General features: G+C 43.9%; 8 protein-coding genes and 2 pseudogenes across 18 annotated transcripts; 2 read left to right on the plus strand and 8 right to left on the minus strand.

Moving 5' to 3' along the window:
- Positions 1-39,727: 39,727 nt before the first annotated feature.
- DCP1B (decapping mRNA 1B) lies at positions 39,728-108,237 on the minus strand. Of its 3 annotated transcripts, XM_055142633.1 has the most exons (10): positions 108,070-108,237; positions 102,295-102,335; positions 96,934-97,061; positions 66,358-66,424; positions 62,150-62,285; positions 51,412-51,540; positions 47,529-48,347; positions 44,199-44,222; positions 42,614-42,862; positions 39,728-39,942 (listed from the first exon to the last, which is right to left on the minus strand). In XM_055142633.1, the coding sequence occupies exons 1-10, from the start codon at positions 108,211-108,213 to the stop codon at positions 39,862-39,864; spliced, it is 1,818 nt and encodes a 605-aa protein (XP_054998608.1). In that variant the 5' UTR covers positions 108,214-108,237; the 3' UTR covers positions 39,728-39,861. The 3 variants fall into 3 exon arrangements, with proteins under 3 accessions (XP_054998608.1, XP_054998610.1, XP_054998609.1); XM_055142635.1 differs by lacking the exon at positions 51,412-51,540; XM_055142634.1 differs by lacking the exon at positions 44,199-44,222.
- Positions 108,238-172,986: 64,749 nt separating this feature from the next.
- Positions 172,987-864,906, plus strand: CACNA1C (calcium voltage-gated channel subunit alpha1 C). Of its 9 annotated transcripts, none has more exons than XM_055143504.1 (48): positions 172,987-173,739; positions 242,473-242,794; positions 248,251-248,356; positions 589,063-589,202; positions 602,640-602,779; positions 636,098-636,256; positions 646,502-646,698; positions 658,498-658,601; positions 666,394-666,566; positions 702,893-702,983; positions 709,786-709,812; positions 717,970-718,130; positions 719,088-719,313; positions 732,973-733,180; positions 734,345-734,465; positions 736,070-736,184; positions 737,171-737,291; positions 737,590-737,659; positions 744,427-744,559; positions 747,955-748,084; positions 749,455-749,514; positions 754,269-754,375; positions 757,378-757,465; positions 758,052-758,159; positions 759,135-759,187; positions 759,506-759,652; positions 760,973-761,174; positions 763,188-763,346; positions 764,188-764,298; positions 783,269-783,352; positions 783,958-784,041; positions 796,334-796,366; positions 799,400-799,528; positions 801,421-801,486; positions 802,962-803,053; positions 823,910-824,075; positions 824,820-824,947; positions 825,514-825,610; positions 827,063-827,165; positions 834,916-835,017; positions 843,324-843,451; positions 843,846-843,980; positions 845,582-845,934; positions 848,926-849,057; positions 852,472-852,578; positions 852,941-853,044; positions 855,616-855,951; positions 858,035-864,906. In XM_055143504.1, the coding sequence occupies exons 1-48, from the start codon at positions 173,691-173,693 to the stop codon at positions 858,335-858,337; spliced, it is 6,510 nt and encodes a 2,169-aa protein (XP_054999479.1). In that variant the 5' UTR covers positions 172,987-173,690; the 3' UTR covers positions 858,338-864,906. The 9 variants fall into 9 exon arrangements, with proteins under 9 accessions (XP_054999479.1, XP_054999477.1, XP_054999478.1 ...); XM_055143502.1 differs by having other exon boundaries at positions 736,070-736,183; positions 737,161-737,291; XM_055143503.1 differs by having other exon boundaries at positions 736,070-736,183; positions 737,161-737,291; positions 783,958-784,035.
- Positions 864,907-889,699: 24,793 nt separating this feature from the next.
- On the minus strand, positions 889,700-894,018 carry LOC101544326 (lysozyme C, milk isozyme-like). Its single transcript, XM_004603967.2, has 4 exons — positions 893,871-894,018; positions 891,511-891,672; positions 890,628-890,706; positions 889,700-890,291 (listed from the first exon to the last, which is right to left on the minus strand). The coding sequence occupies exons 1-4, from the start codon at positions 894,007-894,009 to the stop codon at positions 890,225-890,227; spliced, it is 447 nt and encodes a 148-aa protein (XP_004604024.2). The 5' UTR covers positions 894,010-894,018; the 3' UTR covers positions 889,700-890,224.
- Positions 894,019-936,351: 42,333 nt separating this feature from the next.
- On the minus strand, positions 936,352-939,581 carry LOC101544065 (lysozyme C, milk isozyme-like). The gene is made up of 4 exons (XM_004603966.2): positions 939,443-939,581; positions 937,906-938,067; positions 937,027-937,105; positions 936,352-936,418 (listed from the first exon to the last, which is right to left on the minus strand). Exons 1-4 carry the CDS (start codon positions 939,579-939,581, stop codon positions 936,352-936,354), a joined length of 447 nt encoding a protein of 148 aa, XP_004604023.2.
- A 24,066-nt stretch (positions 939,582-963,647) lies between these two features.
- LOC101543805 (olfactory receptor 11A1-like) lies at positions 963,648-964,637 on the minus strand. Its single transcript, XM_004603965.2, has one exon. The coding sequence runs from the start codon at positions 964,635-964,637 to the stop codon at positions 963,648-963,650; it is 990 nt and encodes a 329-aa protein (XP_004604022.2).
- Positions 964,638-996,847: 32,210 nt separating this feature from the next.
- Positions 996,848-999,642, plus strand: LALBA (lactalbumin alpha). Its single transcript, XM_004603864.2, has 4 exons — positions 996,848-996,986; positions 997,324-997,482; positions 998,337-998,412; positions 999,582-999,642. Exons 1-4 carry the CDS (start codon positions 996,857-996,859, stop codon positions 999,640-999,642), a joined length of 426 nt encoding a protein of 141 aa, XP_004603921.1. The 5' UTR covers positions 996,848-996,856.
- Positions 999,643-1,015,346: 15,704 nt separating this feature from the next.
- On the minus strand, positions 1,015,347-1,016,276 carry LOC101543550 (olfactory receptor 8S1-like). Its single transcript, XM_004603964.2, has one exon. It carries the CDS (start codon positions 1,016,274-1,016,276, stop codon positions 1,015,347-1,015,349), a length of 930 nt encoding a protein of 309 aa, XP_004604021.1.
- A 19,426-nt stretch (positions 1,016,277-1,035,702) lies between these two features.
- LOC101543281 (inorganic pyrophosphatase-like) lies at positions 1,035,703-1,046,998 on the minus strand (annotated as a pseudogene).
- A 2,944-nt stretch (positions 1,046,999-1,049,942) lies between these two features.
- LOC101543010 (ADP/ATP translocase 2-like) lies at positions 1,049,943-1,068,907 on the minus strand (annotated as a pseudogene).
- Positions 1,068,908-1,090,833: 21,926 nt separating this feature from the next.
- Positions 1,090,834-1,091,784, minus strand: LOC101542733 (olfactory receptor 8S1-like). Its single transcript, XM_004603963.2, has one exon. It carries the CDS (start codon positions 1,091,782-1,091,784, stop codon positions 1,090,834-1,090,836), a length of 951 nt encoding a protein of 316 aa, XP_004604020.2.
- Positions 1,091,785-1,117,613: the final 25,829 nt, after the last annotated feature.

Genomic DNA, 1,117,613 nt, shown 5'->3' on the forward strand with positions numbered 1-1,117,613 from the left:
TGCACTCTAAGATACAGACACACAAATACCCCCTCTCCCATGCACAGAGTGAGATACAGACACACTATACACACACACACACATGCACACTCAGATACAGAGACAAAGATACCTTTAGAAACACACTCAGATACAGAAACAGGACATCTCCACACATGCACACTCAGATAGATACAGAGTCACACAAAGCTGCACACACAGAGATAGACAGACACAGATACCTGCACACTCCCACACTCTGATTCAGAGACACACAGTTATCTTCATGCTGATGCACACTCAGAAACAAATACACTGATGCCTGCACACACACACACTCTGATACAGAGATTCAGATACACACACTCAGATAAAGAGACACACATGTAAACTCAGATGTAGACACACATATACCCCCCCACACACACACTCAGAGAGACAGCTACCTGTTCACACACTCAGATAAAGATGCAAAGTATGCACATATGCACACACTCAGATACATGACAGAGATAACTGCACAAAGAGGCACACTCAGATACAGAAACACAGAGATACGCCCCCCACACACTCAGAGACACCCACAGATACCCAAAAATAGGAGGACATCCAGATACAGAGACAAAGATTTTCATACACAAACACAGATATAAACACACAGATAACCCCTCACACAGGCACACTCAGAAGCAGACACACAGATAACCACCCACTTAAGAACACTAGTATACAAATACACAGATACCCACTCACTCAAGCACACTAATATACAGACACACAGGGACACTCAGCTACAATGACACAGAGGAGCTACACATATACACTCAGATACAGATGCACAAGTACCTACACATGCACACTCAGATACAGACACAAAAATACCCATGCAAACACACATTCAGATACAGAAACACTGATACCCACACACAGACACACTCTGATACACACAGATACCCACTCAAATGCTCATTCAGATACAGACACAAATGTACCCACACATAAACTCATCTCAGATACAGACACTCAGATATTCACACACAGGCTCACTCAGATTCAGAGACACTGGTGTCCCCCCCCCCCACATGCACACACACACACACTCATGCACACATACTCAAAGAAGGACAGATATCCTCATAAATGCACAATCAGATACAGACGCACAAGAACCTGCACACATGCACACTCAGGTACAGACACACAGATACCCACCCAAATGCACAAAAACAGACACACAGATACCCACACACAAACACACACTCAGATTCAGACACACTGATACCTTCACAAATACATAGTCAGATAGACACCAGATATGCCTCCCTCAAATACACACTCAGATAAAGAACTGTAGATACCTGCACACACACACACTCACATAGAGCGAACATAGATACCATCACATGCACACTCAGATATAGATACATAGCTACCTGCAATACACACACACTCAGAAACAGTTAGATACCCATCCCCACATCCCCACACATGCACACTCAGAGACACAGATACCCATAAAAATGCACACTCTGATACAAACAGTGAGATAGCCAACACTCAAACATTTTCTGATACAATACACAGGTATTCACACTTACACACTCAGATATAGACACCAACATACCCAAACACAAAAGTGCAATTAGATACAGACTCACAGATATCCACATAAACACACATTCATATCCCAACACACAGAAACCCTGCAAACACACTCAGATACAGACACACAGATACCCACAAACAAACACACTCTTGATGCAGATACACTGATACATGCACAAATGCACATTCAGAGATGTACAGATACCCCTCCCTCAAATACACACCCAGATACAGCAATACAAAGATACCCTTACATATGCATACCCAGAGACACACAGATACCTGTACACACGCACACTTGGATACATAGAGACAAATATCCACACACACAGGCACACTTAGATACAGAGACATAGAAGCCCATACACAACTCTCAGATTAAGACACACAGATACCCATACATACACTCTCACTTAAGTACACACTGATACCCACATACATGCTCACTCTGATATGGCATACATATTCCTCCACACACAAGCACACTAAGATACAGACACAGATACCCTCCCCCCACACACTTAGATACAGAAATAGATATATATGCACACACAAACTCTCAGATATATACACACAGATACCCCCACGCACACACCCACACTCAGATAGGACAGATACCCACACACACCCACACTCTCAGATACAGACACACTGAAACCCACACAAACACACACATAATCAGATACAGACTCAGATACCCACCCGCGCACACCCAACCTCACATATAGAAGCACAGATAAACAAACACACCCACATTCATATACAGACACACAAATACCCAAACACAACATAGTCAAATACAGACATACAGATACCCACAGACACACACACTCAGAGACACACGGATACCCAATCACACACACATGCACACTCAGATACAGAGATTCAAATCTGCCTGTCCCCACAGGCTCAGATACATGACACACAGAACTGCACACACATAACACACACACACACACACTCAGATACGGAGACACAGACTCAGACATAGACGTACTCATTCAGATACACTTGGATACAGACACACAGATTACCTGCCATAATACATACTGTCAGAAACAGAGACACAGATACCCAAACACACACAAACTCAGTTATAGAAACACACAGAAACTCTCAGACATGCACACTCAGATACAGACACACAGATGGACATATATACACTCAATCTCAGAAACAGACACTAAAATAATACCCATGCAAAGACACACAAACTCAGATATAGAGATACTTAAGACCCTCAGAAATGCACACTCAGTACAGACAAAGAGATACCCCACACATATGCACACTCAGATACAGACACACAGATACCCTCACAAATGCACACTCTAATACAGATGCACAGATACCTGCACACACACACACTCAGATATAGACACCAACATACCCAAACACAAGCATACTCAAACAGAGAGAAACACAGTTACACATACATACACAATAGACACTGATATGTGTACATACTAAGATACAGAGATACTGATACCTGAAGATATACATACACACACTGAGAGACACATACACATACAAACACACACACAGTCAGGTATAGTCACACAGTAGCCACACACACATGTATACTCAGTATAGATACACAGATAACCCTCCCTAACATACTCGCTAAGAGACAGAAACACAGATACTAAACACACACAAGCTCAGATAGGGATACACACAGAAAATCTCAGAAACACACTTAGATACAGACAGATACTAGCATACACACTCACTCAGATACAGACACACAGATTCCCACACACACTGTGTCTGAGTGTTCAGACACAGAGAAACTTAGATATACACATACACACACTGTGAGTAGAGACACTGATACTCTCATACTCACACACTCCACTAAGATACAGAGTTACTGATACCTATAGATACATACTCACATAGATAAAGACACATACATACATAATACATATACTTGCACACGCACACCAGGATCCAGTGACACAGATACCTACACAAACACACACACAGAGATCCACACATGAATACACATGTGCAGCAAAAGAGATGCCCACACAAACACACACACTCTGATACTAAGACATAGATAAATCCGCCACCCCCCCACACACTAAGGTACAGAGACTCAGTGGCATATTCACACACACATACACCCTTATACAGAGATACCCCACATATGCACATCAGATACAATGACAGAGATAATTGCACACATGCACACTCAGATACGGCGACACAGACACCCATATGCACAGACACACAGTCAGATACAGACATACAAATACCTGCACACATGCACAGTCAGATCCAAACACACAGATACCCACACTCACACTCAGATACAGAGAGTTACATGCACACATCAACCCTCATATACATACACACATATTTCCGCACACACCCACACTCAGATACAAATACACTCATTTCCTCACACACACAACACATAGATACAAACACAGATACCTGCGCAAACACATACTCAGATACAGAGATACTGATACCTGAAGACACTCACATGTACTGAGAGACACATATACATCTGCACACAAACACACACTCAGAGTAGAGTGACAGATACCCACACTCACTTACACTCAGGAACAGAAACACAGATACACCTCATCACACACACACACACGCACACACTCAGAAACAGAGACACAGATACCTAAACACAAACTCGGATATAGAGACATACATATACCCAAACAGACACACACACTCAGATACAGATGAATAGATACCTTTACACACGCACACTCTGATACAGACACACAGATACCCACTCAAATGCTCATTCAGATACAAAGACAAATATACCCACACATAAACACAATCTCAGACACAGACACTCAGATACCAACACACACATACACACCCAGTTATAGACACACAGATATCCACACACTCAAGCACACACAGATAATAGATAATGTTCCCCTCCCCCCACTCAACGGCAGACAGACAGATACCATCACAAATGCACAAGTACCTACACACATGCACACATAGATACAGACACACATGCATAGGAGATACAGACACACGAATACCCACACATAAACACACACTCAGATTCAGACACACTGATACATGCACAAATGCACTCTCAGAGACTCACAGATATGCCTCCCTTAAATTTACACACTCAGATAAAAATTGCTGATACCTGTGCGCACACACACACCCACATACAATGACACACAAATACCCTCACACATACACACTCAGATCTAGACATACAGCTACCTGCAACACACTCACACTCAGAAACAGTTAGATACCATTCCCACACATGCACACTCAGATAGAGACCCAGATACACACATTCACACTCCAGATAGAGACAATGAGATACACACACACACACATGCTTTCTTCAATACAAGACATAGATATCCAAACTTACACACTCATTTAAGACAATCAGATACCCATACGCACACACCCTCACTCAAATACAGCCACACTGATATCCACACACACACACACACACTCAGATACAGACGCACAAGTACTTGCACACACACACTCAGATACAGACACACAGATTCCCACACAAACGTATACTCAGATACAGACTCATACATATCCACACAAAGCACACTCTTATATGGACACAGAAACCCATGCAAATGCACACTCAGATACAGACACACAGATACCCACACACAGACACTCAGATACAGATACATTGATACTTGCACAAGCACATACTCAGATAGAGACCTACAAGTACCCCTCCCTCAAACATACACTCAGGTACAGTGACACATAGATATCATCACACATGCACACCAGAGACACACAGATACCCGCACACACACACACACACACACTTAGATACAGACACACGGATACCCACACAAACATGCATGCTATGATACAGATACACAGATACCCCTACACACTCAGATACAGAAATAGAGATACACACACATCAGCCCTCAGATACATATACACAGATACCTGCACACACACCCACACTCAGATATAAACACAGATACCCACACACACCCACAATCAGACAGAGACACACAGTTTCCCACACAGAGATACAGACCCAGTGAAACCTGCACACAAACATACTCAGAGACAAGGGAATGTCCTTACACTGCACATTCCCAACTTCACATATAGTCACACAGATACAAGAACACACCCACACTAATATACAGACACACAGGTACCCATACACAAACACAGTCAGAGACAGACATACTGTAGATAATCGCAGACACACACTCAGAGACACACAGATACCCAAACACACATACACATACACTCAGATACAGAGATGTAGATACCCACACATATGCACACTCAGATACAGATACCTTCACACACAGAACACTCAGATACAGAGATTCAAATCCACCCTTCCCCACAAACTCAGATATATATAGAGAGAAACACAAACACACACACAAAAACACACACACTCACTTGGATATAGACACACAGATTAGCCGCCATAACCCATACTGTCAGAAACAGAGATACCCGAACACACACAAACTCAGTTACAGAGACACATAGAAATTCTCAGACATGCACACTCAGATATAGACACACAGATAGATATCTATGCACGCAGTCTTAGATACAGACACTAAGATACCCACACAAAAATGCACACCTATATAGAGACACACAGATACCCATGCAAATGCACACTCAGGTAAAGATGATCAGACACTCACACAAACATGCACACTCAGATACAGACAAATATAGCCATATATAAACTCAATCTCAGACACAGACATATAGAAACTCACACAAACGCATACTCAGATACAGACACACAGATACACACACAAACTCTGATACAGATACACAAAATACCCATATACTCACACTCAGATATAGAGATACAAATACCTGCACATATGCACACTCAGATACAGACACCAAGACACCCAAACACAAGCACACTCAGAGACACATAGATACACACGCAATATACACACAATGCACACTGATATGTGCACATACAAACTCAGATACAGAAATATTGATAACTGAAGACACATACACATACACTGAGAGACATACATATACTTGCACACACACTTAAAGACAGTCACATGATAGCCACACACACACATACACTCAGATATAGATAACAAATAACCTTCTCTAACACACTCACTATGAAACAGAAAGACCAATACCAAACACACACAAATTCAGTTACAGACACACATAGAAACCCTCAGAAATGAGCATTCAGATACATACAAACAGATACCAGCACATATGCCTACTCGGATACAGACACACAAATACCCAAAACACAGCCACTCAGACACAGAGACACAGAGACACAGATACACACACACTCACTGAGATACAGAGATATAGATAGAGACACTGATAGCCCCCCACTCACTGAGATACAGAGATATTGATACCTGTAGACACACACACATATATACATATACTCACACAGAAACTCACATATACCCCCCACATGCACGCTCAGTTATAGACACACAGATATCCACACATTCACGCATACACAGATATAGAGAAACAGATGTCCATACTTGCATGCATACTTGGATACTGAGATACAGATTACCACAAACCTCCCCCCATGCACACTCAGATACAGAGACTTAGTGATATCCGCACACACACTCACACTTATACAGACACAGAGATACCCACACACACACACACTCAGATATAATGACAGAAATAACCGCACACATGCACACTCAGATACAGAGACACAGACACCTGAATACACACACACAGACACATATATAACTACACACATATTCAGATACAGACACACAGATACCCGCATACACACACTCAGATAAAGCAATACACAGATACCAGCACACACATACACTTAGATACAAAGACAGTGGTATCTGCACACATGCACACTCACATACTCAGATGCACACACACGCATGCACACTCTGATACAGAGACACAGATACCTGCACACATAGTTAGATATAGGCACACAGACACCCACACACATATGCACATTTAGAGATACACACAGTTATTGGAACATACATATACACTCATACAGAAACACAAAGGTACACAAAATAACATGTATGCATAGATAAACATGAATACACATATGTAGCTAGGTACAAAGACACGTATACAGACCTGTGGATATATTGCACACGTGTACCCATACAGACACACCTATACTCTGCACACACATACATCTACAAATCAGGTGACCACACACACACATGGACATGAGTTGGTGCCAACACAAACACACAAACACTGAGATCCTGGAGGTGACATAATCACATACCGACATATTGCATGAGTACATATATAGACACAAACACACACACACACATACATACTGACTGACACCCGGAAAAGTCCTACAAAGACCTACTATTCTTGGGTCAGGACGGGAGGCCAAGAAGACCCTCTGAGTCTGGATTCCAGGACTGACCCCCACCATGCTCCCTGATTCAGGCTCCATGGGCCACAGAACCTGTGCTGACGGAGCCTCAGCATGAGGCGAGCGGCCAGAGCAGAGGCACCAGGTCAGGCAGGGAGCACCCAGGGATGCCTCACGTCATGCTTGTGCAGAAAGCCCAGAGAAGCCCTCACCATTCATCTGCACGGGCTGCGGGAGCTCGAAGTGGGCACACGGGGGCTTTTCCACAGGTCTGCGCCACTCCCAGTGGGACTCAGACTCACGATCATTTCAAGGTCAGCAGCTGGCAACTATGAATGGCCCCACTTTGTGCCGGCAGGCCCACAGAGGCGCCCTTCCTGTGCAGATGGCCCACTATGTGTTTGGAGGTGCAGAGGGCTAGGCTGGAAGGGGCTGCAGGCAGCCTTCCTGGGAGGGGAGGGATCTGATTGCAGCATGAGATGTTTTGGAAGAGTTCAGCCTAGCCAAGGGAATTCCAGGTAGAGAGAGCTTAGAGGAATGAAAGATGACTCCCAGGTGTCTAGTGTGGGTTGAACTCACAGTGAGGTTATTGAATAAAATTAAGACTGTCAGAGAGATCAGGGAGAACAGCCTGGGGTGGGTGGAAGGCAGTGAGTGCTCTCATTGCAGGGTGACTGAGTGCTGTTGGACAGGTTGTGCACTGCAAAACTGTGGAAGGCATTGTTTCTTTCTATCTGGAGATACACGACTGGAATTTAAAAACTTTTCCTATCCCAAGGTCCCAAAAAACGCAACATGAAAGAGACATTCACACTTTTTGTTTGCTTGATTTGGGGTCCTACCTGGCAGTGCTCAGAGGTTACTCTTGGCTCTCTGCTCAGGGATCACTCATTGTGGCAAACACCCTACCTGCTGTACTAATTCTCCAGCCCCAGATATATGCAATTGTCTATTCATCACAGCACTATTTACAATTGCTGAAATCTGGAAGCAAGCCCAAATATCTAAGAAGAGGATATCCAATGGCTGGATAAAGAATCTATGGTAACAGAAACACAGGAATAGTACTTGACCATAAGAAAATATAGTACTCGGCCACATGCCATTTTCTCCTATGTGGATAGGTCTGGCGAGTGCCATGCTGAGTGAAGTGAGTCAGAGGAAATGGCTGACTCACTAAATAAAGACACAACGTGATCTCTCTCACATGAGGGGCGTTTAAGTACAGGGTTTGGGGATTAACACACTGCCCAAAGGCCACAGAAGCAAAGAGCTTGAGGAGTGGTCTCAGTAGGAAGCTTGCCGCTGGGAAAGGAACGTGCAACAGTGGGGGGGGAATGGCCACCCTGGGGGAGGAAACACATGATACCCCATCAGCAACAGTGCTGAAAGGGTAGAGGGGGAAAAAGAAGAAAGGGCCTGCCTCAGAGGGAGCGGGCATGGGAGGGACTCTGGGGACACTGGGAGAGGGACGTGAACACTGGTGAAGAGATTGGTGTTGGAACATTGTATGCCTGGAACTCAATCCTGAGTAACCTTGTAACTGCTATAATTTAGAAGGATTCAAAGTTTTAAAAACTTTGCCCAATGTTCAGGAAGAGTTGTTCACAGGTAGTGGGGTGGAGGGATCATGAGTGTCAAGGGGTCATGAGCACATGGCTGGAACTCGGACACCTGGGGAGGCACCAGGTGATCGGGGTTGAGGCATCAAGTTTCAGTGTCTAAAACAAGAATCCAGCAGAATGAGACCAGAAAAACCTACAGGCAAAGTCAATGAACACTCGGAGAGAACTAGGGCAGTAGAAAGCAGGCAGCGGGGATAAGGGATAAGGGTGTGACTGGACATGAACCATCAGGAGTCCTGGGGAAATGAAGGACTTAGACGATGTGGTAGCAGAGAAGGAAGCAGGGGTCTAGGGCCCCAACAAGGGCAATGTGGCCTTAATCTTAGCTCACTTTCCTTCCTTCCTTCCTTCCTTCCTTCCTTCCTTCCTTCCTTCCTTCCTTCCTTCCTTCCTTCCTTCCTTCCTTCCTTCCTTCCTTCCTTCCTTCCTTCCTTCCTTCCTTCCTTCCTTCCTTCCTCTTTCTTTCTTTCTTTCTTTCTTTCTTTCTTTCTTTCTTTCTTTCTTTCTTTCTTTCTTTCTTTCTTTCTTTCTTTCTTTCTTTCTTTCTTTCTTTCTTTCGTTCTTTCTTTCTTTCTTTCCTTTCTTTCCCCCTCTCCCCCTGCCCCCTCTCTCTGGTTCACTTGGATTCTTTTCTTTTTCTTTTTTTAAAATTTTTAAAAATTTTATTGAATCACCGTGAGATAGCTACAAGCCACTCAGATTCATTTCAAGGAAGACCTGGACTCCAGCCATCTGTACTTGGCACTCAGCACATTCCTGGAGTTAGCCGTCTACAGTAATTGCTGTTTGTTCTGGGCATGAATTTCTCTCTGTCTTCCTGAAGCCTTACATATTCCTCCAGGCTGACCTCGGGCGCCTAACAGGGAGGCACAGGGGCCAGGCTGCACCGAATTCAAGTGCCAGCCCTTCTGTTGATTTGCTCCACAAACTTGGTGGGGAGTGGTGACCCACTCTGAGTTTGGTCCCTGGATTGCAGAAGAGGATTCTCCTTAACCCCCTCCGACAGTGATGGAGAGGGCTACAGAGACCATCTGTCCAGTCCCTAACGCTGCTCCACGCATTAAAAAGGAAAAAAGAGGAGCCAGACCCCTGGATTCACCACTGCACAAACTGCACAAACTCACAAGTGAGCTGCTGCTTCAGCCCACGGCCATGTGCTGCTCCCAGTGTGGCCGAGCCTGGCTCCGGAGAGCAGCGTGACCCTCAAGCTGGACCCAAAGGGCTTCGCTGGCGCTGGGCTGAGCAGGGCTCCCGGGCTCCCCAGGACTCTGTCTCCCACATGTGCCAGAGATTCTCTCACAGGACCACCGGGGGGAGGGGTGTTAAAATCAGATGCTCCTGGGTCTGATTAAAACGTGTCCCTATATAGAAGTGGCCGCTACTGCATTTCTTCCTGGTGCTGGTCTTAGGGACCCGGATCTGGGTCTGGAAGGAGGGAGAGAGATGGAGAAGGGAAGGCTGGAACCATGGGGGTAGATTTCATAAGTCACTTTGTCGCTTAGGAAAGGCTTTGCTCTTTTTTTCCCCCCTCTGTTTGGGTCACACCCGGTGATGCACAGGGGTTACTCCTGGCTCTGCACTCAGGAATTACCCCCTGGCCGTGCTCAGGGGACTATATGAGATGCCAGGAATCGAACCCTGATCGGCCGAGCGCAAGGCAAACGCCCTACCCGCTGTGCTGTTTCTCCAGCCCCGAAAAGGCTTTGCTCTTGCAGAATGTCACAACAGAGAGTTTCTTACAGACCCGGGGGGGCTATTAGGAGCTCTGTCCAGTCAACACAGCTCCCTAATCTTGGCGATGACCCTGGCAGGAGCCTCCTCCCTGGATGGCCCCTGAGCCCTGCCTGTACCTTGGACACAATGAGACCGTCCCTCAGTTCTGTCCAAACCATCAGTCGTCTGGGGAAGGGATGGGACAGGGGAATCCCTAAATGGGGAAGAGGGGAACATGAAGATTAGGCTTTCATGATGAAAACCGCGCCCACCCCAGAGACAGCCCCAAGGGAGATGGGGAGATGTGGGGGATTGAGGGGCTTGGGGAGGAAAGGATTAAAGGGTTTTATGGGGTGACTTGCTTACGTTTCCAGAGGGATCTTGGCCTGTCCCTGTGTGGGGGACAGGGAAGTAGAGGACAGCAGCAGACACAGGATAACCGTGGTCCTTCGAGGGAGGGCCCAGGGCTTGCGGGGCCAGCGCATCCTGCTGTGGGCGCAGCGGGCGTCTGGAAGGAACCAGGAGAGTCTGGCCTCAAACAGGGAGCTCTGGCCGCCTCTCACCCCGGTCCCTGAGACGTCCCCAAGCCTCCTGCAGCCTGGGCCTGATGGCCCAGGAGGTAATCCAGCGGCCGCTCTAATCCTCAGCCCGGCAGCAGTGGGGCTCGGGGGGCGGTGCACAGCAGGTTGACCCAGATGGCGGTATAGCACGAGAGCCAGGGCTCGTGCACCCTCCCTCTTGCTGGACAGAGATGGAGCTGTCCCCCAGGGACATCGGGGCCAGGGGAGGGGACGGTGGGGACACAAGGCAGAAACTCAGCAGGTCCTGTGCAGCCTGCTGCACCCCGGGGCCGGCATCGTCCTTCGCTTCACCCGAACTCTCCTGAGACTGGACATCCCCCCTGTACGGGCGGCTCTCGGGAGACAGGGGGCCTCGGGTCTCTGAAGCTTTGGGGACATGTCAGAGAGGCTGTCACTAGCCCACCAGAAGCCTCCCACGCAACCTGCTCCTCCTGGTTCTGGATCAAAGACGCATTCGTCAGGAAGCTAATGGGGTCCTGGGGTCCCCGTTCCCCATCACCCAGCGTTGCAACAGGTCCTGAGCCCCCAGTGTTGTGCTGATGTCTGCGCACATCAGAGCTGAAGCCTTTGTCTTTCTGTTCCAGTTTCTCTGCAGCCTGGTTCTCCCTCAGCTGGGGAAGTGTACGTGACTGCGAGTCATTCTGGGCAGCTGGCCCAGAGAGAGTCAAGCTGCAGAAGCAATGTGGGCTCAGAGGGTTAAAGGGACCTGTAGCTCGCACCATGGTGTCATGCAGGGAAAGTCCATGCTTGTGGGAACATCCCTAGGCACCCCCACCTCAGGAAGGAGGCAGGAGGGACTGGGAAGGGCTTGAGAGGCCTCTCAAGTTCAGTGGGTAGGGCATTTGTCTTGCAAATGGTCCACCCCTTTGATCTCTGGCATCTCCAAGCACTGCCAGGAGTGCTCTCTGAGCTCAGAACCAGGAAGCAGACCTGAGCACAGCGGGGTGTGGTCTCCAAACAAAAAGAAAAAAAAACAAAACAGAAAAAAAAGCTTGAAAAGCCCCATTCTAAAGTTATTATCTTCCAAAGGGTAAGAAAATAAGATTGCTTGGAGAGGTCCGGTGTCTGCCTCAGCAGCCTCTCTCCTCTGAAAGAGTTCATCTCGGATATACCCAATGATAACGCCGACACTCAGAAGCACGGAGGCAGTTTATAAATTTCGGGGGGTGGGTGGGAGGGATGAGACTGTTTAGTGTGTTTGATGCATTCTCCCCTGACAAAATCTGCTGGTTCCAGCCAAATGGTACGCAGACTTACCACCAACGCAGAGAAATGCTTGAAGAAGCAAGTGTTCTAGTGACAAAACTCCTACATGCCCTCATCAATAAGGCTATGTTGTAGTATCAGCGGAATCTGGTTGCAAGATGACGGGGCTGTGCACCCGGGGGAGCCATCTTACAGTGTGTTTGGATTGTTCCTACAAATGCCTTCAGCCCAGATGCACTGGCATGTTTTTCAGGATTACGAATCCTTTCGAATTTTGACGAAGTACTACAGAGGCATATTAGGCCATGAGGAATGGAGTCCTCTTTCTAGGTTTTGTGATTTTGTGTTACTGCCGCTTCTTAAGATTTTATATTTCTAAGTGATTGTTTTTTTAGTAAACATGTATGTTCCTACATACACACATATATGCACATATATTTTATATGCAACTCTTCTTTAGAGGGGCTTTTAGGTCACATCCAGGAGTGTTTCCTCCTGGCTTTGATCCCTGGCCGTGCTCAGGGAACTATATGCCGTGACAGGGATCAAACTGGGGTTGACGGCATGCAAGGTAAGTGCCTTAACCCCTATACTATCACTCTGGCCCCAATATTTTTTTCTCTCATTTTGTTTTGGTTTCTGGACCACACCCTGACGTGCTCGGGGCTTACTACTGACTCTGTGCACAGGGGTCACTCCTAGTGGGGCTCGGGGGCCACTTGTGGTGCCAGGGATTGAACCCAGGCAGACCACATGCAAGGCCCCACCCTCTAGCAAGTTCTCCAACCCCAAGTATTATTTTTCTTTTGCAGAGAAGTACCCTGGGCTGGAGTGATAGCACAGCGGGTAGGGTGTTTGCTTTGCACATGGCCGACCCAGGTTTGATTCCTCTGTCCCTCTCGGAGAGCCCGGCAAGCTACCGAGAGTATCTCGCCCGCATGGCAGAGCCTGGCAAGCTACTCGTGGCGTATTCGATATGCCAAAAACAGTAACAGCAAGTCTCACAATGGAGACCTTACTGGTGCCCGCTTGAGCAAATCGCTGAGCAAGGGGATGACAGTGCTCCAGTGCTCCAGAGAAGTACCCTACGGTCGAGCAAGCTCCCGGCCCTGCAGAACCTGGCTCCTGGCTCCTGCCCATGTTCTGCATGTGCAGCTTGGGAGCTGCTTTGACAGTTTCTGGCACTTTCCACAGTGACAGTGATGACCTGGGGCGCCCTCTTGGCTCAACTTGGGGAGTCCCCAAAGTACATTCAAGTTAACAACAACCCTGATGTGATCGTGGTGGGCAAAGTAAACTTCTGTCATTGAAAGACACCAAACCCACAACGGTGTCCATCTGTGCCCACAGTCCATTGCGTGGGACTCCCAAGCAGTGCCAAGGGAGGTCTGGGAGTTCCACTGGGGGTGCCCAAGAATGCGATGCTCCCCAGGCCTCAGACCCCAAAGACAAAAAGCCAGGTCCATGCCCAGGCTAGCCTAGAGCTGCCGGGGACCTGCAGGACCACTCTCCAGTGTTGGGACCCTCCAGGGCTGTACCTGGTGTTGCTTGGGGAACCCATGGTGTCGGGGATGGGGATTTTTCTATGTGGTCCCAGCTAGACAAGTGTCCTAACTGCTGTCCTGCCTCCCAGTTCAGTACACTTTTTATTTTTATTTTTTTATTTTTTAACTTTTTTTTTTTTTGCTTTTTGGGTCACACCCGGTGATGCACAGGGGTTACTCCTGGATTTGCACTCAGGAATTACTCCTGGCGGTGCTCAGGGAACCATATGGGATGCTGGAAATTGAACCCGGGTTGGCCACGTGCAAGGCAAACGCCCTACCCGCTATGCTATTGCTCCAGCCCCTCAGTACACTTTTTAAACAACTCTAAGCTAGCTGGACACGCATCATGGACTCTGGCCTTCTCAAAAGCATTAGGCTCAAGGTTCTGCTCCCTAACGGATTCTGTGGGCTATTCGGGGCTATGGTGGGGCCAATACTGTCAGTTCCGTTTACCTGACGCCCCCACAGTGGCACAGAGATGGGAGGTGGAGGGGCCAGGTCCAGGGTCTGAGGGTGGAGTGAAAGGGCAGTGAATCCCTTAGCAAGTGCAGTGGTTCAGGTTTAAAAGACTGAAAAAAAAGGCACAAAGGTAAAGTAATAGTGCAGTGTTTAGGGTAATTGTGGCCTTGCATGTGGCCAACCCGGGTTCAATCCACAGCATCACATATGGTCCCCTGAGCGCTGCCAAGAGTGATTTCTTAGTACAGAGCCAGGAGTCATTCCTGAGCATTACCAGATGAATCCCCAAAACCAAAAGAAGAAGGAAAAAAGGAAGGAAGTGGTAGAGCTCAAACCTAGCTACTGTGAGGCCCTGGGTTCAGTTCAGTTTCTGGCACTGTTCACTCCCCTGTGGCCCCTCCCCCACTGCTGTGTGAATAGTTGTGTGTGGCCATGGTATGACCAGCCCTGAACCTGGTCAAGTGTGAACTCCAATAACAATATAATCACTTGTATCACTTATATCACTTGTCATCCCGTTGCTCATCGATTTACTCTAGCGGGTGCCAGTAATGTCTCCATTCTTCCTTATTGTGTGCTAGTGTAGCCCAATGGCATCTGCTTGCTCCAGGAGCATGAAGAGCCTCAAACCGTTCATTTAGGGTCTTGACGAAGAAGTCTGACCATCTCGTAGATGGGCAGCCAGGTGTTCTTTTGACATCCTGTGGAATCCAGTCAGTAACAGCTCTAGTCCAGCGGTCGTGTCCAAATCGCATTACATGTCCCGCCCATCTGACTTTCAGTGCCTTGGCAAACAAGGCAGTGTCCCTGAATCTCGATCCTCGAAGGGGTCAGAACTCGGGATTCCATCTCTCACGTGAGTGAAACGTGATACTCCCAGCATAGTTCTTTCGACTCCTCTTTGGGAAACCCGAATAGCATTCTCATCCTGTTTGCGTAGGGCCCAGGTCTCTGAGACGTATGTTAGTGCAGGAAGAATGGCGGAGTCGAAAAGATGTGCCTGGAACCAGACAATAACAATATAACAACATAAAATAACCCAAGAGCCAAAAAGTTGAAAAACAGGTTGCGTAATAAAGTGCTCACCCTTACTGGGATCATTGATTTCTAATGGTTAAGAGTAAATTTTAAAGGATGATATTGGAAAATCCCAATTGGTTTGAAAAACGTTGAGAGACAGGAGAGACAGGGAGACCTGAGCTAGCAGTCCGGGGCCCCCTGCCCCGTCTCCCTGAGGCTGCATCCCATTTCAACACCCGTTTCAGCACCCGCTGCTGCAAAACACTGGTACTATCTGGGTTCTCCAGCTTGGAGAGGGGAGATGAATGTTCAGCTCACTGCCGCTATTCATCCTGTCTCGGCCAACAAGGGAGGAGGCAGGGACAGAAGGTCCTTAAGCAAAAGACGTCATCTCCCACCCAGGCCTCCTGCCCCTAGAGCAGAGGAATGCAGGCCCCGGGCCCAGCCGCGGCCACTGTCATTGTGTGCTGGCTGAGGCCTGTAGGACATGAGGCCTTCCTCCCTGCCCCCCCTCCACCCAAGGTGCCCCTTTCCCCTGGGGAGTGATAGGCACATCAAAGCCCAGAGCAAAGGGCACAAGGCTAATTAGAGGCAGGCCAGACAGGCAGCCAGCTGCCCAAGAGGGTCCCCTGCGGCTGTCTGGGTCTATAAATACATGGAAGGTAATTTATTAGCAGGGGTGTGTGTGTGTGTGTGTGTGTGTGTGTGTGTGTGTGTGTGTGTGTGTGTGTGTGTGTGTGTGTGTAACCAGAAGAGGAGGGCCCTCCAGGGACTTTGGGAGCTGGGAGAGGCGTTGGTGCTGAAGGAGTTGGCCAATTCCCAGCGTTCTCTCCGCCTCTCTCTCTCCCGCTCGCCCTTCCAGAAGGGCTCTCCAGGTGACGGTCAAGCAATCGGCTTAGACAGAAAAAGAGCAAGAGTGGGATGGGAGGGACAGGTCACGCGTGGGTCATCACTTGATTGAGGCTGTTCTTGGCCTCTGTCCCCTGACATATCAGCGATCAGCCCCAGGATGTGACCCATGTCCCAGCCTCAGACCCCCCAGCATGCAGGTAGGTCAGCAGCGTCCTGAGAGGCGGGGCAGCAGGGGGAGCCCGAGGGGCCGTGCTGGACTCCCACTGGGCCCCGGCACGGAGGCTTGGTACTGGGAAGGGTTCTGCATCGTGGCCGAGAGCCTGGCGCTAACTGTGGCCTGTGGGATGCTCTGCGGGCTGCCCCGGGGCCTGTGTCTGAGGAGGGTTTTATTTGCTCAACCCAGACTTTAGGGAATAGCCTGATCCTTTATTTTTTTTTCGGGTGCCCCTGGTGCAGGAGGTCAAGGAGCGCTTCACCTCCAGCCTGGAGCTGGTGGCTATGGCGGAGGAGGTGCTCCAGAGGCTGGCAGAGACCCCGGCCCCCCACCCCGAGCACCCCCTCGGACTCTCCCCACAGGAGGGTGACGTCCCGGGGCCGTCGGGCCGGTGCAGCAGCAGCACCCGAGCGGCCAAGTAAAGCGCGTTTATGTCCAAAAAAATAAATAAATAAATAAATAAAACTGGAGGGCACCATTCACAAGCATCTCTGGGTCACTAGCGCCTACCGCAGGGCTGGCCGGCCTGGCCAAGGAGTCGGAGCTGACGGCCCTGCGGCTGCTGTACGACGGGGGCCTGAGCCTCCTGCGGGAGACGTACGCGCACAGCAGGGAGGACCCTGCTGTGGTGGAGACGCTGTGCCTGCTGCTGGCGCGCCTGGCGGCCCACAAGGAGGTCGTGGGTCATAAAACTTGCTTTAACAATGAGGCAGGCTTCACTGGCAAGTACCCTCTGAAACAGGGCACCCTTTCTCCTTGCATCTCACCTGTACTGGCGACTTGCTTAGCAAGGTCTGTGCTGGTTCTAGGAGACTCAGTGCTGAGGGCTCAGAACTGGGTAGGTACAGCCCCATGTCTGCCTTTCTCTGGCTCCCAAGTCACCTTGTTCATCTCCTCTGCAAGGTAGGTGCGATGCTACCTGTCGGTGTCAGGCAAGAAAATATCCCACTGACAAGGTAACAGGAAACACAACTAACAAGTAAGGGTTTGCTAAAATAGCTGGAGGTCTGGAATTGGCAGTTCTGGTCTTGATTCTGCAGCTTTTTTGGTGCCTCTAGACACCCAGCTGCTTCTCTCCTCTTCCCTTCCTCCTTGTAGGCTGTTCATCATCATGCTTCCCCATCCCCCTCACTGTCGCAGGATAGCTGCTGCCATTCCGAACATCACATCTGAGTTCAAAGTAGGGGAAAGACAGAGGGGAATATCATAGACTTTGCCTTGTTTTAGTGTGAAGGTGATTGCTGCCTCCCCTTAGAACTTCACTCCTTTCTTCCCCCGTCATCATCATCAGCAGGTTTCTGATTCACTCACCCCAATGGGGCCCTATACTCCCTGGGAGTTGGAACTATGTGAATGGACCTGTCCTATCTGCTCCAGTGACTCATGATGACTTGCCCAGGGCTAGACATCAGCCTCAAGGCACTGCAGAATGGATACTGCTGAGCGCCACCAGGGAGGGCACCAAAGTCAAATTATCACTGTATCACTGTCATCCTATTGTTCATTGATTTACTCAAGTGGGTGCCAGTAATGTCTCCATTTGTCTCAGCCCTGAGATTTTAGCAGTCTCTACTTACTCGTTTTTCCCAATGATTGGAGGCTCTTTTCAGGGTCAGGGGAATGAGACCTGTTATTGTTACTGTATTTGGCATATCAAATACACCACAAGGAGCTTGCCAGGCTCTTCCGTGCAAGTGGGATACTCTCCGTACCTTGCTGGGCTCTCTAAGAGGCATATGTATGTGAGAGCCCCTAAAATTATAATAATACTAACATTTAAATGAAAAATAAAAAGACTCTGAATACCCATTATTTCAAAGAAGACAAATAATGGCTACTAATCACCTGATAAAGGCATTCCACATGCATCCTCACACCTGGCAGAATGTTATCTATTATATAAAAAGGAAATTTGCAGCTAAAGAGAGAGTACAAAGTTAAAGGCCCTGGGCCTTGCACTTGGCTAATCTTGACTTGATCCCAGACCCACGCATGATATGGTCTTTGAGTATCCTCGGGTACAGTCTGGGGCTCTCTGAGCCCCCCAGGGTGGCCTGTCACCGCAGGGTCAAAGCATCATCACACCACAGGGTGTGACCCTGACATCCCTAAGCCTGATGCGCTTGAACAGAGTCCCAACTCTGGGCCCAGTCATTGAACTGCAAGACTCATTTGATTGAGCAGTGTTCCCTGGAACACTTCCTGTGTGCCCCATCCAAGATCACAGTGAAACCCCACTAATCCAGAAAGGTAACTGAGGTGCCCCATATGGCTCCAGGGGCAGGCCACATGCCTTTCTTGTGGGAGTCCATAGGTACAGCTCCTAGCACAGTACCCCAACCCACTTTAGCTCTGTCAGGAACAGCCCCGACAACAGTTTAAGAAAGGCATCTAGTTCCCCCCTCCCTGTGCTGCCGTAGCCTGGCAGTCATGCCAGGAACTGCCTCTGGCACCATCTAAGACCATTAATGGCCATGATCCAGAGAAGCATAAATAAAGCTCTTGGAAGAGAGCAACATATAATGATATGTCACAGAGATGCCTCCAGACCCTGTGCCAAGCTATCTCATCAAGGGTAACCCGAAGCGGGGTGTGAGTGCCCCTCCCTGCCCCAACAGAGCCCCAGAAGAAAAAAAAACTCCAGAACTCGAGCATTGCCATGCCCAAGGCTGCTCTTCACAGGCTTGGGCAGCCTCATCCATGAGTGAATCTGCTGAAAAACCCAGGTATGAGACTTGTGACTGAAATCTCCAGGCTCACATGGAAATGGAATGGGCGACCTCCCCCCATCTCTGTGTGCTTCCTGTAGCCTGGCAGTCACACCCAGCCTCTGGCGCCATGTAAGCTCATCAACATCCATGATCCAGAGACTCCCAAATAAATCTCTCAGAAGAGAGCATCATGGAGTGATACACCGTAGAGATGCCTCTGCACCCACCCCAAAGTTATCATCCATTAAAAAGAAATAATAATAATAATTTAAATTTTCCTCAGCTGTATAACCGTATTTAAAATTTTAAAACTCCAATTTGTATATTGGCAATCTCTTATACAAGGGCTTACTAGCTCCAGGGTGAGACACAACAATCTTCACACACTTTCCTCTAAGGAAACTTAAAGAAAACTTCTTTTTTGCTTTATAAGCTAGTTCACAATATTTGATTACATTTAATATTCAAACACCAATCCCACCACCATTACACCTTCTCACCATCAAATTCGGGATGTTTCCATCCCAAGCCCCAAGCCCCGTCCCAAAACACAGCCAAAATAATATATTTTGTATCATCTGTTATGAAGAACTGCTGAACATGCTTACAAAAAAGTGTTTCCATAGGAAACAGTGTGAAGATTGTTCCATTTTGGCAAGAGCCATTAAGACATTCTATAGGATATCACTCACATGTTAAAGTTTGGGTGACGTGAGCTTTGGTATATGTATTTGAAAATATGTACACATGCATATATGTGTGTATTTCCCTCTATGATCTGTTGCCTACTCTCTGAACCCCATCAAATGTCATGTGGTAATTATGGAGAATGGGTAAGGAATGTCTTATAATGCTTCTCAAAAGCAGCCACATGGTCCAGAAATGGTCCACACACCTGACACAGTCACGTGTGTCACTGTCAGCCCCATTCCCCAGCAAAGGAGACTCAGCCCCTCCCCGGCATTGGGCCAGTGGGTGGCTCCACTGTGGAAAAGGTTCAAACTGGATTTGTTCCTGCTAGAATCCCCTCTGTAGACACTCAACCTCAGAGTCACTTCCATCCTTCCATTTATGGGTTCGCCTTTGGGGGGGCAGGCATGGTGGAGTGGGGGGCGCAGAAGGGCTGAAGACCTAGCCGGTCCGGGGACAGAAGAAAGAGATGGTGGGGAGCCAGCTGTCTGCCTCCCCTTCACCACAGGGACTCCTGTGCACCAGGAGAGGCCGGAGGCGCGAGCGGGGGGCCTGCAGACGGTCTGGGCCGAGTCCGCCTCAAGAACGAGGCCCTGGCCGGGAGACAAGGCGAGGGCGGGACTAAGTCCTACCGGCCGCAGCACCTCCTGTGTTGGAAAGAAATGACACGAGCTTAAATTTAGAACCATTCAGTGGTATCCCGGCAATGTGGTTCTCAGGATCCGGCCCTGCCGTTCCAGATCTGGGGCCTGTGCCAGCCGAGTGGGCGCTGGCGGCAGTGCTGGGCCTGCTGGGACCGGCCCAGGGAGGCGCAAGAACAAGCGGCTGGAGGGTGCGAGGCACGAAGGACTCAGAGAGGGGCTGACGCTGCCCGTTTCCTCAGAGAAACACCCCCTGGAGCCTCTGCCTGTCCGGGCTGGAAGGGGGCAGAGAAACCGCGGCTGAGCGTCTAGCAGGGCAGAGCGGAGAGGCCTGGCACGGACTCAGCCTGCCCCAGGACGAGGCCAAGTGAGGAGGCCAGGAAGGGGGCCAGGTCAGCCCCCCAGAGCCATCTTGGAGCAGGTGGATGGGAAACGTGTCCCCTCCCTGGCCACGCTGCTGTGCGCGTCTGCGGAACCCCGCCGCCCTGGGCCTCGCCCGGCCTCAGCCTGAAAGGAGCAGGCAGAGTGTGCAGGGGTGAGGAGTCAGACGGGCCTGGGCCTCTCAACACCCGGCACATCTGGGCTGTCCACTCCCCAGAGGACGAGTTCGTCTCGGGGGACTTGAGCTCACAGTTCAGGCCTGACGCCAGACTCCCAAGGCCCTTGGGCTTCACCACACAGGACTGGGGCTCGAGGGGGTAGGACCGTCTGACTCAGGGAGACAAGGGCTAAGAAGGCCAAGGGACAAAGGACAGTCGCAGTGAATCGCTTCCTGTCAGACTCTCAACTTCCTCCTCAGCCCAGGGAACCCCCCCTACCTTCCCCCCATGCTCGGCAGGTGTCTGGAGACCTTGAGGTTCATCCCGTTACACTTCTGGCCCCTGGCAAGCCCCAACTGAGCGCATTTGAAGCCCCTGGTCATCCGTCATCAGGGCTCTGTCCCCGTCACCGCCTTCACACCCCAGCCCAGGGCCATGGACTCGGATTCCTTCCCCCCACCCCCTCCTCCTCCAGCCACCAGGCGGTTTCCTGGGATGACAGAGCAGCAGCAGCCTGGAGGTGGGGGTGGGGGACATCTGTGCCGCTTCCCTCTGTTTGCGTCAGCAACTATTCCAGAGCCAGCACGGCGCTGGGGGAGGAGGCGCAAGGCCGTTATTGGTGCCGTGAAGCCCCAAAGCAATTTCGGGATCCACAGCCAGGCTCACTTAGCTGGAGTCGCATCCCGCTCAGCCCAGCATGTCCTAATTTTTGAGTGAGAGAGAGGAGGAAGAGGGGGAGAGGGGGGGGGAGAGAGAGAGAGAGAGAGAGAGAGAGAGAGAGAGAGAGAGAGAGAGAGAGAGAGAGAGAGAGAGAGAGAGAGAGAGAGAGAGAGAGAGAGAGAAGAGACAGAGAAGAGAGACAGACAGAGAGAGACAGACAGAGACAGAGAGAGACAGAGAGAGACAGAGAGAGACAGAGTGCGTGAGAGAGAGCGCCCTCCAGGAGGGAGAACCATGGAGGAGGAGGGGGGCGGAGGGAACAGAGGGGGAAGGGGAGGACAAGATGCTCAGGCTGATAATTAAGTGTTGGTCCTGACTTCCTGGTCCATGATCACTGTCTTGGGGACTCTGACCTTCTCTTTCACAGCCTGATCTCACCCTTCCTGGGGTGCCCACAGGTCCTCAAAGAAGCCACATGCCACACACATTTCTCCCCAGTCACCTTCCGGTACTCCCCTCTCCACGGCGCCTCTGCACGGGCCCTCGGCCCAGTGCTCCCTTTCTCCCGCCCTCCTGGCTGGCAGCAGTGGCGCTCTGAGGAGTCCCTGTGCAGGGTCCCGAGGACCTGGGCCCAGGAGGGAGGGAGAGACCTGGGGTCTCTCACAGGCTGCTGAGAGGCAGACGGGGGAGGTTCAGTGGCAGAGCAGAGTCAGGGTGGAGTCCTCCGGGCCATGGAACTGCACGCCCGGTGATGTCGGTGATGTCGGCAGCGAGGGCAGGCCCCTCCCAAGGCAATGGCAGTACGTTTTCTGGGAGGTACTGGCCCTGAAGTCGCGAAAGCCAACCTTGCAGAAAACAGGAACTAAGGCCTGATAAGACCCTCACCTGACCCAGAGAAGGCTGGACCCCTCTCCCAGGGAAGCGCCAGCAGAAACAAAGGCCAGGAAAGGAATCTCAAAGAGGACCATCACCACTCCCGCCCCCTTAGCAACCTCCTTAGAAGCCCCAAGTGGAGGCAGGTTGGAAACCCCTATAAAAGCCGCCTTGAGCAAAGGAAGGGCGCGTATATGCTGCCCCAGCCATGTGCTGCCTGTGCCCATGGCTGAGCACATGTGTCGCCCGAGCACATGTGTTGCCCGCAACTCCCCTCTTGGGATGTGTGTAGGAGCTCTCTCTGCCCTCGGAGAGGCCCAGATTCTCTCTTGAGCATGTTACTCTTTCCCTCCCTCCCTCCCTCTCTCTCTCTCTTTCTCTCTCTCTCTCCAACTTTCTCTTCTTTCTTCCTTTCAAAACCTCCAAATAAAATCTTTCCTTCTTAACTGTTCATCTATTCCTGAAATTCTTATCTGCAAGGCAGACTAGAACCCTGGGTCCCAGGTGGCAGAGGTGGATGGGGAGAAAGTGACCGTCTTTCTTCTCCTTGTTTCACATAAGCCACCCATGGGCCCGCCGACGTCACCGGGGCAGCAGCCCTGGGGACAGCTGCCCTGCCCTGTCCCTCCCAGACTCCAGCGGGCTGCTGAGCCCTTAGTCTCCAAAGCTCTCAGAGGAGAGGCCTGAAAACGCGTGTGTGGAAGGAGAGTGGGACTCAGCTGAAAGCAACAGAAAACTTTTACTCAATGAAATTACAGTCGTGATTCACTCACTTATTTATTTATTTATTTACTTACTTACTTGCTTATTTATTTATTTATTTATTTATTTATTTATTTTGCTTTTTGGGTCATACCTGGCATTGGACTGGAGTGATAGCACAGCAGGTATAGCATTTGCGTTGCATGCAGCCGACCTGGGTTTGATTCCTCTGTCCCTCTCGGAGAGCCCAACAAGATATCGAGAGTATCCCACTCACACGGCAGAGCCTGGCAAGCTCCCTGTGACGTATTTGATATGCCAAAAACAGTAACAACAAGTCTCACAATGGAGACGTTACTGGTACCTACTCGAGCAAATCGATGAACAATGGGAAAACAGTGCTACAGTGCTACCCAGCAATGCACAGGGGTTACTCCTGGCTCATACACTCAGGAATTACCCCTGGTGGTGCTCGAGGGACCATATAGGATACTGGGAATCAAACCCATGTCAGCCGCGTGCAAGGCAAACGCCCTACCCGCTGTGCTATGGGTCCAGCCCCTCATTTATTTTTGACAGGGGACCTTGCAAGCAGGGCCCCGGGAGCCTGGTGGCCCAGTCTGTGAAACTCAGCAACAAGTTTGAAACTCAGTGCTGGGGCTCACATGCATAGCCCGGATGACTTACCAGCAGTGCCAGGAATAGCCAGGGCCACCCAGGCAATACCCTACAGCCTCCAGGGCTGTGCCAGGACTGCTCAGGGCCCAGGCAGTGCCAGGGTTTGAACTACGGTTCAGTTGCGTGTTTTGACTGCTGAGCCAAAACTGCTTTTTGGGTCACACCTGGCTTTGGACTGGAGCAATAGCACAGCGGGTATAGCATTTGCCTTACATGAGGCCGACCTGGGTTTGATTCCTCCATCCTCTCGGAGAGCCCGACAAGATATCGAGAGTATCCCACTCGCACAGCAGAGCCTGGCAAGACTTTGGAGTGTCAAAGTAAGGACTTTATAGTATCTTACCCCGGCCCCAGTCACGATGATCTAGCTCATATAAGACGTCTGCCCAGCATTCTTCAATGTTTCTCGTCCTGTGGACGGCGCCTGTCTGTAAGCCCAGGGTGAAAGGCTGTGGGTCGAGGTGGTCTCCCAGTTAGACAATGGGGTGTCTCAAAGAGGCAGGTTCTTTCCATTTTCCTTCCAGTTGTGCTTGGTTTGGTTTTCTGCAGCCAGCTCAGTCATTACCCCAAGACAGCTGTCCTTACTCCTGGCATGGTGCTCAGACACGGTGAAGAAGAGGTTTTCCCCGGGCATCGCGAGCTGTAAGGAATATTTGCTGCAGCCCTGACCCAGCTGATGGTCTTGACTTGTTTAAATACCAAACCACATTTTTGGTATGTGTGTATACTTCATATCCCACAAAGGAGTGCAGTCACTCTACACCTGTCCCTCTCCTTCTGACTCGTTTCCCTCAGCCATCATCTCTCTTCTTATTGAAGGTGGGCTCCGAGTCTGCTTTGCTCAGGATTTATCCCCAGTGACGCCATCAGTCCTGGAACGCTGTACATTCCATTTGAGTGGGGGAAATCTGGGTGCAAATCAGAACCACCTGGACAGCTGAGGAGACATGCAGTTTCCCAGGCTCCCATCTATCTACAGGGCGCCTCAACTGCACGGAACAGTTTGGCTTCTCTGCAGAGATACGAGAACGTTCAGTCTGGGGCCAGAGCGACACTACAGGGGTTCGTGCACTTGCACTGCATGTGGCGTGGCTCTGGTTTGAAATTGCATAGCATGGACTACCACCAGGATCAACCCCAGAGCACAGAACTGGGAGCAACCTGTTGGCGACCTCCGTGTATGCCCCCTCCAAAAAAGAGACCTTTCATTTGATAGGAGAAATTTCAAGCAGGAGGAGTCAATGTTAACACACTTGGAGTCAGTGGGGAGAGGGTGTGGGGGGGGGAGGGTGGCTGAGATCTTCTAAATCATTTGCATATTCTCAAGCTTAAGGGAGGAGGAACAGTGTCCTGGGTTGAGAGGGTCTTTCTTCTCATCACCAGAAATACCAGCTAGGGTAGCATGAGAGAGAATGTGTGGGGGAGGGGGAGAGGTGATGGAGGTTGTTGGCCCAGGTGAGGGCGTGTGGAGAATTACACAGCCATTAGAAGTGGTAGACTCAATGTGCAGATGGCAACAGGAATGAAAAAGTAGAAGCAGCACCTCGTGTTAAGAAATGAGATTTACAACACAATACCACTGACATCAATTTGAAATATGTGCTCCAGGATAGGCCATGATTTCTTGAACCCCCCAAAACGCATTACTGCAGAGGAAATTTCACAACCTGGACTTTATTGAAATTAACATTTGTGGTTGTGTCAAAGACACCACTAGAAGAATAAAAAGGCCAGCAGACAAACTGAAAAACTGTGTTTCTCTGACAGCCCATCAATGACCTGTGTGTTAAGAATGAATGAATAGAAATCAACATGGATGGGCAAATCGTCGTTAAATTAAAAAGAGGCAAGAACTGGGGTGCTTCACAGGAGATCACAGCTGACTAGCAGATACCCACACCCAGCACAGGAACTGACACCCCAAGTCATGGGGAAACTCAGCCTAAACTACTAAGAAACACGGCACCCTCCAACTCACCCCTTGATCCCTCACTGGAATAGCTAAAATAAAAGGCAGACAATATTTTGAGTTGTCAAAGGTACCTATCTATTAGAAGTCCCTTATGTTGCTGGAGGAAGTAATGAATTGCCCAAAGAATAGTTTGTGAGAGTGATGAAATACCTACCACTTTATCAGCCATACAGCTTCTCCCAGGCATACACCAAACCATGCCTGAGGGCAACACACTTATCCGAACCAAACAGCACACACAATGCTCATAGTATCTTCATTCTTTTTTGTTTGTTTTTGGGCCACATCTGGCATTGTTCAGGGGAACTCCTGGTTCTGCACTCAGCAATCACTCCTGGCAGTGCTCAGGGGACCCTATGGGATACTGAGGACTGAACCCCAGTTGGCCAAGTGCAAGGCAAATGCCCTACCCACTGACCCAGCTTTATTCTCAGTACAAAACCCAAGAGCAATCAAAGGTCCAGAAACAGGCCCAACAATTGAAATATTCATACAACAATTCAAACATCAACACAGTAGATGATAGATTTTTAGGCCACACTGGTGGTGCTCAGAGCTTATTCTTCGTTCTGCACTCAGGGATCACTACTGGCAGTGCTCTTGGGATCATATCAGGTACCTGGGATTGAACCCGGGTCGGCCACATGCAAGGCAAACGCCCTACCTGCTGTACTATCACTGATAGAAAACCAAATAATGGAACCTCTGGGGATTCACCTGACCTGAGAAAGGGCCTGAAATCTTTCTGAAGGGTGGAAATGTTCCTTATCTTAACCAGAAGTGGAGGTTAGCACACATGCCCCGATACATGTGTTTAGTGGTAAAATGTGAGTGAGAGCAAGTTTCTACAATTTATACGTCAGAAGGTGCCAAACTCATTTGGCCTACTGTCCCTTCATGGAAAAAAGAAAAACCCACCAACAACAAACAAAACAACTCAGCACCCCTGGAAATCTACCTGAAGAGAACCACCAGAACGTACCCGCCACTGCACCAGAGGTTTCTAACCCCTCCCACATCATTCCAGCCTCCCCCGAGACGCTGGAGCACCCACTTTGGGAAACACTGGTTTATGTGTGTCTACGGAACCTCAATAAACAATAAACCCACGCATACCAAACAATGCATGCTTTGTGAGAACATAGCTAATGAAAAAGGAGCTGCATGTACTTAATAAAATGGTTGTGGGGGGTTATCTGGACATAATTTGTTGGAAATTGAATGGTTCGGACATAAAAGGAGAAAAATGAACAATTATTTGGGGTGACACCACGTGGTGCTCCAGGCTTACTTCTGGCTCTGCGCTGGAAGGCCAGGGATCAAACCCACGTTGGCTGCATCCGAGACAAGCGCCCAACCTGCTGTACTATGACTCCAGCCTCATGAATAATGGTGTAAAAAGGGTTCACGGGGCCAGAAAGAGCGTGCAGTGAGCAGAGCGCTTGTCACTCATGAGGCCGGCCCAGGTTCAGTCCCTGGCACTGCGGGTGGTCCCCAAGAGGTGATCAAGCCAGGAGGAAGCCCAGAGCACCACCAAGTGTGGTCCCCAAACAAAAATGGACTCTTGACCAGATTGTGAATACACTGTATCACTGTCACTGTCATCCCATTGTTCATCGATTTACTCAAGTGGGTGCCAGTAACGTCTCCATTCGTCCCAGCCCTGAGATTTTAGCAGTCTCTCCTTATTCGTTTTTCTCAACGATTGGAGGCTCTTTTCAGGGTCAGGGGAATGAGACCTGTTATTGTTACTGTATTTGGCATTCGAGTTCGCCACAGGGAGCTTGCCAGGCTCTTCCAAGCGGGTGAGATACTCTCGGAAGCTTGCCAGGCTCTCCAAGAGGCACACACACACACACACATATACATATATATATATATATTTCCATTTATGATGATGTGTCCAGGAATATGTTCACTCATACGTGAAGTTCGGCCCAAACCTGTGGAAAGCAGCCTGGAGCGTGGCGGCAGTGGGGTAGTGGAGGTCAGCTGCCAGGGCTAGATCCCTTGGGGCAGGGAAGGCTCTCACCCACCCCCCAATGGGGCACCCCTGGTGCGGAGTCTGGTGGCATGGTTATGGAGGCCTCATGTTATGCTCCCTTCTGGGAAAAGCAGCTGTGAGTTCTGGAGGGTAGCCGATGAGGAGATTATCTGGCGCCGGCAGGAGGTGGTTTATGGGTGTGACCCCCGGGTTGCCGGAGACTGGGGGAAGCAGGCAGAGGATCTCTGCTCCCGGGTCCCGTTGAGCCCGGAGCCCAAGATCACAAAGTTCCGCATTACCTGGGTTCCGTGGGACTTCACTCATGCGTGAGGCTCGTTACTTATGACAAGTGCATGTAAACTGAGGGCATGGATAATTTGATTTTGTGAGTGCCCTTGTAGAGGGAGACAAAGGTGAAGAGAGGGAGGTGGTAAAAGTCGAAGCAACATGGGGGCATGGGAGTGGAAGGCAGAAACAAGCTCAGGCCACCGAGAGAGCCCTGGGGTCTCAGTGTCGGCACAGCACCCACTCTTCGCTGGTCACTGCCAGGGCTGAGGTGGGTGATGAATGTCTGGCACCCAAGACAGTGGCCAAAAGCCCCAAAGTTCCAGACAGGTCAGTGTGGGCTCACGCTTCCGGCGGTCAGTGAGGAACGGGCAGTTCCATCGGACCAATCCTGAGCTCTGCACTCAGCCAGGAGCGTGCGCTCCAAGGCCAGTTCTGGGCTAGTGAGGCGAGTTTGGGCTCTCCAGCACAGCCTCCCTGTGCCCCACCAGTTCCCGAGCCAGAGAGGGAGCACTGCTGAAGGGCATGACCCAGAGGACAGTGAGTTCTCGGCCACTCACCAGAGACTGAGGGGCCGCTCAGCACCAGAGCTGTTCTGGCATGGACGATGTGTCTCCTTTGCGTCTCAGAACGTGGCCTTACGTGGCTATGGCTAAGATGGGGACCCCCGGAGGAGACGGGCCCTTAATCCGGAGTGACAGGCGTCCTCAGAAGCGGGAGGGCTTGAGACAGACGCGCGCACAGAGAACAAGAGGAGGAGAAAGCAGGGATCAGAGTTCTGCTCTGATGTGCCCAGGGAGGCAACGGGGGTGGGTAAACTGCGGGCAGAGGTGGCTGGCATGGAGCCCCGCTCCCGTGGACACCTTGAGCTCAGATGTTGGGTTCCCAGGGCCGAGAGTGCGAACGCGTGTGGCTTAAGCCCCCCTGGTGTGTGGGTCCCGGGATCTGGATCCGGCACCTTCCCTCCCACTCTTGGCCGCCCGTGTGGGCCCCTCCCACCCTAACAGGGGGAAAATAAAGGGTTCTTTCTCTGTAGCGTGGGAGATGATTTGAGCTGAAGTGTGGGGGAACACTTAGGGAGTGGATTTAAGGAAAGGGAGGGGCGTGGGTGAAGTGAGGGAAAGTAACTTCTCTGGGCCCCAGTGGGGGGACACTGCGGATGGGGTTGAGAGGTTTGCTTTAAAGTCGGGAAGCTGCTGGAAATGTGTGTGTGTGTGTGTGTGTGTGTGTGTGTGTGTGTGTGTACGCTGTGTACATACCCCCTGTATGATGTGTGTTTATTTATCTAAGGACACAGGATGTGGAGGGGTGCAGAGAGGTCTTGTGTGGCTGTGAACATGCACATATGTATATAGCTGCATGCGTGCAAGCATGCATGTGTGAGCACGCACACACTCAGGTGTGCTCACGGCTCTGTTTTAAGAACTAAGAAGGTAAAGAGAAAGACAGGGAGCCGCCAGGAGGGAAAAACAAACGTTCTTTATTGGACCGTTTCCTTAATCTCTTCCCACCGTGGCCCCCTTCTCACCTCCTTTTCTTCCTGGGTCCCCATGTCCCACTGCTCTGCTCCCTGGTCTTGTGGCTCCGTTGGTGTGAATTTTACCTTTGCCCTCTTTAAATATCCTCAGGCCACGGGGACCGTGTGGTTCCCGACGGAGACACGCTGCTTGAAAGAACGCCCCAAACTTTCCCTTCCCTCCTGAGCGCGCTATGAACCTTCCTTAATTAATGCCTGCAAAACGCTTTCAGATGCTGCGGGAGAAGCAGCAACTTTATAAATAAACACAGATTTCTTCAGGTTGACTAGTGCCCCGTCCCTCTGAGGAGAGCGAGGCGAAGCTGAGGCGGGCCCGCGCAGCACAGGAGGCGGCTGCAGTGAGAACGGGGGCTCCGCCCAGGGGCCCGCCCATCCTCTGGGCCTGCATCTGCATCAGCAGATGAGCAGTTTAACTGCACTCCCGCCAGACCTTTTCTCCGACTCCTGTTAGACTCTGTCCCTCCGGCCAAGGCCACAGGATGCTCTCAGGCTGGACTCAAAGGGCATTTGAGAGACACGACAATTGGTTTGGGACCAGCGGAGAGTGACTTGCTTGTGGTCTATGGGACCATCCTTTTGGTGGTCCACACGGGGTCCATGACAGACCCAGTGGACTGCACAGTAGCCCGTGGTCGTGGCAGCTTCCTTGTGCTAGGAGGGGGCTGGTATCCAGATGGGTGTGGAGGTCAACAGCAGTGGTCACTGGCCACCCAGACCTTGCTGCCCTCCTTGGAGGTGTCTTAGCCCAAAGAGAAGCCCACCCAAAGAGAAAAGGAGCAGGGTGGTGTGGTATAAAGAAAATGCACTTGGTTCCAAAAACTGTTTGTCTGAGAGAAGCGGAACCTCAAGTAAATGTGTGAACTGTGGTTCCAGCACATACATGACCTATGACTTGAAAGCATATGTGATCTGAGGTTAAGTGCATACATAGCCTGTGGTTCAAGCATTTACATGACCTGTGGCTTGAGTGCATATGTGACCTGTGGCTCCAAGAGCATACATGCACTATGGCTTAAGTACAAACATGACCTGTGGCTTGAGTGCATATTTGACCTGTGGCTTGAGTGCATGTGACCTGTAGCTCCAAGAGCACACATGACCTATGGCTTGAATGCATACACGACATGTAGCTCTAAGAGCATATATAGTCTGTGGCTTGAGTGCGTACATGACTTGTTTGAGCAGGTACATGAACTGCGCCTCAAGCATGTGCACCACCGCAAACTAAGGACAGCACAATTCGGGCTGTGGGGAAGCTGCTGGTCGGTGCAGACTTCATCAGTCTTAGTCTCCAGTGGTGACCCACGAGGACCAGGGGCGGTCTGGAGCTGGGCGAATGTCAGGGTGCAGACAGGGACATATATATGGGCCTTGCTCCAAGTTCATGCCCACGGCTGGGTGCAACCCTCATAGGTCATGCACAAAGGCATGCTGGTCTAGGCGCATGACCCCCCAAGGCACGACGCCTACGTGGCCGGGCAGAAAGGCCATTTACGCCTCACAATCCTTAGCTTGACTCATGCCTGGAGACAGCTGTATTCCCCACTGGAGTGGGGCAGAGTAATAGAGAGAAACTCACCCGTGAGTCTAACCAATCTCACTGGAGTGGCCGCAGCAGCACCTGCTCCAGGCCTGTTGTCTGGGCCAGCAGTCGCTCAGGGGAGGCACCGGGGCGCCAGCAGGCGTGGGCAGCTCACTTTCAGGCGCGGCTGATGCCGCAGAGGAGGCACAAGCCTCCAGTGAGCGGTGTGGCAGGAGCCCAGCTTTCCTCTGGGGTTTCCCCTCCCCTCGGCGGAGGCCACAGCAGGGGGTGGGGGGTGGGGGGGGAGCAGTCCCTGCGCCAAGCGCTCCCCTCCGCCCTCCTTAGCCCAGTGAGGCAGGCGACTTGCTGCTCTCCCCGAGGGAAAGAGGGAAAGTGAGGGCTGAGCTGGAGAGGCCGGCAGACAAAGCCCTCCCGGGAAACGGGCAGGGAATCCCTGCATTTCAGTGAGGCGAGGACCCAGCATGGGGCCAGGGGCCTGGGGAGCACCCCGTAGTGGGGGGTCTCCTGTGGCTGCCCTCACCCTCAGGCACCACGGCCTCACTTTATTCTGTTATTTGGGGGTGCTCTCAATTGTGCTCCGGGGCGAGACAACTGAACTATGCGACCCGGGAGGTTGTCTATCTTACGGGCCCGGTAGTTCAGTGTCCTGGCCATGTGGTGCTGCTCAGGCCCGGGCCATGCGTGGGGGAGCGTGTGGTGCCAGCGGCTGAACTCAGGTCCCTGGACACGCCAGCCAGGAGTGCCGAGCCCCGAGCCACCCATCCCGCAGGCCCCGAGGCTCCGACCACTAACCTGGACAACCAACTTGCTGTGACTTCTTTACTTTACCTTTTTTTACTTTACTTTACTTTCATCCTGACCTCATCTGCCTCCTAGATCTTCCTAGAATGTTTCTTTTTCCTTCCCATGGCCTGGCCTCAGGTTGCCATCCTCTCTCCCAGGGCGTCTGCCCCAGCCTCCGGGGGTCCATGGCCCCCCTCCCCCCTCCTGGCTCCTTCCTCTGCCCAGTGCCAGGGCAGTGTGGAAACTGCAGATCTGAGCTCCTGGGGTGAACACAGGACCAGCACGCCAGCTGCCACGTCTCTACATTTAAATCCCAGCAACACCGAAAGGTGTGTGTGCACGTGTGTGTGTGTGTGTGTGTGTGCGCGCGCACGCGTGCCTGTGTGTCTAGTCTATCTCTTCCCTTCCCATTCAGTCACACACACACGCACACGAAAAACACGTCTTCTGCCTCCCCCCGACTCCCCTCTTGAACTGCTCCCCCATCTCCCATTTAAAATAAAAATCTTAAAAAATAAATAAAAAATAAAAATAAAAATCTTTCTTACGCTTTAAAACCTACTGGAGGGCTGGAGCGATAGCAAAGTGGGGAGGGCGTTTGCCTTGCACACGGCTGACCCAGGTGTGACTCCTAGCATCCTTGGACGAGCCACCAAGGGCACCCCGCTGGTTCCCCAAGCACCGCCAGGGGGGATTCCTGAGTGCAGAGCCAGGAGTGACCCCTGTGCATCCATGGGTGCAACCCAAAAAGTAAACAAACCAACCAACCTACTGGAGTCGGGACATAGCACAGTGACTAGGGCACATACCTCGCATGCACCCCATCTGGGTTTCATTCCTGCCACCACATGGTTCCCCAAGCATCACTGGGTGCAGCCCCGGAGGCCCCCAGCATCCTCGGGGTGGTCCCAGCACTGCATGGCCTGAGCAGCACCATATCCTTGGCCCTTGCAGTGAACCGCCATCCCAGCTGTCCTTAGAACAACGGGTGAGTCCCCCTGGCCCTCCACAGAGCAACATGGAAGCTCCCCCTTCCCCCCTAAATAAAATATGAAAATGCCTAGACACCTCTTCCAGGAAGCCTGCCGGAGCCTATCTGCGTCACACGAGCCGTCACAGTCTGCGTCCATCCAGCGCTCCCGCGTCAGCTGTTTCCTAACTGGGCCCCCACCTGAGCTGCGAGATCCTTGGGGCAGTGACAGGTCTTGTCACCTCCAGGTGTTCGCACCCAGAACAGCGTCGTAAGTCACAGGATCTCAATCAATCCAAATAATAACAATAAAATTAAAGATAAATTTTAATTCTCAAAAAAGAAGAATTTCCAGAGTCTGAGCGAGGAGCTGCCTGCTTCTCTGCTGTCACAGCCCTTTGGTCTCCGCTGACGGCAGAGGAGGAAGGGTAAGGGCAGGCACCGGAGGAGGAACGAGAGCCAGGAGGGCAGGAGCAGCTGTCCCTGCACCGAGAGCCATCGCTGAGTTTGGCCCAGGCCCGGCTGGCCCGGCTGTGCCCGTCACCGCTGACTACACCCTTCCGGGCTGTCACTGCAGCTCTCCTGTGAGCCACAGCGTCTCTCTGGGCCACTGGGCCCACTCCTGTCAGGGAGAAAATGCCAGAACGCAGAGTCCCGGAGACAGCAGCGGCGCCAGCACCCGGAGAGTCCCGGGAGACGGAGCGCAGAGCCACAGACGGCCCCAGCCCTGCCGTGAGAGGTGACATGTGCTGGCCCGGAGACCTGGGCTCGCGCGCTGGGACCTCGAGGGCGGGACAGGCCTCCTCAGGCAGCTCTGACCCTGGGCAGCGGCTTCTGCTCCTGGGGTGAACACAGGACCATCATGGGGCCCGGAGCTCTCTGGGTCAATGAAGGAGACAGAGGCGGTGGGATCGGAATCCGGATCTTTCTGACGCCAAGTCCTGGAGCGCAAGGGGAAGCTGGAGGACGCGTGTCCGGTGGCTCATGCATGGACACAGCTGGACGGACCAGAAGCTGCCCCTGGGGCCACCAAGGGCATCTAGACTTGAAGCTGTGGCCTTGCTGGAGCTCAGCGCCTTTGCTGGGACCACGCCGCTGGCCTCTCTAGGGGTCTGTTCCAGCATCTTCCAACCCATCCAGATGTTCCATCTGGAACCTGACACTTGCTTGGTTTGTCCTCATCACTTTTAGGACTGGTTTAAGACACTGGACTACAGTGGTGATCTCCCAGCCCTTGCCCTGCCTCTCCAGAACATTCTTTCCTGCTGCCCCCCTGTGCCCTCCGATAGCCTGGCCCAGGCCCCGTGGCTGCCCCCACGGCCCCGAGAAAGCCTCCAGCAGGGCCCGCTCGCCACCCCCACCTCGGTGTGGCACTCACAATCTGCACACACAGTTTTTATTTGTGTACTTGAGAGGCCCTAAGCTGTTGGAAGGCATTACTCATCACTCAATTTGGTGGAAATCTATCTAGCTACTCGACATCGAGTTAAATATAGCAGGTTATTTGTAATTACTTCACGCAGCCTTTTAAAAGTGGCAGAGAGAGAGGCTCAGCATTGGAAACCTGGAAACGTGGGAAAAATTTGGCCCGAATTGGGCAAGGGCCCACCCCTACCTGGAGAGCCAGGTGACCCCTGCAGGGTGTGGGCACAGCCTACAGATGACCGAGGACACCTTGAAGACAGTCCCCCTGGCCTGGATCCAGAGTCGGGGAAGCCAGATGATTCCTGAGGAAAGAGGACGCTGGTTTCTGAGGAGAGTGGCTCGTGGGCTAGGCCGACTCCTGCAGTGCTAGGGAGAGAGAGGACAGCGTGTCCACTCAGTCCGGAGGCCTCAGTCCCGACCTGGCCCTGGCCCCCACCCCCTACGCGTTGGGGGGAAAAAGAACTGTCTCCACCCTCTGCTTCCCACTCTTCTCTGCTCTCCATCTGTCCGGACAGACACCTGAGCCCAAGCGGAGGCTGGTACCCAGAGGCCTGTCTTGGACGTGACACCTTTGGTTCTTAGCACTGTACAGCCGGGGACACCGGTTTTAACATGGGACACCCCCTGGGTCTCTGTCTACACCAAAGGGAAGAGGAGAGAGGTTGCTAGTGAATACGTGGGCATCTTTAGGGAGGAAAGACACCCGCACAATCACCAGGAAGAAAGCAAGAAGGCAGAGCCCACTGTCCCCTCCGCCCCTGCCTGGCCACAGGCCTGGCCACAGGGGCCGGGGGCAGGTTAGCGGCCCTGGCGGAGGAGCAGACGGCGCAGCTGTGAGCAGCAGCAGCAGCTTCTGGGGAAACCCTCAGCCTGAGCACTTCACATGCTGGTCCGGTGCTGTCTTTCAAAAATTTTTTTTTTGGGGGGTCACACCCGGCGATGCACAAGGGTTATTCCTGGCTCTGCACTCAGGAATTCCCCCTGGCGGTGCTCAGGGGACCATATGGGATGCTGGGAATCGAACCCGGGTCGGCCCGTGCAAGGCAAACGCCCTACCCCGCTGTGCTATCACTCTAGCCCCCCAAAATTATTATTATCATTAAAGAACTGTGATTCACAAAGTTCTTGATAATTGAGTTTCAGGCATCCACTATTTCAACACCAATCCCATCACCCGTGTCAACTTCCCTCCACCAGTGTCCCCAGATTCCCACCCCGTCCCATCCCCGCCTGCCACTTTGGAAAGACCACAGGCTGTGAGCCATGGACCTGGGCTGAGCCACACACCCGTGCCCGGAAGCTGTTGGCGATGCAAATGAAGGTTCCTGTCACTCTAACTATCACAGTGTCTGGCCTCCAAACCGAGGAGAGGGGGCGAAGCGTGTCTTCTCAGAGAAAGCACAGGGAGGAGAAATCCTCCCAGACCGCACTGTCTTCGCTGGCTGTGTGGTCACAGCGGTGTTCACACAAACGCAGGGGCACTGGCAGCAACATCTGTGTGATGGTGACATCGAAGGAAGGAGCGCGCCTTTCTGGGTCTGTTTCATTGACGAGGAAATGAACAGAAGAGGAGGAGTGACCACGGCACTGTCTATGTCAGACTCCTGCTCCACACACGGTGGAGGACAAATGCAAGCCTCACCCCTGCGACAAGACCAAGGAGGAGAGCAAGAAGACCTTACTCTTACGGTGCATGACATGACACAGAGGTCCAGTATTGTTCCTCTTTGATCCTTACCAGGACCCTGTGAGATGCATCTTTGTCTCACAAATGAGGAACATTTCTGACAGGCTCACTCGTTCCGCATCTGAAGGAAAATCTGTGAGCCAAAGTTGATGTGTTTGTTCTGTCCTCAACATTGGACAGAACGACCTTCTCTCCCTTCTGCAAGGATGAAAGTCAGTGCCTTGGGGCTGGAGTGATAGCACAGCAGGTAGGGCATTTGCCTTGCATGTGGCCAACCTGGGTTCGATTCCCAGCATCTCTTATAGTCCCCTGAGCACCACCAGGAGTAATTCCTGAGTGCAGAGCCAGGAGTAAACCTTGTACATCGCCGGGTGTGACCCAAAAAGAAAAAAAAAAGTCAGTGCCTTGAATGTTGCTGCATTTAAAACCAAATATTCGGGGCTGGTGCAATAGCATAGCGGGTAGGGCGTTTGCCTTGCACGCAGCCAACCTGGGTTCAAATCCCAGTATCCCATATGGTCCTCTGAGCACCGCCAGGAGCAATTCCTGAGTGCAAAATCAGGAGTAACCCCTGTGCATCGCTGGGTGTGACCCAAAAAGCAAAAAAAAAAAAAAAAACAAAAAACAAACAAACAAAAAACTACAAAAAACCCAACCCAAATATTCCAGGATCCCACTAAAACTCAGCTTACTTAAAACTGATGCCTGAGGGGGCCAGGCCGATAGTACAGTGGTTAGGACACTTGGCTTGCATGCAGCCAACTGGGATTCAATCTCTGGCATTCCTGAGTGCAGAGGCAGGAGTAAGCCCAGAGCACTGGTGGGTGTGACCCCCCTTCTCTGCAAAAAAACAAGACCAATCTGATGGCTGGGATCTGGGTGACCCCCAGGAGCTATGTTGGTGATGGCCTCAGGATGTGTGGTAAGAGTGGGAAAGAGAACAGTTAACTTCTATGTAAGGTCTGAGCTGGAGTACTTAGATAATCCTCTCAGCCTAGTTCTTGGGCGCTGCAGAGAGAGCCTCTGTGCAGCCAGCACCTGTTTTGTCTCACAGAAGAAATAAGCACTCCAGCACCAACGGCCTTTCAAAAGGGACCTCAGGCTTTGGTCTAGAGGCACTGGACCTGCCACTTTTAAAAGTGACTCATTCCATAAAGGATGGGGAATTCGGCACTTTTCAGAACAGATCACTGTGGAGTTGACCTAGAAAAGACCCGAGTGAAGCCCACAGTGCAGGCCCGGCCATGCTGGGTGGGGGGGTGCTTCAGCCCACCGGGACACGGACATCCGGCCGGGCGGAGAGTTCTTTCTAGTCTATGTAGTCCAGGCCGGAGAGGAAACAGAGAACTCTTTCAAGAACTGGTGTGTGTTGCCACAAATACATCAGACACATTTACCATGGAATTCATTTCTCCCTAGCTGGAGAAGCGACTCTAAACGTGTAATTAAGATCACAGAGATTTAAACAACAACAACAAGGACAAAAAAGCTGGGGCCAACAGTTAAATATATCGTTGACTTTGCTCCAAGTGTAGGAGCTGTGCCGCTGAAGCGAGCACGGTTGCTGGTTCGGGAGAGCAGACCCCCGCGTCCACGACATCGGGCTGCCAGGCCCACCGTCACTTCGGCGGGACGTTACACGAACGCACCAGCGTTAGGTGCAGGAGATCGCAAGGAGACGAAAGAACCCCGTTCCCTTCCTAAACGGAGGAGCGAGGCCGGACACCCCTGCGCCCAAGCGTGGCACAGACCCAGGGCGCAGTGAAAGCTGACCCTCCCCCCCCCCCCCCCCCCGACCCTTTCTCCTACTCCTGCAGGGGGCTCAGGAGCATGACTGAGAGTGTCCGGGAAAGGGCTAGGCCTAAGGCCAAGTCTAGGCACCAGCAAGGGGCAAGAAAGCTACTTTCCCCCGAGCTTCTTTTTGTGATCTATAAAATAAGAATAAAACTTGCCTCCTGTGTATTAATCTAGAGATTTTAAAAAATGATATAAAAATAAAGGGCTCTTTTTATTACAAAATACAAATGCAAAGCGTTATTGTTACTAATCTGAAGCAGGGACTAGTTCCCAGGCTGACTCTCTGGGGCCTTAACAATTTGCCAAGGGCCCTTAGACTCCTCCCAAGATTAAATTCCTTCTTCTCTGGGAACATCAAAATCAATCTGCTGTGTGCTCAAAGAACCCTCATCAAGTCCCTGAATAATCCACTACGTCTCCTCAGAGGCTGCGAGAAGCCTTTGAAATGTTCTGTGACTTCCCTCTCGACACGTTTTGCTGAAAACAATAAAAAAACGTTCACCTGGAAGAGCATCGATGGGAGTACTCAGCTGGTGGTCCAAAAGGTAGAACATGCTCGGGTCAAGATTAAGTATTACTGGAAATCTGGGTCATCTGTGGACTCCTAAAATCACGATTCTCTAGAAACTAGCCGTCAATACTTTCAGAAATAATTTCCCTTCAAAGGCTCGGGGAAAATATGCCAAGCAGTTTTTGACAAATGAAAGGTTGACTGTGGTGAAAGAAACCATCGCTACTTTCCAAGGTTTCGTAAGCTCCGTGTAGGGGAGTCTGTGGGGCGACAGTGCCACCTGGTGGTCAGCGCGCACTACACAGGCGTACACTCATACATGTTCGGGAGTTAAAACCATGCAAATTATGCCCCGACTAAGTGGCCAGTATTACCAGCTCTGAGGACAGGCAAATTCTCCTAGAAATGGCTCTATCTGTGAAAGAAGAATATGTAACTTAAACCAGGGATCTACTTGCTCTGTGGTCATGAGCAGAGAGGCAGAGCGCTTCTCCTACCCGCCCAATTCTCAGCACCATGAGTACGGAAGGATCTGATTGACAGAAGAAGGCTTCACTGAGAAAAAGGTCAGAAATATTTTACTTTATGTTTTACACCCATTTTACAAAAAGGAGAAACATTCAGGCGGCACCACCAGGCCACGAACGAGCCTCGACTGGAAGGAGCTGGCGCGGCACGGTGGAGCTGCTGTCACAGCGGCTTTTTCACGGCAGCTTGTGTCATGCTGAGGAGATAAGCTTCGTAGATTATATTTAGGAAGTTGTCATCGTTCTGGAAAAGAAAACCAAGAGGGTCAAGGGAATGTGACTTGGTGGCAGACACACGAAGGCTTCCTTTGTCTTGGGGCTGAGACGGCGCCTTGGCCCCGAGGGCTCCGCCGGGCCCACGCGAGAGCGGGCGGGCGTCCACAGTGGCAGGGGGCCGGCGGGAGCAGGGGCTGGGTTTCAACGGTCAGAACTGAGGGAGCGGGTGCTGGTACACCCAACAGCCCAGCGGGCGGCAGTCCGGAAGGCTTCCTCGTGACAGGCTCGTGCCTGCGGGGTGGAGGGCAAGGCCCCGAAACAAGGCTGGTTCAAAAGAAACGGCCCAGGTGACTGATTCTGGAAATAGGGTTGGAAATTTTGCTGTTTGGTTTTTTTCCTTTTGGGTCCCACCTGGTGATGCACAGGGGTTACTCCTGGCTCTGCACTCAGGAATTACTCCTGACAGTGTTCGGGGGACCATATGGGATGCTGGGAATCGAACCCGGGTCAGCCTCGAGCAAGCCAAATGCCCTCCCCGCTGTGCTACCGCTCCAGCCCCTTGCCGTTGGTTCTTAACGGTCCCATCACTCTTCTACAACATGGACACTCTGCTTCCGGCTTGGTTAAGTTTGCACTGCAACGTCTTTGTTGGTTCCCTATCAGAACCTGTATAACGTTCCCACCCGTGAAGGGAAGCCTTGGGCCTCGGCAAAGCAGAAAGAAAATGCAGCTGGGAAACGGCATGTCTCAGCTCTCCTGTCAGGGAAATCGTGCACCGTCTACTCCGCGGCCTACTCTGATTTTAATTCTAGAGTCTTCCTCCCACCCAAATTCTCTAAAGCTTTAGCCATTCACCCACATTTCACATTCCTCCTTCCTTCCTTATTGGGACCCCACAGAGGGAGCATTCTCACTGAAAAGAAAGGGAGAAATATTCTTCCTCCTTTGCCTACAAAGTGACCACAAGCCCCTGTGCATGAGCGTGTGATCTACCAGTAGTGGACTAAAGCCGGACTGTTCGGTGGTGGTGGTTGGGGTGGGTGGGTGGGGGTGCACAGTTGCTCAGGAAAAGGGTATCTGCAATTTCAGTGACTGTGGCTATGTGTACTCGTTTATGATTGTGAGTCCACTTTCACCGTCATGCTGATTTTCAGTCCCTACTCCTTTCACTCTGGCTGGAGCGAAAGCACAGTGGGTAGGGCATTTGTCTTGCACGCTGCCGACCCGGGTTCGATTCCTCCGTCTCTCTCGGAGAGCCCGGCAAGCTACTGAGAGTATCCCGCCCACACGGCAGAGCCTGGCAAGTTCCCCGTGGCGTATTCGATATGCCAAAAACAGTAACAAGTCTCATAATGGAGACGTTACTGGTGCCCACTCGAGCTAATTGATGAACAACAGTGCTACAGTGCTCCCCTTTATGGTTAGGGGTAAACGCTGGTAACTGTCTTCTTTGTTTGGGGCTACATCTGGCAATGCTCAGGGCTCACTCCTGGCTTTGTGCTCAAGGATCACACCTGGAGGTGCTCATGGAGCCGTGGTGCTGGGGGGTCAAAATGGGTCAGCAGAGGGCAAAGCAGGACTGTGTCCCCTGGGCTGTCCCTCCAGCCCATCCTTCAGATAGTGCTCTGGGAGACAGCTGTGGAGGCAGCAGCCTCCTCTAGAACTCACCAGAAACTTAAATAGTAATAAAGTAAAATCCATTAGAAACTTAGGCAGAAAACGGCAAGCGCTTCTTAAAGACTCTCGGGAGGATATAGAAGTCGGGTGACAAGTGTCTGGAGAAGAGCCTCCTGCCTTCCCAGGCGGTGGCCTTCTCGCTGGTGCTTTCTTAGGCAGGGGGCTTGCCAGAGCCCCCCCCCCCCCCCCCCGAGAGGCTCGTGGCTCAGGGCAGAGGAGCGTGCCAGGACCCCGGCACAGCTGCTCACCGCTCACACCCCTCCAGCCAGGCCCTGCGCCTGCGGGTGAGCACTCAGCAGGAGTGACAGGCGCTGAGAAGGACAAAACACACCCACACGGGGAAGCGTGTGAGGCGGCGCCAAGCCCATGGCCGTGTTCACTGTTTCTGCAGCTGCTACAGTTCCCGCCCTCACCTACGGGCCTGAGTTGTCCCAGCATCCTGAGTGCTTGAACTCACTCCTAACCCTGCCACTTGCTCGGACTCCTATGTCCCCCACACCACTCTCTCCGGCAGCACCTAGAACCTTCTCTCTCTCTCTCTCTCTCTCTCTCTCTCTCTCTCTCTCTCTCTCTCTCTCTCTCACTCTATCTCCTCTTCCCCTTCCCCTTCCTCTTCCTCCTCCTTCTTCCTCTCTCTCTCTCTTTCTCTCACTCTATCTCCTCCTCTTCCCCTTCCTCCTCCTCCTCTCTCTCTCTCTCTCTCTCTCTCTCTCTCTCTCTCTCTCTCTCTCTCTGCATCCGGCAGCAGCTAGAATCTTCCCAGTGGTGCTTAATGACACAGAGCCTGTATCGTTAGAACCTTAAATTCATCAGGAATTGTTCTTTTCCGGACAGGTGCTAGCTTGGCGGGGCAGGGAGGGGCTGAGTTCATCCTTCAAATCCTATCATTCCCGAGGAGTGGAGACTCTAGCACCTCACCAAGCTGAGCACGGCAGCCACTGCGGTCTGGGGTGGGCTGGCACCCTGCCCGCTGACTCCCGGGCGGGCACTGGGCGGGCACGAGCCGGGAGGCCCCCTCTTACCTGGATGAGGTCCAGCAGCGCCTCCTGCAGCTGGCGCTTGGTCAGGGCGCTGCCGGGGACCAGCGCGGGCTCCGGGCCGTGCAGGGGCAGGAGCAGGCCAGCGGGGGCGGCCACAAGGTCCTGGCTCCCCAGGGGCAGGAGGCCGTTGCTCCTTTCCTTCAGCGGGCCAGCGGGGCCGTGCGTGAACACCATGGGGGACATGAGCAGAGAAGGCGCGGCCGCAGCAGGGCCCCGCTGAGGCGAGATGACCTGCACAGGGGAGAGGGGAGGGGAGTGAGGAGCAGGTCAGAGGGGGGCGCCCCGGGAGGCAGGGGCCTGCCCGGGCAGTGTCCACCACTCCACGAGGTATCGAGGGCTGAGGGGAAGCGACTCCTCCTCAGGTGCTCGTCCATCGTGACCTGACAGCTGGGCCATCAGCTGCGGGCGCACCGTCCCCCTCAGAGCACACCCCTGCCACCTACTCACATGCCCCGGCCTCTCCCTGGGGGCGGGCGGCCCACCCTCCAACTGTGGGGTTCAGACGGGGCTTCAACAAGCTCGGTGAGTCCAATTCTTGGGACAGGGCCCGCCCTCTCCCCGGGGAGGACCCCAGAGCAAGGGTGCCCGCGGTCTCGTGCGGGTCGGACCCTGCAGGTGCCCCAGCTGCCCCTGCCCCAGGGGCACACACTTCCTGCTCCTCCACGCTGAAGTCTGTCTGAGCTCTGGGGGGCGGGCTGGGTGCTGCCCTGTCCGGGGGAGTCCGCCCTCCACGGGGCCAGCGTGCCGAAAGCCAGCGTCGCCACAGCCTCTCCAGTTACGCAAGGGACGCTCTGACTCCTCCCCGCTGACTCCTGCAGCCTGTGCTCTTTTATTCCCAACTAAGGTGAGGAAAAAGCAGTGTTATTTATTCACTTGCCAGCGGCCCCGAGGAACTTAGAAAAGGGGTGTGTGTGTGTGTGTGTGTGTGTGTGTGTGTGTAGCGAGGGGAGATACAGGTCAGCAATGTAGAAACTGTGACTCCGTGTGTGTGTGTGTGTGTGTGTGTGTGTGTGTGTGTGTGTAGCGAGGGGAGATACAGGTCAGCAATGTAGAAACTGTGACTTCTGTGTGTGTGTGTGTGTGTGTGTGTGTGTGTGGCGGAGGGGAGATACAGGCCAGCAATGTACAAACTGTGACTCTGTGTGTGTGTGTGTGGCGGAGGGGAGATATAGGCCAGCAATGTACAAACTGTGACTCTGTGTGTGTGTGTGTGTGTGTGTGTGTGTGGCGGAGGGGAGATACAGGCCAGCAATGTACAAACTGTGACTCCGTGTGTGTGTGTGTGTGTGTGTGTGTGTGTGTGTGGCGGAGGGGAGATACAGGTCGGCAATGTAGAAACTGTGACTCCGTGCCCCCTCCCCAGCAGTGCTCTGGGCAGAAATCAGCCTCGAGAGAAGGAGCGTGCTTCTCCCAGCCGTTCCGTTTGCTATTTCCGGGCGGGCGCAGGAGCGGCCCCGGGGCGGCTCCCGTCTGTCAGGGTGAGCGGCGCGTGGGCTGCAGACGCGCAGATTCTCCCAGTGCCCTGCACCCAGCGCTGCAGAGAGAAATGTGCACGGCAAGTGCTTACCCCCAATTCTCCTGGTGTCCGATCCTGGGGGGCGGGGAGGAGAGACAGAGACAGAGACACACAGAGAGAGACAGAGACAGAGACAGAGACGCATGTGAGTTTCAAAAGAAAGGCGCGGTGGCACGCAGGACTCAAGCGTTTGGTGGCCAAGAGCTGCTCCCCTGGCCTGCCCACGGCAGCGACAGACAAAGGACTCGGGGAACGGAGAAACGAGCCCAGGCTGGTCGGGAGTCGGTTTATCTCTCTCTCCCCAGCGTAGTCCAACATCTCCCCTGACAGCACAACCATCGTCGTGGTTTGGTCGTAGTCCCGGTCATCACAGTTCCTTCATCCTAGTCTCCCTGTAGCCTCAGAGTCCCCAGCGTCATGGTTACATTCCCCACTGTGCCCTCACAGCATAGTTCCATAGCAATCATGAAGGGTGCGGTACACAGAGGTGGAGTTGAACGTTGTCATAACAACAAACAGAGGCAAAGCCCCCTTCAGGGGAAGTTCTAGGAGATTAACTCAAGGACAGAACCCCTGAGGGTTCAGCATCCAGATCACTCGGGATCACGGGCGGGACTCCACCCAGGGTGTACTGCTTTCTGCTTTCCTCAGCCAGCAATCCATTTAAACAATCAGTAAATTTCCTTCTTATAATATTCCCAGTCGTTTCGTATGGAAACAGTGAGACATCTATCATGCACATGACATAAAGGAAGAGCAAACCAGTATAGGATTAGCAGTGCCTGACGTAACTGGGTGTGCCTCTCAGGGGCACTGTTGTGGGAGTAGCTCAAAACACCTAAGCTCCCTGCAGAGGAGCAAGGGCAACACAGAGAAGAGAAGACAGCTCTAGGAGAGAGGCGGCAGGCCTGGCCTGAGGCGGACGGGGGTCAGCAGCCCCTGGGGCTGGGGCTCAGAGCAGAGGCTTTCAGGGGCCTCCACAGAGCAGAGCAGCCCGGGCTTACGGTGACACAGTGACTTAGGCTAAAGGTTCACAGTATCCCTTTTTCAGAGAAAAAAAATATTTTTGAGGAATCATTCGTAAGTGACTTGCCAACACATGAACCAAAGGACCAAAGCTGATCCCTTTAACACGTAGGGGGCACGTCCTGCTTTTAAAAATGACTGCATTTTCATGTGCCGAATACAGACTATATAACACGATGGCCACTCCAGGCCTCTATTGCAAACTACAACACTCACAAGGAGAGAAAGCAAAAGGGAATGCCCTGCCACAGACAGAGGTGGGGTGGGGAGGGGGGATGGGAAGAATGCTGGGACCATTGGTGGTGGAAAATGGGCACTGATGGAGGGATGGGTACTCGATCATTATATGACTGAACGCAAGCACAAAAGTTTGTAAGTATGTAACTGTACCTCACGGTGATTCAATAATAATAATAATAATAATAAAAATAAAATTACTGCATTTTCAGTACACTGGAATCAATCCAGATGGGCACAAAATCAAAACTCACATGTTATCCACAGGCACTAAAATAGCTGGGGAGGGGAGGGGAGGCGGGTGGAGGGAGGAGGGAGGAGGGAGGAGGTTTGCCTTGCATGCGGCCAACCTGGGTTTGATCCCCGGCATGGTCCCGTGAGAACTGCCGGTGCAATTCCTGAGTGCAGAGGCATGAGTAACCCCTGAACATCCCCCCGGCTGTGGCTTCCAAACAGAAATAAAATAGTTCATGGTTTTCTTGCTGCTCTGAATCATTGATGAATACAGACAACCATCTCCCTTGAAGGACAAAGTGTTTGTGAAAATGACGGGTCTTACCCCCTGGGGCAGGAGGGAGACGTGAGAGGCAGCCTCTGCCCTCAGGAGACCACCGGGGGAGACAGACATCAGCAGGAACAGGCACACCTTCAGGGGGTCAGTGGCATGCGTGTCCCGGACCCTCAGCCCGGGGGGCGTCTGTGCTCCTCCTTCCCCACCTGGCGGCGCTCAGAACTGTCCGCTGTGGAGCTGCCCTCGGAGCAGGGAAGGCGCCGGCACTGTGGACGGAGTGCCCAGCAAGCCGTGCATTTCCACAGCCAGAGACTAGAGGCGCTTTTTCCTCCTCTCCGTGTGCCGCCCCGTTCCTGTCTCCAGCTGTACGGACGCTGAGGACGGAACACGGGGAGCATCTGCAGAGGGGCTGCTCAGGGAGTCGGGGTGGGGGTGGGGGCTGCTCCTCAGGCCTGCTTGCTTGCCTGCTTTGTTTACTTCCACGCAGGAGACACCTGTGCTCTGTCAGACACGCGCGTCTCTCTCTCTCTCCCTTCACGCCTTTCCAAATCGGCTACAGTAAAAATTATATCGCATAACACTTCGCCATTTCACCTGAAATTCTCTTCTGTGAGGGAAAAGCCACACGCCCACAACGCCTGAGCTCAGGGCTGGGTGACTCCCCGAGCACTGGGGGCTGCGGTGGGTCTAACAGAGCTGGAAACACTTTGTTCTCAAGTCATCTCCCCTGGCTTCCCGCTGTACCAAGCTCCCAGCAACATGACCATAAGGGGCTGCAGTGATCCACTCCAATCCCTGGCACCTCACATGGTTCCCGGGGCCTCCCTGAGTGCAGAGTCAGGAGTAAACCCCCAGTTCACCATGTGTGCCAACCCCCCCCCACACACACACATACACACAAATGGAGGTTAACTCCATGAAAATTAGCATTTCAGGTATGCTCCCCTGGAAAAACTATGTCTTCTATAGTCTTCATGGGGTTGGAGTGATAGCACAGTGGATAGGACGTTTGCTTTGCACGTGGCTGACCTGGGTTCGATTCCTCCGTCCCTCTCGGAGAGCCCGGCAAGCTACCGAGAGTATCCCGCCCGCACCACAGAGCCTGGCAAGCTCCCCATTGGCGTATTCAATATGCCAAAAACAGTAACAACAAGTCTCACAATGGAGACATTACTGGTAACCACTCGAGCAAATCGATGAATAACGGGAAGACAGTGCTACAGTGCAGTCTTCACGGGACATCTGAGCCCTAGACAAGCACCCCCCATGCTCTCCCTTAGCCCTCCGAAACATTCCATGGGAATTTAGAGATCTCCAGCTGGGAGCTGGGCTGCTGCCGAGCCTGACGCAGACACGGCCCGAGACAGGATGTGAACAGAGGCAGCAGCCTCTCCCGAGAGCAGATGCAGGCTGGGAGGCAGCGAGAGGAGCAGTCATCTCTCCCAGGGACCTCAGTCCTGCTGAGGACAGAAACATGTCTCCTCCCAGGCAGAAATGGGAAGCCCGGCCCCGCCGTGCTGAACAGACACGCCACTCGGCAGAGCTGCCGTGGCGTCTCACTGCACGGTCCTGCCCGACTCCGCCCCTCCTTCCGGGAAATCCGTTACCTGAGAGAGCGGCGCCTGCTGTTCCGTGCCGGGTGTCCTGTCCATCCAGGGCTCCAAGGGTTTTCCTGCTGTCGAGGCGTGAGCGGCCGTGGGGAACTTGGCTGCCAGGGCAGGCCGGGGGGGCGCGTGGAGCTGTTGCTCCTGCTGCACCATCTGGAGCTTTCTCAGCAGCTCCCGGGGGGAGACCACCCCGGGGCCGCCGGCCTGGCTGCCGGTGAGCTGGAAGCTCTGTCCTGCGCACGGTTCCTGCCCGTGGGCCTGCCCGTGCGCCGCCGCTGGCAGCGGGAAGGCGCCGCGGAGACACAGCAGCTGCGACGGTGCCCGTGCCTTCTCTGGGGCGGCACTGGAAGCAGAGTGCAGGGTTCTGCAGAGCCCGGCGGGGGCCCGGGGGCAAGGCGTCTGCTTAGTTGGTGCCCCCGGGGAACGCTGCAGCCTCTCTGCCAGGTGCTGAGTTCGGGAAGCGCTGGGCACCTGGCAAGTCCCAAGGTGCCGGGGAGACTCTGGCTGCCGCGACCCAGGGACCCCGTCCACAGCAGGGGGGAGGTGGCCATTTCTGGAGAGCTCGGACAACGGGTGGAGGTCTGTGCTCCGGACCATGAGTTTCTGAATGGCGGGACAGAGCTGCTTCTCCAGGGGGGGCGAGTGTCTCCCAGGCTCCTCGTAGGACAGGGCGCGGACCACCCCCTGCCTCATCACCAGCTTCTCTTGCTGCTGCTGCTGGAGGGTCGGGGGACGCCCCGGGATCTCCTGACACACAGCTTTGTCCTGCTTCCCAAAGAGAGCTGTCAAGGACAAGTGTTGGGGTTCAGGGTCAAAGGTCTGGAAAAAACAAAAATGTCTGAAAATGGGTCTACAAAATAATTCAGTTATTTGGAGGAGGGGTTGAAGTGGAACGCTCTGAAATATAAATCACCTAACCAATAACTCTTTTTCTGTTCACAAAGGAATTAATGACAACAGAAAACAAATACAATAAACTTGACAAACTTGAGATCTCCTTTCAATGAATAAAAAAATAAAATTCACAGCATTCTTTCCTATTCCTTCCTAGATAGCCATTATGGATTAATATCTGTTGGTGGATAAGCTAGGTATATAATCCTCTATGCATATGGAGCGTACAGGTTAGGGATCACTGAGTACAAAATGCTATCCACAAGAAGGTAAATGGCCCCTTCAACTGGAAGTCCATTTAACCCTAGAGGCTACAAGAAAAAAAAAACAGTGTACAGGAATATGAAGATTTAGGAATTCCTGGTAGTTTTTCAGAGATTCATAGAAAATTAGGTCTGGGAAGAAGTAGGTCATTTACGCTAACCTGATTCTTTCAGCTAGGTACTAGAAGCTTAAAAACAAAACAAAACAAAACAAAAAAACAAATACTGTTGGTTTGGACCCCAGGCGGCACAGAGTCAAAGCTCTGTGGGGAACTGCTCCCCCACCCTCTGGCTTCACCTCAACAGCCTCCCAGGAGTGCATGGCCAGTATCATGGCCTTGTGCCACGTTTTCCTGCACATCTCACGGGAGACACTTTGGGACCCGCAGATGCTGTGGTGGCTTGGTGACCCCCAGTCACATGGTAAAATAAGTGAAGTCTAGCTCCATTCACCTTCCCTGACAGAAACACATAGGGGGACTAAGAAATCACAGAGCCCAATCACAACTGGTGAGAGGCGGGGCCAAAGACCCTGAAAATCACTCTGGAACCCTCACACAAAACTCCAACTACCAGTGAGAAATAACAAAACTGGTTAGGAGAGCCCTGGAGGGAAGGGAGAGCAACATTCATCTGCGTCCCTTGGAGAGCTGACTGGTAGTGGTGGTGGTAGCAAGGTGGGGGAAACAGGCGGTGAATTAGAGACCCCCAGATGTAATGGGGAAGCAGTGTAGCACCCCAACATGCTTCGTGAGTAAAAACAGAAGTTTGTAAGGCTTGATCAGTATGAACCAGTTGGATGACCTCTGAAAAGGACTTCAGAGAGAACTTGTTGAGGATGTATAATAAGCTCAACAAGACAACGGTACAGATATAAGAAGAAATGAGAAAAGTACAATCAGAAGTGGTAGAACTAAAGAGCTTGAGAGGTGAAATAAAAACACTCAACAGAAGGCCTTGGCAGCAGCTGGGGATGCAAGCATGAGCTCCACAATGGGTACTGGAAACCTCTAGAAAACAATAGAGATTTGAATTTTTTAAAAAGTCTCAAAATCAATAAACAGCACACCAGAGAATTGTAGGGTGAGTTCAAGAGGAACAACATAAGCATAGTTGGAGTCCTAGAGGAATAGGAAGGAAAGTTCAATGAAGAAACAATAGCCAAAGGAATCATAGCTGAGAAGTTCTGAGTTGAAGAGTGTCTACACCCAGATTCAAGAGGCCCAAAGGGTCCTAGCCAAAAGAGACCCAAACAAGAATACACACAAAACACATCCTATTCAAAATGACAAAAGCCAAAGAGAGAGATAAGATATTGAAGGCAGCAAGATCAAAGAAGGAAATTACATACAAAGGAGTTTCCTTAAGAGTCAGCTGATTTATCCAGTGAGACTCTATGGGCCAGAAGAAAACAGTGGGATATAGTAAAACAAAATAAAACAAAAAACCCTCACTGGTAAAAACACCTCACCAAGGAAACTACCTAGATAGGGACTGTTCATATTTGAAGGAATGATGACCAACTTCATGGATAGTACAGTCCAAAACAGACCAGGAACTTCATAACCACAAAACCAAGGCTGCAAGAAGCTTTAAGACAAGCCTCACACACAGGCATAACGTCTACAGAATGATGACAAAAAATTCCTTCATGTCAATAATCTTACCAACATCAAGGCCTAAATGCACCAATCAAGAAACACGGAGGGGCAGGATGGATCAGAAAACTGAACCCAACTACCTGCTGCTTATAAGAGACATATCTGAACAGTGAGTGCGAAAACAGGCATAAAGTTGAAGTTGGAAAACAAGACTTCAAGCAAGGAATTTCCTTAAAACGATGGAGGCAGCCATACTTACATCAGATAAATCTAGAATATATACTTATATAAAGGACAGGAACTAATGATCAAAATATATAATGAAGAACTCATACCCCTAAACCTTTATGAACTTAATGACAGACCATTAAAAATTTTAAAAGAACTGCTAACATATGTGAAGATAGGATATTAAAAGCAACACATGTTAACTGATTTCTTATTTATTTCTTATTTATTTTTAATGAGCACCGTTAATGAGGAATAATCACATTAAATGGAAACAGCCACATTATAATCAATCATGGGATTAACAGAGTATCAATTCTGTTACTGCTGTATTATTCTGAAGCTGTGTATGTCTGCACACAAAATGTTGCCATTGTTTACATTTTAGATCGCACAGTTAATGCACAACATAAGGTCTAGAGGGGGCTTCCAGGTCACTCTTTAGAACGGGAACCCGATCCTAAGCAGACAGGGCCAAGCACTGTGGCTAGCACAGAGGGAGCACTCAGAAGTGAGAAACTGAATCTTGGTTCTTTGGCTGCTGCTCTTGCTACGGTCCTGGGCTCCAGTCATCATAGAAGCATACGGGGCCTGATGATTAACGGCCCTTTCACCTCTGGCCGCCCTAGTCTCCTGATCTCATACACTATCCTCTTCGGAGACTGAGTCCAAAAGAGAACAGCGCAGTGTGGAAACGCCCAAAGTGAAACTGCTTAATCCCTGTCTAGGAAAAGTACACCCCGGAGAGTGAAAACCCTCTTACTTGGAAGATCTCTTTTGCGCATTGGCCTTAACGCATTCTTACACGGCACCAGAAGCTCCCCTGACTCTCTGTGTGGGGGAGAGCTCCCAGAGTCCTTTAGAAACGTCACAAATGAAAAGCTGAGGGCTTTGTACCTGGCTGGCCTGAGGTATGCGATGCTGCTGGTTTTCACTGGGCTTCACCGGAATTGGTTTGATGAGATTGGGGTTGTCATAGATGGCAGATGAACTGGTTATCTGTTTTGGCTCAGAACAGGTTTTACACTGAAATAGAAAAAAAAAATGCTCTTTGGTAGAAAATAATCCATTCTTTTCTTTTCTTTTTTTTTTTTTTTAAAAAAGAATATACCTCATAGCTCTGGAGCGACAGCACAGCAGGTAGGGCATTTGCCTTGCATGCGGCCGACCTGGGTTCGATTCCTCCATCCCTCTCGGAGAGCCCGGCAAGCTACTGAGAGTATCCCGCCTGCATGGCAGAGCCTGGTAAGCTCCCCGTGGCGTATTCGATATGCCAAAAGCAGTTACAAGTCTCACAATGGAGATGTTACTGGTGCCCGCCCGAGCAAATCGATGAACAACGGGATGACAGTGCTACAGTGCTACCTCATAGCTCATTTTATCTAGTTGGTTGCTGGGGGTGGGGGGAAGACAGATTCTCATACACAAAGGAAATTACCCTCATTTCCTCTGCTACAAAATATATTTGATCATAAATCAAAGTTAAGTTAAATTCTTTTCAGTTGCACAATTCAGTGCCCTAAGATATTATCAGTAATATTTATTAACTTGCAAGGCAAAGAGACTCTTGACAGTTTGATACTTAAAAGCCTACAAATATGCTTAAGAATAATAGTTTGAAAATAGTATCTGGGCTAGGCATGTAGCTCAGCAGCAGAGCACTTGCTTTGCACGTGTGAGGCCTTGGGTTCGATTCCTGGCACTGGAAAATACAAATACAGTCTAAGGCCTTTCGTGATTCACACTGACAGAAACGAGTCCTTCAGTAACATGCCTAAACCAAGTGTCTGGAGGACAGCAATTCTCCCAATCAGCAACTGAAAACACTGGAGTGCTGTATCATTAAAGCAACAAAACCTTTTTGGTCTACAAACCTCAAAGTGAAAGTGACTTAAATCACTGGCGTAAAACTTACTAGCACTGTCTTTATTTAATAAACTATTTTTTTTTTTTGTAAACAGAATGGTTCAAAGCTGAGTGCTCTGAGCCACTCACTACAAATGGGAACTTCACAAAGAGACAAGAGAAAGCTCTATTGCGGCTAAGAGTGAATCATTATTGCACATTAATCTAGCCAATCATGCAGCTGTTAATGCTGTAGAATCTATCACCATAAAGAGCAATGTAATGATGTCAGTGTCTGTTAAAATACCAAATCAAAATGCTACTCTCTGTACATGACTCTATATCACTGTTAGTGTCAACTGCACAGTCAAAGCTTCAGAGAATAAAAATATCTCACATGCCCTTACTTAGGAGGACTACAACATGATCTTGTCTGCCTGGAACTGAAAATTCCCAATGTATTTGTTACAGTTACTGGGATGCATTTGCTAACTCAAGGATGCAGGGGCCTGGTGTATGTGTCTCCTATGTTTGCTTAGATTTAGAAAATGAACCATACAACAGATGAATGACTTTACTCCAAACATTCTGTTAGTAATTTAGCTACTCGACATGAGTATTAAGTGGGATGTGAAATCACTTAATGAGTCCCTAGATATCATTTATAATACTTCTTAGGTGGGATGATGGTGATTAATGGACCAATTGGCCTTCCAAGACATAAATAAGCACTATAAGACAAGAATATAACCTAAAATATTGTCACAGTGTTTTAATTGTTTGTTTGTGAGCCACACGACGTGGTGCTACTCCTGGCTCAGTGCTCTGGGGGCACTCCTGGTCGTGCTTGGGAGATGATGTGATACCAGGAATCACACCCAGGGCTTCCACACTACAGCGCATATGCTCCTGCATTTTAAGCCATCCCTCGCTCTGGTCCTACTTATAACATAATTCTGTTTGCCATTTAATGATCTTAGCTTACTTCACCGAAGGACCCTTTCAACTGCAATTCTTCGTTTTCTGTTTTCAGGAGCTGAATTTCAAGGAGAGAAAGACAGCTTTTTCAGTGAGCATGGTGATATAGGTCCAGAGGCTGCTCTGTCTCTTGATATGCAAAATCCCAAATAACCGGAAGTTGCTCTCTATTTCATGATGAAAGGTTTGCTTCCCTAAAAAACAGCTCTTTCAAACTGGTCAGAACTCAACACACCGCAATCATTTGCAGCACATTTTCCAGTTGTTTCATTTTCTCAACTTTAAAATACTTAAGGAAAAAAGACCATTCTGGGAGTATACACTTGATTCTTCATAAAGGAAAAGAGTCAATTTTTGTTTGTTTGTTTGGGGACCATGTTTGGGGGTGCTCAGACATACTCTTGGTTCTGTGCTCAGGGATCACTCCTGGCAGTGCTGGGGATCAAACCCTGGGCAGCAACTTGCAAGGCAAGTGCCTTACACACTTGCTAGTTTCAGAAACTGTCACATAATCCCAGTCTACACATACAAAATACACATTGGATCTATGCCTAGAGAAAATTTTTGAAGAAAAATATACTAAAAGTGTTAAAGGCAGACATTTGGGTTATTGGATTAAGGCTTTTAAATTTTTTAATATAATTTTTTGAATTTTTCATTGACCATTGAGAGGTTTCTTCATCGTCATCATCATCATCATCATCATCATCATCATCATCATCATCATCATCCCGTTGATCGTCGAATTTCTTGAGCGGTCTCAGTAACGTCTCCATTTGTCCTAATCCTGAGATTTTAGCAGCCTCTCTTTACTCGTCCTTCCCAATGAGGCCACACTGGAGGTTCTTTCAGGGTCAGGGAAACGAGACCCAGCATTGTTACTGGTTTTGGCATATGGATACACCATGGGGAGTTTGAGAGGCTCTCCCATGTGGGCAGGAAACTCTTGGTAGCTTGCCAGGTTATTCCAGAAGGAGAAGTAGGCTATAAGATGTCTTCCGGGAGCTTGGTTTTAAGTCTCTTGATGCTGGCCATTGGTGGGATCATATGGCACCGAGGGCAGTCCCTGGGTGTGACCACCTAGATACTGGAAAATGGGAAATCTGGGCGGAAGAGGCCCAGTCCCAATCTGAGCAGGCTTGGAGGTCTCAGCCCCAGGTCACACACCTGGGGTTCCTCCACCGGTACCTTCATGTGTGAGGCTCGTCCGAATGTGTGGAGAGCGGCCTTGAACATGTCTGTGGCTAGGCTCCGGAGGTCTGCTCAGGGCGGGGAGGGAAGCTGGAGCCCATCCCCTCCGCGGGGCCCCGGGGAAGACAACAGGGCACGAGGGCAAGAGACTTAATTTTATAAATAAGCCACAGCTAAAGGAAAACTAAATTGTTTTCTTAAGTCTGAAATGAAAATAGTGGTTTTTTAAAAAAGATCTACTTTAACCACCCTTTTGAGCCCTTTAAATTCCATCCATTTTGTCCCCTTCCTCACCCTGCCACCCAGACCCCTTGCTTTTGGTGGCCACCAATCTGTTCTTTTGTATCTATGAACTTGGTGTTTTATTTTTTTTAGATTCCACATACCAATGAAATGATACTTGTCCTTTTTTTTTTTGTCTAACTTACTTCACTCAGTATAATGCCTTCAACGTTCATTCATTGTTGCTGCAGATTTTATTCTTTTTTTTCGTTATTGCATAACAGTCTATTGTGAAGGTAGCTCATCCTCATCTGTTCGTTCACCAGTGAACACTGAGGATGCTTTCGTGTCTTGGTTACTATACAGAATACTTCACTGAATATGGAGAGGCAGACAACCTTTTAAGTTAGTATTTTCATTTTCTTCGGACAAATACCAGAAGTGGAATGAACGGATAGATCACATGGTTGTTTTATATTTTTATTTTTTTCTGAGGAATCTCCATACTATTTTCCATAGTGGCTGCACCAATTTACATTCCCACAAACAGAACTCACGCTTCCTTTCCATTCTCTATGGCTGGGCTTGTTTCTCTAAACAAGTGTGAGGTTGTTTTGATTTGCATTTCTCAATGATTAGTGATACTGATCATATTTTTATGACTTGTTGGTCATCTTGGGAGAATGTCCATTCAGATCTTCTGCCCATATTTTAATTGTACTTTTTGTTCGTTTTTACTACTTGTGGTTGAATTATAAGAATTTGTTTCCTTAGTACCTTGAGCATTACCAGGTCACTGTCACTGTCATCCCGTTGCTCATCGATTTGTTCGAGCGGGCTATCCTCTTATCAGATATATGATTTAAAAACATTTTCTTTCATTTTTTCATTTGTTGATGACTTTTTTTTTTATTTTGCTTTTTGGGTCACACCTGGCGATGCACAAGGGTTACTCCTGGCTCTGCACTCAGGAATTACTCCTGGCAGTGCTCAGGGGACCATATGGGATGCTGGGATTTGAACCCGGGTCAGCCGCATACAAGGCAAATGCCCTACCCGCTGTGCTATCACTCCAGCCCCCTGTTGATGACTTCTTTTGTGGTACGAAGTTTTTGTTTGATTCCTTAGTTTTGCACAAAATATTCTGTCACGGTCACTGTCACTGTCATCCCATTGCTCTTCGATTTGTTCGAGTGGGCACCAGTAACATCTCTCATCGAGAGACTTATTGTTACTGTGTTTGGCATATCCAATATGCACGGGGAGCTTGCCAGGCTCTGCCATGCGGGCTCCATACTCTCGGTAGCTTGCCGGGCTCTTCGAGAGGGGCGGAGGAATCGAACACAGGTTGGCTTCGTGAAAGGCGAACGCCCAACCGCTGTGCTATCGCTCCAGCCCAAAATATTCTAAAAATATGAAATAGTTTCACTTCTATCCATATAGTTTATAAATATTTTATGATCCTGGTTCTTTTCGTTTCGAGCTTTGGTGATCTCACTGTTAGTTTACATCTCACTAAAATGTGTCTGACAGAGGGCCCGAGATATAGCACCGTGGCCTGCAGTGCTCTGCTCGTGGGAGGCCTGGGTTTTGATCCCTGGCACCGTAAGGTCCCTCAACGTTGCCAGGAATAATCCCTGAGCATATAGTATAGAATAGTCATGGAGCACCATACATGTGGCCCCCAACCAAAAACAGGTTAAGAGAGAAATGAAGGAGATGAAGTGGAAATTAGTATCACTGCTACTTTGTGGCACATTCATAAAGAGTTCCAAGGGAGAAAATATAACACTGGCTCAAAGAATATTTTCAATTTATATTATTAACTTTACATAAATTGTTGTACTTATGGTCACTGGGCTTCACTTACATACCACTAGCAGCAAAATGTATCTAACCTCTTTTCAAAATTTTATAAATGTAAGCATTTTAGAGTTGGAAACGATTTAAAAAGCCATTTAGTTTAATAGTTATCTGAAGAAGTGGAATTCTCTGCGATACTCCCAATGTATAATTATCCAGTCTCTTCTTGAATACTTTCAATAATGGGGAATTCATTTCCTCACAACAACTCTGGCTCCATAGCACAGTGGGTAGGGCGTTTGCCTTGCCGACCCGGGTTCGATTCCTCCGTCCCTCTCAGAGAGCCCAGCAAGCTACCAAGAGTATCCTGCTCACACGGCAGAGCCTGGCAAGCTCCCCGTGGCGTATTTGATATGTCAAAGACAGTAAAAACAAGTCTCACAATGGAGACGTTACTAGTGCCCGCTTGAGCAAATCGATGAGCAACAGGATGACAGTGATACAGTGATACAACAACTCTGAGACTTTTTTCCTTCTTTCTCTTTTGCCTGCTCTCCATCTTCCACCTTTCCTGTACTTCAGAACCCTTTTACTCAGGGTCTCCACTCTTTCTGAAGGGCCAACACAAGCCGTAGGCAAATCAAAGGGAAACGTAAGAAAACCATGGAAGTTCATGTTGGAATCCTAGACACCTACCCGGTTGGGCAGAACAGAAACAACACAGCGGACAAAGAACATGTGAAGTGAGTGTTCTGAATGACTGATCCTGTATTTTGGCAGGAGAAAGAGAGAGGGGAGCATGGAAAAAGGCATGAGGGTCCTTCTAGGAAGCAGAGCAGTTACTGTGGTTGGTTGGAGTCTCAGATGTCTATCATCAGAGAGAGGGGACAAGGAGCTTAGGAGAATAATTTGCGGCCATGTGAAAGAAGACTTGAGGAGTTCACTGGGCGATGACCAAACCAGGAGAGCTTCCTGCAGGGAAGAAAAGCACGTGGGCAAGTACCTCACCTCACCTAGCTGGTGGGAGCAGGAGGAATTATTTTGCTTCTGTTATTTCTCCCATAGAGTAACTAGTGTTATATATAAAATATGTTCAATTCTAAATACACTAAGCATTTGCACTGTGCCTCCAGTGTAGCAGTCACTCACGGGCGAGCAGAGAATTGTTCCTATCTCGCTAAGATCTGGAGAGTCGTGGGGGAGAAGTTGACTTAAGCATAATAAATGAGGAAGAATAAAAATTCCAAATAAACCCAGAACCATGAGTTCAGAGGAGAAAATAACTAGTTTGAATAAAGGGTAAAAGGTGGCATTTGAAATGGGCCCAGAGGGAATACTGTCTGTAGGGTAAGCCAAATGAAGGGGCAAGGATTCCAAATCGCAGGAACACTATAAAGTGATGAACTAACTTTGGTAGAGGAGAAGGTGAACATTGTACCGTAAACCATCAACATCTACACCCTTGTTACCCCAAGAACAAATGAATTCAGAGTAAGAGGACCAAGGAGCTAGCACACAGGGTTAGAAGGTTAGCTTTGCATGCGGGGATCCCAGGCTTGGTCCCTGGTGCCACACAGTCCCCTAATACCAACGGCAGGGACCCTACCCCTCGCACCAAGCTGGAAGTAGACTCTGAGCACCACTGGATATGATCTCCCACCCCGCCAAAATGCAAAGTGAGGCTAAAACGCTCCCCAAACCATGATGCATTAGTGTTTCTGTGTGTGTGTGTATGTGTGTGTGTGTGTGCATGTGTGTGCATATTCACACATACTTGAGTCTGTGCTTTTTTGTTTTGGGACCACACCTGGCAGTGCTCAGGGTTACTTTCGACTCTGTGCTCAGGGATCACTCCAGGCGGAACTCATACAAGGTTCTGGGGCCTGAACCTGGATCAGCCAGGTGCGAGGCCTTACCCGCTGTACTATCACTCGGCTCCTGAGTCTGTGTTTTTAGGAGAAATCAAGAAGACCCTGGAGAGAGTTAGGAAGCAAAAATTATTATATCCACAGGTCCTAGAAACAGAGGGCACAGCTCTGGGCCACACGGAAAAGCCTCAGGGTGGTCAGGAGGCAGAAAGCGGGAGCCAAGCGAAAACCTCACCTACAGTTTTTAAAACAGGGTTGTTAATTTGAATGCTTTCAGCAACTGAAGAACGGGGGAGACACTTGGTACCTGACCTGAAGTGATGGAAAAGCAAAGGAATAGGATGTCCCGGGAAGAAGGGTCAGAGAAGAGTGTGGCCCTCCAGGGCCCAGCTCACAGATCAAAGGCTGCTCATGGCGGGGCCCTTCCAGACTACCAAGAATTGTGGGAAAAAGGAGGGGGAGTCTTCCCCCACCCATATCTTTAATATTATTATTTTTTAGTAATTGTTCATTTATTCTTAAGTTAACATAAAGTTATTGTACGGATTATGCAAATAGGCAACATTAATATTGGAAACTGACATATCTATCGTGCCACTGAGTGGAGTCATAAAACCACTGCTAAGCATTTATTAGGCTACCTCACTCAAACCAGACAGTTTCCTAAAATTCTTAGTGTCTTTGCTTAGCTCTTGCACACCACTGGTTGATCTTTTTTCCACCCAGGTTGTTAAGATGTCAAACTGTCATAAAAAATAAATATGCACAAATCTTGAGAGGCGGGGGGGAATGAAACTTTTATTCAGTGCTTGTCCTGTTTTATATTTTTTGGTTGACTTGCCTCATTACCATGAAAGAAGCATCCAGAGAGTCAATGTGCTCCAATCCACTGCACCCATTCTGCCTGATACCAGAACTGGGTGCTTTTTGGTCTTCGATTCCACTAGCCTCCTCGCTGTCCCTGTCACCTGGCCCTCCGAGCCTGGCTCTCCTGCCTCAGCTTTGGGGTCAGGAGTGTCCTCAGAGAGCTCTGACATCTACCAGAGGGGACGCTACTGCTTCCCGATGATCACTTCTTTCCAGGTCTTTTCCAGGGAAATAGGAACCACGTTTTTAAGAACAAAATGGGACATAATTCTGGTACTTTTGCTTAAAAATGCAACATTAAATGCTTTTGGTCTTTTCTTACACTGAGGGTTCTGTTCTGACTACATAAATATGCACAGTCATTTATTATAGATGAGCTGTAAAATTAAAATATTACTACTAAGGAAAAAAATATCAACCAAATGAAGTTAAAATTTTCTTTGGGATAATTTTTGTCCTTAAAAATACAGCTCATTAAGAGTATTCAATTTGAAAAGGGGTTCTGAATTTCTAATTTCTTGTCGAGGTAATTAGGTCATAACATGAGACTCAGTTACGTACATTTACTTCAGCTGTTTCCAAATTCCGTTTCTGTTTTCCTTCTTGGTTCGTATTTCTAGATGGTGTTAATTTGGGGGGGATGGCAGAGGGGCACACCCAGCAAAAGGGAAAGTGCTCAGGGCTTACTCCTGGCTCTGTGCTCAGGGATCACTCCTGACAGGGCTCGAGGCTACCTGGGTAAGCTGCACGCACGGAGATCACCCTACCCAAGGTATGACCTCTCTAGCCCCAGTCGGAAGAATATTTTTCTCATCCTGGTTTTGGGGCCACATCCAGTGTTTGTTGAGTGGCTGCTACCCCTGGCTCAGTGCTCAGGGGCCACAGCCACTTCCAGGAGTGCTCAGGGGACCCTACAGTGCCAGGACTCAGTCAGGCCTTCTGCACGCACACTAGTCCTCTCGGCTCTTGACTTGCCTGAGAGTGCCAATCTCGTGCTTCCCAATTTCTACAAAAGTACTTTCATAAATAGGCAAATTAACCCTCCTCATGTTATTTAGGTATAAATATTTCTGCTCAGTTCTTTTTTTTTTTTTGGTCGGGAGTGCTTATGGCTTATTCTGGATCTGCTCAGGATCACTCCTGCAGGTACTTAGGGAACCATCTGTAGTGCCAGGGATCAAATTAGGGTCAGCTACTGACCAAGCAAACACCTTAACACCCATACTATCTTTCTGGAGATTAAGATAAATAGACTTTTTTAAAATGACTTTATTTTTACAAAAACAATTTCTAGGGGACGGGTCAAGGGCTAGCGCATTCATGGGTCCTAGATTTAATCCCTGGCACTGCATGCTGGCCAGATCCCCTCTGCCCCCTGCCTGACCACACATGATCCTGGTGGTCCCTGGACCCACTGGGCCTAAGAACGGAACCCTCAGTTGCACACAGCCAGGCTGGAGTGTTGAACTTTGAAACAGGGGTGGCCTCAAGGTCCCCATACCTGCCTAGGAAGGCCAAAAAATAATTCCCAATACATTTGGACTGCATGGCTGTATCCTGGGACACTGCAAGAGGTACAAATCCAATTCTGCATCTTTCCGAAAGATGACCATTTGCCCCAACTAATTTATTTTTAAGCACTGAAATGTTTTGTCATTGCCTACATCTCCAGATATTCTGGGGTCTATTTTGGATTTTCCTGTCGGTCCTGAGGCCTACCTGACCATCAGTTTCCCCAACGCCACATGGCTCTAAAGGGTCCGGCACCAGGGTCTGACGGCCGGGCCGGAAGTGTTTGCTCTACACACTCTAACGTCCCCATTTCCAGAAAACAAGAGGGAAGATCCGAGAAAGGCAGGTAGGAAAATAAATTCAATTATACTACAAGGGAGCGATCAGAAAACCCAAACTGCAGTGGGCCATGCTAAAGCAGAAGCTTCTCAGCCAGGCTGTAAACTTGTGCCTGCCTGCTGCCCCTCTTCCCTCCACCCCCTTTCCCCTCCAGCCCCCCATGGCCCAGGATATTCTTAGGGGTACAGAGGTAAGAATCGCATGCCTGAGGGCCCACAGCGTGAGACGAGGGCTAAAACTAGTAGGATGGGGTTGGGGGGACACGGGAGCACAGGAAGGAAACGGCATGGAAGGGGATTTCGGTTCGGAGAGGTGGAGGAATACTGTGTAACAGGCCTCTGACTTGGTGTGTTCAACTCGCTTCTGACTTGACTGGTCACTCCCCCTGGGGTGCCAAGAATTCCCCTTAGTTTCCTTGCTTGCCAAGATTTTCCCAACAATCCTTTCCTAGAGTATCTTCCACACAACCCTGCAGGAAGTAAGTCAATTTAGAGCCAGGAAGTGGCTTCCAGGCAGAGCACTTGGCATGTGCGTGTGTGAGTCCTGTGACTCCTTCCCCAACACCACATCAAAACAAACAAACAAAACGCTTTTGCTGCTGTTTTGTTCAGGAGTCATCACAAAGGAAGAGGATTCATGTCAGGGGCAGCAAGAATGTTAGGTTTTATCTTCTTGCCCAAGATCAGGGAAATAGATGGAAATGTATTCTTCATGTGGGTTTTGCTCATGTCATGTTCATTTTATGCCAAAGAATTTAAAATTAACTTGCTACTACTATTCTCGGGAGCCTCTTAATGAATTAATTAATCCATGTGGATGCTAGTTGTATTATGAACTCACAGGTTTCTCAAGCTACTTTTTATTTCATATAAAAGCCAAACTGGTTGTCAGCCTACTAAGTGAAAGCAAAGATTTTATTTTTACATAATCTTTGGCACAACCGCTGAGTGGAAGTCTCTCTGCGCGCGGAGTCCCCCTGTGCAGCTGACCCAGGCGGCACGGAAACTCACCTTGGTGTACTCATCTTTGGCCTTGGTGAGCATCCGTAAGATATCGACTTCCTTGCCCTCTCCTGAGCTGAGGACCACCGGGGAGACTCCCGCTCCAGCACTCTGGTGGGCTTTCAACTGCTCGTGCTGAGTTAGGCTAGACAAGGGGGGAAATCCATACAAGAGAAACCATTTCTAGACAAATCAGTTTTTGTTTGTTTTATACCACCGAGTTCTCATTCACTTGCTTTTATTAGAAATAAGACTGCTTAGGTGTTTAGGACTGGAGTGACAGCACAACGGGTAAGGGCATTTGATTCCTCTGTCCCTCTCGGAGAGCCCAGCAAGCTACCGAGAGCATCCCACCCGCACGGCAGAGCCTGGCAAGCTCCCCGTGGCATATTGGATATGCCAAAAACAGTAACAACAAGTCTCACAATGGAGACGTTACTGGTGTCCGCTCGAGCAAATCGATGAACAACGGGATGACAGTGCTACAGTACTACAGGAATAAAAAAAAAAGTGAAAGACGAGGCTGGAGAGATAGTACAGCAGTGGGGAGGGCATATGCCTTGCATGCAGCTGACCCAGGTTTGATCTCCGGCATCCCATATGGTCCCCCGAGCACCACCAGAAGTAATTCCTGAGTGCAGAGCCAGGAGTAGCCCCTGAGCATGGCTGGGTGTGGTCCACACCCTTCCTTCTCCTCACCAAAACAAAAAATCACCTAAGAGCTGAGGTCCTAAGTAACCAGATCTGTGAGTGAGCTGCGCAGCCTATGACCCGCTCACCCCAGTTTAGTCGCCACAGACCCAGTCACGTTCCATTCATCTGTGTCACCTTCACCGCAGCCACACCAGCACTGAGCAGTCAGGTCCCGCACACCTAACGCAATCCCTATCTCGTCTGTCTCAGAAAAAGCTGCCGATGCCTCATTTACAACCTTTGGAAGGACTCGTCGACTTAAAGGAAACTCAAGTTAAATGTAAACTGAGTCAAGCGCATGGTGGCGGGCTGAGATTCATTCCGAAGGGATGTGAAGTCACAGCCAAGGTGATTCCAACAACCCAAGCTCTGAAGTTCTCTGGGCATTTAGGAACAAAATGAAGGCTCCATTCTAGAAGAGAGGATCCTGCCCCCCACCCCAACAAAAGCCCCCACAAACTCCATAGCAATGACAGAGTTTTGGGGGGCCTGGGACACCTGTGCTCCACTTGTTTCTGTGCTCAGGGGTCACTCCTGGTGGTGCTTGGTGACAATATTTGGAGCTGGGGAGCTGTGTTGGACTCGCGCATGGCAGGTGCCCTGCCTGCTGTCCCATCTCTGCCCTCCCTGCCTTTTGCTGCCCTGTGAACAATACAAGACGGAAGCCACATTTCTTCTAAATACTGCCTAGTGACCTAAAGAAAAATACTTTTTTTTTCCCTTTAAGAGCTTTGACTTTTATTTCAAATTCTTCTATAATTGCCAGGAAGCTTATGGGTAAGAATGATTAGAGAATTCACTGATTCTTTTTCCCCTCCTCACGGAGGAAGGGCTGGAGCTGCACACACATCAGCTGCTCACTGCTCGTCAACAATCAATTTTCTGCCCCAGCTGTTAAGCAATTACTGCAGAATGCTTACAATTTTAACATGGCCTCTTGCCTGAGCTGGAGGGTATTTTTTAATCTATATGAAATCATGCTATTATTATCCATTGTACACTTTACAATACGATGACTGTTCTAGGAACTAGTTGTTAGTTGGTAAATACGAGTTTGAACACACTTAATCACCATCTGCGACTGGAGCCAGTTACTTAAAATTAGTTATCTATCACCAGCTCGATTTTCAGAAATCAACTTATTTTTAAAAAGTGCTTGTTCCTCAGGGTTCCTGAGTGCGTATGTGTGTGGGAAGAGGCCGAGGGGGGGGGCATGGGAGGTTATGGTTGTGTCACTTCTTAGTCGGCCCACTGCTGCAGGATTTAAAATCGTAAAAATAGTTCTATAGATCTGGGAATTTAAACTATGGGTACATAAAGTAATAGAGTTTTACCCATATCTAAATTCAAAGTTTGCATTTTTTTTTTTTATAATGCTGCACAGCCACTGTTTTTATTTCGCTTAGGGTCATTCTGAGAACATAGAGTTATGCGTTCTAGACAATATAAATTTTGTTTTGAGCCCGATTATGGAATTGGATAGCTTGGGTTTGAATTCCAGCTCTATCCCTATCAACTGTGAACCTGGATGCCCTGGCAGCATTCCGAGTCTCAGTTTCTTTATGGAATGCATGTCTGTCTTTTTCTTCATGGGTTTTGGGGTAACTAAATAAGATGTGAATTCAGTAGAGATTAAAGGGCCTTGTGTAGTGACTGGTATAGTCCCTGACACACATGAAACATTCAATAAATATTGACTACAAATAAAAATAAAATTGTTAAAAAGTTCTTTTGCCCACGAAGCTGCTTTGTGGAATTGAGAAGGGCAGCAGTGACTACGCTGGGCTCAACAGAGTCCAGCCACGGGCCGAGCCAGTGTGTGTAGGAAACTCAAGCTGGTCGAAGCTCTAAACCATCCCCATGAATAGCAGGGGAGTAACTGCCTCACAGGGAGCGGCCCTGGGGGGCGGGAGAACTGACCAAAGAGCTGACCAATCACAGCGAGGGCCAGCTTACCTGGGCCCTCCTTTCAAAGCAATCAGGGAAGCCAAGAGGGGGAGGCAGACTGTAATTGGAGCTTCTCCAAAATGTCCAATGTGACAAATCACCAGGTACCATGAGATGAAAGGAAAAAGAGACTAGTTAGAAAAAAGATGGGGAAGGGAAGGAGAGGAGAGAGGGAGAGGAGGAGGGAAGATGGAGGGAGGGGGAGAGGTCATCTGCTGGTTACTAAGCCATTATTAACTCAGATTTCCCCAAAGAAATGGGAAATACAGGGCTGGAGAGGTAGTGCAGCTCTGGGTAGGGTGTTTACTTGGCACGTGGCCTACTCTGGCTCGATCGATCTCTGGTGCCCCTTAAGGTGCCCCCTCAATCCCTGCCAGGAGTGGTTCCTGGGTGCAGAGCCGGGACTAAGCCCTGTGAACTGAAAATACAGATATTAAGGACCCGGCATTTGTGGCAGACAAGAACAATTCTGGGCTCCTGTAGTCATGGGGATGTGTTAAAAGTGTTCAGGACAGGCCAGAGAGGCAGTGAAGGAAGAAAGGCACTTGCCCGGCACGCAACTGGCACGGGCTGGTTCCCTGCCGTCACACAGGATGCCCCAAGGCCCGGAGCACAGAGCCAGCAGGGAGGGCTCCTGGGTGTGGCCTGGCCCCAAAGCCCTTCCCACACCCCATCAGAGAAACCAAACAAGCAGAAAGGCTCAAAATTCTTAGATAATTGGGAGCATCTTTTCCAAATTGTAGTAAATATTCCTTTTTCTGGTAGAAATACCTTCAAAAGGGGGGGGAGGGAACCCAAAGCCGAATAACCCTGCTGATTTACAAATGAGGAAAATATTAAGGAAAAGTACCACCTGAAAAAATTCATATTGTAGATGCAGAAAAAAAAATACATTAAACCATTCTACATGATAAACCTTTTTCTTGAGGTGGAGGGTTTGGGGGCATAGCCAGCTTGGCGCAGGGCTCACTCCAGGCTCTGTGCTCAGGGCTCACTCCTGGCAGTGCCCAGAGGATCACGTGTGATGCTGTGGGGTGAGCCAGGGTTGGCATGGGCAGAGCAAGCACCCAGCGCCCTGTATATGTCTCTGGCCCTACATGATAAATCTTACCTAAGCTCTCCCTAGAGAGAAGGAAAGATGGAGGGAGAGAGGGAGGTCATCTACCAATTATTAATTAAGCTATTATTAACTCAGGTTTTCGCAAATGTACAAAGTACATTTTGTGCTCAAACGTACGAAGTTGCTACTTGTGTCTATTCTCAGCTCTTAAGTACTGTAAGTCTTTTCCCAACCACTGTGAAAAGAGCTGTAGTAAGGCACACACATTAAAGACACAGTGGAGGCCGGGGAGCTATGGCTAGAGCACATGGTCTGCGTGCAGGAGGCCAGGGCTGGATCCCCGGAGCCACACTGTCTCCCCGACACTGCTGGGAGTGACCCCTGGGCACCAAGCTGGGAGTTGCCCTGAACACTGCCAGGAGTGGCCATGAAACCAAGTGGCTATAGTACACTCACACAAACACAGAATACAATCGGAAGGGCCAGGCTTTGCAAACAGTTAACCTACAACACTCACTTTTTCATAAGCTCTGCAATTCTTTGGCATTCTTCCTTATCATAAAACCAAATTCCGTAAATGGACACTGCAAAAAGAAACAAAGAACCACATCAATTATGAGCATCTTCACAACTACTAGATGGAAAAAATTTCCTTTCTTTCTTAAAGGAGAACACAAACTTACCAAACAGAACCAATCATTAGTTAGTGCTTGGAAATCTACCATTGGGCTTAAGTTCAAAGAGAAAGTCTTATGCGTACACACACACACACACACACACTCTCTCTCTCTCTCTCTCTCTCTCTCTCTCTCTCTCTCTCTCTCTCTCTCTCTCCTCACTAAAGTATGATGTTCTAAAAAATATAGTACCTGAACACTTAAAGGAGCAAATACAGACTGAAAAAAACTGAATTCTTGACTTTGAAAAACCCCAAGCCTCAAAGTATTACTATTTCTATGCTTCACTGCACATTTAAAACACACATACTCCATCTTTATTTATTTATTTTTTGCTTTTCGGGTCACACCAGGTGATGCACAGGAATTACTCCTGGCGGTGCTGGGGGACCATATGGCATGCTGGGAATCGAACCCGGGTTGGCTGTGGCAAATGCCCTACCTGCTGTGCTATCGCTCCAGCCCCTCCATCTTTATTTTTAATTACTCAGAAACAATATACAAGGTAAGCCTAGAAACTTCTCTCTTTTCCACCTTCCAGGAATACGCTAACTAAAAGATTGGTCTTGTAAGTCATACATTAGAATAGACTGCTGGCAAAAATAAAATTCAATAATAAATCTCTGACTTCAAAATGCCTGTAGAGAAAATTTACTACTGCTCAAAGATTAGGTAGAGTGTGACTTAATCAATTAGTAATGAAAGAAAAACGTGGTATATTATAGCTGCTACTTATTTGTTTAATAATTTTCAAATAATTTAGTAACATGTCCAACCTACCTCATTTTGAGAGTAAAAGGCTAATGTTTCAAAATACATTTATAAAGGTCTAGTTGAGGAGCTGGTGATATTAATCATGCAAAAGACGCATTTACGATATACACATTTCAGAAATTGCCCTGGGTAACATGGGGGAGGGCTGTAACTAGGTGTCCAAAGCCCAGAGTCAGCTACTCTGAAAACGTGAGACCGGAAGTACAGTAACCAGAGCCTGGGACGGGCAGGGGCCGCGGCGGCAGCTGGGGTGTGGAGGGCGCCGGGGGAACCAGGTGAGGAAGCTGTGCAGGGGACGCACCAGTGCTAAACGTCACATGGCCAGAACTCAACCACCGATGACTTGTGAGTCACAGCTTTTTATTTTTTATTTTATCTTTTTAATTTATTATTATTATTTTTTTGCTTTTTGGGTCACACCCAGCAATGCACAGGGGTCACTCCTGGCTCATGCACTCAGGAATCACCCCTGGCGGTGCTCAGGGGACCATATGGGATGCTGGGATTTGAACCCGGGTCGGCCGCATGCAAGGCAAACGCCCTACCTGCTATGCTATCACTCCAGCCCCAAGTCACAGCTTTTTAATAAAATTAAAAATTTTATATCTTCCTTGAGTTGCAACGTTATAATAAAGCATTGAAAACCGACAAAATATATTTTCCAAGAAAAATATTTTAAAGTTTGGACTCTCAAATCATCTAATTACCTGGGTATTATTTGGCCATCAAAACGGCTGTAATATTTTAACTCCTACTTGTTTTTCCCATTCACCTAGTGTTCTGGGTGGTGGGATTTCTGCTTTTTTTCAGCATAAATGCAGGTATCAAAAGGTATTATTTCCATATTATTTTAAGTAGCACTGCACTGTCACTGTCATCCTATCCATCAATTTGCTCAAGCGGGCACCATTAATGTCTCCATATGAGACTTACTGTCTTTGGCATATCGAATACGCCATATGGAGCTTGCCGGGCTCTGCCGTGCGGGCGGGATACTCTCGGTAGCTTGCCAGGCTCTCCGAGAGGGATGGAGGAATCAAACCCGGGTTGGCTGCGTGCAAGGCAAATGCCTTACCTACTGTGCTATCAATCCAGCCCCATTATTTTAAGTAGGGATTTTTTTTTTTTTACAAGAAACAATCTTTTTTTATTATAGAATTTTATCAAAAGATGAACAGATCAGGAAAATTATTTAAAATCTTGCTTATTAGAAACATTAATTTCCCAAGTTAACTATGCAGGATTCTCCTGTTTCTCCTAGGAAGAACCAATTATAATGAATCTAACTTAAATTTTATTTTTTTCAGAGGGACTTCAGAGGACTTTGGAGTGGAACAACCTGAATTTTATTTTATTTTTTATCATTATTTTTTCTGTTTTGGGAGATATACTATTTCTCTCTCTCTCTCTCTCTCTCTCTCTCTCTCTCTTTTTTATTAATGAATCACTGTGAGGTATAGTTACAAACTTATGAACTTTCATGTTTGCATTTGGTTTACATCCCTCCACCAGTGCCCATTCTCCCCCACCAATGTTTCCAGTATCCCTCCCACCACCCTCACCCCAACCCCCACCACCCCACCCTGCCTCTGCGGCAGGGCATTAAGTAGGGATCTTAAAAAGAAACTCTACCTACTTGAGTTACCAACGTATCAAAAGGTGGTTAATCTTTTGTGTAGTTAGTGTGCCAGGAATTTCTATTTTCCCTACCCTCACACAAAGAGGGAAAAGCATAAAAAGCCTCCGGACTGCACAGGACTGATCTACCCTTTTAGGAACTCAACGGGGCCTTCTCTTGTTTAATATACTGACACTCTTGGCAAAAGAGAGCATCTCAGTTCAGAAGACTATGTGCAGGAGAACCTTTATATCTGAAAGAAATTCTTTCCTCTGAGATCATGACATGCGCATCTTGGACATTTGGACTCAAGGTGGTTTCCAGACCCAACCCCGGTGGCCAATACAGAGTCCTCCAAGTGTAGGGCACCACCTGTGTTTGTGTAAGTCAAAGCAGATTAGGTCCCTGACTTTCAACCGTGTGATAAATCCGCATACATCTGCATGCTCTGGTGGCTCTCCTCTTCATTCCAAAAGAAGCAGCCTGATGGTTACAGTAAAAAACTTCCTTCACTGCTGTTTTCCAAAAGTAATCAAAGGAGAAAGGCAGGAGGAGCAGGGGAGCAAAAGAGCATTACTGAGAAATTCCCGCCCTAATGGCAACGGAAAACCTAGGCATTTGTGTCTTGTCAGTCGAACTTATCAGTAGAAATATTGTGGGTGTCATTTTGGGGGATGCTACACATTGGTGGCATTTGACATAAGGAACCAGGCTTCCTAAGGGCAGGGTGCCAAGGAAACTGTTGACACAAATAGAAAAGCAGTTTGACAAAGTCATTACCATGAGACAGTGATGGTGCGGATTTGAAGAAGGGAAACGCTAAGAAAACATCTTTCAGATGGCAACGAAGAACTCAGAAGAAGCCTGCACTTCTAGTTGATTTTATTGAGCCACTGGGAAGGTTTCTTTAGGACCTGGCCATTCATTTATCTTTAAAGTGACAGGAGTTAAGGGTTAAAACGGGATCCTTCGGGCTGGAGAGATAGTACAGCAGGGTCGTGCTGACAAGGGTCCTTCCCCCAGCCCCCCAGGCCTGCCCGGAATGATCCCTGAGTGCAGAGCCAGGAGTCAGCCCTGAGCACTTCTGGGTGTGACCCCAAACAAACAAACGAACAACAAGAACAACAAAAGCATCATTTACAAATGGCTCTTCTGCAGCCCAGTCACTTTTGAGCTAGAACCTAATATTTAAATAGCCAAAGGCTGAGGGGTGAGGAGGGAGGGGACACGTTGCGACAGTCCCTTACGACAGTCCCGTCTGATGAAAAGTAATCACAGAAGTTCGTGAATCTGTAACTGTATCGCATGGTGATTCATTAAAATAAAATTTTAAAAAAAGTAATTGGCAAGACAAAATATAAAACTGGCCTGCAGGGGTTTTTTTCCTCCTAAAAATAGCTTTGCTACCAAGGCCACATTCCAGCGAGAAAGGAGCAGCGAGGTACGTGAAAGTGCACATTCCACTGAAGCTTTCTGTCTCTAAGGGCCAAGGTCTACCAGCCTCAAGACAGACCAATCCCTCCCTCCCCAAGAGGCTGTCTCAGAGCCACTTGTGCTGGTGTATAAAACCCAGAGGCCATCATGCCCTGGCAAGGTGACGAGCTGATGGGCTGACAAGAGCCAGTCACGGCACATTTCAATCCAAGGTTTCCCTGGAGCCCGGGGAGAGGGGCCCGTCCGGCTGGAGGCAGTGCGGAAAGCCAGCAAGGAGAAAGAGACGAGGTTGGAGCCAAATTACGCGTTTAGGTTTTGAAAACTTAAACCAAAAACTGCATCGATGTAGCTAAGGCCATGCAAACGTGTATGCCATAGAGAGGCTGCTGTGATAGTAATTTCCAGGTCTTGGGGGCGTGAAGGAGAAAAAGGAGAAAAGCTCATGAACTGGGTATCTACTTATTTTGAAAATTCACCTGCTAGTGCGAATCTGGAGACTGACCATGCTCCAAGCTTTTGTTCAGCCTGCGACACCTGCCTACCAGCCGCTCACCAGCCACCCGTCGGCAGAAAGTGAAGCCAAGTTTAAGGGCACACTGGTGCATGAAGCCCAGCTCAACTATTTCTACATACCTCCTGGAGGTAAGAAACCCCAAAGGGGAGTCAAGGGGGCACACGTTGAAAGTGACTCTAGAATATTCCACTCAGAGCTAGAATGTGTGACTCCAGCACTTGCAATGACCTGGCTCCTGTAACCCTTTTCATATGTAAGACAGGACTTTCAACAGCACAATTATGAATTCCTGTTTACAACGGCCTTATCTGGGTCTATGTTCATGCTTTGCAAAGTCTCAATGTGAAAAATTTAAAAAAAGCAATGTTGGACCAACAGGCTATCCTGATGTGACCTTTAGAGTCTGAAAACACCAATTTTCTTTCCTCATAATTCTTTCCTCATGATTAAGGGAAGCAAAGGTTTCATGAATGTTCATGTATGTATGTTATAGAAACATAGGTCAGGGGAGAAAGCAAACTGAACATATTTGATAATATTTTCCTCTTTTTAAATTTCTCCAGTGGAAAAGCTTAAAGCTGGTCTGCTTTCAAAAGGCCAATGAAGGGACCACGGGTGGTGATCATTATATATCATTACATATATATCATTATGCTTCTTTTGAACCCTTTGGTTATCATTAGCCTGTTGTATTAATTCCTTCTGGACATTCTTTGTGGGAGCCGGGGGGCTTTTCCTCATCTAGTTTAGGTTCCTAATAAGTACTTCTAGACAATCTCTTCTTTGAAGTCATTTACCATAGGTTCTATGGTTTATGCCAAATGTCGTGGAACTCCAAATCTGAATGGTAGCTTGCAATCATTTAACAAGGATGTATACTCATATATATGTGAGTTTAAAATGTAAGATTTATGTCCATAGTTAGTGAAGAGATAATATACAATCACATGGGTACAGTTCAAATAGGCATGGGGATATCTGTTTTGTAATGATCTCCTTTCTCTCCTCTTTTATCTTTTAAAGTAAGTTCACTAATTTCTTTTAAAAGATCACAAAATAAGTTTTTCTTAGTGAATATGCAGCCAAGAAAGTGTTTAAAGTGATCTCTTTTGATTAAGAAAGCCACGGAAACACGGCAGTATAAATTACACAATTGGGTGTTTTAGAATCTACCAAAATTGTTTAAAAATTGAAGCCTACTCCTTTCATTACGTCTGCCTTCAAAGGTATGGAATCCCAATTCAGCGATCAATCACAGAGTGAGGGGAAGTTTTGTTTTTGAGACTATGCTCGCAGACATCATTTTTTGATTTAGTATGCCACTGATTTAGCTCAAGTTTTTATACACTTGATCAAATCAATGACCGTTCATTCCTGCCACTGGTTACAAACACCACAGCAACTGCTTTTCTCGGGCTTGCTGTCCGCCTGGTGCCATGTATGTCTGCCCCTTCTGGCATGCTCTGCGCTGAAAAAGCTTCCCTTCAGCGTGTCCTTCAGTGCCTTTAAAGTGAAGTTTGTCCAGGCACTTTCTGCCTTAGCTTCATTGACCAAACACGGACAGTCCCGGAAGACCAAGTCTGCCCTGGCCAGAGTCTACATAGCAGCGTTATCTCAGGCCCCTGCTCTGGTTCTTCTCAGATGACATACTTTTACTGCGCCTCACAAATCAGTGATCCCATGATCTTGAAATACTGGAAGATTCACAGAGACATGGAGCAGCTTCTATTTTATGGGTGATTAATACTCAAAAACAGTTGGGGAGGACAGTAAAAACAACAAAAAACACAAAAACAAGAAAACAACCAACCTGTGAAATGAAAACCACACAAACTCCCCCCTCCACTGAAAAAAACTGATTTCATTGGAAAATAATACTATAAAACAACAATTAAACCAACAATCACCCCCCCCACCCCATGTGGGTCATGTTAAAATGGATCTCCAGTTCTAAAGGAAAAAGACGGATCTATCTTTTCAGAATGTTTTTTATTGATAACAAGTGCGTGTTATCTCATTAGCTCTTCTGACCTCAAGGTCTTTCACCTTCTAAAATGAGAATCTGAAGGTCGGCTGTGACCCTCAGGATCATGAGAGGGCAGATGGAATCTTTCTTGTTACATATAAACTTCATAATTTTATGTTCAGGGGCAAGTTCCTAATCTAAGAAATTTGACCGAGTGAGTAAACATTTAAAACTCTAGAAGCTAAAGAGCTGGGAAAGAAGCTAGTGGGAGAAACACGTATGTGAGGGTTTGGCTTGACCCCTGGTACTGCATGAAAAAAAAAAAAGCCATGGGTAAAAGGATATATATAATTATACATGCATATATATAATTATATATATGTATCCTGTCATCCCATTCTTCATTGATTTGCTCGAGCGGGCACCAGTAACATCTCCATTTGTCCCTGTCGAGTGCCAGTGTAGCCCCATGGTGTACTGGGGGCTCTTTCAGGATCAGGGAAATGAGGACCATCGTATTTTTGGCATATTGAGTACGCCACGGGTAGCTTGCCAGGCTCTGTTGTGCAGGATATATATCTGTATATATATGTATATAATGAATAATATTGTTTTACTGGCCTTTTAGATTGTATTTTTTTTTGTGTTCCTAATTTTGCAGATTACTTTCAGTGTCTCCTCAGTCACAAATAGCAAACAGAAATTCTCCAAAGCATCTTCCCCTTCCCTAAGTTTCTAACTTGTCCTTTGAAGATTCAGTCTTGCAACTAGAGAACATTTATCCCTCTCTAGAGGTAGTCACAACTTTTCCTTTGCTCCAATTTTTTTTTTGTGTGTGTGTGTGGTGTGTGTGCGTGTATGTGTGTGTGTGTGTGTGTGTGCATCCTGTGGCAAAAAAAAAGCAAGCATGTCATAATTGAGTATTTATATGCTGTTCCCTCTGCTAGATTAGCTCTCAGAATACTTGATTAATCCATTCTGTGTAATGACGTGTGATCACATGTCATTAATCATGTGATCAAAAAAGTCAACAAATATTTGCTGTGTAGAAATCTAAGCCTTCAAGATCTTATACCATCAAGGCTCTCTGCATTGCTAATATCAATCATCACCACCATTCTAGCTTAATTAACATCGCAGAGTAACCGTGCAGGATCCCCTCTACTGACTGATTCTCACTTTCTACCAGGAGACAGCATGTTAATCTTCCTCACACTAGTCCATTTACTTTTCTTTCATCTTCACTCAGAGTTGATTTTGCCTCAAACACCTGATCGTCTTTGGCACAAGCATTGTTGATGAGATTTTGTGAGGAGGGTATGAGCTCCCCAGGATTGTCTATGCCTATTGATTCAGCACTGTGTAGGCACTAATGTACTCATCTTGTATGTATTTATCATTACAACAATTCCACGATCCATCAGTCTTCTTGATTGACTACCTGTCAAGTACTCGCAACAAAGAGCTCAAAGAATGTAATTAATCTGCAAATTCACATGCATCTCTCTTCAGAGTACAAGTTCTTTGATCTAGAAAAAGTATGATTCACAGTTCAATCACATCTGACAGTGATAAGTTTACATACTAAAGTACCCTAAGTTTATCTTAAAAATGGTAAGATGTTCGGATGCGGAGTGATCGTGAAGTGGGTAGAGTGCTCTTCTTGTGGCAGACTGACCTGGGCTCAGCTCTGCTCTGGATGCAGGACACCTGGGTCGGTTCCAGGCAGTGTGTGGTTCCCCTGAGCACTGCCAGTAGAGATCCCTGAGTACCTTGCTCGGTGTGGCCCCCAAACAAAAATAAATAAAGAAGATTTGTGTGCCATGTCAAAACTTTCAGCGGAACACTAAAACAAAAAATTTTTCTTTCAGGCACAGGGAGGGACTTCTAAGCAGAGCCCAACCCTGCAGTACTTAGCACAGGAAGCAGTTCAGTGGTCCAAGCACATGGCGCTGGAGTCCTGAGGTGCAGGGGAGGGGGTGGGAGGCAGCAGGGCCACCCCAGTGGTGCTCAAGAGCCTCCAGGGCCATAGTCCAGAGATGCTCATGGGCCCCCAGGACTATACCTGGGGGTGCCTGGAAGGCCATGTAAGGGAATGTGTTACCCTTAGTGAATCCTAATGGAGCCAAATAAGTCTAGTCTCATTCTTGCAGCTTGTGAATAATTATATTTATGCTAAACATAAAACAGATCAAAAATATTTCTATAAAAGAATTCTATGGATCAAGAATGCATTCTAATGAAAAACAGACATCTCTCATTTGATTAGGTTATTCAATGAGATGTTTAATGGCTATATGAATAGTTTGGCTGAAAATACCCTAGCTATAAAATATATGAGCACAGAACATTCTCTAAGGTTTTACATAGCAATGGTCTAGCAAAAGGAACCTAATCCTGCTTCTTGATTAAAGAAAAGTGAGCCTGAGTTTCTGTGCCCTTTTTTTCACATTGGCCTTAATTCATAGTTATGGATATAGGATATACCACTTTCCTCCAATTTTTTAAATAGTTAAATTATGTTTGGCTTCTACTATTAAATAAGTTCTCGGAAACTGTATATTAGATACTTGTTAAACTTGTTTGATTTTGCCGGAGCCCATAAGAACATGAAAAAGATGACATTTTTTTCCTGCTGAGAATTAAAAAGTAAATTTACCCAACAGCTTAGAGTTGATTATTGGAAACCATTTTGAACATCATATTTGGATAAAAATCATTAATACAGACTCTGAAAGAATACATTATGAACATTCCACAAAGACACAAGAAGCACTGATTATACGCAAAGCACTGACTTAGTGAAAAGATGCTTTACTCATCAAGCATTTCAGAGTTTGTTCTGGAATCCAACTTTTCTCTACCAAGATTCAGATTTCTAACATACCAGAATGGATTCTCAAAAGCAATATAAAATTCAGGACATGTCCGAGTGACAAATGTAGTGTACAAATCCTAGTAGCATTTCTAGGTGGATGTTTCAATGATGAAACTAGTATAACAGAGATATTTCATTGGTAAAACACTGGTAAAATATCTTTACGACTCAGAACAAAATAGTAATTTCACTTAATGGAGTATCTATATATCATCTCTCATGGAGTATCTATATATCATTGAACTGATCTTGCCACATGAGTTCATCCTTACCTAAGCATGTCAAATTGCTAAATTAAAGCTTATAGAGGGTCAGCGAGACAGTAAGGATCTTGTCTTGCATTCAGAGAACTAGGTTTCATCCCTAGCATCCTATATGGTCCCCTGAACACCATCAGGAGTGACCCCTGAGTACAGAGTAAGCCCTCAGCACTACCAGGTATGATCCAAAAAATTACTTTTTAGAGATGGATATACATCTTCTCATTGAATCCACATGAAAATCCTATGTATAATTAGTCTTCTAATTTGAAAAATGATAGAACTTAGAGGCTGTCAAGGTAAAAAAAAGTTTTATTTACCTATATTTTGGGTGTGTGTTTCAATGAACTATCTGATATTACAATTTATCATATGAGAAAACAAAACTAGAAACCCAGAAGGCTCAAAAGTGAAGTTTGTTTTATTAAAATAAGGCTCTTCAGAGTCTATTCAAGTGGAGAGATTGCAAGCTCTGTGGATAAAGAATCTCGAGTTCAGATCTCTTCTGCATGAGCTGAGCACTGACAGAGAACAAGTAAGTCATTTTGGACTTGCGGCCACAGTGACAAGTTCCTCACTCAAGTCATAATAGTTGTATAATCTTGAATCATATATTAAAATATATTAGCTCGATGAGCAATGGTGCATAATAGATTTTTTCAATTAGCATGGCAAAGAAGTCTTATATAGTAAAATGCAGTCAGCATATCATAATTTTATTTATTTTTGTCTTTTTGGTGGGCTGGAGCGACAGCACAGCGGGTAGGGCGGACGACCTGGGTTCGATTCCTCTGCCCCTCTTGGAGAGCCCGGCAAGCTACTGAGAGTATCTTGCCTGCACGGCAGAGCCTGGCAAGCTCCCTGTGGCATATTAGATATGCCAAAAACAGTAACAAGTCTCATAATGGAGACGTTACTGGTGTCCGCTCGAGCAAATCGATGAGCAATGGGATGATAGTGATAGTGACAGTGTTTTTGGTGCCATACTTGGAGATGCTCAGGGGATACTCCTGGCTCTGCACTCAGGAATTATTACTTACAGTGCTCGGGGTATCATAAGGGATATTGGGTATCAAACCCATGTCAACCAGGTACAAGGCAAACACCCTTTCCACTGTACTATCTCTCTGGCCCCCAAAACATAATTTTAAACTTTGGTGGTCTATTTTTTCCCCCACTAAAAAGCATTTGGGCTGCTTAGACCTAGTCCTTGAAGCCTCTCCAGAGCAACTAGTACTTTATTCACATACAGTAAAAGGGTCTCAACTTCATTAATTTAAATTTTATTTTCATAAAGTTTTCCACAATAATTTATTACATTCAATATTCCAACACCATTCACACCACCATTAGACCTTCCCACAATGGTGGAATTTTGAATTTTGAATTTTGAATTTTCCCACCACCACACAAGCCTGCCCCAAAGGCAGATCCTAAATAATTTATTTTGTTTTGTATTGCTTGTTAAGAATAACCCACTAAAAATGATCCAAAAAAGTTTCCTTAGAGGAAAGTGTGTGAAGATTGTTCTATCTCACAAAAAGGGCCCCACCTTTGTGTATAGAGGGTCCCTATTCTGACCGAATGGGAAATGCCAAACTCCTTATCTCCCACTCATTTCCAGTGATTTGAATGCGTTTACTTGAAAGTGTCTCACGAACTCACGAGGTAAACTGTGAGCAGACAATATTCTATGTCAGCTCCACTAAGATCCTGCCTCGTAAGAATGTCCACCTAGTCTTAACCATGAAGTTACGTCAGTGCAGTAAGTTCTGTCTTCTTACTGGTACGGTTGCCCGTACCAACCAAGAGCATTATAAAATTTTGTCAACAAAAACTATTTCTGTTGCTATGTTTTGCCGCCAATGACTGAGTGATTAAATTTATTATATTAGGGCAACCAAGGTTCGATCCCCAGCATCCCACATGGTCTCCCAAACACTGCCAGGAGTGATCCCTGAGTCCAGAGCCAGAAGTAACCCCTGAGCATTGCCAGATGTGGCCCCAAACCCAACTTCCCTCGCTTCCCTCTCAAAAAAAGTGAACCATGGTATGGTATGTGCAATCCATTGGGACATCTAAGTGTGAGAAGTGTGAGCACACTGGTGGTATACAATGGCCTCAAAGTGTTAAAGATGTTTTTTGACTTTAGAGGGTGTCAAGGCTTCAGTAAAATCCCTTTAACTGTATTCAAGTCAATTGTATACATGCAAGCAGAAATTTTAAGAGTGGGAGTAGGAAAGTCCAAAGCATAGACAATGTGTGGCACAAACAGTAACCAAAAAATCAGTAATCAAAAAATACTTGGAGGAAGGCAGGGAGGAAGGAAAAGAAACAGGGAAGGAAGGAAGGAAGGAAGGAAGGAAGGAAGGAAGGAAGGAAGGAAGGAAGGAAGGAAGGAAGGAAGGAAATTGATTAGATTCTCAATGGGGTTTATGATTCAAAGAAGGCTAATAATTATTGTCTGAAGTTATCAATATATCAGTAAATATATTTAAATAAAAAAATAAACCCACAACTATTTATGGGCAGATGATATGGCTTTTATTTTCTTAGTAGTAGATGTTCAGAGTTCACTTTAAAAGTGAAATTGCTTTTAAAAACTTATTCAAATTGCTTTTGAAAAATTGCCTGAACTACTTCCAAGTTAAGAAAACAGATAACACTTAGGTTTTGTTAAGTTGTAAGACCTTCTATTCCTCCGCTGAGCCTAAAGACTAAAGCTTAAACAGCACAGACTTCTTGGCAGCCCCAGCCACGGAGAGGTTAAACCACACAGTTCAGCTCCTTGATAAAACTCTGCAGTAGCTGGAGAGGCAGAAATTTTAACCTAGGGGGAATAAAGGGAGAGTCTGGAAAACTGGGCAACACTGTGGCTCTTTCTGTCAATCCAAGTAGAGCATCTTCAAAGCTGAACAAAAACATCAGACACATATATTAAACAATTCTAGATTTAATAAGAGATTTAAAGTACATTGTTTGTGTCGTTTCTGATCCAGATCTATGCACTTTCAGTATTTGGTAACACAGAATACAAGTAAAATATGGTCCCTGTTCCCAAGGGGCCTGTAATTTATCACTTATGCTACTGCTTTCTCAATAGCCTAGATAATCAATGACCAACTAATTAACGGTAATTTAAAGGCACACCAAACATTTCACAAAATCCTTCTAAGAATAGTGAGCATTGTTGCTTCCAAATTATGATCTTGTGTGCAAATTATACTTTCTTGCTGCTATTATTTATTCTGGGTATATATAAGTACATTTCAGCTGGTGCTTTGTTGGAAATTAAAGCTTACACATCACAATATGTTCTATAACAGTCATCAAGAAAAAAACCAATGGCTTACTTAAAAAGCTTACTAATGGTTTACTATACATTTTGCTTGAGGGAATGGATGAAAGCTTTCCTCTGCCAGAAAAACTAAACATTTTTAACTAAGAAATTTTTTCGTTAAGAGAGAGGAGTAAAATTATTTTACTGAGGAAAATGATTAAATTGTACAGGTATTCATTTTTAAAGCAAAAATTTTTTCTTCTCTAAGTATGTAGAAAAAAACATGATGTCCCAAGTCAGAGGAAAAAGGCATAGTCTTTTTGATGTTCTGGAAAGTAGAAATACAGATATATTCCTTTTGGTGGTGGTGGTGGTGGGGTGGTGGATTCCAAATAGTGTAGAATCTCTGGGTCTTTCTTAGTGCAGTGTGTGTGTGTGTGTGTGTGTGTGTGTGTGTGTGTGTGTGTGTAGGATCTCTGGGTCTTTCTTGGTGCCTCTTGGCCAAATGGACAGGAGATCAATCTGAGAGCCCTGATGAGGGGGTTCCTGGACCCTGTGGTGCCAGGGACCACCACCATCATGATGCTTTGGGGCATCCAGAGCCACTCCCAAAGATGCTCCAAGTTTGTAGTTGAGTGCTCAGGAGGTCACGGGGTGCCAGAGATTGAGACCAGGTGCCTCAACCACTATACTATTGGTGGGCCCCATATTTAACTGCTTCTGTACTGTAACTCTGTCATCCCATTGTTCATTGATTTGTCGAGTGGGCACCAGTAATGTCTCCATTGTGAGACTTGTTACTAAGTTTTTGGCATATCGAATATGCCATGGGTAGCTCTATCTCCTTAAATTAATTAAGACATCCAACCGAAGTCACACTACTTGAAAAATTTCGGGTGGTTGTATTTTCAACTTGGGAAAGTCACAACATAAATTTCATAGTATAGCATTCTAATCCAACTTAGGAAATGAGGGATATATATGAAATAGTGATTAATAAGTGTCAGGGTGAAATACAAAGGATTTGTTTCTTTGGAGCCTTCTTTTGTGAGATTCAATTATTTCTACATTTTAAAATATTTTATTATTCCTTCTGTGTGTTTCTGTGCCACACCCAGTGGTGCTCAGAGGTTACTCCAGGCTCTGCACTCAGGCACCACTCCTGGCTGTGCTCAGGGGACTATCTGCCTGGGTCAAGCCCGGGCCGGCTGTGTGCAAGGGGAATGCCCGACCCGCTGTACTTACTGCTGCGGCCCCACAAAATCACTGTTTTCAGTTATTTCTACAATTTAAAATTGAGGAATACATACAATAAAATGCAAAGAACATATGAGTTCTGCTTTTATGACCAATTCTTCCTGGTAATTTAACTGCCCAATGTAAGATATAAAGACATTTCCATCTCCATTCAACAAACACATCACTCCACCAAGCCGTGCAGACGCACTTCCTGACTTCTATCAGGAGAGATTAGTTTGGGGGATATTCTTAGGAATCATGTAAATGGGATCAGACAATGTAGCAGTTTTTTCTTTCTTCTGTGCATAACTTCTTTCTCTCAGCATACTTGCAATTCATAGCATTGTTGGATATATCAGTATCTCACTCCTTTTTAGTGCTGCACTGCTTTTCATTATATAACAAACCAAATGTGTTTATCCACTTACTTAGTCAGTGGACATTTGAAGATTTTCTCAGCTTTTTAATTTTTTTTGTAAAGCAAAATCATTTTTACTGAAACTCACTTATAAAGATGCAAGGGGGGAGGATGAGAGGAAGGACCTGCTGAAGAGAGAACACAGGTTTCTCCAGAATGGAAAAAGCAAGAGACATCAAGACTAGGACGCGAGATACATGTTCCAGGGAGGACACAGGTGCGAAGAGCAAGTCTTTCACAATTTAGGTTATAAATTAAAGTACACTGACTATTTTGCGTTAGTCTTTGTGTACGTGTATGTTCTCATTTCTCTTAAACCAATACCTAGGAACTGAACTGCTGGATCATACAGAACTACATTGAAGTTTATAAAACATTGGCAAGAAATTCTCTGAAGTGTGTATAGTTATTATCTTCTTACCTGCAACTTGAGTTTCAGTTGTTCCACATCCTCATTAACAGTCAGTCTTTCAAATTGGAACTATTGTCCTAATTTCGATGAGAGTCTCAGATGATTTTCATTTGCATATTCAGTAAATGTCCAATTAGTATATGAAAATGCTCAACACAGTCATGGCAAATGCAAACCAAAGCCACAATGAGCTAGTAAGTATAGCTTAGCTATAAAGATACATCAATATCAAGATTTAACAAGAATTAACAGATATGAAGCAAGAGAAACTCACAGTTCATTAGAATATACATAAGCATGCATCTTTAGAAAAATGTTCAGCAGTATCTATTAAAGTTAAATATAACCTAATACTATTTCAAAAGGGTCGATAAAAAACCCAAATATGTGACTATGAATATATGTGCACATATATATAAACGACATGAATCAGAATACTAATGAATTCACAGTATTTTAAAATTAGAAATAACTTACATATTCATCAATGGGAGAAAGAATGAATAAATTACAATATACTGATACTATGGAATACTATGCATCAATAAAAAGGAACAAACTATTCTACACACAAAAACTTAGAAAGTCCCTGATGATTTTGTACAGTGTCTTCTTATTAGTTATTTGTACATATTCTCCTCCCCACCCCTCTCTGATTCCACATGTGGCACCCCCCCGCCCCTACGCCTGCTTACATATTTTTTTGAAAAGTGTCTATAAAATATTTTTGTGATTTCTAAATTGGGTTGCTGACCCAATTAAGTTATGAAATTGTATATTTTGGATATAATTACTATGTCAAATATGTACTAGGATTATTTTTCCCAGTCTAAAAGTACCTTTTTCATTTTCTAAAAGGAACCCTTTAGAAAAATAGTTTTTCTTTAATGAAATTTTTTTTGATGAGGAGCAATTTTTTTTCTCTTCTGGTAAATGCTCATAAAATTCAACTCAAGTCTAATATTTGTTAACACCATTTTAAATTATTTTAATAAAAATGGATGTATTTGGTTGCTTCTACAAAAATGGAAGGAGTTCTTATTTCATTTATACATGAAAGAGCTAAGTCTTATTATTATTTAAATCATAAGGACATTGTTTAAAAGGATCCGTTTTTCTATATTATAATTAAAACAAAAACTTTGGTGCAGTGAATAAACCGCTAAACTATTAGTGTTAAGAGTGAAACAATGTAAGGGTAACATTTTGCAAAATGTTTTAAGAATTTAAAGTTTTAGAAAGAACAGTCACATAAATGAAATTAACATTTTCCCATTTTTATTTATCTCTTCCTAGAAATATTAAAATTTCAGGACATGGATGTACGGTATCTGACAACTTGCAATTATCTATTAGAGCTTTTTAATAGGTGTTACAAATTAACCTTGAGGAACAAAGCAGTTTCTATGTTAGTCCCGGAAATTAGTATTTTTATTTTTTAGTTTTTCCTTTCTTTTCTTTTTATCTTTTGGCTTTTGGATTGAACCTGGCAATGCTCAGGAATTACTCCTGGCAGTACTCAGGGGACCATATGGGATGCCGGGGATCGAACCCCAGTCAGCCACATGCAAGGCAAATGCCCTGCCCACTGTACTATCGCTCCAGCCCTATTTAGAATTTTCTACACAGGAACCACAGGTTTAAGGTTTTTGCTATTGTCTGTTATCTACGTCTCAAAAAAAAAAAAAACCCAAAAAAGACCAAATAAATAGTGAAAATCTTGGTTAAAATTTCTAAGTTGTCTTACAATTTAAGAAATCTAATAAAAACAATTTAGTACATATTAGAAATTTTCTTTTTCTTTTTGGGTGACACACGGTAATGCACAGGGGTTACTCCTGGCTCTGAACTCAGGAATCACCCCTGGCAGTGCTCGGGGGACCATATGGGATGCTGGGACTCGAACCCAGGTCGGCCGAGTGCAAGGCAAATGCCCTATCCGCTGTACTATCGCTCCAGCCCCACATTAGAAATATTTTAATCATACATGTTTAGTGCAAGGAATTAAGGTTCATAGGGTGTAGCCACTGCTTCTTTCTTGTTTTGGGGTTTCACCCAGTGGTGCTCAGAGCCTTGGGTCTGGCAGACAGAGGTCACTCCTGGTAGCACTGGGGGATCATGTGCAGTGTCGGGATCAAGATTAGGGCTTCAAAATGCAAAGCATATGCTCAGCCCATTGAGCTGTGGATAAAGACCCCACAGAGGGTTAGATAACTGAATTTGAAGAACACAAAAACATTTAAAATAAAATTAAGATTAATTTACCAGTAAATAATGTTTGATTTGAATATCTAACCTACATACCTACATACCAAGGGTCGCATAAAACTTTCCAGGCAAAAAGGGATCACAAGTAGAAAAACAGTTTTGTTAAGCCCTTCTGTAGGACAGTCGAAAGATACTTTGCCTTCAGGAAGCTTGAAATTTAATAGAGAAACTGGGATAAATATTATTACATATGGTAAAATATCAGACTGGAGCGGTAGCACAGCGGGAGGGGCGTCTGCCTTGCATTCAGCCGACCTGGGTTCGATTCCTCTGTCCCTCTTGGAGAGCCCGGCAAGCTACTGACAGTATCCCGCCCGAATGGCAGAGCCTGGCAAGCTACCTGTGGCATATTCGATATGCCAAAAACAGTAACAAGTCTCACACAATGGAGACATTACTGGTGCTCATTCAAGTAAATCAATGAACAATGGGATGACAGTGCTGTGACAGTGCTATCAAATATCAAGTATTAATAAGTGTCTGCTGGTATTGTTTGGCATTTAGTCCATTTTGAACAAACACATTAATTCCTGTAGTTAAGGGATTAATCTTATTCATTACTGAATGCCCCAAACCCGGCACAGGGTCAGTTTTAAAAGGCTCAATAAGCATTTAGGAAAGGCAGCACAGAGACGTCTACGCTGTGAGGAGAAAGCACAGCTGCCCAGGAGTTCAAAACCACCAGGAGGCCAGAGAGAGAGGGACAGACACGGAGTGATCACACGTGTGTGTGAGATATGAAGAAATGCAATAGGAGAATAACATCCAAAGACAACAGAAGCAGAGGCCAGATGGACTGGGCCTTAGTAGAAAGCTCGGCCCCGTGGGGGCAGGGCAGTTAGGACAGACAAGGGACCACTATGAGAGTGACAGTGACAAGAACAGGGTGCTGCAAGGAGGAAAGTGATGTGCATGGTACCCTTTCCGTAAGGGTAAGCCACAGTACTGCAAGCCATAGTGCCTGAAAGGAAAAAAGAAGTGTTTGCTATAGAGACACCCTGGGGGGTGGGAGGGAACCTGGGGACATCGGTGGAGGGAAGGGGACACTGGTGAAGGGATGGGCGCTCAAACACAGAACTACTGAAACTCAATCATGAACAACTTTGTAACTATCACACGGTGATTCAATCGATTAAAAAAAACAACCCTAAAATAGAAACATTAAGGAGAGGTGAGTTTTGAAGGATGAAAATTTGTCTGTTACAGACTGGCAAGGGGGTAGAAAAGAATTTAAGGAAAATAAAGCAGCAGTATGTTGAAAAGGAATGAGAGACTATTCTGGGAAAGCAAATGAAAGGTTAAATGTAGGAGTCATGGTTGAATCGGCCTAACTAGCAGGTCTAAAATGTCAGGTGAAAGGTTGACTTGGTAGGGAAATTTAGAATTCAGAGAGGAACGTGACTTGATTGGAACTCTTCTACAGGAAGTAAATTCTTACAGATTTTGCTTGGCAAGCACAATTAATGCCAGTTATAAAGTCTACAGCTAATTTATATATCATCCATTTTATGTGCTCTTGGCTTTGATTTGCGAGACTTGAAAAATTATGGTAAAGTGGGGACTGGAGCGATAGTACAGCGGGTAGGGCGTTTGCCTTGCACGCGGCCGACCCAGGTTAGATTCCCAGCATCCCATATGGTCCCCTGAGCACTGCCAGGGGTAATTCCTGAGTGCAGAGCCAGGAGTGACCCAAAAAGCAAAAAAACAAAAACAAAAAGAAAAAAACAAATTATGGTAAAGTAGCATGAAATTGACCATTTTAGCAAGTTCAGGATACAACAAGTCAGTAGCACTAAGTCTACTTACAACCTTGTGCAATCACCACCACCATTGTGTCCAGAACGAAAACTCTATACCCACTCAATGGTAATGTCCCTTGCTTGGTTTCTTTAGATCTCTTATATGAGCAAGATCATCTAGGATTTGTCTTTCTTCTGCCGACTTAGTATAGCCTCTCTGCCCCCAGTTCCATCCATGTTGTCAAAACCGGCAATTATTTCATCTTTCCTTAGAGCTGGAACAATAGCACAGCGGGTAGGGCATTTGCCTTGCACGCGGCCAACCCGGGTTCGATTCCTTCGGCCCTCTTGGAGAGTCTGGCAAGCTACCCAGAGTATCCCTCCCGCTCGAGCAAGTCGATAAACAACGACAGTGCTACAGTGCTTCTTAAAGCTGAGCAGTATGTCCTTGTACGTATTGACCACAATTTCTTCATCTATTCATCGGTCAAAAGTTGCTTCCCTACTAAATAGAGCACTGCTTTGAACTCAAGTAGGCATATGTCAACTGGGCATAATGTTTGGGTTATTGTTTTCATATTCTTCAGACAGTATGATACATCTACTTTACCATATGATACATCTGTCTTAAGTATTCTGAGAAACCACGATACTCTTTTCTCTAGATGCTGAGCCAGTTTACATTCACACCTCTTTTTGGTTTTGTTCTTGTGGCACACTCAGCTGTGTCAGGGCTTACTCCTGGTTCTGTGCTCTGCTATCACTTCTGACAGTGCTCAGGGGACTTATGGTACCATGTGCACGCAAGCACCCTACCTGCTGTACTATCTCTCTATCCCTATGCATATTCCCTTTTATTCACTCTCGCCAGTACTAGCTTCTCATCTTTTTGTTACCGGCCATTCTCACAAATGTGAGGTGATATCGCATTGTAGTTTTGCTTTGCAAGTCCTGATACTAAGTGATGATGAACATTTTTGTTGTTGTTAAATGTATCTCTGGGCCATTTGTCAGTCTTACTTGAACAAATGTCTCCAGCTCTTCCACTCAATTCTTTTTTTTTTGCTTTTTGGGTCACACCCAGCAATGCACAGGGGTTACTCCTGGCTCATGCACTCAGGAATTACTCCTGGCGGTGCTCGGGGATCATATGGGATGCTGGGAATCGAACTCAGGTTCGCCGTGTGCAAGGCAAATGCCCTACCTGCTGTGCTATCTTTCCAGCCCCTCTTCCACTCAATTCTTGATGAACTTCTCCACTAGTGAATAATGCTGCTCTGGGCACTATTTTTGCTAGTATTTTTCTTTTCTTTTGGGGCCACACTAGTGGTGCTTGGGGGTTATTCCCTGTTCCATGTTTGGAAATCACTTCTGGTGGTGCTCGGGGGACCATGTGATGCCTGACTGAACCGGGGTTGGCTGTATGCAAAGCAAGTGCCGTAACCACTGTGCTATGCCTCTGGCTGCTGCCAGTATTTTCTTGATCTGGGGTAGCGGGGGTGAGGTGGGGTACAGGCTGATGCTGGGCTTACTCGGGGATCACTCTTGGTGGGTTTAGGGGACATACATGATGCCAGGGGTCAAACCCCAGGTAGGCCACGAGAAGGCAAATGTCCAGCCCGCTGTACTATCTTTCTGGCTTTATTTTATTTTTTAATTGGCAGTGCTCAAGAGGGCCTGAGCCTGTCAGCAGCTGGCCAGCCAGGCCGGCAGTTTGGGTCTAGGCCAAGAGTTGCAGTGCTGCTTGGCGCTGCAGTGCTGGGCCCATGAGGGACAGCCTGGCAGTGCTCGGGAGCCTCCTGGGGTATACCCTCAGCGATGCTTGGGCAGGGGGCGGGGGTGTATGTGGTGCCAGAGGTCAAATGTACTCTCATCCCCATTCTATCTCCTTAGCCTCACTAAACCTGAATCCAGAAAAACAAGGTGGACTCTTCTTTTTTAATTCTAAAATTTTCTTTATTTTAAATTTTTATTTATTTATTGAATCCCCATAAGATATACAGTTACAAAGTTGTTAATAACCGGGTTGATGGATTATTTTCTTGTAATGTCACTACCTTGTTATAATGTGGGATGACTTTTTAAAATAAAAAACATTGGAAAGGATTCCCTGATCTTCTGTTTTCTGGAAGGGATCATGTAGAATGGCTCTTATTTCTTCCTTAAATAAGGTAGAGAAGCCGTAGAGATAGTACAGTGGGTAAGGCACCGGCCTCATCTATGCTAGACCCAGGTTCAATCCCTGGCACCCCATGTGGTCCCCCAAGTCTGCCAGGAGTCATCCCTGAGCACAGAGCCAGGAATTACCCTGAGCACGGCTGCGTGTGTCCCAGCAAGGAAACAGGCTGGACCCAGCGTTAATTTGTTATAAGCTATTATCACCGCTTTGATTGTTCTTGCTTTTGGGTGGTCGGGGCCCAATGAGCACTGCTCAGAGGTACCGTGATGCCAGGGATTGAACAGCTGAGTGTGCCAGGGCCTCACACATGAAGGCATGCATTCAGTCACATCCCTGGCCCCTGGAGCTTTTTGTTGTTGTTAGGTTTAATCGCAAATTCAGTTTCCTTAATAGAGATGTTAAAGTTATCTACTTCTTGAGTACATTTTGGTGATTTTTATTTTTCAAGAAATCATTTCATGTCATGTAAATTGTTGAATTTATAAAGATGTAGTTCATAGTATTTCCTGTAAACTACATTTGATGCAGAGATCCTTTCTCAAGTTCCTGATACTGCTGATTTAGATTCTATGTTTTCCAGTCATCTGTCTGGCCAAGGTGGGGTGTGGGGGAAGAAGGGAGTGTTATCGGTTTTACTGACTCTTTTGAAGGAAGCAGTCTTTCATTTCACTGATTTCCGGTCTTGTTTTTGTTTTCTAATTTACTGGATTCTTATTTTTTATTATTTCCTTTAATCTGCTTGCTCTGGAATTACTTTGCTCTTTTCTTTCAAGTTGCTTAAGGCAGAAGTCTGAATTATTCATTCAATCCCTTTCTTCTTTCTGTAAGCATTTTATACTACACATTTCCCTCTAAGCCTAAGTCTCAGTTACATCTGACATTGTTGTATCTTCACTTTTATTCAGTTCAAGTATTTTTTCATTTCCCTACCTCTTGGACATGGGTTATTTGAAAGCTGTAGTGTATTTCCAGATATTCAGGGATGTCCCAGATACTTATTAATTTTTATTAATGGCTTGAGAGCATATATTCTTAGTTGTTAGGCAAGTTGAATTATCATTTGAATTTCTTTTATAAAATTTGTTTTATAAACCATAATAGATTATCTTGGGAGTGCTCCCAAGTGCACTCGAAAAAAATTGCTGGATAGATTACATAAATATCAATTACATTGTTATTTGATAGCATCACTCAGTCCTTTTAGACCCTTGCTATTTTCTATTTGCCCTACCAGTTATAAAAAGGACAGAGCTGAGTGGGCATAGAGAGAGCTCAAAGGGTAGGGCATTTGCTTTGCATGAGGCTGACACAAATTGATCCCAGCACTCCATATGGTACCCCCAGCCTTGGCAGAAGTGATCCCTGAGTGCAAAGCCAAGGTTGAGGCCAGACCACTGACATGTGTGACCCCAAAAAACAAAACAATGAAAACAGTGTGGAGCTGGAGAGAGCTCCCGGGGCTGAGTACATGCCCTGCAGGTAGAAGGTCTGGGTTGGATCCCAGGTTCCACATGGTTCTCTAAGCATACTGAGAGCAAACCTCTCCCAAGCACAGAACCAGAAGAAGCCCTTAAGTATCACTGGGTGTGGGCCTCATAAAAAATTTTAAAAAGTGGAGTATTAGAGTCTTCAAGTTTCTTTTGTTTCTCATTTCAGGTCTCTCACTTTTTGCTTCATATATTTTGAAGCTTTATTCTTAAATGCATGTCATTAATGATACTGTATTTTTAGGATGAACTGACCCTTTTATTTTGGGGGCTTTTTGTTTGTTTTTATTTGGGGACTACATTTGGTTGGGCTCAGGGGTTACTCCTGGCTCTGCACTCAGGAATGGCTGAGGGGAACCATATGGGATGCTGGAGATCGAACCCCGTCAGCCACATGCAAGGTAAATGCCCTCCCTGCTATACCATCTCTCTGGCCCATTCTGTCCACCCCCCTCCCTTTATTTTTCCTTTTTGGGTCACACCTGGCAATGCACAGGGGTTATTCTTGGCACTGCACTCAGAAATTACTCCTGGCGGTGCTGGGATGCTAGGAATCGAACCTGGGTCGGCCGCATGCAAGGCAAATGCCCTACCCGCTGTGCTATCGCTCCAGCACCCACACTGTCCCTTTTATCATTATAGAATATTTCTCTTTATCCCTGGTAACTTTATTTATTCTGAAATCTACTTTGATATCAGTACAGCCAGCTTAAAAATTTCCTTCTTGTATTTCTACCTTTATAGCTTTAACGATCATGATCATGATCACGAAATCCCGTTTATCGTCGAGTTGCTCGAGCGGTCTCAGTAACCTCTATATTCGTGCTATCCCTGAGATTTTAGAAGCATCTCTCTCTTCTCAGCCTTCCCAACAATGCCGCATTGGAGGCTCTTTCAGGGTCAGGGGAATAAGATTCAGCTGGTTACTGGCTTTGGCATATGGATACACCATGGGAAGCTTGCGAGGCTGTCCCATGTGGGCAGGAAGTTCTCAGTAGCTTGTGAGTTTCTCCCAGAGGGAAAAGGAGGTTATAAGAGAGTGTGGGAGCTCGCTTTTAAGTCTCTGGATGTTGGCCGTTGATGAGATTACACACACCTGGGTTCCTCTGCCAGTACCTTCATGCGTGAGGCTTGTTGAACGTGTGGAGAGGGGCCTTGAGCATGGCTGTGGCTAGGTTCTGGTGGTCTTCAGCCGCTGGGAGTTCTGCTCGGGGCGGGGAGGGAAGCTGGAGCCAATCCCCTTCGAGGAGCCCCGAGGAAGCCAGGCATGCGGGCAAGAGACTCTCTGCTTAACATATCTAAAAATTACACTTAAGGTTAATGTTATTAATAGGATAGAGGTTTTCACTTCTTTTTTATACTTAATCTGACCAGGTCTGAACTGGCATGCTCAGGTCAATTAAACAGCATTTTTGTGTTTCACTTTCATTTTTGAAAGCATTTTTCTCCAATGAAGACAGAGTAACTGAACAGTTATTTAAGCACTTAAAAATGTTCTGCCAGGGGCTAGAGCAATAGAACAGTGGGTAGGGTGTTTGCTTTGCACTCGGCCAACCCGGGTTTGATTCTCAGCATCCCATATGGTCCCCTGAGCACCGCCAGGAGTAATTCCTGAGTGCAAAGCCAGGAGTAACCCCTGTGCATCACCAGGTGTGACCTCCCCCCCAAAAAAAAAGAAAAAGAAAAAGAAAAAAATGTTCTGCCAGTGTTTTCCAGACTCTGACTTCTAAAACAAATCTGAGGACATTCAAACATTGCTTCCTTATATGTAATGGATTAATTTCCTCTGATTGTTTTCAAGATAAAAAAAAAAGTAGGATTGATTATGTTTGTCAGTATGGGTTTGATTTTATCCTGTTTGGAGCTCACAGCATTTCTTGAATCTATATATTTGTGTCACCAAATTTGGAAAGCCCTAGACATTATTTCTTCAATTATCTTTTCTACATTGATCTTTTTCTTCTTTGTGACATAAACTGAGACTTTTGACTCACAGGATTGTGAAGCTCTATTTGGCTTTTTAAACATTTTCTCCGGTTACACTCTTTAAGTTAGATAATTTCTATTGTTCTATCTTCGAGCTCAGTGACTTGTCTTTCCTTTGTCATGTCATCTCCACTTCCTAGGAAGGTCATCTAATAAGTGCTCTATTATTCAGATCCAAATTTTCCATGTGGTTGACTTTCATGCTTATTTCTCTGAGGTTTTCTATATTTTTCATTAATTTAAAGGGTCATCAGTTTACCTCACACAGCAGTTACAGATGCTTTAAAAACATTGTCTCATACATGATTCCACTAGCTAAATCATTTCCGGTGGTCAACTATCCCCCTCTCAGTATTTAAGTGAACATAAATTGCCCCCAAGCCCTCTTAAAAAGGAAATATTTATAAATGTCTCATAGAACCAAACTGTGAACAGTAAAATTTTTCTTAGATACAATCCCTAATTTTTACTTTAATTCAGACGGACTGATTTTGCCCTTGTGGTATAGGTACTCCTCTCTACCGCTGCTCTCAGAATTCTTCTACTTCCATTCTGTGTTTATGCATCAGTCAAAATAGACAGAGTTATGCTACAGAAACAAAACACCTAAGATACCCATATGTTATAATGAATTTTATTTCTTGCATCTGCGACACGTTCATCTGTTACCTTCATTGAAGGGACCAGGCTGACTTGCAGCTGGTGTCTAGAATGCTGCCAGTCACCATTCTCAGAGGAAGGAGAGATATGGTGGGTGAATCATGAGCTGGTTCTTCAAGTGCACACTGGGAGATGACATGCTTCATTTCCCCCATGTTTCATCAGTCAACGCAATTCATAAAGCTATACTTGAGTTTAACAGGATGGCAACAAAACACCCTTCTGGACTATGGGGTAACGGTGAAAAAACTCTATCATACAGCATAACGCTAGATCAATACAGCAGAGATAAAAATCTTTTGCAGGAAACCAAAATTAGTGATTATCACAAGTAAGCTATCATAGCACATCTTCCTCGATTTTGTTTAGTTTCTTTTTCATGAAATGCATTCTCCCACAGATGACTGGTTAAAGAACCTTTGGTACATCTATACAATGGAATATTATGCAGCTGTTAGAAGAGATGAAGTCATGAAACTTGCTTATAAATGGATAGACATGGAGAGTATCATGCTAAGTGAAATGTCAGGAAGAGAGGGACAGACATAGAAGGACTGCACTCATTTGTGGAGTACAGAGTAACATCACATGAGGCTGACACTCAAGGACAGTAGATACAAGGGTCAGGAGGATTGCCCCATAGCTGGAATCCTGTTTCATGAGCAGAGGGGAGAAGGCAGATGGAATAGAGAAGGGATCACTAAGAAAACGATGGCTGGAGGAATCAGTCGGGATGGGAGATGTGTGCCAAAAGTAGATAATGGACCAAACCTCTCGGTATCTGTGTTGTAAGCCATAATGCCCAAAAGTAGAGAGAGAAAGAGTATGGGGAATATTGTCTGCCATGCAGGCAGGGGGAAGGTGGGAAAGAGGAGGTATACCGGGGATATTGGTGGTAGGGCAAGTGCACAGATGGAGGGATGGGTGTTTGATCATTGTGTGATTGTAACCCAAGCACAAAAACTACGGTGCTTGATCATTGTGTGATTATAACCCAAACACGAAAGTTACAACTATCTCACGGTGATTCAATAAAATTAAAAAATAATAATTTTCAATAAACATGTAAATTGAAAAAAAAAAAGAAATGCATTCTCCCTCCACTCTTCTGACTTCATGCTTTTTTTTCATTCCTTCACAGTCACTCCAATAGTGTCAAGACTGTTTCACATGCCACATCTAACCAAAATCCCACCACCAAATAACTCTAAAAAAGGAACGCCTACGAACAGGGATGAGAATTATACTTGCCACTTCCACCAACTGCATATTTTCTATTATTTACAGCTATTTTTTCCACATCCTGTACATATCAACTAGGGATTTTTAAATCGAAACTGCCCAATATAGTAAATTCACTTTAAAAACAAATGAAGAGAATTTTTAGTGGTGTGATCCTAAATATCTGCATGTTTGTTTTCCTGACTTTCTCAAAGTTTAGGCCTATATCTGCAAAGAAATCAAGCCAGCTCAAGGGCCAGAGTGATCAGTTCAGTGGTTAAGGCTGCCTGCCTTGCATACGGCCAACCCTGGCTCAATCCCCGGCACCCCATACTGCCCCTAGCCCTGTAGGGGTGATCCCCGAACAAAGAGCCAGAAATGAGTTCTGAGCACAGCCAGGTGTTGGCCCCCAAAACAAAACAAAAAACCAATGAAGCAGCTCAAAAAAATTCTGTTGTAATCCTGTTATCTGTCATTGCTGTCCATAGTTTATATCAAGTATTATGATATATTTTGGGAAAGACATCTTCTAAAATACATACTAGACTTTATGTAGTTGTGCAATGAAAACACAGTAACTAGTAAGTAAAATAGAATAAAATAAGAAATAGTCAAAATCAGCTTTTTGCAACATTAGGCTTTATTTGATAATATCTTCTCTAAAAAACTGAAAAGCAATTGTTCTTTCAACTTAAAAAAATCTATTTCAAATTTTGAAGTACACAGTAAAACAATGTCTTAAAATATAAACCTTGCTCAAATATATCATCCACGTATTAATACTTCCAATGAACCTAAATTCTGAGTTATGCTTTTTTGGTTCAAATACTGTTTCCATTTTGAAAGGTCAGGAAACTTGTTAAATTACTTAGCCCTTTTAACCTTAGTTTCCTTGCTTACAAAACAGGGAAAAATAGCAATTCAAAGAAAGAGTTGTGAGAATTAACTGATTCTCATAAAGCCTCCTTATAGGTTTGTGTAAAAATTAGTAAATGTATGCGGAATAAATGAAATGTATGCTCCAACATTAATAGCTATCTTACTTTTTTTTTTGACCTTTGTAATAGATTTCATTTTTTTCTTTTCTTATTTATTTAATTTTTATTAGTGAATTGCTGTGAGGTACAGTTACAAACTTATGAACTTTCGTGTTTGCATTTCAGTCATACAGTGATCGTTTACCCATCCCTCCACTATCTTACTTTTAAAGCTTATACAAATTAATTCTCATGACAACCAAGTTTAAATATTATAAATATTTGATCCAGATTAAAACCATGCATTCTGGGGACTGGTCAAAAGTTACTTATTTATTAAATATCTCTTTTTATAAATGAAGAAGAATTTAGAATATTTACTTTTTCACTTTGCTTTCCTAATTTTATCCAGTTGAAGAGAGGGATAGTTTTCCTTTTTAGGTACTAATTTTTTCAACTTATTGACTCTAAAAGACTCCATGAGAAAATCTGCCACAAATTGTTTTAACTTTACTTCTTGAAATGTTCAAATATGGCCTCTAACATATGTAGTGAATGTTTATAGAGATTTTTAACATACAGACCTTGAGAGGTACAGGATCTTAGGGGGGAAAAAAATCAGTACTAAGTAAAACTGGGTCCCTACCCAAAGGATGACGAACTACTCTACATGTTATAGTATAAATCATAAGGAATTATTTGAGAAAGTATCTGATCTGAAAAGACTGAGGGATCTCTAACACTGGAAGCACAGATGGCCTGAAAGGGCTTTTACAAAGTTAAAAGTGCAAAATAAACCCAGAAAGATACATAGATTCAGTCCCTTCCACTCTTTCCTAAGCGGCTGATTTTGTCACTTTCTTAGGAAAATGAGTTAGAAAACCCCCGAAGCCGCCTTCATGTTCAGCAGTGGAAAGAGAAACAGAAGTGGCAGGAAAACAAGAGGCTGAGATTAGGGTCTGTGGCTTGATGGGGCCGGAGCAGTAACGGTACAGCAGGCTGGGAGCTGCCTGCACGCGCCCAGCCTGGACTCAGCAGCCAGCACCACACATGGTTCCCAGAGCACTGCCAGGAGTGAGCCCTGAGCCCCACTGCGTGTGCCCCCCAGAGAAATAAGACAAAACACCAGAATCTGTGGGTTTGAATCTGTCACCTCACTGGGCCGCTTCATCTTTCCCATCTGCAAGATGACAGTGCAAATGTCTACAATGTTATAACTACCAATTGTGGTAAGACTGAAATGCCTAGAAATAAAAGGTGAATCAGAAGAGTGAGCCACACCTGTCATTTTAAATTAAAAATATTAAAACCAGGTAAAATTAATTTTAACATTTTATTTAACTTGCAATAAGACATAATTTCAACATGTCAATCAATATAAAATTATTAAGGAGACTTAAAATTTTTTACTCAGTCTTGCACATCAGTGTATGTTTTACATTTCAGACATAGCCCAATTTGTACTAGCCAATTTCAAGCACTCAGTAGCCACATGCAGATATTGGCTTAGTATATGTTTCTTCATCCAAATATTACTGTCAGATAAATTCTATGTGACTCAGAAAAAAGTTATTTTAAAAATCAACAATACTAAATATAACAAGAGCAATATATCACAAAATAACTATATAAAATATAATATTTTTATACTTCAAGTATCTATACTAAATATACCAATGATTTACCAAATCAAAGAGTAACCAAAAATGATTTTTAAGTTACTAATACTCATTTATTTTATATTCATTTTTGTGTTTATTTTACTAGAATTTAAATTTATATTAATTTGACATAGAATCTAATAATTTTAGGGGAAAAAAGAAAACCCAACATAACTATAGGAAAGCAAACCATTCAAACTGCAAGCTACAATCAAGAAAATATCTTCTGGCAAACTGTGTGTCTGCAGAGGGGCTGGGAAGGTGAGAACAGGGGTAGCAATTCTCCACCAGGTGCTGAGACTCTGAGGTGTTGGGGGGGCCTCGGTGTGGTTGTGAGAGGGGTGTCTGGGGCAACACTGGGCAGTGCCAGGCCGAGGAGGCTGGCATGCAGCACCAGAACTGAATCAGGGCCTCCCACATATTGGGCACGTGCTCTATCAGTTATTTCCGCAGTCCAATGTTACCAATGTTTTACTCCACAGAACTAACCATCGGTGAGTCATGTTATACTCTTACTTTTATTTCTTCCCTCTCAAAAATCTCACTATAATCTCCAAATAATGTCTAACTAAAATGCTGATTCAACTACAAGTGAATACAATTATAAATACATATAGCATGAAATAATGCTACAGTCACTCCAAAGCAAAAATAATTTATTTGGGTTAAAATATTAAGTATTAATTGCATCATATTCACCATTAAAATTACACAGAATAGTATATTGGAGCCAAATTTTTGAGTCTTGAGCTCAGAGAAGGTAAAACTGTATGGAAAACATTTCTCAGCTACAAAGTATTTATGAAACTTATCCACAGAGCACAGAACATGTAAACATAAATATATCCTCTACAGATTGATTGGGATGTTCTTGATTTTTGTGTAAGGATATGATCCTGCAGTTCATATACTTTTCATCGAGTTCTCTGGGCTTCCCAACAGACAACATACAAATGGTCAGAAATGTGCCAGGGTAAAATGGAAAGAGATCATTGGGTAGGAGACTGCTACCTCACTTCCACTCTGAAGAATCATTAAGCGACTTAATGATAACTCACTTCAGCATTACAAAGTCTATGACCGTCCTAGCGACCAAAACTTTCTGACCTTTGCTTTTTCATTTACAAGGTGTTCAAAAGATGGTACTTCTAGAATAAGATCACACTCCTCAAACATCTTTTCGGGATATGCAGTCAGAGATAAAACACACACAAAAAGTATCACTAGCTGAACCACTGATTTTATGTTCCATCTCATCATCTGTCTGCCCCCTAGACACTCCTAATAAAGAACCCACGTCACCAAGCACAGCTGAGGCTTAAGATCTGATGGGTTTACACTACAAAAATAGTACAGCTATAGCAGACAGGATACCCACTGTACCACCTACAATAGCTGGCCCAATGGCAAAAATAAAACTACCCAGTCCTTTAAGAAAGACTCACATCTGGCATTTCTGTAGAGAAGAAAAGGGTCCTGAAGCTGGAAATCCAGGTCTTTTGTAATGGGTTCCGTTCTATTCTCCATGCTCAGCCTGTTCATAATGGTGAACCCATGCTTTGGAGAAGCAGACCTAAGAACGACAAGGTGTGGGAGGATGTCAAAAGACACGCTGTTTGGCAGAGCACACTTAGCAGGACGACCCTCAGGAGTCGCCCAGCCTTTCTGTATGCATTTTCAGCTCTGTGGAAGCAGATGACACGCATAAAGTAACGATACTTTACTATCAGCTAATAGTACTAATGTACCTATTCGTGTACAAATTCACATGTAATAAATACAAAATGAGTATCATTACCATTTCTTCGGAACTATCAGTGTGTGTACAAAGCTCTATTTTATTTCCCTAAGTAGGTTGCAAATTCCTTCAAGGCAAAGTTGTAACAACTTCTTGAAAAATTGCTGACATATATATTTTTTTGCCCCACCCTGCCAACAGCTTTTTAAGACAGTCTTGATATCATGATTATATGAAGAACCTTCTCAGAGGAAAAGTTGAATGCTGATCTGAAATTTAAAATTGTAAAATGGCTTGGGGAAAAGATGACATTCTGGTCAATGATCTAATGAGAAGATACAATATTAAAAATTTTATGCAAATAGCAGAGATTTTTATTTTTCTCAATATACAGGGTTTTTTTTTAAAAAAAATTGACTTTTTTGGGTTTGGAATCACACTGGCAGTGTTCAGGGCTTATTCCTGGCTCTGTGCTCAGGGATCACTCCTGGTGGTACTTTGGCTGTTGAGGATCAAATCCTGGTGAGCTGAGCCCTGGGCTGCCATGTGCCAGTCAAGTGCCCTCCCCTGCCACCCTCTCTCTCCGGCCTCCTGAAGTAAGAGTTTCTTAGATCACTACTATGATGGCTTTTCTTCATAAAAAATGTGGCATTTGGGGGCTTTTAATTTTCCATTTCATTCAGTAAACTTTTAGTGCCTACTAAGTCATGCTCTGAGAACCTAAGTTATACAGAGCATTTTATCTACACATGCATTCGCCTACCGCTGGGCGACAAGCCATACAGTAATCCAACTATGTAACGCCCAGTGACAGATGAACCACCACGTTCAAACTGAGACTGAAAAGAGGCGCGTTTCACTTATTTGCGTCAAACCAGGCAACTGGGTAACAAGCTTCGAGCTTTTATTTCATGGGTTTGCTCATAAAAGATGTTTATACCTTAGTTTTATTTCACCCCAAATTATTTCATGCAGACAATGAAGAAAGGTATAGCTACATTATGACTTGCAGCACTTTCTTTCGAAATCCCCAATTTTAAAATTGACAAAACGTAAGCCTGGCCTAACTTAGTTTGCAAAAGCAGTAAAAATGTGACAGGCATAAAAATCAACATCAGAAATAATCACAATCATTTCAACCTAAACTCCAAAGAATACAAATGGCCTTCTAATATTTCTGACAGAGGGTCTTCTGGAAGTATCAAGTTCAGAAGTCACCAGTGGGTGATTTCTTTACAAACCTCTCACGAGGGGAGACAATGGGGATGGGGTGGGGGAGGGAAGAAAAGAAATAATTTTGAAAACTGGATTAGGTGTTTTAATAAAGAATCAGAATTTGATTCTTCAAGTATCTGATTATGACAATAGGATGGCACCTCTCAAATAGTATGAGTGCCACACCATAAGATTATAAATCCCAAGTCACAAAATAGGCTCCGGTATTAATATGCCAATTACTCAGAAGAGAAGTCAAGATGTATCAATGGCAATACCATTATCTGCGCCAAAGATTTCCTCTGATTTTTATGTACTTTCAGTCTTTATTTAGGGAAGTCTTCAATATGCCAGATTCGGCAGGAGTAAGTAGGGGTGAGGAAAGAGGGAGAGCTGAGAGAGGAAAGGGGGTACTTATTACTCAGGAGTCCTGATTTGGGGAAGAGTTTAGGAAATGGGGAGCATGCTTCTCAACTAAATGGGGACTATGTTTCTCAACTGAATATGTTTCTCACTGATGTTTATTTAATTGACAGCTTCGTGAGGAATGCAATGCATTAAGAAATACTTCAAAATGTAAAACCACATTTAACACGTATACAAAAGAAAACACTAATCCATTACTCTTCTGCACTCAAGAAAGACCGCACTAAAAATTCTTAAATCATTTAATACTTATTTGTTTTTTTCTTTCACTTCTCAAAAAAAAAATCCTTGTGAAAAATAAATGATGATAGATACTATGTGTCTAGCATAGAAAGAAAATCTAATCATTCCCTCCCCCCATTTAGAATTCTCAAGAGCAGGCCATACTTTATGACTAAACTCACTTGGAGTGAGGCTCTGGTGTGTAAACTAGTAGAGCTGATGCCTTATGGGCACTCCCACCAGTGCTCCCACCAGTGCCTTAGAACTGTGACGAACTGACTTCCTCTTCCCTACCCTGATGCCTGGCTCACCCCTTCCTCCCTTTCTACTCCCACAGCTGCCTCCCGCCCCACCCATGCACACAAATGTCCACCATTCTGGCACTGTGCCCACCAGAGCCCTCTCTGGATTGTTCTTTCTCTTGATGGCTGGTACATCTCTATCCTTGCTGGCCCCCAAATCCTACTGCCTTCACCCCTGTACTGTTTTCCTTCAGAGGACACAGTTTTCTTCCCATGGAAGAAACAACTCAAGAGATGCTAGTGGCTCTATACTCTCACTTCAGCCCAATCTGAGCCATTGGATATCTCCCTTCTAATGCCCTACTATCATCTCCAAACCATCACTTCAAAATAAAACTGGGATGTATCCTTCCGGCAGATGCTCAATCTGCCTTACCATTCCTCCTTTAATTCTCTCAGTCTTTTTTTAATGTTATATGTATGTTTTCATCATGACCTCAATGCAAGAAGTTTTGTATTAAACTCTTTCCATTTCAAATTTTCTCACTCTAGTCCATACGACCACCTCATATCAATTCCTCTGCAACAATGCTTTCAATGCCCTCCTTTACTCCAATTTCATGTTAGAGCCAACACATCCGCATAACACACTTTCCTTTTATATTTTGTCACAACTCTATTGCCCCCCTGTGTAGTCTTCAGTGATTCCTCTCTTTATCCTCACTCTCCACTTCTAACTCATAAACCCATGTAAACTTGGCACCAGGTCATTTCTCTTCTGTAAGTCCATGCCTCTGCATGAGTTATATTTTTCCTGTCGATCTTTCTCTTTCTCTACAAGTCAGTTTAACCTTAAACTGAGATCTAAATCAAGACTACCAATTCTAAAAAGCCTTCCACAATCACAATCATGGCTTAGAACCTTATGAATGGTACTTAGTCCACCTATATTATGGTTTATCTTTAAGTATAAGTATGCAAAAATGTATATTCTTGGGCTGACGGGATAAGCGAGCTAGAGTGAAGGCTTTACATGTGGCGGGAGAGGGGTGGAGTCTAAACCAGGACTAAGCTTCAAGCACCAAGCCCTGAGCACAGCCAGGTATGGTCCCCAAACAAAAGCAAACAAATATGTTCTAGTGCTTTTTTCCCTCTCCAACAAAACGTCGAGCTTTAAAAGAGTGTGTACCAAGATTTTATCTTTGCACCCCCACTGACACATACTTTTCTGGGGGCGGTGGGGACTTGGGCTATGCCCAGCAGTACTCAGTGGTCACTCCTAACAGTGTTCAAGGGACCCATGATGCTGGGACTGAACTCAGGGCTCTTGCATGTAAACCATGCACCCCAGCCCTGTGAGCTGTCTCCTTGGCCCTAGCATGAAATTTTATGTAAATGTTTATATGAATAAAATGTAAGCTACTAGCCAGGGGAAATAACCCAGCACTACAGTACCTGTGTTGCAAGTATGAGACCCTAGATTCAATCCCTGGTACCATTTTAAAAGCATAATTAAGACACTGTTTATAGGGCCTAAATGGTAGTCTGGCGGGCAGTGTGTTTATTTTGCATGCACCCAAGCTGGGTCTGATCCACATATGCCATGTGGTCCCCCAAGAGTCTGCAGGGAGTGATCACTGAGTGTGTAGCCAGGGGTAAGTCCTAGGTACCACCAGGTATGGCCCCAAAACAAAAGGGCATTATTTATAAGACATATGTCTCTGTGCATATGTATACTAATGACCTGATCAAAATATAACTAAAATGTGAACTTATTTACTCTTTCCTGACACACTATTAACTAGGCAATGGAGCCTTATAGACTTCTTTAATTTTGTTTTGCTTTAGTTTGGGGGCACATCAAGCTGTACTCAGAGAACTTTTACTACACATTGTACTGATGAATATTTTTCGTCAGGACCTGGGCACCTGCCGGGAGAAAGAGGCTTTCCAGGTGAAATAAATGATAGCTTATCATTTTAAATTTACCTCAACCCCAGTCTTCCTCAGGCAGATTTCTGTAACTTTTTCCCAGGGCAGGGTAGGCCACAGCCAGCAGTGCTCTGTGGTTACTCCTGGCGGGGTGTGGAGGGCCCTATAATGCGCCAGGCTCGAGGCACCATTCAGTGACACCTGTAATTTCGAATCAGGCGTCTTCAGAGAGGCAAAGTCCTAGGTGCTGAAGATGTAGCTCAGCAACTGGACACTTGCCTTGTATGTGTGGTTCTGGGTTCAATCCCCAGCAACTCAAAAATAAATAATCAAGGGGAGAGGGTGACCAACAAAAACGTTTTCCCACCTTCCTCATATATGTGAGGCTCTAAGTATGATCTCTGCCTCCCACATACAATTTTTCCTATGTATTGCTTAAACAATCTAATATACTTATCAGCATGCATCCAGTTTCCTGACAGGGCACTACATTCAAGAATTCTGTACGGGGGCCAGGGTGTAGTACAGCAGGTAGGGCGCTGGGCCTGATACCCATGGTCGCCTGAGCACCACCAAGCGTGACCCCAGTGCCAGGAGTAAGCCCTGAGCACTACAGGATGCAGCCCGAAACAAAAACAAAAACAAATTTTGTACATTTGTTTAAGTGAAAGTTGATGTGATTTTAAGAGACTTAAATTCATATAATGCGGTTCAAGTTGTATTCTAAAATAACAGGGGACGCTATTTAGTTTTTACTTCCTAAGTCAACTAATAGCTTCAAACTAAGATTTAGTTCTTTAACTTTTCTTTGAACTAAGAGATATAACAGAGCTAAAATTATTATTTCAAGGGCAGGGGAGATGGTTCAAAGAACTGGAGCGAATGTCTTGCATGTGGCAGCCCTAAATCCAATCCCTGTCACATGTGATTCCCCAAGCTCTGCCAGGTTCCCTCACTCCCCACCAACAATAGAAAATAAAACACTTTTTCAAAAAATATTTCTTTTCTTTATGAAAGTAAAATACTCTTACCTTGTATAAACAAATAAGGTTCCTTCCACATCAGTTTTCTCCTAGGAAACAAAAACACACAGAAGAAAAATATGCATCTTCTCTTCATTAGTAAGCAGTCACTGAGGACATAAACTTGACACAGAAGAGGATAAACTTATAAATGGGAATGTCCGTCTATCCAGCTACAAGTGGGGCCAAATCTGCACAGCACGAGGTTACTGTTCAGAAAAGTGGGTTCTCTGCCAGACGGGGTACAGTTACTAAGGAACAGGAAGCAGTATTTCTCCTTCTTGTCATTTACAAGGTAAAACATCACATCATCATTTTTAATTTTTTCCCCAAATAAGGGGACTCTGGCTAAAGCAGTAAGGAAATAAATGTGTTGCCTGGATTTCATTAGAAAGAATACAGTCTGAATAAGAGAGTTGCCTTTCTTTCCAGTCTTGAATTTGGTATCATTGGGAAACTGTAGCAATCTCTGATGTCTGCAATTCATTATCCTTCTCTTTACTTTCTGGGTTCATTTTCTCTTGCCATATCCCGTCACCAAGGAGAACAGATGAGCTGCTAATAAGTCTACTTTGACTACTACAGAGAAGGAAACATCAACACCTTAGCTTTCAGACTTATTAATCGCTTACTAGGTTTGGGAAATTTAATCAAGCTCTGATTTGTGAATAAAATTAGAAATGTTCTCAAGTTAGGGCTCCAGAAATCCACCCGAGAACCAGAGAGCCAGTATAATGGGGAAGGCACTTGCCTTGCACGCAGCTGACTCAGGTGTGATCCTTGGCACCACATAAAATGATAAACTATCCTTTAGTTCACCTGGAAATGCTCTTTCACCAGGTCCTGACGAGAAGTGTTCATCAGTACAATGTGTACTAAAAGAGTATTTGATTATCCATTTAACTGGCAATCAGACTATTACAACTGGAGTGTGCAATGTACTTCATGGTACTGGTATGGTCAATTTCAGCATTCCCTTTAACCTCCCATCTTTGATTAGCGTCTATTACCCAAATCATTCCAGTTTAAAGTACTTTGTAATTTTGGTGGAAAACTTTTCAGGACAAAAGTATAAATTAAAATGATCATTAAAGGCAGAGAAAAGAGAACTGGAAGCATGATCTTTTTATATGCTTAAGTTACTTCATCAACTGTCTTGGTCACTTTGGTTCCGTTGGTCTCTATATCTGCTCTCACCATCAGCATCATCAGCACTGACAGAGAATGAGAGACACAAATTCTTTACCTGGACCTCAAGAACCGAGAGATACTGCTCCCTTTTCCATGAATTACTCCCAGAGATTCTGATGCATTAAAAGAACCATTGCCTAGGTTAAATAAAATACTGTTACAGAACTAATTTAGTGAATTAGAAAGGGAAAATCCTCTATGACCCAAATTACATCAAGAGGAAATTACTTGGCAATACTATTTTAAATTCTCATTATTACAGAATATGTAATTAGAAAGATTTTTTTAACAGCCTAAACAATTTTAGCCAGTCTTTTCATTAATAAATAAAAACACTAGTTAGAATTTGAACCTTAAACTTGGTTTGCTCTGAAACATATAAAATATTTCACTGTATGCTGAAAAGCATTAGTTCTCAAATGTGGCCCATTAACCACTGTACTTTGAAAATTACTGACTCACAATTTAAAAGTTACAAACATGATTATTTTGTTTCGTAAACAGGATTAATTCTTATCTGTTGGGAAATCTATATGCTAGATTACTTCAGGCACTAAGAATCGAACTCAAAGATCCAAACCTCCACACTAATCACCATGAAAATGACCACCAAGAAGGCTAACAGACATTGGGCGCCCTTACTGTTAGCTGATACTATCGGCAACAGTTACTAGTTCGTAAAATATCTAAGAGCAAGTGTGTAACTTAAACATCTGGCATTGTCTATGATATTCATAGGAATCTGAAGCCAAGATGGAGGTGATGGAAGTCAGACTGACAAGCTCTTGCATTGTCAGAATCATTCCCAATAAGGCCAAACAAACGCCTGTTACGTGCCTTAGAGAGCTCCAAATCAGGATATTCCTACGTATCGTCATATCTAATTAATACCAATAAACTTTCTTCCTTGAATAATAGAAATTACTTTTTGAAAAGACAACCAACAGTAATGTTTAATTTTTGTTTTGAAAAAACCAGACATCAGAAGACATGCTTCTCCTGAAAACATATTCTCTAACTCAAAATAAGCAAATTGTAAGACAGAATTGCAGAGAGCTTTACACACACGTGTGTGTTCCCAAGAAAGGACTCGGTTTCAGTGGTTACAATATCAGAGTCAGACCTGGTTTAATGGTTTATTATTTTGAAGCCAATACCTTTCATATCTTTCGGTTAAAAGACACATTTTATACTTTTTAAATGCTTTGGGACACCTGAATAAAAGGGGCTTTGGAAATGTAAATTTTTCTTCTGTTTTGGCTAAAGCAGCTAAAAATGTATGACTTTGTCCTTTAGCTACAGAAGAGCCCAGACTGTGACCCAATTAAAGCCATTTTTGGTAAAGTCTAAGGGTTAGTTGTATGCAGAATAGTTAAAACAAGGTTTTCTTACCATCTCCTGGGGTCTCACAGTACAAGTTCACAAGATTCAGAGGGATATTAGTCTAAATCTCAAAATATTAATATGATTTGCTACCAACAAATGAGAAAGAAAACTTAAGCCATCAAAAAGTCAAAATAAAGGTGGAGTTCAAAATAGTGCTAGTATGAAAATAACTAGAAGCCCACCAGTTGGCACTTTTGAAAGAACTCAAACAAATGTTACGGATAGGCCTCTCCCCTTCTAAACGTGTCTAGATCATGTATGTAGCATCTATGAAGCTTTTAACAAATATCTTCTTGTAATTTCAGCTTGCGGGATTGTACTTTTTAAAACTCTAAATGACCAGAATCTATAGAAAGCAGAAAAACATGTTTCTTGATATAGAAACAAGGAACTGTTGACTCAAGGCAGTTTCCCTTTCTGACACTTGGGGCCAAATAAATCTTTGTCCTGGGGCCTATGACCCTGTGCCCTGGAAGATGTTTTGCAGCCCCTCTGGTCGCCAGTAACATAATTCCATCTCAGTTTGACAACCAAAAATTTTCTCCAAACACTGCCAAATAGGATTGGAGGCAAGAATCAACTTGCTTGCAAAGCTTGCTCTAAGGACTAAGAAGACAAATATCATCAGGCAGTCGTAGTCTTAATTTCTAGATTCTAAAAAACTTTTGAAAAACAGTATTTTAAAATAAATTTCCTTATAATGTAGTTTTAATCAGCTGGATCTGCAGACCTGTTTTATATGCCTCTGTATCTATTTTGCATGGAAAATTCTCCAGCAAGAAGGGGATGGAAGAGCTTGAAGCAGGCCCCTTTGACACAGGTGTATTTGCAGGGAGCAGGCCCTCCTGACAATGGAAACAGGTCTGACACTCCTACTCCGCTAGGACTGTCTTTCCTACCCCTCTCTAAAGCAACCCTGTTTGTCTAGCCTGCATTCCTAATTTCTGTTCTGGGAGCTTCAAAACATTCATTCCCTTTCAGTGGAGTAAGAATTCCATGTGCAAGGCTGGAGAAATAGTACAACCGGTAGGGCGCTTGCCTTGCACATGGCCTGCCAGGGGTTGATCCTGGGCATCCCATACAGTCCCCTAAGCACCACCAAGAGTATATTATTGAGTGCAGAGTCAAAGGTACCCCTGAGCACTGCCTAGTGTGGCAAAAAAAACAAAATTGCACTCGCTTTCACCCCATCTCCCTTCTCCCTCCATTCTCAAGAGTATCCTTTATGCATTCGGTTTCCAGTCAAAAGATGACAATTTGTTTATCCCCAGCAACTGCTCTGCGGCTGAACTTGCTCATTTTTCCCTGCCTGCCACAGCCTCATGGATTACGCAGAACTCTGAAAGTGACCTTTCACTGAATGAATTACACCCGGTCTCAAGGCAACAAGTGCAGAAAGCAGGAACACGTAACTCCTGTAAATAATGCATTGTGCCACTTCTGACTTTTGATGAGGCTTCAGAAGAAGGCTTCAACTGTGATCTAATAAACCTATGAAAAATAGTGATTTTTCACAGGCATCGATCACAGAGCCTGTTGCCAATCCATGGAAGACATCAGCTATTCGGGAGGAATGCACTCCACTCGAAGTCAACAACTTCTCAGGACTCTTCAGACTCTAATCTGAGTCGGGGTGTCTTTTACAACTATACATGCCCGATCCTTATGTCGACTACAGATCTTTGACCGAACAGTAGTGTAGCCCTGGCATTTTTCTATACAAGAATATCACAGCCACACGCAGCATGTACTTAAGCATTTGTTCTGAATTGCCACTCTCTCCTACTTTGCAAGTTCCTGGGACAATACCCTCTCTCTTGACCAAGAAATTTTACATTAATATTTTATATCAGACCATAAAATGCTCCTTACAGGATAAGGAATATTAAAGGTCTCCCCATCGATCTTTAACTCCTAGGAGAACAGAATTAAGTTCCTCTGACCCCTTTCTGCCTTTCCTCAAGTTAAGAACGCAGGCAAAACTGTCTCTTCGTCTTCTCTCTCCTTCTAGAACTATCCTTTATCGTTTCATCTCTGTAATGGGCTTTCAAGTGCGTTTCTGTTACGGTTCACTGAAAACCCACAGCTTATAAAGACATGAATTTGTTCAATATGGATCTTTCCCTTGCTAAACTGTTGAGGGCTGTTCACCTGCAGGCAGAATATGATCACCTGACACCTCTTTCATGCAGGCTCAGTTCTTGCTATCCTTTCGTAACTTATTGGAAAAGAAAAAAAAAATCATTGGCGGCTTGATATGAATGTGGGTCAGAAATATAGCCACCTCTGTCTCCCTGTGTGTGTGAGCTGAGCTGCAACTTCACATGCGAAAACACCTCCAACAGGAATCCGCCAAAGGTCTGCCCCATTCCAAATGGTTCCGAAAAGTTCAAACTGTTTGGGTCTGGAGCAACAGCACAGTGGGTAGGGCGTTTGCCTTGCACGCAGCCGACCCGGGTTCGACTCCCAGCATCCCATAGGGTCCCCTGAGCACCGCCAGGAGTAATTCCTGAGTGTAGAGCCAGGAGTAACCCCTGTGCATTTCCGGGTGTGCCTCAAAAAGCAAAAAACAAACAAAAATCAAACTGCGTCCCAGGGCTACCGATTTCTCGCCGCCCTGCTCGGAGAAGAACCCCAAGCCCACTTCCACTGGGGCGGCGGCGCGAGCATCTCTCCGAGGGCGTTCCCGCCCCGCCCCGCGCTGTCACTCGTTTCCCGCCCTCGGCTCTGCCGCGGCCGAGTCCTCCCGTCTCCGGCTGCAGCTGCCCCCAGCCTCTCGCGGGCGGGACGGGTCCGACTGCAGCTGCCCCCAGCCTCTCGCGGGCGGGACGGGTCCGACTGCAGCTGCCCCCAGCCTCTCGCGGGCGGGACGGGTTGGTTTCTCTCTGCCCGCGCGGGCCGGGGCTGGGCCGGGCTGAGGGGGAGGGTGTGTGCTGCAGAGCCGAACTCTGGTGCTCGCGCCCCGCCGCGCCTGGACACCGAGGAGCACCAGCCACTCGTCGGGGCGCGGCAGCCCCGACAGCTCCCGGTTCCCGCCGCCCCCGGCCCGGCCGCGCTCCACTGCAGGAGGGCTGAGGGGCCGGGCCCCCCCTCCCCGGGCCCGGGAGCGCGCGGGCCCCCGCGAGCCCAGCCCGCGCCCCGGGGGTCTCGGGCCCGCGCCCGGCGAGCCGCCCCCGCCCGCGCCCCGCCCCGCCCCGCCGCACGCACCCACTCGTTGGCGCGGTGGCCGAAAGTGTACAGGGCCACCTGGCTCGCCACGTCCACGATGCGGTTGATATAGGGGTCGTGGCGCTGCAGGGCCGCCAGGCTGATGTCGCGCCCCTTCCCCAGCGGGCCGCCCGCCGCCGCCATCTTCCCGCCCTCCGCCGCCTCCACCCGGAGCTCGCGGAAGCCCCTCGCAGTCGATCGCGGAACGCGCGAGCGGCAGATACCCCCCTCTCCGGGGGCCCCCCCTTCTCCGCAGGCTGCCGCCGCTGCCGCCGCGCCAGGCATCACCAATCGATGGCTGCGCGCCGGCTCTGCAGAGGGTTGCCAGTGGCAACGCAAGCCCAGCCTTACACCTAAACCCCTGGAGCTCCTCCTCCCCCCTCTTTTTTTTTTTTCTGAGCTTGTTTAATGGAACTTTTCATTTATTTATTTATTTATTTATTTGCTATTGAATTACCGTGGGATATAGTTGCAAAGCTTTTATGATTGAGTTTTAGTCATACAATGATCCAACACCCATCCCTCCACCAGTGTACATATTCACCACCAGCAATGTCCCCAGAATCCCCCCCCTCCGCCCCCCAGGCCCTGCCTTCATGGCAATTTCCTTCTTACTCTCTCACTTTTGGGCGTTACAGTTTATCATACAGATGCTGAGAGGCCATCAATGTTTGGTCCTTATTCTACTTTTAGCACACATCTCCCATCCCAAAAGATCCCTCCAGCCAATGACTTACTGATACTTCTCTATCCCAGCTGCCTTCTCCACCCAGTTTATGAGACAGGCTTCCAACCATGGAGCAATTTTTCTGGTTCTTGTCTCTACTGTCCTTGGGTGTTAGTCTCATATGTTATTTTATATTCCATAAATGCTCCCTCCCCTCTTTTAATTTTTATTTTTCCCCCTATACCCAGAGCTTTTTTTCCCTTCCTACTAGAATCTTTGCTTGGAAACAGTACCATCATAAGATGCATCTCTTGGGTAAATTCGACGCCTTGGGCACAGTCCCTCTGAAGCTCAGTGATCAAACCTCAGAATTCATTACTAAATACAGAGAGTCCTGTGTTTCTTTTTGTGCGAGGATCCACTCAGTGTATGAGTCCCTGGGGATTCCTGGTGGGGACTGGGGGGTGGGGCTACCCTCTCACCCTATTTAGGGAGGGGTCTGCCAGATCAAACCCTTTTTCAGGATACTAAGGCTTAAGCGACTTTTCCACTGTGCCAACATTTGCGCCAATGGTGCAAAAGCCATGAGGGTTGGGGGTTGGGGGTGGGGGGTAAGCACAGATGCCGTAAAATGAATCGAGGCAGAGACACCAAACTGTTAAAGCAGGTACCTCTTGAGAGTGTTCCTGATATGGATTTTTAAAATAAAATGTTATTAAAGTTCTTCCACCCCCTCCTCCCAGTTATAAGCTTATAGATTTTAATAATTTTAGGTGATGTGGTATCAATAGTGTTCACCTTTATGGTATGTGTCTGGGACTACTCCAGGTGAACAAGGTCTGCAGGGATGCCTCGGGAATTAAGGAAAGACAGTAACCCCTAACTGTTGCTGGGTCTGCCCCTTCCTCCACAGGAAGGAAGGAATAAGGAAGGAAGGAAGGAAGGAAGGAAGGAAGGAAGGAAGGAAGGAAGGAAGGAAGGAAGGGAGGGAGGGAGGGAGGGAGGGAGGAAGGAAGGGAGAGGAAGGAGGAAGGGAGGAGGGAGGAAGGGGGAGAGGAGGGAGGGAGGGAGGAAGGGGGAGAGGAGGGAGGGAGGGAGGAAGGAAGGAAGGAAGGAAGGAAGGAAGGAAGGAAGGAAGGAAGGAAGGAAGGAAAGAAGGGGGAAAGAAGGGAGGGAAGGGAGGAAGGGAGGGAGGGAGGAAGGAAGGAAGGAAGGAAGGAAGGAAGGAAGGAAGGAAGGAAGGAAGGAAGGAAGGAAGGAAGGAAGGAAGGAAGGAAGGGCTGGAGTAGGCACAGCGGGTAGGGCGTTTGCCTTGCATGCGGCCGACCCGGGTTCAAATCCCAGCATCCCATATGGTCCCCTGAGCACCGCCAGGAGTAATTCCTGAGTGCAGAGCCAGGAGTAACCCCTGTGCATCACCGGGTGTGACCCCCCCAAAAAAAACAGAACAAAAAAAAAGGAAAGAAGGAAGGAAGGAAGGAAGGAAGGAAGGAAGGAAGGAAGGAAGGAAGGAAGGAAGGAAGGAAGGAAGGAAGGAAGGAAGGAAGGAAGGGAGGGAGGAAGGGAGAGAGGGAGGGAGAGAGGGAGGGAGGGAAAGAAGGAGAGAGGAAGGGAGGGAGGGAGGGAGGGAAGGAGGGAGGGAAGGAGGGAGAGAAAGAGAGATAGAGAGATAAAGAGAAGGAAGGAAGGAAGGAAGGAAGGAAGGAAGGAAGGAAGGAAGGAAGGAAGGAAGGAAGGAAGGAAGGAAGGAAGGAAGGAAGGAAGGAAGGAAGGAAGTTAGTTTTCTTTGGACATGCCTAACTATCTTCATCTATCTGGGCTAGAGTTTGACACGTCTGAGACCTTAGTAAGGGGCTTTCTCAAGGGGGATATTCTTCCCGCAGAGGGAGCAGAGATGAAGCATGAGAAGACCCCCATACCATGCAGCACCAACATTCTGAGTTTTAAGAACCCATGAACTGCCCACCCTGTGCATCTCTTTTATTGATCTTAACTTTTAGTCCCCAACAGGGATTGATGCACAAAGTTTCTGCACCCTTTGAGTATAGTTTTTGAATTCCAGATGGGAAAAAACAGGAAACAGGAAGCCCAGGTGAGCTGAAGACCAAAGTTCCTTCCTTCTCTCCAAGAAAACACTTCAGTGCTTGAACTGCAAGTTGAACTAACGTTTTCACTTTCTGTTGTCATTGAATACTAGACTTACTTGAAAGAAAAATAAACAAACTATGTTTATTCAGACTGGTCTTTGACAGTCCCCACCCCCCCCAACTGAAATAGCTACACCTGTCACTTAGGAAAAGGAGGGAAGATTATTGTTCCCAGTGATATCCTTTGAGCAATATACAAAACTAAGATATTTAGGAAGCATGCCCCCACATGCATTAAGCTTGACAGTCTTACATGAGAAGTCTTTTTTTGTTTGTTTGTTTTTGGGCCACATCTGGCAAGAGCTCAGGGCTTGCTCCTGGCTCTGCACTCAAAGATCTCTCTTGGAGGGCTGAGGGGTGGGTGGGTGGCATATAGGGTCCCAGCGAAGGAACCCTGCTCAGCTGCAAGCAAGGCGAGCACCTTTTCCACTGTACTGTCACTCTGGCCCCAACGAAGTCTTTTCTGATAGGGTCAATGGTGGTACTAATGAATGCGATTCAAAATTTAATAAATATATAATGAAAAGTGTCAGCATTGAGTAGGTTTTATTATCCCAGTGACACAATATTCTCCAAATGATCATGTCTGTTGTTATGTAGTAATGCACGGGCAAAAGAAGCATTCAAGCATTAATGGATTTTAAGTCAAGTATGAAAAGTTGATAGAATTTTAGGAAACATGTTGCAATGAACCTTTAAGAAACTACAACTTGTCAAGTTTTCATTATCAAAGAAGAAAATTCACAACTAAAAAGACTTAAAATACCCAACGCATTTCCAATTACAAAATTGTTGCAACCAGAATTTATTCATATGCTTCAAACAAAACAAATATAGTGATATAAGTATAAAGTTAAGTGAATTTAACATTTATTTAGTTAGATGCTTTCTATAAGCCAGACATTAAATTTTTTTCTAAGATTTTGCAAAATAGTGCCAAATTGCTCACTAGATATTTTTGGAACAAATTTTATTTTTCATTAAATGTTAGTTGTATTTGCACTTAATAGTTTTATTATAGTTGTTTTAAATAAATAGACATTCTTTACTGTTATCTTCTTAATTTCCAGTACAGTATAGATGATGTAACCCATATAAACTAAAGTTTTTGATGGATTTCTCAATTACTTTTGATAGTGTAAAGAGGACTTGAGACTAAAAAGTTGAGAGCCACTGATCTAGCCTATTTATTTAATGCTGAATATTAGAGCAAAAATTCTATTCTTGAATTCTTACCATGTTAGATATAGAAATATCATGTGTGCCACTCAAAGCATTTGCCTGAATTAGCTGAATATAATATTTTACTTCAGTTTTAACTTCCAGTGGAGGAGAACACAGCAGCGACTTTCACTTGCAATCTAGCCCAATTCTGTATATTTAAGTATGCACCTATATACACTTACATACGTATATGTGCATCAACATGCACTTCCAAAGCTGAAGAGTAAGTACAGGGACTATTGCTTGTATGCAGCCGCTCAGACTCAATCTCTGACACTACGTATGTTTCCCTGAACACTTCCAGGAATGATCCTTCAGTGCAGATCCAGGAATAAGCCCTGAACCCAGTGGGATATGCTGTCACCAAAAACATTTTTTTATACACACTCAGATCTAATTATTACTGAAATAAAAGTTTTATGGAAAGTGCTAGGTGTTATAGATACACATATGCCATTTCAATAAATGCTAATTGTCTCAATTGATTTTATGTCCTGAACAATTAGTAGAAGATAGGACTACAGGAAGAGAGTAACTATATGAAGCTGACTAGACAAATTCCTATTAGCCCCGTTAGTTTGTTTCCAGTATTATTGAGCTGTCTCCTTTTGATCACATGCTACTAAAAATAAGTTTAATTTGTCATATGGACAATGGGGAGTTTTGTGATTCACGCTTGAATTAGTCTGACGCTCTCACTTGATTAGCTCTACTAATTTTGATTATTCAGCATGGATCTGTTCCCTGGGATATTTCTTTCCTTTTCCCTAGCTTCTGCCATAAGTTCCAGAATCATTAATCAAGAAAATTTTCTCCTAATGTTTAAGTGGTAAAGTGTAAAAAACAAATCTGGAGTCCTGATATGGCTTTGAACTCAATAGAAAAGTTGGGCTTTTCATTATTTATAAAGCAAAAATGTCCTTATCACCTGGGTGACCTACCTGACCACAACCATAAACCACAACCACACTCAAAGAGAACATACTGGATGAAATGCATTCACATATTCTCCCTAGCTTATTGTTGCTGTTTGTATCTGTATTTAAGGTGATAGGACTCATTATTGGAGTCTTTGGTCTCATAAATGAGTAAGATGAACACACTATTTCCTGTGTATTGGAAAGTCACATATAGGAACACAGACAAGCAAAGAGGTATGCACCTATATATGCAGAGAGGGGTGCTTTTATCTTGGGGTGTGGGGTCACACCTGGTAGTACCCTAAGTAAACTCTTAGCATGGTACTCCTAGTATGGGTCACTTCTGATAATGCTCAGAGGATTTTGTGGTGCACCGTTCTAAGTCTGGGGTTCCTATATTCTCTAGCCCTTTAAATCTCCTCCTACTCAAAGAAGGGCTTTCCCCCACCTCTTAACTTTATTTAACACTGTGGTTTACATAGTTGTTCATACTACAGTTGTTCAAGGCATTCAATGTCCCACCACCATTCCCATCACCAGTGTGACCTTCCTTCCACTATTGTCCCCAATTTCCCACACAAGTCTGTCCCTTAGCAGGCACAGAACAATATACTTTATATTGCTTGTTACAACAAAATGGTAAATGGAATTATCAAAACATAGTTCAGTAAAAGAAAGATACCATACAGTGGTGCTATTCAAGTCATTGAGGACGTGCTGAGCTGTTTGCCCCTGGTGGAGCCTTCTGTGTTACTGTTTCAGCTTAGTGGGATTATCTGCTACTTCCCCATCTAGTTTGCTAAATATTGTGGAATTTACAGGTGTCACACTGTAGCGCTGGGATGATTCTTTGGCTCAGCATCTCTTGCGATTAGCTGCGAAGCTGGGTTGTTTATGTGCTGAGGCTGTGAAGTGTGGGTGCGGCTGCTGGGGCACCTGTAGGGCAGGGACTTGCCCCCCTCCAGAGTCTTTCAGTCCAAAGATCAGTGTATCTGGGAGTTTCATCAGCTTGATTTTTTTTTTTGTTTGTTTTTTGGGTCACACCTGGCTATGCACAGGGGTTACTCCTGGCTCTGCACTCAGGAATTACCCCTGGCGGTGCTCAGGGGACCATATGGGATGCTGGGATTCGAACTCGGGTCAGCCGCGTGCAAGGCAAACGCCCTACCTGCTGTGCTATCGCTCCAGCCCCAATCAGCTTGATTTTATTCCAAGACTGAGCTCTTTATAGCTCCCAAGAAGAGCTCAGGAGACCCATAACCCCTCCTGGATGAGGACTAGGAAATGGAGCTGCATAGTCTCTACAGTGCTGGGCATGGATGATTTGGACCACTTGATGGTCCTTGGGGTCTCCTCTAATGTGGTACCCAGCAATAGGTCTGTGCAGTGGCTGGGATTGGACAGGGGTGTCTGCATGCAAGGCATGCTCTTTAACCCCTTAATCTCCCTGAATCCTACTTTTTTAGAGTCACACCCATGGTGCTCAGGGCTTACACTTGGCTCATCACTCATGGATCATCCTAGAGGAACCTGGGGGGCCATCTGGGGTGCTGGGGATTAAACCTGGGTCAGCTGCATGTAATGCAAGTGCCCTACAGGCAGGACTATGACTCTGGTCCCTGACTCTTAATTGTTAAGTCTTGGGACCATACTCCACAGTGCTCAGGGATTACTCCTGTCTCTGCATTACTTCTTGCAGGCTCAGGGGACCATGCAGGATGCCAGGGATCAAACCCTGATTAGCCACATGCAAGGAAAGCACCTTACCGGCTGTATTATCTCTCCAGTCCCCCTGACTCCTTCTTAAAATAAAATAAAATGAAAAAAATTCATGAAGAAAATAAGCTATCTTATATCTCTGCCTTTTAGAGCTGAATTGTTTTTTTCTAAGTGTCTTTCATGTTCTTATCTTGTTTTGTTTTGTTTTTGGGTCACATCCGGTGATGCACAGAGGTTACTCCTGACTCATGCACTCAGGAGTTACTCCTGGCGGTGCTCAGGGGACCATATGGGATGCTGGGAATTGAACCCGGGTCGGCCACAAGGCAAATGCCCTACCCTCTGTGCTATTGCTCCAGCCCCTCATGTTCCTATCTTTGTTCCTTTGCTTATTTGTCCCCTTAGCCTGAAATGACCTTTACCTGAAAACTAACCTTCTGCCTCCCTCTACTTTCCAATTCTTTTCTTGTAGCCTTTAGGATACTCTGTTTGTTTTCCTTTTCATATTTCAACTTATTTTATCTTGAATTACAGTGATTTATTTATTTTGTTATATCTGCATTTCCCCACTTGTAAAAAAGGATAAAAATCAAAGTCACTATAATTAGAGGAGAGTTGTTAAAGAAACTGAGAACAGTTATTGCAATTACTCAACACATTAGCTTTGTGTGTCTTGACAGATAAGCCAAAAAGAAGGAAAAATTGCTTCAAATGTAATTTTTTTATACACTTCTTTATCATTCAACATGTCTCTCTGGCACTTGTTTCAGTGCTGAAAGCATTGTAGTAAATGCTGATTCTATAAACTGAATCATGAGGTAGCTACAGTTATGCATCAAGTGTCAACTTTTTAGGAGTTCATGACTTATTAAATACTGAAATCCAAGTTAGAAAATGAGAACATACAAAAACAAGTCTTGATCTCTCAGAGCTTACATTCTACGGAGACTAGGAGAAAAACTAGAAAGTTTTTTCTTTAAGGTTTTCATATATTAAAGAAAAAATAAGAAAAAAAAGGGGGTAGCCAAGAGATTGGAAATAACATGCAAAAAAAACAAAACAAAAACCCAAAAAACAAAACTGCACAGTATGGCACTGACCAGTAGCATGTGTTTTCATCTCTGGCCCATGGGGCTTTGATCCTGATCTTGAGATTCTGTTTTCTACAAATACTTAAAGCTTAAGCCTTATAGGCTAAAGACAGACTTTTGACTACTTTCTACTTTGAATTATTTTAATTTTTAATTTTTTAAAAATTTTGGGTCACACCGGTGATGCTCAGGGGTTGCTCCTGGCTCTGCACTCAGAATTACTCCTGGCAGTGCTCGGGGGAACCACAGGGGATGCTGGGAATCAAACCTGGGTCGGCAGTGTGTGAGGCAAATGCCCTATCACTGTGCTATCACTCCAGCCCCTTGAACTATTTTAAATAAAATTTCCAAATAAAGTTGCCCACTTTTTGCTAGTAACTGTCCATTTAAAACGCTTTCTTAATTTGTGTATCTCAAATTCCATCAACTCCACAGTGCTGGATTTCTTGTGTGGTGCCAGAAAACTTACTTATTATCTTGAGTAAATGTTGGTGACTTGGTGATTTATTTTTGTAATTATTTTATAATAGTCATGACACTTTGTACTAACACATGTTACTATAAAGTTTTATATATCAATTTAAACCCAGTTGGCAGTATGAAGAGAAGTCTGGACCTTGACTTGTCTGTTTTATTGTTTTGGGCCACAGCCAAATGATACTTGGAGGCAGCTACTCCCAGATCAGTGCTCATGGGCCACTCCTGGCAGTGCTTGGGGGCAAGCTTGTGCTTCTGGCCTCTGGACCTAAATTATTTTTATGCCATTGCAATGACTAAAATAAAATTCCCACTTAATCAAGTTACTTGTAATAACAGGGGGAGTTTAAATTGTTTGAATATAAGGACATAATGGGAAAAATGGTTTTATAGGCATGTATCTTTATGTACAATTGTAGATGGAATTTTTATGGCCTCATAACATACCAACATAAATACACAGTCTGCTTTATTAGTACTCTTTTCTGTGTTGTGTTAATAACCTTTATGTTTCACGCTCGTCCTGGAATAGAATGTGCTGGTAGAGGGAATGAGTTGCTTTGCAGATGCCCCCTGTGAGTTTGGGATTCTGAAATGATCTAAACATTGGTGCTTTGCTCATGTTGTTTATATAAATTGCCCCCCTCTTTTATTTTGCTAGGAATTGTATACCAAAGAGGAGGGACTGATGCCTGCTTTTTCCCTACAAAAGAAAACTGTTTGTTTCTATATGTTATTAGCTATTTTCAATGAATGGTTTATTGCCTTTCCTTTTTTTATTTGGAGAGGAGCACACCTGGTGATGCTCAGGGGTTACTCGTGGGTCTGCACTCAGGAATTACTCCTGGCGTAGCTTGGGGGGACTATATGGAATGCAGGGGATCAATTCTGGGTCTGCTGCATGCAGGCAAACACCCTACCTGCTGTACTATCTCGCCAGCTTCCTGGTTCATTTATCTTGTAAGCAGCAGAATACAATGGAAAGAATGGCCCCCCGGAAAGGAAGAGTCCTTTAGCCTCTTGATTTTTATGACTTATGAGTGACTCTACCTATAACTTGGAGATTAAGTATATTTGCATTGTTTATAGGGTAAATGGAGATCAAGTGGGAAAATATATCAGAAAAAGACTTTCAATCTACAAAATGTTCTGCAAGCAACAAAGCTATCATATTTTCAGAATCAACACAACCATTACTATTATTTTCATTATCATCATCTTCATCATTATTTCTAATGGGACCACAGAAGTGATCGGTCTGGTCCATTGTCTGGTCAACGTTCAAAACATCTCAACAAAGTTCCAATTGCTAAGGAACACATTGATTCCCAAGATAGTGTATTCCAATATTATTATACAATAGAGGATGTAAGTGAAAATATATTTATCAAAAATATCTCAAGAGAACTAATGTAGATCTTGTCTGGATCCTACTTAGTGTTCATTGAGATTGCGAAGGGGTTTAGGTGTGCAACAATCATCAGAAAAACTGGAGCGTAATGAAAAGGGGGAAATGTGGGGCAAGTAGAGACTATGGGTTAGGCCTATCATGAGTCTCTTCAAAGGGCCCAATCTTCTTCCGTCTGGTCCAGCACCTGCCTTCCTCCAGATAGCCTGGCCTGAATCATGCATGCACATTCTCTGGGATTTCTTCTTACCTCTTTCTACTTGTCCCTGTCACTGTCATCCCATTGCTCATCGATTTGTTTGAGCGGGCACCAGTAACGTCTCGCATTGTGAGACTTGTTGTTACTGTTTTTGGCATATCCAATACACCCTGGGGAGCTTGCCAGGCTCTGCCATGTGGGCGCGATACTCTCGGTAGCTTGCCGGGCTCTCCGAGAGGGGTGGAAGAATCGAACACGGGTTGGCCGCATGAAAGGCTAATGCCCTACAGCTGTGCTATCACTCCAGCAAAAAACTACTTGTCCCATCAATTAAAAATTATTTTTGTTTTGTTTTGGAGTTACACCTGTCAGTGGTCAGGGCTTACTGCTGGCTCTGCACACAGGAATCACTCCTGGCAGGCGGATGAGACCCTATGGAGTGCTAGAGATCATACCCGGGTCGGCTGCCTGCAAAGCAAGTGGCATACTCACTGTGTCACCTTTCTGGTTCCTTGCCATCCCTTTAATTCTATTCAATGTATGATATTTTCAGGTGTTAGGTGAAAGCTAGGAACTTCACAATTCACTGTCACTGCCATCCCATTGCTCATCAATTAGCTCGAACTGGCACCAGTAACGTCTCCATTGTGAGACTTTTTGTTACTGTTTTTGGCATTTGGAATACATCATGGGTAGCTTGCCAGGCTCTGCCATGTGGGCGAAATACTCTCGGTAGCTTGCCAGGCTCTCTGAGAGGGACAGAGGAATGAACCTAGGTTGGCTGCATGCAAGGCAAAAGCCCTACCTGCTGTGCTATCACTCCACACTTACACCTTCTTATTTGTTTGTTTTTTTGTTTTTATTTTTGAGCCACACCCAGCCATTCTCAGGGATAACTTAGCTCTGCATTCAGGGGTCACTCCTGGCAGTGTTCTGGGGACCAGATGTGGCACAGAGGACTGAACTCAGATTGTCTGCATGCAAAGAAAGCACCTTACCCACTGTACTATCTCCCTAGACCTTAATGACTTCTTTTCTGTTGCTTTCTCATGTCCAGAACACATGAGGATATGGGGAAGTGATTTTAGCACCTCATGATAAGATCAAGAGCTAAACATGCAAAGACCTAGCTGTGATAGCTATTGATCCTAAACATTGGAACCTGATCTCAAAGACGCAGAGTCAAGATGGAAATGGTGAGTTGAGATGGCAGAGAACTAATTGCCCTGTTTTTCGAGCAAGTCATGGGATGAGGATGGCAGTTGTGTGAGGGCCATCATCTGTATTATAATTTCACATGACCAATTTTAAAGGAGTTTTGGCCTGGGACAGATGCAGTTGCTGGCAGGTCTAAACCACATACATACAGGTCCCACGGGAATGGCCTTGTGAGGGTTTGGTATGAGTTGAGAGTCTGCAGAGCTGAACAATGCTCCGCTGTGTTCCTATGTTAGTTTGTTTAGTGGGGGTCGGGGGTGGGTATGGGACACCCAGAAGTGTTCAGGACTTATTGCTGGCTCTGAGCTTAGGGATCACACCGGGCAGAGTTCAGAGGATCATATGGGGTGTGGCACCAGAGGGACGGTATGTGGTGCTGGCGATTGAACCTGAGTCAGCCAAGTGCCAGGCAAGTGCCCTACCTGCTGTACTATCTCTCTAGTACTTTGTAGAACAAAGAGAGAGCACGGGAAAGGTATCTGTCTCCCAGCTCCTGGTTCTCTGGTTCTCTATGGAGCTGCCTCTGTTCCTATCACAAGAAGCATTCTTTGCATACACATAGAAAAGGCCAGAAACAATAATTAATGATTTGTTCTGTGCGCACAGAATTTAGGTCAAGGTAACAACTGCTAAGGATTTTAAGCATTAAGGGAAAACTGAGAGCTGAACGCTTTGATGGAGAAAGAGGAGTTGTCTCTCATTTGCTGTGCACTCTCATTCCCAGAGGAAAGAGGTCCCTTGGGGGGCACGGTTTGCCCTCAGTACACTTCAGGTGTCTTCTGCCAGGGCTGAGCAGCTCTCCCCAGCCATGCTGGAGACCCAGGGCTCACTGCAGCAATACTTTGCTCAGCTGTGCCGGCCCGTCGGTCCACTACACGGATTAATGACGCTGTGTTGCTTGGCCAGTGGTGCTGGGGGCTGCCAGGGTTACTGTGAGCCACGCTGAGGAGGGTACATGAGACACACAGATTTAATGTGGGGCTTGAGTTTACAAGACAGGTACTCCTCTCTTTTGAGCTGGCTCCTAGGCCCTCTGCTCACATTTTTTCCACCTTTTTAATTTTCTTTTTATCAATGCACTGTAAATCAATGATTTACAAAGTTATTCATAGCTTACTTTTAGACATACAATATTGCAGCACCAATCCCATCACCAGTGTCATCTTGCCTCCATTAAGGTTCCCAGGTTCCCTCCCATATCCCCTCCACCCACACCGGCCTGCCCTCTTCATAGTACCTTTCTAAGTTTGGTAGAAAGTTTGTAAAAGTTTGGATCTCTTTTAAAAATTTTTTTTTCTTTTGGGTCACACCGGCGATGCACAGGGGTTACTCCTGGCTCATGCACTCAGGAATTACTCCTGGTGGTGCGCAAGGGACCATACGGGATGCTGGGAATCAAACCTAGGTCAGCTGCGTGCAAGGCAAATGCCCTACCCACTGTGCTATTGTTCCAGCTCCAAAAGTTTTGATCTCTTGATTTTGGTGTTGTGACTCTGTGGTTTGAATACTTGGTCCTATGATTTCTCAACACCGCCTTTGTACCTGAATTTCTCATATGTCTCTGCTCCCCGCTCCCAACTCTTTCTTTCTTCGTTTACTTTGGGGTCAAGATTAGTCAGGGCATCCTCCCTTTAAAACCTGGCATTCCCACATCCAATATTATTCTAAATACCACATGTAAGTGATATCCTGTGTTTATCCTTCTTCTTCTAGCTTACTCCATATAACGTGATGTCTTCCCCATCTATGTCTTTTATTTGTTGTGTATTTGCTGCAAATTTCCTTACAGTTGTGTAATATTCCATCGTGTGTATATACCACATCTTCATGTTGCACTTGTCTGTCGTTGGACATCTAGGTTGATTCCAAATCAGCTTTGTAGGGAGTGCTGCAGTGAATAATGGTATGCATGTGTTCTTTTAAATGAATGTTTTTCTGTCCTGGGGATGAAGACCCTAAAATGGGATTGCTGGGTCATATGGGAGCTCAGTTCTGAGTTTACTGTTTTTAATCCAGGACCAACATCGGTTTGAAACCGCCTCTGCTGATTGACGTGGAGTCTATGAGGAGTACTCTGGGGATTTCTGGTAGAACATATTGGAAGAATTTTCTAATTATTCTTATTACCCCCCCCCCCATGTCAACGCTTCACTCTGTGATTGATTTTCTCTTTTTAAGCTGACGTTTGATGCCCCATAAGAAAAGGATTTGCAAAATATTATTGTGCTGAACAAAAGTAAAGTCCAAGGTGACCACCCCTGGGAGATGCTTGGCTTAGTCAGGAGCTGCTGGTGCTCTGCAAAGGGGCCGGGGAGAAGTGCAGAAGCTGAGGTGCTGAGCCTGAGATCTGACAACGCTCCCAGCCAGGGCCCCTGTTGGCTTGATCACAATCAAGTCTACCATGATCATTTCTACAGGATTGACAAACTTTAGAGCCCAGGACACATTTAGCCCTTTGCCAAGATGTTTCCTCATTAGCCTTTTACAGAGAGAATTTACTGACCACCTCTCCATCCTTTTGCTCAAACCCTCACCCTGGTCTTTAAACAAATCAATAAATAGCATTGGAGACCTTTTCTTTCTCATGGTCCCGTGTTTGTGCGGTTGTAAGAAGAAAAGGCTGAAGAGAACGCCTGGATCCTATTCCTTATGAATTAAAAGTCTAGTAAAAGAGAAAAAAATTAGCCCACAGGGTAAAAAAATGGTGCTCCACAAAAGACAACAGATAATCTGAAGTTCGATTGGGATGTAAAACAAGTGCCAGAATTTGGAGTAAGGGAAGAAGGATCAATAAGTCCTCTCATAATTGGCGAAGGCAATATTTAATATAATAAAGTTCCAGGACACAATAAGAACTTGGATGCTCCCTTGAGACCCACTCAAATTGGGTTTGACCTGTATCTCTACTCAAGTCACTGAAGTCACTAATGTTTTTGACCTTGCGCTTACAGGGAATACCTAATGCACAGGAATATTTCTGAGCAATTTGAACGGACTTTTTCCTGAGATTCCTTAATCTCTCTAAACTTTAGAGAATTTAATCCAGCCAGAGTGGCATGTCTTTCTGTTCTCAAGTGAATAGAAAATAAAATTAAGAGCATAAGCTTTAGAGTCAGAGATCCAGGCCTAAGTCTTAGTTCTCTCTCCTCCTAGCTACACAAACTTGGTTGGTAGCAGTGGATGAGAGTGGGGGATACGGGGAAGGGTCTATAAAACTCTGGGCTCTGGGTCAGAGAGATAGTGTAGCTGATAAGATGTTTTCTTTACATGCAGGCAGCCCAGGGTTCAATCCTGGCATAGCATATGGTCCTCCGAGCCTTGCTAGGAGTGATTCCTGAATACAGAGCCAGGACTAAGTCCTGAGAACTACCAGGTTTGGTCCCCAAATTAAAACAAAACAAAATGAAACTGTGAGTTTCAGTTCCTGATCTATAAAATAGAAACAGGAGGGTTGGGAAATAGCTCAGAGAGCCGCAGCATGTGCTTGGGTTTGCCCTGGGTTTGGCCCCTGACATCTGAGCACTGTCAGTTACAGCCCTGGTGGCCTCAGCATAGCTAAAGAGGCCCCAGACAGACAAACAATAAAAATTATCATTATGGCCACCTCTTTGAGTTCCCGTGAAAACTAAGTGCTAGAATGCTTGTCCTTAGAATGAAGAGTGCTCATACCAAGATAGAGTACTTGTGAATGTTTATTTAGTCATTGCTTGCTTCTCCTGACTACAGCATGATTTGTATCCTGAATATAAGTCACAAAATTACTTGCAGACCAAAAAATGAGTATATTATCATTTTTTTTTCTTTTTGGGTCACACCCATCGATGCTCAGGGGTTACTCCTGGCTTTGCACTCAAGAATTACTCCTGGTGGTGCTTGGGGGACCATATGGGATGCCGGGGATCGAACCCAGGTTGGCCGCGTGCAAGGCAAATGCCCTACCTGCTGTGCTATTGCTCCGGCCCCCATGTACATTATCATTTGTAGATACTTTGTGTATAGTAAACAAACAAACAAACAAACAAAAAAACTAATGCAAAGTGCAGAATTACTTCTTCCCATTTTAAGTGCTAATGATTGTGGTTCTTACTTTTTTGTGTTATTGCCATTGTCAAGCCCCCAGTTTGTTTCTCTGATACTCTTGGGCACCTTGGTCCAGGAAACGCCATATGGACCATAACACAAGTTTGCACTCTGAGGTGAAAGTACTCAGTATTTTTAAAGGGTGCTAAAAAAAAATTCCTCCCACTACTCTTTCTACTCCTTCCCTTTGTCATTGATATGACCTGGGACTACATACACACACACACACACACACACACACACACACACACACACACACACACACACACACACACACCCTTAGTGTGGTGCTTGCGTGTTCTTTTGGGCCATGGTACTCACTGGGTTTATATATCAGTTTACCATGCTTACACACTCAGTTGTTTTTGCTCTTCTTTAGTTGTGGTGCTTGTACATATGTTTGCTGGGAATCAGGTCCTAGTTAAACAAACATGTCATGCTTGTGGTGCTCACCGGAGCACTGAGGCCTTCACACGAGTGCTCACTAGAGTTTGTACTGATTTTTTTGTTGTAGTTGTTTTGGGGGACAGGGGGGTCAGGGAGCACACTTGGCTGTACTCAGGGCTTACTCCTGACTCTGTGCTCAAGGATCACTCCTGGAGGGGCTCAGTGGACCATATCGAATGCCAGAGATCAAACCCAGGGTGACCGTGTGCAAGGCAAGCACCATACCTGCTGTGCCGTCTCTGGCCAGAGGTAGCCCTTCTTGAACACTGCACTCACACATTGTGTGCTTGTTGGGGAGCACACTCTTTGTGGCGCTTACATATTGTTGGCTGCCATTGCAACAGGAAATTGCTGGAGAGATCTGGAATCACAGAGAGCAAAAGTTTAAGCTGCAGAACTGCCAGGATCATGCTCTGCCTTAGGGACACAGATTTGAACTCATGACCATGTTCGTTCACAAGGCAGTGCTGCTAGCTGGGTTTCTTAAACTTTTTTTCCATCATGATCACTTTTCTCTTGAGAAATCGTTATACAACCCCAGGTACATATATGCATTATATATGTAGATTATATATTTGCATATAATGAGTTTACAAATCAAACATTTACTGGGGCTGGAGTGATACTACAGCAGGTAGGGAACTTGCCTTGCACACAGCCTGTCTGGGTTCAATCCCTGATCCCTGAGCAAAGAGCTGGGAGCCTTAGGCACTACCCTGTGTGGCTCAAAATCCAACTCTCGTCAAAAAACAAATAAACAAAACAAATATGCAAGCAAAAAATCCAATTTACTGATAATAAATCATAAAAAATTATTTAAAACAAAGGTTTTTGAGAAGAAAGGGTTTATTTGGGCCTTCCTCGTCAGAGCTCAGGGGCTTTGCCTGTCTCTGCTCAAAAGTGGCCCCTGGTGGGATCACAGGTTGTGTCAGAAATCCCGGACACTGCAGGCAGAATGCAAAGAAGTCATCTTAACCCCTGTACTCTAGCTCCTGCCCTGTGAAACGAAGTTTGTAGATTTTTCCTGACCCCTGCGTTTCATTGCCCCATATGGGGCTGTGAGCCACAGTTTAAGACACTAAACTACTGAGCTCTTCCTTCCCAGCCCAACCCATCGCTGCTGTGTCTTAACTGTCTCCAGAGTGGAGGCTGATTTGCTCATGGGGTTGTCACCCTTCAGTTCTCTCTCCATTTCTGTGATTGGAGAAGAAATCTGGGTGGGAAATGTACATTGGTGAATAGAAGGGGTGGGTGTTGGAACATTGCATAACTGACACCCAATCATGAACGACTTTGTAACCATGTATTTTAGGGCGACTCAATAAAAATAAAGTAAAATAGAAAGAAATCAAGAAGACACAAGTGCAGTTTCTTTATCTGCAGCAAGGGAGTAATCCTGTTATTCTGGTGACTGCTGTGAGCATCGCCGAAATAGTTCTTTGAGACAGTAGTGTTTTGCTGTAGTCATAATAGATGAGGCGTTAGAAGCAGGGGTTAAGGTCCAGTGATGTCTCACTTCCCATGTGGATAAGGCCTGGGACAGTGGCTTTCTGTTTTCCCTGGGGCAGTCGGAAGCTTAAAGGGTAGAGTGTTTTCTGCCTTTCCGATCTAAGAAGCGTGGCCCAGTGCTTGACTGTCATGTTAAGGGGACTCCTAGAGGAAGTGGCCCTGAGTCCGGCTGGCTTGGCTCAGTGCTAACAGGGCTGCAGCCTCTTTTTCTAACTATTTTGGTATTTAAATCATACCCAGAGTGCTCATGTCTTATTCCTGGCTCTGTGCTCAGGGAGTGCTCCAGGACCTGCACAGGGAATCATATATATGTTAGCAATTGGACTGGAATTGGCTGTGTGCAAGGCAACACCTTAACCTTTGTATTATCTCTCCAGCCCCTATATATATATATATATATATATATATATATATATATATATATTTTTTTTTTTGGTGGGGGCACCTTGGAGTTGCTCAGGGCTTACTCTTGGCTCTATACTCAGGGATCACTCCTGGTGGGGGTCATCTGCAGTGCCAGGGATTGAACCTGGTCATCTACCTACTGTACCATTGCTGGCACAGTAATCCCCTTAACAGCAATCAAAGTCGAGCTCCGTGACAAGCTCCTCAGTCAGAGGCTGCCCAACTCTTTTTTTTCTTTTAAAAAAATATTTTTGAAATTTATAAAAGTACTTTGATTTGCACAAGTCTCACAATGGAGACGTTACTGGTGCCCGCTTGAGCAAATCGATAAACAACAGGATGACAGTGCTACAGTGTTACAGTGCTACTTTGATTTACAAAGTTCTTTATAGTGTAGTTTTATACACACAATACTGAAGCACCTTCCCACCGCCAGGATCAACTTCCTTTCATCAATGTTTCCAGTTACCTCCCATATCCATCCCCACATTTTAGCCTTTCACCTTTCTAAATTTGGTTATTAAAATGTGGGTCTCTTGATTTCAGTGTTTTTGACTCACTGCCTAATAGCACCTTTGTATCTGAATCTCCCTATTTCTTCTCATTTGTCTTTTCTTCCACTCTTCTCCACTCTTTCTTTCTCATCATTGTACTCTGAGGCCAAGGTTGACCTGGGGATCAGGTCATTCCCACATCCTGTTATTCTAAACATCACATGTGAGTGATATCATCCTGTGTTTATCTTTCTTTTCCTTGGATTACTTCATTTAACATGATGCTTTCCAGTTCTATCCATGTTGCGGTGAATTATGTGATTTCAAAATTCTTTACAGCTGTGTATATACCTCACATCTTCACCATCCACTTATCTGTCACTTAACATCTAGTTTGAATTCAAACAACAACAACAAAAGATCTAGAAGCCCCACCAAAAAATGGGGAGAGGAAATGAATAGATACTTCTCTGAGGACGACTGATGATGGACGACCAACAGACACGTGAAAAAATGCTCATCATCATTTACTGTTAGGGAGATCCAAATCAAGATGGCATCGAGATATCATCTTACACCAGTGAGAATGGCACATAGCAAAAACATTGAGAACAATCTCTGTTAGCAAGAACGTGTGAAAAAGGAATCTCCATCCACTGCTGGTGGGAATGTTGTCTTATCCAACACCTGTGGAAAACAAAATGATGGGTCAATCAGTCCTTGCTGTTCACTCACAATTCTATGGACTCAGGTTTAAGAGTACCTTTCACTCTTGATGCTGTGGAATAATTGATGGGTTATCATAGTGATAATTTTTTTCTTTGAGGGAATGGAAAAATAACCAGGTATGCTCAGAGTTTACTCCTGGATCTGTTCTCGAGATTATTCCTGGTAGGTCTCAGATGGACTCTGTGTAAGCAAGTGCTTTATCTGGTATACAATCTCTCTGGCCCGGTGGTAATAATTTTGACATTTATTTGCCTTTTTTTTCTCCAAATAAAATAATCCCCCTTTTTCTTCTCCAAACAACAACAACAATATTCTAAGGCTTCATGAACACGTTTTTTTTTTTGTTTTTTTGTTTTTTTTTGTTTTTTTGGTATTTGGGACACACCTGGCAGTGCACAGGTGCTACTTTCGGCTCTGTACTTGGAGATAAGTGCTAGTAGTGCTGAGGACCATGAGGTGTTGGGGAAGGAACCCAGGCCAGTCTTATGCAGATTCTGTACTCTGGGTTTTGAACCTTCTCTTCAGCCCCTTATGTACATTTAAAAGCAACAAGTACAAAGCTTGGCTTTGTTTACTCTAATTAAGAATTATAGAGTATTTACAAGAAAGCAAGAAACTGTCAGAAAAGCAAACATCTTTATCCCAATTAAGTCATTTAGTTGAAACAGGCAAAGTTCTTAACATAAGTAGAGCAACTCATGTCCTTCCCAGTGAAGCAGGTGGCAAGTATTGCTGTATTTGTTGGTCAGGTAATGCTTACATTTTACCGTTGACTCACACACTGAATATTTATTAAGCTCTTCTAAAGGAAGATGCACTGGGCTAGCAGCTGAGAATGCTTCAGCAGACAAGATGGCAATGGCACATAGCATGCCTTCCTGGTCTTCCTGGTCTGAGGAAGTGCCCACAAAAATGGTAACTCCCAATAAAGTAGGTCAGTGCAATGGGCACACGGGACTGAGGCTTAAGAGAAGCGTCATTTCTTTTAAGAGCATTGCAAGGCATAACCAAATGAAGGCATTGTGCATCCTGTCTTTCTGCTCGATGCATAGTGGAAGGGCCCTAAGGCACAGAATTTGGGGTTTGACCAAATTCTTGCACCATAAGACTTTTCTTGGTGGTTTGAGCATTTGCCGTTTGGGAGAGCAAATAACCTGTCTGAGTGGCACCAGAAACCACCTTGGTTGCCATGAATCACCTTGATTATCTCTGGCCCTAAGTAAGGGCCTCTCAAGAAGATTCCCTTCCCCCTCGAGACTTATGGATCTTGTTAATAGTATGTCCTGGAACCCCCAGTTGCTTTTCACCTGCTCAGCCCTCTACTCATCTGCTCCTTCGGGTTTCCCTTCTTTTTTTATTATATTAATAATATATTAATAATATATTTTTTATATTAATAATATAACCCAAAATTAAATACAAATACAAAAGGGCAGGCTGGATTCTCGTCATGCCTGTCGTGCTGAGGGCGTCTCTGAAAGGCCCAGTCTCTGCAAGTCAGGGAAGGTTTCCGTTTCTCCTGTCCCATCCCCTTTGCGGAAAGATTGTCCTCCAGTCCCGTAAACAAGGTGGATTTATCAGGCTCCATTTGTTCCTCCCTATTCCTCTGAAGAAATGTTTATTTCTTTCACTGCCTGTCATAAAGTTGAGCTTCCAGTATTAGAACTGTTTCTCTTTAGAAAGAAAGATGGAAAAACTCAGGAGAAGGCCAACTCAAAGCCCACGTATAGAGATGCCAGGATCCCATCCATTGCCTGGGCCTGAGGTTGAGGATGGAGAAAGAACAGAAGAAATTCCTAGATCTTGAAGGTCAAATTATCATGAGACTAGTTGGGTTCAGTCACCTTTTGCTATGGAAGAAACTGATGCGCAGAGAAGTGGTTTACATGAGTTTACATTAGCTTAGGATAGAGATTACCCAGTACAAAGGTTCTCAGCCCTGGCTACATGTTGGAGCTTCTAGAAGCTTTTTTTTTTTTTAAATATTTATTTATTTATTCATTTATTTATTTTTATTTATTTTATTTTTGGGTCATACCCGGCGATGCTCAGGGGTTCCTCCTGGTTCTGCACTCAGGAATCACTCTTGGTGGTGCTTGGGGGACCATATGGGATGCCGGGGATTGAACCTGGGTCGGCCGCGTGCAAGGCAAACGCCTTTCCCGCTGTGCTATCACTCCAGCCCTAGAAGGTTTTTTTGAAATGAAGTTCCAGGGACTAGGACTCTTAGTCCAACTCTAGGACATGATATTGGTACATCTCTTCAAAGTGATTCCAATCACAGACATATAAAAAGTCTGAAGGCAGCTTCTGTACCAAGCACACACTCCCTAGCTTCAAATCTTCGCCAGTATAGGAAGTTGGGCAATGTATAGCAATCATACATAAACCTGTTTCTACCTCTACCAAATGAGTTTACTAATGATGCCTACTTTGCAGGATTATTGTTGAGCATTGCATAAGGAACTGTCAATAAAACACCTGGAACATGGTAATCTTTAATGAAAACAATGATGGCAGGACTAAACTAGACTTTGTCTCCCAGATGCCAGGTGACACTCTTTCAAGTGTTCTAAAAAGTTCTTCTTTTTATTATACAACACATGACCTTGTTTTTCAAGCAAGGAAATATATACATACACACATATTTATGTTTTGTCTTTTATTCAGCAAGAGATTGAATCCACAACCCCACACACATCAGGCATAAGCTCTGTCTTTGAGCCACATCCTTGCACATTCATGACCCTTAGAAAGTTTATGTGTAAAGCCTCTGAAACTTTATTTATTTATTTTTTTGCTTATTGGGCCACATCCTCTGGTGTTTAAGGGTTACTGCTGACCCTGCACTCAGGAATTACTTCTGGCATACTTGGAACTATGTGGGATGCTGGGAATTGAACCCAGGTTGGCTAATTGCAAGGCAAGCATCCTACCCGCTGTACTATCTCTCAAGCCTCATTTGTTTGGTTTGTTTTGTTAAAATTCAAGTTTCCCACTTTCTGTGTGATATAATTGATGTATTTATCATTTTCTTTTTTCTTTTTGGGTCACACCTGGTGATGCACAGGAGTTATTTCTGGCTCATGCACTCAGGAATTACTCCTGGCAGTGATCAGGGGACCATATGGGATGCTGGGAATCAAAATCGGGTTGGCTTCGTGCAAGGCAAACACCCTCCCTGCTGTGCTATTGCTCCAGCCCCAGATGTATTTATTGTTTCATCATATTTTTAAATTTTGATTTGAGTGCCTACAAGGTTGCCATTCAACTCTATAAATATTAATATTTATATAAATATTAATTATTAATATATTAAATATTTTTATTTTTATATTTAAAATATTAATAATATAACCCAAAATTAAATACAAATCTATCTTCTTGGGATCTTCCAGTTTAGTGAAGTGAACTAAAACAAGCTATTAACAGCTTAGTTAATGAAAAATGAAAGTTACGTGGTTGTTTCCTGTTTCTCCAGGTAAGTCTGGCTGACCAGAACCAACAATGGGTTTAGTGACACTGAAGAGGCCAAATGGTAGTTTCCGGCCCAAGACATTCAGTTTTAGCTAATATGGGATGTGACTGGGGCATTAGGATTTTTAAAGCTCCCAATAACTTGAATGTATATCAGATTTGGTTTATTCCTACATATTGTATGTAATGACAGGAGACATGCATAGGCAGGTTCTGAGACCTGGCAAAACCTTTATGATTTGGATTTGATCCTCTGAGCAATGGTGTGAAACTGAAGGCTTTTCTGGCTTGACTGTTTTCTATGTTTTATTGTTTTTAATCTATGACAGTGACAGTTTATAGGCACATTTCTTTGTTTCAGAAAGGGAAGGGTTCTAAAGAGAAAAGTGAAATCTGAGTTTCAGAAGGACGGTCTTGGCTGCAGAAACCTAGAAACAGGGAAATTTGAGGGGGAAAGAAGACAGTACAGGCTGGCCTGGTACTCTCTGAGCCAGAGGAGGGCTGAAACCTGTGTCCAGTAGAGAGGAAAGGAGTCAGAGCAATGGGAGGTTTCGCTTCTGCTGGACTTAAGCTTTTAAATGGATTGTTGGTAAACATGTAAAGAATTCAGTTGGTACTTACCAGGCTGGTCTTTAACTGAGGCTAATTCCAAAAACTTTAAATCATTGATGGGATTTTTAAATGGTGCAGAAATAAATTATCAACCCTAAAAAAATGAAAGGACATGGTTAGATTTTGTAATTACCTACTTAACTTGGGCAAAGTAGATCATTAAATTCCCAAATAGATATTTCAGGGAGTGGAGAAAGATGAGGTGGTCTGTCTACTTACATTGATCCAATAACCTGGATAATTCCCAAATACCCATTTAGCTTTATAATGTGAAGTATTTTTTTTAACCCCTTACCTAATACTTCTATTAAACAAAACATTTATTTTTCTGTTTTCAAGTCTGTGGAACCATATAATTCTGGTGGTAAGATGTTTGCATTCATGTGCCTTGAGATCCTTCAAAATTGATAAGTCAGTGGGGTCCTTCATTCTCGGAAAGAAAGAAAAAGATGAAAAGAGTTTGACTAGAGGCTCATAACTGGCCTAAAAGCCACTGGAAAAAAATCATTGGCTGCTTTCTAACTTGACACAACATAATAGTAACTCTGCTATCAAAGCAGATGAGGTTTAGAATAGTTCTCACAACCTGTTTTTGAAGGAGTGGCTGGTTGGGCCACACCTCACAGTGTTTCAGGCTCCATACTCAGGAATCTGTCCTGTAGGGACTCAAAGGACCATATGTGGTGCCAGGGATAGAACCAGAGTAACGTACGCAAGGCAAGCAGCGTAACTCCTATACTTTATCTCTGGTGCCTCTCACAACCTTTTAAAATCAAATCCTTTGTGGAGTCAAGGGTCAAATAAAAATGGTCACTGACTAGGATTTGCAGAGCCCTGATTATTGTTCACAAGTCAAATAATACATCAAGCCTCATGTCTAAATTTTTCGGATCTCCGTGTCATAAATATTCACTCTGATCTGGTTCCAAATAACAACATGAACATCATTGAAGGTAAAGTTGGCCAAAGACATGGTAGCATACTGAGGTATGGTATCTTCACCAGACAGATACATGAACTATAAATCATTCTGAGAAATGATGATAAAATATAGGAAATTAACTAGGAATCAAGGAGTTTTTAATTATCTGTTACCTTTGTTTTGGATGTCATTGATAAGTTTACATAATTTAATTTAATGTTTTACAATTGACTCACAAGATTTCTGAAAATGTAACAACCTTCTCTTACAAGCTGGTACAAGCTGGCTCCAATATGCCATAATTAGAAGGGAAGTTAAAAAATTTGGAAAGATCTCCCAAGCAACGATCAGGGGAATCTGGGGTCCCCTCCTGGCAATTCTGGCCTATCTGGCTGAACAGTTCAATGTTCAGGTTCAGGTCTGCAACTTTGCTCAGGTCTGGTGCGGGGGCCACCAGTGCCATATTCCAATGACTTTTATGCTGTTCCAGGGTTAAGTTCATGTGAGGTATGTATCCCTGACTCCTGAGCTAATCCTGACTCCAGTTTCCCTGGCCCAGGAAATTAGAATGTTGAGTGACAAATGGATGAAAGCAAATGACTGAGAGAAGATGGAATTCATAACCCTGGACAAACACTTGAACCATTGATTGTGATGTAGGCAAGCATGGATATTGTGCAAGATTCAGACTGCTGAGAGTAGAACACTAATTTGATCCCTCTTATCTTACTCAGCGTGACTCAACTAATTTGGCAAAATTAATTCAGTTGAGTTTGACCAATACCTGACAGGGACAGAGAACTTGACTAAATATTTACTATATTTATTTTAAAACCAGTGTATAAACTCAAATGAAGGTGTGCGTACACTACTTGGTAAAACAAAAGATGAAATTTGTTCCTTATGCTAGGTGTTCTTTCCTAATCTAGCTCTTTTAAATACATGCAAGTAGCTGGAAAATAGCTAGAGCAGGGATCCAAAGTTCTTGATTTAAAAATTCTACCTCCAGCCCCTTAAGTATTGCCTAACGAGGATGTGAAATTGAGCACTCTCCACTGACAGTAGGGATTCCTGGTTTCTGCAGGCGCTATTGAAGAAATAATATAGGAATCACATGGGGTAATTCCCTGAGTCATGACTTTGGCTTGAACTATGTTTTTGTATTGTTTTTTCTTCTTCTGTTCCCAGGATGGTGTAGAACGGGTGCTTTGATGGGAGGAAGCTTGGAGGGGAAAGGAGAGATTGAAAGAATGGTGGAAGAGAAATGGAATCCCATGTTCTTTGAAGTAATGTGTTGTTGTTATGAGGGGAAGCTTGGTGTGAACTACAGTGCTCATTTCATTTGCTCACAGGCTGACTCATTTAATATGGAATACATAATATCCTTAATATTTGACACTTAGCGGTATCCTTAAAATATCAATGTAGAAAGGTTTCATGTCTCTAGTACTCTCTCATGTTTTAAAAAATATTCCACAGGGAGAAACCATTTGTTAAATTTCTTTTTATGTTGCTAACGTACGTAGCATTGTGCCATGAATATGCTTAAACAGTGTTAACGATGCGGACTTTCATTGAGGACATCCTATGTGCCAGATACCAGGCTAAGTAAGCATGACATCATTGTATCTCAGAATAACTCTGGGAACTTAGTTCTGGGTTTTCCAGGCCTTTCAGGTAAAGCAAGGAGGATGGAGGAGATGAAGAAGTTGTTCAGTTCCACTCACAGGAGATAGGTGGGTGGGGAGGAGCTGGGATAAGTGCCTAGGGCTATTTGTCTCCAAATGTGTGTTCTGTACCATTACACTCTATACTTCCCTTCCCCATGGCTTAATCAGGATAGGTTTCCTGAAGTGAATGGAGTTAACTCAGAATGCAGGGATAAAAATAGAAGGCACTGGGAATGGGACAAGGTGGATTCCTTTAAGGTAACAGCGGATACAATTGAAAAGAAGAAAACTAGATGCTTAAAACTCCCTGAATCTATAAGTACACTTGGCTAGAATGAAATGGTTGAATGGGAAAGGAGGAAGACAGAAGGGCTGACTTGGTGGAAGGCCATGGTGAGAATAAAATTAGACATTGTCGTTACAGAATAGAAGCATTGAAGCTACACTGAATCCACAGCATCTCAGGGATGGAAGGGAACTTGAATGCCATCTGCCTAATACATAAATTTTCTCTGCATCTTGACAGGATGGTAGCTCACCTTCCTTGAATGTCCTTGAAGAGGGAGAATTCATTAGAGTCTCTCAACAGATGGTGTATTTGAAAATTTTGTTTTATAGGAAATCCACATTTGTCTACCTGAATTGTTGGGGCTATATGTGAGTATCTTACCCAACAGTTCCAAGGGTAAATATAGAAAGAGCCATCTATTGGTTATTTATCTACAGTAGTAAAATTATTTCTAGGTACTGAGTTCACAATTGTTCCCTAATCACTGATTGTCATTTTGTTTACTTCTCAATCAACTTCCTACCTAGTAGGAAGACAGTTGATTGATTGGGGGTAGAGGAGTTGTTGCTACATGTCTATAGCTTGTATATTTAATTTCCTATATTGTCAATATATTCTTACAGTCAAGAAAGCTGAGGTTAAGAGAAATTAATCAACTTGCTCAGGGTCAGCTAGGTCATAGGCTGAAGAGTAGTGATTTTATTTTACTCCCATAGCTTGACCTAACATCTAAAAATGCGCTATTCTACACCATAGAAAAAGAAAGTGTTCTAGAAGGCATGGTCTACCCAGGGCTAACATCCTGGGCATGCATCTTGCCTGGGTCCACTCTCAGCAGGACTCTGAGCCTGGTTTGCTGTTTTGTTGTTCTCATCTTGACATTCTTAATATACTTAGAACAGGGAACCTCCTATTTTCAGTTTTTACTGGATCTTAAAATTATTAACAGGTTCTGAGTCTACCGCTGAAGAAAATAAATCTGAATTAGGTTGGGATGATAGTACAGTGGGTAAGGAGCTTGCCTTGCATATGACTGATGAGGTTCAATCCCCTGTACCACATATGGTTCCATGAACACTACCAGGAGTGATCTCTGAGCACAGAACCAGGAGCAAGCCCTGAGCACCACTGGGTGTGGCTCAAAAACTAAAAAGAAAAATAAAACCTGAAAAATATCACTCCACTTTTTTTGTTGTTTGTAGGCTCGTCAGAGCACATCTAGAGTCCCATAGTTCTCAAGGGTAATGTGTTTGGGGGTTGCCTGTAGAATCCACTTTCCATTGCATGATTCACATTCCCCTACATGGGAAAGCCCTAGTAGGTAGTTGCAGGGATTGGTGCTTTTCTTTCCTCTATCTTCACTGCCATACATGGAGGACAGACTGGGTTTGGGTAGGATTCTTTCTATATTTAGCTTTTGTTACTTTCTGCTCCATTGACATTTATAAGCATCTGGTAGACTTTGATAGGAACAACACACCTCCAGGATTTCCCTGGGAGAAACTTTCACCTGCAGAATGAGATTGCTCTTCTTGGCTCCCATGGAATGCTCAGCTCTGTTCCGTTCTTGCTCAGGCTGTTCTAGACACCAGGACGGCAGGTTCTCAAGTGCCAAAGATGGGCTGCGGTGCTAGAGCTGAGCACGCAGTAGGTGCACTGGGAAAAGTCAACTTGAGTGGGATCACAACCGTTTTCCCTGACAGCTGCCTTCATTTGTCTAGTAAATCGAGTTCAGTGAACATGTGCCTTTCTAAGTAAATGTGACTCAGCCCATGGTGGGCATCAGGAGAAAACTTGTAAAATAGCTCAGGGCACCACATATCCACCCAATACCTTATAACGTCAGATACCAAAAAGATTTTTTTGCTGCTTCTGTATGAGTAATCATTCACATTGGGAATACCTTCACAGTGGCAGTCAGGCATCTTGGAAAGAGCCTGACTGGGCTGAGAGTTTGGAAATCTGCGTATCCTGTCTAGTTTTATTTTTCCTGATTGAGGGAGGGAGTTAAAGTAAGAGACTGCGGAGTCCTAAGTTTTGTATCTTGTTCAAAAATTGATAAGGTTTTATATTTGGGGAATGGTCAAACCTTTAAGCTTGAGTCTCCTCTTGACTCAAGGTACATTGGTGTTTAATGAATAAAGACATCAAATTTTCAAAAGACAGGCTTGTAATTTACTGCTGCATGAGTGCACAAGAGAGTGACAGGCCAGCCCAGAAAAAGAGGAGACTTGTTCTGAGAAAAATTCTGAAAGTGGTTATTTTTTCACTTTTCATTTAAGGCCGCAGGATCCTGACTCTGTCAGGAGGATCCACCTAGTTCAGGGGCCTGTGTACAATATCTTTGAGGTGGATAGAAATTTGACTGCTACAAAAGAAACCCAATCCCAGAAAGCACATGTGTGAGCATCTCAACTAAAAAGTACAACACTCGATGGGGACCACAGCCACAGTGTGCTAGGGCCACAGCACACATGTTTGTGACCCCTGTTCATCACAACAGCAAATATAAACAGAGGAAAGGAAGGGGGGAATACAAACCAAATTAACTGACTTAAATGGGAGTACTCTACCAGTGAGTACAGCTTCTGCATTTGTATGACACTTATGTTCCTCATACTTCTTTTTTCTTTTTGCTTTTTGAGTCATACCCGGTGATGCACAGGGGTTACTCCTGGCTCTGCACTCAGGAATTACCCCTGGCAATGCTTGGGGGACCATATGGGATGCTGGGAATTGAACCCGGGTTGGCCTTGTGCAAGGCAAACGCCCTACTCACTGTGCTATATAGCTCCAGCCTGGGTAATATAAGGGGTTGTACAGTGGAAGGGATTGAGCTGGAGTTGGGAATGTGTTTTCTGGGGAGTGAGACCAAGACAGATGCCTCAGGTAGAGCCCAATGGCAGTCAGGTGACTGGAGAACGGACCCAGTGAAGGAAGCATGCTGAGGGGCATCAGGATGACTAATGTGATGTGGGGAAGCAGATGGTGCTCAGAGCCTTTCTTCTCTGAGACCTAAAATCATGTCTTCTCTTGTATCTGATGAATATCTTTATTCATCAGATTTCTCTTGTATCTGATGATCATATATTTAAAACAGAAACCATTTCTTGTGATGCTCAAACCCAGCCATGGTTCAGCGACGTTTGAAAGTTACTAAAGCCATACCAAGAGGTACTTGGGAGACCAAGGAATGCTAGGGCTTGAGTGCAGGGCCTTGCACACATGCTAGGTGTACGATCTACCTCTTGAGTTCTCCATCTCCCCCTTTATATTAGTTGTAATGGCCATGCCTGGAGGTGCTCCAGATATCAGAGCCACACCAGACATTGCTTGGGGAATATAGGATTGAGACTTGAACTCAGGGCGTTGCACACAGGCTCAGGGTTAGGCGCCTACTCCACCACTTGAGCCAATTCCCAGTCCCAAATATGACTGTGACAAATGATGTTTATTTTTGTGAACTTTTAATTTTGTTTGTTGTTGGTGGTGGGGGGGGCACACTTTGTGGTGCTCAGGGATTTCTCTTGGTTTTGTACTCAGGAATCACTCTTGGAGAGGTCTCAGATCAGATGGGATGCAAGTGCCCTATCCGCTAGACTGTCTCTCCAGCCCCAGAACATTTAATTTTTGACAATCAATTTAAACGGGTGGGCATTTCTATTTAAAAATAGATTTACTAACATTTCATTGTGAGTTTACTGCGTGAGCCCACAATTTTTGCAATGTTTCCTGTCAGCCTGCAATGTGATCAGACTGTTTTCTCCTGGTGACATATTTCACACTATACATTCTGGGAGAGCACAATCCACGTCTGTGTTCTGCTATGTTTGAGAAAAAGAAACTACAATAGAAAAATGATTCTTTTACTTCCAGTTTCATGGGGGTGGATTTTTGGTGTTTTTTTTAATAAAGTGGAGAATATAATTTTCTAACTCTTGCCTTAGTTCAAAGAAAGATTCTGAGGATGTTTAACTAAACTCAAACTGTGGGATGTATTTTGTTTGTTTACCGTAATCAGGTCGGCAATCAGAACAGTGATTTTTGTGCAAAGGAGATTGTGAAAAAAAAAAAGTGTTTTCTGATAGATAGTGTCTCTCTTTTAGAACTCAAGGAATGCTAGGCCCTTGGTGGGCCAGAGTGTGTGTGTTGGGGTTACGGGGAGGTGGTACCCAAATGAAGGAACTTGGAGATTTTAGAGATGAGGAGGGCATCTCTTTCTTTTTCTGGTGTTGCCCATCATCATATAATTGCAAGTTAATTGGTTCAGATGTTACATCATTTCCAAAGGAGATCAATCTTCTCTTCCTCTCCTGATTTTCTCTTTAAACCTATTTGTTAAGCTACTTTAGTTTAATGCCTGAACATTTAGCAGTCTATCTGCTGATCCCCTTAGCTCCCAGATACTGAAAATAAATTATCTTTATGTTATGGTTGCTATTAATATATTCCTGTTTGTTTTGGCCTCTGAGTTATGGGGGCTGCCTGCCCGAACATTGCTTCATCACAGTTGTATAACCTCTTCCAAGCACTGCAGCAAACTTGGATTTATAAATGCCGGTGGCATGAGAGCAGAGATGAGGTGGACTTGAGCCTGGATGTTGAAAAGGACGCTTCATTCTCTGGAGTTCCTGTCCACCAAATTTTCTGGACATTTCCCAATATTTCCTGTCCACTTATTCACTGACCATGTTTAATTGCAAGGACCTGGCCATTAGCAGTTATCAAGTTTTATAAAAGATACAATAGTTCTACATTGATTGATGTAAAGTCGAATAATCCTACTTAATGATCTTAGAGCTATTTAGAGACACCCCCAGATTTAGAATTGAGCAGCTTGTGTCTCTTAGGAGGAGTTTGAGGGGTACATTAGCAGTTGGTGAAGAGATCTGCTGAGTCTCTTGGAAGGCTGGGCGATATGCCGCCTTAAGTAAATACTGAATTATCTGCTCAGAGGGATTCCTGTCTTTGGTACTCCACTATGCACAAGGCCACCCATCCAAAATAAATGTTTCTGAGTAAAGTAAAATCTTCAAACTTCTTCAACATATTAAAGTATACATAGGGATGGAGTATTAGAAATTAAAGTTCTTGGGTTTTATTTACAAAAGAACTTTACATGTGTCTCTTCAAGTGGGCTTCAGACTACGTTCCATAGAGTCACAGGGATCCAAGGAAGTATCTCAGGAACTTCAAAGAGAGCAAGAAGAGAGGTTCTGTATCCCCCTTCCTCCATCTAACTCGAAACAGCCCATACATGATCATGTTTGACATTTGGAGCTTCTGAGTTTCATTTTTTTTTACCACACCCAGAGTGCTCAGGGCTTACTTAGTCCCGTCTCTGCACTCAAGGATTCTTATCACTCCTGACTGTGCTTGGGGGGGACCATATAGGGTGCTGGTATCAATCAAACCCAGGTCAGCCATATGCAAGGTGAAGCCTTACCGATAGAACTATCTTCTCAGCACTGTGAAGTTCAGTTCTTCTGTTTGTTTTTGGGCCACACTTGGCTGTGCTCAGGACTTAGTCCTGGCTCTGTGCTCAGGAACCAAGCTGGAGGGCTCAGGGCATCATATGGGGTGCCAGGGATTGAACCTAGGTCAGTGGTGTCAAGGCAAATGCCTACCTGCTGTACTATCACTCTGATCTCTGAAATTCAGTTTTCAAGAATGGGTCCCACTGCTTACATTTTTGGAAAATGATTGACGCACTTCAACTGTTCATTTTCACAGATGATACTGAAGGCCAGAGCAGTTTTACAATTTGGCCTAACATGACAATATCAGAGGTTAATACAGATATTGAAGATGGCCCATCTACTTGTCCTGCACTTGTCCCTTAGACTATGGCATTTCTCAGTCAGCCAAGACCAGCACAATCCCACCAGCACCCATCTTAGAAATATACGATTGACTGATAGTTTCACAGATTGTTTGAGACCAGGCAGGGACTGCTCTAAAGTCCACACAATGGGTGAGAGAGCTTGGAGATGACTTGCTGGGGAAAAAATTCCGGAATTTTCCACAGGGAGGGCAGAGACGCAGGACTTGGCACAGCCAGGGTAACCTGCGATTTGTCCTAAATCTACTTCCCACTCGTTGCTTATGTCGTAGTTTATAAAATTCATTTTTATTGAGGTGAATCACATTTCACATAAAACACATCTATTTGGAGCATTCTATTCTGTGGCACTACTTAATCCACAGTGTTGAACTAACCATTTCTCCTGTTTCCAGTCTTCATACTCTCATCATCCCAAAGAAACCCAGTGCTGTTTAGGCAGTCACTCCCCACTCCCCACTCCTCCAAGCCACCCCTGTCCCCATCCACCTGTGCTGCTTTGATAGGTTTGCCTAGTCTGAATTTCTTATATTCTGCACTACAGGCTTATTGATATCTGACTGATTTCTCTTAGCAGAATTTGGTCTCTGGTTTCATCATCCATCCACCTATCTGTACTTCATTCATTTTTATGATTTCAATGTTGCATTTTTGTTTCTGACTTAAAAAACTGTTTAAAATTTTGTTTTTAGTGGCCACCTTAGTGATGCTCGGGCAAACCCCTGGAGATGCCAGGTCTAGCAGGAAGGGTCTGACAGTTTGGTGTCTGGGTTCCCAGGTGCTCAGGGCACGGCCGACATGCTGGCGTCAAATTGGGAGTGTGTATGTGCCACCCTCCCCTAATCCTTCATGTTGTGCTTTGCTCACTCTTCTGCTTTAATGCAGCACCACTGCACCACTGCTTTCTCTCTCTCTCTCTCTCTCTCTCTCTCTCTCTCTCTCTCTCTCTCTCTCTCTCTCTCTCTCTCTCTCCCTCTCTCTGGAGAATCCTGTGAGACCAAAACTTGTGTCCAGGTATATATGATCTCCGAGGACAGGGCAGACAGCTACAGCATGAAGAAGAAACTTCAGAGGCTGGACAATTGGGCCATTTAAGAACACCCTGGCCTGGACTTGGTGCGAAATCCGAGTGGCGGTGAGAAGAGCCTTCCCTTAACAGGGCCACCTCTGCCACTCATTGTCACATGATCCTCCCCGAAAGGGGCCCCAGCTGATTTGTGGGCCCCTGGGGTCTTAGTCACCATGTCACAAGGCAGAGTCGCCCGAGCACCAAGTCCTCATTACTCCCCAGTGTGGAGCCAGGCCACTCGTGAAGGGCACCAGCTCCACTTCTATGAAGAGTGGACGTGGGAATGGCAGAGGGGAAAGTGAAAAGACAATATCTCCCTAATCGGGCCCAATAATTCCTAGCTTAAGCTTGGATCAAATGTTGAGGAATCTCTGGCATCCTTCCTTGGAATCAATTACAGTCCCTGTCTGTAATTTTGCAACCGTTTAATGAACACTGTCAGGATAAAATCTTCCTTGATGTAGAACTTTGGGGAGTGGGGTGGGGTTGCGGGTGGGTCTTTATTTTCTTTCTACATCAAGAACATTTACTCAAGAACTTTCTACATAAAATTTCCGAGCCCTCTGGTGGAGCTCCAGGGCGACCCAGGCCACTTTCACTAGGGCAGAAGCTCCTTTGTCCCCTGGGCCACCCGTGGCTTCAGCCTGCCCTGGGGTCTGCATTTTGTCCACCTGCAGGAGCCTCTGTCCTGGTAACTTAGGTGCCTGTGAGGTTGTATCTGCCGTGTTGATGGGGTTATTTGTGCTAATCTTTCTAGAACAAGGGCCATGGCAGGGCAGCACCGCCTGGAAGGGGTGGGGCAGGAGGGCAGCCAGAGGCCCAAGGGGCACCCTGCCACATTCCTCAGGCCTGACACTGTGTGCGAGCCACATTGCAGGTCTGGGCTCTGAGAAGTTGACGTGAGTCTTCCAGGCGGAAGGGGTCAGAAGGAGGGCACCTACCTTCAGCTAGGGAGGTAGGGAGCAGCTACCTTCAGCTGGAGGAGACTGCTCTTGATATCCAGTCCACCGCTGAGGCAAGCTGTCTTTACCTCTTTGACCTTCCCTCTTATAGCCTGTATCAAGCGTGCAAACTCGCCGCCAGTACAACCCGTCCGTCACTCAGGAGAAGCAGCCATCCAGAGAGGTTCCCAGCTTTATTTGGCCTGACATTCCCTTTTCAAGAAAGATCACTTGGCAACATCCTAGAAATCTGCCTTGTTCAAGTGAGCAAACAGAAACCACCCTCTAATTGCCCCTGAAATATTGGAAGGATATTGCCCCCAACTTTCTGTTGCCTCTCCCCCCACACTGGGAGATGGTGTCTCCCACCTTGGGAAACACTGGTTTAGACCTTTCCAGAGATCAACTTATAGCAGTTGCTAATGTGTGATTTTATTTTGATTATCAGGCCCCACCCAGTGGTATTCAGGGGATACTCTTGGTTCAGTGTTCAGGGGCTATAGCTGGTGTGCATAGGAATCATATGAGGTGCAGGGGGCCAAACTGGGGTCAGTCACATGCAAGGTAAGCACCTTGCCCCTTACTATGTTTCCTGAATGCGATTTTGTTCTTAGGGAAGGTAAAGACCAGCTGCCTACCATCCCAGCAGCTGTCTGGTCCTCCTGATGAGGCACTCCATCCTCTGCATCTCAGTGGCATTGGAGTATGCAAAGAACCTCTTCACTGTATGGGGTGCAGACAAAATTCTGTCTCTCTCTTCGGGAAGATCAGAAGCCCCCTTTCCCATGCTTTCCCCACTTTTAGCTTTCTGGTGCCCAGATGACCTAGCAAGTAGTTGCTGAGCTGAGTTAGGTATGAAGTTTCCTGGCCTTTCTGGCCTCCCCTGTCCCCTCAGACACCACCTGCCTTACATACATACACACACACACACACACACATATACATACACACACCTCTGCTTTCCATCCTTATCCCATGCCAGATACTTGTGTTCGGCCCCAAGAAGATTGAAGAGCGAGGATTGGCTTTGTTTTCCTTGAAACTTTTCATCTTGATTTTCTTTGCAAGTCCAGTCAAGTTCATCTGCTCGGGTCAGTTCCTTTATCTCTCCTACTCATTGAAATTCTCCCTCCCTCCCTCCCTCCCTCCCTCCCTCCCTCCCTCCCTCCCTCCCTCCCTCCCTCCCTCCCTCCCTCCCTCGCTTCCTTCCTTCCTTCCTTCCTTCCTTCCTTCCTTCCTTCCTTCCTTCCTTCCTTCCTTCCTTCCTTCCTTCCTTCCTTCCTTCCTTCCTTCCTTCCTTCCTTCCTTCCTTCCTTCCTTCCTTCCTTCCTTCCTTCCTCTTCTTTCTTCTTTCAGCTTTTTGAAACACTTTGAGTAGTGCTGGGGCCACTCCCAGCTCAGTGCTTGGGTATTCCTCCTAGCAGTGCACAGGGGACCGCGTGGTATTGAGACCCCGCACGCAAAGCATCTGCTCAGCACCTTGAAACTGTCCACTTGTCCCCTCAGTGACCCTCTTTGGTGTTTGTTTGTTTTTTTGTTTTCAGCTTGAATTTTCTGAAAATATTCTCTAAATCCTGCCCAATCTTGCCGAGCTGCCGTGAGAATGTGGGCTTCTTCCACAATGGCGTCTCAGGAAGGAGAAGGCACTTCTGTTTTCATGTCCACTTCCACTTCTGGAGACAAACACCTTCTCCGTGTGTGCACTGTGTGTCTGTGCATGTGTATGTTGTGGAGGTGAAATGGAGACAAGTTCCACAAACTTCTCTCTGCACCCAGCTTCCTTCTGAAGGGCTGACAGCAGACACCGTGGGGGTCACTGCCCGCTGCAGTCTGGAAAGGACTTGGGGGCCACGAGCTGGCATACAATTTTGGAGATTCCCCTGGTCTCTCCCTTGCCGCTTGAGTTTTCTCAGTTTGGCGGGCTCATCCAAATGTTTCAGTCAATCATGATCGTTGGTGGTCTCAGTGTCACAGGCAATTCCAGTTCTTTAAAAAAATTTTTTTTTTTTATTATTGAATCACCGTACTATATAGTTACCGGCTTTCATGTTTGAATTTCAATCACACAATGATCAAACACCCATCCCTCCACCAGTGCACATTCCCCACCACCAATGACCCAGTATACCCCCCTTTTCGAACCTCCCCCTGCCTCTATGGAAGACAGTTTCCCCCCTGCTCTCTCACCACCTTTGGGCATTATGGTTTGCAATACAGATACTGAGAGGTTATCATGTTTGGTCCTTTATCTACTTCCAGCACACATCTCCCATCCCGAATGATTCTCCAACCATCATTGACTTAGTGATTCCTTTTTTATTCCAACTGCCTTCTCCCCCAGCTCATGAGAAAGGCTTCCAACTATGGGGAAATATTCCTGGCCCTTGTGCCTACTGAGCTTTGGTGTCCATCTCGCAAATGTTATTTTATATTCCACAAAAAAGTGCAGTCCTTTTAGATCTGTCCCTCTCTTTCTGACTCATTTCACTTAGCATGTTACTCTCCATGTCCATCCACTTATAAGCAAATTTCATGACTTCATCTCTCCTAACAGCTGCATAGTATTCCATTGTGTAGATGTACCAAAATTTCTTTAACCAGCCGTCTGTTCTTGGGCACTCGGGTTGTTTCCAGATTTTGGCTATTGTGAACAGCGCTGCAATGAACATAAAGGTACAGATGTCATTTCTACTGTGATTTTTTGCAACCTGGGGATATATTCCCAGAAGTGGTATTGTGGGGTCATATGGAAGCTCAATTTCTAGTTTTTGAAGGACTGTCCATATTATTTTCCAGAAAGGCTGGACCAATCGGCATTCCCACCAACAGTGCATTCCAGTGCTTACTGTGAACATCAACTTGTTACCAGCCACATTTGGGCATGGGGGTGGGGCATGTCTTTTCTGGCCAGTAGGCCCATGCCTGCTCTGGGGACAGTATACATCATTGGCATTTCTGATGGTACTGGGGTTTGGACTCAGACTTTCACACACTTAAAGTAGTGCTCTACCCCTGAGATACATTCCCAGCTGTGAAAAGGGTTACTTTTTTAAAAAAAAAATCAATTTATTTCTTAAATGAATCCCTGTGAGGTACAGTTATAGACTTACAAATTGCCATGGTTACATTTCCATCATACAAAGATTGAGTATCCATCCCTCCACCAGTGCCCATTTTCCACCACCAATGATCCCAGTGTGCCTCCCCCACCCATCCTCCACCCTGCACCCCTTCTGTGGCAAGGCATTCGAAAAGGGTTGCTTTTTGCAGGGGACTTCCAGCTGATGCCCAGGACTGCCTCTGGGCCACTTCCAGTGATTCTCAGTCAACTGGCTCTTGACTCAATACAAAGGTCCAAGGGTGCAGAACTCTTGGTGTCTGAAGTTCTGGAGATAATCAGGGCCGCGCCCAGTGATATTTAAGGCCCACAGGGCTGTACCAGGTGACGCTCCTGTACCAGGGGCTGTGTGGTGCCAGGGATAGAACTGGAGCCAGTCACATGTAAGAAATGCACTTAAAAAAAAATAATCGCTGGTTTTTACACCATACACTGCAGTGCTTCAGAGCTTACTCCTGATCTGTGCTTGGGGATCACTCCTGGGTCTCTGTGGGATGCTGGGGATCGAATCTGGGTCTGTTGCCTGCAAGGAAACTTCCCTACCCACTGCACTATCTCTTCAGTGCCCTGAAAAGATTTTACAAAATGGAGTTAGTATCTTGTTTTTTTCTTCCTTTTTAATAACTAAACTAGCCAAATACATGTTCTGTAACTGCAGTCAAAGTTAGGGACAGCCAGTGTTTTAGCTAAATTGACAAGCGTGAAAGCCACTGGAAACAGTGATGTTATTAGGTGGCTGTGTTTGTGGGGGTTCAGACGTGAATTAAACCCATCCATTACACTTGTTTGATGTTCATTGGGGTTGAAGCATTTTTTTTTTATGCAGAACCTGTGAAAGGAGACACAGTTCAGCTGCATGTATTAGTGACCTTGTCGTGTCCTCTGAGCTATGGACAGGCGGCTCGGCAGGGCGGGAGGTGGCACACACAGTTGGGTCCCTTTGACTCCACAATCCGCATCCCGGAGCTGGTGCAGTCATCCGGGCTTGGATTTTGTTGTGGAGAGCGTGAGTGTGGCTTTTCATGTCAGAAATAGGTTGTGATTTGACAATGGCTAGAGCGCTTGTGCTGGGAATAATAACACAGGTTGGGAAAGAGAGAATCTCTCTCCCCACACAGCACCTCCCGCTCCAGCGTTTCCTTGCAGGGACTTCCTCGGTAAAAATCCCAAATGTTTATCAATCTCTTCCACAGGGTTTTAACCTGAAGAGAAGGAAAATCACTGTCATCCCATTGCTCATCGATTTGTTTGAGCGGGCACCAGTAACGTCTCTCATTGAGAGACTTATTGTTACTGTTTTTGGCATATCCAATAAGGAAAATGTGAAGCCAAATTTACCTCATGGAGGGGAACATCAGGTTAGCGCTGAACATCAGGTCAACCCTTTTCTGGAGGCGGCACACCTAGGGCACCAGTCCTTGATAATAAGGAACTAGGAAGTGGAGGCCAATTTCTGTGTCTGGCTGGCTCCTGACACAGGCAACCCATGATGCCATGCCTGGTGCCCCCCACCCCCATCCGCTCACTCATGCAGCCCCTGACCTGCACATCTGCCCTAGAATTCAGCCTGGCCACCCTGGAGACAAAAATAGGTTTCCCCTTTCTTTTCCTCCAAACCCTGACTATTTTTGCCACTTTAAACCCCAATATTGGACTATATCCATTTCCTGGGGAATTGTGCTTCCAGTCTGTTCTTCCATGGTAAGTGTCTCCAATCGGGCTTATGCTAGAAGCCTAAAGATAACACAAGTTGGATTGGGAAAGAGAGAATCTCTCTCCCCACACAGGTAGCCTCATGGTATAACGGATGAGAAAAACAACAGCAAAATCCTAACACTCAATACCCCCTAAGTCAATCATCTCACTACAGAGATGAGAGTAACCCAGTTCAAAATCCCAAGAGCCACTGTCATCCCGTTGCTCATCGATTTGTTCGAGCGGGCACCAGTAACGTCTCTCATTGAGAAACTTATTGTTACTGTTTTTGGCATATCCAATATCCAAGAGCCACAGGATATATATAATAAAAGCTAACATTACCTGAGGTCCCTCTTGACAGAAGTTCAATGTCCAAAGTAAAGTCAGTGAGAGTTAGTTCGCCCTGCTGCGTTACCCTGGAAACTCAATTCAGGAAGCATGTTTTGAGAGAATCCTTGATAAAGAGATATTAGAATAGAAGACAAAGTGAAACAGCTCATGTTTTGGCCTAGAGAACAAAAGATTTGGGGGAGGAAGGGAGACTTTATACATGTGATTTAATATATTTAATATTCATTTTAAAAATAATGGCAATTGTGTTTGGGACATTTGCTTTGTTGTAGACTTTTGGGATCTGTGAACTCATTTCAGTTCTCACCACAAGCCCTTTAGGGATGTTATTTCATGAAGCAGAAGATGAAACTGCAGGTTGGGGAGGTTGAGTGACTTGCCCAAATTCATAAACCTAGTAACCTGCTGAGTTAGATACCCTATTCCTTCAAAATCTGGAGCCCATGTTTGTGCTTCCATGCCTCTTGGTCTGTGGAAGAAAGTACTCATTCTCTGTGTGATATCAGAGAACTGAATTGGAAGACAGAGGAAATAGCAAGGGGACTCAACATAACTTAATAAAGCACTTTCTTGTAGTGCTGGCCAGAGATGGAATGGACACCCCCCTTACACCTGGGTTTCCAATCCACCTGTGGTCTCCAGGCAGAGGCTGATGGGCTCATGTTGAGGGTGAAGTAGGCCTTATTTAATATTACCAGAAGACATCTGATGACCCCCTAATGGTTCCTTCTGTGCTCAACGCAAAGTAAACCCCAAGCATAAAGAGATCTATAAAACTCTGGCCCACTAGCCAATCGCTCCGAAATAACTGAAGGGTTAATTGTGCCATCTAGTGTCAACAAAGCTTGTAGCTTTTCATTCATTCATTCACTTATTTCTCAAATCTTTTTCTCAGTGCCAACTAGGTGCCATCTCCTGGCTGGCTAGTGGTAAATAAACTATAGTCTCTGTTCTCAAGGAGCCAGAAAGGCAGGGAGATGTTAAGGATGCTATGAGATACTCCACCCAACTTTGCAGAATGGGGAGAGAGTTATATTAGAAGCAGATAAGGCGATGGTGTGAAGAAGAAGAAAGAGTGGTTTTGGGTAGAGGAAACAACATATGTGAATAAAACCCTGTAGCACTGTCGTCCCCTTGTTCATCGATTTGCTTGAGCGGGCACCATTAACGTCTCCATTGTGAGACTTGTTACTGTTTTTGGCACATCGAATACACCACGGGTAGCTTGCCAGGCTCTGCCGTGCGGGCGGGATACTCTCGCTAGCGTGCTGGGCTCTCAGAGAGGGATGGAGGAATCGAACCCTGGTCGGCCCCGTACAAGACAAATGCCCTACCAGCTGTGCGAGGGGTATGAAAAACCATGATCTAAATCAGAAGCTTCCTGCCCCCAATCCCTGCACTTCGCATTCGAGCGCCCCCTGCCGGTACAGGAAGTCCTCAGCACCAGGGCAGGGCGTGTCCACCGCAAGGTCCATTGGCCAGAGGAGAGGTGTGGCTCCCGCTTCTTGATTGCTAGCTGTCTCCTGCTCTAGGATCCTAAACTTGCAGATCAGAGTCCTGAAAAGGAAATGTTTACCTCGAGATGCTCACTAGACCAAAGTCTTCCTGGATTTTTTCTAACAGTTGCATGTGTCCCCTGTCTCTTGGGGTCCTTTGGTCCCGCTGGTCCCTTAGATTCACAGAGCAGGTAGTGGAGAGGATGGTGTGACAAGGGGCCAGGAGGCCAAGGACAGGGAGAGAAAAGGTTCCTAGAAGATTAACGTCTCCGTTTCTTCCTATTCCTTCTTCCCACCCCTGCAGAAACCCCAGCAAAGACTCTTCCATGCGGACACCTTCCCACTGCCTCCAGATACAGCCCTGGGGACCTCCTGCCCTCTCAAATAGGAGGTCCTAGCTGAATCCCCTGGGGATAGTGGGGGACCAGCCAGATTTAACTGGGACCCTCCTGAGCCATGGCCTCTATCCAGGGCGATGTCGCAACTCAGAAATGTAACAGGTGAGGGGCTTGTCTCATTATTCTCCTGCCTCCAAGGCAGGACTGTACTTAAACCATCTCAGACAGATGGTTAACTGTCCTATTTTAAAAGATCTCCAGGGAAGACGGTTTCACAATTCCCTGTGGTTGTCTGTTCTAGTATTTAATCATCTTCATTACCAGCGAGTTCTTTATGACACATCTAAATCTCTTTGGTTGTGATTTAAGTCTTGTTCCTTGAGGAAACACACTGTGGATCTTCTGCTTCAGGGGAGAAATGAGGATTCTGGTCCCAATTTTGGAGCCTGGGGAATAATTTCTTCTTTAGGATTGTTTGTTGTTTTTTTTTAGACTCATAAACAGGAAGGTTTCTGAGGACTTTCTCAGCTCTGAAAGCAGTGGCTTTTCACATGGAAAGGACAGGTATCTTGAGCAATTTAGCACTCCATGAACCTAATAATGCTTTGCTGCAGGGGAAACTTGCCCCTGAAATTTGAAATGATAATTCACAGACCTTCCCCAGAAAGCCAATATAGTTTCCCTTAATAATAAGGGGGACTGTAGGAAGGAATGGACAGTGGAGGGGCCGCAGCCACTCGAAATCAGACCTTTCAGAGTCTGTGGGGTTGCCCTGGGTCCAGTTCTCAGGTCAGGCACATTTTGTGGGTGATGTGGCTGACTCCCGAAGGTTGAGAATGTCTGAGAAATTTTCACCCTTTCCCTCCCGCCTGGTGTTTGAAACACTAGGCTCCCAGGAAGAGTTACACCAGAGGCCATTATCATGGAACTTGAAGTGACCTGTTCCCTGCTGTGAGAAAGTGGAGGCTTGGGATTTGTGGGGTCTCTAACAAGAGACGCAAGCAGGTATGCCTGGAACAAAGACTGTGTAGGAAGCAAGAGGATGCTGAAGACCAAGTTTATTTATCCCCCCTTCGCCTACTCCCTTCGCCTCTTCTAACTCTCTTCCAGAGAAGAGGTTTTTGCCTTTGGTAAGTGTGTCCCCAAGGAGGCAGCTTGCCACAGGCTGATATTAGTTACCTTGCTCTAGGGGGAAGTTGGCACGGATCTTCAAGACCTAGTTCCACCAGATTTCCAAGCATCCCGCCTAGTCTACCCAGTAGTGAGCACAGAGCCAGCCAATGACTAGATTAAATCACAGGATGGAATAACCTGCCACTCATTTGTATACACTTACCCCCGCAAGCTCTTTAAAAGGAGACAGAAAGACTTGGTTGTTGGGTAGGCATGTGAGGAATTTTAATCTTCTGCACATGTAAATGTGAGATGGGAGAATTTCTCTTGCTTTTATTACTGGTGGCATCAAATACTGCACAGGACTGGCTGGCAGCTGGCAGCAGTTCATTATTATTATTTTTTTTCTGAACTCAGCTATGCTCAGGATTTACTCCTGCCTCTGTGCTCAGGGGTTACTCTTGGAGGTGCTCAGGAGACCACACAGAGTACTGGGGATTGAACCTGGGTCAGTTGTGTGCTGTGCCCACTGTACTATCTCTCCAGTCCCGCACAGCAATTCTTGTCTTAGTACGGTGGAGTTGGCTGGGGGTTTACGTGTATTTAGGATCCAACTTAGTCTTGAAGTTGTTCAAAGTTATAGAGTCCTGAGAAAGATACATATTGTATGATTCCAATTCTGTGGCATTCTGGAAAAGGCAGGATCGTGGAGATGAGAAAAAAAATAAGTGATTGACCTGGGAGAGAATTTTTAGGGCAGTGAAAATACTCTGTATGATGGCATAATGATGGGTAGATTGTTCCCAAACCCACGGACTATATGGCATTGAGAGGTGAAGAATAGATCTTGGATGATTATAAAATGATTATAGTTACACTGATATAGGGTGGTGGATGATATTGATAACGGGAAGGCTGTACATGATAAGGACATTGATAGATGGGAAACCTGTGCCATTTCCTCTCAACTATCAACTACAATTGCTCCATTAAAAAAGGTCTCTAGGGCCCAAAGAGATAATGTAGTGGACAGGGAACTTGCCTTGCTTGCATGTGGTTGACCTGGGTTCAATCCCAGGCACCGTTCTGGTCCTCTGAGCTTTCCAGGAGTGAACCTTGAGCACTTCTGGGCGTGGCCCCCCCAACAAAACACAAATCTCTAAAAAACTAAGGCAAACAAAATTAAACAGTAGTAACAAAAATCAGTGTGTTCACTCCAAATTGCTTGTGACTGCAAGGAGAGAGAATGGGCAGAGGTGTCTCCTGGGGTGGGACAGCCATCACCCACCTTGTTTAGAATAGGCCTGGTTACATCAGTCTCACCCAGGAGTTTGTAGGAGAAATACAGGGTCTCAGGGTTCACCTCAGACCTGCAGAATCAGCACCTGAATTTTAGCAGGTATTTGAGCATCTGATAAAGTTTGATGAGCCTTGCACTAGCCTTTTGGAAAATGGGCCTTGACAGAAAGATTTGAATATTATGATGTAAGACAAAACTGTTTTCCAAGTAGAAGCATTTTTCTTTGGGATGACTCTTCATTTTTGGATATTCCTTTTACTTTTACCGGCATCATTTTCCCTTTATGCTCATTTATTCCCGATAGCCCCTCTCCCAAGAGCCCAGAGAGGTAATCACCAGGACTTCACCTACCTTGTCCCAGACCTTCTTTACATATAGAAGAAAGAAAGGCGTTAGAAGTGAAGAATTCAGGTTAAGTTGTTGGTGACTGAGAGATTAAAGGCATTCTTCTATTTCTATAGGGATGTTGTACTCTTAAATAGGATGCTTAGTAAATCACTGTTTAGTGACCTAAAGATTGCATTTCTGCTAGAAGAAATTGAGTCACTGTGTACATACACTGATAATTGAGAGGGGGAGTAAGGTGATTTTTCTTAATACCTCCTAGGACACTATGTGGGTGACCAGTTACTCAACTACATAACAGATTGGTCTTAGCTGAAAGAACCTTAAAACTTCTCATACGTTCTGATTAATGTTAAGACTCTAAAGTCTTAGCATTGCACTTGGATACTTCTGTATTTGTATTACTTTTATATACTTGGTCATGTAAGGTGCAAAGCCTGAATTTTAAAATAAACAACGGAGTGACCAGAGATATGGCTAAGTGGTAGAACCCTTATCTCATATGAATGGGGGCTGGGGGTGGCATGGGGGTTGGGGAACGGCAATGGAACCAGGAGTTAGTGGTGGTGATAGCACCTGGTTGGCATCAAGTCTGACCCAGATTTGATCTCCAGCACTACATAGACCCCTGAATATTGCCCTATGTAGTCCTGGAGACCTCCAGCACTGTCCGGGTGGGCCCAGTGATCTCTAATACTGCAGACCTGAGCTGTATGGTTTGAGGTCCTGGCATAAAAATGCTGGCTTATTTGGCCGAGAATTGCTGGTGATTCCCTCCCAATACCAAGCAATGGATTTTTGATGGGCATTTGACAAACCAAAGAAGAGAGTTGTTGGGCTGTGTCTGGGAGTTGTTTCTGGAGATAGACAGCCCCATGGTACTAGGGCCCTATGGTACTAGGGCTCCCAGGTTCTCCCAGGCAGCTTGTTAACAATGGCCTACCCATCTTAAAGGGTTTGTTTTCTTTTCCACGCTTGTAGAACCATCACTGGCTTACTTTCCTTTTTACTACTTGATCTGATTTTTCTCTCATTCCCAGAAAGTTTGCTTTCCAGAAAGTCAATAGTACATCACAACACCACCACCATCCACCCTTCCCACCCCGACCCTGACTATCCTGGGCCCAGGTGTTTTCAGAGATGAAGTCCCTAAACATTAAATTTCATTAAAATAAGTTTGCAAAAGACAGGTGCAGGGCAAAGGAAATGGAGAAATCCAGGTGTTACAGATGGGGCACTGGCCAAGGCAAGGACTGCAAATGTTATGTAAGCAAACACAGCTTTGCTAGGTAGGAAATTGCAAAAGACAGATGCTGTGACCATGTTCAATGTGGCCAACTGTCAGCCCTGGTACAGAAAGTGGCACAGAAATTCTACTGGCAAAATGAGATCCCCAACCCTCAGGTAGAGTTCTCAGGACCTAGCAGAGGCTAGGAAGACCACTGTTTAGATAGGAAGCCCACTAAACAATGGTGCGAAGACAAATGAGGCAACATTCCTTTAAAATAATCTCCCCTGGTAACTTAGCAGGGAACTTTTCCAGGAACATTTGCTACCAGCTCAAGACCAGCCTTTCATGTAGCTACTTTGTGAAATGATTGAGAGAAGTAGGGCAGATCTCTTGGTCCCAAAATATCTCCTCTCTCAGCCGGCAACATGCTTGAAACTGCACCATTAGCGATACATTCCTTTTGGATGAACTCTCTGCCACCTCCAGGGACTGACAGAACAATCATTCATTCAGTCATTCATTTATCAAATGTTTCTGAAGCACTTACTATGAGTCAAACACTATTCTCGGTAAGGAAAATTTAAAGCCAAGTAAACTCTGATTCTTGCTCTTGAGGTGCTCCCAGTTGAGGAGACAAGAAATGCATGAAAAACCAAAGGAAGAAATAATAAAAAGCAAAATAAATGGTGCTTTGATACAAAATGTAAGGAGGGGTGGGGCAGTATATATATTTATATACAAAATATAAGGGGGAGCCTCATCTCCGAACAGGTCTGGGGAGCCATCATGGTCTGACTCTTGAACTTGGTCGTTCAGGAATTGATCTGCTAGACAGATCCAGAGGAGGGCTGCAGGCCGGTTGTGGGAGAAGAGGAGGAGTTAAAGATGACTCAGAGCTGTGGGATCCCCTCATAGTTGAGCGCACGCCCATGATTGGGTTCCCTTGAAACTTCTTGTGGGTGTGGCTACCTACACCTGTCCGCAGAGTGCTCGTGGAGATGGGGCAGGATTCATGCAAAAAGATGGAGGAGAACAGAAGTCATTTTGTCTCCTTCAATGCTTTGTGGACAAGTGTCACAAAGTCATCTACTACTTCGAGAGGATCCCACCCTCTCGAAGTAGTAGGCAGAGCCTGGCAAGCTCCCCGTGGCATATTTGATAGCCAACAACAGTAAGAACAAATCTCACAATGGGGACCTTACTGGTGCTCACTCGAGCAAATTGATGAACAACGGGATGACAGTGACAGTGACACAGTGCTACTCCTCTGATAAGTGTTTGCTGAGGAAGTGCTTTCCTCCCTAACAAAGCCTCTGCTCACGACTTCTGCTGCTTGAGAGTTAGCACATTCTGAGGCTGGACATCAAAACTGTCGTTTTAGTTACATTTTGGACATTCAGGATTTGAGCATCTTGAAGAACACTAAAGATGGCTTAGATGAGGTCTTGGCATGATGAATAATTTTAGCTGTATGCCTACTAATCTCCTTTAACAATGACCAGGAAATAAAGCTTGCTCTGCTTTCCATACTTTGTCATGCATAGACTTTCTTTGGAGTGAGTTATTTATCTCGGTGGCCTTCAACCAACTGGTGCTGGTCTGCAGGTGTAGAAAGGTTGAAAACTGTAGAATAACAAAAGGTCTATCCCAGTGGTTATAACTTTTAGTCCTTGGATCAGCATGCATGACAGGTGCCAGCGAGCTGGTGTAAAGAGGTTGTAGAATGCTGGTCTAATTACTCTAATTGATACCCTCAGAATTTTCTTTCAGAGGTTTTTATTTTTGATGTGGGAAGGGAGTGGGTAGGTTTAGGTCACATTCAGCAACGCTCAGTGCATTCAGCTTGTGCAATACAGAGTTGGCCTTGTAAAAGTCAGGTGCCCTATTGCTATGCTCTCTTTATCTTTCTTTTTTTATCTTTCTCCATCTCTCTGGACGATTGCTTTCAGAGATCTAAGCAAACATTTTCAGCATAAAATAGCTACCTGGATAAAATTGTTAACTTGACTTTCATGAGAAATTCATCAGAATGATTATCAAGTGATAGGTTGAGTAATGAAGAGATGTTGATTTCACAACTTCCACTGTTGTAGAATTAGCTTCTAATATCTTGTATAACTCATGGGCTCTTCTATAAGAGATGGTAATCAACCTTTTCTTTTTACAAAGATGGGAGAAAAATAAGAAAGAAAAGGATTGGATAGTGGTTAATAATATCTAGGTTAGAAAAAAGAGTGAGGGACCAAAGAGATATAGTACATTGGGAAAGATGCTTACTTTGTTTGCTGCCAACCCGGATTTGATCCTTGGCACCATATAAGATCCTCTGAGCATAGCTAAGTATGATTCCTGAGCACAAATCTGGGAGTAACACCAGAACACTTCAGGTGTAGTCCAAACACCCAGCCCCCAAGATGGGGGTTTGGACTAAGGATGAAAAGGAAAAAATTTTCCTTGGGTGCTCTACAGAATGTTCTTTAACACTTTACATTTTTATGATATAAAATTCCATCTTTCTGGTAATAAACACCTGGTATTTCTACACATTTACTTAGCGAGCATTTTTATACTATTATTTCATTTTGTACTCAGCACTCTCTCCTCAGGGATTTCTCTATTTATGGCTGAGGAAACAGATAACTTAACAAATAAGAGTCTTAGCAAAAGTTAAGGCACAGGCAGGAATAGGTTTCAGCAGTGAACCCAGAGTTCATGTTAATACCTAACACTTCTGGTTCTTAGGTGGCAAAGAAATGAATGAACAGCAGCTTCCGATCCAATAAATCCCAGCTGAAGGCTAGAACTGAAAAGCATTTTCCCCTGCTGGAGCTGAGACAATTTAATCTTGAAAGGGTAGATCTAGGGAGAGAGGTCGCTGTATCTGCTCTGTTTGGCCTTTCCGGATTAAACCCAGACTTACAAATGGAGTCACTCTGTCAAGGAAGGAAAATACAAATAATCTGGTCAAAAGGCATCTCGGGATGTTAGGACTGTCAGCAGCGGAGGATGTTCTCTGTTCTCAGGCTGTGTAGGCACAGGTACTCCAAGGAGTTCGGGGCTCCATCATGACAAGGTTGGGGTAGAAGCCTGAGTGCAAATCAGGAGTCAGAGCTAGCTTTGTTTAGAGCAAAGAAAAGTCACTGCTGCTGGTGATCTGTGCTTCCCTCCTAAAGCCAAAGGCCAGCCAGTGCTAAGAGAAGCAGGACCAGCCCCCTCCATTGGGCTACCCGGCCCAGTGTGGGCCTTACACAACGCTGTCTTGTTAAACCAGCAGCCTCCACACTGCTTGCTTGCATATCCCCTAAAGAGTTACATAAAAATATGTGCCTCGTCATACATTTTCAAGCCGACTTCCTGAATTTCTCATAACTCTTAAGTGGTTGTAAGTGATGCAATTTCTGGTGCTTTGTAGATCTTGACAGTTTAAAATAAAACAAAAGCATTGCATCACTCTTTTAAAGTTTTGAGTGAACTGTAAACACCATGGCTATTTGAAGCTTCTTTTATGCATTCAAAAATACACAAAAGCTCTTTGTAAAAAATATTTTGTATCATTTTTCCCCTTGGAAACTTATTTCCAATATACTTCCATCATAAAAATTTACCCCACTACAACGTATTTTTTTATGCTCAAATGTCTTCATTGATGACACTATCATACTACTCTGAAACAAACACAAAGGGCATGCAAATGGAAATTTAAATCTAATTTTTTTTCTGTGATGCTAAGACTGTGATACAAATTTCTTTGGGGTTGAATTATTATTACATAAAGTATTAGTGCATAATTGAGAAAAATAACATAAGTACATTCTGAGCTTCTAAATAGCAGTCACTAAGAGCCCAGAGGGATAGCACAGTGGCTTAGTATACCTGCTGTGAGCTATGTGTTCCAAGCACAATTCTGGCTTCCCTGTTGCCTGCCATTCGTGGCACCTCAAACCAGACAGTCAGAGATGTGCCAGCACCATAACGAGGGGTTGATCCCTTGGTGAGAACCATCATTTAAAAGTGGTGTGACCCAAAGACAGTAGAGACAAGGGCCAGGAAGATTGCTCCATGGTTGGAAGGCTGCCTCATGAGCTGCGGGAGGAGGCAGCTGGGACAGAGAAGGGACCACAAAGTCAACGATGGTTGGAGGGATTGCTTGGGATGGGAGGTGTGTGCTGGAAGTAGATAAAGGACCAAACGTGATGGCCTCTCAGTCTCTGTATTGCAAACCAAAATGTCCCAAATAAAGAGAGATTAAGAGGGAATTGTCTGCCACAGAGGCAGGGGGAGGGATACTGGGGCATTGGTGGTGGAAAATGCACATTGTGTGACTAAAACTCATACACGAAAGTTTTGTAACTGTAGCTCAGGGTGATTCAATAAAAAAAAAAAAGCTGTATGAGCCCTTGTGCCAGGAAGGGACACCCCTGGCGAGCACTGTGTGAGAGCACTGCCACAACACTCAGTCAGCATTACAACTAGAACGTGTGTGCCTGCTAGCAAGCAAGTGGGCCAGCACTCAACCGAAGGAATGCCAGCCTCAGGGGGCACCGGAGCCAAGGGTGCGAGCCCTGCAGCCTGATGTGGGACCTTGGAGCACCACAGCCCCAAGGGTGTTCGCAGCACAGGCAGGCACCCATGCAACCTCTCCACGCTGGGTCATAACTCGACAATACCAATGACAACACTGATATGTGAATCCACAAAAAAAATGACATTAGCACTGTAGCACTGTTGTCCCAATTTGTTCGAGCGGGCACCAGTAATGTCTCCATTGTAAGACTTGTTACTGTTTTTGGCATATTGAATATGCCACGGGTAGCTTGTCAGGCTCTGCCGTGCAGGAGGGATACTCTCCGGGTGGGATACTCTCAGTAGCTTGCCGGGCTCTCCATGTGGGGCGGAGGAATTGAACCCGGGTTGGCCGCATGCAAGGCAAATGCCCTACCTGCTGTGCTATCACTCCAGTCCAAAAAAAAAAAAAAAGACATTACTAAGATAATATTAAAATAGCATTGGAAGTACAGTCCTTAAAATGAGTGGATGAGTGGCACTTGGAGAAGTATGATGAAAGCCTTTTTTTTTTTAAAGCAATATTTAATTTTATTTATTTGTTTTTTGTTAGTTTGATTTGATTTGGGTCTGGGGCCAGACTCGGTAACACTCAGGGGTTACTCCTGGCTCCACACTTAGGGATCACTCTTGGTGGTGCTCGGGGCACCATAAGGGATGCCGAGATCGGGAAGGCTGCATGAAAGACTCGGGCCTTATCCTCTGTGCTATCTCGCCGGCTCCAGGGCTGGAGCAATAGCACAGCGAGTAGGGTGTTTGCCTTGCACGAGGCCGACCTGGGTTCGATTCCTCAGTCCCTCTTGGAGAGCCCGGCAAGCTACCGAGAGTATCCCACCCACATGGCAGAGCCTGGCAAGCTCCCCGTGGCCTATTCGATATGCCAAAAACAGTAACAACAAGTCTCACAATGGAGACGTTACTGGTGCCTGCTCGAGCAAATTGATGTCTAACGGGACGGCAGTGATTTGGTTTTTGGCTTGGTGGTACTACTTACTTCTGGCTTTGTGCTCAGGGATCACTCTTGGTATTCTTACAGGATTCTACATAGTGCTGAGGATTGCAGCGGGGTTGCTTGCATGTAAGGAAAGTACCCTACATGCTGTGATATCATACTGGCCCTTCTAGCAGAATTTCAAAAGTCTCCTTGCTTTGGGCCCTGGAAATACTCAAGCATGGGGAATTTTTGTGAGAAGGAGGCAGATTCCATGGCGAAAGAGGTTCTCTCTTCTGCAGTGTGACAGGGGGTGATGGTGAGAGGTCAGGAGAGCAAGAGATGGTGGTTAGGGTCTTCAGCGGCCTCCTCAGGTACCTTCCACCATGATTTCCAATGGGAATTTGTGAAAGCTGAAGATCTAAAAATGGGTTCCATGAAACTCATCTGTAAACCGTGAAAAGTCGCTCACATGCAGTGTGATGATGTCAAGTGACTCCAAGCACTTTGCAAGTCAGCTTTGGAAAAATCGTCAACATGTTCTTGATTCATCCACAGAAGAATAGTTTAGTTTGCATAAGCTGTTCACTATAAAACCAAACATGCATATACCTGTGCTTTCCTCATGTTTTAAAGAGGGAAATGTGCTTTGGGGTATGTTTGCAAAATCAGTTAAAACTGATAATGCCATTGATCCATCTAGAATAAAATCTATTGTGTGTTAATTCTGCATTGTTCTCTTCCGGGAGCATTTGTAAGGATGACTAGAGGCTGCCCTAAAAGCCTCCGTCCCTCTCGGAGAGCCTGGCAAGCTACAGAGGGTATCCCGCCTGCACAGCAGAGCCTGGCAAGCTACCCGTGGCGTATCCAATATGCCAAAAACAGTAACAATAATGGGCCTCATTCCTCTGACCCTAAAACAGCCCCCAATATGGAAGCAATGGGAAGAATGAGTAAGGAGAGGCTGTGATGCTCTTCATGTTCCTGGAGCTAGCAGACGCCATTGGGCTATACTAGCATGCGACAGAGATGAGTGGAGACATTGCTGGTGCCCACACGAGCAACAGGATGAAAAGTGATACAAGTGATATGTTAACTAGATTATAAATGCTCTCCATATTACTCCTTCATAAGAATGTTATGCTTGCAACCTGCCTTCTTGTGAACTAAATAACTGATTTTTTTTCCTTATGGACTGTACACTCGAACTTGTTGACTTCCACCAGCCTGAAGTCACGCAGGCAAGGTGATCTGTTGGTGAGAATGCTGAGGCTTTGGACTTTCTACATGATGGAAGCTTATTTCTTATAATTTCTTCATGATCAGGTGAGACCAGTGGGAGAGGTTCTGCTTCCCCAAGTCACTCAGAGGTTCAGGCTGATGGATGTTTCTTTTTTCATCTGATTGCCAAATCGCCTAGATTCTGTGTCAGGCAAGGAGAAAGAGAAACATCATGGCAGACCTGTTCTCATCTCAAGCTGAAAGGGACACATATCATGTCTACGGACATCTCATTGTCTAGCCCAGCAGAGTGCCTAGGTACAGAGTAGTTGAGAAGTACTCTCCATCTTGTGCTCAGACAGGGATGAAAGTAGAATATATACATATATATGTGTGTGTATATATATGTATATATATATATACATATATATATATATATATATATTTGCTTTTTGGGTCACACCAGCGATGCACAGGGGTCACTCCTGGCTCATGCACTCAGGAATTACTCCTGGTGTGCTTGGGGAACCATATGGGATTCTGGGAATCAAACCTGGGTTGGCCATGTGCAAGGCAAATGCCCTACTCACTGTACTGTCACTCCAGCCCCCAAAATAGAATATTCTTGGAATTATGTTATAGTAGATGTTGATAGGGCTGAAACAATAGCACAGAGGGGAGGGCGTTTGCCTTGCACTCGGCCAACCTGGATTCAATTCCTTTGTCCCTCTTGGAGAGCCCAGCAAGCTACCGAGAGTATCCCGCCCACACGGCAGAGCCTGGTGAGCTACCCGTGGTATATTTAATATGCCAAAAACAGTAACAACAAGTCTCACAATGGAGATGTTACTGGTGCCTGCTCGAGCAAATTGATGAGCAATAGGATGACAATGATACAGTGATACAGATGTTGATATGGGTGTCACATTCCCATTTGTGAATTGAGAAAAAATATTACCCAGAATTGGCGACTTAACAATAAAACAATTAGGTCATGTTCGTTCCAGAAAATAATTATCCAAGTAGGGATTAATAAAATGATGACAAAGATGGGACTCTTACATGGGAAAAGACAAACGTGATAAGCTTTGTAAGACTAAAACTTTGTCTTTAACTGTAACATTGACCTGAGACATCTCTAGTAGGCATAGTTACTTGTTTGCAGAGTCATATGGAAGTAGCTGGAAACCTGAAGTAACCATAATAATAAAATGAATAATAATCATGACTCAAAAGGCTTTTCTGTGGACCATGTAAGTTCTTTGCCTTTTCTTCGCTTAAAGAGTTTTATCTAGATCTTTTATTAGGCATTGGTGTCTCTTTGAGGACAGTGGCAATCAGCTCTAATTTCTTCCCCCCACTCCATACTTGGAAATTACCTTTTACAATTTAAAAAACAGAGTGTCTAAGACAGATTCAGAATCAAGTGTAACTATAAAGAGTTTTGTTTTACTTTCTGGGAATATAAATACTTGGAGTTATTCCTACCAATGTAACCTTTATTGGTATCCTTTTCAGATGTGATGCAGGTTGATCCGAGGATATTCTTACAAAAGTTACCTAGAAGTACAATCAAAATAGAGAATCATCTTTAAAAATCAGGTTTTAGGGATCAAATATTCAATTTTGTCTAATAAGGTAGCCTTGCTTCAAAGTTGTATCAGATAAAATGTTACAAGAGGAACTAGAAAATGTCAAGGTTATAAGAGCTCTAATGTAACATGATTTTTGGTATTGAAGGAAAACAAGCTGGAAGCTAATACTCAAAGGGATATATAGTGTAAAGTGTCCATTCTGCCAAGAATACCCCAGGACATGAATATTAATTGAACCATCACTTATCAGCCAACCATGAATAATAAGAAGAAACAAAGCAGGGAGGAGAAGAAAGGAGAGGAAAAGAGGAGGTAGGGAGGAGGAGGAGGAAGAGAGAGAGAGAGAGAGAAGAAAGAAGAGAGAGATTGCAAACTAAAATAATAAAAGAAAGGTTAAACTACTGAGTTATATATTACTAGGTTGGTTGTATTTGAACAAGAGAGTTGACAGCATATTTTGATGGTCAAATAAAGGTTTCCCTATAGTGAACACGGTTAGGGCTGGAGCAATAGCACAGTGGCAGAGCGTTTGCCTTGCATGTGGCCGACCCAGGTTCAATTCCTCTGCCCCTCTCAGAGAGCCCGGCAAGCTACCGAGAGTATCTTGCCCTCACAGCAGAGCCTGGCAAGCTACCTGTGGTGTATCTGATATGCCAAAAACAGTAACAACAAGTCTCATGATGGAGACGTTACTGGTGCCCACTCAAGCAAATCGATGAGCAACGGGATGACAGCGACAGTGACAGTGAACATGATTAAAAAATAATAGAGGGGCTGGAGTGATAGCACAGTGGGTAGGGCGTTTGCCTTGCACTCCGCCGACCGGATTTGATTCCCAGCATCCCATATGGTCCCCTGAGCATGGCCAGGGGTAATTCCTGAGTGCAGAGCCAGGAGTGACCCCTGAGCATCGCTGGGTGTGACCCAAAAAACAAAAAAAAAAAAAAGAGAGAGAGATAGCTTAAAGAGTTGAGCCCTAGGCACTTCTTGGTCTCCTGAATGCCTGTGAGAGTGAGGCCTGACCATAGAGCCAGGAATGACTCCCAGGCACTGCCATATGTAACCAAAATTCCCTTTAAAGATACAACTAATAGAGAACTTGTAGTACCTTCAGAGAAGGGTAGAAGAAAGAGAGGAAAGAGCATTTATAAGCTAGTTAGGAGGAGAAAATTTTGGAACATCATTGAAAAGAATCTTTTTTATTTTTTACATAAAAACATTATCTCCAGTAAATACTATTTAAGCAGTTACAAAGGCAAGTGAGTTAGGGAAGCTCATGGTAGCAGCATGAGCTTTGAAGTGTAAAATTAGATCCAGCCTACCCAGCTGAGTTGATGTGGCTAAGTCACTTAACTACTCCAAGCATTAAGTCACTTTCATTTAAAAACTGTGGATAATGTTGAACCCAGAAAGTTGTTAAAAGTGTTAGGTTTAATACAGAAAGTTATGCCTTCTATATTCTAGAAACTATGCTGGGCTTATTTAAATCAAATGTCTGTAGCATTAATTTTATAAATAGAATGCTTGCAAAGAGAGCTTCAGTAGTAAATATTGGACATGTGATGTAAATGAAAAAGGGCAAAGAATATGTGAGTTGAATGGTGGCCCCTCAAAATATATGCCCAGGTAATTCTACAAATGTGTGAATGTTGTCTTATGATCTTTATAGTTTTAATTCATTTAAGGATGCAGGCGCCATTATGGATTATTCTTTGGGCCCAGAATCCAATAGCAATTGCCCTGACAAGCATAGGGCAGAGGGAGACAGGCCAGCTGGGAGAGGAAGAGGCAATGTGATGACAGAGATGGAGAAAGCTAACTTCTGAAACTGGAAGAGGCCATGGATGGCTTCTTTCCTGCAGGATCTGAGAGCCACACTTGCGCTCAGATCTGGGATCTTCAGTGTCCCCAAGTATGAAAGAATAAAAGTGTGTTATTACCATTTCATTAGCAATTAGCATCAAGTGCATATGGGAGCTATAGGACACTTGCCCATAGGAATGGCTCCTATGATGATCTTTTAGGACCTTGAAGTGGGAATGATTTTGGTCTGAGTCTAGACTGGAGAGTTCCTTCTAGGTCACTTCCAAGAGATAGCTTCCATGAAATCCATTCTCTCATGATCTTCACTAGTAATTTAGAAAATTATAGTAATGGTTTAGTCCTTTGCTTGGTATCACTTCCCCTTTGCAAAGAGCCCCAGGAGAAGGGATCACATGATCCCATTTTTCAGGTGATCACGTAGAGGTTTGTCACTTAGCCTGGAGTGTTGACCAGTTGAGGTAAGAGTGGCTTAATTTGAGGGGCTGGAGAGATAGTATGGCAAGCTTGCCTTGCATGTGGCCTATTAGGGATTTATCCTCCGACTCCCATTTGATCTCCTGAGCTCTGACCAGAGTAGCTCCTGAGCGTAGAGCCAGGAGCAACCCCTGAGCACTGCCAGGTATATTCCCAAAATAAAGGGAAAAAAGTGGCAGAATTTGAACCCAGCAGTGGTGGATGACTCCCCCATTCCAACGCCAACTCCCAGGATCAGACTGTCAAATATCCTGCTTGTTTCTATCTCTGCCCCGGCCCCCCAACCCCCACCCCTGAATTGCTAAAAACCACAAAGGTAGGCAGGTGACCAAGCTGTGGTTGTCTGCAGCTTGAGATGGCTATAGCTTGAGGGCTGAATTGCCTCCATGCTCCAAATACTCCAGCTTCCCCGACTACTGGAAACTGGGGCTGAGCTGCTTAGATAAGGTTTCCTTGAAGACAATCTCTAAGGACAACCCAGAGGGTTGGCGTCTGTTCTGTGACTTTTTGACAAGTAGTGGGCCAGGAGGAGAGATTTCAGTGGTGTGTAGAAAAAAACTCTGCCTTCAGAAGCTCTGAATGCTGATCCAGGCCGGGAGGACCGTGGGATTACCACATGTCTTTCGAAAGAACCCTTTGTCCTGTCTCCTTGTCACTGTAAGTTTCCTTGACTCTTTCTTCCCCATCCCATTCTGGTGCAGTTGAGTAGAGTGTGTACAGTTTCTGGATCCACACAGACTTGGCTTCTAACCCTCAGTCTCTCAATGACTGACCAAGAATAACCTGGTAGCTCCCATTTTAAACCTATATAAGAGGGCATGGTAAGTCTCTCTGGCAGGGCTGTGGCATAGCCAGAGCTTCTAGAAGAACCTCAACCTCAATCTCACCTTAGGGGAACACAAGAGGCTTACCACGAACATTAAATGTGAATAGTGCACAGTCTGGGGCTGGAGCGATAGCTTAGAGGTTGGGCATTCGCCTTTCACGTGGCCGACCTGAGTTCAATTCCTCCGCCCCTCTCGGAGAGCCCGGCAAGCTACCGAGAGTATCAAGCCCGCGCGGCAGAGTCTGGCAAGCTACCCGTGCGTATTGGATATGCCAAAAACAGTAACAATAAGTCTCTCAATGAGAGATGTTACTAGTGCCCGCTCGAACAAATCAATGAGCAATGGGATGACAGTGACTGCACAGTCTGGGTGGTTCATTGGGATTCACTAAGTGAGTTCTCACACACATCTTAAGGGGGGAGACCACTATTAGACCATTTCATAGGTACTGGGCATGAGGAGATCAAGTCAGGTGCCCATGTTTTTGCAGTGGAATATGATGCAGCATAAAGTGAGACGTAAGTGAGACACCTACTTTCCGCAAGACCCATGGAAATTTGTTTCTCATCACATTAAAACTTGGCTTGGAAATAGTCACCTGGTTCCTTTTCACAGTCCTGGAAATTCACCTGGCCCAGGACTCGCCTGCTGCCAGTCGCTCAGGAGCTGTGGGCCATGCCCAGGGAAAGGTAGCCGATATATCACAGCCTGGAAATGTCGCAGCATCCCCTGGGGCCGTGGTGCTGACTTTCTGAGCATTCAAATTATTCCTTCACTTTTACCATCCAAATGCTCCACGAGTTCTGAAGGCCCTTTAGCTGGAACCATGTAGGAATGGAAACAAAGGTTGACCTAGGTTAAATGAACTCAGCATAAAACCACTAAACTGTTGTTCCAGCCTCTGACCCCCGAGACGGAATGGTCCAATGTGGCATTCTGTTGAGAGCACGAGTTTGTCCCGGAGGACACATTGAGCTGGCCTTTTTTTTTATTAAATTGAATCACCATGTGGAAAGTTACAGTTTTCAGGCTTAAGTCTCAGTTACACAATGCTCAAACACCCATCCCTTCACCAGTGCACATATTCCACCACCAAGAACCACAGTAAACCTCCCCCCACCCCCCACCCTACCTGTGTAGCTGATAAATTTCACTTTACTTTGATTACATTCAATATTTCAACAAAAAACTCACTATTATTGTTTGGAGATCCCCCCCGCCCCAAGTCAGACCTGCTGGAAAGGAAGCATTTGATAATTTGTTTTCCATTGCTGAGAATGAAGAGATATGAGGTTGTGTGGCCATAATAGCAGCCACGAGGCTTTGGATTTCTGTATTTTAGTATTTTAGTAACTAAGTCCAGAGAAATTTCTGCCAGAAGTTGCATCATTGCTAGCTCGTACCTCTCTGCTACATTATATTCCATATGAGTGCAATCTTTCTATGTCTGTCTCTTTCTTTCTGACTCATTTCACTCAACATGATAGTTTCCATGTTGATCCACTTATATGCAAATTTCATGATCTTTTCTAACAGCTGCATAGTATTCCATTGTGTAGATATACCAAAGTTTCTTTAACCAGTCATCTGTTTTTGGGCACTCTGTTTTTTTTCCAGATTGTGGCTATTGTAAACAGTGCTGCAATGAACATAGAAATGCAAATGTCATTTCTTTTTTGCCTCTCCAGGATATATTCCCAGGAGTGGTATTGCTGGGTCAAATGGGAGCTCAATTTCTAATATTTTGAGAATCGTCCATATTGTTTTCCAAAAGGGCTGAACAAGTTGGCATTCCCACCAGCAGTGAAGAAGAGTCCCTTTCTCCCCACATCCATGCCAACACTGGTTGCTTTTATTTTTTTGAATGTGGGCCAGTCTCTGTGGTGTGAGATGGTATCTCATTGTTGTTTTGATCTGCATCTCCCTGATGATTAGTGATGTCGAGCATTTTCTCATGTGCCTCTCTGAGCTGGCCTTTTGGATTCACCACTTTCTATACTGGATGCATCACTTTGACCAGGTCTGTAAGGGCTACCCTTAGATAGAGATAGAGAGAAAGAGACTTTTTATTTTTTTTTTTTTTATTTTTTTATTTTTTTTTTTTTGCTTTTTGGGTCACACCCGGCGATGCACAGGGGTCACTCCTGGCTCATGCACTCAGGAATCACCCCTGGCGGTGCTCAGGGGACCATATGGGATGCTGGGATTCGAACCCGGGTCGGCCGCGTGCAAGGCAAACGCCCTACCCGCTGTGCTATCACTCCAGCCCCGAGAAAGAGACTTTTAAAAAAAAATTATTTATTTTTAATTAGTGAATCACCGTGAGGGTACAGTTACAGATTTATACACTTTTGTGCTTATGCTTCCCTCATACAAAGTTCAGGTCCCCATCCCTTCACCAGTGCCCATTCTCTACCACCAGTAAACCCAGCATCCCTCCCACCCTCCCCAATCCCATCTCCCCCCACCCCACCCTGCCACTGTGGCAGGGCATCCCCTTTTGTTCTCTAGAGAGAAAGAGACTTTAAAAAATTTTTTTTCAGCGGGGAAGTGGGCACACTCAGCAGTGCTCAGAGGCTGCTCCTAGTTCTGTGTTTGGGGCTTGCCTCATGCAGTGCTAGGGATTGAATCTGGGCCTTCTTCATGCCAAACATGTGCTCATTTCATGAGCCACCCCTCTGGCCCCAATACACAGACAATTGTACGAGTTTGGAGAAAGCTTCTGGTGAAAAAGAGGAAAGCATCTCCCCAGAAAGTTGCTGTCAACGTTTCCCTTCACCTTGGTGGCCCCAGCTCTCAGCACAAAGGGGCTGACCAGATCCAGGAACTAAGTAGAAATGCAACAAGGAAATGTGAGCATTTGGGCTTGAGACACTGAACCGGTAATTTTTGAGGTAGGCAGCAGCATGTAGGGCACAGGGTTACTAGGAGTGGGCAGAGAAAGGAGAGGCATCTTGGGGCTTTGATGGGAGATATTTCAGAGCTGTCTGACGTGTTTCTGACTGCCAGGGTGACTGTTCCTGCCTAAAGGTAGGAGTGGAAGAGGCGCTTCCCAAGTTTTGAACTAGACAAAAAAAAGAAAGGAAAAGCATCTGTAATCGCTCCTCCTAAAGAAAGCAATTGTCAACATCTGGCGCACCTCTTTTAGTCTTTTTCCTACTTATAATACACATATGTCTGCAAAAGGAGAAAAAACCTGGAAAATATAGCATACATAATAAAACTGCTTGATTTAGTACAAATAATCTTTTCCACGTATCTAATAGTATTACTTAATGTTGCTTGTGTCTGTAAAGGAATTAATTCATTGATTTTTTTTCTGCTTTTTGGGTTACACCCAGTGATGCTCAGGGGTTACTCCTGGCTCATGCACACAGGAATTACTCCTGGTGGTGCTCGGGGGACCATAATGGGATACTGGGAATCAAACCTGGGTTGGCCTTGTGCAAGGCAAACACCCTGTATCCTATTGCGCCAGCCCCATTAATTCATTGTATTAATGAACCCAAGTTAATCTATGACATGGTCAGCACCATAGTCTCTGAAGGGCTTTGAGGTTTAAATCACAGATCTTCCAATATTTGTTTGCTGAGCTGGGTGATTCACCTCTTTCTTTGCTGGTGAAACCTAGGGCAAATGGCTTGACCTTTGACTATAATAGTCAAATGGGGTTGAAGATACTTCTCTTCTAGTAGCAAAAGATTTTATAGATTTGTGTTTATTATTATTGTGTTTCTTATTATTTTGATTTTTGGGTCACACATGGTGGTGCTCAGGGCTGGAGTGATAGCGCAGCAGGTAGGGCATTCGCCTTGCATGTGGCCGACCGGGGTTCGATTCCTCCGCCCCTCTCGGGAAGCTACTGAGAGTATCTTGCCTGCATGGCAGAGCCTGGCAAGCTACCCATGGCGTATTCAATATGCCGAAAACAGTAACAAGAAGTTTCACAATGGAGACGTTATTGGTGCCCACTTCAGCAAATCGATGAGCAACAGGTTGACAGTGACAGTAACATTATTTTGGTTTTTGGGTCACACCTGGTGGTGCTCAGGGCTTACTCTTGACTCTGTTTAGGGTTCACTCCTTGCAGTACTCTTAGGTACCATATGGGGTACCAGGAATAGGCACCAGGGAGGTTGCATGCAAGGCAAGTCCCTACCCATTTTGCTATTGCTCTGCCCCTCAAAGTTATTATTTAACTAACTTTGTTATTGCTGGATATTGAGATTGTTTCCCTGTTTTAGAACTAGATTGTAATTAGTAAATCCAGCACACCCTTAAATGCTCTAAAAGGAATTATTTGTGGCCACGTTCAGGAATCTTTTTCAGAGTAAATCATGCTCTAAATCATGCATTGAGTGTCCATATGTACAAAGCATTATGCTATCTATACACAAAGAAAACTGAACATCATTCTCTTCCTTAAGATATTTAAAGGGGAGGAAATGTGCTTTCATATGCAAATATAATACTACATAGAAATATAACACTGTGTAGAAAGAGCAGCTCAAATGAAAAATTATGACAGACGGGAGAAGAACAAGTACCATTAGCCAACGAATCAAATCATGCAATGAAAGAGAAAGCCACCTTCCTCTTCTTCGCCTGTCTCTCAAATCCCCAAATCAGAATTCAGTATGGTTTCCGGGTGTCATGTCGAGAATTTGTTACCTTGAAAGAGAACTGAGGGCTATGCTCCAAGGTTAGAAGCTGAGACATGGGTGTATATTACAAAATCAAATATTTAGGAAATCTGGCTTTCTGGAAAGAAAAGAACACATTTCAGAGCTGAAAAGAGAAGTGACAAACGAAGCTAAAGAAGCATGAAGGTAATATTTACTTGCTAGATGTATACAGTGCCTACCTTGAGCAGAGTCTATAAATTTCAATCCCACATATGACCCCCTAACACACATAGATGGTAGGCTCTGTTATCTGACTCTTTGTGAATGATTTGTGACTCATTTCACAATCATTTTACCGTCACTTGAAACTGTTCATTCTCCTCAGTTCCCCTTAGCTTGTGCTTATCCGCCCTCTGATGGGGCTGATGGTATGAACATGCCTTTGAGTAGATATTCCTGGGTCAAGTCAAGGTACCTCAGCTTATTATCTGGGTGACCCTGGACTTACAACTTAAGACTTTCGGTCTTAACATCCGTATTTGTCAGAGACAGATAATAATGACACCTACCTTATAGAGTTGTGGTGAGAATTAAATGTGTAATGTCAGAAAAGCATCCATGATGACACAGTATACAACACTATTAGTTATTATAATTATTCCTGTACTACAATGAGTAAAGGGGTTGCAAACCAATTTGGGGAGGGGGGCTTCCAACCAGTGTTTAAGAGGTTGAGGGCCCTCTTCTAGCAATAACCAGTCAACCGGGCAGTATTCAGTGCTGGGGATACACCTGCTGATGCTCAGGAGCCCATGTGGTGCCCGGGAATGAACTGGGGTCCAGTGCATGCACCATGCATGCACCTTAGCCCCGGTCCTATTTCCCTTGTCCACATTTATTAGATACTCACGTAGTTGAAATAATCAGGTGCACTGGTCTCTGAAACTTAGATCTACAATGCCTCCTAAAGATAAATGAAAGAGATATTTTTCTTTGTGTCATTTCTAATTTCCTTCATTAGACGGAAAATTGAGTCTGAACATACCAGAAGGGTAAAGAAGTCAGATTTTTCATGCAACCCATACACTGTAGAAGATTGTTCGGAGTAGAAGAGATAAGAGCGATGAAGTTTATTACCTCTCCCAGGGGCAGGTGCATTAAAAAAATAAGGCTGAAACCATTGGCTAAAGGAAAGAACCGGGAGTAGTGGGGGTTCACTCACCAATAAACATCACAGGAAAGCATTTTGATGCAGAGACTTGCAGACACTCATTCCTTCATTTATTCTTTCAACACCACCTGTATCACCTGTTGTCCTGTTGCTCATCGATTTGCTTGAGTGGGCATCAGTAATGTCTCCATTCATTTCCGTTGCATGCTAGTGTAGCCCAATGATGTCTGCTCTTTCTAGGAACACAAAGAGCATCAAACCATTTTAGCAGCTTCTCCTTACTCATCCTTCCCAATGCTGCCATATTGGGGCTTTTCAGCATCAGAGGAATGAGGCCCATTATTGTTACTGTTTTTGGCATATAGAATATGCTACGGGTAACTTGCTAGGCTATGCCGTATGGGCAGGATACTCTGGGTAGCTTGCCGGGCTCTCCGAGAGGGAGATTCTGGAGATTTTAGGAGATTCTGGAGGCTCCAGAAGATTCTGCATCGCTCTCTTCTGGGAGCTTTGTTTTATAGTCTCTGGGTCTTGGCCGTTGAGATAACATGGCACTGGTGGCAGTTTTTGGTGTGACTGCCAAGCTAGTGGAAAAATGGGGATCTGAGTGGAGGAGGCCCAGCCCTGATCCGAGCAGTCTTGGAGATCTCAGTCACGGGTCCCACATGCTCGGACGAGCCTCAGGAGAGGGGCCTTGAGCATGGCTGTTGTTGGGTTCTGGAGGTTTTCAGCTGCCAGGTTATTTGCTTGGGGCGGGGAGGGAGACTCAACCCGCCCCCCTCTGGGGGGCCCCAGTGAAGACAGCCTGGCATGGGGGCAGGAGATTCTGACTTCTTTTTGACAAATACTTATTGTCTATGCACTCATTGTATTGGTGGACACAAAGAACAAAGATCTCTGCCCCCCCAACCCCCATGGCTTTGCATTCTAGTAGAAATAGAGACAGTAAACATTACACTGAACAAAACAGAGGCCATTAAGTATGGTAGATAGAGGTGAAATAGCATGTAAAAAAATAGAAGAGCGATTGGGAGTGGAGGCCTGAGGGGAGCAGGTGACTGTACTGAACTGGTGACGATGATGAGGGTCACTGGGAAAGTGAGACTCGAGCCAAGTCTAGTTTGGTTTTGGTTTGAGGTTTACACCTAGCAGTGCTCAGGGTTACTCCTGGTTCCGTACTCAAAAATTGTTCCTGGTGGTGTTTGGGGAATGCTATGGAATGCCAGAGATCAATCCTGGGTTGGCCACGTGCAAGACAAGCACCCTACTTGCAGTACTCTCTCTCAGACCCCATGAGATTTGAGCACAAAGGAAGTGAGGGAGTGACCCAGATCAGCCACATGCAGGGGTCTTTTCTGGTTTGGGGGAGCAAGGAGACTTGAGCAGCAGGAACAAATGGAGAGAGCAGGCGGCACGGAGAGAAGCCGTTCTGGCGCTTGGTGCATGGCCCTGTGCTCTGCTCCAAGGACTGTGGGTTTACCAAGTCAAACGAAGGAACCTTTGGAGGGTCTTGGATGAAAGCACTGTGGTGGGACATTTTAAATAAATTACAGGGTTGACAGTACACCGAAAGCAGGGGTGGGGGCAGACCAGCTACTGCAGAGACCCAGGTGAAAAGACCTTAGAGCTCAGATACGGAGAGGACTGATCTGAAGGTGGGGTCGGCTGGATTTCCTGCAGATGTGGAAAGAGGAGAGAACCAGGTCAAGAATGGCTCTGGGTGGGGTCCCAGGGGAACGCTATGGAATGAATGTCAGTGGCGGGCAGGGCCTTTGCCTTGCCATGGCCGACCAGGGTTCCATCCTCAGCATCCCATATGGCCCCAGAAGCACCGCCAGGAGAAACCCCGGAGCAACACTGGGTGTGACGCAAAAAGCCAAAGGAAAGAATGGCGTTGGGCTTTGGTTCCACCAATACTTGGGGAAGGCGGTGTGAGTAGAAGCAGGGTTTCCACGTAAGGTAGGAATCCAGGCTTTCTCTTAAGTTAGGCTCCCTGGATTTATCAGACACTCAAGTAGAGACAGATTGGCTGTGCATTGTGGGTTCAGAACGGGGGTCAGGGCTGGAAACACGTATTTGATAAAGTCAGGGCCAGAAGCCCCCGGGGATGGACAAGAGCACCCAGGAACGGGGAGGTGTAAGGCCAAGAAGGAGTCGGTTTTCCTGGGAGGCTCCAAGAAGGAGCTGGTTTTCCTAGGAGGCTCCTTCCCTGACTCTCCAGCAGCCCGGGCCTGCAGGGGGTGCCCTGGAACTTGCTGCGGTGGCTCTGAGTGATGGAGAGAAATGTGGGCTACTCTGGCAAGGAGAGGCACCCAGTAGATTTCTGCCCGAGTGGCGGAAATAATTAAGAGAAGTAGGTAAGGCGATCCTAGCTGCACACGTGCTCCGCGGCCTCCCGGGAATTCGGAAACCCGGGTTTATTAATCTGTTCGACATCTGGGCACCACTGCTTCGCCGAGGCCCCGCCTCTCGGGCCCTCCCGCGCCTGGCCGGCCCGCCGCTCTCGGTCACTTCTACCATCGCCCCGATGGCAATCGATGAAGCCGAATCGCGGAATCACGGCTTCCTTTGGCCGTTTTGTTCCGTGGCCCCATGTGCCACGAGACTCTGGGAGTTGGGCAAATTGTGTCTCCGCCCCCACCCCTCGGCAATTCCTCGCACAGCGGCCTTCGCGGCGCGGTGGGCTGCTCAGGGGCGCGCGGGGGGTCGCCGAGGAGGACGTGGCCCTAGGGGATGTGTGTGCGGGAGCGGGTGGGGAGGGCTGGGCCAGGGGGGCGCGGCGCTGGCTGCGGCGGCCGGGTGCCAGGGTGGGAGGTGGTGATGGGGGGGGTGTGTCCGCTCGGCGGCCGGCGCCCCCTCACCTCTCCTCCACCCCCCCCGCCAGGGGCTCACCCCGCCCCCCACGCTGCCCGGGTGCGGGTCGGCGGCCGCGCCTGGCCCCCCTTGACGTCATGTGGGCAGCCGCGGCCGAGCCGGTGCCCAAGTTGGGGTGCCCGTGCGCCCCGCGCCGTGCGCCCGGCTCCCCGCGCGCCGCCGCCGCCACATCTGGAAGCGTTCAGCGCGTCTGGCGGGGCGGGCGGGCGCGGGCAGGGGCGGGCGCGGGCGCGGCGCGGGGCTGGGCGGGGAGGGGAGAGCGCGGCGCTCGCCCGGTGTCTCCCTCTCGCTGCCTCTGCAGAAACAGCGCCTGCCAGAACGGCGCTCGGCGCGGCGCGGCCCGGAGCGGCGGCGCCTCTTCCTGCTCTTCGCCGCCGCCGGAGTTGCCGGAGCCCGGGGACCGAAAAGAGCCGGGAAGGGACCTCGGGGGAGGACTGGCCTCGAGCTGGCAGAGACGTCGGAGCTCCCACCGCCGGCTGGCCCGGGCGGACCCTCCTCTCTGGGGGTCCATCGCTCCCCCCGCACCCCCCTCCGCTCCCCTCCTTTCCGCCTCTTCTCGCTCTGCCTCTTCCGATTGATTTTTCTTTCTTTCCTTTTTTTTTTTTCCTCCCCCCCCCCCTTCTTCTTCTTCTTCCCAAATGGTGTAGCCGCCAGAGGTGCGGTGCTAAATTCTTGGAAGGGGCCCGGATGTACTGAGGATGCATTACAATTTCACTAGAGGAGGCAGTAGTGGCAAGCATCAGTTTTTGGTGTTTGATGCAATAATGGGAATCAGGTAATCCTCCGAAGAGAAGAAGAAATACCGCAGCTCTCCGGCTTCCTCGAATTGGGCACGAAAGCCGCCGACCTCGGAGGAGGGATTCATCCAGACCCGCTCGTTATTTTATTATTCTTATTCAAACATTGCTTCCTCTGTGGCTTTTTTTTTTTTAAAAAAAAAACAAACATTCTCCCCCCCACCTCTTGGTCCATGGTCAATGAAAACACGAGGATGTACATTCCAGAGGAAAACCATCAAGGTAAGGCTGGCTCCTGCCGCCGCGCCGGGGGCACTGCCCGGGGCTGCGTCGGCGGGGGGCGCGGGGCGGCGGGGAGCGCGGCGGGACCGGGGCCCGAACCCGCCTCGAGCCGGAGCGGAAAATTCCCGCCCCTCCCCCGCGCGGCGGCTGCTCGCGAGCATGTGTTTCCGATGAAATTCCAGGCGCAGGGGGGAAAAGTTCCCCAAGTGGCTGCCGCGGCCTCGGCGGCTCGCGTCCACCCGGCCCGCGGTGCGTGGGGGAGGGGGCGCCGGCCCCGCCGGCCTCCGCGCCCCCCGCGCCCCCCGCGCCCCCCGCGCTCCCGGCACCCGGCGGGCCCGGCTCAGTCGCGCCGCTCGGGGCGCGGTCGGGTGCGCGCGCGCCTCGACCCCGGCCGCTGCCCGCGTCCCTTGCTCGGGCCGCGCGCTCGGGGGGCTGCGGGGGCCGGCGCGGGGCTGTGGCTGTGCCCCAGAGCCTCCCTGTCGCCGTCCTCCCTCTCCTCATCGCTCTCGTCTCGCCCCTTCCCTTCGCCTCCCCTCCCCATCCCACACCTCGACTCCTCGACCCCCGCCCGCGTCTCCTGCCGGTGACCCCGACAGCGCCCACGCACCCACATGCGGGCTAGCACCTGAGGCTGTCAGCTGGGAGGATCGGGCGGTGTGTGGGCTTTGCTTTTTCATGTTTTAAGGAAATAATGAAAGGGTGTGCCGAGCTCACGCGGCTCCCACACTCCTGCCCGGGGTTTGCCCATCCCTCCATCCTGGGCATCAAGTGGCACCGACTTCCCCTTTGCCCCAGCGAGGCTTGCAGGTAACTCCCCGCTTCCTGGAAACTTTCTCTCCCCCCAACCCCAGGAAGGAGTTCTTATTGATTTATTGGGGGGCATGGTTGGGCCATGCAGGCTGCCATGGCGTGCAGACTAGGTGGGCACGCTGGAGCCCGGCCGCTTCTTCTGGGCTTTTTCTCCCCGGCTCTCCCTGGCTCTGGCTCTTTGGGGGGTAGTCGCTGGTGTTTCTGCCCCGCTGTTCCCCAGCCTCTCTCCCTGTTGACGCGCCACCGTTCCATACCTTCCTCCTGATTACCTGTCGCTATGGACTCTGTTACTTCCCGGGCTGGACCAGGCCATCCTCTGAGGAGCGGCCTCCTGAAAGGGGCCCTTCTTCAGAGCCTCCTGTGCAAAGCCCCCCATCTCTCCTATTCGGGGCCAGAGTTCCTTGCCCTTTGGAGCCCGACACTGCCGAGCAGACCTCTCCTGACTCCGTCCATCTTGAAACTGGTTGCAGGGCTGTTTACCCCACTTATTTCCTGCTCCCACAGCAGCGTGGGATATTGGCCTCTTTCCGTAGAACGAATCTTATCATCGGTGTTGGGGTGGATCAAGGCCCTAGGGTCACCAGAACAGCTTCTGTGGCTTGATGTTTCTATCCCAGGGCCCACCCCTCACCTGTTCCCCTCTTCCCTTCTGGCTGGAGGGATAGGATGAGAAGGGAAGGACTTAGAAGCACAAAAGAGAGAGAAAAAAGTGAGGCTGGCTCTTCCCTTCCAGGATCTCAGCTCCATAGCTCTGTCTTAACATCCTGGAAGAGGAGAGCGCAGTGGTACTGTCACTCTAGTGGCCAGTGGCAAGGGACTGTGAGGATGGCATCATTCTCATGCTGAGCATCTTCAATAGTTTAGGGCTCCGTGTACAGGCTAACCCTCTTCTTAGCCCTTTCTCTTCCTTTATTATATTTTTTTGCCCCATAGCCCCCCAACAGAGCCTAACACCCATTCCCCCCCACCTCTGCCCCACTCCTCACCGCAAGGCAGCAGACACTAAAAGTAGGAGCAGCAAGAGTTTGGAGAGGTTGGTGAGGAAGATGGAGGGAAAGGGATCGAGTGAGCGGTGGCCCTGAAGCTCTGCCTTCCCAACAACATGCCAACAAACACTATGGCAACCTGGATTCCAGTTCTCTCTTGAAGCTGCAGTGATTATATAATTCACAGGAGCAATTTTGCCTCCATTCCTGGATGCAGTTCTCAGGTGCAAGCACCAGGGTCTCTGTCTCCCCCCCTCACCATCCCCTCTCCCTTAGTTGGCATTGCCAAGGATTTTTTTTGGCAGGGGGGGGACTGGAAGGGGGTGATTGACCTAGTGGAGCATGAATATTTACAAGGAAGGGGCTGCTGTGGCTTAATAACTAAAGAGACCATGAAACATAATTGAGGGTTTGAGTTTCAAGGGAGACAGAGCACAGAGAAGCCAGATGATTACCTGAGGTCAGTCATGGGGACTGACCCGAGCAGAGAGCCAAAAAGTTGCCTGCCAGGGGGCTGGGTTTTATGGTCTTCTCTTCTTGAGGACATTAACTGCATCAGCTCCTTCTCCCCAAGCTTTCTATGTGTGTATGTGTGTGTGTGTGTGTGTGTGTGTGTGTGTGTGTGTGTGTGGTGTGCGTGCGTGTGCTTGCTTGAGATGCTCTAGTGTGTTGAGGGTCTTAGTGAGGGAACCTGGGGCTATTACGTTGTGCTCCTTGGAACCGCCTGGAAGGCAGCTATGTTGACCATGATATCATCAATGCGGCACATTGGCACAGCCTGGAGGCTCCCTGGAGTCTGACCCTGGGGTTGAGGTTGGGAGTGGGCCAGTGGGTCTCACCTCACCTCCAGTGCCCTAAACGCCCTGGTTCCATGCCAGCCTCCCACTTTTCTGGGCTGATTTTTCCATTTCAGGCTTCAGCTAGCAGATGAGTTTTTAACTAGTCAACCATTTAACAAATAAACCATCAGCATGACCCTTCTGCGCTGGAGCCCAGACAGAGGGGGCAGGCATGCTCCGGGAGTCCAGAGCGCGCCGTGCTTTTCTTTGAACTACTTTGCAACCCAGTGGAATAGTCATGATCATAATAAAGTAATAATAGTGATGATCACACTTGAGTCTCCTTATAAACTGTCCAAGAACAATGCTTCTTGCTCCTCAATTTGGGTAGTTAGAGTTAGTGTGGCATTGGCTTCTCTTTCTCTGGGCACTGTATGGAGAAAACTGGGCAAAAAGGGTTAGTCAGGTTCAAAATAGTCTTTATAGCATTGCTCAGATTCTTAACAGTGTATCAGAAAACTATATAAATGGAATGTAGTATAAGCATCAGTTATTTTGTTTTTGTTTTTGGGCCACACTTGAAAGTTCCCATTACTTCCAACTGACGCTGTGCTCAGGGATCACTCTTGCCAGCGCTCAGAAGACCCTTAGGAGTGCTGGCGATTGAACCCTGGTTGGCTGTGTGCAAGGCAAGTGCCCTGCCCTCTCTACTGTCTCTCTTGCCCCTAAAATCAATTAATCTGTTTAGCCATAGAGAACATGCTACCACTACTTCATTGTGTGCCTGTGCATGCCTGTGTGCGTAAACACACACACACACAATGAATAGGAAAAGCTATCTTAATTAGAGTATGAAAGAGCAAAATGCACTGTGGAGAACCAGTACTCTACGGAGAGGAATATTGATAATGTTGCCTAAGCCTGGACATTTAAGCCTCACTCTAGGTGGAAAATTATTCCCTTCAGGCGCAGGTATGGTTCTTCTCAGATGAAACTGTGCCATGCGTCTCGAAACCTGTGAAATGTGTCCTGAAACATCAATTTTTGCTTTTGCTTTTAGAGTGCCTGAAGTGGGTGCTCTGTGTATGAGACCTATACTAAGGGGGTCCAGGGAGCACGCTGAGTGGGGATTTTCAGGGCCTGCTGACCTCTGTATCCCAGCTACCTCCTTAAGGTGACTCACCCAGGGTTCTAATATGGCACCAAATGAATCCCTGCCTGCTTGAAAGCGTAAATGCAGACCCTGCCAGGACCTAAAGTGGATGTGGTTTCTGCCTCTCCCAGTAGGTGGCGCTCGAGGGCTTAAGAGTCAGGAAAGGGGCACTCCTTCCTGACGGTTTGGTGAGGACAGATCTAGGTTTGGGGAGACTTTGATGTGCTTTCTTGGCAGACAACTCCCCTGCCACCCCCCATGTGTCCCATGCCAACACACACACCACACACATACATGCCTGTCCAGGCCCTCACACTCAGTGACCTTTCCACCCGTTGGATTGAGGCTTCTCCCACCCTGTGACCCAGGCCCGGTCACCTTCAGCGCAGGCCCCGGTGGACGGAACCTGGGGGGAACCATCCGGGAGATTAGCTGAACTTGTCATGGCTGTCTAGTTATTTTCTCCCTGATTTACCCCGGATGGTTTGGGAACCAGAGGAGCTAGTGGTTCCCCTTGAAATTTGGGAGCTGTGGAAATCCTAACCTTTAGGGGGTTACGAAACTTGTCGGTTCAAAGGCAAAGCCGACATTTTCCTAACTTTATTAGGGAAAAACCAGAAAAACACACGGGTACACTTCACAGCTGATTCCTGTTTATGAGTCTGGCTGCTCTCCTGCTGGGTAATGGCAGAAAAGCTCTGGAGACCTGGGTTAGGAAGTAACTGAGATTTGCTCTAATTTTCAGCGATGGTTTCCAACTCCTGGTGTTTTTGATCTCTTTCTTCATTTGGCTTTAGCTGTTGAGGCAAATTCCATGAGGTTCTTAAAACATTTTTTGAGCTCCTTCCGCCCCCCCCCCCATATTACTTAAAATTTAAAAAATTTGGTTGAAACTCTGTGATATTCAATACTACTAATATTGGTTTCTCATGCACACAGTATCAACATCATACCCTGCACCAGTGCACCTACCTCACTTTTCCAAGGACACACCCTTGGAAACAGGAATAGAACTGCTCTATGGCCCAGCGACACCAGTGCTTGGCATCTATCTGTGAGGTGTTTAGGAAGCGGCACCTCACAGTGTTCACAAGGGGCCAGCAAATCAACGACAGTGCTCTCTTCCTGCACACGAATTCTTCCTGCCCGGTGTTTACTGCAGTTTGGGATGAGGCAGTGCCGGCTGGCCCTTCCCATCCCGACTCTCTTTGCTGTGTCTTGGAAATCAGTGCTCAGCTTTCAGAACCAGGAGACAATTTCATCTTTTAGTGTGGACTGCAGAAAGCTGGTCGAGTGTTTGGGAAACACCTGGAGACTTAATAAGACTAATTAGCAAAATAATCACACTGATTGAGTCTGTTTCTGGGTTCCGCCTCTCTGCTGCCTAAGTTAATGCTGGGCACTGCGGAGAAGAGTAAGAGACGGATTTGAAAAAAATAAAAGGCAGGGGAATTGTTTCTGCAAAATATCAGGTGCTAAATATTTAGCGACATAAGTGCTAAACATTCTGATAATGAAACCACACTCCAAGCCAGGGCTGTCATTATGAAAATAATTTAGTAAACACCTGTTTACATGCACCTCAAGGTCAGAATACCGTATAAAACAAGTAAAAGTGACAGGATCCCTCTGGGAAAATGGAGTGCTTTTCAGCATGGTTTCTAAGCCGGGCACGTAGATTCTCTCTGAACTCCTCTTGGAGAAAGCAAAACGCCGGGCTTTCAAGAACGTAATTGTTAGAATCGCAAGATCTAGGTCCTGTGCACAAGGTCTTCTTCTCTGTGGCCAAGTTCCCACCCTGAGGGGGCAGTTTCTGTTCTAGGCCAGGCCTGGCTCGCCCAGTGTGGACACCGTGGGCTGTTATTTAGCTCCTCATCATGTTTCTTTCTATGGACTGAAGTGATAGCACAGCGGGTAGGGCGTTTGCCTTGCACGCGGCCGACCTGGGTTCCATTCCTCTGTCCCTCTCGGGGAGCCTGGCAAGCTACCGAGAGTATCCCGCCCACACGGCAAAGCCTGGCAAGCTCCCCGTGGCGTATCGATATGCCAAAAACAGTAAAAAGTCTCACAATGGAGACGTTACTGGTGCTTGCTTGAGCAAATGGATGAACAACGGGACGACAGTGCTACAGTGCGTGTTTCTTTCTAGGGGGGCCCAGGAGCACACGAGGCAGCTGTTTAAGGACAGAAGGACCCTGGAGTGAATTCTCTGATTTCTGAGAGCCTTGGGACCCCTCCGAGCCTGGTGGTAGCTCTAAGCATGTGAACTTGGCCTTCTAGAGCAGTGAGGTTGGACAAAGGCCAGAACTTCAGGAGCCAGGAGGGCGGGAGAGGGTGACTGGGGAGAGGCCCCGGTGACCAGGGGTATCTGTGGAGGAATTTGGTGAACACAGTTACTACTTGTGAACCTGAACCAGACTGACGTGGAAACTTGGGAGGACCTAAGGAGAAGGAGTTTTCTGTTTCACACGGGTGAAGAATGGGCCCCTACTTCTCCAGAGACCCAGAGACTTTGGAGCTGAGGTGAGGAGGTGATCTGACCTGAAGTGAGAATGAGGGAGAGGAGGGTGACCTGACTGGAAGCCAGCACCTCCGAAGCACCCGGAGCCCCTCTGCTTCCTAACGCTATTCCCCATGCAACCCTGCTCTCCACAGCTCTTTAAAGTGCTCTTTGGTGCTATCTTCTGCATGAGAGCCAGGGAAAGGGACAGAGGGCAGGGGGCAGCTCTAGAAGCATGGTGTTAACATGGCTTATCAGAGATAGGATAAATATCATGAGTCTCTGGGAATTGGTTTTCTAGAGTCAGATCATTTTATGGGTAATCAGAACTTTAGGGACAAGTTTTGGCTCCAGTTGAGAAGACAGGCTCTGAGAGAGACACAGACGTGGCAGGACACAGCCTTTATTTTATTTTTTTTTCTTTTTGGGTCACACTGGCAATGCTCAGGGGTTACTTCTTGCTCATGCACTCAGGAATTACTCCTGGCGGTGCTGGGGGGACCATATGGGATGCTGGGAATCGAACCCGGGTCGGCTGTATACAAGGCAAACGCCCTCCCCGTCGTGCTATCGCTCCAGTCCCTGGACACCGTCTTTAGTCCTTTTGTCTTCACTGTGGTAAAGCCCTCTCTGAGAGCATTGCTTTGTGTCTCTGGTTAAATCTATCAGCCTCTCCCGGCTCTTCCAGCCGTCCCTCTTTTGTCCTGCTTTAGAAATCACTTCTGAGATGTTGGATTTGGCAACTCTCTCTCTCTCTCTCTCTCTCTCTCTCTCTCTCTCTCTCTTTCTGTGTGTGTGTGTGTGTGTGTGTGTATGCGCATGGTATGCATGGGTTATCTATTATTGGAAAGTTTTAAAAATAATTTCTCAGATGGATGACAGAGTAAAAGTTCATACATATCCAAAAGAAACTCCTACCAAATTCAGATCCCTGGTTTGTCTGCAAATGGATATGCTTCAAAGCCCTTTCACATTTGCTCATTTCCTATCTATCCAGCCTAGGCTTGCTTCAGCCTGTTTGGGACATGGGGGCAATGACCAGCCAGGCTGGCTTATAGTACTTCTCTTTGTGTGTACTGAGGTTCTTGGTGGACTGACCAGTTTTGCTGCTGGCCAGTGCACAGGGACACAGACCAAGTGGTCAGGCCAAACCCTGTGGTTATTAGGTTGTGGCTAGCCAAAGGACAGGCTCTTAAAGACTCTACCAGAGTTGGAGGAGCAAAAGCGTCATCCTGCTTCTTTGTCAGGATTGAGTCCCAAGACCCCTTAGCTCTTACCTAAAGGCATTTAAATCCCCAGTGATGGTTTCAGTGAAGCCCAGAGGCTAGAGAGCTGGCACAGGAGTCAAGGCGTTTGCTTAATAGGCAGCCTATTTAGACTTTGGTTAGATCCCTGGAACCTGAGACCACCCACACCACAGTACTCTGAGCACCACCAAGAACGATCCCTGAGCCCCAGGGGAGTCAGCTCCGGGCACCACTGGGTGTGGCTCAGCAAACAGACAAAATTCAGCACATGAGAGAAATTTCATCTAGGACCACCTCTGACATTCCCAGTCTTGTGGAAGCATTCATTGGCTGACTTCAGTACTTTTCAAAATGGTCTCTAAGGAACTGGAAGGCTTTTAAGGATGACTTGGCCTCTAGCTTTCAGAATGGCACAAACCAAACCCGAGCTTAGGGACATGGCCTATGAGATCCTGGGGGGGAAGGGCACCCTTTCAGAACATAGTATTGCTGTAATTTCATGAAATATTCAAGCTGCCAATTTGCTAACCGGGGTTTCTTTGACTACACCCGGCTACACTTGGTGTTTCCTGCTTGAGCCTTGCTAAAAGAAAAATAAAAGAATCCTGTCCTGTCCCTTAGAGAGCCAGGCCAAAATCCAGACAGTAGATGAATGTTCTTCCCCGTATTGCCTGTGGGCAAAAATGTTGACTTGATTACTCAATTAAGCTCTATTTACTTTATAACCATTGTGTCTTGCTCAGTCATTTATATTGTTTTTTTTCCCTCCCAAAATAATCCATATTAGCCTAAAACCTTTCAAAGATGTTATTTAATCCAAGTAAGAAAACAAATAAATAGCAGAATAAAATAAATGGGACTTTAGCTTGAAAAATGACATGGGTCACAGTCTTTGACTTATCTCTTTGAGAATTTTGGAAGAAACAATAGTCTCATTTTATTTTTCCTGTTGGTAAACTGGAGATAATGCTCTTTCACCAGTAATGTTCTCAGGGAAGCCGGGAGGCTACCCTGGGAGATGGGGTAGAAATCACTGAACAAATGTTTGTTACTCTTATCAGAGAGCAGAACGCTGGGGTTTGGAAGCGCAACTCCACAGAATAACTTTCAAGGAATTCCTAGGTGTAGGATGGCCAGCATTATGCAGAATTTCAAAGTGTGTAAAATACAGGGAAACAGAGTTCAGGCTGGTCTGACTGATGCCGAAATTATCAAGGAGGAAATGAAAACTCAATCAAGATAGGTCTGCTAACACTCTGGTTTTCTTGACACCTGTCAATCAACCTGAGGTCTGTGGAATCCCAGGACCGTGGTGCTATCTGGGCTGTTTCTAACCAGAGTGTGAGGATTTCACTAATGCCCAGTGGCTATCCCACTGGCGAGGCTACTATCATCTCCCAGAGCAGGCTCAGGGCTCCCCTGTTTTCACCCCAAAGTCCAAAGCCAGACTGGCCCAAAGTCCTGTGATGGTCTCAGTATCTGGAAATTGGGTCTTTGAGAGCAGGACTATCCCTTGAGTAAACACGCATCTCACTTTCCAGACCTAAGTTATAGCAGCCCAGTGCAAATGGAGACTGTCTGGGAAACAAAACCTGGCTTTTGACGTGAGCTTTGACTTGGGAAGTGAAAAAGGAAATAAATTAAAAAATATTTATTTATTTTTGTTTTGGGCCATACCCAGTGGTGCTCAGGACTAACTTCTGGCTTTGTGCTCAAGAATCACTCACTCCTGGTGGTGCTGGGAGACCAGCTGGGATGCTGGGGATCGAATCTGGGATAGCTGTGTGCGAAGTAAGCCTCTACTCACTGTTGTATCTTTCTTGCCCCTAAACATTTTTTAAAATACAACAAAAGTTTTAGAGTTTTATAGACAGAATAGTTTCTATAGCATCCTGAGAGACACTTGTCACTTGTGAAAGAGCTTTAATTTCACATCTGAAATGACAGATGAGCTTTAGATTCTTGAAGAAGTGATGTCATCAAAGAGGATGCTGGGAAACTTTCATCTGAGCATTTGTTCCCTCCGTCATCACAGTCCCTGCCCCAGCCCTTATTCTGTGATCTGTTGAGTTATTCATGCTTTAATGTTTATTTTTGAAATAGACTCCAGTATGGCATCTACCTTTTGCTATCATTAGAAGGGGGCAGGAGTCTTCAGCGTCCCTGTTTGAGGCTTAGGCCATCTCCGGGAGTGAGAGTTCTGGGTGCTTTGTGCACTTAACGGCACGTCACTCTGACATCAAGTTCAGGAGGCAAGTGTGAATTATATTTTCAGATGAGAAAACTGAGGACTAAAGGGCCAGGGTCATCCTGGCACTTTTTGGTCTGGGCTCAATTAGGCCCTCAAGGCATTTATATTTCTCTTATTTTATCCACATGGGGAAGAAAAGAGAGAAATCCACTACCAGGCATCTTGGAAACAATGACCTTGAGCTAGTCTTATGGAACCGTCCTTGGATTTCTCTGATGGAACTCCTGCTTCTGACGCTTGTGAGGAGGGGAAGGAAAGCATATCCCCTTCTCTCACTAGCCCTAGAATGGGCAAACTTTCAGATAGAGTGAGATAAAGATAAAGAGATAAAGATCAGTCTTTCCTAATGGCTGGTAGGGAATCAAGTTTCATTCTCTAGCTATTCAATTATTTCTGTTATTTCTGACTTTGGACCTCTTTGGTTTTCCAGGTCCTCCTGTATATCTTAAAGGAATACCCCAGTTAGTAAGTTGCCTTGAGATGACCACTTTGTGGTATGGTGTTGCTTTGCCACACATTCTTGGAATACCTTCTCAGTAATTCCTTCCTAGAAAATAGATGTTCTTAGTTACCAAACAAGAGTCTGAAGAGTTTAGGAGACCATATATGCATGCTGAACTTTCTGGACTTCAAACTGTCTACTGATCTTCTATTTTTCATTAGTTCACCCTATCCATCCTTACTCCCCTCTCTTCTTTCCTCCCATCTTCCATACTTTCCTCCCTCCCTCCCTCCCTCCCTCCCTCCCTCCCTCCCTCCCTCCCTCCCTCCCTCCCTCCCTCCCTCCTTTCCTTCCTTCCTTCCTTCCTTCCTTCCTTCCTTCCTTCCTTCCTTCCTTCCTTCCTTCCTTCCTTCCTTCCTTCCTTCCTTCCTCCTTCCATCCCTTCATTTTGCCTTCCCTCTCTCTTTCTTCCCCCTTCTCTTCCCTAACTTTCCCATTGCTTCCCTTTTTCTCTCTTCCCCTCCTCTTCCTACTCTCCCCTTCCTTTCTTTTTCCTTCCTTTCCTTCCCCCTTCCCACCTCTTCCTTTTGTCTTGTTTTCATTCCTTTCTTTATTTCTTCTGACCCCTTTCCACCCATCCACCTTCCCATTCCCTTCCTCCATTTATGTACTTCACCCCCTTTCCTCCCTTTCTCCTCCTTCTCCTCCCTCCCCCCTCCCTTTTCCCTTTCCTCTACCACTTCTGACAGTGCACCAGGCTCTGAGCTCAGACTGCTCAGTGGTGCTCAGGAGACAGAGTGCTTTGGGGATTGACTCTGCTCCAGCCTGTTGAACTAGTTCTTTAGCCCCTTCAGTTCTTTCTCCCCCCTTCCCCCCACACCAACTCCCCAGATTTTCTTCTATATAATGGCTTTGTTGAGAGATAAGTCACCCTTTTAAATGAATACAAAAAGTGTTTTAAAGACATTTTTCTTTAAATAGTTCAGAAAAGTTAAGTGTGTGAGCCGCTATTCAAAAAAGGTGTATATAATAATCTTTTATATTGTGCTTATATATGTATATATATTATATATAACATAATTTTTTATTTTGCCACTTGAGTCAGCCTGGAGTGTAAATTCCATGGCATTGTGTCCATGATGTGTAGTCATGACTTCTCTCTCTCTGCCAAATGTCATCCCTCCAAACTGAAGCCATCACTTTGTGACCCCAATATGTGATCACTAAGCATGAAGCTCTAATATTTTGTCCTCCAGTTTCTGATAACACCTACTGATCTACTTCTATATCTCAAAGTTTGCCCATCCTCAGCTTTTCCTATAATAGGAACAGCCATGTTTGTATATAGCTTACCTGGCACAGCATTTTTAGGGTTCAGTCATGTTGTCAACATTTTATTCCTTTTCACAGCTGTATGCTATTTTATTGTATTTGCCATATTTCATTTATCCATTCGCCCCTGGGGAGCCGTTTGAATGTCTCCAACCTTTATTGTCAACAGTGCCACAGTGAACATTAGGATGCAAATAAAAGCTTGAATCTTTGTTTTCAATTCTAGAGGGATATGCTTAGGCATAGAATTTCTGTATCCAAATTTGATTTGTAGTTTTAAGAGTCCATTTCTTTTATGACCCCCAAACTTGAATCTTGGGTGAATGAGAAGACAGCGTTAAGTAGATTCCATTGTGTCAGTAATGAGGGTCTAATATTTTCTCTGGGCTCCTACTGTCTGTAACAGAAATTTAACTTTAATTAGGTGTTAAACAATCTAACAGCTGCCTTTTGATGAGAAGTGACTCGAATACCGCCTTGGATTCAAAAATAATGAAGGTCTCTAGATCTGGTTCAGCATTCACCTCAGTGCAGACGGGGCTTTGTAACTCAACAGGAAATGGGTGTTTGGCAAGTCAAAGCTATTTAGTCTGTCTGTCTCTGTTTCGCCATCTGCCTGTCTGCTTGGAGTGCTGACGCCTATGGATAGAGATGTCCTGTCTTGAGGGTTCTGGGGGTGAGGCTGGAGGAGTTTTCCCTTCCCCCAAGTCTCTGGGCGGAGTCCTCCATAGCTGCCATGTGTGCTGGCGGGGGCAGGGCAGTCCAGCTGCTGAGGGGTCTTTCGGTTTCTGAGTTACTTGCAGAGAAAGCCATGGCCCTGGGTTCTCACCTGCGTCTTCACACATGTAGGCAAGGGAAGAAAAAACAGGGAAAGCAAAAGAAATAGCTGGATAAGAGAATCAGAAGACGAAAAGAGCAGGGAGTAAGTGAGCAGTGGGAAAGAGGATTTTGGATTTATTTATCCGTGTTTATTTATTTATTCCCTGGGCCCTTTGCCAGGGAATTCTGGAAGCCCCTCTCTAAGTTGGGGGTGATTGAGTTGTTTTCTTGAGTAACATCACTCTAATTTTATTGTTTGACCATTTGGGGGGATGGGTGACACCTCACAATGCTCAGGGCTACCCCGGCTCTGTTGGTGCTGGGATGGAACACAGGCGTTGTGTAGAAAGTGTGTGCTTCCGCCCATTGTGCTTTCTCTCTGTTCCCTAAAAATGCCTTTAGCATCCTTTCTACATGTCTAGTTTTAGCTGTTCTTCAAAAAATAACTCCTGAGAGGCCGGAGAGACAGTGCAGCAGGTAGGGCTCTTGCCTTACCTGCAACCACCTGAGTTTCATCCCAGCTATCCCATATGGTCCCCTAAGTGCCACTGGGATCAACCTCTGAGCATCACTAGGTGTGGCCCAAAATGTGAACAACAACAACAACAGCAACAACAAAATAGCTCCTTGAAGGAATGGTAAAAAATTTAACTATTGCCTGCTTTCTTTCTTTCTTTCTTTCTTTCTTTCTTTCTTTCTTTCTTTCTTTCTTTCTTTCTTTCTTTCTTTCTTTCTTTCTTTCTTTCTTTCTTTCTTTCTTTCTTTCTTTCTTTCTTTTTCTCTAATATAAGGAGATTCGGGCTTGGAGATTTTGCACAATTTATCTAAGGAGGGAAGGGGGAAAATGAGTTACAAGTTCAGCTTTGACTTTTTTTGAGACCAGAGTAAATGTTCTACTTTCTCATATGTTTCTCTTCGGTGGGCTTCTTTATGTAGTTCCTTACACAAACACTGTTAAAGGTAGGCAGCTTTTTAGTGATGAAAGTCATCCTGATTTTAGCCAGCTTTTATACTGATAAACTCTTCCCTAACGTGGTTTGCTCTTTGGAGTTGGACTGTGGTATCTGTTGGGTCCCTGGTCCAGCTTAGACGCAGATCTCAAAGCTTCGGGTCTCCCGAGTGTCATGAATCCCAGAGAATCTTTGCAACTTTCACCACTTTGCAGCTGAGGGGTGTGTGTGTGTGTGTGTGTGTGTGTGTGTGTGTGTGTGTGTGTGTGTGTGTGTGTGTGTGTGTGTGTGTGTGTGTGTGTGGTGTCTTTTAGATTAACAGAGTTCAGCATGCTAAGACTTTGAAATGAAGGTCAGGCAGGTACTTCAAAGACCGATGCGCTTTGTTGAATGTGTTTATAAAGCCCCCTCTCGTGAGTTCTGCCTTCCTCCAGCCTCACTGGTCCTCTTTTCCTGCCTCTCAGCTACTGTCTAGAGCTTAGATATTGCACATTGTTTCTCCAAGGTCAAAGCCTCTGTCACTGGGTCAGCTGCCCAGATAGACTGGGGATTTGGGCTCCACATCTGAGGGGATTACAGTGACTCAGATTTCATATTTGCTCTGCAGTGGATAGGATCTTGATGCTCTTTTTTTTTTTTTAATTTAAAAGGCAAACTTTTGAACTATGCCCTATTGTCTGAACAACCAGGAGATAAACAGACTTTGCTCAGGGTAAATCGACTGAGAAATGTCCCTGAAAACGGGGTGTTTCATGCCGATTGCACTGAAAGCAATCTCGAGTTGTTTTATACTCCACCCAGTATTGGAATGGTTAGCCAGCTACAACATTACCGAGTGTCTGCTCTCTGTAAAGCAGTTTTTTATAGTTTCCTGGCATTTGAGGGGACTTTCAAAGTCACAGCCCATTAGTAATCTCTTTCTTTAGGATAGTGTAGTTGAGGTAAAGAAACCCAGGTCCTCATACACAGAACTCAGGTAATGCAGAATATGTTAAGTAGAAGAATAAATTTGTTATAAGGGAAAGAGGGAAAGTTCATGGGTTTAAAGAAGGAAGGTAATATAGTTAGGTGGAATGGATGAACTGTGCAAGTTTGAAACTGGCTTGTGCTTAGAGCTCACTTCTGGTGGTACTAGGGGGCCATGTGTAATACCAGGGAATCAAACCTGGGTGGGTCACTTGCAAGGCAAGCGTCTTACCCCCGGTCCGATCTCTCTGGCCCTGAGAAAGCCTTTATTCGGGTTATGACAGAGGTGAACTTTGACAGGGCGACAGAATTGGAGTAGAGAGGAAGAGTAGACGTTCCCAGTAGAAATGTCTCTCCAAATGAAGCCCCCATTGACACATGCTTCAGATTTTAAAGCACTAATGGATTGGTTTAGAGGAGATAATGCTGGAAAGACATGCAGTGTTGCCCCTCTGAGCATCCGGATGAGTTTTTCTGCATCCCCTTTAGTAGTCTAGGGGTTCTGGGAGTGTTTGAATGTAACAAAGTTGCTCCTCCAGGGGTCTAGTCAGCACTAGGCTAGAGGATGAGGTGGGACTGGGAAGACTGCAAGACTGCACGTGACCCCATGGCAGAAGAGCTGAAGGGGCTCCGTCCACAAAGGCCTGCTGCCTCCCAGTCTGTTAGGCCAGCTCTTCACTTCCACTCTGGTTCTCTGCACTGACCAGGGGAGATGCTCAGTCTACTGACCCAAGCTCTGCCTCTCTCGCCTAGCTCCCGACATGCACCCCTCGTCATCTCCTTTTGGGATAGACCTGAATGGAGGTCTGGCTAATGTTGGGGTAAGAAGTGGGGAGACCTTTGCCAGGAAGCACATTTTCCTTTCCGAGCCTGGGGAGAAGCACCATGACTGGCCGGCCTGCCTGGAAACAGTGTGGTCTTTTCTAAGAGGGTAGCTTGTTGGTGGAGCTCTTTTGTGTAAGGAAAAGGAAAGCAAATCCTGGAAAGGAAAAGGAGCAGAAGACAAATGTTCTTGGGTTGTGTGAAGCAATGGAATAGTCTTGGAGTGCCTGAGAAGTTGGATTGGCTCTTCTTGAAGATCACAAACACCATCACAAAACCCTACAGGCACCACAAGTACAACATGGTCACGTAATACTCACTTGACCATGGACAGGTTTAGGCCAATGCCTTCAAAGTGGTGATGAGTAGGAAATTTCAACTCTATTTAAAAATGGTTATTACTTGAATATTGGAAAAGAATTCAGGACATAGAGCAGTAGGAAAATTTGTATGTCCAATACTTTATGTTCTATCAGTTACATGAGGAAATTAAATATGGACTTAAATACTTACAGATTAGTAATTTTTAAAATAGGGGTTATATCTGGTAGTGCTTAGGGACCACGTTGCTGGTGGACTGTGTGTTTCTCAGGGCTGTGTGTTACCCAGGACTATGTGTTACCCAGGGCTTTTGCACATGGCAGGCATGTGCTGTACTATTTGAGATATCTTCTTGGCCCAAAGGTTAGTTTTTCTTGAGCCACATTTTCACTCACAAGAAACTTCTCAGGGTAGGCCAGGCAAGAGTGCCAAAGAATTCTGCTCCATGTCTTCAAGATGTAGTGAATTGGGAATCTTGCTTTAGGAGACCTCTCCCATAATCATTCTTTGCTTTCCCCTAAGTAAATAATGTTCTTAAAAATATGTAGTGAAGAAAAGTGAAGAAAAAAGGGGCTTGAATTTTAAAGGCATAGGATGTCTGTTTCTTTGAAGAAGTGGTGTTGCATTGGGCATACTTTATCCTATTGGCAGTAGATACGAGGAATAAGTGTCAGTTGCTCCCAGAGAAATCTTTGTGAGAAGCTCCATTGCATCTTCACTTCTTTCCTTCCTTCTGTAGCACTGCTGTCCCATTGTTCATCAATTTGCTTGAGCTGGCCCCAGTCATGTCTCCATTATGAGACTTGTTGTTACTGTTTTTGGCATATCAAATATGCCACGGGTAGCTGCCAGGCTTTACCGTGTGGGCAGGATACTCTCGGTCGCTTGCCGGGCTCTCCAGTGGGGATGGAGGAATTGAACCCGGGTGAACCATGTGCAAGGCAAACGCCCTACCTGCTGTACTATCACTCCAGTCCTTCCTTCTGTGTTTCTTAAATATCAAAGCACATATTTTGTAACTCCTTTAGCAATGGCCTACCAGTGGTAAAGTTCCTCAGTCTTTGTTTGAAAGTCTGTCTCTTTTACTCTTGAATAATGATTTAGTTAGTTAGAGAGTTAAGTGGTCTCTTCTTTTAGCAGTTTGAAGCCATTTCATTATATTCTGGACTCATTTATTGCTGATGAAAACTTGGTTGTAAATTCAAATCACTGTTCTGATTTAAAAAACATATTCTCTTTGCCTTTAGTGTCAATATGGTATTAAATAATGTTTGTATACACAATATTGCTTAAAACTTGGTGAAATAACTTCAATATAAGGATTCATATTATTCACTATTTCTGGAATATTCTGTCATTTACAAACAATGCCTTCCTTCCCAAATGTTCCCAAATTTTATATTTATTGAAATCTGTTTCTGAAGGACTGGAGCGTTTGCCTTGCACCGGCTGACCCAGGTTTGATTCCTTTGTCCCAGCAAGTTACCGAGAGTATCCTGCCCGCACGGCAGAGCCTGGCAAGCTACCCGTGGCATATTCGATATGCCAAAAACAGCGATAACAAGTCCCACAATGGAGATGTTACTGGTGCTCGCTCAAGCAAATTGATGAACAACAGGATGACAGTGCTATACAGTGCTATTTCTGAAATCCATATTGATGTTTCTCATTTTGATATTTTTCCCTAAATGCACTTTAATATCTTATATTTCATCATCTCTACCTTCTTGGTAATTTATTTAGCTTTATCTTCCAATTTGCTAGTTTTTTCTTCATTTATATTCTAATCAGCTACTTAATTTTAAATGCATTCGTGTTTTCATCAACTCCCCCTTAAATGTTCTACATTGTTAATTCAGATTTTTTCAATAGTTTTCCCCAGAAGGATTTCTATTTCATGTTTTATATTATTAATCAAGTAAATATCTTTATCAGTACCTACTTCTAGAATATATATTTCAGATTGTTTTGGCTCATTTGTCCCTTGAGGAATACTGACTTTCAGTTATAATGGAGTGATTTCTTCTGGGCCTTATATATTTTAAGTGTGAGCCCAACATTTTATTGTAATTTTTCTCCACGAAGTTTTAAGCATCTTGAATTGGGGAGATTTTAGCAACATCATCTGTGGTTGGACTGGAGTGATAGCACAGCGGTAGGGCGTTCACTTTTCATGCGGCCAACCCGTGTTCGATTCCTCCGCCCCTCTTGGAGAGCCCGGCAAGCTACCGAGAGTATCCCGCCCTCACGGCAGAGCCTGGCAAGCTACCCGTGGTGTATTGGATATGCCAAAGACAGTAACAATAAGTCTCACAATGAGAGACGTTACTGGTGCCTGATCGAACAAATCGATGAGCAACGAGATGACAGTGACAGTGACATCTGTGGTTTTGCATTTGCCTCCAATGAACAATCTGGGGTGTTTCACTAGTTCAGGATTTTTCTCCTTTTACTCTTCCTCCTTTTCCTCTTTCTCCCCGTGCAGCTTCCTCCTGCTCCTCCTTCTCTGATTCCACCTCCTCCTCCTCTTCCACTTCCTCTTTCTCCTCTTCTTTTTCCTTATCTCATCCTCCCTCTCTTTTCTTAGTTCTTTGGGGATCCATAAACAATGCTGGGGATTGAACCCAAGTCTGCCACATGCAAGGCAAGTACTCTTTCTGAAATATCTCTTCAGCCACTCATATTTGCTTCTTAATGACCCCAAGACATAGTGGTTTGTATTGAGAAAATTTGCTATGAGAAAAACATGCTCACATCTAGAGAGAAGTGTCCATCAAAAAAAAAAAAGCAGGAAACTGTATGGAAAGTGAACTGTTCAGACAGGGAACATCTTAATTTTGCTGCATTCAAATTTTCTCTGTTGATTCTGCCTTTCCTGTTATTTTACATCATTTTAGACTTATCTCATCTTTCTACTTTTATTCAGTTCATAGACAGTATTATTTTAAACATTCAGATTTGTTTTGAAGATATTAAAGTAGTCATATGCACTTCAGGCTTTCCCCATGACTTTCAGATGTGTCGTGGCGGAGTGGGGAAGAGGATCATAACCCATACAATTTTTTCTAGGCTTCTCAGTCTAGGACAGAGGAGAGGGATCAGGGGAAGGACTGAATTATTTTTCTGTGAAGCTGTTTATTTGTTGATTTCTTGACATTGAATGACTTGCATGCTTTCTACTTCTTGAAGTCTCTAGTAGCCATCCCAAATTCTGACTTTTTCTTAGAAATCTTTGTGGGTTCTTCGAAAGCCTCCCTGGGGTCCTTTTATACTGCACAGTTCCCTGATGTGGGTGACATGGTTTCTGACAGAATCCTGTGACTCTCATGACCACTTTCTGTTAAAGCTGATTTATTGTGACTGAAATCCAGCTCTCTTGCTTATCAATCCCCTCCAGTAGAGACCTATTTAGTATTTAGTTTAAAAGTTGGATTTTGAGGGGGCTGGAGAGCTAGTTCAATGGGCTGAGCACATGCTTTGTCTATGGCAATTCTTTTTTTTTTCTTTTTGGGTCTCATCTGGTGATGCACAGGGGTTTACTCCTGGCTCTGCACTCAGGAATCACTCCTGGTGGTGTTCAGAGGACCATATGGGATGCTGGAAATTGAATCCGGGTTGACTTCATGCAAGGCAAACGCCCTATATGCTGTACTATTGCTCCAGCCCCTGTCTATGGAAGTTCTTTTTTTTTGGGGGGGGGTCACACCCACCGATGCTCAGGTGTTACTCCTGGCTTTGCACTCAGGATTCACTCCTCACGGGGTGCTCGGGGGACCATATGGGATGCTGGGAATCAAACCTGGCTTGGCCGCATGCAAGGCAAACACCCTACCTGCTGTGCTATCAATCCAGCCCTCTGTGGCAGTTCTGAGTTTGGTCTCTATCACTGCATGATTCCCTCTTGAGCACAGTAGCCCCTGAACCTGTGTGACTCCCACAAAAATATGAAGTTCCTTTATTGCCCCTTCTCTTACCTTATCAGTGTGGTTGTTGCAATTCTCCTAGAGAGTTCCCCAGGCAGGAAGTGGAGAACAATTTCTTGGATCCTCCAAACTCTAGAAAACATGGGTGAACACTTCACAAAGTGGACTGGTAGGGAGGCTCAGCAGAAGAGCAAATACTTCACATCTATGAGACTCTGGGTTCGATCCCTAACACCATCCCTATCTTCCCCTTGGTAAAAATGCTTTATTAAGAAGAATGTTCTGTTTTGTACATTAGAGTGGGTGTAATTCTCATCACCTGTGAGGTATAGCTAGTGGGTGAGAGGCTGACTGTACCCTATTGTAGTCTAGTATAGTCATCTAGAGATGCTTCCTTTGATCCATACTTTCTGCATCATCAGCTGGATGGGGTTGTGGAGAGAGACTTTCAGTGCCTTCACGGCCTGAGAGGTTCATGTTGCTGATGGTGCTGAGGTTTAGGGCTTGTACTGGAATTTGGAGGCAGCAGGAAAAATTCCAGTCATCCTCTGTTGCTCCTCTGTTGCTTCCTTCGAGAGGTGGACAGATGTTTTAGATCTTGTTGCACTGGGAAGCAGTTCTACATTCCTGACTTAATATTAGGGCCTCAGTTCCACCTCTGAGCTTGGCCACTGGGGTCATCAACCTTGTGGGGTCTCCTGCTCTTGAGGAAATTAAAGCTGTGGACCTCAGATTCATGCCCCACTGAGGTACGTCCTAGCTGGAGTGCGTCCACGCATCACTCACTTCTTTCTTGTTACTCGGGACCAAGGAACACCCTCTGTCTTGTGCTGTTTAGCATCTCTCTGTGTCATGAAAAGAATGGGCATCCTGTTTGCTGGTGGGCAGGACTTACCTGCCGTCTTGCCCAGAGCTGGACAATGTGTTTCTCACAGGAAAGGAGAGGCATTCTCGCTTTCTTTGTAGAGATGTCGTGAGGACCAATATGGTCTTGAGGAAGGTACTGTTACATATATACATAGACCTCATTTGTTAAATGATTTTCCTATAAATTGGCCACTTAGTGAAACTATATTTTGTAAGGGGAAACAGAGGAATAAATGTCATCACCTCCCACTCAGAATTTCAGGATTTTCAGGAGACGCTTATTGAGTCCTTTAAGTTTTCAGGAGGCATGCTTATGACTTCTTCTTTTTTATGTCATTAAGTAAAAGACATATATATGTACGTCTTAGATACCCTTTAAAATGCGTTTGGTACATTAGGCATCTATTCAGTCAATTAGCACTATAGCAGACATATCCGGCTGACTCGTTCCACTCTTCATTTAGGGAAACAAAGACAGTACAGACTATTATTTATCAATCATCAATCAAGGAATAAATGCGTGCTTACTGTGAATTTGACACTGCAGCCGGCAAGTTGGCAGGGGATATCAACAAGCATAACCAATCTGACAGTGTCAGATTGGACACCTGACACCTGACAGTCTACTGGACACCTGACAGACATGATGCTGGACGCAGTGATGACTCAAGCAGATGAGTGTCTGTCTTCCCAGAGCTTCCAGTGCAGCCCTTGGCTGGCATTAGAACTCTGTGCTGGTGCCTGGGGACTTTTACTCCCACATGAGTCCTCCAGGACCATGTCCTGGTCCTCCCAAGGGCCACGCTTTCATGAAAACCTGGTCCAGGATTGGTGCAGCTCTGCTGCCAGGCTGGGTGGTTGGGGGATGGGTGGGTTTCTAACACAGGAGGAAAGATAGTGTTCTTCAGCGGGGTTCAGTGTCCTCTGGGTGCCTGAAGTTGCTCTCTGCTTGTCACAGTGGCTGTCTGTACCCTCCTCAGCGCTGGGGACTTTCTCACTCACCGCAGGAATCCAGGGAGCTCTTTGCTCTTACCTTTTCTTCCCTTTGCCAAATATGCCCACGGAAAGGAAAAGCATCTCACCTCCATGGAACTGCCCATGCTCATCCTGCCAATCATTGCCGTGTCTGGGCTCAACTCTATGTCCTGGAGACTGGGGTCGTGAAAGGGTGCGGGGGAGGACAATGGACCCCCCAAAGGTGAGGGTAAGAGCTTCCCAGGAGGGGCAGGGTCTCCTGGGGCCTGCTCAGAGGAGGCTGGAATCAACACCGTGTGTTCTCCTATATAAGTTGAAGTGATTTTTCTTTTCTCTACAAACATTTGCATGTTCTACCTTTTGTCCAATTATGAAAAATTTTTGTCTCTCTTCCAGGAATTCCAGGTACCTGCCAATAAATTCAGGAGAAATTAGTAAGATGAAAATTGTTCTATGTACTGTTTTACTGAGCCTACGGTTTCAAATTAAATCAGGCAAAGAATATACCTCAGATGACAGATAGGTTTCAGGACCTGTGCCAGTTCAGGCCTGGCTAGGGGAGTGTTGCATTTTGAGAAGAATTCTAAACTGTTGCTAAGCTTGCAGTGATTGATTAGCAATGTCTGCAGAGCACCCACTTTGTTCATTCCTGGTAGAGATGGACACTTGCTTAGCTTATATTTTATATGACCAGTTGATTCAATTCTGTCTAATAGCCAGTTTGATTTAAACAAAAAAGAAGAAAAAGAAAAAAGGAATCTCTGTTGGTGTACGGTTGGGAAAAAAATGTACTCATTTCATCCATTTTATTTTTCACTTTTGATTCAGTGAAGTTGTTAAATCATAGGCATATTTTAAAGGCGAATTAAATCTGAGAGCTGCTAATTTTTGCTGTAACATTTCTGAAAGAGCGAGTAGATTTATAGTTTTATTACACTGTCTCCCTAAATATTTTTCAAAACAGTGCACACATGTTATCTTGTCTCATTCTCACTTGATCCCCCTGACAGATTTGTTACTCGTCGGTGGATGGGGAAGGTGATGCTGAGAGTTCCGATGCGCCAGTGGTGGTTAGGAGCAGGTGAAGGGCTGCAGGGGCTGGCTCTGTCTTTCAGCCTCTTCCTCTTCCACTTGAACTTTCTGTGACCCCTCTGGGGTTTCAAGGAAATTTCCATCCAGTTGATTTCTTGTTGATAGACTCACTCCGGGGCAGGCGACTGGATGTTGGTGCAGTGAGTCAAAAGAGTGTCTCTTTCCTGCCTAAGAGGTTGCCCTTTCTGCAGCAGGCTGATGAATTAGACCCCACTGCTTCGATCAAATACTTTGGGGTTTATACGATGGAAAATTTTGTTTGGAAATGAAAATAGCCCACAGTCAATCTTAACCCGAAGTTGTCAGTGGAGGCAGTCTGAGTCACCCTTCCCCATCTCCTGGCACCCGCGGGGGGCCTCCCTGTGGTCCACTTCGAGTGGTCTGAGCTTGGCCATATTTGGCATTCTGGTGCTCATTGGTTTGGAAGTGCCTTTCAACCTGCCGACACCCGAGCAGGGACCCAGATCAAGCATGTAAATGGCCGGACCGTGGTGACGGCTCAAGTGGAGACATCCAAGGGATGTGGGGCCATTTACTTACATAAATCAGCTCCATGAGCATGAGTGTCTTAATGCATTCCTTCAGTTATAAACAGTTCAGCGTCATGACAGCCAATAATGTCTCCCCCTCTCTCCCTAGCTGAGACCTCCGTTTGGATTTTTTTCTACTCCTAGGGACGTTCCTGCTTGCTAGGGATGGTATGGAGGCCTTTCTTTAGAACAGGCTGTGGCTAATGCTTTGTAGGTGTGGGTGGATATCCTCTCTCTGCCCTCAACCATCACCCCTGGCCCACCCTAGTGTGTGATGTGTGCTCTTATCACTTACTCTGTCCCTCCACTTCAAATGTAGGAGTTACCGTTAGCCCCAGTTGACAGAAAAGAAAACTGAGTGTACAAGAATTGAATTTGCCTCATTGATGAATTTGCCTCATTGATGCCGATCACAACTAACAAATAGGAAGCTGGAATTTGGACAGCCTGTTCTCTTAAGTCCTGGTTCTTAAATATGACATGATAATCTAGTTTTCTTCCCAGTTGGCATTGTGACTCTGATTGCCATATATGTTATGGTTGTTAAAAATGAGGCGCTTCTGGTTTTTCTCCTAAGTTTCATGCCTCTTGATACTAGAATAAAACCAGTATCAGGATCACCGCTATTCTCAAAATGACTCCAGTAAAGCAAACTCCTCTTGTATGTAATGGGACTTCTTGTTGGGAGGAGGATGAGGACTCATGAAGCTTCTGTGTTGCAATGACATGGGGTTCTGCTTTCTCTCCAATGCTTACTACTGGAAGGGAAATGGAGGAGTAGAACACGGATCTATGGAGTCTAGGAACAGGCTAGTGTGTTGATGGCTCTTAAGATCATATGTTTTTTTGTTGTTGTTGCTATTTTGGGGGCCATACTTGGCGGTGCTTAGGTTTATTTCTGGCTCTGTGCTCAAGGATCACTCCTGGCTGTCTTGGGGCAATCAGATGTCATGCTGGAGATTAAACTGAGGTTAGCTGCATGCAAGGCAAGTGCCTTACCCACTGTGCTATCTCTCCAGTTCTGGCTTTGGAGATTTATCTGAGTGGTGTAGATAGCAGCAGGCTGGATGCTGGCGAAACAAGCCCATGGTCCTGCTCAGACCGCCCCTGGCAGGAAGAGGGCTCGTGTGAGGAATGTGTGTCATTGCAGGAAGTGGTGTCATGACCTGCTGGCCTTGTCCGAAACTCAGACTCAGATCAGTGGGAACTGGGGGCTCATCCTTGTTTGTATCTGCTCTAATTTTCTCTTGGGAGCGGATATGCCAGGTCCCGTGCTCGGGAGTCTGCCGTGCCCCGGGAGCACTCACAGGCCGGAATCCATTTTGGCATAAACAGGGCTTGGTATATTTAGAAGCAGTCTCTAGGGACCATCATATGTGTTTATCTGCCTGCTTAGAGATAAAAGTTGGGGAGGTGGGTCAGTCAGACGTCAACCCAGTTGATGCGATGGCTCTTTCCCACAGAGGCAGGGCTGCCTGATACCCACTGTCTATTTAAGAGTTTTTTCTTGTTGTTTTTTTTAATTTATCAGTTTGGAGTTGTCACTATCTGCACTGCAGTAAAACAAAGACAAGTCTGGATCTGCCTTTCCTGACTTGAAGAAGCCTCCTGAGGGGGGGTTTTGCCGTAGATATACCATCTCTCCCAACGTTCTCACATATTGTGGGACTCTTTGTTTTCTCTCCCCAACCCACCCGCAGATGTAACCTTATTCACTGTCTAATTTAGGGCAGAAACTTGCAGAACAGTGTCAAAAGTTGCCGTTTTCACTTCTGGATATTACACATGCTTAATGTTCTGGCTTTGACTGCATTCCAAGAGGAGACAATAAATAAAGGAGTATGCACACGTTAAGGGGGAGAAACACAGCTCACAGGCAGACAGCTGCTTTGGGGGAAATGCTACACTTCTTGCCTTACTCCTGTTACCTCCTGTCCCACATTTTCCTCCCCTTCATTTCTCTTCCATGCACCCTCTCTTCTTATATCTTTTCCATTCATTGGTTTTCTAAGGCATACAAAGGAAATGGAGATTTCCATGCAGTCTAGGAGAGGGACGAAGTACTGGCTGGGGAAAAGTAAAGTATCATGATCTGGAACAGAGCTAAGTTCTAGACTGTTGATGGAGAACTAGCTGAAGGTAAATTTTTGGCAATGATATGGAACAATGTACAATATGAATTGAAGGGTGAATGAACATTTATTTAAGACATGTGTTTTATATGATCAACTGGTATACCTATGGGGGTGAGAGTGAGAGAGATTGTTAAAAGTTTCATGCATTTTGATTAAATATGGACATTAGTTCACCTTCTAGGCAAGTGTATCATTTTGGGGATATCTCATGTAGAAAAGGATGTTGGGTGGATGTTGGTGTCCAGACTTTGCAACTGATTGTGGATATCTTTTTTATTTATGGTTTTTTTTTTCAAGAGAAAGGGGGTTATTTATGGATTGTTAATTCAAGCTACATAATGTTCTGTATTATGACTTAAATTTGTTATTGCTTTTTCTTAAGTGGAAGGGAATTATTTGTATGAGAATGGGTTGAGTTTGGCTTAGAAATAAAAATATTTACGATTTATTGACTAATATATATATATATTTAATTCACATGAAGTTCCTTGTTGCAGGAACTTTATGTGATCTATTGTATAATTTCAAAACAGTCCTGAGTTATAGATATACAATTTTAACTGTGCAAAAGAGAAAATAGGTTTAGGATGGAGCAATAATACAGTGGGTAGGACACATGCCTTTCATGCAGCTGACCTGGGTTTTATCCCCTGCACCATATATGGTTCCTTGAGTTCCTAGGAGTGATCTCTGAGCACAGAATCAGGAGCAAGTCCTGAGCACAGCGGGCGTGACCCTCAAACCACTCAAATAACAAGTACCTCCTTTCCCCCAACAAACACACAAAAAGAGGATAAGTTCAAAATAGCTAGTGACCCATAGAAGTTCGGTTCTGTATGTATGGTATGGGTCCTTGGACTAGTTATAGCCTCAGGGCTATGAGATTTTGGGGAACTAAAGTCCCCACACACAACTCACAACTTTAGAGAACTTTATGTTCAAGAAAGGGAGACAAGGGCCTAGATGAATAGTCCAGTGACTTAGAACATTTGCCCTATAGCCTTGCAAACATATGGTCCTGAGTTCAAATCAACAGTGTTCCATATGTGCACAGTGTGATACTGGAGCTTGCTATCTAAAATTGGCATCCCTGCTGTCTCTGAACCCTGGAAACATTGAAAAAAGTTGGGGATAACTTTTACTACAGGAAAGTTTGCTATTGTGAGGCCTGCTCTGCCTCCTGTGAAAGAGACTACACCTATATTACCCCACCTATGGAGTCTGAATTTGCACTACTTGCCTATGTAGGAACTTTAGGATAACATTATCATAGAGCTGCATCCTGAACATTGGAAGATGAATGGATGAAGAAACTGGTATGGAGGCCAGGGAGGGATGAAGAGACTTGCTTTGCCCACAGTAGATTCCATATTGATCCCCAAGACTACATATGAACAGTGACAGAAGTGATCCTTGATGTCAGAGCAAGGAGTAAGCCCTGAATACCATCAGGTATTTCTTCCAACAACAGCAACAAAAAAGGCAAATTGGTGTATAGGATTAGGGATGTAACTTGGTGGTAGAACACTTGCTTTGAATGTGTGAACTCCTGGAATTATCAAAAAATAAAAGAAGAAGCTTGTATTTACATACTACTATGGACAAAATTTTATCCCACAATTATTTGTAGATTGAATTTCCATGTGATGTTATCTGGGAAATATTAAGTTTAGGTAGGGAATTAGGGTGGAGCTCTCTGGATGAACATAGCACAGCGGGTAGGGCATTTGCCTTGCACGCGGCTGACCCGGGTTCGATCCCCAGCACCCCATATGGTCCCCTGAGCACTGCCAGGAGTAATTTCTGAGTGCAGAGCTAGGAGTAACCCCTGAGAACCGCCGGGTGTGACCCAAAAAAGCAAAAAAAAAAAAAGACATTATGCTGAGTGAAATAGCCTGCCACAGAAGATGAAGACTGCATGATTCCACTTACATGAGGCATCTAAAGTTGTGATTTTTCAATTTATGCCTGTGAACTGGCAAAAATAGAAATATTCTAATAATATAGAAGTAAAAAAGTAATTATTTAAAATAATATTTTGTGTATTTGTTTAAAAAGTCTAATATTAGAAATAAAAACCCCGTGTTAAGCCATGATAACATTTTTTACAGACTGGTCAGCAGAAAATTTCCATGGACTGACACTGGTCCATGGACTGGTGCTTGAAAAACACTGATTGAAAGAATTCAACTCTCAGAAACAGAAAGAAGTGATGGTTATTAAGACCTAGATGGAATGGGGAAGTGCGACAAGGTGGGGATGGAATATCAGTTTTGTGAACAAAACTTCGGTCCCATCTTTAAACCTCAAGGGAGACTGAGTTCAGTTGCTGAAGGTTATGTGTTTTTAGTCATATGGATGTAACAAAGTTTCCATAAAACCAAAAGTAGAGTGTTTGAAGAACTTTTGGGTTGGTGGACATGTGGAGATTTAGGTTGACTGGTGTGTGTGGGGAGGACACAGAATTTCCATGTCCTTTCCCTATACTTTCTCTTATGCATCTCTTCCATCTGGCATCTAAAATTCTTATGTTAATAAATCTGTGATATAATTAATAAAAATAAAAGTTTAGAGATCTGTTATACAAATATGTGCGTACACTTAGTGACTATAATTTATATCTGAAATGGTTAAGAAGGTAACTTTTGTTATGCATTTTAGATCAAATTTTATCATCTTTAAAAGGATGGATAGAGAGCAATTGATATACCTGTACAGCCCCTAAAAAATAAATGCACATAACTCCGAGGCACACTTGCATAGTTAAGTTCTTAACACTACACAAAGTAAGCAACCTGGCTTAAGGTGCACTAAGTACAAAAACATAAATTTAGAATAAATCTCTCTGAGGAAGTGTCACTGCATCCAACAAGCTGGTGAATTTGTGTCCTAAAACTAAAGGGACATGAGAGTAGAAAATGAACTTATTTAAAACAATGAAAGAGATAAGAATAGGAACCTTAATAAAATAATACCATATGAGAAATAAAACAATTTGAAAAAGTAATTCTAGAACTGAATATACTTGAAACAGTTGAAATAATAATTCATCAAATAATAATTTATAACAGAAGATAAACTATTTGATTTGAAGTTAGACCTGAGGAAATTAACCAGAATTTGACACTGAAGTAATATTGATTCTATGACAGGCAACTGAAAGAACCAGAGGGCACATTAAAATGGTTTGATCTATGTCTAAATAGAGTTCTGGGAGACAATAGAGAGAATAGTAAAAAGGCATACATTTATAACATAATACCAGGAACCTCCCAAAATTTAATAAAGACATAATTTTTATATTATAGTACTCTATCAAGTGTTGAGTAGGGTAGCTGAAAATACATCTACATGTAGACAATACAGAAAATTGCTAGGGCGCCAAAAAGAAAAAAAGAAAATTTTGAAAACAAGCTGGGATAAAAGATAGATGATCCGATAGCCAACTTCATTAACCATAATAGATTTCAGGAGACAAGGAAATAGTCTCTTCAAAGTACGAAGTGATTACCAGAGTATACAAATTCTATACAAAGTGATATTATCATCCAAAAGTGAGGATGAAAAACTGTTCTTTTCTTTTCTCTACTTTTCTTCCTTTAGTTTTTGTTTGTTCAGTCTACACCTGAACTGTGCTCAGGGCTTATTTCTGCCTCACACTTAGTAATCACTCATAGTAGGGTTGGGGAATCATATGGAATGTGGGATTGAACCTGCGTGACCATGTGTAAGGCAAGTGTCCTACTTGCTAGACTATAATCTGGCCTAGAAAACACATTTTTCTTTCTTTCTTTTTAAAAAAACGTAGGAGTACTGCTATTTACTCAGCCATTGATTAAGCTGATTGAATTGGGGATGAACTCCATATTACATTAATTTTTTAATTGAGTGTCCATGAGATAGACTGTTACAAAGCTGCTCATAATTGGGTTCCAGTCATACAATGATCCAGCACCCATCTCTCCACCAGTGTACATTTTCCATCACCAATGTCCCCTGTTTCCCTCCCACCACCCCACCACCCCCGACCCCCATCCTTAGTCTCTGCTATGGGAGGCACTTCCCTTCTTGCTCTCTCTCTCTGTCTCCTTTTCCTTTTGTGCATTATGGTTTGCAATACAGGTGCTAAGAGGTCATGGTGTTTGTTCAGGGCATTCGGTACTTTTTATCAGGACAGTAAGGCTGCAGTAGCTTTTCAATTGGGTGGCAGCTCTGGGGTATGAATGTGACTGCTGAAGTTTCTGGAAGTACAGGAAGGTGGAGGGAGGTAGTCTGTCCTGAACCCGAGAAGGCCTGGAGTTTTCAGTCACAAAACCCGCATACCAGAATTTTCAGCAGATTATGTCTCGGTGAGATCCGTCCTGAGATGGTGGAGCGATTTTGGGTTGTGAGAGCAAACAGCTGCCGGGGGCTCTGCTTGGGCGGGTACCAGGCTGACCTGCCCACCTTCGATTTTCCCTGGTCTGCTCAGCCTTGTGCAGGTCCAAGATTAATTGAAGCTTTTGATCTCTTTTGAGATTTATTTATGGGTCTCTGAAGCAAGGTCAGTAGTAGAGCTTACATGGTGGCGCTGGAGTTGGTTCATGGGAGTGACTGCCAGTGCTTCTAGGAGTATTGGGAGGTGGAGGGAGGTAGCCTATCCCAACTCTGAGAAAGCTGAAGACACATTTTTCATGTAAGCAAAGGTTGGGAACATTTACCTGTAAAATTATCCCTAAAGTACTACTGAGCACCACATATAATACGAAAGCATTATTTCTTTTTAAAACAGAGGACTAAGATTTAGTATTATTTAAAAATAAGGTGATTTTAAACATTGAATGACATTGTACTGTAGCACTGCAGTCCTGTTGTTCATTGATTTGCTCGAGTGGAGTGGACACCAATAACGTCTCCATTGTAAGACTTGTTATTGTTTTTGGCATATTGAATTGCCATGGGTAGCTTGCCAGGCTCTGCTGTGTGGGCGGGATACTCTCGGTATCTTGCCTGGCTCTCCCTGAGAGAGATGGAGGAATCGAACCTGGGTCAGCCGTATGCAAGGCAAATGCCCTACCCACTGTGCTATCGCTCCAGTCCATTGAATGACAATAAAGTAAAATGTTACTGAAATATGGAGTGGCTCAGAATCCACATTTGATACAAGGTATTTATATTTTTAAAGAGGAATGATGAATAATTTAAAATATTTTATAAACAGTTTATAATTATAAACAAAATATTTTATAATTATAAACAATGGATAAGATGTACCTATCCATTGATGTTTGGGCACTCTTCACTATCACTTGAATAACAACTAGTTCATGCCAAATTTTGTATGCTCAGTTCATTTTTAACGTTTTTTGGATTTAGAGCCATACCCAACTATGCTTAGGGTTTACCCTGTGCTTAGGGAATCACTTCTGGTGGTGCTTGGGGCACCATATAGGGTGCCAGGGATCAAACTCAGGGTCAGGTGCATGTACGGCAAGCATCCTACTAGCTGTGACATCTTTCTGGCGTGTCCCCATGTATGCTTAAATCTTTCATGTGTGCTATTTCTTTTAATTTCAAAACAGCCCTAAGACAAAGGCAGTGTTTCCAGTTTGAAATCTAAGAAGGTGGGGGCATTTTTGACTCTTATATTCCTATCACTAAAAATCACGTATGGTCACAGTATGATTTCAGAGAGAGAGAGAGAGAATGACTCTTATATTCCTATCACTAAAAATCATGTATGGTCACAGTATGATTTCAGAGAGAGAGAGAGAGAGAGAGAGAGAGAATTTGTGTGTATGTCTTTAGTAAGTGTCAAGGGTGGGGAGAAGCTGACCTGAGGTTATGATATAACCAGCAGTTTACCCATGTCACTCTATTAGTATCATGGTTAAGCCATTTTTTTCTCACTCTGATGTGTCGAACCTCTAAGTTCCTGCCATATTCTCCGTGGTGCTCTGGCCGTCCTTATTTACGTCTCCAAATAAATGACTTTATGGAATGGCCAGGCATTGGTTCTCTATTTCCTGTAAATTCATGCCCTACTCTCCCTACCAACACGCACCCCACCCCTCAATCACACACACACACACACACACACCACACACACACACACACATATTCTTTGGTTTCCTCTGTGACTTGTCCCATTCAGCCTTGATGTCTGGCTGTATTTTCACCATGTGTCACACAGGTCAGCAGAATCTCCTTGATCTCTGTTTTGATCTCATAAGCCTGGGCTGCCTCTTCCCAGTTTCTGTGGGGCACTCAGACAACATCAACAGCATTATGTTGCTAGGAAATGCAATAATGATCATAGCATTTGGATCATGTGCCTTCTCTCCTCTCTCCTGTACACACCTGCCTGTACCATCTGTTCTGGATGCCCATTAGTGCTGCTTCTATACCTTGGTCCTGCCATACTGAGAGACTCCATTGCATCCTGGACTGTGGCTCTTAGAGCTTGGGTTTCTTTAACCCAGCTGGTTTTATCTGAGAGAAAACCAGAGCCTGGGGTTGCTAAGCTACGCTGGAGCTTGTTCAAGGCACACACTAGAACAGAGGTACAGAGAGCAGTGTCCCACAGACAAGGGATCTTCATTCAGGTTTTAAATTTTGAATTAAAATGTTATATCTCCTCAAATCTACTTTAGCTTCTGTTTCTAAAATATATAACGATATCACTAGAGTCACTCACATCACATATATATGTATCTCCCGCTTTTCACTCTCATAAAAGATCTGCTGTTGTGTCTATTTTTGCAACTTAAGAAATTCAAAGAGAATGTTTCATGTTTACAGCAGAAGGTGAAAATAAAACTTGCGCTAAGTGCTCAGCATTTGTTTTTCAGCAGGCTTTCTAGAGGTAGCAAGCACTCTGAGCCACAAGAGTAGCCCCACCAAATTCCTTTCTGCAGGCTGCGTGTTTTTTCAGATCATTTGAGTTTTTAATGTATGATAGTATTATTTATTATACTTATATTATTATTTTAGTATTATTTAAAATCAGGATGTTATTTGTTGGGATTTGGTAGATTATTTGGTGGGGGATCTGGGGATGCAAAAAAAAAACAAACAAAAGATCGTTTCCATTTAAGTGAATGGTAATTTTTTTCATTGTGCCATTTAGGCTTATGTAAGGTTTCAAAGAACCGTATTAACTTTCATGTAGTAGCACTGTCGCTGTAGCACTGTCGTCCCGTTGCTCATGGATTTGCTCGAGCAGGCACCAGTAACGTCTCATTGTGAGACTTGTTACTGTTTTTGGCCTATCGAATATGCCATGGGTAGCTTGCCAGGCTCTGCTGTGTGGGCGGGATACTCTTGGTAGCTTGCTGGGCTCTCCGAGAGAGACAGTGGAATCGAACCCAGGTTGGCCATATGCAAGGCAAACGCCCTACCCACTGTGCTATTGCTCTAGTCAACTTTCATGTAGCAAGAGAAATCTCTCTCTCTCTCTCTCTCTCTCTCTCTCTCTGTGTAGTGTGTGTAAAATGAACTGATTAAGTTAATAAAATTAAGGGGTTAAGCCTGTGCACATAGTTTTTGTTGTTTAGTTTTAGCCTCCTTTGCTTTGTTTAGTCATAGAATAGACTGTTTGGTTTCCTGAATAACCAGTTAATTTGAGGCTACACAGTTACTCAGGTGGTCAGTTTCAGGTGACACGGCTTGAACAAAGAATGAAGGTCAGCTCTGAATATACTTGTGTTTTTTTTGAGGGCTTCTCACACGCCATCGTTCTCATTTGGAAGGCTTTTTGGGAGTATATTTGTGCAAACTTTAGGTCAAATGCATCCCAGAGGGATTTACATCGTCAGTGTCATCAGGTCTGTTGGACAGATGGTGTCTTAAAAGCACATAACGACCCTTGGCTTGCTGCTAATGGAGGCTGTGGGCTTCGCCAATCTCTCTGCTTTGTCTCTGAAGGGCCCTGAGTGTTGATCAGCTGTACTAGTGCCCACTTGTGTCAGTTAGGCCTGTGTCCTGTAATTTTGTGGCTAAGACAGTGCATTTAGATTTCCCCAAGGTTGGCTTGAGGATGGGGTTATACCAAGGGAGGCAAGAGAGAGAGGTGAGGATAGCATCCACCTTGAAGCCAGAGAGCTGGATTCATGTTCTCACTCAGCCAACTCAGACGTAGTCTTTTGTTTCTGTTTCTTGCATAAAGTCAGGATGTAAGTCTCCCTGCTTTAAAGAGAATTGGTTTGTAAGTCTGTAATAATCTCACGATGATTAATTAACATAAAAAATTAAAATAAAAGAATTGGGTGAGTTGACAAGAGACTCTGCTTTGCAAATAACACAGATCTAAGATATTGTTACTCTCAGTTTTTGCAGAATGTGTTGTGAGAGGTTAATGGTCCTTGCTATACATTTTCCGCTGCCAGAAATAAGAGCTGTCAATAAATATTGATTAATTATGAGGTGAAGAAGCCGTTTGACTTGGTATAGAAGCCAGGTCTTTATGTTTATTTTAAATGCTTGTATTCATTCTTTCATTGAGCAAATGTTTGTTGAGTGCCTAAATAATGCCATACACTGGGAATACATTTGAAAAAGACAAGTGGAATCATGATTAATGTTTTCACTGGCCCTCACAAAGTTAGAAAAACAATGATTTCTTTCAGGAAGTTGAGTTAATTAAATAGAATAGATGATACATCTGTCCTGCTCTTTGATGTATGACATCTTTTCTTTTGTGAATAGATGGTGATACTGATTCGTAGGTTAATTTTTGAGTACTTTCTCACATAGCAAATAAAAAGAGGCATCACTGGTTTTTGAAGTCCCAAAGCTTTTGAATTCAGCCCAACCCTTCATCTAGGACTAAATTCTCTTTTAAGAAATCTAGTTTGGTTAATTTTAGGGGAGGGGATTTTTATATTCCAGTTTTCAGTAACCTTCATCTTTTGAAACGAGGCCAACTTGAACGCTTCCATCCAGAATCTTTTATGTGTATGTGGGAAGAGTCTTCCCAAGTGGTGCTTAAAGGCCTGGGGTTTCTCCTTGTGATTCTTGGCCAACTGGACTAGCAGGTCAGTGCAAGGACCTGAGGTGCTTCTCAGGCCTTGTGGTGCTGTGAGCATCCAGGGTAACATCTGGCAGTACGTGGGGACTTCCAGGGGTCTTTACAGCAAATGTTTGAAGACCAGGTGGTGCTGGGGATCAAACTGGAGTCAGCTTTGTGAAAGCCTTACTTCACCGCCATACTTCTTCTTATGCTCCTCTCTTTAACTGTGACCATTCATCTTTCTTTCATCTAGAGCAAACTAAGTATTCTTACCTCATGTTGTTTATCCTTCCAGATTTGTGAAGCAAGCTACCAAGTTCTCACTTCCTTCTACTCATGTTGTTCTTTGGTAGCTTTATTCTTTTCCCTTCATTGTGTTCCACTTCTGACTACACTCCAAGTTGCCTGTACCTCTCTCATAGTCTGTTGTCCAGAGGACACAGAACTCAGACCTTATTCTGGGCTCTCTGTGCTGATGAAGGAAGTAGGGATCACATCTGCTTTTTTGGGCAGCAGTGCTATTCTGTTGACTCATATTTGAAGCTGCAGTCTACTAAAACCTCTGGAGTCTGGGGACGGAGGGAAAAACTGAATCAAGCCCCCAGAATCTTTGTTGTATAAATTGCTGATAAGCCATGTTCCTTACACCTGTGTTTAGCCAGTGAAAATTTTTTATCTAAGTGCAGTTCTTTAAATTTATGCTTATTATATTTTATCTTGTCCATTTGGACCATTGCTTCAGCATAGTGAAGTCATTTGAATCCTGATTCGATCTTCCAACTTACCGAATATTCCTCCCACATTTGTGTCAGCAGCATATTTGGACACATTTATCTTCATGTAAGATTCTAATTCCGTGTTAAAAAAGCTAGAGTCTGAGACAGCCTGGGGTCACATCAGTAGATATCTCCTTCTAAATTTAAGCAGATATGTGCATGAGTGCCCTGGGTATCTGTGCATCAAGTCTCTGAATAGATCATCTGTGAATGGATCGGTTGTCTCTGTATCAGCTAATTTCAGATAACTGAGTGTGCTCTACACTTCTGAGTTTTCTTGCTGACGCTTCCACTTAGTTTTCTTTAGGCAACAACTATGCTCATCATTAAACTTCCACTGGCATGATTATGACTCTTAAATGTACTTTTATCAGCTCACATTTTTTGAAGTTCACATTTAAAATTTTCTAGTGAATGTCTCCAGAATGTTTCAGGTTTTCCAGAGTCAACGATCATTTTCTCGTTCTCTGATTACTATTTCAGTGGTAGTACTACCATGCTGGTTAAAGTGGCTACCTGGGAGCCGTTTTCTATGTTTTTGTTTTCATCTCACTTCACAGCTAAATTTGGTTTGCTTATCTTAGATATTCTACTTCCTGAAAAGTTCATTATCCACCCCTGAGACTCTTATCTGTCTTGCTAGTGTGATTATAAGAACTCTCTGACTAGAATAGCTTTTTCTGGTATTTATTTTTCCCAGTTCATTCTCCAGCATGTCACCAGAAAGCAAAACACAAACCAGAGGATGGCATAATGCATGTTGATCTCTTTGTTGGTATTTTGTCCTAGTAAATGGTGATTTGTCTTTTCTTTATTTGTCTACCCTTTATTTCGCCTACCAGAAATCTCTACAGTTCCCTCTACCAATTCTACACTTCAAGTGTATCATCTACTACTGGCTTCCAAAGGAAGTATAATTATCTGTACTTTGAACTTGCAGTTCAGTTTCTTTGGAATGCCTTTTCACCCTTCCCAAGTCTACTAATTTCTGTGTGTCCAGAACTGAGCTCCAACTTCCCCTCCTTTGGGACTTTTCCCCTGATACCTCTGATTGAGCTAGACAGCCCTTTTCTGAACTGCCATGACAATCTAGTCATAACCCTTGCATAGCTTTGCCACGTAGTAGAGTCACTGCTTGTCCTTGTCTACCTCTCCTGTTTGCTTGTGGACACATCTAGGGCAGTGATTGTGTCCTCTGCCCTGGTATCTGCAACTCCCAGCCCAGTACCTAGGATTTAATGGACACTCTGGGTTTGTTGAACAAGTAACTGAGTGGTTTGACAGATCATTTCCAGTTTAACTTGAATTGAGTAGTGACTGCTGATTTCCCCGTTCAGCAGTCCTCTAGGATTTTCTATCTGTGGCATCCGTTCAATCGACTGGCCTTGTAATCCTATTAAAAAAGTAAAAGAGGTACTTTGTCATCTATTAGGTTCTTTTCTCCGTAGTTGTTCCAAGTCATTTGATTCCTAATCCACTCTAGGTGTGTTAAACTCCAATTTTACTACTCAGTTTCATTTGTGTTCTGACCCTGCATTAGTCAGGGTAGACTCCCAACCCAACAAACTGCCCCTGGGTCTCAGGGCACCATAAGTTTATCTTTCAGGACCAGGGATATAGCTCAGGGGTTAGTGGTGCATGCTTTCCATTCACAAGGGCCTGAGTTTGGACCACAGCACAGTGTGAGCACCACCGGGTACTGCTCTGGAGACCCCTGAGCATCTCCAGAGTGTCCCTGGGTGTCCCTAGCATGGCTGGCTCTGAGCAGCATTGCATTGTTGGGTCCAAACATTGATTTATTCTTTCTGGTTGACCAAGTATCTCTGGGAGTGATCCTCAAATTCCCAGAACATTGCTTGTGAGCCTGTTCAGCCACTTAAATTTATTTTTCATTGATGTCACAATCCAATGCTGATATTCCTTGTCAGGTACATTTGACATGGCTGGCCCTTCATTGACCCAGACCTGTGACTCTCACAGCCCTATCCTCTTTTTGTGCCTTTCTATCTTGCTCCATTCAGCTGACATAAGGGAGAGCGAGGGCTGCAGATGGGAAAACAGAGATGGCGTGTGGGAGGTTCTCACAGGCCAGGACTGGATGTAGCACCAGCCACTTCTGCTCACATTTCATTGGCCAGTACTTCATCACAAGGCCATGTCCAACTGCCAGGGCAGCTGGAAAACCACAGGCTTGCTGTGACCTCAGGAAGAAAACAGGGAGCCGAGAGATAAGTGAGCATTAATTTTTGATTGTCGTACTCAGTCTGAGATTCTCACCTGCTTGTTCCAGCCTGCCTCCCAGAGTTCTTTTCCGTTAGGGCTTTTTCTCCACTCTGAGTCCTTTGATTTTCCAGCTTGCAACCTGGGTTTTTGCGCCTAGCCCTTTGCTTTCAGTTCTCATAAACCTTCTGGTCAGTGTTATCTAACTCCTCTTTGCTTGCCGGTTTGGCTAGACTGGACTCCTCATTGCTCCAGTTTCCTAGCAACACTCCTTGCCTGGCTCACATGTCTGATCCTTGCAACTATCTGATCCTTGCTACCTGCGTGACATGGCCATGTGTGTTTCTTGGCTGAGAGCCTATCCTAGCCTAAGTCCCAGAGTGATGGAGGACAAGCCTTTAGATATGTCCAGAGCTTTGCAGACCTTCCTATGGGTACTGGCTATGGATTGACACTATATTTTCAGAGACAATTAGAGAATGAATGCAAAGAGCTGAAATGAGAGCCATAAAGTGATACAGTGGAAAACACAGGTTTTAGAAGCCAAAAAAAAATTAGTAAATCTTGAGGGAGACAAGCCTAAAGAGAATATTCAATGTCTGTCTGTTTCTCTCTTTTTCTTTCTATATATTTACATATGTATATGTATATGTGTGTCTAACAATTATAGATGTTTGATGTTTCTACATACATATGTGCATATATACATACATACATATATAGTTTAATAATTGTAGATGTTCTCATGTTATGCTGAATAAGAACACAGCATCTTATGTTTTAATATGGACTTTTAGGTAAGAGACAAGAAGAGGATTAGTGAATTTCACAAATTTTGTGACCTGGGAATGGGCTCCTGAGAGGGTTTCGAAGTCTAGGGAAAAACATCAGTGGAGATCCTGTCTCAGGTGCCTTCAAAGTGACCTGCTATGTGACAGATGGTGGCTGAACAAGAATATCTCATTTTTCCACATACTATAATTCCAACAAGGAGAAAAATAGGGTTTATGCTTCTGGCTCTGATCTCTTTTGAGAGATGGTCCCACTTAAAGTATTTGTCTCTGGGTGATGTTTCCCAATGATTTTAGAAACAGAAGGAAGACATCTTATATGATTTCAAGAATTCGAATGCCTGTATTCCACGATTGATTTGGTTACTCACTCACTATGCAAGGTATCTACCCATGTGGAAAGGTCTTCATTCTTCAGATGCTCAGCATATCTAGTAAGTGGGAAAGGGACAGGATAAGTTTTCTGGAGGTTTGTAACAGCAGTACTTTTTTCTCTAATGGACTTTAGAAGAAATATCCTATACAGGTATGTCTCTGTTAAGCTGTGATTCGGTTCTTTGCCAAAACATGCATGGATGACTCTTTGCAAGGCATATGTGATCTTTAAATTATATCCTTAAACCTATTATGGATCTGTAAACTCAAGTACTTGTACTGGTGAGATAGGTCTGAAAATGTACCCTGTGATGGGTTGGGACTAGAGACAAGAGAGAAGAATCTGGAAGCTAACCTTCAAGCTACGGACTTTATTGTAGGGACCGAGTGAGAGATTTAAGATGCTCTCTGCAATCTAAGTTTTATACAATTTAGTTTCTGATTCTCAGTCTTTTTCTCTGTGAAGTGGGAATTATTTTATTATTTACTTAGGGAGGGATGGTGAGAGGGTTTGATGATTTCACATATACAATGTTGAGAGAGTATAATCTGACCCTGAGTAAATGTTCTCTTTGTCATTTTTAAGTAAACATTTCTCAAAGGTTCCCCTGTCTCTTTTCCTCATGTGTTACTTGTTGAGCAACATTTTGAGAGCCTGAGGGCTAATATTATGCTTACAGATATGAGAAGGACTGTCCCACTGCCATTGTGTCATGAGCTGTGCATCAACATTGAGTCACCAAATTTTCAGTGTATAGAATTTAGTGGAAGTGGTTATTACCAGTAATCACAGCATTGAGGAAATATAGAAGACTCCATTGCATGAGGCCGATCCAAAAGCTTCTTCACTGTAGGTTGATTCAAGGCTGTTAGACTGGCAGAAAAGGGCTCCCTAATTTGTGTTATTATTTCTGGTAGGGTCCATGGGGCTGAGACTAAGTGCTTCATATTCTAACCAAATTGAAGCAATTTCTGGCCAGTTGCTCTCCTTTGACCCCTGATTCTCTATACTCTTACAGTGATTTAACCTGTTTCAAGTCATAGGAGGAAGGGCGTATTAGAGAGTGAAGTGATGTCATAGAAGCATACAAAAAATTTCCCATAGCGTGTTGACTTGTAGCCTGGGACTCTTTTATAGCCCTTAGCCACCTTTTCATGTCTCCTTGCTGTTGGATCTAATATCTCTGACCCTGGAGTACATCAGGGGTGGTAGTAGGGGAAGGATAGGATTACTTTTCAGAAGACTAAGGACATGCTCTTGAAAATTTAACCAGCAGTTGTTCATTGTCTACTTTAGCTGTTTGTAAAGCAAATGAGTGCTGTGTGAGGGATATCTGGCCTTGGGAAGCTGATGTTCTTTTGTGGGAGACAGACATGTAGAGCACAGACTGGACTGTGAAAGGGGCAGGAATGAAGTATGGGAAATGTGAACTGTCACACACACTCGGCTGTGAGGGCCCCAGCTGTACTCACTTGGAGCATGTTATACACTCAATGATCTTAGTACTAAAAAAAAATTATTGTTCTAGTTTACGTCACCTGGTTTTAATGTTGATGCTTGTGGTTTTGAGGCACACATTTACCACACCTCTCATCACCAAAGTGCCCCAACCCTCCATCACTATTCTGATGTTACTTCTCTGTGGTCTCTTCATCACCTCTTCCCCCTGCTACTTGTTAATCTGAATTTTGTAATACAAGGCCAAGGATTTGCCATCCTTCAATATGGAGTGTCTTGTTTTCCTATATACCACAGATGTGTTAGATCATCTGGTATTTGTTCTTCTCTCTCTGACTAATTTATTCTTAGTAGTGAGACAATTTCTTTATCAACTCCTCTCTCATTGGACACTTGAGTTTCTATATCCTGTCTATTGTACTAAATACTGCAGTAAATATATGTGCATAGATCCTTTTGAATTAATGTTTTGTGGCATCACGAAAGTGGTATATGATTCTTAGTTTTTGAGAAATCTTCAGGCTTTTTTTCTGAGGCTGTACCAGAGCAAGTGGAAGAGGGGTGTGTGTTCTTTTCTCCTCACATTCCCTTCCCACTGGTTGTTTCAGTTTTTTTTACATATGCCATTTTCTCTGGTGTGAAATGGTATCTTATTGTGATTTTGATTTGCATTTCCCTGATCATAAGTGATGATAGATATTTTCCCATATGCCTACTGGCCACCCGTATGTCCTCCTCCAGGAAACATTAATGTTTGAAAGATTTTGTTTTATTGTTGCAAAAATAACATTTACCATCTTAACCCCATCTGTGAGGGGGCTCATCAGGGCTTGGCATCCAAGGGAGTGAGAGCCTTGCCAAGTCTGGAGGTGGTATTAAGGGCCAAAACATCAATAAGTGTTGATTGTTCTTTTTGGAATAGCTAATACAATTGCTGGAGGACCATTGGCATCCTCTGGGATATGGAGAAGGGCAGGAGGAGGGTATTACTTCTAGTGTTTCCCACCACTCTTAGTTGTTAGTAACACAAAGGCAGAGAGTTGACTTCCAATTGGTATTGGACTAATATCCAGTAATCATGCATTGATATTAATGAGTCCTATTTATTATTCTACTATTTCATTTCCATTTTTTTGAGGAGTGAGTGGAGGATCAAAGAGGATAAGTTAGTGCAATGAAGAGAGATCCAACTAAGAAGTGGAGAGAGGAGACTTGAACTATGATCTCGTTCTCAAACCTACCTTCTTTCCACTTTGTCTCTTTTCCTGAACTTTCTCTGCTCTATAGGTCATGGACCTGGCAATCTGGGGATAACTCAGGGGCTAGAGTGCCTCCTTGCAAACCTGAGACTGTTGATGTCCCAGATTCTGTCCCCTCAAGAAGGACCACAAGTCCAGGTGTGATCCCAACAGCTCTGCTCTTCAGGAATTTCACCACAAAGGGTGTGATCTCTGCACATCACAACCAAGAATGTGAGCCCTGAAACCAAGTGTGTGCAACCTCTGGGCATCATAGGAACAACAACAAAGAGGGAAGGTCAGGATAGGGCATTCTGCTTCAAAATGTCCCAAAGGGGGCTGGAGCAATAGCACAGCGGGTAGGGTAGGGCATTTGCCTTGTACGTGGCCACCCAGGGTTTGATTCCCAGTATCCCATATGGTCCTCTGAGCACTGCCAAGGGTGATTCCTGAGTGCAGAACCAGGAGTAACCCCTGTGCATTGCCAGCTGTGACCCATAAAGCAAAAAAAAGTCCCAAAGGGCAGGGATAGGAAAAATAAAGCAAAGAGGATATTGGCTCAAGGAGTAGAGCACATGTTCAGCATGTGTGAGGTCCTAACTCTGACCCTTGATACCACATGGTCTCAAAACATTCCAGGTGTGATGCTGGTGGCTCCAGAATGTCCAATCTTACCGTGCGGGGTGTAAGGATGGAACACTCAGACCTGTATAGAGAGGCCAGAGCCTTGCTGTGAGTGCCACTGCAGGCTGTGGGCATGGGGATGGGGCCCTGGCACTACAGGAGAGGAGGGTGTTGGTTTCTGAGGCAGAGAGGGTGGCAGCCTGGCACCACGTTCCTGGAAGAGGCCAGACAAGTGCTTTGGAGAGCTGAGCTGCCTGTGCTGACCTTTGAGCCTGCATTGACTGTTTTCATTTCAATCCAGATTTAGTTACAGACTCTGAAAGAGCAAGGTCGCTGGCTAGATATGAGAGAGAGAAAGAGAAAGAGAGAGAGATAGAGATTGAATATGTGAGAGAGAGTGTGTGTGTCTGAAAGAGTATGTGAGTGTGAGAGAACATGTGTAAAAGTGTGTGAGAGAGCATATGTGAGAAAGAGCATGTGTATGACAGAGAGCATGAGTGAGAGAATATGTGAGGGTATGTAAGAGTGTGAGAATGTGTGAGAGATGCATGTGTACCTATGTGAGAGTGAGTGTGTGAGAGTGTGTGTGTACAGTGTGTGTGTGTGAGAGAGAGAGAGAGGGGGCATGTGCCTGTATGAGAGAGTGCATTGTGAGAATGTGTGTGTGCCTCTGTGAGAGAGTGTGTGTGAGAGAGTTCATGAGTGAGAGTGCGTGTATGAGTTTGTGTGTGTGTGATGTGTGTGCATGTGTGAGTGTATGTGTGTGAATGTGTGTGGTGAGTGTACATGAGTGCGTGTGTGTGAGTGCACGTCTGAGAGTGCATGTTTGAGAGTGAATGTGTCTGTGAGAGTATGTGAGCATGTGTGATGTGGTTAGTGTGTGAGAGTGCATGTGTGAGAGCATGCATGTGAGAGATAGTGTATGTGTGTATGAGAGAGTATGTGGTGTGTGTGTGTGTGAGAGAGAGAGAGAGAGAGAAAGAGAGAGAGAGAGAGAGAGAGAGAGATGGGAGAATGCATGTATCTGTGTCCCCTTCTGGTTTATTGAGAAAGGGAAAATATCTATCAAGCTTGTGTCTCCCTCCTAGTCCTTGCCTAGTGAATGCCCCCGAGCCCCCATTATACACACACCTAGAAATTCTCTAGCATTTCTGCTGTGCTGGGTGCTCTATTCTCAGGGTCACGTCAGATATGTTGTGTGGCCATTTCCACACTTATACAGGCGTCAGGAAGGGAGGAAGGCTGAGTTCTGAGCCTCCTGTGTTTGTGTGTGTATACACATGTGCTTGTGTACATGTATGCGTGTGTGTGTGTGTGTGCCTCTGCCCCTGCCCAGGATGACCTTCCCTGCCCAGGCCTTTCTCTGCTAGGCATGTGGCAGCTGCTCTCCCCTCTCATGCCACTCACCCCTTTCTCTGGATCTCGACATGGAGTCAGTGACTAGGAGCATCCTAACTCATTGACTTAACTGGGAAGTTGAGCCAGGCCTTTGCCATCCTGAGTGTATGTCCTCTGATCACAGTTATTATTATGAATTATTATTATTATTTAAAAGAAACCCGCCATTTTTCCTGCTCAGCAAACAGCATGAGCAGTCGCAGGCTGCCAGGGTCCTCCCAGGAAGCAAACCATGGCCAGGGCCATCTCGGTTTCTTACTGAAGGGCTGCTTCTCCACGGGGGCCGGGGCGCCCTGCACGCACAGAGCAGACCAGAGCCAACAATGCCTTGTTGGCCTCAGCGGCTTCTCATGTGAAGGAAGCGCCCATGTGCACATGCCTGTACTCTCTCCGCATGTCCTTGTTCTTTGCCCATTTCACAGATGGAACAGGGGCACAGCCCAGCGCACCGGGTGTTCACAGAAGGCTGTGAGCAGGGCTGTCTTCCCTGTGGCATCCGACTCCAAATCTTGAGTAGCTTCCGAGAGCAGTTTCGTAAATCAGCTGGCATTTCTGATGTCTGGGGTATCTGGGGAGGCCGGCACCGCCTCTCCCCTCTCCTGTGTGCTGAGAGTTGTAGCTGTCTTCACCACGTTTGTTGTGACTCACAGGTGTAGCCGCATTGGACCAGCTGCCCCCCTGAGTGGAGCTTTTCAGATTGATTAGCATCAGAAAGGAATTTAGGGGATGGTTGGGGGAACCTGAAGACTCATCTAGGAAATCTATTTCTTTGACCAGCACACCCGAAAGGATGAATTTTTCTTCCATTCATACATGAATTGTAGAATCACCGAGGACTAGGAAAGTGCACAGGTCCTTAGAGATGAACTGGGGAACGCCTCCATCTTACAGATGAGAAGCACAGACGGGAATGATCTTGTCCAGAGGTGCTCAGGAGGTGGGGAGGTCGAGGCCCGCCCCTCGGTCCTCCCTGCGTCTAATTCTTGGTGCTGAATGGGACATACCTCTCTCCGTGTCTCGGGGAGCATGTGGGCATGATCAATATTGGGGTGCCTGCAAATGCCTTCCGGATGCTCCCCATGGAGGCCCTCTGCAGGCCCAGGGGCCTCTTCCCGGCTTCCCCTGTCCTGTGCCCTCCCTCAGGGCTCAGCTGACTTCAGAAACATTCACATTATAAACAATGCCAATAAATAACCACTGTTCGCCAAGAACATACTTTATGGCTATGCAGGGCTAAGTGCTAATAAATGTTTTAAAATTTTGTGGCAGCTTAGAGGTAAATATCAGAGATGGTTTAAAATTATATGTGTCCAGAATGATCTCTCTCAGATGTGTGATGTACAGAAGCAAGTAAGGGGATGACAAATAGCCAAAGACAACAGAACCTGAGAGTTGACCTGTAGAACTGAGTTTACCAAGGGTGGGGGCCGGGGGACAGCCAGAGGGAACCCTGAAACAATGGTGGAAGGAAATGGACACTCTGGTGGAGGGGATGATGCTAGAATATAGTATTATGAAACCTTTGCCTTTTCCTCTCTGGAGAAGCCTATGTTCTCTCTTAAAGCATTTCTCTCTCTCTCTCTCTCTCTCTCTCTCTCTCTCTCTCTCTCTCTCTGTGCCTCCCCTTATTTCCCAAATCTCTTTTACTTCACAAAAACCAATGAAAATGCATTACTGTAAAGCCGTAAAGCACGTTGCTTCAAATAAAATCCTAAAAGAAAACAACAAAATATGTCCAGTCTCCCAGGACCCGGAGGTGGCTGTAGACTGTACAGACAGTGAACTCTGGTCTCCTGTGACTCGTGGCCTATGTATGCTCTTTGCCCTAGAATCAGTGACTCTAACTTCTGACAGCCTTTAATCCCTGCAGTCCCCGAAGCCTACCCCTGGAAGTCAGCATGCCCCCCTCTTGTGTCAGCTTGCCCATTCTCCCCTTTTCTGGCTTCATAGACCAACACCAGATCCAGTCCCCCCTCCCCGCCCCCCCCAGCCTGGCCCTGCAGGTTTGAACACTTCTGGTTCTTGTGGTGATATTGAGACAGGCACATATACAGGCTGACCAAACTTACAGACTGTAGCATTTTGCAGCCTCTTCTCTGCCCTGGTTTCTGCTCTGTGCATCCTACCTCCATCCTGAGATCAAAATCGGGTATGCTGATGACCTCTACTTTGGGGTTCTTAAAGACAGACCTTCCCTGCTGTTTTCTTCCACTGCTGTTGAGGTCCGGGCCAGAATCTGGGCAGCACAGATGGCCTTAACTCAGTGAGGATGTTAGATATCTGAAAACTGCCAGTTGACGTGACAGCTAGTCCCCAATCTGCTCCATGCAAGGACAGTCCTCATTAAAAGGGTCTGCCAGTGATGCTCGGACAGACGGGCTGAGAGGGGTCTGATACCACTGATCTTGAAAGTGTCAAAAATAAAAGAAAAAACCCTGCAGGAAGAAAAGGCAGCTCAGAGCTTGAGGACATGGGATAAACTCAGGAGCTGGAGGAAAGTTTCCTAAGTGCCAGAGGCTTGAGGAAAGAGCAGGACAGGAGGCCTTGGAAGACTGAGATGGAGAAGCCCTCCCTATTCCGGATCTCCTCATGTGGGGAATGTGTTTCCCCGGGTCTTGACTCCATCACTGGAAAGGGGAACAGTGCCTTTTGTGTCCTCCCCGAGAATAACCAGTATACACAGAGAAATCGCATTCCTTCCACAAACGTTTCTTTCTATACCTGATGTACCCCAGGCTGGACTGATAGCACAGTGGGTAGGGCCTTTGCCTTGCATGTGGCTGACCCAGGTTCGATTCCTCCGTCCCTCCCAGAGAGCCTGGCAAGCTACCGAGAGTATCCTGCCCGCACGGCAGAGCCTGGCAGCTACCCTTGGCATATTTGATTTGCCAAAAACAGTAACAGCAAGTCTCACAATGGAGACGTTACTTGTGCCCGCTCAAACAAATCGATGAACAATGGGATGACAGTGCCACAGTGCAGTGCCACCTGATGTACCCCAGACTGAGAGCTGGGAAGATGAACCTCTTGTGGTCTGCCCTGGCTGGACTCCAGGGAACCCGGAGAGTTTCTGAATGAGACTGAAAGTGGGAAGACCTGCGATTGATCCCCCGTTCTGATCACCCCTCTCTCTCTCTCGGCCAAAGGTCTCCCCCCAATACTAAACGGTCCTTGAGAGAACCATGGATGTATTTGAACAGGAGTCTGGTTTCATTCAGTTGTGAAGGTGTGTTTGCATATGTGTACGTGATTTATTTGATATTTGAAAACAGTTTATGGCCGGCATTCTTTGTCTCCTTTTCTGGACCTCGATCTGTTGAGGCTGTGTGGGAAAAGTGCCCAGGTGGGGACAGACATTTGCCTGTCAGGCGTTTCCCTTCTGGGTACTCTGAATTCATTTCTCCCAGATCCTCTGGAAGGTCAGTCAAGTAACTTGAGTTTCCTGAGATAAAATCCTCTCCTTCCTCTTGGAAGATTTTTGGGTGCTTGAAAGGCAACAATCATCCCTCCTGACATTTAATTAAAATCTAATTTTATTGGGGCCAGAGAGATGGTACAGCAGGTCAGGTTGCTTACTTTGCATGCAGCTGACCCAGGATTGATCCCTGGCACCCAATATGATTCTCTGGGCCCTGCCAGGAGTGATCCCTTAATGCAGAGCCAGGAGTAAGCTTAGAGCACAGCCAGTGTGGCCCTCCTCAAACCAAATTTTAAAAAATGAAATAAAAATGTAATTTTCTTAAAAGTTAAATGCTTTATTGTGGCAAAATTCACAGAACCTAGAATTAACCATAAAATCTAGTGGAACTAATGGTGAACATTTTTTGATACATATTGACCATTATTTATTATCTTCAGATAAGTCTCTGTTCATTTACTCTCCCAAATTTTTGGACAGATTTTTTTATTATTATTATTAATGAATCACAGTGCGGGTACAGTTACGGCTTTACATATTTTCATGCTTGTGCTTCAGTCATACAGTGCTCGAGTACCCATCCCTCTACCAGCACCCATTCTCCACCACCGATGACCCCAGCATCCCTCCCAACCCCCATCCCACCCCACCCCTATCCCACCCCCACCCCAACCTGTCTCTGTGGCAGGGCATTCCCTTTTGTTCTCTATGTCCTTTTGCGTGTTGTGGTTTGCCCTGGAGGAATTGGGTGGCCATTGTGTTCAGTCTGTAGTCTGTTTTCAGCACGCCTCTTCCATCCCGAGCAGGTCCTCCAATCACACTTTAGTTGGTGTTCCCTTCTCTATCTGAGTGGACAGACCTTTTGAATTTTTGTTGCTGATATTTATGAGTACTTTTATATAGCTTGGATATTAACCCTTTATCTGATGCATTGAATACAAATATTTTCTCCCATTCAATAGGGTGTCTTTTAGTTTCAGCCCATGTTTCTTTTGTCTTGCAGAAACTTTTAAACTTAATGTAGTCTCATTTGTTTACTTTCATTTATGTTATGTTTGCCAATACAATTATATCATTGATGAATAACACCTTTGAGGTCCAGGTCCTGGGGCATTCTGGCTTAGTTTTCTTTAATATGTTTCATGGATTCTGGTTTAATTTCAAGATCTTTGATCCACTTTCAATTGATTTTGTATAACATGTGAGATTTGCACTTTGTAATCCAGTTTTCCTAGCATTGTTTGTTAGAGAGGCTTTTACTCCACTTTGTGTACAAAGTTTCTTTTTCAAGAATTAGTTGGCTATAGATCTGGGAGTTTGGTTTTGGAGTCTCAATTATGATTGGTCAGGGTCAAGGAAATCCAAATCAAGGCATCAATGAGATACCATCTCACACTAGTGAGAGTAGCATATATACAAAAGGTCAAAACCAATCTGTATTGGCACGAATGTGATAAAAAAAAACTCTAGGGACTGGAGAGATAGTAAAGCAGGGAAGGCACTTGCCTTGCACTTAGGTGATCCAGATTTGATCCCCCAGAACTCCATCTGATCCCCTGAACTCCATCAGGAGTGATCTCTGAGCACAGAGTTAGGAATTAGTCCTGAGCACAGCCAGGTGTGGCCTCAAAACTTAAAAACAAATAAAGTAGCTCCCATTCACTTTTGGTGGGAGTGTTGTCTATTTCAACCCCTATGAAAACAGTACAGTATGAAGTTATATCCAAAAAATTAAAATAGATCTTTGATATAACTGAGCAGATCCACTTCTCTATTTTCTCCTCAGACAAAATGCATTCAGTTGAAAGTACACATATACATTATTGTTCATTGCAGCACTTAGTACAATAGTTAAGATATTGAAACAACTCAGGTGTCCAAAGACAGATGAGTAGATATATGCAGTGGAATACTATGCAGCTGAAGGAAAGGATGACATGCAATTTGCTGTAACTTGAATGGACCTAGAGGATGTCATGTTAAGTGAAGTAAGTCAGAAGGATGAGGATAATACTGGATATTATCACTGATATATCATAAATAGAATAACATGAAAAGGAAGTGGTAGGTACAAAAGGTGGGCAAAGATCCTAGCAATGAAATTATAATAATAAAAATGCCAGGGAAGGAGATAAAGAGAGGGGAAATAAGAGGTAGGTGAGAGGTAACAGGGCAAAGGATCAGGGGTGTAGAGGTTAGGCATATGTATATATTGAGGTCACAGAGAACCATAATTATTTTAAGCATGGGACCCAACACACAAAAATTAAACTTAAAAATGTGCCATTAAGGTGGCAGGCTGGAGGAACTTGGAGACAGTGGTGGAGGGATGTTGACATTGGTGGTAAGGAACTGAAAATTATGGGCACATTTGTAAATTACAGTACCTATATAAAGCATTTTATTGAAAAACAACAAAGAAGTGGCACTGAAAATGTATTCATGTTGTATTACCATCCCCCCCATCTCCAGAACTACTTTTTCTTTCCAACTGAAATTCTATACCCATCAGATGCTTATTCTTTATTCCTTCCTCCCTCTGGCAATCAACAATCTATTTTCTGTCTTGGCTCTTCTATATACCCTCTTAGAAGTGGAATGACACAATATTTTCTGTATGATTGGCTTAGTTTAAATACGATAGTCAAGGTTCATTCATACTTTAGGCTGTGTTCAAATTTCCTTCCATTTGAAGGCAGCATGGTAGTCCATCGGTAGTAGAGACCGTGTATCATTCATGTGTCTGTCACTGCCCTTTCTCCTTTTTGATTGCAGTGAACAGTGCTCCTTTGAACATTGTTGTACAATATTGTTCAACAATGCTGAAGACCCTCCTTGCTCAAGACCCTCCCTCCCTGCTTTAAATTCTTTGGGGCATAAGCCAGACAAGCAATTTTAAGGTAATAGGCAAATCAGTGTTTAGTTTTTGATTGATAACTCTCCATGCTGTGCTCCACAGAAGGAACACCATTTTCCATTTCTAACCACAAAGCCCAAGGGTTCCAGTTTTTCCACATCCTCACCCAAACGTGATGGTGTCCTATTTTTATTTAAAAGAAATAACAGCCTGATGGGTATGAAGTGCTTGCTCTGATGTGAGGACTTCCCTGTAAACCCTGGTAAGCCCAGGAGTCCTGGGACAACCCTGGACTAATAAACTAGAAATGGGCCGGGCAGCCATTCTCTCTGGCTGAGAAACTTTTAGGTGAAACTTGGCTGTGAGCATAGGGAGATGAGAGGCTGTCTCTGAGCACAGCCAAACCCAGATTCCCTCAGGCCACTTTCTAGCAAGGTGCCACGGCAAGGGGAGAGGGAGGTACTGGTAGGTCACACTGTCTCTGTCCTTTTAATTAGGTCAGCAGAGAGGAGCAGGAGGAAGTTGGAGGGAGTTAGCCTGTTAGGGAGGGCTGATATCTAAGTATGGAGAGAGATATTTGGACCAGTGTTAAAAAATCTGAGTGTCTGAGCTAGAAGAACATCTTCTGTGGCCTGGTTGAGCTTCTGCATTCTATTTTTTGTTTGTTTGTTTTTGAGCCACACCCAGCTGTGTTCAGGGCTAACTCCTGGCTCTGTGCTCAGGGATCACTCCTGTTGGGCGAAGGGGAATATATGAAATTCTGGGGATTGGACCTGGGCCAGCTGTGTGCAAGGCAAGTGCCCCACCCACTGTATTCTCGATCCAACCCCAGAGCCTCTTTATTCTAAACAAGAGGAACTGAATGTTGCAATACAGAAGTGACCTAGCAGAGCATAAAGATCACAGGGGGCATGTGGCTGGGACTAAATTCAGTTCTCTGACCTGTTCTTCTCCCCTCCGCGCCCTCCCCCCCGACCCCTGCCCCATCCTAGAGATAGCTTCCAGATCTGGAGCTTAATATTTACCAAGGATGACTACCTCGGGGGACTGACTTATTTTTTTCATTGCCTTGCACCTTCTTGTTTGCCTGCTGTCTGGCAGAGGTTTTGTGGGATTGATGAGATAAATAGCTTTGGCGTTCGTAAATTAAAGAAGCGTGATACTTTATACAAATCATCACTATTAAATGGCCTAGGAGTGTAGAGGGAGAAGCAAATGCTGTTTCTTTTGTCCCACTTTAATGAGAATCAGAGACATTCAGGAGCAGGACAAAATAGGGTATGTATAGGTGTTTTTGTGTGTGTTATGTCTGTTGGGTGTAAATGTGTGTTGACTTCCTGCTCAAACAAAGTATCAGCGTCTTTCACTAATAGAGGATTCTTGGGAGCTGGAGCACAATTTTCAAGAATCCCTAGAATTCTCTATAATGAATTCTCTGAATAGATTCACTGTTATTGTTTATTTTTTTAATGCCTCTCCAGCAGTGTTAGGTGGCTCAGGGGAGACCTGGTGATATGTAGTTTGAAAGCTCCTTGTTAGGGCTGGGCAGGCAGTGAGGTGGTGCTTGGGCACAACAGCCCATACCCGTAGAGCTGTGAGTAGGGGGAAGGAAGGAGCAGCCATACCAGGCATCCAATTTGGTTCCTTGTCCATGCACAGCTTGCACTCGATTCCTTTGAGTTATCTCCCTGATCCCTGAATTGATCCACTTTTCTTTTCCTTTTTTTTTTTAGTTAGAAAAAGAATTTTATTTTATTATTTTTTTCAAGTGAAATATTTAATTATATTTTTAAAATTTTTTTTATTAGTTTATTTTTAATTAGGGAGTCATCGTGAGGGTACAGTTACAGATCCATACATCTTTGTGCTCATGTTTCCCCCATACAAAGTTCGATAACCCATCCCTTCACCAGTGCCCATTCTCCACCACCAGTAAACCCAACATCCCTCCCCCCCTCCCCAGTTCCGTCTCCCCCCACCCCACCCTGCCACTATGGCAGGGAATTCCCTTTTGTTCTCTCTCTCTCTGATTAGGTGTTGTGGTTTGCAATAAAGGTGTTGAGTGGCCATTGTGTTCAGTCTCTAGTCTGTATTCGGCCCGCATCACTCTTCCCCCACATGACCTCCAACCACATTTTACTTGGTGGTCCCTTCCCTGAGTTACCCAAAATGAGAGACCAGCCTCCAAGCCATGGAAACAATCTCCTGGTACTTATTTCTACTATTCTTGGGCGTTAGTCTTATAGTCTATTATTCTATATTCCACAGATGAGTGCAATCTTTCTATGTCTGTCTCTCTCTTTCTGACTCATTTCGCTTAGCATGATACTTTCCATGTTGGTCCACTTATATGTAAACGTCATGACCTCATTTTTTCTAACAGCTGCATAGTATTCCATTGTATAGATGTACCAGAGTTTCTTCAACCAGTCATCTGTTCTAGGGCACTCGGGTTTTTTCCAGATTCTGGCTATTGTAAACAGTGCTGCGGTGAACATATAAGTGCATATGTCACTTCGACTATACTTTTTGGCTTTTCTGGGATATATTCCCAGCAGTGGTATTGCTGGGTCAAATGGGAGCTAAACCTCTAGTTTTTTGAGAATCGTCCATACTGTTTTCCAAAAGGGCTGAACTAGCCGGCATTCCCACCAGCAGTGTAGAAGGGTCCCTTTCTCCCCACATCCTCTCCAACAGCGGTTGCTTTTGTTCTTTTGGATGTGTGCTAGTCTCTGTGGTGTGAGGTGGTATCTCATGGTTGTTTTGATCTGCATCTCTCTGACATTAGTGATGTAGAGCACTTTTTCATGTGCCTTTTGGCCATTCGTATCTCTTCCTTGGTAAAGTTTCTGTTCATTTCTTCGCCCCATTTTTTGATGGGGTTGGATGTTTTCTTCTTGTAGAGTTCAACCAGTGCTTTATATACCCTTGATATCAACCCTTTATCTGATGGGTATTGTGTAAATATCCTTTCCCATTCTGTAGATAGTCTTTGTATTCTGGTCGCTGTATCTTTTGCGGTGCAGAAGCTTTTTAGTTTAATGTAGTCCCATTTGTTGATCTCTGTTTTTACTAGATTGCTTAGTTCCGTGTCATCTTTGAAGATACCTTTATCTTCAATATCCTGGAGGGTTTTGCCGACCTTGTCTTCGATGTACCTTATGGTTTGTGGTCTGATGTTGAGGTCTTTAATCCATTTTGATCTGACTTTTGTGCATGGTGTCAGGTCGAGTTCTAAGCCCATTTTTTTGCATGTGGTTGTCCAGTTGTGCCAGCACCATTTGTTAAAGAGACTTTCCTTGCTCCACTTCACATCTCTTGCTCCTTTATCAAAGATTAGATGATCATACATTTGAGGTTGTGTGTGGGGATATTCCACCCTGTTCCATTGGTCTGCAGCTTGCCTTTGTTCCAGTACCATGCTGTTTTAATTGTTACCGCTTTGTAGTAGAGTTTAAGGTTGGGGAGGGTGATGCCTCCCATCATCTTTTTCCCAAGAATTGTTTTAGCTATCCGTGGGTGTTTATTGTTCCATATAAATTTCAGGATTGCTTGCTCCGCTTCTTTGAAGAATGCCATGGGTATACCTATAGGGATCGCGTTAAATCTGTATAATGCTTTTGGGAGTATTGCCATTTTGACAATGTTTATTCTCCCTATCCATGAGCAGGGGATATGTTTCCATTTCCTCATGTCCTCTTTTATTTCATGGAGTAGAGTTATATAGTTTTCTTTGTAGAGGTCCTTTGTTTCTTTAGTTAAGGTGATTCCAAGATATTTGATTTTCTGGGGCACAATTGTGAATGGGATTGCTTTTTTCATGTCCCTTTCCTCTGTCTCATTGTTTGCATATAGGAAGGCCATGGATTTTTGGGTATTGATTTTATAGCCTGCGACTTTACTGTATAGGTCAATTGTTTCTAAGAGTTTCTTACTAGAGCTTTTAGGTTTCTCTAGGTATAGCATCATATCGTCTGCGAATAGTGAGAGCTTGATTTCTTCCTTTCCGATCTGAATCCCCTTAATATCCTTTTCTTGCCTGATGGCTATCGCTAATACTTCCAATACTATATTAAAGAGAAGTGGTGAGAGTGGGCATCCTTGTCTTGTCCCCGATCTTAGAGGAAAGGCCCTTAGTTTTTCTCCATTGATGATAATGCTTGCCCTAGGTTCGTGGTAGATGGCTTTGACTATCTTGAGAAAAGTTCCTCCAAAACCCATTTTGGTGAGAGTTTTTATCATGAATGGGTGTTGGATCTTGTCAAATGCTTTCTCTGCATCTATTGATATGATCATATGGTTTTTATCTTTACTTTTGTTGATGTGATGGATTATGTTGATTGATTTCCGAATGTTAAACCATCCTTGCATCCCCGGGATGAATCCCACTTGGTCATGGTGTATGATCTTTTTGATGAGTTGTTGGATTCTATTTGCTAGTATTTTGTTGAGGATCTTCGCATCGGTGTTCATCAAGGATATTGGTCTATAGTTTTCTTTGTTAGTGGTGTCTTTGTTTGCTTTTGGTGATCCACTTTTCTACCATTGGACACCCTTAGATTTTGAGTATGAGACAGTATTTTTAATTTTTTTGTCGTTTGGGGCCACACTTGGCTGTGATCAGAATTTAATTCTGGTTCTGTGCTCAGGCATCACTCTTTGCAGGACTCGGGGGACCATATGGGGTGCTGGGGATCTTAAGCTGGGTTGGCTGCATTCAAGACAAGCACCCTGCCTGCTGTTCCATCTCTCTGGCCCCATAGCATTTTTCAGAGATTATTGCTTAACATGGGGCAATGCATACGTGCATATATACACATACATGTGCATATTTGTAAAATCACTTCCATGTTTTATTTCATAGAAAATGAGGTGCTCTTCTTTGGAGTCCTATGACGTTTTTTATCTGTTGGGTTTCTGGAATGAACCTATTAAGATTCATACTTTTTATTGGAATAGCACTTTCACCTGCATTCCTTGTTTAGTCTTTATGGGTTTCCCTAGAGGAACATACTGTATTGTCTCAGCACATCTCGGCTCAGAGCAGTGTGTGCCACAGAGAGCAGGCACTATGGCAGGGGCGTCACTTCATGGTGTCAGGCCAGACTCGGGATCCTCATCATGGAGGATGTAAGGCCGGAGGAAAGCCACTTCCTCCTCCTGGGGGCCAGTTCTGCTCTGGGTTCCTGGTGGGGCTTGGGGCTACAGAGAGCATGCGCAGCTCTCAGATAAGGGCCTGAACCGGATGTCCTAACTCTGAATCTGGTGCCTTTCTCATCTGTGCACATAGCTGTTCATCCCTCCTGTTGCCGAACTGATTTTAAATAGAATTGTTGCCCAAAATCTCTATGCTAAAAAGGAAAGGATCTAGCTTATGTATCCTGGTTGATTTTCAAATCATCTGCTTCTTTAAATAAATATATATATATATACATATATATATTTCTTTTTTCTTTTTTTTTTCATTCAAGGCACCATGGTTTACAATACGGTTTATGTTAGGGTTTCATGCATACATTGATTCAACACCACACCCTACACCCCTTCCTGCTTCCCTAACCATTGCTCCGGGGCTCTCTCCCAAGTTCCCCGTCTCCGCCCTTGGTAAACTCAGCTCTGTGAACCAGTTCTCGGGTTCTGTTGTCTCTGACAATTTGTTATTCCCATATTAGGCTCCTTTATGTTCCATTTGTGAGTGAGATCATTTTGTATCTGTCCCTCTTTTTCTGACTGACTCCACTCAACATAGTACCCTCCAGTTCCATCCATGTAATGACAAATTGCATGGTTCCATTTCTCCTGTTTCTCTAGATAGATACTCCTGTTTAGAGAATCCAAGAATGGCAAATTCTCTTTTGTCTTGATTCTGATGCTTGGGTTTAGTAGCAGAGGATGGTGTGGATGTGTGGGCTGGGTTTTCGTGGACTTGGTGTGGGCTGTGGGTTTTCATGGACTTCTTGTTTCTCTGATGTTTCAGACACATGCCTGTGTTTACCTGTGATGTAAGGATCAGGGGGAAGGAGTCTCAGGCATGTGGGCAGCTAATATGCTTGGTGGGGCCTGCTTGCAATCTCTCTCTTGCTCTCCAGCCCAGAATGGGTCTGTTAGCAGCAAGATAAGACTCTTAACCCTCAACATAGGTTTTTCTCTTTTGCCAACAGTCATTTTGGAAATATGCATCAACAATAAAATGAAGCAAGAACTTTTCCTATTTTTGATTACCAAGGAATTATTTATTGTACAGAATTAAAAATTTTTGTTTGTTTTTTTTGGGCACACCAGCATGCACAGGGATTACTCCTGGCTCTGCACTCAGGAAATACTCCTGGTGGGCTCAGGGGGCCATATGGGATGCTGGGGATTGAACCTGAGTTGGCCAAATGCAAGGCAAATGCCCTGCCTGCTGTATTATTGCTCTGGCCCCTATTGTACAGAATTTGGGAAAAAATACCAAGTATTTTACAATGGGAAATATCTTGAGGGTTCGTCCATTCATTCACTATTAGATCATTATGGCAATGTTGTGTGGTCTTCAGCGCTAGGAGTCTCCATTTCACACACAAAGAACTTAAATACAGTCCCGCTATAGTCAGCAGAATTGGTACATGGGTCCCTTGCTTGGTTCTGGGTCCATGGCCCCAAGTGCTATGCTGATCTGCTTCTCTGGGGAAATGCTAACTTGCGATGTAAGATAACTACCAATAAAATACTTAGGCCTTCTTTTAGTCTTCTCTGTACAAAGTCTTTTATGTAGTTTGACTCTGGGTTGGAGAAACAGAACATATGTTGTCTGCAGGAGTTCAATCCTGGGTTCAATCCTCAGCATTACATGGGCACCTGAACATCACCAGGAATAACCCCCAATTATAGAGCTTAATATGCATTGGCTTGGTTTTTTTTACAGTATTTCTTAGAAACATAATTTTTGTGATTTTCTTCAGTTCTGTCATATGAACATGAATAGATTTGCCAAAATCTACAAGGGTCTAAGTTCACATGGTCCCCATATATGGGCTTTAAGGTGATTTCTGATTTGCGGTGAGTGTTATATCTATGGGTAGATGACAGCTATGTTGCTGTGTCAGTGTCGAAAATTAGTTAACTTCTGAGAAGAGAAGTATGTAGTAGAATTTCTTAGTATCTCCTTAGGACTGCTAAGTTGCTGTGCTGATAGGGTCTATCAGCTCATGAAACTCCACCCCCTTTTGGTGAAGTGGAAGAGGTGCTGGGCTGGGTTCCAGAGCGCAGTCTTCCTTTCCTGGGACAGGACTGGGGGAGTTGTAGCATAGGTTTGTCTCTTGTGCAAAACATATGTTCTTATTCTTTTTTTTAAAGCATTTTAATCACTGCAATTTACAATATTGATAATGGCAGAATTTCATGCAAAAACCATTCCAACAACACACCCTCTACTAGTGTCAGCTTCCTGCCTCCTGTTTTTCATTTTCCAATATCCCTCTCCTCGTCGTATCTTTTTACCTCTCCTACAGAGATACGTTTCCTATTAAAGATTAATTCTCATGTTGCCTTTGAGTATTTGTTTTTTCGCTATATACCACATATATCCTAGATGATTCTGTGTCTAGCCCTTTCCTTCTGACTATTTGTACTTAGCATGATACTTTCCAGATCCATCCATGTAGCTGAAAATTATATGATTTCATCTTTTCAGTAGCTGAGTAGTAATCCATTGTGTATATGTACACAATACATATACACAATAGATTACTTTATCCTGTCATCTGCTCTTGGACACTTGGGCTGTTCCCAGATTTTGGCTATTGTGACTAGTGCTGCAATAAACATGGGAGCACAGATGTCTTTCCTGAATAGAAAGGGCCCAAATCAGAAATCTTTTGGCTTGAGGGTCCGAGTATGTGAACTCTGTTTTCTAGACACATGTCCATAAGACTGGGCACTCACAGGCATGAAGTAGAGTTTCAGGAGCTCCTGCTGGCTCCCAAAGTTGCCCCATCCATGCCAGTGATGACTATCCAGACTGGTTTACCTGACATCCACCTCTCCCCAGATGCTAAGGAAGGAGGCTGAGGTCATTGAGTATTCTAAAAGCTGTGTTCCCAACAGAGAATTTCTGTCAATTAAGAACTTACTCTGTTTTTCTAACAAAAATACGGGACCAAAGCAGCAACCTCCTCTGTGTCATGGGACCAGAAGTTTCAGTGATTCATGCTATGGGAGGTAAAGTCATGGACAAGGACATTTTGAGATATTCACTCATTCAACGTGTTTATACCAAGCACACACAATACTCCAGACAGTCTGACTCTGGGAAATACAGTGGTGAACAAAATAGACAAAAGAGTCCTGCTTCCTGGGGCTTCCCATTGGGTGGGAAACTAGACATAAATATTCCTGGTAAGGAACACATGCCACATTTGGCAGATGTACACATTTCAAACCGTTGAGCATCATCTTTTTGTAAACTTTTTTATAGAAATCTGTAAAGGCAAAATTCAAACTTTGCAAAAGTACTTTCATGCAACCAGTGTGTTTTGAATTCCTACTCTAGGTTTCAATCATTGTGTTAGCATTTCTGAAGCCACAATGCTGGTTCTGACTCTTAGAACACTTATGGATTTCTGGGAGAAGGAGTAAAGGACCCTAATATCAGAGTGCAGCTCCTCTGAGGGATTTATGAGCAAAGGAGAGAATGACCCAGTGTCTGGGTCAGTGTGGGACTGGCTACTGTACTGTCTCTCCCAGTTTTCTGAACCATCCTCTCTCTAATATATGTCACCTGAAGAATCTCCATTTTCTTGCTGGTTATCTGCTAATGGCCAGGGCTGGATCTATTGGTATTTTTTCCTATAAAGGCCACTTTTAATTTATTTTTATTTTTTGCTTTTTGGGTCACACCAGGCGATGCACAGGGGTCACTCCTGGCTCTGCACTCAGGAATTACCCCTGGCAGTGCTCAGGGGACCATATGGGATGCTGGGAATCGAACCTGGGTTGGCCGCGTGCAAGGCAAATGCCCTACCCGCTGTGCTATTGCTTCAGCCCCACCACTCTTAATTTAAATTAAAAAGATGGAAATGCCAACTTACCAGCAACGTGAATCAGTCTGCTGCTAGGTCTCATATTGGATGAGTGTTGGTACCAGGTGGTGACAGATCTCTGTGCCCCAGTAGTAGAAGATGGTGATGTCTCTCTTCCCTTTGCTTTAAAATAAGTGGAAGAAGTATTTTGCTATGGCTGCAATTTAGTCTATTTGGCTTTGCATAAATCTTTATTGGTCTTCTGCTTGCTTCTCTTCTTTTTGCTCTCTGTTGTCAATATGACCTTGGTTGCTACAGGGGGAATGGCTTTATGATTAGCATCCTCTAGCCAAGGTATGTTGGCCTCTGGTCCTCTGCAGATGGAAGTTCATTTACTTCCAGTGGGAGTCCGTCCTAGGATTTCTGTTCTTTATGCCATCCTTTGACGTAGCTGCCCTGTGAAAATAGGGAAAGGTTTAGATTGCTGGATCCCTCGAAGGTGTGAGCGCTGATACCGTTCCCCTCTGCCAGTTGGCAGGGGCTTCTGAAAGGCTCCTGGTATTCTGCTTTTAGCCTGGTTCTCAGAGGTGGGGTGCAGAATTATGGAAGCGATAACTTTCTGTGTGACAGTGCCTAAACTATTCGGTTAGGGGGAAGGCCCCAGATGTCTTTGGTTCCTTTCTCTTTGTTTGGGAATATATTTGGCTCTTGTAGTCATGTCCTCATTCTGAGCCTCCTTATCTCTCATGGACTGTTGTTTGTACCAGAGCAGAGGAGCCTAGAGGAAGGATATGCTATCACACAGGAGCATGAAAATAGGCCGGGTAAAAGGAGAAAGGAGCAGCCAATAGAGCAGCAAACTGAGAAGATCAGAAGACATCGTGGATGTCCTCTCTAGGGAGAGGGCCCCAGTTTAGGTAAAATGTCCTGGGGCTCTTAGACCTCTCCCCACATAGGATGTGGGAAAGGAATGTCAGCTCAGCATCTGCTGAGAATATTAGTGTCATTTTTCAAGAGTAGAGCTCCCACCAGCAGTGAATAAGAATTCATTTCTCCCCACCTCTGCACCAACACTAGTTGTTCTTATACTTTTTGATGTGGGCCAGTCTCTGGGCATGAAGTAACATCTCATTGCTGTTTTGATTTGCATTTCCTTGATGATTAGTGATGTAGAGAAAATTTTTATGTGCCTTTTGGCCATGTGTATTTCTTCTTTGAGGAAGTTTCTGTTCATCTTTCCCTCCATTTTTTTGATGGGGTTGGTTGTTAATCTTGAAAGGTCTACTGGTGCTTTATATATCTTGGAAATGAACCCTTTATTAGATGGGTGATGGACATATAATTTCTCCGAGTCTGTAGGGTGTCAAAAAACATGTGAGTCAGTCTTCACTAAGAAACATGCTACTTGAGGGGCCAACAGCTATGGTGGACGGAAGCATTCAACCAGGAGGAGGAGGTGGTGCTGAAAGATGATAAAGTGTTAGGTATGAAGCGCTATCAGCAACAGTACTGTAAACCACAGAGCAAAAACTTACTAAAAACACCTTTTATTGAGGCACTCACGGGTGGCAGGAAAATAGAGGGCATTAGTGAGGGAAATGGACTCTGGTGAAGGAATAGGTGTCAAAACATTTTATGCTTGAAATCCAATTACAAATAACTTTGTAATTTCACAGTGACTAAATAATACTAGTAATAATAATAATGATAATAATATGTTATATATAAATATATATATGCCTCTCAGAGAGCCTGACAAGCTACTGAGAGTATCTCGCTCACAGGAAAGAGCCTGGCAAGCTCCCTGTGGCATGTTCAATATGCCAAATACAGTAACAAATAACAGGTCTCATTCCCCAGACCCTGAAAAGAGCCTCCAATCGTTGGGGAAAAATGAGTAAGGAGAGGCTGCTAAAATCTCAGGGCTGGGATGAATGGAGACATTACTGGCTCCCGCTCAAGTAAATCCATGAACTACAGGGTGACAGTGATACAGTGAATAATGTTAAAGAGTATAGAGCCCCCACAGGGACTATTGTTTGTTGCGTCTTCGAATCTCACATGCTTTGAAAACACCATGTCTTTTTGTGCAGCACCTTTATTTCAGAAAACCCATCCACTCATCAGCATCTGAATCAGTTCTCAATTGTTTTTTGTTAAAAAAAATGATTCTTTTCTAAATTAGAATTAAGCATTCTATTAGTATGCTTTCTCATTCCTTACACCTGCTCCTTTTCCTTCTGTGTCCATTGTGACTTCTTAATACAAACCTGTGCTATCTAATGTAGTAACCCTGGGCCCCTGGAGGTATTTAAATGTAAGTTAGTAGAAATTAAGGCTTAAAATATAGTTCCTTGGTTATTAGCTATATTTACATATTAGCTATATTTCAGGGCTGGAGCGATAGCACAGCGGTTGGGCATTCGCCTTTCACGTGGCCGACCTGAGTTCGATTCCTCTGCCCCTCTCAGAGAGCCCGGGAAGCTACGGAGAGTATCGAGCCCACGCGGCAGAGCCTAGCAAGCTCCCCGTGCATATTGGATATGCCAAAAACAGTAACAATAAGTTTCTCAATGAGAGACTTTACTGGTGCCCGCTCGAACAACTCGATGAGGAATGGGGATGACAGTTCATAGTTCACAGTGCTGAATAGCCACAGTGATTGATAGTGACCATGTTAGAGTTCTCAGAATTATGGAACATCGTCATCAGTATTGAGTACTTATTTATTGGACAGTGCTCCTGTAGACCGTGCTCTCTCAGTCAGGGTTCAGGTCTACAATAGAAAGTACTATGTCGGGGCTGGAGTCATAGTAGGGTGTTTGCCTTGTATGCGGCCAACCCGGGTTCGATTCCCAGCATCCCACATGGTCCCCCGAATTACCACCAGGAGTAACTCCTGAGTGCAGAGCCAGGAGTAACCCCTGTGCATTGCCGGGTGTAACCCAAAAAGAAAAAAAAAGTACTACATCAATTTAAGAGGAATGATGTTTAATATGGGATATGGGAGAATACAAAGTACTTAAGGGTTTGGATGCCTCCAGTTTGACTCTTCAAACCATGCTACAGAACGGCACTAAGACCAGAGCCTAGTTTTCCCGGTGGCCATGACTAGCCAGTCCCCACTTGAGTCCCACTTCAGTTCTTCAGTTGGCCAAACCCAGCATCACATCAGGAAGCAGCTGTATAGGAATGGGAAACAGGAGCCCTCAGGACTCTGAGCACTGCGTGAGGGAGGACACGGTGGGAAGAGGCTGGAAGAGCTGTGGCATCAGAACCCAGCCTGTCACTTGTGTCAGGGGGTGCTAAGCCAGGCTTGTCCTGTGCAGGGGCACCTCTGGGCTTTCAGCGCACAGGGTTCACCTATCTGCTGAGACCACAACGGTCTCCTTTCTTTTCAAGTCTTCCACCTTGTCTTAGCACCTCTCTGGAGAGAGGTGAAGGACCTTTCTAGTCTTTTGACCTTGAGTGGGTTGGGAAAGCAGGGTTTCTTTTTCAGAGTGGCTGCTGCTCCCTTAAAGGGAAGGTAGCCACTTTGTCACTATGGCAAAACCAGAGATGACAAGAGCAAAATGAGCTTCTGCAAAAAATCTGGAAGGCGACTTCTTCTCCTTTTCCTTCTCCTTCTCCTTCTCCTTCTCTTTCTCCTTTCTTCTTCTTCTCCCCCATTCCTCCTCCCCCGCCTCCTCCCCTCCCCCTATCCCTCCTCCTCTTCCTCCCCTCCCCCTCCCTGTTTCCCTCCTCCTCCCCCTTCCCCTCTTCCTCATAGGGCCACACTTATCTGTGCTCAGAGCTTACCCTGGCAGAGATCACACCTGGTAGGACCCTGAGGACTATAAGCCCTGCTGGGAATTGAACCTGGGTCTGTCAAATGCAAAGCAAGTGCCCTACCTGTCACACTATTGCTCCAGCCCAGGGTGCTTAGTACTTTAGGAGGAAATGCATTTACATGCCTCTCCTTTCTGATGAACTGCACTTGTCTGTCAGTCTCCATAAATCACTCTGGCTTATATTCATGTGTACACAGGCTGGTCCTAATTATCTCCTCAGCACATGGTTCTGATGCTGAGACTAAATGGGGGGGAGGTGCAGTTGTCAAAGTAGGTTCGCTTGTCTCCCCGCTGCCCTACCTTTTCCCACACGTGGCTAACTTGGGGTTGGGGAATCATGGTTCAAACACGTGGATGCAGAGGGGAGGAAAGCATGCTGACTATAGCGTTTGTATTCTCTTTCAATGGTGGTCCTAAAAGTTTTGAGAACCCTTTAACCCCAGCACTGAAGTAGGAGACAGCATGACCAAGAAAGGGAAGGACCTAGTTGGGGTGAGCAGCATCTCTGCGGCAGACCTCACTCCTGCATCTGAGAGGCACAAGACTGGGTGTTGGAGCACCTTGGTGCAAGCTGAGGAGGAGGAGAGAGAATGAAGTAGACCCGGGCCTGCCTCGGCAGGTTTTGTAAGCCATGGCCACGTCTGGGTCTTGAAGAGATTTCACTCTAGTGACAGGACCTGATTTATGACTTGTATTTCTGAAAGGTCACACTAGCTGCTGCATGGAGACCAGGCTGGGGTTGGAGGAGAGGCGAGAGAAATGTCAGGGGTTCCACAGCATTCTGGGCAAGACATGGGTAGTAACCTGCGTGGGGGTGGCAGGGCAGTTAGAAATCCTTGTTCACCACCACTTCCTTTGGAAATCCGCCCCACCAGCCCCGGTGCCCTGTGTCCGAGAAGGGGGCAGCAGAGCCTGAGTAAGCCCATCTTTGCTGCACGTGCCAGGTGACTAAGGACCGCAATGTTCTTAAGGTTTACCTGCTTCCTTCATCTTATCATGGCCTCTTTGTCACAATAAGATGGGTTCAGAAAATTTTCCGGGATGTGGCTCCAGATTGGGTGTATGGAAAAGGGGAGGATAAAATTTGGGGGATTCGGAGCAATGGTACAGCAGACAGGGCGCTTGTCTTGCATGTGGCCAACTCGGGTTCCATTCCTCGCAGTCCATATGGTCCTTGAGCCTTACTAGAATTCCTGGAGCCAGAATTCCTGGAGCTGATTCCTGGAGCCAGGAATCAGCCCTGAGCATCACTGAGTATCCCCCTTTAGCCCTCCGTTCCCTGCCCTGCCAAAAAAAAAAAAAAAAAAGAAGAATAGAAATTTTTATCAATGGGGGCCAGAAAGTTAGTATAGGAGGTAAGGCCCTTGCCTGCACACATCTGACCTGGCTTGGATCCCCGTTATCATATATTGTCTGCTGAGCCCTGCCAGGAGTGATTCCTGAGCACAGAAGCAGGAGTAAACCTTGAGCACTGCAGAGAGTGGTCCCACCTCCTCCCGCCTCTGTTCTCATTGTGTACCGCTTACAGGCTGCCAGCATCTCGTGAATAGCTGGGTGCTCACAGGGGTCCCAGGAAGCGGGCGTGCCCTCTCCTGACTTGTCCTGGAAACAGTCTGTGTTGAGCTCCTGTCCTTGTCTCAGAGCGGCCCTCCCCTCCCGCCTATCTCCTGCAGGGAAGTTTCGGGGTGAGAGAGGGCAGGCCGCTTGATAAACGGGAGTCATCTTCGCGCGCCCGCGCCCCAGAAGCCACTGCCAGGGTGGGCACCCACCCATTCATGTGGGGCCCAGCTGCTGAGCGCTGTCCTGGGGCTTGTTCAGGGACCAGAGCATTGGTAGAAATAGCTCGGTGAGGCGAGAGCCAGAGCAGACCTAAATGGTGGCATCCTTTCAGCTGGCAGCCAGGACACGGGGCTTTGAATCAGCTTTCTAATTTGAAAATTGGTCTCTTTGCATCGGGTGGTTATTTCGCACTCACAAAAGCTCTCAGGGACACAATGCCGCCAGCCCTTCCCCGAGGCCTGCTGGGGACTCAGCGATGTCACGTCTGATTGGGGGGTTTTCCAGGGCTGAGGGTTCCTGGCTGGCTGGACCCCTTGCTGTGGAGATCCTGGCAGGATTCAGAGGCATGAAGTCTGGCTGGGGGATTGTCATTCCACCCAGGGCTGGTGGGTGGAGGGGAAGCCAAGCCAAGCACTGGGGTGTTGTCTTAAGGGAGCCTGGCTCAGGGACCACACCTGTGTCCCCTGTGTCTGGCTTTGTTTGCTGTGGCCATGCCTTCCACCCTGTCTCCACGGTCTAGCCATGCTCAGAGTCACCAGAGCCCAAACACTGGAGGTTGTTTTCTTGTCCTTTGACTGGGGAGAGGTTGACATTCCATTTTTCCCCACGGACTTCTTCGTATGTGCTTTCTCCAGATGGTGTGCTCGGAGAGGTCCCCGTACTCTGGGAACCGGTTCATAATAAAAATAAGGTCACCATAGCTTGGGGGGGGGGTGCTGAGAGGATGTCAGCCTCCTCCGATGTGGGACTTGGAATTTACCTCTTGGTGGGGGGTGGGGCTGGGATGGGGGGCTGGGCCCTTTGCTCTCAGAAGCCTCGGTTGCCAAGCCTCAGGGCAACCGAGCTTTTCCCAGGCCAAGCATGTGTGCCCGAGCTGCCTGCTTCCTTAGCCAGCAAGGCCCAGAGGCCCCTGGGGTGCTTGGGGGTGGGGGGGGGGTGGGGGGTGGGAAATGGTCTGGAAATGGGAGATTAAGGACAAAGAAGAGAGTTGGGAGACTCACGATGAAGGCAAGTGCTCCTGAGGGCTTCTTGGGAGCCAAAGGTTGGGGTTGGAGAGGCAGTGGGCGCAGAGCTCCTTCCTATGTGTGCGAAGGGCCAGGGCCATTGGTTCCTGAAGGGAAATGGTTATGAAGGTGTTGGCAGTGCAAAACCAGAAAGGAGCTTCGGTCCAGCTTGGGCAGTTCCCCTCTCCTCTGAACACAATCTGACCTCAGATTAGGCTGCTTTAAGTTCAGGGGGCTGGAGAGAGAGTGCAGTGGTTAGGGTGCAGGCCCAACATGCTGCCAGCTCCTGTTCCATCCCTGGCATTACACGAGCTGCCAGGTACGACCAAGTGCAGCCCTCAGAGCCCCCTGAACTCTTCCAGAGTGGATAACTCTCGGTGGCACAGGGCCCAAACAATGAATGATCAGCCTGGTGGGCCAAGAAGCACTGGGAGGGGCCCCAGGCTGCCTGAGCACTGCTTGGGAGCCTCTTCCCCTGGCAGTGGATAAGTTTAGACTCCTCCATACTGTAAGTAGAAGTTTATACTTCTGACTCTCATTCATCCGGAAGTATTCAGGTATTCAGGCGTTATGGGAGGGGGTGCTTGTGGCATGAATGCAGCCCTATGAAAAACACCTGAAACCCAAGAGTGTCCTTGGGGTGCTCACCTGCAGCGTGCACCACCCCCCCATACATACACCTTCAGCCTTCTTCCACCTCCAGCTCCAGAGTGCTGGGCTCGAGGCCATGAGTGTGAGCACACACGTGTCGTGTGCATGTGGTGTGTGCGTGAGGCTGCAGGAGGCGGGCTGTAGTCTCAGCATCAGCCCTGTGCTCTGCTCGCCGCCGAAATCTTCCACTGTCTCACTGGGTGACCTTTCATGAGTCATGCGTTCCTTTGTTTTGTTCTGTGTTAAGTGGAGATCCTCAGGCTGGCTGGTTCTTTAAGTAGTTCTGGGTCTTCAGGTGCTTTGATTTCTCCGAAGTCTCTCCTAATCTTTCCCTCTGGAGTCTTCTCTTCCTGGAGTCTCCAGAAAAAGAGGGTGGCGGCCTGATTGGGCTGGGGACCTCGTGCTGAGGGCCCCTGGGGCGAGTGTGGGGAGGAGATAGCAGGAGATACCAGCCCAGGACCAGGGCTGGGTTGTCTAGAGGCTGGCATTCTGGGGAATGGACTCAACTCCTGGGGTGTGGCAGCTCCCTGGACCCTCTGGGCCAGTGGGAAGCAGGTGGGGATGAAGGGCCCAGATGATGAGAAGGGAATCCGCTTTAGGTTGGAAATACCGCCGCGGACTGAGTGTAGCAAGGAAGCTATGTTCCAGGTCCCAGGGAGTGGGATGGGACTCGAATGCACCAGGGACCAGATGGCTGAGTGCAGGAGACAACTGTCAGGGAACGGGCAGGCAGGGGACCAGCTGGCTCTTGGGAAGTGCTGGTGGGCTCATCTCGGTGTCATACAGGAGTGGTGAACCCGTGGCATCTAGGATACCCTTCCTAGCCCTGTGTATCCATAGGAACCATCCCCATCTCTCCTAGGACACTCTCCTGCCACACTAAGCAAAACCTTGGAATCCTTTGGTACTGTGTTATGGAACAGGATGTCCAAAAGCTGACATCAACATAAAGACTCACTGGTGTTGCAATGGAAGGACAGAGCCTTCAGAGCCTAGCAGAAGTGACAACCCAGCCAGATCAGCTTTGTGGCACTGGGCAAACAGATTTGCCTGGTGACTTTAGTTTATTAAGGTTTTCCGTTGCTACCTGGTTCAAGTTAGTGTAAGCCACCATGTCCGAGTCACAGACTCAGAAAGCTCAACTTAGGGCTACTGTTAGGCATGACACAGGAGCCCAGAGAGATTTGTCTGCCTTTGAGACAGTCTTCAGGGCTAGAAATGTTCCAAAGTGGCTAAGCTGGGCCAGGTAACTCTGAACTGGTCTCCCGAAAGAGATAGGCTCGGTGGTAGCATGAGCATTTCTAAACAATCATTCACACCAGAAGCAAAAGTTATGGGGGAGTCAAATGTAGAAGGATCAGCTCAGGTAGGAGTGAGAAGTGGCTGAGAGAGGCACTGAGTGGATGTCTAAGTACTTGTGGGTTGTGCCAGAAAGGGACTCCCACATGGTAGTTCATTCTGGGCCCAGCTATCTCCCTGGAAGAGCCTTACATATGTGGATCAAAAGAGAGGGCCTGTGTGCGGGAGGGCGTGTTCTGAATTTTTGTTTGTTTATTTATTTAATAAATTTATTTATTTTTAATTAGTGAATCACCATGAGGGTACAGTTACAGATTTATACGCTTTTGTGCTCATGCTTCCCTCATACAAAGTTCGGGAACCCATCCCTTCACCAGTGCCCATTCTTCACCACCATTAAACCCAGCATCCCTCCCATCCTCCCCAATCCCATCTCCCCCACCCCACCCTGCCACTGTGGCAGGGCATTCCCTTCTGTTCTCTCTATTTAGCTGTTGTGGTTTGCAATAAAGGTGTGGGCTGAATGAGGGAGTGTTCTGAATTGATGACACGATTAATCAGTCTGGCTGCCCTGGCCAGAGTGTCCTGGGTGACTGCTGTGACACCCGTGTTCACTACCCACAGCCTCCCCCTGTTCTCTGTAGCCTTTCTGCGTCTCTCTGCGCCTGGCTGTGGATGCTATCCAGGTCATACTTCTACTCTAGGGAGTGTTCCGATCAGCACCCACAGTGAGTTCATCACTTGGCAAACCTAGTGGGCTTCTCAGGTGAGGCATCCCATCTTGCACACCTAAGGTGTGCCCACCAAATGCACATAGTGTCCCGGGGAAAATTGTGAAGGCTTTGCTTATCAATGTCTGTACTCCAGAGTTTGCCAGTTCCCTCCTGGACTTCCTTCTTGATGGGGCCCCTCCATCCCTTGCCTGCCAACCCCAGTTACACACAACTTCCTTTCCCCCACATATCAAAGGCAGTTTAACAAGTCACTAAGTGAAGCAGCTGGTCCCAGCAAACACCTGCTGCCTTCTAGTTTTTGTGGGTCAGGAATGCAGCAAGGGTGTGACTGGGAAGAGATTCTGGCTTTGGCAGGTGGTGCTGGTGGTGCTGGTGGTGCTGGTGGTGGGGTCTGTCTGGAGATTGTAGTTGGAGGGTGAGGAGCGCTGGGGCTGGTTGGGATTCCTTTCCTCTGCAGACTCTCTTTGCGTAGGCTCGCTGGGCTTCCTCACAGCATGGCTTGTCTCACACGGGGGCAGATTTTCCTCAGAGCATCATGGCGCCAGCGTTGCCTTTTGTGTGATCTGGCTTTGGAAGTCACAGACGGTCACTCCTACTATACTCTGTTGGCCAAAACAGTTGCAAAAGGCCAGTCCTACTGCTGGCAGAGAGGGCTGAGCTCATTTCTCAGTACGGGGAAATCACAGGATTTGTGGCCATGACTTAATGCTCTCATAGTCCTCTTACTACTCAGCTCCCAGATGGGGTTGAGTTCCCTGATCTGAACTTCCTTCGGCCCACTCTCACTTTACTATACTTCATTTTATTTCATTTTTTTCTGTACTCGAGTATAGAGATGTGAATGGGTTTATTTGCCATCACTCGTTCGTACAATGGCTTTCTCATTCATTTATTAATCATCTCTTTATCCCCTTAGCTGACTCTCATTCCCTGCTCATCTTCCTCAGCCATTCAATTTAGCGGTCATTCTACTTAGTGTTTGCCTATCCTCCACATGCTCTTAGAAGATTGCATTTTAACTTACATTGCTTTGGGTGTTTATCTTTTACTGTGCCTTCCCTTTCCCGTTGGCATGGTGCTTCCGAGGCCCGTGTGTGCTGTGCTGTATACATTGCATGTCTTGTCCACCTTAAGTAAAGGAATGAGACCAGAGATGGTGAGTGCCATATCCAGGGTCACAGCCAAACATAAACTACAACCAATTTCTTAATTTTTCCCCTGAATCATATGCTGTTATTTCCACATGCCACTTCCCAGGCTCCTGCAATAATTTGGAATAAGTTACTTACATAAATTTCTTTTTTAAAAAAATTGGAATCTAGGATCCCGAGTGGATCACAAGTTCTTTGGTTTCCTCTTGACTGAACTGATGGTTCTCTCCTCTACTGGCAGGTTCCAACTATGGGAGCCCGCGCCCAGCTCATGCCAACATGAATGCCAACGCCGCTGCGGGGCTCGCCCCTGAGCACATCCCCACCCCAGGGGCAGCCCTGTCCTGGCAGGCAGCCATCGATGCAGCCAGGCAGGCCAAGCTGATGGGCAGCGCCGGCAACGCCACCATCTCTACGGTCAGCTCTACGCAACGCAAGCGGCAGCAGTACGGGAAACCCAAGAAGCAGGGCAGCACCACCGCCACACGCCCGCCGCGGGCCCTGCTCTGCCTGACGCTGAAGAACCCCATCCGGAGGGCGTGCATCAGCATTGTAGAATGGAAGTATCCTTGGTGCATGGGGCCTGTCCTCGCGGGGCAGCCCCGGCTGCTGTGCTGAGACCATGGAGGTCTCATGTCAATATATCAATATGCAGAGCTCGGGGGCCCGACCCTAGATTTGAGAAATCAGAATCTCTGGGGACAGGACCCAGATTTTTGTTTGTGTGTTTTGGGGTCACACTCAGCGATGTTTGGCAGTTACTCCTGACTCTGTGCAGGAATTACTCCTGGTGGTGCTCGGGGGACAAGATGAGATGCGGGGGATTGAACCTGGGTCAGCCGTGGGCAAGGTAACATCCAACCCGCTGTACTGGCTTCCCAGGTGTCTTGCTTTGTTTTGGTGGTGAAATTCTGTTTCGTTTTAAAGTTTTTTTTTAAATGATATCTGGCAGTATTTTGAGGAATCATGTTGTAAAATGGATTGACCTCAGAATACCCATTGCTGCAAAGCATGAATGCAGCCCTTTGCGCTCTCACTCTAGCCCTTGATTTGTTAGTTTGGGTGTCACAAACAATGTTTGAGAAAACAAGCATGAGATTGTGAAGGCTGCTCTTACCAGAGCTCACCTGAGCTTGCCCAGGGGCCCGCAGGTATGCTGGGTTGACCAGGGTTATATGCTAAGACTCTTTCCCATGGGATGGGTTTGGTTCCATGACTTCCCTTCTGCCAAGGGTAAAGGTGCAAGAGAATTGTGGTCAGTGGCCTGAGCTCTTGGTTCAAGGCCTAGAACCTTGATTTTCAACCTTGGGAGCATGTTAAGTGTTGTTGGGGAGTTATATGGAAACACCTGAGTTGGAATTCATTGGAAAACTCTCTAGTGCATTTTAATATGAAGCCAGAGTGGGAAGGAGCAGGCTGGAACCTTCTTCGAAGATCCACACTGACTAAACATGCAGAAACCAGCAAGTGAGTTTCTTGGACAATAACTAGGGCTTTGAGGGGTCAGCCTCTCCAGGGGATAATCTTTCAGTATCTGTATTGCAAGCCATAGTGCCCAAAAGGGAAGAAAGAGGGAAGAGGAAGAAGAGGAGGAGGGGGGGGAGAAGAGGAGGAGGAGGAAGAGGAGGAGGAGGAGGAGGAAGAGGAGGAAGAAGAAGAAGAAGAAGAAGAAGGAGAAGGAGAAGGAGAAGGAGAAGGAGAAAGATAGAAGAAAGATTAAAAAAGAAGAAAGAAAGAAATAAAGAAAGAAAGAAAGAAAGAAAGAAAGAAAGAAAGAAAGAAAGAAAGAAAGAAAGAAAGAAAGAAGAAGAAAAGTGTCTGCCATAGAGGCAGGCTGTGGGGAGTGGGGGTGGGGGGTGGTTGGTGGGAAGGAAACTGGGGACACTGGTGATGGGAAATGTGGGACCATGGTGAAAATGGGACACTAGTGAAGGGATGGGTGTTGTAACATTGTATGACTGAAACCCAATCATGAACAACTTTGTAACTGCATCTCACAGTGATTCAATTTAAAAAATAAGAGAGAAGGGGCTGGAGAGATAGCACAGCGGGTAGGGCGTTTGCCTTGCACGCGGCCGACCCGGGTTCAAATCCCAGCATCCCATATGGTCCCCTGAGCATGGCCAGGGGTGATTCCTGAGTGCAGAGCCAGGAGTAACCCCTGTGCATCGCCAGGTGTGACCCAAAAAGCAAAAAAAAAAAAAAAAAAAAAAAAAAAAAAAAAAAAAAATAAGAGAGAAAACATATTTAAAGTTCATTATATATATATATACACATTATATATACATTTTTTAAAAAGTTCCCAAGGGCCACAGTGTTCACAGCCTCAGAAGCAGACTCAGGAAAGCTCCTTCAGGAGACTCTTGGAGCTGTTTTCGCCGAGTCCTCGCCAGGGCTGAGGGTATTCTTTCCCTCCCAGCATGGCTGGAGGCCGATGTGCAGGGCAAAGCCAGAGGTGGAGACAGGAGATCCGAGCAAGGCCCCCCTCCCTTCCCCCCCAGCAGAGAGCAGGCAGGGAAGAGCTTCTGGACAGAGCATTAGTCAGGCTGCTTGCAGAACAGGCAGTGAAAGTCAGGGGCTGCGCCTCACCTCTGACAGGTCAGCCATTCCCGTGTGAACAGGGGCCTCATGGGCGTGTGGGGGCAGGAGGGAAGCGGGCCACAGGCCCTCTTCTGTGCAGGAGAGGAAACTGGCCCACCCGCCCCTGCATGTGTTGGCTTGTCCAGCGGCTTTGGGAGGGCAGCGGGATGGGAAGGGCGCTGCTCAGCCTGTCCTCCTGAAGGCACGGGATCGGACCCTGTCCCTGAGGGGATGGTTTGTGAAATGACCTGCTTGTGTTAGAGTCACAAAATCCAATTCCAGGGCTCACCTGTGCTCTCCGCTTGGTGGATTATGGATTTTCTTGTCTTCCTGATTTCTTTTTCTTTCCTTTTATGTTTTGGTGAGGGGTGGTAAGGTTGGGGCCACCCCTGACTGTGCTCAAGGCTTATGCTTGGCTCTGTACTCCTGGAGGGGCTCAGGGGACCCTATGCGGTGGTGCCAGGGACCGACCCCGGGTTGGCTGTGTGCAAGGCAAATGCCCTACTCACTCTACTGTGGCTCTGGCCCTGCCTGGTTTCTTTACACCTTTTCTTCCCCAGAAGTAGCTTGTACTCTACTTTGTTCAGGGTCTGTTGAGGAGTGGGTAGGCCGAAGGAGGTGGCATGATGACGGCACGGGCACCCCCAACCTCAGCCACGTTGGCGAGCAGAGCATTGCTCCTCGAGACCCGGAGGCATGAGGTCTGTATCAGCTGAGCTGACCTGTCCTTGTCCTGCTGTGGGGTATAAGGAATCGACTGATGGGAATGAGACTCACTGACCTCTGGGCTGATTCGCTTTCCTAGACAGGTGGGGAAGGACCAAGCGGGCAGAGATCTGTGGGAGGGGGACTTCAGGAAGAAATTCTTTTTGTTTGGGGGGTCACACCTGGCGATGCACAGGGGTTACTCCTGGCTCTGCACTCAGGAATCACTCCTGGTGGTGCTCAGAGGACCATATGGGATGCTGGGAATCGAACCCGGGTCTCCCACGTGCAAGGCAAATGCCCTCCCCGCTGTGCTGTTGCTCCAGCCCCTCAGGAAGGAATTCTTACAAGGAACTTGGGGCTTGGCCTAGAGATGGCTCAAAGTGCCGGAGTGTCACTTAGTGTGTGGGAGGCCTTGATTTGATCCCCGGCCCTGTGTGGCCTCCCAGCACCTCTGGGAGTGCCCACCGTTGCCCCCCAAATGCGGCAGGGTCACTTTTGGAGAGATTATCTCTTACAGACTCAAGCTTGCTCTGGTAAATCCCATCAGCTCTATGATCCCAAGACAGTGCTCCAGCCTCTCCATTTAGAAATGGGGTCAGCACTGCCCAGGCCAGTTAGAGCATTTGTGCAGAGGACTAAGAAGGTGCCTGGCACAGCTAAGTTCCCAGTGAACGTTAACTCGTTAACTGCTGCCCTTCCTGTTACCATCTTCACGTCCATAGGTTTGGCCATCTACAGGGTCAGCCTATTGGCAAAGAGGTGCTTGAATGCCCACTCCTGGCTCTGTTCTGTTTGCCAGCGAGGGAGACTGGGCCTCTGTCAAGTTGGGAGGTGGGGCAGGTCTGCCCTGCCATGTCTTGAGGTCAAGGCCTGTGCTGGAAATGACCCTCAGGAGACCGAGGTCGATCAGAGCTCCTCGGGGAAGTCTGGCGTGGACACACTCGAGGAGATCCCATCTCAGAACTCTGCTTCTGTCACATGCCCATGGCAGGGGAGGGAGCGCTGGACTCAGTGACCACAGGCCTGGGTCCTAGTCTCACCTGCGCTGGTCAGCTCCCTGTGCCTCCCTGAGACGTCTCAGGTCTCTTCATGCTTCAAAATTCATTAACCTCCTGGGTCCAGCGGCCATAAAGCTGGCTCCTTCCCCTTCCTCCTCTTATTCTGCTCCATGGATGAGGCTGGAAATTTGGCTGGGGGTGAGTAGAGACAGGGCTGGAAGCACTAAACTGGGCCAGGAAGCTGCCCCTTGCCGGCCTCTGTCGTGGGGGTAGGGGGGAAGGAATGCCCACATGAACTCCTTTTTCTCTTGAGAATGTGTTTGGCCCTGATGTTTTGAGACGGATAACAGGTGCGGGAGCTATTGGGGTGCACTGATATGGTGAGTGAGCCCGGAGACCCCTCTTCAGAGGTCCCTGAATTCATTTGCCTCACCACCTTTTTTTTTAGATAGAGAAAACCACTCAGCATCCCCACCCCCACATCTGCTTTCTTTCAGTGAGCAAGCAGAAGGTGTGCCCCCACTGCTCCAGAAGGTGCCCCCACTGCTCCAGAAGCTGCTACACGCCCCTCCCCGCCCCTGGCTCATTCTTGCAGCCCATGGGGGAACATTATCCCCCACTTTGGGGAAGCTGCTCTAGAGGTTGGCCAGGCCCCGGAAGGTCCAGGGCGCTGGGAAGGGAAGCCTTGTTGGCCGAAGGCAGAGCCACTGGCCACAAAGGGGAGAGCTTTTGTTAACTTACTTCTTAAAATTTCGATTTATTTTTATGAAAACACCACGATTTACAAAGTTGTTCATAATAGTTGTTTGAGGCATATAGTGTCCCAGTGTTCTCTTGAGCACTGTCTTCCCTCCACCAGTGTCCCCAGTTTCCCTCCCAAACCCAACTTCCCTTGGGCAGATAACACATTTCTTTCCTCTGGCTTACTCCAACGAAACTTAAAGAAAATCAGTGAACGCCAATATGTGATTGCTGTATGATTTTAGCCAACATAAAGAAGGAAATTAAAACCATTTAATACAATGTAATAAAAGGGTGGCGCCTTTTCACTTAGGGTTGTGCTTTCAAGAAACGTGGCTCTGCTCCCCCCAAATCCCCCGCCTCCCCAAATCCCCCAAATGGAACCCTTCCCACCATGCTCTTGGGGGTCCTTGATTGTGAGTTTCTTTCAAAGCAGAGACTAAGGGAGAAGAAAAATAAGACATTCTAAACTTCAAATGACAGATTAAAAATAAAATCTGCAAATGTCACTGAAAAATCTGAAAGTCAATTCAGCCTTAACTCCTGCTTGCTCTCACCTCTCTCCTCCCAGTTCCCTGGAGTTCCTCTAGGGGCAGCGTATCTGCCAGGAGGAAAGAAAGAGCGGGGTGGGCATGGCCCCTTGCCCCGAGAAGGCCCTTCACTTTCAAAGCAACCCCCAGCACACACGAGGGAAAATGAAGTCCAACGCAATCTAAATAAATAAAAGAAGGGGAAAAAAGTTTTTAGAAATCTGTGTTTACTCTGGCACGCGACTGGCCTCCACTGCTTTTGACATATTAGGAAAAATTTTGGCGGGGAACCACTAGAAGCACTTAAAAAGGCATATGTTTCTTTTCAGAATACAAGGGACTTGGAATGTATTGTTTAAACAAAATTCTTATGAATCTTTCATTCATTTTAAAGGTACATATATGTCTGTTTGTTTCATGTGTGTTTTCAGCAGCGTTCAATTCCTTAACTCTCTTCCTCAGACCATTTGAAATCATTATTTTACTGACTATTTTTGCCAATTGTGTGGCCTTAGCAATCTATATTCCCTTTCCAGAAGATGACTCCAACGCCACCAATTCCAACCTGGTAAGTGCACCCTTCCAAGTCTTTGCATTTCTTGTGCAGGGTTGTGCCGGGGTTCCACAGATGAAAGCTGGAGCGTGGGACACAAGTGAGCTGGTGGACGTGTGCAAGAGCCCTGCCCAGCTCAGATCTTGCTGTGCTCATTGCTCAGAAGAGCCCATCATTTTAGAGAGCACGTTTGCTGAAAGAACATTCTAATTCAGTGTCAGTGAGGTGTGTGTGTGTGTGTGTGTGTGTGTGTGTGTGTGTTGAGTCCCAGATCCTGTGAGTGCCACTTTATGCTGCATAAGATCTGTGTGTAGTGTGTGCAGGCGTGAGCCTCTAATTATTATTATTATTGTTATTATTATTTTAAATTCTTGGCTTATTTGTTGCCTTAATCTTCAATGTCTTTGTTCCGTCGTGGGGTTTTGCTCAGGTGAGCCTTCACTTCGCTGCCTGAGAAATCATTTCTAGGAAGCCTTTTGCAAACTTGGCCCTTGTGGCGAAGAGGTAGGATTTAGTTAAAAAGGTTTTCTTTTCTTGGGAAAGGCAGGTTTTCATTTGGATGGTGGGGAGGCCGGTGCTGGCAGTTTGGGGTTAGAATCCGTCCATGGAAAAAGTGGAGAGTGTGTTTACTTTTGGCGGAGGGTGAAGTCATGACAAAGGCCCTGTCTGGGCATGGGAGGAAAAGAGCTCTGGAATGCTGCTGGCAAAATCAGGGTCCTTTGGAAGGCTCGATGACAGGGTGGAGGGAAACCCTGTCTCTTGCTCCCCTGGAAAGATCCCGTTGCCTTTCATGGGATTCCCAGGAGGCCAGTTTCCACCCCCTCCCTCCAGCCCCCCTCAGCATCAGCACCTTCCTCTAATTAGACAGTGGACTCTCTGAGGAGTTTTGTTTTAAGAAGCAGAAGGATTGCAGGATTCTTTCCATTGTTTCCATTGTAACTCGGGTGGGGTCCTTTTGCCTTTTAACCTTTGCCATTTGCTTTGGCCCTTTTAGCAACTAAATCCAAAGCATGTTTGTAAACGCCCCAAATTTCTGCACTCAGCCCTGGCCCCGTTTGGGTAAGATGTTTGGGGCGATCATGGCCGCGGTGCCTCAAGGTTCAGCTGTGGGCAGGTTCCAGAGCTGGCAGTGAGCGCTGAGTGATGACACGGCTGGAGCCGGCTGGCAGAGCGCTAGCTGCCGGCCACGTGGCCTTTGAGGCATGACCTTGTCTCTTAACAGGCAAGAAATCTTTACTGTGTCAAAAGCAATATGGGCAAGTGTCTCTCTGGAAAAGCTAGCACTCCCTCCATTGGTTGTATGTCTTGTCCGGGTATCCTCAGCTGTCCTCCACCAGGCTCTGCCCTGAAACGCTGCAGTTTCACTCTGAATCCACATCTTATTCTAGCCCCACGCAGCTTGCAAGTGGGAGAAGGAATTGACTTTTGGGTAGACCCCAGGGGTGACTGCCTTATAGCCTCTCACTCTGCAAGAGCCGGGGGATGAGCTGTACTAGAAGGAAGCCTGGGGCTGGTGAGGTCTGTTAACCCTGAGTGTCCCGGGGGTGGAGGGATTTTGGGGGAACCATAATGAACATAGTCTTGAGTTGGCAAATGATGCTGGTACAGAGAATGCTGGAGTCTTTCTTTCTTTCTTTCTTTCTTTCTTTCTTTCTTTCTTTCTTTCTTTCTTTCTTTCTTTCTTTCTTTCTTTCTTTCTTTCTTTCTTTCTTTCTTTCTTTTCTTTCTCTCTCTCTTTCTTTCTTTTTCTTTCTTTCTTTCTTTCTTTCTTTCTTTCTTTCTTTCTTTCTTTCTTTCTTTCTTCCTTCCTTCCTTCCTTCCTTCCTTCCTTCCTTCCTTCCTTCCTTCCTTCCTTCCTTCCTTCCTTCCTTCCTTCCTTTCTTTCTTTCTTTCTTTCTTTCTTTCTTTCTTTCTTTCTTTCTTTCTCTCTTTTTTGTTTGCTTGTTTTGGGGCTACACTCAGAAATGCTCAGGGGTTGTTCCTGGCTCTGCACTTAGGAATCACTCCTGACGGTGCTCAAGGGACCATATGGGGTGCTGGTGATTAAACCCCCGTTGACTGTGTGCAAGGCAAATGCCTTAACCACTGGATTATCTCTCTGGCCCAGAGTGCTGGAGGTTCAGTGGTATTTTTTTTTCAAATCACTCTGAAGAGTGATGAATGTTCTCAGAAACCAGATGATGTGGTGGCTGCACCACATCTAACTTGACTGAAGATTGATGAGCCCTGTACTTACAATGGGTGCATTTTCTGGAATATAAATGATACCTCAGTGAAGCTGTTTTTTTAAAAAAGAATCATATCACAGAGAAGCCCAGGCCTCCCACACCAAGCTTCTATTGCCTGTTGCACTTCGCTTCCACATGAAGGGGAGGGTGATGGCTAAGGGGACCACCAGGGAGCTTGGTTAGGAATGGCTCCCTAGATATATGGGACATACAGAGTATGGAGTATGGAGCAATTGTTTTCAAATTGGGGCTTGGGGGTAATATGGCAATTCCTGCTTCCTTCAAGAGTAGTATTGGTAGTGGCTTACTAAATTAAGCAAGTATGCTTAGGTTTTCGTATCCTAAACACACACACACACACACACACATACTCTCTCTCTCTCTCTCTCTCTCTCTCTCTCTCTCTCTCTTTTTCTCCCTCACTCACACAAACACACACACACTTTCTTATTTGCTTTGTTACTGAACTTCCTTTGAAGGAAATAGGTGGATTGTATATAATTTTCAATTTTATTTCTAAGTGAAATGTAATTGACATATATAACGTTATGCTAGTTTCAGGTATGTAGTGCAATGATTCGATGTATGTACACATTATGAAATACTTATCACAATAAGTCTAGTTAGCATCTGTCACTGCACGTAGCTACTTTTTACTGCCGTGTGACTGAGTACCTTCCAGCACTGCTTTCTCAGTAGCATTCAGCTCTGCAGTACAGTGTTATTGTGAATTGTAGCCGTCAGGCTGACATCCCATTCCAGGACTCACTTATTGTGTAACTGGAATTAGATGGTTGAGCTGAGGTCTTTGTTTGAGGAAGGTTCTGCATTTGCCATCTCTGCGGGGTTCATGTTTGCTTCTCTTGCTATCTCTGTAGCCCTCAGCTCTGGTTTCCGCCCCCATCACTGGAATGTAGCAGATGTGGATCTCAGTTGGCAAACTCAGGAGGGAAAGAAACACACCTTTCTTTGCTTTCTTTGCTGAACACACTGGTGGATTGGAGACTGCACTTGGCCAGGTGCTAGCTACCTCATCTATGCTAATGCAGGGCTGTTGGCGCCTTTTCTGGGGTTGAGATAGGTCTTTTCTCAGGGCTCCTGCCTTCCAGGACCCTGGGGACAGATTACTCTTGGTATCGCCAGCCAACCCATTCTCTTGAAATGGCCTAGTCCTTGTAGAAGGATCTGTGTTTTTGATCTATACTGGCAGCACGTTCACTCTTCCAGGGCACTGTCTCTCTCCAGAGCTAGATCTCTTTTGCCACTTTGGGTGCTGGGAGATGGTGACATTGAGCAGATTTCAGGATCCCTCCTCAAGGACACTCTCAGACAGGGTCACCTAATAGTCACCCTTCCTGTGTCTTTCAGATGGTCTTCATTGCTCTGACTTACACCCTTTCCCGGGGAAGTGGTCTCTTTTTCTATGCATTCCACTCTATCATACGTTCTCTGGATCTGTGACAGCCACAGACTGAGTGTGGGGAGGGACTTGGTGGCCAACAAGTATTAGAAACCCCCCAACATAAATAGGCAAAACTCTCATCAGCTAATAGTTGAAGACATTATCCTGGGCCACTCTGAGAGTAGCTCCCCGGGCCCACCTCCTCTTCATTTTCTCCAGAGCATGTCACATTGTCAAATACCCCTTTTCAAAACATTTCCCCCCCTTCCCTCCCATACACTGGTGAAGGGATGGATATTGGAACATTGTATGACTGAAACCCAATCATGAACAACCTTGCAACCGTGTATCTCATGGTGACTCAATTAAAAAAAATTGTTCTGTATATAACTTAAAAAAACAGGTGATTCATTTAAGAAAAAAAGTAACTCTCCAGTATATAACTTCAAACAAATAAACATACGTTTCCCCCTTCTTGGCTTTGGGGAATGGTAAGCTTCCATCCTCACTGCTTCTAGTTTATCTTTCCTCATTTATAGGAACTTTCACCTGTTTTTTTTCCTGGGTTCTCTGGTGAACAAAACTCCTTCCACATTTTTTTCCAATTTTTTAAAATTGAATCACAGTGAGATACAAATCTGTCTCCATTCTATGAGAGCTGGTGGCAAGGCAGTTCCTGAGCTTCCCTTTAGCACAGGACTAGAGCATCTCAGTGGGTCCTGGAGTCTGTTTTTATTTATTCATTTATTTTGCTTTTTGGCTCACACATAGTGATGCACAGGGGTTACTTCTGGTTCTGCACTCAGGAATTACGCCTGGCTGTGCTCGGGGGACCATATGGGATGCTGGGAATCAAACCAGGGTCTGTCGCGTGCAAGTTAAACACCCTACTGACTGTGCTTTTTAACCCAGGGTCTGTGTTTTTAACTCTGACGTTGACCTGTCGCAAGAACCTCACTCTGTGAGGACAGTTACCACAAAAGCTCCCATCATGGGAGGGAACCCTCTTCTACTTTCTCCTAGTCACTGTCTCCCCTAAGCCCTCGGTGGGGTCCAAACACAGAGTGAGATGTGTCAGCTGTTTGAAGGTTCCCCATTCTGTGGGTGTTGCGCCCGAATTTCAGATCCCCAGTTGTGAAGAGACCAAGTCCACACACTAGATGATGCAAAAGCAAAGGAACTTGATTGCTACTCGAGCTAGGGTTCAAGTCTCACCCAACACAGTGGAGTCTTGACAAGGACCTTGACTCTAAATCACAAGGGGTTTATATAGATTTCAAAGTTTCAAACTGAAGCAAGCACTATAGTAACAGTGGTCAGGCAACAGTTAAAAAAGACTTTCCAGTAACAGTTTATGGTTACATTCTCTATGGTTTCTGGCATGTTTTGATTGATTGAGCCCACTTGCTGGGCCCAGGAACTTTCCAGGTGGGTCAGATTGGCCAGTGACGCCGTTGTTTGATTTCTGGGAAACTGAAACTGTTTCACTTCCAGGAACTGAACCTGAGGACTGCCTGATTTTTCTCATTTCAGCCGTCTGTCATGGCGTCAGTTTCATCCTTACCTGAGGTTCAAGAGAAATCTGTGTGACAGGGTCCACTCACACTGCCCCCAAATCAGACACGTCTCTTCAGCACACGTGCTTGCAAAGTCTCCCCGTGCCTGAGCTCATGGCTCACTCACAGATTGGCCAGCTCCAAGCTGTTCTCTCACTGCCTTTCCCTGCCTCTAACCTGTTTCATGGAACCCCCATTTGTTTTTCGTGCATTTTCCTTTCTTCTCTTTCTCAGAGATGAGAAGTATTCCTGCACAGATTTCTCTTTCAATCTTTCTTGCATTATTTAAATAAAGGTCTGTTTGTTTTATGCTCCATCTAACATACACTTCTGTGTTCACATCCATCATCTTGGTTATCTGTTCCTCATGCTGGTAAGGCATAATGAAACCTGAACTGGCCCGTGACATGACATTTTTTGCTTTATTATTCACAGCCTTGTTACTGGCAATACCACACAGTCCATCATGTGTATTATAGCTGCTGTAAACCTGTTCTCCCAAGACTGTGTCCCAGTACGTCCATTGGCTTCTGTTTGTGGAGCAACTCCTAAAAGCAGATAACTCATTGTCTGTTTCTTGCAACTCCAGTTCTTTACAAATCCCGAGGGCTATGAAGAAGAATTGGCATGAGTTGACATATGAAGAGAACATATTTACCGTTTGACCTACTGTGAAGAAAGTGCTCTAGCCTTTTGGAGCAAGGGGCAGGCTTTGTTGGTGCAGGGACGAAGGGAAGGGACCAGGAGAGGATCATTTGGGGTTGGCCTTTTCTTCTTGAGAGGCTGGGGTAAGGGGTGAGAGGAGGGAGCTCAAGAGGAGTGACCTTGTCAGAGGGCTGTGAGCTATGCTAGGGAGGAGGGGGGATCTTAGATTTCCTGTTTGTTGCTGTGAAATAGGGTCAAGGAGGTGCCAGTCTCATTGGCTGGTTGGAAGGATGGAATGAGTTAAGTTACATGATGCTTGCCACAGACATTTGCTCCTTGTCCTTTAGAGCCTAGAACCAGAAGCTGAATGCTACACTTCTTTCTCCACCTGGACCCGGGGACTAGGTCTGGATTATCAGGCATTTGGGGTCAGCTGTGACCTGGTAGGTGGGAGAGAAGAACACAAAGCTTTGATGGTGGCAGTTCTAACGTGGCCAGATTTGCATGTGTCACTGTATGTGTCACTCATAGTCTGACCATGGGTCAGTAGGTTGGAGGAAGCAGGGATATATTCAGAGCCACGGAAGAGCACCAAAGCCCTGGCAGCAAGGGGCCTGTCGGGACACCATCCTCCACCCCATGGGTGTTTGGTGTCTGAATCTCCTCCAACCAGAGCTCAAGAAGTCAGGTATACTTGTGGCACTGGAGAGTTGGGGTTCTTTTATTCGCAGGGTTGAAGAGAGCCCCACAGGATCCATCATTTAGAGACCACTGCATATTCTGAGACAAGTGTGAGGCCTGCACCCCCATCTCAGTGGACATGTGGATTCACGTCCAAGCTTCTCTTCAAGAAGTGAGCAGACAGGCAAGTTTGGGGGTGGCCTCATCTTCCTGCAACCAGCTGTGGTTTCCTTCATCCTCAGCTTTGCCTAAGACAGGCAGAGTGATCATAACAAAGCGGGATTTATTATTGCTCTCTCGCCTGTGTCGTGCTAATGCACCAGCAGAATACACTTGGCAGGGATTGTAGGGCTATGAACTACACTAGCACATAGTGGCAGGTGACCAGCCCCAGAGTTGCAGCATTAGGCGCTGATGTCCACAGTGTGGTGAGAGGATGCGGGTCTGGAGAACTAGAGGGGCTGACACAGTGCTCTGGGCAGAACCTCTCTGCCCAGTTTCTGATGAACTGCTCTGAGGGGGCCCTGGGCCTGGATATCTCTTACCAACCCTCTGGAGTCAGGGTTGCACGGCTCACCTGGAAGAGACCTGACTTGTATCTCTTATCATCCCTTTGATATTCCTCTGGCAAAGCAAAGGACTTACAGCTTCTGTCCTCAGTTATCTACGCAGTCACGTCCAGGTGGAACTGCTCTGCTCACAGTTCCTAATCCCCGTGCCTGTAAGTTCTGTTGTGTACAGTGTACGTATGTGTCGAATAACGAAGTGACATTATACAGACTTGTGTCCTTGAAGGTGGAGAATTGATCCCCTGCCCGCAGTGTCTGAGCAGTGTCTGAGCACAGGCCAGGCTCCTGGTAAATATTTGTTACTTGTATGACTAGTTGAATGAACCCTCCAGGGTTGCGCCACCACTGTTCTGAGGAGGAAAGAATATCTTAGGGAAATGAGATGACTTGGAGAGAAATGGGCTGAGACAGAATTTGAACTCAGGCACCATCAAACCATTGTGTGGGCTCTTTGCTCTCTTCTTTGGAAGGTGGAGGGGGGCTGTGAGCCTTGGAGAAGAGGGAGTAGAAGTCCTCCAAGATGAAACACTTGGCAGTATCCACTCATATTAATTACAGAGATATTGAAGGTCATCTTCATTTCCTCTTCTTCCCTCCTTTCCTTCCTTCCCTTTTTCCCTCCCTCCCTCCCTCCCTCCCCCCCCCCTCCCTCCCTCCCTCCCTCCCTCCCTCCCTCCCTCCCTCCTTCCCTCTCTCCCTCCCTCCCTCCCTTCCTCCCCCCCCTTCTTCCTTCCTTCTTATTTTTCTGGTGGTGGCACAGGGCCTTACATATGCAAAGGCAAGTGCTTTGTCTCTTAGCTGTGGGGGAGGGGAGCTTTGGGGGAATCACACCTGGCTGTGCCCAGGCCTTACTTCTCTGATGCTTGGGGGACCATAGGTGGTGATGGGGATTGAACCCCAACCCACCACATGCAAGGAAGTGCCCTTCCTCCAACACCTATTTTAACAATCTTAAATAAAAACCACAACAACCCACCAAATTATATATTTTTGTTGCATAATAAATTCAGTGAATGCTGAGGTCACTATAAATTCGATGACTCTTGACTTTGGAGACTTTGACACAGTAACAGTGGGTGCTACTGGTGGGTTTGTTCCACAGACACACAGTTATCCCTGTGCATATCTGTACACTCCTGCATCCCAGTGGTCCTGTGAGGGTGATACTGTTGCTGCCCCCATTAGACGGCTGAGGACACTGATGCTCTGAGAACTCAACTGCCTTGTGGCTCAGAGCTGGGAAGCCAAGACTGTGGTGTAGATTCGGGCAGTTCTCTACAGAGGGGTGCTCTGGGTTAGTGCCAACAGTTGCTGCTCTGGGTGTGTGTAAGGGGGGTGGTAGGGGTGCTCAGGGCTGCCTGGCCAGGCAGGATGTACAGACTCGGTCCACTCAGGCTCTCACAGATAGCCAGAGGAAATGGGCACATCATGCTTGCTGTGCTGTAGACACGCAGTCCTTTCAACCACACACTTCAGCCTGGGAGAAAACTTGCCTCGGGACCAGTGTTGTTAGGGAAAGGGATGGGAGTGCGGGGGTGGGGGCACGGGGCAGGGCCAGGCAGCAGAGGGGAGTGGCAGACCACCAGAGTGGCAACTCAGGGCTCTGGTGTTTTGGGTGTCAAGCCCCCTACGGAACTGTTCTTAGTCTCACTGTCAGGAAGCTTGGGTGCCCGAGGCAGTTGCTGGACTCGGTGTTTGCTCACTAAATATTTCAGAGGGGAAGGCATTGTCTGCTCTGCCTTTGCTGACAGACGGGGTGGGGTGGCAGGAGCCGCTGCTGTGAAGCCTGACCTGAGTATGGGTCCACCTCTTATGCTCTTTTAATTCCTCCATGTTCATTGGAGTGGGGGACGGGATTCATCCCTACTCTCAAGGAAATACAACCTCCTTCACGCACCAGGTTCCTGTTAATGGAAGTGTGTTTAAGGAAAGTCTTCCCGGGCTATAAGGTCCAAATCTCTGGATCCTTAAAAGAAACATTCGGAATGTATTTCATCTTTTTTAAACAGAGATTTCACAAACAATTCAAAATTTCAATTTGTGAACTGTTGCAATACTGTGGGACCATCAGGAGCATGAAGGAACTTCCAAACAGCCCCAGAACCCTGACCTGAGAGGGCCTGTGGATGCAACTTCTCCCCCGCCCCCCTCCGGGCTGTCTGCCTGTTCCAGTACCAATCCTTTTAATTTGCTGCTCCCTCTCTCTTGGGCTTGGAAACTAGATAACCAAATCCATTATAGTTATTTGCCAAGGAAGAGTAAATAGATTCTGATTGAGGAGGCTCACTTACAAATAAAGTGCATTAACTTTAATTTATGGATTTGATACCATTGATTTTGGCTTCTCAGAGGCCTTTTACCCCACCTTTACTCCCGTTGTTCTTACTGGTTCCGGTATGATTGAAGTTTTAGATTAATAATATTTTCTAACTAAGAATATGGACGAGAGTGCTCCCCACACTCATGTTGCCTTGACTTACCTTGATGGTGCTGTTCTGAGCCTGTGGCCTTGCCCATTTTTAGTTCCTTGATGACCCCATGAGAGCTCTGTGAGTAGTATAATCGTCCCATTTTTAAGATGAGGAAAGGAAGCCGAGAGAAATGCAGTAGCAGATGCTGGGATTCCCAGTCTGGGGGCTGGTTACGAGTGTAGGCCCTTTATTGATACTGCAGGGACCTCCCTAAGGTGTCTTAGAGCCAGGATTTTGCTTAGAATCGGACTTTTTCGGAGCCAGAGATATAATACAGTTAGCAAGGCAAACCCAACCTGGGTTTGATCCCTGGCACCGCATATGGTGGGTTCCCTGAGCACTATCAGGAATGAGTCCTGAATACTATCAGTGTAGCCCCTGAACAAACCAAAGCCAAACATCCACAACAGAAGAATGTACCGTAGCACTGTCATCCTGTTGCTCATCAATTTGCTTGAGCGGGCACCAGTAACATCTCCATTGTGAGACTTGTTGTTACTGTTTTTGACATATTGAATACGCCACAGGTAGCTTGCCAGGCTCTGCCGTGCGGGTGGGATACTCTCTGTAGCTTGTAGGGCTCTCCGAGAGGGATGGAGGAATCGAACCCAGGTTGGCCTCGTGCAAGGCAAACTTTCTACCTGCTGTGCTATCACAATCATTTAATTGGGGCCTCCACTAGCCTACAGCTAGCATATGTATGCTCTTTACCAGGGACATTGAGAATGGAACAAGGATTGAAGGTAGGAACCAAAGCCCCTTAATTCCCTTAATTGTGTTCGTGAATATCTTGGGGTATAAACTTGAAGCTCCTACTTGGGGCCTATCAGATGGTATGGAAGGATGAAGAGGGGGCTTGTTCTCTGCTGTTCCAAGGTGGAGATTTCTTTGAAACCATTGTATGTGAGAGACCAGGGATTCTATGGTGGCTCAATACCTCCACCCAATCAGGCCCTCCGGTCCCCCTAAATAGATGAGAACTTCTGGTTAGGGTTGGGTACCCGGAACCAGCCTGTATTCCTGCATCAAACTTAAAGCTCAAAAGAGACTTCATGGGGCCTGATCCATTGGGAGCAGTTTCTGGGAGCTACTTGGGCCCTGCATTTGAACTGGGCCCTTCTCTTGGGCCTGGGTCAGTGACAGGAACAGGAGCATCAGCTGTGGTGACTTCCCTGGCACCCAGCCCCAGATGAGACCTGAGAGTCAGGGCCAAAGTCCCTTCCTGCCATCCATTGCAGAGAATATGCCCAAACTCTGGTGGATGGAGGTGTAGACAGATGAATCACAGAACCACATGGAGCATGATGGGTCCCAGAAGAGCTGAAAATTGGAGACCTGGGTCCCAGCTCCAGTTTGACCCCTGAATAGTGGCCTGGCCTTGTCAGTCTCCTTCCCCAGGCTGGATATTTCTGAATTGTGAAATAAATATAATAACTCCTACCTTTCAGAGTCACAGCAGAGTTTAGATGAGAGGTTAGATATAAAGGCTGCAAAGTGCCATGTAAATGTAGCGGTTATCATAATGACTATTATTACCATTGTTAGCAAAACGAGACAGATATATTCCTTTGCTGATATATTTACTCCTTGTTTCTTTCTTTCTTTCTCTCTTTCTTTTTTTTTTTTGATGGCATATTTCTCTGTGAACCTTTTCCCTCAGCCTCCTCTCAAGATAACTTAGAGATGTAAAAGAACTAAAAGCCAAGTTCCAAATTTAGTTTCTGACCTTTCCAAGATGGATGGTGGCTGGTGTGGCCCTCATGGCTTGCTGCTGAGTTTCCCGCCGGGTGGCTGCGCCTGGCCTGGGCAAACTCAGTGACCAGGTGGGAAAACTGAAGTCTGGAATGTGTGTCAAGGCCTCAAAGATACCTGTCCCCTTGTGTGGAGCCCCTGGCTGGGTCTCTCATGCCATATACTTCACAGCTCTAGTTTGAACTGTGGCAGGACTGAGTGTTGCTACTCAGGCATCGTCCTGAAGGTGACTTGGGACCCTCACTTGGGTCCCTCCAGGGCTGCACCTGGTAATGCTTAGGGGGGCATATGGCTTGGGTTGGACAGGGGTCAAATCTCTGAGAGGTTTGATGTTTCAGAAGGTCTCTGCTGCTGGGTTTGGAGATGGGGTGCTGGCTCCTAGGAGCAAAGTGAACCAGCCAGCAAAGAGCAAATTCTGCCCATCATGGGCATAAACTTGGAACTGATGCTGGACTCATAGGAAAGGATTGGACCATTCCCTCTGCTTTGTCCTCCAGGTACCTGACCAGAGGAGGAGCCTCTCAGCCCTTGGTCTCTGGCCCGATGGGCTCGCTCAGGTTTGGTTTCACAGGTCATTACTTCTGTGGTCACTTGTGACACAGACAGGCAACCCAGAGGCACTGCATCTCTGTGCCTGCACTTGGTCTGGCTGAACAAAGCGTTCCTTGGGGACTCGGGCTAGATGTTGCTCTCGGAGGTCCTCCCTGATCCCAGCAGCAACTTGGTGTCTGCTTTCCTGCTGACTTCAAGGCTCTACTCAGACCAGAACTCACTCCTTGCCTTCTCTGCCCCTCAAGCTGTCTTACCGTTCTAGGTATTGACTGCCAGAGCACGTTTAAGTTCTCTTCCACACGTGCTGCTCTCCTAGAGCAGCCACTTGGGAGAATTGCTGGAACAACACACCATAAATGACAGACCCTTGCACCCTTCCAGTTCTGGAGGCCAGAGGTGCAAAGCCTAGAGAAGCTGGCCTGGGAGATGCTGCATGTCTCTTTCCATCTTCTAGGATGACTGGCAGCACATGCATTCCTTGGCTTCTAGCCACCTCACACCAACCCTGCCCGTGGCCATTTCCCCTGGGCGTCTGTCTCTCTGTTCCTCCTCTCAGAAGCACTCCAACTCATTGGATTAGGGCCCACCCTTATCATGCAGCACCCTGCTCTACTCTCCTTTTTACCCTGTAGCCGAAGAAAGTCACATTCAGAAGGACCAGAGAGATAGAGAGACAGGGCTTATGCATTCCGTTTGGAAGGACACAGCACTCACTCGCAGTAGTCTTGCACATGCGCGGAGCATGAGAGGACTGTGTCCAGGCTGGCATGCTGGTGCTTAGACTGAAGGTGGACTCAGGTTCTGGCAGGGCAGATTCCAGTGTCCAGTTCTGGCCAAGTTGCTTGGCAGTCTGGCCAAGGAGATTCCTTCCCAGTGGAGGACTCGCACATGAGCTTAGTCCTCAGGGCAAGACCCACGCCTTCTCTTTCTCTCTTGTTTTCTTAGCCCATGGGCCTGTGAAGAACAAAAATATAGTCAGAATGGGAGATCCCGGGGCATAAAAGTTCTCCCGATTCTAGCAGGCCCAGTCCGAACACCGCCTTGGCTCCCTCTGACTCTTGTGAGTGGGTGGAGGACGCGTCCTACTGGGCCCTAGTCATGGGTCACGGTGACCAGAAAAGGCCTAAGCTGGCCCCGCTGCTCACCCCTGACAGTTGGGGCCGTGTAAAGTGGGTTTGGCAGAGACCTCAGGGATGACTTATTTTTGCCACAGCTCTAGGCAGATGTGGGGTGACTCAGCTGGGGTGTTCCACACCCTTTCAAGTGGTGTCCCTCTCTCACTGCCTGCTTCTGCAACCACTTGTCATTGTTGTGGATCTGGTGGGAATCCCTGTCCCATAGTTATTCTGGGAAAAATTCTGGAGGGTGAAAGCTTAGGGATGTTATTGCCCAGAGCCTACCGAATCCTCTGGGAGAATCCATTCATGCCCAGAGTCTAATCATTGGATTAGGGCCCACCCTTATCATGCAGCACCTCCTTTTTACCCTGTAGCCGAAGAAAGGTAGAAAGGTAGAAAGGAGGAAAAAGAAATGTTGGTTGAAAGTGTACTGTGGTCCGGGCCAAGTGCAGGAACCATAAAATGTGCAAAAATGGACTTGCTCTCTGTCTTCAAGAAGCCTGTGTTCCGTGATTACAGCACACATCAGAGTCTCTCTCTCTCCCTCTCTCTCTCTCTCTCTCTCTCTCCCTCTCTCTCTCTCTCTCCCCTATAAGCTGTGGTCTTGCAATCCAGCCGTAGGTACCTGGCAACTTCTCAACACCTCTAAAATGGAGTCACTGTGGCCATGCCATGAGACCGGGAGGCAAATTCTTCTACCCCGGGGTCCCGGAGAGTTTTAGGGCACTCAGCAGGTGGCCTCCCCCTGCATGGCCTGCCTTTGCCACTTTTTGCTCCTTTCTTTCATATTGAGGAAAGGAATGAGCAGAGAAAAAGGACGATGGAGTCAGCACTTCTGGATTGTCTGGACTTTTGGATTGTCTTAAGTTTTGTGTCCGCGGTACACTTGCTCTGCTTCCATGGCCAGGAGCGTGAGGAAGCCACATTCTCTCAGGTGGCATTTTCCTTCGTTAGCACCCACAGACAGAGGCCAACCTCACAAGAGGTCAGCCTCACAGGAGCCAGGGTCATGCAGTGCACATGAGGAGGACACGGACCAAAAGCCCATCCAGGTCTTCCGGAGTGTCATGTGAGAGAGGCTCTCCACTCCTTTCCAGTATTTATTTATTTGGGGGCACTAACACGTGATTACTAATAAGGTGTAGGGGAGAGAAAATCCCTGGGTGTGGGGGTATCCCTGGTTGAGTTCTGCCCAGCCACCTCTTAACAGTGCTCCTTTGACGAGCATCCCTGTCACTCAGGATTGCTTCCGGTGTCTGGACTCTGCCTTTCCTGCCTCACCTCAGTCCTCTAACAAATGGAGGAGGTGGAGGTGCTGTTAACCTTGTGACAGAGAAGCCAATAGGCTAGAAACATCGACTCCCCGCCTGGGCAATCACTGCTGACAGTTACGAACACAGAGTTCAAGCAAGCTCTTGGAAATGATCTCTAAAACCCTTCTCCACACGATTGCTCACGAATCCCTTCTGTGAACCCCAACGGAATATGAGCCAGTGATTTTGCCAAAGTGATTTTCCAAAGGGAGGAAACCAAGGTTTAAACAGTACACAAAAGCTACTTTTTAGGAATTTGTGAAAAGGAGAGGGTAAAAAAGTATAATGCAACCTAACTCTGGACACGCCTCCCTACCGAATTCCCTCTAAAATTATATATATATGTTTATATATGTTATAAATATATAAACATATATATATATTTGTGTGTGGGTGCTTGAAAGGACATTCTGAAAGGACTGCTAGTATAGAATTTTCTGGCTCCTATGGTGGTGAGTCTAGTTACATAAAGATGACACTTGTCCTAAACCTTTCTCTGACTTTCTCTCTAACCCTGCCAACCCTGCCCCAGTACTCAGGGGAGCTGCTGGTCATGTGCTGTCAGTTATATGCTTGCTTTTATTTAATGTGAAATAATGGTATTTGACTACGAATCTCTAATCATTGGACTTTGCAGTGTATGAGGAAAGTAACTATGATGAGCTAGTTAAACTATTACCTGTGGCCAGCAGAACTAAGACATATGGAGAAGTTAGGACTAATCTCAGTGTTCTGACATGATTCTGATATTTGAATATGGTTAGCATTAGGCTAAAAATAATGACCAAAGTGCATTGGAGGGATAGGAAGAATGTGAGCTTGGTTGGTGCTTAGAAAGTTATATGAAATAGTAGAAGTGAAGGAACTCTCCTTAAGAAAATTTCATGCAAAAAGATATCATTTTGGCATAAGTCCATGGAGTTCTCCAAGTTCAATTTGGGAACATTCACGGGATGATCTTCATTCGTTTATCAACAAATATGTATGAAGCACCTATTCTATATTAGACACAAGGGTGATTAAGACACATGGGTAGTTTCTGTTTCAAGGGACATTATTCTAAGAACCAGGTATCTAACATCTAATTAGACAACTAATTATTCAATTATAATGGTCTCCAAGATGTGTTATTATACTTAAATATGACTTTGCTTTAAGTTGATACTAAAAATAAAACCCGAATGAGGGGTCGCTTTATTATAAGGAAGGAAAACTATGCCCTAACAATTGAGGTTTCTCTTAAATGCTAGTGATAAAAAAATGTTTTGGGATAGATTGTGGAATTTTTTTTTTTTTTTTGCTTTTTTGGGTCACACCCAGCGATGCTCAGGGGTTACTCCTGGCTTTGCACTCAGGAATTACTCCTGGCGGTGCTTGGGGGACCATATGGGATGCCGGGGATCGAACCCGGGTCGGCCGCGTGCAAGGCAAACGCCCTACCCGCTGTGCTATCGCTCCGGCCCCAAATTTTCTTTTTCTTGTTTCTTTTATTTTTTTTGAATTTTCTTTTTAAACTGCCAAGGTAGTCTCTGGATCATAAACTTGAGGCTTATGAATTAAAGGGATGGAAAGTGAGGAGGAAATTTAGATTCTTTTCCCATGGAAACTCATGGGAGAAGAATCTAAATTAACAAGTTTCTTCAAGTAAGGGCACACTTGTCATAGACACAAGGAGAATATTCCAGAGGGAATGAAAGCAACCCCCAGGAGGAAAGAACTGAGCAGAATTTTGAGCTCTCTGCTACATTAGAGGCAGGAGGGCAGCTATATGCTGGCGAGATTGTTCAAGAAGAAACTTAATTAATATGCAAGAAAAGTTTCTGATTTAGAGGATGTTTTAGCTGCCAGGAGATGCTGAGGCTCTAAGTGCTGCCTGCTGTCACTTTATATCCACCAGGCTGATTTGAAATACTGGGTTGTCAAAGTCATCTTTTTGCCTCCCTGTAACTAACCATGTCTAGCAAAGTTTGTTTATTTTTGTAAAAAAATTGTTATTTTATTATTTTGGGGGACTTTCTGCCCACAAGACATTTTTTTTCTTGTTTTCAGTGTCAATTTCTTGGACTTGGCCTTTCAGGACTAAATAATAAAATTCCTTGCTTACTCATTGATTATTTTAGTGAGCCTTGCTTCCAGGAGTGCTGTTTTATCTGAGACCTTTGCAATCCTATAACTGGAAATCAACTCTTCATAACCCGTGGATTTCTTAGAGTGGAAACCAATTCTTGGATTTATGTATCACAGCAATGAACTTCTCATTGTAGCTTATTAATTTGCTTGCTTTTTCATTTTTTTTCTGTGTTCATTTACCACCACTTTTTTGTTTGTTTTTTGGGGGGGCAACACCTGGCCGTGTTCAAAGATTATTCCTGGCTCTGTGCTCAGAGATCACTCCTGGCAGTGTTTGGGGGACCATATGTGATGCTGGGGATCGGAAGAGCATCAGTGGCATCCAGTGCAGATGCTCTACCTGTTTGTACTATTTCTCCAGCCTCTCAACTACAGTTTATTGAGTGCCTTCTATATTCCAGGTCTGGGAAGAGACTCTCAGTGATAGAAGCCACTGGGATGGAGGTTTTAGATGAATCTTTGTTTCTGTACATATCAGGGGTGGCCAAGTGTGGGTTTTGGTGGAAGGCCAGTTTTCCTGGCATTTGTCTTCTCTGCTTGGGTTGTCCTGATCCTCCATCAGGTCCTGCAGCAGAGAGAAAGTGCTGACCTGGGACCAGAGATGCTAAACTGACCATATACCCTTGGGCTTAGCCTTTCTGAGCCTTCTCAGTTTCCATATGCCATTTAGCACAAATTATAGGGACTTAACCCACAGGATTTTTGCAGGAGCATTATCTCATTAGAGATAATGTTTCTAAAGCTCTTTGAAAATTCCCTCATTATTCAAATGGAAGTATTGTTATTTTTTTTATTACTGACTGTCTACTAATTCCATACCAGGGGTGGTGACACTAAGAGAGAAGACATGATTGTCCTCACTCTGGGTTAGGTGTCCTGGGCAAGAATAGGCTAGAGGACATTCAGATGAAGAGAATCAACTAAGAAAATCCTGTTCTGAAGAGGGAGAGAAGGCTGGACAATCTCTCTTGACCTTTCTTGTTCTGAAATTCTAGTTGTAGCCAGAAATTGTAGACAAGTTGTTCTTGGGAAATGGCCCTCAAGTTGGCCTCTTCTATGTTGGTATCAGAATCACTTGCTAACTCTCACCATTAATGAAAACACTATTTATTCTGCAACAGTATATAGTCAGGGGCATATAGTTTGGTTGGGGAGTTAAGGTGCTTGCATAACTAGATACCAGGGCATAATTTTCATACTGGGACTAGATGAGGGAAATGCCAAGAGAGAATGGCACTTTTAGGTTAAAGGTCACTGGAAAAGGTGGTAGAAAAGAGGTGAACCTTCATCTGAACAGGAGGCAGAACATAGAACCAACTGGTAAGGTATTCTGTGGTTCTGGTTATTTGACAGCGTTTAGGGGTCCCCTTCCTATTCAGCTTGAAGAGATTGTTCTCTGGTCTCCATATCTCCTTTGTCGACCAGCCTGGTGGGCAGAGCATCATGAGACCCAGTTCAAGTAACTCACCGCACCATTTTCTCCTCTTTATACAGAAGTGTGTTTGCGGTCCTTTATAGTGATTTGTTTGTTACTTTTCCTTCAAGGGAAATGTTTAAGGGTTCATATAACCCCCCAAATGGTTGGAGGCCATGAGGGGAGAGAAAGAAGGGCAGCTAGAGTCCTCCAAGATAAGTCTAACCCAGCAGGCTCCGTACCTCCTAATATCTGAAGGAGTTTGTTTCATGGAAAATCATATATTTGTCCAAATGTTGACTTTTTCCTGTATTTCAGAAACATTACAGGAACTGAGGAAGCTAGGTTATATTTAAATGAATAGGTCTGGGGTCTGAAAAAATAGTATAGAGGGTAGGGTGCTTGCCTTGCAAACGGCCAACCTGGGTTTGATCCCTGGCATCCCATATTGTTTCCTAAGAACAGCCAGGAGTGATTCCTGAGTGTGGAGCGAGGAGTAAGCCAGAGTGTGGCTGGGCGTGGTACCCAAATCCAATAATAATAATAATGATGATGACGATGATGATGATGATGATAAAGGAATAGGCAAATCCAAGAGAAGGAAAATTAGGAAGTATGCATTGCAGGCAAAGGTTGAAGGGGGAGATGATTCAACTCTCTTAGCTGGGTTGGCCCCCTTCCAGGCTGTTCTGTCAGATAATGCCATGGGAGAATAATTGACAGCTCCTTAGGCCACCTTGCAGGGTAAAAGGCCACCTATGGGGCAAGGCAGACACTTGGCTTTATGGAGCCTAAGACCACCAAAATGATTTCCTTGGAAACATTTTCTACAGACTTACCTCTTTTGGGCAAGTATTAGGTAACTTTTATAAACTCACTTTCAATGGCAGAAAAGTGAGATTGTGGAGAGAGGTAAAGTCAACTGAAGCTCAGGATTAACTGGAGGAAAAGGCATAAAAGAGAGAAGTGGAGAGAAATCCCGGGTTTCAGGACAATAAAATGTAAAAGAAAATTATGAAAATGGTAGGGTGAGATCAGAAGGTTAGCAACTAAAGCAACTAAAGTGAAAGGAGACTTCTCTCTACATTCCTGTGCCTTGTAAGGCTTTTGTCTGATAGTTAAACAGTGAGTTTGCTCCAGGTGAAACATTTGAAAACCTTACCTGTAGCACTTGGGTTTTCTTGTTCTTGATTCATGATCGTTCCATCACTACAGGTGTGTGTGTGTGTGTGTGTGCATGTGTGTGTGTGTGGGGGGGGAGTCCTATTGGAAAGCAAGAGCCATTGCTACATCTGGTAACAGTTAGGAAGACCTGGCAGCCTGACTGTATTTATGTAACTTCCAGGGCTTTTTCGCTGTTTATGTGTTCATATGCATACCTATACACACATGCACTCCTACAAAGCCTGTCAAATATTGCAGACATTTTTGAATGAATTAGCATTAGAAAGTCATAAGGAAATCTCTGAAGGGAATTTCAAGTAGAGAAACAGGAGGGAGAAAAGCCCAAACATTTCCCTGTGCAGCAAACCAATCATCCACACAACCGCAGGAATCTCTAATAAATCTCTTGTGAAATCCACTTCCTCCTGCCTGACAGTTCTTGGAAATATTCACTCTACCTTTCACAGTGAAATGCTCCATGGGAAAGACCCATCAGAGATATAATGATCCCACTTAGGGGCTAGGCAAGGGGGCCTCTGGACCTCACTTCTAGTCACTGTTCAGAGATGACCTCTGATGTTCATCTTTGTGCACAAAACCCAGTTCTTTCCCTGGGCAGGCCAGGATTCCTGATTTGGGGGAATGCATTACAGTCCAGAGGCTCTGGGTCATATCCTTCACTTTGCTGCCAATCATCTTTCATCCGACGAAGAATGATGGCTACTAGTATACTTCCAGAGGGAGCATCACATGCCAAGAACTTTAATCTTATCTCCTTGAAAACTAACACTAAAACCCTGTCTCTGAAGGAATTGCTCTTTTGTTAAACTCTAGTTTGCAAACAAGTTGGCTGGTTTAGAGGAAAGGTGAGCTAGCTCAGAGCTAGTTAGCTGATACAGAATTTGAAATAAGTTCTGTGGACTCTTAAGACATTGTAGTTTCAGTGAACTCAAATTTTGCAACCCAGTCATGGCCAGATATGGTGTCAGAGGAGTGGGAAAAGGACTGTGGGTCCAAAAGCCCAGAAGTGAGCGAGTGAGGACTCTTAGATTTGTGCACCTCTGGTGTGTGCACTACAAGGAAGCCTTTTTTAAACTGGTGGGTTAGCAGATGTCCATGGTCTGCACACTACTGGAAACTAGACCAGCAATTGTCCAGGGAACTCAGTGCTAGCATTGTTAGACCAGTGTGGAATCTATTTTTGGGTCTGTCCAGTGGAAACCTCACGTTGGTTTTGAGTTTTCCTAGGATCACCTGAGAGCTGGATTGTCTCGAGAAAGATTTGGGCCTGTAGAGTCAGCTGAGCCGCAAAAGAAAGCTATGGACTTACATAAAGTTAACTTGAATACTGATGAGTTTGCTGTATCTGACAACTCACTAAGGGCAATTGAATGTCTGAGGCTGAAGAAGAAAGTGGCAGCTCTGACTTGTCTTGGGATGCTGGGTTTTGTTCTAGTGACCCCTTGGAAATGCTCGGTTGAATGCACATGTTCGGGCCCTTCCAGGCCAGCATGAAGAAGCAAGCTGAGTGTGCAGCCTTCTAGGCGTAAGGCCAAAAGAAAGAGCAATACGTCTGACTAAGTAACATGGAAAATATCATAGTTCCTTCTCTTGGATTCAATTAAAAACCCAGTACCCATTAATATTTTTATTGAAGAATTTTCTCTATTGATAATGTTCAGGAAAATAACAACTACAACAATTCTCGTCATAGTAAATTGCACTCTTGTCTCCTTTGCTTTCAACAGTATCTTAATTTACCTAGTGATTGTTTACCATACCAGAAAGACCCTTGGATATGAGATGCCCTTGAATGAGAGACAGTAACCTGAAATGCAGAACAGGGGTTTTTGTTAGCCAAGGGACAAAACGTAGTAGAACCCAAATAAGAGGGATCAATTCAGAGGGCGTGGGTAGGTCCTGCCTTGGATGTACCCCAAGGAAGGGTGGCTGAGGGCGTCGAGAATCTGAGCCTGGGACACAAGCTAAAGAGGAATGTTGGCACCATCGGTGACACGAGAGTCTCGGCAGCAGATTGAGGCTAAGGAGCTTTGTGTGCCAGACCAGGCACCGTGCAGAAAGCAGGAATAAGGACCTAGGTATTATAACTGGTGAGGTGGTTTTCCTAACTCCTCCAGAAATAGCAGGAGTTGGGGATCCATCAAAAATAGTGGGCTGTGGAGAGCCATGGACTGCTGCTGGAATCTGGTAAACAAAAATAGAAGCTCCTCGAAGGGGCCAGCAGCCTCCACATCCTACAGGATTTCTATTTGGCCAAGAAACTGGCTGTCAGTGTCAGGTTTGACTGGCCCCGTGCCTGCAGGTTACAATGAATCTTAGGGTCTGAGCAAAGGGAAGAATGAAAATGCAAATTGGATAGGCCTTGGCCATGAAGCCTAGAGGATCCACTCCCTGGAAGCAAGCATGTGTCCATTCACGCCTAACACAGAGAACTCAAAAGGACTGATAGACAGAACTCAACAAGATGAAGTCTTCTCTTCTCCCTGTCTCCTTCCACGTGCCAGAGACTAGAGCAGAAGGAAGACAAGAGCCTGGAGTTTAGATGAACTCAGGCACTGGAGGAATACGTCCTGCTCACTGGTAAAACGCTGCCCTCTGGTTTCCTGAACAGCTCCCTGGCTACGCTGCAGCCTCACCACTCTCCTGGGTCAGAACTGGAGAACAGGTTTGGCTCGTGCCAGACCCTCTGTGAGTGCTGCTGGAAAGGGCATTTGGGGAAATATGTGTCTGGAATGTTATTAATACTTATTTGCATTCTTCTATTAAGACAATGACACAGTAAAATATTAATCCACAAGTTTGAGTTTTCCATTTCTTTCTGCTTCTGAAAGGAAAATAGATCTCTTGCTTTTGATCTAATAACACTGTGTTTCAAAACCTTTGCTGTAACCTCCTGTTTTTTTTTTATTGAATGGTGTGTGTGTGTGTGTGTGTATGTGTGTGTGTGTGTGTGTGTGTTTTGGGGGAGCCACACCCAGTGCTGCTCAGTGCTTGCTCCTACCTCTGTATTTCAGGATTATTCTTGTGGTACTCGAGGGATAAAAGACCAGGGATTGAAATCTGGTCAGTCACTTGCTAGACAAGCACTTTGCCCCTGTACTGTGTCTCTGGCCCAGTTTTCCTTCCTTCCTTCCTTCCTTCCTTCCTTCCTTCCTTCCTTCCTTCCTTCCTTCCTTCCTTCCTTCCTTCCTTCCTTCCTTCCTTCCTTCCTTCCTTCCTTCCTTCCTTCCTTCCTTCCTTCCTTCCTTCCTTCCTTCCTTCCTTCCTTCCTTCCTTCCTCTCTCCTCCCTCCCTCCCTCCCTCCCTCCCTCCCTCCCTCCCTCCCTCCCTCCCTCCCTCCCTCCCTCCCTCCCTCCCTCCCTCCCTCCCTCCCTCCCTTCCTTCCTGGAAGATGGCATGGGAAGTACAGCTGTAAATGCTGCCTCTGAAGTCAGGGAAGTGTTTGTGTCCTGAGGGTTTTGTTTTGTGTCAGGGGGTTCTTGAGCCCACTGCTGATCAGGTGTCCCTGAGTCTTGCTGAGCTCATGAGCATTGTTCACCACAGAGTCTACAGCTCGTTGAATGTGCCCACTGGACATGACTCTGCTGTGATAGGAATCAATGTATATATATCATGTCGCTAAAAGAAAGCTTTACCATCATCTCATTTAGTGATCCAAAAATTTAAGGATATCGAAGCTAAGGAAGATTTTGCTCAGGTTTAAGTAAAATTGAAGCCACTTTCGCTGTGACTAATTGGTGTAGCTAGGGAGTGAGGTTTCAGATGATGTTTACTGGCCTCTAACTGGGAGCCATCTTAGTAAACTAAGAGCTGGTCTCATGATTCGCTTTCTATTTTTGTGCTACACCCAGCAGTGCTTCATGGCTACTCCTGGCACTTTGTGCAGGGGTTGCTCCCCAGTGGTGCTCCGAGGGCCATGTGCCAGGCCGCCATTGGATCCAGGTCTTCTGCATGAAAAGCATGAAAGGCATGCAGACTAGTGCTCAGAGCCATCTCCTTCTCCCCGAGCTCATCACTTTAACACACTGACGTGGAAATAGCAGATCCCAAAGTAGTCTTTCCCTTTTCAGGACCAACTCTGCACGGGAGACTCATTCATTGCCTTCGAACTTTGTTCCTTTCTTCTTCCTTCAGTGTGTGAGCGAAGGGATCTGGCCAGAAAGCTCAGTGTGTTTCAGCCAGAGAGCAAGATCTTGTCAGAGGAGACATGGAGCTGGGCAGAGAGCCAGGCTGGCAGGAATGGCTTTGCATTGATGAGGAAGGGAGATGTATACCTTATCTTGGCTTCCATCATGGTGAGAGGAATAGAGCAAAGTAGGGAAGTCACCAGGCCACTCTGGAAGACACATTAAACTCATCTTTTTTATGTTCTCCACCAGCCAGTGGGTTCTTAGAAATTGGTTCTGACGCCTTGATGCCACAGATGGGCCAGAGGCCACACTTGCTACCTTCTATTTCTGAATATGTGCAGCCCCAGGACCATAATTGCCATGGAGGGATTTGAACCAAGAAGGGAGATGGCAGCCAGTGGATGGTTGGCTTACAGTTAGCTTGTTTGGGCAGAATATATATATTTTTGGTTTGAGCCTCCCATAGAGCTCAGGAATTCCAAGGGATCTCTCTCAATGATTCTTGGCCACACGGTCAGCGGCCAGTGTTCAGTGTACGAGCCTAAGGATGTGGGGATGCTCCAACTGAAGTTCTAAGGGATTACCCTCAGGTCACCCCAATGGCTCTTAGAAGCTTTTAGGGCTACACATGGTAATGGCCCATCCAGGGATCAAGCCAGAGTTGGCTGTATGTAGGGCATGTATCTTAACCCTATGGACATATGCTTGGTGGTGATGGTTGGCCACACCCAGTGATTTAATTTAGGGCATGCTCCTAGGTCTGTGCTGAGGAATCACTCCTGGTGGTACTCTGGGCACCATATATGGTGCTGAGGATTGAACCAGGGTGGTTGGCCAAGACCAGAGCCTTAATCTGTTCAAGACCAGAGCCTTAATCTTATGTCTAAGGCACCTAGATGTTTAACCTTTATGTTTCTAGAACCTTGGTTAGTCTAAATTTGGAAGTAGAACCTACACAGTTTTCAGAGGGTACTGCAATAAATTGGTCACATTTTGGTAAGCACCTTAAGGTATACACTTGGGGGGTGGGGGTGTTGGTACTCATCTCCTCTACTAATAATAGAAAGCACGTATTGCCACCCAATACCTGTCCTCCCCAATTTCATAGTAATATTGTTTTCAGCAGGGTGTTGACTCTCCTGAATAATGAACTATACTTCTCCGCCTTCCTGTGGTGAATGAAGTTGTGTGTGATTCACTCCTAGCTAGCAGGATGTCAGCAGAAGTGATGTCTGCCACTTCTGAGGTTTTCCCTTAAAGGGCAAGGTGTGCTATACCGGCTCTTGTCCTTTCTTTCCTGCTGGCCTGGTACGCCATTTCAGATGATGCTCACAGAAGCCACCCCTTAGTGATAGTAAAACACCCCAGAAGCCTGTGCCCAAGCCCCTGGAGGAGAGCCCTTGCACCAGGGCTCTTGCTTGCGTGCGTGAGAGTTGATAATGGCTCTCCGTGTGGCCTGTGGAAGACTCTTATTTTGAAGCCTCTTATTCAACTACAGCTTAAATGATAACTTATTTCTCACTTGGGGAATTTGGTTCTACAACAGTTGACAGAATTTGGAGAAGACAGCCAGATTCAAGTAACACATCAGAAGCAGGAAGTTAAAGACTTGTTTCTACTCCTTCTCTTCCTGGTTCTCAACTCGAGTATGGAGCTGGTGTCCAAGAGGAAGAGTGTAAATCCCTCTGGTACTGGGTGTTTTTCAGCCCTCTGTATTGGGTGAAAATGGGGTTATTATCCAATTCTGGGTTCAGCATGTGGTGACATATGTATTAAAAGTGGGGGATAGACGCTGGAGACTTAATTCAGAGATTAAGGTGCTTGACGTGTGTAGCAAACTCTGGTTCGATCCCCAGCTCTGCAAACGGTTCTTGAGCACAGCTAGGAGTGATCCTCTGGGATTCAGGGAGCCAGGAGTAATCCCTGAACAGTGTAGGCGTGCCCCCATCAATCCCTCCACACCCCCGCCTTTAAAAAGGGGAGATAGATGAAGGCTCAAGAAGTTAAAAAACAACAGCAAAAAGTCTGGTTGAATGGAACTGCCCGTTATGGTTAGTAGCTATGACTATGAAGTAGGGTGAAGGGTCGGAACATGGTTCATTTCAGTGAGGCTGTTTCTCTAACCAGGGAGATTTCCTCAGAAAAATTCAAAAATCCCAGAGGATCTTTTTCTTTAGGTCTTTTGTTTAAAAAAGCCTTGGGTTCTTTCTGACAAAGGAGGGCTTAGTCATCTTCCTCCAGTGACAGGCCCTACTTAAAAAACAAACAACTAAAAAATCCTCCATCCCACTTAGCCATGTGCTGCCAAGTCCGGCCAGAGTGTGAGAGAGGGATGATACAGTCTTGGAAATGGAGTTCTGAGACTCCAGATTATCTGGCAGTGAGATGGAAGTTGGCGAACAGATCTGCCGGGTTCTATAAAGAACACTACCTTCGAGCTACTTTGGACAGCATCCTGGTAGCCACTGAACAGACAGGGACATAAAGGTCATAGAGGAAGAGAAACTTGGCCCTCAAGTCAAAGTGGAATGAGAAGAGTTCATGATTGAGATGGAGGTTTGCCACAGTGGAATCCTGTGTACGACTTTGCAGTCTATGGTGTTTCTAACTACAGCTCCAGTGCCTTGGGGTCTGCTCGTAACAAAATCCAGGGCTCCTGGTAGAAGTCACTAAGAATTCCCCAGGTATCTTTCAGTGGTGGTGGTGTGGTGGGGGGGATTGGCCCACACCTGGTGGTGCACAGGGCTCACTCTTGGCTCTGTGTTCAGGTTTCACTCTGGCAGTGCTTGGGCACCGTGTGTTCTCCAAGCGTGAACCTGGGCCAGCCATTTGTGAAGCCAGCATCTAACTCCCGTGCTGACTCTCTGGCCCCCTTTTGAGGGGTTTTTATACAGCAAGAGAAACTAAAGTTCTCAAGTCCCTTCTTTGATGACTCCAACCAGGCTGCCCCCTAACTTTTCTCAAATTCGATAGTGCAGATGTCTGATCTGAAAGTTTATCATGTGGCTTGGAACTGCTCCTCTCAGTTTCATGTAACAGCATCATTTTGCAGTGAGGAAGAAGCTCAGCAGGCTCACAGGTGGGAGGCTCCGTGGGTACTTGACCATTGTCATTCTGATGCTGATAATGCTCCCCAGAGTGGGGTATTCCCCCAGGCTTGTCTGATAGTGGTCCACTCTGCCACTCTGCCTTCCTGGGCTGTAGGTGTGATCTGCCACTGTTTATTGAGCTATCAAGAGATGAAAGAGCTCACCTGCAAATCCTGTGGCATTTGGGCCGACTCTTCTAACACAGATGTAATTCCCTTCACTTGTAATCATTCGTGTGTGTGTGTGTGTGTGTGTGCGCGCGTGCATACACATACACACTCACTCACACATAAATTCCACCTCTGATGTGCAATGGTTTATGTTTAACATAGAAAACAAGAAATATGAAACTACATTTTCTGTGAGGGTTTTTTCTTTGCTGTGGGATTGACTTACCTGCAGACAACAGGAGTTAGAATGTCAGTGGTCTCCAGGACCTCAGAGACGATGTAATTCCACATCTTCCTCCTCTGGATGAAAAGCCTATGGGCTAGAAAGAGCTTAAAAGGCCAAGGAGCTTTGTGAAGTTGACAAATAAAGAAAACCACACTTGGGTTTCAGTTTCTCTCATCTGGAAAGCGAGAAAAAAAAGAAAGGAAGAGGATTAGTCTCAAAGGATCTTAAAGGACTTTTTCTGAATTCTACAGTTTCTAATTTAATTGCAATTTTCGCACCATTCTTTGGCCTTTGTATTTTTATTTATTTATTTTTTTTGTTTCTTGGACCATACCCAGCAGTGCTTAGGACTTAGTCTTGGCTCTGCACTCATTGTTCACTCCTGAAGGGGCTTGGGGGATAATATGGGGTGCTGGGGATTGAACCCAGGTCGATCTCATGCAAGGCAAATGCCTTACCCACTAGTATTGTTTTTGGCCTCTTTTAGAACTGACTGGAATAACAGGATTGTTTGTGAAGGAATTTCTGACCTCAATCTATTTTCCTCACATAAAAAATTAATCAGATGTCAAGATTTATGTCTCCTGGGACTCTGGCTGGCTTAAAAGTGTCAAAAGACTCTATTGGGTTGCTGAGAGAAGGTATTATTACCTCTTTGAAAACATCCCTTCAAAACCAGGGCATTTCCTGGGTAAAATGAACTAGGTGAGATCTACCCGAGGGGAGAACATGAGTAAGACATCCCTGGAAAGTCATTTTAGAGACTCTCCTGGCTTGCTTTGGAAAATCTAATTGTGTTGTTCTACCCTTAAGAGGGAAACATTTCTGAATCTGAAGATTTTTCTTATGAATTTTGAACAAATTATTTCACTTCTTTTTCTTTACATGTCCTTTAAGTAGCTTACCAACACATATCATTTGAATTATTAATGTTGTAAAGTGTTTTCATTAAAGGCTAAAGATGCAGAAAAAATCAATAGGTTAGAAACATCTGAAAAAACATGAGCTTGAGTGAAAGAAGCAAAATGCAGAATAAGTTCAGTAAGATTCCTTTCATGCAAAGCTCAATTCAGGCAATATAAGCAGAGCTATCTTTTTAGGTGTGCTTTGTAAAACCTTAGCAAGTGGATCTTAATCAAGATAGATTTAGATAAAGGGGATCTTAATTGAGGTAGCACTTGATCTTGGAGGGAAGACTTAAGGGAAAGGGCTTCTGGGTGCTGACAGCATTTGTTTTTGTTCTTGGTTCTGTTTTCGTGCCACACTGGGTGATGCTCCAGTGTTACACCTAGATTTGTGCTCGGGGAGCACTTGGAGCTGCTTGTGGGACAATGAGGTGCCTGGGGACAAACCCAGACCTCCCATATGCAAAGCATGTGCACCTGTTCTTTGAGCCATCTCCCTTGCCCCAGCATTTTATCTTAATCCAGATGAACATTAGCTGAAAGCCTGGTTTACCTGTTGTTCTATGAAGATATGTTGTACTTATTTTTTGAGTGTTTGCTATGCCTTATGAAATATGAAAGAGTGGTATGGAAGTCAGCACCATACAAGCTCCTAGTAGTTTAGAATTTGCAGATAAATTTGGCAGATTTAATGCTTGCTTTCAAAACCACACTAAAATGATGGCAAAGGAATCTTTAAACATGCATAAACCACAGGGGTGAAATGATGGAAATGAAGACAATAGCACAAAGAATACAACAGTAGTACATACATATTTTATATTTGAGGGCTAGGTTTTTATTTGTTCATTTTTTGTATCATAAGCATGTACCCTCTCTTACTTCTAATCTTTACATCTAAAATATCCTTTGATGACACATTTGGCCCGAGATTCTTTGTCATGGGCCTTAGTAGCCTGCCACAGCCAACTTTTGGACAGGGCTTTGCCTCACAAAGGTTATTTTCTTGTTATGACCTCAATTAGGTTGATGTGGCATTTTTTTAGTTCATTCTTTTTAGACTGGCCATGATCAAGTAGGGACATAGAAATTGCAGTCTCAGTCGTGGTTGGATGCGGGCATCCTCCCGCTCTCTGGTCAGGTGCTATAGTCACATTGTTCCTCTTGGTCATGGCAATGGGTTAAGACTGGAGGAGAATCCTGACCGTTCTGGCGAGGCCCTAGCTCCACAGAGCACACTGACAGCACGGAAAGGAAGGAACAGTAATTGGAAAGCTAGAAAGTAGAGGAACAACAAGGCTATATCCTAAGCACCAGTGAGGAAAATTCGTACAGTTAAGCTTGCGGCTCTAAGTGTCTAAGAAGAATTGGGAATTGATTGGAACTGGGAATTAGTAGTAGCTGTGCTCAGAAGCAGTGAAGTTGGGGCTGAAAACTGAAGTCGCTTTTAAGTCTGAGCAGTAAGTAGGCCCCGGCTCACCCCTCCTGCTCTGGCGCTCGGGACCCTTCTACCCTATAGCTGTGGCTAGGGGAGTGCTCTTGCTGGAGAGTGAGAGAACAGCTCTGGACTGGCACAGTTACGGGCAGGACTTAGGGATGAAAACAGAATCGAGACTTCTGAGCTGCTCTAGGTCTCTCTTGTGTGGTAGAAGAGCTCACCATCACCTGAAACTCTTTAAGCCTGAAGAACAGACTTTCCTGAGGAAGAAACCTGTGTCACCCCAAAGGGACAACGCACCAGAGCCTCTGCACTCACATCGTGCTGGCAGGTCCCACTTACCGCTCAGAGGCTCCTGTCAGTCCTGGTGTTTCATTCTTGAATATGAGTGGTCAATTACAGGCACTTAAATGTTTGAGGGAAGGAACTTAAGATGAACGCAGAAATCAAAGTCGTTGAGCAAAGGCTGCAGATTTATTTATTTATTTGTTTGTTTGTCTGAGCTACACCCAGCAGTGCTCAGGTCTTACTTCCTGCTCTCTGCTCAAGGACCACTCCTGAGGGGGGAGTGTGGGATCATATGTGGTGCTGGGGATCAAACTCAGGTCAGCAGCATGCAGTCAGGCAAGCACCCTACCTGCTGTACTATCTCCAAAGGCCTACTTAAAATAGCGCATGTAAGATGAAAACTCACAGCAGTAACCTCATTTCCCTCTGTCTTTTGACTGGAACAGAAACTGAATTCTGCGTTGATGGAACAGTCACAGAACAAAAAAGGAACACTGGGAAATTATAAATGTGTGTGCTGGAGCCTATAAATGTTTGGAAAATAAAATGGAAGCATCTCCAGGAAAGCTGGGCCAAATATAAGACATGGAAATTAAAAAAAATTAAAAAGACAATTAGGCACCCTGGCCAAGAAGTCCAACATCTGAATCCCAGCAGTTCTGGAAAAGGGCGGATATTCCCAGCCAGATGGCCCCAGTACATTTCCTAGAACCAAGTATTATTTCTAGACTGCAAAGGCTCATTAAGTGCCCACACTTATAAGTACAAATATAAGCATAGTTCTGAACCACGGGTCCATCACTGAAATTTCACAAAAGTGAGGGAAAGTGAACAGTATCGTGAGTTTCTTGTAGATTTAAACCCCATCAAATTTTCACTTAAACAAGGTGGAACAAAAGACATTTTCAGGGGGCTGGAGCGATAGCACAGAGGGTAGGGCATTTGCCTTGCATGTGGCTGACCCGGGTTCGATTCTCGGCATCCCATATGGTCCCCCAAGCACTGCCAGGAGCAATTCCTGGGTGCAAAGCCAGGAGTAACCCCTGAGCATCGCCGGGTGTGACCCAAAAAGCAAAAAAAAAAAAAAGACATTTTCAGCTAGAAAATCTTAACAAAAGCAGCAACTAAATGTAAAATTCCAACCCAAACCAAGAACAGCCTAGCTTGCATGCACCTTCTTGGAGGAAGCTACTAAGAGAAGCTTCTCTCTTCAAAAAGGGAGAAACTAAGAAAAAATCGGACTTCAGGGAACCCAGAGTCCAACACAGGAGAGAGGCCCCAGAATAAGTAGAAAAGGAGACTCCGAGTCACAGAGTGCAGACACAGGATCATGGTCTACATTAAACGGTGAGATAGCTCTTTGGATAGGAAGTGAAAAAGAGAAACCTCCACTTTCCATGGTAGGAGAAAAGTTAGAAAACAACAAGTCGCTAAGCACATTCTTTTAAAATGTAGAGTTAGGACTGGGGAGATGTTGAAAAAGTGTTCCTGCTGCATGTGTGGAAACTCTGGATTCATCCTGGCATCTCCTGTTCTCCCGAGCATTGCAATGGAAGTAGCCACCAAGTACTTTAAGGTACAGCCCCTAAACAATAGCACTGTAGCACTGCCATCCCATTGTTCATCGATTTGCTCGAGCGGGCACCAGTAATGTCTCCATTGTGAGACTTGTTGTTACTGTTTTTGTTATATCGAATACGCCACGGGGAGCTTGCCAGGCCCAGCCCCCAAACAATACAAGGTGGAATTAAACATTAAAATAAAAAGAATCAGATGAAGACTTGAAAATGGTACTTGCTAAAAAGGAGGGAATGGGATATAAATAACCTAAACATTTTTTTTCGCATGAAGTTTTTCCAAATATTTGTCTCTTTAAATTATGTGGATGCAGAAAAAATGAAATAGAAAAATGTAATAGTTTAGGGGCTGGAGAGGTGGTGCACTGGGCAAGGCAGTTACTTTGCATGCAGCTGGCCAGGTTCTGTCCCCTGCACTCCACACATTCCCTGAGCCCACCAGGAGGGATCCCTGAGTGCAGAGCCAGGACTGAGCCCAGCTGGGTGTGGCCCCCAAACAAAAAAAACAAATTGATAATTCACTGCCATGAGTGATCAGTTCCTTGGTATTAGTTCATATAAAAAGCAAGTGAAAATTCAGTGCCATCCATTCATTTACCCTTTGGGAGCACTGATTAGGTACTTGGCATTGATAGGAAACTATATTCTTCCTTTTGAGTTTCTCTTCTTTCTTACTGCTCCTCTTCTGGATCTTTCTAGAGAACACAAAATATAAGATTTAGGGGACACCTGTTCCCTAACCCTCTGTCCTTCGGTTTCTGCTGAGTGTGGTTCAGTGTGATATCAGGAAATCTCAGGCATGTTGGTGTGACATTCTCAGTGAGGAGGTTGTTGGGGTGACTCATCTTACTTTTTTCTCCTGAAGGGGGAAAGCATGGTTCAGCTACACATTCCTTCGAGGGTCCAAGCTCCAATGTATTTGCAGGGCACAATGTCAGCTGTGTATGAGGCTCCCAGAGAACTGTGGCACAGTTGTCCTGATAGGCACGTTTTCCTTTCTCCTGCCTCTCAGACTCAAAGTGGACCACAAATATTCACTTTCCTGCAGACCCCAGAACACCCTAAGCTTTGACAGAATTGGGAGGGTTATTAGCTGTATCCCTGCCAGTCCCCAATATTTACATTTTTGCTCCCTGAAATCTAATTATCTACAATTCAATACTTTGAATCTTGATGGATATTTGAAACTTAAAGCAAAGTATAAATACTCCTGCGAGGAAAAATATTATGGTAATTTTCATCCCGGAGCTCTCACATGCCCCAGTCTCTTAAAGGGCATAATGGTGTTCAGAGAGCTCTTTTAAATATTTCAAGCAGCTAATGGAAACGGCCCATTTATTTGAGAGAAGATAACTAAAATGTCAAGGTTCTTTGCTGTCAGTTGAAAGAGTGTCTATTGACTGTATGGTGTGGTACCTCTGGTTATTCCATGTTTATTAGATGTTCTGGTTAGTAGCCATCTATCTTTGAGACAGTTGAGAATATCAGGGGGAGAGAGTAATGGACAATACAGTTGATGTGATTGACAAAACCTTGCCAGAGGCAGTTCAAGTGTAATGGAATATGAACTACCTAGGAGTGGAGAGGTGAGGGCCCCTGTGTGCCTAGCTCCCTGGGATTTGTTGGCAGCCTAAGAGGGCCACAGAAGGTAAGGCCAGGGCTGCAAGGAGGAGTGTGAGGGTATCAGACACTCACCTTGAGATGCTGCTTCCTCACTACTGACGGCTGGCCCCAGGTGCTGGCGTTGTGAAAGGCATCTAGCAGGTGATGGTCCCCATCACCAGACTCTCGCACGCGGCGTCCTGGCAGCAGAGACGAATGTTCCAGTGAGGCAAATGAATCCAGAGAGAAAAGCAACCACAAGCAGTGAAAAATGACGGAGGCTATGGCCTACTTTCTTGCTCTGTAAAAGTCACTTGCACTTTTCTGGGGCACTGCCAAGCCATTGCCTGCTGCTTGGGCCAGGGGTGCGGACAGAGATGTGCGAGAATGTTGTTAGGCAAACAAAGGGCATGCACTGGTCTCCAGCCGCTCTGGCTTTTGAGCCCAGACTAAAGAAAGCCAAGCTGGAGATTGTACATAAAATGGCGAGATTGTATACAAAAATGTCCCTCGTTGGTGACTCAGGGAGGTGGAAGTGGTTTGGGAGATTATTTGTTTTGTTTCGCTTTGAAGGAGTGAGGTTTGGAAACAGAGGCAGCCCATAAATGCGTTCTGACCTCCCGGGGCACTTGGAATTGCTGCCACAGATGTTGGGGCTTAGCAGGTCTCCGCTTGTTCTTGTACATTCTCATTTTGCCATTCCAACTAGAGCAGAAGGTTTATTTGAGAGGAATCCTCAGTTTCCTCATCTGTGAAATGAAGAGAGTGATGCCTGTCTTGGGCTAGGGAGACAGCTTAAGTGGCAGAGCACATGCCTAGCGTGTGCGAGACCCTGATTTTGCTCCAGCATCACATGGTCCCCTGAACACCACCTGGTATGGACGGGTTGCCCTCCTCAGGTGCGGTCTCTATAGCACAATGCCTACTACTGGGTTTGCTGTGAGTGTGCTAGGGGTCCGGGGCTCACGTGTGTGTGTGTGTGTGTGTGTGTGTGTGTGTTTGAGCCACATCTGGCAGTGCTCAGGGCTTTGTGCATAGGATCACTTCTGGTGGGGTTCAGGGTTTTAGGTGGTTCTGGGGATTGGCTGCAGGTCAGCCATGTGCAAAATAAGCGCCTTTCCCACTGTACTATCTCTCTAGGCCTTGGGTTCACTTTTTTCCCTCTTCTACTTTTATTGGTTTTTGGTCCACACCTGGCGGGGTTACTCCTGGCTCTGTACTGAGGCATCACTCCTGATGGACTCAGGGACCCTTATGGGATGTGGGGAATCGAGCCCAGATTGGCCACGTGCAAGGCAAGTGCCCTACCGGCTGTACTATTTCTCCAGCCCCGCTTTTGGTTTTAGCTTTTGCATATGCCCCATTCCCCTTCCAGGTCTCTGTCATAACGCACTTTCAAAGAACAGTATTTAGATGAGAGAGAGACGCCCGTTCCCTCAAAGAGCCCTGCAAACACTCAGTGACCATTTCCTCCCTCTTTCTCTCCCACTGAATTCAAGCTCTGAGGAACATATCCTGGGTCCATATAACTGTAGAGACACAGATGCTTATTTTTATTCTATAAAGAAACAAGTTTCTCCACATTTCCACCTCCAAAATGGCCTTTCACATGGAGGCTGCAAGTGTAAGAGAATGATGGAGGAAAGGAACTAGAAAATCTTACAGGGAAATAAGTTCCATTTTTTTCTTACATTATTTTTTCTTATTGTTGTTTGTTTGATTTTTGGTTGTTTGGGTCACACCTGGTGATGCTTCGGGGTTACTCCTGGCTCTGCACTCAGGAATCACTCCTGACAGTGTTCAGGAGACCATATGGGATGCAAGGGACCAAACCCAGGTCAGTCACATGCAAGACAAATGCTCTGTTCACATCCTATGGCTCTGATCCTGTTCCATTCTTTCTTAGCATCCACAAAATCAAAAGCAAAATGCCCAGGACACCATGCCTTTGGGGCAGGTACAGTATCCTTTGTGCTGCCCAGGGGAGTAGCTGTTCATCTTATAAGGAGACTTAGAAGTGGCCTGGAAAGAGGTAGAGAGGCATCTTTAGTCATAGCAGAGGAGTCAGCAAGAGGACTGAGGAGTAGAAACTGCCTTCCTGCACCAGAGCAATAGGACAGTGAATGGGGCACCTGCTGTGCATGTGGCCAACCTGGGCTCAATCCCCAGCACCCCATGTGGTTCCCTGAGCATCACCGGTAGTGATGCCTGAGCACAGAGGCAGGAGTGAGCCCTGAATGCCGCTGGGTATGGTCATAAAATAGAAAGAAAGAAAGAAAGGAAGAAAGAAAGAAAGAAAGAAAGAAAGAAAGAAAGAAAGAAAGAAAGAAAGAAAGAAAGAAAGAAAGAAAGAAAGGAAGGAAGGAAGAAAAAGAAAGGAAGAAAGAACTTGTCTTCCTATGATAATGCAAAGAGGATTACGGTGGATGACACTGGAGCCACAATGCCTGCTCTGGGGAAAATTTCCCAGTGGGTAAATGTCAGTAGCAGTAGAAGCAGTAACTTTCCCATTCCCAGTGTTGAAGTCTATGCTTTTATGCAGGATTCTGCTGGGAAGAAAGTTTCCTGTCTGTGTGTAATTTTTGACTTAAATAAGAACCAACACAGAGCTAACGGGCTCCTTGAGCATCTCCATTAAAACTAGAATCATTTCTGGTCCTCATTTGCCCTGCACCTGGAAAACTCATGTATATGTCACCTGTTTTCAGAATAGGACCACTGAAATAGGCTGGTTTTGTTGTTGTTTTTTGGGCTACACCCAGAGGTGCCTAGGGATCATTTTGGCCCCTCAATGAGTCTTTTTAAAATGTTAATAAATTTCTTCTAGTGTCTTTCGAGCCACCCAGTTGTCTGTGAGGTAAGCACCTTAAGATGAGGTGTGATCCTCACCTTGCCAGTTGGAAATGTGCGATGCTTTAGACCCAGCTCTGGACGAAGTTTATGCAGGAAGTGCATGGCTCAGGCAGATACAGGACTTTGAGGTTCACCTCTTGTGTTCCTTCTCGTAATCTATAATGAATGCTTATTCTGCCCTGCTATTCAGAGAAACAGAGTGCTCTTTATTAATTAATATTTTTTGCTCATCATGGAATGCAGTCTCTACATAGATTTTCCTGTTTTATGAGGAAGTAAGAAAAATGGCGTTCAGCGTGTAGCAAAAGTTCACAGAAAAATGGAATCCAGTAATGTCTTCAAGTCTGGTCCAGGTGCCAAAAGAGTTTGGCAAGTGTTCTGCCATACCCGATCCAGGCTCTTGTCTGCCCTCCCTCTGGATTTTGGATCAGTGCTGCAATGACTCTGGCAACACTGTGCCTTTCCCTTGGCCTCGGAGACATTCCAACGATGCTGATGGCTTGTCTGGGTCATGGCCCCAGAACAAAGCAAGGCTATTTGTGGCTGATGTAAAACATAACTGGAGCCACCTGCATGCGAGCCTGACTTCTCTGGCTCTGGGGCCTGCAATCTGGCCGGAGTGAAATGTTTGCAACACTATGTATGGCAGCTATAAAAGTCAATTCCTTTTCTTTAGGTTTGCCAGGGTAATTGGAAAACCAAGTTTATTCCTCTGCCATGTCTCACCAAGTGATTCAGTGTCTCATTCCATCTCCAAGGCCTGGAATGCTTCTTGGCCTTCTTTTTTGTCTCTGTAAGTCCTACTTGCTTGCAAGGTCCCTTTCCTCTACAAATTCATTGTTTCAAAGTGCACAGGACTTGGTTGTTTGTCCCTCAAGTGACAAACAAGGCCCTATCCCAGTTTGCTTTTCATGTGGAGGCAGGTTGTGGGTGCAAGAGAAACTTGGAGGAAATGAACAAGAGAAGTTCACAGAGGAATAGGTGCCCTCTTTATTAAAATATGAACTTATAAAACATTTTCTTGCACTCTTTTAATTAATTAATTTTTTAAAAAATTTTATTTTATTGAATCACCGTGAAAAAAATACAAAGCTTTCAGGTTTAAGTCTCAGTCATATAATGATTAAACCCCCATCCCTTCACCAATGCACATGTTCCACCACCAAGAACCCCAATATACCCCCCTCCCACCCACCCTCCACCTAAGTAGCTAATTATCTTCACTTTATTGTCTCTATACTTTGAATACATTCAATATTTCAATAGAGAACTCACTATTATTGTCGGAATTTTCCCCCAACAATCAGGCCTGCTGAAAAGGCATCATTTAATAATTTCTTTTCATTGCTGAGAATGAAGACTCTATGAGCTCTATGAGTTTTGGATTTCTGATATTTTAGCTCAGTTCACAATCTAGATGCATTTCTGTAAGAAGCCACTCTGGGTGCCAAAATGGTTTAGAAGGCCTCTCAGATCATAGTCTTTAGGAGCATAGGGTCTGTTTCACACGCGGCAGCTCCGGATCTTATCTGGGCAGAGGGCGTGCTGGTAACGCCCGCTTCCCATGATCGCCTAAGAGCAACGTCACTGCAAAACTCATACCTTTGGGTTGGGAGTCTTAGGAGGTGGCTCTCGCCACCTGGATGTTGCCACTGCCGCCATTTTCCATGCAGAAAAATAGGGCGGAGAGGGAAAATCCCTCCCCGGGCGCCACGGGGTTGTAGCACAGCTCGCAGTGTAGATGCATTTATGTAAGAAGCCGCTCTGGGTGCCAAAATCGGTTAGAAGACCTCTTGGATCATAGTCTTTAGGAGCAGAGGGTCCGTTTCACACGCAGCAGCTCTGGATCTTCTCTCTAATTAATTTTTTATTGAATTAAAGTGAGATGCACAGTTACAAAGTTGTTCGCTATGAGGTTTCAGTCATATAATGCTCCAACTTCTCTCCCTTCACCAGTGTACCTTTTCCACCACCAATGTCCCCAGTTTCCCTCCCATCCCCCACACCCTACCTCTATGGCAGGAATCTCTGTCTCTCTGTCTCTGTCTCTGTCTCTCTCTCTCTCTTTCTCTCTCACACGCGCGCACTATTTTAAGGTTGCTTTGTGTGCATAGTCTAGCTCTGCATTCTTTGGGGCCAGTTACTGGGCCTTCTTTATCTTCCGTTGCCATTCAAATGCCTGTGTGCTGGGTACAAGTGACTTCTGACATTCATTTGATAAAAAATAATAGAGGATTATAGAACAACTGATCTATGGGTTTGGAGACTTGATTTTGTTACCCACAGCAGATACCCTCCTCTGTCTTTAATTTCACTCCTTCGCTGTAAGGGAAGAGCTGAACTGGACGATTCTAAGGGTTTATTCCAAATCCAAATACCCAGGGCAAATTATGGATCGACCAAGAGAGGTTCTCCTTGCTTTTACCTAACTAAGCACTCCCCTAATGGAGCAGCCTGTTCAAGTGACTTTAACTTGTTATTTGCACTTATGGTTTGGGTGCTTTTAGTATTAAAAATGGTCTTTGTATCTGAGAGGAAGGTCATATAGGACAAGGAGGGATTGTTGAGTTATGTTTAGAAGGGGAAAGTTAGAGTCAGACAAACCTGGGTTGAAGGTATTGTTCATCTCTTCTAACTGAGATTGAGCAAGTCATCTTGTGTAAGCATCACATTCTCATCTGAAATGTGATGCTAGTACTAATCACTCAGGTGACTGAGGAGTGAGAAAGATGCCCAGTGCTTATGCAGTGGAAGTGCTCAGCAAACAGTGGAGGCAGTTATAATTATTGCTATTGGGATGCAACAGGGTGTATTTTTGATGAGCATTTTCTGATTTGTCACCTATTGGTTATATATTAAGACAATGCCTTTCTTATTATAATAAGCAGTGCAATGATTTGTGAAAAAATCATTTCAGTTCTAATAAGAACATCAACAGCACTAATTATGCACATGATAGCATTTTAATAGAGTTTTGTAATTTATGGAATTGGGTGAAACTTACAAAAACATGGATTGACTCTCTGGAGTCTCAGATCTCTGGTAAGTGAGTCAAACAGGCAAGTCTTCGCTTCCTGTCGCTGCAAATAAATCAAGTGTAAACATTTGCTTTTTAACTAAATTGTCACCGTGGAACAAATTCATTGATAAGAAATTTTTAATAAGACCCTTGATTCTTGAGGGTTATTTGCTAGAGGGAAACTTTTTAGTTTAATCTCTAAACTATCGAAACCAATAGACCCACCCACCATTGGAGTTTCTTCTCCCTCTCTTCAGCCGGCTGCTCTGGGACTAAGTAACTGAAACTGCTCATGTATTAAAGTTGAAGGGTAGATCAGTGATCTAAACAATGGAGACTAAAAAAAGGACTTGGGTATAAATCAAAATCCTCTAACTGCTCTGAGATGCCAGGAAAATCACTTGCAAATCTTGGTTATCTCTGTCTTCCCAGCTGAAAAAAAAATGGCATGAGGGCATGATGAATATAGCTTGTGTTTAAAGAGTCTAGATGAGAAAACAAAAGTGTCTGCCATGGAGATAGGGGATGGGGGAGTGGAGAGGAGGAAAGTGGGGACATTGGTGGTGGGAAATGTACACTGGTGAAGGGATGGGTGTTGGAACATGATATGACTGAAACACAACCATGAACAACTTTGTAACTGTGTATTTCACTGGGATTCAATAAAAATAAATAAGTGAAAATTAATTAAAAAAACCAGAAACATTAGATGATCTGTTTTTGTTTTAAGTGGGGAAAAAATCCCCCCAAAAGTATGTTGACTGAATATCACTTTTCAAGTAACCCCTGGACAGAATTCAGGTATGTGTATGTGTGAGTATGTGCAATAGTTCCATTAAAATCCAAGTTTTATAAAGCTTTTACGTACAATATTTTTAAGAAACAGAAAACAGTTTGATCAGGATAATATCTTTTCATTAGTGGTAGGTAAGAAAAATTTAGAACTCTGTATCTTCCAGGTTTCCCTCCCTCCCTCCCTCCTTTCCTTCCTTCCTTCCTTCCTTCCTTCCTTCCTTCCTTCCTTCCTTCCTTCCTTCCTTCCTTCCTTCCTTCCTTCCTTCCTTCCTTCCTTCCTTCCTTCCTTCCTCCTTCTCCCTTTCTTTTCTCCCTTCTTTCCTCCCTTCCTTCCCAGAAGATGAAGAAAAAACAGAAAGCCAAATTTTAATAATACTCAGAAAGTAGAAAGAAATAATGAAAACGGCATACATCACAGAGGTCATGTGGCCAGTGAAGAAATAGCTTGGGATAAAACAGGAAAGGGCAAAACTTCAAAGAAATGTCTTTTGCCCATTAATCCCATTAGTGCCGCAGCGATTTCTCAGAGATTGATGATCTCTAGGGAACAATGTTACATCAGCTTTCAAATCGCTTTCCCAACCCCATTAGGCCCAGCAAACATCTTATACTGTTGGGATGATGGGCTTTTGTGTCGTTTACCCTGTTCACTCTGCCTTTTCCCCTCTTCTCACCAGTCCCCATCAGGAGCAGAGAAATGCTTCCACTCTTTGTAGTTAGTCTTTCTATTCCTTTTCTGATTTCCATATGGATTTCCATTCATAGCCCTTTGGAAGGCAAGAGAAACTCAAACAGAACAGGGGAAGCAGCTTGTGCTCAGGTTATCTTTAGGTTGGCGGATCAATCCTTCACATGACTTTTGGTGTTTATTTAGGATTTTTATGGTGGGTGGACATACTGTCCCCATTAAAATGCCTCTGTAACTGAGATGTCATACATGGAGTATACATACAAGGAGTATCAAAAGCGAGAGGAAAATTTGTGCTCTCAAAGTCTCTTTCGTTCTTAGTATGGTGGGCAGTGGAGTTTGTCAATTACTACTCATATAAATAACCTTCTCCCAGTCACAGGCTTATCATCTGTAAAACTGCATCAATAACAATGTTTCTCTCCTATGGTGGTTTGAAGAATTAACTGGGTTAGCTGCCATGACATCATCGAAGGCATAAATAAAAGTGAGCTAAAATTATGTTAACTATTCTAAGGCATAGTTGGTCGCAGATTGAGAGTTGATATTAAAAAGGCAGAAAACCCCACTGGAAAAATAGGAATTAGAAAGAATATTGTTAGCTGAATCTCCTGATGTTGGCAATAGTAGTATATGAACACTTCTCTGTATTTGAATATATGCTTTCTCCATTTCACAGAGAAAACTGCATAGGTAAAAGGACTCATGTATTTTAAGACTGTGTGAAGAGTCTTTAAGCCACAGTGCAAGAGGGTGGCTTGAAATTCTGCATATTCACAGCCTTTTGATATCACTTTCATTTTGCTTATTGCATTCATTCAGTCCACATTTATTATTGTGTTGTACATTGATGTATATAAATAAAAATGATGAATTTTCTACCTCAAGAAAGCTGAAGGAGGGAGTAAGTAGCTAACTACACAATTAGATCATTAGTTCCTGAATGATCAGGAGGAATGAGCTATACTATGGCTTCCTGGAAGAGTTAATACCTGAGATTAGATGTTCATGAGATCTCTAATAAGGAGAAAGAGTATTCTAGGTGGAAGTTGCTCTCTCTTCATGGATTTTTGTATTTTCAAGCATGAACCACATTTTCTTGTATCTAGTAATTTGGATTCTATGGTCATGAACCTCATAATGAGATTTTGGTCCATGACAGATGGCATGTATGATGGTGGTCCTTCCATGTAATCTTATAGTAGACTCTATCATCTAGGTTTGTGTAATTAACATTGTATGATGCTCACACAGTGGTGGAATTGCCAAACGATGCATTTTCCAGAACGTTAAGTAGATAAAAATTATATTAATTGTAACTGGGTTGCTTGGAATCTGTCCCAAGCATGTGTAGCTCAGGAATCAGCCTGAGATTTGGATGGAAATTATATATAGAATTTGGAGTTCCCTTCTGAGATTTTGTCCTTTAGGGGATTTCTTCCCTCATTTTCCTGATGCTCTAAACTCGATTTTCTGATTCTGCAAGTTTCTATCTGATTTCTAGTTACTCTGTAGGGTGTTGGTCAGAATGTTCTCTCAAGCAAAAAGGTGAAAAAGCCAGAAAACTAATTCAATTTTCCCTTTTCACAGTTTCTTCCTGCATTTGGTTGCTTTCCAGAATACATGAATAACTGTTTAAAGTCTCTTATAAGGAATAGTTATGTACAAAGGGTTTGTCCAACAGGTTACTCCAAGATATTGAAAGTAAACCAACCACAATGAATATTTCAGGAGCTTCAAGCCATTTACTTAGTCTGGTTGGAGAATAAGGAGGATAGGGTGGGGAGAGGGGGGGAGGGAGAGAGAGAGACACCGGGAGAACACATGTACATGTATGCGTGTGTACCTATGTATGTGTAATGTGTATGTTTGTATATGTCTTACCAGAGACTGGAAGTACACATGGAGAAAAACTGCAGATATAGCTTTTTCAAACCCTTAAGGCATTTGATCTTTATCCTGAGGGCTGTGATGGAGAGCTTTAATCGGAAGAGTACAATGAACAGAACTGTATCTTAGAAACAATGTTTAGCATCTCTGTATGAAGGATGATCTGGAGGTGGTAAAGAGATAGGAGACTGATGGCAAAACAGTTCATTTTTTGCTCTGTATGATGAGGGGTTGAGCTAGCTAATTATTAATATCTCTCGGAGCTCTACTATTTTGATCTTCCCATTAATACCCTCAACTGACCTTTCTAGAGCTGGAAGTTTCTGCAAGACTGTGTTTTTCAGAGCACTGTGCATGACCCTTCGAGCCCATATCTTAAATGCTGCCATTAGAGAAAAACTACTTGTGATGTTCTATAGTTTATGAATAGCTTAAGGTAATGGGAACACAGAGGAACACACATGAATGTACAGCCTTGACTTTCTCTGACTCTTCGGACCTTCTGCGTCACAGCAGGTGTTTGGTTGCTCTATGTGATCTCGAATGGACCCTATTAATCTACTTTGGATTATATTCAGACCTGTGTAAAGGAGATGGACCTAGCAGAAGCCCATTGATAAGGCCTCATTGGTGCAGGGTGCTCAAATTGAGAAATGTGGGAAGACTTATAATTGCAGTTTCTGAGAGTCTGAAGGGTACGGCAGTAAAATGGGCATGTGGCTTACAAGCTTTCCTGCTTCTAAACCAGCAGGAAATAGAGACTTTTCTGAGCTTGAGAGGCGCTGTGCCTTTCTAGAGCTTCCTGGAGAGCAAAGGGCTCCTTTGAATTAGTCTATGGAGGCCACCGGGAAAAGCAACCTCTGTCCCTGCCGAGAAGGACAGGTCAGAGCCCAGTCGGTCAGCTTCAGTGTGACACGTTCTAAGGTGCTTTGCCACAGTAGAAGTACAGAGTTTTAGAGCTCACAGCTAGCAGTAGGTACCACCCCGGCAAATTAATCCTGCATTCCACTCATGAAGCATACGGTATCAGGAGGTGCAGGGAGAGCAACATAATTCTCACATGCTGTTACTTGCATGAGACTGTAAATAAGGTTTTCCTCCTAGGATTTTTTTTTTTAAGGCTTGGTATGGACATTGGCGAATTACTTTCCTGGCTTTTGATCTGATTGAATGTCGTTCTTACCCAGTTGACTAAACATTATTGTCTTTAGTGTTTAAAGATAATGTTAAACACTATGTAAAATAGAGGGCTGGAGCAATAGTACAGTGGGTAGGACGTTTGCCTTGCACACGGCCGACCTGGGTTCAATTCCCAGCATCCCTTATGGTCCCCCGAGTACTGCCAGGACTAATTCCTGAGTGCAAAGCCAAAAGTAACCCCTGAGCATCACCAGTGTGACCCAAAAAGCAATAAACAAACAAACAAACAAACAAAAAGCCACCACCAACAAATCATTATGTAAAATAATTTTTTTTCTCATCTGTTCTCAGCCCACACTATGTATCTATTAATTTAGGTACTGAGTACCTGTGGTTGGACTATGAATCCCTAATGATTATGAGATGGCCCTTTTCCTTGTTCTAGGGAAGCCCCTCTCTAGCTACATGGCTTTCTGCTCTATAAACTGGGCTTGTATCCAGGGCTGCCCTTCCACATTAGTCCTTTCTCTTCTGTCATTTTCTGGTCACTGAATTAGACTTGTGGGAAATAGAGAAAGCAGAGGAGAATGTGATTTTGGGGTGTGATATTCAAGTTAGGTCATACTGGACTATTTATTTTTATTTTTAATTATTTTTGCTAGCTATAAGGTGCTTGTCAGTGATTTCCTCTTCTTAGGGTCCTCAGCTGGAGGGTGTTTGCAGACTTGCACCAAGTTTGACTTTAACTTTCTTGCCTCCTTTCTCGAAATTTCTGCCATTAGTGTAATTTATAAAATTGTCTTAGGTTATCCCATGGACTAAGAGATTGCCTGCAGAATCTTCTTATTTATGAAGGTCTGCTGTATTGGAAGGAAGAAGCACAATACTTGTTTATAATGTCCCATCCAGGATGGTGGATGCAGAAGAAGGTTGGGGGGGGGGTGAGTTGCAGGGACTGAGCGAATGATACAAAGAACAGTAGGAGGCAACAGACTCACCTCTTGAAGATTCGGCAAGCTTTATGCCTTTTTTTCCCTTCAAACCCTTTTAGCTATGGCACTTAGCTGAACGTTTGGCAAATAGTAGATGCTCAGGAAATGAAAGTCGCTGGTCTACCTTAGCTGGCAATTAGATCTGTGAGTCTCAGTCCTGATTTAAACCTTAGCCAGAGTTGAGTCATTAAAAATTAAGAATTCTTTGCATTTTCAGATAGTGGAATTTTTTCTCCATCTCATTCTCTTCAATGTGTTGTTAGCATGTGGAGAATGGAGGGTCCCTCCATGTGTGGGCGAAAGTCTTCTGCTATGATTTATCTGCTATGCTTTAGGTCAGACACCCAATTTCAGAGGAAAAGTCCATTGCAGAATCAGAAGATATTGGAGCCCAGATTTGATCCATGGAAGAAGCAGATCTGGGTTGTCCTGCCACTTCTCATGTGGTTGACACAGGCAAGCTTGGCTGCAGGACTGGGTCCTGACCCAGGATGGAGAATGTTGACTAAGGCAAGTGGCTTCTAGAAGATCAAAATAATTCGTCAGTGTTCACTGCTCCAGTGAGTCACCATCCTAAAGACAGTATACTCCAGTTTAAGAGTTAGGGACTGTGACAGGAGAGTGTAGAGGGTTGGTGGAGGATGGATGGGGACACACTTCAGTACTTTTGTGTGCTCCTCTTTCCTGCTATCCAGGAGAAGGAAAGATGGAAAGAGTGTCTCCGCTCTGGGTTGAAGTGGGGCAAAGTGTTTGGAGATAAATAGTTGAGTGAAGAGCTAGCACCCAGCATTTAGAGCAAGCATCACCCACAGGTGTGCAGGGCACTTGCAGGTGTCAGAGTTGAGTGTTGGGTGGCTTTGTCCATAGGACTGAGATGCCCCCTCTTGTGGATTTGGTCAGTGTTTCCCTATGCATCAGAGGCAGGACTGATGGGCTCTATAGGGGGTAGGGGGGACCTTTCTCTCTGAGTGACTCGACTGTCTGGGGATGCTCTGTGTCCGAGGCGACTGGACTCCTGCCCTGTAGCTCATTTGCAATATGTGGCACTTCTCTGGACTGACTTCCAGAGCATAATTCCCCTGGGGTATTCTCCGATGGGTGCAGTGGATGTGGATCTAGAAGGCTAATGGGCATATTCTCTGAAAGCCAGGGCAGGAGCAGGAGGACCCAGCAGCATGCTGAGTTGTTAGCTGTTTGTCCAGGATCAAAAAACTTTCCTCCAAAGCAAGCAAGTTGGCTCCCTGTCATCTGAACCCTGATCTTTTCCCCCACGAGCCCCTCTATACTGCCACCCACTGCAGTGGCTTACAACTTCACTTCTGTGGCAGAAGCAAATTGCAAATTGCCTTCTTCTCCCTGTGATTGGGGACACCTGTACATTGGGGACACTCAGACAGGGCTCAGGCCTGCCACTTCTTGGATAGGGAGCCTTTAGGATGTCACCAAAATGTTTTCTACTTTTTCTCTTTCACTATTCTCTCTTCTATTTTCTCCAACTATACTCTTTGAGTGTGCCTGGGGGGTGGGTGGTGAGTGTGGAGGACACAGTTGAGAATGGAAAAGGCAGCTAGCTGGGACAGAGAAGGGACCACTAAGTTAATGATGCTTGGAGGGCTCGCTCAGGATGGGAGATGTGTGCTGAAAGTTGGCTATGGACCAAACATGATGGCTCCTTAGTACCTGTATTGTAAACCATAATAACCGAGGGAGAGAGGGGGGATAGGGAGGGAGGGAGGGAGGGAGGGAGAGAGAGAGAGAGAGAGAGAGAGAGAGAGAGAGAGAGAGAGAGAGAGAGAGAGAGAGAGAGCGAGCCTGCCACAGAGGCAGGGGGTGCGAAGGGGTGGGGGTTGGGGTGGGGATACTGGGATCATTGGTGGTGGAGAATGGGCACTGGTGGAGGGATGGGTACTCAAACACTGTATGACTGAAACATAATCACAAAGTTTTGAAAGTCTATAAAAAAGTTGCAAAAATAAAAAAAAAACAAAAAAAGGGAAGACTGAGATTCTAGAAGGAGAGTGATTGAATGAAATGAGGCAGCAGCCAAAGGAGTGTGGCTCTTAAATACTGGAAGTATTTGAAGATCAGGTGATAAGCCGGAGGCTGGGAGGGTGTAGGTGGTTGTTTTCTGAGAGGTGCTAGCAGGGCTGACCTCCCTGATATAATGTCCTTTGGGGTCAGATAAGATAAAGAGCTCCTCTGCATAGACCTGGGAGAAAAGTTTAAAACTGGAGAATCAGCAAGTACCGTATCCCCATGGTGGGGAAGACCCCATGCTGGGAGCCAAAGTCACCCAAGTGTGGCCAGAGCCCAGTCTCTGAGAATCATTTTATGCTTTGAAATGTGAACAAGAGACAAATGTCTGTTGCATTAGGGTTGATGTTAGAACAGTCTACCCCCACCCCCCTCCCCACAATACTGAATCCATCACTGCATCTAGCAAGGCAGGAGACTTCAAGCAGCATAGAACTGGAAACCAGCAAAGAAAAGCCAGTTGATTCCACAGAAACTGGAGGCCTTGGAGAGCCAGCAGAAGGTGCATCTCTCATGGAGCTAGAGTCTGAGCCAGCTGCTCTGTCCTGATCAAATGTCAGCTCAAAAGACAGTCTTTCCAGACTCCTGTCACATCACCGGGAGCTCTCAGTCCTCTAATTAAGCAATAATGTGCTTGTCCAATAAGTACCAGATGGTTGCAGTAAATCAGGATCAAATTATCTTGGCTTTAAAAATTAATATTATTAATGGTGATAAAAATCTCACAATTTTATGTCACGCTATTCTTCTGCAGATCTTAAGATTCAAGTATTAACTATATTTCCAAATATCCTACCAAGGTGCCTTAGGAAGAAATGAAAAAATACTTAGGGAAGTTGGGAAAATGACTTTAGACTTTAAGATAAAGTTCTAGTCTTTCTCCTCTTGTTATCTTTGACCCCATAAAGATAGCTAGTCCTCTTCAACAATAAACCAGGGAAAAGTGGCAGAATCAGGGAAATGAGATTATCATGATGTGTCAGTAAGGAGGTAAAACACAGATAAGGGACTGGAATAGTGGTTCCAAAATACCAGGAGTGGAGATAACCACAAGACTTGTCTTATGGAGCCTGTCTTCTGGGGAGAGTACTGGGGTAAGTATCAAGGGCAAGGGAAGGGGCCAGGAGGGAAGCATAAGGATGTATTTTTCAGAGCTAACTGAGGATAGGAGTGAGACATCTCTCTGAGAATAAGGGCTAACAAGAGTGAAGCAAAGGGCAGGCTGATTGTGTACTCAGGATACTTTTTAGGACAAAGAAAATTGCAAGAGTTTTGGTCTTTTTTCTCTCACTCAGCTACCTTTCTTCATTGAACCCAGAATTGCTGGGGGGGATAACCCAGGGGAGTTGGGGGAGAGTGGGCATGTCCCTCTGATTGGGATAGTTCAAAAGGGTTATGAGTCACAGAATGCAAAAGAATTGCCCAGGAGACCATTATGTGGCTATTTCTCCATTTCCAGGAAGATCCATCTCCATGAAAAAATTCACTAACCTTTTGTTCAACATTATTAATTGGCAATAATGTGTTTTTCTTACTGCAGAGGAGTTTATCATTAAGGTGACCATATAATTTCTCATCCAAACTAGGGCACAGTAGAAAAAGAAAGGAGGAAACTATTAGTAACTGGGGACAATAAGCATGTGCAAAGTCTGATCGGGGATGCTGTGACACGTGGGGCCCTGCTCATGGGGCATCGTACCTTTCCAAATGAGATCCATTGACGTACAAGCTGAGCATGTCGCACTTACTTTTACCTCTCTCATCTCCTGCCAAGAATTGGTCTCCTTTCTTCTGACCTTGAGTCCCTCCTCATTGTCAGAATTTTTCAAATCTTCATCCTCTCATCAACTACCACTCAAGCCATTCACTAAGCTTGTGACCTTGGGGGAATGTTATTCAACCTTTTTTTGTCTTAGTTTTTGAAAAACAGGGATGACAGTGGCACCTGCCTTGTATGGTGATGTATTGCACTGCCATTTTGCTTCTAATAAATTTGTCCTAGGTAAGTAGCTGACAAAATGAGGACCACACATATGTACACCGACTTATTATGACTGGCTTTGCAGCATCTGGTAACTTGCCAAATCTCTTTGCACTTTAACTTCCTACTCTGCGAAGCAGGGACAATCATGTCTACCTTTTATGGACTTGGAATTCCATAGATGTTAGCTTTCCTCTCCTGTCCCCCACCTCAAATAATCACCATATGGCAAAGGGTAAGTAGTTGTATTACTTTCACACAAGTTCACAGATTTATTACATAATAGATTTAGATGGGGTTACAGTGGACACAGGTGAGTTGCTCTGCGGTTTAGAGCAGACAGGGCTCTGTGACCATACTTGGAAAAGATAAGTAGGAACCCACAGAAGTGATGCTCAGTCTTCCCCACACTTCCAGGACAGAGAGAAGACTCTAGAAGTCATAAGACTTTCTGGATTTTGTCAAAGAATAAGTCAGAGGAGCTTGCTCCAAACTATGGAGACAAGATTCTTGACTACTTCTGTGGTCATAAAACCACTGACCTTTTGCTTCTAATGTTTGGCCTCCTTCCAGAGGACGTGGGGTACACAGAACTATTTTAGGCACTACGAATTTCTTTTAATTAATTGAGCTCACTTGTAAAACATGATCATATGTAAATGATTTCATAATGGAAAATTTCAGACATACTCAGTGACTTGTATAATGAGTTTCTATGTACCCATTTCCCAGCTACAATGTTTATCAAGAATTGCAATTTAGTTTTATTCATTTCCCTCAAGACATTATTTCCCTCTGAGATGTTCGAAAGCAAATTCCAGTTATATAATTTTACTTGTAAATGCTTGCATCTCTTATAATGACTTAAAAGAAAAATGACTAATTGTCTGTATTGCTCCAGACAACAATGACAAAAACTAGTAAATCTTTACTTGATATCATCTATACTCAGTTTATATTTAAATTTCCATTATTATACCCAAATATATTTTGACAGTTTGAGTCAGGATTGTAATAAGGCCTCCACTTGCAAATCTTGAATGTCTTTTTATCTATAGTCTACTCCCCCTACCCCCCCTAATCTTCCCACCCGCCTTTGGGTGTCATTTGTCTTTTGAAGAAACTGGGTCAGCTGTCTTGCAGAATGTCCCACATTTTGATTTCACTGACCACCTCCTCTTTTGTCATTTAACTTGTTCCTCACTCTCACCCCCCTATTTCTGTCAAGTCCCTTTTGTTTTGGAGAGAGGATGGCACCGATTTGATCAGCATCTTAAGCAGTACTTGCTAATGCTGAAACAGAGTAGCAGGCTCAGGGATGGGACCCATAAGGTTCCTCCATCACAAGTTTCCCAACAACCTCTCACCACTGGTGATGTTTTTTTCCAATCCAGGGTTTCATTAGGATCTGTGAAATGCCTGTTTTTCACTGCCATTGTTCCTTTTGCATTTGGTAGCTAGAGGTCTTCCAGGAAGAACACTCCCTTACTGGTGACTTTGTTTTATATAATACAGTTTGACAAACAAAGCAGGGAAGTGCTTTCCTATCATTTATTCACTTTTTACTATAAGGAGTTGGTACTTGAGCAGAGAACAGATCAGCAAATATTTACTGAGTTTCTTCTATATGTTGGGCACTGTTCTTGACCCTAATGGTTTTAAAATACCCCGTGTGTGTGTGTGTGTGTGTGTGTGTGTGTGTGTGTGTGTGTGTGTGTGTGTATCCCTGCTTGGGGGAACTTGCACTGTAATAAGGAAAGACAAATAATAGCAAACTAGCAACATTATATGTTGTATTAAGTGATGACAAGGGCAATGGATGAAAAAGAAATCGGGACAGAGGTATAAGGAATTCTGGAGAGTGGGGTGGGAGCTGGGTTTTAAATTGTAAATAGGATCATGGAGGTTCCCGGAAAGATGCCTTTTAAGCTGAAACCTGGAGAAAGGGAGAAATGAACCTGGTTCCCATTGGAGCAAAGCCTGTTTGGAGAGTTTAAAGGGTAACCATGAGTCCAGTGAGGCTGTTGAGGAGTGAATGAAGAGAACACTGATAGGAGGTGAGGAGGAGTTGAGGAAGGGGGACTCCATGGAGCCTTATAGCCCATGAAAGGCTTTCCCCCTGAGTGAGATGAGTGTAAGAGGCAGATGTGGTCTGACCCCTGACTTCATGGCAGAGTAGTCAGGTGAGGGCAGAACTGAGGTTATTTATTTGTTATTTATTTGGGGGGAAGAATATTGTATCTCACTTTAATGGAGATATTATGCCCTTACATAAGAGATTACTAAGATATTGTCATAGGTTAAGCCTCCTGTATTTATACTTTGTTAATCGATATTGGTTGCCTTTTACATTATTTGCTATCCAATCTGGTGTGCTACTCTTGGTTTTTCAGTGTTGTAGAGTTTGAAATGTCACATGGCCATGAATATGGTTGTGTGCTCTAGGGTGTCTACAATTTTTAGTGGAATGATACAGCTGGAGTTAAATTTTCACCTGGATAGCAGCTTTAGAGCCTGCTGTGAGTAATTGCTGGGGCACCCAGAAGAACAGGGAGATGCAGGGTGGTAGCCCATCCCAGACTCCATGAAAGCCTGTAGATTTCAGTCACAAAGCTGCATAGTTGAATTTTTCAACAGACTAATTTCTGGATGAGGCTAGTCTAAGCAGTGGAGCCCAGCCAGAAGCATAGTGATGATTGTGGAATGTGGAGGTTTTCAATTTCTGGGGCTCTGTTTGGGTAGGCATTGGGCTCATCCACCCCTTTCTAGGGTGCCCTGGATGACTCAGCCTTGTGCAGGGTCTGGAAGAAATTCTAGGACAGAGGTTAAACTTAACAGCAGAAGGCTTGGCCCCTTCCTGGCATCTGGGCCTAGAAGGGGATGGAAGTGGTCTCGTAGGTCGGGGACTCTGTGTATCTGACTGGAAGTCAGACTGTGAGTTTCCAAGGAAAAGGTGTGGGCACGCGGGAGACTCGAGTGTTGGGTGGCTGGGAACAATTTCCCCAAGCTGGTCCATGGCGATGGACAGATGAAGGACCAGGGGAATGGAGAAACTGGGCCAGGGCCCTCAGATGGTCCATAGATGGTTTATTTCTCTCTCCTCCCTGCCGTAGTCCAATGTCTCCTTTATAATGCAATCATAGTCGTAGTTTAGGTCATAACCCTAGTCTTCATAGTTCCATCATCCTAGTCTCCTCATAGACCTCAAAGTCCTCTACTTCATTATATCTTCTTCCTTGTCTCGTTGTAGTCTTATAGTCTCTATTTCAGTCATCGTCGTCATCTAGTTCTCCTAGTCCTCAAAGTCCTAAAGTCTTGTTCTCCTCCTCTAGTCTTCAACGCCTATTCCCCTCTTACCCCTTACAGCATAGTTATATAGAACTCATGAAGGGTGGGGATACACATAGGTGGGATTCAACATTGTCATAACAACAACAACAACAACAAAAAAACAGACGTAAAGCCACTCCTTCAAAAGATTAACTCAGACTCTCCGCCGAGATGTGATCCCAGCTGCACGAGCATGATTCCAGAGGCCAGCTAAACTACTTTTGGTACTGGCAGCTCCTTGCAGAAGTGTCTCCAGACTGAGAACTAAGCCTCAGCCCCGTGCCAGCCCAGGAGGGGAAAGGTTTTTCTCTCTCGCCTTTTCCTTGCCGGGGGGGAAGGGCGTGGTGACCACCATATTATGAGGACCACTAATGAGAGATACAAGCTTGCAATGATCCAATTTCTGGAAGAAATTTCCCTGGACTTAGTTGCTAAAATACCTCATATCTCTTCACAGCAGGTCTGACTCTAGTGGGGAACTCCTAACAATAATAGTGAGGGTTTTTTTTTTCCTTTTTGGGTCACACCTGGCGATGCACAGGGGTTATTCCTGCCTCTGCACTCAGGAATTAATCCAGGCGGTGCTCAGAGGACCATATGGGATAGTGGGAATCGAATCCGGGTCAGCCACGTGCAAGGCAAACGCCCTACCTGCTGTGCTATTGCTCCAGCCCCAATAGTGAGGTTTTTGTTGAAATATTGAATGTAACCAAAGTAAAGAAAAAGTAAAGTGAAATTTATCAGTTACACAGGTGGGGGTGGGTGGGTGGGGGGATGGGAGGTATATTGGGGTTTTTTGGGTGGTGGAATATGTGCACTGGTGAAGGGATGGGTGTTTCAGCATTGTATAACTGAGACTTAAGCCTGAAAGCATTGTAATGTTCCACATGGTGATTCAATAAAATTAAAAAAAAAAAGATTAACTCAAGGACAAGATCTAATCTGAGGGTTCAACACTCCAGATTACTAGGAGATCCATTCAAGGGCAGGATTCCATTCAAGGTGTATTGCTTTCTACTTTCCTCAGCTAGTAATCCATTTAAACAATCATAGTAAATTTACTTCTTACAATATTTCTAGTCATTTTGTATGAACACTGTAAGAGATATATTAAGCTTAAAGGTTGACTCTTCCTGGGGACATCTCAGATTTCAGTCTTAAGGCCAGGTTAGTATTTCCTAACCCCAGCACGGTCCTTATTCAGTTACTACTTTTTGGGTCATGACAGAATTTGCTCATGACTATACTCTTAACTTATACTTAGGGCACTTGGCATGTCTCCTTTCGATGCCAGGGTTTACAGCTTTCCCTAGGCCCATCCAGTCCTTCATCAGGACCCTGCTTTTGGAGTGTTAGGAACTAAGGGCAACTGAGGCTAAGTCAAGTAAATATGGATGACCAAGAGTAAATATTATTTTGCAGTCAATTAACTCCCATGTTACAAAGCATAGCATCAACTGTCTTCCTGTATCTATACAAAAAGAACATTACTAAATAAACCATGCAAATGACATAAAGGAAAGAGAAAAACAATAGAGGGTTTTAGTGCTTGATGGAATTGGGTGTGCCTCAGGGACACTGTTGTGGGAGTAGCTCAATAAACCTAAGCTTCCTGCAGAAGGAGCAAGGACAACCCAATGTTATCCAACATCAGACCACATTCCCTCTCTACAGATTTATCATTCTCTTGGACACTGTTGAAAAGTTCGGAGCAGAAACTTCAGACAAAACAACTTTGTGCGTATATGAATATTTGTGTGTCCATTATTCTAAAGGAATGGAAGGTCATCCCATGTCTAGAAGCATGATATATAGAAAGAATACTAACATTTGGTTTGCCCCCATTTATCTGTGGCTTTGAGTCCATTGGAACATTTTCATCACCACTAGAGATTTGGTGTTGGTCAACCAGGTGGATCTAGTGGGGATTTCTGATGATTTCAGGCTGGGGCAGAATTTGTATCTGGAAAGACCATCCATCTGTCCAGGGTTGTCACTAACCACAGTCAGTTTTGACTTCATTATGAGGTTCCCTAGGATGTTAGATGCATGTCATCAGGTCCCTTTTCTCTCCTTCCAGACCTTCCAATCACCTCAAAGCACACCTTTTATCCTGGCTTGCTTTCAGCATCCAGAGAGCCTTTTTGTGGATGAGCATCTGTCTTTGCTTCTAATTCCTGCCCATTGGAGGCCGCTTATGAATTCTTGGGTGCTTAGCAACCAGGAGAGGAGGCAATACCAGCAGCCTGTATGCCTGACAAGTATTCGGGTATAGCTATTCCCCTTTCACATGTGCTCGTCTGGGTTTGTACATGCAATGAAAGAAGCCACCAGGACACTCAACCTCAATTAAAACTGTTAACTTTGTGAATTAAAAAAATCAAATGGAATCTAGTTTACACAGACCTGTCTTCCATACATTTGGACGCATCCCATTTGCCATTCTCTGTTGTAACTGCAGGTGCTTTTTGCTAACCTTCTGAGAATTTTCTCTCATGGATTGGAGTGATAGCACAGCAGGTAGGGCATTTACCTCGCACATGGCTGACCCGGGTTTGATTCCTCCATCCATCTCAGAGAGCCCGGCAAGCTACCGAGAGTATCCCACTCGCACGACAGAGCCTGGCAAGCTACCCATGGCATATTCAATATGCCAAAAACAGTAATAACAAGTCTGACAATGGAGATGTTACTGGTGCCCGCTCGAGCAAATCGATGAGCAATGGGACGACAGTGCTACAATGCAGTGCAGGCATAACCTGAAAGTGAGACACACAAGAGAAATGATGAGGTAGAAAGAGGTCAGACCATGTCTCACTGTGAGATGTTTCTCAAACCATAGGTTCTGTGGAGAGAAAAGGAAGAGGCAATGAGGAAAGAAGATTCTCCAGGGAAGGGGCATCAGAACTTGGAAACAAAATTTCTAACTCTTATTAAAAGTAAATTTGCTTGTTGGGGCAGTGATATTTTAAGTGGACAGTGGTCCATACTGGTTGCCAAAACTCATCAGTGGAGCTGCATAGGAAATATAGGAAATCGAAGCTTCATTCCCAAGAGGGTTCTTGAGGAACTATGGCTAGTGCAGAGGGAAGGAAATTGTATATTTATTGCCTGCAGAAGGCCATGCACTCCTGGGCTGATTTTCTCAAATATCCTTTAGAATGCATGGACCTTGCTTTTTGCGTGTGATAAACTGAACATGGGGATGATACTGCTGTGGGATTGTGTTCTGAACACATTCTAACAGTCCCTGGAAGACTTGGGGAGGGATATGAGCTGGGAAACTAAAAAGATAGTTGTGATGTGGTGGCATCCTTACCTGGGGAGAAAGGATGCTAAGACCTGGGTTTAGATCACTTCCAGGGGTGTGTCTAAAGACTGTGAACATCTCTTAGCTCCTGGAAAATGCTTTATTTTCCTGGTCCCTGGACAGACTCACAACTGTCTTCCTAACCTGCTTCCTGGAGCTTTTGGGGCTGCTCAAACAACAGTTTCCTAGCAGGACCTATGTGAATTACAGGAATAAAATGATAGGAAGGATGGAAGGTCTTGTATGTGGTTAGAACAACCTAATCCTTGATTTTTTTGAGGAAGATGGGGAGGTGGAGTTGTATCATCATGTGGTGCTGGGAATTGAACGAAGTTCAGTTTCATGCAAGGTGAGTGCCTTAACCCTTGTATTATCTCTCTAACTCTAAAAATGTTTAAATACTTGGAATCCCATGTTTTATTACAATTTAAACATTATCATATATCTCTAAGGATTCAAGGACACTTCAGGGCATCTTACCAGCTGGAGTTTGGGGTTCAGTGGAGAAAAATATTGTCAAAGATCTATGAAGAGCTCCTGAGATCTGCTGGTGATAAGTTAGTGAATAGATTTTTTTTGATCATGATTAAATCAACTAATTCTGTCAGAAAGGGAAAAGTACTGTACCTGTGGAGTCTGCACCTGAGACTCCTAGACTCTTATTATTTTTTAATTTTATTTAATTTTTTTAATTTTTTAAATATTTTTCATTTTCATAAAGTAGTTCACAATAGTTTATTACAGATAATACTCAAACACCACCTCACCACTGAGCACCTCCTTCCCACCACAATAAGAGGAAGTGTGTGAAAATTGTTGTATTTCATCCAGGAGCCTTAATTTAAGCCTGTATAGAAGAGAACACAAGCAACTATGTTAAAAACCAAACAAATGTGTGCTACTTTTGGTATGTAAGTGGGCTAGAGCATAAAAGGTCCCAGGAAATTCTGCATCGCTCTTTTCGGGAGCTTTAGTTTATAGTTTCTGGATCTTGTCTGTTGATGAGATTACATGGCACTGGGAGCAGTTTGTGGGTGTGACTTCCAAGCTTCTGGAAAACTGGGGAGTTGGGGGGAGAAGGCCCAGTGCTGATCGAAGCCGGCCTGGAAATCTCAGTCACAGGTTCCCACATACCTGGGTTTTTCTGCTGGTTCCCTCTTGGGTGAGGATTGTCTGAGTATTTGGAGAGTGGCCATGAGCATGGTGGTGATTTGGTTCTGGAGGTTTTTGGCGACGGGGTTCTGCTTGGGACAGGGAGGGAAACTTAATCCACCCCCCTCCAAGGTGCCCCAGTGAAAACAGCCTGGTGCAGGGTCAGGACATTTTGCGTCGCTCTTTTCCGAGACCTTTAAGACTCTTAGACTCTTAAAGGTTAGAGGGATCCTTGAGGTCATCTAGCTCAAGCTCCCATTGAATACTTGACTAGTAGTTGATCCTAAGTATCTGGGCACTACATGCTGGACTTGAGTTCCAGGATCATGTGGTTAGTATTGAATATTGTTGTAATTAGTGGAATGCTACTAGACTATTGGCTCTTGACTTGAATCCACAAAGTAGAAGAGATTTGGAAATAAGGGCATCCAGAGGAAACGACAAGTCTTGGCCAAGTCTAGGATCCTTTGGGCTTCCTTTAGGACAACACACTTGCCTTCCAGCCATTGGTTTCTTCTCCTTCCAAACGTCCATACACACCACACTGGGCTGCCCTTCTGAGGGATATCTGCCTTTGTGTTAGTTGTCTGCTCTGAATAAAACAGTCATTGTGGAACTGGTGAGGGCCAGTGCTGTTCTTTTTGATCTGCACTGGCCACCCTTCTTTCTTCAGTCTTTGTGATACAAGTTTGGTTAGGTCAGGTGGGTCTGCTGGTGCCTTCTGAATATGCCTTGCTGGAAGTCTCTGCTCATGCTTGGCTGCAATAGGGTCATTGTTTCTACTTACTGTCACTTCTATCATGATCAGTCACTGAACACATGGTGTAAGTGAGTGAACTTGAGTGAGCATATAGAGTAAACAGACAACACATATACACACTGCCATGTACCTGCATGCACACAAACACCCGTCCCCCACCCCAAGACATACACACACATACACACACACAAACATACACACACATGATGGAGGCAAAGAAGCCCTTTGCTCTTCCCTAGAAACTGGCAATGAGCAAACAACTTAAAGAACTATAAACATCAACTTGAGGGTATGATTGGCAGAAAAAGCTCTAGGATACAGAACTCTAGTTCCTGTTTCTCCCTGGAATCAGCATCTGCTAGACCCTCAGCACCAGCAATCCTGGCACAGAGCCCTTCTCCTTTCAAAGGAAGCAAAATGTCCCGGCAGCATGAGTCAGTGGGAGAATGGAACTGGAGAGTGAGTCACTTTGGGAGGAGAGGCTATAGGATCTTCTCTGCTCAAAGATATTTTAGACCTTGGTAGGTTTTCCCACTTCTTTTGTTTAGATGTAAGTTTCAGGCATGTGACTACAGTGGGCTAAGTGCTCAGAATGAAGGAAGCTTTCCCCAGCTGTCCAGAGTGGTATGCTAGAACACTCTTGCTGAGTAGGGAAGTGGTAAAGCTAGCTTTGGAGTTAGGCAAATCAGATTCTAATGTAGACATTTCCTGGAGCCAATGTGACCTTAACTGAGTGGTTTAACCACTTGAAGCATGAATTTTTTTTAATCATTTTCAAAATGTAGATTGTTGTTCTTGTCAAATGAGATCATATATTCATTATTACCCAAGTATTTATGGAGCATCTAATATGTGTCTGGATCAGTGTGGGGTGTGGAATCCTTGGCAGGGAATGCTGTGCATTCAGCCTCTACTCTCTGAGAGGGGATCATGAGAGAGAGTTGGGAATGCCCGCAGACAGAGAGACACTTATACCAAGTGTCTCATCTTCTTGCGCCTCCCTATCTTTGTCTGTCAAATGTGAGATTGAATTAAAATTGTATAAAAGGGAAGTCCCTGAGCCTCTCTAGTCTTGGGCTGAAGTTTTTGAGCTCATGCTTAAGTTATTTGGAGAATCTGTACAACACAAATAGAGAGCTAGATGGGCCAGAACCCAGATCTTAAGCATGGGGACAAAGTTAAGATAATGATGACCACAACATGCCATAGGTGTTCTTTAGATTTCCAAACTCAGTTGCTCAAATCCTTGATGGAGACAAGCAGACTTGAGAGTAATACACATGAAAAAAAATCCAGATAAATTTTGAGCAGTGGAGGCTGCTAAGAATATGACACAATTCCAAACTACATCATTCAGTGTATAGTGAATAGTGTTTAGTCTAGAGGAAGAAGGAGACTAATAGCTAATGCTGAGTTACTGTTGGCCAAGAAACACATGTACATGATATCATTTAATTACAGTTTATTATTTAATTCCCACAGTAACACTAGGGATTAATAGTAATACTGTATTGATGAGAACATGAAACTTAAGTAATGGATTTCAAGAGATGCTTTGCTCATAGTTCATAATGAGCAGCCAATAGATTCAGATGCAAAGAAGCATATTTAAGTTGGTAATATCAGAGGGAGTGAATAAACACTCAGGAACTTGTTAGTGTGGAACTCGATGTGTGGATGCTGTGAATTAGTAAGGAGCTATTAGAATCCGAATATGTCGAGAGGATACAGGCTCTTCAACCCTGAAGACAATCCTCAAGGAGGGAGGATTGTCAGAGGTGTTAAGGCCTTCCAGCAGTGAGAGGGAACTAGTCAGATGATGTTTGTGTACCTGCTTGCCAGAAAAAGTAATGACGCTCCTCACCTAGAACCCATGCCATCTTGAATAACATCCCCAACAAGAATGATCATGAAGTGGTATAAGCAAATGTGGCGAACTGGTGACAGCAAAACCCAGGCACTGGTGTTGTCTAAGTGAGTATGCAGGTGGCCCAGTCTGGCCAGAGGGTCCAGACACATGGGGTTGTAGTGCTCAGGGTTTTCTTTTGCTTCTGTGTCTGCCAGCTCCTCATTATTCTTTTACCTACTTTCCTCCCTTGTCTCTTACCTTACCTTCAACTAAAATTCACTCATAATTGTTGATGTTTCTGTGCCTTTTGATGAGTCAGGTGGAGGTCATTGCTAACGGATAATATTGGGGCCACAATATCTAAGATCATTCTGGAAAAATTACTTTCTTGAATGAAGTGTTTATAAGAGAAGTGGTTGACTCAACCTTTTTCTTTGTTCAGTTATTTGGGAAATACTTATCTAGTGACCAGTAGACTAGGTGGACTAGTCTAATACTTTTGGACTAGTGGGGCTGGGGCTAGAAATTCAGAGGTGCCTAAGGTAGTGTCCCTAAGGCAGTGGATTCAGGCTGGTGCCTAACTGGCTATTACAGTTGCCAGGAATGCTTTGACTCTAAAATTAGGGAACTTCTTCAAGACATTCCAGTCTAGTGAGTGGACAAAGTACTGCACAGCCATCAGGAAAGTTACTCAAGTTATTCTGGAGCATAGATACATTTAAATACTTGCTAAAAATCTTATCACAAAAAGTGTACCTGTATGTATTATATTTTGAGTGATGGAGGCTCCTAGTCAATACCCTCTCAGAGATTCTTAGCTAATCTAAGTTCAGAGTAAGACCCCAAGAATGTGATGCTGCTTTGGCCCTGTGTACCAGGAATTTCCTGGGCCGCCCCCATATGCTTGGGGGCTTCCTCGATGCACCAGTGATGCTCAAGGAACTGTGTGGTGGTGGGAATCAAACTGAAGTTAGCTACTTCCAAGGTATGAGCCTTAACCCCTATATCATCTCTGTGACCCCTGTGTATGCATTTTTCTTTTTTTTTGGGGGGGGGGTGTGTCCTGGTTTGCATCAGATTCTTAAGGTAGTTTATGTTCTGGAAAAAATCAAGAACTACTGTTGTCTTCTGTGTCCTGATAGGCACAGAAAAGGGGTCTGGAGAGGTGGGAGTGATACTACAGTAGGTAAGGCACTTGCCTTTGACATGGCAGACAGGGATTCAATCCCTGCCACCTTCTATGGTCCTTTGAGCACTGCCAGGAGTGACCCCTGAATACAGAATCAGGAGTAAACCTTGAGAACCGCTGGGTGAGGTCCAAAAAACAAAAACAAAAGAAATGGGATTTGGAGAATCTGGGTTTGGGACGTGAAATAGCTCCTCAGGCTCACACTGCCTGCACCTTCTCTCTTCTGCCTCCCAGAAATTCCCAGGAAGTAGACACAAGTGTTGGGTCTCTTGACTCTACCAGTCATGTGAGCGGGTGGGAGCTCCACCAGCTCTTCCTTCTTGTAATAAGCCTGAAAAGCTGACATGGAATGTATTTATCTGGTTCTTATAAATATAAGATTTGTTGTGAATTACATGCAACTGAGTGAAAGAGAAACAGAGAAAGCCCTGGTGCGTGTAAGTAGGAGAGCCATCCTCTGCAAGGGCTGAAATCATTTGCAGTCTTTCCTAATAGGTTCAATCTTTGGCTTTAATGCATTTCCATCTTTTCTCCATCTCAATTGCCCACATGGCTCTTTCCTGGCAAATGGGCACCCTAGCTGGGGATGTTGTTATTGCAGAGGGTTTTCAGGTGTATGATAGGAAAAGCAGGCGGGAAGGAAATCTTCGCTCTGTGTTTGGGAACTAAAGGGAGTTGTTTTTCCACATATCTACTGAGGTCAGGAGTCTTGGAATTCTTTTCTTGTTTCCTGTACTCTTGGTAAGTCTCCTAAGATGCTTCATGAACCATGGGAGGAATTTGAGTTCCCTTGTGATGCCCTCAAGTTGACCATGGAAGGGACACAAGTTCACAGCTGCTTCTGGTTGCCTGCACAGAACTCAGTTTGTGTTAGTTTGGAATCTGCGGTGTCAAGTGTAGGTCCACATTCCTTGTCCATCTCTTGTCAGAACTAGTCAAAGACCACATCAACCCGAGAAGTGGATTTCCCCACCGTCTATTTTTAGTGGAGGAAATAATCTAAGGAGTATCAGAAGTACCTTTCTTCCTGACTTGTAATTTGTCTCTTCATTCCATCAAAAGAAGCCAGACTTACCAGGCATAGTGATAGGTGCTGTGACGTATAGCTAATTTCTGTGATATGAGGCTTATCTTTTAGTAAGGGGATAGGCAAAGAGACAGCGCAAAGAAACAGAATCTTGTCTTCTCAGCCTTCCTTGGGGACTCAGGGACTTCTTTTCCCGATTTCTCCCCCAAATGTACTCAACACACCGGACTCTAAATAGCAAACACTGACTTAAGTAATTCACAGTCCCTTCTCTGCCAGGGGTACTTTCTTTCAAATGGGGGCTAAAGTCTTAAGTAAAAGAACACAGAATCTACCTTTGTTGGAGAAGAGGGATAGAGAGAGGGAACCCCTAGCAGATCTGGAATCCCCCTTGAAGCAAAAAATTCTGCTGGATAGCTTGTGAAAAATACAAAGGCATGTGTGCACACACACAGAAGGGGGCGATGTGTGTGTGTGTGTTTTGTTGTTTGCGGGCTCTTGGGGCGGCTCTCTCTCTCTCTCTGTCTTTCTCTCTCTCTCTCTCTCTGCTCGTGTTCAGTGCTCTCAAGCCACTGTGTATGGACCGGGTCGGGATGGCTCCTCCTTATGCTTCGCTTCTGTGTGTGCTGCTGTGCTCTCTTCTGTCTGTCTATCTCTGACTCTGTCTCTGTAGTCTCTTCTCTGGTCTCTTCTGACCTCTCTTCTTCTGATCTCTCTCTCTGGAGCCCTTCTGCTCTTTCTCTGGAGCCCTTCTGCTTCTCTCTCCTCTCTCTGGAACCTTTCTCACTGTCACTTCTTACTCTGATTCTCACTCGCTTTTTGCTCTTTCTTTCCCCTGCTTCTGACTCCAATGACTCCCTGATTCTCTTTTGCTCTGTGCTCCACTTCTGTGTCTTCTCCCTGCTTCTCTGTCTTCTCTCCTCTTCTGTGTCTTCTCTCCCACTTCTTTGTCTTCTCTCCCACTTCTGTGTCTTCTCTCCCACTTCTGTCTTTTCTTTCCCCGCTTCTCTTACAGTCTTAGTTTATATAGCAATCACGTAGGGTGGAGACACAAAGGTGGGTTGAACATTAACAAATCAACAAAGAGGGGTAAGACCACTCCTCCAGGAGATTAACAAAATCTCATCTAAGGATATTACTCCAGATAACTAGGAGATCTGCTCAAGGGTGTGATCCAAACAAGGGTGTGTCACTTTCTTCCTTCCTCAGCTAGTAATCCACTTAAATAGTTGTAGTAAATCTACTTCAAATATTTCTAGCAATGTCATTCTGTATGAGCATAGTAAGAGATATATCAAACTAAAAGTTTGGTTCTTTCTGAGGACATCTCACTATATATTCCAGACCACAGTCCTCAGGCCAGGTTAGTCTTCCTAACTCCAGCAGGGTCCTAGTCTCATCCTTATTTTTGGATCATGACAGCATTTGTCTATGACCATACTCTCAACTTATAGTAGAGTATTGTGGTGCTTTGGCTTGGCCCATTTCGATGCCAGGGTAGCTCACAGTTTGCCCTGGGTCCATTCCGTCCCTTGTTGAGACCCTGCTATTGGGGTGCTAGGAACTAAGGGCAACTGAGTCGAGAAAGCAGATGCCCAAGAATAAATATTATTGGAGTCAATCAGCTCCCAAATTACAAAGCATAATATTAACTGTCTTCCTGTGTTCATACAGAAAGGACATTGCTTTAAGGTAAACTATGTTCCCTGTGGCAAGGCTGAAAGGACAAACCCAATGTTATCCTACAGTAGCTCACTTAACTTCCCCCATTACCCAGTCCTATGAAGATCCAAACTTCTATATTCCCCCAGGCCAGGTCACCTCTCTCCTGATTTCTACCTCTGGATTTTGTTCTTCCTGTTGACCCTGAGACTCCCACTACCCTCTATTTTATTGTGTTTGTTTCCAGTGAGACTAATAGAGTAGTGAGGGAGAGTCAGGCTATGCCTTCTCTGTCTCCCCTGGGCTCCACCTCTGTGGCCTCTCCATGGCCGCCACGTTCCAGGTGTTGACCCTGCTGACCACGCTGTGAGGACCTGTGCACAGGATCTGTCTCTACCTGATGCCTCTGGCTCTGCTTCTGTCCTGCCTATCTGTCTGTGAGGAGAAGCTGTCCGGGTTCCTGATGACCTTCCCTCACCTTGAGAGCTGTACAGACTTCCCACACACAGCACCTTCTCCTTCCTGGAGATGTGAAGCATGACCCACGAATATGGTGACCTGACTGATCTATTTTCCCAGCTAGGCCACAGGTTGCTTCCAGGCCATTTTCTGGCTCCATGTGGAGGACTTTCCTGTGGAGCCTGTCCCCAGGTCTGAGGAGGCCACAGACAGATTCATGTTGGCAGCTGCTATCATTAAGGCTGGGATTGGTGTGACACTGTGAGCTCTCTCCTCTTGACCAAAAGGTCACCTACTGCAGGTCTGAGAAGAGCTGAGTGCTCTCAATAGTCGAGTATTGTGCAGTGCAGGTTTCCTTGGAACAGAGCCTCTCAGGATCCAAAATGATTGCATATGATAGACGGTCTCCGTCCTGGTCACCTTCAGCCCTATGGGTGTCTGTTTGACTCCCATGATCTGAAGTTAGGGCCTGAGTGAGGTTTGGGATTCATCCTTTTATCCTCTTTGGAAAGGAGAGTTCTTGGAGAGTTGATTGCGAGACCCAGAGGAACTGGCCTTGAAAAAGTAGAACTTTATTAGAGGGAACTTGGATTTATTTTAAGGGATGAAGGAAGAAAAGAGGGTTAAGAACTCTCAAGGAGGCCAGAGAGATAGAACAGCTAGTAAAGCACTTGCCTTGCATGCAGATTCGATTCGATTCCTTGCCAGATTCAATTCCTGGCACCCCATATGGTCTCCTGTGCACCAGCAGGAGTAATCCCCGAGCACAGGGCCAGGAGTAAGCCCTAGGCATACTCAGGTATAGCTCAACATCCCGGGCCTCTTTTAAAGAAAAAGAACTCTAAAGGGGGTCCTGGGAGATATCTGAATGGCTGGAGTGCATTGCCTGGCATTCAGAGACCCTGAACTTAATCCCCAGCACTGCATAATTCCCTGAGTACTCCCAGGGAGACCCTCCCTCTCCATACCCTCAGCTCCCCAAATAAAGGCAAAAAACAATACCGACAATAAAAGGACTCTAGAGGTCAGAGACAGAGAGACTATGAGGGAAACAAAAGGGCAAGATAAAAAGAAATATACACAGAGACAGACATGGAGAGAGAGAGAGGAGACCACAGAATAAAAGAGACCCAAGGAAAGGGTGAGCGCGAGGAAGAGAGTGGGCAAGAGAGAAGGGGGTACTGCTTCACTGGCAATGTAACATCGCTCGTGGATTTCTTGTTACTGACCCTGACTTCATTGCCATGGTGCCTGGGATGTGGTCCTGAACAGTTTCTGAAGCATCATCTTTATTTTATTTATTTAGTTAAAAAAATTTTTTTTATGACTAAACTAAGTGGAATTTTTTCTAGGGATATAACAATGTTACATCAATTAGCAAATCAACTAGTGTGGCACACCTTATCAACAAAGGGAAAGATAAAAAAAATCACATGCTTTTATCAGTTGATATAGAGAAAGCTTTTGAGTAGATTCAACATCCATTCATAATAAAAATTCTCAAAATAGTATTAGAATGAATTTATCTCAAGTTGGTAAAGTGTAAACACAACAAATCCACAGATAACATACTTACTGCTAAAAAGCTGGATGCCTTCCCTCCAAGTTCATGCACAAGGCAAGGTTGTGCAATTTCATAATTATTATTTAATATAACATAAAAATCCCTAGCCATACAATAGAGAAAGAAAATAAAATCCGAGGCAGTCAAGTTATAAAATAAGCTAAAATATTATTCACAAATGAAGAATCATCTTTAATGTGGATCTCCACTTAATAATTATTGGATTTTTGAAATTATGACTCTATGTCAGGAACTTGCTATGTCATTTTATAAGCATTATCTCCTTTAACCCTGTACTGTGAGGGCCCAGGATGCATTCATTTCACATGAGAAAACTGAAGCTCTGAGTAGGGCACATGGTCAGCCTGGAAAGTGCTGGAACTCTGAACTCAGGTGTGTTACTCCAGAGTTTATCACTGTGAATAGTCACAGTTATGGCTTCTTAGGGCTGCACCAATATTTTATCCCATAGGGTCCTTCTTTTTCCCCAAAACTGGTTGGGAGCACAGCCAGCCCATCTCTTATTCCCCCCCCCACCCCCCAATCATTCTGTACTTCTCCTGTTGCTTGAGTCAGTTCACAGTGAAAGTATGCTTTACACCCAAGAAACATGGACTATTTTCAAGTTGAATCTGATTTCGTCCTCACCGTCATTCTGAGTGGTTTTTATTTTCTCCACTCTACAGAAGGTGAAAATGAAGCTCAGAGAGATCCAGGGTTTGCTTGGGTTTACATAGCACAGCTTGTAGGTGGTGGCATGAGGACACAAATCCAAAGGGTTGGAGCTGAAAGTCAACATTCTTTTACCCCTGCAGGGCACCCTCTTTGGGAAGCCACCTTGAGTCTTAGGGACTAGAGATGAACCTGGTGATGTAGAGAGGGGTCAGAGTGTGCACACACACAGATATCCCATGGGAATCACACCACTTCCTAAACTAGAGTCTTGGCTGAGTTTGTTCTTTCCTGGACCTTTCTAGAAAGCTTTCCTCTAACAGAGTAAAACTATATTTCTTTAGGCCAGTGTGAAGAACTCCCAATTTGGAGAACCTCTGTTAAGGACAGGCAGTTCAGAGGATGACAATGTGGAACGAGCTTGGCCTCGCCCAAGGGACTGGAAACTGTGTATAGTGGGCCAAAGTCCTGCCTCATAGGGTTTGCTCTCCTCCTTTAAAGAGAAAGTACTAAGACATCAAAGAACATTCCCTCTAATGACTCCTACCAGGGCTACCTTTCCGATGGTTGAAGCGAAGGCCAGAGGCCAGAGGGCCTTGGTTGTGTCTTCACTCAGAGCTGAGCCTGCAGAGGGGAACCTGGGCTGAAGGTCAGGAAGGAGAGGCTCAGAGACGCCAGTTCCCACATGGAACAAGCAGCCTTCTTTAACAATATCTTCACTCAGAATGAAAAAAAAAAAAAACACCTCCTGCAATTTACTATGAATACTATAGCTTCTGTTTATATAATAACCCCCCCAATTTTCCAGGGTAATCTAAGCCCTCCCAAGGCCCCAGGCCCTCTGATGTTCAGGATCTTTTAGCATACCACACATTTCAAAATGTATCCTGAAACCACAACAAATAGAACATTTTTGGCATCATGGCAAAATATTTGAAAGAATGGCTATATTCTTTTATAATCTTAGGTTTTATTAAGAATAAATTATTTATTTTTGTCTTGTGTCACAAACTCTTATTATAGCTATGTTGTTGAATTGAGCTGTTTCAAAATCATTGACACAATGTTAAGTCTTGTAGACACTGAGTTAAATATTTATTTTGACTTTGCAACTTGCCTTTACAATTTGGGCACACTCACTTTTTTGTTTTCATTTTTCCTATATTTTTATTGGACAATGAAAAGCTGATTGGATAAAGGCATTAAGTTACGTGTACCTACTGGATAAAATCTCTTCTGTCCCTTACCTATGAGAGAGAGAGACAGAGACAGAGAGAGAAAGAGAGATTTCTTCATTGAATTGTTTCCTTTTCTAGATCTAAATTGTACTATATTCTTTTTTCTGCTAGTCTCCTCTTTGATGTTGTTTTTGTGGCTATAAAATATAAGAAGTATTCTCTGAGAAGAGTGTGAAATGTCTGTGTATCTCAAAGAAGTGATACTAAATTGGTTACTTCAAATTCTTTGGCACACAGAGGTTATAAATTCAAAGTGTGACTGGATAAACCAGTTCAGATTTTCAGAAGTGGAGGGTCATGCCATGGGTGGGCAGACTCTCTTCCTGGGTCTCCACTCATGACCTCTCTCTGGCTCCAGCATAATTTTGACAGATGCCAAATCTCTTTCCTTGCTACAAGAAAGTACAAGTGCTGGGTGTACTGTGTGCAGAGGAGCCTTAAGGCTGTGTGCGTAATTACTGAACACTGAGGGTCTACCAGAGACACAGAAGGAGAAATTGACCTGGAGATAAGGACTGAATATATACCAGAAGAGTGAAGGTGAGCTGAGGAGAGCTCTTCCTGGTCTGGGAACCCTGGCCCACCCAGGAAACAGGAAGATTGTCTGCCACACCACTTCCGGTGTAGGAAAGAAAGGAAACAGGACTCTGCCTATGCTAGCAGCCCAAGATGAGGGGCCAGGTTTTGCTTCCAGAGGGTAACTCCAAGGAAAGGACTATTCGCTATCTGGAAAACTTTATCATCTAGTTCAGTGGGAACCTGTGGGATTTGGCTTTCCACAGACACGGTGATTGATCTGGCTTTAGGAAAACTAAGGTAGCAGAAACTTGGGTGAGGCACGACAAAATAGAGAACCTTTGAGATCCCTGATATGAGGACAAAGGAGGTCTTGAAAGCGGCTGCCTTTGATCAAGGTGAGGGCAGGAATCTTCAAGATTGCTCAGTGGTGCCTCTTAAACCCAGGAGAAGCATCTTTGGGTCATGCCTGGTGGTTCTTGATTAACAGAGTAGCACACTCGACAAGAACTGGCTCTTTGTTAATGGAATGCAATCTCCTTTCTACACTAAAAATGAGATGATGTGAATCCTTTAAAATTTATTTGAAAGAGGGAGGGCTTTTTGTGCATGATGCATTACCATAAAATGATACTGTCTTACTCCTTATTGCCTAATTAGTAATATTGTACTTCTGTGTGAAATGGTGTGTTTAAACACTGCCAATCGATTTAAACAAAAGATTTCAAAATACTGTAGGATGGAGCACAGTGAGAAATTCCTGCCAGCCAGCCTTCTCTCAGGGTAAGGTTTTTATCATTCTTAGGTGTATGGTGCCGTGGGAACCTTGCAGAAGAGACAAAGTCTTCATCGCTGATTTCCAGATCTGATTCCTGCTGTAGTTTCTCATTGTTCCCTTCCCTTCAACTGGGACTTAGCTGGCCCTGGGGGTGTTTTCTCTTTTAAATGATCTATGTAAGTCTTTGTAGACATACTTATCAGGTTGTAGTATGTATTTATGCACTACACACTGAACAAAGACACACATTGACAATGAGATAGTTAATTTACTTTAAGGTGAGCCCAATTGGTAACAAAATTTTTCCTTTTCTTTCTTTTTTTGTTGCTGTAGAAAATTTAAATATAACTTGGTAGGCAAGGAAGATAATAGTGGGATAAACATATTTTTATGACAGTTTTAAGAATGTCTTAGTGTATCCCATGTGTTATAACAAACAACCCCCACTCTTGGTGATTCAAAAGAATAGTTTGTTTCTTCCTGATATTACAATCCAATCTGGAGTGGCAGGCTGCTAAGAGGGGTGAGGCTTCTTCTCTTTAGAGTATATGCCATTTCCTGTGCCTAGAAACCTTTATTAGATACCCTGAATTTAACCGACAGATCGAGTGTAAGAAAAAAGACATGGACAGTCACCCACGGCGCTTAAGAGCCCAGGCCTAGAAGTGGGGGCTTTTCATTTCCTGCAAGTTCCATTGGCTGGAAGACAGTTCATGGTGGTGGCTCCTGCAGGGGAGACTGGGACATGTGACTCAGCTCTGTCCAGAGGAAGGAGAAACAGGCTTGGTATAGGAGCATCAGTTGTGTCCTCGTATAAAGAATAGCTTGTCCACCAAGGGAGATCAGGAGCAACCATAGTAGAGGTGAGTGTTGACACGAGTAGAATTTGCTACACATGAAGACATTGGGTACTGTGTATGCGATGAGGGCAGATTGTTCCAAGCAAAGGAAGTGAAAATAGCCGGGATGTGTCTTCAGATAGAACTGGAGTTGAGTCTTGTTCTACAACCATCAGTGACGTGACCTGTGGTCTGGTCCGAATAGGTTCCAGGTGTCAACTTCATCCCTTCATCCCTCAGCCTCTCCAAGTCCCCCCTATACCTAGGGACTCACCTCCAGCCACTCTGGCTCAGTCCACTGAGAACCATTTTTTTGGTTGTGCCTTTCTCTTCACTCATGGACACAAACCTGTGCCCATTCTTTGATTCATGCCAGAGGTTATCAACCTTATTTGGCCCACCACCTCCGGAAAAAAAGGATTCAGATCCTGTATGGAAATTTTCCTTTCTAAGCAGGCAGAAAGTGCCCTTCTACTCCATCATTGCATCCAAGGCTACCACCATCCCCCACCCCCATCACACCGGTGGCCTCCCCACCAATCTGACCCAGTTTGGGAAGCACTGACACACACACACACAATCATTCAGTCATTCATTAACTTTACACTCACACAATTTTTTTTGTTTTGATAAACAGGGATTTCATATCTTTGTAACCTTAATATTGAATGTCAAAAATGTCTGTGCTAAAAAAAGTCCTTCAGGAGACAGGGATAGTACAGTGGTTAGGCCCTTGCCTCCCTGCTTTGTGTGTACCCTGCCAGTTTTCAATGTTCCCTGAGCACTGTAGGATATGGCCAGAGAACCCCTGTACTATCTGGGATGACTGGGGTCATCCCTGGCTCCTTAGGGCTTGAGCATCATCACATCCTCAGACCCTTCCTTTGAACTGCTGGCCCGGTGACTGAGAATCTGGTGGGGCCCCTATACCCCCTGACCACTGCTTAAGAAGCTGCCCCTCACCACCCTCCCGCAAATAAAAAGTCCTTCCTGCACTTTTGGCAACCTGACATTCAACACTTTAGTATCTTTCTTGCTTGCTCTACTTTTCTACCTTTCCGACTCCCAGACAGCAGAAGTACCCTTTGGCCCTCTCATCATGCAGAGCAAGCACTTCCAGCTCAGTCCCATCTCTCCCCGCTCTGCCCCAAAATTCACCTCAGCGCTTCTGCTCACCTACTAGTATGCCTTCTTGAGCGGCTGCCGGATGCAGGTTGGAACTGATTTCCGGTTTCTTTCTACAAAGGAATCAGGGAGGTGCAGGGATTCTCCCCCGCCCCCCTCACACCCAGCTTTGATGGTAAATGCAGATAGGACCAATTTTTGCTTTTAGTAGCTTTTCCTTTTTTGTTGTTGTTTTATATTTCAAAAAGCTTCAGATGCAATGGTTGTCAGCCAAATAGCAGGGCTGCTGTGAGAATGCGATCGGATGAAACTTACTATGAATGAATTATATGAAGCTGTTTAACGTGATGCTTGGTCTATATGGCATAAAAAACTGCTGTTCCTCCCCATGCCACCCTCAGCCCCATCAGTTGAAGGGCTACTGTCCCCACCTCCTTGGGTCCCTGGGCAGTCAGACTCAAGGGACTGAGTATACATTCTCTACTCTGCTGGCTATAGTGCAGCGAGCCTGGAGCTGTTATCTGGAACCAAGTTGCTTCATGTTGTAGATTTTCTTTTTTTCCAAGCAGATATAGTTTATCAGATAGAAAAGGCAAGAGAACCTTGAAGTTGTTTTGTTTTTTTTTTAATTTTAACTAAGATTGAAGATGTGGTTCCAAGCAGGTAAATTCGCAGGACAGGCAGGACAGGAGGAGGAGCTGGCCAGTGGCTGCGGGATTTTGTTCCTGCCATGAAGGTCACACATAGGCCTGTAGTAGGTTTTTGACCCTGTCTGGGAGTTCTGTCAAAGAACTTCTTGGTGTAGGGATCTTGAAACTGGGCAGTGGGCAAAACTGGAAGGGTCCTGTGCACCTCACCTGTAGGTGACTGGTTTTTGAGAGAGCTCCACCATCTCTTTGTTTTATTTTTATTAAGATATCATGTGGGCTGGAGTGATAGCACAGCATGTAGGGCATTTGCCTTGCACGTGGTAGACCTGGTTCCATTCCTCCGTCCCACTCAGAGAGCCCGGCAAGCTACTGAGAGTATCCCGCCTGCATGGCAGAGCCTGGCAAGCTCCCTGGGGCGTAATCGATATGTCAAAAACCGTAACAACAAGTCTCACAATGGAGACTTGCTGGTGCCCGCTTGAGCAAATTGATGAACAACGGGATGACAGTGCTACACAGTGCAGTGCTAAGATATCATGTGACACAAAGTTATTCACGTAATGTTCCCGCACCAATTTTGCCACCAGTGTTGACTTCCCTCTATCAATGCCTCAGGTTCCCTCCACTCTACAGCCCGTCACGTTAACGGGCACATTAAAAAAATTGTTTGTACCCTTTATTCTGAAATGGATCTTTTAAATTAAAGAACTGTGATTTACAAAGTTTTTGATAGTTGAGGTTTAGACTTATGATATTTCAACTCCAATCCCACCACCAGTGTTGACTGACTTCCACCAGTGTTCCTGTATTCCCTCCCCACCCCACCCCCGCCTGTCAACTTGACAGGCACATTACAAAGTTTCAGTGGTTGCAGCTTAGATCTCATGTGTTCAGTTCTTTTGAGTCTGTGTTTTGGATATATGGCTACACTACTCACCTGTATCACTGGCATAACTGCTCACCATCACTTCCCGTTCTCTTCCCTCCCTGGATTTATTTCCTTTTCTGATAGACACAACACTAAGTTTGGTTGTTGTATTTTGGATCTCTTGTTTTCAGAGTTGTGGGGCCTATTGTTTAGATATATCAAAAATCTACATCCGTGATTGAGGCTCCTGTACTCTGCCCCTGTTGCTTCCTATTTGCCTCCTCTTAATTCCCCCGGATTTCTTTACCCAGTCCTTCTTCTTTTTCTCCTTAAAGTCATCTCTTTAAGATACAGGATGAACATCCCCACGAGCTGAAGCACAGGCCACTCACTGAAACCCTTTACAGCTAACGGGGATGGAGGTGGGGGTGCTGGCCCACCCACCGAGGGGTGCTTCTCATGAAGCCTGAGAAGCCTTGGGGCCATCCGCCTCAGCTTCACCTCCAGCCAGGGCGCACCTCAGACAGATATCCTTTTCTGGGGGTGTCTCTCACTCTGAGAGACACTTCTCGAGAGCTGCCTGCTTTTATCTTCTGCTGGCTGCTCCTCAGTTCACCATCTGGTGGGGTAAACACAGTTTTCTCGCTTCCTTAGGAGTTCCTTGTTGACACTGAAGATGACTTGCACGTGCTTCTTAGTCACCTTCCCTCAGGTTAGCCATCTTTTCTCCCTCAGCTCTGGGTTTGCTCAGCCTAACTCTGTGATGCCAACTTCCGGTGGTCTCAGATCTGCACCCAGATCCCCCCAGCTCTTCCCGGGCCTAGAGAAGAAGAGACTGATGCTTCCTGTTAGGGACAGCTCTCTTCTACCAATGCAGCCTAAGGTTCCACAGGGCCTTTCCCCACTTCTCCCTCTTCCTTCTTATTTCCTCCCTCCCTCCCTCCCTCCCTCCCTCCGTCCCTCCCTCCCTCCCTCCCTCCCTCCCTCCCTCCCTCCCTCTCTCCCTTCCTCCCTCCCTCCCTCCCTCCCTCCCTCCCTCCCTCCCTCCCACCCTCCTCACCACTTCTTGCTTCTTACCATCCATCTCATATTGAATGCTCATGTTGAATTCAGAGACAAGTGGAACTTCTAGGTTTCTTTCCCTTTGTGTGCCAATAGCTTTTGTCTCTCCCCTTCTCTTGACTTTTTCTTCTCTGGGAGAACTCACCCTTTAAATGTTTTCCATGGATACCATTGCCCCTCTTCCGGTGTCCTTCCTAGCTGGATTTCTTTCACTCTCTGTTCTGCCCCGTGACATCTTTGTTTCCTTCTCTGCTGTGAATTCTATGCTTGGAGAAGTATCTGGCTCAGTGTGTTTAAGGAGCTTCTTTCTCCGTGAATACTCAGGTTCCCTCTGTCTCTAGCCACTTTTCCCAGGTCAGAGGACTGGCATCCTCAGTCCTGGTCTTGCTGCGGACAACTGGGGGTGTTTCTGGGACTCTTGTCTTCATGAGAAGAATGTTCTGCAACATTCTACTCCACAGTAGAATATCAGCCCCATATTCTACTGTGGAGTGTCTGTAAATCTCATCACTGTGGAAAGTAGGAATACATTTCCAAACCAGAGTCCTATGAGGACACTGGGGATATTTTATACCCAGGAGCAAACACTGGCTAGGATATCCTTTTGGCTTTGATGGGATGTGGTAGAGAAGTTTCAACTGACTAAATTAGAGAATATGTTCAAATGTGGTCTTGCAAATGAAGTGGATGTACTTCCCTCAAAGGGAAGAGATATGTGGTTTAAAATCACCGATAAGTGGGTGAAAGTCCTGTGCTGAAATTTGGGGGCAAAATAATTAAGGCCTGGACTAATCAGCAGAAATGGCTGGAAGGCTGTGGTCTAAAGCTTGCTTCCTGTAAGCAGGGTCTCTGGAAGCAGAGGGAACACAGCATTTCTTAAAATTGAAGGTGTTTATACTCGAGATGGAACTGAATTCTATCCGGGCAAGAGATGTGCTTATGTATACACAGCAAAAAACATGACAGTGACTTCTGGTGGCAAATCTATCAAAACCAGAGTGGTCCAGAGAAATGTAACCTGCATCCATGAAAACAGTGGCATGGTTTGAGCTAAATTCTTGTAAGGCAGTTTGGTCACAGGATCTGTGCAATGTTCTATCCTTTGAGGATTTAAACTTACTTAAAAGGAAAGTGTAGATATTTTAAAAAGTTTAAAAAATAAGTTAAAATTACTAATAATAATACTCATGACGTGTAATCACAAAATAAACGAGTGCACCTGCCTTCAGTGGCTATGAGCCACTTCCACACCTGGCCTGCAGCCGCCAACAGATGCATGAAGAAGGGAACAGGGCCACCAGGGTGGTTGGTGGTCAGTGACGTTTATTCCCATCTTTTCTCCCTCTGCCTCCTTCCAGTCCCACCCATTCCCATTCCCTTATTCCTCCTGTCCCCCAAGCCTGTCTAGCAGCCTTAGTCTAGAGTCCAAACTCCAAGCATTGGGGGTAGAAGCCACACCTAGTTGAGGTAGCACAATCAACATTTGTAAAGCCTTTCCTTCCTGGAAAGATCTTCTAAGACAAAGATCTCCTCCTGTCAAGAGGTCCGCTCAAGGACATTTTTTTTTTAAATCTAAGGACATACTTTTCCTTAGTCCATAAACAATCATCTTAGATTGACTTCATCATCATCATCTCATCATCATGATCATCATCCCGTTGATCATCGAATTTCTCGAGCAGTCTCAGTAACGTCTCCATTTGTCCTAGCCCTGAGATTTTTTAAAACCTCTCTTTACTCATCCTTTCCAATGATGTCTCTCATTGGAGGCTCTTTCAGGGTCAGGGGAATGAGACTCTTAGATTGACTTACATCTTAATAATATTAGTCATTTTGTATGAACACAGCAAGAAATACATTAAGCTTGTAGGGTGGCTCTCCTGGGGACATCTCACTATAGATACCAGACTACATTTCTTACGCCAGATTAGTCCTTCCTAACCCTAGCAGGCTCCTTGTCCAGTCACTTCTCTTTGGGTCATGACAGAATTTGTATATGATTGTGCTCTTATCTTACAGTTAAGTATTATGGCACTTGGCCTGTCTCATTTTGATGCCAGGGTAGCTCACAGCTTGCTGTTGGTCCATCCAGTCCCTTTGTTGGGACCCTACTTCTCGGGTGCTAGAAAGTAAGGGAAACTGAGTCTTAAGTTGAGTAAATATAAGAGATGCCCTATTATTCAGAGCCAATTAACTCCCAAGTTACAAAAGCATAGCATTAATTATCTTCCTTTGTCTATACAAAAAGGACACTATTCTGAAGTAAACCATGCAAAGGACATAAGGGAAGGAGAAAAGCAATATTTCACTTACAAATACAAAATCCAAAGTTCTTGGAAGGATCTGACCTTACAAGTCACAGAGTCTGGTTTGGGGATAATGGTGATTTACAGATAGGGGAAGAGAGCACAGAGGAGAAGTTAAAGATAAACACAGAGGAATGGGAGTGCCTTGGGAGCACTGTGATGGGTGTAACTCAATAAACCTAAGCTCTCTGTGGCAAGGGAGAAAGGAAAAACCAGTGTTATACTACAATGACACAGGGATTTTGTGCCAACATATGTGCTTTGCACTATACACATGTCACTCGAGTAGGTGGACATGACCACAAGCCTCAGAGAGAGTATCAGCCCTGACCTAAATACATACCTCCTTTCATTACCAGGAAATCACATTTCCCCACAGAGAGGCTAGTGGGGGGCAAAGTTCTTGGGTTCATGGGGTGCTGCTGCAGCCGTCACTGGTTGGGGCTCAGTTTCTCCTATGGTCAGTGAGATTTTACATCAGATGTGCTCAAGATGATTTCCACCTATACAAGTCTGTGATTTGACATCTCTATTGTCTCAGAGATAATATAAAGTTCTTTTGAAAATATCATTAAAAAATAGCCAGAACTGTCAATTTTAGATCATACTCCTTCTGATTTTGGGCATTGTAAAAAGGGTTAGTGCCAGAGATAGGAAACCATTTATTTTATTAAAAAATATATTGGGTGTTGTTTAGAGCCACATCAGAAGTGATCAGGGGCTATCCCTGACTCCTATAGGTACTTGGTGGAATACTATGTGGCGCAAGGGACTTGAACCAGAGTTGGTGTGGTGCAAGGCAACAAGTATCTGAACCCTGATACTGTCTCTTTAGCTCCAGGAAAGCATTTATGTAGGAAGAGGGGATGGGGATGGAAGGTGAGAGGGAAGGTGGTCTAACACAAACTGAATAGAAAAATAATGTTTAGGAGCCACAGACATATTTCTGACTTTGTCCTGAAGTTGAGCTTGCTAGAGAGAGAGAAAGCAATTTTCTATTGGGGTATGTCTTTTACTCTGCCCCAAACTCCAATCTCACAAGTCAAATTTGAAGAGGGACTGTAGAAATGGTGGCCTTCGTTCTTCCTTTTATTCTTTTAATAACGACTTATTTCTCAACAATATGGTTTTATTATTATTATTATTATTTTGCTTTTTGGGTCATACCTCAGGGGTTACTCCTGGCTCTGCACTCAGGAATCACTCCTGGCGGTGCTCAGGGGACCATATGAGATGCTAGGGATCGAACCCAGGTCAGCCGCATGCAAGGAAAATGATCTTTCCATTGTACTATCGCTCCAGTCCCCCACTTTTTCTTTTTTTTTTCTTTTTTTTTTTTAAAGAAATATTTTATTGAACCACCGTGAAAACAAGAAAAAAATACAAAGCTTTCAGGTTTAAGTCACAGTCAAATACTGATTAAACCACCATCCCTTCACCAGTGCACCCGTTCCACCACCAAGAACCCCAATACACCCCCCTCCCACCCCACCCCCCATCTAAGTAGCTAATGATATTCCCATTATTCTCTATATATATTGAGTACATTTCATGTTTCCATACAGAACTCACTATTATTGATTGGAAATTTTCCCCAACAATCAGGCCTGCCGAATAGGCATCATCTAATAATTTCTCTTCATTGGTAAGAGTGAAGACTTTGAGTCCGCGTGGCCGCAATAGCGGCCGCGCGGTTTTGGGTTTCTAATATTTTAGCTCAGTTCACAGTCAAAATGGATGGCTGCAAGCATCCGCTCTGGTGCCAAAATGGGTTAGGAGACCTCAGGATCACAGTCAATAGGCGCGGAGGCTCTGCTTCTCGTGCCGCGGCTCTCGGTTCATCTCTGGGCGGAAGGCGCGCCGGGAACCCCCCCCCCCCACTTTTTCTTTTAAATCCAGCATGGAGATCTGATTGAGAGGAAGAAAGATGCTCCATTGCAAATGGTCCAGGCTCTCAGGGGATCTCTGATAGAAGAGTTTAGATCCACTGGGTCTCCTAAACCATGCCATTAAGTGTCACATCCTTGAGAAGTATTTCATTAAAAGCAGAGCTGGGTAGGGTAGGGCTTACTCTTAAGAAATGTATTTCCAAGGATCTTTCAGCCTCCCTTTCAGTAACTCCATTTTAGAGTTCCTGATGTAACTGGCAAGAACTCTCATGAGATTTGCTCCCATGTCTAGATGGGTGGTGCAGAAGGTCACTTGACAGCTTGGTTTATGCATTATACGTGGCACAAGGAGTCTGAAAGTCTCTCCTTGGTTTAGGAAACTCCGCTAGTAGATCTAACTTGAACTTTGTATTGGGAATTGAAGAATTCGTGATTCTTTGCTACTTCATGGGTGATCAACTGTGATAAAGAAAGTCAAGATTTCCTCTATTGTGGGGAAGGCAGATGTGGTAAAAGCCTGAATTGAAGTCCCACTGGCAAGGTATTTTGAATTTTTCACACAAAAATAAGTTATCAATGACCCCAACTTGAAAACTGCTCTTTTATTCATTACCAAGTTGGAATTTCCAACTTAGAACAGACATTTAGTTTTCCAGGCTGGTCTGTTTAACCTATAACATAGCTGAAATACTATATAGTTTCTATGAATCATAATAGGAAAAGGATATTTTTGCACATGAGTCATGTTGAATTGAAGTTGCATATTCCTTCGATCTTGCAGCTCTTTTGGAAGGGAAGCCTTCAGGAATTTCAGCCAGTACATAGACACATTGTCACTGATACATATAAGAAGGCTGTCCAGTTAACCTTTTTCCACATCAGAGGAAAGTGAGTAAGCGCTTTCCTGGAAAAGCAAAGATAATAGTGAGGAGCTAAAGTTCTTAAGGCTGAAGTTATTTGTAGCTCTGTGGTCTCTGGTAAAAACATTTCTTTCTAGGTATTAAAATACTACGTGGACCAAGTAGTCCAGAGTTGATTGGAATGAGATGTACAGGTGAAAAGGAAAACTTCAAGGGTCTTGAGTAGGTTCAGCCATGTTCGTAGCTGTTCATCTGATGCAAAATGATAAAGGCACCCAGGTGAGCCTTCTGCGGCCCTTTCTCAGCAGATTCTTGCCCAGTGCTCCCAACCAGGATAGGCTGACTATGAGCACTGACTCTTCTCTCGTGGGAGTTAAAGCAGTGAGACTAAGGAGCATGTAAGAAGGTCCATCACTACGCAGACTGACATACCATCCCCTTAGAACATTTCAGTCCCACCACTGTCTGGGCTGCTTCTTTCCATTAAGATGGCAAATTAAGTCGAGATCCCTCTCGAGAATTTGTCTCTTCCTGCCTAGGCAGAGATATCTCATTCTTCATCTCCTCTCTTCTCCACTTCTCCCTCACTGCCTCACTTTGATTCTCCCTCCCTCTCTTTACGTCGCCTGCCCTCACTTTCCTACTCCCCCCAAAGCCACCCACTTCTTCTCTCCTTCTTCTTTCCCATGTCTTGCATCCACCGGAAGCCACTCATTGACCATTGAGAATGCTCAATTAAACTCTGATTGTTGTGTAGCATAAATTCAAATCATGCCCCAGGAAATCGGACACCATCTATGTTTCTCTTGATTTAAAAAATTATGACTCCACAGTATAATGCAATTTATTATTATATAATAACTGCCCATTACAGATTGTAATTTTTCTGTGACTAACTTAATTTTACTCATTAGTGTTCCTTTAAATCTTTGCTTATAATATGTTGAATACTACAAGTATTAGAATCACATTTCCTCAAAACTCAGCATTTCTATTTTTCCCCCATCAATTTAGACAAGACTTCCCTCTTTCCTCCTCCAAAACCTTTCATATAAGTGAGGTTTCCCTACCTTTAAATCAATGAGAAAAACCAAGTGAGGCTAATTAATTTTTGAACCCAAAAGAACAAACGGCAGTGAATTTATTTGTTTCAAAACTTAACATTTGGAGGGCCCTTGAAACTGAGCCTGGCTTTTGGAGGCAACCTTGGGGTGCTTTGGTTCAGACCTGAGCCCTGATCTTGATAAGCCACGGTAAGGTGGTCTCTAAAGCCAGGTTTTCATTAGGAATAGGCCTCTGCTTTACATTTTCTAGGTTTGGCAAATTCAATTCAAATTTCTTTCCTCTGAAAATAAATGTTTCCTACTGGAAGGCCCTTGTATGGAAATGACCTTTCATTATGTGGCTTGCTGCAGGGAGGGTGAGGTGGCCTTGGCTTTGGTATCCGAGTCCAGGGCTCAGGGGGAGTGACTGTTCAAAGCTCTGAGTACACTCAGGTGGCATCGGTACAGCCTTGGTTGGGCCCTGAGGACAAAATACCCAGCCTGGATTGCTAGTTCAGCTGAGAGTTTCTCAGGGCAGCTGGGAAAACTGCCTGCCGGCTTCCTCCTCACCTGTCAGAGAGGGTCTCTGAATCTCTCACCCCAGTCTCCCTAAGTGGCATTTTGTTTTCAATTGAATCACAGTGAGATAACACAGTCACAAAGTTGTTCATGATGGAGTCTCAGTCATACAATGTTCCAACACCCATCCCTTCACCAGTGCACATTTCCAAGCACCAATATCCCCAGTTTCCCTCCTACCCGCCTCCCCCACCCACCCCTGCAGCCTGCCTTTTTGAGAATCTCTCTCTTTCTCTCTCTCTCTCTCTCTCTCTCTCTCTCTCTCTCTCTCTCTCTCTCACACACACACACACACACACACACACATTCTCTCTCCCATTCTCTTTTATTTTCCTTTTAGGCACCATGGTTTCCAAGTTTCCAATACTGTTACTGAAAGAGTATCATGCATATCACTTTACCTCCTTTCAGCACTCAGTTCTTATCCAGAATAATCATTTCCAATTATCGTTGTAAAGTGGTCCCTTTTATATCCTAACTGCACTCCTCCCCGTCCCCCCCTCCCATCTCCCACCACCGCTGTGGTAGCATGCTTCCTACCATGGACCAATCCTCTTGGTCCTTGTTTCTACTGTTTTTGGGTGTTATTTACATACTATGGTGTTATGTGTGTATGTATGTATGTATGTATATGTGCATATATATGTAGTATGTTATTATGTATCCTGCTTTTGAGGAGGCAGCTGAGCTGTGGGGCTGAGGCTGAGAGAGTGCCTGGTCTGTTCCCTCAGGCTCCCTGGAAGGCTGTTTAGATGGTGGAAGGTCACTGGGGCATGGAGATGACTCACATTTCACAATTCCTCCAGCTCCTTGCATTGTGGGCTCTGCACGTGTGTGGGGGCGTAATCTCTGTGTTGAACAAGGTTAACGAGCTTCACCACATTAGCAAATCACAAAAGGTAAATTTCTATGGCGTCTTTTGATAGAAAACTTTTATTTTTAGTTTTTACCCTGTGTCTCAGAGGTCATTCTGAAGGGAGGCTGAAGAAGGGGGCTGGGAGTATCAGACAGAGACTCCTGGATATAGGACAAGGGCAAGGACCTGACCCACAAAACATGGTGTCTAGTGGCCAGGATTCATATTGCTGGGCCCTTAGAGGTGGCATACAGAATGGCATATTCATCTCATGTGATTTTCACTTTGCAAGGTGAAGAATGGATTTTCACATACTCTTTCATTTTTCTTTAGACTGTGGTCCCTTGGCCAAAAAGCCCTCTCTCGACTTGTTCTGAAACATTTTTTTTAGCCTCCTTAAAAGTGTTAACTTCATACAGCCATCTTTCTGGTTACTTGTGAGTTTGTCCCTTTTGACTGCTGATGAACAGCCCAAAATTGTTCTCTTTGTCATATGCACCATGGACTCTGAGGCCTGGAAACCCACTAATTCCCTTTATGTGTGCTCTGTATCTAGTGTGGTAGCTGTCATCTCAGGACGACTTCAAGGGGTTGGTGTTGCAGCCATCCCGGGCAGGAGCTCTGATATCCATCAGATAGGATGAGCATCGTTTCCCTGAGGGTATCTTGAGAGTGAGGCAGTCTTTCGCAGGGGTGCCCAGACATCACCATATTTCATTGTCCAAGATGCCAAAAATTCCTTGAACAAGGAGAATGAGATTGTCCTGAGACTTTAGATTAGAGCAGAGAGATGTTTGGTCTGCATGTCACAGAAGGCCTGTGGAATCATGGGGTCTGGCCCTGCTACATGAGGAGACAGACATTTGTGCTTTTGGATGGCTCCCTGAAGCCTGTCCATGAATAGTGTGAGAAATGCCCAACTTTATAACATTGTTACAAATAGAAAAGAGGCTTTCAAATCCTGGATTAGATGGATTAGGATTGACTGTAATCATCGGGAGAGAAATGAATAGTTAGGAAGAATCGGGACCTTACCAGCAAGGCTGAAGGAGGTGTTGCTTTTGACTACCCAAAAAGGTTAGTCTTACTAGTCTTCCTTTGCAAGGACACGAAGAATATTGACCTCTCATATTTTCCCAGTCCTTTATCATGTACAAAAGTATGTTTCCATTTCTTTTCTTCATCTCTGGTTTTGGGCTATACCCAGCCAGTACCTAGGGCTTAATTTTTGACTCTGTCACAGGGATCACTCCTGGCTGTGTTCTGGGTACCATACATGGTACCAGTGATTAAACCACATTCTGTCACATAAAAGACAGCTTAAATCTCTGTAGTATCTCTCAGGTCCTTATTTTCTTTTCATGTGGCACGTGTTAGAGAAATAATAATCTGTGAGTGTTTTAGACCTCTATTTCCCTGTGTTTGAGCTGGGCCCGTGCTTTGTATAAGGTATAGCTTTTGACTTATTGGGTTGACATACAGGATCTTAGAGTTGTAATGTCGTAAAGAACTTATAGCCCAATGGTCATTTTGCATGTGGAGAAACTGAGGCTCCAGGTGGTAAGTGACCCACTTACCATTCAGTTGGCTTAGCACAGTTGCCCTGGCTGCTCCTGGGGTTGGCATTGTGCCTTTTCCTCACTGTTTCCCTAATTCTTGGCCCTCCTTTCTTTCAGGTAATCAATGCCATTGTGCACTTTTAAGTTCCCATCTCAGGGGAAAATCTGCACAAGATCCAAAGAACTAAATCGCAGTCATTTATAGCTCAGCATGAATATTATATATTTCCTATTTGAAGTCACCTCTTGAATCATTTAAGGACATTTCAAGCATTTATTAAGAGGCATGGAAATTCTTTGGGGGAGGAGGATTTCTTCACCTCCAGGTGGTGCCTCTTCTGCTTTCACCCTCTTCTTTGACCCACCTGGCCACAGACATCTCAGAGACCCAAGAGAGAAGAGAGAGGGACCTCACTCTGCATATCAAAGGCTCCCTTCCCAACACCACAATTAGGCCCCTCACTGGACAGAAAGATGCTCTGTGCCCACCTCTAGGACTTAAGGGTCACCTCTCTGTGTGGGGTAGGTCAGAGGTTCCCAGGTCCTTGGAATGTCCCAGCCTCATAGTGGAGGTGCCTAAGGGTTCCCCATACCCCAATTCCAAGGAGACTTCTCTTCTTCACCAAAGATTTTTTGCTTCTGGAGCTCTATAAGGGCAGGATAATAAAGACCTAGGAGGTGGTTATTTGTAATTCAAATGTTTTCTTTGTTTCTGGGTCCCAGAGTTATCCTGAGCATTTTATTGGAGTTCCTTGGGGGGATATTTCGAAGAAATTTGATGTCTACAGCAGTATTTACAGTGACGCATGATATCTCCCTAAAGGGGTGCACCCAAAACTCATAGACTGAAGCTCAGAGAAGACCCTCCAGGATGACATGTCCCCTGCTCAGGGACAACCCTATTTGCTTCTTGGCCCACAGGGATCAATCCTGATGGGCTCAGGAGACTATATGTGATGCCAGGGATTGAACCTGTGTTGCTGCATGCAAGGCAAACGCCCTGCCTGCTGTACTCTCTCAGATCCCTGCCTGTTTCTTTCTTCTTTAATGACTCTTTGCAGCACTGTGTCAGGGCTTTTCTCACCCACTGTAGGGGGTTAGAACCCTTGACACCCCCACAGCCCCGCTCCTCAATTCCCCAGGAAGGCGTTGTAGCAGCCAGAAGTGCACCCCACCACCCCGTCCACCTCCCTTCCAGCATCCTGGGGGTGGGGGTGGGCAGGGGGCATGTCAGATCTACTACTCTGAGTGGAGAAGAAATTTCATTAGACCCAGAACCAGTGAAGCAAGAATTCTGGAGCCTGCCTTGATCCTAGATCTCAGCTTGACTTCCTCAGGGAAGCTGCTGAAATCCAGAGAAGGAAATACTTCTCCTTTCTGTGCTCCTCCAGAACAGAACTATGGCCTCCCGAACACTATGGCTTCATTCAGCAAATAAACGGGCAGTGATGAACACCCCCCTTCGTCTCCCCTTGCACCCGGGGGCCTTCCACTCATGCGTGCTGGCTACATTTTCACACCAGAAGAGAATTTGCGCAACAGAACCCAGTGGGGCCCTCTGGGTATTGGGACCCACAGGATAGTTGCGGCACTCCTGCTTCTTGCCAGACCTCAAGCCCAGAGCCCTGGGCTTTGGTGCACAGGCCGTGTGTGACGGAGGCAGCACCACCACTTCAAAGGAGGCTGCAGGATGAGGGAGGTCTGGCAGTTTCTTGGACATCAAACAGTGCTTGCAAAACAATATTTGGATGAGTTATGAATGAATCAGAACCATACGAGTTCTAGTTCTTTCAGAACTCAGATTTGAAACACACACACACACACATGCACACGCACACACACGCACACGCACACACACACAAATGCCCCCTTCCCAGGACCTGGGGGTCCTGATCACAGTGTGATGGAGGATTTGTGTAGCCAGTATGCTTTCTTGGTGGGGGTTTGTTTTTGTTTTAATTTGGGGGTCACACCCAGTAGTGCTTAGAACTTGCTCCTGACTCTGTGCTCATGGATTACTACTGGCATTGCTCAGGGACCATACAAGGTACCTGGTCTGCTGCCAGCAAGACAGTCATCTACCTGTGGTACTGTCTCTCTGGCCCCAAAGCCAGCTGCTTGAACGACCCCCAGCACACCTGAGTTTTTTTGAATGCCAGCTTCCCTTGAAGGAGGCTTTCCATTTGGACCCTTACATTGGGGGATTATGGGCTATGAATGAGGTGGAACTCAGTAACTCTACTTTTTTTTTTTTTGGAGATCTGGTAAATGGAAGGCAGAGGCAGGGCTGGGAAGTGGCCTCCAGTGGAGATTCCAGGGAGGACTGGGTGACCTAGAGGGGCTCACTCTTGATTTCTGTTTCTTAGTCCCTTCTATTTAGGTCTCATTAGGTGCCACTTTGTCTCTAAGACTTGCCTTGGCTCCTGCCTAAACTTTCCTTCTCTTGTTCTGTAACTGTCTATCTTGTCCTTTGATGTGCTCTGGCTTCTTCTAGTGCCCAATCCAATGGATAATTACGTATTTATGCGTATGATTGTCTGTGGTCCTAGGGATCATAAGAGCTGTATGAGGTTGGGGCCTCGTCTGTTCTTCAGTGGAGCATCCCCACACTTAGCCTAATTCTGGGAAGTTGGAAATCGCTGTAGGATAAACTAAAACTAACAGTGATGGTTGAGTCCTCCTGGGTTGATGCTTGTGAAATAGAAATTAGGCAGAATTTAGTGTTCATGAACCTTACAAGGATTAACTTTGACTTGGAGGTGATGGGTGAGTTGGGCACACCTGGGATTGCTCTTTACACACTGTGTCTGAGCTTCCAGATGGCCTTGCTGAGATAAAGCCTTAAACAGGAGGTTTAAGAGATGTGCAGGACAGGCCTTGGGAGGAGGCCCAAGAAGAAGAAGGCAAGTCAACAATTTATTAATTCCATTAGCATGTTCAGAAGGAAATTAGCATTTTTCAGGCTCTTGGAAATTGGGTGGCAGAGTTTGAGAGCTAAAAATTGCTGCAGACCCAACGCCAGGAGATAGTACAATGGTCAGGATACATGCTAGGTATGCACTCAACCTGGTTTTAATCTCTAGAACCGCATGGTCTCTTGAGCATCTGGAAGCTTCAGAACACTGGTAGGACCTGCAGACGAATGGAATAGAGTTGAATATCCTGACACAGACCCTCAAATATATGATCACTTAATCTTTGATGAAGGAGGAGGAAGTGGGTCAAAGAAAACCTTCTCAACAAGTGGTGCTGGGGAAACTGAGCAGCTACATGCAAAGTAATGAACTCAGACCTCTAACGCCAGGCACAAAAGTCAGATCAAAATGGATTAAAGACCTCAATATCATACCTGAATCATAAGGTACATGGAGAAAAACATAGGCAGAACTCTCCGTGACATTGAAGGTCAAGGCATTTTCAAAGATGAAACACCACTGACCAAGCCAATGGAAGCAAAGATAAACAAATGGGACTACATTAAACTAAGAAGTGTACCTCAAAAGAAATGGTGACCAACATATACAGACAGCCTATAGAATGGGAAAAATTATTTACCCAATGCACATCAGATAAGGGGTTAATATCCAAGATATATAAGGCACTGGTAGGACTTTACAAAGAAAATAAATGCAGCCCCATTTAAAAAAAATGGGGACAAGAAATGAACAGAAACTTTCTCCAAGAAATTCAAATGGCCAAAATGCACTTGATAAAATGCTCTACATCACTGATTGGCAGGGAGATGCAAATCAAAGCAACAATAATGAGATGTCATCTCACACCACAGAGACTGGCACACATCCAAAAGAACAAGGGCAACCAGTGCTGGTGTGGGTGCGGGGAGAAAGGGACTCTCAATCATTGTTGTTGAGAATGCTGACTGGTCCAACCTTTTTGGAAAACAATACGGATATTCCTCAAAAAGCTAGAAATTGAGCTTCCATACAACCCAGCAAAATCACTCCTGGGAATATACCCTGGGGCACAAAATAAAACACAGCAGAAATGCCATCTGCATTTCGATGTTCATTGCAGCACTATTCACAATAGCCAGAATCTGGAAACAAACTGAATGCCTGAGAACAGATGACTGGTTAAAGAAACTATGGTACATCTACACAATGTAATATTTTGCAACTACCAGGAAAAATGAAACCATTATGTTTGCTTATAAATGGATGGACAGGGAGAGTATCATGCTGAGTGAAATGAGTCAGAAGGAGAGGGACAGGCATAGAATGATTGCACTCATTTGTGGGATTTTTTAAAAAAGTATGAGACTAATAGCCAAAACCAGTAGACATGAGGGCCAGAAGGATTGGTCCACAGTTGGAAGCCTGCCTCAAGTGCTGGAGAAGAAGGCAGTTGGGATAGAGAAGGGATCACTATGACAATGATGGTTGGATGGTTGGAAATGATCATCCTGCATCTGAAAGTAGGTAAGGAACAAACATGATAACTTATCAGTACCTGTTTTGCAAACCATAATGCCCAAAATGGGAGAGAGAGAGAGAGAGAAAGAGAGAGAGAGAGAGAGAGAGAGAGAGAGAGAGAGGGAGAGAAAGGAAGGAAGGAAGGAAGGAAGGAAGGAAGGAAGGAAGGAAGGAAGGAAGGAAGGAAGGAAGGAAGGAAGGAAGAAGAAAGAAAGAAAAGTGCTTGCCATAGAGGCAGGCTTTGGAAGGAGGTGGGGGGTGGCAGGAGGGAAACTGGGGACATTGATGGTGGGAAATGTACACTGGTGGAGGGAAGGGTGTTGGAACATCGTATGACTGAAACAAAATCATGAACAGCTTTGAACTGTGTATCTTATGGTGATTCATTAAAAATAAAAAATAATTTAAAAAAGAACACTGCTAGGTGCAGCCCTGAAGATCCGCACCACTGGTGGGTAGCCTGGGTAATTCTTCGCACCACAGGGCCTGAGAAACACTCACACCCTTGCCTTGAACCACTAGCCCAGCTGACCAAACTGGTGTCTGTCCCTTAACCCCCTAAATTGCTTCTGACCCAGAAAAAGCTGCTGAGGGGTAACTATACAGACCAAGGCTCTGAAAATGCTTATGTTTGATGCAGCATTTAGCTCTGACTAGTGTGGCTCGAGGCCAACTTGTGTATATATTCTGAGGCTCCATATTTTTTACCTGTAACATCAATGAGTAATAGCTTCTTCTTTGGGCTGTTATGAATGTTAAATAAAATGAGGGCTCTGTCTCCCTACCAATACCTTCCTTTCTCGCTCGTGAAAGTTAACTAAGATTGCCTATGTGTGTACTAGGTGTAGGATGTAATGCCTGCTTCTTACTGAGCGACTGTGAGGGTTACTTTTTTTTTTTTTTGCTTTTTGGGTCACAACCTGCAATGCACAGGAGTTACTCCTGGCTCATGCACTCAGGAATTACTCCTCAAGGTGCTCGGGGGATCATATGGGATGCTAGGAATCGAATCCGGGTCAGCTGTGTGCAAGGCAAATGCCCTACCTGCTGTGTTATTGCTCCAGCCCCTGTGAGGCTTACTTTTATGTTCCATTTCTCTATCAAGTAGCCACTGTTTGAGTTATATGCAATGTCCCCAGCCCATGTATAGTGTTAGGCACCTGTGGAGTAAATCCCACTGGGGTGACCCTGAGAAGCCAGGAGAAACGCTGGCTTCATCTACAGATTGTCTCCTAAGCTAATATATTCCTGGGAGAAATCATCTTGGTTTTGAATACTCTTGTAATTTATAAACAGCTCTGAACCAAATCGTTTTCAGTTCATATTTGTGAAGGAAATTTGTGAAGGAAAATTTATATTGATAATGCCCAAACTCAGCAAAACATTAAAAAATACATTGAGTTCCATTTCAGTGCAACTGGTCAAACATGAGGATACATTTGCAAAGTCCATGGAATGTCAGTAGAGGGGATTGTGCTTTGGGGATATCTTGGGCCTAAGAGTGGAACACCCATCCATTCACAGGGTGAGGTGTCTTGGATACATGAATTGGGAGATTTGCAAAGCTCTTATCTCTGTGAAGTAGACCAGCTCCTTTTCCACCCCATGCCATACTTGGCTTCTAGTCCTTTCTCTTTCTCCAACTGCCAATCTTCTTAAAAGAAGGTCCTCTTCTAGGAAACTTTATAGAGGCTGGCAGGGTGAGTGGAAGGCTTCTGCTTGTGGCACTGTGTCATGGTGAAATGATGTTTTAGACACTTGATGTAATGTGATCATTTCTATGATAGCTTCATGATTCTATGTAATAGACACTATGCTGTATTTTGGTTACATTTTAGGAAATTGATTTCCGTTGATGTAATGTAGTGCATCATACTTTCCCTTATTTTAAATAGTAGAAAATAACTTAGCATTTCCCACAGAAAATTTGACTTTCAGTTGACACATACATTCTTACACATGATTGCTTTCACATAGCCGGGACTATGTGGTTCGTCTAGTTAGAAGAACTGAACTTTCTGATCAGAAACATTAAATCAGATCGTGGAAGTCAGATCAGGTATTGGAAATGTGTGGTGCAATTTATTGATTTTTGGATGGGGTGGCATAAATAAAAAAAAAAAAAAGAATTGCTCTGGAGAGGGGTCCTCTAGAAAGAAAGAGCCGGCCTGGGTTGGAAAGATCTTAGAAGTCTGTTTGAATTTCAGACTTGAGAAGTTTCTTCTGATAATCATTCCTTAAATACCAAGTGTTCAGTGTAAAGTGGTAAGCAAAAAGTAAGCAAAGTGTAAGGCCTTCCTTGCTTCTTTTTAAGAGGAGCTAGAAGTCATGCACATTTAAACACATATTATGCGTGTGCACGTGCATGCGCACAGACACACACAGACATGCGCGCACTGCATGACTCAAGGTGATAACTTCAACACATTTGAAGATCTAGACAGCTAGATCAGGCCATGCATAGAAGAGGAGGAGATTGTGTATTGTATTGAGGCTGCCTTGGCTCTAGCAAGCACTGTTGCACTAGCACGGATGGTCGACTCGAAGACAAGCTCTCAGCTGGGTTGCAGTATTAACTGCCAAGCCACCAGTACTCACAGGAACGAATCCCAGTGGCTAGGACATCCTAGAACCCACTGCCCTACCAGCTGTCAATCTTCTTTCTCTCTGTGCTGGATTGGAGGGATTCAGGAGTACTGGGTGGTGGTCGTGGTAGGGACACTTGGAAAATACGGGGAAATTGCTGTTTGCCAGCTAATACCAAATCTTTTAATGTTTGATGATCAGTTTATAATTACTATATCTAGTTAGCTGAAGATCATACATATGCTGGGGTAGATAACCTGGAGCTGCTAGGAGGAGAGGTTATCTCTCCTTCCTTACTCCTCTTGACAAAATAGATTAGCTTAAGCATTTTACTTAGGTTTCCAGCAGCATCCTGAAGCCAGTGACCTCTCAGCTTTCAGAGCTCTCCTGTGCTGGGCATCCTCAGTATCTCTGGCCCCCCTCCAGCTAATACACAGAAGATTTCTATGAGTTGAGCAGAGGTCCCTGGAACCCTCTATGACTCTCCTGAATGGTAGGTGATTCTAAATGTCACCTGCTAGGCCTCATTCCCACCCCCCCTCCCCCCGACACGCACACTTCATAACAGCCAGCCATGCCATACATCCCTAAAATCTTGGTTTGGGGCAAGGTCCATGATGATTAGAATTGTTTTCATAGAAGCACTAATAAAACACTTTGCAAAAATTGTGAACATTCAGTCTATATGTGAGTGTAGTTCAGAAGAAAACAAAGTAAAACAAAAAGGGTTTTGTTCTCAAGAACAAATAGATTCAGCTCTGTTTGGACCTGCTCTGTTGGATGGTGGTAATAATAAAAACTTCAATGGGAGGGGTGATTGGGTTTCTGAAGCTTGATGACTTGTAACACACACACAGAGTATCCTATTAAAAGCTCTTTGGCCAAGAAAAACAACGACAAAATATCCTTAGTTATACTTTAGAAATGCAGTTTAAGGAGCTAAAGTTTAAAATAGCTGTCCTTGAACTCCATCCTTGGAAACCTTCCGTGGAAAGATGGACAATACAGTCTTGGTCCCAGGGAGCCTGGTGGGGAACAAAAGCAAGCTTGACTTTCTACATTTCAATCATTGGCCTCCTGGAGGGTTACTCACACATTTCTTTAAAAACAGTAATTGCTTTTCGTTTTCATAAGTGAAGACCCATCTAGCCCTCCAATCAGATTCTCAACTAGAATCAGAAGATTTAAGATCCAGTTATTTTAAGTGCTTCATACTCTCAAAAATGTGTGTCTGGTTATGTTGTATATGAGCAGCTCATATCAAAGATGTAGCAAATCAAGCTATATAAAATTTAGTAACATATGTTAGAAGGGAAAGGAGGAGAGAAAGAGAGAGGGAGGGAGGAAGGTAGAGAGAGAAAGAGGGAGAACGAATGCTATCCTCTCCAGAAGAGGCTTACATTTTACTTTTAACCCATTGCTAAAAATGGAAAATTCAATGTAAGAAAACAAGTTTGTCTATTGGAGGAAGGAAGGGTGGGGAGTGGAGTCTTATCTTCAGCTTGGTGTGATTTTATTTTTATCCAACTGCTACTGCAGCAGAACATCTGGGGGGCTAGTGCAGAGTTGGGGTCTGCCTGCTATTCTAAGCAGCTTCATCCAGGCTCTAGTGAGAGAGGTATTTCACCACGACCATGGTGGGAAATGTGAGTTCTTGATGAAGGGGGAGGGGGGTTTAAGGTGGTTAGGATGAAGTGGTGACCTGGAATAGGGTGTTTCTCTCAGGATGGTGAAGGCAGGGCTAATCACAACAGCCATAGAGATGATGCCATCTTTCCTTGATGGCATCCCTGATGTTCTTTGGTTTCCATTTCTTGGCACTGATGGTGTTTCCTCCATTCTGAGTCTGGGAGATTGGTGGAAGTGACTCGAAACAAGAGGTGGGTTTCAACATGATTCTCATGGGACAGAAAATGAGTCTCAGAGAACTGGGTCCAGTGCTCTAAGTTTGAAAGCATCATCTTAATAGAGATACATGGACTAGAGAAAAAAAATAGCCTACATGAATCACTCTACAGCTATTTCATGATCACCTTTTAGGTGTCCAGAGTAGTGTAAAGCTGAAATTGGTATTGACCGAAGCCAAGTGTAGTACTGCTTCTCTGGTAGTTCCTCTCATTGAACTATGCCATGGGAATGGGGTATTTTGTGTTGTAGAGAAGGAAGATAGTATACTATGAATGGGCATTGAGAACCAGTTGGGGTTTGATGTCTCATGACAGTGTGTAGTGTTGCACAGAGCTACGTCGTGGTTGTACAGTTAAGTAGGGTGCATTTCTAAAGAGCCCTGTTTTCTATGTCTGGCTTTCTTTCCTCTTGTATCATGATCAAATCAAGATATTGTTATAAAGCCAGGAGTCCAGGTTGGGGTAGGCAAGCTGGCACCCTCAGCTTCAGCGCTGAGAACAAGAAATATGACAGATCATGCAGTATTCTCTTTGGGGTACTGGGGATCCAACCCAGATCTGCTGCATGCAAGGCTGGCACCCCACCAGCTGCACTGCAGCCACATATTTACTTCTTGCACTGTGATTCTTGCTGAGCTCACATCATATAATGGTAGGGCAAGAACTGAAGGGTGAGGATGGTAGCAAGGAAAAAGAAGTATCTCAGAGCATCAGTGGTCTTGATCCAGAGACACAGCAGTGAATACCGAAAGGCAGCAGTTCTCCAGACCTCATACAGAGCCAGTTTCACCAGGGCACCTCAGCTGGAGCAGGTGTGCCTTCTCCGCTCACTCCAGATGAAACTCTGATAGCCACAAGCTTCCAGAAGCAAAACCCAGGTACGCGGATTCAGGAACTAAGACTCCAGGCCACAAGGCATCAGCGGAGACGGGCCTTCCCTTCCCATCTCCTCACCTGTTTGGGGTCCAGGCTGTGACATCCACAAGCTGCCTCTGGGCGCCCTCTCAGTGCATCAACAGTCTTGATCCAGAGACTCCCAAATGAATCTCAAAATGGATTAGCACCCTACAGAGATGTCTCTGGACCCCAATCACTTACAATTTTAGAATTCCAGAAGCATGCGGCCACTTTTGCAGCCTTGCAACCTCTCATGATATTCATAATAAGCAATAGAAAGTATATTATCTAGCATCTGCCCCTGGCATGCAGGCTTGAATGGTGGTGGGAAATTTTAAAATAATGGTGGTGGGGAGGTGTAATGATGGTGGGATTGGTGTTGAAATATTGAATGTAATGAAATATTGTGAACAGCCTTCTTCCTTCCTTCCTTCCTTCCTTCCTTCCTTCCTTCCTTCCTTCCTTCCTTCCTTCCTTCCTTCCTTCCTTCCTTCCTTCCTTCCTTCCTTCCTTCCTTCCCTCCCTCCCTCCCTCCCTCACTCCTTCCCTCTCTCCTTCCCTCCCCACACCTGTCAGTGATCAGGCTTTACCCTGGCTCTGTGTCCAGGGATCACTCCTGGTGGTGCCCAGGGGACTGTATGTGGTGCTGTGGCTGCAACTTGGGTCAGCTCTGGAAGGCAAACACCCTACCTGCTGTACTACTTCTCTGCTCCTAAGAGAAAGTTTATCCTCTCAGTCAGATTTTGCTCCTGTCAGTCTCTTTCCGTCTTCCCAGGCAGCTTGGTTCTGTTGTGCTCGAGTCACTTGCTTCCCTTTCTCCCAGCCTGCTTTGTTGCTTCTGGGTGCTTCCTGGGCACTTCATGGTGGGGATGAAGGCAGAGGTTGAGCTAAATGTGAACAGTGGATGTAATAATTACTTCTGTGGCATTTTAGAGTGTGGTGGGAGAGATGGATGGATCCCAAGCATTTTCTTCCTTGATAGAACCCGTCAGGAAGGTCCTGAAAACTAGTCCATGGTCTGATCCTTGGAGATATTTGTGTTTTTTTCCGGCTTACTATTATGGAATTGGTATCTAACATGCTTCTTCTCGTACCATCCCAGTTATCAGAGAATCCCTGAGCCATTCATGCTTCCCAATCTGAGCTCCCACATACCCCTCTGGGACTTGGGTCTAGTTAAGTATTTCCCAAGAGAAAAATGGTCAGCTTGGGAAGGCAGCTGCCACTTCCCATTCCTTCAGCTCCCAGGAGCTGGATAAACATCTATAATCTGCAGAGGGCCAGCATTTCTGCTGGGAATCCTTAGGGCCAACCAGGACTCTTCCAAAGGAAAGAAACTCCCTTCCCAGATTTTGTGTTGCCATTTCCTTTGGGCCTGCTGCATCTACAGCCTGAGGTTGGCGCCACCACCTAGCTCAGGTACCACCTCACTGACTTGGGGACTGGGCCCTGGGCTGCCAGGGGCTGGGCACGGCTGAGGGTATGGGTAGGGGAGAAAGGCTGGGGTGAGGAGGAGGTGAGATTCTTGCCTGTTACACATGGACATCTAGACGGGGGAAGAAACATAACGGCTTTATTTTTAGGCTTTGCTAATTCTCACTCTTCTCCTAGTTCGCCGCTACCTGGCAACAGCTTATTGTCATGGCAACACCAATGTTAATGAGTGAAGCTCTCAGTGTGTCTGTTTTAGCCTGTGCTCTGTGACAGACACTGCATGGAGCTATCTTTCTGGCCATCAAAGGCCAAGGGCTAAGATTCGCTTCCTCTCCCAGGGCCTCTCATGCCCTGGCTGCAAACTGCAAAAGAAAGAGAGAGACAGCTGGGGTTGGTGGAGGGGTGTGTGTGTGTGTGTGTGTGTGTGTGTGTGTGTGTGTGTGTGTGTGTGTGTGTGTGTGTGTGTGTGATCTCTAGCTTGCATACACATTTCTAACCTGTTCTCTGTTTACCTGCTGGCTTGCACGTTGCCTGTCCTCACCAGGAGAACCGTTGCTTTTCGGGGGTGGCCGGGGCTCCTCCTAGGCTGTGCTCCTGGGAATCGGAGGCTGTTCCTAGAGATACGCAACCAGCTGGGCCTGGTGGTTCAATGCTTGGTTCAGCGATGTGGTGATGCTCAGAGCTACACCCGGCAGGGTTTGGGGGGGTGGAGGCAGGCAGGACCAGGTGTGAACTCAAGTTCTTGTTCTCGCAAGACGCCAGCCCTGACCCCTGAGTTCTCTTGTCTCCAGCCTTTCTACGTTGCGATACAGCCATCCCCAGTCTCCAGGCTCTGGATTCCCCAGGGTTTGAACAGGCTGCACTGGCATCTTTTCTGAAGTGGCTCCCGAGGCTCTGAATCCCGAGTCCTGGAGACAGCGGAGGTGTGCCGCTGATCTGGGGGAGAACGGGCCTTGCCTCTGGGGTGGGGAGTCTTGCGCTCTTGACCCTGATGCTGGGAATCAGCAGTCCGATTCTTCCTTCTTTCCTGGCTTTCCAGATGTGTTGGCCACCTTGGAGGCTCTGGAATAACCTGGGGGAGGGGTGTGCCATGCGCCACAGCCCCCAGACCCCCTGCAGAGATGGGGCAGGCCAGGGCTCTGGGCTGTCACTGCACCCTTTGACTCCCTGTCTTCACTCGGCATCAGATCATGACGGGTCCAAAATAATGGTTCAGGATATATTATTACTCCAACTGCTTGTCATTTCATCTTCCCACCAATTCGGAGGATTCAGTGCTGATAACTAATCTCAGATTACAATTACCAATTACAATCTCAGGTAATGGAGGCATCAAGAGGTGGGGTGGGGCTGGTGGTTGCTGGAAGTGGTGGCTGGACCCGGAAGCCTGGGGCCTGGGTTGATGGGGGCTGGGATCGTGACCTAGAATTCGCCTCAGGGTTCTCTCGGCCCAGGAGGACTGTCCCCTTATGCTGGCAGTGGCCCCAGCAGGGCCCCAGCCAGCCGTCTGGCCGCGGTTTGTCTGTGGATGGGGTGTGGTAAGCCCCATTCTGCCGCAGTGTGGGGCTCGCCCAGGCAGGTGGCTCTGACCTTTCATGGTGCCTCACGAAGGTGACCCTCCAGGGACCGGTGGTGGTGGTGGAGCCAGCACTGCCCCTGTGGCCCTGTGCTGTTCTGAGGTAATGGGGTCCTTGGTGGCCCCCCTTTCAGCTGGCCTAAGACTCTTTCACTCCTATTAGCTCATCCAGACTTTCTAGCTCCTTGTAGCAGCTTGACATTTTTTTAAAAATTTTAATTCCTCCTCAGAGTAATAGTTCTTTCCCCCCCTTTAAAAATTTTTCTGGTATTTTGCTTTTTGTGTCACATCCAGCAAGGCTTTGTGGTTATCCCTGGCTCTGCACTCAGGAATTACTCCTGGCAGTGCTTGGGGGACCATACGGGATGCCGGGGATTGAACCCGGGTTGGCTGCATGCAAGGCAAATGCTCTACCTGCTGTACTATAACTTCAGCCCCAGTTCTTTTAAATAGATTCTGTGTGTAAATTCTGTGTACCTTTTAAAAGGTAGCACCTTCTTGTGGCATCAAGCAAAAACACCCCAAGTGTGTGTGTAAACTTTCTCCTTTGCCTGGCCCTGGCCTCCCCAAGGCATTCCCTGGAGTCTTCAGGGAACATAGACACAGATCCGGGCTGTGCCCCTCCTGGAAACCACACTTGGGCATTGTCTGTGTTAGGATGCTTTACTTTACTTTCTTTTCATCATCATCATCATCATCATCATCATCATCATCATCATCATCATCATCATCATCATCACCATCATCAGCATCATCATCATCATCAGCATCAGCAGCATCATCAGCATCCCATTGATCGTCGATTTTCTCAAGCAGTGTGGCATTGAAGGCTCTTTCAGGGTCAGGGAATGAGACCCATCATTGTTACTGGTTTTGGCATATGAAAACGCCACGGGGAGCTTGCCAGGCTCTCCCATGCAGGCAGGAAACTCTCAGTAGCTTGCCAGATTCTCTGAGAGGGAGAACTAGGCTATAAGATGTTGTGCGGCCTCGAAACGGGCCGAAATCTTCCAGGAGCTTGGTTTTATAGTCTCTGGATGTTGGCCATTGATGGGATTACAGGGCGCTGGGGGCAGTTCCTGGGTGTGACCGCCTAGCTACTGGAAAATGGGGGATCTGGACAGAAGAGGCCCAGTTCCGATCCGAGCAGGCTTGGATCTCAGCCCCAGGTTCCGCACACTTGGGTTCCTCTGCTGGTTCCTTCATGCATGAGGCTTGTCCCAACCTGGGGAGAGGGTCCTTGAGCATGGCTGTGGCTGCGTTCCAGGGGTATTTGGGTGCTCGGAGCAGGAATGAAAATTCAACTCACTTCCTCCAAGGGGCCCCAGTGAAGACAGCCAGGCATGGGGGCAAGAGACTCTGCGTCGCTCTCTTCCAGGAGCTTGGTTTTATATATACATATTTTTTTAATCACTGTAAGATACAGTTACAAAGCTTTCATGATTGAGTTTCAGTCATACAATGATCTAACATCCATCCCTTTACCAGTGTACACTTTCCACCAACAGTGTCCCCAATATCCCTCCTGCCACCTCCACCCCACCCCTCTCCCTTCCTCTATGGCAGACAGTTTCCCCTATACTCTCTCTCTACTTTGGGGCATTATGATTTGCAATACAGATACTGAGAGGCCGTCATGTTTGGTCCTTTATCTACTTCAGCACACATCTCCCATCCTGAACGATCCCTCCATCATTGAGTTAGTGATCCCTTCTCAATCCCAGCTGTCTTCTCTCCCAGCTCATGAGGCAGGCTTCCAACTATGGAGCAATCTTCCTGGCCCTTGTCTCTATTGTCCTTGGGTGTTAGTCTCATATTATGTTATTTTATATTCCACAAATGAGTGCTGTTAGGATGCTTTTCACCTGGGAAACTGCTGGCTCTCAGAACACAGGTAATGGGAGCTATTCCATTCACAAAGAACTCCAAGGCTTTTTTGCATTTTGATTCTAGGTTAGCAGTTAAGTGACCAATTGTGATTTGAACTTAAAAAAATATTTGAGGCACCCTGGTTTACAATATTGATACTGGTGGGTTTCATGCACCTCTACCCTACATTCCAACACCAGACCCTCCAGGAAGGTGTCAACTTTCCTCCACCATGTCCTAGTGTCCCATCTTCCCCCACCCACCCCCGCTGCCCCTCCCCCACATAGTGCTATACTTCCTATTAAATATCCAGACTTAAAGCAGGCCTGCCTGTTCACCTTAAGTTAGTAGTCACAGTGATCTATTATTATCACCGGATACTAACACCAGGATTCTTTTCAACTCCTAAGCCATTTTCCCTCTATTGTGATAGGGCCATAGCCGGTGCTGAGGTGGCGGCAGGGGCAGGCAATGTTAGGGATCACTCAGGGCCTTGTTGGACCCTGTGCTCTACCCTTTGAACCATCTGCACAGCCCCCACAAGCCAGTTCTTTTGGTTTTTTTTGGGGGGGTGGGGCTCACACCTAGCGATGCTCAGGGGTTACTCCTGGCTCTGCACTCAGGAATCTCTCCCGGCAGTGCTCAGGGGACCACATGGGATGCCAGGGATCCAGCCTGAGTCGCTGTATCCTAGGCAAGCATCCTCCCCACGGACCTATCACTCTGGCCCCAAGCCAGTTCATTGGCTTGTTTGTTTGTTATGGCCTGCTGGAAAACTCCAGAAATCCAAATCCACAAGTGGAGACTGTCCCTAAGCCATGGTTTGAACCTCAGTCCATGTGGTTACCTCCCCGGGCACTGCCCACCATACTGTGCTGAATGCTGAGAGCAGTGGCTTGGCCTTGGGGTGGGCTGCAGGAGGTAGCTCCCTGGGAGTGGTCCCTAGGGTGTCCTCTTCCAGTGGCGCTAACGAGTGGTCTTCAGCATTGATGAATGGGTCCTCGGTGCTTGCACCAAGCTCCCCAGCCTCTTTTCCCTGCAGGCCTGGTGTTAGTCCACGGGAAGATGTGCTGGTTAGCGGGCAGTGCAACTGTGTAGCTCATTTGACTAATCTGCAGCACAGCCTCCCTCCCACCTGAAGGAGCTACGGAAGAAGAGAGGAAAATCATGGTTTTCTTCTGAATTCTGGTTTTTCTTTCTTGGACGGCGCAGAGGGTGCCCGCTGGTCTGCACTGGAGCGCTTTCGGGTGGGGGGTGAGGAGGAGTGAGGCAGAGAACTGGTGGGCCTCTTGGGCCTGCGTGGCTGTTTCTAGGGAGGAGGAACCAAGCCAGCGTTCGCTGCCTGACTTGGACAGACACAGCCAGGGGTGGCTGCAGATTTTGTGCTCCCCGTTTGGAGAGATGCGAGTCACACGCCCATTTGAATTCCCTGCTTCCAGTTCATCTGCTGCTGTGCTGTTGTATTATTCAGGGCTTCCGTCTTCATTTTGCTTATTCTTCAGGCTTCCTCTTTCCAGGAGTGGAAACTGTCTGCCTAGGAGGATAGACTCTGGGCCTCTGTTTTGACACTGCACATCCCATAACATGGTTGCGACGGCATACCTTAGAGTGTGGAGCCGGGCCTCTTGGTCCCAGCCATGCCCTGTCGGGTGCTGCCCACGGGCGGCATGCTGTCTCTTCCTCCTCTGCCTGGCTCATCACTTCCGCACACTCTACTTCCACTGCGGCACCCGCACTGCCTGCTCCCTGTATCCCACCCTGCCCCTCCAGCATCCTCCCTCCTCCGAATTCCTCCCACAACTCCTGGGCCCTGCACGTGGCACTTCACAGGGACAGAGAGCCAGTCCCTAGGGACCTACCCATTTGGATCCCACTTGGGTCCCCAGAGACCTACTCCTTTGGATCCAGGCAGATCCATGCCTCTTAGATCCAGAGCCTTGCTCTCCAATCCCTATGGACCTGGGGAGTTTGGAGATGCAACTGTGTCAATAGCAGAGAATTCTCCTCAAAGAGGCAGGAGTGCCTTCAGGTGAGGTGAAGAATCCGGCGCCCTGGATCACCCCCTGGGTAGGAGAGGGCTATGGAAGAACAGCGGACACGGATGCTCCATCCCAGGAAATGTCCTGCCGTGACCACTACTGCACCTGTCTGGGGTCATGAAGTTTCTGGCAAAGGTGCTTAGAAGTCAAGTTCATATTCAAGGCCCTGCACTTCTCCCCCACTCCCACTATCCCCCCCTTTTTTTTCCCCCGCGGGCAACCTCCCCTGTGGCTGTGCTCAGGGATTACTCCTGGCTTGGCTTGTGGGAGCCACATGTGGTATGTGAGTTAGCTGCTTGCAAGACAAGTGCCTTATCAGCTGTCCTATCTCTCAGGCCTCTGCCCTGCACCCCCACCCCTTATTCCCTGTGTCTTTTGGAGTCGGTGTAACCAGAGAACTGCATCACTGAGATGCATGCTTGGGAATAGGTTAGGGGAGAATTATCGGATGGACCAAGTCGCATCAACGACCCTAGCATTTAATGAGTGAAGTATGTGGGAATCCTGGGTGAATGGGAGGAAAGGCCACAGCCTTTCCTAAGGGGATGTCTTTGGTGGGGTAATATGAGGATCAGCATTTTCTGTGGAAAACCTCCTCCCAGCCCTGGGGCCCTAAGCCCACATGTGTAGGTCCCTCTTACTGTCCTCGCTACCTTAAAAGGACACGTTTGTAATTACCTTAAGGACTGAGTAGGCCCTGAAATACTTCCCTACCTGCTTAGTCATATCAACATTCCTTCCAAGAAAGAAGCAGGCTCTTATTGCACAATTAGAGATAAAAGGCTTAAGCTGGAGGAGGTAATGCTCTGGCGTGACTGTTTCTCAGCTGAAATATAATCAGTCAAACAACCAGAGCAATTGACTGGTTATCAAACCTTTTTGCTCTTTTTGTTGTGAGAAAAGGAGAGCCATGATGTCTCATAGGACAGAGATTTCTTAAATAAAACGAAGACCTCCACCCCCCTCCCCCCCAGAGAGATTAGAGCAGCAAGTCTCACTGCCATCTTCAGGAAAATCTTGGGGTGGGGGTAGGGAGCTTTGAAAAACATTCAGTTTCTCTGCCAGAGATATGGATTTGGAAGCCTTCAGTGGAGTCAGGATGTCAGTATTTGGAGAGATACTCAGGGTCCTAAGTTTGATCCCTGGCACTCCTAGGACCCTGGGTGTAGTTTTGATGACACTAAGCCCCCCTGAGTGTGACTGTTTCCTTAAAGCACCGCTGGGCGGGCAGTGGGAATGACATCGGGTTCCTGAGCCCTAGGGGCTCATGCCAGGCCAAGCTCTCTGGGATCCCAATATGATAAAGAAAAGAATCTCTAGGTGACTCTAACATCCTGTTAAGGCTGAAAACTGCTGCTTCAGGGGGGTGATTAAAGACAGAAGGAAAGTTTGTAAATCTGTAACTGTATCTCATGGTGATTCATTAAAAAAATTTAAAAAAAAAGGAAGGTAAAATATTAATCCCAGCATAGAACTGCTCTTTTTGCGAAGCTGGGACCAGTAGCAGTTATATCCATAATTTAACCTCTGATGGCACCCATGAACAGCATCCTTCAGGATTTAACAAGTTTTAGTGCTAAAAAAAATGTTCTGGGGGGTCAGAGGATAGTACAGCGGGTATGCTTGCATGTGGCCAACCTGGGTTTGATCCCCATATGGTCCCTGAGCCTGCCCCATCACAGAGCCAAGAATAACCCCTGAACAGCTCTGGATGTGACCCAAAAAACAAACAACAAAGAAAGAAAAGAAAAATAACTTTCTGGGCGTCAGAGACAGCTCAGCAGGTCGTAGCGCGTGCTTTGCTTGAATGAGGTCCTGGTCTGATCCTAGGCACTACATGATTCCCTAGCACGACCAGGAGAGAACCCTGAGCATAGAGCCTAAAGTGGTCCCTGAACATTACCGGTTGTGGCCCCCAAACCAAAATCCCAAAAACAGATAAAAGAATGATCTGTATGCTCCTGCTCTTAGCAGATTTATTTACAGTGCCCAGAAAGCAGAAGCAACAAGCAACATAGGTATCCATTGATGAAGCTAAACAAAATATGGTGTCTATATGCAGTGAAATGTTCTTCAGCTTTTTTGTGGGAGGAAATTAGGACACATGATAAAACAATGCAATGATGAAACTTGGCCTGATACTGCTACGTTAAATAAGACAGATACCAAATGATAAATATTATGTGAGAATACTAATATGAAGTAGCTAGAAAAGAGGCAAGTTTCTAGAGACAGGAAGTAGCATGGGAGTGTCTGAGCCTGGAAGCAAGGCAACAGGGTGATATATTTAATTGGTGAGGTGTTGTCGTAGCACTGTCATAGCACTGTCGTCCCGTTGTTCATCGATTTGCTCGAGCAGGCAAATCGTAACATCACCAGTAACATCTCCTTGTGAGATGTGTTATTGTTTAAAAATGAAAATGTTCTGGAGATGAAAAGTGATAACTCCTTTGCACTATATAGTTGGAAATGGTCAAGATGGTAAATTTTATTTATTTTTTTGTTTATGCTATATATATTTTGACACAATTTTTGAAAATGTAGTCCCAGATGGATGAAAATAATCTGCTGATTTTGATATTATGGAAAAATACATTTGTACAGAGGAGTACACGTGGCATGAAGGCAGTGATGGAAGGTCTTGAGCACTATGATGTGTGAAGGTATAGTGACTTTGCATCTCCAGATCGTGAAAGGAAACACTGCTGTAACCATGTGCCTAAGCTACAACTTAAAAAAAAATCTTATAAAAATCATACACCTTGATACTGACATGTTCTAATTGAACGTGTTCTTTTAATCTGTATGTGAAAAAAAAACAGATATAGACACACACATGTGCACAGATTTTGGGTCTTAATTTATGTCTGGTTTTTGAAACCTGTATTTTTATTGTTTTGCTTTGATTTAACATTCACTTCTAAGAGCTGGTTCAGTTTCTGGGGAAGGCCAGAGGAAATGCTGTGCTAGTAACATGCTATGTCATAGTCACGTTTGGAATCAGCACCAGTTAAGTTTTAAGTTACATCTGTGACATTCAGATCCTTTGACCTTGGGCCTGATTCTGAGCTTATGTCTTATCACTGCAAGCTCTTTCAGAAACTAGAGATGAGATGCTAAGAATCCACTTGCCTCGGGTCCTTGATATGGTCCCCTGAGCCCTGCCAGAAATTATCCCTGAGTGCAGAGCCAGGAGAAAGTCCTGAACACCACTGGGTGTGGCCTAAAATCAACAACTATGTTTAAAAAAATCCTCACCCAAACAAACCCAAATGAAACCCCTCAAAAATGGTAATTTGTATAAATCATGATACTGTAACACACTTGTTAGAGGTGTCCAGTCTTGACTTAGGTCTTTGTCTAAGCTTAGGCAGGCTGCCAACAAACCCTGATTCGAGATGGAGGTACTCATCCTGGCTGCAGCCCGTGCTGTAACCTGGGAACATCGTGATTTCCTCAGCCTCTCAGTTACTGCCTCTATAAAGTGAGCACATTGGACTTTTGAGCCTCATATTCCCCCACCCCACCTGCTCGGACAGCCTTGTCGTCCTCGTAACCTTTCCATCTCTGAGATGTGGCAGCACCTCCGTGGGTGTCCAGTGACATTTATTGACAATGAGATTTCCAGGCTGCTCAGCTCTCCTGCCACCTTGTTAGGTTAAACATCAACATCCAACAACATGCAATATGCAGTGACAGCCCAGATAGAACCACTCCCTCTTGTGAGGACAGATTGGCCCGAGGCCACTTCATTTGGCTTACTGGGAGGGCCAGGAACCAAACTTGTATTCTCAAGAAGCTGGGGCTCTTCTAGGATGAGAGGAATGATTTTCCTTAAAGATGGTGCATGCGGGCACAGGCCACTCTCTCTGGGTCCTATCATGCCTGCACTGGGGTAGAAGAAATAGATGAGTTACCAAGAACATGAAAAGAGGTTCTTTGTCTAGCTCAGAGCCAAACCCATCTTCCAGTCACCGCATGGTGACATTGCAGGAAGGAAAATCAAGTTAGGCTGGCTTATTCCAAATAAAATGCTGTATTTAATTTCACTCTGGGAAACATTTGATGTCCAGGCTACTACAATATGCAAAATATATTTAAGAAGATCTGTTTTATTAAAACACTATGGGCGAAGGGAGGAGCAGAGGGGAAGGAGGTCTTCCTATAGCTGTAGGTTGTCTATAGGAATCTGATTGTTGCAGTTTGAGTTTTGCTCATCTGATGCCTGCTCACCACGGTTTAACCTGCCTGTGCCTTGAAGCCTGAATGTGGCTGTGTAAGTTGTCCATATCTCACTCTTTCAGCCTAGAAAATGCCTTTGGATAACAATGAGAGACTTGAGAAGCTGTCAGCTTGAACATTTGTGATGTGCATTGTGTGCTTGACATGCAGGAGGAAGGTTGAGTCTGAACCTGTGCCAAATTAGATCCAGGAAATGTGCCTCTGACTGCCTAGTTGACAAGCAGCCTTGCAGACCACTCCCCGTCTGCTCTGCCCCAGTGCGATGCTGGCCCTGGGCCTGGGGTTTCCTGGATCAGCTAGTGGCTGGTGTGCATTTCTGGGCCCTGTGAGAACTAGGAGTCACAGGATTATGTTCTGCTCCCCCAAGAATTGTATGCATTTCTGTCTTCACTCGACTAGTTGTTTTTTATTGTTTGTTTGTTTTGGTGTGATCTCAGGAAAAGCTCTTTTCTCCTTCTCTGCTCCCAGTTTTACTACCAGTTAGAGGGTTTTGCAAAGCAAGGAGACCAACAAACAAGGATTCTTAGTTAACCCAAGAAACCGCTTCCTACAAGTTAACTGGCCAACTAGAAAACACACATTTAGTTGGATTGTTGTTCGTTCAATTTTTAAAAAATAGAATCTGTTGCTTGAGGGGATCATGCCATTTTCTTGGGGGCGTGAATAGAAATGAATAGAAATACACTCATGTCCAATATTTTTATGCCAGAATTGGCTTCACTTTATCTTTTTGTTTGTTTGTTTTGGGGTCCTAACCAGTTCTGCTCAAGGGTTACTTCTGTCTCTGTGCTCAGAGATCACTCCCAGTGAGCCTGAGGGATTATGTGGGATGCAGGGATTGAACCTGGGTCTCCTGTGTGCTAGGCAAGTGCTCTATACTTTTGCTTCAGATCCAACACTATATATAGTTTCTCATCAGAGATACAAATTGGAGAAAAATTCATCTTTTAAAATGTAAAATGATGAATGGTTAAAAGTCTCTTTTTTGGATCACTTGAACCCTGGAAGGAAATGGAGAGAGGGGAAAAGAGGGAGAGAGAGAACAAGAAAGAGACAGTTGACACTCTTCTCTGATTAGGGGTCGACTCTAGACATGCTCACCGAGACTGTTCTAAACTAGAGGAATTCCTGCTTGTCAGAGGCCGAGGAAAATGGTACAAGGAGTCATGGAACTCTCCACATCTCAAACTGACCGTGCTCAGGGAAATGGCGCCATTTTGTACAAAGCATGTATGTGGAGTCAGATCAGTAGGTGTTAGAAGCCTAAAATAATCCCTTTATTATGAGGTCTTGGTGGGAGGAGAACTCCTTAGTCCTTGAGAACCCCGTTTCCTAATCTGTGCAAGTGAGGACAACCATGCTTCAGAGGGTTATTGGTGGGATTATGGATGATCATGCAGGCCAGACTCCCCGGAGAGGTCTCAAAACAGGCAGTGAGTGCTAGGAACAAAGATGTGCATGTACAGTCACTGCTGTTGGCGCCTGTCCAGATGCCAGGAATTCTGAGAAGCAGCTGTCATATTCCATCTGAGCTTACTGATTCACCTCTCACGAGAACACCCGATGAAACAGTCTCAGGTGATTTTTCACACAGGCTCCAATTTCTCGTAGTAAAATGTTCTTCTCTTGCTGAGGTGACTTTCTCAAGAATGCAGACTTTGGTTCTCTGTGAGTGAAAGATTTTCCAGCTGGGGCTCAGTGCTGGAGCCATCTGAGGCAGGCAGGTTTCACAGTTGAGCATCGAGGTCTGCTCTGACTTGCTAGTCCAGACTCACTTTTGCTGGTGGTAGTGTCTCTTGGCTTTCTCACTCATTTCTGGAAGGGAGCAGGTGATATGTTTTCCATCACAGCCAGAGCTACTGTTTTGCTTGGTTAAGACCATACTAAAATTTATCTTTCCAATGTCCTAATTTATTCAGCAGTATTTGTTGAGAGTGTATTAAGTACCAGACACTGACAGGCACTGGTTACACACTGGTGAACCAGTTTGCATCTTCTGTGTGTGTGTGTGTGTGTGTGTGTGTGTGTGTGTGTGAGAGAGAGAGAGAGAGAGAGAGAGAGAGAGAGAGAGAGAGAGAGGAAGTGAGGGAGGGAGGTATGGAGAGAGAGACTAAAGTAAGCAAATCAATACAAAAAGATTTTTCGTATGGTAGGTGCTCTCAAAGAGGAAGTAAAGAGAAAAAAGGCAAAGTGATAGGAAAGCATGAGAGGAGGGAGAGAATTATTTTGAGTTGGTAGCTTGGGAAGATCTAGATGATACGATGGAGCTGGACTTGCAGAAGAACAAGGGAGAGCTGTATGAGGGAGGCGACAGCCAGTACAAAGACCCTGGACTAGACAAATGTGATGTGTGTCATAAGGGGAGCAAGCTGGCAGAGTGAATGAATGGAAGGGTGGCAGATAGGAAAGTTCAGGAGGGCTAGGCAGAGACTAGATTATGCTGAGGGGTCATGATGATGTCTTCTCTTTTTTCAAAAATAAGTCTGCCAGTGGATTAGAAAATGTGACTTTTGTGGGAGTGAGAGACCATTTGGAATGCTATTCAGTTGGGAGGCTAGGCCTGGGACAGGGTACCACGTTGGTGGGAAGATAAATGATGTTGAAATGTCCACTGGGATAAGCAGGATGGGATAGGCTTGAAGGTGTGCTCCCAGGGCTTGTAAAAGGTTATAAAACTCATTTGGGAAAATGGACAGGAGCCTTAAAAATGTTCATCACTTTTGTTCCAACAATTCCATAGAATTTTATCTTAAAGAAATATCCGGAAATATGTGCAAAGACTATTTACATGATTTCATCATAGCCTTAGTCATAATAGACGCTAACCTGAAATAATTTAATTTCTCTCCATTATTCTTCAGTCTCTAGGGAATTGAATCTATTTGAATGTATCCATATGCTGGAACACCATCTAGCCATTAAATGATGATGTAAAATGATGTTTAATGGCATGGAAAGATTCTGAACTGGATAGCTAAGTGGGAAAAATATCAAATGTTATTTTTAATACAACCTCAATTTTATAAAACTTATAAACCCTATTTACATCTTACATAGGTGTAGCTGGGATTCAGTGCCCTAGGTATACATTAGAGTGTTAACAGTAAGCCATTGCAGACATGAAATCACACATTATTTCATTTTCAGAATATTTGCAATTCTTGGAAATAATTTACAATAAGCATTTTAAAAAAGTGCATTTATAAACATCTACCAACTGGTGGTCTCACTTGTTTTGAGTATACGTTGAAGTAGTGAATTTATCAGTGGCCCTTCTGCCTGCTTGTAGGACCACAGGATGTTTGTATGGAAAAAGGCATTGAATTGAGAGTAGTCATGGAGGTTGGGGCCAGACTCCCCACTCTGCCACCTACTGACTTTGGGTCTTGGATATTACACTTAGCCTTCATTGAAAATACCCCAGGTTTGAAGATGGGAACTTTAAATGGTAGTAATAGGAACAAAAATATTTTCATGGAGTCATGAGGATTAAATGATAGGGATTGAGAAAAACTTTTGTTGGAGGAAAAACAATGTGTATATTGGTTTTCCACACACATCCTTGACTGTAGGCATGCATCTATTTTGGGTGGGTACTTATGGTTGTACACTCTTATGCGTCTTGTGTAACACATACACACCCAAACTATATGGCCACACGTGGATTCAGTGTTAGGCTAGCTTCCTTTGTATCCCTCAGCCTGTGTTAAGTGAACCATCTGAAGCGGAGGTACAATTAGCTTGTCCTGAGAAGCAGACATCTCTCAGATGAGGAGTGCTTTTTCATTCACTGGAAAGCTGTAAATGAAATGCCATCTCAGCAGTAGCCGCACCCGAGCCTCTTTGATATATCACTCAGCTGTTAGGTTACATAAAACTATTGGAAATGAACCTGCAAAGGAGTTGAGCAGAGGGAGGCACCAGAGTAAGGGTGAAGGAGAAAAGCACAGCCTCTGCTTTAAGGGGGCTTTGGCTTGGGAAAAATTCTGGATATGTTGATATGAAATGTTATGTTTTGTCTGGTCTGAGATGGATGTGTGTGAAAATGCTGGTAAACAGCACAATGGGCCCTTGATAGCTTAATTCCTAAATTGTTTAAGGCCAAGGATGTTTAAGATTATGAGAGTACTGGAGGATGTTGTCCATGCTAGAATGCTCTAGTTACCCCCTCAAAAAGAATGAGACATAGAAATAGAAAAGGTTTGAGCCCCTATTTTCAACCAAAGATGTGGGGATGTGGGACCTTACCTATTTCTGAGGCTTATTTTTTGGGGGACTCCCAGTCCCAGTGAAGTTGTGAAAAATATGACACACTGCAGATAACCAAAAACCCACTGCAGTGGGCTTGCACTTTTACATTGGAAAGAATGCTGGTGCCACTAGTGTCTTCTGACCCTAAGAAATGACCCTTAACTTTGTCATTTTGAACAGGTAACCTTGGTAACCGCCAATCAGGTAGGCCAATGGTACACTTTCCTTTAGTATAACATATATCTTTCTTTCTGTTTCAAATGGTCCTACCGATCCCCTTGTTAAGTGAGTTTACTCAGTACTGAGTACTGTGCCAAGTTTTCTATACATATCACCTTGTCTAGTCTTTGCATTTACTCTAGATGAGCAAGGGTCACTATTTCCATTTCACCGATAAAGGATTTACAGGGGATTAAAAAGGTGCTCAAAGCCACAAAGTTAAAAGCTACTCAACTGGGGAGCTGGGGTGATAGTATAGTGGGTAGGATGCTAGCCTTGCATGCCGCCCATCCAGTCTTGATCCCCAGGACCCTATATGGTTCTCTGAACCTGCCATGAGTGACCCATGAGCACAGTTACAGGAATAAGCCCTGAGCACTACCAGGTGTGGCCTCTCCAAGACAACAACAACAAAACAGCAACAAAAAGCTTGTCCCTGACTTTAAGCTTTATCCCCCAAATGCTTCCATTGTCTTGCCTCTTTATTGGATTATCTTTCTAGTACTAGAGATGGTTTTAAAGGGCCTATATATTACTAGGTGGTATTTAGGGTAGAAAAGAAATAGATTGTAGTGATGACTCTCAAGAAACATGAGTTATTATTTTTAAGAACTAAATACTCACTGAGAAAACAATATACAGGTAAGATGTTTGTTTAATATATGCATATAATCATCCTTTCTAGTTTCTATATATAGGTCATATTATAACTAGGTCCTATATATAAACATATTTTATGTATTTTATGTATAAACCCCAGTCAGATTATGATCTATTAATTATGGTTGTTATTTATAAAAATAGCACACATAAAAATCCTTTGGGCGTTCACTGTTTACAATAGCCAGAATCTGGAAAAATCCCTGAGTGCCCGAGAACATATGACTGGTTTCTTTAACAGTATTCTACACAATAGAATACTATGCAGCTGTTAGAAAAGATGAAATCATGAAATTTGCATATAGGTGGATCAACATGGAAAATATCACATTAAAGTGAAATGAGTCAGAAAGAGAGGGATAGACGAGAAATATTGTTCTCATTTGTGGAATATAAAGTAACAGAATGTGAGACTAACACCCAAGAACTTAGAGATAAGTACCAGGAGGATTACTCCACAGCTAAGAAGCTGGCTTCGCATGCTGGGGGAAAAGGCAACTCACAGAAGGGACCACCAAGTAAAGGGTGCTAGGAGGTCCCGTTCAGGAGGGGAGATGCGGGCAGAAAGTAGACCATAGACTGAACATGATGGACACTTAATACCTCTACTGCAAACCACAATACCCAAAAGGAGAGAGAGAGTGAAAGGGAATGCCCTGCCACAGAGGTGGGGGTAGTATGGGATTGGAGTGGTGGGAGGGATGCTGGAACCATTGATGGAGGAGAATGGGCACTGGTGGAGGGATGGGCACTTGACCATTGTATGACTGAAATGTAAGCACGAGAGTTTGTAAGTCTGTAACTGTACCTCACTGTGATTCACTAATAAAGAATTTTTAAAAAATCCTTTGGGTGTTCAAACAGGGGAAAAGTTCCTTTTTAATTTTTTTTTGAGAAATTAGAAAGCAAATTGAGTACAATATCTGGGTGGGCCTTATAGAATGGATAGAACTTCAGTAGGTAGAGATGGTATGTATTAATTGCCAGTTGGCAGTTTTCTGGAATATAAACTAACTGCTGGTTGTTTCTTGCATCTGGTTCTGTGTCCCTGGTTTTTTTCTCTTTGTAATTCCACTTCCCAATGACAGTCAGTGCTAAGAACCTAGAAATGGAGGGTGGAGTGTTAAATCATAATAGACATGGTTAGTTACAAGAGACCTATATGAGAATATATGCTTTCTATCATCTGTATGTGAATGGGTCATCTGAGTATTCTAAAATTCTCCCCTGTACTTTTCAATCCATCTGCTTAGGCAACTAAACTTGGTCTTAATTTTTTAAATTAAATCTCCATGAATTACAAAGTTACAAAGGTATTTATGATTGGATCTCAGACAGACATTGTCCCAGCACTAGTCCCCTCAGTGTCCTTTACCCTCCACCAATGTCCTCAGTTTTCCTTCCACCAATGTCCCCAGTTTTCTCCTCCTCTGTTGTCCTAGTGTTACCTTCTTGAATTTAAGTCTAAAACATAACACTTTCCCTTCCTCAATTTCCCTTGGGTAGGAGCTCCCAACTTCCCTACTCAGTTTGACACCTCACTGAATAGCAAGGATAATTTGTATTTTAATATCAAGGAAAAAAAGAGGAGAATAATATATCCCAGGGAGATTATACCACTCTCCAGGGTGCGCAGGAACAATCCAGGAGAAAGAAACATCCTGGGGACAATGGGTAGACTTTTTGTTTGTTTGCTTAAAGAAGGCAGATTTCTAGGGAACAGTGCTGAGCAATTTTTTAAAATTTCTTCTGAAAATAGAGCAATTGGCCAAATAAGCTTGGGAAGCTCTGACCTAGAGTTTTGTGCTAAAAGGTGACTTTGAAAATAAATTCTTTAACATCACATGAGGCTAACACACAAGGACAGTAGATTCAAGGGCCAGAAAAATTGCCCCATAGCTGGAAAACTGCTTCACGAGCGGAGGGGAGAAGGCAGATGGAATAGAGAAGGGATCGCTAAGAAAATGATGGCTGGAGGAATCAGTCAGGATGGGAGATGCATGCTGAAAGTAGATAATGGACCAAACATGATGACCTCTCAGTGTCTGTTGCAAGCCATAATGCCCCAAAGTAGAGAATATGGGGAATATTGTCTGCCATGGAGGCAGGGGGAGGGTGGGAAAGGGGGGGTATACTGGGGATATTGGTGGTGGGGAATGTGCACTGGTGGAGGGATGGGTGTTTGATCATTGTGTGACTGTAACCCAAACGTGAAAGCTTGTAACTATCTCACAGTGATTCAATAATAAATAAATGAATAAATTCTTTATTGGCTCACGTTGGGGGGTTGGGCAGTAGCATAGTTTGTCATCAGTACCCTGATGAAGAAAAAGCAACTTGGCTTCCTTTGTCTAAACAAACAGATCAGTGTTGGAAGTAATTAAATTATTATGAGCCATCTTGGGGTCCAAATATGGGAAGTCTCATATAAACAGTGCCTTGCCATTGACATTGTTGTCATAATGTATTGCTTGGTATAAGCTGTTCTTTTGCTGTTAGGATGACATGAACACTGTATACTTGAGTCAACTGTTAGGGATATTTTTCTTTCAATGTATTTTATAAAGTCCTTGTCATACCCAAATTTTACAGAACAGGAGAACTGGATGTTTAAGGCTATGGCTTTTCAGAATGAATGAATAAACAGTATCATTCCAAATTGATGGTTAAGGCTTCGTTTCTGATTTGCTTTCTTTTCTTATGCAAGTCACTTCACCTCTCTGCTTTTTATTTCTCCATCTGTGAGACATTGCTCACTTTGCCAGGATATCTTCAATATGAATAAGATAATGTGTGGCACCATTTCAGCTGCTGCATCATTAAAAAGCATTTATTCAGCACTTATGTAGTGTTGCACAAAGAAAATTATAAAGACTAGATCCCTTCCTTGCCTGCTAGATTATATTCTAATATCTTCTTTAAAAAGGCATCAAGTAGGCAGCTAAGAAGAGCAATAATTCAAATGTTTGCTTTGTGTTACATGATACAAATAACACTAATATAAGAAATTAACAAGAACTGATGCTGAAAGAAATCCAGTTAGCAAGACAGAATTCATGTCAAAAATATTTAGATAAGATGATTGAGAGGTTCTCACCTCTCTGGTGAGAACTGTCTATACAAGAATTTTGTTTTTGTGAAAATGAAATTTCCCAACATTGCCCAATGAGATCTAAATTAGGGACCCCAGTTGAAAGTGTGGGGATGAAGGGTTGGAGGGAGGAAATATCTCCTAGAAAGTTTTGCTTTGGTTTCTGGTATTTATATTTATGCCACAGTTTTTTCTTCACCAACAATATGACTCAGATGTTATTATGGCTTCAGTCTCTGGAAGGAGAAAGGTCTGTATGTTAGGGATGGTGCTTTAAGGAAGTAGTTAACCACCATTTCATTTTCGAACATTTGTGGTCATTGCATTGTGGGCCTTTGTGGGAATGAGATCCAAATGAAGCTGGACATGGATAAAGCCCTAGAGAGCAAGACTGTAAAAGAAAAGCAATCACTGAATCATCTGTGTATGAATCATCCTATGGAACGTTCACAAGTCTATATACATATGAGTTCTCCATCAATTAAATGCTTTGAAATGTTGGCACCAGAGAGAAGAACACCATTTGTTTCCCCGGTCTAAGTGAAGAAAGAAATGCTACCTGCTAACATTAAATTATTCCCTGTGATGTAAAGAAACATACTAATGGAATGACAAATGGCCAAAGGCAATAGAATCTGAGAACTGGTCTATAGAACTGAGCTTACCATGGTGGGCGGATAGGGGGCAGGTTAAGGAGGGGACACTCTGTTAGTGGGTGTGGTGCCGTGTCATTGTATGCCCCCAAACCTACTATTAACAGTATTGTATATCATGGTGCCTAAAATTTAAAAAGAAATTATTCCCTGCTTACTCAGAGATGTTAAACCTGCAAATTATGCTTCTCTCTCCCCTTCTCTCCTTCTCTCTCTCCCTCTCCCTTCCTTTCCCCTCCTCTCTCTCTCTCTCTCTCTCTCTCTCTCTCACACACACACACACACACACACACACACACAGAGGATGTTTTCTTCATAGAGTGGCAGTCACACCTGTCAGGAAGTTAATTAAATTAGCTATTCTTGGTGCTTCTCTTCATAGTTTACGGCATCTTCACACTGGTTTGATCTCATCTGACACCAATAATCGGTTCTCAAGGCAGGCGAGACTATTATTGATGACCACCATTGTACATCTGAGAAAACTAAGACTAAGAGGTTAAGTGACTTGGACAAGGTCGCACAAACAGTATAAATCTTAGATTCCAGGTCTTTGACCTTCCATTTGGGCTACTATTTTGGTGTTTTTCTCCAGAAGATTGTCATCATTGTAAAGTACTCAGCTTTAAAAACCCCCTGCTTAGTGATAAATATTCCATATTGAGATTGCATGCTCCATCTAGATATCTGGGTTTTCTTTCATTAACTCATGTTTTAAAACCATTCTTATTCATTCCTGTTGCACACCTTTAGTTTGAAAACCTGACTTGCTACTCTTAGCAGTTGCATAGTGTCTTTCATTGTTTCCTCCAAGGAAATTCAAAATGGAAGCTAGCAAACCCGGAACTTGTTCACTGTTACTGGGCCTTCAACAGCTATAAAGAACAAGGAGCTTGACTCCCTTCTTCTTCTGGCTCACATGCTCTCTTCCTGTTGTTTTTCAGCAGGGATTTTTAGTATTCTAATGACACTAGGAGAGCTCTTGAAAAACAGCAGATTCTTCTCACATAAATACCTTGTGTAAGCAGTCTATCTGAAGGAGTTGCTTCTGGATTCCTGACCAGGTGGAAGATGCTAAACTTGCAGAAGGTTTAAAAATATCCCCATCCTGGGTCAGATTGCAGATGTTGCTGCTGCTGACACTGTGACTAGGGAGGAGATCCTGGCTAAGTGGTTGAGTGTGCCACTGTGTTTTCCCTTGTGTCCTGGCATCATCCTTTTAATTAAATCACCCATATCTAAGTTCTCCTTGATTTCCTTCCAGACCTTCTCACCAAGACCAGTTTTCTAGAAAAATTTTTCTTTTGTGTCAGTATCATTTTTTTTCTCCTCAAGGATGCTAGCATTTCAAGCTTACAGTGCTAATTGGGGACTCAATAAACTGAAGGGAATGTCCCAGAGAGGTGGTATAGTCTGGTGATTCACATCCTGATCCTTTTAATCAGATGCACTGGAAGTTTAATCCCAGTCCCATGTTGTCAAGCCTTTGTTTGGCAAGTTACTTAATCTTTCTGAATTTGTAACTTCAAGATAAGGATGTTAGATTGATTAACACTATGTGAAGTATCTGCATTTGTTCAACCTTCACTGATACTCTAAAATGTGGGGAGTTTCCATTATTTAGCAACATTTTCTCTTTCCCTCTTCAAGAATTCACAAGACATCTTTCTCCAGACTTCCATTTGTGATAATCTGAAAAAGAGCAAGTAGGCAGGTGAAACAAAAGACCATTTACCTCTACCAGTTATTGTTATCTGAAAATAAGCAATGAGAATTAGTTTGGTTTGGGTAGATCTCAAACTATGCTTTTCCCCCCAAAGTTAGTTTTAATTTTTCTAAAATTGAAATGATGTTTGTACTAGTTGCCATTCTTTCTTATTGGTATATAAAATAATGGTTATGTTTTACAACCTATAGTATATTTGATTTGATGAAATTCAGTGGTGACTTTTAAAATCTGATTTTAAGTTAATTTTCTCAACTTAGATATTAAGCAACTGCACTGATCTGGTGATTCTTGATGCAGTCTCTACCCAGGCTCTGGGTTCATAGTAATCTGTTTTCATGCGACAGTTTGCTGTCTGCAGACAAGTGCTGCTTGAGTCAGTGTTTTTGGGTTTCTGATTCACATTAGAAAAGTATGTAGGGACACTTGGGATTGCATTTCAAGTTGGAGAGCTCAGATAACTTTTAGAAACTCTCTGCCTCTGTTGAACTCCAATGTCTTCCCAGCATCTCAGTTTGTCCTGTTTCATGGAATATTCATTCAAGTATCACTTTTCTTTATCAATTAAAGTGCTTGTTGTGTACCAGTCACAGTGTTAAGCACTTGACCTCTATTAATATATTATCTTAATTAATTAACTAATTAATTGACAGTACTTCTATAAAAGTGACAGGTACTGCTCTACTTTTATCTCACAGATGAGGAAGCAAAGCCTCCTCTGTCCATGCTTTGAACTCATGTGATCCAACCCCAAGGCCGTGATGCGACTGCTCTGTTCCATTTCCCCTCCTAGACCGAGTCTGCCAGTTGGTCTTTGATATCTTCTCGCTCTGGCTCAACAAGAGGCAATTGCAGAAGCACAGAGGAGTTAATTCTGAATTTGAGTTTACTAATAATTTACTTGCCGTGCCACATTGGGTGAGAAGGGGGAGAGCACAGTTTATGGGATTTGTAGTTAAGAAGAAAGGGAATGGAGGGAAAAGGTTGAAATCTTTCCAAGTGAGTGTTCAGTGCCTCTCCTCTGCACACCCCTTCCATCTATCCACATCATCCTGCTGGAGTGTGGGTACCATGGTCTCCTGGCGTGAATAGTATTCTTTGCATGAGTAGTACACTTTGCCTGATTTTTTTTATTCCTCACGATGACAGTAAGCAGGGTGCTTCTCTCCCTTTTGTCGTGAGTCAGATTTTGCCAAGGGAAGAGGAGTAATTGCTTGATGATCTGTCAGCTCAGGTGGAAAGGAAATTAGCATTTCCAACAGTGAGTAAGGAGGCTACATGCCAGGAGCTATATTCTATACATGGGTCCTGGAAAGACCAAGACAGTGGAGACTGCCATTTCCTCCAGCAGCGCCATCTGCTAGAGAAGACAGTGGGTACATGGCAGGTGTTTGGTTATGGACAAGAGTCCAGTAGGGCAGGAGCAAAGAGATACTTTGGTGGTTGGTGGAACGGGAGTAGGACTGGATTTTTGAAGGCCATATCCAACTTTATGTGTTCCTCGATGATTCACTTAGCAAGTTCAGTTTCCTCATCTTTTTGTTTGTTTGGGGCCATATTCAATTTTTTCTGCTGGATCTGTACTCAGGTATCACTTCTGATGGTTCTTGGGGGACTATATTAGCAGTGCTGATATTTAAGCCAGGGTCTACCTCAGACAAGGCAAGCACCCTACCTGCTATGCATTTCTGCCCCAAGCTTCCTCATCTTTATCATGTGGAAAAGTATATTTTCTTGTTAGTTCATTCTAAGATTAAGAGGCTTTATCCAGAATGGAGATGGATTTGGTATGTAGGTTTTGACTAATAAGAGGCAGCTCTAACATATACACAGAAACATATGCCTACATGTTTATATTATATATCAGTATTTTTGAAGAAATTAAAAAATTCTTTTTTTGGCTGGAGAAATAGCACAGCAGGTAGGGCATTTGCCTTACATGTGACTGACCTGGGTTCAAGTTCCAGCATCCCATATGGTCCCCCAAGCACCACCAGGAGTAATTCCAGAGTGCATGAGCCAGGAGTAACCCCTGTGCATCACTGGGTGTGATAAAAAAAGCCAAAAAATTTTTTTCTTGCAGTTGGCAAATATCTGAGTACCTATTCTAGGTTCCACAGATCTCACAGTGAATAAAACATTATCCTAGATCCCTGCCTACAGGGAGCTTATGCTTCAGCGGAGAGAGATAGTAAATAAATAAGGAAAACACATAGTTTGTCACATAGTGAGTGATAAGTCTATGGAGAAAAGCAAAGTAGGAAAACGGGATGTGGGTGGAGGTTTATATCTTAAGGAAAATTACAAGGGAAGGTTTCTTAAGGGGATGTGTGAGGGATCCAGTGAGGAGGTATTTACCTGGGAGAAAAACATTCCAGGGGGAGAGGGTATTATAAGAGCCATTGTTGAGAGGTGACTGTACTTGGTCCTGCTCGGGGACCAACCAGGGGGACAGCATGTCAGGCGTGGCTGGAGTGAAAGGGATCTGCTGGATGGAGATAAGAACAGAGGATTCAGTGGAGGCCAAAGAGAAAAGAACCCTGTATCTTGTGATTTTTGCTTGGTACAAGACAGGGGTCATTGGAAATTTGGAGCTAAGAGTGGTATGCTTGGCCTAACATACACAATAAAAGGACTATGGCTGCTGTGTGGAAAAATGACATTTGAAAAGGGAGAAGTGTGTGTGTGTGTGTGTGTGTGTGTGTGTGTGTGTGTGTGTGTGTGTGTGTGTGTGTTCTAGTAGTTCAGAGAATCTCAGTGTAAGCTGAGAACATGATTACTTTGGGTTTGAAGGCCTAGGGAAAATGGAGCCTAAAGGAGGGAAGTGCCGACCTGGAGAAACATGATTTGTATTGTGGGTTTGGCCCATCTTTGTTTTCTCTTTTGTATGAATGCTTTCCGATTACTGTGGGTTGGGAAAGCTGCAGCAGGAAATGAGGGTCTGCTGGTGTGCCTGGCATTCCATAGTTGGGCCTTGAATATGTTCAGATTCTCTGTAAAGGATCAGGAAGGGTACATTGCTCAGGCTGGGATAAGAGTGAGAGCACGGGGGCTGAAGAGATAGTGCAACAGGTAGGGCACTTGCCATATGTGCAGCCACCTCCAGTTTGATACCCGGCACCACATATTGTCCCGCTAACTCCCCAAGAGTGACCCCTGAACACAGAGTCAGGATAAACCCTGAGCACAGTTGGTTGTGGCCCAACCTCCCCCTGACCCCTACGAACACACACACACACACACACACACGAAGAAGAAGAAGAAGAAGAAAGGAACATCCTAAACTAGAAGGCATGTTAAGGGCAAGAAATGACTGTCTCTTGTGATTTTGTCACTCTGTCACTGTGTTTGCAGAGGAATATTAGGAATTCTTAACAGAGGTGGGCGGTAGTTTTGTGTGTGTGTGTGTGTGTGTGTGTGTTGCAGGGTTGTGTGTGTGGGGAAGGTTGTGAGTCTTGGAAGCACAACTGTTGAGTGTTGAGATTGAGTTGGAAGGCAGGATATGCAGAGAGAGAGAGAAAGAGAGAGAGAGAGCGAGAGAGAGAGCGAGCTGATGGAATGATGCCTGGATCCCATGGCACCCATCTTGGCGGGCAGAAGCCTCTGGACCTAGCTAGTCAGACAGAGAATTACTGTCTTGTCAGCTTTCTCTCATCAACGAAAGGAAACTTTGCTTTTCTGGAGCAAAGAGAAGCGTTGCAACTACATGTTTCTATTTTGATTTTATGACTTCCCCTCCTCACTAGCATTCCTGGAGCCTTGAATACCTTTCCCCAAGGAAAGGAGTAACAAGAACAAACTCTCATGTGGAGCAAGTACTGATCTGAGGACTTGACTTGTGCTTACAACCTTTTTCAACTGCAGAACAATCCTGTGAGGCAGGTAGCATCATTATCCCCTGATTCCAGAAGAAGAAACTGAGGTGAAGTTTGTCTTCAAAATCTGTCACTGATGATACGTGCAGGGCCATCGAGGCTTATGCTGTTCATCAAAGACTTGCTCCCTCTTTGTACTATTAATCCTGTAATTATTTCTTATTGATACTGAGGACTTTGGTAAGGGAGATTTTGGAAATGATTTGTGCCGATTAGATAAAGGAACTCTGTGGTCCCAAAGAGCGCCAAAGTCCAAAGTGATAGTACAGCAGGAAGAGTGTTGCCTTGCATGCCGCCAACCAGGGTTTGATCCTCAGCATCCCAAATGGTCCCCTGACCACCACCAGGAGTGATCCCAGAGTCAGGAGTGAGCCCTGAGCACAGCTGGATGTGGCCCTCAAACAAAAAAAAGGGGGGGGGAAGGAAACAAACTTGCTTAAGTCCTTTTACTTTTTCCATGTCTGCAAATGTAAAGTACATGGTTGGCAGGTGGCAATTTCCACTTGTTTCATGTTGTCATTGATTGTCATCTGCCGTACCCTGTCTTAAGGTTGAAAATCCAGCCAGCCAGAGTCTGTATGGCTTTTATTTTTCTATCTGCTTAGTAAGTAAGTGAATGCCATGAGCAACATAGGGGCTCAGTAAATAGGAAATAACTTTTAAAGTGTAATGGATGAGTTAGGTAACTGCTTCACACTTGAACTATTTGTGTCTGAAAACAGTGCAGAGAACATTTCTGTATGAGAATCATAATATGGGATTATGATAGAATAATGCTTTCATGATTTTTCAAAACCTTTTCACATGGTTGATCTCATTTTATCTATTCTGCTTATCCTTGTGAAGGTGGTTGGACACATTATTTTCATAATTTAATTATGAGAAAACTGAGGCTTAGAACAGATCTGCTCAAGGTCAAAAATGCTGTTATGTTTTGACTCTTTAAAATCAGAGAAAATTCAGAGTTATTATTTCCTGATTTCCTAATTTGTGCACAATATCAGAACATGTACCTATTAGCTAAAGGCTTGAGCACAGGGCCAAATGTGAAATAGGCATGAATAGTTGAGTGTTTTTTATTTCTGTTAAGTTACAAACAGTTTAACACAATCCTATTCAACATGTGGGTCCCACCAAAACAGTTAACTGTTACCAGTTACCAATTTCTGGTGAGATCATGAGCTTGAAAGTATACATTTTGAAAGTTTAGAGACATCTGTTGATTTTTCTTTTTTTTTTACTGACTCATAATTAACATACAGCTTGGTATTAATTTCAGGTACAAAGCATACTGGTTCTGTATAATTTACATCGCAGAAAGACCACTATAGTCAGTCTGTTTAACTTCTGATAGCAGTAATTGTGGGAATCCTTTTGCTTTACTTTTTACAAGTTTTATTTTCAATTAATTTTAGGCTTACATAAAAGTTAAAAATTAGTGCAGATTTCCCACAGACCCATCACCCAACAACCTCTAATTTGGGCATTTTAATTTTGCCTCGCATTTTTTCCTGATTTGTATCCATGTTCTGGTTCAGAACCATTCAGGACCTTGTCCAGTCCTTAGTTATCAAGTCTGTTCAGACTTCTTCAGTCTGTGTGGGTTTCTTAGTGGCCCCTTTTTTTTTTGATTAACACACTTTTCACTGGACTGGAGCAATAGCACAGTGGGTAGAGCCATGCACGTGGCTGACCCGGGGTTGATTCCTCTGCTCCTCTCGGAGAGCCCAGCAAGCTACCGAGAGTATCCTGTCTGCACGGCAGAGCCTGGCAAGCTACCTGTGGTGTAGTCTATGTGTCAAAAACAGTAACAAGTCTCACAATGGAGATGTTACTGGTGCCCGCTTTAGCAAATCGATGAGCAATGGGACAAAAGTGCTATTATTACTAAGATACTTTTCAAGAGAACAGGTTATTTTGTAGACTGCCACTTAATTTGGGTTTGTCTTGTAGACTGTGACAAAATTTGGAAATGACTATATTGAAGTTACACATTTTCACATGCTGAATGCACATGCCACTTCTGAATATCACAGAGGTAGCCAGTGTCCCCCACAAGCTATCCTCCAGAGGCCAGATGAGAATGCTTTGTCTTTTTCTTGGTGCTCTTAGCCTTTGTCACTTAGTGAACTATTTAATGTCTTTACTGAAAAATTGTATTTCACTATTTCTTATTAACAAATATCCAGGTATATTTATTTTGAAACTAGATATTCAGTTTCTTCTCAAATTTTTTTGAATCACCATGAACTACAGTTAACAAAACTTTAATGTTTGAGTTTAGGTCATACAATGATTGGACACCCATCCCTCCACCAGTGTATATTTTCCACCACCAATGTCCCCAGTATCCCTCCCCTGCCCCGTTCCCAGCCTTCCCCCTACCACCCTGAACGCTCCCAATCTCATCTGATCTCAAACATTTTCTTCATCATTTCAACATTCATCATGGATTTTACCTTCAATAGTTATTCCTGTGCTGTTTGTCTAATGATGACTTTTCTGCTATTCTCTTTCTTTGTATGTTCATTGGAGCTTAATTAGGAGCACTACCCTTTCTTCCCCATTTCTTTCTTTAGTACACCATTAATACACATTATATCATGTTTATTTCATTTTGTTGGCTTTAATTCATGCAAATGTTACTTATTGTATTACCTGAGCTTGTCTAGCTCTGGCCACTGCAAGAACTCACTCCTGCAGACTGATTTTTCTACCCTTCAACATGCCACTATCCTTGGGCTAGGAAATAGTACAGCCCTTGGGACACTTGCCCAGCATGCGCTCAACCCAGGTTTGACTCCTAATACTACATCCTCAAGCCCTTGCACGGACCCAGTTTTCTGGTTCCCCACCAGGGCCTCCCAAAGCTTTCTGAGCTAAGCCCTCTCCTCCAAATGAAAAATAACAAACAAAAACAAACTCCAACCCCCAATATATCATTATTCTTTCCTAAGAGTTTTCCTGCTTTGGGATCACAAGATGTCAGATCATTTTGAGTTTTTCCCAACCCAATCCTGAAATTATAAACTTCTCCATGAGGGTCGGGTTACTCTCATTGAAGAATGGTATTTTATTTTTTAAAAATCAAGATTTGCGAACTATACCCAACAGCTTTTTAATATATATTAAATATATATATATATATACATATATATATCAGAACTCCCTTGAAGACTGAAGCATGTTAACTCATGTATAGAATCTTTATCTTGTCACCACCCTGCCACCTTGTTTTTCAGTGGTGTCAAAGATCTATCACCATGTCCTCAGGATCCATCTTGTGGTCATTTTAAATTCCTTTGAATAGGCGTTATGAAATGGTGGTCCTATTTCATTGATACATTAAGTACATAAACGTAGATCACGCTCATGCTAGACCTTGTGAGAGGTGCTGGTGTACAGTGATGAGCACATTTTGCCTAAGAGTTTATAATCTAAAATCTTTTATTAAGTCTTGAGCATAGTTTGCCTCTTTTTGGTTAGTGCATGTTTGGGGAACTTATTTCAGATTATTCAGCATTCTACAACTTTGATATGAAGCCTTTGGGGTTTTAATTTTTATTTTAATTCAGAATAAAGTTAAATAGCATAGTACTTATCTGTGCCCTCAAAACACTTTGCTCTATATAGGTGGTTAACTCTTCTAGGCCTCATGCAAAGATGTGAGAGATAGATACTTGGGCTTGAAAGGAACTTTAGCATCAAACCTCTCACTCCAACCTTCACATGACTAGCAGGAAGGAGCAGAGCTTGCTGTAAGAATAGGGCTGTTTTCTGTGTTTCCCTCTCCCACAGCACTGGAAACAGACTTGGAAATTTCTCTTCAACTGTTCTCAGACTCTAGAAGGGTTTTTAGAAAAAGTGAGTTTTTTGGTTTCTTTTTTTTTTTTGTCACACCTGGCGGTGCACTAGGGTTACTTCTGGCTTATTAACTCAGGAATTACTCCTAGTGGTGCTCAGGGGACCATATGGGATGCTGGGAATCGAACCCAGGTTAGCTGCATGCAAGGCAAACGCCCTACTCGCTGTGCTATCACTCCAGCCCCCAAAAGTGAGTTTTCAAAGAATTCTGTTGCTTGATTTTAATCCATTCTACTTAGCTCTTAAGTTGGATCTGGGCTCAGCTCTAGGGAGATTAACTGTGGTGTCAATTAAGGCGACTTGGTTGCTCATTATTCTTATTTTCCCTTTCTAACACTTTACATCTGACTGAATACTACCTGACACTATCCCAGTGCTTTGTTGGCAGCTTATCAATATTTTCTTTAACCTTTGAGCACAAATAAACTAAGTCTTTGGGTCATTGGCAGAGAGGATTTCACTGGTTGGACAATGCAGTCCTTTCAAATGAGTCAGTTGTTTAGAAGCATTTATTGGTCTCCTTTCCTTTTGGAATGCTAGAAACTTGAAATGTTAAGGCTTGTCTCTTCTTCCCATTGGTTCTTTCTGTAATTAGTTAAATTATATGTGTTTTGTGTCACTCTTTCAGATGTTGTTCTCAGCTTGCAAAAAATATGTATAATAGCTGACTAACTTCTGGCTCGTGGGAGGAAGGAAAGGGGAGTTGTGGTCAAGTCCATTGCCGCACCCCACCCTGGTTGGAAACCTGAGGGCAAGAGGGATCACTTTGTATTTGCCTTTAAAAGTAGGGTGCCAGGCCAGAGAGATAACCCTGAATGGTAGAGCACATAGTCCCTGGAGCACTGCCAGGCATGACCTTTGGATCCAGAACTTGGAGTAGCCCATCAATGATGCTGTGTATGACCCCCAGACAAACAAAAATCCCTAAACAACAAAAGTCGAGTGCAGGCATCTGAAAATCCCTTTGTCAGCTGTGCTAAAGATGGGCAGCCAGATACAGACGTCTTGGCGTATTCGCTTAAAGAGATTCATTAGTCTTGAGCCTGGCGGATGACCAGGCCAGCTAATGAACACGCATCTTTAGTGTTTGGCTTCATTTTCACATTGATGCTTTGCACAGAAATTTTCGTTCTCTGTGTGTGTGTGTTTGTGTGTGTACTTTAGCACATGAAATCCAGTTTAGAGAACAGCTTTGTATGTGCCATCCTGCTTGTAATGCAGTGGTCTGCCCTTGAGAATTCTAAATGAGCTGACCTACATAGCTCAACCATTTCAATTAAAAGTAACAGAGTGTAGATTGGCAGGAGGTGGAGGACAGGGAGATTATCCCCACCCAAAGCTTTGGTTCAGGCAAAACAATAGAAGTGGCAGGAATGCTGGATGGCAATCATAATTGATAGCTACCGTGTATGCTTTGCTGCTCTGCTGTGACTAAGTTCTGCAAAGGCAGCTTCCTGGTATTCTTGTTGTGGGCCTGTGGTCTTCACGGGATTGGACAGACTCTTTTCCTGGGGAAGGACTATGGCAAATATATCTCTTCGTTTTCCCAAAATCTATTTTTTTCATTTCTTGCTGTCACTCATTGCATTTGCTTCTCTGCTGGGATGCTCCCCCCATCTCTCTAGCCAGGCTTCAAGGAAAAACATGGAGATGAAATTCTGTCCATGGGACAGAGCTCCCATCCTGTTGTCTTATTTTCCCCATATGCTCAGAATCTGGATGCCGCAGAAAGTTGTAATTAACTATGTAACTCTCTGATGACAAGCTCACATCTAAAGCTACCAAGTCAGGAAAGCCAGGATTCAGCATGAATTTTCTCCCCTTTGCACCCAGTTCAGCAGCTGGGCGCTGCACCAACCTCAGCATTGCAGTATGAGGATGCCAAGAGCTGGAGCAACTCAGAGCTAGTTGTTTCACCCAGAAAACCATAGGTTAGAGCTATTTAAATTGCTAGCTTATTTTGAAGCTGTCCCTGTCAACCCCCACATCTCTACCACCACCCTAGGAGATGAGGAGGTTGTTCATTCCTTGGAGGGCCATCTCTCCCACACGCTGTCTGAACAGACCATCTTTGGGCAACGGAGGATAACTCAGGTCTCTGAGCAGGTAACGCATCATCCCCTTCATATTCTAACTATGGTTCTTGGGAACAGGCTGCAGATCAAGACTCTCCGACTGGAGAGGGAACAAAGAAATGGCTGGTTAAGAAAGGATTGTGTCAAGCTGAATGGGGGCAATAAGATGTATAAAAATAGAGAACCACTTCTGGGTACATTATTCAGTTTTATATCAGCCCATCTATCTCCTTACCTTATATAGTGTTTCCTGTGTACATCCTGTTGTAGATTCTTTAAGTACACATGCGTGTGTACACTCGTATACATCCATATGTACATCCATCCATCCATCCATCCACACATTTATACACTAACAATCTGATGCTCACAACACCCTGTCAGGTAGGAGTTACTATTCTCCAAGTTTTACAAATGAGAACACCAAGGCGTATAAAGGCTAAGAATCAGGACTGTTCTACCAAAGGCAAATATACTATTGGTAGCATAGGTTCCATTCTATCCCAGCCAAAAAATTTTTCAGAGAAAGCTAATTCCAGAGAAAAATATCCTAAGAAGCTCTTAGGATTATCTAGGGATTTTGATAAAATGGAGATTCTGTTTCAGTAGGTTTGAGGTTCATTTATAGCAAGCTACCAAGTGGTGTCCTATTATTTAAATAGAAGACTCATTCAGCTGTAGAGTAACTAACCAGTCAAAAGTTGTGGAGTGATCTATCGGAAAAGAAAAGATCTGTAGTAACAGGAAGTCACAAACGTTTTTTGGTCTTAAAGTTGAATTTCCATAAGACTGATAGAAAATGGAAGATTATAGGCTTTCTTTTTTCACTTCATAGTCAGGGTCTCCCTTGCTGTTGTTCTTGGGCTTAACTCAGCATTGCTGGACTAGTTTCAGTTCTATATATATTTTATTCTGAGTCACCATTGTGTGTGGTTCTTCCAGTATACCCTAGCAATGTATAAGGGTTCAGACACAAAGTTAGATTCCATCACAAAAGCAGAGTCGCCATGGTAACCACATCCTTTGATTCTTGAGTGTGCCCAGCAACCTCAAGGGCTGATAGTTGAAGTGAACCAAGTTGTCCTCTGGAGAAATGGAGGGGAGTGGCGCTCTGCCCACACGAGGCTGCTGTGTCTTCTCTCCTGCAGCAGGAGGCTTCCATTTGCTCTGAAGGTTCCAGACATCAAAACTTCCATCTCTCCCTGGAATCTTGAAGTTAGCTTTCAGGGTGTTTCCTGATGCTGAACAGCCAACATGTTGAGAATCCTGCAAATCCTTGGGATACTGTTGTTCTTCGGGTTTGAGCTCTGGTGGATAACCACATCCCCATCATCCTGTGTTAATTTGTCAATAATTTGGTTTATCTGTATAGTTGTTGCTTGGGGGATATGGCAACTTCAGTAGCAAAAAGAGATGGGGCAGACCAGATTCTGCCACATGGTTGCTTCTTGGGGCATCTGTAATTCCAATAAATAAATGCATGGAGCCAGTAAATACATGGCTTTTTGGATCAGATTTTTATTTTATATGTGAAAGCAAAAGACACTTATCAGGTTGCTTCCCTTTCCCCCTTCTCATGACTTCCATGGCTAAGGGGATGAGGTTGAAGATTCACTGTTTCCATTTTGTTTGGATGATATCACTAGAGAAGTCTCCAAACCATCTGCTCCACTGAGACCCAGGAGATAACCTAACGTTTGATGGAACTGAGCAACAAGAGACTACAATGACGTAATGGGACATAAATGCTGCTTTTGGTTATTACTGTTTGCTAGAAAGAAAACAGAAAAATGAAGTTGCTCTAACTTGGCCACATTATTTCTTGAAAAGCACCTTTCAAATACAGAAGCTCTCCAGAGGGCTGTGTTGCATCTCTAAGAAGACAAGCATCTCCTGATTCCTACTGCTCAAAGGTTGACCGGCTTTGAGACATTTCCAACCGGGAAGGCTACATAGATGCTTTCCTTCCTTCTCTGAAATCTCATTTTTTTAATCATGTTTCTCTATGAAAATATGACCTGAGGAAGAAGTGGATACAAGAAATGATTTGTCTCACTCCCCCTACTCTTCATTTGTATATCTGCCCAAGCTTTAAGATAACTGCGTAAGCCGACATCTCTGTTTTTATGCTCAGAAAAGCTTCAGGAAGGGGCATCAAATAGAACACTAATTAACAAATTCACTGTCAGTCTAAATTAAGACATACTGTACTTCCCTTTGCCTGCCCAAACTCTACTCATGTACTTAACACTGGTTATTTTAAGTAGTATAGGATTGACAGTGATGGTTTAAATCTTGAGAACCTAAAATTAATAAATGCAGCTTTGACTGCTGCTTCTGTCCATGTATTTTATATACGTTTCTTTAGAAGCCAATCAAATACTGTGGCTTCCAGACACTCTTTATTCTCATTTCACCATCAAAGCCGACAGCATCAGGTTTTGGGAGCCAGGTTCTTGCACACAAACTGGGAAACTATTATGCAGGAGAAGCAGTTTTGCCTTTATTTTTCAGAGTAAATGTGGTGCAAATACAAAGCGAGAAATTTTGTTTGAAAAGAAGTAGTTGATTTTGACATAGTCTTTCCACAGAAATAATGGCACAGGACCAAATTTCTTGATGGTTTGATTTTCTTCTTTTACTAAATTTAGGAAGAAACTGGATCATGGTCAAAATATGTGTCTACTCACTCTTACCTTCTTGAATCTGGTTTCTAGGCAGAAGATCCACAGGTTTTCCATAATCTATTTTATGATGAATGTGATGAAGGAAGTAAGATTTGAAAATGGGATGCTCTAATAGGATTTTCCCCAAAATCACATTGAATTGTATAGAAAAGTTGCAGCATTCTGACTGTGGTATGAATTGGAATTGACAGGCTACTCTGATGGGCTCTGTAAGGGCCAAGTTAGAGATCCATATTATAGATACTCAACTCTCTAACCCGTGTTTGAGATGTCAAGGTGTTTTATTTTGCTTAACTCATCAGGATATTAAATCATTGATCGAATTGTCTTCCCACCCTAACCCTGATTGCTTTATTTGACAAGTGTGGGTGCTATTTGTTCCAGAGGGTTTTGAGGGGGAAATTATATTTTATGTACATACATAACAATATATATGTATGCACATACATACACATATATCTTAACATGTATATATATACATATATATATATATATGGAGAGAGAGGACTCTTTAGCTTGTATTATGCCTGTGTATTTACATTGGAATTTTCACATAGGAATTTGAAAAGTATAGCATCTCTTTTGGTTCTGTTACAGTAGTATGACTATTGCTCTTGTAGCTATTGCTATTGGGGAAATACAACTGGTTGGAGAAAGGAGTTAGAGTAAGACTCTGATGTAGGCACAAGAATTGGCCCAGAAATAGCAGTTAAGTACTATTTCAAGGGAAGTTTCCAACCAAGCACACCAACTGAGTTCCATCCACAGCCATTTAGCTTCTGTGTGGTCATCTCAATGGCCATTTGCTGGAGATATCACCACTTCTCCAGCCCTTGGGATTCCCCTTCCTCTGGATAGAGTTCATCTGGAAGGGGCCTTGACAGAAGCCACAACTGAGGTCATGGGCTTGGGCAGAGCCTCAGAGAGACACACCAGGGCATGCTACGGGCGTGGCTTAGTTGCCTAAGACACACGACCTTTTGGTCCAGTCCCTGAGGTCACAAGTTAGGCCTGGTGTCTTAGGGTTTTATTCACCATCCAAAGTGCTTTTTGAATTTGATCCTTGGAAGACCAGTTGCTAACTGGTAGCAGATTTGATGATGCCAACATCATCAAATTTCCCCTTTTTCTATTAAACTGTCCCTCTCTTCACCAACCTCCCACTCTGCCCCCTACACATCCAGACTCATTTCCAATTTTAGCGGTATTACCAGGGCAGGGTTTCAGAACTTTCTTCTGTAGTTCTTGCCTTCTTCATTGACTGTTTGAGGGTACCGGCCACTGAGGCACAGTAATCTTGCACCATCTGTTTCTCTGCTGGAGCTCCCCAGTTTCTGTGAAGGATGGTGAAACTGACGATGCCCAAACGAGGACAGGAAAGGTCTGGCCATGGGGTGACCATTGCAGCAATGGTGTCTAATGAGAAACCCAGAGAAAATTCTATTGGTGACCTTCAGTGGCAGGGGAAAAAATACAAAATGGAGATGCAGTTAAAATGAAAATGTTTTAAAAAGTGATTTATGAAGAATTAAACAAATTTTGTTGAAACCGCTTTATTACTCACAGGAATTGTATCAATCAACAGTGAATGCTAAATTGCTGGATCAGTCAGAAAATATTGTTGCCTCTGAAGAATCAATGCTAATTGAATCATTAGGGCGTTATTACATGAAACACAAATAGCTCGGGATGATAACTCTTGGCTCCGTCGTGATCTGTAGTTTTCAAAGAAGCAGGGCTGTTTCCCTGCTCGATCGAAGAGCAGATGCCTCCCTCCTGGGTTTGCTAACTGGCATTAAGGTGGGGGGAGGCTGAGCAGCCCCCGAAGGGAGGGACCAGGATGTGGCTAAACAGTAGAGCACTAGGGTTGTGATTTGAACGGCCCTCACAAGTCAGGAGGTAAATGAAGAATTTGGATGTCTTTGGAGATCTTCCCATGGGACCCACGAAGTGTCAGGGAATATGAGATTTCACCGGACTAGGCAGATCCCACAAAAACTTACGATCTGGGCTCTGATGTGGACTCAGGGTCTTGAGGTGCAGAGATGGAGACTCTCCACCTGAAACTCAAGTCAAAACTCCCGAGCATGCAGGAATGACCTTTGGAAAGGCAAGGCATTTGCTCCATGCCTGCGTTGCTGGGGACTAACGGGCCCCCAGCTATGAGACCTTAGGGCTACACCTGGTGGTGCTGTGGAGCCATGTGGCACCAGGCATCAAACTTGGGGCCTTGTGCCTGCAAGACTGTGCTTCACCTCTGTGATGCCTCCCCAGTGCTCAGCTCTGAAGTAAAACTGGAACGGGTCATAGTTCCCCTAATGGGTCTTGGTTGTGTCTGTTCTAAGAACATGAGGCAGGAGGCAAGAGGAGAGGCATTTCTGGAACTTTTCCCAATGCTTTAGTCTGATTTGCAAGTGAATCAAGGGCTCTGCTTCTCCCAGGAATCAGGGAGCACAGCGAAGGAGCACCATAAGCAGAAACCTGCTCCGTCTCAGGACTGATTATGTCAGTCCTGATATTTAATCTTCTAATCTCCCCAAGTGCTCTGCTCTGACTCCCCCAAATCCCAGCTATGGGTATACGATCTCTCCTCGACAGCACTCTGCCCCGGGGTTATCCATGTCTTAAAAAAACTATTTTATTTTATTGTATTTATTTTTGTGTTTGTTTTGGGACCACTCTTGAATGTGCACCGGCATTATTTCTGGTTCTCTCCTGACAGTGCTCAGGGGACCATATGTGGTGGCAGGGCCCAAAGTAGGGTCTTTTTTTTTTTTCTTTTTGGTCACACCTGGCGATGCACAGGGATAACTCCTGGCTCTGCACTGAGGAATTACTTCTGGCAGTGCTCAAGGGACTGTAGGGAGCCATTTTACCTTACTGATCTTATCCTATCACCATTTGTTTATCACTAGCTAATGCCCATGTCACACCTAGCAAAGGTTGCCACTCCTGATCTTACTGATCTTATCCTATCACCATTTGTTTATCACTAGCTAATGCCCATGCCACACCCTGCATTTCTATTGGGGGTCCTGGCATGCATACTATACCACCTCCTCCCAGGTGGCATAGTATGTATACCAGCAGGGAGGTATAAATACTGTAACTGCCATAGAATAAACGCCTTTTCTCCCTCCTCCGGGCTCTGTGTGTTCATTCAGCTGCGAAGGGTTCTCCCTGCTGAACAGGACAAGACCTCCACATTGACCACTACAAGGGACCATATGGGATGCTGGGAATCAAACCCGGGTTGGCCACATGCAAGGGAAAAGCCCTACCCGCTGTGCTATCGCTCCAGCCCCACAGCAGGGTCATTCTTAACCCCTGTTCTATTGTCCCAGTCCTGCCCTTGTGCTTTATGGCATGAAGCTCCTTTAATTTTGGACTTTTCTCTCTTTTTGTAATCTTTCTATTTCTGGAGATACCAATTATTTCCTTAGATAAAGGACACCCCTCTCAATAAAATTTATTTAAAATAAAACAATAAAACCTCTTCGAGGTTTGCCCTCATTAGGAGGGGGGAGGGGCAAGGGAATTCTACTAAACAGTGTTTCAGGGCCCTGGGGCACTTCTGGTGATGCTCAGCCCAGTGCCGTTTGGATACAGCAGTAATAGAGGGCACCATAGCTGCCCTGGTACATGCCCGGGGGACCATGCAATGCCAGGAAGCAAACTTGGAGCCTCCTTATGTCAGGCATGTGCCCTAGCCTTTCGAACTATATCCCAGGGCCAATTTACTCTCATCTTGATGTATGAGAAAACAGAAACTTAAAACCTAGTTAATTTGCACAAGATCATGTACAAGAATTAGAGTTCAAGTTCAATCTGATATAGATCTCTAGGTAGATTTTTCCATTATAAAACACACACACACACACACACACACACTTCTGTCCATTATTTCTAACTCTCCTCTAAATATGTATTGCAGACTTTCCTTCAAATCACTTCTCTATTCATTCACCCGTACGACCTCCTTCCACATGTTGCCCCTAATGCCTCTCTATATATCTCTGTCCTCCTTAACCTTTCTCCAACAGACTTCCACCTTAGAGGTTCTGACTCTTAGCCATATATCCCAGGAGCCTTCAGGACTGGGCTGGTGCCAGAGTAAATATTTTTTGAATGCATTAACCTCTAGTGCATTGTTGTTTACTTCCCTTACTCAGTATGTCCAAGTTATGTTTTCTTCATCTATGTCACCAACTCAGACTAACTGCTGCTTCAGTACTTGTCCACAGTGATTTCTAGAAGCTGGTGTGCAAAAGGTAGAGAAATGGCTTCCATTCAGGGGCAGAAATACTTGGAACTTTTCTCTTCTCTGCATGTCCCAGGCCCATTGCTTAGTGGCAGAAAGCGTTTAGCATTCCTCCACTTTACTTGGAATACTCAGTAAAGCTTCCTCATTTCCCCCCACAAACATTCATCTTCTCCACCAATAGAATAAAGGACTGTTGGTGAATAAGCTTTGCTCTCGTGCATCTCTTTCCCCCCAGATTCAAATAACTCCTTACAGGAGATTATCTTGTGAAGGTGACTCTTGAAAAAAGTTTTTAAGTAGGTGTATATGGGTGCTCATGTGGTTCTTCTGTGTGTGCACATATGTGTGCATATGTACACATGTGCGTGTGCACACACATGAACTAGAGTGAAGGTCAGCAGAAGCTAGCCCTTGTGCACATATATGTAATCAATTACCCAAAGTGAGAAGGCTGGAAAAATAGGTCGCCAGACTGACAGACCCACTGTCTGTGCTGTGATTCTGTAGCCCATCCAGTGTCTTAGAAGATGAATTAGTGGGGCTCTGAATTGTTTTGTGCCTTCATGCACCAAGCAGAGGCAGGTAGGTGATTTCTAACCTTGCCTCCATCTTCCTCTCTTCCTGTTCAGCAGTGCAAGCCCCCAGGTATCTGTCTTCTGTTGCTTACTAACTCCAACCCAAGGCACTTAGCTATTGAAATGAGTCATTAGTGGATGTCTGTTAGTGAACAGAATTCCTCCCAACTCAACTCTCTGCACCATGAAATCAGGGGTTTTATCTTGTTTTGTTCCCTGCTGTCTTCCTGGGGAACCATGCATGGCATACAGTGTAGCTCAGTAACATTTTGTGGAAAACAGGAGTTTGCCATTTATTTTTCCTCCCAGTTCTCCGCCATCAGCATCTCCATTTCCTCTCTGTCTCAGAGTTGTATTTCCATGCCCTCTGGCCCCCTGCTGCCATTTCATTTGCTCAGGATCCTCTCTCCATAACACAGCCTCGTTTCTTGATTCAAAGTTCTTCCCAGCTCCCCACCTTTCCTTGTGTGCATCTGCATTCCCCCCTTTCTCTAGTCAGGCAACTTCTTCAGAGTCCTCAGATGTTGCCTGCACTGTCTACTCAGCCAGCACTTGTGTGGCTCTTACCACACTCTGCCTTCTCACCTCCCAGCATTATGTTTGTCTTCAGGCCAAAGGTTAGTAATAAGGGCAGGTAGGGGAGTAGGATCAGGACAAGGATTCACCTTTCTATAGAAATCTGCTCATTTCCACTGTTGCGTGAAAACAGTTATGCAAGAATAGTGGTTAATGGCATTTGGTTGGAGAAATGGTAAGTAGGGACCCAGGCGTCTTGACTAAGACTAAAGAACACACACACAGACACTCTGAAGGGCAGCTCAGTGATTGATTGTCATACTGAGATAATTACTCCCGGTGGGGAGGGATTCTTTTAAAATTTCAAGACAGGGAGTTTGGATCTTAAGTAAAACCCTCTGATGCATGAATGCTCGTTCAATGTTCATTTTCTTATCTTTATCTTTTGTTTTTGGGCTTGTTTCTGACTGTAATCTAATCAGGGATCACACCTGGCTTGCTCAGGAGATCATATGGGGTACCAGAGAATATTGGCTGTACTATCACTGCACCCTCCATTTTTTTCTGTTTGGGTCACGCCCAGCGATGCTCAGGGATTACTCCTGGCTCTACACTCAGGAATTACTCCTGGTGATGCTTGGGGGACCACATGAGGTGCCAGGGATTGAACCCGGTTCGGCTGCATGCAAGGCAAATGCCCTACCTGCCATACTGCCACTCCAGCCCCCAATTTTTCTCTTTATGTAAAAATGTCATCCAAATGAAGCACCTGTGGGTTACCTTGACCACTGGTCTCTGGGGTGTGACAGCTTCAGAGTCTGTCCCCAGATCAGTGTGGCACAATACCACCAGCTTCTCCTGTGTGGGTCCTCCTGGCTCTGGGAGAAGCTGTATGTGTGGTGCCAACATGCTTGGCACCGGGATCAGCAGACCCGTGCTTTATAAAGTCCTGGTTCTGATGATAGTCTGTTTCTTCATTTGTCAGTGAGAATAGTAATGTCTGAGTTGGGCAATAGTGTATGATCGTCTCACTGTTGGGCATCTCATAATCCTGGTTTAGTTTGTTCCTCAGAGGAACCCTGTGAGGTGGTCTTTGAAAGTGATTTAATTTGTCACTGGAAAGAACTAAATAAATCCGAAGAGGGTTAAGTCATAGGACCAGGATTATTCAGTTTGTAGGTGGCCATAGGTCTAGGTCTTTCTATGTGGTTTGGTGTTTTGTCTGTCGATGTTTGGATAGAACGAGAATCTCTTTTGGTAAACTGTTATGATCTCTGTGGGTACTTCAGGAAGGAGAATCATTGTGCTGAAGGTCGTTCCTAGTAAGGCATATGGCACAAATTTCTGCAGAGTTGAGCACTTATCTACCCACTCTGGTAATTGATCTCTGATTGTTCAATAAGATCATATCTTTCTGTCCAGATGGTGAGTAGCTGGGGGTGGGAGAAATGAAGTGCAGAGATGATAGAGAGAGGGTTGGTGAATCATCGCTGACAAACTGAGGTGAGGGAAGGTTGCCAGTTCTTCTGACTGGACCGGAGAGGAGGCTTGGTCAATTGTCTGATGCTGATACCATGAGCAGTAGAATGTATGTGGCCATCACCATCCACCATCACCCAACTGGAAAAGGAAAAATAACCTGGTGGGAAGGGCACTTTCTCATTAAGTCTGGGTTGGATTTATTCTGGGCTGTGGGGCCAAGGAATTTCTTGCTTGGGCCTTGGTTTTTGTTCAATACAGGAGAAGAGTGGACAAGCCTTGCTGATGTGAATGTTGGGAAGCCTGAGTGAAACGATGCTATGGATACGGGTGGTGGCCTGGCATGAAGCGGGTGCTCAGATGCAGTGCTCAGGGTCCGGAAACATCTCTAGAACTGGACTCCAAGGCGCACTGCTGAGGCGGGTTTGCTCCGTCCAGACCACTGAATTCCTTACTGCACTGTTCAGAGGAGAGTCATTCAACTGAAATTTGCCTGACAGTGCTGGGAGATCCTTCTAACTTGAGTTTTTATGAAGACAATAAAAGTAAGCAGAAAATAGCTAAGTCTACATAATGGAAAATCGAGCTATTTTCGTTTATTTAAGTGGAGGTCCAACCCTGCACAACTCTGACTGTGCAACTGGGTCAGGATGAAATTCCCTTTCCTCTTTATCAACCATCCTGAACAGTCTTTGAATGGCTCCAGAGGCTTTTTCCACCCCCAGGCCTTCCTCTGACTTTGCCAGGGTTTCCTTTTTCCCTTGCAGGGCCTCTAGCTCCCTCACATGCCCCAGATTCTTTCAGCTGCCCCCTTCCTTTATTACATCCGAATGGGGGCATTGACTCCCTGCAGGAAGCTCTGCAGAATGTGAGCTGCCTTCTTGCCTCTTTCCCACTGGCCCAGTAACATGGTGCTCACTTGGGTTGTCACCCTGATCCCGAGCAGACATTGCAGGAGTCTCTGGCCCGTCTTCTTCCCCAGGAGGGAAAGTGTTTCCTAAGCCTCAGTTCCAAGTGGGAAGAGCCCCGAGTCTTCCACAGGGACCGCAGAACCTTTTGGGCACCATCCCCTAACTCTGGCTCAGGGTGGTCCTGCCCACCCAGCTTTGTGCTTCCTGTGCCCTTTGTGATGCATTGCTGGCCAAGGGTCTCAGGAAGCTCAAGGCCATGGGAAGTGCTGTGAGTGGAGTTGTCTGCTGGGTTTGTGTGTGTGACAAGACAGCTTGTGGAGCATCCCAGAGCCTATGTTGAACTCCCCCAAAGGAATGCGCTGAGGAGTATTAGTTAATGCTGGTAAAGCACTTGGGCTATAAATGTCAAGTTTAATGTTAATAAACAGGGGGATTATGTTCACTTATGTGAAAAAGGAACTCTCTCCACAGTGGACCTTATGTGCATGTGGGGGAAGATTTTACTTTTATCAACAAAAACAAACAGTATAAACTCTAAACCCAGATTTGTCTATTCTGTGGCCTTTATCTTGCCTTCTTAAACCAGCATCTCTGCTGGGTTTCTCACACAGGCTGTAAACTCAGTTCCTCTGCTGAGATGGTGGCCTGATTGTCTTTGTGTGTTTGGTGTCTTTCAAAATGAAAGTGTCTTGGGGAAGTGTTGAAAGAAGAGCAAACAAGGTCAAGATTGCTTGGCCAGATAGGGAGGCCCAACCCCCTGGAAGCATCAACTGAAGCAGTCTTGGAAGGAAGTGGATCCAGTTATTGGTGTTCCATTCTTTCTGTCATGGAACATAAAGATCTGCTCAGAGTCTATTCCTCCCAAGGAGCTTCTTAGGTGTGTCCTCTTGGCTCTGTTCTCTTGGGAGAAGCCTTCTGCTCGTAAGTGCTCAGCCACCTGATGTTGAGGTCTTCACTGATGGGTAGAAAAGGGAAGGACCTAACATTTGCAGAATGCTTAGCTAGAAATTGGACATGTGCTTCTGTTTGGTTATTAATTATGGGGGTCACATGCAGTGACCCCATCTACAGTGCTCAGAGGGCCATGTGGTGCTGGGGATTGAACCCAGGACTGTGTGCTCTGCCTCTTGAGTCACAGCCTCAGCTCCATCAGGTGCTTCATAAAACTCTTTTGGTCTCTGGCTGCACAATTTACAGACCAGGCTCAGAAAGAGTGGTGCACGCTATAGCGTAGCATACTATGCTATACCATACTATATCATGCTGTACCCTACCCTACCCTACCCTACCTTACCCTACCCTACCCTACCCTACCCTACCCTACCCTACCCTACCCTACCCTACCTTACCCTACCCTACCTTACCCTACCTTACCCTACCCTACCCTACCTTACCCTACCCTACCCTACCATACTCTTCCCTACCCTACCCTACCCTACCCTACCCTACCCTACCCTACCCTACCTTACCCTACCCTACCCTACCCTACCCTACCCTACCCTACCCTACCCTACCCTACCCTACCTTACCCTACCCTACCTTACCCTACCTTACCCTACCCTACCCTACCTTACCCTACCCTACCCTACCCTACCATACTCTTCCCGACCCTACCCTATCCTACCCTACCCTACCCTACCCTACCCTACCCTACCATAATATGGTATCATATTATACCCTATATCATACCATACAGCACCACACAATGCCCCATATTATACCATGAAATACCATATACCATAGTATACCATGCCATTCTTTACCATACCACAGTACGCCATGCCATATTTTACCATATGATAGCATACCATAGCAGACCATGCCATATCGTACCATACTATGCATACTATACCATATATAGTATGGGGTATACCACTGGTACAACATGGTACCAGTGGTATACCCCATACTATACAGAAACATACCATACCCATATCATACTGTGTCATACTATATACAATTGCATACCGTGCCATATTATACCATACAATGCCCAAGAGCAGTGAAAATGTCCTTGGGCAGGAAGGGTTGGGTCTGGAGGCCTTGAATACTGAGCAGAGTAGTATAGACACTCCTGTGGTCATGATTCCTAGCAAAGATGTCACATGTCCAACCAATACAGGGCTTTGCTGAGGCTATTTGGATGACGACTCCAAGAATGCATTGTGTCCTAAAACCTAGGTTCCTCTGCTACCTATGTTTTCTTTTCTGAAACTTGTTTGGATGGCAACAGTTGAATATGAACACCGACACTATTTCCTGTGGCCTCAGCCTTGTGTAAGAAATTAACCCCCAATAACTGTATGAGAGACATACTATTATTATCCCCATTTTAAAGATGGGGAAACTGGGGCATGGAGAAGTTAGGTAGTGAAATCAAGTTGACTCCCATGTGTGTTGACTGTAATGAGAATTCAGTCATCAAGGCTACACAGTGTATGCGTGTAACTCTGATCCTCTGATTTAACATATTCAGCTAAGAGACCAGAGAATGGGTTTGCTATGGACTAAAAAGTGGTTCATTAGCACCAGTGATTCCAGGCAGCTCTCTGTTCTTCTAGAGAGCCAGCTGGGGGTGCAAGGGCACAGAGGAGGACAGGTAGAGAGCAAGACACATTCGATTGTGCAGAGTAGGGAAGTGTTCTGAGTTTTATGTCCCTGCCAGTAAGAAATGGAATTTGAACCTACAACTTTCGAAAATGTACAGAATATGCTCCCTGCTTCCCCACCTCTCCCATCCACTCCCGGGTCATCTTTCCCCATGCACAATTTAAGTCCTTAGCATTCTTACCTGTCCTGGTATAACTCCCCAAGAGGTAAAACTGAAATAAATAAGACTACAACATAGGAAAGGCTACATCATCCTTCTTTCTTCCTTCCTTCCTTCCTTCCTTCCTTCCTTCCTTCCTTCCTTCCTTCCTTCCTTCCTTCCTTCCTTCCTTCCTTCCTTCCTTCCTTCCTTCCTTCTTTCTTTCTTTCTTTCTTTCTTTCTTTCTTTCTTTCGTTCCATCACACTCAGCAATGCACAGGGGTTGTTCCTGGCTCTGCACCCAGGAATTACTCCTGGTGGTGCACAGGAGACCATCTGGGATGCTGGGAATCGAACCCGGGTCGACCGCATGCAAGGCAAATGCCCTACCTGCTGTACTATTGCTCCAGCCTCCGCATTATGTTTCTTCCATCAACTATTTGGCTCTTAAAAATCTCTAAGTTCCTTGAGTTCATTCCGAGCTTATCTTTTGCATTTTTCACCCTCATTATTCCAAAAACATATACTATTCTTTCCTTGAGAACATACAAGGTGATGGGGTGGTGAGGCTTTTTACAAAAACATGCTTTCTGGACATGCCTTGGTCTGTATTTCATGGCATTCTCCTGGGAGCTCTCACTCTTGGATCTCTGTCCATCCACCCAGTCACTGTGCCCGGCTTGTCCCTGTAAGCCTCAGTCCCTGGGTTAAATCTTCTGGGTATCTTTTCACTTGCGGGTGTCCGTGTGCCACAATGAGCTCCAGCCTTTGTTGTGACATTCTTCAGGACCTTTGGGTCTGGGAGGGAGCAGGGGTGGATGCCACATAATGATGGAGTGTTTTGGGTTACTGTGGGGATGTGACAGCCAGCAGGCTTGAGCCACCTGGCTGACAGGGGCTCCGTCCCTTTGGCTGAGCGCCAGGCTTCCTGACCTTCCTGAGCACCCCTCAAGAAGTGTGGCACCCCCAGTTCCTGGTTCTTCTTCACTCCCCTGCAGACCATGATGGCAAGATTTTGCCAAGGAACAGAAGAAATCTCTGTCGGGACTTCCTTTCTTTATCCATTTTCCTTCTGAAATCCAGAATTCTCATTGAGCCTCATTGTCTTTCTCGTATCTTCCCCACCTAACTTCCTTCTTTCCCACTTGGATTTCAGGGGAAAAGTGAAGAAACACAGAGAAGCAAAAGTCTGTGCCCGCTGTTGAGGGTGACAGGTTGTTGAACACCTTTGAAGACAGGAGAAAAAAAACCTAACTAATTACAACAAAAACCAAAACAACCAAACTCTCCTCTCTTTCTTTTCTCCCAAATCTACTTGTTTCTAAAGTTGAGCTCTATTGTTGGTATCTTGATCACTCGGAACTTTTGTTTTAGCTAAAAAGTTCTTTGTGTATCTATGTATCTTTTTAGATATACAGAGGGAAAAATAACACCACACTAACTTTGGTATCCTGCGAAGGCTTAGCTCAAATGTCGATTGTAAAGCCATCAAAAAGCAGTTCTTTTATGCTCTGTTTATACTGTACATTCTTTTGGCATCTTAGCTGGGGCTGCTATAACAAATACCACAGACTGGGTAGCCTAAGCAACCGATATTTATGTTCTTAAGCTCTGGAGGCTAGGAAATTCAGGTTCAAGGTGCCTGAGAGTGGACTCTGGTGAGGATTAGATTTCTGGCCTGTCTTCATCTCATTATGCACATACCCAGCTTTGCCTGGGTACATGGCTAAAGCAAAGAAATCCTTGGCATCTCTTCTTACTCTTATTAGGGCATGAATTCTAAGGGCCTTTGCCCTTATGGCCTTGTTGAAACCTAATTGTCATCCCAAAAGCCATCTTGAAATAGCATCACACTGGGTTAGAGCCTCAGTGGAGGAATTCTGGGAAGAGAGTGCATATAAGTATTTGGTCCATAGTGCTAATTTCCTCTTTCTACATGATGAATTCTTCCTTACAAAAATAGTCAGCTAGGGGCCAGAGCTATAGTATGGTGTGTAGGACACTTGCCTACGATTGCAGCTAACCCAGGTTTGACCTTTGGTACTCCATGTAGACCCCAAGCCTTCCAGAAGTGTTCCCTGACCAGAGCCAGGAGCAATCCCTGAGAACCACTGGTTTGTCCCAAAAACAAAGACCAAAAATCTAGTCAATTAGATTGCAGAAAGAAAATTGCCAAGAAAGGAGAGAAATGGAGGGGGCAAACAGGAAGAGGGAGTCTGGAAGAACAGTCGGACCAAGGGACAGGAGCCTTGGGCTTATCTGTGCTGTGGAGGCAAAATATCTATATACCTAAACCACTAGACCCAGAGGCACTGAAAGCACAGAACCCAAACTACAGTCATTAAATTTAAAAAAATGTATTAGTCAAAGTGTCAGGTTGGGGGGTGGGAGGGAACCTGGGGTCTTTGTTAGAGGCATCAAGTCATGAGGTGGTGGGAGTAGAGGCAGAAATATTCTATGCCTGTTATAAACCTGGTTATAGACTTTGTAAAACACAGTGTCTAAATTAAAAAATATTAAGCTAAAATGCCATGAAGATAGAGATCTTTGTTTTTGTCAGCATTAAAGGTCACTTAAAAGTTTTTAAGCCAGTCAGCAGTGTTGCTTTCCAGCTCAGCCCCTACCCCGCTGAGAAGAGGGAACATATGAGTCTAAGAGCTTGGAAGTCCTGGAAACTCCATCAACTCTGTGCTGCTACACTAGGTCCAGTCCACTGTGAACAGTCTGACCCCCATCCTGGCCTCTGTGCTCCATACTTTCATTTAGCGGACTAGAAGTGAGAGAAGAGGCCTATGAAGCCACAAAAATGAAAAGGTGTGTGTGGTTGAGTGACTCCAGGATAAAACACCAATGATGCTGGAGAGAGCATGGCTGGAATGGGGAGCAAGAGAAAGTCTCCCCTTTTTGCAAGGGCTTTGGGTGAGGTTGTTGACCTCCACATCTATGCACAAATGCTCATGTGTCCAAAGCATGCATGCATCTAAACTCTAGCAGAGATTACCCTCCAACTCCACTTTCCAAAGAAGTTGGGGAGAAGGGAAGGAAGGAAGGAAGGAAGGAAGGAAGGAAGGAAGGAAGGAAGGAAGGAAGGAAGGAAGGAAGGAAGGAAGGAAGGAAGGAAGGAAGGAAGGAAGGAAGGAAGAAGGAAAGAGGAAGAGAGAGAGGAAGAGAGAATGAGAAAGGAAGGAAGGAAGGAAGGAAGGAAGGAAGGAAGGAAGGAAGGAAGGAAGGAAGGAAGGAAGGAAGGAAGGGAGCCACTGTAACTTCCTCTCTGGGGTGTCTCACAAGGTGGAGCCCTGCAGTGCCGACCTCAGTGTTCAGCCATGGCTCTGAGACTGACCAATTCTATGACTCTGGCCAAGTTACTTCCACCTTCAACTTTAGTTTCTTCACCCATAAAAGGAGGGTCAGCACGAGGCAGATCTCATAGGGCTGCTGGGAGAAGTCCTAGGGGACCACCATCTCCTCTCCCATACATCCTGACTATTATTTACCACTAGATTGGCATTTCAATTTTATTTAGGAGTTAATACTCCTTGCCTACCCAGTGTGCCGAAGAGGTTGTGGGCAGAAAGGGAAAAAGGAAAGAGCACGAAACATTTTATTTGAGTTGCGGCTGCTACAACCAGTCGTGTGACCTTGAGCAAGGTAACCTCACTGGACCTCACTCCTCTCAGGTGTGAAATGAGCATAGAGGGATGTATAACCTCAGAGAGCGAGAATGAGGGAACATGTGGAAAACAGGAGTTTCCTCCGCTAGCCAGCAGGCCACGTCCAGACCACTACCTATGTCCATAAGCACAATTTTAGTGGCTCATAGTCACACACTTTCACTTCTGTATCATTTCTGTATGACTGCTTCAGCCTCTAAGATGAGTAGCCGTGACTGAACTGTCTGGCCTGCAAATCCTAAGATATTTGCTGTTTGCTGACCTCACTTTGTCAGATGTTTTGCTGTGCCTGTGCTCTTGATCCCACTGTTGCTCCTTTTAGAGTATTTGCACAAGACCTTCAAAGCAGTGTCGTCAGGTGGGCACCCATAGACATTCTCTAGAGGGATCTAGTGGCCCGCCTGCTTTAAGCAGGGCTTGCTCTAGCCAGGGCTTTCTGTTCTACCCCCCCCCCCCCCCCCCCCCCCCCGTCTCCGAGAAGTCTGCCTTTGTCTGTGTAGATTTCTTGAGAAAATAGCCCTGTGTGCTCCTCTCCACTTCTGCCCTTCTGCGCAGGCCCTGCAAGTGTTTCCTACAGCCCAGGCTCAGTGATGTCAGTGGATTTCATGCCTCCCACCGCTGCCCTCCAGGTCAGCCTCAGCCTTGCATTTTCCCAGGCAGTTCCTGCTGTGCCTTTCACCTTCCAGCTGCTAAGAGTCCAGAGGAGGGCTTTGCTAATCACTGTGGCAGAAATTTGCCTGGCCCTGCATGCAACATGGACTGTGGAAAGGTTCTGTTGAAGACCCTCTCTCCCAAACTTGAGCCAGGATCACATGTGTGTTTCATGAGAAGTAACAAGGGTAGCACCTTGTGGTTTACTCAGAACTTTAAAAAAAAATTAAATCTATTGTCTGGTTGAATCCTGGCAGTAGCCACTCAGATAGGGTAGGGTTTTCTTTTTTTTCTTTTTGGGTCACACCCAGCCATGCACAGGGGTTACTCCTAGCTTACTCATGCACTCAGAAATTACTCCTGGCAGTGCTCAGGGGGCATATGGAATGCTGGGAATAGAACCCAGGTTGGCTGCATGCAAGAAAACACCCTACCCGCTGTGCTATCACTCCAGCCCCTACTCAGGTAGCTAGGGTGGTTGATCTTGAGCCCATTAGCTGAAATTGACAGACTGCCCCTCCCCCACAGCCAAGTGTTGCATAAAGGACTGAGCCAGAATTAAGTCTTGGTCCTTCAGCCCCAATCCAGCTGTTTCGTTCACCCCTGCCAGACCCTTCTGACTTGATACTGTGGCGTTGCCAGCAGCGTGCCCTTGGACACTCTTTCCATTGTCTAATGATTCTCACTGCCCAGTGCTTCCTTTTTGGCTATCATGGAAATTTTAAGTGCTTTAGGAGTTTTCCTTGCACTCAGTGGGGGTGAGGGGGAAGCTCTTCAGAATAATAACTCTTTATTAGGCTTTGGTCTTGAGTCTGTCTTCTACCCAATGAATCTGGGACAGCCTTGAAGTCCTTGTGGATTTGCTGAAAGAGAGACCATCCCACTCACCATTGTTTCCTCTCTCTGCTGCGCTTAGAACAACTTCCAGTGTGAAGCAGGAGGGGAAATTTGTTCTGAGCCAACTCAATTCTCCATTGAATAATCATGTCACAGTTAGTATGATGATATGAGTGTGTGTGTTTGTGTGTGCGCGCACATACGTACATATGTGTATTTCTTGATGACTCAGTTTCTATCTGCACAGTATTTGGTGACTTTCCAGACTGTTACGGAAAGATCCAGAAGAGCATAGGAGAAAATGAAACGTATCTTTGGGCATCATAAGGTTCTGGAGTGAAGGGCAGAAGGAAGTTGCTAGTGGTTTATGTGACTCTCCTGACCCTTCACTTAGGGTTGGTGTTTAACCCGGGGGTGGAAAGCTGATGGCCAGAGCTTTTTTTTTTTTAAATTTTTTATTAGTGAATCACCGTGAGGTACAGTTACAAACTTATGAACTTTCATGTTTGCATTTCACTCATACAGTGATCGTTTACATCCCTCCACCAGTGCCCATTCTCCTCTACCAATGTTCCCAGTATCCCTCCCACCACCCCCACCCCAACCCCCACCATCCCACCCTGCATCTGCGGCAGGGCATTCCCTTTTGTTCTCTCTCCTTTTGGGTGTTGTAGTTTGCAATAGAGGGATTGAGTTGGCCAGAGTTTTTGATGCAGCAATTTGAAAACACTCAGCTGACCCCTGATGAAACACCTTGTGTAATAAAAAGCAGGTATAATCAGAGGGGAACTCAGTGCTGTGATATTTCCAACAGAGATTTCCAAACTGGAGTGATTGAAGTCGTTCACTGAGGCCACTGGGAGCAGCCAGACATTCCAATGTTTACACAAGTGTTTACCCAGCCCTTGGGTTCCCCCATTCCTGATCTTCCTGATTTGGTGCAAGGCTTCTAGATGTTGCCATCACAGTGGCACCAAATGCAGCCCAGATCCGTGTGAATGAATATACATAGCTTCCAGTGGTAGAAAATAAATCACTTTATAACCTAAGTGCTCTTTTGGTTTTGTATGTCTCTTATGCAAAATAATCAGAAACAGCTGCCCTGCTGTTCTCCAGAGATGGAATCTTTCTAGCCCCCACTACGTACAAATATTTTGGACATAGAAGCAGGATAAGGGCTGGGGAGACGGGGTGGGGGAGTGGAGCTGAGTGAGAACTCCTGGCACCTCTGATTTACCCGAAATCACTTCCTTTCTCCCGCTTTCCATTCTGCATCTGTTAAACGGGGCTAATGAAGCCTGCTTCCTACAGCCACGCCGCACAATCACAATTCATTCTCTTTTCTGCAGCAGGCTTAGGCAAAATGGCCAGCTACATAAAACAGCTTGAATCCTTGAGCATGGTGGATGGAAGTTGTTCAAGGAGTAAAACTGTGCAGCCTACTCCTTGTCTGTCCTACCATTACAATTTTTATTGTTATTTGTGAAGTATCCACTGGAGTTCAGAAAAAGCCTCTAAATGGAGTCTGCCGAGTTCCTGCTGCAGTTAAAACAAGTGCTGTAACCCCAATTAATCATGATTCAACCCCCCTTTCCACCGCCTGCCAGAGTTGGCTGCTTGCATAAATGTATTATCTGCTGGGGAACGCTTGTGAAGCTTGCTCCCCGTGTGTAAATACTTGTCTACCTCAAAAAGAAAAGTCCAAAAAAGGGCTGGTTTACTCAGACGTGCCTCTGTGATCTGGCCACATTAAGGACGTCTTCAAATCATCAGCTCTGATATTATACACAAATGTTTTGGTCTCCAGGATTGTCTGGAAGAGGAGCAAGAAGGAGGGCTGAGCGGGAGGTGGGAGGGACAAAAAGGAAAACCCAACAGCCCTGAGCTGGACAGCCGTGGGACGACTCATGGCTTGTCTTTATGAACAGCCTTTACTGGGCATCAAGAAACGGTTGTGGGGCAGGGGGTGGGGGGACCAGGTCGGTGCCCAGTGATGAGCTTTGAATGTCAAGGTTGTCTCTGTAGGTGGTAGAGGCATGTTTTGTCCAGGAAATTATTTAAAGATTTATTCTCCTTGGAGCAAATGCCAGATCAGATCAAGCAAGGCATTTGTCCATGATAGCTGTAGGTTTTATGTTCTAGACCTGTTGAGTTCGGTCCCTTTATCTTTCTCAGCTCCTGCTCTAGTCTCCCCTATTCCTTTTGTACTTCCCAGTTCCTCCCTGGACCCTTTAAAGTCTCCTGTTCCTGCCTCCTCCCCTCACAAAGGATGTCTCTTTGTTTGGTCCATGGTGCCACGAGGTCTGACTGTACCTCCTCCTCCGTGCCCTACCAATACAGTTATGCAGCACTTAATGATAGGGCTACATTCTGTCCTTAGGTGGTTTTGTCCTTGTGTGAATGTCCCTGAGTTTAATTACATAACCTTAGATAGGACAGTCCCTATTCACTTCGGCTCAGTGGGAATGTCTGCTGGGACCACCTCTGTATCTTTAAAGTCTCTCATTAACTTAAGTATCATAAAGTGATATGAAAGCTTTAACACGATGACTTATAAGTGAACTCTGATGACTCTTCTCCCCTGAAGCATGAATTCTCCTTACTCTTAGGTCATGATGTCAGGGAGGAGGGGCACTCCACTTTACACCCATAAAGAGAAAGATATGACGGAGTGACCGAGGAGGGGGATGTTGGGGGAACAGAATACTGGCCCCTAATTCCCTGTATCTTGGGAGAGAAATGTTGGCTTTGGACTGTCTAGGACTTGTTCTTGAGTGTACATACCTTAAAGAACAACTTGCTAAGTTTTTTTTTTGGTTGGGGGGTCGACTTTTGATGAGGTGATGAAATGAATAGTTTATATTTGGGATGAAAAATTTTGAAGTTTCTTGTCATCACAGACCTAAGGCATGTCCTCCAAGTTAGAAATTTGTTTCTAATAAAAATTTCAATTTAATTTCAAGCTGTGTGATTTCTATGTCTTATTTCTTAATTGGCTGGGGGGGGGAGGGAAGGGAGAAGACCATATTGTTGTTGTTGTTTGCTGGCCACACCTGATGGTTTTCAGGGTTTATTTTTGGCTTTGCATTCAGAGATCACTCCTGGCAGGCTTGAGGAACCATATGGGGTGCCAGGGATTGAACCTGGGTCAGCTGTGTGCAAGGCAAGCATCCTACCTGCTGTACTATCACTCCAGCCTTGAACCATTTTTTTTTCAGACCACTAACCCAAATCCCATAACTCCCTGCTCATTGCTTAATTTGGATAGAATGTGCTCCAGGCAGCTCTGGCTAATGGATGCAGGGCAGTGTCTCGGTCTTTTTCTCTCCTTTTCTCTCAGAATGCCTCTTGAGTTTCATCAGAATCTAAATATAATGCTTCTTGATTTTTAGGATTATCTATTATAAAAATATTCCTCTTCTCTGTATTTGTCTCAAAAAGAGTGTCCTCCAACAAGGAGTGTTGAGGATGAAACGAAAGAGTGCATACCTACACATCAGTGAGCACTGCCTTTTCAACCCTAGAGGCACCCATGCCACAGTTAAACAGCACCTGGTCTCAGAAAGGTAGGGCCATGTCCAAACTATCCCTCCCTCTTACTGTACTTGAAGGCCATTAGATCAAAGAGATCTCATTGAGAATAGTTTACAAGCATCATACATGATGAGCAAGCCTCCACCCCACACCTCTGCTTTAGAGGACATTTGGGGAGAGAAAACTTCAAAACCTACATAGAGAAATGAAGGTTATATGCTGAACTGGAGAACTAATGAGTTGCAAGGGGACTCAAAGAAGGAGCTATGGGTCTGGAGGAGTGCGGTGGTCTGCCTTTCAACGGGTGATGATGAGATGGGGATATCCATTGTCAACGTTCTCTGGCTCTGGTGTTAGGCTGTGCCTTCAGTAAAGCGGATATTGGGAAGGGCCAGGTCAGGGTTGAGGGTAGCTTGGGCTGCAAATGTGTATTTTTCTTTCCTGCAACTTGGAATGCAAAACCAGCTCATTATTCTGGAACTTGACTGTGTAGGCCCAGATCTGTGCTCACCTCTGTAGAACCCCAGGAGAGGCAGTCTCACTGCAGTTGCTTGGGAAAGAAGAGAATATTAATGCAGAAGAGTCTTAAAGCCCCATGGACTGCTTAACCTGCAAACTTTCAGAAGACGTGGGCTGGCTCTTCTTTACTGCTGGACCCCACTGATGACCCAGATGGACTCTTCTGCCTTTATTTTCACTTGAGTACTTTGCTCCTTTTTACATTTTAATTCTGCCTGGGCACTGCCCTGTGACCCTGTATTGTCACACGGCCCCCTTAGTATAGGAATGGGGTGTAGGGTGTGAGGGAGGAGGAAACACCCGGTAACATGATTCCATTTTGTTATTTGGTATGCAGTCAGGTTGAAGCCTGTTGGGTTGATTCATTCAGAATCTCTGGGGGAAGGAGAAGGTAAATATTGAAAATGTTCCTCTGCCAATTCTGAGATGGCCCACCTGCCACTCCCACCTCGAGAACAAAAGCTTACTATCTACTCGCAAGAGAAATGTTTTGCAGGATCATTCTCTGTTGCCTTCATCTCGGAGTGTTGGGTCACAGTCTCTGTGCGAGAAGCTCCTCGCAAAGGGCCTTTAAATGCGGGGAGATGAAGCTATGCACAAGTATTTCTCATCTGAGGAAAACATATGCTCCTTTGCAGAATTCAGGAACAACAGCTTTGGAATTCAAGCTGACTCGGTAAACCTAAAGGTGTTTTGGCTGAGGAAGAGCAGTAGTTGTCATTGTAGAGAGCTTGGATGCCCTTCCTGGCTTCACTGCTGACCTGCTGTGTGACCTTGGGCAAGTCAGCTTTCCTCTCTGTTTGCCATCTGCAAAGCATGCATCAGGCTCTTTCTGCCTATTGGTTTTACTGAGGTTCTGAGTGAGCAAGTGAGATCATGGAACAGCGCGCTGGGGGCTGTGCCACAAACAGAACCTGTTTACTAGGAAAAGCATCGCTGTCCCCAGGTGCGAGGCTCCCTAAGGAGAATCTGCAGAGGCTTTGGTAGCAGACGGGGTCACTCCAGGGCGTGAAAGGCGGGCGTCTCGCCCCGGGTTCAGACCTATTTCCCAGTGCCCTTTCCCAACTGCAAGGCACGTCTGAGCTGTCAGGACGTGGTAGGTACAGATGGTCTTTGGCAGAGTTCGAGGGAGATGCCAATCAAAGGAGGTCAGCTCCTCAATTAGAACCCATAGCAGATGGGTCTGAGATAGCCAGGAGGAGCACTTCCTAGTTTCCTGAGTGTGTGACAGTGGCTGGCGGCATCCAGAGAAGGGGTCACCTGGCTCAGGTCTTCGAGGCAGTGCATTATTCGGGCAGCCTTAGGCAGGTGAGTGTCCTAGTTCAACAGGTAGTTCCTAAGCCCTACTGTGATCCTGGTGGTTTGCTCTGCCCTGTAGACGCAGCATTGAACAAGACAGAGCCTAAACTCACCTGCCAGAGGTTATAGTCACTGTTTTCTGCCACTCATCTTGGATGTGGGTGAGCCCGGAGCAAGACAATCATCCAAGCAGATCCCTGAGGCCTAGCCCAGAACGACTCGGTCAAAATATTAGGGTGTTGAGCCCAGGAAACTGCATTATTAGTGAGCACCGCAGCTCATACTTATTCACAGTCATTTGGAGTCCTGGTCTCATCAGCAGGGAGAAGAGCAAGCTGTTATTTCTTTGAGCACAACTCAGTGGTTTCGCTGTCTTGCCTCCTGTGTCTAGGTTGCTAGAAAAACCCTCCCCTTCCCTTTTTCTGGTCGTATGGACAATAACCTGTTAAGTCAAGTGAATTGAAATGTTGATTGAGTTTTTATTACCTGCCTAACTTCATTCTGTTCAGGACAGAAATGGAAAAGTTACAAACTTGACTCCTGAGGAGCTCACAGTGCTTGCTTGGGGCTTGCTAAAACCTGCCAGTTAACCAGTTAAAGATGGGGACATGGTTTCAGAGTGTCAGGATGTGGAGCGGGTGACATTTCCAGGTAGACAGGAAGGTGGGAGGGCCAGAGATAGGGCAGCAAGTGCCTTGCAGATGACTCGCCCACACTCAACCCCCAGTATTGCACATGATCCTCTGGTCCTTAACAGGAGAGATTCCTGAGCACAGAGCCAGAAGTAAGCCCTGAGCACTGTTGAGTGTGGCCCCCAAACAATTAACTAAGAAGAAAGGAAAAGACTGATGGGAGGCAGGATTAAAGATATATATGATTGTGTCCTTTCCAGTTGTCCTGTGATGATGGAATAAATTACCACCTACTAGAGAAATTAAAAAGTGCCCTGGAAAAATTAAAGCATCTCATGTTGAGGTAAAGGGAACTCGGCACTGACTCCAAAATCCACCTGGTATTTTTGCCTGTGTTCTCAGACTTGTGAACCAGCCAAACATCTTCCGAAGCAGTGAACAGTGTTTTTGGCCATGTTTTGTTCACTTCCCTCTGGGATCAAGAATATTGTTGTTTTTATCCACCTATTGCATAGCTGTGTAACAATTGAACTCTGAAATCAGTGACCCAACCTAACATAACTTATTTATTAATCAGTTGAGTCCAGTCAGGGCCTTGGAGTGACTCTGCTTATTTATTGAGCCACCAAGGCCTTGTCATCTTTGACAAATGTCTTCCAAGATTCCCTGGGGCAGCCAACCAGGTGGCACTAGAGTGGGGGGACTTAGTGACTTCCTTAGGCCAGACCAGGAAGCATGGACTATCAGTTCCACTAATATTGCTTAGGCTAGAGCTCAGTCATATCCTGTCTGAAGGGAAGCTAAGACATGTCCTCAGCTTAAGTACGCAGGGAACCACTCTTTCCTCCACAACTCTTTCACATCTGTTAGTCTCTTCCCAAGATCTCAAACAGGGGGACTCAAAGTTCTCTATATTTCTCTGGTCTTCAGTCATTTATTTCTCTTATGAAAATGATCAGGATGACCTTTTCCTGGACCACATGGCTGCTAATGCTTCATAGGACACACCCTACCCATACTCCAAGAGTACCACACCACATTTGATGAGATTCAAAGTAGGAGGCAACCAACCAAATATTGTGAACTATAGCACTGTAGCACTGTCATCCCGTTGTTCATTGATTTGCTCAAGCGGGCACCAGTAATGTCTCTATTATGAGACTTGTTGTTACTGTTTTTGGCATATCGAATATGCCATAGGTAGCTTTCCAGGCTCTGCCATATGGGCAAGATACTCTTCATAGCTTGCCAGGCTCTCTGAAAGGGGTGGAGGAATAGAACCTGGGTTGGCTGCGTGCAAAGCAAACGCCCTAGCCACTGTGCTATCGCTCCAGCCCAATGTGAACTACTTTATAAAATAAAAAAATTATCAGAATGGCAAAAATTCTTTACATGTGTCACCTCATTTTTTTCCTCTTTGGTCTGACTCTTAGGATAAGCATATGAAATCATGAATGTTTGGTATTTGTGCCCAATAGAAACCAGCATTTTCATATGTTTGGTTGAGTATTTTATCTCAATTCTCCCAAGAGCACTCTAGCTCTGCCTTCAGTAAATACATTCTCAGTCTGGAGTAGGCAGAGTTTTCTTTGAGTATCATGTCAACGAAAAAAAAGAAGATGTGGACAGTTTCTCTGTGCATTAAATCCAATTACCTGAAATCCTTGGGGTCTGTGTTATCCCCTCATAAAATCCAGTTCTGTCTCATCTCATCCCTGAACCTGAATTATGACATCTCATTTCTAATTATTTACTAAAAGTGTTCACATACATTATCTCACTTAATTGCTTCTAGGAATTGGCTTGTTCCTGCTTCTGAATTAATAAGATAATGAGAATCATATCACTTTGCCTTCTTTAGTTTAACTGCCAGCAAACTTGGACGGGCATTTGAGATGAGGCCCAAAAGTGGACTCTGAACTTCTTGGCATATTTGTATTTTAAAAGTACATTTTATATTTCACTTCTTAATTTTCTGTTGTTGCCAGTTTTGTTCCATTAGTTTTGAAGGTACAAGCTCAAAATGCCTCTCAAGTCCTTTTTAAAATTGCTGATGGGTGAAACAGTTTTTAATTGTTTCATAACAATCTCTTGAGTAAGATTTTATTATCTTCATCTTAACACATGGAAAATGAGATCTCTAAAACAAAAAAAATAATTCCCAATTTTTCTGAGGCTGTGAGACTGCTTGCAGGGCTGCTGGCTCCGTCTCTGACTAGGCTCCCCGGCTCGTTCCTTTGTAGGGCTGCCCGCTGTTACTTCCAGCTCTTCCTTTCCATCTCCCATGACTCAGATTTTAAGAGGCTTGGGCATTTTCTGTCTTATTTATTACTGTAGATGCATGAGCCTATCTCCATAGAAGGAAGTTACTGTATTATTTTTGATCAAATTCTGGTTAGTTTTACTTCCTTGAAATAAATTTCTAAGTTTTCAGAGAAGAAAATGGGTAAGAAGGCCATTACAAAGTAGATTTGAGCAACAAATTAATAATGTTTTGAGTTCAATATAAATTAACTTGCATACTTTTTGAATTTCAGAAATCGGTGGGGGATGTGATTATAACAGTGAGTGCGCCTGAAACTGTTTTACGTGGGCTCGGCAGAAATCAGTTCAGTATTTTCCTTTACTTTTTCTTTTTTTCTCCCCGCCTCCCTGCCCGCCCTTTTCCGTCTGTGGGGAATAAAAATTCAAAGATTTTTTTTTCTAACGCACAGTGAATTTTGAGGCTTTTGGCTTGGACAGTCTTCTGGGATGAGCTGGAAACCTTTTCTTCATTTGGACAGGAATTACATAGTTAAATATCTCTAGGCAAATAAAAAAACTCTAATGAAAACAGTTAATGCCTTCATCCTTTAAAAAAAGAAAACTGAACTTACAAGTTAGCAGTTGAAGGACAGAAATAAGTTGCCTTGTAAGGAGATTATTTTTTTTAAGAAGCAGAACTGCCCTGGAGTGTTGGAGTGAGAGCTTGGAGTAAGGCTGAATTTCTAAGGGCCTCTTGTTAGAACGGAGGGGGGCGGGGGTGTCTGTGCCCTGCTTTCTATGGGCAGGAACGTGTCAGTATGGGAGTAAGCATTGTTTTGAGTCTAGGTAGCTAACTTTCTTCCTGTAATTTAGACCAAATTTAGGACAAACTTACTTGTCCTCCAACCTCCTTTCCAGAAAAAAATAATCTCCTAGTCCCCACCCACACTGGAAATTTGCCTTGTTTCAACAAACCAAAAGCACCCCCTCAGTTTCACCTCTCCTGACTTCCTCCCTATTGTCCCGGGGGTGATGTCACCAACTTTGAGAGATGGATTTAGAGTTTAGTTCTACTTAATACAACACTGATCATCAAAAATTGATGCTTTTACAATTTTTAGTAAGACAACTTTACAATAGCATTCATTGCAAACGAATATTCTTTCCTTTTTGGGTGCTCCTTGGTCCTACTCTCAGAATTCTTTTCTGGTCATTGCTACTAAGAAGAAGCAGAGATTTAAACAGACTTAGAAAGAAAAGAGTTTTCCAGTCCCTCTGGAGGTCAGGACTCCCTGTCCCCACCCCGTAGGCTTGGTAGTAAAAGAAACAACACAGGTGGTCTGCCTCTACAAAGGCAAAGACCCGTGTCAAGATCACGGACAAAGGATCCATATGGAACCCAGATTACATTGTGTTATGATTCCTTGTTAGCTATATGATCTGGCAAGGTATTGCCTCTTTCAACTTCAATGTTCACTTTGCTTTAATGGAGGTAATGATAAAATCTGCCTTGTATGATTGTTTTGAGAATTAACTGAGTTCATGCAGAGATTCTCAGTCTTTGTGGATTCCTTTATAATTTCAATATTAATAGAAAAACCCTTAGTTTTGAAGTTGGTGATAGTTATCAATGTTTGTTGTATTAGAAATTGAAAAAATAATTTATTGGGAAAAAACAATTACAGTTAACACAAACATCTTTTTAGTGAAAAATTACTGCTTTTCCAAAGCAAAAAGAAAAAATTAGTACAAGTGCCATAACTTGACATTTACAAAACTTTAATGTGAGGCTTAATAGAAGGTGATGGATTCTAATGTCTACTTTATTATTCAGTATGTTCCAATATTATATGTCATGCAGCCTCTGTGAAATGCGCTTGTAAACATCTGAGAACTTCAGAAAACAACATTGATCATCAAAAATTAATCGATTGATGCTTTTAAATTGAAAAGGGGAATAATATCTTCAAATTATTTTGGAAATAGTTTGACCTCACAAGACATACTTAAATTATCTTGGGGCATTTCTTGGATCCCCTTGGATGTGCTCCAGGAACCAGCATGTTAATAAATCATGAGGAGTTCAATGCACTGCCTTGCATATCATAAGCACCAAATAATAAGTCTGGGGTATAGACATCACCCTTAGCTAGCAGTCAATACCAGAGGCCGTTTCTTGTGTATATGACAGAGCTCTAGAAGAAAATGAAGCTCTGCTCCTTGCAGAATGACTAACAGCCCACATGCTCAAGAGTGGCTCCTGCTGCACAGAGCTGTCCCAGGACTCCTATCTGGCCAGCAGGGCCCTGAGAGTGTTGGGCATGTTTCAGGCTCTGCGGTGCTCCAATGCGTGTGCATGGACTAATATGGGAATGCTGTGAAGTGGGAGTCTTTGCTCCCAGGAGGCAAAGCACTTGCCTCTTCATCATCTTGTTTGCCTTCTCAGTGTCCTCGGGAGGGAAAAGGCCAATCTGGCTACTTAGCGTGTCAATCCCAGGAATAGAACTTGAACCCGGGGCTCCTGAGGTAGGACACATAACTGTTTGGACTCATAACTTGTCACCTCCAGCCTGTGGGGCTATCCTGGAGAGTTGGCCTGGAGACTCAGGCCAGAACCTGTGGCAGTGCCCTGCCACCAGGAGACTTGTACAGCATTCAACAGTCAGCTGGCACTCCCAACCACCTTTCCCTTGACCTTTCTTTGAGTCCCCAAACCATAATGCACACAGTGGGCTGAATGCCGTAACAAGCTGCTGTGTTGGCATGTAATTTGGAAACTCTTCACTTAGCCATCTATTAAACACCTGGTGTGTTTCAGGCCCCAATCTGTTCAATCCCTCCTCTGTCACCCCAGGGAAGAAAATCAAGGAACATTGACCAACTGGAGTGAGAGCTCAGCTTTTGCTGTTGTAATGGTCTTGTCTTTCTTGCAGCCAACACCTGCGTCTCTGGCATCAGCTGTGGGTACATGTAGCCATAGGTGGAGAATAAAGGGTTAGGATCTGGGACCAGAAATATGACCCATGCCTGTGCCCATTGTCAAGGCATCTGGTGTGGCAGTGTCAGAGCAAGCCAGACACTGGTGCTGAGAAGACAGGAGGCAGCAGGATGTGGAGGGATGCTTCCTGGAGCTGGTTGGGGGTGGAGATGGATGTCTAAACTCTGGGAAGAGTTCAGAAAGCTAGTGGGTGCAAAAAGAGAGGCAGCAAGTAAAAGGTCAGAAACAAGTGGCTTCTTTTTGGTCCCTGAATTTGAACTTTTCCCTGGGTACCTACAGGGTAGGGGCTATAAAGGAACTGAGTGGCTCCAGTGCGTGTAAGGCCACACTGTAGATAAAGTATTTGTTATATTGAAGAACAGAAAAAAACACCTGCCTTGCACAAAGCTTAAACTTTCATGGGAAATAAAGGTTATGAGGAAATATAAGAATGAAATGGTGGGCTGGAGCTATAGCACATGGGGTAGGGCATTTGCCTTGTATACAGCTTACCTGGGTTTGATTCCCAGCATCCCATATGGTCCCCTGAGCACCACCAGGAGTAATTCCTCAGTGCATGAGCCAGGACTAACCCCTGTGCATTGCCGGGTGTGACCCCAAAAAAGAGAAAGCAAAACAAAAGAATGAAATCTTAAAATATGTAGTATTTAAGCAAGAAGATGAGAGGATATGATTTTAGTTTCATTTCCTTATTGTATGTCATGATTATAGTTTTGGTCACATGTTTACAATAGTGTAAATGTGTATGCTTTTGATGTACAGAGTTACCACGCCTCATCTCTACCAAAGTACTCCAGACCCTACACCAACGTCCTTATATATTTAAAGGGAATGGAAGGGCTGGGGTGTGTGTGTGCCAAGACTGGTAGAGCCAGGTCAGCCCAGAAAGTTTGGTTCGTCAATCAGGAGTCAGATGCTGGTGGATCATGTAATAAGGGTTGCTGGATTTCTAGATGTTTGAGAAGGTAATTAGACACTAAGCAGGGTAGAAAAATGCATAAAGAATTCTAAATTTCTTGGCCTGTGCTCCAGGAAGGCTGGAGATGGGCTGTTTCTGAGAAGAACAGGCAGTAGATGGGAGCTGGGGAAATTATGGAACTGGGATTTGAACATGTTATGGCCGAGCTGCCCAGGGAGGGGGCTGAAGAGGGCTAAGCGTGAGCAGGGAGAATCAAGGAAATGACCTGAGACATGCAAAGGAGAGAGAAACGACAGCAGCAGCTCTAGGGGAGCCAAGTTCTACCCTGGGATCCAGTGATTAGTGAAAGAGGGTATCTCAGAGCCATCTTCCAACCCTGGCATGAACCCAAGGCTGAACCCAAGGAGGAGTGGCCCCTTTCTCTCCTGGTAGGTGCTCCCAAGTGGGCAGCAGGCAATGCTGCTCCAAGCCTGGAGAAGAGCCGGGCTGCCGGTCAGGGCAAGGCTGGAGGAGGAGGAGGCCAGGATGGGGAGGCCAGGATGCTCATGAGTACTTGGTCTCTGCAGAGCTCCAGAGAAGCTTTATGTTTTCTGTTTTTAGTTTGTTTTGGGGTCATACCTGGCACTGCTCAGGGCTCTGCACTCAGGGATTACTCCTGGCGGGCTCAGGGGACCATACGGGATGTGGGGGTAGAACCTGGTTTGGCTGCATGCAAGGCAAATGCCCTGCCTACTGTACTGACTCTTCAGCCCCTCCAGAAGCCTTATGAAGAGGTTTCTCGTTCCAGCCCAGTGCTCTGCCACTGTCCTCCTGGGCCCAGCTTCAGTCTGGGGGAAGTTTATTCAGAGAAGTGACAGATATTAGACCCGCAGGATATCAGAATTGACTGGGAATAGAGGGAGTACCCGGGTCCTGTCTTCAGCAGGAACCTGAGCTCACAAAACATTTGTTTTTGCTAGAAGTTTCCTGACCTGGGACCAACCCCATCCCCTGGGCAGCTGTGCCGAGTGGAGAGCCTTTACCCAAAGTGCTGGCTGCTGCCTAGCCCTGTGCTCATAGTCCTTCCTGTTCCCTCCGACTCTCCTCCACGGAGCTTTTTGCAGCCAAGTGGGGGTTTAGAGGATGATTGGCAGCTCTGAGGTCACCCAGCCCTTGTGGCAATCTGGCTACCCCATTGGGTAAGACTGGATTCCTTGGCAGCCAGTTATTTCTAATAAAGATCTTTCTGGAACTGGATGAGCCGTCTTCAGCTCTGTGTTCTCCTGTTTTCACTGGGGTGGACACTAAGCTTTGGCCCCGGGGTGCCTGTCTCCCTCTGTCAGAGCACTGGGTCCCAGAGCTGTTTCCTTGGGCCTGCTGTACCCGGCTCTGGTCTCCTGTATGCTGCAAAGCCCTCAATGGTCTGAGCTGCCGGATTCTTGATTTCTTCAGACTCTGGATTTCTCCTTATATATCAGCTCCAGGATTCTTGCCTGATGAGCTGAGGTCATCACTACCCTCAAGTGACCTGGTGAATGGAGCAACAATGCCAGGGATTCCAGGACAGTGAGTTGGAGGCTCAGCCTCCTGACTGGGCTGTGGGAGACCCGAGAACTTTCCGGAAGCGGGGCGAGTGAAACTGACCACCACATGGGCTTTGGAGGGGAAATGCTAATGATCACAAAGGCCTCTTTTCAGAAGTCCCAATCCCTGGTCCCTGGTCAATAATTGAGAACTTACAGAGCTGGGCCCAGCTAACAAATTTTTTTTTTTAATTTTTTATTGTGGAAAGTTACAAAGTTACAAAGTTTTCAGGTTTAAATCTCAGTTATACAATGCTCGAATACCCATCCCCTCACCAGCGCTCATATTCCACCACCAAGTATCCCAGTATAGCTCCACCCCGCCCCCTCACACCCCAAACCCCCCCCCGCCCCTAGCCCCCCCACCCTAAGCCCCCCCCCGCCTGTGTAACTAATAAATTTCACTTTACTTTCACTTTGATTGCATACAATATTTCAACAAAACTCACTATTATTGTTTGGAGAGTCTCTCCCCTAAAGTCAGACCTTCTGAAAAGGAAGCATTAGATAATTTGTTTTCCATTGCTGAGGATGAAGAAGTATGAGGTCGAGTGACCACACTTCCAGCTAACAAATCTTTGCCCATCTCCTGTTCCCTGTGAAAATTCTGGGCCTGAGCCTCTCTGAACACATGGGTGCCCCATGTTTTATTCCAAGGCAAGGTGGGAACAAAGCTGCTCTGATGGCCTTGAGGGGTCCTGCCATCGACTGTCTCCCTTTGGTACAAGATGAGATATATGTCTTTCTTGTATGTCTTTCACTTTCTCAGTCAAACCCCTGACCCTCCTTTCCCAGTGATCCACTATTTTTCTCTCTCTTAATTTTTTTGGTCACTGTTATTTTCAAAGTTATTCAGTGTACAAGTTTCCAACACCTCTCCTGTCACCTGTGTCATCAACTTCCCTCCACCTTTTTATATTCAGTGATGCTTAGTATATCTTCTGAGGGATGCAAATCAGGAGAGGTTGTGAGTCTTCATCATGGTCCTAGCTCTGGAGGACACGCAAGAGCTTGAACCTTCAGCTGAATTAGTGGGAAGTGCCAGGGAAGGGATAGGAAGATGCCCAAGGGATCATGAGCTCTGTCCTCCTCATGCAGGGTCAATGTGACATGGTCCCCCACCATCCATACCCTCAGCCTCCCCGGAAAGGGAGTAATTGCTAGGCAGGCCAGCAACTCTCAGGGCAGGACGGCCTCGTGGCTTGGACATTCTGCTGCTCCTTGTTTTCTTTTTAGTTCCCGGTGTAATTTTTAAAGGCTCCTGTGTTTTTTTATCTCAGTGTCTCTGCTTCCCTCCACTGCACACAGCTATTGGAGCAGTAACAACATCCAAACACCCACTCTGTATCTCAACAATCTGATGAGATAAATACCTCATCGCTGCTCTCAAAGTAGCGATTTACCCACCCCGGCCTTGCAGAGCTGAGAGAACACAAGAGCGGCTAAGTGGGACTGGGCAGGTAGTGGTTAGTGCCCTAGATGTGTCATGGGGCAAAAATATCTATTCATCCTCTCTGCTGGGTGTTCTCACAAGCCACCTCGCCTTCCCACCTTTCCCTACCTCTCCAACAAAGCCTCTGAGCTGCTCGGCTGTTGAGATGGTGTCGAGAGGGCTGACGCTGGAAGCTTATGGCCTTGTTATCCTATGCTGAGCTCTACATTGGAGGCCCTAGCAACTGGCCAAGTCCCGAAAGCGATTAAGCTATGGCTGTGGATCCAGGGTGACAGAGCAGGACCAGGGCCACCTGCTACTTCATCCTGCTGCCATGCGCTGCGCTGTCAGATGGAAGCTGGGCTCCTGTCACGGGCACTGCCCAGACCAGTACCTCGAGCTCTGTCCCTCAGTTCTGTGCAGACCCGGCAGCCAGCAAGCCTTCCATGAGTATAGGCCTGGCTGTGGCTTGCTGAGCTACTTGGACCTCTGCTTCCCAGGAAGCAGAAAGGAGGTTCCTCCCACTTCTAGGGCAGCTCCAGGGCACAGGGAGACCCTGGCATGCTCTTAGGATGCTCAGGGACATTGATGTATCCAGCACAGTGTCATGCATGGGGTCTGGGACACAAAGAAAGGCACAGGCTCTGGGGCTAAGCAGCCTGCATGGCCCAAGGAAACATTGAAGTCTTCTGAGTTTCTTATTTATTTATTTGTTTTTATCTTGGAGGCTCTCGGGCTGGAGTGATAGCACAGCGGGTAGTGTGTTTGCCTTGCACATGGCCAACCCAGGTTCACTTCCTCCATCCCTCTCAGAGAGCCTGGCAAGCTACCGAGAGTATCCTGCCCACACGGCAGAGCTTGGCAAGCTACCCGTGGCATATTTGATATGCCCAAAACAGTAACAACAAGCCTCACAATGGAGACATTACTGGTGCCCGCTCGAGCAAATCGATGAACAAGGGGATAACAGTGCTATAGTTTATCTTGGGGGCTCTCAAACAAGTGCTCAGAGGCCCTGGGACCATTTCCAGTGATACTTGGCCAACAGGGCTGAATGAGAATGCGCTGCTTGGGTCCCGCAGTGTTGGGAGACCACCAGGACCACCCCAGCAGTGCGTGGGGATGACCAGTGCCACACCTGGCTGAGCTCAGGGATACCTATGGCTCTGGGGGATTCTTGGGGAGCGGTTCAATGTCAGGGACTCCTTGGGGTCCACACATGCAGAGCAGTGCCCTAAAGCCTGTACTAGATCCCTAGGCCCTTGAATTCCTTTTTTCTTTCTGAAGGAGAATGACAGTAACGAGCTACTGATAATTATACAAAGAACATCTGATACTGAACGCTCTGGGCCAGCACCTTCTTTCGTTTTATACAAAACAACCCCCCCCCTCAATGTAATGGAGTCTCTATCACTTTGTATGGGTTTTTATTGTTTTTATGTCGGGGGGAACATAGGTTGTGTGAGAGCAGAGATTCTGTTAGGGATTGTCACCCCAGCACAGTGCCTGGCCCACACTAGGTGCTCAAGAAATGCTCATGAAGTAAACAGTAGAGGGAGAGGTGTCTTGGGAGTTTACTCCCTCTCTTTCCTTTAATCCCTACAACATACATGTGAAGAATGAACATGTAGCATTCCATTTTGTCTATGACTCCACTGAGGCCCAGGGAAGTTAAGTGATGGGCGCAGGGTCACCCAGCCTAGAACTGGTGACATCAACCTTAGTGGGCACATGTTGCTAAACATTCTTAAAGTTTGGGCTGGCAAAAATGAAGAGAGAGAGAGACAGAGAGATAGAGAGAGACAGAGAGACAGAGACAGAGAGACAGAGACAGAGGGACAGAGACAGAGAGAGACAGAGACAAAAAAAGAGAGAGAGACAGAGAGAGAGCGCTTGAGAGAGAAGAAAAGCACTGGGGGTGAGGGGTTGGGGTTGATGGGAGGGAACCTGGGGACTTTGGTGCTGGGAAATGTACACTGGTGGAGGGATGGGTGTTGGAATACTGTATGACTGAAACCTGATCATGAACAGCCTTGTAAGGGTCTATCTCACAGTGACTCAATCAAAAAAACTTTTTAAAATTACACACAAAAAATAAAGTTTGGATTGGACTGGATTGGGGGAAGCAATAGAACACTCTCAAGGGGCACTTATGAAAAATATTCTGACGCACATTCTCCCAACAGCTAACAAAGTGGGTAGAAAAGTGCCCATTTTGCAGATGAGACAGGGAAGCTTGGGGTCACACAACTCCAGCTGGGAAGAGCCATACTGCGAGCAGGCTGCAGTTCCCAGAGTTCTTCCGGCCAAGCAGGGCCTGCACTTGCTGAGGCCCTCAGCAAGGAGGTGCCCGTGGGTGGAATTCCTTCTGTGTGGCACATCTGGGTGGGGATTCCCCTCACTGATGGCCGGGAAGTTGCTCGTGCCAGCCCTGCTTCTCTGACTGTTCTTTGGCTGGGGGGAACCTGCCAAACATCTGCCACCCTTCAGGATCGATCAAACATACAACTGCTGCATGGGGATTTAAAAATAGGGTTGTTTGGGTTCGTTTTCTGTAGTTATTTGTTTTTTTCCTACCCCCAACACCCCCTCTACTCCCAACTCATGACTTACCACAACCACAACCTCCTCCTTGTTTAAGATACAGGTTTTAGGGGCTTTGAGTCTTCCCTGAACAACAGAGATGGTCACGTGCCTTCTGCTAGGGACTGCTTTGATTTCATTTGTCATTGACCCTTGACTTGCTTCAAAGAGTTTGAATCAAGAGGTTTCTGAAAGAGGGTGAGCCAGGAGCCCAGGCGAGGGAAGATGGGGTGGGAAAAAGAGGATTCGGCCTTCTAGAGAGTTCTGTTTCAAGGGCATGGAAGGCAGGAGGCCAGGACCTTGGGCAGACCCTGTGGGAAAGCCAGGCTCAGTGTCTGGAACAAAGAATACTTTGAACCCTTGGGGGTTCTGTAGCATGTTTGTTGATCAACTTATCCATGGCTTTGGCCAGCAGCATTGGTGCCAGAGGATTTTATGGATTAATTCCCTGGGCTTTGGAAAATGATTTCTTTGGAAGAAATCGAAGAGGTTATTTTTGGGGGATGTGGGGAGGTTGGGGGCTGAAGAGGCTGTGCACCTGCAGACTGTGGGGACCAATCCTTAGGGGCACCCAGGGAGAATGGCTTGAGAAGGGCTTGAGTCTGTCTGCTTGTGGGGTTCCCCTCAAGGCTATGTGCCCCATCAAGTGAAATGAGGGGCTCAGGAGCCCAAGACTGGGAGAATCTAGAGCCTGGGACTGACCCATAGTCGGTCCCCTCCCGGGTGTGAGGTTGCTAAGCACTGGGCTAGGTTTCCCAGGGAGATGTGCTAGAAGCACCATCTGCCTAAAATGATTTCGTTCCGGAAGAGGCAAAGGAAAGAATGAGATGGTCCTAGCTGTCCCGGTGAATCTTGAGTCTGTTTGCATTCCTGGGCTGAACATTCCTTCTCTGAAGTGCCAGAGAGGCAAGGATGGTCTGGACACCATGAGTGTCTTGTAAAAGGTGGGGTCATCTGCTCGACTCATTCCTCTCCCACCCCCGGCCTGGGGCTTTGAGGTGTCAGGAACTGACTTGCACTCTGCCCGAGGTCGCCATCCTGTCCCCGCAGTGGGTACCCACAAGCCTGTGAGCCATGGGGGAGGGAAGTTGGAATGGGCATATGATTAAATACTCATACTTTGTCAAAACACTGACAGTTACAAAATGCCTCCGCCTCTACTCAGGGAAGGGTGAGCAATGAGCGAAATAACTTCAATATGCAAAAGACATTCCATGGAAGCCGGGGGAATACTAATCCTAGACCCAGGAGGAGTAATGGGGATTAGTGCTTGATTTATAGGCTGGCTGCAAGAAAGCAACTAGGCTCAACCTGCCTGAATGCAGACGAGCATGGCTGCAGGAGAGGGTCTTGGTGTGCTCTGAAATGCGGTTTCTTTGGGTGGGAGTGACGTAAAGAGGAATTTTGATTCCCTGGGTTCTGGGTTCAACCCCCCACATGGCTCTCTAACTGGTCCTCAGTGTTTCCCCAGCTGAGGACATTATCCGATGCTGGCGGGAGTGGTGGTGGGGCACTCGAAGGATGAAGGGAGATAGAAGCCTCAGGTGCAGTTGGAAGGGGTGTGTTTTGTTTGTTGACTTAAAGAAAGCAGATTTCTAGGGGCCAGAAAAATAGTACAGTGGGTAGGACACTTGTTTGGCACACACTGCCCCAGGTTTGATCCCCAGCACTTCATATGGTCTCCTGAGACGGCCAGGAGTGATCCCTGAGCACAGAGCCAGGAGTAAGCCCTGATCACGGCCCAGATGGCCCCAAACCAAACCAAACCAACAACAAAAAGAAAGTTGACATCTCAGGCAGGTTGGGAGAGTTCAGTGCTAATTTTTCTTTTGCAAAAGGGGGTGGTAGGCCAAATAAGTTTGGGAACCTCTTGTCTAAAATATAGAAATGAGAATGATGGGGGCTGGAGCATAGCACAGCAGGTAGGGCGTTTGCCTTGCATGCAGCCGACCCGGGTTCAATTCCCAGCATCCCATATGGTCCCCTGAGCACCGCCAGAAGTGATTCCTGAGTGCAGAGCCAGGGGTAACCCCTGTGCATCGCCGGGTGTGACCCAAAAAGCAAAAAAAAAAAAAAAAAAAAAGAAAAGGGAATGATGATGGCTTATTTAGGGAAGATTCACATACAGCCACTCCTGCAAGGGAGGAATCAGCCTCTAATCAAGAAAACTTGTCTTTCTCTACATCTTTCTTGAATAATACAAAGAATAGGTATCAAGTGTGCAGTGGACCTCACCAGGAAATGGATTTCTGCACAGATGCTCAATGGCTAGGGCCTCCATGAAAGGTGTGAACGGTGTATTTACAGAGGGAAAAGGATGCCCCCGAGTGTTCAGAGGAGACTTGGAAATATCTCAGAGGCTGAAGGTAGTTGGGGCAGCCATTAGGAGAGCTCAGAGTAGCCAAAGGAGAGGGGAGAGAGACTGGAATAGACATTCATAATGAAGGACAGTGCCAGTGCCATCCCATGACGAGGTTGTGCAAAGAAAACACCTGATTTCTCTTTCCTCCTGCACCTCAGTCTTGGTGCTCCTCATTGGCTAAGTAGCTTGAAGCTAGATGCCTGAGGCTGGAGCCTCCAGGGGCCCGGGCAGGAGCAAGGGCTGGAGAGTAAATCAAGAGGATTCAGCAGAGACTTAGGCCAATTTGAAATATTATCTCCGCTTTGCCAACTCTGGAAATTTCTTTCCAGAAAAGGGATTTCATATGGTAGTCACCCTCATCTGTCTCCAAGACTAACAAGTTTGCCCTGCAAAACACACTGAACTCTGAAAGATCCCCTCAGTTACTGCTTTGGATCTGTGAAACAGCTGTCTGAGGAGATCTGGGTCTCTTTTACATATTATCTTGAATGCTTACTATTTTACATATTATCTTCAACTGCTTTCACCCATGTTTCATGCTTTTCCGTCTCAGAAGACTTTGACTCCATGTGTTCACTCACAATCATGCTAGGACGCTGACAGAAAGGTGACAAGGCAGCCATCTTGCTGGGTGGCTCGAGTTCCGCTCAGAGAAAATCAGGAGACCCGAATTTGAAGGGCCAATAGCACACTAAAGGAGACAGTATCTGCCAGAGTGAAAGGCTTCTGCCATGCAGCCCTGAACTGGGCTGTGGCCATAGAGGGCAGGGACCAGGAAGCAGAGATGGGAGGTGTTTTGCGTTGGCTGAGAGTGACCCATTAGGGCTTCTGGTTTCTAACTCTCTCCGCCCTCCTGAACCATTGAGCCACCATTATTCACATTATCTTCAGGGTGTGAGTCTCAATTGATGTGGAGAGTTAGTCACTAGCCTTCCCAGTAGACCTGTAGGTATTTTCAGGTGAGACATTCTGAGTTATTTTAGGGACATTCTGTCCTGTGTGGAGAGTTGAAGGGGTACACCAGACATACTCCCAAGTCTCCTCTGAACAGTCGGGGTCATCCAGACATATCCTTTGCCAAGGACTGGAGCAGGAGATGGGGGGCTGCTGGAGTATAGCTTCCTCTCCAGGACAGCATGGACCTACTTAGCCAAACACTGACTTGCTCTTGTAGCCATCTTTGGCTCTCTGGGGTATCTCTTGGCCTGGGCCCCACACTGTGTCATGGGGCAGACAGGTCTTGTCATCTCTTATCTTTATGGGAGAACAACTGTTACTGTTCAACCTGGACTTGAGGGGTCCCCACTGGACAAGGTGCAAGGTAAGGAATGTACTTCATTGGTTTCCAGTGCCAATTTGGGTGAAATGCAAATTTCTCTCTACTCTTGATCCTCTCTCCTACTTCTGTCTCGAGTGGAAACAATTTTTTTGTAGATTGAAGTCCAAGATGTTGCCCTGGAGCTGGTATTTTCTCTTTTGACACAAGACAGAAAATGGTGTCAGGCCTGAGCCTGGGCGGAAGCACTGAGAAAGGATTTCCTCATGTATCGTTGGAGGCACCAGACAGAGTACCCAAGTTCAAGCCGCGGTGCTGCCACCGTCTAGCAGGGTAGATGTTATGTAAGGTCCCTGAGTTTCCTGATTTATACAAGAGTAATCTTGTGTCTGTCTAAGGAACACTGATAAAAGAACGGAACGATCCAACGTGTGTGAAGCACAGCACACAATGCTTAGAGCATCATGTCTTCCATATTTGCTGAGGTTATTCTGAGACAAGTCCTCTGCCAGGATATCCCTCCAGGCTCTGGGGAAATAGGCATCCATCCATGAGAACATGGAGGAGATGGGTGGCCCCCAAGAAACTCCTCCATCAAGAATCAAGAGTGAGTCAGCTTGCTTGAAGATATTTGGATCTCTTCCACAGTCTAGTTCCAACCATACCTACGCCTTGCTGCAAACTCTGTCTCACCACGGAAATTAGTTAGTGGGTTCACCACCCCCATCCCTAAACATGTACACAGAGATGCTTTTGCCTGAGTTTAGTTCTTTAGGTTGAGCACATTTCTAAGGATACAGAGGATGGAGCTGAAGCCTCACAGTTAGACCCAGGATCTGGTGCCACAAGAAGTGGTTCTGCAGCTTTTGGAGGGTGCGTGTACTCTGAGGGGCCACGTTCCTTCCTCATTTCTCTCCATTTAATGTTATTGTGAAGCAGACCCGGCTGCCTTTCAAACGCTTTAGAGGAGGCATCAAAAGGACTAGAGCTACTTCACGTGAGCTTTCCCTGAAACAGTGAAAAACAGCCACTTCACTCCATGCCTGTAGACGCTATCCTGCTGAATATATGTTTTAAGACAGAGGGCCTGAATCACACAGCCCCATCACTTAGAGATATCTATCGAGAAGCATATCTGAGGTTGACCCTCGAAAAGAAAATGCTATGAGTAGTTGAGGAACCAGTTGGGATGGGAGATGCATGCCGAAAGTAGATAATGGACCAAACATGATGACCTCTCAGTGTCTGTATTGCAAGCCATAATGCCCCAAAGTAGAGAGAGAGTATGGGGAATACTGTCTGCCATAGAGGCAGGGGGAGGGTGGGAAAGGGGGCATATACTCGGGATATTGGTGGTGGGGAATGTGCACTGGTGGAGGGATGGGTGTTTGATCATTGTGAGATTGTAACCCAAACATGAAAGCTTGTCACTATCTCACGGTGATTCAATAAAATTTAAAAATTTAAAAAAAAAGAAAAGAAAATGCATTATATCTTATACTTTGTATGTTTGTATTATATATATTATTCTTTCATTTTCTCTCTGTTATAAGTGGAACGTCTCAAAGATTCCTTGGCTTGTTTGTCTGTAGATTCATTGTTAGAGATTATAGGCTCTGATCATCTCAGACCTAACTCTCAATAGTGAGGGTACCCAATCCATAACATTGGAAGGGGAATAAGAGCTAGTGAAGCAGAGACTAGCAGAGATTGAAAGATAATTTTTTTCTGCAACCCCGGGAATGCCTTTGGATTCCGCTGGATTAGAACTCTTGGGACAGGCTGTTTTCTTCAAAGTTGGGGGAGGGGGTCAGAGAGAGTACAGTGGATAATTTGCTTACCTTGCATGAGGCCCACCGAAGGTTCAATCCTCAGCACCCCATAAGATCCCCTGAGCGCCACCAGGAGTGATCGCTGAACACTGAGCCAGGAGTAAGCCCTGAGCACTGCTGGGTGGGTGTGGCCCAGAAAACAAACAAAACTGGGGAAGAGACTTTTACTTTTACAGGGAATCAAATCAGAATCAAGTCAGAAACAACACATAAATTTTTGGCAAAGAAAGTCCAGAGATCTTTCCAAGGAACTCTGCAGAAGGTCCGGTGAGTGCAGAAGAAGTCCCCGTAAGTCCAAACGGGCACCATAGGGCTAAGAGAGAGCTTGTAGGGCTCAGACTGTGCCTTGGATGCCAGAGATCTGGGTTTAATCCCTTGGTCTACCCTGTTCCCTGAGCACTACTAGGAGCAATCCTCGATACAGAACTGGGAGTAGCTCTGAATATTGCTGTTAGCTCATGGTTCCCTGCTTTCCCTCTAGTCTTGCCTATCGCCCACAAAACCCCCAATCGAACCTAAATTTCTCCTCCTCCTCATTACTATTTATCTTTTGCTTTTAAGAGCAGCGGTTCTATTTTTTTCCTTTAAAACTTTTTCCTTGTTAGGGACCCTGGATTGTGGGTCAGGATCCCCTTATCACAAGCAAAACACCAGGAGATTAAGTTTACAGCCTCACACTTGCCCTGGAATCTGGCTTTCCTTTTCTTTTTAAATGTCATTTAAAAAGGTGACTTTGCCACCTCATCCAGATCTATTAATACCTAATGCTTGGTCTCGTTCCATGGCCAGGGGATTCCTTAAATGTGATTTCCTGACCCTAGGAGATACAAAGGTGATTGTCAATAGAGTTGTCTTTGACTTAGGTAGATCTTAAGTGGAAAACCTTATGAAATGCACATCTCAGGACTTCAGCAGAGCTTGGTAAGGTGTTCATTTGTAGGGAAGAGGAGTCCTGGGGTATTTTTAGAACTTTCATTCTTCATGGCAGTTATTAGCATATGGGAAAGGTAGGGGGTTGATGGGGTCTGGGCTGGGCTGACATGCAAGGGCCGAGGCAGGAAGCAGCTGGGGAGCTGGGCTTGTATGGAGGGTACTTCTGAGTGCTCATTTGGGGCAGATCCATAGGAGAGAAAGATCTTTTAGTGGGGTGCCTCTGGGTTGGGCACGAGCTTGGGAGCTGAGCCTGGAGACTCTGCTTCTCAAACTTGTGACGCTGGGATTCTGCTTGTGTTCAGGATCTGTCCTCGTCCCTGGCAAGCATTTGGTGGACTGTTACTCAGCGATGCAGTGCATGGGGCATTAGCAGGCAGGATGCACCTTTAAGGATGCCTGAGATTACACTTAGGTGCCCGATGATAATGATGTTGCTGAAGGTGACTTAAGGCCTGATGGCCAATGACCACATTCTCAGTAGGAAATATCTTTTGCCCAACTGCTTTCTGGCCTGGACATCCAGCAGCCGTCTCAGAAAGCATGGAGGAGACCAGGGATCCATCAGACACTGACCCTCAGTGTCTGTTTTGGTAGGAAAGACTCTTTTGGGCTTATTTGTTTAGCTTTAATGTATCTATTTTCTTTTCTCAGTTGTTAGCCTTCCCCCTGGTGATTGCAAGTCTACCCTGGAAGGGAGCACGTTGCTCTTTGTCACATCCTCCAAGAGACTGTCAGACGATTCTTTGCGCACCCCCTGCCCCCAACCCAACCACTCTCCCAAAGACCTGAAAGTCTTGGCTGTGGTCCAAGGGTTCAGTCGTTTATGATTGCTCACTTGGTGACTTTCTCGTCCTGAGACCCAGGACTGGTATCATATAAATGATAAGCAAGGCCTAGCCAGGCCATGGGTGGCTGATGGGCCTGATTTCTCACAGTAGGGGCCGGAGAAATGGTATAGCGGGTAGAGCATTGATCTTGCATGCAGCTGATCAGGGCTCAGTCCCTGGCACCCCCCGTGATTCCCTGAGCTCCATCAGGAGTGAGCCCTGAGTGCAGAGCCAGGTGGAAACCCTGAGAACCCCTGGGCTTGGAACAAAAACCAAAAGTTCTATTTATTTATTTATTAAATGTTTCTAATTCTCACAGTACTCACAGTAATGGCTTTAGGGAGCCCGTCATGGTGCCTGTTTGGACAGTCAGAGGCCTGCAGACCTCCAGTAACTTGTTCCAGGCCCTCTAAGTAGGAGGCAGGGGGCTTGGTCGGGCAGCCCAGGTCTGTGTGAGTCCCAGGCTGTGCCCTCGCTCCTGCAGAGTGCAGGGCGGCTTCTAGGGCAGGAGCGGGCGGGGGGGGGGGGGGCTGGCTCTCAAAAAGTGCCAGATGGTGGAGCGGAGCCAGAGACTGGCACAGCGACTCCCGACGGAGCTGGGATGCTGGCTCCCTCCCCCATCCCACCCCAGTCCTCAAGTCAAGCCTGGGACTAATGTCTCTGTCAGTCGACATGGGTCCCCAGGCGGCCAGGCTTGCTGGCAGCACTCCCGGCCCCAGCGCGCCCTGCGTGTCCCTTCAGCACACGCAGGCCTCGCGACAGGGAGTGACAGCTGTGATTCAGCGCCCGCACCAGTGGCAGGAGGAACGTGGTGAAACAAGGGGAAAGGGCTGTAATTACCTCTTAACACGTTTCCACATTTCTCTGCTGTCAGAATGGTTTTGTTTTCTGATTTATTTGGATCTGCTTGAAAATTAGTTGCTGCAGTGTGTTTTGGTAGGTGACCATTGTCCTGTTAGCTAGCAGTCATCTTGGGCAGCATAAGCCCTGCCAGTCTGATTTATTTCTCTCTTCCCAGACCTGTGCCAGCGGGGCAAGGAATGACTGTCTGTCTGCCCATGTATTCATGATCCTAAGAGTCTTGCCCCTTGCCTTCTTAGGAAGTTTATGTTCCACGGATTGGCCAGTGAACCTCTAGCCCAGACTCTGGCTCTGTCCCCCTCAGCTTGCTCCCAAGGTCCGTCCTTTCTCCAGCACACGGGAATATACCTTCCTTCCTGCCTGTGTCTTCCATTTCCCCATCTTTCCTATCTCAGCTATGTACTCTCCCCACCCTCACCCTCCACCCTGACACACACACACACACACACACACACACACACACACACACACACACACACAGCCCCAGTACCCATCCTGGCCTTCCCATCTCCTGAAGCTGATTTGATTTAATTCCTTGTAGTATATCATATATATGTTTTCATAAGTAAATGCCTAGGTTTTTTTGGGGGGGTCACACCCGGCGATGCTTAGGGGTTACTCCTGGCTCAGGAATTACTCCTGGCAGTGCTCAGGGAACCATATGGGATGCTGGGAATCCAACCTGGGTTGGCTGTGTGCAAGGCAAATGCCCCATGCAATGTACTATTGCTCCAGCCCCAGGTAAATGCCTAGGAATGGAGAGCTTTCATCATATGAAAGTTTAGTTTATGAGAAGTTTCCCAAACGTTTTGAAAATGGTTGTAGCATTTCACATTCTTAGAGTGTTGACTGTTTCTCTCCTGCTATAACAGGTTACTCAAATATTTCCCCATGGGAGCTGCTTCCAACCTTGTTTCTTTCCTGTGTCTGCTCTGTCCTACTGGTTGGCCCCCTAGTCTCATGCCATGCTTCCCCACTATTTCCACCTGTAGTTCTCTAGTATCCTGGGGTCCAGAGAGGACTTCTTGGGAAGCACTACTCTACAACCTCACCAGGATCTTAAAATGGAACCATAGTCGTATGTACATAGTGATGTCTCATATTTTCAATTTGTATTTCCCAAATCACTAATGATATCGAGAATCTTTCATGTCATCATTTGCCATCAATTAGCTTTGAAGAATCTGTTTATATCTTTTGTTCATTTTATTATTGGATTATTTTCTGAATATATTTTGAGAGCTCTTTATACATTCTCGATATTGTTTCTTTATTAGATATGTGACTTGTAAATATTTTTATCTTGATTTGTGGCTTGCATTTTCTGTTTCATCTTTGTTGGAAGCCAGTTATCATATATGTCTCTATCCGTTTGGGTCATTTGGGTCCCAGTCAGCTGTTTGTATATCCTTCTACAAACACCATACTGTTTTAATTCTTATAGTTTTACAGTAACTCTTGAGCTTACATAGTGCTAGTCAATCTTTCAACCTTGTTCTTTTTATTCAAAATTGTTGAGACTTTTGTATAATTTTTTTCATACCTATACAGATATTTTAGAATCAGCATTCCAATTTCTATGAAGAAGAGTTTTTGCTTCATACTTGAAACTGTTAATATTCTATGTTGACACTTCTGCTTTCAGTAAAAATATATTATTCCACTGTCTTCTTATTTACATTGTTTCCAGTATAGTCTACTGTCATCCTTGTCTTTGTTTTATACATAATTATGTCTTTATGTTTTGGGTACTTTTAATGGTTTTTCTTTATCACTTGTTCTGAAAAATATTGATTATAATGTGACTTGGTATTGATATTTCTCCATGTTATTTGTGCTTGGTCATTCATTAAACTTCTTGAATATGTGAGTTTATATTTCTAAAACTAAGTTTGTTAGAATTTTGGCTATTTATATGTTTTTGTGTGTACATATGCATATTGTTTTCCTATTCTTTTTTGTGAGAATTCTAATTACACCTATATTTGGTTGCTTGAAATTGTCATACAGCTCTATAATGGTCTTTTAATTTTCCTTAATTGTTATTTTATTCTGAATTTTGATTTGAATAATTTCTATTATAATGTATTCACTAGTTTTTTGGCAATGCGTAATATAATGCTAATCCTAGCCAGTGCATTTTTTAGTGTTAGACAAGTATAATTTTATCTCTAGAGGGACTATTTAGATACTTTAAATATTTTAAATATTTATTTATCTTTTTGGTGTCATATTTATAATTTTAATATCCTTACGTGCTGATTCTGACATTTATGAATCAATTTAGATTGATTTTTCTCGTCAACGTGGGTTGCATTTTCGTGTTTCCTTGCAATTAGATGAGGGATATTATAAATTTCACCTTAGGTTAGTTTGAATTCTTACATATGCAACTAATATGGAATAGTTTTATAATACTTGAACATCTGAGGGGAACTTAGGCAATTTGGAAACAATTTGAACCTTGTTTTGCTTTCAAGGTTTGTTAGGAAAAGCCATTGCAACATACTTTTGGTTGCAACATTCACTGCAAATACTTCCTACTGCTGAATTGAACGCTTTGTGAATTCTGAAATCTTGCAGTCTGTTTAAGAACAGGCATAATCCTCAGTTATGTGTGAGTACTGAGGATTCCCTTTAATCCCCCTGAATCGTTGATCCTCAATGGTCTCTGTCTCTTTTTGTTCATGTTCATTTTTGTCCACTTCCTTCACGTGTGAGTAGAACCCATGACTGTTTCTAACCAGTGAAATATGGAAAAGGGAATAAAATGCCCCTTCTATGACTTGGTCATGATAGGTAGAAGAAGTAATAGAATGTCCCTGGCATGATTATGCTGTGTATTTGTTAGTCAGCCAGCTGGAGATTGAAAGTTTTCTCACGGGCTTCGTGAAGTCAGTGGTCATGTTGGAGCAGTTCATGGCACAGGGAACTGCAGGCAGCCTTGAGAACCCAAGTGGTCAGGTAGTGACAACCAAATGAATCCACCACCAATCTGAATGATCTTGGGAATGAATCTTTTGCCAGCTGAGCCCTCAGATGAGATTGCTCCCAGGTGATAGTCTGTGAGTTCTCAACCCGGCTAAGTGTCATGTCTGTATGTCCGACCACTGAAAGTGAGATAATAAATGTGTTTTAAGTCACTAAGTTTGTAGTGATTTGTTATATAGCAATTAAAAACTAATTCCGTTCTTTCTCTAGCCTTAGGTAGTTTGTTCACACAGATGCATCCATCAGCACTTTGCTGACTCACTCAAACGAGAATCCTCTGCAGGTCTCTGATCTCCTGCTTTCTGCAGCTCTTTCTTTCCCAGGGTTCTGTCTATGGAGTCTGGGTGACCCTAAGTCTACCCAGACTTCTAGCTCTTGTCTCCTCATCCTTCTTCTAAGATCCACCCGTTTCCCCCATTATTATACTATAGTCTAAAAACTCTCTAAGAAGGCTGTAAACTGGGCAGGCAGAGACTTTACCTTGTCTATTTCCCCCAATGCCTCAGACATCTAAGACATTATTATCCTTTGCTGTGTTGTGTTCAGTGTCTTGGAAACTTGTTGCATATGCTTGTTTTCTGTTTTGTTTTCGGGTTTGGCTCTTTAAGGGAAGATTATAAATCTGGTTACAGTTACTCCATTGGTCAGAGGCAGAAGTCTTTAATGCTATGAATTATGTTGAGTTGATGTGATTATAGAGCCACTATCACAATCAAGATAGAAGAGTTCCTTTATCCTCAAATGCTCCTTCTATCTCTTTGTAGTTACCATTCTCTATTAGCATTTGGCACACATAACATTGCTATTTCCAAAATGTCATATAAATGTCATCATATATATGTATATTCTTGGATACTAGTTTACTTCAACTTAGCAAAAAATGCTTTTGCAAGTCATCCATCTTACTACCTGTATCTGTTGCTCATTTCTAGTTATCACTGAATACTATTTAACTATGTGAATGGGTCCCAATCCTTTCACTAATTTGTAAATTAGTCCAAGAACTATAATTATTAGAGAAGATTAAATTGCGTGCACCAAGCCTGCATTTTTGCTTCTCTTCCTTCTTTGCTTCCTACCTTTACTTATACCTATCCTTTACATATATTTACCTTCTACCCTTCCCACCTCTCTTCAACCTTCTTTCTTTAGAAGAACCTATGTAAATTTACCAATAGTTTGGTGTTGAATTTTATCATTTTCAAACTTACTCAGAGTTTTTCACCCTGTCTAATAACCCTCCTATTGTCAAAATCAGATTACTGGTTAGAGTTTATGGAGGAAAGAAATCCTAGGGTGATTTTCTGGAACTTTGTGGATTTTGGAGGCTGAATTGGAATGGATCAGTTTCTCCTGCTTTCTCCATCTTTCTTATTGCCAAAGCCAGGACAGCTCCATAAGCTCAAGGGCACTAGATAGCTTGAATACATTCCTGGTTTGCAAAACTTAAAGGGTGGGTTTTCTTTCTGAAATGAAACTATGTCTGAGGCCAGACTGGCAGCCCTGCCTGGACCAGTAATTTCAGAAGGACATCAGCACAGCAGTGCCTCAGAGGAGACATTGGCACCTGGGCAGGACCTTTGGAGGAGGAGAGATGAGTGTGCGGTGCAGTGCTGAGAAGCATGTGTGCATGTTGGAATCCGTTCTGGCCTCTGAAAGAGCTGTCAGGCGCAGATAAAGCACAGCCAGTCCCTGCCTGCAAGAGGAGTGGTGCTGGGGGAATTGCACTGGGAATGTGTCAGGGTTCTGTATGGAACATAACTTGTTCAGCTTGGCCAACTCCATTAAGACCCTTTCTCATTATCTAAACCTCAAGTTTAAAATAACACGATAGTTGAGAAGAACGGAAGTAGCTTCAGGATGGGTCTTGCAGAAGATGCCACCATGGGCTGTTTGTTAGAAAAAAAAACCGAGAAACTTACCTGGACATTTAGTTTGATCCAGATCCTTGGGTATATCATTGCTGCTGAAAACTGCATTTTTAAAAATTTATTATTTTTTAAATTGAATCACCATGTGGAAAGTTACAAAGCTTTCAGGCTTAAGTCTCTGTTTTGAGTCGCAAAGTACTAGGCTCCTTTTTCTTCATCATATTCTGAAGTTCAGTCTTTTTTTTAAATTGAATCACTATGAGATACAGTTACAAAGCTTTCATGATTGAGTTTCAGTCATACATGATACACCCATCCTTCCACCAGTGTGTACAGTGTGTATTTTCTACCACCAATGTCCCCAGTATCCCTCCCACCATCCCTACCCCATCCCACCCCCCGCCTCTTAAGATGGCAGGCACCTTCCATCTTACTCTCTCTTTTTACTTTTGGGCATTATGGTTTGCAATACAGATACTGAGAGGCCATCATGTTCAGTCCTTAGTCTACTTTCAGCACATATCTCCCATCCCAAACGATTCCTCCAACTATCATTAACTTTGTGGCTCCTTCTCCATCCGAACTGCCTTTTTTCCCAGCACATGAGGCCAACTTCCAAACTGTGGGGCGATCCTCCTGGCCCTTGTCTCTATTGTCCTTGGGTATCAGTCTCATACCATGTTATTTTATATCTGGAACTCATTTTTGGGGCTACAACTAGCTGCAAGGGGGGGCTGACAAAGGAGCTTGCTATTTCTAGCTTCATGGTGGTTATGGCAAAAGAAAAGCAAGCAGGGGAGTTTGGGTAGCAATTAATAAGTTAAAATTCTATTGACAATACAGGCTCTTGGGCATCTGATGTTAACTCAGGACAAGGTGGTACTTTCACCTCTATGAATAAAGATGACATACCGTTTGCCCCCTGTTCCCAGCCAGTGCATAGGGACAGGGAATCGTCACCCCAAGGTAGCTGCATACGAAGCTGAGAGTGACGTCCCTAGAGCAAAGGTCTTACTCATGGAACTTTACTGTCTCAGCACCCGTATGGTGCCCAGCACACAGTAGGTTCCCAGTATGTTAGTCAAATTGAAATGTTACCAGCACTTTTTTCCCCATTCCATTATTTTTCAAACTGCAATGTATTTAGTTTACTCATTTGGACAAGAGCACCATATCACTGTATCACTGTCATCCCGTTGCTCATCGATTTGGTCTAGTGGGCACCAGTAACGTCTCCATTGTGAGACTCGTTGTTACTGTTTTTGGCATATTGACTACGCCACGGGGAGTTTGCCAGGCTCTGCCATGTGGGCGGGATAGTCTCCGTAGCTTGCCGGGCTCTCTGAGAGGGATGAAAGAAAAACCTGGGTTGGCCGAATGCAAGGCAAACGCCCTACCTGCAGCTCTCTTAAAATGCAGAGTCTGATTGGGTCTAGCGACAGGGTCTGAATGCAACCTGTTTTTCGAACAAGCAACCAGGCAATGGTGCTGCTTCTACTCTTTTACCCATTTTTGGAGAGTTTAGGAGGTAGTCCACATCTAGGTGGTGCCTAAGGCTTTGCCTGGCTCTGAGCTTGGGTGTCACTCCTGGTGGTAGTTAAGGGACCAGGTGTGGTGCCAGGGTCATTGAGCCCAGGTCAGCTAGTGCAAGGCAAGTGCCCTGCCTCCTGTGCTATCTCTTCAGGCCCCTGAACTCAGTTCTAATAGAAAAGACAGAAAATATACAAAGTCAAGTGTTTCTTCCTGTCTTACAGCGGTCACTTTTTTTTTCATCCAAGCACGGCAAACAGCTGTTTGTGAGGATGTTAACAGATATTAGATTGGGACCCCGTGGGACAGAGGGGAGGACCCTGGCTATGCTTGTGTCCAAAGCAGGAGGTTCAGAAGCCCGTGAAGTTCAGCCCTTGCGTTCTTGGCTTATGCCTGCAGGAAGCAAAGATGGGCAGGGAGTCCGGGTGAGCAGAGAGCCCAGGCAGATCTTTCAGCAGCTCTTAACTTGCTTGGCTCTGAGCTCAGCCCAGAAATATGCCTCCTCCACTCTCAGTCCCAGCCTTGCAGGGACCTCTGCAGAGCCGTATGAGGAGCCCCTGCATGTCAGATGCTTCCCAGGCCTGAGTGGGCTGCCAGCAGGGCAGGGGGGCTGCAGAGAGAGTGAGGAATACATTTTTTCTGTGAATATTTGTGCCTAGGGGGAAACGCTGATTCTCTAGAGCAGAGACTTATTTTTTTATTTTTTTAAGTAGCGGGAACTGAGTTACTGGAATTTCTTCTGAATTAAAAGCCAAACAAAAAGTTTCTTGCGGTTTCAATTACACAAGAGATGGCTGCCAAGATGGAATGAATGAGAAGGGCTGCTGAAAGGAAGAGACAATGAGGGGCTGGAGGGAGAGGGGTAAGCGCAGGACCCGAGGGCCCATCGCAAAACAATTCTCGTGGTGGGGGCATGCTGCCCACTTCTGTGCTGTCAACATCGTAGGCGAAGAACTGATGGTTTCCATTCTCCTCCCCGAGCTAAAATGAAAGAGTAGGGTGGGGTGGAGGGGGGGGGATATGTGAAAGTCGTGCATAGGCTCTAGGACACGCACACATAGAAATGATTTCCGTGCTTTTGTCATCTTCCTTCATTCCAGCCCTGCACTCTAGGGGGTCTGGCTTTGTTCTGTTTCCTGACTGGAGTGGGGACTGGCCAGTTCTCCTGCTTCTAAGCTCCCAGCTCTCCATTCACCAGCGGGTGGCGGCTGCCACCCCCTGCAACAAGGGTGATTAACTTCCATTGGTAATTCCCAGGTTGAATTCTGCACCCCACCCCCCGCAACCCCCCAGCCTCAAGCCTTCTCTTCACTACCTCCCTGGGAACCCCAGAATGGGTCCCAGGCTAGAGCGGCTGTCTGCATTGTTTTTCCTTTCTTTAGCCTGCCCTCTGCTGGGATCTCTCCTGTCAGAGGATGGGCTCAGAGAGGACAGGTCTGTAGGGGCCTGGGTTGGTCTCCTTCTGCTCCCTACTTCTTCCCTTAGAGGAGCGAGGGGCAGCTGGTAACAGTTTGTCTCAGACCTGGCTCTCCCTCTGGATCAGCCTATGCTTCTCCATCTCCCCACCCGCCACCCAAAATACTTAATACCCTTGGGTCCAAAGGGCTAGGATAGCTCATGACAACTGACCAAAAGCCTCTTGCTGAAATCTGTGCTCAATGACATCCATCTGACAGTTTTCAGTGGTCAACAAATTGTATTGATGTCATGGAAACTGAAAACTTCTACAAATTGGGGCTTTGCTCCCACTGACTTCCTAGAATGCCAGTTATTTGTTCCTTACCAACAAGTCTCTATTTGTAATCTCTTGTGGAGATAAGGAAAAATAGGGGAAACAGGTGTTGAGGAAATTACCAATGCTCCCCCATGGCCTCTACTGGCCAACATGCAGCAGCTCATTCAAGCTGAGGCACTCTGTTCTCTGGAACTCTGTTTGGACAGCTCCTTACCCAAATGGTACCCGCTTAAGAAGACCCGGTTCTTCTGGTTGAGGACTGGAAAGAGGTGGGATGGCTAAAAACTGACGGGTAGAAAAGACTTATTTTTTATTTCTCTGGTTGCCTGTCAGCCCCTTTCTACATTCTGTCATCCAAACCTTGTTTTCTTCTTTGATGTTCTTCCTACTTCCTTTTCCCAACCTTCCAGTGCACTTGCTCAAAGAGAGATTTTGTGCATATCCATCCAGGAGGAAGGTATTGGAGGGGTGTGTTTCATTAGGCATTAAAGTTATAAATTGAAGATATACCACACATGTCATCTTTCACTAGAGGTAGGTTAGTGCTTGTATTTCAGATGTGGTCAAATTTTAAATCATTCCTTTTTAGGGTTGAAAATTAGCCTTGAATTCTCAATCAGCACTCACTTTACAGGGAAAGAGGCCGAGACCCAGAGAGATTTCCCAGTGATGGGAACAGGAACAGCTCTCCTGTACCTCTCTCTGTCTGCTTTCTCAGCTGCCTCATGTGGATTATGGAAGGCTGCTTACGTTAATGGAAAGTACAGGGCTAGTTACCCAGAGTTAAAGACTCACATTTTTGTATCTGGCCATTTCTGTTTTTACCTGTTACTTTTCTTTGCAAAAACCTCTGAAATCTGATTGCCTGCTTTCCATTTAGAGTCCATTTAGAGTCAAAACCTAAGAAGTAGGTTTGGCTGTTTATGAGAAAATGGAGTAGGAAACAAGAACCTTGCTTTTTCTAGGCTATTGCCTATTCTACAATGAAAGATCTTGCAAGAATGGCTCCAAGCAGACTTCTGTTCCTAAAAGAAAATTCTTTAAAGGTGGGGCGATCAGATGATGTACTTTAGGCAGAATGCCAGATTTTAACGGCAAAGCATCTCTAAGATTTATTTCCCATGGTCATCCAGAGCTGATCCTGGAGATAGAGATCTCAGGCAATCCAGGACTGGAAGACCAAGCAACCAGATGCTTTTCAGTGGCCTAGCTTTGGGGTTTTTCTTGTGACTTGAAAACCAACTCATGAGGTTCATTCAACAACTCCTGCTGATTGAGTGTGGATGATGTGCCAGACATTGATGGGTTTATGGCAGTGAGAATTGTATAATATCTGCCCTAGGAATTCATAGGCTAAGGGAAGGGAGTGCTTGTGGGCTTAAAGTATGGTGTAATCTGGTCATTCAAGAGCGATAAATGTAGTCAAGGACAATTATTTTTACTATTTCGTTCTCTTACCAAGTGATATCCATTGTAGGATAAATGAATATACACTCTCTCAGGAATAGGTCTCAGTGCTGGAATTTGCCAGGACAATAACTGGTATTTGCCCACCAAATTTGTTGCAATACCTTGGGAGGCTTTGAACAGATTTTCATTTTAATTTTCTGAAGATAAAATTCAAGGTGTATATGTAAGAAATTTGGAAGTAGCAGAATGTTGGGTTCAGTTACCGAATCCATTTTGCTGCTCTGTGTCTCTTAATTGGTGCATCTAGACCACTGACATTGAAGAAGATGCTGGGACCATTGGTGGTGGAAAATGGGCACTGGTGGAAGGATGGGTACTCGATCATTGTATGACTGAAATGCAAGCACGAAAGTTTGTAAGTCTATAACTGTACCTGATGATGATTCACTAATAAAAAATTTAAAAAAAGAGAAATTTGGAAGTTGGAGGCCTGGTCTGGCTAACTACTCCCAGATGCCCTCAGGTAATGGGGACTTTAGGGTCCAGATAAGGAAGTTTCTCACAGAAGTTTGTACCCCTGAAGAACCATTTAGATCCCCACAAGTTTCCTTACAAATTCACCTTTCTTCCCTCTGCTCCTAGCCTCCAGGTATTTTTAGCATTTTTTTCCAAAGAAATAGCCTAGAAAGGATGGTTTTGGGCAATGGGTCCCCTTATCACTTTGATCTTCCCTTGGAAAGGGATGAGAGCAGGTGTTGAACCGTCCTGCTCCCTGTGAACATGGTTCTGACACATGTGCTGTCATTATGTGCAACTGGAGAAATGACCACCGTCCTGAGAAGCTGCTATTTCAGGTGTAATTCCAGAGAAACCAGGGTGGGAAATGGGAATGGCCCACCTTCTCTTCAGTGTTTGATTAAAGCTAGTATAGCTAAGATCAGTGTCCTGAGGAGAAATTTTGGGCCTCATAGTCAAGAAGTGCTTTTGTTTGATTATAAATTTTCTCCAAGCCTGAGATTCTGGGTAAAGTAAGTCATGTGCCATTGGAAATATTGTGTGATTATTTAAATGAATTCTCATGCATGGCCAAACATTGGAATTACCTGGTGCTAACAAACAGTGCCCAGAGGGGATTTACAGTGGGTAAGACACTTGCCTTGCATACAACTCACCCAAGTTTGATCCCTGGAACTCCATATGATTCCTCACGCCCCACCAGAAGTTTTTCCTGAGTACAGAGCTAGGAATAAGCCCTTAAAACTGCTGGGTATGGCCCCGAAATGCAAAAAAAAAAAATCACTGTATCACTGTCATCCTGCTGTTTATGGATTTGCTCAAGCAGGTGCCAGTAATGTCTCCATTCATCTCTGTCGCATGCTAGTGTAGCCCAGTGGCATATTGGGGGCTCTTTCAGGATCAGGAGAATGAGGACCGTCGTTGTTACCGTTTTTGGCATATAGAGTATGCCACGGGAAGCTTTGCCAAATATAAAAAAATACATGAATAAATAAGTAATGTCTAGATTCCGGGGTTTAATTGATTCTCCAACTTCAATATACATTAGAATGACCTAGTTACTTAAGTTGTTTATCACAACCTCATATGTGGTTACATCATTGAATGTGGGGGTTGTAAGAATATCTTAAAAAATTTTTTGAGAACAAATTTTTAAAAAGATTTTCTATCAGTCAATGTTTGTCTTTGGTACCTACTTTATATACCTCTATACCTGAGGTCATGTAAAAGTTTCTTGGACTCCGAAGTGTTGCAAGTAGAGTTGAAGAACTCCAGACATTGTGAGAACAGATTCCTGGGCCCTGTCTGCAAGGTTTCTAGAACCTTGGGATGCTCCTATCAATTCCCAGATGGTGCTGAGGATGCCGGTTGGACCATACCTTGAAAAAACAGTAGTTTGAATGACTAAAGTAGAATCTCTGTTGCTATTACTCAGATATCAGTATATTTAAAGACTTCCCAGGTGATTCTGTTGTCTGTGCATGACTAAACTCTGCTTCCTGTGTAATCTAAAGACTCTTCCTGCATCTGGGCATGTGCTAGGACCAAGTTAAAGTGGAAGATATCATCTTAAATTTTTTAAGTTAAAAAAAGTTTTGAATTTGTATGGTAATTTAGGCAACATGATTACAAAGAACGTGAATTTTTATGATTCTGATGTACAAAGTGACTGAACTCCAGCATCACCAAAGACCCACTCATTATTCACTTTCATCTTCCTGCCTCCTACTGCTCGGTAATCTCAGCTTTGTGATCCAAGGACAAGGGTTTGTCCTTACTCAATATTACATATCCATTGTTCCGTTCTCTGTATCCCACAGGTGACTGACATAATCCGGTGTTTGTTCTTCTCCCTTTGGCTTATTTCACTAAACATAGAGACCTCCATGAATTGAAAGATACCTTGATATGTTCCACAAGGCACAACCACTGAACCATCATCAAAGGGAATATAGCCCTGCCCAAGGACACCTAGCGGTGTCCTGGGTCCTTCTGAGAAGTGAAGTTCAGCTTTTCTCTCTCCTTGCTGCTCCTTTCCCGGGAGCATGGCTGCGGCAGGCTGCTGAGGGCAGTGGTACTTACCCTGTGCTTACCCTCTCCAGCCAGTTTTTCTCCTAGGTTGGCTTTCTTGCCAAATACGTGATGATGGCCTGTTTACCTTGCTCTTGAGTTGAGACTGGTGCAGACTCGAACCTTTTAGGCAGTTCAGCAGCCAGCCAGCCAGATGGCCCTGGCAACCTGGAAAACAAAGCCGATTGCTCTGGAATAGACTCGACTCCTCCCATTAACTGTGTTTGCATTTCCATTTTCCTCTTGGACTCAAAGAGAAAAAAAATGCCACTAGGTTTTACTCTTTGGTGACCTCTGCCTTTTCCACAGTCTTTGGAAATAGCTCTTCTTCCCTAGTTGGTCCGCCTTGTCTTCTCTGTTCTGTGTTCCTGGTAGGGCTGAGCCTGTCTGATCTGCTCTTCCCCAGACCACTCACTGCCCTGTTTGTAGCTACAAGATATGTGAGGAGGAACATGCAGAGACTTGGACATGCTCAGACCTGGATGTGCCGCATTCAGTGGGCTCTAGACTGCGGCCTACACCAGCAAGATTGCTGCTGCCCAGCCCGGAGAGATGGTGCAGTGCGCAGGTGCTTGCCTTGCATGCAGCTAACCTGAATTTGATCCCTAACACCGTAGATTATTTCCAGAGTCTCATCAGCAATGATCCCTGAGTATAGAGCCAGAAGTAAGCCCTGAGCATTGCCAGGTATGGCCACAAACAAACAAACAAACAAACAAACAAACAACTATCAGGGCTGGTTGTCCAAAGGTAACACAAATATGCATGTGTGATCTGAAATTGCAATCTGGCAGGACCACACATATATAGGAAGGCAAATTTTAATTAAAAGTCTGCCCCTCAGCTCGCCTGCGTGGAAGGATGCAGACATGCCAAGCTGTCTGGCTGAGTCAGGTTAAGAGGGTTGCCTTGTGCAAAGTCAACCAAGTGCAGGAACTAGGGCTGCCCTGAAATTGGATGTCTTTGATTAATGATGTACCAAATATATCCCATCTGGGGAAGATGTGCCCCAGGCATGTTAACAGAACTGGCAGGAGCCAAAGTTTCCTGAGGAATTGTGGATCTTGTCTCAGTTCTTGTGAGGTGGGAGAGGCAGTATTGGGGGTGGATATGACGGTCACAGCTTCTGTATAGAGAAATAGAGCCTGTTGGAGAGGAGAGTAAATGACCTTCAGCAGTCTGCATCTCTTCCAGAGGATATATCTATCAAGGATTTGGACCCAGAATCACCCCCAGTGTACTGTAGCACCAGGGAGAGTGGGCTGAAAAAGGGAACCAGTTATCATGAGAGGCAAACCTGTGGGATAGGGAAAACACTGGAAGGATTTCTAAGGAAATCTCCAACAAAAGAATAGAGATGAACTACAGGGCCAATAAAATGTGTGCTTGCTAGCTGGGTGCTGGAATATTCTAGAAATTAGATATGAGCAATGGAAATTCATTTATGCAACAAATAGCATTGAGTGGCTGTAGTGTACTACTATGGAGCAAGGTGCTGGGGAGAAACAGTGGGGTGAGGTAAGCACAGTCTCTGCCTCACTGAGATTTCTGTACCACCAACATGTAAGAACCTGTGAAAAGAGGACTGAGGTACTTAAAGTACATTCTGATAATTCTTAGATATGAAATATCTATGTATTTGAGCCCAGATATTCCTTTTTTTCTGTTGTTTTGGGGCCATGCCGAGTGCTCAGGTCCTGTTTCTGTTTCTGTGCTCCCAGAGGAACTTGTTATTGTTAATACCAATAATAATATATTGGGTGTTAGGGATCAAATCTGGGTTGGTCATGTGTGAGGCAAATGCCCTGTCCACTGTACTATCTCTCCAGTCTTCCAGATATTCCCCTTCTTAGAAAAGAACTAAGCTCTCACACTCATTCAGCTCGAGTTCCTCTTCTGAGAAGAGGCACTTTGGGTCAAGTCACAAAGAATCACTGTTTGCACTTGAGAGATGACCCTGTCCAACTCTCTTTTTTAAAACCCGAGCATGTCGAAGACAGGGGAGTTAAGAAAATTGTCCAAAATGATACTGCTCTTAACTGGTAAAGTATACATAGAAATCTACCTGCCAGATTCCTTTGACTTTACTTCCTTGTGTCACCTTTGCAAAAACAAAACCAATTCAGGGGAAGGTCTTGTACACCTATGGGGGTTCCTCTCCCTCTGAAGAGTTACTGTTTTTAGTAGCACAGCACAGCTCAAGTCAGGGGGTGGTGTACAAATGGACAGGTGAAGAATCTGTGTCAAAGGAGAGTCCTGGAGCCATCACTCAACTCCCTCAGCAAGTGTCATGGCAGCTAGCGGCTGGAGCATCCAGAATTGTACCTTATAGGAAAATCTCTTCTCAGCTTCCGTAGGCTCAGCAGGGAGATGCGTGTTTCCAGAGGATGCCAATCCCTGTCATCCCACATGATGGAGCAGACACCTTGAGGAAAGATGCACGTTATGGGAAACCGTACTAGTGGGGGCCAGAGAAAATGCCCTTTTGGGGTCAAGAGATGATCTGTACTATGGAATTTCCCTTCCTTGCCATAAAGGTCTGGGCAAGATGACCAGAACAGAGGGCAGGAAGGCTACAGTGGAACACAATAAATTGTTCTTTCCATGAAAAATTAGCAGAAAACTGGGCTTTCTCACAGGCCACTTGCTCAGGCCCAGTTCTAGCCAGGGGGTTCCTACTGGGGTTCTTTCTGTATTGTCTTGGAAAATGGGGAGTCAAATCTGTGCTACTAGAGGAGGCAGGACTCTCACCGGCATCATATATTAACTTGAATATCTTGATGGACTGTGCTTTCCACTGGCTTCTTGGATGTTAGTTAAAGGAGTCATACCGCAGGAATGAATTTCTGATATCATCAGCACCTGGATATATATTTTGGAGAGGTGAGGATGTTTTCCTGACTCTCTAAGCTAGCATGCATATCCTTGGTCTTCTCAAATGAATTGTTTGAAACCAACCTATCCAGGAAAAAATGGTGGTGGTTTACAGAAAGGACTTTGGATTATGTAGACTGGCTTTAAATCCTCAGTGGCCAACTATGTGGTCAGGTAATTTAAGCCTGCTGAAACCTATGTCCTTTGTAAAATATGATAATAACTAACACTTCACAGTGTTGTGGTATTTGATAGTATTCAAAACGCCTAGTAGGGTGTCTGGAGTCTAGGAAACACTTAAATGGTAACCCTTATTAAGACAAAGTAATAAAAGGTCATTCCTTTGAAGTCAAAAAGCGTCACTTGGAAGTAGAGCAGTTTTGTAATGAGGGAGACTTAATATCTAGAAACTCCAGCCAAAACAATCAAAATGGAACCCAGATGGGTCTTTGTCCAGGGCCTCTTTGTGGACCTACTCCACAGCCCTGGAATAAGGTAGAATTTGCCTGCACCACCTACTGGTCATTCCCTGAAACTACAATATCTTTTTCCAGATTGGGCTCCTTGTTGAGTTAGGGTACCAGAGAGCGGGGAGGAAAGCGAAGAAACTAGTAGTTTTACAACTGTTTTGATTACCTCAAGTTGAGATGTTCGTAAACAAGATGTTATAGTCTAGAGATTTTGTTTGCTCTTGTGTTAGGCATAAATATAGTTTTATTAAAACTTGTCACAGCAGCATCCTGCAGTGGAGGATGCAGGATTTAGACTGTGACAGAAGCTGAACGCAACTTCCAAATGGTAGCACTAGGAGGCATCCTGACTGGGAAGCATGTCCAAGTGACAGCTGAATTGCTATTTGTCCTAAGAACCCAGGAGAAAAGTGTCACAATTCCACTAAAGTTGGCTCATTTGCTATGAATACCACCTTTGTGTCCTCACAAGTGATACACACACAGAAAGAAGCCATTTTATGGGCATAATCTGCAAAAAATCAAAGTGGAGGAAAAAGAGAAGAAGAGAAAGAGTCAAATTAAGAAGGAGGGCCAGATTTTGTTTTGTGTTTTGATGTGGAAGCCTTGTGAAGACCTGCTTCTGCTCCTCACTGTTCTGTGGAGCTTGACCTGAGTTGGTCTGTATCATCTCACTGGGAAGTCTCTACTAAGCACAACTAAGCAAGAGTCTCTAGTGGGGTGCAGGGACATATTCTTATCTTAAAGTTGAAGATTTAGAAGTAGGACAAACTTGGGCCATGCATGAGTCTTTACGCAAGGATGAGTCTTATGCAGCAGGTAATTCTTTAGTGGACTCTTAGGGAAGGGAGGACTCTCAGGGAAGGAAATGTTTCAATAAATGACCATTTAATTCCATGCACATGTATGTGTCTTTTCTCTGGATGGAGAACTTGATGGTAGAAACTACACAGTATTTGAAAAAAAAAAAACTCATTATAGAGATCAGGAACGCTATGTCAGGAAGTCAGTTCACATTTGCTCCCCGCTGTGTGTCCTTGACTAAGTCACTGAACCTCTCTCTCCAGTCTCATTTATGCATCCCCAGACAGGTATCAAGTATCTACTGTGAGGACTTCCATGTGTTTAGGTGGCTGGAGGAATTGGGGCAGCCTGCCCATGAAGGAGATGTAGAAGAAGGTGAATAAAGTGGAAGGACAGGAAGCAGATCTGAAAAAAGCCACCTTCTCTACATGGCCTGAGGATCCTCCGGTTTGCAGCCAACAGTCTACTCCCAATGGGCAGATACCCCCTGGTGAGAGGCCAAGTGGGAATGTTTTTGTCGTGTTCCCTGCCTGCCTCTTTCCCCATTCCATGTCGTCTGTGCCCTGCAGCTCTAGACTCACACCCACTCACTGGTGGGACCCCCATGTGCTTTGTTAAGGGGGTACTGCCAAAGAACTTTCTATAATTGCTTCCTTTCATTTATTTTCTGGCATATTTATTAGCTCAAAAAGCCCTTAGCAACTCAGGAAATTCCACTTCCCTCTGCAGCTCGTTTATACCTTCCTGGTAGATGCCCAGCAGAACTACTTTGTGTGTATTAATTGGTTTTCCACGAGGGCTCTTGTAAAACCCACCACCTTGGTGGGTGCATTTCAGGCTTGGAGGGAAAGGGAGAAGAGAGGAAATGAACCAGAGAAGATAGGAGCCATATGGACACTGAGGTCCCTAGTGGTCAGTAGTGAGTATGTTGAGCTCTTCTCCACTTCTCAGTGTCTGTCCCTTAACAGTAATTTGGAGGGCCAGACGGTGCCCAGGTGACAGTTTGCTTTGCCTAGGAAGGCCTCTTGCATGGGCAGAGTATTTATTTTAACTATCCTCTTTTAAGACCCAGGATGAAAGAAAGGGACTCGCATGATAGCAGGCTGTGGGTAGTAGTTTTATACTGCTGCTTCAGGTGAATGCATTTGCTTGTTAACAATAAGCTTTTGTAAACAGGAGTGATTCCCTACTGACTGTAACATGATCACATAGTGTAGGCCTATCGGTAGGAAGCAGGAGAAACTGAATGTCTAGTTCACTTGATAAACACTGGCACACTGAATGTTTTTCAACCATGAGATACTATAAATGCTGCTAAGCCTAGTGTGCCCATTACAATTGGGCCATTAGAATAACTTGCTTGATCTTTTGGTTATTTTTCATATGTATGTATTTGATTTTCCAAACAAGATTATACATTTGTCATTTTTATTCATGTCTCCATCAGAGCCTGGACTATTGCTTGGTTGTTGTGAACAATAAGTATGTGATGAATGACCAATAGATTAGAGCCACTTCCAGATCCTGCCAGTGCCCGTCCTTTACTATCATTTATCTTTTTTTTTTCTTGAGGTGACATAGAGCTCTTGTAGGAACTCTAAAATCAAGTCCTCTGTTGCACTAATACATTAACTTGAGCATTTATTAACTGTCGAAAAAAGATGCAGCAGTTTTTGTTTGTTAGGGAGAGGCCATCCAAATTAATCTAAGGCACAAAACTCTGAGGGGTATTTATCTCTCAAGTAGAGAAGCATTCAGACCAATGTAAAGCTCTAGTTTTCATAAAAGTGAAAATGAACGATTGATGAATAATATCTTAACATAGAGTATGTTCTCTGTACTAATACAGAGGACAGAATATGTACTCTTAATATAGAGTGATTTCAAAGAGAAAGAATGAGTGTTTTTTACCTGGTTTGATAGGAGAGTGTTCCATGGAGGCTATACTTGATTTAAATTTTGAACGTAGGTAAGACTTAACCAGGAAAAGTTAATGGTGATTGATCATAAAAGAAGGAAGAATGCTCTTTTATGATCTCTCCTTCTGTTATGATCCGGTAGGTAGAAGGGAAAGAATAGCTCAAGGTGTGGGGTATAGGTGTGGCTCAGGTAGTTGAGTGGGGAAGCTGGTGAAAGACTGGAGATACAGATTGGGGCTGAGGGCCTAGAATATTCTGGAAACAGTGGAGTTTCCAGAATATGCTGTGAACAGTAGTGGCCCCTGCTGAAACTGGGAAGACTCATCTCATGGAGGTGGAAAACAATGGAGAAGAGGGAGAATGGAGAGAGGGGCTGGTCAGGAAGCCCTGGTCAGAGAGATCAAGAGTAGACTGGAGTGGTGAGGGTTGGAATCAAGATAGAAAATGGGCCCAAACAGAAGTGGTTCTTGGGGCAAGGACATCTCTATGCGCTGTCAGGACACATCATGGAGCTGTACAAATGCCAACAGAGCCAAGAAGGAAGATGGACAGTGAAGGGAGTGTGTGTGTCATTCTGACTAGACAAGCCCAAGAAAAGCTGCTGCTTTGAGTGGCTTTGTCAGTTCTTGTCTGGAGCATCTCTGTTGGCTGTTGGGGCAACTAGTGTGTCAAAGGTCACATTGACCAGGCCGGTAGTCAAGGCAACTTTCCCCGCTGCATAGTGAAAACCCAGCTGTAGGGGGACCAGGAAGTTTCCCTCTCTGCGCTTGATATGCCATATGGCACTTCTCCGGTTGCAGGATCTCCATGGCCAGCTAAACAGTCACTGGGCCAAGTCTATGGCACTTCTCCCCACTGCCCCACCCATGGAAGGGACTTGTTTAATATTTTATCTGGCATCTTACTAGTTCCGATTTACCTCTCTACCTTGTCCTCCAGGGCTGGGTTACTGTGGGATTCTAGCTGACTCCCTGTATCCAGCCTCCACTGCCTACCTCTTCACTTGTTTCTCAGTTTCTCATCTACATCTTTTTCAAATATCCCCCCACCCCACCCTGGCAACCTGTGCCCATTAATCTCCTTTGTCAAAGCTTTTTTGAACTCTTTGTAGCCCAGACAGTAAACCTTCTTAGTGTGGTAGTGGTCTTTAGAACCTCCCTTCCAAACCTAATCCCCACTATTACTCTCTTCTAGGAGTATGCCAAGATGGCCACGCAGATTACGTCCTTATTTCTTATTCATATTGTGACCCTTTCCACTTCTGTCTACACCATCTCCAATGCCTCTTTCCTCTTCTATGTCAAGACTTCATGCTAAGAAAACTACCTTCATGAATGTGGAAGCTCTGTAATGAAGCATCTGTCTTCTGACACCTTACAGCATCCACTCCCAGTTGGCACATGGCCAGTGTACTGAGTGCCTCCATTTCTCTCTCTCTGGGTCAGGGAATTTTTCTTGTATTCCCAGTTCCTTGCAGAAATCCCTTCAAAAAGTAAATAACACCCTTCAGCAAATGTGTGTTGATGATGGCTGCCTTAGCGAAGAAGAGTGATGAGGACTTGAAAGTAATGCTGCCACCTCCTGTTTACTCACTACGATGGGTCAGTCCCAGCACCAGTTCCACTGAGCTTTTGTTAGGATGTGGCTCTCTGACCCACCCCTTTGTTGCCATTCGCTCTACTTTGTATATGAGTGAGCTGAGTCTCTGGTGGAAAACAAGGCCTCCCAGTCCGGAAGTGGCAGTACAGGTGGAACACTTGCCCACACATGTGATCTGTTATTGTGCCTCTTCTGTCAGTATCTCATCTTGCTGTCTCTCACGGATCACGTTGGGTTTTTCATTGTTTTGTTTTTGTGAACACGTTCCTTCTTTATTCCTGCGGTTGGGTCTTGCCCTATAGGAGCAGCCTTTGTTGGGAACAAGGAGAATGGAAGGGGTGTCACATGCCAGAGTGGTCAGAAAAATGAGTTTGCTCAGTAGGTGTCATAAAAATGGATGACTTGTGCCCTGTGCCTTAGAGTAAAGATGGAAAAATGAAACGGGAGTGGGGAAAAGAGAGATGTTGACAGATGATGAGTGAGCACCGATGTTTATCCATGCTAATGGACTGGGGACATGATAGCCACTCTCTCCTAATGGCTGCGAAGAGCAATTTCTTGGCTGTAACAAATGCAGAAGCACGTGGGACCTTTACTCTAGAAGCTGGAAACCTGAAGGCCCTGGCTATGAACAATGGCTGGAGCCTTTCTTGGTTGGTTCTGCCCCATCTGTCCCCTCCACGGCAAAAGGCAGGTCATAGGCCACTGAGTCCATTGGTCATCTGTCACCTGTCAACTGTCATCCTGTTACTCATTGATTTGCTCGAGCGGGTCCCAGTAACATCTCCATTCATCCCTGTCGCGTGCTAGTGTGGCCCGATGGCATCTGCTCGCTCCAAGAACACAAAGAGCATTGTTACTGTTTTTGGCATATTGAATACGCCATGGGTGGCTTGCCAGGCTCTGCAGTGTGAGTACATTGGTATCTAGGGAAGATGCATGGACCCTGGTCTGGGCTCATTACCTATAGATCCTCAGGGAGTTAAAGACCATTTGTCCAATGGAGCTTATCCAGGTGGGAGGATGGGCACAGTCCAGATTTGCTCTTTTTCCTCTCTGGAGCTGCCCTCATCATCCTCATCCTGCCTGCAGTCATCCCCTCCCATCTGTACTGCAGGCAGGCTCTCTGTGCCCAGCTTCCCACGTTAATACTGTAGACATTCTGAACTCTGTCCTGCAGCTGAGGGAGTGAGGCAATGGGGAAGAAATTCAGGATTATAAGGGACACAGAGTAGTATAAAATGCTTCACTGGGTTAGTGGTCCACCAATAGGAAAGCATCCATTTGAGTGGGGTGGGAATTTCTCTTCTCTGTAAACACCCCAGTGCCTGAATTCTACCACCATAGCTTTTTTTTTTTAATTTTACAATCCTCCAGGGAAAGAGCAGAGTTTAACTTGTTAACACCCTTATCAGAACCACTTACCTCATCACAGATCAGACAAATCTACAGAAGTGACAGAGAAAATGTAGAAGGACTTAGAAAATCCATGTCATCTTTATTACAATTTTGCCTGGGTCCTGCTTTTGGGGTATAACCCTCTGCTCATTCCTGGGAGAAGAATGTATGTGTTAAGATGAAAGATGTCAGGGGGACAAGATAGAGAAGCAAACAACTCAATAATAAAACCAACTCCAATTAGGCTCACAGGCTCCTTGAGTGCTCTCCCTCCACCTCCCCTCCATATTTCTGTTGTCATTTACTCTCTCGGGACTCACAGAGAACCTGGGAACTGCCTTATTGACAGCAGCATTTACCAGAGGCATTTAAAGACTGATTGTTTCATCCACAGCATCAACTGGGATTTCAGGGAAAAATTCCGCCTGCATCAGGAGGATATTGACAAACAGAAAACCATCTGCAGAAGCAGAAAGTTGTCATTAGCGGACAAGGATACTGGTTAGATTCTGTAGTGCTGTTATCATGACTGTTATTTTTAATTCCTCAAGAGACATTGGGTTGTAAGAAAATGGGCTGTTGCTTCTCCATCCCAAGAGGAAAAGCAAGGGGAGAGCTGCTAAGAAATTTTCTCTATAGAACTTGAACACCAGGTGCTTATTTTCTCTACCACCACTGAGACATGCAAAGAACCTTGATCATGGTAGTTTGACACTGAAACCATTCAGGTGGCATATCTGAGAACCTTGGGTTTTTCTCCTCTGTTTGGTCTAGATATATAGGCTATCATCTCATTATAAGAGGGCACATTGTATATATTCCATGTTTTATATTTTAATATTTCTCTAGATGTCTTCATAGAATTATGTGTCATAACTGTGTATATGTCTAACAATTGTATATATGAAGGTTGTGGCAGCATTACAACCCTTGCTATAAAACATGTACACATTGGGGCTAGAACGATAGCATAGCACATAGGGCATTTGCCTTGCATGCAACTGACCCGGGTTCGATTCCCAGCATCCCAGATGGTCCCCCAGGCACCACCAGGAGTAATTCCTGAGTGCAGAGCCAGGAGTAACCCCTGAGCATCACTGGGTGTGACCCAAAAAGCAAAAAAAAAGCACACATGAGAAAGTGCTCATGTGCACTCATATAACTGCATACATGTACACACTTGTGCACACGCTCTTAAGAAGCACTAGGAAGAAGAAAAGGGGGAAGAATCTCAGGTTTCTTTTACAGGGAAATGAAACATTCATATTATGGTTAGAGTTAGGTATTGGTTTAAGACCTAACCAAAGGATTGGTGACAGTGTCTTAAATTCACAGGAACTCATCAATGACAAGTATGATTCATTTCTGCCCTGGCATTTGGAAAGTGAAACAGTCATGTTTGGAAGCCATGCTGGGTAATTGCTGCTGGCCAATGCCTTCAGGGATGTGGAACTGGGTTCAGAGCCTCCTGTTTCAAGTATGTTCCAGGAAAGTCACTTGTTCCTTCCCCCCTACCCCCGCCGCCTCACCCCCAAAGAACATTGTTCCTGACCTTTTTGTGCCCTGTGACCCGCTCACACAGGATAGAGTGAGAAATGGGTTTAAAGTATGAGACCAACAGGGTTGCCATCTCCCAGGCAACCTGTTGACTTTCCCATCTTTGACTTGCTCAGTTTGTGTGCATGGGACATATGTTTTGCCTTATTTACTCTTCCTAATGAGGTTAAAGTGAGCTAGTGAGGATATTAAAACATTTGTGCATTATTAGTTTTAAAATAAGCTAGAGCGATGAAGGAACATCCCAGTTCATTTTGTTTACATGAGGAAGGAGCTTTCAAAAAGCAACCTTTGACTTGCCTATGTTTTGATCCTAAAAGGACAAGGTAGATCCTAAAAGGGACTCATTAGAATCACCAGGGAAGTGTTTAGAAAAGGTCACGGGCATCCTGGTCCCCTCTTCTTCCTTTTCTTTTCTTTTCTTCCTGGAAAGCAGTAGGTTTTTAAAAATTCTTGGTGGCTCTAATATTTAGTAAAGGTTAAACAGAACGCAGTTGTCAGTATATAAGTGTGGGCAGGATGGAGAGAGGAGAGAGGGTTAGCATGCCAACCAAACATTTTCCAACTCTCTCTTGGTGGATGTAGAAGTCTCTCATCTGACATGCAGTATGGTTACTTTCTGGTACTGTGGGCAGATGGGAGCATACAGGCCCTGGGCATCTCAATTCTAAAAGTCATCATAGTCACCCTTTGATTTCAGAGAAAATACAGATAGCTGGGCCCCTCTGAGATTTGCTGAAAAACACTATCTCTGAGGGCAGGAATGAGGGAAATGTATTACTGTTCATCTTCAATTTTGATCATCAGATCAGATTCAAAAACTACTGGAGGCCCAAGGCTTCCTCCTTTTCCAAGGGAAAAAAGACATTGCATCATTCCTTTTGATAAACTGATCGTTCTGGGATCTACTATGTAGACCACTTTAGACTTATGTCCAGGTGCTGGATGAGATACTGAATCTGTCTAAGACGGTATTCATCATCTGCACAATGCAAACAATAATAGTACCTCCTTAGGAAGAGCGTTGGGAAGATAACGTAAGCAAATACGCAATGAGTGTTTGACACAATAGAGTTAATTTGGTGAGTAAAACCATTCACCATTATCAATGCCATCGTTTCATAATGGAAATAGAAGCTACAGTCCAAAAAAGGACTTTATGAGATCTGAAAAGTATGAAATCAAAATTTCTGACCCTAAATCTGGCAAATAAAGGCCTATATAGGTTTGGAACTTGTTTCTGAACCAAAAACTTTACTGGTGAGGGGCACAGCAACATTATACATAATGATATCAGCATATGTTTGTAGAGAACAAAACCCTTGGGTAACCAGTGTGGTTGGATTATTCATTCACACTGACTTGAAATTCATTTATTAAGTACCTACTGTTTGCTCAGCTTTATGCTTGGTGTCTTCACATAAACCAAGGGCAATGCGCTGTTCCTCCAGGGCATGTGTAATCTGATCTGGAAAGCACAATTAGCACCCTTGGAAGAATAGAGGCAAGATGAGAGGCTGTGTAATTAAGTGCTAAATTGTGTCAGTGGGACTCTCCCAGGGCTAAAGGATTTTAGGGCAAGAACTCTATGAGCTCTGAAGATGGTTAGGGAAGGAAGAAGGAAGGGGGCTGGCTTTGGAAACCTCCTCTGAAGGTTAAAGGTTGCTAAGGGGAAGCCTCCGGAAGAAGTCTGGGAGGTGAGTGACACATCCAAGATTCTGCCCTGCCTGAGATCTCCAAGCCACAGGAGCACTTTAGCAGTGATATTCCCTTCCGTGGTGTCTAGATGGCTCCCAGGGGCCTTGGACATCACACTTCACTTCCTACCATGAGCCTGCCTCCAGAATTGATCTTGCCAAAGAATTATCGCCCTGGGGGAGGAGCTCTGATCCAGGAACTGGCTGACTCGGGGCAGAAGAGCAGGCAACAACCTTCCTCCATGGCCACCACTTTGAGGAGCATCAGGTACAACCCTTGGTGCTAGGAGACCAATTCTGTATCTTACTTCCCTGTCTGTGGCCCTTGAAAGCTTTGGGTCTTGTCAGTTTTTTTAGTAGGATAATTTCTAACTCTTTAATTAGAAATACTCTAGCCTTTAGTTCCCTCCTGCTGTATCACAGTGATGTTCCTTCTCATGTGTAATGTTCCCAGAAGTTCTGTAGTGAAGAATTTCATGTCACTTCCATACTGTCTCCACAACAGAGACGGTCTCCAAGGACTGTGCATGTTCTTCAATGTTAGTGGCTGACTAACATACTTTGGGGGGATGGGGGGAATGGGAATAATAAGGACCTACAAGGCAGAGCCTGACAGATGCCATCACACTTTTCATTTTTCAAGGGAGACCTGGATGCTGAGGAGAGTTCTTGACTTTTCCCTAGCCTTGTTGTGACCATGGCTGTGAACCGCACCTCCTTCCTGGTTTAATGAGCTGCCGTGTGCATCAGCTAGAAATAAGAATGAGAGGAGATGGGAGGCAGGGTTTGTAATCGAATGCACCATCAGTGTCCTTGGGAGGCGATGCTGAAGACATTTCAGATCTGTTTCTGGGTCAGTAATTTTACAAAAGGAGTATCATTCAACTGATTCATTAGGGAAAAAAACGTGTAAACCTTGGTTCGCTTACAAGAAGAAGTATTTGGGTTTTTTAAAAAGATACTGCTTTTGAGGCTAGATGGTTTTCGTGACTGACAAGTATTTATGAACTGAAATCTGGCTGATCTGCTACTCCAAGCAGCTCACACAGTGAATTCCTACCCAAAGGCCTCAGGCAGACTTAGCTATTTAACCCACTCACAGGCCTTGGTTCTGGACTGGGAGGCTCCCCACTGCCACAGCCCAAAGTTGGAGAATGCCTGGCCTTTCTCTTGGCAAGAATAGAGGGAGATGTTAAAGGAGGCAAAAGCAAATTTCATGACTTCATCTCTCCTAACAGCTGCATAGTATTCCATTGTATGTAACCCAAACATGAAAGCTTGTAACTATCTCATGGTGATTCAATCAAAAAATAAAATAAAAATAAAAATAAAGGAGGCAAAATATATCTCCTGCACACCACCATGTTCTCCAGGCCCTCTAAAAGTGAGCTGCACATGTTTCCAATTCCTGGAAATTCCTTCCCTCCTATATCAGCCTTCCTGGACACCCAAGGACTCCTCTATTTCTCAGGACAGGGGCCAGTCCAGCTGACCAGTGACCTCTCCTCTTATAGTCAACAGGGGAGCCAAGGTAAGGGTGGGCAATGCCCTGGCATCAGAAGACTCTCATGTGCATGCTTTTCCTTTAGAAGGGTTAAATACACCAATGGCTTATTCACCAAACTGTATCCAGGCCTATTTATAGTACTTTGAACATGTTGACTCTTACATAAGATTCATTCAGTATATATAAACTATTCAGTAAATATTCCCTTATGAGAAGAATGGTATTTTGGTCTGTTTTGTTTCTCTGCCCTTCATGTTCTAATTTAGGACTGGGGAGCATGTTGGCTCCATCTCTGGGTTAGTTGCCTGAAGACAGATGCTCTGGCAGGATATCACTGCCTTGGCTTTGGTGAGGGGCTTGTGCCCAGGAGTCTCTATGAAGGCAGGGCCTGCATCTCAGGGAAGTCAGGAGTAGGAAGGTCAGAACAGAGTTGGCCTTTGGGGGCCATGGCAATGGCTGCTCTGAGTGCTACCACTGTTTGGGGAATGCTACTCGATGTCCCCTTTTGACTTAGCAGATTCTGGTAGACTCCTTCCACACCTCCTCATCTCCCTTACCCAAAGATGGAGACAGGTATTAGGCTGTGGAAGCCTCAGACAGCAATGGGGTGGGGTTGGGGCCATGGGAGTCGGGGAACATTGGTACCGATGTTCTGTGGTTTCAAGAATGTGACTTCTGCCTCCCGGATTGGAAAGTGAGGGAAGGAATTGATGTGAGGCTGCTTTGGATGTTGTCACAAAATAGAATGAATGACTTCAAACACAGAAATAAATTTTCTCATCGTTCTTGAGTCCCAAGTCGAGCCTCAGATGTCAATAGGGTTGATTTTTCCTAAGGTGTTTTGGTGGCTGAAGACCTAACACAAGAGCCTTGCACTCGTCTCCCACAGAGTTGGCTGCACTAGTTTTCAGAGTACTGCCAGGATTGACCTTGGAGCACAGAACCACCTTTGCTGCTAGGGTCTGGTCCAGCACCCCCCTGCCCCCACACTTCCACTCTTCTGTCTCCTGCATTGCTCATGGCCTCCTCTTTAAGCTCTCTCCCTGTCTATCTCTCATGGTCTTTCTCTCCTTTTCTCACTTGCTTGGTCACTGCCACCTGTAGCTTCTGTGTGCAGACATTCCCCGCTGAGGAGGGCACCAGTTGCCCGTGACTAGCCTTTACCCTCATGGCCTCATTTAACAAACTCACCATTTGTTAAATTCCTCTTCTGGCTGATTTCACTGTCCCGAGGGTTTCAACTTTTACGTGGGGATGGGGGACAGGGGAGAGATGCTTCATCCAAAGCTGAGTGGGGTTGTCCAAATGGAGAGCACTTTGGAAGGTAAGGCAGAAAGGACTGATTAAGGGGCCCCTAATCCCATGTGTTGGGGGATAATGAGGTGTCTGGGAGGAAAGCTAGGTTTGGGGGACACACACGAGTCTAAGGAGGCAGCCCGAGGTGATGCTGGGAGAGGCGCTGCTGCTGTCTTGCTGGGCAGTGGGCCTTTTTCAGAAGAGCTGCCTGCGTTCCCACCCGCGCTGAAGGCTCTGTCTACCCACACCTGCCAAGCGCGGCTGGGAGGAGGTCGAGTTCCTCACTTCTCCTGTCAGAGCTCTGCGAGTTCAGATGAGGACAGACAAGGGGATTGTCTGTCAAGGACTCAGAACTCTGGTAGAAAGAGAAACATCAGAGGGTGGATTCTGGCGTGTTACAAATCTGTCAGAGTCAGTGCAGACTTGTGTGTGTGTGTGTGTGTGTCTATGTGTGTGTCTATGTGTCTGAGTGTGTGGCAGGAGAAGGAGGCTTTGGGAAGTCACAGGCCTGAGAGAAATCTGGAGCGAGACTCACACAGAGTCTCACCACCTCAAGGATGCCCTGTCCGGGACTGGGGCAATAGTACAGCGGGTAGGGCGTTTGCTTTGCATGCGGCCAACCCATCGGGGGACCCTATGGGATTCTCAGCATCCCATAGGGTCCCCTGAGCATCGCCAGGAGTAATTCCTGAGTGCAGAGCCAGGAATAACCCCTGTGCATCGCCAGGTGTGACCCAAAAACCAAAAAAAAAAAAAAAAAAAGGATGCCCTGTCCAACCTCCAGTCAAGTCTTGCCATGGAGCCATGCCATCCATTAGGGCGGCCCTGGATACACAATGTCAGGACTTGGGAACACTCCTCGGGTGCCAACTCTCTCTCAAGAGTCACCAGAGTGGAGATACTTTTACCCCTGCATTGGTGGCCCACCCCAAGAAGGGACTAGAAGAACTCCATAAAGCTGGCAGAGCCAATGCCAGCTTGGGGGACTGTGTATGCAGGAGGGGAAGCCCCATTTCTTCTCTCTGTGAGGACCGAGCAGGTGGCCGCTCAGACCCGAGAGAGTGTTTCTGCGCAGATGCACATCTTCCCACTCCAGCAGCTAGTTGCTGTGAAATCCAAAAGAAGTTCCTGTCTGCAGTGCACAGAGAAGGGCCGTAGAGAGCAGAGCCCGGGACAGGCAGGGTGGGTATGGGGCCGAGATATGCAGCATGGTCCAGCGCTTTCATCTGGAGCAGGACATGAGCAAGGTGTGTGCTTAGCGGAACATGGCCCTTTCAAGTGGCTGGGAGGCAGCCACGTCAGACCATTTTCAGGAGAATGGTGACTGTCATGGCTATGCTGAGAATGGCTGGGCAGAGGAAGCATGTGAAACATCCGTCTTTTCTGATCTATATCCCGGACCCTGATGCACATGCTGGGGCATTAGTTCTTTCCTCAGTCTCTCTCCTCCTGGCACCATTCAGCCTTTCCTGCACCCAGTACCTGGACATCAGAATATCAAATACAAATGTAATAGGGACTTTCCACCGTTATAATACTCGTACTTCATCATGCAACCCCATCACTTCACTCTGGTGCAGGCTAAGACTTTTTTGAGACTTGTCCCTAGGCATGGGGAGAAGATCACAGTGAAGCCTCCAGTGGATATCAGGAAGAGGTGGACACCTGAACTCCTGATCTGTCTAACACTTTTCCTGTTCCGCATGTCATCATGGATGATCTCTCCATCATTGTGCCCTTCATTTAGTATACATATGTGTGGAGGTTCAGAAACCACTTAGTCAGAGCAGAATTGTGAGACTCTCTATTACAGTAGAGACCTTTCCAGGGCTCCTACGTGTCAGGAGTCATTTTAAATATATGACTCCCATCTAATTTATTGTACACTCAAATTAACATTCCCTTTACACTAGAGGAAGTGGAGGCATCCAGAGACTGAAGAGCAAGTCATACAGTAAGGAGCTGAGGAAGACTGAGTCAAGGTTGGAGCCCAGTGACATCTCTCACAGCATGTCTGCCTGTGAGGGGAGACCCAGGGTGTCATCCATTCAGTAGGTGACACATTGCTAAGATTTGAAAGTTACTTGGATACTTCCGGACTGATGGTTTCTGAGGCTCTGCTCTGTAATGGAATGAGCCGATCCAACCACCTCCAGCCTGTGTGCTCCACAGTCTGACACACACGGCTGAGCAGAGCCAGAGGGCAGCTTTCAAGAATGTTCTAGTTGGTCCTCTGTTGGCTTTAGCCTCTGCTGAGCAAGCATGAGGCACCTGGAAGCTCAAGTCCTCATGGTCTGTTATTTCACTGATCTTAAAATTAAAGGGAGAAAACGTTTTTGGGTAGTTGGAGATTAGGGTCACATTTGGTGGTGTACAGGCCCTTGCAGTGCTTGGGGACATATGCAGTGCCACCGTCTTATCCCTATAACGTCCTTACACTGTTCCCAAACTCTTTTCTTATTGTGGGGACACAGCTGTCAGTGGTTAAGGTTTATTCCTGTCTCGGCACTTAGGGATCACTCCTGGTGGGCTCAGTGGGGTACTAGGGATTGAAAGTGGGTCAGCTGTGTGTAAGGCAAGCGCCCTGCCCATTTCACTATCTCTTTGGCCTCTCCCAGAACTCTTTTCACCATGATTTTTCTTCTGCTTCACCACCTCTAAATCCTAAGAATGTTGGTCTCTTCCCCAGACCCACTTAAGCACTGTTGACGCCATATCTCAGTATATCATAGACTGTTTTCTAAAGTGGGTTGGATGTCTAGAAGATCTCCCAGTCAAAAAAAGAGACTTTAAGACAGACTAAAGGACCATGGATGTGGCTCAGTAGTAGAGTGCATGCTTTGCATGAGAGAGACCCTGGGTTCAATCCTTGGCACCACAGAACAAAACCCAAGCAAGCCAAACAAAACAAAGCAGCAAAAACGTGCTGAACAAGTTGATTTGCTGAAGGCTTACTGAGTCTTTAATGTGCAGTGTACTTTGGAGGGAGAACTAATGACATCCCTCTCACATACAGATGAAGGCCTGTTTCGAAGGCCTGTTTGTTCGCCAGCAGCTCTCAACAATAGTGATAGCGAATTTGCTTTCAGGGGAATGGCTTATGTGAGTTCCCACATCATTGTTGCTAGGCAGTTGGACTTCCCCTGCCACACCAGTCTCCAGATACTCAGAACCCACACTTTGCCATATTGGGGCACGCACCTGAAACCAGGAGACATCCTTCTGCCAGCTGAATCTCGACTTTTGCTCATGGTTGTGCTGAAGAATTCCCTCCCATCCACACCACAGTGGCCTCGCCATGTGCAAAGCTGCAGATCTTCAGGCATATCGTGGTCCAGCCCTGGGACCCATAGCTATGTCCTGCAAAGACCCCCACCCCTTGCTCCCTACCCCTGCCCCTTGCTTCCTGCCCCCTCTATCACACACACCCCTCCACTCAAGGGCCACTGCAAGTGATTCCTGTACTGTACTTTAATCTGTTTTCTGTACCCAAAGTGCAGGGAAAGGACGGGGAAACCTGTTTTTTATTGGTGAAATACAATCTGAAAGCTTGACTGTATTTATTTTATAGTTGAGACAGTGAAGACTCTGGGAGGCTCAGGGATGCAGATGGGATCACACAGCTGCTGGGAGATAGCAGAACCAGGACTGGGGTCCGGCTCTGTAATTTCAGGCTTCCCAGGATTTCCTCTCAGAAGAACTCGCTGCATGAAGCTGCAGGACCTTGAACTAAGGGTCTCAGACCATACTGAGTAGCACTGCTGCCTAAAGCAGTTTGATAGAACTTAGAAAGCTAATCATTTGGAAGGACCAGAGTTCTGCAGGGTGGAAAGACATCCTATCTTTTGAGGCTCTAGGCAGTAGGTTTTCTTCTGTGCTGGAGTACTGTAAATACATCTGCTCTCAGAGCATTCCAATTCATAAGGACAGAGGTGCCTCGTCTTCTGGCTAAAACTCACATGTAAATAACTGATAGCATTCTTGATCCCAGAGACCCATTTGACTGCTCATTGTTACAGATCCTAAGAATAGAATAGATAGAATAGGATAGAAGTAGGTTGCTGGAGCTGGGGTCTTGGGGCCAGAGGGGGCAGGGTTCTGTTGCAAGCTGACTTCTTTGAAGCGAAGATTCCTGGCTCTGTTCCTAGGGATGATGATTCAAGAAGTCAGGAATCTGCATTTTTAACAGGCATCTCTCTTCCCACTCGCAGCCCATGTGGTTTTGATGCAGTTTAGCCCAGAACTACACTTGGTGAAATGCTGACATCCATAGTAAAGAGCCCAAATGGCTTAATTATAGGAATCACTCAAACACCCACATGCTAGGATGTGAGGCTGGCATGACTAACTGTGACGGGCCAAGTGGGTCAGAAAAAGAAGCAAAAAGGAGCAAGGTCTTCTTCAGGATCCTCTTCTTCAAAGTTAATTTTCAGTATCACTTTGTAGGTGGCATGGCAAGCCTTGAAGTGGTACAGCAGTGATACTCAGGGACGTGATCCCTACTGTCTAGTGACTTACACAGAACCAAGAAATTGTGGAGAGGAGCAGAACTGTCAGTAAAACAGTTAGTGACTATATAGTTAATATATAGCCCACGAGACCGCCGAGAGCTTCCATCTGCAGGAGGGAGCAGTCAAGAGACAATTTGGCCAGTCTGGCCTCCTGTGAGATCTGCATTCAGATCCCACCAATGGGGCTGGTATCTCACGGCAGGTAAATGTCTTGCCTTGCATGCTCTCCACCTGGACGTGATCCCCTGCATCGCATATAGTCCCCCAAGCACCGCCAGGAGTAATTTCTGAGTTCAAAGCCAAGAGCATCACTGGGTGCGACTCCCCTACCCCCAATAAGAAGACAAATCTGACAGCTGCTCCCCAGAACCAGGGAGCTGGGGCTACCACGTGTGCAGCACTTTGTATACAAGCCCCTTACAACTCTTCTGCTCATGTGACCTCTTAACACTCCCATCAGAGAAGTGAGAGTATTGTTTCTACTTTACATACAAGAAAATTGAGGCTCCAAGAGAGGAACAAAACAAGTTGGGCCCAACTGGGACCTCATCCCAGGTCTCAGGAATCACCTTCTCTCCCTTCAGTTTCATCTGCCAGAGAGATGGGCTCGCAGTCTGATACCCACCACTGTAGCACTGTAGCACTATCATCCCGTTGTTCATCGATTTGCTTGAGCGGGCACCAGTAATGTCTCCATTGTGAGACTTGTTGTTACTGTTTTTGGCATATCGAATATGCCACGAGTAGCTTGCCAGGCTCTGCCGTGCAGGCAGGATACACTCGATAGCTTGCCAGGCTCTCCTAGAGGGATGGAGGAATCGAATCTGGGTGGGCCGCATGCAAGGCGGCCTACCCACTGTGCTATCGCTCCACCCTGATCCCCACCACCCCCTTAGAATATGAGAATGTGGAATTCTTAAAGTATATCGCCAACAAGTCTAACCTGGCTTTTGAATGAGTGGGAAGCTGAGTGACATTGACAAATAATAGGATTTACAAGAAGTTTTTTTTGTTTGTTTGTTTAGAGAGACTGTAAACCCTTTAGTATTGTCGACTCATTTGGAAATTTGACTTCCAAGGGAGCAATTGCAAAGTATTTTTCAAAACTCAGCCCTCCTTTCTCAGATCTGAGGAGGAAAATAATATGGTAGGTTACCGAAAGTCCATAGAAGTTTTTATTTAGCTTTGCCTACAGGTAGGAGTACCGGCCAGGGGAAACCTACACAGGCTTTCTACACAGGATTTTTTCATGGGAGCGGGATGATCCATGCATGAGATTCCAACGGCTATGCTATGTTTCAGACTTTCATGCACCAGGTAGTAATGTTTTGAAACACAACCTCAGAGGAGCCAGACATATTCTTTTCAATGAAGATGGCGATTTCTGTGATTTCTTTAAGGCAGAAAAGATGAGGGGACAGCCTAAAATTATAGCAGAAGGCAGAGCTGGTGTATGCAGCTCTGTGAAATGACTTGTAGAAATCTAGTCCTGATCATTAGTGTAACATCTTCCCTCTGGACCCCTCTCCTCAGTTTCTTTTTGTGCTTATGGTGCTAAACTGGGGGGTAGGGGTGGGCTGTGGTGGGGAAGCTTTCCTCCCTTTACTGGGACTTCACTCTTACTCTGGAAATAGCCTGGTTCCTTCCATATGCCAGTGTTGGGGGCGGGGGAAGTCAGGGTTACCTCATGTCTCTCTCTAAGCACATCTAGCTTTCCCAAACAGCAAACTCAGTCTCTCAGCAAATGACTTCCAGATGCTGGATGCAGCAGCCAGTGGAATTTTATTGCCCCCAAAATGTGGTTCTGGGCCACATACTTCTGACTTGAAGGTAATTTGGAATGTAAACATTGTGAGCCGTGTACTGGAATTAATTAAAGCTACCCTGTATTCTCTGAGGTCTACAAGCCTGCAATGAACTGTTTACATTAACACCAAGCCAGGAAGATAACTAGAGTGAGCACGTACCTTTGATGATCACTTCCCCCTTTTACCTTCAAGTTAAAAAAAAGTGAAATTTGGTCCCTTTGGACCCATTTCCCCCAGGGTGGATATTAATCCCAGCAAAGAGGACACTTCTTAAGTCAGTCTCTCTACCCAAGCAAACTCACGACAGACTAAGCATAGTTGGGCATCCTGTGTATGGCTGGAACCAGTGACAATCTCCACTTTCTTCCTTTGCTCTCTTAATCTGCGAACACTGAGCAGGAACAGATGTTGGCACCTTGGGAGTGAACACTGTGTCCGTGTCCATGATGACCCTGTAGACAAAGCCTTGGCAGCAAATCTGTGACTGAGGAAACTAGCAACGGTCTCTGGGGGATAATGACTTAACTTCATGATAGAAAAGTAACATGAAAGCTCTAGAAAAGGGGGGCGACAGTGGTGTCAACAGTGTGAATGAATGCACTTCATGCCATTGTGTGTTTCTAAGTGCATTTTATGTTTATGTGCATTTTGCCCTCCAAATAGGATGACTTGGTTGAAGCATCTTTGGTATTTTGTCACCTGTGGGAAGTGCCTGGAATATTCTTCAACCCCCTCCATGTAATGAGGGAGGGTGAAGCTATGGCACCTGGAAACTGTTACAAGTAATGCCAAGGCTTCTTTGGGGGAAGGTATTAAAAAATATCAGCACTTGTGGGCTGCCCAGTCCTGCACATCCCTGCACGTCTGTAGAGTATTAGCAAGGCAGGGATTGGAGGAGTAGGTGACCGAATAGGTGGTTCCTTGCCTTCATTCATGCCTTTGAGCCCTTCTAAGACTCTGAAAGTTTTCAACGTTGGGCCTTTTTTTCATGGAGGAAAGAGATTTAGAAATTCTTCAGCTCGGGGGGACAGGCAGGCCAATGAATAGGTGGCTCACCCTCTCCATTCTATTATTCATACTCTCTAATTGTTGGAAGTTACTCCCTATGTTGAGAAGAGTATTCCCTATAACATATTGACCTTCCTTCTACCTTCGCATGTAACTCAGAATAGGAGTCAATTCCTCTTGCAAATAAGAACCTGAAAGGGATCTGATTCTCTCTGCCTGAACCTTCTATGTGTGTCCTCAGTTGCTTCCACCGATCTTTGGGTGATTTGGCTTCCTCACCCCTCACCACCCTGGGCATCTTCCTTTTGGTAAGTCATTTTTTTAAGTGACTTCATGGTGAAATGCAGTATTGATAAGCATCTTCCTAAAGAGGGAGGTGGAAATAGAATCTCTCCTCTGCAGACTCCACAGATTTAACACTATAACCCAGGATCCCAGATTAACCCTAATGTCATATTCGTGTCTATTAAAACCTTCTGGTTACTGAAAGCCTCCATACACACACACACACACACACACACACACACACACACACACACACACACACACACACACATATATATATATATACAATCTGAATGGCAGTTAGGCAAGGACTCCCAAAATATGGATGTTAATTTTTTTCATTTATTTAGTGTCAACCTGGCACACATCATCAGTCTCTGCAACTTCATTATGGGACATCAGTTCATGTATTGTGGATTTCTGACTACGGAGCACCTTGCTTACTCTCCTCTACTATGATGGTGTATATTCTAAGGTCTAATCTGAATGCTAAGTCTGTAGGCCACGGTTTGCTAAAACTTCCACCCAGTGCTGGGTCCAGGAGCACAGCAGAACCTCTTTGTGGTATACTGTGAGACACTCATTAGTGTTCTCAGAATAGCTCAGAATCCACTTAGCCCCTGTCCAGCTGCTGTTTCCTGACATGGTGGTGCCACTGTTGGACAATGCATTACATGAACTGCTTGTGTGTCAATCTGCCCGTGTGGTTGTCATCCAGTACATTCTGTGCGTGACTTTATCAGGGCAAGTTCAACCTCCTCCTAGGTGATCCGCCAAACTACACTTCTTCCCCACACAAAAAGTTTCAGAACTGCCCACAAAGTCATGTGCCCACTTTGAGCTTCGTTTCTTCTGGTGTCCTCCAGAAAAAAGCCAGTCAGCAGAAACCTAGCTCAGTGGTCACGGGAGAAGAAACCTGAGATCGACAGTTTAAAATTAATCCCCTCAAAATGATCTTCCCAGCCGTCAGCTAATATTCACTAAATGAAAATTTGGGACAGCACTTGGTTTCATGGTTTCACAGTGGTCCCCAAACTTAGTTTGCCTACTCCTCATTTTAAAAATAAAATCACTCAGTGCCCCCATGAAAATCTTCCTGCTTTAAGTAAACAAACAGAAAATACTTCCTGCAGCACCTGCCCTCTCTCCCCTTGCCAATTGCACCAAGCTATCACAGTGGGTAGGGCATTTCCCTTGCATGCAGCCAACACGGGTTCGATTCCTTCCTCCCTCTCGGAGAGCCCAGCAAGCTACTGAGAGTATCCCGCCCTCATGGCAGAGCCTCGCAGATCCGATATGCCAAAAACAGTAACAACAAGTTTCACAATGGAGACGTTACTGGTGCCCGCTTGAGCAAATCGATGAACAAGGGGATGACAGTGCTACAGTGCCACATCATTGCCTTCTGGATCTTTCCAGCACCCTGGACAGGGGGTATATCTTCCACGTAGGGAAACACTGATTTAGAGCATGAGTTGAGGGATTGGAGGACTGAATTTTCCCAGAGTCCCCCACATTGTGAGGCTCTCAGGCTCACGGGGTCCTGACCTCAGAAGCAGCCCAGGAGGGAAGATCTAAGCAGATTGTGGCTGGTGCTTCTTGGTGAAGGATATTGGCAGGTAACTGGAAACCAGGATTTCTGCGTTGAAAGAGCTTTTATGGCTCTTTATCTATTGACACTTTTTCAATTAAGGAACCTCCCCTGAGACGATCTATCGCCTCCCTGTCTGAGCAGGAAATAATTAACATTCAATCAATTTCTGCCCAGACCCTGCCCCTTCTGATGGCCACAGAGTTGTAGAAATGGCATGTCCATCGTGGGGTGGCTCCTGAGGCACCGAACCCTGCTTTGTATTTTTAATTTTTTTTGGTGGGGCCAGGGTTTACTCCCAGCTCTGTGCTCAGGGATCTCTCCTGGTGGGATTCAATGAACCAAATGCTTTGCCAGGGATTGAACTGGAGTGGGCTGTGTGCAAGGCAAGCACCCTACCTATTGTGTCACTCTGGCCTTAGCACCCTACCTTTGCATGTCTCCGCTTGTGACCCTCTTCTTTCCTCTTGGTCCTTCCCCTTGTTGATCTCTGGGGCTTGTGGTTTGAGTTTCTTGGATCAGACTTATTCAGCTTCCTTGAACCTGCAAACCAATTGGCTCCTGTCCTCCATGCTGGTCCATGGGACAGCAGTTACAACCAAAGCACTAGGCCAGTGATTTTCGACTTTCCACACAGTACTGGTCCCCAGAACAGCTGGCAAATACCAGCAACATGCAGGGTGAAAGTATTTTTATACCCCATTGAGGGAGAGAACCTAATTGTCAGTCTGCTTTTTCTGAAGAGACAACATCTTTCTCATTTGGGAACTCTGTTTTCTCGTCCAGAGGACCATCCGATTCTATCATATTCATAGAAATATGATTCAATTGGGGTTACCTGAGGATCAAATCTTATCTTCTTTTCTCTTTTTTATTTTTGAGTGCTCAAAATTTCCACGTCCAGAATCTGATATTTTGAAATACTTAAAATATAAATGTTTCTGAACTGAACTATAAATGTTACTGCACATGTGTACAGCAAATGTGAAATCTGTCAGTGGATATAGTGCAGCTTGAGGGGTTGGCCAGGCTGTGCTCTGAGTCGCCGGCATCTCTATCCCAAACAGAACACTGTGTGCACCTCTGGACCCTTTTCCTGACTCTTCTCCCCGTCCCCCCACCACTTTCCTTATTTCTAACCGGTACAGCTGAGTTTGGCCTTGTTTTGTATTTTCTGTAGATGGAATCATAACATATGTTTGTTTGTTTTGGTTTGGGGCTATACCTGGTGGCTGGTGCTCAGGAATGCTTACTCCTGACTCTGTGTTCAGGGATCACTTGGGCACCAAATGTGGTGTCATGGATAGAACCTGGGCCAGCTGCTTGCAAGCCAGTCATCTTTCCTGCTGTATTGTCTCTCCTGCTTCAGTATAGACTTTATTGGGTCTGGCTTCCTCATAGATTCCTCTATATTATTGTCTGTAATTATTGTTTCTTTATACAAAATATTGTGAAGTATTCTATTGTATGACTGCCAAAATGTGTGTTTTTCTCCTACTATTGATAAATGACATTGGGGTGATGGGGGTTCCACACCCAGCAGTGCTTGGGAGACATGTATGGTCAGGGATTAAACCCAGGGTCTCACACATGCTGGCATATGCTCTACCAGTTGAACCACACCCCAAACTTTTAAGTTTTCATCTAGTAACATGTGCCTATACTTCAGTTAAGTGTAATACTAGCTGTGAGATCACTGAGTCACGGGGTATACATATGTCTAGCTTTGATACTGCCAATTTTAAAATGTGATTCTACCACTATGATTTTTTTCAGTGTACAAATGTGTAAGAACATATCTCTCTAAGACACATACTAACCACCATCCTGCATTTTGATGTTTTGATCTTGTTTGGAGGCCACACCTAGCAAAAAGCTCAAGGGATACCCCTGGCTCTGTGCTCAGGGATCAATCCTGGTGGTGCTTGGGGGATCTTGTAATAGCAGGGATTGACCTAGGCCTCCTGCATGCAGTTCATGAGTGCAGCAATTGAGCTACTTCTATGATCCCTTTTTGATTTGGGGCCCACACCTGGCAGTGTTTGGGGACTACACCTTCTTTTGTGCTCAGGGGTTACTCTTGTTGATGCTCAGGAGATCACATGGTACTAGGAGTTGAACATGGCCTTACTTGTGAAAACTATGTATTCCAATACTTGTTCCATCTCCTGACCCTGAAACCATCTTGCTTTAGCAAAGGGAAATGCAGAGGCTGTGACTTGCCAAAGCCAAAGGGTTCAGATCTTGAGCCTCACATGAGAGCTTTTTTGTTTACCTCAAAGACTGTTCCTGTTATGGATACAGAAAGAAAAGGGCCAACCTCTTTACCCCTCAGACTGGCCTTGGGCCTATTCTTTTTCTCTGCTAATTCTCTACAAAACGCCTCATTGGAGCCCTGTCCCCCCTCCCCCCAACATCTAAGTACATGAGCACCACAAGCACATTCATCTTTTTCTCATTTACCTGGAAGATTTGGGCAAGCATGCCTCCCTCTCCCTTCCATGACAGATATCATCTGTGACTATCTGCTTTTCTTGAGTGCCAATAACCTGGGAACGAAAGAAAAATGAGTGTTTGCTTAAGATTGAATTTATGACAATGTGGGACTGGCCTCTATCAACTAGACTGATGAATGTCGGTGCACACACTGCATGTGGCTCTCCCTTCCAGCTACCTACCTTTCTTGATTAACAGGCTGTGCCATCGAAGTGTTTGACTTATGAGGTGGAAGAATTGGGTTCCCACAGCCCTTCAGGCAGTTTTTATTAAGGAGAGGAAGACAGTGGCCCATGCTCCCTCGGAGCTGCTGGATGCTGCAATATGCACCGTAGTTGCTGAGAACGACCTGGGGAAGCGTGTGAGAGGGGGAGAAACATCCATTTTTCAAGCAAAGATTCTGTTCTGGGCATGGTTTTAAGCATGTGGATACAGTTGACTGAACAAATAAATGAGTGAATGATTCACTTTAAATACAGTTAGAAGAGAGGTTCCTCACTTGTCCACAACAGATATCTTCCAAGGTCTTACTGAGATCTAAGAGTGTGTGTGTTCTAAGAGTACACGACCTTTTCCTGGAGGGGCCTTGGGGGCAGGGGAATTCTTAGCAGGGCAGGGGCCTTTCACAGTAATACTAACCTCATGCTGCATGGACTCAGCAGTGCTGGGGCTTCTGGGACACCCTCGTGCTTGTTGGGGGATCATGCAGGATCAGATATTGGGCCCAGGACCTCTGTGTGCTAGCACGCACTCCAGCCCTTTGAACAATGTCCCAAAATACATGACTTTTAGGGTCAAAGTCTTTCAATATTCCAATAACCCTGGTGAACCTGTTCTCATTCGTCAAAGCAACAATAACAGAAAGATCAGTGTTCCAGTTCTTTTCACGGAAGACTCTACTGCCTCTTGGAATCGACTCTGCGCCGAGAATAATCACCAGCAGTTGGCAGAGGACACAGAGGCAGAAACTGGGCCCTGTGTCTGCCTAGGAGGCCATTTGCTCCACGGGGAGAACTGGGTCTGGATTGTTCACCAGGGAAAAGGTCCAGAGCTGGAGACTCCCAAGATACTTGTAGTCAGGATCACAAACTTAAGTTCCAGCCCTGCCAGTCTCAGCAAAACTATATTACTTGGTGCTGGTGTTTCTTGGAGATCTCCGTTCCCTTGTCTGTGAAATGGAGACAAGTGAGACATATACATGTGGAAAAGGATGGTCCTGTGGAGAAGTGCCAGCACCACTGTGATTTTGTACATTCAGTGAGATAATGGTACCTACTTCCTTGGATTGCTGTGAGGATTAAGTAACTGGTGTGTGTAATATGCCGGGATGGCATGTTGTGTTCCAAAGTGTGGGTGGTTATTGTTGTTGGAGAAATGGTTTGAGAGGTGCCTACTCCAGGACCCATCTCTGGGTATGGAAAGGAAACAGTGCTGACCTAGTGCTCTACTTGGGCTAGCTATGACAAGGTTGACGTTGGTATCAGGCATAGCTAGTAGTAATGTCTAGATGGCCATTGACTTATAAATCCCAGGAGATTCTGGGATTAGAATTAGAGCTCGTTTCACCCCACATACTTATTGATACTTGAAACATCATGAATTCACTAGTTGGCCAACAGAAAACAACCAAAGTCAGATGCATACATGTGACTGTGCATGCAAGCGTGCTGTGGAGAGGTTAGTTTCGCAGTGGTACAAGATACACACATGTGTAAAAGGATGGCCCTGGGGAGAAGTGTCACCACCAAGTGTCTGTGATTTTGTACATTCGGTGAGATTAAATCTTTCAGGCTCCTACCAAAGTGCCTGAAGCAGGAAGTTAAGCCATCATTTCACCCCAGAGAATGGATGCCACCAAAACAAAAAATAAAACAAAGTCAGAAAACAGCACAGATGATGAAGCTATGGAGAAAGAACCCTTGAGCTGATTGTGGGAAGTCAATGGGTGCAGTTGCTGTAGAAACATAAAACAAAAATTGAGCTAATTTATGATCCAGCAATTTCACTTCTAGTCATGATTTCTAAAGAATTGAAGGCAGGACCTCAACAAGATATCTGTAAACCTGTGTTCATAGCCTTCTTTACAAGAGCTGGAAGATAAAGACAACCCAGTTTCCATCAGCTGGATCAGTTAAAGATGCAAAATGTGTTGTATACACACAGTGGAATAGTATGCAGCTTTAAAAAGGAAGGAAATACTGACACATGTTATGTGGATGAACCATGAGAACATTATGCTAAATGAAACAAAGCAGTCACACAAAAAACTACCAGATGACCCTGCCAATAGGAGGAATATGCAGATATACAGAAAGCAGGATGGGCAGGTGCTGGTTAAATGGAGAAGGGAGAAGGAGTCTGGGGTTGTTTCAGAAGGACTGAGTCTTGCTGTATGAAAAGAGTTCTGGTGGTTGGTTGCATGGCACTGTGAATGTGCTTAACACTACTGATCTGTACACTTCAAATGGGTAAGAAGGCAAATATCTCGTTTGCCAAATATATCTTCTAATAATTTCATACTCCACAAAAGTAAAGTACAAAAATAATGCCATGCATAATATTTGTTGGCATCTGAATTCAGCTAAAAAGAAAAAAAAATGTCTTGGAGCATGTGGTGAGCATGACTCGGGATGCAGGAGGGTTTAGCTGATGATTGAAGTTGGAGACCTAGAGGAGAGGAGGGACTGGGGGGAGCTGGTTGTTCCATTAGTCTCTTTACTTCTCAGTCTCCTGAAAAGCCTCCTGGAAAGGGTTTCAGGAGAGCAGAAATAATATCACCTTGCATTTCAAATTCAAATGAAGCTCAGCTTCAGGAGAGGTGCTAGTGCTGTGTCTTGAACTCCTTCTAAGGAATACATAGCTGACATCTTTGTAATGAGTGGGCAAAAGCTCAAGGAGGGCCTGGCCTGAGGAAGTGCATGTCCCAGAGCATTGGAGGGAGGAGTGAGAGCCGGGTGTGGAATCCCATGGCAGGACACAGTGGGAGGTTTGCTCAGGGTGGGGAGTGGTACCAGCTAGGTTTTAACTGACTCAAGGTCAGGAGAGCAGAGAGTTGTTCTAGCTTAATTGACCTTCCCCAAATCAAATTCTATGAGGTGCTTAAAGAATTATCTGTAGCCCCCCCTTGGCTGAGTCTTTCTCTTTTTGGAGCTGGAACCCACGCAATTAGAAAAAGGGTTTTGTTAGAACCGTGAAGTGTAATTACAGAGCTGACAGGTGGCTGCAAGTCAGAGGAAGATGTCTTACTTTGCAGACTCTTAAATAATGATCTCCAGAAAGGTGACAGTGGAGAATTCTCCCAAATGTGTAAGCTTGCCCTGTTGAGCCATAAGCCAGCATCACCAAATCCTCAGGTAAAATTACCTTCGGTGGCAAGTGACTTCCTTCCCGGATGAAGACCAAGGGCAGACAGACCCAGTGACATTGGGATAAAGTTCCCTTCACGGTCATTGTCAAGCTCTGGATAAGGCATCCTTCATCCTTCATTTTCCCAACCAGCAGCCGCTTCCAGTGCCCTCTCTGGGTCCAGCATGGCTCAGGACCCAGGGCCACACGTTTGACAGACGGGACTCCTGCCCTCAGGCTGAGCTCATCAGCTAGAGCCTTTCTCAGCCAGGGGCCTCACCCCAGCGGGTCCCCACGATATTTTTAGGGTCCTCCTGGGAAAACCATGTCAGTAGGGGGTTATGGCATGAGGCTAGGGGTTGACTGATAGAAAGGGAGCCACAGGGAGAAAATCAGGTCAGGAGAGGGCCATGACTGGATAAAGTTGACCACAGTGGGCTAGAGAAGTCTGGACTGACTTCTGGTCCCAGTACACAGATCAGGGGTGGAGGTGTGGGGAGACACAGGGCCTGAATGAGTTGCCGGTCTTGCATGACAGGTAGGCGCTAGCAGGGCAACACCTAAAAGGGTGCCTGGCAGGGAGTCGTGCCTGAGGGAAGAGACTGGAGGGAAGGAGGTGAGGACAAGAATGAGGGTTAAAGAAGAGAGGGACAAGGAAGAGTTGGGGAGACCAGCCTGGCCCACTGAGTCCAGCTAAGAGCACGGACTGAGAATTTGGAAATGACCTCCTTTTCTGAAGCGATAGCACAGTGGGTGGGCATTTGCCTTGCACACAGTCGACCCGGGTTCAATTCCTCCGTCCCTCTTGGAGAGCCCGGAAAGCTACCGAGAGTATCCCGCCCACATGGCAGAGTTTGGCAAGCTCCCCATGGCGTATTCGATATGCCCAAAACAGTAACAACAAGTCTCACAATGGAGACGTTACTGGTGCCCGCTTGAGCAAATCGATGAACAATGGATGACAGTGCTACAGTGCGACAGTGCTCCTTTTCTGACTAGAGATACATCCTCTCTGTCCTGTGGGGTGCCACTAGCTCTTTCACCCCAGTTCTTTCCTGAGAACCTTAGGTACACAGGCCCCCTGGCTTGAACGTGTGCCTTTATCTCAGGACTTTCAGAAGAGCTCAGAGAATGGGACAGTTCCACCCTGTCCTCCCCAGATGGTGTCAGTCAGCCACTAGCTTCCCGCCCCAGGATCCCGCCCCTTCCATAACAGCCGGGACCATGTGGCTGCCTGAACACAGGCGCTTTCCCACACAGCGGCCCGAGGCAGAAAGCTGTCCTCAGCTGCTCAGTCCGGGACACCGGCTCCCTGTCCTTCCTTTGCTCCTCGTGGAGAATGCTGCTAGCCTCCACTCAGGGTGTCCCTCGCAGGGGCACAGAGAGGTGAGCCTGAGGAGTAGGGGTGCTGCCGGACCCCTTTCCTTTCGCCGAGACGGCTGCAGCCTGTCCAGAGCAGTCATGGCTCTTTCCACCCAGAAGACCGTCAGATTTTTCTCTCACTCTTAGGTCTTTGCTCATGGAATTTAGTATGATCTGATACTGAGGCAAATACTGAGGGTTTCCTCTGTGTGTGTGTGTATGTGTATGAGAATATGTGTGTTTGTGTGTGTGTAAATGTGTGTTTGTGTGTGTGACTATGTGTGTGTTTGTGTATGTGTGTGAATGTGTGTGTATGTGTGTGAATGTGTGCGTTTTTGTATGTGTGTGAATATGTGTGCATTTATGTATGTGTGTGAATGTGTGTGTATGTGTGTGAATGTGTGTGTTTTTGTATGTGTGTGAATATGTGTGCATTTATGTATGTGTGTGAATATGTGTGTGTTTGTGTATGTGTGTATGTGTGTGAATGTGTGCGTTTTTGTATGTGTATAAATATGTGTGTGTTTGTGTATGTGTGTGAATATGTGTGTGTGTGTGTATGTGCTGACACACAGAATGCGGTGAGGGGAGACTGTGCCCTGAGAAGTTCTCAGCTCCAAGGGCCTGAGCCCAGGTCACTCAGGAGAGCCCCCGTGACGGCAGGAAGAGGGGGTCAGACCGGCCGCTTCAATTCCTTCGTGCTTGAGTCACGGCAGCGTGTCCAGGAGCGCGCAGACTGCTTCCCAGGCCCAGCGAGCCCCGGAGCTATTCTGGGCTTGGCACCAGCTCCCTCCCCTCTACAGCGCAGTCCCTAGGGGTTGGGTTTGGGCCACCAGCGGGTCTCATGGCTTAGGGGCCAGTGTCATTTCCTTTCATTCTCAGACAGCCGGTCCCGGCCCTCTAAGGTAAGATGGCCCAGGCCAGGGCTGGGACAAATGAGTGTGTGTCCCTGCCTGAGGATAGGCCACAGCATTCCCGACTCCTGGGCCCTGGCTTCCGCCTTAGTGGCGCTGCTGGCTTCCGGGGATGCACATGTGCCCACAGCCTAATCCTGGCCTTGCATCCCCAGGGGCCAATCTCCCTCATCTCCGCCGCCACCGGCCTTGACCTTACTGCTGGCGTCCAGGCTGCCCCGGGGCTCTCTGCAGCTGCCAGGCGGCCTTGCCTTCATTTATTTCCCATGTATTTGTTGAATCTGTATTTCAGTAAAATAGAAAAGAAAAATGAAAGAAGATAGCAGCCACCAAATACCGACGGGTCCTGTCCCACCAGGTGCCGCATGTGTGCCCCCAGACTGAGACACATACACAGAGCATTAAAGAGCAGTTATTGTAATTAGAGGAAGGTGCCCGTGATCAATCATCCTGCTCCTTGGTCTCGGTGCCTGTGGCCCTGAGAGGGGGGTTCTCAACCTTTCCCAGCCATGTTTCCTTCCTGTGTCCCCCTGCCCCATCCTACTGGTTGCCCCCCTGTTCTCATGCAGTGACCACCCCATTTGGCATCATTTCCACCCTTGGCCCCCTTGGAATTTGATGGGGACCAAATGAAGGCTATTTGCCCCTCACTCAAGAAATGCTGCTCTTAATGGACACATCAGGGGTACAGAGGAGGAAGAAAGTGGGGGCTGGCTCCCCTGGTCTTTCTTCTCCCCTTGGGGTGCAACCGCTCCATCTAGGTTTCATCGCTTTCCTTGCAGGTACCTTTCTTTAGAGAGTCACTCAGCTCTGGGCCACAGGGCCATCAGGAGAAGCATCCAGAGAAGCGCCGTAATCTGTATGAATTCAAGCACATTCAAGCGTGAGCCGCTGGTAGTACGCCCTGGCACCAGTGTGTTAAATACGCCAGTGTCTGCGCTATGCAGCTATGGTCTGGCATTTGGACCCCAGTGGCCAGGGGCTGGCGTGGAAGAGGCTTTGATCTGAGGTGCATGGTAGTATCTCTGCCCTGCCTATACTCCAAGCTCCCCCAACCCATCCTGGCCCAGACACCCCCCCTCAGGTTCATGTAAAACACTCCCCCCAACCTGCTAGTTACACTGCTCTCATACCAGCTCCCATTGCTGTAGCCGGCACAGCAGCTCCAGAGGGCCCCGGATGGCTGAGTCTGCAGCCCATAATCACATGCTTGCGGTGGCTGCATTGGAGAAATTAAAGGTGTTTGAAGCAGGACCTCATCCTCCTGCCAGCCAGGCCTGGATGCTCGGCTCCGTGCAGGCTGCCGTGTGGTATCCGCCAGCAGGCAGAGCTGCAGCCCCTGCCACCCACCTCTCCAGCCACGGGCTTGTTTCTGGCTTCAAGGGTGTGTGTGTGAGAGAGGAGGTGGGAACGTGCAGGTGCCTATCCTGACCTTGGCCCATCCCTTGTCACTGGGCGTGATGACACAGATTAGGCCTCTGACCCCAGTGAAGGCAGAATAGCCCTGGGTTCTATTACTGCTGAGTCACATGAGCTTGGGGCAGAACCTGGGGGGGGGGGGTCTTTGGCCCATCTCTTAGGACCAATGAGCTGATGAAGTGCAATATTCCGTAGCCTGTGTTGACATTAATTAATTAGTTGATTAATTAATTCTGGGGGTTTAATCAATGTGGTACATTTGCTCTGCCTTAGGTCCTGGGGACAGAGCAGTAAGAGTGCTTCTGTTTGGTGGCATCTGTGAGGGGAGGAGCTGATATTAACAAGTAAAGTAATTTCAGTTACTAATTTATGCTATCTCAAAAAAAGCCAACATAGTATGGAATGGAGCTGAGGGCCCAGACTTGAATGAGGATCAAGAACCAGTCCTACTGCCATCTGGAGGCAGAGGGGAAAGCTCAGTCAAATGTCCTTTGCAAGGAATGGCCTCAGTTGTGCAATATTATAGTAGCTGGTGATGGTCTTGGTGGAATCGTGCAAGTCAAATTTGTGTTAAATTTTCAGGTCCCCTGGGGAAACCACCCAGAGAACCTTCCACTTGTCAGAGGTGGGTTGCTTTCTTAGGAGATGTTCCAGTTTGGTTCCAGCTATCAGAATTTAGACATAGCTGCTAAGACACATTTCCGCACCCCCCTCAAATGCCCACCCCCCCACCCCCCCGTTTTTTGTAGAACACTGTTAAGAAAACAATTTCGCCAGCACTTCTGGTTAAATGAGTACTTGGCAGTTGTGTGAACGGATTGTTTCTCTTTATAACTCCTTCGCCATGCACTTGGGCTTGCTCAAGGCACAGGATCAAAAGTGCCCAAGGACCTGGGAATGTCACCTGTGTCCCAGGTGAAGCCGGGCGGTTCTTTTACCACCTCTGATTCAGGCATGGAATTTTCACTAACACACTCACAGTTTTCAGAAACGCTGGAGCTGGAGGTCCCAGCAGGGGCGGGAAGAAGCACAGCCATTGGCCTGGGTACAGTGCGCCCTCCCGCCCCACCCCCAAAGTGCCCGCATGCCTCTTCCAGTGGGCAAAGGAAGCTTGTGCCCGCATACAGCTCTCATCGGCGAGCCCTGCCACCTGTGCCAACCAGCCCAGGAGTTGCTAGAGGCCACACCAGCTTCATGTTGTCAATGAGAAACACGCAGCGGAGAAACTTGCAGAGCCTGAGGTGGTGGGGGGAAGGGGATCCCCTCAAAGACCCCCTTGCTCCCTGCCTCCTGCTTCCTCCAGTTCTTCCTTTCCGGAGCTGAGTGGTCTTGCTAGGATGGATGAGTGTGTGGCTGGTGGGCCAGCTTGGCCACCATCTATGGTCCAGACCCCCTTCTCCAGCGGTCTGAGTTCCGGGGGGAGTGACACGCATGCAGGAAATATTTGCAGCTTCTGTTGTGGCATGCCAGGCTGTTGTGGAGCCGCCTGTTCCCACTGCCTGTCATGCGTACTATGCCGTGACTTCAGTCCAGCCTGCCCTCTCCATTCCCTCGGGATCCTCTGCATTTATCTACTTCTCTTTTAGTCGACGTTTCTTCACTTCTCTCCTCCTCCTTCTCAGTTCCCTTTCTGCACACATGCAAAACACAGCCACAGAGCTTCACAGCTGCTGCTATTTTTTTTTCCTGGAGCACTTTTTTCCCCCCCTTCTCTCTCTCGATTCCGTAAATCATATCTCTAAGTACATTTGAAGGTTACAAGGTGTTCCTTCAGCTCCCAATCTGGAAAACAAAGGCCGCCCCACCCCATTGTGCACGCGCTCACGTGTACACACACACACACACACACACACACACACACACACACACACACACACACACACACACACACACACACACCTCTACAGACACTCTGGGGAGCCTGTGGAGGTTGGGTGGGGAGTGTGAAGGAAGGGCCAGGTGTGTCTGGAACTCCCTCTGGGCAAGGATGCAGGGAGATGGAGGAAGGTTTGACTCTGAAGCAGAAGAGGAAGGATGGAATGCAAGGGTGGGGGGTGGGGGGGTGCTGTTAGCAGGGTTGGACGGTGGAACTTTCAGGACCCAATTACAGTGAAACCAAACGGGGATCCCTAGGCTTCAACTGACCCAGCTCTGGCCTCATGCTCGCCCCTGACACCCCTTGCAGGTCCCAAACTGGATCTTTTTCACTGTATCACTGTCATCCCATTGTTCATCGATTTACTTGAGCAGGTGCCAGTAACGTCTCCATTCCTCCCAGCCCTGAGATTTTAGCAGCCTCTCCTTACTCATCTTTCCCAACGATTGGAGGCTCTTTCAGGATCAGGGGGATGAGAACTGTTATTGTTATTGTTATTGTTTTTGCATATTGAATACGCCACGGGGAGCTTGCCAGGCTCTGCCGTGTGGGCAGGATACTCTTGGTAGCTTGCCAGCCTCTCTCTTTGGATCAATAAAAAAAATGATTATCTGAATCACCTTGAGATACAGTTACAAAACTTTCACGATTCAGTTTCAGTCACACAATGATCAAACACCCATCCGTCCCTCCATCAGTGTAGCTTTCCTGCCACCAATGTCCCCAGTGTCCCTCCCTCCACCCATCCACCCCACCCCCTGCTTCTATGGCAGGCCCCTTCCGTCTTGCTTTCTCTACTTTGGGGCATTATGGTTTGTAACACAGATACGGACAGGCCCTCATGTTTGGTCCTTTGCCTACTTTTCAACCAGGCTGGCTGTTTTGTCCTTAGTGCTCCCTCCCGGGCAAGGTGTTTAGACTCCTGGCTGAGTGGTGGCCAGCTCACTGCCCAAGCTAGCTCCTGTGGCCTTCCATGTTGTCTGTGCTGCGTTGTGTCCTAGCTACAGACTTGAGGGGAGCTGCATTGAGTGGACAGAGTCTCAGTGGGGGCGGGGGGAGCTCACAGGGGGCCTCGTGGCCATCCACCCATAGAATCCATGTGGGGAAAGTTTCTAGAGGCTGCGGGGGCGGGGGTGAGGCCCTTTGGTCTGTCTCCGAGACCAGAGTCTCCCCTGATTCCTGGTGGGACCCAGCAGGGTGAGGGGTGAGAGAGGAGCAGAGGTGGGGCTGGAGGGGCAGGATCAAGGCAAGTCTGAGCCCTGGTGGACCCTGGGGCAGGAGCCCTTTTCATTTCTCTGAGTCTGGGAGTTAGCCTGGACACTTGCATTTGAGAACATGCCAGTTGGCTCTAAATATAACCCAAATGTCCAGGGAATTGTCAGTCCTTCCCTTCAAATCTAAAAATATGTACCAGGTCCCAGCTCAGAGCTAAATCTGACTCATCTGAGCCTCGGTTTCCCTGGGAGGGCAGAGCCTGGGGCTGCCGTGCCAGGGCCTCCAGGAACTCGACCCCAAGAGGAGCCAGACAAGAATGACTTTTTATGTTTGTTTTAGGGGCCACACCTGACTGTGCTGAGTTTATTTCTGGCTCTGGACTCAGGAGTCCTGGTGGGCTCAGGGGACCTTCTGAGATGCCAAACCTGGGTCAGCTGCATGCAAGGCAAGCACCCTACCCTACCTATTGTGCTCTCGCTAGCCCACAGAGTGGCTTTTTGAAATTTACCTTCCCCCCACCCCTGGATTTTCTGATTTTTTTTGGGGGGGGGTCACACACAGCAATGCTCAGGGGTTACTCCTGGCTCTGTGCTCAGGAATTACTCCTGGCGTTGCTTAGGGAATATGGGATGCTGGGAATCGAACCCAGGTTGGCCACATGCAAAGCAAATGCCCTTCCCGCTGTGCTATCGCTCCAGCTCCTCTAATTGTGTTTTAAGGGAGGAAGCACACCCTGCAGTAGTCAGGACTGACTCCTGGCTCTGTGCTCAAGGATCAGTCCTGGTGGTGCTTAGGGACCCTATGGGGACCCATCCTAGGTCAGCTGTGTGAAGGCAAGTACCTTTCCTGATGAACTCTCTGTCCTCTGTCCCAATGTTTATCTTTTCACTTTCTTACTTCTCTGGGTCAAGAAGGAGCAAGCGGTCACCTAACTGACCCCAAGGCATTTATACCAGTACCCACAGCACAGACTCAATGTGCTTCTGTTTGCTCAAGACCGTTGACCGGTGCCATCACACTCTATCCTGCCTCTCTGTGCCCTCCCCCCCCCCCAGCAGCCCTTCCTGCCCTGAGAGCAAGCACCTTGGGCCCACAGCTGTTGGAGGAGGGGGGCTGCCAGGCTCTGGGTACTTCCAGCTTCTTTCTGCCCCGCTGTTGTGTCTGAAGTAGGAAATAGGGCAGAGTTGCCGCTGGATGCCAAAGGTCATTCAACACACGAAAGGAAAGAAACAGGTCTCCATAAGTCTCTGTTGGCAGACTTAAATGGCAGGGGCTTGGGGCCGGGGTGTTCTGAGCCGGATCTCGGCTTAGCTGCTGGTTCATCCTGCTCTGCACGGACTGGGCCTGGGGAGGGAGGGAAAGCGGCCCGAGGCCTCCCCCAGGTGCTCTCACACCTGGACCCTCACGGCATCTCAGGAGGAGCAATCTAGCATTTCCTTTCTTCGTTATAGTTTTATAAGGGCCACACCTAGCTCTAACCAAGGGGCCATGGGGTGGCCAGAGCTGGACTCAGAGTCTTGGGTAGCTGAGGCGTATGCTTTAACACTGGCCTTCTTGCCCTGACCACCCTGGAGAACTGGCCAGTAAACTCCTGGACACGTAAGAAGATGATGATTTCTCTAACGGAACAGCTCTTTAGGCTATACTCGGTTTAACAGGGAATTTTTTGAGATAACTTCAAAGAATAAAATATCTAATGGTTAATTTTTAAATTTTTTTTTCTTCTTGGCGTATGCTGTGTTGGCACTGGAAGAAATACAGGACCTGGGGCCAGACATAAAATTCTGACTCTCAACTTACTAGTTGTATTACAAGTTGTATGCTCTTGACAGACACTTTCAGGATTCCCATCATATCCTTTGTAGCTCAGGGATTACATAAATTCTACACATAAAGCATGTAGCATAGCACTGAGCCTGACCCCAGAGGAGCTCTTGGTAAATGTCCTTCCTTCCTTCCTTCCTTCCTTCCTTCCTTCCTTCCTTCCTTCCTTCCTTCCTTCCTTCCTTCCTTCCTTCCTTCCTTCCTTCCTTCCTTCCTTCCCTCCCTCCCTCCCTCCCTCCCTCCCTCCCTCTCCCTCCCTCCCTCCCTCCCTCTCCCTCCCTCCCTCCCTTCCTCCCTCCCTCCCTCCCTCCTTCCTTCCTCCCTTCCTTACTTTCCTCCATCCATCCTTCCTTCCTTCCTTCCTTCCTTCCTTCCTTCCTTCCTTCCTTCCTTCCTTCCTTCCTTCCCTCCATCCTTCCTTCCTTCCATCCTTCCTTCCTTTCTTCTCTCCCTCCCTCCCTCCCTCCCTCCCTCCCTCCCTCCCTCCCTCCCTCCCTCCCTCCCTCCCTCCCTCTCTCTGTCCCTCCCACCCTCCTTCTCTTCCTTCCTTCCTTCCTTCCTTCCTTCCTTCCTTCCTTCCTTCCTTCCTTCCTTCCTTCCTTCCTTCCTTCCTTCCTTCCTTTCTTCCCTCCCTCCCTTCCTCCCTCCATCCCTCCCTCCCTCCCTCCTTCTCTTCCTTCCTTCCTTCCTCTTCTCTCCCTCCCCTTTCCCTTCTTTCCTTCCTTTTTTTTTTTAATATTTTGGGCCATGCCTGGTGGTTCTCAGGGGTTAGTCCTGACTCTACACTCAGGGATCACTCCTCACAAGGCTTGGGGGAACCATAGATGGTGCTGGGGACAGAACTCGGGTTGACCACATACACACAAGGCAGGCACAGAAGTGCTATCACTCCAGGGTCTTGTTTCATTTTGTGTCTTTTGAAGGCAAGCAGATATTCGCCTGTTCTCCTTTAGGCTGCCACTTCCTGTTATGCCTGAAACCAGGCCTGCCATGTGGAGGGCAGCATGGCCCTTACATAGGGACTCTACAGCCACTGGCTCTGTGGATGGTAGAAACTTTCCCTAGACCAGTGAGAGAGGGGTTTAGAGAGAACAATTCTGCCACAGTCTGCTGCTGGCTTTCCCCAAGGGTCCCCCTCATACACAGGGGCCAGTCACCCTGCTCACATCTCAGCTGCTCATCATGGGGGAGAGATTCATGAGGGGCAGGGGACAGAGTCAGGCCCCGCCCACATTTCCAGAAGAAGTGTTTTTTTAAATTTTATTTTAATGACTCACCATGAGATATAGTTAGACTTACAAACTTTTGTGATTATGTTTCAGTCATACAATGTTCAAGTACCCATCCCTCCACCAGTGCCCATTCTCCACCACTAATGTTCCCAATATCCCTCCCCACTCCCACCCCTCCCCCCCCCCCCCCCGCCTCTGTGGCAGGCATATTCCCTCTTACTCTTTCTCCTTTTGGGTGTTATGGTTTGCAATACAGGTACTAAGCAGCCATCGGGACAGAGGAAGTGTTTTATTCTTTTGTGTTTGCTTTCTCAGAAGGGATGTTTAAGGGAAGGATGACAAAGAAGTGTAGGAAGGCAAGGAGAGAGAAAAAGCAGGATAATGGAGGGATGGAGAAAGAGAAAAGAAGTGAAAGTTTCAAACTGAAAATGTAAAGAATGTGAATGCCTGTAGTCTGACTTTTATCTGATTAAATCAGTTTGAAGTGGGGCTCAGAAATCTGCCTTTTGACCAGTTCTTCAAAAGCGAGGTTGAAGCAAATCACTGGGGACCGCTCAACCTTCAGCTAGGCCTCCCTGCTGCTGTAATCTCCAAACAAAAACAAGAACAAAAGAAAAATGAAAAGCAAAATCTAGGCTCTTTTCCCTGGAGAAGGGAAGTTCTTTGTCTTGCTGCACGTTGCCCAGCACCCGCTCATTAGTGGGGCTACCTCCCTGTCCTGAGACGAGCGGGGACTATTTTCCACGAAGTATGTCAGGCATCAGCCCTACCTCTTAGCTCTCCTCGTGTTAGTAAATCCCCCTCGCAGCTCCCAGCCTCCTTGGCCTGGAGGGCTTAGCCTGTATTTCACTCACTTCTCAAGGCCCACTTACATTGATCAGCCCACTGGATTTACTGGCTGAAACACAGCTTAGTGTGATACTTCATTGATCGCTCCTCATTTGTGTCACTCAGAATGGCCCATGGCTGGAAGGTAGCAAAGAAATGATTGTCTAATTGTCCTGAGGCACAAGTGTGACTGCACATTTTTAGGAAGTGTTCTAAAAATATGCAAGCCCAAGTTCTAGGAGACTCAGGACTTGCTTACCTTTCTCCAGTGCGATTACAGTCTAGTGTTCCTCTAGAATCCATTCTTGCCTTCTCCACTGTCCCTTCCTTTATTATCTGTGCAGAGCTTTAACGTGAAGGTTGGAACTGAAACAGCCATCTTGGACCTTGAGTAGAGGTGCACGCTCTGGTGATGAGAATACCATCTGCTGGAAGCATCTTGTGTCTATCTAATGTCTAGAGTAGACTCTTTTATTTCCTGTGGAGTTTTCTTGGTGGTCATAACTGGTGCTGCTCAGGGTTTACTCCTGGATCAGCATTTAGGGATCACTCATGGCGGTGCTCAGGGAACCAAGTGGTCTCAGGTATTGAATCCAGGTATCTTGCATGCAAAGAATACACCTCAGCTCTTTGACATCTCTTCTTGAGGCTAGATTGGTCTTGCTTACATTCTGATTTCTACTTGAGAGAAGAGAAATACATTCTGCTTAATTCACAATGAAGCAACCCCATTGTGCATTAAGAAGAATGTTACCCCCTTGAAACTAGATTCTCAATGTTGGGTGTCTTGTTCTCTTGCTTTTTTAAGTAGATTTATAAATTCTGTCATGGGGTAACCACAGTGCTTATACCCTCATTGCAAATTTTTCAGAAAGGAAGCTCACTGCCAAGCATGCATCATTAACCAGCATATACCCTGAGGTCTAGGTCACTGATTGGTTAGGTTGTGCATCTTGTGCCCACTCAAAAAAGATGATGTTTGTTGGTGAAGCTAGATGTTCTGCTGGAATTAAATTCTGATTCTATCAACCACTAGTTCTGTGACTTTGAACCATTTAGGTGTGTGGGAATTTAGAAGTGTTTTACCCAATAACCTTCACACTCTACTCTATCCATTTCTAACATGCCAGGAGGGTGAATTTTATTCTGAGAAGTTTTTGTGCAGTGTGAGCAGGAGTTCCGAAGGACTGAGGTTTCCTTGGTGGAAACCCCTCAGATGGTTTCTCTTTCTTTGTCTTTACCATTTGCTTGTGTCTGTCATCCTGCATTTCTAATTCATAGGGTCACGCAATAAGTAATCATTGGAAGAGCCTGTGTTCCAGATGTCCTAGATAGGGACTGTTTTTTTGCAGATGGGAATTTTGATAGGATTTTAACCTAAAGCCATCAAAGCGATAAGGTTGCTTGATCTTCTCTTCATGCATTAAGTGGAGAGGATGTTGGCTGTGGTGTCACTTGTCCTTCAAATGATTGTTGAGCTTTGAATATTCACGTAAGCAGCCTTGGTCTCCCAGGATGGGCCGCCTCTTCTTGATATTTAGATGTGAATTGTTCCTGTGGATGGGTATTGAGCACTCTGAGCTGGGTGGCATCTGCTCAAGGGGGTTTTGTGCCTAGGTCTGACACAAGTGATCAGGATGTTATCTTAGCAGCTTTGAATCATCATGATTCTGACATTTTGATCCTTTTCTTTAAATTTTTCTAAAGTTGTTCTGTTGTTCTGTCTCCCAAACAGATATTGAAATGAGCTGGAGGTGTTGGGCTAGTCAATCCAGCAGCCTAGACTGCTGGATGGCCACTTTGACTCCCCTGCTCTAAGAAAGGCACTGAGAACTCATTGACGGCTTAGCCCCCTCCAAGCAACGGGAGCAGCTTCAGTCTGAGAATCTAAGACAGGCCTGAGGCTTGACAGTTAAGCTTCTTGTGAGTGGGTTTACTGAGTGTATGAACACCACTTGGTCTGCTCTTGGGCCGTTTGTTAGCCCTCTTGGACTGTGAGACAGTGATAGTTGGATGGGGGCTTTTATTATGTCAGCCCAATTAGAAAGTCATTTTTAGTTATTGTTAATGCATCTTCCTTATTGGGCCATTGACCACTGGCAGCGCGCACTTGACAGTGTGCAGGTAGAGAAGGCCACTGGGCGCCACCTCCCCAGAATGACTAAAGAGCAATGCAGAGTCTCATCAGCCAGCACATGGACTTGCCTATTTTGAAGCCAGGTGAAACCAAGCTCTGATGATTACCCTGCTTTTCTAATTTCACTCCTCAGAATTGGAGAAGAAGAAACTGTAGTAAAGCCATTAACTCAGTTTGCTACTAGCGCCTCCTGGTGTTGTGATCAGAAGCAAAAGACAGAGCCTGACAGCCGTGTTGGTGTGTTGTGGCTCTCTGGTCCCCTTGGCCACCCGGTGAATGTACAGAGGCCACAGTCTCTGAGATTTGCCACAGTTCTGAGGACTGAATTTCAGTCTCCATTCATCTCTACCAGAATCACAGTCCTTTCCTGTGCATACTTTCAAAATGGCTTTGATTAGTGGAAATGTTGAAATGTGTCAACATTTCAATTATTGGAATTTTTAAAAACACAGAGCTCCAGTGCTTTACGCAGAATTCGATGCTCTGTCTTGATGTCATTACGGTTGCTCGCCTCTCCCAAGCCTAGTGTGGAAACTCGCTCATTGGCAAGGGCTCTCTCGGTAGCAGTGATGGTTGTCAGTGTCGGGTCACGCCTGCAGGTGGCAAGTCTCCTCTGAGCCCCTCTGATTTCTGGCAGGAAGAAACAGCACCCCTGGGGCTGGAGAGATAGCACAGTGGGTAGGGCGTTTGCCTTGCACGCAGCCAACCCTGGTTCGATTCCCAGCATCCCATATATGGTCCCCTGAGCACCGCCAGAAGTAATTCCTGAGTGCAGAGCCAGGAGTGACCCCTGTGCATAGCCAGGTGTGACCCAAAAAGTAAGAAAAAAAACCAGCACCTTTCAGGCAAGTGGTCTTTGTCTGCTCATGTCACATAACTAGCTCGACATCACCCTAGACTCTTTGATTCTACAGAAAGAACCCCATTTGTTTGTAGGTTTTTGACCAAAGAAAAACATTTTTGTTCACTAGCTATGGCTGATGGGTAAATGTGCTGTATGAAATGGGGTCCTGTAAGATTTTTAAGTATGGGAATATATATTTTATATAAAGTTTATTAAGTTTACTCTGGAGAACAGAATTAAAAAATAAAGGACCAAGTAGGAGGTGAAGACATACATCGTACTGAGTAAAAGGACCTAAAAATCCAGCAGGAAAGTGCTGGCCTGCAGTGGTATTCCCCTCCCAGTAAGGTTCTGCCAGCTGGGTTTTGCACTATACAAAGTAGGAGTTTATTGTACAGCAATTGATTCCTGGATGGAAATACAACACAATGTTGGTATGCAAATATGGTATGTGTTATTTGAAAGAAATGTGTGTCTTTAAACACCGGGAACCTACCAGTGGGGTAAGATTCTATTTCTTTGTGGCATGAGACATTATTTCTTTTCTTTTCTTTTCTTTTCTTTTCTTTTCTTTTCTTTTCTTTTCTTTTCTTTTCTTTTCTTTTCTTTTCTTTTCTTTTCTTTTCTTTTCTTTTCTTTTCTTTTCTCTTCTTTTCTCTTCTCCTCTCCTCTCCTCTCCTCTCCTCCCCTCCCCTCCCCTCCCCTCTCCTCTCCTCTCCTCTCCTTTCCTCTCCTCTCCTCTCCTCTCCTCTCCTCTCCTCTCCTCTCCTCTCCTCTCCTCTCCTCTCTTCTCTTCTCTTCTTTTCTCTTCTTTTCTTTTCTTTTATTTTTGGGTGACACCTGGCAGTGCTCAGGGGTTCTGCACTCAGGAATTATTTCTGGTGATACTTGGAAGACCATCTGGGATGCCAGGGCTTGAACCCAGGTTGGCTGAGTGCAAGGCAAATGCCCTACCCACTGTACTATCTTTCTGGCTCCCGAGGGACTATTTCTTTGTGAGGTGGGACTATTCCTGACAAAACTCGGGGGTTCCTCCTAATTTGGTGCTCGGGGGTTGCTCCTGCATGCCAAATATGCACACTCCGGCCCCATCTCTTTGGTCTTTGAGACACTGCCTCTTTGAGAGACTCCCAGGAGACAGTGTCTCCTCACTCATTAAGGTCGCCTGTGCTGAGTAGGGTTCAACAGGTCACCCACCTACACTCTTTGAATTGCAACCCCTCCCTCTCTCAGAGAAAAACTTACTCCCAAGAGTTAAACGCACAGGCCGTGGGACTCTCCCTGAGCAGGAGATAGGGAAAGGAACGCTCTTCCTACGGGAAATGTGCATGTGGGAGGACTGTGGTGTGCGACCCTGGGAAGGTCATCAAGGAGTTCTGAGCCTCAGTCTCCCAAGTGAAAAAAAGGGGGGTAACATCTTAACACAAACAAACAAACAATTGTAGAATAATGACTACCCTTATTGGGCTTGCTCACGGGCTAAAGACTGTTGTAAGCCCTTTCAGTATTTTGACTCATATAATCCTCTTAGTAACCTACCTGGTATATATAGTTGTTATATCTGTTTTGCAGATAGGAAAGTGTGGACCTGGGTTTAGAATCAGTCAGCCTGGCTTCAGTGCCAAGTACCAAGCAGTGTTCCCTTTTGTGAAGATTCTAAATGATGTGAGATTAGAAGAGAAAAATAGTTTTACCCTGAACCTTTATGAAAACCACTTGGCCAGATGGAGATACAAAAAGCAATTTCTAAAAACAACAATGATAAATCAGTGATGAAGGGAAGGATTATATAATAAATGATGCTAGACAATTGGTTAGCTACTTGGGAAAAACATCAAAGCAATTTAGACCCTCATCTCTTTCAGTTTGCTACAATATATTCCAAGTTGATTAAATAGATTAGTGGAAAAAAAGAAGAAGAAAATAGAGGTGAATATCAGTTCTGGCTGGAGGAAGATTTTAATAGCACAAAACAATGGGAAAAATTATAAAAGATGATAATTGTGGCTGAAAATTTATAAATTTTCACATTAGAAATAAAAAATTCAAGCAACAAATTTGAGAAAGTACTAACCACAAGTGTAATACTTTGCCTGATATTTTTATTTAAAAATATATTTATATATATATTTAAACCAGTAAGAGCTATATTGACTCTAACAGATATTGGGTCAAATACCTCTACAATGGTATAAGAGACCTTTGGGAAACTGCTAAATCTAATAATTTTAAACATTCTAATTAATAAAGAATATGCACATTACTGTTATGCATGCACACATATTTATAGGTCTGTGGTTTTATTCACATGCACATACTTCTAGTTCTGTAGCTGATGGAAGGACTGAGAAGTGGCACTCTGATAGCAATGAGAAAAACCTAGTACCCAGAGACTAAGTTCTAAATCTTATTCTCCACTCAGATGAAGGAAAGGCAAAGGAGGAATATATAAGTTTACTACATCTGGTGCTAGAAATCATTGTTCCCAGAGCACAGAATCAGAATGAGAAGCATGTACAAGGCAGCTCACAGGGTGGCCACATCTCTGTAGCTTCAACACAGAGATACCAACAGAATAAATCAAATAAGATACCAACAGAATAAATCAAATAAGAATACATGAGTCTATACTGACTGCTATAAGTAAATGAATAAGTCAGTGGGGCAGGGGGACTATATGTATAACTTTGTATGAATACATTTTTACTGAGGTAACTAACCTAAACATTTACTGATCAGTGGATATGGTATCTGTACATGATATAATACTACACAGCTTTAAAAGGACGATTTTTCATTACAACAAATTCTGCCACATATGGAAGCACTAATGGAGTTAGAAAGTTGGCCACCTGACCACCATTCTATTGGTTCAACCAAGAATAATCAGAGCGTGTTAGGACTAGTGAGTCTTGAATGATGCCCAGAATATCTACTGTCTCCAAGTATACCCCAAATTACTAGTTAAATAATAACTTTATAATATGGGAAAGTGTAGGCCATCTTAACCAAGTGATCAAGGTTACCTTCTCCCGCCTACATTATGTAGTCCTGATATAGTACGGAGAGAGGTGCATACTTTTTGTTTATTTCTACACAAGTACATAACTTTAATCATGAGGATATAGAAAATAAGTTAAATGGAGGAACTTTCTACAAACATTCTGGCCTGACCTTTTAAAAAATGTCATGATCATGAAAGACAAAAGAAGAGAAACCAGACAGAATTGTCCTATAATAAGGATAGTAAAGGGATAAAGAGATGGGAAGTTAAATAAAATACATAGTCTTAGACTATATCTTGGGACTGTAGTTTGGGCTTTTTTTGGGTTTTTTTGTTTGTTTGTTTGTTTGTTTTGGCTGAAAGGTTGTTGGGTAAAGTTGAAGATTTTTATGGTAGATGCAATATTTGTCGATGTAATTTTCTGAGTTTGATGATCATACTGTGGGAACGACTTTATTATTCTGAAATATATACTGCAATATGGAAGCAGGATTATAGATCTTCTAAGTCTCAGGAGACTTATATATTTATATATGTGTATATGTACTCTCCCTCCCCCTGCCTATTTAGTAAAAGAGAATGATAGCAAAATGTTAACAGAAAATGCTTTTTCCCTCCCCTCTCTACTTGAAGGAGAATGGTAGCAAAATATTAATAGATAATCTTGGTAAAGTATATAAGAGGGAGACTTTTGGGTTAGAATTACAGTACAGTAGGTAGGGCACTTGCTTTGCACTTGGTCAATCTAGGTTTGATCCCATGGCACCCCATATGATCCCCTAAGACCAATCAGGTGCTCTGATCCCTGAGCTTAGAGTCAGGAGTAAGTCCTGAAAGTGAGAGGGGGGGCGAGAGGGAGGGAGAGGGAGGGAGAGAGGGAGGGAGGGAGGGAGGGAGGGAGGGAGGGAGGGAGGGAGGGGGAGAGACAGAGACAAACAGAGAAAATATTCATGCAGATTTTCTCTAAGTGAAATAATTTCAAATAAAAAGTTAAATGATAACAAGAACCTTGCTTTGCCTCTAGAATTAACAAGGATAAGCAAGGAGAGGAGAGGAGTAGGAAGTGAAAGCAAAGGACAAACTCTTGAAGCATCAGCAAGAACTTCATTCACTTATATGGAATGCAGTTTGACAATTTGTACTTAAAAATATTTCTCACTTTTTGCTCTATTTCTGTTTTTTTTTTTTCTATTTTGGGTCATACCCAGCGATGCATAGGGGTTATTCCTGACTCATGCACTCAGGAATTACTCCTGGTGGTGCTCGGGGCACCATATCGGATGCTGGGAATCGAAACCGGGCCGGCCGCATGCAAGGCAAACACCCTACCGGCTGTGCTATTGCTCCAGCTCCTTTGCTCTATTTCTGCTCAGAGAGGATATGCAAATATGCAATGATTTATACCTAAGTATCTATTTACAGTATTATTTTCAAAAGTAAACAGTTGATGACATTCAACAATATGTGACTATTCAACAATCAGGACTGAGTTGGGGGCCGCCATTCAGGGGCCTGACATTATCTCCATGTCATCTATGGCCTGGCTGTCAGACCATTCCATCCTCACTGGCCACAGTTGCCACCTGTGGCCCCCTACTCTCCCAGAAGTCTCAAATTGGCAGCTGGAGTCTTAGTCCCTTTCAACAGGCAAATCCAATAGTTTATGTCCCAGTGATCCTCACCCACAGTCCAACAGCCCCCACCTGTTCGAAGTCTTTACCAGTGAAAACAATCAGCTACAATTTATTATGTCAGGAGCTGTTTCCTTCCCTGGAAGACATTCTCCAGAGATGACTTGCTTAGGTCATCTATCCTGTGCTAAAAATATTAGCTGAAAGACAACCTAAAATGTAGACAGATGTGGGCCAGGGGGATAGTTCAAAGGGCTGGAGCACATGCTTCCTACATGGGAGTCCTGGGTTCAATCCCCAGTACTGTGGGGTCCTCTGACCACCTGTAGTATCCAAACATCACTAGGTGTGGCCCCTAGACCAAGTCAAAATTAGCCAGATGTGAAAATGCAGAAAGGAATCTGCATTTTCCATGGTTAGCAGCCTGACTGACAGATCAGGATGTCCACATGTGGCCCCTAAAACTCTCTACAGCAGGCTGACTGGCTGTTCACATCTCCCAAATAAGGCTCCACATAGCTGGCATGAGAATGTCAGACCTAGACTAGACATCAGACCTACCAATGGCCTGTGTATGACTCGTTCCCTCTAATTTTTTCTCTGCCAGTGCAAGGGTCTCTTCTGTAGACCAAGGCACTGAGATGGGCCCGAACTCATTCCAGGTTGTTTGAAGATCAGATAAAGCAGAGCCCCATGAAAACCCACAGAAACTCAGAACACAGGTGCAGAATGGCACACTGACACAACATCTGCCAAAGAAAATACATGACTAGTGGTTTAGCCATCTCCCCCCGCCCCCTAAAACTTATTAAGGCCGAGGAAGTATTCGCACTGGTCCAAGAGCTAGTCCAGTCCAACTAGCTTCTAAGTTGGGGGAATCTACAAGCTACTGACAGGAAGACCTTAAAGCTCTGGGAGGGAACTGAAAACCACTCCCCCTAAAACAGACAACCCCTGAGCATCTTCTTTGTTTCTCAGCGACAATTTCCTAAACTATTTTAAACCACTGTTGACTCTCCAGGGAGAAACCACCACCAGAGCATGGATGGAGAAGTTTCATTTTCCTGCTGCTCTGGTGAGAATATCCCAATGTGCATTTAAAGAAGTAGAATTTTCTAATAAAAACAACCAGAGTGTATTGGCATAATTACTCCGATTCTGCCCATCTTTCTCTCCATTGTATCCGCTCGTTCAGTTTCCTGATTTCCTGAGGATTCGAGGAGGCTTTATTAAATTTAGGAGCATATGAAAGAGAACAATTATAGCTGCTGTTTTATTTTTATGTTACAGATAGGCCAGTTGTTGTTTTGGTTTTTGTGTTTTTCCTTAAAGGGCCATGCTTGTCTCTGTCCTATTTCAGGGTGCAGGTACATGGTTCCTATTTTTAGCGGTTCAGTGGTATTATGGATCTGAGATTTCAACCATTAGTGAGTCAGAAGGTCTGGATGACCAGAGATATGTGACTCAGTTAGGCAGGAATAGTCCGTTCACTGGGAGATGCCGGTCTGAGTGGGAGCTTTTATGCTTAGTGAAAAACATAAATGAAAACAGAGCCTTTAAATAGTCATTGCTTACCCTTCTGCAGGGTTCTCTCCCTCAGCCATGAAAGTTCTTATTCCACACCCAGGAAAAACTGCTACCCATTTATTAGCCATTTCTTCCTCTCCAGGACCCTCCAGGCTGTCCTAGAAAAGAAATTTCTGGGTCATATACACCTGTAGAATGAGCACAATAGTCTCCTTATAGGCAGAAACAGTGGAAGAAAGAAGTAGGTGGGATGTGAATATTGGGGCAAATGATCGACACAAGGAGGAGGTGGTCTTTTTTTTTTTCTTTTTGGGTCACACCTGGCGATGCACAGGGGTTACTCCTGGCTCTGCACTCAGGAATTACTCCTGGCGGTGCTCAGGGGACCATATGGGATGCTGGGAATTGAACCCGGGTCAGCTGCGTGCAAGGCAAACACTCTACTCGCTGTGCTATCACTCCAGCCCCAGAGGTGGTCTTCTTTAAGAATAAGAAGTGATCAGGGAAATATGGAAGGAACATATTGATCATAGATTGCATCAGAAATGTCATAGGATTCATTTATCTATTCTCCAAGCGTCCGCCTGTCCATCCATCTTCTAAGTATGCGAAACCACAAGATAGACATGAAAGCTGGACTAGTTCCTCTGTTAGCATACGAGGGGAATAGTGCGGGCTGGTCAGAGAGGGAAGAGGGCATTTCCCCACCTTTCAATGCTCAGGATTCTGGGTTCTCAGGTACTCTGACACTTGAATGGTCTTAGAGGCCAAGGCTGTGCTTTTGTTAAAAGAACACAACCACTCAGAGCAGGTGACCAGCAAGACAAGTGCAGAGGTGGCTGGGACCATGATTTTGGGGCCATTGGAGTGTCCACCCCTGTTCTTCGTTACTCTTTTAGAATCAGATTTAGAAGCTTGGGAATCCAGCACCCCGGACGGAGGCCATCTCTTTGGGTTTTGGGCGCAAGGCTCCTAGTTATCAGAGAAGCCCCAGCTGCATGCATGAAGATCGTCCTCATGGAAGCTGGGATGATGTTTTTTTTTTTGTCTGCTGTTTAGATTTCCCAGTGTTCCATGAAAGCTCCTGAATCTCTTCCCTAAATAACAAAGTCCTGCTCGGTATTTGGTGAAATGTTTGGAGTGCCGTGTTCAGCCAAGCAGAACTAAGCTGCTGACAAAATACTGTCTCAGTCATTTAATAATAATAGCTAACATTTGTATAGCGCTCCACAGTTTCACAGAGCCCACCGCCTTGGCCCCGGGGGAGCTGCCCGAGGGCCAGGCTGTCACATGTGGCTCATTCGTGGAAAAATGCTTACCCAGAAGAGCCCACGACCTCCCTCCGGGGCCCCAGCTTGGTGAGGTCACACATGGGACTCGTGAGTCTCAAGCCACAATCTCAGGCTTTCTGCTGCCCCCTTGGAAAACTTCCATAAACACACCCTTCCTGGAACTATGCTCATGGGCCTCTGTAGTGCCGCACATGTGTCCCCAAGTGCTCTCGTCCTGTGCCCTTTCTTTGCTTTGGCACATGGAATTGCCCTGCCAGGATGAAGTCCATGTTCTGGGTCCTACGTGCTTCTCTTTGCACAGCTTGGTCTTGGCTCCTATCTGCCACCCCTGAAATGCCGCTGACGTACCTTCTTCACCACCTGGGCGCGGAAGTTGGGGGGCGAGGGGGTGTCTTCACTCCCTGCTCACGCTCACTTCATACCAAGGTCAGCACTAGATCCCAGGGTCAAGTCTCTGCCCCCGCCCCCTGCCCTTTCCTTTCTTTCTCCCACTATATAGTCCCTGTGATGTCTGACAAGGGCCAGCAAACAAGACAGTGGATCCTTTCTGGATTCGTAAGGCCGGGACTCAACCCAATGGGTATATGAATGCATCCCTGGATCAGCCAGGAGCCAAGAGCAAGATTGCCAGACTTCAGTTATAACCTTTGTCTTAATTTAAGGAATATTTTTAATTATAATATTTGATTAACACCTAATTATGGTAGGAAAAGATTAAGGCATATGCTTTAAAAAAGTTTTTAAAAAATCTATTAAATTACCTCAGACTTCATAGGAATTCTGGCGTATGTATATACCCCTGTGACTTTTATCACAGAAATAGAGAACTATAGAATTTTTATTATTGTCTTTTTCTCTGGCTTTGGGGGTACACACACCTGGTGGTGCTCAGGGCTTAATCCTGGCTCTGTACTCAGAAATCCTCCTGGAGGACTGGGGGGACCATATGTGGTGCCAAGCATTGAACCAGGTTGCAAGGCAAACACTCTACCCATTGTGGTCCCAGAATATGTAATTTTTAAGAATGAATACTATTTATACACGCCTATCTAAACTGTTTTTCTTTAGTTATTGACTATGAATAATGAATTTATAGTCTAAGTTTAATATTCAGGTAATATTATATTACATGTAAGTACCACTTTATGTTTGAAAGACATAAAACTGTTTTTATTATTTTCTTTTTTTTTTTTTTTTGGCTTTTTGGGTCACACCTGGCGATGCACAGGGGTTACTCCTGGCTCTGCACTCAGGAATTACCCCTGGCCGTGCTCAGGGGACCATATGGGATGCTGGGATTTTAACCCGGGTCGGCCGCGTGCAAGGCAAACGCCCTACCCGCTGTGCTATCTCTCCAGCCCCTGTTTTTATTATTTTCAACATTGTGGAGAATACTTTAGTTCTTCTTTATGTACCTTATAGAATATCTAGTATCATGTGATTGATAATGTCCTTTCTCTCCCTAAAGTATACTTTGGCGCTTTTATTTCTTTTTCTGATGATGAGGTCTAAGAGTGAGTTGTATGTGTGGCTAGTTATGCCTCTGACTCAATTGCCAATGCTCGTTGGTGGGGTAAGTGGGTGGGGGCCACACCCAGAAGTAGTCAGAGTTCATTCATCGCTTTGTGCTCGTGGATCAACCCTGGAGGAGGCATATAGTTCCAGGGGTTATATATGGGCCAAATATGTGCAAGGCAACTGCCTTATTGCTGTGCTATCTTTGCAGCCCCTATTGCCAAGACTTTTAAGAAAGTTATTCAAATCTAGATTCTCAACAGCAGACTATGACACTTACTCACAGATGCCAACTGGCAGAACATTCTCTTTACTAATCTGAAAGGAAAAAGAACCAAATAAGACATAGTCTTGGAAGATGTTTTCTGAGCCAACCCTTATTCTTTTAAAACCCAACAGAAGAGTCACCTGTTAAAACCTGTAAGAAAATTCATTTATATCCCAATGGGGCTTTCAAGGCCTTTGGATGGTTACTAAAAATGTAGTGAGATGGGACCAGTCGATTCATGTCTGAACTATTTCTTAAGCGTTGAAGGAGCAGATTATAGTGAATGAACGCTCAGCAGTTTAATTAGTGCCTTTGTTTTCCAACCTGCTTCGGACTTGATTTTGGTTTGGTGGCCATACCCTGGGGTGCTTGGGATTGCTGCCAGCTCTGTGCTCAGGGGCCCCTCTCAGTGGTGGTAAGGGGACAGTGAAGTGCTCGCGACCACACCCAGGCCTCCTGCATGTAATGCATGAACTCCAGCTCATGGACCTTGCTCTCACACCCTCCTTTGGACTTAATGAAGTTCAGCATAGGACGCCTCCAAAACACGTCTGAAGAAGTAGAATAAATGACTGCGAAGAGCCTCAGGCCTGGCCTTTTGAGCTGGCTTCCCAGTGGCGGGACCTGCGGGCCCTTCCATCCTCACCTGCCCCTGCACTGTAACACTGTTGTCCCATTGTTCATCGATTTGCTTGAGTGGGCACCAGTAACGTCTCCATTGCGAGACTTGTTACTTTTTTTTGGCATATTGAATATGCCACGGGGAGCTTGCCAGGCTCTGCCGTGTGGGCGGGATACTCTCGATATTTTGCCGGGCTCTCTAAGGGGGACGGAGGAATTGAACGCGGGTCGGCCGCTTGCAAGGCAAATGCTTTAGCCACTGTGGTATGGCTCCAGTCCATCACTGCAGGAGGGGGAAAATGTGGTATTTGGTTCAGTGCTTCCTAAACCGGACAATGCTGGTCTCGACAGCCAGGGGGCGCTAGAACACTCCAAGGTTGTAGTTGCAGCCTCAGGTGCAATGGAGGTGGAGTGGGGTAATTGGCGGTGGGGGGTGGGGAGGGTATACTTTTTTGTTCTCCTAAAGAACGTAAATTCCAGGGTGGGTGCTGTCACTCTGGGACAGTCCTGAGGTTTCCCACGTTCTGGCTGGACACTGGGCAGTGGAACTTGCAGCAGGACGGTGCTGTAGACCTCCAGGGATCGTCGTGAGGATTAAATAGCTTGTTGAGTGTGTGGCACGTAGCAGTCACTGTTCATTTGCCCTTTCGCTGTATCATCTGTTCAGGTGAGGGATTAAATGATCTGATCTCTGAGAACCGTCTTAGGTCTCATTTCTGTAGGATTTTGAGTCGGCCCGGTGACGCTGGCTGTGGGGTCTCTGCAGAGCCCAGCTCAGGGATGCACTTACTGCCTTCCATTTCACACCCAGAGCCACAGCCCCCACCCTCCCAGGCCACGCTGGCCCCAGCACAGCCACACTTGATGAGGGTGTTATCTGGGCTTCTTTAGCACCTGTTTGCACTCCTCTTTTTGTGCTCATTGGTTTTGGTGTCCAGTTTGGAAAATGAGTTTCCTAAGGGCAAGTCCTTTGCCGACACCCCCACATCTATTCATCTCCCCTGACCCCATCCCCTGCCTTATCCCCTGTGGATCTGCCCCTCTTTCAGGACAGTCAGCAGATTCACAGTGAATTTGACTGGCAGGAGTTTCTTGACCTGGATTCGTCTGTGAGTCTGACGGGGACATCCTCTTCACTGTGTCTCTGCGCTGTTTCACTTCCTCTCGCTGCACAAACTGAGGGTTCCATTTGCTTAGAGCCTCTTGTAACTCACAGGAAACCTAGAGGGGTTTCTGTTGCTCAGTTAGGACTCACCTTCCTTAGAGCGTTAGAACAGTGAGAACCATCAGACTTATTTTTCAAAGGAGAAAAGAACAAATAAAATATTATTCACAAATATTGAGCCATACAAAAAGGACATATGTAGGATAACATAGCCTCAGGTAGTTTAGGTTTATTGGGTTACTCCCGTTACAGTGCTTATTCCCATTCCTCTTTGCTTATTTGTAGCTTCTTTCTTAGTGTTCTGTTGACTTGTAAATATTGTTTTTCTCTTCTCCTTGAGTCCTTTGCATAGTTTATTCAGAGCCATGTCCTTTTTGTATGGACACAGGAAGACTTAGCAAATGCTATGCTTTTGTAACCTGGGAGTCATTTGACTCTACATGATATTTTCCTCCTGGGCATCTGTTCTCTTGACCTAAGCCTCATCTGCCCTTACTTCCTAGCACCCCCAAAAGCAGGGTCCCGACGAGGGACGAGGGACAGGAGGGACCCAGGGCAAGCGGTGAGTTATGATGCTACCCTGGCATCAAGATGGGCCTGGCCAAAGTGCCTAATCTTAACTATAAGTTAAGAGCTTGATCATGGACAAATGTTGTCATGATCCAAACAATGATAACTAGATTTGGAACCTGCTAGGGTGAGGAATGATTAATCTGGTCTGAGTGCTGTAGTCAGAGTCTGTGGCAAGATGTTGCCAGAAGAGCTGCCTTGCAAGCCTCAATGTATCTCTTGCTATGTCCATACAAAAATAACTAGTATTAAGATGTTAATGAGTGTTTGGAATAAGGAGAGGAGAAAAAACCCTTAAGAGGTATTTTGCCTACTGGCAGTCAGGAAGGGCTTTGGAATGCCCCTAGGTTGTGTTCCCTTTGAACCTGATGGCCCTCAGGAAGGGATTTCTTATGTTGATTTTGCTACCGGGCAGTGTGTAACCTAGGGGCAAGGGCAAGAGAGGAAAAAGGGAGGAGAGAGATGGGAAGGGAGGCTGCAGTAGATCCAGAGAGAGGACAGAGCTGGGAGTGCGGGAGAGGAGAAAGATGGAAGATTGAATAAACGGTAACTAATCAGCAACCAGCTTGGTCCTCATTCTTCCTTTGCCTGTCCTTGGCCAAAGGCCGTCCCGATCCAGCCCATACTACACAGGGGTTCCAGAGCACCGAATTCGGGTGGTGAGACAGAGCAGCCCGGAGAGCCCGAGAATGCACTCGCCCATCTGCGAGCTTTAGTTTTTTACAGTCACACCTGTATGTAAGGGGGAGTTCATCCAATCACAGGGATCTCCTGAATCTTTTTTATTTTTCCAGAAGTTCTGAAATTCACCCCGGGGATTCATTCATCCACTTCTTTATTCATTCAACAAATATTTGCCACAGGGATATAACGGACAGTTGCTTTGAACAGAGTTTATTCTAAGCTTGTGAGTGTGAGTATGGCTAGCACTGGTGTCCAGCACATTATAGGCATCTGATGCAGTTTTGTTGTTGCTGGTATCTGGTTACACCCAGCAATGCTTAGGAACTACTCCCGGTTCAGTTCTCAGCAATTGCTCCAGATAGTGCTCAGGGGCCCCCTGCTACACCAGGGATCAAATCTGGGACTCCAGTATGCAAAGTATGCACTCATCTGGGTCAGCTATTTCTCCGGTCCTCCAACACAAGACTTTTGTTGTTTTTGCAGTTTTGTTTGGGGGGCCACAGCAGGCAGTGCACAGGGCTTACTCCTGGCGCTTGCTCAGGACCACTCCTGGCAAAGCTCAGGAGCCATGTGAAGCACTAAGGGTCAAATCAGAGTCTGCATGCAAAACAATCCCTGCACTATCTCTCAGGACCTCAATAGAGACTTTTACAAAGTAATTCTCTTGGTGTTTCACTATGCTGTCTCAAACATGGAAGCCCTTGGACCTAGTTAGACTTGCTTTGCTAGGAAGAAATGCTTTGCTGTGTTCTTAAAGAGAATACATCAAATGAAGACTCACTTTCTTGATTCTTCAAAGCCATCTTTTTGAATATCAGTGCTGCAGGCCAGTGTTTCACAACCTCTTCCCAACCATGGCCCCTTTCTAACCTTGTTACCTTCCTATACCCCACGTCACCGCCTTCCTACCTAGTGGTTCCCGAGTCTTATTCTTTGACTTCCCCATTTATGTGATTTTTCATTTGTGGCCCTCTGGAATATCCTAGGGGCCCACGGAAGTATCTGTGGGGCACATATATTCCCCTGTGGAGAAGCGCCACTTAAATGCAATGCCATGACACCTTTCTCTTATTGGAGTGTGAGGGCTCTAAGTTCACAGTTGTCTTATAGCTCTGTGTTCCATTTCTGTATGGGCCTTCATGCTTACAGTGAAACTTCAATGTTGATTTCTTGTTGTTAATGTGTCTTCACATGGCTAACAAGTATATTATGTTTAGTTCGCGTTTTGTTTGAGTATTATTTTATTTAGTTACTAAGTAGTCCTTACTGTACTAGGTGGATGTGATTGTCTCCAGTTTGTTTGACTAAAAGCCTCGGAGCCCTGGAGCGCATTGTGAGCGGATCATGTGGTTAGGAAGGGGGGCTATTTCACTTTCTTTCTAGCATGTCATAAACATTGTTCAAGTTGGGTGTCAAGGGACTGGATGCTTCAAAGTGGTGTTTGAGATTTGACACCTGCCCTTTGTGTCGGCTCTTACAAGGCTTCCACTCAATCCTATTCTTTCTCTCTGATAAGGAGGGTGGGAAGCTAATAGGGTTGTCAGGTTTAGCACCCATCAGAATAAACTGAGAAAAACTGAGATACCCATTCAATTTGAATCTCAGACAAACAAATCATTATTAGTAGACATATTCCCAAGTCGTCTTTGGGACATACTTCTTTTAAAAAAGAATTCTTTTTTGCCTCTCTGAATTGCAAATTGAGCTGATTGACTTAGATTCTTTCCATGGCCATAACTGCAAAACTCCAGCAGGATTGTGGGGGGTCCAGGGGTGGGGTGGCTGGAGATAATCTTGGCATAGTAGTAACTGAAGTGCTTCAAGTCAGATTGGAGGCTGGGAGAAGAATTGGATATATTGCAAAATCTATGGAGCTAATTAGATGGTGCTTCCTGGAAAGTATGGATCCAGCACTGCTCTTTCACATGGCTGTAGGGAAGTGGCTCGTCGGCAAGCTGGAGAAGCTACTGACATGAAAGGAAGAACAGCCGACTGCGACGGGATGAGGTTCAGAGACAGGATGAGGTTCAGAGACATATGGACAAACCAAACAAGGGTCAATTTACTCAGGCTCGGAGTAAATTATTGTTGGAGTGTGGCAGTGTTTTTTGTCTCCTACTTGAATGTAACCATCAGTTTGGTTCCTGTCCTGGAAATAGAGAAAACCACCTTCCACTCGTGCTCAAGTTGATCTGACAGTGAGTGTTTGAAAATCTTGGCTTCCCTCAGGCAGCAAATGTAAGGAGCAGCCCGCCTTGGAAATGGAATTAGGTTACTACAGACGTAGAGGTAGTCCAGAATTTCTGGAAATTACGAATATCGATTCTCCCTGTACCTTCACCGTGCCACCAAGTAATGCCTTCTTGAGATCTAGTAAGGCCTGCTTTTAAGACTGATTGCTACCTGCTATTTAAAACACCTACCTGCATAGATTCCAGGGAAAAGGAGGTTTACAGGATAAGCTGCAAGCAGCCAGCCTGTTAAATGGTGTGCTGTAGCATAGACAGGACAGAGTGCCTTCGGCTGCTGTGCCTGTGTCTTGCAAGTACCCAGCATCCGCCCCCCTAGTGGGCTCTGGGATCTTGCAGCCCTGGGGGCAGGAGTGGGCCTCCTTCTCCCCTCTACTTTTTTAATGAGTGGTTTTCATTACAGATACAAAAAACAAGACCAAGTAGCATCCTTTAAAAATTGATCTTCAGCTCATTTTTCTACACTCGATGCAACGGAAATGCACAGCTCTGAATCTCCTGCCTCGTTGGGTTTTTGAGGACTAACTTGGCAGCCGTCCCTGTGGTGGGTCTTTACCTTCCTTTCCTTCCTACAGCATCTGGATTTCTAAAGAGAATATGCGTGCACACGTGGGGAGTATGGGGGCATATCTCAGGTCTCGGAGCTAATCCACAGGAGGGTTGAGGTATCTTCTGCCCGCCCTGTCATCAGTCAGGACAGTAACTGGGCAGGGGAATGGGTGCAGATGGTGAGAGAAGTTCAGTCCTCTAAGACATGGACACCAGTGCTGCAATTTGTGTCAAGCCACATCCAAGTGTGAACCTCCAGTGGTGTGTGCTGGTACCCACGTTTCAGATGTACTTATTTTGACAAACTTCTGCTGTGACCTGGCAGTGAAGTTGGGCATCATGCAAGGTCAAGCTCTTTGACCCTGAGCTCTATGTTTCCTGGCTTGAATAGTCAAGTGGAATCACAGGTGCTGAATCAGAAGGCTGACATATTGCCCTCCTTACCTGTAGGTTGGAGGAACAGATGAAGGTCATTAGAGTCTGCCATGAGCACCATACAAGGGTCACTGTATCACAGTCATCCCGTTGCTCATCGATTTTGCTCAAGCGGGCACCAGTAACAATTTCATTATGAGACTTGTTACTGTTTTTGGCATATCAAATACTGCACGGGTAGCTTGCCAGGCTTTGCTGTGCGGGTGAGATACTCTCAGGAGCTTGCCAGGCTCTCCGAGAATGAGGGAGGAATCGAACCTGGGTTGGCCGCTTGCTATTGCTCCAGCCCCATACAAGGGTATACATACAAATATATATATATATATATATATATATATACATATATATACACACACACACACACATATAAGGGCGCTGTTGCAAGTATTTGCAGGGTCAGAGACAAAGGAGGAATCTAGCAGAGTCTGTCGAGCAGGGGTGGGCTCAGGAATATGTCCTCTGGCCTCTCTTCCATCCCTGTGCCAGCTCTTAGCTCTGGAGGGGCTACAATATGAAGGGGTCCTGGAGGGACAGGGGTTGGGAGATTTGAGAAGTTTAGAGAAAATGCTGACCATCCAGTTCTGAAGTAGTTCAATAGTTTATATAATAATAATATTTACTCATTTAACTTGTTAAACCCAGTGTGCTTTATCCAGATGCTGATTCAGGTATTCTTTCCAAATACCTGGTCCGGTGTTTTTCAAAGTGGATGGCACCTCCCTCTGCGGGCATAGGAATGACACAGGAAGGGCAGTAGAAGCCTCAAGTAAACCAGAGATGCACTTTCTGATTGATTAAAGAAGGATCCTGAGTATGGGCGCCTTCAGTGAGTGAGTTACTCAGCCAGACACTGGCAGTAGCCCCCATTCCACCTAAGGTGAACTTGAGACAACAAAGCTCTTCGGTAACTTGCTTAAGATTCCACTACTCAGAGGAGCTGAGGTGCCTTCGAGCCCCTTCTCCTAACTTTGAAGATTGTGCGCTTAATTCCTTGGCAGCTTCTACAGGAGGTCAGCTGCTCTGCCTGGAGGTAGACCTCGCTTTGCTCCCAGCAACTGATCATTTCAGCACAGCGACACAGACAAAACTGGACAGGTCAGGTCATAGTGTAAAACGGTGTCTGAGTCCTAAAAAAAGAAGGAAAGCAGACTGATGTTTAGGCATTGGAGCCTTTATGAAATGTTCCTTTCTTCCTTGTTGGGGGGGTGATCTCACCCAGTGGTGCTTCAGGGGTTACTCCTAAAAGTGCTGGTAAGATAATGTGACAGGATGGGGCCCAGTCCGTTCCTTCCCTGGTTTCTCTGGATGCCCATTTACATCTCAGAGCCTGGTACAGGGAGGACCCCAGCAGAACAGTCAATGACCTTCCCAGGATTTCCCTTTCCTGTGATGCTCTGCTTCCTTCATCTTCTGACCTCACGTGACATGGGTTCTGCTGGTCTCAGCTGCCGAAGATGGGCATATCTGAGAGGTAACATTGAGAATTCACGGTCCTTTCTGAGAAGTCTTGCTTTCGTATCTACTTTGTGACAAGAGCTCAGGTTTATAGCCAATCGTACATGCAGCATTGTGCAGGTGACCATCATTTCTTTCTTCATTCATTCATTCACCCTGATGGTGCCCCATAATTTGCGTCATCTAATACCTGTGTTCTGTCCAGCCCTGCTTCTCAAGGGGAATGAAAACCTCATCACCCCTTCTGAGGCATGTCACAGACCCTTTAGGACTGTCATCCGGGCTCTTGGTGTTCCTTGATATGGAACACACACCCGATTTTGACTTGTTTCCTGCTCCAAGTGCTTTGTCCCCTAAGCTCCACAATGACAGAGACCAGACCTTCTCCTTAGTCTGTCCCTGGGTGGTTGAGCCTGTGTCTTCTGTGAGGACAAACTTCAATGAATGAATGAGTTGAATGAGTTCTCATCTCTCCATGGCACTGTCCTCCCCCAGACTTCTTGTTGAGAAGGGAATAAAAAAGATTTTCTGACTTCGAGCCCCTGTGTTTCCATGCCCACCATCCATGGGTGGTCAGCTTCAGGGTGCTCTATACTGGATGCACTTGAAGGGTGTATTTATGTTTCATCCTGAAGATGAGTTGTGTAGCTGGTGCTTGCTGGGTGTACAGGGGGGACTTGGCGTGAGTGGGACTGGCATTCCTTACATCAGTGGGCTCTGGCCTGACCCTGGATACTGTCCTTTCAGGGCCCCCTCTGGCTTGGTCAGCCAGACTGCTGCACAGGGGTCCAAAAATCTCAGAGGAGAGATTCTCATCCAGGAGCCAGCATGACCAAGCTCACAGTGTGCACCCTTGGGGTTTCTGCATAGATTCCCCTTCAGATTTCCCTTCAGGGCATGCCCCCTGTGTCCCACCCAAGTTTATACTCACTCTGCTTTAAATCTGAGCTTTGGTTTGACCTGTGATCATAGCTCTGCTCATCTTCTGTGGGCAGGAGTTCCCTCAGCCCCTCTCCTGCCTGCTCCAGGGGGGCTGTTAGGCTGAGCAGGGACGTCTGACCTGTCCAGCCACATCCCACATGGGTCTGGGACACCAGATGGGGTGGGAATGAGAGGATTTGGTCCTAGGGCCATTCTCACACCGCAGTTGGAATGTGCTGAGAGAACCGTTCCCCAGAAGTAGCACCTGTAAGGTCTCCCGGAGCGGCTTCCCTAGAAACAGCACTGAGATGGCTGTCACAGCAGCCTTCACACCCCCCTCACAGGAATGAGCTCCTGGGAGTCTGCAGGAAAGTGGGAGGACAGTGTGCCAACTGCAAGTGGCGGGAACCTCACAACGGGGGCAGAAACCTCACTGATGTGGGCACCCTGGGTGGGGAGACGATATGGGTTAGCCATGGCCAGCCCTACATGTGGGTTTCTGAGGCAAATCTCCAGAGCCATATCACTCATGAGTCTCATAATATCTCCTCAGGGTACGGCAAACAGCCCTACATCCAGATCAAGAGGACTGACCCTTTAGGTTGTGCCTGAGTGAGGTGGGGGTACCCACAAGATTTCTAGCCTCCAGCATGACAAGAACCCCCTTTCTTGTGGAGGTTAGGGTGTCTTCTCAAGCTTCAGACCATGAAGGCCTCCAAAGAGTTGCCTTCAGACAACAATGCTCACAGGTCACAGCCTGTGGGCAGAGTCCACAAAGCACGATATTAAGACCTTCTGTGTTTCCAAGTCAACTAGAACCAGAGACTCTGGAAAACGGAGTATCAACTTGTGCTTTCATCTGCTTGCCCCTCTTTCAAATTTCTCTGGGGCTGGGGTGAACTGGAGGAGCTTGGTGTGCAAGGACACGCTCCACTCCAGAGGACAGTCACGGCTCTAATGCTGTGGCTGAAGAGGAATCCCCTCCCCCTGTTTGCTGCGGCTCATGTGCTGTGTCCTTGGGGGCAGACCCCACGTGACTAAATTTGAAAATTTTACGTGAGCCTGAGGTGACTTGATTTCCTAAGTTGTCCTATCAGTGTCCTCACAGCCCATCCGTGCCCTCAGTTCTCAAAGATAATCGTACATCCCGGTGTTTGATGACTTCCGCAAGGCGTGAGTGCCTCTGAGGGGAGGAGGCATTCCGGCAGGGGCCTCTCTGGTGGACTCTGTGGATCCCTTCTCCAGAACTTTTGCACTCAGCCTCTCCTTCAGGGGATTTCAGTGCTTAGGATGGAAAAAAAAAAAAAACCCTCAGCAGTATGTGTGTCTTGTCTGTGCTGCCAAGAAACCTGTTTCCTTGCTGTCGAATCCACTATGCCCTTGAAATATCCTCTACTCCGTCCCCCAGCCGCATTTGCTGTCTCTCCCACATCTCCTGGACCCAGAAATTAGTCATTAAGGAAAGTGTAGCAAGAGACAGCAGCTCCAGGAGGCCTGGAACAAAAGCTGGGCTCGGGGCTTCCAGAGTTTCTTGCTGAAGGCTGGAAGAACCTACCATTTTTAAGTGTACACTCTTCAGTTGTAGACTTGGGAGTGTGTTGACTGAAATGCTTGGCATTCACCCCAAGTGCGACACAAAAGCTTGTGTTCCCATAGCTACAACAGCCCCTCATCTCTGCAGCAGTGTGAGCCAGAGTCCTCAGACTAAGTGGTCTCCTAGTCTCTGGATCTGCCTTTGGCCTGACACCCCTGTTGGAACACACACACACACATACACACAAACACACACACACACACACGAGCTCACAAGCTGGCCCTCCCATTGTTTGCATGGGGCTGTCATCTCCCTGTTCCCTGATCTGCTAATGCGCTGGCCGGGGCTGCCTGAGGTTGTCAGAAGGTCTATATGGTGAGACCTCAATTGGCAGGCCCTCTGGGAACACAGTTCCCCTGTAATTAAATTCTTATTTAAAAAAAAAATGTCCTCATCAATCAAAGAAAACAAGCTGCCTCGTGTGCTGTGTGTGGGTGAGGAGCGGTGGTAAAGCGAGGCTGGGCTGAAGGACCTTTCCGAGACTTCCCATGAGGTCCCTGTCTCACTGTGGCTCTCCCTGCTTTTGCCAGCAATGACCTCATTCCCTGTCCAGGGGTGGGTGTGGGTATACTCCCAGGAATCCCGGAGCAAGCCTAGAGTTTTACTGGGGGAGTGGTTCTGTGTACCACAGAGTGATGTGGAGAACCAGCTGGAGCCTTGGCCCCGGTGCCAGTATGGGCACTAGGAAGCCCATTCAGCACTCAGAACCTCAGTGTGGCCAATCAGTGGCATGGGATCATGCTGTCTACACTGCTGAGCCGGGAGAGAATGGGTAGGCCCAGTGCTCAGCTCGCACAGAAGGGTTTGGGCTGCGAATGGGAGGGAGGGCGGCGGCACTGCCTGTATGTGTAGTCGGGGCTGGTGCTTTGGTGAAGGGGCCGGCCCAGACAGTAGTGGGGTGGGGCAGAGGTCTGTCTGACTGGGAGGAGGAGCCGTGTCAGGCAGAGGCCTGGCGCAAGCTGGGGCTCTCCAGAGAGGTGGGCTTCACGGTACGTCGGCTCCCTAACTAGCCCAAGATCTCCTTGAGCCTGATTCTGCTTGGGCAGGACCCCACCTTGGTTTCAGGAAGTTTTGCAAGTGGTGGTCCTGGGCGGGACCTCTGCCTCTCCCCAGCTCTGCTCCTGTGTCCCCTGTCCTGGCCTCCCCCCCACCCCGTCCTGTGCAGGGGCGTGACCGCCCTTTCCTGGGCCATGGTCCTGCTCACAACCTCTGAGAATGGTAAGCAGTGCCAGGCTCCACTTTAAGCAGATCCACAGAATCCTGAGAGAGAGACAGAGAGACAGAGACAGACAGAGAGGTTCCTGCCATAGAGGCAGGCTGGGTGGGAGGGGATGGGAGAGGAACTGGAGACATTGGTGCTGGGAAATTGCACTGGTGGAAGGATGGGTGTTTCTATGACTGAAATCCAACCATGAACAGCTTTTTAATGATCTTCAAAAAAAAGAAGAAGAAGAAGAAGAAAAAGATGCAGCCAGAGTTCTGCCCTGGACGGAATGTACCAAGGGTCCCCTTCTCATCCCCAGCCCATGGTACTGGTCTGAAGGGCTTCCTGGAGAAAGCAGGGCATGAACAGACCTGAGCTCTACGTGGATTCTGCAGGGAAGGGTCCTCAGGGCTGGGAGACGAAGTGCTGACCTGGGGCTGGGGATGGACAGGCCAGTCTTGGGGATTATGATTAGGTCCGCCTGGCCAAAGCTGAGCTATGTGGAGAGAAACAGAGGGTGGGATAAACACCTGCGCTGGCTCCCGCTGCTGGGTGATGACCTTTGGCTCTTGGATGTGGGGACATGCTGCGGCTGATTTCTCTGCCAGCTGTATTCCTGTATGGGAGAAGAGGGGCCCTGGAGGCAGGCAACCACCAGGAGCCCCTCGGTGGCCCAGAGCCAGCCACGGGGACAGCGCAGTGCTGTGTCCAGCAGGCACAGGGAGGGCTTGCCTGGGCGATCTTCAGAAAGTCTAAGCAACTGTAGGCCACGCCTTTTAAACTTCTTATTTTATTTTATTTTTTAATGGAGTCACTGTGAGATACAGAGTTGCAAAGTTGTTCATGATTGAGCTTCAGACATAAGACGTTCCAACACCTGTCCCTGCACCAGTGTACATTTCCCACCCCCAATGTCCCAGTTTCCCTCTGCCCTCCCACACCCCCTCCTCTTGCCACCAAATCTCTCACTAGATGAACGAGCACACACCACCCTTAGCCAACAGGTGGTAACATGGAAGAAAGTTCTAGAAAGGGGCTGAGTCTAGCCCCTTTCTAGAAGCTGGATCAAATCCCATCTCGAGGATAGAAGTGTGCTCCCTCCCAGAGGTGTTTAGGTGTGGGAAGTGGGTGTGAAGCCCTGGCCGCACCTGGGCTGTGATTTCATCCCACCTGACAGACCACCTAACTGTGGTGTGCTGGTCTCAGCTCTCAGCTGTGCCTGAGCTGTGCTCTGACTCTCTCCAGACCCAACAGAGTGCCTTTGATTGCCAGTTCATTCCCACTCACAACCTTGCCCGTACTCTGCCTCAGGGTTCAGGCCCGATACTCTATTCAAAGCCACAGGGTCTTCTCCAGTTTGAGCTGAGGCTGCAGTGAGGGGTCTCAGAGGAGTCTGAGCAAGCACATCAGGCTGGTTAAGGAAACTGAACCCGGGCTGGAGCGGCAACACAGTGGGGAGGACATGTGCCTTGCACCACGTAGCCAAACAACCCAGGTTCAATCCCCAGCACCCCATATGGTCTCCAAGCCCAACAGACTGATGCCTGATGCCTTAGTGCAGAGCCAGAAGTAACCCCTGAGCACTGCTGGGTGTGATTCCTACCACCCCGCCCGAACACACCAACAAAAGGTATCTGAGCAAACCAAAAGCAGTCAACGTTTTTCTCCTTTTGAGGAGGTGGGGAGGGGCTGGTTACAGAGGGAGAACCAACCTAGGAGCTGTAACATTTTGTAAAGTTGACATTTCAATGTGAAATAGAATCCTGAACACAGAGGCTGGCTCTCCCCAACCCTGCTGTTTTTCCCGCGTTTTACCTTCTCCTAGTTTGGCCTAGCATGAGCTGTGGAATCGGAAGGGAGTGTTGCAATATGGTCAGGCTGGGTCTGTCCTAGGCTTTTGCTGAAGGAAGACCAAGAGGGTCTTAGACCAGGCTCTTCCAGAGGGGCGAGGCAGCCTGGGAGTCCCTTTCTGGGCTGTATTTCCCTTTCATTCAGGAAGAAATGGTACGTGTCAGAATTTAACGGGGCAGATACCTACCTTCATATGCAAGGAAGACCCTATGTTTTGACCCTTAGCATGGCATTGCCCCCTCACCCACCGCTCAGCATGGCTAGGTGTAGTCTTGGTGACCTTCAGCCCCTGCAGGCCTGGGGAGTACCATATTGTTAGGCCCAGATCACTAGGCTGAGTATTGCTGAACTGGCCTTCTGAACACCACTAGGGTGACCCCTATAAAAAAAAAGTCACCCCACATGCCTCTAAGCCTCACCCAGATGACTTATTTCTGTGATGTTTATCATGGGCTCACCAAGTTTTCTGCTTCATAGCACAGAACCCTTAGTTACTCCTCACACACCCGAGGGCGCGCCTCTTAGGCCATCCGTGATACACTGAGAGACAGTCTTAGCCCCTCTCCCATCCTAAACGAGCAAGAAAAGCTCAGCCACAGCGTGGGCTCTGTGGCCAACCCACACCCACACCTTGACCACATCTGGCACAGAGGTACCCGGCCTGGGTACTTCAGGGAGGCAGTGAAACACCCCAAGAGGGAGTCACCTGTATGCTGATAGCCAGACCTTCAGCCCATGGGTTGAGTTCTTTCATTTGTAAGTGAGAATAATACGTTCTCACCTGCTTCACTCATTCATCCAGGACTTCACTCATTCATCCAAGGAACCTCCAGCCTATGGCCTCCAACTATCCCAAGTGGTCCATGTGGGCTGCATCATACACCCTCTCCCTGTGCCCCCAATTCCATCCATGTACTCCTTCCCTTCACAGCAAAGACATAGGAGGGGCCAGGTTCCAAGCCCAGAGTCTGTTCCTGGCCTCCATTGCAACCTTGCATCCATCTTTCCTTATAGTTGTCAAAAATAAATAAATAAATAAATAAATAAATAAATAAATAAATAAATAAATAAATAAAGCAGCTCTTACTTTCCTTTCAGCCTCTTCTTGGGGTCTTGAAACAATAAGGACTTTTCCATTGGGTGTGTTTTAAGCTACCTTTGGAATATAGTGCAAGTGGTTTCTGAACAGTTTTTCTTCCATGACAGAGGCCAAAATTGGACAATTTGGGAGAGCCTGGAGAGTTTGAGATTTTTTTGAGAGTTGGATATTTTGGAGAGTTTGGAAATATTGGGGGGCAGTTGGATATTTTGGAGAGTTGGAGAGTTTGGAGCCTTCCTTCTTTCAAGATTAAATCTTCTGTTCCATGTAGAAAAACCTGCTTTTCCTGACATAGCTCCCCAGTGTCAAGCAGGTTTATAAGAGAATTACTTATTACTTACCAGGCAGCTAGTACTTCTGTTTCCTCTTGAATGTAGATACTAGAGAGTGGAGGGACCCAGGAACCAGGGGGTGGTATGTTGGCTATACGGAGGCAAATAAAGCTCATTTTCTTTTCTTGGCCCTCAAAGATGTGTCTAATTTGGGATGTGTTTACTTGGTTCCTCTTGTCTCTGGAAAGGTTCGTCTTTTCTCCCTAAGTGACATCTCTCTTGAGCGTACCATTCCCTCGTCTCAAGGTGAGTAATCGCCTTTCCAGCTGTTCATAATGACTAATTAGTGAACAAAGAGACTAACAAATAAAATTAGCTATTAGGCCATAATTTGGGACTGAACAAGAGGGAGCAGAAAGACCTTTGTCTGTCTCCTCCCCCAAAAAAACAAAAATTAAAAACAAAACTTCCTGTTGGTAATGTTTCTTAGTCACAGCAGAAATGTCCACATCAAACATATTCTCTCCATCCAAGAAAAGACTGCAGGTGATTCCTTATCTCATCAGCCATGAAAACTAGAGAAAAGTTTTCCACAAAGCAGGCCTGGCTTCATCATAGGATTGGAAGAGAACCAGTCCCTAATTTCCAGAGAGGGGTATGTTTTAATCTACCCCAACTGCTCGCCAAGGCTGGCCTAGGGAGGTGGTTCATTTTCTCTCATCTCTCTCCCTCAGCTTGTCCTTCCATATCCCTCCTTCTCTCCTGTTCACCTTCAGTAAATTCGTTGCAGGGACCTGGGGAGATAGTACAGGAGGTAGTGTTTGCCTTGCATGCTGCCAACCCAGGGTGTTTGCCTTGCACGCTGCCAACCCAGATTCAATCCCCGCACCCCAAGTGGTTCTCTGCCTGCCAGGAGTGATCCCTACTGAGTGCAGAGCCTGGAGTAAGCTTTGAGCACCATTGGGTGTGGCCCCCCAAAATAAAAAATAAATAAATCCATTGCAGAAAGAGAGATTAGCATTTATATTCAACAAGCATTTCTTGGCATATCGTGACATTGCCCCCTTTAAATCTCATTAAATCCCTTTCCATTTACTATACACAGAGAACCAGGCGACCTCAGGAACACACCTGGGAAATGGCAGGACCAGGCAGGAACTGCAGTCTCCCAACACCCGTGGTCTTTGGAATTCATGATGAATAAATGCCACATTCCCCGGGGAAGTCCAAACTAGAAGTCACGAAAGCCCGGGAAAGGAGAGCGGGAACTAAACCATAAGCACTCTGTGCACTCTTTCTGGGCTCGGCACGATCCGGGTTCCCCGCAGAGCAGTGGGCTGCTTGTGGGCGGGGAGACAGTATACACTCCCCCCTTGGTGCTCCTGTGCGATCACGCCCGAGGAAATATTTAGAATCCAGTGCCCACTTTCCGACTTCCTGAGCAGAGCACTGCGGTCACATTCGGTGCCGGGAAGTGAGTGCGTGTTCTCGTGACGGTCCGCCGCCCGAGACCTTCCTTTCAGTACTGTCCTCCTCGCTCTCCCGTGCTCTCTCCCGTTCCCGGCACCTCTGGGCGCTCTTATTCCATTCTGTTCCCGGCTGCCTGATCCGGAAGGAGTCCCAGCCTGCCTCAACTACTTCATCTCTTGGACCAGCTAGAAAAACCAAGTCCTGGCTCCCGGGCCAGCATCCCCCTGACCTCGCAGCCCCCTGCACTCACCTTGCTGCCTCAGCCAGCACCCAGGAAACTTTTGGGGTGTGTTGCCATGGAGCTCAGTTTTTCTTGGAGTCCCTTCCTTATGCAACCTGCCCTCTTTCCCGATTGCTGTGATGTTGCAGGGAGGTTTCTTAAATTAATCCTGTCAAAATAGCCTTCGAATTTCTTTTGGAGCGGGGATTTTTTTTTTTAATCTCACAAGACAAACTGTTCAAGGCAAGAACTGGGAACAAAGACAACTCAAGAGGACTGAAGGGAGCTGGGACCATTTAGTGGGAAGCTTGGAAGTGATTGATGGGCTGGGAAATGGGGCCATGGATGGGAGGTGAGAGAAAGGGGGATTGTTTAAGTGGGGGAAGAGCCGGGTGGCAGGTGACCCAGTAAAGGTTTCCAGCCAGGAAGGTGGAGGTCATGGCGGCTGACTGTTAGCAGGAGGAGAGAGATGAAAGTGGGAGCATCTTCTTCCCACCAAGCCAGGTCACTCCAGCGGGGTCCAGGGCGTTTAGAATTTCTGGGAAAGAAGACCAGGCGTCAGTGTCTGTGGAGAACCAAGAACTAGTTTGTGGAGAGAATCCTTCCTCTTGGGGCCCACTGATCCCCACAAGCCACAGGTCCTTTCCCAAGCCCAGGCCCAGAGGCCAGTCTGGTGCAGATGTGCTCATGGGGGCCCTGAGTGCATGCAGCTGGACCGTACGTGGACCAGAGCTACTACAGCATCCCAGAGGGCAGCGCAGGAGGTGCTGGGGGAAAATTCAGCCCCCTTCTGTTATTTTTTTGACCGTGGGGGTTCACAACTTATGATGCTTAGGGGTTGTATCTGGCTCTGCACTCAGGAATCCCGCCTGGCAGTGCTCAGGGGACCATATGGGATGCTGGGGATTGAACCCAGGTCGGCCTCAGGCAAAGCAAGTGCCCTCCATGCTGTACTTTCACCGTGGCCTCCAAAGCCCAAGCTTAAGTCTCTGAACCGGAGCAGGTTCATGGTGGAAGTGGGGGGGGGGGGAGCGTGTGTTTCTTCCAAGGAAAGGGCAGGCACAGCTTGGATCTCCCAACTTTACTTTTCTGCCCCTACCAGCCGTTTGGGAAATTGCAAGGTCTGAGGCGTTCCTGTCGGCTGTATTTCAGGGTGGACTGTTTTTAATTTAGCCATATTTGCTCTTTTCATTTGCTTGGAGCTGGGATAGATGAACACATGTCTCTCTCCAGTTAAGTCGTGGGTGAGCCGACGGCTCCTGGCTCTAAGATCTGACCACTGACAAGCTTTCATTTCACTGGTGATGGGTCACAAACTACACATCCTCTTCTTGGGAAGAGGTTTTTGGCAGGTGATTGTTGGTTTTGTTTTTGGAGCTAGACTTGGTGATGCTCTGGCTTTATTACTGATTCTGCACACAGGAATTGCTCCGGGGGTGCTCTGGGGACCATCTGGGACACTGGGCATCCAACCTAGGTCAGCCACATGCGAGGTAATCACCTTACCCACTGTGTCACTTCAGCCCCTTTTTTGGTGGTTTTGTAAAATATACTTTTTAAATAGGGAGGCTATACTCAGAAAATACTGTTCATGGGGAGGATAGGAATGTTGTGTGTGGGGTTGTAGCTATCTTATGGCCTTATTTGCTTTATCCTAGCCGAGTTCCAGACCTACAATGGCATTTAAAATGGAAAGAAGTGCTAATGATTAACTTCACTTCTGAGTTCTTGGAGATCTGCCACACCCTAGTATTTCAAAAAGAGAATGTGATTAAATTTAAGGAGGAAAATACTAGTTGTCTTCTCTATCAGCTAATGTGGTCTTCCTACCTAGTAACTGAACTCGGATATCCAGCTGGGCACGTTGCTACCTAGATTAAGAACACTAGGTTTCCGGTCTCCTATGGCAGCACTTGGTGACAGATTCTATGCAATAGGAGAGAGAAGCTGTTGTGCCATCTGTTATGATTTAAAGGGGGATCTTTAAGGGGAAGTATAATCACCTTGTTTCCTTCCTTCCTGGAATGCAGTTGTAATGGCTGGAATTTCAGCAGCCATATTAGACCATGAGAAAGAAGCCAGGCATCGAGGATACCAAAGCAGGAGAGCCTGAGTTAATGACCCAGAGATGCTTTCCTTTCCCATCACCTTTTTACACAGTTTTTGCCTGAGAGATAAATAAAGCTACTAGAATAATTTTTCTCTTTTAAAACTATGTTTTATTATTCACAATATTAATGAAGTTCAAGGGTAAGGTTTACTTCGTGTGTGTAGGGCTCTCTATGTCCACTACCAAGCTTCAGTGTTACACCAGCAAAAAGACCCCTCTGCCCATTTCTTTTATTCTATTTTCCTCTCCCCTTCAGCTATCGTCATAGTTTTCACAGAATCTAGAGTATATTTTATTGGATTTTGGCAGTTCATTTGCTTTAGTTATTTATATTCCACATATGAGTGAAACCATCTGGTAGTTGTCTTTCACTCCCTTATTTATCTCACTTAGCATAATCACTTCAAGTCCCATCCTTTTTGTCTCAAAAAGCAGGAATTTTGACATTTTTAATGGCAGAGTAGTATTCCAACGAGTATATAGACTACCACTTCTTTTTTTCTTTTGACCTTTATAAAACAAATTTATTATGACCTTGATTTTTTTTTGTCTTTGAAGGTTTTATTTACTTTTAAATTTTTTATTAGTGAATCACTATGAGGTACAGTTACAGACTTACAAACTTTTGTGCTTGCATTTCAGTTATACAGTGGTCAAGTACCCATCCCTCCATTTTCCACCACCAATAGTCCCAGCATCCCTCCTATCACTCCACCCCCTCTTCCCTCCACCCCACCCTGCCTCTGTGGCATGGCATTCTCTCTCTCTCTCTCTCTCTCTCTTTCTCTCTCTCTCTCTCTCTCTCTCTCTCTCTCTCTCCTCTTGGGTGTTGTGGTTTGCAGTAGAGGTATCAAGTGGCCATCGTATTCAGTCTATAGTCTACTTTCAGCCCACATCTCCCATCCCAAGTGGGCCCTCCTAGCACCCTTTACTTGGACCACCACTTCTTTAACCAATCATTTATTTCTGGGGATTTAGGTTGATTCATTAATTTGGATTTTGTGAATAATTATGTTAAACACTTAAGAATGCAATGATCTCTTTACATGAATGTTTTTTATTTTCTTTGAATAAATTCCTGAGAATAATAGTGCTGGATCATATGGAATTTCTACCTTTACTTTGGTAAGGAATCTCTCTAGCATCTTCCAGAGAAGTCACTATTATTTTTATTTTATTTTTGCAACTGAACTTAATTTTACAGATAAATTTAACTTAAAAACTTTTGCAGTTGAACTAAATTTGCATCTTTACAACTTCGACTTAAATGGATGCGTATTGACTTAAGTGAGCTGAGTTAGGTCAAGAATAAGGGCAGGGCTGGAGCTATAGTATAGCAGGTAGGGCATTTTCCCTGCACGTGGCCAGGCCAGGTTCATTTGCCAGCAACCCATGTAGTCTCCAGAGCACCGCCAGGAGTAATTCCTTAGTGCAGAGCCAGGAGTAACCCCTGACGATCTCTGAGTGTCATGTGAAAAACAAACAAAAACTAAGACAACTACGGAGCTTCTAAAGCAGATGTCACAAGTGAACTCTGAACAATATCGACTTTTGTTATATCAGTACAGGAAAAGAAAAAGATTGGAAAGTCAAAACTAATGTGAGCTGCATTTCTGCCTCAGGCTAACTAGGACTTTTGATCAACTCATCCCTTTGCATCTCAACTTTCTTATTTGTAAATTAGAACTATAATCACGGTATCTCTCATTGATAGGATGTCCTATTGATTAACCAGCACAAGTTGGTGTTTGACAGTGATGGGTATATGCGGGCTGGGTATGTGTGTGTGTTTGCATGTCCCCAGACACTACTATGCTTGGAGGTGTAAAGGTAGATATGCGTCTATCCTTATTCTCTCGGGGCTTGTAGGCTGGGGAATCCTAGTGCCGTAAGTAGGGCCCCTTTCAGTCAGCATTTGAGTTTCTGCACACCTACACCTTGATGCAGTGACGGGAGAGCTTGCTTTTGTTTATTGGGGGGCAGTGCTCATGGTATCTCTCAGAAGTGCTCAGGGGATCTTGTTGATGCTGGGGATAGAACCCAAGTCGCCTGCATTCAAAGCATATGCTCAGCTGACTGCTTTTTCTCAAGGTTGGGCGCTCATACAGTGTGCACCAGAGATGGAAGGGCTTTCTCGGTACTGTGGGGTGCCCTCCCACCCCTCCCGCCTTTGCACCTCAAAGATGTGTTTGACCCATTGATATCCTTCCTCTTCCATGGAGCCATCCAATTTATTTCAGGCCCTCCTCATCATTTCACCATATTCCATTCCCTTGTTCAAACCATACAGTTCAGGACTCCACTTACTGTTGTACTGTGTGCACCCAATAGGTGCCTGGCCTCTCCAGCTAGACTCCTCAAAGGCAGACTCACCAGGTCTTGTCATTCTTTGTTTTGTGTAATAAATAGCAGGTGCTTAGGATAGTCTTTGAGAAAACAGAGTTACAGGTTGTTTTTTCCTATGAGAGCTATGATCAGGCCCGTGGTCCTCTTCTGTCTCCTCTGGTTATGAACCTTTAGAAGTGGAAGGAGAATGAGCAGGGGCAAGGAACATTCGAACCCAGAGCCATCCTATCCTCTGCCTGGCATCTGTGTCTGGTGCCAGAAGCAGCTTTCCAGGTATACCTAGGGAGCCTTGTTCTCCCCAGGTGTGAAGCGGATGCTAAGTGGCCATTTCTCACACCCTCAGGAAATCTGCAGAAAAGAAGTTCCTTCTTCAGAACCCGCCTGGAGCTGTAACACATCCTTAGTCATATGTGATAATGGGTTAGGGGTGAGAAGGTGTCAGGCAACCGAGAAGAAAAACTCCTCCCATCAGGAGCTCCTTTTTGAAACCCTCTATATGCATGTCTCAGCTCCCCACGGGCCACAGCTCTCACCCCTGCAACCATGCCTGACTCTGCCTTCCTTGACTGACTCATAACAGTCATCTCAGAGGAAAGAAGGACAGACCACCCTGAAAAACTTCCTGGTCTAGGTGGGTAATCTGGCCTTCCCTGGGGAAGACCTCGGAAAGAGCCTTTTCCCACTTGGGTATTACATCTCTGTTCCTCATTTCATAAATGCTTCTTTATTTGGACTTGGTTCAACTTTCAGTCTATCCAAATAGTCCCCTGTCCCTGATAAACCACTCCTGTTCCAATCTTGCATGTCTTCCACCGAGACGTGCCCTCTGTGCAGAGCAGAAATGACAGGTGAGTGGGATGGTGAGGGAGACAGTCATCAAGTGAGTTCTTTTTAGGCCTGAGTGCTCATCTTCCTGAGCATCTTAGTGAGAGACAAGTGTATTCCCAAGGTCCTGCCTGGAGCAGTGGTTTGGAACAGAGAGAGCTCTCAGCCTGTCGGACTATTTCTCTGGCCCGGAAAATGTCATTGTACGAATATCTCTGATTCATACCGAGACATATCAAGGCTCAATCAAGGAGCACATCATTTTAGAGGTGTAGCTCCAGTGGAAGAGGCTGAAATTGGTGGCAATGGAATGTTGACATTCCAGGAAATGTTCTGACAGTCCAGGAAACTTGTAAGGAAATAAAACAACACTCTGAATCTGGTGGTGACCTCGCGACCTCTTAACAAGGGTCAACGGATAGAATAACTTTAGTTATGTCCTAAGAGGTGAACAGTGATCTCTTAGAACAGCTCAACTACTGGGACACAAAAGTCTTGTTTTCTGCTTTAAGTCTCAATTGCCTCAAAGCAGAGCACCTAGAGATACTCTTGATCCAGAGAGGTCGTCATTTAGGGACACATCAGTTCAACTGTTTTTTTTTTTCTCTTGTTTTAGGACTACTGGGCTTAGATCAAAAGATAGTGTTGATTTTCATAAGGCATTTAAGAACATTTTTCATGATTTCTTTGTGGAAAATATGGAGAAGTGTGTTTGTAATTGATGGGCTAACTCTGATTAGAAGAATATGAATTATGAATGTCAACCTGGAGAGAGGATTTCATTTTATATCCATGAGGCTTAGGCTTCACTGGCCATTAGTGAAACCACAAAGAGTAAATGTATCAGATGTGTTAAGGGCTCAAAGTTGGGAGAGATGACTGATGCCATGAAAAAGTACATACTTCCAAGATCCATACTGACTTCTTAGTAGGATAGCAAACCTGCTTCATATGCCTCCTAAGGATTTCCAAATATTTCACTGTCACTGTCACTGTCATCCTGTTGCTCATTGATTTGCTCCAGCAGGCACCAGTAATGACGTCTCCATTGTGATACTTGTTGTTACTGTTTTTGATATATTGAATACGCCATAAAGCTTGCCAGGCTCTGCTGTGCAAGCGGGATACTCTCGGTAGCTTGCCGGGCTCTCCGAGAGGGGCGGAGGAATCGAACCCGGGTCGGCTGCATGCAAGGCAAACGCCCTACCCACTGTGCTATTGCTCCAGCCCAAGAATTAAAAAAAAAAGAATTTCCAAATACAATAGGCTTTAATGTGCACTTTTAAAAATGGACAATAATGTTGTAGATTATGGAGCAAAAAGATTCTTACCAGTGGGAATGAATGGAAAGGCACATTACTAACCTCCATTCCACATATCTACCTGCTGACAGACCCCAAAGAACTGGATGGTTAAAAAGGGTAAAATTCAAATAGAAAGATATTCTAAAGACACATTAAGATATGCAAGGTCTTAGAAAATAAACAATTTATGTGTTCCTCCTGGGACAATGAATCAATCCTAAATGTGCCAGGTGACTGAAATAAATCAAAATCAAGGACTGTAGGATAGTATAATATGGACCAATGATGAACTTCAAACCAATTAAATAGAACCAGGGCTTGATAATTAAATAGAGCTAGGGCATAGTAATTAAGAGCACAGTCTCTGGGATCAGGGAGACCAGCAAATGAATCTCAGCTCTACCACTTGCCAATTTTAGGACTACACAAAATTATTTAATCTTTCTAAATCTCACTGAAAAGGTAGAATTTCTGCAAGAACTAAATAGAAAATGCAGGAAAGATACCCAATGCAATTTCTACCGCATAACAAGTACTCAATAAATTTTATCTTATTAATATCTTTAATAAAATTATTATGTTTAAGGTGGTTACAAAATAGAAATTATAATTTATGTTCAAAAATACTGATTTCATTAATGCATTTTATAATTTATGTTTCATCATCATAATTTGTTTATATTTAAAATATGAATTCTGAGAAAAAATTATGTAATAAACCACATGTAATTTAAAATTAAATAGTAAGATAATGGATACTGGAATATAGGTATCACTGGAATAAAGACTGGAGAAATAAGTGCACAGCGGGTAGGACACTTGACTGTGTTCCACCCAGGTTTGATCTCCAGCAATCCATATGGTCCTTCGAATCCCTTCCAGGACTGATCACTGAGTACCATCAGATGCGGTCCCCAAACCAAAGTATAAATTAATAACAAAACATAGAAAATAGATATGTCTTAATGAGGGGAGTCACAACTTAGAATTTTGTCACTTCTTCACCTTAAAAAATTTTGCTGAATATTTATTCATAATAAACATGAAGAATAAAAATCATGTTTTCTACCTTCTAGTAAGTAGATAAAAATACATGAATCAAATTGTGAGAAAATAAACATGTGCAGAAATATCCAGAAGCGAAAAACAACATGGCAAAAGTAAGGTCAAACATATTAACTGTGGTCAAATTTGAAAGTGGGTTAAATGCTCCTAATAGAAAAGGTCTAAAAGTCTCAGATTAAGGTTAAAAAATAAAACCCAACCAAAGACCCGCTAAAAATAAACTACGCGGAAGGACTAAAACTAAGAGTCTTGATTTTGGAGGCAATGTAAGGGCAACTTTGGTAGCCCTGTCAAGTTGCTAGAGCTATGACATTTTTTTTAAGTCAGGTAGTCTAAGGAAAGTTTAGAAGTAGAAATAGGGCAGAGGAACTGGGAGGGAGTACAGCAGCCAGAGCACTGCACCCTGTCCATGCTCGAGTCCCAGCACCACAGGCGGCTCGGAGTATTGCTGGGTCCAGCCCTGGAGCATCTTGAGTGAGGCCAGATGTATCCCTGGGGGTCTTCCAGCACTTCCATGGTGGAATCCCTGGCACCTAAGCACCCAAACTGTATCTGTCTCGAGAATCCTTAGGCCTTTGCATTGAATGGCTGGCCCAGTTGAGTAAGAATTGCTGGTGGAGTCCCTGGAGACCTCCTGAGCTTGGGAGTCCCCCTCACATGAAATAAAGGAATATGGATAAGGAAATATTTTGCATACATGGAGATCTTTAGATTGAGGAATGAAAAATATCTTTAGTTGTATGTCCAGAATTTTGAAATTTTATATTTCAGCTGTTTAGAAAAACGTTAGAAATGTTATTGTTTTCACATTTAAAGCTTTATAAATAAAAACTAACTTGTATAGTATGATTCAAAACATTAAAAGATTCAAGTGACAAATTTATCTAGCAAAAGTAGTGTTATCTTGAGAAAGATCTGTGTATGTGTACACATTCACAACTTCGCTCTTACATATGTCCACTGATAAAAACAAATGCTGGATCCAGTGGATTCCCAGTTACATTGATATAAATGCTGAACCCAAGGTCTAACTGATAATGGGAAATTCACCACACTATTACATATAAGTAAATCAACTAAAAATGAACACACTGTGCAATGAAATTCAGTATTCTTTTTAAAAGAAATATTTTCTTAGACAAGACATAGGATAATATTGGATGCATCAATAATACCCATTCCAAAGGAACAGTAAACATTTTATTTGAAATAAAAACAAGAGTGCCTGGAGCAATAGCTAGAATGGCTAGAGCACATATTTTGCAGGCAGGAGACCTGGATTGATCCCCAGTACCTCTTGGTTTTCTTGAGCACTGCTAACCTCAACACCTCGCTGGAGCAATCCCCTGAGCACCGCTGATCTCTCCTGTCCCCACCAAAAATAAAATAAAATAAATAGAATCAAGCCAAAACAGGAAAATGCACTAGAGCCATTGCTGATGTAAACTAGAGGATGCAACAAATAAGTCAGTGGGAAGAAATAAAATTCTTCTTATTTGGAACAACATAATGGTAGTCCTTGAAAATTAGGATTAAAAAGCACTGGGAAAGGTAGCTGGATATGACACAAATATTTTTAAATCATTACCTTTATTTTATATATTAAATAAATGCATGGCAAATTGAATTCAATTGAAATATGGAATAAACGTAAACATAACAGTGTGAATAAGTGACAACATCAGATTTCTCTAGAAAAAAATAAGCGTCATGAAGATGTCAAGTCTTTGCAAATCAATTCATAATGTTAAGTAATTTTGACTAATAGTTCACATCTTTTTCACTTATGTGGGGGATGGGAAGAAGGTCAATACTTAGACAAAGTTGCTCATAGAGTTTTATATGGAGGAATAAACAGTTTCAATTAACCAAAAAGAGTCATGTAAATAATACTGTTGAGGTAAGGATCCAGGCCTATGTAAGAAAACGTACTACGGGGCCATGTCAGTGAAGGAATTCATAGATAGAGCACTATGAAAGAAACCAAACTATTGTAACTTTTCTGGAAGCAGGTTAGATTTATGTGTGTACATATACATATATATGTATATATCAAAGCCTTTTAAGTGGTTCTATTCTTTTACCAATATTTTTCTTGGAAATTCTAGGATTAGAAAAATAATTAGGTAGAGGTTTATATTTATGGACCGTGATGTTCATTATGCATAACAGAAAAAAATGGAAATAGCATAAGTTCAATCATGGAAGGCTTAAATAAATAGTGTTATTGTTATATGATGAGCTAATAAAATTACATTTTTGAAGCTTACAAGCCAAGTGCACATTTCACATTAATAGTAGGATGTAAAACATATGGACAGCATAATAACAAAGCTTAAAAAGGAAAATAAACTATGCGCTGTATTGCATCTTCTTTACAGTATAATATAAATTCAACAGAACATGAACAAAATATCTGGGCCCCCACTAATGAGATCAATTTATTGTCAGAGTATAAATTTTTTCACCCATTAAAACAAATTGAAGTAGGTTCAGAAGAAGACAAGAGGGTTTTCATTTGCCACAGGAAGGGTGGTGTGATGGCCCCAAGCCCTAGACCTAGGGTATGTGGTCTTCATGGTGGTCTGGAACGCCCAGGAAATGCTGGGTGGCTTTCCCCATGCTTCATACAGGTCAAAGTGGGTATTGGTGTTCTAATTTCCAAGGAGATTCTGCCTATTGTCCAGTGGATATGACATTATTTAGGAAAAACTTATTGAACGTGTAGCCTAATGATGTAGAAAACCCAATGACCATTATGGCACCTGGGTGACACGCACTTAAGTGATAACTTAGATAATTTCTTATCTAAGGCTGTTGACATGTATTGGTGTAATGTGTGGAACTAAATTACAGACTGTTCAGAGGTTTGGATGGATCCACAATTCTGATGACAGCACAGCCCTGTCACTGGGCCAAATAAATTGATACTGGAGGCAAATGTTTTCTAAGGGAAGCATCTAAGGAGAGCAGGTATTGTCACTATCTTGTGCCCATTTTTCATTGCTTTTACTTGAGGGGGGATTCAATGTCTCGTAGAAATGTTTAGATGGAATATGTTCTTGGTCTTTGTCCCATAAATTCAATTTAAGGGTTTTGTTGGTAGTAGTAGTGATAGTTGGTTGTTTATTGTTTGTTCTTTCATCGAATCCCTGAAGGAAGCGTTCCTTGGCGGAACACCTTGTATATGAACACAATACCTAGTTTCTGAAACAGAGAAGCATAGCTGCATGCCCCCTCTTCCTCCTGCAAGTTTGATGATGCCCTCTGTACACCTGAGTAATTCTGGGATTAGTCAATGGGAGTTTCATTCATTTGAGTTCCTACCTTGGGAAGCTTAGGAAGGATCAGCCTTCACCTCACCTCCAGCTGTATCCTACCGCGCATCTGTGATGTGTGTGATCAGCACCTGCGCTCAGCATACTTTGGAGTCAGTTTCTATGGACCCGGGAGGATTCTGGTCCTTATAGCAACATTGACTATAGTTGACTTGTGTACCTGAGACCCTGGGTAGAACTTAGTGGATGTCAGGTTATTGGGAGAGAGATGCTGTTCTGTTTCCCTGCAATATACCAGTCCTTTCTTCTCCGTGTTATTGTGATGATGATTTCACTTGTCCCTGCTTTCACTTGCAAAATTAGCCCCCCCAAACCAATAACAACAGAAATAACAAAACACTGGGAATAATTACTTGATGCCTTCGTATTAAGGTTGGTTTGGCATTTTCTACTTTTTCCTTTCCAAGGTCAACTCACATATATCAGCATCCTTTGCCTCTAGGCCTGTCCAGCATGCAGGAGAAATCCTGCAGCCCCACCATGGTTTCTGCAGGCCTGGTGGTTCTGAGCAGCCTCACTCAGGAGACTAGTTCACAAGGTTCACAGGGAGGCTGGGGGCAGCCCAGGCAGATGATCAGCAAGACTTGTTGGAAGGTCCTGTCTCATAATGCCCAGAAGTGACATGTAGTCAGCCAGTCTGGGGTTGAGGAGGAGGGCACAGGGCTGGCTTATGGGTATGGGGTTCAGTTTATGTCTGGTGAAATGCAAAGGGACCTTTTCCCAGAACCACCATTTCCCAAAGTGGAGAGGGGAGTTGCTGGAATATTACAGGGCAAAAGTAGTAAATAAGGGTGCAGCTTGGAGCACTTTCTATGGCTCACTTGAAAGAGGTAGATTTTCAGTGAGTTTCTCAGTGATTTTTTTCCCCAAAGGGGGTTGGTACACCAAATAATTCTGGGAACCTCTGGCTTAGACCATCCATCCCAGTCACTGCTTTTCAACTGCCAGTGCTTAGTAGGGTCCCTGATGCCCAACCATCCAGTGTCTGAGACTGGCACGTGCCACTCATATTTTTCTGCTCAAATTACTATAAATCATCATGATGAAATCTAAATCATTTATGTTTAAATTTCTCTATTCACTCATTCAGCAAATGTCTGTGAGCTTCTGCATTTTAGACCCCGGGGAGATGTATTTGAATAAATCAATAGGCTTCTTCTTTCCTGGTTCCCATTTAGTAGTGGCAGAGACAAATGATAAACAGAGCAAGGTGAAACTGTGGACATAAAATAGGGTCATGAGCTGGGGACCAGTAAGAGCCCTGAATAATTTTCTCTCTCTTTTTTTTTTTTTTTTTTGCTTTTTGGGTCACACCTGGCTATGCACAGGGGTTACTCCTGGCTCTGCACTCAGGAATTACTCCTGGCGGTGCTCAGGGGACCATATGGGATGCTGGGAATTGAACCCGGGTCGGCCGCGTGCAAGGGCAACACCCTACTTGCTGAGCTATTGCTCCAGCCCCAATAATTTTATTTTCTGAAAAGGGGTGATAGGCCAACTAAGTTTGGGGAATGTCTGGATTGGACTTTAGGTCTCAGATTTGGGAATCATTGGAAGTATTTGATCATTAAGCAACAGGTTCAGTTCGTCTTTTCACCTTTGTTGTTTCATCCATCTCTGAAATCTCCTGAACCTGTTTTTCTTTTACTGCTTCATGGGTGGTGATGATGAATAGTCTTAGGCACCTTTCATCTCGCAGACAATGTGCCTGTTGCTCTTGTCCTTTGGTCCAAACTCAATTTAGTCTCAGCTTTTCCCCTTGTGCATGATGGACTTTGTGACATATGCCTTCAAGGACTATTCCAAACTCACTTATTATTGAATTCTAGAACCAAAAGCACCCTCTGAGATATCTAACCAAGTCCAATCCTTATTTTACCTACAGGAACTTAGAGCACTAGAGAGGTGCAGTGACCTCGCCAACGTACAGCAGGTCGGGAAGGTCAAACCTCTGGCACCAGAACACAGTGCATTTTGTTTTGTGGATAGTTCACATCTTTTCTGGATAGTTCTCTTTGCCTTCCTTTAGGAGAACATCCTGCCCTCTTCCCTGGTATGCTCTAACTCTTTGGTAATGGAAGGTTGATTGCAATATGGGGAATTTGACCATGATTTTCTGCTTTGCTGAGGTTTTTATTGTGGTGGCAATTGTGGGGTTTTGCCCTTTTCTGCTTTCACGTTGTTTGTGATTCTCAACTCTTCTTGCCTTGCTTAAGCACTGCTTATTTTTCTGCGACTGGAAATCAAGTCTTACTTGTCCTTCATAGACAACTTTGTAGTGGCTACGCAAGGGCATGGTGAAAAGGGGACTTCCTCCACCTCTTCCAACTGTGTTTTTTGTTTTTTTCCCCAAATTTTGCTTAGGGCTTTCTTCTGATTCTGTGCTCAGGGATCACTCCTGGTGGGGCTCAGGGTTATAGGGGACAAACCTGGCTTGCCCACATGCCAGGCAAGCACTCTGCCTGCTGTACTATTGCTGTGGCCCCAGCCACCTTTCCCAAGTGTGAAAACGACACACATCATGTTGTATGTGTGTGTGGGGCGGGGGGGAGGGGCACAGGTGGTCAGACAGAAATTCTTCTGGGGATATTCCCTGCCTTGACAGAATGGGCAGAGCTGTCCTCTCGCTCCCACCCACGGGCAGCTTCCTACCTCCTCGTGTGTCCTCCCCCTCCTCTGTCCACTCTGGAGCAGGGCCTCTGAGCCGTTCATTTAGTAGTCAGAGAATACTAATAGTAGGTAATAACTGCAGCTGCAGGAATGACACATTAGCATTAGGTGACAAATAAACCATCTCCCATCAATGTTAGCCCCACGGCGACCAACCAGCAGAGTGGGGAAGATAAACAACAAGGTTGAAATGAGTTTCTTCCATCCCCAGTCCTCCAGCCAGTAGGAACTGGACTTTTGAAATGCCGGGTGGTCTCATATTGGTCAGCCTCTGTTTGGCAGGGATGTCTGGGAACTGGGCAATGATAAGGATGCCGAGCATTCTGGGACAATATATGCTTTATGTACAAAAACATTGGAAGTGAGATTGGCATCCCATTTTTCAGATGTGAGAGCTGAAACCAAGGAAGGGAAAGGTTTCATTCAATATAACACAGCTCATTGGGACTGGAGAGATAGCACAGCAGGGAAGGCACTTGCTTTGCACACAGCCAACTTGGGTTTGATCCCCAGAATCCTGTATGGTCCCCTAAGCATTATCAGGTGTGGCCCAGAAACAACAACAAAATGTATTTTTTAAAAAAAATTACCCAGGTAGAGTTAGAACTGGACTGTGAACCCTATCCAGGCCTCCCTTTCAATTTTGCCCTTCTTATGGGGCTGGGCTTGAGCTGAGCAGCTTTCTAAGAAGTTGTTAAGATACTGCAAAAGGCCTGAGTCTCCCCAGAGTGCCTCTGGGTGTCAGTGCAGATTGGGCAGATACGCTGCTGGTTTACTGCGGATCTGAACTTGGGGAACTCGAGATGAAAATAACACTCTGGGTAAAGGTTCTGTAGCAGACAGGATGTTGGGGTATCTAGTCCCACCTCTAGCTCCTGTGAGATCTCCAACCAAGACTCTGCCATAGAGTTGAAACCGTTTTTTTGTTTCCTACAAAGCGAAGTCTTTGAACTTCATGTTCACCAATGCCAGTCCATGATTTTACAAAGCGTGTTGTGGATGGTCACGTGCTTCTGGTCAGAGATATTTTTGACTTTTAATTGATAGTCAATACTGAATTATCACTCTTGGTTTTCCAAGCCTTTGGTTTCTCTCCCCTTCACATTGCTTATCTTAGCCTAAGGTGCTTCTCTTTTCTTCTTCCTCCACCTTCTCCTAATCCTCATCATGAAACCGAGTCCTTGTCTTAGTCATGTGTTACTATTTTAAGCTAGGCAGGGACTGTGGCTTTCTGGCGTCAGCAGCATAATCATGTGCAGTCATCAGCCCTCTCTGCCCCACTCCCCAGAGTCCTGCCCGGATCCCTTTGCTAATTTCCAGGGCAACTGCACTTCAAGGTAGATGTTGTCCATGGTCACATGACTGGAGATTTCCATGGATGAAACCAGGCAGGATCCAGATTGGTTATAACTGGATAATCCCTTCCCAGATTGTAAAATTAGGAAAAAAATCAACTAACCTTGAAACTGCTGAAGAAGAACTGACTAAGCAAATGAGGAAGGCTAGGAAGTGAGCCAGGCAAACCGGGGAAGTACCCTATGGCTGGGCACCCACTCCAGGGTCGAGAAGTAACAGTACTGGTTGAATTGCTGCCATGGGTCAGGTGGGATAAATGGCTGAGTTCAAGGCCAGAGTTCCTTTGAAATCTCAACCTTGGGAAACAGTAGTTTATTTTCATTTGTTTGGTTTGGGGACCATACTTGTTGGTTCTGGGAGTCATTCACAGGGGTGCTTGACGAACCACATGTGGGAGAAGGGAGCCTCTTCCTGCAAAGCATCCACACAACCCTTTGAATTATCTCTCTCGCGCATGATATGTGTTTGCATCCTAGGAAAGCATGCTGGGTTCAAGCTGGACCCCATGTGTGACCTTAGGAAAGTCACTGAACTCTGATTCTGGCTTTAAGATGGTGCACCCCTTATTAGACTTGTTTCAAAGGCCCCATATATGCACCGGAGCCTGCTGGAGGTCAGAGATTGGTACAAAAAGAGCAGAAGTCAGACCTTACCTGCCTGTCTATCCCCAACATGTGGCCGGCACTGACACATTTCGGGTTCTCAATGAATAATGGTGGTTGGATAGATGATTTGGTGGTGGGGAGAGACTGGCCAATACATGATCAAGGAATATTCTGCAGCAGAGTTTCGTGCAGACCCCTAGGAAGGTCTCCATCTCTTCCTGGGAAAGTCTAGTACAGCCTTTCTGTAATCAACTAGGGGTGCAGGCCTCACTGCCTACTTCTGCCCAGAGGAACCCTCTGTCTTGGGAGCTCTGTGAAGAGTCGCATTTCCGAAGGTCCTGCCCAGATGACCTTCTAGACCAATTCAGAAACACTGGGCCTGGATATTTTTTTTTTTTTTTGCCTTTTGGGTCACACTCGGCAATGCACAAGGGTTACTTCTGGCTCTACACTCAGGAATTACTCCTGGTGGTGCTCAGGGGACCATATGGGACACTGGAATTCGAACCCAGGTTGTCTGGTGCAAGGCAAACACCCTACCCGCTATGCTATCGCTCCAGCCTCCTGGGTCTGGATCTTGAACTGGGCCGAGCAATCCTCCATCTGTTGCTTGAAGGGGATGTTCTAGGCCCATACTTTCTGCCTGGAAAAGCTTGGCCTGCAGCTTGCTCAGCAGAGAGGGCTGAGCCCCAGCGCCTGTGTGGAGCATGCTCCGCTGCCTGCCTGCCTGGCTGGAGATGGATGACAGTAATCACAGAGAGATAATCTGGCCTTTTCTGCCGGGCCCACCTGCTGCTGCTGTTGTCATGTTCAGTGCTCCTCTGAGGTGGTGGAGCCTGCAGCTTGGCAGCCCCGGGGTAATAATTAGGGGTGGGGCAGCTCCCCAGCTGGTGTGATATTTGAGGAGGGGCCTGAGGAAGAAGGGATGACTGGGACTTAGCCAACAAAAGGAGAAATTAAATGGGCTGTCCTGGGAACCCACAGTTAGCATTTAGACTCCAGCATGAGCTGTGGGTTTCACCCTAGAAGCAGGGCTCCGGTGAGGCTCTGGGGGCCCCCTCCTTCTCTCTCTTCTATTTGTGGGGACAGTTGATTCTAGCTGGGTTGGGAGGCCTCAAAGCAGAGCTGCTGAGCTATGATGCACTTGTGCCCGAGGCCTGGGGAGCCAGGCCAGGGGCTGTCAAGAATTACCATGCAGTGCGAGGACAAACACTGTGACAGAAAACAAATGAGCTTGATTGACTCTTCAGTGCCACAGTGGCCCCAGCCCACTCAGCTTTGGCCCAGCTTTCATCGAATGAAGAGTCCTGCCAAGCCCTGCTCACTCTCTTCCACCCAGACCCTGCAGGCAGCCAGCAGGCATGGTGGCCCCCAGTCCCGAGAGAACTCAGGATACTGTAGCTCCAAGTGCCACTTGGGCTCTTGGGAGACAATGAAATAGGAAACAATGCAACCCTAGTTGCTGTGCATTGAGCCACACCGAGTTCACTCTCTTTGACAACCCACAGTGTATACCGCAAATATAGTGCTGGTTATCCCCATTTCCAGACCAACTTGTGTCCTCACAGTTACTGTGGAGAAAAAGGGCTCAGACCCAAGTCTGTGGCCAGGAGGCCTCTGTGAATCTGCCTGGTGCCATAGATCAGGGTCAAGGTCTTGCAAAGGTGCTGCAGGATTTCACCATCTTCCCTTTGTGGGATCATCCAGACAGAAGGGGAGGACTCAAGGCCGCCGAGTGAGCTGCTGTGCTCAGGAGCTAAGTAGGAGGGGTTGGCCAAGGAATCGGGTGGTCTGGACCCCAGGAGAATGAGGGGCGGGTTAGTTTCCCATCTTCAGCACATCTGAGCTGGGAATTTCATCCCCTGGAGTGCATTGAAATCACCAAGTTATTTCTTCCAGTAATACCAATAGAAATAATATAATTAATTCAAACCTCATGGGGAACTGGGGATTGGCTCAATGGTAAAGTGCCTTGTATGAGATCTAAGTTTGATCCTCAGCACTGCATCATCATCATCATCATCATCATCATCATCATCATCATCATCATCATCATCATCATCATCATCATGTGCTGGAGGGATAGCTCAAAGGACTGAATGCATGCTTTCCATGATGGGCTTAATCCCAGGAGAGCTGATGCAGATTGAATTCCTGGATCCACATAGTGTCCCAAACATTGCCAGAAGTGATCTTGGAGCACAGAGCCAGGAGTAGCCCTAGTGCATTTCTGGGTGTGGCCCCCAAACAAAAAAATAATCACAAGTGGATTAATAACTATCTTGGAATGCATAAAATACTAGGAGTAGGTCCTAAAAGTAGAGGAAGCTCAGTAAACCAGCAGGCAAGGAGGAGTTTGGGTGTTTCACCAATGCTAGCCAAGGGCCCACCATTTGCATTATGCCCGTATCAGCTGACACACTCGATGACTTTTATGGTTTCTCTAGTCTGCAGGAAAAATCATTTTCCAGGGGCCAGAAGAATAGTTCTTAGACAGAGTGCATGCTTCACATACAGGAGGCCCAGTATCAGTTCTTAGCACTACATGGTTCCCTAAACAGGGAGCCAAGAGTACTGCCGGATATGCCCATCCCTGTCCAAAAAAAAAAAACAAAAAACAGAAAACCCTGTTATTTCCCATCAGCACATGTCAGGTTGGACTCTGCCTTTCTCAGCCAGCCTTCCTCTTCATTTCCTGCGATCTGCCAATCATTAAATCTGGGCCCATGTGAGTCGACCACTCACTCACGTGGATGACAAGGGCTGGTGGAAGGAGTTGTCAGGGATTGTCATCAGTGAAGAGTTTAAAAACATGCAGTCTGTATGCTATGGATGACTCTCATGCCCTGACCATGCTACAGACAGTATTTAGATGCTCCTGCTCCCAGCTCTGGGTGCCTCCCTGTCCCACCACTGGCATTTTGCCTACCTCAGACCCCTCAGCGAACTGCGTAGTTGCTCAGGTTCCTGTTTGGCAGTTTCTGTCTTAGCTACCAGGCCACCACTGTCACCAGTTTCATTTGTCTCCCTGGCCTAGCACATGTTTTCTATGCACATTTAGTCATCTTGTGGTTATATTTAGGGAACTACCTAGCTCATGGCAGAAAACCCCAGGAAAGGAGGAAAAAGAGCAAGGAAAACACTGTTTTCCTTTATTTTGGTGGTTTCCTTATAATGCCACAGAAATATTTCTTTTCATTTAGTGTCTTTTTTGCGGAATTTTTTTTTTCAAACCAAGGCCCAAACCTAGGGCCTTTCCTGGCAGCATCCCTCTCAGTAGCATCGAGGAAGGGAGGGACAGCATGGCAGGGCTGTGTGGAGCGGCAGAGTTACTTGCACTGTACAATTTTCTGGGCCCTGACTGATAAATTATTGTGCATCTGCTGTGTGCTCTGACATGCAATACAATTTGTCCATGCAACGGTGATGATAGGCTGTCCTGGGCTAATAATCAAGAATCCTTTATTTAGCTCCTTCAGCCTTTTAGAGAAATCTTCAGCAACCGTTCGCATCCCTGTATCAGTTTTTCCTTCCACATTTTAGCATAAGTGGAAAAAGCTTTTAACCTTGAGGATTTTACTCGTACAAGGGCTGGGGGTGAGGAAGATGAGTGACTGAAACCCAATCATGAACAGCTTTGTAATGGTCTAGCTCACAGTGATTCAATAAAAAAAAGGGATGAAGAGTAAATAAATAAATAAATAAATAAATAAATAAATATAACAGTACCTAAATCTGTTAAAAGAGGAAAAAACAGTGTTAAGGCCAGGGGAGGAGCTTGACAGGCGGCAAGAGTGCCTTTTGGGAAGCATGCTTTCTAGAAAGGCTGAGCTTTTCTGGGCCTGAGGGTCAGTCCAGTCCGCAGGAGAGAAAAGCAAGAGGACTAGGATAGTTTGTTTACAGGTGAGAAAAGCCCAGAGACAGAAGGGACTCGCCCGCAGTCCCCTGGCAGGTGTGTGACGGGGTCCAGAGATGAGGTGGGCCCCACTCACTCAACAGAGAGACTACCTTGTCCCCTGGAACTTGGGTCCCTGGTGCTGCTTCTCCTACTCATCTCCAGAGAGATGCTCATGGCAATTTAAGCAACGTTCAACTCTGCTACCTTGGTTGGGCTCCCTTGCACCCTTTTCTCTGCCAGACTTACTAGTGGTGGACCACCATGCTCTCATTTTCATTTCAGTGTGTTTGTGTGTGCGCGCGCGTGTGTGTGTGTGGCACCTGTCCAGTCTGACTCCACTTGGAGCAAAGCAGGTTTTGGCACTTCAGGTCACTTTTCTTGGAGTTGGTTTAGCAAATCTTTTTTCCCATTTGTTTTGTTTTGTGTTGGAGGCACACTGGGCAATGCCCAGGGGTTACTCATGGTTCTGTGCTCAGGAATTACTCCTAGTGATGGAATGACAGGGATTGAGCCCGGGTCAGTTACTTGCATGGCGAGTGCCCTACCCACTGTACTGTCATCTCGGCCCTGATTTCGCAAGTCTTTTTTTTTTATGGTTCAAAATAAACATTTTTTTGTTTTTTATTTTTCAATACATTTTAATTAATCACCATGAAATACAGTTGCAGACTTATAAAATTTCATGAAAAAAAATTTAAAAAACCTTCATGATTACATTTCAGTATTATAATGATCAAGTACCCATCCCTCCACCAGTGCCCATTCTCTTTTTTTAAATTTAATTTTATTTTTATTAATGAGTCACCACGAGGGTACAGTTACAGAGTTTCGTGCTTGTGTTACAGTCATACTTGACTCGAGTACCCATCCCTCCACCAGTCTTAACATGTGTAGCTGCTGCCCATTTCGAGCAATATCTGGCCAGTAGTCTTGTGATACCTTTTCTGAAAGATTGGAACAACAGTGCCAGTGCTTGTACACATTCAAATAGTGTGTTTTGCTGGTAACAGAGATGAAAGCTTCTCCCTTGCTTCTCTCTATCCTGTTATTCTCAGTTGACTTTCTTTTTTTCTTTTGCTTTTTTGGGTCACACCTGGCAATGCACAGGGGTTATTCCTGGCTTTGCATTCAGGAATTACTCCTGGCGGTGCTCAAGGGACCATTTGGGATGCTGGGAATCAAACCCGGGTTGGCCGAGTGCAAGGCAAATGCCCTACCCGCTATGCTATCTATGCTATTGCTCTAGCCTTGAGTTTTTATTGTCCTAACTGGGAACCTTCTACCAATGGTTTCTGATAAACTGAACCCTTTCAGGTGAGTTAGTTCCAGATGCTTCTCTGTCTGCACTTTACTCCTAGAGAAACAAACACACGAGTTCTCTGGGGAAGTTTGCAGCCTGTTCTCTGGAGGACCACAACATCTGTGTTTGCAGAGCTCAGACCATTTCAGCTGGATGCTGAGTGCCTCAGGAGGTCGAGGTTCCCCAAACAGAGGAAGTCTTGCGCATTGCAGCTATCTCTGTTCAAACCCTTCGGCTCTTTCTTGGCCTAAGCAAAGCCCTCACTGTGAATTTGTCCAAGCCACTATCACAGAGATTTGCTCTGGGGTGAAAGCTGGCACGAAAGGGCTCTGCCAGGGAACAACGTTAGAATTAAAGACATAATAATACTAATTAACTTTCCCATGCCCATGCTCTCTGCATTTATTATTTCTAAAGAGATAAAGCTTTAAATAACAGGGCTGACCTCTTGGGGAGCCCCGCTTGAGGGGAGGTAGGCAATGTTCTCATTACAGCAAGTAAGATGGATGGTGTTCGCCTTGGTGGAGAATTCCCCAGGAACAACCTCGCGAACGTACAGGCACCTCCTTGCGCAACAGGCTTGTGGGCGGGGCTCTGTGCCTTCTGCCGGAAGTGTGGAAGAAGAGAAGCAATGCCCAGTGATTTGGCCAGCTCCCTTCCTGAACTTGCTCCAAACCCCAAACTGCAACCCTCGCCTTAGCTGCCTAGGGTTGGGCGAAGATCCCTCATTCATCAGCCTCAGTCATCTCATCTATGAACATCAAAAATAGTTGACCTGAAGAGGCTTCAAAATGTCCTTGAAGTCCCTGCAATTCTCTGCAGGATACAACTATACTTCTGGACAAGTTTTCATCAGAGCCAGCTCACTGTCTCCTCCCATGCCTCAGCAGGCCTCGGAAGTAGAGTTGAGAGGTAGTTTAAGGTGCTGTGCGTGCCTTGCCCATGTAGGTCTCATGTTAGATCCTGGCACTGATGGCCCCCAAGAACCACTGGAGTGACCCTGGTGGTTCCTAGTATATTACCCAAGTTCAAGCTCAGAATGAGATACCGAAGGGGAGTAGGACGGAACTGCTCAGGCCAATGCACACTCCCTGCTCCCCCCTCCCCCCCACTGAGCACCCCCTCCCAGGCCGCTATCAGCACAGCTGTGGCTCCTAATTACTTGGGACCCAATAGTGGATGGGTGACTTTTTAACCACAAGGATGTTACTGTCTTGAATTAAGCAATGTTTCAAATAATCATAACAATCACTTTAACAACTAATTTTGCCATATAACACTAATAGCCCCAGGCCTAAGAAGAACTGAATGGGTCAGTCCAAACAGTAAATGGTCAGGCCTACACAGCCAGGCTGAGTATAAATAGGACAGGATTCTATGCCTCCTGAGCACTTTTGGGTGTCCTCTCCCCTAAAAGGGAGACCCTCTCCAAGAAGGGTTGAGCGCCACCGAGTCAGCTGCTCCGGAGGATTCAGTAACTCCATCCTCACCCCCAACAATGAGTTGGACAATGTTTGGTATTGGTTGTGGAGACGGTGGTGGATGCTGGGTCTTAAGCCCTTTGTGATCCAGAACTGGATCCATTTCCCACCTCAGCACTCCCGCCAGCCCCCACTCCTTCACCACGCCTAGGGCCCAAATCCTAAGCACCTCCCTTCAGATCCGCTGGTCTGTTAACCACAGTGTGCTTCCTTGAATGTGTACTGTTAGTTAAATAATCATGAAGTTGGGAATGCTTGAGAATAATTTCCCAGAATACTTAGAGGGATTTTAAGAGAAAAGCAACGTTGAAGACTGATCAGAAAAGACCTGAATGTTTGATTCCCAGGACCTGCCCAGGACCCAGAGGTTTCTCGTCACTAAGTCCTGCCTCTAGCCAAATGCAGACAAGGGCCTTTGGTTGGTTAGGTTGTGTGAACACTCCCCCTGCTTGAATTACTTCTTAACTTGAGGCTCAAGTTATGGAAGTAGATAGAAGATAGATACTAGAGAGATGCCCCAAACGTCTATGACCTTGGATGGGAAATCACTTTATTTCACTTCTTACTGAAATGCATCATACTAGACTTTGTGAAAGTCACAACAGAATTACCAACTTTTTCCATCATTAAAACCATGGGTATTTTACTGGCACAGTTGCATGATTGCAGAAATAGTAAAATGATTCTTTTCCCTCCTTACAGCTTCTAAATTCTGGTGGTGCACTAAGGTTTGCTCTTTAATATATTAACAAAGAAATCTATTTTATTTCATTATTTTGGGCCACACTTGGTGGTGCTCAGGGTTACTCCTAGCTTGGCACTGAGAAAGTCCCGCTGCCACTGTGAACCAGCTTGGTGGCCTGAACAAGTTATCTCCTGTGCCTCTGCTTGCTCACCTCGAAAATAGGGAGCTGTTCAGAGATACCTGGTTTGCTACTGGGGGTCGTGCTCACGTAATGCCAGCAGCATGTGGAAGGCTCAGGAAACCAAGGGTGACTGAGATAATAACAGGGCCTGCATTGGGAAGTCTGGTGGCAACACGTGTACTGTCGCTTGTTTGATCACAGCACATGGGTGGTGATAAGGAACCTGCTATGGCTGCAGCTCTTTGGTAAAGGAACGTGTTTCTTCTCCTTGGTTCCAAGTGTCTTCCTGTCTGGTTGAGTGAGGAGGTCATCTGCTTCTCTGGAATAATAAAAGTGCATGCGTTTTGAAATAAAAGGCATAAATTCCAAGACAGAGTGTGGAGTGTTCAGGAGGGATTGATGGCACAGGAGAATAAGTTGGGAATGTTCACTGCCTCATCTGAAATAATCATGTTAATGGCATATCATCATCATCATAAGAAAAGATTTTGACTCAGAGCCAGGGAAGGGAAAAGAGCCTTTTTCCCAGGCCTTCCTGGGGCGAGCTAGACATTCAAACCACGTCAAAACAGAAGGAACCAAAAATATAACTACGTGCCCTTTGCCCCAGTGGCCTTCGTGGGGAGCGCAGAACAAAACTGCTCAGTGCAGGATGGACCAAGAGGGCAGAAGGGGAGCCAGGAGTCCAGTCCTGAAGGGATCTATTGGCTTCCACTTCCTCCCCATAACCACTTCAGAAGAGCTGTTAATGAGCAGGAAATCTAATTGATTAGCATTTCACCTCCTGGCTTCCCTTTCTATAAAGGTGCTAATGAGCTGGGAAATCACAGATCCTTAGGGTAGAAGGTCCTTAAGAGGTCAAGCAATGGTCAGCTCCTATCTGGGGAACCTCATCTGAACCCCGGCAAACTGCTTAGAATGCCTCCCAAGCCTCACAGATTTGTTCTTTATTCCTCACACCTGGCTGTTCTCCAGGCCATATGTGGTATCAGGAATCAAACCCAGGCGCACTGTGTGCAGGGCAGGCACCTCACCCACACGACTATCTCGCTAACCCCGGATTCTTTTTCTTGCCTCTTTTGCTCACCCGAGACACAAATTAAGCAGCAGCTCTGGCAGGAGCAGTGCATTCCACCCTCCTGGGACTCGGGCTTGCCACCCAGCTGCCTGTTCTGTTGCAGGGAAGTCACTGATCACTGTCTTTCTGGAAAGCTCTCCATATTCTAGGAGGCCGTGGAATCTTATTAGAAATAAGATTCTTTCTCCCAGGCTGCACAATTGTACATCTCACGCCCCCCCACAGACAGACAGACAGATAGACACACACACACACACACACACACACACACACACACACACTCACACACACACTCCTTTTCCCCACCCCACCCCCATCTTTGCAAATTGTCCTCTGAGTGTGCCTGTGGAATGCTTGTCCCTGTTTTGCTCCTGTTTTTCTTGTGGATCCCAGAACTGGATCGAAACCCATGGAGCCTTCAGCAAAACTGTCTCTAGGGATCGTAGGTCCCCATAGACCCCTTATTTCTCTCTAATACAGCAGAGTCCTCACCGATTCACAGCTCTCTATTAAGCCAAGTCTGAGCACACTCTTTTTCTGCTCCTGCTAGGCCTCACCAGAGGTTCTCTTCCTCTGAGCAGCAGGAGGGAAGGGAAGGAGCCCAGGCAGTGTGGTCAATCAGAATGGAGACTTCAGCCTTTTTTAAAAATCACTGTTACAGTTACAGACTTATAACTTTATTTTTATTTATTTATTTATTGTTAAATGGAGAGACCTTTTTTTTTTTTTTTTGGCTTTTTGGGTCACACCCGGCAACGCTCAGGGCTGACTCCTGGCTCTGCACTCAGGAATCACTCCTGGCGGTGCTCGGGAGACCATATGGGGTCCTGGGAATCAAACCCGGGTCGGTCGCGTGCAAGGCAAACACCCTACCCGCTGTACTATCGCTCCAGCCCCGAGACCATTTATTTTCAGGTTGGACTTTGGTTCTATTTTCACCCTTTATTGTGAATACAGGGCATTACAGATTTGATTATTAAATGAGAAAACATGGTGATACAGTATCCGTAACAAGCGTGACCTGAATTTGGTGAGTAAGTGGTTTTCCAGCTCCAGGGAATAGAAGACAGAATAGGTAAAACATTTTCTCTAAAGGAGAAGAGGACCACATTACTCAGCCACTAGAGTGTTTTGGTTTCAACTCATGGCTGTAAGGAATGCCAGTCCTGGTCAGCTATCCATGATCTTCCTGTAGCAAATCAGAATTTCCATTTTTTTTTAAACGAATTATACATAAAAGAGTTAATTCCAGACTGACTTAGAAGTTGATGTGAATGACTAAAGTGTCCTCCATCCATGAGTTGGCAAAATCTTCAGAGACTGCTGGAGCAAGGAACCTTTCATGTGCTCCCAGTTATTATATAGTGCATAGAGGCTGGTAAGTGTTAGTCCTGCTAGACCGCCTTGTGCTACTCCTTGAATTCCACCAGTAGATTTATATAACATGCCTGTCATGGTTCCAGCTGCTACTGTATGGAGATCATCTTCTGCACCCTGTGTTTTCTCAATGACAACACCAAATGTGCTATAGAGCAAAGCCAGAGAGCGTAGTGTATTAGCCCAGTCATACAATGATCAAGCGTCCATCCCTCCACCAGTGCCCATTCTCCACCACCAATGTTCCCAGTGTCCCTTCCCCCACCCCCACCCCTTCCCATCTCCTTCCTCTGTGGCAGGCACATTCCACTTCCTCTTATTCTCTCCTTTTGGGTGTTTTGGTTTGCAATATAGGTACTAAGAGCCCATCATGTTTGGTCCATAGTCTACTTCCAGCACAATCCCGAGCAATCCCTCGAATTATCATTTACTTAGTGGTCCCTTCTATATCCCAGCTGCCCTTTCCTCCAAGCATGTGAGGCCGGCTTCCAAGCTGTGGTGCGATCCTCCTGGCCCTTATCTTTACTGTCTTTAGGTAATAGTCTCCTATTATGTTACTTTATGTTCCACAAATGAGTGCAGTCATTTTATGTCTGTCCCTCTCTTTTCTGACTAATTTCACTTAGCATGTTACTCTCCATGTCCATCCACTTATATGCAAATTTCATGATTTCACCTTATCTAACAGCTGCATAGTATTCCATTGTATAGATGTACCAAAGTTTCTTTAACAGTCTTCTGTTCTCAGGCACTAGGTTTTTTCCAGATTCTAGCTATTGTAAATAGTGCTGCAATAAACATACAAGTGCATATATCATTTCTATTGTATTTTTTTTTGCATCTCCAGGATATATTCCCAGAAGTGGTATTGCTGGGTCATACAGGAGCTTAATTTCTAGTTTCTGGAGGAATGTCCTTATTGTTTTCCTAAAAGGCTGGACCAGCGGCATTCCCACCAACAATGACGCCTTTGAAAGACTTAATCCTCACCTTCCCTTCTTTTAGTACCCAGAGGGGTTCTGTAGAAGACAGATAAAGCTGCAGCAGTAGCTTTTCAGAGACATGCAGAGAAATTCTTTCGCAATTTGAACAAAACCCACTTCTTAGCCTGGGCTTCCCTGGAACTTCCTGACAGCCAGCACAGTGCAGTGATTCCAAGGATATGTCTTTGTCCCGCTCGGCTTTAAGAGTCCAGGCCTGATGCCTTCTGGAAGGGGTCAGGGAATGGTCAGCTTCTGACAAGGGTGTCGAGTGACTGGGAAGAAAGGCAGATGGAGCCTGAGACCAGTCTTCCTGCTCTTCTCCTCAGGGAAGCAACACTTGGGGGTGGGATGGGAGGAGGGGCAGGGGACACTTACAGAGACACAGTCCCAGCTCCCTGAGCAAATGAATCTCTTCATACTCCTAACAGGCTGTCATCTGACTCGTATAGGAAGTTAAGCAAATGAAAACTCGAGCAACTGCCAGGGTGATGGAACCTTACTTAGCCTTCTGGGCTGGAAAAGACTTTAGAAGATTCGACTTTCGCTCCCTGATGCTGGAGCTGGGAAGGCCAGGCTGGTTCCCGGACACCCCCTCCAGAGTCATCTGATCCCACTTCCCTCTCATCCATGAGCCTCACGGCCAATTTCAGATACAAAGAGAAAGTGATTGTGGGACTGGAGCGATAGCACAGCGGGTAGGGCATTTGCTTTGCACGTGGCTGACCCGGGTTCAAATCCCAGCATCCCATATGGTCCCCTGAGCACCGCCAGGAGTAATTCCTGAGTGCAGAGCCAGGAGTAACCCCTGTGCATCGCCAGGCGTGACCCAAAAAGCAAAAAAAAAAAAAGTGATTGTGAGGAAAGAATGTCCCCACTTTCTCAGGACCCCAAATAATCCCATATTCCAGTATTCACCCTTACCTTGTCCTACAGCACCTCTGCCTCCATGGAACCTAGGACCTGCAGCTATCTTTGGAAGCCACAGACTCTTTCTTTTCCTCTCGGCCCTGCCTCTGGAGCATTCTTTAACTCCTGGTTGTGTTACTTAGGGATGGATGGAGGGTGTGGGCTACACTCAGCCATGCTCAGGGGCTACTTCTGGTTCTGTGCATAGGGGTTATTCCTGGTAGTGCTTGGGGGATCATCTGCAGTGCTGGGAATGGCACTGTGTTTGGTTATGTGCAAGGAAAGTTCCTTATCCCCTGTATTATTTCTTTCAAGTCCTGGTCATGTTTTGCCAATAGCCTCTTACCCAGTCTACCTGCCTCTGTATCTGATAATGCTCTGTAGCTATTTGAGTTACCTTCCTAGGAGTGAAATTCTGGAAACATCACTTTGCTGTTGAAAAGTCCTAAAAATCCTCCAGTGACCCCAGTTTCCCCTTAGGACGGCTCACAAGCTTCTTAGCATGGCACACAAAACAAAACTTATTTCCGCTGGATGCACAAAAAGCCACTCAGAGACGGTTTGAAAGTCACTGATGCTTGAGCCTCAGCCTCTGTATTTCCACATCACTGGTGCAGACTGGGGTCGCCCAAGACAGCTCATCAGGAAATGATCAGGAACTTGCGTGTTGTCAAACACAGTCATTAGTGAAACTTAAATAATATAAACTTACAATTAAATTACATTTAGCACAAAGGTCATTAATACTCCATATCCCTTATTTCTAATATCATCCATTACTTCCTAATATTGCTGTTTTATCAGTCACTCTGCTCTTGAGGTCATTGACATAGATTATACCCTGTGCAATAAAAATATTAGACAATGGTTTTCCCCGCACATCTCTTCCTGTCTGGCCCCTGTGGTGTTTTCTTGGCCACTTGAAATTGGCCATGGTCTGTGAAAACAGGCCAAGACTACAAATCAACACACATACTCCCTTGCCCAGCTGTTAATCATCCGATGGAGCTTGCGTACTGAGTTTCAAAACTCCTCCAGTTGATTGTAATGCGCACCCTGGCTGGAATGGCTTCTCTCTGCCTCTCTCACCTAAAATCTTACACAGCCTCTCTGCCCGTGGCTTCCTTCAGTCCAGCCCCTGAAACATCAAGTACATCTTGTTAGTTCTTTTCCTATGTCTTTATTCCCTGACATTCTGTTCCTTTGACTGGAACACCAGTCACCACCTCCTTTTCTGCCTTGGTGTGTCCCACTGGATTTTCTAGAACTCAGCCCATCTCTTGCCTAGTAGGAGGCCCTTCTTTGTACTGCCTCAAGTCCACATGTGATTAGTACACAGGCCCTTGCAGTTACCATACAATCTTATTATTCTACCTTGTTGACATCTTTCTCTCTTCTCCTTCGCCATCAGACTGTGCACACTCAAGGCAGGGACTGTACATACACAGCTTTTCTGTACTCCTGAGTGCATCAGGCAGTACCAGCTAATTAGTGCCCAGTGCGTGGTGAGTGGGTGAAAGAATGGAGCAAGTAGGTCTCCTTACTCCCCACCATGTGACACTGCACCCTAGACTCCTGTGCTGTTGATTGCTTCCAACCTATAACTGGATTATGTTCTGTTGCTTATTGATAACATACACAAAAGGAAGAAGACCCTATCATTTCTCATGAGTTTTCTTTTTCATTGAGTTGAATTTCCTTTAAAGTTTGGAATTCTTGGGGGCTGGAGCGATATCACAGCTATCACAGTGGGTAGGGTGTTTGCCTTGCACACGGCCAACCCAGGTTCAGTCCCCAGCATCCCATATGGTCCCCTGAGCACCGCCAGGAGTAATTCCTGAGTGCAGAGCCAGGAGTAAACCCTGTGCATCGCCGGGTGTGACCCAAAAAAGCAAAAAAAAAATAATAACAACTATAAAAAAAGAACACAAGGTAAAGTTTGGAATTCTCTCCATTAATTTTTGATTCTGTAATAATACCCCCATCCTAGGCTGTGGAATGGGGTGGTCTGTACAGGGGAGGCAACGTCTTGCCTCAAAGAACTTTAATTTGTGAGTGACTCCAATTAGAGGGCAATTGCTGACAAAAAATGGCAAGTGTTTGGCTCTGAGTACCAAAAGGTAAGACATTAACCATATATGCAGTTGACCCTGGTTCAAATATCTGGCGCTGCACATGGTTGCATAAGCACAGCCATGAGTAATCCCAGAGCACAGGAGTAAGCCCTGAGTACCACTGGTGTGAGCCAGTGCCCCCCACTCCCACCAAAAGAGTAGTAAGTGCTGTGGCATGGAAAGCACCTGACTCTGGCTTTACCACCTAGTCTGTGGGGTTTTGTGAGGGTTTCCCTATGTAGGAAAATCCTGGGCCGGACACTCAGAGTAGACAGGAAGGTAGAAATAGGCTCCAGCAAATGCACATGATTCTCCTGTGGGCCAGAGCAAGCTCAACAAGTTTAACAAACTGGTAGACATTGGCACATAGAGAGGGAACAATGACAGTCGAGGATAGAAAATCAGTGAGAGTTCAACACAAGAGCGCATCTTGCAAACCATTTTCAGGAGACTGGACTCTTTCCTGGCAAGAGTAGAACACCATTAAATCCTAAGTCAGGGAGCCCCACTATCAGATGTACGTCTAAGAGAACTCACTCACACTAGTTAATCAATATTGGAGAGAAAAACACACCTTTAGGAGGGAAGAGACAGGATGGATCAAATGAAGTGAATCTCAGGGGTAATATGGTTGATTTTGGTGAAGGTTTTCAAAGGATCCAGTTGTGAAAACAGAGTTCTAAGTCCTTCTTTGGGTTTGTGGCATTGACAGTATCTATGATGGACTGAGTTGACTAGGAAGCAGATAAATTTTCAGCTTAGGTACATAGAGGGAAGATGTAGTGAGAAGTATAAGCTGTGAGTCATAATACTCATAGGTGATAACTTGAAACCAGGAGCAGAGACTCTGATTATCCTGGAAGTGTGAGTAAAGCAAGAAGAGCTTAGGCTTCTTAGGGCACTTAGTAAATGGCCAGAGCAGGAAGAACTGATGAACAAGTGGGCAGAGAGATAAAAAGATAACCAGGAGGGTGAAATCCTGGAAGAGGAGGAAGATGTGTTCATAGGAGTGAGTAGTAAACAGTCCCACCTTCTTGCTGATAGGAGAGTCAAGAGATGTTAGGACTGAGCTGAAGCCACTAGGTTCTGAATATGGTGGCAAGAGAGAGACAGTGGAGCGCCCAGCAATGCCAGGGTGTACTCTGCTGCATCAGTGGGAGGTCAGATGATGCAACAAACTATAAACCCCCTCAGGACACCCTCAGGACACTGGACTGAGAAAGGCATGAGACAGTGATCTTGAGGGTTTAAGGAAGATGTTTTTATGGTTGTTTATCTAGTCTTTTGTTTTTAAGTAGGAATGGCCAGTTGGCTTAATTTTGAGTGACAAAAAAAATATATTGTGAGTTTGCATTCTAATGAAGACGAGTAAACTTTTAATAGCTTTGATACCTTGTGTCACTCTGAAACCCCAGTGTGTATCTTCATAGACATTAGGAGGGTCAAATATACCTCCTTGCTGAATGTCCTTGGTTTCTTGCATTACTACTTCTGCAACTTCTTCCTCTCCTCCTAATTGTTCACACCTTGGGCTTTCCTTGCTCTTTGCTTTGCCAGAATTGTCGAGTAAGCCTCTTGCTACCAACTTTTTGGAGGCATCATTGATTTCACTGTGTCTATTGTCTTCTGCTCCTTCCTGACCACCATTCTCATCTCCTTAACCTCCTGGGCACCAAATCCTTACCTCTTTCCTTTTGGATAAGTTCCATCTTCTTAGAGTATACTTACATAGTTCTTGCCTCTCTCGGTTCTCATTTGCCAGGTTTACAGACAACTGCCTTAGAGGCTTCTAGTTCCAGGAGAAAGAATTTAAAGTGGCTGCGTTTTTAGTTGCAGCATCTCTCAAGAATACTTATAGAAATCACAGAATTTGAGAAACTCATTTAGGAGTAGCTGTTGGTAGTTCAGCTAATTCATTCCCTTACTCCTAGGTGCAGTGATTTCTTTTCTTTTAACATTGTGATTGTGACTTTTATTTTATTTTTTTTTAATTGAACCACCATGAAATACAGTTACAAAGCTTTCATGTTTGAGATTCAGCCATACAATGATGAACACCCATCTTTCCACCAGTGCAAACTTTCCACCACCAATGTCCCCTTTGTCCCCCCTCCCACCCCATCCCAGTCCTCACCCTGCCTCTATGGCAGACAATTTCTCAGATGCTCTCTCTCTCTACTTTTAGACATTATATTTTGCTCAAATTTTTCCACCACCATTCAAGCCTGCTTTCCAGGGGCAGATGCTAGATCATTGCTCATTTTATATATCATGAGAGGTCAAGCAGCTGCATAAGTGGCGATTGTCATTGTCATTGTTATCCCGTTGCTCATCGATTTGTTTGAGCGGGCACCAGTAACGTCTCTCATTGTGAGACTTATTGTTACTGTTTTTGGCATATCCAATAAGCCATGAATAACTTGCCAGGCTCTGCCACGTGGGCGGAGGAATCGAACACGGGTTGGCCGAGTGAAAGGCAAACATCCTACAGCTGTGCTGTCACTCCAGCCCTCTGAAATTCAAAGATTGTAAATGGTTGGGTTCCAGAGACATCTCTGGAATGGAACTAATCCATTTTGGGATTCAATTAGGAGTTTCTGGGCCTGGGCTGTTGGTGTGCCAAGCTGGCGCCTGGAGGAGGGTTGTGGGCATGACATCCAGCATCAGGAGTGGATGAGGAGATGGGCAGGGACTGCCCAGCTCCACTGCTGCCATGCAGCTTAGAGATTTAGTTCTGGAACCCACATACCTGGGCCTCACTTGGTACAGTGATTTCTAAGCTCTTTAAATCTTCTTCCTTAGTATTTCTACGTAACTGACCACAACTCGGGCATTAGAAATTTAGTTACCACATTATGGGTCTATGGACTAATGAAGGGGGGCCCTAACCAAATAGGACACCAGGACAACTAAGCTAAGTTGACATGGGCTTAGATTTAACAGGTCACATGATTTCCTACACATGTTAACTATGGACAGAACCTGAGAACACCTCCTCTGACTTATATTTAATATTAAGAATTAGTCACTGAGCATTGACTATAGGATAGGTATTGTTTCAAATCCTAAAATCAATGATAAATCAGATTAAAGTCTTCACTTTAAAATATATTGAGGAAAAGAGATACAAAAACAACTTGCCAAATCCAGTTTGATAAGTTTTGATTTCCATTTTGAGAGGTAATAGCTTCATGTACAAAGTGTTTTGAAAACATCACAGAAGAAATAACAGGGTGGAGGATTTAAGAATCAAAGGAGAAGGGAGCCAGAGAGTACAGAAGGGAAGGCACTTGCCTTGCATACAGCAGACCGCAGTTCAAATCCTGGATATAGTATGATATCCCTACCCTACTCTGAGTACTGCCAAGAGTGATCTGAGAACATAAGCCAGGCGTTCAGCCAGGTGTGCCTCACCCAGCCTAAAAAGAAAAAAATGGAATCAAAGGAGAAGTCATGGGAGCTAGTCTATGGAGAATTATCCAGATTATTCTGAGAGTCACACTGATGCCAGTAGAGAGAGGAGGAAATGTGACATATAAACCAGGATTTATCCTGATCAAAGCACAGAGAAAGACAGGAAATGAAGATGGGGTATAGATTAGAGCTATGAAGCTCCAAACTTTTGAAGACACCATTATTCCCCAGATTTCTGCTTCCTTGCATGAGTTTATGGGCTCTTGCAGGACTGAGCATGGTGAAGTTCAGTAGACATGTCCAGGGAAGGCATGTAAGACTAGAACAGGGTAGTGGAGAGGTCAGCGCCAAGACTTTTGTACAGCAGTAGGCATACGGCCACAGTGTCAGGGGGACAAAGGGGAAGAGAAACTGGCCTGTGCTACCTAATAACTGACAAAGAGGATGAGGAGCATGAAGATGCTAAAATCTGAGGATTCTGTTTTGAAGTGCCATGAACCTGGGACTTTTATTTAGGGGGTAGGAGCAGAACTAGAGCTGACATTGCTGAAGGAAGTTTCAGAGACAAGTTTAGAACATTCATATGAAAATCCCTGCGGTATCTATGGGTCTGGAGGCTGAATGGACAGATTCACATTGGAAAGATTGATTCTTTAGTGGACTGGTTGTACATAATTCTAGATGCAATTATCAGGAAACTAATGTTGAATTGAAAAGACTTGGGAACCCAGGGTTGGTTTATAGAAAGCGTGTAACCCCAAAGAAAGTGGGATTATGATAAACTATTCAAAAGGAACAGTTTGCAAGCTAGATAGAACCAAGAGGAGTCCAGGAGAGAGGATGCTTGGTAACAGCAAATGGTAAGGAGTGGTCTCTGGCTCTTAAAACTAGATGGTCCTTTGGGGAACATGAAAAGAGCAATTTTTGAATAAAGTGACTGGGTCAGAATTGTGGCTTAAGTGGAAGATGGAAGATGTAGAAGAAGCGGAAATGGCAATGGGATCTTCTCCTTGAAAGCAATTAGAGTAGAGACAAAGGAGAACATTTGAAATTTGAGGGTGAGCTTGAGTCTCATGAAAAGTATTTCTTTTTATATCAATAGAGTCTTGGTACTTGGATGTTAAAGAACATCCACTCTGGGCTCTTCAATATAAATGAAGACTTAACTCTGTTCTCTAGACAGGACAGTGCTTTCTAATACCTTGGTCACTAGACAAATGTGGCTACTTAAATTGAACTTAATTAAAATTAAGTAAAATATAGAGCCCAGCTCTTCAATCTTACTAAACACTTAGCAAGTGATCAATAGTCCCATGGTTCCTGTTATCATTTGGGAAGCCCAGCTAGAGAGCATTTTTATTGTCACAGAAGTTCTGTTCAAAGGTCTGGCTCTGGTCATCTCCACATTTAATGATCTACTTAGCTCTGCCTTTAAGAACTCAGTATGTAATCAGCGTTATCTTGTTTCTAAACCCAATCTTCATGTGAAGAGAGCCAGCTGATATTTTTTTTTAAAGAAATATTTTATTTAACCACCGTGAAAACAAGAAAAAAAATACAAAGCTTTCAGGTTTAAGTCACAGTCAAATACTGATTAAACCACCATCCCTTCACCAGTGCACCCGTTCCACCACCAAGAACCCCAATACACCCCCCTCCCACCCCACCCCCCATCTAAGTACCTAATGATATTCCCATTATTCTCTCTATATATTGAGTACATTTCATATTTCCATACAGAACTCACTATTGTTGATTGGAAATTTTCCCCAACAATCAGGCCTGCTGAATAAGCATCATCTAATAATTTCTCTTCCTTGGTAAAAGTGAAGACTTTGAGTAAAAAATCGCGGCCGCGCGGTTTTAGGTTTCTAATATTTTAGCTCAGTTCACAGTCAAAATGGATAGCTGCAAGAATCTGCTCTGGTGCCAAAATGGGTTAGGAGACCTCAGGATCACAGTCAATAGGCGCGGAGGCTCTGCTTCTCGTGCCGCGGCTCTTGGTTCATCTCTGGGCGGAAGGCGCGCCGGGAACACCCCCGCTCCCAGGATCACCTACAGGCTACGTCACTAAAGAGAGTCCTACCTCCTGGTGGAGGGGTCTTAGAGGGTGGCTCTCACCGCGTGGCTGCTGCCGCTGCCGCCATTTTCGCTCCAGCTGATATTTTTATATCAGATACACTGAAGAATTCTTCTAAGTTTAAAATCTATTTTCCCAATGTCAACCCATACTAACTGTTACAAGGTATTAAATGATATACAGAAACACAAAGGAGTGGATTATTTCTGATGAACAATCTATGCAGTCTTTTTATAGTTCCAAATTTCTTTCTGATACTTAGCTCTTGTGCATCCGCAGTAACTTAATTTTTCTTTGTTGTTTTTGTTACGGTTATGCATGCATTAGGAATAGTTGGTAGCCGAGTGTCTTCTTCCTCGGCAGCTATTGGGGGAACTGTTACCATTTCACTACCCATGGGCCCCTTCAAGCATACTGTGTCAGCCAGTGAAAGAAACAGCACCGCATCTCCCAGTTCCTTAGGTATATCCACCCATTTCTGATGGATTTTTGGGAAACCACTGTGCTGTTTCTGATCACTGTCATCCTATTGCTCATCGATTTGTTTGAGCGGGCACCAGTGATGTCTCTCACTGAGAGACTTATTGTTACTGTTTTTGGCATATCCAATATGCACGGGGAGCTTGCCAGGCTCTGCCGCGTGGGCTCGATACTCTCAGTAGCTTGCCGGGCTCTCCAAGAGGGGCGGAGGAATCGAACTCAGGTCGGCTGCATGAAAGGCGAACGCCCAATCGCTGTGCTATCGCTCCAGCCCACCCCTGTGCTGGTAGCAAGTCTTATTTACCCTTTAAGCCCTTCCTCTCTTCTTCAGAGGGAGTTTTGGTCAATTTTATATCTTCTAAGATGCTCTTTGTTCTACTTAGAGCAAGACTTGAGCTCAGGCTAGACTCTGATTCCATTAGAATCAAACTGCACAGTTGACTTGTTGAATTCTATTTGTTTTTCCTTGTGTTGTTTTTATTATTTTTCCCGTGACATATTTATGTGAAAGTTCTCAATTTTTATATTAACCAAAGAAAGAAAATAATGGTTGTTTCCTGCCCCCATGCCCTGCTTGACTCTTAAGAAAGATAATGGGAATCAGTGTACTGGTTCTGCCGGAATGATCCGGGGGAGAGCAGATCCCCCCATGCCGGCATGTTTCTCTTTGCTGTCTGGGGGTTTTCATATAGAGCAGTTCCCCTTTACATTCCAGGATCCCCAGTAGTTGCCTGAGAGCAGTGCTAGTACTGAAACTTAGATAGACTTTGCTTGTCCCCTGTCCATCTAAAGCTACTTTATTAATTAGACACAGCAGGGGATGAACAATAATGACTAGTAATACAGTAGACCATGGCAGCAATAAGCTGTATACCATAGCTGTAAACCATAGTAAAAGCATGTAACTTGAAATATGCTTGAAATGTTCATGTAAAATGCCCGTTTCTCAAATTTCACATGATATTACATATAATACTTTAAGGCTTTGGTTGACCCTAGGAAGTAAAACTTAGGGAACATGGGGCAAGGCAGAAGGGCAGGGGGTGCTTATTTACCTGAGAGAGCTGGATCTTTGTGTGCATCACTGACCCCTGTGATTTGAGACAAAATAGACAGCAAGCAGGGCCTAACTCCCAGAATTCCTTATGGCATTGATAGTAGCCCATATGAAATCACATGAGCACTTGCTCATACTAATGTTGGCCTTTCACTGAGAGTTTAGAATGTGCTTGGCACTGACATCACTATCCTATTTGATCTGAACATGCTAAGATCAGGATTGGAGCCCCAAGTTTCAAGTGGAAGGCTCAGTGGAACAAAGCCCAGAGAAGTTAAGTTGTCACAGAGTGAGTCAATACTGGTCTGGGCCCCCGGAGTCTGGATGCTCAGCACCATAGTCTAAGACCCTGATGTTAAACTGTAGCAGTGAAGGGTCTTGGCCCCTGGCTAAAGGCATTCAGCTTGTGAAGTGCTTATGAAGTGAACTTGAAAGGCATGTTTGGGAAGTTTTGGTAACAATATCCTGGTTGAATAAATAATATCTAGGAAATTAAATGCTTTTAGGGTACTGGATCATTCCCTGAGGTGCCTTGTATGTGTGTGTGTGTGTGTGTGTGTGTGTGTGTGTGTTTGTGTGTGTGACGTTTCTGTTCTCCTTTCCTTTGGAGACAGGGAGAAATAGAGCAGGAAGATGGGTGTCATTGGGTAATGCAGAAATATTTCAGCTTGTCTGCGCCTTAGTGTATGGCTAAGCAAAGTTGTTCCTGTTCTCATTCCAAGTCTGAGGATGCAAGGTCTACCCACAAAGAGGTGGTATTCTTTTTTCCCTTTCTGTGGTTGGAGGGCAGAAAGGCAATCCGGCTGAACCATCAGTGACTCGGGCAAGTCCAGAAGGGTCTGTGGCCTAGGGAATGTGCTAAGCTTTGTTTCAGTCAAGCAGTGGCTTGCTGCCCAGGCCATGAGGTTCTCCAACACACCAGCTGAAGATCCTGAAACCTAGGACCCTTGTGAACAGGGTAAGTTGTTGTCACCAGGACTTGCCTTGTCACCACCTATTAAATTTCCTGGGGACCTCGCAGCCCCGGGCCTGTGGCCACACAGCAGCATCCTCCTGGCCAAGAGCTCTGGCATGAAGCTAGACCTCTATGACTATTTAATGTTTCATTAGTGGTTTTCCACAGGCATGGGTCCAAGCTTGGCCAGGCCACACCATTTGGAAGTACGTGAACACTTAATAAAACTAAACTGTTGAAGGATCCCAAACCCAGGAATCTGGTCATTTGGAAGACTCAGCTGGACCAGAGTGGGCTGCTGCTTCCTCTCCACACTGTCCCTGTCTGGACATTCCCCTTGCACTTATCCACCTCTCTTGATTTGTCCGGCCTGTTTAGTAGATCTTAAGCTTTTGGTTTTCCACTTGCCTCTTTTCCTATCTAATGCACAAGCTCTGAACTCCTTTCCCATGAGAATAAGCCCATGCACATACGTACAACATTTGCTCAAAACATGAGGCATTCTCAAGTCACCTCCTAAAGACCACTTCGCATTGAGCACCACTGAACTAAACAAATGTTGCTTCCCGGCCCGTAGGCAGAGCTCACTGTCACCCCATCAGGAAGAATGCACAGGTTCTATACTTTTGTTTTTGAAATGCCAGAGATCTGGACTTGCAGGAAGGCCCCAGCCTATTAGAATCTCTTTGGATTTCATGAAGAGAGTGTTTCTCAGCTGAGTGGCAGACTCATCTAGACAAAGAGTCACTCTGGGGCAATTATTCTGGCTCTTCCAACCTTGTAAGAGCTTTTGGGGTCTAGGGGCAAGACAGATATCAGGGACAAGCAGAGGTTTTCAGTTGGTGCTAAAGACAGCAGCCAGGTTAAAGGAAGTTCAGGTTTCAAAGGCAGCATGCCCATCGGTACACACTGTTCACTGTTGGCTGGGTGAGCCTGGAAAAGACTCGAATTACCAGCTCTGGAAACAGCAGTGTAGCTCTGAAAGGCAGCGCACAGTACTTGGCTCTGAGCTGCAGGTCCATGAGTTCAAGGATGCGGATGCTGGAGATGGTGGGAGCAGTAACCACACGGATTGCATGTGAGGGGTGAGACTGCAGTGGGCTTTCACCTGGTTACTCAAGCTGGCACATTCTGGAGAAATCTTAGGGAATTTCTTGTTTGAGCATCTGACTATGGCTGGTTGCATGACTTATCTTCCAAGTGAGCTATATTCGGGACCGTGAGAGGATTTGGAAGGATGTATACCCCCAGTCTCAGGCCTCCTGACCCATTTGCTGGTACTGCAGTTCCTGAATCTCCAGCACCAGGCTAAGAATTAGTCCAAGTTTTTCATAATCTCAGAACTATATGAAAAACCTCAGGCCTGCTGTGGCAAACTTAGGCCCGGAAAACTTCACACCTGCCTGAACCACATTGGACCTACCTGGAGAGCAGATGGGAGGAAGCTGCCTTCTATCACCTCCCCAGGATGAAGCAGGACTTCTTTATTCTGCTTGATTAAATATGGTTAGGGTCCGAAGCTGTTGCCTGCATCTTTTGTTGCTTGTGTACCCAGCGTGCTCAGGTCTTACTCCTGGCTCAGTACTCAGAAATTACCCCTGGTGGTGTTCAAGGGACCATATGGGATACTAGAAACCTGCATAGGCCACCTGCAAGGCCATCGCTCTGTCCACTGCACGAAAGCTCTGGTCCCCGCCTGCATCCTTTGAGTGAGTGCGGTTACCTATGGGTAAACCCTAATTGCTCAGCCTCCTTAGCTCTGAGGGTGCTCTCCCCATTTCTGCTCTCTCCAAGAGAGGAGAAATACCTTCAGTACCTCCACTCCTCTGACCAGTCTCCAGTCTCCTAACTGCATCGACCTCAAGGTTGTGGAATTTGTAATAGAAAAGCCATGAGTATTTTAATTTATCTCATATCGAAAATGATCACATTAGAAGCACTGTTCCAAGCATCAGCCCCCTGCCATTCAGAGAGGTGTCCTGGGAATGCCTCCCCACTCTGGCCCCTGGGCTAAGAGATTCTGCGGCAAACAGGAGGAAGGGCTTGGGGTGGCTCCAGAGCCCCACCGTGGACACTGACCATGTGTAGATGCAGGACTTTCCTCCCATGCCAGTTCCCCCATCTCCGAAGAGAGTCCCCGCCCATGAGGACAGGCCCCAGGCTGATCTGCCACCGTCTGTCTGAGCGATGTCACTGCATTTGCCAGCCTCCTCCAACCATCAGATGCTCGCAAATATTTTGGCAGTTTGTCTAAGTGCTATTGATATTTGCTAAACAGAGTCTTGGCCTCTGTGGAGGGGAAGGACTCTGAGGTTGGTGGCACTCGCTGAACACTGCCCTGCTTGCCCAGAGCTGGCTACTCAGGAGCCAGCAGGCATCCGCGTGCTGTGTCTTCCTGTCCGCTGGTGGAGCAGTTTTGGCTTCTCTGCACCTTCCAGGCGGTTGTCCTCATGGGATTCTGTCTATGAAAGCACAGTGACGCGTACATTCTAGAATTCCACACCCAAAAGTTACCTCCTCTGTTTGAGAGAAGAGGGATGTCCTATATCTGGGGGCGCAGGGCCCACAGCTGCTCTGAGTCCTTGGAGGGGTGAGGAAAGTTTGGGGAACAGGGTTGGGGAGACACTTTCGTTGGAGAAGAGAAGGGTTGCTTCTGGCTATGAAAACCAGAGTCAGGCCCAGGAAAAAGACCAGATAGGGGCTGGAGAGAGAGTTCAGCAGGTGGTGCACTCGCCTTCACACTGTGCACGAGGGTTCAATCCCTGGCATTCCATGTGATTCCCTGAGCTTGCCAGGAGTGATTCTTGAGTGCAGAGTCTGGAGTAAGTACTGAACATCGCTGGGTGTGGCCCCAAAACAACAACAACAACAAAAATAATAATAATTTTGTTTTAAAAGGCTGGACAGCTCTGAATGCAGTGAGTCCATGCTGTGTGGCCACTGGGATCTCCATGCCACCCTCTGCCCAAACCCTGGTATCCCGTGTCTGAAACACAGACGTGAATTTTCAGTGTCCTTTGGAGATTCCTTCCATGGCTGCTTGGCCTTCAGCAAATCTATGCTCCTGAGCACAGTCCATGGGCCTTCTCAAGCTGCTCCCACAGCTGTACCCCAGCTGCAGTGCTCTGCTGCTCTCTCGAGCCTCCACTATACCCCCATGCTTTTGGTCCATACCGTTGGCTCTGCCTGAAACTTCCTTCCCCACTGTCCTAGAAGGAGTAACTCTCTTTCACCTACAGTGCAGTGTCCCTGTGTGAGAAGCTCTGTCCCTGTCAACTCTCAGATGGGGGTTCTGCACCCGTGCCCCAATAGGCACCCCCTCCCGCTAGCTCCGTGCTTCACCAGTACAAAGTTTGGCTCACAGGAGGTGGAGGCCAGGGCTGATCAGGATGCCCTTTCTCTTTGGACAGGTCCCATGATGCTGTCCCCTAAATTATCTTCCCTTGTCACTTCTGTCTGCAAGCCTTGACTCTCTGGACGCCATGTGTTCTTTCTTCAGTAACTCTAGGATCTTTCTGTATCAGAGGGAGTGTGAGCATTGGTGGGGAGAAGAGGTAGGTGGGTCATCTGATCCCCAGATGCGGCCCGACTTAATGGCTTATTTGTGGAGACCACACACGTGCCTTGTGTCAAGGGCCAGGAGGCTGCAATTGAGGGTTCTTGGAGCTGGCAGGAGCCCTCATCCCACAGCCTCACACCCTAGAAGGGAGACGAGGTCTCAAAGGCACGTCTGAACAAATGTATCCTTGTACCCACCGCCTTGCTCATCACTCTCACCCACATCATCATTGGTGGCTCTCTGTCCCGAGAAGCAAGGAACTGACTTAATTTTCCATTTCCAGCTTCCTCTGCTGTGCACTCCTGAGGGCATCCGTAAGAAGCACGAGGAGTCTGGCAGGTGGTCGGCTACCTGCCAGCAAACACACGTGGGAAATCTCCCAGCAAAGCTTCAAGGATTAGGGTTCAGCTGGTAAGGGCGTGGGTATGTGAGGTGGTACTGCACAGACTGGAGCAGCAAGGCTTGTGGGTGTTATACAGTAAAACAGAGGGCCGGAGGGATAGGACAGCTGGTAGGCGCTTGCCTTGCACGCGGTAGTCCTGGGTTTGGTCCCTGTACCATGTACTTCTGAGCGCTCTCTAGTGTTTGCTGAAAATGTGAGCATTGAGATTGACTTGAGCATTGAGATTGAGAAAGAAAAATGGTTTGGGGGAACAGAGCAATAGTACAGCAGGTAGGATGTTTGCATTGAACATGACTGACCTTCACCTGAACGTGAAGATCACTGACACCCCCGAGCATGACCAGAAGTAATTTCTGAGTGCAGACAGGAATAACCCCTGAGCATCACCAGGTATGACGAAAGAAAGAAAGAAAGAAAGAAAGAAAGAAAGAAAGAAAGAAAGAAAGAAAGAAAGAAAGAAAGAAAGAAAGAAAGAGAAAGAGAGAGAAAGGAAGGAAGGAAGGAAGGAAGGAAGGAAGGAAGGAAGGAAGGAAGGAAGGAAGGAAGGAAGGAAGGAAGGAAGGAAGGAAGGAAGGAAGGAAAGAAGAAAAAGAAAACAGAAAAGAGTGAACATTGGCTCTGAGATCCATCCGAGGACAGAACATGGAAATGAGGGCGAGTGACTGGAACGGGCTCTGGAGTGAAAAGAGTAGGGAAGGGGCAGTCGCAGGTGTGTTTACCAAGTTTTGTCACGTTGGGCAGGATTGTTTTTAGTAATATTGGATACATTACCCCGGTGCCCGGAGGGAGAGAGTTGTATTACTGTTGGAGCTGATTAGATTGGGGATTAATCATGGAGTTGGCAACAGGCCTGGCAGATGTGCCTGGAGCACCAGGCGACGGGCCTGCCGAGGGGTGAGTCTTCACAACCAGAGAGCTTGAGGCTGCGGGGGGCGGGGCGTTAGCTCCCCCTCGCCCCCTCACCACCCCCCGCCACACACACAGCCTGTTCCTCAGCAGATCACTGCACAGACCTAAGTGTCTAACCTTGAATAGGTCACTTGACCTGTCTGACTTGCAAGACTTTTTTTTTTTTTTTGCTGAGGAGGATCTTTGAGGGGCTAAAAGAACGGCCCAGGGCTCTTGAGAAGTTGGGGTGGATGTGCAGTGCTCTGTGGGCTGGAAGCAAGGAAGAGGGCTCACAAGGACTTCAGAGAATGGGAGGACTGTCTCCCTACAGGGATCTTATGAGGACCTTTCTCTTGCTTCTGGTTTCCAGGCCACACCAAGCGGTTCCCAGGGCTTACTCCTGGCTCTGTGCTCAGGGATCACTCCTGGTGGGCTCTGGGGACTATGTGGGATGCTGGTGATCGAATCTGGGTAGGCTGTGCCGGAGGGAAATGCTCTATATACTGGACTATTACTCCAGCCCCATTATTATTAGGACCTTTCACCCACTCCTGATGTCACCAGGTGGGTGGAGCCCTGTCATTAGGCAATTTTCTATCTTAAAAACAGAAAAGACAGACACTCCCCTCCTCACCCCCCACTGAGCCTTCTCTGTAGCCCTAACAAGGCTCTGTGGAGGATCTCAGAGAAGAGTCCTGGGACAGTGGCCAAGGGCTAGAGGCGGGCTGGTGGTACATTGCCGGTCAAGAGGATTAATATGAACACTGCTGTAAAATGATTTGGAAAAGAACCACATCCTTGGCAAGATAGGAACTCGGCAGGGGAGATAGACCCCTCAGGGAGGCAGGGAGACACTCCAGCATCTGCTCCCAGGTTCTCCTCAGACCCTGCTGCCGTGACTTCCCGGAGCTTCTCCACACGTCCTGCCCTTCAGTTTCCTGATGCAGCCAGCACAGTTGCGGATATTGGGGGGTGGGGTGGGTGGGTAACCCTTCCCTGAGGTTGGGGCGCTATGATTCTGTGGGCTTCTAGAGTATCAGGAACAACCCCGAAGGCTGTCAGTATGCCCAGCAAACAGAGCTTTTGTGTCTAGTTTGACCCTCTCCCATATAGATTTATCCTCCCTCCCCCCCTACATAGGATGCTGGCAGTGGCTGTACACCTCTAGTGCCTGGGAGTGAGCTCACTGTTCAGAAGCTGAGCCCTTAATTTCCTGTCTCTGACTGTTTGGAAATGTTAATGCAAGAGGCTGCCATTAAGCACCAAGGGTTTGATCCTGCTTTCAAGGGATCTAAGAGATTTAGACTGTGAGTCACGGCAAGAGAGGCCCGGTTGGTTTTGTTTTTGTTTTTCCCCAGTGCAAAGGGGACAGCACCTTCCTGAGTGCACCATGGAGCTTGGTGCTTTGCACTGTTGCATTTGTTCCTCATTACATGAGGTGGGTTATGTTAAACCCATTTTACAGAAGGGTGGACTGAGACTTTTGAAGCCAAATACCTCCCTCTACAATGGGTGAGTGGTAGACTGGGGTTAACTCTAGAAATCAGTCACTCCTTTGTGCCCTCACAGAATTTGTTGGGTACAAATCAGGAAACTCATGTTCATCTTAAGTGTGGTACTTGGAATGGATGATCCCAGCCACCAGTATTGGCTTTTACACACTAGTAGCATCTCTGTGGTGGAGAGGGGAGAATAGCTCCATCACTTTTTGAAGAAAGGCTAATTTTACTTTATGTTTGATGCACTCTATCACCATCTGCCCATACATCAAACATAGTTATTTGGCACTGGCTCCATAGGATCTATTAGGCATTGAATCAAATGAGATAAAGTGTCTTAATGTCCAGTCAAATTTAAGACCCAGCAGCAGACCCCCTGAGGAGGAAGATGCTGTGTCTGTAGAGATGAGTGATGTAAACTTTGCGATACACATATTTTATAGCTCACAATCGAGTCAGCAGACACTTTTTCACATTGTGGCCTCATCAGATGATCAAAACGGGCCTAGAAGATCAGTCAGTAAAACAGGTCCTCGTCTTTGAACAAAGTGGGAAACTGAGGCATGGGGTATAAGGTTTGGGAGCTACCCAGAGGGATCCGCTCCTGGATCTCTGATCCTGACTACTGGCTGGTTTGGTGGAAAGCCACAAATTCTGAGGCCAGAAGGACCCCACTTGCTTGGCTTCATTTCCTGGGTGAGTTACTTTACCTCCCTCTGCCTCAGCTTTCTCAACGAAATGGGTACAAAAGTACTTCGAGGCTCATTGTCAGGGTAAAGTGAACTGCTCTTTGCAAAGCAAGAATGAATGTGTCATACACCTAACATGAAAAAGAAAGCACGGTCTGTCTGCATAGTAAAAATACAAACCCCAGCGTGATAGTTCTTAGTTCTGTGGAAGGGAGCTGAGTGTCATCTACTTTTCTGTTGCTTAAAAGGCCACGTTGGGAGAAGAGGCTCGTGAAATCCTGGCCTGAAAGATCCTGCCTGTCCTTCCTGTGAGCAGGGCCATGCCTTCGGACAGAGCTCAGGGACCTGAGATGAATCACGGTTGTCTCGCTAACGGGATGGTAGTGTTCCTTGCGGTGCTGGAACATTCTGCTGGGGAAAATCTTGGTTTGCCAACCTTTCTGTGGCTTTCCAAAGCCAGCGTGACCTTTCTGCCTGTCTGTCCTTATCGGATGGCAGTGCTCCAGGTCCTCTTGCTCCTGGATTCCTGGATAATGAAGGTCAGGGAGAGTGTCGTGTGCAGCCCAGCTGGCTGGGTGCTGAAGCCATGGGAGACAGCGGGTAGGGTTAGGGCCATGTGTGCATGTGCTTCTAATACCCAGAGCCAATGCCAACTAGGGTCTCTGGAGAGCCTGGACAGCCAGCAGGAAGGTGGGATGTTCCATGGCGGGCTATGTGGGTGGTCTCCCAGGTCTCTTTGAGCCATTTAATGCTGTGTGACCTTAAGCAAGATGCTTCACCTTTCTGAGTCTCAGTGGTCCTGTCTGTGAAATGGGGATGTTAATATTGACTCTGATGCTTTCACATTTGAAATCAGCTTATCACTCTGGGCTACCCTGACATTGTTGTCGGCTGTGAATCATCAGCGGGGTGGCCTGGCTTCCTTTCCTGAATGTCAGTAGGAACTTCTGGAGTCCAGACCCAAGGGTGACCAGAGGGTTCTGCTGTACCACTGCTGTATGAAGAACATCATTGCCTTTGGGGGCTGAATCCTTGGGCCTTGAGTCAAACCATTCTCAGTTAAAATGGCTCATGTAGAATAAGTTTATTCTGAGCTTTCCCACTCTCTGGGCCAATTGTTTTTGTTCTTTAGTTGATGGAAGGTAGCAGTGAAAGGCAAAGATGGGTCCTGAAATTAGGACCCGAGGGGCCTCAGGAAGACTGGGGGAGGGCAGGTGAAGGCATTGCTATTTGGGTAGCAGCACAGGTGGAGGCAGGAAGGCCAGGAAAGGGGACTGGATTGAGACAGACAAGTTCACCCTCATTTCCTAAAGATCACTCTGTTTGGACTACACTGAATTCCAATACTGCCCTGTTTCTCTGTCCCGCCCCCCCAGCCCACTCCCTCCCCCAAAGTCAAGCTGAAGGGTCTGGAGTGATAGTAGGGTGGGTGTGGCATTGGCCTTGCAGGCAGCTGGCTCAGATTTGATCTTGGAGACCACACACATGATGCTTGAGCCTTGAGTACAGAGCCAGGTATGATCCCTGAGCACCATTGGAGAAAGGGAAAGGGGAGGGGAAAGGAAGGGAAGGAAGGGATGGGAAGGGAGAAAGAAGGAAAGAAAGAAGGAAAAGAAATGAAATACAAAAAGGAAGATTAATATGCATATAGTCTAGTCGTGCCCCACAGTCACCAGGAGGAGGTGGGGAGGTGACGGGTGGTGTCGTAGGGGCACCTGGGCATCTGCTGAGCGGAGGTGCTGCATGTAGAAGTGAGCTTTTGAGGCATTTTGAGGACCCTTGCAGGGGAGGAGGATTAAGGGAGTGGGGGAGGCAGGGGACACTTACACAGCCCCCATGCTGGCCCAACATCAGCCAGCTCTGCAGGGTCCACAGCAGCCATTCTGATGCACTATTTCCTTTCCTCTCCTTCCCTTCCTTTAATTAATTCCAACTTTTTTGACTAAGTGACAGCTTTCATCATTCCTAGCAGCTGCTGAGAGATAAGATGATTTATAGAGGCTTTGATACTATATGATTAGAACAAGTATGGTAAATAACAGATGAGAAGATGACTCTTGCCAGCCTGAAGGCTCCCCCACCCTGCCCCGTCTCTTCAGCCCCCTCCTTGCACCCAGCTCCCCAGTGAGTCCTGGGGTGGCTAACCACAGTCATCTCTCTGGGGCAGAACAGAGCCTGACCTTTCCTGGGTGTCAGATGAGGAAGACAGTTTTATTGTCCCTGGACCCACAACTCGTCCAATGACCTTTGGGCCTTCTTAGAGTTAGTCATTTGTGGTCCAGGCAAACACCTCACCCTCTCCCCGTATCACTCTCTAAGCTTCTTCAGAAACTCTTTAGTCAGAACTTCTTTGCAGGTTACTGGGACCTTCCTGGGGGCAAAGTCCAGCCAGGCAGAGTCTAGCACACAGGATGTCCTGGGTCCATCCATTCCCTCCAGTCACAGGCCCTCATCCATCCCCTTCGGATGCTGAATATACTCTCATTTTCTCCCCGTGCCTTGCCATGGAAAAAGTCAAGACTCACTTTGAGTCTACTCAGATCCCTCCAGCAAGGATGGCAATGAAATCCTTCCAAGAGATATAGGCATCCCTCATCTCCTTCTCAGAATTACCAGGGCCCCCAGGTCCCCAGGAATATACCTTGTTAGTTCTTCCCCGTATCAAGCAAAAATAATCATGAGTCAGCCTGACTCTCTGTGGGGGAAGCATGTTTCCTCATGTCCCACCCTACTCAGAGCATTCCTCTTCTTCCTTAAATTTAAATTTTTTAATTTTTAAAAAATTGAATAACCAGGAGATACAAAGTTACAACATTGTTCACGATTTTAAAAAAATTGTCAGGGCCAGAGCGATAGTGAAGTGGGTAGGACGTTCGCCTCGCAAATAGCTGACCCGGGTTTCATCTCCAGTATCCCATACGGTTCCTGCCGGGAGTAATTCCTGTGTAGAGAGCCTGGAGTAAGCCCTGACCATAGCTTGGGTGTGACCCCCAAAACAAACAAACAAACAAAAAATTGTCAGTCCAGGGTCAGAGTGATGGTGCAGGAGGTAAGGCACTGCCTTGCACATGACCGACCAGGCACCAGGTTTGATTCCAGGCACCACATACAAACCCCTGAGCACTGCCAGGATAATCTCTGAGTGGAGAGATAGGGGTAAACCCAGAGTACTGCCAGGTGTGTGACCTGCCCCCCACAAAAAAATGTAATTCAGATAACATGATTACAATAGTGTTAAGTGTTGATGGTTTGATGCAGTACACAATTACTGCACCTTCATGGCCCCCCAAATACCCCAGTCCCTCCACCACTGTCCTTAGGTCACTTCTTCCTTCCCCCCTCTCTGTATGGATCCCTTTTCACACGGTGAAAGAGCATGTCACCTAAGAGAAATACCCCACCCAATCATTAGAAGTCTGCCTAGCAGGTAATTTGCTTATGTGTGGGTTGGCCCCTCACATGTATAATTAGCATTTTCCAGGCAAGATTAAATCAGAGACACTCACCGTGTAAATTCTGAACAATTTAGCATGAAATTGGATTGAGAGATTCTGTGCTATCACACCTCTCCCAGAGTGGACTCTTGTTTACATCCCCAGGAAAAAGGAATTAGCTCCCGAACTGCTCAGTGAGGTATCTGAGGTTCCTGGAGATTCAGTGGACACGCACACACACACACACACACACACACACAGATAAGTAATGTATCTTATCATCCTTGGAGGGGGGAGGTGGAATTGTTTGTTAACATGGGAAGAATCAAAGCTATAGGGTTGGGTGTCCTATTTAAAGATGACAGCTTGTAGCTCTTTATTTCATTTTTTCAAATGTGAGTGGCAGTTCTCTGGATAGAGCCATGCATTGAAAACTGAGAGGGAGCCCAGAAAAATATGAATTTTGGGGTTATAAGGAGGGATCTGTGTCATACACATTCCTAATCTCTCCTCGACTCCGTTGTATGATGCTCTGATCTAGTATACCTTCCCATGAACACATTTCTAAAGGGCATAAGGAAACTTATATTGCTGGAGGCATCCCTGCCTCAGTTTCCCTGCCTTTTGGCAAAAGCTTATTGGTTTGAAGACTGAATGACACCCTGAGAGAAATCAGGAACACAAATGGGGTTAATTCTATGGATTCTACTCACTGTATTGATTTGTATTTAAGATTTATATATAGTGGATCTTTGAAACAGATGTTTCAAAGATAGTACAGAGGGGCCTGATGTGCCACTACGGATACATCTTACATATCTGTGGCAAAATATCAAACCCAGGAAGGGACACTGGTAGAATGAGTGCATATAGTAAAAACCCATGAAGGTTTGTGAACACAGCACCTCAATCCACCTAGATCTCTACCCTACTCCCCTGTCAGTCACTCTCATACCCTTTGTCCTCCATCACTACCTCGGTAACCAGTAATTTACCTCCATATCTATAATTTTGTCTCTTTAAGAATATTATACATATGACTTCTTTCCTTCCTGTGAACTGCTTTATTTCTATTTATATATTTTTTAATTTACGTCTTTCTATTTAGCTCCTTTATTTATTTTTAAAATTTTATTGAATCACCGTGAGATAGTTATGAACTTTCATGTTTGGGTTACAATCTCACAATGATCAGACACCTATCCCTCCACCAGTGCACATTCCCCACCACCAATATCCCGGGTATATCCCCCCTTTCCCACCCTCCCCCTGCCTCCATGGCAGACAGTATTTCCCATACTCTCTCTCTACTTTTGGGCATTATGGTTTGCAACACAGACACTGGGAGGCCATCATGTTTGGTCCATTATCTACTTTCAGCATGCATCTCCCATCCCAACTGGTTCCTCCAGCCATCATTTTCTTAGTGATCCCTTCTCTATTCCATCTGCCTTCTCCCCTCCGCTCATGAAGCAGGCTTCCAGCCAAGGGGCAATCCTCCTGGCCCTTATATCTACTGTCCCTGGGTGTCAGCCTGATGTGATGTTATTTTATACTCCACAAATGAGTGCAGTCCTTCTGTGTTTCTGACTCATTTCACTTAGCATGATACTCCTCATGTCTATCAATTTATAAGCAAATAGAGGACACTTGGAAATGGAGACACATCCCCTGTTCATGGATAGGGAGAATTAACATTAACAAAATGACAATACTGCCCAAAGCACTATACAAATTTAATGCTGTCCCTATCAGGATACCCATGACATTTTTCAAAGAAATAGACAAAACACTCCTGAAATTGATATGGAACAATAAACCCCCACGAATAGCTAAAGCAATCCTTGGGAAAAAGAAGATGGGTGGCATCGCCTTCCCAACTTCAAACCCTACTAGAAAGCAGTAGTAATTAAAACAGCATGGTATTGGGCTAGATCCATTTAGCTCTTTTAGTGGTCACTTTGGATACTACATTATAAATACATATCAGTCTCCTTGAATTACATTTCAATTGAATTGAATTAGCCCTTCAAATGAAGTATGCATATTTTATCTTTCCTTTACCCTTGGTGTTTACAATACACATCAATATATATTGAGTATAAATTTTAAGAGCTAAATGAATAGTGCAATAATTTTTATATGTATTTGATTTGACTTTTTCTTTTATCCTTTAAAACATTGCTTCCTTTAGCCATTTGGCAGATAGGTATGCTGATGAAAAAGTTCTTTCTTCATCTATGAAGATTCACCATTTATCCCTTCAATCATAAAGGATATTTCTCCTGAATATAGAATTTAAGTTGTTCTTTTCACTTAGCTCTTTAAAAAAATTATGAAACATTCTTGCAACATCTATGCTGTTGTTGAATTTGTATTTCCCCTCTAAGTAAGGTGTTTATTACTCTCTTACTATCTTCAAGACTTCACTTTGGTTTAAGTGTTCAGAGACTGATTCTGCTGTGTTTGAATGCACATTTTGTTTTTTTGTTTGTTTATTTGTTTGTTTTGGCCATGCCCTGTTATGCCCAGGGCTTACTCCTGGGTCTATGCTAAGGGAATCACACCTGGCAAGGTTCAGGAACTGTTAAGGTTCTGGGGATCAAACCTGGGTCAGTCTAGTGCAAGAAAAGCATTCTACTCACCATAGGATCACTCTGATCCCTCCCCTAATGTGTATTTTTAAGGATTTATTTGTTTGAATATCACTCAGTGTTTTGAATTTATGTTTATGTGGGTTCGTTTAGGGGACAGGGGTAATATTTGATTTTTTTGGGCCAAATTTAAGAATATTTCATCCATTGTTTCTTTGAAATCTTTCTCAGCTTCACTTTCTTTCTCTTTTAAATCTCCAGTGACATGAATGTTTGTTGTTTTGGCTAAGGTACCATAGGTTCCTGAGGCGATTTTAAAGAGCATTTATGTAGTCTATTGTTTTATCTTCAAGTTCACTGTACGTTCCTCTGTTTTTTCTATTGTACTATTTAGCCCATCCATTGATTTTTAGATTTTTATTTGTTATAGTTTTCAGTTCTAAAGTTTCCACTTTGTTCTTCTTTATTTCTTCCTTCTTTACTGATATTTTGGTTCCTCATTAAAACTTTTGATTTTTAAAAATTATTTTAATTTTTCCAAGTATGTATATAATTCTTTGTAGAGGCATTTATAAAACCTGCTATTGTCATTTCCTTATCTGATCATTGTAGCATTTGGTTCACCTCAGTATTTATGTCTGTTGATTGTCTTTTCTCTTTAAAGGCTATATATTCTGGCTCTTGGTATGATGAGAGATATTTTTATTGAAACATGGACCTTTTGAGTATTGCGTTATGAGACTCTGTGTATTGTTTTTAAATATTCTCTTGTAGCTGAATTCTTTTGGCATTAGTTTAGCAGGAAGAGGGATGCCACCTCATTACTGCCACTTGGGGTGAAGTCTTGGTTCCTCAGTTTGCTTCCACAGACATTCAGGGGCTCTCGTTACTGGTGGTGGTCAATTAGCCCCCCTCCTTTAATTTTGTTTACCCTTTCTGGGGCACAATAACAGAGCAAGGGTCTTGCTACCATTGAACACTAGTGCAGGTTCTGGCTACGTGCACTCTGCCACCTCCTCAACAGAACTTTGATTCTGCAAGTCAATCTGTCTTTATCTCTTCATCAAGTCCTTTTATGTTTGTTTTATACATAACACCTAGGAATGTTAGCTGCCCTTAGTGGAAGAGGTAGAGGAAAATATGTCTATTCCACCTTTCTGAAACCTGAAGTCTCCAAGCCCCTTAAAATTTTATGGAAATAATGTCTGTGATTCGGACTGGAGAGATAGTACAACAGGTAGGGCATTTGCCTTGCATGCGGCTGACCCGGGTTCAATTCCTCCATCCCTCTCGGAGAGCCTGACAAACTACCGAGAGTATCTTGCCCTCACGGCAGAGCCTGGCAAGCTCCCCATGGCATATTCCCCGTGGCTAAAAACAGTAACAAGTCTCACAATGGAGACGTTACTGATGCCCGCTTGAGCAAATCGATGAACAATGGGACGACAGTGCTACAGTGCAATATCTGTGATTCATTTATCTTTGCTAATTAGTGAAGTCTCATTTATTTCAATAGTAGACAAAAGTTGTGGCTGAATGAGTATTTCATTTTTATACATAAGGGCTCCTGCTCCTAAAATCTTCTTATCATATGCCTGGCTTTCCAGGGTAACAGCTATCACATCAGATAAGTAATATGTTGTCATCTGCTCTAACCATTCTTCTGCAGCCCCCTGCTTCAATAATACTAATTCCAAGTGTATTTACTAAGTTTCCATTAGGATTCATAAAATTCCATTTTCTACTTGTACTGACACCTCTTTTCTGATCCTAATTGTCACTTTCTTCAACTATTGCTCATTGTCCCTTTCACACTCTTATTAGCATATGGGACCCAACCTGCTTATGTCAAATTTGTCCTTTTGTCCTCATCAGAAATTGTAGCTTTTAAAACAGTTATTGGATAAAATAGCTTGCTGTGGTAGGAAAAACAGATGAGCTTTCAGTGAGGAGATGTGGGTTCCAGTTTTCATTATCCACTAACCATTCAAATCCTCTCATTTCCTTTAACCTCTGAATCTGCGTCATTAAAATGAGGACTAGAGAATTAGATCACCCATATGGACTTTTCTGTTGGAACCATCTTTTATGGCCAGGCCGCTCACCTCCTATAAAATCAAAACTGTTTCCAAACCAGAGGGTTGAAAACAAAGGTGTCCTCCGAGGCCTGATTCCTCGATGATTATCTGCAGATGGATAGTGATCCGCAGTACAAGCAGTTTCCATCCAAGCTCTTATTTTCTGTTTCTTAGCATAATTTTCCATTTTTGTTGACCCTTATGTTTGGAGTGCTACCCAAGTCATAAAGATTGTTGTCCACTTTTTCCTTTGGAAGTGAGGTGACTTCCTCAAGCATCACAGCATCTTTTTTCTCTTTTGCCTCTTCCTTTCCATCATTCCCAGGCCCCCCTGCTCTGCCTTGCAGGAGTGAATTGCTCACATTGGAAAGTAAGTCATCTGTGCTTTCCTGGAACATTCGAGGCTGCTGGTATCAAGTGCTGGAAAGAGATGCTAACATGGTCCAGCTGTGCTTCGGGGAGGCAGAAACTCAGGTGTATTGTGCAGAACCCTGTCAGGCCAAGGGGAGGGTGAGAAGGAAGGCAAGGAAGAAAATGGGCCGGGAAGGGAAGGCCGAACAGGCAGAGGACTAACAGAATGGAGAGATGGATGAGCAGGATGCTTCGGGGAGACAGGAATGCAAACAGAGGAGAATTTTCTATCGGGGTGGGATGAATCATCCTCACCTGTCAGCCGCCAGGCCTCAGCGAACTGGCAGCTTCTTCTTCTCACAGAATCTGGGTTGTTTTTAGCTGCCAGCCAAGGAGGGTGGGATTATGTAGCCTGCTCCTATTAAAGTCAGCCAGAGGGAGAAGGTCACATCTTCAGAGTGGTGAGGTCGGTTGAACCCAATACACTGTCAACTGCTGCATCAGCTGCTTTCGAGTGCCCTGCAGGGCATCAGGGCAGCAACTCTGCTGCCCACTTTCTGGAGAGAAGACCCTGATTTCTATTGTCCACAGGATTAAAGGATGTAAAGAAAGTATATCCCTCCTCCCATCCAGGAATCACTGAGATCACTTTCTTTAAGATCCCTGATCTTCAAGAACAGGGTGCCAGAGAGATAGTATAAGGGTTTAGGAGCTTACCTTGCATGGGATCCCTGGCAGTGCATAAGGTTCTTGGAGCACCATGAAGAAAGATTCCTGAGCCCAGAGCCAGGAGTAGCCCCGTGTAATCACTGGGTATTGCCCAGATCCCTCCTCCCCCCAAATGAGTTTTTCAAAAACAGAATTCCTGCAGGGCCTTGGCAATTGATACAGTTGTTATTTCCAAGGAACCATGATTCCCATGGCCCATTTTGTGCAAAGGATGCCATAAACAGATGTTTTGATGGAATAAACTAAAAAAGAAAACCCACATGCTGGGAATGAACAGCCCCTGGACTCTGTGTGCCTATGTGTTATGATGTGTGTGTGTGTGTGTGTGTGTGTGTGTGTGTGTGTGTGCGCGTGTGCACTTAGCATACATGTTTTCCAAGAGATGATGAGCTTGGTTTCTCTGTCATTTCTTGCTCCTTAACATGAGTCTCTTCCTCATCTTTCTCTCTTTACACTCCTTTGTAGCACATGTGCCCCAGCCCCTTCCAAGTGACCGCCAGGATCAGAGAGACCTCTGCTGGCCCCATGGGAGGGGCCTGGGCCATCACGAAGCTGATACCTTGGATATTTGCTGCTTTCCTTAGCGGAATCCACAGCTTCCCAGCCTCCTACGCACATGGGGAGTCAGGATCCGCTGTGACTAGGGAAGAGGGGAGTAAGGAACAGAGGAATGGCTGTCCCCCTGCTCCAACCCGCATCCTAGTGGGGCTGTCACTAGGTGGCAATGAAAGCAGACGTTGTTGGGGATCATTCTGAGAAGGGAAGCTCGAAAGAGCTCACGTGCCAGATGGAGTCAGAGCACCAGGTCCATCTGAGACAAGGCACTCAAGGGCCTGTTGAACATTGGCTGATGAGGGTGCCAGAGGTGAGGGGACAGCTGAACGGCATGCTTCTCTTTTCCACTCAGAGGAGTCTTAGGCCGTGACCGCAGGAGTCAGGTTCTTGGCTGGCTGAGGGGCGGAAACCAAGCCAGGCATACTCTAACCAGCAGCTTGGATCCCTGCCAACTTCAAACCAGCCATGAGGTGGCCTGGCCACCCTTTTCCTTTCAGACTGGCGGCTCCAGGGGCAGTCGGCCCCACTGCGTTTTAATAAGAACTTCTGGGCAGACCAAGAAAGTCACCCACTATTTTTTTTTTTTTTTTTTTTTTTGCTTTTTGGGTCACACCCAGCGATACTCAGGGGTTACTCCTGGCTTTGCACTCAGGAATTACTCCTGGCGGTGCTTGGGGGACCATATGGGATGCCAGGGATCGAACTCGGGTCGGCCGCATGCAAGGCAAACGCCCTACCCGCTGAGTCACCCCCTATTGTGAGGCTTTCTCCAATAGCCCCTGCCACTGTGCCTGAGAGTTCACCTCGGTGGGGAGACGGGAAGCTGACGCTGCTTCTGTGGAGGGCCCTTCGAGGAAACCGCTGCCTTTCAGCCTAGGAGTCAGGCCTGAGGCAGTTGGGTAGGAAAGCTCAGGGCCTCTGTATTCAGGTGACGGCTTCCTCTGAGCTTTTGTTTGGTGATAGGAAAATACCTGGGCCCGGAACCATCCTTCCCAATCAAACGTGGCCCTTTATTCCCATAGCCTAGAGAACCAATGAACAGAACAGGTTAACAAACGAAACATCGGGTGAACTAAAACTGAGGTGTTTCAGATGAATGTCAGTCCTGTACTCACTAGCACATTTAAACCTCACAGAACCAAAAGACATAAGCACCATCTTGATTGTATTATGCTTATTAGTCCCTTTATTATTAGTCCCACTTTACAAATTCAGAAATGGAACCAGAGAGATGGTACAGGGGTAAGGTGCTTGCCTTGCACACAGCTGACCCCAGTTTGATTGCTACTAACCATATATAGTCCCTGTGCATCGCCCAGGAGTGATCTATGAAGACCACTAGCTGTGGCCCCCAAATCAAAACAAACAAACCAAAATTTCAGAAATGCAATAGGGCTAGGGAGGTAATTCAAGAGGTAGCCCACATGCTTGGCCTTCTCAAGGCTTGGAGCTCAATCACCAGCTCCTTTGACCCCTTCTAGCATCACTGGGAGTGGCCCTGGTCCTCTGCGTGGTAGGGTTGGCCTTATAAAAATTTTTAAATAATGATGACTCAGAGAGGTTAAGCAATTTGCTTAAGGTCACACGGTCAAGAGATTCCAGGACAGGCGAGTTTGGGAAGTATACTCCTTGGGAAATTTCTCTCTCATCTCTGATTTACAGCTGCAAAGCCACAATGCTGATCTTGGTAGGAGATTGGGCAGTGTCCTGCACCCCATTACAACGCCCCACCCCCAGCAGGTCATGGTCTTTGAGAAATGTGAAAATTTGTCCAATTCTAACACATTAATATGTAGATGAAATTGATACTATCATCTAGGAGATTGGGGGAGTGAGACATCAGTCAATTTCTGGGTCCACCCATTGCTCTTTGGGCAAATGAATGAATGAAGAAATGAAAGCAATGTAGTAAAATGAGGATTCGCCCAGTCTTCTTCTAACCCCATGCACCTCCCTTTGCTGCTTAAATTGCCATGTGAATTTATTGCTGCTGCCAAATGAAGTCAGTTGAGATGGAAATGTTAATTTATTGGACCAGACATGTGTCAACACAGCTCTGATAAAGTGCTCTACATGACATTCTGGAGCCCACGGTCTTGAAACCACTTATTGCACCCTGCAAAAGTGCTCCCCTTGAGTTTCAGGGCTGCTTCGGGCCAGATTAGGCTCCTTCCTGCCATATATTGCAAGTTCCACTACCCCTTTATAAACTGTATAGAAGCCCCTGAGGTCCACAAAATCAGTCTGTCCTCTCCAGCTCTACCTTTCCCTGAAGTGTCCCTTCCACCTAAATGGATTGCCCACTAGCCTGTCAGAATCTTGTCTGTCCCAGAAGACTCAGCTCAAGCACAGATCCCCAAAGCAGAACCCCCACCCCTGCTCCCCTGGGAGATACACTCTCCTTCATCTTCTCTAGGCACGTCTGCATTCTCTCTTGCCCTCTCATCACTTGAATATGCAATACAATGTCCCCTCCGTAGGAGCTCCTTCTGAGGAGCTGAAATTCTCTGATGAGTTTTGAATTCACTCTCGCACATCCTGATCCCACACTCAATGCAGCACTTGGCATAGGGGAAGTGGTGTGGCACTTGGCATGTGGTGTTTCCCAGGAAATGGACTTCCCAGTAAGAAAACCCCAAGTTCAAGTCCTGCCTTCATCATTGGTGGCCCGTGGCTCCTCAGATCGGTGGTCTGACCTCACTGGGCGTCAGTTTCCTAAAGGCAGAAGATTCTCATCACTGTGTGATGAAACAAATTGATTTACGGCCTTCCCACATGGCAGTTTCACAAATCGCTCCTTTCTGTTTGATTTGCTCCACCTCACTGGTCACCATCACTTTCAATATGTCTTTGAACAGGATTAATGCTTAGGCAATACCAGCTTCCAGTTCACGCACGATTTGGTCCTGGCAAAGGGGAATTTAACCAGATGATAAGGCCTAGGTGAGCTGAGATCTGAATGGGGGCTCTGTTGAGTCTAGGTGGCTGCAGGGAGGGGAGGGAGCTCAGGGACTGGCCTCTAAGAAGGTTTGAACACCAGCCTCATTCCACTCAACTTCTCACCACCAGTTCCCAAGGAAGACCTGTGTCCTTTCAGATGCAAATGGCTGGTATGAGGAAAATCAGGACCCCAAACACTGTTCTGTGGTCCAGCTTCCAACTTTAGCCTAGAGTGTAGAATGAGACGGAACTGCCCGCCATACCTTGAACAGCTTTAGGGACTAGAGTCCCTGCAGACCCCCTGGAAATCCCTCTTCTTCAGCACCATGTCCTCCCCTTGTTGAAATGGCCTCTCTCTGCTCAGCTCCCTCTCTGGGCCAGATTTTCCGCTTCTTCATCTGGGAATCCCCAGTGCCCCATATTTGTGTCTGGAACATGATGTGCTTAATCAAGGGTTGAGTGAATGATCAAAATGTGGTTCCTTCCTTAAGGTTGGAGAGCAAGTACAGTAGGGAAAACACATACTTGCCTTGAGAACAGCTGACCTGGGGGTGGGGCAGGGTGGTGTCCATCCCTGGCACCACATATGGTTCCCAGAGCAGCACTAGGAGTGGTCCCTGAGCACCTCTGGATGTGATCCCAAAACCAAAAAAAAAAAAAAAGGAAAAGAAAAGAAAATTAAATCCAGGTGTGGCAGTGTGGTTCCCAGAACCACAAGCATTGTGGAGTCCTAGTCTAGCACCCAGGATCATAGTCACCCTGGCACTGAGAATCCTGGGTAATAGCGGGAGGAAGAAGGGGCCCAGTGACACTGAGGTGGTGTTTGCAGGCTGTGCTGTGACCCATGCAGAGAGGGAGTTGTCCTGAGCTGCAGAGACACTTTTAGCCTGAAGGCCATTATGTGTTGAGGGGGCCCGGCTCCTGCATACATGCTGAGAGCCCTGGTCTCCTGTCCCCACAGAGGAGAGACAAGTGGCCAGCTCTTCTCACTGCCCCTGGCAACAGTGGAGGATGAGGACAGACCCTCCTCCAAGGCAGGTGGACAGAGCACAGGGACGCACCTGCACCTGGTGCTGGGTGCAGCCAGGACATGCACGCCTTCTGTGGGATAAACCAACCTGGGCAGACCAGGCCGCCTTCTGGCTCTTGTATGAGTTCTCTTCCTGGCTCTCCTGCCCTTTTTCTCTCTTTGCACTTCTTCATCTCCCCCACCCACCGCTTGCGTCTTCTCCCGTGCCCTGCCTCTCCCCCAGCAGGTGTCCTCACTCCACATTTCTGCCCGTTTCCCACTTGGGCTGCCACTCTGAGTCTGCAGGCCTGCATGGAGCCTACTCATCTCCCCACCCTTGTCCTGTCCCCCTGTGCTGGGTCTGCGTCCCAAAGATGGCATCTAGTTTTTCTCATGTTTGACACTCTTCTACAAGCCCCACAGAAACTGGGCATTATAAACCACAGTCAAAGCAGGATTGCCACCAAGCCCTCTGTAAGAATGAAGAATGAACTCAGTGACGTTGCAAACTCTGCAGAGTGAGCCCCGTGTGTCTGATTGAACCCTGTCCCTCTCAGAAGGTGGCGTCATCATCCCCACTACAGGGTCCTGACGCGCCCAACTGAGCTACCTGCTGACACTGCAGCTCCGAGGCTCAGCTCACCACTTCCCCCACCTCCCGCCCCCATGCCCACCGCCCCTGTGCTTTTCTTCTTCTCTGCTACACGTCTTGCCTCTGATCTCCTCCAACTGTAGGCCAAATGCCGTTGCTCAGGCAGGCTTTCTTTACATGCCAGTCCTAGAGAGGGCTCATTCTGTGATGCTCTTCGTCACCTCTGTTAACTGTTGCTTCTCATCTGCCCCAGGCCCAATCCCTTCCTCTCCAGCACCCTGAGCAGCCCAGGTCTTGGATTTACTTGAACATGGGGTTTTGCATGCCTCTATACCTCATAAAGCCTGTTACTCCTTGTCCCCAAATCCCAGCTGCCTTTTCCTCTCAAAGACTGATCCCGACCCTCTTGTTCTCTGTTGGGGAGCTCATCACTTTTGGGACCATATGATTCACGTCTTCATTGTCCTCCTCTTCCCATCTGCGTGGCAACTCCGTGAGAGCCTCCCAACCTCTTTGCCCCCTCTTCCCTTTCGCATTCAACAAAGCGAGGCACACTGGAGGGGGGAAGTCCACCTGAAAAGGGTTTTGGGAGCAAGTAGAGACAGCAAGGTTCATTGTCACCTTTCTCAGCATTAGCCCTTTGAGTCCTTATCATACTCTGGTGGGATTAAGCTACTGTCACCTCTGTTGTGCAGCTGTGGAGACTGAGGCCCCGCATTTCTGTAACTTGACTAAAGGACAAACACTAGTTAGTGGCAGAACTTGGATTTAAGCCCACATGTGTCACTAGAGACCAGCTCCCTTCACCACCATGGTGAGGTTCCAATAATATGCAAAAAGCAGGAGTAGAGGTGAGTGGGAACAGTCCCTGAGGGTCCAGAGAAGGGATACCCATTACCACTTGGAGTAACCCTCAGGACCTTGGACATGATTTCACCCATTTTCACTTTTATCACAACTCACAAGAAAGCATCACCTCTTACAAAGAAGAACCTGGATGGCTCAGGGCCAGACACGCACCAGGTATCCTGGTCCCCAAGGCCCTCTCGCTGGCCCTCCTGCTGACATAAGTCCCTGCATCTTGCTGTTTTGGAAACTCTTGCTGCATATGTGCAGAGCCTACACAAGTTTAGAATCACCTAAATGGGTCACATCTATGAAACGCCGCTCATTGGGCCCCAGGCAGGGCTGTGACTTGGGCTGGATGTTGAGGTCGGTTCAGTCAGGCCTTCTGAGTTGTAACGACTTTCCCAAACTGGGCGCCTTCCCTGAGAGTGTCTTCCAGGACGCAGTGCTGTGATATTGTCTTGGTTGGTCCCCTGCAGAGGTTTCCTGAGCCGAACAACTTTAAAGTGCTGGGACACTCTTGCGCTCCTTAACCTGACTCCAAGGAGCCTTCAGACCTAGTCCGAGGTTTCACTTTGGCTGACTTGACTGCCCTTGGGGCCGGATATGGCGGGTGTGCTGGTTACCCTGATCTCTGAGAAGGGGTTCTAGTCACAGTCACGTTTTAAGGTTCACCAGGAGGCAAGCTCTGACCGTCCCCCCCAGCCCTTCAGAGCCGGAATCCCTGTATTCACGTTCCTCTCTGTCTTCTGATGATGTGTGATGTGACTGCGAGGGGGTCCTGGCATGTGAGAAGGGAGAAGTAATGATGCTGTTAATCAGAGACACTAATCCCTGCTAATGGATCATCCCTCCCAGGTAGCAGGACGCTCTAATTCCTTTCAGAAATTGCATCTCCTTGAAAAGGCCCTTGATAAGTGAGTGATGTGAATGCCCGGAATTTGAGAAAACTGGCTGAGGTAGCAAATCTGCATGGGAGACTTGGCTGAGCTCCTGTGCCCCCCTGCCAGCCTGTCTCAGGGGCTGCCTGGGAGCCTCCTGGGAGGGGTCTAGGCACGTGTTCTTCCCGTTGCATGTTCCAGAACCCACTGTATGTGGGTGCTGGGCTTTCCACAGGGACTTGAGTGGTAGCAAAAGCAGGTGTCTTCGCTGAACTTATATAGATTAGAGGAATCCCCCAAACTTAAATAACTATCTATGGAGGCATGTGCACATACAAACACACACATGCGTGCACTCACGCACACACACACACACACACACACACACATGCACACTTTGTTCCTTCCTAACTCTGGGTCCCTTTTATAACCTGCTGATGTTCAGCACCCTGTACCAAAAGCCACCATGTGACTGATTTCCAGGGGTTGGAGGTGGTGTGGGATTTCAGAGTCCCCAGTGAGGTTCCCCAATAATTTATATTCCACTCCTCCCAGTTGCCATTCTTTTGCCCTTGTGGGGGTTCTCTGCATGATTTATAGGTCTGAGCATGACGATGTGCCAAGACCTCTGGGTCTTCAACCTCAGGGCTGCATTCTATACTAGGGTATAGAGGACCCGCTGGCTGCTGCTGAGAACAGGTTTCAATAGAGGGGTCCGACCTCTGTTACAGGTGGGACCCCGAGGACTTACATGGCAAGAGCTATAAAAACAACTCTGCTCATATCCTGGATCTGCCCTGTGTGATGAAAGCTGTGTTGGAGTGAATTTGGGGAGGGGATTAAGGGGGGAATTAGAGGAAAATGGCACATGTGGTTGCCACTGGGAGCCACCTTCTTGCTGGCGATGCTGAGCCCAAGAGAGCGGGCTTGTACATCCCACTCTGCCAGCTGCTGAGGGGCTCAGCATCTATTCCTGTCCCCTACAGTCAGTTGGGACCTTGGAGCCCTTTGAAAACTCACATAGAAATTTGCAGGCCAGGCTGGAGTGATAGTACAGTGGGTAGGGTGTCTCTTGCATGTGGCCGACCTGAGTTCGATCCCTGGCATTTTATATGGTCCCCTGAGCACTGCCAGAAATGATTCCTGAGAGCAGAGCCAGGAATGACCCCTGAGGATTGCTGGGTGTGACCCCAAAATAAACAAATAGATAAACAAACAAACAAATAAATAAATTTGCATGCCAAGCTTAGTACACAAGCTTACATGATGGTGTGGAAGGACTGTTTTTTTGTTTTTTGTTTTTTTTCTTTTTTTTTTTCTCTTTTTCACAGATCAGAAAACCATGAGGCCCAGAAAGGCAAACTCATCTCCCTCAACTTGTGGGCCTCTCCCCCAGTCCTACCTTTGGAGATGCAGTGGGATCTCTTTCTTCCCAGATCTCCCAGAAGTCAGCGAACAGGATTGCAGGGAAAAAGCCTGACATGTCCCTGAGCTCAACATTTTCCAGAAAGTCCAGGCGTGAAGTTCCACAAATTATTTCAGATTTGAGAGTTACATTCTGACAGGGAGGGGCTTTTAAACGTAGAACAGATACTCAACCTTCAGGGCATTCACTGGATCTTCTATTAATGTTAATATTCAGGAAATGTTGAAGGCACAATGTTAAGGAAAATAACAGAATTCTTAGGTCAGAGAGAGTTCAAGATGTTCGCCTTGTATGCAGTTGATCTGAGTTCAGATTTCAACTCTGCATATGGTCCCCTGAGCACCGCCAGGAGATATCCCCAAGCACAGAGCCAGAAGTAAACCCTCAGCACAACCAGGTGTGACCCCCAAATAAAAAGCAAAAAACTGGAAGAATGGCATGATCGCCACTGTGTCTAACATTCTTCCTGAGAGATTGTTGTCTCTGTAGTCCAGCTTCAGTTCCACCAGAGAGAGGCTGCTGGGCTGAGGTTGGCCCAGACAGTACAGGGGTGTCAGAGCTGGGCCCCAAACACTGCCTGCACAGAGCTCTCTCCCTGCATCTCTGTCTCCCAAAGGCTCCTTCCCCCCCCCTATCCTCAGCTCCTGGAGAGCTTGACTTACCACTTTCTGGTATGGTCAGGCTTTTCCTGATGGTGTTGATGGGTATTGTAACCAATATCAGGCAAAAAGATCTGAGATCAGTGTGTGTGTGTGTGTGTGTGTATGTGTGTATGGGGGGGTGAGGGGTGTGGTGGGGGTGGGGGTGGTGGAGAAAGTGGTAAAAGTTAACTCAGAGGACTGGAGCACAGACTCTGCATGTAGGAGATTCAGTTATACCCTAGGCCCTTTGTGGTTCCCTGAGTACAGAGTTGGGAATAACACCCAAGCACTGCCAGGTGTGACCCCAAATTCTCAAATAAACGTAGCACTATAGCACTGTCGTCCTGTTGTTCATCGATTTGCTCGAGTGGGCACCAGTAACATCTTCATTGTGAGACTTGTTACTGTTTTTGGCATACACCAAACTTGCCAGACTCTGCCATGCGGATGAGATACTCTCAGAAGCTTGCCGGGCTCTCGAAGAGGGAAGGAGGAATTGAACCTGGGTCGGCCGCATGCAAGGCAAACGCCCTACCCGCTGTGCTATTGCTCCAGTCTCAAATAAATGTATGAATGGAAATTCAAAGGGAGCATGAGTACCTGAGTGAAGGCACTCCAGGGCCCAAGTGGCACATGGACCCTTGCCCATTCCCCCTTTTCTCTATCCCCACACCCTTTCCTTTCCCTGCTTCCTGCTCTCTGGGGACTGCTGTCCTCCTAGCTGCCACCATTGGAGCAGGAAGACACCACTTGTCTCTTCCCCAGCTGGAATTGCTGAGGCAGTGGCTAGGATATCTGGGTTGATTGCAGCTGCGTTTGTTACACAGAGCACATGTCTGGTGTCCTGCTAAGGGAGCAGCTTTCTGTCACCAAATAGCCTTCTTCGGCTTACTTCTCAAAGCTCCCATGGGTTGTTTAATCCCCCCAAAGCTGTGTGCTGGATCAAAGTGAGAGTCTAGAGTGACTATGGGACCCCAAATGTCCCAAGCCCCATCAAGTGTCTCCTATAGTGAGTGACCAAACTGTTTTCATTTGTCTTCTGCATCTTTAAAATGGAATCACTGTGAGATATAGTTATAAAGCTGTTAGTGAGTTTCAGTCATACAATGTTCTAGCACTGAGACCTTCACCAGTACACATTTCCCACTACCAATGTCCCCAGTTTCCCTCCCCTCTGCCTCCCCTTACCCTCTCTCAGCCTGCCTCTGACAGAAGTCTCTCTCTCTCTATCTCCCTCTGTCCCTTCCTCCATCCATATGTCCCTCCCTCTCTCCCTTCCTCTTTCCCTCCCTCCCTTTTAGAGACTATTTGTTCAGAGTGATCATTTTTACAAGTATCACTGCATCTTTAAACATGGTTTTCTGGAGCATACTGGTGGACTTGGAACTGTGGATGCATGAATCAGAAAGGGCCCCACACAATATTGTTCAACTTGGAGCCTCTGCCTAGGACAATGGACAAAGCCAGACTTCTTGAGAATCCTCACTGGATTCCAAGCCAGGTTGGCTCAAGTTAGCTAACCCACCCTGAACCCAGCTAACACAGAACTGTTAAGTGTTTCTTAGTGAAGGGTTTCTTAGGTGTGTTGTGAGCCCTGAGAGTTAAATCACATTTTATACGAGGAGTTCTTAGGACATTTCTGGAATGAGGTATGCTCTCTGGGGTGCCTCAAACTCTTAGCTGCAGGAAGCTCACTCTTAATTTCAGCCAGATCCTGTGCACTGAATGACAGATGGCATCAGAGCCAAAAGGTAGATGGCACCAGGATGCTAAGAGAGTTGAAGTTCCAAGAAAATAATTTTATTTGCTTTCAAACAACATTATCAGTGTATTTTTGTCATAACCACTCCCCTCATCCCATTTGAATGTTCATAAAATTTAAAGTTAGCAAAAAACATTTGCAAGGAACTAGTAATTATTTACAAAACATGTAATTGTCATGATTTATGTTAACTGTCTTGGAACTCTTTCTATGGGTTGTTCTGTGCACGTCACCTGATAATTTGAGAACTTCTAAAAACAATGCCTCACAAATGAGAAAGCATAAGGCACATAAAAATAAGATGTACTTGATAGATATCAAAAGCAAATTAGAGGCCACATCTGGTGAGATTCTCCTCACTTGTAGTTCTATATTACTAATGAAATCTTAGTCTCTGTTCCTGTTTTGAGGAAAAAATGGGAGCAGAAAGGAACTAGACAGTCAGCAAGCCCAGGTATGGGGTCTGGCAGTGAATTCCTTCTTACAGACTGAGTTTTTCTCTGCTTTGAGCCTCATAAATGTGCTTTCACTTTTCCCTCCCATCTGGTCTTTAATGGCCTTCAATACACTGTAATTCTCTCCCCTTCATCGTGGCAGTGCTCCGAGCAATGAATTTGGCAATGAATGAAGTACCTTTTTTTCTGTTACCCGACTGAGAAAAAAATCCATCAATAATTTGACTTTAATTTTTCAGTTTTGCCATCTAGAAACAAAAAGTCCATAAATCTCCCCAAACAGAAATCAAATGCAGCCCGTTTAATTACCAGCCAGTAAACAAAGTGATTCTTCCTCTGTGAGTTGTCCGAACACACTCCTAATTGGCTGATTAAAGCCCCGTAGAAAGGTTCTTTCCGTATAAAGAGGAGGAAGAGAGGAGAAGGAGGTAGGAGCGGGGGCTTCTGAGCCTTTGCTGAGGCACAGTGCTTTGGACTGGGAAGGTAATGAGCTGTTTCGGGCCCGCAGGATGGGGGAAGAACAATGGGAGAGTGGAAAATAACCGGTGACCAGGGCTCGCTTCTGCAGATGAGCAGATGAGCCCAAACAGGGCCTCTAGGCTCACTTTTCTACCGGCCTTTCTTTCTTGCTCTCCCTTGCCACCCTTCACGGAGGCACCCTGCATGCCTTCCTTCAAGCCTGCTTCATAACAGGTTTCTCCGACAAGGATTGGGGATCTCACAGATGCTTTAGAGGACTCATTCAGGTGTCACTAGGGGTTCATCCAGAGCACCTGGAAACCTTCTTTCTACCCGTGTCCCCAGGTAACAGTCATATTGCACCTTTTCCCTCTCCGAAGTATTTGAAGGGCATTGCAGCCTTGTCCATGCAGAGCTACAGGTCGGATACAAAAGGCACCAGACTTGGAAGTCCCTGCAGATGGGAGCTGCTTGAGAGCTATGCTGAGGATTCTGAGGTCACCTCTGGCTCAGGCTAAAAACTAAGCCACATTTGCCTTGGGCACATAGGCAAGGAGAGGCACTCTGGAGTGTGATGGAATAAGCCTGGGATGAAAGGAGCCTGCAGGTCTGGGTATACACCCAGATCTGCCTCTTGCATTTTCTGTCTTCGAGAAAAGGGCTATCACCGTGACTGCTGGCAGACCAAGTCATATGCAATTTCTTCCTTATTTTTTTTCATCTCTCTGATCATGTGCCAATAAGGAGACTATAGTATAGGTAATATCCGCATGTCCTGCCAACCCTGAAACCAGGTGATCCTGTGATACTTTGATAAGAAGCTTCTTAGCACCCCAAGAGAAGTTCCATGTCAGATTAACCAGTTTTTCCATGGTGGACACTGCAGTTCACTGTCACCACAGCCAAGTCTCAGGGTGCCAGCTTGTAATTTCACCTGCATTCTACAGGTGAAAGACACTTTCAGGGAGGAATGATAAATAATGATACACTGGGCTGAGACCATCTGGATCCAAGCACTTACCATAAGATGGGTGATAAATGGTTGGGGAGAGTTCGCTTCATTATTTAATGCATCTGTTCCTGCATCTCTCAAGGAGGAATAATCTACTTACATCATGGAATTGTTGTGAAGATTAAAGGGGATATTTCATGAGATTCTTGGGATAGTCGTTGAGATTTAGAAAGCACATAAATGAATTAGTTGTTCAGAGTGGTGGGTGGGTGGCAGACATACTACTAGTAGTGCTTAAGTAGTAGCCAACTACTTATTATGGGATCTGAATATGACTCCAGAATTCACTGTACCCTATTTATCTTGGAATATTTCCAAATATCTCAGAAACAGGATCAGAAACAGTAAGAATAAAATAAAGAAAAATAAAGACATACTTGAGGACATATTTTATCAATCTAGCATCAAGACAGTATTAGTTGAGGGGCTAAAGTTCTTAGTGGTTTAATCTCAGATCTTTCCTTTTCTTATTATTTTGGAAGGGGAGAGTTGGGCAATATCCAGCAATACTCAGGGCTTACTCTGACTTGTGCTCAGGAATCTCTCCTGTCAGTCTTCAGCGGACCATCTTGGTGCTGAGGATTCCAACTGGGGTCACATGCAAGGCAAGCACCTTACCTCCTGTGTTATCTTGCTGGCATCTGCCCAACAAAGAAATGCTATGCTGTTGAGGCTACTGTAGTTATGGCTCAAACATTCTCTCTCTCTCTCTCTCTCTCTCTCTCTCTCTCTCTCTCTCTCTCTCTCTCTCTTACACACACACACACACACACACACACACACACACGGCTATGGAAGATGTCAAAGATGCTCATTTTGTGGTTCCACACTGGTCAGATAATTTCCCCTTGATCTAAACTAGCAAGGCTGGGGTTTCATTAGTGGCATTGTCAGTATCCCAAGCTGGTGCTCCCAGCACTGTGTTTTTCCATTTTCACTGGGTCTGCCCAACTTTTCGGCAGTTTGCAAGCAAGGCCTCAATTAGCTCAACTCCCGTGTGACTTGGTAAGTGCTGATGTATATGGCTTCCTGAGCCTTCGGTGGAGAAGGGAAAGTCTGAGCAGGATAAATCAGAGAACAGAGGGAATGTGTGGGTAAAGGCAAAGTAGAAAGGCAGAACAGAGAGGGAATGGATAGAAGAGGTGAAGGGAAGAACACAGAGAAAGAGTGATCAGGGGTAGTACCCTGGTCTGCTTCTGTATAGGGTATTTGGGGTCTTAGCTATAACTAATATCCACTGAATGGTGTCTTAGGGCTGGGGAGATTGAGAGGAATGTGACATTCTATGGACATGGAGCTGTGCTCCCATAGACCGAGGAAGCTCTATGGTGGGCCTGATGTGGACAAAGACCCTGGGTCCCCCGCCCCACCCCAGGAGCCAAAACCAACCTTCTGGGGCAATGGTTCTCAAGACTGGGGATGGACCTCCTTCCTACTAGCATCTTCTCATCCACAGAAGGAGAGAGGCACCTCTAGAGATCAGGATCCCCGTGATGCCTCTGTGAGGAAATTAGACAAGAAGAAAAGAATGGCTTGAGGTGTTCTTAAATACAGGGTAGGTGCCCAGGGCGTAGCTTCACACTCCTGGGACAGAGAACCTTCTCTTTCTCCAGAAATGTCAGGAACTATCTGCCCCCCTCTTCTACTTGCATTAACTGGGACTCAGCTCCTAAGAGGGTGATGAGGACAGTGAATGGCAGAAGCAACGGCCAGAAGGTTGAGAGCCAGATGGCAGGGAGAGTGCTAGATCATGGAAAGGCCCATCCTTGTGCCTCAGACACAAGTCAACTGAGATACTGGTACCATGGAAGGAATCATAAGTGTGGAGTCCTTGTTTATGATTCTGGTCATGTGCCCGCTCTCTTGGCCTTGAGATTCTAGGCAAGTCATTCCCTCTATTCATGCTTGATTTTCTCATCTATGAGTTGGGGGATTGACTGAATGTTTCCTAAGATCCTTTGTAGTACTAACACTGGATCCTTTCTATTGTGTGGGAGCCTGGCATTCCGTGGTGGGGCACCTCAGTGGATCCTGTTGGAATTCCTGAGCTATATGCTCCATGGAAGTGAAGAAGGAATGCCCAGAACTGTGGTCAGGGTGGAAGATTTAGTCTTAAGTAGGCCATTGGCCACCAGTGTTCCCTAGGAGGGACAACCAGAGTCATGGGAGATAGAACAGAAACCCAAATCACCAAAACTAGCCAGGATAAAGGTTTAGATAAAGGTTCATCCAGCTGGGCTGCTAGAAGACTCCATATAGGGCTGTTAAGAGTGCTGCAGGAATCAAAGTTAAAGACTGGCTATAAGGTTTGAAACTTATGCTTATTGTTAAGCAAAAAGCAACAAAAGTTATAAAGTATTTTGATTAGTATTACAATTTTAAAAAATAAAGCAAAAATACAAGCAGGGAAAGGAGATCAGCCACACATTCCAAAATGTTGACAAGAATTACAACTAGGAAGTAAAAGATGGCTATTTCTTCCTTTCTGTTCTTTGCCACCTTTTCCTTACATTTTGGACACGGAAGGTGTTTGCTGTTAGAAAGTATAAAGCAAGTATACTCTGTAGTATAAAACAAGATACTTAGTAAAGTAGTAATTAATGACCAAAGGCAACAGAACCTAAGAATTGTCCAAAAGAACCGAGTTGGGGTCAGATCAGGGGTGGGTGGGAAGGTCTATGGGCCATTGGTGGAGAGAAGCGGACTCTGCTCAAGTGTGTGATGTTAGAACACTGCACAAAACTATCATTATTGGTATTGTACATCATTGTACCTCAAGAAAACTGAAAAATGGAATATTGAGCCATCAAAAAGAAAGAAAAGCAAAAGAAGTTCAAATCCAAGACAAACCAAAGAGCCACCCCCAACCCTCACCCCAAAACGAAGGGAGCTGAGCTGTGAGCCCCACACTGTGATGCCGGGTTGGAAGCAGAGCAGTGGGATCTGAAGGGAGGAAGGTGTGGCAGCACCTTCCCGTTTTATTCTAGAGAACACCAGTTTTTGCTTGAGAAAACAGTTCCAAAGGATTAAACCGAGGGAGCAAGAAACCTTGGCCTTTTCCTTCTCCATTTAACCTTTAGCAGCCAGTCTTTGGAGCGGTTTCTTTTATGCATATACTTACCTCATTTCCAGCTTGGGTTTAATGCTCTTCTCATTTGCAATGCTAAGCTTTTTATCTGTTTTTTACCCCCTCAAAGCTTTGTAGTTCACTTTAAAGTCCTTAGTGAAGGCTGAAAGGCACAGGAAGCCCTGATTATCCAATGCCAGTACCTGGGACAAATGAAAGGTCACAGGAAAGAGAAGGGAAAGTTTCCAGAGAGTTCCAGAAAGCCCCAGGAGACTGGGGAAGTCAAAGAGCAATTTGGAAGGAGAGCTTTTAATTACTGGGTTTGGTGTGCTTCTCTGACTTTTCCTTGTCATGGTGTAGGGGGAACCAGTTCCCATGTTCTAGAAAGCATTTGCAGTGAATCTAAGGAACAAGCTCAAACCCTGTGGAAAAGCACCAGAATCTAGGCCACAGCTCAGAGCAGGATGGAAGACACAGTGCAGAGAACTGACCCAGCACAGTTATTTTCAGATACTCATTGAGTTTCTAAGTCTCATCAATCAACGGGCAATAAATATACCGACCCCGTGCAAGACATAAGGTTAGAAGTCAAGCAGTGCTGCAAGGTGCTGGACATATGACTAAGTAAGGCCACAGGAGTGATGTAGACAATGCCGTGTTTCTGGAAATATTTAAAACAAGAGGCCATTGCCCTGAGTCTGAGAAGGGCTGAAATTGGAGCAGAAAGAAAGCAGGTATGACAGGTTGGTGATAATTTAGGCAGAGGAAGGAATACCCATATTATATGTAAAGACCTGGAGGATATAGAAGAAGGCCCAGGCAAGTTCAGGATGTGGAGCTGGTGTATCAGCTAGCTTCTGCTGCCTCACAAATTGGCCAGTGCTTAGTGACTAAAAAAATACCAACTTTGTTGTTGGGCTACAGCAAATGGTGCTCAGGGGTTACTCCTGGTTCTGCACTCGGGGATTACTCCTGGGGGGATAGGGAGACTCTGGGATGCTGGGGCTAGAGCTTGGGTAGACCATGAGCAGAGCAAGCACTTTACTCACTGTACTATCACCCCAAGCCCAACAATGCCAACCTTTTGCTCACCTTTTTTAAAAAAAAAAACCAACTGTGATTCATAAGGTTATTGATAGTTGAATTTTAGGCATATAATATAACAACACTAATCCCACCACCCTTGTCAACTTCCCTCTATCCGTGTTCTTATATTCCCTCCCCACTCCAACGCCTGCCCCATCCCTGCCTGTCAACTTGACGGGCACGTTGCAAAGTTTCAGGGACTGCAGCTTAGATCTCACGTTTTCAGTTTTGTTCAATCTGTGTTTGGGATAGATGTTTAGCTCACATTTTTACAGGTTGGTCACATAAATTGGGCCCAGCATGGTGTTTCTTCCAGATGCAGGACAGTTCAGATGATCTCTGTGGGGCTGGTTCACGTATCTGCAATAGGTGGGGGTATGGGGATCCCTACAGCTGCTCTGTTCACAATCCCGGTGGCGTTGCTTGTGGTAACTGACTTCTCTTTGAGCCTGGGCTCTCTTGGGCTTGTTCCTGTGGTGGAAGATGGGCTGCAGCTTGGGAGAAGCTGTAAGACCTCAGGGAACTTTGGTACATGAACTCACTTCCAGTATTGTGCTGGGTAAAAAGTAACTAAAGGAGGATTCTGGTTCTCAACTGATAGAGCTGCAAAAGTGGGGCCATATTTCTGACCATCTTCCATGGATTAGTTGGCTGGAGCTTTATGTTGAGGGCCATCGATGCCACAGTGAAGGGTGTCTTAGCAGGAAGGATCCAGAGAGTATGCGTTAAGCTGAAGAATGTGAAGGACCTGAGCTTCCCAAATGCCAGTCTGCTGCCTCGTGCCAATCTCTGTGATGAGGATTGCTCAGTCTGTGGCAATGAGGAAAATAAGCAGACAGTGAGGGTGACACTGAGTGTGCCTGTGAGTGACGGTGAAGGTCGCTGCCAACTGTTGATTTTTTCTGGCATCGTTTCTCCTTCCTTTCATGAAATGAACAGAGTATTTAAATGGTCATTGTTACTTTAATATTTCTAAGTGGCCAAATAAAATGTTGGCAATGCTGTGTCCATCCCAAACATTTCTTTTGCTGTTTTATGGATCCATGGACTCTTGATAAGAGTCTAGGAATCACTGCATAGAGTATTTAGATGCAGTATTCCCAGGAAGGAGAGATAGCTTGCTGCTGACTGGTGTAGTCTAGGAAGGCTTTTTAGTGGAGGTAACATCATGGCTGGCCTAGAATGGCCTAGAAGCCAGTTCTGAAGAACAAAGTAATGTCTGCTTTGAGCATTATTTTATAGTTTGCTAGCAACTCCGTATTCAGATCAAACACTCATCTCTTATTCTGGAGTTTTCAAGCTGGGAAACAGTTGCAAAAGAAAGGTGATCTTTTATTGTTTGCCTAGAGAATGAAAAATCTGTTTTAATTTTCCCTGAAATGTGCTTTTATAAGATGTACTTATTGTATTTCATGTGTAATCATTGCATCTTTAAGTAATATGAGCACAAACTTTTTTTAAAGCTTCACATAATGATCAAATGCCACATAAAAATTAATAATAAGGCATAAAATCTACAATGGTCAAGGCTGGAGAGGTAGCACAGAAGTTAATATCCTTGCAAGTGGCTATTCCTGGTTCAATTCACAGTGTTGCATATAACACAGCATTGCCAATACTACCAGGAGTGATCCTGAGCACAGAACAAGAAGTAAGCCCTGATTGCCACAAGGTGTGGCCCCCAACCCAACCAAACACACAAGATGTAAAAATAAAAAAAAAATTACTTACTATTGTGATGTGAAATGCAGTATGCATTGTTGGTTCTGCACTGTCTATAAAATGAAGCCCAAATTACTTCCAGTGAGTTGAAAGCCCTCTCTGGTCAGCCTCTCCCTATGCCAACTCTTAAAACCTGTCCACCCTCCTCTAGATAGCCAGATGGTGAGCTGTTGTGTGCCGCACTGAGCTTGCCTCCTTCCATTCCACCATCTCCCCGCTGCTCAGTTTGCAGGCTACATTCGCCAGGAAGCTCTTAACATTTATTCAACCAGCGAATGGCAGTTGAAGTCCTCGGCACTCAACCAGCATCTCGGTGTTGGATGCTCCGCTGATGTTTAGAGCCCATGAGACAGACCTAGGACAGAGAGTTTGAGAATAACAGAGCTGGCTCAGGATGGGGCTATTTTGAAAGGGGGACACAGGAATCTGAAACCCATCCCTCCACGCTGCTCACTTCTTTATGCTCAGTCACCCCTGACCCCTTTGCCACTACCCAGTGGGACCCTGGGGAGGCCCCAGAAAGGCAGGACATTTCATTGAAGGCAAGTTCAAGTCGGAGGCATTTTCTGTTTGCACGGTTGGTGACTTTGCAGTGGGCAGTCAGGAAGCTGGCAAGACTGCATTTGATTTTGCGTCCACGCCTTGTCACTCCGATCTTGATCCCTTATCCCAGGGGCAGTTGTGGGGGTGGAGGGCAGGGAGAAGAAGCAGGGAGCTTGACGGGCAGAGGCTACTCTGACAAAGTATCATAAACTGGTGGTTTCCAATCGCAGAAATGTATTTGCAGGGTTCTGGCGTCTGAGGTCTGAAACAAGATGCTGACAGGGATGGAGGATGATAGGGAGGAGCTGGTTCTTGCTCTTTAGCTTCTGGGGACAATGTAGGGGCAGGGTGGGTGCAGCCATCCTTGGCATTCATTGACTTGTAGCTTCCTTGGTTTCCTCATGTGGACCTCTTCTCTGTGATCACAGCCTTCTTCCTGTGAAGGTCCCTGTTTTCTTGTTTGTTTAGTTTGCTTTGGGGCAATGCTCGGCTGGGCTTAGGGCTCACTCCTGGCTGGCTAGGGATGCTATGGGATGCTGGGGATTGAAACTGGGTCACCCTAGCTGCTGCACTAACTCTCTTGCCCCACTATTTTCTTACAGGGACCAGGGGGTCACTTTACTCCAGGGGAGCTGATGTAACTCTTTTACTAGTTAGATCAGCAGGGATCCTGTCTCCAGACTAGGTTGCATTCTGAGGTTCTGGGAAAGGAAAAAGTTTGGGGTAGTGAGGCACACATTAATCCAGCTCCTCAAGCTCTCTGCCTGGAAAGGACTCTAGCCAGGCAAGTTATAAGACCTGGGATGGTTCATGAGAAAATAAGGGATTTAGATTTTCAAAAAAGGAGGTTGACATAGGGTGTTTGTGAGAAGGGTGTTTTCCTTGCATGAGACTTACCCAGGTGTAACCTTCAGAACCTAAACACACTAGGAGTGAGCCAGAAAGGCCTTGCTACTCACTGAAATCCAGGCCCACTCGGCACCTTGCCTGACAAACTGCAAATGCTTAGTGGCAAAGGGCATCTCGATTCAAGGTGCAATATAGTCTTCAGGGACACAGTTTCCTGGGCTCTTTGCAGCCACTCTTGTTCTCTCACACCACACTTTTGCTCCCCCCACCGCCCAAATATCTTTTCTCACCTGCTCTTTCCTAGCCCATAGGCTAACCTGTGCTCTGGGAGCCACTGGGTCGGGTGAGATCCAGGGATGGCATGTAGTGGCTGCTCAGGGAACCATTTCCTTTCTGAACCCCACTCCCCAGCCCAAACAGTCTTTGTTCTGTTTTCCAGTGGTGCTTTCTTGCATCTGCTTCCTGTGTGCAGTGGTGGTCTGGTGATGTCTTAGTGTCATTCCCCAGGAGTGCAGAGAGTTCTTTATGCAGTTCCTTACGACCTTTCTGCCATACCCTCACTCCTATTCCCTCAGCTCCTGAGCCTTCCATCCTGAAAACACCACCGCATGCTCAGTTCCCTCAGGCCCCCCAGGCTGTTTCTGGCTTCAGATGTCTCTGCAAAGACTATGCATCTCTCCTTTGTGGGTCAGTCAAGGCACAGTTCCACCTTATCTGTACCCCCTGTTGGGCATAGTCTGTAGAGGTTGTTTCCCTAAGAGCACTTTTGTTCCCAGAGGTTGAGGATCTGTTTGAGAATCTTGTAGCTGGAAGGAATCATTTCCCAGGGGTGGAAACGCCCAGCCAATGAAATTCTGTGGTCAGGCCCTGGTACGTGGTGGGGCAGATGCTTCTTACCAGCTGCCCATGACCCGTCTGCTTATATCTCATGGACCTTGAGTGACAGTATAAATGTCCAAATGACCTTTGGCAGAAAAATGGTTTCCCCACCCCTGCTTTAGACCCATTCCCAGTGGGGAATTATTCAGAAGCTGAGGAGCGACTAAAAATCCATTTCTCCACACCCCATTTGGCTATTCAGACTCAGCTAACCTGAGCAGGGCATGCAGGGATCTGAATGCTTAACACATGCTCAGGACTTTTCCAGGGGAGCGGCCATAGAATTTAAATGTGGGGTCCATGGCTACCGTCCAGCATCTTCATTCTGTGAGTGAGAAGGTGCAGTTCGCAAAGGTCCCAAGGCCAACCAAAGAGACCCAGCTTGACTTCTGACACGCATCCAAGATGCCTTGGCCTCTGGGATATTGTTACCATAGCTTTTTCCTTGCTTTTGTGATGTTTCCAGAGAATTTTTGGAGAACATCGAGGAGTTTGTATGGAACCCCGGGGTTTTCCTGTAGGGCTGGGCTCCTAGAGGTCTGTGTGACACTGTGGTTCAGGGAGGTTTAGGGGGCTAATCAGAATGTGAGCCCAGCCCTGTCAAATGAGTAGAGCAATGGTGCTCACGTCCTGTTAAGTGCTGCACCCAGAGCCTGCCAGGTGGAGGGTGGGAGTCTCCCGTTGTCCCTTTGGCTGGGCTTTGAGTCTGTCCCTTAGCTTGCTGCCATAAAAAGATGGAGAGAATCTCAGGAGCAACACTGCATTGTCTGGACTCAGCTTCCCTATTCCCAACAAGGCCTGGTGAACGTGGGGAGCCAGGCATATGGCCCCTTGAGATTCCTCATCCCCACCCCCCTTCAGCTGGGAGAGATACTCCAGCACCTCTCGTGGTGAGACCACCCCCTCCTCGAGAAATGGCATCAATCTTCACATAAGCCCCGTTAGCCCCGGCCTCCTATTTTATTGTTCTGTTTTCTGTCATCATAATTGAACCGATCAGCAAGGAGCTCAGGCCTGTTCTTACAAGAAAAAGGAGACACCCACCAAACACCAAAATGATAACTCCTTGCAGCTTTCAGGAAACACTTTTTAAATTAGATCTGCCTTCAGTCTAGGTGTCAGTTGCTTTCTCAGACCTGCATTGGGAAAACCGCGTTGGTTTGGAGAAGGCGGTGCCCCCTTTCTGGGCGGGCATATGGTGTAGAGAGGCCTTGGGAATCAGGGCAATGAATCACCAGCAATGATTCCCTGCCTTTGTGGAGCAGGAAAGGGACTTCCAAGGAGAGACCAAACCTTGGGGGGTCTCATGCCCTGGTCAGTGGCAAAGCACAGGCACCCACAGTATCTGGAAGAAAAGGAAGTCAGCCTTGCCCCTCTTGAGTGGTAACTCGCGAATATTGCTCTCCCCACTTGGGGTGGACATTCAAGACTTTAATAAATAGAACTCAGTGTTTCTATTTCAAATGTCATCGCCCTGTGAGGTAGTTTATGCCATCTGCACTCTGCAGGCAGGGAGGTTGAAGCTCACGAAGGGCAGATGATGCGTCCACTTGGGACAAGCAGAGGCCTGCCAGTGCTAAAACCCTGAGAAGTGATGTGGGATTCTGGAAAATGCAGCAGGTACATGTGCTGGGTGATAGAGCCAAAAAGGCAGAGTCACAGCAAAATCTGAAAGAAACAACTCATGCCTGACCAGGTCACTTCATTCTGCGATCTTGTGTCCTGGGGCAAACCCTCCCCAGTGTCTTACTCTGCCCTCATGGGGAAACTGAAGGCTTTGGACCCCATGAGCTTCTGGGTTCTCTCCACACATTGTGCCCTGATGCACCCCCACACAGCCTGGGGGTCCCCCCGGCCTCCTTAGAGCACCAAAGAGGCAAACCAAGCAGAGGGAGGCTGGGAGAAGGGCGTGTGCCCGTCGGGGCACGAGGGTAGGGAGAGGCCTCTCCTGCAGCCAGTGTCAAAGGAGCCGGTTGTGGGAGCGAGTTTCTTTTTGCTGCTGTTGCTGTGCGCCTAAATGTCTCCGAACCATATGGGAAGTGTGGCCGGGCTGCCACTGGTGGGCATTTTATTTCCTTGCCTGTCAGTTCTTAAGGAGCCTGGATCGATGGCGCCGCTGGCCGGGCTCAGCACAGAAGGCTGGCTGGGGAACTGGGGCAGAAGAGGAGTCCAGCCTTGGTGGGCCGGGGACACACAGAACCACAGCTGGTCTCCTCCGAAAGGTGCCCTTGGGGCCCAATCCCTGGGCAAGCCTACATGGGATGGAGCCGAGGCGGGTGGTCAAGATGGCAGAAGTGCTCTGCTGCCCTGGGCCCAGGCCTGCCTGCAAACTAGCGTTTCTTTGCCCTCTTAGCTTCACCTCATTCTTCCAGTCTCCATTCAGTCCCTCTTTCTTGGCATCCCTCCCACTTTTGAACGTGAGGACACATCACCCATCAAGCACTGCTGGTCTCCAGTGATCCTTGGAGGGGTTGGAGAGAGAGTGCAACACGTAAGGTACTTGCCTTGCATCTGGCCAACTCCAATTCAAGCCCTGGCATCACATGGTCCCCTGAGCACTGCCAGGAGATGTCCCTAAGCACTGAGCCACAAATAACTTCTGCGCAGTGCCCATATAGCTACATCCCTCATCCTCCTACCCCCTAAAAGGACCATGGAGAAATTTCTGTCTAAATCTCTATGTGAAGCTCAGTTTTGGAATCCACCTTACGGTTGATCCATCCTCGTGCCTGGGCACGTGGTCGGAGGTAGGCCTGTCTGTGCGGGAACTCTGAATCTGGTGGGGAATCAGCCTTCCTGTCCCCTACACCAAGGGGTGCTGCCTCCTGCCTTCCAAAGCTCCTGCGAGGGGCTTGTGACGCTTTCAAGTCTTCAGGTCTTTCCCAGAAGCCGTGGAGTCAAGCAGCATGTAAGATGACTTTAGGTCCCTGTCGGCCAGATGTTCTTCACAATTACACACTGTCAACCTTCATGCAGCAAGCAGTAACAGTAAGAACTTCTGATTTAAAGGAAGTATTTTTCTCTTTTTTTTTCCCTTTTTAGGCCCTGGGCTGCAGCTGTGGGATAGAACACATGCTTTGCATGTAGGAGATCCTAAGTTCAATCCCCAGTTCCCAGAGATTAAATATAAAGGAAGCTTTTCCTTTCTAAATGTTTATGTAAGAAAGGAAAGTTGGTTTAAAGGGGAAAAATTTAACCAAGACCGTTCTAGAGAACTGTTGTTCTGACCACATGTCCTTGAGCATCCCCTTTCTGGACTCCCAGAGGGAGGAGATGGGTCCTGACTCAAGGGCAAAGCACTTGCCTTGCATGTGTGAGGACCTGGATTCAGTCCCCAGAACCACCGTCCCTCAACACACACACACACACACACACACACACACCAAAATAAGCAAAACAAATTTCCTTCCATAACCCGTACTCTCTCTGTCCACCACCCAGCCTGTTCTTTGATCTACCTCATGTGGCTTTCACAGCTTTATCCAGAAAGACTTTATCAGATACTTAGCAGGTTTAACACAGGCTTTGCATGTGGGAGGTTTGGGTTCGATCCCCTGGTCCACTGACACCACTAGGTATGTCCCCCCTACCTCCCTCCATCAACCAAAAGATAAAAATCCCGTGGCAGATAGGCTGTTCCTGCAGCTCTGGTGCCCATCAGCTGGTCTCTGGATGCTTTGTCATTTGCTTGCTTTTGCTTCTGTCTCACACATTTTAGATCTTAGATACCAGGAGTATCTAAGGTGTATCTGGAACCCCTGGTGGTAGGGAGAGGTTGGGAACCTTTTAAACAATATTTCTTGTGGGCTGCAGAAATAATACAGGTTAAATGGAGGCACGCACCCTGCACATGACCAACCTGGCTCGACCCCCACTACCACATACAGACCCCCAAGCTTCACCACGAACAATCCCTGAATGCAGAACCAGAAGTAATCTCTGAGTACAGCCAGGCATGCCGTCCCCGCTCCAACTTGGGGGTTGTGTTTCCTGTGGAATATATCTCCTTCGGTTTTGAAGGAGTGTTGATAAGAAGATAACATCTCTATTGGCAGGTTGGGAGTTGGGTGATGCTCAGTGATGCTCAGGGCTTACCCCTGGTCCTGTGCTCAGGGGCCACACCTTGCAGTACTCAGGGGATCCAATGCAGAGCCAGCTCCATTTTTTTTGTGATTATTATTTTTTAAAATTTATTCTTCTACAGAATCACCCTGTGGAGAGTTACAAAGCTTTCAAGTTTAAGTTATACAATGCTCGAACACCCATCCCTTCACCAGTGCACATATTCCACCACCAAGAATCACGTACTTCCCCCCCACCCTCCTACCTCCCCAGCTCCCCACCCCACCCTCCTACCTCCCCAGCCCCCCACCCCACCAGTGTAACTGATAAATTTCACTTTACTTTGATTACGTTCAATATTTCAACAAAAAACTCACTATTATTGTTTGGAGTTTCTCCCCCCTAAAGTCGGACCTAGAGCCAGCTTCATTTTATTGAACCAGGCTTGACTGTGGCTAAGTCCAGTTTATAGCTAAAGAAACAAAGGCCTATCATGTTGAAATAATACCATGGCATTCCTGCCACCAGGCAGGGCTGGAAGAGGGAGCAGAAATGACTGGGGCCTGGCCCCCTTTCACATTTGCTGGGTAAAGAAATTCTAGTTTTAGGGTGTTGGCACAGCAGGCTCTCCCGACGCAACCAGCATCTGCTCCCCCTCTCCGGAAGTCATCAATATTGTGTCCCGATGTCATATTTAGCATGTCTCCCTGCAGCCTCCCTAGCCCAGCTCTCCCTGCCTTGCCACTGCCTTGCCACTCCCTCTGTGCCATCCTGCTCGTGCTCCTCTCAGCTCACTGCTGCCCCTTGCATGGCTCTTGCCTGCACTCTTGTGTCTGCGAATTTCCATATTTATCTTCCTAAAACATAGCTGGGCACATGCCACCCCTTGATCAGAGCTGTCATCCACACCGCTGTGGACATTCAATCCCTGGGACCATGCCATCTCTCTGAAGTGCAGACTCTAGCTTGTCACTCTCGACCTGCTTTTATCTAAATCCCACCTGTCCTTCCCACATCATCTCCCACTGTGTCACGCTAACAAAAATAGATGGAAATCGCCTCCCAGTACCCCAACTTGGTCTCCCAGTTCCCAGCAGCACCATTTAGGCCCAGCCCACACCACACCAGCCCACACTAGGTGCTGACCTCCAGCACCCAGCAGTGTCACGCTCCAAGTTCTCCACTGTTTATTGCCACAGTTCTTGGTGGGCAGCGGTTGTGACTCTGGCTTCTAACTTCTCTCCTTGCCTGGCTGTGAGTCCCTGGAGGAGAGAGCAGTCCCCCACATCCTTTGCAACACACTCCTTCCTCTTACCGTGCCCTTCAGGCAGGGTCTCCAGGACAAGTTCTCCCTGGTGGCGGCTCTTTGTGGGAGCACAGGGAAGAGCTGCTGTGAAGAAGTTCATCCTTCACCCTCCCCCGAATCATGCACCAGGTGCTGGGCTTCAGGCAACCTGCAGACCCCCCAGGGCTGTGTGGGGAACAGATAAAAGGAAGAAGGGGTCAAAGCAGGTTGTAATCCCTAAAGAGTGGGCATGGGAGACAGGCCATGGAGGGAAATGGGCCTCCATGGATTCTAGTTACTCTTTAACATCCTTACTATGGGATTCTCTGAGATGCTGTCTGGGGTCAGAGGAAAATTTGTGACATGGGTCCTAATGAGTGCTGATGCTCCGGATGCAAAAGAGATGGGACACCTGTTGCCACCTTCAGAGAACATCACTGTATCACTGTATCACTGTCATCCTGTTGCTCATTGATTTGCTTGAGCGGGCAGCAGTAACATCTCCCTTATGAGACTTGTTACTGTTTTTGGCATATCGAATATACCATGGGTAGCTTGCCAGGCTCTGCCGTGTGGGCAGGATACTCTCCTGCCCGGTAGCTTGCTGGGCTCTCTGAGAGGGACGGAGGAATCAACCCAGGTTGACTGCATGCAAGGCAAACGCCCTACCCGCTCCAGCCCCAGAAAACATAAGACATGTGAAATCTTGCCAAACAGATTGGCTTTGCTTATTTGTGGTTGGGGGGTTGTGGCGCAACCTGGTAGTGCTCAGGGTCTACTCTTGGCTCTTGGCTCTCAGGGGCTGCCACGTGAGGGAGCAAAACTGGGCCTTGCATGCACTCAGCCCATTGCTCCATCAGTCCAGTGCATAATGCCAAATATATGCCCCTCCCCCAATGAAGCATTTGGCCCTGAGGTTCCAAGACCCCTGGGAAAAGGAGTGCGAGTGTGCTGGGGAAGCCAGAGCCAATCTCCTGCCGAAGGAATCCAGCTGCCCCTGGGAGAGTGACAGGGCTCCTGGCACAGGCCCAGGACAGGAATGGAACTCGGAAGGCAGGAAGTTCCTACCTCAAGTTGAGTGATAGTGCACGTTAAACGGGGGAAGGGAACGAAGCAAACAAAGACGACAAGTCCCGTGAATTCGGAGTAGGAACTCAACCATGTAGGTTCCTGAGGGGGGACATGGCATGATGGAAGCGAGGTTCTGGAAGGTTCTTTGCTCAGAAATTCCTTTCTCTTTTGATGGGAAGATAAACTTTCCAGTGGGGAGATAAGTGCCAGGTCTTGCAACCATGTTCCTTTGCCAATAGACTTCTGGAAATGGGGTATTGGAGGGGGCCTACCCCACTTCTCTGAGGACAGAAATGTGCCTTCGTTGCTAGAAGTCTTCTGCTTGGCAGCCCAAACTGGAGCAGGGAGCCCTGCCTGCAGTATGCGGCCTCTGATGGGGATTTGGGCTGATCTCTGTAGATCTAGTCTGAGACCATAATCTGCAATAAGCGTCTCACGCACAGACGGTGCTAAGGAGGAGATAGAGAAGCATTTGTCTTACAGTGTTTACGAGCGCCTGCCTTTCCCTGCTGGGTGCGACTAAGCTTGGTTTTAATGTGCCCACATGACTGATAAGGGTGAAAGCATCAAGCAGCAGCGGGATAAAGTGGCGGAACGCACAGTGGTGTGTAGAGATAGCAGAGAGAGCCCATCAATAAAGATGCATTCAGAGGCAAGTGCTATAAGACTTACCTCAAGATGCTGCTTGCAATACAGAAATTGGATCTCACACAAAAGAGGCCCCAAATTAGGATGACAGCGAAGTGGGTTAATTTATTGGTTCAGCATCCTTATCCAAGACCCTCGTTGCCCTGCTCTTTTCTCCTGCTTTCTCTGCTTTGCTCCACACATTGTTTCATCTAACTCTACCAGTCCTCGTGGCATTCTGTTGCCCTTCGTAGTTTCAGGATTTCTAACAGATGTGAACATGTCCAATTACAGGAGAGATGATTATATTTTCATGCATGTAAGCTGCTCTTCCTTTATCAATGGATCTGGCTGTGTTCCAGGAGCTTCTGGAGCATTTTGTTTTATGATGCATTGGTCAGGGTTGGTTCCCACGCCCTTTGCAGTCAATGGACAGGAGCAGAATGGCTCACTCAGCTCGAATGAGGCAAGAGAGCTCCTCACAGGGGATGAATGGGTCCTGATCAGGAATGACAAGAATGTGGGGGTCTTGCAGTCCAATCTGTGGCCAGTGCGAGGTTTATGCTAGATGTCAAACATTTGGGTTTGAACACAAATTAGCCATTCTGCATACCCAGCAGTGCCCAGTACACTCCCTACTCTGACAGATGAGGTGTGAGGGTAGTTGAGAGATGTGCTAGGAGAATGAGCGCGTCTGCTCTGCAGTCATAAACTATGGAGTCTTGGAGTCTTGGATCTTGCAGACCAGCTGACACAACCCCTTCAATTAATTTTCTCATGTTTCCTTCCTTCCTTCCTTCCTTCCTTCCTTCCTTCCTTCCTTCCTTCCTTCCTTCCTTCCTCTCTCCCTCCCTCCCTCCCTCCCTCCCTCCCTCCCTCCCTCCCTCCCTCCTTACCTCCTTCCCTTCCTCCATTCTTTCTTTCTTTCTTTCTTTCTTTCTTTCTTTCTTTCTTTCTTTCTTTCTTTCTTTCTTTCTTTCTTTCTTTCTTTCTTTCTTTCTTTCTCTCTCTCTCTCTCTCTCTTTCTTTCTTTCTTTCCTTCTTTCTTTCTTTCTTTCTTTCTTTCTTTCTTTCTTTCTTTCTTTCTTTCTTTCTTTCTTTCTTTCTTTCCTTCTTTCTTTCTTTCTTTCTTTCTTTCTTTCTTTCTTTCTTTCTTTCTTTCTTTCTTTCTTTCTTTCTTTCTTTCTTTCTTTCTTTCTTGCTTTCTTTCTTGCTTTCTTTCTTGCTTTCTTGCTTTCTCCCTCTTTTCTCTTTTCAGCCACACACGGAAATGGTTAGGGGTTACTCCTGTCTCTGCACTCAGGAATCACTGTTCATATTGCTCAGGGGATGCTGGGGATTGACTCCAGGCTGTCCACTTCCAAGGCAAGTGCCTTACCTGCTGTACTGTTAAATTGGCCCCCTTTTTTTGTACTTCTAATGGAGAGAATGTTACTTATTCATCCTACAGACTTACTGTTAGGGTTAGAATCAGAGTCTCCAGACTTAGACCCTCAAATCAATAGCAGTGATGGTGGACGAGGGAGAGGTGGTAATGGTGGGAGAAGGGATGAGGATGATGGTGGGAGAAGGGGTGATGAAGGTGGGGGAGGAAGTGGTGAGGGAGATGGTGGAAAAAGAGGTAGTGGTAATGATGGGAGAAGGGACAATTTCCGTGGTGGGAGATGGAGTAATGGTGAGGAGGAGGTGGTGGAAGAGGTGGAGGAGACAGTAACAGTGACAGTTCAGGAGTAAAGATGTGGGAAGAGCCAGAATAGTGAGGAATGATGTAAGAAGAGAAAGAAAACAGGGTCAGAGGAGGAAAATTCTGCCCTTTCTGTTCATGGAGTGGTCCTGCAGCTCAACACAGACTTGCATGGAAAGTGTCTTGCCGGCTGTAACTGCCCTGGTAGTCATCACTGCAGCGATGGCCAATGGTTAGCAAGCCCTCGAGGGCCTTGGCTTCAGGGCCTGGACAGAGCATGCGCTGCTGCCCTGCACAGCTGTCCGCAGAGTTGAAACGAGCCACTTCCGGAGATGAAGGACTGGCACTTACTGGCCATATGAATTGCTAGTGGCCCCAGGTCCATAGGCATCCTTGGCCAGATGGATCCAGTCACTTAGATCACAGAACTGAAGAAGAGGTGGGGCGGGGGGCGTGGAGAGCAAGAACTGTGAGAACCTGGGGAAGCCAGCACACAGGATGCAGAGTTTCTGTTTTTGTTTTGTTTTTGAGTTGCTTTGGAAATAGCAAGCAGATGTGACGCCTCAAATCTCTAGTCTGTGTTGGAGTCAGGAGGGTCAAAGGGGCCATGAGTCCTGCCACCTGCTCTGAGGGCAGGAGGGCTGCTGTGCTGTGCAGGACTGCGATGGAAGAAGAGACGGGGTGGTGGGGCGGGAGAGGCCACAGGGCTGGTTCTCGCAGAGCTCCCGCTATCCCCTAGGTCTCTGGGTCAGAACATTTGGATTAGACCGAGAAATATCCCTCGGAGGTGTGTGCAGCGCCTACTAGCGGCAGCTGCTGGAACTGCAGTGGAGCCCCCCCCACCGCGGCCCCCCCCCCCTCCATCTGGGAGGTTGCTAGTGCTCCTATTTCCATCTCACTGGTGAAGAACCTAGGTTTGGTGAGCTGGAGTCCATTTTCTTAGGAAAGTTTGATCCCAGGTATGTCCAACTCCAGAGGGAGGGGAAAGGGAAGGGATACTGGGGCACGGGTGGAGGGAAGCGGACACTGACCAACGGGGCCAGAATGGTCCATGTATGAAACCCTGGTCGTCAACCATGATGCTGAAAATAAAATTAAAGAGAAAATAAAGACACTTTTTGACCAAAGGCTATTTTTCTGTCTGCAGGCATTCTGTCCCGGGAGGGACAGGAGGACTGTTACCTGCTGTAACAGGGCTGTCATTGTGCTCTGCCTTCGGGAAGGCACTAATGCATCCCACCCCAACGGGCAGGGAGGGGTCTGGGGAGGAGGTGGTGGTATGGGTGCTGTCTTGGTATCTGAGGTGTTGGCCTGGTAGAGAAAGGGAAGGTCAGGCCGAGCATGGAGCAGGATGATGGGAATCAGCCCACCTGGCTGGTTGTACTGAACCTTCTCTGGTTAGAATGCAGGGTGGAAACCAAGCCTGGACACAGAGAAACAGTTGAGCGGTGGGGTGTCACACGGGGATAAACTTAAGGGCCAGACTAAAAAGGAGATTCCATTTTAAGACATTTTAAGACAGAGTGGAGTCATGTCTTTTCTCTCCACTCCTTTTTCAAGCAGGGGCAAAGGAGGGCATAGGGACCCCAATGTGGTGCTCAGGGCTTGCTATTGGCTCTGAGCTCAGATCCAGATCACTCTTAGCTAGCTAGGTTCAGGGGATCGTATCCAATGCCAGGGATGAAATCAGGGTCAGCTGTGAGCAAGGTGTCTTGACCCCTGTACTATCTCTGGCCTACGATGGCTGGCATGTCACTGTAGGAAGCTGCTATGATATCCAGATGACTAATGTTTGGGGCCTAGACAGCCGTGAGGATGATGAAGTGAGAGAAACCCACCATCTGGCTTCCTTGGGTCCCTCACAAGCAGGTAGGCATTAAGCAGAGAGGAACACATTGTCTACTTCTGAGGCTGGAGCTGGACCTTCCTTCCACTCTGAGTGTCTGGGCCTTTGCCACATGTCCACATATCTCATGGGAAATTCAGCCCTATCTTGGTGTTGTCACCTCTCCATTACACTGCAAAGGAGGGAATGTCCTGAGTCAGAATGAAGTCTGTGGAGATGGAGAGACTGTGATGGACTTTGAGGGGTGCTCCTGAGGACAGGTGGGGGTGTCTGCCTTGGGCAGAGGCAGGCCTGTGTGTCACTGGGGCTCCCGTTCAGTTCCAAGAAGGTGATGCACATGAAAAGGTGACCAAGGTCAACTGGTCCTTTTTTGTCATTTCAGTTGATAGAGACTTGACTGGGGAAATCTTGACTGTGGATGTAGTGGGGGCAGGGGGAGGGGTGGTTCAAATTGGAACTTAGCCTGGGAGGGACTCAGGGAGGGACAAGGAAGGGGCATAAGGATGGCAGGCAACACCCTCACATCCAAGGCAACCGAGGTTACCTGCACTCGAACAGCAGGCTAGGGCCACTGGGGCTAGACCTCATCTGGAGATGTGACATGGATTGAGACAGCATCACTCAGTTTAGCATCCTGTGCAGGCACAGGGGAGCAGACAGGGTGGAGGAGAGTGTTTGCTTTTATTCTACAGTCACAGGAAAACAAGTGACATTGACTTTCTTACAGCTTGCTCAGCCTCTATTGCTACTTGCCCTTCATAATAGGCGTGTGATCTCGAGGCTGCTCTGAGGCAATGGATGTTTTGTCTTTTACACCAAGTCTTGAATCTTAAGGCCAGAATAGGGCACCAACTGGCTCCGTTTAAATAAGGCTTCTCTGATCAGATCTTCCCTCTCAAGTCTGTGATACCAAAGCAGCTCTCTTTAACAGTCCCCTACCCTCGCAGTCCAGCCCCTTCTTCCAGTTCAAGTACCCCGGCATCTGTCTAGGGTCCCGGTCCTAAAGGCTGCATGTCAACTTTCTGATGAGTTAGTCCCAATTGTGATGACTTTGGATACAGGTGTAAACATGACCTCAGCTCATTTACATGGAGACTGTTAAAGATGCAAAAACCTTTACATCCAAAGGAATACTCCACCCTCCCCTCCGCATTGTGGTAAAAAGTAGTTAACCATTTTCTTCAGTTGGATTAATTACACTCACAGTGTTGTACAATCATAACCATCATCCATTTACAAAGATTATTCATTTACCCAAACAGCTCCTCACTCCTCAAAAGTCCCATAACTTGAAATCCGTGTACTGCCTCTATGAATTTTTTTCCATTATAGTTATGTTATATAAGTGGAAACACATAATATTTATCTCCTGGTGACTGGCTCTTTTTTATCTTTTGACATGCTTTCAAGTTTGTTTTTTTATGACATTTTCATCCACATTGTGGTCTGTGTCAAAACTTTTTATGGGTAGGTAATATTCCATCATGTAGTGTGATGTTTTTTGTTTTCTTTTTCTTCTTCTGAGGGAAGAAAGGTTATTCAATTTCAGTTGTCAATTGAGACCCCTAGAGGGAAGAAGATTTGGGCATCACTGCCCACCCTTTCATCCGTACCACAGGGGAGGCCTTTCATTGCCCAGTCATCCTGTTAACCATAAGAATTCAGGATTTCTGTCAGTCGGCTGAGGGAGACAGCGGTATTGTAGCAGGAGAGGCAGACTAGCCATTAAGAGACCCAAGAACTAATCACACAAGCTAGATATGTGGCCTTGGGCAAGGCTCTTCTTGCAGATTGAAGAGTTGGGTGTGTCTTTGTAGAAGGCTCTTACAACTTCTTTCATAATACAAGTTCATAACTGTCCTCAGCATGTGATAAAGCAAGTGACCTTTGGAGCAGACCTCCAGGAATTATTTGTAACAGACTGAATGAATAGAGGAGAGAAATGCAGGGTGAGGAGCTGAAGGTATTCTAGGTCCTTCTTCTCTCTGGCTTAATGAATAAGCTGGAGATGGTAGTTAGAGGTCAGGTTGAATGGTACTTAAGCTATAAAACCATCTGGAATACAAGGCACTGCTTTGAGCATTCTTACTGTGTTTATTGTCCTTGCATTTTGTACAGAGATGGAATTGTATGACTGGGCTTCTCACCAATTGTGTTTGGTATAGAAGTCTTGGCAGCCGCAGTAAATACACTTACATAAATTTAAGCGGGTACACTCAGGCTCTTGGTATAAATTCTCACATCCTGGTCTATTATAGTAGATATAAGATCCACATTTCATCACAGATGGTGGGCATTGCCTGGCTGTGCCGTGTACTGTGTGTCTGGGTGTGTGTGCAGAAGCAAGTGTACATGAACAGACATGGCATTATCTATGAGGTTGTCTTTGTCCCTCAAGCTCTACATTGTCCTGGACTTATCTCATAAGAAGTCTGTTCTCTTTATGTGAAACATCTCAACAATCTCTTTGATGAAGTCGTTTTATTATAAAGTGCAGTTGTTTTGGACCTAGAGAGATAGTATAGGCATTAAAGTACTTGTCTCGCAGGTGGCCAACTCTGATTTGATCCCTGGTACTACATATGGTCACTTGAGCACTACCAGGACTGATCCCTGAACATAGAGCTAAGAGCATGCCCTGAGAACTTTCAGGCATAACCCCCAAAACAAAAAAAAAAGTTTTATTTATGGTGATCCTTAGAACAAAAAGGCTAGGGACTCTTTGTTCCTTTTCATGCTTCTGGCAGAGCTGCAGACAGAACTGGAATTGGCATTTTCACTTGCCATAGAATTTTTGAGAGACTGTGGAACTCATCTACCACTTTAGAAATGTTCAGAGTTCCAAGAAAAACAACAACAAAAAGGCAGTGACTGCTCTTCTCAAATAAAATACTGTGCAAAGCTTAGCTGTAAAGCCAAAAGTCTCCAATTGGCTGGGGAGATAGCTCAAAGGACCAGTGTGCATGTTTTGCAGACCAGAGGTCTGGGTTCCACCCCCAGCACCACATGGTCCCTAGAGCACTGCCGAGCACAGAGCCAAGAATAATCCCCACACTAGCATACACACTACTCTTTTGTGTGTGTGTGTGTGTGTGTGTGTGTGCATTCTCTGTTCACACTCCATCTTACTGATCCTGGACTTTATTCAGTGGTGTTAGGGCCCTTGGACAATTTTGACTGTGTGTTAAAATGGTGCTGTTCTGGCTTAAGGGTGGGAAAATCAGAGCCTCTCTTTCTCAGATGTCTCCTCATCTGCAACTGTTCCCTAAGCGATGATGTGAAAATCCAGTCTCTGCCACACAATAATCTTCCCAGTGCTCAACTAGTTTATTCACAGTGAGGCAAGGAAATGGAGAAATAAAATGACAGATGTGCAGAGATACACAGAGCCACTTAGTGCCAGACCAAGGTTATACATCTGGAGATAACTGAGTCTCTACCCTCTAATATAGTTTAAAGGTAGAATGTGTACATAGGAAAGAGTGAGGGAAAACTCCAGATAGTTAGTGCTCATCAATGTCTAATTAGCTCCACAAGTGTTTAGAAGACATCATGATTTCTGGAAACTGAAACTCTCTCTCCACTGAATTCTTCTAAATATATAGAGAACCTTGGATCCCCAATGGCTAGTAGTGGCCAGTGGTAGAAATGAGAAGTGAGAGAAAAAAGAGAGAAAGAAGCAGTTGATAAGAGAAAGGACATGAAGCAGTAATGAGACAAAGAGCATGGAGTAGCAAGAGGAAGCAATGAGAAGGAAGAAGAAAGGCGCCATCAGAAAGAGGAAAGGTATCACACCTGTTCCATGCAGGAGGATTTTGTTTTGTTTTTTGGGCCATACCCAGCAATGCTCGGGAATTATTCCTGCTCTGCACTCAGGAATCGCTCGTGGTGGTGCTTGATGGACCATAAAGGATGCTGGGGATAGAACCCAGGTTGGCTGTGTGCAAGGCAGTTGCCCTACCCACTGAACAATCTCTCCAACCTCTCCCTCAGGCAGAAGAAGGTCCCCTAGATGTCCCGGCAAAGTCTTCCAGCCTGTCTGTAACTTTGAGAGTATAAGTACTTCCTTGCCGCGCGGTCTTCAGCTTCTCACTCATTCACAGTGTTTCCCACATTCTTCCCGTTTCCAAACTCAACACACAATAATAGTCTATTCTCGGTTTGCTTCTGAAGTTCCCTGGTTCCCAGGAGCACAGTAAGGACTGGTTTATATGCTCTTGAGTGGGTGCAGATTGGATGCATCCTCCACAAGCACCCTGACCTTCCAGGGTCCAGGAAAGCATGACAAGCTTTGAACTCGGGTGAGTACTCACAAGACCAGAGGCTCTGATGTATCTGCCAGGCAGGAGAATAGCCATTGATATCCTTGCTCTTCCCCATTCCACTCATACTCGCCCTTAGATGATGTTTCCATGGCAACGCAGCACATGTTTGGAAAGGATCAACCAAGCTGTTCTGCCTGTTTACATTTTCTCGTTTGGTTTTTTGGAAGTTGTCATTGCTTTTTTTTTCCTTTCTGCACAGGTGTTGCAGTTAAAGGGTAGAATTGATTCTGGGAGGCATTGCACATTTCTCAGGTCAGAGTGAAAGCCGTGCTTTTCTCAACGGCCATCAGCACACTCACATTCACATGCTCTCACATCACACCGGCAGTTGGGTACCAGACTGTGTACCCAACCATGGGCACGTGCCCCTTCTCTCTGCTCGCTCAGCCCCAGCAAACCATGGGCACGTGCCCCTTCTCTGGATTCTTATCCAGACCCCTTCTTACCAGCACACTGGACCCTTTCCAGTTCTCTCTCAGGTCCGTAATCATCTGAGCATGACCCTATTCGGGATAAATGGGGACCAGTGAAAGATGTTCCCCTGGGACCTAGGGAAGTGAGATAAGATGAAGGGCTTTTAGTGAAATCTTGTTTCCTGTCCTCAGCATCTATCTACCTGGCCCCAGAATCTTATTGTCCTACATTTTCAAGTGAGGAGGTTAATTAGATAACCTCTAAGAGTCCGCTTTCTCTCTCTTCCTCTCAGACTCCATAGCAGGCTCCAGTAACTTCTCCCTCAGATAAATTCCCTTACTGGGAATGCACTTTCTTAGGGGGTAAGATTATTTCATACACAGCTGTTCCTTCCAGCCTCAGCTCTTTCCTCTTCTCTCTGCTTGCTCTGCCCCAGCAAACCCATCCCGCTCCTGCAGGCCAAGCCACCCCTGGGCCCTCCCTGTGCACAGCTGACCGCCAAGAGCACCGTCGTCCTGTCCTGCAGTGCCTCCAATGCATCAGATCCAGAACTCGCGTGTCTCCTGTCCTCCTCTTCCTCGAGTTCCTTACTGTTACTGCAGACACATCACTCACAAGTCCCCAGAATTAGCCGTCTCTGGGAAAAGAGCTGTGCTGTTCCTTCACTGCCTCTTCCCCCAGCCAAATTACATATTTTACCTCTCAAATCCACCTACCTCTCTTGCCAACCCCCCTGTTTCTACCTCTCTGCAAACCTTCGTGATCTCTGTGGGCAGCGGTGGGGTGGGGCATCACTTCCCACTCTCCCACCCGCAGAGCCATGCTCATGCCCCAGGCAAGCACCTGACTCTTGAGCACAGCAGGGGTGGGATAGGAGGCTGCATGACTGTCTGAGTTTTCGTGGAGGCTTCTGGGGATACAGAGGGAGTATCCCCCTCACCCTCAGCATCTGGGGCTGAAGCATGTCAGCCCCAAGCCAGCATGGGATGAGAGGCTGCGTGGTCATTGGACCATCCCTCCACCTCACCACCCTTCTCACCTCACCACCTTGGGACACACACTCCTCCTTTCAGCACTGTCTGGTTTGCATTTAAATCCAACATTACTTAGTTTTTAAAAAACCAGGACTTCCACCCATGGTGATTTATTCTGAGGTCATGGCCCCAGGTAACCTTCCCCAGACCAAATTTATAATATTTGAATGGGAATATAAGAAAGGAAGAATCTGCCTCTGAGATGCTGATTGAATTCTACCTCTCGCTTTCCCCCACCACTGCCCTCTCTCAGTGTATATCACCACATGGGTCAGTGATTCTTGAACTTCTGTGTTCCTCCGAAATTGTCTGAAAATTGTCTGTGATACACACTTCTGAGCGCCGTAAGTGGGAGATGCCCTTGAGTAGGTCTGCGTGGGGACCACAATTCTGCACTTCCCAATGAGCACTTTCCACTCTCCCCATAGCTGGGCCTGGCGATGTTCTCTACCCCTCTCTAATAGGTGTAGGGGATCGGCCACGTGTGGGTGGGACCCACGGCAATGGGTGGGCTCATCTTGCTGCACAGCCACCCACCAGTGCCCGCGGTCTCTAGAACATTCCCAGAAAATTAGGTGGAAGGAGGTGAGGTTTGAAATGCTATAGAGGGCTGCACCCTACCAGCAGAGGAGGAAAATTCCATCTGGGGGTGAGAAGGGGTGAGAGTGGAGGGTCTCAGACCTGCTTGAAGGACTTGGCTGAATGCCATGTGGAAGGTTTGTGCTCTGAGCACTGAGAGGTGATCCATGATGGATTCAGGTGCCTGGGCCTGGGCGTTAAGACTTCAAGACTCAGGGGAAAATAAAGCAATTGGTGGTGAGGAAAGTCTGTGAGTCAGCCCCAGTGGGTCCACCTGCTCTGATTGAGCCAGTGAGTGTGTCCTGTGAAGTGTGGGTTCTTTGGCATGGGAGCTGTGTCCTTAAATGCACAGCATTCTTTCCAAGTGGCAGAAGGAGGTATATGAGAGTTGATGTGTGTGTGTGTGTGTGTGTGTGTGTGTGTGTGTGTGTGTGTGTGAGGCATAGGCATAGGGTATGTGTGGGGGAACATAGGAGAGGGTTCCCTGTGTCCCTTTCCCGTTCACACACCTGGTGCCTGCTTCTGTCTGGAAAGGAGACTTTCCTTTGCTCTGTTTGTTGTCCTTGAACCAACCGCATGAGTTCTTCAGGAGAGTTCAGACTTGGGGATGGAGGTGTCTGGGCAGTGCCTTTGCTGCAGTGGTTATTAGCTCACCAGACCTTCAGTTTCTTCACAGTACTTTCAGAGAACTTGATCTGGTCTCTTCCTAAGACCATGCCTGCTCTTGGGAGTTAATACTTCAAAAGTGTGGTGCCCTTTTGCTGTGGTTCCATGGCACTCTATGTCTCTGCCCTGACTTGACTTCTCTTGGTGGCAAGATATTATGACAACTTCTCTCCTGGGAACACACATGAAAATGTTCATGGATGAAATAAGCTAGATTTCCCCCAGTGTGTCATTTTCCCACCCTCCCCTATGTTGGCATTTTTACGGGAAACATTTGAAGATTAAAAATAAAAGCCCTCTAAGGCCCTGTGGATTAAGCAGTGCTGGTGGAACACAGTGGAATTGGGCATTTGTCCTTGGCTGGGGTGCCATCCAGACCCCCCCTGGATCCTACCTTAGAGGCACAGCATTCTGTTCTACCTACTGTGTCAGATCTGCTGAATTTGGAACTTTCCAAATCCCCAGTCTAATGACTTTTCTTTTTCTCTCTCTTCTATTTTTTTGTTTCCTAGGAACGAGTGGAATATCTCTTTCTCATCATTTTTACTGTGGAAGCATTTTTAAAAGTCATAGCCTATGGACTTCTCTTTCACCCCAACGCTTACCTCCGCAATGGCTGGAATCTACTAGACTTTATAATTGTGGTTGTAGGGTAAGTTTGCTCCCTTTCTCTCTCCTTTAGCAACATTACCACACCACACATCCAGTACACACCACTTCATTTTCCTTCTATATTTTATTTATTTTTTATCTATATCTTTTTATTGGGCCACAGCTGGGATATGGAATGGGGTAGGGGTTGTTCTGGCAAGAGGAGAGACTACTCAAACATATTTGGATTTTAGACCTTCCCCCAAAGGAAGCTGCTCTTGTCTAATACTTTCCTCCCTCTGCTCCTGCTACAGTTACTAGAACACACACACACACACACACACACACACACACACACACACACACACAGAGTTGAATCTGAGCCTTTTTAGGGGCATCCAGGCCTCTCCCCCAGCCCAGGACGCTCCTCACTCTCCAAGCACACTGGGCCTTTCAGCTCCTCTGACCTAATTTCCCGCTGCCTGAATACTGAGCACTGATCTCTGCTTGCCTGTGAGTTTGTCGTACCTGGCAAGGGGCAGGGCTAGCACCCCAACACTGCAAGATACCCACCTCACCTCTTTGGTGGGCCTCCATGCCATGGCCCCACCATATGCAAGATTGGTGGGAGAGAAGAAAGTGAGAAACTCTGAGGGTTAAGGTGGCAGATGACCAGATCCAGGCCAAACATACCTTCCCCAGACACCCTGCTGGCTCCCCTGGAGCTTATAAAAGGAGGCAACCTCAATATATGCCTGAAAAACCAAAGTAAGAATTTTTTTTTTAATGAGAGGGGAGGCTTGAGGGCTCCAAGGGTTGTGAGGACCACTTCTGAATATCCAGCCGAGATGGATGTGCTGGATAATTCAGGGCTGGAGCTCGGCCATGTGGTACTGTTAACCACACTGTTCACAGTTAATTAGCAGTGCTGGGTACCACCCCTCCCCACCTCAAACCCAGAGGGCCACAGCTAGCTGTGCTGGGTGCAGAGTAGGGAACACAGTGCCAAAGTTCAAACTAGGGGCCTAATGTCTGCCAGGCATGCACTGCAGCCCGTTGAGCTATCTCCCTGCCAACCTCCAATTAAGGAATCCTAAATAAAATTGTGGGTGTGATGATCTCCTTATCAAGGAATCCATAACATCACACAAAGATCATTTATGAAAACTCATACCTCACAGGCCGGCATATGCTGTGGAATGTGTAATTTAGTAAGATGCAGCTGATGAAGTCCCAGGCTCTCATCTATTTTGTAAAGAGGAGGCACCTTTCCAGGAGGTGCTGCCTCAGTAACAAGCTGGCTGCTTCCGGAATGAGCCCAAAGCAGGGTTCAGCGGAGCCTTTTCGTGTTTTCCCTCTCAGCCTCAGGACAGCTTCTGGGTTGAGGCTGTGAGACCACTTCCCCCTAATGCCTGTGGGCTGTGAGGCCTTCTGCTACCTCCCAGGAAGGACCTCACTCTGGGGCTTCTTTAGAGCCCTCCTCTGCCTTATCTCCTGGGAGTGTCTGGTCTTTCCAGCAGGAAATAACACAGGAGCAAATCAGGATCATTTAGGACTTATTTCCTTGTCTCTGGCCATCTGGATGGCTTATTCAAGCAGTCAGGAGCTCTTTTATGGGGTTTTCTTTGTTCTTATTTTTTTTTCTTTTTTAAGCTGACCAATGAGTGAGATGCTTTGGCCACATGAACATCAGGGGTATTGGGGTGACGTGAGCAGACTGAAGTCAACAGAGCTATGTGCCAAGTATAGTTCTGGCTCCAGAGGACTCAGAGTGGAGATGTGATTCCATGATACTTCGTTATTTCCATTCTTGCCAGAATAAACAAAGAGGGACTCACGAGACACCTTGGAGTAACTTAGTAAACCTTAGAGACAATCTTAAAGAGAGGATGTTCTGATGCATAGAAATAGCCTTTGGAATGAAATTCATCGCGTTGCTCTTAGCTGTAGGTGCCACACAGAAACTAGTTTTATTTTTGTTTGTTCTGGGGTTCAGAGGTCACATCCAGTGATGCTCAGAGGCTATTCTCTGCCCTGTGCTCAGGAGTGACCCCTGGTGGTGCTCATATGTAGTGAAGTGATAAGAATCAAACAGAAGTCAGCTGCATGCCAGGCAAATGCCATACCACCTGTACTATCTCATCAGCCCTGAATGTCATCTTCCCATGGGCATGGACTGGGTTGCAGGCAATAACTACCCATGATGCTGTGCCCTGTCCAGGGCCGTACTGGTGCCTGGGAGGCCGGCAGCAGAGGTCCAGGGCAGGCCCCCAGCAGGTGCAGATGGAGCAAGTGGATGCCATCAGCCCCACCCCTTGCCATCCAGCAGCTAGCTTGGATCTTGTTTCCCCTCCCAGCCTCCCAGCCACTGAGCAGATTGTGTGGTGTCTACCCATATTTCAGTCACACCTCCAGGAAGTCTAGGCTGGGAGGCCAGTGAGGAGAGAGTTGTGGAGAACTTCCTGTGGCATCTCTATTTGGCCATGGAGGCTGCCATGGAGGCTTGTTCAGGTGTTGGCTCCTGAGAACTCTTTGGACCGTCCTCCTCTTGGATTTCACACATGCCCACATTTGACTGTCTCCCCCTTAAGGAAATACAGTCAAGCACATGCCTACTTTGGACTGTATTTCCAAGAGAATCTTCATTTGAGGCTAAATCTGATCTCATACCCTCTAACTTGAAAAGTAACCCATGCACCCTACACAGAGACCCTTATGCTTGGTTCCTGCTCTTTTACTGCATCACCTTCTCCTGCCTGACTCACCAACGTTCATGGAAACTCTTGCTTCCCTGTGTCTCCTGGAAAACACCTGCTTTCCTGGGACCCTCTTCTGCAGTTTCTTAGGGGAAGATTTCCTCTGATCTTCCAGACGTTTACCAATCAGGACTGCGCTGTCAGCTGTCTGAACACCAGGCTGAGCCAGCCACTCTTCCTAACTGCAATGCTATTCTGGTGGTGTGTGACAGAGACATTTTATCCTAAAAGCAGAGATGTCTCTTTATGCAAATAAGGAGCTGTGGCTGCTAAAGGAATATGGAGAAGACTTTTGAGTCTGCCTCTCTGAGCTGCCTCTCCCCACCCTCCACAGGAACCAAGGAATCCTTAGCAGATCTGCCTGCCTTGAGAGTGTTCTGGCCACACTCCCGTCTCTTCCTCTATGGAACACCTGACCTTTCTGACTCTTTGGGATTTCTTGAGGCCCTTTGTCCATTTGAAGCAACTCTGTCATCAGCTAAGCAATTGCTTAGCTGGATAAATTCTGGATAAACTCTCCAAGCATCCACCCTGGACCAGGTTTTGGAGGCTGGGTTAGGCACAGAGCAATGGTTTCACCTTTCTACAATCTACATGCCAACCCCTGAAAACCAAAAAGAACATGTTCCGATCCCTTCTTGGATTTCCTGTCCTTTCCAAAGTAAAAACAGATACTTCAGGAGTCTCTATCCAGTTGGGCAGGAATTAAAGGAGAAGAAAGTGGTCTAAAATTTGTGCCTTCACTGACTATTCTGTGAACATCTTTTACTCTGATAAGCCTATTGCTAGTTTCCAGGAAATATTTGGAACCAAATGTGGTTTGGATTTGGATTATTTGATCTTCATTTCCTAGGGTCTGGAGTGATCTCTATTTCTAAGTTGAGGCCCAGTTCTGTGGAATTAGCATTATTAGCATTCTCTGTGTGGGAAAAGAGATCACTCACCCCCATTTGGCTGCCTCTCGTTGGGGTCAAGGTATTTCTAGCTAACATCAGAAACCACTGAACTGCCAAACTGAGGTGAAAGCATGGAGAGATTTTAGATGTGGTCTGGCTGGGGTTGTCAGACTTCTCTTCAGCGCAGAATCCATTGCACAAACAGTCTTGCTCAGAGCATCCATGCATAAAACGTCAAGGAGAAATCACTGTACATATGGGCAAGGAGCCAGAGCCCAGCCCCACCACTCTGGTCCCACTGCCCCAGAACGCTTCCCAAGGGGTTCCAGACAGCACAGTTTGACAATCCTTGACTTAGACCAATCTCTTCATTGCTGGAGTCTGTGTGGAGCTGAATGTATACAAAACTAAGCCCCCAGATGAAGTTTCCTGTTTCCATATCCAGTTCTCTGAGACATGAATCATGGAAGAGGCATTTGACTCTATACTTTAAGATCTAAGTTGCTTTGGCCTGTGTTTGGGTCTAAATTGAGGCCCAGTTCTGTTATCCCTCGGCTTCCTCCTGGTCCCCCTGGCCAAGACACAGGACAAACACTGCCAGCAAGAAATTGGCACCCATAAAAGTCACGAAGGACAGACTTTACCCTTGCCTCATCCTCCTCTTGTTGTTCTTGGCTCTAGTAAACACCCAAGTGCTTGGTTCTCTTACCTAGACAGTTCTGTACATCCTCGGGTCCCTTCTCCTTCCTTTCCTGACCCAGCCCTCCATCCCCCAAGTGTGTTCCCATCCTGGGTCAGCAAACACTATCTTTAAAGGGCTGTGTTCAAATCTTCAAATGTGCAAAACACAACTCTGTCCCAACTCTTCCACTCTACGTGGATATAAGGAGGGTGTCAATCACACTATGCACAAGCGGGTGGTCTTCCCTACATCCTCAGTGTTGTTTTGGGCCCCTAGTTATACTTTCTCCCTTTCCCTCAAGAGTCCCATTTTCTTGCATTCTTGGCAGTCTCCTTTGCCCAGAGGCCTCTAGGATGGAAAGGAGGGGCCTTGTTTTGCCTCATTTCTGCTTTCACTCCTCTGTGTGTATACAAAAAATGAATACGAAGCCGCGGCACTCTCTTGCCCCCTGCATTCAGTGATCTCCAGCCACTTCCCCCACCCCAGAGGGCTGATATCAATGGCAAAAGAAGGTGGAAATGAGGGCCAGGCTGGTTGGTGATCAGTTCGTTGCAGGTTATTCCAATCTCGCCTCGATTCTCCTCCAGTTCTCCTCGATCTTCCTCCCCCTGCCTGCTCTTACAGCCTTAGTTATATCCCCAAATCATGAGGGGTTGGGGTAGCAATTACACATAGGTGTGATCATACAATCAACAGATGTAAAGTCCTTCCTTCAGGGGAAGCTTCTTCTCTGTCAAATTCTCATCCAGCAAGATGACCCACCTAAGGGCGAAATACCATCTAGGGTGCGTTTCTCCTTCCCTTAGTCCAACAACCATTTTTAAACATTCATCTTAATTCTACTTCTTAATAATATTAGTCATTTTTATGGACACAGTAAGAGATACATTAAGCTTACAGGGTGGCTCTCCCAAGGATATCTTACTATTGATCTCAGACTACAGTTCTCAGGCCAGATTAGTCTTTCCTAAACCTAGCAGGGTCCTAATCTAGTTGTTACTCTTTGGATGCTGCTCTGTCTAACGTTCATCGACCTAAAGAAGGCCTTTGATTCTGTTGAGACTGAAGTGGTCATCAAAGCCCTAGCCAAACAGGGCGTTCAAACTCAGTACATCAGGATCCTCCATGAGCTGTATTCACCACCAGGATCTCACCATTCTATAAGGAAGTGATCATCGATGTAAAGAGAGGGGTTCAGCAGGGTGATACCACTTCACTGAAACTCTTAAGTGCCACCCTCGAGAACATCATGTGATGACTGGAATGGGAAGGAATGGGACTGAAGATAGACAGTCGGCAACTACATCCACTTCCTGGCGACATCGTTTTAATAACACCAAACATTAGCCAAGTGGCATGAATGCTGGCCAACTTCAACTGTGAATGTGGAATGGTCAGACTGCAGCTGAATCTCACGAAGACAGTGTTCATGAGAAACGGACTAGTTCCTGACATTCCATTTGCTCTCAACAGGACAAACATCTCCAAATGCAGCAGTTATGTGTACCTAGGTTGAGAACTCAACATGACGAACGACCTGGCACCAGAGCTGTGCAGGAGGAAGAGAGCGGTGTGGAATGCCTTCAAGAGTGTCAAAAAAAGTTGTTAAGAGGACAAAGAACTTCTGGCCCCAGGCACATTTTTCTTTTTTTTAATTTTAATTTTTATTTATTTATTTTTTTAATTTTTAAAATTTTATTGAATCACCACGAGATAGTTACAAGCATTCATGTTTGGGTTACAATCTCACAATGATCAAACATCCATCTCTCCACCACTGCACATTCCCTACCACCAATATCCCGGGTATAACCCCCTTTCCCACCCTCCCCCTGCCTTGAAGGCAGACAATATTCCCCATACTCTCTCTACTTTTGGGCATTATAGCTTGCAACACATCTTTTCGACTCGATCGTTCTTCCTGCATTAACATACGTCTCAGAGACCTGGGCTCTATGAAAACAGGATGATAACACTATTCGGATCTCCCAAAGAGCAATCGAAAGAGCTGTGCTTGGAGTGTCATGTTTCACTCCAGTGAGAGAAGGAATCTGGAGTTCCGACCTCTGTTGATGATCAAGAATCAGGGACGCTGCCTTGTTTGCCAAGATGTCGAAAATCAGATGGGCCAGACACCTAATGCGATTTGGAGATGACCGCTGGACTAGAGCTGTTACTGACTGGATTCTATGGGACATCAAAAGAATACCTGACCGACTGCCCAACTACAAGTTGGTTGGACTTCTTCATCAAGACCCTGAATGAACAGTTTGATGCTCTTCATGTTCCTGGAGTGAGCAGATGCCAGTGGGCTACATTAGCATGCGACAGGGATGAATGGAGACGTTACTGGCGCCCTCTCGAGCAAATCGATGAGCAATGGGATGACAAGTGATACAAGTGATACAAGTGCTACTCTTTGAATTATGACAGGATTTGTCCATGACTGTGCTCTTAACTTATAGTTAAGTATAGTTAAGCGTTATGGCACTTAATCTGTTCCATTTTGATGCCAGGGTAGCTCACAGTTTGTCCTGGGTCCATCCAGTCCCTTACCAGGAAGCTGCTTTTGGGGTACTAGGAAGTAAGGGCAACTGATGTTTTAGTTGAGAAAACACATGTCCAGGAGTGAATATTATTTGGAGTCAATTAACTCCCAAGTTACAAACACATAGCATTAATTGTCTTCCTGTGTCTATACAAAGAGGACACTGATCTAAAGGAACTATGCAAAGGACATAAGGAGAAGAAAAAAGCAATATATCACTCACAAATACAAATTCAGAGTCCTTAGAAGGGTCTGACCTTACAGGGCAACAGAGCCTGATTTGGGGATAAAGATGATTGACTGTTTTGGGAAGCAGAGCACAGAGAAGAGGTTACAGATAAACAGAGGAATGGGAGTACCTCAGGAGCAGTATGATGGCTGTAACACAACAAACCTAAGCTCCCTGTGGCAAGGGAGCTTACCAATGTTAAACCTAAAATGTTTAGAGATAATAAACACAGGAAGGGGAGTGTCTTGGAGCACTTTGACGAGTGTAACCCAATAAACCTAAGCTCCCTGTGGCCAGGGAGAAAGAAAAACCAATGTTATTCTACACATTGTCCCTTCCCAGATGACACCAGTTCATGTTTGTGACACCAGTCCTATATTCCTCTCTTCCTTTGAGTGAGGTTTTCCACAGATCTTTCAGTCACTCCTCATTGAAGACCTGAGCTCTAGGCATTCTTCTTCACTTTCTGAGACTCTTCACACTTGCCATCACCTTCCTGTGGCTTTTTGACTTCCTGATGTCTTCCCCAGAGATCCTGACTCCATCCTCTCTGAAATAATTTACCCCAAGGCTATAGTCTTTAGAGCTTATACCTACACTCCACCTCCAATCTAAGCCAAACATCTCTAAAACCCCCATTCATCCTTCCCACTCAGCCCCTCTAGCACTTGTACTCCAATGATCCATTCACACCCAAGCATTCTCTGTTCTTCCGTCTGCATTTTCATGCCTTTCCCCGAACATCTTAGATGCCATCCTCCATCATTAGAATTATTCACTTGAATTTACACTCAACTTTGCAGTGCCAGAGAGAACCCAGGGCCTCATCTATAAAAGTCAAGTGCTCTGCCACTGAGTCACATCCTCAGCCCTCTCACTAACTTCTTACTCCCCTCTTGTTTACCTTGCTCAGTTGGAAAATGTCCAGTCCGAAGTCCAAGCAAAGATCTGTTTGGTCCCTAAAGCCATGCCACGGAAAGGGGTAAATGTCCCAATTGGAGATGACGGGCCTCATCTTGCATTTATGATCACCCATTGCAGACCAGCCCTGGATGGTTCCAGGCTGTCCCTTTCTATCCCCCTCCACCGATCACTTACTTTGTTATTATTTCATAGTACTCAGACTTTTACTCACCCTTCCTTTTCACACATGTGGCTGAAGGACTTGCTACCTGTTTCCCTAAGAGAACTGGCAGTCAGAAAAGACCTTTTGTGTCCCTACACTGTGTCTAGATCCTTATCATGTGCCTTCCTGCTCAAACTGTAATCGCCATTCCTCTGCATGTCCAAGGCCCGTCCTGCCAGGGCTAGGACTCGAATCTCCCCAGCAATCATTTTCTCTTGTTCTGCCTCAGCAATTTGTCTGTATTGGATGATTCCCTGATCCACAAAAATGCTGTGCCATCCCACACTTAAAGACAAACAAAACTTTCTTGATTCCATAACTCTTTCCCATAATCAATCCCCTCCTTCATCCGCCCTGTTATAGCAAATTTCCACAGGATATTTTATTCTCCAGCCACTAGCACTTGAATCTAAATTGAATTATGTTATAGTTGTAAAAGAAGATTCCAGAGTTTTTGACTAACCACAATAACTCTTTTTCATTACAGTTGAGATGAGGGTAGTTGGTGGTACATTGGGTTAAATGAAATTTCACCTGTTTCTTCTTTCCTTTTTATCTGTGTTTCCTAGAGACCTAACAATTCAGATACAACTTCCATTAGGGTCTTGCATTCTGTTTCTGTTCGACAGAGCAGTCTTACTGAGCAGTCTCAAGTTTCTCCTCTCCTCTCTCAAAGGAAACTATCTCTTAGTATGTCCATCATGCCACCAAACAGGTGTTTCCAAGGTCTCCGTGGTCTTCCCATTACTTAGTCCCGTGGTCAGTTTCCTGGCATGAAAATGCAGCATTCCACATAGTTTACTATCACTTTCTGGTTTCCACTTTCTTCACAGCCCACCTTGTCAATATCATCATTTCCTCTCCTTGACCCTGAAAGTTGGAGCACTCCAGGGCTTAGGAACTTCACATTTTGACCTTCCGAACTTGCCTCCTAGTTCACAGACTTCTACTTTATCTGGAGTTTGGAAGCCTCCAGGGCTGCACTTGGAAAAGCTCAGAGGTCCATGTGAGCCAAGTTATCAAAGTTGGTTCAGGCAAAAGCTAGATGCATGCCTTAGCCTCTGTGCTATCTACTAGATCCAGGGTTTGACATTAAATACAACCTGTATAACTACCTAATTTTTGACTCCAATCTGGATGAACTTTCCCATACTTTGAACTCAATACTCAAGAGAACAATAATACAGTGGGTATGGTGTTTGCCTTGCATGTAGATGACTCGGGTTAGATCCCTGACATCCCATATAGTCCCCTGAGCACCTCCCAGGAATAAGCCCTGAGCGCTGTCAGATGTCTAGCACCCCTTTACCAGAGAAAGTCAAACTCAGGATTCCATTGCACCCATTCAAGATACCCATTCAGATACTCAACAACTCACATTTCAAAATAGAACCCTTGATTCATTCACCTTCAATTTATGATCCTTTTCTGGCGAAGCATAAATTGAGGCACCCATAACCATGCCACTGGACTCCCATGCCAGAGGCTGTCTCCACTCAGGGCACCCCAGAGAAGGGCAGGTGAGAGCCCTCCCCGCCCCCAAGGGACCCAGCCCTGGCAGCCGACCTCCACTATCCAACCGCTGCCATGCTCCAGGCCACTTTCCACATTTGGTCTGAGCCTCATGAACGAGTGAATACGTCCTGGACACATCCTAGACACATCATCATAAAGGGAAATATATATATATATATATATATATATATATATATATATATATATATATATATGCTTTTCGGAGAGCCCGGCAAGCTACCGAGAGTATCCTGTCTGCACGGAAGAGCCTGGCAAGCTCCCCTGGTATATTCAATATGCCAAATACAGTAACAATAACAGGCCTCATTCCCCTGGCCCTGTAAAGAGCCTCCAATCATTGGGAAAAACGAGTAAGGAGAGGCTGCTAAAATCTCAGGGCAGGGATGAATGGAGACCACTGGCACCAGCTTGAGTAAATAGATGAACAACAGGATGACAGTGACACAGTAATCCATTCAGGACCTTCCCTTCCATAGTTAACATCAAAAAAGTAGGAATCCTTTTTAGCTCTTCCCTTCCTCAAGCCTACCATGGTGGCCACAAGTCACTGCTGCATTAAGGTAAAATCCAGAATTTGCAAGACAGTGCTCTGCCTAAAGGTATATCAAGAATCTGCCTGTTTCTCCTGACACACTTTAAGCTTCTCTGCGTGCATCCGCTCAGCTAGTTGTGTTGGCCTCTTTTTTCCCACAGTATCAGTGATTCTACCAAATCTTTCATCAGATCAGGTCACTCCTCTACCCAAAGTTCCCAGTAGCTTCTGACTCAGAGAAAACTAGGGGCCCAGTAGATTGCATTCCCATCACCACTCCCCCTAGACACACACACACACACACACACACACACACACACACACACACACACACACACACACGGAGCAGCTCACATCTTTGCCTGCTCTGCTCCATTTCCCATCCCTACCTGACCACCAGTATTATATCCAATACTCATCACCAGTCATTCCACATTCCCCTTCTTGATGCATTTCTCTCCTATAACATGGCATGCACCTTATTGATCATTTGGTTTATTGTCTGGCTCTCCTATTAGAATATAACCTCCAACATGCTAAGTTTGGCCTTTGTCTATTTTACTGTAATCCCAATGTGTACAATGGTGCCAAGCATTTTCATGTTTATTGGAGGAATGAATATATAAGCAACAACACAGAGTGACAGAGCAGAAATTTCCATCTCAGTCACATGCCATTTAATGGGTAATTTTGCTCAGACTTGAAACGTATTCATTTAACCACTGTCAATCAAAAGTACAGAGAAATAACTAAATGGAAAAGGATGTGATGTATTGGTGTGAAAACTACTTAAGTCCACTATTCTAGATTGGAAAACAGTTTCAAAGATAGTTAGAAGGATCTGGTTATATGCCCAGCAGAGATAGAGTGATGTGTCTATTAGTTTTTCAGGAAACTCTTATATATTCATGAAGGAGAACAGTGAGCAACAAGCAGTTGAGGAACATACAGTGGACACATTGCATGTACAGAAGATGGTGGAGAAACATCATTAAGGGTTTGTACTGTGGTATGGTGATGGAAAAAGCAAGGAAGCAAGAGGTAGAGGACCTAGTACACGGTCTCTGCAGGCTGGTACTATATTGGGGCACAATCAGAGCCAAAGTGTTCTTAACTGCATAATCACAAGATGGCTAAGGAGCCCTGGCAACTCTCTCTCACCACCTATGTTTGGTGGACTTGGGCCATTTGCCCACCTGGATGGCCAATGCCATGAGCAGACAAAGGAGGAGATAAGGGCCAGTGTAGATAAGGAGATAAGGGCTGGTTGGTGACCAGTTGTCGTTTATTCCATTCTCCTCATGCGCCTGTTCCAGTCTCACTAAGCTCCCCATTCCAGTCTCACACTGCCCCTCGTTCCCTCCTCCTCCTGTCTTTCTCACTCATCTCTCCGTGCTCCCTCTCACAGCCTGACTGTCTCTCACCAAATCCCTGCATTGTGGGTACACACCACACCCCACCAGTATCACAATCAACATGTCAAAAGCCCTTCTTGATTGCAGCTCAGGCTCAAGGGCAAAATAGCACTTAGGGGTGTTTCTCCTCTCCTTAGTCCAATAATTTAATTGACATCTTAATTAACATCTTAATTCCACTTAATATTAGTTATTTTGTATGGACACAGTAAGATATACATTGAACTTGTAGGGTGGCTCTCCTGGGGACATCTCACTATAGATCTCAGACTACAGTGCTCAGGCCAGATTAATCTTTCCTAACCTTAGCAGGGTCCTAATCTAGATGTTATTTTTTGAATCATGACAGAATTTGTCCATGACCATGCTCTTAACTTATAGTTAAATATTATGGCTAGCGCTTTGACCAGGCCAATTTTGATGCCAGGGTAGCTCACAGCTTGCCCCGGGTCCATCCAGTCCCTCATCGGGACCCCGCTTTTGGGGTGCTAGGAAGTAAGGGCAACAGGGCAACTGAGTCTTAAGTCGAGAAAACAGATGTCAGGAGGGACTATCATTCAGAGTAACTCCCAAGTTACAAGAGCATAGCATTAACTGTCTTTCTGTGTCTATACAAAAAGGAAGTTGCTCTGAATTAACTATGCAAAGAACTTAAGGAGAAGAGAGAAGCAGTATTTGTAAGTTAAAAGAGCACAAAGAAAGAGTTTACAAATAACACAGAGAAATGGGAGCACTGTGATGGGAGTAACCCAATAAACCTAAGCTCCCTGTGGCAAGGCAGAAAGGACAAACCAATGTTATCCTACACTTAAGGTCTGCTTTGGCCCAATCAGAGCTAAGAGAATGCAGTGAGCAGCTTATCCCAGAGAGAAGTGGTCAAACCCTCCACACTACAAACTTCAGACAGCTGTTTTATTTTTTAATTTTAATTTTTCCCACTTTAAGCACTGTGGTTTACAAAGTTGTTCCTGGTGATTTGTTACAGGCATTCAATATTGCAACACCAGGCCCACCACCGTCACCTTCCCTCTACCATTGTCTCCATTTTCCCAACTACCCCTCATACCTGACCCCCAGAGCATGTCCACAATCATTTATTTTATATTTCTTGTTACCACGAAATGGCTAGCAGAATGATCAAAAATATTTCCACAGAAGAACGTTTGTGAAAAATGTTGTATCTCACCAAGGGGACATTAAGCCCTTGTCTGAGGGTTTCAGGCAGCTGTTTTAGCCGAGCTGAAACCACTCACTCATTCATGTGTCAGGGTACATCTTTCAAGCATCTTTCATGTGTTGTCATGAGATAGATTTCAATGGGAAATCTACCAAGGGGGGCCCTGGCACGAATCAGAGAGGAGGGGGCGTAGGGAGAAGATGGATGGGGAGAGAGAATGTGATCTTGGTCAAATGACAGTGGAGCTGGAAAGTGACGGAGAGGCCAGAGCTTCACAAAGGAGCAAGGAACCAGCATTATCTGGGTTCTACTTCTGCCTGGGCTACCCAGCTCCACCGAGTCAGGTGTGATCTCCTGACTTCATATTGGCAAGCAGGTTGCCCAGGGCCTCGCTCGGACTCCCTGGACTGCTGGCTACATGGCATGGTGGCGCCTCCACTGAGCGAATTTAGACTAGTATGCTGACCCTTCTCTCCTCTGTGCTCGGACCCTCGCCTTACCACAACCTCTGTGTCCGCAGGAGTCCTCCAGAGAACTCAGAGCTCTACTGTTCTACGGAAAAACCATTCTCACGGCGCCTTCTCTCCTGCCTCTCTTCCAGGCTTTTTAGTGCAATTTTAGAGCAAGCAACCAAAGCAGACGGGGCCAACGCTCTAGGAGGGAAAGGGGCTGGATTTGACGTGAAGGCGCTGAGGGCTTTCCGTGTGCTGCGCCCCCTACGGCTGGTGTCCGGTGTGCCAAGTGAGTAAAGCCATCCTTCTTACTTACAATGTTATCTGTTGCCACACTCACCTTTTCCTTCCAGAACTGCCAAGGGCACTTAGCAAGAGGACCCTAATTTCATTTCAAAGAAAGGATGTGTGCCCCCCGGCCCCTGCCGCCCCCACCCAAATGAATTCCTTTGCTTTCAAGAACCAAAGTCTAATGTGAAGCCTTTAAAACACACAGTGGTCTGCTCCCCTGCCTGTAAGCGCCTGGAAAAACGGCACCGCATTCACGGAGGCCAAATGAAGACAGCCTGTCCAGAGAAAACAATGAGGGCCTTCTGAGCAATCCCCACCAGGTCGGGGCTGGCAATTTAAATACACTTACAGCACAAGAGCCAGGTGAGCAGGCTAATCCTCCAAAGCTCTGGAGATTTCAGCCAATGGGATTAGCTCTACTTGCTGTATTTTTCCAAAGAACAATCAGGAAGTAGCAAGGGACATTTAAAAAAAAAAAGTTCTATTTGCCATTTTCCCCTGCTCTCTCATGACAAAGGGAGCAGCTCTGGCCTCAGAGCCCTACCTCAGAACATGCCACCTGTCAACACAAGAACCCGGTTAGCTCTGCATCAGGCAGAAAGGTGGGGGGATGGTTTATTGAGATAGCAGTCACCGGGTCAGCGCCTTCCCAACCCACCCCATGATGGGTGAGTGCCAGATTCTGAACACAATGGCTAGAGCACCTCACATCAATTCCAGCAGACCCCAACCCGAGCTTCTCCAGGGGGCTAAGTTATCTCTCAGAGAGCCCCTCCTCTTTATTTTGTGGTGGGTGAGTGTATTTCAAGGCTCCTCTGCTGAGATTTTTCACTCTCTGATCAGCTCTTGGCCCTTGCGTCAAGGTTTTCGGAGTTTGCTATTCCCAGGCTAAAACAGACTGGTTTGGAGATGGGGGCAGGGGGACCAAAAACAAAAACTCTTCAGAGCTCCAACTTTTACTGCCTCTCCCACGTACCGAGCGCTGAATGGCTGTTATGCTGCTTTGTGATGTCTCTTAAGAGTTCTAAGACTATGAGAATGTGAGGGACCTTATAGTTGCCTATTAACATCTTTTCCTATATAAATAGGAGAGTGAAAAGGTCTTCCCAAAGGATCCTAATTAGCAACCTAAAGAGCAGGACTTAGAACCAGGCCCCCAGACTTGCAAGTGAATTCTTTTTTCCTATCTTATCACATGACTTCTTGTAAAATGTAAGTGGTTATTATATAGCACTTGGCTGTCTTAAACTTTTGCATAAGTATCATGTTTCCTGGAGCATATAAACCCTTAAATCCCCAACTGGGCTGTATATTGTCTCCGATTACTGCACAATACCTAGAATGGTCTCTGCTCCGGGTAAAAACATTGACTGGACTTATGGGCTATTTCTTGGCAGAGGGCCACCTGGGAAAAGTTTGACCTGCCTCATGCTCAAAAGCAAATAGAAAATGAAGCCACATTAGCAAAAATAGGGCAAACTATGTATGTGGCCTTAGCTCCTAGGGCACCTGGGGATAAAAACAGCACGATGATGGCCAAGACACAATCCACTCTGTGAAGCCAAAATTATTTGAGACTGTTTTTGACCAATCAGGGATACCCCCACAGGCTAAAATAAAAGAAATGATGGCAGGGTGGGAATTTTGAATAAAACTTTTTAGGGAGCCTATGATGGTGGAACCCAGGTCAGTCAGTAGAAGGAACTGAATTGATTCCCAACTTCAGTCAAGAAGGCTGCGCTGGGTATCTTACCAGGTGGCATATGTGCTGATTAGGGGTCCCCGCATGGGACTAGGCATAAAAGGTATGTCATAAAAAGTAAATTTTTTTTTGCTTAATTTCATACATTTGATGGTCTAATAGAAAGTGTATCTGTCAGCTTTTCCTGCCAAGGACAAATAATCCCAAATTCTTAGTGACTTACAACAGAATGATTTCTGTGTGGCTCATGGTACATGGGGATGTTGACCAGCTGCCCTACTTCTGAATCCAGCTGGGCCTGGGTGCAGACAGGTTTGCGTGCCTCTCATTTCAGAGTCCAGGAGCAGCGGACATGGAAGCCAGGTTATCCTCCTGGCATAGGGCAGAGGTACACAAAGCAAGACCTTAGCCTTCTGCTGAAATGTAAAAGCACAGCTGTTCCCCCTCCAGTAGCTCAAGCAAATCACATGGCTCGCTCCCAAGAAAAGGGGGAAAGACATATACGGTGCCTGCAAAGAAGCAAGGCCTGGTGATTACGAACAAATAGTGAAATCCATTTCAGAGACCTTGAGGAAATTGTCAACAAAAGTAATTTCTCTGGCACAGGTATTTAGACATGCATATGGTGGAGAAGGGCTGGAGCGAGAGCACAGTGGGTAGGGCGTTTGCTTTGCATGCAACCAGCCTAGATTTGATTCCTCTGTCTCTCTCAGAGAGTCCTGCAAGCTACTGAGAGTATCCCGCCCACAGGGCAGAGCCTGGCAAGCTACCCGTGGCATACTCGATATGCCAAAAAAAGTAACAACAAGTCTCACAATGGAGACCTTACTGGTGCCCGCTCGAGCAGATCAATGAACAATGGGACGACAGTGCTACAGTGCTATGTTGGAGAGACCTTATGCTTCAGTGTAATATGAGGGAGGGTTAGATAAGATTGCATAACCAGGGGTCTATTGTGGAAGAAAATTTCCGCAGAGGGTCTCTGTGGAACTTGTAAAAGATGACCCTGTGATCTAGTACTTCACATATAGGACCCTTTTATCACCTGCCATGCAGTTCAGGAAGGTATTTTTGTCTCCAAAGATAAGCACATTGAGATAAATAGGAGGTTTTGAGGTAGGAGGCAGCCTTGCAGATAACTCCTTGCTTATGTATAAGGCTAACAGCTGTATTTTGTTGTTCAGGGATAACCAATTAAAAGAGAACACTCTTCAAGGAGCTCAAGGAGAGGGCTTATCCAGTCTTTCATCCTTCCTCCCTGTAATAATGTCTGCACATTTTCTTTTCCACAGGGGCCACCCCTATGGGTGTTTGTGGGACCCGAGAGCCATTTCCAGCAATTCTTGGCCTAGGCATGTAGGACTTGTGGTTCAGTGGTTGGGCCTGCAGCATGGTACTCAGGCCCAGCAACATTCTGAATGGGCACCAGGGCTATACCAGCCGCTACTCTGGAGGCCATGCAGTGCTGGGAATCGAACTTAGGGCCTTGTACATATCAGACATGTATCTTTGCCCCTGCAAAGCTCTTTGAAATAGTGAAGTGTGAAGATGAATAAGCATCATGCACTACTTTGGTTGAAGCTATCTAGAAAGGTGTCAGCCATATAATCTACCCCTAAGGACTAGATAAAAGGCTTCTTCCATTTCTCATAACTTTTGTTTGTCTCATTGCACATATATGCCACAGTGCTCAAAAGAGTCACATACTTTCTCCACTGTTGTTTCAATTCTTGTCTTTCCATTCTGCTTACAGCTTATTCTGGTCAGGCTCTCTCCACAACTGCTACACCAAAATAACTCTGTGAAAACCACTAATGAGGGCCAGAGAGAGTGCAGAAGTTAAAGTCCTGGCCTTGCATGTAGCCAACACCATCTTGATCCCTGATACCACATATAGTCCCTGGAGCCCGGACAGGGGTGATCCCTGAGCATGGAGTCAGGAGTAAGCCCTGAAAACTTCCAGGCATGTCCCCAAACCCAATATAAAGAAAGAAAAATAATTAATTTTAAATTGAAATGAAAAATTAATGGTTACCAGCACAGACCTCTCCTCTAACTTCAGACTTACATCACTATCTGCTTACTACATTTCTTAAGCCAAATATCTACTAAGCATCTTCAACTTAGTTTATCTGTAACAACACTCCCAATCTTCCCAAATTTGTCTCTTCTCAGTAAATATCAACATCACTCTTAAAACTACTCAAGCCAAAGCTCATCAACTTCTTTCTTTATCTCACCTTCTGCATCCAACCTATCAGAAAATCCTGTCAACTATACCTCAAAACACACCAAGTTACCACTTCCACATTTATTCAGATCAATCATCATTATCTCCCACCTGGATTATTCCAGTAACTTTTTTTTTCTTTTAGGTCATACCCAGCGATGCACAGGGGTTACTTCTAACTCTGCACTCAGGGATTACCCCTGGCGGTTCTCAGGGGACCCTATGGGATGCTGGTAATCAAACCCAGGTCGGCCACATGCAAGGCGAATGTCCTACCCACTGTGCTATTGCTCCATATTCCAGTAACGTTTTAACAGAAATTTCTACTTGTACTCTTACGCTTTGTCTTAGCCTCACCTTAACACAGGGCATACCAAAATACATATTACTACTCTGTGTCAAACCTTCCAAATTTCCTCTAACACACTGGGCGAAGGCTGAGATCCCATGGACCTGAAGGACTAAGGACTTTTGTCCCTCTCTTCCTTTTCTCTGTGCTGACCTCAGGACCTCCTTGCGGTGTCTCTCACATTCTGAGATCAGGACCATCAGAGGGCCTTAGCACATACTGCTCCCTTGATCTGGAGTGCCCTTTACTGAGCTGTGCACATGACTGGTCTCCTCTGGTCTCTGTGCAAATGTCATCTTATCAGAAATAATATTCCTCTGCTACCCTGGTGATTCAACCTCACACTTCCTGTGTCCCCCTCCCTGCTCTATCTCCTCATCACACTTTCCACTTGCCACTGCAGTGTATGTTTAATTGTTTGCTTATTGCATATAACCTCCACGAGAACATCAGTCTTTATTTGTTTTACCCACTGGTATATTCTCAGCATCTCCAATGCTGGATAAATCTTTGTAGGATGGTGGGTACTGCTACACAGCCCCCTCATGGCTATGGCTGCATATAGCAGTTACTAAGAACAACCCAACTCACTAAAATACTGTTCAGGACAGACAGATTCTCTCTATGTTTACATGTGCCTTCTGTAGCACTCTTCCAAAGGGTTTTGGTTTTTATTTCTGTCATATTTCATTTTCATAATAATATGACATATGGCAATATGTGGATATTTAAGATGTTATTGTAACAAATAGGTCAGTTGGGTGGTTTGTAGGATCTGTAATTCTAAGCTTGGAATGTTTTGTTTTAAATGTCCATCACTGTATCACTCTATCACTGTCATCCGTTGTTCATTGGTTTGCCGGGACGGGCGCCAGTAACGTCTTCATTTGTCCCTGTGGCATGCTAGTGTAGCCTGATGGCATCTGCTCACTCCAGGAACATGAAGAGCATGTTGTTGTTACTGTTTCTGGCATATAAAATATGTCACAGGTAGTTTGCAAGGCTCTGTCATGTGGGGAAAAAAATTAAAAATAAAAATAAAGAGGTCAAACGCTGCAAAATTGCATCGTTGTCTTTGGGGAGCTTTGTTTTATAGTTTCTGGATCTTGGCCATTGATGCGATTACATGTTCATATGTGTAATAAATGTTGTTGAATTCAGTGATCACAGCATATGAAAGGAGAGATGGTTGTGTGACTAGAAGTCACTGAGGGACTTTTATTTATTTGTTCAGTGAACACATTGGGTACCTACTTACTGTATGATTTTGCCAGCCATCACAGCCAAAGAAATGAGTCATATATTGCATGTATTCTCAAAAATAAAAAAAAGTGTTCATAGAAATAACGATATAGAACAAAAGAAGTGCAGAAGAAAACTGTTCCTAGAAATAATGACAGGAAAAAACTTGGAAAACACCAAAAAAAAACCCTCACCACAAACAAAATTATTGTGTATTATGCACCAGGATAATTTGAGGAGTGGGGATAGAGTATCAAGATTATTTTAAGGTTTGCACTTAGGACGGGTTTTGAATAAGTAAGGAGGTGCATTCCCAGAAATCATGATAGGAAAAAAAATTAGCTGGAATTGTATAGTGTAAAGTTGTAAGATTTCAGGGTTGATTTCACAGTGGATGCTAATATCAATTGAGTCGATGAAAATTCTGTCTGATTGTAAAACTTGTCCATTCTGTTTCATCCCGACCCTCCCATGAGGAAGCAGACCATGGCCCACTGCTTCTGCAGCTCTTCTGTCCCTCAGCGGCAGTGCTGTGAGGATTGCATATTGCACCCAGAGATAAGCCATATGGGGCAATAACATCATATAGTGAACATGGACAATAAATACGAAAGGCTGTGATTAAATATTTGCAGTGTATAGGAAGAGAGTGCATTTGTTTGCAGAGCAATAAGCAAGGGGTCATTTCCTCCTTCCCTCAACTCCCATATGCCCTCCTGGAGAAGAACTTTCAGGAGTGGCTTCCGCTAAGGGAGCACACAGATGGAGGTGACAAAGTGTTTCTGAGATTTGTGAGCTCTTTTGACTAAAACTCACAGTCGCCCCAACTTGATACGAGGCTGAAGGGAATGATGAATCTCCCCCATGCAAGCCCAGCACCATCGTTAGTTAGCAAATGCCACCCTATCACCAGAACATCTTGAGCACTTTCTCTGAGTCAGATTGAGCACGGAAGTGTGGCCACAGATAAACAGGATCCCATCCCAATCTGTCGTGATATTTGTTCTTTAAAGACTTTTCATGGGGTATCGTTTTTTCATGATGTGAATAATTATGAGATTGGCTTTTCTCAGTTACACATATTATTTCTGGAGGCACACAGAGCCGCAAACAGCTTATTAAACAGAGATCTGCTTCCTAATGGAGAAGTGAGAAGGAGCAGGAGGACCATGTGTGGAGGAAATCAAACCCTTTCTCTTGATTTTTCCTCCATCAGTTAAAACTGTTTCCTGGAAACAAAGCAGGAACACTCAGTGGACAGATATCTTTTGAGTAAAATCCAGAATCATACAAGACACAAAGAGAAATCAAAGACAGAATAGTTTTAAACATGAGCTTTTTTGCATCAGACTGGCTCCTGCTGATGATTTACCCTTAATCCTTGGGGAAATTTCCTAGCTTTTCTGTGTCTTAGTCTTCTCATCCTTACAGTGGAAATAATATTAAAAAATCTTTCAAAAATCTTTGGGAAAGCTAAATGTGTTAATATGAAGCACTTTTGCAATATCTTGCTTCTAGTAGATGCTCCGTTAAATGGCAGCTGTTTTATTGTACTATGCTGTATTAAGGTGGGAAATAAAAATGTTTTATTAGCTTATTATGATGACAACAGATACATTAAAATAAAGATTAAAAAAGAAATATTATTATAGAGATAAATAGTAATCTAAGACAAAAAAATGCCAGTGAAGTTTGTGTTTGGTTATTTGACTTTCATAGTAGATAATGCAAGGAAATCATAGAACTTGATAGTCATGCCAGGCTCAAACCCAGGTCTCATGGAAAGTGAGATAGGCACAAGGAAAGTGAGATAAACCCTGAGGTAGTTGTAGAAAAGAGGTGTGCAGATGGAGGGCCATCTGGGAATGAAGACCTCCTTTCTTTCTGGTCACTAATGCAGAATCGCCACGGCCAGAACACCGGGGCTCTGTGTAGCCAAACTACTGCACAGTTAGAAGCAGTGAGAAGCAGTCCAGGAAAGCGCTCAAGGAGGTTCTCGACACCAAACCACTAGGCAGTTTTCTAACAGCCACGGCTGTCCCTCACCTTAGAAACAGATTGAAGGACTGACTGCAGGCAGGCAGGTAAGCATCTCTGAGAATGAGAGTGTCAGAGCGAACGGTGCATTAAGATTCCAGGAAAGTGCATTCACTCACCCTTACAGCCAGCTGGCTGGCGGCAAAGCTGGCTTCGGAACAAGACTAGAGCAGTCCACTTTCTCCTGGCTGCACCCCCCCCACCCCTGCACACCCGCCCCCACCTGCACACCCTCCCCCTCCTGCATACCCTCCCCCTCCAGTATACCCTCTCCTGCCTGCAAACCCTCCCCCACCTGCACACCCTCCCCCACCTGCACACCCTCCTCCTCCAGTATACCCTCTCCTGCCTGCACATCCTCCCCCACCTGCACACCCTCCCCCTCCAGTATACCCTCTCCTGCCTGCAAACCCTCCCCCACCTGCACACCCTCCCCCTCCAGTATACCCTCTCCTGCCTGCAAACCCTCCCCCACCTGCACACCCTCCCCCACCTACACACCCTCCTCCTCCAGTATACCCTCTCCTGCCTGCACATCCTCCCCCACCTGCACACCCTCCCCCTCCTGTATACCCTCTCCTGCCTGCACACCCTCCCCCACCTGCACACCCCCCTTCCTGCATAACCTCCCCCTCCTGCATACCCTCTCCCACCAGTACACTCTCCCCTGCCTGCACACCCTCCCTCACCTGCATACCCTCCCCCTCCTGTATACCCTCCCCTCCAGCATACTCTCTCTGCCTGCACACCCTTCCCCTCCTATATACCCATACCCTCTCCTACCTGAACACCCTCCCCCTCCTGCACACTCTCCCCCACCTGCACACCCTCTCCCACCTTTACACCCTACCCCTCCTGCACACCGTCTCTCGCCTACACACCCTCTCTTGCCTGCACACTTTCACCCACATACACACCCTCTCCAGCTGCACACCTCTCCCGCCTGCATAGTCTCTCCTGCAAAGACCATGCCGGGAGCGCCCTGCTCTTTCCAAGCTCTCTGCAGGGGCCTTCCACAGCCAGACCTCACATGCTTTCTCTGGCCATGGCTATTGGGCATTTTTTAATTTCTTTGACCTAAACCTTTCTGCTGCAAAAATTAAGAGTTTCTCCGAGCATCTGAGCCCTGAGGTCTTCCACGCTCACCCTGTGATGTGGGTTTCTTCCACAGTGTGTGCTCCCTGCCTGGGGATTAGTAACTGTGAAATTGGCCACGGCGAATAGCAAACACTAGTGGTTAATCAGACCCACTGGGGGCATATTAGAGTTGCTAAAAACAACTTTTCTGCGTGTCTTCATACTCTGATGATGCAAAGGCAGTCACGCCATTCTGCTGAAGTTTGCTCTCCAGCGAGTGGACCACTGTGGATTTACAGTAGGTGCCACTGCCCTGGGAGCATGTTGGAGGATCGCGTCCATGGTCACTCTGTGCTAGGGGGGAGACTTGAGGGGCAGAGGGCCTGGCAAATCACCTCGCCTGGCCCCGAGGACCCCGCAGGCCTCCAGATGCAATCAGGGAAAACTGCTGGAGCTGATACTCATAAGTCAAGCAATGCAGCCCGAGAGGGACAGATTTGAGAAACTGAGGCCTGAGGAAAGATGACTGAGTCAGACCAGAGGCTTTGCTCTCCACCTGGTTCCACCCGTCTCTGCATTTTCCACTTCCTGAGTCTTCCTGGCCCCGCCTTCCCCTCTGGTGAATGTTTCCCCGAAGCATTAGCAGGATGCTGGGGTTCTGCCGCACACGGGCCTAACATGGGGGCAAGGGTCAGGGGAAAAGAAGAAGCCAGCTGGAGACCCCCAGCCAGCAGGACCTCTGCCCTCCTCTGCGACTCGAAGGGCTGGGCCTTGCCTCCTGCTGACCCTCCTCACTGCTCCCCTGAGTCCCCTACACCCCCGTCCATGTCCCCTTCCTTCGGCAAGCCTTCTCGCCTCTCCACCCTCTGCCCTTCTCTCTCAGTTCCATTGATCGCGGCCCTCTTACTGCTCCCACATCTAGTTTGCTTTCTCCTCCCTTTCGCCCTTTTAGTCCTGAAGAGGTTGTAGATATCCTAAGCCAAAGGTGTGGGGACACTGACAAGGACAAGGGCATGTGCAGTGTGGTGGGTCCCTCTTCCACCTACCCTCACTCTGCTCCCCGGAGGCCACTAGCGCTGCTGCTGTCCCGGTCAGAAACCCTTTCTACGATGGCTTCAGTGCTCTTTTGTGTTTTGCGGGTTTTTTTTGTCTCTTACCCAGGCAGGAAGTATTAAACTTTGTCCCCCCACGTCTATCTCACAGTGGCACTCCTGAGTTAGCATGTTCGAGTGTGGATGGATATCTATGGATGTCTGCACCACCATGCCCCTACCTCCTCCTCGCCACCAAATTTCCATGCAACCGTCAGGCGCTCTGCAGCAGACCCGAACAATGTCTTTCTCAAGGTGACTCAGTTTTCCCCACACTCCGACAGTCTGGAAGGCCGGCAGGGCAGCCTTCAGCGCGGGACCCTCTGGGGTAGAAGTCTGGAGTTTACAGCACTTTCCCGCACACATCAGTTCCAGTCACCCCCCCAGGGGAAGCAAACGCAGAGAAAGTCAGAGCTCCCTCCAGCTCTCGCCCCGGGCAGCCCTCGGGCTGGGCCTGTGTTCCTGTGTGCACAGAGCCCTCTGGAGGACATCCCGAAACACGGAGCTTCTTAACATTCCAAACAGGTTGGCAGGCCAGCTCCCTGATGCCCATCGGAAACAGAAGAATGTTTGCAATAGGCTCCCACAAACCCTGCGCCAGGCCCCTGGCACCTTCTGGTTACAGGAGCCAAATTGCTGCTGCCTTCTCCCCTGCATCCCAGCAAGGCTTCTGGCCGCGCCCTGTACCCCCTCTCCTCACCTGTTTTCTGTCTTCTCTCATGGGAGCCGTAAAGGGTTCTTGGAAGAGGAGGACAGGAACCTGCTCCAGTCCTGGCCTTGCTGCCACCTCTCCTTCCTGCTTCCTGCTTGGCCTCAGGGTCTCTGAAAACAAAGTGAGGTTAATGATGGGTATGCCAGGACTGGAGCAATAGCACAGCGGGGAGGGCGTTTGCCTTGGACGTGGCCGACCCAGGTTCAATTCCCAGCATTCCATAGCGTCCCTCGAGTACCGCCAGGAGTAATTCCTGAGGGCACGAGCCAGGAGTAACCCCTGTGCATCGCTGGGTGTAACCCCAAAAGCAAAAAAAAAATGGGATATGGTCCATGGATAAGGGGTAAGATTTTGCCTGTAAAGCCCAATGAGGCTTAGTCAACAAGGACTCTTTAAACCTATCTCAAAGGAGAAGATTGTCATCAGTCACAGCAGCAAGTAATAAGAAGATAAATGTGGCACTATTCATTCAGACAATGAATATGGTTAACTAGTTCCTGGGCTCGTACTGAGAGGTTATTGCCTATCAATGACAGTAAATGACTAAACTGGGCAGAGCACTATTATTTACTGTTCTACGTACAATAGCTTAACATAATCACGGCAGAAATGCATCCAGTCACACACTGACTTCTCAACCTTACTAGAGCACATATTCTCCCAGTGATGCAAATGTGCTTTTTGGTTTGAGAACAAAATGTAGGCGGTGATAAATATTAGGGTGGCCACAAACTAAAAGTGTTATTCCGTATCGGGGGCAGTTAAAGGCTTTCAGACCCCCCAAGAGTTTTATTGGATGATTAATCTCCTCAGTGGAGGCAGGGACATTATCCCTATTTTATAGATCAGCACATCCCGCCCTGTGTGTGTCCTAGAGGAATGAACAGAGATGGACTGAGGCAGTTTTTCAGGTTGGAATCACTGCCTGAAAAACTTGATCTCAGTTATTTGGTTGTGTCTCCAGCCTCTTGATTGGTAACACCAGCTCTGACTTTAGAAATGGGGACCACTGGCAGGTCAGGTACTAGTTTGTTATGTTTTGAGGGTTTGAAAATCCCTTTGAGCGCAGAGACCAATAGAAAATTATATTATTGCTGCCTGCATGACTTGAGTTGATGTGGAGATTTTCTGGGCCTGGGAGCTGAGCAATCCCGGGCTCTATTTATTTTTAATTTTTATTTTATTGAATCACAGTGACAAAAATTACAAAGCTTTCAAGTTTAAGTCTCAGTCATATAATGATCAAACCCCTATCCCTTCACCAGCGCACATGTTCCACCACCAAGAGTCCCAATATACCCCCCTCCCACACCCGCCCCCCAACCTGAGTGGCTAATGATCTTCATGTTATTCTCTCTATACTTTGAATACATTCAATATTTCAACAGAGAACTCACTATTATTTTTTGGAATTTTCCCCCAACAATCAAACCTGCTGAAAAGGCATCATTTGATAATTTGTTTTCCATTGCTGAGAATGAAGATTATCTGAGCTCTAGGTTTTAGATTTCTGTTATTTTAGCTCCGTTCACAGTCTAGATTCATTCCTATCAGAAGCCTTGGGGTGCCCAAATGGGTTAGTAGACCTCCTGGGCTCTAATTTGGACCAGAGATGTGACTTTAGTTTTTAATCTCTGACCATCAGTTTTTTCATTCTGGAAATGAAAGAGTTAAGTAGTATTAGCTTGAAGATTCCCCATTGTGGAATCATTCTGGACTGAGATGATATAGAACAACAGACCAGAGTGTTTCCTTTTTTATTACAAATTTTAGATGTGATCACTGACAGGGTGACCTTTGGCAAAAATCTTCGCTCTGTTGGTACCCAACACAATTGCAATCAGCTCAGAGATGATAGACTATGTTATATAATATTTTACCATGAATGCTTTAATAAGCCAGCATTATTTTTGGAGTGCTGGTGCTATGTTCAGGACCATGGCAGACAGGGGGACAATGAAATGACAGTATTCAAAAGACATCTTTTGACTCAGGAAACTCCTCGGCTGATGGCTCTTTCCTGGAGACCACCCTCACCAGCATGAAATTCCATCCAACAGCAAAGTGACTAATTTTATTTAAAACAAAATAATTCATATAGCTGGGAAGAGCCTGGCAAAATACCCGTGGCATATTCGATATGCCAAAAACAGTAACAACAAGTCTCACAATGGAGATGGTACTGGTGCCCGCTCGAGCAAATCGATGAACAACAGGACGGCAGTGCTACATGCTAAGCTGGGAAGAAAAATGAAGGAAGAAGTAATGAAGATTTAGTTGAAGTCAGCATCCCATGAACTGAGCGATATGCAGAATGTGAGCCCCAGGTCCCTGGCTGTTCTTCGTTCATTCTCTCACTGATTCAAGACAAATAGTATTTGAGTATGTAGACCTAAGAGTCCTACTACCTCGTTTCAAAGTCCCAGAGCCTCCCCTATGTTACTGTTTCCTGAGCTACAAAATTTGGGTTAAATTTACAGTTGGACCCTAGCGATAGTACAAGTCACAAGGTCCTTGTGTCACAAGGTACCATGTATGCATCTGCTTCCTCAGTGATCCTGGCACCACCAGAGGTCACTCCTGAGCAGAGCCAGGAACAATTCCTTAGCACCATTAAATGTGAGACCCCTCCCCCCATAGAAATAGATAAATAACATTTGCACTTAATCTGTGGAATAGTTGCTAGAACTAAATAGCAAGTGTTTGTAAAGCATTGGTATTCATGTCCAGTACACAGAGAGCATTGAGTACATGTCAGGTGCTTGTATTCCTGGGTTGTAATTCTATCTACCTGAGATTTCAGGTGAACCGAGAAAGAACTTCTATACCTGACTAAAAACACAAAAACAAAAACAAAAAAACCTTTATTGAAATATAACTTGTGTTCAACAAATGAATATATTTTAAGTGTTCATCACAAACATAACATCCTGATAATCATATCATTTCTTCAACCCCTTGTCCAGTGGGAAAGTTACACATCCTTGGTATCTTTTGACAACACAGCGCATGTTCATATACACATTCATAAAATAATCTCTACCTGAACACTATCCCTGACGTTTGCTCGGTTGGTTGGGTCTGGGGCCACATCCAGCAGTGTTCTAGGCTTACTCCTGGCTCTTGCACTCAGGAATTACTCCTGGTGTGGTTCAACATTTGGTGTGTTGGGGATCGAAGCCGGTCAGCCATGTGCAAGGCAAGCAGCCTACACTTAGTACTATCACTCAGGTCCCAGTGTTTTGTTTTAAACGGTCATTTGCCTTTTAGATAAATTATGAGAAAGAATCCACCATATTTATCCACTACTGACCACTCTGGTGTTTTCCATTTCTTTCAATCTAGATTTCCTCTGCCGCACAGGAATTACTGGAATATGTGTCTAATTCAGGTCCACTATTGCTGATTATCTCAGCTTTTATGTACCAGAAAATGTCTTTATGCCATCTTCATTCTAAAGGATATTTTGGTTTGTTTGTTTTTTACTGAAAAAAGAATTCATGGTTGACAATTCCTTTTCCTTTCAGAACTTTAAATTTGTTGTTTTGTTTTCCATTGGTCTTCATTGTCTCAGAGGAGAGATAATTAATTTTCTTATCATGGTTCCTCAGTATGTATTTCTTGACTTCTTTTTAGATTTTCTCTTTATCTTTGGTGTTCAGCAGTTGACTTTAATGTTCTGTGCTACGCTTTCCATTGTATTTGTTCTGTTGAAGTTTTCTGGTCTTTTCAGATTCATTTAAAAAATGAGGGTCTTAAGTCTGAGAAGTTGGGGGCTATTATATTTTCAAACAACTTTTTGGTCTCAAATTTAATTATTTTTTTCAAGTGTTATTATTTGTTTATTTAGTCATTTTGTATTATCTCATTGTTCCATTATCTCCAATCTTTTGTTTTGTGTTTTGCAGATTGGATTATTGAGTATTCTTCCATTTCATTCACTCTCTCTTCTGTCATCTCCATTCAAGCATAATCACTGAACTTTCTTCCAGTTAGTTTCAGCTATAGGAACTGTAGCTGAATTTCCATTTACTTTCTTTTTATAGTTTCCATTTATCTGTGGGATTTCCTATCTACTGTATTTTTATATACTTGCTTTATTAATTCTTTTAAGATTTTTTGAGCCCTCTTAATACTTAAACAATTTTCTTTGAGCCCTCTTAATACTTAAACAATTTTCATCTGCTATGTATAACAATATTTGGACTTTGAGTTCTCTTTTTTAGTTTCTCATGATTTTATTCAGTTTCTTATTTTATTTTATTATTGATTCTCTTACTGACTTCAGTTTTTATTGCTTTTGTTGTCTATGTTCTACATTTTCCTATTTCTTAATATACTTGTGATTCATTTTTTACTGAGAATACTAGAATCCCAAATAATGTGTTATAGATATCCAAATATATCAAAACAATAGATTCATTTCAATCTAAAATGATTGATTCTTCAGCAGAAATTTCACTTGCCTACTGATATCACAAACTTGTGTAGGGTTTTGTTGATATAGATCAATTGAGAAATCTAAGCCCTTCATGCTTCAAACTCCTCTTTCATATCTTGTATGTGCCTTGTTTCAGATTTTGGAACTTGATGATGGGTTTGGCCAGGATAGGACTAGACTAGGTCGATACTCTAGGTATAGACTTTACCTATAGTAAGATACTTCTTAAGTTGTGTCCCTTCTGTCTTTGCAATTGCCCATGATGTTAATGAAATGTTAGCTCAATCCTCCTATGACAGGGCCAGAACACCAGTCTACTGGGTCTCTGCTTTTTCAGCACTGCTTATAGTATTATTTTCTATTTAAATTTGACAGTATATCTGAATTTAGAATATCTGAATATCAACCTTCACTGTGCAATCCAGATCTAAGCTGTGAGCAAACAGGGAACCTCTATACAAATTCCTAAGGATCTATATTTACCTAGTATCATATTTACCTCCCCATGGTCCCATCACTGCCACTTTTCCCAAATTCTAATCTGCTTTGTGCTTTCTCTGATTAATAAGACTGCAGTGGTGAACTTTGACTATAACTCTTGATGCTACAGTTTGGAAATTGCTCCCAGTCAGAGAACCAGTGCAATTATGGTTTTTACAGCCACAAGCTTCAATACCCTCAGGAATTGTAGTTCATATTGTTTTATATCCACTTTCTGAAACAGTTGCCTCTTAGATATTTATACAACTTAAATTGTTTATTTCAACAGGTTTCTCTTTACTCCAAAATAGATGTATACCTGACATTTAAGTGACAACAAATATATCATTCTTACATAATTTATTTTATAGTATAACATGTTACCCAATATAGCATTTTATTTTCTTATTAACTATCTAATGATTTTAGTTTTATTGATTTTATTTGTTCTATGCCACATTCTATTATATATCAATTGTATGTGTCAGTTTTTGATACATTGTCTTATTGATACAAATTTATTGATACATAATTTTACTGCCACATTTTGTCTAATTATGCATCAGTTATGTGTTACGTATCAATAATTTATTGCATCTTTACTAAGTAAGGACTTGCCATTTATAAGGTACAGTAGTAGCCAGTAAAAAGAGAAAACTATAAGGATCTTTAGGATAGTTAGAAAATAACCAGTTAAGTTTTACAGCACGAGTGTACTTTCTCGCCCAATGTTCTCAATCCAAAGGTGCTGAAGCCTAAGCCTTGAAAGGTCACATGACTTGTCAAGATAACAGCTATTAGAGGCAGAAAGGAAGTAGCCAACATTTTCCTCTCTAAGTCTCAAATCTTTTTAAAGCAAAACAAAACAACAACAAAAAAAACACTAGCATAATGTTCGGAGATGTTTCCCTCTATGAAGACTGTATTGCTGCCACAGTTCCTACTGACTCATTTGTGATTTGAGCCAGAATGGGGAAATAAGTGTAAAAGCCCAGGAACATTTTGTTTGAGTTGCATAGAAAGATTAACTTATGGTATACAGAGGCATCATAAGTTGGCAATAATACAATGTTGGTGGTTTGTTAAACTCCTTCTCAGGAAAAGCAAGAGAAGAGAAAGCTTTGAATTGCCTGGGTCTAATAGTACTTCTTGACTAAAGCATTAGAGACAAAGAATCAGGACAATTTTTTTAGAATCTTATCCAACCTGATGAATTTTATGGTGAGTATAAGTAATTTGCTACCAAAATTATGAACACGCTTTAAATTTTCCTCAGAAGCTGGTATCTTTTATACATTTCTGAAAGAATTAAAATCCATTGGTGACTTATAACCAAACCATTACTTCTTCCTATTTAATCTTATTATCAGAAATGACTTTCATCATATAGCCCACCCCCAGAGACTTTACTCCAAGAAGCTCTAGGAAGGATCTGGCATTCACTAAAAGAATTTGCATGGTGGGGATTTTTTCAATGCTTTAGAATGTTTTCATATACTCAGAGATCTAGTTACCTGGGTCTGCAAGTGAGAATGATAGAAAAACCTATGAGGACAGAACTTGCCAAGGTAGATTCTTTCTTAAGGAAAAAAAAGGCCACTTTTACTATACAAAATAGCAAATGGGATCATTTGGATCAATTGGAAAAATATTCTATATCTTCTCTTTCCTGAGAACTGAAAAAAACATCTGACAAAAAGTAATATGAATCCTCTTTGGAGAAAGATAACATCGTCAAAGTTCTCTGATTTTTTTGAAAAACAATTTTGTTTTTTAAAAATTGAATCTAGTCTATAATATTATTATATTGCTCCTAAGGATGACCTAAGGAGAAAAACAACATGAATCAAAATGAGCAGATCCAAGGACAAGTCACATAGACCTCCATGGAATCTTGATTTTTGAAATGATCACATATAGACTTGAAAATACCTGTATTCAAAGAGATAAAAGAGATCAAGATAAGATCAATCATTTCTTTAAGAGCCAGAAGATAAGGAAAAGAATCAAATGTATTTTTAGAAGTAAAGAATACAATAGCAAACATAAAAACTGCAGCAAATGGATTTAAAAGTACATTTGGCACAGCTGAGAATAAAATTGTTGAACTTGAAAAAATACTTCAACTTGAAAAAAGACTGAGATTTAAGCACAGAATCAAGAGAGTGGGAAATAAAGAAAACATTGTAAAGATTGGAGAAATACAGCTTAGCTTTATGAGCTTTCACCAAATATGTTGATAAATAAATATGTTTTATTAATGTATTGACTTACATCCTAACTTTTTACTTAAAGAATATTATAGTAATTACCTTGGTGTAGAAGGGGGACAGACCAAGATGGGCATGAGTGTGGTCTCTCTGGAACTGGTGCTGTTTTATTTCTTGACCTCATTGTTATATATGTTTTGTTATAAATTCTATAATCTATTATCTTTCTTGGTTGCACTTTTATTTATGTATGTTGTATTTAATTTTATAAAAGTTTTTTTTAAGTTGAAAAAGGCATACTCACGCAAAAGAGATGTGGTTTCTATTTTCCGTAGGAGAAAGATAATTGGTCACCAATGGGATGATAGGAGACAGTTTTGACAATTCTGCTACTGAGAGTTGCCCTGGGTTGTGGGTGGGCTGTGGCTTAGGGCCACATCTGGTGGTATTAAGGGCTTACTCCTGATTCTGTGCTCAGGAATCACTTCTGGTGATGCTCAGGGGACTGTATGTGATGTTCGGGATCCAAACCCTGGTCTGTCACTTGCAAAGCAAGCAACTTACTCCACTGTACTATCTCTTGGCCCAGAGGGGAGATGGTTAGCATATGGCCCCTGTCTCAAGCCATATCAGTCACTATTTTATGAAACTCCTCACTGTTTCCTTCCACAGTAACTGAGAGACATAAAGTTGAATCGACTTTGAACCCCCAACTCTAGGGAAAATTTCAGTTTTGAAACAATTTTCTATTGTACCTAACCTTCATTTTATTTATATTTATTGAGATGAAGAATTAAGTGACATTTTGTATGTACACTGCTTTTCACAGCCCATGCTGAATCCTAAGAAATAATAGCTGGTATTACGATTGTTCTCTTCTCTAGATCATCTTGTCTCCATTTTGCTATATGTAATTTTCTCCCAATGCAAAGTTTTGGTTTTATTTTGTTTTGTAAGAAGAGAAACTCACAACCCTTCATCAGAGAGTTTCATCTATTTTACTTTTGTATATATTGGTCTTTATTATATTAAATACTTGGTGCATTAATGTGCCTTAAGATGTTAATTCTTTTGGACTGACTGAAACTATAACAAATATGAAATCTGTCAGAAAATCTTAAATTCTGACTTTGTTTCTTTAAATAGTGTTAGTGGTGATAGATAGCAAGTAGAGATAGCTATTTCAACAATGTCACAGTCTTTCTCCTTTCAAGTACAGGGTTGTGATATAAATTAATCTTGATTTTATTTTAGGAATTTTATTCTTATTTTATTCTGGTACAATATAAATAAATCACTATATAAGTATCAGGTATTTAGAATATGATTTAATATTTGTATATATTGCAAAATGCTCGCCACACTAAATTTAATTAGTATCCCATTAGAGGACTGGAGTGGTAGCACAGAGGGTAGGGCATTTGCCTTGCACCCGGCCGACCAGGGTTTGATTCCTCCGTCCCTCTGGGAGAGCCCGGCAAGCACCGAGAGTATTAGTTCTGCCAAAACAGTAACAACAAGTCTCACAATGGAGACGTTACTAGTGCCTGCTGGAACAAATCTATGAACAACGAGAGGACAGTTGTTATAGTGCAGTGCTATACAGAATTACATTTTTTTCCTTGTTACCAAACATTTAAGATCTACTCTCTTAGCAACCTTCAAATGTATAGATAGTTAAGTGTAGTTGCTGTACTTGGTACTATATCTGCTTGTCAGGCTCGGCTGTGCGGGCACAGCCTACCCACTGTGCTATTGCTCTAGCTCCTTACTATATCCCCAGACTTATTTATTTTATAACTTGAAATTTGTAACTTTTGTATCTCTTCTACTGTTTGCTCACCTCCTACAGCCTGTTCCCCATCCACCCCACTTCCCACTTTCCCCACCTCCTCTGGCAACCAATATAACTATGTTACTTCAGAATTATTTCTTTGTTTGCAAATTCCACATGTTAGTGAGATCACTCAGTTTCTGTATTTCTGACTTCGTTACTTAGAATAATGCCTGCTGTTTCCTCCGGATTAATTTTTATGACTGAATACTATTTCACTGTGTATTAATATATTCTTTATCCATTTATCTGTCACTGGATACTAAGTTTATTTCCAAATCTTGTCAATTATATGTAGTGCTGCAATGAACTTAAGGGTGCATATAAAACTTTTCAAGTTAGTATTTTCTTTTTTTTTTTTTATGGTTGTGAGGAGGGAGTTGGTTACATACCAGAAACAAATTGTTGAATTATAAAATAGTTTTCATTTAAGTTTTGTTATGTTTTGGTTTTTGTTTGGGGGGCCTCTTCTAATGGTGTTCGGGGCTGATTTCTGGCTCTGCACTCAGGGATCACTGATGATGGACTTGAGAAACCATAGGGGATGCTAAGTTTTGAACCCCAGTACAAGGCAAATGCCTTACCTTCTGTACTGTTACTCTGGCTCCCCTTTGAAGTTTTGAGACACCTCCAGAATGTTTTCCACAGTGACTGCCCAATTTACATTTCCACTAATAGTACATTACATTCTACATCTTCATCAATACTTGCTATTTCTAAATTCTCTTTTAGTAATGTCAATCTAACCTGTATGAGCTTTTTAAATTTTGATGAGTGTTTTCCCCAACAATTATTGATGTTATCATCATTTCATGTACCTATTATCCATCTATGTGCTCTTTGAAAGGACGTCTAGATTCTATGCCCATTATTTTAATTGTATGTTTTGTTGAGTAGTATGCTTTTTGGAGTGTTGAGGGTGGCATTCAGCTGTGCTCAGGAACTACTTCCTGCTTGGTACCAGGCAGTAGTCAGGCGACCATGCAATGCCAAGGATCAAGCTTAGAACTCCTGCATGCCCTGCCACAGAAACTGGCTGGTGGAAGGGTGCTGGGACATTGGTGCTAGGAAATGTACCTGGTGGAAGGTTGGGTATTGGAACACTGTATCACTGAAACCCAACCATGAACAGCTTTGTAACTCTGAAGAAAAAAAGTACTCCTGCATGTCAATCGTGGACTCCACTCTTTAAAGCTATCTCCTCAGAACCATGATGTATATCTGGCAGAGACTCCCAAGTAGTGCTCATAGACCCAGGGGTTCCCTCCTGGCAACTCTAAGCTAGTGGGGCCATCTAAAGCAAAGACCTAGTAATGCTCATGGGAAACACGTGGTACTGGAACATGTGATGCTGGAATCAAAAATGGTCAGTAGTATGCAAGGCATGTGCCTTAATCCCTGTACTGGCCCAAATTATAGAGTTTAAAGCATATATTTTAGATATTAACCCCTATAAGCTGTGCAACTTGCAAATATTTTCTCCCATTAAGAAGGATGCCTGCCTTCTCATGGGAGATATGGGATGAAAGTAGACTATAGACCAAACATGATAGCCACCTAATACCTCTACTGCAAACCACAATACCCAAAAGGAGAGAGAGAGAAAAAGGGAATGCCCTGCCACAGAGGTGGGGTGGGGTGGGGGGAGGACGGGGTGCGGGTGGTGGGAGGGATGCTGGGACCATTGGTGGTGGAAAATGGGCACTCAACCATTGTATGACTGAAACACAAGCATGGGCATTTGTAAGTCTGTAACTACCTCACGGTGATTCACTAATAAAATTTTTTAAAAAATAATTGTCACTGTCACTGTCAGCCCTTTGCTCATCGATTTGTTTGAGCGGGCACCAGTAACGTCTCTCATTGAGAGACTCATTGTTACTGTTTTTGGCATATCCAATATGCACGGGTAGCTTGCCAGGCTCTGCCGCGCGGGCTTGATACTCTTGGTAGCTTGCTGGGCTCTCCAAGAGGCGTGGAGGAATCGAACTCAGTTCGGCTGCGTGAAAGGCGAATGCCCAACCGCTGTGCTAAAGTTGCTGGTTTTAAAAATAATAGTAATAAAAAATGAAGAAGGATTCCTTCTCATTGTGTTGATGATTTCCTTTGTTGTGCAAAAAGTTTGATATAGATCCATTTGCTTATTTTTGTTTCTGTCAACTTCTCTTTGGGGTTAAGAACCAAAATTCATTAAGAATACTAATGTCTGAGAGCTTACCACATGTTTTCTTCTAGGAGTTGATAGTTGGAGGTCTACAAAAATACTGCTGGAATTTGTTTTATGGAATCTATAGATTATTTTGAATAATATGAACATTATGACAGTAGTAATTCTCCCAATCCATACATGTATTTATATTTCTTTGTTTCTTTTTCAAATTTTAAAAAAAGTTATTGTGCAATAATTTTCAGTGTATATGTCTGTCATTTACTTGGTTAAATTTATTTGTTTGTATTTTTTCTTTTTGTTTTTTATTTATTTATTTATTTATTTTTGCTTTTTGGGTCACACCCAGCAATGCTCAGGTGTTACTTCTGGCTTTGCACTCAGGAATTACTCCTGGAAGTGCTTGGGGGACCATATGGGATGCCGAGGATCGAACCCGGGTCAGCGGCGTGCAAGGCAAACGCCCTACCTGCTGTGCTATTGCTCAGGCCCCCTATTTTTTCTTTTTGAAGCAGTTGTAAATATAATTTTCTTAACTTTTTCTGATAAGTAATTATTTGTGTTTAGAAACAACCTATTTTTATATTAGTTTTGTGTCTTGAAACTTTATTGAATTTATTTACTTATTCTAATGGGCTTTGTGATGGAAATTTATATTATGTCAACTGCAAATCATGACATTTTTGATTTGGATGGCTTTCTTCTTTTTAATATATAATTGTTCCATTAAGAGTACCAATACTATGCTTAATAAAAGGGATGAAAATAGACTTCTTTATTTTGTTCCTGACTTTAACTAAATATAAGTTTTCATCTACTCACCATTGAATATGGTATTAATTGTAGGCTAGTCATAAATTATTTGCTTTGTGTTGAAACACATTCTTTCTCGACCTACTTTATTAAGAGTCTTGATCATATATAATTGGAGAATATTTTGCAGAATATTTTCTCTGTATCAAGATGTATGAATATTATATTTAATTTTATTAATATAGTGTATTAGATTGATTAATTTGCAGGTGTTGAATCATCCTGGCATCCCTAAAATAAACCCTACTTAATTGTGGTGTATGATTCTTCTAATTAACTGTTAAATTTGAATTTGCTAATATTTCATAGAAGATTTTACATTTACATTTGTCAGAATCATTGGCCTGTAATTTTCTTTGTGACATCTTGGTATTTTTTTCATAACCTTTTTTGGTATCCTTCTCTGGCATCAGAGTAATGTTGACTTTGTGAAATGAAATGAGTCTGGAAGTGTTCCCTGCCCTTGTCATGCATTTGTCGGAAGATTTTGAGAAGATTTGATATTATATTTCAAATTTGTTACAGGACTCACCAGAGAAGCCATCTGGTTCTGGGCTTTTGTCTATTGTGAGGCTTTTGATTAGTGATTCTATTTCTTCCCTAATAATTGGCTTTTTCTTAATTTCTATTTACTGTTATCCCGTTTTATAGGTTGTATGTTTTCAGGAATGTTTACATTTTCTCTATGTTTCCCAATCTTTTGACATATAGTTGTTCATGGTTGCTTCTCATGATTCTTTGTATTTCTGTAGAATTAATTATAATGGCCCCTGTTTGATTGCTGATTTTGTGTTTCTGTCTCTATTTCTCTTTTTTTTATGTGTCTCTCTGCCTCTCTCTTCCCACCTCCTCTTCTTTTGATAAATCTAAGCAAAAATTTGTCAATTTTGTTTATCTTTTAAAGTATTTCCTCTAACTTGTTGATTTTTTTAAATCTAATTTTTCACTCCATTTCCATTCTGATCTTCATTGTTTTGATTCTTTACTAACTTTAGGCTTTGTTCTTCTTTTTATAGTTTCTTGAGACATGAAATTAGGTGACTTTTTTGAGGTCTTACTTGTTTCTTGAAAGACCTAGTTTTTTAGATTCTTTCAAACTTCAAAATGATTTCTTTTATATTATACAAACTTTTTTCAACCCGTATTGCTAATATGAGAAAATTAAGTCAATTCAAAGGTTGATATTTGAATAGCTTTTATAGTTTTTAATTTATTAGGCAACAGAAATGCACCTAGGACATTTCTTTCCTAGGACAACAACCCTTCTGTAATGTTCATCAAATCATCTGTGAGATGCAAAATTTATTAATATGGGAAGGTTCAATTAAAAGTAAATGAAAACCTCTAACGAATAAGGACATTTTAATAAGAACATGCTAAAAATAATGATACTTGATCTGGTAAGAAAACTATCCAAGCTTTTATCCAGTTTTTTGCCCCTTAATAGGGAAACACTTTTCCAGTAAGGTAGTGTATCAGACATTCCTAAACCTCAATGTGAAAGAGGAACTCCTTAACCCAAGATAAAAATGCCTGCTTTCTGAGTTCTAGTCCTATTTTCTTTAAAGCCAATTAGCCTGAGACCACTCAAAGTATCTGTTGTATGGGGCACATTGGAACAATGGTGGAGGGAAGTGGAGACTTTAGAGGAGAGAGTAGAACTTGATTGTATTATGCACAAACCTTTAGCAGTATTATAAACCAGTGTATTTTAAAAATGAGCGTGTCAAAGACACAGCCTGGGGCAGGGGGGAGTATCTGTGGGGACACTGGCAGAGGGAAATTGACTCTGGTGTTAAGATTAGTGTTGGAAAGTTGTATACCTGAAACTCAATTATGAATAGTTCTGTAAATCACAGTACGTCAATAAAAATTGTAAAAACGAACAACAGCAACAAATAAATAAAAAGGTTGCTCAGAGCCAGAGAGGTGGGTCAGTGGATAAAGAGTTTGCCTTGCATGCAGTCTACATGGGTTTGGTCCCAGGCACTGAGCGTGTTCTCTCAAGACCCACCAGAAATGACCCCTGAGCACAGAGCCAAGAGTAAACCTTGAGCACAGCTGGGTGTGACCCCCAAACAAACAAAAATGAAGTATTTAGTGTTATCTTGGCCAAATAAAGGCAGAGAATATGATCTATTAGTGTCATTATACCTCCAATTCATGCCCAGGGCAACCCGTCAATTATAATTCACCATAGATTAATTGTAATGACCCATTGTTGTCAATGATATTGGTGGTGGTAGTAGTGCTAATAATCATAATAGTGGGAAAGTGAGGATTGATGATAAAGATAGTCACAAGCCCATACACTCACTCACTCTTAGTCTTAAAAATGACTGGGACAATGTTAGTGGGTTAGAATAAGAGGACATTTATTGATCACTGTCTAACATTCTGGAGGGAACTTCTTGGTTTATAAAGCTCAGATGCTTTTCATATTGGAAAATTCCTCCTGGCTTCATTGAATTGTTATGGCAGCACATAGAAAGTCATTATACTTCACCAACTTCTCCAATCCCTTTGTTCCGTCTGCCCTACTTTGTTTCATTTGCCCTCTCTGGTCTCCTATCTGGGATCCTGGGTTGACCACACAGACTACACTAGAGGTTGATTAGCCATCTGATATCCACTTGAAGTCTATCACTGGGAACTAGAGCAGGAGCTCACTTGGAGGAAGCAGAATGAGGTCAGATTCTTGTGCCTCTTGTTCCTTTCCTGATGGTCATCTTGGCCTTGCATCATCACAGCACCTCTCAAGATGGTTCTTTTAATGGACTATTCTCATTCCCTTCCCTCTGCCGGCAATCACTCCTTTCATTCACTTCTTCAGTTTTCTCCGTGACCAAGGATTCAGTTGCTCCTCAACGATTAATTCCAATGCACCACACTTTCCCTGCTTACCCACCTGTATCTTTATAAAATATACAAGCACCCCAAGCTTCACCTTGGCACAACAATTGGCACAGCTCACTCTCATTTCCTCTGAAAATGTTTTCTTTTTCTCCTAGGCTAAGGTAGTCTCTCCTTTCTTTATGTTTCTTCAGTTCTTTGGGAACAATTACTAGGAACATTATCACCCAAGTGTGCAATTAACTATTTCAGTGTTTGCTAATCCATTTAACTGAAGTTTCTCAGAGGTGGGGACTGTGTCTTTTTATCTTTGTATCATCCCCCAGACTGAAAGAGGTGCAGAAATTAGGGATGGAAGAATAAGGCAAAGAATTAATTGTAGGGCTGGAGAATAACTCAAATTTAAAGGAGGTAAAGACAGGGAAAGAAGAAATTTTCAGACGGGGAGCAATGTCAATAGGGTTAAAAGAAGTCTAGAAGAATGATGGTCACAGCAGAAGCATGGATTAGCTCATCAGAGGCCATCAGTAACCTCAGAGGATGCAAGCTTGGTACGAGTGGGAGTGACACAGGCCTTCCTGTCAAGAGGGAAAATTAGTGCTGAGCTGCTTCTACCTATAATGTTGCAGCCTTGGATTGCAAGCAGCAGTCCCTTCCACAACTCTGACAGATGGCTTTTATTTGCAGGAAGGAGAGACGCTAGCATACATCACTTCTGTTCCCCTGTGGTACAGTGTAGGTATATGTCTCCCTGTCTTGCCATTTGCAGTGATCATGTATTTTGGGAAAACAAAATAACTTTTTTTAGAACAAAAACTAGTAAAGAATCCGTCGAAGCCTCAGGCCTGTTAGCACGCAGCATTTTCTGCATTCAGTGGTGGTGTCACACGCTTTACTGATTATACAAATGACCTGACAAGAGTAATATGACAAGGATCACTCCACTCCAGTGAAAACCAAATAGCTACTTAAGAGACTGAACAAGCTGGACAAGAAAACTGTGGCCACTCAGAATGACCTCTGTGGTCTCACTATTCTAGTCCAAGTGTGGTGGGTGAACAGATATCTTTGCTGTTACCCTGTGCTCAGTCTGATAAGAAGGACTAAGGGTTCAGCCAGGAAGACTAAATCAGAATCTTTGTTTTAATGATATCTTTACTGAAATATGTGCTTATTTACTGCTTTCAGGTTCCGCTGATGGCCTAACCACACTTAGGACCAAAAGATCCACTTACAATGAGTGGCCAAACTTTGTTTTGAGCCCTTGACATGAAATAACTGGTTTACTCCTTATTTCTTCTGAGGTTTAGGTTGAAAACTCCAGGTTTGATCCCTAGCACCACACAGAGTCTCTGAGCACTGCCAGGGGTACTTACCCTTCAATGCAGAGCCAGCAGTAAGCCCCAGACACCACTAGGTATGGCCCCGAAAACAAAAGGAGAAAAAAGAAAAGAGACGTCCTGTCTGGCTGTCTGTCTCTTGCTCAGACGACATGTGTGTTTGTACACTCATTCAGCCCTGGTAAGTTTTAGTTTCTCAGACTTTAACTCATTGAATCAATTTGAAATTCTTTACTGCAGCCCCCAAAAGAACAATTCATCACCAAAATATGACTCGGAGGGTTGCTCTTTTATGAAACACAGAGTGTATGATCTGTCCTCGGCTATGTATTCTTAGTGGCAGACCATCTAATGAATTTGGAAGAGCCAAATTTAGTCAACCCAAGCCTTTCAGGCTAATCCCAACAGAATAGTAAAGGTGTCAAGTTTTGTTTTCCGTTATTGGTTTTATCCTTTGATCACGTAAGGAAAACATGGAATGATTCATATACTCATATTCTCTTTCCCAACCTGGAGTTTTCAAGTAGGACCCAGAAGAAATGCAGACGTGTGTTCAGGGGTCTTCCCAAAAGATGAGGAAGAAAAGAAAAAAGCAGATCTACCAGTTTACTGCCGTTTCCCTCCTTTTTGTAATCTCAGAATTTAATAATGCTACTTCCCAAAGCCCATATTCTGAAAAATTGGCAGCCATGCATCTCAGCAGTTTTTCCGTACATCAAGAGAAAGTCTCTTGACATGACGTAGCAATGAGCAGAGCCTGAATTTCTCAATTGTGTGCCTAATTGTGTGTCTAGATTGTGTGTCTAATCCCTGTTTGGAACCTTCTGTTTCAAATTATCCAGCATAGTTCTCATATCAGATATTCCTGCCTATTAGCTCCACAGGTATGCATTTGCTTATCAGATCTCACATTCTGATTGTAGGCTGGGAAATTAGACTCATCATATATACATATGAACCTGTACTGATCTTATGTCATAAGACATTATACAGCATTTTCTCACTGGGTTTATCTGGGGCTCATTTGCTTCCACCAAGATGAGCAGGCAGCCTCAACAAAGTGTCTAGCATGTGCTTATCGGCCATAGCATGGCCTATCTGAGGAGAACACATGGATAGGGAAATGTTGCTCTGTTTTCCAAATTAGACCCTGAGCTCGAGGCGCTGGTTAGATGACAGCTGTGAGCAGAGTCCAAAAAAGAAGCTATTAAGCAACCCCAGGCTAAGAGAGCCAAATTCCATATAATGGACTGGAGAGAAATCCATGCCTTCACACACCACCCTGGGTTTTGCTGGCTGTTCCTGTCTTGCTGTGAGGAAAGCAGGCAGAAATTAGAAGCCTCATTTGGACTGGCCTTGGAAACATCTGGGCTCTCCTGGAAGCAGGACTTAGCCCCCCTTCCCATCACCCCACCTTCCCTGCAGATGCCATAAGCATGTGTTATTTCTATATAGACACAGATTGTGGAGGCTGAAAGATACGTCTTTGGGATATGGGAGGCAAGGGTCTAGGAGCATTTAACATGGGTGAGCCTGGCACTGACCCCATGCCACTACTCACAGTATAACTGTTCATCTGTTTAAGCTTCACTTTCTCATCTGTAAGATGTATGCATGGAGTATCTAATTCACAGGGCTGATACCAGGAAGAACTGAAATCATCCAAGAAGCATGGGGATTGCTATACTTAATCCATGGTTAAGTATTCAGAGCATGTCAGTGAGGGTTTAGGAGCCTGGCCTGCCAGGACAGTCATTCACTGAATGACTGCATCTCTATCAAGTTGTCTTGTCCCAGAGTTTATTCTGGAACCTCAGAACAGTCCTGAGGATGGAGAACTCACTCCCTCTCAAGGCATCTCACCCCATTTTCACATTAGCCTTGGGCAGTTTTTATTTGTGTTAAATCCAAGTCTGTCTTGAATACTTTTTAAGTTAGTTTTAGTGACTATGGTCACACGAAGTTCACTTTATTCTTCTTTTTTTAAAAAAAAGTTTAAAATATGAAAGCTATTGCAATCACCTGGGAACCACCTCTATGTTTATTTTCCTGTAACTTTTTGATTATGATGACTCTGGGCAAAGAATTCTGTACATTGTAATAGGACACTAATAGAAGACTTAATTGGAAAATGTAATAGAGGGAATTGAACCAGGTTCTGTGACATCCAAGGCAAGTCCAGCTATACCACATGTCTCCAGCTCTTAGAAGCGGTGATTTTAAAATTAAATATGCAGGTTTCCTGCTGCTATGTTGCAAATAGTCCTCTCCCTCCCACCTACATTCCTAACTGGCCCCCCCAATACTATCTTGCTGGCCCCCAATTTTTATATAGGAAAGGGAAGGTAGGGTGTTGTTGCGAATTTGAACACCTAGGGACTGGAGTGATAGCACAGTGGGGAGGGTGTTTGCCTTGAATGCTGCCAATCCGGGTTCAATACTCAGCATCCCATATGGTCCCCTGAGCACCGCCAGGAGTAATTCCTGAGTGCATGAGCCAGGTGTACCCCCTGTGCATCACTGGGTGTGACCCAAAAAGCAAAAAAAAAAGAGAGAGAATTTAAACTCCTAAACCAGATTTTTTTCAGGAGAGCCTGTCAAGCTCCCCATGGCATATTCATATGCCAAATACAGTAACAATGATGGATCTCATTCTCCTGACCCTGAAAGAGCCTCTAATGTGGCACCATTGGGAAGGACGAGTAAAAAGAGGCTGCTAAAATCTCAGGGCTAAGACGAATGGATACATTACTGGGCCTGCTTGAGCAAACCGACAATCAACGGGATGACAGTGATACAGACAGTGATTGCTATTAACCCTCCCTACCTTTTGTTCTTCCAGTCTACGAATCTTTTTTTCCCTTTAATACTACACCTTCAATTTCTTCTAAATATCAATGAACGATTCAATTTCCAACTCCTTTATGATTGTGTTCTGTCATTTGAATTCCATTTTGCTTACAGATGTGATTTAGTTCCATGTGCTTCGAATAAGTACTGAATGTCAGGAAACAAGAATAAGACACAGTGAGGCTCCAGGGTTTCTGTAAGGCAAAGACTGACACTCCTATGATGGGGTAGGGAGCTCAAAGCCAGACAAATCCAGATAGGTACTTTTTTTTAATTGCTGGGATGTTAACTCAAACTGTGGAAGGGAGCAGGTGAATTTTACTGTAGGTGAAATTGGAAGAAGGAGAAATCAGAGAATGCATTAGAGGCATCAACAGGGAAACAGCACATTTCAATTTGTCCTTGCATAAGAACTTTCTAACTGCAGCCTTAAGCTTGGGGGAAAATGGAACATACAATGACCAGTTAACTGGATGAGAAATATCAGGAGGCTCAGGAGGAGGAACATAAGCTCAGAACCATTTGATTGACTCATATACTAAAAGGCTATCTGCTATACCAGTGGTTCTCTCTGGATAGTAGGGGGGTAGAGGTCATTTCTTTTTGCTGCTCTGTTTTCTGTGTCTTTCTGAGAAATATTTTCATTTTCTTTATTCTTAGTATGTATTATTTAGCACCGTAGCACTGTAGCATTGTCCTCCTGTTGTTCATTGATTTGCTCGAGCGGGCACAGTAATGTCTCCATTGTGAGACTTGTTACTGTTTTTGGCATATTGAATATGCCACGGGTATCTTGCCAGGCTCTGCCTTGTGGGCGGGATACTCTCGGTAGCTTGCTGGGCTCTCTGAGAGGGATGGAGGAATCGAACCTGGGTTGGCCGTGTGCAAGGCAAACACCCTACCTACAGTGCTATCGCACCAGTGCATGTATCATTTATATAGTGAAAAATGTATACTTGTCTAAAAATACTTTAAAATCAAACTGGCAGGACTTGGTAACCGGGGGAATCTAGAGAATAGGTTCTATGCCCAGGGAAATTGGAGAGAAGGGCCAGAGCGTTGTTTCTGAACCCTGACATTAGCCATGAAGTCCATATACTACTTCAGTTTCCTTCTGGCTTCCTCCCACCCTCAGCCTGCAGGTCCCAGACTCACCTCCCCATTTCCTTTCTCACCTGTGCAACAGACTTTACCAACGCTGCTGTGAGCCATGGCATGCACATGGTCTGTCCCTTGTGCCACTCCTACAAGTGCCTGCCCTGTGGCCAACCTGACAACTAAGTTTCAGGGCTTAGCCATCCAAGAACCGGCATTTCCTGTCTGTACAACCTCAATCTAGATGAGTGACAGACAGACCTGGTGAAAATGCTCTTCATTGATTGTAACTCAAACATGAAAACTTGTAACTGTATCTCACGGTGATTCAACTAAAAAATTTTTTTTTAAAAAAAGAGAAAATGATCTTAATCTATAATTCCAAACTGACACTGAAGTTCCAGGTGAAAGGAAATGGTTCCCAGGAGACATATAAGAGGGTGAACTTCTCTCATTGGGAGCTGGGAAAGTATCTCTTGCAAGTACTGAAAGAGGAAGGAAGAAGGGATCACAAGCACAGTAGCCCTAGGTGAGAGTCTAATAGAAAAGCTCTTTGACTAGGGATCTCGGATACTCAGAGGCAGCAGATGAGATTGGATGAAGAGAAAGACTGGAATGAACTCTCAAGAGCCTTAGGGAAGGGAAAGATTTTGGTCTTTATTCTTGGAGCAGACTCTCCTCAGCAATTACATCCTGAATCTCTCCTGTTTTCTGGTCACCTGAGAACATGAGAGCAGAGGCTTGATAGCAAGCCCCCTGGTGGCCTGGGGGTCTGGATGGAGGAGAGTGGGGAAAGAGTCCCCTCCCCCCACCCTGGTTCTTGAGTAGGGCTTGGAGTGTTCTTCCCACAGCAGACACCTCTGAAAGTTGCTTTGCCATTCAATTTTCAACTTTCTCCGTGGCTCAGCATACTTTAACACTAATGTGTGTACAACTTGCTAATTAATGGAATCATTTGGATCTGAAAACATCTTGTTCTAATGGGAGGCTGCAAAGCACTCTCATTAATTCACAGGTAAAATCATTCCAGCTTTTCTATTCTTTTCTTTTCTTTTTTTGCCCTCCCGCCAGCTTGACTTAATAGCTAAAGAGAATGCTTCTCATTAGCCTTATTGAAACCACTCTGGCGGGTGGGTCATTGAGTAACCACGACAGCCTTGATGTCTGGGAGAGGGTCGCTGAGGCTTTATTTACCAAGAGCAGAGGGTGGTGGGTCCAGAGGTGAATCTCCCAACACTCAGGGAAGCAGAAGTGTGTTTGAGACTGGGAGCAGGGCAGGTGGGGTCAGGTAGAGTACCCGCTGGAGCACCAGCTAGAGCTAAAGATCCTATGGTATGTGTCAAAGAGACAAGATACTCAGGAAGAAGAAACTGCCCTTTCCCCCACTCCACAATGTGAGAATCATGCATTGACTGTTGATAAAAAATTTTTTGAGACTTAGGGGTCACGGGGGGGGGGGGTGACTTGCCGCAAATCACATCCCTTTTATTTGCAAATGGGAACTTGTCACACGCCCAGGACTGGCAGCAATCTTGGTGTGGCAGTCCTGATTGAGTTTATAAACTAAGGGCTCTTTCTCCCCATTAGCAGTACTCATGAATAGGATATAATATCTGACCATTGATAAATAAGCTTTTCATTTACTCTTATGTTTTTCCCTGAGAGGATCTGAGTATTTATTTGTGTGTATTATAATATATGCACATCAAAACGTCTCATTAAATCACCCTAGGTAAATTTAAATCCAGTTCTTTGGCAGTATGGGCACTCCCAGTCTGTAATCATCCTCTCAAAAACCACCGATCTCTAGAATTTTTCCTTTTTCCACAATTGAAATTCCTTTCCTATTAAACACAAACTCCCTTCTGTGGATTATTTTTCAATAGAAAGCTATAATGTTTTCAGATTTGAAACCCAAGGAGAAGTGGCTTCAAAGTAGGGGTTCACTTACATATTCCAGGAAAAATATACGTTCAGAACTCTTTCCCCTCCATGTGTTTCTACCAGAGGTATCCTAGGGTTACCTCTGCATTGTTTTCTGCGAGAGTTTTATCCTCCCAGTTCCTGATGCCTAGGATAATCTATATTTAATAGCATATGGGCCAGCCATGACCTTAAGCATCCAATCTTCTTTTTCTGAGGGGGTCACACCCGGCGATGTACAGGGGTTATTCCTGGCTCATGCACTCAGGAATTACTCTTGGCGGTACTCAGGGGACCATATGGAATGCTGGGATCAAACCTGGGTTGGCTGCATGCAAGAAAAACACCCTACCCATTGTGCTATTGCTCCAGCCCCGTAAACATCCAATCATGACCATCAGAGTGTCCCAGCAAGACTGTCTTCAAAGTGAGTTCTCTCTGTACAGAGATTGTGCTCTCAGAAAAGATGCTAGGCTGTCTCTAAGGTGGGATATTAGAAAATTGTATTGTTCTGGATGAAACAATATATTATGATCTTTGCAAATACAGCATTGACCAATCCTTTTATTCAGATGTGCCTCCAAGAGATTTGGAGTCAAACCAAACTGGGTTTCTATCCCCTTTCTGTCACTCACCTGCTGTGTGACCTTAAGCCTTAGTTGCCACATCTAAAATCAGGTACATGTGACACATCACCAGACTAGTGTCTAAGGTAGTCTGAGACTACATCTGCGGTTGACTGAGAGAGAGAGAGAGAGAGAGAGAGAGAGAGAGAGAGAGAGAGAGAGAGAGAGAGAGAGAGATACTTGGTGCAGTCATTGGAAGCTGATGTTTTCACCAATGTTGTTCTCTGTGATTTTGTCATTCTAGGTCTCCAGGTGGTTCTGAATTCTATTATCAAGGCCATGGTGCCCCTCCTGCATATTGCCCTGCTTGTGCTCTTTGTCATCATCATCTATGCTATCATCGGCCTGGAGCTCTTTATGGGAAAGATGCATAAGACGTGCTACAACCTGGAGGGCATAGCAGGTAAGAGAGGATGCTGAGCAACTAGCTCTCAGAAGCTTCACCAGGGAGGACTCTCAATTTGAGCTCCCCAATTCCCATACCACAGTTAAGTGAGAGGCAAAGACGGAGATTCTTTCTTTTCAGTGCAACTTATTTTTTTTCCGAAATAGATCTCTGAACAGCTAAATGCAAGTTATTCACCACTCCTAAACACTGGTTTAGTGAGTGAGCCATACTATTTAAGAAGCATCATGCAGTTAACCTTGAATGTTTTCATGAAAGTGTCAGAGCTAACCTGAGACTGTTTATCACTACTTTACAGTCCTTTTTGGGGTAAAATGCTTTCTTTCAGGGAGGCATCTTTATTTGCAGCCAATAGGCTCACGCCTTACAAGCCTGCGTTCTTTTCTCTCTCAGGACCATGGCCCTCTGCACTTAGCATTTCTGCTTCTCCATTCAGAGGAGAACTTTCTAGCCCCTGACCACATGGAGGATGGGGAAGTGAGCAGGCATGGAATTCCTTCCTAGATGTACCAAGACTTCTTTCCTCAGAAGGTTTAACTCAGCATTATGGCTCCACAGCCCTTCCCATTCTGAGACTTCTCTCTCCATGATCCTTCCATAAATCAATATATTTAACAAGTAATGCTGGCTCATTAAGCACTGCCCTAGTAGGCCAGGAGTTTGGACTGGCAGGATATGGCGCAAAGTACTGTCTTAAGTTACTCAATTCTTGGCTTGACCTTTTAAAAAAACACTTAAACAGAAATTGACAAGGCTTTTAAACATACACATAAAGTAATTTAACACCAAAAAAATTGTTGAAAATACCCCTCAAAGCAGTCAGTGATGTTAAACCTATGTGTTTTTTAAAGCAATGAGATCTTTCATCTTTGTTCTTGGCATTTCGAAGAAGAATCGGGAGTATCCACAGGAAGCATTAAGGAAAGGTTCATTTCTCTCCATCTCTCTCTGCTTCTTCTCAGTCCTGTCTAGTTCAGACATTAAACTGAATTCAACTCCTCTTGCTTTAGGAAGTGGGGTGTATGAAAAGGAATAGCACCTATATCTTAAGTAAAATAAAATGGATTATTCATATTTAGAAATCAAAATAGATGAACTAATCTGAACACCCTGGTTCTCCTGGTGGATTATCGAGATATTTGCAAGTCAATGCTCAATATCTACAGTTAATAAAAAAAATCATAAAATTATGTTAAAGAGTCACACAGTTATTTCCACTTTTTCCATGAATGTCTAAAGGAGATATTTGCTTCATTTTAGAGGTAATTAACACACTATTCAGGGCATAATTATGTAAAATAAATACTATTTTTGAAGTACTTTAAAACTAGCCTTACATTAGCTAAAATTTGGAAATATCTAGTTCTGTTTAAAGAAATCCCAAAAGGGAACTGAAGACATCTCTGGGGCTTAGAATACCTGTCTTGCAAGCATAAGGCCATGAATTCAATCCCTGGTGCTGCCACTTGCACTGGACATTGTCGTGGCAGCTCAGATATTGGCGCTAGGCAGTTCTGCTGTCTGAAAAACCAAGAAGAAATTTTCTGCTGCATCACAGCCAGATCTGTGTGTGGGAACCGCAAGTACTGGTGAATACTACAACTCAATGAAAAGTAGATGAGGACCACAGTTGGGAATCGTGACCCTCCTTCCCCCCTCCAACCTCCCTCACCCCACTGCAAGTACTACTACCAGGATATACAATAATACCACAACTAAAAAGAGTCTGGGACTCCCAGTGAGCACTACAATGGAGTGTGAACTGCACGACTGGTGTGTGAGCCCTGCTGAGGCACAACTCCAAAGCATGCAAGCTCCACATCCAAGTATGTCTCTGACCCTGGTCATCACCACAACAGTAATGGAGGGAAGGCGAGGGAGGGAAAGAGAAAGAACACAAAGAAATACCAAATAATGCAATGAATACTTTCCCCTTTAATTCAAATCCTTCCCTGTGTCCAGATAGAGCTGTACCTAAACCAATATACTTACGTGAACTGAGTGGCTTGGTGAGAACACACCTTCAAACCTTCTGAATGGCTGACTGCAGTTTGAAGTTTCTACAGTTGGGTTGACATCGTCGGTGACCTTAGGCAGATCCAGAGATGTTAAATTTCTTAGAGCTCCATCAGTCAATCAGAGGATGCTAGACTGATGCCATCAATACTACACCAGATGGGGGAACAGCAAATGGTGAAATGAACATAGAGCAAGAGAGGCAGCTTTGCTCGGCAACTAATAAAATGTATATGCACCACTAAATTCAGAAGTTGTGTAATCAATAAATAAATGTGAAGTGCAGCGCTCTCTTGTCACCTGTGTTCCATGGTCTGGGTCACTTCCCTCACCCCTAACAGCTGATGACAATGGGCCAATGAAGGAAGAAACGAGGCCAGGCTAGTTGGTGGTCAGTTTCAGTTTATTCCAATCTCGTCTCCCTCTGCCTCCTTCTAGTCTCACCTACTCCCATATTCCTCCTCCTCATGCCCACTCTTACCGCCTTAGTTACCGAGCAAAATCATGAGAAGATTAGGGGAGCAATTACACATAGGTGTGGTTATTTGATCAACAGATGTAAAGTCCTTCCCTCAGGGGAAGCTTCTAGGACAAATTCTCACCCAGCAAGGTGACCCACCTAAGGGCAAAATACCATCTAGGGGTGCTTTTCTCCTTGTCTTAGTTCAATAACCATTTAAACACTCGTCTTATTTCTAATTCTTAATAATATTAGTCATTTTGTATGGACACAATAAGAGATATATTAAGCTTATAGGGTGGCTCTCCTGGGTACATCTCTCCACAGATCCTAGACTACAGTCCTCAGGACAGATTAGTCCTTCCTAATCCCAGGAGGGTCCTTATCCAGCTGTTTCTCTCTGGATCATGACAGAATTTGTCCATGACCCTGCTCTTAAATTATAGTTAAGTATTATGGTGCTTAGCCTGTCCCATTTTGATGCCAGGGTAGCTCATAGCTTGCCCTGGGTCTATTCAGTCCCTTCGTTGGGACCCTGCTTTTGGGGTCCTAGGAGCTAAGGGCAACTGAGGCTTAAGTCAAGTAAATACAACATTTTCCCAGGAGTAATTGTTATTCAGAATCAATTAACTCTAAGTTACAAAAACATAGCATTAACTGTCTTCTTGTGTCTATACAAAAAGGACATTGCTCTTTGCTGTGCAAAGGACATAAGGGAAGGAGAAAAGCAATATTTTATTTAAAAATACAAAGTGCAGAGTCCTTAGAAGGATCTGACCTTACAAGTCATAGTGTCTGATCTGGGGATATAGGTGTTTAACAGATATGGGAAGCAAAACACAGAGAAGAGGTTAGAGATAAACACAGAGCAATGAAAGTTCCTCAGGACCACTGTGATGGGTGTAACCCAATAAACCTAAGCTCCTTGTGGCCAGGGGTAAAGGACAAACCAATGTTATCATACAAGTGTTTCCTGAGATTCACATGGTTTCTCTAAGCCAATAGGAATAACAGCAAAAATTCATTTTCCTTTGGTGGCAGGACAGGTGATGTATCTATGTTTGCTGGCAACACTGAGCCTTCGCTGGAATGAGAGGCTGTAGGTCAGGTCTAGAATGGCTTCAGATGACCTGGCAAAGCTCAGGATGTGGATTGTCCTCTGGGCCATAGTGACACAGTTGGATGAAAAGGCCATCTCAGACCTGCTGAAACTGAGTGACACACTAATTAAAATGGCTATTTGAGGACCCCATTGTCCATCCTTGATCATAAACAAGAAAAGAGACAGCATATCCTTCCTATCAGAAGATGTGGTGGTGTTTGTTTTATATGATTTTATAAGGTTTTATAAGGCAGAGAGTCTCTTGCCCGCATGCCTGGCTGTCTTCCCCGGGGCCCCTTGGAGGGGATGGGCTCCAACTTCCCTCCCCACCCCGAGCAGAGCTCCTGGTGGCCAAAGACCTTCGGAACCTAGCCACAGCCATGCTCAAGGCCCCTCTCCACACATTCGGACAAGCCTCATGCATGAAGGTTTACTGGCAGAGGAACCCAGGTGTGTGTAATCCCATCAATGGCAACATCCAGAGACTTAAAAGCAATCTCCCAGAAGAAGATATCTTATAACCTACTTCTCCCTCTGGGAGAAACTAGCAAGCTACTGGGAGTTTCCTGCCCACATGGGAGAGCCTCCAAGCTTGCCATGGTGCATTCATATGCTAAAGCCAGAAACAAGTTGGATCTCATTCCCCTGACCCTGAAAGAGCCTCCAATGTGGCATCATTGGGAAGGTCGAGTGGAGGGAGGCTTCTAAAATCTCAGGGATAGGACAAATGGAGAAGTTACTGAGCACACTCGAGAAATCGACGATCAATGGGATTTCGTGATTCGTGATTCGTGATAAGGTTTTCCCTTCACCTTTCAAATTCAAAACAGAATTGGATGCCATCATAGAAATTACAAGCCAACAGCTGGCAGAGCCACAGTGCCAAGGGACAGAGATAGAGAAGCATGCCAGTAAGTGATGCCAACCTCCACCAGAATGGGCACCTCTGTCTGAGGTGGCCTTACTTCCTGACTCCATGTTGGGAAAAGGGACTGAGCTTGAACACACAGCGCTGCAGAAGCCTTTCTGCTCAGAAGTCAGGAGTGACTCTGCAATCAGAAATCAAAGATTAAAATTTTTGTTTTAAAATTTTTGTTTCTGCTTCCTAAACCTGCCATCCGATATCAATTCAGGGACTGACTGCATTGTGGATCCTGGTAAAGCACAGTAGGTACTATGGTTATGAGAGCCTCTTTTGCCCATTGGGTGAGGAACACCAAGGAGGATCATCATCAACAAACACACAGAAATCTGAATATACTTCCTGCAGTCCCAAAGTAGAAGCCCTGGACACAATAGGCTTTGAAACCAGTTCCATGTGTGTTTGCGTTACCTTTGGAATGGGAGATTTGAAACAAAATTGAAAAGACAACATTTTAGACTTTGGGGGCTAGAGCAATAGTACAGAAGGTATGGCATTTGCCTGCATGTGGCTGACCAGGGTTTAATCCTCAGCACCCCAAAGGGTACCCCAAGCCAACCAGGAGTGATCTCTTAACACAAATCAATCTAGGAGTAAGCCCTGAGCACTGCCAGGTGTGGTCCCAAAATAAACATAAAAACCAAGAAACACAATTTAGACTATGATTACCTTACTTTACTGCAAATTTTGATTATGTAAATTTTTTTTTTTTTTTGCTTTTTGGGTCACACGTGGCAATGCTCAGGATGTTACTCCTGGCTTCTGGTGGTGATTGGGGGACCAAGGGATACTGGGAATCTAACCCAGGTTGGCCGTGTGCAATGGCAAACACCATACCCCCTGTGCTATCGCTACAGCCCTGATTATGTAAATTCCTGTGAATCCTTTTCACCACTTTTAAACGGAATTTATATCAGTCTCATTTTCTTTTTCTTTTTGGGTCACACCCAGCGATGCTCCGGGGTTACTCTTGACTCTGCACTCAGGAATTATTCCTGGCAGTGCTTGGGGGACCATATAGGATGCTGGGGATCGAACCTGGGTCAGCTGCATGCAAGGCAAATGCCTTCCCTGCTGTACTATTACTCCAGTCCCTATCAGTCTCATTTTTTGTCTTTTGTTTTGTTTTGGGGCCACACCCAATGGCACTCAAGGCTTACTCCTGCCCTGTGCTTAGGGATCACTTCTTATAGGTTCAAGAGTTCTTACAGGGCACCAGGAATCAAAGGCAAGAGCCCTGCCAGCTATACTGTCTCTCTGGTTCCACAACTTCTTCTTTGACACTTTGAAATTACTTCTCAGTCTATGAATTTTAGATACTTATAAATGTTAGAATACATTGAACTTTTAAATTAGTTCTTAAAAACCCATATAAGGAAGTCTGAGAGATTGTTTTGCTTCTAGGCTTCCCCTGAAGTCCCCAGAAGACATGGTCTCAGAAGAAGCCTTAACCCCCGCCCCCAATCCTGAGGCATTTGCAAGACACCTTACCTCTTCTTTCCATATGCCCGCACCCTTTGTTTATGATTGTCCCATCTGTTTGATGGTCCTCTAAGCCAAGTCACTGAACAGTTTTCCCAAGCACAGTAATTACCCCCGAGACTGGTTGGCTGACTGAATCTTAGAAATGTAATCATTCTCCTTCTATTCACTTCTTAAAGTTAAGTCCTAAAAAAGTAATTGATTTTGTCTTTGGTGAGTTCTTCTTGGATCCCCTCACTGGCACTCTCCCAGGATTTCATGTTCTCGATGATATTAACTGGATTTTAATCTTTGATTCCATTCTTTACCTCAAACTAAATTTGAACTTTCCAGAATAACTTCCTTTGTTTCTGTTTTAAAGCATAATGCCCATCCTGCTGTGTTTTTTCCTCCCACCTTATGGTGCTACGTTCCTCCCTGGCACTTTATGTTTCTGCAGTAGAAAACCAGCACGTTTTCACCTTAGAACAAACTTCCCCTCACCCTCGAGTGTATATCATCAGGGCCTACTGGCTTGTGTGGCTTCACATTTTTCAAGTGTTCCCTTTAGTGCTTTTTATAGATGCCTATTTTTACTAGATCATCATTGCTTCTTAATTGTTCTCAAATCTTTTTTTTATTGTTGTTCAAGACAGATTTAAAATAGCAGAGTGGCACCAAAGCTTTCTGATAATCTTTTTGAATTGCATCCCTTTCTCGTGTATTAATGAGATCACCACTTTCCCTGGATGCGATTTGCTTTTCAACATTTATTTTCAAAATATCCAAATATTTTTCCTTCCCTAAAGATTCTGGAAACTAACTTTGGTGAGGGATAGAGTGATAGCACAACGGGTAGGGCATTTGCCTTGCACATGGGTGACCCAGGTTCAATCCACAGCATCCCATATAATCCCCCAAGCACTGCCAGGACTTGATCCGGAGTGCAGAGCCAGGAATAGCCCCTGAGCATCGACAAGTATGACCAAAAAAGCCAACTATTTTTTTTTAAAACCTCACCTTGGCCACCTTCACCTTCTTTCTGCCTTTTCAGGAATTGAGTAAGGAGCAGGTGCTGCTGAACAGGCAGTGACACGCAAAGACAAACAGCATCTTAACTGTGCTATCAAGCAAAACATGAGCAGAAGAAATGCAGATTTCCTCTTTGTTTTTTCATTTTCTCTTTTGTTTCCTACTTCATTTAATTTCAACCCTTTTGTAATAGTTTTTTTTAGCACATCACTCTTGAAACATCACTAGGACAGGTGAGAAGCCATGGAGCTTATGGCCCCTTTTCCTTCTTGGTTTCTGTCTCCAACTCAATGCTTAGGGTGTTTGTTACTTACCTTTTTATGAATTCAATAGTTATTAGATTCACTTTTTATTATTCTGAAGTTATTTTATTTGAGGCTCTCCCATATGGGGCACAGGATAGTGGGGGCATCCCTGGTGATGTTCACATGCTGAAAAATCACCAGTCTGGGATTTCCATGCAAGAGCCTGAGGGTGCAATGCTGTGCGGGCCCTGCAGTGCTGCGAACTAGCTGGGCCATCAGTGTTGCTTAGGGTTTTGGGCCCCTCAGAGCCACACATGGCAATGCTGGGGGGACCGTGTTGTGCTGGGAACCAGCGGCATCAGCAGTATGTAGGGCATATGCGCTAACTTTCTGAAACAGCCCCTTTCTTCCACCTTTTATTGCCTCCGATTTTTAAAACTCACATGCAAATATCCAAAGAATTTAAAATTTCATAAACCACAAAAGATAGGCTAGAAATAAGCTGTTCGATTGGATTCCCCCTGGACACCCTCTGTGCAGTAAGAAGATGATGTGGATATTGTCATTCTCTGCAACAGTTCAGGGACCAGTGATGGAATTTTATGCTGGGTCATGGAACAGAGTCATTCACCTCCTGAAGGCCAAGAAAAGTCCAGAAACAGCATGATCAGTAATCCAAGAAAAATCCAGAAACAGTAATCCAAGCCTGGAGACAATCTAAATAGTCATCCACTGGCAAGAGTCTAACTATATGTTGAATAATACTGCTCAGCAATGAAGAACATACTGGACTGATCTTTGCAAGATCATGATTGGACCTCAAAAATATTATGCTTCATGAAAAAGCATGGACACAGAAAACCAAATATTGTATGATTCCTTTTGTTGGAAATTTCCAGAAAGTCCATACTATGGAGACAGAAAACAGACCAACTTGCAAAGGGTTGGGAATAGGAGCAGAGGGAGTTTTCCAAACAGACCCACCTGGAATTTAGGAGGGCAGTGGATTTGTTTTCAAATAGATTGTTGTACAACTATATAAATTCGCTAAATAACTGAACTACACTTTTATAGTGATGAATTGTAATGCATGTAAATTGTTTTTTAAGGAAGCCATTAAGGAGAGAAGAAGAAAAGAAGGGAAAAAGCAAGAAGATGCAAATCCAGGATATGTTTTCAAACATACTGTTCAGTTACATTCTCCTACAAAATATCTCTGAGTTAAAGACTAACGTTTCTCTTCCTGTCTTCCTGTTGGGGGGTGAATAGTTCAAACTTGGAGACATAAACTGAGAAACAGTCAAGCAATGAATACTCTTTAATACGAAGATGCTGGAGACATTGTTTTGATATAGACCAAATGAATAAAGAAGCTGGGCTGAAGAATTGCAAGCAAATTCTTTCTCTGGGGACATATTTTAACTGTTGTTAGAGGCAATTACTTGTTAGAACTAAGATCTATTCTGTTTATTACTGCTGCTTTCTACAAGTAGGAGACAATGTCCTGAATTTCATAAATTTCTTTCTTAAATTTCACACTATTACCTGTCGCAGCTGGAGCCAAGACATATATATATATGTATATACATATACATATATATACATCATATTTTACCATAATGGAAATTCTTAGATCAATCAAGTCTTATTTAAGTTTGCCAGTGATCACTCCACTAAAATGATACAATACTTTTTAACTCATTAATCTTCTAGTAGCTGTTCCTAGCATTTGGAATGAGCCAGCAACACTGTATGTAACCCACACCAGATATGTTACACTGTCTCCTAATGTATATATATACATATATATATATAAAACCAAAAATCTCTATCCTTACTTAAGGACTATTCTCCCTGTGTGCCACTACCTCTCTGTCTTGATTAGAGATTAGAAGCTCACTCTTCTTTTCTGAAAAGTGCTAATGCTAGAAAACAAAGGGCAGGGCTATGAAAGTCCACATACCCATGTTTAAAATACTCCACTATTTGTGCTTGGAAATTGCCATCAAGGTTATTCCTGGTATTTTCCCCTATAATCAAAAATGTATTTCTTTATCCTTCCTCTAGATAAGGAAGTCATAATTCTTCTACTAAAGAATGACTTGGATCCCTGGCAATGTATCAAGTGATAAGTGATGGACCCACAAGTGGCCAAGAAGTGCTCTTGGAAGCAATATGTTGACTTCCTTATGAGGAAGAGACTTTCATATAACCCTCACTATCGACTTTGGTGTTTAATGGAAATATCTGTAGGTTCTTTACTATTAGTAAAGAAATGATTGATGCCTGTCATTTGCTTCATCTTTATATTTTGATTGGTCATTTGACTATTATTCTGACTTGCTACAACAAGAGTAGGCTAGAGCCCTACCAAATTTGAAGCCAATTACTGAGCTTAAAGACAGTTTCACGAGATCAGAGAGATAATACAGATTTGCACTTGGCTGACTAGGATTTGATCCCCAGTACCCCAGAGCCCTGGTCCCCACCAGGAGTAATCCCTTACACAGAGCCAGGAGTAAACCCTGAGCACTGCCAGACAATGTCCCAAAATGAGGAAGGAAGGAAGGAAGGAAGGAAGGAAGGAAGGAAGGAAGGAAGGAAGGAAGGAAGGAAGGAAGGAAGGAAGGAAGGAAGGAAGGAAGGAAGGAAGGAAGGAAGGAAGGAAGGAAGGAGAAAAGAAAAGCGAGGGAGGGAGGGAAGAAGGGAGGGAGGGAAGGAAGATGGAGGGATGGAGGAAATTCCACAACAATAAGTTGTTATTAACTTTCTAAACTGATGCAAGATAACATGTACACATAACTCCTTAATTGTTTAATTTACATGAAATGAGGAACTAATGAATGCATTATTGTTGATATGGTTGTTTTGTTTAACCTGGCTACTTTATCTTTTCATTCTAATCTCTAAATTCTGTTTCTTGTCTCTTCCCATCCCTCTCCTCCCCACTCCATCCCCCCCACCCCCGCCACCAACCCCTTATACTTTCCCTTGGTCATTTGAGATGTTCCAGCAGAAGATGATCCCTCCCCTTGTGCTCTGGAGTCAGGCCACGGGCGGCAGTGCCAAAATGGCACTGTATGTAAGCCCGGGTGGGATGGGCCCAAACACGGCATCACCAACTTTGACAATTTTGCCTTCGCCATGTTGACCGTATTCCAGTGCATCACCATGGAAGGCTGGACTGACGTGCTGTACTGGGTACGTAGCCTGAGATGGGGCCAGGCAGGGAATCTAAGCAGCTGCAGGATGAATATCCACTTCATCCCCATGATTGAAGGGTCATACACACAGCTCAGAATGTTTGATGAGTGACTTTGATTTCTTCCAGGTCTTTCTTGAGAAACAAAACCTGAACTCTTCACCCTAATGAAGGTCTAGCCAGCCTAAGGGAAATGTCATTTGCATTTGGCCTACCGTGGTGGGAGACACTGGGAAGCTGTGTTGCTCTGTAATTAGTTGGTCAGCCCTGACATAAGGAGCTCCACAGCTCTTCCTATTATAGAGTTCTTATCCTTTTTCTGTCTCTGTCCCCCAAAAGAGAGCTAGAGGGCATAATTATTTATTCGAAGACTAAAGAGAATCTTACAGAGAGGATTAAAGCAAGAATTTTTATTGAATTGTGTAGCAGTATGGCATGCTATTATATTTTTATTTCTCATATTATCCTTTCCTTATCATTTTGAAATAGGGTATTAGACTATTTTCACAGCAAACAAAACATTCAGATGTTTATCTAGAAATGCCACTATTCGGTTGATTGGTGTTGACCAATCAAAAGTCAATCTTCCTTTTACTGTAAAGATATCCCTCTTATTTTCCAGCAGCTAATGCTATATTGCCAATTTCAAGATGTTGAAGTGCCATATTTTTATACAGCCTGTCCCAAAGGCAAATACTCACACCATATTTGAGCTGTCTCCATTCTGGCAGTGTTGAGTCCATTATTTGTCAAAACTCCAGAAAGTATAATTCCTTGTAGATTCTCCTACTTCAGCATAAGAAATAACTTGCCAGATTCTCCAGAATTTGGACCAAAAAATTGCCTGTTGAAAATGCCTTCTCACCCAAAGTTTTGCAAATAGTCAAATGTATTTGGCCATCCTGAAAACCATCTAAGCGTCTGCCTAGGGAACAGTGTATGTGCTTGAAGACAAGGAGTGAGAGGAAGAGAATGCCATCCATGGAGCAGGGCTGCCAGATAGACGGGAGCTAATGCCAAGGCAGGTGTTGACTTTATCCTGAATCAGAAGGAAGAGTTTTGTAACAGCACAGAGATGTGATACAGGGTATTGTATACTCTCTCTCTCTTTTTATATAAGCACTGTGTCCTATAGATTCAAAAACCCTCTTTCCTTTGGTTTCAATGTAGAATCAATGTACTGAAGCCCTGTGTTGCTGCAAAATTTCCATCTCTCTATCCCCTGTGGTGTGTGTGATAGAGCTCAGGCAAATAACTACTTGAAACTTGCCTAAGTACCTTGTACCCAGTAAACATTTATTGAGCATGGCTTGCATGCTAGTGGTGTTCCAAGGTACTGAAGATTCAGACATAAATAACGGGTAATTCAGACTGAAAAGCAAATGTCAGTCTAGGGGGAACGATACTAAATTCTAAACTGCACAGTGTTGGTAGAGCTGGAGCTCTTGCCATGGTCTATGTGGTAATACTTATAAAAGAAGACAAATCACTCCTCTGTCACCTAAAATGAAACATCAGAAAATGTCTCTAAAGTGTCTGATACATAAGATTTTGGTTTTGAATAATTAGTAAGAAAAAGAGAAAGTTTTTGACATAATATATAAATGTCTTTAATTTCACAGCACAGAGTAAGTTCCCAAGGAACCCAACCATCCCTAAGCCATTAGGTGGATCTCTCTGGCTAACTGAGAGGAGAAACATCATTCCACAAATGGACAGTGTCAGCCTATGGGTCACAGCACATATGATTTTATGGAACTGTGCTTTGGGGCTTTATCACATGTGCTTCAAACCCATGGCTTAAGTTGCTATGGTAATGCCTGCCATGGCATCAAATTCAGAGTAGGGTGACAGTGGGTGGGTGTGGGGTTGTAGGAATAGGTATAATTATTTTGCTGATGGCCTCAATGTATTTTTGTGATCTTCGCTCATCATCCTCCACCCTCTCTCCTCCACCACAAGTCATTGATACTTCAGCAACCAGATGTGGCCCAAAGAAATAGTGTCACGATGACAGCAAGAGTGGGGAAGAAGAAGAACCCAACTGCAACCACCAATTTGCAGCAGCTGTGTTGTGCTTTCTCCCCTGGGGTGTGTGTGATAGAGCTCAGGCTGGGAATGGAAAAAGTGTCAGAGGTGAAGCAGCAATCCTAGGCTCAGGGGACATACTTCTGATTTTCCCAGCATCTTTTTGAAATGACCATATTGTTTGTGTGTGTGTGTGCGTGTGCAAATGCACGACCACACTCACTTGTGTGTGGGCACATATACCTACAACAAAAACTGAGCTCTAACTTGGGTAATTAGGAGAAAAATGCCTCCCAGCCCAAAGCTCCTGCTATCAGACCTAATTCTCTAATTGCTTTGACCTTTCTATGGCCATTTCTTCCTTCCTCTCTCTCTCTTTCTCCTCCTTCCTATTCCTCCCCCCTAGTCTCTTGGCCTGTATTTCAAGACCCAGAGAATTTAAAATTACAGTTAGCATAAAACATGTAACTTTCCAAATTTAGATGGCCAGATATCCCTCCAGTACCTACACTTGTCAAGTGTTCCCCAGGTGATCTTATTGCCCAGGCTAGAGTTTGTAAACTTTTAGAAATCTAACTGATGTGTCTTCATGGTATTGCTTTGATACCTCTGGTTTATGTTCAGTCTAAGAGAAGAAGTTTTCAGGGGAATTGTGGGGAAGTAAGGTCTTCCAGTCAGAAGAATGAATTCTCTTCAAGTCCAAGAAGCGGCATTGAGGACATGAGAAAGAGCAACCAAGACATTCGAGTATAAATATGATTGAAAACCCCAGAGCTACGCTTACTTTGAGCCACCAAGTAGGTGATTAGTGGTTTCTGGGAGACACTAAAGTCACTAAAGACACAAGATAGAGCTTGGGGTTATAGGGACCAAGAAGATTGTTGATAGCAAGTTGCAGATACCTACCACCAAATTTGAATCCATTTAGTGAGATTTTCCTTTCTCTGAAATTGATCATTCTAATCCACTGTTATAATTTTGAAGAGTTAGTGGGTTCAAAGTAAACTCAAACTTGGTCAAGTAATACTTGAATAAATTGCTTCAGCTCTGAAAGCCATTTGCTATGGATTTAGTTGAAGTCCAGACTAGTTGAACAATTTATTAAAAGCACCTCTTTTATTTGATATAAAAGTCTTTAGCTGACGGAGTAAAGGGGGTAGGAAGCAGTGTGGATCTAGACATTAAAGCCAAAACTTGGGGGTTAGGTCATGGTTTCTTTGGAAATGACTTATTAAGTCAAAGTCTTGCCATCTACTCTCAAGTTTGTGTCCTTTTTAAAAGAAAAAGGGAACTGTGACAAGGGAAAAGTTGCAGCCTCAACTAAGTATCTATTCAGTGCTCACTTTGTACTCAGCCCTTGAGATAATCCACACTTATAAGAAATGGAATATTATTGCTGTTAAACTGGCTTTAGAATAACTGGAGAAGGGCACGTGTGAATTGTGGGTACAAAGGGCAGTAGTTAGAGCAGGTGCCTGAAGGAGCACATGCAACAAGCTCTCAAGGACTCTAGGTGCGTATCTGATCCTTCATCAAGAGACTGCTATTGACCTCTGCTCAGCCAATGTCTCTCTGTTTTGGAACCTGAGAATGCTGCATGACGTATAGCCCAGTATTAGACTGCCTTAGGGAGTCAAACCCTTCCCATTCACTCACCAACACAGTGGCTCTGCTTCTTCTTGACACCACCCATTGTGCTCCAATTGGTTTTTCCATGATCAGTTTTTCTATTGATCAAAAAGATCAGAAATTGAGTTTGAAAATAATGTTTAAAAGAACACAATGAGAAACCACACAAAGGAAGAATTTTTAGAATAGAACTAGTGTCTTTTGTAGTATTTGAATTAGTTTTGTTCAATAGAAAACCTTGGGAGAAAAAAGTCCAATGGTTAAGCCTTTATTAGTCAGTTGTCAGCACTACACTTGATCTTACTATCAGTTATATGTCCCAGGATGATAGTCCTACTAAACTTGCACACACACACATCCGTAGCCACTACTGTTGTGGCACTGTTGGAATATCTTTTATTTATGGCAAAGACCTTTTGCATCCAAGAAGACTGAATTCAAGTATTTTTATTCTATTCTTCTTGGTCTCTCTTGTCTTCAAATATTTTTATTAAATATTATAAAAATATGAATCTCTGTGTGCATCAAGAAAGGAGAAATGGTCGGGTGGAATTTTATTGTAAAGATCTTTATGTGATCTGGAAACAAATTTATGGGTTAGCTATCAGTAATAAAAGAAAGACAATATTAGGTCCACCTTAGGACCCTGTTGCTCTTCAATCTGGATCTTTTAGAGGTTTACCCACAGAATGTCCAAGCTGTTTTCAACATAGACTCTGTTGGGACCAAGCAGATAACTCAAGTGATACAGCCCATGCCTAATATATGTGAGATATTATGTTCAGTTGCTGGCACCAATAAGTATGTCCCTCAAATGTCAAGGCCAAACTTCACTTGTAGTGGCCCTGTGTTATTTCCAACACCACTGGGTGGGACATCTGTCTGTAGCATTGTCGTCCCATTGTTCCTTGATTTGCTCGAGCAGGCACCAGTAAGGTCTCCATTGTGAGACTTATTATTACAGTTTTTGCATATCAAATATGCTATGGGTAGCTTGCCAGGTTCTGCCGTGCGGGTGGGATACTCTCAGTAGCTTGCCGGGCTCTCCTAGAGGGATGGAGGAATTGAACCTGGGTCAGCCACGGTGCAAGGCCAATGCCCTACCGGCTGTGCTATCACTCCAGTCTTATAAAAATAAAATTAATAAAGTTAAAATGAAGTTTTGTTAGCTAGACAATGATCCATTGGCTTATAAACAATTCATGAAAGAGAATTTGCCTTTCTCAAAGTTCTTATTGTTAGGTTTAGTTTTATTTATGATATTGGTATTAGGTGAATCCTACTTATTTAAACTTTAATTTCATGAGTGATTGTGGGGTATTTATTATGTTCCCAGGACTGAACAGGGACTGGGATGGAGGTATGGAGAGATGAAGAGAGTTTAGGATCTAATGCAGAGAGGAGACCCAAGAAGCAGGTGACTTGGCAACTCAGGAGGATGACTCAGCAATACAGAAGAGGCACTGAGGGAGAAGGGGGGAGTGAGTTTCCTGACATGGCTAGTGAGGAGGAAGAGGTTACCTCTACTTGGGAAGAGCAAACTTAATCATTTTGGGGGAAGATACGTGAGATCTTTGTGGTAGGTTCTCTCAACAAATCCAAGAAATGAGTCTTTGACTGCCCTAAACTGCAGCCTTCAAGGTGTCCACAAGTTTCTTATACCAGGGCCTTCGATCACAGGTATCAGACTCAGTCCCCAGGTAAACAAATGTTCCCAGAGATATGGTTCAGTGGTGGAACACTTCCCTTGCAATTCTTGAATGTGTGATGCTCTAAGTTCAGTCCCTACCACTGCCCCCAAACAAACAATGTGGCTTCCTCTGGTCATGAGCCAATTTCCCCATGCCTAAGTTTTTATTCCTCCACTCTTCACAGCCCTGACCTCTCCTAGGATGCCTGGGTGGTTACTTGCATCTGAGTTGAGAGATTTGCCCAGCCAGTCAGAGAATTTTGTTTTATGGGTTAGCCTTTGTGCTTGGAACCTACTATTGCCTTCCCACACCCACGCGCCAGATCCCCCAAATGATGCTTTGACCTATACCCAGAGGAACTGCCAGCTTTGCTCTGTATCATGTTAGCAGTGGAAGCTGGTCTTTAACTTACTGCTCACTCTTTGAGCCCCTGAGAACATCCTGTCTACCAGCAGGTGAGGCGACCAAGGTTAGGAGAGCCAAGACTTTCTGTCGCCATTGACCTGTCCATGACAGCTGAACATTCTGACCTCAAAAGTCACTCTGTATAAAGCACTGTGTCTTGTGTCATGACACCTCCTGCCTCTAAAAAAACATGATGACCAATCGACATTCCAGACACTGTTTGGTTACCTTGCTCCCAAGTATCAGCACGGGGTTCTTAGAGGGGAGAGAGCACATCCACTGAAAAACTCATGAAGGCCTGTGAGGAGAAAGAGGTCCTGGAGAGGATGAAATGTTACTTTCTCTATTTTTTAATTTTTTTAATTAGTGAATCCCTGTGAGGTACAGTTACAGACTTAAAAACTTTCATGCTTGCATTTAAGTCATACAATGATCGAGTACCCATCCCGCCACCAGTGCCCATCCTCCACCACCAATGGTCCCAGCATCCCTCCAACCACAACCACCCCACCCCCTCCACCTCACCCCGCCTCTGTGGCAGGGCATTCCCTTTTGCTCTCTCTCTCCTTTCGGGTGTTGTGGTTTGCAATAGAGGTATTGAGTGGCCATCATGTTCGGTCTATAGTCTACTTTCAGCCCACATCTCCCATCCTGAGCGGGGCCTCCTAGCACCCTTTACTTGGTGGTCCCTTCTTTATCTGAGTTGCCTTTTCTGTTTCCTTTTTTTTTTTCTTTTTGGCTCACACCTGGCGATGCACAGGGGTTACTCCTGGCTCTGCACTCAGGAATTACTCCTGGCGGTGCTCAGGGGACACCATATGGGATGCTGGGAATCGAACCCGGGTTGGCCACGTGCAAAGCAAACGCCCTACCCAATGTGTTATCGCTCCAGCCCCTGAGCTGCCTTTTCTAAGGCTTCTAAGCTGTGGAATAATCCTCCTGGTACTTATCTCTACTGTTCTTGGGTGTTAGACTCTCATTCTGTTACTTTATGAAGTAGCATACTTTCTCTATTTTTAATCTTTTGGGGGGTATATGAAGGCTTGAGGCTGGGATTTTCCTCAAGGAATTATATGTTGACTTCAGAAGGGCCTATTGTATTTTTATTCAATGTTTCCTTTCTTCTGTCCACAGATTCTGGGAATATTAGGTGTGACATCAGCAAGGGTTGGGATTACTCTTCTGGCTCTTGGGTCTAGATACACTGACAGCTACAGCTGATGAACATTGGGAATATCTTTTGGGCCTTGCTTAGGAAGCCCCCAAAACTTCCATAGTTATAGGTTGTATAATCTTCTAGATTTAGTGGTAGTTTAAGAGGACCTACCCATTCCACCTCTACTGAAGGGTGTCAGCCATCTGGGTCATTTTAAAAAATGTCTTTATTTATTCTTTCGTTTCTTAACAATTTTACTCCTGCTGATTTAAGACATCAATCTCATCACCCCAGGCATTGCCCTACTTGAGAGCACTCAGTGTTTTTTGCTTTCTGCCCAGGCTGCCCCTAAAGTAGGTGGCCTAGAATAAAAAGAATAGAGGAAACAAAGGGGTGCTGTCCTTTCAGGCCAGAGGCAGACAGGTCAGAGAACAGTATTTCTGGAATGTGAATGGTCCTGAGGTTACCATGAGGGCATCTGTGGGCTATGAACGGCCATGAGGTTATCAAGTAGATATCTGTGGGACATGTACAGTCCTGAGGTTACCACTGAGGGATCTATAGGGATCTGGAAGCCACGAGGTCTGTAATTCCACCCCTTTGAAGTTCGTAATGACCTTGTCAATCACTTTCCTTGTCTGTGGCAAGAGGTCACCCAGACTAAATAAGGGCCCAAGGGATCTCAAGTTCTCATAGGTGTGTTGACTCATCAGAAGTGTGTGACTAGAAGGGACTGAATTTCCTGTGAGATAAAAATAAGTACGGGATCTGAAGAAGCAGGCAGGAGTGATTTCGTGTCAAGCAAGTGGGTTAGCACCAGGCAGCCCTCGCTCCCACTCTCTGTATGCTGGGTTCCTGAGGCAGCTCTGTGAGGGTGACCAGGATGGACATGCCATGGGCCCTGGGACTGGGGGCTGCAGTTGGCTTGGGGAAGGTGAGAAAGAAGACTTAGGTCCAGGCAGGAGCTAAGGGACTCTCTCAGAATGGACCCTTCAGCCTCTTATGCTACCTCAGGGACATTAGAGAAAGTGCTTTAGCACAGAGCAGACAGGTTGGTACCAGGTTGGTACCTCATGGAGGTGTATATAGTGCTGAAGATCTGTTCTCTTCCTTGGGAGAGTCCACAGTTTTTCTCAGGAGAACCTGATCTATCCTCCCTCCCAGAACAGTAAAGAAGCAGTAGTTTAAGGAAGAGGAAAGGGCTTCCAACCATCATGGGCAGGATTGACTGTGCAGAGGGTTAGTGACCAGGATCCAGATTTCCCCAGAAGAAACTTTCTGCAGCTTAAGAGCTGTTTCTATATTTTTTTATCTTTTATCTTAAAATTTTATTTTAAAAAAATGGAGGGGGGCATGCCCAGCCATGCTCAGGGATAACTTCTGGCTCTGTGCTCAAGGATCACTCTTTGTGATGCCTGGGCAACAATATGGGGTGCCAGGGATTGAATCTGGGTCCACTGCATCCTTAGCAAACATCCTACCCACTGTACTATCTTTCTAGATTCCAGAACACAATGTCTAGTGCGTGGTAGTAGGCACTCCATAAATACTAATTGGACAAATGTGGACTCTAACTGGATTATGTTAAGTAAAATTTTCCTGGAATGTAGGTTCGGATTCAGGTTCAATTCTCAGCACTCCACATTGGTCCCCTGAGCCGCCAGGAGTGACCCCTGAGTGCAGAATCAGGAGTAAGCTGTGAACACAGCCAGGTGTGGCCAAAAAATTAATTGATAAATAAATAAGCAAGAAAAGTTTGTGTCAAAGTGCCCTGCAATTAAAGGTGACATTGAGATGCTGGTACCCTTTGCATGACCTGATCAGTGTCTTTACATGTCCTGAGGTCTACTGGTTTCACATGATTCCCATCCACTTGTCCCCCAGTCCATTCATTGTCCTGCCCTTCCTTGTACCGGGGCAGTTATTTCTCTTCTGTTAAGTGGAGACTTCTCCTGAGCTTCCCCTTACTGGCACAGTGTTTCCCTGGCAGTCCTGGTTAGAGGAGACTCCCGGGACCCCTCTGAGGGGGCAGGGTCTGATGCATAGACCTTTCTGCCCTGCCTTTCCCAACAGCTGCTGTTTTTCTGGCTATTTTAGTATCCACCATGGGAAAATCCTCCATCCAGAGTCAGGATGGTTTTACAGCTGTCAGCTCTATTTTTAACAATGCCAAGTTTTTAGGGAACCCCATTCCCAGCCCAGGCTCACAGGTTCCTCCGGCTTTCCTTCTTGTTGGTGACCCATAGTGCCAGTCCAGCCTGGCTCTGGCTCTGGCAGTGGCTCCAAGCTCTTGTGGCCATATTCTCTGTGCTCCCTCCCACACTGCATTGCCACAAGCATCAGGCTGCCTCTTTCCTGTTTCCTCTAGTGGCAAGTTCAGCACCTACATGTGTCAAGTTCAATTATTTGCTCAACATTTCTGATTTACCTGTCACATGCAAGGCGTGGCTCATGGTGCCGGGGTGTGTTCAGGTGAACAAATCAAATCAAAAATGCCTGCTTTATTGTATCTTTTAGCAGGGAAGACAAGCAGCCAGCATTGAAGAGCAGTTTGGACCGTTAGAAAGTACTAAATGCTATGGAAATATGGGGGGAGGACATACTCCAAAGGTAAAATTTAATGATGAATTTAATGATGGCATTGAAAAAGTATTGTAAGATCTTCTTTCTCACGTGGACACAGTTCTAACCAATGGTCCCCAGGTTCTTTTTTTTTTAATTTTATTTTTTATTTTTGGGTCACACCTGGTGATGCACAGGGGTTACTCCTGGCTCTGCACTCAGGAATTACTCCTGGCGGTGCTCAGGAGACCATATGGGATGCTGGAAATTGAACCCGGGTCGGCCACATGCAAGGCAAATGCCCTACCCACTGTGCTATCGCTCCAGCCCCGGTCCCCAAGTTCTTGAGACCATTTTTTGTACTCTGTACCATGTCTACTCTTAGTAGCTTTCTCTAACCAAGGTATGGTAACTGGATAGATCTGAATAGATTTGGAAAGAACCGGTTGGGATGTAACTCTTTAAACCAGTCAGACTAAGCAGGTCTTTTAGAATTTTTCCCTTACTTCACAGCAACATCCCAAAAGCCTAATATTAAATCCAGCATACATAGAAAGTTATCTCAAAGGGAAGAAATCCTGGGGGCCAAAAGGTAAGTGCCTGGCACATCTGTAACTCTGTTTGCAGCGTGTGTCAGAAGTTAGAAACTGTTAGAAGTGTTTTAGAATCAGCTGGATGTTTAATCTGCAGCTACAGGTTTAATCTGCAGTTAACTGTATTCAGTCAACCATTCCCCAGGTGATTCTGATGCTGGCACCATCTATAGAATTGTGCCACAGCACAGGGTGGAGTATGCCACAGGACGTGGCCTGTGGTGGGAACTCCAAAGAGAATGCTGCACATTTGTGGCCCTCAAATCTTAATTTGCATCAGGCTCACTTGTAGGGCTAAACTATGGGTTGTTGAATCGACCCCCAGAACTTCAGGTTTAGTTCCAACTATACGCATTTCTAAACAGATGCCACCAATGTATCAGGCCCACAGACCACATTTTGAGACCCACTGAGAAAAAACATTCAGGACCAGTTGTGTTTTGGGAATTAGGGTTTCTTTAAAATTATTTCACATGGACAAAGTTTAAGTTAATTTGAAGGATCATAAAACTAAACCTTTGTTTGAAAACAGCCACGCAAAGAGATTTGAGATGCTAAGTCGGAGTGAATTTCTTCCCTGACCAAAAAAAAAAAAAAGCCACTGCTCTATGATTCTACGTCACATGTACCTTCTAGCCAGGAGAGTGCTGAGAAATGCTGAACAACCTCTTGGGGCCAAGAGTAAGGGTTGGGCTTCTCTCCCGTATTTGTCTACTTCATCTACCACGGCCAATTCCAAGGTGCCATCATGAAGTCATTGAACTTATGAGTGGGAAAGGAAACACAGTGACTCTAAAGTCCAATCCAGCCAGCTCCAACAGGGAAACATTTACTGAAACATTTATACCTACTATGTGCAAGGCACTGCCTTCCACTACTACTGCAGTTATATCCTTTTATGGAGGATCTTCCTTACTCCACTGGGTACAAGTTCCAGACTCCAGATTAAGGACAGATTCTCACTATACTGTGGTTGAAGCATAGGTATTGCTCTCTGAGTATATACTTAAGCCACTGTCTTTTCTATTCTGTTGACTGTAGAGCTTATGAAACACTGAAGTTTTGCCTCTGAATTCTGCACTCAGCTTAGGGTTAAGGCAGAAAGCCTTTCAGGAAATATTCCCCTCCCTATACCTCATCAGATGGTTTCAGATCTTCTGCTCTATTGGTAAGAGCTGGAGGTACTTCACACACAAAGATCAGGGTCCCTGGGTGCAGGGACAAAGTGAATAATGTAATAGCAAGGGCTGGAGCTATAGTACAGCAGGTAAGGCCGGGTGCGATCCCTGGCATCCTTTATGGTCCACCAAGCACTGCCAGGAATAATTCCTGAGTGCAGAGCCAGGAGTAACCCCTGAGCATCGCTGGTTGTGACCCAAAACACAAAAAAGAAAAATAAAAGAGTGTAATGGCAAGATAAATACCACTGACCTAAAATCACCTCAGGAGGTGACCACCTGTTTAGTAAATAGTAAACACTGAGGAACTATTTCAAAACATTTTAACAAAAATGAGTCAGATAAGATTCCTCTTATAACAGAACCAAAGTTACCTTAAGTTCAGTTCATGATCAGGGAAAAATATTTTAAAAATAAATGATGCAGAAGGTAAGAGTGGACCTCTGCCCACACCCCAGTTCCGCTCCTCTGTCTTCCCTGGCTGCTGTTCACACTGTTTCCTTGCTATAACCCAATTCTGCTTTCTCTCTTTCCTAACTTTCCTTCATCTTTCCAGATGCAGGACGCTATGGGCTATGAGTTACCCTGGGTGTATTTTGTCAGTCTGGTCATCTTTGGATCCTTTTTCGTTCTAAATCTGGTTCTCGGTGTGTTGAGCGGGTAAGCTGACTACTTCTATGTCCTCTCTACAACGCAGCTGAGCAAGGGCCCAGGTTCCACTGTCTCCATCACCAGGATCCTCAGGGATGAGACCCTCACAGACCCAGGAAAAATGAACAAAAACGGTGTCCATTAAACCCCAAATTCCGACCCCTTGACTGGCAAGCTATTTGGCCTCTAATGTGCTCCAGGAGGGTCCTTGGGTCCCAGTGCTGTTGGGTCAGTGTCTGGGAGTTGGCAATGGGCCCTTGGCCATGCTCAGCTGCTGAGTGTGCCTCACTAACTATCATTCCATTCTTCTAGGTCAATGATGCCGTAGGAAGGGACTGGCCCTGGATCTATTTTGTTACACTAATCATCATAGGGTCATTTTTTGTACTTAACTTGGTTCTCGGTGTTCTTAGCGGGTAAGCAGGACCAAGGAAAAAGGTCTTGATTTTTCTATTTATTTTATTTACTCTTTGTGCTATTCCTGGCTTTCTTCTTTTTCTGGCTCTGATGAACCTGGGATAAGGGGTCACCTGAGGAGCCTTGAAGTGAATGTCCTTGGCCTGGCTGAGCAGAGGGTCAACAAGTACAATCCATGGGTTCGGGTTTCACCCTAAGGCATACAGTCTCACTTGTCTCTCATCAGCTCACCCAAAACCCCACTGCCCCCACATCACCGTTCAGTGGGCAGGAGCTTCTCCTTGTACCTCCAGAGTAGCATGGTGATATTATTGAAAGGGAGTTTGGAAGCAGGAATTGGAGAGTCCTAGTTTGTGTGCTTTGAACATACACAGCAGATTTGCCTGTTCACTGGAGTCAGTCACAGTTGAAAACAGACAAACAGCAAGGATTTTAGATCACCCTCCATTTGGTGTAGGAGTACGCCCAGAGTAAGAGTTGGATTTAGAAGATAAATAAATACATCCTTGCTTCTGATTTATAGACTGAGCAGTCCACCTCTGTGCCGATTTGAAAAGTGAAAATGCTGTTTAAAGCCATATGCTATTTATGAATAGAGGAGATGGAATTTATTTTGCCTTTCAGGCTTGTAGTTGGTGACAAGTATCAAATCTACCAACTTTCAGCCTTTTCTCAGATAAAGTACAAGACAGGCAGACAGAGGACCAGGTTGGAGTCCCTTATAGCATTGGGCAAGCTATTGTCCACTTGGGAGTCTCACTGAATATCCCCAGCTCTAATTCTTCCTTCAGAGTCCATGCCAGCCACACCAAAGCCTAACACCTAAATGCTCCTGGTGACAAGCTCATGGGTGTTCACTCTGCTGCCTTTGCTATGTTGGGAAGGGAACAATCTCTTCAGCTCTACTACTTTGAATAACCTTTCCTAAATCTCTAGGGACATAATCGCTGGGAGAAAATCATATATAAGGAGAGAGTTTGCTCTTCATTTTTATTCAGTATATGAATAACTACTCCCAACCTCCAGCTTCAGCCTAATACAATGTACGAGCCTTGGGGATTGGGTGAAGGAAGGATTCTAGTTTTCTTTACCCCTTCTTGTGGAATGTGACCTGTGAGTGACCATGCCAACACAATGCTATTGGCTAAGGAAAAGTCCCATAGCATGATCATACCCTCGAGGAGAGGTAAAGCTAATGAGTAGGACAATATAAGCCCATGATTAGTTGCCTGGAGGGCTTTCCTATTTTTGTTCCAACACAAGAAAATGTCTGTGTGTCTATTTGTGAATATTTAAGAAAAACATTGGAAAAAATTCACTTCGTCACACCTGCTCAAGATAGGAGTCCACTCTGCCCTTGCTGGATACAGAATATTGGACACTGCCACCTTTGTAACATGTAGTTACCCATATGAGAGAAAGAAGATCATACCAACTCCCATGTTATTGCAACATAGATTTAGATCATTTATGCAACTACCTCACATACAGTATGTACTGGACAATGGAGTTATCATGACAATGATCATAGTTCACTGGGTGCCTGGTATCACTAGAATTATCATTTAGAGCAGTCAAATACTAGAACTACTTCTGTCCTTTTTAAGGTGAGGCACATGATCTCAGAGATGATATATGATTTGTAAAATGTCAGCCCAGGACCTGAATCCAGCACAGCCTGGTTTCTCCCCACTTCCCAGTGAGACACTTGAGTTTGAACTTATTAGTTCAGGCACCTATGTTGAACCATTAAAATGTGAAATTCTTTCCCCAGAGGTTAAGAATAAATCCGAGCAAGTGAACCTCCTCCCTGTCATAATCTAACATGGAGAGTGAATGGCACTAGACTGGCAGGAGCCCACTGAAGCACAGTAACTGCCCACATTCATTTTCTGTGCCTCCCACACAGATGCAAAAATTTTCTTTCCTGGTGGTCTCAAAGCTGAGAAGTGAAGTGACAGCTACTGTTGATGAGCCATATCTTGGCCTGACTCAATACAAATAAGATGGGCTGTATATAAACATCTACCCTGACATGTCATAATACTCAGAAAAGTTAGTTGATTTTGAAAAGGAACTTTAAGGATGCAAAACCTTTTAAACTAAGAGTCCTTGGTCTCTCTGAAGACTGTCCTGACACCTACTCTCCAATTGATTCCCAAGGCCTGTTTCCTGCAGTGCCAAGAGATTTTCTAAAACATCTCTCCATGCCTGCTTAAAAGCAGGCCTTCTGCCTGAATAAAGAAGGTCTGTGGGCAAGCATATACCTCCTTGGTTTCAGGAGGCCTCTTACAAAATATCAAGAGGGCCCAAAAGGGCTGCCCTAATTTCATGTAGTGACCAAACCTGGAATCATATACCTGTTGGCTCACAACAGGGCAACAGTTGTTTCAGTTTGCAGGCAGCATCTTGACTAGTCAAGAAACAACATAATAGTCATCAAAAGATACTAGTAGAATGTTTACTCATTCATTAGACTTCTGATTTAAAGCAAGCTTCTGAAAGCACTGAAAAAAGTTTCTTAGTTCTCTAAAATTCACTAACAAGGAGGCCAAAGGGATAGCACAGTATGTAGAGTGTTCACCTTGCATGTGACCAACCTGAGTTCAATCTCTGGCATTCTGTATGGTCTTCCAAGCACTGCCAAGGGTAATTCATGAATAAAGAATCAGGAGTAACCCTTGAATATTGCCAGGTTTAGTCCAAATCAAAACCAATAATAAAACAAACCCCAATAGCATTCATAGTAATCAGCACTCTCAATATCAGGCTGTATGCTTATTTATTTAGGTAGATGAGCTCAATTACTCAAAGAAATTATTACTCAAAGAAACCCATAGGATTATTCATACTCCATTTTACAGAGAAGAAGTGAGATCTTGAGGGAACTACCTAAATTCTAACAGGTGAATATAGGAATCACATGATTATACCTGAGCAACTTGAATCCATTGCCTCTACTTCAGGTTATGTTGTCCCCAGAACCATTTGGTTAGTCCCGTGTTTTTAAATTGCAGTCAAGTAGTGGGAAGGGGAGGAGTAGAAGATTTGAGGAGGAAGAGGAGCTTTGAGCAGAAGTGACCTAAATGCACATAACCGGAAACAGGTGATGGGGAAGAAAGGATCCTGTGGGGAACCACCGGGATGGCTACAACACTTTAGCAGGGTAAAAGTAGGGCATCCCTACAGACCTTCCCAGTTCATGAACGAGCAATCTTCCACACAATAGCACCATAGTCTTGAAGTATTCTGGAATTGAGGGTCATAAAATCCATCAATTAAGGGTAATATTGTTTCACACCAAGCTCAGTAACTCATTCTTACAAATTATATTTTTCCGTCACTTAGAAAAAATTAAATGTACCTAGAATACTCTTCCCCTCAAAGGAGGGAAGAGGATGTTCTATTTCAAAGGTGGGAGTTCAGAGATTTTGGTCATTGAGGGTTTGGCACCCTTTATCTGGACCATTCATCCAGAACACTTCACATGTACAGTTGCCCAAAGGTTTTTCATGTCCATTAATTGTTGATCCTCATAAGCCACAGGACTGGTACAAATACAGCTAAGAATGTTGTTAAACTTACTTTCCCCTTCAGAAATCACTATCTCTGCCCTATTAGAATTAAAATAGGGATGAAATGATTCTCAATTTTGCACATGAACCTGTAATCCAGTGGAAGTTCCCAGACCCTGAAATCAGGTTCCTTATAGTTTTTAACTGACCTGTGGCCTCTTTGGTGGATTATGGATTATCATGAAGACTTTTTTCCAACCAGAAAATGAGCATGTCTCTCTCCCTCCAGAAGCTGAGATTTTACTCCTTGAAAGTGAACTGGGCAGTGTTACCTATGGTAGCAAGCAGTGTCCAAGTTCAGAAGGAAGTGAGAGCAAGGCTGCACACCCACCTGCCTTATGGAAGTGGCAAAAGAGGTTACCCTGTAGAATTAATTCTTAATTTTTCAGGTTTTTAGTGATAGTCTCTGAAATCATCAAGGTCACCAGATTGGAAAATTCTTAACCAGTGCTCTTAGAAGAAACACAGGATTAGTTTACTGTGAACCTAAGATCATTTTGTTGTTGTTGTTAGCTTGTCAGAACTTAGACATGTTTGGTGTCTTTCTGTTTAAGAACATCTTACATAATATCTATCGTTCACTCACCAACATTGAACTCTAAATCAAGCACAAATTACCTCACGCTACATGGCACGTGTACCATTTCCTGAGGTACATTTCTGCTGTCATGCCCTGAAGAACCCTGGACAGTACTTCAGCACTGTGTTTGGAGACCATTTCAAATGTAAAATCACTAGCAAAAGGAACAAAGAGGAAAAATGTTGAAAAGGCACTAGCAGACCACAGGCAAGGTACTTGCTGCAAGTTGGATCACCGAAACCAGGCAAACTGTCACCTCATTTGACCTCAGCCGGAAACGTAATCCAGCTTTGTGCCTTTCTGCAAATGACTGCAAAGGCATCGGAGTATTGATTTGAGGGTGACAAGTAAATTTTAGCATCCAGACAATTTTGTAGATATAAAATCTATGAATAATGAGGATTGACTGTTTTGATTATCTGAGAGCCAAGAGCAGGGCAGCTGTAGAGATTGGATTTTCCATATATATCTCCCTCTGGACATGCTTTAAAGTTCTGAGCCCCCTGTGTCCTCACTCCTGTCCTCAGTTTTCACATTGACCATTTCTGACAAGAGATGTGCTCCAGTCTTATGACAAATCCCAATGCTGTGACTGATCGTCTAGCAGGCTCCGGCCCAGTGCAGCCTGTCAGGCTAGTACTGTGTGTCTTCATTAGCTCAGTCCCTGGAGCAAGCACATGGCTGGCATCCAGGTTAGGCAATAAAAGGAGTCGGGCACTGCCATTGAGAAAAATCCCTTATCATGAGGGGTCTAGTGGGGGAACCTCAATTCACCTTTCACACAGCTGCAGGCCTGGTTGTTCTGTGTGTTTCATGGAGGCTACAGGGAACCGGTGGGGCATTAGATCTGACCCAGTGTCAGAAAGATACACCTATTGTTTCATCCTCTGCCACTCCCTCTACCAGTGTTTGTTTGGGATCCCTAGAGGTAATAAGGATGTGGATGATTGGCTTTCATTCCACTGAAAGATGCTATAACCCAGGACTGGGTCAGTTGTCCTGATCTAGTTTGATCCCACTCCTGTTCTCCCAGCTCCAGAAGAAGGAGGATAACTGTTTTGTAACATGGACTCAAACCAACTGCAAAATAACCTTGAAGAAATAAAGTGAACCCTTGGGGAGTTTGAGTCATCCTACAATCCCAAACTCAGGCCACAGAAAAGGAATGAGAGGTGCTATTGTGTACGAGCAGAAAGATGGTCAAGACAGGGGCCCTGAAAGTGTAGCTGGTGCAGTTGATTTCTTGGAGAGGAAAGTTCTTTATGAAGTGACTCTCCAGACAGTAAACCAGGGAGGCCTGACAGGGGACCTGCCCATGCCCCTCACCAACAGAAAAGTAAGGAGGGAGCAAAGCAAGTCAAAGCTCCATCTTTATTATGGGTTGTCAATCCAGCCCCTTTCCCAGTCATTAAACTCCCTTGGAAGGAAATGGAGATGCCCGCCAGTTAGCAGGAATCCTGAGAAAGTGCAAGTTCAATCCAATTAGAAATGGATTCAGTCAAATTTAAGAAAAAAATTCCATTGAAACCAGAGCATCATTAAGGCAGCAATTGAAGAGAACTCGTTAACTTGAGAGCCCCTATGTCTCCCAATTAAAAATTCCCTAGTTTCCACCCCACTTTCTCATAGAAGGACGAGTGCTGAAATCTGTGCTCTCCTAAATGACAAAAACAAAATGCAAATATTAGACATGGGGCGTGTCTAGCCACCTGTACATGACTAAGTGGCTTCAGAAGTTGTGCCTTAGTTTCCATTGTGGTTTGTTGGTGTGTCCTCACTTCAAGGTGTCTTTTCTCTAGAGTATTTGGTTGTGTAATAAATCCTTTAAGATGGTTTCTGAAGATTCTATCCCCAAATTGGTGAGAATATGAGTCATCATGTCTTTAAAAACTAAAACAGTTCTAGGTATACTAAGATTTCCAGTTCTCTCTCTCTCACACACAGACACACACACACACACTCACACACACGCATTCTCTCTCTCATACACACACATACACACACACACTGCACTACCACCACCGATTCACACCCTCAGAAACAAGGACACCATTTCTATAGATGGAACATCAAAGAGAGAAATACCCAACATTCCACTTTTGGGAAAAATGGCTTAGACTTGTTTTGAGAGTTGAGGCCCTGCTTTCACTTTCATGGCTATTGCCTTTTACCACCAGCCTCTTCCTTGCTCAGAAAGTAGATTGGAAGCTAGAGAGAAAATTAGAACCGAATCATAGAAAAATAGGAAAGAAATAGCCAAATTCTGTCAGAGATTTTTCAATAGGCTCTTCAAGCAATTCCCAATCCAATTCCAATTCTGCTCATTATTACTTTAAACTGAATGCATCATTTAACTTTTATGTCATTTTGATTTTATGTATTTTTCCATTCTGATTAGATTTCCTTTTTAACCAAAAGGGCAGGTCCCAGGACATTTTCTTGTGTTTGGAATCCTCATTTTTATCTCCATGTGAAAACGAACTGTATCTAGATTAGAAATCCTTCCAGGCATGCTAAGAGGGGCAAATCAAACTAGTGATGATATTAGAGATTGAGGTCTTAAATCTCCTGGGTCTCAAATCAAGTAGCGAGCTGGTAAATATTGAACAGTTGGCTCTTTGAGGGGAAAAGCCCTTCTCTGAAATATTTGCCCATTTCCATGGCATAAATAGCCCCACCAATTTCAAGTCACCAAGGAAGCATCTTTCGAGCCAAGGTGGGAAGTGATGTGCAGAGCTGGTGAGTGAACATTAGCACCTCACTCTTGCTGACACCACTAGTCACCCAGTGACCTTGGTGAGAGTTTTCAGCTACCACCCAATACTGGAGGAAATGACAGGACATGTTACATATCAGATGTGGAGTCTTTGGGGGTCTTTATTTGGGAGGGGTTCCCAGGTCACTGTGAAACAGCCATGACATTGAAAGGCAAAGTCTGTGATCATAATCCAGAAAAAAGGGAGGGAAATACCTTTTCTTCATTCTTTTATACTCTCACTTCCTGTTCTAAGACTGTTCCCTTCAGCCACTTTCCAGCTATGTGAGAGTAAAGACAAAATGGGGTGGGGGGTGACTGGAGAGAGCTCTTTGTGGGAAGTAAGGGTAGAGGGGTGGGTTTTTCAGTGCAAAGCAACTAATACTGTGGTTTTCTCTTATCTTCATCTCTCCTCCGTGTCCTGCCCACACCACTTCTGCAACCCCCTGCCCCACCCCTCTGCTCTCTCACCAGAGAGTTTTCCAAAGAGAGGGAGAAAGCCAAGGCTCGGGGAGATTTCCAAAAGCTTCGAGAGAAGCAGCAGCTGGAAGAGGACCTCAAGGGCTACCTGGACTGGATCACTCAGGCAGAAGACATCGACCCTGAGAATGAAGATGAAGGCATGGATGAGGAGAAACCCCGAAACAGTGAGTAGCCACCCTCTATCTTGAGCGGGGTTCTGGGAGAGAAAGGAGAGGGCCATGTGGATGACACAAAGCCTTCCCTATCTGTTTTTATTGACAATGGGCCTGCCAGCATGGCATTTGTCTCCCTGATTGCAGTTTTTGGTTCCTCCTAGAAATTAGGCACGAGTGTCATGAAATAATAGCTCTCAATCTATAAAGCCTCAGAGTCTTTTTAGAATCTTTGCCCTTAAAAGATCGCTCAGATCTTTCTGCTTATTTTAAAATAGGACATTCTCCATCTCTTTGGCCAGGCTGGGGCATAGGGGACAGACTTTCTATACCGGGACTGCTCAAATGGAGTAATTTATTTATTTATTTGTTTGTTTATTTATTTATTTGTTTGGGAGGCCACACTCAGCGATGTTCAGGGGTTACTCCTGGTTCTGCACTCAGGAATTACTCCTGGCAGTGCATGGGGACCATATGAGATGCCAGGGATCGAACCCGAGTGAGCTGTGTGAAAGGCTATACTATCCACTGTACTATCTCTCTGACCCAAATGGAATAATTTAAACCAAGAATCTTTCTATGGGACAAAATTCTCAGAACCTGGACCTCCGGTTTTCAAGCGCCACTGAACTTTCCTCATAAGATCTGGATGCATGCTAAGTAGAAGGGCTGAGAAAGCCTGGAGGAATATGACAGAAAATAACCAAGGTAGAAAAAATAACCAGTTCTCTATGTGGGACTCTTGACCAGGTTGTTGCTGGGGTAGTAAAGGGCAATAGTGTTGACTCACAGGTAAATGAAAGACAATGAGTCATGGAAATTTCACTTTGCATCAGAGTAGCCTTGCTTATGGTTTTGGTCCCTGGCAAGCACACAGAGGTCTCCTTAGAACTTGTTAGAAGTGCATGCTCTTAGAGCCCACTTGAGGTGACTGTGTCAGAAACTCTGGGTTTGAAGAACTCTCCCAGGTGAGTGTACTGCGAGGTGCATCGAGGACCATTGAGTTTTCTCTCACTCCTCTCTTATCTCATCTGACCTCATACTTTGTGGCTCCACCTGTGCTATTTCCTCCTCTCTCTTTGTAGCTAATGCTCCACCTTTCATTTTTCTTGTTTGTGTAGATACTTGCTGTCTCTTATGCACTTAACTTAAAACTGTATTCCTGAGCACTGAGAACTTAGAATGGTAAAGGAATTGAACAGATCAAGAGGCTGACCAAAAGAGGTTTCCATGTGTAATTAGACAGTTAAGGGCAGAATGCCAGAAATGCACGCAACCTTAAGTGGATAGGTCAGTGGGATTCTGGAGACTAATCAAGGAAACGTTGGTATGCCCACCATTGCCCAAATGCATCTGTCCTTAAGAAGGCCAGAAGAAGCATGGAACAGAGAGGAGAATAGCCCAGAGGAAAATAATAATTCTCTGTTAGATAATTAAAGTTAACAGGGGGTTATCCTGTGTTTTCATATACATGCTAATAAATATATGTAAGCATAGTGAGTATCATTTCTTGTCATCATTGAGTCAAAATTAATGATGCTGGTTTCAAATCTTTCCATCCTCCACACTTGGTTTCTGAGTGTGACAACTCATTAGTCTCTGACTTCGAACTGGGAATCTGAAAGAAGGAGCAGCTACAGAAAGACAGGAAAAAGACAGCCCATGATGATAAGAGCAGAATCTCTGCTCCCTCATTTCAAAGACTGACTTTGTATATCCATCAACTACTCCCTTTTTACCAACTGTGCACAAGGTGCAAATACAAAATTAAAACACATGCAAAAAAACCAACCAGGGATAGGTAATAGCATAATTTAACAACTGACCTTCACACTCTACTGAATAATTTTACAAGTTGGGATATGAAGCCTTTGATGGATTGTAACAGTGAACAATAATGCCATGAAGAATATTTCTGGGGAAATACCCAGCAGCTCCAATTATATTGTTGATGCAATGTAGGGTGGTTGGCTTGTGGTACTGAACAGTATGGTAAATAAATAAATTGGCCCACAAACCACAGAGAAGCTTACCTCTGGAACACTGAAATGGGGATCTTGGCTCCTTAAGTCAGAGTGGAACCACTAGTTCTCCATCAAATGCAATGTGCATACTTCTCAGTATGTTATGAAGAACAGTTTTTACTACCACTTGTTTATCAGTCACTTTCATCCACAGAGCTGCATAGTTAATCAGCTCTCTGCCCAAAGCAAGCGCTTCCAAAGAGAAGGGTACTGCTTTCCTGGCTTGCCTATTAAATAAAGAAATCCCAAGGAATTCCCAGTATGGAGTCTTCCTTGTTCTTGGAACAGTTTTCATACATGAGGCTCATCTCCCAACATTTTTGGCTCAGCTTTGTGAATAGCATGATGAACTTCTTACCCCAAAGGACACAGTCTCTGCCAAGCTTTTCCCCAGACCAAATATGGATGAATTCGTGGACTGGAGACCATTATTCCTCTCACCTAGTACTAATGACTGGGGAAGCTGTTGGGTCTGTTTATCATACTTAGCAACCATTTCCTATCATAATAGATTGGGAGCCCACCTTCTTCGATTGTAGAAGTGGTGGTAGAACAGTTCCAGGGAGATGGAGCAAAGTAATAAGTACTAAAAATAGCAAGATATGCATAGTAAAATAGATATTTATAATAAAATCAATGTGAGGTTTAGAAATGGAGCCAGGAGAAGAATCCAAAGCACTGTGTCTACTGGGAAAGTTCTATTAAAAGCACAGTTGATGTGATCAGATTATGAAGGAATTAGAGCTCTGATAGATTTGTGGGAAAGACACATCTTTGGCCCAGGAGCTATATTCTTATTTTCATTACTTCTTGTCTTTCTCTTGGAAATAAGAGAAGTGCTACACAATTATATGTGTGTTTCAATTAAAGTATTATCTTAACTTTTGGAATAATTTCTGAAAGATTATGGTAGAATGTATGGGCCAGTTATTGTCAGTTCAGAAACTAGGTGTTTGAAGAAAAAGGGCCATTACCTTTCTTTATTAGCGACTCTGATGACTTCTGATTTTAACCTGGGCAGAGTCTCTGAGCAGCACTGTGTGAGAGATGGTGGGAGTGGGAGGTGACAAAGCTGTTAACAATGCAGTGACAAAACATTACTAGGTAACTAAACATACAGACAGGATGCCCCATTATTTGTTTGTCTGGCAAAATCTACAAAGACTACTGAGGGATGAGAGGAAATAGAGGCTGGGTTGACAACAGAGAGAACAGGCATAATTGAGGTTCATTTCCTAAATAAGTGAAGTGATTTTTAAAAATCACAAAAGAAGTGGCCAGGAACAGAAAAAATATATTCTAGTTCAGTATTTCTCCACTGGGAGCAATTCTGTGGAGCCCCAGGATATTCCAAAGAGGCAACAGGTAAAAGTGCACAAATGGGGCAAGACTAGGAGGTCTGCCAGTTGGACAGTTGGGTGGGGTAGCAACAGAAGAAACAGGCCAAAGGATCAAGTCAAAGAGAGATTAAAAATAGACCATGGTCAGAAAAAAGGTTGAGAAATAGCTCTTCTGGTTCATTCAATGTTCCCTTCATTCATCCACCAATTAAAGACCTGATGTGTCAGGCAATGCTATCAGCACTTGGGTTGTATTTATGAACAGAGAAATAAAAACAAAATCTTGGCTTTCATGGAATTTTTATTACTTTGGGGATACAGAGCAGAAAGAAAGGTAAGACAGTGAGGAAAAACAGAAATAGGTGAGAGGTTATAATTTTAGGTGAAGTGGCCAGGAAACTCCTCACTGAGAAAGTGAGTAAAGACTTGAGAACAGTAAAGAAATAAACCATGTAGCAATCTGGGGGAAGAGCAATCATTCCAGGCAACAGAAACAGCCAGCAGAAAGGTTCCAAGGTGAGAGCATGGCTGATAGGTGTGAGGACTAGAAAGGAGCCCCGTGTCTGAGGGGAATGGGTAAAGGAGGGAGAGGCAAATGAGGTAACCAGGGAGCAGATCATGGAAATCACTGGAAGAACTTCGACCTTTACTATGAGAATGAGCTGAAACGTCTGAGCTGAGTAGTGACAAGACACCCGTATATTTATCAGGACTCCTAGTTTCTAAGCACAGATGAAGGTAGGCGCAGGTGAAGTAGAGAGCCAGGGGAGAGGTATCAGAGGTAGGCGATGTGAGAGAGGGCAAAGAGGGGAAAGACAATTGTTCTGAACAGCAGTAATTGGGGATCCTTCCGGGCCAGAGAAATAGCTTAAGTAGCAGAGGAAGATAAGCACCTGAGTTCATCCCTGGCACTGTGTACTGCCCACCCCTCAGCATGAGCACTTGTGTCCAGTGTTCGCCCCCAAGCATCTCCTTTCCAAGCACAGCCAGGCCATGCCAAACTGAGCTTCACTGGTAATAGCCCCTGTTTAAAAGAAAGACAACAAAAAGTGGACTCGTCATTTACTGATAGAGAAAAGACCGTGGTAGGAATAAATGTCAGGGCAGGAATAGCAAAACCTTGAACCTTTAAGTTTGCAATGCCTTTTAGACGCGCAAGTGGCATGGGTAAGGGACACATAGGTCTCAATTGGAGATTCTGCCCTACCTGAGGTTGGAAGACTTGGATGAGGAGGCAGAGCCAGCAGAGGAGTCTTAGAGAATAGAGGAGAGAAGGGAAGGTGGAGGCAGCCTCCGGACATGTGCAGTCCTGATGCAGCAGCACCTAAGGAGCTCACCGACTGGTCACCTTGAGGCTCAGTAGTGGGGTCAGTGTGCCAGCATCAGAGCTGTTTGGTGAAATGGGGAGAAGAGAAGCTTGAGGACCGAGTCTCAAGTCTGGGTATGACCTACAAAGACATCAAGCATTGCTCTGCAGAGCCTTTGGTCTGTCTGTCTGGCAGCCACGTGCAGGTCTTCAAGAAGGGCAGAGGAGGAGACTCATGTGAGCCAGACTTACAGTGGCCCCTGGAGGAGGGCCCTGCCTAAGCCTTCATTACAGCCAATGACAGTCTTTTGGTGAAAGTGGTGACAGGCATGCTCAGAAAAGGACACCTCCTCACCGAAAAGGAGACTGTGAGACTCCAGAGTCATTCCAGAGCCAAAAAGACCACGAAGAGACAATAACGGGAATGCTCATCCACTGTTACATCCATGTCACCTTCAAACGGGATCCCCTACATCTTGGCTTCCAAGCCCCTTTCCCTTAAGATCAAGGGTGTGTGATGTTAAGGATGCTCTGAGCTTCCCTTTTTTTAAAAAAATTATTTTAGGAACTTTGGTTTGCCAAACTATTCCTAGTAAGGTTTCATGAGTAAAGTGATCCAGCACCACACTGTCCTCCAGAGAATCTACTTCCATAGACCATCTCTATGTTCTTCCCTCCATCCCCTAATCCTCCCATTATAGTGAGCTTCCTATTAGTGACCAGTTCTGTTTCTCTTGCCTTTGGGTATTTGTTATCCCCTTCCTGGGTTTCCTTATACCCCACATATGAGAGGGATTTCTTAGTGTCTGCCCCTCTCCTTCTGACTAACTTCAGTCTGCAAAAATTCCCAATCCATCCATGTAGCAGCAAATTGCATGATTTTATCTTTTCTTACAGCTGAGCGGTATTCCATTGTGTTTTTGTACCATAGTTTCTTTATCCAGTCATCTGTTCTTGGATACTTGGGCTGTTTCCAGACTTTGGCTACACTCCTATATTCAATGCTGCAATGAATATAGGAGTGCAAATATCTTTTGTGAATAGAGTTCTTGGACCCTTGGGGCAGATGCCAAGAAGCTTAATTGCTGGGTCATATGGATGAGCTTCTCTTACAAAGGCACCAGTTATCAAACCAAAGCAACCATACATGAATTTTTGTCATTGGTAAACATACTGTTTCCAGGGTCCCTGGTCTATTTTCTGGGGGCTCCAGTAATGAATAGGCTAGATGGTCAGGCTCTGGAGGGAAAAGTGAGAAAGATGGGATGAGAAATGTTTTTCTTTTGTATTTTCTCCTCAAAAGAAAAAAAATGCATTTATGGATCATCTATGTCATTCAGACTATTTAAATGCAGTTCCAGTCGGTTAAAGCTTGCAGTCTGATACATTCACAGGGATGAGCATATAAATGACAGACCAAGGGTAGAACCACAACATTGAATTTGCACATAGATCAGCAGGATTAAATATTTACGCCAATGGTATTCAGTTATGTGACTCGGGAGCCACTTTTGCAATCATCATTAACCAACAGAACCGCATGACAGCTGCATGCCCCGCAGAGTCTAGGATAGTGTATTATTGAAATACAAAAATTTGAGGGCTTACAAGAACTGCAGGTTGCCCAAGAAAGGGCCCCATGTGGCTTGAGAGCAGAAATCTGAATATCTCTGATTTACACCATGTACACATCAAAAGCATGTGCATCATTATTGGAGCTTTCCTTTTCATATTTTAATCAGCACAATCAGTATTTACTCTGGACTTACCTTTTGGTCAGGACTTCATTGCCACATATCTCAATTTCTGTGACAATCTTAGTCAGTATTTTGCCCAGAGGATATGAGTAAACATCATAGTTTTCCCTGGACTCTGCTCTGATCATGTGCCTGTGATTACACACTAGAGGTGATCCTGACCCTCATGACCCTCTCCATGCCTCCCACCCTCCGTGAGCAATACTGTGCTTTCCATTAATTCTCCGTGGTCATAATAAGAGCTCAATATCATCAATACTTAAAAGATGTCTAAGAAATAAGGTGAAGAGGGCCAGATAGGTAGGATGCTTGCCTTAAGTAGGTAGGATGCCTGCTTTGCACATCTGGCCTGGGGTTTAATCCTTAGTACCCCATATATTCTCCTGAGCTCTTCCAGAAGTGATCCCTGAGTACAGACCCAGGAGAAAGCCCTGAGTACCACAGGTTGTGATCCAAAAGCCAAAAATAAAGAAAAGTGGAAAAACAAATAAAGTGAAGAAACTGGAACCTTAGGCAATTGCACTAATTATTAATTTGGGACTTAAAACTGGAATCATTGAACCCAGTGCAGGACTCGGCCACATACCAAGGTGCTTTTCAAAGTTCTCTCAAACCTCAATCAACAAGATAACTCCCTAATTTTCCCTCTATGCTTAGAAGCTCTGGGAATATACTCTCCAATTTTCTTCTCTGTGGCCTATTCTGATTCACCTCATATCTCTGTTACCCAACATAGCCAGAGCACAAGAGTAACATCACACATTTAAATAATACAAGTGGTGCATATCCAAGAGATGAGTTTTGGTAAAATGTCTCCCCCCTTGCCATAAGCTCATGTCACAGAGAAGTTTGGCTAGCATCTTGAATAGATTCCTCCTTCTATCTCTTCAGAAGCGACTTCCTGTTGGCATCATTAATGACTTCCTCTCAAAGAGTTTTCATGTTCACATCTGCTTTCTCCAATAGCTCTGAATCATTCTTCACTCTTGGAAAGTGTTATTTGTACACATTAAAATGAACAGAGGGGCTGGAGTGATAGCACAGCGGGTAGGGCATTTACCTTGCATGCAGCCAACCCGAGTTCAATTCCCAGCATCCCATATGGTTCCTTGAGCACCGCCAGGAGTAATTCCTGAGTGCAGAGCCAGGAGTAAGCCCTGTACATCGCCAGATGTGACCCCAAAATTTTTAAAAATGAGCAGAAAGTGTGCCAAAGGTAGACAAATTGCAGTGCCATGAAAGTTGTTGGGAGTTCTTGAGAAAGGAGGGGGCATGGTGCCAGATAGATGCTGGAAATGAGCAGAGTTGAATCCCTGATGTCCTCTGGCAGGAAGATAACCAGATATTCTGTAGGAGTGGGAGGGTGCGAAGGCCAGAGAACTGTTGGATGGAATCCCTCTGTAGCTGCCCCCCCAATCAGCACTAGGTGTCAGGCTATTGGGTTTCCCTACAGCAAGCACCTCTGCCTGTCTCCTCCAAATCACTCCACACTCAGGGAAGCTTCCTAGCGCCCTTTCTAGATAAAAGGAAGCTCTAGGGCATCCATGGAGAGCTCAGGTCATGGAGTGACCATATGTGCAACAGAAAGAAGCAATCTAGGGATAGATTGAGCTGTGTCTTTATGAGAAAATCCCTGGACAAAAAAATAATTACTCCCTGCAAATGCCTGAATACCGTGGGTAGATTTATATTGGAGAATATGGGCAATACCAGCTGAGAAAGCTACCAGAGAAGCAGTCTCACACCTTTTTTCGATATGTGCCTTTGTCTGGGATCAACTTTTACTGCCGAACATCTGTGCATCTGTGGTAAGAACAGAGCCAGCAAAATGGAGAGTGTGGGTGGGCAGCGGTGTGAGGTGGCAAGTAGCAACAGGGACGGGAGCCAGTTACCGTGCTAGGCAACACTGCAGTTTCTGGGAGATGCTGGATTACCTACAGAGCCATCAGACGTCCCTCTGGTGGTCCAGTAGCATTGGGTTAGCAGCGGTATTTCTGGGATTGCTCGTCAATTAAACAATCACCCAGCAAAGGCAGAACAAAGAGGCTGTTTTCCCTTCAAGTCCCAAGCAAGGTGGGAAGTTCTTGGAGGAGGTGTTTGGATGGACTTCTGTGGCCTGGACCCCACCAGCAGTGGATATGTGGGTATCAGGCACCCTGAAGGTGGCACTTTACATTTCTCCTCAATCCTTCCACACTCAGGGAGACTTCCCAGCACCCTTTCCAGCCAAAGGAAGCTTGCAAAACACATTTCTTGCCTGGAGTAGGACATCTACCCACCAACCGGAGGCCCAGCCATTACTAGTATCTTCACAAACCTCTTGGTTTTTCAACAGCACTATCCTTTCCTCGTCTTTAAAGCTCTCTTCTTCCCCTCCTACATTTATCCCTCTTCTGTGATCCCCACATGGGTATCAAGCCCTACATTCAGTCAGTTGCAATGTTTTTGCCACTTTCCCTCCTGGAATTTTCTCCTCATTCCTTCCTTCCACTCCTCCCCATCTCTTCTCCCATAAACTATTGGTAACCTGCCAGTCCCATTCTCCAGCCTCATTCAGACACATCCTAGACACTGTCTTCAAATCATGTTTGCAGAGCTGACATTCTAGAGCTTGCACAAAAGCTTGGTTGCCTGTCCACAGACGCAAAATAAAACCTAGACATCTCTTGCTGATCCAAGCATCTCTGAGGGATCCCAGCCAATAGTTGGATCCACATAAGTCGCTGCTCCCTTCTACAAGTCAGATCATCCTGTTTTCCAAATAGGCAGGCTACTTTTCCAACTTTGGACTTTCTTCATTTCTCCTCTCTCTTAGAACATCCCTTCCTCCTTAGCTCTCACACTCCTACCCAACCCGACAGCACTGTCTAGAAATCCTCTTTTCATCAATGGCTCCCAAACCCTCTGCCTTGGGCCAGCTCTTTCCTCCTATACCCCAACATCTTAGCTGCCTTTCTAGTGTGAGGAGATGGTCCAGCCTTGTTCTGCTGAAGCACTGGGCAGGCAGAGATTATAGCACAATAACTTTTTTACTCCCCTTCTCAGCATCTACTATAGTGACATATCAGTAAACTATTTCTTCATATGATTTTCAATGATACTGAATTGAACTTTCTTAAGATCAAGAGAACTAGTATCTCTATTTTAGTTCCTTCTTGATTGACCAATTAAGTACCCTTTGTCTGATCTCAGCTGTATACATGATTGGTCCTTAGAGAGTATATTGTGGTTGATGGAGTGGCAAAATGATAATAAGGTCAAGAAGTAGGCCTGGAAGAACGATAGGAAGAGCTCAAAATTATAGGTTTATTAAAAGAGCCAGAGCTGGAGGCGAGAGAGCTCAACCCTCTTCTTCTCTCCTTAAGTGGAAGTCATTTTCCATAGTTGGTGTGAAATGGCATTTTGGATTCTCAGGTTGGACTATGGATACATGTATACCTCCTATGATAGGCCCTCCTGGACAGGGTCTCAGAGGGGACTTTTGTTTTTCTTGCATGCAACAAGGATAAGGCATAGATCATCTCACTTAATCTTTCCTTCCCTAATGTCATGGCCACTAATGTCCCCATTTTAGAGATGAGAAAGCTGGTTCTCAAAGAAGTTACTTTGTATCATACTGCCTAGGCATTAGCACAGTAAACCTGAATTAAATAGGCCTTGGACCAAGTTCTGCTGACTCTGTACCTACTTCTTTGTATGCAAGTCCCTCCACTCAGCAATGTGATGATCCTCTTTCAAGCAGAAGGGAATGAAGAAAGAGAGTCCTGGAACACCTTCCCAGAGTAGGCACTTCACCCTGTGTTGGAGTTTCAATCTTCAATCTACTATGAAAAGCAAGGGAAAAGGAGGGAAGGATATAAGGAGTGAAGAGGGGGAGCAGGAAAAAATGGATCTTGAATGTGAACATAAAGGGGCATGAGGTAGAAAGAGGAATTAGAGGGAACAAGATGAGACTTATGAAACATGAAAGGAAGGGATGTCATTATCTTACTAAAAGTAGAGAAACAAAATATTAAACTGAGATGAGAAGCCATCCATTTGGAATGATTAAAAAGAGAGTCTTGATTGGAAAGACTTCATGTCATACCCTGTAAGGGTTTCTCTCAGTTGATAGTTTTTTGAACTGGACTTCCAGGAGGAAACAGGTCAATGAGATTGCTTCAGTTTCTGCCTTCCTGAAGACAAGCTCCACCTTCTGAAGAATGGGACACCTTTGTGTCTAATGATGCAGGACTGGGCACAATTCCAGGCTAAATGTTTTCTAGTCTCAGAAGATTCTAGGTACCATGGCATTAAGAGGGCCTAGAGGGGACTCTTATGCCAGGGACAACTTCACAGAGGCATATGGTGCCTTTGGAGAAGTCCAACCACCTCCTTGAGACACACCACATCCTTTGACAAACAGATGTTCCCATCCCTGTTCGCATCTCCCAGAGTAGGATGCCCAAGAAGCACCGATGTTATATGGATTCGGGACTTTGCAAACAGAATGACACCCAGGGAGCTGCAAGTAGTTCTGCAGAGGAATTGTGGGGGAGGTGAATCACCCTAAATTTCCTTTGATCCACTTTCCCTGATAACCAGTGTTCAGCCCCCAGCGCCCCCCCATGCAGTTGCCCTGGGCTACCATCAATCCTTCCCGCCCTCCCGCCTAAACACTGTGATATATAAAAACACACATGTCATGTCAATATATATCATGTCAGAAGGCTGTGAGCGGAGGTGAGCGTGACAGTTCCCACCTCTCTCCTTGCTTGCTGATGTGAAAAGTATCACCCAGTCTTGGAGAGAGTTTGGCCCAGTCCTGCATCACCGGGCACATAATATATGTAGCCAGTGGAAGATTACAGAAACTGGAATCACTAGCCAGAGAGCAGGAGACAGTTCAGGAGAAACCTGTTTCTCTTATCTCTTGGAGGTCAGATATGCAGGCCAGACTCTACTCATTTGAGAGGATGTGAGCCTTCACTCAGCACACATTTAAGTCCCAACTAGGCACTCAGAAAACCAATATAAATAAACACAGCCTGCATAGTAAGGGGATTTAGAGTCTAGTAAAGGAGACAGATGCACAAATAAACAGATTACAGCAATGAATAGAAGGCAGGGGCAAGGTCCTGAGAAATAGAGATGAGAGAGCAGGGAGTTTGGAAGTGGAGGGAGGGAGCTGCGTACTCAGAGAATGTTCTTGGAGGGCTCCCTAATAATCAGCCTCAGCTAAGTATTGTAATGTAACGAGCCACTCCAAAATCAAGTCAAGCTATAGCCTATAGGTTGTTTCTCCCTCCACTGTGGGTCAAGATTCCTGGAAGGGGAAATTCATCGCCCATATATCTCCAGGAGCCAAGGTTTCTTCCCTAGAGGGGACTGTTCTACCATCAAGCACTTCATAGATCTCCCTGGATTCCCTGCATCTAGTCAGCTTCAGAGGAAAAAGAGAAAGGAGGGGAAAGGAGAGGTTTGGAGCCAGGTCTGCGAGTGTGGACATTACCCACCCCCCAATCCACTCTGTATAACCCACAACAGAATTAGGAGCTCTATCTACTTCTGGGGATGGGGGAACCTTGAAAACAGCCTGGACAAAGACCCAGGGGCCAAAGAATGACAATTAAATTCGAGGAAGCATAACAGTGTCTCTGCTACCCTGGAAAATGCTGATCACAAGTTCAGAGGAGGAGAAAGGATGCAGTATGCAAAGATGCTGCTTATGTAAAGTGTAAAAACAAGGAGGGGGGATGAAGAGGAGAAGGAAAGGATGGGAGGGAAGATAAATTTTTTCTGGGGTGCACAGGGGAGGTGCCAAAGACCAAAACATGAAGGAAGGCTGAGATCAAGTCCTGAGGTTATAGAAGAAAATTTTCCCCTGTATGAGGGGAGCCACCAATGAACCTAAATGAGAGGTGTAATTTCACTGTCAAGGTGGCCATGACCTTGATGGTGGGTGAGTTGGAGGAGGGGAGAAGCCAGAAGCAGGACACTTCCCCGTTGCAGGGGCCAATCTGCCTGAAATGAGAGTCATAGGAAGGGGCTGCATTTTGAGATCATTTGGTGACCCACTGATATCTGGCACTCTTGGGGAAAACAGCTTCCCTGGAGATAACAGATGCCTGCAATCACCTCAGAGCCTTTGGGATAAAGCACTTGTGCTTTGCCAGGAGCGGGGTTGAAGATAAGTTGCTGGCGTCTCCCTGACAGTGGAAACCCTTGGGAGTAGCCTTCTTGCTGTGAAAGGCCTGTCTTCCATCTCTATCTCAAAGTGCACCCACCAGCAGTCGCTTTACCCTCATCAAGATGCATCACAAATTCCACGTGGGGCTGCCTCAGTTCGTGCCTGCCCTTATGTGAAGTGGCTTATGAGAAAAAGTTGAGAAATAATGCCAAGACCCGGGCTATGGTGACATCATCTTCAGGTCGGACTTCATCAGGTGGATTGCGTATGCCTCTGTGACGCTGCTGTGTTTCTTTATGCTCCCTTATGGTAGATTGGAAGGTGGTATCTTCCACACCTGCTGTAAGAGCCGAACTATTAATCACTGGGGCCACTTTGAAGTTAGGCCTGTGGCTAGTGGAGAAGAACTGCAGCCAGGTCAGTAATGATAGATTTGTGTTCAGGGACCTGTTCAATTTCTGAAGCACTAGGCACAGAAGGGAGCTCAGTGAAATTCTTCATAGCGAAAACCAAGGGCAGGGAGATGAGTAAGAGCTGGAGAAGATCAGGCTGGTACATCTAAACATTTTAATTTTGTCTTAGTCTGGGATGCAGTGAAAAATCCCCAGACTCTGTTTTGTTCAAGCAAAGACTTTTATTTCTCACAGCTGTGATGGTTGGAAATCAGATGCCTGGTGAGGGCCCGCTTCTTGGTGTCAAAAGAAAGGGCTCTTTTTTTAAAAAAAAAAATTATTACCAATTTTTATTGTAAATACCAGCACATTTGTATTTGATTTATTTACTTGTATTTTAATTGAATCACCGTGAGATAAAGCATTACAAACTTGTTCATGATTGTGTTTCAGTCATGCAATATTCCAACACCATTCCTTCACCAGTGTAATTTTCCAGCACCAGTGTCCCCAGTTTCCCTCCCACCCCTTCAAGCCAGTACACCTTCACACACACACACACACACACACACACACACACACACAGCCTGCCTCTATGGTACGAACATTTATTCTCTCTCATTTTAGGCATTATGGCTTGCAGTATAGATGCTGAAAGGTTATCATCTATATCCCTTTACCTGATATCCACACTCAGTTCTTGTCCGAACTGTTATTTTCAACTAGTGTTTTTGTAATGGACCCTCCTCTATGTTAACTACCCTCCATCTCCCACACCATTCACCAACCATTGACCAGTCCTCCTGGCCATTTTCCCTGGCCTTGGATATTAGTTTCACACATTTTTATACCCCACAAATGGATGCAGCTATTCTATATGTCTCTCTTCTAACTCATTTCATTCAGCAGGATACTCTCCAAATCTATCAATTTATAGGCAAATTTCATGACCTCATTTTTCCTAACAGCTGTGTAGTATTCCATTGTGTAGAACTACCGTAATTTCTTTATCCTTATGTCTGCTCTCAGGTATTAAGGGGAGTCTTTTATTGCTCTATAATGCAACGATCAAATGAAAAATTGTTCTTTCTCAGGATTTTTTTTCCCAAAGGCACTGGTTTCACTCATCAGTGTCTTAGACTCATGAGCTAATGTCCTCTGAAAAACCCCAGAGATGTCAAATGGGGGACAAGGTCTTAGTATATGAAGTGGGGAATGGATACAAACACCCAGGGCTGTGCACTTATCTTTCTATATCCCCCAAGTTATGTCTGGATTCCTTCTTGCTATGTGGTTGAGGTGCCAGTGTAATTAGAAAATCATAGAACCCTAAACCCTGGAAGAACAAAGGAGTCTCTAGGACCCTGAACCTGTCTCCCAGCTTTGGGGCAGAACTTTGATATAGCCACACCTTTCCCACCTTTTAAAATATTAATTAATTAATTAAATTTTTATTAGTGAATCACTGTGAGGTACAGTTACAGACTTACAAACTTTCGTGCTCACATTTCAGTTTTACAGTGGTAGAATGTCCATACCTTCACCAGCGCCCATTTTCCACCACCGATGGTCCCAGCATCCTTCTCAACACCCTCACCCCATCCTCCCACCACCCCATCCTGCCTCTGTGTCAGGGCATTCCATTTTGCTGTCTCTCTCTCTCTCCTTTTGGGTGTTATGGTTTGCAGTGGAGGTATTAAGTGTCCCTCATGTTCGTCTAAAGTCTACTTTCAGCCTGCATCTCCCATCCCAAATGGGTCCTCCTAGAACCCTTCACTTGGTGGTCCCTTCTCTATCTGAGCTGCCTTTTCCCCCATCATGCAAGGCCAGCTTCTAAGCTCTCATTTGTTTAATATAAAATAACAGAGTGGGAGACTAACACTCAAGAACAGTAGAGATAAATATCAGGAGGAATATTCCACAACTTCCCCACCTTTAAGTGCTGTTAGGGTTCAAAGAAGCACCTGTTATTAATTTTAGGCTGTTACCAAACATGCTTGCTTCCTGAAGATAGAAAAAGACAGATTTTTCTCCTTAACCTTGATTCTAACTGATTCATGTTGTTTTAGAGATACATGCAGGTTGCAATACTGTTTCATGATAAATCACAGAATGTACTCAAATGTACCATAACAAGAACTAGACAAGGGTCTCCAGGAACAGAACAAGAAGTTTTGTTCACTTCCAAATACCCAACTTGGAAACTGAACTTGAGCTTCACTGGAAAAGCTGTAAACTCTTTTCCTCCTACTTCTAGACCACATATATGGAGAAAACACTACCCTCATTAAAGAAGAGGTTGAGCATGACACCTTGTTAGCACTTAAGACCCTGTTTTGAAAGTATAGTTCATGAATGAACAGTCTCAAAAGAGGGCTTCAAGGTAGATCAGAGCAAGAGCAGAATGTTACTAGGATTATCCCTCAAAATCCTGCAAGGATAATTGACTAAGAAAAGCTCAGATAAAAAAAAAGTTGAAAGGTTTATACTTTCCAAAACATGAATTTGAATTTTGACAAGGTTCTTCAGTTTGGGGTGTTCCTTAACATAACATCTGTATGTTAAGTTTTTTAAGTGTCTGGGTAGAGTAACCTTAGATTCTCCTTAAATTATGTTCTAAAAATTATTCATGAAGCATAAAGCAGGCTTTGATTAATATACTATGAGTGGAGGACTTTGTAGTGTACATCATATACAATAACATTCCAAGGTCAGAGGTCAAGTAGAAATATAACATGGTCCAGAAGCTGTTAAAGAATTATTGCTACTGCCCTGGAAGTTATTTGTGCCTTTTTCTTGAGAGTGCTATGATAGATCCATCCACAACAAAATACTGACAAGGTGGAAAGCCTTAATTATATGTTTGACAAGCTGATTTTAAAGTTAAAAAGACTTTGCTTACCTTTCCAATTCCAAGCTTGAAAAAAGCCTGTCCTGTCATCATATCTCATTTCAATGACTCATAAGATATGATAAAAGAATCCAATATCAGGCCAGTTATATTAACGAAATTCCCTGAAAATAACATATGCATACACCATATAAACCAGAAAAAAAATAAACACCATACACCAGGAATAAATCGAAGTCTCCTTTCTAGGCATAAATGTTTTAGATTCTAATTGCACTTATTCTCACTTGCTTTGGTCAGTTGCGTTGACTAGAAGCTTGGCATGATATTTGCTATGCCCACCAGAGGCAGAGAAAACAGAAATCCAAGCTAACCCCCTGAGGAGAGACCATCTGTCTGGTATGAAAAACAGGGATGGTTGAATATTGGCACCAACCCACAGGTCATTTCTTGTCTTTCAAAGACAGGAAAGTTGAGGCTGGCCACCAGACAGAGTCCCTTAGGTTTCTGCAAGCTTCAAGAAGAAAACGTAGAGTTTTTTTCTCAAGCAACCCAATAGTATAATCATGTCCAATAATTACAATTTTCATTTGTAGTTTCCATCGTTAAATATCTTAGTTCCATCAATCTATAATTCAGACTTAACAAGCTGAATTGAGAATACACTGGTGGGAGATAGATGGTCTTCATCTTTCTCTCCTAACAGGAAGCCACAATCCATGGTCGGAACAATCCCAGTGTAGTGTAGTGGAATGAGTAGGAACTTGAAAGAAAGAAATTGAGCCAGGATCCCTGACTTTCAGCCCCATTTAACAATCAGTTGGCAGTTTGTTTTTCTTAGGTTACTGCTTTGTAGAATGAAGTGTCAGATTAAACAATCTGACAAACCCCAACAATCCCTCCAACTCTGGAGTTGTGTTTCTATGGTTCTAAGTTGGCACACATTAGCATTGGTCCAGTCCAGGAGACACACCAGAGAAATTCAGATAATTCCAGAATGAATCCTGTAGTCCCGAGACTCCTGGAATATGTACTGGCTCATTTGCAGGATTCTTGGAGTCCTGGAAGCCAGTCAGTTATCCTAAAAGACCCACCTGCAAATTTTGTGCTCTCTGATATCCCAAGCTGGATATCTAGTCCAGCTTTTCCATCTGCTTAAAAAAAACTACACCCACCCCCAAACCCACCACGGGATACTATTACTTTCTTCTATTCCATCTTTAATGTGTCATTATCCTCTTCTATCTCTCTTTTAGTCTTTTAGTCCCCAAGTATTTTTTCTATACTGTCTTAGTAGGAATTTTTTATAGGAATTAGAGTACCTCTTGATTTATCTACCTTATACTATCTTCCAACTGTTCATTGAAAGAGTGGAAATTATGTATTTCTACCATCAACACAGAGCCTGACAGGTAGATAGTCAATAATCAGTGGATATTCATTGGAAAAGAGGTGTGATGCCAAAGCAATAATATAATACAGTAGTAAAGTGCTTAGACTCTTTGCACATAATCTAACAGGTTTTGATACCCAAGACATATATTGTTCCCTGAGCCTGCCAGGAGCAATTTCTGAGCTCTGGATGGTGTGGAATAAACACACACACATACACACACAAACAAATAAAAACCAAAAGACTTGGGAGGGGGAAAAGAGAGATTTTGACCTGACATTGTTCAAAATTATGCTATGGGGTCTACCTTATCTCTGTTAAATGTAAAGCCTGATTAGGCTAACTATGATCCAACTGGTAGAACTGTAGCACTGTCCTCCCATTGTTCATCAATTTGCTTGAGTGGGCACCAGTAATGTCTCCATTGTGAGACTTGTTGTTACTGTTTTTGGCATATTGAATATGCTACGGGTAGCTTGCCAGGCTCTGCCATGCAGGCGGGATACTCTTGGTAGCTTGCTGGGCTCTCTGAGAGGGATGGGATATATACAGTCTATATACTTATATATATATATACAAGTATGTATATATATATATATATAATGAAAAAGTCTTATCCACTATACTATCTCTTTAGTGCCCACCTGGACTATATTATGCAACAGTACTTTTCTTCACATGCACACCTCTTCTCCCCTTTCTTCTTAAATTCTTCTTAAAATACATCTAGTGTCCAAAATATCCTCATTTTATTTCTGTCTCAATGAGGCCAGCTAAGTATGGCAGTTAGGAAATAGTTAAGAGTGTGCCAAGAATAAATGCCTAGCTGCTTCTTTGGTACCAGAAAGCTGAATATGTTTAAGGCTTGAAAAGGTCAACTCCTTTCAAAGGGGGCCAAGGTTTGATTTCATCCATTATGTGGTCTTTGGCATAATACTCATTTCATTCACTGGCTGCGATGGAGATTTATGGAGTAAATGTTATCACAAGCTGAGACTTAATGAGATCTCAACTGTATCTCCTGGATAGAGTGGAAAGCAACCATTTTGATAATAAATAGAGAACGGCATCTAATTTGTAAATTTCTCTTTCCGTTGCTAAGTTTAATCAAATCAGTGAAACTGAAGGGGATTGTTGATGACCAAAAATTATTTTCCATGCCTTAATCTGGCCAGGAAACATTATTCCTAATGGAAATGGCATGTTGCTCTGGCCATGGTAGGGGATGACATTTGTCATTAGACTAACTCAATTGTGGCATATTTGAAAATCTGTTTAGGACAAAAACCAATTTAAAACCAAACTGGAGCTGAGGCTCCCATATTGCCCTATTTTACTGATTTATAGAAGCAAAGAATCCTTCCAAATAAACTATCAAAGTATATAACAATGGCCATCCCCAAAGGGTCCTTGACCCATGTCATTTCATCTTAACCCCTCTGGAGAGTCTAAAGACAAGATGGACCACCATATTGCCCAGATTCTGGCACCAATTACATTTTCTAACATGGCAGAGAGTAGGTTAAAAGAATGGAGCACAGTCTGTGGCAAGTTTTTGGTTCACTTTAAGACTGAAACAAATTCAACCTGCACATAAAGGAGGATAATACATTTACCTCTTTTTCCAGTTGTGCTTAAAATTTTTCAAATTTGATTATTGTTAATGACATTTTCATATTGTTTTTTCACAAGCTCTTCAGCATTTCTTTCCAGATCAGTGACCATGCCACGATGAAGTTGCTGTTAATACACTATAGGGATTTCATGACTAAAAAATGATGAGAATGACAACAATGAAGAGATCTGGGAAGTTGATGGTTAATGCAGCCATCCTTAGAGATTGGCTCTGAAAACAAATATATTATCCCCAATCAATGTTTAGACTTCAGATAACCTTTTAGATGCAAGACAAGTAATTTTGATGTTTTCCTCTTTGACTTGCACTTTACTTTTTAACTTCCCAATAAATATAGGCAAGTTTCCAGCCATTTCACACACCACATGTCATGAGTGAATATTGTGCTGACAGAACCCCCTGCTATGCAGACTCACCAATGTGTGCACATCCAACAATGCACAGAACCAGTTCCCCCTCCCTCACATGCAAAGCCTTTCCATAGCCCATCCACTATGCCCATGATCACTCCAAACCACCAGAAACCCTATATAGTCTTTAACTATTGCTTAACTTTTCCAAAATGATATTGTGGTCTTCATTATATTTTCTTTTTGGCAGGTAGGGGAACACACCCAGCAGTGCTCTGGCTTACTCTTGACTCTGTGCTTATGGGACAGGATCAGGCAGGCTCAGGAGACTATGCCAGACAAGTGCTCTGCCCTCTACTATCACTCCAAGCCCCCAGTACTTACATTTTGTTTGTTTGTCTGGGGGCCACACCCAGTAATACTCAAGGTTTACTCCTAGGTCTTTTCTCAGGGTTGCTCAAGACACATGTGTGGTGCCAGAGATCAAACCCAAGTCAGCCATGTGCAAAACCACCCCCCTGCCTGCCCTACTATCTCTGTAGAAGATAGTAGATATTTGCCTGAGGCCTTACAGCCTATCAGAGGCCTTGCCAAGGGGACAAACTCAGGGTTAGCTCTCATACCTAACCCCTTCTTTGTCAGGCAGGGAGAAAACGAACACAAAGACCACCCCAAAGTTGCATTCTGGTGGGTGATAGAGCAGAATAGGTTCTGGAAAGGAAGTCGGGAGACGTCACAAGCGGTCAGTTAGCCTCAGTACTAACTAATACTTTCACCTGGAGTGAGGCCTTCCCTGTCTGAGCCTCAGTTTCCTAATATGTAAAAGAAATACCCAGATTATTTCTAGCTTGATATAAATTCGTGTGCATTCTGGACCCCTGGGAGCACCCTCTGGCCCAACCAACCACCTTTTCCTTTGAATCCTATATTCTAAAATTGACAGGTGACTGGCTCAGGGGAGAATGTTCTGGTTTTGCAGGTACTGACTTTGTGACTCCTCCACCCCAATTTTGGCAGGTGGCTACAGGAGTTCTCTAGGAATGAATTTTGACCAACGCCCCTCCAGCTCTGATGTCTTCTTCATAGCCCATAGATCCCTGCATTTCTCTCCTCAAGCTATGCCCTTAGCAACATTTTTTTCATGTTTTTAAATTTTATTTATTTATTTTATTTTTTGCCTTTTGGGTCATACCCAGCGATGCACAGGGGTTACTCCTGACTCTGAACTCAGGAATTAACTCCTGGCGGTGCTGGGGAGACCATATGGAATGCTGGCAACTGAACCTGAGTTGGCCACATGCAAGGCAAATGCCCTACCTGCTGTGCTATCGCTCCAGCATCTAAAATTTATTTTTAAATTGTTCAATTTTATTTCCATAGAGTTGTTCACAATAATTGATTACATTTAACATTTCAACACCAATTCCACCACCATTACACCTTCTCACCACCATTATTTTGAAGTTTCCCACTACTACTCAATCCTGCCCCATAGGCAGATACTAGATCATTTATGTTGTACTGATTGTTATGAATAGTATAAGATGTCTGTAAGAGTCTATTTCAGAGTGATTTGACAAAAAAATCAACAAACAAACAAACAAACAATATGAGATAGATCCTGAGATTCTGAAAATTTAAATAATTGGGATCTGGAGCCTTCCCTGCAGAGCTGCTTCGTTCTGAGGTTCATTAGTGAGTCTCTCCTGGTTTTTTAGAGGCAAAAAATTCACTTTATTTTTCTTTAAAACCCCCTTTTTAAATTTAAATTTTATTATTTTATTGAATCACTGTGAGCTACACAGTTACAAATCTGTCTTTGGTCGAGTTTCAATCCCACAGTGTTCCAACACCCAAACCCCCACCATTTCACACCACCAGTGTCCTCAGTTTCTCTCCTGAAACCCTCCCCCCAGATCACTGTGGATAAGAACTGTAACTTGTCTTTGATCTCAGAGCACCATCACAATGATCTCAACACCAGAAGGACTTCTCGGGGCTCTACTATTCCCCGGGTGTCTCAATTTCTGCCTGAAGCACCTATACATCATCCCCAAGATGGTCTCTCCCCATTTCTCAATCTCTGGCAGGAACCCCTTCCATGTTGGTGCTTCTGCAGCGATGAGGAAAACCCTTCCTTGTCTTGGACCGACACCTGCAGCTGTTCAACTTCCACACACTGGTCTGAGGTGTTGTGGGTGCAACAGCGTTTTCCCTGGGGTGCTGTTAATTAGCATCTCCTGGTTAATTATGCACATTAATTGCTTCTTGTCTCTGATCTCCCTCCTGCCTTACATTTCCATAGGGGTGTGTCTTGGACACCATGACCCACCTCTTCTCACTTTCCTGTTCTGCTAAGCTGAAATCTGTCTGCTCCTCCAAACAAAGTCAGTGCCAAGGAAACCCTGGAACTCAAGACTGTCAGTTCTTCCCCATAAAGTGTCCATGACACTCTTCCACTGCTCTTCCCCTTCCCACATCCATCTCAGAGCTGCACCCCTCTTTTCTCCCTGTGCTTCTCTCGGCTGGATCCGTCCCATCTACCAGGTGGCTCATATTCCTCAGCTCCCAACACACACATGATTATTGGAATGAAATATACACCGCTATCTCCTTTCCATTTTCTCAACTCACACAAACATCCTGTCTTCATATCTTTGTAGCTGAATGCGCTGCCAGGCAAAGCAGCAAAGGCAGCAAAGTTTCTTGCATGCTTAAATGCACCATGGTGCTGAGGACCCCCTCTGTAGACCCATGGAACTGGCTCATCCCTAAAACCACACACTAACATTCTCCTTCCTCTCAGAAAAAGCCTTTCTATCACCATTCCCCCATTCCCCTCTTCCCAGACCCCCCCCCCCACACACCTGATCTGACTCCATCAAACACCAGAACCTCTGTGTCCTTTTCTTCCTTTGGGGTTTCCTGAGCCACGGAGTTCCACAGCATGACTCCTCATAGAATCTCCAGGAGAGAAGTCACTGAAAATGTAGCCACACATCAGAGAGAAAAATCCCTGGGGAGCCTGAGGTCATGCTTCCAATTTTGAATGGATTTCTGGGGCATTTGTTTTCCTACTTCCTGCCTGCCTCCAGACCTTCTGCTGGCGAGAGAGAGGGGTCCGTGCTCTGCAGCCTGCAGAAACCATTTCTCTGTGCTAAAGCAATCCATCTCTCCTAAGATATCACAGAAGAGTTCTAAGATGCAGGGGAAGAGAGAACAGAGTTGGAGGGCAAATAATTCTTTTGGTTCAGATTATGCCTTGAGAGAGAAAATTTGTAGGGAGAGACTGTTCTGTCAAATAATAGAAGTGGCATCATCTGGCATTAAAGTGTGTCTGTCTCCCAGCACATTTGGTTGGGGCCTGTTTCTTCTGTTCTCTGCCTCTGTGCCCAGCTGCTGTGGCCATGAGTTCTTATGTCTTGGCCTTTCTGTGAAATCTCTCAGGAGGAAAGTATAGGAATGGCTCCTAGGGTCCAATTGAGTGAGACAGTGCTGAGCCCCTCTCTAAGTGAAAGCCTTCTTCCAAGACCCACCAGCCCTGATCCCAGTCCTGGAGCTTGTCTCTTCTCTTTTGGTTTCTCAGGGAGCTTAGCACAGAATTTTCTGGAAGCTTTCTGTCTGAACGGTCAGAGAGTGATGATAAGGGAGACTTGGAGAGCCACCTCCTCTGAGCAAGAACCATAGAGCAAAGCCAGGCAGAGGGAGGAGGAAAAGTACCATCCCAGATTCCTCCTTGACTGCCTCCCAAGGGTTGTTGAGGATGAGGAACATTGCTTGATCACTACAGAGAGGCCTAACTCTCCTAACGGGCTGGAAATGAACTGAGCATGTAGCGGAGCGTTCAGCAACAAAGGAAAGATAGACTTGTTTCTGGAAGAATAAAGGGCTTTGATTTGCATCCTTGGGGAAGATTTTTTCTGAAGGGTAGGAGGAAGAACACAGGGTAAGCTCCTAAAGGAAAGCATCTTGGAGGTGTGTGTGGAGGGACCAAGTCCAGGTCCCAAACCAAATCCAGGTGGGGGCACAGGGCTTGACAAGGGCTCTGTGTAATGAATCACATAAGGCTCATTGAGGATGGCAGATTCTGAGGGTCCTGCGTGGGGCCAAATGTTTAGACTAGAGAGTGAAGGCTGGGCAGAAACAGAAAAGGAATTGGGAGTCCGAGGGTGGGAGCAAACGAACAGGGTCTGGGGAGTGGAGCTAGGGGGCTTCTCGTTGCTAAGTGGGGATGAGTGGTGACATTGTATGTGACAATTTGGGGTAAATTCCTTCAGAAGAGAAGCATGCAGAAGAGCCCCATACTCCCAGGCCCAGTCTCCTCTCCACTGCATCCCTTACCAGCCCATCACCAACCTAGTATGTCATCTCTCAGTATGCTCCCTTCTTGGAAAGTTAATTTTTTCTAAGGCAAAGGAAATCTCAGCGATCTCCTTGCCAACCGCCTCATGCATACCTGTTCAGGCTTTGCTTGAACACTCCCAGGAAGGAGCAATGACTAGGCTTTCAAGGCTACCACATGCTTTTGGAGATGTTTCCTACGTGAGGGCAAAATCTTCGCTCCACCAATTTTCAGTCTTTGATGCCTGTTCCTTGTTGAAGCATTTAAGCAGACTTTCGTGTCAAAAGCCTTCAAATATTTGAAGATGATGATGAGGTCTCCCAAGCAACATGATCTAGAGAAAACATTTCTAGTTTCTTTGTAGATTGCCAGGAATAACCCTTGTGGTGCCCAGAGGCTGCCTCTGTCTACTACCCCTATTTGAGCTGATCCTGACCTCTGCCACTATCCTAACACGGTTTAATTGACAGAGAAAATACACTGTAACAAGCATCGGCTCTAGAACTGTGTGAATCAACACAACCCAAACCTTCTCAGTGAAAGACATGGGCAACTAACACAGCAAGGTAGATGGAGGACTGCTTCCTCTTTGGACAAGGAAGAACGGAAGAAGTACAAGCATCCAGCAGCAGAGCAGGATGATTAGTGAAAGGAAAAGATTCATCACAGAAGGGGGCAAGCTGATTGATATTCCGACAGCTGCCCATAAACTCATTCATGAAATTATGGGGATGAAGAAGCACCATGGGGTTGGGAGCTAAAGTGACTCACTTCACATAAACACCATTAATGGAGGCAGCTGAGAAATTTAAGGCAGCAATTTACTTGCACACAGAAAGGGAAGGCAAGGCTAGATCCTTCTGCAGAAGTACTTTCCCAAGCTCAAGACAGTGTCTCCTCTGTGGGTACCCATGTCCTTTAAGAAACATGCTGGGCCGCTTGCCAAAAGTTTGACCTGGCAGCAGAAAACGGGAAGGGGAAGAAAATGGCCAATAAAAAAGAATGAGAGCAATCTTTGCGCTCTATTCAACTGTTGTGAACATAACAGCACAGGGCACAGCTGCATCCCCAAGGAACTTTAGAATTCCAAATTAGAAGGGTAGCTTGGGCCATGCTCAGGTGTGATGAACAAGGTAGCTTCCAGCTTCCCTGTGAAGTGAGTACATAAGTAAAGAAAGAAAGTAGTGCTTAGAAAGAGAGAGAGAGCAAAAGAGAGAGAGAACTCATCTTGGATTGAATGTGTTGAAGAGCTGGCATGTCCTTTCTAGATCTGCAATGTCAGATTCAGATTTCCATTTGTTAGTGAGAAAGTGGAGTCCCAGAGGAGGGAAGCAACTCATATAAAGTCACAAAACTCTAGAGTGATAGCACCAAGATTCATACTTAGTACCTGGCTCCAGAGCCTGTGTTCCTAGTTTGCTGCTCTGCTTCCTTATCCCCTCTTCACCCAGAAGAATGGTGGGGATGTCATGGGCAGAAGTGGCTTCTCCCCGGGCCCCTACTGGCACTGTCTGTTCTTCTTCTCCTCTTAGTGATCCATACCCATTCTCAGGACCCCTTCTCCCTCTTTCTTTACAAAGGCCTTAAATATGCGTAATGACTAAGTGGACAGACACCATAGCAACTTTCAGCTTCTAATCTTCGATCTTATTAGCTGCTCACTGGAAAAAAGTGACTTCATTCACTAAATCTCAGTTTCCTGGTCTATAAAATGGAGACAGGTCGTGGGAACATATGAAACCTCACAGGATTATTTTGAGTCTTGCCTCAGTTAATATGTATACAGTGGATGGAAGAGTAGCTGGCAGTGATCAAGAATCTCAGCTCTCTAATTTAGAGAGAAATCATTATCTCTCCCAAGAGTTTTTGCACTCTGAGGAGATAATATCTGAAAGGGAAGGGATGATGGGTTGGAGGGGCTGGGGCCCAGCTAAATTTTGTTCGTCCCTTTTGACATTGAACTATATAAATGGTTCCATTCATATGGTCCCTTGCATGAGCATTTTATCCTGCCAAGCTATAGTCGTGTTCTCTCTCCAACCTAAAGGAATAGGGTTTTTAAAGGAGTCCTGCACGGGAAAGCTGCCCTCATTTGTGTTTAGAAGATCCCTGTCCACTGCAGGTATCTTGTGTGATTAGATGTCCCAAGGCACTGAACATGTTCCCTGTTGCCCCATCATCTTGACTGAAGGTAGGGAAGTGGGGTGCTCAGGGAAAAGTGCAGGTGCCAAGGACCAGGAGCTTGATGGATACAGCTGAACTTCCTGTTCCTCTTCTTCCTACGCTGCTCACCTGCCCTGAACCCCCAGGAAGAACTGAAGTGGCCCAATGGTGCTATAATTGTACAGAGAAATTTTCTGCTTGAGCGCCGGAGTTTTATGACCTGCTGAGAGCACAACAACCCTGGTTTTCCTCTTTGGATTATGGCTGCAGATCAAGGGCAGGCATTCATGCCACCTCCAAGTTTATGGCAGTAATAATAATTATTGTAGTGGCACACCAGGATTATATTGTGCCTTTTTAATAAGGCTACTTGGTTGGGCTTCTTAATATTTAATTCTGTTTTATATTTACTTTCTGATGGCTTACAATCTACCAGGCTTTAATTGCTGATGTGAAGAAGTCACATTGGCTCTGGACGGGCAGGAAGTTCCGAGGAGGAAGTTTGGAGACTGACAGTCCCTGCCTCTGTGACCTTTCTACCCAGACATGTTGCCATGGGAGATGCCATCTTGCTTCTCTTTCTCACCATCTCTTTCCCTTCTGCACCCTCTAATATGTTTTTCTCTTTTCCTACTGCCTCTTTTTCCCTTACAAGGAACCTCCAAGTCACCCTCTAATTCAATATATTCTCCTTTTCTGCTCCCTCATTTTCCCTTAGTTTAAACCTTCAATTCACTCTTGAGTTCAATATATTTATCTCCTTCAGCTATCTCCTAAAACTACAGGTGAACATGTGTTTCATGTACCAACTGGTTAAAAAAGTATCCAAGAACTAATTTTCTAAGGTAGTCATGGGCCATTCACCTCAACCAGATGTTTCTTTCCATTCCCTCAAGAGTCTAAAGCAACCCCGGTGTGATACTTTCCATCCACAGTTTTCACCAGTAACTGAAGTTCATCGGTGCATGTGAGCAAAGCTATTCTGGGGGTTTTCTGAGATAGCCTGGGCAGCCCTGGACACAGTGCCAGTCATCTCTGTCATTGACTGGCCCCTTTACTCCAATGGTATATTACTCCCTGGCAGGTTTCTGAGAGACGAGCTAGCATTTAGAAGGGGAATGATTCCAAGACAGGTGAGTACAGATGCAGTAAGGGTTGAAGAAAATCAGCCAGGGATGGTGCAGCACCTGGCAGTAGTGCTGGAGGAGATGTTGATGCCACATGCCCAAAGGGACAATGTGGGGAGAGGGAAGTTGTCCCAGGTCAGGGAGAGGGGCCATCCAGAGGTCATCCTCTGAGCAGACCTTTCTTCAGCAAGATGCAGCTAGTCTTCAGCCACCCTCCGGGCAGTCACAGGAGCTTGAGAGAGTGTCAGCCTCTCTCCAGCCCCTGAGCCTATTAAGTAGGTGGCGCTTCCCATTAGCCAACCTAGTGTGAAGTCCATTTCATTAGAACCTCTGTGCTTCAGTAGAGTGGCCTGGGTGTCCTGAATTGCACACCCCCAACTTCCCCCCCACCCCCTGTCCATTCCTGTCTGCCTCCTGGGGCCCAGCGCATGGCAGATAGATGGAGGGTGTCTAAAGGACAAACTTACAAAATATGAAGTATAGAGAGGTACCTTTAAAATTTGAGGAAGAAATAAAGGGTTATTATTATTATGGTTCTATACCCAGTGCCTCTAAGAGCGGAAGAAATGGAATCCAGAGAATTCTATATAAATTTTCTGGCTTTGAGAAAGCTATAATTTCATTAGGGAGGCAAATATAATATTGGTATAGCAAACATCAGGGGGAAAAGGCATGTTAACTTTATTTAGCAAATATCCAAAGTACTTACCACTTTATCAAGTTAATTTACAAAAATTAATTTTACTTAATTCTCACCAGAAGCTCTGAAAATAATTGTATTATTACCTTCTTTTCTGCAGTCGAGGAAACCTGGGTCCAGAAAAGAAAAGAAACTTTCCAAGGGTTACACAGCTCAGGGAGACTGGTACTCAAATTTTGTTTGATTTGTTTCTGTTTGTTTTGGGGCCATATGTATTGGGGCCATCCCCAATACGGCTTTAGGGGATGCTCCGTATTGAGGATCAATGTAGTGCTGGGAATAAAACCCAGGACTTTTGCACTCACCCTGAGCCTGAGCCCAAGTTTTTATTTAAAATTTCCACAGAATCTCATGTTCCCGCGGCTCAGAAATGGGTACTCATTGACAGTAGGTAGAAGGTACTCCTTCAGGAGCTTGAAGGAGGCCTGCAGGGATGGATGGACTTTGAGCTGTTTAGAGGTCAGCACACTTTTTCTTAAGAGGGCCAATTAGAAAAATATTTTTGACTTGAAGGCCACACAACACATTCCACCGTGCCTCGGCTCTGCTCAGGTAGTGCGACAGCAGGCTGGCTAACATCCCAGCGGCAGCAGCGTGTCGTGTTCCAGAGAAGCTTTCCTTGAACAAAGGTTGTAGTTTCCTGGTCCCCAGAATAGTTCAGGGGAATATCTCGAGGGAACTAGACAGACACTCCAGAGGGGTGCCACAATGTGAGATACCTAATCCACTCTGCTGAAACTCAGAAATTCTAATAAATACGGAAGACTCAAGGGGATGTGAGTAGGACAGTCTGATGGGCAGAGGTCATCTGTAGGGAGGAGCAGAAGGGAGGGATGTCTGCTTCTGGTCAGTCAGTTGGGGTTGCCTTGATAGATCACTGCAGAAATGTATTGTCTCTGAGTGCTGGAAATGCAAAGTCAGCTTAGAGTGACTGCAGATACCTTTCTTCCCAAAGCCAGTCTTTATGCTTGACTTGTAGATAGCTCTCTCTCTCTCTCTTTCTCTCTCTCTATCTTTCCGCCTCTCTGTGTCTTCCTTTTCTGTGAGTGTCAGTGGCCAAATTTCTTCCTCTGATAAGGACAACAGTCATATTGAATTAGAGTCCACTCTTGTGACCTCGTTGTAAGTTAATTGCTTCTTTAAAGATTCTATCTCAGAAACAGAGCTCTGAGTTCCCCAAATTAGGACCTAATGAATTCCTAAGGATCCATATGCAGTCATCAGAGAGAGGGTGAGTCAGATTACAAGGAACTTGAGATTTCAGATAGATTTCAGATTGAAGTCAGTGAGGTAGGAAATTAGTAATCCTTTTGCTTATTAGTCATCACCCTGATTAGTACTTTGAGGAAAAGAATATTAATCACCACATTCGTGCAAATAATAATAATAACAAGATGGCGTCCTTCAGTTCTATTCAAGAGCAGTTGAATTCCAGAAGCCTGACTGACTCAGCCTTTGGTCCATTGGCTCCATATGATACACTCTGGTGCTGGAAAAATTCCAGTTAGGGGATAAATGCTAGAGTTTTTTGGCTTCTGATACCCCCAGACACTGTCTGGGGTCTCTGGCCCATATATATATTTCAACAAAGGGAAATAAGGGATCAACAGCAGTTGATGAGTTCTCTGACCTTGGATAATGAGCTTCTCAGCCAAGTTCCAGAATGAATATCTGGCATTTCTCTTAGCTAAGGCAGCCATCCCTGCTGACAGTCACCACAGGACATTACAAAACCCCATTCCAGCACTGATGTCAAAATTGGTTTTGGGTAACCAAAGATTTCAGAGATAAGTATCTCTCCATCTCCATTCAGCTTCATCCCTTGTTCCCTCACGTGGAGCTTTGATCTAATGTCCCTCAAGCAGTCATGATGCATAAAAAGATCTGAGACAAACAAAAAAGCATAAGAAGCAAAACCAAGTATTTTGTATATAATTAGTTCTCCAGGCTTCTCCTTCCAGTTCCAGGGAAGGAAGGAGGATTAGAGAGTAAAGGAAGGTGTTCCTTTGCCTACTGTGGCCTCCATAAGTTGATTTCTAAGTAGACTTAGTGATTATTTTTCCTATCACAACACTACGGATGCTCTCACTCTCAAATCTAGGTCCCAATATTCTTTCTGAAGTCTTTTAAAAAATGTTAGTCCCTGTGGGTGAGTTTAAGCAAGCATTGCATCATGTTTGCATCATGATGACTAAATAATATCTAATTTCTTTTTCTGAAAAACATGGGACTCTGCATATACTGTAACTGCTAGGAGCTGACTCACCACTTGGAGATTTGGTTTAAACAGTATAAGGTGCTGACAGAAAAGACTTGGTAGTTTTGTAGGGAAGATGGTGTGTTATGGGCCTACTCTTCCTCAGATGACTGCACCTGTAGAAACACTGGCCAGCTGATCTGTGTAGCTTTCCAAGCATTATCTGGCATTTCATGCGAAACTCTTAAATTTTAGTAAATAAACCTCTCGGAGAATTTGTGAACACAAACATACCAGGAATACTAATATTCACAATCACTTATGTATCTAATGCTCCTCTCCTGAGAATAATTTGTGTGATTTCCACTTTTAGGAGATTGCCCCATATTAGAAATGGCTTGATAGAATACCCACAGAATCCTTACAACAGTTGTCCAAGCAAATTAGGAGGAAATGTTGGTTACTGTTTGATAATAATTATGTACTTCTCTTGAGATATAGAAATTGTCCTACTATAAAACAGCCAAGCATGACTTGTTAATAAAGAAGATGTTTTGAGGAGTGGAAAGCAATAATTAAAGATATTATAAGTTGTTACCAAGATGTAATTTTTACAATTCATTGTAGCCATTGATGATATTACTAAAATGTAATTAATCTCTTGGTGATTTAATAAAAATTTTTAATAGAAGAGATATAAAGACAGTACCAAGGGAAAATATAATTAATATATACAATACCTAAAAAGGAAGCTAATCTTTGATATATAGGAATAACTTTATAGCTAGTTTTTCATACACACACAAATTTATTTTCTTTAGAATTTTCTCAGTGATAGCCAGGGGGCATAACAGTCCAGATAACCATATTTAATCCATCATATCTATAATAGTAAAAATTAGAAAATCAGAAAGCGACTTCTTCTTTAAGATTCTTCTTCCTTCACCTTCCTATATCCATAGAATGGGTATATCATACTCAAAGTGTATATAATTCTGATATAGCCTGAAAATGAAAGCAAGGTTCCCCTCTGAGCACATCACATGGTTGCTCTCAGAAAAATGTATACACAGAAACCAAATTTTCTTCACCTTCCTTCTATCCAGTTCATCATCTGAGTGGTTGAAGCTCTCCAGTATACAACGGGTAATAATTCTTCATTGGTAATCATTTGGGCTCTCAGTCTCTAGGGAAAAGTGCAAATCCATCTTTGTAGAGTAACAAACTTCTTAAAGAATCAACTGTGAAGAGACCAGGAAGATAGTATATGGATTAAGGCACTTGTATTGCATGCAATTGGCCTCAGTTTTATCCCTGGCACCACATGACCCTTTAAGCATTACTGGGTGACTTCCTGAAGGTCACAACCACCACTAGGGTCAGCAGCACTGCACTCTCTGACTCTTCTCAGCTGAGAATTGCTAAAAGGCAGACCCATATCTTCTGAGCACTGCTTGGGAGGTCTCCACAAATTATGAGGGGATGGGGAGATAAATCAAAGTAATGGTTTTATTTACACACAGGAGACCCTAGCTATATCCCCAGTATTCCAAGGTTCCATGAGGATGCAGGAGCAACTCCCAAACACTGAACTAGAAGTCCCTGTGTACCACTGGAGTGGCCCCCAAATTCAGCACCCCCACCAAAAAAATTTAAAAGAATCAAGTATGATCCTGCCATCTAAACCTGAGTAGTGGAATACCAATTGCATTTCTATCCATGCTATGCCCTCAGGTGCCTTATGGGATAAGCAATCACATATTAATGGTGCTAATATGCAATATACTGCTCCTACCAGTTGAGATATTTTCACTTTAACAAGGAACATTCAGCTATATTACCCAAAGAGCAAACCTAGTAGGGACCACGGTTCAACTTAAAAGGAGATCATTTAGATGCTCTTAAATTCACTCTTCACATAGGTGGCTGCAGCCTTGCCCACATGAAAACCAGCCCCAGTCAAGTCCAGTTAGATGTTAAATGCTCATAGTGTTCCTAGGTCTATCATCTTAAAATTATTGCCTGAGATTAACTAAGATGAGATGATGTTGATGCCAAAGCCAAAAGCTGACTGATATTTCTGTATAAAAGATAACAGTACCAAAGCTCTGATCCTCCCAGACAACTACAATTACTGAACAGTCAGGAATGGGGGAGGCTGGTGGCTTGATGTTAATCCCTTTTCACCTCCATAGAAAGTCCACTTTTATGAGAGGATGACATTAGTGACTGTCAGCATTCTGAATTAAGACCTTTTCCCAAGAGAAACTTGAGCAAGTCATTTATTTCAGCTCTTTAATGCCAAGGCATTTTTTTCCTATAGGATTTTTGAGAAGTGAAAACACTGCTATGAGATATGAAGCTTTTGATTATTCTAAGGTTTATATTTTAAAAATAAATGTATATAAGACATGACTCCTTACATGGGTTAAAAATAAGTCTGACACTTTCATACCAAATACCTGTCTTGAGAATTCTAACAGCCAGTGATCCAGGACTTTCATTGAATGTTATTGGAGTGCCAAAATAAGAGGACAGAATAAAGAAGCATCTACACCTTGGATTGACCCTCTCTTTTGTGCCTTTGGCTGGAACGGAGAGGCTTACTTCTGATTCTTCACCAGGATAGGGGCTTCTGTTCATAAGTACCAGCATACATCCCATTTCAATAGTAAGATGTGACTTATCTAACATATCACTCATTCCCAACATTCTGCATGGATCTGGAAATGCTGCTAAAAGTTTAGTCTAGTGAGATTCGGAAGGGGGACTCTCTTTCTCAAAAATTAGCTAATGTAGCTAATACTTAGCACTGTGTCCATTGCAAAATACAGACTAGCCCCTCTGACACCTCTAGTGATTGCTGTCTTTACACTATTCTTTTTCAACTGGTGTCTAGGACCTAGATAGACTTCCAGAATTTTTCTCCATAAGTACAAACTACTTTGAAAGTCCACTTTTAAGCATTTAGCATGAAAAGAGTTTAAATGGTAGAACATATGCCTAGCCTATTCAAGTTCCTGAGATTAATCCCCAGTATCGCAAAATAAATGAATAAAAGAAAACAAATTAGCAACTTCTTTGCCAGTTTAAATAGATTAAACATGCAATATATGTAGTACTGTAGCACTGTTGTTCCGTTGTTCATCTATTTGCTCTAGCAGGCACCAGTAACATCTCCATTTTGAGACTTGTTGTTACTGTTTTTGGCATATCGAATATGCCACAGGTAGCTTGCTAGGCTCTGTGTGCGGGTGTGATACTCTCAATAGCTTGCTGGGCTCTCCGAGAGGGATGGAGGAATCAAACCTGGGTTGGCTGTGTGTAAGGCAAACACTCTACCCGCTGTGCTATGGCTCCAGTCCACCATATACAATATATGTATGTACATATATATGCACATTTATATATATATATATATATATATGTCTGAGGCAGTTAGTGAGTTTATTGGGTCAAATTGAATGATTGACCAAAAGTAGCATTAGATTGATAGGTTCCTTTACTACCTGCAAGTGACCTCACCTGAGTACAAGTGAGAGAGCCTTTGAATCCACTACAGCTGAGGAAGAGGTAAGGTTACCAGACCATTGGATTGGGGTCCAGGAAGACACCAATGCTATAGTTTATAGTGAGCAGTTACCCATGTTGAACCCTTAAAGAGGATGCCTTTCTTAGGAGACGTCAGGGACAGGAGCAGCTCCTTTTGGGATGTCCTCTCCCCAAAGTTACTAACCATATATGTGAGCGTAGACATACACCTCTATGAGAATAATTCTTCCTCCCCATGGTTCATTATTTGTTTCTTGTTGTTAATTTATGTGAGTTGGGATTCTGGTTCTGTTTTGTTATGTTTTCTTATATGTTTGGGTTCATTGTGTTTTTTTAATAATTTTTAAGTTTATTTTTGGAGATGGAAATGGATTGTTCTATGTAAAAGCTGAGTTCTTTGTTTCTTTCTTTTGCCCATGGCTGACTGCATGCTCTCTATTGATGTCTTGTTCCTGGTTGTTGACACTGACCATCTTGTCTATGAAAGGAGGCACTCCAGCGGGCTTGCTTGATCAGAAGAAAGGGAAGTTTTCTTGGTTTAGTCACTCCACAGAAACCCATGGTAATGTTCCCCTGTGCTCTATGTGTGTAAATGTGTAATAGTACATACCAAATTAGATGGTAGGGTACTATCTTGGTGGCTATGATGCTATGTGTTGAATATGTGTGTGTGTGTGAGAGAGAGAGAGAATAGTAACCTATTCCACAGTAAGCTATGTGCCTTATCATAACTTCACATGATTATGTCAGCAGACATGACAATCAGCAACTGCTACTCCTTGTTGGAACTTCTCCTTCGAGAAGTGCCAATCAAGAATAAAATTGCTATAAATGCCAACTAGATGTTCTTGCTGACAGTGGCTTGATTTAAAAGGCAATAAGTTTCCAACTAATGTCTAACTCCTAATTTGATTGTATTTCCATGCCTAGCGCCACAAGTACCATCATATCATTCCGCTAGCACATAAGGGGCTCTCTGGGAGCAAAATGTCAGATAACTGTTTATACACAGCTCGGCTTTGTAAATAACAATTCTTGAAGAATTAAAGTAAACTTATATCATAGATGAAGTTAGATCAAAAGATGCCAAGCTTTTCAATTTTATGGATATTTGCTCAGAGTGACTGAAGCAAGAAACCTTGTGGTCTCTCTTTATAGTCCTCAGTAATAAAACCACCCGAGTCTGTTCTCACTTAGCAATTCCCTCAACTTGGGCTTCAAAAGGAAAGTGAATGCCACAAAATCCAGTACCACCATTTGGTTATTAACCACCCTCCTCTGATATTCCTAATTCATAATTCCTGTAATAACTGTATCTCATTTTAGAGTTTAAGGGAGTTGACTAATAAGGGTGCAGAAAAGTTGACATAGTGCAGAGCTGTAACATTGTAGTCCAATCCAGAACCTACCTAGACACATTGCATGATCTTGAACATCAGATCTTGTCCCTTCCCAAGACCTCTCTTTCCTTTCCCTGGAAGTAAAGGAGACAAGTTCGAGTTGCAAAATGTCTAAAATTTCACACAGTTCCAAGCATCTTTGAAATGATATATTTTTGTGCATTGAAAAGGAGCGTTGGGTGGAGACTTTCCTCATGCACAGCAAACATCTGGGAAGCCATGGGTTTTCTATTCACATCTTCCATGTTCCTGAATCTATTCTTGACAACCCAGCTTACTTCATCCAAAAGAAAAAAAAACTGGAAAAAAATCCTCATCTATTAACACCAAGTGGTCTCATCCAAGTGGTAGAAGTATTGTCCAGATCTGTTATAGTCCTATTGGTGTCACATTGCCTCATGCCATACCCTCACTAATTATAGTCTGTGGCTGCTGAGGGCTAGTGAGTTTCTCAACAGAAATAGAAGTTCCATTATGCAAGAACTGAGATAGGTTTGACACTGTAAGGGACACTCTGAAGAACCAGGGTTGGCAAAAATAAAGAAGTCTTTGTTGACATGCTGAAAGGATATTCTAATTAAAAATAATAAAACAGTGACTTATTCTAAGCCACCAAGCTGGGTCTCAGCTTAAGAAAACACCCATGACTAAGGAAATTCAGCTCATGTATCTTGGGAGGAGATGGGAACATGATTAAGCAGGTTGACTTCAATAGAAGGGAAATTATATGGGGTGTGGGGACAGAGTTAAAATACAGTAAGTAGGGCATTTATCTTGCATGTAGCCCACCCAGCACACCATATGTTCTCCTGAGCCCACCAGGAGTGATCCCAGAGTGCAGATCCAGGAGTAATCCCTGTGTTCAGCTGGGTGAGGCAAAAAAAAAAAGGCGGGTATTATAGTTTTTGCGGTTTATCTTCAGGCCACTTTAAACTTAATTGGGCAGATCGTCCATTTAAGCCCCTTGTTCTTGATTTTCTGCTGTGCTTATTTAAAACTTAGGGTGTGATCCTGGCCATAAACATTCATCTCCAGTTCTCTATTTCAGGTATAGTCCTATTTGTAACGGACTCAGGACTCAAGTGTGCTATAGGCAGAGGCAGTTATCCAAATAGTAGTTCTAGTAGTAGTTCTAGTAGTTCATGGAAAAGAAAATGTCCTTTCTTCAGCTGACTTGGATGCTGATCTTGGAGGTTGAGTCCCTTAGAATGGGCGTGCTTAAAGGAATAAGGGGAATTTTCAAACACCATGGAAGCTCTTCTCAAAAGTAGCAGATACATGGAATACTCACTCAACTTTCCAAGGCCTTAGCAATGAGGGTAGAGAAGAGTCAGGATTTAGCATCTCTGGATGCCTCCCATCACTTCAATCGCCGGGTTGTCCTAGATTTTCCCCTAATACCTATGAGTCTAGTGTTTTATTAGCACGACTTTAACCTAGGTAAACAGCAGACATGCCGGTCAAGGAACTCACAAACCTGGCCAGGGCAGTGCCTCAACATCCTCCCAGCAGTTCCCTGGTTCCTACCATCAGCTACTACTTAGACCCTATCCACCCACATAGCATTTAGTCTTGATTGGGTATGTTGTTATAATCTAATGCCTCTCTCCCTTTTCTCCCTGCCCACAATGCCTTGCAGTGAGCATGCCCACAAGTGAGACGGAATCGGTCAACACTGAGAATGTGGCTGGAGGTGACATCGAGGGAGAAAACTGTGGGGCCAGGCTGGCGTGAGTAGGCATGGGCAAGCCCCGGGGTGGGGCTGTTCCAGGGGTGCAGGCAGGGAAGCAGGAGTAAGAATGGGCTGGATTGTCATCGCTGGGAGGGCAGAGAACAGAGCCTACAGTGAGAAATCAACCTCAGGGAGTGGCCTGTTTGAGTAAGAGGGAGGCCCTGGGTGGAGTAGGGGTTGGGGGGAGCCTTCAGTTGAGGTTGTTCTTCAATTATGCACTTCTGTGAGGTTTGCATCTCGGGATTTTGAGCCCCTTCCATCCTATCAGAGAAAAAAACAGGGAGGGGGTGACTCTGAAGTCTGTTTCTTCCCAGCCCATCTCACCCCCTTTCCCATAAGTGAGTTGTGTTAGTGTAATTGGGTTCTGCTAACTATCATTTCCATTCTGATTAATGTGACCTGGAAGGAAAGCAAACAGGTAAGAATATGCACTGGAGATGACGAACATGTTGGTCCTTATCTGCGATTTTGAGTTTGTTCTTCATGTAGGGAAGGGAAACTGAGGGACCTGAAATGCAAACCTGAGTAATGAGAAATGCATGCGGTTCCATATCTCCAACAGAGCATTCAAGCATTCATGTCCTCCCTTTCCTGGCTCTGTGAGCTGACTTTGGCCTCAGATTGAGCTAGTTCAAGGACTTTGGCCTCAGACTGAGCCAGTGTCAAAAGGCATATTTCCATAGAAATGATCACAATCACCCATTCCATCCAATTTTTAAAAAGGGGATGAGATGTCCCTGGGGATCTTTCCCTTAAGAAAAAAAAAATAGAAGAAAAAAAACTGGTTAAAAATATTCAAACTTTTGGCTTTGTTACTTCCGGGATCTGGAATGCCAAGTCCAAAGACGAACACCGTGTTCTACTAGAGTCACATTGACCTTGAAAATGAGGCCTCTGGCCTTAGGGATTTGGGAATTGTTTTTCCTTTTGCCTTGGAGGTTTGGGAGCTGCAAACCCCTAAGTAACAGCAGTCCTATATACAGTGAGTTTCTAAATAGCCCTGAAATGCAAAGGTTGACAGGAGATGCCTCTGAATCAAGAGTGGCCAGCATGGAGAAGTCCTCCGAGTCACAGGAGAAGGCAAAACCAGACTCAGGAGCTGATCCACCCTCATAACTTCTGTCTGCTGGGGGATGTGGGGCCTTTGATATCATTCACTCTGACAGTGGCACCAGGGAGTCTGTACCACAGATCTCTCAGCATTGTTGGAAAGCAATTATTGTCAAAATGCTGTTAAAATATGGGGCTAATTACAATTTTAAGCAGCAGTCCCTCTTTTTCTCTTCCTTTCTTCTGGAACTATACAAAACAAGAGCTCGCATTTCTGGAAGTGTGCCCCAGACAGCCACGCTGGGGAGAGGTGGATGGCAAGCTTTCAGGGGCATCATTCTAGGTTTTTCTGTTGTTTTGACATGAAGAGGATGGTTGGAAAGAAGATAATCTAGGACTCGGTATTGACTTTTGGACTTGGCTCAAATTGTTGACCAGGAGAGACTTGGGGAGGTGGGCAGTTACCAGAGTGTTTTCCAGCCTGGAAGCTCTGTTGGAGAATGCAATTATGCCATGTAGAGGGAAACTGGCATCTTGCATGTATCTGGCATTTCCTTGCTTTTAGAGCCCTGTAGAAATGTTCTCTGTTATCTCCATGAATGTCCACACTTAGGTACCCACAATGCACATGTAAAATACCTAATCTCCACACCATAATTATCCTATGAACTTTAAAACTTCATGGGCCAAAGAAAATTAAGATTAACCCCTTAATTAGGAATTGTTAATTACTGAAATTAACATTTTATTAAATGTTATTATATTATTATATTGTATATAATGTAAATGTATGATGGGTAATGTATGATGTAGCTATTACATACATGTATTACATGTATGATAAGTGCATAACATAATATATTATTGTTGTTATTATATTATTTATTATATTCAAAATTAACCAGGTTAATTTTAAAATTAAAATTAAGCCCAAAGCTTAATGGGCTCTGGTACGTGCTTTCCATGCCCAAGACCCAGGATTTTATCTCCAACATCTCCAAGCATCACCAGAAGTGACTCCTGAGCACTAAACCACAGATAGCCCATAAGTACCACCAGGTTTTGTATAAAAACCACTGTAGCACTGTAGCACTGCCATCCCATTGTTTATTATTTGCTTGAGCGGGCACCAGTAACGTCTCATTGTGAGACTTGTTGTTACTGTTTTGGGCATATCAAATATTCCATGGGTAGCTTGCCAGGCTCTGCTGTGCAGGTGGGATGCTCTCGGTAGTTTGCCAGGTTCTTTAAGAGGGACGGAGAAATCGAACCCGGGTTGGCTGCGTGCAAGTCAAACGCCCTACCCGCTGTGCTATCGCTCCAGTTCCAATATAAAAACCAAAATAAATAATTTAAGTTCTGTTTTTTTCCCCACTACTCAGTCCCCCAGCTTTTGCTCTGTTTCAGACAGTGGTAGGTTAGGATGCATTCTGGTTGGAGAAATAGTGCTCAGACCAAATAAGCTGGGGGCTGAGTGTGGTAGCAAGACAGTGAAAGGCTAGCATTTTAAAAGCTGAGTTAATAGATATGTGTAGTTAGATGATGATCATCAATCACTGTGAGGGCAATATATAAAAATGAAGACCTAACAAGAGTGGTACATGAAAAGGATCAGAGGGAAAATAATTGCAATGGAATATTTGGATGGGGAGGAGGTAGCTGGGTAGGGAAGATGAAGAGGAAGGAGCCACTAGCCATTGAAGCTGAAGATAGGAAATGATAAGGATGCTGAGCTAGAATTGAAGCAAGGTCCCAATTGGAGGAGCTCTGCATGTCCAGTTGGGCCCTGATGTTTAACAGGATATGGGAATCGGAGATGCTAGAGAAGGATATATCAGCACATACGAGATTACCAGTTTTAGAGTCTTTGCTGTCTCTATGGGATAAGGATAGTTATGGGATGAGGATGGTTCACGGGGGAATGGCAAAGACTGGACCACAGGAATCAGGCCCACACAGAAATAGGGAACAAAGAAGGTTGAGGGAAACACACAACAGCACTATCGGAAGAGGGATAGGGACATGCAAGGGAAAGCCATTTCTACTCTCAGTCAACACCATGCCTCCTTGGTACCAGGCAATGGTGCTGGATAGCAGAGAGCAAATCACAGCCATCTCATCCTATAAGTAAATAGTTAATAATTGGTATATCTATGAAGAGGGAAGACTAGCTATAATATTAGGTTGGTAACAGAAGGACGGACTCAGTTTAGACTGGTGGGTTAGGAGAAGCTTTTATGTAGAGTGAAATTAAGCCAGCAACTGGATTGAATATATATTGTTGAGGTGAAGAGTAAGGAAGAATATTGCAAACAGAACAAGAGGGTTTCAAACCCTTTTTGTAGAACTTAAAGAATACCAGTCCTGCCATCTAGGTGGATAAAAGGGGCAGGGAGGAGAGGTTGGATATGGACAGAACCTCATACACTACAGAACAATCTCGATCATCACTGAAAGAGTATAGGAAGTCATTAAGCTTGAGAAGTCAGGAAACTGACTCTGGATGGGGATGTTTATTTCATTTATGATACATTCTTGGCCGATCACTTCGCTGTTCAGAAAAGAATGGATAGAAGGGTGGCCCTGAGGGAAGTAGGCAGAAGTGGGAGGTGGTCCCAATAGCACCACCTACTTGTGGCATGATGGCAACTCAGGAGATCAGGAGCAAGGAGATCGGTTCTTTCTGCATTCTAGAGCTCAAGCCAGTAGGAATTTAGGGCTCCCTGAATGTGGGAGGTAGGGTCTAAGTGAAGGAGCAATGGTAGAAAGCCAGCACAGGGCTCTCACTCAAGAGGTGAGGCCAAGGAAGGCAGAGGAAAACAGTGGATAATACAAAGCCACTGCCAAGTGATGCCTTGTTTTATTTTATCAGAGTCAAAACCAGGCAATCTTGAAAGCTACATAGAAACCAATGAAAAGGCATAAGATGAAAATCTGGGAGTGAATTCTTCCAGGAAGAAAACACTTCTATGAGGAAAGAGGGGGAAGACTTTCAATACACAATATGAGGCAAGATAGGTAGGGGGAGGTGAGGCAGAGTAAGATAGTATGGGGTGAGATAGGTAGGGAGAGATGGGGTGAGGTAGAGTAGGTTATCCTAGATTAGGTAAGATAGGGTAGAAAATGGTAGGGTAGGTAGAGTAGGTAGATTAGGATAGAGTGGGGGTGGTGAAGTGGGGTAGGTAGGAATGAGTAGGGTAGACTAACATAGGGCAGGGAAGGGCAGGGTAGGAGAAGGAAGGGTAGGGAAGGGTAGGGTCGGTAAATTAGGACAGGATAGGATTGGATAGGATGGATTAAGTAGGGTAAATTAGGATAGCGTAGAAAGCATAGATAGCATAGATTCTTCACAGAGGCATGAAGAATCTTGAGGTCACTACTGAGGGCTTATAGGACTTAGAACAGGTGTGCAAACCAACTGGAAGAAGCATTACCCTCCCATGGCACGGAATGGTGCCTTAATTACCCACCTGCCCCAGCTCACTTACTCACACAGTGCAGAGTGAGACCTTCCAAGAGGTGAAAGGTTGCCAAGCAATGAGATCCGTCATTTTGATTAAGTGGGTTCCTGAATTTGACCCCCACCTGTATCAAGAAGAATGGTGGAATCAAGGCATGCAGAACTCACTGAGTTCTAACCTCAGCTCTCTGAGAGCTGTGTTTTTTGTCTCCAGACACATGCCACTTGTGGGTGCTTGCATAATAGATGTTTTAAATGGGATGCACGTTTCAGACTCATGGAGCCTAAAATTATATTTTTTATTGCCTGAGAACAGCAACAACAACAAAAGTCAGTCTTGAAGTGTTGTGTCTGGGGTTATGGATCAGGATTTGTAACTAAGCTGAAAATAAAGACCTGCCCTATTTCCTCTTTTTTTGGAATGTGCTGGAATGCCAAGGGAAGACCCATAGCTGAAACCAGGATTTCATTTCCAACCTTGATCCTCCCTGGTGCCCACGCCCCAGAATCATTTTCTGGGGAGATACAAACACTAGTTTTTTGTTCCCTCATCGGGGCGTGCTTGGACTGGGAGAGAGAAGGGAGGGCAGAGCCTTGATCTGCCTTGAAAGGCACCCAGAGAGAATTGCAGACACATCTGAGAGAAGGCTTGGAGCCAGGACGTGCTTGGTAAACAGAGTCACGAGGATGGTGACTTCAAGCCATCACTTAGGCTTGTGTTTAACTCTCCAACCCTAGGGAGACCCCAGAAAACCCCAAGTTCAGCAAGGCCCTGCTGGAGGAGTTAGAGCCCCGGATTCCCTATCACCCAATTATCAGCTGGAAAACATTAGTTTCCCCCATTAAACAGAGGCTCTAAATAAAAACGCTGCCCTTGGCTCCCGGTCCCCTTCCCACACGCTTTGTTAACATGTGATTAAAGCCTCCAGCCCGAGCAGGCAGTCTTTGGGGGTGGGAAAAGGTTATTAGCTAGCGGTTTCGAACAGTAAAGGCACTTGGCTCAGATTCTCCGTGCCCCAGAGATATAATTATCTCATGCTTGATGGCTTTGCCACCTGTCACATCTTCTGGTTTAATTTTTTTAATAAAAAAATAACGAGAGGGGTTGTTTTCTTGCTCTGTGACAGAGCTGGCTTTTCACAGAGCTGGGACAGCATGGGCTTGTGGCAGATGCCTCCCCAACTCTCCTCTCCTCTCCTGTTTTCTTCATGCTTTGCTCTGGTCTCTGCTCCCTGCTTTGCCCATGTCTGGTCAGCTTCCAGCCTTTCTGCTTATTACATGTGTATTGAATTGGGGCCACCTGCAACCTCTCTACTTCATGTCAACGAACATTTGGATGTTACCTCGGTGATTTTTGTCTCAATGCTTACATTCTCCTGTCTGTTTCCCTCTCTCCCTCTCTATCCTTTCTCTATCTGTCTCCCTTTGTCTCTCTCCTCTCTCTCTGGCTCTCTCTCCCTCTATTCCTTTATTTCTGTCTCTTTCTCCCTCTCAATGCTTTCTCTCTGTCTCTCTCCTATTTGTCTCTGTCTCTGTCTCTCTCCCTCTCCCTCCCTCTCTTTTCCTTTCTGCTTTACTTCTCCCTCAGATTCCTCTAGGACCTCCTATATGAACTAAGAAACCTTCTGAAAGGTTCTACCTTTCAGTGGATCCATAGTCCCATAAAATGACCTAAGTTGGTCCCCAGCACACCTGCCAGTGCTTTTGTGCTTCTAGCCCCAAAGTCCCCAGGTCTTTGGACTGCACAGGACTGTCAGCATGGGGACTGTTTTAGCCCAGATTGCAGCCCTTGAGTGATACTTGTTGTGACCTCTTAGGTTCTAGCAAGCTCCTCCTGTTTATTCTCACTTCCTTCCTAGGCATGGGCTAGCCCCTGTTGAGGCAGTAGTGGGGACTCCTGTCTTTGAGTTCTGGCTGGCAAGAGTCTCATATCCTCAGAAAAGGCTTTCTTCTCCTTCTCCTCCCTTCTCGAAGGGCAGCATTCCTAGCATCCTAGCACCCTGGGATCTGCAGGGCTGAGAACAAGCACTCTCCTCTCCAAGGGTTTTGTCTTTGTTTCAAAGATACTAGACATGTAGATTGTGTGTCCATTGGACCAGCTCTCAGTCTCCACATCTGTACGCCAGTTTACTAGGAGAGGTCCTCTCTCCGAAATTGTTCTGATACCCTCCACATATCTCCCCAGACTCAGGCATTGTCACTCAGACCAGAAGTTTCTCTGGGACTGTTAAATGATGGGAAAAAGTGTGCGTATCATTTGGTAACACTCCCCTCCCTTTTTCTGTTTCAGTCACCGAATCTCGAAATCCAAGTTCAGGTAAGTGACCTGCATGCTTCTGCCCGCTTTGTCCACCTCCACCCCCAGCTCAATTCCAGTTCCCCTGTAGAGGGATAGAGGTAACAGCCTCCAGGAGGGGCAGTAAAGAGAAGGCTGCTCTTCTACAGGAGAAATTATTGTGTCTTTGCTGAAGAGGTGGGGTTAGAGCAACAGTGCAGGAGATACGGCCTTTGCCTTGCAAGTGGCTGACTTGGGTTCAATCCCCAGCATCCCATAGGGTCCCCTGACAAGTGCCATGGATAATCCCTGAGCAGCACTGGCTATGACCCCCCCATAACAAACAAACAAACAAAAGTGTCCTGGGTAAAATCAGGCAGATACTTCTCAGAGATTGTGGAATCTGATCATTCTCCTTCTCTGAAAAGATAAAGTTCAGTGAAAAGAGATAAAATGTGAATGTTTACTACAGCACTTACAACATGTCTCCAATTATTGGCTCATGCCCTGTTTCTACTACATTGGATCAGTGTACCTCTAAGGTTTTATTTTCAGAAACTCAAACTAAGTGCCTATTCAGGGGTAGGCTGTTTGTATGTGTGCTGAATAAGTAAATACATGGATGTTTGTAGTGAAAATGTGAATTAACTTCCATAAAATTGTAGGTGCTAAAACATATTGGTTTTAGCACCTTTTATTTCATAATTGATCTGATCTTTCTTCCCTGCTCTTACCTACTATGTAGCCGAGCATAAATAACAAACAATAAATCTTAGTCCAGCTGGGAAACTATAACCCAGTGCTGCATTGTGAATAGTTCCTTCAGGTAAAATGTTTGGACTACATATTTGTTTACCCCAGCTCTGCTCCAGGATGGAACTAGATGCATAGGGTGGAGTGAGGGTGTAGGGGTAGGGAATAGGGCTGGGGAGAGACCTTGAGAAAATAGGAAAATAGGATCTGGTGAGGGCTGGTCCTAGAACCGTCCTGTGTCCTCTGTCTTTGCAAAACTATGGGTGCCTTCTAAGTTGTGGCAAGTCTACCTGGTTTGGAAATCCGCCATAGGAGTCTATGGGCTCCTACCCTTTGCCTCTGATCTTGAAATCTATACTTCTGCTCTCTGACCCCAGAACAATTTTGTCCACTGTCACTAGCAGCTCCATAACTCACCTGAGTACATGGGCATTTTCAGGTCATCACACGCCAGAATGATCTGTAATGTTGCGTAGGACTACGGCAGGCTTGCTTGTCTACCTGCTTCCCATCACTGTCTCTGTGCCAGCTGAGACAGAGATCCAAAACAAACACAGACATTCTCCCACATACCTGAAGACCCCCCATATCCACAGAGTGTCACTGTGCCTCCCCATGACTATCTGAGCAACCGTCTTAAAGCCTTTAAGAATTGGCACTCAGAAACTAAGAATAAAATCAAGGTATTGGTGGGTTAGAAAGATAGTACAATGGGTATGGTGCTTGCCTTGCATGTGACCATCCCAAGTTCCGTCCTTGGAACTACATATGGTTGGTCCTCCAAGCATTGCCTGAAGAGACTCCTGAGCACAGATGCAGGAATAAAACCTGACCACTGCTGGATGTGGCACACCTCCAAATCCCAAGAACATCAAGATGCTGGAGTCTTACTATCCTATGCTTCTGACACCTCCTTCCTACCCACCTGAGTTCCACTGGGACTGGAACATGTAGCTTTACTCCACTCCCTCTGTCTAGGAAACCAAGACCTCCTTCCTTTAGATAAAAAAAAAAACTAGAGAATGTCCACCAGGTCCAGACTTTACTTCACAAAAGAGAGCTCTAGAAATGCTTTTAAAAGTCCTTTTTCTCTTGACAAAGTTTGGGTTTTGATCCTTTATTCCAACATCTGGAGAAGTGCCTGGGACTAAACAGGAATTTAATAAGTATTTTTCTGAGGAAATCAGTGCCTAAATGAGTAAGTAGTTTTGGCTCTTTAAGGCAATATGACAATAGGACACACAAGTAACAAACTTAAGCAACAAATCTAATTTGACAGCCCAAACTGGAAAAGCATTTTGTGCTTCTGACAGCTCCTAAACCCCAACAAAAATCAGAGCACATTTATATAAAAATACATTTGAAAATATTTCCAAACTATCATTCTCATTGCATACAAATGAGTGCCTTGTAAGTGAAGAACTGAGTGAATGAATAAGTAAGTGAACACAATATGAGACATTACCAGTAGATGCTGGAAGCACTGCTTTATTCAGAGATCTGTGGTCTAACTGGTGCTTTTGAAAACATAAAGGGACAGGACAGTGAGTGGTCTCCCTAAGCTTCTGGGATATCTGTTCAGTGTGGACACGTTTACTTTGTAGATTTGTTCTAGGATGCAGACATTTGACCCCTGGGGAGAACAAGCTCTAGGAGAGCAGATGCAGCGGAAATACAGAGGGCAGAGGCGGGAGCAGTAGTATAGTAGGTAGGGCTCTTGCCTTGCAAATAGCTGACCTGGGTTCAATATGGTTCCTTGGGCGCCGGGAGTAATCCCTGAGTGCAGAGCCAGGTGTAACCCTGATCACCACTGAGTGTGGCCCAAAGAAAAATAAAACAGAAGGAAAAAGAAATAGAGAGGTCAAACTTTGTATATCCAAAAGAGTTTTTATTACTGGGCCAATGATATCATTAAACCCATTTTTGGAGTATACTGAGACTGAGAGGTCCAAGGCCATGTATGTCCAAGTTAGAACCTATACCCAGGATCTGGCTAAGCTCTGTACTATCTGTGAAAAGTTTCTGCCCAGGAATGTAAAACGCTTCTGCAGAGATTGTGCCTTAGGCTTGTAGTAGATAGTTCTACGAGAGCACTGTTTAATAGAAATGTAATGCCACCCACATATGTATGTTTTGAAACATACTTGTAGCCATTTTAAAGGAGTAAAAAGAAATGTGAAATTAAATCTGATATCTTTTCTTTAATTCAGTATATCTCAAACACATTTTAACATGGACTAACACCAAGAAAGTAAAAGTATGAAACGAAGTCTTTTAATTAGTTTTTTTGTACTAAGTCTTCGACACCTTGTATGTACTTTTACACTTACTTCACATTTCTATTTATACTGATTTGGCCACGTTTCAAATGCTCAATTGCCTGAGGTGCTTGGTGGCTACTGCAACCAAATAATATGGCCCTAAAGAGTCTGCACAGATACCACCCACTTGTGCTTTCTGTTTAGCAAAATCAAAAGCTGGCAATGGACTGAAAATGACATCAAAGTTATCAAAGTGGAGCTCAGGAAATTTTTGTCTGCTGCTCCGGTTTTCTCTACAGATGCAAGAAAAACATATCTTTGCACTTCTGTCTGTCTCATTGCGGGAGCCCAGGTTAAATAAAATATATGAGAAGAGCATGTTAGTACAGGAAAGTTTCCAGCTCAGGAAAACCTTGCAAACATTGTGGGCCATGTTTTACATCATCATAGAAACTAAAATTTGACTTAAATAATTAGAGTATCCCTAATCATTCTCTCAGTTAAACAATGAGAAATAATAGAATTTGAGCATCAGACTGGTGCTTAATATACAAAGTCACAGGGTTTTTTCACAAGAACTATCAGAACAGAGCAATTAGGGGAAAATTCAGCAAGTTAATAAATATAGAATAATAGGGCAGTTTTCTGCTCTTGGGTAGCCAAATCTCCACTTTAAGTAATTAGTTACAACAGGAAATTTGGGAACATTTGAGGCTCGTGGTTCATAATAGGACTTAAACAGGTTTGGAACATATGATTCAGAAAGCCTTCTGCATCTTGAAGAGATTAACCAGATAACCTGTTAGAATTTTTCTATCTTAAATTCGCAAGATGATTATGAGTCATCAAGATGATTGTCTTGTCCAATTTTCAGTAAAATGTGTCTAATGTTCCCTTCTGCCATGCTATAAGCAACATGGCACATGTACAATTTTCCTCTAGTCTCTAAGAGTCCATTTTTAAGTTACTCATGTTTAAAGGAATTAAATGTTATAAATGCCTGTCTTGCTTGTTCTCAATTCTGCTAAAGAAAAAATAGAAACTTGCTTCTAGCTACTAGAAAGAATATAAAGTCACTGGCATTTTGATGTTGTTTACTATTCTGGTATCTGTCCACAATAGTTTGCCAAGCACATAATTTAGAAGCACTATTTGCTCCTCACACTTTTCTGATCCCTGGGTCACTCGAGTCCTAGGGCTCTTAGCCTTGTCTTCATCAGGGAAAGTCAATCTGCTCAACCTACTCTTTTTCTACCAACTGGCCATCTTAATGTTTGATATGGACTGCACTACATAGTTGGGATCTAAAACAAAGTCTAAGGCATGATCCCTTTCCAGCAGGATATTAGGACCTTGCTGAAGAGGCAGGAGCAATAAAAGATACTGAATGGGTCAAGGAAATGAGAAGTCATTTCATGGAGGAAGCATTGCTGGCTACCAGAATGTTCTGGGAAGCACCTGCACTGGGACTGCTAAGCGTTGCTTCTTACTTGCTTACTTAGGGGTCGGCATCACCCATATGGGGTCTGGATAGCAAAGACATATCACATGCAAACTTAAATGCTAGGTATGTTATCAAGATTTTTTGGAATTTTTAACTCAAAATGTATAATGCAGATGCTAAATATGACAAGAGTTCCAAGGCTGTTTATAAAATTTATCATGAAGAAGTATAGGGAATTGAGAGGAGCCTTTAAAAGGAGATGAGATAAAAGAATCTGGAGAGATAGTACAGTGGATAAGGCTCTTGCCTTGCATGCATCTGGCCCAGGTTCAGATGCTGGCAGTTTATATGGTCCCCAAGTTCTCTAGGAGTGATCACAGAGCCATGAGTGATCCCTGAGAATAGCCGTGTATGGCCCCAAAACAAACAAACGAAAAGTAAATAAAGTAAAAAAGGTAAGACAGAGAAAGGGAAGGTCCTAGAAAATGGGGGGCCAGTCTCTATAGATGGGAAGAAAAGAGGATAGCCCAATATTGAGAAGGGCTAAGATGGACCAAAGGGTGAAGGTGCAAATATTTACAATGGGAACATAAGGGTCTGGAAGGGTTTTGTTGTGTGTGGGTGGGTGAGGGCACATATATGGCAGTGCTCAGAGGTTACTCCTGACTCTGTGCTCAGGAATCACTCCTGGCAAGCTCAGGAGACCATATGGGATGGCAGGGATCAAACTCGGGACAACTGTGTGCAAGGCAGTTATAAGGCAGTAACGTACCCACTGTACTATTGCTCTGGCTCAGGATGTGGAAGTTTTAGAAGTATATTAGACATATCTTCATCCATTCTTCTCTCCTCTATCTGCATATGGAAAATTCTATTTCAAGAGTAAATGATTTTCGCAGTTAGTATGAAGGGAATGTGAATAGCAGGCAGATTTCTCCTCCCTTTTTTATCATTTAATTTCTATATCCTCCGTGCATATGTAAACACACAAATAAATTTACACATTCTAATAAACCATTACATTTATTATACAGTAGGAAGCGTTGCCAGGAAACCAGTTGTCAAGGAAAGCTATATTTTGAAGAGTGGGAGGTGTATAATTATCTTTAAATACTTTCTCTGGATAGTAATTACCCCCACCCCCACCCCAACCCAAATCCATGTGACTCTCCTATGCACAGGAACAGCCTGATTTAACGGGTACTATCTAGCCTGTGACAGCTCTAAGTCAGGGCTTCAAACAGAGTTGTTTCGGGCGCACAGGATAGGCTTGACCATCCAACATCCTTAACTTGGGGAAGAAGGGACTGAAGCAATTTCCAAAATTCAATTGCCTGCAAGTCTGTTCTCACACACTGTACAATAATAACAATAAAGTAGAATGAAGGAATCTTAATTCCTTGGGGTTGTGAATAACAATTATCAGCAATTTCTGAAGCAGGAGATGATAGCTATTTAAAACTTGGCAACTATCATGTAAGTTATTTAAAATAAATTATGAGTTGGTCCTGAGAATTCATTTTTCAGGAAAAGAAATATCCTTACTAAATTTCTCAGTGATATTTCAAACTGTGGCAATAGAAAAAGAGGCCTCCCTGGCAAGACCTGGTAAATTCCAGAGATCACCTTTTTAGGACCACCTGAGACCCTTTTACCCCCTTGATTTGCCCCTTCTTCTACCTCCTCAACCTCACATTTACCCCGGATGGTGTGTCTGAGGGATGAAAGCGTCTCCGCATGCATTGGAAGGCACTGTTTTTTGACTCCAGGCATTTCCTCTGAGGGCCATGAATCTCCCTTGGGGAACAAGCAGTGTCCCCTGCCAAGGCCTGCTGGTCCCTGGAGATGGCTTTCAGCATTCACTGACGTGGGAGTCAGAGCAGAGCAGTATCTGCTTAATTGCTTCTTCCCTCCTATTCTACAAACCAGGCCCCAACTTCTCTCTGACTTGAGTGCAGAAGAAACAATATCTTTTCTTGGATGCAATCCTCATTGTCCTAATCTTATTTTTTGCAAAGGTTTGGTAGTAGATTAAGTAACAAACTAACGGAGTCACAGAGGAAGTCACTCTATCTCAAAGTACAGTCTGGGAGCAAGCAGAAGGATATGTATCTAGATTCATCTGCTACTGGGCTTGCTTATCACCCAAACAGGGAATCTCTCTTCAGTTCCCAGACATACATGACATAGAGCTATCCCCAATGCCTTCCTTCTTCTCTCTGGCCCTCCTGGACCAGAGTGAAGCTCAGTACCTATAAGAGGTGCCACTTGGCCCAGATACCCTAACTACAGATTTTGGCTGGCACTTGTATTCCTTTGCTCTTTAAACCAGTGTCTCCAATTAACCCAGTGTCCTCTTGATTCTGCCTTCAAGCTGGTGTCAACTCAATCAGCTCAGTGGACCCCTTTCCCTTATCAGGGCTACTCCCACCTTCATCTCACTTGGATTGGAGACATGTTCCTTTTACTCTGTGGAAGCGATTGGAGTGCTGGTTTGGGGTTTCTAAAATCATATCCTGTCATATTATTCTTCCTCAAATCTTCCTCCCAAACCCCTAACAGCATCTCCTTCCTTCTCTCCTTTGCATGGACTAGGTGTTTGTGAAAATATTTGGTGGATGGAGCTACCAAATTCAGCTAGACATGTTTTTCTGTGTCATGAAGATGAATCTAGGGACAAACAATAACACACCATCACCACTGTAGAACTACAAAATGTCATTTCTTCCCCCTTGGGATCATTCCACTTGTTGATTCTCAACTATGATTATCTATTAGAGTCATTTGGGGAACTTTAAGAAATAACCAGCCCCCAGAGAATCCAATGTACTTGTTTTGGAGTTGGGATTGGGGTCCTGATGCTGGGTGTGTGAAGTGGGAATAATTTTTAAGCTTTTGAGTACAACTGTATGTGCAGACACATTTTAGAATCACTTACAGAATTCCCTAACCAAGAGACTGTGGGGACATTATATGGACCATGGGGGACTTTGCAGTGACTGTATGTGGCATGGACATGTGTTGAGAGATGTGTGTCCTTGGGACTGCCCTTGTTTATGAATAGGGGCTCTAAAAATTGGCCATGAAAGCAATGAACCCATGACCCAGATTCACCCTTTAGACTTTATGGATGAATTCTCAGCGTGAAGAAATGGCATGAGAGGACTATGGAGGAAATCAAAACTGCCTTTGATCCTCTGAGAGATGGGTAAGGTGCTCCTTCAAATCAGGACAACCCCTGCTTTGGAGCATCTCCCTTACTCTCCCTTACAGAATTAGGGAGAAGGGACAGCAGACCAAGGTATTGTTATTGGTAATCATTTCCAGTCCAAATACTACCCCTGCCATGAATGATACTTTTCATACTTGCAATAGTATTTGTAATAATGCCATATGAAAAATTGAATACTTCCCCTTACAGGGCACCTTGAGTATCAAGCCAGATGTACAATATGGCATCATACGTTCTCAATCCACATACCACCCTATGAGGGTAACCGCATGTTCACGTACAAATGAGTGGAAGAGGTTCAGAGAAAAGGCAAGGGGCATGACCCAGGTTACATAGCCAAGGGGTTGAACTCAGTTTTATCAACAGAGAGTTTCTGTCCTCACCACTAGGTTGTACCGCTAACATGAAACCATGCCAATTAGGTTGTAAAGGACGTTGCTGGGGTGCCTTCTGATTGACAGTGCTCTGTCTCATTACTTCCTCCTCTACTCTCATTGCTTCCTCTCCAGTCGTTACTGGCGCCGGTGGAATCGGTTCTGCAGAAGAAAGTGTCGGGCCGCTGTCAAGTCAAATGTCTTCTACTGGCTCGTGATTTTCCTGGTGTTTCTGAACACACTTACTATTGCCTCAGAACATTACAACCAACCCCACTGGCTCACGGAAGTCCAAGGTGAGAGCAGCCTGGTGCTGTCCTGGTTCACTGATGCTAACACAGCCCCGAATTCCAGGCAGGGTGACAAGAAAGCAGCTGGTGGTTGGGTCCTGCTAGCACAGTGCTGGGATGCCAAAGGCTTTGGCCTCTCCCCAGCCCCACAGTAAGATGTACAACCTTGTTATAAGTAGACATGGCTCATCTGGCTGTGCCCACACCATCTGCTAGCTCCAACAGTCACTGTAGAGTCCAGGTAATAGGGACACATTCTACAGCTCGTTTAGCCATCCCAGATCCTGGACTTCCAGCTTCCTGGAATGGCTTTTCAATACCCCAAGGATGACCGTGTGGGCTTGCCAGAACCTGTGAGGAGGAGGAGGCGAGGGTAAGCCAGAAGGTGGGGAAGAAGACAGTAAGGGCCTAACATAAGGAAGAGGGGATAACTGCCCTGGGGCCCCTAGCAGAAATCTCACTAGCCCTCAGTGCCCCTCCCAGAAAATTAGCCGTGGTCATTAACTCAGGGCAGGGCATGGAGGTGGGAGCTGTGTTCCAGAACTCTCACTGAGGGGTCAGTCTTCCAGTGAACAGGGCAGACTTGGAAATTCTGGTCCCCTCTTTGGTCTGATGGGCTAGGACACTTTCCTCTCTAAGCTTCCCTGATCACTCCTGATAAATGGGCCTGAGATCAAGAGAACCTTCCTTGTAGACCAGCTGTGGAGGGTCCCTGAGATGTCCCCCAGCATGTTTGCAAAACCTGTGGCTCGGGCACAGCTCAGACATGGTGGATGTGATGCTACTCGGCCCTGAGTGCTCTGTTGTGACAGTGGCAGACGGGAGAGGTGCCACGGCTCTAAGTGGAACTTTAGACTTTGGTGTTGTTCAATGTTGATCATTTCTATCTTTCCTCTCTCCTCTTCCCGCTTTTCTCTCTTCTCACCCTCTGTTTGTATCCAACCCCTTTCCCGAACCTGCCAGACACTGCCAATAAGGCGTTATTGGCCCTTTTCACTGCGGAGATGCTACTGAAGATGTACAGCCTGGGCCTGCAGGCCTATTTTGTGTCCCTCTTCAACCGCTTCGACTGCTTCATTGTGTGTGGGGGCATCCTGGAGACCATCCTGGTGGAGACCAAGATCATGTCCCCTTTGGGCATCTCTGTGCTGAGATGTGTCCGGCTACTGAGGATATTTAAAATCACAAGGTATTTGGAGCCTCGTGCTTCTTCACATGTGGGTCTTGGGGGGAGGAGTAGGGCTGTCATAGGATCTGGAAGAGCCTGGGAATGGGACAGTATTTTTGGGTTGGGAAGAGTCTGTGCGCTTGCTCATGGTACCCAGAAGAGATTGTGTATTCAGGGGGAAATATCTCATATAGAAACTCAAGGGGCCGCTGCTGGAAAACCTCCCTTCAGTGCTGTGAGCAGATTAGGAAAAGGTACAGTGAGACTTGGAACCCCTGACTTTTGCTTTGCCAGATTGTGCCTGCCTTTTTCTGAGCCCGGGTCACAAGGTAGTGACTGGGCATTAAGTCAACTTGTTCAGATGAGAGAGAGAGAAAGAACAAGGTCAAAGGGACATAGATCCCATTTGAGCTTTTCAAAAAACCCAGTCCAGGCTCCACACCCAAGACCATCCCTGCTGTTAGGGTACTGACACACAGACCCTACGGCTAATGGTTCTGTGCTATAATTCTTGAATGGAAGAAGGATGGTAGAGATTATGCCTGCATCTGCCCAAGACTGCAGGGTTCCTAGCTCTGGTCCTCTGAAGAAGATTATGGATCCAGGGGATAAGGAGAGGCAGCGGGCAGTAGAACAATGATGTTTAATTCTGTTGTGACCCATTTTGGGTGCTGAAGTTAGTTTATTTGATTTATTAGCCATGGTTTTAAGCAGCTTATTGAGATACAATAGAATTTACACATACAATAGAGTTTATATCCTAAATTTGTACAACTCAATGTTTTTTCAATATCAAAGTTTAAAAAGAATATAAACAGAATCAACTTTTAGAGCATTTTCTTGACTCCCAAAGGAAACTGCCTATGTGCCCCTCATAGTCTGCACCTTCCCTTCCAGTAGCAACTACTTATTTATTTTCTATCTCTATAGTCCATTCTGGACAATTCTCATAAGTGAAATCATATGGTATGTGAATTTTGTGATTGGCTCCTTTCACTTAGTGTAATGGTTTCAAGTTTTGTTCATTTATGTATAGGACATAGAAGTACTTTATTTCTTTTTATGATTAAATAATATTTAATATTATAAATATATAACATTTTAAAAATAACATCATCAATTGATGGACATTTTATTTCTACCTTTCAGCTACTTTGAAAACTGGTTCTAAGGATATTCTTATTCAAGTTCTCATATGCATATTTTTTTTGATTTTAGAAATATGTATCTATAAGCACAATTTTCTAGACCATCAAATAAGTATTTTTTATATTTAAAGAAATTGTCTTTTTGTTTTCCAAATATATTGAGTGATTTTACATTCTTCCAGTTTCTCCATATTTTTGATAAAAGAATAAAACAAAATATAAAAACATAAGCCTCCATGAAAATAAGCATACTTTCACAAAAAGTCTTTGATCTATATGAATATATGCCCATCTATCTGAGATGCAGTGTAATATGTATTTCTCTCTGTGGGTTGTGGTTGACTATATATCAGACGGGGACATATTAGAAATACCTGGAGAGTCTTCAGTTATGCCTGCCTTGAGGTGCAAGCTTCCTCTTCTTAAGAATCTCTGAGGACCCAGATTGGAGCCCTGAAACCATCAGTTAGATTGTGTTGGGGGAAAGCACAGGGGTGCAGTTGGTCCCTTCTATTTACCGGGCCCTGCTGGAGTGTTCAAAGCATGACTGAGTGTATCACTAGGGGCACACAGAGCACCTCTAGGCCTCGCTGTGCTTCACAGCTCTCTCAGCAACACTGTAAACACTCAGCCATGAGGTGAAATCTTGGGCCAGAAGAGAAGTGTTCATTTCAGTGTTGTGCTCAAAACACACTTAACAACCGGAAGTTGATTATTTGTATTTCCCTTTTGTGGTGCCAGAGATTGGACCCCTGTCTCATGCTCTGATCTGGAACTTTGACTTTTATTTCTTTGTTTTTGTTTGGAGTTCTTGAGGGGGCCTCCGAAGCATGTTTAAGGGGCCATTTCTGGCTATATTTGGCCAACCAGTCCAGCAGTTCCATAAAGATGGGGTGCTGCTCAGGTCCGGGGGAGCACCGCAGCCTCCCTGGGTCACACCCACTGATGCTTGAGGGCCTCCAGGGATACACCAGCGATGCCTGGGAGACCACGTGGCAGCAGAGATCAAACCTGTTTTACATGCACTCTAACCCTTCTACTATCTCCCTGGCCTGGGACACTGATTTTAATTTAACTGTTGTTATTGTTAGGGGATGAGAAAAATGATAATAGTAACATTAATATATATACATATTCTCTTCATGTATTTATTAACATAAATTTTTGATCTGAGAGATTCAAAATGGATATATGGCATGAGAACCCAGGATAAGTGTATAATCTGAATTGGAAGATTGAGTTTGTAACAATTATTTGAGATATTTGAAGTGAAGGGTGTTGAAAGAACAAAATGAGCTGGCAGCAATTATTAACAAGCATTAGTGCTTGCTTTGTGCCTAAGTGAACTGAATAGGATGCCTTTATGCAATCACTTGATTTATCTTCACACTTACCTCTAAGAGAGGGTAAGGATAGGGCACTGCTCTCATTCCTATTTTACAGGTAAAAAGACAGTGGCTGATAGAGTAAAGTCATTCACCCAAGATAACCACAGATTGCGTAGGGATAAAGGTGGGGTTTAAAAATTGATCATGGACTACAGAGAGCTGAAATGACTTTCTGTCTTTGTCCCAGAGACAGAACTTCAAAGGATTTTCCACATTCAGTCTTGCTATTAGAAATATATGCTCATTTTACCTTCTCTGTCAGGGTTCTGGTAAAAACTATTGTTTTGTTTGTTTTTGTTTTGGGGCCACACCTCGCAGTGCTCGGGGCCTACTCCTTCTGAGCTCCAGGGTTCATGCAGTGCAAGGACCAGCCCTCTGCTGCCAGGGATTGAGCCTGGGACTCTCACATGCAGATCATGCATTTTGCCCCTCGACCTATGTGTCCAACCCCTAAAAGCTAATTTTAACTTGGGAGTTTTTGAAGTGCTCTTCAGTAATTCTTAAAAGTCTCTGTGTTTGGTGTTTTGTTATTTTAGATTCCTATAGAGAATTCTTATGCCTGGATTTTGTCATAGCATCTTAAGGCAATTAAATAAGCATCTCTTCTATTTTTAAGCAGCAATTTCTCTATTTCTAATCTGACACTATTATTAAGAAACCATCTTTTATATTCTATCTTTACCAGAGAACTTCTCTTCATCCCTTCTTAAGACAAATTAGTGGTATTTTCAGATCTCTTGTGAAGGCTATAAACAGAATATTTTCATTAGTTAATTGGAAGTTGCTTTGGGAAAAACCTTACATCTTTCTGTTTTCAAGTCTCTAGACCTTCTGATGACTTTTGAAAAATAACAAAGAAATAGTATGTGGTGGGGGATCAGAGAAACCAAGTTTTCTCTGAACCTTGTCTTTAATACTCTCCAGTTCCCCCTCTACAACTGCAAAATGGTTAAACTATAGGCATGGATCTTTGAGATGGGTTGTCTGTATATGATCCTACCAGCAAACAAGTTTATTTCTCCTGGTTTTTTAAAAATCTTTTAGTAAGTGATTTTAAATGTTTGACAATGATTGTATGTAGAAGCATTTTTCACAGTGTATTTTGAACAGTGATTTACCCTCAAGTTTGGTTGAATTTATTAAAGGAGTTGATTCTAGAGAGATTTTAACCAGACACTATTGAAGATTTCCATGCTGGTGATACAAGGACCTCATTAGAAGCAGGGCAGGTGAGGGGGGGAGTTCTAATTTTCAGGTACTGTCCTTTGTCTCTTTACATTGTTGTCTTAAAATATGAACCTTCATATGTAACTGGGATCCATGATTCTTATCACCCTCTTCTCTATATCCCAGACCCTAAGCATATTAAGATGATATTTGATAGTATTTGACTGAGAAAACACATAAGTTACTATGAATTCAGCAAATATTTTCAATTAATTTCAATTGATTTCAATTTTCACTTCTACACACTCTATGCATCTGAAAAGCACTAACATAAATTTAAGCCAGGCTATTTATTTAGAGCATGTATTAATAGTACACATGATGCTTGGAGTACATATGGATTTATGGATCCCTTCCTATAATTCCAAGCCATACTTTTCTCATACAAGACCCATGGTGGGATGGGTGTCCAATCACTATTTAACTGAAACTCAAACATGAAAGCTTTGTAACTGTATCTCATGGTTATTCAATAAAAAAGTAAAATTAAAATAAGACTCATGGCCTAAGAATTGGGAATGCTGAGCTATATCAGTTATTTTCAAGAACCATTACACATTGTATCAATGTGTCCAGAGTACTGATCGGTATATTGTAAACAATCTGTTATTCCTGAAACTAAAGTACCAAAGTTTATAAAGTTTTCCTTCTTGAAGTAAATTCAATATATTGTTTTGTGACATTATCATTCTTGGTCACTTGCATTCTCTGTTGTTTTTGTGACTGGACAAGAACCAAAGGGACTCACAACTCATTCATGATGCATGGAAGGACTTGAATATGGTACATGATAAAAATGAACAATTACCAAGCTCACATTATTTTGTGCTTAGCCAAAATCTGAGAACACTTTAAAGAGTTTGCTGTGCTTGTGACTATCATGTGTTCTGTATGTATTATGAAAAAAGACTAGGACTATTGCTCTAGATAGCAAGCCAGTTGATAATTGAGTGTTCATAGTGCTAGAATATGGAAAAATTACAGAAAAGACTGGGGAAGGTAATGTTCCTGTCTCGTGACAACAGAGAGGCAAGTACAGCTTTGGGTAAATTGCCATGAGTGGACCTTTAGCCCCATGATGGATTGGGTTCTTTCTCCTGCTTTGAGGCTTTATGGACTTTAAATATCATTGACTTTCATTATCTAATTTGTCCACTCATTATCAGCCCAATTAGATTAAATCTGTATGTGACTCTTATTTACTAAATTCATCTTATTTTTTATCCAGTGGTTGTTAAATGTGCCAGGATGCTCCCGTCCTTGCTGTCTTTACTCTTAACCCTCTTTCTCCTAGTATTCTGTTCAGAGACCTCCCTTATAGACTCTGAAATAATAATGGCTGACTCAGCATAATCAGATATACTGGCAATTTATGAACCACATTTGGGGCTCCTCAGAGTCCTAGCTGAGAGCCTTTTGGCTGTAAATTTCTCCTCTTAAGGTCAGGGACTCACCACCAGCATCACATTCATTCCATACTGTACCTTCCTTCCCCTCTCGTTCTTCTTCGGGTCCCATGGAGGCTCTGAATTCATGATAGCTCATCCTTAATGGTGAAGGTTTGGCATCCGTTGCCTTTCCAAGCCAGAGTCTGTGGAGAAGGTGTTTCAGACTCAAGAGTGCACATTGAGTGTCTACATGAAATAGAGTTCTTCTCTAGGATAATGACTGACTGGTTTCCTCCACAGGGGTAAGAAGACATAGGAGAGGGTGACTTGATGCCTCTGATGTCAGAGCCAACTGAGATAGACTGAATAGTTTTGTGCTCCTGAAGCTTATGCATTTATCCTCCTGAGGCGAAGCCAAGGCCAAACTAGCTTTGCCAATTTAGCCAGATTATGAACAGAATTCTCCTATACAATTCTGCTCTTGGTGTGGTCAAGGCTTCTAAGTCAATGTGAAAGAACTTTAAACCTCTATCCAAGGCCGGAATTGACTCCAAAGTGAAGCATGTAAAATGTGCTGCCCTACTCTGCTAGGATGGAGGGGTAGAGGGACATAGCAATGGGACTAAATCTGTCCGTGTGGCTTGGCCTTCAGACTGTCCCACAGGCTAACCGAGATCATCCAGGATTCTTTGTTGGCCTCCTCCTTGCATAGTACAGGACCAGTTCAAGCTCCCTATTCCTGCTCTGTTTTATTGTGTCTTACAGATCCGGTCATCACTTAAACACTGTCCTTGGGCACCTACCATAAATCCTTGTGGTTGGCAGAGGGAGAGGTGAAGCCACAGCTGAGCTAGCAGATCCTTTCATCTCTGTTCATAGTTATCTTATTTATCCCCTCTCTACCCGCCTTTGGGAATGGCAATAGAACATCTTAGAGTCACACAGACTCGTTGCATGAAATTTGCTTTGAGAATATCCTACAAATAATGGATCACTGCCACCAAAACTAAGGACTGTTTGTTTTTTTATGTACCTTCTGGGTAAGAACAGTTAGGACAGGTATAAATTTAGTTATTACCCTCTATGGAACAAAGAGGAAGCGGGTTGGAGAGGCATTTGCAAAGTGCCCAAAATCTATTGGTGTTATTATTCTGAAGCTCTTTTATTTAGAGCAAGCTTGATGCTCTTTCTGTACCTGGGCTGTAAAAGCCCCAGCTCTGAGCTATTTGTGGAAAAAGTCCATGAGATGAAGAAAGACATGGTTTGCTTTTTGAAACCAAAGAGCAGAAAGAATTCCACGGGGCTTCTGTGCTCAGGTCACTGGAAATAAAAGTACCCCTGAACAGATGGTACCAAACTAAGAGAGGGAGGGGAAAAGGGGACAGAACCAAAGCCAAGGTTAGCCAGCAGGATTGGAAGGAAGCCTGGGGAGTAGGAGAAGGGGAAGTAGAGATAGGACTCAGGTGACAGAAGAAGCAGGGGAAAGTTCTCATTGTTCCCAACTCTAAAGAGAAATTAGGGAGAGTGGGAGAAGAAGGTTGGAGATACATCTCTGTTGCTGGGCATCTGAAAAGTCCATGTTAGTAATGACGGAGGAAGGTGGCATGTATGAGATCAGAGCCCCAGATCCTGTCCAGCTGGTTGGTGGTCCTGAGGCTGCAAATTCTCCAATCCTGAATGTAGGCCTTTGTGTGGGGGCAATGTTTTTAACAAAGTATGTATGGCTGCTTTATGGGGCTTAAAATATTAAATAATCTGTTCGGCTACTGACTACTTTTCTCCAGAGCTCTTTTTTTTTGGGCCTGTTTTGTATTTTTATTGAATTGGAATAAAAAATCTCTCCATTGCTTGCTAAAATGCTACTTACTGGTCTGGTTTACTAGTAGCTAATCGTTTTTAAAATGAAGCTAGAGTGGTAGTACAGCAAGTAGGGCACTTGCCTTCCATGTGGTTAACCCTGGTTCAACCACCGGCATCCAGTATGGTCACCTGAGTACCACCAGAAGTGATTCCTGAGTGCGGAGCTAAGTGTTATTCCTGAGCATAACCAGGTGTGCCCTCCTCTCCCCACAAACAAAACAAATAAATAAAAACAAAATAAGTGATTTAAAATTAAAATAAAATTAATATTTAAAATAAAAATGACTCTGAGATCCAAGGCCATTGTCCAATCTTTAGACCTTCACAGTTAAAACCATCAAAAAACAGGCTAACATTAGGAAAAGAGAGTTTGAGGATACACAGGCTAAGCATTTTGTTTAAATTGTATTTTTTAAATTAATCTTCCCAGGACTGGAGTGATAGCACAGCAGGTAGTGTGCTTTGTACACAGCCTTGTACATGGCTGACCCAGGTTTCTCCATCCCTCTTGGAGAGCTCAGCAAGCTACTGAGAGTATCCCACCTGCATGGCAGAGCCTGGCAAGCTACCCATGGCGTATTCGATATGCCAAAAATAGTAACAAGTCTCACAATGGAGACGTTACTGGTGCCTGCTCAAGCAAATCAGTGAACAACAGGACAACAGTTCGACAGTGCTAGAGTGCTAATCTTCCCACAGGCTGCTACCTGGGCACCTATGCATCTCATCTGTATGGGTGATAATGAGCCCCTGCCATACCCTAGTCTCAGCCAAGGCATGGCAGGCTCAGGAACCCCATTCTCTGCACTCTCTAAGTGTTTTTTCCACAACGTCTTCTCAGCAATCCCTTAGTTGTTTTGGAGAGGATAAGGCATATCCAGCCAAGAGCACATTAGGGAGGGACAGCCGTCTGTGCTGCAAGCTGGATACTCCTTCTCATGCCAGGTCCTTGGCAACAGCCCTGCAACTTTAGCCCTGCCCCACCTCATGCTTGTTGAGTGGGAAACAGGCGAAGAGCTCAAACAACCAGAAGCTCCGTTCATCTCGCGGCATCTCAGTTATGCGACTGCTCTAAGTTCAGAATCTTTTCAACCAAGAGCTTTGCAGGACGAGGTTCGGCACTGTCAGCAGACCTGGTGAGCTTGTTTCTAAACAAAGCCTATCTCATGCCCACATACCTGCAGTCACTGGTTGTTATCCACCAATGTGGGAGTCTTTCCCCTGTGCTTGCTGCAGGACTCCTGTGGAAATCAAAGCCCACAGAAACCCCGTTTGCTGCAAGATATGGCACGGGAACAGACAGGAGTCCTGGAAACTCTTCTTCCCAGTGGTTTCAGGAAGCTCTTCAGGTAGAAGTGATATGGAGGGAGGTGCAGGTAGCGGCCCCTCACACTTTGCCAAAGGATCTTGCACCTGGATGCATGCCTGTGTGAGAGGACCCACCCTACCCTGCTCCCAACACGCCCCCCCCCACACACACATACACATATGTCTTAAAACCTTTCCCTCCAGTATGTAAAACATAGGATATTCAGTCCTCCAGTGGAATATTTTCTGATCCCCTGCTTCGAGCTAAGTATTATTGTAAGAAGCAAGGAGGTGAACAGAGCAGAAAAACTGTCTGCTTTTGTGACCATGTGTTCTGGGAGAATGGACAATAAACAAGAAAATAGCTCTATTGGATGGTGATGGGTGATGTGAAAATGTCAGACTAGGGGGCAGAGTTAGTGGTGGTCAGGGGAATCACTCTGACGAGACAATGCAGGTGTGAGGTTCTAGACAGAGAGTTCTATTCTGACATATCCTCCTGTTGTGTGGTGTGGCGCACATGCTTGTTCCCATGTGTTGGTCATACATGGCATAGCAGTGGGGTATACCAGTGGTTCTAAGTGCAGAGACTTGGTTACATGGGTGTCAGATTTCTTTGCTGTTAAGATGCTTTTTCCTTCTGTCTTACTATCATATGTAATGTCTCATGGTATTGTTTTTATTTTTATTTTTTACAATTTTTTTTTTGCTTTTCTGGGGGCCACATCCAGTGATGCTCAGGGGTTACTCCTGGTTCTGTACTCAGGAATTACTCCTGGTGGTGCTTGGGCGGCCATATGGGATGCCAGGGATCAAATCCTTGACCATGTGCAAGGCAAATGCCCTCCCCACTGTACTATTGCTCCAGCCCCCTTTATAGTTTATGTATATATATTTTTTCATAAAGTAGTTCACAATAGTTCATTAGTATGTTGAATATACCACTTTTCAGCCTCTCATCCTGTGATTTTAGTACCAGTGAGGATCTTTACCTGCTAGTTACTGCCACTAAGTGGTGATTTCTAATTCTGTCATTCATTCATAGTCTTCTTTTGGCATATGCTGTTAACTAGTCGTAGATTTGGATTTTTTCAGTGTGCTTTAATCTGGCTTTGACAATTGTGACTTAAAGGGAAACAAAAGCCTGGTGAGCTTGAGACCTTTCATCTGACGTGGTGGGAGGTCAGGACAGCAGCCGTAGGGAGGAGAACTAAAGCAGACAAACTGTCAGGAGGGGGCCAAGAAATTCAGGTGATAGATGCAGGAGACTCAAGGAAGGTTCAGGCTTTGTTTTAAAGAGGGACATGCAGGACTCACTGGTGGAGGGGAAGAGAGAAGAATGTGAAGGCTGGCCCTAGGAATTTCAGCTTAAGCCCAAAACAGCACCACTCATTATAGTGGGAAGGATGATGAGTAGAACTTAGTTCTGTCACACCCCAATTTCTTGCTGTGACCCACTAAGATAAGTACAGATTCTCTAGAGTATCCTCTGGAGTGGGAGGGGACATGGAGAAGGGAAAAGCATGAGAAAAAAAATTTCTCATTTTTATTTGCTTATTATTACTTTTATTTTTGGTTTACAATATTATTAATAATGTTTTCTCATGGCCATAATTCCAACACCACACCCATCACCAAGATGCTGTTTCTCTCCCTTAATGGATCCAACTCCTCTCTCTGATCTCCATCCCCAACTTAACTGAGAGGGTCAGTTGCCCTTGTTATGCTACCTTTGGATTCTTGCTGCTACCTCACTGTGTATCTTTAAGTTCCAGAGAAGTTCTCATTTTTAATTCGATGTTCTGCCCTATTGCCAACTGTTCTCAACCTTTCTGGCTCATACACCGCCAACCGCTTTGGTTTTTACTCCCTATTTGCCACTCTCCCTGTCCAACCTTTCCAGAAGAGTTCCGTTCTACTGAGTGATTCAATTTGTTTCTCTACCACAGCCTCCTCTTCCCTAAAGCCTCAGGAACTCCAAAAGGCTCCTCCCACACCTTCCCTCTTTGCCTCCTGGTCTTTTCCCTTCACTCTGCCAAAACTCTTCTTCAGACATTGTGACTTTCTCTCTAGTTTGAGGCTTCCTTCCTGACTATCCCTAAGCACCCATGCTGTCAGACCTCCGAACCACAATTGTAACCTCTTTCTACTTTATTTCCCATAGGTCCATGAGTCTCCTGAAAATTCAGATTCTAAGTTTCCATGGTGCCATTGAGACTTTTGCAGGGTACCGAGATAGTACACTAGTTAAGTTCTGTGCCTTGTCTATAGCTGACCCCATCTGATCCCCAACATCACATGGTCCTCTGAGCATTTCTGAGCACAGTCTTGGATGCCCTTGGGTACCATCAGGGTGGCCACAACACCACAGGGTCTGAGCAGCAGCACATCATCAGGTTCTTGCATTGAAATGCTGACCCAGTTGGCCAAAAATGGCTACTTTTGTGAGGCCAAAAAAGACTATTCTTGAATAGTTAGTCACAGTTATCAGAGGATCTTTGTGGGACTCTCTAACTTCAAGTCACATGTAACCTCTAAGCATCCTTCCCTGGACATTCTCATTACAAATATGCTCAATACTGACAAGCTTTGGACGGACTGCCTGAGAATATCCCAAGTATCAATACCAGATATCATGATTTTAGTTTAAGTGTGAGGTCTGGGAATTTTATTTAGAAAATTATCAAATTATCAAATTATGATGCAGTTTCATCTCCAGGGAGATCTGGAAACATTGCTTTTAATGTAAGAAAAAAGGGTGCTATAGTTCCAGAGAGGTTCTTCTGCTTCTAGCTTTAAGCAGAGCAATTACTACAACCTATAAATTACTGGGGCAATTATCACACCTACTGAGTTGAACAAAATTTATTTGGGGGCAAAACTTAGCAGAATGTAAAACCTCTGATCTCTGCTCTCACGAACTCGGAGCCCACTCTGGTGAGATAAGATTGCCATAGATGAAAATTACCTGAGAAAATTTACAGAGCAGACACAAGTAAATGTAGATGAATAATCTATGTGCAGAGACACCAAACAGCATGGAAGTGGAGAAAAGCTGGATTTGTGAAGTGGAAAGAAGCCTTGAGGGTTCCAGGTTGATAGGGGTTCATGTTGATATCAGAACTTTTGGCCTGTCTGCTGGATACTTAATATGGAACATCTCTCTGAAGGGAGGCGTGGGTCTCGGACCTCCACTGTGGGGCTTTATGGGACTGATTACAACCCTTGACATGGAAAAACAAATCACTGTGTAAGTTGCTGAAAAATTGGGTTATTGGGAGTGGATGAAGTTCAGATCAAGCCCTGGAAGGCAGAGCTCCGGTGTGGACCTGGAAGGAAGAGGATTCTGGTGCTTGCCTTTTATCCCCTCCAAAGCCATTTATTACCCCTTGCAATGGTATTTCCTTACTCTAGACTGACATTTCCCAAGGACTCAAGATCCAGGAGTATTTAATAGACACCCAAAGATTTTTCTGAGTCGGGTTGTTAGCCCGACTAACAACCTATTGCTTTAAGAGATCTCCCTCCACCACCTCTCTGATACATGGATGAATTCCCTGTGTGGGATGTATTTTCTATGATCAGAATTTCTTAAATTCTTCTTCTTCTTATCATAATTCTATGGGATATTTGTTAGTGGGGTCAAAGAGACAATAAAATGGTTAAGGCACTTGCCTTGTATATGGCCGAACTTCCATTCAAAACCCAATCCCTACCAGAAATGATCCCTGAGCACAGAGCAAGGAGTAAACACTGTCAGCTATTGTTCCAAAAAAAACCTAAAAAAAAGAACTGACTTCTGGAGAGCTTAAAAATAGCTTCAGTACCTTGAAAGTTTTGCCAGGTGTGATCCTCGAGCCAGGAGTCAGCCTTGAGCACAGCTGGGGTAGCCCCTTGCCCCAAATATTTAAAAAATAAAAATAGATTCCTGGGCCCTGAACTATAGCTATTGAACCGGTTCAATAGCTATAGTTCAGGGCCCAGGAATCTATTTTCTGGGAATCCTATTCTTCAGAAGGAAAGCTTTCATAAAAGCCAGTTCTTTAGACAGAATACGCTTGGAAAATTGTCATTAAGCTATGCACCCTCTCTTATCCATGACTGACAGCTCATGCTGCCATGGATGAACTGAGCAGCATTCCTTTGGGAAAAGGTGCTTTCTCCCTGAGGGCCAAAGTGAAAGCATCAATTATTAACCTTTATTAACTGTGTGCCAGACCCTGTACTGATAACTTTAAAAATATTAGGGTTAGGGGGCTGGAGAGATAGCACAGTGGGTAGGGCGTTTGCCTTGCATGCAGCCGACCCGGGTTCAAATCCCAGCCTCCCATATGGTCCCCTGAGCACGGCCAGGGGTAATTCCTGAGTGCAGAGCCAGGAGTAACCCCTGTGCATAGCCGGGTGTGACCCCCCAAAATAAAACAAAAAATATATATTATAGTTAATATTACTACAACTAGTAATAATAAATTGTATGCTATTTTAACTGTTGATATTGATCATGATTTTTTTTCATGCAATCCAATACTGAATTCACTTTCAGTCCATAGAATTGCACTTCCATATGGACTATCCTTTCTTCTCCCAACCCCCCAAAGATCTTGAGCAATTTAAAAACTTTTTCTTAACCATGGAGTCTTTTACCCAAATAAATTCTTCAAGAAAGCTCAAAATATCAAAAAGCACAAGCAGACTTTTCTTGGTGGGGAAGGAATTATCCTGTAATCCTCCCAGTAATTTAAAGAAGTGGGAACTTCTGTAGTCTAATTTTTTGAGACAGAGAGCAGGCGAGAGATAGGTTGCTTATGGGAGAGATTGTGGGATGTGGGAGAGAGATAACAAAAAATAGAAAAGTGAACTAACTAACACAAACATCCTCAACTTTTTCTACTCATGACTCCTTTGCTCCTTAGAAATGCAGCATGAATAAACACATTTCAAATTCATTATGCTTTTGAATTTAAATTTAGTTTTGGTTATTGCATGTTCAGAAACCTTTTGCTGTTGTCCAGTTTTTTCACTACCTGCACATCCAGTTATATGAGCTCATAGAGCATCACAACTCACAGTGTAAGAAGCCAGAAGTTAAGTGACTTGTCCAAAGGCACGTGGAACTCCAACAGAAGAGCGAGGTGGAGGATCGAGGTTGGGCTCAAACATCTCACCACTGAGCTCTGCCCTTCTACCTCTCCCATCCTGGGACCTTGAATTCACTTAGCCCCAAGCTCTTACTGTGACCCAACTGTTCTTATCACCAAACTTCTCCCCAAGACAGTGGGGGAAAGGAGCGAGTTGAAACGTATCTCAGTCTCCTGGTGTCTGAAAGTTCAGCATGCTGATTGCCTTTGTGCTGGTCCTTAGGTACTGGAATTCCTTGAGCAACCTGGTGGCATCATTGCTGAATTCTGTGCGCTCCATTGCCTCCCTGCTGCTGCTTCTCTTCCTCTTCATCATCATCTTCTCCCTCCTGGGGATGCAGCTCTTTGGAGGAAAGTTCAACTTTGATGAGATGCAGACCCGGAGGAGCACATTTGATAACTTTCCTCAGTCCCTCCTCACCGTGTTTCAGGTACGAACTCTGCTGATGTAACGAGGCCTGGGGTGGGGGACTGGAAGGAAAGAGGTTGGGGAGAAGGAAGGAAAAGAGCCTTTAAAAGGTGGTGGGAAGTTTTCCCTCTTCACTGGGCAGTCAGAGTCAGCTTAGCTCAGCCCTAGGGGGGTCCATGCCCAGGAAACTCTTGAGTTTCTTCTTCAGGATCCCCTTCCTGATCCCCATAGAATCCCATGAATCTCATACCTCACTGACCAATTTTAAAGTTCTTCCTTAGCCATAAAATCTTTTATTCAAATAAAAGTGAACAACATTTAAGCATGGAAAAACAGACGGTTCTAACTGGGGAAGGAGAGCGTGAGATAGCTCTGTTTTTCCGGCCTCCTATGCTTGTCCCTAGTGGAAAAAGTAGAGTGGTGCTCCAAATTGTGGCTTCATAGATGATCTGAATTTAGCTGTAAGCTAAAGTAGAAATTGCTTAAGTTTAAAGTGGATGATAGATAAAAATGAACGCTATATCGATGCTGCCAAAACCTTTAAATGATAACCTAAGGACCAGAGAGATAGTGCAGGGGTTAAGGCTCATGTTTGCATGTGGTCGACCCTGGTTCAATCATAGCTACTGAACCTAGCTTCACTGGAGGCCCTGAAGCACTGCTGGAGCAATCCAGGTTATTCCTAGCACCGTAGGATGCAAACAGCACTGCATCTTTGGATGCTTGCATTGAACTGTTGTCCAGGTTCACTGAGAATCACTAGAATGCCACCCCCTCCACTAGGGATATCCAATGACTACTGTTTGGAGAAAATTAGGGTGGCCATGAACAAATTCCCATTTGTAAATGGGACCCTGCTGCTTTAACTCAGGGAATGGTCCCCGCTGACAACCCAATGGTCATCTCATGCGCTTTGCATGGATAGTAAGAGCCATTTTGACAAGTTTTTCTGACATCCCCCCCCCCCACAAACACTGTTATGTTGATGGATATGCACTTTATCTAATGTGCTCAGGTCAATTGCACAGAGCCTTTGGGAGGAGAACTGGGAGCCAGGAGGTGGGAAAGAGGGAGGGGTTCATAAATTTCAGACATTTTGTTAATATAGTGGGGCAGGGCACGGGAGTCTTGAGGTTTGCTGTTGGTCTAACGCTGTGTCCCTTATTGGTGGGAATGTGTCATTCAGATCCTGACCGGGGAGGACTGGAATTCGGTGATGTATGATGGGATCATGGCTTATGGCGGCCCCTCTTTTCCAGGGATGTTAGTCTGTATTTACTTCATCATCCTCTTCATCTGTGGAAATTGTATCCTTTGCTCCTGCCTCCCTCCCCACCCCCCACTGTCCTCGCCCCTAAACCCGCAGCATGATGCCAAATAGGTGTGCCCAGCAGGTCGTGACTTGGGGCCGCAAACTGTGGCCACCTATCTATAGAGCCCCCGGGAAAATGGGGAAAAGGTGTGTTCTGGGGGACAAACTATTTCCAGTCCAGAGCCACCTACCATAGATGTAGGCTCCGGTGGGAGCCTGGTGCTCTGGCAGGGGTGGGGAAATGAGTTCTTCTTTCTGACGCAGCCTGGGCGGCCACAGGGCCTGACTCCAGGAGGTGATTCTCCTTTTGGTCCGGGTGAGAGGTGCCCCTGGCCTTATGCCTGTGCATCCATTCAAGCAAACTTGGATGCAAACACAAGGAGGGAGTTGAGCACCCCAGCACCCTTGGGTGGTGGTGGGACGGCAGGCTGGATGCTTACTTAGGGAGGACTCAGTCCTCCTTGGAATGACCTCTGTTACTGTCTCCTGCTTAAGGTCAGTGTCTCTGCTCTTGAGACCACTCTGACCTTAGTCCCAGGCAAAGTTCTAGGCCCATCTGGTCCAGGGGTTCCAGTCACAGATGCTTCTCCTGACCCCCAACACCACATATCCCCTTCGTAACTCCAGGCTGGTGTGCAGGGGGTGTGGGGGGTGGTGGTGAGGGAATGTAAGAAGCAGCTCAGGCCCAAGATTTGGATTTGAGTCACAGCTTCATGGAGTGCAGTCAGTAAGTCATTGATGCTAGCTCAGTTTAATAGAAGAGTGTGTGCAGAGCCTCCCCCACCCGCCCCCTGCCACACACACACACACACACACACACACACACACACACACACACACACGGGGAGGATACCAGGGGAAGGTGTCTGGGAGCATGCTTGGATAAGCCTTTCGGTCCTGGGTTGCACGTTCCCTACATGGGAAAGAGTGTGGACGTCTGGGGGCTCGGGGTTGGAGGTCAGACTTAATATATGTTAAAACTCGTTTCAACCATAACTTTCTTGAATTTTGCACCTCACTGACCTTTTCCCTTCCAGGTTCTGGGGTGGGTGAGACAGGAGAAGAAACATGTGCTCTTCAATAAGGAATCCCTAAGCTTTGGTCAACTCCAGGGGACCCCTCCCCAAGGGTCTTTAGAGGGGTGAGTTCCCAGTAAAAACTGGCAGAGATATAGGTGGCCTTCACAGTACCAGCTCTAATGAACCACTCATAAGTCCTTTCTGCATTCTGCTAGAGACAATGCTGTTTATAATGTCAATTACAGGCTATCATCTCAGCAGGGAAACCGATAATGAAACCCAGCAATTAAAGAGCAAGGCTGGGCTGCCGCCTCCTTCCCACCCCCTCCACCCTGCAAACTAGCCTGCTCTCAGCCCCAGAGAAAATGCCTTGTGGGCTAGAAAGGTCGATTTGGGGGAGGGAACAGAGTGTTGGAGGAGGGATACCACTGAGCAGGAAAGCCCCTCAGAGTGAATCACCATCAAGCTCACTCTGCTGGGGAATCTAACCCCTCAAGTTCTGCCCCCTCCTGGACCCCTATGTCCACTAAAATAACCCTAAGGCCAAAGGGTCATTTTCTTTAAGAATGAACACAAACAGATATCCTACTGAACGTGTTCTTGGCCATTGCTGTGGACAACCTAGCCGATGCCGAGAGCCTCACATCAGCCCAAAAGGAGGAGGAAGAAGAGAAGGAGAGGAAGAAGCTGGCCAGGTAACCCTCTAAGCTTACCCAGTGCCACGTCCCATTTCGGGAATGACATTCTCATTGGTGGAGGAGAGTGAGGCTCCTGACCACTTTCCTAGCTCTGACAGTCGGCATGGGGGTTGCACAGGAAGCACAGGACTCCCCGGGGTTTCCAGGTACCTAGTGCCTCCGGTGCTTATAAGGGAACACAATGAATCACAGTTTGTGGGAATATTTCCCTACCTGTCTAGGATCTAGGGAGATTTCATTTTGTTTTGTTGTTCTTTTGTTCCGGCAGTAAGTGGAAGACATCCAAAGGAAACATGCAATCTGGCCCTTTAAGCTATCTCCTTGGCCCTGGAGACCTCTCTCTACAAGAGGGGTCATGCTAAGTGGTAGAGACAAAGGACAGGGAGGCCGAGAAGCAGTCATTTAGAAGAGGAAGACAATTTCTGCTGAAAGCATACCTAGTGGCTTGTTGACTACCGTGTATTTTCCCACGTAATCATCCCCACTGTGTAATTATTGCACCTGCTGGCACAATATTTTAAAGCTTCACAGAGTCACACCCCGCTTGTTTTGAAAATAAAAATTCTGACATAGAGATTATGCAGTGAAATGCAGTATGCTCTAGTGTGAACAAGAAAGGGCTCTATTGTCTTTATTTCCTAGATGGGCCAGTTATGGGTTACACTTTTGTTGGGTCTGGAACTGAGGTCTCCAGAAGCCAATCCTGAATGAGATCCAGACACTTTTTCTAGGTTCACCAACTAGGTCTCAGACAAACAAGGATAGGACAGTGCCTGGATCCTGAGCCCCAAAGTATTTGTGATTAAGCTGCATGTGCCTGGTGCTTTGGGTCAGAAAGATGGACATAAGCCCCAGGGAATCTCCTCCCAATAGACATATTGTGCGAAAAATGTGGTCCCCAAGATCCCAGGGTGGTTCTCTTCCACAGTTTGTTATCAAGCCAGTAAACATCTGTTTGTGTTTTCCTCCTGCGGACCGGCCAGGACCACCAGCCCAGAAAAGAAACAAGAGGTGGTGGAGAAGGCAGCAGTTGATGAGACCAAGGAGGAGAAAATTGAACTGAAATCCATTACGGCTGATGGAGAATCTCCCCCAACTACAAAGGTAAGGAGCTGCCTCTTGATCCCTGCCCCCAAAAGGCAACCACAAGCTTGACGCTTGTGAATTGAGAGAAGAAGGAGTAGAGACTTTGGGGTAGAAAAGCAACTAGGGCAGCCAGAAAAGAGAAGACTGACCGCTTGAATCCTGGCCCTCTACTGGTCTTGAAGGACAGAGTCAAACTAACAGGGTATTGTTTTTTGAGAGCACAACTCAGCCCCTACGGTAATGTAATGTCAGGCTCTTCTGAGTCTTTGTAACAATGGTGTGGTGTGTAGCTTATCACATTCTTCCTTTTCACCAGATTAACATGGATGACCTCCAGCCCAATGAAAATGAGGATAAGAGCCCCTACTCCAACCCAGAAGCCACAGGTACCAGTCCTACTACATACCCTTAATATTGGAAGGGATGGGGTTGGGTGTTGGTAGATATAAATGCTAAAGTCAAAGAGAAGTGGCCAAGTGTTAGAGATGGATGGCCCCACCCACCTCCATCTCTGAGTACTTGCCTTGCCAGATGTCTCTGAATGTTTAAGCACAGCCAGTTATCATGGGGCGAATTCTGCTTCAGGTTTCTCCATAATAATTAAGATCATTAATAAATCAGGTAATTATTAATGGAAGTTGGATTCTATATACACTTAAGGTTTTTATTATAGCTGTGTTGTAAAAATCACTGTTAATGGATATGATTGGTTAGTATAACATATGTTACAGCATTCTGCTCACATAATAATAATAGTCAGTCCCAAATCTGTCTTGCCCTTACCCAGGAGGCAGTGTTGGGAACAGGACAGCTGCCACCACAGATGTCCACTTGTTGTATGCAAAATGTTCTCAGGTCTCTTATTATTTTTTTTTTAAAAAAAGGCTATGCTTTGGGAATGGGAAGATAGCTCAACAGGGTGGATCACATACTTCTCATGCAGGAGACCCAGAATCTATCCCTGGCACTGCACCTAGATTCTGTCCCTCCCCTCAGTGTCACTGGGCCAACCCCTGAACATCAAGCTGGGAATAGATCCTGAGTATCTCATGTGTAGACTACCCCCCTCCCCACATACACCCAAAGAGATTTTTTTTTGCCTGTGTCTCATCTTTCATCTGATACGTAAAATATCTGATGATCTCCTTTGACTTTCATGTTGGACATCCAGGATTCACTGTCCCGCCTCATGAAACCCCAGTGCTTCCAGTAGCCCCTGGATTCCCTTCCTTTGACCCAGAATTGAAGTTATTATCACCAGATTCAAGCTGCAAATGGATTAAGTGCAGCCAAGGGAATGTTGGTTTGCTAGTACTCCCTTCTCCAAGCAAGTCTGGCTATGTCTGGGTCAGGAACCAAGCTAGGTCACCGGAAACCTTGGATATTTAGGAGCAAAGCTCAGTTTCCTTTTTCATTGCCTCTCTTCTGAGTACTCTACAAAGACACCTGCAGCCCACCACCTTCTGTCTTCCTGGGAGATCAGACTCCTCATCATTCCACCCCACCTACTCTCCCAACAAGGGTGATGAATGCTAGTGTCTCTTAGGACTTGGGCAACTACAGAGTTTGTTCTATTGTTACAGAAATGGTTGCAAAGACATATTAGAAATCTCAAAGACCTCCTAGAAATATTGGCCAAATGTAGTCAAGGGGTGGGAAATCTTTCCTTAAGCCTGAATGAGCAAATAAACTTTAAAATGGCATTTTTTTAGATAATCAGGAAAGATTGAATATGTTCACTCACAATAAGAGTGAACTTATGATAATTATTATGACTCACAGTGCTGTTGCTGAAGTGATTGAGGGTTGACTGGTTGGTGCCAGTCGAGCCTTCTTGTTAAGGTTTAACTCACTGAGCTCAGTGTTCTTCTGTGCAACCTTTCCATGAGCTTTTCTGTGCTCCTACTGGGCTGACAATACTATGAAATTTGAATATGCGACTGCACAGTCCAGGAGCTATGGAGCCAGAATGATTTGGTAGCTTGGCATCTTGATGAGATACAGATGTGGAGCCAGACAGTTTGTGTGTTGGAGGGTGTCGGGTATGGCCGGGACTGCTGTGCCTTCAGGCAGGAAGGGGGATCTGTCCACCCACTTTCTGAGAAGGCCCCGGCGTTGTCAGCCCCGATTGGTCTATCTGGGAAGGTCTAGCAGGTTCATGTTCTTTTTGCGATTAGTTATGGAGCTGAGCCATTTCTCTGCTGGCAAGATGCATGGGCTGCTGGGGTTTCCCATGGTGGGGAGGCGCTGGGGAACCTAACGGGCCCCGTTCCGAGAACACCCCAGAGTTTTCAGCCCATATCCTGGTCCCACCTGGGAAGATTTAGTTGCTCACCGGTTATTTTGTTTTGTTTTAGCTTAGTTTAGATTAGGTTTTGTTTTTTTTTAGACTAGTGTAGCTGGGCTGTTTCTATGTAGAAGAGTGATTTCTGGTCAAAGTTTTTTCATTCTTTCTCTTTCCTTATTGAAGCTGCCCTCTAAGTTTTTATCAGTTTAGTAAACATACAGAACATGACGTGTTCATTGATGAGATTAGAGAACTTTTTTTTCAGTCACTGGAAAATTACAAAGTTATTCATGATTGGGTTTCAGGCATACAGTGTTTCAATACTGATCCCTTTACCAGTGTGGACCTCCCTCCCCAATGCCCCACACTACTTTCCTCCCAACTACCCTTCTGCCTCTACAAGAGGTATGTGGGGGGGGAGGGTGGGTGTGGGTGTGTGGGTGGGTGAGAGAGAGAGAGTAATTCTGCATTGTGGTTTACAGTACTATTACTGATAGGGTTTCATACATAACACTTTGCCACCTTTCAGCACCACCAACACTTTCTTGTTAAACACTTCCTCCCACTATAGTGCTGCCCCCTCCCTGTCTTACTTCCCCACCAAGTGGCACGTTTCCTACTGAAGATCACTTATCATGATTTACTCTGTGAAAGACTCACTCTTGGGGTTGGAGTGATAGTTCACTGGGTCGGGCATTTGCTTTGCACATGACTGACCAGGATTCAATTCCTGGTACCCCATGTGGTCCCCCAAGTCTTCCAAGAGTCATCCCTGAGTGCAGAACCAGGAGAATCCTAATCAGCACTGGGTGTGGCCCCAAATAAAAACATAATATCATTATGTTTTTATAGTAGAAGACTCACTCATGTCTGAATCTGGGCAACAGATGGTCAAGATGACCTGCATTGTTGGAGAGATGGTATAAAAGATAAGGTGTTTGCCTTGCATATGACCACTTTGCACTATCTCTGGTTCAATCCTTGGCACTGCAGATGGTCCACCAAATGTTGACAGGAGTCACTCCTGAGCACACAGCCAGGAAGAGCCCCCTGCACATTGCTAAGTGGGCCCAAAAGTTCAACTCCACCTCTCAAAATAAAAACAAACAAACAAAAAAAAACAGAGTCAGCCCAGAGGCTGCAAAGAGACTAGAGAACTAAAGAAGCAAGTAGTCCAGGAGAAAGATGGTAGCAGTTTGGGCCAGAGTGATAGTGCTGGAGAGACAAATAAATAAATAAATAAATAAATAAATAAATAAATAATTAAAAGGTGTGAGTTGGGGGCGCTTTTGCAGGTAGAGCCAACTGGACATATGAATTGCCTAGAAGTTAGAGAGGAAACAAGGATTGAAGACTCGCTTTGAAGGTTTTTTTCTTTGTTGGTTGTGCGGTTTGGGACCACACCCAGTGTGCTCAGGGCTTACTCCTGACTGCACTCAGTGATCACTCCTGGTGGCACTCAGAAAACCATCCAGAAAGCCCTGCCAGCTGCACTATCACTCCAGCCCCTAACTCTGAAGTTTTTGAATTGAGCAGCAAAAGGAAGAGTCCCAGTGCAGAAAGCACATATTTAGCCTCCTCTCTGGGACTAGCCACTAGGGATACTTAGCCTGGATTAACTTTTCATTTTTATGGGCTTCCAGAGAACCCTGAGGCAGCCTGAAAACACAGCCCCTTGAAGGAAAGGAGCACAAATTTGGACTCAGTGTGCCGTGGGCACGAGTTGTTAAACACCATGTTTATGGTGTCATGGTTGATCTGACTCAAAGTCATACAGGTGAAAATGAGTGCCCTCAGTAGAGGGCGCAAGGCTTGGCACACACTGCGGCTGGACTTTGAATGGCCCAGTGGTTTTACACTGAATGCCAGTCCCGCTGTCGGTAAAGCAGCCAGGATTGGCATTCCTGAAAGCAGAAAGACTTTACTTCTGACACTTCTTCTCCAACTGCTCAAGGTCAGAGATGAGAAAATGAGGAGGAATCTAGGTGGTCTTGTTTCCAACACACCAAATGAACTTTTCCTGACTCCCTGATTGCTCACTCTCTCGCCATACTTTAATGCATGCAAAGCTTCTCAGGGTCTCAGGTTTCTGTCCCTCTGCAAATTTGAGTTTGTCTTTCAGAAAGTTTCCTCTTAAGTATTATGCATGAAATTCCACTTAATCTAGTGGACCAAATGACTGGCTTCTCCCCAAGATTGGAATTCTGAGGCAGGCTACTACAGATAAAGAGCATGCAAAATTCTTCAATATAAGCTTTAAGAAGCACAAAGTCAGTAAATATCTTTTTGTATAAACATAAATAATTGAAATGAGCATGAAACTGTTTGCTATCAAATTATTATGAATAAGAAAGTTGGGTCATTTAGAGAAAAATGGAAAGATTGCAATGAGGTAAGGGTTTAAAATCATTCTTTGTTAAATTTCACTAGAAAATATGATTTGGGTAAACCCTGGTTTCATTTATTTTGCTTTACTTTATTTCATTCAATGTGTTTGATTCCTTTCTTTCATATTCCAAAGTTTGTTAAGATGGTTTAACCCTTAGCCCGTATACAGTTTTTATTAGTGCTTCTTTCTGCTGAAGCTATTAATTGCCTTGCTGGTTAGCTCTTATGCTAGATAAAGAATGTAGTATCTGTTTATACTACATTTATATATTGTTTATATTTTAATATCTGTTTATATTCTCCTGAGCCTCTCAAAATGCTTTGAGTCCCTGAATTCTTTTTTGTTTAATAAGGAACCACGTTCTGAACCACTTTTTGTTTAATAAAGAACCACTTTCTCTTTTCCTCTGTACCACTTGACTTCATTTTGGTACAAGGAATCGACCCCTGTGGAGTCATGCCTTTTGTATGAGATGTATTTCCCATATCTGTCACCTTTCAATTCTCTCCATTTTCCATGGACCTTCTTCTTTTTTAAAATCTTTCTTACAAAGAGGGCGTTGACACGGTAGCTAAATCATTATCAAGAAATAAGAGCTACAAACCAAGATTTTCTGGACCTAGATAAACAGACTAGATACATTCCAAATCAGGCATCTTAGGAATTTTATCCTATTTGCCCATGAATAAAGGAGCCTGACGTGGTGCGGAAATTCATAGAAAGGTTATCTTGAACCCTGGAAACAGGAAAGCCAGATGGATGATGCTGTCTGAAATGGGAGTCCGCAGCTTTGCAGAGATGGTGATGAAGGTGGTGGTGGCGAAGGGAGTGGGGGAAGCATGAGGAAAAGAGAAAGTTCGTGGTCAAAGTGTTAGTTTCTTGGGCTGCCATAACAAAGTACTATGATTTTGGTGGTTTGACCCAACCCGAACATATTGCTCACTGTTCTGGAACCTGGCAGTCTGAATTCAATTTAGAGAGTTCCAGGTTCTCCCCAAAGGTTCCAGAGAGAAGCTCTGCCTGCCAGAAACCATTGATATTCCTTGAATTGTGGCCACATCTTCCCAGTCTCCGATTCTGATCCCATAGTCTTCTTCCTTATATGTGTGTTTCTCCAAGGACCACAGCCATTGACAATGGGGCCCACCTCGGTCCAATAGGACTTCATAATAAATTATTACATCTGCAAAGATTCTGTTTCCAAAATTCACATTCTGTGGTTCCAAGTGGACATGAAATGGGGGTAGGGTGAATACTACCCAACTCACTACAGAGAGTGCTCATAAAAGAGTTTGACATGAATGGGAACTTTCCAGGGAAGCAAAGATAAGTCTGAGAAAGATGCTAAGCACTCATTTATTGGTTGAGATGTACCCCATGATTATAGATAGTAATAACTGAGCAGATCACACTTAATATAGTACTTCTATATTCTGGGTATCTTCTGAGGCATGTATGCATATCATTCCATCATTTAGATGGAGAAATTGGGGCAAAGAGAGACTAAATATTCAGAAAGAAACAGCCCAAATTTGGATCCAGACATTGGCTAGAGAGTCCATGCTCTTAACTCTCATATTATGATATTTCCCCACCTTTTAACATTTTAAATATGATGAATCCAAACATGTCTTACAACAATTTCCTTTCGTAGACACTGAGTTCACAAGCAAAGTAATAAGCTGTTTGCTTTTGGTTCATATTAAATGTGACCACTAGTGGAAAACACAGGCACTTCTTTCATTGGTATTGCATCTCAGCCATGGAGTGAAGGAACTATTATGAACAGCATTTTCATACTCTTATCCCTGAAGCACGCGATTGTTTTGTATTTTCATTAAAGCAAAGAGAATTGGGCTTGGAGTTATAGTACAGTGGGTAGGGCGCTTGCCTTGCACGTGGCCAACCTGGGTTCAATTCCTGGCATCCCATATGGTCCCCTAAGCATCACCAGGAGTAATTCCTGAGTGCAGAGCCAGGAGTAACCCCTGAGCATTGCTGGGTGTGACCCAAAAAGAAAAATAATAAAATAAAAAAATAAAGCAAAGAGAACTGCTTGTAAACTCCTGAAACCATCAAGAATTGGATGAGTCGCAGAGGAACCTACAAGTCAGCCCCTTCTTCTTCCCACTGGCAGCCTCTGATTATCACTTGAAAGTGTGTAGTCTTGCCACTCAGCTTCACTGATTTTCTAAATACTGAGGAGTTTCTAAGATCTGGGGATTTTAATTTGAAAAACTAAGAAATTCCTGTGGGTAAACTGGAATAAGTGGGTCTCCCTACTTTCAATTTTCCTTATTTCACACTAATGGAAGAGCACTGATGGATCATCTGACTGGTTGGTATCCTGCACTTTTAGTGACACAAATGATATCCTTATTCCTGCCAGTCGGGAGGTATCTGGAAGTTGGCAGGGTGGTAAAACTAAGTGGGAGTGGCCGAGTTATTTAGAAAGGTGTTTTCTCCCCCGCTTGCAGGAGAGGAAGATGAAGAGGAGCCTGAAATGCCTGTGGGCCCCCGCCCACGCCCCCTCTCTGAGCTGCACCTCAAGGAAAAGGCTGTACCTATGCCAGAAGCCAGTGCGTTTTTCATCTTTAGCCCCAGCAACAGGTGTGCAAGAATGCTGGGGAAAGTGGGACTTTGAACTCTCTGTGATACACGTCCAACAGGTACCAAGTCTCCAAGCTCTGGATGGAGCCAGGGTTAACAAAGCGACAAAGCCCACAGTTTAACTTCCTCCTGCAAAGTTGGACATGCTGGGACCAGAGACATAGTACAGTGAGCAGAGCACTTGCCCTGTATGTGGCTGACTCAGGCTCACACTCTGGCACCACAGAGGGTTCTCTGAGCCCCACCAGGAGTGAATGTAGAGCACAGAGCCAGGAGCACAGAGCTAGGAGATAGACATGAGCACAGCCAGGTGCGCCCCCCCCCCAAAAAAAAGAAAAAGAAAGAAAAGAAAATGCTTAGACTAATTTAGCTCTCATCCCTCCTGGTTTATATGTCCCTCTTATTTTGTGTTTCAATTCAGACCTCTATTATTTTAATCCAATAAGTTAGTCTTAGCAATATTAATATTGTGTTTGTTATATTCATGGTATGTATTTTTGAATTTACATGCAACTTAACATGTTATTCATTCACCATTTTATCCACATTGTTTGATTCATTCTTATGCAATTACGTGTTCATTCTTAAAGTATACCCTTCAGAAATTCCTTTACTTCATTAATCATAAATTTAATTATGTCCATTATCCAAGATAGCTTTTGTGCAAGTGCAAGTTTAGGTTCGTAGGTTTTGCCCCTCCTCATGTTAAATATCATAGTTCACTGTAAAAGTTAACTATCATTTTAGCTCTCATTGTTGTAGGCAACCTGCCTGTCTCCCTAGCTACTTTTAGCATATTTTGTTGCATTTGGTGTGTGTGGGGGGAGGGGGGTTACCACCATGTGTCTAGACATTAGCTTTGTTTCCATCTGCCCTGCTTGGATTATGTTATGCTTCCTCAATTCATGGTTTTATATTTTCTTTAGTTCTTGAATGTCATTAAGGACTAGAATAAGAATTGCTAATTCTTAAAAAGCTTGTTCTGTTTATTTCTTACCTCTCCCTTTTTTTTCTGTCATTCCAATTACACATACACTAGACTTTGTCTCTTCAACGCTTAAGCTATCTCTGTGACTTTCCTTGTATCTACTTCTTTTTCCTCTTTTTTTTTCACATTTTGGAAAATTTCTTCAGATATACATTTCCACTTTTAAATTCTCTCTTCAACTCGTTGTTGCTACTTAAACAAATTTTATGAAGTTCGCTGTTGTTTGTTTTTCCTGTTCTGGAAATCAAGCCCAGGTCTTTATACATACAGAGCATGCACGTTATCACACAACTAAAATTCTGACCCCACTAAATCAGTTTTTATATCAAAAGTTGGTTGTTGTTATTGTTCTTGTTTTGCTTTTTGAGTCACACCCAGCTATGCACCCAGCTATGCACCTAGCTCTGCACTCAGGAATTACTCCTGGCAGTGCTTGGGGGACCATATAGGATGCTGGGAACTGAACCCGAGTCGGCTATATGCAAGGCAAATGCCCTACCCGCTGTGCTATTGCTCTAGCCCCTCAAAAGTTATTTTTAACAGTTCCATTAGTTGCTTTATTTTCTAAGCCCATCTGTCTATATATTCATTTCTTCTTAAATCATCTTTGTGAAAAATTTTGTGGAAAATCTTCATTCTAGTAAATATTTTAAATATTCAGAATGAGATATCACCAATATGTCATTATGGAAGGGTGTCTGATTAATTTATTTCCCATCTTCAGGTTTCCCATTTATCTGGCTTATCTTCTTATGTTCAATGAACTTTGATTGTGACCTCAATTTCTCATCTTAATTAGTGAGATGCCTGTGGACCAAGTTAGGATGGGGGAAGCTTTTTTCCAGATGCCCTATGGGGGGTGTAGGCTCAGTCTGTAGTATCCAGGCTCTATTTCCCACCTCAAAACTACTGTGAAATACAGTCTGCTCACAGTAGTATTACTATCAGCATGGTTTCTCAGGAAACTCTCTTGGCTGCCAATGGCAAAGCTCCCAACTCGGTAAAAAGATTGGTTTGAAGGAGATGATCTTCGCAGACAAGTTGGAAAGTGTTGGTCCTTCCTAGGATTTGGTGTTTCTACAACCGTAGATTCTCTCAGAGCACCCAGTCAGTTACAGTGCCAGCTACAAAGGACAGAATTCTGGGTTCAAGATTGGACACACTTACTCTATACGTTGTGTTTCTGCACAATTTCTGCTTCCTAGGTTTTAGTATTTATATCTAGATGATGATGATGATGATGATAACAAGAGCCACATTTCCCTTTGTGTGCTGTTATCCAGATGAGAGCATGTAAGTTAAGATTGGTATTCAAGGATCTGGCACCTTGCAATTGTGCTAGGTATTGAGCTGAATTGCACACCGGAAGCTCTTACACAGGAACAGTCACCTAAGCAGATTATGGCCTTAGCTAGTCTCACCATCCACACCTATGAGGGATCTATGTTTCCCTTTACAGTTGACCATTGAAAAACATGGGCCTTAGGGACACCCATGCAGTTAAAATACTATATAACTTTTGGAGGGGTACTTCAGGGGTTCCTTCTAGCGCAATGTTTGGGGACCCTGGTACTCAAAGGTTTACTTGATGCTAAAGATCAAAACTGAGCCTCTTGGTTTAACCCTTTGAGCCATTTACCTAGTCCTGTTTTTTTGACAACCTCCCAACCTGGCCAAAAATAAAATTTAACACTCTATTAATATAACCAGAAGTCTTATTGACAACAAAATAACAAGTATATATCTGTATATATGTATATAACTATAGGCACCACATAATTATACCTTTTTTAAATATTAGAATAAAAGAACTTTCTTCACATAATACCCTCTTCCCACTTTTCAGCAAAATAATTTAATATGAAATCTACTATGATTTTGCTATGGAATGCACTATCCACTGTATTCTTATAACAAAGCAAGTTAGAGCAGAGAAAACATTATTCAGAAGCTCATAGCTGCATCATTATAAAGGTTCTTGTCTTCACATTGAAGAGGATGAAGAGCATGTTGAAAGGAAACCCCATTGTGCTAGTTCGGCATTGCTTTCATCCTTGTAGCTCAGAGATCAAGCATATGCAACTATGAAGAGGATCTTCATAAGGTGATTTTTCTGTTGATGTGGAAAACAAACTCCCAGAGGGAATTTAAAGACCACTTGTTAACCTCATGGCAGTACTTGGAGTTACTAAGATTCCTAAAGGTTGGAAGTATACTGGGACACTGGGACACTGGGACACTGAGGCTGGGGGCTGCTGTCCTTCCTTGGCAGCAGCAAGACTTCAGGGTGAAGACCCGCTGCCCAAACCAGCAAGTACCTTTAGCAAGTGGACAGAGCTAGTTGCTGCTAAGGCCCAGGCAGCTGCCTTCCATCCTCTGATGTGTCTCTGCTCCTCTCCCCATGCAGGTTTCGCGTCCAGTGCCACCGCATCGTCAACGACACAATCTTCACCAACTTGATACTCTTCTTCATCCTGCTCAGCAGCATTTCCCTGGCTGCTGAGGACCCTGTCCAGCAAAGCTCCTTCAGGAACTACGTACGTGCACCCTTTTGTTTCTGCACAACTTTGCCCTGGCAACGGGTCTGGGCCCAGGCTTCTGGGGTGGATCTCATTGTGCAATCAGGAGACCATTCCCTAAATCTGTTATTAGAAGCACAGTAAACATTTTTGAAGAGATTGGAGCTTTGGCTGATACCCCTCTTAGGACATAAGCGAGAACAAAAATGTGTGCCCTGTGTCTCGGGCTGGCCTTTAATTGTCCAGTAACTGTTCCCCAGCATTTACTGTTTGTTTGTTTTTTAAACTTTGTAGAGAGTAACCAGTGACTGCTTTAGTGGTCTCACTGTGCTCTGGTCAGTCCCAATTCTTCAGGAGCCCTGGCAAATAGAGTAGAAAGTTGAATTCGGAGACTCACCCCAATGCTCCAGTAAACATTCCAAGCTAGAATTCATATCCCTATATCTCAAAGACTCAAAATTTTGTCCTATCTTAAGGGTGGAAGGGGCAGAAACAAACTCACCAATATAAAGCCAGGGCCCTGCCAAACCACTCATGGTTCTGGGGCCTGATAACTCTCAAGTTTTCTTCCAGTGTGAATTCTTGGCTGTCACTCTGCTCCGTCACCAAAGATATAAAAATCAGGTGCTATGTAGCTTGTCCCAGCCTGGATAGACCTCCTGTGAGAAATGACCCACCCAGGCCCCAAGGACATGCCAACTATCTGGGTTTCCACCAAGACCAGAGAACTAGCTCAGACACAAGTGTGAATTAAGCATTAATTTCCTGGGAAAAACAACCAAGTCACTGTCCTTTCAACAAGCATCCCAATAGACTCATTTGAGTTTATTAATCGAATCTACTAGAATAGCAGCCATGAGGTATTCAGACTCAGCCTGCCCTGAAAGCTCCCCTCCCAGGTCTGAGGATTTGGCCAGAGCTCTGAGTTGCCAAGGCTAGCCCTCCTTCAGCCCAGTTCTTTGTATGTGCTGTTGGGCTCACTATGCCTCTCCATCTGCCTCCATGTACTTGCATGGTGATGTTGACATGTAGTTTGCTTCCCGGTGAACATCCTCTGACCTCTCCTCCCCTCCTGCATTTCTCCCTTCTCCACCCACCCCCACACTGTTTCTCTTTGTTTTGCAGATTCTATTTTATTATTATTATTATTATTATTATTTTATTGAGTCACCGTGAGATAGTTACAAGCTTTCATGTTTGGGTTACAATCTCTTTAACATTTTTTTCACTACCATTTTCACCACTGAAATTGCTCTGAAGGTAAAACCCCCCTTGACCCTCCCTCTGCCTCTCTACCTCACTGCTGCTGTCTGTTGCTAACATGTCTGCTTCTGTTGGTGTTGGGTTCACAATAAAGAGCCACTAATCCGATTGTGTTTATTTTTCAGATCCTAGGCAATGCAGACTATGTCTTCACCAGTATCTTTACATTAGAAATTATCCTTAAGGTAATACAATAGGAGTGAATCCTTCTCTCTCTGCTCTATCTCCATTTTTCTCTCTGTTTTTGTCTTTGTCTCTCCTCTTCTCGCTTATTTTTTCTCACTTTTTTCAGCTGATAAGCCTGATATTAGAAGTACCACCCTTCTCTTTATGCCCTAGGCTTTGCTCAGAAGCAACCCACCCCAACCCCAGTGTCCCCTCTCTGCCTGAAAGTGGTATTGAGATGCCGATCATCACCAATTTGGTGCTGCACCAGTCAGCAGTGCCTGTCCCCAACCAGTCGCTCTCGCTCTCACTTCCTACCTATCTCTCTCACTCTTCCCTCTCTCTTTCTCTCTCTCTCTCTCTCTCTCTCTCTCTCTCTCACACACACACACACACACACACACACACACACACACACACACACACACCATCTCTGGGGAGTTCATTTCTGCTTCTAAGAGAACTCTGCTTCCTAAGGTTGGAGAGACACTATAGCAGGTAGGGTGCTTGCCTAGCACACAGCCTACCTCCATTCAATCCCTGCATCACATGTGGTCCCCCAGCACTACCAAGAGTGACCCCTGAGCACAGAGCCAGAAGTAAACCCTGAATACAGCCAACTGTGAACCAGAAACAAAAGACTAAGCCAAGAATTCTCTACTCCTCCTCCCACCCAGAAGACCCCTGGCCTGCAGCAGAAACCTGACAGTAGAAAATCTCCTCGGATCTGAATCATGCTGAGTCTGCATTAGATTCCCATCTCTAATGTCTTCCCCCATGCTGTGGCTACCATGACAACTGGCTGAACCTATGTCACAGTCATTGGGCCAAATGCAGATGGGGGGTGTGGTCTGAGTTTTCATGGAAAAAATTCATGGATTCTTTCTGAACCCTCAGTTCATTTCAAATCCAGGATGGGAGGTCCTCAGATGAACTGACATGGCACTGCATTGGTTTAGAGGTTAGAAAGTAATCTGGAGAAGCAAACATATAATGAAACAAATATTCTTTTTATTTGGGGGTATTATATCCAGCAATGCTCAGGAATTACTCCTAGCTCTTTGCTCAGGAATCCATCCTGATGGGGTTTGGAGCACCATATTGGATGCCATGGATCAAACTCAGGTTGGATACATTCAAGACAAGAACCTTACCTGCTGCCCTAGCTCTCCAGCCCCAGCCCCACCACCAGCACCAAGTCTTAATCCTATCATAAGGAAATAATAAAATGTTGAAAAGTGTAGATCAATGCTCTTCAGAGGATTGCTCTCCGTTCTAGAACAGCAGTGTGAAAAACTCTGACTGCTGGGTCTGTATGTGCTCCTGTTCTTTTAGCTCTTGAGTTGGCTTCCTATACTGAGATCTCTAGAACATTCTTCCTCATCATGTAGAGAGTGAAGAGCATTGTGACACAGCATCCCTTCATGGGGCTGAAGAAAGCTTTGGACCATGCACGCAGATCACAGATGCTTCCTTCCTAGAAGAGCCTCAGAGATCTAGTATAGTGATACTTATGTCACACACATATAATTTGGGGCAATATGGAGCAACTCTACCATATCCTCATCCCCAGGAGGCTCAGTTTTTCAGACCCCCAGATTCTGACCTTGCTTCCAGAAGACCAAAAGTATTCCCTGGCTTTTTCCTTTTACTCTGGGAGTACATCTGACAAGGACTTGATTCTTGAGGGTCCGGGAAGGGAATCATTGATAGCCCCAATATAAGTCCTTGTTATAAAGTCAACTTTCCTGATTTCCAAACTCAGAGAAGGCACACAGATATCCAACATTCTTGTCTGGGAAAAGAAAATCTCTGAGACTCAATTCTTCCTCTGCCTCTGCAGAGCTTCCCTTGTGGATTTCAAAGGTGCTGTTTTCCCTTTGCACTGTCCGTCCCTTTCAGAGAGCCCGGCAAGTTACCGAGAAGATCCCGCCTGATTGGCAGAGCCTGGCAAGCTACCCATGGCATATTCAATATGCCAAAAACTGCAACGACAAGTCTCACAATGGAGACATTACTGGTGCCCGCTCGAGAAAATCTATGAACAATGGGACAACAGTGCTACAGTGCTAGAGTTATCCCTTTGAGATTGCCATACAAGCAAAAGTGAAAGTTCCCTTTGCAAGCATTGTCATGGCAAGAATGTCCCCTTCCCCCACCCTTTTCTTCTTAACTCCTCTTTATGCCCAGTGTGCTTTCCCAAACATCCCCCAGCCCTGGTATACTTTTCTGCATCTCCTTCCTCCTGGGTTTCTCTCCACTGCCTGAAGACCCAGAATCCTACCACAGGAGACAACAATGCACAACGAAGGCATTTGGTACAGGCACAGCCAAGTCTGGGAATCCTAGGCCTTCAAAAGAAACAGTTCTCTGATAACAGCTGGCTTAAACACTGCAAAGGACTGTTCCATAGGGAAGAAAGATATGGACCTACAGCCAATGAGTAGAAATTACCAGTGATAAAACACATTTATGAGTGGGAAGAGTTCCCTAGGGATATGAGAGTCACCCATGTTGAAAGGAGGGTCTTTTTTGCCTTTCCAAAGCAGACAGCCAGTGACCCTGTGCCCACTGGTTTTCTTCCTCAAACTGAAAATATTCCAGTACAGATTTAAGGGAGCAGGATCTGAGTGGCTGACAAGCTGCAAAACAGGACAATGGAAGGTTGTTTTGCACCGGGTAACTGAATCTATCTTTCTCTGATGCTCTGAATGCCACCTATAATTCTGAAATTAATTTTTTATTTTGGCATTATTGATTTGCACTTTCTCCTGTGTCTATTCTTCCACCATTTCTACCTGGGCTCAGCTTGTGCCCCCAGCCCCTCAACACACACAAATACACATGTACGCACATACACTCCTGCACCTCATACACAGGCACACTCATATGCACACATACTCTCTAAAAAGTCTCATTTAGGGTACCCTGGAACAAACAGGATCCCAAAGACAAGGTTCTCAGGTCAGTGCTTTGAGAGCTTGCTTGTGTCTTAACAATATCCAAGCCAGGAACAAGAAGAAATTAGACCTGGCACCTCTCTAATTCTCTGAGTGTGATAGCCAGGAAAGTGCATAGCCTTCTGCAGAGACAGAAGTTCTTTGTTAATATGATTTAGTAAAGCATTCCTGTCCAGTCTCTGGAGTATCTGTTTGGCACTGAGAGAGCAGAAAGCCCCTTCAGCTGATGGACCATTGGGAGACCTCCAATTTTATTCCCAACAACCTTTTATGTAATCTACCCACTTTCTAGAAACTGTTGCAGGGCACAGGTGCCTGAGTCTCCTGGGACCTCCTGCTGCAAGAGATAAATAGAAGGAAGTAGGTTGCAAGAGCTATTTTTGCCAATTTCCCCTGTGTTTGCTTTTGAATTGCTCTGTGGACATGCTGCCCTGGGCATGCTCTGATTCCAAGAGATGAACTGGACCCCTGATGACGGGGGAGCTGATGTTGGTCTCTCAACCCTCAGCTTCCAAATCTTCCCTTTGGCTGATGTTACATGGCCATAGGCCTTTTATGGCCCTTAACCTGGAAATCTACTGGCTCTCAATTCTTACCAGTAACATTGGAAAGACTATTTGTGATCATCTACTCTGGTTTTATCCAAGCTCAAAGGCAAGTAATAATAGCCAAGTCCTGTAACAGTCATCATCCCCTGGGGTCCCTATTGAGTTTCCAGAGCTTTTCACATTGTATTTCAGTATATGCCTTACAGAATAGACATTGTGTGTCTCTCAGATGGATGAGGACACTGAATTTCCTTCATGTAGGAAGAATCCAAAATTCAAATACAAACTCTCCAATCCCCAGTTCAACTTCTCTATGGAAAGCTAAAACTTCTGTGGGGCATACTAAATACAGTATAGTGTTATAAATGGTATAAATGTCATAATTCAGTTGATTCTTAGTGCACTATAGATTCCGTCATTATTTCCAGTTCTCAGATAAGGAAACTAAGACATGCATGCTAGACAACTTGCTCCAAGCCTTACAAATAAGAAATTTTTATATTAAAATCTATACTCAAGTTGTCTGACTCCAGAGCCTATGCTCTTAACCATGGTGTGTAATACCCATTTGAACACATAGCTCTGCTCTTTGAGTACATAGTCCAGAAGCTAGGGAGTAGAGGTTGCCAGTTACCAGCTACTGGTAGAACTTCCCATTGGCCATATAGGATAACCACTATATAGGTCTGCCTAGGACCAAGGGGCTGTCCAGGACGTAGGACTTTCAGCACACAATGGAAAACCAGGAACACTGGTATCGTCCTGCCTTTGTCCAGATGTCTAATGTCCTACAGTGGCACTGAGGATAGAGTTTTAAGAGGAGGTTAAGAAGTTTATGTACCAGAGAGGTCTCACATGGACATCAGCAGCAAATGATGAGGAACTAGAGAACAGTGGAAATGAGACTAGCAAGACAGAACCTGATCTAAAGGGCTTCAATACAGGATTGAAGAGTCTGGCATTGCCACAGTTGTAAGGATAGGAACGACTTAGACATCCTTAGTTGGGGCATATTTTGATGGTGCTTAAATGGTTGTGGAAACATTTTCTTAGGACTTTCCTCTTTCAGTCCTTCCTATGCTTGCCTTGGTCCTCTCACTGCTTTTCCGTAGAGTCCTGCCCAGGGGATGCACTGGGAGGAACAGGTTGTGTGGTGGTGGTGGCGTGTGTGTGTGGGGGGGGGGATACATATGATGTGTGAGTAAGAGGAGATGTGTGTGTTGTGGAGATGCCACTCATGCTCTGTTTCTTTGTGCCTCCCTGCAGATGACGGCTTATGGGGCTTTCCTGCACAAGGGCTCATTTTGCCGGAACTACTTTAACATCTTGGATCTGCTCGTGGTCAGCGTGTCCCTCATCTCCTTTGGCATCCAGTGAGTAGACCAAGAAGGGGCACACATCTAGGAATGGGTATCAAAGACAAAATGCAAGCCCCAAGATGGCCTTCTGAAGGACTGAGACTGTGTGATTGTGACACAAACGGGTTGGGGCCTCTGTCACACAACTCGGGGAGTTGCGTTCTTATGCCCATATCTCTGATGGAGCAACACTCAGGGTGCGTATATCCAGCAAGGATTTACACTTAAATATCACATCTTTCCATGCCTTGCAGGGTGAGACTGAGATATAATGAGAGGACTGATTCGAGGGTCATTCTGCCTCCCTCACCATGTGACCAATGTTCTTGCTTGCCCTGGACTGCCCTCACCTGCCAAGCACCTGCCATTACTGTGATCAGCCTTCTCACTGTTCATCCTCCCACCCTTTTCACCTCTTTTCTCAGTCACAGTCCCTGGGATAGGAGGAGAGGAGAGATTTAATGTTTCCCAGTCTCAGAAACACAATATAATCACCTCGGTTGCTTTATTTTTATTTAATGTTTTCTTTTTATTTGGAGCACTGTGATTTACAACAATGCCGGTGTCACATGTACAATGTTGGTTTCACATATACAATGTTCCGACCCTCTACTGGAGTGTCCTCTACCTTCAACCATTTTCTCGGGGTCTCCTCCCAGCTGCCCCGCCACCCTGTAGGCCCTCCAATATCCTGAGTAAGCCCAGTTCTGCAAATCAGTTCTCAGGCAAATCAGTTCACCTGAGTATCTTTTTAAAAGATATTTTCTGAACCCTCTCTTCCAAAATATTTATTTAATTGGTCTGAGCTGTAGTTTGGGCTTTAGGAGGCTTGAAAGCTCCTAAAGTGTTGCTCTCAAGTTCTGGTGTTGCTCTCAAGTTCTGAAAGCCAATTTTATTAATCCCACACTTTAACTTTCAAAGTACCTTCATGTACACCCTTCTATCGGTCTCGCCAAATAACTAGGAGATAGGTGGGACAGAATTTATAGATAGAAAAAAACGACGGCCAAGATGTTAGGAGACTTGTCCTCTCTCATATCTGTGGCAGAGAAAAGGATCCCGGGTCATTCCCTTCCAGAAAGTGTTTTCACAGGTAGCTTAGAAAGAGTGGAGGTGGAGGTGCAAGGAGTGAGGCCCTTTTATGTGATTTACAATTCCATTACACAAAACTATCAACCTGGGAGCCACAAGTCTAGATTGGAATCCCAGCAGGCCACTCAATTACAACTTAACCTTGAACCAGGAATTCCTCCTGTAGCCTGTGCTTTCCCTCCATGACCTATAAATTTGATTATGATTCCATACAAGCAGGGACTCCCTCCCTGAGATGCTGTGATAAACGGAAATGCCCTTTGAATTGCTTGCAATAATAGAGCCATAAGCTAAGGAAATCAACACTTTCTGTCCACTCCCTTGTGAGCACATCACCCTGACTTTGTGAAGAATGAAGGTGAACTTGCTGGCAGGTCATACTTGGTACCAGTCCCAAGGTCAGTTTAGGACCTTGTGAGGATCTGAGAGTTGGTGTGTGTGAGTAGGCATACACTTCAAAGTTGATCACCACCCTACTATGGTGAACAAGTCCCACCTGGGTGGATGGATTACTCCAGAAACCATGTGGGCATCCTATTTGGGGACAAAGCACTTCTTTCCCACTAGGGAAAAGAAGCAACCTGAGGATTCCAGAAATTCTAATATAGTCCCATTATCCCAGATGTGTATATCATGTTTTGTATAATCCATCCTTCCAAGTCTCGAGTCTTTTCTGAACCAGAGTGAATTTCACACGTAAGTGTTATGGACAACAAACTACCTAGAACATGTGCTAGGAGATCAGCATCCTTGTGTCATTTCTCGGCATCCAGGACATTCAGCTGCATTTTTGGAGCATTTCTGTTAGTTCAGTGATAGCTACATGTGTCAAATACACTGTTAGACCACTCTCATTTTCTCAGTTAATTCTTGCAACAACTTTATGATCTTCTGCCCAGATCCCCCATTTTCCAGTAGCTAGGCACTCACACCACCACCTCCCCCCACCCCCCGCCGTGTAATCCCATCAATGGCCAGTATCCAGAGACTATAAAATCAAGCTCCCGGAAGACATCTTATAGCCTAGTTCTCCATCTCAGAGAACCTGGCAATCTACCAAGAGTTTCCTGCCCGCATAGGAGAGCCTGGCAAGCTCCCCGTGGCATATTCATATGCCAAAACCAGTAACAATGATGGGTCTCATTCCCCTGACCCTGAAATAGACTCCAATGCAGCACTGCTGCAGAAGACGAGTAAAGAGAGGCTTCTAAAATCTCAGGGTTAGGACGAATGGAGACATTGCTGAGACCACTGAGAAAATCGATGATCGTATGATGATGATGATGATGATTTATTAAGTTATTTACTGTCCCAGGCTGGAGCAATAGCACAGCAGGTAGGGCATTTGCCTTGCACACAGCTGACCCGGGTTCGATTCCTCCATCCCTCTCGGAGAGCCCGGCAAGCTATCAAGAGTATCCTGCCTACATGGCAGAGCCTGAAAAGCTACCCGTGACGTATTCGATATGCCAAAAACAGTAACAAGTCTCACAATGGAGATGTTACTGGTGCCGACTTGAGCAAATCAGTGAACAACAGGATGACAGTGCTACAGTGCATTTAGGATCCCATTTCACAGAGGCAGAGCTGCAGTTTGAACTCATATTTGCCACATCAAAATCTTAGTTCTTTGACTCTGTAGTTCCCCCCACCCCCACTGGTGACATATTATATTGGCCATAACTCACTATAAATTATTTTTCTTGGTATTTACTATCAATAAAGTCCCAGAGCCACAGGCAAATATCACGTTCTTACAGGGTAGGTGAAAAGAAGAGGCAATGGTTCTAAGATTTTAAGAAGGCCCCCAATCAGACTTATATTTCTCCTTTGTTTAGGATTTGTATACCAGGATGTCCCCTCATCTTAGTGACCATCCCATCAGAAACTAGGGAAGCCTATCTCTCTGCTCCTTCTTTCCCTAGGTCCAGTGCAATCAATGTTGTGAAGATCTTGAGAGTTCTGAGGGTGCTCAGGCCCTTGCGGGCCATCAACAGGGCCAAGGGACTAAAGGTGAGAATTTGGGCCTAGGTAAGGGGTGGAGGGGGGAATCTACCCAGAGCATCAACCAGACTATGGATGGGTGCAGGGGAGGACTGAGGTGGAGAATGAGTTCAGACCAAGTGGGCTATCGTGTTGGAGTCTGTCTGTCATGTTGGACTCTCCTGGCCTACTTCGGTCTTGGTGTCGTGATGAACGGAGCAGTGATATGGTAGTCATTCACAATCTGAATGACTAAGAAAAACCTTTACAGAAAAGGAGATCTGCATACAAGCCTGGCGTCCCCGTGTGGTGTTGAGTCGCTGTGTTCCTAATCCTCTAAAATAGGAAGCCTAAAAATAAAATGAAGTTAAATAGGAAGCTAGTAGGGTTTTTCTCCCAATAGTCACGTAGATCCCAGTGGGGACATGAAGTTCCACTGGGTTTGATCCCCTTGTGATTCTGGTGCAGTCCTTTGCTTCTTTGAGACTGACCTCCCCGCCCCGCCCCCCCCCCCGCATTGGTGGTCAAGAGACTACCCCAAGAGGCTTGTTTCTTGGCTAATTGTGGAAGCTGGCAGTGCTAACATTCCTGAAACCTTGTCCCCTTCTCACTGCAGCATGTGGTTCAGTGTGTGTTTGTTGCCATCCGGACCATCGGAAACATTGTGATTGTCACCACACTGCTGCAGTTCATGTTTGCCTGCATCGGGGTCCAGCTCTTCAAGGTAAAGTCTCTGTTCTCATTGGTGGTCCTGCTTCCTTCCCTGCTAGCAGCATTCCTGGGAGAGGAAGCAGGCAGATTCAAAAGAGGATAAGGTCAGGCTTGGGATAAATGTTCTCTCTTCTGAGCATCCCAGATGGAAGGACTAGCCTGGAAGGGGCATTGCTCCATGGGATTGAAGATTCCTCGCTCTTTTGTTTGGATCCCTGTGCATCCTTCCAGCAAGAAAGAAGAAGGAACATTTCCTCTGAAACCCATGTCAGTCACCTGCTCAAAACCTGTAGTTTCCTACTACCAGCCACATCATGTCCACCTTCTCAGCTTAGTGTCTACCTCAGTATACTCTCACTATTTCTTGACAAGGGTACTCAGCTGCACCAGGCTAGTGTTCTCCTTGGTGTCTGCTCCTTTTGGTCTTTATCCTTTCATTTCTGCTCTTCTCAATCTGAAGTGTTCTTGCTCTCTCCCACTCACAATATAAATTTCCGTGGGTTTCTTGCCATTCAATTCCCCCTTCCAAGTCAAGATTCACTTAAGATCTTACGAGGACCAGCTTTCATGATGTGACATTCTGTTAGGGGAGCTATTTTGGGCCACACTTAGTGTCCCCAGGACTTACTCCTGGTTCTGTGGTCATAGATTATTCCTGGTGGGACTAAGGGGACCAAATGGGATGCTCAAGAAATATCCAGGTTGGCTATGTGCAAGGCGAACACCTTGCCAACTGTACCATCCCTCTGGCCCCTTGGCATTTTTTTTATTTTAAAAAAATTCCTGTGGGAGTTTTGGCATTGTTGCCTGCTTTATATAGATGAAGCACCATGCCTGCCTTGTCTGGATTCTGTTTTCCTTATGTGTTTTGTCCCCACACATAAACTAGCACAGTGCTAAGTTGTAGTGATTGCCACTAACCATTTTGGGGGGATTGACTTGTTTAAGTAATGGATATCACCAATGATTTCACTCTTCTGCCTTTCAGGGAAAGCTCTACACCTGTTCAGATAGTTCCAAACAGACTGAGGCAGAATGCAAGTGAGTACAGGCTGGAGGGTAGCCAGTTCCAAGGTGGTTAACCTTTGGGAGGTGGGTGAGTTGGTGTGAAAAAGAGAGCCCATTCTATCTCAATAAAATTTTCACCCAAGGGTAATCTGGATAGCTCCACAAAACATGCAAAATTATCAATTCTTGAAGGTTCTACCCATTGAAGTTCTTCCCAGTGGCCAGAGCCATGGGGTAGGAGCTGGGTGCTGAGTGCTGCTCCACCCAGCATGCCAGGAGTCATTAGTGAGTCAGACATGAAGGGGAAGGGAGACTCGCTGAGGAACTCTCTTTTTTTCTCTCTTTTCTCAGGGGAAACTATATCACATATAAAGATGGGGAAGTTGACCACCCGATCATTCAGCCCCGCAGCTGGGAGAACAGCAAGTTTGACTTTGACAATGTTCTGGCTGCCATGATGGCCCTGTTTACTGTCTCCACCTTTGAAGGGTGGCCAGAGTAAGTACACAAATCCAGCTCTTACCCACCTTGACAATAGAAGCCTAGACATGAGCCTCCAATCCACTCTTCAAACTTTATTAATGTCCCTCACTCCTTCCTAGTCGTCACACACCTATGTCCTCCCTAGGTGATGAGGGTGTACTCGTGAACAATCTATAGGCATTGGTCACTGCTGAAATATAGAATTTCTCTTCTTCTGGAAGCCAGCAACACTTCGGAAACTCCAACCAAAAATGAGTCTTCTTTAAAAATTCTCTACTTCCTTATCTTAGAATGAGTCACAATGTTAAGGGTCTCTATCTTTACCCCATGGCATCTATGTGTGGCAGAATTTCTTTAGGTGTGGGCCTGTGGATCACAAGATTCAAATCACCGCATCCAACCTGCTTTCTGCATGAGGAAATGGAAGAGATGTCTCCTTAGACAAAGCCCTGTTTATATTTAGTGATGAATAAGAAAGGACAGGCATCTGGGTCCAGATGGCAGTGCAGATGCATTGCTTACCTGCTGAGACCAGCCTGGCTAATCTTCACACTCACCTCTACCAGACACCTCGTCCATCAGATACTCCATAGACTTTAGTTACAGACATGTAATTCCCCTCCACCCGACATCCAGTATGTCTTCCAGGAAAATGGAATCTGAAAGTTAGAAAATTCTAAATCACCAATAAACACATGACTCTTAGATAAGAATCTCCAGTATTATGTGAGAACAACCGTGTACTATTCAGGGTTGCAAAGGAACCCTGGGAACACACTCTTTCCATGAAGAGAAACAAGCTTGATGGGCATGGAGCCCAGGGTCCTGTGAAAGGCTACATGTGCAAACTACGTATAAACCCAAAGCACAGCTAATCATTGACAAGCATGGACCATTTCTCACCCAGTACTTTTATCTATAGAGACATTCACTTGAAAAGCATCTGTAATGGTCCATGCCAGTTTTCAAAGTTACCTTGATATTTTCCAATATTCTGTGATTTTGAAATAAGTATCCATGGCTCACATTACATTTAGATAGCTCTTGAAAATTTCGGAAAACCTTTTTATACATAATATCAACTTCCCCATTAGGGAGAAAAGTGAAGAGCTATTCCACCCATGTAACAGATGAAAAATCTGAGGCTCAGAGATCTTAAGCACTTTGCTTAATTGTACAGCAGAGCTAGGAATTGAAAGTCAGATTTCCTGACTCCTAGCCAAGAATTGTTCCCAGAACTTCTGATTCCTGAAACCCCGGGAGAAGCAGCTCTGTGATTCCAGAGGTGACACTGCTTCTTCTGTGCTCTCTGTGGGGGTCTGTCTCCTTCTCTAGGCTGTTGTACCGCTCCATTGACTCCCACACCGAAGACAAAGGTCCCATCTATAACTACCGCGTGGAGATCTCCATCTTTTTCATCATCTACATAATCATCATTGCCTTCTTCATGATGAACATCTTCGTCGGTTTCGTCATCGTCACCTTCCAGGAGCAGGGGGAGCAGGAATACAAGAACTGTGAGCTGGACAAGAACCAGGTAACTCCTAGGAAGGAAGGGATATGATGAGGGTGAAACAGACCACAGGAGGAATGACACTGTTTGGCCACCCGTGGCCCACAGGATGAGCGTAGTGGACCTGCGCTCAGGGGGTTTCAATTGCTCGTCCACAAGCCAGTGCTGGCCCACAGACATTTTCTGCTGGTCCAAGGAAAAGCTATTGCCCCTTAACAAAGCATTTTTCAACCAGTGCTCATAGGCTACCACCTGTACACAGGAATTAAAGGCAAAAATTTACTTCCTTAGACCACACCTTCTTAAAAGTTTTCCACTTGTGACCCTGAAAATTTTCTATGTGACCCTAGGTCTGTAGGTATATAATATATATGTATATATACTGAACTTACTGATAATAAATCATAAAGGATTTACTTTAAAACAAGCTTAAGATTTCTGTGATCCTCATATTTATTTAAATGACCCAGTATGAGGCTATGACCCACAGTATAAGAAAATAGGACTTAGAGCAGCATTCTTCAACCTTTTCACACCTTTCAAAAAGCAGCACCTGTTCTGCATACTGGTCTAGCAGTTACAACCAAGATGGTAGATGAGTGATTTTCTACCTTTCTATACCCACCACAGGACTGAAGAGCACTGTCTGAGAGCAACCATCTGCTTCTCCATGAAACTAGACTACTCAAATGGCTTTTGCAGGAGCCTGGGTGATAGAATCTCCACAAATTCCACATCTGGCTATTCCATTCAGCCCACAAATCTACTTTAAGTAGCATCTTATAAGACTATGTGATAGATTCAGCAAATGAAATATACCTTGTGCCCAGCAAGTTAGAAAGTGCCCAGTCATATCGACACCATTGATAAAAAGGGATGCAACCAGGACTGTGAAAAAGTAGAACTTTGGTGGGTGTGCAGAGAAGACTAGAAATCCACTACAAGAATGGTTTTGTAAATAAAATGCAGCTGTCTGTGCATGAAAGGGAATAGGAGGAAAACAAGAAGTTTGAGGAAGAGTGATATGGCTGTGTTATGACATGTTATGTTGGCCTATACAAAAGAGCCATTGCTCCACCAGTGAGGAACACAGTTTTTAGGGTGGGATGTGGGATGTTGTCACAGAGGATACTTCCACTAGATCCCTGAAGGGAAGAATCCAAGAGACAAATCATCATTCTTTGTCAATGAGGATGATGGGACCAAGTCCATAGGTGGGGACGAACTAGTACAGTTTTCTCAGTTATACCCCAGCTATACCAGCTGAACCATCAATGGTTTGGGCATCAATATCTTGGGTTTATAGCCAGACCCACCACTCTGGCAGCTGGAGGGACTTTGGGTCAGAAGTAAGAGTGGAAAGAAGAGTAATTAGAAAGTGTAGTTGAGAGAGGTGTAGGGCCCAGTCTCCCTGAAGTTTAATGGTGGTGAGGAAAGAGTAGGAGTCAATAATAAATATCTCTGAAGCTTAGAGATTGGATGTGGAGGCTGGGGTGATCGACAGTTTGGAGGATCCCTTATTTCTGGCTTGGATATCTGCTTATAGTGCCAGGAAATAAATCAGATCTAATGCCAGAGTCCCAAGATACTAGTCCAAGATTTTACCCCCTCGCCAAAAGTTATCTTCTGATTGTGAACACTAGTAAATAAGGACAGGAAAGGACAACTGAGAAGGGGAGTTCTCCCATGATGAGTCTAAGGCAAAAAAAAAGGATTTATCAAACACCAGGCTGTAGATCAGTTATTGAAACAAACAAAAAAAAAAACTGTGGTAGTGGTGGTGAGATACGGATCCCTTGACTACAATCTATATCAAGTGGAGATTCTCTCCTTGATTACAGGAATTATGGGAAAAAATTATGTCCAAATTTCAGCTCAAATCCATAAGGAGCTAGAGGAATAGGTTCCTGCCTCCCAGTGAACCTACTCCAAGTAATGTTTCATCTATGTCACACCTTCCTCTTTCATCCCCCCCCACATCATTCAGGTAACTAACCCCATTGTTTCCCATTCCTGTTCCCCACCAACCCCTTCCAGCGACAGTGTGTGGAATATGCCCTTAAGGCTCGGCCCCTGCGGAGGTACATCCCCAAGAACCAACACCAGTACAAAGTGTGGTATGTTGTCAACTCCACCTACTTTGAGTACCTGATGTTTGTCCTCATCCTGCTCAACACCATCTGCTTGGCCATGCAGGTCAGTCCAGGGGGACCCTGGTTTCATGAAGCCTGCATGGGAAAGAAATTGTGTGTGTGTGTGTGTGTGTGTGTGTGTGTGTGTGTGTGGCTGAGGGATGTGGTGGTGAAAAGGTGAAGCATGAAAGGGCTGCACTATTGTCGCTGGTTTTCTACATTCATGTTTACCAAGGGTGGCAGAGGGAATAAGAGCCTCCACCTCTTCCTTCTCTGAGAAAGACAAAGTCCCTTTTAAGGATGGTCTTCCTAAGATCTTAAAAATGAACCATCGGGCCCTGCAAGGATGAAGTGGAAAGAGACAGGAGGGAGAGAATAGAGGGGTATCTTTTATTCATTTATTTTTTGCTTTTTGGGTCAAACCTGGCAATGCACAGGGGTTACTCCTGGCTCTGCACTCAGGAATCACCCCTGGCACTCCTCAGAGGACCATATGGGATGCTGGGAATCGAACCCAGGTTGGCCGCGTGCAAGGCAAACGCCCTACCCGCTGTACTATTGCCCCAGCCCCCAGAGGGGTATCTTGATGCATTTGTTATTGTCATAAATTCTTGGGCTGTGGAGGGAGGTTAAAGCTACAGCCTCCTTTCCACTTATGGGCACACTCACTCGAGTGCCAGGAGTTCCCATGGGGTTGATAAACAGAGCCTGAGCTCAGAACACAGAACTCTGCCCACCACTGTTTCAGAGATGGCAGAAAAGGAAATAAGAATGTGTCCGGTTTCTTGGGTTCACCAGATTACCTTCAGAGATGTGGCTATCTCTCCAAAGCATGGTAGAAGGAAGATCTCTGTTAAAGAATAGTGATATCCAGCCTGTTTTCATGGGTCCTCCTTTCCCCTCAGCACTACGGTCAGAGCTGTCTGTTCAAAATCGCCATGAATATCCTCAACATGCTTTTCACTGGCCTCTTCACCGTGGAGATGATTCTGAAGCTCATTGCCTTCAAACCCAAGGTAGGCCTCTGAGAGAAAGCATCTGGTCCATAGCTGGACCACAGGTGCCAGAGGGATGTAAGGGTGAGGGGAGTGCCAGGATCAAAAGAAGGAGAATGAGGGACAGAAATAATCAATGAAGGACCATCCCTTCTCCCATGATAAATGCTCTAGCTCCTAAAACTATCAAGGGTTGATTGAACCAGGTCAACTCTGTGGAACAGAATCTCAATCTCAGCTCATTCAATCTATACCAGTGTTTCCCAAAGTGGACGATACCACCCCCTAGGAGCTAGGGCTCTGGGGTAATGTGGAGGATGGGGTTGGTAGTTGCATCTGGGGATATTGAGAGTGCTTTCTGCTTGTTCTCTTAATGAAGGTAAATTTTCATGAAGGCCCTGGACGAAATTTTTCCTGTCATGGGGGTGGTAGGCCAAATCAATTTGGGAACTTCTGATCTAGATGATGAATGGGATATATGGGAAATAGATTCCTATCTAAGCTGAGCCTTTTCTTCTAAGGGAGGCAAGTGATGGTCCTTCTGCTCTCATTTTTCACTAACTCTCTGTGCCTGTCACCAAGTTCATAATCTCAAGGAAAATATACTACAGAATGGCAAAGCATATCTGTCAAGATCCAGGTCCCCAGGTCCATTCAGGTCTCTGTCCTCTCTTCCTCCCATTTTATCAATCACACAGACCAGCCTCAAGAGCTCAGCCCCGAGCTCTCTGCTCCATCCACAGGGACCATTTGGTCCCCATCTCAGGGTCTGTTAATTGCTTCAATATACTTTGTAGTTCAGAGAAATTACTGCCAGATGCCCAAGCTTGACTCTGTAGTAAGAATCATCTAGTCAAATAAAAAACAAAACAAAACAAGACAGGGAGAGAGTAGAAGCATTGGCTGAATGAGACAAGGTAACAAAGACTGGACTACCTGTCATCTTGGATTATCTGTGCCCTGCCTAGCCCACCCATTGTCCTGGATGATGAGGTGGTCAGAACTGAGCTGGACTATCCAATTTCTGCCCTGGAAGATAGTTCCAGAGCTTTGCACCCACTGGCCTGGAATTCACAGGCTGGGCAGCTCCTACTGAGGGGGGTTAGCCAACAACTTCTGGTCCCACCTCTCTACCAGAATACCTCAGAGAGTGCTAAGAACTGCTTCTAAAATTCTTGTACAATTATAGATTTGACAAAACTTCTCATCTTTCTAAACTTTCTCCCCTTCCTTTATTAGTTTTTTTCCAGATGCAACATAAACCAACAGGAGGCAAAGGGGAGAGTTTCTGGCAATCAAATTTGTTATTTTTTCAGAGAGGGATGCTCCTACACAGTGTTCTGGGAGCCAGTGATACTCTACTGGCTGAGCAGGCTGCATGGTTCAGTGCTTAGACTCACCAGTGCTTGGGGGCAGGAGGTACCAGGGATCGAACTCAGGGCTTCCACATGCCAGACATGTGCTCCAGCCCTTTGATTATCTCCTTGGATCTAATATATTCCATTCATAATTACAATTTTACTAGTTCAAAGATTGATGTTAGAGTCATGCTCATTGACAAGCTAAGCATCATCTTTGAATTAGTATTCAACTAACATTTCTTGATAACTAAACATGTGCGACACATACCTTATTGTATGTAATTCTCAAAATACCCCTTAATAAAGCTATTAGCATTCCCACTTTAGGGAAGGTGGAGTAAAGCTCAGAACAATGGAGTGTGGTATTAATTATGCATTTACCAAGGGACAGTACTGGGGTTAGAATCTAGTACCTCTGATTTTATAGTCTAAATGTTTTTCATTACTCCAAGCTATTAGCAAGTGTCTTTCCTTGTCAAGTGTTCTGCTGGGTACTTTTTGGAAAGAAGGACGCAACTGTTGAGGGACATCCAAGACAATATGTTGTTCTCACAGTGTTGATTCTTCCTGTCACTCAGAGAACACTTATGGATCTTGGATAATTTTTGGAGAACACACCTAATGAAAGTCATCCAGTGATAATTCTAATGTCCAGGAGATACTTTTTGTACTTACTTTCCCAAGTCCAGTCCCATTAAGAGGCCCAAAAAGAAGCACTGAATGTCCCTGTCCACCTCAGAAGGACCCATGGGACTCACAGGTCCATGCGTGTTCTCATTCTGCCTTGAAGCTCCAGGCCCACTACAACTCCACCAGTGATGCTGGAAATGCAGAGTCAGGTCAAACTTAGCTTCAGCCTCAAACAATAGCCTCTGACAGGATGACTGGCTTCATTCTCACCTGCTTTCGTGAGGCAGGGGGTTTAAATATTTCAAAGCCTTGAGTCATCCCACAATTGACTCAGATGTATTTCTGATGAGGTCTGATGCAGTCCACAGTAGACTAGCTGAATCATGCCTCCTGGGCAATAGATTGTCCTAGACAAATCCACCCAAGAAACAAAGTAAATCAATTCCTGCAGGAGCCTCTTCCTGAAGGATACAAGGCCTAAATCCTGTAGTTCAAGGAGCACACCATTTCTCAAGGAACTAACCAGTCATGGTGGTCTAAACCAGTGTTCTCAACTTTTTTCTGTGAGCCCCTTCTGACCTTGTTTTCTTCCTATGTGTCCTCAGCTCCCATCTGACCAGCTGGCCCCTATATTCATTCTATGCCCTGCCTTATTTATGCAGTTTGAAACTGTGGCTCTCATGGGCTATCTTGGTGGCGGGGGGCGGTTTATGGGGCCCAATAACCCCAGTTGAGAAATACTGCTGTAAGGTATACAGTGTCCCCTTACACATTAGTTTTCTCAGTGAGAGAATTTGTTTAAAACAAGAGACATCTAAGCAAGGAAGAGAACCATCCTAGAAACTCTCACGTGGAACCAGAGCAGTCAGTGATGTAAAGAGAACGTAACTTGCATCTGTTCTGAGAATACCATGAAAGGGGAATCTTCTTGCAATGGAGCAGTCAAGTCCCCAGGTCTGGCTGACCACAGAAAACTGACCAGTTGGAAGAAACAATTTGGAAAGCAAGGGTATCATTGAGCTAAGTCCTTGGGAATAAACTTAAGAAGCATCCCCTAAAGTCTCAGGCAGAAAACCAAGCCAGACATTATTGGAAAGAAACTACTTGTTTCTGAAATGGACATGGAATACAGAACAGCTTTCATAGCTCAGCTGCAAGTGGATTCTATTATACCTTTGGGTTCCCCTGCAGGGCCGGCACTATGATGTGGTGTGAGTGTATTTGCACCTGTAAGCATTAGCTGGGGCAGTTAGGCAGCAAGATATGGACAAGCTGAGTTTGGACAAGGGTCAGGACAAGTCATCTGAAGTTGCCACTGCTTGAATTTTCTTGTCTGTCCTTTCAGTCTCCGTTGATGGGTGGTTGGTTGTGGGTTTAGTCAGCTTGTACTCTTGCTTCCTTCTTTCATTGTTTTTAGGGTGACTGAGAAGCCCAGTTCTTCATTTCTAATTCTTCTCACCACTCCATGGAAAATCCATTGATTACAATAAATGCCTGGCTTAAATCCAGCTGCCCTGCCCCTTAAGTTCATGTTCAAAACACACACATTCAAATTAGGGGTGAACTAAAGTCTCACACAACATAGTCCCCTGCCCAAATCTTCAGGGATCTGGAAAGAGAAAATCAATGATAAATTTGACTGGACTTGAGAATTGATTTGAACCTTTACCTTGTAGCAAGCAAAAGGAAACCCTTCCCCCTAGAAGTAGGAGGATTAGCTAGGAGAGAAGTAGATGGTAATGGGGTCCTAAATGATTATGTAGCCTCTAGTTGTCCTAGTTGGTAAGCATGGAAGTTTAGTTTGGATGACCTGAAGGTAACTAAATAGCTGAATTGATTCCCTGTCATAAGCCAAAATGTATCACCATAGACACACACTAAAAGAAAAGATAATATTTATGATAATCCCTGATAACAGCTCTGTCTAGAAATACAATTTATATAATCATTGAGGATTTGTACAGAGAAAATGATGAAATTTTGCAGAGAAAGTTCACAGAAAACTGCAAATGAAAAGATAAGTCCTATTTATGATTGGAATCCTCAAGATGTTATTTTTCTGCAAGTTGATTCGAATTCTCCTTATGTTTATCAGTAAAATCCCAATTAAAAGTCCAGGTTGAACTTCCACTGAAGGCATGGATGGCATAAGAGGGAGCCTAGCTCTCGAGGCCAAGAGGATGCTGCTGGATGGTCCAAGGCTTCACCTATTTAGGAAACTATTGGCAGTTGGAAGGAGCAGGCAGACCCTGGTTTTCAAGCAGAGCCAGTCACGGAATTTCCACTGTCAGTTATAGGATTGAGTACCAGAAGGATTGATGACATCACTTAGTTGCCTGAAATTTGCGGCTGACAATGACTCAGCAAGCATGATGGAGGAGGAAGAACTGGCATCTTCTCAGTTGAAATCAGGAAGCCCAGAATTAAAGGCATAGCCTGATTGAAGAGTTTGGGCCATGTGGGGGGGGGGGGGGCGGGGATATCGGCTTAATAAGCTGGAATTAACAAACCAATGCTCACTGTCTCTTAGTATCTCCGAGGGGAGGACACTGAAGAGGATGTGACCCTAGCAGCCTCTCTAATCTAAGCCTTAGGTACCTCCATACAGATAGGTTAAGCACGTAAGGCATTTGCTTTGCAAACAGCCGGCCATGTTTCATGGCTGGCAACTTCATATGGTCCCCCAAGCACCAACACAATGATGCCTGAGCACAAAGCAGGTGTGGCCTCAGAAGCAAAGCAAAGCCTTGGCCTGCCATTTCTACTCACTCCCAGCCTGAGACTAGTCCAGAGAGACAAGCGAAAAGGCTCATTGACCGTGCTGGGCCTTGACTTCCACAGACACGAGCTCCTGAGGCCTCTGGGCTCTCGTTCCTATCGTGAACGAATCAGGGCCCCGAGGCACTTCAGACCTACAGGATGAAGTGAGGGTTATGGACTAGCCCATCTAATGAGAATGTTCCACAGCCCCTGTCTGCAATAAAGCCACTAGCCTCCTGTGGCTATTGAGTACTTGAAATCAGGCCAGTGCAGCTGGGGAACTGAGTGGTAATTTGTGTTCCTCTGAATTTGCATTTAGATAGCCCCATGAGTTTCTAGCGGCTGACGAGAGGTTGTGCAGCTCTGGATACTGCCTCTTTCCCATGACCTTCCAAATTCTGTTATCCTCGCCCTGGCTCGCTCTCTGTAGCCCAGCTGCTCTGGCTTCATGAGTCCGGGTGGTGTCTCTCATCCTCTTCCTCCAACCTGAATCCATCTCTACCAGAATGGACTCGTCATAGCGGAAGTCCTGTGGACCCAGTAAGGGTGTCTGCTTGGGATCTCCCAGTGCTTGTGCCTGCAAACACTGAGGTGCCCTCCGTGTGAGCTCAGGCCTCACCCCGGTCCTCCACTGGTCCCTCCCAGGACAGGAACACTCCCACGTGTGGTCTATACTTAGCCTTCTGCTGTAAGTGGACTCTTGTATCAGTCCCTGTTGAATCAGGAAATCAGTCACTTTCCCTTCTAGTCCTGAGTTTCTGAGGTTTTCTAATTAGACTTTTAATGCCCTGTAGAAACTGAAATCTTGATCAACCACCTTGTCTTCAACAACCCTTCCCAGGGGTACAAAGCCTTGTGCTTGTACATCTTGGGGGAATGATCAGAGACTTATGTCCACAGTTGTGGTTTTTTTGTTTGTTTTGTTTTGTTTTTTGGGTCACACCTGACTATGCACAGGGGTTACTCCTGGCTCTGCACTCAGGAATTACTCCTGGAGGTGCTCGGAGGACCAAATGGGGATGCTGGGAATTGCATGCAAGGCAAATGCCCTACCTGTTGTACTATTGCTCCATCCCCAATGGGCACAGTTTTGATACCCCTTTCTAAGTGATGCCTTGCAGCTCCATCACAGCCTCCTCACAATGCCCTCTGGCTCCCTTGCCCACCTCCATCATGCCATAGAAACTGTCTAGGACTGTGATTCCCATCGCCTGCCCACAAACACTGAGGATCCCATCAGCATTTTCACAGTGCCAGTCAACTGCGGGCCATGCCTTCAGCCGCCACAATATTTTCTTTGCGTTGAGGGCTCTGAGGTGCCCCTGTTAGCTTTCAGGAATGAGGTAATGCAGGCAGTAAAGCCTTGGCTCTCCTCAGAAAACAGGTGCAGAAAGAGGCTGAAGTTGGTGGCCATGGCTGGTGCTGACCAAGCACCCACTGCCCCTTTCTCAGTCTGCTGTCCAGGATTGAGGGCCCCTTGGCTATCCCCTTGTCTGGGAGCAAAAATGAGCCAGTCCATTGACCAAGGGGTCTCATACATGTGATGCTTCCAGGATCAGAGCTGGATGAAGCTAGGGAGGCCCAAAGCCCCCCGCCCACCCACTCTGCCAGCACAGAGCTGCACAGAGCCTGGCCTGGACTCACCAGCCGAGCCACACCGAGAGGAGCAGCACCAAGGAGCCCTGAACGAGGCCTGCTGCTCTGCATCATGTCTCCACTTCTTAGAGGGGTTTTCCCCACCGCCCCCAGTCTTCCCTTGTTTCAGACACCGCCTTGAGGCTTAGGGGTCCTTGCCTTCCGATGGCTTCTAGTGGTTCACAGGCTTTCTTGGCTCTACTTAATGTTGTTCGTGGGATAATTTTTCCTCTGCTGGGGAGGATTGTCTGCTCCCCCCAGAGTGGACATCGGCCCTGCCAAGGTGGGGAAGTAGGTAACTTCCTTTCACTGGGCTTGTAGTCCAAGGGGAAGATGAGGGCAGTGTGGAGGCAGATTCACACGGGGGTGAGCAGAGGGTTTGCTGCAGCACAGCGAGGGTGTCTGGAGAGGCCCTTGCTCTGGCATCGCCTGCTAACTTTATCCACGCCTGGAACCTCCAGTACTGGAACCTTATTTACTTCCATGTCCAACATTCTTTTCCCTCACTCACACTGAAATATCAGGGTGCAAATTCTGCAGTCAGCCAGGGGTCCACAGGGCGTGAGGGAGGCTTCTAAGCCTGACGATTGAATTCTGGCATGCACCCATCTGAAACATTGGTGTTTCGTCTTCTGGGAGTGGCTGCTCTGCAGAAAAGGTCCAGGGGTCCAAGCCTGGGAAGAGGCAAGGAGGCAGCCTCTATCGGCCACACAGGCCGCAGGTCCCAAGGCAGATGGACGGGTTTGACCTGGGAAAGAAGCTGCTTTTGTCATTTCTGAGCCTAGCTGCTCTTGTGCCCGGCCAGAAAGTTCCTGTTTCAATTGTGACTTCCAAAATCAAGTAGACTTCCTGCTTCCCTGCCTCCCAAGAAGGTGAGTGGGGTTTACCAAAGGACAGGTTCCTAACTGGTGCCAACTCTGAAAGAAACAGAAGTGCAGAACAAAGGCTGGCACCAGCCTATGTTAAAGTGGCCATTAATCAGCCCAGAGACCTGGCTCCTGGCCCCACACCTGAGAAAACTCCAGCATCTGTGGAGCAGCTAGAGCTGAGGGAATGAGAGGCAAAATCTCCCCAAGCCTGACACCGAAGGGCCAGGAAGACCAACGGAATCTCTCTGGCCTGGGCCTCTCTGTGTAGTTGACTTCCTCTCCAGGGTAGGCAAGACTGAGTTTCTGCACACTTTCCCTGGACTGCTAATGGAAATACCAGAGTTCTGTGGCGTCCAGCAAAGGGCATTGAGAAGAAAGGTGATGGTCAGTCAAAAAGGATGCAGAGTGGGGCCACTTCCTCTCCTTGTAAGCTGACACTCTTCTAGAAACTTGATCTGTTTTAAGCAAATAATTGCATTGCCAGGTTAAATCTATTTTCTCTCCAGTTATCCTTCTTGCTCTCAAGGCACCACTCACCAATAATTCCCTCTTTGAATAGCTTTAATTTTGTCATCATTACTGCATGAAGCACTGGTTTTTGCAAGACTTTTATTTTTCACAAGAAAAAAGTGGATTCATTTCCTTCCTTAATCATCAGATGTCTCCAGATCCTTTCAGGAGAGAAAATTCTGATAGATTGAGGCACAGAAGCCTAGGTCCCACTTCAGAATCATGTTGAGTGCACCAGGGGCGAGTGAGGAGGGTGTATGGTGCCTACAGGCACTTGTTTCATCCATGTCTCCGAGTGAGATGATTGTTATCTTGTTTTATTCTGGTTGTTAGAACACAGCTGGTTAGCTTATAACAACAAAAATTTATTTCTTAGGGACAAGGCAATAGCTGAAAAGTGTGGAATGCATGCCTTGCATGCACAAGGTCCCAAGTTTGATCCCCAGCACCACATGGCCCCCAGAACCCCTGGATATAGGCCTAGAAGGCCCCTGAGCACTGTGGGCCCTAGGCATCAAACTGCCAGGTCCACACCACCATGTTTTTTATTTTTTAAGAAATCTTTCCCAGAGTGTTTTATTTGTGTTTTGCTACAGCGTAAAGTTCAACAATATCCCAACAGATGTTGTTTGAGTATCCAGTGTACTTGGCACTATGCTTGTATGCTTGGTACTAAAGACACCCAGTGACAAGTGAGCTGGTGACCCCAGATTTGCCTAGTTTGCTTTCAGATCGGACTCCCCCACTCTGACTTTGATCTGTATAAACTGGACTGAGAGTCCATACTTCACTCTCATCTACCACTGGATCAACTTGAATTCATAGTTTTCCTTATATTCCTACTTAAGATAGAAGCAATAGTCAATACATAATCAATGCACTATAGCACTGTTGTCCTGTTGTTCATCGATTTGCTCTAGTGGGCACCAGTAATGTCTCATTGTGAGACTTGTTGTTACTGTTTTTGGCATATCGAATATGCCATGGATATCTTGCCAGGCTCTGCCGTGCAGGCGGGACACTCTCAGTAGCTTGGCTGGCTCTTCATTATCAATGAAGAAACACATTAACCTATGAAGCCAGGAGGGAAGGACGTAATATATCTAAAGTAGTAAAGATTAGACATCGTACCAGATATTCCCCATTGATTATCTTAAGTTAATCCTTCAGGAAACCAAAGGTCAGAGGAAATCTAAGTGGTGTGTTCAGGAACACAGAACCAAGTTGTTGTTTATTTTTTATGTTGTTTTTTAGATTATTTAGGCAGAGGGTGCTCACTCAAGCATTGTGCAGGAAGTGTGGGGCGCTTCCTGATAATTCTCAGTCAACCAGCCAGGTCATAGATCCAAGGGCATGAAGCTATCAGGCCCTGTGGTTCCAGGGCCACCTGGCAGTGCTCAGAACCTCCATGGCTATACCAAGTGGTGCTTGGTGGACCACATGGTGCCAGGGATTGAACCTTAATCCCTGCACTATCTCTCCAACCCCATTTGGTAATATTTTATTGGAGTTAATAAAAAGTCAGGTTCTTTCCACTATAAGGTCACTGAAATAATGAATGTGGGGTAGGAGAGATTGGGTAGCAGGCAAGGCACTAATCTTACCTGGCTCCCCAAGGCCCATCTGGAGTGATCCCTGAGCACAGAGTCAGGAGTAATCTGCAAGCACAGACAGGTTTGACTGAGAAAAAAAATTAAATTTAAAATGAAAATAAGCTGACTTGTGTCTCGACACAGTGAATTTCCTTCCTTCTAAGTGCCCTTGGGGTCAGAGATGAAGTTCAGTGACAGAGTACATGTCCTGCACATATGGAAACTTGAATTCAGTCCCTAGCACCACAAAAGAAAAAGTCTTGAAAGTCTTTTGGTCCTACCAGCGGATAAACATGAAAATGAGCAATTCTTTGGTAGCAGCTCTAAGAAAATCAATGCAGTCACTCCAACCCTGTGTCCTACCACTTCCTGGAGGTCTCAAGTCGGCCTTGACCACTTGATTTCCCATTCTGTCTTTGGCCTCCGTTTCCCTGGATTGGCTTTAGTCTTCTGGTTTTCCTCTTTACGTCTAAAATGATGGTACTCTCTGAAAAGGGGATCGTCATCTATAGTGGCTCAGGAAAGTGAAACAATAGTCTAATATAGCCTTGTATTTATGCATATGTGTGCACACCCTTACACAGAGGCCATTTGAGAGTAATGGAAACAAAAATTAAATCACTGAATTCCTTGAAAGCAGAACTATTCCATATGCATTTTTCCATCCCATGAGATGCATTTAGGAAAAGTTTAATGCATGCATACATGCATGAATGAATGAATGAGCATTACAGAATTAGAGAACAAGGCAAAAGAGAACCAGAATATTAATGTCAAAAAACACCACTAACATCTCCAATCTTCCATCAGTGCAGAAATCTCTACACCTTCCTACTTTTTATAGTTTCCCTCTTGCTAAAGGCAGCTCTGAGAAATCTTCCTTTATGCTGAATTGAATGTGGCTTTTTCGCAAGTTCCCTGCTTTGTCATCCTCTTGCTTTCTTTCCTCGTATAAATGGGACCACACAGCAATGTTGAACCCTCTTTGCTGAACTTACAGCATAGTGCAGAAGATGTTAATAAATAAATAGGACATGGGTCACACAGGGGGATAAGGACCCCTCGAGGCACCTACATTAGATACAGTGGCCAGGAAGGTACTAACTAGTCTGGGCTAGAGGGAAACATTTCAGACAGAAAGAAAAGCAAAGGCCTGAAGGTGTATTGAGCTTATTTGGGAATATGAGCACAGGTGCATGAACAGGAGGTGAAGGCAGGACCAAAGCCACACACACCCTCAGGGCCAGCAGGGGGCGCAGATTTACCCTGGCTGCCCCCAGAAACCACAGAGCAGGGGGCTCAGGTGAGGGAATTCTACCCCCTATTGTATTTCTGAGCAGCACTCGGACTTTGTAGAACAGAGTGGTGTGAAGCAGGAGCTGGGCAGGTGGGCACAGGCTCCCAGAGATGCAGCGGGGGTAGTAGAGACGGACGGAGGAAGGTGGACAGAAGCAAGGTGTGCCATCCCCCGGAGGTGACAGGATGTGAGAGCAAGGAAAGGGCATCAAGCAGGGCACTGAAGAGTGGTGGAATCCTCTCTCGTACCCATCTTCCTACCACCCAACGCTGCCACCTGCAGCTCCTGAACTAGCCCCACGCATGTCGGAGAGTGCCACGAGCTGATCTCCACAGACAGCAACTCCTGGGAGAAACTGAGGTGTCGCTTTAATGGCCAGATGGATGCAGCTCTGGGGGCTGGAGCCACAGCACAGCGGGTAGGCCGTTTCCGTTTGCCTTGCACATGGCCAATCCTGGTTCGATTCCCAGCATCTCACGTTGGTCCCCCAGCACTGCTGGGACTAATTCCTGAGTGCAGAGCCAGGAGTAACCCCTGAGCATTGCTGGGTGTGACCCAAAACGAAAAAACAAACATCAAAAATGGATGCAGCTCCTAATTTCACTAAAAACACTAATAGCTGAAGAGGAAACTCCCGCTTCAGGAGGAAATTCTCCACCCACTCTCTCTGTTCATCCCTGGTAGCTGGAAGATTAGGGGACAGTGGCCCACACAGCTGCCATCAGGGGCAGTGCTGATGAACCTGACCCGATCCCCTAGAGGAGACCAGGGTTCAGGTGTCCTGGGTGCAGGACAGAGTTTCTGATGCAGATTGCCGAGGTCAGAGGTCAGAGTACAAGCTATGAGGTTATTGTACAAGCTATATCCTGCCCTGTTGGATGAATAGATCCTTGTTTGGGGTTTGTTCTTTCACACTGATTGTATTTTGTTTTGTTTTCCTTTGTAATGATCAGGTTATAGGACTGTGTTCCATAGAACACAGGTTTGTAAATCTGATTAAGGAGGTCGAGGTGACACTTTGGATTGAGTGGCTGGAGCCAAGGAAATTAACTGTCCTGCAACGCATGGGACATTTCTACTCAGAAAGAAATTAGTCTCTGTGTCCCGGGAGTGTATTTGGGCGTGTTTATCTGAGGAACACTGTGGGGGCTGCTCCTTGGGACCTGACTCATGCTCAGTGTCTGGTTAATGACCAAAGTTCGGTGCAGATAAAACTACCATTAGAAAGACGAATGTAACTTGGGTTGAATGATTTTCTGTTTTCTCACTGGCTGGAAAACTCAACTAAAAAACTCCAAGAACAAGATAAAATATTTCTTTCTTAAATGATGTAGAGACTTAGGAAAGTGATCTTCTATATATTTGAGAACAAAATTTGTTTTCAGTAACTAGTACATCCTCAGTTTACTTTAAATAGAAGCCAGAGGAAGAACCTTTGCTATGCATAATAAAGAAATAGCATTTAGACAGATACAATCAAAACATATGTATGTGCATTTGTGTGTTTCCTAAATGATAGTGGCAAAAGTTTATGTTGAGTAGAATTCACGACACACACACACACACACACACATCACATCACACATACAACAGGCACACAGAATGTAAGGGAAAAGTCAAGGAATAAGAAAGAACTTAGATTATAACTGATGCACCCTTTTTCCCTTATTCACATGCCTGTCCTAATCCGTGAGGACAGCCCACTTCTCTGTGTGGGAGAATAATGGCCACACAAAGCAGGGCACATAGGGTCCTGGGCCCCATTCTCCAGACCCAAGGCACTGTAGTTTTGCCTCCCTGAGAAGCACCCCTTGTAGATTTCCCAAGCACCTCTAGAGGGCAGTGTTGCTCCCCATATTGAGTATGATTGCCTCTGGCTAGGGTGGAACTTTTCAGCCTGTTCATTTCACTCGAAATCTATTAAGGACTCAAAGTTCCCACCATCCATAGAGTCCCCACGCTTCAAAAACTCTCCAAACTCTCCACCCCGTTGGAAGCGAAAAACTGTCCAAGACCAGAAGTGGCAGCCCCCACCCCCACCCCCGCCAACCACACCTTGACTGTGTTCAGGATCACTGCAGCCCTGGTTGGAGAGAGTAGGCGAGTAATTCCCCTGATTACTGTTTACTTGGGAGAGCCCCCAGGGTAGCAGGTTTGCGCATTATGCTGTGACAGGCAGGAGTGAGCTTTGTCAGGGAGGGGCCTCCCTCCCCACCTAGGCTCCTACCCCCAGGGATTTGCATATTGTTGCAACATTGTGACAGGTTTCTTTCCTGCCTGGCATTTGAGAGCTTAAGAGTCACTATGAATGATAAAAAATAATAATAATAATAATTATATGACTTGCATAAAGCCTGCGTGTGGGAAGGGTAGTGTTAGCGATTACATTTAATTATTTAATATGGAAAATTACTCACGCTGCATAAAGAAGCCCAGTGGGAAAACACAGTCTGGTTCCACCCCGGTCCCAGGGAAAGTTTCACCGAGCAGCACCTGGGGGCTTGGCAGAGAGATCCCCCAGCCGGGCACCACCAGGGCCTGCAGGAAGAAGGGCAGCACGGTCAGACAGGCCTCCCCACAATGAGCGTGAACGACCAGTGAAGGTGGGCGGGGCACCCACACTCCCTGTGCCAGGCGCTGCAGGATCTTCACATCCAGAAGCTGCAGCAGTGCTCCGGAGCCTCTGCAAGGGAACAATGCATTCTAAGTCCCCGACGCGCCCCCCACACCCAGGCCACTCCCCGGAAGTGAGGGCGACAGCTCTCTGTGTTCATTGAGGAGGGCCCAGCTTGCTGTTTCTAATGATGGCAGTTGAGGGGCGTTGTCCTCTGACTTCAGCGGCTCAGCCCGCAGGCCCGAGTAGGCATCAGGGCAGCAGGATGGGGCGAGAGAAGGACACTGCACTGGGCCACGAGGCCCCCTTGGGCTCTCTGCTCTCCCAGCGACTCTGATCCCATCAGGATCCGTTTGAACGGACCCTGAGCTGCAGCGTGGGTGCGTGGCCTGGCCCCAGTCCAGGCAGCACCCTCTCCACCCAAGTCCCGGGGGCAGCCCTGGAGAGCTCAGCCCGGCCAACACTAGGGCATCCTGAAGCCTGTCACGTGAACAGAGAAAGAGTAAGACCCTCCCCAGGTCCCGCCAGAACCCTTACCCCATTTCATTTACGTCTTTCCTGGGGGCAGAGGGGGGCTGTGAGAGTCAGGACTGACAGGGTTCGCGTTCCCACACCTCCTGTGGTCCCTGGCACCCAGCCAGGGCTTCTTCAGAGCTGGGGAGGGCAAGGACTGAGAGCACAGGTGGAGGAGGCTCTTTGAAACGATGTTAAGGAGGAACAGCCAACGTCCAAAGAAGAATCAAGTGCAGCCGCTCCTGCTTCAGGTGTATTTCTCGAACAATCCTGAGAGCAGCCCCTACTCACCTGCAGGCTCCCTCTGCCCAGAGCTTGGGCCGACCTCTCCCCCGCACCCCTGCGTGCTTTGCCCTCCATGCCAGGCTGTTGAGAACTGTCCCTGTGCGAGTGACTCCAGGCGCCAGCGGATGGACACATCCCGGCGGGAGCCGCGGAAGCAGCCAGACCCCCCCTCCCGACCGCCGGGCCAGGAGCAGCTGCGCACTGCGGTTCTGCCTTCCCCATTAGACGCCACCAATTTCCCTGATTACTCTTATGTCTAAATGACATCCCAGTGTAATACAATTTATATTATCTCTGCTTGGTGTCAGTTGCCATTGTGGCCCAGGATGGTCCAAGGGCGTCACTCAGCAGACGCCACTGCCATGTTCCAGCTGCCGCCAGAGCCCCCATGCCCACCTGCTGCAGTTCATCCCCCCCCACTCCGAGCTCCCAGTCCTGCACCCCCAAACCCAGGAAAGATCAGGGCTCTTGGAGGGGGGGAGGGAGGGGCTGTGCCTGTGTCCCTGCCACAATCTCTGGGCTGCAGAGCTCCTTCTCCTGGAGGCTGGCTCCCTCCCACAGGGCGCTGTCTCTCACGGCCTCCCTCCCCAGCCCATGTCTGGCCCACCCCTCCCAGGGTGCTGCACCCACTTTCTCCACTTCCTGAGCACTGATGCTGCTTTCCATGTGAGTTGCATGAACGCAGAGGCCTGGGCTCCACTCTGGGTGCTTTCTCTATCCTCTCCCCTCCCCTCCCCACCCTCCCCTCCCCTCATCTCTCTGTCCTTCCCCTTTTATGTTCTTTTCCCCTCTCTTCCCCTGCTTTCCAGTCCCCTTCTCTCTTCTGCTCGCTTCGTTTTCTTCCCCTCTCCTCTTATTCCTTCTCCTCCCCTCTGCTACTCCACTCCCCTCCCCTCTTCTTTCCCCTCCCTTCCCATCTCCTCTCTTCCAGTCTCCTCCCCATTTATTCTCTGCTGTCTTCTCTTCCTTTCCTCTCTCTTCTCCTTTCTCCCCTCTTCTCGTTCCTGTGCCTCTGCTTTTCCTTTCCTCTTCTCCCCACCCAGGTCCTCTCCCCTTTCTTCTCACTTCTCTCCTACCCTCATGACCAGCTTGTGAGTGCTGGAGGTGGGCCTGTGCCCACACGCGTCCATCCAGGGATCATGCTCTTACCACCTCGACACCCCACCCCCAAACACTTCTTTCAACATGGATTCACTGCAGTGATGAAAATGATGCAGGGCACAGAGAATCCGAAGGAGAGGGACATCCAGAATCTGTATTTGTGCAGGAGGTACCAGAGGAGGCTTCTGCAGAAGTCTTTCTCTCCCAATAACATCTTGCTGAAGCCAATCTGGATTTGGGCTGTACAGCCGATGCATAGGGGATCAGCAGCAATTGGGAGGATAGAGCAGATGGAGGGTCTCAGGGGTGGCTCTGAACTCAAGACATCCTCAGGAGACAGCTAGAGGGAGGTACCCATCTCCCAAATTTACCTTTAGGGGCCAGGAATTGGAAAAAGGAAGTGCACTTGAAATCAGGAGGTGTAGGCCTGGCAAGGGGAGGGTCTCCAGCTTGACAACCCTGCCCTTCCTAGTAACCCTCCCCCTGCCTGAGGCTGAGAGCTGAACACTAAGAAGTTGCCTCATCACTTTCAGGGTGGGAGGGGGGTCCCCTCAAACCCTCCCCCAACACCACCTTCTGACTTCTGCTCTCCCACTTGGGACTCGGTCATCAGAATAAGGAGTGGCAGGCGTTACCAGGGTCCCTGTCACACTGACTTTGGAGGGGGAAGAACCTGATATCTTCCCCCACATTCCACCTTCCTCCATTGCGTGTCCAAAACCTATATGACCAATGTCTTCCAGCAGATTAGGGCAAAAATGTATGAGTGAGACAGACAGGGAAGAAGGAGAAGGGGGAAGGGAGGGGCATAGGGGAGCAGAGAGAGGGAAAGAGACAGGAAGAACACGAAGCTTTGACAGCCCAGAGGGACTTGTCAGGGGTCTCTTTCGGACAGGCTCGGGAGCTGATTTCAGCCTTATTGCCAGAAATGGGTGTGGAATGGGGGGCAAAGGAGATAGTGGAAAAATGGGAAGGGGAATTTACTGAGGAACAGAGACCTGAAACTGGATCTGAAACTATTTTCTGGACCCAAAAATGGGTCCAGAATTGCAGGATTGACGGGCTCCTGAGTCAGAGGGGGGCGGGGAGGTGGGTGGGTGGTCAGGGTGAAAATTGCCTCTTAAAGGGATCCTGTCACACCCTCACCACACAGATGTGCTTCCTCACCCCTGCGCTCCAGCTCTGTCAGTAGCTCCTCAGAGCAGAGCCCTGGGCGACGAGCAGACTGTTGGTTTCTGCAGTGGGCCCACCGGCTCTCTGGCTACAAGGCAGAGGGGTGACTCAGAAACCTCTTTCAGGAAAGCCCAGACGGCCAGTAGAGGCAGCCATGGTTTGCCGGCAGAGGGCCTTGTCAATGAGGAAGACATGGGCTATGTTCGCCCTGTACACACCCAAGTGCATCCAAGGGGAAGGAGGCAAGTGATGCCCCTCCCAGGAGGCTGACAGGGTCCCTTGAGGTGTGGGCCTGTCCCTGGTGCTCACCAGCTGACTGACTAACCCCCGTGTGTTAATCTTCACCTCTCTGATCTCCCTTCTCTTCTCTTTCCGAGGTGCTGCAGACCAAGGTCAACTCACACATTTTGTTTCAGGCCTCTCTGATGGATGAGAGATCCCGACACATCCTCTGAGCACTGAGCCTCACACCAGCCTGTCTTCCTCCTGTCCCCACACCCAAGTAATGTTTTCTTCCCACATTTTCTAGGTGAGATGCGGAACGCACCTGGACTCGCCTGTTCTGGTCACAGTTCCTCTCTTTTCTCTTCCTCCAGCTTCCCACCCGACCTCTTCTGAAATAGCTCTAGTCACGGAGATGATATTCCTATCCAGTGATTTCTCCCCCTCATATTTTCCAAAATCCAATTTAAAAACACAGGCCTATTTATAGTTCATTTGAGGTTTTTGCTGTCTGCCTCTGGTCCTCATAGTTGTTAGTCCCCATTTGTCCTGTGACTGATACCTGAGAAACTAGGAGAGACTTGGAGGTGTCCAGTTCGTGGTGTGTGACCTCAGTGAGAGAGAAATTTCTGCCTCCAAGGCTCTGATACTGTTATACAAGTACTCTGGGAACCCAGTTAGAAAACCATGATTTCCAATTGACCCTCACCTCGCCCAGGCCCTGGCCAACTTCTGCTTCCCAAGTCTGGCATTCCAATGACTCCATAGTGAGGTTCCTGTTTTCTTTTTGAGAAATGTCTGGGAACTAAGAGGCCCCTTTGCCTGCGACCTGACCTCCCACACTTAGAATAACAGCCCTAGGACAGCTTGTCCTGAGCTGCTCTGGAACCAGGGCACAGCTAGGAAGTGGGGAAGTTGAAGGAGCAGGAGAGAGCAAGAAAGAAACCAAAATACAGACTTTGGACTCTTGTGAGTCAAAGATACAGAGCAGTTGGCTGTCTTCAAGACCCAGAAAATTTTCAAAAGACCTTAATGCATATTCTACCACCAACTTCAGAACCTATCTCAAGAAACTCACTAGAGGCCCAGAGAAGAGGGAATAACTGGTTCTTCTCTGTCTTGTCCCCACTGTAGAACATTCCTTTAAAAACTTAGAGTACAATGTCACTTTTAAAGAACACAAATATCTTGTAGTGCTAGGTTATTTTCAGTCCCCCATGGGAATGCTACTATGTTCCTGGACTTTCCTGAACTGGGAGTAAATATACCATGTGGCCATAGACCAGAGCTACATCCCAAGCCTCTCAGGCAAATGGTACAGACCTAAGAATCCCATCCCCTCTTTGTAAAGAGTCCACATGCCACTCCTAGTCCAGAACTTCTGGACATTCCTTGGTTGACCAGTTGTCCATGTAGTCAAGAAAGTCTTTTAAAATAGTTATCGCTTCTCCACATAAGGTATATAGAAAAATAAAATCCCAGAAAAATAAAATCTTGTACAGACAAAATTAACAAAGTCAGAATGGCCATCTTCCCTGTCTATGCCAAAATCTTTTCAATGGCATGCCTACCTACTTCTCTTCCTAATAGAAGAATATCAGTTCAGTTATTTGGAAGTTGTATGATAACTTCATTCACTTTGGGTGGCATTTGCTTCTCAACCAGACCTGAGGTCAGAATGAGGGAGTTGAGAAGGAACCCCAAGGCGGGAGACACCCCTGAAAGCAGCATTGTCACTGTATTATATCCACTGGTCAATCTGTCGACCTCAGCTCTGTATCCCTGCAGAAATATCCCGGAAAACAGTTGGCCGTGTCCAGTGAACAAGGAATGAGGGTGCCCCTTATTCTGACTCCATAGTGCCCAGCCTCCTGGAGGGATAATCTTCATGAATTGCTCCTTTGTTACTAGTGAGATTTACATGAGTCACCGAGGAGCCCAGATGACCTGGCCACACTTCCAGAACATATTGCAGCTTTATCATCCCCTAACACTCAAGGGACCATAAGCCCATCACACACCTGTGCCCCTCCCTCTCTCCCTCCCTCCCTCCAAACAGACCCTACTGATGGAAGAGAATTGGGGTCCTAGGAGATGCTGGTAGTGGACGACCACATCCCTACACATTGTAACTTGCCCTGCCTGCCCCTTGCACCCATGCCTGCCCCTGGTGGGAAGTGGCAAGAGCCTTGTGCAGGACAGTGGATGGATCTGGAGGAAGGACGGGAGCCACATGACCAAGGGAAGGCAGGTCAGGGGGTTGAACTTGCCACCGTGCTTCCTGGGCTCCTGACTACAGTGAGGGCGTTTGGAACTCCAGCAGCAACACTGAGGTGTCTGGACACTGTTTCTGATGGTGATGTTGCTCTGTTCTTGTCTGTCTAATATTCCTTTTTAATCCCCATCCTGCCTGCCCCTCCCTCATGTAGGGTTACTTTAGTGATCCCTGGAATGTTTTTGACTTCCTCATCGTAATTGGCAGCATAATTGACGTCATTCTCAGTGAAACGAATGTGAGTATGCCTGCCCTTCCCAGGAAACCTTCCTTCCTCCTCGCCTTCTTCTGTGCCCGCCCCCCCCAACAATCTCTCTCTCTTTCTCTCTCTCACTCTCTCTCTTTACTTCCTTTTATTTGTTTATTTTTAATTTCCTGTTTTTACACCCCTCCAGTCATGCTTTTTATTGAACCTGCCGTCGTCCTATGGGGAAAAAAAGTGGGAGCTTCTCCTCCTTTTTTTCCACTAGTCCCAGCTCTGCCAGCTGGGCTGGGCCCAGGAGCTCGGAGGGAGCAGGCGGTAGGGGAACCGCCGCCGCCAGGGCCCTCCGGGGGCCACAGCCCCGCTAACCTCTGAACTAACCCAGCTTTTGTCAGGCCTCTCCACCCTGCGAACACCAGGTTCCCCAGGTTTGAGCTGCCAGTGCTATAGAGCGGTAAGAGTGTTTACTATGCCCACGTAACCTCTTTCTTTTCTCATTTTTTTTCTCTTCTCTCCTTTCTTTCATGCTTTTTTTTTGGTTCATTTCCTTCTTCCTTTTTGTTTTGTTTCTCTCCTTTGTTGTTGGTTTTTTTTTTTCTCTTCTTTCTCTCTCTTTTCCTCGGCTTCTCTGCCCCATGCAGCACTATTTCTGTGATGCATGGAATACATTTGACGCCTTGATTGTTGTGGGTAGCATTGTTGATATAGCAATCACCGAGGTAAACGTAAGTACATGGCGTCTGCACCTAACCAGCCTGCCTGCTCCACGCTCATTTGTCTCTCCCGGTTTATTTGTCCTTCCTTTGATTTTTCTCCTCCCACCTCCTTACTCTCATTAAGGTTTTTCTTTTCATTTGTTCATTTCGACTGGTTTAAAGGATTTTTCATTTTTTCATATTGCTTTGTTTTGAATTTTTTCTTTCTTTTTATTTTTTTTGTCAACTTTGGAACGAGTTAGGCCTCCCCCCCCTTCCCCTTTAACTTTTGACTGCTGCATCCTCCCTTCTCTCCCTGTACAACCTGGCATGGCTCACACCGTATAGGAGGAAGCAGCTGTGGGGTTCGGGAATCAAGAAAAAGAAAAAAAAATTAAAAGAGGGCGCATGTACCACTTCCGGGCAGCTTCCGGGGTAGGGACCTGAACCTCTTCTCACTTCCGCCTCACCCTGCAGACCCGCACCTCCTGCCTTGCCTTCACACCCCTACAGCGTCTTGGGAAGGAGCTCTCAACGCCCTCACGGAGAGGGGGGGCTGTCTGCTCTGTGGCCCCCAGGAGTGGGCGCAGCCTCTCCCCTTTGGCTTCCTAGCAGGGAAGAAGCCGAGAAGAGCTGGCACTGTCCAGCCTCCTGCTTGGACCCCTCTTCTCTGCAATGGCCCAGAAGTCCCCCCACTCCAAGGTTGGGGGGGCTTAGGCAAGCCCTCTGAGAGCCCTTCCAAAAATCTCTGCTCACGAATGCTGTGGAAAGGGGCTCCTCTGTGTCAGCACCTTCCTCCTGCATGAGCCTGCCCAGAGAAGGTCTCTGGTGCCCTGCCTGGTTCTCTCTCACGCTCTCCTCTCCCCTGCCCGCTCTGCCCCGGGCCCCTTGGCCTCTAGCTAGCCCAGCCCCTGCACTCCCAGGCTTTCTCTGCCTGTGATGACGAGAGCTGCCTCCTCCTATACGGCTCCTATACCAATTCCTGCACACGTAGTTTTGTTACTTGGCATGTTTGAATCTTCTCTCTTTACCTAGAGGCAAGCCCTCTCACAGTTAGTCTTTAACATGTGTTGCTTAATTTATTGGTCATGACTTTTCCTTCATTAAAAGACTTGGTGATGTTTGCGTAGACCTTTGAGGCACTCAGACATCCAATACCAGCACAGAGCAGATGCTGTAGAGATCTCAGATGTTTAACCACCTGACCGGGCATCACCTCCTCCTGCACTGCCCTCGCCCTCCCCCTCTCCACTCCACTCCCCGTGTCCCTCCCCATCTGTAGAACTGACATGTTTCTAGGGAATCTGCCTGACCCCCTAACCAGAAGCCCTGTGTGACCCAGACGATGGGTATTAGAAGGTGCTAGTCAGGCTCTCTTGCCAAACCCACCTTCACTCCCGAGCTCCAGAGTTGATGTCCTCCTGTCTCCGGGGTCCCCAGGTTGTTTTTGTGTGTGAGTGCGAATGTATGTATATGTGTGTGTCAGTGTGTACACACATCTCACTTAAGTTCACCAGAAAACCATCAGATCATGAAAGAGTCCGTCTTCCAGCTCAGACTCTGTGTGCCAGGTCCCACCAACTCCCCTCAGACTCACTCCCGCCCTCTTTCCTGAACAAACTGCCAGCTTGGCAGCCGGAGTGGGTCCTAAGCTGTTTGCCACGTGTCCAGGGCCTCCAGGTGAGAGAGGGATGATTTGTGTAAGTATGTATTGATTTATTTCATTTGGTTGGGGTGGGGTGCTCGGGGGCTGCTGTGTTCCCCTGGAGTTGCTCCCAGCAGTGCTCGGGACCATGTGGAGCATGCATTCCGTCCCACTTGGCAGTCTTCCTGGCACGAGAGAGGGCTGGTTTTATGAAGAGCAGTGCACAGAGGTAGGATTTGCAGTCCAGGTGTGGGACCATGTGGGTAAGTGACCCAGACAGTGCCTGGTCCCAGGACACTCTCTGGGCTGCTCACTGGCCAAGGCCACATCATCACCCAGCCCAGCATTACCTCTTGATGACTATTTTTCCAAAGAGAAACAAAGCATGAATAACTTTTTCTAGGGCATAAAATTTCTAAAGAAGAGGGGGCAGTATTGGGGTAAAGAGGGCATCCAGGCCGATTTTCTTACTAAGACTGTAAGTTATTACCTTCAGACTCAGAACCCTTTCTTCCCAATCACGGTAAGGGTGTTGAGGATCAATGGGCACACCCACAAGGAAATCCCAGTTTGCTGACCACAAGCCTCAACAGCCCTTTCCACGTGCACAGTTTGGGTGTAACCATGCAGTCAGATGGCCGTGAGGGTTGTTTCACAAATTATGTGAGTGACATGCTCAGTCTCAGGGGTAGGTCTCTCTACTCATGTGGTTGGACACTCCATAGTACTAGGGCATTTGCAGCTCCTGGACATATTCTCTGGGTGCTGTCCTATGCATTTTCAGAATTTTAAAACCTTACATTATCATAAGACATTAAATTCCAGACCTCTATCTCACTGGGAAAAAATCTACACCTGACCTTGGAGGAATTCGTGGTGACTGCTCACCGATAGCTCAGCTCATTCTTGTAAACTCTTTGGGACCTACAAGAGTCAACCCTCCTTTCCCTCACCAAATGCTTCCTCCTGGCCTTTACAAGGCCATGGTGCCCCTCCCTTGTAGCTATGGAGCTCCCACTGATAGCATTCATTCATTCATTCATTCATTCATTCATTCATTCATTCATTCATTCATTCATTCATTCCACAGCACTTAGAGTTGCTCGTACTTACCTCCTACATATCAGGTGCAATTTTAGGCTTTTAAGATTAATTTGTGGGGAAAACAAAAACCCCTTCCTCTTAAATATGAATTCTTAAAGTGGGAGGGTAAGTATACCAAAAATAAGGACATTCAAGTATGAAAATAATGAAATTTATCTTTAACCAGTATTTTGAAAGATGAAAAGATGGTAGGTGCTTTGGGGGAAAGTGGTAGGTAAGGGGGATCACAGGTATTGGGGACCAATGAAGGCAGGTGTAGTTTATACTAAGATGTTCTCTAGGAAGAAGGGGACATTCGGGTCAAAGCCAGTACATGAATGAAGTGAAGTCACCCATGCAGATACTGGGTGAGGAGCGCTGGAGGGTGTTTGGGGCAGTGGGACAGGAAACCAGTGTGTTTGGGGAGATGCAGAGGAGAAGCGGTAGAGTGAGGGGCCAGAACAGATTCTGAATTTTATACTGAGACGACTGACTTGAGGAAGCTATTACAGGATCTGGCTTTCACGTCTCAAGTACTTTGCTAGCTCTATGAGTCTGGTGTGGAAGCAGAACTGCATTTAGGAGGCGAACACAGCACTCCAGGCGGGAAGTGGTGGTAGCTTGCAAACAACCCTCTAGCCACAGAAATGGAGAGAAATGGTCAGTTTCTCAAATTGTTTTGAAAATAGAACTCCCAATAGTCTGTTGACATGCAGAATGTGGGTGATAGAGACAGAGATAGATAGATAGATAGATAGATAGATAGATAGATAGATAGATAGATAGATAGATAGATAGATAGATAGATAGATGGATGGAGAGAGAGAGAGGCTGCAGGATGGCTGGGAGGTTTGGGGCCTGAGCAGGGGGGTCGGATTGGAGTCAGGATCTGCCAAGGAAGAAGTAGAGTCGAGAAGATGTGCACGAATGAGACGGGAGCTCTGTTGGGACATGTCCGTTTGATTTGGCAGTGGAGACATCAAGGTAACAACCGCTGAAAGTTGTCTGAGTCATCAGCACAGAGGTGCCATTTAAAGTGCTAATACGAGAAGAGCATCAATGAGAGGGAAGACAGAGGAGACAAGGACCAGGCCAAGGTCCTCCACAGAAAGAGAGGAGGACCCCTGTGCTCTGTGCCAGTTGTATTTCTACTCTTGCCAGAATATGCCTCCGAGCAGCTGCCAGGTATAACCGGAAGGATATTGTACATCCCATGATGTATGACAGTGCTGAGTTCTAAGCTCCATCTTAGTCTGTGCAGGACTTCCCCAGGGCCTGACGGTGTTCTCCGGCTGAGGTATCTCTTCCCATGTGCCCTGTGAGGGCTGAGCCTGTCCCTCTAAGGAAACCTGCTTCTCCTTTATCTGCTAGGTCTAGACTTAGGTTTTCCAGAGGGAAAACATAGAGCCATTAGCCCTGTGGAAGTGCATGGAAACTTCCAGAGCATCAAAATCAGAATTAATTTGGGTGTCTGGGCCAAGAGTCTTTCCCGATCCTCATTTTTCCTTTGCTTTTTAGAAACTCCTCTGTACAACGGAAGGCCGAGGCGCCTGGATTCTTGCAGTATGGATTAAGAGAAATATCAGATTGGGAGTTAAGCAGCCTGGGTTCTGTCTAGAGTTCTAGAATAGTTGTCAGCTCTTAATAGCTTAAGCCACATGCTGAAGCTAACCCTATCCTCTGGGCCTCAACATCTTTGAATTCTTAAACCGAAATATTCAAATGTTTTTTTTTTTTTTTTTGGTAGGGGCCAGAGGGTGGAGGTCACACCTTCACACCCAGCAGTGCTCGGGACTTACTCCTGGCTCTGCACTCAGGGACTGCTTCTGGTGGGCCCCAGGGGAATCTATGGGACGCCAGCGATCAAACCCGGGCGAGGGGCAGGCAAGGCAAGCAGCCTCCCTGCTCTATTATCGCGCTGGCTGAATAGAAAGATTCAAGTGGAAATGGCGTTGGAAGACCCTTGTGCCCTCACATTCTGTGGCTCTGGATCTGGGCATTTTTTGAGAGCTTGAGACAGATGTTTCATTTCCTCCCTCGCCTCCTTGGCTGACTCTGGATTCTTGAGTGGTGTGATACAACTTCCCAGACTTTGGGGCATTGGCTTCCTGGGCTGTAGTTTGTCTCCGGTGGAAATTCCCTTGAGAGCAGGAATCAGATAAACAGAGCCTTGTGGAGAGAAGAACAGAGACCGTGCCGGGAGAACACTGGCCTAGAAGCATTTGGAGAAATGAAAGCTGAGCAATTTATGGAGGTGGCAAGCACGAAATGGTCAGTTTCTCAAATTGTTTTGAAGTGCCACAGAAATGCCCAGAGCAGGAAAGGAAAGTGATGCCAACAGTATAGGCAGAGATCCTAGCGTTAGGGCAGGAGGGTAGGAGGAAGACTAGATGGGAGCGATCTGGGGTGCTGCCTACAGGGGGCGACATACAGTCTGCTTCAGTCCTCCTGGATTTGTTCTCCCCCAGACAAAGCTGAACAGTTTGTCCAAAGTCATATATGGCCAAGGGTGCCAAGAACAGTGTCATGTTCATTTCTCTCAGAGAATCTCTGCTTTTTCACCCGGCCCATTGGCTGAATCTTGGTGCCAGGCTGGCCAGCGTGTGAGGCATCACAGAGGGGGCCCCTGTCCTGCCCAGGTGTCTCAGCAGTGCACCCCCAGCTCCAGGGCACGGTGGCTCAACTTAAAGCTTCAAACCTGTACGTGCCGCCGATGCCAATGCACAGGGAGCCTGGGCTACTCACCTAGAAAGCCATCCATGTACCCCTTGTCTCTGGTCAACACAACAGGGCTCAGAAGACAAGGGTGAAGGAAGCACAGGAAGCGCCCGCTACCTTTGCCCCTTGACATTCACTGGGTGAGAAAGAAAATGGAAAGAATGGGGGCATTGAAATGAGACAGTTACAGTCAGGGCTGTGGTGGAGTCGGCCGCCCACTGTGTGCAGGGCTGAGCCTCTAGGCAGCCCCACAGCCTTTGACTCCTGTTCTTTTACCCTATGCTGTCTCGCCACCACACGCTCAGGCTCCACTGGCTCCCCGTAAAAACGAATAAAGCAAGGTGGCATGTTCTGGCTTCAGGACCTGGGACAACAGGACACAGAAGACCACCCACAGGCCTCCTGGAAATGGAAGAGGCGTTTGGAAAGCCCCCAGGTCCCTGTAGGGTGAGACTGGCCGGCAGGAATTCAGCTCACGTGACACGGGTAGACAGACTAAGGAAATGGCTCTTCCACAAGTTTTCCCCAAAGGCCTTGAGAAGTGTCCTCTACACTCAACCCAGAAGGCCCAGGGGAACTTTCTTATCTGGAACTTTCTATTTGGGGTCTTCATCCCACTCCAGGCTGAGTGTTCTGATCCAGTTATGACTGTCAAGGTTCCTCTTGCCCCCTGTCTTCTGACCAAGACCACCTCACTTCCTGTTTTGCTCTCATTTTCTTCCCTTCCCACCCCTGTTCTTAACTTTCTTCAGACTGTTCTACCCTCTCCTTTCTCACAAAACAGAAGACGAGAAGGGACACTCCCCTTGGTGGCACCATGTGGCCGCCTGTGCCTTGCTGTGTGTATGAGTTCAGTTCTCACAGGCTGCATGAGCCAGTGGGGATGACTCCCGCAGCAGAGGGACCCAGGAGACTCCCGGGAGAGAAGAGCTAACCCTGGCAGGCTCAGAAGTGCTCTCGGTGCCTTTGACAACTCTTCAGACTGTCCCTCCCTGAGAAACATCTCTGCAGTTTGGTTCCTCTTTGGGTTTCCTTGTTTTTCCTTCCCTGACTCTGTCCTGCTTTTGTTCTCCATCTCTCCCTGTGTCTCTGGCCTTCAGCCCTTCCCTCTCTCCCTTCTAGTTCATCTCTCCCTCCTCTCCTTTTCCACTCTCCACCCTCCTCTTTCCCCTCTCTCCTTTCTCTCTCCTCCCTCTTCTTCCTTTCTCTCCCTTCCCCTCTTTGCCCCTGTAACTCCTCTCTCTCTCCTCTCCTTTCTCTTTTCTACCTCCTCTCTTCCTGTTCTCACTCTCTTCTCCTCTTTTCCCATTCCCTCTCTCTCTCCTTTCTTTATTTCTCTTCTTTCTGCTCTCCCTTTTCTCTTTTACCTCTCCTCTTTCTCCCCTCCTTCTCTTCCTCTCTCTCCCTTTTTGGTCTTTCTCCTCTACCACCCTTTTCTCTCTCTCATCTCTTCTTTATCTCTCCTCTATCTCTCCTGGAATTTGTCAACTTTAGTTTGGCACTGCTGACCCACTGCTTTCATTCATTTGTTCTTCCTGGGTTTCTTTTGTTTCTTTGTCTGATACTGACTGTCCTTCCCAAAGGAAGATAAAACCATCCCCAACAGGTTTGTCATCAGTCTTGTTTAGTGAGTGTTTTCTGCAGGAAACACCTGGGGAGCCATCAGGCTGCAGTTGAATAACATCTTGACTCCAGTGGTTTGGGCTGCGTCTGGCTGTGTGAGCTAGCCCTGGCACAGCCCAGAATACAGGCTGGTCCCAGCTGCCACCCTCTGCAGCCACCACGCAAGGAAGGGTGAGCCAGGAACCACCCTCCATGCCCTGCAGCTTGACCATTACTTGGGGCCAAAGATTCTCCAGGGAACTTCTGAAAAGGGCCTTTCACTGGTCACCGACACCCTCAAAGACTAGAGAAGAACCTTTCTAGATTAAATTTCACCTTGGGAAGAAAAAAAAGATGTGAGCCAATAGGTTTTCAGCATGGCGGACAGCGGGAGGCAGCCCCCCTCACCCCGGCATCTTTGGGCTCTATCTCCATGCAATCATTGCCCTTTTCTACCCAGTGTTTTACTCCGGCTCATTTTCTTAGCAACCCTCCTCCACAGATCCATTTCTATCTCTCCAGACACACAGAACCAAAATGGAAATTCTGGCTATGAATTGCTTCCAACGATTCATGTTTCCTTAATTTTCCCTTAAATCTGAAAACCTTTGACAGCCACTCTGGGCTTCGGTTCTATCCCAGCTGACTCGCACTTTCCTAAGCTTTCCTGCTCCCTTAGCAACTCAGATCTACTTTCAACTTCGGAAGATGTAAAACAGCTTAAAGCATATTTTACTTTGGCCTCCTTAAAATTCCTTTGCCTCCTGCCATCTCTGCTGGCTCAGAGGTTAGAATCTCCTGACGCCCTCCTCCGGGACAAGGGCCCCACTTAACTTCCTGAGATTTCTCCTGGTTGAAAAAAGAGGTAAGAGGACAACCAGAGGCTCCCCCAAGTCTCCTTGCTGGCTCCTGGTCACACAGACACTGTCCAACATGTCTAGACACCCCTGACTCTTGCCGGTCCCACATTTCTCTCTGTATGCCAACCTGAGACAATCACCCGACATTGACTGTGGTCACACCCACCAGTCTGGGTGCTTCCTCTTCTGCCAGACCATGACAGATTTCAGTCAGACTTTCAGATTAAACTGAGATGAAATGAAAGATACTCAAAGCAGAGAAATGGAGTTCTGGGGAGGATGGGGTGGGGGGCAGGAGGGAAAGGAATTGCCACCTGCACCCAGACCTTCATTTGGTCTGCAGTGGGATTTGCATCAGCTATACTCCTGAGTTCTAGGCAAGAGATTGAAGAACACAGGGATTTTATCATCAGTAATGGCCCTTCTCTCTCGCCACTTCCTTTGGCTCCTGTTTGAGAGGAATGTGGGGTTTGAGAACCCTGCTTCGATGGTCACTCTGCACTCTTCAAGCCAGCATGTCCAGGGTAGCAGCTGTGACTTCTACCTCTTCCAAATGCTCTCTGCCTCTCTGAGCTCCACAGTCTCTGGGAAGACTGTGGTTGGGAGTTTTAGCCTCCTAGCTAGCCCCACTGCCTATATAAGTTCCCAGTCCCTCTTTTCCCTTAGCTATGCTACAAAGGAAGAAAAATAAAATCAAAATAATTCCTTTTTAAATGTAATTAAAAGCTATTTTCCAGCCATGTTTCATTTTCCTGGAAAATAGTGCCATGTTCACAACACTACACAGGGAAATGCTGTCTCTTTTCACTTCTATCCTCTTGGGAAAACCCCCTTCACCTAGGAGAAACCTCTCTCGGCCTCCTTCCGGCCTTCCATGTGTCATCCCTCGGGACCCTAAATATGGTCCAGAGACAATACTGCAAAGAGAAGACACAAGCAAGTATATTCCAGAAACAAAGACTTCATCACCAAGATGACACTTCTAATTGAACTCAAAACCTAATTCAGACAGTTACCTAGAGAACGTCTCTTATTAGCTGCCCCATGTCACTCCTCCCAGCATCCCCAGTCACACCAAACCAAGGTAATCTGCATAAGTATATTGAAGTAAGGTAATTGGTTTTCCGTTCTATTTGCCCTTAGACCGTTAGCTGGAACACTAGCCATGACTCTGAAATTCCTCACCTCTGCTTCACAGATGGAGTAATGACCTCATTTCATTTATACCAATTGCATGAGCAAATTAAGTTAATTACCCCAATATCTTCAAACTCTCGAAAATTACCAGATCATTAGAAAACAAAGATGAAAGAATTGACTGCTCCGAACTTTTCCCCATGCCTTCCATTAGTGGAAACAGTAGCTTTTAAAAACTCAGCCAGAATACTGAAGGCAGCTAGCTCAGCTGTCCTGTGGCTTCCCATGAAGAGGGTATGGGGAGGGTCTCCAAGCTTGGGAGTCTGTCCATTCCCTCTTTTCACAGATAAACTATCAAATTACTTAGCGGGGGGCAAAGAACTGATGGTTAGTGGCACAAATACCCAGCTAACTGACTAATTCTGAATTTAGTTCAAGAAGTAGAAGCGGGAGTTGGAACAATAGTACAGTGAGCAGGGTGCTTGTCTTTCATGCAGCTGACCTGGGTTCAATCCTAGTCCACCACTATGGCCCCCTGAACTCCACCAGGAGTGATTCATGAGTGCAGAGCCAGGAGTAATCCCTGAGCATTACTGGGTGCTGCCCTACTCTCTGAAAACAAGTAGAAGTTATGGTTTCTCATAACAGGACGAGGTGGTGGAATAGCAGGAAGGCTCATCAAGATGTGCTTTTTCTGCATGAAAGCACAAAAACTGTGGCTGTGGCAAAGGTGAAACCCGTCTGGCTCCATCTCCCTAGTGGATTTACCAGGGGATCTCAATTGCACCCAGACAACTGGAAACCGAAGTGGAACCTACCACTAAGGATGATCTAAGAAATACCCTTCAAAGGTTGGCAGTGAATTAGCACTGGATTTTCTGAGGGCAAGGCCCATGTATTCCTATCATTTTACATGGAAATCTCTCCGGTTGCAGTCTGCATTTATTGTGAGTAGCTAGTTGCTTTTGATATTAGGGATATTACAAATATAGTTTCTCACTATATGAAGACAGGCAAGTGCCAGAGGTGGACCACGTCCAGCAAGTCCAAAGTGCCCTCTGAATTGCCTACCTTGAGTTACAAGAGAAAATCAACGAGTCTCCAGATTCTTCCAAAGCATAGACCAGACTGGGGAACCCCACAAGGGAATTCCAGCAAGCCCCATTCAGATCTCTTTTCTGCCCTTGTAGCTCTTCCTGTCCTCAGTCTCCCTTACAGATATAACTGTAGCACTGTCACTGTAGCACTGTCATCCCATTGTTCTTGATTTCCTTGAGCGGGCACCAGTAATGTCTCCATTGTGAGACTTGTTGTTACTGTTTTTGGCATATCGAATACACTACGGGTAGCTTGCCAGGCTCTGCCGTGTGGGCGGGATACTCTCGGTAGCTTGCCGGGCTCTCCGAGAGGGATGGAGAAATCGAACCTGGGTCGGCCATGTGCAAGGAAAACACCCTACCCGCTGTGCTATCACTCCAATCCTACAGATATAACAGGGATGAATAAATTTAATAAGAAGATGTAATAAGAAGGCAGTTAAGGTACTTTAAAAGCCCATATGAAAACTATTAAATAATAGTGGGGGTAGTTGATCCCAAATAAGAATTTTGAGTGTTTCCGGGGTAAAGTGGCATAGTTTTCTTGGAGGCTGGGGGTTCATTCTCTTAGGAAGATGAAGAGCCTAGCAGGCTCTCTGTATGGCGGCAGTCCTGTCCTGTTCTAGATGAGATGGACCCAGAGGACCACCAACCAGTCCTAGCCCCGGGTAGTTAGGAGTTGGGGGCAGCTTGGCTGTTTCAATTTGAGGAACAGTAGGGCAAGACTGCTGGGAACTGCTGATGGCCGGGACTCGAGGACGTATGGATTGATCTTGGCCACCCAAGCCCTGAACACAGAGACACAGAACTCCTGATCCATGAACATAGGAACACGAGCATTTGACCAGCCTTGAATGCTGTCTGTGTGTGTATGTGTCTGTGTGTCTGTGTGTGTGTGTTTTTAAGTCCGTTAGCCAAAATGACCCAGCCCCCCACACACGTAATTGACTGAGTGCCGGTGTGCTTCATGAAGTCAAAACTGGGATCTGGAGTGTGCACTGCCTCCGAATGGAGAGCAGCCTCTTTCCTTGTCTTCCCCTGCTCCCCACCCCCCCCTCCCTATCTCCACCATTCCTTAAAAGACCTGCTACCACTTTGCTATGGAGATAAAAAAGGAAGCCGCTGAGAAACCTTTTACCAAAGAAATATTTCTAGTCTGCAAGCAAATGTCGAGTTGTGCACATTTTTCATCCTTTGAGAATTCCATGAGATGTTTGATTTCTTCTACCTTCATAACAGAAACGCAAGAGCAACTCATCTGAAAGTGGAGGGTAAAAGCAAATTCATGAGCTAGAAAGCCAAGAGTTCTAGAGAGAGTCTCAGAAGGTTAGGGTCAGCCAGGGCTGAGTGCTGTGTGCCTCATCCCAGGGAGATGGCAAGGACAATCACAGGAGCTACTACTTGCAATCAGTTTTCTTCCCTTCCTCAAGTGAGCTCAGAACTCACACTGAGGAGAACAGCCTTTCCGGGCGTTAATGTAATATATGGGATTTGTCTGCAGGGATTTCACATTGATAAACAGCCCCATAATCCTTATTCCAGCCCAACTTCCCCAGGCCTAGAGACTAGTCCCTAGTTAGGAGCGTGCCCCACCTGAAACCACCCCTTTGTAAGTTGGGGTAAGTTTTCTAAGCCCTGCTAGGGTGGAGGTAAGTGTGGAGGTTGAGAGCTGCCTCTTTGCACCCTCCCAGATGACAACTATAACTCAGTCTTCCCCTTAATTTAGGGCCCCTGCTCTTTCAGCTCTCTAGCTGAAAGGTACAGTCTAGATGAAATAGACGCTGGTTTGAAGTGAGGTCTCTATCCTTCAGCCGACATGCTGAGGAGAAGCTCCAGTCCATGAGCTGTGAGCTTTCAAAGACTAGCTTGGGGGTTGATTTCAAACAAAAAACAAACCTCCATCCATCCCCAGTGAGCACTAGTCACTTAATTCAGGGTCAGAGCTGGTCACCAGGAGGGGCATGCGTTCTGGGTCCCGGATGGATGGGACAGCCAGCTCTGCAGAACCATGCTCATAGCAGTGTCCCCAAACCTGCTAGGGCTGCACTTTTTATTTCTTTCACTTGTGCCTTTTGCCCTCTTCGGCCACTGTGTTGCTCCTGTGTTAGCCAAGACCTAGAATACCGGGCATCTTCGTTGGAGACTCATTACAGCTTATCTCTGTCTGCCTTTCTTTAAAGCCAACTGAACATACCCAATGCTCTCCCTTTATGGTAAGACCGAGCTCCAGACCACGCTCCCAGCTTCTGTGACCTCCTCTAACGTTCTCCTGACTCTGACCCCCCGATCCCCAGAGTCTCTCTCTCGGGGCCCAGCCTCGCTCCAGATGCATGTGGTCACGTGTCTGTCATGCGCCTTGCCTGCCTGCTCACCCGTGTGAGCTGTGAAGTGCTATTTGCGTGATGGTGTCTTCTGAGCTCTTCTGCAGGGCGTAATTCACTGTGATCTTGTCTAATGATCTACCAGGAGAGAACTGGACCCAACGACGACTTCCTGTTAAATATCCTGAGGATCACATTGGCTAAAGTCTCTAACCATAATCTATCCTGGGACATTTTTGTCCCACTCCTATGAGAACCATGGGAAAGGCCTCCTGGGAGAAAGGAGAGAGGTGACCTAGACTGGATTGGAAAGGTGAACCCACTCGCCATCAGTTTCAGTAACTACTAGACTCCCTAAGGACCTGAACTGAAGGGCACGGTGAAGATTTAAGTGCAGTGCTACAGGGTGTATGCTTGAGTTTCTAGACCCTCCTCCACAAAGGAAACCATGGATTTTTCCAAGTCCCTAAAGTTCGTTCAAACCAGGCTCTACCTAAGAGTCAGCTGCAAACAGAACCACCAGCAGACAATCCACCTCCATTGCTGGGCTGTTTCCGATGCAGACTGAGTCTATGATTCAATTTGGATTTGGCCACTCAGTATCACCTAGAAGTCTCCTTGGAACAGCCACCTCCCAGTGGCTGCTATCGCGAGCACTTCAGGCTGGGCGGAGCCCCTACAGTGGGCAAGACTGAGGCAGTCCAAGCTGGCTGGTGGGAAGGCCAGGTTGAGCCCCCACGTGGCCCCCTAGCAGGGGTTCTGCTTCTTCATTTCCTTGTTCTTTGGTTTAGTAGAGGCAGGTGGTGCACCCAGATGCAAACACGCTTGTTCTCCGGGAGAGGAGCAAGGGAGGGAGGCCGGGGGAAGAGTTCAGAGCCTGGGATGGCATTCAGGCTCCAGACTAACTTTCTCTTGCTTTTGAACGCCCCTGTGGCACCCACTTCTCCTGCTCCTTCCTGACACTGGCAGCTGAAGTTTCCACTTAAGCTTGCTCTTCTTTTTTTCTCCCTTCCCGGGAACATGGTAGAACTGACAGCTGAGTTATAAAACCCTGCAGACTCCCTGGAGAGCACACAGCCTCCTTTTAAGAAGAGAAAGCTCGAATTTCAAGCAGACACACAGGTGATAGAAATGCAGAGATTAGGGGCATCAAATCTTTCAAAATACACTGGCAGGGTAGGACCCTGGGGTTGCCTGCATGCAACTTCCCCCACCTCAGCCCAGCCCCTGTAGCCATCCACCGAGCAGGCTAACGCTCTCAAATCAAATCCCTGTTCGAGGGGACCATGGACAACCTCTGGCACCACATACAATTCCCCGAGCGCCATGAGGTGAGATTCCTGTGCACAGGAGTAACCTCAAGTCACTTCCAGGTGTGGTCCAAAAAGCCCCAAAGGAATTGGTGGGCCTTTCCCTAGTCTGAGAACCTAAAAGCCTGGAGAGACCCTTGGAGGGGGGCTCTGCTCAGGCCTCCAGGGCAGAGAGTGGATTTGCCCCCTGCAGGGGCCTCCCTGCTCTAAGTGGCTCTCCCTCTCTCAGAACAGTCTGAGCACTTCCTCAGTGACAGGTGGATGAAAGGAACCCTCTGGGGCTCTAGTGCTAGTGACATTTGGGGGTACAGCCAAGGCATGGATCTTGTCAGGGAGGCTTTGAGTTAGAAGGGATTAAAAATGAAGAGGTGCAGGCTGGAGGTATAGTATACAGCAGGTAACATGCTTGCCCTGCATGCAGCTTACCAAGGTTCAATCCCAGGCACGGCATAAGATCCCCTGAGCTCCACTAGGAGTCATCTGTGAGCACAGAACCAGGAGTAATCCCTGAGGCACTGCCAGGTGTGACACAAAAGCAATATAATGATGATGATGATGATAAAGAGGTGAAGTGATTTAAAAAGTGGGGGGTTCCCCAGAGAATCTAGTAGAGCCCTCCTTTCTTGAAGGGAGGGAAGTAACAGGAGCTGTAACAGGAAGTCCGAAGGTCCGTTCTCTCCGGGTGCAGACAGGGCTGGGTGAGCTGCACTAGCTCTGGGGACAGGGCAAGAGTCCCCTTGGGTCCCCCTCTTCCCCGCCAATGTAGGAAGGAAGGGGGATGATGTGAGGTGCGAAGGAGGTGTCAGTTCATGCATGTTCTGGATCTGGAAGCAGAGGATGAGAGGGCAGTCTTTCCTGCCGCCCCTTCCCAAGCTTTGAGGTTCTCCCAGGTCCTGCAGAAGAACTGCAACCCCCAGCACCAGTTTCAGAATTCCCAGGGCAGGCAAGGATTGCAAACCCAAGCCTCTCCCAGCACCAAGCAACACCCCCTCCTGCCCTCTCTGCAGCCCAGTGTGACATGGGCTAGGAGTGGGGTGCTGTGGGAAAAAAGGGTGACCCCAGAGACTAGCTGGAGTCCTCAGCTCCCAGAATGGGATACTCTAAGCAGGTAGCCCCCCAGTTTTACGAGATCTCAGTCCTAGGGTTCCCCATCTGGGCCATGAACTCTGTCTCTTGGAGCTGGCCCCTTGGAGAATCAGATGCCCTCATGTGTCAGCCCTCAGCGGCCCAGCTCCAAGGAGACTGGCACTGTGACCGAGTGGAGCATGAACCAAGGTTCCTCCTGGAACTCAGTGACTCAGCCAAGGTGGTCAGGTAGGCTCTGGCAGGGAGCAGGGAGTAGGAAGAACAGAGGACTCTGGCCACAGGCTCGGAGCCGGGCCAAACTCTGCCAAGACCCAAAGGGCCAGGCTGTCTTCTTGGGAAAGGTGGGTGACACCTGGTGACACTTGTGGCCAAGGAGGGCGGCTCTCAAGAGAGAAGCTAGTGCAGCCAACCCGCTCTGCACCGCCTCTGCCCCGAGAGCTGTGTTGCTCAGAGCAGGGTTCACCCCGTCTTGCCTGTTCCCTCTCTGTGGCTGTGTTAACTACCACCTCCTGTTGCCGATGGATTCCAGAACGCAGAGGAGAACTCCCGCATCTCCATCACCTTCTTCCGCCTCTTCCGGGTCATGCGCCTGGTCAAGCTTCTGAGCCGCGGGGAAGGCATCCGGACGCTGCTGTGGACCTTCATCAAGTCCTTCCAGGTAGCTGCCGACCCACTGTGCATTGCCCAAAGCCTGTCCAGGGGCCAGCCAGTGTGGCCACCCACCGCCCTGCCCAGCTCCACCTGGCTACCCCACCTCAAGGTGACCTTAGAGGCTTCACCTCTGCACATTTCTCTCCATGTCTGGAAGGAGATGATTGGCTGAGACTAACAGATTTCAAGAGACCTCCTTCTGCGACCTCAGACTCCCCGGGAACCAGGGTGGGAAGGCTTGGGAATTAAGACACATGGTCCAGTTATGTTCTTTCTCTTCTCATTTGAGTTGTTTTTCCCTGAGAGAGTTGACTGGACAGAGGAATTTGTGGAGGGCCACATTTGAAGTGCCCAGTCTGGATGCTCTAATAGCCGCTGGGCCATTCATACGCCAGCGGATTTGGCATCCACACTCCCAGGAGGCGTTTCAGCAGTGTCTGCTGTCTGGACCTGTTTATGGCCAAACTCTCCAGGACCCGGGGCTGCCATTCCTATCCCCTGCAGAAACAGCCTCCTTGGATGGCACCCCATTGCCCTACTCCAGGAATGGGGCTGCAGAAATAGTATAGTGGGGAAGGCGCGTGCCTTGCACACAGCAGACCCTAGTTCCATCCCCAGTACCATGTATGGCCTGCCAAGCCCTGACAGGAGTGATCCCTGAGCACACAGCTAGGAGTAAGCCCTGAGCACTGTCAAGTGTAAGCCCCCCAACACAATACAAACAAACACCAGGGCAAATTATGTTTTCTTCTGTGAATATGGTCTACCTAAACCTGCCCTGGCTGTTCCGAGCAGGCCAGGTAAGTTCAGTTCCAGGGACTCAAGCTCTCTCAGGGGCATGGCTGTCCTTGGAGATGAGTTGGGTCCTGTGGTCCAGGCTTGTCCCAGGTGGAACACTGTCACTTTCAAGGTACCACGACTGCCCTGGAGACATCTCTGAGACCCCATCCCTGGCCAGTCCAGGCCCAGGCTGCTTCCCTTATACCTGTTCATGCTCAGCCAGGCCCAGAGGGCTGCGCTCTCAACCACCCAGCCCACGGGAGGTCTGTCTAGGACCCCAAGGACTCAGGAGGATTCCCAAATGACCCACCCATGGGATGCCCACAGGGAGAATGATGACATAGGCTCCCCAAATACTCAGTCACGCCACTCCTTGCCATTTCGGTGGTCAGAAAATGGAAAGGGACTCCAGGTGATGGTGGTGGGGCGGGGGGAGGGGGGATCCACAAGAAAAGGACTAGATTATGCGGCAGTAGCGGTAGCGCCACACTCGAAGCATTGATGTGGTCATGCAGTGCCATCTAGTGGTCAGAGGGCTCCCGGCAGGAGTTTCCTCCGCCAGATGTGGCCCTCCAGATCCCTTGACCTGCTTTGAGCCGGGTTCTTGGACAGTTAGTTCTTCGAGTGAATTAAATATGGGCACGTTGCACTGAAGGCATGGCGCCATGTATTTTGAAAGCTCAAGTAACTTTTTAAAATCACAGCTAGTAGGGGTATAAACGGCCTGAACTCCACACCTCCCAATAAACTTTGCTGTGTATTCTACACAACTTTCTCCTAGCTTGTGTGATACAATGCTATAGCCATAGAGGATCTGCTTGTTCTTGATGAAATTTACTCTAGAATCCCCCCTCCCAAGCTAACCCCCCCAAACACACACACACACACACACACACACACACACACACACACACACACACACTTGATTCAGCAACAACAGGCTTTTCCTAATACATACCCTGTGTCTCAGGAGACAGACTCCAGGTGGAAATGAGGCAGATGCCATCATCCACACCTGTTCCCAGGTGCCCAGACCTCCTGTGGGGGCTCCTACCCCTCGGCAGGGTGGCAGCCGGCCATCTGCCTGCGGGACTCAGGGTCATCTCTGCTTCCTTCCAGGCCCTGCCCTATGTGGCTCTTCTGATTGTGATGCTGTTTTTCATCTACGCTGTGATTGGCATGCAGGTAGGACATTGCACCTGGCTGGCATCCCTGACCCCTGCTGCTGTTGGTCCAGTGTGCCCCCATGCCCTCTCTGCCCAGTGTTCCACTTTGGGAGGCTAGAGAAGTCACAGGCATTATTAGAGCTCTCCCTGCAGGTCCTAGAGGGAATGGTCAGGAATAGGGACTTCGGCTCAGCGAGACTCTCTCCCCACCCGCCCCCACGCCTGGCCTTAGCTCTGGAAAGGGAACGGTGCTTCGGAATTTTGCGCCAGGAGAGAGGATCCCTTCTCATGAAGCACTGGAAGTTGTTTCTGAGAAGCACCTTCCGTTTGGGGCCGATGGGCTCATGGGCTGGTGCAGCTCCCAGGGCAGTGCCTTCCGGGAGATGCTGAGTGGGAGGCCAGGGTGGGCTCTCCCAGGAACATGAGCAAGTGCCTGGGTGGCTGCACACTTCACCTGTCCAAAACCTAGAGTGCCCAAGCCCTTCCTTGGGGCTTTGGCAGAGCACTCTGGCCCAGCACTGCAAATACCAAGGAGCTTCTTCTCAGTAGCACCTTTACAAAGACTCCCGCCTGCTTGTTCATTGAAGAAAGGGGAAAAAGTGCTCAGGTCAAAACCTTTTGAAGTGGGAAGAGCTTGTGCTCTGATCTAGGCTGGCAGCTGCTGGGATGGGCATATGTGAGTCCGAGGAAGGACTCATTTGGTGTCAAGGGTCATGTAAACTTGCCGGAATCCCAGACCACTCCTTCCACACCACTCCAGAAATCCAGGAGCTTACATGGGAAGATCTGTCTACGGCACATAATGTTGAAAAGGCAAAGAGGAGGCCAGCGGGAGGAGTTCTGTTCATCCTCTGTACAGGCGACACCGCTGGCTAATATCATGGTGACGTGCACTTGAAACCAGAGCCTAAGCTTCCTCCCAAGGCCGGAACACACACACACACACACACACACACAGAGTCAATGAGTGTAAACAGTTCACTAGGCCAACGATGGAAGGTGACGGATGTGTTCCTTGTTTTCATGTTGGTAACCATCCCATGGTGTATATGTAGAGCAAACCAACATGTTGTACACTTTAAATATATACGATTATTTTGTCAATCATTTTTCAATACAATTTTTTGAGTGCTCAAGGAACTGAGCCTCCCCAAGGCAAGCCAGTGAGATTGGTGTCTGCACAGAAGAGGCCTCATCTCGGTGGGCGCTTTCCACTTTCAGCCTCAGCCCTGGGCCACAAGGACCACTCCTAGGGTCTCCCAGGTACCTTGTTCTTATGCTTGTCCGGTGTGGACATTGGACTTCAGGCCTGGGTACGGACCGAGGTGAAGACCCCCTTGACGCCAGGTTAGGCCATCTTAGTGGCTCTATTCCATTCAGGGCCAGCCTGTCCCAGGGTCACTTCTTTGAAGAGACCACCTATGGCCCATCAACAGGCGGCAGCCAGGATCCCGTTGGGCACGGCACACTGACCCTCTCACATCTCCTTACTAGGTGTTTGGAAAAATCGCCCTGAATGACACCACAGAGATCAACCGGAACAACAACTTTCAGACCTTTCCCCAAGCCGTGCTGCTGCTCTTCAGGTGGGTATGAGCACAGAGGCATGACACAGCCATGGGTCGGGGTGGCCCTGGGCTCTGGGTACAGATACAAAGGGGTAGGCCGAAGATGGCTGGAGTTCCCTTTGCTGCCTAGGAAAGAGAGCAGCTGTTCCATTGCTTACGAGCACTGTCCCCAGAGCAGCCCCCAACCCTGGCATACCTGCTGTGAACCCTCGAGGATACCAGGGTGCCTCAAGTCAGATCCTGAAAGCAATCTGACTTGGAAGTGGAACAGGTTCTAACAAGCTAAACCTGCCACACCCCTGCTTTGTGGCCCAGAACAAGACCTCATTAAACAGATGTTGGGGGGGCCCTCCCCAAGTCACTGGCCTTGCTCTGTGGTCAGATCACCTGCCCAGAGTTTTCTCCTCAGTGACGCCCATTAGGAGCCTTTATTCCTCTTGACAGCCTCTGTCTGGGGATAGCTAGGGAGGCTGGTAGGGTGGGGGCGCTATGCCTGCCCCTGATTGAGTTCAAGCTTCTCCTCCACCCCCTCACCCCTACTAGCCCTCGGGATAGGGGGTTGCATCTCAGTGGTGGGAGTGGGAGTATACCCCCTGCCCCGCTCCACAGTGCCTGTGAGAATGACTGAGCTTATCCTGGGACCGCGTCATTTTTAAAGTCATCCCAGCTTACATATTCTACAGCCTACAGAACCAGGGGAGTAGGGAGCCATTGCCTACTCTGGGCCCTTTCCAGAAGGCCCGGGGTCTGTCCGTGTCAGCTATCCCCACCTTCACCATGTCTCTGGTGTCTGCTCCCCAGCGTCCAGGCACAGTATCACCGAGCTGATGTCCCCGCCTCCCCCAGACTGTAGGATCTTAGAATCGCCCTTTAACAGCAACCCTTTACTTGGGGTCCCTTCTCTGTCTGAGCTGCCTTCCCCCCAGCATGTGAGGCCGCCTTCCAAGCCATGGAGCAATCCTCCTGGTCCTTATCCCTACTATTCTGGGGTGTTAGTCTCATTCTGTTATTCTATATTCCACAAAGAAGTGCTCAGGGTGGGAGATGTGTGCTGAAAGTAAACTATAGACCGAACGTGATGGCCACTTAATACCTGTCTACAAACCCCGAAGGAGAGAGAGAGAGAGAGAGAGAGAGAGAGAGAGAGAGAGAGAGAGAGAGAGAGAGAGAGAGAGCGCAAAAGGGAATATGCCTGCCACTGAGGCGGGGTGGGGAGGGGGCGAGGGGATGGGGTGGGGGTGGTGGGAGGGATACTGGGATCACTGGATCTCTGGTGGTGGAGAATGGGCACTGGTGGAGGGATGGGTACTCGATCATTGTATGACTGAAACGTAAGCACAAAAGTTTGTAAGTCTTTAATTGTACCTCACAGTGATACATTAATAAATAAATAAATAAAAATAAAAGCAACAGCCCCAATGTAATAGAAATGAAAATCAGAGGAACTGTTCTTCAGTAGGAAGCTTGCCATTGGGGTGGTGTGGGGGAGATTAGTTAGGGGCAATCGCATGGCAGAGGGGAAAGTTTCTGTCACAGAGGCAGCCTGGGAGGCAGGAGGGAAACTGGGGATATTGGTGGAGGGAAGTGGACACTGGTGAAAAGACATTATATACCTGAGGCTTATTAATGAGTAACTTTGTAACTCTGTGACTTACAGTAATTAAACGTTTAAATCATTTTTTTGTCAAAGAATTAAAACAATACTTGAGCCTGGGTCACATTTACAGCTGGGAAGTGGATAATCAGATCATTGTATCGAGCTCACAGGTCTAGGTTCTCTCTTCTTCTTCCTTAAAGTCCTTGATGATGGAAGTTGTAAGGGTTTTCACTTAGAAACAATGTTTTGCATGTGCCAGTCAGGGTGGCTAGCTAGAGGACGGGGAGAAACTTGGGGACACAGGTGGAAGAAAGTTGACACTGGGGGTGGGATTGGTGCTAGAACATTATATACTTGAAAATCAAATATCAATAACTTTGCAAATCACAGTTCTTTAATAAAATGTCTTATTGAGATAATATGCATTCATATTTATGCTTTAGACATATAGTGTTGCTATACCACACCTACCACCAAAATGTCAATAGCCCAGAAATCATTCCCTCCTCACTTTGCTTCCCCTTCTGGGTGAACTTAGTTCTGTTTATAGAGTCTATCCCACTGATCCAAAAGCCTTATTTATTTATTTACTTATTTATTTTGGCTTGGGGCTACACCTGGCAGTCCTTGGGCTTACTCCTTGTACTGTACTCAGGGATCACTCCTGGCAGGCTCGTGGGACCACATGAATGACAGGGATTTAACTGAGGTCAGCTCCATGCAAGGCAAATATACAAGCTGTACTATCACTCCAACCCAAAGATCTACTTTTATTAGTACCACACTATTTTACGAGTACTACACTATTTTATTACTATAGTACATAGTATAGCTTAAGTCGAGGAATGGAGTATCTCCCAGTTTTTTTTTTCTTAGAATTTCTTTGGCTATTCGAGGAATTTTATGATGTTATAAAATTTTAGTAGTATTTACATCTTTGAACAATGCCATTGGAATTTTGATAGGAATTACATTGAAGCTGTATAATGCTTTGGGTATGATGATCATTTTAACAATGTTAATTTTTCCAGTTCATGAGCATGGAACATTTCTTCATTTCCTTGTGACCTTTATTTCTTTTAATAGTGACCTACAGTTTCAATATACAAATCTTCCACCAACTTTGTGAAATTGATTACTAGGTAATATCTTTAGACCCAATTATAAATGGGATTGTTCTCATATTTCTTTTCTTCCACAACTTTGCTTGTGTATAAATGTGTAACACATTACCAGAGCGATACTATAGGATTAATGGTATGCCTTGCATGTGACTGCCTCTATTCAATCCTTGGCATCACATGGTTCTCTGAGCACCACTAGATATGCCCTAGAAGCCACCAGCCCTGCCAGTGTGGCTAAGTTAATCCAAAGCACCACAGGACCTGAGCAGCATCACAATTCTTGGGTCTTGCATTGAGCCACTGGCCCAGTTGTCCAGGAATTGCCAGAAGAGGCCCCTGGACCTCTATAAAGCAAAATAAAATGGAGGCAAATTAAAAAAAATTCATTTCAACCAACAGATAAATTAACACACAGGAGGAAAATAAATAGAGCAAAATAAAATTGAAGCAAGTTTTAAAAAATTCCGTTCAAGCAACAGTTGATTGATCATACAGGAGGAAAATTAATAGAGCAAATGGTTTGAAAATATTGGTAATTCATATTTTAAAGAGATGAAAGAACATATCACGTCTGTTAAATTATAAATAAAGAGGAGAAGTGATTAAAGAACTAATTAATGAGAGAACTCGGAAAATACATTGTTGATATAATTTTTAAATGGACACAGCTAACAAATGAATTAACGACCTGAAAGATTTAACCAGAGATTCTTTCACTATGTAGTCAAGAGGACAAAGAAATGGAAACTTTAAAATAAAAGTGAACATATGGAGAACAGAGCCAGAAAAATCCCACCTGTCTAACACAAATCCAGAAAAATAGAACAGAAAGAACGAAGAGGATGAAATAAGAATGACTACCAAAAAAAATCCCTTAAATAGAAATTTTCCATTTGAAATTTCTGGCTAAATGCAGAATAGATTAATCTGAAAGACACAACAAGAAAAATTCTGAATTTTTGGTGTACCAGGGAAAAAGAAAATTTTCTTAAATCTATGAATAAAGAAAAAATGAATTGTTTTCAAAAGCAGTAGTGGTGCAAAAGTGGATTTTTCTGCACTGGTGAGTTCTTGAGAGTTGTATGAAAGATTTGCATACAAAACTTTGGAGATTAAAAGTTAGAGCTTATTATACAGTTTAAATCGAGGGTCTGGGTCCCTCCCAGACATCCAGGCTTTCCATTACCCGTTAATGACATCACTTGCCCTGTCTCTGGGGCTGCCCTGTCCCACGTACAAGCTCCAGGTCCCTTACCACTTCATCTCCTGGCCTTCAATGTACAGGCCAGGTCCTCTCCGTGTCCACACTCTCCTTGTACACTTCCACAATCTGAAATTGTGTTCCTGGGCCTTTCTTGGACTCTATCCCAATGGTTCCCTGATGCGTTGTTCAGGCTTTCCTGTCTCCAGCCTGCCACGACATCCTTGTGGGAGAGATCTCTGTGCTCTGTACCTGTTGCTGGGTCTCTCTCAACCGTACCCCAGCACTTCCTGTTGTCCTGTCCCAGCTTTCGTTGTCCAGGGGCATGGCCATGGTGCTCATGGGGAGGCTTCTGTGCTCATTGTCTGGGAAGGCCCACAAAGGCCATGCCATCCTGATCCTGCAGTTTTCCTGGGAATACACAGAGAGCATGGCTGGAGGGGCTGGGTAGCGGGGAGGCAGGGAAGGGAGAGAGCAGGGGGAGGAGTGTCACCTACCACTAGTCATCTTACTATTTTTATGGACTCTCTGTTCACGGGCAAGATTTAAAATGACCGAAGAAATTTACCTGGCGCTCGCTCGACACTTCCACTCACGTTGTTTCAGTATCTGTTATTAAACTTCTCATCAGCAAAATTACAAACTGGAAGGAAAAGGTATATGCTTTAATATTATGAGGTAAACTTACTTTGCATCTAGGCTCCTATAATACAGACTAATCAGTAAAACAAAATAAAAACGTTTCTAGAAGTCTAATAATCTAAAAATGTACACCCCTACATAAATCTTCTTTAAAATAATTGCACATGGATACACTTCCACAGAATGAAAAATGAATAAAAAATAGCATGAGCAGAATTATTATATAGGTAAACACAACATAGAAAAAATTAACCATAAAATTTTTAGTTGCTCCAAATCTCTTAACTGACTCTTATTTTTGGTAATTTTTTGTTATTTTATTTCATTATATTTAAATTTATTGTGAAAATAAATTCATCTTTATTTAATCATTATAATTCAGGTCATATGTATAGCATTGTTTTAACATTTATGACTTGGCTATAATCAGTTACCATACCTCATTATTGAGTACCAATAATGTACCCAATACCTATCACCAAGTGTCCTTATGTTTTTTCAGTCTTATTCTATATTATATCTCACAGATACATCTATTTAGAATTGAGAGAAAGAAATCATTGTATCATAAATCTATACCAAAAATAATTTATTTATAAAAATTTATGATAAAACAATGTTGTGGGGAAGTGGCGGGGGGGGGAACTGGGGACATTGGTTGTGGGAAATGTCAACTGTAAAGAGTTAGTTATTGGGGCATGGTAAAGCTAAAGCCCACTCATGAACAACTTTGCTCCTGTGTGTCTCATGGTGATTCAATAAATAAATAAATAAGCAAGATATAGAAAAACATCACGAATCCATCATTAAATCCCACCATTAAAGGTGGGATTATAAAATAAAATAACCTCTGTAAAATATATTGCAGACTTTAAAATATTAAAAATGGAAACACCCATAGGATCTAGTGATTTATCTCTGGGTACTGAAATCATTTCAAAGCAGGGATCCCAAACTCCCAAGTTTGAATACCCATATTCACAGCAGCTCTGCTAACAATTGCCAAAATATGGAAGAAACCCAAAATTTATGGACAGATGAATAGAGAAGCAAAACTTGAGGTGAATCCACAATGAAATACTATTAGTCCTTAGAAGGAAGGGAATTCTGAGCATCACTTGATACATCATAGATGAAGCTTGAAATTGTGTTGAGAGAAGCAAACAAACTGCAAAAGGGCAAAGTATATATTCTACTTATATGAGTTATTAGAAGTATTCAAAATCATTAAAAGTAATATGAAAGTGGCCAGGAACTGAAGGGAGAAGAGAATGATGAGTCCTTGCTAATGGGTCAAGAGTTAAATCTTCAGCCATAATATTGAAAAGTTATGGGGAAGAATGGTGATAATGACTGTGCAAACAGTGTGAAATCACTTAACAACACTGAGCTGTGAATTTCTTTCTTTGTTTTTTAAAACTTATTTATTTATTTTATTGAATCACTGTGAGAATAGTTACAACGCTTTCAGGTTTAAGTCTCAGTCATACAATGATCAAACACTTATCCCTTCACCAGTGCACATGTTCCACCACCAAGAACCCCAGTATACCTCCCACCCCACCCCCCACCCTGCCTGTGTGGCAGATGATTTTCTCTTTACTCTCTCTTTAATTACATTCATTGCATTATTACATTACATGGTTACAGAAAATCCACTATTATTATTTGGAATTTCCCCTCAACAGTCAGACCTGCCAAAAAGGCATCATTAGATAATTTGTTTTCTATTGCTGATAATGAAGAGCAAATGATGTTGCATGACCACTATCCCGGCTGCGCAGTTTTGGAATTCTGGTATTTTAGTAATTAAGTCCAGAGGTATTTCTGCCAGCGGCCGCTGGGTTCCAAGATTGGTTTGTGTGCCTCCGGGATCATGACCGTTCAGGAGTGGAGAAGCTGTTTGTGGGCGGCCGCTCCAGGTCTCGTCTGGGTGGGGAGCAGGGTGAGCTGTGCATTTAAAAATGGTTTATGGAAAGCAATATGGAAATATCTCCAAAAAATAGGACTAGAATTACCCTATCACCCAACAATGCCACTTCTTGACATATACCCTCCAAACACAAAAACATTTATTTGAAAGGATATATGCACATCTATGTTAATTCCTGCTCTTAATACAATAAGCAATACTGTATTGTATTTAGTGGGATCCACTAAAATGCCCAACTACAGATGAATGGATCAAGAAACTGAGGTATATATAGGCTTGCATACTACATATATAAGCTTGAGTACTATGAAGCTCTAAAAAAAAAAAGAAACAAAATCCTGCGATTTCTAGCAACATGGAAGGATTTAGAGGATATGCTGAGTGAAGTCAGTCAGAAGGAAAGGGACAGATACAGAATTATCTCTCTCATATGTGCTACTTAAATATACACAGTAAGGTGGCAACAAAGGTCCAACTCAATGCATTGGGAGAACTGATCCACACAATTGAGTTGGAGGTGTTAAGTTGAGAGGGGCTTGGGAAGAAAGAGTGTTGCGAGGGACGGGCTTGGGGGTCCTTGGGAGAGGGAGGTGTGTACACTGGTGACGAATGTGGTGTTGGACTTCTGTGCATGAGAAGCCATTATGAACAGCATTGTAAGTCACATAATCTCAGTCAATAAAAATAAATTTAGTGGTTAAGATGGTAAATTTCATGTTACCACAATTAAAAATAAAATCAGTGATACTGAGCACCAGCTGTGCTCAGGACCTATACTTGGCTCAAGAGTAACCTCTGACAGTGCTCAGGGGCAGTGCATCATATGTGATGCAGGGGACTGTGAACCTGGGCTAGTTTCATGCAAAACAATCACATTACCTTCTGAATTTCCCATTAACAATTAAAATTAAAATTATGGAGTAGGACTGTTGTCCCATTTTTCATCGATTTGCTAGAGCGGGCACCAGTAACGTCTCCATTGTGAGACTTGTTGTTACTGTTTTTGGCATATCGAATATGCCTTGGGTAGCTTGCCAGGCTCTGCTGTGCGGGCAGGATACTCTCGGCAGCTTGCCGGGCTCTCTGAGAGGGACGGAGGAATCGAACCCGGGTCTGCCCCATGCAAGGCAAACGCTCTACCCACTGTCCGCCTGTATCAAATATATGAGAGAAACTACAGAAGTAATGAGAGTTCAGTAAATCTTCTATATGCAAAGTCCATTGTATTGCATCAACATCAGTAGCCAATGGAAAATGTAATTTTAAGTGGTACATACTCATGGTGACTAAATACAATTAAAAATAAAATAAAATGGCACACATACTTATAACATTTGATTTGTTATAAATATGATCTAGAAATAAGTTAACAAAAATCATTAAGGAAATTATAGGATTTTCTTGAAAAACATTAAATAAGATCTAAATAAAGGAGGTGTCCCATCTGCTTTTGTGGGAGACTTGCTTTCATAAAGTTAACAAATTTCTCAACATACTGGAACAATAGTACAGAGGGCAGGGCATTTTCCTTGCACTTGGCCAACCCAAATTAGATCTCTGATATCCGTATGGTTCCCTGAGCCCTGCCAGGAATAATTCTGAGTGCAGAACCAGGAGTAATCCCTGAGCACACAAGTCAGGAGTAACCCCTAAGCATTGCCAGGTGTGGCCCAAAACCAAAAACCAAAAATCCTTGTTTTCTGCTGGAGAGATTTTGTACAGCAGTAGGGAACTTGCCTTGCACACAGTCAACCTGGGTTCAATTCTTGGCATCTCATATGGTCCCCCACACACTGCCAGGAGTAACTTCTGAATGCAAAGCCAGGAATAACCTCTGAGCATTGCTGGGTGTGGCCCCCAAATAAACAAATGAAAAACAAATTAATTAAATGCAATTTTGTAAAGGAAAAGAAAAATTCTCAACAGAATTTTCCTGTTTTTTGTCTGTTTGATTTTGGTTTTGGTTTTTGCCGCTCCTGGCGATGCTCAGAGGTTACTCCTGCTTTGCGTTCAGGAATCACTTCTACTTCTGGTGGGCTCAGGGGACCATATGGGATGTTAGGGATTGAACCAGGATCGGCTGTGCGCAAGGCAAATGCCCGACCCACTGTACAATTTCTCTGCCCTCAGTAGATTTTTTTCATGAAACTTGCCTACTACTTCTAACATGCCTTTTTTAGAATTCCCACGACAGTTCCAACATAGGCAAGTACACACCTCGGGAACAGAATGTCTAGAGTGAGATCCAAATATCAGAGGTATAATTTATATAGGAAAGACATTTCAGATCAGTAAGGAAAAGTGGACCATTCCATAAATATCACAAATGGTCCACAGAGTTTTGTAACTATCAGACTTCTAAGGGGGCGAGACCAGAATGATAACGCAATGGGCTGAGTTGCGTATGTAAGGCTTAGGATGGACTCCCAAGTATCTCTAGGAGCTGTTCCCAAAACTGACCCAGTAGTAGTCCCTGAGCACTGCTGTATGTGATGCAAAACCCAAATCAAAAAAAAACCCTTTTACATAAAGAACTTACATCAATGCCACAAAGTATTATGACAATATAATATTTTATTTGTGTAGCACATAGGAAAATTCCTATTATATAGTCAATTTTCAATGAAAGTTGATAACTTTATTTTAAAATTTTGACTAAAACTAGTCAAAAATGAAGCAAATTTCTACTTCATTGAACATAAAACTCATTCTAGATAAATAGCTTATTGAAGAATGAAGTCTTAGAATTGTAGTGCATGAAGAAAAAACTTCTAATTTAATTTTAGACACTGTGGTTCTAACAATACTGTTAATGGCAGGGTTTCACGCACTAATAAAGCATTCTGCACCATCCCCTAGACGAGGGTCCCTACTTCCCTCCACCACTGTCCAGTGTTCCCTCACTCCCACCCTCTGCCCACCATTCTCCTTGTCTTGGTAAGTTTCCTACTAAATACCAGTTCTCAGTTTGGGTTGCCTTTGGGAATTTGTTATTTCCTTACTATGTTGCTTTATAGCCTACTTATGAGAGAGATAATTTTGGAGAAGAGTATTTTTATAACCTTGAGTAGGGGAATATTTTTAATGAGATTCAATAAAGCACAATGAAGGGAAAATAATAAATGTGACACTGAATTAAAAACTTAGATGAATCAGGATACATCATAAATAAGATGAAGTTAAGTGACAGACTGGAAGAGTGCACTTTAAGTGTACCTAACTGACAAAGTAAGGATTAATGTCGTAGCACTATCATCCCATTCTTCATCAATTTGCTCAAGCAGGCACCAGTAACGTCTCCATTGTGAGACTTGTTGTAACTGTTTTTGGCATATCGAATATGCCATGGGTAGCTTGCCAGGCTCTGCTGTGCGGGCGAGATACTCTCAGTAGCTTGCCGGACTATCCAGGAGGGACGGAGGAATTGAACCTGGGTCAGCCACATGCAAGGCAAACACCCTACCCGCTGTGCTATTAAGAATATATAAAGATGCAGGCTAGAGGGATTTTTCTGTGGGTAAGATGCTTGCTTTGTATCTGGACAGCCCCGGTTTGATCCCTGAAACCTCTCCACCAAAGTGCCCAAGATCCTTCACTTTTGCCCTATGGTGTCATTACTACCCTGCCTTTTACATTCTAGCAATCTTTTCCACATTTTAGCAATCTCAATTCTACATTCAAAGTCATTAGACACTGTTGTGGTCATGAGACACTGTTCATTCCTTTGTTTTGTTTCTTCATATACCACATATGAAAGAGAGTACCTGATACTTGTCCTTTGCCCTTTGACTTATTTCACTTAATATCAAACTCTCTGTCCCCATCCAATTTGTAGCAAAAAGTTAAGATTTCATCTGTTCTTAAAGCTACATACTATTATATTTGAATGTATGTATACCACAATTTCATTATTCACTAATCCGTTGTTGTTGACAACTAAAGACAACTAAAAGACAACTTGTGTTGTCTTCAAATCTGGGTGATTATAAATCATGCTGCAATTAGTATAAGTGTGAATAAATGTTTTAAGTTAATACTATTGTGCTCTTAATGTGAATATCTTAGGATATAAGTAATGGGATCACTGAGTCATATAAGAGTTATATTTTTAACTTTTTGAGCAGTATCCATACTATTTTCAATAGAGTTTATATTAGACTACATTCCCACAAAAAGCAAATGAGATTTCCATTTCCAGCACTTTTCTATGAGTGCTTCTTGTAATGAACACTTTTTATTATGTCTATTGAACTTCTTTCAGAAAGTATCTGTTCATCTCCCTCCCCCCACTTTGATGGGATATTTTGGTTTTTGTGTTGTTGAGTTTTATGAGAGCTGTGTGTATCTTGGATATTATTCTTTTGTCATATGTATGGTATGAAAATATTTTCTCCCACTCATTACAGTATTTTTAAAAGACCTAGCTTTCTTTCTTAGTACAGAATTGTTTTGTTTGGTATAGTATCATTTATTGATGTTTAAAATTTTTTTCTCAGTGGAGTAGAATCACTGAAGACACAAATAATGTCAATGGCATGGTGACCTCTGATATATTTTATGTATCTGATTCTAACAATGAAGTCTTTTATCCACTTTAAATTCACTTTTCTGTATGGTGTGGACTTGGGATCCAAATGCATGTTGCTAAACAGTTTTACCTGCACCATTTGTCTCTTCAACAAGAGACTTTCCTTGTTCCACTTGAGCATCTAGCTCATTTGCCATTTTTTAACCTTACATCTAAGAGTTTGCTTCTAGGATCTGAGTTATCTTATATTGGTATAAAAGTATGGTTTTATTTTTGTATTACACTGTTTTAATTACCATACCTGTGTAGTGTAGTTTTATGTCAGGTAATATAAAGCGTCCAATTATTTTTTTTTCAGAATTGCTCTGATTATTCAGGGAATTTTATTATTTCATATAAGTTTAGCAAAATTTGTTTTAGCACCATGAAGAATGAGATTTTGATATGAATATTTGATAGCCATTACTTAAATCATTATCAAAATGTTTATAGTGATTAGTTTTTATATTAATTCTGTTTAATATGTATAAGACTTTGGGTAGGATGGTCATTTTGATCATGTTAATTCTTCCAAACCCTGAAGGAATATTTTTCTATTTTTCTTGTGTCCTTGTATATTTTATTTGTTTTATTTTTAAATGCATATACCACTTTGATCAAATAAAGGACAAATATGATCATTTCAATAGAAACGGAAAAAGTATTAGACAAAGCCAACACCTACTCATTATATAAATACTCAACATACTTACTAGAAGGAAACTTCTCAAGGGCAATCTATGAAAAAGCAAAACATCATTTTTAATGATGAAAGATAGTTTCCCCCTAGGACCAAGAGCAAGACTATAGAAATACCTCCTTTTTAAAAAAAAACTGTGACCTACAATTTTTGTGACTTACAATGTGCTCAGAGATTACTCGTGGCTCTGTGCTCAGGGATAGCACTTAGCGATATTCCAGGGACCATATGCAGTTCTACAGATTGAGTAAAAATGAATCATATGTAAGGCAAGTGCTTTATGTTTTTTTTCTATACAAATCTTCCATATCCTTTAGTGATTCCTAGATACTTAATGTTTTGGGATGCAGTTTTAAAAGGGATTGTTGTTTTGAATTCTTCACATGTAGTTTGTTGTTTGCATATAGAAATGCAACAATCTTCTGTGAATTGATTTTTTGTTTTGTTTTTGGGCTACACCTGGATGTTCTCAGGGCTTACTCCTGGCTCTGCACTCTGAGATTATTCCTGCCAGGCTAGAGGGACCATGTGTAGTACTGGGGATCATACCCAGGTCAACCATATGCAAGCCTCCCTAATTTTGTACTGACTCTCAGTCCCTGTGTGTTGATTTTGTAACTCTCTTCTTTATAGTATTTATTTATTGTTTCTATGATTTTATAGTGAAGTTTTTAGGGTCATCTATGTCTAAAATCATGTCATCTACAAATAGTACTAGTTTAGTGGCTTCTTTTACAATTTGATTACATTTATTTAGTTTTCCTATGGTGGCTAGTACTTCAACTACTACATTGAATAATGGAGACAGTAGATATTTTCACCTTTATCTTAAAAGGGAAGACTTTTGGTTTTTCACTATTGAGTATGATGTTAGAAGTGGGTTTGTTGTATATGGTCTGTACTGTCTTGAGGTAGGGTCCTTATATCCTTATTGTGTATGCCTATTAATCCCAGTTATTTTTATTCCTCCTATATTCTTGTTGGTGTTCTATCTGGTTGGTCTGTCCAATCATGAGAGTGAGCTCTTGAATCTCCCATCACAATCCTATTGTTATCAATGTACAAATACATTGATACAAATACAATGTATGAATTCAGTTGCTATCAATGTACAAACATTTCTGCCCCTTCAGATGATATATGATGTTAGTAAGAGTCAAGTACTGTTAGCCAGAGAGATAATATGGGGATTTAGGTACTTAATGCACATACACCAGACTCTGGTTCAATCCCTGGCAGTGCATAAGGTCCCTCAAGAACCACCAGGATGATCCCTAAGGACAGAACCAGGAGTCCTGAGCACAGTTGGGTATGGCTCAAATGTGCCCTTCAAAAAATAATGTAAGTCCTCTTGCTCTATTAATTCTTTAATTAGTGTGTTAACCCCTTTCTCTTATTTAGTTTGAACACTAGCTTGCCTGATACAAGTATGGCATTCCTTCTTCATCCTTTTAGTCAAAAATGTTCTGTGATGATGTCCTCTCTACTGATGTCCTGGAAGCCCATAGGTCAGTTTAGTGGTTCAGTGCCAGGGTCCAGAGATGTAGTGTTGCTCAGACATAGTTGTTCCAGGGGTTAACTGGACTACCCTAACACGTGTGGGATCACATAGACACACCTTGCACTATATCTCAACAGATTGAACTCATGTTTTGTATGTAAGGGACTCCAGGTTTGATCTTCAGTTCTGCATGGTAATTGCACATCAGTAGGATTGTCCCCCAAGCACCAAGCCAGTTTAAGCATCTCAGCACTGTCATGTGTGGACTCAAAACAGAAACAAAAATTAACAGCTAATAAGCCTGAAGAGATACATCTATGAAAATTCAAGATTAGGGAGAAACTTTAACGTTCCACTTTAATTATTGAAGAGATCAACCAGACACATCATCAGTAAGAGTCCTAAATGAGGGATCGAGAGAACTGGGATTAGTAGACATATGCAGAAACCTTTTCATCCCCAATATGAAAATTACGTTCTTCTCCAGTGCACAAGGAAGATTTCCCAGTATAGACCACACAGTGAGTCATACTGTGTCCCTTCTCTACTATCACAAAAATAGAAACCATATCAAGTATTTTTTTCAGGCCATGATGCTTGGAAGGTGGAAATTAACTATAAGAAGAAACACTTATAGGAAAAACACAGAAAATGCTCTAACATTTGGAAATTAAACTTTCACACCTTGTGTTAAACAGGAAATCAAGGAATAAATTAAAAAATTTTCTCAAAATGATTGAAGACACAAACTATAAGTACCAATGGAACATAGATAAGGCATTTTTAAGGATGAAGTTTATAGTAATGTAAGATTTCATCAGGAAACAAGAAAAACTAGAATAAGTTAATTTTACAGATCATGAAGCTTGAAAAAGAGCAAATGAAACCCAAACTATATAGAAGGAAGGGAAAATATGCATTAGAGTAGAAACAAAGCATAGAGAAATAAAGAAAATAACTAACTAAGGTCAGCAGCAACTTTTTTCTAAAGAATGAACAAGATGGACAAACTTTTAGTTAGACATATGGGGAGGAAAAACAGAAAATGCAATAAATTAGATTAGAGATGAAAAGGGAGAAATCATAGTAGACGCCATAGAAATGTAAAGGATCATGAGATTTTACCATAAACAACTCTAGCCACTAAGCTGGAGAAACTAAAATAAATGAATTATTAGAAACATAAAACCTTCCAATATTGAACTAGGATCAAGTAGAAAACCTGAGGGACCAATTACAAGTAAGGAAATTAAAATTGTAATTAAAAATCTCCCCGAAAACAAAAGCCCAGTCCAGCTAGATTAACAGCATCACCCTAACAAAAGCAGTAGAGATATTACTGAAAATAAAAATTACAAACTAACATTAAAGATAAGTCCTCAACACATCTTAGCAAATCAAATACAACAATATATTAAAAGAAATATACACTATTATTACGTGGGATTTATTTCAGGAATAAGAGGATAATTTATGAAAATAAATTAATGTTATATATCACCTCAACAAAAGAAAAGATAAAGATCATATGATCAAAGCAATTGATGCAGAGAAGTAATTTGACAATAACCAGAATTCATTCATGATAAAAATCTCTCAACAAAATTGAAATAAAAGGAAGGTACTTGAAGTTAATAATGGCCATTTACAGCAAGTCAATAGTCAACATTTCATACTCAGTGACAAAAAACAAATCTTCCTCTCTGAGATCAGGCACAAGAAAAGAATTCCCACTTTCTTCACTATTATTCAATATCACTTTGAAAGTCCTCACTTCCAAAGTAATTAGGGGTAAAATGGGCATCAAAGGAAAACAAATAGAAAAGAAGTTAAATGATCACTATTTTTAGATGACAAGATAATAAGCACAGAAGACTGCAAAACTCTCATGAGTAATACAGCAAAGTACCAGGATACAAAATCGATACACAAAGGTATATTATATCTCTATATAATATAGAGACAGTGAGCTAAAAGGGAATGAAATTAAAAGTATAACTCAATTTTAAATAGATCATAAAAATCCTAGAAAGCAACTTATGAAAGGAGATGAAAAACTTTTTTTTTTAAATTTTTTATTGAGTCACCATGTGGAAAGTTACAAAGTTTTCAGGTTTAAATCTCAGTTATACAATGCTCGAATACCCATCCCTTCACCAGTGCTCATATTCCACCACCAAGAATCCCAGTATAGCTCCACCCCACCCCCTCACACCCCTAACCCCCCCACACCCCTGCCTCCCCCTAAGCCCCCCCCCGCCTGTGTAACTAATAAATTTCACTTTACTTTCACTTTGATTGCATACAATATTTCAACGAAACTCACTATTATTGTTTGGAGAGTCTCTCCCCTAAAGTCAGACCTGCTGAAAAGGAAGCATTAGATAATTTGTTTTCCATTGCTGAGGATGAAGAGGTATGAGGTCGAGTGACCACACTTATCGGCCTCTCAGTTTTGGGTTTCTGTAATTTAGTATTTTAGTAACTAAGTCCAGAGAGATATCTGCCAGAAGTTGCATCGTTGCCAACTTGTACTTCTCAGTTACATTATATTCCACATATGAGTGCAATCTTTCTATGTCTGTCTCTTTCTTTCTGACTCATTTCACTCAACATAATACTTTCCATGTTGATCCATTTATATGCAAATTTCATGACTTCATGTGTTCTGACAGCTACATAGTATTCCATCGTGTAGATGTACAAGAGTTTCTTTAACCAGTCATCTGTTTTGGGGCACTCTGGTTTTTTCCAGATTCTGGCTATTTTAAACAGTGCTGCAATGAACATAGAAAAATACATATGCCATCTCTCCTATACCTTTTGCCTCTCCGGGATATATTCCCAGGAGTGGTATTGCTGGGTCAAATGGAAGCTCAATTTCTAATTTTTTGAGAATCGTCCATATTGTTTTCCAAAAGGGCTGAACCAGTCGGCATTCCCACCAGCAGTGAAGAAGAGTCCCTTTCTCCCCGCATCCACGCCAACACCGGTTGCTTTTGTTTTTTGGGATGTGGGCCAGTCTCTGTGGTGTGAGATGATATCTCATGGTTGTTTTGATCTGCATTTCCCTGATGATTAGTGATGTGGAACATTTTCTCATGTGCCTCTGAGCCATTCGGATTTCTTCTTTAGGAAAGCTTCTGTTCATTTCATCACTCCATTTTTTGATCGGGTTGGCAGTTTTCTTCTTGTGGAGTTCAACAAGTGCATTGTATATCCTTGTTATCAACCTTTTATTGGATGGGTACTGCATAAATATCCTCGGATGGGTACTGCATAAATATCCTGAAAGGAGATGAAAAACTTTTACTTCAAAAGTCTAAGTAATATTTAAAAATTTGAAAAGGACATTAGGAAATGAAGAAATGTTACAGTTTTTATGGGTTGGAAGAGTTAGCAGTGTCAAATGACCAGCCTACCTAATGTCATGCGTTATATAGATTCAATACAATTCAAATCAATTCTCATCAAACTGTTGATAGCATTCTACAAAGCCTTAAAAATAGATATACTTATTTTTTATGCAATCTTTAATTCTTCAAATTGCCAAAGCCATTCTGAAAAAAAAGAGAAATATGGTGGGTATATTATTTTTGGCTTTAAACTATAAAGTTTCAGTTATTTATTCCTGTAGTTCAGGAATAAATATAGATTCTCAGAGCAACATAGTAGCACTGAACACCCAGAGACAGCTCTCAGATACATGGATAATTAATCTAATCTAAAATTCTAGACTTTTTATTTGTTTTTCTCTTTAACTTAATGTTTGCTTCCAAAGATGTGTTCATTTTTTGTTAGAACTTATTTAGTTTTCTTTTCATAGCTAATTTCTCTTCCTCTCCTCTCCCCTCCTCTCCCCTCCCGTTCTCTCCCCTCCCCTCTCCTTTCCTCTCCTCTCTTCTCATCTCCTCTCCTCTCTCCTCTTTTCTCTCATCCTTCTCTTTCCTCTCTCCTTTTTCATTCTCTCTTGATCTTTCTTCCTCCTTCCTTCCTTCCTTCCTTCCTTCCTTCCTTCCTTCCTTCCTTCCTTCCTTCCTTCCTTCCTTCCTTCCTTCCTTCCTTCCTTCCTTCCTTTCTCTTTCTCTCTTTTTCTTTCTTTCTCTCTTTTTCTTTCTTTCTCTCTTTTTCTTTCTTTCTTTCTTTCTTTCTTTCTTTCTTTCTTTCTTTCTTTCTTTCTTTCTTTCTTTCTTTCTTTCTTTCTTTCTTTCTTTCTTTCTTTCTTTCTTCTTTCATTCTTTCTCCATTTTTTCTTTTTTTTGCCGCACTTGGCAGTACTCAGAGCTTACTCCTGACTTTGTGCTCAGGGATCACTCCTGGTAGGGCTCAGGGAACCGTATGAATAACGATTTACTTCAACCTGGATTGAACCAGATTGTCTGCATGCAAAGCAAACTCCCTACCTGCTAAACTATCACTTCAGCCCCTCATAGTTAATTTCTACCTATGAGACTTCGTCTCCACTAAAATACAGTTTCTATTTTGGTGATGTAATGAATACTCATACTTCATTGAATGCTGTGTATCCTGGACAATATTCCATGTTCACTAGAGATGTATATTCACCTGTGTGTGTTTTGGGGGAGAGATCTGGAGGGTCCTGTACATGTCTGTTAATCTTAGTACTTGCAGTTTTTGTTAAAATTCTTGTTGATATTCTGTCTGGTTGATCTGTCAGCTGATGAGGGTGGGGTATTAAAATCTCCCTCACCTATTTTGTTGCCAATGTATTTACTAAGATTTACTAACAGTTACATTATAAACTTTAATACCCTATTATTGCATATATGTTGATGAGTATATCCTCTTAATATATTGCTCCATTAAAACAGTACAAATGTCTGTTCTTATCCTTAATACATTTTTCTTATTGCTTTTTGGGTCATACCCGGCGATACTCAGGGGTTACTCCTGGCTCCGCACTCAGGAATTTATCCTGGCGGTGCTGGGAATTGAACCCGGGTTGGCCACGTGAGAGGCAAACACCCTACCCATTGTGTTATTGCTCCAGCCCCCTTAATACAGTTTTTAAACTTGTGCACCATATTGTATGACATAAGTGGCACACCACCTTTCTATAATCTTTTTTGGGGTATTGAGGGCCACACCTGGCTGTACTCAGGGTTTACTCCTAGCTTTGTGCTCATCAGTCACTCCTGATGGAGACTGGGGGACCACATGTGGTGCCAGGGATCAAACCTGAGTCAGACACATACAATCACAACAGCATCCTACACATTCTTGCTCTCTCTCTCTCCTCAGCCCTATTTTAGAGTCTTACATTAGTCTTTAATGACTGTTTTCTGGCCATTCACTCTCAATCTGTGTTTATTATGAGAGTTAAAATGTTTTCTAAGCAGCAGAAAGTTGGATTTTGTTTCTCAATCCATCCAGCTAATCAGTTCCTTAAAATGGAAAATTCGGTCCATTTATATTTAGAGAAAATGTTGAAATTAAGGAATGTGTTGCCATTTATCTAAGAGAATTTTGGTTGCTTTTTCTATCTCACCTTTGTATTTTATATGATCCAGTCAGGGCCCCTAGATCTGGCTTAGATGTGACAACAGCAGCTGTTCTTTGAGATGTGTGTATCACTCCTTCACAGCTGACTGATAACTTTGCAGGGTTGAGGATTCTTGGTTGAAGGTTCTTTTTATTCAATGTCTTGAGTATATAATTCCATCCTCTCTTGCTTGTAAAATTTAACTTTAACTTGAAAATATGGTATGAATTTTATGGGTGTTTGCTCTTCTTAAATATGACTCTTTGTTTCTTTTCTTTCTTTAAGGAATCTAAATTATGTGTTTTATTCTTGTCATTTTAATTCCAGTTTGTCCTGGTGGGTATTGTTCTGTTTGGGTTTATTTTGATTGATTGCATCTCCTGTATTGGTGCACTAATATCCCTCTTCAAGTTGGAGAAGTTTTATTATTTTTTCAATGATCTGTTCTTCCCCTTTCCCTCTTTCCTCTCCTTATGGAAGTCTTTGAATCTGAGATAATGCTTCTCAGTATTCTCAACAATATCTCTTAAATTTTCTTCACTTTTTAAGATCTCTCTTCTATTGCTCTTCTGTAGTGATGGAGTTCTTGCCTTGTCTTTGGGCTCTGTGGTTTGGTTTTCAGATTCATCCGCTGTGTCCTGAGAGTTGCTGCTGTGTTCTTTAACTCCTTCATTTCTATTTGAAAGTGTTCTTTCATTTTTATTAGGCTTTCTTAAATTTTATTGTGACTATGTTCAACTGTGTATTTTTTATATCATTAAACATTGAAAGTGTCATTCTTCTACTGTCTTCTCCGGACAGTTTATTTGTTTATTTTTCTGCCACACCTGGTGGTACTCAGGGAATACTCCTGGCTCTGTGCTCAGGCCTCACTCTTGGCAGCATTCAGGGTCATTATGGGATAATGGTTCAAAATGGATCACTGGAATGCAAAGCAGGTGCCTTAACTCCTTTAGTATATCTTCTTCACACAGTTTAGAGATTTTAGGTAGTTGATGATGTCTATGAATTTTGTTACTATCTGTTGAATTAAGTTTTTCATAGTTGAATTCATTTATTCATTATTCTTAGTGCTGCATAACCTTTTGCAGGGTGGGACTTTAGCCACCACGACTCTGGGCCATCTCTTTCTTGCCAGTGGGGTTTTGTTCCCTCCCTGGTTTGGGTTCATTTTGGAGAATGCTCGTTCTCTACTTCTGCCAGCTGCAGGGTGAGGCTCTGTTTGCTTGTCTCCAGAGTCCTATCTTGCCCACAGCTGCATAATCCCCAATATAAACAGGGGGTCAGTGAGCGGTATCTGGGCTGGGGTGTGGGAGAGGCCTTTGATGAGCTGCCTTGCTGCCAGTGTGGCTGCCTGCAAGGCTTTGAGGTTCTTCTCGAAGAGGAGAGTGATACGTGGGCAGAGGGCCCTGGGGAAGGCTTGGTTAGTGTGCCTTGCCATTAGTATGGCTGCTCTCAGGGCTTGGGGACTCCAAAGCACTGATATTCCAGACATTGTCCTGCATATTGTCATATATTTTTATAATAGAAAACTTGAAAATAAAAATCTTAGCAGGAAGGTGGGTGTTTTAAATGGAATATTCATAGAGTATATACAGTACATGATGAACCACACAATATATCCCAGTGTTTAAACTGAAAACTTAAGTTGTTTTTATGATAGAGGAGTTTGCAGTACAGGCACACTTTATTAAAGTTTTTATTTTTATTTTATTTTTATTTTTATTATTTTGCTTTTTGGTCACATCTGGCAATGCACGGGGGTTACCCCTGGCTCTGCACTCAGGAATTACCCCTGGCGGTGCTCAGGGGACCATATGGGATGCTGGGATTCGAACTCGGGTCAGCCGCATGCAAGGCAAACGCCCTACCCACGGTGCTATCGCTCCAGCCCCAACTTTGTTAAAGTTTTTAAATATTGAAGACAATGCAATTTATTTTCAGGTTCCATAGACATACCTAAGCTTTCAGAGTATGAAAAGAACCAAATTCAACTGAGTAACTCCCTCCGAGGAAGAATGAAGGGCGGGGGCGGGGCTAGGGATGGATCCAGAGCTGCTTCAAGATTTGCTCCATGGGAGTTGGGTTCCCACCTTTTCCCCACAGATGCGCAACGGGAGAGGCTTGGCAGGACATCATGCTGGCCTGCATGCCAGGGAAGAAGTGTGCCCCGGAGTCGGAGCCCGGCAACAGCACTGAAGGGGAGACACCCTGCGGCAGCAGCTTCGCAGTCTTCTACTTCATCAGCTTCTATATGCTCTGTGCCTTCCTGGTAAGCAGCAGGGCATGGAGTAACCGCATGCAGTGAGGGTGTGGTTCACAACAACCCAAGCCCACATTGTATGCAGCTTATGGTCAAGGCAGCTTGGCCCGAGTGGAAAGACAGTGATAGGAATATCCGACTTCACACACAGAGATTGTGGTAGATGAGGCCAGAGTGAGCTGAACTAGCCACTTTCTGTCCGTTGTTGGCTCTTACCAAGGTAACAATCTCAGAGAAAAGGGAATGAGTGTGGAGGCCTAGAGACAGCTTGCACTTTCTTTAAAGAGGGGGAGAGAAAGCTATCTCTGTCCTTTGTAACCTGCAGTATGATATCAGGGAAACTGTCCAATTCACATGAGGGGTTCATCCTATACAACGCTGAGGGAAACATATCAATTTTACATCCATGAGACCCTAGTCTGTGGTTGATGTTTTAAATGGTGACATATCCCTCCACTTTAGAAATGTCAATTAACTGTGTGGGGCGGGAGTAATAGTATAGTAGGTAGGATGCTTGCCACGCACAAGGATAACCCGGGTTCAATCTCAGTACTCCATATGGTTCTGTGGTCCCTGCCAGAAGTGATCCCTGAGCTCAGAGTCAGGTGTAAGCCCTGAGCACTGCCATGTGTATCCCCAAGGCAAAATAAAACAAAAAACAAATATCAGTTTCTGCCACATATGGCACCAGTGGGAAAGTAGATTCAAGGGAAAGTGTGTAATAACTCATCATGCTCTCTCTCTTCGCTGCAGATCATCAATCTCTTTGTAGCTGTTATAATGGACAACTTTGACTACCTAACAAGAGACTGGTCAATCCTTGGGCCCCACCATCTGGATGAATTTAAAAGAATCTGGGCAGAATATGACCCTGAAGCCAAGTAAGTCCCCATAGGAAAATCCTGATTCATAAAGCCCAGAGAGGGACTGATGTCCAACACCTTTAAGAGATGTAGCATTGAGATGGATTAACATTGAGTAGGTCAATTGGAAACACTGACTAGACCCTATGGTCAAAGGTCAGGGGTCAACTCTATGAGATTTAGCTTGTCTAAGTCAAGAATGTATCTTTTCCAGTTGAATAGAAGTACAGAAGAGCCTAATATCAGGAATAACTAGAAGTACTTGAAAAATTCCGGATCATTTAGATCTCCATTCCATTCCAGCCTCAGGTCCAATAAATGCTCAGTTCAGTAACTTTTGATCAGATAATTAGTTGGCTTATGCAGCAAATATATACTGCAGATTTCATTGCACTGCTAAAATGAAGTTGCTTAGAATATAAAGCTCCCTCTGTCTGTTTTGCCATGTAATCCCACAATGAGTGTAACTACTAGGGCTAAACTATAGGGGATTACTCCTGCAGGCAGGCCTCACCTCTTAATTTGGCTGCTGGCAAAGTCCATGCCCTGTAACTGACTTTTTCCTCCTTTCCTTCCTCTTGTAGGGGTCGTATCAAACACCTAGATGTGGTTACTCTTCTCCGGCGGATTCAGCCCCCACTGGGTTTTGGGAAGCTGTGCCCTCACCGCGTGGCTTGCAAAGTAAGTTACGAGCTGAATCACTCAATAATATGATGCCTTCTGGTCTTGTGACCTCGATCAGGCCATTGATCCTCAAAAGCCAGTATTTTATGTGCCTAAAGAAATGGGACTAAATCTGTGTAAAATTCTTTCCAGCAATAAGTTCTGACTGTAAAGGAATAACAGAGTGAGCCACCCGCCCAGTTTTGAATAAAGGACCTGTTCAAAGTTTGATTTTACACCACTCACGTATCCTAGGAGTCTAATGAAACTAATATGGATGTTTAGTGGTTCTTCTCCTGGAATCAGGGGGATTATATGCACTGTCCTCAGGAATAGTGAAGTACAGAAATGAAACATTAAATCACCAACATACTGGCAGATTGTATAAGGAAGAGCATCTGTTATTGCTATCAGATTTCCAAGTGGGATCATAACCCACTTGAAACAAGCATCCTAGATTATGTTCAGCACAACTCTTACTCATGTGATCTGTGCAAGAGCCTGAGAAGGGGTGCCTCTCAAAGTGGGGGCTCAACCTTTCCTGTCCTTGCTGTACTGTGGACCGTGTAGCCCTAACAATGCTGAAGAGTTTCAGTTGCCTCTTCCTGCTTCCTTCAATTACAAGGCAACTCCCATTCTCAACACTCTGTACTCCTACTGGAGTAAAGAACTGCAACAAGGTTCAGGGGAAGTGAAGTCAGAGAGTTGTATAGAGGAAGAAACACAAATGGAAAAAGTCAGCTCTGTGGATTATCCTCTCATTGAAAATGTAGATCTGAGGGGATATAGAATTTTCTATCTGTACTCTTTTATTCTTTTTCCCCCACTGATTCCTATACTGTGATACACACACACAGAAAGAGAGAGAGAGAGATTTTCAAGAGTCTAGAAGATGTGAAATAAAACAAAGAAAACCCATTCAAAGTAAGGTAAAAGCACAGTAGAAAACCAGGGCAGAGTGACTGCTGGCTGCATGTGGGAAAAGATTTGATAAGGGCAAAATACATCCTCCCTAAATCTGAGGGGAAAGCAGAGCTAAGATTCTCTCTAGAGGGGCTGGAGTGATAGAACAGTGGGTAGTGCGTTTACCTGGCATGCAGCTGACCCGGGTTCGATTCCCAGCATCCCATTTGGTCCCCTGAGCACCGCCGGGAGTAATTCCTGAGTGCAGAGCCAGGAGTAACCCCTGTGCATTGCCCCCAAAATAAAGATTCTCACTAGAAGAGGTTGCATACAATGCAGTGATCCTTGCTATATGTCTCCATCTACTCCTAACACACACACATACACACATACCTGCATACACCCATGTTACACACACACATACATACATCACAGATGCACAGTACACTTAACACACGGGAACACACATGTTCCTGGAATCTCTCCCAGCACTCACATACTTGGTGGTTCCTTTGATCCTTTGAGCACGATTTACTATAATCATCAATTTGTCCTCTTTCCCTGCAGCGCCTGGTCTCCATGAACATGCCTCTGAATAGTGATGGGACAGTCATGTTCAATGCTACCCTATTTGCGTTGGTCCGGACAGCCCTGAGGATCAAAACAGAAGGTAAGAGTCCTTGCTGGTCCCTGGGAGCATCACTTTGAAGTTCTCATAGAAAATAAAAATAAAAATTCTCATAGGACAAGAAGTTCCCAGGACTTGTCCATCTTTTACCAGAATCGTGGTTCTTAATCTTTATATATAGGAACATTATGGAATCCTGCTTTGACATATTTACTCTTCTTAAATGGTCCCCTGGTCTCTAGAACTTGAACTTCCATGAGCTTCTAGTTGTGGGTGATATCTTAATATCATAAAGGTAGAAACAGATGAGAGATATCTGGAAAATGAGCCAAACCCCACCTAAATGAAATAGGACTATGAGTGTGTCTCCTGAATGCCCAACTTTCCTTTTAATTAAAAGAACTGGAGCCAGAGTGATAGCACTGTGGGTAAGGCATTTGATTCCCAGCATCCTTTATGGTCCCCCAAGCACCGCCAGGTGTAATTCCTCAGTGCATGAGCCAGGAGTAACCCCTGTGCATTGCTGGGTGTGACCCAAAAAGCAAAAATAATAATAAATTAAAAGAGCCTGTGGGGGCTGGAGCAATAGCACAGCGGGTAGGGCGTTTGCCTTGCACAAGGCTGACCCGAGTTCGAATCCCAGCATTCCATATGGTCCCCTGAGCACCGCCAGGGGTAATTCCTGAGTGCAGAGCCAGGATTAACCCCTGTGCATCGCCAGGTGTGACCCAAAAAGAAAAAAAAAAAAGAACCTGTGTCAAGAAGGATATCTTAGTAACAAATTGTGACAGGGGTTGACATTATCACATAGCTGTCAGCTCCCTGGCACAGGTGGGACTATCTATCTCACCTGTGTTCAGAGGTCTGACTGTGTTCCTTTAGGGCCAAAATGGTCTGGTGAAGAATTATTCCCCCCTCCCCCCACCAAATCAACCTCAAGGCTAGCAGTTGCCTTGTCATTAAAATTGATCAACATTCCTGAACCACCTTGCGGGGAAGTGGGGAATGACTATGGGAAGTACTCTTAAGATGCACTTACTCTCTAGGGCTTTTAGTTTACCAGTGTTTCCTAGACCAGACCAGCTGCCTTGGAATAAATTCCAGGAACTTGTTTAAATAGTTGCATCCTCTGTCCCAGCCCAGATCTACTGCATCTGAGTATCTCTGACTATGGAGTTCAGGAATCAAAAACTGAACCAGATGCATGAGCAACTGATATGTGTACTAAAGCTTGAAAAAACCCACTGGTAGGGTAAGCACACAGATGAACAAGTAGTATGCTTCATTTTGCCCTCTTATATTTCTATCTTAAGACCTTAAAGCTGCCAGTTATAGCTAATTGTTTTTGTAATTTTTGTGTGTATACTGTAGAAAGAGCTGGGAGACTTGAGTCTCATAGTATGTTTAATAAATCATTTATTTACTTTATAATTCATTTCTTCTTTTGTAAGAAAGATAATGATGGAGTGAATTTAGTCAATGACGTGGAGAAATCCCTTCTCTCAGTTAAGTCTTCCCATAAAATGATAAAAAGATCTGAGATGAAGGTGTTATACAATTCTCAGTTTCTTGTACTTAGGCAGTCAATATTGAAAGCAGAGGACTGAAGACAGATTTATAAAATTCAGTAGAAACCTTGAGAAATGGATGTAAAGGATAGAGAAGCTGGGGAATGGGGTATCACAGGGAATGGTGGAAACCCCATTTTTATATTCTCTTACTATGGGAATGGGTGGAAACTCAGCATCAGGCTTGAGACATGCAAGACAGGAAGACGAAGGAGCAGGAGATGAGCAAGATGTTTGAAAGGATCATCTTCTTGGATTATCATCTTGGGTGTATCTCCTGGGCTCATTTTCAGGAATTTTCCTCTGGAGCCAGAGCCATTCATTCTAATCTCATCATGTCTATTTACGCCTTTTATCTATGGAGCTATATCAAAGGGAAACATGAAAGAGTTCTTCTGAAGGATATATGTCAAATAATGAGCTAATTAAAAAAACCAGTTTGAATTGTACCGCTAATTAAAAAGAAACTAAAGCTAAAGAATGCACTCTCAAAAAAAAAAAAAAAAAAAAAAAGAATGCACTCTCAGTTGTCAGTGCAAAAACTGGGTCTAAAATCCATATAAACCGATCTATTTGTGACATTAAATAATTCAGTACACATTCAATGTGTGTGTGTGTGTGTGTATGTGTGTGTGTAAGACAGGAACAAAGTTGGAAGGAAATTTGTTGATCTCAACATTGACAGTCATGGTAGAATCAGCAGTGACCTTGACCTTTATGTTTGTTAGCTGCTTTGGATTTTTCTACAATGATAATGGCTACATTTATGTCCAGGGAAAGAGTTTTGTTCTCAGAGAGAAAATACAATGCTCATTAGAAGAAATGTAGTCTGATATTTAAAGATTGGTGTGTTGAAGCTGTGTGTCTCCACTTCACAGAGGAACAGAAACACTGACGCAGGCTGAAGCCAGGATTCAGCTGTTGAAGAGGGGCTGTCAGAGTAAAGGGGACAGCTAAAGGAACAAGCAGCTGATAATAGTGCCAAAGAAGCTGCTCTAAAAGATCAGTGGCTGATAATACTAAAAAAAAAACTAATCAGAAAAAAACAAATGCATGCAGTCAATCTCAAACAAATGGGCATTCCAGAGAAAGGGAAGATACCAGCCACAGGAAAATAGTTAAAGAATTAAAGAAACATTAGTATTCTGTCCCTACTGTATCTATTGTTTGTAATATTTTATTGTTTATTCTATAGATCACATGTTAAGTTTTTTTCAACACAATTAAAGAAAATTTTGTAAAGAATAGCAGCTAAAGGTTCCCCAGCACCTGTACAGGTACAAGCCTTTCTCTGAACCAAACATCTCACAAATTTTGAAAAGTAGGAGGCAAATGAGTTCTTAGAAGAAACTGGAAACAAATGCAAGAAAATAAGAAAATTTGTGATACTAAACCTGACCTTAGTACTCATTCTCCAAACTTTTGAACGTGGAAGGAAGTAGAGAGAAATTAACACCTACTTTGGAGAACCAGTCCCAAACCACCTTTTGATATATAGAAGGGGAATATTATAATACCTAATAATATGAAATCATTGCCAGTGAAGCTTCACATTCGGCTAGAGCACACTGTAAGAATAAGTAAAGCTTTGCAAAAGCATGAAAATCCTCTAGGGGTCTATTTTAGCTGCCTGGTCTAGTATTACAAATTAGCACAAGGTGCTTAAGAGAGGAATCTGTGTTACAGTTGCCCAAGTCTAAATGAGGGTGAAGGAAGAGAGTCTCAGGAGACTGTTCTGTGCCCCTCCACTTCTAGTGGGGGCAGCAGCACTTGGTATTTGTTGGTCATGGTTAGTTTATCACTCCAATCTCAGCTTCCACCTTTATCTCTATTTCCCCAGTTTTCTTTCTTCTTCCCCAAAGCATAATTGGAACCCACCCAAATCCAGTAGGACCTCCTCTTAACTGGTCACATCTGAAGAGAGTAAAGATGTTTCTTTACAAGATTCTTTCTCCACAGGCTAAGGTTCTAGAATATGACTTGGGGAGGGAAGCCACAAAAGATAAGTATATTTGAACATGATATTATTAGGGATGGGTCTCATTCCCCTGACCCTGAAAGAGTCTCCAGTATGGAAGGACGAGTAGAGAGAGGCTTCTAAAATCTCAGGGCTTGGAATAATGGAGATGTTACTGAGACCGCTCGAGAAATTCAACGATCAACAGGATGATGATGATGATGATGATGATGATGATGATGATGATGATGATGATAATGATGATGATGATTAGGGCTATTTTATAGCATAGATCTGGCTGTCTCTAACTGGAATTGTCCTTCAACTATTTGAAGTCTACATTCAAATGGGAATCATCTCTCTCTCTCTCTCTCTCTTTCTCTCTCTCTCTCTCTCCATTGCCATCACTGCTTGCTCCTGCCCTGCCTCCATAGGGGGAGCCTTTCCCACATCGCCAAAGGGGCAGATTTCAATTCAGGCAGCCTGATGGCAAAGCTCCCCACTGCTAAGCCATTCCATCTGCCGTGTGTCATGGCGGAAGCAGTCCCTGGATCGGATATGCCATTGCCTCATAACAGATCCCCAGAAATGTTAAAAAAACGACACCCGGTTTTGAGCTTGCAGCACTCAGAGTCTCACTGCCAAACCAGGAAGGAGGCTGATCATTTCCAGGGATTAGACCCATTCCACAGCTCCTCCTGTTGTTGGCAGGCTTTCTCTCCAGAAGTCTTGGGGTTGGCTGTCTGCAGGGAAGAACTCAGCTCCAGCAGCCATCCTGGGGGCTTCCATCCACAGCCTGGACCTTGTGGGCTCTTTTCCAGGCCTACAGATCTTTTTCCTCCTCCCTCACCTTGAGTTCCGAAGAGCTCAGGCACTCTGATCTTAATCTAACCTGTTGATTCCTGGGTGTAATATTTTGTTTGATTTGTCTGGTATTTTGCTTTATGGTTTTCTTTTGTTTTTCTTCCACACTTGGCAATACTCAGGGATTACTCCTAGCTCGGTGCTCAGAGGTCACTCCTGGTGGGCTTGGAGGACCTTACTGGGGTGCCAGGGATTGAACTGAGGTCAGCAGCGTGAAAGACCAGCGCCCTCCCAGCTGTGATATTGCTCCTAACCCAACAGCAAATTCACTGTCTCTGCTATTGTTTTTTTTTTTTTGCTCAGATAGTTTTTCTTTCCAGGAATATTTATTGATACATTGTGATTTACAAAGTTGTTCTAAGAGAGTTGTTTCAGGCGTACAGCATTCCAACACAATCCTACCACCAATGTCCCAGGTTGTCTCCAATCGTCAGTTTACCCTGTTGGCAGGCATGTACCAAATTTGTTTTATATTATTTGGTCCAATGAAACTCAAAGTCTTGGCAAATAGAATTATCAGAAATAAATCAATAAAAGTCAATTTGTGATGCTGAATTGCAATGTTTTTAAGCTTTCTTAATCTAGTAGAGGACAACCATAAGCAGCGATTGCTATAATCCATACTCAATTCCACATGAGAGGAAATTTCTTCTGTCCTTTAAAAGAGCTCTTTTAACACTTCTTGGAAAACTGGTTTCAGGGTTATGAATTCCCTAGGCTGTTCCCTGTCCATGAAGATCAATAGTTTCTTCAAATCTGAATGATAATCTAGGTAGATCAAGTGTTCCTGGTGAGGTGTTTATTTCATTGAGTTTTTGTACTATATCCTTTATTTTCTTCTAATTTGTAGAGTCTCATTTGATAGAGCCCCTGTATATCAAATGGACTTTCCTTTGTATGTAACTTCCTTTTTTGATTTTGCTGCATTCAGTATTCTGTCTATATCTTTGGATTTTGTCATTTTGTGTATCATATGTCTTGGAGTTTTCTTAATTGAGTATATTTTCACTAGGATGATTTGGTCCTGTTGGAGTTCAGTGCCCATAGTCCTCAACTCTGAGGAGTACTTATTGATGGTTTCTTTAATGTTTCTTTATCACATTTGCCTTCCTGTGCTTCAGGGACTCTGATGAGTCTTATATTGTTCCTCTTCAACTCATTCCAGAGTTCTCTGCTATGCTGTTTTCTTTCATATTATTTTCCACTTTCTGCTGTTTCCTAGTGGTTTCCTCCTCATCTTGGAGCTCTGTAATATTTTGCTCAGATTCTGTTATTCTGATAGTTGGGAATTCTATTGACTTTTTAAAATATCACCTTTTTAAAATGACTTTTCAAAATGTTCTTCATTTCTGTCATTTCTGATTATGGAAGTTTTTCTTTTATTGTTTTGACTTTCATACTTTTTTGTGTGCTTTTCTGACTACCTGTGCTATCATTTCTTTGAGTTCATTGAACATTCTATCATAGTGTCACTAAGGACACTGAGGATTTACCGGTGATGTTGATGTCTTTATTGATATAATTTTTGCTCACTGAGCTTTCTCCACTGGTTTTCTGTATTCTTGTGTTGAGGTTGAGTCTTTGTGGAGTTACTCCCACCTACTGAAAGATACCGAGCGATTAAACTGTAGATTGTTCTCTGTCTTTACCTGTTCTTACAGAATCACAGGAAGAATGACTATGAGCAGCACATAATTTCAATAGGTCCATCGTGCAGCTGCATAAGTCTCTGCATGTTTCAGAAACTGTGATGTGGGTCCTTATTATGGCACAGGTCAGGTGTGGAGACCCATCTGATAGGAAGGGGCACTGCTTCCTGTCCCAGAATAGGCCCAGTGATATCAGCCAGGGGCAAGCCTCACCTGTGATGGTGGAGCAACAGTCAGAAGGTCCTATTTTTGTTTTGCTTAGTTTTAGGGGCCCACACCTATAATGCTCAGGGGTTATTCCTGGATCTGCACTAAGGAATCACTCCTAGTATTGCCCAGGAGACCATATAAGATGCTGGGGACCAAATCCAGGCCAGCTGTATACAAGGTAAATGCCCTAAGTGCAGTCGTATTACTCTGGGCCCATATTTTTTAACTCTTATGGAGACATAATTGAGATATAGTGATGTGGTTGTTTTTTTTCAGATATACAGCATAATGATTCCATATATGTCCATATTGTGAATGCTCATTCACAGTATGATTAACAGGAGCACACGGTACATTCCACCCACCCCCCACTGCCCCACCCCATGATGAGAACTTTTAAGATGTGCTTTAATAACAACCTCCAAACATGCCATGTGGTATTGTGAACTATAGTCAGCTGGCTGAACATTTGTACCTCAGTTATCTTCATTTTATGCCAGCAAATTTATAAATTCCACTCCTTTTTGGGTTTGTTTTTAGATCACACCCAGTTGTGTTCAGAATTTACTTCTGGCTTTGTACTCAGATATTACTTCTGGTGGGGTTCAGAGGACCGTATATGGTTCTGGGGATTGAACCAGAATTCACAGCTTGCAAGGCAAACATCCTATCCACTGTACTATCACCCTGGCCCCCTGAGAATTTTACTTTTAAACAACTTATTTGAGTAGGCATCCTACCTGAAAAACCCCTCCTCTTGTGCCATATGTTCCTAGGTGTCAATCCTCATCCTGAGGGCTTATATTGGGTGTGCATCAATTGGGATGGGGCATCATGAAGGGTCTCTCCAATTTGCCTTCCATGTCCTCTCTGATAAGCCCAGAACTCAAGGCTCATTCTTACAGCTGCCAGTCTCTTCCCCAGGGTATGACATTAGAATCTACGTATATTTTACCATGGATCTAGAAGTGCTGCCAAACCAGTCTTCTGATATATTCTTCTCCATGTTTTGCCACATCCTATCTCCTCTCCTTCACCTTCCAAAGCCTTCCATGTGAGGGCTCCTGTGAATAGAAGCTCTCGGTGTATTTCAAAGGGAGATGACTTTGCCTTCACATCCCCACACTTGCAGGGTGGTCCACAGAGATCCTGAAAATGCTGCCCACAGGATAACTCCTTTCTGGTTTTCTTGGAGGAAGACTGGCCAGCTCAGACCAGGCACTAGCATATTTTTCCACTCTAGGTGTCAACTGTTGGAAAGCAGCATGTTGGGTGAGCTGAGGCTCAGGCAGGAAAATAGGGAGAAGGAATGAGGCAGGGGCAGGAGAAAAAAGAAAGGAAGGAAAATTAAGGACAGACATAAAGAGAAGGGACGGGCGTAGAAAAATGGGAAGTTGGGGAGAAAGTAAGAGTGGAGTGTGAGGAGTGTGAGTGGGAAAAGAGTCACCAGTGATTTCCCTTCTCCTGATCAGGAGAATCTACCCCAGGAGTAGGTTTCCGAGAGGCTCTAGACCATCTGCAACTCTGCATTTCCTTTCTTACAGGGAACCTAGAACAAGCCAATGAGGAGTTGCGGGCCATAATCAAGAAGATCTGGAAGCGAACCAGCATGAAACTGCTGGACCAAGTGGTGCCCCCGGCAGGTGGTAAGTGTCTCTGGATCTTTGTATCCTTGGTACTTCACCCTTCAATGGAGAAACCCTAAGGGCCTTCCCTCTAAGATCAAGATAAGGATGCCCACTCTCATCACTTCTGTTCAACAAAGTACTGGAAGTACTTGCAATAGCAATTAGGCAAGAAAAAAACATTAAGGGTATTCAGATAGGAAAGGAAGAAATCAAGCTCTCACTATTTGCAGATGACATGATTCTATACCTAGAGAATCCTAAAACCTCCCCTAAGAAACTCCTAGAAACAATAGACTCATACAGCAAAGTAGCAGGCTATAAAATCAATACCCCAAAATCCATGGCCTTCCTATATGCAAATAGCGAGACAGAGGAAAGTGACATTAAAAAAAATCCCATTCACAATTATGCCCCAGAAAATCAAGTACCTCAGAATCAGCCTAACTAAGGAGGTAAAGGATCTCTACAAGGAAAACTACAAAACGCTACTAAATGAAATAAAAGAGGACACGAGGCAATGAAAGCATATTCTCTGCTCATGGATAGGAAGACTTAACATTGTCAAAATGGCAATACTCCCCAAAGCACTATACAGATTCAATGCGATCCCTATAAGGATACCCATGAAATTCTTCAAAGAAATTGATCAAACACTCCTGAAATTCATATGGAACAATAAACGCCCACGAATAGCTAAAGCAATTCTTGGGAAAAAGACGGTAGGAGGCATCACCCTCTCCAACTTCAAACTTTACTACAAAGCGGTAACAAAACAGCATGGTACTGGAACAAAGGCAGAGCCGCTGATCAATGGAGCAAGGTGGAATATCCCTACATGCAAATATATGATCAACTGATCTTTTTTTTTTTAACCCAAGATGACTTTTATTTTTATTTTTTATTTTTTTATTTATTATTTTTTTAAATTTTTATTAAATCACCATGTGGAAAGTTACAAAGTTCTCAGGTTTATATGTCAGTTATACAATATTCAAACACCCATCCCTTCACCAATGCCCATATTCCACCACCAGAAACCCCAGTATACCCCCCGCCCCCACCCCCTACCCCCTACTGTATAACTAATGAATTTCACTTCATTTTTTCTTTACCTTGATTACATTCCATAATTCAACACAAAACTCACTATAGTTGACATAACTCTCTCTCTCTCTCTTTTTTTTTTCTCTTTTTCCTTTTCCCCTTTTTTTTTTCTTTTTCCCCCTCATCCCCCTTCCTGCGCCTCATAGTATGGTGTACGCCACGCCACGTCGGCCAGCGTGGGGCTTTTGCTTAGTTCACAGTCCAGAGGTGGCTGCTACATTAAAAACCTTCAATATTTTCAACAAAAACTTACTGTTATTATTTGGAGTTTCCCCCCCAAGTCAGACCTGTTCAAATGGAACCAATTCACATTGCTGACAATTATAAATGTTAAGTCGCGCGGACGCTCCTGCGTCCGCGCGGTTTTGGATTTCTGTATAAAGTCCAGGGAGAATTCTGCCAGAAATTACATAGCCCAGCTCACAGTCCCAGTGCATTGCTGTAAGAAGTCTCTGAATTCAAAGTCTTTAGGCGCAGAGGGTCCGATTCACGCTCAGCGGCTCCGGGTTTATCTGGGCCGAGGGCGTGCCGGTTACGCCCCCTTCCCATGAGTTCCTGGGAGCCCCCAAAGTAAAATCCGAATACCTGTGGGTCTGGAATCAGAAGATGGCGCCTGCCACATGGTGCCGCCAGCCCGCCGCTTTCCATGCAGGAAGACAGGGTGGGGGGGAAAAAAAATCCACCCCCAGCAGCACCGAGTTGTAGCCCAGTTTGGTGTCCCAATGCATTGCTCTCGGGTGCTGCGCTGGATGCCCGAATGTGTTACATCTTTGGAGTCAAAGTCTTTAAGCGCCGCAGAGGGTCCGATTCACGCTCAGCGGCTCCGGGTTTTGATCAACTGATCTTTGATAAGGGAGCAAGAAATGTGAAGTGGAGCAAGGAAAGCCTCTTCAACAAATGGTGTTGGCATAACTGGACAATGACACGTAAGAAAATGGGCTTAGACCTCGACCTAAGCCATGCACAAAAGTCAGATCAAAATGGATTAAAGATCTCAGCATCAGACCACAATCCATAAGATACATGGAAGGCAAGGTCGGCAAAACTCTCCACGATATTGAAGCTATTAATATCTTCAAAGATGACACACAACTGAGCAACCAAGTGGAAACAGAGATAAACAAATGGAACTATATTAAACTAAGAAGCTTCTGCACTGCAAAAGATACAGTGACCAGAATACAAAGACAATCTACAGAATGGGAAAGGATATTCACCCAATACTCATCTGATAAGGGGTTGATATCAAGGGTATACAAGGCACTGGTTGACCTCTACAAGAAGAAAACATCCAACCCCATCAAAAAAATGGGGCGATGAAATGAACAGAAACGTTCTCAAGGAAGAAATGGGAATGGCAAAAAGGCACGTGAAAAAACACACCTCATCACTAATGATCAGGGAGATGCAGATCAAAACAACTATGAGATACCACCTCACACCACAGGAACTGGCTCACATTCAAAGGAACAAAAGCAACCGCTGTTGGCGTGGATGTGGGGAGAAAGGGACTCTCCTTCACTGCTGGTGGGAATGCCGACTGGTTCAGTCCTTTTGGAAAACAGTATGGATGCTTCTCAAAAAATTAGAAATTGAGCTCCCATTTGATCCAGCAATACCACTTCTGGGAGTATATCCCGGAGAGGCAAAAAAGTACAGTCGAAATGACATCTGCACTTGTATGTTCATTCCAGCACTGTTAACAATAGCTAGAATCTGAAAGAAAACCTGAATGCCCAAGAACAGATGACTGGTTAAAGAAACTTTGGTACATCTACACAATGGAATACTATGCAGCTGTCAGAAAGGATGAAGTCATGAACTTTGTGTATAAATGGATCAACATGGAAAGTATCATGCTAAGTGAAATGAGTCAGAAAGAGACAGACAGAAAAATTGCACTCATTTGTGAAATATAAAACAACAGAATGGGAGACTGACACCCAAGAATAGTAGCAATAAGTACCAGGAGGCCTTCTCCATGGCTTGGAAGCTGACCTCACATGCTGGGGGAGAGGGCAGCTCAGATAGCGAAGGGAACACCAACTAAAGTGTAGTGGAGGATCCACTCAGGTTGGGAGAGGCGGGTTGAGAGCAGACTATAAATTGAACATGATAGCCACCCAGTATCTCCATTCAAACCATAACACCCAAAAGGAGGGAGAGAACCCGGGGTGGTGGGGGGAGACAGCACGGGGCGGGAAGGGACCCTGGGGCCACCGATGGAGGAGAATAGGCACTGGTGGAGGGATGGGTACCCAAGTCTTGTATAACTGTAACACAGGCACGAAACTCTGTAACTGCACCCTTACGGTGACTCATTAATAATAAAAAAAAAAGAATCGCAGTCACCGCTGTTGGCATGGATGTGGGGAGAAAGGGACCCTCTTACACTGCTGGTGGGAATGCCGACTGGTTCAGCCCTTTTGGAAAACAGTATGGTCGCTTCTCAAAACATTACAAATTGAGCTCCCATTTGACCCAGCAATACCACTCCTGGAAATATATCCTGAAGAGGCAAAGTACAGTCGAAATGACATCTGCACTCAAATGTTCACTGTAGCACTGTTTACAATAACCAGAATCTGGAAAAAACCCGAGTACCCTAGGACGGATGACTGGTTAAAGAAACTTTGGTACATCTACACAATGGAATACTATGCTGCTGTTAGAAAAGATGAAGTCATGACCTTTGCATATAAGTGGATCAACATGGAAAGTATCATGCGAAATGAAGTGAGTCAGAAAGAAAGAGACATAGAAAGATTGCACTCGGGGCCGGAGCGATAGCACAGCGGGTAGGGCATTTGCCTTGCACGTGGCCGACCTGGGTTCGATCCCCGGCATCCCATATGGTCCCCCAAGCACTGCCAGGAGTAATTCTTGAGTGCAAAGCCAGGAGTAACCCCTGAGCATCGCTGGGTGTGACCCAAAAAGCAAAACAAAAAAACAAGAAAGATTGCACTCATCTGTGGAATATAAAATAACAGAATAGGAGACTAGCACCCAAGAATAGTAGAGATAAGTACCAGGAGGTTGGCTCCAAGGCTTGGAAGCTGGCCTCACAAGCTGGAGGAAGGGGCAGCTCACATAGAGAAGGGAACACCAGGTAAAGTGTGGTTTGAGGACCCACAAGGGGTGGGAGATGCACACTGAAAATAGAATATAGACCAAACATGATGGTCACGCAGTGCCTCTGTTGCAAACCACAGCACCCAAAAGGAGAGAGAGATCAAAAGGGAATGCCCTGCCACAGAGGTGGGGTGGGGGGGATGGGGTGGGAGGATGGGAGGGATACTGGGAACGCTGGTGGAGGTGACTGGGCACTGGTGGAGGGATGTAAACAAAATGCAAACATGAAAGCTCATAAGTTTGTAACTATAACTCATGGTGATACACTAATAAAAAAAAATTGCAGTCACCATCCCTGAGACTTGAATCCACAATACTTTCAGGAAGCGCACATTCTGCAGATCCTTCTGGTGGGACTCAAAGGTCCTTAGTTGAAATAGAATAGGAGGGAAACTTTTCAAACTCAGAAATAGATAGTCAGGATGGTGCAATTCTGCAACATACAAGTGGGACCAGAGAAGGTCCCAGGTTGCTCAGAGGTTTGACTGAACTTCCAAGGCAACCCTGCAAAGGTTTACAATTAAGCCTGTGGGTTGAATGCTCCAGAAATTATAGAGCCTTGAAAAGAGAATCCCCTGAGAGTCCTCTAGGTTTAAATTCTCCTCATTCTTCCTAGGGCAGTTTTACCAAACCTTAGGAAGACCAGAGACCCTTCTTACGATGAGTAGTTTATAATGCCCCTAGTACTGTCCTCAATAAAAACAAGACATTCCCAAACATGCACAGAATGTTTTGATTCATTTAAGTATGTGAAAATAAAATGCCAGAAGTTGTAATTAGCTGATGGAATCATTGCATTCACCCATTTAGAATGGACAGTTTGTGTTTGTGGGAAGCAGGAAATGTTGAATATTGTTAACATTTTATACTTGTCATTTTGAAATGAAGGCTATCCAATAACATATTACTAAATAAATAGTCACATAGATATGAACATACACATACATATTCTTAATTTCACATGCAGATATATAGGCTGGAACACAGTCTGACGTATCAGGAACTTTGCGAGGGTCATTGCCACTAGAGATATAGTTTCCAAAAATTGGAAACAAAATAAATTAGTCTTTGAGCGACTTATGCAGAGATTCTTCTCTGGGAGAGTTCTGGATGCTCTAAATCTGCAAGTCATGTCTTGTGTTTAGACAAAATAAAATAGATCATTATCTTGTATCATTAGAAACAGGTTGCCCTCGCTCCAAGAATATATAGCATAGCATATGAAAGCCATTGTGAAACACTTCAGTTTCAAGGCAGTATTTAATATTTTCCTGACCATAGTCCTTTGTCTTCTTCCTATAACACTCCTACCCATCTTGTCAGTTGGTCACCTAATCTCAATTTACATGATTTTCACTTTTGTGCCCCTTGGAATATCCTTGGTGCCATATGGTCCCATTGAGAAATACTGATGGAAGGGACATATCTAAAACTACTGGCTGTCAGCAGCACCCTCAAATCACCATGGCAGCTAGAATGACCCATGCATCCCCCAAATACTACTTGAAAGGTGAAGCCACCTTACTGAGAATGACTTGTAGGCCTGGAGCCGAACACCATCTGGCTTTTGACATTCTTTTATTTGACCATCTTCACCTCCCTCTGGAGTGTGCTCAACGTACTGGAGTGCTTAAAAACTAGGTAGTTGGCCTGAAGGTGTGTTGTGAATATCTAGAGGATTTTGACTTAAATCCAGAACCCCCCCTAAGCTTTTAATTCCCTTTTGATTCACACAATGGGGCATGGGATTTTCTTTCAACATGGGTAAAAGGTCCTTGGAAGGTGAAACACCACATTTTCTGTGGACTTTGCTCTTAAAAGACCACCCCACACCCTTAGACTTAACCCATGCCCATTACCCTGTCCTACCCCACTGGCTGGGGGTCATAAACAAGATGGGGCTACTTAGGGGACATGGGTGTTATCCCTGGGACTCATTGATTTTCCAATCACTAATTTATTCCCAAGATGTCAGAATAATTTTTTTTTGTCTTTTACAATTTGGAGCTCAACCCAGTCCATATGGTAAGAAAATTCAGACTGCAAGAAAAATTGAAACTTAGAAGGAAGGTGTTCCCTCCACCAGTACCACCCTACTTTAAGCAAAACCTTATGCAAACCTTAAGCAAAAGTGTTGACGCTTAGATCAAGGAGGGCTATTGATTTCTGATAGGCTTTAGAATTAAATAGAAGTTAGTTAGAGATGGCAGGGTAAGGGACCAGAGCAAGAGTACAACAGGTAGGTCCTTGCAGGCCTTGCACATGGCTGACCTGGGTTCGATTCCCAACATCCCATCTGGTCCCTGAGGACTGCCAGGAGTAATTCCTGAGCATCGATGGATGTGACTCCCAAACAAAAACAACAAAAAAAATTTAAAAGAAAGAAATGGCAGGTTAAGTACAAAAACATGGCGGAAAATTGTTTGGCAATAGTGTTTCTTCTGCTTAAAAAGAAAGCAAAGAAAAGTAATAAAAACGTATTTGTTTGAAGAATTTGCAAAGAAAAAGTCTCTGAAAAATTTACCCAAGAAACCTCTAAGGAGGTAGTACTGAGGCAGATGAAGTGAAAGACAGACATTTCACTTTACATTCTGATGTGTTTTTGTCTTTTCTAACCATGTGAATGAACTGCTTCTTCTTCCTTGCATGAAATTTTTTAAGTTAAGAAAATGTAGACCTCACAGAATGGGAAAGAATATTTGCCCAATACCCATCTGATAAGGGATTAATATCAAGGATATACAAGATACTAGTAGAATCGTATAAGAAAAAAAATCTCCAACCCCATAAAAAATGGGGAGAAGAAATGAACAGAAGAGTCCTCAAAAAAGAAATACAAATTGCCAAAGGCACATGAAAAAATGCTCCACATCGCTAGTCATCAGGGAGATGGAAATCAAAACAACAATGAGATATCATCTCACACCACAGAGACTGGCACACATTCAAAAGAACAAAAGAACCAGTGCTGGCGTGGGTGTGGGGAAAAAGGGACTTTTCTTCACTGTTGGTGGGAATGCCGACTGGCCCAGCCTTTCTGGAAAACAAAATGGACAGTCCTTAAAAAACTAGAAATTGAGCTTCCATATGACCTCGCAATACCACTTCTGGGAATATATCCTGAGGATGCAAAAAAGCACAGTAGAAATGACATCTGTACCTATATATTCATTGCATCACTGTTCACAATAGCCAAAATATGGAAACAACCCAAGTACTCTAAAACAGATGACTAGTTAAAGAAACTTTGGTACATCTACACAATGGAATGCTATGCAGCTGTTAGGAGAGATGAAGTCATGAAATTTGCTTATAAATGGATAGACATGAAGAATATCATGCTAAGTGAAATGAGTCAGAAAGAGAGGGACAGACATAGAAGGACTTCACTCATTTGTGGAGTATAGAATAACATCACATGAGGCTGACACCCAAGGACAGTAGATACAATGGCCAGGGGGATAACCCCATAGCTGGAAGACTGCTTCATGAGCAGAGGGGAGAAGGCAGATGGAATAGAGAAGGGATCACTAAGAAAATGATGGCTGAAAAACAATTAGGATGGGAGATGCGTGCCGAAAGTAGATAATGGACCAAACATGATGACCTCTCAGTGTCTGTGTTGCAAGCCATAGTGCCCAAAAGTAGAGAGAGAGTATGGGGAATATTGTCTGCCTTAGAGGCAGGGGGACGGTGGGAAAGGGGGGTATACCTGGGATATTGGTGGTGGGGAATGTGCACTGGTGGAGGGATGGGTGTTTAATCATTGTGAGATTGTAATCCAAACATGAAAGCTTGTAACTACCTCATGATGATTCAATAAAATTTTTTTAAAAATCTGGGCCTGCACAACCGTACAGTGTGTGGGGCGTTTGCCTTGCTCGTGCCTGACCTGACTTTGATCCTGGGCATCCCATATGGTCCCCCTAGCACTGCCAGGACTGATTCCCGAATGTAGAGTCAGGAGTAACCCCTGAGCACCACTATATGTGACTCACAAAAATAGAAAGCAAAAGAAGTTTTGGATGCTGAAAAATAATTAATTACACCTGTTCATCTCCAATTCTTCTTTCCTATTTGTGTGGCAGATGATGAGGTCACAGTTGGCAAGTTTTATGCTACCTTCTTGATCCAAGAGTACTTCCGGAAATTCAAGAAACGCAAAGAGCAAGGCCTTGTGGGAAAGCCCTCCCAGAGGAACGCCCTATCCCTGCAGGTAAGGGATGGGGTTGGGGGTGCTTTTCACTTTCCTCTACCTCTGAACAGAGGCGGAGTCTCTCCCCCAGGACCCTGCAAAAGATGCTGGGAGTTTCAGGTCTTTCAGAAGGATAGTGTTGAAGGGCACTTGCATCTCCCTTTCTGTTTTGTGACCCCCGTGCATTGCCCTCCACAGTCCTATCTGCTTACACCTTCATGCTCTCTGAAATTCTGATAGCCCCTTCTAGATTGCCATCATACTTTCTGGGTGAACCAGTGGATTTCTCCACTCCTGGGGCCAGACTGATGTCCCCATATACACTCTGTGGGGCTCTCCAACTTGGCAGATATGCAGAGGTGGGAGGGAGGTCATGGAGGAGCCCCCAGTCCTTATTTGTTTCTCTGGCTTCCAGGCTGGCTTACGTACACTGCATGACATTGGACCCGAGATCCGACGGGCCATCTCTGGAGACCTCACAGCGGAAGAGGAGTTGGACAAGGCCATGAAGGAGGCTGTGTCTGCTGCCTCTGAAGACGACATCTTCAGGGTATGTGGGTGCCCCATAGCACAATTTTGCCTGTCTAAAATTTAGTTGGAGGTGAGAAGATACACTGATGATCTTCCCAGGAAATCCCGGAAGAGAAGTCTGAGTTCTGTGTAGATTCTCAGTTTCTCCTGCTCAGCTGTTTCCTCATCCCTCCACCTTCTCAAGCCCTGGTCCACCTCAGACCAGGGCTGCCCAGCCATGGCAACTCTCTGAGGTCTTGGCTTTCAGGGCAGGGCAAAAAAAGCCACTTTCCTGAAGAAAAGATTTCTGACCAGGTGTAGGGCAGGGACTTCTACAGTTGAAGTGACACATCAATGGTCTTGTCTTATCTGCAGGCTTGTCTGTGCTAACATTGAAAAATCTGGCATCTTCATGGGGCTGGAGCAATAGCACTGTGGGTACGGCATTTGCCTCGTACGTGGCCAACCTGAGTTCGATTCCCAGCATCCCGTATGGTCCCGTAAGCACCTCCAGGAGTAATTCCTGAGCACAGAGCCAGGAGTAACCCCTGTGCATCACCAGGTGTGACCCAAAAAGAAAAAAAAATCTGGCATCTTCAAATGAAAGTCTAAGTTCTGACTTCTCTTGAGAAATATCAGATGGGGCAGTCTTGGGTGTGAATACCCACAGGGCAGCAGAAAACCAGGACCAAGTGGGAGTAGTTCTTCTGAAGACTGGATCTAGTACTGGATCCAGTATTCTCTAGTACTGAGTCTCTGGGCTGCTCTAAATAGCTGTCATTTTCTTAGACATCATTGTCGAAACTAAACTCTACTGTGTCCAAATACCAGAATGCTTACATCCAGCCCCTTTGTTTTTATGGTGCTCACTTAACATGTAATGCAATTTGATAAAAGTCCTTTTGGGGAACAAGGTAGAATCTAGTGGTCATACCTGTCCCTGTCCCTGCTTCCTTGTGCCTGGCTCAAGGCTGCAGAAACACAAGAAGATAATATGGGCCCCTCCTGCCTATGGTTGTCACCATTCTCATCCCTTTCCCTGTGACTTATTCATCACTAAATGACTTTAGAGATGTAGCATTAATACTATCCTGAGCCTTCCAAACCCCTACACACACACACACAAACACACACACACACACACAATACTTCAGTCACAAAATCACAGGGATAGTCTGATGTCAAAGCTCAGACCAAGCTCCCCAGTAGCTTCTGAGCCCCATGTTCAATCCAAGAAAAGAAAGTTGTGAGCCACATTAGTTCCCAGGAACCCTTTAAGAGAAGGGAGGCCATGATATGGCTGTGTGGATTCTCTGTTGTCATGGTTTCCAAACCCCTTTGGCCAGCTGAGTGTCTGCTATAGGGAGCCAGTTGGATTTCCATCTGTTTAATCTCAGGAGACTCTTCAGGTCCCTCTCACCTCTGGGCCACTCTATGTTTCGTGGCTGCTCACTAACAGCTAGGTGCAGCTAAAGACTCACCACCCCAGATTCCTCTGAAGCAACTCGATCCCCAACTTCAGAGGACTTGTGAGAAACCTGCAGGCATGGGTAGCTCTCTGCCAGTCTTCTGTGCTGAGGGGCAGGAGAGATATCTGAGGGGGGCTTGGCCTCCACTCACCTCTTCCCATCTCGCCTACAGAGGGCTGGTGGCTTGTTCGGCAACCACGTCAGCTACTACCAAAGCGACAGCCGGGGCGCTTTCCCCCAGACCTTCACCACCCAGCGCCCGCTGCACATCAACAAGGCGGGGAACACCCAGGGGGACACGGAGTCGCCGTCCCACGAGAAATTGGTGGACTCCACTTTCACTCCAAGCAGCTACTCATCCACCGGCTCCAATGCCAACATCAACAACGCCAACAACACTGCACTGGGCCGCGTTCCCCGCCCCGCAGGCTACCCCGGCATGCTCAGCACTGTGGAAGGCCATGGACCCTCCTGGTCGCCTGCCATCCGGGTGCCGGAGGCAGCATGGAAGCTCAGCTCCAAGAGGTAAGCAGGGATGCTGGGACATGTGGGGCTCCTTCCCCCACGGGAGCCCCCTCAAACTGCAGCCTGGAGGGAACCACCAGGTGCAGAGAGTTCGGACCCCAATCTGGCCAGTTACCCTTCAGCTGGAAACCTACTGAGTGAGCACGGCGCAAACTGCCTCCCAGATCCCACTTTTAATGACAGATGGCAGCCACACTCAGGGGGAGGTCCATAGCCCTACAGACCACACACAGTCCTGAGGTCTAAACTACTAGACAGAAGCTTCTCTGCTCACTCCTCCTCTCTGAGCAGATGGACCCCAGCCCTGAGCCCTGAGGGGTCTGTATCCTGATGACAGAGCAGACCCTGTCCCCTCTAGACTTTCCCCAGGTTCTTCCTCAACTTGGTCTTTCACACTAGTGGATGAAAATGGTTCTTGCTACCTCTTCCTCATGCCCTCTCACTTTCCAGGGCATTTGGGGACATTGGGCTCTTCCTTATAACCCTAACTGACTCCAGCCCAGTTCAGGGCTGTGCCTGATGGTCTTTTACCTTCTCACTCACTCTACATTCTGTTTCTGGAGCTCTGGAACACAGTGCCAGGATGTGCTGGGCTAGGAGAGTCTACTTTCTTACTTCCACCGAAGCACAGCAAGACCTGTGGCATCTTTTCACATTGATATCAGTGTTGGGCTCTGAAGCTGAGTGGGAGTGGAATGGTGTGATATGGAACATCTAAATGGCAAATTTAGATTTGCAAATCTAAATGGCCATCTGTCCGGCTGAGCTACCCCAAGGCAGCATTGGGCTGATGCAACACAGGAAACCTTTACTAAAACCTTCAGTGCCCAGGCCAGTGTGTAGTTCTGTATGCTGATCAGAAAGACTGGCTTTGTATAGGAGAATATCAGAATTGCGGTTGTTTACACTGTCTTGGTGGCTCTTTCCTTGTCTGCGTTCCTCCTCTTCTACTACTGCCAAAGCTCTGCTCTCCTTGTCTACGTGGATTCTTTCAAAAACTATCTTTGTGCCCATCATTAGCACCTCAGTGTATGCCTCTCCCCAAGGGCATTTTCATATTAAACTTTGTAGTAAGAGGAGAGTGATTTTTAGTGAGGACATAGGGAAAAACATCAGGCATATTCTCCCTATAGACACGTGTAGTGATGCAATATTATATCTTCCAAACACCCAGCACAATGCCAGGTGCACAGTATGTTCTCACTAGACAAGGGCTTCACACTGGGGGCAGTGGTGGTGTGTGGAGGGAAGGAGAGGCAGAAATCACACTATGGGCAGAAAGCTTCAACCTGGCAGGAGGAGCAGCCCAGTAGCCCAGCAGAGGGGCTTTGGTCTTTATGTCCCAACTCCACCTAAGGGTGGTGGCCCCACCACTGACCTTGCTTTATCTGGATGAGCCAACATGCCCGGCATACAGCAGCCACCCTTGCTACCCTCTTCCAGCCACCAACCCACAAACTGGAGTTTCCCGCCTGCTGTCGTCCTACTTCCAGTTTATCTCTAGCCTGGCCCAAGCTCTTTTTACCCATGGAGAGCACTTCTGGTCTCCTTTATCCTTCTGGCTGTGGGTTGGGGCCATCATCATGTAGGTGGCCATTCCTGGGTGCCTCTCAGCCCTAGAGCAAGGCTGGAGCACTGGTCTAGCCCCCAGTTCTGAAAGGGTGGACCAGATGCTTCCTTGATGCACTGAGCATTCAGAGGACCCCCGGACTCCCGGGAGACAGGGAGAAGGTGGAGAAGGACAGCGTGATTGGCATGTGTGGGATTAAGAAGAGCCGGTGGAGACCGAATGAGCAGAAGAACTGGCCCAAGGGAAACTTTGGAGTTCAAGCCCCTAGCTCCCAAGCTGGTGTGGGGGAGCTCTGAGTCAACAGGCACTCAGGTTCAAAGGGGGCAGTGCCCTCCTCTCTGCTTGGAACAGACCATGGGAGATTTCCTCTCTGTGCCTTTCTTCCCAGGACACAGTGTCACACTCAGACACAGGTCAGAAGAGGACAGCAGGAACTTCTCAGCTCTGCCCAGCAAAGGTCTGATGGTCCAGCTGTCTAGAGCAAAATTCTTAAACTTTTTCCCCTGGGGACCCTTTTTAGGCCTGAAGAATTTTTACATGACTCTGGGTATAGGTGTATAGGTATATCAAATAGATATGTACATCAGACATCTATTGATCGTAGATCATACGTTTCTGAGGTTATGTTTTTATTTTATATTTTGCTTTGATTTGGGGGCCACACCCAGTGGTGTTGAGGCTGTTCTCATGGCTCTGTGCTCAGAGATCACTGTTGGTGGGTTTTGAGGGACCATAAAAGGTGCCTGGTATTGAACCTGGTCAACTGTTTGCAATGCAAGCACTTTCTCTGCTGTACTATCTCTCCAGTCCCGCATCCATAAATAAAATTTTATATGGGGTCATGACCCACAATTAAAGAAGTTGATTCTAGAGAGGAGGGGAAAAGCCCTCTAGATCTCACTCTGCCCTGGCAGTACTTTCAGGACCCTATGTGTCCCTGTGGATCAAACAAGGGCAAAGTAAGCATCTTAACCCCTCTGCTATCTCTCTACTCCCACACCCTTCCTCTGTGCTTCTTCTAAAGCAGATGCTTTCCACCTTCAAGGTTGCCTCAGGTTGTCACAACCAGATTCTGTGTCAGGCAAGAACTGTTCTTCCAGTCATAGAGGTGGGAGGCTGAGGTAGAGGGCTGGACTGAGTGGTCAGCATCAGACATGTGTATTGGCAGCAGAACTCATTTTCTTGTATCCTAAACCCGAGGCCCTGGTCCCATGCAGAACCTGCACCACAGTCTTAATGCTTCTGTGGCTCAGCAACTTCCTTAGCGATTACTGGAGGGAGAGGCAGTGGCTATGGGTGTAAGTGTATATGCCTGAGTCTGTGTTGTGTGTGTGTGTGTGTCTCTCGCACCTTACTGGCTAAGGGAAGGTGAGAGGGCTGGCAGTGTCTGATGGTCTCATATTGCACCTGCAATTTTGTAGGTACCACTCCCGGGAGAGCCAGATAGCCATGGTGTGTCAGGAGGAGGTGACTCGGGATGACACCTACGATGTGAAGAGGAGGGAGAATGCAGAGGAGTACTGCAGTGAGCCCAGCCTGCTCTCTACAGAGATGTGAGCTCTGTAGCTTTCCATGCCGCACTACTCACCTAGAAGGAAGGGTCTGATGGGTTGGGGCAGAGCCCTGAAATTTAACGTATGGTCACAACCGGAGAACCAGGAGCAGATGATATAACAGAGGAGTCCCCTGTGCAAAATCTAGCACCCTACCTATCAGGGAAGACAGGAGCCCCAACTCACCCCCAGTTTCCAGGGGAGCTTGTCCCTAGGACACTACACACAGCTCTTTCAAGAAAACTTCACTACTGGAGTCATGAATGAGTGTGATAGTATAGCAAGCAAGGTGCTTATCTTGCACATGGCTGGGCCAGGTTTTATCCCTGGCACCTCATATGGTTTCCCAAGCCTGGCCAAGAGTGATCTATGATCACAGACCCAGGAGTAATTCCTGAGCACCACTAGGTGTCACTCCCAAACCACCTCCCCACCAAAAAAATTCAATCATGAACATGTTTGTTCATAGCAAACAAGTTTGTTTCTTTGGAGTCTTTTGGTGTCTGTGTGGGGCATACCCAATGGTGCAATGCCTGCTGTGCTACTCTCCAGTCTACTCATTTATTTTATAGTGAGGTCTGATGTGTGCATGTATATATTACTTTAGTTCATGATAACCACGTAAAATAGAACTGCCCGGCAGATGGCACTGTTGACAAGCAGTGACTGAGATTCCTAGCCACACTGAATTAAAATTTTTTTTTTCTTTTAAGTTTTGGGCAGTGCCTGGTAGTTCTCAGGGGCTACTCCAGGCTTGGTTTGGGGGAATTACAACTGGCAGTACAATTCCTGGTGCCAGGAATTGAGTGCAGATTCTCAGTTTGTGAATCATGTTGTTTAGTCTCTTCAGGTATCTTTCCCTTTAGCTGGGGAGAAGTTTCACATTCCTCACTGCTCAGACTACTCCCAGCTCCACGCTCAGAGGATCAAGGGCTGGGATTTACAAAACCAGGCATTTTTTTTTTTTGATGGGTGGTTCGGTGGACAAACCTGGTGGTACTCAGAGCTTACTCATGACTCTGTACTTGGGAATCATTTCTGGTGGTACTTGGGGGACTGTATATGGTCGTGGGGGAACAAACTGGGGTTGGCCTTGTGCAAGGTAAGCACCTCAGCCCTGTACTATCCCTCTGCCTCCAAGAATAGGACTTTGTAATTGTAATCCCAGACCTACTAGAAGACTGTAATCCTCATTTAGAGAGTTACCTCTAACTCTCTCAATAGAGTAGCATAGCAAAGAACAGAACAGAATAGAATTGGACAATAGACAATGTGCCCACATCACAAAAGGACTATTTTGTGAAATTTTGGTTTCACAAATTGCCAACATATGTGTGTCTATACTAAATAATTTAGTCTCATAAAACACATTTATGACTGAGTTACACTCAAATAGTTGAATAGATGCTATTCCAGAGGCTTTCCTAAGAGTACTTTTGAATGAGGAAGGACTGACTTTCAGAATGTATTTGAAGCAAGGGAGCCCCTGGCTGGCAGGGCCATCACACACCTCCTGGCACTGGCACGCCGTGACTTCCTCCCAGAAACATGCTGGAGGAGGAAAATCATCTCTTTACCCTGGGAGAGGTGAAAAACATGAGAGATATAAAGCAAGAATGATGAAAAACCTGGAACTAGTTGTCAAGATGCCAGTTATCTGTCTAGACCTTTGTGTCCCCGTCAGTAAATTGGTAACAGAGAGAGGTGGCAGGTGTTCTACTAATTTGGCCTAGTGAAACAATAGAAAATGTCATATCAAGAGAAAAACCTGGATTTCCTTAAGAGAGCATTCTGGAAGCTAAGTAGATAGCTCAAGGGGCCAGAACACAGGTCTTGCTTGTATAAGTCCCCAAGTTCAATATCAGACACTGTTTGGTCTCCCCAGCACTGGTATGACCCCAGGTGTATCACTGCAGGCATGTCAGCCCCACTACCTATGGCCCTAATAGCTTCTGAGCACTCCTGGCTTGCTCCTGGTGGCCCTTAGCACCACTAGGACTGAACAGCATTGCGTTGGCAGGCCTGATTATTGAAACAACTGGTCTGATTGACCAACTATATTACTGGGAGTAGCACTGGATCTTGCAAGAATTGTTGGGAGAATTCCCCACAAATCCAAGAAAAAGAATCTCTAAGTTGATGTTTTTTAAAAAATACAAATTAATACACAACCACAAAACTCAAAAAAGCAAATCTTTGACAGATTTTATCTTATATTGAATGCTTAGTGTATCCAGACATGTGACTTGATTGGCTTGAACTTCAGCAGACTGTAACAGGTACCAAATAAAAGGTACTGGGTCTACAAGACTAAATGCTGTCTGGATAAGAAAATATAGTAAGGAGGAATTACCAAGTTCAAGAGTATGTAAGTCCCCTAGAAACAGTCAGGACCTCATCTGTGAAATGAGGCTGTTAAGAGTTAGACAGGCATTTAGGACTGCTGGCTTCACCCCAAAGGGATTAAGAAGTCAACTTTGTGGGTTGCAACCAACATTTTAAATAAAATAGAACAAATGAGGGTTTTACAGAAAATGTCAGAGTGCAATGTGTGTCATAAAGGTAGGACACTCATGAAGCTTACTCAGTGAGGTATACCTCTGCTTATGCTGAATATGTAAAACCCATCGTTCAGAATGAGGCCCCTTCACAAGGCTTTAGAATGCATTGACTTGAGGCCCTATGAGGTCCCTTACAGCTCTGTAATCACTGACCGATGGACGGATGCTTGTTGTAGGTCAGGACCTATATGCACTTGATGATTAAGGGGTGAGCAGGATGGGAGAAATCAGGGTATAGGGATAAAGTTGGGTGAAGTTTGGAGGGCTCATGGCAAACAGCACCATCATATGTAACCAGAGGAGCCCAGGCCATTCCTTTAAGAGCCAGCGGGCCAAGAATTCATTTCCGAGGCTGAAGTGATAGCACAGTGAGTAGGGCGTTTGCCTTGCATGCGGCTGACCTGGGTTCGATTATTCCCAGCATGCCATATGGTCCCTCAAGCACCACCAGGAATAATTCCTGAATGCATAAGGCAGGAGTAACCCCTGTGCAATGCCGGGTGTGACCCCAAAAGAAAAAAAAATTCATTTCCAACTTTCTGGACAGCTTTGCCTAAGGGTGTTCCACTGCTTAAATCATAACTGCAGGCACCAGAGTGCATATCCCATGTCAGAGGGCTATACTCCCTCTGGGAGCCAGTGAGCAGGGTCAAAATGTCCACTTCTGCAGGTAGACAAACTCCTTCAGCCTGCTACCCAAACTTTTATGGAAGCTCAAGGCAGGATAGGGCTGAGGGTAGGGGCTTCCCCCACTTAAGAAAACCACAGCAGACTATGTTCTGAGGGTTGGATGCGCCTTTGGGGCAGCCCTTCTCGGCCACCAGGAGCAAGCCCTGTGAGTTCTCTATTCCAGGCTGTCCTATCAAGATGATGAAAACCGACAACTGACACCCCCCGAGGAGGACAAGCGGGACATCCGGCAGTCTCCAAAGAGGGGTTTCCTCCGTTCTGCCTCCCTAGGTAAACACATACACACGCCCTCTCTGGAGGTGTCATCCCAAGTTCACCCCAGTAAGGTACCAGAGTTGGGGAGGGAACAATTAAAAAACGTTTTCAGTCTCGCTCAATTAAGTCTGTGGTGGGCAATTTTTCTGAAGCAATGGTACTGAATTGAAAGGGTGGAGTTTGCTGAGGTGGGATGTTGTGCAAATGCCCCATGGTAGGCTGCCAAGAAGGGTGGAAAAGAAAGCGGAGGTCTTTGGGGAACCTTGTCACTGTTCCATGGTCCCCTTTCCACTCAACCACCCTACCCCTGGGTAGAGCTGCCACAGACCAGGCCCTTTTTTCCTGCCTTTATCCCAGTTCTTTGGTTTCCCCTGTAGGTCGGAGGGCCTCTTTCCACCTGGAATGCCTGAAGCGACAGAAGAATCAAGGGGGAGACATCTCTCAAAAGACAGTCTTGCCCTTGCACTTGGTCCATCATCAGGTATCCTAACCACCACTGTACTTTGGGTTTTTAAATTTATTTTATTATTTTTATTAAGGCACTGTGATTCACAGAGTTGTTCAGAATGAAGTTTCAGGCATGCTGTGTCCCAACACAATCCCACCAGCAGTGTACTCTTCTCTCCACCAGTGTCCCCAGATTCTCCTTCACCTCCCCAGCCTGCCTACTGGGCAGGCGCCTTTTTAAGTTTCATGACTGTAGTCGGAGTCTCCTGTAGCACTATGATTTTTGGACAGGCCACTGGCCATCACCTACTGGACTAGAACCTACAATTATGGGCAAATCCCTTACTAGCAATCAGTCTTCTGGTCTCACACCGTAAGGGCAGCTCTTCTGCAGGCGGGAGCCTTGGCAAAGTCGGTGTTTCCAGGGCAGAGATCCAGGAAAGACTAAGGAGCAGGAGCTGCTGACACGCCCAATTCCGTCTGACCCCTGGTGCACCACGGAGGCATGGATGTTCCCTTTCCCAGACATTGTCTTACACAGCAGGGAACCCGAGCCCATGTAGTTGCACGTAAAGTTAGAGGACAAGTAGCAGCACAAATCCACCTACTAAAACGGACAACAGCTCTGCCAGCACCATGCCAATAGGGATGATGCCCAGAAAAAAACGGGTTCTGAAAGACTCAGCCCGTGAGTTATTTCCTCACATGGTTGACTCCAGCTGAGCCTGTGAAACCGAGACACACTGTCTATGCTTGCTACTCTTCATATCTTGGAACTTGAAGAATGATCTAAGACTATCTCCCAAGGGTCTACACCAGAGTTTCCAATCTTTTGTGTCTCTTGTTACCATAGTTACCATACATTTGTACTCTATGAAGCTTTTTAAAATTTTTTTAAATTTTATTTTATTGAATCACCATGTGGAAAGTTACAAAGCTTTCAGGCTTAAGTCTCAGTTATACAATGCTCGAACACCCGTCTCTTCACCAGTGCACATATTCCACCACCAAGAACCACAGTAAACCTCCCCCTGTCTCCCCACCTCCCCCAACCCCCCACCCCGCCTGTGTAGCTGATAAATTTCACTTTATTTTCTCTTTACTTTGATTATATTCAATATTTCAAAAAAAAAAACTCACTATTATTGTTTGGAGTTTCCCCCCGCAAAGTCGGGCCTACTGGAAACTTTTTAATATCCAAAAACATTCCCAATTAAAGTCAATTCAAGATGGGCAGCGTGGTTCTACTTAGGTTGGTATTATTTTAGCTCAAAAAATACGTTTTAATTAGCCATGGAGCCTTGCCTGTAATTTATATTACATGTGATTTCCACTGGACTCTTTGGGAATATTGCACATTACCTTACAATTCCCTTAGATCCCTAGGAACCTAAAACTGAAGCCAACAAGAGCAGCAACCAGGGGGCACCAGCAGACTGGGTGGGGTGGGGAGGCACTAAGTAAGCTGTTTTAAAGGGTTTCTACTTAATCAATGGCTGGATAAATAGCAGTATTGCTACATTAAAAAAAATTAAAGGTTTCTATAAGTTTATTTCTTAGGCAAGAAAACAAGAGATTCTCCCTGCGGTGCTACAGCCCTCCACCACATGCAGTTATGTTCCCCCTTCCCTCTGCTTCTTAGCCTGGGCCTCCCCACTATACACCATCTCTTTTGTGTTGGTGCACCCTGTCATTGGGCTCAGAGTTCTATTATTATGACTGTTTGAATGGGACAAAGACCAGCCCTTAGGATGCTCAAGTCCAGCTGGGGACAGAGGACACAAGCTTATAAACTGTGGTTACTGGACACTGTCCAGTTTGAATAATGGTTCAAAGACTGGCAGAGCTAGAGATGAGCAGGGAAGTGCTAGTTGGTCTTAGCAGTTGTCAGAGAGAGAGAGAGAGAGAGAGAGAGAGAGAGAGAGAGAGAGAGAGAGAGAGAGAGAGAGAGAGAGAGAGAGAACAAGAAGTCTACTGGCTTGGGGGCTGGAGTGATAGCGCAGTGCTGCCTTACACACAGCCGACCCAGGTTCGATTCCCAGCATCCCATATGGTTCCCCGAGCACCGCCAGGAGTAATTCCTGAGTGCATGAGCCAGGAGTAACCCCTGTGCATCGCCGGGTGTGGCCCAAAAAGCAAAAAAAAAAAAAAACAAAAACCACAAAATAACAAAAAAAACCCAAGAAGTCTACTGGCTTTATCTTCTTCTTATGATGCACTGTATACTTCTTGATCCTTTATTTCACTTGAACCAGATAGAGGGTGTTAGAGTTTGGCCTTACTTGTGGTGCAACCATCATACCCTCTGGTCTACTGAGGAGAAACAAAAGCAAGATCATTCACAGGTAAAAGGTGCCTGAGGCAGTGCGAAAAGACAGGTGCTTCTACTCCTGCACAGTTTCTGGCTGTGGAGGACAAAGAGATCACTTCCGAGGGCAGGGGTCACAAAACACATTTTAGAACAACGGAGACATACGCCTGGTTTGATGCATTCAGGCTCAGATGGGACAAAGTGAGGTGGAGGGGAGTAGAATCAGTTGAAAACAATGAAAGGCAGAAGCCCACCTCTGCAGCCCCAGTAACTCATGCTCTTGTGTGTCTGCAGGCGCTGGCAGTGGCAGGCCTGAGCCCCCTCCTCCAGAGAAGCCATCCCCCCTCCTCATTCCCCAGGCCCTGTGCCACCCCTCCTGCCACCCCTGGAAGCCGAGGATGGCCCCCACAGCCCATCCCCACCTTGCGACTGGAGGGGGCCGAGTCCACTGAGAAACTCAACAGCAGCTTCCCGTCCATCCACTGCAGCTCCTGGGCTGAGGAGCCTGCTCCCTGCAGTGGGGGCAGCAGCACCATCCGGAGAACCCGGCCTGTGTCCCTCACTGTGCCCAGCCCGGCCGGGGCCCCGGGAAGGCAGTTCCATGGCAGCGCCAGCAGTCTGGTTGAAGCGGTGAGTGAACCCTGGAGTGTGGAGGGAGGGGCAGAGGAGTGGAGCAGAGCCAGGGAACGTTGTAGAGTTGAGGAGGGAAGACCTGGTTCTTCCCAAGTGGATTAGATGCTGGTGACAGCACCAGAAGACCCTCACTCTCAAGATCTGCTGGGGGGGGGGGGCGTGGACTGAAGAAGGTTAAGACCAAGTTGGATGCTAGTGTTTTTTTTATGGGTACTGGACCTCCTCCAGAGGAAGAAAGCGACTGTCCTCTATGCAAATATCCCTACCATAGCCCAGGGAGCTCTGAAAAAAGCTCATCCTCCTTTGTATGAGCAGATGTGTTCTGTAACTGCCCCAGATTATACATTAGCCTTGGGCTTCCGTTGTACATACAAAAATCCACATGTGTGTTTTTCTAGCCTATTTGCATGGGAAGTAACCCAGGAATCTTTGGAAAACTAGAACCAACTAAGTGAGTGGTTTTTCATGTAGTTTTTTTTCCTGTTTTTTTTCTTTTTCTTTTTAAAAACTCAAGTGGGTATTATTTTTAAGGCTTATGAATGTCCCAGCATGTAGACAAGGTTGAGATTGGCACATCTGGAATCAGAGCGTTGTTTATTCTTCTATATGCCACTATGCTGCCCTAGAACTCCTTTATAGGGGACCCTGGGAAACTATTCCAAAGTAGGACTAAGGTGCTTAGAAGGAATTCTATAGGAGAACTGGTTGAGGTAACGAGGAGCCTTGGAGAGTAGATGACTTAAGAGGCAATGACATGATGTCAGTCTTGGGAGGACCCTGGTGTCCTTGAGGGCATCTTTTTATTTTGTTTTGTTTGTAGGCCACACTCAGCTATGCTTAGAACTTAGTCTGTACTCAGGAATCATTCCTGGCATGTTTTGGGGAACTATATGGGGTTCTGGGATCAAATCCCAGTCAGCCACATGCAAGGCAAATGCACTACCCACTGCACTGAATCTCAAGCCTTCCCTCAGGAAGGAGTCTGGAATATATAACTGGAGCAACTGATTCGCCTGGCAGCATTCAGAGTGCATCCCTCCTGGAAAATCCTTTCTAACAAGAGGAGAGCTTCCGTACAAAGGACTGAGCCCCCACTACTGCCTCACACCAGCAGACCTTGCCCCTCTAGTCAGCAGGCTGTCACGTGGGAGGCAAACCAAAGGCCTTCTAACTTGCAGGCCCTATCTTTCTTCACTTACCCTTGGCGATCCCTGCAGAGTTTATGGAACAAAGAGAACTTCTCGAGGTGCTGAGGGAAATGTCTGCTCTACCGAGCAGACATGGGAGTGAGGAGAGATCGGCAATGACTAATAATGGAGGACAAGGGGTGAGAGGCATGAAAAAGAGTCAACTAGGACAAGAAGATAGGGAACTGGGTAAGGGGAGCCAGAAGAAGGACTTGGGGAAATAAAAGTGCTCTGCGTGCCCAGCCCTTGGGTGAAGACTTTCCCTACCCCTAAGTTCAGTAGTTGCATCACAAGGTAACTCCTGGGATTAAGAGAGAAGCTTTCGGATGGTCTTCTGGGTCTTTCCAGCAGAAACAGAGGCCAGCACCTTGCTGCATTTGGCACACAGCCTGCTCTAGGATTCTTGCCAGAAGAAAGACAACAGTTGGCACAGAGCTGTAGCATGGCTCCACTGTTACGCCCAAGAGGCACAGAGGTTCTTAGAAAGGATATGTGGGGGAAACTGGGGGTACCAAGGAGAAGGAAAGACAAGGGCAAGCTCCGCTCTGCCCTGTATACAGCCCAGCAGCACCTCTGAGGCTCCTGTGTGACCCCAGTTGCCATGATCAAAGGTTTGAAGACTCCAGCCAAAAGTTCTTCCCCGTTGGCTCTTCTGCTCACACCCAGCCTCCTATCCACCAATCCCTGATTTCTTTGTTCCTTTGGGTGAGGCCCTATCTCTACTCATCTCTCTCTCTCACAGACACATGCAGGCACACACGTGTACACCCACTTCCTGAAATTACCCTCAGCAGAGGTGCAGGGAAGGGGGGGGGAGATAGAGAATGAGTGAGCTTTAGAAATAACATTTCTCTTTGTTTCTTCTTCATGACCCTCTGTCTACCCTTCCTCAGGTTTTGATTTCAGAAGGACTGGGGCAATTTGCTCAAGATCCCAAATTTATCGAGGTGACAACCCAAGAGTTGGCTTACGCCTGCGACATGACAATAGAGGAGATGGAGAATGCGGCTGACAACATCCTCAGCGGGGGCGCCCAGCAGAGCCCCAACGGCACCCTGCTACCTTTTGTTAACTGCAGGGACCCCGGGCAGGACGGAGCAGAGGGCGGGGAGGGCGAGCCCCACGTGCCCGGCCTGGAGTGTCGCAAGAGTGAGGAGGAATACCAGGACAGCAGAGCCTACATCAGCAGCCTGTAGTAGCCAGGGCTGGGCAGATGCTGGGATTTTTATTTGTTTCAATGTTCCTAATGGGTTCGTTTCAGAAGTGCCTCACTGTTCTCGTGACCTGGAGTTAACCGGAACAGCGTCTTCATTCATTTCGTTGGGACAAGACGCAGAGTTGGGTGGTGCGGAGAGTCAGCTTTTCAGGGGGTGAGGAAAGCCGCGACCCCAGTGTGGCCCACGGAGGTAGAGTGGTGAGGAGGAGGAGGTGGAAGAGCCGGGGAGGGTGAGCCCAGGAGAAACGTGCGCCCTCCCGCTCCACGCCAGGCCCCCCGCGCGGGAGCCCGCCGTCGCCTCGGTGCGCGGGAGCACCTCAACGCATATGGTAGCCCTCACCCAAAGGACCCAATGCCAAACGGGTGTCTTTCAACTTTGCTTGTTTAAAAAAAATGTCATTTTGCACATAATCTGTATGAGCCTCACTGTCTCCATAGAGCCAGGGCCCTGTGGATTTGCAGAGGGAAGTGGGGGCAGGACTACTCCAGGGAGGACCCAGCCCGGCCCGGCAGGGAGCCGGGTGAGGGGCTGCACACAGGCTTCCAGCTCCACCACTCGCGTCGGGGTCACCGTCCCTGCACTGGTCACGCTGGGCCCGGGCTTGCATCCGGGAAGTTGGCTCTGCACTCCAGGGAGCGCGGGCAGCCAGCTCTTGACAAAACCAGGTGGTGCTGAGCTTCCATTGAGCGAGCGCTCTTGGGTTTGGTGGTCTGACATTTTTCTTGATTGCATGTTGCTGTTTTGGGTTTTTTTTTTGTTTTGTTTTTCATCTGTTTTCCAGGGGAGGGAAGGAAGAAGTGTGTTTACAAAGTTCTGTTGCCGCCCACCTTACTGTTTTCACTTTTGCAAATGTAAATCAGGTTTGGTTTTATTGTATTATTTAAATCTTTCTTTCTTTCCTTTCTTTCTGCATCAGTTTCAATAGAGCTGCTGTAGGAGAGTTTTGCCCACCATTGTGTATGCCCAATAATTTGATATTATTTTCTTAGGTAGTAACAATAACAAACATTTTGGGGGGTTTGGTTTGGTTTTGGAAGACGAAGATCAGCATCAGTGCTCCTTCAATGGTCATGTATGTCGGGGATTGAGTTGGGTTCTTTTTAATGTTGGGTGTAATGGTGGGTGCTAAGAGGAATCAAGTGTCTGTGAGTGAGTGTGGTGAGGTGCCTGTGTTTGATATGTGTGTGTGTAGCCACACAGTGCACCCATGCACAGTACACACCTCCCCTCTCTGGGTGAATTTGGGGGAGATAGGAATATGGGGCCATCTGAAAGCAAAAACAAACCACTGTCTCTGCTTCTGAAACAGGAATCAATAATTCTTTGCATTTTCTGTCCCACAAGATATGCAAAAACAATGCAATAATATTCATTTAAAAATACAATTGTGAGTTGTGTTGGCATTAAAACTGTATTTAAAAACACACACAGAGAAATTTAAAGAAAAATCTCAAGAAGGCAGTTTGCTTCGATTTATTCCGTGTAATGTTTTATTGCATTGATAATGTTTCTGTTGAAGAAACTGTTATACTTGAATTCAGGTCAGTTTCAGTATTTTACAAATATTTTTTTAAAACTGAATTGCGATTGTGCCAAGCGAATAATAATGAATCGAATTAAGTTTGTTTTTGAAGTCACTTCTTGTATATTTTGCTGCATGTAAGTAAATCATTTTGTATTTGGAGTGTGACAAGCTTTACCTTTGAACTCTGAAGTGCTTTTCTACATGTGGTTGGGGGAAAGGGAACATTTTTCCTCTTGTACAATGAGCAAAGGTATCACCAGTGTAAATCATTATCCTGCTACCCACAAACAGGTTCGGACCTTACTGTTTTGCATATCTTGTGTTCTTTTCCATTTCCCTTGGGTTTTACAAAGCTCCACGATAAGTTTTTTTTGACGCTTCCTAATGTTTTGAGAGATTGAAACATGCCTCTCACTGTTTACACTCTGTCCAACTGGCTCCCATCTGAGTTGGAACCTCTCTCATCAGAGCCCTTCACTATGAGTTTTGAGGCATGGGAGCAACTTCCTTCACCACTCACCACCCTCGGCATGCCCTACAGAGGAGGCAGTTGACTTCGCTGTTCACTCCCACAGTACACATGTTTCTCAGTCGTTTTCACAGGAAAGTGTGATTGAATGAGAGGCTGTCTTTAGAACCGGGCTGATGTAGAGAGAAAAAGGAATCCTGACGTCTGGCAACAGCTTTCCCCAATATTAGACAATCAAGCAAAATATGAATCCATCAAAAGTCAACCTGTCCCTTCTCCATCCTTTCTTGCAACCTCTGCAGACCCCAAAATTGTGGCAGCCCCAGAGCAGACAAGCTAAGATGCATCAGGAGTGAGCAGAGGTGGTGGCAACCGTTACATGGTAGGCTTTTTAGTGTCAACCTGAAACCTGACCATATAGGTGCTGTAGGCTTCTGGTTGATTGCAGAAATGTGACCCAAAAAGCACTGGTCTGGGGAGAAATGGGATCTAATCATCCATCCAGAATGGATTCATTAAATCTCCTTTCGTCCCAGACTTCTGTCAGCCCTCCTTGGCACTTAGATGAACAACCTAGAAACTAAAGTTCCTCAAAGAGAGATGAGTTTTCCTTTTAAGGACTGACACCCAAAGGTGGATAAGTGTGCTGAATACACGCAGGCTAAATTGTAGTCCAGTGACAGAGGAGTTTCTTCATGTTTCCCTAAACCTCACACATTCAGATGTTCTTGGTTCCTTACAGAGCCATCAAGATCTTCTAGAAATTTAGTTTAGATGGTATCCTTCATCGGGTTCTCAAATTGCCACCATGTGTCTGAGATTTTTATCAGAAAAGGAACTCCCTTTTGGGTTGGAAACTGGTTCTTGCTGCACATTGTCTTTTGGACAGAAATTTGGAATCAAAATGAAATACACACACACTTTTCATATTGCTCTTGTTTTCCCTTTAGATATTTCACCTGCTTGCAAAAATCTCACTGGCAAGTGACATAGGCTCATGCCAGCAACTTCCCAAGTGTGACCAACAAACTATCACCTTACCTGCTACTATTCACACATACAGACACCTTCTTCATGGTTAATATTGTCAAGCCTTCCTACTGGTACCCTACAGAAACTGCATCTGCCATGACAAAGGCACTTTGTTTTGCACTGCTGTGAGTAAAGGAGCTCAGACAGGATTTCCCTGTCTAAGGTGATGGGTCAGTCATAGCTTGCCTCATTATTGAGATACTATGGGGACAGACTAGTAAATCCACGGTAAAGTCAATTATACTCATTCACAATATACTAAGTGATACTTTATACAAACAAACTAAAATAATACTTTCCCCATGACCTTATAACATATAATGATTAAATCTAAAAAGTCCTGAGTGGAGGAGAAAAGTAACCAGTGGCTAAGGACCAGAGGAACTGGAACAGTTTAAGTTTATACTCAGAAACCTGAGTTTTATTGTCCTCTGGGCTATATTTTTGGATTTTCACATTTTTATCTCTTAATAATTATTTATGCGCATAGTTGCTTTGAGCAGAGAGACTTCAATCGTCTCTTTCTTTCCCTCAGTTTTTGAGGATTTTTTAAAAGGTGACTTCTACTCAGATTTTTTTTACTTGACTCATTGATTTCTCTCTGCCTTGCATCAGAAACTCTTCCTTCATTTTCTTAATCGGTTGGATTCAAGTTAGACTGGGAAATCCAAAATAATAATGCTGTTTCTTTATCTTTGTTGTTCCTCTGTATTCCCAGTTCCACATTTTAGGGGTCTGTCTGGAGAAAATATGTCTGCTACTTTCTCACAACCATTCTTCTGCGAGAATTAGTTAATCATTTAACTAAAGATAGGCAATTGTGAATGTACCTTCCAATGCAACTACAGTAACTTTGTAGGAAATAAAATCACCTTGAAAATGAGAATTTTCATTAGAAGGATAATTATTGATTTCTATAGTATTTTTTTTCTGGACAGTTGCCTTCTAATAAATAAGGTCAGAAGGATCTAGAAATATGGCAAGAACTGAGGTTGGTAATTAGGGCATATAGTCAAGACTCACTTAGAAGAGTGATGACATCCCTGTCTCTAGAGACAGAGAACAATTGGATATCATTGTCTAAGGAATAGCTTAGCTAATGCTACAAGAAAAGGGCAATCTGCTTCCCCAAACACACACACCCAAACCCCAGTCTCATCAAGTATGTTTTTATAGATCCTAAGCCAATTCTGGTTTAGCTTATTTATTTGCTGGCAGACCTACAATTTTGTACATGCAACATACGGGCTCTACTTTTTCCAAGAAAGCATTGCCTTGTCTGTCAGCTCAGATTGAATGGAAAGGGAAATTGAGACCCCCTAAAAGGGCATCTTTGATATCCCTGTGGAAAGAAGGGTGCAGTTCAACGATTTCAAAGACCGATTTCAGCAGGTGCCAAAATGATACTGTAGTGTGTAAGGCACTTATTTGAATGTAGCTGAGCCAATTTAATCCCTGGCATCAAATATTGTCCCCCAAGTACCACCAGGAGTGATCTCTGAACACAGCCAGAAATAAGTCCTGAGCAGCACCAGTGTAGACACCACACAAACAAACAAACAAAAACCCAAACAAAACAGATCTACTTCAGAGTAGGAGAAAAAGAAATGTTGATTTGACCTTGTTTTCTCATCCAAGTCAACCTTTATCTAACTGTAGAGGTGTCTGTCACCCCTGTCTCCTCTCTTCTCTCTGTGTCTTCCCTTGTGTGCCACCTGAGACAGGCTCCAGTCAGAGGGCAAAAGAGGAGGTTGTTATCTCTCTCAAGAGAAGCTCGGTCATCTAGGCCAGGAGCTCTGGCAGCAGTTAGTGATGAAACAGAATGGAGAGGGGAAGGGAGGCTGTATCCTACAACTTTGGAGATGGCCTCTTTCCCTGACCCAGGTTTTCCTTATCCCCACAGTCCAGTGAAAGGGATGAAGAATTGAAAGAATCCCACATACTTTCCTCACGAAACCAATTCCAGCTTTCATGTTACTTATTTTTATTGAAAAACAATGAATAGTCAGGAACCAATAAATAACAACCTTCTTTCATGTTTCCAAATTTTGGGGAGACATTTGGATACCACATATGCACACATATAAACACTCTCAAACACACTACATGTGTATCTACACACACAATTGCTCATTCATGAGGAAACTCTTCACTAAGAGTATGATAAGAAAAATACTCTGAGTGAAAAATGTTACAGGAATAGGGAAAATAATTTCTATATGAGGAAGTACAGAAATGTCCAGAATGGCTTCTGTTCACAACTGGCTTGGAGAACTCTTGTTTGTGGAGCCTTTCAGGCTGTCAGGAGGGGAGTGGGGATGAAATCAGGAGGCTCCAGGCTCAGCAGAAGATCATTGTCCAGGGAGCCCAAGGGTCCAGTTTCAGACTCCTGGCATAAAGTGTGTCCTGAGCCTGCAGCCAGTAGGGGAAGAGAAGAGAGGTTTCTTTTCTTAATGCCACATGAGAAATATTAGAGGATAGTTCACCAGGCTCTGTACCAAACCCCACCCCCCGCGAAAAATAATTCCCAACATGGAAAAACCACAATGAGCTTTAAAGGGAAAAAGCAACATGAAGCATGAAAAGCAGATGGTTTATCAACAAGCACTGCTGTGCAAAGGGCTGCTTCAGAAAACAAGCCAATGACCACGCTAGGGGCCACCTTTCTGCTTGTCTTCACTCCCTAGCCATGCAGCTAGCTGCTTTCCATTGCCCCACACTTGGGTCTGTCGCTTGACTTTGCAGTTAGATTAGACATCGCCTCTAGCTGTTTTCTGCCACCCAGACACCGTGGTTCTCCCAGAGACTTGTTGAAATGAGGTTATGAGGTTTAGTATGGAAAAGGCTGGAAGGCCAAACCATGAACAAGTTTGGACAGGATTGTGAAGGAGCAGTTGAGAGGAACCTGTGAAAAACACACAGGCTATTAAGAAATAGGGGAGCAGGTCACTGGCCAGGAAAGTATTGGGATGCCTGTTAGACTCACATTTTTTTCTGTTTCATTTCAATATACCAGAACTACCCTCTAAGCAAGACTTACCTCCAAGTAAGTGGCTCCAGATAAAGTCCCTCTATCTCTCCTCGGCCCACCTCCTCCTCTCAGGCTCACCGCCACACTCCAAACCAATCTATATCACACGTGTTCCCAGAGAGATGCGGAATGACAGACCAGGCCTCTGTTGTCACCCCAATGCCTGCACCGTGCCCCCCACACTGAACCCTCCTACCGTCCCCTCCAGGCTCCACGACTTCACAGTCTTACTGTTGTAGATATTGTTGTACAGTTTGTAATCATCCAATAATCTGTGGTCAAAGGCCTTGCCTGCTATGCCTTCTCACTCTTGAGAAAGGCCAGGGAATCTAGAAGGGGCAACCTTTCAAGAAGAGCTTCAGGGTCATCTCTGTGTGAGACGCTATGTATATTCCTGTAAGATTGCATTTTTATCTAAGGAATGATGTTATTTAAAAAACAAACAAAAAAAACAAAAAATAAGAATTGCAAATAAATTTCTTAACAATGTCTACATTGGCTCAATTTTATCTTCCATCTTTCCTATCCCTTCTTTTCTCTTGTTTTGTAGAGGTCACAAAAATATAACTAATTCTCAAATTATTAGAGAGCCCCAAAGGGAAAAATAATAAATGCTATGCCGAAACATGAGAAACCTCAACTTGGCAGTAATTTATAACCTGATTTTATTATTTACCTTATTTTTCCAATGAGATGGTTAATAAAAAATTTCCCCAGAGTTGACAAGGAAACCAAACAGAAGAAATTAATAGAATGATCTCCTGATGTTAGGCTCTGGAGTCGATAATCTCCCCCTTTCTGAACCTGCACAAATGTAACACACAAGCTGAGTTTATTAAGTCAGCTAGCTGGGGTCAAGCTTCTAGGCACGCAGGTGCAAGAAAGATGACGAACAAGGGAGAAGCTGCAAGTTTTATAGTCAATGCTTACACCGTAGCCCACGCTTACAAACTCAAACAAAAACATAAGTGAAAATTGCAAGTTTCATAATTCAGAAGAAAACATAATTTCAAATAATACAAACAAATAGTTACAGATAGGTCATCTAGACATGTTTTCAGAACATTCTGGTGGCTGCCCGCCCCGCCTGGGTCCCTTCTATAGATAGTGAATAGTGGTTAGAAACTATTTACCAAGGCTGAGTTTTCAGCCCAGTTGTCCTTCCTTGCAGATGGCTGGCGGGCCGGGGGTGGGGGAGGGAGAATCAGGTTTTTAAGGAAAATAAAAAGGTTTAAGTAAAACAAGACGTGAAGCAGGAGCCAGCACGATGGAGTCGCTCTTGCCCCGCTCTGTGTCCAACACCCCAATATTTTGAAAGGCACAAAACTGATTTTGAATGAGGAAAGGAAAATAAGGAGAAAAGAGGGTAGGGAATGGAGGGGAGGGGAAAGAAAAGATAAAGTTGTGTATATTAAAGGACTTTGAAGATTATAAAATCTTAAGGTTTTAAATTTTTGGTTATTAAAAGTTAAACAAATTCAGACAATGTTTCCTGAATGGTACCACATGTAAAACCCATGTGTTCAAGGTGGAAAAATAAGTGCTTTCTTTGAATATACTTAGATGTAGAGAATCCCTCCTTCTCCTCATGATTCTTGGGTTCATAACAGTATTACGGTAATAAGCCTTTCATCAATGTTACTATGCCCTGCCACACTCCCCTGAACTGTGCTGTCTAAGATTGGGTTATAAGAAAACAGAATAAAAAGGCTGAAGTAACAGAGGACCTACCTCTTAAAGAATGCTGCTTGCTTAGTATTCCAGCAGTGGGTGAACTCCAAGACTCCACCCATGAGGTTACCACCCTTGGGTGGATCATAAACAGATACTAGATGTCACCTGTTACCAATAATTATTAAAGTGCTGAAACTGGCAAAGGATAAATCAACTCAACTAGAATTAAGATTTACCTACTAAGGAAATTACACTTTCACTTGATGCATTGGCTTATTACCAACTATTAAATGAGCTGAATACTAACTATTCAGAAGTAAAAAGAGTGGAGGCATAATACCTAGAAGGAGTAAAACATCACTGTGGCAGTATTTCCCTAATGTGAAAGCCACCCCTAATATTCAGGATCTCTCTTCTGCTTGACTTGACAAGTTGGTGTGAGATTTTTATGGCCTGGATCCATGTTCAGTCTGATTTTCCGATATCAGGTATATCTGCCCTTTTCTTCATCTTTCTTCAAAGGAGATGTGTACTATTTCTTTTTAATTTGATTGGTCTGAGCATTAGATGCTACTTGACCACAAGTATTAGAGGGATGGATGATTGCATGATGAAAAGACATGGTACCTATATGATATCCATGCACTTTATTTATCCTGACTTCATATAGTAAGTAGAACTAAGTATTCTTTCTACATATGTATCCCTCTTTTCATCTCTCTCCTCCCATACTCATATGGCTCATCTGGTAATTTGGCTCAGCCAACTCAGGATCTCCTACTCTTCACAGGCACATGTGGATACATTAGCCCAAGAATTTTAGCTGTGGAAAGCCTGAACTGACTATGTGTCTGAGTGCTACTCTCCAGTGAAGGCTTTGCTGCAAAGAAAGGTAGCATATACTCATACTCAGGGACTCTTAGAATAACCCATCATACCAAAGAAGTTAGTGGAATTGAAAGACTCACAGAAACTCAAAGTACTAATTTAAAAGTGTGATTTGAAAGGACTGGTTCTATATTACAGGCTGACATATATGCTTAGAGTAAGAAACCATTCTGTGTACTTTCTCCCACACTGACAATCACTGTCATCTTACACTGCAGATATATTGTAAAAAATGCACTATCAGATAATTTCATCTTTTTTGTATTATCACACAAACCTACTAGCACAAGGGCTATAAGGTATACTCCATAATTGACTCCGAATCATCTGTGTAGCCCATCATGGACCCAATGATGTCACAGCAACAGAAAGCCATGTTTTGCTTGTTTTAAGGGTGGAATTGGGAGAGGTTCTCTAACTATGATGCTAATAAAAACATAAATGGGGTTCTTATACTTCCCATCCAGCAAACCTGAGATATCACGGTTTGAAGTCTTGGTTCCCCCGACACTATGATTTGGTTGTGTGTGTTGGGAGGGAGAGAAACCCACACTCACGGCCTTGCACATGTATACTCCAGCTGAAGCAAACCTACATCATTGTGATATAGGTTATAATAATGAACATGTGTTTGTTTGTTTGTTTTTTTTGGCCTTGTTTTCTTCTGGCACATAACTCCTAAAACCCTTGGAATTTTTTATGATAAGAGCAACCTTTATGCTATGTGAATAAAAGGACTTTGAGACCTCACATAAAGAAGAGGGTTGGTTTCCAGGAGAACCAACCGTGTGATTAGAGTGGAATTCTGGGGAGGAAAGTGGACTGGGAGACTTAATCAATTGTCAGCAGTCAACAATTTAATCATTATGTTTGTGAATTCATGTAATAAAATCCTCATTAAGTTTGCCCTAAAGATAAAGTTCAGAGAGCTACCTGTTGGGGAATACCAGATTAAGCAGCGGTTGGTGGATATTTGTGGGAGAGTAGCTTGCATCTTAAGGTAGGAGGAAAAAAGACACAGAGAATGAATGCAAGCTCTGTGCCATTTTCCCATAAACTATCCAAGAGATGTGTGCTTTTCTTCTAAGTGACCCTTTGACAATAAAATGGTAACCCAGTAAGTAAAATTTTCCTAAGTTTATGAGCCCTTCTAGCAAATGAACAAAACCCAAGGAGGGAATTGTCAGAAACTGGTTGAAACTCAGTCAGGTGCATAGATAACAAACTGGTCATATAACTGACTTTGAAAGTGGTGGCAGAAAGGGAGAAATGTTGCAGAACTAAATCCTTACATATCTTTCTATAAACAATATGATTGCAGAGTTGAATTCTCAGAGTCCTTATAGTGCCTAAGGATTGCTTAGTAGATATGTGAAGGGAACCTCCTCCTCCCATATTGAGTTGGTACAAGAACCCTTTTAGTTCCAATGGGAAAATGCTTCTATTGAAGCAAACAATACTTGTTCCACTAATTTTACAATAATTCTTGCTACTCAGCCATTTTAGGCTCCTAATGTTACTAAACCAAGAGGGAAAAGCAAGCTATTGGCTGGAGTTATTCATCACAATAATGGTAGACCAGAAGGACTCTTTTGTTGTTGTTATTGATTTTTGTTTTGGGGCTCAGGACTTAATCCTAGGTCTGTATTCAGGATTATTCCTAGTGATGTTCAGGAAACCACATGGGGTCCTGCAAATCAAACTCAGGTCAGACAAGTGCAAGGCAAATACCCCATCCACTGTACTATTGCTAAGGCAACCAGTAAGAAGGACTTTTATCTGGAGTTGATGCGTTTTTCTATGCCCAATTGTCAAGAAACATTTTTTTTAAATGACTGCTTTTGAAGATTATACTCTTTAGAAATGAAGGTTTGGTTCACTCCTCCAAGATTACAAAATCCTAGATATCCTAGAATAGGTGGTCATAATCATTATCAACAAGGAAATGTAAATTAGGGCCAGAGTTAGATATGACTTAATCCCTGAAAATTATTTTACTTAAAAAGAAGTAATGGCACAAGGTGGGGACAAGATGGCACAAAAGAGAAGCTGAGGATACTCCTGTAACACCAAATCAAGAAATGAATACAGTACCATGCTCTTTAACTTATTACTGCTTTGTAGAGTTTGAAACTGGGGAACGTTATACCTCCCATCTTTTTTTCCCCCAGATTTACTTTAGCTATTTGTGAGGATTTGTTTTTCCATATGAAGGCAAGGTAAGCAAAACCCTCCATGGCATTAAAGCTAAAGATATCTTCAAAGATGACTCGCCACTGACCAGGCAAGTGGAAACAGAGATAAAAATAAATGGGACTATCTTAAACTAAGAAACTGTACCTCAAAAGAAACAGTGACCAGGTCCAGAATACAAAGATAATCTACAGAAAGGAAAAGGATATTCACCCAATACCTATCTGATAAAGGGTTGATATCAAGGATATACAAGGCATTGGTTGAACTCTACAAGAAAAAAACATCCAATCCCATCAGATGATGGAGCGATGAAATGAACAGAAACTTTCTCAAAGAAGAAATACGAATGGCTAAATGACACATGAGAAAATGCTCTACATCACTAATCATCAGGGAGATGCAGATCAAAACAATAATAAGATATCATCACACACCACAGAGACTGGCCCACATTCAAAAGAACAAAATCAACCGGTGCTGACATGGATGTGGGGAGAAAAGGATTCTTCTTCACTGATGGTGGGAATGGCGACTGGTTCAGCCCTTTTTGAAAACAGTATGGACATTTCTCAAAAAATTAGAAATTGAGCTCCCATTTGACCCAGCAATATAACTTCTGGGAAAATATCCCAGAGATGCAAAAAAAGTATAGTTGAAATGACATCTGCGCTTGTATGTTCATTGCAGCACTGTTTACAATACCCAGAATCTGGAAAAAACCTGAGAGCTTGAGGACAGATGACTGGCTAAAGAAACCTTGGTACATCTACACAATGGAATACTATGCAGCTATTAGAAAAAATGAAGTCATGAAATTTGGATATAAGTGGATCAACATCAAGAGTTTTATGCTAGACTTCCTGGTCCTTATGTCTACTACCCTTGGGTGTTAATCTTCCCGTCCACGGGAAGTCTGCCCCATAGCTTGGAAACTGGCCTCACATGCTGGGGGAAAAGGCAGCTGAGATAGAGAAGGAACACCAAGTAGAGGATGTTGGGAGGACCCATTCGGGTTGAAAGATGCGTGCCAAAAGTAGACCATAGACCGAACATGAAGGCCACTCAATAATTCTATTGCAAACTACAACACCCCAAAGGAGAGAGAACAAAAGAAAATGCCTTGCTGCAGAGGCAGGGTGGAGTGGTGGGGGATAGGGTGGGGGTGGTAGGAGGGATACTGGGAACATTGATGGAGAAGAATGGGCACTGGTGGAGGGATGGGTAAATGATCACTGTATTACTGAAATGCAAACATAAAAGTTCATAAGTTTGTAACTGTACCTCATGGTGATTCACTAATAAAAATTTTTTAAAAAAGAGTATCACGCTAAGTGAAATGAGTCAGGAAGAGAGGGACAGATATAGAAAGATTGCACTCATTTGTGGAATATAAAGTAACAAAATGGGAGACTAACACCCAAGAATAGTAAAGATAAGGACCAAAAAGATTACTCCATGGCTTGGAAGCCTGCCTGACATGCTGTGGGAAAAGGCAGCTCAGATAGAGAAGGGACCACCAAGGATGCTTGGAGGACCTGCTCGGGATGGGAGATGTGTGCTGAAAGTAGACTATAAACCAAACATGATGGCCACTTAATACCTATATTTCAGACCACAGCACCCTAAAAAGGAGAGCGTAAAAGGGAATGTGCCTGCCACAGAGTCGGGGGTGGGGGAGATGGGGTGGGGGTGGTGGGAGGGACACTGGGAATATATGTGGTGGAGAATGGGCACTGGTGGAGGGATGGGTACTCAATCATTGTTTGACTAAAATATAAGCACAAAAGTTTGTAAGTCTGTAACTGTATTTCACAGTGATTCATTGAGAATTAAAAAAAATTTTTTTAAAAAAGAAAGAATCCTGGCTGGCAGGCACTGCAAGCCAGAGAATGCTCCGGAACCCAGACCAGGCCGACAACACCGAGGTGCCCTAGACGGAGAAGGTGCAGTCTCCCTGCCTTCTCCAGATGGAATCCTGGCGACACTGAGCTTCTACTAACATGGCTCTGGTATGTGGGGATTAGGACCTTTCCTGATATACAAAAAGTTGCTCAGGAACAGCTCCCTTGCCCTGAGCGGCTATGAAGCCAGAGGCACACAAACCAATCTTGGAACACAGCAGCTACTGGCAAAAATAACTCTGAACTTAATTACTAAAATTTCAGAATTCCAAAACGACACGGCCGCTTTCCCGGTTGTGCAACATTATATGCTCTTCATTATCAGCAATAGAAAACAAATGATCTAATGATGGCTTTTTGACAGGTCTGATTGTTGGAGGAAATCCCCAAATAATAATAGTGGGTTTTCTGTCGAAAATTGAATGTAATCAAAGCAAAGAGAGAGTAAAGTGAAAATCATCTGCCACACAGGCAGGGTGGGGGGTGGGGTGGGGTGGGGGTGTACTGGGGTTCTTGGTAGTGGAACATGTGCACTGGTGAAGGGACGGGTGTTTGATCATTGTATGACTGAGACTTAATCCTGAAAGCTTTGTAACTGTTCTCACAGTGATTCAATAAATAAATAAATAAATAAAAGAGATAAGAAAAAAATTTTTTTAAAGAAATGCATACAACAGAGAATGACATGTGAAGTCTTGCTGAGAAATCCTATGTAGAATGAGGCACTATCTCCAGCAGATTATTCATTGCTATGGGACACAGAGCTATGGTGGGTTTCAAAGGAGTGTAAGGCACTTGCCATGCATTGTTGACTGGTCAGGGTTCGATCCCTGGCATGCTATATGGTACCCTGAGCCCACCAGGAGTGATCCCTGAGTGTAGAGTCAAGATTAAACCCTGAGTACTGACAAGTGTGTCTCCCTAACACCATTAGCCGCCGCACTCCCCCCGCCCCCCAAAAAAAGTTAAAAAAACTTGTCAAGTTAGCCAACCATCAGCAGCCTCTGTGAATTAGATTTAAACACATTTAGAATAGGGAAAAAAATGGAAGAAAATTCTGTCACATTAAGACAAGTATGAAGCAGCAGGGAAAATGGCAACATCTGCCTTCACGAGGACCAAGTTAAGTATAGGAGAAAACAACTCTCTCCCCGAACCCCATACCTGACTATAGGCAATGATTGAAATATATTCTGCAGAGATTACAGAGAGCAGACAGAAAACTTAGTTCAACTTGCTGTTTTGTCTATTTACTGGGATCACAAATCAGATTAAACAGAGGGTGCAACCACAGGGTATTACCCCTGACAGCTTGAGCTTGGTAATGCAGACTGCCAGGTATTGATGGACACAAATATCCTAATTGAGGCCAGAAATGCTTGAGGTTTCAGGTACTGTAAACTGTCCTATCTTAGAAATATAGCTGACACTATATTGTCATACTAAATGACACTGTATGACTTAACTGTCATACAGTTAAGCTTGTAACTGCAAATTCCCAGAAGTGTTGTGACAGTTAAAGGTCATCTGAGGGTATCCAGTCCCACTCAATCTCAAAGCAATGGGCATGGGCTGGATTTATTGAGTGTGAGTCCTTCATACTTGCCTGGGCCAGTTTGTGCTCATATCTCTCCCTCTGGTTTCCACATAGCACCAGGTATTAAGAAGAAATAAAGAAATTCATCTCCACCAGTGAGATGAGTGACAGAAGCCCATAAGAATTCCAAACCATGCCAGAAATTTGTAGTCATCTAAAGAAAACTTCCAAACAACAGTCCAATCAATTTTCAATGAAATAAAAAAATTTTTGGAAGAAGCCATCCGGAGGCTTGGAGAAAAATGGAAGAAAATACAGTAAGACTTCTCCAAACAGAAAATGAATGAATCAAAGAGCCCTACAGAGCTCCAGCTGAGCTAAAATGGTCTCTTGCAGGACACAGAAGCAGCAAAGACTTAAATCAATCACATAAGATGCAAAACCTTAAATCAGTTAAACATAAACTTATGAAGAAGAGATTTTTAAAAAGCAAAGAAATAGAAAGCTTTTAAATGATTAAAACATAAGAGATATATGTCGTCGTCGTCATCATCATCATCATCATCATCATCATCATCATCATCATCATCATCCTGTAGATGATCATCGAATTTCTCGAGCGGTCTCGGTGATGTCTCCATTCGTGCAAGCCCTGAGATTTTAGAAGCCTCTCTCTACTCGTCCTTCCAACAATGCCGTACTGGAGGCTCTTTTAGGATCAGGGGAATGAGATCCAGCTTGTTACTGGTTTTGGCATATTATTACACCATGGGAACTTTGCGAGGTTCTCCCATGTGGGCAGGAAACTCCCAGTAGTTTGCCAGGTTCTCCCAGAGGGAGAAGTAGGCTATAAAATATAAGTGCTTCTGGGAGCTTGCTTTTAAATCTCTGGATGCTGGCCATTGAAAGGATTACTAGACGCCATGAACAGTCCCTGGGTGTGACCGCCTAGCTACTGGGAAATGGGAAATCTGGGCGGAGGAGGCCCAGTCCCAATCCAAGCAGGCTTGGAGGTCTCAGTCCTGGGTCCCACACACCTGGGTTCCTCTGCCGATACCTTCATGCATGAAGCTCATCCAAACGTGTGGAGAGGGGCCTTGAGCATGGCTGTGGCTAGGCTCCGGAGGTCTTCGGCTGCCGGGAGCTCTGCTCGGGGTGGGGAGGGAAGCTGGAGCCCATCCCCTCAAAGGAGGCCCTGGGGAAGACAGCCAGGCATTCGGGCAAGAGACTCTCTGCGATGCTCTCTTCCGGGAGCTTGCTTTTAAGTCTCTGGATGTTGGCTGTTATATATAAGATATATATGTGTATATATGTATATATATATATACATATATATGGCAAAAAGAGGAATAACATCCACACCATAGGAAATACAGAATGAGAGAGGGAAAAGGAGTAATGCTGTAGAAGAAATATCACTTGTATCACTTGTCATCCCGTTCATTGATTTGCTTGATGTGGGCACCAGTAATGTCTCCATTCATCCCTGTCACATGCTACTGTAGCCCAATGGTATCTGTTTACTCTAGGAACACGAAGAACCTCAAACCATTCAGTCAGGACCCTTTTTTATTTTTAAACTTTTATTGAATCACCGTGAGATAGTTTCAAGCTTTTATGTTTGGGTTACAATCCCACAATGATCAAACACCCATCCCTCCACCACGTTTAGGGTCTTGATGAAGAATTCTGACCATCTCATAGGTGGGCGGCCAGGTGTTCTTTTGATGTCTCTTAGAATCCAGTGGGTAACAGCTCTATTCCAGCAGTCTACTGTTAACAGTAACAGTACTGTAGCTCTGTTGCACTATCCTCCCATTGTTCATCAATTTGCTTGAGCAGGCACCAGTAACATCTCCATTGTGAGACTTGTTGTTACTGTTTTTGGCATAATGAATATGCCATGGGTAGCTTGCCAGGCTCTGCTGTGCGGGCGGATACTCTTGGTAACTTGCCAGCCTCTCTGAGAGGTATGGAGGAATCAAACCTGAGTTGGCCACTTGCAAGGCAAATGCCCTACCCGCTGTGCAACAATAACAGTCCAACAGTAACAGTAGAAGAAATAATAACAGATAATTCCAAAATTCTCTGGGAGGAACATATTCTGGTCAAGGAAGCACAAAATGCTTTAAAGAAATTAAAACCAAACAGAACTCCAAGAACTCCAATGTAATTAAAATGGGCTGGCGCCATAGCATAGCTGGTAGGGCATTTGCCTTGCATGAGGCTGACCGGGGTTCAATTCCTCAACCCCTCTCGGAGAGCTTGCCAAACTACTGAGAGTATCTCGCCCTCATGGCAGAGCCTGGCAAGCTCCCTGTGGCATATTCAATATGCCAAAAACAGTAACAACAAGTCTCACAATGGAGACATTATTGGTGCCCGCTCGAATAAATTGATGAGCAAAGGGATGACAGTGATACAGTGATATAGGACTCAAGAGACAGATAGGCATCTAAATGCAATAATAGAATGGCAAAGACATATAAAGAAACCTCATAAACTCAAATTAGATTTCTCAAATGAAATTCTACATTCAAAAATATGATAGATCTAAAGTCTTAGATGAAAAGGACCTACAATTAAGAATTCTTTATCTTCTCAGTTAATCAGTAATACTTGAAGGAATGATGAAAGAATTTTTCAGGGAAATAATAGATAATGGCATCCATGGGTTCCAAACTGGCTCTGCAAGAAATAATAAATAGTTTTCTATAAAAGGCAATAAAACTTTACTTGGAAGTACTAAGATAAGTAATAAAATATAAAATGGGGGCGGGGACAATTCGGGTAATAAAGAGATTCCCATGGTGAACTTACCTGATTTAGGACTAGAGAGATAGCACAACAGGTAGCCTGTTTGCCTTGAACATGGATCATCCTGGTTCAATACGTAGCATCTCATATGGTCCTCCGAGCACTGATGGAGTGATTCCGAAATGCAAGAGCAACAATGCTGAGAATTGCAGGGTGTGAAACCCCACCCCCCCCAAAAAAAAACCAAATAAGAAATACTCACCTAATTTAAATTCAAAAAGGAAACCACGTTTAAGACTTTAAATGTACATTTTAATATCCTCAAAGCAAAAGTGCTTAGAAGAAACTATCAAGAAGAGATAAAAAGGAATGGGTTACCTATATAAAAGGTTGATACCAAAGTCAAAGTGGGAAAAATACAGGAAAGGCAAAGAAACAATTTAAACTGAAATACATTCAATCTCTTCTTTAAGAAAAAATGACAATTCCTTTGTTAGTAATTTCAAATTAAACTCCCTGCGCAAAAACAAAGAGTGTCTAGTAGATCAGGGGAAAAAATCAAAACAGAACCAACCTTCTGCTGTTGATTTCAATAAACATACTTCTGATTTCAATAAATATACTTGCACATTCATTCATAGTAAAAAGCTAGAAAATACTCATCAAGCAAATGGTAACTGAAAGACAGCAGGAATAGTGCCAGAGATAGCCCAAACAAAGTAAATGCATACTTTATATACTGGAGGTCCAGTTTTGATTCCTGGCATCACATAATCTTCTAAGTACCATTAGTGAAAACCATAAGCACAGAGCCCCCCCCCCGGGCAACACTGGAATTGATCTCCTCCCCCCAAAAATATAAAGCAGGAACATCTATTGCAGACAAAATAGAGTTCAAACTAAATTTAATGTAATAAGAAATAAGGGTGGATATTACGTATTAAGAGATTAATGTCCTGGAGGACTAAATTCTTTCAATATGTATGCACCAAATAGAACTCATTTCTAATATATTTTTAGATAATAATGCTGTGAAGGTAGAAATTAACCATAAAAAGAAATTTGGATAAAATAAATCATTTGGAGATCAGACAACATTTTATTAAACACCCATTGGATCAAAACTGAAATAAAATAAAAAAATCAAAGGATTTCTGGAAAGAAGTGAGAATTTAGACACAAACTATCAGCACATTTGGGATATAGTAAAAGCAATACAGTGAAGGAAGTTAGATAGCAATAAAGGCTATTATAAGGAAATAAGAAAAGGCTCAAATTAATATCATCTCATATCTCAAGAAGCAATAAGAGAAAATAATATTTTGTGTGAATAAATTATATCAAAATAAAGAAAGTAATACAAAAGATCAATGAAACAAAGTCGAAGAAACAGGAATTCTCCCAGTTTCTATGAAACAAATATTACTCTGATATCAAAAGCAGACAGAGACATCACAAGAAAAGAAAACTATAACCTCTATCTCTAATGAACACAGATTCAAAGGTTATCAGCAAAAAATTTAGCAGACTGAGTCCTGCACGGACTAACAAACATCATACACTATGAGCAACTAGGATTCATCCTGCTGAAGCAAGTCAATCAATATGATACACCACATTAACATGAGAAAAATAAAGCAACATAAAATGCAAATAAAACATTTTACAAGATCATAAAAACTTTCACTGAAATGGGAGTTGAAGGAATCTTTCTCAACATAGTTAGAGCCTTTTACGACAAACCCACCTCAAACATCAAATTCATGGGGGAAAATGTGAAAATCTTTCCCTCTAAGATCTGACTCAAGATAAGATTTTCTATCACTATATCATTGGAAGTCCTTGTCATAAGTAATTAGACAAGAATGAGATACTAAGGTTTTCCAGATTGGAAAAGTCAAACCCACTATTTGCAGCTGACAGGATACTATGTGGAATGGAGCAATAGCACAGCAGGTAGGGCGTTTACCTTGCACGTGGTCGACTTGGGTTCGATTCCTCTATCCCTCTCAGAGAGCCCGCGAGCTACCGCTACCGAGCTACCGAGTATCCCGCCCACAGGGCAGAGCCTGGCAAGCTCCCCGTGGTGTATTTGATATGTCAAAACAGTAACAACAAGTTTCACAATGGAAACCTTCCTGGTGCCTGCTGGAGCAAATCGATGAACAATGGGACGACAGTGCTACAGTGCTAAGATACTATACCTAGAAAACATTAAATGCTCTACCAAAAAAGCTCCTTGAAACAAGAGACTTGTACAGTAAAGTGACAGGCTACAAAATCAATGTGCAAAAATTTATGACTTTTCTGTACGCAAATAATGAAGTAGAAGAGACAGAAATTATGTTAAGAACCTATTCACAATCATGCTTCAGTAAATCAAGTACCTGGAATCTGCTTAACAAAAGAGGTGAATGCCTTACATCAGTAAACTATAAATCACTACTTTAAAAAAATCAAAGAGGACATGAGTAAATGGAAATACACTCTTTGTTTATGGGTTGGAAAGATTAATTTGTCAAGATTACACTCTTGACCAAAGCATTAAACTGATTTAATGCAGTCCCTATAAAATATTCATGATATTTTAAAAGGTGTTTTAAAAATTTCAATGCTAGTTTTATATTTTTACATTATTTCTATTCACATTATTTACATTATTACTATTTATTATTTACCAATTAGAAATTTATATTGAAAACTCTAAGTGTTTTCATTGCTAGAAATCTTCTAACTTAATTATGTCAAATAAATCAATAATTTTTTTCTTTTTCTTTGTCCTAACAGACCCAAAAGCTCACTCACATAAGACAAGATAAAAGAAAAAAGTAATATGTAAATAGCTTTTCTTAAGCCTTGGAGCCTAGACCTTCAGTCAAGTCTATAATATTTTCAGTCAAGTCAATCTGCTTTGAACTTTCCTTCTCAGTAAGAAAAAAGAGAGCATAGCTCCCACAAAATGTTATGGTAAAACACAAGCATGCCAGGAACTCTTCAAGCACAAAATCATAGGAAAAACAAAACAAAACCCACACATAACACAAACAACATATGGCACATGAATAAAGCACCCAAGTGGCCTCTCTCAAAGACATGAGTAGAGCAGGAGTGTCTTAGGGTGGATTAGGAAAACTCAAACTTTTCTAGCTAATGACACACACATTCTAAAATCTCTAGATTACACATTGCTCTGATCTCCAGCAAAGATTTACTTTGTCCTACTTGTTAATTAACAAAACCAGGGTGGAACTCAGTGGTTTCTGCTTCAGACTTTTTAAGCTGGCTTCAACACTCACAAAATGCTAAGGTATCTTAAACCAGTGATTCTATTTTTTTTTTCAGTATTTTAATTCTGGGTGATAGATATTGGTTACACATAGACATATATATGACTCTATTGACAGATCCAGGCAAAATTCTATCGTATTCCTATCCCTAAAGTGTTGACAGAATTGCCCTAAGTCCTCAGGAAAATGGGGTTCAGACAGATGAAAGGAAGTTTCTTGGGTGATCCCCAGATAAATGTTCACATTCACAGATATAGAAATGGCCACACATGCAAGGCCAATTGTCTAATCCCAATTATTTCTCTGACAATTAGGAGTAACATGAGAGGCATCGGGCATTGGGCTGAGGAAGAAATGGCAAGGAATCCCTGTTGGCAAGGGACTTACCAGGATATCTCCCGAGTCAAGACTGGCTCATCAGCACAGGTCCCTTTCTTGACTGGTTTCATAAATTTGGGTGTGGATTTGTGGGGGCAGCTTCACCAATGATGCTCAGTGGTTGCTCCTGGCCCAGGAATTACTCCCAGCAGTGCTTGGTTGGCTGTATGGTATACCAGGGATCAAACGAGGGTCATGCAAGGCAAGTGCCCTACCTACTGCATTATCTCTCCAGCTCGAAGCTTCACAAAACTTGAACTGTGAAGGTTGGGTCCCATAGCCACTTGAGAGCCAATCAAACATGAGGCATGGTGATGTATCTAGAAAGAGTGCTGTTTACAACATACTAGCAGGTTGCAAAATGGTAGACTCATGTCCTTGTTGAGGGCACGGAGAAAGGTCAGGAGGCAAGCAAGAGTCTGGCAATACTTTTTTTGGAAGTAGCAAGATCAGATTTAAGTTAAAGAAGTTGCCTAGTCATAAGTTATAAAGTGTCTTAGAAACAGGAAGTCCAGATTCTCTCTGAGAGGTAAATACATAACTCTTTGGCAAAACAGAAAGTGAAGCACAACTTTGAGAAGGGTGGGCCCCCTGAGAAAAAGAGGAACTCCAGAAAAAATAAACAGTCATGATAAAACTATAAAGGAGAGACCATAAAGACTCCGAAGCTATCCCCCTGTGCCAACACTCTTAAGTTTTATGTAGGTAGAGAATTCAGGCCAAGGCAATTTGGAGAACTGGTTGAAATGGAAGTTATTTCTCAGTGTGGCTTTAGAAGCAGCATGATATTTCATTTCTCTGTATCCTTGTCTATATGACCTTGGCATGGTCATTATATTAAATTTCTACTATTTGAATGGGTTATGTTTTTGTGATTTTAACTAGATTTTCTTTGCATGCGACTGACCTGGGTTCAATTCCCCCGTCCCTCTTGGAGAGCCTGGCAAGCTACTGAGAGTATCCCGCCTGCACAGCAGAGCCTGGCAAGCTACCCATGGCATACTCAATATGCCAAATACAGTAACAACAAGTCTCACAAGGGAGACATTATGGTGCCTGCTTGAGCAAATCGATGAACAATGGGACAACAGTGCTAACAATGCTACTAACTAGATTTTCTTTATTTATTTTCTTAGTGATAATGAACTTCTTCTGTTGGAAGTTTCTTTTCTGTACATAAAATCTTTCTTTCCTGAAGGGACCTGAGTAATAGAGCAGCAGGTAAGGCTTGCATGTGGCTAGTTTGTGTTCTATCCCCTGCACCCCATATGGTCCCCTAAGCCCCACCAGAAGTGACACGAGCACAGAGCCAGAGTTCTGAATACAGACAGGAGTGCCCTGCCCTCCTCCTATCACCCTCCTAAAAGCTAAAGGTATCTTCAAAATACATTAGGGCAAGAGAGATAGTACAGCAGAAAGGGTGCTTGCCTTGCACTTGGTTAACCTGGAGTTGATTCTCAGCACCCCATAGGGTCACCCTAGCCTACCAGCAGTGAGCACAGGAGTAAGCCCTGAGCACAGCTGGGTGTGCTTCCCCCATCCCCTAATGTCTTTTCTGATGAGGGTGACCGAAGCTGTTACACTTGAGCATAGTTGTCCCAAGTTTATTTCCCCTTCCATAGAACTGTGAACTCCATATTGCTCAAATAAGGATTTTAAAAAATGCAACAGCAGCAATGCCATTCTCTACATAATAGATTAACTGGTTTTGAATGATATGGCCTAGTACATGATCAAAGTCTATCTGGATAAAGCATGAGATTTTTGTTTTCTTTTTGGGTCACACCCAGCAATGCTCAGGAGTTACTCCTGGCTCATGCATTCAGAAATTGCTCCTGGCAGTGCTCGGGGGACCATAAGAGATGCTGGGAATTGAACCCAGGTCAGCCACGTGCAAGGCAAACGCCCTGCCTGCTGTGCTATTGCTCCAGCCCCAAAGCATGAGATTTTGAGGGAACTTTTCTGATTCCACTGTGGCCTGCCTTTCTTGTAGACTTTCTCATTTTCTCATTTCTTCAGTGTTGGCAACATAAAGAAAATATGAAGATCAATTTCCCATCCCCTCTTCTCTTGTATTAATGTTTTGTAATTACAGGGAAACACACACACATTGGGCATTGGTGCTTGCCAAGAATTTAATGTATTATCTAACAGGTAGATAATTGATATTTATTAAAAAGTATGTATATATCCACATTGGTATTATGTGTGAAGAAGTAAGGAATAACAATGTAGTTCAACAACAATAGACTTTTATGAACAGCCCATTTATCTTAGTTACTGGTTGGATTGTTTGGGGTGGGGCATTGGCTACCTGTCAGCCATTGAAAGATGATTAAGAGCAGGGATCCTTATAAGTCCTTTTTCTGGACAGCTAACCATAAAATAAAGCTTAGCAAACATTTTAACTAATTGTACTTTATCCAGGATCTGCCTCTTCACCATAAATAGTGTTCAGGTTGTACTTGTAGTAGAGAGAGAAAGAAATGAAGCGTCATGGACTAGGAAAGAATATTAGGCCTTTATTTTGTTGTATTACAAAGCTCCCAAAATTCAGTGGCTTATGGCAGCATTTATTTTTCTTGCTTTGGTGTAGTATTAGTGTAATAGAGTAGGGAGGAGAGGACTTTGCTTTTTGTGTCACATCTGCTGCCATTCCATTGTTAGAGCCAAAGACATGGCCACACCCACCATCTACATCATAGGATAGTGTATCTCTCCACTGTTTCACTGGAAGAGCACATGTGAAAAGAGGTGAGGAATGTGCAGGCTGTTCTCCCACAGCATGGGCTGGGTTCTAGAATAATTATAACATGGTCCTCTTGAAATGGGGAGGCACAAAACATCTCCTTGCATTTCCTTTTGTGGGGAACAAATAAGGAACTGCACTATTAGGTATGCAGAATGTAATCTGCTCTCTCTCTTCCTCATTACCTTCTTCACTTCTTTTTCCTTTCTGATAACCTTTAAATGGGGTTCCGACAGGATTATTCCAAGCATATAAGGAAAGGAATGCAATCAGAAGATACACCAGAAAGAGTAGCAGAAATTATGATATTCATCCAAAGAGCTGGACCTGGAAGTGTGAGCAGGAAACTTCTCACAGCTAGTGTTTTTTTGCTCTACAAGAAGGTGTAATGAATTGTCAAGTGGAACTATGTAAAAAACTAAAGCACTCTCCCTTTCCGGCCCCGCTTGAGATCGACCCCGGAGGCAACTGAACCACTTTGGACACGAGCGGCGCCCCCAAAATGCCTCCAAACTGTGTGCCCGGAGCTTCTGGCCCAGGCGCTGCCAGCAAGTGATGCAATTACCAAAAGAATTTTCCCTGGACTTCATATAGAAATCCAAAACCGCGCGGCTGCTATCGCAGCTGGGCGACCGATAGCAGCCGTGCAACCTAATATCTCTTGATTGTCAGCAACATGTAAATGTTCCTTTTTGGCAGGGCTTAACATGGGGGGAAACTCCAAACAATAGTACTAAGTTTTTTGTTGAAGGGTAAAAGATTGTAGCGATAGAATTTTAGGCAGAATTTTCCCTGGACTTTATATAGAAACCCAAAACCGCGCGGCCACGGCAGCCGTATGTCATCTAATCATCAGCAATATGAAATGGTTCCTTTGTAATGGGTTGGACTTTGGGGGGACCATAATAGGGTTAAAGTTTGCAGCGACGTGTAATTTCTGGCTGTACTTTCCCTGGACTTTATACAGAAATTCAAAGCCGCGAGGCTGCTGCCATGGCCGCGCAACCTATTGTCATTTAATCATCACCAATATGAAATGGTTCCCTTTTAACGGGTCGGACTTTGGTGGGAAATCCTAACAAGAATAGTAAGTCTTTTGCTGAAATATTGAAGGCTACCAAAGTGGTAGCCATCTCTATAGACTCAACTAAGCCATATCCCCACGCCGGCTGAGAAGAAATATCCTTCTTTCTCGGGAAGAAACACGGCGTGGCGTTAACCATAGTATGATGCCCATTAAGCTGACACGGACCTGGTGGCGTGGGAATGGGATACAAGGGAATAAATTATTATGTACTTGGAACAGCGGGACGCTGGTGGAATCTCGAGCCGGGGCTGATACCAGCGTATTACTTTTGGTTCCAGAAACTGCTTGCAGACATTCTACCAGACTTTCAACTAAGCCAGAGCCCCACACCGGCTGATGACGGGAAATAACCATCTTTTTTGGTTTGTTTTCTCTTTGTCAGGCAGCATGGTGATTACTAAACAGGCATGATCTCGGTGGCGCGGGACGAGGGGGGAAAAAAATAGAAAAGTTATGTAACAAACAGCGGGCCTTAATATCTCTACATTCTCAGCAATGGAGAGCCATCAAATGCTTCCTTGACAGTGGGACTGTCTTTTCTTTTTTGGGGGGAAACCCTAGCAACAATAGTGAGTTATGTGTTGAAACATGGACTGTAACCAAGATAAAGCATAAACGAAGTGAAACTTATCACTTACAAGGGTGGGGACTGGGGGGGTGGGAGGGGGCGGGAGGTATAATGGGGTGGTTGGTGATGGAATATGGGCACGGGTGAAGGGAAGGGTGTTTGAGTACTGTATAACTGACATAATCCTGAGAACTATGTAACCCTCCACATGGTGATTCAATAAAATTTAAATTAAAAAAAAAAAAAACTAAAGCACTCTGATGGGCGTGTGTACTCGTGCGCTCTCCGGGCAGGTGGTCAAGGACAGGCAAAGGGAGAACGAGGACCAAGCTGGTTGCTGATTAGTTACTGTTTATTCAATCTTCCATCTTTCTCATCTCCCACACTCCCAGCTCTGTCTTCTCTCTGGATCTACTGCTGCCTCTCTCGCTTCTCTCTCCTCCCCTTTTCCTCTCTCCCCTTGCCCTCTAGGCTACCCACAGCCAGGTAGCAAAATCAACATAAGAAAGCCCTTCCTGAGGGCAGCCAGGTTCAAAGGGCAATACTACCTAAGGACATTCCAAAGCCCTTCCTGACTCTTAAGGTGTTTTTCTCCTTTCCTTAGTCCAAACACTTATTAACATCTTAATACTAGTTATTTTTGTATGGACATAGCAAGAGATACATTGAGGCTTGCAAGGCAGCTCTCCTGGCAACATCTTGCCACAGACTCAGACCATAGCACTCAGGCCAGATTAATCATTCCTCACCCTAGCAGGGTCCAAATCTAGTTATCACTGTTTGGATCATGACAACATTTGTCCATGATCAAGCTCTTAACTTATAGTTAAGCATTAGGCACTTTGGCCAGGCCCATCTCCATGCCAGGGTAGCACACAACTCACCACTTGCCTTGGGTCTGTCTCGTCCCTCGTCGGGACCCTGATTTTGGGGGTGCTAGGAAGTAAGGGCAGCTGAGGCTTAGGTTGAGAGAACAGATGCCCAGGAGGAAAATATCATGTAAAATATCAAATGACTCCTAGGTTACATAGCATTTGCTAAGTCTTCCTGTGTCCATACAAAAAGGACATGGCTCTGAATAAACTAGGCAAAGGACTCAAGGAGAAGAGAAAAACAATATTTACAGGTCAACAGAACACTAAGAAAGAAGCTAAAAATAAACAAAGAGGAATGGGAGCACTGTAACGGGAGTAACTCAATAAATCTAAACTACCTAAGGCTATGTTATCCTACAAAACTAGAACTCATGAAAAACTAATTAGTTACTCTAAATTAATGAGAACACAAAAGTAATGTGTGATTTATTATAACTTGATTTTATATGCTGTTAACTGCAATATGTAAAACCATAGGACCCCCTGGTTTCAGGGAACTCCATTTATATGTTGTAAATTCCATGGTTATATCACCTTATAACATCCTTGATGTACTTGATACCATGTTTAACTCCAATGTCCTGCACTGTCTGTCTCATGCTAGGTAAGAAATCACATACCCCACAGTTGCTCTGTATGAATGTTCTTGAACCCCCTGACCAGGACTGATAGCTTTGGGTGACATGTCTAGCTTTGGTCCAGTGGTCAAACCCATGGGTATAAATAAACTTTCCTTGCTCTCACACCGCAAGACTGGGTCTTCATGTGTTTGATTCAGCAAACTTCAATTACAACACAAAAACCTCAGTGAGAGAAAGCAGGACTTTCTTATGAAGATATCAGTCAAGATTCTCCAGATGGTGCTTCTGCTGTGACTTTCATAACACCCTCTTTCGGGTAGCGTGGAGTCTAGTTTGGTACCTTGTCTTTGCAAGGTAAGATGGGGAAAACTAACCACTATAACTTAAGAGATTTTTTTTTCATTTTCTGCACCCACTGTGGGATAGAGGAGAGAGAGCTACGGGTGAGTCTTTTGTTTGACTTCCTGCCCTGTGGTCCTACTTGGCTAATATTACTAGGTGCTATCGAGGCAGGAGCCATGCCTCACTAGAAAAGGAACACTGCATTGGTTCCTCAGGAATGACTATGTTGCAAAATAGCCTGGCAAGGGCAAGAGATGGAGTCATGCACTCAGAGGAACAAGTTAAAACTAGATTTGCTTAGCACTGGTGCTGGCCCAGCTGAGTTACCTCCAAAGGCTGAGCCCCTGATTACCTTGACACATGGTTCATCCCAAGCTGGGGAATGGTCTGTGCTGGGACTTTGTGACTGGGGATGGGAAGTGGGCAAAATTACACATGATCAACTGATTGAGTACATAAAGATGTCAGGGTGATATGTTACATAGATATGGTAAAAGTGGGACTGGGAATCAGGCATTCCTGGCAGTGGTAATGATTATAAAGTGAGAACAGGATATTCCTGGGTATCTGTATTGCAAAAACCACAATGCCGAGAGAGAGAGAGAGAGAGAGAGAGAGAGAGAGAGAGAGAGAGAAAGAGAGAGAGAGAGAGAGGTGCCTGCCATAGAGCATAACGGCAGGCTAGGAGGTCAGGGGAGGTGGTGTTGAAAAGGAAACGAACAGAAAACACTGGTGCTGGGAAATGTATACTAGTAGAGAGATGGGTGTTGGAACACTATATGAGTGGAACCTAATCATGAACAGCTTTGTAACTGTTCATGATTAAACAAAAAAATATATTTTTAAAGGAATTATCTCTTTGTTGTTCCATCTCCCAATACCCACTAGAATGCTAACTTTGGATGATTCAAAACATTTTACATGTCCAGCCAATTTATTTCTATACAATTATATGATACTTTCTCCACTTTTTACCTTTCATAACTCTTACAGAAAAAATATACATATCTAGAAGGTTTTTGAAGTATTTTTTGAATAGCACGCAGAGATATAATCACTGTTAGAAACTCCTAACTCTGAAACTGTGGGTGGTGAATTGAGTTTCCAGCTCTGTGCAGACACTCTGGTTCCATCAGCTCCACAAAAGAATCCATGAGGCTGCATATGAGACCCCCTCCAGAAGGGAAGAGCTATGGGTGCACGTCTCAGGTAGAAATGCAGGCTTCACAGAATGGGTTAGAGTCTCACTCACCTTTACAGATTTAATTTTATGGGTTTTCTCTCAAACTACCCCTATATAGGAACTTCCTACAGAGATAAGAGTCTCTTGCCATGGAAGAGTTCAGAATTTTTGAGGGTTCACTTTCATGTCCCTATTACAATCATTTCTTCCTCTTGGAATTTCCTAAAAGGTGTGTGTGTGGTGGGGCCGTGGGGGGTGATGTTCATCCCTCTCTGGTCCTGTGTTGGCACCAGTTCATCTTAACAGATCTCAGTTACCACATCCACAAAGTGGGTCTAGCTATCAGGCTTCTGGCTACTTTAGGACTAATGATAGAGAAACCTCTTTAAATTCTACCTTGATTTTATTACTTGTTGAAAATTCATTGCCATCCCCCAAACCCAACACGCCTGCCTACCTCACCTGAGAAGAGGGTAGAACTAATTTTTATCTCCCACTGCGTAGGGCTTTTGCCTTGCACATGGCTGACTTGGGTTCGATTCCTCCGTCCCTCTTGGAGAACCCAGCAAGGTATCCCGCCCATATGGCAGAGCCTGGCAAGCTCCCTGTGATGTATTTAATATGCCAAAAGCAGTAACAAGTCTCACAATGGAGACGTTACTGGTGCCCGCTTCGTCAAACCGATGAGCAACAGGACGACAGTGCTACGACAGTGCTACAGTGCTTTAAAGGAGATGTCTTCATTCCAGCCTGAATACAGCTCCGCAGGAGCTCAGGTGGAGACCCGTTCCCAAACCATGTAGATCACGTGGGGCATCATGTGCACTTGGACGTCTACCAAGTGGGGCTTGTGTAAACCCCTCCCACGGAGCTGTGTAAACTCCTTTGCTCGGGGATTACACGTTAACGGATGTTCTCGGGCTCTCTTGCCATCCGCGCTTGGTGCTCTCGAGTCACCTGGGACGGCCATTGCCTGAGCAGACGAAGGAGGAACAGAGGCCAAGCTGGTTGATGAACACTTGCTGTTTGCTCCAACTCTCGTCGCTCTCCCAAACTCTCTCCGCAGCTTTCACAACTCTCTGCAACTCTCCTCCAGCTCTCTCCAACCCCCTGCCTAAGTCGCTCCACAATGCCTTCTTCTTCGATTGCTGCAGCCAGTCTCTGTTGCACCCTCCCCCACACGGCAGCAGCTCTCTCCTTTCGGTCTCCCGCAGCCCTCTGTCTCTTCTCTCCCCACGCCTCCCCACGGAAAGCGCAATCAGCATGTTTTTCAAGCCTTCCTGACCACCTGCAGCCCACGAGGGCAAAAGAGCACGTAAGGCGTGTTTCTCCTCTCCTTAGACCTATCACTTAATTAACATCTTAATTCAACTTCCTAATGTTTGCCATTCTGTATGGACACAGTAATAGACACAATTAGGCTTGTAGAAAGACTCTCCTGGGGACATCTTGCCACAGACTCAGACTATAGTGCTCAGGCCAGATTAATCATTCCTAACCCCAGCAGGGTCTGAATCTAGCTATTACTTTTTGGATCATGACGGAATTTGTCCATGACTAAGCTCTTAACTTATAGTTAAGCATTATGGCACTTTGGCCAGGCCCATTTCAATGCCAGGGTAGCTCCCTGCTTGCCCTGGGTCCATCCAGTCCCTCATCAGACCCCTGCTTTTGGATATCTAGGAAGTAAGGGCAACTGAGGCTTAAGTCTAGAGAGCAGAGGTACAGGAGATAATATTATCTAGAGCCAATTAACTCCCAAGTTACAGGCTTGTTTTTTTAACTGTCTTCCTATGTCCGTGCAGGGCTGATGAGAGATGAGCATTCACACTGTGCAGGAGTTTCCTGGCAGACTTCACAGTTCCAATACTCTCGGCAATTCCCTGGGTTACCAAGGGGACTCAATCAAGAAGGTGATAGCACCCTTCTCTTGACGATATTACATCTCACGCTCCCAACTTTGCCCACTGACATAACTTATGGATTCCAGGAGAACTTTTGGGAAACCACAGTTCCCCAATCTAAAACAATTGACATGGTGTTCAGGGTCTCTCCAGTTTGGGGGGCATCTGGTATCAGGGGTCAAAGTGAAGCTCCAGCATTCAAAGCAGGCACTCCAACTCTATGAGATATCTCCCGGACTATTCCACCATAGATTGTTTTATTAAAGGAGGAAATTAATTTTGCAGAGAATGTGGAGTTACCCAGAGAGAAAGGAAAGTAAGATGAAAAGCAAATAAGTATAGAAAATTTGTACCTTCAATAAAAATACATTCATCAAAAGATTAAGCTAATCTAGTATTAAAAAGACAATGATAAAAAATAAAAATACATTCATAAAAAATTTAAATTAAATATGAATGTTGGAAAAAAGAAAGAAAGATAGACAAAGGCAATGCCTGAATGACATACTATGAAAGAAAGATCAAGGGGGCTGGAGCAATAGCACAGCGGGTAAGGCGTCTGCCTTGCACTCGGTCGACCCGGGTTCGATTCCCAGCATCCCATATGGTCCCCTGAGCACCGCCAGGGGTAATTCCTGAGTGCAGAGCCAGGAGTAATCCCTGTGCATCGTCGCCGGGTGTGACCCAAAAAGCAAAAAAAAAAAAAAAGAAAGATCAAGTACCCAACTTTGGGACCCACATAACTCCAGAGTAAACTATTGGAGTTTACTCCAACCCACTTTGGAAAGCTGGTTTTATAGGTTTTCTGTTTTTTCCAAAATGCCTCAGCATTACCTGAGGGTTACTGCTAGAAAATAGTAAATCAAAGACAATATTAGTTCTGGAGATCCTCTGTATTCAGAATCTTATAAGGCCTTTGTTCTTGCTGAATTATCTCCTAGTGGGATCGGCCATTAGATGGACATTAGATGGATTTGGGCTCAGTCTCTTGGCCTTTTAAGCTGGTCTTAAGTTTGGAATGATAGTTTCAGAGTCTCCAGGGTAGGGCAGGACAAAGAAAATCATTTTCAGATCACATCTTGGTTTTATGGTAATTCTAAAATTCTTTACCAAGAGGACCCTTGATCCTACTTCAAAACAAAGCAAAACCCATAATTTTCCATAGGCTTTGTGAAAGCTGCTTGGCTTTAAGTTTCAGAAGAACCCTTGCCCTTCACGCCTCAGGGAAAGGTGATTTCACATACATATTAAGCTGAAACAACAATAAATGCTAAAACTTGTTTATTAAAGGAAACCAAGACTGCAGTTTCATGTCAGATGTAAAACTGCATTATGCTACATGAACAGAGAATCACATATTTGAGTTGGGAAGTTTTTGCCTGAATATGTACAGAACTTTCAAATTCACAATGAGAAGACAACTGTTCTGTGGGAAACAATTTAAACTACATTTTAGTCTAAAAATGGCAAAACAAACAATCACATAAGTCCAAAAACATCCTACTCCCCAGATGACATTAAAATAAAAATCCAGGTTCTTATTTCATAGTAAGGTCTGCGATGAGAGCAAGAATTTTCATTTCTAATAAAATTTCAGGTAATGCAACACAGTTGGCCTGGGGAACACACTTGAAGTATCTTTGTTTTTGAGGATGATGGATTTCAAGATGCAAAGACCCCGGGAAACTGAATGGGAATTTTTAGACTCTGAATGTGACAGAATTTTCAAGGAATGACATTATGTAGTAAAAAATCATTACAACCCATCCCCTAAAAATGTTATTTGAGACAGATAAGTTTGATCAATCTTTATTTTAGAGGCAGAGATGGAAAGAGGATTCAGAACTAAAAAGTTGTCCATCTTTTTGAGTCACCTTCTATGAATTATATTCAGTGACAGTTTCATAGCTTACAGCCAGCCAAGTACTTGGATAAATCCTTGCCTTTGCAGTGTTTGACCCAGGCATACCTAAGGATAGAGAAATAAGCAGAGATTAGAGACAAGGAAGACATCTTTGAGGAACTCAAGGCCTATAGGTTAGTGTAGTACATGTGAGAGAGATTCAGAAAAGGAGGACTTGCTAAGCCATCTAAGAAGGATATGGACTGAATACCAGTGCTTCCAGGGCAGAAAGCACCAAAATATAATTTTACCTTACTTACTTTATATCAGGAGTACAGTCTCGAGTCCATAAAAAAGTGCAAGGAAAATTATATGGTATTTGTGTTGCTTATTAAAGCACCCCAGACACAATCTGGGCCTATTTTTGGCAAAGTGACTGGCCCTCTGCAGTCAGTCCCTTACCAGGCATTCATCTTGTTAGGATCTTTCACTATTCTTTTGATACAAGTGATGTCATCATCAATGTTGTCATCCAAGAGTTCTAAAATTGAAAGTAGAAGGGTCAAGCATGAGAAATTCAATTGTTTTTTCTGTTCTCCCAGTCTTGTTTTGGGAGGAAAGAAGTCTCCATAGCTTTACTCCTGAGTACAAGGGCTCCCAGAGTGATACTTAGCCTGGTGATGACAGGTATGGCTTGGAGGAGCTCAGGGACTACCAGGCAAGGCCGGTGATGTTGAGGAGTACAAGCAGTGCTAGGGACTGAGTTTCAGGCCTGGTGTATGCAAGGTATACTCCCCAATATCTCCCCAAAAGTGAAACATAATTTGAGGAAGATTTCCACTAGGAACTTGAGCCTGATAAACCTGATATTGATAAACCCTCTAGAGCTCTTTCCTGGGTTTTACACCCATGTTGCCTGTTTCTTATTGTTTGTTTGTTTTTCTATTTTCAGGGAATGTTTTTGAGCACTATTTTTGAGAAGGCCTCTAGGATCAGATGGATGAGAGAGTGCCTTCATTCTCGGGAAACTGCCTACTTACTGTGACCAAGAGCTCTAGGAGTGGGTATGTGGAAAGGTATTGCAGTTGTGTGTTCCAGGAAAAGAATACAATTTCCTAAGTAACAGGTCCTGTGAAAATGAGGTTGACTAAGTCCCCTTAGACAGTATAATTCTGTCTTCATTTTTAGGAGGATCTCTGTAGAATCCTGTTTTGGGATAGGTTAGTTTAGTGAGTTTTTTTTCCTACACTCAGTTTTCTAGGCACGCCCTGAAAGGCAGGTGTTAGGGACAACCTATTTTAACTTACCCTCTTTACCCAGCCTTCAGAAGGGAAAAAGTACTTACTGCTGCATGCTATGTTGCAGGCATTTTTTGACTGACGTTTGTTGTCCTTGCACCACCATTTGTTGTTCACCTGGAATATCCCATAGTCAATGGTGCCATCAGAATTTTTGTCATTGAGGGCCTTGGTATTTAAATCACTTTCGTGCTTAGCCATGCAGACCCCTGTGTTAAGGAACAAGTTATTGAGAGAAAAAAGAAAGTTCTCCATGATGAGAGATAACTTGTGCTGTACAAGTGCCTCAAATAATTTTTTACCCACTGTAACTGTGGAGGTTCATTTCCTTGGCTCCTGAAGGTCCAAGCAAATGATAGACATAGTGATAGGTCAAGAAAAAAACTTCGCTGGTAATCAGCCAGCAGGTTGATTACCTATGAAAGAGTCATATTCTCAAAACAGTCATCTTGTGATCAGAGGAAGACTTTTTAATAAGGGAAAATAGTGAAGATAGTGTAGATTACAGACCAGTGGGAACCAAAATAACAATAAAATCTCCTTGTGGTCTGGTTTCCTGAGGCATATTTCATATTATCTCAAAACTAACCAAAATAAAGGTTAGGCTCCTGGGGGGAAGGGTAAACTGAGGATAAACTGTCTTTATCTTTAGGCTTCAGAGAAAGCATTTGTCCTTGTGTAATGTTGATATTTGGCCTAGTTTCAACATTAGAATGATATAGACTTAGAGATTCTCAGTATTGGTTATGATTCACAATAAATTTTGTATTCCAGAGTACTTACTTACCCTGGTAATTATAGTGCAATTATAATAGCTATGTATTAACTAATTTTTCAAGTTACTGGCAGAGAGTCTCTTGCCCGCATGCCTGGCTGTCTTCCCCAGGGCCCCTCGGAGGAGATGGGCTCCAGCTTCCCTCCCCACCCCAAGCAGAGCTCCTGGCGGCCGAAGACCACTGGAACCTAGCTACAGCCATGCTGGAGGCCCCTCTCCACACATTCGCACAGGCCTCATGCATGAAGGTACTGGCAGAGGAACCCAGGTGTGTGTAATCCCATCAATGGCCAACATCCAGAGAGAGACTTAAAAGCAAGCTCTCAGAAGTGATATCTTTAGCCTACTTCTCCCTCTGGGAGAAACTGGCAATCTTCTGAGAGTTTCCTGCCCACATGGGACAGCCTTGCAAGCTTCCCATGGTGTATTCATATGCAAAATCCAGTAACAAGCTCGATCTCATTCCCCTGACCTTGAAGAGCCCCCAGTGCAACATCGTTAGGAGGGCCGAGTCGAGATGGACTTCTCAGAGAAAGGACGAAATGAGATGTTACTGAGCCCGCCCGAGAAATCAGTGATTAACGGGATTTTGTGATTCGTGACGTATTAACTAATGCGTTTTGATCAATAATTAATAATCAATCATAATCATTCCTCAGTCTATCTACCCAAACATATCTGTAGCACTATAACACTGTTGTCCCATTGTTCATCGATTTGCTCGAGCGGGCACCAGCAACGTCTCCATTGTGAGACTTGTAGTTATTTTTTTTGGCATATTGAATATGCCATGGGTAGCTTGCCAGGCTCTGCCGTGCAGGTGGATACTCTCAGCTTGCCAGGCTTTCTGAAAGGGATGGAAGAATCTAACCCCACTTTCAAGGAAAACACCCTACATGATGTGCTATCGCTCCAGTCCACCCAAACATATATCTCAGAAAATTACCATTCATGACATGTGTATTCGTTGCTCTAATGTGTATATATATATATATACACATACATATACAATTTTATATATATATATATCTATGGAAGAGAACAGGTGGAGAGACAGTGGAGGGGAATATTAAAAAGTGCTATAAAACAATCTTGATAGTGACAAGAAAGAAAAGTCCTAGCATGAAAAAAATAAGGATGTTTGAGGGAAATTGAATAAGCTCATGTTTTCTTCCAGTGAAATGTCAAACTGTCTTCCTTTGCTTTTATAACTATCCCCATTAAATCAATTATAATACTAGTAGAATAAAATTTAGATTTGCTTATCAAATGTGAATTATGTTTGGCAGGCAAAGTTCATGGAAGAGTGAGAGACAACACTAATTATTGTCCAGATATATGGACTGAAAGGGATATGGGTGGTGACAAAGACTATGCCAGCCAATATGGAATCTAAACTAGTCTCTGTTATGTCCAAGAAGATTCCAAACCAATGAATGGGAAGTTACTTGGGAGACAAGCAAATCTTTTAAAGATATAAATGACAGGGCAAAGAGACTCAAGACATGAAAGGCATGCAGGGGTGAAGGGAGAGATCTCTGACAATTGAGAAAAATGAAAGAGATAATACTTGGTTGAGAAATAGACTCTTTGGAGATATATAGAAAGCACAGATGTGGGACTCATACTTACAGTTTGCCAAGCTGTAACCATGGAAGTTATCCATTCCATGGGCCTTCAGCTTTTTGGCTAGCTCACATTCAGAGAAGATTTTGGCATCATAACTTGCAAAGAAGTAGCTGAAGAGAAAGAGAATCAGCATGGACCTCATTTTGGCAGCTTGTGGAATGCAAGACTAGTACATTCAGAATTCTGTTGTCTTTTATACCATTTGGAAACAAAGCGTCTTTGAGTGAGCAATAGAGCTGTCATCTCTACCAGGAAGAATTCAGCTGCCTAATGGTAATTCCCCAAACAGTTGAAGTTCAAGGAAGAGGATTTGACCAAGAGTGCTATTATGAGCAAAGTCTTAAACGGGTGTGGACATTGAGTTTGTGCAAATGTCTAGAGTGGGGAAATGTTGTGATGAGAAGTGAGTTGGTAACAGAAAGAAGTATGATTTCTAAGAGTGCCCAAACATTTTGGACATTTTGTAGAGATATCCCCAAACGGGTTTGTTCCCTGTGCTTTGCTAAACTTTGACTATTTCTGTGTTTTGGGGGGTATATTCCAACTCAGTGTAGATGGAACCCATGATTATATAAGTGGGACTGACGGGATTTGGATTTGCTGGCAGTTTTAATAAGTAAAATAAGGTTTAAACAGAAGACTACTAGAACCTACTTCATAAGTTTGCTATGTCTAAAGGAAGTGATCTGATCTAAATCCCCATCTATACTGTGTTTTCTCTACTATCTGGGATGTCATTTCATCAAATAACTTGATGTTTGTATCCTATAGATAAAACAGAGCCAACAGGATTTATTATTTTATTTTTTGATTTTGAGCATGGCTGCAGAATCCAGGTATGTGAGACCCGTGGCTGAAAACTCCAAGCCTGCTTGGGTCGGGACTGGGCCTTCTCCACCCAGATTCCCAGCTTTCCAGTAGCTTGGCAGTTACACCCACAAACTGCACCCCCCCCCCCGGTACCATGTAATCTCATCAATGGTCAAGATTCAGGGACTATAAAACAAAGCTCCTGGAAGAAAGCGTTGCAGAATCTCGCACGGCAGAGCCTGGCAAGCTACCTGTGGAGTATTAGATATGCTAAAAACAGTAACAATAATGAGCCTCATATCCTTGACTCTGAAAGCAACAAGGACAAATGGAGATGTTACTGGTGCCCATTTGAGCAAATAGATGAACAATGGGACGACTGATACAGTGATTTGTTGATTTATTATAGGAAAATTGTTTCATGTGACTATGGAGAAATCCATACTCGGAAGAACCAATGCTGTAAATTCCATCCAATCTAAGTGATTTAAGTCTAAAAACAGGAAAAGAACTCATATGCCAACTGGAATATATATATATATACATATAGTTTTATATACACATATGTATGCATATATGCACACATAGTATATATGTATATAGAGAGCTACTTATTTTTATTAAGACTTTTCTTCTAAGTGGGCCTTCAGTGGACTGAATGTGGCCTATCTTTATTGGGGAAAACAATATTTTTTACTTAGTCTGATAACTCAAATATTCAATTCATCTACAAACATTTTAAAAGAGCTGCTCGAAATAATATTTAATTAGATATCTGAGTAAATGTGGTCTAGTAAAGTTGGCCAATAATTCGACCATCATACTTTTATTGAGATAGTATAATGAGTGATACTTTGAGGCAACCCCTTTCCATCCTGAAATTTGTCTTCACAACTTTTCTTTTTTCCCATACTTATTAGCCATGTAGTGAGTTTCAACACTATTGATGAAACTTATTTCCATTTTTGTACATTTTGGGAGACAAAGTCCCAAGTACAAAGTTCCATATAAAACTTATCCCCACCCCTTTTTGTTTGTTTTAGGGGACCAAGCTGGTAATACTCAGCTGGCCAGAGGTTAGTTTTATATGCCCAGTGGACCACTGAATTCAAGGCTCCCAAATGTAAAGCATGCATTCTAGTCTTTAGACAATCTTTTCTGCTTTTTAGAATATTTCTTATATTGGGGTCAAAGAAATATTACAGGGAGTAAGACATCTGCTATGAATGTGATATCTGGAACCTCATATGGCACCCCACATACCACCAGTAGTGATCTCTGAGCACAGGACCAAAAGTAAGCCATAGACACTGATGGGTGTGATCGAATCACAACAAATTTTTTTTTCTCTAATTGATTCAGAGACAGCTTCTTTATATCCCCTCTTTCAGTTTGTCTCAGGTAGAGAAACAAGTCTTTGTACCACATAATCATTGTTATTAAGAGCCAACTGTGGCCCAGAAGAGGCATGAAGAGCATTTCCTATATTTCATTTAATACATGAATTTATTTTGGGAAGCCTCATCTGGTAGTGCTCAGGCCTTACTCCCAGCTTTGCACTCAAGGATCATTTCTGGAGGGCTTGAGAAACCACTGGGGTACTGGGGATCAATTCCGGGTAGACCGTTTGCAATGCAAGCACTTTACCTGCTACATTATGTCTCCAGGACACTATGGTTGCCTATTTTTTAAAGTTATTTAATCCTCATATTAATCCAATGTGGAGGAACTGGTGTACATTTTTTGTGTGCTGAATTTATGGATAAGGAACAAAGAGATTAGTCAACTTTCTGCATGCCATGCAGTGAATTAATGGAGTTGGCATTTGAACCAAGGAAGACTCAGTTTAGATATTCTCTTTTAATGACTATCCAAAATGCTTTCCATACACCAATATTTAAGCCTTTAATGGTTCCTATTATTGTTCTGTGTCAAATACATATTACCTATCTGACAAGAGTTTTTATATCTCTTGCCCATGTCTAGTCTAGTCAGCATTTTTTTCTTCCTTTCCTTTTTGTTTTTGGGCACACCTGGCAGTGCTCAGGACTTACTTCTGATATTATACTCAGAGGTCACTCTTGGTGGGGCTTGGGGACCATATGGGGTATTGGAAATGAAACCTAGGTCAGCCTTGTACAAGGCACATGCCTTTCCTCCCAGGTCCCCAAATTTTGTTAATCATTTGGTTTGAGTGAAATGAACAAAAATTCAAAATTTCTATGAATGTACTTATTTTTTGACTTTTTGGGAAAAAATAGTTATATAAGTCAGATTAAATTTTAGGGAGATAAAATCTGCCACAAATATCTGCGAGTTGGCACTAACATCTTATCAGCCCAGGAGGCTGCCATCAAGTTGCACTTGAAGTTCACTTGGTCTGTAGAGAGTGAAACTTGATTTGCAACGTCAGGATTTTGGGGGAAGCCATGGTATGGGGATGGATGAGGAATTGCTCTTTTCAGGTTCCCCAGGCTTGTCATGTACTTGCACAGAAAAGGATTTCAGGAGAGATGAATAGTGCAGTAAAATAGTTTTGTTTCGAAAATATGAAGTGGCAGAAAGAGAGAATAAGGTAGAGGGAAGGTGTATGGGAGTGAGAAAGAGAAAGAGAGAGAGAGAGAGAGAGAGAGAGAGAGTGTGTGTGTGAGAAAGAGAGAGAGAGAGAGAGAGAGAGAGCTTTTGGTGGGCTTACCATGGTTATTTGTTCCTGGTGAAATTTCTGTTTTCTGAGGTTATTCACACTCAATATGTATTTGGGGTCACCAGGGCCATTCCTGATATTATGCACGGGTCATCTGTTCTTCTATGTGTGCTGTATCCCAGTCACTTGCATTTCACTCTTACCATTATTACTAAACTGAGTGGGGCCACCCCTTGTTGTGTGCTGAGTGAAATTATACAACCTTGGAGGGAACAGGTGAAAGAGAGACTGTTTGCTGACAGCGGTCGCCAAGACCGGGAACGCAGTGTCTTCACGCGTTGCCCCACTGGATTCCCTTCCTGACTGAGAAGAACTGATGGGAATCAGTGGTTCACACTCCTGGGAAGGAAGGAAATTCGGTAGTTTGTTTTGTTCCTTGGGGTTGTTTTTATTCTATGCCTGTGTGAGGGTCAGATTATGTTGCCAGATTTCAGAAAATGGTACATTGTTTTTCCCTGGGTGGAAATCGTGGAGTTTTCAAACACCCAGATTAGCTCATCTGCCTTATGCAATGCTCTGCTTGTGATTCTTGGATCATCTATAGAAACACCTGACTTTAAACCTGCTGGCTTTAATTTCTTCCAGGAAGCTCAAAGACAAGAATTACTGGGCATATAAATTATTCTACAACAGGGACAAAGTTCAAATATTAGGCCCAAGACCTGATGGGTAGCGCTTTCTGTACCTGGTTTATACAGGAGAACACTTTCTAAGGTCTACATGCAGGCTCTTGAATGTCCTCAGAAAATATTTGTATGGAACTGGAATGACAGTACAGCTGGTAAGACACTTGGCGTTGCTCTGCACCAACCTGGGTTCAATTCCCCAGCACCCAGTATGATCCCTTGAGCCCACCAGCAATGATCCCTGAGCACAGCGTCAGAAATAAGCCCTGAACACAGCCAGGTGTGCCTGCCCCCCAGCCTCTACAAAAAAAGAAAGGAAGGAAGGGAGGGAGGGAGGAAGGAAGGAAGGAAGGAAGGAAGGAAGGAAGGAAGGAAGGAAGGAAGGAAGGAAGGAAGGAAGGAAGGAAGGAAGGAAGGAAGGAAGGAAGGAAGAAAAAAGAAAAAGAAAATATTGTCTTGCTTATTCTGCAAGAGCCTTTCCTGGGAAAGAGCAACGAAGCAGAGAGCCCAAGGGGAGCTCTCCCTGGGTGTAGATGGTGGAATTTTCTCTGCCATGGAATCTGCTTTGCCATGCAGTATGCAGCCCTGTGTTTTGAAGAGGGATGGGCTTTCTGGGTTGTCAAATCCAATCAGCTTCTTTGTGACCATATTTGATCTGGTGTGTAACTCTTCCTCGTGGCATGCACACAGAGATTTCAGGGATACTTACCAGAACTTATTATGGGTTATTGCTTATTTGGACAGGTGAATGGGTGCTTGGGCTTGTGAAAGAATCCAAAGAGATAATTATGGGGAAGGGCAATTTGTGGGTGTGACTGCCAACCTACTGGAAAACTGGGGATCTGGGTGGAGGATGGAGGAAAGCCCAATCCTGATCCTAGCAGGCTTGGAGATGTCAGCCACGGGTCCCACATACCTGGGTTCCTCTGTTGGTTCCTTCATGCATGAGGCTCGTCATGTGGAGAGTGGCCTTGGGCATGGCTGTGGCTGGGTTCTGGAGGTTTTTGGCTGCCAGGGCTTTGCTTGGGGTGGAGAGGAAAACTTAACCCACCCCCCTCTGAGGGGGTCCTGGTGAAGACAGCCTGGTGCGTGGGCAGGAAATTCTGTAGTGAGGAAAAATAACAATACAAAAATCTTTTGAGGCCCTGTAATTGGAATGAGTCCACTTTAAATCCTTTAATGAGGATCCATTGGAGGACAAGTTTTGGTGACTCTAGGTAACCTTGGGCCAATCTCATGCCTCCCCATGGCTGTGACGACCCATTCAAGCATCTGCCCTATCAACTTTCGGTGGTAGTTGCTGTGCCTACCATGGTGACCACAGGTGACAGGGAATCAGGGTTCGATTCCAGAGAGGGAGCCTGAGAAATGGCTACCTGCATCATGCAAAAGAGTTTTTCCTACGTTGCTGTAAGTTGGCATGTGGGTCTTATGTCATGAGAATAGAAACTGTTGAGACATCCTGGAGGGACATTCTGGAGGGACAAGCTCAGGGGCCCGTGTACCCATGGTGGTTGCCTGAGAAAGTGATGGCTTTTGTCTCCCGTGCCGGCTTCCTGTATCATTGTTTTGTGTTTAAACAAGGAATCTGTTAAACGGTGACATTTTAATCACCATGTCACACTTGATCCTTAAAATGGAAGTTTATTCATCATCTTCTCCTGTTTTTCAACCCTACCAAGCTTTCCCAAGGAGATTTTGGCAAGCAGTTCTGGCAGCAGTTGTCAGTTCATTGTTCTCTATGATAATATCCTTTTAGGAGATAAACAATCATCCTAAGTCTGGTTTATTTTGTGTTTGCCGAGAATGACTGATTTTGAAACATGCAGATAGATAGGATAGGGTGAACTTTCTTTTAATGAGTACATGAAAAGTAATAAAACCAAAATGGGATTTGAAGAAGTTGCTCTGTTACTAGATTAGCAAGATGTATTATGGCCAGACCCACTGTGTGACACAGGAAGTGAGGTTTGATAAGAGAGCAAATAAGTGGATAAAGAAACTATGGTACAGCTACGTAATGGAACACTACATGACAGTTGGAAAAATATTAAGTACTAGAATTTGCTTATACATGGATGGACATGGAGAGTATCACGCTGAGTGAAATCAGTCAGAGGGAAAGGGACAAAAATAAAATGATTGCACTTATTTGTGGGATATAAAAGCAAAACCCAAAAATCCATAACATGTTAGTGATGCCCAAAATGCACAGAAACAAAGGCCCAGAAGATCGGTCCATGGTAGGATGCATACCCACAAGAGGGAGGAGAAGTGTAGTTATGAAAGAGAAGGAATCACTATGACAATGATGGTAGTAAATGATCACTCTGGACACAAACTGAGTGCTGAAAGGTGCTGAAGTGAGATGTATGATACCCTTTTATTATTGCAAACTGGGAACATTCGTGGTAGGAAGGAATTGTGCACTAGTGAAGGGGTGGGTACTGAAACATTGTATGATTGAGGCCCAGTCATGACTCAGAAAGGAAAATATAAAAGACTCCAACTGTATCAGCACAGGTCTAGAGAAGTCTGTATCCCCCCCTAGGAAGAAGCTCCTGGAGGAGCAGAGGATTGTGATAAGGACAGGAAGGTGGGCAACTAAAAGTTTCATGCTCTTCTCCTTGACAATGTCATAGCAATAGACTCTTATATAGGTGGATAGTCCCGAGTGGGGCAGGTTGGGAGAAAACCTATAAAACCAACTCTTCAAAGGAAAACAGCATGCCTCCCCATTCTGGAGGGGGGTGCGCCTCTCTGCCTGAGAGGTGAGCTCTGCCTCTGAAAAAGCCCGTGTTCTCTCCTGAACATGTTATTCTCTCTTTCCTTCCTCACAATCTCTGAATAAAACTGTTTTACTTCACTACTCCTCTCTTCCCAAAATTCTTTTCTGTGAGGGAATGGCAATGGATCTGAAGAGAAGCAAATAAACAAAAAGATATCTCAAATAATGTATGAGAAAGTGTGCTTAGATATTGCACTACACAATACTAATTTATATAATTACTCATGTATTTATCTCATTGATATCTGTATTTCTTTCATGATGCTTTGTAAAGAGTTTTGGTACATTTATTATATCTCCACTTTCTTTGTTTTAAGATGTTTTCAATTTTCATTTTTATATTTTCTCTTTTTTTTTTCAGTACCCCCCAAAGTTCCTCGGGGCTTACTTATGGCTCTGTGCTCAGGAGTCATTGTTGGCAGTACTCAGGAGACCACATGTGGTGCTTCAGATCAAACCTTGGTTGGCTGTAAGCAAGACAAGTGCCTTACTAGTTCCTTTATGGTTTTTGTTTTTGGTAATTGATTAAAATTTTTTTAATTACTCATTTATTATTGAACATTTTATTGATACCACATATTTTTTAATTTCACCAATTTTCCTCTCTTTATTTTAAATTTATATCATTGTGATGGTCAGAAATTATACTCTCTCCTGGAAAATGTTTCATGTGTACTTGAAAGAAATATGTTTAGGGGATGAAGCGATAGCACAGTGGGTAGGGCTTTTGCCTTGCACATGGCCAACTTGGGTTCGATTCCTTATGGTTCCCTGAGCACTGCCAGGAGTAATTCCTGAATGTAGAGCCAGGAATAACCCCTGTGCATTGCTGGGTGTGACCCAAAAACAAAAAAAAAACCTATTGTCCTGCTATTTAACTAAATGCTCCCTATATGGTGCCACGTTAGTTTGATCTAAAGTGAAGTTTACACAGTCTAGAGGATCTTGCCTTTGTTAAAAAGGAGGATTGGGGGGGGATCAGAAATATAGTATAGGAGTTAAATCACTTTCCTTGCATGAGGTCAAATCTGGTTCAATCCCAAACACTTCGGGGTACAACCTCCAAGAAGAGTCATGACTAATCCCCACCACCACAGATTATGAATTCAAACTCATCCTTAACCAAACTGAAGATTTTGAAGTCCTCTATTTTTGCTATAATGTATATTTTTACCTTTATCCATTCAGATTTTCTTAATATAATAAGAATTGTTAAATTAGATCATCATCATCATCATCCTGTTGATCGTCGATTTTCTCAAGTGATCTCAGTAACGTCTCCATTCATCCTAGCCCTGAGATTTTAGCAGCCTCTCTTTACTTATCCTTCCCAAAGTGCCGTATTGGAGGCTCTTTCAGGGTCAGGAGATGAGACCCATCATTGTTACTGGTTTGGGCACATGAATATGCCATGGGGAGTTTTCCAGGCTCTCCCATGTGGGCAGGAAACTCTCAGTAGCTTGCCAGGTTCTCCGAGAGGGAGAACTAGGCTCTAAGATGTATAAGCTATAAGCTATAAACTATAAACTTCCAGGAGCTTGGTTTTTTAGTTTCTGGATGTTGGCCATTGATGGGATTTCACAGTGCTGGGGCCAGTTTCTGGGTGTGACCACCTAGCTACTGGAAAATGGGGAGTCTGGGCGGAAGAGGCTCAGCCCGGATCTGAGCAGACTTGGAGATCTCAGCCCCAGGTCCCACACACCTGGGTTCCTATGCCGGTTCCTTCATGCGTGAGGCTCATCTGAACATGTGGAGAGAGGCCTTGAACATGGCTGTGGCTGGGTTCTGGAGGTCTTCAGCTGCAGGGGCTCTGCTGGGGGCAGAGAGAGAAACTCAACCCACCCCCTCTGAGGGGCCCCAGTGAAGGCAGCCAGGAACGGAGGCAAGAGACTCTCTGAAATTAGATACATACATATTTTAGTGTTCTTAGACATCTAGCCCTCCTATGTGCAATGAACTTCTTTGTCTAATTTTAAAGCTTTTGGCTTAAAGTCTATTTTGTATTATGTAAATACAGCTTTTCCTGCTCTGATATTTATTTTTTGGATTTGCATGCATGGACAATTGATATCTCTTAATATGAACATATGTGTAGACTCTGTGTTGAATTGAGCTATTCTCTTTCTCTTTGTTTGCTGAGGAAGATCACTCCTTGAAGTGCTTTCAGGGTTAGCCACACACAAGGCAAGCAGTTATGTCCTGCATTATCTCTCTGACCTCTGAACTGAGTCTCAGTCAAAGCAGAGATGAGCCAACTTTTAAAAATAAAATTAATGTTTGTATTTAATCCCTTCCCTTTCATTATGTTTTTTTGTCAAGACCAGAGATCATACACACTTAGTGGCATGCTCACAGGTGCTGCATACTTGGTTGTAATGCTTACACACCTATTTGCAATGTTACCAGGTGTTACACATTTTCGTGAGGATACGTGCATACCTGGCTGTGGTACAATAAGGACTCAAATGTCAGTGCTGCTGGGAGTGCACTCAGCATGTGGGGAGTACTGGTAATCAAACTCGGGGTCTTCTCCCTCCAAGGCAGGCACTCTATCACTGAGTACTCTCTGGACCTGGACTTTTATAAAACTTACCTAACCAGTGTCTGCCTTTCATTAATGAATGCTATCCACCTACATTTATAATTATTAGTGGTTTAATATATTTTTTCTAATCTACATTTCTTCCTCTCTTCCTTTATTTCCTTGTTTCCTACCTTTTTGGGGTTGGTGGTTTCTCCATAATGTTTTCTTTCTTTCTTTTTTAATCAAAATTGTGTTTTGCCTTTAGACTTTTTGCTTTGTTGCTACCACGATGTGAAGTCAACATAACGATTTTTTTTTCTTTTTAGGTCATACCTGGCGATGCACAGGGATTACTCTTGGCTCATGCACTCAGGAATTACTCCTGGTGGTGCTCAAGGGACAATACGGGGTGCTGGGAATTGAACCCAGGTCAACTGAGTGTAAAGCAAATACCGTACTTGCTGTTCTATAGCTCCAGCCCCAACATATTTTTGTAAATATAATAGACTACTTTTATGCAGGTAATAGACAGCTTTGTTTGTATACAAAAACTCTGGAGCCAAAGAGGTATATAGAAGGGTGCTTGCCTTGCATACAGCCAACACAAGTTTAATTCCCTGCATCCCATATGGTCTCCTGAGCCTGTCAGGAGTGATCCTTAAACACTGTTGACTGTGCCCCATCCCTTCCAAAACAACCTAAAAACAAAAACAAAAATCTACTTCTTCACATGCCATTTTTCTGCTTGACACACAACTGAACCTATTTCTATATCATGCATTTATTAATGAAATACTGTGATTGCAATTCTTTTTAATGTTTTTTGGCCTTAACCTTGTCACTATAGTTGTTAGTACAACACTATGTTACATATTAGACTTTGACTATAAATAAAAAATTGCCAGCATGATGTGCATTTTCCTGTGTTTCCTGTAAGGAAACACTCAAAGTTAGGCAAACTTTCATATTTTGCTTATAGGGGAAAGTCTATCAACTCCATTATTTCAGAGGAAAAACTTTGCCAAATGCAAATATTATTCCTTGACAGTGTTTTTTCACCTCTTTTCAAACTATTGAATAATTGTTTTGCTAAATCTGTTGATAGATATATGAGAATTTCCTGGTAATACAAACGTCTTTTCTTTCACTGCTTCTCAGAATTGGACTCTTTATTTTTATTGTATTTTGTTTTCTTTGGAGTCATACCCAGTGGTGCCCAGGGCTTACTTCTTGCTCTCTGCTCAGGTATGACCTGTGGTAGTGCTCAGGGGACCATAGGTTGTGCCAGAATTGAACCCACATTGACAGCTTGCAAGGTCTGACTAGCTGTTACACTATCTCTCCAGTCCTTATCTTTGATTTTTGTTGGTTTTATTATAATGTATCTCAACCACCGCCATGCTCCAGACCGCATTCCACAAGCACAGGCCGAGTCTCACACATGAGCGAAGTCCCATGGAACCCAGGTAATGCGGAACTTTGTGACCTTGGACTCTGGGCTCAACAGACCTGGGAGCAGAGATCCTCTGCCTGCTTCCTCCATTCTCCGGCGGCCCAGGGGTCACACCCATAAGGCACCTCCTCTGGCACCAAATAATCTCCTCATTGGCCACCATCCAGAACTCACGGCTACTTCTCCCAGAAGGGAGCATAAAATGAGGCCCCCATAGCCATGCCACCGGACTCTGCACCAGGCTGTTTGCACTCAGGGCACCCAGAGAGAGACGGGTAAGACCTCCCTGCCCCAAGGGAGCCAGCCCTGGCAGCCGACCTCCACAACCCAACCACTGCCAAGCTCCAGGCCACTTTCCACACGCTTGACTGAGCTTTACATTTGAGTGAACATATTCCTAAACCACATGGCTGCATCATAAGACACTCCCTGCTCATTTTCCATAATTACCACAACATATTTGATTGGAGGCAAGATGGCGCCAATGCCACCCAAACTCCTTGCGCTCTCCGAACCTGGCTCACTGTCTCACCTTAGACAACTCATGGCTCAGCACGCCAGGCATGGAACTCTACGTGTGATCCCTGCTGGAACTCTATGCATGATTCCTGATGGACAACACCAGCTATTTTGCAAGATTCGGACAGAATGACATAGGCGGGGTATGGGGAAACCATGGCGGTAACTGCAGCATCACTGCCTGCCCCAGCCGGGCTGAATCCCAGCACCACTGGACGTAGAACTGTGGCAGCAGTGTACGCAGTGGCTCATCCACTGTGGGGTACTGTGGATGAGCCAACCACCAGGTGACCTGGGATTTGGCGCAGGTGTTCGACTTTACACAGACCTTCCACATAGGGTCTTGTTCTGCCAGCTGCTTAACTACCTCCGGGTGCACTCCATCAACCTCAAGGAGATCAATCTGAGGCCACAGATGTCCCAAGTCCCAGAGACCCAGGCAGGTGTGTGTTTCTCACTGTGCAGATCGTTACAACATGCCAGTCGACCAAAAGCTTATACTCGGTAGACTGGGAACACCTGTAAAGGCTATTAGAGGTTGCCCCAAAAGCCTCTGTCCCTCTTGGGGAGCCTGGCAAGCTACTGAAAGTATCCCACCCGCACAGCAGAGCTTGGCAAGCTATCTGTGGCATACTCGATATGCCAAAAACAGTAACGACGGTCCTCATTCTCCAGATTCTGAAAGAGCCCCCAATATTCCATCGGGCTACACTAGCACGTGGCAGGAATGAATGGAGATGTTACTGGTGCCTGCTTGAGCAAATTGGTGAACAACAGGATGACAATGATACAGTGATACAGTGATTTTAAATATAGCTTTAGTTTGGTGGGGGGTAGGGGTTAGGGCTACACCTGACAACACTCAGGATTTGGGATACCATATGAGATGCCAGGAATTGAACTCAGTTAGGCCACTTGCAAGGCAAGTGTGTTATTCACTGTATTACCACTATAGCCCCATTTCTTTAACTTTTATTTTTGGCTACCCATGAACTCCCATAAGCTTGAGTTATCAAATATTTTACCATATTTGGGAAGTTCTGTGATTATTTCCTTTTTAAAAGATAAATTTATTTATTTATTTATTTTAAATTAATTTTATTGAATCACCATGTGGAGGGTTACATAGTTCTCAGGATTATGTCGGTTATACAATTCTCAAACACCCTTCCCTTCACCAGTGCCCATCTTCCATCACCAACCCCCCCAGTATACCTGCCGCCCCCTCCCACCTCCCCAGTCCCCACCCTTGTACATGATAAGTTTCACTTCGTTTACGCCTTATCTCGATTACATTCCATGTTTCAACACATAACTCACTACCGTTGTTGGGGTTTCCCCCAAAAAAGAAAAGCAGTCCTATTGCCAAGGAGGCATTTGATAGTTCTCCACTGCTAAGAATATAGAGATATTAAGTCCCACTGTTTGTTACATAACTTTTCTTTTTCCCCCTTGCCCCGCGCCACCAAGTTCACGCCTGTTTAGTAATCGCCACGCTGCCTGACAAGGGAAAAAAAAAAACGAAAAGGATGGTTATTTCCCGTCATTGGCAGGCGTGGGGCTCTGGCTTAGTTGATAGACTAGTAGAGTGTCTGCAAGCAGTTTCTGGAACCGAAGGGCTTGCGCTGGTATCGGCTCTGGCTCGAGATTCCACCAGCGTCCCACTGTTCCATGTACATAATTTTTCCCCTTATATCCCATTCCCACGCCACCAGGTCTGTTTGCTTAATGGACATCACACTGTAGTTGACGACACGCCGTGTTTCTTCCCGAGAAAGAAGAAAATTTCTTCTCAGCCGGCGTGGGGATATAGCTTAGTTCAGTCTAGAGAGATGGCTACCACTTTGATTGCCGTCAATATTTCAGCAACAGGCTTACTATTCTTGTTAGGATCACCCACAAAAGTCCGACCCATTAAAAAGGGACATATTACATATTGCTGATGCTAAGATGACATTAGGTCGCGGCCGCGCGGTTTTGGGTTTCTGTATAAAGTCCAGGGAAAGTACAACCAGAAATAACATCACTACAAACTTTTACCCTTTTATGGTGCTCATAAGATGGAGAAGCCTAGAGAGAGGCTCGGCGTCTCCATTTTGCGCTCAGGAAAACCTCGAATCCTGCGCTGTGCTCAGGAGGGAGGAGTGGAGAGAGAGAGAGGTTAAAAGAATTGGGGGATGCCCGGTTCCCACTGTTTCAGTGCACCGTGGGGTCTCTGGTCCCATGCCGGAATTAGTTCAGTGGGCTGTTTGGAGTCCAAGGGCGCTTCCTTGGGCTCTTCCATCATGCTCGCTCCACGGCAGGGTCCAAAGGGAAGCACACATGGGGGAGGTGGAAAAGATAAATTTATTAAATGCCATGACATGCACAGTTGCAAAGTTGTTCATGATTGGGTTTCAGTTATACAATGTTCCAACATCCATTCCTTCACCAGTATATGTATCCAACCACCAGTGTCCCCAATTTCCCTCCTTTTACTCCTCCACCCTTGGTCTGCCTCTAAAGCAAACACTTTTCTTCTCTTAAAAACCATAATGCCAAGAAGGAAAAAGAGAGAGTGAGAGAGAGAAAGAGAGAGAGAGCAAGAGTGAATTCTGCTATTATTTCTTTAGTCAATATTTTTTAAAATTCAATAACCTCATCTAAAACAGCAATAGGATATCATATCACACCAGTAAGAATGACATATATAAAAAAAACTGTAAATAACAATATTGATGGGGATGTGGTGAGAAAGGAGTCCTCTTCTATTGTTGGTGAGAATGTCAGCTGGTTCAATCTCTATGGAAAGCAATGTGAAAATATCTCAAAAAAGATAAATAGAACACGGTGATAAAATAAAATTAAAAAAAAGATAAATAGAAATCCCATATGATCAGCAGTCTCACTTCTTGGCATCTATTCCCCAAATACAAAAACACTTATTTGATAATATATATAGATAGACATATAAAAATGTGTGTGTGTATATATATATACATATATATATACATATGCATACACACACACACACACACACACACACACACAACTATGTTCGTTGCAATGGTTATTTCCAAAGCCAAGATATGGAAAGAACCTATATGACTGACTGCAAATTAATAGATCAAAAAGTTCTGGTTCTGTTATATTTGCAAAATGAAATACTATGCAAGTTTAAGAAAGGATTAAATCAGGCATTTGCTGCTATGTGGAAGCAAATAGCAAGAGACAATGACCAAGAGAGGGTGAAGTCTTCTGAGGAGTGGATTCAGTCAGAAGGAAAGTTTGGAATTTTTTTTTCTTTTAGTTTGTTACTAAAATATTGGGTTGGAGCGATAGCACAGTGGTAGGGCTTTCGCCTTTCACACGGCTGACCCATGTTCGATTCTTCCACCCCTCTCGGAGAGCCCGGCAAGCTACCGAGAGTATCGAGCCCGCACGGCAGAGCCTGGCAAGCTACCCGTGGCATATTGGATGTGCCAAAAACAGTAACAATAAGTCTCTCAATGAGAGACGTTGCTGGTGCCCGCTCAAACAAATCGATGAGCAATGGGATGACAGTGACAGTGACTAAAATATTACGGTGCTCTTGCAATTTTGTCTCTTTTTGTAATTTTTCATGTTCCTTGAAGTCCAGTGTCTTCACATTTAACATAGCATTCATTCCTTCCAACTTATAAAACTAGACAAGTTCCTCCGTGGATTTTACTTTCTGTTGGCACATTTCCAATGCTTCTCTGCCTTGTGTGATGTGTAAGAGCTGTCTGCTGGGGGCTTGGTGAGTCTGAGGATTTCTTTCTCTTCAGGTAGGACACTTCAGGCTTCTAGTAACTATAAGGTTCCAAAACAGTTGAGTCAGACAACTCTGTGAACAATCAAATAAGTATCTTTTTTTTTTTTATAAAAAGTTTTAGCAGGGGCTGGAGTGATAGCACAGAGGGTAGGGTGTTTGCCTTGCATGTGGCCCACCCAGGTTCGATTCCCAACATCCCATATGATCTCCCGAGCCCTACCGCTGTGCTATCTCTCCAGCCCTTTTCTCATGTGTGTTTTAAATTTATTTTATTTAATCTTTTTTGGTCACTCTCGTGTACAAGGAAAAGATGGAGCAAAATACTGAATCAAGTCTCCTGCATATAAAGCACGTGCTCTGCCCATGCTCTCCAGCTCCATGCCACAGATTTTGTTAATGCAAAGATTTTGTTTTCTTCTTCAATTTATTTTGTTGTATGTGATTATTAAAACTTACTGTTTCTTCTTGTGTCAGTTTTGAAAAGTGATAAGAATAATTTTGTCACTCTTATAACAATCCTTAAATTCATTACAAAGTTGTTTATAACATCATCTTATCCATTGGAAATTAAATCATATTTAGCAATTCTTTTTTGTTCATCTTGTCCATTACTTTTTTGTTCATAGCAATTGTTTTCAGTGTGTTCAGTGCCCCTCCCTTTTTTTTTGTTAGTTTCTCCAAATTTTTATTAATTTCATTAGCATTTTCTGGGAACTAACTTGGGTGATTTTTTAATTTAATTTTGTTTAATATTTAAAAACCTGTGACATTTTACTACTTTCTTTCTACTTCAAATGAATCTATTTTTATTTACAATATTATTCCCTTAGCATATATTTTTGCCTGGTATAGAACTCAGAGGCTTCCCACATGTAAATTATTTGCTTGATCATTGATCTATATTCTGGTCTTTACTTTTTAATTGCTTTTTTAAGAGAAGATTTAAAAAGAACAGTGTGACTTTAAAAGAAAATAGAAATACCTTGCTGCTGACATTCTGTCAAAAAGTGTCCCAAAGGAAAAACATATTTTTATTACACAAATACAGTTATAAATACAGTTATACACTTACAAAAAGATCTGTATACACTCATATCTTTTGTGGGATGAAGGATGAAGAGTGTATGAATGAAGAGGAAAAGGGACATATTTGATTTTCTCTTAGTTCCTGGTTGAACTTCCTAGGGTGGGGCTTTGGTTTTTTCACAAGGATTAAAATCAGGGGTGTGACATCTAAATCCCTTTTCTTGGAAATGAGCCTTTAAATTTGAGCTCAGCAAACTTTTTGACTAATTGTAATGCAAATCCATCCAGGATTTTCATTTTCACAATAGAGTGTTAATAGTAATCTAAATAGAGGTATAATTGTGGTGGAGAGAGAAAGGAATGAGAGGTCAAGGGTTGGAAAACAGTATTAGTAGTCATTTTCTATTCCACTGTGCTCAGATCTGGTTTAGCTGGTTAAACAATAGATCAAACTGAATCATAGGTGTAGTACAGAGAAACATGTAATCTAGCAAATTTTTTTTTTTTGGCTTTTTGAGTCACACCCAGAGATACTCAGGGATTACTGCTGGCTCTGCACTCAGGAATCGGTCCTGGCGGTACTCTGGGACAATATGGGATGCCGGGGACCAAACTTAGGTTGGCCATGTGCAAGACAAACCCCATACCCACCATACTATCACTCCAACCCCCAATCTAGCAATTTTAAATAAAATTTTACTACCTAGAAACATTTGACCTCTGTCTTTTCTCTCACTAAAAATGGAAGCCAAATGCAGAAAATATCAGTATGTCTGGCAGCAGTTTTAGGTTCTAAGAGATTCAAGGTTTAGCTAGAACTATTAACGTGTGGATTCTTTCCCTTTGTCTTTTCTTATGGCAAGTGAACTTTGGATCTAATGGACAAATATATAATATATATATATATTGACTTATTAAACCACTATTGTTAAGTGATTTCTGGCTATTGAACCTATGATAAAATTTGTAATTTTTAATTTAAGTTTTGTATTGAGAAAGATGAAGTAGATTAAAAAAGGTAAAGAAATAATGTAACTATATATTGCAGGTAGCACTGTCCTGTCCTGTAGCACTGTCCTTCCGTTGTTCATCGATGCTCAAGAGGGCACCAGTAACATCTTCATTGTGAGACTTGTTGTTACTGTTTTTGGCATATCGAATATGCCACGAGTAGCTTGCCAGGCTCTGCTGTGTGGCCGGGATACTCTCAGTAACTTGCCAGGCTCTCCCGAGAGGGACAGAGAAATCGAACCTGGTTTGGCCGAATGCAAGGTAAACACCGTACCCTCCATAGCTGCTATAGCTCCAAGCAGGTTTTTTTTAAAGTGCCTAAGATAAACTCATATTTTAAGTTTTCAGAGGCTTGAGTTTCCAAAACTATGGAGATTAAATCTATGGACCTAAACGATCCCAAACGTCCATGGATTTAAAATGAAATGAGCTGACTGGGGATCGGAAATACAGAAAGTTAGATAAGAGATCTATCTTTTTTGAGTCTAATAAACTGTCTTTTATTACCCTCATAAATGAAAACTCATTTCCATTGAAATGAATTGAATTAAATTGCTTTTTGTTCTTGGCTGATTTTCTCTTAGTTCCTGGTTGGATTTCTTAGGACACGACTTTGTTTTTTATTCACAGAGATTCTGGGCAATGAGCCTTTAAATCAGTGCTCAGAAAACTTTCTGACTAATTGTAATGCAGATAGGTTTGATGCCTTTGTTGCAGGTGAGAAAGGTGACTGTCACCAGAAGAAGTGGTTCCCTGGGTAGCTTGCAGATTCTGCTGTTGGTCTTCTGACTCCTGGCTATCTCCCCAAGAGTTGCAGGAGACTCGATTGAAGTGGGATTGATAGGGAGGTGGCCTCGAGAAAATTGTGCTAACATTGCTGCTTCACCTACCTCAGCTACCTGGGGACATGCTGGTGTGGCTTGGGACTACTAAGGTCTACTGTGAGCACCTATGTGGCATGGACACTAGTGTTCCACCACCAGCCTCATGAAGCAGCTGTCAAGCTGCACCAAGTTCTCTGCAAAGCATGGGAACTGGTCTCGACCACCTGAGCTCTTGGCGAGCCACAGACTCAGGTGGAGAGAGGAATTTCTCTTTGTAGGAAAAGAAAAGTCAGTTCTAACATTTGCCCAGGGCTTTCCAGGATTTTCATTTTCCCTTGCAAAACAGAATTTCAGGAGGGGACAAAAATAGTGAAGCAAGATAATTTTATTTAAAGATATTTATTTTGATGAATGTGAGGGGAGAGAAAGAAGGAGAGATACTTAAGAGAGGACGTGGGCTTCTCTGGAGGGGAAAAAAACTGAGAGTTCACATCTTAGGTTGAAATGCAGGCAGAGAATGAGCCACAGAGTGACAGAAAAGAATTAAACATCTCAGGTTGAGGTGTGGGTCAAACTCTAGAGAAGAGAATGAGTCTCATGTCTCTCTACAAATTTGGCTTTTCAGTAGGGCTTCTTGAGACAGCCTCGGCCTTTTCTACACATAGAAAAGTTAAACTGGGTGGTGTCAAAGGGAAATGCCTTGGACTCTTGATGATCCTTCACATTCTTACCAGGACCTTTAGATTCTCTCAGCACTTCTTTTCTGAGGAAGTCCACCATTTTCTAGGTAATGCCTCAGTTTCTCATGTGGATGATGGCCCATTTTCTCTATTCCCAAGCAACTGAGTATTTACATCTCAAGCCCCATGGTTTTCAGCCTTTGGACTACTTCAGGGTTAGGCAATTTCTTTTGAGTCTTATTATTTTCCCCAAAACATTGATTACAGAGGACTTCTCTACATGTTTGCCTGCAGCACCTTAATCACAAAAATGATTGAATAGTTAGTTGTAGGACTTATACCTTACAGTTCAAATCACAGCTTCAGTTAGTAAATTAGACTGCTTTTGTCTTAAAAGTATATTATTTCAACAGACTTAAGAAGAAAACTTGAAGTTTCAGAACTATTGAACTTAATTCAGAGAACACAGACACCTCCCCTTCCCCCCACCAAAGTATGGGTTCTGTCTCAGAGTATGACCTTAGGTCTAGAAAGAAAAAAAATATATATTTTTTCTTATCAAGCATTCTTACTGTTACTGCTTGCTGCAATAAAGGGTGAAAGTATAAGCAACTGTAAAGAATGTTTGCCCAGACACCTAAAGTCATCTCACATGACTTAAGAACTGTCCCTTGAAAGGCTCAGAAACCTAGCTTGAAAATACTTTGGAAGGCAGGAGACGGGAGGAAAGAGGCTGACTCCTGAGCGGGAGGTCGGGGGCAAGATGGGAGAGCTCCAGCAGCAGAGGTACCTCTGCCCTTGTCCCCAGACAAAGGGATAGATCAGTTGTAGTTAGATAGACAGATCCTGAGGCTGAACCCAGGCTTGAAAATTAGACAGCATCTCATTTTATGGGGGAGGGGGTTGAGGGAGTTGAGCTACATCCAGCAGTGCTTCGAGCATACTCGGCTTTGTGCTCAAAGATCATTCCTGGTATTGCTGGGGAAACTTATGTGGTGTTGCAGATTGATTTGGGTCAGCTGCATATAATGCAACAACCTTAACCACCATATTATCTCTCTGGTCCAAGTTATTGTGTTTTCATAAACATTTGCAATTTAAATATTTTCTTTTATTCTTATCTGAAATTTTAATGAAAACGAAGACTACTTTTTGTTGCTATTATTTTGTTTTCTTTTTGTTTTGCTTATTTGAGGGCTACATTTGGGCCACATTTGCTCAGGGGTTATTCCTGGCTTTGCACTCAGGGATCAGTCCTGGTGGTACTTAGGGGACCAAATGCCTGAGATCAAACCCAGATTGGCTGCATGCAAGGCTCTACCTACTCTCCAACCCCACAAATTAAGATTACATTTTTAGTTTAAATATATGTCTAGGGGCTGGAGTGATAGCACAGCGGGTAGGGCGTTTGCCTTGCACGCGGCTGACCCAGGTTCGAATCCCAGCATCCCATATGGTCCCCTAGCACCGCCAGGGGTAATTCCTGAGTGCATGAGCCAGGAATGACCCCTGTGCATTGCCGGGTGTGACCCAAAAAGCAAATAAATAAATAAATAAATAAATAAATATATGTCTATGCCTGCTATTTTAATTTTGGTTTTGGATGCATTGTTATTATCTTAGAACAAATGATTTTGTTCTGAGATCATTTTGATGCATAAAAACTGGTTTGAAATATAGTGGTTTTATTTGAAACTTGCAGGTCTCTGAAGTCATAAAATGACATTCAATTTTTTTTTATCCTACCTGTGTTTTTTCATGATAAACAACTCCTGTCATCTATATGGGAAAAGTGATTGATTTGGTCTTGCAAGTCTTTTGATTATTAGGGAGACAAAATGGAGGTTTTCATGCTAATATAGTTATGAAGGAAGTGTAGAGGTAGGGAAAAGACATGGGTAATCCAGTTAATCTAATTGCTCATCTTAAAATTTGCTCTTATGAGGGAATCCAGCCAGGCAGTGGGAATAGCTCAGGCATGGGATATGCTTATGCAACGGGAGTGAAACTATGTACTTCAAAGAGGCACCTCTTTAAAAGAGACACCACTTTGATAGAACCCTTCCCACTTCAGTGGACAAGGTCAGCCTATGTGGGTAGAGCAGTGGCTTATGAACAGGGAGACATTTCTAAAATTAAAGAAATTAGTCACTGAATAATTCCAGGCAGGACACAGAGAAACCATTCTTACCTTTAGGAATACTCTAATTTTTACCATAAGAGAGAAATCCTGATGATGCCATGTACTCCATGACTTTTGAGTTGCAAATGCAACCCTTTGACCTGCTGCAGGATTTGAGGGGCTTCCCTAACCTGGCAGTGATTCCCCAGCACTGGGAGGTTAAAGTACTAGATTTGTAAGACAACTCTTTAAATATACCACGACACACCAAAGACAAAGAATAATTAGACTTTATTGTGCCTATGATCAATAATGCGGCTCCAAGGCATGTTAAATAGCCCACTATATGCCAGTATTATATATAGGAGGACTTTAGTAGTCTCCATAAAACTTACCCTGATGTGGTCAGTTATCATTATATGGATAACATAATGATGGCTCATCCAGAAAAAGCTTGAGTAGCAGAACTATGATTCATTACTCTAAGTAAATACAACCTCAGAGTAGCACTGTAAAGAGCAAAACACGTTCCCCTGGCAATATTTGGGGTAAAAAGTGTTGAAAAGAAAAGTACACTCTCAATGTTTATCTCTGGAAGGTCAGAAATAGTAATAATGCTCAAAAATTGTTGGGAACTATAAGTTGGCTTTAGCCCTCAATTGGCATCAACTGAAGAAATAAAAAGAAGTATTAGGATTATTCAAAGGGAGAGCAGAATTTGAAAGCCCAAGTTCATTAAATGTGGACTACCTATTAGAATTGAACTTTATAGGAGTTCAATTTCAAGAAAGATTCCTCTATAGAGTAAACCCCCAATGCATATTTTGGTTCTACCTGCTGTGAGCTATTTTACAACCAGTATTAGATAGTTACCAACTTCAGTCAAAAGCTTAGAGTGAGTCTATATTCCAGCAAATCTAAAGCATATTCTTATCCCTGTTACTTTAAATCTAGATAAACTTATTCTCAAAGCACAAACTCCTATAATTTAATTGTCTGACAGGAATCCCAAACCATCTCTTCAAGGCAGGGACCATCGTAGAAAAGCCATCCTTCTTACTCCAGCTCTTAAGTCTGCTACTGTTAATTTCCTTGGGAAAATAAAATGCCCAACCTTCAGATGTGATATTTATTATGTGAAAGGACATTCACTTAATCTCTAAAGCTTTTGTAATACCCATATTCAAAGTTCTCATGTTTTGGAAAAACAGAAATTTGTGAAATTTGTTACATTTATAACTTTGGTCCCATTCAACATCTGGAACTAAAAGCTATTCTTACAGTGTTACAAACCTTAACTCAAGAACCTTTAGACATCATTTATGATTCACAATATTTATAAAACTACTAGTTAAATTTTCTGAAGCTATATTCAATCACCAATTGATGCACAAAAGTTGCTATGTTACTAACTTCTCTGCTTCATGCCTTATAAGCATGCACATAGCCCCTTTTTACTGCTCCTGTGAGGCCACATCCCAGGTTGCCCAGAGAAATATCTTAGGGTAAGGTTGGAGCTAAGCTTATTATCTCCTGTTTCAAGCTCAACAATAACACAATCTGTGGCATCAAAATTGGAAAGCTCTCTCTAAAGCATTTAGTATACCCAAATAGATGCAAAAGAAATTGTCAGAGTTTAACCACATTGCCAAATTAGGCCTCCTATTCTCAAGGAACTAACCCCAGAAGTCTGTTAGAAAAATTATCTATGACAAATGAATATCACTCACTATGAAGAGTTCCACCATACGAATATATTCATATATTTTTAGAACCTAGTCTAATGTTATTCTTGCTACAGTTTATTGTAAAGAAAATGCTACAACTGTAATAGTATATTGTCTATTAGCATTTCTTGCATGGGGAAAACCTTTGAAGTAAAAAAACTAATGATGGCACAGCTTACTGTTCAAAAAGATATTTACTTTTCTATACTCACTAGGGCTTTAAAAGGTCCCACAGGCCATAGTAGAAAGTGCCTACCTATCTATTAAAACTCTGCTTATATGACAAAAAGGGGGATCTTGGAGTGGGCCCCTCATGGACCATAATATAATTATACCTTAAATACTGTGCTATTGAAATTTTAAAAATCTTGATTCTCAAGAACTTTTAGCTACAAAAAAACCCCCTTCATAATCTATTGACAATTTACAAAAGTCTAGGAGATTAACCCAACCTTGGGGTTTCTGTTAGGGGAATATTTTTCACAACTGAGATGTAAAAGGAAGATTGGAGATCTTGGGGGTGGGCGTGGGGGCCACACCTAGCAGTGGTCAGGGACTACTCCTGGGGTTCTGCATTCAGGGATCACTCCTGGATAGCTCAGGGGACCATATGGGTTGCCTGAAGTAGAATCCAGGTCAGCTCCATGCAAGCCTTCTGTACTATTGCTCTGGCTCAGTTACTTCCTCTTGACCCCAAGCCTTGTGCTTGTTGGGATATCAGGAAATGCAGCAGTTCTTACATACATCACATGGATTAATAAGGAAGAACAAAGAAGAACCAGAATGACCTAAAGCAGAAATTGTTAAGTGACCGCAAGCCTGAGATTAGTGGCTGTCTGAGACGCACACAGACAGGACCAATTTTTCAAGGTTTTATTCACACACACTGAAATTCACTCATACAAGAGACTTAGCACTGAGGGTTTACAAGCTGAGACTGTTCCCTGGGCTTGGAACCCCCAACTCTGGGATAATTCTCTTGTTACACATTTTACTTCCAAAGCAAACCAAACATATGTTATGCCCCTAATTTTTCCATCCAGGCAAAGCAGATGTACATAAGCAAATCAAGCAGTTAACTGGCTAATCCTGCCTACTCTTTGCAAGTTATAAATTAAGCATGGTTCCAACCCATGTTATAAGGCAGAGGTTAGTCAAACATCTCTATATCTTGAGGCAGTTACCTCCTTATCTGTGGTTTGGTGTTGGAATCTGTATGTCACTGTCCTTGGGGATTTTCCTCACTTAATTTTTAAACTCACCACCATTAGGCACAAAATGGAGTCTATTTTCAAAATAGGGTCACAGCTGTCCTGTTATCTTTCAAGTTCACCAGCAGGAGAGGCAGGCCACAAAATACTAGTGACATATTTGCAGGACATCAAGAGCACCAGACATTGTGGAACAGGACCAAACTGGGATAGGACTATGTTGGGGCTGGACTGAGCTACCAGGATGAGCTCACGTAAACTGATCCACACAAGGGCAGGAACATAGGGACCCATTAAATGGGCAAGATTTCTCGTGTGTCCTGACTGGTTTGGATGAGGCTGAACATCTTCTTCTTTTGGCTGCCTTAGTAAATAATCTCCTAAGTTATACCGAAATTGTCAGTCTTCCTTTTCTCAAGATCCCTGGTTCTACTTAGCCTGTTTGTTGTCAGTATGCAGATCCTACGTACTTAGTCTGTTTGTTTTCAGTATGCAGAACCTCTGCAGAGAGTCTCTTGCCCATGTGCCTAGCTGTCTTCTCTGGGGCCCCTCGGAGGGGGTGGGCTCCAGATTTCCTCCCTGCCCTGAGCAGAGCTCCTGTGGCCGAAGACCCCTGGAGCCCAGCCACAGCCATGCTCAAGGCCCCTCTCCACACGTTCGGACGAGCCTCATGCATAAAGGAACCGGCAGAAGAACCCAGGTGTGTGGGATCTGGGGCTGAGACCTCCAAGCCTGCTCAGATTGGGACTGGGCCTCTTCCTCCCAGATTTCCCATTTTCCAGTAGCTAGGCAGTCACACCCAGGGACTGCCCCCGGGCACCGTGTAATCCCACCAATGGCGAACACCCAGAGACTTAAAACCAAGCTCATCTTATAGCCTACTTCTCCCTCTGGGAGAACCCAGCAAACTACTGAGAGTTTCCTGCCCACATGGGAGATCCTCGCAAACTCCCCATGGCATATTCATATGCCAAAACCAGTAACAATGAGGGGTCTCATTCTCCTGACCCTGTAAGAGCCTCTAGTACGGCATTGTTGGGAAGGAAGAGCAAAGAGAGGCCTAGGATGAATGGAGACGTTACTGAGACCACTCGAGAAATTTGATGATCAACGGGATAATGATGATAATGATGATGATGATGATGATGATGATGATGATGATGATGATGATGATGCAGATCCTGGGTACTAAGCCTATTTGTTGTCAGTATACAGATCCTACATTGTTTTTAGTATGCAGAACTTTGCATGATCTTCCTGTAACTCCTTTGTTGATGACCTCACTGTATTGAGCCCTATGAACTGTAGGATGATAATAAAAGGAGATTTCAGGGCTCTCTACTTTTGTCAGAGTCAGTGAGAACCTGGACCCTCCATGACATAAATTTCTTTTGCGTTCCTTGTCTCAGCGCCTGCAACTGCACGAATATTCATACAACAGGACTATCCGGGGACCAGCCTAAGCCCTGAAATTTTACTCAGGACATAATGAGACTTAAAGGTATAGCCAGTGAAAAAAAGCACAACTGCTTCGGCTATAAAATAAAGCAACTACAGTACCAAAGACTTTGTAGTTTTGATATTTTTACAATACCAAAGGGATTTGTGTGCAATTTTTAGACAGGGATTCTCATCCAGAAAGCTAACCGAAATTCAAGGCAACAATTTGGTGATGGTGGTGGTGCCATCATGGGTCTCTCATGAAGACAAGAGAGACACCTTGTGGCGACAACAGAGTTTAAAGCACTTCCTTTGTGTCTGCCTTCAAACGGAGTCTCAGGGGACAGAATCAATAAGACAGATTGGCTCAAGTTTAGTTTGGACACATGGATAAAATTGGGAAAACTACACATCTTAGAGCAGCGGTTGGGCTTCTTTTCAGTCTGTCTGGCAGGCTCAGGGTTTATGCTGTTATTTCTAATTTTTAAATTTGCGTACCCCACGGATGTTTGTTTGGTTTTGGTTAGGGGGTTGGGGCCATACCCAGTAGTGCTAAAAGCTTATTCCACCTACTGTGTTCAAGGATCTTTCCTGACAGTGCTATGGAACCATATGCAGTGCCAGGGGTCTACCAGATGATGGTATGAATAAGGCAAGCACCTTCACCCCTGTACTTTCTCAGACAAGCAATGTTACACCAGTCCCACCACTTACACAAAGGGGAGACTGAAATGGAGGAACAGAAGTTTAGTTTTCCAGATGATAATTTATTTTAACTGATTTAACTATGTCATTCCCTTTACCTTCTCCACTGGCTTTTCTTTCATGTTAAGTCATCGACACTTCTTCCTCAGACACTTGTTCATATGAACAAGTATCGCAACAACATAACTGCCTGCACACAGAGATGTACCAACAGAGTCAAGTAGTTCACAGGGCAAGGGCCCACAACCAAAGCCAAAAGGATGAGTAGGAGGGGCCTGGCTATGGCCCATGTCAGAGTAGTTATTAACCATGGGGACCATGAAAAGAATTGCTGGAACCTATTTTTTTTTACAACATGGTAATAGTTTATAGTGTCCTAGGATGATCCAGGAGTGATGATGGCAGGTGTCTCTGTTGGTCTATGGTTCCCAGGTTCTTAATATTTTCAAAAATAAAACTACTGAATAATAAAGATGCTCAAACTCAGAATTGTTAAAATAGAAGTGTTTATTGAAATACAAGAAAGAAAGTCTCTAGCAGGGAAGGAACTTAGTATAGGACTAGGTTAAATATGGCTCGTGTGTGTGTGTGTGTGTGTGTGTGTGTGTGTGTGTGTGTATGTGTGTGTGTGTTTATAAGAAAACTGGGCCTCATGTTTCCTATCAAAGTATCAAAGTATCAGAGGATTGTTAGGGTTGGACTGAGCTATCAGGGCGAGCCTGTGTAGACTGTACCATACAGCGGGCAGGAACATAGGGACCCATGAAAATGGGTGAGATTTCTCGTGTGTCCTGACTGGTTTGGATGAACATTTTCCCCCTTCAAGCTGCCTTCAGAAAATAATTTCAGAATATTGAAAAGGGCAGTTTTTCTTTTCTCACAGAAGCCTGGCTGGTCTTTGACATGCAGATCTCAGGTGCTAGCCAGGACTGATCTTTGACGTTGTAGATTCCAGGCTTGGCCCAGCCTAGTCTTTGGGATATAGATTTCAGGTGCCGGCCCAGTTTGTCTTTGATACTTAGATTTCAGGTGGCAGCCCAGCCTTGTCTTTGGGATGCAAATTCAACTGCTTGTAGCTCAAAAAAGGTTTCAGTTTTGGTTTTGTATGAGACCAAAATGGATTGACCTGCAAATTCAAGGAAACAATACATGTTTGGCTGCCTCAATGTTCTTACTGTAACTTCTTTTGATGCTTTTGATGATGTCACTATATTGCGCCCTTTAGAGGTACCAATATCAATAACAGGAAATTTCAGAGATTTCAGGACTCTCTACCTTTGTCACAGGTCTGAAAGAATCTGGGCCCTCCATGATATAAATTTCTTTCGTGTTCCTTGTCTCAGCTCCTCCTACTGAATGAATATTCATGCAACAGAGGATTCTGATTTGTTTCCCAGAAAGGCGGTGTTCATTTAGAGCTCATTTGTGTTGCTAACAATATCCTTCATTCCTACGTAGGCTAGTGGGGATTATTTGCTCATTTAAGACATTTTAGGTAATGTATTTGACCATCTGCCTCAGATAGGGCCCATTATCAGACTCCTGTGAGCTCAACATTTGGGACAGAATTTGTGCCCTTAGAAAACTGCAGAATTGTTCAGACTTACAGAGAAGCCAGGAATTTTCAAGAATGTTTAAAACATAGAATTGGGAAAGCTAAGATGTAAATCTTACAGCAGCTGCCAAGGGGAAACTGAGGCTTCTTTTTTCAGGGACACATATCTGCCAAATCAGGGACTGCATTTTCCAGACATCCACACTAGTAGGGACTTGTGATTAAAATTTATCTTTGAATACTACTTCTAAATGAAAGTAACATATGTTCCTTCTAGTCTGGGAAAAGAAGAATTGCTTATTTATTTTCACAGATGTTTTCTCTTCTACATGATTTGGAGTTGAGTGGTTTCACTCCAGCTTCATTTTATATAAGGACAATACTGAGGAGAATGGTTTTCAAATTTTTATATGTGTAGATTCATCTCAGTATACCATCCTTCTCGTTGTTCCTTGCAGCAATCCTCTTGGCCTCTTTTGACCCTGATACTTCAGAATCAGGATTAGAAAAAGATATGAAGTGTGCTGAAAAGCAGGAGAAAAAGAAATTCTTCTACCAGCAGGATTTTAGTATAGTACTAAGTCAGGTTAGACTCCTTGTGTAAGTTTATTTTAAAACCATTATTTTTGACATGCCAGGATCCACAACACGATTAATTATACTTTCCATGCATGTATCAACCCAAAACCACACCCATCAACAGAGAACCTGTTTATCTACCCAGTATCTTAAGGACCTCTTGAGCCACACCCTTGTCTGACTAAGCTCATTTCCATAGACAAAATCTCTAGTTCTAATACCATTAAGCAATTGTTCCCTCACTATGTTTGCTTGTTCCTCTTTCTGTTTTTTATTTTTTATTTTTTTTTTAATTTTTTTTTTGCTTTTTGGGTCTCACCCGGCGATGCACAGGGGTTACTCCTGGCTTTGCACTCAGGAGTTACTCCTGGCGGTGCTCAGGGGACCATATGGGATGCTGGGGATCGAACCCGGGTCGGCCGCGTGCAAGGCAAACGCCCTACCCGCTGTGCTATCGCTCCAGCCCCTCTTTCTGTTTTTTAATCCTACATGTGGGAGAGATTTTTTGCTTATTATGCAGGTGGTGACGCCTACATACATAGAGGTAAGTAGAGCTAAACTGAAATTCAAAAAATTGCAAATTAATGATGAGTTGGTTAATAAGTTTTTTCAAAAACTGCTTACCTTTTTTTTTATGGGCATATACATTAAAAACTAATAGTACGAATAAATTTCTGTTGACACACTTAAAAATTTATGTTAAATAGATAAATCCTACAAATGTAAAACAGTAAGAGTGCAAATAATTAAGAAAATATTAAAGGTTGAGGCCAGAGCTATAGTACAGGGTAGGGTGCTTGCCTTGCACATGTTTGACCCAGGCTCGATCTCTAGCACCCCATATGGTCCCCCAAGAACTGACAGGAGTAATTTTTGAGTGTAAAACCAGGACTAATCTCTAAGACTAACCCCATGTGTGACCCATAAACAAAAAACAGACAAAAGGGTAGGCCCAGCAAGAAGACCAGGGAATGTGAAGACCCTTTCTCTGCCAAGGTGCTCACAGAGCACCTAGGCCAAAGGTGATCTATGCAAGTCTTAGGAATGTGCCAGAAGTGGTCTGCTAACCCTGCACGACACCAAAGTGGCCCCTCCCCCACAGGTACAGTTGTGGCGGGGGCCGTGGCCTCAGGAGCTGTGGCTACTCACTGTAGTTATTTTCCCCTTTCCCGGCACTTTGGACTCACATCTCAACCTACAATACCTAATCCTGATGGGGACAGCCTGGCTACCCCAAACACATTAGGCCAATAATCCACTAGCCTATTCCAACCAAAATACTCCCAAAACTCACCAAAATAATAGTGAACACAAGAATCTGAATAAAGACACACACATGAATCTAGGAACCGAGCAGCTCACTACAGAGATGCCTCTGGACTTTGCAATAGACCATTTTTACCCGACCACTCCAGACGGGAGCAGGTGCTGTCCCTCCGCCTGCCCCCTAGAATCCCAGTGGCTGCCATCTTCTAGAACTCAGCGAAAGGCCCAGGTGCATGGTAGCAGTGGCGGAAAAGGCCAGGCCTCACTGGACAGGGAAGGAGCCGACCCTCCTCCTTCCTCCCCACCCCTATGGGACTCTATGACGACACCCATAAACTGCCACTGGCTACTTAAGCCCTTACATGGCCATGATCCAGAGACATGATCCAAGACATGAATCTTGGAACTGAGAAGCTCACTGCAGAGATCTCTCCAGACCCTAATTATTAAAATTTTAGAATTCCTACAGTGTGCAGCATTATATTCTATCCATAACAAGCAATACAAAACAAATTATCTAGCATTGCTTTTTCAGCAGGTTTGAATGGTGGTAAGTAAGACTGTTGTTGAAATAGCAAATATAACCAAAGTAGAGAGAGAGAGTATGCAGGAAATTGTCTGCTACACAGGTAGGGGAAGGGTTGGGATGGAGGGAGGGGGGATATACTGGGGATTTTGGTGGTGAAAAAAATACACTGGTGAAGGGATGGGTGTTTGATGATTGTATGACCGAAGCTCAAACATGAAAGCTTTGTAACTGTATCTCACGGAGAATCAATAAAAGGGGGGGGGGAAGAATCTGAACAAGCCTAATGTATAAGAACACATCCTTGGAAGCCACACTGGAGGCCTCACATAAGTCACAGAGGAACATCAAAGAGGTAGTATTCTGAAAGGGAAAAAGGCGTCCACCATCAACCAAGCCCATCTAGAATTCTCCCTTGCAGCAAGAGGGGCTCACTGATAGTGAGGGACCCACCTCCATACTATCACAGCAACATGAAGAAACAATGCAGATTCACACAGTGAGGAGTGGATGAAGAAAAGACCCCAGAAGCCTCAATAGGGAATACCCACAAATACAATCTCTCTGATTAAGAATTCAGAGATGAAACGTTGAGGATGTTCGATGAGCTCAAAAAAATGAATTAAAGGGGGATATGAAAGAAACAGTGGAATGGGCAGCCAATAAAATGCAGGAAGAAATGGGAGCAAAAATAGGAAAGCTACAAACAGAAGTGTCACTAATAAAGGATTTGGTAGATGAAATAAAAAACTCAGCGGGTGACTTCAAAAGTAGAATGACAACAGCCAAAGACAGTATCAGTGAGCTTGAAGATGAGCAGCAGAAAGCATACAAACAACAACATATGATGGAAAAAGACCTCAAAATAGCTCAAGGGTGAACCAGAGACCTAGGGGATGAATTTAAGAGAAACAACATGAGAATCATTGGAGTAACAGAAGGACAGGGAGGCAACCCCAATGAAGTAGCAATGGTCAAAGATATCACTGCTGAGAAATTCCCAGAACTGAAGAATACAGGCATCCAGAACCAAGAAGCCCAAAGGGTGTCAGCTAAGATTCTAAATTTATTCATATTATTATGAATATGAAATAATTATGAGTATAAAATTATGAATAATTTTAATAAAAATACCCCAAGGACAATGAATACCACAGATAGAGACACAATACTGCAAGCAGCAAGGTCAAAGAAGAAAGTTACATGCAAAGGAGAATCCTTTAGATTTACAGCAGACTTATCAGAGGAAACTGTCCAAGCCTGAAGATAGTGGTGGGATATAGTGAAAAAAATCAATAAATGAACGCCTCATCAAGTATACTTTATCTGGCTAGACTCTCACTCAGACTCAAAGGAACAATACACTATTTCATGGATAAACAACAGCTCAGGAACTTCACAGACTCAAAACCAACCTCAAAAGAAGGACTGAAGAGGCTACTGTAAGACAAGACAAAACCTCTAGAAGCACAACAAACCTCTACAGAAAGATGACACAAAACCCATGTCAATAATCTCTTTCAATGTCAATGGGCTAAATGCACCAATTAAGAGACACAGAGTGGCAACATGGATTAAAAAAAAGCTGAACCCAACATTCTGCTGCCTGCAAGAAACACATCTGAAAATTCAGAGCAAACACAAACTCAAAGTCAAAGGATGGAAAACAATCCTTCAAGCAAACAACTCCCTCATAAAAGCCGGGGTGGCCATACTAGTATCTAGATACATAGATTTCAGGCTGAAAAATATTAGAAGGGACAGTGAAGGCCATTTTTTAATAATCAAGGGATATGTACATCAGGAAAAAGTCACACTCCTAAACATATATGCACCCAATAAGGGGCCAGCAAAATACTTAAAACAGCTGCTAATGTTCTTCTTTATGGACATTGGCATAACACAATCATAGTCAGATACTTCAATACAGCCTTATCACCTCTTGGTAGATCAACAAGACTAAGACTCAGCGAAGATGGTAGAAATTGAAGAGAGAGTGTTACTAGATGTATAGAGGTCTTTTCATCCTCATAAAAACAAATACACATTCTTTTCCAGTGCACTTGGAACATTTTCTAAGATAAACACAAAACATATGTCAATAGAATCAAGAAGATAGAAATTGTATTAGCTATCTTTTTAGACCATAATGCATTGAAGACAGAAGTTAATCACACACAGAAACAGAGAATCAAATCAAACAACTGGAAATTAAATAGCTCAATGTTAAACAAAGAGTGGGTCACAAAAGAAATAAAGGAAGATATCAAAAGATTCCTGGAAACAAATGAGAATGGAGACATGAGCTACCAGAACTTGTGAGACACAGCTAAAGTAATGTTCAGGGAAAATTTTATAGCTCTGCAAACATTTCTTAGAAAAGAAGAAAGGGCCCACATAAATACCTTGACTTCAGAACTTAAGATAACCAACAAAAGGAGCCCAAACCAGGAAGGAGAAAAGAAATAATAAAACTTACAGCAGATATGAATGAGCTGGATTCCCCACCCCCCCAAAAAAAATCCAAAAGATCAATAAAACTAAGAGCTGGTTCTTTGAGAAAATAAAGAAGATCGATAATCTACTAGCAAAACTCAGAAAGAAAGAGAGAGAGAGAGAGAGAGAACCCTAACAAATGAAATCAGAAAAGAAAAGGGGGACATCACAAATGGGGCAGGAGCCACTCCATCATGCTTGGTTCCTGCTTCACGTTTTGTTTGACTTAAACCTTTTAGTTTTTTTTGAAACCCCACTTCTCCACTCTGACCATCTGCAAGGGAAGGACAACTAGGCTGAAAACTCAGCCTTGGCAAATAGTTTCATAACCGCTATTCACTGTCTATAGAAGCCACCCAGACACAAGCAGGTGGGTAGCTGCCAGAATATTCTGAAAACATGTCTAGATAATCTATCTGTAACTGCTTGTTTATATTATTTGAAAGTATGTTTTCTTCTGAATTATGAAACTTGAATTTTCACTTATGTTTTTGTTAAAATTCATAAGTGCAGTCTATGATGTAAGCACTGACTATAAAATTTGCAGCTTTTCCCTTGTTTGAGGTCTTGCTTGGGCCTAGAAGCTTGATCCCAGGTAGCTGGCTTAATAAACTCTGCTTGTGTATTACATTACTGACTGGACTCTTTGTGCAGGTTTGAGAGGGGGAAATTATCGACACTGGACTCTTACAAAACCAAAGAAATTCAAAAGATCATCAGAGATTACTTTGAAAGTCTGTATGCCACACAACAAGAGAACCTAGAAGAAATGGATAAATTCCTGAAATCCTATAACCTCTCAAGGCTGAGCAAAAGATTTGTAATACCTGAATTGACCTATCACTATCAAGAAAATTGAAAGGAAATCAAAAGCCTTCCCTAAAACAAAAGCCCAAATCCAGATGGATTCACTAGCGAATTCTTCCAAACATTTATTTATTTATTTTTCTTTTTGGGTCACACCTGGCGATGCACAGGGGTTACTCCTGGCTTTGCACTCAGGAATTACTCCTGGCGGGACTCAGGGGACCATATGGGATGCTAGGAATCTAACCCGGGTTGGCCTCATGCAAGACAAACGCCCTATCCTCTGTGCTATCACTCCAGCCCCATCTTCCAAACATTTAAAGAGGACCTATTGCTAGTCCTTTTCAAGCTTTTCCAGGAAATTAAGAAACACTCCCAAACAGTTTCTTTGAGGCACATATCACCCTAATAACAAAAGCGGATAGAGACAGCACAAAAAAAGAAAATTACAGGCTGATATCCCTGATGAACACTGATGCCAAGATCCTCAACAAAATATAAGCAAATAGAGTCCCATGACTCATCAAAAAGATCATATACCATGACCAAGTGGGATTTATGATGGAAATGCAAGGATAGTTTAACATTCACAAGTCAATCAACATACCAATGAAAGATAAAAACAATATGATCATGTCAGATATTAACCCTAAGTGCTTTAGTTTTCATCAGTGAATCACCCCCTTTCCTCCTTTTGTAGAAACTTATTGTGCTCTTGTTAGCATTCCTAATTAAGTTAAAGTTATCTTTAACCTTTCCTTTGTGTTTTACCTCTCATTGTCCCAAGTCAGTCTTGATTACTAATAAGCCAAAATTTTCTGGTAATTCTGAACTTTGTATTTGTACTGCTTTGTATTTCAAGTGCTGTGTATTTGTACCTGCTTTTCTATCTCCCCTGTAGCCTTCTCGTATTTTACCATAGAGCAATGTTCTTTGTTTAAACACAGAAAGACCATTCATGCTGTGCTCCTAATATCTGGGAGTTGATTGGCTCTGAATATGTATACTGGGCATCTGTCATAATTACTTGACTCAGGCTTCAGTTGCTGTAGTTCCTAATAATGTAGACAGGTAGACAGAAAAAGGCGCTTGGCAATAAAACTTAGGTCGACAAAATTTCTGGGAGGAAGATTCTAATGCTGATCCACCCAGTGGTTATGGAAAACAGAGACCTGATAAGACCTTCAGCAGTGGGCCCTGAGGAGATTGGACCCCCCCCCCCCCCCACGAAGTTCCTAAAACACTCGGACCTCTCCCTTATTCCAATTAACTTTAGTGATTCAGCCCCCAAAAGACTCCAGAATTGTTTGGGATCAAGACAACCTGAGAAAAGCCACCTTAAACAAAGGAAGGCGCGCATATGCTACCTGAGCCCATGTGCTGCTTGTGCCCATGTGGCCGAGCACATGTGAACCCAGGCACATGTGTTGCCTGCATCTCCCCCTTGAGATGTGTACTTTCATGCTTTCATGTCCAATGCTAGGATGTGTGTAGGGGCTCTCTCCACCCTTGGAGAAGCCATGTTCTCTCTTGAGTGCATTACTCTCTCCCCACCAATCACTCTCTCCCCCTCCACACCTTCAAAAACCCTCCAAATGAAATCCATTTTACTTCAGTACTTGTCTACTCCTGAAATTCCTTTCTGCGAGCGAGACAAGAACCCAGTAATCTTGGGTCCCGGTTGGCAGAGGGATTGGGAGAAAGTGACCTTCTTTCTTCACTCCACTTTATATGAGCCACCCGTGGGGACCACCAATATCACTAACACCCCAAAAAGGAGGTATTGCCATGGGACCTAGGGCAAGTGTCAAAACTACCCTGGCATTGAAATGGGACAGTCAGGAAGCATAAATGATGCTGTTATAACTTAAGAGACAGGACCCCCATGAGGAAGGACAAGCTTAACTGGCCTAAGGGCTTAGTCTGAGATTTATGGTAAAAGCCTTGCTTGCTTTCAGAGCCCAGAAAACTAAGTGTTAAAAGCCTTGCTTGCTCTCAGCCCAGAGAACAGTTTTGGGATCTTTGTCTCTTACTGTTTTATCCAAACAACTGCAAGTACTGATAACTTATACAATATAGTCAATGCCATCTACCACAAGCCTATGGCAAGCATTATTTTTAATGGGAAAAAACTAAAAGCCTCCTTCTAAGAACAGGGTTAAGTCAAAGATGCCCACTCTCGCCACTTCTATTTAGTATAGTACTGGAAGTACTTGCCATAGCAGTTAGGCAAGGAAAAGATATTAAGGGCATCCAGATAGGAAAGGAAGAAATCAAGCTTTCACTCTTTTCAGATGACTATTTGCAGGTACTTAGAGAACCTTAATGCCTCTATCCTAGAAACAATAGACTTATATAGTTAAATTGCAGGCTATAAAATCAATACCCCAAATTTCATGGCTTTCCTATAGGCAAATAATGAGAGAGAAGAAAGTGATGTGAAAAAAACAATTCCATTCACAATCATGGCTCAGAAAATCAAGCATCTTGGAATCAGCTTAACTAGGGAGGTAAAGGACCTGTACAAAGAAAACTACAAAACACTAGTTCAAGAAATAAAAGAGGACACTAGGAAATGAAAATACATCTCCTGCTCATGGATTGGGAGAATTAACAATGTAAAAATAGCAATACTCCCCAAAGCACTATACAGATTCCTATAAGGATACCCATGACATTTTTCAAAGAAATTGATCAAAAACTCCTGAATTTCGTATGCAACAATAAGCCCCCATGAATAGCTAAAGCAATTCTTGGGGGAAAATAATGCCTGGCATCACCTTCCCCAACTTCAAACTGTACTACTAAATGGTAATAATTAAAACAGCATGGTATTGGAACTAAGACAGATCTGTAGATTTTGGCTATTGTGAACAGTGCTGCAATAAACATATATGTACAGATGTCATTTCTATTGTGCTTTTTTTGCAGCCTCAGGATATAGTCCAGAAGCGGTATTGCAGGGTCATATGTAAGCTCAATTTATAGCTTTTGAAGGACTGTTCATATTGTTTTCCAGAAAGGCTGGACCAGTCGGCATGTCCACCAACAGTGAAAGAGTATCCCTTTTTTCCCACATCCATGCCAGCACTGGTTGCTTTTATTCTTTTGGATGTGTGCCAGTCTCTGTGGTGTGAGATGATAGCTCATCATTGTTTTGATTTGCATCTCCCTCATGATTAGCCATGTGGAGCAATTTTTCATGTGCCTTTTGGCCATTTGTATGTCTTTTTTTAGGAAGCTTCTATTCATTTCTTCTCCCTATTTTTTGATAAGGTCGGGGGTTGTTTCTTATATAATCCTACTAGTGTCTTATCCTGGATATTAATACCTTATCTGATGGGTATTGGGTAAATATTATTTCCCACTCTGTGGGCTCTCTCTGTATTTTGCTCTCTGTTTCTTTTGAATTGCAGAAGCTTCTTAGTTTGATTGTTCATGTTTGTTTCCACTTGCTTGGTCAGTGGCGTTTCATCCTAAAAGATGTTTTTAGCTTCAATGTCATGGAAGGTTCTGCCTACATTTTCCTCTCACCATATGGATTCATGTCTCATATTGAGGTCTTTAATCCACTTTGATATGACTCTTGTGCCTGGCACTAGACAGAGGTCAGAGTTTATTGTTTTGCAAGTAGCCATTCAGTTTTCTCAGCACCACTTGTTGAAGAAGCTTTCCTTGTTCCACTTCACTTTTCTTGCTCCTTTGTCAAAGATTAAGTGGTCATATATTTGTGACAGAATATTCAACTCTGTTCTGCAGTTCTATTTCTAGCCAAATACCATGCAGTTTTAATTACTACTGCTTTGTACAGTTTGAAGTTGGGGAAGGTGATGCCACCCATCTTCTTTTTCCCAAGGATTGCTTTAGCAATTCCATATGAAATTCAGGAGTGTATGATCAATTTTGGTACATCTACACAATGGAATACTATGCAGCTCTTAGGAGAGATGAAGTCATGAAATTTGCTGTTAAGTGGATAGACATGGAGAGTATCATGCTATGTGAAATGAGTCAGAAAGAGAGGGAGAAATATATAAGGACTGCACTCATTTGTGGAGTATAGAATAACATAACATGAGACCAACATCCAAGGTCAGTAGATAGAAGGGTCAGGAAGATTGTTCCATGGTTGGAAGCTTGCCTCATGAGTGGGCTGGGAGAAGACAGCTGCAATAGAGAAGGGGTAACTAAGAAAATAATGGTTGGAAGAATCAGTCAGGATGGGAGATGTGTGCTGAAAGTAGATAAAGGACCAAACATGATAACCTCTCAGTATCTGCATTGCAAACAATTATGCCCCAAAGTAGAGAAAAAATATGGGTAATATTGTCTTCCATGGAAGTAGTGGGAGGGTGGGAAAGGTGGGAGTATACTGGGGATATAGGTGGTGGGGAATGTGCACTGGTGGAGGAATGGGCTTTTGATCATTGTGTAACTCAGACATGAAAGTTTGTAACTATATCTCATGGTGAATCAATAAAATTTAAAAAAAGATAGATCTGCAGACCAATGGAATAGGGTTGAATATCCTTACATACACCCTCAAATATATGGTTATCTAATATTTGATAAGGGACCAAGAAATATAAAATAGAGCAGGTAAATCCTCTTTAAAAAATAGTGCTGGCAGCGCCTTCCGCCCAGAGATGAACCAAGAGCCGCGGCACGAGAAGCAGAGCCTCCCGCCTACTGACTGTGATCCTGAGGTCTCCTAACCCATTTTGGCACCAGAGCAGATTCTTGCAGCCATGCATTTTGACTGTGAACTGAACTACAACCTCGTGCAGCCCGGGGAGGGATTTTTTTCCCTCTCCACCCCATTTTTCTGAGCGAAAATGGCGGCAGCGGCAGCAGCCACGCGGTGAGAGCCACCCTCTAAGACCCCTACACCAGGAGGTAGGACTTTCTTTAGTGACGTAGCCTGTAGGTGATCCTGGGAGGGGAGGTGTTCCCGGCGCGCCTTCCGCCCAGAGATGAACCAAGAGCCGCGGCATGAGAAACAGAGCCTCCCGCCTACTGACTGTGATCCTGAGGTCTCCTAACCCATTTTGGCACCAGAGCAGATTCTTGCAGCCATGCATTTTGACTGTGAACTGAGCTAAAATATTAGAAACCCAAAACCGTGCGGCTGCTATCGCGGCCGCGCGGACTCAAAGTCTTCACTTTTACCAAGGAAGAGAAATTATTAGATGATGCTTATTCAGCAGGCCTGATTGTTGGGGAAAATTTCCAATCAACAATAGTGAGTTCTGTATGGAAATATGAAATGTACTCAATATATAGAGAGAATAATGGGAATATCATCAGCTACTTAGACGGGGGTGGGGTGGGAGGGGGGTGTATTGGGGTTCTTGGTGGTGGAACGGGTGCACTGGTGAAGGGATGGTGGTTTAATCAGTATTTGACTGTGACTTAAACCTGAAAGCTTTGTATTTTTTTTGTTTTCACGGTGGTTCAATAAAATATTTCTTTAAAAAAAAATAGTGCTGGCAAAACTGGACAGCTACATGGAAAAAAATGGGCTCAGACCTCTATCTAACACAATTCACAAAAGTCAGCTCAGCATGGATTAAGACCTCAACATCAGACCAGAATCCATAAGGTACGTTGAAGAAAAGGTTGGTATAACCCTCCATGACATTGAAGCAAAGGTATCCTCAAAGATGAAATGCCACTGGCCAAGCAAGTTGAAGCAGAGATAAACAAATGGACCTATCTTAAACTAAGAAGCTTCTGCACCTCAAAAGAAACAGTGACCAGAATACAAAGACAGTCTACAGAATGGGAAAGGATACTGACCCAATGCTCTTCTGATAAGGGGTTAATATCAAAGGCACTGGTTAAACTCTACAAAAAGGAACCATCCAATCCCATCCAAAAATGATGGATGGTGATGAAATGAACAGAAACTTTCTCAAAAAATAAATTCAAATGCCCAGAAGGCACACGAAAAAATGCTCTTCAACACTAATAATCAGAGATGCAGATCAAAACAACAATCAGATTTCATCTCACACTATAGAGACTCGTACACATCCAACTGGTTTGTTGATGTGGGGAGAAGGGGAATCTCCTTCACTGTTGGTTCGAATGCTGACTGGTCTGGTCCTTTTGGAAAACAAAGTGGACTTTTCTCAAAAAACTAGAAATTGAGCTCCCATTTGACCTACCCACTCCCACTTGATACCACTTCTGGGAATATACCCTCGGCCCCATCCAAAAACACAGCAGAAACACCATCTGCATCCCTACGTTCGTTGGAGCACTGTTCACCATAACCAGAATCTAGAAACAGTCTGAGTGCCTGAGAACAGATGAATGGATAAAGAAACTATGGCAGATCAACATAATGGAATACTGTGCAGCTGTCAAGAAAAATGAAGTCATGAAATTTGCCTATAAATGGATGGACATGGAGAGTATCATGCTGAGTGAAATGAGTCAGAAGAAATGGGACAGATGTAGAATGACTGCATTCATTGTAGTCTAATATATCTAAATATATAGATAGATATCTATATCTATATATTTATATATTTTATATATTTATATAGATATAAATATTAGAAGAATAATGTTCATTCCATGGCCATGGTAAACAGGGTTAAGGAGGATTAGTCAATGGTTGGAACTAACCACAAGTGTGTGTGGGGCTGAGGATAGGTAAGATAGAGATGAGACGAGACTGCTATGACAATAATAGCAGGAATGAACATGCTGGACAATATCTGAGGGTTAAAAGTAGGTAAGGTTATTATTGATAAAAGTAGGTAAGGTTATTATTGATAAAAGTAGGTAAGGTTATTATTGATAAAAGTAGGTAAGGTTATTTTTGAGTATCAAAATTGCAAACCATAATGACCAAAAGGAGAAAGAGAAAGATAGAGATAGAGACAGACAGATAGATAGAGAGAGAGAGAGAGAGAGAGAGAGAGAGAGAGAGAGAGAGAGAGAGAGAGAGAGAGAGAGAGAGAGAGAGAAGAAAAGGAAAGCACCTGCCAAAGAGGCAGGCAAGGGGTGGGGGGTGGGGTTCAATGGGAGGGCACTGGGGATACTGGTAGCATTGTCAAAGCACTATTGTTCACCGATTTGCTCAAGTGGGCACCAGTAACATCTCCATTGTGAGACTTGTTGCTACTGTTTTTGGCATATCGAACATGCCATGGGTAGCTTGCCAGGCTCTGCCATGTGTGCAGGATACACTCGATAGCTTGCCTGGCTCTCCGAGATGGATGGAGGAATCAAACCTGGGTCAGCCATGTGCAAGGCAAACTCCCTACTTGCTGTGCTATCCTTCTAGTCAGGGGGAGGGGGGTGGATACTGGTACTAGGAACATACACTGGTGGAGGGATGGGTGTTGGACTACCGTATGATTAAAATTCAATCATGAATGCTCTAATTGAATGAAAATTCAATCATGAATGCTTTGTAATGCTCTAAAAATAAAAATAAAAAGGAAAATATTAAGGATAAAATATGAATAGGTCTACAAAAGTATAAAAGTGTGTTTTAAGACAGGAAATATTGATTTTATTTTAGGAAATGCTATATTATGTAATAATTAATACTTAAGTATCTGCACTAATAAATACAATCACTTGTATCACTTGTCATCTTGTTGATCTTTGATTTGCTCAAGCGGGTGCCAGTAACATCTCCATTCATCTCTGTCGCGTGCTAGTGTAGGCCAATGGTATCTGCTCACTCCAGGAACAGAAAGAGCCTCAAACCATTCATTCAGGGTTTTTACAAAAAAGTCTGACAGTCTCGTAGGTGGATGTCTTTTGATGTCCCGTGGAATCCAGTCAGTAACAGCGGTCGTCTCTGAATAAATAAGAAATTGTAATCAAAATTTCTACAGATGTGAAAACTACACCTGATCATAAATAGAAGATTCAATATAGAAAGAATGTTAATTTATTGTTAAAAAAAAAGGTACAAAATACCTTAGCAAGATAGACGCAAACAAACAGTTCTTAATCTGGTAGAGGGCAAAGAGTGTGAATGCCATACTCAATGTCAAGTGGTGAGAAGCTTGTCTTGTCTTATAAAGAAGCTTCTTCTTTCATGATTCTTGCAAGACTAGTATCAAGGCTAAAATTTTCCTAAGCTGCTACTTATCCTACTTATCCATGAAACTCTGTATGCTTTTATCAAATATGAATAATAATCTACTCGACTAGAGCATTTTTGGTGAAGTGTTTGTTTCTTTTAGATTTTGTACTACGTTTTCCATTCTCTTCTGGTTTGTAAAGTCTCGTTTGATAGATCTGCTGTGAGTTTTTGTTTTTACTATTTTAAAAATGTTTTTTTATTAATTAATTCATTCATTTAAAAAATCGAATCACAGTGGCCTGTGGACCAAATTCTGAATAATATGGTTGTTTAGGAAGATGGAAAGACAGCAGAACTTGCGTTTCAGACTCTGGAATTTTGTATGGAACAGGATTAACTGTTGACTATGTTATTTGAATATATTATTAACTGTTGTATATATTATTATATCACTATATCACTGTCATCCCATTGTTCATCAATTTACTCTAGCGGGCACCAGTAACATCTCTATTACACACAGCCTGAGTGTATATCTATTACACTGAGATTTTAGCAGCCTCTTTTACTTGTCTTTCTCAATGATTGGTGGCTTTTTCAGGGTCAGGGTCAAGCTCTTCCGGGAGCTTGGTTTTATGGTCTCTGGATGTTGGCCATTAATGGGATTACACAGTGCCAGGGGCAGTTTCTGGGTGTGACTGCCCAGTTACTTGAAAATGGGGGATCTGGGTGGAAGAGGCTCAATCCCAATCTGAGCAGCCTTGGAGATCTGGGCCCCAGGTCTCGCACACCTGGGTTCCTCTGCCGATTCCTTCATGTGTGAGGCACCTCCTACTATATAGTATATAATATGTAATATATCATAATGTTTTTGGGCTGGATCAATAGCACAGCGAGTAGGGCGTCTGCCTTGCACATGGCTGATCCGGGTTTGATTCCTCCATCCCTCTCGCAGAGCCCAGCAAGCCACTGAGAGTGTCTCGCCTGCATGGCAGAACCTGGCAAGCTACCCAATATGCCAGAAAACAGTAACAAGTCTCACAATGGAGACATTACTGGTGCTCGTTTGAGCAAATCTACGAGCAACGGGGTGACAGTGATACAGTGATACCATAATGTTCTTAAACATGACTCTTGAGACAAATGAACCTGAATAATTTTTTATTTTGGACTTAGAGAGGCATAGAAGATTCAGAGCATGGCCTTTCCCTTACTTCTTGTCCATCTTCTCCAGGAGTCATCATCAATGAAAACTCACAGATTGCAGCCAGCCAAGTACTTAGACAAATCTTTTCCTTTGCAGTGTTTAACCCAGCCAACCCTGAAAACAGAAAAATTAAACATACATTAGATGCGGGCTGGAGTGATAGCACAGCAGGTAAGGCATTTGCCTTGCAAGTGGCCAACCCAGGTTCAATTCCTCTGCCCCTCTTGGAGAGCCTGGCAAGCTACCGAGAGTGTCTCGTCCCCATGGCGGAGCCTGGGAAGCTCCCTGTGGCATATTCAATATGCCAAAAAAAAGTCACAAGTCTCACAATGGAGACGTTACTGGTGCCCGCTTGAGCAAATCGATGAGCAAAGGGATGACGATGACAGTGACCGTGACATTAGAGGCAGAGACAGTAGTCTATAGAGACTCAGCTGAATGTAGTCCCTGCAGAGGAGAATAAGTTTGTGCTGTGTGAGAAACCCAGATCCACAGCATTTGCTAGTCCATCAAAGAAAGAAGTCTGTCAGAGTTCGGTGCATCACAATATAATCCTGCCTCCCTTTATATCACAAGAATCTCAGCTACAAAGTCCAGGAAAAACCCTGTTGTATATTTACTGCTTACCGTACCAGTATGGTAATATACATGTCAGTATGCCAGACAGAGTCTGGGTGCCTTCTAGGAAGAGTGATTGGTCTTATTCCTCCACATTTCCTTACCAGGCACTTATCCCATTGGGATCTTTCACAACTCTCTTGGCACAGGCGATGTCATCATCAATGTTGTCATCCAAAAATTCTGAAAGGAAAAGTATGAATCCAAGTGAGAAAAAACTGTATTTTTCTTTGCTTTACCAAATAATCTTATTTTTTGATGGGGAAGGCTTCCGTAGTTATGTTTGTGACTCTGAGGGCGACTCTGGGTGATACTTAGCCCTGTGGTGTCAGACAAGTCTTGGATGATGTGAGGCAGAACTAGTGGTGCTCAGGATGGCATGCAGTACTGGTAATTACATTTGGCCTGGCACACAGAGGGCACCCCTTCATCCTTTAATCCATCCTTTGTTCCAGCTCTCAATAGCTAATCATCTTTTGAGGAATTCCAGGAACAATTAACCCTTATAAACCTAAAATTCATGCATCCTTTATCTAGAGTTCTTCCTTGGATTTGCACCCATGTTTAGTGTATGTGTGTGTATGTTTATTTTCTTTTTAGAATAGCTTTGATTTCTGGTTTTTACAACAGCCCCCTAGAACCAGATTGATCAGAAAGTATCTTCATTTTTCAGTAAAGTGCTTAGAGTTCAGAATGTTGGGTTTTAGTATATGGAAAGATAACACAATTGTTGTCTGTCAGAAACAGATAACATGTTTTGAGGGAGGGCATTCTTATAAAATGGAGAATTAGTTAGGGGCTAGTTTAACTCTTCATTTTTGAAAGGAGGTATTCAGTGTGAATTCATTTTAGAAGAGGACATTTAAGGGTCTATTTTCCCCTACTCACGACTTTCCCAACACAATCTAGAAGCCAAGTGTTACAGATAATCTGTTTTACCTGCTCCCTCTTTACCGAGCCCTCAGAGGGGATAGGGTACTTACTACTGCATGCCATGTTGCAGCCGTGCGCAGAGGGATACTTGCTGTCTGTGCACCACCACCTGTTGTTCAGCTGGAAGATCCCATAGTCACTGCTGCCATCAGAATTTTTCCCATTGAAGGCTTTAGTATTGTAGCTACTCTCATGATCAGCCAAGCAGACCCCTATATTAGAAAAAAGGATATGGATAGCAAGATGAAATTATTCTATGATGAGATACTACTTGCGTTGTATCAGAGATCCCAGAAATGGTTTCACCCATTACAGTAAGTTTTAGCCTTTAAGACTGAATCATGATGTCAGTTGTCATTTACAATCAAATGTAATTTGTGCATAATTATAATTATACTGACAATTAATTGAATAAGTGCTCTTAGACAATTAATTAAATAAATGCTTTTAGCTATAAATCTCCTAGGAAGCCATTATATAGCATGTATATATTTATTGTTGCTCTGAAGTATATTCAGGAGAATGGGTGGTAAGGCAGAGAAGAATATTTGGGAGTCAGAAAAATAATCCTTGTAATAGTAAGATTGAGTAGAAAATTTAAATCATACAGAAGAATTTGATGGAAACTAAAATTGTTTGGGTATTTTACCAATTAATTGGTTGCTTAATTTTCCCAATCCATATTAAAACCTTGGTTTGTCTCACATACCCATAAAAATCATTTTTTTAAAAAATTTTTATTGAGTCACCATGTGGAAAGTTACAAAGTTTTCAGGTTTAAATCTCAGTTATACAATGCTCGAATACCCATCCCTTCACCAGTGCTCATATTCCACCACCAAGAATCCCAGTATAGCTCCACCCCGCCCCCTCACACCCCAAACCCCCCCACGCCCCTAGCCCCCCCAAAGCCCCCCCGCCTGTGTAACTAATAAATTTCACTTTACTTTCATTTTGATTGCATACAATATTTCAACAAAACTCACTATTATTGTTTGGAGAGTCTCTCCCCTAAAGTCAGACCTGCTGAAAAGGAAGCATTAGATAATTTGTTTTCCATTGCTGAGGATGAAGAGGTATGAGGTCGAGTGACCACACTTAGCGGCCTCTCAGTTTTGGGTTTCTGTAATTTAGTATTTTAGTAACAAAAATCATTTTTTGTGCTCATAATTTCCATCAAATCACTTATGATAATATTAGAGTAACCTCTAGATACACCTGGCAGATGTGGGTTGGATTTGGCAGACAAAATTCAGGAAGAGTGAAAGATGGTACCAAATGTTGTCTAGACAGCTAAACTAAAAATATGCAGATGAAAGAACCCCAAATGGAATTGAAGTTGTCTCTGGGTATGTCCAAGTTAATATTCCAGACCATTGAGTGGGAAATTGATTTTGGGGGAAAAGTAGAACAAAATATATTAAAGATAATACAATTCCTGGCTGAAAGAAAGGGTTATCTGGGTAGGAACTAAAGGATAGACATGAAAAACATCCAAAAGAATGAGAAAGCTCTGCAACGTGATAGCATTCTTAGGAAGACGTTGCTGGATGGGATCTCTTTGGATGAGGAGTTTATTATACTTACAGTTTGCCAGGCTGTAGCCCTGGTAGCCATCCAGCCCCTGGGCCTTCAGCTTCTTGGCTAGCTCACATCTGGGGAAGATTTTGGCCTCGTAGGCCGCAAAGAAGCAACTGAGGAGAGAGATGACCAGGATGGACCTCATTTCTGCAGCTTGTGCAATACAAGACTGGCGTGCTCAGAACTCTGCTGACTCTTATACCTTTCAGACACAAAGTGTCTTTGAGTGAGCAATAGTGGCGGCATCTCTACCAGGAAGAACTTGACAGCCTGAGGGAAATTCCCCAAACTGATGCAAGCTGAGTGAATTTCAAGGAAGCGGATATAGCCAAAAGTGATACCTGGAATGATGTCTTGGGATGAGTGTGGCTATTTGTGTTTGTGAAGGTAGTTTGTGTAAAAAGATAGAGGGACAAAATGTGACAAGAAATCATTTGGTAGAAGAAAGAAATATGGTTTCATACCTCATGGAATGTCCAAACATTTTGGATGTTTTGTTGAAATATCCCCTAAGAGCTTGGCTTCTTTTCTAAATTTTGATGCATTTTAAGTGTTTTCTAGAGGTATTTTTCTACTTAACGGGTATGTCCAATTTAACATTTCAGACCATTGAGTGGGAAGTTAATTTGGGAAGAGAAGCAGAAAGACACATATTAAATATATATTTAATATCTTTACATAAGTGAGATTGAAGGAATTCGGATTTTCTGGAAGCTTCAAGCAGTATACTTGTTATGCAGAAAATTCCTAGATTCTACTTCATAAAATCTCTGTGTTGGAAGGAAGTGATTTGATTTAAATCTGCATCTATACTTTAATTCTTTCTCATATCTGGGATATAAATCATAAAACATACTTTCTATATAGAAAAGACTCAATAGGATTTACTTATTTATAGGTTAATTTGTTACAAGTAATTGTTTTATGTAACTATGGAAGTTAAGAAGTCCAAACTCAGAGGATTAAATTTGATCTGATGGTATAAATTCTATCCACTCTGTTTGTTTGAAGAGTGGTCTAGAGACTTATATACATACCTAACAGAAAGAGAGAGAGAGAGAGAGAGAGAGAGAGAGAGAGAGAGAGAGAGAGAGAGAGAGAGAGAGAGAGAGAGAGAGAGAGAGAGAGAAGGTGCCTGTAATAGAGACAGGCTGAGGGGAGTATGGCAAGAGGGAAACTGGGGACATTGGTGGTAGGAAATGTACACTCATGGAGGGATGGTGTTGGAACACTGTATGCTTGAAATCTGACCATACACAGCTTTATAACTCCGTATCTCACAGTGATTCAATACAAATAAAAAAGAATATGGGTCCCGCCTACTGACTGTGATCCTGAGGTCTCCTAACCCATTTTGGCACCAGAGCAGATTCTTGCAGCCATGCACTTTGACTGCGAACTGAACTACAACCTCGTGCAGCCCGGGGAGGGATTTTTTTCCCTCTCCACCCCATTTTTCTGAGCGAAAATGGCGGCAGCGGCAGCAGCCACGCGGTGAGAGCCACCCTCTAAGACCCCTACACCAGGAGGTAGGACTTTCTTTAGTGACGTAGCCTGTAGGTGATCCTAGGAGGGGAGGTGTTCCCGGCGCGCCTTCCGCCCAGAGATGAACCAAGAGCCGCGGCACGAGAAGCAGAGCCTCCCGCCTACTGACTGTGATCCTGAGGTCTCCTAACCCATTTTGGCACCAGAGCAGATTCTTGCAGCCATCCATTTTGACTGCGAACTGAGCTAAAATATTAGAAACCCAAAACCGCGCGGCCGCTATCGCGGCCGCGCGGACTCAAAGTCTTCACCTTTACCAAGGAAGAGAATTTATTAGATGATGCTTATTCAGCAGGCCTGATGTTGGGGAAAATTTCCAATCAACAGTAGTGAGTTCTGTATGGAAATATGAAATGTACTCAATATATAGAGAGAATAATGGGAATATCATCAGCTACTTGGATGGGGGGTAGGGTGGGAGGGGGGGTTATTGGGGTTCTTGGTGGTGGAACGGGTGCACTGGTGAAGGGATGGTGGTTTAATCAGTATTTGACTGTGACTTAAACCTGAAAAAATAAAATAAAATAAAATAAAATAAAAAAAAAAAAAAAAAAAAAGAATATGGCTAGTATAAGGATCAAAGACAGTGGCTTTAACATCTGTGACATGGCTAGTAGGTATGATGTTAAGGTGCAGAGGGTCATTTGAACTGCAAGGGACTCATTGAACTAGACCACTGTTTGCCACTATTTGCCAAATGGACAAAAAATATTGTTGAAGACCTTGAAAGACAAGTGCTAGAGAGCCTTTGTTCTCTCTCTTGTCTTTTATGTTGAATGTGTATATGCAAACTACAAACAGACAGAACCGCACACAAGTGCAATGGTCCTACAACAACAACACAAATAAATATAATCCCCTGCCCACCCCCCTCAAGAAAAACAACCAAAAACAGAGCTTTGGGAAGAATAGTATATTGTTTACCAAGGGTCTCTTATGTACCATGACAAAACTTTTCTGGACCAGGGTAGGCTCATTTCAATGCTAGTTGGTTCGGGTTGAATTAATTTAATATATTATCTGTTATTACAGATCTTGCATTTATTTCCTAAAAATGGAGCAGGAATAATTACAGAGAATCAGGAATTCATATGCACTTAATCACTGAATCCTTGCAGATGAGATCTTTAGCCATCTCCAGTTTTGTTGGAAAGTGGATATTAATCAAGTAGAAGTTTTACTTAATTATTTTTACTACAATAAATTATTTGACATATTTTCAGTTATAAAATAACAGTTAACACTTATCACATTATATAATGCTAGTGTTACTATGGTTAATTTTGCTGTTAGTTTTGAGGCCATACCCAGTGGTACATGCAGTTACCAGGGCGGCTTCAAGCAGTGCTTAGAAGGTCAAGTGGTGTCATTAAACCTAAGTCCTTATATGTGCAAGGCATGTGCTTTCCTACTTATGCCATATTCCAGATACTATCATTTTTACTTTTACCATGGTTACTGCACTCAGGAATTACTCCTGGTGGTGCTTGGAGGACCTTCTGGGATGCCAGGGATTGAACCCGGGTCGGACTGAACTGGACAGGAGCAATAGCACAGCTGGTAGGGTGTTTGCCTTGCACAAGGCCGACCTGGGTTCGATTCCTTTGTCCTCAGAGAGCCCGGCAAGCTACCACATGGCAGAGCCTGACAAGCTCTCCGTGGCATATTTGATATGCCAAAAACAGTCACAACAAGTCTCACAATGGAGATATTACTGGTGTCCGCTCCAGCAAATCGATGAACAACGGGGCTACAGTGCTACAGTGCTACCATGGTTACTGAGCTCAGTCCAGTGCCTCTTGGTATATGTTGAAACAAATGTGCAACCTACCCAGGTGGGAGGATGTCTAAGACCTTTGTTCCTGGCAGCAGTCACCAAGACAGGGAAAGCAGTGTTCCCATGTATTGCACCAGTGAACTGACTTCCTGACTGGGGAATTTTGGGAGTCAGTGTCTCACATGCCTGGGAAAAATGGAAATTGGGTCGGTCACTCCTGAAGATTGTGTTTGTTCTATGCCTGTGTGACTATGAGAATAGATAGATATAGATATAGATATAGTTATATATATATAGATATGGATATAGATATAGATAAAGATATAGATCCGTGTGAGTATGCTATTACATGTTCAGAGTAGTAGATGCTTCTCTCTGGGTGGAACTAGTATTAAATTTTCAGTCACCCAAGATTAACTGCCCCCAGATTTTGCAGTGCTCTGGGTAGGGAGCTTGGATCATTGTTAGAAACAATTGGCAGTGGCCTGCTGGGTCTTTCAGGAAGCTTTAAACCAACAAGAACTTGACACACAAGCTGCTCTACAACCACAGGGACAAACTTGTAGGATTAGGCCGAATACTTTGTGGTAAGTGATATTTGTACCTGGCTTTTACAGGAGAACCTCTTCCAAGGTTTGATGGTGGGTTCCAGTCCAACACTCAAAAAGGATTTGCTCCAGAAGACTCCTGTGCAAACAATTCCATGGGAAAAGAGCAGAGCAGCAGCGAAAGAGAACCCAAGGAAGATTGCTCTGCCATGTGGCCCACAGTCTAGGGCTTTGGAGGGGGGTGGGTTTTCTGGATTGTCAGGCCCAATTCGTTTGATTGTTTCTACATTTGATTTCATCTGGAATCTTTTTGGTGTCACAAACAAATCAAATCAGAGGTTCCTGAGAGACTGGTTGGAACTTATGGGACTTTGTCTTCCCTTTCGTGACCTTTCCAAGTTTTCCTCAGAAAGTTCTGGCGTTGTTACCCGGGGCAGTTGTCAGCTTATTGTTCCTAGTGATAATATTAAGAAATATTGAATCATTCTATTCTTGGGCAATTTTGTGCTTGCCAGGAGTGGTCTGTTTCAGACACTAGATCCCTATCATGGCTAACACCATTGCTGTTCATCCTCCTGCTACTACTCAGTCTCCTCCACACATATTGGTTATGATAATTATTGACATGTGTCAGGCATTGTGTGACCTAGTTTACAATTTTTATAGTATCGTATGCACACATAAAATGTATATCTCATAGTTGGATTGCTTAATGAAGTTTTGCAAATTGAACACCTAAAGTACAACCAATCCTCCGACCAGGAACCAGGATATTATCGGTACTTCAACACCTTCTCCCATTTTATTACTTCCCCAACAGTAATCGTCATTCTGTTGCCTAAACTTCATAGATCAAATTGTCTCACACATATTTTATACAAGTGAAATCTCTCAAAATGTAGTTAGTTTTACTACCCATCCATGCCTGGCTCCAGATTTTAGGGGGAAATCTTTCATTTGTTCACCACTGAGTGGGGTTTTTCAGATAGGATATCTTTTTTTTTTCTTTTAGAATAAAGTATTTTAATTAGCATAATTAAATTTATATTTTTACACAATATAGCAATATAGCAGAAGCATTTTTCAAGTACACAGAATAAACAACACAAAATTTACATTGAACTCAAAAATTCAAAGCAATTTTGGTTTAGTTTTTAAATGATGGATGGCATCGCCTCCCTCCACTTTAATCTATCCTACAAAGCTATATCAATTAAAACAATGTGGTAATGATATAAAACCTGAGCAGAGATCAAGACCAATGGTTACCCAGAAATAAGCCCTTCAATTAATATCACTGTATCACTGTCATCCCATTGCTAATTGATTTGCTCGAGAGGGCACCAGTAACGTCTCCATTGTGAGACTTGTTGCTACTGTTTTTGGCATATTGAATATGCCACAGATAGCTTGCCAGGCTCTGCCATGAGGGCGAGATACTCTCGGTAGCTTGCTGGGCTGTCCTATTAATATAGTGATGGTTAATTTATGACATAAAAGTTAAAGAGTATAAGATAAAGAAGAAAAATTTTTCAGCAAATTAGTGAGTAAAACTAGAAAGCTACATTCAATAACAAGCAAAAAATTGGAAATTGAATTATTAATTTATACTAACTTTAACATGTCTTTAGTGATTCGGTTTCATTATTATTTTTTTTTAATTTTATTTTATTTTATTAAATCACCGTGTGGAAGATTACAATGCTTTCGGGCTTAGGTCTCAGTTATACAATGCTGAAGCAACCATCCCGTCACCAGTGCCCATATACCACCACCAAAAAAAAAAAAAAAACCCCACACAGTACACCTCCCATCCCACCCCCCACCCCCTACCTTGTAACTGATAAGTTTCATTTTACATTCTGTTTACTTTGGTTACATTCAACATTTCAACACAAACCTCACTATTGTTGTTAGGAGTACCCCACTAGATTCAGACCTACTGTGAAGACAAATAAGGTCGTGCGGTTTTGAATTTCTGTACTTTAACAAGAAGTCCAGGGAGATTTCTTCCAGATATTAGATAATTGCAGGCTTGAAAACCCAATCTGTGGTCGTCTTAACATGGCGGCCACCGCGCCCTTCATCCCCGGAGAGAAAGAGGCGAGAGAGAGAAATACCTTTCCCCTCCCGGGCGGGCACGGGGCCGAGGCTTAGTTCTCATGCTGGAGACATTCTGCGAGGAGTTGCTCACACCGAAAGAGGTTTTGCTGGGTCTGGATTCACGCTTGTACAGCTGCGGAGAGGCTGCACATGCGTGCGGCCCCCGGGATCACATCTCGGCGGTCAGATAGGATATCTTTTAAGTTTTCAAAGTTGACTTTCTTTGTGCTGAAAATCTTTATGATGAAAGTACTTGACCTAAGACTTATTGACTAAATATCCTTTCAAGAGGCATTCACTTCAAAGAAGTATTACTCAAACCCTTGCCATTCCGAGGCCTAGATAAGAGCCAGGTCTTCTCATTACTGAGGCTCTTTGTTTTATAGATCCTGGTTGATTTAGATAATGGGTCAGTTGGATTTACTTATGCCTTCCCTTGTTTTCCTTTTTCCTTCTTTTCTCTCTCTTCCCGTCCCTTAACATTCTCATCTTGTAATTTGCAAATAAAGCATAAGCCCACAAACACCAGATCCCTCACTCTCTGCCTGGACTTCAGGGCTGTTCCTCTCTTAATTTCTACCTACATCCTTACTGCAGGCCAGGTATGCTGTGTGATTTCCAGGTTTTGTAAATTATAAATGTCTACATTTTTAAAAGTCTCCCAAATAATTAAGACTGAAAGCATCTTGCAATCATAAGAAACATACAGGTTTTGCTTTAATCCTTATTAATCTATTATTTCTTGTATTAGCTTGGTTTTCATTTGTTCTTTTTCTAATTTTTAAGTTATAAACTTGGGGTGTTGATTTGACTTCTTTGTTTAAGTTCTTAGGGTCTACTCAAATCTGGTACTGGTATGTGTGTGTGTGTGTGTGTGTGTGTGTGTGTGTGTGTGTGTTGTGTCTGCATGGGCTCTTTCTGGCTGTGTTTGTTGAAAGACGATGTGGTGCTATAGAACCAAGTTATTCCTCTCACTCAAAGCTTGTACACTAGCCCTTTTAACTACCCTCCACACCTTCCTTGCTTGTTGTTTATTAAAGTGTAAAGTTCTCCATAAGCACCACCTTCATTGTGTTCTATAAGTTTTAGTATATAGTATTTTATTTGTATTTGTCTTTAATTATTTTTGCATTTTCCTTGTGATTCATTCTTTGTTTGTTGTTTTACTTTCACAAATTTGTGATGTTTCCCTGACATTGATTTCCAATTTCATTCTGTTGTAACTAGAGAAGTAATAGCTAAGTTTATCTTTTCAAATCTATGCAGTCTTCATTTATGGCACATATACAGTCTATCCTGAAAAATGTCTTTTGTGCACTTGAGAAGAATCTGTGTGTAGCTGGGAGGAGTGTTCTGAAAATGACTATTATAAGTCATTTTTTGTTTATACTCTGCATTTTCAAATTCATCTTCTGACTGTCCTACTATTTAGAGAGACTAAAATATGTGACTCCAAAATGCTATTTCTATTCTCAGTCTATCATTTGCTTTATAAGTTTTGGTAGTTTATCATTTTGTAGCTAAATGTTTAAAGTGGTTGTTTCTTCTGCCTATATTCAGTCTTTCATATGTCCTGAGTCTCTTACAGACTTTTAAAAATTTAAAGTCTGTGTTATGTGATAATATTAGAGGTACTTCTATTTTTTTGGGTCACACCCAGGGATATGCTCAGGGGTTACTCCTGGCTCTGCACTCAGGAATTATTCCTAGCGGTACTCGGGGGGACCATAAGGGATGCTGGGAATCAAACCCGGGTTGGCCAGGTGCAAGGCAAACACCTTACCCACTGTGCTATCACTCCAGCCCCCGGTACTTCTCTATTCTTTTGGTTACTGTTTTAGGTAATTTTAATAGTCTTAAATGTTAAAATTTTACCAATGGCTTATTCACAATTTTTTTCAGTTTTACCCTTGTTTTTCAGTTTTTCTTCTTGTTTTTATCTTTTAAAAAATAATTGTCATCAGAAATGACATTTTCTATTAAAAGAGTAATTCTGGAAACTTTCCATGTGTTCTTGAGGAATGTGCGTATTTTCTTTTTGATGGAATGCTCTGTATAGTTGCTATGGTCGTGTGATCTATTGAAATATGCATTTTGGCAGAAGGGGTGGACGTTTGGGCAACTCCTGTGATGCTCAGGGCTTACTCCCAGCCCTTCGCTCAGAGCTGGGTTCAAATCAGACTTGAGCATCAGGTTCAAATCAGGTTTGAACATGCACAAGGCAAGTGTCTTAACCTTTTTATTACCTCTTCAATCCCCAAAATATACTTTTAAATTGCTTAAATATTCTGTTATTAGTTTTCTGATGAAAGACCTTTCATCATGCTGAAAATGAGGATTTTGATGTCTTCTATTACTGTTGCATTGTTGTCTATTTTCTTCCTCTCTTTCTCTTTAGTTCAATCTTTTCTGTAATGACTAGGGATCACAAAATCTTGGTCACAGTGCTCACTAGTGCAACACACTGGGTGTAGTCATTTTGAACTTAGTTTCAGTGTCACCAGGGGCAGCTCACTTTAGTTATAATGCTTATATGTTTGCTTGTGATGCATCATGGCACACTGGTAGCCATGAGTATCCATATGTAGGTGCTGCTAATATTGTACTCAGCAGGTGAGGCAGTGATGGAGATCAACATTTTGACCTCATGCCTTTAAGGTAGGCATTCTCTTATTGATCTAGCTCTGGGCCCTGGGTCTTAGAAAAATTCACTCAAAATTTTATTAGGGAACTTAATTAATCTCCTTCTATACTTAACTTTTTTTGCTTCTTTTTCCCCACAGTGTTTTCTTTGATCCCTTTCTTTCATGTATCATCCTTCGGCTTTTACTTTGTTGTTACCATCAGGTTAATATAAGGCATCTTATAGACATAATAGTTCCTTTATACTGGTAACAACTTCATATGCTTGCAAAACTAACAGTCATAGAAACTTTTTTGCTTTGGAATACACAATTGCATTTTTTTGCATTGTGTAATTCATTAACAAAGTGCTGGAATGCAATTATTTTTTAATATTCTGACCTTAAACTTTATATTAGACTTTAGTTAACATTCTGCAATATTACATTATTAGACTATATACAAACATTTTACAGTGTGTTGTATATTTTTATAATTAAGTTACTGGTAAGGAAGGTCTAGAGGTTATTCAAAGCCTTTGGGTCTTTTTTTTCGTGTGTGTGTATGTGTGTGTGGGAAAGTTTATCATTTCTTCATTGATGAATAATTTCTTTGTCAAATAGAATATTATTGCTTGGCAGAATGTTTCATCACTTTTAATAAATCTTCCCACTCTCTTGGCCTGTAAAATTCTGTTGAGAAATGTGCTGATAGTTATGGGAATTTCCCTGTAGTTTGCAATCTTATTTTCTTAGAGTTGTTGTTTCTTAGACTTCAGCTGTCTTTTATTTTGTCATTTTTATTATAATATATCTTGAATATATCCTTAATTTGAATTTGGTTATCCAGGAACTACAAAAACTTAAAAAACATAGGTGGTCAAATATTTTCCCAGGTTTGGGAATTTTGATATTATTTCTTTAAACAAGCTTTCTCATATATGGAGATTTCTCAAAAAAGTAAGAATATTACTTACATATAATCCAGCAATTTCACATTTTAGCATCTTCTCCAAAACACTAAATATATGTACACCTAAGTTCATTGAAGCACTTAGAACAGCAGACAGATATTAAAAACTCATGTCTAATGATAGGTGAATGGATAAATATTGTTGTCATACATACAGATGATGGGCTATTATGCAACCATATTAAAAGATGAAATTTTCTAGTTCTCTGAAGCTTGTATGGAAATGAAGGGTATCATTTTAAATGGTATAAGACAGAAAGAGAAGTACAAAGACAAGTGAATGGACAGAATTGAGTGATTGCATACCCTTGGTCTTAGATTACAAAATTGAGATTACTAAGCAATTGTGGGAGAGGGTAGGGAAAGAAAGAGGTGGAGGGTCTTGTGCACTTTGATTATGGTTAGATGAAGTAATTTTGGGATGGTAATTTAAAAATTTTTTCTTCATCCTTCTTCCCCTCTCTTTTTATTATTATCTATCAGTAGTAGTAGTATTAATTATAATAAACATTACCACTAAATTAGTTACTAATTAGTAACATTTGTAATGTTTTCTATGTATCTCATTTATTCCACTATTACTAATTAGTAACATTAGTAACATACTAATTCACACAATAGTTATTTTGATGATTTCCCATAGGCATTTCACTCCTTTTTTTATTTTTTGAACCATTGAGAGATACAGTTACAAACTTTCATGATTACATTTCAGTCATACAATGATCCAGCACTCATTCCTCCATCAGCGCATTTTCCATCATCAATATTCCCAGTATCCTTCCCGCCTCCCACACCCCATCCTATCCTCTGACTCTGTGGCAGGTACATTCCTTCTTTCTCTCTACTATTATGGTTTGCAGTACAGATACTGAGAGGCCATCATATTTTGTCCTTGGTCTACTTTCAGCACGCATCTCCCATCCCAAGCGATCCCTCCAAACATCATTTGCTTAGTGGTCCCTTCTCCATCTCAACTGCCGTTTCCCCAGCACAATTTCACTCCTTTTAATTCCTTCTTTTGGCTCTTTTCTGATTGGAGAACTTCATATTTCTTCTTACACATGCATTCTGCTTCCTGCTTCAATGATTCTACAGTTGGCTTATTCCTTCTATTATGCTCTTTCTGAAAATTAATCATTCATTATATTATTTGGCTCCAAAATTTTCTATCTTTAAAAAATAGCTTAAATTTCTTTTTATTTACTTATTTTTGCTTATTTTTGTTTTGGGGCAACATTTTGCTATGCTCAGGGAGGGATTATTCCTGCATTCAGGGATCATTTCTGGCAATGTTCCGGGGAATGCATTGGGTGCAGGGGATCAAAGCTGGGCAGATCACGTACAGGGTAAGTATCCTACCTGATATACTATCTCTCAGGCCCATATTTCTTTTTAAACTTCTTGTTTTGTTCATGTATCATTTCCTAATCAGATTGAGTTGTTTTCATGTATCTTGTTCACTTTACTAAAAGCAGTTATTTTTTAGCTACATCTATGGTAAATTGCACATCTCTATGTTTTGAAATTGGTTGCTTAAATCTTTACTAACTTCTTTAGAGAGAACAATATATTCTTTGATACTTGGTAGGAATTCTGAGGCATGTGTGTGTATGTGTGTGTGTGTGCGTACTTCTAGAAAAGTGCTTCAATAATTTATGTTCCATCTTATGATAGAATTCTCAAACTTGCGCACCTTCTCTTGATCCTATAGTACACCAAATGAAACTTGATAGCCCTACTCTTATTTTTCCTGTGCTCTCCTCATGTTCTGTATATGTGAGTTGGTTCTCTGTGCATGCTTACTAGCCATTTGACTAATTTCTTCTTCAGTGTCATCATCGAGAGCATCTATAGTGAATTAGCCACAGGGGGATATGTGTGTACCCATATATGGGTGTATGTGAGTACTGGGGTACCCACTGGGCCAATCAATCAGCGATATTCCTTGGGTGAGATTTCTATAGCATCTCATGGATGTCATTATTTACAGAGACTTACATTGGATAGGTTACATATTCCTTTAATGTCATACAAGTGCCATATATGTTAAACTTCAAATCTCTTCTCAATTTCTGTTATTTGCTTCACAATTCATAGTAATTAATAATGAAAAAGTGAAACAATCTATTCACTCCTTGTACAACTGGGAATCTGGTTCACTAAGATGCTCTATGTTTCCATGCGGAAAAATAACAAGGAAGAAATCTTGGAACTAATCTGTGTCATATGTAGGGAGAGAGGTAATTTAATGTGAACAAACTGCCCTTCTTACAATCTCCTATCTTTATAAACTAATATTTTCTTACTACCTCCTATGTTCTAAACTCGAGTTTCTTGTGTTTCTAATGTCGTTCAACAACCTTTCTTCTGGAATCAGATGTCCACTAAGATTCCCTTATCCAAAGGTGATTGTTTATTGTGATTGTCAGGGTTGATGATGGTTACAAATAGGTCCTGAAGCCAGATCTTAGGCAACTGTATTATTCACATCTAGACTTGAAGTCTGTATATCTACTTCCTGATGTCTAGTTGGGTGGAACTCTTCTTGAGTCCTTTGATTTATACTTGTCGATGTCACAAGGTACTCAAGGTACTCACAAAGACACTTCCGTCCATGGCTCACACCGATTTTTTTCCTTTTGGTGTTGGGGGTGGGGAGTACAGTCCTATCAACATCACTCCATACATCATTTTCTCGAATTTCTCTACAACTTCCTCTAGTTATTTGAACATCCTTAAAGTAGTTTAAAAGTCTGTGTAGAAGACGTCTTCAATTATTTTATGAGGATTATTTCTGTTGATTAATGTTTTCCTTTTGAAAAGGCAGTACTTTTCTAATTCTGTGTATGCTTAGTGATTTTTTTTGCTGTAAACTGGACATCCAACTGTTATTATACAGTAATTCTGGAAATAACTTTCATTATCAGTGTATTTTATAGGATCAGGCTTAACATCTAGGTTTTTAATCCACTTCAAGTAATTTTTTTGTTTATGATATGAGATTATGGTCTAAATGTATTATTGTACTTATGACTATCAAGTTTTCCTAATACCATTTGCTTTACATATTTTCCTTTCCAGAATGCTAAGAGCACAATTCTTAAATCTTTAGCATTTATTTTGAGATATCAGGAGGGTTGATGATCCAGTTTTTTTTTCCTGTCTTTGAGTTCTTCTCATAGACAACAATAAGGATTATGTAAATTATGTTATGTAAAGATGTGGTTTGAGGTCTACTTAATAAAATTTACATATATAACTATTTTTCTTCAAATCCAAGGCCATTTTCCCCCAACAGAGTTCTTCCCCAGATGGAGAGTGACCAGCTGGTTTTAAGTTGTGATTGTTGTTTGGGTATTTTCTGTTTGTGGCCGATGACTCTAGGCAGTTTATGTTTTAGCATTGGTGAGTTGTGCTCAAGTCTGGTCTGCACCCTTCCTCCCTTCTTTTGGAGGCCATTCTTACTTCTTTGACAAAAGATAAGTCTCAGTTAATTTTTTGACATTCACACACAGATTTACTCTGGTGTTTCTTTCCTTTGGATATGGTGATTTAGGAACTTAATTCTTGATAGCATCAAAATTTGGTCTCCTTAATTTCCCCTGAAACGTCTTCCCAAGATATTCTTTACTTTTCTAGGTTGATCAATTTGTTTAAAGTTGTACTTGTTCCCAGAATAATATCAGCCTCTCCCTAGAGAGATAACTCTTTCTGACATAGTCAAGTATCACTGTGTGAAATCTGCAAGTTCTGGGCTTTAGGATTGAGTTTCCCAAGGTGGTTATAACCACTCTTAGGAATAAATTGGGAATGTGTAAAGACATACCCAATTACTGATCCTCCTTCTCCTCACCCCCTCCTCCTACTTCTGTATGTTTTTGGGTTACACCATGCTGTACTCAGGGCTCACTTCTTGCTCTGTGCTCAAGGATCACTCTATCTGGTGCTTGGGGATCATACGGGAATTAAACTCAGGGCAACTTCACCCTACCCGCTGTAGTATCTTTTCAGCCCCAGGAGATACTAGTTCAAAGGGAGTGAGACCTAGAAGTCCTTCAATATGCAGGACAGTTCTCTGCAGAATTTTCTTGAGTCTTTCATTCATGACTTTTAAATATATCTGTGAGAGTTTATGTATACAGAATTAGCCAAGTCAATTCAGTTTCACATACGAACAAAGCATCTTTCATTTCTCCTCCATTCTTTTGTTGAAGTAGCTTTGTTATATAGCATTATTTAGTATTAGAAATACAGGTATATAAATCAACATCTTTCTTTTTTACTATATAACTTACCCCTTATCTGTTTTAATCACCAATCTTCCTCATCCCATCTGGTAGCTACAACTTTGTTCTTATAGTTTGAGTTTTAGTTCTGTTTTCTTCATTAGTTTTGTTTCTTTACCTAATAAATATGTTTGTCTTATCTAACATTTCATTTAGTTCAACACTGTGTATGAAAATCCTGTTTCTCTGCTAAGTGATTACTGCTGGTGGTGTTCAAGGGGTCATGTGGTACCAGAGATCAAACCCAAGCTTCCTATAGGCAGTGCATGCAGTGAACACTTTGAACTCTCTCTATCATACCTTGTCCTTTTAGAACAAGAATTTTGTTGAAAGTGCCAAAAGGAATCTTAAATTGCTGGTGAGAAGATGGTGTACTATCAACAGTCCTAAGAAGCCAGGTGCTATGGAGAGGGCAGGGCATATGCAGTCATACTATGTTCTGCTCTTTTGTGACTCATCCTTTTGAATTGCCTTACTTCTGGGAGAGACAAACTCCTCTCAACACCTATTTGACGCAAAAACTTGCTGAGCTTAAACAAAGAAATGCAGATTCATGTGTAGTCCCAAAGGAATGATATCTGGGAGAACAGGAAAAGGAAATCAGGCTGGGAAATGTTGCTGGTGCTGTCCAAGACAGGGCAAGGCTCTGCCTCTATATCCTGCTTCCGTGGACAGTGCCAAGATGCTCCCTTGGGCAATTCCTCTTCCCTGTTTATGCTTCCCTTTAGGGGCATCAGGAGATTTCCCCACCTCTTTTCAAACACTCCCTACACAAACACAGAAGACAAAGTTCTTTGTTCTTTTTTCATTAACCCCCCAATAACTTTGGGCTTATATTTTGTCCTCAGTGCAAATAAAACGTCTGCATTGCAAGATCTACATACCTTTCTCGTCTCAAATTCAACCATGTTCAATCATCTTTCCCGGGCTTTCTTTTTTCATATTCATTTTTTAATTGAGACTGACTTATGAAGTTATTCATAATTGAGTTTTAGGCATACTATATTACAGTACTAGCATTACCACCAGTGTCAACTTTCCTCACTCAGTGTCCCCACGTCCCCTCCCACCCCCTCTTACCCCCAGCCCTCTCTTCTTCACAAGCACATTTCAAAGTTTTATCTGGTTTTATTTTTTGTTTCTTCCATACCATTTCTGTTTCTATATGCTCTACAAATCTGCCCAGGACTTACTCCTGGCTCTGCACTTAAGGATCATTATTGACAAGACTCACAGAGCCATAAGGGGTACCTAAGATTAAACCCAGGACCTGCTATACTATCACTCTGGACCCAAGATTTCATCTTTTATTATGGATTTTTAATATTTTATCATGTTTATATACAATAACCTCATAATCCATTTATCTTTTATTGAATATTTGGGTTGCTTCCATATCCTGGCTGTTGTGCTAAGCACTGCAATTAACTCAGGTATATGTGTCTTTTGAATTAATGTTTTTATGCTTTGAGGGAAAAAAGTGTAATTGCTAGGTATTATGAAAGCTCTATTATTACTTTGTTGAAGAAATTTCCATACCGTTTCCATAGGGATTGACCCAGGTAATATTCCTATCAATAGCAAGTAACAGGTTTGTTTGTTTTTTTAACCACTTTCCTGCCAACATAGATTTCCACCCCCAAGTCTTTGATATCAACCATTCTCACTAGCATGAGATAGCATCTTGTTGTTTTGATTTTTCAGTTCCCTAATGAAAACTGATAATAAGCATTTTGTTATATGCATATTGGCTCTCTGTATGTCCTCTTCATGGAAGTATCTGTTCATTTTCTTTTCCCAATTTTTGATGAGGTTATTAGATTTTTTTGTTGCTCACCTTTATGAGTGTTATATATATTTTGGACATTAAGCTGTTATCTATGTATCACATGCAAATGTTTCCTCCCATTTGTTAGAGTGTCTTTTAATTTTAGTCAGAGTGTTTTGCTACATAAAACCTTGTAAATTTTATGTAGGTGTACAGTTTTGCTGTTTTTCTTGCCCATGGATTCAAATCACTGCAAACACTGCAGATTCTCTGAGCTCTATGTCCTGTAGATTTCAGCCTTTATTTTCTTGATATATTTTATGAAGTTTCCTCTAATTTCAAGATCTTTATTCGGTCTGGGTTAACTTCAGGGTATGGTATGAGATACAATTCTAATTTTAGTGTTTTGAATGTGGTTGTCCAATTTCCCCATACCATTTGTTGGAGAGTCTTTCCTTGCTTCACTTCACATTCCCAGTTCCTTTGTCTGGTTTAAGTTGACTATTCATAAACCAGAGAGTTTATTTCTGGATTTTCTGTTCAATTCTATTGTTCTGAAGGTTTATCTTTAGTGTAGTATCACACTATTTTGATTACTATAAAACAGTATAATATAATATAAAGTCAGGGCCTGTGATACTGCCCATGTTTTATTCAGAATGAATTTTGTTACTTGGGGATTTTCACATTTCAGTATAAATTTTAGTAAAGTTCTTCTAAGTGTTGAAGAATGTAATCAGGATTTTGATGAGAACTTCCCTGAATCTGCATAATACCTTGGAAAGTATGTAGTTTTGAGCATGCTAATTCTTACAATCCATGAATATGGATTGTATTTATATTCCTATGTTTCTGCTTCTAATTAATAATGATTTCAATGTATAAGTCTTATACATCTTTTGCTAGGTTGATTCCTAGGTATTTCATGTTTTTGGCACTATTTTATTGTTTTATTTTTTGAGTGGATATTAGCCAATACCTGGCAGCACTCAGGGCTTACTTCTGGCTATTCAGGGATTGCTTCTGGTGATGTTTATAGAACCATATGCAGTTCCAGGAATCAACCCAAAGCATGCAAGACAAGTGCCTTAATCTCAGTACTATCTTTATGGCTCTGGGTACTATTTTAAATCAAGTGATTTAAAAGCATTTTTCCCCTTGCAGTTTGTTATTTGCAATCAATTGTTATATACTAACTTAGTTTGTTTGAGGGCTACCCTCTGCAATGCTCAGGGCTTACTCCTGGCTCTGTGCTCAGGACTCAATACTGACATGCTCAGAGAATCATAAGTGGTTCTGGTAATTGAACTCAGGATTATTGCATGTAAGGCAAGCAACTGACTCGCTATACAGTTTCTCTGGCACAGTACTGACTTTGTATGCTGATATTTGTAGGCATACACTTGATTTTGTATCCTACTAGTTGGTTATTTGCAACCAATTTCTATGTTTTGACTTTGTATCCTGTTTTCATTATTGATTTATAGTTTTTAAGACGTTTTAGCAAAGAATTTGGAAACTGCTATATACGTTATTATATGGTCTGTAAAAGAGTGATATTCTAACTCTTCCAATTTGGATACCTTTTATTTCTTTTTCTTGTCTAAGAGCTGCAGCAATGACTTAAATGATTATATTGAATAATAGTGGAGAAGATGGGCATTCTTTCCTTGCACTTGATTTCAGAGGGAAGGGATTTTACCTTGTCATTGATTATGATATTGACTGTCAGCTCATTGTAAATGATTCTTACTGTCTTGAGGTATATTTTATATATTCCCCATTTTATTTAGTGATTTTTAAAATCATGAATTGATATTGAATCTTATCAAAATCATTCTATGTATCAATTGATATTATCTCTGCTCTAACTGATATTATGTTTTTATCTATAGTTTTTGATGTGCTGTAGTTCATCAGTTGATTTGAACTATCCTTACATCCATGGGACTATCGACCTTTGACATCTACTGTTGGCTTGTGAGGAATTTTCATCAGAACGTGTAGGGGAGGAGCTTGGTCCTCAGTTGTAACCAAAAGTCTGCTGAGGTTGCTTGGTTCACAGTGAAGATAGGGGTTGGGAAAGAATCAGGGGACTTAGTTTTGCCCAGATGCATTTGAGTAGCATTGTGGGAGGTTAAAGGTGGGATTCTGGTCAGGTGATGTGAGTGATTGAGCAGGCAGGAGCAATGTCTGGGTCAGAGGAAGGAATAGATAGCTTTAGCTTTCTTTTGTATTAATGTTATATTAATGTTTATATTCATTTATGTTAATAATTTATATTAATATATTTATATAATGTTCTATTTTTACATTTCAATTATTGATTTGTGCTTTCTACATATGTAGTATTTCAAAGCATAGAGTCAAATACATGTGGAGTATAAGTAACAATAACTTAGACAATTTAATTCATATATTATACTTTTGGCAACCCGTGTTATATCAAAAAACAATTTTAAAAAATTCTATATTAAATTCTATATTAAAACCTAATATATTTCCACTTTTCTGGGAAAAGAGGAAAACAGTCCAAGTGAAGAAATCTTGGAACAGTTTCCCAAATTATTTTTTTCTTTTTAAATTTTTTAGGAGTTCACTGTATCACTGTATCACTGTTATCCCATTGCTCATTGATTTGCTTGAGCAAGCACCAATAACCTTCCATTTTGAAACTTCCTGTTTCTGTTTTTAGCATATCAAATACACCACTGGTAGCTTGCCAAGTTCTGTCCTGCGGGAGAGATACTCTCGGTAGCTTGCCAGGCTCTCCGAGAGGGGAGGAGGAATCAAACCTGGGTCTTATTTCAATAATCATAACTTAACCTTTATCTATAAAGGTCAATTGTCAGTAGATGTCAAAAGTGATGGGAATTTAGCTTCATATCTGTGATGTGTATTGTGTAATCACAAAATAATGTATGGGTGCTGCTGCAACTAGGCGTGTGCCTTTGGTGGCCCAGAGCTGCCTCCCATCCTCCCCACCCCAGAAGAGACAGAGAGAGAGAGGGACAGGAGACCACAACCTGATGATGAAAATTAGCCGTCTGATGCAGAGCTGCTAGCATACATCTGAGAGATGTAGGACATAGGTGCTATTGGTCATTTGCGTATGGAAATATACATTGGTTATTTGCATAGACAGGAAATTCTCTTAGGGAAATTAAAGCAAGGAGATAATCTGTCTCTCAGGAACATCTACATTGCTTTTATCTTTCCCTCTAGTTTTATATGTTATCAATATTTGCAGTTGTTTGGATAAACACAGTAAGAGACAAAGATCCCAAGACTTAGTTCTCTGGGCTCTGAGAGCAAGCAAGGCTTTTACCATAAATCCCAGACTAGTCCTCTCAGGCCAGTTCAGCTTGTTCTCCCCCATGGGGGCCCTGTCTCTTTTAAGTCATAACAGCCTTGCATCAAAACCATGCATTTCATATGGCCCCCTGAGCACTGCCAGGAGTAATTCCTGAATGCAAAGCCAGGAATAACTCCTGTGTATCGCCTGATGTGACCCAAAAAAACAAAATAAAATAAAACCGATTGGGCTGGAGTGATAGCACAGCGCGTAGGGCGTTTGCCTTCCACGTGGCCGACCGGGGTTCGAATCCCAGCATCCCATATGGTCCCCTGAGCACTGCCAGGGGTGATTCCTGAGTGCATGAGCCAGGAGTGACCCCTGTGCATCACCGGGTGTGACCCGAAAACCAACCATCCAACCAAACAAACAAACAAAACATGCATTTATGCTTCCTAGATTGTACCATTTTGATGCTTGGGTAGCTTTGCCACTCGCCCGAGTCCGTCTCAATCTCACGGCAGGCCCTCCCTTTTGGGCTGTTGGAACTATAGTAACTGAAGCCTGAGTCAAGTAATTATGATGGATGCCCAGGAGTAGATACATTTCAGAGTCAATCAACTCCCAAATATTAGGAGCATAGCATTAATGGTCTTTCTGTGTTTAACCAAAGACCATTGCTCTATAATAGAATATAAAAGGCTATCGGGAAATAGAAAAGCAAGGTACCAATATACAGCACTTCAAATACAAATGACTACAAATACAAAGTACAGAATTACCGGAAAGTTTTGGCTTATAAGCAATCAAGACTGATTTGGGGAACTGTGACAATAAGAGGTACAACACAAAGGAAAGGTTAAAAATAAACTTTAAATGAGGGATGCTAGCAAGACCATGATAAGCTTCCCTGAAAGGGGTCAAAGGGGCAAATCACTGATGAAACTTAAAACACTTAGGGTTAATATCCAACATGTATGATACTCATAGATTAAGATAATCCAAGCTTGAAAACCAACTTTATATAAATATATCTTGACTTGACCTAGTCTCTGGTTTCTATTAAACAGAAACACTTTGATCTCTTCATTTTCAGGTTTGAAAATTAACTCAGTTAAAAAAATTATCAGTCTAACTCAGTAATTTTTTTCTTGTTCTAAATCTTAATCCAAGACACAGTCTCTACCCCTACCTCCTTGGATAGTACTTAAGACTCTAGGAGATTGGATGCTTTCCAAACTATTTTCCCTGCTCTGAAATTATTTTTTTTCTCATCTAAAATTTTTTTTTTAAACAAAACCTTCCCCCCCACTACAGTTTCACTGTCCATCTTCTCTTTCTCTTTCTGTTTTCCTATTCTCCATGCCCTCTCTTCATAATTTTCTATCATTTCGTCCACCCCCCCCTTTTTTTTTTTTTGCTTTTTCAGTCAGGGGTTTCTCCTGGCTCTACACTCAGAAATTACTTCTGGTCGTGCTTGGGGGACCATATGGAATGTCAGGGATAGAACCCAGGTTGACTGCATGCAAGACAATTGCCCTACCCATTGTACAATTTTTCTGGCTTCCTTTTATCCTTCTAATTCCCCTCTACCCTCTCTTCCCCAAGATTTCTCCTCTGTTTAGGTCTAGTTTTCTTATACTTTAGACCCTTCCTGTGTTATCACAGTATTTTAAGTCAGAGTATATAAGGTAGAGCAAGTATATTTCATATTTATGTGAATATCTGTTGAAACAAAGGATTGGGCCTTGATGAGACTGTAGCCTAAGGGATAGAGTGCCTCTATACTTTCCTTGACAATAAGTAGGAGGAAAAATACTAATAATGATTTTATTATGTCAGAGGCCAGAGAGTACAGCATGTAGGATGCTGCTTGCTTTGCACTTGGCTGACCGGGTTCAATCCTGGTCCTTTTAAACCGTCCCCCAAACGCTGCCAGGAGTGGTCTTGAGGACAAAGCCAAGATCAGGGCCTGAGCACTGCTTAGAATAGCCCCCAAGTAAATAAACAAAATAAGTTTAAGAAAGGCTTAAGGGAGCAAAGCAGAGAGAGACATAAGGTTTATTCAAGATCTTTTATTTAATTTCCACAAGATTCCACGTGTTTACACATATCTATGCATGATTATCATCATTAATCTTTTTATTTCACAGACAAGTAATTTAAGATTCAAGAAGGTTATGTTCCAGTAAGAAGCAGAGATAAATTATACAGGTAGTTCTACTTCTTTCCTTTATACCACAATGTCATAAATATTCCGTCAAAAACATAAAAACTGATACTTTAAGTCAGGATATTTAAGAACATTTCAAATCATTTCATTTAAATGTGGAATATGAATACCAAAGCAAATGGTGCCTGGTGAAAAACAACAAAGACAATTATAATGACTTAGAAAAACTATGGTGTTTCCCAGAAAGAAAGAGTGATGGTGTAAAAAATGAGTTAGAGGGATTACTTTGTTGATGGGAGTGCTGAGAATATAGATGTGTGACTCTAACCCCTGAAATATTATAATATTGTCAAAAAATTTGTAGTGTGTCACTGGACACATTAGAAATTTTAAAATGATGACAATTTCAATGGGAATTTATGACTTTAGGAGGAGAAAAGGACTGTTTATGGAGGATGAAGGGGTGAGGGCAGAGTATTGGCATTTTACTTTTTCAATTTGAAATAGTATAGTTTTACATTAAGGTTTAACACTGATAAAAGTTACAAACCTGAGAAAGTGTTATCAAAGACTACCCTCCACCTGATAAATTTAACTCCAGTTTATGTGACTATCAGGTTTATCTGATGTGATGGTGGTTCCCATGACACCTTGTCTTCAATTGTCTCTTCTCACGGTGATTCACTAATAAAAAAATGTAATTAAAAATTTAATGTCATATTTTTAACTTTCTTATTTTAAATAAATAAGTGATCAAGACTGGGAGCATACATGTTCTATTTCTCTGTTTGAATTTCTGGTTTCAGAGGTTCCCTTCTGCTCTCTTAACTACCAGACAGTGCATCCAGGTCAAAGAAAGAGACCATGAAAATATTGTTTTTAAAAGGGTTGTAAGTCGGTCACACTAATTAACTTCACACTCATTATGTCAATTCCTTTCATTTCCATTTCCAGTTCATTGGACCATTCCTTCCTGGAGTTGGATTTAGCCCATCAGCTTGGTTCTTACCTTGATCTGAACACTCTGATCACACTTGTCAATTTTGAAGCTAAAGGTACTCTGGAGCTCGGGGGTCCTGAAGCAGCCATATTTTGAAACTTTCTGGTAGCTCATTGCAGAAATCACAAACACTTTATAATCGTGATGAATAAAATTCAGAGAACATAAAAGGCCATGAATTACCTGCTTGAGCTTAAGCAAAAGCCTTGGTGCTTCCTTGAAACCCTGAAATGAGGTAGGCTGTGACCTGAAGGCTGTACTCAGGCCTTAGGGTGTGTACTTCAAGCACCTGCTGGGCATTTTTTTTGCCTTTTGAGACTGTACCAGATGCTGTCACAGAGTAAATAACCCCACTGAAATGTTGTGAAATATAGATCTTTAGGGGGAACTGGCTTCTCTGAAACAGATATACTCCCTGTTTTTTCTCTCTCATATCCTTCCTTGCTATCCCATCGCAAACAACACCAGATTTCATTTTTGACTCTGTTTATAATTTTGGAATTATATGGCTATATTCAGGGGTTATGTTTTACTCTCTGCCCTAAGCTCACTCCCTACAATGCTTCGGGCGCCATATGGTGCTGGGATCTGAAACTGGTCTTTCACATGCTTAAGCATGTGCTAGGTGAGTTCACTTTTAACTTTAGTACAAAGAATAAAGGTCACAGTGACATTTAAAATTCATAGACTCAGCTAGATCCATCTACTTTCCAAGCTACATTCCAGAAAGGGGATTTTTTTTTCATGCATTGTAATTTTTACTCCAGTCAGTAAATTGTATATTTTAGTTTTCCTACATCTCTTTAGATTCTTCCACTGGTCTTTTGTAGGTCTACTTAACTAACTTATTCCCTCTACTTAGGGTTATATATTTATATCTACAGAAAACTGAAGTTCCTTTTCTTCTTGCTCTGTTTTTCTACTATTACTACTACTACTCTCTCTCTCTCTCACCCCTTGAAATGATACCCTTTTTCTATTCCAAGAATCAGGTATGGCATCAATGAAATTACAGTTTTGTATATCTGGTGATGCTCTAGAGGGATCTCTGTATTTGTAAGCAGTCTGTATTGCGAACCGTCATTTTAGATCACTCTGATAGAGGTGGTTTCTATCACAGTTGCATATCTTGAGAAAGATTTTATAATAAGATGTGAAATGTTTTGGGGGCAGGAGTGATAGCACAGTGGGTAGGGCGTTTGCCTTGCACGCGGCCAACCAGGGATTCAAATCCCAACATCCCATATGGTCCCCTGAGCAGCGCCAGGGGTGATTCCTGAGTGCAGAGCCAGGAGTGACCCCTGTGCATTGCTGGGTATGACCCAAAAAGCAAAAAAAACCAAAAAGATGTGAAATGTTTGTTCGTTTTTTTTTTCCGTTTTGAAAAGCCTTTCAAGATTCTCTGCTAGAAGCCAAGTTTCCGAATGCTATTATTGAGTTTTAGTTCCTTCTTTCCTCACTTTATACCCCCTTTCTTTCACTTTCCTCCAGTTGGTCTAGCATCAACAACAAGAGGCCTAAGAGGAACTCCCAGAGCACTGGTCTAATTGGTCTCCTGGGCTACAGGCATAAGTGGAGAGACCTTTTTCCTGACCCTTCTTTTCTTAAGGAAGATTTCCGTCCTCTCAAGGAAGGGAAACACAAATAACTGTCATTTAATTCTTATCTACATCATGACTCTATAGATGCCCCAAATTTTTGTTGCTCTATTTTGGTGATCTTATTTGAAGCATGTCATGTTATAAGATCTTAATTCTGATTCTCATCACTTTTTCTCTGGAATTCCCTCCCCCATTGACCTAGCTTTGTCTTTGCCACCTTAGATTAATAGTCTGCATTAATTAATTGAAATTAATTAATTAGATTAAAAGTTCCCCTATTGTGTTATGCAGAACTTCCACTTACATTTTTCAGTATTATTTATTTCAAAAAATAGTCACAGAGTCTATGGCCTTTAGTTTCTGCCCCAAGCATAATATTTCTATTGTTACCTCATTCCAATAAGAAGAATAAAGTTACTTCATTTTGTTATATATGCATTTTCAAATTTATATCTCAATTTAAAAAATCATAATGGTGCTGAGTCCTTTAGACTTTCAGGAAGGAGCTATACTGGAATCTAAGAAGTCAGTAGTCGTCCTAGCCCACTTTGTGTGGTATGTCCTGGGATGAGTTGTCCCCAGAGTCTGCGAAGTGTCCCCTTCACCTCTTGATTCTTAAGGCTGTAGATAATAGGATTTACCATAGGGGTGAACACAGTGTAGAGAACGGAGAAGGTCTTTCGGAGCTGGGGTGCCATGTGGTCTGTGGGGGCTACATAGACCACGATGAGAGTGCCATAAAACACCCCTACAACGCTGAGGTGAGAGGAACAAGTAGAGAAGGCTTTCTGCCTCCCATGGCCTGTAGGTATTCGCAGCACGGTTCTCAGGATGAGAGCATAAGACGCGACAATCAGCAGAAAGGGGGCCAGTGTCAGAAACCCCGAAATGCTGACACCAGCTCCCCACATGACCCTCACATCACCACAGAACAATCCTACAACTGGAGCAAAGTCGCAGAAATAGTGGTCAATCTTTCTGCTGCCAGGGCAGAGGGGCAGAGGGGCTGCCAAGGCCAGAGTAAAGGCAGAGAAAGAAAATCCACTGAGCCAGGCGCCAGTGGCCATGCAGCCACACAGCCAGGTGCTCATCAGAGTAGGATAGTGAAGGGGGCGGCAGATGGCCAAGTAACGGTCATAGGACATAGCAGAAAGCAGAAGGCACTCAGCTGCAGCCAGTGAGGCAAAGATGTAGAATTGGAACAGGCAACTGGCCAGCGAGATTGTTTCCTTCCCTTCCAAGAAGCTCCGCAACAAGTGAGGCACAATATTGGAGGTGTACCCAATCTCCAGCAGGGAAAAGTGACACAGAAAAAAATACATGGGCGTGTGAAGAGTCCGACTGGAAGCCACAGCAAGCACAATAAGCATGTTACCCCCAACTGTAACCACATATATGGCCAGAAAGAGGGTGAAGGGAAGGAAGCCTAGGTATTGTAGCTCCCCAAAGCCCACCAGAATCAGCCAGGTGGTCTGGTTCTCACTGTCAGCACTGGGTTGCTTCCTCATCTAGATCTGGCCCAAAAGATGAAAGGAAGGTTATCAATATTAATCAAGATTTGTGTTATCCAACATTGCAAACACAGAGACAGTCCTTCTGTTCTACCTGGAGAAGAGAAACTGAAATCGCAGTGGGTTTAGCTATTAAGGGTAATTATTGTGGAGTCATTATTTGAACCCAGATCTTCTTAACTCAAAAGTATCTCTATGTCTTTCACCCTACAGTGTTTTTCCAACCCATCTCTAAGCAATTGCAATGTAAGAATAAAGAAGCAAAATAAGACGCTTTCAGTCAACTGTAGAGTTTTTAACCTAATAATGGGAACAGGGAGAATGGCAACAGGAGAAGCATGCTTGGTGAACTTCTCCTGGATGGTGGGAAGAATAAAATATCTTCAAATAACTCAAATATGTTGAGATTATGCACATTTCTGAGGTGTTCACACTTCTCAGGTTATATCCCTTTTTCAAGAAAGTGAGACTTGAAAATCCTCAGAGTAATCTGTATCCTTAACTCTTGAGAGATTCAATATAAAAAGTTCTAAACTTAAGTCAGATTCTACTTTCTTGGGAATCGATTCTTTGTCCTTTCACACATCACCTGGTGACCACTGGTAAAGCCAATTTCAAATTTTCCCAGTTTCAGGTCAACTTTTCTTAAAGTTTGGAATTTTTAAAAAACATTTTTGCATTTGGTTTGATTCTCTGTGTTTCTCAGAGAAGTCTGTGTTTTGTCTGTGTTTGTTTGTCTGTGTTTCTCAGAGAAGTCAGATGCTCAACTTCTCTTATCTAACCATAGTACAGGATTTCTTCTCTTAATTATGACAGTATTGCTCTAACACCAAACATAAGATCTCACTTGATCAATACTTGTGGAGTGAATAAATGAATAAATAGATGAATCATAAAAGTTTTTAATAGTACATTGCCATGTTAAAAAACCGTATCAGACTATTAATTCTTGGTCTAGACAAACAGGCACTTAAGTGGTTCCCAAAAGAGTGAAGAAAACCATATATATATGCCTAAATGAAGAAGTATTAAAATATTGCCAGTCAAAGTATGAGATTAAATCATAATTAATATCATTGTATCACTGTCATTCCATTGCTCAACGATTTGCTCGAGAGGGTACCAATAACGTCTCTATTGTGAGACTTCTTGTTACTGTTTTTGGCATATTGAATACGCCACGGGGAGCTTGCCAGGCTCTGCTGTGTGGGCAAGATACTCTGGGTAGCTTGCTGGGCTCTCCGAGAGGGGCGGAAGAATCCAACCCTGGGTCGACCGCGTAAAGACAAATGCCCTACCTGCTGTGCTATCACTCCAGCCCCATGATTAATATGGATATATAAAATGAAAGAAGTGTGTGTGCGTGTGTAACCAGAAACTATCATTTTAATTTGGAAGTTATGAAAGATCACATTTCACATTAGTAGATGGCACAAGAAGAGAGGGCATTTATGTTCCTATTTTTGTCATGCTTTTGTTTCTAGCTTTGTATTTACATTATGTGTTGACCTACATTTGGTCACACAAGAATATAGGATACTTTCAAACATGTTTAAATATATTCTGTCTGCAATATCAGTTAATGACTTCTTAAATGGCCAGAAAGAGACTTGGTTTGAGACAGAACAGGACATGCCTCAAAGGAAGAAGCTATTAAAATTAATCAAGCCAACCAACTTAAAACTTTTAAGTTGAAATAAATGTTCAACTTATATTTGCTTTTGCTAACCAGTTAATTATATCTTGGCCCTGTTAACATTCTTAAACATATATTTAATAGAACAGCTAGAAGTCTCATCTGGTGGATTATCATCAGGAGTAAATTAATGGTAAATATAGCACAAAACATTACGTAGTGTTCTTTTCCTATAGTATCAATAATTTGGTATATTAAGGGAAAGAAACAGAAAAAACATTAATTTCAATAAAACTTTATGGACTTTCAGCTTAAAGTTAGGCTCTTAGTTTGACTGCTACATACCAAAATTATTCACTAATGATGCTAAAAATATGGAGAAAAATGATTATGAAAGATTTTGTAAGACTTTGTCATCACCAACTTCAGCCATAATTTTGATAGATGTGGTAAATAAATGTCTTGAAATATTATGATAGACTTCACTCGTAAAATTCTAGAAGTTATAAAACGAAGAGGGGGAAATAATAGTATAGATGCAGACTTGAAAGAGGGGCAGGTGGGAAACTGGGGACATTGGTGGTGGGAAATATACATTGGTGAAGGGACGGGTGATGGAACATTGTACACTGAAACCCAATCACAACATTGTAACTGTGTATCTTATGGTGATTCAATAAAAATTGATAGTATAGATGACATAATTATAATTCACAACAGTATTTCCTTTTGGGATATTATATTCAAAACAATATTAAGGGTGGTAGGTGTGGTTCAGTGGTAAAATATATGCCTTGCATGTGTGAGACTCTGAATTTATTTCCCAATATTGAAAAAAAGGCAGAAAGTTTGGTATTATTTAAACAAAATTAAATTTAGCAGGGATAATATTCAGTTTACCAGGAATACATGTAACATCTGGAAGCTTAATTTTAAAATCACATATAAACTCTGCACTTAGGCTTTAGTAATCAGTTGAAGAACTACAGTGAACAAGCTATTGTGACTTAACAGCTATTTAAATAAAAATGACTTGAGGGTTTTGTTTATCACCATGAGCTAGGATTTTGTAACTGTGTGGAACTTACAAAAATGTGGATATGATTAATCTGGAAAAGATAAAATAAACTGAAAAATAAATATGAAAGGTTATTTTCAAATATTTGAGTAACTCTGATGAAAAGAGTAATACTAGATAAAGCACAGAAATTCAGAAAGCAGAGAAAAGTTTCAGGGCCAACGACAGAAAATCTGTAACTACTAACCTGTGCTGCTTTATTACTATGGTGGCGAATTATTTATATAGTGAATTTTGGTCACAAAAGCAAGATGAGGCTCATGAGATATGATCAGAGGAACTATTTTTTTCCCCTGCAGTCTACAGAAGTTTGCTAAATATTGATCTCATTTGTTTGAACCTCTTAGAACAATAGCTATTAAAAATATGGCAAGTTCACCTCCAAATTTGTAAGTTGGGGCCAGAGGTGCTATTTTCTATAGGCAGAGAACTATATCTGCCTAGATAAACTCTAGAAAACCAGATTTGATGGGGAGGGAGAGGGGACCAGACCTGCTTTGGGACTTCAGTCAATTTCTTTTCTGCTCCTCTTACTTCTGAACTAAATTCTTCTGTCATCTGACAGCTGTGAACTTTCTGCTTCTTTTCTCTGGAATCTTCATCTCATGGACTTCTCATCCAAAGTGCTCAGAAGAGAATGATATCTCTCTACTGTATGCGCTACTGTGGACACTACTGTTTATCCTGAAGCAGTACAGCCTGGTCCCTTGTGAGGGTGGAAGAAGAACTTCCTTGGAGAGAAGCAGCTTGGAGCCAGCCGGAGCAGCTGCATCTGTGTTTGGTTTCAGGGGAATGTTCTGGTCCACTAGGGACCATGTCCTTGTGCTTCCCTTAAATCTAATGACCACCTCTGATGAGATAGAAAGAGATGCATAGAAATAATCACAATCATCATATATTCACAATAGAATACTACTCAGATATTAGAGAAAAAATGAAATCTTTTTGTTTTCAACTTCATGAATGAAATGGAAAGCTGATGTTAAGTGACACATCAGAAAATGGAAAAAGACAAATATGAAGGCTCTCACTCAAATATAGTATATGAAAAAAAACATAAGGGAAAAGATAATCTCCAGTGAAAACAAGCCCTTTTCAAAGAGTTTGGAGATAGCCCAGTGGCTTTTTTTAAAAAAGCATCTGTTTTGTAAGTACAAAGCTGCACTTTGGATCCATGGTATAGCCCACATGTTCTGGGGATGGTCACACCGACTTTGACCTTTGGAATCCATGTAGAGTTCTTTCTAGTGCACAGTATCCAGGTGTGTATAAACACTGAAATGAAACCATGTGACTCCCCAGAAGCATTGTGACTGTGTGTGTGTGACCATCACACTATTTGTGCAACATCCTGTCCTACCACAATAAAACAGCAGCAACAAAAGGAAGATGAAACAAAATCCCAATCTTCAGATTCTGACCACAGAATTGGGGTTACCAAGGCTTGGTAAAATGTAGTGAAAAGGTGTAAAAAACTAAAGCACACCGAGGGGCGTGTGCACTCGAGGGCTCTTCTGGTGGCTCTGTCTCACCGCCCGCGTTCGGTGCTCTGGAACCGCTGTGTATGGGCTGGATCAGGATGGCCGTTGGCCAAGGACCGGCAAGGGAAGAACGAGGACCAAGCTGGTTGCTGATTAGTTACTGTTTATTCAATCTTCCATCTTTCTCATCTCCCGCACTCCCAGCTCCGTCCTCTTTCTGGTTCTGCTGCAGCCTCTATCTCTCTCCTCCCTTTTTCCTCTCTCGCCCTTGCCCCACCAGGTTACACACTGCTAGGTAGCAAAATCATCATAAGAAAGCCCTTCCTGAGGGCTGTCAGGTTCAAAGGGAACACAACCTGGGGTATTCCAAAGTCCTTCCTGACTGCCAGTAGGCAAGATACTTCTTAAGGGTTTTTTTTCCTCTCCTTATTCCAAACACTCATTAACATCTTAATACTAGTTATTTTTGTATGGACATCGAAAGAGATACATTAAGGCTTGCAAGGCAGCTCTCCTGGCAACATCTTGCCACAGACTCAGACCACAGCACTCAGGCCAGATTAATCATTCCTCACCCTAGCAGGGTCCAAATCTAGTTATCACTGTTTGGATCATGACAACATTTGTCCATGATCAAGCTCTTGATCATGCAAACTTATAGTTAAGCGTTAGGCACTTTGGCCAGGCCCATCTCCATGCCAGGATAGCACACAACTCACCACTTGCCCTGGGTCCGTCTTGTCCCTCGTTGAGACCCTGCTTTTGGAGGTGCTAGGAAGTAAGGGCAGCTGAGGCTTAGCTGAGAGAACAGATGCCCAGGAGGAAAATATCATGTAGAATCAAATGACTCCCAGGTTACAAAAGCATGGCATTTGCTAAGTCTTGTCATTTGCTTGGCATTTGCTAAGTGTGTCCATACAAAAAGGACATGGCTCTGAATAAACTATGCAAAGGACTGAAGGAGAAGAGAAAAACAATATTTACAAGTCAACAGAACACTAAGAAAGAAGTTACAAATAAACACAGAGGAATGGAGTAGCCCAATAAACCTAAACTACCCGAGGCTATGTTATCCTACAAAAAGGTACACTAGATTTTTAAGGAAGGCACATTGATAGTTGGTTGGGTGGTTGTTGTGGTGTGGTAACATTGTATGCTTCAAATATATAAACATTTTAACTCTTGTAACTGAACAAATGGTAGGCATCATTAAAGACAACAGTTATCTAATACTTTACATTCAAAAATATCAAGTTATTTGATGAATATATGATGCTCTGAATATGAAGGTGAAATGTATGCTCTGATTTCCTGGGTTTGATTCCTCTGTCCCTCTCGGAGAGCCCAGCAAGCTACAGAAAGTATCCCGCTTAAATGGCAGAGCCTGACAGGCTACCTGTGAAGTATTTGATATGCTAAAAACAGTAACAAAAAGTCTTACAATGGAGACATTACTGATGCCCGCTTGAGCAAATCAATAAACAGTGTGGTGACAATAACAGTGATTTCTTCTTAAAGCTTTGGGATGAGTTGCCAAGAGTTAAATTAAGCACTCTTTGTTGCTCTTGTCTGAGTTAGGACCTGACCTCTTTCTTTGATATCTTAGAGGAGAGCATGTGAAATTTTAATAAGATAATTTATTCTATTTGGTATTTTTTAACATTACAGATTAACATAAAATCAGGTTATGTCCCTTGAGAATAATGGAGGCAGATAGTAAAATATATGTGAATAATAAGAGTGAAGAAAAAACTCTCCTGTAGCTATATAGCAGTGAGTTACTTCTATATGAAGCAGCATTTCTAGGCCAGAAGGCCAGCACAGGGTCAAGATAAGATCTGGGTATTTCTTGTAACAGACTGGGTTGATTTTCCTAGAATAAACTAGAGAAGTGTTTCACCATGATAGGTGAAAGGCTAAGTGGAAATACTTGGATGATGAAAACCTGCTTTCAAGGAAGTAATTAATGTATTCTATTTAAGGGGAGAGCTGGGAATAAAGCCCTACTCCTTTAGTCTTGGATTGTGTATGGTCCTGCAGAGAGATGTGGGAGAGAGAACAAGAATCTTTCTAGGTGGAAAGGAAGTCTAAAGTTTATTGACTTAGGTCTAATGGTTATAGTAAGACAAGTACCCAGCTTGTATTTAAAGTTTGTTTTAATTTCCATTGATTTTCTGGGATACTATCTATGAGTTTCAAGAGGGACTGAAGGAGGCTGGGGGAATAGTTCAAAGTGGATGGAGTACACGCCTTGTATATACGAGACTCTTCCTGGTACCACATTCCCCACCCTCACCAACACCATTGAACTCTCACTGCTGGGCCATGTGTGTTTGGGAGTCACTCCTCAGGTACCTGAGCCTGAGAAAGAAGGACTCTGTAAGAAATTAAGAGTAGAACTTAAGAATCTGTAAATTTTCTTCAGGTATTTTATGTTTTACATAAAAAATATGTCATGAAAACAGTGCATTCAAGAAATATTTATTGATCATTTATGACCCACCATTTAACTCTTCTCCATTCTAAGTTTGTAGTATTGAACAAAATGAAATTAAAGTAGGCTTGTATATTTGTTACCTGTGCTTTTATGACGAATCTGTTACTCTCATGAGATAAACCTTTTATCTGCAGGCAGCTTACTCAAATGCAGAAATCCAGCCATGGGGAAAATTCACCTTCGTAGCAACAGCTTCTTGAATTCCTCATCCCAACTCAATGATAACAAAATAACAATACTAAAAGAAATCATTATTGAACAGTTCCTATGTGCTAAGCATCCAAATAAAAATTTTATAAGATTATCTCATTTAAGCCTTGCAAAAATCCTAAGAGGCAGATTTTTTTCTTATCTACAATTTATATATAGTCAGCAACTTCAGGAAAGAGATCAGATACATTGTTATGATCATACAGTTTACGAATAGTGGGACCAGAATTTAAATATGACTTTCAAAACAATTTTACCTTTGAATAATAAAGAAGAGTAAATAGAAGATATTAAGAAAAAAGAAGAAAATTGTAATTAGTTTCCATATAAAAACATTAAGTCCATGCAGATAGGGAAGGAAGAAATCAAGCTCTCACTATTCGCAGATGATATGATCCTATACCTAGAGAAACCCAAAACCTCTACCAAAAAACTTTAGAAACAATAGACATGTACAGTAAAGTCACAGGTTATAAAATCAATACCCAAAAATCCATGGTCTTCCTATACGCAAATAATGAAACAGAGGAAAGTGACATTAAAAAAAAAATCCCCTTCACAATTGTGTCCCAGAAAATCAAGTACCTCGGAATCAGCCTAACTAAAGAGGTCAAGGATCTCTACAAAGAAAACTACAAAATGCTAATCAATGAAATAAAAGAGGACATGAGGAAATGGAAACATCTTCTGTGCTCATGGATAGGAAGAATGAACATTGTCAAAATGGCAATACTTCCCAAAGCACTGTACAGATTCAATGCAATCTCTATAAGGATACCCATGAAAACTTTCAAAGAAATGGAGCAAACACTTCTGAAATTCATATGGATCAATAAACGCCCACAAATAGCTAAAGCAATTCTTGGGAAAAGGACGATGGGAGGCATCACCCTCCCCAACCTCAAACTCTACTATAAAGCGGTAATAATCAAAACAGCATGATACTGGTACAAAGGCAGACCCGCAGACCAATGGAACAGGGTGGAATATCCCTACACACAACTCCAATTGTATGAACATCTAATCTTTGATAAGGGAACGAGAAATGTGAAGTGGAACAATAAAAGCCTCTTTAACAAATGATGCTGGCATAACTAGACAACCACTTGTAAAAAAATGGGTTTAGATCTCGACCTATCACCATGCACAAAATTCAGATCAAAATGGATTAAAGACCTCAATATCAGACCAGAATCCATAAGGTACATTGAAGACAGGTTGGAAAAACTCTCCATGACATTGAAGCTAACGGTATCTTCAAAGATGACATGCCACTGACCAACCAAGTGGAAACAGAGATAAACAAATGGGACTATATTAAACTAAGAAGCTTCTGCACTGCAAAAGATACAGTGAGCAAAATGAAAAACAATCTACAGAATGGGAAAGAATATTCACTCAATACCCATGTGATAAGGGGTTGATATCAAGGATATACAAGGCACTGGTTGGAATCCACAAGAAAAAAAATCCAACTCCATTAAAAAATGGGGGATGGAAATGAACAGAAATTTTCTCAAGGAAGAAATATTAATGGCAAAAAGGCACATGAAAAAATGCTCTTCATCACTAATCATCAGGGAGATGCAGATCAAAACAACTACGAGATACCACTTCACACCACAGAGACTGGCACACATCCAAAAGAACAAAAGCAACCACTATTGGCATGGATGTGGGGAGAAAGGGATCCTCCTACACTGCTGCTGGGAATGCCGACTAGTTCAGCCATTTTGGAAAACAGTCTGGACGCTTCTCAAAAAATTAGAAATTGAGCTCCCATTTGACCCAGCAGGAGTGCTGGGAATATATCCCAGAGAGGCAAAAAAGCATAGTCGAAATGACATCTGTACTCATATGTTCACCTTAGCACTGTTTGCTATAGCCAGAATCTGGAAAAACCCTGAGTGCCCAAGAACAGATGACTGGTTAAAGAAGCTTTGGTACATCTACACAATGGAATACTATGCAGCTGTTAGAAAAGATGAAGTCATGACCTTTTCATATAAGTGGATCAACTTGGAATGTATCATGCTAAGTGAAATGAGTCAAAAAGAGAGAGACAGATATAGAAAGATTGCACTCAACTGTGGAATATAAAGTCAAATTATTTATGTAGGCTTTTTCTTCCTTCCTGAGGAATGCTTGCAAAGCTATAAATTTTCCTCTTAACATGGCTCTAGCTGCGTCCCATAGCTTCTGGTAGCTCGTGTCTTCATTCTCATTTATTTCCAGGTATCTTTTGATTTCTTCCTTGATTTCCTTCCTGACCGACTCATTGTTCAACATTGAGTTGCTTAATTTCCAGGTATTTGATTTGGTTCTCCATGTCTCTGTGTGATTAGCTTCTATCTTTAGCCCATCATGGTCTGAAAAGATATTTGATACAATTTCTATCTTCTTAATTCTATTGAGGTATGTTTTGTCACCTAGCACATGGTCCGTTTTAGAAAATGTTCCATGTGCACTGGAAAAGAATGTGTATTCTTTCTTTTTGGGGTGTAGAGCCCTATATAGGTCTGTTAGCCCTCCTTCTTCTATTTCTTCCTTTAGAGCCAGTGTTTCCTTGCTGAGTTTTGTTCTTGGTTCATCTGTGCAGAGGTGACAAGGCGGTGTTGAAGTCTCTGACTACTATTGTATTGCTAGCAATGTCCTCCTTAAAATCTGTTAGCAGTAGTTTTAAATATTTAGCTGGTCCCTCATTAGGTGCATATACATTTAAGAGTGTGACTTCTTCCTGTTGTACATATCCCTTTATAAATAGAAAATGGCCTTCAACTGTCCCTTCTAACCATTTTCAACCTGAATCTTTGTTGTCAGAGACTAGTATGGCAACCCTAGCTTTTTTTGAGGGAGTTGTTTGCTTGCAGGATTGTTTTCCATCCTTTAACTTTGAGTCTGTGTTTGCTCTGACTGTTCAGATGTGTTTCTTGTAGGCAGCAGAATGTTAGTTTCAGTTTCTGGATCCATTTTGCCACTCTGTGTATCTTGATTAGTACATTTAGACCACTGGCATTGAGATAGATTATTGTCATGGGATTTTGTGCCATCTTTCTGCAAGGGTTTGTTGCACTTATGTGTGTTTTCCTTCTTGTCTTACAGGAGCTCCTTTAGTCCTTTTAGGTTTGGTTTTGAGTCTATGAAGTTCCTGAACTATTGTTTATCTATAAAATGGTGTATTGTTACATGGAGTTTGAGTGAGAGTTTAGCTGGATAAAGTATTCTTGGTGAGGCGTTCATTTCATTGATTTTTTTCACTATATCCCACCATGGTCTTCAGGCTTGGAGGGTTTCCTCTGATAGGTCTGCTATAGATCTAAGGGGTGCTCCTTTGTATGTGATTACCTTCTTGGACCTTGCTGCTTGCAGTATTGTGTCTCTATATATGGAATCCATCATTCTGACTATGATATGCCTTGGAGTGTTTTTTTTAGGGTTTCTTTTAGCTGGCACCCTTCTGGCTCCTTGGATCTGGATGCCTGCATTCTGTAACTCTGGGAACTTTTCAGCAATGGTTTCCTTAACTGTGGCTTTTTCATTGGGGTTGCCTACCTGTCCTTCTGGTACTCCAATGATTCTAATGTTGTTTCTTCTGGAGTCATCCCCTAGTTCTCTGATTCACCTTAGAGCTATTTTGAGGTCTTTTCCCATTGTTTAGCCTGTATGATTTTTGCTGCTCATCTTCAAGTCTACTGATTCTGTCTTCAGCTGTAGTCATTCTACTGTTGAGGGTACTCACTGAGTTTTTAATTTCATCTACCTAATCCTTTATTTGTGACACTTCATTTTGTAGCTTTCTTATTTCTGCTCTCATTTCTTCCTGTATTTTCTCGACTATCCATTCCACTGGTTCTTTAATTTCTTCCTTTAATTTTCTGGATGTCTGTTCCATTGATTCTTTGAGTTCCTTGAACATCCTCAGCATTTCATCTCAGAATTCTTTATCAGAGAGATCATATTTGTGAGCCACTCCTGTTGAGGATTTGGGACTCTCTTTTCTTTTTCCTTTCTGTATTGGAGTTTTGCACTATTTCTTCATGCTATTGTGGTTGTATAGAGGTAAAACCTTCAGGTTCACTAACACTGTTCCCTCTTATTGCAGGAAAGAATTCTGAATAAGCTTGGTGGACAGTGGTCACCCTTTTCCCCTTCCAGAATACGTCCTTCCTCTCAGACATTATTTTGTGACATATGATAGGCATCTAGTGAATCATTGGTGGAGGTGTTCTTTTATACTGCACCTTTACAGCTTTTGCATACACTGTTTTTTTGTTGGAATTGGAGTAGGCCAGTGGATTATTGTCATATTGTGTTTGAGGCGGCCAGGACATTTTCCACAGAATTAAGTGATAAAGGTTGGGACGTGAGTCAAGAGTGCTGGGAATGGGAAATATAACTGTGGCCACACAGTCAAGCCCACTTTTGAGGAGGCTACACCTCCTACAGTGGAGGCCAGCCCTCAGCGGGTTGGCTGCTAATGCCCTGGCCCACAGACCTGTTGAGAAGAGCAGCGGCAAGGTGGGTGAGCGCTGGCAGTGGAAGTCTGGGCAGGTGTCCGCAGGGCTGGTCCCGGCGGCTAGTGTTGAGGTTCATGGGATGGATGGGGAGGGGGCGCGCAGGGGAACGCACAGACCTATTGAGAAGAGCAGCGGCTGGTGTTGAGAGGAGTGGCGGCTAGCCATTCCCCCAATTTTTTAAGTCAAAAAAAGGTCACAGCTGTTGATACAATTCTAGACTTAAATTGATTTGATAGGAAATATAGAATTAAATTGATTAGATAGCAAATTTTCAATATTAAAATCAGTAAGTATAAAAATCAATTTACATCAAACTTGTTATATCTAGATCACAGAGTTGTTACATCCTTATCTAAGAATTTCTTAAGCTTGTGGCTTTGGAAGATGTCCAGAGACTTCAGAGTCTGTGGCCTGAGTTAATGAGTAGACTTGGCAGAGCTGTGGATGGTGTGTGGGGCTGCTGGGACTTCAGAAAGTGTGGGGCTTGGTGGGGGCCTGCCCACCCTCACGCAAAACACACCAGACTTCTCAGCCTGGTTACCTGAAGCTATTCACAGATTGGCATCTCTGCAGAGAATATTCATGAAGCAGTGGAGTTGAGTCCTTGGTGTGGCTGCAGGGAGGTGGTAGAGGGATGTGGGGGCACCTGCTCAAGCTTCAATTGGGCGGGTATTCAGCCTGCCCACATTCTGAGGGCACCAGGGGAAAATTCAGCTATGGGGACCAGTGATACCATAACTTTTAGCTGTTTGCATGCATTTCCTGGGGAATTTCATAAGCACTCAAATAATGATGATATAGTGAAATTTGCCTAACTATTTAAGATTTTGAATTAGGAGAGTTCTGGAACTCATATGTCCTAATAATATACCAAGTGGGAAGGTTGATTATCTTCTTTTTTTCTTAAAATTTTCACTGATAAGAAGACAATTTCTTAATTTTACACTCATTCAACAGGTAGATTTTTAAAAATTTCTAATAATTTTTTATTTTTTTCCTTTATTTATTTTTAATTAGTGAATCACCGTGAGGGTACAGTTACAGATTTACTCATTTTTGTGCTCATATTTCCCTCATACAAAGTTCGAGAACCCATCCCTTCACTAGTGCCCATTCTCCACCACCAGTAAATCCAGCATCCCTCCTACCCTCCCCAATCCCATCTCCCCCCCACCCCATCCTGCCACTGTGGCAGGGTATTCCCTTTTGTTCTCACTCTCTAATTAGGTGTTGTGGTTTACAATAAAGGTGTTGAGTGGCCACTGTGTTCAGTCTCTGGTCTACATTCAGCCCGCATCACCCTTCCCCCACATGGCCTTCGACCGCATTATACTTGGTGATCCCTTCTCTGAGTTGCCCTCTCCCCAGAATGTGAGGCCAGCCTCCAAGCCATGGAGTCAGCCTCCTGGTACTTATTTCTACTATTCTTGTGTGTTAGTCTCCTACTCTGTTATTCTATATTCCACAGATGAGTGCAATCTTTCTATGTCTCTCTCTTTCTGACTCATTTCACTTAGCATGATACTTTCCATGCTGATCCACTTATATGCAAAATTCATGACCTCCTTTTTTCTAACAGCTGCATAGTATTCCATTGTATAGATGTACCAAAGTTTCTTCAACCAGTCATATGTTCTTGGGCACTCAGGTTTTTTCCAGATTCTGGCTATTGTAAACAGTGCTGCGATGAACATATAAGTACAGATGTCATTTCAACTATACTTTTTTGCTTCTCTGGGGTATATTCCCAGCAGTGGTATTGCTGGGTCGAATGGGAGCTCAATTTCTAATTTTTTGAGAGTTGTCCATATTGTTTTCCAAAAGGGCTGAACCAGTCATCATTCCCACCAGCAGTGTAGAAGGGTCCCTTTCTCCTCACATCCTCTCCAACAGTGGTTGCTTTTGTTCCTTTGGATGTGTGCTAGTCTGTGGTGTGAGGTGGTATCTCATGGTTGTTTTGATCTGCATCTCCCTGATGATTAGTGCTGTAGAACACTTTTTCATGTGCCTTTTGGCCATTCATATCTCTTCCTTGGGAAAGTTTCTGTTCAATTCTTTGCCCCATTTTTTGATGTGGTTGGATGTTTTCTTCTTGTAGAGTTCAACCAGTGCTTTATATACCATTGATATTAACCCCATATCTGATGGGTATTGTGTAAATATCCTTTCCCATTCTGTAGATTGTCTTTGTATTCTGGTCATTGTATCTTTGGCTGTGCAGAAGCTTTTTAGTTTAATGTAGTCCCATTTGTTTATCTGTTTTCACTTGGTTGGCCAGTTGCATGTCATCTTTGAAGATACCTTTATCTTCAATATCGTGGACGGTTTTGCCGAGCTTGTCTTCAATGTACCTTATGGTTTGTGGTCTGATATTGAGGTCTTCAATCCATTTTGATCTGACTTTTGTTCATGGTGTCAGGTCGAGGTCTAAGCCCATTCTTTTGCATGTGGTTGTCCAGTTGTGCCAGCATCATTTGTTAAAGAGGCTTTCCTTGCTCCACTTCACATCTCTTGCTCCCTTACCAAAGATTAGATGATCATACATTTGGGGTTGTGTGTAGGGATATTCTACCCTGTTCCATTGGTCTGCGGGTCTGCCTTTGTTCCAGTACCATGCTCAACAGGTAGATTTTTTTGAGCCCCAACATTATCTGTACATGTTCCACTTACAGATAATCATGATAAATATGGAATGTGGTTACTTCATTAAAATACTGCATAAATTATTGAAATTATAGAAAATGGAGTAAGGAAGGCTAATAGAGAGAGTGGAATATGCACTAGAATTTAAATTATGTCAAAAGTTTTGCACAGTGAAAAAAGTGGTGATAATGCTACTAAGTTTCTATTAATGAAGAAATAGCTGGTACCAAAACAACTCTACTGGTATAATCAACTACATAGTGGATAAAATAAAAATTTTTGCTTTACATACATCACAAACCATATTTCCCAAGTAAAGGGAAATAGTTGTAAAGAGTCTACATTTCAGTTTTCTATTTTGATATTCTTTAGACATACATGGGGTCTAGGAAGGACAGAACATGAGTTTCTTATTGAAGAGACAAAGATCAGAGTTTCTGAGACAATGATTTCTTGAATTTGTGGAACAAGAGAAGGTAGGCAGATTATGAATTCTAGAAAAGGATCCCCAGAAACTTTGGGCTTAGTGCAACTAAATGACTGTTGAAAGTTATACATATTGGGAAATATATGAATATCAATCAACCAGGTTGAAGAAACCTCAATAACACTAGAGGTATCCAAAAGATACTTCAGGTAAGGGATACACTAGAAACAGGATTAAATTTGTCCAAGAATAAAAGCTACCCTAGTCATGGTTAAGGGATTTAAAAAACTTAAATTGAACCCCAGTATCTTAATTGTCCATTAGTACATATTCAAAGTTTTTTTTAAAAGAAGGCCCAAAAAAGTTACCACTCTGCCACAGAACATGCATAATACTTGGTAATCAATAAAATAATTAGTAGAAACATAAACAAACAAAACCACTAGGTGGGGAAAAATAAGACAATAAAATACATCAGCAAGTTTGAAAACTAGGAAATCGGAGACCCTCCTTTCTCTTTGGAAAAAAGAATTTAGCAATGACATATGGACCAAATGCCTTTTTTTCTAGAAAAATCTAGAAACCTGGTAAATGATTTCTGAATAGTATTCTTCCTGTCAGATTTTGTGCATTTGTATTCTTTCTCCTGCTTTAGTTTCTAACTGGTTTCTCTCTTCATCACTGAATAAAGTGACTAAGTGACTAAATCTGGAGCAATCTAGGGAAACTTCAGAGTTTTGCTTCATTAAACTTTGACAGGGACCTCTTAGATGTGAAATTCTGCTTATCTAAAACCTGGTAAAGAGGAAAATATTCTCCTTCAACCTTCGAATCTTTGAGATCAGACTTCAGTTTCTTCTATTTTAATTGGAGACAATGTCCAAGACTGAGGTTGTTATATTACATTTAAGATTTTAGGAAAGAAGGACATATACTCTAGAAACAAATTATTTGTAGTACTGTGAAAGTGAGTAGCTCAGATCTGAGAGGATTATGATGTTTTGGTATATTCTTGAAAGTTTGTATTAAACATTAGATATTATATCCAACATTCTGAGGCGAGCAAACTTCAAACACATTTAACAGAATATAAATATTTATATGTTTGACCTGGTGTAGTAAAACTTTTGTGTAAAATTCTTGTGCAGTACTGTCAAGGACTTTCATTTGTCTTAAGTGAATATGAGTCCTAACAGAAATAAATAATGGCAAAGTCAGGCAGCAATTTAGTCAATCCCATTGTTTGCAGTACTACCAACCAACAGTAGGTGGAAGTCTAATACTGTGACCTTTTACAGCTTTTGAAATGTTGGCAGGCAGACCCAAGATCTGGACTGAAACTAACAAATTTCATCTAAGTTTGTATGCACATTCCCCAAGAGAATGCATCTCCAGAAAGACTTGGAAAGGCTGAAGAAAATTCTCCCTATGAGAATCTAAACCACAAAGACTGGGTGAGGAAGGTAGCTGAGAAGAAAGAAAGAAAGAAAGAAAGAAAGAAAGAAAGAAAGAAAGAAAGAAAGAAAGAAAGAAAGAAAGAAAGAAAGAAAGAAAGAAAGAAAGAAAGAAAGAAAGAAAGAAAGAAAGAAAGAAAGAAAGAAAGAAAGAAAGAAAGAAAGAAATAGAAAGAAAGAGAGGGAGGGAGGGAGGGAAGGAGGAAGGAAGGAAGGAAGGAAGGAAGGAAGGAAGGAAGGAAGGAAGGAAGGAAGGAAGGAAGGGAGGGAGGGAGGGAGGGAGGGAGGGAGGGAGAAAGGAAGGGAGAAAGAGAGAAAAAAAGAGAAAGAGAGAAAGAAGAGAAAGAAAGAGAGAAAGAAAGAGAAAGGGAGAGGAAGGGAGGGAAAATGGAAGGAAGGAAGGAAGGAAGGAAGGAAGGAAGGAAGGAAGGAAGGAAGGAAGGAAGGAAGGAAGGAAGGAAGGAAGGAAGGAAGGAAGGAAGGAAGGAATACCATCAAATGCAGTTGAGAGTCACAGAAGGAGAATAAGAGAAAAGGGAAGAGAGCCAGCCAATATTTAATGACAGACTCTGGAGAATGGGGAAATTATGATGATTGTGATCCTACTATATGTAATATGTATGTGTGTGTATATATATATATATACATATATAATTAAAAAGGAGTCAGAGAGTGTGTACAATGGACAGGCAGTGTGTTTGCTCCACACATGGCTGACCCAGGTTGGAGCCCAGTCACCTCAAATGGTTCCCTGAGCCCCGGCAGGATTCGTCCTTGAGCGCAGAACCCTAAGTTAGAGAATGCTCTGAGCATACTCCAGGTGTGGCTCCCTGCTCCCCACCCCACCTAAAACAAAGGGACTAAGCATCTTCTAAATCGGAGAGGAAAGGACATATAGTTTCTAGAAATTCAAAGAATTACTAGGTAAATATAAGGCCTACCTTAATATACATCATTTTACTCTAACAAAAGTTACAGAGAAAGGGAGAATCTTGAGAAGAACACACAAAAAAATTTACTTGGCACAAAAACAAGGGCAGTTCTACTGGACTGTCAGCCAATTTCTGGTCAGAAACCTTGCAGAATAAAGGAAATGGGATGATTTGTTCAAATAGTTCAAGGGGCGGGGGGGATCCTGTTAACAAAAATGCTGTTTCAAACAAAACAGTTCTTTAAAAACTGAAGGTGAATTTAATGCTTAAAAAGTTTAATGCTTTTCTAGATAAGCATAAATTTAGAAGAAACTTATCACTGCTAGACATGTTCTATGATAAATGCTGAAGAAAATAAAGTTAAAGTAAATGGTTGCTAAATAGCAACATAAAAACCATATGAGAAAAGAAAACTCTGGTAAAAGAAGACATAAAAATAAAGAAGCTTGTATTATCACAATGTGGGTATGTGAATAACTTAATTTAAAGCAAAGGCAAATATGCATGAGAGGTGATTATAAATCTTTTTAGTGGCCAGACAATTAAAATAGATAATTTGTATCACCAATAAAATAAAAAGGAATAGAGATATAAAGAGAACTGTTTTATATGAAGAGAAGTTAATTAGTTTTAAAAAGATTGCTGTAATATTCAAGCATTTTATGTGAGTACATAAAATAGTATGGTAACTATAAGAAAATATCCACAGAATATACATAAAGGGAAATGAGAAGAAAATAAAGATATTTCACTGTGGAAGAAATCAATGAAATGAGAAAGAAGGCCATAAAGGATAAAATAGATTAAAAAGTCACGCGCGCGCGCGCGCGCACACACACACACACACACACACACAGAAAACAATAGACTATCAGTCCTTATATTCATGATTAAAAGAACTTTCCCAAAATGAAAACTCCAGACCAATAAAGATGCACAGGCTAAACTCTATAAAGTGTGAAGGAAGTCAATACCTAACTAGAAGTAAAATAGTTTTCATTTAAATCAATATAAGGAGAGAAAAAGAGAGAGAGAAATATGTATTCAAGAAAGCACATTGGCTTATCTAGAGTGGAGAAAAAGGCAGAGAAAGGCCTTTGGTAGAATGTTATAGACAATTTCTCCGAATTGTCTTGGCCTGGATTTCACTGAGTACATAAAAGACAAATTAGGTATTGTAACAGGGAAAGTCTTGGTATCATATTCTTATTACAATCTTTAGATTCTCCTATAGGTTCTCTCTTTTTGAGGGGTTTTGGGTTGTGCCTCCATAGGCAAAATTTTGTTTTGGGGCCATATCCAGCAGTGATCATAGCTTATTCCTGACTCTATGCTCAGAGATCACTCCTGGTAGGGCTGGGGATCAAACCAAGGTTGGCGTGTGCAAAGCAAACTATAATACCTGCTAGAATACCTATAATGTTATATATAACATTATACATATAACATGGATATTGAAGTGTTATGTATAATATTATATAGTATTATATATTATATGATATCTTATATTATTGTATATAATATATTATATATAGTATTAGTATTATATATATTTTATATAGTATTCAATATGCCAAAAACAGTAACAAGTCTCACAATGGAGATGTTACTGGTGCCCGTTCAAGCAAATCGATGAACAACGGTATGAGAGTGATACAGTGATATAACATATATAATATGTATGTTAATATATAATACCTATAAAATCTGCTGTATTATTACTCTAGTCTCATCAGTAGGCAAAAATTCTTTGTGTGTGTGTGTGTGTGTGTGTGTGTGTGTGTGTGTGCTTTTTGGATCACACTGAGCAATGCTCGGGGTTTACACCTAACTCTGCACTCAAGAATTACTCCTGGCGGTGCTTTGGAGACCATATGGGATGCTGGGGATTGAATTCGGGTGAGCTGCCTGCAAGGCAAATGCCCTACAAACTGTACTATTGCTCCAGCCTGGCAAAAGTCCTTAACAAATTGTAGTGAGCTAAGTCTAAAAATGCATATTCACGTATACAAATGCATGAAATTGTATATTAACCATAAGCGTTTTAGGCTTCATCAGTGAATTGTCCCTTTTTCTCCTTCCAGAGTCACTTACTGTGCTCTTGCTAGCATCTGTAATTTAGATAAAGTTATCTTTAACCTTTCCTTTGTGTTTTACTTCTCATTGTCACAGTTCCCTAAGTCAGTCTTGGTTGCTTACAAGCCAAAATTTCTGGTAATTCTGGATTGTGTATTTGTACTGAATTACTTGCTTTTCTGTTTCCCCTATAGCCTTTTTTCATAGTGCACTGTAGGGCCATGTTCTTTGCTTAAACTCAGAAATGTCTTAATACTATGCTTCTAATACATGGGAGTTGATTGACTCTGAAATGTATCTACTTCTGGGTATCCATTATAATTACTTGATTCAGGCTTCAGTTGCTGTAGTCCCTAACACCCCTAAAAGGAGGTCCCACTGTATGACTAGGATGGAACCAAGGGCGAGTGGAGAAGCTACCCGGGTATTGAAATGGGACAGTCTACAAAGCATAAATACATGGTCTTGATGCAACCTGTCATGACTTACGAGACAGGAAGGTGAAGGATAAACTGAACTGGTGTGAAGACTTAGTCTGGAATTTACGGTAAAAGCATTGCTTGCTCTCAGAGAACTAAGAGCCCAGAGAATGAAGTTTTGGGATCTTTTTTTAAAATTAATTAATTTATTTTTAATTAGTGAATCACCGTGAGGGCACATTTACAGATTTATATGATTTTGTGCTTATGCTTCCCTCATACAAAGTTCGGGAACCCATCCCTTCACCAGTGCCCATTCTCCACCACCAGTAAACCCAGCATCCCTCCCACCCTCCCCAATCCCATCTCCCCCCACCCCACCCTGCCACTGTGGCAGGGCATTCCCTTTTGTTCTCTCTCTCTAATTAGGTGTTGTGGTTTGCAATAAAGGTGTTGAGTGGCCACTGTGCTCTGTCTCTAGCCCTCATTCAGCCCGAAACTCCCTTCCCCCGCATGGCCTCCGACTACATTATAGTTGGTGATCCCTTCTCTGAGTTGCCCTTTCCCCAGAATGTGAGGCCAGCCTCCAAGCCATGGAGTCAACCTCCTGGTACTTATTTCTACAATTCTTGGGTGTTAGTCTCCCATTCTGTTACTTTATATTCCACAGATGAGTGCAATCTTTCTATGTCTGTCTCTCTCTTTCTGACTCATTTCACTCAGCATGAAACTTTTCATGCCGATCCACTTAAATACAAAATTCATGACCTCCTTTTTTCTGACAGCTGCATAGTATTCCATTGTATAGGTGTACCAAAGTTTCCTCAACCAGTCATCCGTTCTAGGGCATTCGGTTTTTTTCCAGATTCTGGCTATTGTAAACAGTGCTGCGATGAACATACATGTGCAGATGTTGTTTCGATTATACTTTTTTGCCTCTCTGGGATATATTCCCAGCAGTGGTATTGCTGGGTCAAATGGGAGCTCAATATCTAATTTTTTGAGAATCATCCATACTGTTTTCCAGAAGGGCTGAACTAGTCGGCATTCCCACCAGCAGTGTAGAAGGGTCCTTTTCTCCCCACATCCTCTCCAACAGCGGTTGCTTTTGTTCTTTTGGCTGTGTGCTAGTCTCTGTGGTGTGAGGTGGTATCTCGTGGTTGTTTTGATATGCATCTCTCTGATGATTAGTGATGTAGAGCACTTTTTCATGTGCCTTTTGGCCATTCGTATTTCTTCCTTGGTAAAGTTTCTGTTCATTTCTTCGCCCCATTTTTTGATGGGGTTGGATGTTTTCTTCTTGTAGAGTTCAACCAGTGCTTTATATACCATTTATATCAACCCCTTATCTGATGGGTATTGTGTAAATATCCTTTCCCATTCTGTAGATTGTCTTTGTATTCTGGTCATTGTATCTTTGGCTGTGCAGAAGCTTTTTAGTTTAATGTAGTCCCATTTGTTTATCTCTGTTTTCACTTGGTTGGCCAGTTGCATGTCATCTTTGAAGATACCTTTATCTTCAATATCGTGGACGGTTTTGCCGAGCTTGTCTTCAATGTACCTTATGGTTTGTGGTCTGATATTGAGGTCTTCAACCCATTTTGATCTGACTTTTGTGCATGGTGTCAGGGAAGTTTTGGGATCTTTATCTCTTACTGTGTTTATCCAAATATCGGTAAAAGTAGACTTGTTTGACTAATTATTTGACTTAATTGTTTATATATAAATATATAACTTATATATATAAATATACACATATATGTAAATATTTATATATAAATATATATATAACTAAAGGGAAAGAGAAAAGTAATATAGATATCTTTGGGATACAGAATGTTTCCTTGAGAATTGACGCTGCTGGAATGTTTTGTCTCTGCAAATCACATGGACATGCAGTGCTATACAATACCTCTGACCTCTTTGTATATTTTATATAAGCGTGTGAGCAGCTCTGCATTAAATGAGCCATTTTCTCCATCAGGTTGTGCTCCCCCGTCTCTCTGTCTCTCTGCTGGGGAGGCCTGGGGAGGACGGGAGGCGGCTCTCGGTCACCGAACTTATGCATCACGAAGCACCCACATGCTTTGTGAACTTGCAATGTCCAAGTGTGGATTATTGCAGAAGAGTAATATTAGTTTAATATTCAAAATTCAATATTGATCAATTTTTAATATATAGAGGCATGTATAAACAAAAAATACTCTGAGATAACACCATATACCAAATGGAGTAGCTAAAATTAGAGAGTGATATGGGGGCTGGAGTGATAGCATAGCGGGTCGGGCGTTTGCCTTGCACACGGCTGACCCGGGTTCAAATCCCAGCATCCCATATGGTCCCCTGAGCACCGCCAGGAGTAATTCCTGAGTGCAGAGCCAGGAGTAACCCCTGTGCATCGCCAGGTGTGACCCAAAAACCAAAAAAAAATAAATAAAATTAGAGAGTGATAAAGGCTGAGGATGTAATTCAACACAAGGGTATATGCCTTGCATGTATGAGACCCTACATATATACAATTAGGAGTAATAACACCATGGGCTAGTGAGTATGGACACTTCCAAATGAAATGTTTATTTCTAGGTATTTATGTAAGAGAGATAAAAGATGTCTGCAATGTTTTTGTACATAATAATCTTGTTCATAATAGACCTAGAGTGAAATAACTAAACTGTTGACCAGCAAGTAAAGAGGTAGAAGTATTGTAGTATAGCCATACAATGAGAAATGATCAAACAACAAAAAGGAATGAAATGCAGTAACATAAAGCACGAATATTTTAAAAAATTATACTGAATGAAAGAAGCCAGGCATAAAATATATATGTATTTTATATATTTTATAAATATATACAAACAGCACTTATTAATGATTTTAGCAATATTTGATATTAGGTAGGAGACAGTTACTACTAAGGGATATAAAAATTTTGGAGTAATGGAAAAGTTTTAAGTCTTACAGTATAATATAATTCTATAATGTGAACTATTTTGTTCATTTTGGGCCACATCTGGTAATGCTCAGGGTTTACTCCTGGCTCTGCAATCAGGAATTACTCCTGGTGGTGTTAGAGGAATCCTATGGGATGCTGGGCATTAAACTCAGCTTGGTTGAGCACATGGCAAGCAACCTGTCCAATGTACTATATCTATCATGGATATTACAGTAAAAGGAAATCACAAATAATACCCACCTATACAAATAGATACTCAACTATTATGTGAATTTCCAAAACAAACAGCACTTATTAATGATTTTAGCAATATTTGATATTAGGTAGGAGACAGTTACTACTAAGGGATATAAAAATTTTGGAGTAATGGAAAAGTTTTAAGTCTTAATTATGCTGTGTATATTTATCAAAACGTCAACTGTATGATTGAGATGGGTTTAATTTAGTTGGGTGCACATATTCTCTCAGCAAAAATGTTTTTAATTCACAGTAAAGCTAAATGAGGCCCACACGACTACTGAGTGACATGATGACAGTTCAGATTCAAAACCTCTGCTAGTTTTGCATAATCAATTTAAATTTTTAACTTCAGATAAAATTCAGTTTTTAATAAAAACTATTTCAAAGTTTTCTCTAGAGGAAGAAGATTGAAAGGTCAGAACCCTTTTCCCCTTGCCAGTTCAGAAGTGGTAGGAATTCTTTTAAGGATGAAACATATGTTATTATTTCCCTGTTTTCTAATACAGCTGAGCTGAAGTGTGTCACAGGGATTCTGATCCTTGTATGTTCTGCCATTTCCAAATGTCTGATTGTAATCTGATATTATTTGCGCTTCACCCCTAAATCTCACTTGGGTTTCTAATCTCTCTTATCCATCTATTTCCTGCCTAGTTTATGAGCCCTGTTATTGTTTTTCTGGTGCTTTATTGCATATTCTAGAATTTGCTTTCTATTGAGATTGGACTTGTAATTTTCATCTCCCGGTACCCTCTCACGCCCTCCCTCCATTTTCAAAGATTAGTTTCTCTTGTATAGAATTGGAAAGTTGGAGTTTTATCTTACAGAACTCTAAGACTGCAATTTTTGGAATTTATTCCTAACTCCAGAATTTATTTTATCTTCTATTACCATCTCATAGGTTCCTATTTATTTCTTTGGTAATCCACCTCCTGACACTTTCAGCTATCTTTCTCAGTTGAATTCTGGCTCTTTGGGCATCAGAATAAGAGATAAGGACATTACACAGTAATATTTGTTTTATTTTTCTTGACATTGGAGTTCAAGTCATTGAATATATCACATGCAAAACATGAAGAGTATTTCTGAAAATCTAATTTTTTACCTTTATCCAAGTACCATTGCTTTATAAAACTATATGTTTTAGGGGTACAGGATCCCACGTCACACCACACCCATCTGCAAAGATTTAGATACTATTTACCATTATCTAGCTGATGTCCTTTACCCCTTTCTCCTATCCCTTCCTTTTCTATCTGATAATCATAATTTTGTCAGAACCTAAGGGTTTTGTTTCTGTTTAGTTTCTTTTTGTTTGTTTTGGGGCACACCTGGTGTTGCTTAGGGCTTACTTCTGACACTGTGCTCAGGGATTATGCTTGGCCGAGTTGGGTAACTCTGGCCATATGGGGTGCCTGAGATTGAACCCTAGGTCAGTCATGTGCAAACTTTACTCATTATGCTATTTCACTACTTCCTCTCTTGTTCTTTTTCTCTATATTCCGCAATGAATATGTATATACATATGTAACATACTTATATTCGTATAACAAGTGAAGTCATTTAATTTTTTGTTTTTTCTCCTTCTGACCAATTTTTCTTAGCATTATAACTACAAGTTTCATCCAGGTTGTCACATATGGCAAGATTCCATCTGTTTTGATAGCTGAATGTACCACATGTTTATCCAATTTTTTGTTGATGGTCACTTAGTATGTTTCCATGTTTTTGCCCCCCAATTTTTTTTAGTGGGTGAGTATAGTGGGATGGAGAGATAGTATTACTGGTTTGGTGTTTGCCTTGCAAGTTGCTAATCTAGGTTCAATTCCAGGCACTGCACATGGTTCCTTGAAGCCTTCCCGGACTGGTCTGAGCAAAGATCCACAAGTAAGTCCTGAACTCTGCTGGATGTGGTTCAAAAATCAAAATATTAAAAAAATTTAAAGGTGAGTGAAATACTTTTTCTCAGAAACCACATGCATGAGGCCTCTATATTTTGATACCCACACCACAGAAATAATCAAAATCCCTGTACTCTATTACATTGACTTTTGCTGTAGTAATGTATTCAATGAATTGAACTCCAATATCAAGGAAGAAGAAACAAAAATAAATAAGTGGAATAACATCAAACTGAAAATATTCTGCACAGCAAAAAAGCAATAAGCAAATGAAAAGGCAATATATGGAGTGAAAGTAAATATTTAAAATTTTCATGTTCAGGGACCCTCTGCGCCTAAAGACTTTGATTCCAGAGATGTAACACATTCGGGCATCCAGCGCAGCATCCAATAGAAATGCACTGGGCCTGCGAACTGGGCTACAACTCTGTGCTGCCGGGGGTGGATTTTTTTCCCCCCCACCCTGTCTTCCTGCACGGAAAGCAGCGGCCTGGCGGCACCCACATGGCAGGCGCCATCTTCTGTGACTCCAAACCCAGAGGTATTCGGTTTTTACTTTTGGGGCTCCAGGAACTCATGGGAAGGGGGCGTAACCGGCACGCCCTCGGCCCAGATAAATCCGGAGCCGCTGAGCGCGAATCGGACACTCTGCGCCTAAGGACTTTGAATTCAGAGACTTCTTACAGCAATGCACTGGGACTGTGAGATGGGCTATGTAATTTCTGGCAGAATTTTCCCTGGACTTTATACAGAAATCCAAAACCGCACGGATGTGGTAGCGTTCATGCGGCTTAGCATTTATAATTGTCAGCAATGTGAAACGGTTCCTTTTGAACAGGTCTGACTTGGGGGGGAAACTCCAAATAATAACAGTAAATTTTTGTTGAAATATTGAAGGTTTTTAATGTAGCAGCCACCTCTTTGGACTGTGAACTAAGCAAAAGCCCCACGCTGGCCAACGCGGCATGGCGTACACCATACTATGAGGCGCGGGAAGGGGGATGAGGGGGAAAAAAGTTAAAAAAAAAAAGGGAAAAGGAAAAAGGGAAAAAAAAGAGAGAGTGAGAGTTATGTACTTGTAGCAGTGGGGCTACATATCTCTTCATTTCCAGCAATGAAAAACTAATTATCAAATGTAGTAGGTCTGTCTCTCTTGGTTGGAAACTCCAACAACTATAGTGAGTTTTGTGTTGAATTATGGAATGTAATCAAGGTAAAGAAAAAATGAAGTGAAATTCATTAGTTATACAGTAGGGGGTAGGGGGTGGGGGCGGGGGATATACTGGCGTTTCTGGTGGTGGAATATGGGCACTGGTGAAGGGATGGGTGTTTGAATATTGTATAACTGACATATAAACCTGAGAACTTTGTAACTTTCCACATGGTGATTTAATAAAAAGTTTAAAAAAATAAAAAAAATAAAATTTTCATGTTCATAAAGTTTTATGTTGTATAAAATTGACAAAACATTATACACTCACTATACAGTAGTCATATAAAAAGTACTTGCACAATGCAGAATAAGAAAAAAGAAAAGAAGGAATAAAGAAACAAGGGAAATAAAGAGAGAAAGGAGGGAGGGAGGAAGGAAGAGGAAAGGAAGGAAAGAAGGAAGGCAGGAGGGAGGGAAGAGAAGGGAGGGAGAGAGGGAGGGAAGGAAGATAAGGAGGGAGGGAAGATAAAGAGGGAGGGAGGGAGAGAGGAAGTAAGGGAGGAAGGGAGGGAGGGAGTAAGGGAGAGAGGGAGGAAAAAAGAAAGACAGACAAACCAACTAGGAACCAGAAAGACAGTACATAGATTATGCATCTTGCTAGATTTTATTTTTGGCAACAAACATCCTCCTGGGTATTACTGGTGTGTCCCTGAAGGCCTCAAGAGCACCACTATTGTGCTTATATATTAGTCTCATATATATGTGTGTGTGTGTGTGTGTGTGTGTGTTTTATATCCCACAAATAAATACAGTCATTCTATGTCTGTCCTTTTCCTTTCGATTTATATCATTCAGCATGATGCTCTCCATGTCCATTCCTTTATAAGTGAATTTCATGATTACATTTTGTCTAACAGCTGTATAGTATTCCATTGTGTAGATGTCTGATGGTTTCTTTAACCAGTCGTCTGTTCTCAGACACTCGGGTTGTTTCCAAATTCTGGCTATTGTGAGTAGTGCTACGATGAACATACAAGTGCAGAGTATGTCATTTCTTTTGTGTGTTTTGCACCCTGAGGGTGTATTTCCAGATGTGTTATTGCTGCATCATATGAAAGCTCAATTTCTTTTTTTTTTTGAGGATCACCCATAATGTTTTTCAAAAAGCCTGGACCAGTCAGTATTCCCACCAACAATGCAGGAGAGTCCCTTTCTCTCCACATCTGCACCAGCACTATTTGTTCTTATTCGTTTTGATTAGTGCCAAACTCTGTGGTGTAAGGTGATATCTCATTGTTGCTTTGATTTGCATCTCCTTGATGATGAAACCAACAGAAGTCTGGTTTCATTGTATTTATTTATTTATTGCATGTAGCTGTTCAGTTTTCCCAACACCACTTATTGAAGAGGTTTTCCTTGCTCCATTTCACATTTCTTGCTCCTTTGTCAAAGATTAAGTGACCATATATTTGAGGGTCTATAACAATATATTCAACTCCATTCCATTGGTCTGTTGGTCTGTCTCTATTCCAATACCATCTTGCTTTAATTATTACTGCTTTGTAGTACTATTTGAAGTTGGGGAAGGTGATGTTTCCCATCTTCTTTTTCCCAAAGATTTAGCTATTCATGGGGGTTTATTGTTGCATATGAATTTCAGGAGTATGTTGTCTATTTCTTTCAAAAGTGTCATGGGTATTATTATAGGGACCACACTGAATCTGTACAATGCTTTGCGGAATATTGCCCTTTTGACCATGTTAATCCTTCAGATCCTTGAGTAGGGAATGCGTCTCCATTTCTTTGTGTCCTCTTTTATTTCCTGAATTCATGCTTTGTAGTTTTCTTCGTGGAGGTCCTTCACCTCTTTAGTTAAGCTTATACCAAGGTACTTGCTTTTCTGAGGCACAACTTAGAAAGGGATTGTTTTTATATCTGTTTCTTCTCTTTCATTATTTGCATATATGAAAGCCATGGAATTTTGGGTATTGATTTTATAACCTGCACTTTACTAAACAAACTTTTTGTTCCTAGAAACCTTTTTGTAAAATCTTGAGGATTTTCTAAGTATAGTGTCATTTCATTTGCAAATAGAGTTTGAGTTCTTCCTTTCCTATCTGGATGCCCTTGATATTTTTTTCTTGCCTACCTGCTATAGCAAATACTTCCAGTACTATATTGAATAGTAATGGCGAGAGTGGGCCATTTAGTTCCTGATCTTAGAAAGAAGTCTCTTAGTTTTTCCCCATTGAAAAATGCTTTCTGTGGGCTTGTGGTAGATAGCTTTGACTACATTGAGGAAAATTCCTTCAACTCCTATTTTGAGACTTTTTATCACAAAGGGGTGCTGAATCTTATCAAATGCTTTCTCTGCATCTATTGATATGATCATATAGTTTAAATCTTTTTTCATTGGTATTATAGTATTAATATTTATTCATATTCATTAACATTATTAACATTATTATATTATTTGTATTATGCTGACTAACTGAGAATGGTAAACCATCCTTGCAACCCCGGATGAATCCATTTGGTCATGGTGTATAATTTTTTTTATGAATTGTTGGATTCTATTTGCTAGTATTTTGTTGAGGATCTTTGCGTATGTGGTTAATCAGGGATATCGGCCTGTAATTCTCTTTTTTTGTGGTGTCTCTGTCTGCTTTCTGTATCATGATGATATTTGCCTCATTGAAACTTTTTGGAAGTTTTTCTGTTTCTTCACACTTGTTTGTTTAAGCATAAAAGTAATTATAGAAATGGTAAAGAGAATATAGTAACTCAGAATAATTATGTAAATTCCAATAAGCGTCTTTGATTATGGATACAGTGTGTGAATCATTAGTGCTAGGTAGCTACAAAAACACTTTAAAACAATCAACCATAAAAAAAATACTAATGGCATTCACTGTCTAAATCTCATAAATCTCTTTCGCTTTTAAATAAATTTTTACTTCAATTAAAATTTTCCTGAAATTTGGGTTTCAGATTCAACATCTAGTTTCATTGTTTATTTGGCAATATTTCCCTGAATTACAACAGGAAATAAACCAAGGTGTGGATCATAGTTATAAGAATCAATAATTAATACTATCATGGCACTCAGTTATTCCCTTTGAATTATAATTGTCCCTATAAACTATAACTTGCCCCAAAATATGTTTTTGGACAACTTGTCAATTGTGTTTTGAAGCAAATCCTTCTGGTTTCTTGATATCCAGAAACCCACAAGAAAAGAATGGATTGAGAAACTCTGAACACAGCTTCCTGGTATATTTCTGATAAATCCAGGATGTTGTAAGTAGTTTTCATCAGATCTTCTATAAACAAAGTACCTTAACGAAACATTTCTGGAAAGGGAAATTTTGGCAGAGACTTTCCTCTATTAGCTATGGAGGGGGAATTTTTCTGTACAATTCTTCTTTCAGTAGTGTGATTATTGTTTGCCTTTTGGTAAATCACCATGAATCTACATCTTTCTCTGAATGCTTGTAAGTTTTCTTATTAAATACTTTTAGTTCACACCCAGATATGCAATTTTACTTACAGTTCTAGGGAATAATGCTTCCTTTTGCCTGAGGGACATTTATTCATTTATTTTCTGCCCTTGTCTGTGATCCAGATTTGAATGCCAGTTTAAAAAACGTTTTTTTTTTTTTTTTTTTTTTTTTTTGCTTTTCTGGGTCACACCAGAGATGCACAGGGGTTGCTCCTGGCTTTGCACTCAGAAATTACTCCTGGCGGTGCTCGGTGGACCATATGGGATGCTGGGAATCAAACCTGCAAGGCAACAACCCTCCCCGCTGTACTATCGCTCCAGCCCCTAAAAAATGTTTTTAACATCTATTTTTATTGTTGACTATATTTTGTTGTTTCAAGAAGGATCAGAGGTAAAAACAAGTTTAGGCATGCAGACTGCTGCTATAAAGTGATTAAACTGGGAACATTCAATATCCCTGAGATTCCTAATATGCTGGACCACCATTTCATTCATTACAAGTTCTAAGTCCATAGCTCAGGGTACAAGGTTTTCATACAAGATTCCACAATTATTTGGGCCTAGAGAGATAGAAAGTACCGGTCAACCTGGATTTGATCTCCAGTATCCCATGTGGTCCCCCAAACCATACAAGACTTATTCCTGAATGCAGAGCCAGGAGTAACCCCTGCGTATTGCTAGATGTGGCCCAACCACCATCAAACCCAACACACACACACACACACACACACACACAAATCCCACTATTGAAAGAACTAGCCACAGTACTAGTTTTTAAAATATTGTCCTTGTAATTTGCTGCCACTTGCATGGAACTAGAAGATTATCATGATAAACAAAGTAAACCAGAAGAAGAAAAATAAATATCATATACTTTCTATTATCTATGCTCTATAAAATAATATAACAAGGAAATGCAAGGTACTAAAAGAAGGATAACCAGATGATTTTGCTACTTACATGGTAGAAGTAAGAAAGGTAGGGAAGGAGAGAAATGGAGCAAGAGGGAGTAAGAAGAGGCCTATGGGAGATAGAAGGGTAGGGGGCAGGAGTCTCAGAGATATTGGCCATGGAGGTGTGTGATATATCTATGTATCTGAATCATAGAACCAACAGAACTGAACAATGAGATTTAAACCACAACAACTAAACTTAAAAAATGTTCTTGTCAAAAGGTGAATTTAGAAGTGCAGAGAACCTAGGAACATTAGTGAAGGGAAGTTGACGCTGGTAGTGGGATTGGTGTGGAAAAATTGTATGCCTGAAACTCAACTCTATAACTTTGTACATCATGGTGCCTCGATAAATTAAAAGGAATCCTGTTCCTGTCCTCCATATTCCAAAGTCATGTTCTCACTCCCAGCCATAACTCTAACTGTATTTGCTTACTGTGATAAAGTGGCGATCCCATTCTTTGAGTGTCTCCGTAATGTCAAAGGGTGGAATGGAGAAGAAATTCTGGGACAGCACTTTTGATGTTTCTTTATTCTTTTGTTTTTGCTTTTTTGGGTCACACCTGGCGATGCACAAGGGTCACTCCTGGCTATGCACTCAGGAATTACCCCTGGCAGTGCTCAGGGGACCATATGGGATGCTGGGAATTGAACACGGGTTGGCCACAAGCAAGGCAAATGCCCTACCCTCTGTGCTATCGCTCCAGCCCCCACTTTTGCCATTTCTAAGCATTTCTTTCCTAATGACATTCCCTTCTCATCTCTTTTGCAATATCAAGATCCTCCAAGTTCATTTCACTCCTATTATTTTATGAGAGAAGTTTTCTTGATTCTGAAAAGTTGAGGGATTTAAATATTTGGAATATCTTTAATTTGTCTTAAACACCATGGGCTGATTTCTATTACAATATAAAATAGCAGGTTTTTATATTAGGATGAAAAAGAATAAACCCCAGCTTGAAAAGGGGCTAAAGGCTACTGGCACCATGACAGACATTAAATGCTAGGAAGTTAAGGGTAATTTTTCCAAATTATAACCTAATTTTATTTGTTCAAGGACACTTAAATTATAGATCCTGAAACTTGTTTTATAAACTCCATATAAGCCTTCAACTAATGTTGAAGTGCTTATAGTTCACACCAACTTTGGGGTCACTTTCTTTTTTCCCTTTGTTTTGGGGGCCATATTTAGTGATGCTCAAGATTTATACCTGGACCTGTGCTCAGAAATCACTCCTGGGGGTGCTCAGGGGACCTTGTGTGCTGCTGCTGATAGACTCCCGGTTAGCCTCATGCAAGGCAAGCAACTAACCCACTGTCCATGCTATCTGCTTGACCCTGGCAGTTTTCTAACCTTTTTGGCCAGCTTAAGACTCTTTTAAAGCTTCTATACTTATGAACCAATCAATTTCAAGTTATTGTTCTTGGAATTATGCAATATTTCAGTTAGTTCCATTAGGTTATTTATTTAGTGGTAATGATGATTAGAAATGGAGAGTCTAATAGTACTCATTAACTAGGTCCTGTTACATGTACTTTATAAATTCTCCATTTTTTCTGAAAGAGAACACCTCTGGATTCCTGTTACATCTTATTCTCATAGCCTATGTTGTCATAATCTATCTCTTTTCCTGATTTCTTAGACTTTGCTCCATACCTGAGTGCAATTTCTGATCCTTGGACTTTTGGTTGCTGATGATATACACCTTATTCCCATATTCTATATGTCTCTAAAGGGAAAGAGGAGTTGGCTGTTACAACTTTATTATATTTTTTGATTACCTTGTCTTATGCCTGAAGCATTTTTTGTTCCTGATGTAGGCTTAGGGCATCATGTTTCCCAGAACCAACACTATAAGAAATAAAGGTATAAACAAAGCCAAAGGGAAATGCGATTGGGCCTGAAACTCTCTCTGGAAAGAGAACAATACCTTGTATGGACGACAGATTGGGGGAGAGGAAGGAAAAGTGGAATAAAGTTACGGAAGGAAGCTGGCAGTCTCAGTGTTTCTCTGTTGGCATAACCAGTCTCTTTTCATCCTTTTCCTGGAAACAGGACTTGATAGAGTGCCTTAGAGACTTTCTCCACAAATAAAAGAAGGGGGAAGTTGAGTGGTAATACCATTCAGATTCTTCGGGTAGCCAAAATGATGTACTTTGTCTCTCTGCTCCTGGTGGGCATCCTGTTCCCTGCAATCCAAGCCAAGCAATTTACAAAATGTGAGCTGTACCGGGAGCTGTCAGACCTGAGTGACTATGATTTCACTCTACAAGAACGTAAGTTCCTTGCTGCATGTTCCCTCTCATTCTCCATCTTCTCTCCTTATTCTTTTCTTTCCACTTCCCCTTCTACTAATTAAATGAAAGTAGAAGGAATTCATTTTTTTCTTCTTCTCTTATCTGTTAACTTGCTTTTTAATTACATTTATTTTCTTATCTCTTTTCTTCCATTGGTTGATACACTTTTGAACTCTCTTGATGTCACAAGACAATCTAAGCTTTGTCATATTTGAAGATTTTCAAGAGAGTTCTTTTGTTTCTAGGAATATAGAAAGGGCATCGTGTATGCTGCACCTGGACATGTATATAATACCTCTTTCTTATTCTTCCTCAGTGATCTGTGTTATATTTCACATCAGTGGCTATGACTCACGGGTTGTACTTAATAATAATGGCAGCACAGAATATGGACTCTTCCAGATCAGTAATAAAAACTGGTGTCGTGATAACAAGTTCCCTGAGTCAGAGAACATATGCAACATTTCTTGTGAGAGTAAGTACCAGTAACTTTTACACATTACCTCTCCTATATCTCTGCAGCACTTAACCCTGAGCTAATCTCCTTTTCAAGAAAATACAAATGAGATTTACTACCTTAGATTCCATATCAACTTCCATATCACTATGAAACTTGAATTAGCAGTACTGTGTAAGAATTTTTTCATCATCCTATGCAGGACTAGATAGTGCAAGGGAAGTTATTCGCTTTACACTGCTGGATATCTTCCACTTTCCTATACAACATAAAGCTTTCTTCATCACCAAATGTACAACATAGTCCCCTGAAGTTTATGCTTTCTGTTGTCTGGAAGTCTTGAAGTTTGATAGTTATATCTTCAGAGTGAATCAGTTGAGTAAGTTGCTAGTTCCTCTGAGGGCGCCTCCTGAAAATTAAGGGAGTTCCTTATCCAGTGGGGAGGCATTGTTTTTCTTATATAGAAAAGCTTCAGTCATAAGTCTTCACTACAGAAGGACCAAGTTACTAGATCTAGGGCAGAGGGAAACTTGTTTTGTTTTAAGGTAATACTTCACTGTATCATTGTCATCCTGTTGCTCATCGATTTGCTCAAGCAGGCACAAGTAATGTCTCCATTGTGAGACTTGTTGTGACTATTTATGGCATATCAAATACATCATGGGTAGCTTGCCAGGCTCTGCAGTGCAGGCAAGATACTCTCGGTAGTGTGCCTGACTCTCTGAGAGGGGCAGAGGAATCAAACCTTGGTTGGCCGCGTGCAAGGCAAATGCCCTACCTGCTGTGCTGTTGCTCCAGCCCAAGATAATACTTAGCTCTCATTTTTTAAGGTAATACTTAGCTCTCATTTTTCCCATTTTATTTCCTGCCAGAGTTCCTGGATGATGACCTGACTGATGATGTGATGTGTGTAAAGAAGATCCTTGATATGAAAGGAATTGACTACTGGTGAGTTACCACCCTACTTTTCACTTTTACTTATCCTTTCTTCCTCTCACACATTATCACCAGATTAATTCTTTTTGTTTCCTGCCACTTAGTCTAGAAAATTTCCAAAACAAAACTAATTGATCAGCTATAGTTTTCCAATTCTTAAACTTCCCTCATTTAATTCTTTTTAGTAATTTAAGGGTTTCCTAATAAGACTAAAAGCCAGGCTTCCTGTTATCTGATCTTGGATATAATTATGTTTGTTTTGACTTAGAGTCAAAAGTATTGGAACATTATCCATCTATTCTAGAACCACTATTTTTTTTTAAACTTTTTATTAAATCACCATGTGGAAAGTTACAAAGTTCTCAGGTTTATGTCTCAGTTATACAATATTCAAACACCCATCCCTTCACCAGTGCCCATATTCCACCACCAAAAACCCCAGTATACCTCCCGCCCCCACCCTCTACCCCCTACTGTATAACTAATGAATTTCACTTCATTTTCTCTTTACCTTGATAACATTCCATAATTCAACACAAAACTCACTATAGTTGTTGGAGTTTCCACCCAAGAGAGACAGACCTACTACCAAGGAAGCATTTGATAATTAGTTTTCCATTGCTGAAAATGAAGAGATATGTAGCCCCACTGCTACAAGTACATAACTCTCTCTTTTTTTTTTTCTTTTTCCTTTTCCCTTTTTTTTTTAACTTCTTTCCCCCTCATCCCCCTTCCCGTGCCTCATAGTATGGGGTACGCCACGCCACGTCAGCAGCGTAGAACCACTATTTTCTTGGATTTAAAAATGGACTCAGGGCTGGAATGATAGTACAGTGAATAGTGTACTTGCCTTGCATATGATTGACCATTGTTTGATCCCTAGCATCCCATATGGTCCCTTGAGCCTTGCCAGGATTAATCCCTGAGTGCAGAGCCAGGAGTAAACCCTGAGTATAGTTAGGTGTGTCTCCAAAAAAAAAAAAGCAAGCAAACAAAAACAAACAAACACAAAAGGAAACAATCCCATTGGGTAGCTTAGGGTCTCATTTGGCTAGATGAGTTTTTCTCTGCTTGATGTTTTATACTCCTTCACCCCAGCACTTCTTGGAATAAAAAGAGATATGAGATTGTGCTAATAACCCCATTCATACAATTTTCATTGTCTCCTTCTCTTTTATCAGGTTGGCTCATAAGGCACTCTGTTCTGAGAAGCTGGACCAGTGGAGCTGCAAGAAATTGTGAGGGCCTACCTTTTCTGCCTTTTCTTCATTCCTAGAACACCTTTTCCCCTGTGGCTACCTCAGTTTTCTTCTTTCAAGCCCCTTTGAAACTAATTTGTCTCTGAGTCCTATGCCCTGTGGTCATGCCATTGGACACTTGAGTGCTGTTTTCCAAGGATACATGACTTACATAGTGGACATTGAGTCTTTGATCACTGTCCTGATGACACACTGTACCATTGATTACACCTCGGTTCTGAATAAAGGGCATCATTTTCAGTGACTGACTGGATTTTCTTCATTGGAGAGAAAGAAAGAAATGGGGTGTGTGGATGATCACTGGAAGTCACAGATTATAGTGACTTTCCATTTCTCTTGTTGGGGTAATAGTTTAATTTAAAAAGATGGAGGTTAATTTCTGTACAAATCAAAGTCATCAATTTCTTTATCAATTCAAGAAATTGTGAAGGGGATACAAATTAGGCTACCAGAGTTTCTTCATTCAAAGGTTAGAGGTATAAATGAAATGAGTGTCACCAATCATTGTAATATGAGGAAACAGACAAACAATATTACATAAAAAGACAAATGGAGTACTTTTAACTATAGTTACCAGTAGAACCTGGTGAGCTTGGGCCATTCACTCTAGATGATCCATATATTTTTGGACTTGAGAGAAAAACAGCATGGGCTTTATCTTCTTAAAAATGATTTTGCAAATGAGAAAATATATCTCCAACTTTCCACTGCTAGAAATAAGCTTCCAATGGACATTTATTTTGTCTTCAGGAACACATTTATTATATTTGACATAATACATCAAGCTCTCTCTGAATTGCAAAGGGTCATGGGAAATCTCTTTGTAAACTGACAATGGTTAAAAAGTAGCATTTTTTTTGAAGATTATGAATCACATTATCAAAAACACATTTAGGGAGGTGCTGGAGAGATCGTACAGAGAGTAAGGTTCTTGCCTTGCATGTAGCCAACACAGGTCTGATCCCCAGCAACCCATAGAGTTCCCTGAGCACCACCAGGAGTGGTGCTCAAAACAAAGCAAACAAATAAAAGCCATTGCGATATAAGCAGATTGCATAATTCTTAGAGTTCTTTGGTTCCTTTTTATCTTAATATAGGTATCCATTCGACTGTAGTTAAACAAAAAACACATATAATATTTGACAGACTATCAGGTCACTAAGGTAGGTATGTAAAAAAATCATGTTTATAAGAAACTAGACTAGCAAGTAGCTTAAATATAGCTAATGTTCTATTCCTGATAATTCCCTTCTGGGCAGACTCACAGTCTTCAAAGGATAAAAAAACTAGAGTAGAATGAGTAGAACATATACACAGAGTTCACACTGCAAATAGCTGTAGAAAGTGCGCATCACAGTGAGAGATGCCTTCTGTTGCTTCTGTGTTTTAGAAGTACATCGTTACCACAACTTGCTCTGCACCGAGTGTCACTATTCCTTTACCATAGTCCAGTGACCCTTTCAGCCCGTTCCCCTTGGCACCTGTCCTGACTCTGTAGTCACACCTTGGTAACCTTAGCTCAGTGGTCAAGAGTCTAAGAGGTTGCTTCCATTAGGCATTCCATCTTTCTCTGCTGTGTTTTAATTAGAAGTGAGATCACCTTGTTATTTTTTTTTTTGCTCTGACTTATTTTACTTCTGAGTCTCACATGGCAGAGCCTGACAAGCTACCCATGGAATATTCGATATGCCAAAAACAATAACAATAATTGGCCTCACTCCCCTGACCCTGAACGAGACAGGGGCGAATGAGATATTACTGGCAACTGCTCGAGCAAATTGATGAGCAAGAGGAAAACAGTGATACAGTGATACAAAGTTATTTTACTTAGCATGGCTCCTTCAGTTCCATTCATGTTGTAGCAAAAGGCAAAAATTTGCCTTCTTAGAGCTGAGTAGAATTTTATTCTGTATATAAACCATAACCTCTTTATCCACTTGTCTCTGAAAAGGCACTGTTGGGTTGTTTCCAGATCTTGGCTATTATAAATAGTGTCGTAATGAACACAAATGTGTACATATCTTTTCAAATTAGTGCTTTTTGTGTGATTTTGATAGATATCTAGATTGTAGCTTGTAATCATAGGGTATTTCTATTTTATTTTTTTATATCTCTACACTCATTTCTACGGATGAAACTATAAATTAAATTTCCACCAACAGTGAATGATAATTCTTTTTCACATTGCTTCCAGCACTATACTTGCTGTTTCTGGTCTTTTTGATATCGGCTAGACTATTCACTGGTGTGAGGCGATGTCTCATTGTCATTTTGATTTGTGTTTTTCTACTTCTCAGTGAAGTTAGAAATGATTTTTAGGTATCTCTTCGCCATCTGTATGCATGTATTCTTTGAACAAGTGTTTTTGTTTTTGTTTTGCTTTGGGGTCACACTTGGTAATGCCCAGGAATGACTCTTGGCAGTACTTGGGGGAACATATGTGGTGCCTGACCCTTTACGGTGTTCTTTTTTAATGTGATAGTTTCTTTTACAGTGCAGAGTTTTGTTGTTTTATGTAATTCCATTTATTTAGTTTTGCTTTTTCCTAGACAATGGGGTTGAGTCACTATGGACACTACTGAAGCCAATGCTATGAAGTGTTTTGCCTGCTACCTTTTAGCCGTTAATAGAATTCTTTGGGGAAGGGGTATTTGAGCCACATCTAACTCAGGTCTTCAGTGCTCAGGGATTGTCCCTGGTGCTTCCTGGGGTAAAATATACAGTACCGGGGATTTGAAATTTTGAATTAGGGCTGGCAGCATACAGGTGAGTTTCTTAACTCCTATAATATCTTTATGGCCCCCATAGGATTCTGATACAAAAAGATACTGTTATCATGTAAATGTTAACAGTAATCAAGTTCTCTAATACATTTGAATTGAATTTTGTGCATAGTATGAGAAAGGGATCTGAGTTTATTATTTTACGTGTGGCTGACAAGTTTACTCAATGCCATTTGTTGAAGAGTTTTTTGTTGTTGTTGTTGTTCTACTCCACACTTCTAAATCTTTTATCAAAGATTAACTGACCATATACCTAAGGGTTTGTCTCTTGGATCTTGGTTCTATCTCATTGATCTGAGAGTTACTCTTCATTCCAGTTTCATGCTTGCTTGGTTTTTTATAGCTTTACAGTATATTTTAACATCGGGTATAGAAAAGACTTCCTTTTACTTTTTTCTTAAGATATTACTTTTGCTAGTTGGGAGGGTTTACTATTCCATGTTTTTTTCTGGTGCGGCTAAATGTTTTTAAATTCAAAATTTTTTATTATAACACCGTGACTTGCCAAATTGTTCATAATATAGTTGCTTCAGGCATTAAATGTTCCAACACTAATCCCACCACCAATCCCATCACCAGTGCCCTCAGTTTCCCCACCCACCACCACAGCCTGCACCCTTACAGGCACAAATACATTTACTTCATATTTTTATTAAAATATTAAAGCAAATGGAATTATCAAATCTTACATCAATGTGAGTCAACTTGCGATAATGGTTGTTAATTGTTATAGCTCACATTGATGTTGCTAAAGTCATTATCTAAGGATCTAGTGTACTGGTTAGTACTAGTTGGAGCCTCCTGTATTTAGGTTCACTGAGCTTGGTGGTCTTCTGTGAAACTTTCCAATCAGATCTTCTGTGATCCTACTAGGCTGACAGTACTATAAAATTTTGAAGTGTCACAGCCACGCAGTCTAGGAGTTAGAGATCTGGTGGCTTGGCAGTTAGATGAGGTTATGGTGTGGAGCTGGGACATTTCTATGTTGCTACACTTGATTTTAGCCAAAAGGCCAAGAAGCCATGGGCCATTTCTATGTTGGAGAGTGTTGGACATGGGCAAGACTGCTGTGGCTTCAGGCAGAAAGGGGGATCTGCCCTCCTGCATTTTGAGAGACCCCAGAGTTCTCAACCCAGACCAATCTGCCTTGAAAGGTTTAGTGGTATCATGTTCTTTTGAAGGTGTGATTTTGAACTGCTTTTCTGTCAGCAAGATGGAGGGTGTGGACCCCATATAAGCTTTAAGAGTATTTTCAGATCATGGATATTTACAGAAATTTGTGAGATGAATGAACCTTTTGCTATTTTACCATGCCAATTTGGTCATTTTTATATTAAACATTAAAAAAATACCTTCAGTTATTTTTTGCAGAACTTACTTATATGCAACAATTTTCTTCAGCTGTCGTTTATTTGAGAATATTTTTTATCATTCCCTCAAATGTTAATGATAACCTTGCAGGGTAGAGGATTATTCACTTAGTATCTCTCCATTTAGTACTTTGAATACATCGTTTTATTTTTTTCTTGTTTGTGTTGTGCTGGAAGTCTTCTTAATCTTAATCAAGCACATCAAGACAAAGTTTCTATCAGGAAAACAAGAAGATTTTATTCACCATTAGGCTGAGTCCAAACAGCAAGGGTGTCTAGAGCACTAGTCAAAACAGTGTTTCCCTTGTCTGAGGGTTTCATGCTGTTTTATGTTGTTTCTGTAATTTCTGGTCAAAACTTCTTCCCCAGTCTCTCTTTTCTTCCTCCCAGTCCCAATAATTCAGACATTAGTCCTATTCAGACTACCCCATAGATCTCTGATGTTTTCTTCATTTTCTTTATTCTTTCCCCCAATTTTTGTTCTCTTTTGATTGTCTCATGTATTTTTTTATTGAATCCACTGGAAGATACAGTTACAAAACTTTCATATTTTAGTTTCAGTCATACAATGATAGAACACCCATCCCTCTACCAATGCACCTTCTCCACCGCAAAGTCCCCAGTATTACTGCCCCCCCCTTTCCAACCCTCTCCCTGCCTCTATGGAAGACAATTTCCCCCATACTCTCTCTTTCTACATTTGGGGTTTTTTTTTGGCTTTTTGGGTCACACCCAGCGATGCTCAGGGGTTACTCCTGGCTTTGCACTCAGGAATTACTCCTGGCAGTGCTTGGGGGACCATATGGGATGCCGGGGATCGAACCCGGGTTGGCCGCGTGCAAGGCAAACGCCCTACCCGCTGTGCTATCGCTCCGGCCCCTCTTTCTACATTTGGGCATTATGGTTTTCAATATAGATACATCTGACCAAGCAAGTCAAAGCAAACATAAACAAATGGTACTAAATTTAACTAAGAAACTTCTGCACCTCAACATAAACAGTGACCAAAACACAGAGAGAACTCACAGAATGGGAAAGAATATTTACCCAATACCCATCTGATAAGGAGTTAATATTCAGGATATTAACTAGTATTATTATTAATAATTATAGTTAATATTCAGGAAGACACTAGTATAATTGTACAAGAGAAATTCCTCCAACCCCATCAAAAAATGGGGAAAAGAAATGAACAGAAGTTTCCTCAAAAAAGAAACACAAATGGCCAAAAGGCACATGAAAAAAATGCTCTACATCGCTAATCATCAGGGCGATGAAAATCGAAACAAAAATGAGATATTATCTCACACCAGAGACTGGCACACGTTTAAAAGAACAAAAGCAACCAGTACTGGCGTGGATGTGGGGAAAAAGGGTTGCTCTTTGACTGTTAGTGGGAATGCCGAATGGTCTCATGCATTTTGTAGTGGGAGGTTGTCCCGCTAACAAATAGCCCAAGTTGGCATATACTTTTGTTTCTTTTAATTCTCAATTAATTGTTTTTACTGTAATTTCAGTCATTTTTTTCCTTTTTAGACTCTTTTTAAACCTTAAAATCTTATTTCCTAGTTTCAAAGCTATAAATGTAGAAACAGTGCTCACATTAGCATTTGAAAATCAGTTCTTTTTCAGTGACTCTGTCACTTTTAGCTTTCAGCTCTTTCGTATTCAGAGAGAGGTATCTGGACATTATGTTTGCCACTTTAATGGGAAGGGCTGTAGCATGGATCTTTGTTGGGCCTGACCTGTCACATTAATCACTCCTAATATTTCATGGCTAAAACAAGTGTAATTTGAGTTCAAAACAATAAGATCCTGCAGTGTCGATCAGAAATTCCACTAATTGAGATGCTATTGTTAGTTGTACTAGAGGCTCCTGGGGGAGCAATGGGAATGGATGCCCAGTTAGCATCTGGGGTTCTAGGCACCTCTTGCCTCCACCATCAATCATCATTTGAAAAAAGACCCCAAGTGACCATCTGTCTCCACTGCCTAACACACACCTATGCCATAACTCAGTATTATAATTAAACACCATCTCATTAGTCATGAGTTTGTAGCTATAGTCAGAGCTGTAATTAGACAAGATGATGCTTAAGGAGGCTTTCAGGTAGGAAAGATACGGTACTTTGCCTGCTTAAAAGACAAGTTACAAATGCAAGTGCAGACCAGATATCTCATTGCTCTTGCATCTGTATACCAGAGAACAAATCAATTGCTTAACCAAAGCTGAACAAACAAGAAGCAGAAAATCAAAAAACTCCCAATTCCCACTAGGCAAAAATTTTTGTGAGAGATGCACCTTTGTTTCACCAAGGGGCTAAAATGTCTTACACAAATCAAGAAGGTGCAAAGAGTGTCCCTTCAGAAAACCAGAGTGTGTCTAGGTATGTACCAGGAGGGGAGTTAATCAAAGTGCTGTGATGAGTCTTGCCAAGAAAACTATTCCATTCTTCCAGATGTATGCTGGGGCACTCCTGGGAGAGAGTATGAGTTCAGCAGTGAAAGTTTCTTCCTAAACAGAAGGAGATGCCCCCAGCTGCTGGGGACCATACTGGCCAAGGCCCTGATCCCGGGGCTCTGAGACTCTGATCCTGAATCTCTGGCAGTTTTGTCTAGATCCAATAGGAAACCCTCAAGTCTTCATTCTAAGTCCCAAATTTCATGCTGAACCTCCTGCATCTCATGCTCTCCAACCAACCAATCACCACAGCACAAGTATTTGGAAGCAGGGTAAAGATTTATTTGCCTTAACGAACTAAGACCAGGGCAATAGCAAGATCTCAAATGCAAGCATACCCCTCCCCATCCAGTCTCCACTTTATCCCTCACATTGCTTTCTAAGCTGGTTTCAAGGTGATATTCCTCAGCTCTTAGGCAGGGGAGAGAAGTCCCTGCCCCTCATTAGTCATGATGACAGGATTGGGTTTCATAAGGCTTTTGGCATCATAAAATTTGTTTATCTCTCCAATTCTCCTGCCTGTGATTTAAGGACCACACCCACCACCACCACTTGCTAGCAAAGAACTTAAAGGTGGAAAGGGGCAGAAGGGGGAGGAGAACCAATCTTATTTTCTTCTAACTTATTTACATTTTAACAGCGTTAGAGCTCACTGTTCCAGGAAATTGTGGCAATAATCTAGTCAACAAGGTGATAAAATAGGTAATCAACAAGGTGAGCATCTAAGAAGGAAAGAGAAATTTGGCTTATACTCTTGCGGTCACTCAACTATGTAGGGGAGAAGGTGACAGGGGTTGGGGGACAGCTCTCTCTTTGGGGTGAAAGAAGTGATCCTTGATGAACCACACCACTCAAGGACTAAGACAGTTCAGACTAGTTTCAATTCAGGGCCTTGTTTCCTCTCTTTGGGGTCTGGGTGGCACGGGAATCCTCCTGCACGGCTGGGACAGAGACGGTCCTCTTTCCTCTTCCTTTCTGTGCTTCGCTCCCTCTTGGGCAGTTCAGGAGGAAGAGGGTCCTCCTGGTCCAAGGCAGGCTGGAGTGGGGGAAGGTAGGCAGCGCCATTGATCCTTGTTGGCATTTTGCTCCCTCCTGAAGGTAATGAAGGTGAAGGATTGGCGGGAGTCAGGAGTGAGGAGGAGTGAGGAGGATGGGCAGGAGGTTGTGCTGCTCTGGTTCTGTGGTTTAGGGCTCTTCCCGGCTCTACCTCTGCCCCCTCCCCATACAGGATGCATTCTGGGGCTAAAGGGTGGGCTCTAAATTCCTCCAGGGGTCAGTCTGGGGCAGGGATGGGAGGCTGGGAATTTACTTTTCTCTTCACATTTGAAAACTTGCTCTTTCCCTCCCTCCTTGGAGTCCTAGGGTTGGAGAGAAGGTACTAGAGGGACAGGGTGGGGTACAGTGTCAGCGGAGCTTGGCGCCCTCTTTCTTTTGGCACGTGGCTCCCTCAGACAGGCAGTAAGGGAGGCAGGGTTGGGATGAGGTAGATCTGACACTTTTTAAATGGCTGATATTTTTTACTTTAGTTTTAAATCTACAGATTTAGGTGTAAGTGGTTCAGGGATGTGATTCAGTGATATATTGGAACATGGGAGATTCTAGTTTGATTTTTATCACAGCCCAAACAAAGCTAAGCGAAAGAAAAGTAATTTTTTTATTTTATATAATGCCAATAACTTCTCTTGAAAGCAAGATATGGTAGTATAATGATTTTAATATTGGTAATAAGGTTACCTATTTTAAAGTACCTGCCTTTTCTGCTCCATGTGTGATTCTCTCCCTCAGTCTAGGTACAGACCGCTCTGCTTCTACCACACCATAGGTTATACTCATTTAATTGCTAGCAAGAGTATTTATGGTTTATCTTTTAATTCAATTTCCTTTTATAGTAGTCATAAGTAGGTTTTCCCATGACTGGAGCTATGACCTTTCTCTATTATTCTAAAAATAAGAGACTCTCCCTAAGGTGATTTCCTATCTCTTCTACTTACACAATTCCATAATTTGTTCTGCTATTTCTTGTTTATGGCCATTGCAGTATATTTTCTGAAATAATTTTCCAAGGGCTTACTATTTTTTATGGGTCCTAAATTGCTCTACCTTGATTATAGAGGTGGCTTTGGGACTTTATTGTTCAACTATGTATACTTTCCTACCTATTTCCACCTCTTTTTTTTTTTTATTGAATCACCATGTGGAAAGTTACAAAGCTTTCAGGTTTAAGTCTCAGTTATACAATGCTTGAACACCCATCCCTTCACCAGTGCACATATTCCACCACCAAGAATCATAGTATTCTTCCCCCCACCCCCCGCCTCCCCAGCCCCCCAACGTGCCTGTGTAACTGGTAAATTTCACTTTACTTTCACTTTACTTTGATTAAATTCAATATTCCAACCAAAAACTCACTATTATTGTTTGGAGTTTCTCCCCCTAATGTCGGACCTGCTGAAAAGGAAGCATTTGATAATTTGTTTTCCATTGCTGAGAATGAAAAGATATGAGGTTGAGCGGCCGCAATAGTGGCTGCATGGTTTTGGATTTCTGTATTTTAGTATTTTAGTAACTAAGTCCAGAGAAATTTCTGTCAGAAATTGCATTCTTGTTTCTTTTTACATGTGCTCCTGTAGTCACAATGTGAATAGGACCCAACACCAGGTTTAGGCTTGGTGGGAACAAGAGCAAATTTACCACTGCTAATCTTGTTTTCTTAACCTTTCTGCCTTTCCTTTGGAGGGTGATAGATTCTAGATGGAAGAAAAAGATACTCAACTTAATCAATTAGAATTATTGGTGATTTCAGCCATTAGAGTTTAGTTTATATTTCCTCTCCATTCCCAGGCTAATCCCTGCCACAAAAACTTGCAGTATTTTTCAAAAGGGACATGTTTCGGGGGGAAATCATTGCTGTGGATCTGAGATTTAGTTATAGGTGTCTCAAACAGTAAGACAAACTGCATGTCTCAGCAGAACCACATAGTAGCCATCAAACTGGAGCTGTTTTCACTCTGATAACTACCCAGAGTGGGAAATTACCCACGTGACCTGATTTCTCAGGGAGCCATGCTACTGTAAATGAAAATATGTCATAATTTCTACCCAGGTTTTCCAGGTACATTACAGAAAAGAATTACAGAAGGAGACAAATAATAAAATGAGGCAGCTTCATTTAGAGATTATGAGGAGAAAGATAGATAATGAGTAGATAGATAGATAGATAGATAGATAGATAGATAGATAGATAGATAGATAGATAGATAGATAGATAGCAAGAGAGAGAAACAGGGAGAGAGAGATGCAGAGAGAACACAATCTTTAGAGGGGAGAGAGCTGAGAGTACCCATCATAAGTCGAGATGTGGATTATACTCTCCCTCTCCAAAAGTGGAAAGTGTGCTTCTCATCTTTGCAATGTTAGTTTTATAGGATTCCTCCCAAGTAGGATGGGAACTTTTAGTCCATGTATATGGTCTTATCACAACCTTTGATCCCTGCTGGAAATATAACAGAAAGAAAACACCAGTCATATCTTTGTTAGGTGAAAAGGAAAAGAAAAAGGAAGTTGAAATTAGTTCCATCATCAACAGTTCTTGTGCGTCATAGTTTATTTGGCAATTCTGTTTTTCTATATCTTGATAAATTTTTTATTTTGATATTTCCACTTGCAGCCTTTAGCTTTTATCACTAATTTTATTTGTCTTGTCAGGTGGAATCATTGTTCATTATGGCAAAAAGTTCCTTGTTCAGCTGAGAACTCTGTGGTGGGCAGCCTGCTCCCAGCACTCCCTCCCTCAGAGGAGAAGCCAGCCAAGTCAGGCTGCTGAAACCCATGGGCCAGGTTTACAGATGCTGGATCTCCTGGAGCATGTGGCTGCATCTTTGACCACATGCTCCAGGAAGTGACACCTCCAAATTCCGCAGTACTGACAGCTCAGTAGGAGCATGCCAAATTAGATGTGAAAGTAGTATGGAAATCAACTAAGCTCAATAAATAAAAACAATAACACTGAAAATGATAGCTCAACTGCAAACAAACCTCAATGACTTTAATACCCCCATGGTGAGATATAATAATTTTCACGAATTTTCTTTTCAATAGTTCCATTAGCTATTTTGTTATACAAACCAATATAAAATAAATTATTTTGTGCCTGCTAAGGGGAAAGCTTGGGGAGTAGGTGAAAAACTGGGGTCAGTCGTGGAAAGAATGTCAGACTGGGGTGGGATTGTTGTTGGAACATTGAATGAAACAACTGGATTATGAACAATTTTGTAAACCACAGCATTTAAATAAAGTAAAAAAAATTGTTGTGTATCTTAAATTAAATTCAATTTTGGCTACCTAGTGCTTGATTTTATGCTTCAGTATCCTATTTTTTTTTTTTTTTGCTTTTTGGGTTACACCCAGCAATGCACAGGGATTAATCCTAGCTCATGCACTCAGGAATTACTCCTGGTGGTGCTCGGGGGATCATGTAAGATGCTGGGAATCGAATTCTGGTCGGTTACATGCAAGGCAAATGCCCTACCCGCTGTGATATCGCTCCAGCCCCTTAATTTTTAGTTTTGATATCCTCTTTGGTTCAAATATTTTTACTAAAGTACTTTATGAAATAATTTATCTTTTCTGGCTTCTTTCTATACTATTTTAATAAAATTTTCTATTTTGCCCTCTTAAAGAGAAAATTTAATTTTCTGTTTATAGATGTAAGAATTTTGTGGATTTTGGTGTTTGTTAATTTCTGTAAATTGATAAAAAGCAGAAAAGTAATTTAATTTGAAAGTTACATAGTTAAATATAGTGTAACTAGAATGTTATTACTAGGCACATTGTCCTGATTTCCTTTGCTATTGCTTTTTTTTTGCGGGGGAAGTTGGGTCATACTCTGCAGTGTTCAGGGTTTATTCTTGGTTCTGTGCTCAGACATCACTCCTGACAGTGTTTGGAAAATCCTCTGATGCTAAGGATCAAACTAGGGATGGCCACACAAAAGCCAAAAAATACCCTCAAAGCCTTAATCCCTGTATTTTATCTTTCTCTGACTCATTCTTGCTACTTCCTTTCTCTATTTAATTTGTAAGAAACTATAACATATATATAAATAATCTTTCACAATTATCTGCTTTCTCTTATTATTTTTATATCACGTGACTTAAGCAAGTAAAGTTTATCATCAATGTGCCTTCTTTGTGGCTTATAGACATCATTGTAGATTATGCCTGTCAAGATTTAAAAAGTAAACTTGTTTAACGAGAGAATGTTTTGAGCATTTACTATTTTTTTGAATTACAGCAGATTCTTGATCAATTTTTTCCTTTGTATTTCATTTTTACTAGTTGTATCTTTACAACTGTATTTTAAATGCATTTTATAGTTCAGATCACTGAGCATTTAAAATATTTCAATCTTTATGAGTCAATTTATTTGAAATATTTATTTTGAATGTGTCATATGACTGTTTTGACCAAAGTCTTTTCCTTTTATCACATAAATTTGTATTTCCATTCTTGTTATAAAACCCACATTATGAAATTCCCTATAAGTTAAAAAAACATTTATTTTTACTTTTGTAAAATAATTTTTCTCCTTTTTAAAAAAAATTTAAAATTTTATTGAATCACCTTGAGATAGTTACAAGCTTTCATGTTTGGGTTTTAATCTCACAATGATCAAACACCCATCCCTCCACCAGTGCACATTCCCCACCACCAATATCCCGGGTATACCCCCCTTTCCCACCCTCCCCCTGCCTCTAAGGCATACAATATTCCCCATACTCTCTCTCTACTTTGGGGCATTATAGCTTGCAACACAGACACTGAGAGGTCATCATGTTTGATCCATTATCTACTTTCAGCATGCATCTCCCAACCCAATTGGTTCTTCCAGCATCATTTTCTTAGTGATCCCTTCTCTATTCCATCTGCCTTCCCCCCTCTGCTCATGAAGCAGTCTTCCAGCTATGGGGCAATCCCCCTGGCCATTGTATCTACCGTCCTTGGGTGTCAGCCTCGTATGATGTTATTTTATACTCCACAAATAAGTGCAGTCCCTCTGGGTCTGTCCCTGTCTTTCTGACTCATTTCACTTAGCATGATACTCTCCATGTCAGTCCTTCAAAAACTAGAAACTGAGCTTCCATATGACCCTGCAATACCACTTCTGGGAATATATCCTGAGGATGCAAAGAAGCACAGTAGAAATGACATCTGTACCTATATATTCATTGCAGCACTGTTCACCATAGCCAAAATATGGAAACAACCCGAGTGCCCTAAAACAGATGACTGGTTAAAGAAACTTTGGTACATCTACACAATGGAATACTATGCAGCTGTTAGGAGAGATGAAGTCATGAAATTTACTTAAAAATAATTTTGATTAAGACAAGTTATTCTTCATTGATTTCTAGGCATATTATAATCCAGCCAGAACGAGTCCCACAACCAGTGTCAACCTGCCCCCAACAGTGTTCTCATATTCTCTCTTCCTCAGCTTCCAAAATCTTCAGCCTGCCTCCTTGACAGGCATGTTTTGAGTTTGTTTGTTGCAGTTTGGATCTCTTTGTTTTATTTCACTTTTGGTGCTGTTTTGTTCTCTATCTTTTGTTTACTGTCATCATCACTATCATCCCATTGCTCATTGATTTGCTTAATGGGGCACCAGTAACGTCTCCATTGTAAGACTTGTTGTTACTGTGTTTGGCATATTCAATATGCTACAGGGAGCTTGCCAGGCTCTGCTGTGCGGGCAAGATACTCTCCATAGCTTGCCAGGCTCTCCTACAGGGGCAGAGGAATCGAACCTGGGTCGGCCCCATGCAAGGCAAACACCCTACCCGCTGTGCTATTGCTCCAGCCCATCTTATGTTAGAGGGGAAAAAAATATCATGTTTAGCAAAGGGGGTAGGGCATTTGCCTTGCATGCAGCCGACTGGGTTTGATTCCTCCACCCCTCTCAGCAAGCTATCCATGTGTATTCGATATGCCAAAAATAGTAACAAAAAGTCTCACAATGGAAACGTTACTGATGCCTGTTGGAGCAAATTGATGAGCAACAGGATGACAGTGACAGTGACAGTGATAATTGCACTTCTGGAGAGCATTGCATAATATCAGATGGAAATGCACAGCATATACAAAGAAATTAAAGGTGAGTCTCCAAAATTCTACAATTAAGCAGGGTTTTACTTATATAGAGAATAAAAATGAAAACATACACATGGCAAGATCTTGGAGCATTTCTAATGTCCCTTTTTTGTAAAAATAAATATTATGTATGTGTACATTGCAGCAAAAATAAAAGAGTGAAATAACCCATGAATAATGATGGGTAAAAGCATGGTGACTGTTAGTGTTCTAGTGCTCTGTGTATTTGTTTAATTAATACTGACAATAGATCTATGATGTATAGGTGCTGTTATTTCAATTTTATATATAAGAAATGGAGCCAGAGAAAAGTTAAATGATTTCTCACAGTCATAATGCTTATATGACGGTAAGGGATATGAATAGGGGCATGAATATAAGCATGTTTTGTTGTGGAAACTGGAAGTAAAAATGGAGAAATATACTATGGAAGTAATGTCAATTAATATTAAGTATGAATTTGTACTAAAGTCTATTTATAAATCATGAATAATGAATCATGACTAAATTATGACTTTTATTTTAAAAATTACACAATTTAAAGACAATCATTTGTACTATGAAAGGATAAAATATTTCTTTATATCATCACTGTATCACTGTCATCCCATTGTTCATCAATGTGCTCAAGAGGGCACCAGTAACATCTCCATTCATCCCAGCCCTGAGATTTTAGCAGCCTCTCCTTACTCATCCTTCCAAATGGTGCCATATTGGAGGCTCTTTCAGGGTCAGGGGAATGAGACCCGTTACTGTTACTGTATTTGGCATATAGAATATGCCATGGGGAGCTTTTGTATCATAGAAAAGAAAAAAGACAGGGAAAGAATCAGAGTGTCAGAGTGAGGAAGGAAACTATTGAAGGAAAATAAATTTATAATTTTTCATAAGAGGTATAAGCATATTTTGTACTACAGATTGAAGTTTGTAAACATATACTTAGGACTTGTGTGTGAGAATGACAGTAAAACGGGTAGGGTGCTTGCCTTGCATGCAGCTAATCTGGATTAAATCCCAGGCACCACACTGGTGCAGAGTCAGGAGTAAGCCCTGAGTATTACTGGGTGTGACCCAAAGGACCAAACACAAAACTAAACCAAACCAAACCAAACCAAACCAAAACAAAAATCCAAGCTTGTTGAAAGATATAAGGAAAAAAAAGTAACTAAATATAATAAAGGATAAAAACTGGATAAAATAACAAAATTGAAAAGATAAAAATCAGGGCTAGAGTGATATTACAGCAGGTATGGTGTTTGCCTTGCATGCAGCTGACCTGGGTTTGATCCCTGGCATCCCATATGGTCCTCTGAGCACCCAGGAGTAATTCCTGAGTGCAGAGCCAAGAGTAACACCTGAGTATCACTGGGTGTGACCAAAACAACAACAACAACAACAACAAAAGAGTAAAAATCAGTGGCAATACAAGATATATAAATAATTAATTCAGGGTATATAAGTTCAAGATAAAAATAATTCAAGACATATAAAAATTAATAAATAGTATAAAATCTAACTATGAGTTTTAGGAAGAGGTAGTGATGGTATGAGAGAATAGAAGAAAAAACAGACTACAGGTGTACAGTATAAACTACATATTCTTGGATTTTAGTTTTTCATTATCAGTATGGCTTGGGAGGAGAGGGCAGAGCTATGTTAGTACAAATGGTACAAATTCTACCTTACAGGGCTGGAGAGAGCACAGTGGGTAAGGTGCTTGCCTTGCATGTGGCTGACCTTTGGTTCAATCTGCAGCACTCCATATGGTCCGCCGAGCTCACCATGAGTGATCCCTGAGTACAGAGCCAGGACTAAGCCTTGCACTTCCGGGTATGGCCCCCAAACAGAAAGAATATTTTGAGAATTCTACCTTAAGTTCAAATACTTGTCAGAAGCAACTTTACTTCTGACTGTGTCCTTGTTTGCTACCTAAAATACTGGAGGTACTTCTCCCAGGTCCGTTTCATTGCGGCTTTCACCTCCATGTTTTTTAGGCTATAGATGAGGGGATTCAGCATGGGTGTCACTGCGCTGTATTGTAAGGAAGAGAGCATATCTAGGGAGGAACCAGAGGTGGGCATCAGATAGCGAATCAAACCTGAGCCAAAGAACAGAATCACTGCAACAAGGTGAGAGGAACAGGTAGAGAAGGCCTTGCTTCTCCCTGTGGTGGAGCTGATGCTGAGGATGCTGGAGACAATGCGAGCATAGGAGAAGAAGATTGGGAGGGAGGTTCCAAAGCCATGCAACACGATAACGCAGATCAAGATGTCCTGGTGGATAGAGATATCCGAGCAAGACAGAGGAAAGAGGGAGGGCAACTCACAGGTGTAGTGACGGATGATTTGAGCCTCACAGAAGTCAAGGTTGACCGCTAAGAGCACAATTACAACCGAATTGATAGAGGCCAAGCACCAAGAGAGAAATACGAGCTTTAAACAGAGCTGATTGGTCATCATCTGACCGTAGAGCAGTGGGTGGCAGATGGCAGCGTAGCGGTCATAGGCCATCATTGAGAGAAGAAAGGCTTCAGTCCCTGCTGTGATATACACAAAGAAAACCTGGGCTAGACAACCCTTGACCGAGATCGTTTTCTTCTCAGACGTGAGGTCCTGAAGTAGCTTAGGCATTGTAACACAAGAAAAGCAGAGGTCTAAGAATGAAAGATTGCTCAAGAAGAAGTACATGGGAGTATGGAGGTGGGAATCAGTTCTGATTACCAAGAGCATTGTCAGGTTCCCTGTCACCGTCATGATGTAAATCCCTAGGAAGAGCACAAAAAGCAGAGCCTCAATGATGGGATTGTTAGACAGTCCAATGAAAATGAATTCAGTGATGGTGCTGTGGTTCCTCATGACTGTTTGTTGCAGCTATTTCCCTGAAATAAAATAGAAGGGCAATGAAATCACTCCTCCCCTTCAGCGCTTTCACCCTTCCCTATTCTGCTCCAACTCAATGATCACACATTTCAGAGCTGCCTTCCCTTCATATCGTAAGAGTTTTTATTTTTGATAGCCTTGATCTTGCATTTTAGTCTTTAAGAGAATTCTGTTCTTCCATAAGGACTGATGGAAAAAATAAATATCCCTGGCTAACCTATGTAACCATATATTACTACTCCACTGAATCCTCCACATATTTTAGAAATCCTAAAATGTATAGTGTGTATATGTAGAGGTTTTCTAAATATTCTCTTCGCTTCTCAGCTTCTTAATTGCATTTTTAAGTTAAAATTATCCAAAGTTTCTCCTCAGGTTTGACATCCGTTTGGTACAGTAGATAATTTAGATAACAACCAGAATTACTGTGTGGTTGGTGAAATGTGTTAAAATATTTTTAAGATCAGAAAGAGTGATGAAAGATGGCAGACTAGATTATATTTAATGATACAGTCATGAAGTTGACATTTTAATAATATTTCTTATGGAAAAAGAATCTACAAAAGCAAAAGTTAATGAGGTTTATAAAAGTCATAACATGCCTCTCGTCCTTATTCTATAAACAACACATTAAACTCTAACAGAATTATTAAATACAGAGCACTTTCTTAATAACAATCTTGTTTTAAGACAATCCTGTATTATTTGACAGGAAGTTATCTATGGGATAATTTTATCCTCATTTTTTCTGGGAGAAGTCTAACTGCAAGGTTCCAACTTGGTATCAGAAAAACAGAAAATAAATTATATTGTTCTAATTATCAGCCCAGTATTTATTTATTTATTTTGTTTGTTTGTTTTTCGCTTTTTGGGTCACACCCAGTGATGCTCAGGGGTTACTCCTGGCTCTGCACTCAGGAATTACCCCTGGCAGTGCTCAGGGGACGATATGGGATACTGGGAATCGAACCCGGTTTGGTCGCATGCAAGGCAAATGCCCTACTCGCTGTGCTATCGCTCCAGCCCCTAATTATCAGCCCAGTATTTAAGTTTATTCCATTGAACACTTTTATAGCTTTCACATTCGTAGCTCTTCCTCATTTGCTCTTAATCTTATACAATTGTGGATCCTTTGGGAATTTTGTGTTTTGTTTGTTTATTTGGGGGCCACACCTGGCAGTACTCAGGGTTTATGCCTGGTTCTATGCTCAAGGACCACTCCTGTCAAGTCCAAGGGATCATATGGGATTCTGGGGATCAAGTCCTGGTTGGCTACGAGGAACACAATCACCTTCCCCACTGTGCTATCTCTCTGGCCCCTGTGGCTGTGTTAGATACCAGAAAGTTATATTTGTTTTCCTATCTGTGCCCATTCTTTTCCATTTCAAATGTACTTCTCCTAGTTCCACAGTGTCACCTCAAAAGCACATTTAGTTTATACAGCCTGTCTGTATGGTCTCCTTCTCTGTGCACAACTCTCAGTCACTGGTTCTTGCCCTCAGTTGCCTAATGTCACAGTCTGCTTTTTGTTTACCCTTTTATCTCATGTTAAATATATATTTCTGGGGGCTGGAGCGATAGCACAGCGGGTAGGGCGTTTGCCTTGCACGTGGCCGACCTGGGTTCAATTCCCAGCATCCCATATGGTCCCCTGAGCACTGCCAGGGTTGGTTCCTGAGTGCAGAGCCAGGAGTAACCCCTGAGCATTGTCGGGTGTGACCCAAAAAGCAAAAAAAGCAAAAAAAAAAAACCCAACCATATATTTCTGTTTTCCTTTCCAAACTGTGATCTCTGTGATAACACACATCACAAATTAACAACTACATAGCATTTGCCCATTGGCTTCTGATTAATTCTCAAATGTTTCCCAGTTATTTGGAAGTATTTATTTTAGGTCACACTGGGGGTGCTTAGGGACTACTCTTTGCTCTGTGTTTGGAGGTATTTGAAGGACCATGTAGTATCAAGGATTGAACCCAGACCTCCCACATACCAAGCGTGAGCTCAGTAATTGAACTATGTCTCCAGACTCCTCTCAGAAGTACTGAACTTGGGCCCAAAGAGTATAAAGGATAAGGTGCTTGTTATGCATATGACCAACCTGATTCAACCATCTGTACCTCATTTGGTCTCCTGAGCACTGCCAGGAGTGATACTTGAGCACAGAGACAGGAATAAATCCTAGCCCAGAGCATTGCTCTTTGTGTCCCAAAGACAAAACACAAAATCAAAGGATTTTATCTTCCTGATACAGAGTATTCTATTTATGACTTCCCAATATTCTGTGAAAGATTATTGGAAATCTAATAATCTGGTGCTAACTTACATCAAGAGAAATTTAAATTCTGAACTCATTAACAAAGCTCTCAATCCAAGTTTAATTCTACCTTAGATGTACACATAGGTTACCTGTGTGCCAGCACAAACAAGAAAATATTCACCGCAGTATGTCTGTAGGATGTTAGCTTAGGCTCAGTGATGATGACACATAACCAGCTGTTGGAGTTAATTTTGAAGTTCCTGTATGGATTAGATTGCAAAAATCATTGAAAGCAATATCTTTACAAGCAAAAGAAAATGATGAATTTAAGCCATGCTTTTCAAAGATTTAGATTATTTTTAAATGTTTATTGATAGGACTATTCTGAAATTTCTTCCTTTCTTCCATCCAAACTTGCAAAATGATTTCTAGCCATGATTTTTACAGAGAAATCACAAGAATAGAGAAGCATTTGTAAATAATACTTTTCTGTTAACCCGACATCTACTTTTAGGATGAATGAAAGTTACTTCACTCATGCAATTTTCAAGTCATTACCAAGAAAGGAATCTCCTCCCTTCAATATTTCTAAACAGTATCTCAAATTGATGCTTTATGTTTCTTTAATAATCATTAACAGACAATTTTATTTAAATAATAAATATTTAGGCACAAAAATAAAACTTGCTATTGGTATTTGGAAAAGATTCTCACTTTATTCAATCCTGCAGTATTAATGACTGCTACTGGATTTTTAATATAGACTGAGAGCAGAAAAAGAATAAAGGGAAAGACAGATTGATCATGGAATGGTAAGATATGTCAAGTGAGGATTTAAAACATCTTGAATAAGTGCATGTATCACCATTCAATCTATTGTATCATTTTGCACTTCAGATCCATTGTACACAAAATCATTTGATCAGCTTCTCTTATAAAAGACGAAGCAGAATATTGAGCACATATTGTTTTGTGGCATCAGAACATTTATTAAGATAAGTTTAGCTGTTCCTATATAGAAAATATTATTTTAATGATTTAAGATTCAGCCCAAAACTAAGTACAATTCTGAGTATGTATTCTTATTTGCTTGGTATGGCTTAAGAGTCACCATTAGACAAATTTCTGTGGAGATTTTTGTTAAGGATGTATGTCTGTGTGTGTGTGTGTGTGTTGCCAGGAATTGCATCCTGGGCTTCACATACACAAGGTAAGTGTTCTATTACTGACCTACATCACTGGACCAAAGTGAGACATTCTTTACAGCCTAGTTCACACAGGCATCTTAAAGCTATTTTTTTGATGAATAAACAAGTAAAGCATGTGCATGAATGGTGCGGCTAAACAAACTGACTTCAGTGAGCCAGTGAATTGGGGGCAAAATTGAGATCTTTCATGCATGAGGGAGGAATCTGAATCTGTAGAAAGTCCTTCTAGTGCTAGAAGCAGGAAGGAAAAAAGGGCAAATACATTTGATTGAAAATGTTGTCAGAATTGTCCTCTCTTGCACAAATAGTTTAATAATCATCACCAATGCTCTCATTTCATTGCAGGCATTGGTTTATGCAATCTTGGGATGCTGAAGAATGGGAGGATTTATGACCAGTCTCTAAAGTTAGTGACCTTAATATTATACACAAAAGGAATAAAAACTTTTCTGAACAGCTCCTCAAAATAGCTGGTACAAATACACCTTTTTGGAGAAACAGATATGAGTCCTCCTGGTAATATGGTATGCCAAGAATTGGGTTTATACCTTGGGTATAAAAATTTAGAAAGGGTGAGATTAGGAGTCTCAGGAGTTAGCTCTAATGGGATGAAACACCAAGTGGTAGGAATTCATAGCAAAATGAAAATTCACACAGAATTTTACAAGCAGAATAGTAGGGTATGGTACAAAAATTCAGAGAAGATATTACCATTTTCTTGAATTATTTTTTGAAGATGCAGCTCCACATGTTCTGTCCATCCAATCATGGGTAGGCAAATAATAGATAAAATCTCCCTATACAAGAATTCTTATCATAAGGTATTGACTCTTGGTAAAGTATATGTCTTCTTTTCTTTTCTGGAATTGAGTGAAGGAAGTGAGAATAGCACAGTTCAGGCCCCGGAAGTACTAGATCTATCATAGAATCAGGAGTTGTTTCTATACCTTAATCTACAATGATCATTCTGCAAGGATGATGAAAAGACTAGGATTGTTTTCCTAAAGAAGCTCATACTCTGAACAATAGGAATGTATTTCATTAAAGCTTTCCCACTTGATATCAGGAACAATGATAAAGCCTTCTCTTAATCTATCTCCTCTGTGATTCCGAATGCTTTTTAGGAGCATTATTTAAATAAAGGGCAATCTAACAGAACCAATCAGAAGAGTATCTGTTGGGTATCCATGAGCTAGGTCAGGCACTGGAAGGAGTGTGGGTCACTGCACTAAATTCCCTGAAGTCCCAGCTCACTAACCACTCAGTTTCCCATTAACTAGAAAATTAAACTCGGCAGAGGGCACAGAGGATTTTCTCCAGGGCAGTACTTGAAGGTTCTGTATTGAGGCAAGAATTTAAAATTCAGAAGAGACTATTATTAGATGTGGGAGGCTGAGAAAAAGTGAGAATAAAAAACAGATTTAAAGAAAAAGTAATCTGCTAGGAAATGAACATTTTCTTCATGGCAACAGGATGCTATTAGGAATTGCCAGGGGAACTGAGCTATGAAACAGTATTGAACAAACATTCATTTTAAGAGAATATTTGAGCTTTCTTATTTTCATAGTAGGATGGCCCATTATAATAACTTAATGACAAGTGATAACTTCATCCTGGGAAAATGAGTGAGCATTAAGATTTTAGAATTTCTATTTTAAGTTTATAATAAAAATTTAAAGTGTGTTAAAATATTATAATTAAAGTATATAATAATTATTTTAATAAACAATGCCGTGTTTTAAAACTGTAACACCACTGTAGCACTGCCGTCCCACTGTTCATCAATTTGCTCGAGCGGGCACCAGTAACATCTTCATTGTGAGACTTGTTGTTACTGTTTTTGGCATATCGAATATGCCACGGGGAGCTTACCAGGCTCTGCCATGTGAGCGGGAACACTCTCAGTAGATTGCCTGGCTCTCCGAGAGGGATGGAGAAATTGAACCTGGGTTGGCTGCATGCAAGACAAATGCCCTACCTGCTGTGCTGGTAGAAAACAGTAACAACAAGTCTCACAATGGAGACGTTACTGGTGCCTGCTCGAGCAAATCAATGAACAACGGGACAACAGTGCAGTGCTACAGTGCTATAATAATAATAATAATAATAATAATTTTTGTTGTGTTTAGAAAATTTTGATCTTTCACTTAAAAAAATATTAAGGACCCATAATATTTCTGGCAGTTTAGGACTTGGCATTAGTGAATAAGAAATAAAAATTAAAAAAAATAATGGACACATATATAAGGCAATATGTTTCAATATGTTTCATTTTTAATTTGAGACCCAAAGGAGTCATCAACATTTAGGTATAATTGACAAGTGAGTGATAAGCACAGAGTGCTTTTTACCTCTAAACTAAAGCAAGTGATGTAAATTGCAAGCAAACATTTATTAATTTACCATTTCTTCAAAAGAAAGTGTATGGAAGGAACTGAGCAAGATAAGAGATTTCATAATGAGTTGTGTTTCCGCTAATACACTAAAATCTTTGTAGCTTAAAAGGTCACTTTTCTTTAAATGCAAGTTTTAAAATGTAATGCTTTGATAAAGTTTAAATCCAGAGTTACCAGGTTTATTGTATTAAAAATTAACTGGACTGGAGTAATAGTACAGCGGGTAAGGCGTTTGCCTTGCACATGGCCGACCCAGGTTTGATTCCTCCATCCCTCTCGGAGAGCCAGGCAAGCTACAAGAGTATCCCGCCGGCAAGGCAGAGCCTGGCAAGCTACCCTTGGCGTATTCGATATGCCAAAAACAGTAACAAGTCTCACAATGGAGACGTTGCTGGTGCCTGCTTGAGCAAATCAATAAACAACAGGAAAACAGTGCAGTGCTACAGTGCTATAAAAATAAACACTTGGGGCTGGAGTGATAGCACAGTGGTTAGGGCATTTGCCTTGCACGCGGCCAACCCAGGTTCGATTCCCAGCATCTCATATGGTCCCCTGAGCACCACCAGGAGTAATTCCTGAGTGCAAAGCAAGGAGTAACCCCCATGCATCTCCAGGTGTGACCCAAAGAGCAAATAAACAAATAAACACTCAATTCTTGGAAGCAAATATTATCCATACAATAAAGGACACTATAAGTTTTTGTTGTGTTTAGAAAATTTTGATCTTTCACTTAAAAAAATGTTAAGGACCCATAATATTTCTGGCAGTTTAGGACTTGGCATTAGTGAATAAGAAATAAAAATTAAAAAGAAATAATAGACACATATATTAGGCAATATTCTAATATTTCACAAAGATTTAAAATAATCCATTCTTCACCCAATCTAAAAAAATTCTTTCAGAGCTAAAAATAAAACATACCAAATTGAGTTATAACTTTTGAAAAAAAGAAATATGTCTAGTCTTATTAATTGAACAAAAGCAACTTTGTGAGGGCTTAGTGAGAGAGATAGAAGCATATATGAAACTCAGATGGGAGCTTCACAAGTAATATGAACAGTATAGTCTTAAAGTAAGAAAAAAAGGGAGGGATTGAAGCTAGAAAATTCTGATTTGTGATTGTCATCTCAAGATTTTGTCCATGTTATACAGAACAATCTGAGGAGGCACCTGAGATACATGTTTAATGACAAATGAAAAAATAATTCAGCCTATTACTTAAGGTAACTGATAACAAAGTTTCTCTGTTATGAGAAAAGAAAGTTATGGTTTATTTGAGAAGTTTGGACAAGGTATAAGGAAAAGAACAATACTTTCATTGGATGAGACTTAAAATGTTTTAGATCAGCGGATTAAGGAAAGCATTTGAGGAGTGAACAATGTGAGCATATACATAAACACAGGGAGAAATTTGTTGTTTTATTTATGGTCACCAAAAGCAACTAGAACAAGGAGAAAAATTGTCTTGCAAAGGATGGGGATTGCACATACTATTTCCAAAGCTTAGATATTGGGCTAGATTGAGTAAAACATTCAATAAACTTATTTCCTGGTTATTCTACTTCCTGATATTATGGCATTACAAAATCTTTATGAATAAGTTTCTATAATGGTAATGAATTGATTCTAGTAATACATCACAGCATTGCTTTGATAATTAATTAATGAGTTTTGAATTCGGTTTGCTAATATTTTGTTGAGAATCTTTGCATCCGTGTTCATCAGGGATATTGGCCTGTACTTTTTTTTTTTGTGGTGTCTTTGTTTGCTTTTGGTATTAGGGAGATATGAGCCTCATAGAAACTGTTTGGGAGGCTTTCTGTTTCTTCAATTTCCTGGAAAAGTTTAAGAAGAACTGGCAATAGGTCCTCTTTAAATGTCTGGAAGAATTTGTTAGTGAATCCATCTGGACCTTGGTTTTTGTTTTTGGGAAGACTTTTGATTACAGTTTCAATTTCCTTGATATTAATAGGACTATTCAGGTATTTTAGGTCTTCTTGATTCAGCCTTGGGAAATTATAGGAATCCAGGAATTTATCCATTTCTTCTAGGTTCTCTTGTTTCGTGGCATACAGACTTTCAAAATAGTCTCTGATGATCTTTTGAATTTCTTTGGTTTCTGTCGTGATTATCCCCCTTTTCATTTCTGATTCGGTTTATTAGGGTTCTCTCTCTCTCTCTTTCTTTGTGAGTCTTTCTTGTGCTTTATCAATCTTGTTTATTTTCTTGGAGAACTAGCTCTTGGTTTCATTGATCTTTCAGATTGTCTTGGGTTTCCATGTCATTGATTTCTGCTCTAAGTTTATTTATTTATTTATTTATTTATTTAATTGAATCACCATGTGAAAAGTTACAAAGCTTTCAGGCTTAAGTCTCAGTCACATAATGATCAAACATGCATCCCTTCCCAGTGCGCAAGTTCTACCACCACGAAACCCAGTATACCTCCCATCCCACCCCCACACACCCGCCTCTGTGGCTGATGATTTTCACTTTACTTTTTCTTTACCTTGATTACATTTAATATTTCAACAGAAAACTCACTATTATTGTTTGGAATTTTCCCCAAAAAAATCAGATCTGCCAAAAAGGCATCATTTGATAATTTGTTTTCCATTGCTGAGAATGAAAAGTATAAGAGGTCGTGTAGCCACACATTTTTGGATTTCTGGTATTTTAGTAATTAAGTCCAGAGAAATTTCTGTCAGAAATCACATCATTGCAAGCTCGTACCTCTGTTTAGTGGGCTTTATAAGATGGCAGTCGCCACGCTGCCGCCGGGGAAAGGAAAGGCCGAGAGGGAAAAACTTTTCCCCTCCTGGGCAGCATGGGGCCGTAGTTTAGTTCACAGTCTAGAGAAATTTCTGCAAGAAGCCACTGGGTGCCAAAAGTAGTTAGTTGGCCTCCGGGATCACGGGCGTTTAGGAATGGAGGGGCCGTTAGTGTGCGGCCGCCTGGGGTCACGTCGCCAGTAACGCTCCCCATCCCAAAATCTCCCATGCATCCTGTCACTGCAAACTCATACTTCTGTTTAGTGGGCCTTATAAGATGGCGGTCGCCATGCCGTTGCCGGGGAAAGGAAAGGCTATCTGCTCTAAATTTTATTCTCTTTCCTTCTGCCTGGTTTGGGCTCCTTTTGTTGGTCCTTTTCTAAAATCTAAAGCTGTGAAGTCAAGTTATTTATGTGGGCCCTTTTTTCCTTCCTGAGAAATGCTTGCAGAGCAATAAATTTTCCCCTTAAGATGGCTTTAGCTGCTTCCACAGGTTCTGGTAGCTCGTGTCTTCATTCTCAATTGTTTCCAGGTACCTTTTGATTTCTCCCTTGATTTTCTTCATGACCCACTCATTGTTCAACATAGAGTTGTTTAATTTCCAGGTGTTTGATTTGGTTTCCTGCATCTGTACATGATTAACTTCTATCTTCAGTGCATCATGGTCTGAAAAGATAGTGGATACAATGTCTATCTTCCTGATTCTGTTGAGGTATGTTGTGTGGCCCAGCACATGTTCTATTCTGGAAAATGTTCCAGGTGCACTGGAAAAGAATGTGTATGAATTAAAAAATTACTTTCTCACAATTAAAATTTTAATGTTCTCTTAGAAAAATATATCACATATTTTGTAGAAAAAGTAATGCATCTCTTATTTTATTCTTGATGATGATGCCTATACATCTCCAATCATTAATCACAACAGTTGTGAATTATCCCCTTTATCCTGTGCTCAGATTCAGATGGTATCTGCATCTCTATCAGTATCACTGTTTTGGTGGTCACCATCATATTACTTGTTTATTGGAATGTTCTTCCCAGTTGTTCATATCTAACTTTTATATACCACATTCCACAATGGGAAGGTTTTTACCATCTACTTTACCCACCTCACTACTGTGATTCAGTTAAGTTCAGGTGTGCTCTACTATCTCACATCTCCCTCTGTTTGCTCCATGCATTTTCTCCCTTCTTTGAAGTAGTGTAATTATCCTCCTACTGAACCCTTTCATCTATAGTCTGAAACCAAAGCTAGAATATAGATTCTGTGACAAGGACATTGGGAAAGTATTGGTAGCATTTTAAGGTGATGGTGAATCAAAATAGAATTACTTAGCAAAATTGCAATGATTGAATCTCTTATCTTCTAACTTCCCCCACAATAAATTCTACACAATTTCAAGTGAGATGCAACAACAAAAAATGTCAGAACTTATCTGGATATCCAAATTTGTTTGCTTCAAAATAGGAGCACTTGACTTTTTTTTGACATGTGTTTGGTAAGTAAGTAGTCTCCTGATTTTAAAACAACATAAACATACTTCCTGGGACCAGAGAGATAGAGGAGTGGTAAGGCATATGTCTTACATGTGGACAAGGTTAGATCCCCAGCACACCATGTGGTATTCTGAGCACCACCCTGAGTAATCCCTGAGCACAGAGTCAATAATAAGCTCTAAGCACTGTTGGGTGTGGCCCAAACACAGACACATACATATGCATATATATGGCAATAAATTATTATTGTGAAAATACAGATTTAATTCCTGAAACAGAATAAAATAGGGGTTATGGAAGTGGCTCGAGAGTAAACAAATGCCTCATATGAGGCCCTGGGCTCATTTCCACAATCACAGGGAATTAATCAATGAAAACTTTTGAGAAATTTAACTTTTATTTCTACTGAAAATGTTGAATAAATCATTTAATAATTATATATGGTAAAAATAATGTAGCTTGAAATCATAGTCAGTCACAGGTTTCTGATATGAAATCAAATTGGAGAAAAGACACCATTAAAAATTTTCAAATAAGGGAGAACTGCAAAATTCCCACAGAATCAAAGAAATTCTCAGAAGGAAAAAATATAATGATTGGAGATATTGTATGCCCTGACTTTAAATTAGACTATAGAATTCTGGTTATATTAAATTATAACAGTACAGTTCTAGAATAAAAACAGCTCGCTAAACCAAATGGAACTGACTTTAGAGCCTAGAAATAGCCCCTCAGAATGTCAATGATGCAGGAACTAGGTACATAGAGGAGATATAAAGTCTTCACGAATGGTGTAAGAAAATGTTTAGAGTGTGCCACAATTAAAAGATGTGTAAAAACTATGATGAGGGACTACAATCCTTGGTGAACATGTATGTGAATGCCACAGCTAAGGAGGGCAACACTTGGTAAGCAACACAACAAAAATGATGCAAGCAGCATACTCAGGCATTCACAAGGCTCCTGGTGCTAACAGAAAAAAAGGGAGTACATATCTATCTATCTATCTATCTATCTATCTATCTATCTATCTATCTATCTATCTATCTATGGCCACAGAGATTTCTCAGTGGGCTAATGACAAATTTTTCAAGGAAAAAGGTCCAGGTTCAAGCCACTATACTGCATAACTGCACATTCCCCTACACATTGCTGGGAGCAATCCCTAAACATAGAGATAAGAGTAGACGCATGGTAACTGTTGGTTGTGACTCAAAAATTTACACGAATACATTAATACAATAATGAATAAGGGACTGAAGGTAAAATTCAAAAGTAGTCATGCAGTCACCACTTTTTCTATATGCCAGCAACAATGTATACATCAAAAGTATGGATCTTAGGGGCACAGTGGGTAGGGCGTTTGCCTTGCATGTGGCCGACCCAGGTTCAATTCCCAGCATCCCATATGGTCCCCTGAGCACCACCAGGAGTAATTTCTGAGCGCAGAGCCAGGAGTAACCCCTGAACATTGCCAGGTGTGACCAAAAAGAAAAACAAAGTATGGATCTTATAGAAAAACATCCATTCACTATTGCAATGTCAATATAAAACTGTAGTACTTCTAAGACAAGTAAAATAATGTATCATTTGGGATGGGAGTATGAATCACTATGAAAATTAAGACAGATATCAGAAATATAGTACAGAAATAGTGCACTTCTCTGGCATGTAGCTGTGATAGCACCAGCCTGGTCAGAATCCCAGCACTACAAGTGGCCCTCTACAATGCCAGGGTTACTTGAAAACAAAGAAACATGAATATGAGGACAGAGACAGGAATATCTCCCTTGCACCACTGGGTGTTTCCCAGTCCCTTACCCCAAAAAAAGAAAGGGAAAGAAAACTTCTTAGGTATCATCTTTTATTCTAAGTGGGAGTAGAATGGGATCTAGGACTGAAGTAGAAGGATTAACCTCAGGATGTAGAACATGCATTTGATTAACAGTTACAAGAAATAATTCAAATGGGTGTGTCAAACATGGAAACTCTTAAGATATGAGGAAAAATGACACAGACTTTCCTCTCCTGTTTACAGTGCAGTAACTAAGTTTTTATGACTGTTGTACATTTGAAAAAAAGAAGGGAATGGAAGAATGAATGAATTAGAGCAAACCTTCATGTCACATTTCATGGATCCTAGCAAAAAGGGTGATAATAGTTTGAAATGGGAACTGGTTATTGTTGCCTTCAGTCACATTCAACTAATAATTTAGAATAAAGAGCATTTCTGGCACCAAATAGACCTGGAGTTTTGTCTACAAACAGCCACAAAAGGATGTGATAGGGCCATGGGATTTAGGGTGCTAAGGAATTCTCTCTTCTGTCAAAACAGTAGGAGAGAAGTACACTGTTCACAAGCCACTAGAATGGTATGGTTTAAATGGCTGATAGTTGTTTTACTAAAGAAAAAAGAGAAGCTGAACATAAGATGGTTTTCAAAGAGGAGAACGTTTAAATAATACTTATATGATTTTTGGCCTGTGCAGGTTAAGTCTGGAGTATGAATACAGAAGTGATGAAAGAGCAGGGCAAGATCACTGGGTGAGAAGTGCCTTATTAGGGGTTGCTAAGTGGTGGCAATAAGTAGTAAGAATAATAAGAAGGAGACGGGCAAGGAAAATGCAGGGCGAATTGAAAAATGTGCTTCTAGGCATCACGGTGGTGGGACGGGGAGTACTAAGGAGGGAGCGCTCCTCAGGTACTGCCCCTGCAGCTAACCTTAGATACTGTAATCTCAGAAATGGAGCTTAGGGGCTGGAGCAATAGCACAGCAGGTAGGGCGTTTGCCTTGCATGCAGCTGACCCAGGTTCGATTCCCAGCATCCCATATGGTCCCCAGAGCACTTCCAGGAGTAATTCCTCAGTGCAAAGTCAGGAGTAACCCCTGAGCATCTCCTGGTGTGACCCAAAAGCAAAAAAAAAAAAAAAGAGATGGAGCTTAAACATAAGAACTGAAAACAGGCCCCAAATGTCATCCGCCTGCAGGGCAACATGTGTCTCCATCACAAATCCCCGCAGACATGCCACACTGGTTTGTTCCCCGTTGTCGAATTCGCATTCTCTGCGTTCATGCGCTTCGTCCGTTGCCTGGTGACCTCCTAGGTGTGGCTGCGACAGCCAGCTGGTCTAGTGCCATGGAGTGGACCAGGACTGTGACCCACTATGTGGGGCCCATCCTTGAGATGCTCTGCAGCATCTTTGATGAGTTGTTCACAGAAAAGAAAGCAAGTAGCAGTCTCCAGAGCTCTCCCTCGAAGCTGCTGATCAACGTAGCTCTTTGGGGATTGTCCTCCTGCTTGAGTGGAAAATATTGAAGATGCTCAATCACAGAACAGAGAGGAAACTGTCAGAACTTCAGAGCAGAGTGGCAGAGAGACAGAAGCTTTGTGAAAGATGCATCTTCACGGCCCAAGAGCGTGAAGGCATGGAGGCATGTCTTCTGAGAGGAAAGCAATCTGTGAAGGCTTGAAGGCGGCATACGAAGAGCTCCAGAGATCCCAGGCAATGCCCAAGAAGAGAGTGGCAGCTCAAGTGCAACAAACATCTTCCACAGGAGGAGGACTGGCAGTGGAAATATCAGAAAGCGTGACATCCCTTCAAAATAAAATCCAAGTCCTCCAACAGCTGGGAGCTGAAACAAAAACTACTGTCCCCATGTCTCAAAGGAATGAAGGAAAACTGCAGATCTTTCCAAACGATCTAATGGGTGATAATTTACAGCTTAAGCAAACTGTGGAACAGCTCAGACACGAAGCAGAAGAAAGGAAGGACAGAGTCGTTTGGGTCAATAAAAAGATGGGAACTCTCCTTAGGCTTAAAGCATCTTGTCCCTTCTCAAGAAGGTCAAGTCCAGTGCCTGCGTGAACACTTCATGAGGAGGAAAGATTGTCGAGGTGCTGGGTTCGAAGGTGACATCAGAGAGGAGGATCCACTGGGAGTGGAAATCAGAGTTACTTCCCATCTCTTAGCATAGCTGGATAGAGCAAGAAGATCTGGAGGCATGGGGGGTCTTGAGTTTCATAGATGCTCCGGGGACACTGGGTCCCATTTAGCTTCACAGAAATGAGATCTTAGTATGGTTATCCTTCCTTCAGCCTAATTACATCCTGCTCCAGCTCTTCCACAAGGCAAGGTAAATTTCATTATAATCCTGGCAGACGATCTGTACCACCAGGACTCAGACCACTTAGAACAAATTGGTGAAGTTCCTTTCAAGGGTGATGCTGCCTTTAAATAGCCTAGGAATGGACACTCGGACACAAGAGACTGGACTGAAGTTATTTTGTCTTTTCAACAACTTCTGGCTTTTTCTCAGTCTTACTTTCAGTAACTGCTGTTATTTACTTTAAATGCTCCTTTCCCCAATGAACTGGTTTTTATCATTCTTAGCTTAGTTTGTTACAAATAAAGTTGCTTTACATTTGAAAACATTTGGTATCAGCTGACATGAGTACCGGTGGCTTTGTGGTGGGCAAAAGTAGGTGCAGAAAAGTGCTCAGGTACCCACATGTTTCTCAGTTCTTTGGTAGGTGCTCAGTTTACCTGGAAGCAGGCAAATGAGGTAGGTTCCGGTACTTGAGTCATTCTAGCTTTATAGTAAATTTCTAGGTAGATAATGAGAGACCACCCAATTTCTGTTTTGTCTTTGGCTACTCAAGGTGTTTTACGACTTCACTCAAAGTGTGTTAAAGATTAAGTCCTTAAAGAATATCATGGGATTTTGATGAGGATTGCATCGGATCTACATAATAATTAAGTTAATGTGATCCTTTTGACATTATTGAATATAAAAAAGACTGAAAAATTAAAGATATAAAACACATAGTTATTTCCATGTAGTGATCAGGAAAAGATATTTCCAAGTTATTTTAAATAAAAATAATAATTCTGGAGAAGACCTCTAAGTTATGCTTGCCATTATGGGCTGAAATATCATAATTAAGGTCACCCAAGAAGAGATCCTTGTCACCAAAACCTGATCCCAACCTACCAGTTAGCATTTTGCATTGCTCATAATTAAATTACAACTTAATCTACCTCTAAATATCTTAACTTAGTTTTTTATCATTATGCATCGGAGAATACTATATTTAAAGATACTTTACTTTCTTTTTAAAAGCTTACTTCTAAACAGGAAAAAAAGAGGTAATATAACTTCAAGTGTATTTTTAGTTATGCATACCACAATATCGCATACAGTGATGTGGTTTTTTAAAAAAATTTTTATTATAGAAAAGGGGGACATCATAACAGAAACCAGTGAGATTCAAAAGATCATTAGAGACTACTTTGAAGGTCTTTACGCCACAAAAAAGGAGAACCTAAAAGAAATGGATGGATTCCTTGATTCCTACAATCTCCCAACACTGAAGAAAGAAGACCTGGAATACCTGAATAGACCCATCAATGTTAAGGAAATTGAAACGGTAATCAAAAACCTCCCCAAAAACAAAAGCCCAGGCCCAGATGGTTTCACTGGCGAATTCTTCCAAACATTTAAAGAAGACCTATTGCCTGTTTTCCTCAAACTTTTCCAGGAAATTGAAAAAACAGGAACTCTCCCAAACAGTTTCTATGAAGCACATATCTCCCTAATACCAAAAGCAAACAAAGACACCACTAAGAAAGAAAATTACAGACCAATTTCCCTGATGAACACCGATGCGAAGATCCTCAACAAAATACTAGCAAATAGGATCCAACAACTCATCAAAAAGATCATACATCACGACCAAGTGGGATTCATCCCAGGGATGCAAGGATGGTTTAACATTCGGAAATCAATCAACATAATCCAGCATATCAACAAAAGTAAAGATAAAAACCATATGATCATATCAATAGATGCAGAGAAAGCATTTGACAAGATCCAACATCCTTTCATGATGAAAACCCTCGCCAAAATGGGGTTTGGAGGAACTTTCCTCAAGATAGTCGAAGCCATCTATCACAAGCCTACGGCAAGCATTATCCTCAACGGGGAAAAACTAAGGGCCTTTCCTCTGAGATCGGGCACAAGACAAGGATGCCCACTCTCACCACTCCTCTTCAATATAGTACTGGAAGTACTTGCGATAGCTATTAGACAAGAAAAAGAGATTAAGGGCATCCAGATAGGAAAGGAAGAAATCAAACTCTCACTATTTGCAGACGACATGATACTATATCTAGAGAAGCCTAAAACCTCTACTAAGAAACTCTTAGAAACAATAGACTTATACAGTAAAGTTGCAGGCTACAAAATCAATACCCAAAAATCCATGGCCTTCATATATGCAAACAATGAGGCAGAGGAAAGGGACATGAAAAGAGCAATCCCATTCACAATCGTGCCCCAGAAAATCAAGTACCTCGGAATCAGCTTAACCAAGGAAGTAAAAGACCTTTACAAAGAAAACTACAAAACGCTACTCCATGAAATCAAAGAGGACATGAGGAAATGGAAACATATACCCTGCTCGTGGATAGGGAGAATCAATGTTGTCAAAATGGCAATACTCCCTAAAGCATTATACAGATTCAATGCGATCCCTATAAGTATACCCATGACATTCTTCAAAGAAATGGATCAAGCAATCCTAAAATTCATATGGAATAACAAAAGGCCAAGGATAGCTAAAACAATTCTTGGGAAAAAGATGATGGGAGGCATCACCCTCCCCAACCTCAAACTTTACTACAAAGCAGTAACAATTAAAACAGCATGGTACTGGAACAAAGGCAGAGCCGTAGACCAATGGAACAGGGTGGAATATCCCTACACACAACCCCAAATGTATGATCATCTAATCTTTGATAAGGGAGCAAGAGATGTGAAGTGGAGCAAGGAAAGCCTCTTTAACAAATGGTGCTGGCACAACTGGACAACCACATGCAAAAAAATGGGTTTAGACCTTGACCTGACACCATGCACAAAAGTCAGATCAAAATGGATTAAAGACCTCAACATTAGACCACAAACCATAAGGTACATTGAAGACAAGGTCGGCAAAACCCTCCACGATATTGAAGATAAAGGTATCTTCAAAGGTGACACGGAACTAAGCAATCTAGTAAAAACAGAGATCAACAAATGGGACTACATTAAACTAAAAAGCTTCTGCACCGCAAAAGATACAGTGACCAGAATACAAAGACTATCCACAGAATGGGAAAGGATATTTACACAATACCCATCAGATAAGGGGTTGATATCAATGGTATATAAAGCACTGGTTGAACTCTACAAGAAGAAAACATCCAACCCCATCAAAAAATGGGGCGAATAAATGAACAGAAACTTTACCAAGGAAGAAATACGAATGGCCAAAAGGCACATGAAAAAGTGCTCTGCATCACTAATCATCAGAGAGATGCAGATCAAAACAACCATGAGATACCACCTCACACCACAGAGACTAGTACACATCCAAAAGAACAAAAGCAACCGCTGTTGGAGAGGATGTGGGGAGAAAGGGACCCTTCTTCACTGCTGGTGGGAATGCCGACTGGTTCAGCCCTTCTGGAAAACAATTTGGACAATTCTCAAAAAATTAGATATTGAATTCCCATTTGACCCAGCAATACCACTGCTGGGAATATATCCCAGAGAGGCAAAAAAGTACAATCGAAACAACATCTGCACATGTATGTTCATCGCAGCACTGTTTACAATAGCCAGAATCTGGAAAAAACCCGAATGCCCCAGAACGGATGACTGGTTGAGGAAACTTTGGTACATCTATACAATGGAATACTATGCAGCTGTTAGAAAAAAGGAGGTCAAGAATTTTGTAGTCAAGTGGATGGGCATGAAAAGTTTCATGCTGAGTGAAATGAGTCAGAAAGAGAGAGACAGACATAGAAAGATTGCACTCATCTATGGTATATAGAATAACAGAGTGGGAGACTAACACCCAAGAACTGTAGAAATAAGTACCAGGAGGTTGACTCCATGGCTTCGAGGCTGGCCTCACGTTCCGGGGAAAGGGCAACTCAGAGAAGTGATCACCAACTACATTGTAGTCGAAGGCCATGTGGGGGAAGGGAGTTGCGGGCTGAATGAGGGCTAGAGACTGAGCACAGCGGCCACTCAACACCTTTATTGCAAACCACAACAGCTAATTAGAGAGAGAGAACAGAAGGGAATGCCCTGCCACAGTGGCAGGGTGGGGTGGGGGGAGATGGGATTGGGGAGGATGGGAGGGAGGCTGGGTTTACTGGTGGTGGAGAATGGGCACTGGTGAAGGCATGGGTTCCTGAACTTTGTATGAGGGAAGTATAAGCACAAAAGTGTATAAATCTGTAACTGTACCCTCACGGTGATTCTCTAATTAAATATAAATAAATTTAAAAAATGTAAAAAAAATAAATAAAATAAAATATAAAAAAAAATTTATTATAGTTTAGGTCATAGGGTTTCAATAGTGTTTCCATTTATGGTATTGATATATACATAGTCACTGCACCCCACCACCCTCAAAGTCGTGACCCTCCATACCTGCTACTTACACATCTTTAGTCACTTTATATTGTACAACAATAAAAAGTCAAAACTAAATAAATATAAAATTATGCTAAAGAATAAATGTTATATACATCTATCAATTAGAAATGATTCAAATATATTACTAGCTAATATTTCAGTATAATCTTAAATTTTCAAGTTATTGGAAATATTTTTAATTATTTTTAGTAGACAGGCTGGAGCGATAGCATAGCGGATAGGGCATTTGCCTTGCACGCGGCCAACCTGGGTTCGATTCCTTTGTCTCTCTCGGAGAGCCTGGCAAGCTACGCATGGCATATTTGATATGTCAAAAATAGTAACAAGTCGCACAATGGAGACGTTACTGGTTCCTGCTCGAGCAAATCGATGAATGTGATACAGTGAATGGGATGACAGTGATACAGTGATATCACATACAGTCAATGGGCCAATATCCATTTACCAGTGTTTTTATTTTTATTTTTTTTCAGTAATGTAATTTTATTTCCTAACACGAGGGAAACATATACACCAAATAGGTACTTATCTTGCACATTTATTCACCATTGACCTCTAAATTACAACCTCTTTGATACTTAAGCACGTAATAAAACCTTCCTTAGTTGAAGATAAGAAAAATGCTTTTAGACAGGTAAAATTACAAATATATTGGATTGGTCATAGCAGAATTTGCTTTACCTAGATTAGTTCTACAATTTTTTTAAGCTCTGGAAAACTACTTTGTATCTAATACTTCCAGATGAATAGGATTCAGAAATTTCAGCTTGCATTTCATTTTCTTAGTTTTTCTGGTGATGGAACCACTTATGCACATCTGTTGGTTCTCTGCATGGTTTCACATGGTGGTGGTGAAGCATCCACGATGGCTTTGGCAGTATCGGGGTCACACTTGAAGGGGCTCTCGAACACCATCGTGTTCATGCAGCTGATTCCTTTCCCGTCAGTTTTCTTGGTGACTAAAGCTCTCCAATAGTCATGGGTATTCAATCAATCGCAAACTCCTTATTTTTAAATTCAGCATTGAAGGCGAACTGGTTCTCTGGTTTTCCATCAGGAAACTTGTACCTTTTAAGCCAGTCCACAGTTGCTTCCAGGTAGCCAGGTTTCAGCCGCTTGGCATCATTAATATCGTTAAAATTGACCGCATCTAGGTCGTCCACGTTAATGGCAATGACCTTCCAGTCGGTCTCCCCTTCATCGATCATAGCCAATATGCTGAGAACTTTCACCCAGGTGATTTCGCCTCTGTCACATACCTGGCTTCCAATTTCACACACACATCAATGGGGTCATTGTCACCACAACAGCCAGTGTGTTTGTCATTGTATCCTGGGTCTTCCCAAATCTGTGGGATGGTCCCATAGTTCCAGATGTATATTTTTATATAGGTTCCTGTATAATTGCTCCTTACTGCTGCCTCCCCCCACCCCCAACTTAAAACTTAACGACTTGGGATCCTTGGTTCTGCTCAAAAAACATCGCAGTTTGCTATCAATGATTATTTTCTATTCCCTCATTGTTTTTCTTTATGTACCAGATCAGTTAGCTCATCTGATATTTTTTCTTAGTCTCTATGTCACTAAATCACTGCCTCTAGTTCTATCTTCTTGTAGCAAATTTCAAAGCTTTGCGTTACTTTAAAATCACAAATATGACTTCAAAAGCCCTTTGTAAGATCTTAGTTGTGACATCCTTTGCAATTTTGGGTATTATTTTCCTTGGAATATTTTAAGGAAAGAAAAACTTAAAAAACCACTGAAAACATCATGTAGCTTTAGATAGCCATGGTCATGTCAGGCAACCAAGGGAAGCTGGGCCACTGTCTTAGATGATCTCAGATCAAAGCCTCAATAAAATTTTGATAAATAATTACTATAAATTTATATTGAGTAAAAAACACAAGATATACATAAAGGAATTATTTTAAGTTTCAGAATTTAACTTAAAGTATAGTGAAAACCAAAGAAATTATTCTTAGATTTGTGTAAGTTGATGAAGAGAATAAAAGGGAACATATATGAGTATTTGTATATGCATATAATTTGTTAGAAAGGGCATTTTTTCAAGCTCAAAGCCTTTGGGTCTAAGAGCTAAAATCTAGAACTTTGATTTCCAAGCTAAGGTCAAGTTCCTGAAACTTTAATTTGCAATTGAAATGTACTTGACACATCCTTGTGACAAAAGTTCACTTCCATCATGTATAAGTAACATTTGTTTCTTTTATATGGCATTAACTAAAATCTAGTTTTTAGAAATTTGATATGCTTCAATACTTTTATTCACTACATTCATTTTATTCCATATTATATAAAATGCACTAAGACACTGGTAAGTTTATATCCTTAGTAACCTTGCTTTGCTTTTATTTTTTTTATATTTACATAAATAAATTGCACGATGACAAAAGCCCGACAACACTGAAGAACTGGATAAATTCACTAAGGCGTTCCATTTTTTTTGAAATCACTGTATCACTGTCATCCCCTTGTTCATTGCTTTGCTCAAGTGGGCACGAGTAATGTCTCCATTCATCCTAGCCCTGAGATTTTAGCAGCCTCTCTTTACTTGCCTTTCCCAATGATTGGAGTCTTTTTTCAGGGTCAGGGGAATGAGACTATTATTGTTACTATATTTGGCATATCAAATATGCCATGAGGAACTTGTCAGGCTCTTCCATGATTTTTTTTTTGGTAAGGGCATTAATTTTTTAATTTTCAGCACTGTGGTTTCTAATACTGTTAGCAGTAGGGTTCTGTGCATATACTATCCCTTACCATACCTCCCTCAAAGTGCTTATTCCCTCCACCATGGTCCCAGTGTCCCCAAACCCGTCCTCCCATGATCCTAATCAAGCCATATTTATTCTTTATTTTGTCATTATAAAATGAGTTTCTCTTCTTCTTCTTGAAGAAGTGGTTAAGAGGATGAAGAACCTCTGGCTCTGGGCACGTCTTTTCGACTCCACCGTTCTTTCTGCACTAATACACACCTCAGAGACCTGGGCCCTACGCAAACAGGATGAGAACACTATTAGGGTATCCTAAAGAGGAATTAGAAGAGTTATGCTTGGAGTATCATGTTTCATTCAAGTGAGAGAAGAACTCTGGAGTTCCGACCTTCGTCAATGGTCAAGAATCAGGGATGCTGTTTCATTTGCCAAGGCATCAAAAATCAAATGGGCTGGACATGTAATGCGATTCAGAGACAACTGCTAGACTAGAGCTGTTACCAACTGGATTCCACAGGACGTCAAAAGACCACGCTGCCGTCCACCAATGAGATGGTCAGACTTCTTTGTCAAAACCCTAAATGAATGATTTGAGGCTCTTCCTGTTCCTGGAGCGAGCAGATATCATTGGGCTACACTAGCTTGTGACAGGGATGAATGGAGACATTATTGGTGCCCACTCAAGCAAATCGAAGACCAACGGGATGACAAGTGATACAAAATGAGCTTCTCAGTCCACTCATTGTAAAAGGCTTATCCACTTATTGCTTTTACAGTTTTATGGACTTAATGTGTATACCCAAAATGAACATGTTTGATAAAGAAAGTAACATTTGTGGAAATATTTATTGTAGAAAATGGTGTTTGGAAATCACAGAAGTCTAAACTGAATCATAATCATGTGATTGCCTACTTTTTCAACTTTTTAAAAATAATGTAACTTTACTTAAACACATGATGCAATTTTACTTGTCAGAAAACATTAAGCCTCTTTATATTGACTTTTCTTAACAGGCTTGTAATGACTCTTAGGATGCTAAGATGTTCATCTCTAAAAAAGAGTGCAAATTTGGGTTTTTTCCCTATTAATAACACTACTCTGGCCTATAATCTGAAGGTATTTTCCCCATTTCTTTATATATTCTACATATAAAAAATTGAAATGTGCTTGACATATCCTTGTGACTAAAGTTCACCTCCATCATGGATAAGTAACATTTATTTCTTTTATATGGCATTAATTAAGATCTAGTTTTTAGAAATTTGATATGCTCAGGGCCATTCTCCACACGTTTGGACAAGCCTCATGCATGGGGGAGCCGGCAAAGGAACCCAGGTGTGTGGGGCCTGGGGTCTTCTTGGATAGAGACGGGGTCTCTTCCACCCAAATCCCCCATTTTCCAGTAGCTAGGCAGTCACACCAGAGACTGCCCCTAGCGCATCTAATAGCCTAGTTCTCCCTCTTGGAGAACCTGACAAAATATCGAGTCTATTGGCTACTTGAGAGAGCCTGGCAAGCTTCCTGTGGCATATTCATATCCAAAATACAATAACAGATATATACTTACCTCTCGGAGAGCCAGGCAAGCTACTGAGAGTATCCTGCCCACACGGCACAGCCTGGCAAGCTACCTGTGGCATATTGGATATGCCAAAAACAGTAACAATAGGTCTCGTTCTCCTGACCCTGAAAGAGCCTCGAATCGTTGGGAAAGACGAGTGAGGAGAGGCTGCTAAAATCTCCAGGCTGAGTGTAATAGAGACGTTACTGGTGCCTGCTCGAGTAAATCAACGAATAATGGGATAACAGTGATACATATAAAAAATTCTCTGAGCATTGTATAACTGAGGTTTAAACCTGAAAGCTTTGTAACTTTCCACATGGTGATTCAATAAAAAAATTCTTTGAAATATATAAAAATATTTTCCATAATTACTACATAAAAGGCAATGTAAAAAGTACCATATTTTACAGAAACAATGTGAAAATTGCCATATTTTACAGAAATAATTAAGTCTATACTCCATGGTTTTTTTTGAAACATCTAATCAACTTTTGGTTCTTTTAGAATCATTTCATCAACTTTCTCATCAAAGACAATCAATTCTGAAAATTTAATGGAAACACAAAAGATCATGAATAGCTTAAAATTATCCTAAATTATTAAAAAAAACTCACAAATCAAATGCAATAATATCTATACCAGTAACTATAGTAATAAGACTAGCATATCTTTGTCATCTTTGGGTGCTGGCAGGTAAGATTTTACAGAACTTCAGCTGGAGAGACAGTTCAGGTGGACCACTGCCCAAAGAGGAGCTTTTGTGGAGGGGCAGCCTACCTGTTGTCCCCATTCAGGCCAAGCATCAAGGGCTTGATCCTCATCCCTAATTGTGCCCAACTACGCTTCGCAATGTGTCCCACACAAAAAAATATTTTACAGAAGTTTAGAACCATACAGCTAGAGTACATTGAACTCACTGTGCTGTGTTAAAAATAGACATGGGGCCAGAGAATTAGTGCAGGGATCAAACGCTTGCATCACATGCAACCGATTCCACTTAATTCCCTGCCACTGTACATGGTTCCTTGAGCACAGAGACAGGAGTCAGCCCAAAACACATTTGGGTTTAACCTCAAAATCAACAAATCATAAAACAGACAAAAAATAATTTAAAAATCAGATTTAGTTGACCTCATCCTTGTGATCTACTGTACTTAATGATGAGTATTGGAAGGAGTCATTTCTAGGGTGCAGTACCTCAAAGTCCACCTCAAACAAGTTGCAGTCTTGGCCCTGCTAAAAGGTTACACCTATTTTCCCAACTGAATGGTCTTGATGCCTGAGAAAGGTTCACAGGTGTGACCCCATCTTACCCAACACTCACTGCGCTGCTGTGCACAGAATTCGGCAGGAATTCAGCTTTATACCTGAATTTACTAAATCCAAAAGAGCCTTTTGTCCTGTTAAACTCAATGAAAAGGGAAGACCCACTTGGCCTGTGCTGAAAGGAGCCAAATCTGAGGAGAGCCCTGCCTAACAAGGCTACAGCCTCAACTCCGCTCTGACAGACCACAACACCCCACCAGACAGGTTAGCAGAGACAGCATAAATGGACAGGTTTGTAGCCTCAGGTGGATGAGAATTTAAGGAAGATTCCTTAATGTTGTTTTTCCAGACATAATCTCTAATCTAAAGTGGAGAACGCCGAGTGCAAAGATTCCGCAGAGGTTATACCTTGTGCCTGCACCCACAGTGTCAGAAAGACCCTGGGAACTGACAGTTCCCAGCGTGGGTAGCACGGGGACACCCATAAGGTACAGCTGAGAACAGTCCTTCCCAAGGCCACAAATGGGATCAGTAACTGCAGATGCTTCAGCTGGAAGTAGACACTCAAGAATTAACTCCTATCCCGCTGGTCCTGGTTTGGAACAGCATCCATGAGCTTGTACTGGCAAGTGCTAAAATCTCTTAGTAGCTGATCCCACAGATCAGCTTGCTGAACAGGTATTCCTGGGTTCAGGTGACCACAATCACGAGTCACTGCTCATATCAGTTATAGATGCACTGTCAGCTTCCAGGCTCCAGCAACTGCAAGACCTGCACCAGAGTCTAGGCCAGGTAGATCCAGGTGCTATTGATCTTGGTGCACTTAGAGCACATTAGTGATCATAAATCACCCCATTTTCATCCAGAATCACATGCATCAGAACCACATGTAATAATTTAATCATTAAAATATTTGAGAAGTATTTTCAAGGTATTTATGGCTTCCAGAAATCAGTAAGCATTGATGTCATTCTCATATTTTAAAAGGGAGTAACTTGTTTCTGCTTGAAACAGCGAGAACTCAAACTACAACTGTAGCTTCCATGTAGCACCAGGAACAATAAATAATAATAATAATAATCTTAACTATAACAATAAATGAGGATAGAAGTCCAGAAAGCTCTCAATAGCATCAAGATCTTCTAAAGTACCCAAGAATGCTTTAGGAACAATTATCCTCTGTTTATTGAAATGAGAAAATAATTAGAGGAGACAAATAATAAGCTCATAGAAAGATTTATGGAAAATAAAACTAATTTAATGAAGGAGATTCAAGTACATTTCAGAGCCAGAAGTAATCCCTGAGCACCAGCACCACTGGATGTGTTCCCAAATCGCAACAAAAGAAAACATTACCAAGAAAAAAAGGCCCACAGTGTCTAGTCAAGTGAGTTCTACCAAAACTTCAAGGGAGACAATCTTTTTGTAAAAAATCAAGAAGATGAGATTATTCCTAATTGTTTATATGAAATCATCATAACCCTATTAGCAAAGCAGATGTATATTGCTGAAAAGGGAAATTAGAAACCAATATTTCTGATGAAAATTAACATAATGCACCTATATAAAGTCTAAGAAAACACATCCAACAATATGTCAAAAGGAGTGATTAGAATAAGGAAGGAAACTAAGTTTCTAAAGAGAAACCTGGAAAATGTCAGTATTTAAGGGGAATAAAGAATATGAACAATTGTAATTATTATAATTATGGCTGAAAACCCTAGGAAGATAGAAGTAGCAGAAGTCTATATAATTTTGTGCTCATGAGATAACTGGATCTAGGACATCTTCATAACTTGGGAGTTAGGTGGCAAGCACCTCTTAGGAGTCTTACTGTTTTATTGTGGCAGGAAAAATCTGTTAAACATCAATGGATTATAATAGCAAACATTTATTTCTTGCTTATCCACTTGGTTTCAATACTGAATTGACTCTAATTTGCCTAAACTTATCTGAATTGCTTCATATATCTCATTCTAGAATTCAGCATAAGACAGCAAAAATTACCTGGACCAAGATCTTTTTGTGATAGTAATCGCAAGAACCCTGGCACTAGATCCAAAAGAGACACACGGATCCATGTGAGACTAAATTCAAATTCTCACTCATATGGATAATTGATTTATGACAAATGATAAGGACAAGTCTCATTAGTAAAAAGTGTTAGAAAAATTGGACTGTTAAGCAAAAAGTAATGAAACTACATTAAGATTTCATGCCAGAAAGAACAATTACTCAAATGAAGTAAAGACTTGGATGTTAGACCTGAAGCAATAAAATATATTAAAAGAAACACAGGGAAAAATATTCCCTGACATTGGCTTCAGAAATGTATTCAGTCACTTGAATTCAACAACAAAGGGCAGAAAATGTAAAAGTAAGATATTGCAATTACATTCAATTTAAAAGTTTTTGTACAGCAAAACTAAAAATATTAATGAAATGGAAAGACAGGCTACTGAGTGAGGCAAAGTTTTTATAATATATCTGACAAGGAGATGATATACAAAATATGCAAAACACTTAAAAAATCTCAACAAGTAAACATCTCGATTAAATTAGGGATAAGAGTTGACTGGGCATTTCCCCAATAAAGGCATATTGGTGATCAAAAACACTTGAGAAAACACTTCTCACAACTAGTTGTCAGGAAAATTAAAATATAAAGAATAATGATATTTCAGCTCACATTCTTAACAATGGCTTATATTAATAAATATCAGAACCAGCAACTGTTGGTTGGGGGTGTGGAGAAAAAACAAGTTTTGTACTCTGTTGTTTGGAATGCAAACTGGTCCAGCCTTTCATGGTGAACAGAAATTTCCCAATTTTTAAAAAGTATATCTATGGAATAATACAGAAGTTCAATTCTTACATATACATTGAAAGATATGTACATTGAAAATATATATACAATTGTGTTTATTATGACTCTAGAAGAGCCAAGATCTGGAAACAACACAAAGATCCTGTGACAAATGAGTGGATAAAGATGTGGTATAGGGATGCAATAGAATACTATCTATCTACAAAAGAGAAAATCACTCCTTTTGGACAATATCATCAAATTTATTTATTTTTAATTTTTTAATAGTGAATCACCATGAGATACAGTTACATACTTACAAACTTTCATGTTTGTGTTTCAGTCATACAATGATTGAGTACCCATCCCTCCACCACTGCCCATTCTCCACCACAAATGATGCCAGTATCACTCCCACCACCCCTACCCCATTCTCCTCCACTACACCTCTATGGTAGGGCTTTTTTCCTTCTCTCCTTTTGGATATTGTGGTTTGCAATAGAGGTTTTGAGTGACCATTGTGTTCGATCTGTAGTCTACATTCAGCACGCATCTCCCAACCTGAGCAGGTCCTCCAAAAACCCTTTACTTAGTGTTCCCTTCACTATCTAAGCTGTCTTTTCCCCCACTATGTGAGGCTGGCTTCCAAGCCATGGGACAAACCTCCTGGTCCTTATCTCTACTATTCTTGGGTGTTAGTCTCCTATTCTGTTACTTTATATGCCACAGATGAGTGCAATCTTTCTATGTCCATTCCTCTCTTTCTGACTCACTTCACTTAACAAGATACTTTCCATGCTGATCCAATTATATGAAAATTTAATGACTTCATCATTTCTAAAAGCTGCATAGTATTCCACTGAGTAGATGTACCAAAGTTTCTTTAACCAGTCATCTGTTCTTGGGCACTCGGGTTTTTTCCAGACTGGCTATTGTGAACATAAAAGTGCAGATGTTAGTTCTACTATACTTTTTTGCCTTTCTAGGATATATTCCCAGAAGTGGTATTTCTGGGTCAAATGGGAGCTCAATTTCTAATTTTTTGAGAATGGCCCATACTGTTTTCCAAAAGGGCTGAACCAGTCAGCATTCCCCCTTTCTCCCCACATCCACGCCGACACCAGTTGCTTTTATTCTTTTGGATGTGGGTGGGCCTGTCTCTGTGGTGTGAGTTGATATCTCATTACTGTTTTGACTTGAATATCCCTGATAATATCATAAAATTTAGAGTCATGATAAATGAAATAAGTCACAAGGAAAACAAAAAATACCTGATGATCTCATCATATGTGATATACAGAGAAGTGAAGCAAGGTAAAAGACAAAAGCTCTCCCCCGAGTTTGTGCGGCCTCTCTGTTTCTGGAAGACCATGATCCCGGAGGACAGCTAAACAACTTTTGGTACCAGCAGCTTCTTGCAGAAATGTCTCTAGACTGTGAACTAAACCACGGCCCTAAGCCTCCCTAGGAGGGGAAAGGTTTTTCTCTCTCGGCTTTTTCTTTCCTGGGGAGATAGGCGTGGCAACCTCCATATTATTAGGACCACCAAAGAGAGGTACGAGCTTGCAATGATGCAATTTCTGGCAGAAATTTCCCTGGACTTAGTTACTAAAATACTAAAATACAGAAATCCGAAACCGCGTGGCCACAATTGTGGCTGCGCGACCTCATATCTCTTCATTCTCAGCAATGGAAAACAAATTATCAAATGCTTGCTTTTCAGCAAGTCTGATTTTTGGGGGGAACTCCAAACAATAATAGTGAGGGTTTTTTTTGAAATATTGAATGTAATCAAAGTAAAGAGAAATCAAAGTGAAAATTATGAGCTACACAGGCGGGGGGGGTGTGGGAGGGGAGGTATATTGAGGTTCTTGGTGGTTGAATATGTACACTGGATAAGGGATGGGTGTTCAATCATTGTACAACTGAGACTTAAGCCTTAATGCTTTGTAACTTTCCACATGGTGATTGAATTAAAAAAAAAAAAAGACAAAGACAAAGGAAAGAAAACCACTGTACCAGATGAGGTTTTTATTGCTGTTCAAAGTTGTATATAAGGTAAAGTTTCACTGGATAAAAATATTAGATTAAACAACTTGACTATGAAACTTTATCACTATCACTATCACTATCATCCCATTGATCCTTGATTTGCTCGAGCAGGCACAGTAATGTCTCCATTTGTCTTAACCATGAGATTTTAGCAGTCTCTCTTTACTCGTCCTTCCCAACAATGCCGCATTAGAGGCTCTTTCAGGGTCAGGAGAATGAGACCCATCATTGTTACTGTATTTGGCATATGAATACGCCATAGGGAGCTTGCCAAGCTCTCCTGTGTGGGCAGGAAAACTCTCCGTAGCTTGCCAGGTTCTCTGAGAGGGAGAACTAGGCTATAAGATGTCTAAAACCTTCCAGTAGCTTGGTTTTATAGTTTCTTTTATAGTCTCTTGCCCTTGCAGCTAGCTGTTTTCACCGGGGCCCCTCGGAGAGGGTGGGTTGAGTTTCCCTCCCTGCCCTGAGCAGAGCCCTGGCAGTGGAAGACCTCCAGAACCCAGCCACAGCTACGCTCAAGGTCCCTCTCCACATGTTTAGATGAGGAACCGGCAGAGGAACCCAGGTGTATGGGACCTGGGGATGAGATCTCCAAGCCTGCTGGGATCAGGACTGGGCCTCTTCTGCCCAGATCCCCTATTTTCCAGTCGCTTGGCAGGCAAACCCGCAAACTGCCCCCAGTGCCGTGTAATCTTATTAATGGCCAAAATCCAGAGATATGAAGCTTTGTATTTAGAATTATTCCTAGAGCCTCAACATCTAGGTCAAAGGCTGTGCTCAGGTATGATCTCTTGGTGGTGCCAGGGGACCATATGTGGTGACTGGGATCAAGCCATGGTCAGCTGCATGTCAGACAAGTGTGTCTTAACCCCTGTAGTAACTGTCAGCCCAAATTTTCAGTTTTAATGCAGCCTTGTGATAGAGAAAGAAGTTCCAATAATCTGCCTTAGGAAATAAATGTTTTCTAATATTTTTAAAATAACATTTCAAAATGCGTAATATAGTTAGTCATAAATTCAATTTTCAAGGCAATAAACCACTAAATGAAATAGTGCATCAAAGTGATAAACTTCTGAAATTTAAAAATTACATCCATACTTTTTGCATTCACTCATGTAAATATTACACTCATGAATCAGACTTTCTGAAATTCATAAACTGATAGAAATATGTCAAATTTTTTTTGGCTTTTTGGGTCACACCTGGCGATGCACAGGGGTTACTCCTGGCTCTGCACTCAGGAATTACTCCTGGCGGTGCTCAGGGGACCATATCGGATGCTGGGATTTGAACATGGTTCGGCCACGTGCAAGGCAAATGCCCTACCCGATGTGCTATCTCGCCAGCCCCGAAATATGTCAAATTTTATACACTTTTTGTCCTTTTGGGTCAAACCTGGTGGTGCTCCGGGGTTACTCCTGGCGCTGCACTCAGGAATTACTCTTGGCAGTGTTTGGTGGACCATATGGGATGCAGGTCGAACCCAGGTCAGCAGTGTGCCAGGCAGACACCCTACCCACTGTACTCCAGCCTCAAATTTTATACACTTTTAAGGAGACTTTTGTCATACATTATCTGCCTTCCTACACTTAAAAAAGCAAGAACACTTACCTTAGTTCTGCTGGGGAACAGTTATTCCCCAACATGCCCGGACACATTGCGCATTGGTCAGAGCCTGGCTCTGGGGCGAAGGAGGAGTGTGTGGAGAAACACCTCCGGGAACAGTTGATTATGGCTCACTTTATTAACAAAATAGACACATTTTTATAGAGGGTCTCGGCTCACAGAAAGTCCAATCCATAAAGTTTAGCATTATTGGCCTATTACTTTTTCTTCTCTGCTTTGCCCTGGCCCAATCCCATTCAAGGTTAAATGTTGCAGTTAGAATGACTCGCTAAACATACATTACAGTTTTCTGTGTTTGGGGCATATGTGATTAGAAGGTCAAGTGAGGCTCAAGGCCGGACGCCTGGTGCTGACACCTGTTTGCTAACTTTGCCCAGTCACTCCCTCTTGAGAGGCTTCTTCTCTTCATGGCCATTTTGCAAGGTCGGGTCTTATCTGCTCCAGTGCCCATTGCCTTGCTCCACATAGTTCCATATTTATTTCACTATATATTGAATATTGAAGCCTGGGATATTTTTAAAGACTGCTTCAGTTAAAGTTAAGTGTTCTGTTAATTACAAATCAAATATGTGCTATGAGATTTTAAGCACATATTAAAATGCATCTACTGCATCCTAGGTCACATATGTTTTTTGTTTGTTTGTTTTGAGGCCAAATCCAGTGGTGCTCAGGGGCTACTCCTGCCACTGATATCCAAGATCACTCTTGGTGGTGCTCAGGGAACCGTATAGGGTGCTGGGAGAAGCAAACCTAGACTGGCAGTGTGCAAGGCAAGTACCCTGCTCACCCCAATGTACTATAACCCCAGACCTAGATAACACATCTTATATTTTAAAATGTGTCTGTTCCTCCAATTTTTATAGAGACCACTCCCATCTGTGATTGGCATAAGTTCACCCCTTATAATGCCGAAGGTCCACTGTACAACACCAGGTGGAGTTCAGGGACCACCCAGCATTTCCTCAAATCCTTATCTTCTAAAATATCAAATCACTTCCTCTAATTTTTCAGATAAGTGTCCTCTTTATTTTAAATAGCCTGAAACCTGTGAATTTATTTTTATGTGTTTCATCATAATTGGAGACAAATGCTTTGTAAAGCATATAGATTTTTTTCTCCATATTGTTTAGGTTGGGCTGGAGCGATAGCACAGTGGGTAGGGCATTTGCCTTGCTCACAACCAAACCAGGTTTGATTCCTCTGTCCCTCTTAGAGAGCCTGGAAAGTTACCGATAGTATCCCACCTGCAAGGCAGAGTCTGGCAAGCTTCCCGTGGAGTATTTGATATGCCAAAAACAGTAACAACAAGTCTCACAATGGAGATGTTACTGTGCCCACTTGAGTAAATCGATGAACAATGGGACCAACAGTACTACAGTGCATTGTTTAGGTTGCTACCTCTGCTAACTACTTGGATATATAGAGCTATGTGACTTTATAGAACTCTATTGGTAATAATCAATAGTGCTCAGCAGTGAATATATATAATACCCAAACTTTATTAACTTATGCTTTGAATTATCTTACAGGTCATTCGGTCTCATTTCACAGGAACTTTATTTCCCCAAGCCCAGAGGATTTTTCTTTCAGGTATATTGGTACTTAATTCTGTCACAGAAAATAATTCAAGGTAGTTCTGGAAATCTTTAAAATTTCAGAAAAAATACACGACATGCTGGTTTTAGCATGCATAAGAAGACTACATATGATACAATGGGCAAGGCACTTGCCTTGCATGCAGCCCACCTGTGCACATCCTTGCACCACAGTCCATCCCTTGAGCACGGCAAGGAGTGATTCCTGAGCAAGGAGCCAGAAATAAGCCGTCAACACAGCTAAGTGTGGCTCTCATCTACAGATTTTCAACATATATCTTTAAAGAGTCAGACTTCACTTATACAATGGTATTAAAATTAAACATACTTGTGCTCTCTCTCTCTTTTTCTCTCTTTGGTTTTGGGCCACACCCAGCAATGCTCAAGGATTACTTCTGACTCTGTGCTCAGGAATCACTCTTGTCAGTGCTCAGGGGACCAATGGCGTGCTGGGGATCCAAACAAGGTAGACCATGTGCAAGGTAAATGTCCTATCCCTGATTGCACTCTTATTTGCATGTTCTAGGCTATGCTTACTATTAGTGAAGACAATGAAGTGAAAGAGATAGCCTGTTGAACCAAAAGCCAGATCACTGCAGTTGGACAGTCTAATCCTTTCCCTTGTTCATGGAACGTATGCCTTTCCACACTCCAATAAGCTGCTAAAGATAAAATTCCCCAATATAAAATACTGTATTTAGACTATCTACAGGGTGAACATGATAGAACCTTAGTCTAGCAAATGTCATTATCATTTTTTTAATCATGGACCAAAGGCTTCCATACTATAAAAATTTCAAAGGTATGGTTTCTAATTATTTTTTGTTTATTTGTTTTGTTTTGGGATCATGCCCTGTGGTAGTCAGGGCTTACTCTTGGTTCTTCACTCAGGAATCACTTCTTTTTCATTTTTTTTTGTATCACAGATATTTTTTATTTTTTCAAATTTATTATTTATCAAGAGTGACTGAAATAAAATATATATATGTAGTTGAGTCTTGTCACCATTTTTAGAAATGACTTCGAGAACTGATCAGATAAATATTATTGCTTACAATTTTCAACAAGTCATAAGTTGCTACAGGTAGGAGTTGAGAAGGATCAAGTTATATTATACAATATAACATGCTTTTTCAGAGGAGACTAAGAAATAATTTATGTGTACTATTGATTTCATCATACAAAACAAGCACAAAGCACCCTTAATGCCTCTTAGTACAGTAAGTTAGGCACCCTTGGGAAAAAGTGGTGTTTCCTTCTTCACCAGTAATCTTCCTCCAGCAGTCAATGCAGCCTGAGTAACTTATGTCAGTTCCTTTCTGTCCTGACACCATAATCATGAGGTGACTTATGTTACCTGACAGAAAGGAAGTCAATCCTGTCACTGCCGTGACCTACTGACTATGCACTCATTCAGCTGATACAGAAGTGAGTATTCTTGAGATCTGGAAGCAGTGGCATAGATTCTGAAGTAGGCAGCTTGGTAGATGATAATACCTTGCACAGACACATTAAAGCTTTGACATAGACTCTTAATCCCATCAGATTTGGAGATCTTACCAAACAATCACCTAGCCCTTTGAATTCTCAGATCAGCTTCTGCTAAGATCTGATGCTTAACGGGTATGAGCAAAATCAAGAGGATGGACAAAGCACAAGAAGAAGCCCCAGTGGCCCTGCCTGATGCCAGAGTGTCCTCAAAGTAGTGCCAAAATTGGATTCATTTGTCTACACTGCCCAGGAAGATCTGCTTGTATTTATATTTGAAGGCAAAGCTGAGAACCTGGGTGAGGAAGTATCTGATGACACTGGGCAGGTTGTCATGCCAGAAGGACAAGACTCCCAGCTCCTTAGGGATACTAACCATGCAGTCCGTAGTGCCCTTGTGTTGCATCTCAACAGTGATTTATTGCTGATCTGCTATATCTGCAGTAGCAGCTTGACCCACTCGATGGGCGTTACTGCAGTTTAAGAGATGAATGTAGTCACTCCCCCAGCCAAGAAGTCCTTGGTGAAGGGTACGGCAACCTCTGTCTTGGTGAATCGAGAAGAGGGGGCCAGGCAGCTAAGAGACCGAAGTAGGTACTGGTTAAAAGTCCAGGGCTGCCAGGAATCACTTCTGAAGGGCTAGAGGGACCAGATGTGGTGCCCAGGACTGAACAGATTCAGCCTCAAAATGCAAATGTCCTTCCTGCTGTACTATTTCTCTGACCCCAAGTTTCTTACAACAACATACAGATTTAGAGAGCAGTTGTCAAAATCTATTTTGCCTTTCACACTCCCAAGATAAAACCTCCTAAGTAATTTCCCTGGGTCACTAAAACAGCCACATACCATATGAAGAGGTTAGTCTTTTTAGTATGTCTTATCTTGCTCTCCTAAGAGAGGGGGAACAGTCTTAAGAGAAAATTGAAATTACACCTGGGAAGCTACTGAAGTTAAAACTCAACAATTATACAAATAAAGCAGAGAAACACATCCATGATATTTTAAGAAGTTACTGAAGGAATACCAACAATGATTTATGTGCAATATTCACAACTGCATTTGATGTAGGATACAAGTTTATGTCTTTTTAAAGGGCATATTACTGCACACCAAAGGCCAACCTCCCTATACCCTGTTTCCTTGAATACTCACCTTCTTCTATCCCCTTTCCCTCCTTATACCTTCTTCTTAGTACCTTCCATTTATTTGCATTTAATTTGTTTGTTCCACTACTTTCTCTCTCTCTGTTCCACATATGGGTCCCATCAACCAATAGTTGTTTTTACCCTTCTGACATATTTTATATAATAGCCTCCCAACCCCTAGTTCTATATTAGTTGTTGCAAAAGGCAAGGTCTCATCCCTTTAAATTTTTTTGTTTTTTCAATTTGCGGGCCTATAAAGAAGCACAAAGAATACCTGATGACCACCTATTGGTGCTTAGGGACCTCTAGGATTACAACTGTCAAGGATCAAGAGGCCATATGATACTGGGCATAGAACTTTGGATAGGGATATGGTAGGAATGTGCTCTGTACTATTTCCCAGTGCAATATTTTATCTTTTTAATGGGTAAATATTACACCACTTTGAATAAATAAGATGTTTTCTTTGTCCATTGTCCTTTGGAGCATATGCTGTTTCCTGATTTTTTACTATGGCTAATAATGCTGCAATAAACATAGGTATGCATATATCTTATTAGTGTTTTCGTTTATTCTGGATATATATGATTGCTAGATCATTCAAAAGATCTTATTTTCATTATTGTAGAATATTCTCATATTGTGTTTTTTTTTCTGTCACACCTAGCAATGCTCAGGAGTTACCCCTGGCTCTGCATTCAGGAATTACTCTTAACCACACTCGTTGTACCACATGGGATGCTGGGGATGAAACCCAGGTTGGCCACGTGCAAGACAAACACCCTATGCACTGTGCTACCACTCGATCCCCATTCCCATTTTGTTTTCCATAGATTCTAGACTGTTCCAGACCATCCAATTTCAGAGTGTGAGAGTCCCTACTTCTCCACAGTCCTACAAACAACTGTTTCTGGCCTTTTTGACATAGGCCATTCTCATAGGTCTGAGATCATATATCATTGTTCTTTTAATTTACATTTATCTGATAGTAAGTGATAGTTTCATGTGCCTTTTGACTATTTGTGTATTTTCTTTAATAATAAAAGAGTCCTGTGTTAGGACTAGTTGGTTATTACTTCCCAGGAGTTCCATTGCCATAATGATCCTTTCCTAACTACCTGCAGGCCTCATTATCAATCAGTATCAGAGTATTCCTATTTGTTCCTAGAGATGTCTCATTCACTTACAGCCCATGTATGTTGCTAAATGAGATTAACATCCCACATTTCTACCTAGTTTGATGAAGATTGTCTTTTCATTTTTTGAAATTTTATTTTTATTAAAGTACCATGAATTACAAAGTTATTCATAGCTGGATTTTTGACACACAATGTTCCATCACCAATCCTACTACCACATCAATTTCTATCAGTGTTCCCCTCCCGCACGCCCTATTCCACCAAATTTGGTGTCGTGATTTCAGAGTTGTTGACTCTGTGGTCTGTATATTTATCTCTAGCATTCGTTAACACCACCAGTGTACCTTTGACCCCTGCCCTTGTTGCTTCTCATTTATCTCTTCTCCCCTCTCCTTCGCCCTATTTTTATCCTTTTCCTCCCTCTACGTTGGGGCCAAGGGTGATCGAGGTATCCCAGATTAGACTATTGCCTTTCCTCATCCATTTCCTCTAAACACCCCATATGAAAAATATCATCCTTTTGTTTTTAGTTCAGGTTTTTTTTAATTACATTTTACCATCTATCCAGGTAGTGCCAGTTATCTCATATTGACTCAAAGGCCTGAGCTCATGCTTTGCAGATTGGTGATTGCCAAAGACAGGAGTGTAAGAGGTGGGCCAAGTTGGTGAAGTTGTAAAAAGCATAAAATAATAATAAATAAACAAAGGTTGTATAACATACAACACGGCAATGATAATTATTACTATGCTGGATACTTTAAATATGCTGATATTATATTTTAAACATTCTCATTGATTCAAAGTGATTAGAGATCTAGAAATTAGACTAGAGCACATAAAATACTATAAGGAAATACTATGAGGAAATCATAGACAGAATCTGGATATCAATGACCTGACTGAACTGCAAAGGTAATGAAAATAAAAAACAATTGAAATATATGAAGTTGAAAAGTTTTGGCATGGCAAAGTTAACTTGGGCTAAAATAAGAGTACACTTAAATTTGGATCAGGAGAAGATATTCACACTTAATACTTCAGATAAAAGACAATTGTTTAAAGTCTGTAAAGCACTCATGAAGTACAGCAACAAACAAACCTGTGCCTTCTTCAAAAATGGGATAAAGCAATCAACAAATACTTCTTTGAAGGACAAGTTTGTTGTTACAGTACTAGGTTAAGGGGAGGAGGAAGGGAGAATACAGACTGCCAGGAAGTACATGGGAACATAAGTGGAAGGTCCAGAGAACATGGGTAGTGCTAATGGAAGAAACAGTATGCACTGGGAACTCTAACTCCAAATTAACAAGTAATGGGACGTGTGAGTGGAGGAACTTTGCACCAGAGTGGACCTAAGGATGGGGAGATAGTCACACGCACTTGGGTGGCAGGGTTGGGCAGTATCTTTGTACATTAATATCAGAACTTGAACACTATTATAATTCTATCACCTAACCAATAACAAAAAATATATATAATTTTTTAAAATTTCTTATCATAAAAAATAGGAATTGATGCTAGCCAGAATTATTATGGATTACTTTGCAATAAATATCAATATTTTATATGTTTAATCTGAAATATACTACTATATTAAAACTATATCAAAATTTAAATAATTTTTATTTAATTTATTTATTGGTTTAGGGGCCATGCCCAGCAGAGCTCAGGGATTACTATTGACCCTATGCTCAGGACTCACACTGGTGGGCTCAGAGGACCATATGGGTTATCAGGATTGAACCCAAGTTGGCTGTGTGCAAGACAAATTCCCTACCCACTGTAGGGCACAAGTACCACTGTACTATTGCTCTGGACCCCTTGTTTTAACTTTTTTAATGTTTTTAAAAATGATTTTTAAAAACACAAATGAAACAACAAATGTGTCCAGTTTAATGAAGGAAAAGTAAATCCAAATAATATTAGAAATAAAGTATGGGCCAGGGGAAAGCTCAAAAGGATGAGTCAGGTTTTACATGTTAAAACCCCCAACTTTGATCCGTGGTACTGCATGTCCCCACATCATTATGTAGGCTCTGGTGGCCCCTAGGCATTGGTCCTGGTGGCCCAGTGTCAGAACAGCATTGTACTGTTGAATCTGAGCACTGAACTGTGTGGCAGATTTGTTGAGTATCAATGGGAATGGCTCCCCAAGCTCCTGAAAGTTGCTTAGTAGACCTTCCAAACAATAAATAAAACACATAAAAATAAAATGAGGCTAAACATATTTAGTAAAACATTAATGCCCTTAATCAATACATTTAAAAATCGATAAAATGTATCACTTCCCATAAAAAGGCAATTAGCCAGACTTTCTTATAAGAAATTTCTCAAGAATTTGACTCAAAAATAAGAAATTTAAAAATATTTCTTATTTTAGGTTGTGGAAAAGAAAAAAATAGTTTAATGTGTGCTATAAGTTCAATAAAATCAGCAGTTTCCCCAAGTTGATAGTAGATTTAATGTAATTCTAAACAAAACTCTACCTAGGATTTTTATAAAATTAAAACATCAATCATAATGTGTATAAGAAACTGTAATGACCAACACAAATCCACATATATAGTACTCTGTAGTAGCCAATAATTTTTATTGAATGTTATGCATATGAGAACAGTGAAACTCATAAACTCAATTTATTATACATTGTACAAAATTTATGTCTAGGTGCTGAACATAGACCCAAAACTTCAATAAAATATTAGCAAAAGCACATTAAAAGTACCATTAATATATATCATGCATCTATAAAAAGATGAAATCTTGCATGAAATTGCAGCTTGATTAGAATTATACGATATCATGTTAAAGGAAGGGTGTCAGAAGAAAAGGGATGAGTACCAGATGATCATACTTGTCTATGGTATATATAGAGAAACAAAACAAGGAATTAGACGGTGTTAAGCAATACAAAACTATTGATCTTGAAATATAAAACCTATATTATCTGGGTAGGAGAATGAGGAGATGGACTAGAAGTTACATTGGTAGATCTTGGGTATCTTTATGATGAGGTGCAGTAAATTTACCTCAAATACATAATGTTGACACTGCTGTAAACTTTCCAACTAAATAACAACAACAATAATAATAATAAAATTAATTTTAATAGGAAAAGTATAAGTATTATGATCAAATAGGATTTTTAGTTAAATTTTCTAGTCAAAATTTACTCAAGAAATTAAATATCTGTAAACAACTATAAGACACTGATGAAAAATAAAGACTACAAATTATGTGTAAATAAATATTCTACATACATAGATTATAAAAATTCATGTTCTTAAAATGTCATCCTATCATAGTTCCGCTATATACTCATTAAAATTATAGTGACATTTTTCACAGAAAAGTAAATAAGTAAATAAGAATACTGAAATTTGTATGGAATTACAACAGATGCTGAATAGTCAAAACAATCTAGAAAAATAACAACCAAGTTAGGAGATAATGTTTCTGTATTTCAAGTTATAGTAAAAGGAAATAACAATCAAAATAATTTAACATTGACATAAAAGCAGAAAAATAGATAAATGGTACAGAACAGTGAACTCAGATATAATCCATGCAGAGATGCTTAATGAACTCAGCAAAAATCCAGTAATACAGAATAGGAAAGGGACAGTAAATATATTTAGTAAAATGGTCTTAGAAAACTGGAGAGTCACATGAAAAATAATGATATGATCTCTATTTTATAATGCACAACACTTGATGCAAAATAAAGTATAAGAAACATAGTCCAAGAGCCTGGAATGCATGTTTTACATGCCAGAGGCCCAATATTCCATCCCCAGGATCTCCGACCTCACCATAACAACCAGGTGTAATCCTAGTGACCCTGGATACTCCTGAGTGTGGCACTGCTGAGTGCCCTCAGTTCCGGGCTCAAGCAATGACAAATCACCAGATCCTTGCACTGAATCTTCTGTCCTGCAATATCATCAAATAATTCCAGGATTAACTCTTGGATCTCCTAACACTGCAGAGAGGCTCAGAAAAAAATGGATCAGAGAAAAATATATGACCTGGATCAATAAAATTCCTTGAAGTAAAAAATAAAAGAACGTTTTGGCTATTGAACTTGGTAATTAGTTTTTGAGGCATGATATAGAGCATGTAGAGTCAACAAGTGTGGTTAAAATGAAGCCAAAGAACTAATTCATAACAAAAAGAAAATAAATGAAAATACAACCAAAGAATTGATAGAAATCACTTGACAATTATATAGCTAAAAAGATATTTGTATTTAAAACACATAATGAAAGAGTCTAGACTGTAAAAGAATAAATAGAATTTATTTCAAGAAGGACAACTAAGTGGCTAATATATTGTTTCCCCCCCCCTTCGACTATACAGAAATTCCCAGCATCTTTAATCATCATGGACTGATGAATAAGCAAACCATAAGTATAATGAGTTATTATCTCACACTTGTTAGGAGGGCTATTATCATGACAAGAGATAACAAATGTTGGTAAGGATGTGAGGGTAAAGGAATTATAATCCATTGGGGATCCAAATTGATTTTGTTGCTATGAAAAACAGTGTGAAGTGTCTGAAAATAATTTAAATCGAGCTAGTATATGATCCAGAATTTACACTTCTGGGAACATACCCCAAACGGCAAAAAGCAGTATATCAAAGGTATATACTTATAATTCCATACTTGTTGGGGTTATTCACAAATAATATTATACAAAAATAATCAAAATTTTTTGTCTCAAGAAATGAATAAATAAGAAAAGATAACATGAAAATAAGTAAAATAATGTCCTTCATCCCTAAAAAAGAATAATATTTTGGTATTTGGGACAAAATGGATGAAACTTGTCGATACACTAAATGAAATCAGGCAGAGAAATACAAATACTGTAATTCTTATATATTGAATCTAAAACAGAATTTTTAGAAACAGATAATAGTGTGGTGGTTGCCAGGGATGTTCAGGAATATAAAACCTCCAGTTAAAATAAGCTTTGTGGATCAATGCACAGAGACTATGGTTGGCAATTATAGTATTGAACAAATGAAAATAGTATTTGAAATGAAAATAGTATCGAGCAAATGAAAGTTACTGATCATAAATAGTCTCCCTCTAACAATAAAATTGTGCAATTATGAGAGGTTAACAATATTACCTTATGTGGTAAATATTTTGCATAACAGATCTTCATCACCTTAAAATGGTATCACATTCAATAAACTTCATAAGTTGAAAATATGACATTGACAATGCATTTTCAACACCTAACCCACAAAAGTTCATAGCTTAGACTAGACAAATTTATATGTGGTCAGAACATTTATATTAGCGATAAGCTTGGCAAAACAATCAGATAACACACATTTAATAATAAAGTATTGAAAACCTCATATAATTTGTTGAATATTAAATGGACAGTGATAAATAAAAGTCTGCTAATCCTGAAGAATGTTTTTTAATGCCATCACTGTCACACCAGCATAAAGTGAAAAAAATCCTGTCTGATATATTATATGTTGGGGATCATCTGCATACACATACGTCAGACCATGTCATTATACACCTTAAATTTACTCATTGCATATCAACTCTATCAATCTATTAATCAATAAAACATTTTTCTCATTACTGTAGAGTCCCTGCTAATCTAATGAGTTTCTTCTATTACTCCCCTAAATCTCTCAATGTTCACTTTTTTTTTTTTTTGCTTTTTTGGGTCACACTTGGTGATGCACAGGGGTTACTTCTGGCTCTGCACTCAGGAATTACTCCTGGCAGTGCTTAGGGAGACCATATGGGATGCTGGGAATCGAACCCGGGTCGACCACGTGGAAGGCAACCGCCCTAACCACGGTGCTATTGCTCCAGCCCCTCAATGTTTACTTTTCTAATGAACTAGAATCTGCAGTTACTAACTACTTAAACTTTGCTTCACATAAGACTACTTGGAATATAGGACATTGGATCATCTCCTCCTGGGTACCAAACCCATTTCATGACTGTGTATGAGTTCTTTTAAGTTATTTAAGTTGGTATTTTTAAGTAGTATTCAGAATCAGAAAGAAAGAAATTAAGAGTGGCAGGTACTTGGATCAAAATCATGTCAGGATGTCCTAATGAAAATATATGCTTGTTTGGAACATAAGTTTTAAATTCAGAGAAAGTGTTCTAGTCCTTCCATGCAATGACCAGCATTGCAGTATGACACTACTCTAGGTTTAAGTCTTCAGGAGACAATCTTAATTGTATGTCATTTACACTGTCACTGTCACTGTCATCCCGTTGCTCATCGATTTGCTCGAGTGGGCACCAGTAACGTCTCCATTGTGAGACTTGTTACTGTTTTTGGCATATCGAATACACCAAGGGTAGCTTGCCAAGCTCTACTGTGCAGGCGAGATACTCTTGGTATCTTGCCAGGCTCTCCGAGAGGGACGGAGGATGTCATTTACAATGTCTCTAAATCTTGAACCAGTCTGGTATCCTACACACTTTGACAAAATGAAGAAAATGATCTTTATTCTGTTGCAAAACTGACTCCAAGAAAAGATCTCCAATGAGAAGACATCACTTAAGATGTGGCTAACTAAATGAAAAAGTCAGAATACACAGAAGCTGTCACCTCCAGAAAAAAAGAAAGATAAGGAAATACAGTAATATCATCCAAGATATTTGATATTTGTGGTGTTTTTCTCCCTAGAAATTTTACTTGCTAGAAAATTTTTATTTTACTTTGCTGACCATCCTCTGTTTTGATTCTATCTTCAGAATATCCTAATATTAGTAATAGATTCCCTCGTTCCCTCTCAACCTGCTCTTACTTTGTATTTGGTGGGGTGGGGTGGGGTGGGGTGAGGTGGTGATCACATTTGAGTCAGCACTGCTCAGGGGTTACTTCTGGCTCTGCCCTCAGGAATTGCTCCTGGTGGTGGTTGGGGTAGCATATAGGATGTCAAAGATTAAACTTAGGTCAGCCACATGCATGATAAGCGCCCTTCCTGCTGAACTATCACTCTGACACCTAGATTTATATGGAAATATTCCACTCCATAACAGGTAATAAAATGTGCTATGAAGATGTCCCTAATTTTCTTGTTCCAAAACAATACTATATTTTCCCACTTTTCTTCGACAACTTTTCAGAAAGATTTCCTCATAACAACGAAAATGGGAAGTCTCTTAATGTGTCTCTTAAATATGTCATCAAATGGCATATTTATTTTCATTAATCAAAATCCAAACAAGAGTTTAGAAAACTAAGACCTGAGGATATCTCATAGATTTGACTTGTTGAAGTTACTTTCTCCCGCCCTTGAAAATAATTTTATTATTTTTTATTACTAAAAGTACATTTAAAGGTCCCCTGAGCACTGCCAGGAGTAATTCCTGGATGAAAAGCTACAAGTAACCCCTGTGCATTGCCAGGTGTGACCCAAAAAGCAAAAAACAAGTACATTTAAAATTTTTACAAGATATTATCTGTTAAGGAGTTAGGTTGGAGGTGGGAGGGAACTTAAGTCATTGGTGGAAGGATGGGGTCATGGGATAATAAGATTGCAGGTGGTGACATTTTATGCCTGAACTCCTATTAAAAACAACTTTCTAAATCATAGTGACTAAATAAAAAGTTTAAAGTAATGAAACAAATTTGGTAACTGTGCTTATGGACGCTAACTAGTCTTATTATGGTGATAACTTTATGCAAATTTTTACTCACATTTTATGACCAAAACTAACATGTGTTATATATCAATTATACTTCAAATAAGTAAATTACATCATAAAGTGGAAAATTTACCTTTATATCTAGTCACCACTGAGTCTTATGAATAGTGTAACAGAGTACAAGAGAGCAGCTATGAGAGTAATTTCAGATAGATCAAGTTGATCTTTGGTCTCCTTTGGTCTCCTCTAAATTCCAGCTCTTATATGATCTCTCTATTTCAAATTTCTCCCTCTTGCTCATAGACTGAGACAGAGTTCACAGACCTTCAGGATGCCTCATCACCTTGGAGACAGACCTTCCAAAATTACCTTTCACTCACTTATTCTTTTCAAGCATATAGAACAACTCTTGTGGATGTGGCTTGTCTAAAACACTTCTGACAACTCTTTTCACAGTTATCCCCTTCCAACCATCCCTTCTTTAAATTCAGTCTTTTGTACAACATGTAAGTCTGACACCAGACTATCATAAATCAATATGAAATGAAACCAATGTTTTTCACTCTAGATAGTGGACAAAGACAACCATTAATTTTTCTACTGAGATTTTTATTTAACATCAAGCTTATACTATAAGATAAAGTTGAAGGACTGCAGAGGTGGGACAGTGGGTTAAGGTACTTGTATATGGATAACTCCAGCTCAAACCCCTGATACTATGTTTTGTCTCCTGAGCACCTTTAAGTGTAATCCCTGAACACAGATGGGTGTGCCCAGAAAACAAGGAGTTGAATTAAAGATTGTATTATTCGTGCTTAAAGAAATTCCTGAAATCACTATAGTATTCTATTTATGATATAATAAAGGGTGAGAGTTTACTGTGATAGCACCAAGATAATATGATTTAAAAAAAGAAGCTGCTAGTTTCATAGTTATAGAGTTTAAAAGACGCAGCATTAGAAAAAAATAAGCTTCAGGTATGCTATTCTCTTATAATGTTAATTGGAATTTTACTTTACTATATAATTATTAATATTGGGATAACATGAATTTTTAAATTTTTTTATTATTTTCATTTTTTTTAGTGAGTCACAGGGTACAGTTACAGATTCACACCTCTTCGTGCTTGTTTTTCCCTCATGCAATGTTCGAGAGCCCATCCCTCCACCAGTGTCCATTCTCCACCACTAATGAACCCAGTATCCCTCCCACCCCCTGATCCCATCCCCCCTGCCCCACCCCACCTCTGTGGCAGGGCATTTCAATTTGTTCTCTCTCTCTCCTTTTGGGTGTTGTGGTTTGCAACAGGGGCATTGAGTGACCATGGTGTTCAGTCTCTAGTCTACTTTCAGCATGCATCTCCCTCCCCGCGCAGGATCTCCAATCACATCTTACTTGGTGTTCCCTTCTCTATCTGGGATGACTTTCCCCCAACATGTGAGGCCCACTTCTAAGCTATGGAGCCAACCTCCTGGCATTATATACTACTATTCTTGGATATAAGTTTCCTACTCTGTTATTTTATATTCCACAGATGAGTGCAATCTTTCCATGCCTGTCCCTCTCTTTCTGGCTCATTTCACTTAGCATGATACTTTCCATGTTGATCCACTTATATGCAAAGTTCATGACTTCATCTTTTCTAACAGCTGCATAGTATTCCATTGTATAGATGCACCAAAGTTTCTTTAACCAGTCATCTGTTCTCAGACACTCGGGATTCTTCCAGATTCTGCTATTGTAAGCAGTGCCGTGATGAACATATAAGTGCAGATGTCATTTCAACTATACTTTTTTGTTTCTCCAGGATATATTCCCAGAAGTGGTATTGCTGGATCAAGTGGAAGCTCAATTTCTAATTTTTTGAGAATTGTCCATATTGTTTTCCAAAGGGGCTGGACCAGTCGGCATTCCCACCAGCAGTGTAGAAGGGTCCCTTTCTCTTCACATCCTCTCCAACAGTGGTTGCTTTTGTTCTTTTGGATGTGTGCCATTCTCTGTGGTGTGAGGTGGTATCTCATGGTAGTTTTGATCTGCAACTCACTGAGGATTAGTGATGCAGAGCATTTGTTCATGTACCTTTTAGCTATTCATATCTCTTTCTTGGAAAAGTTTCTGTTCATTTTTTCGGCCCATTTTCTGATGGGGTTGAATGTTTTCTTTTTGTAGAGTTCAACCAGTGCTTTGTATACTCTTGATATCAATCCTTTATTGGATGGGTATTGGGTGAATATCCTTTCCCATTCTGTAGATTGCCTTTGTATTCTGGTCCCTGTGTCTTTTGCGGTGCAGAAGCTTCTTAGTTTAATGTAGTCCCATTTGTTGATCTCTGTTTTTACTTGATTGCTTAGTTCCGTGTCATCTTTGAAGATACCTTTAGCTTCAATATCATGAAGGGTTTTGCCAACCTTGTCTTCGGTGTACCTTATGGATTGTGGTCTGATGTTGAGGTCTTTAATCCATTTTGATCTGATTTTTGTGCATGGTGTCAGGTCGAGGTCTAAGCCCATTCTTTTGCATGTGGTTGTCCATTTATACCAGCACCATTTGTTGAAGAGGATTTCTTTGCTCCACTTCACATTTCTTGCCCCCTTATCAAAGATTAGATGATCATACATTTGGGGTTGTGTGTTGGGATATTCCACTCTGTTCCATTGGTCTGCGGGTCTGCCTTTGTTCTAGTACCATGCTGTTTTAATTGTTACCGCTTTGTAGTAAAGTTTAAGGTTGGGGAGGGTGATGCCTCCCATAATCTTTTCCCTAAGAATTGTTTTAGCTATCTGTGGGCGTTTATTGTTCCATATGAATTTCAAGATTGCTTGATCCATTTCTTTGAAGAATGTCATGGGTATCCTTATAGGGATCGCATTGAATCTGTATAATGCTTTAGGGAGTATTGCAATTTTCACAATGTTGATTCTCCCTATCCATGAGCAGGGGATATGTTTCCATTTCCTTATGTCCTCTTTTATTTCATGGAGTAGTGTTTTATAGTTTTCTTGATAACGTGGATTTAAAAGTTGCTAAGAGCTTTGGCTTCTGGCATACAAAATTATATAACATAAGCCACCATCAAAGAGCCAAAATCAGACCTCTCTACCACTGAAAGCATTTGTTCATTTATCAACTATCTGTGCTTCTTCTTTTTGTATTGAATCACTGTGAGCTACGCTTACAAAGCTTTCATGTTTGAGTTTCAGTCATACAATAATCAAAGACCCATGCCTCCACCAATGTATATTTTCCTCCACCAATGTCCCCAGTATCCCTAACCACCACCACCACCATCAACAACAACAACCCCCCCGCCCGTCTGCCTCACCCCACCCTCCTCAATGGCAGACAGTTTCCCTCTTATTTTCTCTCTATTTATGGGCACTATGGCTGCAATACAGATAATAAAGATAATGTGAGATAATGTTTGATCTTTTATCTACTTTCAGCACACAAAATCTCCCACCCCAAATGATCCCTCCAATCATCATTGACTTAGTGATCCCTTTTCTACTCCAGCTGCAGAAGGAACTTTTTGTTGTTCTTTTTCATTAATTTTATGCTCTTATTTACCTTTTCCTTCTCTCTACCTAATTACTTTATTTTTGTTTTTATAGCTTCTCAAATGGAACTGTTGAAGATCAGTGGTTTTAGCTCTTTATTCTTTTCTAATATAATTATTAAAGCTATGTAAATTTCCCTTTAGGCACTGCTTTTTGCTGTATCAAATCAATTTTGACATATTCTATTTTTATTATAATTTTCCTTAAATTTAAAAAAAACTCAGGCTGGAGAGGGTATAATAGGTAGGGTGTTAGTATAGTGGGTAGGGTGTTTGCCTTGCATGCAGCTGACCTGGGTTTGATTCCCAGCATCCCATATGGTCCCCCAAACCTGCCAGGCATAATTTCCTTTTTTAAAAATTTTTTATTTTAAGTAAGTTCACAATATTTGATTACATTTAGTATTCAAACACCAATCCCACCACCATCACACCTTTCTACCACCAAATTTGGGATGTTTCCATCCCAAACCCTAATCCCTGTCAAAAAACACAACTGAAAATAATATATCTTATATTGTCTGTTATGAAGAACTGCTGAACATGCTTACAAAAAAGTGTTCACATAGAAAACAGTGTGATGATTGTTCTATTTTGGCAGGATCCATTAAGACATTCTATAGGATATCACTAACATATTGTTAAAGTTTGGGTGATGTGAACTTTGGTGTATATATCTATATCTATCTATCTATCTATCTATCTATCTATCTATCTATCTATCTATCTACCTGTATCACTGTCATCCCATTATTCATCGATTTACTCGGGTGGGCACTAGCCCTTTCCCAACGATTGGAGACTCTTTCAGGGTAAGGGGAATGAGACCTATCGTTACTGTTTTTGGCATATCGAACACAACAGTAGCTTGCCAGGCTCTGCCGTGCGGGCGGGATACTCTCGGTAGCTTGCTGGGCTCTCTGAGAGGTATGTATATATCTTTTACTATATTTGGGATATGAATACGCTATGGGGAGCTTTCAAGGCTCTCCCATGTGGGCAATAAACTCTTGATAGCTTGTCAGGTTCTCCAAGTGGAAGAACAAGTCTATTAGATGTCGCACGGCTGCTTCCGGGAGCTTGGTCATATAGTCTCTGGATGTTGGCTGTTGGTGGGATTACATGGCACCAGGGGCATTTTGTGGGTGTGACTGCAAAGCTACTGGAAAATGGGGGTTCTGGGTGGAGAAGGCCAAGTCCCAATCCGAGCAGGCTTGGAGATCTCAGCCCCGGGTTCCACACACCTGGGTTCCTCTACCGGTCATATATATATATATATATATATAATATATATATCAGTGTGTGTATATATACACACACATATATATGTGTATATATATATAATATATATATCAGTGTGTGTATATATACACACACATATATATGTGTATATATATATTTGAAAATATGTATATATGTATATATATAAATATATGTATACCTCTATGATTTGTTGCCTGGAGGGCTTTGAAGGCCAATAGGTTCCTGGGCATTGCACCTATATTTGCTGTGTGCAAAATATGAACCCACCCATTTGTACTACTCATTTTGAATTAATTTTGTGCATTATTTGAGAAGGGGTCCTAGTTCAGTTTTCACATGTGAGTGACCAGCATTTCCAACTAAAGATATATTACAAAACGGTTAATATCTCTATAGAGTACAATTTAAAGTTGAGGCAGGAAAATCATTTCAACATCTTTGTGCCTAGGAATTCTTTGGGAACTTGGTGAATTTTTTTCTTAAGTGGTTTTAAAATATGTCATAGAATTTTTTTATTGAATCACTGTGAAATACAGTCACAAAGATTTCATGTTTGAGTTTGTCATACTACAATCGAACACCCATCTCTCCACCAGTGCACATTTTTCTACCACCATATTGTTTCCCAGAAATGCTAGACCAGTCAGCATTCCCACCAACAATGAAAGAGTCCCTTTCTCCCATATCCACACTGGTTGTTCTTGTTCTTTTGGATGTGTGCCAATCTCTGTGATGTGAGATAATATTTCATTGTAGTTTTGATTTGCATCTCCATGATGATTAGCCATGTGGAGCTTTTTTTTATCTGCCTTTTCACAATTTTTATGTCTTTTTGTTTTTGTATGTCTTAATTTCTTCTCCCCATTTTTTGATGGGGTTGGAGGTTTTCTTCTTGTACAGTTCTACTAGTGTCTTGTGCATCCTGTATAATATCAGATGGGTATTGGGCAAATATTCTTTCCCATTTCCTGGGATCTCTCTGTATTTTGATCATTGTTTCTTTTGAGGTACAAAAGATTCTTAGTTTAGTGCAGTCCCATTTGTTTATGTTTCTTTCCAATTGCTAGATTAGTGGTGTTTCAACTTTAAAGATGCTTTTAGCTTTAATATCATGGAGGTTTCTGCCTACATTTTCCCCCATGTACCTTATGGATTCAGGTTTGATATGGAGGTCTTTAATCCACTTTGATCTGACTTTTGTGCTGGAGTTAAACAGAGGTCAGAGTTCATTTTTATGCAGGTAACTATGCGGTTTCCCCAGCACCATTTGTTGGAGAGGATTTCCTTGTTCCACTTCACATTTCTTGCTCCTTTATCAAGGGTTAAATGATCATATATTTGAGAGTCTGTAACATAATATTCAACTCTGTTCCATTGGTCTGCAGGTCTGTTTCTAGTTTAATACCATGCTGTTTTAATTTCGACTGCTTTGTAGTACAGCATGAAGTTGGGGAAGGTGATGCCACCCATCTCATTTTCCCCAAGGATTGCTTTAGCTATTTGTAGAGGGTTACTAATGTACATGAATTTCACTACTGTTTTGGCTATTTGAAGAATGTCATGGGTATCCTGATAGGAACATCATTAAATATATATACTGCCAAAGTGAGGAGTATTGCCATTTTGATAATGTTAATCCTCCTATCCATAAGCAGGGACTGTGTCTCCATTTCCTAATACTAGTCCTCTTTTATTTCTTTTTTCTTTTTTTTTTAATTGAATCACCATTAGAAAAGTTATAAAGCTTTCAGGTTTAAGTCTCAGTCATACAATGATCAAATACTCATCCGTTCATTTGTGTACAAGTTCCACCACCAAAAACCCCAGTATACCCCTCCATCCCAACCCTCACCCTTCCTGTGTGGCAGATGATTTTCACTTTCTCTTTACTTTGATTACATTCAATTTTCAACAGAATAACCACTATTATTATTTGAAATTTTCCCCCAATGATCAGATATGCCAAAAGGCATCATTAGATCATTTGTTTTCTGTTGCTGATAATGAAGAGCATATAATATTGTGCGGCCGCTGTAGGGAATTCTGGTATTTTAGTAATTAAGTCCAGGGTTATTTCTGCCAACAGCTACTGTGTTCCAAGATTGGTCTGTGTGCCTCTGGGATCATGGCTGTTCAGGAGCGGAGGAGCCGTTCGTGGGCAGCCAATCAGGGTCCGGTTTGGGCAGGAAACAGGGCCTGATCCTCCCTGCCCAATGCGAGATTTCCCATGTGCCATCACTGCAAGCTCCTACCTCTCTGTCAAATTGGCTCTGAAAGGTGGTGGTCACCATGCTGCCGCAAAGGGGAAAAGGCCAAGGGACAAAAACCCTTCCCCTCCCGGGGTGGCAGTGGGCCTAAGCTGTCAGGAGCTGTCCAGGAGCATTTCTGCTAGGAGCCTCTGTATTCCGAGATTGGTTTCTGTGCTTCTGGGATCATGGCCCTTCAGGGGTGAAGGAACTATTTCTGAACTTTTTTTTTTTTTTTGTATATCAGGAAAGGTTGTGCAGCCCCGTAAGCAGCTGCGCTGTTTGGAGAAATAGTCCTTGCCACAACATACGAGAGCCATGTTCATAGAAGGTCATTTCTATCTGGAGGAGGCGGGGAGACTGCACATTCTCCATCTGGAGCACCCCGTTGTTAAAGGCCTGGTCTGTGGTCCGGAGCATTCTCCGTTGTGTAGTGCCCACCAGCCAGGATTCTTCACTGCTGAGTATGGCAAGATGGCGCCGGGGGCGGGTTGAGGGTGTGACTTCCGGGGTCAGGGGAGGGATGGAAGCTGGGATGGAACTTTCCAGTTCCAGTGCCCCCACGTGGTTTGGAGAAATAGTCCTGTACCCCACACACCAGAGCCATTGTTTGTATAAGCTCATGGTCATTGGGAATCCATGTGGAGAAGGCAAGGAAACTGCATCTGCTCCATCTGGGGCACCCCGGTGTTATCAGCTCCATTTGGGGTCCAGAGTATTCTCCAGTATTATTGTTTCTGCTGGCCAGGATAATTCACTGCACAATACGGCAAGATGGCATCGAGGGCAGGTTGGGGCTGTGACTGACAGAATGAGGGGTGGGCTGAAAGCCAGGATGTAACTGCCTGGTTCCAGTGCCCTGGTGCGTTTTGGAGAAATAGTTCTGGCCCTCACACACTGGAGCCATGTTTTTACATCTTCAAGATCACCGGGAATCCATCTGGAAATGGTGGGGAGACTGCATCTGGGGCACCCTGTGTTATCGGCTCAGTTTCAGGTCCAGAGCATTCTCCAGTATTGTGCCTGCCGACCAGGATAATTCACTACACAGTATGGCAAGTTAGCGCTGCTGCTGTTTGGGGGCGTGAATTCAGGAGTCAGGTGCAGGCTGGAAGCCTGGATGGAACTGCCTGGTTCGGCGCCCCCCACGCAGTTCGGAGAAATAGTCCGGGTCCCCACACTCAGAGCTATGGTTATAGAAGCTTATGGTTTCAAGGAATCCACGTGGAGTTGCCGGGAGACTGCATCTGCTCAATCTGGGGCACCCCGGTGTTATCAGCTTGGTTCGGGGTCCGGAGCATTCTCCAGTATTGTTGTGCCCATCAGCCAGGATTATTCAATACACAGAATGACAAGATGGTACTGGGGGTGGATCAGGGGTGGGACTTCCGGCGTCAGGGGCAGGCTGGAGGCTGGGATGGAACAGCCTGATTCCAGTGCCCCTATGCGTTTGGAGAAATAGTCCTGGTCTCCACACATGGGAGCCATTGTTGTAGAAGCTCGTGGTTTGGGGAACCCATCTGAAGACCATAGGGAGTCTGCATCTGATCCATCTGGGGTACTCTGGTGTTATCGACTCGGTTTTGGGTCAAGAACATTCTCCAGGATTGTTGTGCCCCCCGTCCAGATTTTTCATTGCACACTTTGGCAAGATGGCGCTGGGGATGAGTTTGGGCATGTCTTACGAATTCAGGGGCGTGTTGGAAGCTGTGATGAAACTGCCCAGTTCCAGTTCCCCCATGCGGTTTGGAGAAATAGTCTTGATTGTCACAGATTGGAGCCATGTTTGTAGAAACTCATGCTTGCCAGCAATACATCTGGAGAATGTGGGAGACTGCATCTGCTCTACCTGGGGCATCCCGGTGTTATAGGCTCAGGTTGCATTCTCTGGTATTTTGTGCGCCAGCCAGTATTATTCACTGAACAGTATTAGCAGGATGGCGCCATGGGTGGGTTAGGTGCATGACTTTCAGAGTCAGTGGCCGGTTGGAAGCCAGGACGGAACTTCTTGCTTTCACTGCCCCCATGTAGTTTAGAGAAATAGTCCTGGTCCCTACATACCATAGCCATGTTTGTAGAAGCTCCTGGTCGCCGGGAATCCATTTGGAGAAGGCGGGGAGACTGCATCTGCTCCATCTGGGGCACCTCTGTGTTATCGGCTCAGTATGGGGGCCAGAGCATTCTGCGGTGTTGTTGTGCCCACTGGCAAGGATTATTCACTGCACAGTATGACAAGATGATGCCAGGGGCAGGTTGGGTGCATGACTTCGTGAGTCGGGGGTGGGGGGCGCTGGATGCTGGGATAGAACTTCCCAGTTCCGGAGCCCCCATGAGGTTTGGAGAAATAGTCCTATTTCCCCACTCATAGCAAAGTTTGTAGAAGCTCATGCTCCCTGAGAATCCATCTGGAGAAGGGCGCAGACTGCATCTGCTCCATCTGGACACCCAGGGGTTATCGGCTCTGTTTGGGGTCTGCAGCATTCTCTGGTATTGTTCCCGCTGGGCAGGATTATGCACTCTAGAGTATGGCTACGTTGTGCCTGGAGGCGGTTGGAGGCGTGACTTCCTGAGTCAGGGGCAGGCTGGAAGCCTGGATGGAACTGCCCTGTACCACTGCCCCCATGTGGTTTGGAGAAATAGTCCTGTTCCTCACACACCAGAGACATATTGTAGAAGCTCATGGTCTCCAGGAATCCGTTTGGAGATGGCGGGGAGACTGCATCTGCTCTGTCTGGGGCACCCCGGTTTATCGGCTCCACATGGGGTCCGAATCATTCTCCCATACTGTTGTGCCCACTGGCGATGATGATTCACTGCAAAGTATGGCAAGATGGCGCCCTGTGCGGGTTGGTGCGTGACTTCCGGAGTCAGGGCCGGGCTGGAAGCTGGGAGGGAACATCCTGGTTCCAGTGCCCCCATGTGGTTTGGAGAAATAGTCATCGTTCCCAAACAAAGGAACTATGTTTATAGAAGCTCATGGTCACTGGGAATCTATCTGGAGAAGGCAGGGAGACTGCATCTGCGACAACTGGTGCTCCCTGGTATTATCGGCTTGGGTTGGGTTTGAGCATTTTCCAGTAATGTTTTCACCGGCAAAGATATTTCACTGCACAGTAGGGCAGGACCATGATGGGGGCGGGTTTGGTCATGCTGTCCAAAGTCAGGGGAGCCTGGAAGCTGAGATGGAACTGCTCAGTTCCACTGCCCCCGTGCAGTTTGGAGAAATAGTCCTATTTCCCCACATTGGAGCAATGTTTGTAGAAGCTTCTGGTCCCCGGGAATCCATCTGGAGAAGGCGGGGAGACTGCATCTGCTCCATCTGGGGCACCCTGGTGTCCAGTATTGGTCTGCCCACCAGCCAGGATTATTCACTGCACAGTAAGGCAAGATGGCGCTGTGTCGTGTTGGGGGTGTACAGTTAGCAGTCAAGGGTGGGGGAAGCCGGGAAGTGCCCCCATGCGATTTGGAGAAATAGTCCAGGTCCCCACACATCGGATCCATGGTTATAGAAGCTCGTGGTCATTGGGAATCCACCTGGAGTATGCGTGGATACAGCATCTGCTGCATCTGGGGCACCCCAGTGATGTAGGCTCGGTTTGGGGTCCGGAGTCTTCTCGAGTTTTGTGCTGGCCAGCCAAGATTATTCACTGCACAGTTTCGCAAGATGGCACTGGAGGCAGTTTGGGGGCATGACTTCCCCAATCAGTGGAGGGCTGGAAGCTGGGATGGAATTGCCCAGTTTTAGCGCCCCTATGAGGTTTGGAGATATTGTCCTTTACCCACACATCGGAGCCACGCTTGTAAGTGCCCTGTGCCATAGACACAATGTGTTTTGGAGAAATTGTCTTGGTCCCAACACACACTAGAGCCACGTTTGTAGAAGCTCATGGTCGCGGTATCCATCTGGAGAAGGCGGGGTGACTGCATTTGCTCTATCACGGGCACACTGGTGATACTGGCTCCGTTTGGGGTCTGGAGAATTATCTGATATTGTTGTGCACACCGGCAGGATTTTTGTCTGCATAGTACGGCAAGATGGTGACGGGGGCGGGTTGGGTGTGTGACTTCCTGAGTCAGTCTCGGACAGTAGGTGGGATGGAACTGCCCAGTTCAGTGCCCCCATGCGGCTTGGAGAAATAGTCCTAGACCCCCACATCAGAACCATGTTTGTAGAAACTCATGTTTGCAGGGAATCCATCTGGAGAAGGCTGGGAGACTGCATCTGCTCCAAATGGGGAACCATGATGTTATCGGCTCAGTTTGGGGTCCAGAGCTTTCTCCAGTATTGGTCTGCCCACAGGCCAGTATTATTCACTGCATAGTATGGCAAGATGGCACTCGAGCGGGTTGGGAGCGTGCCTTCTGGAGTCAGGGGAGGGCTGGAAGCCGGATAGAACTGCCCGGATCCAGTACCCCCATGCGGTTTGGAAAAACAGTCCTGGTGATATCAGCTCTGTTTGGGTTCCGGAATATTCTCTGGTATTGTGCACACTGGCCAGGATTACTCATTGCACAGTACAGCAAATTGGTAACTGGGGCAGGTTGGGGGTGTGACTTCCCAGGGCAGGGGAAGGTTGGAAGCCGAGATGGAATTGCCTGGTTCAAGTACCCCATGCAGTTTGGAGACATTTCTGGTCCCCACAGACTGTAGCCATGTTTCTAGAAACTTATGGTCCCTGGGAATTCATCTGAAGAAGGTGGGGAGACTGCATCTGCTCCATTTGGGGCACTCCAGTGATATCGGCTTGGTTTTGGGTCCGGCAAATTCACTGGTATTATTGTGCACACTGGCCAGGATTACTCACTGCACAGTACAGCAAGATGGAGCTCTGGGCCAGTTGGGTACATGACTTCCCAGGTCAGGGGAGGGTTGAAGCTGGGATGGAACTGCCCGGTTCCAGTGCCCCAATGTGGTTTGGAGAAATATTCTGGTCCCCTTACACCAAACCATGTTTGTAGAAGCTCATGGTCCCTGGAAATCCATCTGGAGAAGGTGGGGAGACTTCATAGCTCCATCTGGGGCACCCCGGTTTTATCGGCTCAGTTTGGGGTCCAGAGCATTCTCCAGTATTGTTATCCCTGCCGGCCAGGATTATTCACTGCACAGTATGGCAAGATGGCGCCGGTTGCAGGTTGGGTGCGAGACTTCCGGATTCAGGGGCATACTGGAAGCCAGGATGGAACTGTCCAGTTCCAGTGTCCCTATGCTGTTTGAAGAAATAGTCCTGGACCTCACACACCGGAGCAATGTTTGTAGAAGGTCATGGATGCGAGGAATCCATCTGGAGAATGCCAGAGACTGCATCCACTCCATGTGGGGCACTTCAGTGTTACCAGCTCAGTTTGGGGTCAGGACCATTCTCTGGTATTGGTCTTCAGGCCAGGCAGGATACTCTGCACAGTACAGCAAGATGGCACTGGGGCGGGTTGGGGGCCTGACTTCCAAAGTCAAAGGCGGGCTGGAAGCCCGGAGAGAACTGCCTAGTTCCAGTGCCCCCATGCGGTTTGGAGAAACTGTCCTGGTCCCCACACTTCGGAGCCATATTTGTAGAGGCTCATGGTCCCCGTGAATCCATCTGGAAAAGGCAGGGAGACTGCATCTGCTCCATCTGCGGCACCCCTGAGTTATCGGCTCAGGTTGGGTCTGGAACATACTCCAGTATTGTGTGTGCTGGCCAGTATTTTTCACTGTACAGTGGGCAGGATGGCGCCGAGGCAGGTTGGGGGCATGATTTCAGATGTCAGAGGCTGGCTGGAAGCCAAGATGGAACTGCTCAGTTCCACTGCCCCCATGCAGTTTGGAGAAATAGCCCTATTTCCCACATAGGAGCAATATTTGTAGAAGCTAATGGTTGCCAGGAATCCATCTGGAGAAGGCAGGGGATCTGCATCTGCTCCATCTGGGACACCCCAGTGATTTTGGCTCAGTTTGGGGTGTGTAGAATCCTCGGTATTGTCGTTCCTGCAGGATTACTCACTGCACAGTAATGCAAGTTGGCAATGGGGCCGGGTTGGGTGCGAGACATCTGGAGTTAAGGGAAGGCTGGAATCCAGGGTGGAATTTTCCAGTTCCAGTGCCATCATACGGTTTGGAAAAATATTCCTTTTCCCCCACATCGGAACCATGATTTTAGAAATTCATTGCTTCCAGGAATCCATCTGGAGAAGGAGGGTAGACTGCATCTGCTTCATCTGGGGAACCTCGGTGTTATTGGTTCAATTTGGGGTCTGGGGCATTCTCCGGTATCATTGTGCCCTCCGACCAGGATTATTCACTGCATAGTATGGCAAGATGGCGCTGGGGAGGGTTGGAGGCGTGACTGCCGGAGTCAGGGCCGGGCTAGAAGACTGCATGGAACTCCATGGCTACAAGGAACTCCATGTAGTTTGGTGAAATAGTCCTGGTCTTCACAAACCAGAGACATATTTGTAGAAGTTCATGGTCGCAGGGAATCTTTGTGGAGGATTCGAGAGACTGCATCTGCGTCACCTGGGGTGCTCGGGAGTTTCCGGCTCGGTTGGAGGTCCATAGTTTTCTCCGGTATTGGTCTGCCCTCTGGGCAGTACTATTCACAGCACAGTACGGCAACATAGTGCTGGGGTGGGTTGGGGGACTGATTTTCGAAGTCAGGGGCGGGCTGGAAGCTGGGATGGAAATGCCCGGTTCCAGTGCCCCTATGCAGTTTGAAGAAATTCTCCTGGTCCCCAAACATGGAGCCATGTTTTTAGAAACGTATAGTCCCAGGAATCCACCTGGAGAAGGTGGGGAGACTGCTTCTGCTCCATCTGTTGCACCCTGGTGTTATTGGCTCAGTTTGGGGTCTGGAGCATTCTCCAGTATTGTTGTACCCGCCGGCCAGGATTACTCACTGCACAGTTTGGCAAGATGGTGCCGGGGGCAGGTTTGGGGCATTAGTTCTGGAGTCAAGGGTGTGCTTGAAGCCAGGATTGAACTGCCCGGTTTCAGTGACCCCATGAGGTTTGGAAAAATAGTCCTGGTCCCACACACCAGACCCATGTTTGTAGGAGCTCATGATCGCTGGGAATCCATCTGGAGAAGGCAGAGAGACTGCATCTGGTCCATCTGGGGCACTCAGATTTTATCGACTCGGTTTGGGGTCAGGAGCATTCTCTGTTATTTTTTACCCAACGACTAGTATTATTCACTGCACAGTATGGCAACACAGCATCCGGGGTGGTGGGGGTGGGGGCATGACTTACGGGGTCAGGGGTGGGCTGGAACACCAGATGGAACTGCCAGGTTTGGAAAAATAGCCCTGGTCCCCACACAACAGAGCCACTTTTGTAGAAGCTCATGAACCCCAGGAATCCCTCTGGAGAAGGTGGAGAGACTGCATCTGCTCCATCTGGGACACCCTGTTGTTATCGGCTGGGTTTGGGGTCTGGAGCATTCTACGGTATTGTTGTTCCCTCTGGCCAGGATTATTCACTCGGCAGTACAGCAGCATGGCACCTGGGGCTAGGTTGAGGGCGGGACTTCCAGTTTCATTGGGGGCTGAAGCCGGAATGGAACTGCCCTGTTCCCGTGCCCCCATATGGTTTGGAGAAATTGTCTTGGTCCCCACACAACGGAGCCACATTTGTAGAAGCTCATGAACCCCAGGAATCCATCTGGGGAAAGCAGGGAGACTGCATCTGCTTCATCTGGGGCACCCCGGTGTTATCAGCTCGGTCTGGAGTCTGGTTCATTCTCCAGTATTGTTGTGCCTTCCGGCCTGGATGATTCACTGTGGCAATACGGCGCCAGGGGCAGGTTGCAGGTGTGATGTCTGTAGTCAGAGAAGGGCTAGAAAACATGATGGTACTGCCCAGTTACAGTGCCCATGCGCAATTTTGAGAAATTGTTCTGGTCCCCACACAAAGGAGCCATTTTTTGTATAAGATCATGGTCGCTGATAATCTGTCTGGAGAATTCAGGAGACTGCATCTGCTCCATCTGGGGCACCCCGGGGCTATCAGCTCCAGATGGGTCCGGAGCATTCTCCGGTGTTGTGTGCACCGGCCAGTGTTATTCACTGCACAGTATGGCGGGATGGCACCCGGGGCAGGTTGGGAGGCGTTATTGGAGTCAGGGGCAGGCTCTAAGCTGGGATTGAACTGCCCGTTTCAGTGCCCCGATGAGATTTGGAGAAATAATCCTGGTCTCCACACATCGGAGTCATGTTCGTAGAAGCTAATAGTCACCAGGAATCCACCTGGAGAAGGTGGAGAGATTGCATCTGCTCCATCTGGGGCACCCCAGGGTTATCAGCTGGGTTTGGGGTCCAGAGAGTTCTCTGGTATTGGTGTGCCTGCTGGCCAGTAATATTCACTGCACGGTATGGCAAGGTGGTACCAGGGGCTGGTTGGGGACGTGATTTCCGGTGTCACTGGCTGGCTGGAACCCGGGATGAAACTGCCCAGTTCCAGTGCACCCATGTGGTTTGGAGATATAGTTCTGGTCCCCACACACCAGAGCCATGTTAGTAGAAGCTGATGGTTGCTGGGAATCTATCTGTAGATGGCTGGGATACTGAATCTGCTCCATCTGGGGTACCCCGGTGTATCAACTCAGTTTGGGGTATTGTTGTGCCCACAGGCCAGGATTATTGACTGCACAGTACGGTAAAATGGTGCTGGGGGTGGGCTTCGGTCATGACTTCTGGTTTCAAGGGCAGGTTGGAAACCAGAATAGAAATGCTTGGTTCCAGTGACCTCATGCTGTTCGGAAAATAGTCCTATTTCCCCACATCAGAGCAATGTTTGTAGAAGCTCATGGTCGCCGAGAATCAATCTGGAGAAGGCGGGGGGATGCATCTGCTCCATCTGGGTCACCCCGATGATATTGGCTTGGTTTGGGGTCTGGAGAATTATCCGGTATTGTTGTGCACACCAGCTAGTATTACCACTGCAAAGTATGGCAAGATGGCGCCTGGGATGGGTTGGGGGTGTGACTTCCCAGGTCTGGGGAGGAATGGAAGCTGAGTTGGAACTATCCGGTTTGGAAAATTGTTCCTGGTCCCCAAACACTGGCGCCATGTTTGTAGCAGCACATGGTCCCAGGAATCCATCTGGAGAGGGCGGGGAGACTACATCTCCTCCATCGGTGGCACCCCAGTGTTAGGGGTCTGGAGCATTCTCTGGTATTGTTGTGCCTGCCAGCAGGATTTTTCACTGCACAGTATGGCAAGATGGTGCCGGGGGCGGGTTGGGGCGAGACTTCTGGAGTCAGGAGCGGGATGGAAGCTAGAATGGAACTGCCCAGTTCTAGTGTCCCCTTACGGTTTGGTGAAATAGTCCTGGTCCTCACACACTGGAGCCAAGTTTGTAGAAGCTCATGGGCGTGGAGAATCCATCTGGGGAATGTGAGAGACTGCATCTGCTCCCTCTGAAGCACTCTGGTGTTACTGGCTCGATTTAGGGTCCAGAGCATTCTCTGGTATTGGTCTCCCCGCCACGCAGGATTATTCTCTGCACAGTATGGCAAGATGGCATCGGGGGTGGGTTGGGACGTGACTTATGGAGTCAGGGGCAGATTGGAAGACGGGAAGGAACTGCCCAGTTCCAGTGGCCCCATATGGTTTGGAGAAATTGTCCTGGTCCCCACACATCGGAGCCATGTTTGTAGAAGCTGATGGTCCCTGAGAATCCATCTGGAGAAGGCAGGGGGGGACTGCATCTCTTCCATCTGGGTACCCCAGTGTTACTGGCTCGGTTTGCGGTCCATAGCATTCTCCCATATTGTTTTGCCCACTGGCCAGGATTATTCACTGTACTATCACTGTCACTGTAATTCCGTTACTCATCAATTTTCTCTAGCGGGCACCAGTAACGTCTCCATAGTGAGACTTGTTGTTACTGTTTTTGGTATATTGAATATGCCATGGGTAGCTTGCCAGGCTCTGCCATGAGGGCGGGATACTCTCGGTAGTTTGCTGGGCTCTCCAAGAGAGGTGGAGGAATCAAACCCAGGTTGGCCGCATGCAAGGCAAACACCCTCCCACTGTGCTATCGGTCCAGCCCTATAAAGTACAGTGAATTGTTGCCAGGTGCGGTTTTGCAGGCGTGACTTCCAGAGTCAGGGACGGACTGGAGACAGGGATGGAAATGCCCAGTTTCAATGTCACCATGTGGTTTGGAAAATAGTCCTGGTCCCCACACAAAGGAACCATGTTTGTAGAAGCTCCTGGTTGCTGGGAAGCTATCTAGATCGGGGGCATCCCGGTGTTATAACTCAGGTTGGGTCTGGAGCATTCTCCAGTATTGTGTGTGTCGGCCAGGATTATTGACTGCACAGTAGGGCAGGATGGTGCTGGGGATGGGTTTGGGGCATGAACTCCGTAGTCAGGGCTTGGCTGGAATCTGGAAGGAACTGCCCGGTTCCACAGCCCCCATGAGGTTTGGAGAAATAATGCTATTTCCCCACATCGTAGCAAGGTTTGTAGAAGATAATTGTCACCAGGAATCCATCTGGAGAAGGTGGGGAGACTGCATCTGCTCCATCTAGGGCACCCCGGTGATATGGGCTCAGTTTGGGGTCTGGCGTCTTCTCCCGTATTGTTGTGCACACCGGCCAGTATTACTCACTGCAAAGTATGGCAAGATGGCTCCTGGGGCGGGTTGGGGGCGTGACTTCCCAGGTCAGCGTTGGGTGGGGTGGGGGGGGGGAGTTTGGAAGCTGTGATGAAACTGCCCGGTTCCAGTGCCCCCATGTGGTCTGGAGAAATATTCCTGGTCCCCAAACTCCGGAGCCATGTTTGTAGAAGCTCTTGGTCCCCGGGAATCCATCTGAAGAGGGCGGGGAGACTTCATCTGCTCCATTTGGGGCACCCCTGTGTTAACGTTTCCATTTTTAGGTCCAGAGCTTTCTCCGGTATTGTGCCTCAAGGCCAGGATTATTCACTGCACAGTACGGTAACATTGTGCTGAGTTGGGTTAAGTGTGTGACTTCAAGATTCAGAGGCGGGCTGGAAGCCTGGATGGAGCTGCCCCATTCCAGAGCCCCCATGCGGTTTGGAGAAATAATCCTGGTCCCCACACACTGGAGCCATGTTTATAGAAACTTATGGTCACCGGGAATACATCTGGAGAAGGCGAGGAGACTGCATCTGCTCCATCTGGGGCACCCCGGTGTTATCAGTTCAGTATGGGGTCCAGAGCATTCTTCAGTATTGTTGTGATCGCAGGCCAGGATTATTCACTTCAGAGTATGGCAAAATGGTGCCAGAGGTGGGTTAAGTGCGTGACTTCAGGTTTCAGGGACAAGCTGAAAGCCGGGATGGAACTGCCTGGTTGCAGTGCCTCTGTGCGGTTTGGAGAAATTGTTTCACACAAGTGAGAGAAGGAATCCAGAGTTCCGACCTCCATCAATAGTCAAGAATCAGGGATGCTGTCTCATTTGCCAAGGCATCAATATCAGATAGGCTGGACACATAATGCGATTCAGAGACGAACGCTGGACTAGAGCTGTTACCAACTGGATTCCATGGAAGTCAAAAGACCGTGTGACCGCCAACCAAAGAGATGGTCAGACTTCTTTGTCAAAACCCTGAATGAACAATTTAAGACTCTTCCTGTTCCTGGAGCGAGCAGTTATCACTGGGCTACTCTAGCACACGACATGGACAAATGGAGACGTTACTGGTGCCTTCTCGAGCAAATTGAGGATCAACGGGATGACAAGTGATACAAGTGATACAAGTGATAAGATGTACCAAAGTTTCTTTAACCAGTCATCTGTTCTTGGGCACTCAGGTTTTTTCCATATTTTGGCTATTATAAACAAAAGCACTAAAATTTCTTAAGGAGATACTTACCTCATGACCCTTCTCAGCCCAGGTTCCAAGCTGTCCTTGTGACTAATGATACTCTATTTCAAGGAAGAAAATGTCTTTGTGTTAATATTTTAAAACCTCGCCAATCCAGACCTATAGAACAGTGTAATGCACTTGCCTTGAATATGGCTGATCTGGGTTCCATTACAGAACCCCACCAGGAGTGATTTCTTACTGCAAAGTCAGGAGTAAATCCTTAGTGCTGCCTGTTGTGGCCCAATAAACAAAAACCAAAAATTTAAAAATTATGAAGTTCTAATTCCAAAATATACTCACTTACTTCCAAGGAGAAACACATCATCATCCTGTTGATCGTCGATTTTCTCAAGCGGTCCCAGTAACATCTCCATTCGTCCTAGCCCTGAGATTTTAGAAGTCTCTCTTTACTCATCCTTCCCAACACTGCTGCATTGGAGGCTCTTTCAGGGTCAGGGCAATGAGACACATCATTGTTTCTGGTTTGGCATATGAATATGTCACGGGGAGTTTGCCAGGCTCTCCCATGCAGGCAGGAAACTCTCAGAAGATTGTCAGTTTCTTCAAGAGAGAGAACTAGGCTATATGATGTCTTCCGGGAGCTTGGTTTTATAGTCTCTGGATGTTGGCTGTTGATGGGATTACATGGCACCAGGGGCGGTTTCTGGGTGTGACCGCCTAGCTACTGGAAAATGGGGGATCTGGGCAAAAGAGGCCCAGTCCCGATCGGAACAGGTCTGGAGATCTCAGCCCCGGGTCCCACATACCTGGGTTCCTCTGCCGGTTCCTTCATGCATGAGGCTCATCCGAATATGTGGAGAGGGGCCTCGAGCATGGCTGTGGCTGGGTTCCAAGGTCTTCAGCTGTGGGGGCTCTGCTTAGGGCAAGGAGGAAAACAGTGAATTCAATTCAGTCCAAAGTTTGAGTGATTAGATCCAGATCTAAAAATGGGTGTGAGAGTCTAGTGGTTAAGACTTAGTTTCCTAGAGGGCAGAGTTATAAAGATGAGTTTAAGTTGATTTCCCCCAAAGATGTTTACGAATTTTCCTTGAAATGTAAAGGTTAGGAGGAGGCACTCAAACACAGTGGTTCAAGCCAGGGGAATGGAAGTAAATTTATCAGGAACGAGACAGTTTAGCTGGAGCCAAGTCATTCTATTGAACAAGACTACACACTGGTCAGATGGACACAGTGGAGGTCTCCAAAGAGAGGGGTCCATCAGCATTCTTAGGGGTCACTTTTTAACCATGCTGCTTCAGAAGGGAAAGTTCTGCTTTTTATACATTTGTTAGTCCCAGGAGGGGATAAGCAGGAGAATGTGCCAAATTTGAGTGAGAAAATACATTGTATATAAAATATTCTAAGACAATAAGTAAGCAGTATAAGGAATACATAGGAATTTGGATCAACGATAAAACGTTCTCAGCCAATCATATAGGGATAACAAATTTTAAAGAAATTTCAGCTTGCATTGAAATTACTTTCTAGTAATTTGATTGCAAAAGGACCCCAAAAAAGTCTTGCTAGGCCAGTTTGATTAAACCAGGGGTACCTAGACTGGTTTTAGGAAATGTGGGGCAGCATGGAGCAATAGTGGAACGTCTAGAGCTTCCTAGAAACAGCTCATCATCTTAGCAAGAAGAATCTCAGCCTGCCAGCCTTTAAAAGGAGTTTGGGGTGGGGCATCATTTTTAGGGTCCTTTTGCTGGACCAATTCAAAATGGATACAAAACAAAAACAGAAAATTTTTCATTCCACTTTTTTTCCCTCAGACCATCTTAACAGAAGATAACTATTAAATTAAAATAATACATTACTTTAAGTGTTCACCATCTTATTTTCTACTGAAATTAAAATATTATAAATAGGTTTTTTTACCAGTAATTATGTAAAGTACGGTAAGTCTTAATAACGATTGTACATTATGTTAGTCATGGTGCGTCAAATCTAATGAGAACATCAATGGCTTCAAAAGTAACAAGTAGAAATATGTGACTCACATCAATAGGTTTCTGATACTTGTCCTAGTATAGTTACTAAAACATTATCTTTTCGTCTTAAATTAAATAAAGGATATATAAATGCGGTCATAAATGCTGAGGTATGTTTATATTTAGCACAGGTATGTGTCCAAAATTATTACTGAAGTATGTAGCTGAGTGATAGAACAATTGCCTTGCATGTGGGTTGCATGCAAGAGTTAAATCCATGGCACTGATGAAAACATTTGTTATAATAAGGTGTGCTTGTGTTCTTTGTGTTGCATAGTTAAGCATGGATAAAATTAGGAATGCATGATATTGGTATCAAATGAATTATCTGCATGTTGAGAATTGAGGACACAGAAAACAAAAACATACCTCAGGGTACCAAAAACTTTACAGAATTCAAAAAATCCTGTATCCAAGAAGTTATCACTATTCATTGAGTAAATACTGATCTGTTCATTAATTAATCAAACACACAATACCATAATAGGAAATACAAATACAGTTTAGGGAGTCCTGAGATTCAAAAATTTACTCTCTAGATTTTGGAAAGTGAGGTTGGAAAGTGAAAAGAGGTATCTTAGAGAACAGAGAAAGAAAGTCTTACAAAGATGTTAATCTTTAAGTGACTGGAAAGAATTTGGGAAATACTTTCAGAAAAATCATGGGAAATATTACCATTTTCTTGCATTTTCCAATTATGGAAATTGTTTTTTTTTCAGTGCTGGCTTTTATCCAGGTGGAAGAAAAAACATATTTTGGGTCATAAGTACCAATAATTGAACGAACTAACTGTAGCACTGTAGCACTGTCGTCCTGCTGTTCATGGATTTGCTCTAGCGGGCACCAGAAACATCTCCATTGTGAGACTTGTAGCTACTGTTTTGGCATATTGAATACGCCACGGGGAGCTTGCCAGGCTCTGCTGTGCGGGCAGGATACTTTTGGTAGCTTCTCAGGATTTCCAAGAGGGGTGGAGGAATCAAACCAAGGTATGCCTCGTGCAAGGCAGGCGACCTACCCGCTGTGCTATTGCTCCAGTCCTATAGGGAAAAATTCTTTCTGGTTGTAACTCATAATGAGGGCAGGGAAGCATTAGCTATAGCTTTCCCTGAAGTTTGTATTGGAGGGTGGGTGGTGCTTGGACTAAATACAGGGGTCCTCAGGGATGTTTCCTTGGACTGTGCTCAGAGGTGACCCCTGGTTGTTCTCAAAGGACCATATATGGTCCCAGATATTGAACTGGTTCTATCTCATGTAAGCAAGCGTCTTACCTCCGGAATGACCTCTCTAGATTAGTACTTTCCTGAAGTTTGAGCATCCATTTATCCATTGGTCACAGTGAAAATATTCTCAAATCCTCAGGAGATGGAATTTGGTGAGAGATATCTCTCAGGTGGTCTCAGATCCAACTATATGGTATCCCCTCTTACTTTTGTTGGTGAAAGTAGATATTGTGCTCAACATAGCAATAAGAAAGTGAGTCTGAACGCCAACCTTTCAGAAAAGCAGGTTCAGGTCCTACAGTTGTTCATAGGCTGGCTGTGCCTAAGAGCTCAAGAGAAAGATGCAACAATATCTGAATTCCCTAGAGTTAGAGCTTGAAGCCTAAACTACATGAGCTAATTAGGGAAGTAGAACTTCATAAGAACCATGGGAGACTATCTTAACAGTTGGCTCACAACTCGACTTTGAAATTAAAATCACACAAAACTCCAGGGCATTGGGATCTTTATCTCCTCTTTTTCCCCCTCTTTTTTCTGTACTTTTTATTTCTTTGTATTAACTTTTTTCCTTTTCTCTTCTTTTCCTTTCTTCCTCCATCCTTCACCACCTCTGTCCCTTCCTCAATCCTTCTTTCTCTCATTCCTTCCTTTCTTCTTCTGCGCTCTCTCTTCTCCATTCCTGCCTCTTTCTTCTATAGACTTTCAAGAGGTAATTATCCACAGTGGCCTAACACGTAGCTATAAAAATATTAAGACTTGCATTTAACTGCAAGTTACGTGAAACTGAAGGTTTTGTGTTAAGTGAAATAAATTAGAGGGAGAAGAAAAAATACCAGATGATCTCAATTATCCTTGTCTTATAAAAACAAATAAAGGGATAGATAATATCAAATGATGAAAGACCCTTGATCTCTGATTGCAAAGCTAAGATTTCTGAGCAGTTGGAAAAGGTGTTGGGGTAGAGACTAGATCTAGATGTTACATAGACAGTGGTGGAAGGTCTTGCGTACTTTGATGATAAGCAATTGTGGTTGCTCTACATTAAGGCCATAACATCAACACTTTTATAAGTAGGTTATTTAAACTACCATAAAAACAAAAAAATAAAGATAATATTTAAAATGTGCAAAATGATGATCTAATAAACAAAGACATTGTGAAATAATGTGAAACATTGTGGAAATAATAGTAAGTGACCACTTCCCTCCACCATGCCTCTTTATTTTTGTTGATGACTCATGTTTTGTCCACAAGTTCTCCACACTATTTCTTTCTTTCTTTCTTTCTTTCTTTCTTTCTTTCTTTCTTTCTTTCTTTCTTTCTTTCTTTCTTTCTTTCTTTCTTTCTTTCTTTCTTTCTTTCTTTCTTTCTTTCTTTCTTTCTTTTCTTTCTTTCTTTCTCTTAACTTTTATTGAATCACTGTGAGATAGTTACAAGCTTTCATGTTTTGATTACAATCACACAATGATCAAACACTATCCCTTCACGATTTTCAGCATTCAGAATTCTGTAGCTGTGACTTGCTATTTTATTCTTTAGCTTCTTCAAGTCTATTTTTGTGCATTCACTAGTATTCTGCAATAGTTCTTCTTTGAGTTGCTTGCATTCATCCTTAATTTCCATGGCCATTGTATAAAGTGTTGTTTTGAAGTCTTCTTCCATTGGGATAGAAGATTTAGAGAACTTGAGGACTTATCTAAGTTTAGGCTGAGGGTTTGTCAATGTTATTCATTACTTCAAAGATCAAGATTAATTTGGGGTAGAATGCTTCAAGATCTGGACCTCAAAGGTACTCAAGGATACTTGAAAGGCAACAGATCAAAAATTTAAAATGGGACTACATAAAATGAAATCACTCCTGTATGGCAAAGGAAACATGAAATAAAACTAAAGGACAGTAACAGGATTAGAGAAAGTATTTGTGCTCAATACATCAGAAAAAGGGTTGATATTCAGGATGTGTAAAGTATTCAAAAAGATAAGCAATGAAAAATCCAAAGATCCTATCAAAAAGGAGGACAAAATGAACAGGGATTTCTCTGAGCGAGACCAACAGATGGCCAACAGGCAAATGAAACAAGTACTCACCATCACGTATTACTAAGGAAATTTAAATCAAGATGACAATGAGATATCATCTCACATCAATGAGACTAGCACATATCAAAAATAATGGGGAAAATCTGTATTGGCCTAATTGTGGTAAAAAGAGCACTTTTACCCACTGCGAGTGTGAATGTTTCTGATTCAACACTTATGAAAAATAGTGTGGAGACTTCACAATCAACGAAAAATTGAGCTGCCTCATCCAATGACTTTAAATACCACATAAAAGTGACATCATTCTGTTTTTTCTTTCTGTCTTACTTAATTTAACATGGTATCAAAATTTTCATCCATGTTGCAGCAAATTGCATAAATTGATTATTCTTTAAGCTGCATATTGTATTGAACTATGTATGTATGTTATATACATATCACTGTATCACTGTATCACTGTCATCCCATTGTTCGTTGATTTACTCGAGCGGGCAAAAGCAACGTCACTATTACACTCAGCCCTGAGATTTTAACAGACTCTCCTTACTTGTTTTCCCCAACGATTGGAGGCTCTTTCAGGGTCAGGAGAATGAGACCTATTGTTACTGTTTTGGGCATATAAAATACACAACAGGTATCTTGCCAGGCTCTGCCGTGTGGGTGGGATACTCTCGGTAGCTTGCCAGGCTCTCCGAGAGGTATGTATATATCTGTTACTGTATTTGAGGTATGAATACACCATGGGGAGCTTGCCAGGCTCTCCCAAGTGGGCAACAGACTCTCTCTAGCTTGGCAGATTCTCTAAGAGGGAGAATTAAGTTATTTAAGGTCGGCGGCAAAGATTCGGCGATTCTTTTCCAGTAGTTTGGTTTATAGTCTCTGGATGTTGGCCATTGTTGGGATTACACGGTGCAAGGGGCAGTTTCTGGGTGTGACTGCCAAGCTACTGGAAAATGGGGGGTCTGGGTGGAAGAGGCCCAGTCCCAATCCAAGCAGCCTTGGAGATCTCGGCCCCGGGTCCCACACATCTGGGTTGCTCTGCCGGTTCCTTCATGTGTGAGCTCGTCTGAATGTGTGGAGAGTGGCCTTGAGCATGGCTGTGGCTGGGTTACGGAGGTCTTCAACTGTCAAGGCTCTGCTCGCGACAGGGAGGGAAATGCAACTGGTCCTCTCCAAGGGGCCCTGGTGAAGACAATCAGGTGCGGGGACACAAGAAACTCTGCGCTGCTCTCTTCTGGGAGCTTCATTTTATAGTCTCTGGATGTTGGCCATTGATGGGATTACATGGCAGTTTATATACATATACCATATATATGCATATATCTATCATATACACACAATATACTATGGGGGGCATTAGAAATTTTCCTTACATCACATTTCCTAACTTTTGAAACTAGTGATTGAAATTTGTTTTTCATGCTTTGTTTTATCACTCTTGTGTTGGATATTTTGTCTATGGGCAATTTTTCTCCTGGCAAAAAACTAAGAGTCTTCCTGCTGATTACCCAGTCCAAAAGTTCCTCCAGGCAAGATTTCTTAATCAATCCTGGGTGTAAAATTAAAGCAGCTTTATCAAGAAAATATTGTCTAGGGGCTGGAGCAATAGCACAGCGGGTAGGGCGTTTGCCTTGCACGCAGCTGATGCGGGTTCGATTCCCAGCATCCCATACGGTTCCCTGAGCACCGCCAGGAGTGATTCCTGAGTGCAGAGCCAGGAATAACCCCTGTGCATCGCCAGGTGTGACCCAAAAAGCAAAAAAAAAAAACCACGAAAATATTGTCTATGCGTTTAGTTTTTCAACCATGTTGACTCTGCTCCCTCTCCACTGTATTATTAGTTTTTAGTAGTAGTTGTTAAATTATTATTATACTGTAACACTATAACATTATATGTATCAAAAGTGATTTATTTAATGATATGCCTTGTTGCATAAACATTTGTTCAGTCCAAGAAGTTAAGACAAGGAACATGAGAGAAATTATTATATTTCATGGCAGGCCATTGGATTCGCTCTAATCCTGTGACAAAGGGCAGAGAATCATAAAGTCTCCTTTTACTGATTACAGTACCTCTAAAGGGTGAAATACACTGACGCCATCCAAAGAATTTACAGAAAGAACATTGAGGCAGCAAAACATGTGTTGTTTCCTTGATTCTGCAGGCCAGTAGATTTTGGCCTCCAGAAAAAGATACAAAACCAAAACTTGAAACAGAAACCTTTCTTGGGCTATCCATCATTCTGACTATGATATGTCTTGGTGTCTTTTTGTTAGGGTCTCTTTTAGCTGGCACCCTTCGAGCTCCTTGGTTCTGGATACCCATATTTTCCAGCTCTGGGAACTTCTCAGCAATGCATCTTTAACTGTGGCTCTTTCTTTGGGGTTGCTTTCTTGCCTTTTCGGTACTCCGGTAAGTCTTATGTTGTTCCTGAGATCATCCCATATTCTGATTCACCCTAGAGCTATTTTGAGGTCTTTCGCCACTGTTTGTTGTTGCCTGTAAGCTTTTTGCAGCTCATCTTCAAGCTCACTGATTCTGTCTTCTGCTGTAGCCATTCTACTGTTCAGGGCAACGACTGAGTTTCTTATTTCATCTACTGAGTCCTTTATTTGTGACACTTCTTTTTGTAGCTTTTTCATTTCTGCTCTAATTTTTTCTTGTATTTTCTCAGCTGTCTGTTTCACTATTACTTTTATGTCTTCCATTACTTTGCTGTATGTCTGTTCCATTGTTACCATGAGTTCATTGAACATCTTCAGCATTGCATCTCTAAATTCTATTGGAGAGACCATATTTGTGGGTAGCTCCTTGTTGAGGTCTCTGGGATCTTATCAACCTCTCCTCGTGGTCTAAATGCACCAATTAAGAGACACAGTGGAAAAATGAATTCAGAAACCGAATTCAACATTCTGCTGCCTACAGAAACACATCTGAACAATCAGAGTAAACACAGACTGAAAGTTAAAGGATGGAAAACAGCCCTGTGAGCAAACAATTCCCACAGAAAAGCCGGGGTGGCCATACTGGTATCCAACAACATAGATTTCAGGTTGAAACAGATTAGAGGGAAAGCGAAGGCCATTTTTTATTAATCAAGGGATATATACAGCAGGAAGAAATCACACTCCTATGTATATACGCACCTAATGAGGCACCAGATAAATACTTAAAACAACTGCTACCAGATTTTAACAAGGACATTGCTAGCAACACAATAGTAGTTGGAGACTTCAAAACTGCTCTATCACCTCTAGATAGATCAACAAGATTAAAACTCAGCAAGGAAACATTGGCTTTGAAGGACAAGCTGGCCTCACATGCGGGGGGAAAAGGCAGATCAGATAGAAAAGGGGCCACCAAGTAAAGGGTGCTAGGAGGGCCCATGCGGGATAGATATGTGGGCTGAAAGTAGACTATTGACTGAACATGATAGGCACTTAATACCTCTATTGCAAACCACAACACTCGAAGAGAGCGAGAGAGCAAAAGGAAATGCCCTGACACAGAGGCTGGGTAGAAATAGAAATGCAATCATGCATAATGTTTATCTCATGGTGATTCAATAAAAAAATCCATATCAGTTTCATAATCACTGCACTAATTTCTATTTCCCTGATGGTGTATAAGTAACCTCTTCTCTCAGAATAATCTGTAATATTTATTCATTTATTTGATAATGGTCACTTTTACACAATAGAATGATATCTTATTGCTGTTTTTTATGTGGTATTTTGCTTTGGGGCCATGTTCAATGGTGCTCAGGTCTTACTCCTGGCTCTGCACTCAGGGATCACTCCTGGTGGGGCTGAGGACACCATAATATATCTGTTGTACTCATTGTTGTTTTGATATGCATTTGGTGGCTTATCTGTTAGAAATCTGCAGGACTCTATCCAATTCTATTTTGAGTATTGACCTTTGCTTTAATGATGGAGCAGTGTTGGAAAGACTCCTCTATCTGGCCACCTTTGCCCTGTTTTCCCTCATTTTGTTCTATTTACCTATTTCTCATTGATGGGATGATTTTCACCCAGATTATTAATGGTGATTTCCTTTACTCTAAATCCATCAATTTAAAGGTTGAGCTCATCCAAAACACCCTCACAGAAATATCTAGAATAGAAAGATATATACAAAATCAATCTGAAGAGCCATACAAAGTCACATATAAAATTTTCTATCACAGAGAAGTAGAGTGAAAACTGAGAAATGTCCTATGTACAATGAAATATCTAAAATATGTTTTAGGTAAAATTTAATTTTGGATGATTATTTTTTGTAGTATAAGAAAATTATACATTGGATAACTTGTATTTTTTAAAAAATTTTTTCTTTATTTTTTAAAATGAATCACAGTGAGATACAGAATTACAAACTTGTTCATGACTGGAATATAATCATACAATGTTCCAATAACAGTCCCTTCACCAAAGTAAATTTCCCACCCCCTATGTCCTTAGTTTCCCGTGAGCACCTCCCAGACACCACCTCACCACCTGCAAACACACACACACACACACACACACACACACACAACTCTATAGCAGGGACTTTCTCTCTCACCCCTTTTGTGCAATGTGGTTTGCAATACAGATAATGAAAGGTTATGATGTATATCCCTTTGCCTACTACTTTCAACACTAGCCCATTACATGTTGTTATGCCTTGTTAGTTTCCCTCTGATTGTGAAAATTTCTCAAAAATGTTTTGATGATTTTACTTTGATATTTTATATGAACACATTCAATTCTGCTGTATTTTATGTTTTTCTTATTGCCGGATTAGGATTATGGGTTTGGGGGATGAGAAACAGGGGAGAGATATATCATATCAATAATATATTCCATTAACATGATTTTAAATTGTTGATATTAGCCTTGTTCATCTACCTTAAGTAGCACTTGCCATTTTTAAAACACTTTCCCTCTAAATACTATATGCTTCGAAGGAAATAAGTAAAATTACAACTGGTTAAGTAATGGGAAATTGTGCTGTTAATTAATTCAAAGTGAACTTTCTATACACATTATTTGAAAGAGATATTTGTGCTAGGCAAATGCTTTAACCTTTGTATTATCTCTAGACCCTGCAAGTGATATTTGTGTGTTTTCCCCATCCCAAATTTACTTAGTGAATTATTTCTTTTTATTGGCATGTACTGATAGGATTTTATTATAATCTAATGATATTTTTTACAAAGGTAAACAAAGTCCTGAACTTAGACTATTGAACTGAAGTTATGACAGGAGTAGGAACAAAAATGTTACAGAAGGTTTACTGGACTTTGGCATAGTAATTTTGGCACTTTGGTGATAGTCGTGGTATAGTGAGATATGTTTTGAAGAGACATAGAGTTGTATGAGTGGGTAAACAGCATTACCCAAAATAGATAAATGAATGACAACAAAGCTTAAAGAGAGAAATATATCAGTAATATGCATCTCTAACATGACAACTTTGAGGCTGAAGCAAAAGTGTTGTGGGTAGGATGCTTGCCTTGCACACCACCAAGCTGAGTTCAATCCTTGGCACCGCACATGGTCTCTGAGCCCCACAAGGACTGATCCCTGAATGCAGAGCCAGCACCACCGGGTATGCTCTCTCCACCTTCCCCGAAAAAACAGATCCTCCCCAAACAACATGCACAACTTTGGGGTGTCATACATTAAACAATAAACACCTGGTAAATGTTTCCTAAAATAGAATCAATTTAATGGAAAGAAAATTTGAAAGGGAAAGAGAAAATTCTTGAGTAACCAAGGAAAATAAAATAGAACAATAGCCATGTAATATGAAGTCATTTCAGAAATGTCAGGTGTAGATTTTCTCTGAAATTTTGAAAAGAGATACAGGCAGTTGTTTTTTGTTTTTTTTTTTCTTTTTGGGTCACACCTGGCAATGCACAGGGGTTACTCCTGGCTTTGCACTCAGGAGTTACTCCTGGCGGTGCTCAGGGGACCATATGGGATGCTGGGAATCGAACCTGGGTCGGCCGCGTGCAAGGCGAACGCCCTACCCGCTGTGCTATTGCTCCAGCCCCCAGGCAGTTGTTTTTAAATGTTACCTACCTGCAGATTGTAGACTTAAAAATTCAAGTCATATCTCCTTTATAAACACAAATTTTTCTGAATTTGAACCATTTTTTAAGTGTCCAAGATATCTGCAAAGAAAAGTGTCCTGGTGGAGATGCAGATGGAGGGAAACAAAAAGGAAGAAATGAATTGTTTCCTTTAACAGAAACTGAAGGTGCTAGGACATAGAGATGATGAAAAATATTAATTTCACATTTTTCTAGAGAATGTCTCTTTATGCTCCTCCTACATTTGTACAAACTCCCACTTTTGAGTTCATGATTATCCCAAACTTTTCTTGGAACCCCGAGTGTGAATTTTATGTCATCTAACGATCAGTGACCCTAGTTCTTTTATTTCTAGAAAATATTTCTCTCTAACTGATATTCAGAAAGAGTTCAGGTATTCAACAATTTTATTACTACCAATTTCAGTGAAAATGTTTCTTAAAAGAGGAATAAGTGACCTTACTTACTTTATTCTTGACCAACTTAAGCATTAGCCAGATCAGGATTTCTTGGCTTTCTCTAGCATTACAAAGAAAAGAGTGTTTTAAACTGTTTTTCATAGGAGCTAAGAAATAAGGAATGTGTTTTCTGTCTATCATTTACTTATCTTATGAAATTTCCATTTCCCAATTTTCCTCTACAAGTTATGTACTGTTTGAAAAAACACACACCTTTTTTGCAACAATTTTTTCAGTGCTTCTTTTACTTCTTTATTCTTCAGGCTGTAGATAAGAGGATTCACTACAGGAGTGATCACACTGTACTGTATGGAAAAAAATAATTCCAGTGGAGAGTTTAAGGTGGGCATTAAATAACGAAGCAAAGCAGATCCATAGAAGAAGCTCACCACAATTAAATGAGAGGAGCAGGTAGAGAAAGCCTTGCTTCTGCCGGTGGCTGATTTGATGCTCAGAATGGTCGAGATAATGTGGGCATAAGAGAAGAAGATCAAGAATAAGGTGCCAAAGGCATGAACAATGGCAGAACATATCAGGACAATAAAGTTGCTCGAAATGTCAGAGCAAGATAGAGAAAATAAGGAAGGCAGCTCACAGCTGAAGTGAGGCAGTGTATGAGCCTCACAGAATTCCAATTTACAAGCCATAAGGGTATTAATGAGAGCATCCAGAAAGCCTAGTCCCCAGGAGCCCCATATTAGACCTCCACACATCTGTTTACTCATCACCTGGCTGTAGAGCAATGGGTAGCATATGGCAGCATAACGGTCGTAGGCCATGGCAGAGAGCACAAAGACTTCAATTCCTACAGCAGAAAATACAAAGAAAGACTGGGCAAGACAATCTTCCAGTGACATAGATTTTGTCTGAGACAGGAGATTCTCCAACATTTTGGGAACTGTGACTGTAGTTAAACAAATATCCAGGAGAGAAAGATGACTGAGGAAGTAGTACATAGGTGTCTGGAGGTGGGGATCTGTTCGAATAACTGTTATCATCATAAAATTTGCCAGCAGTGTCAGGAGGTAAATCCCTAGAAACAGGATAAAGAATGTAACCTGGATGTGAGGGTTAGAAGAGAGTCCAAGAAGAATGAATTCTTTTATGGCGCTGTGGTTTCCCAAGACCATGATAGAGGTTTCACTGGAATAAAAACAAAAAGAAGAAGGTATTCACCCTCCTTTTGTTCCACCTCAGAAAATAAATCGAACTGTATGTAAACTCATTGGGACTTTTTGTTACCCTATACATCTTTCACCTCGGTATGAAACAATCTCCTTTCCCAGCCTCTCGATATATTTTCTCTCACATGATGGTCTAACAGTGCTTTGTTTTAAAAACCAGTTCTCTGTTCTTTCCTTAATATTACATCTTTTTCTTTTCAGATGCTTGGCCTCATGAGTTGTGCTCAAGGTTTATTTCTGGAATCACATCCTATTGATGGATAAGGGACTGAGGATTGAACCAGGGTCAGCAACAAGCAAGAGAGGCATCCTGCCAGCTATATTATGTATCTGGTACCTGCCTTTTCTTTCTGTAGCTCCCTACCCCAAAATATTCCTGGAGAGCTTAATCTGATTTTCCATTTACTCTGCAATTTATTGGTTGCATCTCCTCAAACCATTCCTTGTTTTAGCCTGCAAGATTGATGCTCAAATTATATGCAACACACATTCTGGAGAAGTGATTTTAATTTTCTATGGTTTCCTGAGCTACACAATATCTCACTTACCTTATAAACGTTGGCAATCGTCAGGTATTTGTTAATAAAAACATGGTATTATTACCTTATTTTACTCTTTATGTATTTTTATATATTCTGTCGTTTAATTCAAGGGACCATCCTTGAGGCAGTTGTGAAGTGTTTGATTGGAAAAGGAAATAAGGGAAAATATTGCTCAACTGATAATTTTAGCAAATTAAATGCTCAGAGGATTCATATTTGTTTTGTTCCTTATTTTCAACTGCCAAAATTTGAGTCCTATCATAGAACTGATTCTCAGATCTATGAGGCTATGTCAATCTTTTACACCCTAAGTATCTGACATCATTTTCTCATAATGCTTCTCTTCACCCTGTTCTTCACCCTTTTACTATATACATCTTCATATTTGTATTGCCTTGCTTTAAGTAGATGTGAGCAATATTTTCCCTCTAATTTGTCTACATATTTATGAAAAACAAAATTGTGCATTTAGTGCTCTCAAATTTTGGATATACAAAAGAATATGAGGCATATAGTGGTCCTCAAAATTTGTTGAGTGCAGAAGGAATAAAGCAAAAATATTGCTTATTTGCGTTTTGTTTATGTAATACTGTTGGGAAGAATTCTGCTTGGAAATAAATATATCTTTTATTTGAAAATTACTGCGATAAAGAAATTTACATGAGGTATAAATTGTGTGAAGTTTATAATTTTAACTTCTCTCTACTAATTGGCACCTAAAGATTTCTTCTCCAATGAGCAGCTTATACAATATAATACCAGCTCATTACTTTCCACATTTGGAAGACTACTTAATATAGTGAAAGTATTTGTTTATCTATTGCATTCTTTTTATCTTTCAGTTTTGTATTTGTCTGGACATATAATATATAAATAATTCACCCCTGTATCCAAGCTATCAGTCATTTCAGTCAGCTGTCCTAATTCATTCATTTGCCAATAATTTTACTGCATCACTATATCACTATCATTCCTTTGCTCATTGATTTGCCCAAGCGGGCACCAGTAACATCTCATTCATCATTTCACTTGAAGAGTCAGGGGAATGAAGCCCATTATTTTCACTGTTTTTGGTGTATTGAATACACCACGGGTAGCTTGCCCAGGCTCTGCAATGATAATTTTACTAATTCCCTTATTTGTGTAGTTATTCAAAATACCGTGGATTTGGTTTCTGCAAAGTCTCCTACATACATCACATCAGGAAACAATCTTAAATCTTGAAATTTTTTTTGAATACACATATTTGTTGTTTTATCAGTTGCAATACCTATATCCACTAACTTTGATATACAGCTTGATTTATTCCTTCACAAGTTCTCTTTTTTGGGATAGCAATTTTGACCTGAGAATGCAGATTGAATTCACTATGAATTTCCCAATTTTCATATAGGGAATTTTACCAGAGGTGCAAATTTTTCTTGCCCAAAGAATACACTACAAAAGATTGCATTCTTTGCTGGCCTAGTCAATGCTCTGCTTTCCCTAAGTTTGCTTTATGATCCGATTTCTTTTATTTGGACAAGTTTCCATTGTTCCAGCCTGAATGAGATGCCATAGTCAAATTCTATGTGGCTCTATTTGATGAATAATTTGTAGCTCAGCAAATAACCTAAATCAATTGAGACAATGCAGTGAAGAGGAAGAATCTAGTGAAAGGGCGTATTTCCCTTTCTTGGTGGTAGTAAAAGTCAACACATTATAATACTTTTTTTCAGTTAGCTGCAAAGTAATAAGTCAATTCAGTGAATTAACTTTAATTAAAAAAGTCTCTCAAAAATTTTAATTTTCTGTTTGACACTTATCATTTATTTACTCCAGTTTTTCTTTTTATTGTTACAGGCCTCACTTAATTCCCATCTTTGCCTGCCCACAACACTTTGCTAGAAAAAATATACAGAGAATTTGGGGCAAAAAGTGAGTTTCATATCCAACACTGAAAAAAACAAAACAACCCTATGCTAATTAATAGCATGTAAAGTCAACCAATTAGGTGGAAGCCCGAATTAATTATATCAATAACTAGGTATAATTTTCAACTGTAGCACTGTCATCCCAGTGTTCATCGATTCACTCGAGTTGGCACCAATAACATCTCCATTGTGAGACTTGTTGTTACTATTTTTGGCATATCGAATACACCACGGGTAGCTTGCCAGGCTCTACCGTGTATGTGGGGTACACTATGTAGCTTGCCAGGGTCTCCGAAAGGAATGGAGAAAATGAACCTGGATTGGCCATGTGCAAGGCAAATGCCCTACTTGCTGTGACGTCCTACCCACTATGAACTAGGTATAATTATGAAAATATAAGAGATGAATACAATGGCTACTCAGTGCCTCTAGTGCAAACTACAATACCGAAAAGAAAGAGGTAACAAAAGGGAATGTCCTGTCACAGAGGCGAGGTGGGGTGGGGAAGAGGGGGTGGGGATTGTGAGAGGGATACTGAGATCATTGGTAGTGGAGAACGGGCACTGGTGGAGGGATAGATGCTCAATCATTGTATGACTGAAATGCAAGCATGAAAGTTTCTAAGTCTGTAACTGTACCCCACAGTGGTTCACTAATAAAAAGTTTTTTGAAAAAAGATTACAAATAAAAAAATAATAAGAGATGAGACAATATAAGAGATAAGTTTAGTGCTGAAAGGTACAAGTGGTCTGGGTAACTATTTCTGGAAACATTAGGAACTCAAAAGAGTAAAATACCCTGGGTACACAGGAGCACCTAGAATGGGAAGAAAGCTCACAACTCTGTTACAAAGCATGGAAAAAAGCCTTCACGTGCCTTAAAATTTTCCATAAACTCTAGATTTGACTCTTCCTCTTTTCACTTATTGATGAGCTGGTAATAATATCAAACAAGTAAGACCCTTTTATCAAGTGCATCTAGGATCTGTGAGAAAGAAGAGGAAGTTCTCAGACCCATAAAGAACATTGACTGTGTTGAGCTCCTCCCACTCTCCTTCATATCAGCAACCCAAGACTCTTGATTTTAGCTCCTCAGATCAATTCAGACATTGATCTACTATGCACACTTCCATAACAACTGTGCACAAATACTAAAAGGTTCAGGAAGTTTTAGTTTCATAGATTTTTGATAATAACTTATGACAATAACTTCACAGGAGAGAAAGAACCATAAAGATTGTGAGACTGAAAATTCAGTCTATAGTACCAGGAACAGACATTAAGAGACAATAAAAACTGTAAATCTCTAGTTGAATAAGCAAAATATTTAGAAGAATTAAAAGTATTTCAATTTTCCTGGCACAAAAACCATCTTTTGATTCTAATATCACCATAGTATATGACATCTTCTTTGATCTTATATTATTATACAGGAGATCACTTATGTACCAATACGTCCGTAGACCAATTAGACAAAGTGTGCATTTTAAGTTGTTCTATTCACAAGTTTCAAAGAGAGATGTAAAAGAATTTTATATGAAGACACCCAGAATAACTTGCCATTTGAAATCAACCTTGATTCTTCTGCTCCCACTTACTAAATTAAATGGAAAGCATTTGCTTTCTGAAAGGAGGACTTACTCTAAGAGACTTCCTTTTTATCATCCCAGATAGAATCACAGAGGCTCTCTTCATTCAATTAGTTTTCATAAGTCTATGTGCTGGACAAAAGTTATCAGTGAAATAAATGCTTTTTAAATATGATCAAGCTGATGGGATGTGGAGGCTGATGAAACTAAGCATTGAAGGAAAACTAAATTCCCAAAAGTCACCAGCTGTAGGCAAGATTTAAATTCATTAAATAAAAGTTAACTCTGTAGAAGTCCTAGGGGAATATCACAGATGGATATTCTAGAACTTACCCTAAGATTGAAACTCTAATTGCAAAATTTGAAATATTTGAGGCTTTGGAATAAGCAAGCTGGGAAGTCTTTTCCTGGTGGCTACTTATAGGAGAAATACTCATTGAGAAGGTTTTAAAGACAGTGATGTAACTCACCTTTTATCTTATCTTTTCATATTCTAAGTGAATTGTATACTTAAGCTTATTTTAGTTGTATATTTTATCGTTCAATATATTTAAGATGAAAAATATTAATGGAACTATGCAACTTCTGTCAATTCTTAAACAACGTCTCTTTCAGTAGTGTCAAAAGAAGCAGCACAAATGCAGATAAACGCCATCTTCTCCTGAAAAGCTCCTTCATCTCTGGGAATGAGTTGATAAATCATAATGAAAGTTTAGTCAATTTACACAAGAATTTGCTTTGAAACCTCCTTCACCTAAAAGCTGAGATGTGACTGGAGTTGGGTGTAAAAAATTGAAATGTGCGTGCACGGAAAGGTGTGATGATGTGTGTATGTTGTTCGAGGTCTCTCAGGGCAGTGCTCTCTCTCTCTTTCTCTCTCTCTCTCACCGCTCGCATTCACTGCTCTCGAGCCGCCGTGTATAGACCGATCAGGATAGCTCCTCCTCATGCTCCGATTCTGTGTGTGCTCCTGTTCTCTCTTCTGTCTGTCTCTCTATCTCTGTCTCTGTCTCTGTCTCTGTAGTCTCTCCTTTGGTCTCTTCCGACCTCTACGTCTCTGCTTCTGTGTCTTGTCTCTGCTTCTGTGTCTTGTCTCTGCTTCTGTGTCTTGTCTCTGCTTCTGTGTCTTCTCTCCTTCTTCTGTGTCTTCTCCCTAGCTTCTGTGTCTTCTCTCCTTTTTCTTTATCTTCTCTCCCTGCTTCTCTTACAGTTTTAGTTTATATAGCAATCATATAGGGTGGTGACACAAAGGTGGGTTGAACATTAGCAAATCAACAAAGAGAGATAATACTGCTCCTCCAGGAGATTAACAAAATCTCATCTAAAAAGATTACTTCAGATTACTAGCAGATCCGCTCAAGTGTGGGATCTAAAAAAGGGTGGGTCACTTTTTTCTTTTCTCAGCTAGTAATCCACTTAAATATTTGTACTAAATCTACTTTTAATATTTCTAGCAATGTCATTCTGTATGAGCACAGTAAGAGATATATCAAACTTAAAGTTTGGTTCTTCCTGAGGACATCTCACTATATTTTCTAGACCACAGTCCTCAGGTCAGGTTAGTCTTCCTAACCCAGGCAGGATCCTAGTCTCGTTGTTACTTTTGGACCATGACGGCATTTGTCTATGACCATGCTCTCAACTTATAGTTGAATATTGTGGCTCTTTGGCCTGGCCCATTTCGATGCCAGGGTAGCTCACAGCTTGCCCTGGGTTCATTCCATCCCTTGTCGGGGCCCAGCTTTTAGGGTGCTAGGAACTAAAGGCAACTAAGTTTAGAAAGCAGATGCCCGAAAATAAATATTTTTAGAGTCAATCAGCTCCCAAGTTACAAAGTATAATATTAACTATCTTCCTGTGTCCATTCCGAACAGTCATTGCTTAAAGGTAAACTATGTATGCTGTGGCAAGGCTGAAAGGACAAACCCAGTGTTATCCTACAATTGGGGAAGTAGTTCAAAGAGCTGAGTACATACTTTGAGGGATGCCTTAATTTAATCCCTGCATGGTTTTCCAAGCACCACTAGAGGTGATCCCCAGATGCAGAGCTGAGAGTGGCTTTGGGGCTCCACTGGGTGTAACTCCAAAATTCCCTGAAACTGATACAACTTACATGTGTTGTATATACCCGTTTATATCACGTATATGATATAAATACAGTCTAATGATTTGCTAAATTTGTATATTGCAATATGAGTACTATGGAGTGGCATAATTCTACATAATTATTTTTCTAAAAGGATAGATAATTAAGATTTAGTAGTTTAGTGAGTTGGTTGTTTTTAATAGAGTGGTTTTGCCTTCACTCATGATATGTAAATTATTTAAATCTTTTTTTAATCTTAATGAATCGCTATGAGATACAGTTACAGACTTACAAACTTTAATGTTTATGTTTCAGTCATACAATGTTTGAGTACCCATCCTTCCACCAGTGCCCTTTCTCTAACACCAATTTTCTAAGAATTCCTCCTGCCACCCCTACCCTTCTCACCCGTGCCTTGGTGGTAGGCACATTCACTCTTTCTCTCTCTTTTGGGTGTTATGATTGCAATAGGCAGAATTTGGAAAAAACTTGAGTGCCCATGAACAGATGACTGGTTACAGAAAGTTTGGTATATCTACACAATGGAATACTACGCAGTGTTATAAAAGATGAAATCACAAAATTTTCATATAAGTGGATGGACATGGAGAGTATCATGCTAAGTGAAATGAGTCAGAAAGAGAGGCACAGACATAGAAGGACTGCACTCATTTGTGGAATATAAAGTAGCATAATAGGAGACTACCACCTAAGGATAATAGAGAAAAGGAACAGGAGAATCTCTCCATGATACGTAAATTTGATCTCTAGTACATATCTGCTACCTTCAGAACTTTACTCTTACATTCTAGTTCCTATAACCACTATTCTACTTTCAGTCTTTAAGCATTTTCTGAACTTCAAGTAGTGCTGAAATGATTTTTGACATTGAATAATATCATATAATATTCTTAAGGTTTATGCAAGTTTTCACAAGAACGTTTCACAAGAAAGAATTATAATTCTTTCTAATTTATGGTGTTTAACATTTCAGTGTTATTCTTTATTCATAATTCCTTTATTGAACTCAGTTTTTTCCATATCTTGGTAATCTTGAAAGGGTCTGTAATAAGCATGGAAATGCATAAATCTCTTTAATGTCATTGGAATTTGTCTGGATATGTATCTAGAGTGGAATTGCTAGATTATGTGGTACTTCAATTTTAACCCTTAAAGTAATTTTTCAATAATTTTTCATGGTAACTAAATCACAAAAATTGGTTATTTTAATTTAAAAGTTTTCTTTATTCTACGTTTTTGGTGTTTATTGCCCTTTATTTTTTTCTCTTTTTTTGAATCACCATGAGATCCACAGTTACAAGGTTTTCATGACTGGGTTTCAATCATTACATTTCCAGTTATAATGTACAAATATTTCTTGTTTTGCATATCTCATCAATACTGTTTCAATTTATTACTTTACATATTTATCACTGGTTTATGTTATTCGGCAGTGTCCGAATTTAGCTTCTACATTATACTTAATATTTTCATTTTATAAGTCAACTTAATAGATTTGAGATGACATCTCCTTTTCTTCTTCACTTCCATCCTCCCTCTTCTTTTGTTATCTGTGTTTTAAAACGCCCTCACTGATCTCTCCAGAGAAGCTCTGTTGAACTCACAAATTTTGAACCTCTGTGATTTTCACATTAGTTTTTTGTTATTTAGTTCATTCTCTCTTATGCTCTATAATTTACTGCTGAGGCCCTACACTTCTGTCATCGACAATACTTTTGATGCCTTAATACACTTTCATAAACTATCTGCTCAGTAAAGAAATTTTTTATTTAAATTTTATACTGTATATGTTAGTATTATACTGTATATGTTAGTATAAAAATTAAATTTTATACTGTATATGTTAGTTATAAATATTTTTGTTGTTTCTAGGGATAGTATTGTAAATTTGATTGCATCAATGTGTTTAGAGAGGAAATTCAACAATTTAGTACATCCCTTTTACAGAATAGAAGACAGCACTAAATTATTTAATTCCCACATTTGTTTGCTTTGGATTAGTAATAACTGTATACATTTTACAGTTTTTTAAATTATTTGAACATCACGGCTTACAAAGTTGTTCATAGTACAGCTGCTAAAGGCTTTAGACATTCCAAAATCAATCCCACAACCGGTGTGAAATTCCCTCCACCATTATCCTCATTTTCCTAAACCCTTAGGCACCCAGTAATTTATTTATATTAATTGTTACAATTAAATGGCTATAGGTATTATAAAAAATACTTTCGTAAAAAATGTTGTGAAAAAATTGTAAATATACACCACAAGATTGTTAAGTCCTTGTCTATGTCTATTTACCAAGCTCTTTGCTGCTAGTTGAGTGTTCTATGCTATTGCTTCGTTTGGTAAATTTGGTTGGTTTCTATGTTAGTTTTCCACCTAATTCCGTGTGCTCCTACTGGTATGTTAGTACTCTGGAATGTCAGCATTGTGAGAAGCAGTCGCCAGATCCAGAAACAAAAGGATCTGTAAAACTGATCAATGAGTTGGCATGGAGGCAGCTGTGGGGGAGTGCCTGGCTGCCAGGGCTTCCAGAAGTACAGAGAAGGGAGTGAAGGGAGGCTACTCGCCCCCAGGCAGTGGAAAATCCAGAGTTCTCAGCCTGACCATTAAAGTAACTGGAATTTTTGTGAGGTTTGTGTGTGTGTGTGTGTGTGTGTGTGTGTGTGTGTGTGTGTGTGTGTATCTTTGTAGACATTGTTAGAAAAGCAGTGGAGTTGAACCATTGGCATGGTGGTAGCAGTTGGATCTGGGTGCAGCTGATGGTACTTTGGCAGAATGGGGTTAAGGCTGCCCCACTCCAGGGGTGCACCGGTGTTTTTTCAGCTGGGAAATTAGTGTGTCTTCTAAATTGTAGCAGCTTGCCTTGCATCTCCTTGAAGCTGTTGGAGGTGAGAGGGCTGAAGCTATTCATTGTTATAATGTTCTTTACTCCCTGTTCATGGAGTGAATGAAAACTCTTGGTTTGATATTCATGAGATTTCCCATCTAAGGTTAATTCCATTTCCTGTCAGATTGCCCCACAATTTCTAAATGCTTTTACTACCCTGAATAGGGTACTTCAAATAATCACCACGGGCATAGCTGAAATTCAGTCTTTAGTTAATTCTCTTACAATTTAGATGTATCTACAAATACATGTAAAATATCCCTGGGAAATGTTCACAAGAATTTGGCTTTCAAATTTAAGCTTCATTTTACCTCATATGATTGCCTGTCTTTCCTGATGTGATAGACAGTTGAACTTTCTTTCCTGGAAAAAAATATTAAAGTATTTGGTGTTTTGACTGTCTTGATATTTTAAGTAGTCTATCTCTCTTTAGGTTTCATTTTTTGATGACTGTGTGTCTTGGTCTATTTTTCTCGGTGTTCTTTAGGTCTCAGGAAGCTGTGCAGAAGGCTCCCTCTGACAACTGAGGAAGCTCTCGATTGTTTGTTCCACCAGTCTTTCTTCCCTTCTCTTTTTACTTTCCTCCCTCTTTCCTCTAGTATTCCTATAATTCAGAGATCATTCCTCTTACTGTTATCCATCTAACAAGAATCTAACATTCTCTTCCATTCTTTTCTTCGACCACTTCATTATTGCCACTGGGTTATATTGTATCTTCCAGATCTCTGTACAATTTTCTGAATTTAGTATTCTGTTGCTGTGAATTGCTACTATTTTCTTTCCTTCGTGTCCATTTGTATGGATTCTTTAATACTCTGAATTAATTTTTCCATGACATGATTGGGTTTCTTTCCCAGTGGTTGCTTTCATGGTTATTACATGGCATATTGACTTGAAGTCCTTTTTGATGTGGCTTTAAATTTTGCTGGGCTTGAGGTCTTGTCTGTACTTCTGGCTCTGACATCCAGTGTAGATATATACCTTTGTTTCTTCACTGTCCATAGAAGTTTGTGGATGCTGGCAGTTGAAAGTTAGGTCCCTGACAACCTGGTCTTCTGTAAAGAAGTGTCCTATATGCTGCACTATGTCTCTGCCCAGTCTTTTAAGAATTTTTTTAAGTCTTCTAATCATTCTTCTTCTTTTCCTTCACTATTGTTCTTTATATTGTTGTTGTTGCTATTGTTGTTGTTTCACTGACCAGATGTTGCTTTCATGCCTTGTCGAGGTGCTTACATATTTTTCATAAGTTTTCATATGTTGCCTTGTTAAGGTGCTTACATATATTGCAGAACTCACCCATAGGCATACTTCTGGGCCAGGGCACAGACGTGTCTTCTAAATTTTTGTGGTGCTTGCAGGAGTCGCAACCATTTTTGTGGTGTTCATATACCCAATCAGAAATTTATAGCTGTGCCAGGTATTGCAGACAGCAGAGTTTACAAACTCAAAGAGGTTATAGGATTGCTTGTAGCAAATATGGAACAATGGGAATTTAAATTTATGACCAAAGCTTGTAAACTCTGTGTTCTAACACCACAGCATTTCTTCATGTCACGTATTTTTGTTTAACCTGCATGTTAGTACACAGATTTGTCTGTACACGTTTTCACATCAAGGCTTAAGGATTCCATGTGATTACAACTCAGCCTAATTTATCTCCATGTTTGTAAAATAACAGTTAGACTTTCAAGAATATATTGGCTTGCTTACTGAATATCAGACACCAGCACAGAATATCAGCTTTGGCAGACAACATAAACTCTGAATCTTCAGATATAAAATATAAATAGTTCCATTCTGTTAGATCGGCTATTTTCTCAGTTCTTCATTTATTATATCACCAAACTTCTGCCAATTTCTCTTACAGGATACTGTCTTCTTTTCCATTCATAGGTCTGATATCACTTGCATTCTTACAAGAGTGACATTGTTCAGCTTCAATTGTATAAGGAATAGAAAAAAAGTCAATCTCTCAAAGAAAGGAAATATTTTCATCTATAGATTTATCAAACTTCATTTATTTGGTGTGTTACACTTAAAATAAAATAGTGAATTAATATTTCTAATCATATAAAATTCAAAGCTATTGGAATTTGTCATCTGGATTTTCTATCATCCTCTCTGTTCTTCCTTCATTTCAGTGTAGGCCTTGTGATAATGTGTATTTGTTCTCTAAATGCTGACCTGAGAAAAGTTTCAAAATATCTAGTTAGATATTTAAATGTGAAAACTCCAATTTTAGCACAGAATACATAGGAATCCTTTCAGTAAACCAGGAGTAGCCCAAGTGAGTAATTTTAGAATTTTAGACCCATCAAATACTAAAACAAGAGCCTGTGTAGATTATTTAAAAGAAAAAGGCACATAAGTATATCTTCCTTATTTTAATTTGCTGCAATATCACTAACAGGCAAAACTTAATTGAAAAAATAAAGAATAAATAAAAATAAAAATAATAAAAAATAAATTGAGATGCTAATTATTTTGGAGTACTTGTCAATCAGAGAAATGGAAGAGAAGGTAGAAAATAGGATTCCTTTATATTAGATAAGTAAAGTGCATTCACTTCAGAAAAATTCCATTTTGTAAAATGTTTATAAGTGCATTTTTATAAAGATGTGAAGACAGAATAATAGAACAGATAGAAAACGTTGACTACTAATGAAATAAAGAACATAACAAATAGGGAAAACATGAAATCTTGACATGAACTTTTGTCTGTCAAGGTTCTCTCTCAGTCATATTTGTTCTAAATTTTGGTGGGGGTCACTTATTTAGATAAGAGACTCAAGGATCTACATGGATAGGTTCATGATAAATATAAAACATTTCATAAATGGATTACTTCATTAAAAATGAGTCAGATATACAGAATTGTAATAAGTTACATGCAACTTTTTGAAGGTCATTATGCAGATATGGACTCAACAAATTTCTTAGAGACCAGAGGATCTTAAAATACTCAAAAACTCAGCAAACCATAAGATCCTAAGGAATGACCAGCTGATTGACTGAAGAAAAATAAGAAACAAAGTTTACTCACTTGGAGTACTCCAGACTTGAGGGATGGTTGGGAAAATTGCAAATAATGGTGGTGGGTTTGGTGTTGGAATATTGAATGTACAAATCATCATGAACAACTTCATAGAATAAAAAGATTAAGAGTATATTGCCATTCAGATATCATAATTATAAAAGTATCAACTTTCATGCTTTGAATGAAAAAGCCATCACATATGATAAAATCAAGCCTATGTTGTTTACCTAGACTATGTAGATGGCACACAAACAAAATTGGGCAAAATCTATTGCAGAAATAAGATTCTTAGAGCCGTAACACCCACTTTTAATCTCTAATATCTAAAATATCCAGAACCCAGCCACAGCCATGCTCAAGGCCATTCTCCACACGTTCAGACGAACATCACGCATGAAGGAAATGACAGAGGAAGCCAGGTGTGCGGGACATGGGGCCAAGATCCCAAAGGCTGCTTAGACCGGGACTAGGCCTCTTCTACCCAGATTCCCCATTTTCCAGTAGCTAGGCAGTCACACCCAGAAACTGCCTCCGGCAGCCAACATCCAGAGACTATAAAACCAAGATCCCAGAAGATGTCTATTCATTCATACTTTAAATATAGTAGCAATGATTGGTCTCATTCCCCTGACCCTGAAGAGCCTCTAATGTGGCACGAGGAAGAACGAGTAAGGGGAGGCTGCTAAAATCTCAGGGCTAAGATGAATAGAGATGTTACTGGGCCCGTTCAAGCAAACCTATCAATGGGATGACAGTATATACGTACCTCTTGGAGAGCCCGGCAAGCTACCAAGAGTATCCTGTCTGTATGGCAAGAGCCTGGCAAGCTACCCCTGGCATATTTGATATGCCAAAAACAGTAACCATAGGTCTCATTCCCCTGACCCTGAAAGAGCCTCCAGTCATTGGGAAAGACGAGTAAGGAGAGGTTGCTAAAATCTCAGGGCTGAGAGGAATAGAGACGATACTGGCGCCCTCTCGAGTAAATGGAGGGAAATCGGGATGACAGTGATACAGTGATCTAAAATATCAGCTCTACCTCATTATCTTTATTGTTTTACAGGAATTTACCTTTATCTGACTGCAAAATAACACGCAACCCGGAGATTCTTCTTGCAGCGATTTATTAAGAAACCTTCTCATGCAAACGGAAAAGAGGACGAACGAAGACTGGACGAAGGACGAACGAAGGAAGAGGAACCAGGGGGGAACCCCTAGCTAGGCAGCTTCCCTCCTTATATACCTCTCGCTGTTTGTTTACGCCCAAGTGTCTGCAGCTGATAGGCTAGTTACACCTTGTGGGCGTGACAGGACATCCTGTTTTCAAAGCACGGTGAAATTAACAAGAACAGGTGTTGTTTACAAAGCGGACCTGTGGAGGGTCTCCACATCTGACTTTATCTGACTATCTTCTGTGATTACCCATATCTAATATGTTCTCTTTCTCCTTATTTACCGAATTTACTAGTGAATTCTTCCAAGTTTTTTAAGAAGACTTACTCCCAATTCTTTTCATGCAGAAACTTTTAAATATGATGATTTGATTTTTCTTTTGTTTCTGTTGTTTCTTCCAGTGGATATGTGCCCTTGAAAACTCCATTTAGGTTCAACTCTTGGAGGGTTCTTACTGTAGAGTTATTTTAATAAGTCCAGTCTAATATGACTCAGCAACAGCAGTGCTTAGTACCTTCCCCAAACCACACATCAAACCACATTTGAAAAATAAAAAGTTCATTTCAGCACACCTATGTTTATTTCAGCACTTAGTACAATAGAAGGATATGAAAAAAAAAAACAGGTGTCCAGTGACAAAAGAGTGGATAATAAGGTTGTTTTTATAAGTTACTCTTTAAAATATAATGCATGCATGAAGTCTGATTAAATCATGCATTTGCTGCTACTTGAATAGAGCTGAAAGACATCATGTTAAGTAAAATAAGTCAGGATAATGCAAATACACTTAACATGAGATGCTGGCTGTTCTCAATAATTATGGGTCTTAAGAATATCATGTCTATAGAAAGATTGCACTCATCTGTGGAATATAAAATTAAATAACAGAATAGGAGACTGTAAAAAACTAAAGCACACCGAGGGGCACGTGCACTCGCGGGCTCTCCGGGCGGCTCTGTCTCACCACCCGTGTTCGGTGCTCTGGAACCACTGTGTCTGCTGTCGGTCAAGGGCAGGTGTTGGAAGGAAGAAGGCCAAACTGGTAACTCGATCAGTTTATTTCGTTCTCTCTCTCTGCTTCTTCTGAGTCTGGCCGCTCTGCCCCACAGTCTTAGTTTATATAGCAAATTACATAGGGCGGTGGCACAAAGGTGGGTTTAACATCAACAAATCAACAAAGAAGAGTAAGACCATTTCTTGAGGAGATTAACAAAATCTTATCTAAGGAAATCTCATCTAAGGAGATCCACTCAAGGGAGTGATTCCAAACAAGGGTGTGTCAGGGTAGTAATCTGCTTAAACAGTTACAGTAAATCTACTTCTAATATTTCTAGCAATGTAATTCTGTATGAGCACAGTAAGAGATATAAAGTTTGGTTCTTCCTGAGGACATCTCACTGTACAGTCCTCAGGCCAGGTTAATCTTCCTAATCCCAACAGGGTCCTAGTCTCGTCGTTACCTTTGGATCATGACAGCATTGTCCATGATCATGCTCTCAACTTATAGTTGAGTATTGTGGCGCTTTGGCCTGGCCTATCTCGATGCCAGGGTAGCACATAACTCACTGCTTGCCCTGGATCTGTCCTGTCCCTCGTCGGGACCCTGCTTTTGGGGTGCTAGGAACTGAGGGCAACTGAGTTAAGAATGCAGATGCCCTGGAATAAATAATATTCGAAACCAATTAAATCCCAAGTTACAAAAGCATAATATTGTCTTCTTGTGTCCATACAGAAAGGCCATTGCTTTAAGGTAAACTATGTTCCCTAAGGCGAGGCTAAAAGGACAAACCCCATGCTATCTTACAGGAGACTAACACCCAATAATAGTAGAGATAAGTACCAGGAGGTTGGCTCCAAATCTTGGAAGCTGGTCCCACATGCTGGAGGAAGGGGCAGCTCACATAGAGAAGGGAACACCAGGTAAAGTGTGGTTTGAGGACCTGCACGGAATGGGAGATGCACTCTCAAAATAGAATATAGACCAAACACGATGGCCATGTAGTGCCTCTGTTGCAAACCACAACACCCAAAAGGAGAGAGAGAGAACAAGGGGGAATGCCCTGCCACAGAGGTGGGGTGGGGTGGGGTGGATGGGGTGGGAGGGTGGGAAGGATACTGGGAACATTGGTGGAGGGAACTGGGCACTGCTGGAGGGATATAAACAAAATGCAAACATGAAAGTTCACAAGTTTGTAACTGTAACTCATGGTGATTCACTAATAAAAATAGATGGATAGATAGATAGATAGATAGATAGATAGATAGATAGATAGATAGATAGATAGATAGATAGATAGATAGATAAGAATATCATGTCTAGGGGCCAGAGCAATAGTACAGTTGGTAGGTCATTTGTTTTGCATGCAGCTAATTTAGGTTCAATCCCGGCATCCCATATTGTTCCCTGAGCACCACTAGGAGTAATTCCTGAGTGCAGAGCCAGGAGTAAGCCCTGAACATCGCCAGGTGTTACCCAAAAAGCAAAAAAAAGAAAAAAAGAACATCATGTCTAGGAAATGGAAGGTATCAAAACAGGCAAAACATTTACTCTTGGTTACAGAAACCAAAATGACAAGAAAAAGAGAAATGTTTGGTAACCAAAAATTAAATTTGGAAGTATCATGGGGCTAGGTACAGGGGCCTGGGCTTATCTCTTGGAGTAGAATTGAGGTATCAATCTATTAGGCTTATCATTAAAGAATGTATAGGACCCAGAACACAATAACTAAATTTTAAAATATATCTGTCAAGAAGTCAGATTAATTTAGCCTCAGTGGGAAACAGTGTGGAGGCTTCTCAAAAGACTAGGAACAAAACTCTAACAAAACACAGTGATTCCTCTTATTGACATCTACTGCCCAAATACAAACACCTTCATTCAAATACACACATATATACATACATATATACATCTGTGTTCACTGTAGGACTTGCCAGTATGTACAAAATAACCAAGTGTACAATGATAAATAAAAAGGAAAAGAAGCATAATGTATACTTAAAATGTTAGGGAATATTATGCAGCTGTAAAAAGGATGGAACAATGTATTTTTCTGCAATATGGACTAAATATACAGTATCAGGTTGAGAAAAATAATTTAGAGGGAGGGGAATCAATACAGGATAACTCAATCATAAATGGAATTAAGAGTGAAAGTGCAAGGGAGTAGGCATTATTGAAACATTTAAAGACTCTTGGCCTTGGAATTCTAAAACTTTTCAATAAAAGAAGGTGGATAGAATGAATTTTGTATAAGAGGTGACCTAAGGACAGTGGTTGAGGGTCATTAATGATTTGACTGTGGTGTTCTGCAGTTATTTTCTATGCTACAAACTAGAACACCATTAAAACCATATTGCCTAGGTTTCCGTGTCATTAATTTCTGCTCTAATTTTTATTATTTCCTTCCTTCGGTCTGGTTTGGGTTCCTTTTTCTGGTTCTTCTCTAAGGCCTTGAGCTGTGAAGTCAAGCTGTCTGTGTATGCCCTTTCTTCCTTCCTAAGGAATGCTTGCAGAGCTATAAATTTTCCCCTTAACACACCTTTAACTGCATCCCGCAGGTTTTGGTAGGTCGTGTCTTCATTTTCATTTGTTTCGAGGTATTTCTTGATTTCTTCTTTGATTTCCTTCCTGACCCACTCACTGTTCAACACTGAGCCGTTTAATTCAGGTGTTTGCTTTGATTCTCTGCGTCTGTGTGTGACAAGCTTCTATCTTCAGCGCATCGTGGTCTGAGAAGGTAGTTGATACAATTTCTACTTTTCCAATTATATTGAGGTATGTTTTGTGGCCCAGTACATGGTCTATTTTGGAAAATGCTCCTTGTGCACTGGAAAAGAATGTGTATTCTTTCTTTTGGGGGTGTAAAGCCCTGTATAGGTCTATTAGGCCTCTCTCTTCTACTTCTTCCTTCAGTGTCAGTATTTCCTTGGTGAGTTTTATTCTTGTCGATCTATTCAGAGGTGATAAGGCGGTGTTGAACTCTCCTACTACTATTGTGCTGCTAGCAATTTCCTCATTAAACTCTGTTTAAACTATATTAACGATTCAAAATAAATATTTGGCTCAACAATGTGGAAGTCTTTGACATGTTCACAAGTGGACCCAAAGTTTTGTGCCCGGTTATTTTAACCATCTAAATTTTTTATGCTGTTTTATCCACCAAACTTTCTGTGGCAAGACAAAAGCTCTGTATTTTCACTATCTGTTACTGACACCACTAGCAACAAACAACACTTAAATATTTGAAATATTGCTAGTAGATCTGGGTTGAGGAAAAGAATTCTCTAACATTTATTATTTTTATTTAAATGAACAATGCAGTTAATAACTACGATAAATATTGTTGTAGATTTTTTTCACCTGTGGTTATCAAGTTTCTTTTGTACAGAGTCAGACAGTAAATATTTTAGATTTTGAGAATCAGAAAGTGCTAATAAGATTCAAATTGTCCACATAGTCAGTAATACCAAACAAACTGAATGAAGTCTATTTTGACTATATCAATATTGTCTTTTTAAATTTTCAATTTCAGTGTTTGGAACATTGCCCCAAAACTATCATAGATGTGAGACTTTACATGTCTTTCATAAAAAATCAAATTTTTTTCAGAAATAATATTAACAATTTTATTTTTTTAATTAATTAATTAATTAATTTTTTAATTTTTTTAACATTTATTTATTTTTAATTAGTGAATCACCGTGAGGGTACAGTTACAGATTTATACACTTTTGTGCTTATGCTTCCCTCATACAAAGTTCGGGAACCCATCCCTTCACCAGTGCTCATTCTCCACCACCAGTAAACCCAGCATCCCTCCCACCCTCCCCAATCCCATCTCCCCCCACCCCGCCCTGCCACTGTGGCAGGGCATTCCCTTCTGTTCTCTCTCTCTAATTAGCTGTTGTGGTTTGCAATAAAGGTGCTGAGTGGCCACTGTGCTCAGTCTCTAGCCCTCATTCAGCCCGCAACTCCCTTCCCCCACATGGCCTTCGACTACATTATAGTTGGTGATCCCTTCTCTGAGTTGCCCTTTCCCCAGAATGTGAGGCCAGCCTCCAAGCCATGGAGTCAACCTCCTGGTACTTATTTCTACAATTCTTGGGTGTTAGTCTCCCACTCTGTTATTCTATATACCATAGATGAGTGCAATCTTTCTATGTCTGTCTCTCTCTTTCTGACTCATTTCACTCAGCATGAAACTTTTCATGCCGATCCACTTACATACAAAATTCATGACCTCCTTTTTTCTGACAGCTGCATAGTATTCCATTGTATAGATGTACCAAAGTTTCCTCAACCAGTCATCCGTTCTAGGGCATTCGGGTTTTTTCCAGATTCTGGCTATTGTAAACAGTGCCGTGATGAACATATAAGTGCAGATGTCGTTTCGATTATACTTTTTTGCCTCTCTGGGATATATTCCCAGCACTGGTATTGCTGGGTCAAATGGGAGCTCAATATCTAATTTTTTGAGAATCGTCCATATTGTTTTCCAGAAGGGCTGAACCAGTCGGCATTCCCACCAGCAGTGTAGAAGGGCCCCTTTCTTCCCACATCCTCTCCAACAGCGGTTGCTTTTGTTCTTTTGGCTGTGTGCTAGTCTCTGTGGTGTGAGGTGGTATCTCGTGGTTGTTTTGATCTGCATCTCCCTGATGATTGTGATGTAGAGCACTTTTTCATGTGCCTTTTGGCCATTCGTGTTTCTTCCTTGGTAAAGTTTCTGTTCATTTCTTTGCCCCATTTTTTGATGGGGTTGGGTGTTTTCTTCTTGTAGAGTTCAACCAGTGCTTTATATACCATTGATATCAACCCCTTATCTGATGGGTATAGATCAGGCACAAGACAAGGATGCCCACTCTCACCACTCCTCTTCAATATAGTACTGGAAGTACTTGCAATAGCTATTAGACAAGAAAAAGAGATTAAGGGCATCCAGATAGGAAAGGAAGAAATCAAACTCTCACTATTTGCAGACGATATGATACTATATCTAGAGAAGCCTAAAGCCTCTACTAAGAAACTCTTAGAAAGAATAGATTTATACAGTAAAGTTGCAGGCTATAAAATCAATACCCAAAAATCCATGGCCTTCATATATGCAAACAATGAGGCAGAGGAAAGGGACATGAAAAAAGCAATCCCATTCACAATCGTGCCCCAGAAAATCAAGTACCTCGGAATCAGCTTAACCAAGAAGTAAAAGACCTCTACAAAGAAAACTACAAAACGCTACTCCATGAAATCAAAGAGGACATGAGGAAATGGAAACATATACCCTGCTCGTGGATAGGGAGAACCAATGTTGTCAAAATGGCAATACTCCCCAAAGCATTATACAGATTCAACGCAATCCCTATAAGGATACCCATGACATTCTTCAAAAAAATGGATCAAGCAATTCTAAAATTTATATGGAATTTGAATTTTAAATTCAAATTTAAAAACTTGAACAAACGTCCAAGGATATCTAAAACAATTCTTGGGAAAAAGTCGGTGGGAGGCATCACCCTCCCCAACCTCAAACTTTACTACAAAGCAGTAACAATTAAAACAGCATGGTACTGGAACAAAGGCAGAGCCATAGACCAATGGGACAGGGTGGAATATCCCTACACACAACCCCAAATGTATGATCATCTAATCTTTGATAAGGGAGAAAGAGATGTGAAGTGGAGCAAGGAAAGTCTCTTTAACAAATGGTGCTGGCACAACTGAACAACCACATGCAAAAAAAATGGGCTTAGACCTTGACCTGACACCATGCACAAAAGTCAGATCAAAATGGATTAAAGACCTCAACATTAGACCACAAACCATAAGGTACATTGAAGACAAGGTCGGCAAAACCCTTCACGATATTGAAGATAAAGGTATCTTCAAAGGTGACACGGAACTAAGCAATCTAGTAAAAACAGAGATCAACAAATGGGACTACATTAAACTAAAAAGCTTCTGCACCGCAAAAGATACAGTGACCTGAATACAAAGACTATCCACAGAATGGGAAAGGATATTTACATAATATTAAGGATTTTAAATAGGTATTAGAACTAGTACAGTGTTCAGTCAAAGAAGAACACTGATCACATATATGAGTTATATATAATTTTATAAGTTATACTCTATAATTTTACATTCTAAGCTACCGAGAGTATCTCACCTGCATGGCAGAGGCTGGCAAGCTACCCGTGGCATATTCGGTATGCCCAAAACAGTAACAACAAGTCTCACAATGGAGACGTTACTGGTACCTTCTCGAGCAAATCGATGAACAATGGGATGACAGTAATACAGTGATAAAGACCTTAATTAATATACTATTAAGGCAAATATACTATCTATAATCAGTATTAAATTAATTAAATGCAGTAATTGAAAACATATATTATAAAATATTAGCCTCAGAGACATCATACTATCTTTGGATAGCACAGATTATCATGCCTTGCTTGCAACTTCTTTGGGTCGATCTCCAGCATCACAGATAATCTTCCAGGTTCTCCTAGGAATGACGCCTTCTTAAGACTCAAAAGCAAGGCCTGAACATCACTGGATGAGGCCAAACCACATCCCCCCAGTTCCTAAAATCATTAAATATCACTGTCTATCATTATCATCCCGTTGGTCATAGATTTGCTCGAGCAGGCCTAGTAACATCCTAACCCTGAGATTTTAGCAACCTCTCTTTACTTGTTCTTCCCAACAATGCCACATTAGAGGCTCTTTCAGGGTCAGGAGAATGAGAACCGTCATTGTTACTGTATTTGGCATATGAATACGCCACAGGGAGCTTGCCTGGCTCTCCTGTGCAGGCAGGAAGCTCTTGGTAGCTTGCCAGGTTTTCCGAGAGGAAGAACTAGGCTATAAGATGTTCACGCAGTGGCCATGCACTTCCGGGAGAAATATATATATGTATATATATATACTTATATATTATAATCATTCAAATATATATTATATATTTAATATATATAAAATCAATATATTTAATGATTTCAGGGACTCTGATTGTTCATGAAGACACAATCCTTGGTAAAGCATCTGTTTTGAATTTATTGTAAAATCTTGAGTTCTGTCTGCAGCATTGAAAAAATCTTTGTGATCATTTCAGTATATTCAAGTTCCAAAATAAGTTCCCAAACCCTGATGTCTAAGGGGGGCTTCAAATGTTTACATTTGTGTTCTTTGAAATCTTTTAGAATTTAAAAAATTATGGTAAGTAGAACTTTTCTTTGACAGAGAAAATGTGATGAAAATATATATGCAATATAATTGTATATTTTCAAACTTTGTGTTTAAATTGATGAACTTGATTCATTTACATGCAAAAACCATCTCATAAGATACATGAAAATTGTTTGGAAAGAGAAGTGAGTGGTTCAGAGCATATTTCCGGGGAATTCTAACTTCAGGTATCCACACTAAGTATGGAATGGGAAAACATCTCCAGCCTTGCGTTCTTTGTGAAAGACAAATGACGCTCAGGAACATCTACCCAGCCGTCAGAAATATTCTGTTACCCAAGAAGAATTAAAATTCCAAAATATTACACTGTTCCCTGTGGCTTAGAAAGTTAACTTTCCTTAGTAAATTGAAAAAAATATGGCTTCAGATTGACTTCAGGGAATAGAAATCATTAGCCATAGTCTTAAATTGCCAGCATCATCTGTCCAATACACAGTGATCATAATGCAATGCCACTTTAGGAGAATAGATCTGAAAAATCTTTCCTTCTCTTACCACATTATACTCCAATTGGATACACAATGTGCAACGACTCAAGATACGATTTAGTGGTAAGTGCTAGCACCAAGAAATAAAATCTATGCATGGATAATAACAACACGTATTGCCATCATGTAAGGTGTTTCATAAATAAGTGTAGTTTTCCTCCTAAAATTATTTTTGTTTTCAAAACTTTTGCCTACTTGTGATTATTCAAGATAATGTTGCAAGGTGTTTTGCATATTTTGGTATCAGAATGTATTCTCTAATGTGTGCATGCAAATTAATCAGCAACTGGAGAAAAGGTATGGTATATACAATTTATGATGCTATTTATATATTATATGTATTTTAATTTTATTTAAAACGCTATTTATATAAATATTTTAATTTCAAAGACTTGGTACATTACAGCTGATAATTCTGCAAGTTTTTTCTCACTTTCCCAAATATTTCCAGCTGATTTCTCTCTCCCCTTCAGCCTTTTGTTCATTGCTCTACATATTTTCCCTTTAGAATCTTCTTTCAAATTTTTGTGTGATACTGCTCTCTTGCTTTACCCCCTAAGTGAAGTTTTGTAACATCACAGGACAATGACTTTTTCCTGAATATGACGGGCATTAGCATTAGACATAATTTGCTCTCTGACCAGCAACTCTACTTACTGTGCGTGAAACCTTAGAAAAGGAGGAAAAGTCAAACTCTCACTTCAAACTTTTTTTTTCTAGGACAGCAGAAAAACATGTCAGGATTGATAGTGATTTCTTTCTTACCTATGGATTCTTATTTGGGAGGATCCAAATTTTATCTTTTTTAGCACAGCAGGTAGGGTGTTTGCCTTGCATGCGGCTGACCCGGGTTTAATTCCTCCGTCCCTCTCAGAGAGCCTGGCAAGCTACCGAGAGTATCCCACCCACAAGGCAGAGCCTGGCAAGCCACCTGTGGCGTATTCAATATGCCAAAACCAGTCTCACAATGTAAACGTTACTGGTGTCCACTAGAGCAAATCGATGAACAATGGGACCACAGTGATACAGTGCTAAAAATAGTATTGAGACTCGTTATTACTGTTCAATAATTACAACAACAAGTCTCACAGTGGAGACATTACTGGTGACTGCTCGAGCAAAGCAACGAACAATGGGATGACAGTGCTTACAGTGCTTAAAAAATTATTAAAGCACCATTATTTACAAAGTTATTTATAGTTGAGTTTTAGACATACACTGTTCCAGCACTTATCCTGACATTAGTATCTTCTCCCCTTCTACAGTGTTCCCAAGGTTCTTCACTGCCCTTCACCACCTCTAACCTGCCATCTTGACAGGCACCTTTTATGGTTTGGTCATTAAAGTTTGTGTCATATTACTTCACTTTGTTATTCTATGGTTCAGATATTTATCTCTATCATTCCTAATGCCTCTGATGTAACTAATCCCCTTGACCCTTGGCCCGCCATTACTTCTCTTCTGTATATTCTCTCCCACCTTCCTAATAGATTTGTTTCCTTTACCTCCAGATACTCTTGGGCCAAGGTTGATGTAGGTGTCCCGCCTTTAAACCATTGCATTCTCACATCCAGTGGTTCTATATGCCATAGATAGGTGCTATCATTCTGTGCTACTTCTGGCATTCTTCGTATAACATATATTCCAGTTCCTTCCATGTTCAATCAAACTGCATGATTTCCTTATTCCTTACAGCTATGTAGTATTTTTCATGTATACATGGCATATTATGTACATATACCACATCTGTCACTGGACATCTAGATCAAACACAAGTCTTAGCTAAAATACTGAGTGCTGCAAAGAATAATGGTGTACATATGTTCATTTGAATAAGTATTTTTCTTTCCTGGGGGAAGATGACCCGGAGAAAATTTCTGGGCCATATGGTAGCTCAGTTCTAATTTTACCTCCACACTATATTAATGCAAATTTATATCTTTCAGTAAATCTGCCATTCTGATTTTAACAACAAACTTTTTTTTCAAGTGTGATTATCTTTTTCTATTTAATTACTGTGAGATACAATTACAAAGCTTTCATTGACTTTCAGGCATATAAGCCACCCCTCCATCAGTGCACATTTTCCACCCCCAATATTCCCAGTATTCCTCCTGCCACCCCCACCCAATTCCACTCCCTGCCTCTGTGGCAGGAAACTTCCTTCTTAGTCTCTGTCTAGTTTTGTGCATTATAGTTCGTAATATAGATACTGTATTATAGATTACATTGTATTGTATTATAAAGATACTGTAATATAAATACCGTCATATTGATTGATACTAAGTCTACTTTCAGCACACATTTCTTATCCCGAATGATTCCTCAAACCATCATTGACTAATGATCCCTTCTCTATCCCAGCTGCCTTCTTCCCAGCTCATGAGGCAGGCTTTCAACTATGGAGGAATATTCCTGGCCCTTGTGTCTACTGTCCTTGGGTATCAGTCTCATAGTAAGTTATTTTGTATTCCACAAATGAGTTCAGTCATTCTGCCTGTCCCTTTCTTTCTGACACATTTCACTTAGCATAATACTTTCCATGACCATCCACTTATAAGAAAATTTCATTACTTCATCTTTTCTAACAGCTGCATAGTATTCCATTGTGTACATGTGCCAAATTTTCTTTAACCAGTCATCTGTTCTCAGGCACTCAGGTCATTTCCAGATTCTGGCTACTGTGAACAGTGCTGCAATGAACATACAGGTGCAGATGCCATTTCTACTGTGCTTTTTTGCACCCTCAGGATATATTCCCAGAAGTGGTATTGTGGACTTATATGGGAGCTCAATTTCTAGTTTTGGGAAGAATGTTCATATTGTTTTCCAAAAAGGCAGGATCAGTCAGTATTCCCACTAACAATGAATGAGAGTCCACATCTGCACCAGCAGTGGTTTAACAACAAACTTTTACAGGTGGTGGAACGTACAGAAATATTTAAGAATTACCATAAAATTGGGAACTTGAGTCCTTTGAATCATAATTTGTCTTTTGAAGATGTTTGTCAACAGATTCTTTGTGTTTTCTCTTAGGTATGACTCTATGAAACACATATGTACACTGCCCACTATGTGCCTTTTGATTTTGGACAAATGATTCAGTCCTTACATATATGATAATGCTTCTTTCAACTCTCCTTAGCTCCAAGACCCTTCTTCAGGAAGAAATCCATTTATTTATGTACTCAGTCAATAATTTCTGCTATTTTCAGTTGAATGAAAAAGCTATCATACACATGCTTATTTTTCTAAGAACTATTTTTTACCATCATGTAACTATGAAAATGATACACATTCTTATACCATGTCTATATCTTTACAAATATGTAAATATTGTACTCTTATTATAATATAATGAACAGTTGATTATATTTTATCCAAAGTCAGCGGAGATCATTCTGTATGAGATTTATTTGATTGGGAAATAAGATAATTTGGAAAATGATGGTTGATAATACTAGAAAACTAATTCATTTTTATGATAAAACTTGAGTAGCAAGAGGAAAGTTTTCACTTATTATTGGAGAGGCAGTAAGAGTCATATGATGTGTAAAACACATGGTTTTCAATGTATATGGGATCAACTGAAACACTAAATTTTTCCAGTGGATGTCATGTTATACTGTATAAAGTGAAGCTTCTATTTAACTACTTTCAAATCATGTTGCCCTCGACAGAGTCATGCATATAATTCTAACAATATTATTTCTATAATTAAAAACATAATACCAATAACTATTATATTAATATTAGAGTATAATCAATCAAGAGACCTTATGA

Source organism: Sorex araneus, chromosome 6 (genome assembly GCF_027595985.1).
Source record: "Sorex araneus isolate mSorAra2 chromosome 6, mSorAra2.pri, whole genome shotgun sequence".
NCBI lineage: Eukaryota > Metazoa > Chordata > Mammalia > Eulipotyphla > Soricidae > Sorex > Sorex araneus.

Excerpts from the sequence above, each read along its gene's own strand:
- CACNA1C (XM_055143502.1), top strand. The coding sequence starts at position 173,691 with ATGGTCAATGAAAACACGAGGATGTACATTCCAGAGGAAAACCATCAA. Across the intron at positions 803,054-823,909 it reads GCCGTGCTGCTGCTCTTCAG|ATGCGCAACGGGAGAGGCTT; the intron begins GTGGGTATGAGC and ends TTTTCCCCACAG. Across the intron at positions 853,045-855,615 it reads TGCACTTGGTCCATCATCAG|GCGCTGGCAGTGGCAGGCCT; the intron begins GTATCCTAACCA and ends GTGTGTCTGCAG.
- DCP1B (XM_055142633.1), bottom strand. The coding sequence starts at position 108,213 with ATGGCGGCGGCGGGCGGCCCGCTGGGGAAGGGGCGCGACATCAGCCTG. Across the intron at positions 102,336-108,069 it reads GCCACCGCGCCAACGAGTGG|GAGAAAACTGATGTGGAAGG; the intron begins GTGCGTGCGGCG and ends TTTGTTTCCTAG. Across the intron at positions 97,062-102,294 it reads ACCTTATTTGTTTATACAAG|GTCTGCTTCTCCAAAGCATG; the intron begins GTAAGAGTATTT and ends TGTCGTTCTTAG.
- LOC101544065 (XM_004603966.2), bottom strand. The coding sequence starts at position 939,581 with ATGAGGTCCATCCTGGTCATCTCTCTCCTCAGTTGCTTCTTTGCGGCC. Across the intron at positions 938,068-939,442 it reads GGGCTACAGCCTGGCAAACT|GGGTCTGCTTGGCTGATCAT; the intron begins GTAAGTATAATA and ends TTTCTAATATAG. Across the intron at positions 937,106-937,905 it reads CTGCAACATGGCATGCAGTA|AATTTTTGGATGACAACATT; the intron begins GTAAGTACCCTA and ends TTTTCCTTTCAG.
- LOC101543805 (XM_004603965.2), bottom strand. The coding sequence starts at position 964,637 with ATGAGGAAGCAACCCAGTGCTGACAGTGAGAACCAGACCACCTGGCTG.
- LOC101544326 (XM_004603967.2), bottom strand. The coding sequence starts at position 894,009 with ATGAGGTCCATGCTGATTCTCTTTCTCTTCAGCTACTTCTTTGCAAGT. Across the intron at positions 890,707-891,510 it reads CTGCAACATAGCATGCAGCA|AACTCTTGGATGACAACATT; the intron begins GTAAGTACTTTT and ends TTTCAATTTTAG. Across the intron at positions 890,292-890,627 it reads CCTAACAAGATGAATGCCTG|GTATGCCTGGGTCAAACACT; the intron begins GTAAGGGACTGA and ends CTCTATCCTTAG.
- LOC101542733 (XM_004603963.2), bottom strand. The coding sequence starts at position 1,091,784 with ATGGTCTTGGGAAACCACAGCGCCATAAAAGAATTCATTCTTCTTGGA.
- LOC101543550 (XM_004603964.2), bottom strand. The coding sequence starts at position 1,016,276 with ATGAGGAACCACAGCACCATCACTGAATTCATTTTCATTGGACTGTCT.
- LALBA (XM_004603864.2), top strand. The coding sequence starts at position 996,857 with ATGATGTACTTTGTCTCTCTGCTCCTGGTGGGCATCCTGTTCCCTGCA. Across the intron at positions 997,483-998,336 it reads ATGCAACATTTCTTGTGAGA|AGTTCCTGGATGATGACCTG; the intron begins GTAAGTACCAGT and ends ATTTCCTGCCAG. Across the intron at positions 998,413-999,581 it reads ATGAAAGGAATTGACTACTG|GTTGGCTCATAAGGCACTCT; the intron begins GTGAGTTACCAC and ends CTCTTTTATCAG.